Raw genomic sequence first — 1,044,175 nt, 5'->3', positions numbered from 1 at the left:
GATAGATAGATAGATTAACCACCTGGGGTTCCTTAATGTGCACTGACATCGCACAGCACATGGGTGCCTTTGCTTTTGGCTTCCATCGAAAAACGTTCGCCGAGACCGGGATTCGATCCCGCATCCCTGGAAACACAGTAGTCGAGCGACGTAACCACTGCGCCACCCCGGCGAGAATTTAGCATAAAGCTGTATATATTATTCATAAAGTAATCAGCCTGTAGGCGAAAAGTCCTATTGAAACATACAACGCACCACACAACTAGAATACGACTTAGCACAACTTCACTAAAACGGTGGCAAGGAAAGACAACACATGAACAATGGCAGCCAGTCCGGTTGATAGTGACTCTCTTCGTGTCTCTAAGCTGGTGCACTATCTGGCCGAAATGAGTAGCGGGGGAGACGAGAGGCTCAGCATTCCGATCCAACATACGCGTTTTCCACAGGCTGTGCAGTCCAGGGAGGAACATTCTGTCACAGGGATTGTGGCCATATTCGGCGAGCATCACGTAACTCACACTGTGGAAATTCAAAATAAAGTGTTTCTTTAATCTTCTTTGCAGAACGTCCCGAAATAGTATTGCATCTTTGCAGGCAATGAAACAGTGTTCGGTGGTTTCACGTGGATCACATAGCCTACAATTAACAGAAGAAACTAAAATATTTTTTTTTGTGAAGCTAAAGTTTAACAGGCAAAACTTGGGCATGAAGTTTAAAGCAAAACGTCTTAGTAGAAGGCGAGATCGGCATTTAGCGCACCCTTTTTAACACGTCATGCCCCATACAATTAGAATAGAGTGAACAATATTTATGGAGGAGGGAACAACATAGATATCAATTCTTTGTATAAATTTTTTCTTGAAACACAGAATAAGTACTCATAAGAGAAGCGACCTGCCAGAAAACGCACTGAATCGTAAACATCTTCCATAAAACTAAGTAATAACGGCCGATCGGCAAAATTGGAAGAGAACACTAAGTATGGAAGAAGGTTCACAAGGTTAGTTTGCAGGGATGCTCTGGTAATTGGATGGAAGCTATAACTGAAAAAGAAGAAACGAGCAACAGCTTGTCTGACATTGAGATGTGTCAAACCTATAGTCCGCCAGCAGAAACAGGCATGAATAAGTTATTGCGCTGCATAGGCTCAGAACTGGACGACCGTATGAACGTCGCAAACGTTCGGTGAAAACTTTGGATGTAATTCCGCACGCAGCGGAGTACCTGTAGAATATAATAAATTGTTGTAGCCAGAAACATGTTACATGCCTGTGCTCGACCAAAAATTGATAGGCGGTGCGGAAAAAAAGTCTGAGCATATCTTTGGAATGCCGTAACCCGCTCTTCCTAGTAACGCCCACTACACTTGAACGCATGAAGGGGAACTCCAAGGTAATTAGGGCAACACGACAGGATTCAATTCCAGCATAATTGGTCAGCATTGATCCTCATGAAGCGAACCACAGACCCCAACTTTTAGACCTATTCATTTGAGCGCCAGATACAATGCCGAACTGCTCAATGTTGATTATAATTTTGTCAATGCTGGGTTTGTCAGTGCAGACAAATACCATATCATCGGCATACGCAAGTACTTTCACATTATTACTGAAGGCAACATAACCACGGATATTGTGGTTTTGCTGTACTCTCAAACAAAGTGGCTCTAGGTAGAGTGCAAAGAGTGCCGGTGATATAGGACAACCTTGCTTCGCGGATGATCGAATTGGCACAGGTTCTGAGAGGTGACCATTAACAATCAAGCGAGTCGAACAGCTGTAACAAAGTTCCACCCCTTTAAGTACAGTTGATCCAACATTTGCACGCTCGAGAAGAGAAAACAGAAACGAATGCCGGACACGATCAAATGCCTTCGCAAGGTCAATCTGGAGTACAGCAAGCTGCTCATAAGAGCCAGAGCAAGATTCGAGAATTGTACCTGCAATATGTATGTCATTTTGTATGGGGCGTCTCTTTAAGCGACACGTCTGATGAGGGCCAATGAGAACCGTCATTGCATATTGTAAACAATTTGATGGTACTTTCGCAAAAATTTTGTAGTCCATATTTGCCAACATGATTAGCCTGTAGCCATCCACTGAGAGCAATTTTTCGTTATCCGTACTCTTTGCAATTAGCACTGTTTGATTGCTAGTAAAGGACTGAGGAAGGACCCCCACATCAAAACTTAAAGCAAAAATCTGCAGCAAGACAGGTCTCAGCAAAGGTTGAAAGTAAAACTCGCATGATATGCCAACAGAGCCAGGTGTTTTAGAGAGGGATAATTGGTCAATTGCCTGTTCTATTTCTTCCAACGTGAAAGAATCATTGATAAAAGCACTGTCGTCATCTGATAAAGGCGTTATAAGAGCTATGAAGTTAGCTAGTAGATCCGAATTAGAAGTAGCAGAAGCGTCACTGAACAGTGTCATGTAATAGCTCACAAACACACAGATGATCTCACACGTTTTCGTTACTAGGGTGCTATTGGACATCATTCCCGGTATCAACTTGGCAGTATCGTGACGGTGCTCATCAAGTAGAGCTTGTAGCCTGGGGTTTCCAGAGCACAAAGCCTGATTTGTACGAGATGAACTCGGGCACCCCTGCATCTTTCACGTCTTGTTTTTGAATATCACACATTACCCTAGCAATTTCGCCTAAATATAATCCTTGTGCCGCACATTCTAATTCATAGAGGTTATACAAACTTTGCAGCCTTTTCATTTACGACAGAACCTTTGCTTCCGGCATCAGCTTGCACTCCACAGAGGCCTCAAAAATTGGCTTCAACATTACTATTTAGAAATTTGTTCAATATGCCTCTTCAGTGATGTGAAGAATGTATATTCCATTTGTCATTGCTCTTGCATGGATCCAAGAGCTATCTCTAGAAATCTACTGCACAACATACATTGTGCCCAATATGAAACGAAGTGCCATCTTTGATTGCCAATGTAATACATTCTTTATACAGGTTGGTAATGCATTGAGACTATACATTGTGCTCAATGTAAAATGATGTGCCATCTTTAACTGCCAATGTTATATATTCTTTATGCAGGCTGGTAATGCATTGAGACTCCATAGGTAGAGTCAGTATAAATGACGTGTGTCATATGCAATGCTCAAATAGTCGTGTAGTCTCTTATCAGATGCTTTGTATTGGAAGGGGGTGCATTCTCTTGAGGTCATGATGAGAATAAGCAGCACTTTGAGGGCAATGTATATGAGGTGGGTAACTACAGTGTGCATTCCAAGTACACATACGCATGCTTCCTGTACTTTGTCCTGTCGCCACTTAGCGTAAATTCTAGAAGGCTTGATCCGAGTGCACTGTAGGGATAGATTGCGGAGAAAGAAAAGAGGAAACTGCATGAAGAAACAAGAAGTACAAGAATTGCTACCTAGTACAATGGCATTTATTCTTTCCTACTGTCCTTGTCCTTTAGCAGTGTTTTTTCAAGCTCCACAAAACCCATTTTAGTGTTAAAAGTTTTAAGAGCAGGTTAAGCCGAGATATTTTCCACTCATCAAGTTTTTGTTCCATGAAACACAGTGTTGTAATTACCTTGTACACTTTCCAGAGAGAAATGTTCTTCTTGAGTCCCACAGTTTAAAAACACACAGCCTGGCTGTTTGTGTCATTACCATGACTAAAAAGTAAATGGGTTAACATATCCAGCAATGCCTCGTTAATATGGATCCTGTTAATAGTATGAACATGTACGACTCATATTACGAAAACATTTTCTGCAGATGAGCCTTGCAATGCCTTTACACTTCATTGAAATCGAAGTTTGGTACTTGGACAATAAACAAGAGCCCGTTGGAGCCCTGTGACCCAGGTATTCTTCATTAATATGCATGGCAATGCTTGCAAATAAAATCGGCACTGTGGTAGCGAGGTTTATATTGTAGAGTGTGAGGTCTTTCAAGGCTCTTTCGTTACAGTAGGAAAGTAAAACAATGAATCACATCGGCTGTTACTCTGTGAAACTGTCATCATACCGTTCCACTGTAGACAATATTTTTGTGAACCCATTAACTGTGAGGCACACTGAATCCTTCCAATGACACTGCCTGGCTCCCGGATCACTTCTCACATAGGCACAGTTCGCTTGCCTCGGAATCACCATGGCGTGGTTTTTGTTGCGCTCATGGTGTCTCGTCAGCTACAAAATGAGTAGCGCTTCAGTAGAGTTCTTGAGTGCTTACATGGCCACCACCGTAAATTTGAATTCGCCTTTGCTCGCACGGTTCGTAGCTGCCGCCGCATCGTCTGTCCACTTTTCTTACGTTTCTAGTTTGCCTTCGCTGATTTATCTAGATGTTTCTACGCCCAATTTAAATTGAGCACCGTCGAATTAATGTGCATATATAGTTCGACGATCGATGAGCTTAAATGCTACTATTGACGAAGCCGTTTTGCTTTATTGTTTTGTGGGCGCACGTCAGCCCAATAAAGAGCTATTAGTTGCAAAAGGAGCACGCGCCGTTCCCTTTGATGCCAAGGTATATGTGTGCAGGGAGGATAAAAGACGAGAATCTGCAATGGCAACATTCACCCGGCGTTAAAACCATGAATGCTGAAAGAAACATTCAAAAAGGAATTATTGACGGTTTGGGCATGTATACAATACAAAAAAGGCTACAAAAAATCTAGTGGAGCCTGAATTAGAGCAAGCCGGGAAAGATAACAATTATGGAAAAGGATCTACTAATGATTAGCCTGAAACAAATGCAAGCTCTCTTTTGCCTTCCACCACATTCCCCTAAACGAAAATTAAAATGTAATATGAGACAGATGTGCGAAAAGGAAATGGAGACTCAAGGCGTTACCTGAAGAGAAAAACAGCTCACTCTCAACTTATTGATTTATTGGATGCAGTTCAGTGCTGTAACATGCAAGCTATAGCATGAGGATTTCGGCATGAAACATGTATAGCTATAGGCAATTGCTATGTGGGATTAGAATGCCAGGGTGATTAGTGCCCAGGACGGCAATTATTTAAATTAGCTGCAATTTGCCAAGTTGTTACTACATGTTTGTTCCACAGGGCTCTCTTTGTGATGCTGCTTAATGAAAGCATTGATGTCGGGTGAATGCAATTTATTTTCATTTCAGAAATGTTTGTGCAATAAAACACATTATTTTATTCCTACAGTTCCTGAAATCCGTACTTCGCATATTGTGTGATGTACTAAAACAGAAGAAAAGAAGGTGGCTATGACATTAAAACAACTTAAAAAAAAAAGACCATGCAGTGTGTTATATACTAGGTGTCCTAGCTTTCAGAAAATCGACGTGCCCTAGCCAAGTGAATTAATCCAGCTGCGGGCTGTTGAGAGTTGCCTGACCTAGACTAGTGTTGCATTACTTAACCTTATAATGATTGAGGCTATATAGTAAATATTTAAATTATTGGCTTCAAGAACAGTTAGTATCAATAAGCAAGTAGTAAACTGTCTTCTAAAACAGCTGACAGTAATGTTTGCGCCACGGTGCCTTCTATTTTGCATTTTCTTGCTCTGTCAAGAACGGCAAAAACCCAGTAAATAAAGTGTCTGCATGACAGCTATTTCTCTTCAAAGTCCCGAAACGTGGCTCAGACAACAAAATCTGCTTTTGTCAAAAGTGCTCTCCATGTTGTCGCTTTGCATAATGTGGGTGAGAGATATGTGTGAGCAGCTAGTAATATGATAGCTCGATTTGGAAGCCAGCTATGGAAATGATCCCATGAAGCAAACATCGCGGGTAGCTCTTTTTCAGCACTATCTACAACTTTAGAACTGATGCTTTGCTCCTGGGGCCAATAAATAAGTCACTAATTAGTTTTTACTACCTGCAGACAAACCATGGCAAATGGAATCAACTCTGAATAGTTCTCGGATGGTTTCACTAGCCTAGACCACTCTACCTAATTTAAGGTTTGATTAAATTTAGCCGGGATACTTGGTATGCATGGTTTGCTGGCATCTCTTGGGGTCAGCTTCAAGTGAAATGGTCGTGAGGCAGCTGTGGTCCTAATTGATAGGGTGGAAGCTGTCTTGTAGTCTCTTATCAGATGCTTTGTATTGAAAGGGAGTGCATGCTACTCGGATCATGATGAGAATAAGCAGCACTTTGAGGCCCATGGTTTGATTTGGTTTGTGGGGTGTAACGTCCCAAAGCAACTCGGGTTATGAGAGACGCCGTAGAGGAGGACTGCGGAAATTTAGACCACCTGGGGTTCTATAACGTGCACTGATATCGCACAGCACACGGGTACCTTGCTTTTCGCCTCGACCCAAAAGCGGCCGCCAAGGCTGGGATTAGATCCCGCATCCTTGGGAACAGAAGTCGAGCGCCGTAACCACTGCGCCACCCCAGCGGGGACTTTGAGGCCAATGTATATGAGATGGCTAACTATAATGTGAATTACAGTACACATACACACTGCTTCCTGTACTTTCTCCTGTCGTGACTTTGAGTAAATACTAAAGGGCTTGATCCCAGTGCACTGTAGGGATAGCTTGTGGAAAAAGAAAAGAGGAAAATGCATGAAGAAGCAAGGAGAACAAGAATTGCTACCTAGTACAATTGCATTTATTCTTTCCTACTGTCCTTGTCCTTTAGCAGTGCTTTTGCCAGCTCCACAAGACACATTTTAATGTGTTTTGTAAACGTTTTAAGAGCAAGTTAAGCCCACATATTTTCCACTGAACAAATTTTTGTTCCATGAAACACAGTGTTGTAACTATCTTGCACACTTTCCAAAGAGAAATGTTCTTCTTGAGTCCCACAGTTTAAAAACACACAGCCTGGCTGTCTGTGTCGTTACCGTAACTAAAAAAGAAATAAGTTCGCATATACAGCTACACCTCGTTAAAATGTATTTTTGTAACCCATGTATTTTTCATTAATAAGCGCAGCATTGCTTGCAAACAAAACTGCCACTGTGGTACCGAGGTTTATATTATAGTGTGTGAGGGCTTTTAAGGCTCTTTGTATTTGCGTAGGAAAGTAAAACAGACTGAATTACATGGCTTTTACTCTGTGAAACTGCCATCATACCGTTCATTGCACTGTGTACATTTTTGTGAATTCATGAATTGTGAAGCACACTGAGACCTTCAGCTCACACACTCCGCTTCCCAAATCACTTTTTCTTATGTTAAAATAGTTAGCAGTAAGTCACCACTGCAAGGCTTGGCAGCTCATTTGCTAGTCATTGCACAAAATGCCCGCTTAGAATGTAACCATTCTGTTATAACCTTATCCTGCAAAGCTAAGGTAACACTGCATAGATGCAAAGCAGAGTAGTGAATCTGTGAATGCAAACAGCAAATCCAATCCAAGCAGAAAAGGATTGAATTCAGATTAAGTTACATCAACAAGTCAGGTGTTACATCCATGCCTCAGAGCTTTCATAGTGGATCAACATCAGCATTATAGAACCAATACCCATGTGATAATGCTTTACACACGATGAAAAGATAAGGTAATTAATCTTTGCAAATGGGGTATGAGACCATGCACAGTGGTGGCCATACAGCAAATGTAGACGGATATGTGAGAAAACCCAGTTGATCACTTTGCAAGGTGCAAAAACGTTTAGGCCAGCAGCAAATCTAACAAAGACTAAAAAAATCTGTACTGCATCCTACATTGTTGTAAGGTACGCACACGTACATACATCATCGATATCACTCGGTAAGCAAGTAATCATGGGCGTCACAGCAAAATGAAAGCAGCAAATAGGCACGGACATGAGCATCGACGACATCTGATTTTGATGGCATCGGATATATCACAATTGGTACCCTTTATTAAATGAATGCAGCTGAATAGCTACTCAATACCAACGAAACTGAGTTGGCATGCAGTCTGGCGAGAGTAGAGCTGTCAAAGCAACAAGTATGGGATGTAATGTGTGCAACTCCATAACAGCATCATGTCAGTAAAAGCCTACATACATCATTTGTCTAAGCAGTTGTCCAATGAACCTAACTCACCCAAGTTATGCAGGAAGAAAGCAGATTGTAATCACAATAATTTCTTCAATTGTTTTCTTTCTTTTTATCCAAATATGTTTTCATGCTGAACATGCCATAGGTACATCAAAAGTGTCCATATCATGAGGCACAGTTACATATGGTGTGTCTTTTTTCATAAGCATAACCTCCCGCCATACTGTACTTTTTTTTGTCATCGTGTCTAAATGTTTTTTTTTAAAGGACTGATGTGGTGATAAAGTATTTAGCCCATCACATACAGAAGTGTTCAGACAACCGATTCATCGCACAGATACTTACTGCAGACATAGGTGCACATAGCTAGCAGGAAATAAAAATAAACAGCAAGGTACTCTCAAAGTGACAGCTGCCGTGAAAGTACACGATATTTTCACAGTTTACACAGTGCCGTCGAGCACCCATATCAGCACAAAGCGCAAATCGCGGAATAATGGCATATTAGTAGCCAGAATTCCGTGCAGCTAACGTCGTCGAAGGGCTCGGCGCTCGCACGGGAAGGGCTCGACAAGCGCAGCACATACACGGACCGCGATCAACAAAGGTGATCGACACATCGCGGAAACAACGTCGTGTGCGCGTTTCTGTTGCGGTCACTGCGATCAGCGGAACGAGTGCCAGACTAGCTGTCACCAAGTTAATTTCAGCATTATGAAAACACAGTGTGTGACGAACTTTGCAAACATGGACAGTCCTCTTCCTTTGCTAGGAGGCAGTCGCTCAAGTCGTAAACACTTTCGCAACACATGCACAGGCACTTTTCGATGCGCTGAGGAGCCGATTCGTGCGCACGAAAATCACCGTGAACTACTGTTGCTGGCCGTCGGCCGTGAAGATCCTCGCGGCTACCGATAATCACAAACACATCGTGACACCGTTGTGACGTACACTTCGCCGGTTGAAAGATCACTGTCTTCAGCTCAGCGCAGATAACAGTGGCCATATGTTCCGACTTGATGGGAAGTCACAGTTGGTAGGAACACTAGTATTGCCAATGCGAGCTAAGTATATTGGATTTTGCGGCACAGCAACAACTACCATCTACTCTATATGTTCCGACTTGATGGGAAGTCGCAGTTGATAGGAACACTAGTATTGCCAATGCGCGCTAAGTATATTGGATTTTGCGGCACAGCAACAACTACCATCTACTCTTCGCTCGTCGCTTCGCTTCGCACCGCTGGCGGCCATGTTGGCCTGTCGAGATCGAGGAGGAGAAGCCGGAGACGTCGCCTACAGCGCAACCAATAGCTGCAATATGGTCGCCTTGCTGATCAGCACGTGCGGGCAAAAAGTTGAGATTGAGTCAACCTTTCTGCGGATGAAGGATGCAAGTATGCGCTATTGTATGCCTCTCCGAACTGGTCGTCTCGGTGCGCCCGCATGCGTGTGGAGTGGGTCTAAAAAGCAACCGTACAGCGGCCTTCAACAGGCAGGAAACGGACGCCTTGGACGTCATGTTGCGCGCGATGAGCAAGACGGCCCTACATTTCCCAATCAATACTTCCACAGAACGCCTTCTACAGCTTGGCCTTCAATAGAGATGGGCAAGACGGCTCACTTGAACGGCTCACTGGCTCACATCTGTGGTAAGTGAGTCGCTCAGGAGCGGCCAGATCATATATATATTTATATATATATATTGTGAGCCCTCCACGGATCTTTCATTTGTACATACCATGATCTTCTTCTTCCTCTTGTATATACCATCATCATCGTCCCGCGGCGCTGGTTCCGGCACGCGCTTGGGTTCTGTCCATCGGAATAAAACGCCAGACACGGCATCCGTTGCCTTGCCATCTCGACCTTGCCGTCTCGACGTGGCCTTCTTCCACAAGTGGTGGAGGTAAGACTTGATCCCCTTGTCGTTTTGTGCCCTGCCTCTCGCTGGAGCTGCGTTCCGGTCGCTGCTTACCACCTGCCACCATCGTTATGCCTACCGAGAGTACCCACGAATCGGCAGGACCCTCTACCTCGGCTTCACCACCCCCTCCGACTGTGCCCACATGACAACGCGACCCGCCGCTGTTCGCTGGTCGTCGCGATGAAGACGTCGATGACTGGCTGGACACCTATGAACGATGCAGTAACTACAACCGGTGGGACGATGCTCTAAAATTTCTGAATGTTTCTTTCTACCTCATTGAGGTCGCCAGAACCTGGTTTATTAACCGCGAACCCCACACCACTAACTAGACCACATTCAAGCAGCAGTTCCGCCAATATTTCGCGGACCCAGCAGTTCGGACTGAGGTCGCGAAGAACAAGCTCGCCTCTCGCCTCCAAGGTCCCGATGAGTCGTACGCGTCTTACATAGAGGCCATACTTGCACTTTGCCGGCGTATTAGTCCCACCATGCCAGAACCTGAACGCGTACACCACATCTTGAAAGGAATTAATTCTGTGGCTTATATTACCCTGGTTGCCCAGAATCCTTCTACTGTTGACGCCATTATTGCGACCTGCCAACGCATCGACCAGCTGCAGTCCTCCCGATTGCAGACCGGCATTGCTGCTGGCCCGACCTCTGCTGACCTGGATTTGCGGGCACTAATTCGAGCCATCATCCGGGAGGAGCTCCAAGCCCTCAAGCCTGTCTGTCGACATGGGTGCGATCATTCTTCCGTACCTTCTAATGACGCCGGTCTCCGCAACATCATTAAAGATGAGCTTGCAACCATCACCCGACCTATGGCGTCCGACCCTCCTGCACCCCGCCCAGCATCGACTTACGCGCACGTCACAGCATCACCCCCTCCTTTTGTTCCGCCGCCCCAACTGGCATCGCCCTACAACCACATCAACGCCGTGACGACGGCTCAGCCTACGCCACCCTACTACGCACCTTGGCGCCCCTCTCGCCCAGTGTGCTACTACTGTGGAATACGAGGACATATATCCCGCTTCTGTCGTCGACGCATTCAGAACGAGCGGCGTGGTTACGACGCCTTCGAAAGTGACGTACCCTCATATTATCAGCGACGACCTGATCCCGGCCCACCTCGTCGATCCTCTCCACCGCCGGTATCCTCGTCTGAACCAAGTGGTGCCCATGTATCCCGACGCCGGTCCCTTTCCCCATACCGCCGCTCTGTCTCTCCACTTCGACCAGCAACAACTGTTCCTATCCGTCACTCGGAAAACTAAGCGATGCAGTTTCCGGAGGTGAAACTGCATTCTGCGAACTAACCAAAAGTCCTCCTCATCGCCCGTACAATATGATTTCCGTTTCAGCTGAAAGATTACCGGTCGAAGCTTTGATTGACACAGGGGCTGCGATTTCTGTTATTCGCGCTGATTTGTGCCACCGTTTGCGGAAGGTAACGACACCATACGATGGACCTCAACTTCGTGGAGCAAATGACGTCCCTCTACATCCTTCAGCAAAGTGTACAGTTCGAATTGTTATAGACGGCGTCCGCCACCATGTGCAGTTTGCTGTGCTTTCACCGTGTGCGCATCAGATGATTTTTGGATGGGATTTTTTGTCGACCGCTTCAGCATTAATTTCTTGTGGCGACCGTGTCATTCATATGACAGACAGTGATTTTTCATCTGACATTTCTGAAGGACGTCATTCCCTCATTGCCGCAGTTGATACTGTATTGCCTCCACACTGCGAAAAGCTTGTTACCGTTGTGTCAGAACACATCACTGACGGGGATGTACTCATCGCACCATCTCATCGTCATCTTGCAAGTGGAATTGCCTTCCCATCAAGTCTTGTACGATTCCGCAGCGGCTCAGCGATAGTAGCTGCCACGAACACATCCCGTGAATCCCTCGTGCTGACCAAAGGAACTTCCCTGCCATGCATAGTGGATGCTCACCCTATGTCCATGATGGTGCTCACCGCCCCGCTACCTCAGAAACGTGATTCATCTCACGTCTCTCTTCTCATGCTGTCGAAGACAATCAGTCCGGACCTCATGCCGCACCAACGCAAAGAATTGCTGGAATTGCTTCAAGCCCATCAAGCCATTTTTGACGCCACTTCCCCACCACTGGGACGGACTAGTGTTGCACACCACCGCATCAATACTGAAGGTAACTCGATCGTACGCCGACGACCTTATCGGGTTTCTCTCTCGGAACGAAAAGTAATCGAAGAAAATGTGAATGACATGCTCCGTCGCGATATTATTCGTCCGTCAACAAGCCCATGGTCCTCCCCAGTAGTATTAGTTAAAAAAAAGGACGGATCGGTACGATTTTGTGTTGATTATCGCGCACTCAACAAAATTACCCGTAAAGATGTCTACCCTCTGCCGCGAATAGATGACGCCCTTGACTCTCTACAAGGCGCCGAATATTTCTCGACCTTGGATCTCCGCTCAGGTTATTGGCAAATACCCATGCATGAGAGCGACAAAGAAAAAACCGCTTTCGCAACTCCCGATGGACTTTACGAGTTTAATGTTATGCCCTTCGGCCTGTGTAACGCACCAGCGACATTTGAAAGAATTATTGATATGGTACTTCGTGGCCTAAAATGGAGAACCTGTTTATGTTACTTGGACGACATTGTTATCTTTTTGGCAACTTTTAACGACCATCTCACGCGCCTGAATGAAGTCCTGACGTGTCTTTCTTCAGCGGGCCTTCAGCTCAACACCAAAAAGTGCCACTTTGCACAGAAGGAAATTAAAATATTGGGACATCTGGTTAGCCATGATGGCATTCGTCCAGACCCTGATAAAAGCAGCGCGGTCTTGAACTTTCCTCGCCCACAACGGACTACAGATTTGCGTAGTTTCCTCGGCCTGGCGTCATATTTCCGGCGTTTCATAAGGCATTTCGCAACTATTGCGGCGCCACTTCATGAACTACTTAAAGCGCGAAGCTCTTTCGTGTGGACTGAACAGTGTAACACTGCTTTTACCGACCTAAAGCACGCCCTCACATCAGATCCCGTTCTTGGCCACTTCAGCGACAGCGCTCCTACAATCCTGCACACTGATGCCAGTGGTCACGGTCTTGGCGCTGTCCTCCTGCAGCACGATGCAACTTCGCGTGAGAAAGTTATTGCCTTCGCCAGTCGGACCTTGACTCCAGCTGAGAAAAACTACACCATTACCGAACAGGAATATCTTGCCGTCGTCTGGGCTGTTCAAAAGTTTCGCCCCTACCTCTATGGTCGGCACTTTACAGTTATGACCGATCACCATGCTCTTTGCTGGTTGTCTTCACTGAAAAATTTGACAGGCCGACTTGGCCGCTGGATTCTACGCCTGCAAGAATACAGTTTCGACGTCGTTTATAAATCGGGTCGCCAACACCAAGACGCCGACGCTCTTTCTCGCTGCCCACTTACGGAATCAGCCTGCTGTTTTTCTTCGCAAAGCATTTCTACTTCTGACCACAGCCGACCATCTCTTCCCCCGACGCATATCACAGCAGTTTCTTTTGACGATTCTGAGCACAGACACGCACTCCGCTCGCAGCAATTAGCTGATGCCTACTGCCGGCCCATCATCGACCGGCTTATCGGCGCTTAGAACCCGCCCAATGCTAGGCTTCGCCGACAGCTTCGCAATTTCAAGCTCGAAGATGGCATACTACGCCGCTACGTATATTGCCCTGCTGGAACTCGTTGGCTCCCAGTCGTGCCGCTTGCGCTTCGCCCACGTATACTGGCGGCTTTCCACGATGACGCCACTGCCGGTCACCTTGGTTTTAACAAAACATATGACTGCGTGAAAAGACGATTCTTTTGGCCTGGCCTATCTTCTACCATAGCTAAATACGTCGCTTCCTGCCATCTGTGCCAACGTCGCAAGCGGCCGACTTCTCCGCCCGCTGGCCTCCTACTGCCTCTTCCATGTCCCGCCACGCCATTCGACGTAGTCGGCATCGACTTATATGACCCCCTACCTCTCTCCGACGGGGGTAACCATTGGATTATAACAGCTGTCGACCACCTTCCACGCTATGCTGAGACGGCCCCTGTACCGACTGGTTCCGCTGAAGAAGTAGCTAATTTCTTTTTGCGGTCAATTGTATTGCGTCATGGCGCTCCTCGGGTGCTTCTAAGTGACCGCGGGATGGCCTTCTTATCGACAGTCGTATCCGAAGTTCTTCGGGCCTCATCCACCCTCCATAAGACAACCTCAAGCTACCATCCCCAGACTAACGGACTGACTGAGCGATTTCATCGCACCCTATCGGACATGATATCCATGTACATCACACCGGATCATCAAAATTGGGATACTGTTCTATCATTCGTCACATTCGCCTATAATACTGCAGTACAGCGGACTACCGGTTACTCCCCATTTTTTCTCGTTTTCGGCCGTCCTCCCACTACAATCCTCTACACTTCCTTCTTCTCTACGCCCGATTACTCCTCATCATTACCAGTCGAGTTCTTATCCCGTGTGACCCGATCCCGTCATCTTGCCCGCCTCAACACAAAAGCGTGCCAGCAAGACCGCAAGAGTCGCTACGATTCGAAGCATCGCGTGGTCTCTTTTCGTCCTGGTGACGAAGTACTGCTCTATACACCACTGCGCACCCCTGGCCTTAGTGATAAATTTCAGCGCCGCTATGTTGGTCCCTACAAGGTCATCAGCCAAGCATCCCCAGTAAACTACCAAGTCACACCTGTTGATCCCCCCGCGGACTGACGCCACCGTGGAGCTGAAATTGTTCATGTATCTCGCTTGAAGCCGTTTGTGCGCCGCGGTACATCGGTTGATAAGGAGCGGCCAGGCTGGCCGCTTCCGACCCCCCGGGCAGATTGTGTGAGCCCTCCACGGATCTTCTTTCATTTGTACATACCATGATCTTCTTCTTCCTCTTGTATATACCATCATCATCGTCCCGCGGCGCTGGCTCCGGCACGCGCTTGGGTTCTGTCCATCGGAATAAAACGCCAAACACGGCATCCGTTGCCTTGCCGTCTCGACGTGGCCTTCTTCCACAATATATATATATATATATATATATATATATATATATATATATATATATATATATATATATATATATATATATATATATAGGGGAAATGAGGGTACTCGTTATAATACATGACGCAAAGAAGCCAGCTGTCTGCGAGGCCAAGGAAAGCATTGGGGATTGTACTTTGTCTTTTTGTTATTTTTACTTCTATAATCACATAAATTAGGAATGTAATCGGTCTAGGGGAAAGATAAACACAAATTAGAACGAAAACCAAAGTGCCGATGGTGGGGACCGAACCCACGACCTCCGAATATCGCGTCCGGTGCTCTTCCTTCTACTTTGTGTTTATTCATCTTTCCCCTAAACAGATTACATTCCTAATTTGTGTGATTACAGAAGTAAAGATTAAAAAAACATTAATGCACAATCCCCAATGCTTTCCTTGGCCTCGCCGACTGTTGGCTTCTTTCCTACACACATATATATATATATATATATATATATATATATATATATATATATATATATATATATATATATATATATATATATATATATATATATATTATAAAAAGTAAAATCACTTTTCGCCCTCGCGTGACACAGCAAGCGGTGGCATTTAGCATTTTTACACTGGCTCGCATTTTCTTTCTCTCTTTTTTCCACTGCAATTCGGCACCCTGGCTTCTCGGAGCCTCGCATTGTTTGCGCGCCATCGGTAAGGAGGCATTGGATGGCAGAACGGCAACTGTCGTGTTCTGCCGCTGCGATGCTCCTTTGTGTTTGGCGCGAACGGCAGTTGTGCGACGTGCGCGACGGGCTATGGTCATTATTTCCCTCTTCTTACCTCCCACTGACATTTTTCACTTCTCTTCCGATCAGATGTTTGATAGTTGTAGTCAGTGCTCCCTGTGTCCCCTTCTATCTTCGTCCTCGTCTTACGCGCTATTTTATCAAAAGAGTAGTTGTTGATCTATAATTTGATGGCACATACCCACACAGGGGAATCAAAAGAGTAAACTGCATGTTCGATTGCCTTTCGAGACACGAAAGACTTCGTCTTCGAGTGGTGCTGTTGCACTTGCTCTAGCAACAAGTGTCGTGAGACATCCATCGTTCGAACAGCAGCATGATAATGAACGGCGCCACTCTGCCAATTAAGGCTTCTATCCCCCCCCCCTTTCAGTGTCATCGGGTGTCGCACTATATTACGCATACAGAGCCAAAGGGATTGCCGCGGACCACTTTACACAGCGAACGAGTATGTGTACAGGTCCCCACTTGTCAGCATAAAACGAAACGACAAAACTGCAAGACAAAAAAGTGCAGGCACCAGCAGTAGTGCGCCCGCGGCTCCCACGGGGAGATCCGAAGGCAGTGGGTTAGTTGTGACACTGACACGGAAGGCCGGTATAATTGCTTTTTCGCTTTGCGTTTTGAAAACTCTCACCCGGCTCCGACAGACAAGGCTCACTTAACGAGAGAGAACCGGCTTTTCAAAAGAACCGCCCTAGCAGACCTGCATCCTCACCTCCCTCGCTCTCGAAAAGAGCGGTGCACCCCGCTGAAAAAAAAGCCGAGGGCAAGGACATTATTTCTAATCTTGCAAGAAAGGACAGGAGGTTGCTTTCTTGCATCGCTAATATATGGCGCGGAAGTTGCATCTGCCTGTGACGGAAAGGTTCATTGAATGAGAGAACCAGCAACCAGCTCTCCGAACGATCCGACGACTCCAACTTTGCGGAGCCAAATGGCTCACCCGCTCTTTGAAAGGAGAGCCTCGAAGGTCCGGGTCGCTCCGGAACGACCCATCCTACCTCACAACAAAGTTGGGGAGCTTGTGGAGGCCCACCGCCAAGCCCAATACTTGCATCTCACAAAGACTTCCACCGGTCGCCATATCCTGGAGACTTTAGACATTCGCGTCCCAGCGATTGACCCTGCCCTCCTTCCCATACCTCGCCCCCTCCAGAGAGGCCTTATCATCAAGCCTCTCCCTCGCAACATGCCTCCAGTATCACGAGCAACGCCGCCGAGCCCGAGCAGCGGCGCTCCACAAATACTACGGCTCCGAAACGGACGCCGTATGAGTGGAAGCCGCATGCACGAATGAGGGAGTGGTATTGGCCGTCACCAATTCCTTCCTGCAACCTCTTGCCCCTGTCCCCCTTCCCTCGGTCATCTCCTCGGTAGCAGCCGAGGAAGCAGCCATCACCTACGCACTTGCACACACGGAAGCACGCTACATAATTTCCAACTCTAAAACTGCGATATGAAATTTTGCACGTGGTAGAGGCAAAGTTCCTACGTTCAGCATACTGAGCTCCCTCGCCACTAACCCGCCCCGCTATGTGGAGCTGATATGGGTGCCTGTGCACTCCGGGTATCCCGGTAACGAGGCCGCCAATGCGTTAGCCCGAGCTTCTTTCAACCGGGCGCCGGCGACCTCCGATCCGGGATTCACGCGTGATCGCATGCACTCCTTCAGTGAGCTAACGTAGGCCTATCGGGCCGAGCGACTTCTCTACCCTCCACCTCACCCATCTTTACAACTTCGACCCGCCAGGGTGGCGCAGTGGTTACGACGCTCGACTACTGTTCCCAAGGACGCGGGATCGAATCGCGGCCTCGGCGGCAGCTTTTCCATGGAGGCGAAAAGCAAGGTGCCCGTATGCTGTGCGATGTCAGTGCACGTTAAAGAACCCCAGCTGGTCGAAATTTCCGGAGTCCTCCACTACGGCGTCTCTCATAGCCTGAGTCGCTTTGGGACGTTATAACCCCACAAACCACAAATCCTTTAGACAACTACCACCAGACGCTCTGGCGACGACTACAGACGTTCACCCCCCCCCCCGTCCCCTTATAGTGCGTCTCGCTACCGCCACACCCTCACCGATCCCTCCTGCACCCTTTGCAACAACCCTACCGCCACCCTCGCTCACATCCTGTTCCAATGCCCGGCGGATCCTCCTCCGCGGGGTGTAGAGCACCTTACCACCTGAGAGGACTGGGAGACCCTGCTGCACTCTGAGGACCCGGTTCGGCAGAAGATAGCCAAGGACTGGGCTGCCGACATCATGAGCCATAGGGACATAAACGTTTGAGTATAGTGGGGCTGTGCGGGGGCCCAGGGGGATGCAAGCCCCAAACTCCTCTCTTTTAAGAAAGTTATTACCACCACCCTGGTGTTAGCGAAAACTGTTTTGGGAGGATGCCTCGGACCTAGTGATGTGAGATAGAGCAAAGCTAAGCATGGTTGTGCATGGTTTGCAGGTTTAAATTAGAAGGACGCTCAGTCTTCGTCTGGCGAGTAGCTGCGATATCCCTTCCGACACAGTTCATTCCGCGAATTTGTCTATATATTTTTGTATAGTGTTTAAGGAAAGAATGCGCAGTATACTTCTGAGTGGACACCACTTAATGGTGGATTGCTACCTTTAAACAGGTCGAGTCCACACAAGCTTTTGAAGATCATGCCAGAGCACGACCTCCGGCGCTTTGTAGAGGCATTCGTTGTAAGCCGAATGGTCTGCTGCCACATATACAACTCTCAAATATGCAGTAACTGAGAAAGTGGACCCCCTCATTCAAAGCATACAAAAAGCACTTCAACACCCGAAACATACTTCTATCCCGTGCGTTTTAAATATGGGAGTCAGCAACACAGTCTAAGACCTACTGGAAGGCCATCGCACGGCTCAGATCGGCCCCGTTGCATTAGTATACTTCTATAAATATATCCGCTTCCACTTGCGTAGAGTAGCACTGGTTCCACACGTTCATAATGTAAATAATTCAACAAATGAAATGTTTGGGTACTTACGCCGTAACTTTGACTTAGCACCATGTTCAATGAAACTGCTTCCTTTCTTAACATTTGCATTGTCGAAATTAGGGTTTGCATATGCCGCGTACAATCCATCCTTTACTAACCTCATTGGAATGCTCGAATACATCCAGAATCGCGCTGCAAGATATAATTCTTCCGAACATTGAATCACACCAGCGTCTCGGAACTAAACTCTCAGATCTATTTCCCTACATTGCATTGTTTTAGCAACATCATTAGACGTTTTTCATCTTTGATCACGAAGCTGCTCCTATCACACGCGCTCATCGCATTTCTAGTAATTATCCTTATAACGCCTAAGTCCCTGTGAAAGCCAGCCTCGAAACATATTATCGCACTATTTTATTGGTACAACCTGAGCCTGGAATGGCCTTCTATCCAAAGCGGCAACCATTACTTGATTCAGCAAATACAAAACCGCCATCGCAGATAATCTGCATTCATATTAATATCATTTCGCAACCCACCCCTCATGAAATGTTCCCGGACTTTTGAGGAATGAATAAATAAACATAAACAGACTTTCCCCCTCAGATACGGGCAGGTTCCTCCTCGCCTCACTGAAACTCCAACTAAAATACCCAGCTCCGATAACAGCTAACTAGGCTCGCAACATATCTAGCACAACTTTGTCATACAACCACTAAGAACATGAATCCTGCTCACCAAACGTCTCGAGTCGAGACGCTGAAAAAAGTCTACGCAAATTACACCGACGTGACCTATGTAGACGCGGCCGAATACAGTCACCCCGTTTCCTGAGCCATCAGTGCACTCTCACACGACTTCAAGCATAGATTTTTGTCCTTCGTCCAAGCAAACACTTTGAGCGGCGAAATAGGCAGCCCCAGAGCTAACCATCTTTTCCACGGCCGCTGGCATAATTAGCGATTCTAAACCGGTTATCCAAAATTTCGCAACATGGTAGACAGATCAACTCAGTCGCTCACTCACAGTCTTCCCACCGATTCATATCCTCTAGGGGCTAAATCATTCAGGCAGCCCCGGTAACGAGTCAGCCCACTGAATTGCTCGTGCGCGCGTCATCCGAGCGTGGCTCATCGAGGTCTGGAGAAGCACGCGGAACAGAATTCTCTCTTACCATGATATCATGCTTCACTATTGAGAATAACCACTCTTTAACACACTCCTCACAGCTCCCTCTCCAAACTCCAACAATTAATCTGGCGAGAGCTAGAAGCCAAAATGTCCCCTCCCTGTCTTGACTTACCTTGGCTCACGCGGGCTGTTACGGCCCCATATGCTCTCTATGCTGCGTAACGAGAGATAACTTCGACCACATTATGTTTATATGCAAAGCCTTCCAGCAACCGCCCAGTGGGGATTTGAGAGAGCACCTTTCAGCTCGATCCCGACATTGCAGCCAATGCTGGTCGACTACGCTGAAGCGGTTGCTACCAGGTACTGCCTGACGGACGCCATGTGAGTTCAGAAACCATCCCAGTTCCTGTAATTCGCCCTGGTTCCCTCAACAAATGTTTTGCCCCATCCTCCCACCTTCAAGGTCACGCGGACGGACAAGTCAACATTCAGAGAGACATGGCATAGTGAAGTTTTCGCTAGCACTAGCATGGCACTGGAGGGTGGCAGCTGTGTTGGCGGCGCACTGATTGGACGTACGACTGCCTGACGTTACATTTGGAAGGAACTGCTAACTTGGAACTCTTTTATTTTGGGGCAGTTATCTAGAGTCAGCCTGCCAGGATAGTTGTGTTCACATTAACCCTATGGCACGCATGCACACTCATGGGACTCGGTGAAAGCGGGACTTCATATGCCACATCGCTCTCCATCTTCTGGCGCAACCAAGTGGCTGAACAGCGTCTGTCTGGCACGTGCGTCGTCTTCCTCTCTCTCTCGAGCTTCGCCTCAATGAAAAGGCTAGCCGGATTGTTCTGCTTCTTTCCACTTTTGTCAGTGAAAACATGAGGAATAGTAGCCTCCGCAATCGTGTCATACCCCTAAATTACGGAGACAAAGTGTTCCCACAATTTTCGTAGATAGCATGTTATGCTGCAAAGCATGCTATCGCAAGGCATGGTGCAGCAAGCTTCCTGTTGCAGTTATGTTTGCGGCATAGAGTGCTGAAGCCCTGTCAGCTTATTTAACACTTTCATGCGGCTGGAGCCAGACCTGTGCCTGGCAATGAGTGGCGCAAACGATACGGCTGGGACGGGACTGACTGTGTATTGCGTTCCTCGATACGTAGAGAGTAACACACGATACAGTACGCTGCCGCTTTGCCGTCGGTAATATTCGAAGATATTACAAAAACACAGTCGGACAGCACTTTATACACATTGTATTTTATGTGGCTTTTCAGACGTGTTTCACTCTACAATGTGCACTTTTTTGGAGCAGGTGTAGTCCTTAATTCTCTTGCGTCGACCTGGATTTGAAATTCATGGACGTATGTATACCGCTATTACCCAGATTAAAAGCCCTAACAGAATATCAGTGTCCAGTAACTGCGGTTAGAGGCATGACCGCGGTTTCTTCCACCACAACGGCTGAACGAAGCTGCTATCAGCGGTAGAGACTGCTCGTACAAAGAACATTCAGAAGACGACGCTGCGTCGTTTTGTCGTCAGCGCCTGCGCTTGTTGGCGGATCAGCAAGCTGTTCACGAAGAAACAAAAATACTACTTTTAAATACATCTGTAACTTTGTGATAGCTGTTTAGTAGCTTGCCACATTAGGAATACCGCGTAAAAAGCAGTTCACAATCCGAAATCAAATTCATTAACACTTTACAACCTTAAATGATGCCTGGCAGCGCTGCTTCTAGATATCATTACTGACGACATCACCACCATCGTCATCACTCATCGTCCTCCGGAAGAGAGCCACCAAAGAAGCAGAAGAAGCAAAATAATTGTCAAGAAGAAAGAACTGTATTCTTTGCAGAATTTTCTGCTCCTGGATTGGATCTGCACTAATTTTCATGTCATTTGTCATATAATATAATCCACGCTGATTACTTGTCAATTTTGTCTCGCCTCAAACATCATAATAAAATTATTTGAGGTGATTTCCAGGTTTCAGTACTTCCAACCCATAGCAGTCAGACTCAGTGATTCTTTACCAAATACAACTAATTATCAGCACTTAGAATATAATTGGAACTTTGGTTCATGTAAAACCAGATTGTGTGAGGTATAAATGACACCGTTGCGGTGCACGATACTCATCTTGAATTACTATCTTTGCGGATGTGGCTAGACACCGACAAACATATCTGATTTATGCGGAGGAGCTGAATCTATCATGCATTTTCTTCTCTCCTGCCTGAAGATCGTCCCTGAAAGATATACCTAGAGATCCCTCTATCCAGTGTAGGCCTCCCCATCTATCTTCCAGTGTTACTAACATTCTGTGCGAGCGCCAGAGGATATGCGTCGGGTTAAATATGCAAGGATCCTTCCTGATATTATGCGGGCATAATTGCAACTGGTAGATTGAATTGCTATTTTGTAAATATCTTCGACATCTTCGTTTGCCACCATATATTATATTTATCGTCTTGCTTTAAGTGCCCTTCGGTCCTTTCTGATCACTAGATTATTCAATATTTATTCTTGGTGCTATTATTTTGCCGTAATCGCCTCGTAATTCTCATGTATATGCCATTCCACCTTGGTCTATCCCCCCAGTGGGTATGCGCCATGTTTCAAAAGGCCAAGAAGAAGAAGAAGGTTTCCAAGGTTCGGTAATGTCGCAGTTCCAGGGCACTGATACTACGTGCACCCAGCTTCCTTTATCGGAAGGGCCACCTCAGCGTTCCCACAAAAATCACAGTCAGCATGTAAGTAGCCCCTCATTGAAGGTAACGAAGCAGCTTTCACAGCATTCGTCAGCACCGAAGAATAAGCGACACCACAGGCACGACAGAACGGTCGCCCATAGAAAGGGTAGTGCGCAAACAGGAGTCCAGATGCCCCCAAGGCCCGGAAGTCTCAATACTACGTCCGCAAACAGGCCCCTTGAAGTGGAAGCCAACGTGCCCAACGAAGGCAAGCCGCCACACTATAGCTCAGGAAGGTTGCCTGCAGCATGTGCGAACGCGGACTCAGGGAGCGACTCGTCGCCACCAGAATGGACGTCAGGAAGGTTGAAGCACTTCGCCAAAGTGTTATCGGGAAGAGGTCGCGGGAACGATGTGAACATTCCCTCTGAAAGAACACTACCACACAGAAGCTCTGGCAACCTATCTGCGGCATCAACTGATTCAACCTTTAGAGCCAACTCACCCACACGACAACGGAAGTCCGGAAGGTGGAAACACTTCTCTAGGGCATTATTCAGCAGGACTCCTGACACCGTGATGAATGTTCCACCTGAGCGAGCAGCACCAACCATGTCTACCAATGTCGCTATGACGTCAAGTGAAACAACCCCTGACGGCGAGGCGGAGATGCGGCAACAAGAGTCGCCAAATTTCAGCTGCGAAATTGTGACTAAAACACCACCTAACAGAGCTTCAAAGCCAAAGATCGAACTGTTGTCGGGAAATAAAATGCGGACCATTTCGAAATGCACTTCCGTAACGTCAACTAGGGCGGGTCCTGACCACTGCCAGGCTCCAAGTCCACCAGTGCTGAAGACAGAAAAGGTATCGGAGGACACGACCCGGTCAGCGAGTAACGAATGGAAACACATCGGAAACGAGCGGGCGTGCAGAGCGAACATGGAGACGAACACTGAGCCGTTTAATACCCGCAGCAGTTATAATTTGACGGGAGTTAGCCTGGCGTGCGAAATGAAAGAAGAGCTACCGCTGACGCAGCAGGATGGCGGAGGTTTTAAGAGACTCGCTGGCGCAATGCAGATAACCTCGGAGGCTACTAGAACTCCTGAGTTCAACGCTGCACGTACGGTGTTGTCCAGGAAGTGCATCCTAACAGACATTGGCAGCCCCGACGACACTTCGCAGGCGAGAGTAAAGGGTTTTTCATCACCGAAGTTGGCAACGCCCGGTGAGTGGACACTCAGTACTTAAGCGGTCAGTTAAGACTCCGGCACGGAGTAGGCATTAGGTGATCGGAGGGCACATAGCCGCTACAGAATCAGCCCTAAAGACATTTAGCCTTATCTCTATTAAGAGGTGTTAATTATCTTAAGAATGTTTCCCTGCTTATTCCAGGCTCGGCGTTCTCGACGAGACTTCCATGGAGTGCACTTGCCACTTCTGACGACACTCGGCTGTCCAGGGTCAGCCGCTGGAAGTTGTGCGTGCTCATTGCAACGCCCTGCGCCTTCCTTGGAGCCGCCATCTTGCTCATGCAATTGTTTCAAAGAGGTCCTCGCATGCCTCTGGTCCGCCTGAAGCAGATCGCACTCTGGGTCCAGCAACTCGGAAACGCCTGCTCTACAGTAGGCTGCGAAAGAGCGGTGTCAGAGATGAGGTCTTCAATCGACACGTCCGTGGACCCGTGCTGGGATTTCTACAGCTTCGCTTGCGGTCACTGGGCTCGTGATAGGCCGGATGCGAGCTACATGGCAGTCCAACAGCTGTCTTACATTGCAGCCGTAAACAAAAGTCTATGGAACGTGGGTCACTTGGGCTTTGACTTGTCCCCCGACGACACCAGGGAGTTGTCTACAGTATACAGGTGGGTATTTCGTCGAATTGATTCGTTCACTGCGACGAAGAAAAACGACACATGCTCGAGCAACTACTGTAAGAAAGTAACCAAAAGAATTCCCGCCTCTTTAACAGTTCATTGCTTCCTTGTTTTTGTTATGATGATAGAAGCAATATTGCGAAACACTTTGGCGACTAAAGTGGTGAAAGGCGAAAGCCTGAATGCCGCATTCTGCTATGCGTTTGTTGAAAAGGTGGCGATGGCGATGATGCTTCGAGTAAAGAGGGTGACTACTGTATCACATTCCTCCCTTCCTTTGCAGCTGGTACATGTGTTCGTGGAGAATTGTGACAGATTCTGCGCCTTTTATATACTGTAAATCAATTTCAAAAGCCACTGATGCCTGCTTTACTAAAGCCTCCCAGACATCAGGGTCTTCTGTTTGTTGTGTGGGGCGGCGTTCGAAAAAGCGGCAAATGAAAGGGCACACGGGCGTCTGGATTGGACGCCCGGTGAAGTCAACTTCGTATAGAGCTTATTCACGTGGCATCATTGCAGCTTCACTGACCGCCATGGCACGCACAACGCAACGTCGGAGAGCTGGAAAGAAAGATTACACGGTGTCGGTGAAATCCGAGCTCTGGTTGGACGGCGTTGCAAACGGCGTCTCAAATGTCCGACAAATGAACGGCGCACAGCAGGGAGGACGCTCGTAGACTGGCGCCGACGCGTCGGAAAGATTTTTTGTGTGCTTTCAGTTTCGAATCGCCCACGTTATGGTGATGGTGATGGCGACCCACCCTTTACAGCAGGTCACCGGTTTAACTTCACAAAGCTAAAGGATGACGTCTACGCATTATAGTGTTGCCACAACTGCCGCCTGCTAAACCTGATAGTGAATAGGGTCTATACGCATGAATCGCCTTGTGACGTCATGACTTGTCGTGACGGTAGATCGCGCGCCGCTTGTCGAACACAACCAGCATTTAATTGAAAGCATTAAAGTTCACCGACGTTTTCTTATTCGTCTACATGAAAGGAAAGGCGCAGTATCTATCACTCTCTGAATCTCGCTATTATTCTTACTGTCGACAAAGGGAATTATGAAGAGCGTTTGATGATCCGGATTGTGGCGCAGTAGTAAGGCGCTGGGTTCGGGATCCAAGGAATGGAGCCTCGATTCCGCTGTGGCAGACTAGGTTTATTAACTTCTTTTTTATGTATTGATTCAATGGTGCCTTGGCGTAATATTTCGGGTTGTTCGCTTCGAATTTCGCGGCTAGCGACGTCATCCCGTCCCGACCAATCAGAGTCGCCGCAAAAGCGGGACAGATTTAGTCCACGAGAACAATGAGACGTTAAAGGCTTTTGCCTTACAATATGATATTTGCCAGCAGAAGTCGCTTCCGTTGTCCAACTTTTCGTAAACGGAGAGAACCAATACCCCCCAGCTCTCATGGTGAGGGCCAAACCTCATACCACATGAGTTGACATGCTTTTAACCGATATTATTTCTTTAATATTTAATGATTAATATTAATATTTATTATTATTATTTTTATTATTTTAATTGGGCAACTAAAAAAAGGCACCTTTCGCAATGTTAAAACCTATGAAAATTAAGGAAGGCATCTAAGATACGTACGTGATGCGAGTGTGATACCCACGATGCGGGTTGGATCATATCAGCCTTTTCGCCATCGATGATGGTGAAATGGCGACTGCGTACTATGTGCTGTTAATGACAGGTAAAGAAGCGGAGTTGATAGAAATTTTGGAAGTCGTCCATTGTGGAGTCCCTTGCTGCCCGAGTGGGGCGTTCAATCATATAAGCCAAACAAAACCTAATGTATTTTCATGAGTTCTTATATGATGATAATTAACCATTGGACAAAGCCGAGTTAATCGGAGAGAAATCAGAGGTCTTTGCCTTGCAGTAAGTATAGTCAGGCTTGTGAAGATTGTGTTCACAAGGCATACAAACGAACGTGGCATGGTATATTTGGTCGCCTGTGTAGATCGAACACCTTGGCTATGGCCTCGAGTCCTTATTAAAACCAATAGTGCTTCTTTAAGCGAACTAAAACACCTATAGAACACCGGCTTTCAATTCGCTTTGCATGTTGTGTTTAACCACTTTTATTTCCTGTGGGACATCTTCGACGGCAGCATTTTGGACTGTTCGCATTTTTTGGGATTAAGATTTTGATGTCTCTTTTGCCTGGACGCAGACGATGGCTTTCGTCACTGCTGAAGCAATTTGTGCTTGCGCATTTATAACGTTAATGTCGTTGTGCAGATCCTGTCTGAGGTTCATCGATCGGGAAAAAGTGAACATCGAGGAGGCGTGGAGAGCTGCTGGTATTGACGCCCACTTATGGACCAGCCTAGCCAGCTTCCACAGTCTATTTGCAGTTGTAATCGGTAACCTCTTGCAGTACAACCTGGAGTCCGTCATCAACGCGCGATGGACTAATAACAATGACAGCGGATCACCAGCTCTGTCCGTAAGCCTGGAGGTCTCGACCGGCACAGCCATAGCGCGGCATCTGGATCAATCTTTCAGGAAGGCGCTCATGATCCGTGCTGTGGAAGCTAGCGGGGCAGCAGCACATGACCACTTCCCTCTCATTGAGCACATCGACGACACCGTGCTTAAAATAACACAGAAGATGTTCTCCGGGCTAGACGCAAAAGTTGTTCATGCCCGCTATTTGGATACTGGGAAAGTAAATTGGTCACAGGTCCTTTCGGCATTAGCGAAGCTCTTCGACAAGCCAGCGCCTGCTATGGTCAGAGTGCGGAATGTGAAAGGTGTCCAAGACATCCTCGAGTTCTTGGGGAGGGTTAACCTCAGAACAGTTTCCGTGTACCTGGCGTTGGTTCCCCTTACCAAATTTTTCGTTTTGGCAAGAGACATCCAGCGTCGCATCGTCTCCTACCGGGAAAACGACGAGGACAAGTTCAAGTACGAGGCGTGCGTACGTGCTCTAGAGTTGCTATTCGCTGACAGTTACAGGGAGTGGATGTCTGCCCGTATAGAGGGCTCAAGTACCCCGGACGATGTTAACCAAGTCTTCACGGACGTACTGACAACTGCGAGGAACTTTACCGGGGCCTTCTCGCGTATCCCTCTCGACGAAAGGCGTATCGTCGCGCCTCCGTACCTTATTAGAGGTGAGCGAAGACAGTCATTCAGCCTTTGTGCCGTGGGTATGAGCGAATTATCTTTTCCGTCGCATTTTACATGCATTCAATATCGGAGAAAACAGTTCACTATCATAGCTAGAAATGCACACTCCACCTATGCCAACTGTTCTCACAGGTCATACAATCAGCTACAGTGAAGAAATCGACGACATTACCCCACTTAGTTCGGAGGAGCTCATTTCACGCCGCTTCTGGTTGGGGTAGAAAATTTTTTTTCGCTTTCGTTTGCAACGAATTTTTATTTCTGCATTCTCATGATTGATATAATGCAAGCTGCGTGCCGTGAAAATTTCAGTTAGAAAACTTATCTCTCACGTCCTTGTTTTGTAAGAAGGCCTAAAAATAGTAATTACTTAATTTAAGGGTGCAACTGAAGTTTCAGATTTCTTGACTTTCCAAATATCCCACCGTTGAGTTTTATTTCCTCAAACTTATCCCGAATTGGTGTGAGGTGAGAATTGAAATGTAGCAATTTGTGGCCTTTGTGTTGTACCGCTTCTATGGATAAAATAGCTTGTAGGAAAGGTGCCCTTCATGGTAATGTTCGGAATAAATAACGCGCAAGTTATACCTAGTTGCGAAATGAATTGCTGCCAAAATCTCGTACAATGAGACATTTTTTTTATATAACTGGCCCGAGGAGATAGAGACCACAAATGTGATGTGTGATTAGGCGAATTTTTGGAACTGAGGCAAAAGCGCAAAAGAGCTACCTTATCCAGCAACGGCTGGGCATGGGCTCACGCTTTTCCATAATTGAAAAATTGAAAAAACATTTATTTCCAGTAATATACAGGAAATGGGCCTCGGGAGAAAAGCTACGATAGCTTGAGAGATGCCCGAGGCCCAGTAATTGCAGAGCAACAGGACGTCTGACATTAAGGCGAAGATATACATGTATAACATTAACATTATGAAGGAAAGAAGCCAACAGTCGGCGAGGCCAAGGAAAGCGTTGGGGATGGTACTTTGTCATTTTTTCTTAATGTTTACTTGGATAATCACAGAGATTAGTAATGTATACTGTTTAGGTGAAAGATAATTAATCACAAAGTAGAAGAAAAAACAACGTGCCGATGGTGGGAACCGAACTCACGACCTCCGAATAACGCGTCCGGTGCTCTTCCAACTGAGCTACATCGGCCGCTGTCCCCTGAGCAGGGGGGACAGCGGCCGCTGTCCCCCCTGCCGCTGTCCCATCGGCCGCTGTCCCCTGAGCAGGGGTGACAGCGGCCGATGTAGCTCAGTTGGAAGAGCACCGGACGCGTTATTCGGAGGTCGTGGGTTTGGTTCCCACCATCGGCACGTTGTTTTTTCTTCTACTTTGTGATCAATTATCTTTCACCTAAACAGATCACATTACTAATCTCAGTGATTATCCAAATAAACATTTAAAAAAAGACATAAAGTACCATCCCCAACGCTTTCCTTAGCCTCGCCGACTGCTGGCTTCTTTCCTTCATGTATTATAACGAGCACCCTCATTTCCCCTTAATTGATTAACATTATGAGGCACAGAAAGAGCCCATATATACATATGAAACAGCAAGTTAAAAACCAGCACAGTAAATAAACGGCCCACAATAATGTAACAGTATGCACGAAACACGGCAAAACATAATGTTAGCAAAACATCTTGTTTCTATCGCCTCCTTTGAAAATAACAGTTACGTTCGCATATTTCATTCGTGCAGGAAATATTCCTGATGTGAGCGACAAGCTATATATGTAGCTTAAGTATGGTGCTAAGAGATCCGCAACAAATTTAACAGGTTTAATTTGGAAGTCATCGAAGTCGGTGCAACTTGTAGCTTTTAGGTTCATTATAACGCTGAAAACTTCCTCGCTGGACGTCAAATAAAAAGCAAAAGTCTCTAAACCTGTATTTTGGAAAAACCGAAGTGCTTCGACCGCGGAACCACTCGGTCTAAAGCTTGTGAAGAAGTCATTAAATTTTTCTGCCAGCAAAGAGCGGGAATAGGGCAAGCCATCGATCACAAGGTGACGTAAGTGCGTATTTTTATTCTTGTTTAGAAACTATTCATTCAAACGTTTCCAAAATGCTTTCGGACCTTCCCTGCTAGTGAGGATACGCGATTGATAGGCAGATTTAGATCTTCGCAGCTCGTTAGTTAACTTGTCGCGGTATTTTTTTTTTTTTAATCTGTAAGGTGATCAGGGTTTCGAGTGGAGCGTTTGAAGAGCCTAGACATGATTCATTTCGACGTGTGTTAGAGTCACCCAAGGTTTACGAAGTTTCGTGTTTTATTTCTTTGTTTTGAAGTGAAAACACTTATTGTAAATGTCTTTCAAAGTAGTTAAAAAGAGCTCATAAGATTCATGAACAGAAGAACAGGCAAAACACAGTTCCAATCTGCAACGCGTACAGATTCGCGAAATCGGGCAAGTGTCACATCAGTTATACATTGATAAGCAAAACTATTTAGTGTTCCTAACTTGGTGAGCAGCCATGTGGCACGGATACGAAAATGGCACAGTGGTCACTAAGGTAACAAGCAATAGTACCAATAGAAATGACGGAGGAGACAATGTCTACTATAAAAAGGTCAATTGTACTGATTGACGTCGGTGTTATCCTTGCAGGTGTAGTGATAAGATTTGTAAAACCATTGGAAGCAATTGTGTGATTCAAATGGCGATTTATACTAGAAGGTTCACTTGTATTAATTTTGAGGTCACCACCAATAACAGTAGAGTATTGGACTTCAGCGGCAAAATCAAGAAGTTTGTCGGGATGTTGCTGATAATAGCATAATACTTGTGAAAACGCACCTGCTTGCGGTAGGGTAAGATGTCTAGTCTCTGACACAAGTGACGCAAAGCGTTAAAACTAGCACACAAGTCGATTGCAGGTACTGCAACTTTTAGTCTATTTGCGAAATGGAATGTAAAACATCGATAGTTTTAGTTCAGTCTCGCGATCTATTTTAATTAGATACATTCTGAAACGGTCCAATGTCCAGTAGTACACTCTTCTAGATGCCGTCTGTAGGTAATAGAACTTTTACTTGCGGAAAATGTATTAACGGTGAGTGGCCTGTTACTAATTCCTTAACTTTACTAACCCCTTATGCCCATTTGGGTAGGAGTAAATGGCAGTCCCGGCTCTTCTAGCCAAAGTACCAGTGCCTGGCCGTCCTGCCGTAATGCGTTGCGCGTAACGCAGTGCACAATACTTGGCAAGCATTGCACATGGTCTCGCTCCGAGCCTGCGTTCACGGTGCTACGCGTGTTGTTTGTGGGAGTAGGAGGTGCTAGCATTGCACCTAATTATCATCCAGCAGTAGGCCACGTCATTGTTCGAGGGAACGCCTTTCGGGAAAGTACACGCATGAACTGAAGCTCGTTACCCCTGCAAGCGATAACGCCAGCTAGCTGTGCGTTTTGGGCTGTCGCGGCAGGTCGAGCGGCAAGAGCGATGCAGCTCCAACACGTTATGTATTTTTCTCTCTGTTGCTACCGCTTGCCGCTAAGTTCGCTCGTTCGTTTCCATGGGAACGAGCATTAGGAGATTCTAGAGTGCATGCCTTACAGAATAGTGGATGAGGAGATTGTGCTCATGCACACTGCGCTCACCTTAGAGCATTTTGTATTCTGCGCTACGCCATTTTATTGAAACTCAAGCGGATACACGAGTGCGAATATTACGCCACTCAAGATATTTGTTCTGTTACTCGTAGGAAAGTGGTATCAAACCATTTGAGCAAAACAAAACCTACCCTTTGTTCTTGCCGCTTCAACTTATCCCACAGGTTCTCCAGAGTATGCGAGCGATCCACCAAACTCCATGGCCGAGACGAACGATTCGCCTACCAAGTTTAGCAGCGACTTCATCGCAAACACTATCCTCTTCTCCCAGCAGCGAAGCCGCGGCAGCGGCGGCGCCAGCTGTGAACCAGTCCTCACCATAAACTCTATCGGGATGAGATGGAACGACACGGACACACTTCTCCGGCTTTTGATGCCCGACTTCTACCAGGCCGGTGCCAAAGAGGCGGCCGTCAACTACGGCACGTTAGCCTACTACCTGGCCTCAGCGGCATTCCAAGCAGCCGTAGCGGAGAACTGGACATCATCAGCCGATTACGGTCCCTGCATCGCGGACTACGTCCACTCTCGCATGGGATTCTCCCTGCACGAGCACAGCTGGGACTACATCGTCGCACATCACTGGGCCCTCCAGGTCGCGCTCAAAGCGGCAGTCATGCGTGACCCAGAGCTCAGGCGAAGCGGGCCCCTCTCGAGACTTTTCTTGCTGCGCTTCGCACGGACGTGTTGCTCGCCAACGGATATTCCTCGCGCATACAGCGACATCAATGAGATAGACCAATCGCCAGAATCTTGCAATGCCGTCGCAATGACTCTACCGGCCTTTGCCGGCGCATTCGGTTGTTTGCATATGCCTCCGATAGAGTGCTGAGTGCCCGATGTTGCTCTGCGTGACGAGGCACACTTCTTTCAACTCTTCAGACTGTAATGCCAGGTACGTTTGTCACAATTTCAGTTGTTTTTTCATTATTCATACTACAGACTGTGAAAATATAGAGCTAGGCGCATCTTTTATAACAACTTCAAAGTATTTAGTTAGCACTTGCCATATTGTTCCAGCCATTAAAAAGCACAATTGCTACTGCCCGGGCTCTGTTTTTTCTCCAATTAGAGCATGGGCTAGAATTATGACCCATTTATTATGGACTACACTTTTATTAACATTCAACATAGTGTGCTTGAAATTCCTGTGGTCTTTGCATCAGTCGAGCTGCATATATCCTTATATGCAATACATCAGCGTAGCTTCGCAAGCACTCGGATTCTTCTTCTCAGCTATGTAGTGTGGATTAAAGCTATGACCCTGGTGCCCGTCTAAGACTTTAAAACGATCCGCAGTCGTATACAGGGTTCAAGCTTGGCAACGAAGCTTCCCTGATCAAAGTGAAGTGGAATTCCGCACTACGCTTTAAACATGGACAGTAGTAAGTGCTTAACAGACGCTTTTAGCGAATTCCAAATTTTGTATTTGGACTTAAAAATGCGCCATGTGAGTAATAAAGGGTCCCTGGAATGATAGTTGAGGTAAAATGTCACAGACGCCGGTAGAGCTAGGTAAGCAGGATTTGTGTCGCTAACAAACAAGCAGCGGCGAATGAGGACCAGGCCGGGCCAACTGACTCGCGAGCGAGCTCCCAAGAGAGAAGACGACGAGCACGCGCCAGTCTCCGGAACTCGACCACATGACGGCGCCAGTATTTAACGTTGCGGCAAAATACTAATGCAAACAATTCATAGAGGTGGTCCTTATGGGCATTCGAATATATTTTGAAAGCCTTGCCATGGAGCATGTAATTTACAAATAACTTTTAAAATGTGCCCTTGGCGACCGCTCGCGACCGATTGGGGTGACACATTCCCGCGCTCAAAATGCGCGATGTGATGTGATAACAACTTTACCTTTACACGAGATAAGGAGGCCCTCAATCCCCGTCTCCGGCTCGCAGGCCTAAGGGACGGGAGCCGAGACCTCCGCGATCAGAAGCAGGCAAAAAGGTCTTGGCTCTTCGCGGCTTCTTCCGCCAGGCGGATGGCTTGTTGCTGTGCCCTCCGGAAGCCCTCGCTCCGCAACAGGGCTTCCGGCTTCTCTACAATTTATATTTGTTTTAACCCCTGGAGCGCTAGCACATTACCTGATAATCTCATATGTGACGTCAGATGAGCTTCCTGTGCACACCCGCTAGTTACGCGGGCGTAATGATGCAGTTGGCGCCGTCGTGACGTGTCTACTTCTTTTGTCGTAAGAGCTACATAACCTGCAGTCTCGCCGTATCGCTTAGGCTTTCTCATCGCCAGCTCAGCGCATGCGAGGAGCAGAGTGACGTCAGAGCCGAGTAGCTGCGCTTGATTTATTTCGCAAAGCAATGAAGGCAGCCGGAGCTAACCCCCTGCTAATTGTTGGAGACTTCAACGCTTGCCACCAAGAGTGGGGATATAATAGGCAAGATCCGAAGGGCAGGCAGTTATGGGAAGATTTTCACGAATTAAACCTCACCCTGCAGACCGACTCTGGCTGCCCGACCAGGGTGGGAAGGTGGGAAACAGTGTGAGCAAAGACATAACCCCAGACTTAACATTCACCAAAAACATAGAGGAGCTTAGGTGGAAGAACACAGAGCTCAACTTTGGAAGCGATCATTACGTCCTCGAAATAACGCTTAAAAGCGGAGTCAAAGTAAGACGAGAAAAGATCATCAGCGCAATCGAATGGGAGAAATTCAGACAAATTAGGGAATCTGCAAACATGGACGAAAATATTGAAAATATTGAAAATATCGATGATTGGGCAGAAACCCTCATGCACCACGTTAAATCCGCTACCATTACCCTAGGGGGGGGGGGGGGCGATGCACCGAAAACAGTCGACAGGAAACTCCTACACATGTGGGAAGCGAAAAAAGGTATGGAAAGACGCCTCCGGTGTCAGAGATGGAACCGAAACCTAAGGCGAGAAATAGCCAGGCACAATAAGGAAATTGAGGATTATGCAATTAAACTCTGCGAGCAAACCTGGTGTAGCAGGTGCGATGAAATGGAGGGCAACATGAGCCTTTCAAAGACGTGGAGCCTGCTACGATATTTTCTTGATCCCGACAGTTCGAAAACACAGTCAAACATAAAATTAGCAAAGGCAAGACACGCGTTCGAGGGGACTGACGCGGAACTAATAACTAAACTCGTAGACACATATGTCGGCGATACAACATCCCTCCCTCTTAGGCAATACGCGGGCCCACCGAACGAGGCCCTCGACGCGCCCATCTCAGAAGCGGAAGTTAGAGCCGAAATCCTGAGCTTAAAGACGCGATCAGCTCCCGGCCCCGATGGAATAACATATAAAATGCGACCTAGACGACGCTTCCATAACGGCACTCACCAACTACATGCAAAAAGTATGGAGTAGCGGTCGTCTTCCCCAGCAGTGGAAAACTGCAAACGTTGTGGTAATTCCAAAACCTGACAAGCCACCGAAATTGGGAAACCTCAGACCTATTTTTCTAACCTCATGCATTGGAAAGCTTATGGAACGTGTAATCCAAACAAGGCTAACTAATTTCATGGAGAAAAAACGACCTGTGGCCGCACGAGATGGTCGGGTTCCGACCGGGCCTGTGCACGCAGGATGTAATGCTCCGATTACAACATGACATAATTGACTCGAAATCCAGAGACGCGAAGGTAATTCTAGCACTAGATCTAACAAAAGCATTTGACAACGTAAGACACCAGGCAATTCTCGCGGGACTACAGGAATTAGGAGTCGGCGAGAGGACATATAATTACGTAATGGATTTCCTGACAAAGAGGACGTTGAGACTAAAGTTTCAGGACCTAGAATCCCCCACTGTCCACCTGGGAAGTAAAGGAACTCCGCAAGGCTCGGTGCGCTCCCCCTTCCTTTTTAACGTGGTGATGAGAGGCCTTCCTGCCACTCTGAAAGTCATAAAAGACCTGAAGTTCAGCATTTACGCGGACGACGTTAATCTCTGGATGAACAATGGCAGCGATGGCAGCATAGAGGAACGCCTACAGGCGGCAGCGGACACCATTGCGTCCTACGCGGCCGAAAGGTGTTTTTCGTGCTCTCCGCAAAAATCCGAACTTTTCATATATAATCCAAAATCAATGAGGTGCAAGGGCGACTTTAGCGTAGAAATTAAGGTCGACGGCAAAACCGTACCAAGAGTCCAGCAAATCAGAATTCTCGGACTTTTTATTCAAGAGAACGGGTATAACGACGGAACGATACAAAAAACTCACTACCTACGCGAAGCAACTAACAGGGATATTTAGGAGGGTTGCATTCAAAGGCAGAGGCCTCAAAGAGAGAAGCCTCTTGAGACTGATGCAGGCGTACATAATAAGTTGAATATGCTTTGCACACCGTTCCTCAACATCAGGACCAGTGAAAAAGATAAGATAGACGCACTTATCAGACGTTGCGTCTAGAGGACGCTGGGTCTACCCATCTCCTCTTCTACGGAACGCCTGATAGAAATGGGAGTGCATAATAGCTGGACGGAACTTGCTGAAGCGGTGAGAATCGCCCAACATGAAATATTCAGTAGGTCGAGCACGGGTCGAACCATCTTAGAATGGGTGGGTCGAAAAATAGATAGGGGCACAGCCGACAAGGTTGCCCTACCACCACAATGTCGCGAGAACATCATCGTCCGTCCTCTCCCCCGCAACATGCACCCAGAATACCACAAGGAGAGACGAGAAAAAGGAGCAGAAGCACTGGTTAAAAGAGCAAAAGAATTTACAGTAAAAGAATTTGCCTACGTAAACGCTGCAAGCGGCCGATCGGGGGCGGCAGTCGCCGCGATAATCGGTGGTAGCGGCGCACCAGTCGTCTCCGCCACTATCCGAAGCAGAAACATAGACACGGCTGAAGAGGTCGCAATAGCGCTCGCTTGCGTCGGAACGAAGGCTAGACTGATCTTTAGCGACAGTAAAACTGCTCTCTGGAATATCGGAAAAGGCAGGGTCTCGCAAGAAGCCGCCCGAATTCTAAAAGCTGCAACTAAAATCGATCGCAAAATCACCCTAATTTGGGTCCCAGCACACACGTCCGTCCCCGGCAACGAGGCGGCCCATGATTTAGTCCGAGATCTCTACTTCCGGGCAAACGTGGAGCCGCCCGACTGCCAGGCGATGGACGAACGTTTGAAAACCTATAAAGAAATAAATAGAAAATTATGGATTATGAAGACGTCTGATGCCGCCACCTTATCCTAGCTTAAATAATTAAGAGGCCATAGCCTGGCGGCGATTACGAGCTGGAAATTTCCCGAACCCTGTCTGGTTGTTTCACATCCAGATAGATGAGAGAAAAAACGATAAATGCAAAGCCTGCGAAGCGAGGGGGACCCTCGACCATATACTTTGGGAATGCCCTAAGTCTCTTGTCGCTAGGGACAACATTAAAAGTAGAGAAGCCTGGGAAACCCTGCTGCGAAGCGACGTCCCCGCTGACCAGCAGAAAGCCGTCCGCCTGGCGGCTGAGGCCGCGAATAACCAATGTATATTCGCCAGTCCTTAGTCGCGGAGGTTCCAGCCCCCGTTCCTCAGGCCTGCGTGCCAGGAGCGGGGTGTAGGGGACCTCCTAAATCGGTGAAAATTAAAGTTTTAATCAATCAATCAATCAATTGCGCTTGATTGGATTACGCGTTCTATAAGCTTTCCAATGCCTGATGTACGAAAAATAGAATAAAAAATTTCAAGGAGAAAAACGAGCTGTGGCCGCACGAAATGGTCGGGTTCCGACAGGGCCTGTGCACACAGAACGTGATGCTCCGATTACAACACGACATCATTGACTCGAAATCCAGAGATGCGAAGGTAATTCTAGCACTAGATCTCACAAAAGCATTTGACAATGTAAAACACCAGCCAATTTTCGCGGGACGGCGGGAATTAGGGGTCGGCGAGAGGACATATAATTACGTAATAAATTTCCTGTCAAAGAGGGCGTTGAAACAAACGTTTTAGGACGTAGAATCCCCCACTGTCCATATGGGAAATAAAGGACCGCCGCAAGGCTCGGTGCTCTCCCCCTGCCTCTTTAACGTGATGATGAGAGGCCTTCCCGCCGATCTTAAGGTCATAAAAGATCTAAAGTTCAGCATGTATGCAGACGACGTTAATCTCTGGATGAACAATAACAGCGACGGCAGCATAGAGGAACGCTACAGGCGGCGGCGGACACCGCTGTGTCTTGTGCGACCGAGAAGGGTCTAGCGTGCTCTCCGCAAAAATTCGAACTTTTTATATATAACCCAAACTCAATGAGGTGCAAAAGCGACTTTAACATAAAAATTAAGGTCGACGGCAAAACAGTGTCAAAAGTGCAACAAATCAGAATCCTTGGACTACCTACGCGACGCAAGTAACAGGGATATTTAGGAGGATTGCATTCAAAGGCTGAGGCCTCAAAGAGAGAAGCCTCTTGAGACTGGTGCAGGCGTTCACAATTAGCCGAATATGCACACCGTTCCTCAGCACCAGGATCAATGAAAAAGATAAGATAGACGCGCTCATCAGGCGTTTTGTCACGAGGGCGCTGGGTCTGCCCATCTCCTCTTCTACGGAACGCATGCTAGAAATGGGAATGCATAATAGCTGGACGGAACTTGCTGCAGCGGTGAGAATTGCCCAGCATGACAGATTAAGTAGGTCAAGCACGGGTCGAACCACCTTAGAATGGGTAGGTCGAAAAACAGATAGGAGCACAGCCGACAAGGTTGCCCTACCACCACAATATCGTGAGAACATCATTGTCCAACCTCTTCCCCCAACATGCACCCAGAATACCACAAGGAGAGACGAGAAAAAGGAGCAGAAGCACTGGTTAAAAGAGCAAAAGAATTTACAGTAAAAGAAGTTGCCTACGTAAACGCTGCAAGCGGCCGATCGGGGGCGGCAGTCGCCGCGATAATCGGTGGTAGCGGCGCACCAGTCGTCTCCGCCACCATCCGAAGCAGAAACATAGACACGGCTGAAGAGGTCGCCACAGCGCTCGCTTGCGTTGGAACGAAGGCTAGATTGATCTTTAGCGACAGTAAAACTGCTCTCTGGAATATCAAAAAGGCAGGGTTTCACAAGAAGCCGCCCGAATTCTATCAGCTGCAGCTAAAATCGATCGCAAAATCACCCTAATTTGGGTCCCAGCGCACACGTCCGTCCCCGGCAACGAGGTGGCCCATGATTTAGCCCGAGATCTCTGCTTCCGGGCAAACGCGGAGCCACCCGACTGCCAGGAGATGGACGAACATTTGCAAACCTATAAAGAAATCATCGAAAATTATAGTTTATGAAGACATCTGATGCCACCACCAGATCCTAGCCTAAAATATAAAGGGGCCATAGCCTGGCGGCGATTACTAGCCGGAAATTTCCCAAACCCTGTCTGGTTGTTTCACACCTAGATAGGTGAGAGAAAAATGATAAATGTAAAGCCTGCGAAGCGAGGGGGACCCTCGACCCTATACTTTGGGATTGCCCTAGGTCTGTGGGCGCTATAGGGACAACATTAAATGTAGAGAAGCCTGGGTCACCCTACTGCAAAGCGACGTTCCCGCTGACCAGCAAAGAGCCGTCCGCCTGGCAGCTGAGACTGCGAATAACCAATGTATATTCGCCAGTCCTCAGTCGCGAAGCTTCTTGCCCCCGTTCTTCAGGTCTGCGTGCCAGGAGCGGGGAGTAGGGGGCCTCCTAAATCAGGGGTAAATAAAATTTTAGTCAATCAATCAATGTGCGCTTGAAATCGAAGCTCGCGGCCGCGTACCGACTACGATGCCGACGCCGCAGCGACGCCCGAACCAAGATAATAACGTCGTGCCAAGCGGATTTGATAGAAAAACTTTATTTTTCACCAGAAGAAAGCAATCCCTGCCACCCCAGGCACGTCGGCCTGCTAGACGGAAACAGCACTTTAAAGGGTAGCTGGCAGCCCTTGGCCCATGGCAGCCTTCTCTGCCAGATTGATGATTTTCCGCTGAACCTCAGGGTCCAAGCTTTGTAGCAGGGTCTTCCAGTTCTCTCTACTGACTGTGTTTCGTCCCACCCCGGGAGAGTGCGGGCATTTCCATATTATGTGGTCGAGGTTCCCTCTTGCCCCGCAATCACTACATCTACCATGGTCTCTCCGCGCGGTGTACACACTGTGCGCCAAGACCGGGTTCGTGAACGTATTTGTGTTCAAGTGGCTCCATGCATCAGCTTCTTCGTTATTCAATTTTGGATCTGAGGGGCACCAGCCACCGTGCCAATCGATAGTGGTTGATTATTTCCCCATAATTTAGCAACCGCCTCTCTTACTTGAGTCGTCGGGGAGTTCCATGTGTGGTCGGGTTTCGACCACCCTTGAGCACGCAGGACGTGATGCTCAAACTGCAACATGACATAATGAACTCGCACACTAAAGACGCGAAGGTAATCTTAGAGCTACACTTCACAAAAACGTTTCATAACATCAAACATGACGCGGTCCTCAACAGATCTTGGGGTAGGGAGCTTGGGTTAGGTACATCAAGGATATTCTGTCAGGCAGGACTGCTCGCACTAACTTTCAAAATTTAAAATCTCCTATGATACACCTAGGAAGCAGAGGCATGCTTCGGGGAAGACCACCACCTCGTACGTTACTGCCAGCTCCCTCCGATGAGCGCTGGGACCAACTTCTTACGTGCTCAGACAAGAAGACGCAGCTGGCGCTTGTATCGTGGGCCCAGAGCGTCGCCCCCACCTGGCGGCCACGCCAGGCCAACATCCCTTAATGGTTACTCTTTTGGCAATAAATGTTATTTCTCTCTCTCTCAAGGCTCGGTGATATCCCCTTTCCCCTCTTTAACGTAGCAATGAGAAAGCTCTCAAGAAAACTCGCGGAGTGGGAGGGGCTAAAATTCAGTATCTACGCGGATGACATTAACGTTTGGGTAAACCAGGGGAGCGATGCGGAAGTCGAGAACTTATTTCAATCTACCCCGCCGGGGTGGCGCAGTTGTTACGGTGCTCGACTACTGTTCCCAAGGGCGCGGGATCGAATCCCAGCCACAGCGGCCGCTTTTCGATGGAGGCGAAAAGCGAGGCGCCCGTGTGCTGTGCGATGTCAGTGCACTTTAAAGAACCCCAGGTGGTCGAAATTTCTCATTTCTGGAGTCCTCCATAGCCTGAGTCGCTTTGGGACGTTAAACCCCACAAACCAAACCAAACTTATTTCAATCTGCTATTGACATTATTCTTAAGTATTCAAAACATCGATGGACATGAAGATTGAAGGGATAGGTAAAGAAGTACCAGAGATGAAACAGAGCAGAATATTAGGACTAATCCTCGAGGCCAATGGGTACAATGGAGAGGTCACAAAGAAGCTCGAGCATCACACGATACACACTCTGGGCCTTAAAACGCATAGAGTCAAGTGCAGAGGAGAAACCTCATGAAGCTAGTAGAAGCGTACGTGATTAGCAGAAGTGCCAAGCGGAGACGCAGATCGCATTATTAATAATAATAAATTCGTTCGCAGGAAAGAAAAGGCGCTGTACCTGTCAGACTTTCTCTGTGGACACCTGCACCGAGACGTAATGGAAGGGAGTAAGTAAGGAGAGAAAGTGAAAAGAGAGAAAGAGGAGCCATAGTGGAGGCCTACAGAGTACTTTCGACCACCTTGGGATCTTGAACGTGCACAGACATCGCACAGCACACAGACGTCTCTCCGCGTCGCCTCCATCGAAACGCAGCGCCGGCAGAGCGTAAAATGCGGCGCATAGCAGCAGCAAAGAGAGATTTAACGTAAGCAGGCGAAGAGAGCAGCGGAGACGCTCGAAGAGAGAGAGGAACGGCTTGCCAAACGGTGATGCCAGACTGCCGAGCCTAATAGACAGCGCATAGCCACCGAGTTGGGGCCTATGGAAGAATTCAGTCAACGGGAACCAACAGAAGAGGATGTGAAGGCAAGTTGTTGACAGTTCACTCCATTCGAGTTTCCAAAAGTGCATCTGCGACCCGGACATTTGAAGCAGACTTTGTGCACACTGCGTTTGGAAGCATGTGTAGTGCGCGCGAGAGACTGTGGTGCCGAGTGGACTTGACACTGCTGACTAATTCAATGTATGAGACTTTGCGTTTGGAAACTGTCAAATAGATATACCGTTTAGACAGATTTGACACCGCTGCATGCTACTTCACAGATCATCGGGCAGTCTTCGTCCTTATCTAGCAAAATGAATAGAAGATGTGTATACTCAATGTCTCTCTTTCCTAAACATACATGACCACTACAAGCTCAGCCAGGGAAACGTACCTCTCGCTACTTATTTGCCATTTTAAAACTGATTTTAAAACTGATTTATTTATAGGAAGGGAAAGGCGAGGTAACTGTCTCACTTAATTTCTGTGGACACCGCAACCGCGCCGTAAGGGAAGGGAGGAAGATGGGAGTGAAAGTGGAAAGAGAGAAAGAGGAGCCGTAGTGGAGGGCTACGGAGTAATTTAGACCACCTGGGGATCTTTAACGTGCGGGTGGTGGTAACAACTTTTATTGCCACGAAATGAAAGGAATTATTTCGGGCTGGGGCGAGTCTAGGGTGGCCTCCAGTCGGGAGCGACCTCTTGAGCTCGCGTGACGAGGGCCAGTTGCGTAGTTTTTCTTGGGCTGGCCAACAGCTTGTCCCATTCCTCCGCTGAGGGAGCTGGCAAGAGTGTCTTTGGAGGGGGATTGCTGGCGCATTCCCACAGTATATGGTCTTGCGTGGCCTGCGTCCCGTCACCGCAGTGCCGGCATGCAGGGTTGAATTCTCCGTTTGTAATTAACGATAGTCGGTAGGGGCTAAGAATGGCCTTTGTTTGTAGGCGTCTGAGTGTCGTGGCTTGCGCCCGGTCGAGGGCGGGGTGAGGGGCGGGGTACGTGCATCTTAGCTCGCGATAAAAGTTTGTTACCTCCGCGTATGTGCGCGGTGCCTCGACAGGCGCGTCCGTTTCCGATAGATCTCCCGTCTCCCAGTTGGTTAAGCCTCGGGCTAGACGGTCGACCCCTTCGTTTCCGGAGTTACCCGCGTGAGCCGGAACCCACACGAGATTGATGTTGTGATTGAGAGATCGGTTGCGCAGAATTCGCACCGCGAGTGCGCTTACAGAATATTTGGCGAAATTTTGAACGGCGCTTTTTGAGTCGCTTAGAATAGTTTTGGTGCGGGGATCCGCGATGGCCAGTGCGATAGCTACTTCCTCTGCCTCGCATATGGAGCTAGCATGAAATGTTATGGCGTTAATGAAGGTTGACTTTGGAGTGGCCATACATGCCACGTATGCTCCGTTTTTGATGTGTTGAGCTGCATCCACGTACACTGCTTGTGGATCGTCCTCGTACTGTTTCTCAAGGGTCTATGCCCTTGTCTTCCTGCGGGCATCATGTCTACCTGGTAGCATGTTTTTGGCTATTGGTTTAACAACTAGTCTACTAGTTATGTCAGCCGATAAATGGGATGTTCCGCACGCCTCCTCAGTGGGGTGTATGTGGAGCTTGTCGAGAATTACGCGTCCCGCAAGGCTGCGTGGCAAGCGGGTCACTTGTGCTGTCTTATGGGCTTCAATTAGTTCAGATAGCGTGTTAAAAATTCCTAACTGCAGTAGTCGATCTGAGTTAGCGTATACTGGTAAGCTAAGCGCCGCTTTGTATGCTGTTCTAATTATGCTATAAGGTGCATGTTCGTCCCTACGACGCAGATGATAGTACGGGCAAGCGTACCTGATTCTGCTTATCATAAAGGCTTGAATGATCCTGCACAGGTCGGCTTCTCTCATACCCCTGCGACGTGTGGCAATGCGTCTCACCAGCCCACCTGTCTGGTGCGCCGTGACGCGTAGCCTGCGTATAGCTTCTGTGTTCTGCGTATTATTCTGAATCAACATTCCGAGAACTCTGATCGTGGCTACCGGGGGTATCGGATGGTTGTCAATGTGTAACTGGATAGGTTCTCGAGAATCTGGTTTTACCTGTGAAGCTTGTTTGTTCCTTATAACTAATAGTTCTGATTTAGCCGGTGAACAGGTAAGGCCGTTTTCCGGCACATAAGACTGTACCGTGTCCATAGCTCGTTGTAATGACTCTGTAATATCTCCATCGGAGCCAGAATTGGTCGATATGGTGATGTCGTCGGCGTATATGGAATGATGTATGTGTGGGATATCATCTAACAGACGCGGGAGGCCGCTCATAACGATGTTGAAGAGAAAAGGTGAAAGTACGGTGCCTTGCGGTGTTTCTCTCGTGCCTAGTGTAATTTTGTCGCTAACTTTGTCAACGAAATGGAGCGTAGCCGTACGCGCATTCAGAAAGGCAGCGATGTAGTCGTATGTCCGTTTGCCTACGTGTAACTGTGAGAGGTGATTGAGGATGGAAGCGTGTGACACATTGTCGAAGGCCTTACTCACATCGAGTCCCAGGATGGTTCGCGTGGCTCTTATGCGATTTTTATCTAGAATGTCTTGTTGAATTTGCCACATAATGTCCTGAGTCGAAGACCTGCTCGAAACCCAATCATGGACGGGGGAAACGTGCCTTCCGCATCGGTGTGCATAAGCAGCCTGTTTAAGACAACGTGTTCCATTACCTTCCCGAGACATGACGTTAGCGAGATTGGGCGGAGGTTCCCCATCTCGAGTCTTTTGCCCGGTTTAGGTATGAAAATAATTTTAGCGTGCTTCCATTCCTCAGGGACGCTTCCCTCTGTCCAGTACCTGTTGAAGAGGTCCGTAAGAGCCTCTACTGACTGGTCTTCTAAATTGCGCAACATCTTATTGGTGATGCAATCTTCCCCCGGTGCCGAGGTGGTGTTAATTTTGTTAAGAGCAGCCCTAATCTCTGCTACGGTAAAGACGCTATCCATGCGAGGATTATCCAATCCTGAGTACCCATCTGGCGTGGGTATATCCTGGGAGGTGTTAATGTATTTATCTTTTAAAGTGGTCATGAGCTCTTCGTCGGTGCCTTGGAAAGATTGCGAGATTCTTGTAAGAATTCTAGGTTCTTGTAAGAATCTGCCATAGTTCTCGTAGGATCCAGTAAATGTCTAAGTAAAAACCACGTGTTCTTGTTGCCCAGTTGCCCATTAAGGCGGTCGCAAGTCTGATGCCACTGTTCTCGGCTAAGTTCCCACGAGTAAGCCTCGATTTCCTTTTCAAGCCGGGTTAGCCGAATTTTTAAACGTCGGTAATGCTTATTTTTACGCCATCGAGCATGGATACCTACCATGGATACATGGAGCATGGATACCTACCTGTCCCAGCCCCATCAGGGGCAGAATCAGCCACCCTTCACCACCTCCTCCTGCGTAGTGTTTCATCGACCCTTCAAAGCTGAAGTCTTTATTGGCTCATGAGTGTGGACAGAGGTTGTGTGTCCGCAGAGGGTGTCACACCGTCATTGTCGAGCCATGAATTGATCGATATGTGAAATATTGGTTGTATGAAGTAGAGTGTGAAAGATTGTGTCTGGAAATTTTATTATCTGGAGTAATTAGTTATTTAGAGCAAGAAATACAATTTGACTTCCAAAATATTAAGGACGACAATATAGTGTGCAGATGTCAAAGCAACCACAGACGTCGAAAGTTGGGAAAGTACGCACAAAAAGGTGGCCAATTGTTTTTCATGTCAAGCATCCTCATTCCGTTACAACATCGAAAACAGTCGGTAAAGAGTAAAAGAGGAAAGAATACAAGTAAATACAGCAAACAAAAATACCTAAAGAGGAAAAAGTAGAAAGAGTAACATAAAGGAGAAAAAGAGTAAAAAGAAAAAAAAAGAGAGAAAGAGAAAGAAGCACATGAGTGAAAAATGTGACTGCAGTCCACGCTGTGAAGGTGGTTGGGGAGCAAAGCTGTGAAATGACAAGACATTACCCATTGCGACATCACTTAAACATTGACGAACGTGGTTCTACAAATTCTGTCGAGTTCCGTTTCTGTGGTTTACCAATGGCAGCCTGGAATGAACTGGATCATTTGCTAGCCCGGTCTCCTTGTTATATGTGAGAGCGCGTGGTGACGTCGCCACGTGATTTCTACGCTTTTGGGTAGTTTCCACCCGCAGTAGCTTACGGAGCCGTAATCTTTACCGGGAAGAACACGCGGAGAGAATGACGTGCTTTGCATTCTTGCAGGCAGCGTTATCATTCATTATGCGATTTGCTCTTCACACAGGGCTTTTAATGACGTTAACCTCTTTAGAAAGCCTGGCGTCTTTTTTTCTTACGACAACGACACGAAGAGTTCCTTGAGCAGTACAGATCCACAACCAAAACTGTCTTTCGATGTTGTTAAGCATTATAAGTCTTAATACACATTTCTAATTATATTGACACAAACCCAACGTTTGTAACCCCATTTGCTGTTGTGACGTCCGCGCTGTTAGAACATACAGATGGCTATATCGACGTCCGCGCTATTTTGACGCGAACTCCGGAGCCATCCAGTACAACATATCTTTCTTTCTTTACTTCTGCCTCCCTCCCTTCCTAAGTGTGCGGTTCAAGTGGCCGCCGAGAAGTGTGACAAATACATGCGATGGAGGCGCACTCGCGGCCCGTTGCGTTGCATCCCAATGGGTGTTGGATGACGTATTGGGAGCAGTTACAGTTTCCGGCCTGTTGTTGTTGTGGCTGTAGGAAGAAGGAAAAGAAAATGCACGGGCGTGCTATTGGCTCTGTAGCTGAGCTACCTCCGCTGCCTCGTGCAGACAGAAGAGAAAATAGAGATGAAAAGAAAAAGAAGAGGGAGAGAAAGACGCGCGCCGCAACAACAGCTGTCGACCACCACCGAAGGAGTGGCGGGTGCAGTGACTGCCTAAGACAGATAAAATTCGGTCGCTGGCTAGCCCCCGCCACAAGCGGCGTTGCGTATTGCCATTCCCTGAAAACTCCAGCAACGGAAGTGCCGGCTGGCGTCACTAAAAAATAAATCACAACAAAAAGAAAATCAATAAAGCTATATTGTTTTTTAGTATACAGTGCATAAACTAAAACGCATGCGCAATAAAATAGTTTGCTGCAATAACATTGCTTCCAGTAATCCTCTGATCGTGCCAGTTGCGTCCGTGGCGCCATCTTTAGTACGTTGAATCAAAACTATTAAGAGCGCATTTAAAAATCGCATTACCCTTCGCTTCTGTGGCGCAATGGGTTCCCAGGTGTATCTGCTTGTAAGACATGTTCGACTCCTGTAGGTAAAATATTTTTATTTTGAAATTCACAACGTCCAATCAAATTACGACCATATTTCCTTGGGTGTGTTCCCTTTAGGTTGCATAATGCGATGTTTTGTTTTTCTTCATAGCAGTAAAACTAGCCGCGAACGCAGCCAGGATGTGACGGTATGAAAACGGTTACACTTTTCAATTACCTTCACTGTAATCAATTCCTGCCTCTGTGAGTGTATGTTACCTTTAGGTTACCTTTAGAGACAGCTCTCCGCAACAACCGCCTTTTAAGACGCTTTAAACTCTTTTTACGGATTTACGCCGCACCGATTTTTCAAATTATTCAACATAGCAAAAATGGCGCGACGGACGCCACCGATATATTAAGCTGTTTACAGTAAGCAATTTTAATCCAGAAAACTATTTTATTATTAGTGCATTTCAGTTTCAGTACTGCGCTTCATGCACGAACAAAAGATAAGGTTGTGTTTTATATTTCAGTGACGCAACCGGCACTTACGTTGCTGGACTTTTCGGGGAACGGCAATACGCAGTGGCCGTTGACCTACCATCGCAGCCCCGTAGGGCCAGGAACTGCCACTCTGCGTCCGTTTCCGCCCTCATTCTCCGAGGGGCGCCGCTATTCGGCTACGAGGCGCCGCCGGCACGAAGGTCCAGACTACGCTAATGGAGTGGGCTGGCTGTAATGGTGCGTGTTTTCATTGTGGCTGCTCAGCATGACCGCGTGGTTCTGCTATTTCTGCGTGCGTGTCATCGATGCGTGTGTCAACAGCGTCCAAAGAGCATGCGGCGCCATGCCACGCAACTGCTGGGTGCCGCTGTGCACCACAAGTGCAAGAAAATTGCCCAAGATTGGTTACAATGAGTTCCCATGAGATTCACATCGTCGTGCAGCATGGCTGAAAAACATATCTAGGGAGGGCCGGCCAGAAAAGGAAGCCAGAGGAAGTCGAGTGACAAGTCACTGGTATGCTCACTGCACTCCACAGGTGACGACTGCAGGAAGAACACGAAACAAGACCCTGCTTCCATCAGAAGTCCCTTCCACGTTCCCGAGCTACCCACATTAGTTGCAACCACAAGTTCGCAAAGGAAGAAGAGACCTCGAGTTGGCCGCTCAGCTAATGGCACAGTTCGGAGAACTTCAGCTGAGTGCGACGGCTCCAAGGAGGATCCAAACATGAGAAGATCTCGCCTTTCTGATTGCTACCAGCATGTTGCTCTTGAAGTAAGCACGCAGATGAGCACAATAAGTTCAGAGTTTATGAAGGATACATGCCAGTCTACGTTGGAAATATGTCGCAAATATTTTGCTGGTTGGTAGGGCTCGTCAGACTGCGTTTGATCTCGCGAGCGTGATGGCCAATAAAAAGAAGAGCGAGTACAGGCTGAAGTCTAAATTCGCTCCTCAAGGAAAGCGCTTCGAAAACTACAAGCCGAGCACAACAAAATGAACCAACGCTTGCAAGGGTATGAAGAAAACAAGTAAATAAAACCTCTCTCCACCAGAAATCAAGTTGTCCAATGTTGCAAGCAAGACACTGTGTGCAGTGAGCCTGTTCTAAGAGAATGCGTGCTTTGGAAAGCGGGCTCAAGCAAAAGATACGATTAAGTCCTATCAAGAGGTCCTTTGGTTATTTTAGGCTATCGTGCCGTACTACCCTGCAGACGTATGTTGATCAGTCAACAGAAGTTGGAGTGACATCCCTCATGAAAAACTGCTTATGGAGTGTAAAAACCTGAGTGTGTGACGAGAGGCTTACTCTTCACAAATCATTGATCAAATGCCAATAGCAAAAAGGTCATATATGACCGGGCTCGTAGACATGGCCTCGTAGTTTTCGGTCTCGTATATGTGGGCTCTGCAGAGCTCTCAACAATAATCCTTCAAGTTGCAAACCGTCTGCTTTGTTTTGTATTGAGAGGCTTGTCAAAACATTACATAATACCAGTGGGTTATGTTTTCAAACAGCATCTTTAAGAATAACCATAGAAGTAATGCAGTCAGTTGAAGAGGTTGTTGCATCCCGCACGTTTCGGTTTCTTTTCCATACGCCAGTGCTATCATCATCACCACATTTTCTCTCTCTCTTCTCTCGAGCTCACACGCTCACACTCTGACGTAAATAAACAGTCTACCCTGAGCTGCGGTCTGCGCCTGTTCGTTCCCTCCGTCCGGATACCGGACACCACAGAATGGCAACGAGCAGAATGGCGACGAGGATTCAAGCATAGTATTCATTTCCGAAAGCTGCACATTCGCCAACATGTCGGGCGGATCTTACCCCCCGCTCCCACCGTTCCTGCCTACGACAGGCGAACCCGCAGTACCTTGGCAACAGTGGAAGCTGGCCTTCCTGAACTTCTTGGAAGCGGTAGGAGGCGACGAGCTACAGCCCAAGCGTCGCAAGGCAATACTTCTGAACTCCCTCGGAATCGAAGGCCAACGTGTGTACCATAGCCTCGGCGCAACAAGGAGCACCGCAGATCCTTGGGCAAGTGTCACGTCAAGTGTTCACGAAGACCCCTTCAATGCTGCTGTCGCAACGCTGGACGCCCACTTCGCAACAGCAACCAACGACCTGGTGGAACGTCACCGGTTGCGTCAGCGCAAGCACCTACCCGGTGAGAATTTTCAAGCCTACGTAAACGGTCCACGAGAGCTTTCCGCAACGTGCAATTTCGGAACTGCAACTGACAGCGTGATCCGTGACCAATTACTTGAGGGAACAACTTCGCAAAAGATACGAGAGCGCTTACTTTACGAGGGAGCGTCTCTCACTCTTCAACGCGCAGTTGACATTGGAAAGCAGATCGAGCAGGCAGAAAGGCAATTAGAAGAATTCAATGTCAGCGCTCCTGTGAACCGCGTGCGAGAAACAAAAACGGAATCATTCGACCCCTCGCATGGCACGTGCTACCGCTGTGGTTCGGCTTCCCATCTAGCAAAGTTCTCTGCATGCCCAGCAAAAGCCAGACACTGTCGCAACTGTGGAAAGATTGGACATTTTGCAAGCGTCTGCACGTCAAAGAAAAAGAAAACTGCTAAAAGAAGAGCACCATGCCCGAAAGCAGAGACAGCCAACGCCATTACAATCTTAAACGTCAACGATAAAGATGGGCAACCGAAAGAAATTCGTGCCACAGGTACGATAGGGCAACGTCCTTTTTCTCTCGTTGTTGACACTGGGGCTACAGTCTATCTGCTGAGCGAAGAACATTACCGCAGATTCTTCGCGGGTATCTATGCGTTGTGCTCGCCTGCTGTCACCCTCCACAACTACTCCGGAGGAAAGATAAACATCGTCGGATGCTTTCTGGCCGACGTGGTTCATGGCGAACACCGCCGGTGTGCTGTTCCACATCACAACTAAAGGCACGGGTTTGCTGGGACTCGACGCCATACGCAGTCTGGGCATAAACATCGTCGGATCAACTTTAACCTGCCGCAGCGTCGCGCACGCAGACTCTCCCCCCTCGCACCCCGCCGAGCTGCAGGATCAGTTTTCGCACCTCTTCTCGACGGGCCTCGGGCTCGTAAAGAACTTCGTGCACCACATCCAGCGTCGCTTGTCCATGCCGCCGGTTTCTGCAAAACTGCGGCGCCTGCCCTTAACTCTGTGAGAGCAAGTTTCCGAGGAGCTACGCCGTCTGCAGTTGCAGGGGTTAATAGATCCCGTGTCTGCGTCGGAATGGGTCTCCCCCATAGTCGTCGTGCGAAAGAAAGATGGCTCGCTTCGGTTGTGCGTGGACCTCCGCGAGGCTAACAAAGCTGTCATCGCCGACGCGTTTCCTCTCCCGCACACGGAAGAACTCCTGCATCAACTAGCAGGTGGGACGTGTTTTTCGAGGCTTGGCTTGGCGTCTGCGTACCACCAAGTTGAACTTACACCGGAGAATTGCGACCTAACAACTTTTATCACGCATGATGGGTTGTTTCGATTCAAAAGAGTATGTTTTGGTCTGGCCTCGGCTCCTGCGGCTTTTCAGAGAATGATGCAACTGTTGTTGAAGGACTGCAAGGGTGTGCTCTGTCACATTGATGACATAATTGTCTGGGGAAGGACACGCCAGGAGCATAACAAAAATTTGAAGCAGGTACTTGAACTTATAAGCGCTTCGGGATTGAAGCTAAATGATAAATGTCTTTTCGCTATTCCTTAGCTACACTTTCTGGGACATGTCGTTAGTGGGAAAGGTTTGTGCCCGTTGCCTTCCAAAGTAGACGCTGTTGTGAATGCGCCTGCCCCTCATGATCTCTCAACATTGCATTCTTTCTTGGGACTGGTAGGGTACTACTCCCGTTTTATTCCCCGATTTGCTGATTTGGTCGAACCGTTGAGAAAGCTTTTGAGGTCAAATCAAAAGTTTGATTGGAATGAGGAAGCTCTACGATGTTTTTATCTCGTCAAAAGCTCCTTATCAGCTAGTCCCGCCATACAGATGTTCAACCCAGAGTTAGATGTAATCGTCACCACAGATGCTTCGGAAAAGGGCTTGGGTGCTGTGCTTCAGCAACGCGATGGTGAAGAAATGCGCACCGTTGCATTTGCATCGAGAGCCTTGACCGCGGCGGAACGAAGATATTCCGTGGGTGAACGAGAGGCTTTGGCATGTCTGTTTGCAAGCGAGCATTGGCATGTCTACCTTTGGGGAAGAAGATTTGTGTTGCGCACAGACCATCAGGCTTTGGTAACTTTGCTTTCGTCAGCTGGCGCAGGACGTCGGCCTCTTCGATTATCCAGATGGTCTGCTCGCTTACTGTACTACAACTTTTCGATCGAGTATCAGAAAGGGTCTTAAAACGTCATTGCAGATGCACTTTCACGCCTGCCTATTGAAAGCGCTTCAAATCAAACCGTAGACGAAAAATAGTCTCGGTCGTGTCATCATCCGTGACAAAATAGCAGCTGCAGCTTGCTACCGCTGCAGAAGAACTATTGCAAAAGGTTGTGGGTATGTCACAGAAGGGTGGCCGCCGAAAACGTTCGTGGAACCTGATGTGTTTCCTCACTTTGACGTGCGAGAGGAACTGTCTCAGGTGGATGGCTTGTTACTCCGAGGGGAAAATATTGCAATCCCCGATGTGCTGAAGGCTACGCTTGTCAGCTTCGCACACGAAAACCGCCCTGGCATAGTAAGAACTAAGCAAAGGCTGCGTGACCTCTATTGGTGGCCTCGAATGGACAAACAACTTGAGGAAGCTATAAGTCGCTGTCACATCTGTCAGACACTCGCGCCTCTCTTTCCATCTTTCGCGCCTTTGCAACCTGTGGCATTCCCAGACAAGTCATGGCAAAAGCTCGCGATGGACATTGTAAGTCCTCTTGAATGGGCACCTTCCAACTGTCGATACATAATAACCCTGATTGATTACCACTCAAGTGGCCTAAAGTTGCATTTGCCCCGACAGTAACGTCGCATGCTCATCTGATGAGAAGAGAGGAGTCGCTGGAGAAAGATTTGATGTTGGGAAAGGTTGAGGGTCGCCGGAGAAGGGGTAGGCAGCGAACGCGATGGTTAGATGGCATCCTCGAGGCACTGCAGATGAAGTTATGTGATGTTAGGAAGATAGTGAGAGACCGGAAAGCGTGGCGTGACATGGTCCATAGGGTCACGAAGAGTCGGACACGACTGAAAGACTGAACTGAACTGAACGTCGCATACAGTTGTTGAGTTCCTGCAGGGAATATTCAGCCGCGAGGGTTTCCCGGACGAAATTGTAACTGACAACGGACCGCAGTTCAAGTCACAAATGTTCGAGGAATTCTTGCGCGAGAGGAGCATTATACATTGTTGCTCTTCAATGTACCACCCTCAGGGAAACGGTGCAATAGAAAGATTCAACAGGGTGCTCAAAGATTGGATACAAATGGCGAGATTGGAAAAACGTCCGTTGAAAACTTCCTTGGTTGACTACCTCGGTACATATAGATCAACTCCGCACGCGACGACTGGCTTGTCACCTGCGAAGCTCCTACATGGTCGTCAACCCAGAACACGGCTCAGTATTGCTGGAATGCCCTCTGGGAGCGACGTACACTCTAATGCTGTATTGAAGCCCGTTCGCGAGAGGGTGCAAGCTAAGCAGTCGTACACCCAACAGTATACGGATAGGAGACGCGGTGCTAGGGCCCCAACATTTTGAAACGGTGACCTCGTTCGAGTAAGGATTCCCAAAGGTGGAGGCAAGGCATCGCTTTCATACATTAATCCATTTAAAGTAGTCAGAAAAAGAGGCCGGAATTCATTTCTCCTAAGTGACGGCCGCATCTGGAATGCATCTAAATTATCTCGCGTACCAGAAAACAGCTCTGACTCTACACCGTCCTGGGCACTGCTTCCAGAAACGATCCAACTACTTCTGAAGATCGCGCGGAACCAGCACCAGCTGAAACGACATCTGAACCGCAGTCTCCAGTGGTTGAAGCAAGTTCAACTCCTCCGCTAAGAGACCGTCGCCCACCTGACAGACTTCAATACTGACTTTACTGTTTCTGCTCTTGTGCATACTGTGCTTTTACGTGTGTTTTGTGTTTCTTTTTAAGCGGGAGGTGATGTTGTATCCCGCACAAGTTTCGGTTTCGTTTCCATACACCAGTGTTATCATCATCAGTACATTTTCTCTCTCTCTTCTCTCGAGCTCACACGCTCACACTCTGACGTAAATAAACAGTCTACCCTGAGCTGCGGTCTGCGCCTGTTCGCTCCCTCCATCCGGATACCGGACACACCACTGTTCCCTGTTGCCCAACGTTGGGCTGTTCAAGAGCCCTGCAGAGGAAGGTGCAATGGTACATGCGGTGCCTCACGCTTTCAGGGAAAGTGATCCCCTTTTTTAACATTCGGCCCTAACCCCTTGCTAAAAAATCTGCCATGGCCTGCCTGGCAGTAGAAATGGTTGATGAGGGACAGGAAATTCTAGGCGGATTTTACTTGAAGATTTTTAACATTCAATCCCAACTTCTAGTTAAACAGTTTAAATAGCTCACGCGGGCTCATGTTGGTCCAAACTACCTTGAAGAAATGAAGACGCGCAGATCAACAGATATATTTTCCACCTCTGTGATAGCTACACTTCAGTTCCTCCAGGACAACCCGCAGTGTCATCATGAAGCATGTGATTTTAAGATAGTTCCACCACGGTCCCTTTTATGAGCATGATATCAAAATGGTGCACAATGCCGCATCATTAAAGCCATGGAGAGACGAAGAGGGGCCATTCTATTTGTCTCTTGACGAGCTACTCTCTTGGTTAGAGTTGAACTTTGTTTGCTATATCGAAGACATTCAGGTCCAAGAAGGCCCGTCGGAGCAAATGCTAACCACGAAAACGTATGAAGCAAGTCATCACAACCAGGTCAATAGTGGCGCCAATTGAGTACCTCGCATAAAATAAGCATCCCCACAACAATGTCTTCTGTGTGCCTTACTAGTGCGTTGCTTGTAACCGGATCTCTTATTTTCAACTTCCAATACGTCCTAACGGAGGCCCTCAACCATGATCCTGTATAATCGCTCAATGGCGGAAACGATAGAATTGACGCACCAAGGGAAAGTGATCCCCTTTTTTAACATTCGGCCCTAACCCCTTGCTAAAAAATATGCCATGGCCTGCCTGGCAGTAGAAATGGTTGATGAGGGACAGGAAATTCTAGGCGGATTTTACTTGAAGATTTTTGACATTCAATCCCAACTTCTAGTTAAACAGTTTAAATAGCTCACGCGGGCTCATGTTGGTCCAAACTACCTTGAAGAAATGAAGACGCGCAGATCAACAGATATATTTTCCACCTTTGTGATAGCTACACTTCAGTTCCTCCAGGACAACCCGCAGTGTCATCATGAAGCATGTGATTTTAAGATAGTTCCATCACGGTCCCTTTTATGAGCATATCAAAATGGTGCACAATGCCGCATCATTAAAGCCATGGAGAGACGAAGAGGGGCCATTCTATTTGTCTCTTGACGAGCTACTCTCTTGGTTAGAGTTGAACTTTGTTTGCTATATCGAAGACATTCAGGTCCAAGAAGGCCCGTCGGAGCAAATGCTAACCACGAAAACGTATGAAGCAAGTCATCACAACCAGGTCAATAGTGGCGCCAATTGAGTACCTCGCATAAAATAAGCATCCCCACAACAATGTCTTCTGTGTGCCTTACTAGTGCGTTGCTTGTAACCGGATCTCTTATTTTCAACTTCCAATACGTCCTAACGGAGGCCCTCAACCATGATCCTGTATAATCGCTCAATGGCGGAAACGATAGAATTGACGCACCAAGGGAAAGTGATCCCCTTTTTTAACATTCGGCCCTAACCCCTTGCTAAAAAATATGCCATGGCCTGCCTGGCAGTAGAAATGGTTGATGAGGGACAGGAAATTCTAGGCGGATTTTACTTGAAGATTTTTGACATTCAATCCCAACTTCTAGTTAAACAGTTTAAATAGCTCACGCGGGCTCATGTTGGTCCAAACTACCTTGAAGAAATGAAGACGCGCAGATCAACAGATATATTTTCCGCCTCTGTGATAGCTACACTTCAGTTCCTCCAGGACAACCCGCAGTGTCATCATGAAGCATGTGATTTTAAGATAGTTCCACCACGGTCCCTTTTATGAGCATGATATCAAAATGGTGCACAATGTCGCATCATTAAAGCCATGGAGAGACGAAGAGGGGCCATTCTATTTGTCTCTTGACGAGCTACTCTCTTGGTTAGAGTTGAACTTTGTTTGCTATATCGAAGACATTCAGGTCCAAGAAGGCCCGTCGGAGCAAATGCTAACCACGACAACGTATGAAGCAAGTCATCACAACCAGGTCAATAGTGGCGCCAATTGAGTACCTCACATAAGATAAGCATCCCCACAACAATGCCTTCTGTGTGCCTTACTAGTGCGTTGCTTGTAACCGGATCTCTTATTTTCAACTTCCAATACGTCCTAACGGAGGCCCTCAACCATGATCCTGTATAATCGCTTTTAGCAGCCTAAGTCAACTCAATGGCGGAAACGATAGAATTGACGCACCAGCTGCAAGTCTCACATCAGAGGAAATACAGAGCGTACCGTTAGCGAAAAAAATATCAACGTAGATTATACACATTTTGCCATGCTTTGTACAGGCTGGCATCCTACGTGCCTCAAACTCTGCAAATGCACGTATCAACTTTGAGACAAAGGCAGTTATAAAACTTGGCATTCAAGATAACGGAAGCCCTTCCTTGTCCATCACGTCTCTTCCGAGAGAGTTTTCAAGTCAGCTTGGATTCATTCATGTGCGGAATGAATGAGCACCTGACATAGAGTTGGCACCAACTGCATGCTTGGCTGGTTACCGTGCACGTGCATGTGAAGACAATGTATGAATATTTTTAAAAAATTGCATGAAACATTTCTTTTTTTTTTATTTTCAGTGCCTGCCCTTGTTTTCATTATTTATATATAACCAAAGTTTAAATATATTCGAGTACGTAATTTTTCATTGCTTAATTTATTTCATTAGTACCCTTCCTTTTATTACCTGTTTGTACTTGTATTCAGATGCCTTGTGATTCGTGCAAAACCCTGATTCAGGTAGCAAAACCAACTAAAGCAAATTATGGACTTATGAGGAATTCTAACGATGGACGCCTAAGGTATCCGATAATAGAAGTAGTTACCTTGTGCAAGCTTACATGCACCTTTGTTAGAAAGGTGGTGTAGTGCCCAGAGGTCAGAAGAAACAGCAAGCCATGAAACATGCCGGTTTCATTCCTTCTTCCCTATTTTGTGCAATATCCGGAGTTCATTTGCGAGAGAGAAGACCGCAGGCACGCAAATGAGTTCTGCAAAACATTTCTAACCATACCTCCACAGCTGACCAACTGGAAAGGCGACATCGATCTGACGTTGCAAAAAATCATTCTGGACATAAAAAAATACGATAGAAATCGGAATCGGAAAGCTCCTCCCACTGTACTATCGCCATTCTTAAATGATTGTGTGACGTCACAAAAGAATAGGCTGCGGAGCGTCGTCTACAATGTAGGCAGCAATATCAAAGGACACGTCTCTTTTCTTTTTGTGGACGATTGGCATAGTAGTCATCCCTCTTGCAGAAGTGCTTGAATAATATGTTACAGCACAAAAGCGATATAGAGTAAGGTATGTTTTCTTCAGCATAAGGCACGGTCGCAGTCAGTGGGTTGCACGGTTAAGTTCCTTAGCTTATTGACGCAATTACCTGTCGTATTACCCCGCGACGCCAGCGCGATTGCCGGTGACCTATCGCCGTAGTATGAAGTTTTCAGCGACGCCGACCTATCTGATCTGCGGATGGTCGCCCGATCTAATACTGTTCTAGTCGGATATCGGAGTCGGAGTGAAAACTTGGCACGTGAGCCGATGGCCTCAACATCTGCGCTTGTCTGTAGCTTAATCATGATGAAAAAATAAAAACAAGCAGCTGCACTTTATATGTTCCCTCTTCTCATCAGCAATGACATTGGCCAGAAATCTCATCCGGCGCGGAACTGCTGGCACGTTCCTCTAAGTGTATGCATAGCGCGAGTACGCGGGGTTCTGGTTTACAGTTTCGGCGATTACGGAGCGCGATTCACAAGCTTTAGCGGTTGCATGTGGTCACCTAGTGTAGCTCCGGCAGTAGCGACTTCAAATCGATGACTGCTTGCATTACAAATCTCGTGCACACTGAGCGGGAAGCGTCGATTGTGATGGCGAGCGCAGCCGACAGCTGTCAGCGCCGCATGTGGGTACCCGACGCTGACAGGGGACGTAGCATCCACGGCGCTTCTTGCAGCGCTGTTGTAGCTTGTAAACAAATAAAGTATCAACTGATGTGAAATGAAGTGGGTAGTTTCAGTTTTGCTAACACAGCTTGCATTTTATGCCGGAAAATGAGCACCATATATCAGGTCATATACACAAACGGTACTGTGAACAAACACACTGGGGGCGAAGTAAACCGCGAATCGGCGCATTCCTGTGGGAGTTTAGGGCTCACACACTAAGTACTAAGTGGTGTACGTTTGCGTTGAAGTATTCACGAGTCATTTGCTAGACAAGCGCTAGAAAAACGCAAGCTGAGGCTCGGGAGTCGGTCGCAGTTGCGCGCGGCTGTGGGGATCGCTCTTGTTCGGTGCGGGCAGTGAAGCGCATTCAAATCGCGTTGGGTTTTACCATGATGGGGCTGAAGCGGCTGCCACAGCACATGATTCTAAGGCGAAAGCCTTTATAGACTCATGGAACAAAATCCTGAGCGCGAGAGCTGTGCGCAAGACCTGTCAATTCCGCAAGATTCCGCGAGATGTGTTCTTGTCTAGCTTTCCTGCCATCTGCAATGACACACTTGAACTCGCGCCAAGGACCTCCACGCGACAGGAGCGATTCTCTGCCGTCCAAACCCACCAATCTTTTCCTGTAAACCAATCATAATTATACATAGCACTGCACGAATACCAATAAGAGGCAAACGATGAGAGGCAAAGAATAGGAGAGCAAGGGTACGATCTAAGAAATCCTGAAATTTTTTGTGCGCTGGACGTGGCCATAAAGATTGTTTTGCAAAAAATGATTTACCAGACGACAATAATCCAGTTTGACTAGCACGTGCATATAACAGCAAGTAAAGGAGTACCACTTCATTCTAAAGTTTGTCTGCTCCTCTAATGCCGCAAGGTGTGCTCTCGCGTCATGGATTTTCCTTTTTTGTTCTTGGACAGAAAAGGCGAATAGTAATAGCTCAGAAATCAGCAACACAACGCTAACCTCTCCCCCCTTACGCGGCGCACTTGGTGGAAGGAAACGTTAAACATGCACCTTTTTTGTACACGGCAGCGCTTCTTGCTAAAACAAACTAAATATCATAATGTACGAATAATATTGTTAGGAAGCGCTGAAGAGAGTAAGAAAGTAATGTGAAATAGAGGAATATCGCCATTTGTCATTTAGAGCACCTCATTTAGAGCATGGAGTCGTGCTCTCTAATTAAACCTTAACAGTGCGGTGCTGGTGCGATGGAACCAACGACTCGCTGGACTCCCACCACTGGCCGTGACAATGATCCCACTTGGCAACGCATGGCAGCCAGGCGCAGCGGAACCCACTTGGCAGCCCTACTGTGAACAGCGGACATTTTCTGGCAAGGCTAGCGAATACGTGAATGAGTGGCTAATCAATTGCCAGCAGGTGAGCAAGTACAATCACTGGGATGCCACAGTCAAGCTAGTCAATGTTATTTTCTTCTTGGATTCCACAGCACTAACATGGTTTGAGAACCATAAAGCCGCTTTATCTATCCAGGACTCTCACCCGCATTAATAAACGTTTTTACTGGCAAAATATGCGTCGCACGACTCAGCATTATATGACCTGTGTGCAGTGCCAGCGGTTCAAGCTTCCCACGACTTCTCCGCCGGGCTGCTTACATCCGCTGACACTACCGACCACATTATATGGGTAAGTGGATGTTGACTTCATAGGCCCGTTTCCCCGCTCGTGCAAAGGCAATCGCTGGGTCATTGTATGCGTTGATCATCTCACGCGTTACTGTGGAACTGCCGCCATCCCTTCGGCAACCGCTGCTAATGTCTCCTTCTTTCTTCTTCAAGCAGTCGTCCTCAAACATGGCCCTTTTCGTATCATTATTAATGACCGTGGATGCCAATTTACAGAATATGTTGTGTAACAGCTTCTGAGCTTTTGTTCTTGTCAATTCGGTCACTCTACGCTGTATCATTTCCAAACAAATGGCCTCGTTAAACGTACAAACCGGACACTGACGAACATGCTAGCGATGTATGTCGACTCTCATCATAAGAACTGGGATGACATGCCTCCCTTCATTGCATATGCTTACAATGCCTCGTGGCATGAAGCAACTGCTTATATCCCACTTTTCCTTCTTTATGCTCGTCCGCCTCGAGGCTCTCTCGAGCCCACCTTACTGTTCGCTCTCGACACCGAGCCTTCCGTTTCCAGCACACTCTACCGCGCTGAAAAGGTTCGTCGTCTCGCCCCGTTACGCCCTGTGGCCTTGCAGGACCGCTCTATGCAGGGCTACGATCGTCGGCACCGGGATGTCTGCTGCCTTCCCGGAGACTTAGCATGGCTCTAGACGCCTCTTGGTAAGCATCGTAGTCAATTAAGCTGTTGTCACACTACACAGGCCCATTTATTGTGCTCAATTGGATCAATAACATATATTATGTGGTGTCTAGTCAACCTTACAAAGGCTGCTCCTTCACAATATGCTTCTGATTCTATGCTTAAATAATATAGCATGAGCCCATCAGTTGGGTCTCCTCGACAATCTCTGGACCGAAGCCCAAAACAAGTCCGATAATCGCTCAGGTCGCATATTATAGTGAACGCTTCTCAATGGAAAAAGAGAATATGCAAACAAAATATTTTGCTGAAGAAGAAACGGTCTCAGTGGTACCGTCCAGGGCGTGCATGCAAGATGCAGCGAATACCGTGAATAGCAGACGACATGGGGATGATATGATGTTGTGGCATCAGCGGCCAATAGTTTCCAGACTAGGAGGCTACTTTCCAATTAATAATAAAATTGTTTTAAAAATATCTACAGCACCGAATGAGTTCAAATATAAAGGAATTATAATTTAATGCGTATGCAGTAAATTCAATAATAAGTTTATGCTGTAATGTTAGCTGTCATGACTACTTTAATACTTGCTCACGCCGGGGTGGCGCAATGAAAGCATCACAGTCGCAAAAAACTGAACGGGGCTTCTATATTGAATTCCTTCCACTTATGCCGAAACTTGAGGAAGAAGTTAAAACACGGCTTGAGCAGCCGATTTCCGTGAAAGAAATTAAGGATGCAATAGATGTCCTGCCAGCAGGTAAAGCCCCTGGCCCTGATGGACTGGGTGCAGCTTTCTACAAAGTGTTCAAACCGGCAATATGCCAGGCTCTGCTGAAGGTTGTTGACGAAAGCTATGAGAAAAAACGTGTTCCGCTGTCTTTCACAACATCCCACATAGTGCTAATTCCTAAAACCGATGACCCTGATAAGCGCTTGTTGGTGGGGTCTCATCGCCCGATAAGTCTCACCAACGTCGACTACAAAATTTTCATGAAGGTGCTAGCGAAAAGATTGCAGGGTGTTATAACAACGCTGTGAGGCACGCACCAAACATGCGGCATAAAAGGGCGAAGTATCGCTACTAACATACACGCGGCACGATCCATACTAGAATGCTGTGACTTATTTGATGACCGAGTGGCGATGATACAACTAGACCTGGCAAAAGCCTTTTACCGCGTTTCTCACGATGTTCTGTTTGCCGTATTAGATCATGCAAATGTCGGCCGAATAATATTAGAGGGCGTTGGAATGGCATACAAAAACTGTACCACACGGATTGTTGGGAATAGAGAGCTCACTGAAAGCCTCCAAGTGCGATCTTCTGTGAGGCAGGGTTGTCCACTGTCGCCATTGTTATTCGCAGCCTAAATTGAACCGCTTTGCTTGGCCATCCGGAATAATGAATGCATAACGGGATTCACGCTACAATCAGTGCATGTGAAAATCCTGGCTTATGCCGACGACATCGCTGTCTTTTGTGCAAATAGAGAAAGTATTTGTGAGGTGACGAATGTAGTACAGAAATTTTGCAGCTGCACAGGTGCCCAGATAAACTGGGAAAAAAGCTGCGGTTACTGGCATGGTAGCTGGGAGGTCACACCCGAACACTATTCTCGGATGCGCTGGTCAACCACTCCAGCATTGTATCTAGGAGTGCCCCTTGATTCTTACCGGGACCCAGATCCGTACTGGCATGACCAAGCATCGAGGGCGAAGGAAAAAAGTGATGCGTGGCAAGGAAGGCAGTTGTCCATGTTCTCGCGTGCCACTATATGTAATCTGTTCCTTACTGCTAAAGTGTGGTACGTGATGAATGTGCTCAGTGCTTCGAGGACAAACATACAAAAACTTCACCGCGTTTTTGCCGTTTTCATCTGGGCGTTGACCTGCGAAAGGACGAGCCGAACAAATTTGTTTCTTTCCGTACAAAAAGGAGGGCTTGCTCTGGCACATTTATTTTTGCGACAAGTTGTCTCGCGTTTCATGTACCTTCGTGGCCAAAATGATGTCTTCCTCAGAACAGTAATCCAAGTTCGGCTTGGTCGACTCCTTCCTAATTTTTTTGTCAGTTCGTGTCTCAATGTAGGTGGTACAGTAAGGGGCTACTTGGGAGAAGTGGTGCTCGCGGTGCTCGCGTACAGATTGCTGCATGTGCGCTTTTCCATGGAGTATTTGTGCAATGTTAAGCGGAAAAAATTGTATGCGGACCTAGTGGACACAATGCTTCCTGTACCGATTATACCGTTTGTCGCACTGTCCAGGCCCAGGAGATGATGTACTCAAGAGAGGTAAGAAGATGCCAATATCACCACCAGTCAAATAATTTTTCTTTAAACTCCACACTAGCACATTATCAGTCAAAACATGGATGCACGCTAAAGGCCTGTTCGTCCCTTGGTCAACAAACTGTTTCTTGTGTAACATACCAGAGACGATATAACACGCGTTTTTGGACTGTGGGGATGCCATTTTTTTCTGGGATGTTCTTCAGAGCACTTTAAAAAAAGAGCTACCTCTAGATGCATATGGCATACGATTTTTACCATTACCTAATACAGAGGAGTTTCCCTTTGATACAATAATGCTCCTGGGCCTCCACAGCTTGTGGAAAACCAGAATGCAGTTTAACAAGGCAGATATACAAGTCAATCCTGTACGAGAACATTTCATACACAGTGTTGTGCGGTTCAGGGAAGTGCATGACTCTCCCCGAGCAGCCACAATGGATTCATGTGCTTGACAGTTTGGTAAAACTGAAAACGTTTTAACCCGCCGTGTCACGCGAAAGTGTGCTGGCACGTTTTATTGTTCATCGTCTTATTCTGAATGTCCAAGTCGGCAATAAAGAAAAAAAAAAAAAGCCGGGGTGGCGCAGTGGTTACGGCGCTCGACTACTGTTCCCAAAGACGCGGGATCGAATCCCGGCCTCGGCGGCCGCTTTTCGATGGAGGCGAAAAGCAAGGCGCCCGTGTGCTGTGCGATGTCAGTGCACGTTAAAGAACCCCAGGTGGTCGAAATTTCCAGAGTCCTCCACTACGGCGTCTCTCATAGCCTGATTCGCTTTGGTACGTTAAACCCCACAAAACAAACCAAACCATTAATTAAAACCGTTCTGTCCTTTTCCACTCGACGAGTGTGTTTCTTTTCCCGACACCTGTCACAAAGCCGATAAAAGGGGGGCGTTTAGAAAACGTTTTAGAATAGGCTCGTGTGGTCACTTATGCTCAAAACTGAAAACGTACTAGGTTAGAACAGGCAGTGGCATGCACATCATATGCCTCATAACCAGCAAATACATCCAATCACTACATAGATTTGTGTAGAAAAGTTTATTAGACATTCACATTAGCAGCGACAAATCACAAAAAAAAAAGAAAAATAGACATGATCAAGAACAAAGGAAAGTGTACATAAAACACATCCTAACGAACAAATACATCACAAATTAGTATTTACATAGAGAATAAAATCGGGCTGTTCGTTATCATGCTCTATAAATTTCAATAACAAATATGTTTAGAAGAGGTTATATTAGACATTAGACGCTCACATTAGACATTCACATGAGCGGCGACAAATGACCAAAACAGGAAATACACATGGTTAACAACAAATGAAAGTGCACATAAAATACATCCTAAGGAACAAATACATCACAAATCAGTATTTACTTTCATAATAAAATTTGGCAGTTCGTGACGATGAAATATACAACAATGAATAGCAATATACATGAACGTATAAACAGTGTAGAATGATTTGCCAGATAAAATGGATATAAACACATACAGCAATCGCATGTATAGTATGTAGTGCACATGTGGGTTGCGATGTGAACATAAATATTTACAATATATTACATGTACCAAGGTGGGTTGAAAACCACCTGGACACGTCCATCCGACACGAACACAAAAGGGCATGAGGGACTGCCCAGCACTCAAGCCAACACGAATCCGGCACCTGAGAATAGCTGGCCTTTCAGCAACCAATCCTGCCTCATACGTCACTTGGACGCAGGGACCTCATCATCGCTCACTTCTGGACTTCATAAAATCAGCCATCCTTTTTCCATTCATTTAATCATTTATTCATCCTTCATCTCATAACCTACTGATGCCCTGAGGCAATAAATATCGGCTTAAAAAAAAAAAAAAAAAAAAAAAAGGGCATGACATGTATTGACAAAGGAACTCTCGTTCACCAAGGTAGAAAAGTTCCTCAGCCAGAAAGCTTACGATCTCCTTTCGTTGACGCGCCAGGACAGGGAAAAGCGCAAATCGGCGCCGGCTCGATGCGACAGCCACGCAGCAATTGCGCCATATTGCGAAAGTGCCAGCTACAATTAGCAATCGGGCAAAGCGACCGCGAGGACATCTACTATTTAACCGATTGTTTTTATTTCTTTAGCAAATACTGCCGGCCTGTGTCACAGGCCTTAAGCAGGAGTGGGGGGTACAAGCAAAAATCGGTTAATATCGGTACAAACAAAAATCGGTACAAAAATAGGTTAATAACTAGACTTCTGAAACCGGCATGAATTGCCCTCCAAAAAACACGAGCAACGACGCATTGCTGGGCCATGTGACGATTGGATTCTTGAAGTGGGCAGTTGGGGCATTGCCGCTGTCCGCACAATGCCCATCGTTGCAGCTGATCTCGTGTAGGCAAAGCCCCCACTCCGAAAGCCACGTAGATTCCCTAGCACTGTTTAAGAGAATTTTATTGGTATTGAAGGTTCTGGTACAGGACAAGGCTTCATGATGATCTTTTGACACAGCAATAAAGGGCACTTACAAAAATGTTACAAGAATACAATGAGCATTCAGGCATACAAATGTGCTATTTGGTTATTACATCCTACTGGTGTTTTACGCATGTTGACATTATGCAGCACCTTGCGTATAACGCAAGGAGAGGATATGCAAGTAGACAAAAATACAAGCAAACACTCGTCCACCTTCCTAGTAAGGAAGGATGGACGCGGTCACTTTTCCATTAACAATGGAAATGAAGCGCGTTGACCAATGCAGGAGGAAGGCCTATTCCGCGAGCATTACAAGTTCTTCATTTAGATGCCTCAATAAAAGAGTTCTGAAACCATGGAGCAGAGGGAACATGGCTCTCTACGGGCGTCCCCGCAGACGCGCATATCCTCTCCGCTTCCAAAGTACGAAAGCGCCAATGCACATGATGAGTTCGCCAAAGGCATCTCGGTGACGGCTTTGCCACTGAATGTGTGTCTGAAACATGCGGGTTAGAAGGCGCCAAAAAATGCGCGCAACCTGACATTCGTAGACGGCGTGATTTAAAGTTTCGGTGCGACCGCATTGCGGGCATGAGGCGCAGGGCGCCACGCCCCACGCCGCAAGACGATCGGCCGTGGGTAGCGCTTCCCATTGCCGGAGCCAAGTAAAGCTTCTTACATCTGCTGGGAGGGAAACAATGGTGCGATTCATCCGCCTTCTTTTGCGCATTTTCCTGCATTGGTCATCGTCAAGAGCTTGGAGCGCTACACCTTCACAAAGCTCGCTCGCAGTCATTTCTCTAGGGTCACATTCAGGCATCGTGTTATTAAAGAAATGCAATGAGTTAATTACATACATGTAAAAGGGTGGCGGTCTCTCGGCCGCCGGGCCCTTCCGAACAGGAAGATCAAAGAAACGACGCGACATACCCATTAGGTATGAGGACAGCTCGCTGCCTCGATACATTGTGTCAGAAATCAGGTCCCACATGGTTTTCAAGGCCAATGCATGACACATGACATCAAGATCTGGAATGCTGAAGCCTCCCATGTTGGTAGGGAGTCGAACAAAAACTCTTGCCACGCTTTCCGCATGGCCATCCCAGAAAAATGAGCCACACAGGGTGGCTAAACTCTGAAGGACTCGACGAGGAGGACGTGCGACCTTGGCAACATAGAAAAGAGATGCTATGATGGAAGTTTTGATCAGGTATGCGCGTTCTGAGAACGGTAGGTGAAAGGTTTTGGCTATTTCTGTTCGCTTTTCAGCTTTGCGTCTTATTTCCTTCCAGGTGGTGCGGACTACTTCTCAGGACGCCAAAAACGTGACACCCAGGACTTTGACACAGACTGAAATCCCTGCCCAGCATGGGTGAGAGGAAGAGGAAGGTTGCAGTGGTACCGTATATGCACAGAATTTCGCATGGCCTCAAAAATGTAGGCAAGAGGTATAATGTTGACGTCGCATTGACCGCCCCGCTAAAAATGAAGATGATCTGCCCGGCTATTCAAAGGGAAAGGCAAGCGAAGAAGCACCGAAATTCGCACCGACTCAAGAAGTTTGGACCTAGGCGTAGTATTCGTTCAGCTTTGCGTCTTATTTCCTTCCAGGTGGTGCGGGCTACTTCTCCGGCAGCCAAAAACGTGACACCATCTACATACACAATGAAATGATCAGACTTAAATTGCTGTTTAAGGTGACGTGTATCGAAACAGGGCAGAAATATCATTTTAGGAAACCCATAGTAAATATTAAGCTAGTTCTCATTCTTTACCAAATATTAGCACGGATACTTGCATCAGCATTATTTGTCTAGCATTGCCGCTTTTTGTTCATCCGAAAGCAAAAACTTTTAATTTTATATATGATTAAACAAAACGAAACTTTACTAATAACAATAATACACTGTAATGCTCAAGTGAGGCAAAGTGCTCGCCCAGAAAAAAGGGTGGTGGATCTATGCAGTCACAGATACCCTAAAACATTTACTGAAGACAGTTTGAAAATTCTAATGTGCGCTTGGCGAAAGCCCTGTGGTCAACCCACTGCAGATACCATATTTTGCATGGCTCCCCAGCGAAATGGGCGCCCCTTAAAAAAAAAGCTGATTTATTTATAGGAAGGGAAAGGCGCGGTAACTGTCTCACTTGTTTTTCTGTGGACACCGCAACCGCGCCGTAAGGGAAAGGAGGAAGATGGCGGCCACTGTGCGTTCACAGAATCGGCCGGGAAAAGTTCGATTGTTTTTATTTTTCCATCCATAAAACAAGCACAGGATCACATGCAAAGTGCGCGTGGTCAAAACGGGTGTTTACATTCCAAAGCAGTGTGCCACGCGCGCGCATGAATAAGCCGCGTCCATTTTGACTGGAATTTCGCAAAATACCATCTGGCTGGCAGGTAAGAGAGACATCTATATTCAGTTAAGCATAAATACTCATACTATGCTCTTGCATGCGTCCGGTCGCATGCTCCTGTGTGGATCGATGAGCGTCCACATCTTTCCTCTTTGTATTTTAAGAAGAAAGCCTTTCAAATCAGGGAGCAGAAAGCTGCTCGCGGGAGCTGTGCGCGTGATACGTGCGCAGATAAATAAATAAAAGTTAAATTGGTTCACAGGAAGGGAAAGGCGCAGTAACTGTCACACTTGCTCTGTGGACACCCGAACCGCGCCGTAAGGGAAGGGAGGAAGGTGGGAATGAAAGTGGAAAGAGAGAAAGAGGAGCCGTAGTGGAGGGCTACGGAGTAATTTCGACCACCTGGGGATCTTTAACGTGCGCTGACATCGCACAGCACACGGACGCCACTTCGTTTCGCCTCCATCGAAACGCAGCCGCCGCGGTCGGGTTCGAACCCGGGAACTCCGGCACAGTAGTCGGGCGTCTTACCACTGCACCACCCCGGCGGGGCTGCGCAGATGTGCCATTCGCGAATTTCGGAAGTGAGTGGAGGGAGATTACTAACGAAAAATATGTCAAAGATGACTTGTAATGACCAAACCTAATTCGAAAAGTAAAATTGATTAGCTATGAGTAGTAATGACTACAATGACTAGGTGTGACACATCATGGGTGCGAAATGACCAATATGTCAAGCGATGGATTGAAATGACTGTAAGGGATTGGAAATGAGTAAAAATACTCAGCTAAGAGTGGTAATGACTACGATTACGGCGACTGATTCATCATGACTACAAAACGAGCAATATGTCAAACGACAACCAAATGACTACAACTGATTAGAGATGAGTAAAATGACGGCGCATGACTCATCCTGACTACTAATGAGTAGGAAACGATCATATGTATAACGATGACTTGTAAATGACAACTAATGTAAATGAATAAGTATGCTTGGCTATGAGTGGTAATGATAACAATGGCTAGGCATGACCCATCATGACTACAAAATGACCAAAATGTCAAACAGCGACTTGAAAGGACTGCAACTGATTGGAAGTCACTAAATATTCTTAGCTATGAGGAGTAATGACTACAGTGACTAGGCCCGACATGACTACAAAATGACCAAAATGTCAAAAATTGACTTGTAAATTACCACAACTGATTGGAAAATAATCAAATATACCTAGCTACTAGTAGTAATGACTACATTTACTAGGTATGACTCTTTATGACTACGAAACAACCAATACCTGTCAAACGACAACTTAAAATGACCCCAACTGATTGGAAATGAGTAAAATGACTACGCATGACTCATCGTGACTACTAATGAGTACGAAGCGACAATGGTGTCAACCGATGACTTGTATATAACCAAAACTGAGGGAAATGAGTAAATATGCTTGGCTAAAGGTGGTAATGATAACAATGGCTAGGCATGACTCTACGTAACTCCGAAATAACCAATATGTTAAACGATGACTTGAAATGGCTGCAACTAATATAAATCACTAAATATACTTAGCTATGAGTGGTAATGACTACAATGACTAGGCACGACTCATCATGACTACGAAATTACTAAATTTACAGACAATGACTTCCACGACTGCAAGCAATAGAAATAGGTAGACGATCGATAGGGAGGAATGGTGGATATAAGGCATTCTTAAGGGCGTTCATATAAAGCATTCTTCATGACTTAATACACGCACGTCTCAGATCTTCGCAGACACGATCTTTCACACACAGTCACTTTATAATGTTGTAACGCCACTGCCCTGCGCGTTGAACACGAGGTGATCTAGGAGGCCGAGGATTTGCGAGTTCAGGCAACCTGCAATTATTTTTCCCATCGATTGCTGAATACAGTGTTAAAGTTAGTGAGCACAGAATCAATGTGCTGACCTTAAAAACATGTTTCAAGCCTACGAAAGCGGTCACTTGCCGTAGACAGCAGCCACACCCAGTGGTCTGAAAGGGAAATGGCGCCCACGGGCACCGTTGCAGTACTCTAAAAATTTTCCAGCAATTCTAGACCTTATGCAAAATTGCTGCCATCTATCAGACTTTCAGCGAACCACGCCTCGCGTTGCCATGTTGAAGAGGTGAGTGAGTCGACCGTGCTGCCGCGGCTGCTGTCCGTCGCAGCTACTTCTTTGGTGCTGCGGTTTTCCTGCTATACGATCTCCTTCAGTCATTCAGAGCAAAACCAAAATGACGGAAGAATGGGGGACGCACTTGTCCACGCTGCTTAATTTCCAGTTTTACTTCGTAAGGCTGTACTGCGCGTTGACAAAGCTTTTGCGAACGCCAACGTCAGCGTATCTGCAGGGGACAAAACTCGCATTGCCACTTCTAATTTCGCTCTCTACTCCGGTCATTTCCTAATACACTGCTCAAATAGGCATCCATGAGTGAGTTTCAGTGTAAAACACGTCTCCGATGTGATTACATTTTGTCCCCGCCGTAGGAGGCTTTCGAGTGCAGTGCGGGCCAGGTTCAACATGTTATTGCGCCCTGGCACTCGGCCGCGGTCGTTGGCGTTGCTTGGTACATTTTGCGAATACGCATACACGAAGGAGCTTTCACAATAGACAGGAATGCTCATAAAGACCACCACTATAGAGTTTTTTCTTTTGTATACTACCGCAACGTTAAATACTGGCGCCGGCCTGTGGTCAAGTTCGGGAGACTGGCGCGTACTAGTCTTCTTTCTTGGGAGCTCGCTTGCGAATCGATTCGCCCGGTCCTGTCCTCATTCGCCAGTGCTTGTGTGTTTATGGCGTAAAACCTGCTTACGTAGCTCTACCGGCTTCTGTGACATATTAACTCAAATAGCATTTCAGGGACCAGTTAATACTCACATGACGCATTTTTAACTCTAAATACAAAATTTTGAATTCGCTCAAAGCACCTGTTAAGCACTTACGACTGCTCCTGCTCAGAGGGTAGTGCGGAATGCCACTTAAAACATTTTGATCAGGGACGCTTCGGTGCCGAGTTTGAACCCCGCACACGACTGCGGACCGTTTCCTAGTCTTATGCGGGCGTCCAGAGTCATGGCTTTAGTCTGCCTTACATAGCCGAGGAAAAGGATCCCAGTACGTGATTTCAATAACTGTTTGAAATGCGGATAGGGGTTCCTCTCTATACTTATTTGCCTCTTTTAAATAACCCTCACTGGTCATATAGACCTTTTAAGGTTCAATGCCTGGGTGCAGCCATCTTAGTTCGATGGTGGCGCCCCGTATGAGCCCAACTGGGAACGTCCGCTCCGGCTCCTCTTGACACCATCTTGGGCTGTGCTGTGCGTGTTGATGCTGTGGTGCGGCAGTGTAAAAGTGCTGTTTCGCGGTGCTCGTGAAAGCTATCCGACACCTTGGTGCTATTTGTGCTTTGTTTGACCTCGCCAGGAAGCCGTATACCATCCGTTTGATATAGCGGCAGCAGTTGGAAACAGCACCATCTAGCAACCGGGGTGACTGCGAAGGACTGCGCTCCACTTCAGCAGTAAAGATGTATCTGTTATATCTTTCACGATACATGTATTTTCAATTATATTTGATAATCGCAATGGTAGCCGTACACTCAAGCACACAGCGAATGAACCGTATGGGCAGCTACCGAACGCGGAATGCAGATACTGCGAAAGATGCTAATTTCCAGTTATCGCCGCATTGATTTAACATGAAGTGCGACCCATTTCGATTTAAGATCGAGCTTTCCTGCTTCAACAATGTATACCTTCAAGGTAAACCACGGTTCAAAACCAGCACATAAGAGAAGTACTGTCTAAAGTACCATCCGTCGACGTTTTTATAAAGCCTTGGTGTTCGTACGGCGGCGCAACAACATCGAATACCCCCGTTCCGTACGTCGTAGCAGCATCGTTTGCACGACGTATTGTTGAGCAAAACGTCGAAAAACGTACGCTCTCAGCTGCACCAAGAAAGAAGACGACAAATTCGCAGCAGATGCAGCAGCGCTTACGAAAGCGGCGCTGCCCGCTGGCGCAGCGGACTACGCCACTCTCGTCGTAACGCTACTCCCTAGTCGTCGCTAGGCCTAAATTGTTTCGCATCGAAAGCACATCTAACGACGCTTTGTAATTGCTCAACGTTAGAGTAAATGGTCTTTAATGGAACTGCCTTACTGCCGATTCCATAGTATCAGTAAAAGAATTATGTAAATTTCGGTGACGCCTTAGCAGCGGAGCCAGCGTGCATACGATTAGCCGTGCGCAGCGCCAGCGGCAATGTGTTGCGTAACTTATTTGTGTTGCAATTATCAATCACACGGTATGGGTCAGAAATCCGAAAGATTTTTTTTTTTTTTTGCTGTCGGCTTATTGTTTAAATGAAGAACAGATTTTAGCACGCTCTTGCGCTGGCGGAAAAGATCCACCCTATCGGTGGCGTGGTAAGCTTGCGGGAGGCACGGCCTGCCCGGCGTGCGTGGCTACTAAAGCGGAGGAAGTGAAATGGGCATCAAATTCGTGAGTCCGTCATTGTACCAAGTCTATCTGGCTTACATAAAACGCTCATAGGCAGCTTAAATAAGGATAGACTGGAAAGCGCTGAAGCAGAAACATATCCCAGCCGAACTCTGACTGTCGATGCATGCTTCCCGCATACGCTCTCGGCAATCATCTTGCAATTTCTTTGATTCTTTGTGCATGCAGTCCACGATCGCGCATTGCTGTCCCGATGACATTACCGCTAAAAGAGGCGCTAATAAAGGTATTTAAGTCTCTCAAACGACAATATACCTAGGTGCAAGGCTGCTCTGCTATACATGAAGCATGCGAATGCACAGCCCACTCGGTACTGGCAACAATGGGCCGGCGCAAGGAGTCTGGTTAGAGAGTAGTTTCCTCCTCTCCTGCTTGCTCTCGGTAAAACGGTCTATACCACGGTAGAAGCATAGAAAGCCAGCTAAAGGTGCAAGAATTATTAATTGGGATGCTTGCACAGCAACGCTGATGTATTGCATAATAGGACATGCAGCTCGCCTGATCCATATTAGATGGCTCACAATAATTGACCATGCACTAAAGGCATAAGCCAAGAAATCGTCAAACATCTCTCTGGTCTTGAAGCGGAGGGAAGTGGGCATTGGGCAATAGCTGCCGTTTTCTCGGGATCCGGCAGGCCGCCAACGTGGCTTACGACGGGCCCCAAAAACCTCAGCTTGGTGCAGGCAAAATGACCCTTCTCATTCTTTGAAGTAAGGCCACAGAATGTTATGGCTTGCAAAGCAGTTTCAAGGCGCCAAAGGTGCTCCTCGAACGTTGGAGCGAAACCCACAACATTGTCAAGGTAAACGCCATAGGTCTGCCATTTGAGATCTGCAAGTGCGGTGTCCATGAGCCCTTGGAAAGTAACCGGCGCAGAGCAGAGACCAAAGGGCATAGCCTTCAACTCGTAGAGCCCATACGGAGTAATAAATGCTGTTTTCTCTCGATCCCTCTCATCTACCTCTATTTTCCAGTATTCAAACTTCAGGTACATTGAAGAGAAATATTTTGCGGAGCACAGACGATCCAGGTCGATACGTGACAGGGAATAGACGTATTTCTTCGTAGCGCTGTTTAGCCGGTTGCAATCCACACAAAACCTCAGTGTACCATCATTTTTCTTTACAAGAATGACAAGTGCAGCCCACGGACTCCGCGAGGCCTGGATGATATCGTCGCGAAGTCTCTCTTTCACTTTGCGGGGGATAGCGACGCGTTCAGTCGGAGACACTCGGTAAGGTGACTGTCTGAGAGGTGGAACTGTATCCTCCATAATAATGCAGTGCTTCGCGAGATCGGTTCTACTAACATGCGAAAAATCGGAGAAGGTCACCCAATAGCTCTGGAGGGGCTCATTCGTATGGCGATGCTGCAGCTGAGAAAGCGCGTAGTTAATATTCAAGTGTGAATCGGGTGGTAGGCCTCTCCAGCGCAGTCAATGACAGCGTCGCAAGTTCAGAGGCGTTTCTAACGCGCGTGATACCACAAATGCGAGCCACTACAGTTCCAAGGCTAAAATTCTGATGCTCATCGCCGAAATGCGTGAGTAGGACATCTACTTTGCCGTCTTCAAAGCGAATGACTCCTCTGGCTACAGCAAGACTGCGTTCGAAAAGCAAGACCTGTTTCCTCTCCACGACATCTTCAAACTTTCGCAGTGTCTTCGCAGCCACAGACGTCATCACACTGGAACAGGGCGGAGTAGTGACGTGTATTGCGTTCTCAGTCGATAAGGTCCCTGACTTAGACTGAAGGTCGATAGCGGCTCCATTTTCTGCTATGAAATTTATACCAAGGATGATGTCGCGGCAATACTGGGCAAGTACGGCGAAGGTTGCTATGTACGTTTCTTCATTCACTCTTACCATAGAAGAGCACGCACCCGTCGGCATGATCAAGTGGCATCCGGCAGTATGAGTTTGCAGGCCTGTCCATGGTGCAGTCACCTTTTTCAGAGTAGCGGCGAATCACCCACTCATTACAGAATACTCGACGCCGGCATCTACGAGCACTGTCACTTCGATTCCGTCCACTGAAATGTTCAGGTAGGCGGTTACAGCTATGTGTTGCCGGAACTTCGCGGGGTCCAATCACGACTGCGATGTGGTACCAGCTGATTTCGTGTCGTCGAAGAACTGGAGCGCCGAGGCAGCGGATCAAATCGGGGCTCATGGTGCAACCATCCGGTTGCAGCTGTGGAGGAGCTTGAGAATTTCGTCGATGAGCAACCTTCCACCCAAAGATTGCCTCTTCAAGTTGGCTCGACGGGGCTAGGGACGTGGACCCGCGCCAGGCCGGCGTTTGGACATGTCTGCGAGGCGTAATAGCGCGGTGAAGGCGAACGGGAATAGTTATAGGCCATTCTGGATGTTTCAGCAAAATACGCTTCAATAGCAGGGGGCCGTTCACCATGCTTTGGCTTTCGCACGTCAGCGCTAAACCCCGGCAGACCCATTCGTCGGTAATAGCAAACGCAGTGCAGGTGGCCTGCCTCGCCACAGTGGCAGCATAGCGGGCGATGATCGCGAGCGCGACAGACGTCGCTTTTGCGTGGACGCACCTGAGGAGGTCGAGCGGGAGGTGCTGGACGAATGTATGCAGGGGCTTCTTGGTGCTGACTGGAAGGTGGACAGGCACGACGAGCGACTGTGGCGTAGGTCATTGCCTGTGGTGGTATTGTCGGGAGTGGCTCGGGTTTTTTAAGTGCCTAGTTGACCTCTTCTCGAACCATATGCGAAAGGCAGGATACTTGTGGGGCTTCTCCCATCGGAAATAGTTTTTGCGGCTCCTCGCGTACAACGGCCCGTATGGTCTCGCGGAGCACGTAAGTACTACCAGTGTCACCGATGACGGCAGCAACAGGGATGAACGGCCGCTCGTACTGCTTGGATCACATCTCTAGCGCCTTCTCAATGGTAGGGACTTCGGACACAAATTCCCCGATGGTCTTGGGATGATATCGCACTAAATTAACGAAGATATCTGTTCCTTAATTCCCCTTATAAGAGATCGAAGTTTTTGTTTGGATCAGCGCGACGGAATAGCCTCGTCATCTCCTCGGAGTAAACGAGGACGCTCTTGTTAGGGAGCTGAAATATTGTCTGTAGGAGCAGCTCGGCGCGTTCCTTGCGAAGAATGGTGATGAAAACTCGCAGGAGCTCGTCCTTAAAAGAACTCCACGTTGTGATAGTAGTTTCATGATTCTCAAACCATGTGCGAGCTGCACCACCAGCAGAAAAAAATACATGCTGCAGTTTCTGCTCGTCGGCCCAGCGATTGTACTGAGCTACCCGCTCAAATTTATCTAGCTAGTTTTTCGGGTCGTCGCCTGGAAAGGCTTGGAAGGTGGGTATCTCCAGTGGCTAATGTAACGCGAACTAGTGCACAGTAGTATCGACCTGCATCATTTTGGGCGGTTGTGTTGTCGCCGAAGGTGGTGCTGGAGAAGATGGTGGCGGCCTTGCAGTGCGGGAAAATGGCAGAGGTGCGATTCGTGCTCATGACCTCGAAGTCGTCACCTACACTGATGGGTAGGTGTAATCTCGATGGTAGGAGATCCCTGAGGGCTTGAGTCTCGGCTGGTTGGAGGTGTTCGGAGCATCGGTTGCGTTACCTAGCGCCTGCCACCCGCCCCCCGTGTGAATATTTAGGTGCATTTCTGCATACGCGAAGTGCATGGCCGCAATGTGAAATGTATAAATATGGTGGTTTGTAACAGAATACTTCGATTTCAACCGCTCCTCTTACTCGTGTAAGCGAGTGAGCCGTGAGGTTGAAATGAAACTCAATACTGTGTGCACGTTTGCCGGCACGAAACAAAAGGGGACCAATGCAAACAAAATGTGAAAGCGTACTGAGCAGAGTCCATATTTTTATCAAGTACAGGAGGTGTGTGGATGTGTGTGTGCGTCTCTGTGTGGAGAGATAGGAGCGGTAGATTTGACTTTGCGACAAATTAGGCATCTAGCAAGTCTTCGTCCTGTCAGACGAGCGGTATATAGGCAGTCATCTGTGGCGACACTAACCAGGCAAGCCAGACCAATTGTGGGGATGGGGAATTAAGGGGATTCCAAAGGTATGGAATATTCTAAGAGGCAATATTCTTGATTGGCATAAGAGTGTGAACCGTTTTGTCAGGAAGGGGGACAGGTTGGAAAGCGCCCGAAAGAAGAATAATCGCGCCTAATAATGGAGTTCAATTTTTCAGAGGACAAGGGTGGAAGTAAGCTAGGGGTACTCGGGTTGGGAGAAAGATACGCTTCCAGACTTCCGCGCTAATTAATATTCCATAATTTGATGTTTGCAGAGTTGGACTCTCTCACCAAAGGGCGGAACAGGAGGTAACAAAGAACGCAGGAGCATTCGCCTCGTTTAACGCTGCATCAAATCTCCACCAAGCGCCGGGTCGGAGGTTTGGTATTGAGTAAAACGTGATGTTCAGCGCACCGCCATCCGCTGCCCGCGAATCTGTGTCTCGTGCGTCCTGTTACATATATTTTGGACTGACAAGGCACATCTTGGTCTCCTCGAAAGCCAATCGTGCTAGTGAAACGCTCTATACTCCAAATATTATACAATGAGGTAATGTCCGTGCGATAGACCGCGGCACGTATTTTCAGCACTTGTTGATGCCATCGCTTCTTTTGCGGAGGCCGGCGCTGATCGCGTGGGAAGCCGCAGAAAAAAAAAAACGGCGAAGGTAGCTGAGCGAGACGTTGCTCCAAAGTTTCAGTTCAGCACCGAAATCTACGAAAGGCATTATTAGTTGCCTCTTTTCTTTGATGCATCTGGTTCTCTGTTTTTCATAGCGAACCACATTGTGAAAACTATGCCGATTGTCCCTGGCCATTAATGTTATTGTTTATTGCACTTTATTCTAATTATTGTTATCTTACTCTCTATTACTGCGATAACGTTCTGACTGTTATAATTTATGACTTCAGTTCTTAATCATCGTCAGTGGGTGAAACTTCACTGCTATTCAGCTCTATAGTCTACCGTCTTCTATGAAGCACCAAATGGGCGGCTGACTAGTCTTTATGAGCTCAGAGCTTCCTATGGGCCAGTTAATCTTGTGCTAACTGTTCTAGATGAATAGCTTGTCAAAAGGAAAGAAACGAGTAGTGCGCCGTTCTGCAATAACGCAATATTTTCTTCCCTTTTTGACACGCTTCGCGCCTTAGGGGCATTTCTGTACATCTTTTCGAAAAGGAAACAGGGATATTTCGAGCTCGAAATGATGCTTTCTTCAAGAACTGCGTGGATAATTTAGAAAAAAGACAAGTTTTTCGACACAAATGTTGTCCAACTAACGAATTTACCCAGTTTTCCATGCATTCCTTCAAATTAAAACATGGAGTACGCCCATAGAGGTCCACACTCTTGAACAGTCTCAACCATAAGAAGTCGCTGATGTGTGAGTTGTACGTCATGTTGCATAGCCCATATATGCCTTCATATTCTTTCAGACATCTTATCATTTCAGCCTTCATAAGATTATTCTTGTCAAATGAAAACGTTCACTCAGCAGGTAGTGCATAATTTCAACAAATGTTACCCCATTCTTGTCTTTTCTGGGAGGAATGTAACCATAGAGCACAACACGAGAGTAAAACATCAACCAGTTCCGCCCTTCAGCAGACTTCCAGTAAAGAACTTCTTTCAACGACCTTGGAAGACTGGAAAGCTCTCATACAGAACACAAACTGAGCACCTTTTCATCGACCTCTTGAAAACAACTTCGAAGGTGCAAGTGCAGACACTTTTTGATGTCAGCCAGAGCATTGTGGTGTTTTCACAAAACCAGAACAGCATGCATATAATCCACCACAAAGCCAGAACAAAAGCTGAATTAAGAATTAGTGTACGAATGCTGGTATTTCTGACACCACAACTTACATTTTCAAGCTTTGTTCTGGCTTTCTGTGCATGACTCATGGGCACACAGAGTGGGGATAGTCTCAGGAGCAGCATACACATGGCAGTGGCCATTGCCCTTGGCAACCACCTGACCAGTGATCTCACACCAAGCACAGCCATGTTCGCCATTGAATTGAGCTCATATTTTCCAACACTGTCCACAGAACATGGAGCTGGAAAGGCCAGTAGACGAAAGTTGATTTACGTTTGGACAGGAAGGTAATAAAAATGAGTTCATAGCTGGCTTCCTGGGGTCCAACCAAAGTCCAGCAAGGAGCAGTTTCTGAACCCTTTCCATATAAAGACCTCAGACCTGAACCAAAAGGGGCCAGATCCCAAAGCTGCTTCCCTCAAACAGTGGGGCACCATGAGCATTAAATGTCAAGCTAATGTCAGTGATGGTGTCAAGCTGATGATGAGTGAGTGCCTCACTGCACGATCAGCGGAAATGTCTGATGTCACCCTCAAACCCGTTATGATGAAATCTCACAGCCTTTCGCGTCTTACTTCAGCGTTGTTCAACTCGGATAATTACTTGAAGTATACAACCATTTGTGGCTCTTTCCGTGAACAGCTCGCAATGAAACGGAGAAGTTAAGAAAGAAGTGCGCCTATCTAGAAAGACCAATACGGTCGCCGCCATTGTATATGTAGGCAGTGCTCTCGGCCACGAGCTCGTACTTTGTAGCTCATACTGAGCACGTAAGTATTGCACTTATTCCCTGCTGCAGTTATGATGGTTTGCAGTTTACTTCAAACTGACTTCGCCAGATGCCGTTGCCAGCAACCTAAGCAACAGCTTGAAGAGCTCGCATAAAGAGCGATGAATCGGCTGCAATTGTGGTGTAGATGAGTTACCTGCAGTTCTATTGACAGTGCCTCGACTCAGGAAGTACCGAAACCGCATTTTTACTACTTTGTGGGTATCACACAGTATTTCTCGAAGTTGTCGGCATAGAGCTTTTTCTATAAAAAAGACTGCTATGTACTGCGCATCGGAGTAAAGTGATTACTATTTCAAGATATATACTGGGGTCATTTTGAGCTCTTATTGAATTATGCCAATCATTTTCCGCCTCAGTAAGCTAGTGTGCCGTGAATTTTAGTTCAGCTGTAAAAGAAAGTGTAGTTAGAAAACGGAACTCTCATCACAACACATTCATGTGACACAAAATCCGTCTCCACGAGGAAATGGTATTCTTAGCAATTATAAATCAGCATAGCAGGTTTTTCCCGAAACATCTGGCTCGCAAATTAAAAAAGAAAGGCACGTCTCCTGCATGGACTCTCTGAAATCGTTCACGTGATATGGAATTGCAAATAACGATTACCGAAATACCTCTCCAGCACGCAACCATACGTAGTAGGAGCCAGAGCTGGTTCACATAGGTCTCCCCGAACATCGCAAGCTTCTCACGAAAGCTCGGGAGGTGGCCCAAGGCATAGGGTTCATTGGCTAAGGTCAACCCTCAATGCAATTCCGCGAACCAGTGTTTTGTTACCGGAAAAGATGTTCAATGTGAAATGCTGCCTACAACCTTGACCAGTAATTGCGAAATTTTGGCAGTCCTGAATACCATTTTATAATGAAACAGTCTAAGGTGCGTCGTCTGCACCTCTAAAAATACGATTAAATCACACCGCTCTGTATCTTCAGTGGGACTACACACAAAAAGAACAACAGAAAACTGTCTGAAGTTCACGCCTTTGAACTCTCTCATTCACGGTGAATTCTTGACACCCCTGAAATTCCATGGCTACAGGGCCGTTTATTAACAAATAATTCTTAATGGTGATGACATGATTAAACTGGAAAAAAGGTGCCAAAGGACCAAATACTTTGCTATGTTTTAAAACATTTGTTTACCCCAAATCGCATATTTACAGTAACGTGAAAAAATATAAACGAAATTCAGAATAGCTGTGGAGACGTTCATAAAATAAGATGACGTGTACCATATCTAGTAAATATAGTATTATTATTAGAAACACTCTGCAGAAAGTAGTATAAATTAGGTTTGGAACATCATTTAAGCATTAAACGTAGCCAAGGTATAATGGCTCAACTGCTGATCTTAAGGGCGTGGGAGCGACAAAGTCTCGACGGTCTAGTTAAGGTACAGGTGAAAAACAGTACCGAGTACTACTAGCTCGATGTCGGTGCAAGTTCATAAACCTTCATTTGCCTACATTTCTGATGCCCTCCATTACAGCTTCATCACAACCGACGTCGGGAAATCACGAACAAGGGCCGTGACTGTGACATGGTTGAAATATGCGATGGTAAACATTGCTCAAATGTGAGCAGCGGAGAGCTTCAGAGTAAGTGTCGAGCAGAGCTAGAAGAGAAAACAACAAACTAAAGCGCCTATATACCATCTCCCCTGCTCGTCGGAAGGTGTAGGATGTGGTGGGCGACTAGTGCTGTCCTGCCGTCCCAAACAAAAGTCCCTATAAGGGACGCGAGTCGGTTCGCCACACGGCGCGGATTTGTCGCGATACGCGCCACATAAAATGTGAAAGCGCGCGCTCGTGCCTTGAAGACACTAACTATACCATTGAGCGTGAGGTTGAAACGCGCTGCTTCTGAAAGGGCGTGCGTTGCCTGCGAGAGAACTTCATGCCAGGAACAGGTAGAGACCCCGCTTCGTTCAGAAAGCACGCCAAGTGCACGTACTGCGTCCACAAACGTTACGGCGCAGCTAAAGGTCCCCTGAACTGACCGAAGCGGAGTGCGTTACTTTTCCTCGTGCTGAGCTGTGCTCCAGATACAGCTGCGCATTGTGAATGGATGTTCTAAAATACAATTAATCTGTCATTGTCACGCAAGAAGAGTGAGATGTCCTCCACATATGCAGATACAACGAACGTCTCCTGTCCAACTGATGGAAAACCTTGAATACACCTGTCCGCGTCGACCCTACGCAGGAGTGGGTCGAGCGAAAGTATGAAGAAAACCGGCGAGAGTGGGCACTCCTGACGCACGCCACGCGTAATCAGAAAAATGCCGAAAATGGGGCCATACAGTACTAGTTCACTGCTGAGGTCTGTATAAAGGCCGCGTAGGAGCTGATCGAATTCGTCACGAAAGCCAAATCAGCGGAGAACCGCAAACAAGTAACCATGTCCAATGGAGTGGGAGGCCTTCGCCCTGTCCAAGGCAACGAAAGCTTTAGCGATTCGTTTGGCTCAGACGTATTCGAAGACGTCCCTCGTCAGTGCCAGCGAAGCGAACGCCGGTCGTCCAGGTACCACGCAGAGCTGGTATATCTAATCAACTATTGCCGATAGGTTCGCACCCTACGGACCAGTAATGGCTACGAGTTTATAGTCGGGGTTAAGGAGGGTAATGAGGGACTCTTTCGCGTCATGCCTTCCTTCGAAATTAGAACGACACGGTCGACACTTTTAACGAGGGTGGCTTGGCGCCGCTTTCGAGGAAACAATTTACGAGCCTAAGTAAAGAAGGACCGAGGATGTCAAAGTGGAATAAAAACCGGCAACTAGACCGTCAGGACCGGATAGGGTCAACTGGTTCACGGCGCCTAAGGCAAAACGCACCTCCTCCTACAAAGTTAAGACTACTTAAGTGCCGAGCATGCGTCTTCTCGAAGCTGAGGAAGAGGCTCTGATGTGAACTGACCAGGGATTCACCACAGTGGGGCTATAGGGAGCAGAGATGAAGGACTTGGGGCATCCAGGGAGGAGAGGCGAAGAAGAATGTTTTATACACTTTTTACATCATGAGGTAGGAGGAAGAAAACAGAGCTCTCGGTAGAGACAATTTTCACCGCTTAATAACGATCCGTTATCCCCACTTCCCTATCCGGGGAAAGCGTTCAGTCGGTGCAGTCCAATCACTGGGGCACAAGAAATCACTCATGTGCCGCCCACTGCCGAGGGTGGTGCTCGAACCTCCTCTCACATCTTTCGGTGGCCAGAGCAAACCTTTTCGATGTCGATGACAATCTTGTGCTGGTGGTAGAGATTCTGCACCAAGGCGAAACATCTCGCGAGGTCGCCCGCTGGCGGCGGTCCTTTCCCCCGTGTAATTTCAGGAATGTCACCCGCCTTCTTTGAGAATTCGGCAAGCGGGGTCAAGGCTGCTCGGTGATGCGTCTCTGATCCATTCAACTCAAGGACACTTTCCCTGCTGTTGCCGGCACAGATGCCAAGGGGGATATGATAAGGTCCGAAAGGCAGTCTGTCTCCGTTCCGAAGGGGGGAGGCGGAAAGGGTTGGCCGCCGTAGCAGTAGACAAAGGGTAACTCCCCCGCCGGCGCCGCCGCTTCGATGTCTTTGGCAGCGGGCGCTCGCCAGCGTCCGCTAGAGCTGTTTCTGTCTTCAGCTGCTGGAGACTGCAAACCTCAGCTGGAGCCCCATTCACAACAGCGCACAGAAAGAGCAGACGGCTTCCTGACAATTCTCCTCCTGGTCGAGGCCTTGAGACGAAAAGAGGGCGGCGAAATGCTTGCTAAACAAGTTGTGGATGTCCGCGGGTTACGAAGACGTGGAACCGTTCCCAAGCATTAATCTCTCTCCAAGCGAGTTCACCGGTTGGATGGATGGAAACAACTTTATTTAATAAAAAAAAAAGTCTTCCAGGGTGGTCCCCTACTAGTCCAGGAGTCCACGGGCTTTTGCTTCACATAGAGCCCGATCGACCAGCCATTTCTGACCGGCGGGTTGAGCTGTCCGCAAAGCAGCCTCCCAGGAAGAAAAGGTGGGATGGGGGATGGGGGGCACTGCCTGGGGGGAAGGACATTCCCACAGGTAGTGGAAAAGTGAGGATTTTGGCTCGCCACAGGTGTCGCAGTGAGGGGGCAAGCCAGGGTGAAGGCATGAGAGACGGTAGGGGGAAATGAAACAATCCGTCTGCAATTGTCGCCATGTAGCATCGGATAAGGGTGACAAGGTGCTGTGGGGTGGTGGCAGTGTCATGCGCTTGCGTTTGTAGAATGTGGTGATTTGGTGGTATGTAGAAAGGACCGATGCGGCCTCCTGCGCGGAGTTGGGTGCCTGATCATCCGGGGCTCGGGTAGAGAGTTCTCGAGCCAGCGCATGAACGCACTCATTACCGGGGATCGAGGCATGCCCTGGGATCCACGTTAGATTAACCGTTCGGTCAAGAGATGTGGCGGGGGTAAGAATATGATGCGCGGCCGGTGTCGCCACGCCGTTTAGGTAGTGGCGGTATGCTGCCTGAGAATCTGTACAAATTTCGGTAATGGCTTCGTCAATGGCTGAATGGGCAAGCGCGAGTGCGATGGCGGCTCCTTCCGCTTCTGCAGGCGAATTAGTTCGGATAGTGGCAGCGGACCCCACTCTGCCATCCTCGTATTCAGCGACTGCAGTGAAAAATCCTACTTTAGAATTCCCTGCCGCGTCGACATAGAGGATATCAGAGCGGTTGCGGTATCTTTTGGTGTAATAGCTGGCTCTAACTTTCCGCCTTCCCTGATAAAGGCAAGCGCCCATGTTGCGTGGTAGGGGCTTCTGGTATATGTGATCCTGCGTGCCCGGAGAGATCATGAAAGGTGTAGCACTTGCTGGGGTGGCGATGGGTGGATTGAGACGGAGTTGTCGCAGTAGGCATCGTCCTGTTTCCGTGCGACTCAGGCGGACTAATTGGTTGGTGCGTTGAGCTTCTATTAATTCGTTCACGGTATTGTGAGTACCAGTGGCCAACAGACGTTCTGTGCTAACCGTCCGTGCAAGACGTAGGGTGGAGGTTACGGCCACGCGTATTAGGATGTCCGCCTGCTCTGTTTGGCGCTGAGTGAGTATATGATATGGGAGGTGGTATATGATTCGGCTAATGATTAACGCATTGGTCATATTGAGGATTTCGCGTTCCGACAGCCTATGGTTGCGCGCAGCCACACGCCTGATTAGTCCAGCAACCTGCTTAGTCTGTCTTTGCAAGAGTTGAAGGGTGGCGGTTGCATCAAGTGCGTTGTTATTTAGAAGGCCGAGAATCTTCATCTGAGACACAATGGGCACTGGGCTTCCGTACATGTGAAGTTCAATGGGGGGATCACCGGGTATGGGTTTAAGCTGCATTAGTTCCGATTTAGTTGGGGAGCATCGGAGGCCTGTGTTTTCTAGATAGGTGGTGGTGATGTCTATGGCAGACTGCAAGATATTCTGAGCTGTTCCAAGGGATCCGCTTGTTGTCCAGAGGGTTATATCATCTGCATATAAGGCTGTGTGGAGCTCTGGGATAGCAGCAAGGGCCTTTGCTAATGGCGCTAGGGCCACGTTAAAAAGTAGCGGTGATAGGACCGCCCCTTGAGGTGTTCCGCGGTTAGGCAGGGGGAAAGGCTGGGTGGCAATATCCCCAAGGTAAAGTTGTGCCGTGCGTCCCTGAAGAAAGGCCCGAACATACTGCCATATGCGCGTGCGGCAGCCCGTGGTGGCTAATGTCGTCCGGATATGGTCATGGTTTATCGTGTCGAATGCCTTGTGAATATCCAGGGCCAGTATGGCGCGCGTAGAGGCTGTACGGCGCTTAGTGTGTAAGAGAGACTCTTTAAGGGCGAGAAGTACGTCTTGTGCCGAGAGGTTTGGGCGGAATCCAAATTGAACATGGGAGAGAAAGCCTGTTGCTTCTAGGAACGATTGCAGACGATTGAGAATGACATGCTCGAAGAGCTTGCCGACACAACTCGTTAAGAATATAGGGCGCAGATTTTGAAGAGTGAGGGATTTGCCCGGTTTGGGTATAAATCGCATGCTGGCGTGGGTCCAGGTTGATGGGAGCGCCCCAGCGTGCCAGTGGTTATTAAAGAGTTCCGTGAGTTCCTGGAGAGAGACTTCGTCCAGATTGAGTAATGCCTTGTACGTTATGCCGTCCGGTCCTGGCGCCGAGAAGCGGCGAATCTTAAGGAGTGCTCGGCGAACTTCACTTAAGGTGATGTCAGCCTCAAGTTCGGAGTTAGGCGGAGGTGGATTTAGTGGATCTGCTGACTGAAGGGATATGGGTATATAGGTGTCCCGTAGTTGACCAATTACGTCGGTGCCTTTTTGGAGTTCTAGCTGTATCAGACGTTGTGTGTTTACTTGTGTCTGTGCTTTAGTGGTTGTTGGATCTAAAAGAGCGCTTTAGTGCACTGGCCAACGGCTCGAGCGTGTCCGAGGTCCGCGGCATCCTCGAGCGGCACGTGGGATGGCGCCGCGGAGAGTGATGCGCACGAATTGTCCTCGAGGATTCGATGGTAACGCTCGTGCAGCGTCTCGAGATATTCGCGAAGCGTTCCTCCGCCACGTACGATGCGCATACGGCGCAAAACGTCATTCAGCGCAGTCATAATGCGGACACGCCGTGCTTTCCCCGCAAACACAGAAACATCTCGCCACCCTGATTGCCGCAAGCGAGCACTAAGAAAAATGGATTGCTATAGTAGGTGAAACATTTGTTGTTGTTGTTGTTGTGGCTGTAGGAAGAAGAAAAAGAATGCGCGGGCCTGCCACTGGTCTCATAAATGCTGCGCTGCTTAGTTGTATACGGACAAAGCTACTGGACAAACACTGAGGTTAAGCGTACAGTTCCTTTGTCCGTGTACAACTAAGCAGCGCAGCATTTATGAGATGTTCCAACTAGCCCAGTCCCAGCCACTTCCTGGCCCCGCCGGGGTGGTGCAGTGGTAAGACGCCCGACTACTGTGCCGGAGTACCCGGGTTCGAACCCGACCTCGGCAGTAGTGTCCGTGTGCTGTTGGATTTCAGTGCACGTTAAAGATCCCCAGGTGGTCGAAATTTCCGGAGTCCTCCACCACGGCGTCTCTCATAGCCTTAGTCGCTTTGGGATGTTAAACCCCAGAAAACCGCAAGCACTTCCTGCAACTGGCTCTGTAGCTGAGCCACCTCCGCTGCCTTGTGCGGGCAGAACAGAAGAGGGAGAGTAGCCGCGCGCCGCAACAACGTCCACTACCTAAGCGGTGGCAATGACGGCCTACAGCAAATAACAAATCGGCGGCTGGCTATCCCTCCACCGCAAGAGGCATTGACCTACCACCATAGCCACGTAGGGCCAGGAACTGCCACCGCCGAAGCATTAGAAAATAAAAGTTTTTATTACGAATCATTTAAAAACGAGGCCGGAATGTAACGTTAGGAAACGCAATATAATTGTTAAGTAACTTCTCAATTATTCAGAATATATATATCTCGCCTATATTCCCCAGCATTCTTCAACTAGCACTGCCGCTTTTCATTTATCCCAAAGCCAAATGCTCTTAATTTTATTGTACGCTATATTAGAACGGAACCCTGTCAATAATAACATTGCAATGCTCAAGTGAGGCAAACTGCTAGCCCAGAACAGAAAGGAGGTGGGCATATGAACTCGGAGGTTCACTGAAAAACTTTAGAAGGAATTCCGCCACTGCACGAAGTTAGGCAGGGTCCGGCAGGACTTCAATCTTGAACACGACGTGGCCGAGTATGATCTACTGTCAAGCACGAAGCCGACAACACGAATTCAAATTTAGCTGCAAGCCTGCGTCGCTCGGACATCGATTTTTTAATGAAGAACTTTCTTTTCCACCAGAACAAGCCGATCACCCCCGCCCCCTACACATAGGTCTAGGAGACACGGGCAGCCGCTTTAAAGGCTGGCTGGCAGGCCTTTGCCTATGGCAGCCCTCTCCGCCAGGTAGACGATGCTCCGGCAATTTGGTCATTCAGTACTAGTTCGCTGCTAAGGTCTGTATAAAGGCCGCGTAGGAGCTGATTGAATTCGCCAGGAACGCCTGATGAGCGGAGCATGGTGAACAAGTAACCATGTCCAATGGCATCAGAGGCCTTCGCCTGGCCCAAGGCAACGAAAGTTCTGGTGATTCGTTTAGCTCAGATGTATTGAAAGACGGCTCTCGTCACTGTCAGCGAAGCGAAGACCGATAGCCCAAGTACCGCACAGGACTGGTATGGGCTAACCAAATCCTGAAGGTAGGTTCGCACCCTACGGGTCAGCAATGTGGCTACTAGTTTATAGTCGGTGTTAAGGAGGGTAATGTGGGACTCGACACCGTCATACCTTCCTTCGGAATTAGAACGACACGGCCGACACTTTTAACGAGGGTGGCTTGGCGCCGCTTTCGAGGAAACAATTTACGAGCCTAAGTAAAGAAGGACCGAGGATGTCAGAGAAAGAGGAATAAAAACCGGCAACTAGTCCATCAGGACCGGGCACGTTCGACTGGTTCATGACGCCTATGGCAAAACGCACCTTCTCCAAAAGGCTCCTTAATGCCGCGCAAGCGTCTTCTCGAAGTTAAGGACGAGATCCGCAGGAGAAGACAGCTTCCTGAAAATCCTCCTCTTGGTCGAGGCCTTGCAACGAAAAGAGGGCGGTGAAATGCTCGCTAAACAAGTTGCGGTTGTCCTCAAGTTACGAAGACGTGGTGCCGTCCGCAAGCATGACTCGACGCACGTTCGCCTGTTAGTGCACTGGCCAACGGCTCGAGCGTGCCCGAGGTCCGCGGCATTCTCAAGTGGCACGTGGGATGGTCCCACGGAAGGTGATGCGCGCGAACTGTCCTCGAGAATTCCATGATAACGCTCGTACAGCGTCTCGAAATACTGCGCAAAACGTCATTCAGCGCAGACGTAATGAGGACATGCCATACCTTCCCCAGCACAAAACACCGTGCGTGTTTAGAAAACGTTTTATTAGACATAAGACATTGCCTTGTCAGATGGAAGGAAGGATGCACTAGGTGCGATCCTCCTGTGAGGGTACAGACCTCAACCTGCGACCATCATCATCCTACGGCTACCCCAGGCAAGGCCTCCCGCGCGATAAGGTTTGGGGGGTTTTTGTTTCGGGAAGCCGGCTTTTCCCAGCCAAGGAGCTCATGCAATCCGGCCTGTTCCCACCGGGGCGGGGTCAGTGTGCATATGCACCTCGTCCGCACCACCCCGGTGGGTCGAAGCCTGACGCGAGCAAATCTTCCAATATCTCACTTCTAGTTTTCCGTTTTCTTCCTTGAAGATCACCATGGGATGTCCCCATTCTTCAAAAAACTTCTTTCTTTCTAAGTGGCGTCTCTCTCTGTCTAGGTGGAACTATACTTCTTTTATGATTTTAGCCTTCACTTCATGGAGGCTCGAAGTCTTGTTCGAGTAGGCCGCTTTGCAGCGGGCCAACCACACCAGATAGTTGAACTCTGCCGGGGTCAAGACAAACAGCTCGCGCCCTTCCTTTGGAAGCGGATTGAAGTAGCGCACAGTGGGGTATGGGATTCCGGGGAGGCCGGACATATCTCTCAGACGCTCTAGGAGTGCTTCTGGAATTAGACAATCAAGAAAGATGTGCTCCGCTGTCTCTCGGGCCAAGCAGAAGGGACACAGGTCAATAATTCCCGACGTCGCAGGGACGAAGGCACGCCTTCTGATTGGTAAGATGCCTCTTGCGAACCTCCACATCAGGGAGGCTCGGCGTGCATCGAGGAAGTGGGCGGTTATGTACTAGCCAACTGGGTCTTTCTGCGCGTAGCATGTGGCTTGATAGGCGGGCAGGGAGCGGAGGGGTGATCATATTGATAATATCTTTCAAGTGCATGGTTCGTGGGCCAACGTCAGACGAGTTTTCCTTCAGGTACTCTAAGTCCGTGGCTGCGGTTCGGTAAAATGACAGGGGTGACTCTGCATGCGGGACATTCACATTAGACATAAGTAGAGGGAATTTATTGTCTTCTACACACATAGGTACTACTTGTATATACACACACACGCACTGTAGTACATACATCGGAGGACAACGAAAGGTGCGAAAATCTCCCTAACTAGCAACAATCACGTATTAATAGTCATTCCGTGTTCATTACACATCACTAGAGGAAATTCATTGTCTTCCACACACATAGGTACTTGTATATATACACACACACACTGCAATACATACATGGGAGGACAACGAAAGGTGCGGTAATCTCCCTAACTAGCAACAATCACATATTAATAGTCATTCCGTGTTCATCAATACCCACAGAACACAAGCTCAAAAGAGTTACAATGAGAAACTTAATGACAGATGATTAAATCTTATATGGCATGTAAAGAGAATTTATTGGGTACGTACATACATATAAACACACACATTAGTCACAGACCAAAGCAGTATACAAAACACTCTATGGCACATATCATAATGAAAAACATGATTCCCCAGAGAGGGGAAAACAATAGAAGGGGGAGGGGTTCGTATGGCAAAGCTGGCATAACAAACCTGCCGTCCCGAACGACGAAGAAACGGGTGTGCCAGCGCTGCAGAAACCGCGCCTCTCCATCTCTGTCCAGTTGACCAGAGAGATACTTCCAGAATAGAAGACGCAGTCTCTGCAGCGCTTCGTACATCAGTCGATTGCAGAAACGCAGTCCCGCACAGAAACACACGCACAGCAGGGCCCGCGCTGTCTATCGTTCAGTGCACACGTTGACGAGGCTAATAAGCTGAAATCCCCGCAGATGCCAGCGGCGACCGGCGGGAGCTTCCCAGGGACGGAACGGTCGCGCTGCCGCTAGCCGTGGGGAAAGAGGAAAATAGCGACCACAGGGGCCGGCGACGCTTGATGTTAGAGCCATGGTGGCTAGGTGTCATTATCCGACACATCCATTAATGTGCCGTCATCGCCTTTTCTCACTTGTTTCATGGGGACAGTGGTTGCCGCAGATGGCGACATGCTGCCATCGGATGCCGATAGCTGACGCTTGGAGTCTTCTATGGAACGCGCCTTTCCTGCACGACCTAGACCTGCACGGGTGGTACGCGCGGCTCCTGGGCGTTCAGTCTTCGTCAGCTCTCCAACAGCGCTGTTCGTAAGGGACGCCGCCTCCGCAGAAGAGTGTTGCCTCACGCGTGAAGCTGTGGCTGCCCCAGCCTCTCCTTGCATGTGCTGCGACTGGTACGCGGCGGCTTCCTCTCCCGATTCCGTAGAGTGGGCGGGGGAAGTGGCAGGTGGCTCGCTGTCATCGTCAGAAGACGGCACCGCGCTGGACACCTCGTCTTCTGAAGACAGGCCCGAGGCCTCGTTCACGCCAGCCGCTGTGGTGGCAGCAGATGCCGTGTGCTCGTTTCCGCTTTCATGGGGCTCGGAGGACACACGGAGGGCGTCCTTTGTCTCGATGTCGGAGGCCCCGTAAACCTGGGCTGGAGGCTCTGGCTCGCCCCGAGACTCCCGAGATGTGAAGCCTGCAGGTTTCCCGGACGCGGCTGTCACGGCAACATATGACCTAGGCAACACGCAGTCAGACGTCGCATGCTGGGCTTTGCCTTGTCAAATGGAAGGAAGGATGCACTAGGTGCGATCTTCCTGTGAGGGTACAGACCTCAGCCGTCGACCATCATCATCCTGCGCCTACCCCAGGCAGGGGCTCCCGCACCATAGGGTTGGGGGGGGGGGGGGGAGGTTTGTTTCGGGGAGAGGGCTTTTCCCAGCCAAAGGGCTCATGCAATCCGGCCTCTTCCCACCGGGGCGGGGTCGCAGTGCATATGTACCACGTCCGCACCACCCCGGTGGGTCGAAGCCTGGCGCGAGCATGTCTTCTAATATCTCACTTCGAGTTTTCCGTTTTCTACTTTGAGGATCAACCATGGGGTGACCCCATTGTTCATTAAACTTCCTTCTCCCTAAGTGACGTCTCTCTCTCTCTAGGTGTAACCACAGTCCTTTTCTGATTTTGGCCATTTCATGGAGGCTGACCCCATTGTTCATTAAACTTCCTTCTCCCTAAGTGACGTCTCTCTCTCTCTAGGTGTAACCACAGTCCTTTTCTGATTTTGGCCATTTCATGGAGGCTGAGCTTTTAAGCCTTGTCATGCGACTGTGTGAATATATTGGATAGTTATAGCAGCACAAACATCAAAAAAACGGTGCCGGAATATAACGTAAGGAAACGCAATACAAATATCAAGTAACTTATCATTTCTCTAGAAATTACATCTCGCCTGTACTCTCGAGCATTCTTCAACTATACGACGCTTTTCGTTTATCCCAAAGCCAAATTCTTTTAATTTATGTTCATGCTATAATAAAACGAAACCCTGCCAAAAACAATATTTGAATGCTGAAGTGAGGCAAAGTGCTAACCCAGAATGGAAACGGGGTGGACATATGAACTCGGAGGTACACTGAAAAAATTCTAGAGGGCACTTTGGATCACTAGAAAAAGCGTTATGGCTGTAGGAAGAAGGAAAAGAAAATGCACGGGCCTGCTACTGGCTCTGTAGCTTAACCAGCTCCGCTGCCTCGTGCGGACAGAAGAAAGTAGAGAATGAAAAAGAAGAGGGAGTAAAAGACGCGCGCCGCAACTGCCGCCGTCCACACCCTAAGTGGTGGCGGGTGCAATAACGGCCTACAACAGATAAACATTCCATATTAGGCTAGCCCCCGCCGCAAGCGACGTTGACCTACCAGTTCCAGCCCCGCAACTCCAGCAACAGCCACCCTTCCGCCCTTAGATCACTGAAGAGCGATGAGGCGAAAGCAGTTATAGCGCGGTGGATCGCAGACCTTCCCTACGGCACCTCTATCTCCCTCTCTTCTTTCAGTCCCACCTTTCTCCCTTCCTTTACAGAATATTACATGTGTCCGCGCAGAATTGTGACAGATACTGCGCCTTTTCTATCCTGTAAATCAAATTCAAACGCCTCTGATGCGCCCCGCCGGGGTGATACAGTGGTAAGCCGCCCGACTACTGTCCGGAATTCCCGAGTTCGAACCCGACCTCGGCGGCTGCGTTTTGATGGAGGCGAAACGAAGAGGCGTCCGTGTGCTGTGCAATGTCAGCGAACGTTAAAAATCCCCAGGTGGTCGAAATTACTCCGTAGCCCTCCACTACGGCTCCTCTTTCTCTCTTTCCATTTAACTCGCACCTTCCTATTTTCCCTTACGGCCCCGCCGGGGTGGTGCAGTGGTAAGACGCCCGACCACTGCGCCGGAGTACCCGGGTTCGAACCCGACCTCGGCGGCTGCGTTTCGATGGAGGCGAAACGAAGAGGCGTCGTGTGCTGTGCGATGTCAGCGCACGTTAAAGATCCCCAGGTGGTCGAAATTACTACGTAGCCCTCCACTACGGCTCCTCTTTCTATCTTTCTACTTTCACTCCCATCTTCCTCCCTTCCCTTAGGGCGCGGTTGCGGTGTCCACAGAACACAAGTGAGACAGTTACCGCGCCTTTCCCTTCCTATAAATAAGTTATTTTCCCTTACGGCGCGGTTCAGGTGTCCACAGACACAAGTGTGACATACTGCGCCTTTCCCTTCCTGTGAACCAATTAAAAAGAAAACGCCTCTGATGCCTGGTGTACTAACGCATCCTAGACATCCGAGTCTGCTTCTAATTGCTGAGTGGTGCGGCGTTCGAGGAAATCTACATTTCGGCTTCTAACGGACGCGGCGATGGTGGATACGCCGCAGGCGTTGATGACCGCAGCCACTGCCACCTTAGACTTCCAGCTAGCCGCGTCCACGTAGACGACCTCCCGGGCTTCATTTTCCCCACTTTCTTAGCGAGCGTCTGGGCCCTCTTTTGTCTCCTCTCCTTGTTGTACGTAGGCTGCATGTTTTAGGTAGGAACTGGGCGCACTATTATATATTCGCGACACTTCCGCGGAATGTCCACTTTGCCGCTTGTTCCTCTATCTGACTGCAGTCCCACCAAGCCGAGGATGGCTCTGCCCGTGGTGGTTCTGCTCAATCTTTCTACTTGCGCGCGCACAACCTCCGCTAGTTCCGTGAAATTTTTGTGTACCCTTATTTCGAGGAGAGTAAGACTAAGAAGACTAAGGTAAAGTTGAACAGCCTCGGGAAGGAACAGCAGTTTACATTAGGTAGCGAAGTACTGGAAGTAGTAGGCGATTATGTCTACTTAGGACAGGTAGTAACTGCAGATCCGGACCACGAAAAGGAAATAGCAAGAAGAATAAGATTGGGATGGAGCGCATTTGGCAAGCACTCGCAGATTATGACTAGCAGCTTACCGGTATCGCTCAAGAGGAAAGTATACAACAGTTGCATCTTACCTGTGTTCACCTATGGGGCTGAAACGTGGAGGCTAACCAAAAGAATTATACTTAAGTTGAGGACAACCCAGAGGGCTATGGAACAAAAAATGGTAGGGGTAACATTAAGAGATAGGAAGCGTGCAGAGTGGGTCAGAGAAAGTACTCAAGTTACCGATATTCTAGTGGAAATTAAGAAGAAGAAATGGGCACGGGCAGGACATGTAGTGCGAAGAGAGGATAACCGATGGTTGCTTAGGGTAACAAATTGGATTCCAAGAGAAGGAAAGCGTAGCAGGGGGCGGCAGAAAGTTATGTGGGCGGATGAGGTTAAGAAGTTCGCGGGGGTCAAGTGGATGCAGCTAGCACAGAACCGGGTTAAGTGGAGAAGCATGGGAGAGGCCTTCGCTGCTGCTGCTGCTGCTGCTGCTGCTGCTGCTGCTGCTGCTGCTGCTGCTGCTGCTGCTGCTGCTGCTGCTGCTGCTGCTGCTGCTGCTGCTGCTGCTGCTGCTGCTGCTGCTGCTGCTGCTGCTGCTGCTGCTGCTGCTGCTGCTGCTGCTGCTGCTGCTGCTGCTGCTGCTGCTGCTGCTGCTGCTGCTGCTGCTGCTGCTGCTGCTGCTGCTGCTGCTGCTGCTGCTGCTGCTGCTGCTGCTGCTGCTGCTGCTGCTGCTGCTGCTGCTGCTGCTGCTGCTGCTGCTGCTGCTGCTGCTGCTGCTGCTGCTGCTGCTGCTGCTGCTGCTGCTGCTGCTGCTGCTGCTGCTGCTGCTGCTGCTGCTGCTGCTGCTGCTGCTGCTGCTGCTGCTGCTGCTGCTGCTGCTGCTGCTGCTGCTGCTGCTGCTGCTGCTGCTGCTGCTGCTGCTGCTGCTGCTGCTGCTGCTGCTGCTGCTGCTGCTGCTGCTGCTGCTGCTGCTGCTGCTGCTGCTGCTGCTGCTGCTGCTGCTGCTGCTGCTGCTGCTGCTGCTGCTGCTGCTGCTGCTGCTGCTGCTGCTGCTGCTGCTGCTGCTGCTGCTGCTGCTGCTGCTGCTGCTGCTGCTGCTGCTGCTGCTGCTGCTGCTGCTGCTGCTGCTGCTGCTGCTGCTGCTGCTGCTGCTGCTGCTGCTGCTGCTGCTGCTGCTGCTGCTGCTGCTGCTGCTGCTGCTGCTGCTGCTGCTGCTGCTGCTGCTGCTGCTGCTGCTGCTGCTGCTGCTGCTGCTGCTGCTGCTGCTGCTGCTGCTGCTGCTGCTGCTGCTGCTGCTGCTGCTGCTGCTGCTGCTGCTGCTGCTGCTGCTGCTGCTGCTGCTGCTGCTGCTGCTGCTGCTGCTGCTGCTGCTGCTGCTGCTGCTGCTGCTGCTGCTGCTGCTGCTGCTGCTGCTGCTGCTGCTGCTGCTGCTGCTGCTGCTGCTGCTGCTGCTGCTGCTGCTGCTGCTGCTGCTGCTGCTGCTGCTGCTGCTGCTGCTGCTGCTGCTGCTGCTGCTGCTGCTGCTGCTGCTGCTGCTGCTGCTGCTGCTGCTGCTGCTGCTGCTGCTGCTGCTGCTGCTGCTGCTGCTGCTGCTGCTGCTGCTGCTGCTGCTGCTGCTGCTGCTGCTGCTGCTGCTGCTGCTGCTGCTGCTGCTGCTGCTGCTGCTGCTGCTGCTGCTGCTGCTGCTGCTGCTGCTGCTGCTGCTGCTGCTGCTGCTGCTGCTGCTGCTGCTGCTGCTGCTGCTGCTGCTGCTGCTGCTGCTGCTGCTGCTGCTGCTGCTGCTGCTGCTGCTGCTGCTGCTGCTGCTGCTGCTGCTGCTGCTGCTGCTGCTGCTGCTGCTGCTGCTGCTGCTGCTGCTGCTGCTGCTGCTGCTGCTGCTGCTGCTGCTGCTGCTGCTGCTGCTGCTGCTGCTGCTGCTGCTGCTGCTGCTGCTGCTGCTGCTGCTGCTGCTGCTGATGATGATGATGATGATGATGATGATGATGATGATGATGATGATGATGATGATGATGATTTCGAGGAGGCGTTCAGTCGAAGTCGAACTGGGTAGTCCCAGAGCCCTCGTCGCGCATTGTCTGAAGAGTGCGTCTATTATCTGCTTTTCCTCTGATTTGATGTTTAGCAGTGTGGTGTGGCGTAACGTATGCGGCTAGTGAAGTAAGCCTGCATTAGTTTCAAGAGGCTTCGTAAGGCCCCGACCCTTCTGTGCGATTCTCCTGAACAGACCCGTGACTTGCGTGGCGTACGCGTTCAGTTTCTTTGCCGTCGTATCGGTGTACCCATCTGCTTGTAGAAAGAGCCCAAGGATCATAATTTGTTTGGTCGTCTACTGTTATGATGTTTATCTAGCGTTTGAACCTGAGCGCCTTCGGGTTGTAGATAAACAGTTCTGATTTTTGCGGAGAGCACTAGATGCTCCTTTCGGCTGCGTAAGACACCATGGTGTCCGCCGCTGCCTGCAAACGCTCCTCAATGCTCGCACGCTCCTCAATGCTCGCGTCCCTCCGCTAGGTGACCCACATGTTGACGTCGTCCGCGTACATGCTGAATTTCAAGTTTTTCACCTTCCTCGCTTCTGCCGGGAGGTTTCGCATGGCCACATTAAAGAGGAACGGGGACAGCACCGAATCTTGCACTGTACCTCTGCTTCCTAGTTTGACGGTGGAGGATTCAATGTCCTGAAACTTTATCGTTCTACCTGACACGAAGTCATTTACGGAATTGTGCGTCTTCTTTCCAACCCACAATTCTTGGAGGCCAGAAAGAATCGCTACATGTTTAAGTTATTGAAGGCCTTTGTCAGGATTTGATTTAGTAGTACCCTCGCGTCTTTGGTTTCGCTTTCTATGATGTCCTGTCTCAAGTGGAGCATTACGTCCTGTGTGCACAGTCCGGGCGGGAACCCAACCATTTCATGCGGCCACAGATCGTTAGGCTCCATGAAACGCGTAAGTCGCGTTTGGACTACACGCTCCATCAATTTTCCTATACTTGTTAGAGATATTAGAGAGTTTTAGTACTGCGTACGTAAGCATACGCAGAACCCTTGCGTACGTAGGCGGCCTGCGTGCTGCTTACTGCGCATGCGTCATACGCATCACGATTCTTGCGTACTGCGTATACGTTACTCGCGTGCGCAGAAATCCCTACCTCTGCGTGCGTTCGCTGAACCGTCTGCGTGTTGCCCTCGCGTATGAGAAAGCTCGACAGACACGTTTGGCTATATGACCGCGCATGATAAGCAGCAAACACGCAGCGCGTGTTCGTTTCTTTTCTTATGATTGCAGGCGATTTGACGTTTCGCAAGAAGTAGAAACTTCTAATTCATTTGTTGCTCCGCAGTAGAGGGCGCGGATTGCCTTATGCGACGCACAAATTGTTCTCTATGAATGCGCTGCGCCAACGCTCGAACTTCTAGCTGGTGTATTTCGTCGCCAGGATCTCTAAAACTTCAAGCAGTGTTTCCCGTGGGCTTTACACCTATAGACAAACGCCGTATTCACCAACAAATGGAGCGCTCGCGACCCCGCCGCAGACTGGGGGTGAAATGTATAGGCTTACCACCTATGAGAATATGTGGAAGCGAAAGATTTCAAAGCCATTTTATGTCTTCACGGGGGCACCTATGATTTTGTTTTTGGTATAGAGTAATTACAAACATCCTAGAACAGACTGTGAAAATATGAAATGCCATTTCAAAGGCGGAGTATCTCTATCACGCTGCGTGACTTATAGGGGTACGAGCTGGTAGGGCCCTTAGAAAACATGTAAACACAACTTACCGCAGTATCTTTCTTGTTTAGTACAGTACCAATTGAGGGTGCTTATCAATAAATGTTGGCGAGTGCTTTGAATAAATGTGTGACAAAGTATGCTGAGTCATTCCGCGGATAATCTATTTATAAACGCCGCTAAAATATGTGTTGTGAAGCCTTACATACCGCCTACAGGCTCGCTATGCGCTGGGTGCTTCTCCCAATAGCGGAAGCTTCTCGTATACAGCTGCTGTATGTACTAAATTTTCCTAATACCCTTCATTCAAAGTAATCAGCCCGTAGACAAAACTACATTTAAAAGGCATTTTTAAACTTCGGAGGGGAACGGTCCATTGTAGCAGACGGCGGCGCAGCCGACGCTCTATTCGATCGCAGACGACGCCGGCGACCGCGAATGACATTCGTGTGAGCAGACGGACTGTTGGTCGTCTGCTGTTGTGCACGGTTCGTTTTTCGTGCCGAGCGATGACTACTTTTAGCTTAAAAGCTTGTATCATTTGAGCGGCCGCCTTTAAGAGGGAGCGTTGAATCTTTCGGAAGAGCAGACAGCTAAATTTCAGGCGTATCTAGGTTTTTACAACGCAGATTCATCGAGGCGCGTTAAATATTGTTTGGCTCCAAAAAAGCCGTAGCACATTTTGTCATACTTTTTCTTGAAAACATTCGCTGCTAACTTTTAACCATCTGCCGTGTTCATTGGGGCTGGCCTAAACCGGAAAATTATTTTGGTAAGTTTTCTTTGCCTATGGGCCATGGTGTCAACTTTTACGGCATACGTTTCGTGGCATTTTAAATATACTCCGCCTCTCTAATGAGACTTTGTATAGTTTCGCAGTGTATTCTCCGAGGTTTATAGTTACTTTGCACTGAATGGATGACGTCATAGGCGCACTGTTAACTCGGAAAACTGCTTTGGCATAACATCGTTTCTTTCGGAAAAACGGTTTGCTTCTTCGGATTTAAAATTTGCACGGGGTTGTATTGTTAATTTTCGTTTTCTACTACGTTTGCTGGGGGTAGTGCTCCGATTCGGTCAAAGTTATTAATTATATCCTCATCCTCTGCAACAACGACGAACCAAATCAGCACCTTTGCAGCATGGGTTTCATCTCTCGCCTGTCGGAAAAACAAAGAAGCAGGAGTTCCTGCGCTGGAAAATTCAGTTCTTGAATGGGCTGCGAGATGGCACTGCACAGGCCACTGCGCTTGCCGCGTTAGCTTTCAGACCCCTGCGTACGTATACGCTTCCGCCCTACTAAAAGTCTTTCTGTGGCATGTACGCGACCGCGGCGTAGCGTTCCGCAAAGTACGTGGGCTGTGCGTACGTAGCGCTCACTACGCAGTACTAAAACTCTCTATTGGTCGTAAGTTCTCTAGTTTCGGGGTTTGCCTGGCTTCGGTATCAAAATTACGTTTGCCATCCTCCGCTGTTGTGGGAGGCGGACTCTCCCATACGAGGCGCATGTATTTTGTGAGCGTGCGGATGGAGTTATCGTCCAAATTTCGGAGAACCTTGTTTGTGATTCCGTCTAGGCCGGGAGACGATTTCGTTTTTAAACCTAATATTTCGGCGCGACCCTCCGCCTCCGTGATCGCCGCGTCTAAGGCCTCGTTTGAGAGTCTTTCGTAATCCGCCAGGGGGAAGGTTTGAGTGTCGCCGGCGTACATGTTAATTAGTTTCGTCATGAGTTCCCCGTCCGTGCCCTCGAACGCGTGTCTGGCTTTCGTCAGTCTTATGCCCGATTGGATTTTCGAATTATCAGGATCAAGTAGGTGTCTGAGTGGGCTCCACGTATTGCCAAGGCTCATGTTCTCTTCCATCTCGTCGCACCTACTACACCAGTTTTGTTTGCTAAGTTTTACTGCGTAATCTTCAATCTCTTTGTTATATCTTGCTATCCTTCGTCTTATGTTCCTGTTCCATCTTAGCGAACGGAGACGCCTCTCCATGCCGCATATCGCTTCCCACATATGTAGGGGTTTGCTGTCAACCATCACCGGCGCATCGTCCTCCCGGTGGGTAGTGATTGCTTTCTCGACATATTTTTTAAGCATCTCCGCCCATTTGTCTATGTTTTGGATTTCGTCTCCCGATTTGCTGTCTTCCCTGATTTGGCTAAACCTGTCCCAATCGGTGATTTTGGGCTTTTTGAAGCGACGCGTTTTGACGCCCTTGCTGAGAGTGAGAGCCAGAACAAAGGGGTCGCTGCCGAAATTTTGAGCTATGTTTTTTTCAGACCGCGTCCGGGGTGGTGTCTGCACAGATGCTGTGTCGATCCTATCCTAGAAGGCCAGCTAGAGTCCGTCAGTAGGTTTGGTTTGGTTTGGTTTGTGGGGTTTAACGTCCCAAAGCAACTCAGGCTATGAGAGACGCCGTAGTGGAGGACTCCGGAAATTTTGACCACCTGGGGTTCTTTAACGTGCACTGACATCGCACAGCACACAGGGTGAGTCCGAGCTCATATACGTCCTCCTATAGTTGCCTACCCTTGGCGTCGTGTCTATTGTAGCCCCATTCTTAGTGGGCGTCATTGAAGTCTCCTACTATTATGAGGATTGTTTCCTGCCGTTTTGATTGCTTTGGGGAAGAGGGAAACCTACCTTTCTCTGCTTGGGGGGGGGGGGGGGGGGGGGCTGTACACATTTCGGATGAAGAGACTAGGTTCTTCGTTGTTACCAGTGATAATTTCTATTAATCTAGCTTCGATGTCACGTGAGTTGGCCTTATGTTGTGGCTGTATGAAGCAGGAAAATAAAATGCATGGGCGTGCTACTGGCTCTGTAGATGAGCCACCTCCGCTGCCTGATTTATTGATTTATAAATCAGGCAGCGGAGGTGGCTCATCTACAGAGCCAGTAGCATGCCCATGCATTTCGTGCGGACAGAAGAGAAAATATAGAAGAAAGGAAACGAAGAGGGAGAGTAAGACTGATTGATTTATAGGAAGGGAAAGGCGCGGTAACTGTCAAACTTGTTTTCTGTGGACACCTCACCGCGCTGTAAGGGAAGGGATGAAAGTGGGAGAGAAAGACGCGCGCTGCAACAGCCGCCGTCCACCACCGAAGCAGTGGCGGGTGCAATGACGGCCTACAATAGATAAAATTCGATGGTTGGCTAGCCCCTGCCGCAAGCGGCGTTGACCTATTGTCCCAGCCCCGTAGGCTCTCCCCTGATGGGGCTGGTACAGGTGGGTCACCGCCTCTTGCGGCGGGGGCTAGCCATGGCTAGCCTGGCACCGAATTTTTATCTGTTGTAGGCCGTCATTGCAGACTCCACCGCTGGTGATGGACAACGGCTGTTGCTGCGGCGCGCCTCTTTCTTTCCCTCTTCCTTTTATTGCGAAAGCAATACTACTTGCACTGCACCGCCGGGGTGGTGAAGTGGTAAGACGCCCGACTACTAGCTGTGCCGAAGTACCCGGGTTCGAACCCGACCTCGGCGGCTGCGTTTAGATGGAGGCGAAACGAAGTGGCTTCCGTGTGCTGTGCGATGTCAGCGCACGTTAAAGATCCCCAGGTGGTCGAAATTACTCCGTAGCCCTCCACTACGGCTCCTCTTTCTCTCTTTCCACTTTCATTCCCACCTCCCTCCCTTCCCTTACGGCGCGGTTCGGGTGTCCACAGAGCAAGTGTGACAGTTACTGCGCCTTTCCCTTCCTGTGAACCAATTTAACTTTAACTTATCGGCCAGTGCGGAGCCACTTGAGCCCTTTTGTCCGCGACGGTCCGCTCGTTGACCGAAGTCGATGACCCTCCAAACAACACGGCGTTCTACTTCGGCTCGTCTGTGTTGCCGCCTCAAGCTCCTTGTTCCTGTCCTCCTTGCGTAGTCAGAGGCGGCTGCTCTCCTTATCAACTCGTCGTCGCCATTCAGAACAGCTTGCTGTGCCTAACCTGCTCCGCATCGAGGATGAAGCCGGCGGTAATTTTTAACTCAGGCTGGCGGGTTTAATCAGATGTTACTTTTGGTTTCGAAAATTGCTAGCGGACCAGATGGAATGCCAATCCAGTTTCTGAAGTGATGCGTGGTGTGGATCTCATTTTTCTTCACAAAATTTTCACACAGTATTTACACATACGTTGTTGCCACAGAACTGGCGCTGCAGTATCGTAGCACCTGCTTTTAAAAGCGGTAAGGATATTACTCACAAATAACTATCGGGTATCAATTCTCTTGACAAGTGTCAGCTGTAAAATCTTGGAGTATATCATAAGTAAACATATACTAATTTTCTTGAGGATAGAGAGCAATTTTATCAGCCCCAGCATGGTTTCGTAAAGTGCCTACCTCCTATAAGGAACTCATAATCTTACATCTGCCATAGATGCTCATGAGCAAAACGATCTCATATGTGTTAGTTTCCCAATGGCGCCTGACAAGGTTCAACATAAAAAATTAGTTTTTAAACTGCATAAAGCAGGAATTAGCGAAAATATGCTGAAACGGATTGAAGCCTTTTTTGCACACTCGCAGGCATGTTGTGCTTGTGGATGACTCTTTCTGCTCTTCTTCATTAGGGGTGTTTTCTGATGCTCCACAAGGGTCGGACTCAGCTCCATTACTGTTCTTAACTTATAAATTATCTACCGTATTATCCAAGGTAGTAGAATTGAAGCTTTTTGCACAAGACTGTTTAGGTTATGCTCAAATAATGTACGAAGTCCTTTCTTCCTTGCACCTTTGGTGAAAAAAAAATTATGGAAGACCATTAAGCGCCGCCTTTAAGGGTAAGATGCGAGAGCATAGGCTATCAGCCCACGTATAAAGACCCGGTCTAACCAAGCCGTATGGAGCTGCCTGCGTGGCCAAGGGGTAAAGTGAATTCGAGGGTCCTGACAGGCTGCTTCTGATGTCATCCTCCTTATATGAAAGGAGAGACTCAAGCTCGCAACTCCTGCCAAAGGTAACGTCAGGCAACTCTACGTGCACTCAGGCAATGGGTTGGCGACGTACAGGGCGATGATACCACCATAAATTGTGGGAACGGCATGCGGAAATATCTGCTCAACGGACGGTGTGTAGACTACAATAGCGTCAGTGATGGCGTTACATGTCGCAGGCACATGAGCAGAAGAGGAAGCAGAGACAGCGATGTCGTCGGCAGTGAAGATGGGCGCAGCTGAAGCAGGAATTGTGTCTCCGAAAGTATGTCAAAGCGGCAACAAATCAAATGTGAGCACGTGCGCAATCGATGATGGCATGACGCTTGGACAAAACGTCCCATCCGAGGATGATTTCGTGAGAAGAGTGAGCGAGAACTATGAATTCAATAATGTAGGAGAAGCCTTGCTTAATGAGCAGTGCGATGCACGCAGCAAGTAGCCGAATCTGCTCGGCGCTCACGGTTCGCAATGAAATGTCGGGGATCGGCGTCGTCACTTTCCTAAGTTTGCAGCACAGATTGCAACTAATCACGGACACCGCAGCACCAGTGTCAACAAGCGCATCAAAGCCACACCTTCAACGAAAATCTTAATAATGTTTGCAGGCCTTGACACAGTTACTGAGGGCGCAATACCCCGCGCCTCCACCAATTGTAAGGATACGGTTTAGGTAGTTTGTATGGCAATATATTTATCTTATCGGAGCAACTACGAAGGCCAGCTTTCTACAGCGACAGCTCGAGCGTCATCCGCTTTGTCGTCTTCACAACTTCATCGTGTTCGGCAACGTCTCCGTTTTCCTCCACTTTTTGCCTTTTCACAGGTCAGGCATCTCTCTTACAATACCTTCAAGTATAGGAGTAACAGCTATATATAATCCGTAACATCATCATATTAACATTGTATACTCAAAACAGCTTCCCAAAAACATAATTTTCTGGTAAAAAAGTTACAATATGCAACTATGCAATATGCATTTAAAGAATGGCTGCTCGTTGTATTTCTTCAAGATACAGAAAAATTGGCTCAATGACGGAAGTACTAAATTACGTGGGCTTGAGTTGCTTGAAAACCAATGGCAAAAATCTAGATTAAAGGTTTTCTTGGTACCCCATGGGCATAGTAATGAAATATATATACAAGTTCATGCCGGGAGAACGGGACGCGAGAACAACCACACAGATCGACCATCCTTATGACACACGTTTTGATGTTTTTGTTCACTCTCCTTTTCCTGCTCGGATTAAAACTTTGAAAGCTCAGCCCGTTGAAGTTGTCAAACAACCGTATGTGCAAAAATTCGGACGTGTCATTGATATTTTCTGTCGAGGGCATCGATATGCGCGGTGATGCACGCAAGCCCTTTAACGACCCTCAAGCGAGGGTCAACAGTATCAATAAATAACTACCTAGCCACTGCCTTTGAGACCTCATCCTGCTGCCACGAGAATATAAGGCATATAATTGTCGCCCAAAAGCGTTAAAGCAGAGACGGTTCCCTGAACGCCTTCAGCAGAGTAACATGCCAGGTGAAGGCCACCCACCGTTAGTTAGACTGGCTTATTTATACGCCATTTGTATCTAATTTAGCCTGCTTGTTGAAGAGGGTTTTTTCTCTGTTTGATTTTTTGAGGTCTGCCTAGCTGAGCCGTCTTTGTTGACGTATGAACAAGCGCTGCTGCTTGCTTGGGTCTGCCGTCAACACTGCGCGCCTCGACAATTGCGGTGAGCTTGGTTATATTTCAATCAATCCATCATTCAATCATTTCAATCATTTTATTTTATTAAAATGTACAATTGCAAACTGCATCTAGTGTAGCAAGTCATAGTACGAATATCAATTCCAAAAAAAAAATAAACCCTCTGATCCCACCTGCTGTTTAGAATATAAATTTCAGAGTTGGTCAATCAATACATATGTTTTAGAAGCATCATCCTATTTTCACCCAACCACTGTGCTTGAGGCCAACCCAAAATACCGCCCAAAACACTTTTTTTATGCTGGTATTATATTTGTGCATAATTTGACGAGTACCCTGTTGAAAAGAATAATTTCCAATTTGCTCTGCTAAACAACATTTTGGTGAGAAAGAAAAAAAGGCAACTGAAGTTTCTAATTCGGCGACCTTAAAGCATGGATTGATAAACTTGAAGATTAGGCACGCGACGTCTTTCATTGCCAGCAATTGAAATGATAACGCATTGGTGAATAAATCCTCTGCGACTTTCAAATTTGCCGGCCATGCCACTTGCCACATCTTATAATATCTAGTACAATAAAAAAGGCTCTGAAGCGTGAAAAAAAAATTCGCGATTCCGATCCCGTTGTTTTTTTTTTTTTTTATTAGACCAGCTGTCTTTGTCTTGGCCTATACTTAAGCCACTCTAAAATAATTAATGTGCAGCATCATTCGTGAACACTAGAACAACAAGCACTCTCCAGAGCTAGCTCGGCACCCCCGTTGGGATTCGCGCATGTCTGGAATGGAGTAGTTGAGCTCAGGAGGAGACCGGAAGCCCAAAGCACCGCGCAGTACCAAATGAACTGCTCCAACAAGCATGTGGCATTACGCTAAGTTAAAATTTATTACCTGGATAACAATTATTACGTTTCGCTGTTAGCGTTCGCCTGGCGAAGACATCTTCCTTTCAAAATTCTGCCTTGTTCGACATGGTTTCTTTTTTTTTTTTTTTACATTTTTACCGCGGTAGAAGTCGTTTCCACTCTCTTCGTATGCCGGTAGAAAAAAAATATCAATGCCATTTACGCGCCGGAAATCTGAAATTATTTCAACTCCAGAGGGCATCACGTGCAAGTGAATACATGTGAAATAGAGACGACGGTGAGCGCGGTATCATCCTGCTGAGCGAAATAGTTGCCGTTAATGGCGCTTTCAGCAAAACGTGCCGCGACATCTACAGGTGCTGCATGGCCACTACAAGAATGAAATAAGCTTGAGTGGGCGATGCAATGCATATAGCAGAATTGCCATGGATGAGAATGATGAAGGTTGCGCCAAAGATAGAACTAACGTCGGAAACCTGGTGGTAATTACTTCCAAGCTTTTCACTTGAGAAAGTTAGGCATTTCAAGGAAAAGCTTAATGTACTCGTTTGAAAACTATTCAGTCCTTGCAGCAGTGCAATTCTGGCCAATTATCTCCTGCACTTTGGCATGTACCGTAGCAAACGGAACTGCTTTGGGTCGCTTACTTCCACTCCTGTTTTTATTTTTATTTTCTTTGTTCTGACGCTTATGCCAGAAATGTATGACTGTCTGCGTGTGCTAAGTGAATCTTCAGCCGTGAGGAGATAAATGTTCATTCACCTTTGCGACTCGCGGAGGTTGTGCGACCAGTTTGGTCGAAACGCGACATTTGCAGGCCATTCGAGCACTGCTTGATTTTCCGGCTTTGCAACTGCTGGTCGCAAGCCGGTAACCAATCGGTAGCTCAGCTGAACTGAATGGAAATTGATTTTTATGTGGTGGACAGTCCTTTCGAACGCGACCGAAAGTGTGAATACATCTTAAGGCTGCGAAACTAAAATGCTGATTTACGCATGAATGCTGGTAGGATGCAGTTCTTCATTGTACCTTCTTCTTCATGTCTGTAAGTATGGCTAATTTGATGCTAAACTTGCCTTGGAGAGCGCCTCAACTGTTCATTGTCGACGATGCAAACATAAGCCGCGTTTACATGAATGCAATGGTAGCGCATCGTATTTGCTAGCGCATCTCGATAAGATGATGCGCTATCGTTTACATGTGTCGCGTCAAGTTGGTGGCGCCGCTCGGCGTCGCATTTATGAGTGAGAGCGAAACTAGTCACACTCTTCTGGTTGCGTTCCCACGGCACCACTAGGCACTATAGCACCACGGCGCCTCCTGCTGAAGCGGACGGCGTCTCTTGTCGGTCTTGCGATACCTGCGTTATATTGTCTAGAATATACCTGCGTCAAGCATTCCACCGTAGCATTTCGTTTATCCATGTTTTTAAATATTATTCGTAGACTAATGCTCACGTCCTATCTATACATTATGTCCTATATACAACAACTACAGTGTTGCCTTTGTATACAACAGCCTGCAGCGAAGCGCCGTTGCGTGCTACCGGACGTGCTGCGGGGTGGACTGGCAACGAATTGATTTTAAAACAATTAATGGATTTAATTACAGTGCAGGATTGAACAAGCGTACCCAGAGCGCTCGAACAATGTCCGGCCGTGTGAAGGAAGCTAAGTGTAAAACAGTATCTGCTTTAAAGACATTTTCTCTTAGACCGACAGTTCACCGCTTCAGAGCCCTCGACAAATGTATACCGGTGTCAAGCATCTGGCCGTCCATCGACACAAGCGTGCTGCATCACACAGTAGCGTTTCGTTTGACATACACCAGCCGTAAAGGCAGACGTGCCGGCTAACTGCCACGAAGCAAGCAATATCGGGGTACGCGTAGCCAAACGTTGCAGCCACAGAGGCGGCTAGAAGTGCTGTGGATGTTACCTGATGCACTCGCGCCAGCCTTAACGCTGCAGCCGAACTCTTTCTGTTGGATGACTTGAAAATGCACTTGATAGCGCTGCCGTCTTGAATCGAATAGCTGACCGATGTTAATATTGCTCATGGCTGCGAGGAATCCTGTTGTGGCGCGTAGACTCGTTCGGGTACAAGCTTTACTGAGACAGTGCTTGAGACTTACATTCCCCGTATATTCTGTAAATATTAAACCCATTTCCCCGTAACAATATGATGAGAATATATGAACTGTGTTCACGTATAGACTGGCGGATGTGTGTGTGATCGTGTCCTTGGTGATATCCGGTCAGAAGACAGCTTACCAATACGTTTTATAGAATCATTTTACAACCAGCGCGGCTGAGTTTGTGGCCCTTCAAAAAGCGATTTGCCACAACCCTGGGGAACCGTCATAACAGGGATGCTTAATCGCAGATTCAAATCCTGCTTTAGGGAAGTTTTGAACGCCGCGGTAGCAGTTTTCTACCAGAAAATTTAACACCACTGAACTCTTAACATCTGCTCGTGCCCAAGGCCACGAGGTAGTATTTCAGTGAATCCCTGCACACTGCGGGCTGGATGGAAATGATCAAGCCGCCTGATGAAGCAAACCGTGATCTCAGCAGTGGCCTCCGAACAGTTGTGCCATTTTCAAGACCGGATACAAGTTACCTTCTTTCCCACTATATGAAGAGTGCAACGGAAGCTTACAGGGTGGGCGCCCAAAACATACGTCTGAAATCCTAGGCCCAACGATGCAATTTTCTATTCCGCTCGAATTCCGCATCGTCGTGCGTGCTTACAATGCTCCATAGACTGCACTTAAACGTGACTTCACCCGCAAGTGCTTACATTCACGAATGGTGAACGAATGTTCCACTAATTACTTGTGGTATTACGGAGACTTTAGAGCGTGTTTTCTTGGCACGCCCAGAATATGCGCGTGAAAGGATAACTCTAGCGGCTTCATTGAAGCGTTTAGAGAACAGGCGCCTCTGCGGACTCATTACTGGGCACTTGGAGAGGAAATGGGAAACTGTGCAGGGAAAGTGGGGTTTCTAGCTGAAGCTTCTTGAGTAACGCGGGGCTTGACACGCCATGTGATAAATGTTCCCGTGGCTATATGTATGTATGTATGTATGTATGTATGTATGTATGTATGTATGTATGTATGTATGTATGTATGTATGTATGTATGTATGTATGTATGTATGTATGTATGTATGTATGTATGTATGTATGTATGTATGTATGTATGCATGCATGCATGTATGTATGTATGTATGTATGTATGTATGTATGTATGTATGTATGTATGTATGTATGTATGTATGTATGTATGTATGTATGTATGTATGTATGTATGTATGTATGCATGCATGTATGTATGTATGTATGTATGTATGTATGTATGTATGTATGTATGTATGTATGTATGTATGTATGTATGTATGTATGTATGTATGCATGCATGTATGTATGTATGTATGTATGTATGTATGTATGTATGTATGTATGTATGTATGTATGCATGCATGTATGTATGTATGTATGTATGTATGTATGTATGTATGTATGTATGTATGTATGTATGTATGTATGTATGTATGTATGTATGCATGCATGCATGTATGTATGTATGTATGTATGTATGTATGTATGTATGTATGTATGTATGTATGTATGTATGTATGTATGTATGTATGCATGCATGTATGTATGTATGTATGTATGTATGTATGTATGTATGTATGTATGTATGTATGTATGTATGTATGTATGTATGTATGTATGTATGTATGTATGTATGTATGCATGCATGTATGTATGTATGTATGTATGTATGTATGTATGCATGCATGCATGTATGTATGTATGTATGTATGTATGTATGTATGTATGTATGTATGTATGTATGTATGTATGCATGCATGTATGTATGTATGTATGTATGTATGTATGTATGTATGTATGTATGTATGTATGTATGTATGTATGTATGTATGTATGTATGTATGTATGTATGTATGTATGTATGTATGTATGTATGTATGTATGTATGTATGTACACCTCTTCTCACAACTTCGTCACCCATCACAACCTTCTTTTTTACCCCCTTCCTCAGCGCAGACTAGCAGGCCAGATGTTCAACTTTCCTGCCGATCGGTCTTTCCATTCAATAAACTCATATATCTATCTAGACACATACGCGTACATTTTTAGCTTCAAACGGGCACCAAGTTTTCACAGCTCTCGGAAGAGCAAAATCTTTGGCAGTACTGATACATGTGCAGCGAGTACTCACCCCAACGGCATTTTTTTTTATTTTGCAGTGAACATATGAATATGCAATGAAACACCAGAAAAACAGTTCAACACTTTGTTGCTTGATTTTCTTACCAGGTTTACAATCTCTACAAAATCATTTGTTAGCTTTTGTTGGCCGTTTCATATTCTCACACGCGTAGTAAAGCCCGTTACCTTGGCGTTATGGCTCCTGCACCCACTCATTTCTCTAACCTGCGTCGCCACACAATAGCAACATGTGGGGTGCACCTTCAAGACTCGAGGGTAGCTTCCTGAGGCGATGTTATCCACTGCTCATACAAAAGCTCTCGAAGCAGAACATACTCAAAAACACGCAAAATAGTCAACTTCTTCCTGGTTTCAATGATTGCAATTTCGAATGTTTCAAAAGCTGTTCGAGTCATCGTACGCAAAGCCAGTCTTATATTTGGCCAGTCAAATTACAGAACATTGTACTCGCATAAATATCGGGTCTTGAATATTTGGGGGCTGGGCTTTAAAAAAATCCTATGCAAAATCTACAACCCCATTCGAGCTGAAATTACGTTCACAAAGTAGCAAAATATGGTCTAAGTTATCTGATAAGTGATTGAACATCGGTACTTGCCTAGATTTTCCGGAATCGACGGAATATTGCTCTCGGCGGCGTGCACAAATTTCGCAGAAGCGAGTCGAGAAGCTGCGGTGACATGGTGCGCCATCTGTCGAGCGGCGAGGTAACCGCCATCTCCGGCAAGGCCATTGGTGCCGTTGGCGCGCTTGCTTCGAAGGTGCAGATCGTCTGCTCGTTTAAAGTAATACCACAAGGAAGAGTCACCGCTTCTCTTACTAAAAACAGTAGTGGAAATGCTACATCAGCAGCATTAGAAACAAAAATAAATATTAACTCGTCGCTTGCTCTTCCGCTACGATTCCGGTGCCGTCTGCTTTTGACTGTTGGTCTGTTCTGACGACTCTTGCTCTGTTCTGATCCCGAGGAAAGATCGAAATTTTTTGTGTGTTCGCCCTATAATGCATTGTGTGCTGCAGTGATATGCGTTCATTTTCAGCGATAGAAAAGGCGGCAGCTGTGTCATGGCTTGTTGAATCCGGGTCAGTTCACTGCGTACGCACGAAATTCAAGGTAAAATTTCGCCGTCGTCCTCCTTGTGAAAGGTCGCTGCTAAGATGGAAGAAAATGTTCGAAGAAAGAGGCTGTCTTAAAAAGAAAGAAAGAAGGGATAAAGGGGGAACACATCGCAGTATTGCTGATGCCCTTGAGGGTGCATTTTCGTCGGACCCTCAGATGTCCTGTACGCGCGCTGCGCTGTTGTTCGGAGTGAGCCCGTCAACGGTAAGTCGCGCGATGAAACGCAAGGGCTTCTATCCGTACAAGATGCAAACTGTACAAGCGCTTTCAGAAGACGACAGAGACCGTCGGCTTCAATTCTGCCACTCGGAACAACGAAGGATAACTCAAGACCGGGGACATCTGAACTTTTTATTATTCACTGATGAATCCATTTTTCACCTGGATGGAAAAATCAACAAGCAGAACACTCGGTTTTGGGCAAAAGACAATCCTCGTTTTTATTCCACAAACGACAAGACCCCACATATCATGGTTTGGTGTGGATTGTGGCGCGAGGGGCTCGTTGGGCCTTTTTATTTTGAGGACAACGTGACTGCCGAATCATATTTGGAAATGCTGCAGCAGAAGATTCTGCCAGAGTTGGAAGCAACACATATGCAGAAAGAAATCTGCATATTTCAGCAGGACGGAGCTCCTGCTCATTACGCCAGAAGTGTCCGCAACTGGCTGGATGCAACATTTCCAAACATGTGGATGGGTCGAGGCTCGTCCAACATGCCATGGCCGCCCCGTTCACCTGACCTAACTCCATGCGATTTTTTTTTTATGGGGCTATCTAAAAAGCCGCGTGTACCGCCGAGGCCGACTTCACAGTTGTTCAGAGCTGAAGCAGCAAATTGAGGCTGCTTGTGCAGACATCACGGAGCGCATGAGGGCATCTGTCTTCAAAGAATATGAAGAAAGATTGCAAAGATGTATTGACGCCGCCGGAGGACATTTTGATGTATAAATCACAGCAAGCACTTCGACGTGAACGCCTGAGTACTGTTCGATGTAAGTGCGTGTTACAGTCTCAGGTGTTTTCACTACGATCTCTTTCATATCCCATGAGCAGCTTGCGGACGTTGAACCACAGAAAATGATCAGCCAGATTGGACCAGATATTGACGGCACCGGAATCGTAGCGGAAGAGCAAGCGACGAGTTAATATTTATTTTTGTTTCTAATGCTGCTGATGTAGCATTTCCACTACTGTTTTTAGTAAGAGAAGCGGTGACTCTTCCTTGTGGTATTACTTTAAACGAGCAGACGATCTGCACCTTCGAAGCAAGCGCGCCAACGGCACCAATGGCCTTGCCGGAGATGGCGGTTACCTCGCCGCTCGACAGATGGCGCACCATGTCACCGCAGCTTCTCGACTCGCTTCTGCGAAATTTGTGCACGCCGCCGAGGGCAATATTCCGTCGATTCCGGAAAATCTAGGCAAGTACCGATGTTCAATCACTTATCAGATAACTTAGACCATATTTTGCTACTTTGTGAACGTAATTTCAGCTCGAATGGGGTTGTAGATTTTGCATAGGATTTTTTTAAAACCCAGCCCCCAAATATTCAAAACCCGATAGATTAAACAAAAACATCTAAAATGGTCTTAGCTTGTTCTTAATGATTTCAGTTGGTTTCAGCTGGTCCCAACTGGTACTTAACTGGCATTGACTGGTCCCAGAAGCCTAGTTGGTAGACTGCGGGTCCCAGTTGGCGGGGATGTGAAATCAACGGGTACTAGCTGGCTTTCAGGTGGGAGTCAGCTCGTACCAGCTGGCAAACCAACAGGCAAAATATTTTGTTTTTTTTTTTTTTTTGGGGGGGGGGAAGCCTTACCATATTATATGTCCTTTGTCATTACAGCAGCTGAGGTCAGTTGCGTGTTTTATCAATCTCAGTAGTAAAAGCTGCAGCGAAACCAATAAATTATCAGTTAGAGATTATGACTGTTCGTAGCTGACAACCGCCACAGCAATTTGTCGCTGCTGAGAGTGAAGATGCAGATTCTCCAGCGGATCAACGTTGAAGATCTCTACAAGAAGTTCTCCCAGCTAGAGAATCGAAAATTTTGTAGAAACGTAAATACCTTAATAATGCGAAAGCATTACTTAGCTATATTCACAGATTCCTGTCCGCAGACCGCGTCCGCACACCGCGTTCACAGAACGTGTCCGCAAAATTGTGTCCGCAGCAGTTGTGAGTATTAGAGAAGTAGTAGAGGTTCATGAGTGGTATCAATCGATAGAGGGTGACGTAAAGTTGTGTCCAAAAAACTTTTACGCCAATATGTTAATTCGGTTATTATTTGAGGCAAAAAATTTAAAAGTAAAGGAAAAAAATTGTCTCATTAGCCAGTGGCTCGGCGCCACATTTGAATGTATCACATACTAAAGATTGTTAATTAAGGCAGTCAATTAGGGTGATGTCAGGATGTATAAAATACTAAATAATTATTTAAATTAGTCAATTAAGGTTACGTCAAGGATGTGACGTCACGCAACTTCAAGTCACGCCAAGAGAGAGAGAGAGAGAGCAGAACTTTTTATTTATTGCAGCGGATGAAGAGGCTCCGGCCCTCCGTCGCTTGGGATGGATGGCGGGTGCCCCGCCTCAGACGCAGGCCGACAGACGTTGTTGGCCGGCGGCGTCCCAGGCCAGCTGGATGGCGGCTGGCTGGAGCCCAGGGTCCGAGCAGCGCAGCATGGTCTCCCAGAGTTGCGGCGTCAGATTTAGACCCCTCCCGGGAGAAAAGGGGCAGTCCCAGAGGATGTGTTCGAGGGTCCCTCTCGAGTCACAGTTTGCACAGAATTCAGATCTTTCTCCTGGGAGCATATGGCTCACCAGGAGTGGGTGTGGGAATGTCCCAGTCTGAAGGTGACGGCAGGCGACGGCCTGCCTGCAATTTAGGGTAGGGGCTGGCGCAGCAGCCACCCGTCTACTGAGTCTATAATGCTGCAGAATTTCTGTGTAAGATTTGGCACACTCTATGCTCCCCGCTCCAAGCCCTCCCCCCCCCCCCCCCTTCTGCCGGCGGCTCGGTGGTAGAGCCCTCGAGCCATGGCATGGGCGGATTCGTTGCGCGCCAATCCCTTCCTATGCTTTTTTCGGCTCTGCTTCCGGTTATGTGACGTCACATCCTTGATGTCACATTAATTCACTTCTTTTTTACGTGCTACTATCAACCTCCGGGCGCTAGGGACAGCATTAAAAGTAGAGAAGCCTGGGTAACCCTGCTGCGAAGCGACGTATCCGCTGACCAGCAGAAAGCCGTCCGCCTGGCGGCTGAGGCCGCGAATAACCAATGTATATTCGCCAGTCCTTAGTCGCGGAGGTTCCAGCCCCCGTTCCTCAGGCCTGCGTGCCAGGAGCGGGGAGTAGGGGGCCTCCTAAATCGGTGGAAATTAAAGTTTTAATCAATCAATCAATCTTCTTTTTTACGCATTTCAGTGTTTGATACTTTCAAATTGCGCGCCAATCCCTTCCTATGCCCGTTTTGGCGTGACTTGAACGCCAGTGTGCACTGGAGTCCAAATCAGCTGTATAGTTCAATCTCACGAACTATACAGCTGATTTGGACTCTAGCGCACACTGGCGTTAAGAGCCCTGTGTTTGCAGAGCCACCGGGGTCGGAGTTGGGGTTTGGATGTGAAAATCAGAAGGCAAAGAAACGGTAAACATCTTGAGGAACCCTCATAGTCGAACACGGTTCCTACGCAGTGCGAGGTGAGCCCGCAACCACTCTTCCACAGAGCGGATTTGTTTGTGTCCGAATAAAGGTGGGCCTAATGTATTCATCATCTTATGACTGTCCGGTAATGCTTAAATACGTCATTAGAAAGAAGATAATGACGGAAGTAATAGGTAAAAGAATAGATAAGAACATTTACGCTTTGCTTACCTGCGATGCGGCGCTCACTAGAAAATTCCTTTGGTCGCTCCCCACCAGATGGCGCGAGCCGCCGCCAGATTCAAAGCCTTAAGGGCCAACCACATGGAGCGAACTTTCTCTGCGAACTTCATGCGCTGGCTCGAGAACTCTCTACCCGAGCCCCGGATGATCAGGCACCCAACTCCGCGCAGGAGGCCGCATCCGTCCTTTCTACATACCACCAAATCACCACATTCTACAAACACAACCGCATGACACTGCCACCACCCCACAGCACCTTGTCAGACGGATTGTTTCATTTCCCCCTACCGTCTCTCATGCCTTCACCCTGGCTTGCCCCCTCACTGCGACACCTGTGGCGAGCCCAAATCCTCACTTTTCCACTACCTGTGGGAATGTCCTTATCCCCAGGCATTGCCCCCCATCCCCCATGCCATCTTTTCTTCCTGGGAGGCTGCTTTGCGGACAGCTCAACCCGCCGGTCAGAAATGGCTGGTGGATCGGGCTCTATGTGAAGCAAAAGCCCGTGGACTCCTGGACTAGTAGGGGACCACCCTGGAAGACTTTTTTTTTTATTATTAAATAAAGTTGTTTCCATCCGTCCATCTATGCGGCGCGGCGGAACGCCGACGCACCGTCGCCGTGCCGAACCACATGCAGCAAAAACTGGCGGTGTCGGCAGCGTCGGCGCCCGAGTGAGAAAACGCACAACCTGGGTCCGCTTCAACAACGCACTTTTCATACTAAGTGACATTTCAACACTTAAGCAGCGTCTCAGCGCCTGACAGCGCTTGTATGCAGCCTCCGAGTGTACGTCCGACGCCGCAGCAGCAGCGTACTGCAGGCGCGTCTCTCTGAAGCAGGGTTTGAGCCAGTGTTGAGTGGAACGTCGAAAAAGCTCCCGCTTCAGCTGTATCATCAGAGTAGCCAAAATCGTAACGCTTACAGCATCTTATGGCGGGACCTTACCAAAGCAGTGCCGCCCGCTGGCGCGACGGACGACAGTGTTCTGCCGTGCGCTGCTCCCTAGTCGTCGCTAGGCCTATATTGTTTCGCATCGATGGTACAGTACATGAAGCGGCGCTATGAAATTCCTTCGTGCTATATTAAATGGTCTACTCATTGAACTGCCCAATTCTCCATTCTTATCTCAGACAATAAAAGCAAAATATGATTAATTTCGGCTCCACTTTCTAGTGGAGGCGGCGCGCAAGCGGACCGGCCGTGACCGCAGCAGCCGTGCCGCAACGGCGGCAGCTGGTTGTGAGTAGAACCTTGCTTGCATCGCAGCTGTCGCTGCTATATCAATCACTCGGTACGGCTCAGCAATCCTCAGGAAGGATGCAGCATTGACATTTGGCTTATTATTTACGAGAACAACAGACTTTAGCACACTTTTCTGAAGTTTTGCGTATCGCCCGCGCGCACGACTCGGAGCTGCAGCCGGCGCGGATGGATGGATGGATGGATAAGGCTGAACCCACTGAATCGGGCGGCGGCGTCACAAGCCGCCTAGCCATGAGTGGTAATATAGTTTGAACCTGTTCTTGCCTTGCTTTCAGCCACCAATCAGCTAACCTTCGTTTCGTTATTTCTACCCTTTTAACGTCTATTTTTCCTCCATTATCCTGAAACCCCGATGCTTTGGCTAAATCTGCCCCATTGCCTTGAACTATAGGACGGAGCTCTTTACAGGAAATTATTAAGTGTTCAGCCTTTTTTTCATCCTCCGCACACATCCTGCACAGCGTGTCTATCTCTTGGTGCTTGCCTCGGTACGCCTTAGTCCGCAATAGTCCTGTCCTAGTCTCAAACAACAATGAGCTGCCCCTAGAATTATCGTAAATGTTTAATTTGGCTATATCCTGCTTGAAAGTTCTGTGCATTCCCAATGCTGATTTGGTCTCCATCCCTGTTTTCCACAGACCCCTCTCTGTTTCTTTAACCTTTTTCTTAACTGATAATTCCTGGCTTGTCCCCCTACTGCTGTTCAAATATTTGCTTGCCAATTTTCTTGTCCGCCTTCTCCATCTTGTACCAACATTCCTCATGTAGGGGTAGCTGAAGACTTTCCTAGCTCACCGCTTTTCTCCCATTTTTCTCAATCGTTGCTCAAACGCTATCTTGATGCCAGCTTCCCTGCTCTCAAAAGAAGACCATCCCAGGTCACCCTGCACACCCTGGTTTAGCGTATTCCCATGAGCTCCCAAAGCACACCTACCCACCCCGCGGTGCTTAATTTCCAACCGTGCTCGGACCTCTGAACTCATATACAGGACTGCATTGGCAAAAGTTAGACTAGCAACCATCACACCTTTCCAAATCCCTCGCACCATTTCATACCTATTGTAATTCCACAGTGCCCTGTTTTTCATGACGGCTGCTTTTCTGCTTCCCTTAGCTGCCAAATATTTTTCATGCTCTGTTAGATATTCAGCTCCATTATTTATCCACACCCCAAGATACTTGTACTTATCCACTACTTCCAGCATGTCCTCCTGTATCCTATGTTCGCCGGCCTCATTATCATTAAAAATCATGACTGACGATTTTTTCTTGCTAAACTGCAGACCTAACTTATCTCCCTCGATACTACAGATATCCATCAACTCTTGCAAATCTACCCAGTTGTCAGCCATCAGTATCGTATCATCTGCATACATTAGTCCTGGTAATAACTGTTGGATGAATTCTCCTGAGTAAGGAAAGGTTGAAGCCGAGTCTACTCCCCTCTAGTTTAGCCTCTAATCCTTGCAGGCAGAAGTGCTGCCATCTCACGGTGGTTGCGCCTAGGAGCGGCCGTTCAGTTCACAAGGTTTGCTGCGGTTTGATAACTCAAGAGGCAGTGCCCTACTTTTTGAAGCTATAGATCAGGGTGCCTTAGAACTCGTAGCCACAAAAAGAAATTTAACAATGGAGATGACGCCTGTAGTGTATGTGGTAACTCCAGTGAAACAATTGACCATATTATACTCGAATGTATTGGTATCCACCCGGAAGTCGATGCAGGCGCAGTAACTGTTCCTGAAGCTCTGGGGTTTTGAGGTACCAGTGGCCGGGTGAATAAACCGGCGGTGGAAACTAGCAAAAAACGACTGGAAGATTGGTGGCTTAAAAGCAGAGAAGTGACATAATGTTAGTAATGTAGAAACAAAAATTTAATAAATAGAATGATGGTTTAGTTAACCAATCTAAATTAATAATTAAGATATAGGGAAAAAATGAGCATGATAGCTACTGCTACCACCCCGTTTCAAAGGGGACGCTCCTATATACCATCCATCCATCGCGGGAAAATCGCTCCACGTGGGTCGGCCTTTATACATCCATCCATTGTCTTCAGAGCATTGGGGATAAAGACTGCGAAGAAGAAACAGACTACACCGTTGAAACCGGAAGATATTAACAAAACAGTGGTTATCTGATTATTGGTTAAAATCAAGGCAGGAGAGAAATTTCACACTGCACTAAATGCAACAAAAGCAAAACAGACTACTTGATGCGGCTAGGGGACGTGTGCCGACTCATACATCCATCCGTCGTGGCTGTGGCTGGGCACGGGTGCGGGTAATGTCTTCTCGGCCCCATCACGCTGCTTGCGCTCAATGCTTGTAAGATTCAGGCCAAACTGGGAGGGGAGGGGGGGGGGCAGAGGGGGACCGAGATTTGAACGGAAGGTGCCGAAGAAGAGCTTTTTGTTCTGGCTGGAATCCTGTTCTTAGGTTTGTGCCCTGCACCATCGGCTCCAAAGGAAAGTGAGGGTCTCTCCCAGAAGACTGCCCAGCCATTTCCAATGTTTGCCATGACTTTTGGAATATTGTGGAAATATGCACTGCACTGAGTCTGTATATAAAATTCTTTATACTCGGGGACACCTTTTCTTGGCACTGAAGCCAAAGCTACAGAGCCAAACCGCACCCTCTTCCTACGCAGCTGAATATAGTCCCTAGTTACAGGAGTAGTTTATGAAAAAACAAATTGAAATCATAGCGCTAGTTAATTGCGGTATATTTTTTACAACAGAACTGATTTTCCGAAACGAAGCTGTTATGCCTAAAACACTTGTCTTGGTTCCACCTGGTTTTCTTCTTTGATGTCTGTCGCGGGTTTTGGAGACCCACACCCCTTTTTACCCCTTGATTGCTGACTACGGTATTAAAGTTAGCGACCGCACAATCAGTGTTGGCACTGTCTGAATTAACGTGCCAGAGCCTTCCCGTTTTGCTGAGCTTAAAAACACGTTCCAAGCCTACGAATGCGGTCACTCGCCATTCAGACAGCGGCCGGACCCGGCGATCTGGAAGGGAAATGGCGCCTGCGGGCACCTTTGCGGTACTCTGAAACTTTTCCAGTGACTCTGAGGCGAGACGGAGACGGCGGAGGATGGGAGGGTGCCGGGCAGTGCAGCGCATTCGAATGGCGTTGCGCTTTGCGATGGCGGGATTGAAGCGCCGGCGGCGGAGCATGTTTTTGGGCTCTAGCCGTGGGCAGACTGAACATAATTTTGCTGTAATGCTTCACCAGCCGAAAATAACTCAATTTCACTAACACGCGCATATAACAGCTTAGTCAAGAGGTGTACCGCTTCGTTCAAAAGTTGTGTCTGCTCCTCTAATGTCGCAAGGTATGCTTTTGCGTCAACGCATGCTGTATGGGTTTTCCTCTTAATTTTTAGACCGAAAGTGCGATGGGAAATAGCTCAGCAATCAGCAACACAAGGTTAACCCCTCACCCCTTTCGCGGCGCGCGTACACGGCGGAACGAAACGTTGGACATGACCCTTTTTATACGTAGGAGCGCTTGTTGCTAAAACAAGCTATCTCTCATAACGTAGGAATAATATGACTTCTGATTATATGCTTAAATAATACAGCAAGAGCCGGTCGATTTCGTCCTCCTCGACAATGTCTAGACGAAACCCAAAACAAGTCTGAGCATCGCTAAGGTCCCATATTGTAGTCAGTTCAGTTCAGTTCAGTCGTTCAGTCGTGTCCGACTCTTCGTGACCCTATAGACCATGTCACGCCACGCTTTCCGGTCTCTCACTATCTTCCTAACATCACATAACTTCATCTGCAGTGCCTCGAGGATGCCATCTAACCATCGCGTTCGCTGCCTACCCCTTCTCCGGCGACCCTCAACCTTTCCCAACATCAAATCTTTCTCCAGCGACTCCTCTCTTCTCATCAGATGACCAAAGTAGCTGAGCTTTAACTTTAGAATTTGACCCTCCAATGAGCAGTCAGGGTTTATGGTCGACAATATCGACTGATTTGATCTTCTGGCAGTCCAAGGAACTCTCAAAAGTCTTCGCCAACACCACAATTCAAACGCGTCAATTCTTCGGCGGTTAGCCTTTTTCACAGTCCAACTCTCGCATCCATACATCACAACTGGAAAGACCATAGCACGAGTTATACGGATCTTGGTTGGCAGACTAATGTCTCTGCTCTTTACTAGGCGGTCAAGGCTAACCATTGCTCTCTTTCCCAGAAGCAGGCGTCTCCTAATTTCATGGCTGCAGTCTCCTTCCGAGGTAATCTTGGAGCCCAAGAAGAGAAAATCTGGCACAGCTTCCACTTCTCGTCCATTGATGCTCCAGGACTTGATAGTGCAAGACGCCATTATCTTTGTCTTTTTAATGTTCAGTTTAAGCCCAAATTTCTCACTCTCTTCTTGTACGCGCATCAGAAGTCTCTTAAGTTTCACTTCACTTTCTGCCATTAAAGTGGTATCATCCGCATATCTAAGGTTGTTGATACGTTTTCCAGCAATCTTCACTCCAGCTGAAGACTCGTCGAGACCGGCCTTCCTCATGATGCACTCTGCATATAGGTTAAATAGGCAAGGCGACAGTATGCAGCCTTGCCTCACTCCCTTCTCAATCGGAAACCAATCAGTAAGACCATGCCCAGTTCTGACTGTGGCCTCTTGCCCTTCATACAGGTTCCTGAGGAGACAGATGAGGTGTATTGGGACTCCCATCTCTTGGAGAGCTTGCCACAATCTGCTGTGATCTACGCAGTCAAACGCTTTCGCATAATCAATAAAGCAGAAGTAGATGGGTTTCTGGAATTCTCTTGCTTTTTCGATGATCCAGCGAAGGTTGGCAATTTGGTCTCTAGTTCCTCTGCCCTTGCGAAACCCAGCTTGCACGTCCGGAAGCTCCCGATCCACATACTGCTGCAGCCTACCTTGGAGGATTTTCAACATCACCTTGCTAGCATGCGAAATAAGCGCGATCGTGCGGTAGTTGGAACAATCTTTGGCACTGCCTTTCTTTGGAATGGGGATGTAAACTGACCTCCTCCAATCCTGTGGCCACTGCAGGGTTGTCCAAATCTTCTGACATAATGTATGCAGAATGTTAACAGCGTCATGGTTGAGGTTTTGAAGCAACTCAGCTGGAATGCCATCAATTCCGCTAGCTCTGTTCTTAGCAAGGCTGGCTAAGGCCCATTCAACTTCTCTCTTCAGGATGCCCGGCTCGAGATCAGTAATCACAACCGTCTTATGTTGGGTTTGCACATTCGGGTCCTTCTTGTACAGTTCTTCTGTGTATTCCTGCCACCTCTTCTTTACCTCTGAGGCTTCAGTGAGGTCCTTGCCTCGTTTGTCCTTTATCACGCCCAGCTCTCTCTTTTTTTTTTTTTAGAAGCCTCCATATTGTAGTGGAGGCTTCTAAAAAAAGAGAGAGAGAGAGAATGTGTGAATACTACAATATTTTCGCTGAAGAAAAAAATTCTCAGTGACCGCCATCCACGGCGGGCATGCAAGAGTGTAGCTGACACCGCGAATAGCAGACGACATGGGAATGGTATCCGTTGTGATGTCATCAGCCAATGGTTGCCAGACCAGAAAAATGATTTCGATAATAATAATAAAAAAAGGTTGGTTGGGTTGGTTTGTGGGGTTTAACGTCCCAAGGCGACTCAGGCTATGAGAGACGCCGTAGTGGAGGGCTCTGGAAATTTCGACCACCTGGGGTTCTTTAACGTGCTCCTATTAATTTATTTCAATATTATCTACTGCACCGAATGGCTTCAAATTTCGAGGATTTATAATTTACCGTGTGTGGGGGGAAATGCAATAATCAGTTTATGCTCAATTGTTAGATGTCATGATCCTTTTGATGACACCGGGTGCCTATCATCCTCCAACCGCACTTTGTGCAGCCTCTTTTGGACCCGCGACGCAGCCCTCAGTTTTCGCTTGATTACCGGTGAGCGGTTACTGCTTGGTTTAGCAAGGTCGCACTCAATGTTAAGCCACGCACGTTCTGAAGGCCCTGTTAGACCTCGTGAAATACTGCAAGCAGGCGTAAGATTTAGAGGTCACTGCAGAAACAGCAGTGGGAGAATGGCAAAGCATTAGCGCTACAGCAACATTTTTGTAATTTTTACAGTTTATTATTTTAGCGTTTTTATTTTATATTCCTTTTTATTCTATGTGTCGGAATTTGTTTATTTTTCTTCGTGTTTTTAGTTTTTATTTTATTCTTTGATCCCACTAGCTATCACGGATTATTATTTTATCAGTATATCTGTTATTAGAGAGTTTTAGAATAGGGGGCCCCAAGCTTTTGGGCCCCCAAGGAGCTTGGGGCGTCGAAATGCGCATGCGCAGAACGTAAGGCGCGCTTGGGGTCTTGGATTAACGCTAGGGACGGCCACTAGAGAGTTTTAGAATAGGGGCCCCAAGCTTTGGGGCCCCCAAGGAGCTTGGGGCGTTGAAATGCGCATGCGCAGAACGTAAGGCGCGCTTGGGGTCTTGGGTTAACGCTTGGGGCGGCCCCTATTTTTCCAAAATAGCGTTCGCCCCAAGCCGCCGTTGGGTCGCTTGGGTTACGGCAACATGGCGGCGCTCGGCCAAGCGGCGGCCGTCGCCTCGGCACACATTCGTCGTCACCGCTCCATGGTGTCACGCGTTCATGGCAAACGAAAGGCCAACGAAGCTTATGCTATGTCTCATGATGCCCGCACAACCAAATTTTAGCGATAAAACGCCCTATATTTTCTGATTGCTTCCGGATTTACCGAGCTGCTAGGCCTAGCGAGTTCGCCTCGTTTGGTTGCCATGGGGACCAGACGGCGGAAAGCGCGGAAGGTTCAAATGAGTTTTCCCGGCCTCGGCCTGGATTGACAATTGGCCGATTTCGTCTTGTATGACAAAAACAGTTTATATAACTGGTAGTTTCAATATAGTTTTGTGCAATAGTAGCGCTTTTTGATGAACAAAATAGCGTTGTTGGCTCTTATATATTTAAATGCTTTTTCTTGGTTTACCGTCGTGGCGCTGCAATCGACGAACGCAAGCCCGGCTCCGCTGCGTCGGGAAAACCCCTATTCTAAAACTCGCCGCTCGACTGGCACGTTGCGCAGCCGCACGCTATTTCCTTGGGGGCCCCAAGCCTTGGGTCCCCCTATTCTAAAACTCCCTACTATTTTTCGGAAATAGCGTTCGCCCCAAGCCGCCGTTGGGTCGCTTGGGTTACGGCAACATGGCGGCGACCGGCCAAGCGGCGGCCGCTCGCCTCGGCACACATTCGTCGTCACCGCTTCATGGTGTCACGCGTTCATGCCAAACGAAAGGCCAACGAAGCTTATGCTATGTCTCATAATGCCCGCACCACCAAATTTTAGCAATAAAACGCCCTATATTTTCTGATTGCTTCAGGATTTACCGAGCTGCTAGGCCTAGCGAGTTCGCCTCGTTTGGTTGCCATGGGGACCAGACGGCGGAAAGCGCGGAAGGTTCAAATGAGTTTTCCCGGCCTTGGCTTGGATTGACAATTGGCCGATTTCGTCTTGTATGACAAAAACAGTTTATATAACTGGTAGTTTTACTATAGTTTTGTGCAATAGTAGCACTTTTGGATGAACAAAATAGCGTTGTTGGCTCTTACATATTTGAATGCTTTTCTTGGTTTACCGTTGTGGCGCTGCAATCGACGAACGCAAGCCCAGCTCCGCTGCGTCGGGAAAACCCCTATTCTAAAATTCGCCGCTCGGCTAGCACGTTGCGCCGCCGCACGCTATTTCGTTGGGGGCCTCAAGCCTTGGGTCCCCTATTCTAAAACTCCCCATTGATTGCCATCATCAATATTTATCATTTTACAATTTTACACATCCTCTAATGCTTTCATTATTATAACGTCCTCCACCCAGACATCTACACTAGTGATATGTGCAGTGTATGTCAAGTGGGTCCGGCGGACCAATGGCACATCATGTGGGACTGTGCCAGGTTCCCGACCGAAGCTGCATCCAGGACATACCCGCCAGAACCAAATACACACAAGGGCATTAAACTATGGGCCGTCCAGCAGTCCCGGGGTGCGCTTGAGAAGCACAAGCCTCACGGCCCACCACAAGCGGGCCAAAATGAGGTAATGCATAGTAGGGAAAAACCTCGGGTCGACGCTTGGCCAGCTTCACTATGCATTAAAAACTGATCTATTTTTAAGAAGGGAAAGGCGTGGTAACTGCTTCACTTGTTTTCTGTGGACACCGCAACCGCACCGTAAGGGAAGGGGATGAAGGTGGGAGTGAAAGTAGAAAGAGAGAAAGAGGAGCCGTAGTGGAGGGCTTCGGAGTAATTTCGACCACCTGGGGATCTTTAACGTGCGCTGACATCGCACAGCACACGGACGCCTCCTCGTTTCGCCTCCATCGAAACGCAGCCGCCGAGGTCGGGTTCGAGCCCGGGTACTCCAGCACAGTAGTCGGGCGTCTCACCACTGCACCACCCCGGCGGGGCTCCTCCACCCGGACATCTACACGAGTGATATGTGCAGTGTATGTCAAGTGTGTCCGGCGGACCAATGGCACATCATGTGGGACTGTGACAGGTTTCCGACCAAAGCTGCATCCAAGACATACCCGCCCAAACTTCAAAGTGCTGTACAAAGCACACATAAGGGCATTCAACTATGGGCCGTCCAGCAGGCCTGGGGTGCGCTCGAGAAGCACAAGTCTCACGGCCCACCACAAACGGGCCAAAATGAGGTAATACAGAGTAGGGCATAACCCCGGGTCGACGCTTGGCCAGCGTCACGACGCATTAAACCGTCGTTTGCCGGAATCTCAATAAAGTTGTACATACATACATACATACATACATACATACATACATACATACATACATACATACATACATACATACATACATACATACATACATACATACATACATACATACATGCATACATACATACATACATACATACATACATACATACATACATACATACATACATACATACATACATACATACATACATAATTTGGTTTGTACGTACGTGCATAAGTACATACATACGTGCAAACGTACAGTCTTTGTCAAAAGTGTAGGGTCCAGGGGGTCCGCTTCTGATTCACTTTGTGCGGCTTGCATTTGCAGTGTTCGTAATTTTTTTGGTGGTAAGAAGATGTTTTGTCCTACCTTCTACAATAGGAAAGACCTCCACTAGTGCTAAATCGGCGTCATTACACGGCTCAGAAGTCGACCCCCCGCGCTATACACTTTTGATAAAGGCTGTACATACATACGTCCATACATACGTGCATACGTACATACATACATAATTGGTTCACAGGAAGGGAAAGGTGCTGTATCTGTCACTTTTTCTGTGGACACCTAAACCGCGCTGTAAAGAAAAGGAGGAAGGTGGAAGTTTAGGCGGAAAGAGAGAAAGAGAAGCCGTAGTGGAGGGCTTTGGAGTAATTTCGCCTACCTGGGTATCTTTAACGAGAACTGCGGTCGGGATGGAAACCGGGCACTCAGGCACAGCAGTCGGGCGTCTTACCACTGCACCATCGTGGCGGGGTAACCGATCATTGATATTGCCGTGAACTATTTAAATCTTTATTTGTTCCTATTCGACAGCCGCTGGCATGCGACCTTATCACTGAGATTCTAGCGCACATAGCAATTCTGTATTCCGTGGTTGTTCATACTCGTTGTCGCGAGACGACGCTTTATCATTTTCTTGGTCGCGAAAGATGCGTCGGGAAGTATCTCGAAGATTCCAGCCTTTCGCGTGTGTTTATACAATGTTCCAGGTCATGCTAGTGCTTCCAGCTTTATCTAGATCTCTCCTCGCCTCTTTTAAATTCAGTGCTGACAAGTGAGACTGGAATTCTTTGTTCGACGACCGCCGAGCACGATTGTTTCTATCGCCGCCGCCGAATCGCTAAGTTTTTTTGCAGGCGCAACTCAGCCCAATAAAGAGTTTCTTCAGTGCACTGCACTCACTGACTCTTTATTGTGTCATCAACCTTGTCACCACCATGTGACAATATATTGATGCTATCGCGTCGAATATGTTGTGTACAATACATCACCATCTTTTCCTGAAAAGGAAAAGCTTTCGATCAACTTCGTTTTGGTTTCGCATCTCTGTTTAAAAGAGAAAAAAGAGAGGGATGAAAAGAATTGTCTTTTCCAGCTTTCGAAATTTTTCTAAGGGGAGGGGGGTGGCTGCTCCTGGCCCAACGAGGCTGGCACTGGTAGATCACTGCTGCTTGCGGCGGGGCTAGCCTGCCACCATATTTTTATCTGTATTGTATGCCGTCATTGCACCCGCTACCGTTTCGTTGGGGGACGACGGCTGTTGTGACGGGCGTGTTTATCTCCCTCTTCTTTTTTTTTCTTCTCTATTTTCTCTTCTTCCCGCGCGAGGCAACGGAGGTGGCTCAGCTACACAGCCAGTAGCAGGCCCGTGCATTTTCTTTTCCTTCTTCCTTCAGTCACAACAAGGCTGAAATCTCAAATAAATCAATCAATCAATCAATCAATCAATCAATCAATCAATCAATCAATTAATCAATCAATCAATCAATCAGGAGTGTATCATGCACCCAGCATTTTGCTTCTGCGTTTTCAAAGACTACATCCAAGTAAAGAGAAAAATGACACAAACAAGCCAAATCCATTTATATATGTATTGCGCCCATTTCCTGTCGAAATATTCGCTTTTCCTATGCTTGGCATAGGAAAAGCGTATATCTCGACAAAAGCAAATATTTTGATAAGAAATGGGGAAAGGATATGGGCGCAATACATATATAGAATGGATTTGGCGAGTTTGTGTCATTTTTCTCTTTACTTGGATATCGACTTTGAAAACAACGAAGCAAATTCATGGGCGATACACGGGTTACAGCTTGAGATGTCAATCTTCGATAAATTTCGAAAACACGAAAACAGAATTCTTTTCCCTATTATTTTTTTAGACCGAGATGCGAAAACAAAACGGAGTTGATCTAAAACTTTTCCTTTTCAGGAAAAGATGGGGATCATTATCACTCGTTACTGTTCAGTGCACAACGAGTATCAATGATTGCTGTGAACTTCCTTTCCGTAATGAACTTCAAATATACGCAAACAAGTGTTTGCACCCGCTGGCTAGTATATGCACGTTACTGCAATACGCCCAATTTTTAATGGAACGAAGTTCCCGCGCGCGACAGTTGCGTGTTCGAACCCGAACTCAGCGGCTGCGTTTCGATGGGGGCGAAACGAATAGGCGTCCGTGTTCTGTGCGATGTCAGCGCACGTTAAAGATCCCCAGGTGGTCGAAATTACTCCGTAGCCCTCCACTACGGCTCCTCTTTCTCTCTTTCCACTTTCACTCCCACCTTCCTTCTTTCGCTTACGGCGCGGTTGCGGTGTCCAGAGAAAACAAGCGAGAAAGTTACCGCGCCTTTCTTTTCTTATAAATCAATCAATCAATCAATCAATCAATCAATCAATCAATCAGTTGCGTGCGAGATCTGTGCACGAGATCTGTCATATTCCGCGAGATGTGTTCTTGTCTAGCGTTCCTGCCATCTGCAATCCCACACTTGAACGCGTACCAAGGAACGCCACGCAACAGATGGCGTAGCGTATTGCCCACTGTGGTATTGCCGTTCCCCGAAAACTGCAGCAACGGAACTGAAAAATAAAACAACCTTAGGTTTCGTTTGAGCATGATGCGCTGTACGGAAACTGAAATAAAATGTTAATGAAATAGTTTTACGGCTTATAATTACTAACTGTAAAGAGCGTAATACATCGATGGCGTCCGTCGCGCCAACTTCGCGACATTGAATAAGTTAATTTGAAAAATCGGCGCGCCGTAAACCTGTAAAAAAACAAGATATTAAAGCACGTTAAAAGGCGTTTGCTGCTGAGAGCTGTGTCTGAACGCAATCTAAAGGTACCATTCCCTCAGTGAAGACAGGAGTTGATTACAGTGCAGGTAATTGTAATAGTGTAGAGGCGTCCGTGTGCTGTGCGATGTCAGCGCACGTTAAAGATCCTCAGGTGGTCGAAATTACTTCGTAGCCCTCCACTACGGCTCCTCTTTCTCTCTTTCCATTTTCACTCCCACCTTCCTTTCTTCCCTTACGATGCAGTTGAGGTGTCCACAGAAGCGTAACAGATACTGCGCCTTTCTCTTCCTGTGAACCAATTATTATTATTATTAATATTAACCGTTGTCATAAACGTCATCTCCTGACTGCGTTCGCGGCTGGTTTTGCTGCTGTTAAGAACAAAAAACATGGTATTATGCAACCTCAAGGGGAACGTACCCCAGGAAATATGGTCGTAACTTATTTGAATGTTGTGAATTAAAAATAAAATAAAATAAATGTACCTAAAGGAATAGAACACATTTCCTTCGATCAGGTACGTAGTGTTAATCCAATACGCCACAGAAGCGACGGGTAGTGCTGTCTTTAAATGCGCTCTTGTTCGTTTTGATTCAACGTACTTAAAGATGGTGCGACGGACGCAACTAGCATGGTCAAAGGATTTCTGGAAGCAATTCTATTCCAGCAAACTATTTTATTGCGTACGCATTTTAGTTTATGCACTTCAATGTGTACTCAGAAAGCATATAGATTTATTTATTTCCTTTTTGTTGTGTTTTATTTTTTAGTGACATCACCTGGCATTTCCGTTACTGCAGTTTTCAGGGATTGGCAATACGCCACGGTGTACCACCCAAACACACTTGGCGGAGAAAGTGCGACAGATACTGTGCATTTCCTTTCCTGTTAACCAATGGTAATTATACGCATGTGCGATAGCAGCGCACGTTAAAAATAATGATAATAAATTTCGTGGCGTATTGCCAACCCCTGAAAACTGCTGTAACGGAAGTGCCAGGTGACCATCACTAAAAAAAAAAAAAAAAAAAACACAACAAAATGGAAATCAATAATGCTATATGTTTTCTGAGTATACATTGAAGTGCATAAACTAAAATGCATACGCAATAAAATAATTTGCTGAAATAGAATTGCTTCCAGAAAACAAGATCCCCATGTAGTGGAAATTACTCCGTAGCCCTCCTCTGCGGCTCCCCTTTCTCTCTATCCACCTTCACTCCCACCATCCTCCCTTCCCTTACGGAGCGGTTGAGGTGTCCACAGTACAAGTGTGGCAGATACTGTGCCTTTCCCTTCCCGTGAACCAATTATAATGAATTATACGTATGAAGCACTGCAACGCGAACGTCGATAAGAGGCAGACGATGAGAGGCAAGAGATAGGAGAGGAAGGGTGGACATTTGTCATTATCCTTTTTAAAAAGAGACGTCCAGAAGACCATCTGTTGTTTTGTTTTATTTGGATGGTTGTAGGCAAACGTATTTGAGGTGTTTCGGATTTGAGGGTTGAGTGAGGATTTGAGTGAGTAAAAGAACAGACAGCTCTCATGTACGTTGATATCTCTGGGAAATTTGCACTGTCGTTTTAAATTGAGACCCCGCACGGCTATTCACACCCACCTTGGATGGTTCAAATATTGGCTTTGACGGTATGCGACTGAGTTCAGCGATTGGTTTGTACAAAGAAATGTCACCATGTGGACGGCTCTGGATACTTAGCAGAATTACACGCATATCATTCAGACCCTATTTTACAGTGCTTAGTGAGGCGACATTGGAGGAAAAAATTATTATGAGGAATTTTACTGCGTTTTTTTTTTTTCCTTTCGGGAGATGAAAAAAAAAAAAAAAAAAGAAACGTGAAACTGCCTTCTCGAATTTTTTGCTCTGCGTTTTTTTCTCTTCCGCATACCTGAATGGGAGAAATGTCTGCATTGTGCAAAAAATCCCTCAAATGTTTTGCGTACATCGTTTCTTCTTTTTCTTTTTTAACAAATAAACAGGCACTTCTGGTAGAGAGTGCCTAATGCCCGAGCGGGACCACCGGGTAGCACCATCTTCTACTGCCTGAAGCCCAAACGATTCTCTGGCGACGCACACACGTCACCCGCCTCAGACGTGCTTCTTCAAAGCGGGCGGAATGTAGTTATACGGCGGAGGACTGCGCGCCGAGAAAGTGGAAACGTGGGGGCAGCGGAGGGGGGTGAATCAGTCCTTTGGCGGCAATACCTACAACAGCGATATGGAGCTGCCACTGAAGCTCCGTCTGAAGGCCCTTTTAGCTCGGCGACAGCACTAGTAACATCCAGGGCCTGACAGCTGCAAACCAAATATCAAGAAAGAGTGGGAATCGTGTCATGATCTTTAAGGATAAGGCCGATTGGCGCCGCGAACCGGTCAGCACACTTTTCAATCATGTTAGTTAAATGTTGAAGTGATTGAATGTTTGCAGAGTGTAGATCAATCTTTGAGGTTTCAAAACCAAGCTCACACGGGGGCCCCGTTCGTTGTCAGCTGGGCTGGGTCTTGAAGTTCCGCAAATTAGGCCACCCCGAAGAGACAATATTTCCATAGCCAATTCCATATTGCTTTTAACTGTCGCTTAGAAGCTTTCGAGTTTGCCAATGTCCTTTACACGAAACTTCAGTTCCTTCTCGTTTCATTTGTTGTAAATCGTCGTCACTGGACGGTCCCGGAAGGGGCACCTGCCATGCAAGAATTTGAAGCCGAACAGGCTTCCCTGACGGAGCTGTCCTGATGCAAGCAGAGGCATCATTACTTTACCGGAGGTTTCTCACAAATATGAGAGAAATAGAGAGAAAAAAAAAAAGAAATGAAAAAGATACATCCGGCTCCAGTTCCCTTATTTCACACTCTCAGAACAGCTGCAAAAAAAGAGAAAGCACTGTACCAATTATCAGCAATACATATTCCGGCAGTTCGTTCAACACTCCATTCCCACTATACGGTCGACTTGTCTCCGGCAGGGCAAAGAAGCCAGCCTCTAAAACACTGCGAGCCCCTAAACACCGCGAGCAGAGAAGCCGAAGCCATGCATGTTAATGTGTTCTGCGGGAGCCTTCGCCTAGCCAATTCGGTCTTCAGAATTACCGTTGACAGGTAACAGGCGTGCTTGGGGCTTGATTTTCACTCCTTGTCTTCCGGACAAAAAGGTCGAAGAGAAAGCGTCCGGATGTCGCGTAGTGAGAGCGCGTGTGCGACGCAGCGCTTTACAAAATGGAATCAGGGAGGGAATGAGACATACTCAAATTAATTAAACTCATTTGCATAGTTTTATTGTGATAAGGCAATTGTTTCAATTGCAGAATGGATATTCGCAATGGCACCTCAAATACCTTGCATTTATCCCGCTAATAAGGCCGCTTTAGGAGGAGCTGATTTACAATATGTATAGGGTGTCCCAGCTAACTTGGACCAAGATTTTAAAAAATACGGTTAGCCCTAGACCAGTTAAACCGATTCAGAGCTGTTCAGAGTCGCCTATGCTAGCCTCAAGAATTTTTTTTCGTTCACTAAAATTAATTAGTGAAGACTAATTAGCTGTTTATGGGCTATGGAACGAAAAATGGTAGGGGTAGCATTAAGGGATAGGAAGCGTGCAGACTCGGTCAGAGAAATAACTCAAGTTACTGCCATTCTATACTGGAAATTAATAAAAAGAAATGGGCATGGGAGGACATGTAGTGCGAAGAGAGGATAACCGATGGCCGCTTAGGGTAACTGGATTCTGAGGGAATGAAAACAGCATCGGACGGCAGAAAGTTAGGTGGGCGGATGAGGTTATGGAACTTCGCAGGAATCAAGTGGATGCAGCTCGCACAGGACCGGGTTAAGTGGAGAAATATGGGAGAGACCTTCGCCCTGCAGTGGGTATAGTCAGGCTGATGATGATGATGTAATTATTGGCTTGAGAGAAAAAGTGTCAATGCAAAAGTTGCAAATCTCGAAAAACAGGTAGCTACATTGTTTCCACCAAACTAGCGTTTACGCAAAGTGATATTTTTACCAGCCGAAAACAACAAACGCCCCCCCCCCCCCCAAAAAAAAAAAAAAAGAAACAAAGAAGAGAAACCTCGACAGTGCGGCATTGCTTTAAACCCTCGAGTCGCGCCCGAGATAACAAAATCTGTTTTTCTGGGCCGTGCTCACTACGCTGAAGCTGGTTGTACGCACTTGGCGAATGGTTTATATTAACAACTGGTCACGTGACAGCATTTTTTGAAGGCCTATAAATAGGCTGGCGTAAGTAGCAGCACGATGGAAACAACGTAGCAATCCGTTTTTCGAAAATATCTACAAGTTTGCTCTGACACTTTATATCTCAGGCCAATCATTACAAAAATAGCTAATTAGTCATCACTAATTAATTACCTTTAGTGAACGAAAAAAATACTTGAGGTTAGCATACGCGATTCTCAACAGCTCTGAGTTGGGTTCACTGTGCTAGGGATAACCGTATCTTTGAAAATCGTGGTCCTAGTTAGGTTATGATTATCTTTGAGAGTTTAGTCCAGGTTATGATTACCTTTGCGAAATCGAAACTGTGCGACATTTTTTTGTGTTTTCTAGAACACCCTAACGTTTTTATAGTCTATCGCTCTCTGTTTTCACTCAGCTTGTCAAAGCATACTTACGTAATACTTTTCGATGTGGTTTGGATGTCGACTGACGTTTATTCTTTTACTGGGTGGAAATACAGGCACCCCAGCGTAAATGTCTGTGCTCTGTTATTAAGCTTAATCTTACACAATACGTTTAAAACGGTTTCGAATCGTGTTACAAGTATAGAGAAGATTTCTTGGCATCTCCTCTTCGCCAACATACGATGGCAGTATCGCGTGTTCAGCGTAGTGGATTCTTATTACAGCCAGATGTGTTGTTGCTTTCTTTCTTTTCACCCAGAACTGTGCGCTGACAAAACTGTCATCTGGGAATGTCAGTAATAACAACAATGACACGTGTATATAGCGCGCACCAGTGTCGGCCTGCAAAAAGAAAACGTACAAGAGCAGGGTATATTATGTGGCGCGTCATCACTACATAATATTCATCATGACGGAGAACCTTGTTTTTCTGCGAAATACGGATAAAATATTTCCGCGTGAACTAGTGATTAACCGCGACGCTGTACTGTATCTATTCTAGCGAGAAAATACCTAACGTATGCAAAAAGAGGCGATCTGTCCTCCACTGTGCGAGCATGTTAAAGTAAACCAACGAAAATATAAGCCCGCCAGCGCACGATGACCATCAAAAAGGGAACAGTTTACTACGCAATCAAGTTCACGCCCCATAACGCATGAACGTTACACTGCATTCGCCGTACAAGCGAACTGAATCGAATAAACCGCTCATTTGTGTCGTTTTCAGCAGCGAGAGATACAAATCACGCCCCAACACTTCCGCGCGTATGGCGTCGTGGCCTTTGGAGAGTTGGGACCGAGGGCAGCGTTCGCGTTTCTGACTCAGAACATACGGGCGACCATGTTGCACTGTTGGGTGCTGCTGCGAAGGAACAAAACAAAACCAACAAATATGAGGAGCCGATCCAGGCTTTGCTGCTGCTGCTGCAGCAGCAGCAGCCTCGGCAAGCGCCTTCGCAAAACCGCAAACAGAAGCGGCAGCAGCCAGCAACGCTCCTTCGCAGCTCGAAGCCAGCCGGGCTGAGCAGAGAGCAAGGAGAAAGAAAGAGTGAGAGGAGGAGCGAGGAAGTCAACGAGATTTTGGGGAGAGAAAGAAAGGAGCGCGAGAGAGTGCGTGCGTCCGCCAGCCGCGCCAGGTTTTCGTCGCAGCAGGCATGAGTCACCCCTGTGGCGTAAGCAAAAGCTGCACGGGGGGAGTCTGCCATGGCGGCTAGCGAGCGCTGCCCGGTGTAAAGAGCTTCCTGCTGTCGTTGCGATCGCCGCTTTCGCTCGCGCTGCAACGACGGGACCGTGTTGAGTCGTTCGTCTTCTACGATCATGGTGGTGGCATATTCGTGTTGCAGCAGTAGCGCGTTGAGTGTGCGCGGCATCATCGAAGTTGTTGGCCGGTGCGCCTGAGCTACGCGCCCGAGTTGTCGGGAAAACGAGAAAACAAAGTCACGCAGCCTCGTCTTCGTGCTCTTCGCTACAACTACTTCGGATGTGTGCGCTGGTGTGCGTTGCTTCGACGAGTCCTGCCGTGGCTCAACGCTGTATGGCCGCTGGGAGTTCGGGGTGAGTACGCACACGCATCTCGCGCCGCGTTTCCTTCTTGTTTTTGTTTTTGGCGCCGTGCTACCGTTAGTAACGTCGCTCTTGGTTTCGTGGTAGTTGTGCTCGGAGGAGCGGTATGCTCCGAGCGGCCTCTCCGGAACGCGACCGTACTCGGATGAGTCAGGCAGCCGGATAAGCGTACTGCCGGCGGATCTGACTCATGAAGGGAGGCGTGCGTTGAACCGCCGTTACAGCGCGCGCGACATCGAGCACAGAGGAAAGCCTCCTCAGCTCCGGCCTGTTCGGTTGCTGCCAAGTTTTTTCGCACGCCCTTGGAGTTGAGGCCTTGCCCGGGGCCCAAAACGAGCACCCGCTGTCCGCCCGCGACTGCTTTTGCGCGCGCGCGTGTGTGTGTTTTGCATGCGCGAAGCGAACAGGCTCCGCTGGCAAGTAAAAACGACAGACACACGCCAGCTCTCCCACCTGCGCGGCGCGCTCCTACAGAAGCTTGTATGTTGTCGCTTGCACCACCGGGTTGCAATGCCCGTTGCGTTTCCTGCGGGATCTCGTTTGTAAAACCGGCCTCCGCAGAGATGAACTCCGATTTGTAGTTGATATTTTCTGTTGCCGCGACACTGAGGTGCTGCATCGTGCGCAAGTGTTTGATGTTCGAAGGGAGCGTGTTGCTGTTCGCCTGGCTTGCCGGCTGTGCTTGTGGGCGTTGCGGGCAAAGTGGTTGTCGTGCTGAGGCAGCGCGTATCGGGCACACTCTGGCGTGACGGAACGACAGGCAGTCCCCCCCGCCCGCCTTTTGCGGACGTTGTCTTGGCTGGTTGCCACGTCCGTGTGACGCTGCAGTTGTGGCGTGCCTGCTGTGGGAGTTCGTTTGGTTGTCTTCCGACGCGCTCGGCTGACGGCCCGTTACAATCGCCCGCGAAGACGCCACTACGCTCGTAACGCATGCGCTGAGCAGCACTTTTCAGGTGCCGTTGCCTGGTTGTCACTTGGAGGTGTCACATTACCCGGCCTTTGGCGACTAGCTTCAGGCTGAAACGAGTGGATGCTGCGTGAACGAAGATTAGTTCATTATTAATGCATCGTGAATTAGTGGTACAGATCGGCAAGGCTGTCGTGGTCTGTATGCGGAAGAGGTCCTGGCATTGAGAAGTCGGAGCACCTTGGTTGCTAAAATTATGTACTGGTTTGCCCTGTGGGAATGTTTCTGTCGTATGGTGATCGCTCAGTATCTTCACCGTCCGTTGGGCTGTACCGAGTCAGAAGTTTTGAATTGAACTTCTCATTGCCGAAGGTCTAATTGACGCGGCATGCTGCTTCACTTAAGACACAAAACTGTACCAGCGGTGTGCAGCTGAGAACTGCCTTGCTCTGTACTGCCGTTTGACATAGAAGTCGTTTTGTAAGGTTGCGCTCATGCACCTTAACGAGCTAGGCACGAATATTGGCCCATCTGTTCCCCGAGTCTCTCTCTCTCTCTATCTGAAACTGCGCATTTGGGCTGTGCGCAACGGCTTCTCTGATGTGACGTTTTGTTTGGTTCTCGCGCTCCGAAGCTCACCTGTCTCACGTGACCATAGATGCCCCGATGCCATTGGCCGGCTTTTTCCCCGGACAGACGACGGATGTGTATCGGATTGGTTTGCGAGAGGTGACGCACTTAGTTGTTACTCTGGTAATTACTGCTGCGCCGCCATTGTAGTACATGTAATAAGTAAACTACGGGAAGACGGGACAGGCCAGCTTGAACTGTGCCCCTTACTGAACGGAAACGACAATATACGTGTCTGGTTAATGACTGGTAGTCGTGGTATCAAATAAACAAACGCGCTGATGCTACAACTGTATCTGATGACGCGTCTCTTCAGAGCGCACCTTATGAACACTGAAGGGCTGGATTGCAGACAGTTTACTTCCCCGACTTTTCCTGAATATTGTTGCATTGAAGTAGTTTGACGCATCTTTACCTCAGATGAGCAGTGTTGATAAATTCCAGTTTTTAGGAGAACTGCTCAACAGATTTGCGGCTTTTGTTTTTCGCCGCTTCTTCCTAGAAATCGCATGCGCAATGCTTCTTGGAGTGATTGCAGGTCCCATCATCTCGAAGGAGTTTCACGGGAAGTGCTTTCAATACTTGAATGCTAAAGGAAATGCGCAATCGAGGCCTGCAGGTAGAGGTCTTAAAAGCACCTGTAGATATGCGTGAAAGTGACATGGGCAACACTCTGGGTAACCTTTTTCTTCCATGCTACTTTTCCGTCTTCAAGCTTGGCGAGTTTGTTGGCTTAGGTCCCAGAGCCAAGCTTTGCGGCAAATGTCACAGACAATCCAACCAGCAGCATCCTCGGCCGCCGTGATTGTGGCGGGCCAGATGCCCGCGCAGATTCTAGCTGCAAAAGTGCATGGCAGGGCTGTCAATAAACGTTTTCAGTCAATGAGTGCCATTAGAGACGTACTCTTCCTAAACATTGTTTCTTGCCTCCGGCTTCCCACCGCTATTGCTGCGTTACTACTACGACGACATTAAAACTGATGTTAGTATACTTCCTCCTGCGTGACAAAGTTATGATGCCAAGCCCGAAATGTTTCGTTGTGGTCCTCGTCGACCCTTGCCTGGGAATTACCCTTCCTACGTCGGTGAGATTATCCCGCTAATCACGTCTCACTCGCGTCGCATAGGCTGTCTCGGTATGGCCTCACGGCCCTGTTTCAGTGATTAGGGCACTCTTCCGGGAACGCGGATTCGATCCCGATCGGGGTGGAAACTTTCCGATGGAGACTAAAAATGAGACGCCGTGTGCCAGTGGCGTGGTCAAAAATATATACCGGTAAAAAAAAAAAAAATTTAATTCAAAACTGCATTGAAATGGCACAAAATCAGCAGAGCGAAGCTTTTAGCGATGTGGCTATGAGTCCTACGGAGATAAGCGAAGGAGCAAATGGATTTTCAGATAGCCCAGGTGCTTATATAAAGGCGTTGTTGCTACCTTTCTACGTCCCAACGCTTACCTATAGGCTAAATGCAAGTGTTTTGGAGAATCCACGCTGTTACATCCATAGAGTTTATTCTATGGTTGCGTCCGCAAATTTCTCTTAGCGCTTGCAAATGGAGATGCGGCGATAACTTTTGCTTAGGTGCGGCATTCGGCCTTTGACTGTGTATATACTGGTGAATCGCCAGTGTCAAAAAAAAAAAAAAAAGAATATTCTGGTCGATTCGTTTAGGGTCGCCCGCACCTTTGCGTCTGGTTCCGTGGGCGTAACAAGCCGATCACTACCGGTCGCATCACGTTGGCGACCAATAATGGCCGCAAATCTCACGCATCCATTAGGCCGATTCCTTCGGGTATAAAGGAGTCCTTACTACAGCGGTAACGTAACGTTTTTCTCTTTCAGACCGTGTAACCCATTATATTAATGAGCTGGAGGCCGAATGTTTTCTCCCCGATGGGATTAATTACCAACATTTCTGAGGTAGAATGCCGGGGACTACACCGCCTAAAAAAAAAAAAAAAATGCAAGGAATTTTGCTTAAAGTTTTAGTATCCTGCTATAACGGTGCTGCGCAGGTTTTACTTTTCCATCGCTTATCTTTGTGCAGTTGGTTTTATAATGACACACATTTTTCACCTCTTAAACCTCGTGTTACGTCTAGCCGCATCTCCTGCTCCTCCGCAGGATCGTCCACCTCGCCCCGGCGCGGTGGTTCATGCAGTGATTATAGCGCGCTCGGCTGCTGTATCCAAGTGTGCGGGCTCGAATCCGGCCGCTTTTTTTTTCTTTTTTTTTTTAATGCAGGCGAAAATGTGTAGGCGCCCGTGTGCACGTTATGTCAGTTGCACGTTAAATTAAGAGCCCTGTGTGGTCGAAGCTTCCGGAACCCTTCACTGCGGCGTCTCATAACCTAAGGTGCTTTGCAAAATGAAACCCGATAAACCAAACCATACCGTCCACCTGGCGATAGTGGCGCCGCTGCATATCTGCGGCATCTATGCATCTTCTCCACAGGTGAGAATATTATGCTCGGTGTAGCAGCCTCCTTTTCGCACTTTTAAATCCCGGGTTAAGGCAGTCAGGTGTCGCTTACTGGAATCAGGTCAATGAAGAGCGAAATATAGAATCATATCGCGCATTTATTACAAAGGGCACTCGACCGAAATATCGGATGCCATCTTGCGCAAGAGCTTTCCGGACGGTCAGACACGCACTCCAAAGCAGGTTCTCTATTAGCGTGCTCGCTATCTTTCTCTCGAGGTCTCTTCTGTGTCGGACAACAGCTGCGCTGTTTTTTTTTTTTTTTTTTTGTCCTCTATGGAAGGAAGCTGTAGCCGAGTGCGTAATGAAGATACGTCAGTGTCATGCACTGGCTGACGATCGTCTCTGACCCCTGGACCTCATGTCGACAGCTGCTCCGCATTGAGCGGCGAAAGAAAAAGGCTAAATAAATGAAAGCAGTCGTTTAGTGGGATGCTTTCAAAGGCGGCACATCGCACGGCTCAGTCCTGCGAAGGTTAAGAGAAATAAGTGCGCTTAGCGGTGTACGTCTCACGCCTGTGCACCCTTCAGCTCCTCCTCGAGATAAACTGGCCAGCCCGGCTGGAGATAACGCTGCTGAGATAAGGAAAAGGCCTTGCAGCTCTTTTTTTTTTTTTTTTTCCACAGCCGTTGCTGAAAGCCATGTTGGAGTCAATAGTGGAAGTTTCATTGGCGTCGTTGTGAGACCCCTGAGCTGATTTTAAGGCGAAATACTTTCTTGCCGCTTGAAAGCCGTGACCAGGATCTGTCACCAGAAAGTGTGCGCCGACCTGGGTATAAAATTAAAATAAGAAAATTGATGTGTGTGTGAGGCCCCTACCGTGCGTGCTGCTACTCAGCCATGTTCGTCTTTATTATCTTTATTTCGCAAAAACCAGACCTCTTCAGTGCGGAACTTCCCATAGGGCCCATGCATATATAGCAGATAAATGAAGGGGAAATGAGGGTGCTCGTTATAATACACGAAGGAAAAAAGCCAACAGTCGGCGAGGCCAAGGAAAGCATTGGGGATTGTAATTTATGTCTTTTTTTTTAATTTTTACTTCGATAACCACATAAATTAGTAATGTAATGTGTCTAGGGGAAAGATAAAACACAAAGTAGATGGAAAAACAACGTGCCGATGGTGGGGACCGAACCCACGACCTCCGAATATCGCGTCCGGTGCTCTTCCAACTGAGCTACATCGGCCGCTGTCCCCCCTGCTACTTTCTTGGGTATTAATGTTGTCTGTATACGAACCTTGAGAGTGTTCACCAGCGCCACCCTCAGCCATAGCGGTGGACGTGAAACGTCCTGTGTTACCGCCAGCTGGATTTGATTGGTCCAAACTCTGGTATTTACAAAAAGTGGAGGCTACCAAGACCGTTAAAGGAAATTGCGTCTAAGTTGCAAACTTTCAGATCTTTGACATGACAAGTACCCAACCACGTGGAAAATAAAATGAATTTGTCTTGCAGTAGAAAAGATTCTTAGCGATAATAGCCGTTGAGTTCAGATGGAAAAAAGAAAGTGATTTCCAAAAAAGGCAATGACGGCAGAGCAGAGACTTCTGTTGACCGCTTCTAGACGGCGGGACAAATTATAGGCACCCGAAAAATATATACAAGAACTAGCCACTTCTTGAAGCGGAGTTTCCCAACTGGTATGACCAAAATATGACAAAAACAGGCTGGGCGATTTTTTTTCAAGTGAGCCGCTTTAGGTGCAGTACATGTAATTATGGACAGTTAAAATTGATTATTTTTTAATACATTGATAGACTCCGGTAACATGACCGAGTATTTCGAACTTCAACCTTGTCTAGGACGGAACCTTCAAATACTCAAACTAGGTCCGATATGAACATCAGCATGACGAATAGCCACTTGGCGTAATGCTCGGAACATCGGCTGTCATCATTTTATACGGCTTAAAAGTAAATACTTGACCTTTGAAGCTGAGTAAAGGTGCGTGTGGAGTGAATGAACAGCTGTCAGTTGGTAATTAGAAAGAAATGACACAGTTGAATCAGAGTTGGGGCGACGCCCGATTCCACAGTTTTAAGCATCAATAGAAACAGGCCACCAAACAACCAAAAGTAGGCACAAATGATTTCGCATTATCGTACGTAGGAATACTTAAGTGCTCGCCAGAACTTTATTTCCGTAAATGTCTTTACGGAATACTAGTAAAAACGTGCTGCTCAGGCAAATATGACACGATGAACGTGAAATGTCTAAGGCCACCAGCTTCTGATCCCCTCGATATTAGTTATCAGCGTGAAGGCCGCTCGACGTCGAACTGGGTGTTCTGTAGCCGAATAAAAAAGAGCAGGTGTCGTGACGCTGGGGCTATGGCGACCCGGCCTTCACTTGGTAGCGTGCAGAGACTCCGGGTTGAAGAAGGACTGAATCTTCGAAGTTGGTAAAATATGTACAAGCAGGTTTACTGGCACTTTGAGAAAACGTATTTACAAGAATATTTACATGAAGAAGAAGGGTACATCAGCAAAATGACAAGCGTTAAGAGTTCATAGCGAGAAGCGACTGGATGAGCCGTTTACCCAGGGCCCAGAGCGACATTTCGTGCTCTGCAGCGTCCTTAAAACCCCCTATGTCCAGCCCCTCTCTGAAGATGCTGACCAACCAAATCCAGGGCACGCCCCTCAGGTATCGGCATCCAATCGAACACATCACTGCACTGATGGTCTGAAGCACTGACTGGTCCGGCATTCATTCGTTGGGCGTGATCACTTGTTGGCGGGAAAAGCTTGGGAACGGCGAGGAGAGGAGGTACATTTCTATTCTTCAGCAAAGAAACCACAGGCTGGTTCTGACAAGGGGTTTTACTTCTCAGAAACCCGAGTGCACGTGGCGCCGCATCCGCTCCCAGCATTGTCCGTTTTCGACAATTGCAAATCTTTCCTGCATTCCTGGGAAATCACTTAATGGCTGTATGCGTCATGCTCCTTTCTTGTCCTGCACGTCAGCGGACATGTCACTCTGTCGTCTCCTTTGAAAAGTAGACATTCCTCACTGGACGATAGCCCTTCTCGACTGGAAGGGTGAACAAAAGAAAGCACTTCCTGCTATTTCCCGCAGGGGGACGTTTCTTTGTGTTTTTCCAGACGTTCTCTTGACAGGGTCAATTTGGCATTTGCAGGTTGTCCACAAAGCAAAACAGGCTTACAAAACAGGATTCCTGGAAACAGGCTCACTTAGAGCCATTGGACCATCACCACATATTCACAATACTTTTCCATGCCCACAGGCGAACAATAGAGCGCGCAAATGCGGATGCTTGGTCGTAACAGCCTCCTCCCCCGCCAGAAGAGTCTCGGAGGGCAGCAGTCCCAGCTGCTGCATGAAGAGACGACTTAATGGCCTGCACGTGAACGCTTGAAGCTCGCTGTTGCTTGTCGCGTTGTCTTGATTGTTGTAGGCCAAATTGCTCGAGCTGTCTGAAACTCAACCACATGTCTAAACAAGCACTCGGCTCCCGTCTGAAGAGACCAGGTCAAAAGAAAACTGCCATTGTTGTTCGAGAAAAGCCCACTCTCAAGACGTTCAGGACCCACGTATTCCTAGAAAACCAAACGTGCTGCTTTACATAGTCACACATATACAAGCGCACGGAAAAAAAAAAAAAAAACCTGATTATCAATTTCGATACATGGTGAGGAACATCTCGGACCGCTTAGAAAGAGCGGCTAAGCGCGTCCGCATTCCCATTTAACTTCCCCTTTTTGTATCTTATTTCAAAATTGTACTGCTGTAAAATCAAGCTCCACCTAAGAAGGCGACTGTTCTTCGATGTCGCAGTTTGCAGCCAAGCCAGGGGACAATGGTCCGTCTCTACGGTGAATTTGGCCCCTCCAAGATAGCACTGCAATTTTTGAATGGCCCATACAATGCAAGCGCATTCTTTCTCTGACGCGCAATAAGCCCTCTCTCTAGAACTCAGTTTTCTGCTCAAGTAGAGCACGGGGTGCTCATTACCGTCGTCATCTCTCTGGCAGAGAACAGCACCTAACCCTCGATCACTGGCATCACACTGGACCGTGAATTCTCGGCCATAGTCTGGAGCTCGCAATACCGGACGGCTAATCAGCACAGCCTTCAGGTTTACGAAGGAGGCTTCCTTTTGTTCGTCCCAGACTACATTTGTCGGTTCTGTCTTGCGGAGAGCGTCGGTCAGAGGGCTAGCCAAAGCTGAATAGTTAGGGATGTAGTGATTGTAGTACCCAGTCAGACCTAGGAATGCTCGAATTTCCGTCTTCGTGCTCGGCCGCGGGTAGTCTGCTACCGCAGAAATCTTAATCTCGCTGGGTTTCCTGAAACCTTGACCTACATTGTGACCCAAGTAGTCCACGGTCGCCCTTGCCAGGCAACATTTCTCGGCCTTTACGGTTAGTCCAGCTTGACGCAAAAGGCTCAGTACAGCTCTTAGATGTACCATATGGTCCGCCCATGAGTCGGAAAAAACCGCAATGTCGTCCAAATAAGGCACCGCGAATGTTTCACACCCCTTTAAAACCCTATCCATGAGTCGGGAAAAACAAAATGGAGCATTTTTGAGCCCGAAACTCATCATTGTTGGCTGGTAGCTGCCCGTCGGAGTGACGAAAGCCGCGTATCTGCTGGCGCGCTCAGTGAGCGGTACTTGCCAGTATCCTCGAGTAAGGTCCAGCGTAGTCACATATGCCGCTCTACTGACCTGTTCTACTCTCTCCTCAATATTCGGAATAGGATACACTTGATCCCTGGTGAGAGAATTTAGCTTTCGGTAGTCTACCACAGGCCTAGGGTCTTTACCTGGAGCTTCTACTAAGATCATAGGCGAAGCATAATCGCTTTCCGAGGGTTTTATTACTCCCAATTCCAGCATGCGAGTTACTTCCCTATCCATAATTTCTCTTTGCCTTGGAGAAAATCGGTAGCACCTTGATCGCACTGGCACGTCTGAAGTCAGCTCAATATCGTGCTCAGTCAAATCAGTCCTGCCTGGCCTGTCCACGAAGCAGGCCTCAAACTCTGTTATTATTTCGCCCAGATCGGACAGCTGGGGTTTCTTTAGTTCTCCTCTCTGCTCTGTCTTTTTGAGAAACTCCTGAGCGTTGCTTCCTTTTCCGCTGAGGCAAATCAAGTTATCCCCCATCTCCTCGGGAAGGTTTAACGTTAGATTTACCACGGCTTCCCTCTGCACATAAGGCTTCATAAGATTGCAATGATAAATGCGCACTGCTTTACGCCTATTGGGGACTTTCACTGCGTAGTTAGTGTCAGAAAGCTCTGCAACGACTTTAGCAGGTCCTTCCCACTGTACTTCGAGCTTATTCTTGGGATCATTGGCTTGCTCCATAGCTAAGTCCTCTCGGGTTCCACTTAGAAGTCTCGTGAGATTATTAGACACTGGCGGCAAGAGGTTATTCTCAAGAACGCCCTCGTTCCGCGTCTCATCAAGCTCACTTTCAAGTTGACCTATTTGAGATGCCTCGCTCTCAAAGTTTTCTGACCTGCTGTCTTCCGCTTCGACCACTGTTTTAACTGCCGTTTCCTCCGCTGTGGAATTTTCTGGTATGAGCAGTGTAGCTAGTTCTCGTGCCTTTGAACGTGTTAAGGCTTGCACAACTCGGTCTCCGAAAAGGATGCCCCTCTTTCGCAGTAGCATGTCCGATTTGTTGGAAAACAAATACGGGTAGCTTTTAGGAAGCTTTCCTGAAACGGCAGCCTCGGTTGTTAACTTGCCGAAAGGGCCCTCGATGACCACGTTCGCGATTGGCAAGTACACACTCTGTTCCTCCACTACCTGGCGGATCCATGCACGCTGTCCTGTATAGTCGGAAGGCGACACATACGCCGGATGGACAACATCCATCGTTGCGGCCGAATCGCGCAGTACCTTGCAAGACTTCCCGTTGACTACTAGGTCATGCAGGTAGGGTTCCAAAAGCTGCATATTTTCATCGCAGTCACTGACATACGAGAAAGCAAACTTTTCTTTCCGGCAGTTGACGGCAATGTGACCCTGCTCATTACACCTAAAGCATGTGAGCGGCTTCCTAGCCTCAAGCTTATTCTTTGTGTTCTGCGCGTTGGTCACTTCTCCACTTTTCTCACTGCCGTCCTTTCTAGGGAATTTGCCTGAAGAAACCTTCATTTCTTCGTTTCCAACTCTAGCAAAGTGCCTTTCCTGACGGTTTTTCACACTGAACTTGGGATTGCGGGGCCTATCCACTGCTGGGTTGCTGAATTGTCGGCGCGAAGCATACTCCTCAATAAGTTCGGCAGCTTCAGTTGCCGACTTAATTTCGCCTCGGTCCTGTAACCAATTTCTTTCTTTTTCTGGGAGGCAGTTATAAAACTGCTCCAAAAGAATTCGCTCGACTACAGCGTCCCTATCACTGTAGGAATCTGTGCTCTTTAGCCACTCGCCCAAATTGACTCTTAAATTGTACAGGAATTCAGGGTAACTCTCGTCCCTGGACTTAGTAGCGTTCCGAAAACGTTGTCTGAACGCCTCGGCGCTAAGCCTATACTTTCTCAGAAGGCAAGCTTTGACCTTCTCGTAGTTGTCCGCGTCCTCCTTGCTTAGCCGCGCGACAACCTCCGCTGCCTCGCAGGGCAGAACCGTCAATAATCTCTGAGACCACGTGTCTCGCTGGAAGGACAGTTCTTCGCAAGTTCGCTCAAAGTTACCCAGATACAGACCGATATCCCCTGATATCACATATGGCTGCATGTACTTTGACATCTTGAAATCTGCCTCCTTGTTGAGAAGAGGTACCGCTAGCTGGGGACAATTGCCCGACCTCTTGCTCAACTCTACTTCTAATTTCCGGAGCTCAATTTCTAGCTCCCGCTTTTTTGCTTCTCTTTCAATTTCACGCTCTTTCTGCTGTCTGAGCTGTTCCTTTTTTTGACCGATGAGGTTCCATGCTTCACTGAGCTCCTCATCATCGGTTCCCAGATCAGTGATTGCCTTTATAATCAAGGGTTTTCGTGCCAAACCACTTGTATCAATTCCCAATTCCTCACACAATAGCAACAGGTCCGGTTTCTGCAGCTTTTGTAGGTCCATGATCGCTCCGAGTGTCGGCTACTTCCAAAACAACTGTGCAAACTACCAAACCTAAAGGCGTTTCCACACTCTTTTTACCAGTTCTAAAATCTAACCCTGTTCTAGAACCTGGTCCACATCAGAAGAAAAGCCAAGCACTCACCCACACATGCGATCGATGTTCCGAGCTGCCCTCTTGTTGGCCGATTGTTGCTCCTGCTTGTTGCTTGAGATGCCACCTCCGATCACAAGGTGTTGTGGCTTGTAGCTTCAGATCCACCTCCAATCACCAGATGTTGTGGCTTGTAGATTCAGATCCCACCTCCAGTCATCAGATGTTGTGGCTTGTAGATTCAGATCCCAACGCTGGTCACCAGTCATCGTGTCTTGTAGATTCAGATCCCACCGCTGGACACCAGTTGTCGTGACGCTGGGGCTATGGCGACCCGGCCTTCACTTGGTAGCGTGCAGAGACTCCGGGTTGAAGAAGGACTGAATCTTCGAAGTTGGTAAAATATGTACAAGCAGGTTTACTGGCACTTTGAGAAAACGTATTTACAAGAATATTTACATGAAGAAGAAGGGTACATCAGCAAAATGACAAGCGTTAAGAGTTCATAGCGAGAAGCGACTGGATGAGCCGTTTACCCAGGGCCCAGAGCGACATTTCGTGCTCTGCAGCGTCCTTAAAACCCCCTATGTCCAGCCCCTCTCTGAAGATGCTGACCAACCAAATCCAGGGCACGCCCCTCAGGTATCGGCATCCAATCGAACACATCACTGCACTGATGGTCTGAAGCACTGACTGGTCCGGCATTCATTCGTTGGGCGTGATCACTTGTTGGCGGGAAAAGCTTGGGAACGGCGAGGAGAGGAGGTACATTTCTATTCTTCAGCAAAGAAACCACAGGCTGGTTCTGACAAGGGGTTTTACTTCTCAGAAACCCGAGTGCACGTGGCGCCGCATCCGCTCCCAGCATTGTCCGTTTTCGACAATTGCAAATCTTTCCTGCATTCCTGGGAAATCACTTAATGGCTGTATGCGTCATGCTCCTTTCTTGTCCTGCACGTCAGCGGACATGTCACTCTGTCGTCTCCTTTGAAAAGTAGACATTCCTCACTGGACGATAGCCCTTCTCGACTGGAAGGGTGAACAAAAGAAAGCACTTCCTGCTATTTCCCGCAGGGGGACGTTTCTTTGTGTTTTTCCAGACGTTCTCTTGACAGGGTCAATTTGGCATTTGCAGGTTGTCCACAAAGCAAAACAGGCTTACAAAACAGGATTCCTGGAAACAGGCTCACTTAGAGCCATTGGACCATCACCACATATTCACAATACTTTTCCATGCCCACAGGCGAACAATAGAGCGCGCAAATGCGGATGCTTGGTCGTAACACAGGCTAGCTTTTACTTAAAGCTGATGATTTATTTAAACTAAAGGCGAACAAGCTAAACTGGGAGCACGCTGACGATGTGCTGACGTTGTAGGCACTTTTACGTAAAACTTTCATACCCGCTGCAGAAAGACTGCACAGTAGCTCGCTTTAAGCATTATTGGTGACGTCCCATGTTCTGAAAGCGAGCAGAACGATAAAAACCAGATCAATTGAAGTTTCTGGCTGAAAAAGTTCAAGACGTAGTCTTCTTTATTCCCAGCTGAACACCTCTCGAGTCAGTCGCTCGTTATTGTTCGAGCACGCGTTAACGTGCGTCAGCCTGCGGTGACGTCGTTAATCGTCACGCATTCTTGTCGACTGCGAGATGTCTCGCGTACGGGAATGACGTCACGGATGTGGCGGCGCATGACGCCTATTATGCCGCGTCAATTGACGGTTGTATATATAGTTGTATCAATGGTGCGTCACAAGTTTTGTAATCGCCTTCTCCAATAGGTACTGTACGTTTGCCTGGACGTTTACGTTCCCACAGTTTCATTCTCGCTGCTTCTAGGAGTAGAAATTTTAAATTGGTATTAATATTGGACGTTTGTATGCTGTTTTGTGCATACAAACTGGATGCGGATGGCATTAGCAGTGTGCTTTAATTATAGTTTTCGCAACCTTGAACGCGGCCTTTGCGGGAGAGTGTGTTTACGTTATTGGGAAAATAAGCCGTAGGAATGCAGATTCAGTTTGTCAGAATTAGATATGTGGCTTCTTAGGTGTCCTTATTCGTAGCTTGCTTGGGGCGAGGAATGTGGCTTGCTAGATCTATAATTCGTGGCCTCGTTCATCGCAAGGACCATTGTGATGGTGAGGCCCGATGTTCTTGGGAAGGCGGGTAAGGCAGGGCTGCTGCAAGGGACTCCACCTACTATTGTAAGGAGAGCGGCCCACTAGGGGTGGCTCTCCAAGCAACCTCTCATTGTGTAATAAATGCTTGCCACCACCATCACCTCTTTTCCTCTCTTCAATTTCGGTGCAAACATAGTTACGTGTAACGTTTACATGTGCGTCGACTGTTGCGAAGGCTAATTAGTTACGACCCCTGGAACCTGATGATGATATCATAGCACTTTCACAGAGGAGTTTTTTTTTTCTGCCGCCGTAATTTGCGCCATTGGCCCCCGTTCTGTATAGGTTTTTCGCTAATCGCCAGGCACGGTCGCAGGCTGAAACACTGTAGATTTGTGTTTACACGCCGGAGTGGATGTGTTCGACTGAGCGAAACGAAGTGCTGTAAGGAAAAGCCTCGTATCACACGGCGGAACCGGCTACGCATACATAACCGTGACCAAGTCTTGTTTTTGCTGAAATATTTAGATATGACGGGTAAATGCAACACCTATTTTAGTATCTAATGATTCGTAGGTACTGATGGTTTTTTAGAGTGATTTTAATGTTTTTTTTTTTTTTTTAAATTGGAATCAAAGTTGCCCCTTTTTTGCTGGTTTCAAAGTTTGGCCGAATCTGATGCTTTGCGGAGGAAACACCTAACGTTTTTTAAGGGCCTCAAATTTTTCCACAAATAAAGAAAATAGCCCCCATAATCAAGTGAGAAAGTTTTAGTGCCAAAAGTTTGATTCTTCATGTTACAATCTAGGATTGAATATCGACTTTTTTTTTGCAGCGCGTTGCTCTTGGAGCAACGTTCGCGATATTTTACTAAAATGATTCGGCAAGGAAAATTCTTCCAATAACTCTCCTTCAAGTAAAAGTTGTGTAGATTTCGTGAGTAAATACTATGCACGGCCAATTTTACAAGCAGGAGGGGTCCAAACTTGAAACTTTCTGAAACGCCAAAGACGGCGTTTTCCACCTTTGGTGCTATACGGATTTTTTTTTTTTTCGTAAAAACTACTGTATATCTTACAGAAATAAGATTCATTCATTTGTGTCGAGACATTTGCCGACCACATATAAAAATTTCATTGACTACAAAAAATGGTCATGGGACCTCAATTACCGTTCTGATCTGAACCCCTTTCACACACGCGCACACGCACACACATCACGTAGCTAGCACTAGCAGCGCCTCCATGTCGATAATAGCGACATTCGTAAATGCAAATTTCTGAAAAGTCGCCGATTTAATGTTCTCAGTTATGCGAATCCGATCGTGGCTCGACGTTACTGCGGCAATGCGAATGTATTGAACCGACCGTGCGATTTTCAATCGACATACCTCCATTTTTTATTTGTAACGTGACACCGCGTGGAAATGAGCTACCGATGCTTTGAACCTAATTAGTATTCATGGCTTCGTGCTTGCACTCAGTTTTTTGTTTCGGAAGTTGGCAGCTTCTACAGATGATGTTGCTGACCAGTGCTTAATTAGGCGAATTGTTACGACACGGAGATGCCTGTGGCCGGTTCGGCGATCGCTATTTCGCCATTAGTTGATCGGGCAGCATTATTACTCTGAAGCTGCAGCTTACTATTTCTAAGAAATACGCAACTTTGCCTAGTGTTCTCCATTGTCGACACCTGCGGAGAGTCAGATCCAGTGACAAGCTCACAGAACCTTCTTGGCTGTATGTACCAAGACAACGTTAGTATAGCAGGACAGTAGTAAATCGAGGCAATTGAGACGGCTTTGAATGGAGGTGACGGAGCGATGATGATTATGGCGGCTGCGTAGTCGTCACTATGGGTATGATGTCCAGTGCCCACGGTTTTGTGCACGAGGTCTGAAGTTCGACTGCCGACCGCCTTTCCATCAGCACCGAAATGCTACAACTCTGGCTGGCTCACTTTGATGTGAGAATCACTCAAAGAGGGTGTGAAGGTGGCGGTGCGGTGAGGAGCCGTAACAATTAGGGGCGTTGTCCGTCATTAGGTGGTGCATGTTACGTCGATAGCTCCGCCGATCCTCCGTTTTTCCTCGCGCAACGTACTGCAGCTGCTAGTCGGCCCCAGATGTTCGCTGGTTCTATACGTGCTTTTTCTAGAGTGGTCGGCGCATGCGTCAGCTTCCAGAAGTTATCGCAGAATCGCATGCGTAAACAACTCTTTGTAAATACGCTGACTTTATTCATTAGAGGGTCGTCCAAAACGGCACACCTGCCCTCTGTGGAATAGTAAAAAGCCGTCAAACAAGTTAGCCGCGCGCTGTCCGAGACATCACGGATAGTTTATTATTATTATTATTATTATTATTATTATTATTATTATTATTATTATTATTATTATTATTATTATTATTATTATTATTATTATTATTATTATTATTATTATTGTGCGTCCTGGTGACGCACGGGATATATACTGCCGCAGTCGACGACTTTCGAAGGTCAATTGGAAAGTCGGCGTCCCTCGAAGACCGAAACAGGTGACTTCGTGGTAAAGGGCCTCACCTCTGCCGAGTCCACTTTGACCCATGACGCGTTCAAGTCCTGCACGGCTGATGTAACGAGCAACGCGGGATCGTGGCTGTGATATTTTTTTTTTCTTGCGAAATTCCACCGTGAAGTTAGCCTTTGAAAGTCTGGATCTTTGACCGCGCGTATTTCGTGGTCGGAAACCCGTTTCACTGAAGTGCTTTCCCTGAGTTTTTCGCGATTAAATCGTGTCCAGGAGTCTGCAAACCGGAAATATCGTTGTCGTTGGCGAAATGTTCTCTCGTGTATTCGTGTATACCTGAACTGAAATGAAAGTGGCTGGGGAAAAAAATACGACGGTCCCATTTCGACCAAGTATTTCTTGATCTTGTTCTGCAAACAAAATGTGCAAATAAATTTGCGCACATTTTAAGCGATAGATTATACGGCTTGTTCGGTCGAAAAGCCGTCAGCGTAGCAGTAGTCGGCACCACGTCTTGGAAACAATCGGGGGCCGCGTAAAAAAAAGTGTCCCATGGTAATTTGTGGTTTTAGTGATTGATGATTGATTGGTGTGGGATACACGATAACGGGTTAATGAAATCATTGTATTTAATCGATCAGTTTGTTAATTGAGAGAATGAAAAAAAAAATAGAATATGGGGGTTGGAATGTGTCAAACTGCTATGAATGAAAAGCCAGTGCTCGATGCCAGTCAAGAGACTTTAGTGTAATGGGTGAATTTATCGAAATACTTAAAAACACAAAAAGAGAAATTCGTTCAAAAGTTTCAAAGTGCTCCCAGGGGAAAGATAATGTTTATTGATGCTAAGTATCGGTGTGTAAAAATAAAACAAGTGAAGTGAAGATATAAAAATAATAAAATTAAAGACAAAAATTAAAGAAGAGTGAAAAACATATTCTGCGTCATAACGTTAATGGCGAGGCTTAAGGGACCCCCTAATTTTGTTGATGCAAACTTTTGTCACCTATGGAGCGATGTCTCTGACCAGCCCCTAAATCCTCCCCTGCCTCACACAGCTGTCAGTGTCGCAGGTCTGCTGAAAGTACAGTGTACGCCCACCGAGTGACTGGCGCCAAACAGTATGCTGTACATCGTCTGCCGATCGTCAGTAACTTGACCGGACTGAGCCGGCTCAAGCCGACATTCAGCCGTTCGCGGCCGATGTTAATAACACTTGGCGACATTCGTCGGCTTTAGTTAATTGACTCGCCCAGTATTTAAGCGTGACATACTGAGTAGCCTACGTGACGATCAAATGGGAGCTCCGACGTCAGGGGTTGCAACCTGGCCCTGCATTCTCGTCGTGAACGCTGACGCGTGCCCGTGCGCCTGCGTGCGTCGTGACGGGAGGGACAGCTGCATTTTTGCGCACGTAATAGTGACGCCAACTGCGTGTGTCTATACGCTCTGGAAACTCATCGAGCGGCCATATTGATTTTGCAGCAGCAGCTGATCCTCACTGTTGCGCAAAAGGTGCTCGCGTGCGCATGCGAAAGGGAAGATGAAACGAGGTTACTTTAGGTCATTACTCCGCTAAGCCAGAAAAAGCAAGATGACTCCCATCCTTTCTGATCTCGCGTTCGGAGCTGGACTCGCGCCTTGCGCCCGTTACTGGGTACACGTGTGTGTATGCCTCAGTCACGGCTCGGATGCTGTAAGCGCGCGGCCTCTATCACTAGCGCTTACCGCCTCGCCGCAGTGGCATAGTGGTTAAGGTGCCCGACTACTGTTCCGGAGCACCCTGGTTCGAACCCGACCACCGGCGACTGCGTTTCGATGGAAGCGAGACGAAGAGGCAGCCGTGTGTTGTGCGATATCAATGCACGGTAAAGAATCCCATGCAGTCGAAAATTCCGGAGCCTTCCTCCACGAAGTCTCTCATAGCCTGAGTCGCTTTTGGACGTTAGAACCTAAACACTAATCAAACCAACAAGCGCTTTCCATCGAGGTGTAGTAAAATCGGAGAACACTCCTCTCACGTTAAGGGCGAAGCATCGCATTTGCATTTCCCCTCCACGTCACTGGCAGAGGGAATGTTCGCGGTTTCTAGGTTTTCTTATTCGTATGCATTCACTTTAATCGATGACTGGTGAGCTTAACTATTTATTTGCGGCATAAATAATACGAGAAGGCACACGCATGGAGAAAAGCATTTACAGCATGACTAAACCGTTGATTAGACTAATGCAGTCGTGGTTTAACCCATGTGCGCTTGCTTTTAATTACACCCAAGCATTAAGGTATCTCTGACTGTACACTCTTAACTAACCACTGTTTAGGGAGAGGAAAATAACGTTTCTGTCGACTAATGTAACTTTGGAGAGAGGATGGCAACCTTGCAACGGTTGGAGAAAGGGTAACCGATTTCTGGGCGATTTACTCGACCGATCGGATATTTGGGAACGGAGACGGCGGAACTGCCAACCAAACGTACAGACAATTCATTTCCTTCGGGGAGTCAAAACAGTGCAATGCTCAATACGTATAGTTACGTGCGTGTAAATAAAATGTGGTTTACTGCGACGGCTTTCCCGCGTGCTTCGCAGTGGGGTTTGGCCTCTTTTTCGCTGTGTGTGGAGTTGCAAGATGTTTGCGATCGCTAGAGAATATTACTCGCAAGACGTTCTCTCGCGTATATGTTATTTTCATATGCCACCGCGTAGTATAATGCCGCTCTGATTCAAAATCGCACTGAAAACTTGGAAAACAAAAAGCAACCCCGCTGTCTTTCCGGCTTTTCCGATGTTCGTCTATTTGTTCTAAATTTGCATCGGTTCCGGCAGCCGCGTCGCGTACATCAGCGAGACCAGGATTCGCGTTGCATATGGCCAAGTGCTATGAACGTATCGGAGGATATGTATTTATACAGTGGCGACTTCCGCCCACATGGCCCGCATCTTTCGCGACATCACTTTCGGTCGCCAAGCGATTCTTCACATCCGTTTTCTTTTCAGCTTGTCCTTCCCAGTCCATTTAAACTATATTTCGTTTCCCTCCTCGTTCGTACTTTCATATCTTGCGCTCATCTGGATTTCTCTGTTGCTTGGACGGCACTTCGGACATCGGAAAAGCGCTATATAGCATCATCAATCTCTCTGAAAGGCTGCCTGACCAAATTTGAACATTACAAACAAACAAGCCCACTGGATGAATCGGGTCGTTATAATCGCCGTCTCAGAATATTTGAGTCTGAAAATTGAAATCAGCGGACGTTCGCGCTGTCTTTCGACGAATCCAACGTCCTTGTTCAATCCGCTGGCACCCAAGGCTTCGCTGTGACGTCAAAGCGCTCCGAAAACGCCGAGGATTGAAAGGCAACTGAAAAATAAAAAAAAAAAAGATTATGGGGACCCTTAAGCTCCGTCTTTAAAGGTGTATGACTCGATAGCGCAGTTTACCAGCCCACTTTAAACATTCACTTTAAACAAGCACTTTAAACAAGCCTGCAGGGCCTAGGGGTAACAATGCTGTCCTGGCACGTTGATTCTGATAACCAGTGATAGTCAGTGACAGCCAGTGCACGGCCATATCAGCTGCCAGATACACCGCCTACAGTGCCATGCTCGTGATGTTTCGCTAAAGGCCACGAGGGGCCTTTAACGGTTAAAAATAATTAGCGAGGCGGGCTTGCGGATTACAACGTAGGCATCTGATGTCCTCTGCACTTAAAAGCGGGGGAGAAAGAAAAAAAAAAATCGCTTGTTGGTGCGTGTTGCTCGGAACTCTCAGACAGAAGAGGCCAATGCGCACTATATTTGGCTCTTTCCAACCTCTGGTGTTTTGATTGCTGCCGCCTTCTGCGGCCATGCATTGGCTATAGGTAGGTCAGTGGGGTTGTCAGGTGCATGTTCCCGAACTGTAAACGGTACAGTGCGGGAGGTCAACTGCTCCACCTAGCGAATAAAAAAAAAAATTGTGGTACCGGCTAAGAGCACAATTAGCGGCCCCAAACAACGATCGTTGCTTGTCAGGAGCGAGCTGCTTTCGAACGCGTATGACAGCGATTCGAATTGCACTTACGCCACACAATTAATTCGTTGTTTATACTTTAATGTGTTCCTTTAGGCTGCGTTTTCGGATGCTTTCAAGAGAAAATTGCTCTTTAGGAGCACACAAAAAAAAAAAAAAAAATCCTTTTCCTTTTCTCCAAACAATTACCGCCTAGCAATTAATGTACAATTTTCCAGTGGCTGTGTCTTACCTTTTAAGTAGCATTCTGAACTGCTCTAGAGCGAAAATCGTCATTTAACTAATACTGATTTAAAATGACACTGAACGTTAGTGCATTGTACCCTATACGTTTGCGAGGGTGATCATAAAGCTTTATTATTATTATTATTATTATTATTATTATTATTATTATTATTATTATTATTATTATTATTATTATTATTATTATTATTATTATTGTTTTCGATGTCGTTTTCACCGCCACGCAGCTGTGTGAAACAGCCACCAATTCACGCCTCATTAATTTGTTTACTTACTTTACCTTGCTAACCCTGATATGCCTCATCGCCGCCGAGTCCGCAGCTCGCCGTGGAGTATGTGTTGAGCCAGTGTGAATTGTGACTGACGTCACTGTCCCGTTGTCTTTGTTTTCTCATTGTCTCGCACTGTACAACGGTGCTTCGTTATCGGTGACTGTGTCATAGCTCTTATCACCCAGAGGCTAACCTCTGCACTGTGACCAGCTTAACTTTGTCTCCTCCTAAGCCCCTCCCTGGAAATGGGAACGTCTTATCTGTAATGACTCACTGCAGTAGCTGGCTAACTGCTTGCATTGTTCGCGCCATTCTTATCTGCTTTTTCCGGTGATGCTATACCCCACCTATTGTCTTTGGAGATGCGGCTATCAAGGTACCACTAATGGTATTCAGTCTGTACATAATGTATCTTTCGTCGGAACGACGTGATAGCCAAGTTACGACGCTTCTCGGGGAAAATGGTGGCTTTACATACCGGTATCGCTCAAGAGGAAAATATACAACAGTTGCATCTTGCCTGTACTCACCTATGGGGCTGAAACGTGGAGACTAACCAAGAGAGTTCTACTTAAGTTGAGGACAACCCAGAGGGCTATGGAACGAAAAATGGTAGGGGTAACATTAGGAGATAGAAAGCGTGCAGAGTGGGTCAGAGAAATAACTCAAGTTACCGACATTCTAGTAGAAATTAAGAAGAAGAAATGGACATGGCCAGGACATGTAGTGCGAAGGGAGGATAACCGATGGTCGCTGAGGGTAACAAACTGGATTCCAAGGGAAGGAAAGCGTAGCAGGGGGCGGCAGAAAGTTAGGTGGGCGGATGAGATTAAGAAGTTCGCAGGGGTCAAGTGGATGCAGCTAGCACAGAACCGGGTTAAGTGGAGAAATATGGGAGAGGCCTTCGCCCTGCAGTGGGTATAATCAGGCTGATGATGATGATGATGGTGATGATGATGACATAAAAAAAGTTCCTTGAATTGAGAATTTTGTGTGATGAGTACTGACGTCACTCGCTCGAACCCATAACATCGCACTCCCTGTTCGACTTTTTTGTTCCTGGAGTTTGTTGCCCTGTTCGAGCTCGGCGGACGACCAAGGGGCTTAACTTTTTCTTCGTCCTTCCTCTTCATGGAAGACGAAATTTCGAATTTTGTGAAGGGTGCCGGCGCATAAATCAATGCAGCGTGAGGTACCGATGACACTGTTGCGGTGGAGAATCGCAGCTTGAATTTATGCTCGCGTAAATCCGAATGTACACCGGCACACCCGTGTGCCACAAGTGAGGAAGTGGAATAGCATTTTCTCCTCTCTTGCGGCGTTTCACACTTCAGAGAAAGCCCTACCTGGAGGTATCTATAGCTCTCTCAGGGTTGAGGCTTCCGTTCGTTGACTGCGATTTATTCACGACTGCGTTATATCACTTGATAGATTGAGCTCTCAACCCTTTTTAAAATTCTTAATTTTTTTTAAATTGTTGTCATTATATTCATCATCGTCAGCCGGACTATACCCACTGAAGGGTGAAGGCCTCTCACATGCTCCTCCAATTAACCCGCGGTCATGTGCTAGCTGCTTCCAATTGACCCCTGCGAGCTTCTTAACCTCCTCCGCCCACCTAACTTTCTGCCACCCCCTGCCGCTCCATTATGTTGCTTAAACATATTTTAGTGCTCCATCATTGCACGTCTTCCCTTCTGTACGTCACCACACCTTGGTCACATCCCCATCATAGTTGTGGGTGCGGGTACGCACGTTTCAAGAACCGAAAGCATCTAGCTTTTCTTGTACTTGCACGTTGTCGGCTGAAGCCACATTCTTACAAGCGTGGGGGTCGGGTTGCATCCGCAGCGGAAAATTTAACCAGGTTTGAAGAAACAGTGGCCGGAAATATGGAGGGAAGGTAGTCCTTTATCTCGCTTTTCTATTGTTCGGGAAGACCCTGCAGACAGCTGCAACACACGCTATACGTGAATGACGCGTACATTAATTATACGGTTTCATACTCGCTCGTAAGTCTGCTTCCTGTGCTCATGTTAGCCTCGTGAGGGAGGGGAGGGGCGTTGTCGTTCGGTCGTGACAAGTAGCTTGACCGCTTCGTTGTAACGGGAGCTCACTGCAATCATTTTCCTTATAAAGGAGAGTTCGGACCGTGTACCGACTGCGGAGGAGTCGTCCTACCCGCCGTGCTGCCGTTCCAGCTCGCCCACCACGACGACGTAGACAGCGGACGCGAAGTTCCTGGAAGGCCACAATCACCAACTTCCAAGCCGGTCCGTCCGGCCGGACTCTTCCTGGTGTTTCGCAAGAATACGCCTATTTTCCTTTCTCTGTTTTGACGGGAATTGATAGAGACGATTGATGTGAAACCGAAACAGAAGACTGAGAAGATGCGTCTTCCCATCCCGCGGGTAAACAACACGGCGGCGATGCAATCGCGCCTGTGCACACGTGTGCAGTTCTTGGTATTTATTGCATCCCCGCGTCACAAGAGTCCGGTAACGTATAGGTCTGCGCACATTGTTCAGTCGACGGTGACTGAACGAGTGTTTTGCTCGAAAATTTCGTTTCTCTTATAGCAAAGGTGCTCCGTTCGTTTCCTCGTAGTGTGATGTCCCGAATTGCCATCACAGTAGACACGGGAGGACCGGGAATCGCCGAGTGTCTGTGAATGCGTGCGATGCCGCAGTCGGGCAATGGCGCGAGGCCGATGTGCAGCATTGAACAGCCATTATTGTAGCACCGCTGCCGAAAGGTACGCCTGACTGGGCAGTCCTGTGTGAAGATATGCGATGCATTGATTAGTTTGCGTTTATCGTTTCTTTCGCAGACCGTGATTCAAAGCTAACAGTATGTGGGCAACCTCCCAGCAATACCAGTGGCCCTACTGATACATTGTTTTAACTAACGAAACTTTGACGTGGTGAAGATAAGAATGCATTGTCTTTCGGTTGCCAGACCGGCCTTCGTCGGAAAAATTCCGACGAAGGCCGCGGCCGAAACGTCAGCGCATTTTCTTTATCACGTCTGACTTATTTTGAACGTGTGTAACACACACGCACACACACACACACACACGCACACACACACGCACACGCACACACGCACACACACACACGCACACACGCACACACGCACACACACAAATAAACAGATTACAGTACTAATTTCTGTGATTATCCAAGTAAACATTAAAAAAAAAAAGACATAAAGTGCCATCCCCAACGCTTTCCTTGGCCTCGCCGACTGTTGGCTTCTTTCCTTCATATATATATACATATATATATAATACAATACAATGATTTATTTCCGACGTTTTCTTCCTTTGCATTAATGTATCGAGGGATTTCGAGACGATCCCCGCATTCCCTTCATGACACTTCTGTTCCCCGAAAGTTCTTGAAATCTCTGGACTGCCAGCGTTTAACGTGTTTTGCGCATTTCGTAGTTGTCATCACTACTCCTTTGTTACTTCCTAAATGGCAGCAGCAGCTAGGTAATGTCATATTTCAGGAGTTGTAAAAAATCTGTGAATCAATTTTCCTGAACTTCGTTTTTTCTTTCTTTTTTTTTTCACAAAACTTTTTCTTCGCGGACAGCGTTTTTCTCCCTGCTCTGTCCGCAAAAAGGGGAGTAACGTGAGGAGGCGCCCTTCATTGCATTCTTTCGTTCCAATGGAGAGACGAAGACTCCCTCCCCTTGATGTGTTCGAGTAGCGCTCGGTCGCCACCTGATCTTTTTTTTTTTTTTAGTAACTGGTAGAGGACAGTTGTCGAAAGGTGACAACGGCACATTTCCTGAGTCTCTGTGCGGTCATCAAGCAGTCTAGCTTGAATTCCCGCTTGCTCTTAGACGGGTAGTGCGCACATATGAATTCGTGCTTGCTACCTCGAACGTATACGCGGCTGAGTATCAATTGAGAAAATTGCGCTCTGTCCTGTCGTCACGTCTTTTTTCTTCTACCTATATCGCACGCTTATTTCTTTTGCTAATATGTACCAGCTCGCCCAGAGGAAAGTACTTATTATATCGAAGGGAATAACAGCGCATAGACGAACGGCAAATAAGGCAGTGCCAGTGTTATCTTCCTTATTTGTCCCTCGTCTCTGCGCTGTTATTTCGTTCAATTGCGTGCATCGCGTAATCGCTGTCGTGAATGCCGAACCGAAAGCTCATAATACGGGATAAACGTCGCACTGAACTGGAGGCAAATGGAATATCGCAAAGTCACCTCCGACCTCTGTACTCCTCATCGCTATCCTCTTCTCCTTGTCCCTAATTAGTTTCCGCTGGGTGCAACTTGGGTGCTCCGGACATTAGATTGCCGCCGCCGCCGCCAGGATTACTTCCCTTCTCTTTTGTTTTCAGTAAGCCGCCACCACAGCTATAGGTACGTGTATTGCCGTGTGGCTACTTGTCAGTCCGAAATCGTTCGACGACTGTGCGAACGCAAGCTCTGGTACCGGTGAAAACATGCCTGAGATCTTAGCAGCCGCGTATGCCTTCGAGGCCGTTCGTTGGCAAGAGTGGAGCGATCAGGTGAACCCCGCGGTGACTCATAGCTGGGACCCCTGGAAAGTGGGGACAGCACCCAACTTTACATTATCTTCAAGGACGAGCCATGTACGCTGTGAGAGCGACGTCCTTTGTGGAAGGCTTCCGTTCCGTACACAGACTCGGGGAACGCGCGCTTCCCGACGCGGGCTGAATGGGGGCACCCCCGTTCACTTTCTCCATCGAGACATTCTCCCACACCACTTCTCGTCCACATCCACCTTCCCGTGGGAAGAATGGAGCAGGCTGAGCCGTGAGTCATTCGCCTGAATCCATTTCAGTGTGGGAAGGCATGAAACGAGAGCCGAAGATACGTTTGGGAAACGTTACTCTGCGGTTCATGGAGTCGAGGACGTGCTTGCGGGCTAGGGAAACGTTATTCTTCGTAGCGCCATAATCTTCCCCAAATGCGGCCCGGGCTGGCGAGTTGGGAAGCTTTCTCGGATGTCGGAATGGCGCCCGGAATGTTGCGGGTCGCCTCACTGCAGTGCATCACGTTGGTAACCCCGCGAGAGCGAGCGCTGGGGTCAGCGACCTCCGGTGAACCCTGTACCGGGAAGAGACGCGGTCATTCGGTGCCCAAAGCTAGCGGGAAATTCCCCTCTCGCGACGACGACCTTGCTGTTCCGAGGCGGCGGCGCAGCCCCGCAGACGCAAATGCCAGGCTTTGGCGGTCGTGTGCGTTGTGCGTAATTTTTCTCCGCGCTTTGAGTCGGGGCGCACGCGCGATCCTCTCTCCAGAAGTGAGAAGAAAAAATTGCGAGGTCGCTTCCCATTCCGGACGGCCGCATTTTATGAAATGGGTGACAGGGTTGTTTTGAGACTCTCGGTGCGCTTTTAGCGTGTTGTTTTATGGGTTCATTTGTGAGCTTAACACACCAGATTGTAGAGAGGCATGAGTGACCTCGGCGGCCGCTTTTCGATGGAGACGAAAAGCAAGGCGCCCGTGTGCTGTGCGATGTCAGTGCACGTTAAAGAACCCCAGGTGGTCGAAATTTCCGGAGTCCTCCACTACGGCGTCTCTCACAGCCTGAGTCGCTTTGGGACGTTAAACCCCACAAAACAAACATTTGTGAGCGCCCTCCCTACCTTGGCTTTAACATTATCTTAGGACGTTGTCCAGAGTGTCCGGCCCACCCTACCTTGGTTTTCGCATTATCTTTAGGACGTTGTCTGAGTGCCCGTTTATTGCGCTCTCTGGTTTCATTTTTTACCTGTCCTATACCCTTTCTCGCGAGTTTCCTTGCCTCGAAAGGTGCCCATTTTTCTTTTGCTTCAAAATGCGGTTCCGAGCAGTGGCGTATATACTACAGAGGGGAAAAGCTACTCAGCTTTCCTCAGACCTGAAGATAAAAGTACGAAAGGGCCATAGTTGAAACGACGGCGTTCGTCTGTTTCCGCCTGCCTTGATTCAGGTCTGGATTGTTGTCGCCGAGGGGCGGGCATGCTTGCTCGCCGCGAGCTACTCGACGCTCTGCTACAGAGGTTCCTCAGTTGCGTATCCGGTCCTAGGTTGTCGCTTCCCGCATTCGTCTTCCGGTGTTCCGCTCTGCTTCCGGATCATTCACTCGCGGCGCGGAAGCCGCTCGCCGCGTTCCTTGGTCGACGTGCGCGCGTATCTGTGCCTGCACGTGCCGTTGCTTCGTGTATAGCGTGCGTCATCGTGCCATCCTGGCAAGGGTGGGGATCTGTCGCCGCGCCAAGCTGTAGAAAAGGCGCGCTCCGCTGTAGTGAATGGCAGAGGCAGCTTGTTAAGGTGACCGGATTCCCGCGACGACGCTCGTGTATACGCGTGACAGCGCGCTCAGTCTCGCGTTATGTCGACACTTCAAGATGAAGTGGCTGCTCTTCTTAACAAATGCTACCTAGAACGCCAACAAGAACCAAACGCAAAGCACATTCGCACGCGCGGCACAACCAAAGCCGTGCATTTCACGTACCGCCGGCACCGACGAGACGCGGGCGCGCGGCTCTCTGCTATGGCGCGCATTGGTTACCATGGTTACCGCGCCGATTCCCGGGCAGCACGCGGGCGCCGATTCTCGCAGGCGCAGACGCAACGGTTGTGGCAACGCCGAGGAGGCGCGTGTCGACACACTGCGAGTCGACGCGTGACTTTTGCGTCACGTTGGTCGGCGTGCGTGTCGACGGGGCTATTGCCTGCACAACTGATGGTTGTTTGCTGACGTTTCCAAATCGCCAATCTGATTCCTGGGATGTAACTGTTCCCCGCAAATTATTCTAATCCACTGTTACCACTTTTCCCGCTCATTAATTAAAGGCATTCTCTCACAAGGGTCCATTGGCGCGCGGACTAAGCTGCAGGTCACTTCGACTCCGTGAAATTATAAGCTGGCCCGCCCGTGTTTGCTGCTAAATGCAGTCACAGTGTCGCCACCTGCAAAATGTGAGGTAGGAGTGGTGATGGACTGGATCACTCGTGGGCGCGACTTTTCTCCCGGTGGGCATCAGTGTGCACCTTGTAAGGTGGACTGATCACGGGTTCTTCGTGTGAGTCTGCGGCTCTTCCCCAAGCCATGACGTGGGGCGAGCAGAAATAGAGTCGGTGTTCGATTACCCATACACATTTTTCAGCGCTTTTCGCAAAAGATAGATGTGCGAATGACCGGTGCGTTTGCCCTTACATCGATAATGATCGGAGCGTCATTTTTTTTTTTTCGGTTTTTTCGGTAACATTCATAGGCAGGTCAGCGGCTCGATTTCCGCGCCTGAATGGCTGGTGCATTTTCTTTATTTTCGTTGATAATCTGTGGCTGGCGAGGCACGGTGTTTTGCGTATGGTGCTTCAGAGGTCGACCCCGAAACCTAGTTGAAACCCCTCGAGTGTTCAAGTGTGAAAACAATGCGGATAAAGAAATGTTTTGGTGCGATACATTTGCATCTACCATGAGTGCACCTGTGCTGAATAAGTCTTAAGTGCTTATAGGCTCCGATTTGCCTCGCTCAGAACGCGGCCGACATCGAACGCGCGGCTTGGGATGGTGGACATGCCGTAGCCACTGTGTCATCACAGAGGACGTCAAACGGGGGCTATTACTACTAACAAAGGCGTACATTGATTCGACTTCGGGACTTTGCCTTGAATGTTGGTATTTCAGAGAACTATGTGATATTGATAGCAATGATATTTCGGAGAACTATAGGTTTGACTTAGTTACGCGCAGTGGTTACGGCGCTCGACTACTGTTCCCTAGGACGCGGGATCAAATCCCGGCCTCGGCGGCCGCTTTTCGGCGGAGGCGAAAAGCAAGGTGCCCGTGTGCTGTGCGATGCCAGTGCACGATAAAGAACCCCAGGTGGTCGAAATTTCCGGAGTCCTCCACTACGGCGTCTCTCATAGCCTAAAAGTCTCTTTGAGACGTTAAACCCCACAAACATCTTAGTTACTTACGCGAACAAAGAAATGGGTTCTGAGGTTATTCTGTTGATTTAAACGTCAGAGCACATTACACTTGCTTGGCTGAATGATTGAGGAGGGAAATTTTCGAGACTAAGAGGAAGCGGCTCTTATTTTAGTCGGCTTTTCAAATTTCCGCTATGATGTAACGAACAGGGGTTCAGAAATCGCACGAGTGACATTCCTTTTTTTTTCTTTCTTTCTCCGGCGCTATTGCAACATGTTGGAAGTTCGCCGTACACTCTGAGTGGCTACGCGTAACACTACGCGACAGCCTGGCACGCTAGGCGCGTGCTGTGCTCCTCCTGTGTAGTTGATGTAAGGCTCTCACAGCCTTGTTTACCCGGCGAGCCTGAAACGCCTGTCATCTGAGTCACCGTCGGCTGGAGTCGGCTTTCTTTCTGGGCCGTGTCTTTTAACCTCGCTCTTTATGCTTTGCGACCCGCGGGCGCCGCCCCTTCCCAGCGTATGCGGGTATAGAGCGCATTATTCTTTCTTGCCACACGTGAGATACAGCGCATGAACACGGGCGGACTTTGGTGCTTCTGAGCTGTTTCATTCCGGGCCGAGAGTGTTATGCACGAGGCTCTTAGTCATCACCGCTGTGTACGCAGCGTCTGTGCATGTTTCTGTTCCGCCTTCTCGTTTCTCCCACTTTTGTGATCACTGATCGCGAGCGTTTACGCTTACATGGTTTAGGCGGCAAGGCGATGATGTCTTGCTGCGTTTCCGCGCTCGTTCATTTCTGGGACATCATTGGTTGCCGCTCAAGAGGTGGCAATCCTTGCAACTCTCTTTCACGTTGTCTGGTAATGTCAGGGCAATCCCTGCGTCTCTCTCATTCCTGACCATGGAACTAACTTCCTGGGCGGGGCGGCTGGCTGGGTTCACTGCCGATGGCGGGAGGTGGAATGGGCGGGGCAGGTGATTGTGCGGGGCGGCACACCACGTGGGAGGACTAGGCGCAAAAGCCATAGAAAGGAAATTTGTTCGTGCATTCAGCGTGGTGCATGTAGAATGCCTTCGTTTAGTCCTTGTGCGTTGTACTGTTGAAGAGGCACCGTAGAGCGCCGCTGCCGAAGGCGCTCCTACATGCCCAAATGCGCAGCGAGGCATTCTGTCGGGGAGGGGGAGATGGTCGCCCGCTGAACCCAGCGCATTGAAGAACTTACGGAGCGTTTTAATTGTGACCAGCACGCTGTGTCTGTGTGCTTGAATTTACCGCCTTCATCGCCAGGGATTTTTTTTATCCCCGGACGATTCGCAATGGTAACAAAGCTACTGCAGCAACATCTGTCTTCCCGTCGCGGTTGCCCAGCGACCTCGATTGTGGTGGCAGAGCAAGTTTCCCTAGAGAGCTCAAGGCAACTCTCAGATCGTCATCATCATCAGCCTGACTATACCCACTGCAGGGCGAAGGCCTCTCCCATATTTCTTCAGTTAACCCGGTTCTGTGCTAGCTGCATCCTCTCAGATGGTGGAAAATAATCCAGTACGCTGGTGCACGCCTTGTAGCCTCTTCGCATATTTTCAGCGCGACAAAAAATAATAAACGAGACTGGGAACGAATCATTTCTTTTTCTTTTCTTTCTTTTCAGCCGTTTTATTGAGCGAACGGTCTGAGGGAGTTGGATCGCTCTGTATACTCCATTCGTGCCACCCCATCACGAGGAGTGGGCGGGTGATCACGTGTGCGATCGTGCATAGTTGTCCTGGACTACGTATACTACATGTCGGCTGTGTAAACTGTTCAAACTGGCCGACCTCGTGTGATGTCGGAAACTGTGTAGATCACGCGCCGATCGAGGCCCACGTTGTGTCCCAGTCTTGGCGGGGCCGGTCGTGTGTGTTTGCACTGCTCTCTTCTCGCCCGGCACGCGATGACTCATAGCGAGGGAGGAGAAGGAGGAGGGAGATGTCGAGAGTGGACGCTGACTCGTGTGCTGCCGCAGATGCAGCGCTGTGTGACGCCGCCGGCGCTGACCTCCGGCCGTCGCGTACGCCGTGAGTGATGATGCACCGCCATGCGGGTGGGCATTGTGCGCGAGCGAGTGTGTGCTGACGTTCACGTGCTTTCGTTCGATCATGTATACCGCTAGGCGAAGCCCGTTTTGCCTTTTCTATCGTAGGCGAATGCATAGCTCGGTACAAAAGAGAGAAAAAAAATTAAAAGCACGCAGGAAGGTTAGGAACACGTAACGCGAACGTTTGAGCGTTGGCTGCGCTGGCAAATGATTTGTCACAAACGTTTTTGTCTCAACAAAATCATACGATCAGTGGTATACGCCTGGACTTGTCCAGGACTTCAGTGATGCTCTGGTGTACACTTTTTGCGAAATAGTGCTTGCAGCTCTGAACGTTATTGGGTCTGTTTAAACACACTGGCTAGAAGCTGGAACCTCGGAACGCGTCACGAATCGCCTTTAAAGCCAGGCGCGGGTGCCGGGGTACACGTATATTTAACTGGACTGGCTGCCTAAGGAGCAACGAAATAACATGTGCGAGGGGGGTCATTGTATTCCTCCACGTTTTCCTGCACGGTTCCTTCAGCCTTGTCTTTTCATACGAACTGGGCCGGACTAACAGTGGTGATGGCCGGGCTAAAAAAAAAAGATAATAAAAAATGAGAGGGCCTCCCCCCCCCCCCCCCCCCCACACACACACACACTACCCTGTCCTTTGTTGTCGTGTTTGAGATTTGACGCGTTTTTGAATTTCCTACAGAGAACACACACCTAATTTACTCGAAGAATCTGCGGACTGTATTAACATTGCTTGAGCATATACTTTCTCGCAGAGCCCACGGACAGACTGGCATCTAGACTCGGCTGTTCTAAATAACAGCACGAAAAGCAACTTCCTCCCACAAAATTCAGAATGCGCGCTCATGAAAAATAAATTTCTCGAGTTATTAGGGGGTTTCAGAATAGGGATGCTATATACGGTCATTGGGATAGTATAATTGCGCAGTGACAAGGCGCACGCGAGGAACACTGCGGTAATGGGAGATGGCAGTCAGTCATGCGCACTCGAGCTCCGCTATTACTCTATTCACCTAACCAATAGGGCCCCCTCTCCTAAACCTCGATATCTATAACGATGATTCGATAATGCAGGGTGATCAGCTGCGTGTGCGCGCAGACCAATTAGGTGTGGTTCTCGCTCACACACTGTTCGTATGTGCTTACCGTGCACTAGAAAGTACATAATTGCTTTGTAAAATCAAGGCGCGCCGAAGGCCCAGCTTCTGCAGAAACTGCGATGCTGATTTAAAGTACAGCAAATAACGTTTATTACTTCAAACACTGTCATAATGCAGTCAGCTAAATATTGTCAAGATGGTGTCGCCTGCGAAAAATGACATCGTTACTAAAGAGTTACTGAACTGACACAAAATTACATTTTTTTTAACGCGATCGAATAATGGGTATTATGCATGTACAATCTATACAGATCTCCCACATTTAAAAAGACAATATATTTGCATTTTGCACAAAATTTCCGCTTTTAAAATAGAAGGAAGTACTTTTGTATAAATCACACACACCTTTTCTGATTTCAGTTTACAGAATAAATTTGCATGATTTTACGAGATAGTGGGCAGCTAGTTCCACCGAGAAGCCGGCGCCGCCGTATTCGACGGCGGAAAAGATAAGGTGGGCACTAGTACCTAGTACGGTTGACGTAAATAGGGCGTGTATTCGTAACATGTATGCGTTTATTATTATTTTTATTTCACTTCCAAACAAGTGAAGAAATGTATTCCTATATTTCCGTAAGCGTTTTCGGACGTTTTGATGGGAAGATTTCTAGATAAGATCTTCAACGTTGACCGGCCCGAACATCTTGCGTATCCAGTAACAACAGCGACAAATTACCGTGGCGGCTGTCAGCTATGAGCAGTCATAACCTCCAACTAATAACATATTTATTTCGTCACAGCTTTCACTGCTTACCCTCAGTTTAATAAAACACACAACTGGCATCAACGTCAGTAATGACAGGAAGTCAATTGGTTTACCAGCTATAGTATCAGCGGACTGAAATGAAAGTCAGCTAGAACCCGTCTGATTCCACTTGACCACCAACTGGGACCCTACTATTTTCGAACTATTTTCCTGACTATTTCCGGACCAAACATCAAAATCCGCATATATTTCTTTTTTCTCGGGGGACCACGGAGAATGGAGGGCCCTGTTCATTGGAACCCTTTGAACTCTGGATAATCCGATCCTGCATTGGTGTTCGGTGATTAACGGCCTCTGATGTAGCGCTCGCGCGCACCTGTCACGACGGATGGTAAGGAGATGGAAGTGGGTGAAAAAAAGGTTCCTCGGACACGCTGGCTCAAGGTCAGTTGTGGGCTCGGTATTGCGAAGCTAGAGGAATACCGCTAACGATGACGCAACCGCAGCAGCTTAGGACAGCGCGGGAGCTCACAGGGTCATTGAGGAAGTATGCTGGCATACGATGAAAACGCCGTCTGAGGAGTGCATATATAATGGTATTATTTGCATTTTATTTTACCATCGCTTGTAGTAATAACACCCAGCCCTGGCTCCTTGCTTCATACGCCTTGCCGCAGCTTATATATCGCAAACAAGCGCACACGGTCCGTTATTTTTCTTGTTCGCAGAAAAATTGTTGCATTGGTCGAGACTCGGTAGGGAATATACAGACTCTGCGTAAAAATGCGCAGTCCTTTGTCGCTACTCTCAGGGGGAGGTCAAGTTCGTTCATTGTACCCATTTTTTTTTTTTTCGTTACAAGCAATGCTTTCTGGTAATAATTCTGTCTTGATTGTAGCGGTATATTTAGTTTCATTGCTTATTATGGAAACAAGTGCTCGCGGGTCGGCGAGACTAATGTGTTGGGTGTCAGTTGTATATATACTTTTTTTAATACTTTTTTATTTTATGATGGCGTAGAATTCACAGAGCACGGCTTTCAGTTTGATTACGTGACGAGGCCAGTTTCCTGCGTGGATATTTGTAATTTTTTTTTAATTGCATAGCACTTTCTAATCAACTTTCTCGTGTCTGTGTGGTGATTATTCCCAGGTGAGTGAATTCAAACAGCCCATATACTTTCTTTTTTCTTTTTTACTACGTGAGTGTCGCGCGAGCCTAATTTCGTAGCATGACTTGGTGCATCCGTCGCGCACTGCTCATTTTTCAATGGCGTCTCCGCCATAGTATTATATGCGTGGCATTGACCGCGAACACGCTCGCAAGGTCGAAAACAGGGTTCTCGGACTTTGTTTTCGAACTCGCTCGAACGACAAATCCGGCCGATCTGTGATGCGATCAGCGATCATCGATTTCTCAGCCACACTCCGCGACGTTGTCGCCGTTGATACAGCCGCGCCCCGCTCTTCCCCTGTAAAGTCGTTTTCACTGCTTCGTGGAGAAAGCCCCATGACGTCACTCCCGCGGGGATGTCCCCTCCTCTCCCCAGCCTCCACACCCAAGGTCGCGCGACGCCGTGAAGTCAACAGAAAAAAAAAAAAAAAAAGTATAAAAATGCACCCTCTTTCCCTCCCCCTTCATTCTTGTCTCGGGTTGCGTGCATTGCGGCAGCGGCTTGTCGGCGCTCCCTTTATTTCGCGTGTCGGCCGATTATTGCACCGTGCGAGCAAAACACCCGCCGCGTGCACCGGCGGCCGCAGGCATCCCCTCCCGTTGCTGCCCGCCTCGTAACTGGTCGCTTGCAGCTGCCCGTAACGGGCGCATTGCGTGGACTGATGAATTGTCTCTATGCGAAGACGTTGTATGCGCACGCATCGGGCATTTCTTCCGATTGGTTTTCTTTTCTTTCAGTTCGTTTATTTTTCTCTAATTGCTTAATTTTAGATAATTGAGCTATAGCAGCGTCTCTTCGTGCGGTAGACACGCTGACTACGGCGCAGACTGCGACCGTGCGGCAAAATTCGGCCGGACAAGTGAGGCAACGATAGCAACCGCGACGCATTGTCGTATTGTCTTTTTTTTTTTGTTTTCTTTATTGTCGGCCATCACCAACATAAACAAAAAAAAAAAAGTTTGCTACAAACTGAACGCACGCAGCAGACCGGTTACCGCAGCCTTAACACTTTTAACACAGAAGCCGGCAGCCTCGTTTGAGTTGCCTTTGTCGAGTTAAACTGTCCTGAAGCTCCCGCAAATGTAAAAAAAAAAAATAAATTAACAGTTGGTTCCATTCATTAAGCATCACTAATTACCGTGTGGGTACTGTCGTGACGCTGGGGCTACGTCGACCCGGCCTTCACTTGGTAGCGTGCAGAGACTCGGGGTTGAAGTAGGATTGAATCTTCGAAGTTGGTGAAATATGTACAAGCAGGTTTAATGGCACTTTGAGAAACTTATTTACAAGATTATTTACACGAAAAAGAAGGGTACATCAGCAAAATGGCAAGCGTTAAGAGTTCATAGCGAGAAGCGACTGGATGAGCCGTTTACCCAGGGCCCAGAGCGACATTTCGTGCTCTGCAGCGTCCTTAAAACCCCCTATGTCCAGCCCCTCTCTGAAGATGCTGACCAACCAAATCCAGGGCACGCCCCTCAGGTATCGGCATCCAATCGAACACATCACTGCACTGATGGTCTGAAGCACTGACTGGTCCGGCATTCATTCGTTGGGCGTGATCACTTGTTGGCGGGAAAAGCTTGGGAACGGCGAGGAGAGGAGGTACATTTCTATTCTTCAGCAAAGAAACCACAGGCTGGTTCTGACAAGTGGTTTTACTTCTCAGAAACCCGAGTGCACGTGGCGCCGCATCCGCTCCCAGCATTGTCCGTTTTCGACAATTGCAAATCTTTCCTGCATTCCTGGGAAATCACTTAATGGCTGTATGCGTCATGCTCCTTTCTTGTCCTGCACGTCAGCGGACATGTCACTCTGTCGTCTCCTTTGAAAAGTAGACATTCCTCACTGGACGATAGCCCTTCTCGACTGGAAGGGTGAACAAAAGAAAGCACTTCCTGCTATTTCCCGCAGGGGGACGTTTCTTTGTGTTTTTCCAGACGTTCTCTTGACAGGGTCAATTTGGCATTTGCAGGCCTCCACAAAGCAAAACAGGCTTACAAAACAGGATTCCTGGAAACAGGCTCACTTAGAGCCATTGGACCATCACCACATATTCACAATACTTTTCCATGCCCACAGGCGAACAATAGAGCGCGCAAATGCGGATGCACTGTCGTAACAGCCTCCTCCCCCGCCAGAAGAGTCACGGAGGGCAGCAGTCCCAGCTGCTGCATGAAGAGACGACTTAATGGCCTGCACGTGAACGCTTGAAGCTCGCTGTTGCTTGTCGCGTTGTCTTGATTGTTGTAGGCCAAATTGCTCGAGCTGTCTGAAACTCAACCACATGTCGAAGCAAGCACTCGGCTCCCGTCTGAAGAGACCAGGTTAAAAGAAAACTGCCATTGTTGTTCGAGAAAAGCCCACTCTCAAGACGTTCAGGACCCACGTATTCCTAGAAAACCAAACGTGCTGCTTTACATAGCCACACATATACAAGCGCACGAAAAAAAAAAAAAAACCTGATTATCAATTTGGATACATGGTGAGGAACATCTCGGACCGCTTAGAAAGAGCGGCTAAGCGCGTCCGCATTCCCATTTAACTTCCCCTTTTTGTATCTTATTTCAAAATTGTACTGCTGTAAAATCAAGCGCCACCTAAGAAGGCGACTGTTCTTCGATGTCGCAGTTTGCAGCCAAGCCAGGGGACAATGGTCCGTCTCTACGGTGAATTTGGCCCCTCCAAGATAGCACTGCAATTTTTGAATGGCCCATACAATGCAAGCGCACTCTTTCTCTGACGCGCAATAAGCCCTCTCTCTAGAACTCAGTTTTCTGCTCAAGTAGAGCACGGGGTGCTCATTACCGTCGTCATCTCTCTGGCAGAGAACAGCACCTAGCCCTCGATCACTGGCATCACACTGGACCGTGAATTCTCGGTCATAGTCTGGAGCTCGCAATACCGGACGGCTAATCAGCACAGCCTTCAGGTTTACGAAGGAGGCTTCCTTTTGTTCGTCCCAGACTACATTTGTCGGTTCTGTCTTGCGGAGAGCGTCGGTCAGAGGGCTAGCCAAAGATGAATAGTGAGGGATGTAGTGGTTGTAGTATCCCGTCAGCCCTAAGAATGCCCGAATTTCCGTCTTCGTGCTCGGCCGCGGGTAGTCTGCTACCGCAGAAATCTTAATCTCGCTGGGTTTCCTGAAACCTTGACCTACATTGTGACCCAAGTAGTCCACGGTCGCCCTTGCCAGGCAACATTTCTCGGCCTTTACGGTTAGTCCAGCTTGACGCAAAAGGCTCAGTACAGCTCTTAGATGTACCATATGGTCCGCCCATGAGTCGGAAAAAACCGCAATGTCGTCTAAATAAGGCACCGCGAATGTTTCACACCCCTTTAAAACCCTATCCATGAGTCGGGAAAAACAAAATGGAGCATTTTTGAGCCCGAAACTCATCATTGTTGGCTGGTAGCTGCCCGTCGGAGTGACGAAAGCCGCGTATCTGCTGGCGCGTTCAGTGAGCGGTACTTGCCAGTATCCTCGAGTAAGGTCCAGCGTAGTCACATATGCCGCTCTACTGACCTGTTCTACTCTCTCCTCAATATTCGGAATAGGATACACTTGATCCCTGGTGAGAGAATTTAGCTTTCGGTAGTCTACCACAGGCCTAGGGTCTTTACCTGGAGCTTCTACTAAGATCATAGGCGAAGCATAATCGCTTTCCGAGGGTTTTATTACTCCCAATTCCAGCATGCGAGTTACTTCCCTATCCAGAATTTCTCTTTGCCTTGGAGAAAATCGGTAGCACCTTGATCGCACTGGCACGTCTGAAGTCAGCTCAATATCGTGCTCAGTCAAATCAGTCCTGCCTGGCCTGTCCACGAAGCAGGCCTCAAACTCTGTTATTATTTCGCCCAGATCGGACAGCTGGGATTTCTTTAGTTCTCCTCTCTGCTCCGTCTTTTTTAGAAGCTCCTGAGCGTTGCTTCCTTTTCCGCTGAGGCAAATCAAGTTGTCCCCCATCTCCTCGGGAAGGTTTAACGTTAGATTTACCACGGCTTGCTCCATAGCTAAGTCCTCTCGGGTTCCACTTAAAAGTCTCGGGAGATTACTAGACACCGGCGGCAAGAGGTTACTCTCAAGAACGTCCTCATTCCGCGTCTCATCAAGCTCACTTTCAAGTTGACTTATCTGAGATGCCTCGCTCTCAAAGTTTTCTGACCTGCTATCTTCCGCATCTACCACTGTTTTAACTGCCGTTTCCTCCGCTGTGGATTCTTCTGGAATGAGCAGTGTAGCTAGTTCTCGCGCCTTTGAACGTGTTAAGGCTTGCACAACTCTGTCTCCGAAAAGGATGCCCCTCTTTCGCAGCAGCATGTCCGATTTGTTGGAGAACAAATACGGATAGCACTTAGGAAGCTTTCCTGAAACGGCAGCCTCGGTTGTTAATTCGCCGAAAGGGCCCTCGATGACCACGTTCGCGATCGGCAAGCACACACTCTGTTCCTCAACTACCTGTCGGATCCATGCACACTGTCCTGTATAGTCGGAAGGCGACACATACGCCGGATGGACAACATCCATCGTTGCGGCCGAATCGCGCAGTACCTTGCAAGGCTTCCCGTTGACTACTAGGTCATGCAGGTAGGGTTCTAAAAGCTGCATATTTTCATCGCAGTCACTGACATACGAGAAAGCAAACTTTTCTTTCCGGCAGTTGACGGCAATGTGACCCTTCTCATTACACCTAAAGCATGTGAGCGGCTTCCTAGCCCCAAGCTTGTTCTTTGTGTTCTGCGCGTTGGTCACTTCCCCACTTTTCTCACTGCCGTCCTTTCTAGGGCGTTTGCCTGAAGAAGCCTTCGTTTCTTCGTTTGCAAATCTAGCAAAGTGCCTTTTCTGACGGTTATTTACACTCAACTTGGGATTGCGGAGCCTATCCACTGCTGGGTTGCTGAATTGTCGGCGCGAAGCGTACTCCTCAATGACTTCGGCAGCTTCAGTTGCCGACTTAATGTCGCCTCGGTCCTGTAACCAATTTCTTTCTTTTTCTGGGAGGCAGCTATAAAACTGCTCCAAAAGAATTCGCTCGACTACAGCGTCCCTATCACTGTAGGAATCAGTGCTCTTTAGCCACTCGCCCAAATTAACTCTTAAATTGTACAGGAATTCAGGGTAACTCTCGTCCCTGGACTTAGTAGCGTTCCGAAAACGTTGTCTGAACGCCTCGGCGCTAAGCCTATACTTTCTCAGAAGGCAAGATTTGACCTTCTCGTAGTTGTCCGCGTCCTCCTTGCTTAGCCGCGCGACAACCTCCGCTGCCTCGCTGGGCAGAACCGTCAATAATCTCTGTGACCAAGTGTCTCGCTGGAAGGACAGTTTTTCGCAGGTTCGCTCAAAGTTAGCCAGATACAGACCGATATCCCCTGATATCACATATGGCTGCATGTACTTTGACATCTTGAAATCTGCCTCCTTGTTGAGACGAGGTACCGCTAGCTGGGGACAATCGCCCGACCTCTTGCTCAACTCTAGTTCTAATTTCCGGAGCTCAATTTCTTGGTCCAGCTTTTTTGCTTCTCTTTCAAGCTTCTCACGTTCGTGCTCCCTTTCCTCTTTTTCCCTCTCAAGTTCACGCTCCCTTTCCTCTTTCTGCTGTCTGAGCTGTTCCTTTTTTTGCCCGATGAGGTTCCATGCTTCACTGAGCTCCTCATCATCGGTTCCCAGATCAGTGATTGCCTTTATAATCAAGGGTTTTCGTGCCAAACCACTTGTATTAATTCCCAATTCCTCACACAATAGCAACAGTTCCGGTTTCTGCAGCTTTTGTAGGTCCATGATCGCTCCGAGTGTCGGCTACTTCCAAAACAACAGTGCAAACTACCAAACCTAAAGGCGTTTCAACACTTTTTACCAGTTCTTAAAATCTAACCCTGTTCTAGAACCTGGTCCACATCAGAAGAAAAGCCAAGCACTCACCCACACATGCGATCGATGTTCCGAGCTGCTGTCTTGTTGGCCGATTGTTGCGCCTGCTTGTTGCTTGAGATGCCACCTCCGATCACAAGATGTGGCTTGTAGATTCTGATCCACCTCGAATCACCAGATGTTGTAGATCCAGATCCCACCTCCAGTCATCAGATGTTGTGGCTTGTAGATTCAGATCCCACCGCTGGTCACCAGTTGTCGTGACGCTGGGGCTACGTCGACCCGGCCTTCACTTGGTAGCGTGCAGAGACTCGGGGTTGAAGTAGGATTGAATCTTCGAAGTTGGTGAAATATGTACAAGCAGGTTTAATGGCACTTTGAGAAACTTATTTACAAGATTATTTACACGAAAAAGAAGGGTACATCAGCAAAATGGCAAGCGTTAAGAGTTCATAGCGAGAAGCGACTGGATGAGCCGTTTACCCAGGGCCCAGAGCGACATTTCGTGCTCTGCAGCGTCCTTAAAACCCCCTATGTCCAGCCCCTCTCTGAAGATGCTGACCAACCAAATCCAGGGCACGCCCCTCAGGTATCGGCATCCAATCGAACACATCACTGCACTGATGGTCTGAAGCACTGACTGGTCCGGCATTCATTCGTTGGGCGTGATCACTTGTTGGCGGGAAAAGCTTGGGAACGGCGAGGAGAGGAGGTACATTTCTATTCTTCAGCAAAGAAACCACAGGCTGGTTCTGACAAGTGGTTTTACTTCTCAGAAACCCGAGTGCACGTGGCGCCGCATCCGCTCCCAGCATTGTCCGTTTTCGACAATTGCAAATCTTTCCTGCATTCCTGGGAAATCACTTAATGGCTGTATGCGTCATGCTCCTTTCTTGTCCTGCACGTCAGCGGACATGTCACTCTGTCGTCTCCTTTGAAAAGTAGACATTCCTCACTGGACGATAGCCCTTCTCGACTGGAAGGGTGAACAAAAGAAAGCACTTCCTGCTATTTCCCGCAGGGGGACGTTTCTTTGTGTTTTTCCAGACGTTCTCTTGACAGGGTCAATTTGGCATTTGCAGGCCTCCACAAAGCAAAACAGGCTTACAAAACAGGATTCCTGGAAACAGGCTCACTTAGAGCCATTGGACCATCACCACATATTCACAATACTTTTCCATGCCCACAGGCGAACAATAGAGCGCGCAAATGCGGATGCACGGTCGTAACAGTACACGCCCTGATCTCTTCTGTGTAGGCGTATGCGCGGCCTGCGGGGCTCCTAATACTTCGGCAATTTCCCGCGTGTAGCGTGCGCGTGTACACATTATTTATTACTCAATACTTTCATTATTAAAATTATTTACAGACTCAAATAATTTTCTTTTATGTTGTGACTTAGAATACTGAAATCACAACCGTAAGACATACACCGCGTTTCTTTGCTTATTTCCCGGAAGTGTCAATAAGGCACCTCACAGGCTCTCCAGCGCTCCTCTGTGATCGCTAATTGCTACTGCGATGACTATCCCTGTTTGCGAATCAGTTTGAAATCTCAGCTGGCGTATTTTTGCTTCAGCAAGAGTTGAAGTAATTTTGGAATTGATGCGTTTTTCTTACGCATACTTGAGCGCGCGACTAGTTACATGCGGACATCAGCGTAATTTGCGAAGCTTAAACGCACGGTGATAACAGATAAACCATGCATTTGAGATGTATTACGCGCATTAATAATCAGGGAGCGATCTTCAGCGAAATATTTTATTGAAATACCACGGTGAAGCCAGTTCCCTCCGAGCGCGTATCGAAACCGAGGTATGCGTCGTGTAAGTATTATGGGTGAAATGTGAAGCATTTGCAGCCCACGTAGCGTGGTCTCCATCGTGATTCTGTTTCGATACTGCTCAGTACAACGTTCCTACGTTGGCTCAGTACCGTTTCGGCGTGCCTGATATCATCCGCGGAATCCAAATATAGGAAGTCAGCAGCGACTCCACATTGAGTCAGCATTGAGGCGTCGCGGGGGACAAAATCCTGCGTTCTTTGACTGAACCTGCCCCCATGATTTATAAACTTTGGATTGCTGTACAGCCATGTGGGATAACACTGCATTCTGGCCGTATGGACGATATCAGGCTCCTTAATCTGTCATCTTCAGAATAGTTAGTCGTGAATCTGTGTATTTTCGGTCAGTCAATATGACTCGCAGCATTTATGTATTGGGGTCTGCGTAGCGTGAGGTCTCAGACAACTTGAGTGTTCGCCTAAGTGAATGCTGTAACTTCTGTAGGGACGAATGTTTAAATCATTTACAGTTCACGCATCGCGATCGATTTAGAAACAGCTCGCTGTCGCGGGGCCAGTTTATTTACACACCAGAGAAGTGGCGAGACAAGTTTGTTGCCGACGGGCGTTCTATCTAGCGAATGACAAGAAAGGATATGTGGTGGGGAGCTGTTCTTGTGAAAAGGGTCGTTCGGGTCACGACCTCACACTCCTCCTCCGAAGGAGGTCGACCCCTTCCGCGCGGATAACAGGATTTTGAAGCCCCCCCCCCCCCCCCCGGGGGGGGGGGGGGGGGGCTTCTCTCTGCGTCTGGAGTACTCCAGACGCACACACACATCTACACCCTGTTTGGCCCAACTTGTGCCTAGTATGGCAGAATGGAGCATTGCAAGCGAAGGGCAGATACGGAGACGGACACATGGAGCGGACAGGGGAGCAAACTTCTATTGGAACTGCATTCATGTGCGCCTTGCTTCGCCTCCGATTTTGTTTGCATTTGGCAACGCAGCACACATTAGTGGGACGTGTTTGCTTTGTGAATGCAATTGCATAGCCAGGACACCTCCAGATGAACCAGCTGTTGATTGGAATTTCTGTGGCGAGAGCAGTGCAGGCCTCTTCGTCCAGGGGGCGCTGACGGAAGCCCCGTCTTTTGCGGCCAGCTCAGAGCTGAGCAATGTCAGAGCAGCGAGTCTTCCCTCACGTGCACTCCCAGAGTTGCTTTCTGGAAATGTGAACTTCCGGTGGCCGTCTCACTTTGTGCTGGCTTCTCTGTTCGGTGCATAGCTTGTAGGTTAATACCTGGAAGCACTTAGTGACGTTACGACCATCTACCGAGTGGGATCAGTATTTTTATGACCTTCGGAATGCGGTGAGTAGGAGAGCTTGCGACTTTTGCGCACAAGCTTGTGGCAACATCCCGCTAGTGCACTCTAGATTGTGGGAAGCTGTATGGCGCCTAAGTGCAGGAAATGCCTGAAGTGAACTACTAATGAAGTGCTAAGCACTAATGCCGCCGAAGACTGCAGCTGTGCTCGCGTAGAAACTTCGCTTTCTCGTTAAATCTATAGCGGTGACTGTACCCAGGCTTGGATTTGTTCCTTGTGGTAGGACTTTCCTAGAAGCCCTTGCACTTGGCTTCCAAGCATGAAGAGAAGATATTGGAGCGAGAAGAGCGGCGGGGGGGGGGGGGGGGGGGTTGAGATGACTTGTGAATGTTTTCTTTTTCGCCTTCGAGAGCTTTGTAACCTGGCCTTGTTGTGACAGAGGCGAAATGCTTAATGTGTATAGCTGTACTGGGCATTTCGCCATTGTATTTTCGAAACGCCGTACAACCGAAATGTTTATTTGGCACAGTAGAGTTGAGAGGTCTGTTTTTCCGATCAGTTGATGTATCGTTGACTCGGAATCACCCGGAACGACGGCATTGACTCGTTGGGCATACTCAGCAAAGTCTTGTAACCCAGAAGCGTATATGTATACCGTTGCGACATGTGTACAAGATATATGCGGATTGCTAACAGTGCTGGTGGGCGTCGCGCTTGGCAGCGAGATTTGTTGTCTCTGTAGTTTACCATCGAGGACGACTTGAAGGGGAGAGAGGCCGGCAACAGGAAAAAGTCCCCGTTGGCGCACTGGTTGAATGCGAGGAGCTGTCGCGTCCCGGACCATATTTCACTGTGTGGGAATTTATTTCGGACGCGAATGCATTGGCCCGGACGGGTGGTGCGCGCCACGGCGTCAAGGAAAAACGAAGCAACGCGGGGACGCGTTTTCAGCCTAGACACTGCATCTTTGAATCTCGCGTGACGTCACTGCAGCATGACTTTACGTAATTGTGTAGGGAGGGCCTTATCCGAAACTTAAGCAGAAAATGTTGAGAGTGCCGGCTTGATTGTTTTTCCCCGTGCATCTGTGCGCAAAAAGAAAAACGAAACATGCGTGTACACCTTTAACCCAGTGTGCGTTTGATTACGCGCACTATAGTTGGAAACCACACTGTCTAATGATTTCTGGGACGAGGCTATAAACTCACATCAATCTATTCGCCGCGGCGTTCGTGTTTCGATGGTGTCTAACTATAAAGATGGTTTTGTGCTGGATGTGTGGTGAAGCGTGCGAATGAAATATAAGTTTTTGTTATGATTTTGTTTGTTATGATGGACGCCATAGCCTCCGCTATGACGTCCATCATAGTGATGTCAGCGCACGTTAAAGATCCCCAGGTGGTCGAAATTACTCCGTAGCCCTCCACTACGGCTCCTCTTTCTCTCTTTCCACTTTCATTCCCACCTTCCTCCCTTCCCTTACGGCGCGGTTGAGGCGTCCACAGAAAACAAGTGAGACAGTTACCGTGCCTTTCCCTTCCTATAAATCAACCAGTTTTTTCACTGAGGAGCACCTGCGCCGTTTTTCAGACTCGGATTTTACAGGAACTTTTGGCCAAACGTCGCAGCGGTTCAACGTTTTCTTGCGCCGTGAATGCATTACAAAATTAGGCGTATGCATTTCGTTGTCTCATTCAGGGAGACTTCTCCGCGGGCAAGCTTGAGTGCGTGACGTCACTATTTGTTCTGCCTTCGTTGCAGACGAGAATTTTGATTTTCCTTTCGGCCATTTCAGACAAATAGTGGCTCCAGCTATAACTTACACAGTTGCGAGTTCAGCTTAATCAACCCGCATCGGATAGGTTTTGTGGCGATATCATTGACCCCATTGACTGATCGGTATAGTAACATAACAGGGGATCGGAACCCGCTTTTGGTATTCTGGTTCTTGCTCCTTTGAAATACTTCTACTGGCTTGTTGGAAAACGGTTTCTGTTATCGAAAAGAGGCGACTTTAAGGAATGTCATGCGATTATAAACTGGAAAGGATTAAAAAAAAAAGGAGTTGGCGTTTAAGTAGAGCTTGCGTTAGGCCTTGGTGGTTTAATGGTGGATGCATTTGCGGATGGCGCACAGAGACGACTGGACCCATGTTGACAAGGGGCAAGAAAATACGAACACGGGTAAGCTTGCACTTGTAAACCACTCAGAGTATTCCTTTCGGGATATTAATTTTCAAAGAGGGGAATAAACAGAAGTTCCTCTAGAACATCTATTATTCGCCTCACCAGGGCTCCAGGACAACAATATATTGTGCTTGGCCAGTGAGTGTTGAGCCTTCGGAGGTAGTCCTTCGCGTCCCTTTTTAGAGGCGCCGAGGTGTGGCGTGTTCCTCGTGGCCCGCGCCGAGACGCTCGCTGCGTTCTTCTCCTCCGAGCAGTCGGGCGAAGGTTGCTCGCTCAGCTTCTCTACTCCGACGCGCATTGCGCCGCGCTTACATAGCGCCCACGCTTCCGCGGAAGAAGCGACTCACGCCAGGTGTGTGTGGGGAGGGTGTGGCTCGGGGAATGCCGTCGAGGGTGTTCGGGATTCCGACCAACGTTACGTCGCGTCCGTTCCGCTCTCACCTGCTCGCTGTACAGCGACATGCGGCTGCGACGACGCTTACACAACCGGCATGCGCGCGCCGAGTCATCTCCGATCGATGATACGGTTTCTCTCGTTCCGACCGGGTCGCGTGGGCGCTCTTCGCTAAGCCTCCGTGGGAGAGTCCCAAAACTTCCACTGCCGTAAACTGACGGATTTGTCCTGGGCGGGGCAGAGAGTAAGGGTGTCGAAGGGAATTCTGCGTTCAAATTCTCAGAAATAGACTTTTTAGTTTAGCGCTACCGCGCGAGCGTTAGTACGCATGCGCAGGTCACCCCGAGGGCGACAGATGGCGCCACGTCCTGTTAAATTTAGGGAGCCTACATGTTTGTCGCGGCCACGGGGAAACATGTAGGCTCCCTAGTTATACCCTAGTCAAATTCTTGTCAAACAAGCGTTAAGTTCCGCGCAGCGATGTCATCCGATCTTTAAGCAATAGCCCGTTCGGCCAAAAAGCCGTCGGCGTCGTTGTAGTATAGTTGCCGCGACTCGTATCGGAAATAATCGGGGGCTACGTAAAAAACGAATCATATCGCGGTAATTTGTGGTTTTAGTGATTGATGAATCATAGGCGATGACGGGTTGTTGAAGTCACTGTAACTGATGATTTAAATAAATAAAAAATGAAAAAAGGGAGTTCAAAGTTGACAAAATGCTCGGAATGAAAAGCCAATGCTTGATAGGACTAGTTAAGAAAATTTAGAGCATAATTGATTATTACTGAACTGCAATAATTGAAGAAATAAACTCCGAAAAAGGGCATTCAGAGGTGTCAAAATGCTCAGAGTGAAAAGCGAATTCTTGATGATGCTAATTAAGAAAATTCAAGAGATGTCTTGATGAAATAATTGAAATTAACAAATTGAAAAAATAGAAAGGAGGTTCGGAAATGTCAAAATTCTCAGAATGAAAATCGCATCTTTTATAATGTTAATTAAAATGAGTGTGTAATTGACCAAATATTAACTGAAATAATTGACAAACGTAAAGTGCGTTCAAAGGGGTCAAACTCTTCGGAATGTAAATCCAATGCTTGCTGATGCTAAGTATCGATGTATAACATTTAAAACATCAAATAAAAACATCGATAAAATATTGCAAAAATGGAGCTACAGAAAAACATGGTCCGTGTGCATCAAACGCTATCGCGTCATACACTTATCGGCGGAGCTTAATTGTCCCCCTAATTTTTTTTTTTTTTTCGGCAGCGGCTGAAATTCGCACATTTTTCTACTTCCGGGTGAGAACAAATTTTTCGGTCGCTTGTTGACTGAAGCGGTAAGCCACAGGATGCATGTATTTGGGAACGGGACTGCCAGTCAGTTGACCACTTTCTCAGGCGGGGCAACTTGACACATTTGAATCGGAGTGGCTTCACCGACGTCGATTCCGGGGTTGGTTCCGAGCTTAAGTGACCGGCATGTTGTTTTCTCGGCAGCCGGCGCCGGTAGCTTTGCTCGCATTATTCGAGCACGACTCACCGCTTGCACTGCGCACATGGGCAGCTCTGAGCACCCCTAGTAAGAGGAGTTTAAATGCTCTCTGATGTGCTGTAGCCCCTACCTGGTACAAGCTGAAGTTATCCAATAAATGTGAACCGAAGACAGAGCAACATTTAGCTACAGGTGCGCACGACGCCATAGTGCCGTCTGCGTTGAGACATGGGTTTGTCTCACTAGGCGTTCTTATATCCCGGCTGCACCTTCTTGGGACTTCAGACATTTTATAATAGCGCGAACAAAAACACACACAGGACAGGGTACAGGACAAGCGCTATCCTGTAGCGCTTGTCTTGTACCCTGTCCTGTGTGTGTTTTTGTTCGCGCTATTATAAGATGTCTGAAGTACTGCACCAACTAGGCCGACAACACATCTTACTGGACCTTTTTGGGAGTTAGTCCAGAGTGCACAGCACCTGCATTGTTGCTTTTCCCATTGCCTTACTTTCGTTTGTGCTGTATGTATTACGAAGCTGTCACCACGTTCGCACTGCAGCTAGACAGGGAAACACTGCCTCCTGTGTTCCGCGTTGTTTTCATAATACTATACTCCTTGCTGTATGTAACCAGTATATGATATGGCATGTATGGGGTTATTCTTTTCGGCATGGGGGAGCTGTTAGTTTAGAGCGCCTCGATGGTCAGCGGGCATGGATGCACTTAAATGGTTTCTTTTATAATGTTTAACGTCTCAAAGCAACTCAGGCTATTGTGAGACGCCGTAGTGCAGTTCTCAAGAAATTTCGACCACCCAGGGATCTTTAACGTGCACTGACATCGCACAGCACACGGATGCCACTCCGTTCGCCTCCATGTAGTTACTGTAATCGGCTGGCACGCTTGTTGAAAATGAGCTTGGTCGGTTGTGCGTTTTTGTCGCTCCAAACTTGTATTCACGGTAGCGAATTATGTTGCCCGGAACACCAGGTGCATTCACGCAGAAATTTCGTGCGAACTAGTGACATATACCTTCTGCGGTGGCTTCTCTTTTCTCTCTCTCCAATTTTTGTATGATTAGTTTCACTCGTTTCCCATGCATGAGGGCGTTGACGTATGTGCCGCTCTTTGGGCATAGCTGCCTTTGTGCCACGAGAATCCATCATCGCCACGGATACGCACAATAGCTAAAATATTGGACTTGCCACTTCTAAATCGGAAGTATACATCTCCGATAGTGATAAATTGTAGGAGTGCGTGTAATATTTTCTACTCGTAAGGGGGTAATATAGTGAGAAAAAAAGCACATGCAGCCATGGAGATTTCTATGTGTGTGAAAGGGGGGGGGGGGGGGGGGGGGCGACGCAAGCTTCTGTGTTTCTGCGTGGTCGGATACAAATAAACTGAAAGTGTGAGAAAAAATGCATGCTTCGCCCGCTGGAACATATCCCATTTGAATGGTTACGTAGCGAGACAAAGCTTAGCAATTTTTTTTTTCAATGTAACCGATTTCATAGTTCTGTACGTTCATGCATATCGATGCGAGGCACTTCCCTTTATGGATGGGAAAGCGCGTTACGTTGCGTTAGGTTGCGTCACCGACCCCGCCCAGTCGTCGCTCGGTGGTTCCAGCTTTTGCAGTAGTGCGCCTCCGCGCCGTCGGTTTCTAGCTCGTTTCTCACGGCAACTTCGGCGCATAACTGGCGCACCCGTTCCGGAACTTGGCCAAGAGCCTGTAATGTCGCTGCTCTTCCATTGGTTGCAACACTTGATGACGTCATCAGAGTCGCGGAAGCGAAGCGAATGAGATTGGCGCGCCATCGTGTGATCTTGCTTCGACGCCTTTGTCGGCGTGTGCAATAGGAAGTGCTCTGCTTGCGACACTCGCTGGTCGGCGCGAAACAATGCCTGGGTCACGCGACAACAACGGCGCTAACTGGCCAGCCTTGTTTCGTGACCGTGGCGTGCAATTAATGCGATCGTTGACCAGCTGTCGGGAAACAGACTTCTGATCACCCGAATGAGAAAAACCTGTGTTCGAGACGAGCGCTATACGTCATACTGGGCTCTCACGTGGGCGAGTGTTGAAAGATTGCTCCGTGCTCTCCGCTGCGCGCGAAAACTGAACACAATTCCTTCAAAGCTCAACTCACGTTTCACTCCTTAATAATTATTTCGCAATTCGCCATTATTTCGCGTCGTGCGTCAGCAGAAGAAGCTGCCAGAAGAGATTAATTCGACAGTGAGTAATGCCTGCAAGACTAAGTGCCTTTTGACATCGATTTCCACGCAGTTTTCACATGTGCTTGCACGTCCTAATATATTTTTATGGTTAGAATTAAGTAGTTTTTCTTTTTGACCGTTTCATTTATGTATATCCATTTATCAACTCACTTTTAAAAGTTTTGCTTTCTCTCGACCTGCACGCTCTTCCTCTCTAACGCCTGGAAGGGGCCTTTAACGTTTGTGAATAATAAAAAAAAGGTAAAAACGAGGGTGCCACACAGTGCAAAGCCTTTCTTTTTTTTTTTTTTTTTTTGTCCTCCGATAGTGGGATGGGACAGAGGGAATAATTGGAACAAATCCATATACTGATGTGGGAAGCGTACAAATTATGATAAGAGTATACGCTGGAAGTTCCTGGAGGAGGAATAGTAAACTCGAGAGGAACTGCTAGCGTTCTGAAAAGCGGAAGATACCTATAACGATTGGGAAAGAGGAATCATGTGGACCGACCACCATGCCAGCTAACTACCGACGAACTGGGTCAAGCTTGCGTCACATTACGATCAGTTGGCGGGCTACTGCACCAACATTGCAAGACTGACAGGGCGACAGTGGGATGGGACCACGAACAGAGCGCGCGTAGGACGCTAATAATGTATGAACTTTAGCTAAATCTAGCAACGTTGATTCTAATTTGTTTAATGGGCGGGCTCAGGATCCATTTCAACAGCCCGGCCGGGTAATGTGTCGTCACGGCAGGGTATCCTGTAGAACGTTATTCCCCCCCCCCCCCCCCCTCGAAATGAACCAAAATGCAGTAAAGGAAAGTAGGTTAGATTATCTGATATATAGTACGCAAATTCACACATTTTGCCCTAGTCAGATATCTTATAAAGAAAGTTGCCCGTATCGACTCGGAAAACCTGTCCGAAAATCTCATTTGAAATAAAAAAACGAGGCACAGCCTGTTCAGGTACAGATGAAAATAGGCGAAATACTCCTGAGAGCCGCGCGGTTTTGCTTATTCCTTCTGCGGGGCTACTTTACAGTCGACTGCGTAGGATCTGAACCCCAAGGACGGTGATAACGAAGGGAACACAATGCCCGTCGCTAAGGAAACAAGGTTGCGCCATTGCTGTATTCCATTCAAATCCATTACTCCCAGAGAGATGACATACGCGGAGAGAAAACATAACGGCGGTCGTCCGGTCGTTTTCTGTTTTGTCTGCGTCACTCTATACGAATGATGGTTTAGGAAGTTGCAGCGAGGTCAAATCAGTAGTAATAGTTCCCAGGTTGTAAAGAAAAAAAAAAAGCTGTCAGGCCAGTTTGTGTGAGAAACATATGACACTCGCATTTACTTGCTTTCGTTACTGAAACTCAGCAGTGCGCCTATTTGCATACAACAAATATTCAAATTGTGTTTCTGTTTAATTCAAAGGGAAATCATTTTTAAACATTACTTCCATAAGTATAGAGCTTGAATTACAGCTATAGAAATAAGATTTATGGGAGAAAAGTGGGTCAAGTCTTGGGCTTTACGCCGAAAAAGCGAAATCCAACGTTTACGTGGTGGTATGGAATTTCGTGCGTAATTGTTTTTCAGTAAAAAAACACCATGCACGGTGTAGCAATATTCTACTTTCATGTAAAGAATTTCGTATAACAGGCTGGACAGCGCTGCGGTTTATGCGGAAACTTTCCCTTTCTTTTTTTTTTTTTTTTTTTTTTCAGTTTGTCTTCAGGGGCGTTGGTTCATAGGAAAGGAAAGGCGCAGTATCTGTCACACTTGCTCTGTGGACACCTGAACCGCGCCGTAAGGGAAGGGATGAAGGTGGGAGTGAAAGTGGATAGAGAGAAAGGGGGCCGTAGTGGAGGGCTACGGAGTAATTTCGACCACCTGGGGATCTTTAACGTGCGCTGACATCGCACAGCACACGGACGCCACTTCGTTTCGCCTCCATCGAAACGCAGCCGCCGAGGCCGGGATTCGATCCCGGGAACTCCGGCACAGTGGTCGGGCGTCTTACCACTGCACCACCCCGGCGGGGCTCTTCAGGGGCGTTTGGCTAAATTCGAAGGGAACTCGTTTGTGGAAATGGTGAACGATGGCGATATCCTTCACGTATCGCCTTTTGCATAGCTTATCAGATATTTGTGAAAGCAGTTTCCTTGTGGTTTCGTTGCGCAAGAAAAAAATGTGGGTGCCAACAGCGGCAAACTGCTTCCTATTGCCTCAGCACCTGCAGGCTATATAGTCGGGGGAGATTAGATAGCCGTAAACGTATAGAAGGTAGGATGGGTGGCAAGAAATGACAAGTGAGGAGCTGGCTGTAATTGCATCATTCACATACACTCACATAAGTAGATAAGGTACTAACATGCGCACTGGGGTCCTGTCACTGTTCTATCCGCTCATGCGTGACCACTGTGAAACTGCAAACACAAGTATTTGCACTGACTGAAATAAAGTACCCTGTCGTGCCCTGTCACACTCAAACGCGGGAATCACGCAGGGGTCTGCCTGACCTTTGGAGGGGACGAAGTGATGTTATTTCCGGGGTGCATTTCTAAAGCGTTCGTCAGATGAGCCCGTCGTACCCTGGCCTGGTCAGCAGCTGGGGGTATAATCCAGAAAGTTTCGGGAACTGCCTTAACGCGAATTTCGTCCATAGCAGCAAGAGTGCTGGCCAGTGGCCTACCTCCGGCAGAGCAGGTTGCGCTCATTCGGTCACTGGCGCACGAGGGGTTGAGCGGGAAAAAGCAAGCGCACGTACTGACCCGAGGATTAGCTACCTTCCGGGATCCCAGTGATGTCTCATGCAACCCGGCATCCCTTGTGCGATGAAGAGCCCCTACAGTTCGATGATTTAACGCAATCAGAGACATGCTGAGTGATTACAAATTAGGCAGGTCAGTACTTTCAGAAGCGTGTAAGCAACTGCGCCTTTCCTTTCCTGGAAACGAATTAGAGTATACGCCGATGAACTTCGATGCGTTCAATGAAATGCATGGTTGTGTTCTACAAGGGGCGCGCGATGCACCTTCACGACAGGTCATCACGTCACCAGGCGATTCATGCAATATACGAAGCTGATCCCGGCGGGCGTCCGTGCGCCCTTTCATTTGCCGCTTCCTCGAACGCCGCGCCTCACAGCAAACAGAAGCAAACCCAGATGTCTATGAGGCGTTAGTACAGCAGGCGTCAGCGGCGTTTGGAATTGATTTACAGGATAGAAAAGGCGCAGTATCTGTGACAATTCTCCGCGTGCAGATGTACCACGCCGTAAAGGATGAAGTTGGGAATGAAATAAGAGGGAGATAGAGGGGCCGTAGTAGAGGGCAGCGATCCACCTTACTAAACTGGCTTTCACCTCATCGCACTTAGTGGTCCAAAGTGCCGTCTAGAATTTTCCCCCGATGACGATGATGATGATAAGCTCTTTATTTACTCCCAAAATAGTGGAACCAGCCGAAAGACTGGTTGCACTGCTTAGAGAAGGTCAACAGGTATCCCTTGGGACTCTGCGGCCTCCAATGCGCGCAAAATGAGCTGGCGCTGTTGGGCGAGCTCGGTGGTACGCAGGAGGGACTCCCACTCATCCACTGTAGCTGTATTGTCTGCGTTGTGTCGTGTACGTGTCCAAACGATGTGAATGAATGTGGCCGGTTGTGAGCAGTGTTTGCAGCCAGGTGCAATAAGATTTAGGAAAATTTTGCTATATAGCCATGGGTTGGGAAAGGTTCCTGTTTGTATTTTGCGCCAATGGACGGCCTCGCGCCGGGATAGTTCCCGGTGTGCTGGGGGGTATAGACACCGTTCGAGCCGATAATGCTGGAGGATGTCCGTGTACGTAATAAGGCGCGAATGAGTGCCTTGGAGAGTGCCAGAGCAAGCGGCAGGCTGAGCAGGGTGCTCCGCCCGCTAGTTGATCTCTCGGCCTGAGCATGCGCCTGTGCGTTCCTGCTGAGTGCCTCATGAGCTGGGGCCCATATGAGAAGACGAGGTGTAGACGATAAGGGGAGATATCGGATGATAGTGTGCGCCTGTCGGGATATATACGTCCTGCATCGAAGTTACGAATCGCTTGTTGAAAATCCCTAACGACTACTTTAGTGTAAGGGTCGGTCAGAGCTAACGCGATGGCAACCTCTTCCGCGGTGGTAACAGTTGCGGCGTTGAGGACGCTGCAGGCATTGTGCCAGTTGCGCTGCGGCGCCGATGCAACCGCAACCATGGCAGGACGAAGGGGGTGGTGGGAGGCATCTGCATATGTAACGCCGGGGCGACCGGCAAAACGTTTCTCGAGTTGCCGGGCTCGGTCGGCTCTGCGCTCTGTATGATACTCTGGATGCATACGTTTGGGAAGCGGAGGTATATATACGAAGACTGAGTCTCTGCTCAGGCGTGAGGTCCATATACGTAGAAGTCGCCCTCAGAGGAGTGATTCCTACCTGGCTCAGTACTGCACGGCCCGCATGTGTCAGCGAGAGGCGCTCATATTTTAAAGTTGGAGCCGCCTATCAGCTCGTCGACTGTGTTGGAGATCCTGAGGGTCATCAGTTTGGTGATGGAAGTGGACATGTGTAGACCCAATGCTGTCTTGTATGCCTTGTGTAGTGATGCATCCAGCCGCTCCCGATCTGTTCGCGTGAGGCGAAGGTGATGGGCGACGTATAGGCATTGTGCGTACAAACGAACGCTTGTACGAGGCGCAAAAGGTTAGATTCGCGCATGCCCTTATGCTTGTTGGCGACTCTCTTGAGCAGGCGGCTGATCTGGATTACAGATTGATCTATTCGCTGAAGAGTAGTGGCGTTTCGTCCATTATCTTGTAGATGAAGGCGCAGGATGCGGATTCGGTCGGTACGGGGTATGGGGGTGCCCTGTACTTGCAGATTGAAGGATGTCGGAGGTGATTTGGGGCGTCTACCCGGGGTCGGGACAATAATATATTCAGGCTTGATGGCCAAGCAGGATAGGCCGATTGTGGCCAGGTATAGGTGCCAACGCGATCGATGGCTGTCTGAAAAGTCTCCCCGATTTGGCCATCACTGCCGTGTGTGAGGCCGTCGGCGTAGAGGCTGTGGTGCAAGTGGGGGATGTCTTCCAAAAGATTGGATAGGCCAAGCAGCGCTATATTGAACAGAAGTGGTGAGAGCACCGATCCTCGGGCTTTACCCCGGCTCCCAGGAGGGATGATGGAAGGATCTCCTCTGCCGGTGTCAAGTTGCACTGTGCGGTTCGTGAGAAAGTCGCGTATATATGCATACGTTCGTTGTCGCACCCCTAGGGTCTGGAGGTTCTGCAGAATTGCTTCGTGACGGACATTGCCAAAGGCCTTCGCGACGTCTAGACCAACTCTAGACCACTTTAGTGTCCAAAGTGTTGTGTGTCAGCACCTGATGCTTGAGCAAGAGCATGATGTCTGGGGCCTGCCGTCGAAAACCAAACATCATGTCTGGGAGTAGGTGATGCTCTAGTCCCTGGAAATAAGGCGTCATTCTTGGGATTTCAGGTTATCGTAAGTGTTATTCTTGTAATTGTATTCCTGTTAAGTTGCGTTCGAAATGGCACCCTCATTCTCATGCTCAGCCCCGCCGGGTTGGTGCAGTGGTAAGACGCCCGACTACTGTGCCGGAGTGCCCGGGTTCGAACCCGACCTCGGCGGCTGCGTTTCGATGGAGGCGAAACGAAGTGGCGTCCCTGTGCTGTGCGCGCGTCAAAGATCCCCAGGTGGTCGAAATTACTCCGTAGCCCTTCACTACGGCTCCTCTTTCTCTTTCCACTTTCACTCCTACCTTCCTTTCTTCCCTTACGGCGTGATTGAGGTGTCCACAGAAAACAAGTGAGACAGTTAGCGCGCCTTTTCCCTTCCTATAAATCAATCAGTTCATTCTCATGCTCATGCTCAGCTACCCAAGCAGAGCCGCTACGGCATTGGCGACTCGATTTCGGCTGTAGCGATGTGCGTGCTGTTTGCATCTGGTGTCTTTCGTGTCTTCCGGCAAAGGAATGGTCGGCGTCCAATTCTTCCTACGCTTTTCGAGACTGTGGAGCGCACCGTCCGATAACCGTGTGCACATTTCGCCGCTGCTCGCAAGCGCGACTGACTACACGGGGAAGCAAGTGCACCAATCATCGCTTGGTGGCGATCCGTCGATCGCGTTCCTCGGCACGTATCGACAGCGTGCGTGCAGGCGCGCTTTCGAACGCAAACGAGGCGTGAGCAGTTCGCGGGTAAAATTACCAAAAGCTCGGCCGCGCATAGGAAGCGAAGTCGCCTATACGCGCGTGCGAAGGAATCAACCACGCATCGAAAGGACGTCGGCATATAGCCATCATTTGGAGCAATCGCTACCGAGACACTCCTCCTGACACGCCTTTCGAGATGACGACGCTTTCAAGGTGAGCATGCAGCAGGTTGAGATTATACACGCCCGAACTCCGCCGGAAATCGATCGCAGAAAGTGCGCAGCTATGGGCGTTAACCAGTTCGTTGTCAGAACGATTCCGAGCAATTATAGGTAGGCTCGTTAGGCGCTAGTGGGCCGCTGCGTATACTACGGTAATAGTATACTCTGTGTGCCGTCTAGCAAGGCTTGGCCTCTGCGTGCCGTTTCCTGGGAGTGCCTTTCTCGGAATGCCTTATATCGCCGTTTGCTGCATCCGGCGATTGCCGTCGACTTCTGCGCGTAGCCGCGAATAACGCTCGTCACGCAATGCATTAAAGCTCGGCATTGGTTCCCAGTAATCACAAAGCCGCCAAAACGACCTGAAAAACTTGTATAATAAGCCCGCTGAGCGCGAGTGTGCGAGGAAGGGGAAGACATTGGGGAGTGCGTTCACGTGGTCGCAGCTTACACTGCGCATTATTAGGGCCATTAAAAAAAAGCAAATAACACCCACTCTATCAAAACAGCATTGGATATAAGTTTTGCTGCAGTGGGGTAGCTGGTGTAGTTAAAAAATGACGCTATAAATAGCCTCTTATGGTGTCATCGGCTGAGACACGCACTGTCTCCGTGCCGCTGGGAGCGGGTCTCGCACTATCGACGTCCATGGCGCGTATGTGTGGAACGGCTACGCTGTCGTCATGTCACATATCGGCGATTAAATATCCTCTCTAATAATTGGTTCGCAGGAAGGGAAAGGCGCAGTATCTGTCACTTGTTTCTGTGGACGCCTGAACCGCGCCGCAGGGGAAGGGAGGAAGGTGGGAGATATCCGGAGATATCCTTTTATTGAAGGATAATATATGAGAAAACGTGAGGCGCCCTGTCTCACCTTTGTGGACACGTCAACTGCTACGTGAGGAAAGGAAGACTGAGTGAAAGCTTTGGCGCGTGTAGTTCGAGCTGTGTGCATTTAGACTGCACTTTTTGACGAGGTGATGTGCGGCCTGTTTTTGGTAGCGGGGTTTTCAGTTGTCAGGCGGTAAGGCAACTTCGCTATCGGAAATGTCTTACCCCAGAATCACACCTAAGCCATCGACCCCTAAACCACCCGATTGCCACTGGAAACAGACCTTTGGAACAGACGGCGCTGCAGCTGAAACTCGGGGGCGGCGTCTGCAAAATATATGGATAAAGACTGAGGAGACGCGCGTGAGTCATCGCAGCCACTCGTCAAAGTTCCAGATAAGGGACTCAGTCAATACCTCGCTATTGGCTCAGTAAGCTCTTGTGTGGGCTGAGCAGTGCTCTTAGCGCGCACAATGTTCCAGTATCACACGCAGGACTTTTTTATCAGCTTCTATTTAGGCTGGCTCTCTCATCTCTCCTGCTTATCAGCTCCGGCCCGCTTTCCTTTGTTTTGGTTCCCTCGCCTCCTGTTGTATGCGGTGGATGGCTTATCCCAGCAGCCGTCAGTGGACGAGTTAGTGTACGCCATGGCGCTTAATGCAAATATTCTAGGCACTATAGCTCAGCTATGCCAGGATATACCCAGCTAGAGGTACAGCCTTTATCAAACGTTTACAGCCCAGAGGATTTGCTTTTAAACTGTATATGACTTCTGTAATAATATTCGAAGTCCTAGCCATTGGAGAGGGTAGGACGAAAAATCTTGCCTTCAGCAAGTATGGAAACCTGGGAATGCATTGCAAGCCACATAGTATCGCTCGGAGTGGCCTCCTGGGCTGTACACTTTCGATAAAGGCTGTACATTTCCTTGGCTGTGATTGTTGTGGTCATTCATGGTTACCAATGAGAGACATCATTAATGCGAAAGCGTTACTTCGCTATGTGCACAGATTTCTGTCCGCAAAATCGTGTCCGCAGCAGTTGTGAGTAATTGAGAAGTGATAGAGGTTAATGAGTGGTTGCAATCGATAAAAGGGGACGGGATGTTGTTGCCGCAAGAATAATTAGGTAAATAAGTTAATTAGGTAATTAGAATAACTTGGTCGCTGGAAAGCAAAGGCGCAGTATCTGCCACTTGTTCTGTGGACGCCTGAACCGCGTGTAAGGGAAGGGAGGGAGGTGGGAGTGAAAGCGGTAAGAGAGAAAGGGGTGCTGGCAGTGGATATGACGTCAAGGATGTGACGTCATCCAACAGGAAGTAGAGCCGAAAAAAAGGGCATAGGAAAGGATTGACGTGCAATTTGAAAGCACCGAAGACTACAATGGGCGAACAAGTGAATTAAGCAACTAGAAGCGACCAACAGCAATATCCGTGCTTTCGCATTACTCCAATGCAGAGTCTGCAGTGCTCTTTAATTTTTTTTATGCCATAGGGGACACTTTGTGTGAAGCCCCTACTAAAGTAGTGCGATAAGGCGAAATCGTCTGTTGCGCGGTGTTCCGAAGCCCTCCACTGCGGCACGCATTTCTATTTTCAATCGCACCTTTCTCCTTTTCCTTACGACTCGGTTAAGGTATCCGCGGAGAATTGATAGATACAGCGCCTTTTCTTTCCTGTAAGCCAATTTGAAACGCCGCTGACGCCTGCTGCACTGAGTAATAATGAAAATTGGCTGTGGCACTTCTGAGTCACAGTGCCGCGGAGGAGTCGGCGGTGGCCTCGGCGCGCCAGCTGTGCACCGTGTGACGTCACTCTCTCCTGGCCAGGGCACATGCACAGCTGGCGCTGCGGCGGCACCTTTGAGACCTGCGCAGCGGAGGAGTCGGCGGTGGCTCTGACGTGGCTTTCCAGGGGTGCTCCTCGCGCATGCGCACCTTGGCTCATTGGGGGCTCCGCGAAATGGCTGGGCGTTGCTGCTCCTGCAACAAAATTCTAGAGGGCACTTAGGACCACTAAAGTGTAATGAGGTGAAATCCATTATAGCGCGGTGGATCTCTTTTCTCTCACTCCCACCTTCCTCCCTTCCTTTACGGCGTGGTACATGTGCCTGCGGAGAATTGACATATACTGAGCCCTTTCTATCCTGCGGCTGTTGCGGCGCGTCTTTCTCTCCCTCTTCTTTTTTCTTTCCTCTCTATTTTTTCTTATGTTCGCACGAGGCAGCGGAGGTGGCTACAGAGCTAGTAGAAGGCCCGTGCATTTTTTGTTCCTTCTTCCTACAGCCACAAGAGCGGGGCAGTCGGTCGCATTGCACCACGACTTCCTGTATCCAAAATCATTGTCATAATAATAATAATAATAATAATAATAATAATAATAATAATAATAATAATAATAATAATAATAATAATAATAATAATAATAATGTCATTAATATTATTATTTTCCACGTCGTCTACCCGACGATGCCGGGCCTCGTCACACAAGCCATTATTGGCTTAGATGGGCCCATTTTGCTGGGCTGATTCCTGGGTGGTCAATAAATATTTAGTTGGTTGAAAGAAAAGTCGCAGGTAGTTATGTCACACCCTTCCACAGCCGTTGCCGCTGAACATCGCGGAGCTGTTCGCGGAACTATTTCTCTGCATTTGTTCGTCCACGTGTATGTAGCCGCGTTTTGCTGTCCTACGCTGATTGGGTGCCAAGGTGATGAGCTAGTGGGAATGAGTAAACTGTGATCATTTATTAATTGGAATATTATCGGAGTCCACATAAGAAAAACGCGGTGGCGTCCAGTAGTGTCCTGAAATTCCCCGCCACGCAGTCGAGAGATCGACGACTTCACGTGACAATAGACCGTAAATTCGGTGGGTAAAGATAGCGATGACCTCCCAAGGCCAATTGACAGCAGGTCTGGCAGTTGGCAAATGACATAGGCTGGTGCCGATTGGTCACCTGGCTGAGTGACAAGATGGAACCACGTGACACGGTTGAGTAATTTCCAGGTGCGCGGGCAGATGCGTTGTTCATGACATGTCAGAGCTCGGTGGTTGGAAGCTGCACTTGGCTTTGTGTGGACAGCACCGCGTATTAGGTTGGGATTAGTGTTCTTATAGTTGAGATCGGTGCCAAAATTAAAGCCGCGTGTGACTACCGCAGAGGAAAAAAAAAAAAACGAAATCGCGAAACAAACTCTTGGAGACGTAAATAACGACTTTGAACGTGTGTTTATTGCGATTGGAAAGCAGAAGATTTCGGTATGCAGGCACATCTAAAACCTGCTGAGTTCTGTTTCTACAGCCACTTTATATTCAGTTAGACCCCCAGCGGGACAGTCTGTTTCCCGTTCCTTTTCAGTACCTTCAGTCATCATGTTCGTGTGCGTGCACTAGTCTACTACATGTAGCTATGCTTCCCAAATGTCGAGTAGAAATTTCCTCGGCTATATGGCAGTATAGCTCATTTACGCTTGCGATGGATTTGTTCAGGGCCTTATGCAAGCACGGCAGCTAGAACGTTCCGTGATTCTTCAAATTAACAGTACTCGTTTTGCACAGTTCGGGTTAACTGTATACGGCAATACCGTGCTCCAGTGCTTCTGACCTCGCATTACACATTCGGGGTGCTGGTGTCACGTGTGCTCAATTAATGCGTGCCTGAGAAAAAAAAAAAAAAGCTTTCTTTTTTTTCGCATCTATCCACAATAGCTGACAAGGACGATTGTGCGGGCGAAATATGTTGCGTTCGCAAGCACTCGGAACCGCGAGAACAGCATTGAAAATGGATTGCCGCTGTTTCTTTTTCTTTTTAATCTCGCACGTAAGCGGTGTAGTCGTGCACCTGCTTGGCTTGAACGGAGAGCCCCCACGCGCCACTCACGTGCTCGCTGGGCGTGATCACAGTTGGGTTTCAGTTGGTTCCCTTCGTGTGTGGGTTGCACACAGCGGTCACGTGAGACGCAGTCAAGGGCCGTGACCGCGAGCCGAAGTCCGCGGACGCAAAAGCCAATCTATATACTGCGCTACTTGAATGGAATGTAGAGGGAGCACTGAACGGCACGGTCAGCTTGACTGCGTCTCCCCCGTGTATCTTGGCATTGAAGACAAGCATGCTCGTCTCGCTTAACCTTATAAAGAGTGATCTGAAAGCCGTATTGCGAATAAACGGCTCCTTTATGCGGCCCTCAGCCCGTTCCCGGTACAAGGTTTCCTCAGCCCCCTTTGTATACGGCTTCTGTGGAGTGAAATGCTGGGGTAAGATGGGCCTTTGACCTCACCTTTTCGCGGAGCTGCCGTTTCTTCACTCAAACCAGAGGCTTGCACTGTGTGGCGTTGAAGTAGCTCAGGCGCCGGCGGAATTATGAGAAGAATGTGGATACCCTGTAGGACTGGCATGAGATTATACGTGGCGACTTCGTTTCGGTTCTTATTTCGATTGCTCTCTGTCGACTTCAGGCTATCTATTGGACAATGAACATGCAGGAATGCTTCGAATGTCCTACAACTGACTTGTTGTTACGGGCTCCGAAGTGCGCAAACGTGTTGAAAAAAAAAGGAAAAGGAATACGGGCAAATTTTCAGAACCTGTGAAAACGATACAACTGCTCGCACGTATACGTGCTTTTAGGTAGCGAAGTACTGGAAGTAGTAGGAGAATATGTCTAATTAGGATAGGTAGTAACCGTAGATCCGGCCATGGAAAGGAAATAACGAGAAGATTGGGATGGAGCGCATTTGGCAAGCACTCACAGATTATGACTAGCAGCTTACCGGTATAGTTCGAGAAGAAAGTATACAACAGTTGCATTTCACCTGTACTCACATATGGGGCTGAAACGTGGAGGCTAACCAACAGAGTTCTACTAAAGTTGAGGACAACCCAGAGGGCTATGGAACGAAAACTGGTAGGGGTAACATTAAGAGATAGAAAGGGTGCAGAATTGGTCAGAGAAATAACTCAGGTTACCGACATTCTAGTGGAAATTAAAAAGAAGAAATGGGCATGGGCAGGACATGTAGTGCGAAGAGAGGATAACCGATGGTCGCTGAGGGTAACAAACTGGGCGGCAGAAAGTTAGGTGGGCGGGTGAGGTTAAGAAGTTCGCAGGGGTCATGTGGATGCAGCTAGCACAGAACCGGGTTAAGTGGAGAAATATGGGAGAGGCCTTCGCCCTGCAGTGGGTATAGTCAGGCTGATGATGATGACGACGATACACGCTTTTAGAGGAAACCACGTCAAAAACCGTTCCGTCGCCTTTTCACGAGAAGTGCTTGCGCACTTCTTGAAACTTGAGGGTTCCTTTATCGTCACCAGGTGCGAATATGCGCAAAGTTGATAGCCGTACTCTGCCATCACTATCCTCTGCTTTTCCTGCGGAGTTGCATTTTGTTCGCGAAATGTTTTCCGAGGCATTAACTGGGAGATAAGTCGTTCATATACTCACATGTGAAGCAGCACGTCCGGGTCCCTTGTGCTTGCATCGATTTGCATCATCATGCGATGTTGTATGCATGTTGAAGAATGTTACGGTAATATTGTATCAACATGACAGCCACGTTTATGTCAACGTTGCCGGAGTGTGGTTTAGGGAGAACACTAGCCACGTTCTGGCAACGTTACGGGACCACATTTTAGCAATGTTGCAGTAACGTTACGTGCTACCAGGGAAAATGTGCCTGCGTCGGATGCATTGTTGCTTTGAAAGCAGTGACCGTGTTATAGCTAGAAGTGGATAACCCTGTACATCTAGATGCACTATGAGATGAAACACTGGAGCACGTGGCCTTTGCATTTCGAAAAGCGCTGTTGCCAACAGAAGACACGAATGGCTGGCGCGAAGAAAGAGCAGCCGACTAAGGTTATTTTTTATGCGCCTTTACGTGTGATTCTTATCACCTGTCGATGGCAGCGCTTTGCAAAGCATGGAGACCACGCGCTCCCGTGTTCCCTTTCATATTGCTTCTGGCTGTACTTCCGAGCAGGAGTTCACTGCGTATCGTACTGTTACGCGCCGATGTAGAGATAGCGACGAAAGCATCTTGCCTCCTGTTCGCTTTCGCTTCCACTTCACTGTTATCCGTGCGGGGAAGCAGGCGCTTTTGGAGACGCCGGCAAGCTGCCTTGGAAGTGTCGCTCTGGGTACAGCGACCGTCATGCGACGAAAGCGACCGTTAAAAGAAGCCACCTGTCACTGTCAGGGACTCTGGAGCTATTCTTGAGGGTGGGGAAGAGGCGCAAGATTGAGTTTGTTATTTTGTTTGTTGCTTTATCGCTGTTTGTCGCTTTACATCGGTGGATCGGAAGGCGTCTTCTCCCTCTATCGATCCTTATTCTGTGCTTTTGCTAGCTGGGCTAAGCCCGCCGCACTGTGTAGCTTGGTTCGAAGTATTTTAATTAGTGGCATGCTGTGGCCTATCATTTTTCAGTGCCTATCATCGTTGAATTTTTTTTTTATTCGTTTAAAGGGAAGCTCCAGGCTGCCGAAATTTTCCTCAGTTCTTACGCATCCTATATGTACCGCAGTCATGTTTCGTACAGATAAAATCTGGCCAACAAGCCGTATTGATTTTGCAAATGTCACTTCTTTTAGGGCACCGAAAACGGCGTGTCGAAGTGCACTCCATAGGGGGGGTTCTGGTTCGCGCATGAGTCACTCACTCATCAGTCGCCTTATCTCGGCACTTGAGGCTCTTTTCGCGCCTATCGGCTCTCGCGGGCAATCTGCTTTGTATATAGCGTGCCTACTTGACGGCGGCGCCGGCCAGACGGCCGTGGCTTATCGCGACCATCGCAGCTTGCACGCGCGCTTTCTCTGTCGTTCTTATCGGCCGCTTCCGACGACACTTGCAGAGATCGGTAGTAAAGGCGTGTACACGCGTCCGCTGGCCACCGAGCCGTGTTTACCAATCTGTTTTGTCTGAATGGCGCGCAAGTGGACAGCACGTGCAACTCCGATGTAGCCCTGACTGTTTTGTTTGCGCCGGTTGGAGGGGCAGATACGGAGTGCTCTAGGGGAAATGTACGCAAACTGCGACCTCTCTCCGCTACCGGATAGCGCGCTTATAGTTGCGCGCACCTAATTGCTATGGAAGCTATATGCGTCGGCACATGTCTCCGGGCTAACTGCGAAATGCTGGCCTGGTGAAGCATATTTGAGGAAAGTACTCACACATTTAATGTCGAAACGAAAGCCGAGGCCCAGAGGCATTCAATATGCGTATCCAAAAGGCTTTCACTCTGGGGAAATGACCGTCTCTCCTTTCCGAGCGACGGATTTAACAATGTGGGCCACGCTGTCTGGACGCTCGGGTTAGCTTGACACTACTCGAAACTGGGCTCCGTTTAGTAACGTCCTGGCCCTTGTGTTAGGTGCTTCGAAATGAGGAAAAACATAAGCTGGAGGCATTTACGTAAACTTGTTTACACGAAGGAAACATTTGAAGATTCTGGATCGTATCCAGGATATGTTGGTTATATTGGGCGGCATACTAAAAGAAATTAGCACTACTAATCGCATTGTTGGTCATAAAGAAAAGTATATATACAGATAGCCTTGGTGGCAGCCAGGTGGCAGCTACCTTCAGCAATTAATATACCCTTCCTTTTTCCTTTCCATTCCACTGTCCCGTTTTCCCTTTGGGGAAGGGCGAAACGTTGCCGCATGCAGAAATGCTGGTTGTATGCATCTTTTGTTTTCACTGCTGACTTTTTTACCATAGGTGGCTTTGATAAACAAGCCTGCATATATATAGGCTATCTGTTGCTGCAGTGATATATATGTATCGGTATATACTATATGGACATTTTTGTTATGTGCCTCTGTAAACGCAATAAAAAATTAGTTGTGGTTTAGCTCCGGTTAACCCTAGTTGAATTGCAAAAGCAACGGCGGAAGCTTCTTTTGCCTGGTACATTATTCCCCTATCACGCTATATCAGTGTAAGGTGCTACATTATTGGAGACACTTAAGCTCATCCTTTAAGGGTATGACGTGAGAGCGTAGCGTACCAGCCCACATACAAAGTAATGCTTCAACTAAGCCGTATGGACGTGCCTGCGTGTCGTGGGGGTAACGAGAATGCAAACGGTTCTGGCAGGCTGATCCTGATATCACCCTCCCATGTGAAAGGAGTGGCTCGAGTTGGCAGCTCCTGCCCGTGGCATAGGGTTAACGGGAATTCAAATGTCATGACAGGCTATTTTTTATGTGGAGACCGTAAGTACGCCTCTTAACGGCGTAGCTGCGGCCACCCGAGGTCTCTCTTCGGCTGTCGTAGTAGGTATTTCTTTCGCAACAAAACAGGCTGCTGGAGAAGAAACGGACGGGACAGTTGGAGCAGATTTATTTTGGTCTCGCTTCTTTGTGCTCCCTGTGCTGTCTGGCCCGGCTCCTTCCCACTCGTATTCTCATACGGCTTCTGTTCATGGTGCAATCTTCCCAAGTCAGCAGTGCTTAATAGGCCCTAAGTTTCTTAACGATCTTAAAGCCCGTCGAACCCGCGGGAAGTCTGTGTCTACCATTGAGCTCATCGGATGTTCACAGATCGCTGCGCCTTTGTTGCTGTTGCGCTCCCCGGGGCTGCTAATTTAGGAGGCGACAGGCAACTAGATGGTAGGTCACCGTTGTCCCATACTCACGAGTGCATTGGCTCCCGTGAGTGTCGACATACACTGGCGGTGCTGAATGCGCAACGTTCGTTAGGCGTTCAGTCTACCCTTTTGGAAGCCGCCCTGGACGGTGCTTTGGAACGAGCTATAACAGAGGATGTCTTAACCATCTTTTCAGAACACTACGAGTAGAATTAACTTAGTAAACCTAAGGTACTGGGTTGATTCGGTACCTTCGACAAAGCGAACGCGTCCCAGGCGGGTAACATGGCAGATTATCTTCACCACACAAAAATGATTCGGCATTGAAAGTGAGTAAGAAAACGAAAAACGAAGACAAACCTCGAGCGCACTGCACGTTCTTCTCGTCATGCCGTTTTCACAGCGCAAGCTAGCGCCGCCTGGGGGCGTCCGTGTCTGTGTATCTGACCTAGGGTCAGTTTAAATAAAGAGCATTAAGCAACAGGTGAAAAACACAGAAGGTAAAAATTGGATAAATTCGATGGAAAAGAAACAGAGTGTAGAATTTTACCGAAAGTGGAAAATGCAGATCAGGAAGGAAGATTTCTTTGATAACTCAAGAGGCAGTGCCCTACTTTTTGAAGCTAGATCAGGGTGCCTTAGAACACGCAGCTACAAAAAGAAATTTAACAATGGAGATGACGCATGTGCTGTATGTGGAAACTCCACTGAAACAATTGACCATATTATACTCGAATGTAATAGTATCCATCCGGAAGTTGATGTAGGCGCAATCACTGTTCCTGAAGCTCTGGGGTTCAGAGATAACAGTGGCCGGGTGAATAAACCGGCGGTGGAAACTAGCAAAAAACGACTGGAAGATTGGTGGCTAAAAGCAGGGAAGTGACATAATGTTAGTAATGTAGGAACAAAAATTTAATAAATAGAATGATGGTTTAGTTAACCATTCTAAATCAATAATTAAGTATAGGGAGAAAAATGAGCATGATAGCTACTGCTACCACCCCGTTTCAAAGGGGACGCTCCTATATCCTCAGACATGCAAGCTTGTACAGAGGGCTTGCCGCCAAGGGTTTAGTATTGGACTATCCACACTACTTGACACGTTTTTGGCGCTCAGAAAATCTTGCATGTGTGGCTCTGAGACCATTTCGTTGCAGGTTACGAGATTTCTGTCCCGAATTAGGGACCTGCCTGGCCGTCTTTGGTGGCCCCGGAAAGTATAATGGCTTGAAGGTTGTTGTCTGCTTGTAAACTGACTTCGTACGTGTGGTGACCCACATAATATGAATGAGTGAGACTTAAGTAACCATGGTTTGTGTGTTGCAGGCGGACGCGATGGTTCGGCGGGCGGCGCCTGGCGGTGGCCGCCTGAGCAGAGGGAGGCGAAAACATGGCCGACCAGCGCGTGCCCCTGGTGGGGGCCGCCCAGCTGGCCGGCATGCTGCGCACAGACCCTGCACGGGTGAGTGGTTCCTCTTTGCATATTAGAGTTCGCCATACAGATGCACCCAGGAAGTAGGGGGAAGCAGGATTTAAGAACAGAGCCGAAACCTCTAGGGGACACTGGAGGCAGTTTCATTCACTATGTCGCTCTTGGTAAGAATCAGTTATTTAACTATTCCTAGTTGGCACTGGAACGTTGTAACACCAATATCTTCTTCCGGCTAACATTATTTTATTGTACCTAGTTATTTTTTTTTTCCTGTTTCTTTACAGGGCCTCTAAAATACTACTTGCGGTAATATTTCGGTGTAAGAAATCTGTAGATGTGATGTTTGCGAGTTTTGCAGTGAAAATTGAAAGCTTAAATTTGCACATAGCCGGCAGTTTACGAATAATCTAATACAAAAAGTCTTCTGGCGACAGCTCGTGGCCGATTTGGGCGACACATTTCCGCGCGCAGAGCTCCGCTCGCTGGGCGCGCTCCGTAGAGTTAATACACGCGCGCTCGCTCATTGGATCGCTCCCAAGTTACGCGCGCGAGACAAAGTGCGGGGTTTGGCGCTGTGGCGACATGTTCTTTTTCTTCTTTTTTTTTTATCTTGCTCTGTGGCTTTGGCTGAGTTGAGAAGGGTCAGGAAGAGCATCATTTTCGACGGGCCATATACGTTCGGTGCTAATGAAGGTAGCCTTTTTTTTTTTTTTTTTTTTGGCGTTGCAGATGCGATTTACTTAATACCGATTGCTCATGCACGTTTTATAGTTTTAGTAAATAGCTTTCCATGGTCCCTTTGATGCTACATATATAGACATTACTGCGAACTTGTTTATGCCATCAGTTGAACATTAAAACGATTAGGAGTATGAAACTTTTGCTAAATTGACAAAACAACCTAGCAAGACCACGACCACCATAATACTTTAAAGGGAGCAACGGTGGCTGAGGGCGATGTGGAACTTGAGGATTGCGCTGTAAAGATCAACTGATACCTGCAACTCATAGACACATTGTAATGGATGCCATGACCTGAATCTTGTTATGCGGCCAGCTGTGAAGTATTTGTGTAAGTGACAGCCGTGAATTTGAGTAATAAAAAGTCTTCCCAATAATTTTCTGAGGACGTGTATACGTGCATCGATGACTGGCAGGCACCATCCAATGCCGCATTTCGGTTGGCGGTCCAGTGGGGAATCCTTAATAGACGGACCACACAATCTGTCTCAGCCAATAAGTATTGAGGATTTGGATCCAAACCATGCATTAGAGCATATTTTAACGCAATATCGTTCTCTACTAAGGCTGATGTCGATGTTGTTAAAAAAAGAAATAAACCCCGCCGGGCTGGTGCAGTGGTAAGACGCCTGACTACTGTGCCGCGGAGTACCCGGGTTCGATCCCGACCGCGGCGGCTGCGTTTCGATGGAGGCGCAATAACGAAGAGGCGCCCGTGTGCTGTGCGATGTCAGTGCACGTTAAAGATCCCCAGGTGGTGCAAATTACTCCGTATCCTCCACTACGGCTCCTCTTTCTCTTTTTCCACTTTCATTCCCACCTTTCTCCCTTCCCTTACGACCCGGTCCAGGTGTCCTCAGAAATAAGGTGACAGATACTGCGCCTTTCCCTTCCCGTGAACCAATAATTATTAATACCACGGATATTGATCTGGTGTATTATTGTTGCTATCGTGATTGAATTTTCTTCCTCACATGCCGTTTTGCGAGAATTAGCTAAGTTCTCGCGTAGTTACACCCCCCCCCCCCCTGCCCCTCCCCATTTTTTTAGGCTTCGAAAAGGGGTGCACCAATTTCGAAGTTTCGTGAACACTCCCTAAAATTTTAGCTCTAAGGACAAGAACGAACAATATATACCGTGCATCAATTGCCACGTAAACGTCTCCCGAGAACTGGTTTCAGTTGCGCGTGAAAAAAGTCCTTCAAAATATTAAGCGCCTGACGCGTACCTCCCTCCCGCCTTTTCCCGCCGCCTTACTTTGTTTTTACGTAAGTTCCAGCACGTGGCGGCGTATGCAGAGCTCAGAGCAATTGAAGCACGGCGATAAAATCAAGAAAGCTAGTCGTCCGCGGGCAAATAGTGTTAAGACTGTTAAAATGGTTCTATTCTTCTTTAAGCCAGCGTGGACCACCTTGCGACACAGACCTCTTTTTTTTTTTTTAAATAAGTTTTTCGCATTTGAAAAAAGTGTTTTCTTTTTAATCGAGCTTTTGCTCTCTATTTATTTTTAATTGGTTTTAAGCCTGGCAAAGCTTTTGCTGGTCTGGGCTCCCTCTCCTTTTTTTTAATGTTAAGTTTTTTTTTTTTTCCAGTTCGAGAGGACGAATAAAATGATTAAAATGGAGACCTCGCTCGAGGAGGGAATTTGGAATTTGTTCCGTAGTTTCGTATTTAGGTTGAGTGCGCCAGAATTGTTGCCGCAACTTTGCTGTCACATCTCTCCGTCCGGAGAAACGTCCATGTACAGCGCGAACAAGCTGCAGAGTATTTGCGCGCAGTCCGTATTTCTTTACTGGCACCAATGTACACAAACGAATTCACGAGCGTCGTAGCAGACATGTAGCTGACGTAGCTCGCAGCTGACCCCCTTCGCAGCCACATGTATTATCCCAAAACTGCACCTTCGCACTCATCCACGTATGTTGGCAGCAGGGGCGTAAATATGAGAGCAAAATTTCCTTTATAAATCGGGGTAGTAGATCTATAGATGTGCAAATTATTTGAATAGACTGTAAGCTTCTAATTTATGCAATACGCCTACTGCTCACACTTCGTTTAGAACTGCAGCCGCTATTCGGCAGCAGGCACCAGTGTCTTTGAAGCATTCATATAGGGAAAGAAAGAAAGGAAAGAAATCTTATCGGCCGCATGCAGCGCCGATGCGGGACTTGAGTGCACCAACGCCAGTGCGTGCGGCCCGGCGGGAGTACGCCACCAACTCGCGGTGTATGCAATCTCTAGGCCTGATGTGCTCACCAGAGCCGCAGCGGAACGTAGCTTCTAACTAGCCGCTGCTGATCACAGGGACGTGTAACCTTAACGGAGTCAGAGCCGTACGTGCACAGGGCGTTGTACGCTGGATCGCAGCCTTGCGCCCTCTCGTCTTCATCTTGACAGGGAACACCTTGAAGGGTTGACGTGACATTTGCGACCAGGCGCTCCTTCGTCATATATCTCCTGAACAGTCCCCATCACCTGTCATATAATGCGGGGCAATTTATCGTCATATGATCCAGGTTTTCAATGCATCATCCATGTGGGAAAATCGCCAGGCCTGCGCCAGTCAGCGCATAAACGGGGCAGGCATGATCGGGGTTCCACTGTATAGCAATGTAATTGCAGTGCCCCAGTTAACTTTCTGGCTTTTTCTTGCCTGGGAAATTTCCATTTTCATTACTAGCAACCCTCTTATCAATAGAACATGATAATTTATCCTCGTTCCCAACTCTCTGTACTGCTAGTGAATGAAATATATTGGTGCAATATATAAACTCATATTATCAGGCCTATGACATGCGTGCTTAGTCTTAATATACAGGGTGTCCAAGCTAACTTTAGCCAAGAGTTAAATGAAACATTTGGGGTTGGCCAGAGAAATTAGTACTGGTATTCAGTTGTCAGCCATCTGGTACACCACAGGGAATTTTTTGTTTTGCAGTTAGTTCAGTTCAGTCGTTCAGTTGGGTCCGACTCTTCGTGACCCTATGGACCATATCACGCCACGCTTTCCGGTCTCTCACTATCTTCCTAACATCACAAAACTTCATCTGCAGCGCCTCGAGGATGCCATCTAACCATCGTGTTCGCTGCCTACCCCTTCTCCGGCGACCCTCAACCTTTCCCAACATCAAATCTTTCTCCAGCGACTCCTCTCTTCTCATCAGATGACCAAAGTAGCTGAGCTTTAACTTTAGAATTTGACCCTCCAATGAACAGTCAGGGTTTATGGTCAACAGTATCGACAATAGTTTTACTATTTCCTTTACACAATAAATGTATTTGCAGAGTTGGAGAGCACTTTTACAAAATCCCCGTTACATTTATTTCCCATAAAAAAAGTCTCGTGTTTATCGTTTTTCCAAGCTCTAAAGAAGGCTCGGAAAATACAAAAAATATCATGTGGCTGGCGCATTCGGCCACGATTGTGGTGCTCTCAACCTGGGTTTCAGCGGAGGAAATTAGCAACCGCCTTGGCTCCACGACCACGTTGCAGCAACAGGCCGATACGTTTGCAGTGGCTTCTTCGTCCGCTTCAGGCAGCTGGCGCACGTGACGGTGCAAGTCACAGCCAACTCACCGCGCTGGCTGCAACAATCGCCAACATTGCCTACCGCTGGGACTGGGCTGTTCAGTCACAGCCGCAGCTAATTTCGTTCACTCTGGCCACGATTGAGAGCACTACATTCGTGCACGAATGCTTGTCGCATGATATTCTTTTGCATTTCGTGGGCTTTCTTCAGAGCTCAGAAAAATGATACACGTGAGGCTTTTTTGTTATCAGAACTAAATAGAATGGGGGCTTCAGAAGGGGCTCTCCAACTTTTAAAATCATTTATTGTCTAAAGGCATTACTTAGTAAATTAGAGAAATTATCCTAATTAGGTAATTGTAGAATAAAAATTGCTCATGGTGCACCAGATGGCTGGCAGCAGTATACAAGTGGTTTCTCTGACCTATCTCAAATGTTTTATTTTTAGAGCGCAGCCCTGTGGCGCCCATTCCTGCGTTTTGCGTCGTCGTCACCGTCACCGTTGTCCCTCGTAACCATCTCCGCAGGTGTGCGCTCCCCTCCCCCCCTCTTTCTGTGTGGCGGCTTGCTATCAGAGGATCTCGGTGCAACCATCCCAAGCCAAAACGCAAAGCCACGTTGACTGACTCGCTAGCGGTGTCAGCAGCATCAGTCAGTCGCTGCTAATCTCTTCAATGCGCATCGTTCCTATGGGTCCATGCCCTGCTTTCTGCGCCCTCTCGATAACTTAATTGCTCTCTTCATTTCTCCGATCACAAAGCTTCCTTCATGGCAGTCAAGAACTGTTAGTGGAGTGTTTCTTGAAGGAATATGTGTGAAAAATTTAAAAAGCTGTCTGTAATTGTATGCACATGTCTTGCTTGGAATCTTTGCCTTAATCTATTGAAGAAGGTGAAACAGCTGATGAGCTGTGCTCAAATTTTGCATTAGGAAATAACTTTGCTAAAGTTATCTTGGGCACTCAGTATAAAAACAAACAGGGTCAAAGAAGTGGTGATGATGGATACCAACAATCACTGGAAGTGGCCTGAAATCATCTACGCTGCAGTTGGATACATATTGAAGGGCCCCTGAAATACTACTTGCGCGAATCTAATTCCAATCCATAAATGCAGTTCTTATGAGTAATTAGGGTCAAATTGAAAGCTTTGCATGGAGCGTGTAATTTACAAATAATTCGCTATTGATTGGGACGAGACATCTCCACGCGCACTGTGCACAAATCTCCCATGTGACGTCAGATGGGCTGTCTTGGCACGCCCACTCATTGAGCGCTCCCAAGTTATGCGGACAGGAGGATGCATCATTTGGTGCCATCGCGACTTGTTCACTACTTTTTTCTTGAATGCCGGCCTGGGCTGAGTTGAGGGGGAGAGGAGCATCATTTTCAATCGGCTATATCTTCAGTGCTAATAAAGGTAGCTTAAATTTTTCCCGTTTCGCTGAAGGCTGATCGTTTGTATATTTATTGCTCCCGTGCAAGTTTCCTAGTCTTTGTAAATAGATTTTCATGGGCCCGTTAAGAAAAAGTGGCTTTTACCTTCAAAGGACCTTTTGCCGCAAAAAGCCTTGACGGATGCTCTTGAAGTCATGGGTAATCCAGCATGACAGTGCAGGGTGTGACAGGTGAAGGGGAGATCACATGAAAATCAATGGATGCCTTTGGCTGAGGGGAACTCCTTTGAGACGCACCTGTGGCTTTTTTCCTCGCTGTTACAATCTTGCAAATATCGAGCATGACGTTGAGAGGTCGAGGGGACGTCTGTCCGAAATCTGCTTTCTTTGCTGAATGCGAAGACCTCATTTGCTGCTGCTTACCTTTCAGTCATAACCTTCTTTTGTGAAAATATTTGTGGACAAATCTTCTAATTGCTCCAAAAACATCCCAACTGTAGTTGGGGAAAGGGTGTACAACAAGTCTTACTTTATAAGCAAAGGCATTTGTATTAGTGCTTGGGGCGCTGGTGTTTTTTGTAGCAGAAACTATGTGGCAGTGCTTCACATTGGCGAACACAATGTGCTCGGACGGGGAGTTGCACAAAGTACAACCAGCCTGCCTTACTGAGACTGCAGCTCTTGTGATTTCTGGGCCGATGCTGTAACGTTCCTTGAAAACATTGGTGTATAACACTGTTTGTTTGACGTTGTCTCTCACATTAAATACTGTTCTATGCGTTGAGCACGTAGCAGCGATGCAGGTGGAGAAAAAGTTGAGCATGCAGCATATGTAAATGATCGGTTGTTTTGGCTGTTGCAGGTGTTGGTGATTGACAGCCGGCCTTTTCTGGAGTTCAACACATGCCACATCCGGGACGCCGTCAATGTCTGCTGTTCCAAGATCATCAAGCGCCGCCTGCAGCACGACAAGGCAAGTGGCACACCTCACTCGAGGAAATCGCCCAACTGTAATGCTATACAATAATCAGTATGATGCCTTCTGATAAAAGTTCACCTTTATGAACGTTTGGGTTCGCGTCACATGTTTTCAGTAGGTTACGCTTGTCACGCGCTCTTTAAATTTGGCCTTGTTTATGAAACCTATTACACTCGTTCAAGACAAACTTCTTGTACTCGTGCAGCTTTCAGTGTATGCCGATTAAAGTTGGTCTGCTTGCAGGTGGACTTCAAATGGCATAAATGGGCTATGTGCAAAAGCTCAATTGTTCAACTTTTTCAGTTCTGTTCATTCATGTGCCTAGAATTTCTCTTCTCGGGCTGTTTACTTTTCTAAATTTACATTTTTACATTTCGAAATGTAGGTTGTTACATTTCTACATTATATCTGGCAATATCCAAATGAAGATGAATGAAGTCTTTACTACTCCAGATGGCCCGCAGCTTTTCCATCTTTTGCAGTAATACTAATTAAGCTGGCTCTGATGGTCCCTGCAAGCTGTATTGAAAGACTAGCTATTTATTCGCTGAGACAAATAGGCTGCAGTCAGATGCTTCCCATATCTGCATGGAGTTTATGTGGATCTGAAAGGATGTATATTTACAGTTCTGCAGGTACTGTACTTTACAGGCACATTCAACAGATCTGTGTTGACATCACTGTGCAGGTTATAATTTTGTTTATCATGCGAGAGACAGGAAGATGGGGTGGGGATCCAGAGGGGAAGCATCTTTTAATTTACTTGTAATCAAACTCTTCCAGCCAGTTCTCTTAGATGAGTGGTCCATATGCAAGTTCACATAAGGTACTGAAATGGCCTTTAGATGAGGTGCCTTGTATAATGCTGACTGCAGTTATTATCATCCTTCGTTTCCTTTTTTTTTTTTTTTTTTCGCTTTTAAACTTTCCATTCCAATAGTGTTCACTGTGTAAACCCATTTCGTAATGCGACATAACATTAAAAATTGAAGTTATAAACCATAACCCAATTTTGAAAATTTACTTATTACAATAAAGATTTAACCAGTCTTGTTTGAAGGGAACGTATAATTTGAACATTCTGAATTGCACCGCACCAGTTTGATTACTGTCTATCCAAGGATGGCATTGAAATCATGCTTCCATGTTTTTTTTTGTGTGTTCCAATCTTTTGACATTTAATGTATGTCCGCACTTGTACACATGCAACTTGGCACGTGCAGCCACTTAGATCGGGCTGTTGGCAAGCAGCTGGGCATAGCAGGGTGACTTTCTTCTGTTAGTTTGTCGGTTTAAAATTATAAGACCAGTTTTATAAGCTAACATTTGAGGGGATGGGAGGAAGGCTTCAGTGCATACTTTTTTTTTTGTAGTACTGTTGATGAAAAGTGTTAACATTCAGTTTAACCTGGTTTAACCAGCCTCAAAATGGAATTTTTCACTCCATTTCTTGGTGTACAACGCAAAATGGGAAGACTGTCAGTGAATATCGACAAAAACAAACACAAAAGTAACATCATGTTAGCAACAGGGAACAACTGAATGAATAATACAAGCAGTCTTATATGGGTGAATTGCTATACATTCAGTTAGGAAGATATCTTATCTAGATGACATCTAGGGGACATATAGATGATTTAGTATTAACAATAGGAGAGTTATTAGTCATTGGCATGCATTCACCTATGGAGCCTTACAGCTATGGTTGCGTTAGGCACTTAGTAATCTGTAATCACTCCCATATTACAAATCTACTCAGCCTCGGAGGATTCCCCTAACGGTTTGCGTTGATTATAATTAACAAGAGTGAGGATAGATCTCCTTGTGGAAACTTTTTGTTGTAGCAATAGTTAACTAAACCGGTGGTTATAGGCAGGCCTGGTTGACCAGCAAGAAGGAAAGGGTCTAAACACAACTTGCCTAGGCCTACACTTCTTCCCTCTGGCCTCCGCAGAAATAGACAGCTGGGGTGGAGCCAGCACGAGAATAGCCATGTGAGCCTTGCCGCTGCGTCTTGGTTTCGGAAACGACCAGCGGCCACGCTTTTCTGCGTGAACATGGGAGGCTTGTCCGGAAATAGAGGGGGAAAATTTTTGTCTTCGACAGCACTTCTTCAAGGCCGCTGCGCAGGGTTGAACAAAAGCGGAAAGTCCCAGTGTTTGCATCGAAGAGAGGCGCATAGTAGCAGTGACATTTTGTTCAGCTTGCGTTTGGATTGTATGCTAGTTCATACTGATTGTGCTGAAGGGAAGAAATATTTCTTTGGAGAAGAAAGCTACTGTAGTGTTATTTTTAAAAAAGTGCTTTCTGCGGGTCATATTTTTAAAAGAGTGCCATTAGGTTTTCTGGTGTTTACTTCGAGTAACGAAAGTAGCAGTAGCTTAATTATACTCATTCGGGTTCTCCTGCTGACGAGCGTGTACGTGAAATTTAAATTTTAACATCCTCTTCCATGCATATATTAAGTATGTTTGTGTCTGTTACGTTGTGAACTCGCATGTATGAGGAGGCCAGATGAAACATTGTGTGCATAAAAATGTAGAGCTAGTTAATAGCTTTGAGCAGGGAATGGTAACTTCCTGTCCTGTAGCTTGCTGGGTTAAGTTTCATTTTGGAAAGTTGTTTATTATTGCGCTGAGTGTTGTACTTTTGTCTGATTTCTTGGACAGAAGTTGAATGTGCTTAACCGTGCAGAACTACAGTTCTAAATTTCTTTTTGTAGCGTCAGGTAAAGTCATACTTGCCTTAGATGATGCAAACATTTTGTTATCTGAGATATCTGCAGACATAAATTGCCACTTGATATTCTTGTGCATTCAATAAACTGTCTGTAGTTAAATTTTTTGCCTGCTAGTTTAAGTTTCGCCAGACTAAAGGTGGATGTATGGTAACAGACTTCATGTCACTTGAGGTGTAAAAGAAGAAACTGCAATATTATGACTGCTTGTTCATCTCTTGTCCTTCCAGCTTTTATTCATGGCTGGAATAAGAGTTCTAATAATTAAAATGATGGAGCTGCAGTCGGTTGAGTGCAGTTTCTTAAACTTAGAAAATAATTCTCGAAAGCAGCACAGTACATAAGCATTGCGTCCTGTTGTTAACATTTTTGTTGAAATTGGAGTGCATAGCCTTCTGCATTCCTTCACGTTGACAGAGACAGCCAGAAGTTGGATGTGTGAGGGAGTGCAGGACGCATAAAAAAACTGCTCAGTTCTCTCGCACGACGTTCAAGAGGGTAGGGCATGGATTCAGAATCTATAGGGGCAGATGGGAGTGAAAGTGAACGGAACAGGTGCACGTTAAAGATCCCCAGTCTAAACTACTCCGTAGCCCTCCACTACGGCTCCTCTTTCTTTCTTTCATTCTTTCTTTCCAATTTCACTCCCACCTTCTTCACTTCCCCTACAGTGCGGTTCAGCTGTTCTCAGATACTGCGCCTTTCCTTTTCTGTGAACTGATTTATTATTATTATTATCATTATTATTATTATTGGAAAGAGGATACTTGGGCCCTTGATTTGAATGCATAGCTTTCTATTCCTTTGCAACAACTCTCAGCAGTGGCCCAGTGGCTATGTTATTTGCATGAATATACTGATCCCAAGGTGTCCAGGATTGAATTCTGGACACTGTGGAGTGTGCATATTGATGAGGCCGAAGTGTGAAGATTATTTACCATGTGTTATGTCTCCGCATTATGGGACACTTTCAGCTTGACACCTTTCAGGAGCAGCATTCCTCGTCGCTGATTTTCAGCCTCCAGGCATTTGAGGGACACTAATGGCACCTCCAGCGCTTTTGATTTATGGCTGAGAAACTTTGTGGCATTTGTGGGTTAAAATAACTTTCAAAGCCTTCCTGCCCGACTCATGATGGCAGCACCGAGACGGACTGGTTACTGTCATCTTGAAGTTAATGGCAGTTAGCATAGTCATTTGGGATCTCACCATAAAGTAGTTTTCACTGCCTGCAGTCTACTCACAAAATCGGCTGGTGATAGAACACCCATATATAATTCTTAAAAAAGTCTGAGTTCCAAAAGCTTAATTTGTGGTAAGCTGTTGACAGAAGGTGAATTACCACAGTGTCCCTCTGAAGCTTACCTTCCATTTCAAATCAGTTTCATAGCATAATGATAAAGGTAAGTAAGCATCATAAATGCAACGAAATGGGAGTACCAGCAAATGAAAAAGATGTGCACAGAAGGAATGTTAGGCACTTCTTCATGTGTACACGTCTCTTATATTTTCTGGTACTGCCGTTTTGTTACATTCCAAGATGTAGCAACTGGTCCAAGAGTTTGCCGTCTTACCGTTCGTGCGGTCCAGCCTGCTAGGGCAGACCACAGTTGTTTGGTGAGCCTCCGCTCGTGTCTGATCTTTCTCTCTTCTTTGTTGCTGTCTCCTCATCTCAAGTGGCGTTGCTCTGTGGCACAACAGGTGAGCGTGTGCGAGCTGCTCCCTTCGGATGGACGCCAGCAGCGAGTGGACCAGGTCGTGGTCTACGACCAGGGCTCGTGGGCTGTCCCCACGGGGGATGACACTTTTCTGGCCGTGCTGCTGGCGAAGCTGGCCAGGGCCTTCCCGGGTCGAGTGTCCCTGCTCGCAGGTAGGCATCACACCCATGTAATTGCACAGTTAAGTACTTGCTCAGGTAGCATGGGTTTCGCAACAATTTTGTCAACTTTAAACCAGAGGTTATGTGCTTTCTGAAGTCTGTTAAAGATCCCCAAGTGGTCGAAATTACTCCGGAGCCCTCCATTATGGCTCCCCTTTCTTTCTCTCTTCACTTTCTCTCCCACCTTCCTCAGGTGTCCACAGTTCAGGTGTCCACAGAAACAAGTGTGACAGATGCAGCGCCTTTCCCTTCCTGTGAACCAATTATTATTATTATTATTATTATTATACCAATTCCTCTGAGCAGGCAAGCCAGCTCAAACACTAGAAATACTCTTCAAATCAACGTGGCAGAGGCACACAAAGAATGTGGTGGAAGATGGCCTCTGGTATATCTGCAGTAAGCACCATGGCATACACCAACTCGCCCACTGACGGCTGCATAGGATGTAAGCCATCCACAGCATACAACAGGAGATAAGGGAACCAAAACAAAGGAAAGCGGGGCCGGAGCTGATAAGCAGGAGAGATAAGAGAGCTGAGGCAGATGCTAGCCTAAATAGAAGCAGAAAAAAAAGTCCTGCTTGCGATACCTTAACACTGTGCGTGCTAAGAGCACTGCTCAGCCCACAGAAGAGCTTACTGAGCCAATAGCGAGGTATTGACTGAGCCCCTTATCTGGAACTTTGACGAGTGGTCGCGATGACTCACGCGCGTCTCCTCAGTTGTATCCATATACTTTACAGACGCCGCCCCCGAGTTTCAGCTGTGGCGCGCCATCTGTTCCAAAGGTCTGTTTCCAGCGGCAATGGGGTGGTTTAGGGGTCAGTGGCTTAGGTGTGATTCTGGGGCAAGACATTTCTGATAGCAAAGTTGCCTTCCCGCCTGACAACTGAAAACCCCACCACCAAGAACAGGCCGCACATCACCTCGTCAAAAAATGCAGTCGAAATGCGCATAGCTCGAACTACACATGCCAATGCTTTCACTCCGTCTTCCTTTCCTCACGGGGCAGTTGACATGTCCACCGAGATGAGACAGGGCGCCTCAGGTTTCCTCATATATTATCCTCTAAAAAAAAATATCTCCGGATATTTCCCACCTTCCCTTGAGGCGCAGTTCAAGTGTCCACAGAAACAAGTGTGACAGATACTGCGGCTTTCCCTTCCTGCGAACCAGTTATTATTATTATTATTAAAAAGGATATTTAATCGCGGATATGTGACATGGGTAATAGCGTAGCCGTTCCACACATACGCGCCATCGATATAGTGCGAGACCCGCTGCCACTGGCACCCTTGCATACGCGCGCGCTGATGATTTGATTCCCGGCCATGGCTAACGCAAGTTGTGTGTTGGGCCTCAGCAGATCGGAAAAGCTGAGCGCTTTTCCACATTTTGCGACAATCTGAGAGGTCGCAACCCTTGCCCCTGAAAACTGCCACCTAATTGAGTGACAGAGACAACACTGCAGGCACAAAAACTTTTCTTCTTCTACTTTTATTACTATACAGTTGAATCCCGCTATAACGAAATTCACGGTGCACGAAAAAAAATTCGTTCTCGCGGAACTTCGTTATCGCAAAAATTTGACGTGAAACGCAGAAAGAATTGCCCAAGCAGCAGCAAAGGCGTTTAATGCCAAAAATCTGTAAGCTTGGTTTTCTTACGCTTCACGGCGAGCAACGCCGTCACGCGATTTTCGCACTCGGTCAGCAAACCCATTGCAACATCGTCGTCTCGGACAGCAACGAAATTCCTGATGACATCAAAAGCGTTCATCACCTGTACGGCGGTTGCCGCAGCCGGCGCTTCCTGTACGTCGTCGTCTTCTTCATCGGAAGAGTCCTTATCATTCCGGGCAGCTTTTATGATCTGCTCATCACTCACATCTTCGTGAACAACAACACAAGCGTCAGCGCCGATGTATTCGTCGAGCTCGAGATTAGGCGGCACGGTTCCTATTTCTCCCAGCGTTTTCCAGGCGGCCGCGATCCCCGGAGCTGGTGACGCCTCTTCGTCGTCTGTAACGCCTGGTGTTAGGCCAGCAGAGTGTACGGGTCGACCTTCGGCAAATCCGGCGTGCCTGAAACAGTTCACAATTACTGAGCGCCCCAGTGTGCTCCAGGCAGCAGACATAATCTGCAGTGCCACGTACAAGTCCACCTTCGTGTCTCAGCCGGTTTCAGTGTTAAAAAGCAGCCGCTGAATTAACCTCCCGCGGTAAGCGCGCTTCAGGCTAAGAATCACGCCCTGATCGAGAGGCTGTAAGACAGACGTGCAATTGGGAGGGAAAAACCTCAGCTCCGTGTTAGTGAGCTTGACTTCGTCGGAGTGATGCGCTGAACAATTGTTCAAAAGCAAGCAAACTTTACGGCCCTGCCGCTTCATGTCGCGGTCGAATGCCATCATCCACTCGGTGAAAATAGCGCGGGTCATCCATGACTTGTTGTTCGCCTTGTACTGCACAGGTAGGCTACGAGTTCCCTTAAAACAGCGCGGCTTGGCACTTTTGCCTATGACTAACGGCGGACGCTTGTCCGAGCCATCCATGTTTGTGCAAAGCAGCACTGTGATGCGTTTTTTGCTGTGTTTGCCGCCGTGACAGCGCTGCCCCTTGAAGTCGAGCGTCCTAGCCGGCAACATCTCGTAGAATAGCCCGGTCTCGTCGGCGTTGTAAATGTCTGCAGGCGCGAAGTTGCTTAAAATTCCGGCCATGTTACTCGCCTTCCAAGCAGCTGCTCCGTCCACGTCTGCTGACATTGACTCGCCGCACAACACTTTTCCAACGATGTTATGGCGGGCCTTGAAACGGTTTAGCCAGCCAATGCTGGCTTTAAAATCATCAATGCCAAGTAGGCATGCATAGTTCAAGGCTTTCTGCTGGACGATGCTTCCGAACAGGGGGACGTTGCTGGCTCGTGCTTCCACAAACCACGCATGCACTGCTTTGTCCAACTCTTCATGGAGGGGCCGCGTCACCTTTTTGTGCTTCGAGGATGTGCCTGAAGCAAGTGCCATTCTCACGCTGTCCTTATTGCCTATAATCGTTGACAGCGAACTTGCAGGAATTCCGAAGTCTTCAGCAATTGCCGCTTTCTTCCTTCCGCTTTCTGCTTGGGCGATTATTTGAGCTTTTTGCTCAAGGGAAAGAGTTTTGCGTTTTTTCACTTGCGTTGCCATCGTGTCCTGCGGATGAAAACTCGTCGTTGTCGAAGAGAAAGGCAGCGAGTGAACAACGCGACCACGACACAAAGCCAAAATGGCGGAACTGCAATCACGTGATTTCATGCTTAATGTGGCTTTGGATTTGACTTGGACGTCTCGCCAATAAAACTAGTTTCGGTTTCGATTTTGAACGCGAAAATTTCGTTGAAGCGGAAACGCTCTGCAAAAATGGTTCGTTGTGCAGAGAAATTTAGGCCATTAATTCTTATAGGATACTCGCGGGGAATAAAAAATTATTCGTTGTCGCGGAAATTTCGTTGTGGCGGTATTCGTTGTGGCGGGATTCAACTGTATGCCTAAAATGACAGATGTTCCTTTCAGAGACTGGGGATAAACAGCATTGATCATATGAAGGTGTGCAATCGACGTATGACCAGATGTGGTGTAAATAAGCCTGCTGTTGGCTTTTGTCGTGTGCTGAGAAGCATGTTATAAGGTGCAATATACTAATATTGTTTGATCTCTAATTAAAAAAAAAATGTTAAAATGACTGGCCTTTTTTTTTTTTTTTTTTTTTGAGAATGGGAGCAAACTGCTTTGATTATGGTGATGGGTAGTTGATGTATATATTATTAAATACATTGCACTATTTTTTTTTTATGCTCTAATTTAGTAGTGTTGGTTACGGTGGCATATTCTAGTCATAAATGCTACGCTGCTTAGTTGTACATGGACAAAGGAACTGGACAAATGCTGAGGTTAAGCACAATCTACCAACTGAAGTTTTATTTCTTAGAAAAGGAAAAAGGAAACACAAGCACGCGACGTAATCTGAGGATCATGAATACACACTGTAACAGCAAAAACTACTAAGGAATGAAACCATGACAATGAAAATGTGAAAAATAAACACCTTATCTAAGCCTGGGATGAAATCGCACTCAACCCCCCCCCCCCCCCCCTTCCTTCCTTCTCACACATCTAACAGACACGCGTGGGTGATCCTCATGCAAGTCTTTTGACTGTTTTCAAAATATCTATTTCCTGGTGGGAAAGGGTTACGGAAGGGGCGCTAACATAATCGCCTTCTTTGCCAGAAACCATCCGAAAGGCCTCAATTACCTCACGCTTTTTCTTTTCTGTTGCCCGCGCCAAAATAACAATGTTTATAAATATGGGCTGCACTCATGTTTCAGGCAATGGTTCGCCAAGTTTTCTGCACCCTGCAGGGAACGACATTTCTTGCTTTGCTCCAAAAGCCTTTCATTCAGGCATCGCCCAGTTTGCCCCACCTAGCACTTGCCGCAAGAGAGGGGAATTTTGTAAACTACCCCCTTAGAGCATGGAACAAAAAGCGAAACATGCTTAACGCCACACATACTTTTCTCATCTGCAGATTCTTCCTGGTTAACTTTTTTGCAGATTCCTTTAAACTTTAAAGGAGCTGAAAAAACAACCTTCACATCAGGTTGTCCTCATTCAAAATATCTATTTCCCGCCGGCAAATAGATATTTTAAGAAGAGACAAAAGACTTGCATGAGAATCACCCGCGCGTGTCTGTTTGATGCGCGGGGGAGGGGGGGGGGGGGGGTTGAGTGCGATGTCATCGCGGGCTTAGATAAGGTGTTTATTTTTCACATTTTCATTTTCATGGTTTCATTCCTTAGTTGTTCTTGCTGTTACAGTGCACTGTTATGATTTATGTGTACTGACGATCCTCAGGTTACGTCGCTTGCTTGTGTTTCCTTTTTCCTTTTCTAAGAAATAAAACTTCAGTTGGTAGATTGCGCTTAACCTCAGCGTTTGTCCAGTTCCTTTGTCCGTGTACAACTAAGCAGCGCAGCATTTATGAGAAGATGTTCCTACTAACCCAGTCTCGAGCACTTCTTAAGCATATTCTAGCTTGCTGCGAATAATAGTTGTACTATGCAAGGAAGAGTTAGCACAGTTGGGAAGATGCATATGCTGCTTTGGTTTACAGAGTTAAAAGATGGCACATAATTGCTTAAATATTTGTGTTGTTTTTTAACCCCTGACCTTGTAAACCCAAGCAGCGCATATATCTTCTCCAGAATGTTCCAACTAGCCCAATTGCAAGCGCTACTCAGCTTTTGACTGTTCATCATTGCATCCTGTGTGCAGGCGGCCTGTCCGAGTTCTCGGGCAACCACCGGGTGCTGTGCGAGGAGGGTGGGTCGCGGGGCCCGCTGACGTCTCTGTCGCAGCCGTGCCTGAGCGCGGCGGGGCCCACGCGCATCCTGCCTTTCCTGTTTCTGGGATCGCAGCGCGACGCCCAGGACTCAGAGCTGCTGGCCGCACACAACATCTGCTACGAGCTCAACGTCAGCACCTCGTGCCCCAAGCCGGATTTCATCCCGGAGTCCCACTTTTTGCGCATCCCCGTCAACGACAGCCACGCCGACAAGCTGCGGCCACACTTTGCCCGGGCCTGCCGCTTTCTGGGTGGGCATGCCCTCTTTCGTTTTTCCTCATGACGAGAACGATTTGTAGGACATTTTAGTAGCAGTGGCGCACACTCCGCCGCATCTTGTTTGATCTGCTTGGTGCAGGATGACGCTGCAAATGAGGTCTATTCACCCTCAGTGGCTGCTAGCAATGTTCTGCTTGATCCAATGCATTCACTTCATTTTCCAGTAGGCATATTTGCACACATTAATGTATAATTTGCAAAATGCTCGTTGTTGAGATGCATATATCACTTGTCTGTCTCTTGTACCTGTCGCCTTCCACCATTACTAGATGAGTATACTCCAAGGGTATCACGTGATTTCACCATTGTGGGATTCTCATGCAGGGTATGCCTCCACTGATTACATCATTAACGAATGTCACTGAGCTGAAACTGGCCAATGAAGGCCAGCTTCATAAGTTTTTGAGGTATTGCCACTAAATGTGTGCTGCTGGACTTGATAAGGTGTGGCATTCTTATCACAGACTTCACACTCACCGAAAACAGTGCTAGCCAGAAAGGGCCCCTCTTCCCCCCCTCGATAGAGAAGAGGTCTGATAAGCATTTTTGGGAGATGAAGCTTACACGGTTAGAAAGACCGAGAAAAAAAGAACTCTGGTCTCAGTCGAAATTATTTATATTAGCAACACTGCCTCTTCGATGGTTCAAACGTTACTCGTACTTTAATACTCACTCTCCACTTCCACACTAAAATTTAAAAGCTTGTGTTAGGCCATCTGGGGCGTTTTATGTGAGCGCTCGCCATTTTAAGCTGCTGCACCACTACTCAGTGAGTGCGTGTGTTTTTCTGGCCAGCAATTCATTTGTGATGTAATTGGTACATCATGCAACATATCATCCGTAGCCACAGACTGATCTGTTGTGTTCACTGTTTTAAAGTGGTTCCAGTGAGTGCTTTGACAAACAGATTGTATTGGCCGAGAGGCAACGCTGAAGGAATGTGACAGGCCTGCCAGGCGAAAATGTCAACTGCATGCGTCACCCGGTTGCATAAAATGTCCGAAGGCATCAGGAGACATGCATGCTTCATCTGCTGGGCCAATGCCAGGCAGATCTCGGGGAGCGTCAGAGCAAATTTTGTTTAAAAAGCTAACCTCCCATAAACTGTTGCTCCTTTTATAGCGGCTCATACCAGTGTCAAAAAGAAATGCAAGATTATTCGTGTTTTCTCTAGTAAAAATTTAGTTTCATGGAGAGCATCCAGTATCCTCGTTCTGCCCTCCTTGCTAAACTCCTGCCGGTGGAATCATGCATAATAAATAATAATAAGACCTGCCTGGGTGACGCAGTGGTTACGGCACTCGACTACTGGGGCCAAGGAAGCGGGATCGAATCCCGGCCTCGGCGGCTGTATTTCGATGCAGGTGAAACGGAGTGGCGTCCACGTGCTGTGCGATGTCAGTGCACGTTAAAGAACCCCAGGTGGTCGAAATTTCCGGAGTCCTCCACTACGGCGTTTCTCATAGCCTGAGTCACTTTGGGACGCTAAGCCCCACAAACCAACCAACCATAGATAATAATTGGTTCACAGGAAAGAAAAGGTGCAGTATCTGTCACACTTACTCTGTGGACACCTAAACCGCCCCGTCAGGTGTCTACTTGTTCAGGTTAGTCTGTAAAAGCAAAAAAAAAAATGGGATAAGTGAACAAGATATTGGAGCAGCAACACACTGTTTTCATTTCATGACGTGCCCTGTCAATAGTATGTAACCTATATTGCAAATATAATTGGAGCTGCTTTGTTACTAAGCTAGGTAGGAGCTGAACTACTATTGGAACTACAGAGCAGCTTTCATGAGTGAAGCAGGCTGTTGTCTCGGTCCTTGACAGCATAAAACTCTACATGCAGTCTGATACGAAGCAATTGTTTGGGATTTAGTAAAGCATTTACAGTTTATCCTTGATAATTAGAGCACGGAGGAGAACAAAAATTTCATGCAGTTACAGCGGAGTTTGAGGGGAGCTTTTTCAATGCGCTCGAATTTGTGCGAAGAAAGGAAATGTCATTTGGACGCAGGATCGAATCCCGGCCTCGGCAGCTGCTTTTCGGTGGAGGCGAAAAGCAAGGCGCCAGTGTGCTGTGCGATGTCAGTGCACGTTAAAGAACCCCAGGTGGTTGAAATTTCTGGAGTCCTCCACTACGGAGTCTCTCATAGCCTGAGTCGCTCTGGGACATTAAACCCCACAATGTCATTTGGAATGAACTAGTTTTTGTTTTATTTGGAAACCTTGGACAGTGAAAAAAAAAAATTAAATCTGTAATAAAAGAAACCCTAGCAACATTGATGGTTTGAGCTTTACATTTATTTTCTATTCCTTTCCCGATTGGATAGATTCTTTTGAAACGATCGTGTTCCAAGTTCAAACTGATCAGAGCCCACTGACTTTTAGCTCGAGATGTGTGTGTAAGGCATCCACAGGCAAAAATTGCATTACCGTTGCATATAATAATGCCTTAGTACAAAATTGCATGCAGTGAATTTTCCAAAAAGTGAGCATGAAGAAATGGCAGAAGTCTGCAGTACATGCAAGGAGTTTTCTGGGCTTACACAGCTCTTGCTTATCATTATGTCGTGGATAAGTAGGAACACCCTTATTCGCGATGAGGGTATGTTCTATAGAGAGGGAGGACACTGCGGGTGCTTGGTTTAAGATGCAATAAGCTTAGGTTTGATGAGGTTTTCAACTGAAGACAGCAGCACGTCGCTGTTAATGATTCAAAAGTGCGTTAACTTCAGTGCGAACTCTGTCGGGAGTTATCAGATCAGTGAGGGCTTGTTGTTAAGTTAGTGTTACCTGCAGGTCGGCTCTAACAATCCCTGACTAGCTTAGGGAAAGAAAGCTAAGCCGTCCCTCGCCTGTAGCTTGGAGTTCCCCTGTGCTCCAGTGTGTCCTTCTTGTGTGATCACAGTCTGAAAAAAGACTGTGATCATAGCTCTCTCTCTCCCTGTCAGACTCGAGTGCTGCTTTTTTAAAATTTTATTTCCCTTCATTAATACCCCGCCGGGGTTGTGCAGTGGTTACGGTGCTCGACTACTGTTCCCAAGGACGCGGGATCGAATCTCGGCCTCGGCGGCAACTTTTCGATGGAGGCGAAAAGCAAGGCGCTCCTGTGCTGTGCGATGTCAGTGCACGTTAAAGAACCCCAGGTGGTCGAAATTTCCGGAGTCCTCCACTACGGCGTCTCTCATAGCCTGAGTCGCTTTGGGACGTTAAACCCCACAAACCAAACCAAACCATTTCCCTTCATTAAAAAAAGTGGTGCTATTTCCTCGCACTTTGGACTTGCATCATTGCGCTGTCCAGATTAGCAGTTGCTCGCAAATCGCAAATGGATCTGCTGCTGTTGTCATTTTTCAGACAAGGTTCGAGAGTCCAGTGGATGCGTGCTAGTGCACTGCCTGGCGGGCGTCTCTCGGTCCCCAACGGTGGCCATTGCCTACGTCATGCGCCACCTAGGCCTCTCCTCGGATGACGCCTACAGGTAGGCTGACATGAACCCTTTTCTGCCCCGTGGCAATGCTCATTGGGCAGACAAGTCGATTGAACTGGTTGTTGAGTGAAATGTAATTGTGCTCTTTAGAAAGGACATTTGAGCCCTAGCAAAATCCTTCTTATGCCCTTTCTGGTCACGAATTTAACTCTCACAGGATCTTCATAGGGGGTCAGCACTCAGCTCTAGAGGCGCAGGTGTGCACCATAAGCCATCGAGCCACCACTGGAGGCGCTGGCCAGTGTCATATGTCGAGCTACATTTGCATCTAAAGGTTCGAAAACTGTCAGAATTGCCGAATTGGATGACGTTAGGAAGGCAATTGCAGGCGAGACGAGGACAAGGCTGATGCACGAACTCCTCGCTGCAGCGGACATCGGGCTTGAAGCACTGCCATAAATTAAATTCATACCACTAGAGCATACTTAAGTGCCCATAGATGAGGTGCAACACCATTTGTCTCCTACCTATTATACAGTCTGTTCTCTCCGACTGCAAATAACTTGCAGTGTGTAAGCAAAAATGCATCCGCAGCCCGTGTTAAACACCTGTAGTGTGATGGCTACACTAAAGGCAGAGTAATTTGATCTCCGTTGGCCATTATTGCTTGGATCGTTGGCAAACATATTTTCTGCGCTGTCTTTGCCGTTGTCACAGTTTGGCGATTGTCCGCGGCGTGCCAATGTCAGCGTATCTCGTGAATTCGCGAAGCAAATGGTTCAGGATGATTTCACTCTGGCAGCACTTCCCGAGCGTGCGTGGTATTTCGCCAGCAATGCACTGATGGTGACGACTGCACCTCTGAGCTACTGTTGTTCACTAGCTGTGTACAAACAGATATTGCTGTTTACATAGCGCAGTATGCAAGCTGAGTGCTCTTAATATTATATATCCTTCACCTGCTGTGCTGATATTAGCATCACTTGCATTTTGCGGCACTAACTGTGGTGATGAATGTAAGCGTACTTACAGGACACACACTGTCGCCGTGTAGGACTGATATGCGCTTGCTGCTCTTTGTATTTACTTTAAACAGTAACCAGGAGTCGATTTTAAACCGTTTTGCACCGTTTCTGTTGAGGAGTTTGTGTGGCGAGCGTTTGCATTAATTAAAAGGGCCTAAGCTGCATTCCGCAAGCGACTGGGAAGTACAGCGGCTGGCCACACTTTTAGTGTAATTAACAGATTGTCACTGCGGCATTTTCGCTAGTCGTATGGGCGTCCTGTGACTTGAGCAATCGTTGCAACTTTGTGATTTGCTAAATCTTCTTAATTCTTGCATGCAATCACTCAAAACCACACTCGCAAATCCTACAAAATCGATTTGTCTACTCTTGGAAGGAGGCCATCGTTGGCTTTTTATGTCTGAAAACATTAAAAGTTTTTCACAAGTGTGTATACATTTAAAGGCAAAGATGAAGCCACCTGTTTCTTGCCCCAGTAATGTCCGCATCACTTTATTTGGCAGCTGCTTTTGGTGAGGGAACCAGTGAAACTTTTCTCGACCGCACCTTTGTAGTGCCAGGACGGCATTCTAACACTTGAAAAGGGCTCAGGCTGGTCCCACGCACACAACTTACATTACCTGAACGCGCAAAAGTACGGTAAATGCGGAATTTTGCCGTCAAATCAACAGCCTAAGGGCTTCTCAGTCACGACAGCGACAAGCTCCTCGAACGATGCCCTTCCGTGCCCATGACACCACGACGCGGCAGCCGCAAGTGGTATGTGAAGCTTGCCCATAGCGTTATGGAGAAATTCCGTGACTAGCAAGCTAATAATAATAATAATAATAATAATAATAATAATAATAATAATAATAATAATAATAATAATAAATAATTGGTTCACAGGAAGGGAAAGGCGCTGCATCTGTCACACTTCTTTCTGTGGGCATCTGAACTGCGCCCCATAAGGGAAGGGAGGAAGGTGGGAGTGAGTGCAGAAAGAGAGAAAGAGGAGTCGTAGTGGAGGGCTACGGAGTAATTTTGACCACCTGGGGATTTTTATCGGGTGCTGACAGCGTGTGGCACATGGATGCCTCTTCGTTTGCCTCCATCCAAACGCAGCCGGCGGTGGTTGGGATCGAACCAGGGTACTCCGGCACAGTAGTTGGGCATCTCAACCACTGCACCACCACGGCGGGGCAAGCTACTAAGAGCCAAGAGTGGAAATACACCCGTGGCTATGTTGAGCCACTTTGAGGCTGTGCTATAGCACCGTCGACTTCAAAGCAGCAGGAACTTGATGTAAACGTCCCGAGTTAACATGCCCAGAAAGAGCCATAGAATGAATTCTTGCTGAAAACAATATTTAATGGAGTGTCGCTATAAGCCCTGTATTCTGTGTGCAGTATGGTTTTGAGGGGGTCACACAGTAGGCGGTTGGTGGAGCCATTAAGAACACCAGTTTGGGAAGTTGTTCTTTGAATCGTCGAAAATAAAGTTTAGTCGGTTTAGTCAACAGTTTAGCCAACCTGTTAAAAAGCTGCAGTGTACACATCCTTGCTTCTGATACATTAAACAAATTGTGGGAAAACAAGTGTTGTCTGGATAAACCTGTCATATAAACTACCCAGTTTTGAGAGGTGCAACTATTATGGGCGGTACGAAAGCACCTGTCTCCAGTTTAGCTTCGTAAAAAATTGATTAGCATTCATTTTTGAGCCAGGTGTAAAGAGCCCTTTTTCTAGTGCCTCAAAATTCATGCCGCATTAGTTGCTGCAAGATGCAATGCTTGAGACAAGATGCTGCGTTGTCTCAAGAATATATGCTCTGCTAACCCTTGCCTGGTTGTGCGGCTCCAGTGCATCCTCCTGAAATTCCTTACCTTGCCATGAGGACCTTTCTAAGTCTCTTTTCGTGACATAAGGTGACGATTTGGAGCAGAGAACATGCATTATACTCTGGGTAGATATGTTGAACCCAGCATTCAGGAGAACTGCAAAACAGCTTTTCTTTTTTTTTTTACTTGTGTTGAATGAAAAAGTTATTTTGCTCAAGTTTGGCCACATTTAGCAATTAAGACTGGCTGATTTAATAACAGGCTAGTCACACGAAAAGCATGCAGTAGATAAGACCAGGCTATACAAGAAACATATTTTCGTGCATAATCTGAACTTTTCTTGAGTCACAATTGTTTTTTGCGAGGGTTGTAATTGGGCGCGGTAGTAACACACTGGCGTCTTGTATGCAGGTATGTGAAGGCCAAGCGTCCCAGCATTTCGCCCAACTTCAACTTTCTGGGCCAGCTGCTGGAGTATGAACGGGAGCTACGTGGAGAGGCAGGAGTCCACCGGACGACAGGGGGTGCTGCGACTGCCCCGCTTCCCGAAGAGAGGCCGTCTGGTGGCCGCTGTGAGGAGGAACCTCGAGAGCAGCCCCGCGAAGGGGAGCAGCCGCCTCCACTCGTCAGGCCTGCTGCCGATCCACGGTCAGTCTGCGGCATTTCTTTCCTGGTACCATGAATGTAAAGTGGCACTGAGAGGCTTACATGTGGGAAGCGGGTCTAGGTTTGGTGGTGTGTCTAAGCATTTCTCTATTTATTGCCATGCTTATATAAATTTACTCCATGGTTGTCCGAAAATCGTCGTGGTGTGCAGAGGCCCACGGTAGTGGAGCCATAAGCTAGGACAATGAAGTTGAACCACACTGTACTGCTTCCACTGTTTTGTGTATACAGTCGGAATTCGGATGCGAATTGTGCATACAGTCGAGCCCGTTTATAACGAACCTGAGCGTCACGCGGTGTCCGTACGTTATATCCCGAAGTTCGTAGTAACTGGACCACAAACTAAAAAAGAAAAAAAAAAAGTTGGCGGTCAAAACACGAAATTTATTTCTTAGCAAAAAAGTCTGTGATGCTCATCTGTTTCTGCAGTGCAGATGCGATGAGGGCGGTCTCCAGTTTATTTAAAGCACTAGCGTGCTCTTCGCCGAGTCCCTTGGCATAGACACGTTGTCTGAGGCCCTCTATATAGCCCATTACTACAAATGTGCTTACGGGTGCTGGCTCAGACGTTTCATCTTCATCTGATTCTTCCGCGTCGCTCTCAGCCCGCACTTCAGAAACGATGCCTTCGTCCGTGCACGGTTCCGCAATATCCGCGTCTTCATCCGCAGAAATAAAATCCTGCCAACCAATGCCAGGGCCTCCCATGTCGGAGTCGACGACGCGCTGCCACAAATCGCCGCCGGAATCATCATCATCGGAGGCATCAGGCCCGACGTCCGGTACTGCGTCGACGAAGCCGGCCTTGCGGAAACAGTTTCGCACGCAAGTGGTCGTCACCTCCGCCCAGGCCACCTTCACCATCTCAAGGGCTGAATACAATGAAACTCTGAGCGGCAAGTTAGCGGCCGGACGGTCAACGGCGATGAGCAAGCGCTGCACAATGCGGCGCCTATACGATGCCTTAAAGGAGCGTATTATGCCCAAATCAAGAGGCTGCACTTTAGAAGTGGTATTGGGCGGCAGGAAAAGTACAGTCACTGCCATCAGAGACGTTTGCACGTGGTGCGCTGAGCAATTGTCGAGCAACAGCAGCACGCGCCTGCTTTGCCTCTGCATGTCGCGGTCAAACTCGCCCAGCCACTCTGCGAATAAATCCCGTGTCATCCAGGACTTAGTATTGTGCCTGTAGCACACGGGTACATGGTTCCGAAAGCAACGTAGCTTCTTGGATTTTCCAATTACAAACTACATGCGCCGGTCGCTGCCATTCATATTAGTGCACAGAAGAACTGTAACGCGCACTTTACTGTGTTTACCGCCAGCGCATGACTCCCCTTTCATGGAGTGCGTCTTGTCTGGAAGCATCTGATAAAATAATGCAGTTTCATCTGCGTTATACACATTCTGCTCCGCGTAGCTTGCAATAATGGCTCGGTTTGTTGCAAGCCAATTGGCAACGTCCTGGTCACTTACCGAACGCGCCTCACCGACAATCGATTTAAAAACAATCCCATGCCGCACTTTGAACCGATGTAGCCAGCCATTGCCTGGGTAGAAGTCGGGAAAATCTAGTAGGAATGTGAAGTCTTTGGCTTTGCCCAACATCATTGGTCCACTTATCGGAATGTTGCGAGCCCGTGCGTCGACGAACCACTTCAGCAGCGCATCCTCTACGTCCGCATAGGTGGCCTTCCGCAGGCGCTTTCTGTCCGCTGTGTTGGCGTCGGAGCTGGCGATCTTTTCCTTATTCTTCAGAATTGTCGAGATGGTTGATTTCGACACGTTGTACTTCTTCACCAGCTCGCAATTTTTAGCACCTTGAGACAGTTCCGTCACAATTGCTCGCTTTGTTGCCATGTCCAGCGCTTTTCGTTTCGTGACCACTGGAGGCAGGCAATTCCCGTCCGCCATCCCGAATTATACGACTCAGGCCCGACAGACGAAGCACTCACACCACACACACGAAAATGACAACAAAGCGCCGCAACTGACGGAGCACGTGCGCACGTGCGACAATCACGCGAGGCAAGCGAGGAAGTGCCTAAGGGATGGAACGGAACGGACACACAGCGGGGCATGGTATGCAGCGGGGAGACCAATGAGAGGCATCCCTGAGCGTCAGTGCTGGCACCTGTTGGCTCCTACCGTAGTTGCTTTCAACCGCCCATGGCCTACGAGATTACCTCCGCAAATCTCGGAGGCCACGAACCGTCACCGCCGTACTGAAGGCAGCGGCGCGCGCTGCGCATTCAGTCCGCCCGTGCAAACAGTACAACCGCTAGCGTATGGAGAGGCCTGCCTCCTGGTGCCCCGCACCCCTGGCACGGCCGCTCAATGGAACAGCCAGGAAACGAAACGACGAAACTTCGAAGACTATGCCGGCGGCTGGCGCCGTGGAGACAGGCGAAGACGAGGGAATGGCGAGAGGAAAGGGGAGCGGAGTTGCGAGGAGGGGCGGCGAGAGGAGAGGGGAGCGGAGTTGCGAGGAGGAGCGGCGAGAGGAGAGGGGAGCGGAGTTGCGAGGAGGGGCGGCAGCATGGCCTTGGAGGCCACACCACGCGCCGACACTCGTAGGCAGCGCGCGTCGGTGAGCAAAGGGTAGCTCGCTTGCGAGGAGGATTGCGAAAACAGACCAAAAGGGATGGGAGCCCATCGTTATCTCGTATCGGGGCACCGGGTTTACGCCGTCCGTTCGCTGTAACCGATCGGCAGCGCTCATGGACGTTCGTTATACGTGCGATCTTGTGCCATTGAAGTAATGTATATATTGGTGGTCGCTCCGGTCTCGTTCGTTATAAGCGAAAGTTCGTCTTAAGTGGGGCCGTTATAAGTGGACTCGACTAGACCTATGCAAAAGTGCTGCCATCTAGTGACCGCTGTGTGAGTTTCTGCCATGTTTTAGAGTAGTTGATAGGTATAGTTCATCTGAGGAGCGGCAAGCGGCATAGAGAGTTGCTTGGCAGGCTGGGTTAATGCTAGTTGCCGCTGATGATTCCGACGTGCCATTATGTCCCTTGCTGTACACAAAACTAAAATAACGACGTTGAAGAAAAGAAGCAGGAAATCAAATTCGCTGAGATTTTTTTCTTGCAACCTTGTGGTAATCTGCTGTCGCATGGTTCCTGCACTATAGGCGCACCTTCGATCAGCGATGCATCTAGATTGTAAAATTGTCCTATTTCGCCTGGATTGAAACTTTGAAAATTCATGTTCGGTGCTAGGTAGACGAAATATATATCGGCCCGAGTGTGTTTCATTTCTCTGTAGACTAATTTGGCGCAGCCTTTTCAAGTAAAATATCTGCAAGAGTGTAATAGATTTGCTTATTGCGCCAATTCATACAAGATTCTGTATATTGCTTCATGCATACAAGGTGTAGAATCATTTTGTATGTATGTATGCATCCAGGTATTCAGGTAAAAAGCTTTCTTCATCATCGTCAGCCTGACTGTACCCACTGTAGGGCGAAGGCCTCTTCCATATTCCTCCAATTAATCCAGTCCTGTGCTAGCTGCATCGACTTGACCCCTGCGAACTTCTTAACCTCATCCACCCACCTAACTTTCTGCCGTCCCCTGCTACGCTTTCCTTCCCTTGGAATCCAATTTGTTACCCTAAGGGACCATCGGTTATCCTCTTTTCGCACTACATGTCCTGCCCATGCTCATTTCTTCTTCTTAATTTCCACTAGAATGTCGGTAACTTGAGTTATTTCTCTGACCCACTCTGCAAGCTTCCTATCTCTTAATGTTACCCTATCATTTTTGACTCCATAGCCCTCTGCATTGTCCAACTTAAGTAGAGCCCTCTTTGTTAGTTTCCACGTTTCAGCGCCATAGGTGAGTACAGGTAAGATGCAACTGTTATATACTTTCCTCTTGGGCGATACTGGTAAGCTGCTGGTCATAATCTGGAAGCGCTTGTCAAATGCGCTCCATCCCAGTCTTATTCTCCTTGTTATTTCCCTTACATGGTCCGGATCTGCAGTAACTACCTGTCCTAAGTAGACATATTCGCCTACTACTTCCAGTGCTTCACTACCTAATGTAAACTGCTGTTCCTTCCCTACGCTATCGAACATTACTTTAGTCTTCTGCATATTGATTTTCAAGCCTACTTTTTTTACTTTTCCTGTCTAGGTCATCAATCATTCTTTGCAATTCATCCCTTAAGTTACTTAGCAAGGCAATGTCATCAGCAAATCGCAGATTACTGAGTTAGAACACTTTGTGGCGCTTCAAAGGCGCTGGAATGTTCTCTTAAATTCGAACGCGAAATTTTTAATGTTTTTACGCATTTCATTCATCCATGAATCATACATTGTCGACTTTGTCCGGGCTTCAGTTACTGAGGTGCGTCTCCAGAACATGCTTTGCAAAAGGTAATAGGCAGATGTATACAAGGCAGCAACTACCGTATTTGCTCGAATGTAAGGCGACCACGAATGTAACGCGAGGGGCAACTTTGCGTATTGCCCAATGAGAAGAAATAAAACTGCAGATGTAACGTGAGATAGTGCTTGAAAAAGTACCTTTAATAGACATTATGGCCATTGCAGTCTAATCAAAAATGCTCATTCATGTTCGTCGTGGGAAGCAGAGTTCTCGGAAACCGAATCTCCCTTTTCACTCTCGTGCTCCCAGACGATGTCGTTGGAAGTCTTTGCGGTCAGGCTCACATTTAAAAAATCGCCTCCCGCTGCATCCGCCACCCACGTAAGGTGGATTAGTAACGTTTAGCCGTCGAGTTGCCGCAGGATCTCTGATTTCTTCTGCTATCAGAATAGCTTTTTTGTGCGCGGCGCGTTGCCATTGCGCAAAATGCAATATCAACAGAAGTTAACCACGCTAATCCACGCTAATCCACTGCGAAAGATGCGACAAGTGCGCCATCAAGGTGACAACAAGATTCTGAGCCCACGAGCAAAAAGCGCACAGTTTTGACTGATGTGGCTTCCCTGGTACCCACATTGCCAGCATAACGTCGTAAAACGGCAGAAACCGAAACTAAGTAATGGCGGATTCAATATGGCTGCTCCCCGGCGCTGCTTTGGGCCAGTTAAATCGCAGTATTCGATTATGACGCGAAGGTGGGCTTTGTGAGCCAAAAATGATAGAATAAAACATGTTACATTCGTGCAAATACAATCTGCGCTTGTCTAGCGCAAATTCGCATGCATTGTTTTGCTTTTGATTTAATTTTTCCGCCTTGCCGTGCCCGTCCAGATGATCTCCGGAGTCGGGTGATCGACCTTTCTTGTTTTCGTCATGGCGTCGACGTCGCGCGCCCCCGCTACGCGAAAACCAGTGTTTACATGGAAGTTGACGCATCGGAAAGCTCGTTTTTGGAGGCGAACAGCGGCAGTGATGAATGAATGATGGAGGCGAACAGTGACTCAGAAGATGAATTCAGCTCTTCAGACTTTAGTACTGACAGCGAAACTGCGTCAAACCGACCCGGAACGTGGACAGCCATGCCTCGATAAGATTCGCGTTGCCCCCCCCCCCCCCCCCCCTTCCCCCAAATTCCACTTTTGCTGCACGCTGATCGGGAGAGATCACTGTTCTGAAGGTCAAAACTGTTATCTGCAGGGTGACTTCTCTTCAGTAGTAATGCTTGCCGCCGGCAGCGCAGGGAGTCGTGGTTTCCGCTAGAGGACAGCCAGGGGTCGACCTCAGCATAGTCGACCTCAACTACTGTTCTTCCTAACTCAGTGAATACTGTACACAGAAAGCTAGAATTTGCTGCAATTTTGCATTGGTCTCTGTTGTAAAATACGTATATTTTGAAAATTTTTTGTTTTATTTGTATAAAGAAACTTTGATACTTTTTTTTTTTACCACAATTTTCTGCTGATAGTTCTTTTTTTTGTCATCACTTATAAAATAAATATATAGATTGTCACTAATACCATTGTAAAGAGGAATTCTTCCTCTACAATTTGATGCTAGACACTCCTGTACCAAGCAAGTTTTCTTAAAGGAAAAAAATATTAATGACACCACCCAAAAACGAACCCTTTTCGCAGACAGGAAAGTATTATTGGGCACCGAGCCTATATTTGAAAAGAAAAATTAGAAGGGTTCAGTGCTTCTGAACCGAATATAGAGCGAAAGCATTAGCTGCTAGTGATCGAGCGTTCTCCTTCTCCTCCTTCTTATTCTGCTCCTCCTTCTTCTCCTTCTTCTGATCCTCCTCCTCCTTCTTCTGCTCCTCCTCGTCCTTCTTCTTCTGTCAGGCGCAGCGCTGCCTTGCCGGCTCGGAAGACACGGACACGGCACACAGCGACGAGCGGTTAGACCTGGCATAGTATTGCTTTCGCAATAAAAGGAAACGATATCGAGCTCCTTTGTGTATGCTTATTCACGCAACATACTATGGAATGCCAATGATCGAGGCCGAGCGCCGGGAGCACTAGCATACTGAGCTTGGCCTGCGGTGGACTCTAATGCATTCTGCTGCGGTTAACGCAGTGTAGCCTTGTTGCAGACATGTTTTACACCCGGAAGCATTACCAGCTCTTTCATAGACGCATATTTGAGCAGTGTGTTAGAAATGAGCGGGAGCAACGAATGAAATTAATGAGCAGCAACATAGCACGAAAACACCCACAGCATAAAACACACAGCTGTACGACGGCCGCAGCTGCAGTAGTGGAACCAAGTCACTCAAACATTCAACATGGCATCGCGTTGCGCAGTTTGCTGAAGGTCTGATAAATGGCAGCAATTTCGCATAAGGTCCTTAGTGCTAGTCTGCTACCTTGCATTCTTATTTCCTTGCTATCTCGAATGGGTCATACCTGCTAAAGGTTTAATGCTGCACAGTAGACGTTTTTACGCTCTTCATTTTTGTATTTCAGAAACGAAAAGTTTGTACCCAGCTGTCGCATCACAAAATGTCATTTGTTTCGCTGAATGGATAATAATTTGATTGAGGACATTACAGACAACACAAGTAGAGGTTGACACAAACAAATTGGCACGTGGTGTGGACCTCAAACAAAGGCACTGTTATGGCGGCCATCCTGGGGGCAGAGAACACTTTCCCACATCATCTGTCCTCATTGGAGCTTCAGATTTCTCCTCGCACTCATCTAGTGCAGGGGTCTCGAACATGCGGCTCGCCGGCTTCAAAAATTTCAGCCTTTGTTTAGAGTGCATGTGCCACCCTCGCAAGTAGGCTTTACCACCAAATTTGCTTTCCAACTGGCGTCTCTCATAGTCTGAGCCGCTTTGGGACGCTAAAACCTGCAAACTGAACCAAACCATCGTTTTCCAACTAAAGTAAGCTAAAAAGTCGCATGCCCAAGCTATACGCATTCTTTGCGGAAATGAAAAGAGGCAGTGTTCTCTTAATCTGCATGAATGTCGGACAGACGTCAGCTGTCTTCAAGAGCGAGGCGATGGTGGACTCAGCCTTTCCTTCATGTTTTCAGTTTTTCTCTTCAGGAAAAAAGTCCATTATATTAAACCTCATAAGCCAAACCAAACCATCTTCTGTTGCAGGTGGTCTCTGTGCCGTCTGAGCCTGGACCTCCGTGGCTCGGCGACTGGTGGGAAGCGGCCGGAAGTTCAGCGAAGTCGCAGCTGCCACCTGCAAGGGTGGCCACTGCTCCGGCCTCACCCGGAGGAGGAGCTGGTGGCTATGTCCCACAGTGCCATGGACTGTCGCTTGCCCGAAGAGCACAAGGTGGAGGAGGAAGAGGAGGTGGTCCTGCGGAGGCGCCACAAGGCGGGCTCCTCTGAGCCACGGAGGGACACCCGCAGCCATGACAGTGCCTACAGGTGGGCACTGAACGCAGGCTGAACAGAACAAAAAAAGGGGCAGAGAAAGTTGCGCCTTACTCGTGCCATCTTGTAGTGGGGAACCATGAGGGTATTGAAGTTAAAGCTAATTTGAAGGCTGTGCAGTGAGCTGTGGAGATGTATTGATTGGGTAGCGCTAATAGACGAGAGAGCAGAGCGAATCGGGAAACAAAGGCTAGTTTGTGGTTTCCTACCCTAACCAACTGGACTTTCTATTTAAGAAATATCGTTCAACTGGTTCCAAAAGGACTCTGATGGATTACAACTGTAGGGTGGGGCAAATATCGAAATTTTTGGGAGAAAGAAAAGAATTGTGTGTCATAAGCAAGGTCGGCTTCCCCCATCCCACCTTTATAGTGCCGTTGCTTTACCACCACATGAATCTTCTTTCGTAATGTTAAGAGTAAATTCTGCGATGAGTACAACAGAAGGATTCGTCAAACCGCACAAAAGGAGTGTTATGCTCATCTAATGACTAATGTCATTGCTCAACTCACTCACAGCCCCTGCACGAATAGGACCTCTCCCGTATCTCTCACACAATGCTGTTCTATGCCGCCTAGCAGATATCCCTCTTCCCAATTTCAGCATTGGGAATCGCGTGTTGAACCAACTGGAAGCAAATGCACACTGTTTGAATCCGCTTGGAATCAGTTGAAAACCCAATTGCTTTTAGACTTTGGAAATTATTTTCAGTTGCTGCTCTTAGCTGTTCAGCATATCTTGGAGTGTTCTTTTTTCATGAAATGTCAGGTTAGCAGTGTCATCCCTGCGTCACATCTTTTTGCAAAAAAAAGAAAAAAAAAAAAACATCATTGGCTCGAGAGCACCAGGAGCTTAACAAATGTGACCTAACCACCGGCACAAAATGTGAGAGATACCTTCCTGGAGTTTCCATTCAAGCTGTCTGTCGACCCCACCGTGGTTGCTCAGTGGTCAGTGCGCTTGACTAGACTAGGCAATATGGCGGTCATGTTTCGACGGAGGCTAAATGCAAGGCACCCATGTACAGTCCAATCCCGCTACAATAAAATTGGCGGGGCGTACGAAAAATTTGGTTGTCACGGAATTTCGTTGGCGAGAATTTAGAGACAACTTGAGCAAAAAAGAAATTTATTTTAAGAAGTCTGTAAGCTTTGTCTGCTTGCGTTTCACTGCCAGCAGCGGCGTCACCTCTGTTCGCAACGTCGTCATCGCGAGAGCCCAGGAACTTCCTAATAACATCGAAGGCTTCCATCACCTGCGACGAGGTTGCCAAGGCGGGTGAATTCTGGGCAGAGTCGTCTTCAGCATCGGACGGAGGCTTTTCCAGCTAGCCAACACTTTTAGTGACGTTCTCATCACTTAGCTCTTTGTACACAAGCACATTCGCATCACCGTTGAGAAAATCGTCCAGCTCGATATCGCCAGGAACGTTTCCTGCATCCTGGAAAGATTTCCAAGCCGTACTGATCCCTGGAGTCGATGATGATGGAGCGTCATCTTCCTTGGCTCTAGCTGTGTTGGTTGCCTCCTGGTCAACAAACCCGGCATGCTGGAAGCAGTTGCAGATCAAGGTGGACCGGGTCACATTTCACGCAGCAGCCATCATCTGAAGAGCCATGAATAGGTCCACCTTTGTCTCCCTGCCTGTTTCGAGGTTCAAGAGAATCCGCTGAATCCGCCTCTTCCGATAAGCGCACTTCACGCTTCGGATGATGCCTTGATCAGTGGCTGAATGATCGAAGTGCAATTCGGTGGGAAAAAATCTCACTTCGACACTTGACAGTTTGACGTCGTTAGTGCGGTGGGCAGAATAGTTGTCCAAGAACGTACCTTTCGGTTCTGCCTGCTCATGTCGCGGTCAAATGCCACAAGCCAGTCCGCAAATATGGCACGGGTCATCCATGACTGCCCGTTGGCGACCTACTTGACTAGAAGGTTTCTGCTTCCCTTGAAGCAGCTCGGTTTGGCACTTTTGCCAGTAACTAACGGGAGACGCTTGTCCGATCCAGCCATGTTTGTGCACAGCAGCACAGTCACTCTTTTCTTGCTGTGCAATGCTGCCATTTAAAATCTAGCATCTTTGCTGGCAACATCTCATAAGAGAGGTTCCTCTCGTCAGCGTTGTAAATATCGAACGGCACGTAGCTACTCAATATCAGCCACGTGTCTACCACCCATTCCGATGCGCCGCTAGTGTCCGCGGAACTTGCTTCACAAAACTTTTCCCATGATGTGCCTTGCTTTGAAGCGATTGAGCCAACTTGTGCTGGCCTTAAAGTTATCCAAGCCTAGCAAACAGGCCTGGATGACTGCATAATTGATGGTTTTCTGCTGAACAATGCTTCCGCTAAGCGGGATGTTCTTGGCTCGCATTTTGACGAACCAGGTGTAGACAGCCTTATCAAGCTCCTCATATGTTGGCTGTGTCACCTTCTTGTGTTGAGCTGAAGTGCCCAACGCAAGTGCCTTGCCGATGCTTTCTTCACTCTTCAGTATCGTTGACAACGAACTTGGCGCGATGCCAAAATCTATGGCAATATTCGCCTCCTTCTTCCCGCTTTCTGCTTCGGCGATAATACGCGCTTTTTCTTCTAGCGAAAGAAACTTCCGCTTCTTCGCTGGTGGTGACATTCTAGGAAATTAGTAGCGACTAGCAGAGACGAGACGAGACCACGCTGAATGATGCACTCATGAACGACAAGGACAAACAAGGAAGAAAAATGGTGATGCGGAGTGGGCTTCTTCCTGCAGCGCTTTTCAGCCCGCATAGCGTTTTTCTTTTTTTCTCCGACAGGGCACGAAGGTCCACTCACCAGTCCTCAGCCTGCCTGAAACGCGCTCCATTCTTAGTAGACGACCCTGCCGAAGACTCTAGCAAATGACGTCATATTTACGCACTGCCGCATTTTACATGCGCTTTCAAGCAGCCCCTCTTGCCACAAACGCTTGCCAGCCAACGCCGCTCTTACGTGATTATGATGTGCTTTCCTGCTTAACAGGAAGCCTAGCAAAGGCAAGGGCGAATTCGTTTTTTTACACAGAGAACGGAGTTAGCCAATGAGCGGGGTGTGACATCACTTCAAAAATCACGTGGGCATCTGAAGGAAAAAAAATAAGCAAACGAGCGGTGCGCGCTAGGATGATGTGCAGTATGAGTGTGCCCCCCCTCCCCCAGCGTTCTGCGATGCAAAAAAAATTAATGACGGGAACGAGAAAGTCGCTCTTCAGCACCCATCTTCTGAAGAAAGATGAGGAGGGCCTACTCATTCGCGAAAATTTGCAAAAAAAATTCATAGAAACGAAGCAAAGTATTTTGTTTCTGAGGAAATTTTAATACATTGTCCTATGGGGTTTTCACGGGTCGTGCGAAATACTTTGTTGTGATGAAAATTTCGTTGAAGCGGCATTCGTTGTACCGGGATTCAACTGTTATAACTTTGCGATGTCAGTGCATGTTAAAGAACCTTGAGCAGTTCGAAACTTTCCAGAGCCTCTTACTAGGGTGTTCCTCGTAGCCTCAGTTGCTTTGGGGCATTAAACCTCAAAAAGCGTAAGTAGGCTGTGGTGAAATTTTGACATGGTCGACTTTTATTCTTGAATGAAATATCCCATAGGTCTGTGGAAGGCTGAATGTGACCTATCAATGTGTGCAGATCTCTGACGCTAGAGGACATGGCTGAGCTGGAGGCTGCTGCCGGCATGGGTGGCGGTTGCCCCGTGGAGCCCTCTGTTCCGATGAGTCCCTTGAGCCCCTCGGAGAGCCACCTGCTCCAGGATTTTGCTTCCTCTCCACCTGCCGACACCTGTGGGCCACCCGGTCAGTGGAACGTTTCGCTCTTTTCAGGGTGGTAAACAAAATGAGCGGGCCACGTTGACAATGAACTAACCAATAATTTAGAGAACAATTTGCATATATGTGTCACAGTTAGAGTGAGACTTTTACAAACAGGCAAGAATGGAGGGAAATGTGGAGCTTGTTTAAACGTATACATAAGGCCGAATGTTTCTAGCTCAAATCTCATTCTACCCATTTCGTGACCTTCAAGCAGATTCCTGTTTCTAAATATGGTTTGCCAGCATACAAAAGCTGAATGCAGTGCTCAGAAATTAGCGAATGCTGGTTGCTACTCTCAGGCCAACGGTTTAGTGACTGTAGATTTAAAAGGGCAGAGCACTAAGTAAAATATGTTGTGAGATTATAGTTGAAATGAAAAGATCTTGCCTTGTGTAGTATACATCAAGAACTGAATAAATAATATTATTATTATTATTATTATTATTATTATTATTAATAATTGGTGTACAGGAAGGGAAAGGCTAAGTATCTGTCACCCTTGCTTCTGTGGACACCTGAACCGCGCCACAAGGGAAGGCAGGAAGGTGGGACTGAAAGTGGATAGAGAGAAAGAGGAGCCGCAGTGGAGGGCTACGCCACAAGGGAAGGCAGGAAGGTGGGACAGAAAGTGGATAGAGAGAAAGAGGAGCCGCAGTGGAGGGCTACGCAGTAGTCATTTCGACCACCTAGAGATCTTTCCAAGAAATGAGAACTTCTCATTTTGATTTGACGGTGAAAATCTGTTGTTCTCCCGTTTAGTTTCATTGATGCTATGACTGTGGTGCTCTCCCTATATATTTTTTGCCTGTTTATCTGCTGACTTTCGCAATTTCGTTCGTTTAAAATCTGCAAAAACAAATATTTTGACCCAGAGGGTCAGTTTTTCTTTTTACGAAAATATTCGACACTTAAAGGGTTAAAGTTCAGTGTTCTGTCTCTTTTGGAAACATTTTCTGTACTTGTTATCCACGGTGCAAGTCAGTCCTAAAGCAAGAATGAGATCCCTCTTATACGTTAATAAAGCCTGTGCTGTGGTACACAAAGATGTACAAACGGCCTACCATAGGAAAAAATCGAGCTCTCAGGGAGGTAATAAACATCGGAAAATCATTTCATTGAGTGAGAAAAATAACTAGCTTTTGCAAACTATCTTATACATACAGTTAAACCTCGATATAACAAAGTCGTAAAAATCGGCAGTTTACGTTGTTATAATAAATTTTGTATCGAAATTTCGTGCCTAGCATGTGAATACATTACCTAAGCACTTGCCAGTTGTAAGGACTGTTTTTATTTCCTCTGAAAGTAATCCGTGACCTTCATTTGCGTCTGCTTAGCTATCAGAGATGGCCTCACACTGTGTTCATGGGCCCACAGGGACTGCATCGCTTCTTGCTGTCCTGTTAAACTCTCGTAGCGCCGCAGCACGTCAACTGCGTCAAGCACTTCATGGCTGCTTGGGGCTTCGCCGTCTTCGGCATCAATGTCACTGCCCGGATCCTCCTGCGTCTTTCGCCGCACATCTTGCATGATGGAGTCGTTCGTCACTTCCTCGATAGCAACAACGCAATTGTCAGCGTAGAGCAAGTCCTCCAAAACGACACCATCAGGAACGGCCCCGTCATTTTCCAAGAATCTCCATGCTTTTTGAGGCCGGCCTGATAGTCTCCCTCGCCATGTCCAAGTTCATAGGCAGTGAACGGAGCTCCTTCATTGGCCTCAGCGCTGTCGCGTTCTTCAGGGGCACTAGTTCTGGCCGCAACGTTCTCAAACCTGGCCTTCCGGAAACAGTACTGGATCACGTCCTTTGACGTCGCCTTCCAGGATGCAGCGAACGTGGTTTCAAGCGGAGATTGAGCATTAGATTGACGATCAACCGACAACGATACGCGCACTTCACATTGTTTACTATTTCCTGGTTGAGCGGCTGAATCAGTGAAGTACAGTTAAGCGGGAAAAACCGCAGCTCGACATTTTTCAGCATCACGTCGTCGACATGATGGGCGGAACAATTGTCCATCAAGAGGCACACTACAGCCGTCACTCTCCATTTCCGTTTCAAACGCCCGGAGCCAGTCATGAAAGATGTCGCGGAGCATCCACACCTTCTTATTAGAAGTGTACTCAACTTCCAGCTTCTGAGCATTCTTAAAACATTGCGGTTTCTTAGTTTTGGCAATCACAAGCGGCACCCATTTGTTGATGGCATCCATGTTTACTCAGAGCAGAGCTATGATCCTCAGCTTGCTCTGCTTCCTGCCATGACAGCGATACCCTTTTAGTGCTAGAGTACGATTTGGTAGCATTTGATAAAAAATCCAGTTTATCCTTACTGCACACCTCTGAAGGCTGGTACTTCGTCAGTATTCTTGGCATTTCCTTCTCTAGCCAATTAGTGGCTTCAGGCCCGTCAGCCGACGTCGACTCCGTGTAGAGCACCCATCCGACAATCTCGTAAAGGGGACTTGAAATGGTGGAGCCAACCACTGCTAGCCTTGAAGGCATTCTTGTCAAGCAGGCAACCGAAGTCCTTTGCTTTCTGTTGCAAAATTGCCCCACTCACTGGCAAATTCTGTGCTCTGGCGTCCATAAACTAGGAGAACACAGCCTTGTCCACATCTTCATAGGTAGCTGTCCACAATCGCTTACGCTCGGCGTTCATGCCACACTTTGCATAGCTGAGGATGGAGTCCTTGGCCTTTAAGATTGTTGAGAGCATACTCTGAGATATGGCGAATTGACGTCTTTCTTTTTCTCATCTTTTGAAACGGCTTCCAGAATTGCCGCTTTTTGCTCGAGTGAAAGCTCTTTCTGCTTACAATCACTCATGATGGCAACACACGCAGCGAAGGAGTCTTAGAGGAACTGAGCAGAAAGCAGCGTACAAACAGCGACTGCGGCACCGCACGCGGGAAACCAAAGCGAAGGAGAGTCTGAATCGGCAATCTGAGCGGCAAGCAGTGCACAAACGACTGCGGAAGCGGCGGCCGCGTGAGAAAGGGCCATTAACAGACGGGCATGTGCGCCGACGCATCAGCCTCCGCTGGCACGGGGAATAGGCTCTTTGGATCGCAGCAATGGAGGGAGCAGAGCAGGAAGGGTACGGAGCCGCCACCCTCCTCTATTTGTGACGAAGCAAAATGACAGAGGGAGAAAGAAAAATGCGGGAGGCGGGGGCGCAATACTCTAGCGGCTTATCACTTATTTCTTGTTTATAGGGAGTGAATGCCGCGTGCCCCGGGAGGCCCGGCCACGTGGGTTACCCAAGTCTTGAGCGCTGGCTGCGCTTCCCCCTTGGCCGTTGTCGCCTCTGCGAAATTTTTGTCCTTCCGAGTGAAATTTTGGCTGGCTTCGTTGTAATGTAATTGCAGAAACATTTACTTCATTATATCGAGATAAAATATACATGGTTTCCAATGGTCATTATGTTATCTATTCCTTGTCACTTCATTATATCGAGGATTTCGTTATACTGAAGTTCATTATACCGAGGCTTAAGTGCAATGCGTTTTTCTGTGTGCTCATGAATTTATTAAGTGAAGACAGTAAAACATTTCCTTTGGTCACCAAATTCTGGAAAATGTAAAACCCGGAACGGAACTACCTTCTGTATGTGTTACAGTAAAATCTCGGTGATACGAATTCGGTTGATGCAAATTTCGGGTTGATCCAAATTCACGAAATTCCCCGGCTGGAGTGCCTTGTGTACTGTATGCGAAATTTCGGATGTTTTGAACTCTCTCCCGCGCCACTACGGATGATGCCAACGCGCGAACTGCGCCCATAATCTTGAGCACTACGCACTGCCCGCACATCGTTGACACCGTGATCACCAGCCGCACTGGTTGTGTACGCATGAGCAGTTCGTCGCCATCTTTGCGCCGCGCGAAGTATACAGAGGTGGGTGTATCATACATCGCCGCCGTCGCAATCATTTGCCACGCTGCGAAAAGATTGCAGTGGCTCGTGGCCCTGAGCATAGTAGTTGGCGGCACACGCGGTGAGCCGCACATCATAGACTATGTGACTGCTAGTCATTCTGTATGTACATCACATGCAGTTGGTGGCATCGCACGGCCAGCACGTCGCCATTTCTTGTCGTGCTATACGCGCTGCTAGAAGTCTGCGGAATTGGCCCGCACGTCGCCGATGTCGAGAATCGCCTGTCACGCTGTGTACGTCGCGAGAGGCGAGCTGTGACTGCGCGACCGTAATAAACCTTCTCTAACCTAAACAGATCTGCTTGGCTGCCTTTCCCATGCGTCTGCATACTTCTTTTCTTTCATTTTGATGATATGAATGTTTGGATGATACGAATTGTTTTTGCGACCCCGCGAGATTCGTATCAGCGAGGTTCTAGTGTAGCATAAATGCTTTCAGACTGCTATACAACCCTGCTTATTGGGCAGAGATTACTATTGCGCCATTTGTCTCAGTGAACGGCTTATATGTGGATTCCACCATGCCAGATCACGTGTGTTGGTCAGTCTCTTGTGTGTCACCCTACCCGCAGGGCACATATGAAACCATCACTGTGCGAATTGTGTCTGCCTTCTTTAGTCCTGCTTCATATCCAGCTGAGGATGGGCAGTACTCAATGCGCCATCAAAAAGAGAAGGCACTGCAGCTGTTAAAACATTTTTTATTGTGATGTTTCCCCAGGTATACAATGCAGACTTGGCATAATATTTGTATGCAGACTATATACTCCATATTGGTATTAACACACTGAGTGGAAATGCCCATCAGGATGGAAGCAAAATAGGACAAGGCTGGAATGGTAGGGCTTCTTTGATGTAGTAGTGCTGTCACATTAATGCATGGCCCCATTCTGCAGAAAAATGTGGCGTTGCCAGCTTTGCTACCATTGTCGGCATTGTGAGTAAAAAATGACGAGCATGCCTGGGGATGGTGACAGTTGGCAGGCAACTTGGCTGAACTCTGATTGGTCAATGAGCTGTGTGATGTCATAGTTTTTGGGAGCTGCCATTTGAGTTAGAATTCAAGATTAAAATTGAATGCTCCAGGACTCTTGGGTCCAGAGTCCAGCATGCTACAGTGCAGTTTGCTTATAACGACGTTGAGGGAACTGGGTAAATTCGATCGTCATAACCAATTGTTATATCTGGACTATCAAAAAAAGGAGAAAAAACAATCAAAAAGCACACACCCACATATTTTCTCATGAATGTAGGTTTGCCTACTTACCACCGATGAGTAAACCGGATTGAACAATGCTAATCATAGTAAAGAGCACTAAACACTTTATTAAAGGATATTTCAATAGCCATAAAACAGCTTAACCATACTTGAAGTCGGAACTTTGCACTTGCTTGAGCAACAGCTGAAGCTTCGCAATTGCTCTGAGCATCGCTTTCAGTAGTGTGTATACTGCCGGCAGTCCTATTTATGTGCACAAAACCGATTAGCAATTGGATGAACTGCAGGACATCCCCAGCCTTGATGATCGTTAAAGTCTCAGATTGTGAATGCCCGTATTTTTTTGTGAGGCTTCCAACCTTGAAACCCTGCTAGAAATCCCAGTGAATCTGCTGTTTCATCTCAGTAGCAATCGCATTGTTGTTGCAGTCGGCGCCATCTTTCGTGGACGCGCAACCGGTGACAGTGATGGTGCTATGGCTGCACCCTTTGCGCGGCGACAGGCAGCAATTGCGGTGATGATAACACCCATCCGTTCTCGCCGCATATGTCAAGTTTTAATCTCTTGGCATTTTATTCTTTATCAAACATTCTAACAAATTTTCAGAGTAAACATCTACCAGGTGGTGATAAAGCTATCGTTGTAGCTATGGTGCTCTAGAATATGGGCAATGAGAGATTATCGGGAACAAAAGCTTCCAGGACATGTTATTAGGGCTTGAAGCCATTAGCAGCTCTATTATTAGCTGGTGTCTGAAGACCAGACTTTTCGAGGGGAAAACCGGGCTCATGACAGTGAAAGTTGGGCTGTTGTGACATGATCTAGTGAAATCAAGTGCTTGCCAAAGAGTGTGGCAATTTTATGCAAAAAATTGCTTTGTTTTGCGTCTGGGGAAACTTTTATACCCAATAGTAGGCAAATGCGGACTGACAAGGGAAGCCACAGACAGCGTTTAATAACACTAACACTGTGACGTGGAGATTTCAGTGCGAACAGCTCAGCGGTTTGGCTGCGAGGAACACTTTTCGTTTTTTTTCTGTGTGATGAATGCCTGAGAGTTCAATCTAGTGCTTGAGTGCCTAACTTTTTGTCTAACTTCCTTTTTTTTTCCTCCCTTCTCTGCAGAGGGCCCTTGGGGCAGGTCTGTCGAACTAGAAGGGTCTCACGACTCTGGCGTCACCAGCGCTTCATCCGGTTCATTCTGGGGTGCCCCGCTGCGGCCGCCATCGTGTTCCTCGTCATCGTCTTCTTCCTCCTCCTCGACATGCTCGTCTACATCTTCGTCTTCATCGTCGCTGGCCACTGCCGATGCTGATTGCTCTGCCTTGACCCTGTCGTCTCGTGCGGCACTGCCGCGTGCACAGTCGTGTCCCGTGATGCTGGGCTGGCTGCGCAGGGCTTCTAGCCTCGATGAGTTTCCTGGTGCTTCGGCAGCGCACGCAGCAGCGGCTTTGGCGCGGCCCCGGAACCGCTACAGCTGCGGAAGCCTCGAAGCAGTGCTGGGTGAGGCCAGCATGGTGTCTGCTGCGATGACTTCAGCGTCGCGAGAGGCCGCCCGCCGCCAGACACCGTACGCACGCCGCTCAGTCAGTCTCATCCCGGTCTCGTGACGGCGGCCTGGTCCGCGGCCCGCGTTGAGCCTAACGGCCGCGGCAGCGCACTTCAGCGACAAGACCGAACTGCTGCTTGCGGCCGCGGCCGCGCTGCTGGCCTGGGCTCTGGCAGGCTTCGCGGCGCTGGTGTGAGCATCCTGCAGTCGCTGGTTGGTGCCACAACCTCTGTTAGCGTGGTGTGCCGCGCATTGATCGATCGTCCGTGTCCTCCTCAACCACATATCCCTGCTGACATGTGTCACTCTGATGTTGCCGATGCGGCAGGCCTTTGCTGGCAAATGGAAATCTTGCCGTGGCAATCAAAGATACGATCCAACATATACTGTGCACCCTATAGTTTAACAAGGTCCTTACAGCCCAGTTAGAGTGAAGAAGAGTAAATGTAAAGCTGGTGAAGGGCCACATAGTTGATTAGTCATGCAGTGTGCCTGTATGCGTGCCCTTCACAATGATGAACAATCGTTTTCAGGGATCAGCACTTGCCCATGACAGTACATCAGGTTGCTATGGCTTATCAGTATGCTAGACACAGAACGCAATGGCAGTTTAAGCACTGAGCAGTAAGCTTAGCGCAAAAAAGCGGCACTCAATTTTCAGCACGTGCCGGTTGCAGTGAGTGGCATGGATATGACTTCTTCTAATGCCCTTCTTAGCTCCGTGCAGATTTCTCTGAAACATAGCTGAAGTGATTCATGCATGCTTGACAGCTTTGGGCACAGACAGCCATAGAGAGAGGGTGAGACATTTGTGCTTGTGCTGGTAGTAGTAGAATCATTTGATAAACTTGTTTTGACTCTGCTGAAGCTACATTATGCAGAAGTAAGACGCATGTCAGTGATTACTTAACTATCATAACACAATGCAGGAACGTGGCAGTAATTTTCACGAGTTCCCACTAGCTGTCTGTATGGCACTACCTGGCATTCACGTTTCGTCTCACTCACCATAGCAAGCTGTTTGCCTGCCAGCAGCGCAATACCGTTTTTTTTTTCCTACACGCCGCGCTGTATATAGCAAAACAAAGGATGTCTTCGTTACAAACCGTGTTGAGACTGCTCCAATACCATTTGCGCAGTCTCAACACAGTGTGTAACAAAATGGAGGATGTCTACGTTATACACTCTTTGTTGAAACTGTTTCACGGACTATGCTGAATGCGTGGCTTGCCTGCATATCTGGCACTAGTTTTTTTTTGTGTGTGTGGTTTGTGTCCTGTCGAGTGTACGGGTGGTCACTGGTGCCGGGAGCCACGCTTGTAGGCTCTGCTGCGGCCGCCGCTTCTCCAAAGAGACGTCTTTATTTGCTGAAGCCATGCTAGTTGTGCTGGCCCTACCTGATGGAGGTGGACACCGGATGCCAAGGCATCGCGTTTGCCTCCAGCCCCCCCCTAAAAAAATGTACAAATAATTCTTCCTTTCCTTCACCAAACAATCGTCTTGTGTCTGTTTGCACTTGTTTTCCCTCATAGCCTGGGCCTCGACGAGAAGGCCGGCCCTCAATGGGCCAGGCACGCAGAGTTCTATATCCCAAGTGGTATTTATTAAGAAACTAGTCGAGCAAGTTTAGGAACATCCTAGACCTAGCTGCAAACTCGTCTTCCTATAGTTATATGCCCTGTACCATGGAGTGGTGCGGTGTTTTTTTTTTTTGTTTGGTCTTTGTTGTTGTTTTTCTCGGTGTATGAAGATGTGCGCGTGTCATGTTGAATGGAGTCCTCTATGCCCGGGACTGTGCACCTGGGATCCTTCAGGCCATGCCGGCTGCCGTGACCATCATCTCTTGATGTCGGCACCAGCGAAGAAGAGTCGTATGGATGGGAAAAGGGGTAAAGGCCTAAAATAACACTTGCTGCAGTTACAGCCAGGTAACTAGATAGGCTGGAACCCTTTGGCCTGCCAGTCTAATGTGTCGCACCATGATGTAGCTGGAAAGGCAGCGCGTTGTGTCGTTTTTAAGCCACAAGTTGCTGCACATTTACCCAACAAGGAAACGGTTTCAACTGTTTTTAAATGGCGAGTGCCGATCACTTGGGAGTCAGTTTCTTGAGACCAGCACTGCTCGAAGCGCGATCTATTGAAAATCGACAGGGTGTGTGTTTGTACTCGATCATTTTTAATTCTGTCATCTTTGTTCGCTTAACGTCGTCAGATTGCTCACCTAACGTCGCAGGGCAAATAATTCCTCCCGCATACGCTGGATTACCACTGTGACCTGTCAGCACGGGAGCCTTTTCCCTATCGCTTTGTGGTACAAAGGTTGAAAGACCACGGGTATCATGCAGGGAACGTTCGACCGGAGCTATTGAACCAGGTTGTCGTATTGTTGTAGCAATGCACGAATTTTTCACTGTTTCTCAATACTGTCATATTTTGCAAAGAAAGGTTGTTTCTTTTTGTAAACCTCTCGTCACGTGGCACTATGTTTCACGCACAGCACATTGGCCTCCTTGAAGGCTGGCATTTTTTTGGGGTGCATATGTTTGAGGCTGTGAACCCAAAGGAGTTGTTTCAGATACCGTCTGTTGTTTCCACAGCCAAGCATAGGCTCAATGCGCCAACTGTAAAATATTTCTGTTTCTTTTAATAATATATTGATTCAGTTTTGCTCTTGTTTGCCAAAGGTTTAGCCGACAGGTGTGGCAAGCACACATTGACGGAGATAACCACATGGGCTTCATTGGCAGCCCATACTTGCTAGCTAAGTGAGCTCCGGACTCCTTAATCAGCATCCCAATTAGTTTAAAGCACTTCTTTATTTCACATTTCTAAAAGTGAACCCTGCTTTGACAAGAGGAAACGCTGACTGCGAGACCGTCATTAAGCAAGGGCGTCATTAGTATTAGGCGAGACCGTGCATATCTTGCGGTAATCGCGAATATTTCCGAATCAAGAAGTCCTTTGCGGTAGGAGAACAGAACAATTACTTTATCCCTGTTACATACCACTCCTGTCTCTTCCGCAGTTGGCTCGTATATTTGCATAAAAATCGCGTCCTCACAGGGAGAGATGAGAAATAGTAGTCGGGTCTCGGGTGTGTGGTAGAAGGTGAGCCCTGAAAAGTTGTCGCCATTAGTTTTCCTCGGCACAGTTTTTTGTTGCACGTACTGTATGCACACCGTGTCGTACCCTGTGACGCCAGCGTTGGCTTGTTGAAGTGGTCGGGCGACCCCAGTGCAATGTGCTCTCGGCGCGCCCCGCGCTTTTGGTGCAATCAAAGTTGGCGCCTCTTCTGCTGCTGCTGCTGCCAGTTGGCTGTGTGTTCCCTGTAAGGTTTCCATCGGGAAAGTGTGCATTATTCCCCCCCCCCCCCTCGTTAAGTTTCGTTCCCTTCTCCCCGCGTCCCTGATCACTGTTTGTCTAGTGCCTTGTACTGTGTGTTCATTGGCCGTGACGCCAAACCACTTCCGGCGTCAGTGTACCACATGAAAATGAACGCGCCTGGGGGCTCCGTGCAGCCTCTGACCTTGGCACGTGCCCTCAGTGTCCTCATGGAAATCGTAAAACGAGCAAGCATATCAATAGCAAGTTTCCTTTCTATCTGAGCTGTCATTGGACGTGTTGTGGACAGTCTGCTCTTGAGTGTGTCTGTGCAGTGCTGGCGGAACGTGTGTTGGGGGACACTGCCATGTGCTCGTATCACGAGGTAACTGATCGAGGTAATTGGGCTTGATTCGTGATTCTTCGCAACAGGTTTTGATGGACACAGTGTGTTCTAGGTGTGATGGAAGCTCTGCTCTAGGCTCCATTGCATCAATTCAAACCTGTCTAGTGACACAAGCCTGTGGCAGTGCCCTCAAGGTTTGCCCAGTTCTTTTTTTTTTCTTTAATGTGCAGGAGTGTTGCGTTTGTGTTGGACGTGCGGCTGGTCGCCCAGACGAAGAATAAAGCGCTCTTGGCCTCCCCTAGCTTGTTGCATCATTCCTCAAGCGTGTCTGGCATGTGTGCTTTTTATAGCTCCCACAGCTATACCTCTGGCTCTGCTTTGTTAGTATTAATTAGCTTGTTAATTAGTACTGACCTGCACATAGTCCTGGGCTGCTGAGGCACCATCAACAAAAAGGTCTCAAATGCTGCAAGGACCACAAAAAAATCACTGGTAAGGAACATGCTCCCAGGCTTACATAAGCATTGAAGAAAGCATGGTGTTCAGTTTAAGGGTGACGATTTTACTATGTACGTGTAGTATTTCCCATGAAACACATTCTTTGAAACAGCCCAAATGGCTGTGCAGGTCATTCATTAAACTGAAAAGTCTCAACTGACAGACATCTCTTTGGCACGGGCTAGCCCTCACCAGTGGACAATAAAAGCTTCATTTCTCTCTCGTAGATAATTGCAGTAAGATGTTCCCAGAAAGTTAATTCTTAACATGTCTGTAGTAGAATCTCGTTGATACGATTCCCACGGGCTCCGACAATAAAAGCGTATTATCCGAAAATCGTATTATCCAAAACGGACTCCAAAAGATCGCGAATAATACATACTTGGCACAGAACTTGCTTTTATTAAAGCACGTTAAAATAATCCGTCACTTTGCGTTGCACTTTTTGCTTTTCGAGGTCCTGAAGAAAGCTTTTTTGGAACTCGTAGAAACGAGTAGCAGTTTCCTCACTCAGCTCCGCAGACGCGACAAAGCCACGAAGCCCGTCCAAAGCTTGGAGTGCACCGTCAGTATTTAATGGCCGACGATCGCCGCTGCAATCTCCGGCGTCTTGGTTGTCATCGTCGTCGCTCTCCTCTTCAGCGGTAACATCTGCAATGATGTCTTGGACGGTGCGCAATTCGCATGTCGCCAGTTGGTCGTCCGCCGATACAAACTCTTCCGGAGACACGCCGACATCGAGGTCACCCCAGTCCGGGATGTCAATCTCTGCGCTGTCAGCTCCATGTTCCGCCGTATCGCCAGATGCACAAAAAAAGCCACACTTCTTGAAGCAGTTGGCGATGGTGTCGGGTTTGACGCGATCCCGTGACATCGCTAGAAAATGAATGGCATCAAGAAGATCCACCTTCAAGCTGGCATCTTTCCGGTCAATCTTGGCCAAAAAGCGTCGGACCAACAAGCTCCTAAAGTGAAATTTCACGTTTCTAATGATTCCTGCATCTAGGGGCTGCAAGTGGCTGGTGCAGCTGGGCGGCAGGAAAATTACTCTGACGTTTTGCAGCCACGAAGTATCGACAGGGTGCGCGGCACAATTGTCGAGAAATAGAAGAATTCTACGGTTCTCGGCAAGCATCCGGGCATCCAGATGGGTGAGGAACTCTGTGAAAAGGGCTCCGGTCATCCATGCCTTCCTATTCGCTTTGTAAACGACAGGAAGGCGTGGGTTACGCGAGAAGCAGCGTGGCTTCCAGAACTTGCCAATGACGGTAGGCTTGAGCTTCTCGGTTCCACCAGCATTGCAGCACAACAGTACGGTGACTCTTTCTTTGCTTTTTTTTTTTCCACCTTGACACGTCTCACCTTTCATACTGAGACTTTTCTCGGGCTGGAGGTTGATGAACAACCCAGCTTCATCTGCGTTGAACACGTCCCTTGGCTGGTATTGAGCAATCACCGCCGGCAGAGTCGAAAGCCAGTTGGAGACCTGATCTTGGTCGGCAGACTTCCCTTCGCCGGAAACGGTTTTATACGACAGGCCATGTCGTGTTTTAAAATGATGGAGCCACCCGCCCGAAGCTTTAAAATCTTCAATGCCCAACGAGAGTGCAATCTCATCAGCTTTCTCGCGAACAACTGTCCCGTCCACGTTCACGCCCGCCGCCCACGCCAGTAGAACCTCTTCCATCTTGCCATGCTGGGCGCCCCTTGTTTGCTTCTCGCCGGCGCCGAAGACTTGAATGTTTTTCCGAATTTCTTCTCGCTTGCCGACGATCGTGTTCAGCGTGGAGACAGGCAAACAAAGTTCGCGTGCCAGGTCGACACGTTTCTTCTGCGGATTGTCGTCGACTTTTACGAGAATATCAAGTTTTTCTTTCAGCGATAACGCTTTACGCTTCCTAGACATGGTGAAGCGCACGGGTGAAACGCGGCACCAAAACAAAAACGATAAGTGCGAAGTGCAAGCTGAACGCTCGGAAAACCAAAATGGCAACGAGAAATTGCAAACACAAAGCCAACAAAGCCTACAGCATCGTCAATGCATGCACCAATCACTGCTTCTTGGTCACGTGATTTTACCGTGATTACTATGTCTTAGGATAGATGGCGCTAAAAACCTTCGGTGCGCTTCGGCGCTTTTGTTGTGCGAACTTGGGAAAATGGCTCCCAGAGGCCGCCACACTGCTGCAGACGCTGTGCTGAGGCACGGCCGGACTCGAGCCGAGCCGAGCCAAGCCAAGCCTCGAGCATACGAAGCGCATGTCGTCGCGTGTTCAGTCCGCCGTGCCTGTAGTTTCGCTCGATGCGATAATTTCAGTAGCTCTGCCCACCCTCTGCAAAGGACTGGCTCTGATGTCATCATCATAGTTGGAGAGATGTGATTCCTACACGTATCTAGCAAAGGTCATGTCCAACATCGAAAATCGGCCACGAGCGCTAGGGGAGTTACGACCACTGCAGCTACTGTCAGATCCCGCTAGGACACTTTTGCTGCCTCCTGGCGCGAAAATCGAAACTGCGCGAGATTTACGGAAGACGTTTCCACGATCGTATTATCCAAACCGACGTGGAAATACGATCGTATTAGCCGTAAAAAAATGCATTACCTCTATAGGGCATCGGCCGGGAACGAAAAAAAAAAAAAAACGTATTATGCCGAAAAGCGTATTTAGCCGAATCGTATCAACGAGATTTCACTATATAAAAACTTCCTTAAGAAATGTTTCAGGAACGTTTAACTTCAAGAATCTGCATTCCAGTACGTAAGTTAATAAAACATATAGAACGTGTGGTACACATGAATGTAGCTCAGCGTTTCTCTTGATTGTTCTGACTCTAGCTTCTGCAGGAGCCCACAAGTGACCTCGGGGAGATTAGAAACTTAGGGTGCGTTCCAATTCTTAGACGTCTAGCAAGACTGCTTCGTAGACGTCTACGTAGACGTCTACAGGTTCGCGTATTGGAACGCGTCTACCTGTTTACGCCTAGCGTCACCTCGCGGCATAAAGGTTGAACTAAAAAGTTTGTACAACTATTATAACGCTGTTTCCTTTAAAGATTTACGACAATACAGGTAAAAATCACGTTTTTAACGGTTCGCCGATTTTTTGCAGCAACAATATTACATGTGTAATCGCCACAATGTAGATGGACTATTAGTAGGTTAACTTGTAGCAGACAGACTTCTCACGCAATGAGCATGCTCACGAATTGACGGAAGATAACGTTAGTCCGTTTTTCCTTTTTTATTACTGATGCTGAAGTGTACATGCTTCTCAGATGTCTCATTCACACAGCTGTAAAAATGAAAACATGCAAAATACTGTAAACTTGAGGCGATTACGGACGAAAGGTGATAACCGGCTACAGCAAACGAAAAACTGTGCCGTTACACCTGTTGTCTGTAGTCACTAGACGAGGAAACCAAAGACAACTTGTTTTAATAATGTACAGGCACAAAAAAATCAATGCGCAACAAGTCGGCATCGTCAGGCGAGTTCGTTCTTCCGAGATTAACTGAAAATCCGCGGAAGAGTTTGCCACGGCTACTACAGCAAGATAGAAGCACACACGTGCGCTGTGCAGCAGCCGTCCTGACTCCCGGCGAGGTGCGACGAGTTCGTCGATAACATCAAGACTGAAGCAGACTGAAGAAAGTCGTCGACAAGTTAAAAAAAGAAGACCAACAGCATCCAACGCACGCTTTCCTCTTAGCGCGGTAAAAGAATCTGCAGTGCTATATCTCACGACCATAAAGACAGCTAAATTAGCCTCTAGCTAGCGCATACATTGACGTAACAACTCACGTTTGAAAGATCGTTCATTATACATACTCCGACGTTCGCAAAGAGCACGACCACCGTACAGCTACTGCAACCACCGCACGCGCGACTCACTCAGCGCGAAACGCGCTCTGTCCGCCATGTTTAGACAGCAAAGTAGTCTGCATCGATGTTGACTTCGGCGAAGCCGTCTTCGCGAGACTGCTTCGCGAGAATTGGAACGCGTCCCAAGATGGCGGCTGCTCGCGTAGTCGTCTAAGTAGACGTCTACGAGGGGGTATTGGAACGCACCCTTAGAGATTAGGCTGCGGGAGGTGGTTCGTTCGAAACCCGCCGCCGGACACCCACCGGTAAAAATGGGTACAAGCGTCCCCCGGCCTGGCGCCCGGCTCTCACAGGGGTGTGCGCTTGGAAGAGGCTCCGCAAACCCCGCTGCGCTCCTTCTGGGGCAAAATAGTTTCGAACACTTCAGCCTGCAAAGGTGGTTCGAGTTACCGTGTTTCACGGGGTTCAAAACTGAAAACGAGTCGTGTCCTGCACACGCGAAAACTCAGAAAATGCCTTGTTTCAACCACCTTTGCAGGCTGCGAGGTTCGAAACTGGGTTTGGGCCCACTGCGGAGGAGGGGCGCGCAGCGGGGTTTACGGAGCTTCTCCCAAACGCACACCCCTGTAAAAGCCGAGCACCAGGCCGGGGGACGCTTGTACCCATTTTTACCGGTGGGTGTCCGGCGGTGGGTTTCGAACTGACCACCTCCCGCAGCCGAGACGGGCGCTCTAACCACTAGGCCACGGCATTGTTGAACCCATATTCATACATAGGTATTCCTGCCCCTCTGAGCTGCCACTCCTCCGGAACCAGTCTGCATCAGCGTAATACTCGGTACTATCGCCCAGTCGAGCTAATTGAGTGTAGAAATATTTTGTGTGCTTTGTAGTACCTTTGGAACAGTGAACAAGAGGTATACTGCAGATGGATCACACGGGACTCTCCTAGTCACTATAAGTCGGTAATATTTTTATCATGCACTTTCAGCTGCTTATTGATGAACAGGGGTGATGTCATCTATGCACTTTAGTCTCTTGAGACATGAAAAAATTATATAATCGTTGCTCATTCATTTTTATTTAAATGTTGGGCAGGTTTGCACAAGAATTGCTGCATTTTAAAATTAACAAAGAAGTGACCATGCTGCAGTTCTCGTGTGATCTCTTCAATGACATATTGCAGCTTGTTATTTGGCATGGGCAAAACTTTCAGTTATAAATCATTGCTTTTCCGATCAGTTCTCGCTGCTATTCATGTGCGCTGCAGAACTAAAATATGTGTAGGGCTCCATTTAAGTTGCCCCTGGGCCCTCGCACATCAAAAGAAAATGTAATCTCTTTGTCCTAGACGAGACTGGAGCGATGGTGGTGTCTCAGTTTGCGGTCCCGATCAGGGCAAAGAAAAATGCAAGTATTACATGCAAATTTAAGAAGACAGGTTTGTTGCTTTGTGGGGCAACTTAACGATCTCATCGCAATAGAGCGCCTGTATTGTCTTCGTCTTCATATGCTCGATCATTAACAATGCAGATAATCCAGCTTTGCGATGCAGAAGCTAAGAGCAGGCAGGAAGCCCGTGACATAAAAAAAAAACTTCAATAAGCGATAGAACGCATCACAATAGGTCGTGGTACGCATGCTCGAAGACTCCTCGACCGCAATTTTTGCCGGGATGCTCGTGAAAATGAGAGAAGTTCGCCGCACGAGCTTTTCCGCGAAACCATCGACGCTAACTGTTGCATGCACAATATTGCGTGCAGTACTAGCACCTTTTAGGCCTTCGGAATTCAGGCATTTCATTGTGCCCGTCTCCCCTAGAGCGGGATTCACACGGGGGATTCCGACGAGGTAGGATGTGGAAAGCAGGTGTACGATGTCGCCATGCTTGGCAAACTCGTCCCGCTCCCGAACTCGCACATTCACACGGGCGATGAAGAGTCGTCGAAGAGAGCCGTCGACTGCCGCATGCAGCAGGAGAGGAACAGAAAAGTACAAGACAGCCGTTTCTAACCTAGTAACGTTTCTTTACCGGAAAGGGAAACAAGTTCATTAAATAAAGGCAAGCAAAATAAAACAATCGTCTGAAATGGAAGGGGCCGGCGGAAGAATGTCCGAATACAAAAGGCCTGGGTGGGGTAGATCTTATCTGCTCTCTACCCGCGGCGCGCTTCTTTTTCCCTCTCGGGGAGCGTTTGTACCATTTGTACCGGCCAGTTAAGATGTCCCACAGTTCGAAGACGGCGGCTGGCGGCGAAAAACCTAAAACCCCTTGATACTTTGAAAGTTACGCCAACGATTGAACTTTGCCGCCGCCGCGCTACCTCCTCGCCTCTCCTCGCCCCTTGCACGCCCCTTCGCTGAAGGCCGGCTCTGCGCCCGATTTCCTGAGCGACGATTGGTCTCCCTGCCGTTGCCCTTGGAAACCAACGCGCGTCCGGCGTTTTCCTTGTGTTTTCTTTTTCCTTCGCGCCATTTTTCTCCTATTCTCGGCGAGCGAATATTGCGCGCTGTGCTTATATTGCAGCGTGCAAGCTCTATGCCGTGCGGTTGCGCGTATAACTGCAGCAAGCGGCCTGAAGATGGTTATGCGGTATTCATGATACCTCAAGGCAAGCGTGACTGCTTGCGCAAGAGTCAATGGATTCACAAGATTAGTTGAAAGAAGTTTATTCCTAGATAGAACAGGGTTGTTTTCGACGTAATGCGCCTTTCTCACTCCCCGTAATAACGCGTCACCTGACGCTGCGTTTTCTTTTCCTGCTTGCTCCTCAATATTTTTGCGGCAGCAACATGTTCATTGCATAAAAATAAGGTTGTCCTCTGCAGCATGCTGAATATTCTGCGAGGCTCCAAGGCTCCATCATTTCACACGCTGTCGACTTCTGTAGTCAGATATACGGCACTATAATCTGCTTTTTGCTGTTAGTGATAACTGGAAAAGTACAGTCTCTCGATTGCATTTGTCGTGATTATGCTAGGATCCCTGGCCTCCTTCACTAAAAATCAAAATTGGGGCTTGTGGAGGAGCTAGTCTTTCCAGCTTGTACTTGTAGTCTGCGTCGGTTACTCAGGAATGCTGGCCCTGAAAAACTCTTTGGCAAGTAAACCCGAGGTGTTGTGGGCAATCTGCACTAGTTAGGTCGTACGGCATTTTTTTTTTCAATTCTTGAATGTGTCCTGCCATGCTTCGACGCACGCGTGGGTTAAAAAGCATGCGTTCGTTTTATCGGGGATACGGCCCATGTGCAGGGGGTGTTCACATGATCACACATGACTACTAAGCGTTGGCAGGTTACCTTCGCTTTGAAAGCTTGAGCTCTAAAACTGCGATTCCGCGTATTCATTTAGTGCGAGAAACGTTTTCCCATCGATGTCAAATCCGCCGAAATCATTGCATCAATTTTCTGTATTTACGAAACTTAAACAATCAATAATGATTATAGTTATGATGTAAAAATAGGGCAACATTTTGCGAGTAACAATTCTTAGCACTGCAACATATTACTCATTTGAATTGTATGCAAGAAGATTTTTTTTTCACCTAGCCTGAGTGATTAACTCATCGCTCTATGTTCTAGCTACATTTCACTGAAGACCGGTTTGAGCCGCCAATATTACACGAACTGGATCGTTTTCCGAAGTTTTACCGCGGTGACAGATTTCACACTCTAAAAAAACAAACACAAAGTTAGAGGCAGTACTAGATTAGGTGCACAAAATAAAACACCTTATCATGTGACTTAAAAAGTGTCTGCAGCACAGAAGTCGCCTGAAAGCTTTGTTTATCAGTATTCCGCATTCAAACATTTCGATGGAGGCGAAAAGCAAGGTGCCCGTGTGCTGTGCGATGTCAGTGCACGTTAAAGTACCCCAGGTGGTCGAAAGTTCCGGAGTCCTCCACTACGGCGTCTCTCATAGCCTCAGTCGCTTTGGGACGTTAAACCCCACAAACCAAACCAAGCCAGTTCTAAGAAGAAACCAATCAATTCATGAACGTTACTTTCGGCATTCTCAATGCTTTTCTCGCAATTTTTCAAAAATTTTGTGCACCCCTGGAGCGCAGACCTGGCCAAAAAGCTCGCACTTCACTCACTGCTGCGGCCGGCCGGCGGGCGCCAAGGAGAAAAAGCGTGTTGCGCTCAGCGCTCGCCGCCGCCGCGCGAGGAGAATCGAGGAGGAAAGCGCGGCGCGGAGGAGAGTGTTGCTACTTTCAAATTATCAAGGGATTTTAGAAAAACCGTAAGCTACGACGCCCGGCGGCCTCTCGAAGGCGTGACGTCAGAACAGTCGCCCTCGCTGGGATTTGAGCGCTCCTGTGAATTCCGCTTCAAGCGAGAAGACGGTGCCAGGTTGGTCAGGCTAGGCGGGTCCTGACGTCGCTCCGGATTAATATTTTCGCACTGAAAATATAAATGAATTTGCGGAACGGAAAAGCGATGTTAAGGGCGCTACCGCGCTAGAGCGCCCCCCACCCCCTCCCCCTTTTTTATTACATTCCTGTACTTTCGTATGCTTAGAATTTAGTTAAATGTCTGAAAAATACCACAAAAATTTCAAAAATAATGAAATAAAATGGAAAAAAATTACGTAAGAAACGGTATTGAACATTCGTAACAAATAAATGCACTATATAGTGTTCGTGTTAACCTGTGTACAATTCCTAAGCAGTAGATTATTGTTGTAGCTTATCGTGATACTCGCAACACTTCGGCAATCTCCATTTATGGTCCATTCGTATAAAACTTCGACGTTCCAGGAGAAAAGAAAAAAAGAAAAAATATTAGCAGAGCGTGGTTTCGATCCACGGACCTCTGGGTTATGGGCCCAGCACGCTTCCACTGCGCCACTCTGCTTTTTTTTTTCTGACATGGTATTTATTATACAAAAAGGGTTATGTACACAGACTATTTACAATTCATTCAGCCATTGCTGAGATGCACAACAGAAGACAACTTTTTAAAAGGCAGGCAAAAATAAGCACCGTGTCACCAGCCGAAACCAATCAGGTTGAAAGTCATTTTCATCATAAGTGTCCTTCAGTTGCAACATCATTCTGCTAAAATGGAGTGTAGGTGGAACAACAGGTTCAGCGTTGCGATCCGACATGCGTGTCTTCCACAAGCTATGAGGTCCAATAAGGAAAAACATGTCATATGGTTCGTAATCAGATTGTGTAACAGCAAGATACCGCACACTGTACGAATTTAGAACAAAGTCTTTCTTTAGAGTTCTTTGCAGCACATCCCAAAAAATAATTGCGTCTTTGCAATTAATGAAACAGTGCTCAATAGTTTCGGGCACATCACACAGACGGCAGTTTACAGAAGATACAAAAATATTTTCTCTATGGAGCCATGTGTTAACAGGTAGAGCTTCGGTGTGTAATTTAAAGAAAAATGTTTTCGTGCAAGGAGAAATCTGCATTTTGCGCACCCTTTCTAACACATCATGACCTTTAAAGCCAAAGTATAAAGAACGATACAGTGGTGGCGGAAAAAGCATTGCTACCAAATCCTTGTATAGTATCTTGCGCGAAACAGAATATAAGTACTCGTTCGAGAATCGTACTGTCAAAAACCTCACCGAAGCATAAACTTCCTGCATAAATCCTAGTAACTGCGGGCGATCAGTAAAATCTGAAGAAACCACTAAGTCGGGAAGCAGATTCATGTAATTAACTTGTAGGAATGCTCTAATAATCGGATGTGAACAATCACGAAAAAAGAAGAAACGGGCAACTAACTGCCTTACATACAGATGCACTAAGCCGAGCCCCACTGCACAAACAGGTCTGAATAGGTTATCCAGTCGAATCGGTTCAAAATTGGATGACCAAATAAACGTCGCAAATATTCGGTGAAAGCGCTGGATGTAATGCCTAGCACAGTGGAGGACCTGAAGCACATAATAAAGTTTTGTCGCCAAAAACATGTTGCAGGCCTGAGCCCGACCGAATATTGAAAGCCGATAGGGGACAAATGTATTAGCATAACGCTGGACTACTGGAACGCGCTCTTTCCAGTAATTTGAACTTTACTTAAATGCATGCAGAGGAACGCCTAGATATTTAGGTGGCACACATGACCATTCAATTCCTGCATATAGGGGTGGTGTTGAGCCCCACGAACCAAACTAAAGGCCGGAACTCTTGGAGTGATTCATCTGAGCACCAGAAACAACGCCAAATTCTTCTATGCTGGATATAACTTTTTCTATGCTTGGTTTGTCAGTGCAGAAAAACGCAAGATCATCCGCATATGCAAGCACTTTAACCTCATTTCCAAGGAGAGGGAAGCCATGGATACTACTGTTATGTAAAACGCTCTGACAAAGTGGTTCCAAGCAAAGAGCAAAAAGCAGTGGAGACATCGGACAGCCTTGCTTCACAGGAGAGTTGATTGGTATGGGGTTTGATAGGTGGCCATTTACAATTAGGCGAGTCGAACAATTTCTATAGCAAAGTTGCACCCCCTTCAGTACTACAGAACCAACGTTCGCTCGTTCCAGAAGAGAAAACAGGAAAGAATGACGAACTCGATCAAATGCTTTTGCGAGGTCGACCTGAAGTAAATCAACCTGATCGTGAGAGCAGGAGCATCATTCGAGGACTGTGCGCGCAATATGTACATTACTTTGTATGACTCGGCCCCTCAAGCCGCACGTCTGGTGAGGGCCAATGAGAACCGACATTGCGAACTGTAGGCGATTTGATAAAATTTTGGCGAAAATCTTGTAATCCACATTTGCCAGTGTAATTGGTCTATAGCCTTCTACTGAGCGTAATTTTTCTTCATCAGTACTCTTTGGAATTAGGACTGTGTGGCATTTTGTAAAAGTCTCGGGAAGCGCTTCTAGATCAAAACTTATCGCGAAGACATCTAGCAGGATAGGAACAAGAACAGTTTTAAAAGCTTTGTAAAATTCAGAGGAAATGCCATCAGGACCAGGCGTTTTTGAGAGAGGTAATTGATCAATTGCCACTTCTACCTCTTGCTGCGTGAAAGAGCTACTAATTACAGAACAATCATCTTCTGATAAAGGGCTCACCAGGAATGTGAAACGCGAGATGTTAGAATTTCTTACAGGAGGAGTGGCACTAAACAACATCGAGTAATAATCCACGAATGCGGACGTAACCTCATTCGTACTCGTAACCAATGTGCCATTGCGCATAATTCCCGGAATCAGCTTTGCAGTCGCATGATGACGTTCATCAAGCAAAGCTTGCCGCGTCGGCCGTTCGCAGTGCAAAGCACGCTTGACACGAGATCGAATTAAGGCACCCCTGTATCGTTCCGCATCATGCCTTTGTAACTGACTTTTGACACTAGCAATTTCGTCCGTATATGATCCAGGGGATTCACATTCTAGCTCATACAGGTTACACAAATTTTTGTTAAGTGTCTCCTCGCGATGTTTTCTGTAGAAAGATTTAATTGAGCCAAGTTCAATTGCTATCGCACGTACTTCCTGCTTGAACATTTCCCAAGCGGCGAACAATGGTAGATTTCTGGAAAAACATGATTGGAGCTGTGAGCGCACACGAATGATAAATTCTTGATCATTTACCAGCGATGAGTTTAACTTACAAAGTTCCCACTGCGGCCTAAACTTTGAATGGTCATTGCCGCCGAGCCGGGCTACTACCATGCTATGATCAGAAAACGAAACCGGTATAGTTTCGCAAACAAGCCAGCGGGAAACTAATGTACAAGATGCATAGATCCGGTCTAGACGAGCGTGGGAATGCCCCTGAATGTGGGTGAATGATCTAAAAGCACGGCAGGATGCCCCTGTATCAACCAGTCCCGCATCTTCTGTAACACGGAACAAAAGTTCCCCACTCCTGTCACTGCGTGCGTCTGGACTAGAACGATCTATGGGGTTGCAAACACAGTTGAAGTCACCCATTAGCACAAGATGTCGGTCACAGTCAAGTAAGCTGGCTATGTGTTCAAAAAAACTTATGCGCTGTGTCACAGTATTAAAAGCATAAACATTAATTATCCGCCATGGCTTCCTAAAGAGTAGAAGATCGCAACATATCAACCGACCCTCGGCGTCGATATTATAAGTAAGGCCAGTACAAGGCAGCGTCTTTCGCAGAAACAGAAAATAACCTGCCGGCAAGCCCACAGCATGCGCAACAATGACATTAAAATCTGCCAAAAAGGGCTGTAACGCCCTCTCGGTTTCCTCTTCTCTCTCTATCTTCGTCTCTTGGACTGCCACAATATCTAGACGCCTGCTGTGCAAAAGTCGGCGAAGTTGCATCTGTCTCTGGCGAGACCTAAGACCCCGTACATTGAGAGTTGCAAGCACTATCTCTTCAGAGACCGCCATGGTGACAGGACATAGTTTTGTCTACAATTCCATTTGCCTCTCGGAAGACGGCGAAGCCGCCTCCGAACCACCGCCAGGCCTCCTCGACCGCGAACGCCGGCACTTCCCTTTGTGCTTCGACGCTCGACCGCGACGACGATGCTTGTTGCCAGCTTGATCGTCCTCCTCACTGGACTCGGAGGCACATGATGCACGGCGTTTCAAGACCGGCTCGTCGGCAGCCGCGAGCCCGTCAGCCACAGGAACTTGGCTCTGGTCTGGACATTGTTGCACAGCAACGGCCACAGGGGTCACAATATCCGCGGTGACATCCACTGGGTGTTCGGGAACGATTGGTGGATCGTCTGCGGTTGGCTCCTTTTCCGAAGCTTGACACGACATCTCGTCCAAGGCCTGAGACGCTGAGTTGTTCTCATTACCCTCGGACGCATGAGCAGTATTTTGTTCCTCAGTATTCTGTATAGAGTAGCACTTGAGGACTCGGCCACAACGCTGACAGGAAGGTCGCCAGACGCATCAATTATCTCAGACGCGTCCATGATGTGCTCCCGTAATGCTTCGTCAGGAGGCCGTACTCGGTGCCGAAGCTTGTCCGCGTATGTAACCACATACTCCTCTGCTGTGTGGCCGAAACGACGGCAATCTTCGCAACGCGGCGTACGGCTGTGCCGACGAATGTGTCCTATACGGTTGCAGCGGAGACAGAGAGGTGGTCGGCCAGGTATCAAAACGAGGCTCTGCACTCCACACACAGTTAGCTGATGTGGAACGTCACCAACGCTAACCCCATCGGCAAGAGTCAAAGTCACATCTCGGCTGAGCGTCTTCATCTGTTCCATATCGGCAACTTTCCAGTTTTCCCTCGAAATCGAGGTGACTTTGCCATAAGCTTGTAGAGCTTCACAAATTAAGGAGTCATCCAAGCGTTCAGGCAGCCAGAGAAGTTTCGCCTTTATCTCCTTCGGTTCTGGATCCACAACAACACAGCGACGGTTCTTAACTAATAAATCTTCACATGAGACTAGTTTTGCTTTAGAGTGCGCCGATTTACATGTAACCATCCAGACATGCGACATTTGAAATTGTCCGATAGAGCTTATTTTTTCCAAATCCACCACGTTCCGAAGGGCGTCTCTGAAGTCATGGGCACGGTAGGGGCGACCGGCGAGGTCAGCATGCAGAAAAACAGAATCGACGACAAGCTTACCAGTTGGGAAACGGGGAAGGACAACACGGTAATCATTACTGCTGGCATTAACCTGAGCAGTACCTCGGCCTGAGGCCGATTGAACCTTTGTAGCGGAGAGCATCGTGAAACGCTGCCCGCGCCGCTACCGCCCACTGCGCCACTCTGCTGGACGGCCCGGGGGTCATTAATGATCGAGTCAAGCAATCTGTATTAAAGGATGGCTTTCCTGAGAAGTCAGTGGAGTGGACTCCAGCAGGCTGTAAAGGAGCGCTCCGAATTTATTTCGACATCCTGGTGTTTTATACTGCTGCCACACGGGCATTTCGAAGGCCCTCGTACCGACTTCCTATCGACTCGAAGGCCTTCGAAAGCTGCCACACGGACGTTTTCAGTGGCCATTGAGTCGATAGTCTATCGAGTCAACGGAACAGCTCAGCACTCTATCGAGCTCTTGAAGGCCTTCGAACATCGCGCAAGTTTGCTAGCGTTGACCCGAGGAGCGTCACGCACACACGTGCACAGCTCGTTTACGATACAAAAACGTGAACAAGCGTTATTATTTTATATCTTTAATTTACGCGGTAAAATATTAATACCCCTAATAATTTTAAAATAGCATCGCTTTTTTAGGCGTATTATTTATGTAAGCTCTACTACTGTAGCATGCGCCGCCGAGAAAAACAAACACAATAAAAAGCACAGTCGTATGAACGTCAACGCGTTAAAAAAAATTGTCCTTGAATAACAACTAAACACCTGCAGTTACTAAAAAAAGGAAACAGTTACATTTTATTTTGCATTTATAGGGAGATTTTAGTTCTCTAAGCAAAACCGAAAGCAACGATAGTGGCGCCATAAAAGTTTAGAGCCAAACACCAGAACTATTTCAATAGCCTTCGAGTTTTGCCGTGTAGTAGCGGCACAACTCCTTCGAGTTCGATCGCGATTGAAAATCTCGAAGGCAATTAACTCAATCGCCTTTGAAATTGACCGTGTGACTGGGGTATTACATAGGGTCATTGAATTGAAAAAACTGAAGCAAGAACCGACGCGCAGCAAAGAACGCGATTCTCCTCGACACAGACTCGCTCACAGGTAGTACGTGTCATTTTTGTCAAAAGCAACCAGACTGCCGCTGCTGCCAACGTTTTTATATATATGGCTCCGCGTTGGCGGCGAGAGTGGGCTCTCAGTCGAGCGGCGGCGTTGCGGTTGCTCCCACTGGCCGATACTCGTCAAACTATGGTCCCTAGAAAGACTTTCCAGGGACCATAGTCAAACAGTCAAACTGCGTCTGCGCTCTTTTCCCTGGATAAACTCGCCGGTTATAAAAAAAACTGCTGGAGTGGGCTGGGGCGAAGCCTGCGGTGTCCTGCCAAGCGCTTGGGAGTGTTTCAAGCGCTTAAAGGATTTTTAAGTTTTGATGCAGTGCTGTGGGCAATCAGGTGAGCCTTACTGGACGTTTCCGAATCGATTTGAACGACCTTTTTAAAGATATCGACGATATCCTAGTACTGGGGCGTTTTCGCTTTTCTACTGCAGTGCAAAAGTCGCAGCTCTGTCAATGTTAAGCCTTTGAGTGATTCCGTACGTAGCACGCTAGTATTATAGTTGCATACGTAGCTTATGCGGAGCATCTCTGCAATAATTGCAAGTCTTAATCAAACATGGTAAATTAAAATGCTAATGAACTTTGGATATTATATGCGACATTATCGAGTCATATGTCGTTAGATACCATATGTCGAGTATCATTGCACTGGGCTAATTTAGGTCCTAATTAATTACTGCTAATTAGATAACTGTAATAAACATTAAAATACATGTTTTAGCTTCCTGGTGAAAATCGCAACTTCTGGTTTATGAAAAAATTCCCAGCTGGTACCAGTTGGTTCCAACTGAGTTCCCATTGGTTCCAATGGGAACTTAGTATAGGAACTCAATGGGAACCAACTTACCAGTTCCATAAACTAGTAAGACCAGTTGCGATTCATATATTGTTGAATAGCTTATGCCGACTACAATTACACTGGACTAACTGCATGTCTTAATTACCGCTAATTAGTCAGTTGTGATTAAACTTGAAATGTTGGTATCCTTTCAAGAAATATATCGTAGCGTAGCTTATATCGAGTGCAGTTGTACTAAACCAATATCATTGCAATGCTGATGATTAGTAATGATTAAAATTTAACTTTACGCTACCAAGTAGTCGCATATTGCTGAAATCGTCTCGACGAATAAAATCCACAATCAAACGCTATACAACGCAAAAAAAAAAAACACGCAAAACAGCTAATTTATCCATGCAAAGCACAGGTAATACTGCAAATTAGCGGTAATTAAGACGTGCAGGTAATGCAGGGCTGTTGCACTCTGCATAAGCTATCCATTGATATACGATGTACTTTATTATTTCTTCACAATTGTCTAATCAGCAGTAATTAATTAGGGTCTAAAATTATCCCAGCACATATGCTATCTAACGACATATCAGTAGATGATGTCGCATAATTCAAAATGCAAAGTTCATTATCAGTTAATTCACTATGTTTAAGAAAAATTTGCAATTATTACAGTGCTATTATACTCGACATAAAATATGTAATACTAGCGTGTCTATGGCTTCATTCCAAGGTTTGACATTGATGTGATGCGACTTTTGCACTGCATAGAGTGAAAAACGCCCCAGTACTCGGATATCATCGATATCTTTAAGAATCCAGGTGGCTCATATAGATTCGGAGACGTCCGGTATGGCTTACCCGATAGCCTACAACATTGCATCAGAACCTAAAAGTCATTTAAGCGCTTGAAACACACTGACAACGCTGGCGAACAGAGCTCGCAAGCGCTTGGCAGGCTACTTCTTGCCCCCCTCAAGATGGCCGCCGTAGGCTGCTCCCAGCCCATTGACTTCCACTCCAGCAGCTTTTTTTTTTTATAACCACCTTGGACTCTTCTTCAAGCAGAGTGATACCGAGACGAAGTGGAAGAAACAAGTTACTACACGAGCGCTTTTTTTTTTTTTAATTTCCTAGAAGGGTTAGTTATATAGGCACCAAACACAACCACCATAAAACCGCGATAGCCCTTAAAAGCAGTGCGCGCGCGCAGAGAGAGGTTAAGGGTTAGCATGAAGGGGGGAGGGGGGCATCAATGAATCAATCAATCATTATTTCTCTTCTAAAATGAAGAAAGGGGACTATGGAAAAAGTAGCTTGAAGTCCGGACTGGCATGGAGGAAGGAAAGCGCTCCTTCCTCCATGGCGGGCAAGGCCGGATTATTGTGATGAGGGCCTGGTTAAAAAAAATAATAACAGGGCCCCATAACCCCGTATACGTCACATACCGCATACGTATACGTCACCGACCGCAGGACGGCGCCCCAGTTCTTCCGATCGGAGGTTACACACATCGCAATCATGATGGTGAGCGTCCTGTTGAGGCGCTTTGTCAGGCTATTTGTCTGTTGATGGTAGGAAATAGAATAGCGGTATTATGTGCCACAGAGCCGGAGCAGTTCTTCCACAACGTCGGCAGTAAACTGCCGGCCAACTACTGATCACTCGGGGCGCACCGTCCCGAAGGAGTTTGTTCAGCAAAACATTTTAAGCCGTTCGGCGCTGCCGAACATTCATAGCGAGTGCTATTGCTAAGGAAACACCATAAAGCATTATTGCTTCATTTGTCGGAATTGATCGATCGAGTAATTGATTTGGCGAATTGATCGATGGCGCCATCAGTTGGCACAATGTCGCAGTATTTTTTAATTTTTATTTTTTTTTATGATATATGGTTACGTGGTTTGCGTGAAGTCACGTAGTAAGCGCACTGTCTCAACGCCGAGCCAAGCACCTGTGACGAGGATCGATTACGGCATCACCCCAAATTCGCTGAATGGCGCATGATGTCATGCATGACATGCAAGGTGGCCCCGTGGAGAGAAGCCGGAAACGGAATGGTGTGCTCTTCAAGAAGTGCTCAGCTAAGGTGCTCGTCTGCTGCCGCTTGTCGTCCCGGAATTTTTCTGTGGTGCTGTCTTACATTGTGTTATCCCATTAGCTCGCACGACTATTTTATGCGGACATACCATCTGCTGCATCAGAACGTCACCTACATATCGCAGCTGTTAGTGCAACTACTGGGATATGGAGTATCGCGCTGGTCGCTACCTAAACTCACTACAGTGAACTTAACATATGTTAGAGCTCATTGCTTCAAGGAACTACTGGTATGTGGAGTACTATGCTGGTCGCTCATAAACCATTACAACAATCTAACATAGGTTGCCATAGTGGTTTTACGCAGCGGCCAGCGCAATACTCTTCATCCCTAGTTCCTTGAAGCACTAACAGAGCTTAAATACATTAAATATGTGTATTAAACAGAACATTAAATATGTGTGCAGCTAATTTTCGTCAATGTGGAGGTGATATGGTCTGTAGTCATAGGCCTGGTGAATTTCCATGCCGCAAGCCGTACTCTGTTGCCCGTAGCTGCACTGCAATGACGTCATTTTGATGCAACTGGTTTGGCTTATAGGGTTTAACGTGCCCAAAAACACTCAAGCTAACAGGGAAGCCGTAGTGGAGCGCTCCGAAAATTTCGACTTCTATCGTACACTAACATCACACAGCACACGGGCACCTTGCTTTTCGCCTTCATCGAAAAGCGGCTGCCGCGGCCGGGTTTCGATCCCGCATCTTTGTGCACAGGAGCACTCTAACCGCTGCACCACTGCGGCGGGGCGATGGTCGAAGTAATCTTGCTATATAGTAAGCTCATGCATATCCGCACAGCACGATGTGCAATTCAAAAAGAGATCAATGTAAGTGAAAGCGAAGCTTTTACGAGCTAGAACAACCCAAGATACGAAATATTCGGGTCGCCCTCACCAGCCGATGTCGCAAGTAAAATTCATGCGTCGAACTTGTTTACAAGCGCTGATCCCTGTGCTTTAACCGCCATCCAGTTCAGCACGGCGGCTACACCTATATATATCCTCTGTCGTAAGCGCTTGAGACGTTTGAATTGAAATGTGAGGAGCGTTTCTAAATATTGTCTTACATATATGTTAAATGTGCTCAAATGTAGTTTGCGCTTCACTCATGCAACCAGCAGCTAGCCGACGACCGGTGTGTATAATTGGAAGCTGTGTACATCATCGCACAATATATACCGGCAAGCATAAAATGGTGGTGTGGTGTTTCAGTATATATATATATATATATATATATATATATATATATATATATATATATATATATATATATATATATATATATAGAGAGAGAGAGAGAGAGAGAGAGAGCGAAGGGTACGCTTCATTTAAAGAAACATTTATTGGACTTGACGTTTCGACCAGAAGCTGGCCTTCATCAGGAGCACTCCTGATGAAGGCCAGCTTCTGGTCGAAACGTCGAGTCCAATAAAATGTTTCTTTAAATGAAGCGTACCCTTCGCTCTATAGTTTTTTAAAGCGGCCTCGCAAATGTTCTCGCATCCTATGTATATATATACATTGCCTTCGAGCCGATAGATATATATATATATATATATATATATATATATATATATATGTACATACATTGCCTTCGAGATCTTAAAGAGTCTAGGTTGTTGTGGCTGTAGGAAGAAGGAAAAGAAAATGCACGTGCCTGTTACTGGCTCTGTAGTTGAGCCACCTCCGCTGCCTCGTGTGGACAGAAGAGAGAAAGTAGAGAAGAAAGAAAAAGAAGAGGGAGAGAAAGACGCGCCCCGCCCCCTAAAGAGTCTAGGAAGCTCAGGAGAACATGCAGAAGGATCGGTCTACGGAACTATGTAGAGTCATATATTAGGGACCCTAACGGAACTCTGCGGATGCTTCGCATGTTCGGCTCAGGTACTTGACGTGGTAGCGTGCGATCCATGGAGTGCGTCTTTCACGTCTTATCGTGTGACACAGAAAACCGTGCAAGTGAATGGATACACCCGTGGACTGCGTGGAATAAGAAAAACAATGAACAGGATTAAAGGTTGGACTTTATGAAAACACCTGCACGGGACTGCGGTAACTTCGCTGTGGTGTGCAGCGTATTTATATATAAGACAGGCATCACGTTGAATTCACCGATATCGGGGCCGTCCCCTGTGACGTGCGGCTTAAGGTTTGCGGCAGGGGAAGGAATAATGACGTACAAATCTGTGAAAGCGTTTAATTTTTAGGCAAGCGTGCTAGGCCAAGTGTTGGACATGCGTGCGGGTGTCGACGGCCGGCGCGGCCGTTTTAGAGGAGAGTGAATTGCGACTAGCGCAAACTGTCCACGGTCTGTCGACTTGCAAGTGACACGTTGTTGTGTCCGAGCTAATTTATTGCTCAGAAGGCGTCGGTGTGTCTGCGTTCGCTCCATGGGCATCTCAGCAAGCTTCGTCTGCAGATGCCCACCCGGTCTGCACGCACGCTTCAACAGCCGCTGTCCTCACCCATGGCCATTTCGAAGCGCCGATTTGGTCGCTTTGGGAAGAAACGGCCTGACTTCTCAAGAAGAGCCTGGCCTGTTAGTGACCTACAGAGGGGCGGCGGCGGAGCAAGCGACCGTCGTCGGAGCCGCGCGGTGTCGGGTTACGGTACTCGACATTGGAAAAAAGCGGAGGGAGAAGCCATCGTCGGCTTCGCGCGAGCTCTGGCCTGCTGGCTGAAGTGTTTGCCGCTGAGGGGGAGACCCACAAGGCGCCGGACCAAACGGACAAAAACAGAGGCAAGCCGTGAGAATAGAACGATGGGGGGTCAATTGTGAACTGGCGACGTGTTTGTTAAAGTTTAGTGGCACACGTGCAAGAATGTACGGGGCGGGGCTCAGTGATGCAGTGCGCAAACTGTCACCTAGCGCTTTGCGATTGGCCCGTGCCGAAGATGAACTAATTCCCTGCCTAGGGACCTAGGGAGACCTAAGAGAAGAAAACCTGGTGTCCAACATTGGGAGAGGGCTTCCTTCTGAAATCTCCAAAGTGTACACATGTAAATAAACTACTTGTACTCAGCTCTAATGAAAGCTCCACGTCTCCGCGGTTCCTCGACGCCTCGTCGGTCAACGCTACCCTCGGCTCCGGTCCTGTGCGTCCGGCGTCGCGACAACGTACAGGTGCGGACGTAAGTAAACGGAGCATGCTTTTCCATTCAAATTGAATTCATGCCTTGTTTATTGACGGGAATAAAATAATATTTACTTGAGTCAAACCTCACTGGCGTCCACTACGAGACAGCACATTCCATGGCTGCAGGTTTCAAATATGCGACGTGTAAAAACTCTTTACCGAAAATAGTGTGCTCCGTTTACTTTTGTCCGCACCGGTACGTATAACAAGTGTATGTATTTAGGATAATTGATGCACAACCTGGGTTGCAGACAATGTTCATGCAAAGCCCTAATTTAGGCGTAGCACGTGGCACACGTAATTATGACATACTACATGCATAATTGAGACATACCACACCACTTCTGCAAGACACCTTGATCACGTGTCTTTAATGGCGTCATCACTTTCGAGTTATGACAACTAGTAAACCACTTGGAAGTCATACTTAGTCATTTGACTTGATGACGCCATCAGTTTCTGGTTACAACATTCTGTGTCACTCTGCAAGTCATCTTGGCCATATTACTTGATGATGCCATTAATGTCTAGTTACAACATACTGCACTTTGCAAGTCATACTTAGTCATATGGCTTATTCCGTCATCAATAACTAGTTTTTTGATGACAGTCATTTTCTGGTTATGACATACTGCATCACTTTTCCATGCAACCTTGATCACGTGACTTTTACGATGCCACCACTTTCTAGCTGCGACATAACCCAATTTTCAAGTCACACTTATAGTGACTATGGAGAAGTGGTGTTCAGATTAGCCAGGAAAATGAAGAAAGAAGAGGGGTTCGAGGAGTGCGCGTTTCTTTCAGCAGCTGATGCCTGTGTACGAGCAGGTGTTCAGCGCGTTTTTTCCGCGTAAGGGTAGGGACACACTAGCGGGAAGACGCGCGCGGCATGCCGCCGGCGGCAAGCAGCTTGCCGCAAAACCTGCAGCGGCGGCGGGTAGACCTGCCGCGCGCCGAATGGGTCGAGGAGCCATTTTCGACGGCTTGCCGCGTGCCGCGAATGGGAAGAGCCAATGAGAGACGTCCGGCTCAGCGACGTACGCGTCAGTGTCGCCATCTCGTGCCTACTACCGAAGTTAACTTCCCGCGGCTGAGGCGGCGAGACCACGATCAAGCGCTCCATGCCATCAACGACGAAGCGAGCATTCTCCTTTTGTGCCTCCGTTTTGAAAACTTAGCCTCAGTGAGAGAATAATGAAACACTTTCTTGAGACTGTTTGGTTATTCCCATTTTACGCGAAAATCAACCGATGAGCGATCGTCGGCAAAGCATTCGATCTCGCAGGCGAGTTGTTTTCATACGTGAGCGCCCGCTGATCATTGACGTCGGGGAAGATGTGAACAGGGCAGTAAACTTATTTAGAATGCTCGAGCGGTGTGCTGCGGAGCAAACACGATCGTCGCGGTAGATGACGAGGGACAACGAGAAGCTGGAATGCGGTCTGCGGCCGAAAAAAGAATCGCAGATCAGCTCACGCAGTCAGACACAAGGCGAGATCAGCGTTGTCACGTGACCTCCGCGGCGACCGCCGCGCGAAACTGATGTGGCCTCTCTGCCGCGCGGGCGTCCTGCCGCTGGCGGCGCGCCGCGCGCGTTTTCCCGCCAGTGTGTCCGTACCTTGCAGTCACCAAAGCACAGGCGTAATTGGGTAACAAAATGCCCTCAGATTGTCAGAGAGTCCCCGTGGTTTTCGAAACAGACTAACGCGGTATTTGTCAGAAAAAAAAAAAACGCGTTTGCAAGCTGAGCAGCGGCGTCCCATTAGTTGTAGCAGCTCACCCGTTGGTAGAGGGTGATGAACTCAACGTCCTCGCCCGCCGTTCCTGCGAAAGTCCGGGGCTCCCGATAGTGTTGCGAGGAGCCGGTCCCTTCGCCCGCAGGCCGGTCTCTAGTCTGGATTGCAGCGTCACCGCGAGCCGCTGGCGGGTCATCGGCAGGTTGCATAACACTGGTCAATGGTTCAAGACCAGCAAGGCGACGACTCGTATGGTGCTCCAGTTCTAGTTGCGCTGAATGTAGTGCCTATAGGATCTTCACCCAGCACCTCCACCGCAACGTCACGGCCGTAACGAGACCAAGAAGACCTTCTGCCAGGTTCGACAGGCCAAGTTCACACAGCCAGAGGGACAGTAGCACAGGTACCACCTTAGACAAGGTCCAGCGGAACACGCACCCCTCGAACTCCTCTCATTATTTCCTTTTCCTGGCTTTCCTGAACACTTCTCCGTAACAATGATTTTTAATGACGTCACAAATTTCTAGTTACAATACCAATTGCAATTCATAGATCATAGTCATGACCTTACGATGTCATAATTTTTATAATGTAGTACACCACGTACTAGTCATACCAATCAATTTCTAGGTACAACATATATGCTACACCAGTTTTGTAGATCAAATCAAAGTGGATGGTCAGGTCATCTCATGGTAGAGGCTAAGCTATGCCGGACTTAGTTGGTATCTGAATTACCTGCGTGGAGCCACGTGGTTGTGACTTAAACAGCTCAGCCAATCAGAGCCACAGTATAATTTAGCGGTAAATTGATTTTTCTAGGCCCTGACCCTCCAGATTAGCATTTGCGGTGTAGAAAAGGCGCTATTGCGTCTATTCTTAAAGCGAAGCTAAGCTCCCCCCCCCCTTTTTTTTTATTGCATTCCTGTACTTACGTATGCTTGTTTCCATTTACATACATACATTACATATTGTCACGTCTCGATTGAACGCCAAGGAGGACCCAAAGATAGGACGGGTTTAATAAATCAACCTGGACGAGTCTTGCGCTCCAACTTCCTTCTCTTCCAGGCTCGCGCTTGTGGGGCCCAGTCATCATCTTTGGCGTCGTCTTCTATGCGGCATTTGCCCCCCTCCTCAGGAAGCATCGTCCCGATGAGCACAAAAGGGAGTAGGGGGTCAAGGTCAGTCCGAGTTGTACGGCTTCATGCGTACAACGTGGACGACGTCGGCTTGTTGCTGGCGTCGCTTCGAGGTCGACACCCCGTCTGGCACCACCTCATAAGTGACGTCGGTTAAACGTCGCTGAACAACATATGGCCCGAAATATCGCCGCAATAGTTTTTCGGAGAGTCCACGGCGGCGAATAGGCGTCCAGACCCACACTTTGTCGCCAGGTTCGTACATGACATGTCGGCGTCTATGATTGTAGCGTCGTGCATCATGCTCTTGCTGATTCTTGATCCGCACACGCGCTAGTTGGCGGGCTTCCTCTGCACGCTGAGCGAATTCCTCGGCGTCCTGATCGAGATCGTCAGTGTCGGCATTCGGGAGCAACATTGCATCCAGCATAGTTGTTACTGGTCGCCCGTGAAGGAGGCTGAATGGTGTCATACGAGTGGTGTCTTGGCGTGCCGTATTGTAGGCGAACGTGACGTAGGGAAGAATTTCGTCCCAATTCTTGTGGTTCACGTCAACGTACATGCAAAGCATGTCTGCAATGGTTTTATTGAGGCGTTCCGTCAACCCATTGGTTTGGGGGTGATAGGCTGTAGTTTTACGGTGACTGGTACCACTGAGGCGGAGAACGGTCTCCAAAAGTTCGGCCGTAAATGCAGTTCCTCGGTCAGTTATAATGAGCGCCGGAGCGCCATGCCTCAGGACAATGTTCTCCACGAAGAACCGAGCTGCTTCGGCGGCGGTACCCCTTGGCAGAGCCTTGGTCTCCGCGTAGCGGGTTAGATAATCGGTGGCGACAATTATCCATTTATTTCCGGCTGTCGACGTCGGAAATGGTCCCAGGAGGTCCATGCCGATTTGCTTAAAAGGTGTTGTTGGCACTTGAAGAGGATGGAGTAGGCCAGCTGGTTTTACAGGGGGTGACTTACGGCGCTGGCAGTCTATGCACGTACGTACATAGTGTTTCACTGTCGCAGGCAGTTTTGGCCAGTAGTATCCGTGCTGGACTCTAGCCAACGTGCGGGTGTAGCCTAGGTGACCGGCGGTTGGCTCGTCGTGACACGCTTGCAGAACTTCACTGCGGAGAACAGATGGGACGACGAGTAGATGACTGTTTCCCCCAGGGCGGAAGTTCTTCTTGTAAAGCACGTTGTTGCGAATAAAGAATGAAGAGATTACTCGGGTGAAAATCTTAGGCACAACGGTAGTTCGTTTTTCCAAGAAATCAATAAGAGGGAGCAATTCCTGGTCTTCTCGCTGCTGTTGGGAAAGCGTTGCGTCATCTATGACACCTAAAAATGCAGTGTCTTCATCGGTCATAGTGAAAGGTTCGACCGGCGCTCGCGAAAGGCAGTCAGCATCCGCGTGCTTTTTCCCAGATTTGTAAATAACTGCCATGTCGAATTCTTGTAATCGAAGGCTCCAACGCGCGAGTCTCCCTGAAGGGTCCTTTAGATTCGTCAGCCAACAGAGCGAGTGATGGTCGCTAACGACTTGAAAGGGGCGAGCGTACAAATAAGGGCGGAACTTCATAACCGCCCATACCACTGCAAGGCATTCTTTTTCGGTTGCCGAGTAGTTCGCTTCTGCTTTAGATAGGGTCCTGCTGGCGTAAGCAATTACTTTTTCTACACCACCCTGGCGCTGCACCAGCACAGCACCTAAGCCCACGTTGCTGGCATCCGTATGAAGCAGTGTAGGGGCGTCGTCATCAAAGTGCGCCAGGACAGGTGGTGTCTGTAAACGTCTCCGCAGCTCATTAAACGCTTGTTCCTGTTCTTCACCCCAGTGAAAGACAGCATTGTCACGCGTCAGCGAAGTTAATGGCCAGGCAATTCGTGAGAAACCAGCAATAAACCGGCGGTAATAGGCGCAAAGACCCAGGAAACGCCGCAATGTCTTTTTGTCCGTAGGTGTCGGGAACTTGGCGACTGCGGAGAGCTTTTCAGGATCAGGCCGGACACCTTCTTGGCTAACGACGTGACCTAAGAATTGCAGCTCCTCGTACCCGAAGTGGCACTTCTCGGGTTTTAGTGTGAGGCCCGCAGATCGTATGGCCTGAAATACAGCTAGCAGACGGCGTAGATGCTCTTCAAATGTGGCCGAAAACACAATCACGTCGTCAAGATACACCAGGCATGTTTGCCACTTAAGTCCCGAGAGCACAGTATCCATCAACCTCTGAAATGTTGCTGGTGCTGAGGGGCCTCAGTGGGCGCCTTCCAGGTGCTCTCAACTACGCCGAACGGACAGGTGGCGCAGTTATGACAGCCGGCCACTCTGTTTCTACTGCGGACAACCTGGCCACGTATATCGGTACTGCCGTTACCGCGAAGAGGGGCAGGCCTTTCCGTCTGCTTCTGCTCGCCGCCGCTTCGACGCTGACACTGCCCAAACCGACGATGGCCTTCCGGTCAGCAGGGAAACCGAATCCCCGGGCTTCCGCCGCCGCTCCTCCCCATCGCCACAGCGTTATTCTCCGCCGATGCGTCGTGGCAATGCTGACGTTGGCGGACGGCGGTCCCCTAGCCCTCACCGGGGAAACTAACAGCCGCAACCTCACGAGGGGAGGTTGCACACAGTCTAAAAGTGTCAAAACCCTCACCACCGCCGCAACAGCCGACAGCCCGTGCTTCTGACGCTGCCGTTAGTATTGACATTGCCGCACTACCGCCGAAAATGCCGCCTACATTACCACCGAAAATGCCGCATCAGATGAGCAGCCCCGACGACGAAGCTGATACCGCTGACCTTGCCGCACTTCCGCCGAAAATGCCGAAAGAGACGAGCAACCCAGATAACGTTGTTAGCGCTGACCTCGCCGTTTCCATTGATGGGCTGGAGGTACATGCTCTGGTGGATACCGGGGCGGATTTTTCAATTATTAGCCAGAAACTGGCTGACACGCTGCGCAAAGTAAAAACCGAATGGACTGGGCCAGTAATAAGAAGTGCTGGAGGCCAGCTACTGGCACCGACAGGGAAGTGCACTGCCCGGATAGGAATAGGAAACGCGGTGTTTGTTGGCAGCTTCGTTATTCTCCCTGACTGTTGCAAAGATCTCATCTTGGGCATGGACTTTCTGCGTCTTCATGGGGCTGTAATCAGCATTCGTGACAGCGTCGTTGCCTTCACCATCAATCATGAAGACCTTGGTTGTGCGGAAGTACCACTGATGCCCTTGCGTGTCGCCAATGAGACAGTGACATTACCTCCGCGATCATGCTCTCTTGTTGAAGTGAAGTGCGACATGGCGCATACCGGCGATGGTATCGCCGAAAGGGCAGTCGCCCTGGTACTAAGCCGAGGTGTATCTATAGCTCGAGGGCTAGTCAACTTGACCAATGGACAGACCGAAGTGCTGCTGACAAACTTCAGCGACGAGCGTCAGCAAATTCCGAAAGGCACAACTGTGGCCTTTTTCGACAGCGTCCCAAAGGCGCAGCACTGCTTCTCACTGCAACAGGAAGGATCAATGTGCAAGACGCCCGTAACCATCGTCGATGTGAGTAAAAATTTGTCTTCTTCAGAACGGGACCGTCTTTTGGATCTCATAGATCAATTTCGAGACTGCTTTGCTTCCGAATCGCGGATCGGCCAAACGCCTTTGACAAAACATCGAATCATCACGGATGACTCGATTCGCCCGATTCGACAAAATCCTTACCGTGTAGCTCCGAAAGAACGTGCAGCCATTCAGCGCCAGGTGGCCGAAATGCTTAGAGACGACGTTATCCAGCCGTCACAGAGCCCCTGGGCTTCCCCCGTGGTACTTGTTAAAAAGAAGGACGGCAGCTTACGATTTTGCATAGATTACCGCAAGCTCAACCAAGTAACTAAAAAAGACGTGTACCCTCTTCCTCGCATCGACGATTCCCTTGATCGCCTACGAAATGCACGTTACTTCTCATCAATGGACTTGAAAAGTGGATATTGGCAGATAGAAGTAGACGAGAGAGATCGGGAGAAGACAGCATTCGTCACTCCCGATGGACTGTACGAGTTTAAGGTCCTTCCGTTCGGTTTATACCCAGCACCTCCACCAGTGTCACGTCTCGATTGAACGCCAAGGAGGACCCAAAGATAGGACGGGTTTAATAAATCAACCTGGACGAGTCTTGCGCTCCAACTTCCTTCTCTTCCAGGCTCGCGCTTGTGGGGCCCAGTCATCATCTTTGGCGTCGTCTTCTATGCGGCAATATATATATCTAACCTCAAAAATGGTATTTTTCTAGTTTGATCATTTGAGAAATGTTTGATAGCGTTAGTATTTAGTTAAATGTCTGAAAAGTAGCGCAAAAATTTCGAACATAGGTAAATGAAATGAAACATTTTAACGTAAGAAACGGTATTGATCATTCGTAACAAATAAATACACAATTGTGTTTGTGTTAACCTGTGTACAGTGCTTAAGCAGTACATTACAGTTATAAAATGATAATTGTTATGATCGGCTATCTCCATTTACGATCGATTCGTAGAACTTCGACGTTCCGAGAAAAAAAAAAAAACCGTAGCAGAGCGTGGTTTCGATCCCGGACCTCTGGGTTATGGGCCCAGCACGCTTCCACTGCGCCACTCTGCTGGACGGGTATAGAGGTCGTTAATGACCGAGTCAAACAATCTAAATCAGAGATAGCTGTACTGTGCAGTTTTGGTGAAGAGTTTAGGGCAGAAAGTATTATGACTGTATGACGAGTATTTATGGGCCAATGAAGTGGACTCTAGCAGGCTGTGAAGGAGAGTTTCGAATTTATTTCGCCATCCTTGTGTCTCACATAGGGGCGGGAACAAGAACCCACGCGCAGCAAAGAACGCGATTCTGCTCGATGCAGACACGTTCACAGGTAGTACGTATCAGTTTTGTCAAAGGCAACCAGACTGCCACTGCTGCCAACGTTTTTAAATATATGGCTGCTGCCGCGTCGGCGGCGAGAGTGGGTTCGCAGCCGAGCAGCGGCGCTGCGGTTGCTGCCGCTGGTAAGGAGCCTACATATTGCGCTGCGGCGCCCCGCTGGCCGGTGTTCGTCAAACTGCGTCTTCGGTCGTTTTCTGTGGATAACCTCGCCGGCTTGCAGTTACACTTTGCTTAAATAAAGTTTCATCCATCCATACACTCACCCAAGGAGGTTATAAAAAAAAAAAAAAAAAAAAAAAGCTGCTGGAGTGGAAAAGCCTGCGGTGACCTGCCAAACGTTCGGGAGCGCTGTTTGCAGGCGTTGCCAGTGTGTTTCAAGTGCTTCAAGGGTTCTAAGTTCTAGTACAATGCTGTAGGCTATCAGGTGAGCCATACTGGACGTCTCATGAATTTTTAAAGATATCCACGATATCCGAGTACTGGGGCATTTTTCGGTCTACTCAGTGGAAATCTCGCAGCTCTGCCTCAGTGTCAAACCTTTGAGTGAATCCGCAGCAACGGTAGTATTACATAGTTGCGTAGCTTATGCGGAATTTAAACAGCACTGCATTAATTACAAGTGTTAATTAAACATAGTAAACAAATTAACTGCTAACGAAATTTGGATTTTATGCGACATCACCGAGTGATATGTCGTTAGATAGCATAGGGCGAGTATAATTGCATTGGGCTAATTTTTGTACTACTTAAATACTGCTAATTAGGTTATTGCGAATAAACATTACAATACGAGCTTTGGTTTGGTTTGTGGAGTTTAACGTCCCGAAGCGACTCAGGCTATGAGATACGCCGTAGTGAAGGGCTCCGGAAATTTGACCACCTGGGGTTCTTTAACGTGAACTGACACCGCACAGCACACGGGCACCTTGCTTTTCGCCTCCATCGAAAAGCGGCCGCCGAGGCCGGGATTCGACCCGCGTCCTTGGGCACAGTAGTCGAGCGCCGTAACCACTGCACCACACCGGCGGGGCATTAGCTGCAAGTCATATATCGTTGGATAGATTATGGTGAGAACACTTACACTGGACTAAACGCGCATCTTCGTTAATTACCGCTAATTAGTCAATTGTTACTAAACCTGGAATGTATGCTATCCTTTCAAGTCATATATCGTGGCGTAGCTTATATCGAGTAGTTATACTAAACTAATATCAGTGTAATACACTAAGAGACTAACTGCTGATGATTAGTAATCAGGATTAAAATTGAACTTTATGCTACAAAGTAGTCACATATTGCTGAAATTGTCTCGACGAATAGAATCCAAAATCAAACGCTAAAGAGCGCAAAAGCCACGCAAAACATGGCTAATTTATCCACGCAAAGCACAAATAATACCACAAATCAGCGGTAATTAATTAAGACGTGCAGTTAATGCAGGGCTGCTGTACTCGGCATAAGTTATCCAAAGATATACGACTTGTAGCTGTAGTATGCATTTAATATTTATTCACAATTTTCTAATTAGCAGTAGTTAATTAGGATCTAAATGACCTCGGTGCAATTATACTCGACATATGCTATCTAACGACATATCACTCGGTGATGCCGCATAAAATCCAAAGTTTATTAGCACTTAAATAATTCACCATGTTTAATTAAGATCTGCAATTAATACAGTGCTATTGTACTCGACATAATATGTAATACTAGCGTTGCTATGGTTTGACATTGATGTTGAGCTGCGACTTTTGCACCTAGTAGAGCGAAAAACGGCCCAGTACTTGAATATGATCGATATCTTTAAAGCTCCAGCTGGCTCAAATCTATTCGGAGACGTCCGGTATGGCTTACCTGAACTGATTTATTTATTTATAGGAAGGGAAAGGCGTGGTAACTGTCTCACTTGTTTTTCTGTGGACACCGCAACCGCGCCGTAAGGGAAGGGAGGAAGATGGGAGTGAAAGTGGAATGAGAGGAAGAGGAGCCGTAGTGGAGGGCTACGGAGTAATTTCGACCACCTGGGGATCTTTAACGTGCGCTGACATCGCACAGCACATGGACGCCTCTTCGTTCCGCCTCCATCGAAACGCAGCCGCCGAGGTCGGGTTCGAGCCCGGCTACTCCGGCAGAGTAGTCGGGCGTCTTACCACTGCACCACCCCGGCGGGGTAGGCTGATTGATTTAAAACTGATTTATTTATAGGAAGGGAAAGGCGAGGTAACTGTCTCACTTGTTTTATGTGGACGCCTCAACCGCGCCGTAAGGGAAGGGAGGAAGGTGGGAGTGAAAGTGGAAAGAGAGAAAGAGGAGTCGTAGTGGAGGGCTACGGAGTAATTTCGACCACATGGGGATCTTTAACGTGCGCTGACATCGCACAGCACACGACGCCTCTTCGTTTTGCCTCCATCGAAACGCAGCCACCGAGGTCGGGTTCGAACCCGGGAACTGCGGCACAGTGGTCGGGCGTCTTACCACTGCACCACCCCGGCGGTGCGGCGGGGCAGGCTTACCTGAACAGCGCCGTAAGGGAAGGGAGGAAGGTGGGAGTGAAAGCGGAAAGAGATAACTGTGCCGGAGTACGCGGGGTCGATCCCGACTGCCGGCGGCTGCGTTTCGATGGAGGCGAAACGGAGAAGCGTCCGTGTGCTGTGCGATGCCAGCGCACGTTAAAGATTCCCAGGTGGTCGAAATTACTCCGGAGCCCTCCACGGCTTAGGCAGAGCCAGCTAGACTAGGGAGATTCTGGCTCAGGCCACACAGCGGAAATTTTCTTTCTTGGCGCACATTCTTCGCAGTGTTATTTATAATTATAATTCGATTACAGCATTTACAGGAAAGGAAAGGCGCATTCAGTCACACTTTCTCCTGCAAGTGGGAGATTGGGCGGTACACAGTCGCTGCTGTCGCGTAGCGTTCTTTGGCGCGCGTTCGTTGCACTGTTCATTCAAGTGTGGGATTGATGGTACGGCGTCGCTCCTGTCGCGTGGCGTTCTCATTCTACATCACGTTTGTGCTATTGTTGTTGTTAACTTTATTTTTCCACCGATGTAGGAGGCCCCCTACTCCCCCTAGCGAAAAAACTGTGAGTCACAATAACCCCATACAGATTTCTCATACTAAACTCATACCAATCTCATACAACCTCATATATTTCTCATACGCTGAATGATATTTGTGTGAGATTATATGAGATTTATACGAGCTTAGTATGAGTTTAATATGAGAAATCTGTATGAGGTTATTGTGACTCATAAGTTTTTTTCGCTCGGGCCCCGCCCCCGGCACGCATTGTGCTAGGATACGCCATGACGTCAGTGGAGGCAATCAACATGGCGACCACGCTTACGTGACGTCATCACGAGTGCAGTCCTTTTTGGACGTTATTCGACATTTTTGTCTTAGTTACCGTTTATTGACCAATTTCATGTTAATTAATCATTTTGTTATCTATTCCAACCTTTTATCCGTTAGTTGTGTGCTTTTTTGCCACAATTTCGACGACTTCTACACTACCATTCTACACTACCAAAGGACATGGTCATATGTTGCCAGCTCCTGGCACCATCTACACTCCGGTTTAACCTCTTCCGGGTATATTTTGCTGAATATATAGGGATTGAGGGAAAAGCGAGTTTGTAATGTTTGCCAGACGCATTCTTGTGCCTTGACCAAATTGCTTGTCTGGGAATCCTCCGCTCGAGTTGATAGTGATTTGTGATATTGTGAAAGGATACCAGCCCATCTCTCGTAGACTTCCCCAGAACAGCTGGCTCCCCTCGGCTCGGCTGACGAAACCAGGAGAATTTATGTGAGCCGCTTCGTTCCCAGGGTTCCCAGAGTGGGCCGGTACCCATGCAATTTCCACCTTCCTATAAGCTCTTGTTCCTTGGCCTTATTAAGAAGTGCCGCTGTACTAAATATTCTGCCCTTCGCCAAATTTCGGATGTCTGTTTTGAGTCGCTGAATGTCAGGTCAGCTTTGTGAGATGTAGCTAATGCTATAGCTGCCTCCTCTGCCATTTCTGAAAAGCGGGTTCTGACTGATCCAGAGGTCACCTATCGTCCTCGACCGTCCACCACCACAACTGCAAATGCGTCCCTGTCTTTATAATATGTAACGTCTACATAGACAGATAGTTCCCATACTTAGCTCGTAAAGCTCTGGCTCTTGCCTTCCTGCCGCCTTCTTGATATACCGGATGCATATTATTTCTAAAAGGCTTTATGCACAACCCTTTGTGCATTTCCCGCCTCACCTAACTTTTATGTCCCTGGCTGGAGCTTCAAGCCCAATGCTGATCATCTCCAATATGTCCCTTCCTGATTTTGTTTCCAAAAGCCTACCGCCAAGGGCCCCCTTATATGCCTGTCTAATCATAGCATCCATCTTGCTTTTCTCCGTCGCGTCCAATTTTATATAAGGTGTCGCATATACTAGCTTACTCATCACGAACGCCTGCACCAGCTGACATAACTCCTTTTCCCGCATCCCTCCCTTACGATTGGCGATTCTCCTGATGAGCCTCACGGTAGCGTTTACCGTATCCTTAAACGTTCCTAATAAGGCTTCCCTATTCTTCTCGTTAGTCTGTAAATACATGCCCAGTATCCTGATCGTTCGAACATCAGCGACCGACCCATCCCCACCTTTACCTCTAGCGGCGGTGGCGGCTGATAGCACCTCGCGTGTCTCCCTCTTGGCCTATCTCTATATACTTCGTCTTACAAGATATCTGCAGCACTGCGAAATGTAGAGGAGCCGTAGTAATTGTGCCCCTAAGTGCCTCTCACCTCAGCGAATATAATAGAGAACTGTGCTCCTACTGTCACCCTCGCCAATTTGGGGGGAGGGAGGGGCGAGAGGCGCGTAGGAGCAGGTGACCCTAGCGACGCCACTGAACCAGAAATACTTATTCCAGCCTCGGCGGTGTTTTGATCAAGGCTAGATTAAAAGAATCTAATTTCGTCCACCCTTCATACGCCAACGTGGCAATACTCTAATTATTTCTTTATCTTCATTCTTCTGATGCCATTTCCGTTTCACCTGGAACCATGACTTCGAATGTCGTGCGTGTGATGGCGTGAGGAAGCGTTGACATGCGTGCTGATCGAATCCGTTTTGTTAATCCTAATGTCAGCTGTATCCAGTATGACTGCACGCTTGTCTATTTTTCACTTCCCCAGTTTAGTTATTTGCACGTTGATGTTGGTATATGCACCTTTCGCGGGAGAATATTCAGTACGATGAAAACATCCTTATTGAAATAAATCTTGGTGGTCGATCAGCGGTGTGAAAATGCTCTGAATGGAAAGCCAATGTTTGCTGATGCTAAGCATCAGTGGTCTAAAAATAGAAAAAGAAGCTAAAAATATATAAATTCAAAAATTTAAAGTCTTTAAAACAACGTGCGTATATGAAACGAATTGCGTCATAGCTTTAAGAAGGTGGAGTCCTCCGACGTTTCATCGAGCGCAAATAGCCAACGCCTCCAAAGCAGGCATTGAATCCTCGTTCCGTTGAACGAGCACTGGGACGCATCGTTTCAAGAAGCGGCGACCGAGTTTCCTGGTGACATTGTCACCTGGCAGGCTATAAGTGAAAAAATATGAAAGAATTTCAAAATTGGAAAGAGTGAACAAACATCTAATTCCGTCTGTCATATACTCTTAACGGTGGAGCTTAAGTGACCTCGTAATTTTATGGCGAAAGCCTTTAATGGTTCAAAATGTGTCCCGCTTTTGTGGCGGCTCTGATTGGCCGAGTCGGGATGACGTCATAGAGGCCTCGACCAATCACAGAGCACCACCACAGTATGTGCGAACGTATGCCTTATATGGCCATATGCCAATCAACGCGCAATAACTAACTAACGACTAATTATTTATGCGATTATTACTAATTGTTGAGTAATAATTAAGTAAGAGAGAATTTAAAATGCCTACTTAATGTTTGATTAATTATTAGTGCATCATTAAATAATTATTTAATTACTAATTACTGCTAGTTGCGTAGCAGAATGCGGTACTCAGGCTTTCGCCTTTCACTACTTTAGTCACTAAAATTGCTCGTAATTTTTTCTATATCTAATAAGGACAGTTAGAAAAGTAATGCAGCAACTTCATATATTTTTGGTGCATTTGAATCGCAATTCCACGGTTTGCGAGAGCAATGTTCTTTCACTGATACTTCGTTACTCACACGCATATTTTACACTCATGAGGTTGGTTGCGTCCACTTCCACTCTTCATGCATGGAGCGAAACAACTGCATATGCCGACTGGAAGAAAGGAAAAGTGATAGAGGCGTCATTGCCCTAGGTCTGTGCTTTGTATTGAATTGTATCTAAAATAAACGGTAAATAAACATTGTTTGGGTCACCCTGCTAACCATGTTTGAGTGCTTCATAAAAAGAATACGCGTGGTGCAGAGCTGTGGCAAAACTCTTTTTTTAAGTGTTACCATCTCCTCCCAGTTCAAACAAAATTAATAGGGCCCCAATAACCCCGCATTACCCTATACGCAGCCCCCGTGTCGCCATGCTTGAAACTTGACGCGTTGTAGAATTTCCGACAGAGAACCCCATATTTACGCGAAATATCTGTGGATTGTTTATGAACATCATCATGGCATATACTATTCCGCAGAGCACAAGTACAAATTGACGTCTAGAATTAGAGCAATTGTAAGAAATGAAAGGACACATAACGTCCTCCGAGCAGTACAGGTTAGTCTTGTTCACAAGCAGTTCGCAAATTCTTACCGCAAATACACTACCAATCACCTACCAATGTTCTATATGCTGAACTAAATTACACCAAAAGCTGTCATAAGGCGAGGAGCTGAATCTTTTCGAAATGGTGTCGCCTGTAGAAAATGAGAACTGACAGAAAAAAGTTTTATACTGATACTATACTGATTGTTCACATTTACTAAGACAGTATATTTACACTTTGCACTTGATTTCCAGATTTAAAACAAGGAAGTACTCTTGTATGTATCGCACACAATTTCTGCTTTCTATTTACAGAATAGATTTACATTTTACGATGTAGAGTATGCAGCTCGTTTCGCCGAGAAGCCACCGCATCCGTAGACAGTGGTCGGAAAAATAAGTTGGGTACTGAAAATAGGTGGACACTTAAACTCCGCCTTTAAGTGTGTTATAGGACTGCATTATGGGGCTGTCCAGGATGCCCGCGCGGCGGCGGAGAGCTTCGGGCTCTCTGCGCCGACGTGGGAGCTGCCCTCTACACCTGGCGCCTAGCCGAGTGTCTTTCAGGACCCCTACTGTGGGAAATAAAGTTTTACCAAACCAAACCAAACTGCGTTAATGGCTCCTAATTGCCGGCTCCCCATGCGGATTCTCGTAAACGTACGTGTACGTTCATTAAAATAGGGTGAACGCTTAAGCCGTGCTGTCACGTCTACAAAGCGGAGCTTAAGTGCCTTCCAAACTTTTTACACACTACATTATATGTCTACACAATGAAGAAGATCTAAGGTATTTCACAGAACTGAACTTTCAAATAGGGCATGTATTCGTAGAGCATATCATCTTTTTTTTTTTCATTTCAGTTTTAAGCAAGAAAAGAAAGGTATTCCCGTTTGTGTTAAGGCTTTCGAGTATTTAGGTATAGAGTTTCTTGAGGAGGTCAACACTGATCCGCCTGAGAATCTCGCGTCTCCACTGAGGCTGTCAGCTATGAGTATTCATAATTTGTAACTAATAACTTTTTGTTTTTTTCACAGCTTTCACTGCTTACGCTCATATATATATAAAAAAAAACAACAGAAATCAACACCACTAATACAGAGATCAGATGGTTTAGCAGCTGCTACGAGCTGACTTCCAACTGAAAGCCAGCTATAACCAGCTATAGCCAGCTATATATATATATTAAGATCGAAACCCGAGTATGCTTCACCGGTATGGGACCCTACTCATGTGAACTTAATTACTGATCTCGAGATGGTCCAAAATAACTCTGTACGTTTTATTCTTGCTAACTGCAACCGAACAGCCAGTATAACAGCCATGAAGACTAATTTGTGCCTCCCTCTACTGACATCGCGCAGAAAAGTTTTCCGCATAACCCTGTTCCACAAGTTGTACCATCATCCCGCTCTTCGTGATCGCCTCATTCCCCGTCCAATTTATTTATCCCATCGCATTGACCATCAACACAAAGTTAGAATTTTATCATGTAACACGAAATGCTTCTCGCAATCTTTCCTGCCGCGAACCTCACGAGACTGGAACCACCTTCCCGTAGAAATTGTTGGCATTACTAACTATGAGCAGTTCCGCGTAGCTCTAGCTAACATTGTATACTCAGGTGCTATTTGACATTCATGTACATACTGTACTCTCTTCATTTTTGTGTATTTACCACTCCCCCTCTGTAATGCCTCTGGCCCTAAGGGGTAATGTAAATAAATAAAATAAAAAATAAAATAACCCGTAGATTAGCTTGAGCACTAACTGGGACAGGCCGACATCCAGTTGGCAGACATCTGGAACCAGTTAATTCCACCTAAAGACTAGCTGACACCAGCTGAAACCAACTCTAGTTGGAACCAATCTAGTTAGAAGCAGCGAAAACCATTTCGATTATTTTTTCGTCTATTTAGGCGAGTACAAAGTTTTGTATTTTGACAGGCGAAATATGAGGCTGGCTTTCAGATTAAGTGTACGATGCGACGAACAGCTTTTGAAGCCTTCTACACTGCAATGCATAAGCTGCAGTTTTAATCATGGAAAATCAGGATGAAGATGATGGTATGGTACCAAACCTCACGGGAAGGGGGGGGGGGGGGGGCTAGAAATGCAGGGCCCGGTTCAATTGAACCTTTTGAACTTTGGATAATCCGGCCCTGTCCTAAACCTTCATGCTTTCTTTCCTGCCTGCAAACACATATGCTAATCACGCGAAAACTATGAAATATAAGCGTTATATGGCCAATATAATGAAGCAGAATGAAGTGATAAATGTGCAGTAATAATTGAAAATAATTTGGACAATATTTGCGTTTCACAAACATTCTTCATGTTAGCAGTGTTTCACAGCCAGCACTAATTCGTCTACGATAAAAAAAAAAAAAAAAAAAAAAAACAGCTGAGCATGCGCGCAAGAAAGCAATAGGTATCCGCCAGTTCATCGCCGGTCGCAATGACCAGATTATTATGGGCCGACAACGAATGGACGTTACTCAAGAGTGCGCCCACACCCAGGCGTGATGCACTGCATTCATATGACGCAGAAATGGACGAGATGCAAAATCGCTCCGCTCGCTTGCTCCGCGGTGTTCGTTGCCTTAAGGAGTCCGTGTGCTGTGCGAAGTGCAGCTTAAAGAACCTCAGGTGGTCGAAATTACTCCGCAGCCCTCCCCTACGACGTCCAGATAGCCTGAGTCGCTTTGAGACTTTAAACCTCACATCCTAAGATCTAAAGCTGGCATGCAAAGCTGCCCGGGACATTCATTCGTCGTTTACAAAACTCAAAGCGTCAAATATAGCGAATGACAGTGATATCGTACCTAATATAGAAGGGTATAAGCGCAACGCGATATAAGCCGGGCTACGGCAACGACGTCGCAGCCACAGACAGTCGGAAAGCCATCAGCCTCCGCCTCGTGACCTAGTAAACGTCATGGCACGTGACACGCAGGCTTGGAAGCCGTAGGTGGCGTTGGCACGTTCTGCCACTGTATTGACTTCCGTGGCTATTTCGGCGTTTAAATGACTTTTTATTTGTATTTGATTAACTAATCACTCCACATTGATCAAATTTGGCATTCCGCGATATTTTTTCAAATCGTTCTTTTACTCCTAACTCGGATCTAAGGCGCGCCGACACGCTTTGCGTCACCGTTTGCGCCATTTCTATCTGGCGCGAAATCACGAACATAGTAAAGTAAGGCTTCCGCCTTAATAACACAATGACTTGCCAGCGTTAGGTATTAGTTGTAGTTGAGCTGGCTGTTTGCATGACTTGGGGAAACAGGACGGACCGACAAGGGTGAACGCGAAGGCAGACAGGAGAAGCGCTGAGCAACCAACAATCCTCGCGAAAGGGAGAAAACAGGAGTTAAAAGCAACTGAAACAAAGTGACACTGGAATCAAAACATCGTTAACTGATGAGCCCGTATGAAAGATTGTGGCTCGAGCATAGCAAGAATCCAAAATGTAGCGAGGCCAGAATAACCGGTGCCAAGACCGGCAGATTGCAAGAAAAAAGCAATGTGCAAGTACAAGGCGGGAGCGAGCGCAATGTCAGGAACATCAAGCAAAGCCAGTGAACAAAATATATATGTAGAAAAAATAACAGACAGTAACTTGAATAAAACAGGACTCTCGATGGTTAAGTAAAGAAAATAGCGCCAGACGGCCGCTGAAACTACCGTGCAATGTGATATTAAGTAATAAGTTCAAAATTCCCCTGCAGTAGAAAAATATCCACTTAGAGGCAATTCTCTGGCAAAAGTCGTTTGCTGAAATGGCAACACGAAGTGGAAAACAGTAGTCAGCAAAGTAGTTTAAGCCAGTAATTGTCCGTGTATGAAAAGCACCTGGCTGATAACATTTCGGATAATAACATGTGCGTGTATTGTCTAATGGTAAAAATGCAGGTGAGCGATTAGGCAGAGAGTGCATCGTGATAGCTAACAGACGCAGGTTATCATTTTTACTGGCACGCCGCACGCTTTTTCGGATTCGTTTCCAGCTTGTGCTGAGAACTATTTCTTACATGAGATTGTTCTAACATTTGAAGTATGAATAAAGTAATATAAATTGTATATAATACAGGCGCAATAATATTTGTGCCATTCATAACAGACATCCATAACAATCCCTGCGCAAGAATATTCACAATATTTGCTCCACATAACGGGAGATCGACATTTGTGCCTATGAGACGGGTAATTTAGACTATAATTACATTAATATGGCACAGCTGGTAGGCACGTCATGCCTACAGACCAAATTCATATCTAGATAGTCTGATAACATTCCTGTGTACAATTTGTTTCGAACGAAGAACACGAAGTAACGGGCAGAAGCGCTTGCGCCAGACCTGCCGTCATTAATAGAACCATCTCTTCCACGTCCTTCGTGCTCTCTCTTCACCGGCTTGCCGCCCCTTTACAATATCATGCTGACACCGTATCGCTGTGTAGGACAGGCGTGTTAAATTTTCTCCGGAACAAATTACAAGCCCTGAACAGTGTGGCGTATCGCTCACCACTCTGTCGTTTGTGTTAGTAGCGGACTTGGAAACATCAGCTCCTTGTGAACAAGCCGCAAGAACTCTTTTCGAGATTAAAGCTACTATTATTTTTAAGAAAGGAGGGAGGGGGGGGGGGGGGGGACAAATTTAACTCACAGAAGACGACTGCACGGGAGATATATGTTGAATGAGACATAGGGTCTTTGTCCCATGTTATCGCCTTCTGTTGATCTAACTTGTTAAACACGACACGTTCAGACACAACGCCTACATTCGTGTCATCTTCGCGTGCATTCACAAGGGCGGAACCCAGAGTGCCATATGGCCTTCGTGCGGTAAACCAGTGCTTGATTCACCAATAGGCTGCGGCGCGTGCCTAATGTGCCAGGCCAAATTGGGTGTTGCGTGTTCACGTTCCTTCTCCGACGAGTCAAGTTAGGTTGACCTCGCCGAACATCCTGTTGCAGGCGCAGAGCGCGTGCGCGCTCGACATATGCGATGCCCATAAATGGAATCCTCTCCTTTCTCGGTACGCAACGTCACGGCTCCGCTAGCCGTGACGTATGCCGCCCTTGAGTTACGTCACACAACAGCCCCTGCACCAGACCGGTTTCTCTCCTTCGTCAGCTGTCGGAGCACTACGTCGTCGAGACAGATCCCACTACACCGCGTAGTGGTGCGTGGGAGTCCAGACGTGACGACACGCGTGGCACGAGCAATGCGTGTGTCGTCACGGGAGAAACGTCACGTTCAGCCGGCGGCGGTAATCTGTATGAATGCGGAACGTCTGCCGGTGAATCAGTCCGAAGAGAACGCTGCTCAGACTTCCCAAACGAGACTTGTTGCCCAAGACGCGGACGAGCCGTGAGAAGAGAAAGAGGGCCTTGCTCTGAGCGACGATGATCCGAAGTAAAGGGCGAGGTCGAATCCATCAGTGGTACATGAGCATCGCAGCTTGTTCAGTTGATCCTGCCGGTGTTTGTAACTCAGCTAATGCGCAATGATGTCACTTTCCTATTTCAAAGCACAACCAAGTCACCGGTGCACGCTCGTTATCGGTCCATCCATTCGCTATTTGCCTGACCTCACTCAGAAGATATCCTAACGACGTTTGCTGTCTATGCTGTGTTTCTTCTCAATATACGCAATGGTCTCGAATAAACGCATCCCACGCGGTGGTCGCTGTCGGCCACAGCAGCCTGTTCTGGCGCTGTTAAACGCATGCTGTGTTAAAAAACGGCAACAGTGGGGAACGAAGAGCCAAACGAAGTGTACACCCACTCTTGTACGTTTTAAGTAGCCCATTTGTACTATGCTGACCGGTTGTGTACATACGGAGGACGCTCATCACAGGCCAGCAATATCTTCTGTGTATAAATTTCTACGTAGAGATCCACCTTGTAACCAACAAATCTTATATGATTTACTATGATGTAAATAGATCTTGCAAGCATGAAAAAGTGCCTTCCATAAGATTGTACTACAGCTATGAAAGGAAGCTGTGCAGCTATCGAAAGCTATCACTTAAACTAGAGGGGCATCATCATAACCGCTATCATCGTCATCAGCAGGATTATACGCACTGCAGGGTGAAGGCTTCTCCCTTACGTGTCTGTTGTGTATTATTGTTTGCACTTGTAAATAGTTATTGATGCACTTTTGCTATTTTGTTTGCAAAGTTTTGTAGAATTTCTGATGACTCCTCGAACTGCTCCTTGAGTTGCCTGGACAACCCGCAAGCATTATCAAAACATGCACCAAATAGCTCAGCAAAGAGTTTTACTGAAATATTCAATGCTTGTATAAAACAAAGGATGAATAAATTTTGATTTGATTTGATTTGACATTCCTCCATTAATCTGGTCCTGTGCTAGCTGCATCCACTTGACCCCTGCGATCTTCTTAACTTCATCCGCCTACCTAACTTTCTGCCGCCCCTTGCTACGCTTTCCTTCCCTAGGAATCCAGTTTGTTACCTTTAGCGACCATACGTGCACTGCCAATGCCCATTTTTTCTTCTTGATTTCCAAGCCACAGTGGCACGGATCCACGGCTATTTAGAAGGAAACCATTCCTTTTTTCGATGGAAGCTAAAAATGGTTTTAAAAGGGATTATTAATGCGGAGACACTGTTAAGGACATAACGTGCTAATATGGGGAGCATGTAGTTTTGGATATACGCTTCTACTACATGCGTATATTCATTGATGAGCAGGTATTTTTACTCTATAACTTTAAACGAATATTATACCCCTCATGGCATGGAGGGGTGGAGGACTTGGGATTTATATCTACACCATGGCATTTTTTAAAGCATGCCAAGCTCGCAATATAATTGTTTTTGAGTTTTGCCTCCATCTATGTAATACAGTCGCCACCGCGTTTTATCTACGTTTCTGTGTTTAAAAAAAAAAAATATACCACGAGAGCTTTCTAAACTTACTCGACAAGCTGAAACAGCATCATTTTATCCGTTTGATAACCTCCGTATATAGCTGTGTGCAATGTGAACTTACATTTTTTACTTGACAATATGGGGCAACTAGGATTGGCTTCTTGTTGGAAATGAATTGGACATCCCACACGTAACAAAGAAGCTAGTTTTTAATAACATCAAGGGAGCGCAGTAAACAGTGTTTCACTCAATAATGAATGAGATAGTCTCTCATTCGCCTGGTTTAGGCAGCCGGAATATGTAACTGCAAAATAATACGCACCATTAATTTGTTTTTTCCGCTGTTGAAGTATAGTGCGCATCTTCGATCCATGATTTTCTCTGCGATCCTTCAGGTTTCTGAAGGTGAAAATTTAACCGCTTAGCTATTTCGCACTGGAAGAAAATTACCTTGCTTGAGGGCGTAATATACTATTTGTATTGCAAAATATTTCTTTTTAGTCGAAAAAAAGGCGCCTGAAAGGACAATTTTGTGGCAGATTGTTAAGACGAAAAAGATTAGCTGTAGTATTTTCTAGCCCACAAATATACAGCTGAAACAAAAGTATCGACAAAAACAGTAAAATGAGGAGTTGTACGTGTTGTTTGAACAAAAGATGTCTTCGTGAGCCCGCTATAGTATCCAGATATAGATAGCTTTTCGACTAATACCGAATATTCGAAAAGCGTGGGCAGCCTGAAACAGTAATTGTTAGAATAACATTGGAATGTTAGGTGAGTTTTCACCAAAAAACAACGGCTTGGTTGTTAGCGCGAAGGAAGACTATTCTTCCGGCATTTATTATTGGACAAACTGCAACCCACACATGAAAACAGACGCTCTGAGGAGGGCTGACTCACTTTATGGAACGAACCTTGAACTCCGGACGAGCCAAAGCAGTTTGCGCATAGCTTCCTGTCGGCTGATGTCGACGTATGGCCGACGTCACGCGTCACGCCCCCTTTCGACGAGACTCATCGCCTATTTCCTGGCCGCTCTCCAAGGTATAGTGCCCAAGGCAGATGATCTGTCTCAGCCGGATGTTGTTGGCCGGGTGGCGAGTGGGGGCAAAATGTTTACTTCCTGTGTTCGCGCAGATGGAAGAAAACACAAGCGTGTTTTGCCCAAATGTTGGGATGTTTTTATTTCACTTAGCTGTATTTTGAAAACATAACGCTACTTTACTGTTTTAAAGAAGGAATTATGACTGGGTTCTTTATGACCGAGGAAATATAATTCAATAACTAACAGCGGTGGCTTCAGAATAATGGCATGCGACCCTTTTTTTATTTTTTGATGACGCCTGGGCGAAAAATGAACGAGGTATGAAGTGACGTCAAATCACACAGCCAGATCAATCGATGCATAAGTATATTTTCAAAAACATTCAATTGGAGAGCCCCGCCACGATGGCGCAGTCATCAGGACGCTCTTCCCAAGGATGCGGAATCGAATCCCGGCCGCAGCGGCCGCTTTTCGATGAAGCCAAAAAGCCGGGGGCCCGTGGCTGTGTGATGTCAGTGTACGTCAAGAACCCCAGGTGGTGAAAATTTCCGGAGCCCTCCACTACGGTCTCTCTCATAGCCAGATTGATTGGTTGATAAACTTTATTGGGGAAAATTGGGGTTAGGGGTAGTGGGTTAGGAAAGAGCAGTAGTCGGCAGTCCTCTGTCCAGGAGTCCATTGGCCTCAGCAACGGCTCTGGCCCGCTGCACCAGCATGAGCTGGTGCTGTGCGTCCGAGTCGGCTACAAGGTCCTCCCACTGCTCAGGACTAGTTTAGAACGTTAAACCCCATAAACCAAACCAAGCCATTCAAATGGAGATGTGCTACTCAGGCTGCTATGCTGTATAGATTACGCACTTCCTTACGTAATAAAAAAAAAATGTGGATCGTTGTTACGTTTCTGACTGATTCTATAGACTCTGAAGCGATGAGATGAAATAAAACGAGCCACTTTGCGTTGCTACGTCAGTTAAGAAAATCTAAGCTAGTGTCGAGTTTGTGATACACACGGCTTCGTAAAGGAACATTCATATCTCCGCGAGGATAAGTTTGCTTTTAAAAGAGTGATCCTTTGATGTCAAGCGACACGGCAGTTTGAAACGAATTCTGGCGTCAGAAAACGATAACTGCACTATGCATTTCTGAGAAGGAGCGTCAATTTAAGCAAACGACCTCCAAGTGCGCAAACTCTGCGTTGATATATGTTCACACTCGTATACCTTATCGTGCGACTAACATATCAGCGGGGTCTTTCCCGCCCGGCTTAATGCGCTGCTTGCGAAATTTGCACATATGGATATCGCCTGTCGGCTGAGTTTAGAAGCTCTTCAGAAGACCCGCCTGACTCACAACTGAAGATGAGAGCGCTGACGACTGGATTTGGACTAACCAGCAGCCCAACGAAATAGCGAGCGACCGTCAAGTTCATTGTTTCTTGTCAACACATTTTTTGTTGCAATTCATTCTCCTCGCGACGTTGAACACTTATGACAAAGGAAGTCGCGCAAAGGTCGTTGTTTCAACGCCTTAACGGTGGCGGGGTTCGGTTGAACTTACTGTTTCGCATGCCGTTTCCATAGCCGTACGTAGCATCAACGTCTTCTAAAGTCCCTGTCGATACCTCCGCAGTATCCGGTTTACGCTCGAACTGACCACTCCAGTTTTCCCCATGGTCAGCTACACGTTGGCAATATCGGTCCAGCCGCCATCAGCACCGAGAAGTTCGCTCGCAATCCTCGGAGAACATCGCCGTACAGGACAGCATGCTCTAGATCTTCGGGTTTCCCGGCCCGGCCCGGCCCGCCACCGCCTGGGCGCTACGCAATAGCAGCACGCCACAGCGCACATAGACTGACTCACACCGTGTTCCGCATTCCGGCCACTCTGCTGGATAGCCTCGCGGATGGGATGTGTGTGACGTAGCGCGTTCTATACGTCGCGGGCGCCAAGCCAAGATGTGACGTCAATGCGTCCCACACAATCTGGCAGCCCTAGGCGATGGTCGCTACGTAGCGCCGTCAGCTGAGGGTGAGCAAGGAGCGTGGTCGCGTCGTTATATCAGCGTGGAATGTTGCCGGAACTCGGCTTACTATGCATGTCACGCCTGTCGCTTTCCTCCACGTGTGAGGCTATAGCATCGCACACGCACCGAAATTGAGCGAATGAGGACGTGCTGGGCACAACGAGCACCGTTCGGCCACTAATGAAAACTGAGCAAGGCCACTGGGCACTTGCTCAGTTTTCAACTACACGCCTCGAATTTGTCATAACTCCGGGAATGTCATCTTATAGTTCGTCTTGCTCCACAACTACTGGATGGGCGCGAGCGCCACCACTGGAGCGAACGGCGCTAGTGTCGCCCTAGGGGAGAAAGTGGGATCACGTGACTCCTCTTACTGCTGCTGAAGCAGACGCTCGATTGAATCTGTGCGTTTTATAAGCTAATAGTCGGGTTTATTTCTGTAGTTTGTGTTGATATAGAGTGCCAGCCTTGCACGTTTTGATCGTGCATCGTTAATGAGGCTGCTGGAGTTTATTTAAGCGGCTGATACGGTCCGTTACTGCTCTATACCCGGACGTAAGCCAGAGAACCCGGCGAAAGCTCCCATTGCCAACCGAAAGATAAGCTCACAGAATTCTCCTTCCTTATTTAATATTTGAATGGCTAAATCAGCGAGTGATTATTCTCATGATGTGAGCTGCAGAAATGTTAGCGAGCGAAATTTTGTCCATAGAGTTGGCGCTAAAAGTTCGGTGAGCGGCAGAAGAAACGGCGCGCGCGTTTTGATTTGCTCTTATCACTTGTGAATTCTAGCGATACTATTGCTGGAAGGATGGAAAAGATGCTGGCTTCTGCATGGAGCAGTACCCCACCAAAAAAAGGACGGATCGTGCGAAGGTCAGAAGGTCTTAAATTATTCTAAATGAACACGTTGACACAGAAGTTTCACTGGAGTGACGAAGATTCTGCCGCCTCGGGCAGCGGTATGCGTGGTGAGTTGTCTCAGGCAACGTCTCCAGTACTGTAGTAGTTTCAAATGACAGAGTTCGTGAATAAACGAAAGATACAGCATTGCATGCATGTTGTGATGTGCTGATCGAGATATGGGTAAAAAAAAAACGAAAAAAAATTACTGTGCGTGGGAAAAACAAATATCGGCTCTAACCAAGAGTGCCAATGACGGTAGCCAGTGCGCAACGCTTCGCTTCGTGGAACACACGACTTCAAACTTGCTAAAAACTTAATCCATGTCATCACCGCAGTCAAACTGGCTTGCTCTACTACGTTCAAGTGATCAGGCGAACGGTGCCGCTTCCGCCGGCGCTATGCGAAGGCGCTCAGGTTCCTGACGGTCATCTACTCTTGCACGGAAATCCCATTACCTGTGCACTGACTGCTTACATCTGACTGGTTCTGTGGTAGCTCCAGTTTTTTTTGTGTTTTCTTAACCGCAGAAATGCTGCAGCCGGTGCGCGTCGTCGTAGCAGTAAAGCTCGCCAACCTCGATTACTCTGATTCGGCGAAGTGCTTTTTTGCCGATTATACCTCAAAATAAGCTTATACAGGCCCAGACGGAGGTGTATATTAAATAAATAAATGAACGTAATGCTAATGCGCAACTGAACTGCCTAGAAAAGCATCCTACACCAGCCATTCAACGTGTGTTATCCCACTTACTTCGTCACGTGGCCATGACGCGGGCGCTTCCGTGAGGTGGCGCCACGGTATGTCCTCGCGCCCAGATTCCATTGACAGAAAGTCGAAGTAAAAAATGTCGGGCCATCGAATAGATAAAGAAACTGCATTACGCGCGCGGCAGCTGCAGGTGCATCGCGAATGGCCACCAGATGAGCAATATCTCTGATCTTTTTTTAGAATTTGTGCAGTTATTGGCGGAGTAATAGTCTAAAAAAAAATATGATCTACTCATGTTTTCGAAATCGTTCAGTTCTCTGCGATAATTCCACCTTTCTGCGAATGCTCGCTACAGTGGCATTGTCAGCTCTCTGGCCTCAAAAATCAGGACGATAACTCCACCAATATATGTATACTTTATGATTCGGAAAACAGCAGCAGTGTCTTTTCTTGCGCGGGACATTTTTCAACACTTCAAGTTTAAGCAGGTGGTAACGTGGAAGTGGATTGCATTATCATGCTGATGCTGAGTTATTTGCGGGGTGCTGCATGGTGATGACTGTGCATGCGAGACGCAGGAAACGAGAGAAATAAAATATACCAGTGCATCGTTAACTAGTTTTTACTTTCCATCGTATGGTTATAATTTCATTTAGTTAAAAGGTACAACTCTTTTTTTCTCCAATTCTAATGTGAACATCTCATCTCTAAGTGAGCTAATATTTTGCTCTTCTAAGAAAACAATATTAATTCATTATCGATTATTTGGTATGCAAATGTGCAAGAAGGCGTTACTGTCGAGGTTGCTTTTTCTGCTCGGCTCGTGTTTTTCTTTCGCAGTTTTGGCATCTGTGAAATTTTATGCCATTGGGCGCTGTTATCTTTATGGCCCTTGAAAGTGATAATATTTATAACTCTTTATACAAGCGACTGCTAATGTTTTTGGAATATCATGAACCTAGTATACAATATCCCAGGTAGCTGGACGCCGTGGCTGGCAACTAAAGGCAATCCAAATAGTACGTGTACAGTTACCTTCTACACTTGACAGTGCACCGTGTGGCGGGTCCATACGTGCAACATCCAAGCGCTGCAGTGCTCTGTCGCTGGTCACATGACAAGAAGAGAGCCGTATAACCTGTTTCTATATCAAAACCGCTCACAAAGCAATAAAACCAGCCTGTCAGCTTCACATTCTGAAGTTCTTATTTCTGACACGTATAGGGCAGCTGGGTTATCTTCACTTCAACGTGCATAATCATACAGTGAGCAGGCAACGCGAAATTCTGTGTGCTGTCGAATTTAGAGCTCTGGAATTATCGTCGTATCATCTATAGCGCTCTTGATAGATCGAACAAATCGGCGAAGTCTGGACAGGCACTTCTTAAGCCACCACACATATAATAAATGCACGTAGAGGTCGGCTTCAATACATATGCTAACTTTGACATAATGTTGAGTCAGACATGTTTTATTTGTGGACTATAAGTGCAATTTTGCGTCTTAGGCAATTCGCACATTAATGCCGTCCGTTCGGCATTCTTTGCGACGCGACCATCGTGTCCGAAAGTGCAACCTACAAACTTGTGGGCGACAGCACATCAGCCGCTTTACTACTGCGGGAGATAAAGCTTTTTAAAGGTTCATTTCTATCACGTAGGAGCAGAAGTGTCTTTTAGCATGGTGACGTTTTTTCTATGTAAATTACGTACTATGCTTCAACGCTACGAGGGTTTGTTAACAAGATAAAAAGTATAAGCTGACAAAGTCTACTTATTTTCTTGTCTGTCACTGGTCGCGGCAGCGAAGTGAGGCAGGCAACATGTTTCGTTACAAATAAAGACAAAATCATAAGTGCAGAGTTTGAGGAGAAATTCTCCTAGACATCGTGCGTTACATAAATAAAACAGAAAGCTGCCTCGACATGGGACTGCATGTGTAGACAAATACGGGGCAGTTCCAAGAACTGTGATGATTGACTGGATATGTCGAACGCAGGGAGAAAGCGGTTACCGAAAGAAGGAAGGCGTAGTCGTTGACAGCTGAAAAAAGAAACATGGAACGACAATGTTCTGGAATTTGCGACGGCGGGCGGTCGCGACAGCTGCCCAACATGACGTATTCACTCGGCATCCATTACACATCCTTTCTCCTGCACTCAGCTGCATGGTGATGACAAGGTCAAGGCAATGGGGACGCGCAAAGCACCGCATATGTCCTGCGCAATTATGAAGTATGGGGATGTGGAATGCAAGCAAGTTGGAAGCACCGTCAGATTCATGCCTTCCTCCACGGAAAGATGTAATCTTTTATATCATCGAGCAAGACTTCGATGAAGAAGCTGAATGAAATTTCAAAATTTTGCACTTTACTGAGGAAAAAAATCCGGCAAGCAGTGCAAGCGGATAGAAAAATAAAACATGCTACATTTGATTGCTAAGCTGGGATGGCATAAACGTTGGTGTATAATTTCGCCTCGTGCTGAGATGAGCGGAGTAGGGAATGCAAATCTGTCGAAGAGTCGCATAGTTCAGAAGCCTATTTCTTTCAGAGGTGTCCTGAGCCGACGTGCGGTAAAACCTGTACCTGTCAGCAGCCATTCTAAAAGCAAGCTGCAAATACTTTGACTTAGGCGACGATCACAGCATCCATTGGCGCAAGATGTCAGAGTAAGGAGGAAGGGTATGTCAACTGGACTGCCACCTGGCCTCCATCGGATGCCTCGTCCTCGGCAGTGATGGCTGTCTGCGACATTTGACGGCAAGCGAGGTCGTGCGGGTCACGATCCCTTCTCCGTCATGACACGTGTTCAGAGCGCACGATGAAACGTCTCGCTTCCAACTATACATCCAAAGCGCCCTCGTCGAAGTCTTCAGAGGACGTGGATGCATCGAAGCCTCGAGATACGCAATATCCGATGGAGCGTTTTGGGCTCCTATGGATAATGCGATGACATGTCTCCGTTGTATGCATTACTCTTTATTGGAAGTGTCTAACGTGCTTAATGGCTACAGGTCAGACTAGCACTGCTACTCATGCGGCATTCTCGCTTAGGACTTCAGATGTATTTCGAATGCGAATAGGGAGGTGCATCATTCTAAGTATTGTTTCACGAAGGAGCAGGCAACACCAAGCAGAGAAGAAAAAATTGACATTAAACGAGACGAAATGAAAGATGAGCGCCTCAGAGCCTTGAAGGTAACATATTTTTTCTGTATTTCTTTATTGATAATATGTTCTTCAACTGAATTTTAATATAATAAGCGGAGCGCTTCTACATGCCTGTTGTTGTGAACAGTACGCGTGAATCAGGTGCTGAATGCTAAGAAAGAGTAGCATTAAGCACCCGAGTTGTCGATGGAAGATAGGCTACAGTTGTAATACCCAAAATCGATCGTTTACTTGCATATATTTCGACATTGTGCAGGTGCGCATCGTGGTCCGTATTGTTCCACCAAAAGAGAAAATTTCCGCAACCGGTGCAGCTTGTTAAGCGATGACTGAATCCTACAACTTTCAATTATTAGCTCGAATACAATGACCATGTTTGTACGAAGTAATCACGAACGTGCCACATGAAATAAAACAGTTTTGTTTTTAAGATTTCCAATTTCGGTTGCACGAGCTGCCTACTTCGAGAATATAATGGAATTGGGGTATACATCATGCTCTTTGGTTAGATTCAGCCCAATGAGAATTCTTTCCACGCGGGACTTGAAGTCGACACACGTGAGAGAATGGGAAGGGGGGTGGAACGGGGCCGACAGCTATGTCTGCCATTTATTCGCTCCAGGGACGGTTAAAAATGGGGCAATATTGGGTTCAAAAGTAGTCGCTATGTGACGATCAGAGCAGGCATCTTATACTCAATAGCTCGCTTTTAAACTTTGAGCTCTGTGCTAAAAATATTCGCGGGAATCTTTGATCAGGTGCGCATCACAAATTATATGGTGCGGTAACAAGGACAGTAGTCTTGCGCCAATACCTGTCCACGTTATCTCCTATACCTGTCCACAGTGAAACTTATTGTCGATGGAGCCTTTCACCACGATAATAACAGCAGACAAATTTCACAAACACCGACGTTTGCATGTGATCACCAAAGCTTAGTAATTGGTTGCTACAGCAGCCTACATCTACTACTTCCGCCTTCCGGAACTACCGTCACATGCCCCCCCCCCCCCCCCCTTCCATAGACACGCATTCCCAGCTCACCTCAGCTCCCTCACTACTACTGACACCTGCCAAGCACTTGCAGCTCTTCAGCAAACAACGAACGGAAAAGCAACAGCGAAATCGAATTCAAATACCCCGTGGGTAAATTATTAATGCAAAAACGAAAGAGAGATACTACTGTTGATGCTACCATGTCGTGTCATATCATATGGTCGCCGCCAATGTTCCACCGTCAGTGCCTTAAGTGGAGGTAGGAGGAATTCGGATAAATTGTCGCAAGGCGAAATGCGAAATTTTGCCGCTGTTGCAACTTCTCCGTATCTGTGTGCAATATCATATGTAAAATTGTTCAATTCAGACTCTGCTAGAGCAGATTTTTATTCATTCAAACACGTGTTTTGCCTTTTGAAGATAGCATGTATAGTGAAGCGAATCCGCCTTATTCAAACTGCACATAATACGAATGCTATTGTGTTCCCTTCGGCATCGACAATGAACAGTGTAATGTAGCAACGGCCGGGACAGGTGGTTACCATCCATACCATTTTTTTTTCGCGGGACATTGCGACGTTAACTACAACGTTACTTCACGTTTCTTTTTCTCTTCACAGCGCCGGCATTGCGGACGATCGCCGATTAGAGTATCCTGTAAGAGCCAACGATACCTAGGAATCAGGGGAAGTTTTGAGAAAGGAGGAGAGGATAGCTTTGGTACATGCCGTAACGCACCCATCGACTACCCTTTGTTTTCCCCTGCCCTACACTTCAATTTCAGACCGCTATCTTGTTTAAACCCTTGGCTTCAGATTACAACATGATCGCCTCGCCTGGGCAGCTGCGTCAATGCAGCTGGATGACCAAGCTCTGTGCACGTGGCGCATCGTTTAAACGACGGGCCACAAGCGTGCAAGAACACTGGAGAGCCGTGTAAGCGCGAGGCCAATTAAAGGTTCCCTGCTTGCGCCGCATTAAAAGCCCCTGGCCACCGTCCCACGACGTAGAGTGGCCACCGTCAAGTTTGATTTACGGTCGTCGCCCCTCCCTCCCCAGGTTGGCCCACGGGGAAGCTGCTTGGCACAAGCTTGTTGCTGCTGACGCCGGAAATCGACGCCGATCTCGGCTCTCTCATCGGCGGCTCCTTCGCTGCCGCTCATGAAGAAGCGGCGTTTGTCTTCGGGTGTATTATAATACGGAGACGGCTTGGCGATGCGCGGTACAGTGCTTCCTCTTGTCGTAGCGAGAAAAGTGCGAGACGCTTAAGCGCCCCGCGTACGCGGGGTGTCCACATCGAAGCGATACTATCCTGTCACCCCTTCCTTGTTTCATGTTTGCTTCTTTTCACTTGGTTACATCGCCGTAAGCACGTTAATCTTGATCATGGTGTATAATGGCAGGGCGTGTCGTTTTACAGGGAATAGCCTGACGGCAATTGCGGCTAGACAAACGTCACACAAATTCGCGCATGCTTTCATGCTTCGTCATTCTAGGAAGCTTACCGACCATCGGGCTTGCGGTTCTGCCCTGTAAAAACTGCGTAACAGGCCTCCTTCTACTGTAGTCCAAACCTGGAAAGAGGGTGAGAAGCAAAGCAAAGTATGCAGAGTCCTGAGCACTGCAGTTCCAGTAGAATCAGTCGTGTGAGCTTCGTGAAGATTGGTTCTTGCGAGAAAAAGTTGAGCTAACGACAGCAAGTCCTCTCTCTCAGGTTGGCGGTGGTGGATTGTTGTGGCGCAGGGGCATCTTTGGGCCAAGAGCTCCTTGTGGTCCATGACACAAGGTATTTTTTCTCCTTATACTGACGGTGAGGTAAGAGGCTTATTTGCTCCAGTTAAGCTGAGAACCAGGTCAGGGAAAAGCTTCACTCAGTGTATCCCGGTGGGAACAACCGGGTGGGTCTGGAGATCGAACCCCGAACCTCCCAAATGCGAAGCTTAGACTCATACCTTTAGGCCAGCGTTTCGATTAGGGCTCTATCGGTTGGTCATGACGGCAATAACGTGGCATAAGTGGGATCAGCTGAACATATATTATATGACAGCTTACTGTAATTACATGTAGCTGCCGAAACATGAATGTAACTGCGAGCACTCTCCAAGAAAGGCAGTGTCGGCCCTGTATAAGTTATAAGAGCAATCATACGCCTGACAGTACTTACACATTCATTGGGCTACACTGAGAACCACTGGGGCTTGCCGGGATCTCGTTTGCACCGCCATCGCTTAAATATCATCGGAAAAATATGGGCAGCGCGGTAGGAAGAAACGTTGAAGATAGCACACACGTCGCAGTTCAGTCATAGCAGTATTTCAGCCGTAGAAGTGGAAGGATGGAGACTGTGTAGCGATGCCTGCAAAGGCAGAAACGGTGCATAGACGATCTGAAGTGTGGCTCGCTTGTGGTAGACAGTTTGCACACAAAAAATAAAAGAAAACGTTGAGGTAAGGACGAATATAAGTGGCGGGGGCAGGCTCCATGCTTATCAAACTCTCGTTCTTTTGAACTTTGACTCATCCTCAATGTACGCCATCCTTTTTGCAGACTAAACCTGCTCCGTGCTACTAACAGCTCCGATCGGTTGGGGATGCCATTGAAAGCATATCGCTAGTGTATTACGTAATCGTCCAGGGTTATGGAATGCAATGAGGTATGATACCGTACAGAAGGGTCACTGAATCTCTCAACCAGGCTGGCCCAGTATGCCCTTCGAATTCTATACAGTCGCCCAGCAGTGCTCTTATATCTTAACCCAGTAGTCCCTTGTAGCGTAACGTTTTCCTGCGCATATGCAAACACTAACGACCCCAGGACGGGCCCCGTCCGAATGGGCGTACCGCACTCGCACGTGCTCATGCACAGATGCAGAACCAGCATGTGTTCATATAAGGCCACACTGGAATAGCGGCTCACATGCGGTATCCGGTGCCACACTCAGAACTAGCAGCATTAAAGCGTACTTCTTATACCTAGATGCGTCCAGGAATCACCATGCCATGCGATCGCTCATTAATCACTAAAGCGGGAAACGCATTTGAGCGAAAAAGTGAGCGAAGCGACAGGCGGCGCGGCGTAAGCGATCATGGTTCGCTCCGTCGCCTACTGGGGAAGACGCATGCACGCGACAGCGCGAACCGAGCGAAACGGCGACAACGCTCTGTGTAGGTAGTGTGGCTGGCATTTGGCTGGCATAGTGGCTTAGTACACCGCAAAACTATTGCCAAATCCAACAACAGTCATAACGATTGCAAGAATTAACGTTATTTTGCGACAACATGGCAAAGTAAAATGTATTTACAGCAAACCGTATCGAATGTGTGTGAACTTGCACTGTAAGCGGCACGAATAGTCACGTCACCCCTTGTTTCTATTGTTGTTTCGGTTGCGATTAGACGTTCTTTGAATCCTTGGCTATCCACCATTGTTCGTACAAAGCGAAATGTTTACGCGGTAATGCAGAATCACAATGCAACACAGCAAAATAAAGAAAGCATGCGAAATGAGCGGCAGCGACGTACGGTTACTTCCGGGCGAACGAGCGAAATTTTCTATTTCGGCAGATCCGAGCGACGAGCCAAGCGACACATGCATTACTGTTCGCGCGAAGGCTTCGCGCGAACAGAACTCACACGAACGCGTTCGCGTTCGTGTGAGTTTTCGCGTGCATGCGATTCAGCCTTAAAGCGCAGTCGGCTAATCTGTGACCTAAACAATTTAAATGTTCCGTTGGACCTGACGTCATTTCGTCGAATCCATTGGCTGGATCACTTTAAAAAGCGAGAGTAATAAATGATTATACTCCAAACTTGCTACCTTGTAATTGGCGCTACTGTAATCATAGCTACAACCAATTTCGCATTTTTAAGGTGTTCGCTGCAGTCTAAAAGACAACCTGCATCTGTTAAGGTTTTTCAAAGGTAATATTCTTGAAGCCTGTAAGCCGGCGGTTTTTGTCTGTAAACGAATCCAGCCGATGTTGTAGGCTGCGTGCTATATATAAGTGCGTGCTTGATATATAAGTGGTCGATCCTTCATTTTAATCCGTAGTTACTATAAGTCGAACGCCTTTTCATGATACAGTTACCTCTGTAATTTTTCCTCCCAGAAGAGCTTTAAGGTATGAGGTGGTTTCTATTCCGCTTCTGATTCGATCGTTTGCCGAAATGGACTCATAAAAAATATAATTTCGCTGTATTTCTAGCGCAACGACTCCAAAGTTCTGCAGCCATACCACGAGAGTTCATGAACTGCGACCCTGTTTGCTGCTTTCACCACGTGTTGGGGCGCTGAAACGAGTTTGCTTCCTCCATCTTTGAATGTCACTCGAACACGCGTTAATTCTATAACCTCGAGGGGTGCATTACACTGGCTGCGAACCGAAAGGAAGCACCTAAAAACGACATGAGCAGGGAAGGACACTGTGCCTGCGGTGAAAATGCACAGTCGTGAGCAAAAGTAGTATACAACATTCTACTGGTGGCGGAGCTCGGTAAAACTTCATTGCAAAACCATCCAGCCACAACTATTTGGGATCGAGACAATCGTACATATGTTCCAGTTTATCGGCATGCATGGGTCACGGTCGCTGTCGCTAGATGGCATTTCGATGCAGTTTTTCCGAGCTCTGCCAACGGCTGTGTGTTGTATACGACTTTTGTTCACGTCTGTACTTCCCTCTACTATCATCTATAGCGTACTTAAGTGCAATTTCACGAAACCACCTAGTTTGAGTCCTATAGCTTTAGCAACCCATTAGTTCCTAAACGCATATCTCAAATATCAGGTACGTATGTAAGTTTATAACCTTAGTGAGCTACATGGTGTGCGGGCAAGACGAGAACATCCTAAGCTTTCACCTACTTCAATATTACAGGTTTGAAGATTTTTTTTTTGGCGCCATATCTTTGAGGCTCTCCGCAACGGGATACTCTGGATTCTCTTTGTTCGATGGTCTCGGCAACATGTCTGGCACGGCTGCTGTCTCTTGTCTTCAGCCAGATGGCGTATGAGGAAAGCGTATTTAACTAGGTTAAGTAAAAGAGTTGCGCATTTGGAACGTGGTGAAGACGACTATGTTTATTACACAGAGAGATAGCATAGTGCAGTTTTACACGAGGCGTGATCGGATGCGGCGATATCATAGTGCTCTCATGCCTCGTCCAGAGAAGCTAATCGGCTGGTACTAGGGCGTGTTAGCTACTCAGTCCCGCAGCAGTGTTTTTTTGCGGCAAAGCTGTGGTAAGGCGCTGATGGCACTGTCGCATGCGCAGTGCCTAGCTTCGCAGAAGAATGACCTTGGAGAATAACGACGACGATGTTTGCAGCATAACGCGAGAGCTCAAAATCGAATGTTTGAAGCCAGCGACCTTGAGGTTTGGCATATGAGCAGAAGAGGTTAAGTTCTGAATTTTTTTTTAGCATCCCGAGCTTTCTTTTATTCACCTACTAGTGTAACCACGTAACAAACATAATTGAAGTTGAAGTTGAAAGTTTATTTTTGCATCAAAAAACAAGGTACAAGATGTTTTATGCTTTATGAATAAAAAAAAAAAAAACCTGGAACCTCGCATGAGCAACTTTTGTACTGCATTGCTCGGGTGGAGAAAGAAGTTTCGAAAACCTGGTATATGTTGCGGCCTGGGCTCAGAGTTTGAGGCTTGACAGCCAGGAGGAAACGACTGCCGGATGTGGATAACTAGTTGAAAAAATCCGTGTCTACTTACGCCACTACGCATGTTTTCTCGAGCGAGGGCAGAACGATAGACGCATTTAATGTAGCAAAAATCGTCTGGAAATATAATTCCTTAATAACTTAACAGCTTGGCGGACTTCCCTTAACAATCCCCTTGGAACGCCAAGGACGCCAGCTTTTGCTGCTACTGCCTATTAGCGGAGAAGGCGTAGCATACACGTCGACAGAAGAGATTAGCTGGTAGTTCTTCATTTATTTAGGAAAAGGATGAGAGGGAAAAGGCAATGTGCATAATAAGAGAACTTCGGCAGTTATTTTGGTCAGCTAACATTAAAGTACCCCCTCACAGATTTCGCCGACGTTTTTTGTCTGAAGGTTCACTTGAACTTGAAACAAAATAAAACACTTTATGGCCTGGGGTGGACTTCGAATCTACAGTCGCACGAGCACAGCAGCTTCACTGGCTACTGCTTCAGGCTACTACGCCACCTCAGCAACTGGAAACCTTGCCTATTCAAATGCCACTCTCTCGCGCTGTGTTTTGCATATCACCTTCAATGAACCCCGAACACACGGCGGTCGCATTCGAAACATTTTCTACAGCGCTAAAGCTAAGATCACCGTCACCGATATTTTTTATCTTTATCGGTAGCCTTCTTGGCCTTGAAAATTGAGTCTGAAACCGAAAACGAAGCCGAAGAGAAACCAAACTTTTTGCGCACCTAATTCGGATTTCGCCCAAACACAATAAATCCTGTGTCATTTTTTCATGCAAACGCGGCAGATTGAGAACGGCTACACCCTGAACTGGTGAGCACATACTATAATGAAATGCTTTACACTTTATTATTTATATAACCACGCGGATATTTTCGTTTTTGAATTTGTTCCTCTTTGGTGTAAATGCTTTTATTTGCCTGCATTAGGCGATTCAAGGGAGTTAAATGCTATTCGTTTACGTTTTCCTACAATGCGAAGGTTTTTCTGAAAGGTATGATGTAAACAATGCAATGTTAGACAATACAAGTGGTAGGATTTGATACTCTGCTTCCTAGCGGGAGTGGTTTAAAGCAACTAAATATCTACAATTTCTTTCATGAGCTGATAGCATACTCAGCTCGATAATGCTAGCCGAAGCGTTTCAGATATTTTTAAGCCTGCTTTACGGAAATACTTAGAGATATATTCTGACATTTACTGCTTTTTTTATAATTTATACACAAAACGAATTGACACAAATGTTAGGCGTTCTTTTTAAACACATTTCGTTCACTTCTAACGGGGACGGTTTAAGAACAAGGTAATATAGCCGGAGATAATTGGTCACACTATCCAAAATTTGTCTAACACTGTTTTACAGATATTCGTGCAGATATTTTGCAGGCATTTACTTTTGCAGGCTCACGTGTTGCCATAATGATTGATATCGTTTGCAGGATGAAAGTACGATAATTTAATAACTTCAGAGCGAAACAATATTACCAATACTAAACTGGTGTGGGCTTTCGCTCTGTGTTATATTTGTGACGAAATGGAGTGAATCGAGAGATTATTTTGTTCCGCTCATAAAAATTAGTTTGTGCCAACCTTATTAGCTGCTAGTCAGCTTGGAAAGCGATTCAGAACAAAATTAAACTAATAAGAAATACACTGTTCTAAAGAAATACTAAAAGAGTAAAGTATTTAGAAATGCAAAACACAAAAACAAATAAACTATTCTGTAAACATCTCGATCGTCGTCAGTTATTTCTGTGCAAACCTCTGTGATGTGGCGGGACAGCGCTCCATGACAGGTTATATGAAAAGCACCGATTTACCCGTGTTTTAGGTTTGGATGTGAGCGGCGGCTATCGTGATTCGATGGTGGCGGAGCAGGAAAGCAAGCACTAATAAGGTGTCGAAGCTGGTTGAGGTGCCCAAGTTTGTCAAGATCAATCATCAGCACCCCGGCGCGGTGCACTGAATATCATATTGATCCTGAATCTACCCCCCTGAGCAGAACACTGAAAATCATTGAAAAGGGCTCAGTAATTACAGAACAATGGACCACCACCACCACCACCATCATCAACCTGACTATACCCACTGCAGGGCGAAGGCCTCTCCCATATTTCTCCAATTAACCCGGTTCTGTGCTAGCTGCACCCACTTGACCCCTGCGAACCAGAACAGGAGTTGGCCACCCTGGTGTAGTAATTAGCCGCAGCCTCTCATGATTAGCTCCACAGTGGACCAGACGTCATTGCTAATATGATAGAGGTATGATCTTAAACTTTCACGTCCCTATTGTTTGTTCATTTATATCGATTCCATCCTCTGCAGCTTGTCGGGTGAAAGTGGGAATTACAGTGTCCCTTGCACTACTCTATTTTTTCCAGCAACTCTTACTATAAACTATCTTGGTATTGTATCTAATTGTACCTAACTCCTAAAGGGGAAGATTGACTTCAATGCGGTTATGTTTACGCTGGGATAACCGCCTTTGTTTCGAGGGGAGGAAATTGGCAATCTTTATTGCCTGAACGACTCTGGGTCTCCATCCAAACAGTAGTTCATTTAGTACCACGACAGATGTCAGAACTGACTGCACTTAAATACTCAGTAGTCAGTACTCTGTTCAAAAAGGAACATCAGCAAAGAATATTTCTTTTTAAAAGGTACGAGTCAGTTCTTTGAGAAAGAGAAGGAGAAAAAAGATTGAGAAGTTGAAGAAATATTTATTTCACATCGAGCACCCTTTGAGAGAACTTTTCTCTAAGGCCTTCGCTAGTTGCGCATAGTGTTGGTATGGTTGTAATGGTTCCATTATGTATCGATTGAGTAAAATTTAACTGGCCTGCTAAACTTGCCGCTACTCAGGAAATTAAGTTTGGAGGCAAGAACAATTTTTCTGTTTCTGGTTTTAGCAATCCATCTTTTCTGTCAATCTGGAGAATCCCATTAAAGTATGGTGCTAAGAGCAACCCGTTCAAGAGTTCGCACTTGACTCAGCGAAGGGCACCGTATTACATATTAGCTGAGCTGCATGCGTTAAGCGTCCAGTTATACCTCTGTCACACGAGCAGGTCATTCGAATCGAATGTCATTAGGTTTCTTTCGGTGCTATACGGTAAAATGAAAGGCCATTCGCAAATGGTTGCAATTACGATCAGCTATAAAAAAATACTGCGCTTAAGGAACATCAGTGCGCATAAAAGGCGTTTGAAATCACTGTGTAACATTTTAAAGCTGATCAAAACATTTATGTACGATAATTCAAGCGAAAAACATTACTTTTGGCTGTGCTGTAGCACTTTAGCGATACAAATCCAAGCCAGAGTCACCCACAAATTTGATAAATGTAAACAAACAATATGGCTGAACACAACGGAGCGCGGATACACAATGCGGAGACGTACGGAGACACGTAGAACACGTAATTGAGCTCCAAACTCTGAGAAGCTCAGTAACAACTTTAAATAGTTTCGAGATAAATATGAGGAGATGCGGCCACCAAGGAACAAAGAACACAAAATGATCGTGAGTCGCTGCCATGACTGGACCACTGCTGTGACCGAGAGTAATGCCGTTCTGCGAGAGCCTGCAGTGCGAATAATTTTACACCTAAATTAACAGGTATTAAAAGAAAACTCTCTCTCTCTCTCTCTCTATATATATATATATATATATATATATATATATATATATATATATATATATATATATATATATATATATATATTTATTTCACTGTGCGCAGAATATGTTGATGCGTTGCTTGTTTCTGCTGCGTATCTGGTGTCAAGAGTGCACATTCTCGTTCGCAATCGAATGCGAATGAGTTCTCCAAACTCATTCGATGAAGAATGTCATTCGAACCTAATGACATTAAACTTTCTCGTGTAGCAGGGGAATAATGACATTAGATGCTAATGTCATTCGATACGAATGACATTAAATTTGCTCGTGTGACAGAAGTATTAGTCTGTAAGTGAATTGCTGTAATAGGCAGCGCGTACGTGACTGTCAGTCATTTGATAGAGGATGATTAAAACCAGAACAGTCAGTCAGAAGAGAAGCAGGGTCGTCGAGCGCAGACCTGTATACACCTTGTACGCGTGACCAGTGCTCCTCAGTTCCACATCCCGCCTGTTGGCGCACTTCATATTGTCTTGATTTCAGTTAACTTGTGGTACAAATATGGACTTTCGCTCTGTCTCAGAAAGAATGAGAACATCCAGGCATGATATATCAGTGTACAGTCTTTGGCAAAAGTGTAGAGCCCAGGGCGTCTGCTTCTGAGCCGTCCAGTGGCGCTTATTTAGCATCAGTGTAGATACTTCTCATAGGAGAGGGTAGGACGGAACAATCTTGCCATTAACAGATTGGGAGCACTGAAAATGCATTACAAGCCGCACGAAGCGGTTCATAAGGAGACCCTCTGGGCTCTGCACTTTTTACAAAGGATGTACATACCCCAAAGCGCAGTAAAAGGCAACACTGATACCCCAAAACACCCGGCCCACAGGTCCGTTATAATTAACAAACACCTGGAGGTCATCGGCTTTTGACAGAAGCTGAACTAGCTCGTGCTTTTAAAGGCAAAAAAGACATGTGCTACCGACGGAATCCGGACGACAATGTGCAGATAAAATGGTCCAGAAAACTTCAGATTGCCAAGGAAGGCTGCACGTCATGACACAGGAGACTACTCAGCAATCGGTGACGAATTCGAAACGACTTTTGAACCACGGGGTATCGCATTTAGGACTGAGGGTGGATATTATTGGTTTGCGTTGGATTACGGATATAGTTCGTTGCATTGAATTGTGTTAAGGTTAATTTAGATTAAATACAGTGGATTAAGGGTAGGTTGTAGTGCAATCATAGTAGATTAATTTGGATTAGGCAACAGTATGGTGGATTACCGCAGATAAGTTTAATTATAAAGGATTGCGGTAGGTTAAAGGTACATTAGGGTGGTTGTAGTGGATTTAGAGTGTATCAGGCCGCACCATGGTGGCTTAAATACGGTCAATGCTTTCACCTTCGCAACACGTAAGTAGCCTTAAGTGGCCTACGTAATTTGTTTAGCTGCGACTTACTGCGAAGGCTGCATGAATAATACTGAAAACCGTAACGAGGACCAAAATTGTTATACCACGATGTAATGATGTGATTCTGACAATCTGATAACTCAGGGTTTCAGACATCAGGATGGGGATTTTAAAGAAAAATATTATTACGGAGTACAGGGTTTGTCCGAACACTTCACAAAACACGTTACGCTTTCGGTCGTACTACATTCGTAATAGTTACGGAGCCCATGAATCTTCTGAAGTCTTTAAAGGTGAGAATGGAGGCTTAATTCTCACCGTTCAGAGATATATAGCTTCTGGATTGTCATAAGTGTGTCGCTACAATGCAGAAAAAAAGCGCCTGAGAGAGTTTGACCCACAGAGTATTTAGAAAATACCCTAAAGAGCGCGAATAAGTAGGAACGAGCTTCTCGTGTATTTAAGGGGATGTTTGTTTTTGGTCTAGTTCCGCCACGCAGAGCCTTTTTCGACAATTCCCAGTCGGAAGTCGAGTTAGTTCCTATACGCACCTAAAACAAACAAACAAAAAACACATATATGCCGTTCACTCGGAGGAACAGATTGCCAGTCGTCTAAATACAATTTCCTTCGCCTTAAAGAGTATACGCAATGGCGCCTTTAAAACCGCCTTTTAATTGCCCGATCTTTTAATTTTTGTTATTTTACTTGATCAAAATTTGAAGATTATTATTGCTGTAAATCAGTACTCAACCCAAAAATATTAGTAAGTTAGTAGTTAATAAGACATTCACCATATCCCCTCTTGGTAAAACTCCCTTGGAACCAACGACGCCTCGTTGCCTATTAAACGTAATAACCGCCCAACTAAAAGGTCTTTTGCAGGTGCAGCAGATTCGCAATTTCTATCCATCATGCGCGTTTTTCAAAGGCTGTGCAGGCATATTAAGAAAAAAAAAATTCATTATTGCTTCTTATTTAAGAGAAGTGTATGTCCAGACTGACTGTGAACTGGATTGGTGCTCCCTCTTAGTTCTACGCTCTGCATTGCTTACTTTCCAGTATGTTTTTGCTTAGTTATGTTAGGTCCTGGCGTTCAAACGGGCCTTGTGGGTATAGCATTACACTACCGAGGCCACTAGACGCACGCTTGTACTGCTGGGAAACAAGCGAGAGTTTATAGTGCAGATGAACTTCAAAACAGAACTCGACCACTACGTCTTAGTCTTAGTCTTATTTGCCCTTACCACTACGTCGTCTTATTTACCACTACGTCTTAGGCCTAGTCTTATTTGCCCTGGGAAAATTTTTCTCCATTATTTGCCTGCTGCAGTGGCTCAGTAGTTAGGCCTGGCGTTAGACTGCACATCTCAAAGAAGCAGGCTCGAATCTAGCTGTGGCAGCCGCTTTTCGTAGCCCAGAATTTCGTAGCCCAGTTGCAGGAACTATAACAAATGGCTGTTGGCAGGCGACATGACCGAGTGCTTATTGGTCGGGGGGGTTGTGACATTTCTGGACTACGTCACACGGTCAGTGTTATGGAAGAGTGTTCTGCCTTGTTGACACTTCTTCCGAACTGTTACAGCCACAACCAAACATCAGTATCAAGTGCATTCGTTGAAAGAAAAACGCTTTTCAAGAAAGGTGGCCAAGGTGGAATCGAAGCACTTTAGGTGGCGAGCTAGGGGCGCTACCTTTAGAGGCCTGTGCGATGTCAGTGCACGTTAAAGAACCCAAGGTGGTCGAAATTTCCGGAGTCCTCCACTACGGCGTCTCGCATAGCCTGAGTCGCTTTGGGACGTTAAACCCCACAAACAAACAAACAACAAACCTTTAGAGGCCCAAAAACTCTAGTTGAAGTTACAGTCTAGAGACCTTATGCATCCCCGTATGATACGGCGGGACAGATAATAGCCACGCATTACGTTAGGGCAAAGATTACGTAAAATTAATAGCAGTAAATTTTCTTACAATTAGCGATACTAAGTATACACAACTACTTCCATCTGCTGCTTAGCACTACTGAGCCTCGCATCTTAGTCATACTATTAACGCAACTGATTAGCAAATATATAATGCAATAATGTCCATACGGGAATATCGCCTCCGCTGTAAGGACAGCAAGGATACTACTCCTAAAGTTTTTAGGCGAAGCACGTACAGCTCGTTCGGCCGAACAACCGTCACCCTTCAACCAAATTGAGAACAACGATGTCGGAGAAAATAAGAACGTGATTTCGTACCTGAAATATGTGACGTAACCGCTCTTTGTACAACATTCAGGGTGACGTCATGCCATTTCGCTTCCCACTTGGCGCCCATCTTCTAGTCAAATTTGGGGTCAGTTTGCAATAAAGCTTGAAAGCAACGACATATGCACCTCTAACAAGTGCAGGTGTATACTGAAAATTGAGATACTGCGCCTTCTTTTCCACCGAAATTGACTTCAACAAAAAAGTATACGTACATAAAAGGAGTCGCGGAATCTAAGGTTGTGTTAAAGGAGCTTCGCGTCTACTTTAAAGAGTAGGTGGTGTCAACCTAATTTTTATTTGTGATTTAAAAAAAAAATCTTTGCTCTCAACCTCAGCTGCGATGCCTCGTGATTGCAAAAATAAAAAGGCTACCTCAGTTTTTTCGATGGATCCTTTATAATGCTTCCGACTTTATGTCATTAGCCGTGGCAGCTTCCAGTGAGTGCCGTATCATTATCGCCGGTACATGACTAATGATAACTTATCTGGGGAGTACAAACACTGATTGCTGAAGTTCTTTTTGATAACTGAGCTAATTCTATTTATTTATTCATTTAAGATATACTACAGGCATATGCTGCCCAAACTGGAGAGGAAAAGTGCAATGAATGCTATGCAGCTCGAAAACAATAAAACAAAAAGAATGTCGCACAACGCTATACTGATAACATGAGGAAAAGCCCAATGCCTAGTAGAACATGTGACACTTCAGTTAGCAGGCGATAAAAAATCCTAGTTAATCGGTGATGCGTTCCAGCCTACGACTGTACGTGGAAGAAACGAAAATTTGTATATATTAGTTTGTGAAAATACAAATGATATGTCAAAGCAGTGCTTATGGCGGGAGTGTATGGAGCAATCTTTTTTTTTTTAATAGTGTTAAGGATTAACGCCAAGTCTGCAAAAATAGAATAAGTTCATAATTTCTTTTAAAGTAACTAATGACAAGGGGTCGGCATATGCAATATTCCCCGATGTGAAAAAACTTTCCAAAACGTTGATCACGAAAGCAAAAAATATGTGAAAGTTATTTTTTTTTTATAACATGGTTCGATATATAAAATGTTTTCTCAGTAATTGAAGGCAGAATGTTAAACGCGGATTGAACCGGCCTAGACCGTGCGAAGTTAGGTTAGGGGAGACAGAGGGGTCAGTGCTTGACTCCGTGTTGCTTCTGGTATACATCAGCGACTTTATCTATAATTAACATAATGAGGATCAGCTTTAATAAACTCAGATCGACTAAGTAACAATTTCAGCTAAAAGACTATTTATTATAAATGGAGAACCACGTTATTAAGAGTGAGGTTTCCTTAATGTAACAAAAGACGACTTGCCAGTTTTCCATTATTGTCTGCGTATTAGCAGGTACTTTAGTGTAACAAGCAAAATCATCTTTGTGCGACACCAAACTACACCTTTGGTCAGCGTGGAATCCGTTCGAAAAATACGCTATGTGATTGCTTTAGACAAATGAGAAGAACAGTTAGTTCATCGCCTTTGCAGTAGCCTAGAGTGAACACTCGATATGTACGAGTACGTTGAGTAAAATTAAAGAGCACTGCAGAATCTGCATTGGAGTAATGTGAAATCACGGATGCTGTTGTTGGTTGCTTCTGTTTGCTTCTTGTTGCTTAATTCACTTCTTGTTTACCCATTTTAGTATTTGGCACTTTCAAATTGCGTGCCAATACCTTCCTATGCCCTTTTTCGACTCTACTTCCGGTTGCGTGACGCCATATCCTCTACGTCACATTTACCACTTTTTGTTTATTCATTTCAGTCTTTGGTGTTTTCATATTGCTCGCCAATCCCTCCCTATGCCCTTTTTCGGCTCGAATTCAGGTTGCGTGACGTCACATCCTTGAAGTCACCTTAATGAGCTGTTTTAATTAACTATTTTAGTATTGGATACATTCAAATGTGGCGCCAAGTCATTGGCTAATGAGACCATTTTCACCTTTACTTTTTCATTTTCGCCTCTAGTACATTACCTAATGTACCTATTGACCTAATTATTTTTTCGTACACAACATTACGCCACCCTCTACCGATTGACGCCATTCATTAACATCTACGACTTCTCAATTACTCACAACTGCTGCGGACACGTTTGCTTGTTTTGCCTCTATTTATTCACATAATTACCTTATTGGCCTAATTATTATCTCGGACACAACATTACGCCTCTAATCACGATGTGGAAGATGGTTTAGGAGAAAATGACGTTTCGGCCACTGATAAATCGAGAGTTCAACTACGAGCTCAACTAGGAAAAGCCATCAGGCATTAGTGGCCAGCCAAGTTCACTTTTTGGGGCTACCTACACATGGGAAACCGATATAAAGGAGACTCGAGTCATTTGCCGGTATAATTTTCAGAGAGGCTTGGATCACTGTTGATTTTAGAACTAGACATAGAAATGTACTGAACCTCGCTACCGACGAGCACTGCCTCTTTTTCTTCCCTGTACATCATTATTCCGCACACTTCACTTATCCACATAGCGATATGTAGCCGTTCGCTTGCCTCTGACCAACTGGTCTCGCCAAGCTAGTTGCTCAGGACGCCATTATCGGCATCTCACTGACGCACACTAAATAAGCCTCTTCTTTAATGAGTGCGAGCTGCACGCACTCTTTTTCGATGCCCACCGCTCGGTGTATGTCAATAGCTGGTCGCAGAAAAAAAAGAAATGAGATAACCTTTATCGACTATGTGCACGCATGTTCAGTCATCGCAAGAAGACACTGGGTGCTCAAGAACGCTTTGTATATAGAATCCTCTGTCGCACGGCGTCTGGCATTTTGCCGATGATTCTAGAGAGACAGCGTTTCCTTTCCAATAAATAACGGTCGACTGCTCGAGGGCAAAAATGCGAGATCAGCCTTCCTTCAGGAAAGTTTTGCTTCTACAGAGACGAGAGGAAACGCCGCTATAGGTTCGGTATGAAACCGTGTTTACTTCATTGCAGAGCGCTAAAAATTATGCAAACGCGGTAATTAACTCGATTTAAATATCAAAACTTCGTGATAGCAACGTTTAGGTATGCTCCTTGGCGACCGTCACCTGCTAAAAGCACAAGGACGCCGAACTTGTGACTTCACTTCGTGTTCATATATACTTCAAGCGGTGGCGGCGTGTTTTCTTCGTTGCCAGCTGCATTTTGATCAGGTGGTCGAGGCGCGAGTAGAAGGAAGACTAAATTTTCGAAGCAGCCCGAGTGGCTTAGCTTTGGCGGGTACAGTAACTAGCACGTTACGCGACTGATGATAGGGATTAAGATTTGGTCTGTGTATCGAGAACGCAACTAAGTTCTAAAATCTCAGAGCTACCCCCCTCTACAGGAGTGATTAAGGGATTGAGATAGCCACGTTAATGCATTTTTAATACGTACTTAGGTCTGATGAGGCTAGGTAGTTTGGTGGCTATGCATTGACAATAAATATGGGTTGCAGCTCAGGTATGCATATATAAAACATGTCCTTGGTAAGGAAGCGAGGTGCGTCATATAAATGATGACATCTATATTTTATCCCCTTCCGACCGCATATGTAAAGTCGATAAGCGTTCCTGCAGAACTGAATTCTATAAGGTAACATTTATTTACAGAGATTGGAGACACCGGAAACACCTTCCTGTTTCTTTCACTGGCTAAATATTTTTAAGACGCGCTTTTTCCTTCCTTTATTTATAAAGTTTTCTACTGATCTCCCAAAATGTTACGTTTTCATTGTCATATGATTCATGTTTTATGATCCCGCATGACTAGCGAAAGCATGTAAAATAGAACTGGTGAATAAATAATACATAAAGAAATTATTGACATATAAGAGATTTTGACAGTAATATTGATGGATACTGTGATGTAGTTTTTTTTTTAAACTTCAGGTCGGCATTTCGCAAGCCCTTTTATTTGATACTTTTTTTTAAGCTTTTGAGTTTGGTAGATTTGACCCTTCAAGTGATTTTTCTTGCCGACCGCCAGCCAATGCTTGACAAAGTGACATCTGCAAAATGGTCCAAGATCAAAAGAATGTACCGATGAAAAAAATATTCAAAGATGGCGGCCATAAACGTAATATCCGTTCCTGATATGGAGATGTTCGCTAGTAGCTGTGCGCGTTAGGTTAAAGGCGTCGCGTGATATGTGAGGGAAATATGATACCTTGAAAATTGTACAGCGACGCAAAGTCAAGCCAGAGTGATGAAAAGCCGCATTCTTACGACGAAGTGCGGAAATGGATAACCTCCGTTTTGCCCACTTTACTACGGCGCTAAAAATGAATATATACACGAAGGGGTTTGCGATGAATCACGAAGCCTACACAAAATGCTGACGGCGAAATCAAATGCCGTCTTCAAGGACGTGCATTGCTTGAGATGCGATGGCTCCGCGACGAAGAGGACGCAGCGGCCCACCCTCGCTTACATAACGTGAACGCCAAGCGTCTTGCTGTGCGGTTTATTCCTGCCTATCGTACACACGGACACATACACAAAGAAAGGAATAAACACGAGGAAGAAAGATTGAGCCTCCCACCAGCTTAACTTCATCTCCTACGGTCTGTAACTTGCTTCGGCCCAGTGCGTGCACTTACCCGACCCGTCGTTTCCCGCCGTTAGGGAAACCCTTCTCTCCTCAATGTAGCAGCGGCGGCGGAGAAAGCGAAAGCGCGCGCGTACGGAAGCGCGCGAAATGACGACGAGATGGCGGGAAAGTGAAGGGGGCGGCCGCGTTGACCGGAAGGCGGTGACGGACACGTGACCCACCACACCGCCGCTGCCCACGCGGTGGGGAAGCGACGCCGCGACTCGCGAGCGCCCAGCGAGCACACACGCGCGTCTGTGTAGCCGACGCGTGCCACGCGGTGTAGCGTAGTGTGGTTGATTAGCGCTCGCGCGCCGGCTGTTTGTTCATGTGGTGTGGTGGGATCGTCGCTGGACAGTGTGTGTGACATAAGCTACCACCGCCTCTACCACCTCTCACCCCAGCACCAGTTGCCAACGCCTCCAGGAGGGTATCACCGGCAGTCCACCAGCGCCAGTGCCGTGAGTCGGACAACCCTTTTTTCTCTCAGGGTTCTTGGTTTCGGATAATAGTGCTCGTGCCGTCGTCCCGAGAGCGTGTATTGATTCAAACGCTTTGATGCGTGTGTTTAGCTACTTGCCGATGTTCATAGCTCAATTTTTCTTGGCGTTTTGTGGTTCGCGCCGCACTTCGACAATGAATGATCCTCAACTTGGCGTTACTATGTCAAGTGCGTACACCGACATCGCCACGGTAAGTGAGAATTGACTTTAACAGAAAAAAAAAGGAGTATATATTTATTTCCTAATACTTTTCAAGTTGAAGTGACAGGAAAATATTGTGTATGATCCTTTTCCAGGAATTCTACGAAGCAGTGAGTATTAACCAACCCCACATGACAACAGATTGCGATGGTTGCAGCTTGTGGGGCGGCTTAGCCGTAAGCACGAGTTGCTAAACTCTTGTTAGGTAAACGTTGACTCAGTCGGTAGCCTGACCTAGAGATTGCTTATCGTCCTGCAGTTTTGCTACAAGCCAACCGACCAGAACATGGATTGCTGCTGTATATGTCACCCTTGCGTAGTTGAACATTGTTTACCGTTGTCAATACCGACCGCGTTACATCGTGGGTGTTCGCGTGTATTGCGTTATGTCGTTATGTGAGCAATAATTAAGGTTCGTTATCGCTTAAACTTGTCGAACAATACTTATTTGTTCATTATAATCGAGCTCACAACGCGAGTTTGAATTTTTGTCTCACCGTTCAAGGTGATATCAGCGTCATTAATTCGCAACCGTGAAAAGAATTACACGGTACCAATGAAATACTGCCTGGTCCCTGTTCTCCACAGGCCAGTGTTTGACTTAGCCGCCCTACTTCCCAAATCGGGTAGAATGTTCGGTACTATATTGTTATCGCCAATTCTGATTCCCCTTTGCCTTTTGCGTCTGAGTGTGAATGGGTCCTAGTTATCTGAGAATTGAATGCCTTATTTTTGTGGCTCTTATGTTTTCTTGTGAATATTTTATCTCCGGCTGATTTGTGGATGCGCTGGTTGCCGTTATCTATCTCATGATGGGTTTTCAATTAAGTGAAATATTGTACGAGATTTTAATTGCTGTTCTGTAAATTTCACACCCTATCAGAAGTGTGGCGCTAGGACATTGCTCTCCTTATAGCTTAGCCTCCTTCACTATTTCGGCTGTTGTGAAATCAGTCCAAAAGACACTTTCTGTCGAATGATGTTTCACTCGTGAAACGCGTTAGCTGGCTTCGAAAGTGGACATTCCATTGATATGAGAGTTGAATAATGATTTTGGTGCATTCTTAACGCATGTTTTATTATTATTTTTTGTTTTGTCCCGAAGCAAAGTTTCGGGGTATAAAGGAATAGTAACTGCCTTGTTAGAACGTCATTCGCGCTTCTTTACTGCCTGAATATTGCGATCCCTCTTTCACGCCACGTATCTATTTACTCATACGATGTCAGTGTGTTTGACAATGCTTCAAATCGGCTACATAAGATCGCATGCTTAACTTTTCTTATGGCATCAGCACTCATGTATTCAGAGAGGGTATTAGATATATATAGCGGTACATTAAGGCTCAGCATTAGTGTGTGTGGAATAACGCTGGATTATAAGGATACACAATCCCACGCAGTGCGTGGCCGCTGGGAACTGTATAATTTCATTTATATAGTATATGTTGCTGTGTGCACTTGCGATTAAGATGGAATTCGTCTTATGCTTTCTTTCGGTTTGTTTCGCACAAGTGAACAACAGCGCTTCTATTTCTTTTTATCTGTCCACTATAATTTGTTCGTCTAAGTGATAACGTAGAAATATATGAAATTTTGCGTTTATTCTTCAAGCTATTGTCTTCTTGAGGAGAAATTCTTGAGAGGGGGGGGGGGGGACGCTAACAGAATTGTTCGGCGTGAATTATGGTCGTAAATATTCGAGATAATAATCACCTAAAACGCTGCCATGTTAAAGCCCCGCCCTAGATAAAAAGAAAGAGTGCCATGTCGTGGCCTAGAAATCCCGCCGATAATTCAGTACCGACGGTTCTAAGAACGAAGAAGTCGTAATTTCGCATTCACGACGACAATCACAATTACAACGACCCTTTCCGTAGGTCGCTGTCTGTGAGCTATTTGCTTAAAATGTGCAATATTAAACTTTATGACTTTCCTTCTGAGCGTGAGACGTGGTTAGACAAGTACGTTAGACGTGGTTAGGTGCTGTAGTACACTTGTCAGTTGACTTAATCTGTTCCCGACTTTTGCGCGAATTAAAGGAGCTTTTTCTGTTTAAAGCACCCTTTCTATAACAATTGACATTGTGTCAGGATAACAGCTGTTACTCCACTTTCAACTCCGCTTACTCTTCTTCATCGTCTTTACATCACGTCTGTCCCCTCCCCTGTGTAGGGTAACAAACCGGCCACTTCTCCTGGTTATTGTATACTCACCTTTTCTCCCCCCCCCCCTCCCTCCCTTTTCATCGGCGTGTTTTATCCAGTGACAGCGACGAACACAACCGATATCATACATGAATCACTCGCATGCATAAAACTTGTGCACCGCGTGAAATTCACGTCAACGGTTTCTTTTAACCACCGCGACAAAGTAGTTAATTCTGCATTACACTGCACGCTTGAGGTGTAAAGAATGTTTTGATGCTCCTTTCCTTCACAAGAAAGAGGTCATTTTGTACGGCAATGCCGAGTCATTTTAATGGAAAGGTTATTGTTTGGAAGAAGTAAAACATTTAGCGTGCATTGAAAACGGAAGATTGAATTCGTATTCAGTTTTCATGTAGAGAAAGTAAGAGTTTTCCAGTTGCATCGTGTAAAGGTGTTCACATTCGATTTTTGCGAAATCATAACCAGGAGCCAAACAGGGGAGCAAATTTTGACATATATTAGTGCGCATAAACAGGTTAAATATGACTGAGAATTATGGCTTCCAGATTGCACAGTTATTGTGAGTACTAAATCCGCGAATCCCAAGTGCGTACGGGGCCATTTCAGGTATGGGCAGAGTTATATGAGGTGCTAATTTCTTTTTCTTTAAACTTCCGAAATGACGTAAACAAATATTTTAGTCTTTTCAGTTCCCTTACTTGAAATATTTTAATTAGCTGGCAAGCTTTTTCTTTAATTTTCAAATTTCCTAATGCGCGCCTGAAAAAAAAAATGGATTTGATAAAATACTGCTAATATCAATTACTCGATTTTGACTTTCCCTTTCGAATGATTTAACGCTGCTGAATAATTGGATGAACGCTACAGCACTATGCCAACATTTTAGTCGTATTTGAATTGATAGCTTGAAGTTACGACGCAAAAAAGGCTGCATTTTAACTACGGAACATGAAATCGAGGCAATCGGCGCCAAGCGAAGGCATATTTATATTACTACGATGAGTGACATATACCTGCCGTCACTTTACAATTGTTAGTTACATTTCTCCTCCTCATCTTCCTCTTCCTCCTCCTTATAGCAACTACTTATGCTGCCGGCACTGATTGATCTTTCGCTATTGACTTCAACACCCAATAATTAGTGATATCAGTGACAACTGCACACGTAGATTTAAAGTCGTGTCAAATGCTATGACCTTTAATTCGTTTCGCCTTATTTAAGATCAGATACGAGCGTTGAAAATAGAAGGCACGTCATATCGTTATTTATTGTAGTCTTAATCTTCTTTCTCTTATTTTTGTGTTTAAATTTTACATTAATGTCGCTTGAAAAGACAAGAGTTTGCGGGGCTGTTGCTTTCAACATGAAGTCTATCTTATTAACCGAACGTTCCTCAAAACCCCTTAAAGTAAAATGAAACCTGTTTAGAGAAAACGGGCGTATTCGGGCGATATATTGGAAGCTATCATTCGCCAGGGCTCATTCTTATGACATCTCACCATCATAAATACCCACTTTTGCCGTCAGCGTGCGTACGTAGGCGGCAACACTTCTCGCTGGCTTCAGTATCGTTGTACTGGCGAGGAAAAAGGGGATGAATAATATAAAGGCATTTTTAACCAAATATAGCCGCTAAGGATTTTTTTTCTCGAATCTATGAATTTTTCAAAAGTAAGCCAGGAAATTAAATCCCGACACTTTAATGACTCTCTTAGAGTGGCATTTCGGGAGTTTGTGAACTTACAGAATATTGAAAAGCGTGACTTTGACTGCTGGCACTGCGTCAGTGCCAGCAAAAAACGTATTGGTCAACCTCTTATTTGGCGCCGCATATTGCAAATGTAGGTGTTCAAAGCAGAATGAGACAGATACCGCGCATTCGTTTACACGAAAGACAATACAACTTAGACGTTTAACGCTTTGCCAAACTTTGTGCCAGTCTTTCAGTGCCGAAAGTTCGCGCAGTGTTAGGACTGAGTTAGAGGCGTTATCCCAATTACTCCTAAGTAAGCGCCCTATATATATATATATATATATATATATATATATATATATATATGAAGGGAAGAAGGCCACAGTCGGCGTGGCTAAGGAAAGCATTCGGCATTGTACCTTGTCTTTTTTTTTTTAATTTTTACTTTGGAAGTCACATAAATTAGTAATGTAATCTCTCTAAGGGAAAGATAATTGAACACAAAGTAGAAGGAAAAACAACGTGCCAATGATATATATATATATATATATATATATATATATATATATATATATATATATATATTACTGCTTGCTGATTCCATTCCATTATTTATCACAAAGTTCCCTCAAGCTGCTTTTGTTCTGACAAAATGAGTACTTAATGGTAAAAATCGTCAATATCGAGGTCTCGCAAGTCAGCTTTCTCTCCCTCGCGTCCTGCTGTAGGGGATTTCAAGAATCAGTATCCGCACTATACCATATGGGGGCTAAGCTCGTAGGAAATAAATATAGCGATATATCGAAACATTCTTTGAGTTCAGATGAACGGTGTAAGGTAATATTATCGTTGCCTTATCGCTCACGTGCCACCATGGTACAGGTCAGATAATTCTCTTGTCTACTTATCACCGTACTGTTTGTTTACAGGTACACCCAGATAACGTATAACGATAGGAAAATGGCAATTGTTCCATCTGTCCGAAAATGCACCCAGAGCCTTGTTTTATATACTTTTCTGGTTTGCCGCATCTTTGTGTTTTCATAACTGATTTCTACCATGTCTACTATGCAAGTGCTGCCGGTCCACTGAAGTATTCGAAAACGCGTCCGTGTGCTGTGCGATGTCAGCGCACGTTAAAGATCCCCAGGTGGTCGAAATTACTCCGTAGCCCTCCACTACGGCTCCCCTTTCTCTCTATCCACTTTCACTCCCACCTTCATCCCTTCCCTTACGGTGCGGTTCAGGTGTCCACAGAGCAAGTGCGACAGATACTGCGCCTTTCCCTTCCTATGAACCAACCAACCAACCAAGCCACGCGGCCTAATATTGCGAGAACTTTCCTACCAGGACGGAAGGTGTTCAGTTGAAATAAAACGTTCATCACGAAAGTAGTTCAAAATATTATGCCAATCTGCTGCTCCATTTGTTCACATAACTGCACGAAAACAAGATGTTTGTGCATTTCTGTCCCCGCCGGTGTGGTGCAGGGGTAAGACGCTCGACTACTGTGCCGGAGTACCCGGGCTCGAACCCGACCGCAGCGGCTGCGTTTCGATGGAGGCGAAACGAAGAGGCGTCCGTGTGCTGTGCGATGTCAGTGCACATTAAATATCCCCGGGTGGTCGAAATTACTCCGTAGCCCTCCACTGCAGCTCCTCCTTTTCTCTTTCCACTTTAACTCCCAGCTTCCTCCCTTCCCTTACGGCGTGGTTCAGATGTCGACAGGAACAAGTGTGACAGATACTGCGCCTTTTCCTTCTTGTGAACCAATTATTATTATTATTAATTTTTTTTTGCGCATTTCTATTTTGAACGTTTCCTACGGGAGCTCAACGCGAGTATATTTACCAGGGCGCTCGAATACTGTGGCCTAGGCTGAGGGGAGGATCGAATCCCGGCCGCGGCGGCTTCTTTTCGATAGAGGCGAAAAACTAGGCGCCCGCCTACTGCGCAACGTCAGTGCACGTTAAAGAACCTTAGGTGTTGAAATTTTCGGAGTCCTCCACTACGGCGTGTTCCATAGGCTTTGGGACGTTACACCCCATAAAACCAAACCATAGATATATAACATCGGTATTCGTGTACCGTATTCACACCACTGTAAGCCCGTACCCCCCCCCCCCGCCCCCCCTCCTTTTTTTTTTTTTTCGCGATCGCGATGACGAAAGTGAAGAGGTACGTAGACGCGAAAACTCTAAAATGAAAGCCAGCTATGTCTCGCGCAGACGGGCGCAGGAAATGACAATTTGGCAAGAAAACGTGGAAAACATCTTCAGCAAACGCGATTACATTTCACTTAAACGTCAATTTGTAGGAACACCTGTACAAACTCGTTCCGGCTTCTGTTACGGCTCTCAAATAGCTCACACTAAACCAAGCAATGCGCGCCTGCAATATCCGCGAAACCTTCCGAACGCCACCAATACCAGCCGTACGTGACAACACTCTGGTAGTGTTATCGGGGAAGCTTTCGGCCGGTTTTCGGTGTTTTATGTCGCCATCTGTCACGTAGTTTCTGAATAAAAAAACGCGTGAAGCCGGAGATCACGCCGCAAAGGCCGCGCATCCTTTTCACTCTGACAGCTCCGCGGTGCAACGAAAGAGTCAGTAAGTGCGCTTGGCGGCCTGGAATACGAGCGATTCGGTGCAAAAAAAAAAAAAAAAAAAGAAACCACGAAAAGCAAAAAGAGGGGCTTACACTCACACGTGAACATTTTTTTTTTAAATGTCTTTGCGAGAGTCGGGGGCACTTAAAGTTAGGGGGGGGGGGGGGGGTTTAGATTCGCGAAAATGCGGTATATATACCTAAGAGCGTAAAGAAAAGCGGCTGTTAGGAAAGGCAGCGAAGTTTATGCTCTATTTTTCCGATGGTAATAGGGAAACGCTCAAAGAGGATGTGCGACGACCAAGCTAAGTTAAAATCGATGATTTCAAACTTGGGATTTTGAAAAATGTAAATATCGTCAATATAGACAAGGATTTGGCTCCTTCCAACAAAATTATTCATCCTCCCTGCACATCAGCTAAGTGCAGGGAGAGAGGAAGAAGTAGTTTTCGTGCAGAAAAAAATATCTCACAGTGAATCTGCTAGACCGTTTCACCCGTGCAGATTAGGTTGCGCTTAGGAGGATCCGGGTCGGTGTCGCCCTTACACCAGCTGTCACTAGGACGTGGTAACACTTCCAACACTTATATCCTCGCCCAGGATGCCCGATCTGTAAAAATGAAGATGTCGAGGCCGACATCCACCACTTGCTGTTTGACTACCCAGCACTCAAACCAACACGAATCCGGCACCTGAGCATAGCTGGCCTTTCAGCAACCAATCCTGCCTCCTACGTCACTTGGACGCAGGAACCTCATCATCGCTCACTTCGGGACTTCATAAAATCAGCCAACCTTTTTCCATTCATTTAATCATTTATTCATCCTTCATCTCATAACCTACTGATGCCCTGAGGCAATAAATATCGACTAAAAGAAAAATCTGCTAGACAAAAGCCTGCTGCTAAATGAAAGACGAAAGATTATATATACTAAACGCCCCCGTGCCGGAAGTGTGGCAAAATGATAACTTCGTGCAAATCCGAAGAAAATAAATTTCTGTGGCTTATAAGACTTTCATACCGGTTAGCTTACCGTGGCGGCTATACTTTTCGTGCTATATGCAATTAGCAATTAGCACCGTTGAAATAGGGACAGCGCATGTCCATCGTGTAATGAGAGTAGTCTGAGGGCCAATGACTGGTCCGTGTCAAGAACCTGATCGGTGAAAGAGATGCGACTCTCCAGCATGAGCGCACAATCATTTGTCCAATAACGTTATGTACATTCTATGGGGCAGGGTGCAGAAGGAACCATGACTTACGATTTCCATAACCGCAAATGAGGCGGGCAATAGACAGCTTTCTAGAGTAATGAATATTTGAGTAATTTTTGACATCTGATACTACATAAGCGCAATCGATTAGTTGCCGAGAGAATATGCTTGCGAAATTCGCGATTGCCTGGTGCTATAATGTTGAGTGTTATTTAGAGAACGAATAATTAACGGGTTTGTGCTGTATATGTTTAATGTTGACGCATAAAGTGGAATCAGGTGTTCACGATACCCTAAAATGATATAGCTGTAGTGGCGAAGGAGATAAGCGAAGCTTTAGAAGCAATACAAAGGGTCAAACGGCATTGGAGGATCTATAACTTCAGCTCAGTTGAAGGACAGTAGAGATATTGTTATTGAAGCTAGTCAGCAACAGGGGGTAGTCGTTGGATGTACAGTCTTTGTTAAATGTTTGAAGGCCGAAGGGTTCTGCTGAGATGCCTGCAGTGGCGCTCCTCTTGCATTCATGGAAGACTTAACCGTTGAAGAGGGTACACAGACAAAACATCCCATTGCATTCGGGATACTTGGAACACTGGGAATGCACTGCGAGCCACTAGGCGTAGCTTAGAATCAAACCGTCTGGGCTGTAAACTTTCTACAAAGACTGCTTATAATAAGGATGTATTGTACTATCACCCTGGAAGCTACAAGGCGAATAACGGCACACAAACACCGCGCAACAAGCGGAAATGTACTGGAAAAATTTGTCGCCTTGTAACGGCAATGACTCGTGCCCTCAAGGGGGCCGGAAGCTTGGAAGAATGATAAAATTGTGTTAATTTCTAAGAAAGGAAATGCCATGACCTAAAAAAAGCGAAAGAATATTTGTTAGCTTACTGTCTGTCCCTTAACGGGATGACTAATACAGTAAAAAGTACTAAAATGTTTAAGAGAGAGAGGTAAGATGCTTCTTATAAAAAATGCTCTACAATAAACCACATTCCCGACATCAATCAAGATGCGGTCAGAAATGGCCCCTTCATAACAATTTCTTAAATGTGGCTTTCATAGCGTACGAGAAACTGTTTGGTTCAGTAGAAACGTCCGCAGTTATGAAATGACTCATTATAAATTACATGTAAATGGGTTAAAAGATATACTTATAGGCGCTGCGTAGCGACTGTAATCCCCAAACAAAAAAGGGGTATAATAGTGATGAGAAAGATCTTTATGCAACGGGACACAGTCTCTATGCTGTTCATAGCGTTTGTGGAACAGGTTTATATATGGCGCCAGAGAGCTGAAAAAAAAAATTATTCAAAAAAATTAGAAGGGTTAAGTGCTGCTGAACCAGATATGGACTGTAAACATTAGCTGCGGGTGACCGAGCGTTCTTTTTCTTCTTCTTTTCCTTCTTTTTCCTTCTTCGTTTCTTCTTTTTCTTCTTCTTTCTTCTTTTCATTCTTCGTTTCTTCTTTTTCTTTCTTATTCTTTTCCTCCTTCTCCCTTCTTCGTTTCTTCTTTTTCTTTTTCTTTGTTCTTCCTTCTCTTCTTCTTCCTTCGTTTCTTCTTTTTCTTTTTCTTTTCCTTCTTCTCCCTTCTTCGTTTCTTCTTTTTCTTTTTCTTTGTTCTTCCTTCCCTTCTTCTTCCTTCTTCGTTTCTTCTTCTTCTTTCTTATTCTTTTCCTTCTTCTCCCTTCTTCTTTTCTTCTTTTTCTTTTTCTTTGTTCTTCCTTCCCTTCTTCTTCCTTCTTCGTTTCTTCTTTTTCTTTGTTCTTCCTTCCCTTCTTCTTCCTTCTTCGTTTCTTCTTTTTCTTTGTTCTTCCTTCCCTTCTTCTTCCTTCTTCGTTTCTTCTTTTTCTTTGTTCTTCCTTCCCTTCTTCTTCCTTCTTCGTTTCTTCTTTTTCTTTGTTTTTCCTTCCCTTCTTCTTCCTTCTTCGTTTCTTCTTTTTCTTTGTTCTTCCTTCCCTTCTTCTTCCTTCTTCGCTTCTTCTTTTTCTTTGTTCTTCCTTCCCTTCTTCTTCCTTCTTCGTTTCTTCTTTTTCTTTCTTATTTTTTTCCTTCTCCCTTCTTCGTTTCTTCTTTTTCTTTTTCTTTGTTCTTCCTTCCCTTCTTCTTCCTTCGTTTCTTCTTTTTCTTTCTTATTCTTTTCCTTCTTCTCCCTTCTTCGTTTCTTCTTTTTCTTTTTCTTTGTTCTTTCTTCCCTTCTTCTTCCTTCTTCGTTTCTTCTTTTTCTTTGTTCTTCCTTCCCTTCTTCTCCCTTCTTCGTTTCTTCTTTTTCTTTTTCTTTGTTCTTTCTTCCCTTCTTCTTCCTTCTTCGTTTCTTCTTTTTCTTTCTTATTCTTTTCCTTCTTCTCCCTTCTTCGTTTCTTCTTTTTCTTTGTTCTTCCTTCCCTTCTTCGTTTCTTCTTTTTCTTTTCCTTCTTCTTCCGTCTTCGTTTCTTCTTTTTCTTTTTCTTTGTTCTTTCTTCCCTTCTTCTTCCTTCTTCGTTTCTTCTTTTTCTTTGTTCTTCCTTCCCTTCTTCTTCCTTCTTCGTTTCTTCTTTTTCTTTCTTATTTTTTCCTTCTTCTCCCTTCTTCGTTTCTTCTTTTTCTTTTTCTTTGTTCTTCCTTCCCTTCTTCTTCCTTCGTTTCTTCTTTTTCTTTCTTATTCTTTTCCTTCTTCTCCCTTCTTCGTTTCTTCTTTTTCTTTCTTATTCTTTTTCTTCTTCTCCCTTCTCCGTTTCTTCTTTTTCTTTGTTCTTCCTTCCCTTCTTCGTTTCTTCTTTTTCTTTCTTTTTCTTTTCCTTCTTCTTCCGTCTTCGTTTCTTCTTTTTCTTTTTCTTTGTTCTTCCTTCCCTTCTTCTTCCTTCGTTTCTTCTTTTTCTTTCTTATTCTTTTCCTTCTTCTCCCTTCTTCGTTTCTTCTTTTTCTTTTTCTTTGTTCTTTCTTCCCTTCTTCTTCCTTCTTCGTTTCTTCTTTTTCTTTCTTATTCTTTTCCTTCTTCTCCCTTCTTCGTTTCTTCTTTTTCTTTGTTCTTCCTTCCCTTCTTCGTTTCTTCTTTTTCTTTTCCTTCTTCTTCCGTCTTCGTTTCTTCTTTTTCTTTTTCTTTGTTCTTCCTTCCCTTCTTCTTCCTTCGTTTCTTCTTTTTCTTTCTTATTCTTTTCCTTCTTCTCCCTTCTTCGTTTCTTCTTTTTCTTTGTTCTTCCTTCCCTTCTTCGTTTCTTCTTTTTCTTTCTTTTTCTTTTCCTTCTTCTTCCGTCTTCGTTTCTTCTTTTTCTTTGTTCTTCCTTCCCTTCTTCTTCCTTCGTTTCTTCTTTTTCTTTCTTATTCTTTTTCTTCTTCTCCCTTCTTCGTTTCTTCTTTTTCTTTGTTCTTGCTTCCCTTCTTCGTTTCTTCTTTTTCTTTTCCTTCTTCCGTCTTCGTTTCTTCTTTTTATTTTTCTTTGTTCTTCCTTCCCTTCTTCCTTCGTTTCTTCTTTTTCTTTCTTATTCTTTTCCTTCTTCTCCCTTCTTCGTTTCTTCTTTTTCTTTTTCTTTGTTCTTTCTTCCCTTCTTCTTCCTTCTGCGTTTCTTCTTTTTCTTTCTTATTCTTTTCCTTCTTCTCCCTTCTTCGTTTCTTCTTTTTCTTTTCCTTCTTCTTCCATCTTCGTTTCTTCTTTTTCTTTTTCTTTGTTTTTCCTTCCCTTCTTCTTCCTTCTTCGTTTCTTCTTTTTCTTTCTTCTTTTCCTTCTTCTTCTCCTTCGTTTTATTTTTCTTCTTCTCCTTCCTTTGTTTTTCCTCTTTTTCTTCTTTTAGGCGCAGCGCCGGCTCGGGGACCAAGGACACGGCACACTGCGACAAGCGGTTAGACTTGGCGTAGTATTGCTTTCGCAATAAAACAAAGCATATGTAGCCAGCAGTTGGCTCAATTTTTCTAAACTGCAGGGCAGAAAAAGAAAAAAAAACAGAAAGGCAGGGCTATAAATGTGCACAAAACTAAACTAATGCTTCAATGTTTTATAGTCTTGAAAAAAAGTAGCAGCTTACGGCAGGCAGCGAGATATCGCAATTGTTCACAAATTACACCTATTAAAGCCAGGTTATGACCGTAAGCTTGTGCCATGAGACTAGAATAAAGGGCGAAATATGACGACAGGTTTCTCTGGACCGGTTATACCAACAGTTGCTGGAAGCGCAGTGCAAAAGCAAAAGCAAAGAAGTCCGACCACTCATATCTATAAAACCGGTGGTAGTGCCACCTGCGCACCGTATGTCGCACAATATGAAGATGTGAGGCAGGCACCATAAACATTTGGAGTTTTCTGGGGCAACATGCTATCTAGGCTTTGCCGTCGCATTTCTGGTGATTTCGACGAGGTCTGTAAAAAGAGACATGACATCGCTTATGTCAATGAGCGCCACATGAGCGGTGCACAGCATACCCCTTGCGGGACTTCACACGTTGGCCAAATTGATCACTGCATTAATTACCGGCTAAAGGAGCATGCAAAGAAAATGAAGAAAATAACGACAAAAACTCGAACATTGCTCTCCATTCTACTTCGTGCACGGTTAGCGAACACTTAGATTCTGGACAGGAACGTCAGTGTAAAGGCTCGGCTTCTTCTGCAGGCCTTTCATATAAAATCTTTCTGGTCGCTGATGCAGTCGCATTTTATTATAGGCTTATGATGCTGAATATGTTTTTGAGATTTATTTCGTGCCATAATCAAATCGCGGTGGCTCCATGTGTGCCTGCACTGTCTGACACCTTACCGCATGGTTTTTGTAAATTTATATCTTTTATTTCAAACCACAGCAATACAATTGCTAGGAGAGCTTGTGAATTGTCGTATATGCCTCCTTTCTTTGTGCCTGTCAAAGAATTCGCGCTAATTTGTTTATAATGTGCAGAACCAACAGTCCCGACAGCAAAACCTTCGGGCAGTATAATGCAGTGGAGTGGTGGAATGACATTTTCTATCTGTTCACAAATAATGTGTAGTAGTTGACCATTGTTACTAAAGAGGAAAGTATAAGGGGCGATTTTTTTAACATTTCAGTTGTTATTTAAAAAAAAAAAGAAATTGAAGATACATTGTCGACGTCCTCGCATGTGCTATTTGAGGCAACGAGTACGTGATTTGCACAATAGAGCTTAATAATTAGCCCTTCATCTAGCTGAAATAGGGAACCAACTTTTTATCTTCAATTTTAGAGACCACGATTATATTAAGAAATTTAATGCCATTAGGATCAGAAGTGAGCCCAGTATTAATTATTTCCCAGCGGCAATAGGCTTCAAAATACGAACTGTCAAAAATACGCATTTGAAAGCGCATTTGATGGCTTTCTCACATTGTGTGCTTACAAAAAGGCGTTGCTTGCATTTTGAAGCACAAAACACCAGCGCTGGTTTTGATCACATTGAAGTCAACTTCATCTTGCCGTCGAATTTATTCTCGACGTTGTTATTGTATTCTATTATTACTCGTGTTAGACTCGATAACACACCTTACTGAGAACTGCCTTTGTATCATCAATCAATGCTTGTTTTGTCCGCGGCCCCCCATCTTCTATACGTGATCAGAGTTGTAAGTAGTGTGACTGTTAGACGGCCCTTTTGACGCAGTGCCATCGTCGGCTGGTTGCAAGGAGATGAAGCGCCAATTCGGGAAGCGCTGGGATTATAGGTTGAAAAGATGTGCTGGCGGGTAATTGCGAGTCCGACCCGCGGGTCGCACAACGACCACCATCATCTTCTCGCGACGCTTTGGCACGGAACCACCTAGGTGTTAATTGCGTTGAGGCTGTTAATGACGGCTAAGCCTGTTCTGATACCAACGGAACGAACCGCTTCGCGAGCCAGGATAAGTCGACGCCAACTTGTTTGTGACACTGTGTTGGGCCGTGCATTTTTCTGTTATGTCCAAGAACCTGGTGCTGCGAAGATGCAGCTGGTTAGTAAAAAGAAAACATCGATTGCAACGGGAATGCTATCGTTGAGGAGGATAAATTGTGTTTGCCGCACAGTGCTATAAGCTAACCAGTTCTCAAGGGTGCATGTAGCAGTAGGCGCAATTTTCATAAGGTGATGGTGGCATGCAGAGAATGCGCGATGCAATAAGCACTCGGAAAGATACTCTGTGTTACGTGAATGCTTCCTTCATGAGGCCTTGAACAGAGCTGCCAAATTGCTTTCTTTGCAGTGTGCGCGCATTGGTGGTATAAACGCTACTCTATACAGGTGCAGTTTAACGAGAAGTGATTCAGGTTTTATGACCTGGATGTTAAATCCATTCTGGGCTGCTACATGAATTCTGTGTTGTAATTCAGGGTTGCAGTAGAAACAGACGCGACTTGATGATTTCCCTCTACAGGAGAGTGAATGTATAGCCGCGTTGTGCGTGCGTGTTTACGTTTGTCTGCTTGTGACAAACCCCTAAAAAGCGCAGCTTAGTTCCGATTATATCATTATACCATAATGGTAGTCGCGGAAATGTGGAGGACTTTATAGCAGCAGTCTTGCCGTCACCGCTGTGATTTTTGTTTTCAGAACCTTTTTTTGAACATACGTTTTTCGTTTTAGTTACAAAATAAGTGGTTTTGTTTTCATGTTTTAATGTTCCTATCGCCATTTAAGTTTTTAGGTGACTGAAGCTTTGTGAAATATGCTTTTGGTTTACTGTCATTTGAGCGTGAATTATGCCTTGGAGATTGTGTGTGCCGAATATATATTTTAATTCAATACCTAAACCCCAATTCCAAACGTGAAGCCGTGAGGCACGCGACTTTTGATAAAGTCTTGCTGAAATATGCATACATTTTCTGACATTTGCATTCCCGGAAGTGGCTTATATCGTTCTGCTTTTTGGCTAAGAATTTTTCTCTTTGTATCCATATTTTCTGCATTCACATAAAACATTACTCGTTTTTTCTTTTCTTCTTAAATTTTTATACACAATTGGTTTTATTGTTATTTATGTGTTAATTATTCCCGGCAGAGAGTTTGTGTCAAATCCGTTAAACGCTTAAGTAGGCGTTTGACACATCACGCTTTGAGGTGCGTGGCTTTATTGGCGCAAGAATGCTTACTGCCTGGCTGTACTGGGTCTTACAGACCTCCGAATGCCGATAACATTTCTGCTTCTCCTGGAAGGAAATGAAAGGTTTTTGATAGGCATGCAAGAAAAGCTATATAATTTTTGTCACGTACATTAGTAGAATGTCACATATGTGCAGCGTTTGTCATGGCTCGGTTATAGCCTCAATATGCATCTCCGCGATTGTGGATATGCAAGGGGAAGGCTCAAACCGAAGCTAGTGTACCGGAGGCTTTTCGTGTACCGTGCTACCGTTTGCTTTTACCGTAGTGAGCAAGCATTTATTGGTCCTAAAGCCGCGGGCATATGCTGAGCTTGCCTGTAGCTGGTGGGCACCTAGCGCCATCTGGCCCCCTCGAGACGAGCTGCTACTCATGGGGACCAATAAAACGTGTGCGCCCTGATGGAGGGCGGTCTCAGGGTACTCTGCTAACGTAAACGCTAACACGATGTAAGGTGTACTAAGGGATATAATGACGCTATCACATCATGCCCTCATAGACATGGCTAAAGTGTCCCTCGATTTAGTTTTTTTTTTTTTGCATTGTTAGTTGGCGTGCGAAAGTAGAAAATACACAGTCGCGTTCTCTTGAATACCACGTCAGACTGCTGTCGGAATTACAATAATGTGGGATAATGTGGCGTCAACGTACGCCTTTTTTTATCAGTGATTCAGTGGTTTCGACATTCTGCTGCTCAGCACGGGAGCGAAAACCGAATCTGCGCTGCGGCAGCTGCCTTTCATCATCATCATCATCACCCTGACTATAACCACTGCAGGGTGAAGGCTTCTTCCATATTTCTCCGCTTAACCCGGTTCTGTGCTAGCTGCATCCACTTGACCCCTGCGAACTTCTTAATCTCATCCGCCCACCTAACTTTCTGCCGCCCCCTGCTACGCTTTCCTTCCCTTGGAATCCAGTTTGTTACCCTAAGCGACCATCGGTTATCCTTTCTTCGCACCACGTGTCCAGCACATGCCCATTTCTTCTTGATTTCCACTAGAATGTCAGTAACTTGAGTTATTTCTCTGACCCGCTCTGCACGCTTCCTATCCCTTAACATTATCCCTATCATTTTTCTTTCCATAGCCCTTTGCGTTGTCCTCAACTTAAGTAGAAGGCTTTTTATTAGCCTCCAATGTTTTGGCCCTATGGATGGACACTCTTGACAAAATAAAATCCGTCTTTATCGCTAAATTAACATGTCGCAACTGCAAATTTAAAAAGAGCTTTTATATAGCTCGAAACCATAAGAAAAAGAAGCACAGTCGTCACAATCTCCGGTCGTTTTCGCTAGCAAACTGGGTGGTATCTTTGAGGCTAGGGCGCACCTTGATTCACCTCAAATGCTGGTAACGAAGTCCTTTCCTGTCTTGATATCAGGAATTTATGTCAAAAGGAAGGAAAATTTTAAAATATAATTTTTTTTTATGAAAAACAAATGCCTTCTGGTGGCGGACAAGCTTCAACGTACTGAAAAAATGCGATACAATGAATTTATTTAACTGTATGTGGCGCAGAATGTGGGATGGAGTTCTCCGCAGTGTTCCCCCAGAAGCTTCTTACCACTGCCACCGTAGCCTTATGGTGTATTTCGGAAGCTCCCGGGTAAGCCTTTGCAGTTCGTCGAGGCTGCATTGTTCTGGTTCATGCCCATTTATGCCTTTTCCCATTCTTACTAGCTGACATGCACCATCTATCTATACAGTCGCTTATCTATGCAATAGAGGCGCATGAGGACATACGTGGTGCTTATTGTTATCCATGCGTAAAATCGCTGTGAGGTTGTGATAAAGGACAAAAGCGTACGAAAGGCGAAAGAGAAGACTTAGATGTATGACGGATATCTGCCCAAAAAACTGTTCTAGAAAGGCGAATACGCATTCGATACAGGCGAAACGAAGTGGTGTCCGTGTGCTGTGCGATGTCAGCGCACGTTCCCAAATGGTCGAAATTACTCCGTAGCCCTCCACTGCGGCTCCCCTTTCTCTCTATCCACTTTTACTCCCACCTTCCTCCTTTCCCTTACGGCGCGGTTCAGGTGTCCACAGAGCAAGTGTGACTAATACTGCCCCTTTTCCCTTCCTGTGAACCAATTATTATTATTATTATTATTATTATTATTATTATTATTATTATTATTATTATTATTATTATTATTATTATTATTATTATTATTATTATTATTATTGGCAAGAAGCTGTCTCCATGCCCGGCTGAAGCTTGCCACCATTATTTGTTACACGAGCATTAAGGGGGCCTAGAACGCAATATAATATTAATTTAATCCAGAGGAGGTCAGGTGGGAGAATGTCGCTGAGGAATGCGTGTTTGAACGGCAGGGTGGTAAGGTCGTTCAAGTTCCTCACAGTTGAGCCAACAACCCACCGACGCCTGCAGGCCGGAACGCCGTAAGCGGCTGGTCGAAAGACGGGCCTTGGTCACCGGTTGTGGAGGTCACTGGCAAGGGGTGGCTGCGGCTACATTTATTGCAGGATGTCTGGAAGATCGGCAGAGGCAGCGTCCGGCCGAATCGGCGTTCTGAAGTCACAGGTCGTTCTGAAGCGCTTCGGCACATGGCCGGTGTTGGCATTGCGAGTCACTACACAATCAATCAATCAATCAATCAATCAATCAATCAATCAATCAATCAATCAATCAATCAATCAATCAATCAATCAATCAATCAATCAATCAATCAATCAGTCAATCAATCAATCAATCAATCTTTTATTGTCATCATGCACAGCAATATTTAGTAAACAATGCTTGGACCTCTGGCCAGGGGCTACGCGTCCAAGCATTGCTACCAATTGATGCTCATTGTTATTAGCGGTCGCTTAGAGCACAGTAGAACCGACCTCCAGCACTGAATACTTGAGTGTCCGCTGATACCTCACGAGTGGAGCGAAGCGCTAAGTTCACGTTTGAAGTGACGACGAACAACACATAACATTTTGCTGTCTGGCCATGCTGGAATTCAGCAAGTGAAAGACGAAGTGTCTGGGCCAGCCTGACAAAGATAACGCACAGTGTGTAGAGTTAAGCGGTACCCAACGAACCTGGACTAGTGTTACACACTACTGCGTGGTTTTCCATCCGTAACAATATAAATGCCTGACGCAGTTTCAGCTATACCCCTCATCTTGGTGAAAAGATATAGATGCGCCAGACAATTTCATTTCGTTGGTCGATCGCAACCGCTCTTTTTTATTGCGTTTGGTATGCATTGGTTCTCGCCTTTATATTAATTATTAACCAACCATTAGTTTTAATCGTTATCACGTTAACTCCACCTTCAACACGCGCGTGGTTCCAACATCGTCATTTTGTTGGTTGGAGTCCCGTAGCACGTTTGTGCCTAGGTTTTCTTGCGCTGACATGACTGAACGAACTGCTTTTACTGTGGTGCTGAGAACACTGTAGTGGATGTACCCAGGCTAAGGTTATTTGGTGTTCTTGGTCGTTCACCTAAATATTTCTTCACAATTGTTGTTTCTTTGCACTCTTTAATAATAGAACGGGCGCAGAGGTGGCACACCGAGATAACTTTGATACAGCCGTACTTGTCGATCTGAGGAAGTCTTTTGTAGCGTCTGTATATCCGTACATCGTCTTCGAAAAGGTTTTGGCTGTACAGCCATGGGTGCTTTTGCCAATTTAGTCTCCAATGACGTTTTGCAATATTATGCTAATATATTGCCAATACTGAACTCCGCACCGACGCAAGTGGCCACGGCATTGGAGCTATACTTGCCCAGCAACAACACGGCCACACAAGGGTGATTGCGTATGCCAGCCGCCTCTTATCTACGTCCGAACAAAATTACTCTATCACAGAGCGAGAGTGCCTGGCACTTGTTTGGGCTATTACAAAATTCCGCCCTTATTTGTTTGGCCGGCACTTTACTGTTATAACAGACCATCATGCCTTGTGTTGGCTTTCCTCCCTCAAAGATCCTACAGGCCGTTTGGGGCGCTGGGCGCTTCGACTACAAGAGTATACATTTTCCGTCGTGTACAAGTCCGGCCGGCTTCACCAAGATGCAGACTGCTTGTCCCGTCATCCCGTCGACTCCCCTAGCCCTACCGACTCTGACGATGACGCATGTGTCTTGTCTGTGTCGGCCTTTTCTAACATTGCCGACGAACAACACTTAGATCCTTTGCTCCATTCCATTATCCTCCGTCTGACCTGCGACCGACCTGATCCATCTCTTGCCTTATATGTACTCCACGAGAACACCCTATACCGACGCAATATGCGACCAGACGGCGCAGACCTTTTGCTCGTCGTTCCTCAACATCTGCGTTCCACCATCCTTGACCAGTTTCATGATGCTCCAACAGCTGGCCACCTGGGTGTCTCTCGCACATACGACAGCCTGCGCCGACGCTTCTACTGGCCGGGGCTCTATCGCTCCGTCCAACAATACATTGCCGCATGTGAATTGTGTCAGCGTCGAAAGAAACCCACAATTTTGCCTTCAGGCTATTTGCAGCCGATCCCCATACCCACTGACCCGTTTTCCCGTGTAGGTGCTGACCTTCTTGGGCCCTTTCCAGTTTCAGCCTCAGGGAACAAATGGATCGCCGTCGCCACCGATTATGCTACGCGGTATGCTATTACCAGAGCCATCCCGACCAGCTGCGCCACAGACGTCGCTGACTTCCTCCTAGAAAACGTGATTCTACATCATGGTGCCCCTCGTGAACTACTAACTGACCGTGGCCGCTGCTTTCTGTCGCGAGTGGTTGACGAAATTCTCCGTTCGTGCTCCGTCCGTCACAAATTCACCACAGTCTATCACCCCCAGACCAACGGCCTCACGGAACGCCTAAACCGTACCCTCACAGACATGCTGTCCATGTATGTGTCTGACGACCACCGGGATTGGGACGTTCATTTACCCTTTGTGACATTCGCCTACAATTCATCAGTCCATTCTACCGCTGGATACTCCCCATTTTATCTGTTATTTGGCCGACACCCGTTACTGCCCTTCGACACCTCACTACCCGCGGCAGACGCCACCAGTACTTACGCCAGTGATGCCGTAGCCCGCGCTCATGATGCCCGCCGGATAGCTCATGCCAGGCTCTCTGCATCCCAAGACTCTCAAAAGTTCCGGTACGACAGTCGCCACCGTAATGTCCACTACAGTCCTGGGTCACTCGTCTTGCTGTGGCTCCCGTGCCGTCGCGTGGGCTTGTGTGAAAAACTTTTGCCCCGGTACACAGGCCCTTACCGAGTTTTGCGGCCCGTGACAGACGTCACATACGAAGTTGAATCTGTGCCTCCGAAATCCTCGTCCAGAGCGCCATGCTCTGAAATAGTGCATGGGTCCCGCTTAAAGCCCTATTATGCACGTTCTGTTTCACAAACGTAGAACGCACCGGGACTGTGCTTTTCCCGAGGGGGGTAGTGTTACTGAGCGGTATTCGCTGGCCGTGCTGACGAAAAAGAAGTGAGACAGACCCCCAGAAGAAGAAGACGCAGACGAGTGCTGTGCTGTGCGAGTGCTGTGCTGTGAGCATCCTCAGTGGCGTGGACAACTGCCTTACTGTGAATATTTCCCGTAACAATATGCTATACATTATCAGCAATTCTTTTCGAAATCTCTCTTTAGTTGGCTAACGTTAACAGATTCTCTTACGATTGGGGCTTATACGCTTCGATATTGCGTAGTCGCAAGCAAGCACGCCCACCTCCATCTCGCTCCTCCGAGCCATGCCTCGAGAGTCGTTCGCCTTTCCGCACCTTTTCTCTGCGAGCGAGGCGTATACGCTGTGCGCGCATCGATGCGGCACAGATTCGGCATGACGCGAGCTTGCCCACTATCGCCGATGCATCAGTCAACACCCCGCTGGCAGCGTGAATCAAGCGCCCTTGAAACATCGGGCTGCAGCCTTCCGCCGCGCCTTTTGTTTGTTCGCGCTCTCTCGCAATCGCTTTCCAGTCGAACGATTTGAAGGCAGGTGGACCTGAAGCTGCTCCATGGTAGAAGTCTTTATTCTTCCTTCTCGTGCAGTGAGAAGTTTAAATTCCAGAATTCCAGAGCGCTAGTTTCAGAACTGAACCAGAAGATATAATCAAACCTTACTGAGGATTACCTATGGGTGTCTATTGACGTGAAGAGGTATTCTTAGTCGCCGAAAGGCCACCCTCTAGCTTACAAAGATCAATATATATTCAATGGATCTCGAAGTTTTGCGACTGATGGGGATGGAGCCCTACCAATGTGAGGAAGCGTATCCAGTTGCAAAGTAATGCGATGACACATGCTAGATTCTTGCATAGGAAATTAGCTGTGAACCTACATAACTTCGACATCCTCGCTTGTAGAGAGGCTCTTGAAGACCGGAAATCACATTTGGTTTAAAAAAAGTAATAATAATTTCCATTTGTATAACTTGGATCATCTCGCTAAAAACCTTCGTACGCACTTTTACTATGTACATTCTGGAACAAAATTAGTGTACAACACGCAGCTAATGGCATAACTGGAGAAAACTTCAAAGCTATCAAGCAACAGCTATATGGGATCGATACAATCACTGCGGTGCTTCATTCTATTCACATGCATGTGTTGCCGCTGTCGCTTTTGCTAGGTGGCGCTTCGATGCTGTTTTGCCTAGTTTTGGCGAGCTCCGTCATCGACTGCGTGTTATATACCACTTTTGCTCAGGACTGTACGTCGGGGTTATCAGTACTGGGCAACTGTGTGGCACTGCCGCAATGAAATAATTTTGCATAAATCTCTCTGAAGACATGGAATGCAAGACCTGCTAACGCATATAACTTCTGTGACCAGAAATTTAAGTAAAATACAATAAAAGTCCGGGAAATAAACGTATAGAGAAATTAATGACGCAATAGATGTTTCTCTTTGGTGTTCGAAACTGTTATCTTCCTTCAGAGCATTGCACAGCTCCGTGAGACAAGGTGTAAATGCTTCAAAGAAATGCGTATTGACGCATGGCAGTAATAGGGCAGCTAACAGCGAGCCATTTTCTTGGAGAGCGGAGGAAGTTTTCGATAAGAAATGAGATAGGATGAGCGCCTGTTTTAATAGCTGGAAGGTTTGCACTCTAAGAAGAAATATTTATCAGTATTTGCACTCAACGCAAGCTTCGTCACAAGCGCAGCGTTTTCCTGGTGCATTCTGATATCAGTGCTACGCACTAAACTGACGCAAGGGTGAGTGAACATAGCGAAATGTCCCTGCAATTTTTTATTGTCCACGAATAAAAAAATGGAATGACAGTCTGACGCAGTTTCGTTTTTAGATACTGTGGTTTTGAGCGCTTTGGTTTAGATATTCTAAAGTACCCATTGGGGCGTCGAGTAAAAAAATCTGTAGATCCTTGAGGTTTATGAGAGGCAACTTTGTAAAGGTAATCTTTGCATTCTATTCGGGAGATTTATGGGAAATCCGCAGGTTTCATCTTCATAATTGAAGATTTTTAAGCGAAAATAAAATTATTCGTAACTTTTAAGGCCTCGGGACAAATTAGCTGCAGATTAAAGCGGAATATAAAAATTAATGGAGGTAGCCTTCCCTTAACCACTGTTCGACTTCCTTGTTTATGCGCTAAGTAATATCGCAGAATAAATGTCACTTATTAAGAACCTACGCTTTTATTTGTGGCATAGAAAAGGTTGAAAGTTATTCTACCATTTGCTGCCAGAAAACAATACATTTTTTGCTAGTTTGCATGCTTATAGCGTGAAACAAAAAGGCTGTGCCGAGCTCTGTCACGTGGCTGCAGTTAACAAGAATTGAAGAAATAATCAAAATAAAAGAAAGCAAATAAATACTAAATATTTGCATAATAATAATAATAATAATAATAATAATAATAATAATAATAATAATAATAATAATAATAATAATAATAATAATAATAATAATAATAATAATAATTGCAGGAATTGCGAATCTGCGAAGAGATTTGGTGTTTGAAGTGACTTGTGTGTTCAAACATAATTGCGAGCTTCAGAAGCAAATTGCCGAAGGGTTGTAGAGAAAAGCTGGACAAGCATAACATGACTGAAAGTATATTTAATTTGTCGAACATCGAACGGAGGCTTCAGTCAGGGTAATCCTAGTAGCTACGTTCTGACGCGCAACAAGAATGCAATTGTGCGTATGCATTAAGCTGGTCATTTTTCTTCTCCTGTACGAATCGTGATCTCGTCGTGTACTTTTTTTCCGCCATGGCCCAGAGGCGGTGCTGCTGGCCATCTTATCGACATCAGCACGAAATTGCCTAGAGCGTGTTTTTCGACAGCAGGAATGGAGATGTCTCTAAGGGTGTACTGGCGAAATTGTTTTCTTTTAGAGCTATGCCCTCTTTACAGTTGTGTGTGTGTGTGAGCGAGTGAGTGTGTTTGAGTGTGTGTGTGTGAGTGAGTGTGTGTGAGTGTGTCTGTGAGTGAGTGAGTGTGTGTGTGTGAGTGTGTGTGTGAGTGTGTGTGTGTGTGTGCGTGTGTGTGAGTGTGAGTGAGTGTGTGTGTGTGTGGGTGTGTGTGAGTGAGTGTGTGTGTATAGGAACACCAAACTGGCAACCGTAGGTTCATCACCCTTGCGCTGTTGAAACAATAAGACAGTGCACTTGTATCATTTGAGCAGCATTGTGGTGCTGCGTGCCTCCTGATGGCTGGTTTATATTTCTGGCTATAAATCTTCTGTGCAATGACTTTCTTCGTGAACGCATAATTTTCGTTAAGTGCAGATGTTGTGCGTGCACTGTGACCTATGGCGCAGTGGAGTGATTCAGAGTAATCTCGACCACCTGTAGTTCTGCATTGTCGACCTTTGCGCGGAACACACACGACAGCATTTCTCAAATTTTCTATTATCTATAAATGTAGCCATTGCAGCCAGAAGTCGAGTCTACGACGTCATTCTCAACTGTCGAGCGCTGTAGCTGCATAGCGATATGGTAGCACTAAACAGACAAGACACACGACAAGACACACGACAAGACCGAACAACACGAGCGCTAACTTCTAACAAAATTTTTTTTTCCACACATGCAGCACAGCTGGTGCGCTATTGCGACGAGTACTTCATGTATGCTGCAGTGTGAGTGTTAAATCGTCACTATTGGTTCCACTGTGCTTGATTATGTTGTTACTTTTAATGACGCTAAAGTTGCAGCTGGTGAGCTGGTGTGTGCACTGTTCTTCCGCTGGTGTTCTGGTCCATGGAGTGTGAATCTTGTCCTCAGGAACACCCCGTAACAATGTTTTCACGATGGGTAATGTTAATTGATCTTGCCGTTATCTCAGACTATATATAGCCACCTTTGATTCTAAATACTACCACAGTACTTTTTGTCTAATTTATTCGCGACATGCCAGCGCAAAGAAGCATGTGCGCACCTTCATATGTCAAGACAGATTCATTATTTTGAACAGTAAAGAGGATACTGCTATGGCTTCAGCTGGTTGGCGAAATACCGGACGCATAATCGTACGCTGAATACAGTAACACTTTGTTGCACAAATGTTAAAGGAATGAACAGCGTGACTTGGCGTATACTGGTGTTAGTATATAAGCCAGTGTTTGGCTTCCGTTTGACATTTCTGAAAAAAGTACTACTATATGCAGCGTACAAAAGTGCATTGTATAAATTGGGTAGTTGAAAGCGGCGCTACTGTAGATGCTGCAGTCTTTGTCTCCGTGTCCTTGATGTTGCGAGAGAATGCGAAAGAGTGGGGCCAGATTGGACATTGGCTTCAGCAGAGATTAGAAACAGGAAGCTATACGTGCACGGGCCACTAGCAAGCGACCAGGCGGAACAGTTGGTAGCGAGTTGGCCTGTCATGGTCATGGATGCGATAAGAGGGAGAGATACTTTCCTGGGTGGTCCGTACGAACGTCATTGCGTATAAACATTGCCACGATTAATGACAATTGACCTAGGCACGCATATTTTTCTATGATTACTTGCATATGTCGCGTACTATATTAGCACAGGAGGAAATCAATGCAAAAATGTGTTATTAAGCGGAGAACGCAGTTCCGATTTCGAGCAGCCTGATTACATAACGTTAGTTGCGTTGCCGTGATGGACGCTTATGTGAATGATATACAGTAGCATATAAGGCTTTCGTTCCAGAGTCCTCACATGAGTCTGAGGGGCGTATCAGAATCGCACAGATCGCACATTGCAAACGCTTCCATGTTTAGAAGATCGGATATTCATCGAATACGATGAGACAAGGTTCACCGATACAGGAAAGTCTTAGTTTTTGTTGCTGTGCCAGGAAATCTCAAGCCGCGTGCTGTTATGTTCTCAGTGCATGTGTGATTAGCGCGTGCCGTGTTGTACTGAAGTGTATTTTTATTTCGCTATCACCAAAACAGCTTCCGAAGGGGGCGTTTGCTATGTCTGCCATTCGAAGTCTGTCCACAGACTACTAATCGCGGCGATAGATGGCGATTGAAAGAATTTAGCTAAGTGCCGGGGTTGTTCGTAGATATTCGATAAGAGTCTTTTTCGAATAAACAGTTTGAATATTTACGAGCACGGGCAATACGCAACATATTTTTGTTGCCACACTGCCTTTGATGCGCTTTATACTATGTTACTGGCTAATGCTGCCATTAAAAAAAAAAAAAAGAAATTCTAGAAGCTATATACTCAGTTTTCAAAGCTATTTGCTGCACAGCAAAAGGTAAGGGTGACCTTGCTCATTCAAGGTGACCCGCACCACGTGAGTGTGTTCGTACCACATCCTCATAGTGGTCGACAGCCGCTTTATAGCAAAAATCAGTTAGTACGCGACGTCCTTTATGTCTCAGGTTGCCGTTAGCTGCCACCAACATGCGAAAGGAAGTATAGTTCGTTTGTGTCTCCGCGTGGCATTGCGCGGGTATTGTCTCGAACTACAAAAGCCAGCTCGCAGCTATATACGACTTATACGGACGGAGAGCGCTGCTGCGCCAATGAGCGCGCGAGCGTTACCGCTATACATGCATGCTTACAGGAGTTAGCAAACTCCTTGCGCGTGTGCCCTCTATCCAGCCTTAGAGTACTAAGCAAATACGTCCAACGCAAGACTTTAAACTCTTCATTCGTCGTCATAATGACCAGATTGCTCCTCAAAGCCCTGCATTCTTGTTCTTCAGCCTCTTGTCTAGTGCGTTAGTGACTTCCTGGGCGAGACCTGGTAGGCGACCACAGTACTGAAAAAGCGCCTGTATAAGGTATAAGTTATTCTCTCTCTATACATAACAGATGCACTTCCACTTGACATTACTGTTTTATTGTTTTTTATGGTGATATCACGCTTTTACGGTGTAAGGATAGCTTTGGCCAGAGGACTTTGGCATAAGGTATGTTATTCGATATGAAAGGGTGGGGGAATCAGTGACTAATTTTCCAAGTATCTATCCCAAGATAAGCCCACATAAAAAAAAGCCGGCCAAGAGAAAGTATGCGCTCATTGCATCGTCGATATCAGCCGACGGCACTGGGGCCAGATGCGCTTTGTGCTGTCCCGAGTTTATACGCAGAATTGCGGATTTCCTCCGCTTAGCGTCCAGCCGTGTGCTTCCGTGTAGTGTTTGTTGTCAGAGCATTCTTAATTATTGAACAAAGTGCGACACGGCATCGTTACTGCGACGAAAACTATAATTATAGCGAAATGTAATCTGTATTAGGCAATTGTGTAAGGGATAGACAATAATTTCAAAACGGCAGTGATTAGCGACGGCTATCCTGCGTCATTTCCTTTCATATATTCTTCAATTCTGCATATGGCATGGTACTATATGCCTCGGCAGCAAAGTGTGAGCGCCATTTTTTTTTATAGTTATGCGGTGGTTGAGTAAAACGCGTCGAAAATGAGACTCTGCGCAATATGTCCAGTTGATGATGTGGCATTATCGCATGCATTGGTAGTGTTTGCTTTGTGGCGTTCAGCTGGCTGATGTGGGCGTGTAATGGTCGCTATGACGGTGTTGGCGCAGCATAGGTCGTGCTCGGAGAGGGCAGGAGTGCTGTGGTGAAATGGTTGTCACCTGTTCTCCTCAAAGGTGTTATTACTCTACAATGTTATTGCTTCAGCCACCGTCGAAACTGGAGATTCTAATGCTTGAAGCCTCTTAAAGACTTGCGCTAAACAAGGGTCGCAACTTCTCTATGACCTTGATGTTGTGGACTGTTATGAAAGCCGGTACATGTATAATCAGGGGGCAAGCGCTACACCAGCGTTGACACTATAGCAGCGTGACTGACACGCTGACACGGGGCTTGATTAATGCAAATGCTGCGAGTTGTGCCAAATTGAAAGGCGAGGGCTAACGTGAGGGAAACTTGGGCAGGGCGTTGTCATTCCTTGGTTGTCGATCGTAGACGCCTCTCAACCGACGTACCCAGAAATTCTGGACAAAATAATTTTCAACGCAGAGTTGTTTACGAATGGACGTTTTCGTACATCGTAATACTCGACAACAACAATCAGCAATACGGAAAGTTGAGCTAGTTGGTACATGATTGCAAATTACGAGCGCTGCGACGGAGAACAACAACGAGAGAGTAATGACAAGGACAGGCGCTACTATCAACTGAAAGTTTATTCGAAGAACACAGATTAAATACTCGCAGAAGACAACCAAAGGCACATGCGCTTCACAGATTTTTCCTAGGTATCCAAATATAAAATCTCACAATTTTGGATGCTTACAGATGGTGAGCTCACGCTCAATTTGGCCCTTCATTATAGAGACTGTCATTTGAATAAACCTAGCGGTCAAATGTGCCTAGTAGGAAAAAATGCCTACTGCTTTTTAACAAAACCAAGATTAAGTTTAGACACAAAGATCAAATGACTAGAGAACTGTCAGAGTCATATCACATTCATAAGAACAGTGACACGTGCGTGAGCTCACCATCTGTAAGCATCCAAGATTGTGAGATTTTATATCTGGATACCTAGAAAAAATCTGTGAAGCGCATGTGCCTTTGGTTGTATTCTGCGAGTATTTAATCTGTGCTCTTAAAATAAACTTTCAGTTGATAGTAGCGCCTGTCCTTGTCATTACTCTCTCGTTGTTGTTCTCCATCGCAGCGCTCGTAATTTGCAACAATCAGCGTATTCACAAATATATCTTAGGGATGCTCATAGTTTTTTTTTTTTTTTTTTTGCTACGGTCGTTATTACTATCTTTAAATACGTTTCCTGTATGCCTTTTATGCCTGCCTTAACCGCAGTGGCTTTAAAAATTCCGGATGCGAACGAAGGAAAATATTTAAAAGAAATATCTTTGCTGTTTACCAGAACAATATACTATTCCTTTTAATATTTTTATCACGCTACTTTACAGTGTCTCCCAGCACTTGCCTTATAAATAAATTGATGTAAGGTAAAAATTGAATCTGGACCCGCTGTTTCGGTCGTCGCTTAAGTACGTGTTCCTCATCTGCGTACAGATCACTCGGAAACGCGGCAATCTGAGCTTGATTGAAAGCTGAGCTTCGATCCAGCGTTCCTCATCCGCATTCTTGTTGGGATGCGTAGCACACACAAACAGACGTGATCAGTTGAACGAAGCACTATTTATGTTTCTCTCGCGAGCCAGAAAGAATTTCCCAGAATAGAAAGAAGAGCCGCTATCTAGAGCCACTAGCCACTACCTGCAGATAAATGAAGGGAAAATGAGGGTTCTCGTTATAATAAATACATGAAGGAAAGAAGCCAACAGTCGGCGAGGCCAAGGAAAGCATTGGGGAGTGTACTTTTATGACTTTTTTTTTTTTAAATTTTTACTTCAGTAATCACATAAATTAGTATCGTAATCTGTCTAGGGGAAATATAAACACAAAGTAGAAGGAAAATCAACGTGCCGATGGTAGTTGCTCTTAACCACCAGCAGCTGTGCGGCTCAAACACAGAACGGGCGCAAAAGAGCTGCGCTCTTACAACATAGTCGCACTGCTGGCGTGTATACGCTTTCTTTTAAAGGTACGCACTTGCGTCTAAATTTGTAAGAGAAGTGTGTTGAATAAATGCACGGGGGGAATACACTACGCTTATTTCTTGCCACTCGACCGCCATTTACAGCCTTTTGTCAGGAACATAAACTCTAAGGTGGCTATAGTTACTAAGCCATGTTATGGGCGGCATCTTTGTAATGTCTGTGAGCGCTACATATTTCCGAGGAGCCCTGCTGGCAACAATGGAAACAGCAGTGCTGGCAACAATGGAAACGCTTTGAATATTGATTTTTAACGGAAGCTGGTAGCATTGTGGTGGTAAACTAAAGTTGAAATTTGTAAAGCCGTTTTCTGATAGGTCTTATTGCATCAAATAAAAGAGTCTTGCGTTGTTAAACGGACGGAGACAATAGGAGAAAAAGCGGTAGTCCTGGCATCCTAGAGAGAATTACGACGGGACGGAGCTTGCGTGCAGCCCCTTTATACAGTCTCGTAAAACAGTGATTACACAGCGTTGCCCTGTGGATACGTCGCTTAGGCACCGCTGCCGTATATAGCAACGGGAAGGTGTAACTTTTTACTCTTTGAAATTATACTAAGTTATTTCGTGTGCTGGAGAGGATATGTCCAAATGAGTGGGTGGGCCCTCTTGACTACATTCCAGCCATGATCATATCGTCACGATTGCTTTCAGAGATGCTGAGTCGCTTTGGCACGTTAAACCCCGCAAACCAAACCACCACTTTCAGAGGTGCATAAATAGATTTTATAACCTCAAAGTGGAAAGCAACTGAGGCTCCTGAAAGAAGAGTACTTTCTAGAGCCAAGCTTCGTACTGCCTCGAGGACTATAACCTCGGCTCTGTCCATCAGAGGCTGCTCGTCAGGGACGTTGCTTCGGTCAGCAGCTCCTCCCCGACCACGGGACTGCTGCCAGGTGGGCACAGAGTCATGTGTCTAGTAACACAATAGAAGAGCACTCACCACCGAGAATGTGGCACAATTATCTCTGACGACAGTTAACGACAACTATCATCAGTGACAAATATAACCGACAAAACCACTCACTACCATCACTTTCACCCGCGATGAGAGGGAAGTCTCAGAGTTTTTAGTTTTATCCGTGAGGACCTGAAGGGTCAGCAGTTTATCCGGGATGCTTAAAAACTTAAAAAAAAAGCCAAGTGTTAGTACACGACATGACTGCGTCACCAGACCGATTGCGCATCCTCACTGGTCCGACCCACTTGCCATCAAGAATCTCCTGCTCGCCTAAACCACGTAGATGTGGCCGCACCGTCCGGCCAGCACAGCATTCCACGCAATCAGCGAAGCTTGATCAGGATGGGACCTCGTTTATAGGCGCCATGCGCGACCCGCTTCCTCATCGGGTATTCCGCGTGGCGTCTCGCGATCGCATATCCCACAGAGCCGCCCACGCGTCCGTTGTCTGGCTTTGGCTCCTGCCGACCACACGCGAACGATGCCGCCAGAGGTTCCAAGGACGATGTTGGCGAGAGAGCAAAATCGCTAGCGCCTCTTTTCTTGAGATTTTTTTTTTCTTCACCGGTGCAAAGAGGTGGGAGGAGGATGGTGCTTGGTGTGCTTTTAGCCGCCCGCTATTATAATGTGTGGATAAATAGCGAGTCGTCTGTGGGCGTCTCCTGCGCTGCTGGCTGCTTGTAGTCGGGACGGTGATCGAAAATGCAATCAACTTACCTAGCCGAAAAGAAAACTAACAAGCAAAAGGCGTGACAACTGTTTGTGTACTCGAATGATTCATGACTTACCACGTGCGATACTCGTGCCGTCCCTCGATATATCTCCTATTTACCTTTATGGCGCCTACAGCCTCTAGATGCTTCATCCAGAACACAGTATTATATCGACTCCTGAGTCTTCACTTTGAGGGAGCATATATTAAGACTGTATTTTCTTGTTCTTCCCGGAAAGCTGGCTGTTTTTCACCTATGCTTCTCAGATGTCACTTCTGTCCGCTCGCAGATCATGTCGCCTGCACGTGCGCATGACACGTGGAATGTACCGGGTTCAAATCCCGATAGTCCGACAGATGCGTCGATACCTTTGAGTTCACTTGATGCCATGCAGAATTTGCCACCCAATGCTTCACGAAACCGCAAAGAAAGGAGCTCCAAAATATTTCCCCCATTTCTCTCCGCAGGTCCTGTTTTGCCCTGCTATACCTGCAGTGGAGCAGGTTGAGGCCATTTTATATTTGTTCGTTTTAAGACTGAACTCAATTCAATCTCATTTCTCCCCGCCACCATCTACTGTGGTCTACAGGCCAAGTATGCATGCATGGAAGACGCCCGACTACTGTGCCGGAGTTCCCGGGATCGAATCCCGGCCTCGGCGGCTGCGTTTCGATGGAGGCGAAACGAAGTGGCGTCGTGTGCTGTGCGATGTCAGCGCACGTTAAAGATCCCCAGGTGGTCGAAATTACTCCGTAGCCCTCCACTACGGCTCCTCTTTCTCTCTTTCCACTTTCATTCCCACCTCCCTCCCTTCCCTTACGGCGTGGTTCGGGTGTCCACAGAGCAAGTGTGACAGTTACTGCGCCTTTCCCTTCCTGTGAACCAATTTATGAACCAATGCATGCATGGACCCCGCCGGGGTGGTGCAGTGGTAAGACGCCCGACTACTGTGCCGGAGTACCCGGGTTCGAACCCGACCTCGGCGGCTGCGTTTCAATGGAGGCGAAACGAAGAGGCGTGCGATGTCAGCGCACGTTAAAGATTCCCAGGTAGTCAAAATTACACCGTAGCCCTCCACTACAGCTCCTCTTTCTCTCCGCTTTCACTTCCATCTTCCTCCCTTCCTTTACGGCGCGGTTGAGATGTCCACAGAAAACAAGTGAGACAGTTACCGCGCCTTTCCCTTCCTATAAATCAATCAGATCCATGCATGGATGCACGTCGTTTGATCAGTTGATACAACGCCACCTGAACAAAGTGGTACATGAAGTCGTGAATATTGCATTGAAGCTCCTGTAAGTTCGTAACGAGCCGTTGTCGTCACACTGAGGTGTTACAGAAAGGGAGTGTTTTATGTTAATAGCATACCATACAGAACTTCCAGAGCACGCGATATATTTTCTCACGAATGCGCCAATGGCAGTGCCTACAACAAGGCGGTACTGTTTACTTTCTGCGTACACGCGCTGTTTACGCGCCATAAAAACTGAGCTTTCGTGGCGTTACGTAATCCTTTACGTGCAGCGCCAGTAGTAGCTTCAGTTGTTTTTGACAGCTCCGTAAATCTGTCAAAAGCACCGATTAATGCGAATGCCCGTCCAAGAAACACATGTCAACGCTGCATGCGATCGCCGCATGCCACTAATCGTATCTGGTTTCATCAATGCGACGCATATTTGGCGTTAAATTGTTTTATCCAGAAGTATATTTGACCAGCGTTTGCATTGATTAAAGTGGCCTCATTTGTTTTACGCAAGTGATATCGCTGGATTACGTCAACCATCGAAGAATCAGTGCTCGGACATTTTACCTATCAATTGCTACCTGCCAGAACAATGCCCGCGATTTATCAATCACAACGCCAACCCCGATATCGACGCCGGAGTTTCTGTAGAACGTTGCCTCAAGCGGTATCACGTTAAAAACTAACAACAAAAAAATAATATAAACCCGCAACTCTTTCCTCTGGCATCTTAATGGCACCTCAGTGCCAGTAATGAACGAACCGTCGCCCAATTTTGTGGATAAAAATAGCAGCCGTATATTTTTCCAAGCTTCAAACAAAGGCCGCAAAAAGACTGCGGCGCACCCTAAGGGGCTCCCTTCCCGCACAGGGCCCGTCGTATGGGCACCGACGGGCCTGTGGCCGACGGCGGCCTGGGAAGGATGCCCGCCACTCTGCACATCACTCCATCCAATCGGCTGTTGTGCAGCGAGGGGTACATTGCATACCTTGGCCCCCGCGCCCTTCGTCTCACCGCCAAAGGGAGCGGGCCAGCCAAGCATCGTTCACCTGAACAGTCTTCCGGTATGGCGGCTGGGATCAGTGTTCTGCCGCCTGCCAACCTCCCATGCGTATGTCGATGTTTTAACCGCTCGACCACAGCTCTGGTGCTATACATGGTCTATATGATCTATATGTACCTACGAAGTAAGGATGAATGAGCCCAGGTTGTCTGCAAGTAAGGACTATATTAATTCTGCTCAGTAATCCAGGCATATGTATAAAAGACAATATGAGTGGAAGCGAAACCGACATAATGATTCGAGTTTCCTGATACAGTTATATATACATTGCTGTCATTTAATAGGTAACCATAATCACGCCTTCAAAAAAAAAAAAAGATGCTATTGACAATCCTGAATGCGTTAATATCATGAACACAAACATTAATTGCGCTAGCGTTTTCAGCAACTTATCGACAAGAAACGCTAGCGCTGGTATTCGTATCTTAAAGGAAAGCCGTAAGATCGCGAGATACATACATTAGAATATATGAGACTTGCAGATTAAGCTCACCTAGTTGTTTTGCGCTGACATTTAAATACACCATGTAATTAACTGTTAAGGTCGTGACGATCTTCAGGCTTCTCATCACAGCTGCGAAGCAATGCAGAGAAACGTGACAATGACATCATTGTCGCAAAAGTTTAAAATTTTAGCTGATGCCGCCCCATCCTTTCTGCTCTTTCAGCCGTTAACCTCGTTGATGTTGATTTTCTTCTTCAGTACAGAACCTTATGCGTTGGAGATGCATTACATGTACAGATTACGTCATCATCGGCATATCAACACGTGGCCATCCTGAGTGCTGAAATGGATTTATTCAGCGACATCAATTTAAATGCTAGTGCAAAATGACGATATGATTTGATAGCCCCCTTCACACGTTCCACACCTTTAATTCGGTTGAGTTCTGAAAGCGCTTCAGTTGCTCTTTAATGGCGGTCGTTACCAATTTTTATTTATCTCGCCTATCATAGGCCCGTTCTCATATCGGCTACGTGCAAAGAAGTAGGTTCGAAATGAGATTCAGGCTGCTGTTCGATGCCGTGACGTACTTGAGGCGAAATCTAGTCACTACAGCGGTGCGGGGCATATAAATGTCTGTAGGGAGAATTCGTTTCTCGGAGAGAGTGCAATCGACGCTTGACCTCCATGGGCGCTGTCGGTACGGACCGCCGGGTGGGAGATCAATGCGTTCTGCTTCACTCTGCTCAGCGAGCCAGTCGAGTGGCGGACAATGATAAAGGTGGACAGACGTGACAGCCAATAGCTCCCGCTAGTGCTCGCACCGTGCCAAGGCCATGGGTTAAAGACCCCGACGGCGAACGCGGCATAACGCGTGGCTGACCTCGTTATGAGCTGCGCCGCTCGTCTCTGCAATCCCCCGCAGTCATGGCCTTCTTGCTTCGTGACGTCAGTGTCGAGAGCTCAGCTGAGGCGGAGCATTTCTCTCGATCGCGGAGTCGGTGCTGAGTGCGGGTTACCAAAGCGATAACGGTCATGTTACGGTTACTTAACATGACGGTGCAATATTACAAGGGTCGGTAGTCTGTAGACATAACCAGATCATTGCACGTTTTCTTTCACCATTTTAGCTTTATCAACTGTGAGACTAACAGATGATTTAGTATGGAGACTATAGTTAGCGGTTTGCTTACTCCTCTTTGTAAAATTGCATCACTAATTCATACCACTGACCTTTTACGTCAGTACTGTTGCGTTCCACCGCGATCAATCGAATGGTTTACAACTTTTTTCATTTCCATTTAACTTTAAACTGAATTCGCTGCCTGGATGAGATCGTAACCAGTCGAAACTATTACTGGCTTTGAAAGTTTAGTTGGCTCCATAGCCAGAGCTTCAGCCCCACTATCCTTTCGTTTTAGCTTTAACCGAGGCGTACGTACTTGTAATAGTTAATCATAAACGCCAAACGAAAGCGCCTTACTGTAGTGGTGAAACGGATAATTTACAAAGGCCGCACTCCGGGTATGGCCAAGACAATATTGCGAATGTATTTGGGATCCCAGCCTCATCAATGTCTACAATTAAGAGCCAGCGCCAAACAATCGCGGCCACATTAAAAAGTGCGCAGCTTGGCCCCGCCCTGAAAAATCTGCGCTCGGTATTGCAGAAACGCCGACCGTGCTTATTTCTGTTCTGTAAACTTTCACTTTAACAAACTTATCCCTGCGGTCCCTTGAAGTTTGTTCAAGGTAAAGTTTACTGTATATTATATAGACATATGTGCATACATATACAGACGAGAATATTAATATCACAGAAGTAAAACAAAATGAATATATATTGGGCTTGACTACCTCGTTCTCTAAGCTCACATGAATCGAGTGTCAACGGATGCCACACCCTACACGTCTACGTGTTGTTGTTGTTGTGGCTGTACGAAGAAGGAAAAGAAAATGCACGGGCCTGCTAGATCTGTAGCTGAGCCACCTCCGCTGCCTCGTGCAGACAGAAGAGAAAATAGAGAAGAAAGAAAAGGAAGAGGGAAAGAAAGACGCGCGCCGCAACAACAGCCGTCGTCCACCACCGAAGCGGTGGCGGGTTCAATGACGGCCTACAACAGATACAAAAGTGCACCCATTGCTGACAGAAGTCCGTAAAGATAATTTTGTTAGGTCTGAATGGCGTCTGCACAGCCGTTAAACATCTTAGCGATCGATCAGGCGTCAGAAGTAAAAATTGCCCGAAAGCAGTTGGATTTACCGTCAATTATCACTTTGCTATTTTCAGTCAATGCCAAGGTTCTACGCTCGCCGCCGACGTTTTCTGGGAAGGGAGCGTGGGCGGCGGTGGGTGTGTGGCCTGGTAGAGGTTGAGGTGGTTAATGCGTTAGCTGTGTACATATTCTGCATTATAAATGAATGAATATCACTGGAACGAGTTCTGCAACAATGGAAAAGGCAACGAAAGGAAATACTAATTACCACTCATAGTCTTCGGCCATCCATCTGCTGCATGGCTAAGTGCCATATGAAGAGGATGAGCAGGATGAAGTACTGTTTTTTTTTTGCAAGCCTGTATTCCGCCCTCGTATTTTTTTGCGCTATTCATTGGACACACACCCAGAATGTGCTAAGTATTAAGGCGGGAACAAGACCTGTGCTCTTTTTAAACCGTGGTACGATTACTCGAGGGGCAATGAAGAGGCCATCTCCTATGCAAGAACACGAGAGAGCTCCCGCATCTTAAGCAGCATGCGTGGGGCCTTGGCAAGTTGAAGGTGACGTGAATGCTACGCTGGTATAGAACGGTTTTGTCCTTCTCTCGAACCACATGACCTCTTTGGTTAAGTCGGATCACTTCGCGTCCCAGTCTAAGGCTTGCCAGCATGCAGAGTTCACGAAACAAGTGATAAACACGTAGATTGGTCTTACTTTTCGCTTAGAGCTTTAAAGCACTCAGTCCTCTTTGCTTATACTGTTCCCAAGGACGCGGGATCGAATCCCGGCCTCGGCGGCCACTTTTCGATGGAGGCGAAAAGCAAGGCGCCGTGTGCTGTACGATGTCAGTGCACGTTAAAGAACCCTAGGTGGTCGAAATTTCCGCAGTCCTCCACTACGGCGTCTCTCATAACCTGAGTCGCTTTGGGACGTTAAACCCCACAAACCAACCAACCAATCTTTGCTTATACTATAATAAAGCCTCAGTAAGCGGCATAAACTCCCTCTTGACAATTATAAATTCAGCATGCATATAAGGTTGCGCAGACAGGCAATAATGCTTATTAATTGCGTGATGAATGACAGAAATTAAAGTCACGGATAAACATTTGAACCGATCATCACGGACCATACCAGGCATGCCGTCGCCTTTTGATAAACAGATTGATTCCTCATTTATAGTTAGAGCTCATCGCAAATCTTCAGGGGCGGTGTGTTACGGGTGACTTCTAAGCCGGAAAAGGAATATGCTCTGGTCGTAGCCCTCTGGTCGTATAGATGATCTGGTCGTATATATATATATATATATATATATATATATATATATATATATATATATATATATATATATATATATATATATATATATATATATATATATATATATATATGCGCATGCTTTCGGTGAAGTAGAGCTATGTACTTGCTGGTTTGTGGTTCGCGGGGCCTAACGTCCCAAAGTGACTCAGGCTATGAGAGACGCCGTACTGGAGGACTCTAGAAACTTCGACCACCTGGGGTACTTTAGCGTGCACTGACATCGCAGAGCACACGGGTGCCTTGATTTTCGCCTCGATCAGAAAGTGGCCGCCGAGGCAATCTAGATGGCATTGTAGATACACACAGCACTTGTGAAATTACAGCCTTAATGAAACGAGACTCGTATTAAATTTTTCCTACGCCCTGGTTATTTTTTTTTTGTCGTCGTTTGCTGAAACATGTTAGCGTCTCTGATATGATGATAAGCTATGTAGGGGTTCACGTACTACAGATGAAACAAAATCAAAGGGGATGTTAGCGTTGTACCGAAGCGCTTTTGTACTCTATGCAGCGATCCCGTTCATCCACCCCTACGCACACTCATGTGCGGAATACTGCGTAATCGGGAATTTTAATGGAATAATAGCACGGAATTACAAGTTTAACCAATTCAGCAAGGTAGATTATAATACTTTGTCACTTTTCCTAGCTTCCAGAGCTCCTGCTGAGCAGGGAGATAATCGGTTGTCTGAAGTATATAGGAGGTCGAAAGTTTCTTTTTGTTTTCAATATATCTCATTGAATCGATATTGTAGCACACTTGGCGTCCAATTTCTCGGTCATTTCTCTTGTGCCACAGGCTATCACTCCACTGTATTACTGGTAGCATGAGAATCCAGGGTAGAATGAGAGAAATGAGGTGGCTGCACAGCACGAAAGAACACTGAACAAGAATTGAGGTGAACCTCATTCGGAAGCCGAGCCGACGTTTCGACGAGGGGACTTGTCTTCGTCTAGGACAGCCATGGTCCCTTGCCATGACTCTCATTCGATAATGTGGTTTATCTCGTTCCTCTTCTGACCACCTTTTGAATAAGCAGCGCTCTCTTGCCTAATTTAGCCATAGGCAGCTTGATCGCAGTTTTGCACGTCCTGTCTGGGTAAATGGGTAGGCTAGGAGTAAATATGTCACTATCGCAAACCTTTCGATTGATGTGTTATTAGTAATTGATGCCAAAGCCGAAATTCGAATCTCCCATCCGCGCCCTCTCCCGGATATTGCGGTTCATTTTTCTGTCTCAAGGAAAGACAGCTATATTTCTCCATTCGAGCGAAGAAAAAAAAAAAAAAAAAAAAACGTTGTGCAATGCCATTTCTACACAATGACGAGCAAAACTAAACCTGCAGTGGTGTCTTGCGCGCAATGGAATAAAGGCAAAACCTCCCCCTTCATTACTGCCACGCAGATAACATAAAAACCAGCAGCTTTGCCAAACAAAGGCCGAGGCTTACACATTGCGTTTGGCTAGACGCCCGCTACCGAGAGTGGCCACCTGTCGCAAATTCTCACCGGAAGCGCATCTGTTCATCTCGCTTCCGATTTTCTGGGCTGAGTCGCGGTAAATGTAAAAAGCTTGCCGAAAAGAAAAAGATAATAATAGCGAAAGAGAAGAACAAAAGGCACCTGTCTGACATATTGTCTGCCCGCATCGCATGAATCACAGATGGGAGGCCGCACTGTCGGTGTACAGTGCGCGAACGCTTCGTCTGGTGCCAGTGGTTCTTTTCAGCGGTCGCCCCCCAAGGCCGCGCGATCAAGGACACCGGTCTCGGCTCATCGGGCAACTCCGATTAGCGGGACCCAGTGTGACGCACTCTCTTCCCCGCTTGTTCGGTTAGGGAAGCGGCCATGCAACCGAACGTATTCCTCACACCACCGCCCTCCTTTCCTACCGGCGTTCAAGTTATAGCTGGTCGCGCTGGAGACGAGCCCAAAGTTACGGCACCATCATTAAACGGGCGCGCTGATTGTCTATGAGACCGGCACCATCCCTTTCACAGCTGTGAAGAAAGAGGAGGGGAGGGTCGCCTTTGTTCCGCACGGAGCCGATCAAGTTGACAAATGTATACGCGGGCGTGCGTGCGCGTACCTCTCTCCTTTTCCTCCTCGTGGAGAGGAGGAAAATCAAAACATGTTTGAACGAAAGACGAGTCTCGTTTCCAGGCTTCGCCGGCGGCGGGTCCCTTGCCAAAATTTTGCCCGCGCCGCCGTGGTGTTTGCGAAAGAAGCTTCCAGCGCTGCTGTATAAATATACGCACGCGAATATGTGAACACAAGCTTGCGCTCGCTACTTTGCTGGGATGTTTTGCATTTTCCGCGCAGGCTCGTCCTTTCGCGCTCCGCGAATTAAACGCCTGGCACTTATTGCCACGACTAGAGCTGACGCGGCTCTTCTTCCTTGTGAAGGCAAACGCTTTGTCTGTGCAAAGCTTAAACCCGAGTCCTCGCTGCTGAGTTGTGGAAACGCGATTCAGAAGAGGGCCGGGGGACTTCGTCCTCTTTACTATTCTTATTGTAACGATGCGATGTTACTGTACACAAGACGCCAAACACGCTAAATTCAACATAAACATTTTTTGATATAGAATGGATACTTTGCTGTGTCTACTTTGCCTGCATTGTCTTCTGGTGGTTTGCTTTATTTGAATTTCTTTATTTCCTTGTACGGACAGCAGTTGACCCCACAGAAAAAAAAAAAAAAAAAGCCAGGCACCGAAAATTAGGCTCCCAACTTATTACCGGTAGTTTCCTTATATTTAGAAAGATGAAGTGACAACAGTTGTTCCAATAATATAATTTGAAAATCTAAATTCATAACTGCAAAAGATCTACTGCTTCGGCTAGCAGAGGTTAGCTTAATGTCCGCACTCGAACATTTGCTGCACTTTTTTTTACCTACAAAAAAGACTATAAAAAGCGTAGAAGGCTTCTTCAGCGTGATAATATCTCTTATTATGTTATAATAATGTAACGTAGAAGCACGCGCATAAAGAGTGGCTGTATATACAGACATTTACAGAGGGTTAGCTGACAACAGCGCACACTGACAGCTTCAGGCCAGAGCCCAGTACGAACCGCAGACAGTGCGTAGTCCTCGTGTTCGACTCGTCCGACACACGAGTACAGCACTTTGTTCTTGTCGTTGTCCTTTGATGATATAATATGTAGAAACTATAAATGAGCACCCAGACATTCATGCACGTTAAAGCTATCTAATGAACAGGTGGCCGAAAGTAATGCAAAGTTGTCCAATATATATACTGCGTACTTTTATCGCAGTGCACGGTACCGTTTTTCATTTAAAAAGTGTCTATTCTTTCTCTGTTGTCTCTGATGTTCGCGTCAAAATTCTTCAACCATTTGTCTTGTTCTTGATGCTGTTTCGAACGTTGCGGTTTTCGGGGTCAATATTTTGTTCGTGTATAGAGAAACCAGTGCACCTGATTAGCGTTCCTTTAACTGGGAAATCTAAAGCGGTATGTCAAGCTACGTGCTTAGCTTTCCCTCGTTTCCTGCGCAAAAGGCTGTTCCATAATATGGTCTTTCTTTCCATATACTCTATGCGCGACAACTTGCCTTGGTGCCTCCCGTTATGATCATTACTGGACTAATTTTGGAGAAAACGCCGGCAACGCCGTATTTTCAGCTGGACATAGCCTTTCAATTATTAAAAAAAAAAATTAAAATTTAAATATTTAAAAATTTAACATCTAAATATTTAAAGATATTTTAAATAATTAAGACATTTTAGCCTATAGGGCAAAAATATCTGCGTATAATTAGCAGAGTCCTCCAATAAGCGGTACACTGCTTTAGTTCTCACGAAACCTCACGTCAATACACGTATATATATAAAAAATTTACTAGCAGTTGACTGATTGAATATGAACTGTGACATTTTCGCGCCAATGCGCTTCCTGCAAATGAGCTTGATGCCCAGCGCCACTTGCCAAAGGCGGCGCGCCTCGTCATTTTATTCTTAACGTCAATTTGCTTTGTTAGCTGGGACGGCCAACCAATACGGCGCTTCACAACTCTGACCAACAACGACCACCGGGGAGAGAAATAATATTTTGGGCTCCAAAACCTCACATTTTTCGTGATCGCAGCGATAGTATATTGTAGATTAGCGTTACTGCGAACAGCCTAGCGTTTTATCTCCGTCGTTATTACATATATATTTGGCGAGATTCGCGATACCTTTAGCCAGAATCAAGATTGCATCCAGGCTAGGAGGAATAAACTGGGAAGCTATGGCAAACGATCGAAGTCTCACTGACGTGAACGGTATTCGGAGGGGAGAGGCGCAACTGCTTTCACAGAACCAGTGAACTCTGACTTACATGCTTGGTCAACAGTATTCAGACCACGGCTTATGTTGGGACTGTACACTGGAACATCGCCGACAGTTTTGGAGAATAAAAAGCCTTCAAAAAAGTGGACGTGGTTTCTCTTCTTCCAACAGATATTTAGATTTTTTTTACAGCGCGCCACAGACGCCCTAATGCACGAGTGAGAAAACAACCGTTTGGGCGTACAATTTTCACAAAAAGCTACGTTCAATATTAAGGAGATCGGTTGCTATGCATTACCCTTCTTTTCGTGGCTTATATTACGGTCCACTACTTCGCAAACAACATGAGAAATTGACGCAGGAAACAGTGTATCTAATCGGCAATTTGGGCGCCTAAGGAGTTAGCTATTTGATGAGTGGTGATTCTTCGCGGTACGCTTGCAAAAAGCCACATCGGCGCTACAGCGCTGCTTCAGAGCCCTCTTAAGTCATTACAGATTTGTACCGCTCGTTTGCTCTTGCGCCGGCCACCTCGAAGAGAGCGTTAATCATACGTGAAAGATAACGTGTCATATCCCTTCCACCCAGCCGCCCGCTTCTTTTTCCGAAGCAGGCTTTGTATGCATGTACAATCCCTGCGCAAGGTCCTTTTGTGAATGAGAACCTTGGTGTCCGAGCACTGGTTACTCTTCGTACGCCTTGAAGCTCGCGAGCGGCCCTTCAGCCTTTGTTTGTTTGAAAGCCTCTCATTAATTTCAAAACAGGCTCGTTTATCTCTTTTCCATTCGCTGTATACACTTGGGAAAACGAGTCACGTAACTGAAGTTACTGACTGTGCCTAGTGGCGATTTCTGAATTTCTGATGACCACGTATTGTATTTTGATTTTCTATTTTTCTTCGCCTTTTTATTTAGTTCGCGTTCACTGTTGCCGTCCTAATATCGAACACTTATTCAGCACGCTTTTAGGAAAATTGCTTCTGATCAATAACGAAGTTGTCTTTGGCGGGACATGCGATTTGCCGATGCAGCACAAGGTACCAGAATTGGACAGTATATGGTTGACATCTATCTCATATTCAAATAAAGCGGTTAGGGAACAGCGCTAAACAGCCTCTGCTCTCTGCGTGTACTGATCATAGACTCACTCAATACGTAATGGCCGTCGTAGTCATTTTAGCCTCTACTTTTAAGACTATTGGAACCGTATTTAGGTTCAGGAAGCTAAATGCAGGATGCATAGGAGTGTCCTGAGAAATTCAACTCCGCTATGTTAAGCTTGAAACGCTTTGTAGCATTCTAAGCAGTTTCTTATAGCATAGACGTTCCCGAGTCCATAAACTACAGAAAGGTTTTGTGATAGTTTGAAATGACCCCAGCAGCCGCATGCATTAGTGAAGCTGCGTGGGGCATTTTTTCTCGTTAGTCGTGGATAAGTGAATGGCGGCCTACTAAAGGCTCATGCAATGGTGCAAAGATCACTTAGTAATGAAACTCAGTAACAAAGAAGTGGATGGTCAAGGTGGCATGAGCGGGAATCGGAGACACTGGCTTTATTCCGTTTCTTTTGAGTCAATAACTCGAAACCAGAGTTCGACGCGCAGAACAACTCTAGCTACTGATAATCTGTTCGCTTATTTACTGTGCGAAAACGTCTACGCTGAAAAGAAGAGTGTGAGAGAAGATATCTGTTTCCCACGCAAAAACAAGACATATAGCTTTGTCGCGTCAGGGTCAGTAAGGACCACCTGGTTTGTTTGTTTTTGGTGGTTATATCTCTGCCATCAGAGCGTTTGAGTAAGCAACTGAAGTTTGCATTAATGCATTCTAGCGCTAAAACGCATTACGCAAGCTTTATAATTTGCCTCATGCAGAAAAACTATTGCCAAGGAATCCCCTGCTACAGCGAACTGACTGCATGCTAAGGAAGCACATTGTCTGGGATAGCGAACGAAGACTCGCCTCTATGGAAAGGTCTAGCCTTGCTGTTTGGGCCTCTCTCTCGATTACAGCCACGGTTCCACGGTGAAGCGTTGTAGCGAAAAATAAGCTAAATAAGGACGCCACTAAAAATGATTGGTTACTCTTACGCGGTAGCTACTAGGCTGCTTGCAAATATTATGCACAGTTGGATTATTTACTCGCTACTTGATTTAAGCTAGGCTTGTAGGCGACCTACGTTGTATCAAAGCAAGCATGCCTCTCTATTTAAGATTTGAGACTTTAACTTTAGAAGTAATTTTTCATAGTGGCCTTCACCATAAGCGCGGAGTCGGCGAAGCTTCAGTTGGCAAAAAGGCCTTCGGGGTGATAAACTACACGTATATAATCGAGTTATCCACTGTCTCGATAACTACTTGCATTTGTTTGCACTGTGGCTCATCGTTCGAGACGGACGTCCAAACTTTCTCGAAAGACTCGACTTCATTCCATGTTCTGATCTATACGCAGAATGATTTCTCCGACGCCTAAGAAATTCGCAGCCTTCTTGCTTGCCATAAAGCGGTTGCTGTGTATCGCTTTTTTTTTTCTCTGTCATCGCACTATTATGTGGTGTCGATCCTTTCTGTTGTCTTTGGTTAAACACTGTAAACTGTCTTCTTATGTACTGGCTCTTTTCCTTTTTGGAGTTATTTCTTTATTTCGCTCCTGCCAATTGTTATAACCTTCAGCGCTGGAGGCGATACTTGACAAGCACTTTTAACCGGCGGCTTCGGCATCTGAAGGAGGGCTGACCTTTAGGGAAAAACGCGAAGTCAGTAGAGAAACGGATCGGCAAAATGCAAACTACCCTGGCCATCCGCCAGAGAAGTTCTCGTGTTTACGAGCAATGCCACCTTGCGGAATTGGCCTTTTTGGGCTTTATAACGGTAGCCAGCGACATCACAACCAAAGACAAGCCAGGTAAAAGTGCGCGATGAAGTCTGTACGTGATTTGTGCACCCTGTGCGCTTCTCTTCGTATATAATAATATATAAGATTCTTGCCCTGATGGTGCTGGGATTGGTATGTCACCGCCGTTTGCGGCGGGGGCTAGCCGGTGGCTAGCCTGCCACTGATATTTATCTGTTGTAGGCCGTCATTGCAACCGCCACCGCTTCGGTGGTGGTGGACGACGGCTGTTGTTGCGGCGCGCGTCTTTATCTCTCGCTTCTTTTTTCTTTCTTGTCTATTTTCTCTTCTGTCCGCACAAGGAAGCGAAGGTGGCTCATTTACAGAGCCAGTAGCAGGCCCGTGCATTTTCTTTTCTTTCTTCCTACAGCCACAGCCAAAACAAAAAACATATAATATAGCTTTTTAACGATGCCTCCCCTGCTATACCCGTGCTGGCGACATGCTTGAGGTGACGTCATTGCATGGTTACACAAGTTTAAGTCGAACGCGTCGAGACAGGGCTCACGAGTCGGCTGCTCCGACAGCAGCCGTGTGCGGTGGCGTCCGGTCACGCCGCCTTCCTTCGGGCCGGAGCGAGACGCGTGGCCGGACGTGCAGGACGGAGCGGTACGGTGGTACGGTGGCGTCCCGCCGCGTGTTGTGCGCGCTCGGCTCGCCTTGGCCCCCGGCGGGGGGTTCCACAAGTTTTACCCAAGCTTCGCGCCCCCTCGCGCCTGCCACCGCCTCGTCGCGACGTCGGAGGCACGCCAGCATCTCACTCGAGGCATGGGACAGGCACGAAGGGACGCGAGAGAGCCTGCAGTGGATGAGACACGTCATATGTTGGAGGTAGCGATTTCAACCCGTCACATTCACTTTTGTGTTCATCAAAGATATCATTTGACGGTTGTATTTTAATTTATCATGGGCCGCAATTGTTTGTCCGACCCCCGCACTGCAAGAAAAAGAAAGCTAGCTTTTTTTCTTTCATTTATTACTCCCTTTAATTTTTACATATTCCATTATGCCCTGAGGCAGAAACAACGTTATTAAAAAAACAAAACTGAGCTGCTATTGCTGTCGTGTGCAGAGAAAAGTAAGTTGATAGATCCAGGTTTCGAGGAAACTGAACTGAGGTAGCTTTGCCGGAAGGTTAAGGATACTAGACATGATACCTTGTCGGTATTCTTCAGAGCAAAAACACACAAACGTGACATACCTTTCCGCGCAATATTGTCAGAGGCACACACGTGGCAGATGCTAGTCTCGGAATAGTTGATCAAGCATCTCGGCCAAGTACATGTGGATGATCCCTTTAAAATAAAAAAAAACTCTGAGGAGATAATATCTGAGATCAAGGGATATGATAAGAAGAGACTCTGGATTTTCACTCGATATTGAAGACATGTTCTATTCTATCCCACAAGAAGGCTTCTTGAAAGAACAACGAGAAACGATTGAGAAGCAGGCTATAGTTTTCCAGAATTCAGCCGGGGTGTTTGTGGATACACTCTTGGAGTTGATTGCAGCCTATCTCAAGTAAACTGTTGCATCCCATGATGGAATATTGTATGTACAAAGGAGCGGTGTATGCATAGGTTCGAGAGTTGCACCTGCTCTGAGCGATGTGTACCTAGCCGCATGTGACAGAACGATTCTGACGGCTATTAAAGATAAAGGCATTGTAAAGATTGTTCGTTACGTTGACGACTGTTTGGTATTGTGTGATTTAGAGAAAGGAAAGGCGACTGATCAACTAAAAGACGTAGAGCCCTTGGTGTGCTTGAAGAAAGTTGCCCTGATCTAAGATTCACCTGGGAAATTCCAAAGGAAGGTGTTTTGCACTTCCTGGATTTGAGTCTCGAATTTGATACTATGGCGTAACAGGGTAAACGGCGCTCGTTCGCGGCTTCCTTCGAAGATGGTCGTTCGCTTAAGATAGTTTTGTTTAAAATCACTTAATAGGAAGCTGAAGTGGTTTTTTAAACAATTAGACGAGTTGAAACAATTTGAAGGAACAAATTATGTAGGCAAAGCGCATGAACTGTGTGATGTTCGGTGGTGTCCGGTATCCGGACGGATGGAACGAACAGGAGCAAACCGCAGCTCAGGGTAGACTCTTTATTTACGATAGAGAGTGTGAGCGTGTCAGCTCGAGAGAACAGAGAGAGAAAAGTGCTGATGATGATAGCACTGGTGTTTGGAAGCGAAACCGAAACTTGTGCGGGATACAACAAACTGGTTTCGCGTTCACATTTGAAAGGATGACGTAATCGCAGATTATACGTATTAAACGTTGTATCTTCTGAATACGAAGGCACAATAGAGAGAAACTCACAAGGACGTCACAGGTGTGGAATTTTTAGATTTTCGCTAGCTTCGTCCACACGCTGTCGCGCGTTTTCCGATGCTGCCAAACAACTTTTCATGAGCTAAATATTCGGTGGCGTAAAGTTTTCCATCTTTCAAGCAACTTCGTCTTTGCTTAAAACGAATTTCCGTTCTACACACGACGTTGTGGTGCCTTGCGGGAAAGTCGGAACACCTACGTCACTTTATTCAGGGATTACGTTAGCAATTCAAGCGGCAGCTCAAAAACACTCTGAATTGTTTACCTACGAGTTTTATAAAATTTCCCCTTTAAGCTTGTCGAATTATAAAACGTCTTTGGCTGTCTTGTAATTCGGGCCTCTATTATCTCACAAATATGTTTCAGCATACAGATGTAAGCAACAGAATGACCTGAAAGACCACCCGACCTATATATTGAGCCCCGCTTACCTAGCCGTAGCATGACTGCGCCGTCTGTAGCGCTCAGCAGAAAGGAATTACTACTGCTTTGTTTAGACAATAGGACAAGAATAGGTGCAATTTGCCAATTATTTCATTTTATTTTATCAATATCTTTTCTCCGAATGTTTCTCCACGTTTTTTCTTCTCTGTACCCTTCCTTTTCCGCTTTTAAATAAATAGCCAGTTGGTTGTGTGTGCACCATCGGTGTGAACGTATTGTAATTTCGCGTGTGCGTGCGTGCGTGTGTGTGTGTGTGTGTGTGTGTGTGTGTTTGTGTGTGTGTGTGTGCGTGTGTGTGTGTGTGTGTGTGTGTGTGTGTGTGTGTGTGTGTGTGTGTGTGTGTGTGTGTGTGTGTGTGTGTGATGGACAATTTAACTTCGGAAGTCTTCAAATTCATCTAACCAACTAGTCCACACGCAAAGTTCTGCCTGGCCGTACAAGCGTGCCTGTTGGCCACTGGGTATGCGCGTCTGGCTTAAAATTGAAGGGACCTGGGGGATTTAATTCCTCCCAGCCTTCCTACTTAAAATTGAGCAGACCTAACTAGATCCCGCCAAATCGACCACGTGACATGGTCGCTTGGCGTCTCACAAACTTACGACCACCAATCAGTTCGTGCTATATTAGCTGCCAGCTACCGTAACCTGCCGAATGCACATGGCCGTGAACGTACACTAAAAAATCCGAGAACTCCGACATATCGGGTTTTCCGGACATAGGGGCCTTGAATTCTGTCGCGTTGAAAGCATTGTGAAGCGCTGGACTCTCTGCTACCTGAAGTATGGGGTCAGACTGATAGCAGATAAATTAGCAAGGCATTAGATAGGCGTGTTTGTTCTGAGGTGTTTGATCAAAGAATGTACTGGCTGAAAATGAGATAAGAAACAAAGCGCGGTATGACGCAAGCTGAGGCCACTGAAGCGAACTTATATGGCAACGAGGTCGTTCGAAAAATGTATAGGTGTGCCTTTAAAACAACCAAGAAGCGCTTTTTACATGGCTCTGAGAATGCTAATTGAGTTTTGTTTGCGGCATATACGATGGATGTTTCTATGAAAGGCCAATGCGAAGTATGAGCCACTTTATAAAATAGTTAGCATTGAACTCAACGTTTCGCTTGAGCGAAATTTACCAAACCTAGGACTAAGAGAGGGAATAACATGCAAATTTTAAGAATTCAACTTTTTTCTCTGCTAACTTTTTTTTTTTTGTGGAGGTTATTGCAGTTAGTCGGTGGGGAATTTTCTCCTGTATAGATCGAAGACATTTTTAAAGAGAAAGAGCACCGTATAAAAGCACTCATTATGTTACTTTATTTTTATTGCGTGAGAAATTAGAACCTTATGTTGAAAACATCTGCCTGTCCGTCTATCTCCGTCTGAAGCTGCAGTTGGTATGTTTGAAGACGTTAGAGAGTTAAGTCTTCCTTCCCGCCTTCGAAAAATAAGGGAGGGCGGGATAAGACGAGGAGAGGGGGGGGGGGAGGCAATCCTATTTCTCTCAGCTTCAGTGGAGGGCATGTAGGGCTTGTCACACTGTGATTGATGTATTTGATCAGAAGAGGCGGGCCAGAAGTGGTGCGTGGCACACAATGGCCGAGACTGAAACAGGCTATAGTTGCTCGTCTTAATTCGTGAGCGCAACTGCCAGCTTTGTTCCAAGAAAACCGTAACGTTTGAACTGTCTGACAGATTGCATTGATCGTCAACACTTTCACTTGCTATGTCATGGAGAATTTGTACCCGGAACTCAGGAAGCAAACCGCATTCCAGCATGGCGTTTAATTCAATTCATTAGAACATTATCGTTGCTATTGTTCTCGCGTTAAAAGCTGGGCATCTGGGCATCACAGCCTGATATAAGCCAGATAATTGTACAAAAAGTCACTGTCTCGATGATCGGTACACGATAACAAGACAATAATAGAGAGTGCCCTAAACAACGCGAAAAGAAGAACAAAATATAAAGATTCTACATAATCACTCTACGCATAAATGATTAGAATAGAGAAATAATAGGCATCGACGACAAATAGGTGAGATCCCGAGAGAGTGTGTCAACGGTATGATCAAAACCAAAACAGCAGAAAAACTTCCCAGCTGTTAGTCTGAGACCAAGACCCCGCTGACGGAAGCCATTCTGCCCATGCATGCAGCTGGAGGAACATGCTCGACGCGTTCCTCTCGTCTCTGCAGTGCTGTACCAGCAGTAGCCTCGCGGGGCCCCCACCAGCACTGCCCTGGCCCGACCCGACCTGGTGCAGCGCGGGCGCTGCGCCGTCTGCAGCTGTGGGAGGACCAACGTACCAGCAGCCTCACCAGCAGTGCCAGGAAGTGGCCACCATGTACGGCTCGCAGCAAGAACCGCGCCACCGGGACGCCATGTTGGCCGTCGCCACAGGGATGTCCGAGTGGAGGCCGCAGGAAGAGGACGAAGCCCAGAGCCAGGCTTCCTGGGCGCCCTGCGATGCCTCATGGGTAGGTGGCTTGTCTCAAGCCGTTGTGCCTTCCCGCATGCTAATGCTTCGTGAGAAGGCGAAGGTCAAACACGGAGACTTGTTTCGTGTTGAGAACAGGACAACGAGTCTGTTAATTTGTAGTTGCTGAGGGTTGGGGCTCTGAACAATGTGCGCGGAAAATCTTAACGCTACATAGAGTGTCTGGCTGGTACCGAAAAAAATTAGTATCCGCAGGAAGAAATGTTAGCATGGCCATGTGTTTTTGTATAGTTTGAAGTGTCGGCGATCGTCGCGATGGCTATGAGTATTTTTAGAAGCAAGCATTAAACAGGAGGTCGGATCAGACTCGAATTCCAGCTGAATAATGTGTTTGGCCTCGATCGCTCACCGTCCTAATCTCACTGCGAAGCGGGTAGTGACTTGTCCTTATCGGCTAGGTACTTCAAGAAAGAACCAGGGGGAGGTCATAACATTGTCACTAATATTTAATGCAGCTATTTCTGTGGCGGAGTAGTATTCGCCTATAGCTCCGACAGAAATAGTTAAAGCGTTCAGCTCTCAAATAGGCTATAGTGATTCTCTTCTGAGTGTCCTCGATGCGTCCTACACAGGCGACGCCTCGGTTCCTGGAAGAAGAGACCTTGCAGTGCATCCCTCAAGAACGCTCGCTGCTCATCAAGAACTGCCTCAAGCTCACCATCCGACAGCGCAGGGAGGCGCTAGGCCTCGGGGACATCGAGCCGGAATACAAGTCTCCCGGACCGGATCAGGTCAGCTGGGCCCACCATAGCACAGTGAGCCGCATTGTTAACCAGCGCAAGTGTCCTCAGTGTTTGCTCTGCCAAAAAGAAATATTCACTTACTAATGCAGAATGTATTATCTATTGTAATGTGAAAGCATGCATTTCTTGCCTCATGCTTCGCCTGACTAATGTCATTCGCACCTGTTACTCGTCCAGAGATCGATAACAATGAAATCAATCACTGATAATTAATTATGATAATTATGATTTGATTATTCATAGTCATGGTTAGTCATATCAATATCCATTGTCAAGGTTAGTCATAGTAATGGTTAGACAGTCATAGGCATGGTTAGTCATGGTCATATTTATGTTTAGTCATAATCATTGGTAGTCACACTCATGGGTCATGGTTACAGCGCATGAAGCCATAATAGGTCAATTTAGAGGGCGCCAGTGCGTGCCAGACAAATGTGTACATGCCAGGCGTTGCCATAGTAACAGTGGTGGCCCCACTGCATGCTCAAAAGAGAAATGCTTTCGCATTGCCGCACGTAAGGAGGATTAAGTGCAACCGGAAGTTTTTGGCTTAAGAGCGTGATACCTTTACATTGCAGTGGTCGCGCATAGAGGTGTCCTGTGCAGTGGGCATCAGAGTTGTACTTAGCGTTACAGTTGCGTACTGCTGATAAAGAGAGGCGAAATCAGCAAGCACATGTTGGAAATGGTGCAAGCGTCCCGATCTGCTTTTGAGTTGTAGTATATCGCTATATTAACGCAGAAATGTCACTGAGGCCCAGCGCGTGTGACATTTGTCGTCTTGTTCCCTGCGCTACCTTTGAGCGCATTACACTTGTTGTTGTGCGTTGTATGTTTCGATTCAAAGCTCTGCGCCGATATTGGGAGAAAGCTGCTTTCATATTTGTTTGTCGTCCATGCTTCGAAAGATAACTTAGAAGCTTCAAAAACACGGTGCTCATTGCAATAAGTGCCTCTTGTGATTCACACACGCATATCGAATCGTTAGAAAATTAATCAAAAAGGAAATGATAATAACGTTACGCCGCACAACAGTTAAAAGTTTTTTGCCTCTACTTTACTAAAATAAAAAATAAAACGCAAAAATGACTTTAGATGACTGAGGTATTTATCCTGTTTTTGATTCCGCGTTAAAGGCGCAATAACAGCGTCACATGGCAAGATACGAAAAAGTAGTTAATGCGGTACTAAAATAACATGTCAATAAATGTAAACGTAAGCGTTGCGTATATTTTAATAAAATCTTGCTGCCTAGCACTTGCACCTTGACTTTTCTTACTTCGCGCACAAGGTAACGATTTACATATAAGACTTGTATTAGAATCTTTGGAATGAATTATGAGAAATGTCGTATTGCTCAAACTGACCATTTCCTTTTGGCCCCGTATGCGCACGTTCCTCTTGTTAGAGCTACTCGTTGGATGCTGTTTCATGCCTTGGGGAGAACCGTCGCGTGCGCGGATAATGATGAGCCATCTTCTGGGCATAAACTTTACTAGTCCTAACTAACGTCGAAGAAAGCGGGTGTCTGCCTTCGTAGCGTTCGTGTTCACACTCGACCAGTGTTTCTCAAGAGAAAATGCCCCGGCAGACGCAGTCGTAATTGTAATTTACCGTCGATAACGATGAGCTGTGCCAAAAGCTCCGTGCGCGAGGATAATTAAGCGAAAGAAGGAAAGCATAAACGATTGCCTCCGCCTCGTTATAATGCCCTTATATACAGTGCGTCCCATGCGGCCGCTCCTCGAGCGGCGTCGGGAGGGTTAGGCCCGAGTCTGGTGCCAAGAGGAACGGAGAGGTGCTTCTCTCGCTGGATTCAGCGCCGCGCGCATTCCGGCGGCAGCGGCTGGCGAGGTGAAAAGCCAAGGCCCTCGCCAATGCAGAGAATACGACGAAGAACGGTCCTTGAGGCGTGCCTCCGTTATAGCGCACGTGAGGGCCGGCCGCCTTTGCGAACAGCGTATTTCAAAACCGTCAAAGGCAGCCGCGGTGCCGGGCTCGCCTCTTTTCTTAAATACCGTGTTTTTGCGAGCATAAGCGGTGAGGAATAGGCACCCAACCATCCTCAATGCCACATTTTTTCAAAAATAAAATAAAGAGAAACCCTTGGAGTCTGATGTAGAAAAGTAAAAACTGAAATTTCGGTTGGTCGGCCAGATTGTTTCGAACTGCTTACTCTGGTACAGGAGCTCAAATGTACCGGTGCGAATACAGTACGTATAATTCACGTGAATCAAGCATGAGTGCACATGTCACCACAGTGTTAATGCACTCAGCTTGCTTCGTACATCTGTACATTGCTTGATACACAGTTCATTTAGAGGATCACACAACTGGTGGCCAAAGCGTTAATGTGCGAGTTAATGTGGAGTGGTAACAACTGCGAATAAAGATCATAATGAGCTCCTGCTATCAGAGTGCATTTTGTACAAATTAATGTCTTGATGGGTGCTGACATGATCGAATTTTGGGTTCCAATTAATGAAAGAAGGAATTAAGGTTTGAGACGCTGTACTTCTTTCTTACGAGAGGTTCCTGAAAAGTATGGTGTGACTGCGACCTGTTGATTCCTGGCTTACTGCCTCTGATAGCCACTTAAGTCTTTTTGTTAGATGTTTCCTCGTTTTCATGATTGAACGGCCTGTGCACGAGCTTGCTGTGAGCGCGCTTATTGTGGCTACTTTCTCATCGATCATTATTAAGATGCGCTCCATCGTGCAACACAGTTTAAAGGGCACAATCAATTTTTTGCTTGTCCAGGTTAATGCGGTCTTTGAGGCTGGTGTTTCTTTGCGCTGAATGATTAACTTACCGCTATTTTTCAAACTCATAAGCAAGAAAGCCTATAGATGGCCATCCTTTATTATTACTTTGTTTTGCGCGTACAAAGCCTTGAAATCTTTTGGATAGGGTAGAGATAAATAAACATGGAAAATGGCTGTAAACAAACTCGACTTTACACGGCCGCGCAGAGAAATTGTGTGGTGCGCTAACAGAAGGTGATCGGAGCGGGCTGGATTCACTTAGCATGTTAGACAGTAATAAACCAGAAGCGTAGTCGGTGCTGGCATGATATCACGATCTAATACACTGTCGGGCACATATGGCGCAAAACAACGGGGCTCTGCTTACGTTTTCAGGGAGCAGGAAATCAGACTACAGTTGTGGCATTCGCTACTGCCTGCCGAAACAGATCAGTGTTCAATTGATTTTCATTCACATTTATACAAATTTTCAGATTTATACCTCTCAATAATAGAGTCGAAAGCTGAGCTAGTTGGTCACACATCTCTTGGAAGAAGGCAGCAGAGCAGGTAACAACACAATGTTATACCTGCTCACATCACAATGTTAAGGTTATGAAAAGGATGAAGAACAAGTTAGCAAGAGAAATGTATGAGGCATGTGCAGTATGTGACTTGGGAGACCAATGTGTCAGTATGCCATCAATGGTTTTGTTGAAGAAGGAATTAGATTTTTTGCGCAAACAGGCAGGATGTTAATGACAAGGAAGAAGTTGGCTGCAGACGTGAAGTGAAGGGAGAACATGTGCGGTTCCTTGTTAATATAGTCAGTGCAGCGTTGTCCTTGTGTGTGTGTGTGATTCTTATGCTTTGTGCTGTTAACTGCTCTTCTCCCTTCTTCCTAGAGCTTTATACCCCTCAAATTGTGGACAAATCCTTGGAAAGTGTTTTAGAACGGGATGTTCTCACATGGTGTAGAACTGCATTATAACGATGAATATATCCACATTTCTCCTTCCGGTGGCTTGTAGATTTTGCTATTTATTGGCAAAATATTCTACGAACAGTTATAAAATTCCTTGATGCGAAATTTTAGCGTTGTTATTTAAGCGCTGTTTGCTGCGATATAGTGATACCAAGAATTTGACGGATGCTCGTATGCATATGCATGTACACTTAGAAGTATTTTTTTTTTCTCTCTAGCCAAAGAGAATTTCTCAGATGAAGAGAAAGAGCCACGAGCCAGAAAAAGTTAAAGAGCCACGCGTGAGCTCGTGGTTCTTCTTTCACTTCTTCTGAGAAATTCCCTTTGTCTCGGGGCTCGTTCTCGCTTGTTTACATCGGGAACGTCACTAACGGCACCAAAGGTGACGTGCATCAACCACCGAACGGACTCAAGCGATTTATGTTCTATGACAGCCTTAAGAACGCGCCGTGAGTGCAGTAAAAAATTCAGTACTCAAATATTGCTTCCTATAAGAACTTCAGGCCATTCCTATCAACATGTGCATAAGAGCATCGTAAATTACCGCACTGTTGCCTAACAATTACATGTGGTTGCCCAGAAAGGTGCACTTGTTCAGCCGGCGTGTTATATTACCATCATCCTACTCCTTAATAGACCGAGGCTGGTTGCTACCAGCCAGGTTGCTAAAAGCGATTCAGGGTACCCTTTCTGGGGGATCTAGCTCGTGCATGTATCACGGGGATTTTTTTTTTCTTTTTTCATTTCATGCTAAACTGACCGAAGCCGCGCCGAGAAGCGGCGACGAAGATATGTGGCCTTGAGAGGCGCGGCTTGCGGATCCCGTTAATTTATGCACGTTCGCCAAATGAAACCAAGAAAAGAACGTGTGCCGGTTGCTCGGCAAAGCCGTGCTGAGTGTATTGGCCTTGACTGACACCGCAGGTCCCTGCGAGCGGCGACGCCGCATAGGTTGGGCTTTGCTCGACAAGCCGCACCGCTCGTTTCTCTGTGTGTCTGTACGCGCGTAACGGCTTTCGAGGCAAGCTTCGAACTTTGAACTCGGCGTCTTTCTTTTCCACCTGGCCGGATAGGTAGGAGGAAAAACACGATGTACGCGTTGTCGGCGGCAGAGGTCGCGTACGTGGGCCCAGCGTTCGCCGACTGAAGATGCTTTTGCCAGGAGGAAACAGTTGTAGAATGGGTTGCTTATCCGTTTTAAATATCCTTATCTTTTCTTTTATGGCTTCAAGCCTCGCAATGTTGACACGATTTGCTTTCTTTCGGAAATGGGAAAATGAAGGCATGGTTCAGTTTAGGTAGCTGCAGTTTCTACTCATACCCTGATAAGATGTAGCTGGAAAGCCTCGTTCAACGTTCAGCCGCATTGGTTCAAATATGTTTTGTGGACATAGCTTGAACATTGCATGTTTCATTAAGATTAGTGGTTGTTTAGAAAAACTGCAGAAAGAACACGTGGTTACTGAAAATATACACTTAAGCCTCTGCAAACCATCCCTGGTCATTTCAGTTATGATTTCAGCCCGGTATAATTTATAAGTAGTACTAACTGTGATGGTTATTAGACATTTGTTCAAAAAAATATTTCTACTACGCGAAACAAAATACTGCTTCTTTGCAATAGGGTCTTTTTATCACAAGGGGCTACCATACATGAGAAAATTCCAAAAAGTAAATCTTACAGCATTAGACGATCGAATAAAATTGTGCGAGTTCTCAAGCATTCGTAACGTATCCAACAGACTTTGAATAAAGTCGAAAATTTCACAAAGTATAAATTAAGCTTGCCGTATATTTTTGGTGGCTGTTCAAAAAATAGCTGTCCAACTGATATGCTGCACACAGCTCTGCCGCGATGTTCACGCGCGATACGTAGCATTTTGCCATAACGTCGTCTATTTGAGTGCCGATGTTCATAATGCTTAGATGTCACCTACAAGATTGCAAGACAACGCATGGCTTAGAAAGGTTCAGCAAACCTAGCATATATATGGGAACCTGGAGAAAAGCAGCAGGGGGGGGGGGGGGGCGATATCGGAAGCCATGGCACATACATGGGATCATTTTCATTGCTTTAGCCTGATTTGCAACTTTGATATGGCTGTATTATTCCCGTCCGTCATCAAAGGCAAAACCTAATCTTCCAATATAGCGTGCGACTTGACGGCCCTATTGTTAATATGCAGAATTTTCAGCTTTGACTAATTTTCCGAGGTTGGCGTTGCGCCTTCAGTACCTGTAGCTACCGTAATTAACTCCATAATTCAAATTATGATGCCAAATGCTGCCTCTGGCACTTCACTGTTTTATGCCAATGCTCGATTTAAATAAGCATTCATAGAAGTAGCGAACTGTATTCAATGAGAAGTCGGATTGATATTCGATTCGACTGTATTACTGTTGCTTTCAAAATCTATTGGTTTTTCGGCTGCATTATTACAATTATATTCGGTCTGCCAAAACGTACAATGCGCATGACCCTACTCATTAGACATTTGTACATGAGTAATTCTCGATCCGTATGCCCTGCAACAGTCAGCTAAGAACAAACTATCGTCGACCATGTTTTGATTTAGTAAGGCAGAATATTCTGTCCTGAAATTGCTCACGTTGACGGTGTTCTTATGACATGGCTGCGAGAAACAGGCCCCCTACCCTGCTGCTTTGATTGGACGGGTATATTGAGGGTGTAATGATTGATTATCGATGCTTTAGCAAAATAATAGTAATATGAGCAGATAAAGAGCATCTGTTAGGTGAGCAAATACGGGCGCCGGTGGAAGTACTAGCGTCAATCTGACCTTAATATCTTATCTGTGCAAACTTTGAGGAAGATTGGCTACAGTTTGCGGAGTTGCCTCCGAAGAGCAAATTGGCTGGTGGCAGTCCCTTAGCGGTAGAACACTGGCATCCGCCATGCTCTTGCGACCCCAGATTGTAACAAAATCCGCTCGCTCAACTCCCAAAGAACTGAACTTGCCATCGCTTTGGTGAAATCCTGCAGCCTTTATGGCACTTGCCTACCCAGCCCTTTCTGGAGCTTATGTAGGCGAGTACTCTCGTTGTATATCCGGCCGCTTGCTAATCATCGCACCTGTTTGTGAGCCACTGTTTTCTGTGAAGGCAGGCATCGCGAGGCCGTCGGTGACTCGTGCGTCCAGCTGAGCTTCGCTGTCGACCTGTTGCGTAAACGCCGACACACGCTGGGCGCATGGGGGAGCCGTCGACGTCATGATCCTCCCGTGCTCTACCTAGCGAGAGCGCTGGAGGGACGCAGCGGGAGACTTCACCTCCAGTGCCTTATTCCTTCGCTCCCAGCGGTCGCGAGGTGTCTTGGGGCTGACCCAAAAGCAATCAGCATCAAAAAAATATATATTCTGTTTACATTGACCGGGGGTTTTAATGCCCGCGCTCCACTAAAAAAGAGTGAAGGATGTGAGGCGTGGGCAATCTCGCAAAAAACAACGCAGTGTTTTTACTTACCGACTCGACGATATGAAGCGAGAGGGTGATGTGTCTTGCCGATCACTTTTACTTCCGGAGTCTTCGTCATCGGAATTCCTTACCACAAAGCACCGCAAGCGCTTAACATCTTTCTGTGGACGTCACAGCAGGTATAGAATCTACAGGTTAATTTAGCTGTTCGACACGATTTCATGGCAATGTTTCCTAAAGGCAGCACGGCTGTGAGATGGCTCGTTGCCGTGCACGATATTGTCGACATGAAGTTCACCAGAAAAGGAAGTTGCGATGAAGTCTTCCAGAAAGATAGTAGAAACACTCGTAGCCTCTACACAAATTACTTCGAAACAATTGAACAGCGTGCATTTGCAATAGTGACGTCGACATTAACGTTGCATCCCTGAGCACTGCCCAACGCAACAGTTTGATCAGGACCTTGTTATTTTATATTTCAGAAGAGCGTGTTGTCGGGCTAGTTGGTTCTGCATAGTATATAAGAGAAATGCGCAACAACTTAGACAGGACACAGGCCGCGAATCCTTGTCCTTTTGAATTTGCCCTTTTCACGATTGTCGTGAGCGCCACATTCGTCATCACGATCTATTGCCATTTGGCGCTTTGGGAAAATAAATAAATATAAGGACAATGACTGCGGTCATAATGCCGACAAGGGATAGCATGGAATCGGCTGGCTTCTAAAGTCCATCATCCTTGCTAGTTTCATATTGCCGTCAAACTCTGCTATTTCCGTCTACATCCTTATAATTCGCTGTTACCATCTTTTCTTGTCGTGTTTACTATTCCTTAGATCCCAATATTGACCCCTGGTGTTTCCCCTGCTACACTAATACATTGCCTGCCATGAGTTATTATCTTGTGAGAGCTGCGCAAGGCCTTTTCCACATCTTTGCTTCTTCCAGAATATCGATTTTGAGTTTCCTTTCTAATATACATATCGCTCTCTAAAATGTACGACTGTGACGATGTTTCTACTTCATTACAGGGTGATAGGATAAACATGTTCAGGATGATGTAATTTCAGCGGGCAGGGGCCATTTTGGTACGAAGCAAGGTCGGCTCTGAGTACCGGAAGCGAAGTCAACGGGGTGCGGCCCAGAAGTCGATACTGCACAAGCACAAGCCACGTCGTTAAGATGGATGGGTCGGGCCCGGTCCCGTTAACACGAAGAGCACGAAGGCGTCCACCTCGAAGCGGGGGGCGATCTTTCGATTCCTCTGTTCGCGCGCGTGCTGTGATGGACGCTCTTCTTGTTCCTCCGTTTCACCACGCTCGGAAGACATTGCTCTTCTTTTCTGACGTACTAGGCACGTGGGCGCGCCCGTGTTGGCAGGCTGGTGATGTTGGGCGTCGGTCACCCCATTGGCATTTGTTTCAAAGGAGATGCTGCCTAATCAAGTTTGTGTTTTCTAGCATGCTGGGATTCCCCTTCACTGAAGAGGCCGCAGGGCCAAGATGCCTCGAGAGCTCCTGTCGGAATACATGACGCGTTCAATTTGTTTTACCGGTATATCCGCGGAAATACGCAGCGGGAGCGATAGCGTACGTCAAAAGACGCGTGTTCGGTGCTCTCATTTCCGGAACGCGCTCTTTTGTGGCCGTTAATGCATTCTCTCGCTACGCCTGGCAGCCCTTTCATATAGGTTACATCATCCTGGGGGAATGCTGCAGCCTGTTATTAAGGATGTACACCGTTGGTCAAAAGTTCTGAAGCCAGAATATTTTCGTCATCATTAAATGCCAAAGGGCATTTAAAATGCGAAAAAATGATTCCTTATCATAGCAAGAAACTGTCTCATATCATATCTCATATCATATCATATCATATCATATCATATCATATCATATCATATCATATCATATCATATCATATCATATCATATCATATCATATCAAGGTACTTTAGTACTTAATGACGGCTTCATTTTGGAGCTGAGACGAAAGTACTTTGGCTTCAGGCCTTTTGACCAAGAGTGTACCTTATAAGAGTCGTAGCATTTTGAAACTCGCATAACGTTTCCTAGGCTGCTAGTTTTATAAGCCTACAAATCGTCTAAAAGTTTCATCCAATAAATGGTGTCTAGAGAACAGCGAGGAAAAGTGAGAAACATCAGCGTAATTGAGTGGGAAACGTCAGAGAATAACTCAACGCGTAAAAAAGAATGTTAGACACGGCATCGAAAATAACCAACGGCGTATACTTTCGAATTCTTCATCAATGTACAATGCCAGAACCGGTGCTAAAACATATGAAAGCTTCATGATGTGAATGCGAGTTCCTGTGAGCTAACCTGGAGCACAGGCATGCGTTATCAGTAGATGCGTAGGGATATAGATTCGTCCTGCGAGATAGCTACCTACACTCTTAATTCTGTTCCACATTGTGCCAGTTATAAGTGGAACTTTTTAAAAAAAGCTCCCTTTATAACCGGGACGTATGTGGAACAGAATTAAGAGTACAAAAAAGCACATTGTGAAGAAAAGTGAGAGACTCCCAGACGATCTGATGCGATGAAGTGCGCAGGCGCGCCGTCGCAGTGCCTCAGTGGTTACGGCGCTTGACTTATACTGAACTGGGGAACTGGGTTCGTTCTCTATCACGGCGTCGATTTCTCGATGGAGGCAATGCGCTATGTGCGCATTGTGCGATGTCAGTTTTCGCATGTGCAGGACACGACTTGTTTTTAGTATTGAACCCCGTGAAACACGGTAACTCGAACCACCTTTGCAGGCTGAAGTGTTCGAAACTATTTTACCCCAGAAGGAGTGCAGCGGGGTTTGCGGAGCCTCTTCCAAGCGCTCACCCCTGTGAGAGCCGGGCGCCAGGCCGGGGGACGCTTGTACCCATTTTTACCGGTGGGTGTCCGGCGGCGGGTTTCGAACGAACCATCTCCCGCAGTCGAGACGGACGCCCTAACCACTAGGCCGCGACATTGTGCGATGTCACTATTGTGCGATGTCACTACGTGCGCGGCAACTGCAGATGGTCGAAACTATACCATAGCCCTCCACTGAGGCGTCTCTCATAGCCTGAGTCTCTTTGACATTTTCAGCCCCGTAATTCATAGAAATTGTGTATGCAGAATGGACTTTTAGGACGAGACTTTGTAAAGAAATTCCGTGCTGGGCTTATTTGCGGGTCTACTTTGGCCGACTTTTGTGGTTTTGTACTAGTTGTTTTATGGTTTACATTTACCGCATTTATGCCTCGAGTAACATTGGCTGCCTTTTTGAGTAGTAGGTTTTTATTGTTCTATATATTTCTTGAACTGCACGCATTTTGCCTTCCCTAGATGCGTTTCGCTGCGATTGATGAGACGATACGCGTGCTCGTTTTATGGGTGCCGATTTCTCCCTCTCCGTGCGTATTGCTACAGCTGCGCTTGTCTAGGATGTGTGTTAGTAAGCCATCCATTTTTCTGCATGGAAGCGAGATTGCGTACCTGCATCCTACGTAGCAACACATGTTTTTGCTTGTCCACTTCTTGATAGGGTGGTCACTTTTTTGATATATTGTGTTCCTTCTTTGAATATACTTTTAGTTGTGAGTCAGCGCTCGTCTTGTGTTCCTTTGCTCTGGTGTTCTTCTCTTGCGCTGTTTTTCCTTCGATTATGTTCCACCAACTCACCCATTTGGCTGTAGTGTTGCTCTTGTCTCTTAAATGCTGCCTCTGGCGCCTCTGTGGGGCACCTGCTCGCCTCTCGTCGGGGCGCTTCTCGCAATTGGCCCGCCGCAGGTGCTGCAAGCTTCACTCCGTGGAAAGACAGTTCAACATGCTTGTTTTTATGCGTCGCAAGTTCCATGTGTAGCAGCCAGCAGGTTCTGGGACAGCATCGTCGACCTCAGCAATGACTTATTCATCGTTCAATCTCCTTTTGCTATATGTCGACCGCCTTGCTGTGCGTGAATCGACAGCGTGAGATATTTCGGGCTCGGATAACCGTGTATACGCGTGTGTCTACTTTATACGGACAGTGAAGTAAATGCTTCCTTCACACTGAGCCCAGAACCAGCATCCACTTCAGCTCATTGCATTCCTGACGCCTTCGTATTTTTATTCCGCCACATTTCTTAATCCCTTGCTTTCAACAAAAAGTGGGGACATAGAGTATGTATCTTCCCACGTATTGATGAGCACGAAGTATTTGCAGTGCCTTTAGTAGTTACCATTTCTGAAAAAGAGTACAAGAAGGCCGCCCTCGTTGTCAACCCTGTTCATTACCTTTATCTACACCAGCTCGGCTGTGGCCATGCAAGAGCCAAAATACATGTACACTTTATTCAGTGATTATATCTGGTTTTTATTAAAGTGTATTGCAACATTTATGTTCATATAGATTCTCGGCAGTAGGGGCTGTTCCATGCGTTTGAATATGTGAACTCCAGGAATATTCGTTGCAGGGCTATTTGATTCATGCTCGTAAACCTATATAAACGCAACAAAGACGACACAGAAGGCAAGAAAGACAGAACAGGGCGATACCTGCAACTAATTCATTAGGAATAAGCGAGGAACGCTTAAATACTAAAAGATGGACACATGATCAAATCAATAGCGCTTGCACGAGCAAGAATGCATATCAGAAAGGCTCAGGTAACTCATCTCGTCTTCTCACATGTCAAGAAATGCTACCTTGTTATAAATGTTTACTGATGGTATACTGACACAATCGCTCCCACATTTCTTGATTCGACAAGCCTCAACCAACTCCCTCGTAAGAGTGTCAGAGCTTTTACACACAACTCTAGTTCCCTGGAGACAAGTATCGCACTTTAGGAAATTTTCTTTGTCACATTCGTTTATTCGCGCAGGTAGTTGAGACACAGTATTGGTCCGTAAGGACAAATTACGCTCCCGTATAGACGCTCATTAATACACCGGCCTGATTGTCCAATGTAAATTGTCCCACATTTCAAAGGAATACTGTACACTACCCCTTTTTCGCACTTCACAAACCGATTCCGATGCTTAATAGAGCAGTAAACATTGTTGTCATTGTCACTGGACACCCACCGACAGAGGGAAGAAGGTTTTCGAAGGGCAGAAAAAAAACCACAGGCACATTGCACTTTTTAGCCAATCGCTTGAATTATACGCGACTTTATGTTAATGTGAGATAATCAGTGATTTTAATTACTTAGTAGGTTTAGCCACCATTTTGTCATTCCTTTTTCCTTCTAGTTTGAACATTTTTAGCAAAGCTTCGGCAACAGTGCTGACCATGAGCGACGGAAAGCCCGCTCGTTTTAGCTTCATGATCTGATCGTCAAAGCTATCCTGCGCTTTGTGACTGCAGGATTTCCTGAGCGCCAACTCAAGGCACATGAGAGCTAGGGCACATTTTACTGTCGTTGAGTTCTTTTAATTATATGCCAAAAAGGGTATTGCTTCTAAATGCGGGAAAGTTTACATTGGAAAATCAGGCCGGTGTATTAACGAACGGCTACGAGAGCATAATTTGTCCTTACGGACCGCTACTGGGTCTCACCTACCGGTGCACATTAAGGAATGTGAGAAAGAAAAATTGCCTAAGTGCGATGTTTGTCTCCAAGGGACTAGCGTTTTGTGTGAAAGCTCTGACACGCTGGTGCGGGTTGAGACTTATCGAATCAAGAAGTGTGGGAGCCACCGTGTCAGTATCCATCCGTGGCAATTTATAATAACAAAATTGCATTTCGTGACATGTAAGAAGACGAGATGAGTTATCTGTGCCTTTCTGATATGAATTCTTGCCCGTGCAAGCGCTATAGATTTGATGATGTGTTCATCTTTTAGTATTTGAACCGTCCTCGTTGTTTCCGAATAAATCAGCTGCAAGTATAGCGCCCTGTCCTGCATTTCTTTCTTGTTGTGTCGTCTTTGCTGCGCTTTTAAACGTTTTACGAATATCTGAATCCTCATAGAGGACATCACGAAAAAGGTATAGGACAAAACTGGTATACCGGCATCTACGAAACTCTGTGTGCCTCTGCCTGTGATCATCTGCGCTGGAAAAGAATGAACCTGCGCATTGTAAAGAACTGCAGCTGCGTCTAATTTTGAAGACTCTGATAATCATGCACAGCATATTGTTTATCAAACTGAGTGCTTTACACTTTTACAAGTGTAGAAGGAATTTGAGTTTGACACAGTAGTCAAAGCCCTTGATCCAGTCTTGGATTTCAGTAGACTGTGTTAAGGCCGTACGTTTTAATGCGTAAAAATCACTAGCCTTATTTTATTTCGTCAGGGTGACCGGGAACACTCCTTCGAGCAACCACTGAAAGAAGAAAAGAAAAGAAAGTCGCCATCAGTAGGTTTGTTAACCACTGCGCCAATATATTAACCGGTTTCTTGACGCGGTAAGTCGCCAGTATTTCATGCTGTGCTCCAGATGCCGTTGCCTTCATTGTTTTCATCTCCTCTGCACAAGCTGCGCTAAGGACGGCAATTAGACCTCATCCATCCTAATGAACGCTGTAAGCACCATTAACTAGTACCTAAAGAAGGCAAGGCCGCCTAATCCTAACAAAAGTCTTACACAGCAGTTGAATACTTAGATAAACACGTTAAGATGTGGTAGAGTAAGATCAGCGAAGCAAAACGTAGCTTAACTAGTATTGGATCATGATTCTGCATGTATGTGCATTTTTAGACAAGCTTAATCTTTTTTTTTACTATGAATCTCGCTTGTTGAGTGAATAAGTAAAGGATAGATAGCATCTTTCTTTTACATCGCACTTTTAAGCTTACATGGCCGCCTTATCAAATTACCGGAGCCCTCGCAATGACGAAATGTTAGACCAGGCAGAACAGTGCCGGCTGAATAATTAATTAGTGTCGGAGAAAGAATGCCGCTAATAACATTATCTCCTTTACAATCTCTCTTTTTTCTTTTTCACGCCAGCACGAGACACGCCAAGCCGCAGACGTCTATATATTTAAATGAGAGGAATGCAGCTTTCTATAGTACTTATATCCTTTTAAGATATCGCCTTCAATGGGGCGCCTGTGCGCTGAAGGATGTAATGGTTTCTCAAATGAAAGCTCGTTTCTAACTTTCTGTTGCCAGACTTTATCGGCGTTTTAAGTTCTTGGCATCCGTACAAATGCTACTGGAAGATCAAATAACATCTTTAAGGAACTCATCAGTGAACGTCGAACCGCGGACATCTCCACCTAACGCAGAAGAGTCTATTAAGGACGCGCGTAATATCGCATGTTTCCTTTTTATTCTCATGTTCCGCAGCACGATTAACATTCCTCCTTTCTTTATCTTTGCTATTGCTCCCAACGCGATGAACATCGGCGCACAAACGTGTATCGTGAGGTAGAAGCGGAGACGGAAAAGGGGTGTCGTAAGCAGGGACGCGCATTGTGTTGTCGCGTGTCAATGTCTCTCCCTCTCAGCACCTGACCATGAGGCATCCTCTGCGCGTTCCCTTTGCGGTGCCGCGGCGGAACGGAGAAAAGAAGAAGAGAGGCGGCGACCCTGCCGAATCTCGCCACTCGTGCCAGCCGTAATGACACGCAGAGAGGCGCGCGCGGAATCGACGCGTGTCACCGCGCCCCGCGACGACCGAGCGACCGCACCGCGGGGAGCGCATCGCGTTTTGCAATTTTTGCCTCACTGCCGTTGCTTTATCGTCGCAAGACGCAAGTGTGCGCGTCCTCGGGCGGCCGTGAAGCGTGGACGAAGCGGAGCTCGGCGAAGACGGAGGTTAGAGAGAAACAAACGCGAGGGAGAGGAGTTTGGGAACGGCAGGGAAGCTGGTTGCGGAGACGTATACCGTGTTAACCCTACTTTAGTCCCAAACAACGCCGGTGGACCTCGATCACGTGCATAGGCTTTGCGATGTCTCTTTAGGAACCCTAGATGGTCAAAATTATCCGGAGCCATCTACTGCGTTGTCCATCGCAGCCCATATGCAGCTTCAAGACAAGAAATCTGTCACACTATACCATACCGAAGCTTACTATACCATACCGAAGCGTACCACACCGCACCATATCATACCATACCATGCCATGCCATGCTACACAATATAATACTGTATCAAACCGACACTCCCCGATATCATATCATACCACAGAATACTGCGCACAATACAATACCATACCATACCATACCATACCACGCAATGCCATGCCATGCTACACAATACTATACAATACTGTATCAAACCGACACTCCCCGATATCATATCATACCACACGATACTGCGCCCAATACCATACCATACCATACCATACCATACCATACCATACCATACCATACCATACCATACCACGCAATGCCATGCCATGCTACACAATACTATACAATACTGTATCAAACCGACACTCCCCCGATATCATATCATACCACACGATACTGCGCCCAATACCATACCATACCATACCATACCATACCATACCCTACCATACCATACCATACCATACCATACCATACCATACCATACCATACCATACCATACCATACCAGAACATACCATACCGTGCTATACCACATGAAGAGGCACTGAACAAGGATAAATGGGGTGCGCCTCAGTTTACAGGTCGAGCCAACGTTTCGACAAGTGGACTTGTCTTCGGTGCTTCTTCATACCGTGTAAACCATCTTCTTCCTCTCGTTCTACCATCCTATTCCATGCCACACAATGCCATACCATACTACATCGCACCATACCATGCCATATTGAGCCAAACTGTACCTCCCAATACCATATCATACCAAATGATACCATGCACACCATACCATACCGTAACACACAATGCCACAACATATCATACCATAGAATACCACGGAGATTAAAGAGTACCGCTCAATACCATACCATACTATACCACACCATCATTTGCAATTTTTTTCTAAAATCTGTAGTTTAAGCCACGTATTTTAATTAAAAGCAGGAAAAGCTGGTTCATAATATTCTTTTGAGTCACAATCGAATGACGCTGACGCTGGCCTGTTTCAAGCGGCGTGGAAAACCATGTCGCAGGCGAATAGCTTATTCGCTATGATTTATTTACTTGATTCGTCTTCTTCACCTTTTTTATTTCAAGTGGGGAAAACACTTGTCGTATTTCTTTTTTATCGAACGCCATTAAATTATTGCTTTCAAAGCACTGATGTTGACTTTGATTAGTTATGCAAGCAGGTTTTGTAATTTATCGTAACATCCCTTTACTGACCTGATAAGTGTCATGCGCTGTTTGTTAAACACAAACTAATCCATCGCTTCTTGCGGGAATAACATAAAAACTCGACGTATTGAGGCCGCAGTTCACAAATATTGTGACGGTTTGGGTGGAATAATATATATATGCCTGGAAGCGCACATGGGGTGTCGTGTTCCAAAAATACCTATCTGACGTGACTTCTCGAGATTTACATAACCTACGGGGGATTAGAAAAAAAAAAGCTTTATGATGAGAGTGGCTACTAGTGTCTGAACGGGCTAAGTCAGCCTTGAACTTTACATAATCTTTCACCTGTTTGAGGTGTTCTTCGTTTTCTGAGGTGCATTGTGTGATGTTTGTCATTTGCCGCAGTTTGAATAAAAATAAGAGTTTATTTGCATTTCTTACTAACCTCGCTTTTACTACAGAGGCAAAAGTGGACCATAAAAGTCCAGCAGCCGTTGCGAGTGCGATATCTATCCTGAGGGCTAACTGTCATGTAGTCAAAAACTGTTTATATATTCCTGGTATTAGAGGCGTAATAAAGACGGTGTAACCTTTATGTCACTTAGGTAGTTTTTTTTAATATTATTAGTGAAAGATTTCATAGTACCGCTGACGACAAGAAAAAAAAACAGAGGAGGGGGGGGGGCATTTAAGCTCCGCCTTTGCGGGTTTGACGTGACAGTGCTAACCGGCCGCGTCCGCTGAATGAGTCTGGAATGGTTATACACCATGAAACCAAAACGAAGCACACATATCTCCTTGCTTCTTCCCCCGTTATGGTTGAAGTGACTGCGACAGCTACAATGTAGCGTGTACTTCCCCTGGACGACTCTACCGATCCCCAGACCCACATGGACCACGTAATAAAAAGGTCACGTGGTTCAAAGATACGAGCTATTATCAGCCCTTCGTGAGTCCTACCTCGATTCCTTAATTTTTACTTTGTAGATACGAATAGGTCATATGCAGTATGCACAATGTGGTTGGTTGGCAAAGCATCGGCACACGCATGGCAGGTTGGCAGGTAGCGGAACACTGTTAAGACCCGCCATACCGGAAGACTGTTCAGGCTGACAGAATTGGCTAGTCCGCTCCCTTTGGCCTATAAACGAAGGACACGCGTTCTAGTGAATGCAATGCACAACTCGCTTCACGACCACCAGTAGCCGGATAGCGCTGGGCAGAGGGCGTCCTTCGCAAGCCTCCATCGCGCACAGACCCGTCGGGACCGTACGTCGAGTACCATGTGTTGAAGGACGCCATTTAGGGTGCTCCACGGTCTTTTTGTCGCTGCCCCTTCCTTTCAGGGAAAGGGGACTGTCTTTTAACGCATTGTCATTTAGACCACCCTTTCTCGAGAAAATCCCGCGTTATCGCTGTGACCGATAGATGGCGGTCATGGCGCTGGTATGTGGTAGTAGGTGCATGGCAAACATGGCCGGCGCTGATGGGTCCGGAGGTGGTGTGACGTCACGCAACCTCGTGACTTCGCAGACGAGGCAAAAGCTGCCAACTCGGGATTTTCAATTCAAATTGGAATCTGAGGGGAAATGAACCAACCCTCCAGGACTCTTTTACTGAGTGATTCATCCTACCTCTGGTCACACAGGAACGTTCTTATGGCTTGGTTAAGTGGAGCTTTATGCAGATGTCGGGTGGTAGGTTATAGGTCTGTACACCGAAGAATATTTGTGAGGTAATAGCGGCACATATTAAGGCATTATGGATGAAGCGAGGGGCAAAGCGCATGTGCGCCAAAGATGCATGATTCGCGAAGGGAGCAGTTAATAAAAGATGGAGCTGAAGATTCCACACTGCCCCCCTCCCGCCCCCCCCCCCCCCCCCCCATCTCTCCAGAAAAAAACTAAGTTTCTTTCTACATAATGTATTCCTTGGCACTGATACGGTAACTGCAGGCCGGCACAGAGGCCAAAATGAGTCAGAACCAAGTATCTAAGGAGCGAGTCCTGAGCTCCTTAATGTCAGCAATGCACTTCCCTGTCTGTTGCCCTTGTATGTGATGCCTTCGCAGAAGGATGAGGGCGATATATATTTTTAATTCACCCATCTCACAGCGTGAACCACGCGTTATCGGTCTGCCGATTGTTTTTCAACACGAACAAAGGTACACGGTACAAGAAGCGAAGGCGTTACTAACAGATTGGTGTTGCCGACCGCTACCTTCATTCTTCTGTGGCAACATGCGGGCAAATTTGTTGCCTTTGATGTTGCACTGCGCCGTAAAGTGATGTTCCTGTGAAAAACAGTACATTGCTACCTATCAACACTTGGGCACAACTTGCATTTGTCTACCTATTGAGACTGTGATAGCCTTGGAAGCAAAACTTTACACTGGTTTATAGGTAGTACACATCATCACTTTACATGCAAAGGTGCGGCGTAATTGCGTTAACAGCTGTTATTGTAACGCTTTAAGCACAGTAATTCTAGGCTTCTACAGCTCTAAACGGCGCCTGGGCGGTGCGTAAAGCGTTATATCTATACTTTATTAATGCGCACTCACGCCTTGCAGTTTCCGGGCGTTTTCTTCGCACTTCATTTTGGTCCCATCGAAATGCTGCTGCCGGACTTGCGGTAATAATAATAATAATAATAATAATAATAATAATAATAATAATAATAATAATAATAATAATAATAATAATAATAATAATAATAATTGGTTCACAGGAAAGGAAAGGCGCAGTATTTGTCACACTTGTTTATGTGGACACCTGAACCACGCCGTAAGGGAAGGGAGGAAAGTGGGCGTGAAATTGGAAAGAGAGAAAGAGGAGCCGTAGTGGAGGGCTACGGAGTATTTTGACCACCTGGGGATCTTTAACGTGCGCTGACATCGCACAGCACACGGACGCCTTTTCGTTTCGTCTCCATCGAAACGCAGCCGCCGCGGTCGGGTTCGAACCCGGGTGCTCCGGCACAGTAGTCGGGCGTCTTACCACTGCACCACCCCGGCGGGGCCCGGACTTGAGGTAAATTTCATATATCTGCAGAAAGGGGGGGGGGGGGGGGGGACTGAGGAACCGCTGATATTACAGAGATATTACTGACACTGCAGAAAACAAAGGTAAAACTGGACGAGTACGCTCACAAGCACGGCCAAGTTAAATTTGCGTTAACGCGGTACTGCCCGTCAAGTGTGACTGGCGGTCGCGGCGAGGTATGGAAATCGCTCCTTGCGGTTGCGTTCTCTCGACAGCTTTACCGCCGTCAGGCGTAGGGTAAGGAGGGATGAGAGAGGGTGGGGTCGTGAATGATCCGCTCAGTGGGCTGCCGAATGACTGTACTCTTGGTTGCGCAATCCTTTGAAAAGCGAAAGTTAAGACACGTGTGTTTTGCTTGAAACGCGGCCGGCCTATCGCCCTCCCGCCTTCTTCAGAAATGCGCGCTGAGCCAGCCTTGACGCTCAATGGGGTTCCGTGTGGGCGCTTCGCTTCTGCCGACCTGTCACGGTGCCCGCTGCGGGAAAGCAAATGTACAACAGAAAATAAACAGAATGTAGCCAAAGCGACGCCGCATACAAAGAAATGATCGGTACAACGAATTGGCTGCGGCTGTTTCTCTTTGCTGCATAGCTGCGCAGGGATGGTCGCGTAGGTACAAGTAATGGTTATCTGGGTTTGGAAGGTAATAATAATTTTGAAAAATGTTCAGAATTGCTGTTCCTTTATGACGTGGAATTTAGAACGCTGAAAGTTCCATGTTTCTGCGATAAGAATAAAAAAATCCCATAGCATAATAGATATTAGGAAAAACGGTTGCGTCTTCCTGAAAATATGCACAACTGTAACCAGACTCGTATACCACTGATGACACGGGCACAGATAATATGGTTGCTCGATACGGTTCCTACTGTATTTGTAGCCGACCTGCATTAAGATAAGCCGTCGCAGAAAGGCGACGCACCCATGACTTCATTACTGATGCGACGGGGTGTAGGAGAATCTTTATCAGTTCTGTTTACCAAAGTTGTAAAATCCAGCTTTAATTCATTCGTAAGCAATACGCGATACGCGTAGACGCTGCTCTGATAACTGCACTTCAGGCCATGGAATGTCGCCTTGCCTTGAAACACAACGCTTTGTCCTTGTGGTATGAAAAATAATGAATTCGTTTACAGCGCAGACAAACACAACAAAGAACGAAGTGACTGGAGAGAGCGTTTCCTGTCCTGTCATTTCGTTCTTTCCTGTGTTTGTCTGTCTGCGCTGTAAACTAGTTTCAGTAACGCATCAAAAATAATATTCGTCATCGCATTGCTACTGACGCTGTATGGGAGCTTTTAAGAGTCTGTGCTCTACTTTTAACATAGACAATTAAGCCACAGCGGCAGAGGTGTGGCCTTGAGCGTAGAAAGTGTAGCGCTTATATATCTGTGCTCAGATTAGCATTATGTGAAAGTAATTCACTCGTAGATCGTTTCTCTCACAGCCATCATGTTCGAAACCTGCACATGTTATTCATTTGCTCATGCCTATGTACCTAAGCAGTATTTTGACGGTCGAGGTGCCCTTGAAGGTCACGGTGATCATAGCAAAGGCGAGGTATCACTTTGTTCATTGAGAGGGAAAGAGAGAGAGCCATTGATTGATCGAAACACATGCTTTATTTAAACCCTTGTGTAGGCACTTTTGCTTTAGGCCTCTGTGCGGGCATGTGGCCCCACTACAGACATTAGGGGAGGTGGGCGGTTGTTTATTCGGTGTCCACTGCTGTAAAGCCTGGCTCGTGGACCTAAATCGACAAACTGTCTGAGCGAGCGAAATGAAAATGAACCAGGAAATAGAGTCTGAAAAAGGACGATATGTTACACAGGCACTGTCAACAGTTCATGTCAGCTCTTTACAGTTTTCTGAAATATGCTAGTTGAATAGTTACTCAACTGACCTTTGTCTTCGCGACCTTTACCATTATTTGCCTTTGTTTAATAGAATTAGCGCACTGAGTTTAATGGTTTTGTAGAATTTTTCACGCATCGTACGGAACATATTTACATAATCGCATAGGTTGTAGTGGTTGTTACTTGCAGTCACGTTTTGACATCACCAAGTGTATTCTACATTGAGAAAGTCTTGTCAAAGCTAGTTTCCGTGGGTGAGAGAGGAATGGGTGATGACAGTACAGTTACATCACAGACGTGTCACATCGCATCACGTCACAGTCATATCACGTAACATAAAAAATCATGGCCTTTCGATCAGTCCTGTGCTTTTCATAAAGCGGAGCAGTGCCTGGGAGGCCTTCACCGCAGACGATCGCCGTGACCAGGGACCTAGGATCTTAATTTCAGTTAGTGGGCGTCCATCTAGACGCTCCAGCGCACGACATAGACACTGTCTTTCCTCGCTGTATATGGGGCACACACAAATAATGTGGCCTATAGTCTCGTCGCACCCGCAGTTTGTGTATGCAGGGCTATTTTCCATACCTATAACAAAAGAATAAGAGTTTGTAAATGCTACACCAATCCACAGGCGGCACAGCAAAGTTTCTTCACATCGGGGTAGGCCAGGTGGAAGCCGGAGCTTCAGGTCAGGGTCCAGGGATTTTAAGCGGCAGTTCGCAAACTGGTCAGAATTCCCCAAGGAGAGCGTGTGTTCAACTTTTATACCCATCTACCCCTCTTCCCCAGTGCAGGGTAGCAAACCAGTTCCTTTACCGGTTAACCTCCCTGCATTTCCTCCTCATCTTCCTCCTCCTCCTTCCGTGAAGGAAAATGCTTCTTCAGGCAATTTTCTTGCAGATTGTCTTGCGCTTGCTAGCACATTTCGGCGCTGGGCAAATTATGTTAAAGAGAAAAACAGCACGTATCAAGACAACCAGCTGAATAGGGTGCAACATTACACGCAGAAGCCTCATCCCATATTGACAGCACTGCTTTCTGTGAGTTGCAAAAATGTGCTGAAGAAAACGCTCATCGAATTTTCGGTCGGTTGTGTGCAATCGTTTTCCCTATCTGACATTATTTTGAGCATTCTTTTGGCGATGCTCTTTTTATTTAAGAGTGAATTGCTTGTGGATTCTGCCACTGGAAAAGTTTTTCACAAAGCTTTTACAACAGTGATAAAGCTTCTCGGTTACAAAATTATTTCCTCCAGAAACGCAAAGAATTACTGAGGAAATGGGCGAAGTGTCCTTCGCAAACAATCATTCGAAGACCATATCTTGACAATACTCCAGACCACATCTTCACAATGCCCCAGGCATGTGCACGAGACGCGATGTTTGCGATGAAATCCAACTGCTTGACAGCTAAGGCCTGTCGTCTCGTGTGCAGCTCACCAAGGAGGACGAGGAGAAGCGGAGGAGGCGGAGGGAGCGGAACAAGATCGCCGCCTCCAAGTGCCGGAACCGCAAGAAGGAGCGCACCGTGCGGCTATGCGAGGTGCGACTTTCGCCGGCGCCATCTCTCTGCTCTCCTCGCCTCGCCGCAGTACATAGCCGCAGATACGCGGGAAACGCAGAGTCTGTGCGTTTGGTAAAATAAAAAAAAATGTCACACGGGATGTAAAATTTTGTCAGCACAGTGAATGCGCACTGCTCCGCAACATTTTTCAGGTCGCGCTACATGAAATCGTAGTAATCGCCTGAACGAGCGGCAGGGAATTATGTCTATTCAAACCCTTCACATTCTTTCTGTAGAGAACGAAATCACTTCTTTCTGGATAAAATGTATCTAGATTATCAGCCGCTCAAATACTGTAAGACTCAGGGTATTGCGTGCTGCTCGTGCGGTTTGGTGCGGTTAGCAATGTTAACTTACTTGAGACACAGTGGGAGGGCCTATTCCTAGCAGGGGACAGCTCTACAGTTGCACAGAACGAGAAATTTGAACAAAGCTTTAAAAATTTCTGTTCACTCACAATTCATTTCGTACCTGCTTGACTTGCCCTGAAAGGCTGTTTGCGGAAATATCGTAATGAAAGAAATCCACAGAGATGGTATTTGTGAGTATTTGAGAATCGGTAGTCTTGCAGCGTAATAGCAGCGTAATAGCAACGTAAAATGCTAATTTAAAGCTTTGCAGTGATACGTGGCTTTGTTGTCTATATCGTTCTGCTTATGCGTGCTGAATACGTTTTGCTGCTTGGTAAGTTTGCCTCTAGAATTGCCGTTTATGGCAGCTTCTAAACATCGCTCTGCTGCTTTGTCTCTATGTGCACGGTTGTAACAAGTAGCACTACACGAAGCGGTCAGCTTGGCATTATTATGTATATTTAGTGTTGCTGCATAGTGTCAAGCTTTGTGTACTAACATTTCACGAAGTGTTAAGTATTTTTGACGGCAATATCGCGAAGCATATTTGTCGTTGATGAACGTGGCTTACATCTGCGGCTGAAGTCAGCGGAAAGAAAACCAAGTGCAAAGTGATTGACCGAGCGCTGAAAAAAATTGTTTAATTAAAACAAAACTTTAGTGGATGCACGAAAAGCTTTATCGCTGTTATGCAAACCTTCAGCATACAATAACGGCAGCTTACAGCATGCATGGATACATAAACAGCGCAATTAGCCTTGCTCTGTTTCTGCTACTGGGAGCTTGAAAGAGTAAGGAGGATACAGTACTCGACAAGGTAAAAAATAGTGAATCGAATAGAACGTACTGCTTTTCGCGCTTGTTAGCCTTTCGATCAGCAAGTGATGACGTATGTGCCGGCACTCCTCGCGCACGGGCGACATTTGAGCGAATTGGTAGCTGTCAATGGCAAATAATTAAACGGTGCTTAAGACGATAAAGGGCGCTGAAAAAGATTTCGCGATGAGATTCTTTGTTGGTGCACTTCATCCTACCACGTCACTTTACAATCTCAACCCTGTCTTCGTTCCTGGTTTGCAGGAGTCGGAAGGGCTGCAGAGGGGCAACGCCGAGCTCCGCCGGGAGATGCAGAAGCTGCGTCTGGAGGTACAGCACTTGACATCACTACTGCGCGTGCACCCCTGCGTAGGTACGCCACCCGGGTCCACGATGAACTTTTACGGACCCAGTACAGGGTGTCTATAAGTGCTCCCACAGTTCCATCGCTTGGCGGCTACTCTACCAGTTGCACCTACGCCAAGTTCAGTGACATAGACTTCTACTGCCGGTCCAGGACTTGTGGCTAGAGACTCGAACTAGCCATCTATGCGGCTGTGCCGTTTCCTGTAAAGTCGGCAGCTTCAAGAGCGCGCATCAGTAGTTGGTGTCCGGGAGAACACCTTGAGTGAAAGGTTTAAAGTGTGAAAACCTGCGGAAGAACTGTTTTCCTTCCCAAGAAATGCCTCCTCAGTGACCACAAGACCATGTCCAAGGCTTCCATCCAGCACGGCACGAGAACCACACTTATGATTGTAGAGACGATGTGCATTACTCGGTTCTATGACGCGAGGAAGACTCGGATTGCCAGGCCACTACTACGTGAGCCTTTGTCCTGGCCATCAAAACGCACTGTAGATGGAGACGGGAACTTGCTGTGGGTTACGTCGTGTCCATCAACCATTAGAGTGCCTTCTACTCAGTTTGTCGTCAAATTTAGCTTTACGTAAATCACAAGCATCTTACAGTGCTGTCGGGAGTACTGAAGCTCCGTCCCAAGAATATATCACCTTGGATCCCAGGGGGGGACTTGGCATTTTGGCGCTGTTATTTGAACGGCGTTATATGCACAACTATATTTGACTGCGACAGATTGACCATCAATTTTTCTGCCTTGTCCCTTGGTATGGACCAGGCACAAATGTGAGAATATAGCAATGAGCGGTACGGAGCGAAAATCTCAGGAGTTCTATCTCGTTGCGAAATTGTGGATCGTGCTGGGAGCGAACAGTATTTAGTGGGTGTCACAGGTGAAGGAACTGGAATGACATCACTGCTTGTTTCGCCCCCAGCGGTAGTCAGCCAATACAGAGACATTCCACGACTTACGCTGTTAGTGTCCGTAAGACTTCTACTTATTGGCAACGAACTGTTGAATGCGAACGGTAATGCAAGAACAGAAGTAATAAAAGCTAACAAAACACATTCCAAGCAACTAAAATGCAGTGCACGGCCAACCAGTATTTGTCGGCAGAATTATCTCCTTGCGCCACCACGAGAGAGGCTACGGGGTGGTCGTAGCTTGCGAGAAGCTTACCAGAGTGCGTTGCACGGCGTGAAACACGTTAAAACGACTGGTTTCTCTCAGAAGCGACATAAGTATTTATTGGTCCTGGCTGCATACTCTGTGCATAGCTAACTGTCACTGGCCTATTGAGGTGGCTGGGTTGCTAGAAACTTACTTTAGCAGTTGATGCTGCAGTGACGAATGGCAGGATGCCAGATTCTTGTTCTGGGCTTTGCAAACACATTACCAAGTGCCGAACGGCAGCTCATAGCGCTCCTAGAGATTCCTGCGCTGCCTTATACGATTTCTTGCTCAAGCGTTCAAAGATTGATAAAAAAAATTTAGATCGACGCGTTTTGTTTGTTTACTGCAGGCGCGTATTGTACATTTCTCCTTTACATGCAGTGTCAATGTGGCATTATTAATCTATAATGATGTGTGCGCTTTTTATGTATGTGTGTATATTGCTTCGATGTGTCTTTTTCGTGTATCCAGCTATTCTTCCACCAGGGATCACTGGCTATGTAGCTGTAGACCAAACTACACTACTGTTTTTACACTGGCCGTGTAAGAAAAACTTTTTTTGTCTAGAAGTGAGAGGTGCTCAGCTTCCTGTGTAGATAGAGCCCTTCTACATGCGTTTCTCATATTACAGTACTCACACGTTGGGACAATGACGTACTTTATGAAATGATTTCGCCTGACATTAGAAGGCTGTAGCCGAATTATTAGGGAAAATGCTGAGGAGGTCCATGGCAATGAAAAAGCGCCGTCGTCAAAACTGTGGCGCTGGCGACCGGAAAATTGAATGTCGCTACAAAATGTCGCATCAAGAGCGATAACCAATACAGCAAAATCAGTCAATGATAAGAAAAAATAATCTATACAGCTAATTAGCGATACAAGTTAAAACTAGCAATTACTATGGATAAATATCAGGTTAAGAATATTTACCCGCCTCGATGAAACCAACACCGCTATAAACGAAACACTTGTAACAAAAATTCGACGTTTCTACTAGGCAGCACTACTGCAATCAACTGCTAAAACTGTCAGGAACGCATTTAGCTTGCAGCTGTAGCTTGGGTCTTGGTGCCGAAAGTGAACGCATCTTGTGTAAATGCATTTGGTGTCGGTATGAACAGAAGGCGAAAAAGGTGAACGCATCTGGCTTGAGTTTTAGTGAAAAAGTCTAGAAGCAATAGAGACACTGACAATGAGTACAGACCCGGCAACAAACTTAATACAGTAGCGCCGTGGGCCTTTAGTGCTCTCGTATTTACCGCGATTAAGTCTCTTAAGTTGCCCCAGTAAGTTATCGCTCCTTTGTACTTAATTCGTATCACACGCTGTCTTGACCGACTGATTTGCCGCGATGGACTTCGATGTCAGTGCTATAGGGCCAATGAAGTTGGGTGTAAATAGTCTCGTTTTGTTTCCCGGTAAAATTGTGTGTTTTCTGTAACTCAAGTACTGTGATCACAAAGTGAATGGATCTGGGGCCTATTTCTATTAAGGGCCATTATTCATTTTCTATTTCATTTGGCGTGATGTGAGCGTGACAGCAGCGTGTTACGAAAACAGCAAGCGGTCAATCAAGGAAATCACAAGTTAACGGGTCCTCGCGATGACGGTAGCTTTTGGCGCTCGTAGCTCCGAACGGCTCACTATTAGGGGCAATATGTAGCCAATAGTGAATTATGGTTGCCAATGAATCAATGGCCCCGTCAATTCCCACGGACGCTCGATGAGAATCGTGGTTATAGTCCCTGAACAGACACCACGGTTGCAAAGAAAACCAAATGGACCCGAAATGGAAAATGTATAATGGCTCCCTGCACCACGAGAATATATTTGCGTGAATTAGTTTAGAATCTCTGCTCAAAATCTATACATGTATATGTTGAGTGAAGTTATTTTGAACTTGTTTGTTGAAATTTGTGATCAATTTTCCGGTGAACGTTCTTGCGTCGCTTTTACATTCAAACGTTCACTGGCATTGATATATACTCTGACAATGCGTACGTTCATTCCATACCTGACCTTATTGTCTTCAGCGGCGTTTACACCTGTTGAGAAATGTTCTTTCATGTTTAGCGTTATGCGGCTGGAATCTGTGAATCTGGAAGTTTTAGTCTTGGTGGCGTCAGTGAGTTCCTTATTTTTACAGTGGTCTGAGTGCGTGAGATTGTGTAATCGATCATTATGTCAGCTTGTAAGTGTTTTATGAGAGAATAATAACTGTGCTATAATTGACGAAATGTCCCAAATGTGGCATGCGTGTGCACAGCCTTGCCACGGTGTGATGTGATTGTCTTATCGACGTAGAAGCTTCTAAGGTAAGTTCCTGAGGTGGAAAGGTTGCTATTTTACGCAGAAGCTTTTGTACAAAAAACGGTCTGCGTACTTTTTTCCGCATGTCACCTTTCTATTACTCAGAAGGCTTTACTGCTGTACACTGTGCCTCGCAAAGCTTCAACATTACCTTAATGTTTTTACAGTGAGGCGTGTCATTATTCTTTACCTCTGTATAAATCAGTATCGATATTGACATCGCTAGCAGTTTGAAATGCTCCTGAAACTTGATGCCAAACGAAAACTTTCCACTCGTGCTAAGTTAAGTATAGACCACCAGTGTGTAGCTGAAATTTACCAATTTGTTGAGCTCCAGGACCTAAATGAATGGAAGGAAGAGAAGGATGACATCCAAAAAGTCAAAATACAAGCAGAGGATGCATGACCTATGATGCGCTTGGGGTGATTCCACTAGTGCCATTTGATGCCACGTGTTCGCAGCTGCTGGATAGCTCTGCTTGGTGTACGTCATTGATAACAAAGTTGCTGAAATAACTAACATTTTGAGAATTATGAGGCTTTCTGTTTGTAATACTTTCTTAACATGCTCTGAGGAGTGTATAGAAAGTGTTGTCGGTTATAGAAGGCTGCTGAAGTATCTTTGCACGGTGCATCGTGGTGAACAAAGTTATCTTCCACAGATTCAGCCGGTCTTAGGAAAAAAGTAGAATTCAGTTTTGACTCAACGCCAGCAAAATGTTTATTTTTCACCGTTCTATGCGGAATACATGTAATTGCACTGATTACTGTTAGTTATGAACTGGTGTTACCTTTTGATGGATTATTGGCTGCGAAATGAAACTCAATATAGATTCCTCTTCCATCCAATAGTGCCTGAATAAAGCGGTGATGATTATTTTTGTATACAATGTATGCGCTTTCGCAATTTGTACCGCCTGATAAAATGAAATAGGGTCTGTGTTTTCCGCCTGTGATCTTCTTGTGACTCGGCCACATCCTGGTAAACCTTGACGGAAGTCACGAGAAACTAAGACGACGTCATATTAGTTGCGTTGTTAATGCTCGTTTATATACACTAGAATTTTCCAATGTTTGGAATAAAGCCTTGAAGTTTATTCCTGTCTCTTGTGTCGGTGTATTTGCTTTCTCTCAGCCTTCAGGTTTATCGAAAATATGCAGCAACCAAGCCTGCCATCGACACAAGGACTTCCCTTTTCATGTCTCGCATGGCGATGGAGTCAAAGGGAAGACGTACCACCCAGCACCAACTACCTCTCTTTTAATCGGCCAAAGTATCTTCTGAGCGCACTTAAATCATGTGGCGACAGGTTTCGCATCATAAAAGAAGTCCACATATTGGTCTGCTTGGTCTCGACCCACTGGAGCACGCACTGGCGGAAATATTTATGCAGTTATTTATCGAACAAGCTAAACTTATTAACACACCGTAAGTCTCAGACGAAGTCACTCGTACAGTTATTGCTATACAAGACACCCCCTGAAAAGAAAGAAAATGCACGGCGTTCTTTAGCAGCATGCAGCTCGTAGCTGGAGGTGCACTGAAATATAGATGGCTTTCTTTTATGTCACTCTTTAAAACCAAAGGTCAATTTAGATTTGAACTTGGAAGTGTCCAACGCATCACATTTGACCATACTATGATGTAAAGAGCCAGCGTAAGACAATTACACCGTAAAAAAATAAACGTTGCCCCGTTTTCGCGTCTATAACTCATCCTCTAGACAGGTTGCATTCAGGTACATATGCACCCTTTTATTGGGTGTAGAAAGCAGCACTGCACCCATTAAAGAATGCATCAGTACCTGAATACCCTCCCCAGCCTTACACCGGAATATCGCCTAAATCTCCGCATCCCTCCCATTCCCAAACGGATGCACCTGGAACACCACGCCGAGAGACGGGCCGACCGGGCTCGTCATTTCGAGAAACGCTTCAGAGGATGTCCGGACGTCACGTATATGAACGCCTCTTACCATCCATCGAGGTCAGCAATGGTGGCGGTAGCTCTCGCCCCTCACCTCAGCTGGTACACAGCCTGCATCATTCGCAATGCAGAAACAGTAACCGCAGCTGAGGAGGTTGCCATTGCGATAGCGCTAGCCTACCCTATTAACAAAGCCGTCGTCAGTGATTCTCAACAGGCTATCCGCAACTACGATGCTGGCCTTATCTCTTGCCAGGCGTTACACATTCTACGTACCACAGCACCCTCTTCCACATCTCGCTTACGTCTTTGGGCTCCAGCCCGCGAGTTGCTCAGCGGAAACGCCCAGGTGCGCACTCTCGCTCGAGATCTCAACTGCCGAGCCGAGAGTATGATCAGCTACCCTGCTCCGCTGACACCAATATCTCAACAGGATAGCTAAGCGGGCGAGTTGGTGATACATTTTCCAAAACACAGCGCCAACAAAACGGGGAAGAAAGAAAGAAAACACAGGAACTAATATCTCACGCGCTTTTCTACTCACCACTTACACAGACATACTCCGGCTCTATCGACTTCAAAGATGCACATATCCTCCCGCACACCGTGATCTAACAAGACGCGAGGCCATCCAATGACGCAAACTGGCAGCTTCTCACACCCTCTCTTGTACAGCAGGATCTTTCCGGAATAGATATCCCCCATGTGTAAACACTGCTCAACTCCGGCCACTCTCATACACACGGTGTGGACTTGTACACACTAAAACACAGGCAACTCAAACACCCCAGAGACGTGGGAGTCTCTCCTGCATACTTCCGAGCCAACAGACCAACGCTGGCTTATCCAGCGCGCTGTGGAGGCAGCGATATCCCAAGGGATCCCCGCCGACCTCCTCTAAGCCAGCGCAACCGGTCCTTTGACAGGTCCCTTGCTTTTGGACGCAATAAAAGAGTTCACCACTACCACCGCGGCTATATTTCTCGCTGCTGCTTCACCCTCCCCCAACTGAGCGGATCTTGATTCCGTTAAGTCGAAGTTGAAAGTTATTAAGAAGTCCAAACAAAGGTACAAGCATATACAGCCAGAGGTCCCATGGTACAAGACCGCGGGTGGGACCTCCTATGAAAATAAGTTTCAATAAGCAACTAAATAGAAAATATACAACTTATACTATGAAGCAAGGCAGAGAATAAATAGCTAGATACATAGTGTAATATGACTTACAGAAAGATTTAAGCACCAACAATTGAAATACAGTAGAAGAATTATGATGACATGCTGTCCGACGTCTCTGCTTTTTGGAAACATGGTATGTAATGGGCTATAAAAACACAATAATTGTACACGGGCTACTACATTCGGTATTCTGTCATGTAATTCTGAGTGCGCGCATCATACGAATCGCAAGAATAAGGCATTGAAAAGAAATATATGAAATCTGTACGTTCCTCATATGGCATTAGTGTACTGTGTTTATCAACCGAATTTTGATTGAGAGGTAGTTAGCTGTTCAAACAGGAAGAGTACATCTACCGGCATTGTGGTACGTACCCAATGGCACAATGAACGATATAGTTCCGAACATTGCGGCAAGGAGTACTTCTAGGCGCTATAAAACTACATGCCCAGTTAGATCACATCTTTTCCACAAACTAAAACTATCAATATCTTCGTTCTTGTCGTTTTCAAATCCGTGCTTTTGAAACATTCAAAAGATTACCTTTTTACTTGAAGGTCTGAAGATATATAAAGATATTGTTGCAGGTAGTTAGACACACTTGGCAGGTTTGAGAAAACAGTGAGGAAAAGGAGAAGACGTTTTTTTTTATTCACATACCCTAAAGGCGCTTTACGGGCATTACATAGGGGTCTGAAGAGTACATAAATTCATTATATTACATTACAGTGGAATATAAAATATCAAACCATAAAGACTCATGCGTTGACAAAAGCAAAGAACATAGCTGAACAAAAGAAAAAAAGAAAAACAAAACACACATACACACGTGGGATACAATGGAATGAAAGCAAAAAAAAAATAAAGGCCTGTAAGACGTCAATGGACACTGATAACGGTGGGCCTAGTAGAGCCAATTCAGAGACTTTTTAGTCAGCGGCTCTTGGCACATCCGAAGTGGGAATTAAGTTTTGATTTGAAACCGAAATTGAGCTGCTTAAGATTTGTACGCTGCAGCAGGGACGGTGCTTTTATAGAAAAGCCGTCAAGGCAACTACACAAATGTCGCCACCACCAGCTCCAGTCTTACGTAAAGTGTGGTGAGTCAGAACAGGACTTAAGGCGCAATTATCGGAACCTACAACATTCTCTTAAAAAGCAATGATAATGATATTAAATTGAGTATTGGCGTCACAAGTTTGAATCGAGCCGTGGAATATTTGTTTGTCGATTGATTTTAGGAATATATGCCTTTTTGCTCTTGAACAAACAGTAGCATGGGCACAAATAGCTGGGATACCAATTTGCACTAAGAACAAAGAATGAAGGCAGTTGTCCTGAGTGTCGTGCTATGAAGTGGCGCGTTGTTGAAAAATGTACAGGCACCAGGCCATGACGGCAGTGGTATGCGCTGCGATTCAAGCTGGTGTGCATTCTCAGCTGGCAACTGCTGAAATGGAAACACCGCGGTATGTCAGTAAAGTAAATAAGGACTATCTCATGTCATTTCATGGTATTGTATGCAGAGAAATCGGCTTGCAGTAGTACCGTTGTGTCTGCAGCACTAAGATGCATTTTTAACTCATTAATATGCGTAAAAGAGTCATGCCATTTCTTTGCGACAGGACAGCTTCTTGTTTTTGCGTGTGTGTATGGCAACAGGAGTCGCGTTTTCTAGCTGCGGCCAAGACTGTCATTCGCTCTTAAATTCTTCTTTTCTTAGCATTTATAGTAGTTTTGCAAGAATGGTGGTTTTCGGGAGGTGATAGGCTCTGTAAGGCTGTATGGAATGTTGCGCCATCTGTCTTCACTACGTGGATGCCGAAAAGAAGCCGAACAGAAATCCAGAACCAAACCCGAATTTCTACCCGGAACGGAACCGGACCTATTTTTTTTTTTTTTTGCATTTTGGAACTAACCTGAACGGGAACAAATGGAATGACTGTTCCGATCCGGTTCGGTCACCGTTCCGACGCACATTTGCCGCCAATTTGCCTTTATTCATTTTTTTATCGTTATTTGCAGCGGGATCTTGCTTGCTTCGAAAGCGCTCCGGCACGCCTCAAGCATAACAACCATTTTGAGAAATTGTTGCTCACGATAAGATAAAAGGAACACCCGAAAATGTATTGCCAAATGCATTGCGTCAATCTAGGTTGTTGGGCTATCGTTTTTTTTCCGAACACAGGCGGCCGTGGCACAACGGAACGGCGCCACTCATGGAGGAAGTTGCACCATTCAAGATCTCTTAAGAGTGAACTGATAGCATTTATTCGAGACTTGAAACAAAAAGGAGTTACACATTCGAAGGTATATATGCACCAAAGTCTGATTAGGTGCAGTGATGCGAAAGTATTCCGTGCTCTGTCACGTCGCTTGGTGGATTCGCCGGCCTTAGGCAAGCCAACCTCGAAAGCAGTTGTCCAGGTAGTCTGTGTATGGCGTATTTATCTAGTAGGTCAAATCAAGAGCGGCGCTGATCGAACTTGGTCAAAATGGCGGTGTTCATTGCAAAGAGCGAAATTTAGTTGCAGTGAAAACTTGATGAACACGACGATGTTTGCTGAGCAGCGCGAGCGTGTGTATTGCAGTTTCACATGAGGCGTGATCGATTACGGCGATAGCATATGCTCTCGGGCCAGACAAGCTGATTTGTTCATTCTGGCGCGAAACGGAAACCAATTGGCGACAGTGTTTTTTCTTTAGTGACAGTTCGTGCAGGCACACTTCGTCCACATATCCTTCCCACATCATTTTTCAGTCAAGAAATGTTTTCGACATAATAGTATACTCATGTGGACCCAAAAACAAAATTATATAACGCCCCTAAAAAAATGTCACGCAAATAATTTGCCCATTATTCGACGATATCGCAATGTGTCGCAATACACCTGCATAGCAGCCCTATGTGATGTGATGCCAGCAGATGCAATTTGGTGGACGGACACCCTAGATCGATAAGTTGACGCTGATGGTGAAAAAGCTGTCTTCGGCATCAACTTGTTAGTCCCTTCTTGAGTTTTGTCTGAAACTTGCCGCGAAGATCATTCCTTGAGTCGTTTTCTTCCTTTTGTTTCACATCCTGTTGTCCATAGCGATGTGTCCTTGTTTTATTTCTCCTGGAAAGTTAAACTATGCCAACAGTGAAGCTCCCATGTTCGAATGCGAAGGCTGGGTGTAGCGTGGAACTTTGTGGAATCGCTATTGAGAGTGTTAATTCACAAAATCAACTTGGTGAGCTATTGCATCGTCCCTTACTACTACTCTGCCGAAAAACAAAACGAAGGCGTTTAATGGGTTTATCCCCCATAACTATTTCGAATACCCACTACAGCCTACAAAGGTGGCACAGAAAGTTAACAGCGGTGTATTGAGGATAGACCATAACTTACGATCAACCTTTTCTACGCATGGGCACCCTAGAAAAAAAGAATATGAGAGAAAGAGAGAATAGCAGTAATTCAACAATCGGCAAATATTAGTGAAGAAAGCGTCATTTTGTAAAGCTGTGAAGCGCGAGGAAATTCAGCAAATGTTTTTTTTTTTTTTTTTTGCGCGAAAAACCGGAACGGAGTACGCGAGGTGTACACAAATCTTTGTGCGAAATTAAGGTTAGCTGGTGCTGCATGTAGGTGCCCACGACACTTCACTTAAAACAAATGTAATACGACATGTGAACTTTTGATCACACCGGCTTGGTTCGAGTGTATTTTTGATTGCAGTAGGTGGAAAAGAAACTAGATGGGAGTAGGTTGACTGTTCCGCAGTTACTGTAGGACGTCATCAGCTAATATTCAATTTGCACCGAGCTTCTTGTGTGCGCGATGCGATCAGCTTTGACTTCGTGCGGGAAAAAGAGCCGCATGTCCGTATCCTCGAGAACTTCAGAAAAAGCATATATATATCCGCTCTTGAGAAACCTATCTGGTATGGACATCAGTATTGTTTCACCCTGGCACGCAGCCACGATCGTGTTAACAAAACGCCCACTAACAATGGGAGATAATTACTCACCTTATTAAGCATACATTTACAGTAAACGAGATCGAGCTTGGTGACAGCTTGATCCTCATTAGTTTTCACTTTTAATTTAGAGTTCCGTTATTATGCAGGATTTTTTGAATCTGTTCACTCAGTCTCCAGTTGCGTACGCCTATTTAATTCACGTGTAAGTCAGAAGAAAACGGTGTAAGAAAAGAAAAGTAATCCTTGTTTCCTGCTCTAAAAACACATGGGAGCAAAAAGCATTCTTCCTGTACAGAACATGGAAAGCCATTTTCTTTACTTCGACTTTCAATGTAAAGTGAAAAAATGTACCCTCAGAAAGCTAACGCTTTCAAGTACTGAGAGTGGTTAATATTATTTGATTCCGTTCCACAGCAAATCACGCCTATTTAATAAACCAATTGAAGTTTTGTTTGTTTAATGCAGTGTCGAATAGCCCCACCGACATCGGCAACCATTTTATTTACCATGACAATCGGCAAGCAGTTAAAGAACAGCTCGAAAATGTGCTGACTCATTCAGGGACAGCTTGACTGGGGAGACATTCTGATTCCAGTTGGAGTATTTAGTGTCTGCAAGCAGGCTGTACTCTGCACTTCCATTCTTTCCCTTTACTGCCATCTGTCCGCTTTGCTTTCCACCTTGCACTGAACAGCAGTGCGAGGGAGAATTAGTTATGAAAAAAAAAGGAGGCAGGCAGAAGACGCCAACGGCAAGGTCTTAGCTGGCGTTCCTAAATTCTCCTGCCAACGACAAACAGGAAGGAGGGAAATAGAGCGCACAAATTTCACAAGAAAAGTCCTTCAGGGCTCAATTGGCACATCAGACGTTTAATTTTTAACAATGGTGACGATTTGAGAACTAGATAACCCACTGAATGGAATGGTCAGGTGACTTCTTGAACGTAGGCAGGATTGGCTCTGGCCGGCGAGTTGAGTGGACGCCTCATGGCCTCCAAATATGAGGGCAGCTCCTCCTGGAGAAACAAAGGAGGAAAAAGGGTCGGAAGCAGGGCGTTATTACGTGTGCGACAACAAGATGAAACGGAGAAAGCTTTTTCAACACGCATAGGCTACAAAACGTCCGATCACAGGTTGAAAAGTTTTGAACTTATGCTGAAGCATGAACCATCGGGGAGAAAAGTCTCTGGACAGTAGGTCTGTAAACTTTGGACTAGTATCGCGATGTGAACGAATTATCACCTTATTTCTGTAGCACACATGAAAGAACTAAAGCCCAACCTTCACATCGATAAGTGTGGTCGAAGACTCCCGGTCGATGCGAAAGTTATGCGCTTTGATTAAAGTTTGCGTGGTCCACTACTTTTGTTCCAGACAGTACTTTTAATATAACATTTGCTTAATGGATAAAATTTATCTGGGAAAGCAAGTGAGTTTTAAGTGTATGTTCCTCTGAAATAACTTCGAAGCAGGAAAATTTAACAGCATTTCGTATCTCTTCTTTTCTTTTCCTGCCTGCCTAGAAAACTTGGCATGCCCCTAGTGTATTGTAAATGCTCACAAGAATTGTACGGCCTTTCATGCTGTACGTCCAGATGAGGCCTTACATTAGCTACGTTTCTTTTTCATTCGAGAAACATCCGTAATAATGTTACGGACGACAAGGAAGAAGAAGCGGGCAGTGGCGCGGGCAGGAGCGCTCGCGCTAGGCCCGCCGCGAACGTTCATTAAACGTCATCTACCATCGTCATCGGTCATGTTCTGTCTCCTGTCTTCATCGGCTTGCCGCTTCGTAACATTTGGTTGGAGGTGCGGCGTACGACATCCCCATCCTCGCCGTGGAGCATCGAGGCCATTTTCAAGCCGGGACCATCCCCGAGTGCCCAGGGAAATCGCCGAGCAGCTTCGCCCCAGCCCTTCAAGCCCTGACCCGAACAACTACCACCGCCCAGCCCCCAGCCCGGACCTGAAGACAAGGAGAACAGACCAATCAGAACCGAGATGAAGGACCCGAAAGACCCGAATGACCCGAAGGAACCAATGGACACGAACACGCAACCCCCGCCCAAGCTGCCCTACGTGACCTCGAGCCATCAGTCCCATGGACTCTGGTGACGGATGGTTGACAGCTCCAAGGGAGGCGGATCACCCACGCATCAGACATCGTACCGGCCAGCAGTTCTATTCTACCTTCTTCCTCTTCTTCTTCAAGCATCTAGACACGCCCATCATCACGCCATAAAATCATTAACATCGCTAAACTTCCTCGTCCACGATCGGGACGATCGCTCGGTGGCCCCGGGTCATGTTACGGACTACAAGGAAGAAGAAGCGGGCAGTGGCGCGGGCAGGAGCGCTCGCGCTAGGCCCGCCGCGAACGTTCATTAAACGTCATCTACCATCGTCATCGGTCATGTTCTGTCTCCTGTCTTCATCGGCTTGCCGCTTCGTAACAATATATATCTTGGTACGTATTTATACCATTGGTGGCTTCGCAATCAACCAGCTTTGCAGAGAGTTAGTAGCGAGCTGTGCATAAATCATCCCGAATTGGCCACACATTTAAAATTGGTATACCAAACTGCAGAACTAATCTTTATTTTGAATATTTTGCTCCAATGAATAACACAGATTGGAACCACCTTCCCGCCTCTGTCATGTAGATACCGCACCAGAAGGGTCTTCCGTATTTAATCATGAGTGGCTTTGTATCTTTTTTTCTTTGCTTTGTACCAGCCACTCTTCTCTGTAATGCCGGATGGTCCTGAGAGTAAATAAAGAAAATGAAATGAAAAAGCTACAAGGCCTGATTACCGTTGCCAGCATATGGACGCGCAGACATACCAAACAGGCAACCTCGGTTATAATGAAGATGCGTGCATGCCACGCGATTTTGCATATAACGTACACACAAGCTCGGTTAAAGCGAAGATGCATGCATACCAGGTGATCTCGGATATAACGAACATATATCTTTCGTTTCAATGGAGATGCATGTATACCATGTGACTTTGCATATATAACGAACACATATTCTCGGTTACAACGAAAATGCATGCACACCATATGACTTTAGGTATGCCGAACTTGCTACCTCAGTTATAACGACGATACATTTTGATGCCATCAGCGGCAAAGTAACCTGAGCAAACGCTCAATATCCGTGTTAGACAGCGCCCAAATGGTCAATTTTTTTTTATTCGTACCGAGGGTGAATTCTGCACACTTTCCTGCAAAGGCGTTGAACGCTCGTGTCGGACGCGCAGCCGTTGCCTAGTTGAGTTCTCTGCCTTCTCCATCAGTTCAGCGCTCCGGCAATACACCGTCGGTAACAATATGTTACGATAACGTTAGACTTCTCGTCACACCGAAATCGTGCCAGCGTTAAAGATGAAAGTCGTTTCCTGGTAGAGACAGCGATGACATTATTGAGATGACGTCATCAAGGAAGGACAAGCACAAAACGCCACCAGTAGGAGTCGAATTCAATAATGGCTTATGATTGCTTGACTGATCGAGAGATCGAGAGAAGAAATTGAAATATATAGAAGCGTCACAGAGGCAATGTGATCACGAAGGCCCGCACTCAAGGTTACCCACCGGAGTCAATTTATTTAAAAATTGCCCCTTTAACCTGCCCGAAAATTTTAGGTTCCCATCGTCTGGCCGCGCCAGATTGCGGTTTCAGAGACAAAATTATCCTACGTTCGAATCAGTGATGAAGTCACACAATTCACTTGATCGCCAAGGAACAGACACAGAGCGCTACCTATTCGCCGCGAGATCGACCTAGAGGTGGCGCCACCGTCGCTCCGGTAGTGTGGATCGGCAGCCGGCGGCGCTCGCGGAAACGCACGCTGCGTAGGTCTGCTTCCGAGTTTACGGAGGGTTTGTTGGCGACGAAAACGTGTCTTCTGCAGTATTTCTGCAATATTGCAGAAAAAAATCCAAGGATTTCGCCAATGCAGCAGAAGAAGCGCGGATTTTAGGAAAACAAAGCACGCAACCACCAGTGTTCTAGATTTACTTTGCACGTTTCTTGCGCTGTACCGCGCTCACGCGCCTAATACTTAAGCCTGCCTAGACAGATATATTTTTCTTATCGACTTTTAAACAGTTTGCGCGTGTCACATGCGAGTGAGACAGGCGATTTTAGTGTCAAGCTCACGCAGATACAAGGTTTGTGCTCTGACCTGCAGTACTTTAGATTGAATCGAGAAAGCCTAGCTGGCTCATTATATCGTGCTTGACTCGATGATTAAGCAGGTTAAATGTATAGCACTAGCAGCTTACTGCATGGCGAGTTGCTTTAGACTGAGTGCACATCAACTCTGGCCCAGACAACTACGCACAAGCATTTCCCAAAAATGAGTTCACGCCGACACTATACAGGAAACCTCGCCGCACAGGAAAGCTGATTGTTCACGTATACAGCGCTGAGTGGATTAAATTTGCCGACTTGCTTTTTGCGGCCACTGTCATAGAATGCGGTAGTGTATTACTGCATACGCCACTAACTGTAAACGATTTCCTGAAACCGAGGAAAGTATAAGGGATTTCTGATGTGTGATGTCAATATTTAATGGTAAATTAGTAGTGTAATTATTTTGTTTTGCAATGCCAATAAATTTCACCGTGTGAGAGAACTTTTACACACTTGACAGAATTTACAATAATCAGCGATTAATTTTGAGTAACGTTAAAGTGCAAGCTACGAATTACTCGCTGCGAAGACATCGTTATAAACTGCGCATGGGCACTGTCATGTTCTGGGAAGCAATATTTCAGGCTGAAAATTCTTTATCACTAATTATTTAGCAGTGACTAAATCTTATGCGAAGTAAAATATTAAGGTTGCTTCCAAAACAGGTGCTGGATATAAAACTATTCCGAAAGAAATGGAGGGCATCTTATCATGCGACTATAAAAATGTATTTATTCCCGAACTTAACACTGATATTTAAGCCTGCATGAAGCTGTGTTACTCCCCTTGTCAGAAACGACGAGTTTGCTCGGAAGACAGCACTTGGACGAAAAGGGATTATAATAATTATAATTGGCTACGAGTAAAGTATATATTAATCTAGGTGCATTATGTAATATTTAGTGTATCAATTAGGGGCAGGGAAGATGTTTCCCAACTTCTCTCTCTTTCTCTAAAGCAACATTTGCTCACTACCACTTTTACGGATGCAAAGAAGCCTTCAACAGCAAAAAAAAAAAAAAAAAAGAAAAAGAAAAGAAAAGAAAAGAAATGCATATTGGCCCGGGTTTAACCTATGAAAGCGGTATCGGCTATGACGGATGATTGCAGTGGCTGGTTTTGGTGTCGTTTTTTTTTTTTTTCATTATTAACACCACATTTACCACGTGGGATTGCTTATTGTGCAGTCAAATCCCACAGCAGAGGAGCGCCTTTTGAAACGGTTGTGATTGAATCCCCCGTTCTCGAAATCAGTCGAGCGCCCTTACCATTGAGACACCGCGACAGAGGTTTAAAAGCAAAAAAAAAAAAAAAATAAAAGTACTGACAACTCTATCCTGCATACAGAAGGCATAGAAGGCATAGAGTGGTCTGTTCAAACTGCATTCTGCTATACGAAGCAGTCTGCGGTGGCATATGTTTTAGTAGCTGTGGTATTCCAAACAGAAACGGGAATATGCGATTTCTGAGCGTTTGCATTAACTTTTATTGACGGCAGAGACCTGTTTTGCTCTGACACGGTGCTAACGACAGTACCACTTCGTATGAGACATTGCGTGTCAAAGGATCTCAAGCGCCAAAGACCGCGATGGATGATGTCCTTTCCAAGCATTACATACTCGATGCGGACAAGTATATATATATTTTTTTAATGAAGCGTGGAGTTATAGATCGTTCATATTTATTTTTTTATTTGCAAGAGGCATATAGGTAAGCAAAGGTTCACAGGAACCACGAAACAAACAAAAACACTCTTACACACGCCACATGAGCGCGCGTAAATCACTGCGGGCTGGCACGCGAAGCGAAAACGCATCCACACTGAGTAGGTTTCGCCGCTGAGCCGCAAAGTGGCGACTCTGCTCGATCTCGAGGCCAATAGCCGTAAAATTCGAGAGTGTCTCAAGGTCCACTAGAAAACTAGAAAAACATTGAGGCCCTACATTAGACATTTATGGGTATTAGTAACGCGTGCAGCAACGATATTATGCGAGCGCAAAAGAATGCAGTTGAGAGCCTCAAATGCTATAGCATGTTTTTTCTCATGGAGTATTAAGTGTCCTCATCGTTTTTTACTGAGCTCTGTGAAAAGAGGTGAAGTGCAAATTGGAAACGTGGGAGCCTCCTTTAGATTTTCCGGGCGCACAAATAGGAACGAAATAAATTGACCCCATTCAGGCTCCTCGCTATTGTATTTAAGATTTCACAATGCGAAAAGGTGCTATACGGCCATTTCTCGTGTCCATAAAATCACAGATGAAAGATCCAGGGACACCCAGTGACGATGCGCCTAAAAAGCACGCGATCACACAAAATCATGCGTCACAAATCAGTGATACGAGATTGTCGTTGACTACCTGCAAGGAAGATGTCTGGACGGAAATATTTCGAATAAAATACTGTATTCGCGGTCCTCTTTCTTCCAGTGGTGTTTGTCACACATGACGTTATTTGCGATACATCGTCCGCTTTCCTAGGGAAAAGCTTTGAGAAAGTGCGGGACCTTCAGCGAGAGGGTACATAAATTAGAACGCTGCAAAGCTCTTTCGACCTACGCCATTTTGTTTTATGCCATTCGCCCAAGGGATCACGAGAAGCCGAGAACGGAGATGCTGTTTTACAGAGTACGAATAACGGAGCACTAGACTCAGGCTGCTATGTGCCGAGTAATATGTGCAATTGGGAATAGCTGAGATAAGATGAGCTTATTATAGGAGCAGATGTAAGCCTTGGTCGCTTATTTTTCTTAAATATATGCTGTTTGCCTGTTAAAGAAGCCAGCCTGCACCCGTACTATGTCCCATGTCGCCTGCCCATTCGATCGTACGGGATCACACATTACACGCAAATGTGGGTTATTAAACAAAGGCGGCGAATCTAGGAAGATAGACTGATCACTGAAAATCGGTACGTGCGCAAATGACTTCTGTGTATGTCCTCGTCAATAAACAGTCGTTTACCCTATTTTTCTGTATCACAAATATGTCGGCTTTCTAAAAAGGCAATTGCATTATGTGTTGCATGTCAAACATAACGCTGTGTGATCTATATAGGGAGACAGCTCGATAAAAGCCTCAACGCAACATGGCGAGAGCAGTGAAATAATGCTACACAAAGAGATTTGCAGCTTTGAAAAACGCAGTAGTACATGTGTACTGGCCTCCCAATGCGCTGTGTTCATCAAAGGAACACACAAAGTTTCGCTCCAAGGCTCATGGAGCGAAAGTTTCTGCGTCGCATCTGTGCGCTGATGTGTCACTCACAAACAGCGGACGTGTGAGGAGGGAGAGTAAGAATGAAAACGACTGATGGAGATAGATAATGAATGAAAGCTATAAACAGATACCGATAAAGGTAATGACTAACGCTAATGACTAATAATGAGGATTATTAATCACGTTTAATGACCAATATGTGAAACTACGACTTGAAATGACCGCGACTGACTGGAAGTGAGCAAACGTGCTTAGCAATGAGTGGTAGTGAATACAATCACTACTAAACGACCAAAATGTCAAATGATGACTTGAATGACCGCAACTGATCGGAAACGAGTAAAAATGCTTAGTCGAGCAGAAAAAGGCAAAGAGAATGAGGCGAACGATAAGAGGCAAACGATGACAGGCAAATGATAGGAGAGGAAGGGTAGGCTTTCGCCGTTATCCTCTTGAGAGAAGAGACCGTCTAAATTTTATCTTGAGAGCGACGTGCTCTTACGCTGGTTTGCGATGGGCACTGAGATGCAGAGGGCGTCGATTCTGATACAATCATCAACCAAATGTAGTTATTCAGTAGGATTAGGTTGAAGTGGCTGGCCGCTTGCCTTAAACAACGCAGAATAATCCCGCACCATAACCTGGAAGTCGACTCACACCAGCGAACAAAAGTGGCGCCGCGCACCGGGGTTGGACCGCCATGTATTTTGTGCAGTTTTGTCATACACGCATCTTCTTTCGGAGTTTGTAATAGAGAGATTTAGCTTACCGTGATCCGCGATCCGCTACCGGGACTCTCTACCGCATGTGGGCGGGGCGCTCAAGCCGATTGGTCCCGACGCGGCAGGTCTGTGTGCCGACATCCAGTATGTGGCGCCATCTATTGGCGTCAAAGGGGGTCTGGGCATGCGCAGTGGAACGCGCGGTGGCGGATCACGGTATCGGATTGCAGAATCGCGGATCACGGTAAGCTAAAACTCACTGCGGTAGAGAGTCAAGGTAGTCGATCGCGGATCACGGTAAGCTAAATCCCTCCATTACCTCAGCACCGTAGTCCCTAAAGAGGTCTTTACTGCGGCTACAACACTGAAAGACTAGCCCTATCGGAGGAGGGTCTTTGGTGGTTCGAGAACACGCGGAGAAGGAAATAAAGATTAAGGTGCTGCTCGGTCTCTTTTGCACATTGTTTTAAAGGTGGTGTTTCGCACTGACCTCGAATAAATGGTAACAACACTCTGTAAACGTAGCCTGATCGATGATATCTGACTTCGAACTTCTCACAGTCAAACGCAGTAGCGGCACAGATAACGTATTTAATAATATTTGCGAAGCCGCTATAACTATCTTTAAGCGTTTTTAAAGTCTAGCGTTCTTGAAGTCCCATGGTATGGTTCGACCGATGCCTTGTCATAGTAAAGACGTGCAAATAAAATTGTCCCAAATGAATATGTTATAAATGCATTTTATAGCAGGAGCGCTTTGTTTATAGTCGGATATAACTGTATTCCTGAGTAGCCGCTTCACACAATTCTTCTGTAGCAGAAAGCAGTTCACCGTTAACTGTTTCCGGTTGCCTAAATAAAAAGTTTAACAGAGACCAGGTAACGGTTTTAGAATTTTAATAGTCCTGGCTTCTTTGGTGTAGTCAAATTTCCAAGCCTGGTTTTGTTAACTGTTTATTGGAGCACATACGCCGCGTACTGTGGCTCACAGTAAGGAAATGCTACTTTTTAGGTTGCATTATAATTCCACTTTAAACATAAAGTCCATCGAGCAGGGAACTATAAAAAACAGTAAGATTGCTCCAAAAATGAATTAAACAAACATTAAAACAAGAATTATAGAAGAACAGAGAGAATTTCGTGATTGACAGACTCCCAGGTGATTATTCATGTCACGCGAGCATTGGCAATTTATTCAAAGAGCGCCTTAACCCGTTGCGAACCAGCAAAATCGGCCTGAGTTGATGCGTGTACTGAATTGTCACCAAATCTTTCCTTTGTGTAGTGAGGCCGCGGTTTTATTTTATTTCTTCTCGGCTGTGATGAAATTTGTTACTGATTCCAAGTGGAACTCAGCCGAAAATGTTTTCAAATGACAGAGAAAAAAAGTATCGACCACCGCTGACAAGAAAAATGACTGGGTATTTCGGATTATGAAAAGGGGGAAATCAGCTGGAGAGGATCAGATAACTACAGATTTGCTGAAGGACGGAGGGGATATCGTGCTAGAAAAACTGGCCACCCTGTATACGCAGTGCCTGGTGTCATCGACGGTACCGCAACCATGGAAGAATGCAAACATTATCCTCATTCACAAGAAAGGGGACTCTAAGGACCTTAAAAATTACAGACCAATCAGCTTACTGTCTGTTACGTATAAGGTATTTACTAAGGTAATCGCTAATAGAATCAGGACAACCTTAGACTGCAATCAAGCAAAGGATCAAGCAGGGTTTCGGAAACGGTACTCTACTATCGATCATATCCATACCATCAATCAGGTGATAGAAAAATGATCGGAATATAACCAGCCCTTATACATAGCATTCATTAATTACGAAAAAGCATTCGACTCAGTTGAAACCTCGGCGGTGATGCAGGCATTGCGAAATCAGGGGGTAGACGAGCCGTACGTGAAAGTGCTGGAAGATATATATAGTGGCTGCACAGCAACCATAGTTCTGCATAAAGAAAGTAACAAAATTCCCATAAAGAAAGGTGTTAGGCAAGGAGACACAATCTCTCCAGTACTATTCACAGCTTGTTTAGAGGAAGTATTCAGAGACTTGGAATGGGAGCAGTTAGGGATAAGGGTAGATGGAGAACACCTCAGTAATCTGCGATTTGCCCATGACATTGCCTTGCTAAGCAACTCGGGGGATGAACTGCAAGTAATGATTGATGACCTAGACAGGAAAAGTGGAAAGGTAGGCTTGAAAATCAATATGCAGAAGACTAAGGTAATGTTCAACAGCCTCGGGAAGGAACAGCAGTTTACATTAGGTAGCGAAATACTGGAAGTAGTAGGCGAATATGTCTACTTAGGACAGGTAGTAACCGCAGATCCGGACCACGAAAAGGAAATAACAAGAAGAATACGATTGGGATGGAGCGCATTTGGCAAGCACTCGCAGATTATGACTAGCAGCTTACCGATACCGCTCAAGAGGAAAGTATACAACAGTTGCATCTTGCCTGTACTCACCTATGGGGCTGAAACGTGGAGGCTACTTAAAGAGAGTTCTACTTAAGTTGAGGACAACCCAGAGGGCTATGGAACGAAAAATGGTAGGGGTAACATTAAGAGATAGAAAGCGTGCAGAGTGGGTCAGAGAAATAACTCAAGTTACCGACATTCTAGTAGAAATTAAGAAGAAGCAATGGACATGGCCAGGACATGTAGTGCGAAGAGAGGATAACCGATGGCCGCTGAGGGTAACAAACTGGATTCCAAGGGAAGGAAAGCGTAGCAGGGGGCGGCAAAAAGTTAGGTGGGCAGATGAGATTAAGAAGTTCGCAGGGGTCAAGTGGATGCAGCTAGCACAGAACCGGGTTAAGTGGAGAAATTGGGAGAGGCCTTCGCCCTGCAGTGGGTATAATCAGGCTGCTGATGATGATGATGATTTCGGATTCCGGCAGCTCATACATTCGAGCATTGGGAGTGTAAGACACATTTACATATTGGGGGGAGGGGGGTCACAGCTCCCTAAGACCCCCAAGGCTGCTGTTAAGCTTAGCCGCGGCAGGTAATCTCGGCACATGAGCGCCGCAGAAAATTGAACACCGTCCGTGTCCCTTGTGAGCTAAGTAAACGTTCGACGTTCCCTTCTGTTAGCCATTGATAGTTTATTTAATCTTGTAGGAACAGAACTACAAGTTTCATGACTTGAACTAGCGAGTCACAGGTGACTCAATGCCGTCTGGGAACGAAATCAAACAGAGATGAAGAGCGCGCCCTATAATGTGGCTGCTCACATAGGAGTTGTCACGGGCGCACTCATCTCAAGACCGGCCGCGGAGTGTAAGGTTAGCAGGAAATTGCATGGTTCATTGATAGAGTTATTTTCCTGTCGGTGCAGATCTGTCACAATGACCTCACATCGTGTGAGAAGGTAACGCTGCTGGTGGGGCTCATTGGGCAATGTGACATACACATTTGATATGACCATCCTGTTTTTGTCTTCTTAGCGGCCAGCAGAAAATTTTGAACTCAATACACTGTGCGCCATCTACTGGCCATTCACACAGGCGTGCGATTTGTTGCTTTTCTTAAGACGCTAGCAGATGGCGCTACACTTACCTTCTCTGCGAAAGTTCTTGAACGAGATGCGCAAATTGGCAAAAATTAGATGTGTTCGTATATTGAAACTTTGGAATAAGAATACAATACGATACGAAAAAAAAAGCACGCCTTCTAATTTTGAATCGAATATTTTATCACTGAAAACAAACACAACTGAAAAATTAAAAAAAAAAAAACGCCATCAAACAATGCTAACCGTGTTAATCTCAGAATTCACGAGGTATTTTGCAAGCAAAATTCATCTAGGGTTGCATAGAAATGTATATTCTCTTGAAACATCCCGTAGCAATTTTATACAAGATTCTATGATATGGCTTTCTGTACAAAGAGAACCTGCATGAAGTCGAGTGAAGATGTAATATCACTGCTGAACACAGCAAACGCACGTTAATTTGATCTTGAAATGACCATAAGAGGAGTGAATAAACCTAAAGCTCAAATTAGAAAATCGGGTGAAAAAACTGCCGAAAACAGCTTCCATTGCTGTAATGTTTCAGAATAACACCTGCGATATGGCTCGGTGCATTGGAGATCAAACCAAAGTGAGGACAACGTTTTTGCCGGTTTCGCGAAGCGTTTCCCAGAAAGAAATGAACAATTGGAACCCATTGGAATCCCAGCTGGTACCAAAGGGATTCATTGGGTTCCAGTTACAATTCTCATTTCAAATTAGCAGTCGAGATGGAATATACAAAGGGTTCCAGTTGGAATGCCATTACCAACTGGAACCTACTGTAGAGCTAAGTTTTAATTCACACTTCACCTGCGTAGACCAATAGGATTTCCCAAGCCAAATAGATAGTCCGTTTGGTTCCATTTGGAATTATAGTTCAGTTGTGCTGTCCAAATGGACTCCCAGTTGGTATCAAGTGTAGGAGCCAATTGCACTTAGCAGGTATAAAGTCCATATGCTGCCACTTATATAAATAGTATTGGTTGTTGATGTTCCCACTGAATACTCAGTTGGATGAATCTTTGAAAATGGTGAGAACAGTTGACCTCACCCATTGTATCCAATGGGTCTGTCCAACTGTACTCAATGTTCCACGGGAAGATACGCATATTTAGCAAACAAAGTCGATCTAATATTATACTCACAATAACAACTATTGTAAGATTAACATATTTAATCGTACTCAAAATCTACACTGCCAGAGCGAGGAATATAAACGAAATAAGTAACAGTCCTCTCTTGGCAAGGACCACTGGCCTCATCCCAAATATTGTCTCAGGAGTGGTGCGCATAATGTTGGGAAGACGGCCCCTTTGGGTTTTGAAGATGCTTTACTGCATAGTGCACGCAGCCAAGCATTGCGGGGAAGAGCACAATATGGTGAAACTTCGGTGAATTAAAGAACTCGGGGCATGCGGTAATTTTCGAATATTCGGACTATTTTGAATATCAGTTTTAGATCGTGAATCCAATTCGAATAACAAACACATTTGTATTCGAAATTTTCAATATTCGACCACCTCTAGCAAAAACAAATCATTGGGGCAACGTTGCAGCACGAGCCTTGGAACCGGTAGCAGCGGGACTAAATTACGTACCAAACAGTCTTGCACAAGCAGTTCAATGTTTAGCGCCGGTGGATGGCTTTCTGGGTGCATTGCGTATGCATTGTGGTGCGCACATTACAGGAAGCGAGTGGACGGAGTTAAGAGGTCGGGATCCGTTGTCTGGAGTTACATAGGTGCATACTGCCTATGGGGAGACCAGAAAGTTGGGAGTCGAGAAGGGCATTTATGTAGCAGAATAATTATAGGAGTGTTCTAACTTGACAAACATACAAACGGGATACAAAAATTACGCGATATGCGACACAAAGCATAGAAGTCAGTTAGCGCACTCCTGTAAGTATTGTAACGAGTACAAGGCAGCGATCACTGATCGGAACAGTTCCACGCGCTACACTCAGTTTTCGTCCTCTTTGTCCTCTGTTCTTCTTTGCCCTCTTTTCAGAGAGGCACGCGGCATTACCCCCCCTCTTCGAAAGCGGCGACTCGACGCTGGGAATATCCTCCGATTATGCACACAGGAGAAGCAGGGAACACAAAGCTACACACGCGCAAAAGATCACTGCCTCTCATAATACGGTTTCATCCGCACTACATGAACAGTTTCAGCACTTGAGCGCCGCCTTGTTGAAGGTCGTTGGCTCCGAGCAACAACTTCGTAAGTCACGTTACTAAGATGCCGAATGACCTCGTATGGCCCAAAGTAACGGCGAAGTAGTTTCTCGGAGAGTCCTCGACGGCGCACTGGTGTCCACACCCATACAAGATCGCCAGGTTGGTAGTGAACGTCTTAGTGTCGGAGGTTGTACCGACTAGCATCGCGATGTTGTTGTTGTTGAATACGGCATCGTGAGAGCTGGCGCGCTTCTTTGGCCCGCTGTAGAAATATGTCAACGTCTGCATAGGCGTTGGTGACATCGTCGCCATGACTTATGGGTAGCATAGCGTCCAACATTGTGGTGACGGGACGACCGTAGACTAGCTGGAATGGCGCAAGACGCGTCGTCTCCTGTTCAGCCGTATTGTATGCAAAAGTTGCATACGGAAGGACTTCATCCCACGTGCGATGCTCAACGTCGACGTACATGGAAATCATGTCTGCAAGCGTTCTATTGAGGCGTTCAGTCAGTCCGTTTGTTTGCGGATGGTAAGCAGTAGTTCTACGATGACTTGTGCGGGTAAGACTGAAGAGAGCCTGCATTAGTTCAGCCGTAAAGGCTGTACCGCGGTCAGTGATAATAATCGATGGGGCACCGTGGCGCAGTACGATGGTCTTAAGAAAAAACTGGGCTACTTCTGCAGCAGTTGCACGGGAAAGTGCCTGTGTCTCGGCGTATCGCGTTAAGTAGTCCGTCGCAACTACTATCCATCTGTGCCCTGATGCGGACGTTGGGAAAGGGCCCAGAAGATCCATACCCACTTGCTGGAAAGGGGCTGTTGGCGGAGGTATCGGCTGAAGGAGCCCTGCAGGCTTCAGCGGAGGTGTCTTTCGCCGCTGGCAATCTCGGCATGTTCCCACGTAGTGCTGGACTGAAAGCATCAACTTAGGCCAATAGTACTTTTGTCGAATGCGTGCTAATGTTCGCGTGACTCCTAAATGTCCAGCCGAAGGCTCATCGTGGCATGCGTGCAAGATTTCTGGCCTGAGGTCGGACGGTACAACGAGAAGAAAGGTTTCCTTGTTATGCCGGAAGTTTCTCTTATATAGGACGCCATTGCGAATGCTGAAGGAGGATAAACCCCGTGCGAAAGCACTTGGGTCAGCTACATCAAGGCCTTCGAGATGCTCAATAAGCGGGCGTAAACCGGGGTCAGCCCGTTGACGCTAGGCCATGTCGGTGGTCGTGACGACAGCAAGAAACGGGAAGTCATCGTCTTCTCGGTCGGGAGGGGCAGCATCAACTGGTGCACGAGATAAGCAATCGGCGTCGCTGTGCTTACGGCCGCTCTTGTATACAACCGTAATGTCGTATTCTTGGAGACGGAGGCTCCACCTTGCAAGCCGTCCAGAGGGGTCTTTGAGGTTGGCTAGCCAGCATAACGAATGGTGGTCGCTCACAGCCCTAAAAGGTCGGCCGTAAATATAGGGTCGGAACTTAGTTATGGCCCAAACTACCGCGAGACATTCCTTTTCCGTGGGTGAGTAGTTTGTCTCTGGTTTTGAAAGAGAGCGACTTGCGTAAGCGATAACTTTCTCAGTGCCATTTTGCCACTGAATCAGAACGGCACCGAGTCCAAAATTACTGGCATCGGTATGGATATCCGTAGCGGCGTTTTCGTCAAAATGGACAAGTATAGGGGCGGCCTGCAGTCGCCGGCGCAACTCGTTGAAAGCATCCTCTTGATCATCTTGCCACGCAAAAGGAACATTGTCTCTGGTAAGACGCGTAAGAGGCTCGGCAATCACTGAAAAATTCTCTACGAAACGCCTGTAATAGGCACAAAGCCCCAAAAACCTTCTAACGGACTTTTTGTCGGTTGGGCGCGGAAAATTTTTCACAGGAGCAGTCTTGTCGGGATCTGGTTTCACGCCCTCAGAACTAATAACATGGCCAAGAAGACGGGGCTCCTCGAATCCGAAATAGCATTTCTGTGGTTTTATCGTCAGTTGGGCTGAACGCAGTGCCTGTACTACCATTCGCAGTCGGTCAAGGTGCTCCTCAAAACTAGCCGCGAAAATGACGACATCGTCGAGATACACTAAGCACGTTTGCCACTTCAGTCCAGAGAGAACGGTGACCATCATTCGCTGGAAGGTTGCTGGTGCAGAACAGAGACCGAAAGGAAGCACTTTAAATTCATAAAGGCCGTCGGGGGTGACGAACGCTGTTTTCTCTCTGGCCCTTTCGTCCACTTCTATCTGCCAGTAGCCATTCTTGAGGTCTAGCGACGAGAAATATTTGGCATTGCTTAACCGGTCCAATGCGTCGTCGATACGTGAGAGCGGGTATACGTCGCGTTTTGTTACCTGATTTAACTTACGATAATCGACGCAAAAACGCAAGGTGTTGTCTTTTTTCTTCACCAACACTACAGGCGAAGCCCAGGGGCTGGTAGACGGCTGTACCACGTCATCGGCAAGCATTTCCTGCACCTGTCTTCGAATAGCCTCTCGTTCCGTTGACGACACTCGGTATGGGTGTTGGGAAATTGGCTTGGTCTCCGCGTCAACCATAATGCGGTGTTTGGCTACTGGGGTACGCCCAACTTTCGAAGACGTTGCAAAGCATCCAGCAAATTCCTGAAGAAGGTCTAGGAGTCGCCGCCGCTCAACCACCGACAGATTGGCATTAATGTCCACAGTTGATAGAATGTCGGGTGCATTACATCTGGCTGGCGACGGTGGCGCCAGAGTACAGATGTTCCCTGGCTCAATAAAGTCGGCAACATACGCGATGGCCGTTCCTTTCGCAATGTGCTGAAACTCGGTCCCGAAATTCGTAATCCAGAGCTTCGCACAACCGTCCCGTAAGCGAACAAGTCCTCTTGCAGCGCAGATCCCTTTCTCAAGAAGCAAGCCCACGTTCGTCTCTGCCAGTACGTCTCGGTCGCATGGTGAGTCGCTTTCTACCAAGACGACAATGCTGCCCCGTGGCGGGACCGTAACGTCAGTAGCTGTAATACGTAAGGCGGACGTTGATGAACCGTCGACGCTAGATCTCGCAATGGCTTGGCTCGGCGAAAATGGCACTCGTGATTCTTGCAAATTAATTATCGCACCATTAGCCTGTAAGAAGTCCAAGCCGAGTATGACGTCTCGCGAACAGTGGGTAAGTACAACGAAGTCGCAAACATAAACAAATCCGTCAATTGCAACTCTCGCAACGCATCTTCCAGCCGGGGTAATAAGGTGTCCCCCTGCAGTGCGGATCTGAGGCCCAGTCCACTCGGTTAAAATTTTCTTCAATTTCTTGGCTAACCCACTGCTCATAACTGAATAGTCTGCCCCCGTATCAACTAAAGCTGTAATGAGACAATCGTCGATAGAAACCGGTATGTCCGAAACTGCGCACTCAGGATCATCGTTACATGTCGCCGTCTGATAGCCGTTATCTTGTACTAAACTTGATGGAGGATGTTCAGCACTTCGCTCGTCAGCGGCCTCACCTTCGCAGGTCGCTGTTCCTAGTTTTCCTGAAGCCTCGGGGAGCGGGGGGCTCGTTGAGCGTCTAGTGCGGTGTGTAGAGGGCCGTGGACTTGGAGAACGATGACGGGAAGAAGTAATGACGCGGGACCCGTATTGTGGGACGTCCGGAGGATTCGTATGCGTCGACAGGTACTCCTCGATTTCGGGTGGTCGTTCACCACTCCGAGGACATCGTGCACGCGGATGGAAGCCACGAAGTCCGGCGCGGCGGTACGGACAGAACCTTAACATGTGACCGGCCTCACCACAGTGGTAACAAAGAGGCTGATTGTCAGGAGCACGCCAGACGTCAGTCCTTCGAAGTCGTGCCTCGGCTAGAAGAAGAGGATGGCGTGGGCTTGGATCAAGAGTAGGGGGGTTCACTCTGGCTCTGGGAGAACCGTACCCACTATGGTGCTGGTTTGGATGCGGTACAGTGGGGTTCCCTCTTGGAGGATCACAGAGGTTATGCTGCTGAAGCACGGCCGCGTACGTTGGCACACTCGGTGGCGGTGGCTGCACACCAGGCACAGACGGTTCCGAGACGGCTTGCATCACTTCTTCGCGAACGACCTCCGCGAGTGATGGAAGCCTCGACGACGTTGTTAGACCCTGTAGCTGAATATGTATCAGCTCTTCTCTGACCACAGATCGAATCAGCTCCCTTAAGGCATCATCAGAACCGTTGATGCCGGAACCGTAGACGACCGGTGACATGGCGGACACGTTACGGTTATAGTGCTGAGCACTGTGTCGAAGTGTTTGTTCTATCGTGGTGGCCTCCGCTAGAAACTCTGATGCCGTGCCAGGTGGATTGCGCACAAGCCCAGCAAATAGTTCTTGCTTCACTCCGCGCATGAGGTGGCGCACTTTCTTTTCCTCTGACATATTTGGTTCAGAACGCCTAAAAAGGCGGATCATGTCCTCGTAGAACATTCCAATGCTCTCGTTTGGGGCTTGGATACGAGATTTCAGCGCCGACTCCGCATGCTGTCTTCGGTCGTTGGTGGTGTAGGTCGCCAACACCTGGCGACGAAAGAGGTCCCATGTTGATAGTGTCGTTTCGTGGTTCACGAACCATGTCCGCGCTGAATCTTCGAGAGCAAAGTAGATGTTATAGAGCTTCCTTTGCTCATCCCAGCCGTTGTAATTGGCGACCCGTTCGAATTGGTCCAGCCAGTCTTCAGCGTCCTCATAAAGCTCGCCATGGAAGGACGGTGGCGTTCGAGACTGGAGGACGACGAACTGGGGTGAAGACTCTCCGTTAGCAGCAATGTTCGTGTTAGACTTATGTATGTTGGCCACAGGCGTGCAGGAAAGAGGCCCGAACTCTGGCGACTGACCTCGAAGGCGGCGGCTGCAACTGCGATGGACCGGTGCCAAATCCGTGGTGGCTCTCAGTTGCCCTTGAGGGGTTGCACTCAGCAAAAAGGGAAATCGTACCCGGCTGCTCCACCAGAAAAATGTAACGAGTACAAGGCAGCGATCACTGATCGGAACAGTTCCACGCGCTACACTCAGTTTTCGTCCTCTTTGTCCTCTGTTCTTCTTTGTCCTCTTTTCAGAGAGGCACGCGGCAGTATTATGAACAACCAACAGCCCCATTTAAAGAATTATTGAAGTAGGAGAAATTGTTAGTGTTCTTTTGTTGTGTTAGTTGTCAGTGTGTCCTTTTGCTATGATTGGCTAAGTTGTTTCACACCGTCATAATTTCGAAAGACGTCATCAGTCATTACCATAGGAATTTACACTGTGTGCAGGTGTCGTTATATTTTCTGTGAAACGTTTGACAAAGGCTTTCATTTTGTTTCTAAATGCATATTTGTTTGCAGCATGCTCAGAGGCTGTAAATTTGTATTTGCTATTTGAATGAAAATGGTACTTGCTGGGCTGTTGTTTTCCCTGGAGTCTATAAAGGCTTTGGGCATTGTGGCTTTTGTCAGGCAAAATACTGTCTTTTGGAACAACTCCTGAGACTCCTTTATGTCTTAAAGAACTAATAAATAATAAATACAAACTTCAATCGAGACCCTAACACATTCTAGTCCCAAGCTCAACGCCTCAAAAAGTCATGACCATGCATCTGACAGGGGATAGTTTCCAGGTACTGATTTGACGGAGGGTGATGAGAGAGGTGGGAGCATAGCAGTTGAGTGGAATGACAGCTGGTATACCTGGCCTTTGTTTTCAGCCAGCATTCGTCACTAGAAGTGAAGTCACCTCTATATTTTCTTTAAACCGTTCTGTATTGTTTCTTATTACTGTCTGTAAATTTATATTGCGTCTGGTTCTACAAGTGCATCGTCTTTGGTCTTCATGTCAACTACACGTCGCTTATGAAGTTTACGCACCTCAAGGAACGAATGTGGAGAAGGAGAGAGGACGAACATCAAACTTTACTTTTATTGCTGGAATAGCCTAGCCTATGATTGACCAGTGATTCAACATGATTTTGACTTTGACCTAAGCTATGACTCATACCAGTACTCCTCAGCACTCTGCCATTGGCGCTACCCGGCTAATTGGGTCTCCTGTGATGATTGTTCAAACAAACCACGAAAGTATAGTAAAAAATGGGAAAAATGTCATAGATATAGTCTCTTTGTTAGAAATACCGGAAGTGGGAGAATACAATATTCCAATAGAGAGGGAAATATTCATTTTGACACAAGAAAACATAAAATAACAAAGGTTATATATATAGTACCGAGCAATAACAGTGGTATCACGCAGGATCAGCCTCATCAGAGACTGACGATAGGCTGCAAAATCTGATAAGCAAGCTAGGCTGCGGGAAGGTAGTTCACATTGCCGATGTGCGATGAATAGGACTGTAAAATATTCGTATAGCATTGAAATGGACCGTATTGTGCATTGATGGTAGACACAAAAATAGTGATGTGTGGGTGGGCATAGCCACTGGTGAAAACGTTTATGAAGGGAGCATCAGCGGTAAACTTTTCTCATTTGTGCTAGACATGCTAAGGAGTAGGAAATGGCTTCATCTGAACATTATTACGCTCGAGGTGCGGTTGTATTTAGAAATGATAAAATGAACTTCATTCTTTTTAGGATATATAGTGTAGCGCGAAGGGTAAAAATGGGGAAGTGTGATGGAAGGGCGTTGGCAGACATGTTCAATGGGATGGCATGTATTTTAATGGAATGGCGGGAGCTGAGATAGGCCGGACGCTGAGGAGTCACACAGTAGGTTTTCTAAGTGGTCCACGGGATGTTTGCACGTAAGGGCCGAGGATCGCGAGAGAAAGAAACGTAGTCATCAAGGCCGTGGCCATCACACCTACGTTCAGGAATCAAAACACGAAAAAATGCAAAATTTGATTTGGTTCGGCTTGGTTTGTGGGATTGAACGTCCCAAAGCGACTCAGGCTATGAGAGAGACGTCATAGTCGAGACACGGCCGCTCGATGGAAGCTAGGTGCGGCCTGCTACGTCGCCCGAAACCGGCGGGAGGCGCCTACTTCCAGTCGCCACCGCCGCGGCGCCTCCGTTCGGGGACAGCCGCGCGCGGAGAGCTGCGCCCGGCTGCGCTTTGAGGGAGGCGTCGGCGTGGTAGAAGCCTTTTATTTTAAGGATATAAGAGCTCCGCTTCACACAATTTGGTAACAAGAATTAGTGTATACTGTCATCTCTAGTGTGACCATGTCAGCACTTAGCGCTTGCTCGGCAAGGATGTATACTGGGGTGTACCCCGAAAAAGTTATAATGACGCTGGTTCAAGGCCACTCGATTGGAGAGCTCGCATTACCGTGATGTTGCATTCGGATCCAGTTGTTCGTCACAATAAAATGTGACCCGGCTGTTAACAATTCGAAGCTGTTCAGCTGCCATGGTAGCCTAATGCATAACCATTTAATTAACTATGTTGCGAATTCCGTGTGTCATTTTCATACCATTTACTCATTCCTGCATACAGCTTTTATACATAAATTTATGTCAACCTGTTCTAAGCTGCCAGCGCTATCCAATAAAAAAATGTCCTACTATGAGCAACCTCTGTGAAAATGCGACATGTAACCAATCTTTCTATCTCATTATGACAAATTTTACGGTGCAAATATGATGATGTTTATTAGGTTAAATCTAGATGATAACCTGGGATCTTCTACTCAGTTGGAGACCTTAAACTTTGTACGCCAGAACGCTATCCGTCATGGCTTTCCGCATTTTGCATGACCGGACAAAGTAAGCGCGCTCGATAGAGCCGGTCTGCCTCAAGGTGCTACGTATATGAGCCGAAGGTTTTTATTAATATGTTTATTGCCTGCTCGCAAACCTATATAATTTTGCTGGTTCGTAATTTTCAATGGAAGAACGCGCATCGAGTGTTGCTGTTGTGAAACTCTTAGCTGTGATCACAGAATGTTCACGCGTCAGAGCGCAACTGCAGCCGAGATTCAGCGAGCAGCCGAGTACGCTTATTTAATGGCCACAAACAAAAAAAAAGGAAGAAAATTACCAATCGCAGACGGAAAACCTTTCTTGAGAGAGGTTTATGCTATAACCATAAACATCGCTCCACTGTTGAGTTGACATTTCCAGCTTAGCTCGCTATCAGTGGGGGTAGCAACTTAACGATATCTTGCATAGCGTCTTAGCATGGGCACGATCATTGTTTTTATAGATCAGCTGCAGGTACTGTGTACAGTGAGAAAACAATGATGAAACCAAAAGTTTACACAGCTTGCTACTTCACCGGACCTCTTCAGACTTCATCATCTTGTTAATGAAGGTGCTCGTAATCTGACAAAGCTTGATTACTTCCTTTGCGGGGTACATCAAGCCTCCATTGTCCTTGGCTTTCATTAACCTGTAACTGGTCCAGTTGACTATATTTCCTGCAACAGGCACTTGCTCGACTGGCATGTCGCCTCAAAACCATTACCAAATATCGCATAAATTAAGCAACAACTTGGTAGGGATAAAACTTGGGCTTCTTAAGTCTCCTTGAGAAGCCTCGTTAGAGTGTCCGCACTTTACTATCTGCTTATTCACGTATCCCATAATTGCTGCCTCTGTCGCATATCATTAGAATGCAGCCTTAAGCCACCGCATTATATGAAATAGCACCCTACACATAGCTATATGAAGCCCCTCTTTACCGAAGCCGTACTAACATGCTCTATAGGAGTATAGTGTGCCTGACTTGGGATCTAAGGGTCCCGCTTTCAATAATTCCCATTTCACCCTTACATCTTATTGTCTCTCTCTGGTTTGGCAGCTCTTGCCACATTGAGCATGTCATGTGTTCTCATTGCGCCAAAGGTGTCTGGCCATATCACCAACTGAAGTGTCTCTTACCAGAGAGGTTTTTTTCCGACTTTACGCCGACAGAGCGGGCGCCGGATTTTCTGTGAAACGTTGCTCTTCATTGTATCGCATCGGCTCAAACAGTCTCAACAGTATAAACAAATGCTGTATGCACAGGCTCCTTTACTTGCAAGGCCACTCAGATTTGCGCAGCAAAATTTATAACAAATTGCATGTTTATATAAAAAAAAAACCTTCGTAGCTTTTTCTGATATGTCCTCGCAACATAACCTGCGAGAAAAGCTTCTGGTGCTACCTCATCGTGTTCATCTGCTTCACAACACGTCGCAAAAATCCTAGTTCACTGGCCAGCTCCCTGGGAACTAAATAAGTTCAACAACGTGACTGGAACACAGGAAAAGAGGACGACACAACTAGCGCGGTTGCGTCTTCTTCTCCTGTGTTCCTGTCACGTTGTTTGCATGGTTAACCTATAAATAATCACCAACAAGTCCAATCTGCTGTCCCTTGTAGCAAATTCAATGGCAGCTGATAGGGCATTATGCTTCAGCATCTGGACTTTTTAACCTCAGCGCCGCTTTCATTTTAGAGGAAGCGAGTACATTTCCACTCCTCGCTGCTGTCTTTGCCTGAAGCGAGCTCAGCAGATAAAATTAGATGGTCTCTTAGATGTCTCTTAAGCGGAGGACGACGAAAGCCTATTCTTCTCCTATCATTTGCCTCTCATCATTTGCCACAGTTCATTTCAAGTCGTTGTTTGATATATTGGTCGTTTCTCAGTCATGGTGAGTCTGCCTGCGTAGGCATTGTAGCCCTTATCACTCATAACTAAGCAGTTTACTCATTTAGAATCAGCAGTGGTCATTACATGTCGCCGTTTCACATATTGGTCATTTCGTCATTATTAACCATTATTAGTCATTAGCATTAGTCATTACCTCTATCAATGTCTATTTATAACTTTTACTGATTACCTATCCCCCTCAATCATTTTCATTCTTAATCTCCCTCCTTGTATGTCCGCTTTTGCGACTGGCACATCAGTGTACAGATGCGACGCACAGAGAACAGGCACAGCTTCTGCGCATAGATTTTCGCTCCATGAGCCTAGAACGGCTTTCGCCTTAAAAAACAAACGCATCCGGTATCAACGTTAACGTGCTTGCTCACGCGCACACAAAAAAGTTTGCGTTTACCACGCAGACGCGAGGCGAACGCGCCCAGAAAGGAAGCAAACCGCGCGCTCAGAGTCGGCGATCCCGGCGGCGACGTGTCCCCGAACAGTGGCGCCCTCAGCAGAAATAGCGGGCGCAATTGTAAACTCCCCAATGACGCGCTTGCCCATTGACGGCGGCGCGACGCAGCAGGCCGCACCCAGTGCGCTTCCATCGAGCGGCTGTGGTAGAGATCACTTGGAAATTTCGACCCCTTCGGGTTCTTTAACGTACACTGACATCGCACAACACACGGGTGTCTAGATTGTTGCCTCGATGGAAAAGCGGTTGCCGAGGCCGAGATTCGACCCCGCATCTTTGGCCACAGTGGTGGAGCGCCATAAACACTGCACTAATCAGACGGGGGAGAACCAAATGTTATGCCAGGATTAGTACGTAGACGTGCAAGGGGCAGAAAGGGGGCAAATTGAGTTAGAAATACAATATAGCGAGACACACGCCAGGGATTTAGAAGACCCGGCTTTATGGATGGCTATGGCATAGTAGGAATGAAGTCGTGCAAAAGAAGGAAGGTGAAGATATGAAATGCTACATATGAAGGAACAAATTAGCGAATAATAAAGCTCTCTTGAAAATGACATGCGTCGGTATTAGGAAACGATTGCAAACGAATATTTATTGACAGGATGCAATTGAAAAAATGGAAATAAGGATCTAATATGTTAGGTCTCGATGCCGGCATAGAAATGGTTGGAGACAGTACCGATATAGTTCTGCTCGGGGATATGAAAGACCAGATTGAACATCTAAGCCGTTACTCCAAGAAGAGTTGATGCTGGAACATTTTTATCAGGGCAACCTTGTTAATGTATATGCATAACCTAATGTGAAGGAAAAGGACATGACAATTCAGCAAGAGGCAAATGAGAACTGACGACTTATTAATGCCCGCTGCGAATCTACAGGATTGTCGTAAAAAAGGAACGAAATAGAAGAGGCAAAGATCAGTTGTACAGCTTAGGAGATGTTCATAGCTCATTATTCTACAAATGGGACACCCGGCAAAAACCTCAATTTCGAAAACGCAAAATATGAAAGGAATCTTAATCAACTAAAAGAAAAAAGCGTTTATTAGAGCGAGTCGTAAGAAAGCAATAGGAAGGTGCTTTGTGGAAAAGGGGGGTTGTAATCAGTTGAGCGACTCATCCGTAAAAAAAAAAAAAAAAAGTAAAAAAAAACGAAAGATTGAAGCAAGTGACAATTTTTCTGGAATGAAAAAAAGCCATGAAATTGTTGGAATATTTCAAACAGGCCATCAAACAAATAGGGAAACTTGTAGTGATATGGCTGAGTCCTGGTGGACGTCAATCAGCAATTACACCCTTGTTACGAGTATAAACCCTGCAGGATTCCCCCAAATATTCGACCAACACCATTCCCACTTGGACTTACGGATCAATTTCCTCTCGCCCTGACATCTGTTCTGCTGACCGTCCTAGTTAGCTCAGTTGGCAGAGCGACTGCACCGGAAGGCGGTGGTCCAGGGTTGGATCCCCGGACCAGAATGAATTTTTCTTTAACAACGAAGTTGCTGAGAAAGCAGTATAGCTTTCCTTTGTAGCCGCATATGGCTGCGCTTAAGTGGATGTCAAAGAGTAATTACTCTGTTATTACAAGTCTACTCCATGTTGGGAGTTTCTCCTAAATATTCGATCAAGAAGGAAAAACTGACAGAACAAAAAACTGGAAGTACAGGCACTCACCCAATGCAAAATAAAGGAGCACTCTTACCGCGGGTTGGTTGATGTTGGAAATGCTATAATATAGTGGTCGAAAAAATAGTTGCACCATATCGATGTATGGATTAAAGGAACGAAAGAAAATATTGGCTTATTCAGGAGCCGAACGAAACTTCTTAGAAAGGGAAGACGCTGTGGCATGCGTTCCGCAAGTTAGAGTTCAGCCAATCAGGAGCGGCCATCAAGGAATCGCGCCAAATGGAGAAGCAACCTACCAGAGCGTTCCGAAGTTCCGAAATGAGGAAGCCTAACTGGAAAAGGGTGGAGCCAAAGATTCCAATACGGGCAACCATGGGGTTACTGAAATCTATAGCAGGATAATTGATGAATTTAATTTGCGAAGGAAAAGCGTTGTTAAAACGATTGAAGACTGTTCCAATATAGGCAATTCCGGACAGCTTGTAAGAATAGAGTCAATCTGATATATAAAAGGAAAAGAGATAGACGTTAAACTTTTTGAGATTGATCAGTGATCACGATAACTTTAACTACGAAGTTGGCAATGGAGACACTGAAGCTAAAAATGCAACAATGTACAATCTCAAGAATAGGTCACACTCAACATAAATATCTTAGAAAGTGGAAGATTAAAAAGGCGTTGCCGTATCTTCAGCGGTAGGGCATCGGACGCGCAATGCGGAGGTCATTCATTCGGATTTCCACCGACGGCTCTTGGTTGTTTTTGAAGCGAAAGCTGCACTACGGTAGGTAGATCGAGCCGTCGGGTATGCACGGTTTTCACCTTGAGGGAAATATAGAGAAATGATGCCCTGAAAAGGCGGCGTGCTATTTGTATACCGACCACACTGGAATAAAATTGAATGGAGTGAAGTTTAGTACAGTTAATTAAAGGAAATAAATTTAGAGACGGCATAACAGACAGCGGCCGAAATTAGCCTGTCGTCACTGTTTCCTCACCTGATATGCATCACAGTACAACACTGCAATTGTCCTTCAAAGCATATTGCAACCATTATATAAAATAATATCAGGTTTTTAGAAGATCGATTCTATTTCTTAGGCCCTGAAAATTTCCACGTAGTATCGACGTTATGATTGAAGGAATAAAGGTGAAGTGTTCCTTGATATTTCCTGTGTCATCGATTGTATCTAGGCATAGAAGAAAACACGAAGCTGTCACGAGGCCGAAAGAATGCATAAGAACTTCCCATTAGACTAGTCGATAAAGCATACACTTGAGCAGTTGTGCTTTTATTTTGAACGAAACGAATTTGTTCGACAGTCTCTGAGTTGTTCCCGCTTACCGGTATAGAGCTGTGCAGTACAAGCCGGCTGCAAAGTAGCTAACCGGACTTGTGTAGTCATCGTTTTGCACAGCTGTCGCCAGTATGACAGCGCACAAACTTGAAGAAATTTCTTTATTGGGTGCAGTTTTCGCGCGCATGTGCATTATATAAAGTGTATATTATGCATCTATATTAATCGAAACTATAGGGTTTTTCACATTTAGATTATCACCTTACGAGTTACCGCGGACTAATATCCGCAGAAAACAGGCGTAAATGTTGCGCGCTCGACTCTCCGAATGTGCGTACATTACGTTAGACTAAGCAGGACTCGTCGGAGAAGAGAGGTACATCACCTGTTGGCTCAGTACTTCGCTGTAGGCGGGCGGCCTTTCCGCCTGTATACCCGGGGTCCGCTCGAACGTAGATGAGGTCGACACTAACGAGGCCTCGTCCTCCGGCTCAATACGGTTCAGGAAAGCCCTGTGAGCACAAACGCCATTGCTGGGATATAAGTGCACGTCTGTTTTGATTTTGTTTCTGTTCAGTCCCACACTTTATTTAATTAATTTCAACAATAAGGATGTGCTTGCATGGTTGGACTCTTTGATTTGGCTCTGTCATTAACGTTTATGGATTATTTAGGGCCTTCATACGCGAACAGGCATTTGGCGCAGAAAAAAACAACAACAAAGGATTAACAGCACGAATAAATGTTTCAAAAAATAAACAAAACGAAACCACAGATATGATTGTTCTTAATGAAAGTGATCGGTACTTTAATGTGATATTCTAATGATACAATGAAACTAGTTTAATGTGTGCGTCAGATGCAAATTCAATGTTTAACACTACCGTGCCCGCATTTTTTTATTCAATGCGTTCAGTCAGGAATCGTGCATTTATTTCATGTATGACGGGAATTCCTAATCAGAGATTTAAAAGACATCTCCTGAAGCGGTAGAAAATTTCGAGACTTGCAGCTCCCTCTAATCGGCTCATTCAGAGGTGCACAGGAAACCAAGGCAAGAGACGGCTAATACGCGTGGAGTCCATTAACGGAAAGTGTTTAGCTCAATAATTCGGTGTTCAGTGTTAGGCACTGGAGTGGCAGACAACAAGACAATTATTTTAACACAGAATGTGTTTTATATGTCTGATTCACCAAGACTATCTGATACGTCGTGATACACTGCCTGCAAAATTCTCGAGCATCTCTCTTGAAGGTGGTTGTTAGCAGCGGATATAGCAGTGAATTAACGGAGGTTTTCTAAAAGAAAATTGCCACGGGCTAATAAATGATTCGAAATAAGCAGTAAAGTTTCTGTGGTTTCTATATATAGGCGCTTCGTTCTTTTTCAAAAGTAACTCATACGTATCAGTTCAGTTAAGTCGTTCAGTCGTGTCCGACTCTTCGTGACCCTATGGACCAAATCACGCCACGCTTTCCGGTCTCTCACTATCTTCCTAACATCACATAACTTCATCTGCAGCGCCTCGAGGATGCCATCAACTCATACGTATACGCCACACGAAACTCATTAATGGTGTGTAATATTTCCACAGCGCTGATTATGAGTTCTACATCACGCAGGCGCTCTTTGTATGGACGTCGTTCGTAAGTTAATTCTGATAAGGAATCCGAGATGAAGGCAGTATCATTGAATTATTGGATATCGTGTCATTCTGACTTTTTTCCGCAGGCCAGGGTAATTTTATAAGCTCTATTGGCCATTTGTAGAGGGATGAGATTTGCGACATGCTATACGGACACTAGCAAGGTACAGACAGCGAAATGGGCTGTCATGGTTCCTGTGCTTCTTGCACTCGGAGTGATGCAGAGCTGCCACTTAACTTCTTCGAGCCGTCAGGGGTTTACCATAAAAGTTGACAACACTGAAAAAGGGCTCACTGACCTGGTGATGACGCAAGCCAGAAAACAGCCCAAGAGTGCGGCAATGACGCTGGCCGCTATTATCATTGCCATTCGGTACATCTGGACAGAGGTACGCTTCTTATCTGAAAGATAAGGAGCGCGAGAGTGACGATGTAAAAGTGTGCGAATATTTCAAAAATTTCAATAATGAATCGAATATACGCATATTCAATAGTCTATACAACTAAAATTGTGCGCATTAAAAAAAAAATAGGAGCACGCTTATGCTTCGCCTTTAGAATAGAAATGTAGGCGTCTTCAACATCTCCTTTTCTTTCCGCGCAATTTTAACTTTCTTTGTTTAGGTTGGTTTTTCATAAAAACATGAAGGCGCAGTATCTGCCATACTTTTCGGTGGACACTTACACTGACAATGAACAGCATGCAGTGGGAGCATAGTTAGCATATTAGTCGGTTAGAATGCCAACCGTAAATTCGCCTCAGATTTTATCAGGAGATGGATACTAAATGACAAGCAAAATAGAATGATACTACCCTGAATGCTGCACTGAGAACGGTTGCAATAAAGTTTGATAAAAAACACGCGCCTTTAACTCAGTTGCAATCTGCATTTCCTGACTTCCTGCTGAGGTTTGCGCTACAACCAGAACTACAAAGCCGACACCAGCTTTTCTGTGACACAAGAACTCACGCTATCACTCAACACTCAAAAGGAATTGCTTAAGTAATCAGTTTCTAATACTTTTCTAATAATGCACACGAGGCTCACATAATGCGGGCTGTAGTATCTTGTTCGATGATAGTTGGAAAATGAGTATCTGCGCCGACACCATGCAATAGCGCGGAATTAACGGTTAAGTGAACATACCCAAGGTACGCCACTTTTTCATTCCACACTTAGAAATCCCAATAATGTGTCAATAAGAATGGGACACCATTTTGCCTTTAGTTACCTATGCCTATAATTCCGCCGTTCAACGCACCACTGGCCCATTCTTAATTTATGGCCGTCAACCAACAACTCTATTCAACACCACCTTCTTCTCTGCTCCTGCCTCCCCATCTGCATCGTTGGCCGACCAGTTTTCTACACGTATGGCACACTGACGGCAAATTGCTCGCCACAAAATTGAAGCCGCACAGCAAGAACGGAAGCACCGCTATAACCAGCACCATCGAACTGCCTCCTTCTCAACCGGTGCTGAAGTGCTACTCTGGACGCCGATCCGCACTCCTGGATTGTGCGAGAAGTTCCTCTCTCGCTATATCGGTCCTTACACCGTGCTCCAGCAAACATCTCTCGTGAACTACCGCGTTGTCCCATACCGTCGCCGATCGGCGTCGGCGCTCAGAAGTTGTTCATATTTCGCGCATGAAGTCGTACACCTGCCGACCCGCTTCCATCTAAACAGCGACCAGGGCGACCAGGGTGGCCGCTTCCTTGATGGCAGGCTGTTATCGTACGTCAGGTTTAGTTTGGATTCTGATGGGGTTACCTAAGAAGGTGCGACATACCGTTAGCATGGAGGTTGGAATATGGGTGCTTTTGGAAATTTCATTATATGGTTATATGATCCAGACTGGCCTCTAGTTCTCGTTCACAAGACGAGCTCGGGAACAGTGCTACACATGTCTCATTCGCTATTGTGCACGAAATGTGAGGAAGTATCGCAACCATTACTCGCGGCCAACCTGGGCTCATTCATTCTTACCTTGCAGACACATATAGGTCATATACATAATATACACCACCACCGATGTGGTCGAGCGGTTAAAACATCGACACACGCATGGGAGGTTGGCAGGCGGGTTAGAACACTGATCCCAGCCGCCATACCGGAAGACTGTTCAGGTGAACGACGCTTGGCTGGCCCGCGCCCTTTGGCGCTGAGACGAAGGGCGCGGGGACCAAGGTATGCAATGTACCCCTCGCTGCACAACAGCCGATTGGATGGAGTGATGTGCAGAGTGGCGGGCATCCTTCCCAGGCCGCCGTCGGCCACAGGCCCGTCGGTGCCCATACGACGGGCCCTGTGCGGGAAGGGAGCCCCTTAGGGTGCGCCGCAGTCTTTTTGTGGCCGAGGTTTGATAATTGGAAGAATGTGGAGATCTTTGTTTTTGAAGCGAAAGCTTTACTTCGGCAGGTAGTTCGAGCCTACAGCGTGGCGTCGGTTTTCATCTTCAAGTGACCTTGACACGGCGCCTTTCCTTTATGAACCAATTTACAATGGAAGGGAAACCTTCATTACGCTAGATATTAGCAGGTATTCGTATGACACTAAATTTGCCCGTCAAATGACATTGACCTAATTAAGTGCGGGTGTCCACAACCTGCTACTGGCTCTCTAGCTGAGCTGCCTCCTCTGCCTCGTGCGGAGAGAGGAGAAAATAGAGGAGAAAGAAAGATGGTTGGTTGGTTTGTGGGGTTTAACGTCCCAAAGCAACTCAGGCTATGAGAGACGCCGTAGTGGAGGACTCTGGAAATTTTGACCACCTGGGGTTCTTTAACGTGCACTGACATCGCACAGCACACGAGCGCCTTGCTTTTTGCCTCCACCGAAAAGCGGCCGCCGAGGCCGGGATTCGATCCCGCGTCCTCGGGAACAGTAGTCGAGCGCCGTAACCACTGCGCCACCCCGGCGGGGTGAGAAAGAAAGAAAAGAAGAAGGAACAGAAAGACGCGCATCGTAACAGCCATCGTCCGGGAGGGGAAATGCTCGTCTGCCTAGATAAAAGTGCTTAGTGAGCTCGTTGTACGTGAATAATTGATCTCTGTAGTCGATATGTGGAATAGCAGGGGAAACCGGAGGGACGCGGTCGATGAGTCCTCGCGCCGCCTCGTGTGCGATCTCATTGAGATTCCGCAGGCCGCCCCCTAAGCTGCCCATGTGTGCCGGGAACCATACGATGGAGTGATCGGTGATGTTCCTTCCGCCTAAGATCCGTAGCGTCGTCTTGTCTATCCCGCCCTTGGCGAAAGCTCGAGTGGCTGCTCTAGAGTCGCTGTATACAGTTGTGAAGTTCGAGTATTTTAGTGCTAGTGCAATCGCTGCTTTTTCAGCTACGTCTGGCTTCTTGGTGTAAAGTGTGAGTGAGCTGCGCGTACGCCCGTGTCCGTTGACTACTACTACCGAGTAGGCATGCTTTCCTGGTATGTACGCTGCATCCACGAAAGCTGTCTGGTCGGGAAACTGTGCCGCGTCCGCAGCGAGGGCTTTGGCGCGGGCGAGCCTTCTTCCTTGATTGTGGATCGGGTGTACGTTTCTTGGGAAGGGGGACACTTGGATTGCTTCTCGCACGACTTACATGATCAGCTTCGGGCTGTCCAGGAGGCCCACGCGGTGGCGGAGAGCTTCGGGCTCTCTGTGCCGACGTGGGAGCTGCCCTCTACACCTGGCGCCTAGCCAAGTGTCCTCCATTGTCCCCCACCAAAGCGGTGACGAGTGCAATGACGGTCTGCAACAGGTACAACCTCCGGTAGCAGGCTAGCCCCCGCCTCAAACAGCGGGGCCTACCAGTCCTAGCCCCGTTAGGTCAGGAGCAGCCACCCTCCCCACCTCCGACCACGGAGAGGCAGCCCTGAGGTTTGCGATGGCCCGATGTGCCGAGTGCTCAGTGACCTAAGACATTTGCGGGTGGGCCTCAAGCGAACTACTGTATACTGTACCATAGTGTATATATTTCTTTTATTTTTACCTACACTTTTCTTTCTCCCTATCGCTCACCTCTTTGATTTACTCTACTTTTCCTTCACTATCCCTTTATTTCCGCCGCCCCAGTTCAGGTGCTTCAGATATCAGATAGCAGACACCGGGGCTGGCAAACATCTTTTCTTTCCTTGTGTATATACAATAAATAACCACTACCACCACCACCCTGAACAACCTTGGTGGTCAAAGACAGGTACCGCGCCTTTCCTAATTCTTATATAAAATGGTACAATATACAAGAAAAAATTAGAAAGGGTCCACGCTGCTGAACGAAATATTGAGCGAATTAGCGGCGCGTGACCGAGCGTTCTTCTTGTTCCCTTTTTCTTCTTCCTCAGCCCACATATAAAGCCTCACGTTAACCAAGCCGCATGAACGTGCCTTAGTGGCCTATAGGGGTAACGCGAATTCCAGGGTCCCAGCAGGCTGATTCTGACGTAACTGTCCCATGTAAAACCATGAGCGTTGGCAGCTCCTGCCGGCCGTCTGAGTTTGTAGCCCAGCTCTCACCCTAGGGTCACGTGGGGTGTGACGTCCCAGCGTCACGTGGGTAAGACGTGGCTACTCGCCGCGCTACGCATAGAGTAGTATAGCTTTCTCGATAAAATTGGAACACATTATTTTGGCCCGGATAGGTGTAGGTGCTCACAATTCGGTGACGTCCACTCAAAACTAGAAAGATCCTTCCTATAAATAATAAAATGAATAATTGGTTCAGAGGAAGGGAAAGGCGCAGTATCTGTCACATTTGAGCTGTGGACACCTGAACCGGGCCGTAAGGGAAGGGAGGAAGGTAGGAGTGAAAGTGGAAAGAGTGAAAGGGGAGCCGTAGTGGAGGGCTACGGAGTAATTTCGACCACGTGGGGATCTTTAAAGTGCGCTGACATCGCATACTACACGGATGCCACTTCGTTTCGCCTCCATCGAAACGCAGCCGCCGAGGTCGGGATCGAACCCGGGAACTCCGGCACAGCAGTCGGGCGTCTTACCACTGTACCACCCCTCTGGGGCCCTTCCTATCCCCAAAAACATAAGAACAACGACCTAAAGGTGTAAGGGTTGCAGCGATACATCCTGTAACACCGCCTTTTCAATCCGTAGTGTTTTCATAATTTTTATTTAAATTAAATTAGGTTTTAGGGAAAGAAGGAGCCTTATGCTTTTGATTGGAGGCCATGGAATATTGGACACCTACACTTAACCAGGCAAACATTAGGTTTTCATATTTTTCTTGTATATTGTACATTGGTTTATAAGAAGGTAAGGTGTAATATCGCTTTTGGACCTTCTAGGTTGCTCAAAATGAACACCTCCGTGACGCTGACGGCTCGTAAATTATGTTTTGGGGCCTTCCTATCCCGAGGGATGATTACGAGTGTCACTCTCCACCCTGAAAAGATTTAGAATGTAGACAATGTATAACGGCTCACCAGTACCTGTAGCTGGGCTAGCTGGTGTGACATTGTGTTTACAAAGGTAAAAGCAGCGCTAAATTTTAGACAAACACACAGAAAGACGAAGAGGACAGGTGCGGACTCCAAGTATGTGTTTTAGGTCTTGCGTCTTTATGCCTTTCTGTCTTATGTCTTCATAAGACAACAAGGCAAAGGCACAAGACCTAAAACACATAGCTGGAGTCAGCGCCTGTCCTGTTCGTCTTTCTGTGTGTTTGTGTAAAATTTAGCGCTGCTTTTATTTTTGTTAACACAGCATAACGACTCTCACAGCATTGACACATGCAAACAAGTTGCAGCGTATATTGTGGAAGAAGGCTGGGTCAAGACGGCGAGGTCGTGGCGGCAAGGACAGCGAAGCCTTGTCCAGCGTTTTAATCCGGTCACCAACCCAGGCACGCGCCAGAGCCGGCGCCGCGGGACGATGATGATGGTATGTACAAATGAAAGAAGATGATGATGGCAATGTACAAATGAAAGAAGGTCCACAGAAGGCTCACAATATTTTGGACGAAGTTTGCGTTTTGTGACGGACACTTGGTAGAAAAACGGTACCTTGTTTTGAGAGTCTGACCAACAGTCAGCCCTCAAAACACCTCTCCTGCTGTCCCGAAAGCAAAGCGGCATGCAAATATGTGATGAGCCACTCTTGGTTTATCACCTTTCCAGTGGGAACATGCACCTCCGCCGCGTTGGTCGTGGTTCCGGCACCGCCTGCAGATGCCTTGAACGCAGGCGCTGTGGGGTGGACACTGGGTGCTCCAATGACAGGCGGCGCCCAACCCAACCGGCTTTCCGTGCTTCCCTCCACGTGGAGAGCAGCATTCGCTTTCTATTGAGAGCAGAAATACAGGTCACTTGTAATCTAATTGCACGACATACTATTGTATGCATTTGTTGGAATGCTGACCAAACAAAGCCATCAAAATGACAAAACATATAGGCTTTCTTTTGTAGTTCGTGATTTGAAAAGTAATAATTGCATTATAAGGAGGAAAAAGCAGAGAGGTGAAACAAGCCTTTGGGGTCACTTCAGACGCCTTAGAGACCGTGAAAAGCCATTTACTAAAACTATAAAACGCACACGAGTAACATGTATTCCAGCACTCCTCACCGTAACGCAAGAATGTTTAAGCTAGTTTCACTAACATCGAATATATCGCAATAAAAAATGACGCCAGTCTCAAAACTCAATTTAGCTCAGGCTGGTACTCAATGCAAAATGAAGAAAACAAGCCGCAAAGACGTTTCACCGCATCTCATCCCGCTCGCCCTATTATGAAGCGTACCTGGAAAGCCTAGTTGCAGTGACTGGGAAGCAAGGGAACGGCGCGAGGAGATGCCGCCCTGAATGTTTGCGAGCTGTCGCCACAAAAACTTTTAAAAAATTACTCGTTAATTTAGGCTCCTTGCAGAGGTTTTTTTTTTATTCAAAAGAATCAAAAAGAGAAACTCTAAACAATAACAACCGAGTTGTTACTGAAGCGACCCTGGAGCTGAGCGACAGTTCGAAGCGCGCGGCAAGGTTTATTGCATTAGCACATTACTGCTATTAGCCTTTCAGAGTACCATTAAAAGGGTGGGACCGCATTCACATTATCAGAGACATATCCTTCGTGTGTCTGCGTCAGTTATTTGCGCTACACGAGCACATCATCGAACGCGTTGGGATAACACCCCAAATTGCTCTGTGTTGGGATAACATCCCAAATTGCTCGGGTTGCCCGAAGGGCAATTTTTCATTTTGCCTTTTGTGATTTGTTAGTTGGATTTGTTCTTCCTAGTCACATAAGGTCTGTGATGTAATTATTGTTTTAACCTATCGGCCAATTTGTTTGCTTTGACATAATGGGAATCCTTACACCATCTCGTTAAAAGACGAGGGCCTGCATGAACATGCCGTGCAAAAGATAGATTATCTTCTGCCGTCGAAAGGAGCTCGTACCAGCAGATGTTAGCTGCATATAATGCTCTTCGGTGCCCTTTTTCATCTCAGTGTGTGTTTGTGAGCTCGCCTAGCTCTTTTTGAATAATCGAGGTTGTACGAATCATGTTGCGCTTTTATTGAATGCCCCAATCATAATTATTACGTATTTATTATCCGAAGTTCGTGTTTTGTCCGCAGGGCATGAGTTGGGAAAGGAGTGTGGGCATCTGTCTCGTGACACGACAGTGTGCGACTTCACGACGGAATGATGTATAAGGGATACTCAATGAAGATGGCACAGAAATTTATTTTCTGAACAGAAAGGTTATTTTCTTTGCCATCAGATACATTTGAAGCTTGCACAATAATAATTCTGGGTGAGAATCAAGCGAGGAGCGACCATAATATTGCCAACCACTTTTAGTGCGAAGACACTATTTTCAGGGCAAATCCGAAAATCAGGTGGCACCTTGCTTTGACATTTGCCCTACCGCAAAAAAATCCGTCGCAACGAATTGAAACCCAGATACTTCTCGTGGGACGCGAGTACAGATCCTTATAGCTATCTCCACAGCCGATAATCCCCGACTGTTTGAACTGAACTTTCCGCGTTGTACATTTCTTGGCATCGCCTTCAGCTTGTGCGCAATGCACCGAAGCACACCGGTATCACGTTGTCCGTTTAAGGTGTGTTATTCGAACCTAGCATTCTTTAGTGCGGTACCACCTAGGTGCGGTTGGTTGGTTGGTTGGTTCACAGGAAGGGAAAGGCGCAGTATCTGTCACACTTGCTCTGTGGACACCTGAACCGCGCCGTAAGGGAAGGGATGAAGGTGGGAGTGAAAGTGGATAGAGAGAAAGGGGAGCCGTAGTGGAGGGCTACGGAGTAATTTCGACCACCAGGGGATCTTTAACGTGCGCTGACATCGCACAGCACACGGACGCCACTTCGTTTCGCCTCCATCGAAACGCAGCCGCCGAGGTCGGGTTGGAACCCGGGAACTCCGGCAAGGTAGTCGGGCGTCTTACCACTGCGCCACCCAGGCGGGGCTAATCGGAGTTACCAATTTCGCTGACTTTTCCCTGAAGCTGATATCAAAATCTTTACCTCAAAATGAAAGTGAAACGAAACGCGAGGTGCCTGCGCTTAAGGGATCGACGCTGTTTGATACTACGTCCAAGCAGTGCGGCCTTCCAAAATACCTTGTGTGTTTCTGTGCTTCAGAAATATAGTATGCAAGGCACGTATGTTAGTAGCAGACACCGGGATACCACGATTACCAGAACAATATACTCTAGCCACTCGAGAATCGCACTGCTGTAAAAGATGTCTTGAAAATTAAGCGTTTATTCAGCAGCCCAAGAAGCTCTAACTGTCATTGAAAATTATGACTGCGAAAATGCAAATTCATCATGATGTAAAAAAGAGAAGCTCAGATGGTCTAACAACTAACAAGAAGTAAATGATATTTTTTGATACCAGATTGTGGATTCGAAGCTGTTGCATGGTAATTTGGATTAAGTTGGCAAAGTACTGTCACTAAGGGCTCTTTAGCCACGAGAAAATTCAGATGGTTTGCATGCAAAACCTTCCAGGAATTCGGAAATAATATCGTTCTTTGTTGTGCTTGCATAAACCTTCATCATCATCATCATCATCATCATAAGCCTGATCATCATCATAAGGCCTTCGCCCACTGCAGGGCGAAGGCCTCTCCAATATTTCGCCACTTAACCCGGTTCTGTGCTAGCTGCTTCCACTTGACCCCTGCGAACTTCTTAACCTCATCCGCCCACCTAATGTTCTGCCATACCCTGCTGCGCTCTCCTACCCTTGGAATCTAGTTTGTTACCCTAAGCAACCATCGGTTATACTTTCTTCGCCCTACATGTCCTGCCCATGCCCATTTCTTCTTCTTAATTTTCACTAGAATGTCGGCAACCTGAGTTATTTCTCTGACCCACTCTGCACGCTTCCTATAGCCTTAACAATAAACAAATTGTGGTAATGGCGCGTCGAAAATTTGACTGTCAGAAAATAATCTGGCATGGAGGTTCGACCCTTCGATTTCATATAGGATTTTGAGAAGCGCTACTAGCGATAGCTATAAAAATTTGGTGTAGTTTAGTTTATCACTGGCCCTATCGGCCCCGGGGGTACCAAAAATTACTAGAAAGAATGAAGTTTAAATGCAGCACGAAATGAATGCTCTGAATGCAATAAAGTAAGCAAAAAATGTATTATGCACTGGACAGTCACTTTAAAACAAAGATATTTGCACCTGAACCGTACGCATTGTGTTTGGTGAAGAAGAGAAGCGCAGAATACTTTTAAAACTACCCACTGGGCTAACAGTTCCAAACATCCAGGAAAACACCCCGGTACCTTTACAGAGTTTTATACTTTTCGTAGCCTTGCTGCAGGGTTGCGCGGTTGTAATAAAGAATATTTTCTGCCATTTCCAAAGATAATTTGAGATGTTAACTTCGGCTGATGCTTCTTGGTTGCTCAGAGTGGTTTAGCTAAGAGAATGGAACTGTGGGAGATAAAACAAAAGTGCCCTAGAACGATTTTAGTATTTAAAGGGCTGTGACAGCCGCCTTGGTCTGATAAAGAAAAGGTAATGTTCCTGATTTCTTAGGTAAAGAGGATTTAGCAGCATTTAAGGCGGCAGATTTAAGGCAATCATGAAGGCGAAAACAGTTCGGCGTCGACATCTGTGTGAAGCGCCCGCTGGGAAGAACCAGGAAGGGATGATCGAAGAAGCAGGACAATAAATCGCTCAGCAGAGAATGAATCAAACACGTGATTTCAAATAGATATGAAATAATAACATGATGACAAACGGACTACGAATTGGGGAGCGGACGAAATCTTATTTCGTGGGCTCTAAATTTTCGTTACTTAATTTGGCACCAATGTTGAAGGAAAGCGATGGAGGATTTTCTCAAAAGTACCCATTTTAGAATCTCGCTTTTCAATCAACTTTCGCTTGTTTTTATTTTCTGAATTAAAGTTCGCCCGTCATATTCCAGTACCGCCACAAGAATAAATGTAGTTGTGACGCTATTGCCATCGCAATACAAAATTTGGAGGGACACTCAAGCTGCGCTGTTAAAGTTTGGACCTTATAATAATTTATACCTGGTATAGACAGCTCATGCTTGATTTGGATATAATGTAGGTCAACTACAGAAAAAAAGCGATCTCCCTGATTACAGACCTCTGCAGTGAGCGCTCATGGGGTGCCAGAGGGTTATGTACACACGAAGTAAGCAAGAAGGGTCTCAATTACCCAAACGAAAGTGCATCCGCATCCGCAATAACCCGTTAGACAGGTCTCAGGCGGCACAATACAAATTATTTTGGTAGAGCAAGTAGTGCTTGATAATGGAAATTAATGTTAAAGAAGCAATAATAAATGTTATCATCCTGAACAAGCTTGCAACTAGCAAAGAATATTGAGCTAAAGGACTCTGTGGATTAGGTGTGCTTCGATTTTTTGTGCACTGACAGTCAACCCCGTATGTGTCCGCACTAGTATAGGACAAGAGCCTACTGCAATTACTGTGGAAAGTTCCACAATGTACCTTACCTTGGTCAGGAAGCAGTGGTGGCGAAACTGTGGTGATGTCCTGCACTGCTTCCGGTACCGGGCTGGCACGTGTGGTGATAACAAGCACCGCCGGCAAGATCAAGACGAGACACCTGGCTCTCGGCGAAAGCGTCATGTAGGAAAATACTCCCTGGGACCGGCAAAGTACTCGGAAGGCGTTGTCTGCTGAAGTGTGTTGGGTCTCGCTGTCTCTTCCTTATCGTGACCGCTGTGTGCTGATAAGGCGAGGAGCACAATGCCCGTTAATCTTCATTACAAAGAGGACGAGAACGGCGCTGCACCAAACAGGTAGAGCCCCTCACTCAATGCTTGGCGCAGTCTCGTTTTTATCAATACTTTATTTTTGAAATGCTGACAGCTCGCTGAACTTAACCTGCGAAGCGGAATTAAGGATGATAAAGAGTGAGGTCGAAAGAAGAAAGGGCAAAGTTAGCAACACAAAATGATATCTGCGAAAGGCTTAAAAGAATAACCGTGATAATGCCTACCGTATTAGCTAAAAATCGATTACAGACTCACCAATGCTTTCTGCACCTAGATTTATGCTTCAATGGCAATTTGTAAACACTGGTTGAAAAAGAAACAAATAATAAATAGAGAATCTACAATGAAGATTTGCTTGATAAAGAGCGTCATATAGCAGTGTAAAAGGGTATTTACTGCTCTGCCTTGCAATGCCGCTCGGATGCATTTTTTATCCTCTGTGACGCGGTGTGCGAACAATACGACTTTCTTTTATGTATTTCGGTATTTTTTACACCCGCTGCATAGTTAATTAATTAGATTCGCGTGTCTGATTCTAAGGTTACGGTTCTGACCTTGTCCGCGGCATTGACCTGCGCTGGAGGTATATTGAAAAAAAAAAAGAAAAAAAAAACATGTGCTGTTAGCCAAATTCGGATGCCATTAATTTAACCTCAGATTTGTTTCCCGACGTCTCTCACTGCAAATATTTTCTATAAGAATGTAAATTATCTTTTCTCCTTAGAATTGCCGTGGCATGCTGTCTCTAGGCCATGCGGGCAGGCACCACCTATATGTACATTTCTTATTTCTCGTCACACCTTTCTTTTTGTATTTAGAGCAATCTCAGCCACTGAAACGAACGTCGAAAGTGGCATGTTGCTTTCAAACGTTTACCTAACGGGACGCGGGCCATGTGACAACAGCGCTTTTTAACTACCTGGAATAGTGAGTGAGTGGATCAACTTTATTGTCCGACAGAAAAGATTTCTTTCCTACCTCAGACCCTCCCTCGCCTATTGTGGAGAGGTGCCTTAGGGCAGGTTGGAATCCGCTTCAGATACTGGCCGAAATGCGTTGGATCTCGGAGGCCTTTCCAGCTAGTCGAACCGCTAGCCGCTGGTGTTCCGGGGTTGGGCTTTCCAGAAGAGCAACTCAGGCTTCTCTACTGTTAATCTTGTTAGCCCTGACTGGGGAATGCAAACACTCCAATATTATACGAATCAAGGTACTCTCCCCTCCCCCCCAAATAATCTAAGAATATATATTTGTTTAAGACCAGATTTGGATATGTATCTGCTTGCAGACGCTTCCATGTCGTCATCTGTTTGCCATAGAGATCCTTGCCTGGAGAGAACATGGAAAATAAATACAGCGCACAACACATTTCAAGTGCTATGACCCATGAGGCAAAGGGATTCTTTCTCCTAGATATCAAGTATTACCATAAACGGGACCTTATTGGAAAGGAAATTCTTAGGTTATGTTAAGCCGGGTACTTTGGTATGGGCTTGTCAAGAAAACCAAGCCAATACCCTGCAAACGGTTCCCAACGTGGGCTGACTGGGAAGCGGCCCTGTCTATCTGTTATTGTACTGGCCAAGTGTCCTCTGCTTATGGAGTGAGGCAGTGAGGACGCAGCCAACCCCGTCCTTTCCCCAAACGAATGTTTGACGCGATAGTTCTTAAGACCCCATTCTTCGCGCAAATCCAGCGCCGGCGCCGGCTTTGGCGTCCTGTGAGCGAAAATGCACGAGTATAGCGCTGGCAGGTGGTAAATGGCAGCTGACGTGGCTGCGCAGTGACTGTACGTAGGGTCAGAGCCTGTTATTGCCAGTGGTACGGGCAGAGGCATTTTTTGCTTTTGGTTACCTCACCATATCATATGTAGCTAGGATCGCCTAACATTCGGGTCTCCCGTTTCTTATGTGAGGGTGATATCAGAATAAGCTTACCAGGACTCTTGCATTCACATTACCCCTAGGTCACCCAGGCAGGCTCATACGACTTGGTTAGAGCTAGGCGTTATATGTGGGCCTGCATCCTACGCTATCTCGTCATGCACTTAAATACAAAGGTTAAGCATCCTCAATAATTTTTTCCTCAACAAATCTTTTCAACTGATGGTACGGCCACGTGTTTTGTTTTTCACCTTCTGCTCGTTCACCATGTTGGTTGTATCTCCCAGGTCGGCTGATGTCAGCGGCGCGTGACCCATAAAGATGCACTTGGAAACTCGCACCGAGAACTGAAGGAGAAATATGTTAGTGCAGGTCTGCCCTATTAACACGGTTTGGAGCTGCCGTATATTTCAAGCATATCACTAAGTCGGATGATAATGGGTTGAGCAGCTTTGGCTTGGCTTGACCAGCAGATAGAACAAGGAGAGTAAGAGAGGAAGAAGCAGTGAGCGGGCAGCACAGATGATGATGATGAAGCAACAGCAGAGATAGTGAGGAGAGCGACAGAAGGAAGGTGAAGAAGGAGTATACCAAGAAGCAGGCCGAGGTGAGCAGAGGAAGTCAGGATAGGGACAGACGCAGGGGACAAAGGAGCAAAGAAGGACACAATCTAACAAATCGAGAATCAATTATTACCTCATGAAAGAAAAGACTAATTTGGCTCAAATATCTTGCACGCATTTGTAAGTAGAAAAAATTATATTAATAACCAGGTCGCTTCTTTCTGAAAATATTTTGTGCTGGTTCGTTATCGATGTGCACATCCAAAAGAAACATTAAAAGGTTTAATTTGTTGTAGTGCACCTTTTGAAAATGAGTGCATATTTAGACGCAGCAGGAGTGAAATACCGTGCACATTTCTGGTCACTCCGAGCGTCTCGTTCTATCAACAAAATTGAGGAGATCATGTTTCACTATGCTGGACTGATAGAGATTGCCTTTTCCACGATACAAGCCCGAAATCCAAGGTAAACACTGTTTTTGAAATTGCCAAATGGTGCGATCTCAGTAATATATTCAATAAGGCTTTAAATATACGCAGCAAAATCTACCCGAAAATTTCTGTATCCTTGGCGCGAGCAGTTGTTCACTGAAGATCGGCAATGGTGGCTAAATTAGTGTGAGAGAGCTGGTTCACATCTGGTAATAATAAATGAGTGGAGGCATTGTGCAGCCCGCCTTCGAATCAATGGCAGCATGAAGGGTACGGACACGATAAAATGACTATTCATACTGGAAAGCTGGAGCGCGGTAGTGCGATTACCAGCTGAAAGTCCAATCAGTAAGCATAACGACAACAACTAACGACGTTTGGATTTGCATTGGAAGTTCAGTTTTTCTCTTTCTATCAGTGCTGAGTAAAGGATGACATGATAAACAAAAACATTTAGCTCGCATTTTAAGATCACCTGACATGATCACCTGACGTAGATAGGCGGCCCAATTTTAACAAAGGGGCATGAACGCGCCAGTGGGACCTCGGGGTAGCATTCCTGACTCGTGATCCAAAGATCTCTGGTATGATTCCAGATCATCCATTGTAGTCACATGAGAGACACAAATTAGCAGCTCCTTACAACCCACCATTGTCATGTGGCTCCGCAACTTCACAAAACCCCCCTGCCGGTCAGTGACTGGTCATGTCACCTACCGACCCAGAAGCATACGTATGATAATTTTTGCTAACAAAAGGATATGTTCTTGGAGAATTCGCTTGCCTGGGATACTTTTTAAACGAGCCATCCTGACTATTTCAGTTCTAGCAGTGGCTGTGTACAAATTGTACGAGTAGCTATGTCCATTGTTAAGTCGGCAGAGTGTGCATTTTGTACTGGATGGCTGAAATTCATACTTGGTGACCCCGAGTTTTTCGAATGGTTGGCTAGTGGGTTTACAGGGTTTAACCTCCCAAACCGACTCAGACTATCAGAGGCTGCAGAAATTTCGACCGACTAGGGTTGTTTAACGTGCACTGACATCGCACAGCATACGGGCGACTTGCGTTTCACCTCCATCGAAAAGCGTCCGCTGAAGAACAGTAGCTGAGCACCCGAACCACTTTATCACGCTGGCTGGGATTTATAAAAAGGGTTATAAAACACTATTTACGTATACAATCATGAGTAAAAAAATGGAGAGACCACAGCTCCGGCAGCAGAAGCGGCGGCGAGCCGCACAGCGTCGCTATCTTGCGTCGCGCGCCTCCTGCCTTGCTGCCAACATTTGGCCCTAGTTCTCTTGAGGGCGCTTATCACGGCTGAACATTTCTAGAGTGGCGATCTGCCACTGTACTGCCGACGGTTGCGATAAAGGGAAATCTGCATAAATAACCGTATCCAGGACATGGCTCTGTTGCACATTGGCAGAGGCAGCTGGCAGCAAGCTTCAAAGCGTTGCGTTCCTCAGTGGTAAATGCGTGTTGTGTTTATTGGTTTTTATGGCACATAAGCAACTAAGGCTATCATGCACCAAGAGCAAGGTTAATGTATGTTTTAGTTGCAAAAGAGGAAATGCATATGTTAAATATCTATAATTTGTTTAAGAAGTTTCTTTCTTGTAGGAAACTAAAAACAAATGCCAGGTCTACAAGTGCTCTTTTTCCGAAAAGTAAGATGGGGTGGAATGGGATGGTATGATTGTAAAATATAGTAAAATGTTTTCTCCTCAAGTTTTAAGCATGCAATTAGAATGTGGTTTGCTGTGAGTATCTCACCGCATTCTTCACAGGTCGGTTTTTTTTTTGTTTCATCAGTAGAAAGTTATGTGTAAGCTGCGTATGTCCAATACGAAGACAGCATACTATCAATTGTTGATGCGTGCTCGATTTCTATTCTTCTAGCAGAGGCTTTATGAGGCGCAACTTATTATTTTCTTGGTTGTTTCACATAGACTGCCATTTATCCTTCTGTTTATGTTTTATTAGTTTCATGCCATCTCTATGTGGCATGTTTACTTTCTGAATTGATTTGTTGTGGACAAATGCAGCCCATTTGTCTGCTCTGTCTTTGCCGTCAATGCCTACGTGCCTTGGCACCCAAGAGAACACTATGTTATGTCTATGTATCGTGATCATTTTTACGTTACGCATTATGTCCCCAAGTAGAGGCATTGCAGCATTTCTGTTGTTTAAAGCCATCAGTACACTCAACGAATCCGTATAGATGACACTGTTTAAAATGCCTTCATTCATTATTTTTTCCATAGCTGTCAGGATATCATAGGATTCAGCTGTAAAGATTGATGCGCACTAAGGAAGCCTAATTATTCGTTCCCATTTTTCTTCCCCTACGGCACATCCAACATATGTAGAAGTTTTTGATCCATCTGCATAAAACTCTATAATTACTGTACTTTTCTTTCATTGTGCGAAATTCTTGTATTATATACTTATTGGGAGTTTGGCGTTTGTTGAAGTGTGTTAGAGTTAAATCAGAGACCGTTGGAAGCTTGTATCATGCGGGCAGGGGGCTTTTTTTTTTTGGTGCAGTATCGGGAAAGGTGTCCAGAATTTCTAGGTCACTACAAATGTCTTCAAATGTCTTCAAATTATCAGTGGCCTCGTTGCTTGCGGTTTATTTGTGAAAATTACTCGTGAGCGGCATGTTGAGAACATTGGATAGCAGAGGTGGTTTTTCTGTGATCTTATTGTAACACGTGAGTGGAGACCTATCTTTCAGCGGAGGCTCATTTGTCTCCACATAAAGACTATCAACACGGGATGTTCTGTAAGCGCCGCAAAAAAGGCGCAAACCTAAGTTATGTACCAGATACAATTTCATTAGATATGGTGGCCCGTAGACTATGGACCCGTAGTCCAAGCTGGACTGCACAACAGATCAATATATATATATTGTGAAGAGGAAGAAGTGCACAATGAACATGCCAGTCAGTGGCATAGTGATCGCTGCGCGTGCTGGAGCTGACTGTGTTCGCTGCCGCTGTATTCGCCGCTGATCTGCTCAGTCCTGCTGATCAAGTCCTGTTGATCTGCTGAATAAACCCCCCATTCTTACATTTGGTGGAGGTGCCGGTCAAGATCTATCCTCTCGCCCTGGAACTCCGCAGCCGTACATTACCACCTCCTGCGATGCCTGAGGACGTCAACCACCAAGCCGTACAAGTTGGCTCGGCCATCATCTGTCCTGGCTCCCTCCGCCAGCGAGACCCCGCCATCTTCAGCGGCACTGACGACCACGATGTCGAGGACTGGCTCACATCCTATGAACGAGTAAGCGTTTACAACAAATGGGACGCGGAAACAAAGTTAAGCAACGTCATTTTCTATCTCACCGGCGTAGCAAACCTATGGTTTCGAAACCATGAAGCGGACATTCCATCATGGTCCGCGTTTAAAGCCAGCTTCTCTGAAGTTTTCGGCCGACCAGCTGTAAGGAAACTCCGCGCTGAACAGCGCTTGCGTACGCGGTCTCAGCAAGTTGGGGAAAATTTCACGAGCTATATCGAGGACGTCGTCGACTTGTGCAAGCGCGTTAACCCACACATGTCAAAGGCCGAGAAGATCAAGCACATTCTGCAAGGCATCGATGACGATGCCTTTCAGATGCTGTCGGCTCGTGATATCCGCACCGTCGCGGAAGTGGTCACACTATGTCAAAGTTATGATGAACTGCGGAAACAAAGGGCCATAACACGCGCGAACACCATGCACTCTGAGTCCCTTGCTGGCCTGACAGATGCAGGCGAACATTCTGCGCTCCTGCCACAAATTAAGACCTTCATTCGGGAAGAAGTTGCTCGACAGCTCTCACTTATATCCTGCCATCAAGAACCTTCCTCACACCTAGCTCCCAGTTTGCGCCACATTATTCAAGAACAGGTAGCTGAATCTCTTCCTCCAGCCCCTCAACCCATGCCTGTTACAGCGACGTTAACATATGCGGCTGTTGCGGCCCGACCGCCACCTACATATGCTCCACCGCCACCAGCCTACGTTCAGCCGCCTCCTGCGCCTGCGCGAGAACCTGCGCAGTTTATGCGACCGGCTCCAAGACCACGTAATCTCTGGCGCACGACAGATAACTGGCCAATTTGTTACACTTGCGGGCTTGCTGGACACATTTCTCGTTATTGCCGCAACCGTCTCCCGGTGTCGGCACCACCTACTCATGGTTCTGCATACTGGTCTCCGACGCCTCAGTATTCCGCGCCTACTGAACCTCCAGCCCGCCCTCAGTTCTCCCCAGACCGCTCAGCCATGTCCGACCGCCGTTCACAGTCACCGCGACGTCGCTCTATCTCTCCGATGCGACGTCGACAGAACGCTTCACATGAGGAAAACTAGAGGCCGGCTGAAGTGGGGTTCTCGACTCTGCCCGATGCCTTACCAGACGCTGATCAATCAAATTCCGGTGCTAAAGCCCTCGTCGCCGAAGATATCAACCTTCCGCCCTGCTCTTCAGTGCTTGTTCGTGTCGCTTGTGCATCTATTAGCGATGACACCGTTCTCTTCACACCAGCCCATACTTTCCTGCGCCGCAAGTGCCTTCCATTGCCCTACGCAGTGCTCGCTATTTCCGCTGGCCTTTCCATGTTATGGGTCTCTAACCCATTTAACTCCCCTACTGCTTTGCGCCATGGCGAATGCCTCGGAAGTATCCAGCCAATCGCATCTCTTCTGATCTCTGAGGAACCTGACGACGCGCCGCACTGTGCCGTGACTACTCTCAGCCCCCCCTCACCTGCGCCCGCTCCCCCCTCTACAGACTTGTTCCTCCATTCCATCGATGCCGATCTTCCTCCAGAGCAGCGTACTCAGCTTTTGAACATACTACATCACTTTCGCTCCTCCTTCGACTCTCATCAAAGTTCTTTGGGTCAAACTTCTACAGTCACTCATCGCATCGACACCGGCACCCACGCACCACTACGACAGCGCCCCTATCGTGTGTCTGCAACCGAACGCCAGGCTATTGAAGAGCAAGTAGACCTAATGATCCAGAATGGCGTCATTCAGCCCTCAAGCAGCCCTTGGGCCTCACCTGTTGTCCTTGTAAAAAAGAAAGATGGTTCTATCCGCTTCTGCGTCGATTATCGCCGCCTTAATAAGATTACGCGAAAGGACGTCTATCCTCTCCCACGCATCGACGACGCTCTCGATTGTTTGCAAGGCGCCGAACTCTTTTCTTCCCTAGATTCACGTTCCGGGTACTGGCAAGTCCCCTTGGAAGCGGCTGATCGCCCCAAAACTGCCTTTGTAACTCCCGACGGCTTGTACGAATTCACAGTTATGCCGTTTGGCCTTTGTAATGCTCCGGCAACATTTGAGCGGATGATGGACACCATTTTGCGTGGCCTAAAGTGGAAGACATGCCTCTGCTACCTCGATGACATTGTCGTCTTTTCTCGTGACTTTGACACACACCTGTACCGTCTGAAGCACGTTTTGACCTGCCTATCTGATGCCGGACTGCAGCTGAATTTGAAAAAAATGTCGTTTTGCCGCCCGCCAGCTCACCATTCTCGGCCACGTTGTTACCAAAAAAGGTGTATCTCCAGACCCTGCCAAACTTCGTGCCGTAACAGCCTTTCCCAAACCGACTTCCATCAAAGATCTACGTAGCTTCTACGTAGCTTCCTCGGACTCTGCTCTTACTTTCGCCGCTTTATTAGGAATTTTGCTTCCATTGCTGCTCCCTTGACAGAACTTCTGTCCGGCAGTTCCGACCTTTCGTCGTGGTCACCAGCGTGCGACGATGCCTTCAGTGCTTTACGACACATCCTCACGGCACCGCCTGTCCTACGTCACTTCGACCCCACAGCGCCTACTGAGGTCCACACAGACGCCAGTGGTATTGGTCTTGGCGCTGTGCTCGCTCAGCGCAAAGCAGGTTATGCTGAATACGTGGTCGCCTATGCTAGCCGTACACTCACGAAGGCTGAATCCAATTACTCTGTCACTGAAAAAGAATGCTTAGCGATTATTTGGGCTCTTATTAAATTCCGCCCTTACCTCTATGGTCACCCTTTTGACGTAGTGACGGACCACCATGCGCTTTGCTGGCTTTCCTCACTGAAAGACCCGTCCGGCAGACTGGCAAGATTGGCTCTTCGCCTTCAGGAATATGATGTCCACGTTGTTTACCGCTCTGGCCGCAAACATCACGATGCCGATGCACTTTCCCGCTGCCCCCTTACAGCTGAGGTCGCGAACCTTTCCCCTTCCGACGATTCCCCACCATCGCTTCACATCAATGACATGCCATCAGCGCAGCGGCAAGATCCTTGGATAAACTCTATCCTCGATTTTATCTCCAATCCTACAGCTGCTTCTCCATCGCGTGCTCTCCGCCGCCATGCTTCCCACTTCGCCATTCGTGATAACCTCCTCTACCGCCGCAACTACTGTGCAGATGGCCGCAAGTGGTTGCTAGTTATTCCCCGGCAGCTACGTTCGCAAATTTGTGACTATTTCCACGCTGACCCACAATCCGGTCACGCGGGCGTCTTCAAGACATACACTCGTCTCCGGCTACGTTACTACTGGCGGGGTATGTACACCTTTGCACTCAAGTACGTTCGCTCATGCCTGACCTGTCAACGTCGCAAGCCATCTCCTCAAAGTTCTGCTGGAGAGTTGCTGCCGTTATCCAGCCTACCACGTCCTTTCGACCGCGTCGGTATTGATTTGTACGGGCCGCTTCCCTACACTGCGGCCGGCAACCGCTGGGCTATCGTAGCCGTTGATCATCTGACGAGGTATGCCGAAACCGCCGCACTTCCATCTGCCACAGCGTCAGAAGTAGCTTCCTTCATTTTGCAGCGATTTGTTCTTCGCCATGGCGCACCTCGAGAGCTGCTCAGCGACAGAGAACGCGTTTTCTTGAGTGACGTTGTGAAAGCCTTGCTCACCAAGTGCAACATTATTCATAGAACCACCTCCGCCTATCATCCCCAGACTAATGGCCTCACTGAGCGTTTCAATCGTACCCTTGGCGACATGCTCTCTATGTACGTCTCCTCCAACCACTCAAACTGGGACCTCGTCCTTCCGTATGTCACGTACGCATACAATACCGCAACGCAGTCTACTACTGGCTTCTCCCCTTTTTTTCTCCTCTACGGCCGTCACCCCTCTGCTACAATCGACACCATACTCCAGTATCAGCCAGACATATCAGAGTATACACCTGCGTCTCAAGCAGCCCAGCATGCGGAAGACTGTCGACAAATCGCCCGCGCATTCACGGCTAACACCCAGTGCCGCCATAAATCCAACCATGACAGCCAACACTCGACACCGCACTTCTCGTCTGGCGCTCTTGTGTGGCTATGGATACCTTCCAATGCCCCTGGACTGTCTTCAAAATTTCTTGCTAAATACCATGGCCCATACCGTGTTCTGGAGCGCACCTCTCCGGTTAATTATGTGGTGGAACCTGTTACGCCGTCCCATGATCTACGCCGGCGCGGACGCGAGATTGTTCACGTCCAGCGTCTCAAACCCTATTACGACCCGGCCGTCTTGCTCACGCCGTAAGTCGCCAGGATGTCTCCTCTTCGTCCCGCGGGTAATTGTGAAGAGGAAGAAGTGCACAATGAACATGCCAGTCAGTGGCATCGTGATCGCTGCGCGTGCTGGAGCTGACTGTGTTCGCTGCCGCTGTATTCGCCGCTGATCTGCTCAGTCCTGCTGATCAAGTCCTGTTGATCTGCTGAATAAACCCCCCATTCTTACAATATATATATAGAAGACACGCCCTATCAGACCCCCAGTGTTTCCGAGAGAGAACCGTCAGTATGTTTAAAGATTTATGTGAGGCAGAAATGTTGGTTTTCAGTCGAACGGTACACCTAAAAATTTATGTTTACTCTTCACTGGCAACTCAATCCCATTTAAGTGCAGCTTGGGATCGGTCTGTATACCTCGTTTCAGCCACTGTTTTCTGTGGGAAAAAATTGAATCCATTTTTATCAGCCCGTGAGGCTAGTTTATTTAGTGTTAATTGTACTAGTCTTTCGCAAATTTATATGTTTGAGTTTGTGCAAGCTATTTGAAGGTCGTCGAAACACAGTGAGAACATAATGGATTTAGGGATTACCTTGCTAATAGAATTCATTTTTACAATAAACAGTGTTGTGCTTAAAATTCACCCCTGAGGTATCCCATTCTCTTGAATAAGTTCCTTGACAAGGTGGTACCGAGACGTACTTGAAATGAGCGACCTGATAGGAAGTCCTTCAGAACATTGATCATCCGGTCCCGGATGCCTAAATCTGCTATATCGCGTAGGATCCTGAACCTCTAAGTCGTGTCGTATGCCTTTTTCAGGTCAAAGAAAACGACCAGGCAATTTTGTTTGTGTATGAAAGCTTCCCGGACAGTATTTTCAAGACGCACTAAGTGGTCAGTCGCTGCGCATCCTTTTTTAAAACCAAATTGATGAATATTGAGAAATTTATGAGATTGTAGATTTAACATTAGTCGGATGTTTAAAACACTTTCAAAACATTTTGCTAAACAGATGGTCGGAGCTTTGGGCCTGTAACTGCCAACTGCCAGCCGGTTTAGACAGGGAACAATAACACCTTGTTTTCAAGCATTTGGGAGTTTTCCAAAGTTAAAGAACTTCACAAGTGCCTCCTCTACAGAGGATTCGGATAATTGAGCCAGCATTTCATGATCAATTTCGTCAGGGCCAGGAGCAGTCTATTTTCCAGCAGCTAGGGCGTTCTTTACTTCTTGAAGCGTAATAAAACTATTATCGGTTCATTTCTGCCACCAATTGTTGGTAGTCTTTGTTTCTCAGACATGTTTTTCTATTTTATGAATGTTTCTGTGTAGTGTGAAGAAGTTGGAATGTGTGTGAAATGTTCGCCTAGTATATTGGCCTGTTCTATGCTAGTCTGAACACCAGGGGCTGAGAGAATGGGAATTGTGAAGGAGGAAAAGTTTCCACTGAGTTTATTTACTTGTTCCTACAGTTTCTTAGATGTCATTGAGCTATCTATTGATGTGACATACCTCTGCCAGGATTATTTTTTCGGAGTTGCGACGGATGGGATGTATCGTGCTTTAGCTCTGGCCTTTTTAAAACTATAAGATTTTGGTGTGTAGGGTACTTTCAAAAGACAGCCCGTGCTTTATTTTGTCGTTCTTTGACCTCCTTGCGCTGCCGTAACCGCCACACGTTGTGGTTCTGTCGCACCACACCTAAAGACTGTGGAAAAGTGAGGCGTGCGACGTAAGCAAGCTGGCGGCGGGTATAAAACCGAAAGAAGGAGACAAGGATTTTGTCTCGCCAAACCTGAAACAACATACGATTCTGATAGCAAAGACAAGCGAAAGCCGAACATTGAGATATCTGTGCTTGAAGAAACTTAACGGCAACGGGTAGGACACGGAGACTACGGCATATCCCGAAACACCGGAGCAATGCGGCAAGAGAGTCATATACGACGTCCCGATATTCTATGCGGAAGATACGATAATACTGAAGAGAAAAGACAATCCGGAAATATACGGTGTCAGAAAACTAGGGAAATAATTTAAGGTTGTGAAGATGATGCTAACCCACGTAGAGGTTCCGAGATTAATCATTTCCGGGGAAGTTCCAGTAAAATGCTGGCTGTACGAGGAGAAGTAGGAGGTATGTTGCGCAAGCGGAAGAGTGGGACACAAAGCGGATGTATGCCCGGATCCAAAGAACATCCAATGCAGTGGATGCGGAAAGGAAAACCAATCGGATGACCACAGGTGCGACCCTAGTATGCCAGATGTGCGGTAAGGGACACATCCTAGGGAGCAGCAAATGCAAACCCATACAAGAAGCGCCGCTGGATTAAAATCATGGAGATGGAATAACAATGGAGGCAAGGACAAGGATGGAGCCAAGAGGCGATCCACAAGAACGGATCCGGATACAGATGCAGGGATGATTCTTCCCCAAGCCTTGGCGAGGAAAGTGGAGGACAAAACTCGAGGAGAACTTTAAGGGGAAGAGATCGAGACAGAAGGAGAAGCAAGTCAGAGACAAGAGTCAACCGAGGGGGACAAGCAGCTCTAGTTGCAGACAACAAACCCCAGGCAAAGGTGCAAAGATTGGGAAGAGACAAGATGCCGGGCGAGAAGAGCATTAGCTTCGCATAAGGGTCGCAACCAGGTATGAAGAATGGTCAGGATGCGAATATATATACGTTAATGAGAGAATTCGAAAAAATGCAAAAGATAATAGAATAGCAATATGGAACCATACGTAGACTTGAAAAACCGCACAATCCAACGTAGGCACAGACACAGACGCAGCAACCCACATCAGGAAACGAGGCGGGAGCTAATAGTGACAAGGACATGAGACCTATTCAACCGCAGCCGGAACAACGCAAAAGTAATGACACGAGGTCTTCACAAAACCTGGAAACTAGGATAACTAGATTCGAAAACGGTTTCACGAACCTAGAGAGTGTGATCACAAACTTGACAGATTTTATGAAACAAATGAACGCAACAATAAATGCATAGATTCAGAAGTTAAATGAAGGAATGCAAAAACAGGCAGAGAACATTAGTCTAATACAGGTGGAGTTGGCAGTCAACAACGGGTGGCAGCAAAAAGCAGAAGAAGCGATATTTCAGCTTCAAGGTGGATAGAACGAAGAATCTTAATACTAAAATCTGGCAGTAGAATTGCAGATGTTTTAATACATAGAGGACTGTGTTACAGCAGCATCTTAATCAATTAGAAAACCAACCTCTCACAATTGCGCAACAGGAAACAGGAGGTCCTGCGAAATTTGCAGAATACAAAAGGTTTTTATAGTAACAAAGAAGACAAAAAAAATGGGTGACAACACTAGTCAAAAGAAATATGGCAGCTCTGAAGCACGAGATAGGATCCAGGGACGTAGACTGTGTTCGTGGGGGTATTAGCTAGTTAGCCGGGAGTACCACAGAGCCGCTTATTTTCATTCTTAACGTCTACAGTTCGCCAAAGCAGAAAAAGATCAGATTTCGAGCAATAATCAAAAAGGGTAAAATCTATGCGTAGGGAAATATCTACTAAACGTAGGTGGCTTGGATGCACACCATTAGGCATGGGGTTACAGTAAATAATGCTGCAAATGCAGGCAACTATGGGAAGATATTCAAGAGCAAGGCTTCACACAGAATAACAACTCAGGCAGCCCGACGAGGATAGGAAATCGTGTCAGCAAGGACACATTTGCGTACCTTACACTTCCAAAGAAGATAGAATGTCCAAAGTGGTACAACCCGGAATTAAACTTAGACAGCGAGACACACATCATAGTGATTAATATAGAAGGAGGGCTTAAAACGCGAAAGATCAAGAAAAGCAAAAGCACTGAGTGGGACAAGTTTAGAGACTGGAGAACTTCCGAGACATTTACACCCATAATGTCCATCGAGGAGGGGTGTAACTGGCTTAAACGAATCGTCCAAAAGCACACCAAAACTGTACAGGGGAAAAGCAGTCTCGAAAAACGACTTGGGAACAAAAACGGAACCAGTGTCTTAGAAGGAAGATAGCAAAGCTTAATAAAAAAAAAGAGAAGACCGCGCACTGGGGCGACAGATGCGATCAAATGAAAAAACAAATGGGTATAGCTGAAACATGGAGCAAATAAGACACCTGCTAGACCCAGAGAAAACGAAAACACAAACGTCCATAAAGTAATAAAGAATAGACATTATCGTATAGGCAGCGATGAGGACTTCATTAAAGAACTTAAAGATAAATGTACCGGATAAGTAAAGAAAGATAAATTAGAAAGCTACAAAAGAAACCCAAACCAGCGACTAGACGCCCCCATAACGGTAGCTGAACTGGTGGCAGAAATCCGTAGACTGAAGACTAATCGGCCGCATGGCCGGGTGGAATTAGGAACAAAATGCTAAGGAACTTGGATAATGAGCCGATAGTGGAGGTAACTAATTTCATCCAGGGATGTTGGAAAACAGGGGAAATCCCAGACCAATGAAAATTTACTGAGATAGTGCTAATACCCAAACCCGGAAAGCCTTCGACGGTCGATAATTTGAAATTGGTATCACTCACAATATGTGCAGTATTCGAACACGTCATTCAGAGAGGGATGCTGGAAAACAGGGGAAATCCCAGACCAATGGAAATTTACTGAGATAGTGCTAATACCCAAACCCGGAAAGCCTCCGACGGTCGATAATTTAAAATTGTTATCACTCACAATATGTGCAGTATTCGAACACGTCATTCAGAGAGGGATGCTGGAAAACAGGGGAAATCCCAGACCAATGGAAATTTACTGAGATAGTGCTAATACCCAAACCCGGAAAGCCTCCGACGGTCGATAATTTGAAATTGTTATCACTCACAATATGTGCAGTATTCGAACACGTCATTCAGACAGGGATGCTGGAAAACAGGGGAAATCCCAGACCAATGGAAATTTACTGAGATAGTGCTAATACCCAAACCCGGAAAACCTCCGACGGTCGATAATTTGAAATTGTTATCACTCACAATATGTGCAGTATTCGAACACGTCATTCAGAGAGGGATGCTGGAAAACAGGGGAAATCCTAGACCAATGGAAATTTACTGAGATAGTGCTAATACCCAAACCCGGAAAGCCTCCGACGGTCGATAATTTGAATTTGTTATCACTCACAATATGTGCAGTATTCAAACACGTCATTCAGAGAGGGATGCTGGAAAACAGGGGAAATCCCAGAACAATGGAAATTTACTGAGATAGTGCTAATACCCAAACCCGGAAAGCCTCCGACGGTCGATAATTTGAATTTGTTATCACTCACAATATGTGCAGTATTCAAACACGTCATTCAGAGAGGGATGCTGGAAAACAGGGGAAATCCCAGACCAATGGAAATTTACTGAGATAGTGCTAGTACCCAAACCCGGAAAGCCTCCGACGGTCGATAATTTGAAATTGTTATCACTCACAGTATGTGCAGTATTCGAACACGTCATTCAGAGAAGACTGACCAGATGCATGGAGGAGAATGAGCTATGGCCCAGGGAGGTCATAGGGTTCAGGCAACATCTTAGTACGCAAAGTATGCTCAGGATACACCATGACGTAGTAAAATCAAGATCAAAAGATGGTAAAGTTCTCTTAGGATTGTACCTGAAGAAGGCATTTGACGGTGTAAAACACGATGCTATTTTACGGGGCCTCATGAAAATAAATGTAGGGAATGGACATATGAATACAGAAAATTTTTCTACCTGACAGAAGAGGAAAAATAAGATACCAGGGTAATGAATCTCAGATATTTGAACTTGGGAGCAGGGGCACACCACAAAGAGCGTTGCAATCACCCGCACGTTTCAATGTAGCCATGCGGGGACTCCCAGAAAAGCTGAGGCAAATACAAGGCATAAAATTCAGTCTATATGCGGATGACATAGCCATTTGGACGAACGAAGATAGCGATGATGAAATCGATCAGCAGGTGAAAAAGTCGGCAACCAACACTGTACAATATGCAGAAGAGAGGGGCACAAAACGTTTCAAAAAAAAAAATATCGGAGTTGTTTATATACAATCCGGAAAAACTATGGCAAAAAGAACAAGTGGACCCAGTCAAAAAAAAAAAACTACAGAACTGTGTCAAAAATACGACTAAATATCCTGTAGTTGTGTCGTAACCATCATTTTTCTGTAGTTCTGTTGTACTTTACTGTTGTTCTGTCGTTTTTCTGTAGTATTATTCTGTTGTCTGTAGTTCTTTAGCACTTTTCTATTGTAACTACAGACATTTCTGATGTTACTACAAAATGTTCTGTTGTCACAACAGGGCTCCTGTCAAAAACCGCACAAAAAGTTTGTCGTAACATCAGAAAATTTTCTGTAGTTTTTTCAGACTGGGGACATAAATATAGAAATGGAGGTACAAGTAGTGTTGAAAGCCGGGCAAATGAGGGTGCAGGAATGGTCCTCCAAACAAAGGATACAAATGAAAGGCCCTAAAAAAGACAAACCTTAATGGAGAATAGCCAATAAAAGGAGGCCTTAAGGAAAGTAACCTATTAAGGTTCACTCAAGCTTTCCTAATAAGCAGGGTAGGCTATGCCATGCAATACTTATACCTCAAGAAGGCGGAAAAAATAGGATCGATAGCATGATAACAAGATGTATTAAAAGAGCACTGCATCTCACGGCAACTACCTCCACGACTGGGCTAATAATGCTGGGAATACACAACGGATTAAACGAAATAATTGAGGCAACATTAGCTACACAACAAAAAAATCTAGAGAAAAGTAAGGGTGGTAGGATCATACACATAGAAATAGGTATGCAATTGAAGGAATAGTGGGACACGACAAAGGGAATGTAAGGGGAGGACCGGGAACGGATCCATATCCCTCCATTACCAAAAAACATCCACTCTGAATATACTGAGCAAACACAAGAGAAAAGAGCAGAAGCATAGACACGGAGATTGGAGACAGAAAATCCGCATAGATATGAATATGTAGGCGCTGCATACTGCGGCGAAGGAAAAAAATGGGTGAAGTTGTAGTCAATGCCAAGCGAGAAATGACAACAGCAATCTCTATAAAAATGAGACCGATATCAATAGCGGAAGTGGCTGCAATAGCACTGGATCTTGCTCACACCAAGGCCAGTAATAGTCGTAGTAGAACACTTTATTGAGGCGCAACACTGGCGTCTAATACATCGATAGCCTGCTAGACGAGCAGGCGCTGTTATTCTTCACCCTCAGCACCAAGCCAGTCCATCCAGGTCCAGATAGTATGGGAGGAGGTGGGAAAAAATCCTGAATGCAATGCAACCGGACATGAAAATAGCAGTGTGAAAGGTTCGCATAAGGGGAAGGGCAGTTTGGGCATGATGGATTACGGCGGAATTTGTAGAGATATAGCCGTGCAGGGGTTATGACTATTCAACTGTATTTGCCGAAGGATATGAGCTTCCTGAACGGAAAGATTAGGAATAAAGTCGGGGTAGAGCTTGTGGTCTAAGTGAGCAGCATTGTAATATTCGCGCATGGTGGCGCGAAGAGTCAGTCTCGACCCGCCCTCCAAGGATCTTGTCCAGGGGATGAACGGTGCCCGGTTACGAGTTTCACGGGCGAGCCGGATCGTCAGCTCATTGCCGTCAATCCCTGACTGTTCAAGGATCCATAGGAGGAAGACGGGGCAGGGCTGAAGCGCAGCAAGTGCACCCTCGAGCTCCGTGAACAAATGATGTGCTAGACGTTTAGACTGAATGGCACGGATAGCAGCCTGGGAGTCAGTGTATATATTGCAACGTGCCGAAGAAGCCCTCACACTCGCTAAACTGCGCATCCGTGAGCAGCAGGTGCAGGATGCGCGACTGTTCCCGGTAAAAACGTGCTGACTCTTCAATATTGTTTTTTCATACCTCGCGGAAGGCATAAAGCCACCAAATATGAGCTTCTCGTCATGTGGAACCATATTTGAACATATGCAGAAAGACAGGGATCTTGCTCTGCACACTGCTGTTGCGATGAGCGATACAGTGTGAACAGGATTGGCCGAAACAACTAGCCCGTTGAACTAGAAATATAGCTGATGAGGGTTGGAGATGGGGCAAGTTGGTTGTTCATGATGAAAACGTTAGCGCTCGGCAATGATATTCACCCACTTTACTAACTGTAGCATTCATTTCTTGCAAGAAACTAACATGCCTATACCTGATGTATATATGTGGCTCTTAGAGGGCATTTCTTCAATGCACACTCGTTCGTTTCGTATCCAGCTTCCGTTCAAATGACATTGGGGGGGAATCTTGTTCTCTTGTGCGAGCATCACCTGCTTTACGACGTGGTTGGAAGCGTGCTGGCATCCGACGGTACGTTCCGTTCAGTTTTCGTTCTTTGAGAACTTTCTGTGTCCATGCAGCCGCTCATTCGAATGAGGTTAACGAAGTTTTCAAAGGGCTCGAGCCACCTAGATAGGGTGTATGTTTCGTCAATGTTTATTGGTAGGATCTGTGCAGGTGATATGCAGTCGTTTGCTCCGGCGTGCGTTGGTGTAAACCACCGATCACCGTCCCTTTGCTCTCTAGCTCGATATCCTAGCCTCGCTAGTGTCTTCAAAAGGCCGTGTCGTTTAGACATCTACATTACAACCCGGCGGCAAACCAACATCATGCGTTGCAGAACACCGTAATCAGAAAAAAACGGCCATAGTGCCCTCTCTGTCTCCTGCTCACTCTCCACCTTCATTCCTGGACGTCGACAAAATCAAGCCGGCTACTGCTGAAAAGTCGGCGAAATTGCATGTGCTTCTGACGAGACCTAAGGCTTCGCAGATTCAACGTTGGAAACATCAGCTCTTCAGATGCCACCATGGTCACCCCACAAAAGTTAACTAGACTTGAATTTTTCTGTACGAAGACAACGATGGCGCCTCCACACTGTCACCACGACTGCGGGAATGCCAACTTTGGCACTTCTGGTCTTTCGATGTGCGCCGGAGGCGGCAATACTTCACGCTTATCAGATCACCATCATCACTTGAGTCAGATGCACAATGCGCGCGACGTTTTTGAAGAGGCTCTTCAACAGGCGGGCTGACCTCAGTTGAAGGTAGTGTGGCCTCAACTGAGCACTATTTCTCAGCATTGAACCCAGGGACTGGAGCAACCGGAGCTGCTCCTTTGGAAGGATGAGAACTGGCAGGATCCACACCGTGTACCGGATTTAGTGTCTTACATCCAGGCAGCATTTCATTTTCTTCCCACTCTCACTTGAGCCACTCGGGAGCAACCGATGTACTAGCTCTGGGAGGTGTGTCCACAATAGGCACTGAAATGTCACTAGCCACGCAAAGAACTTCCCTGTTGTCCATTATATGCTCCTATAGAGCGTCATCGGGGGGACGCACACGATGCGACAGCTTATCCGCATAACTAACGACGCACCCTTTTGCAGTGTGACTGACGCACCGCAGTCATTACAGCGCGGCGATGGCGATAAAGCTGTACCCTTTTCATAAGACGATCGCACAAAAGAATGTGACAAAAAATGAAAAAACTACCTAAAAAAAAGAACACAAGTTGCCGCCAATTACGCTACTTGCTATTGCGAAATTTGAGCGCAGCTTATCAGATGTTTTATAAAAGCTTTTCAATAGATTGAGGCAAAGATTTCGAACAAGACATGTATGTACAATAACTGATAACTTTTGTTTTCACGCGTATTTCATACCAACTAATTCCTCTTCCTTGAGTGACAGATACTGGGCCTTTCGTTTCCTTTAAAGCACTAAACTTACTTTTTAAGGTTCGATAACGGAGGCGAAACCAAAGGCGTCCGTTGCTGTGCAATGTCAGTGCACATAAAGGATCCCCAGGAGGCCGAAACGACTACGAAGGCCTCTACTATGGCACCCCTTTAACTCTCCGCTTCCATTCCCATCTTCCATCCTCCCCTTGTGGAGCGGTTAAGGTGTCCACAGCACAGCTGAGAGGCATTGCGCCTTTGCTGTTCTATTAGGTGGAGGATCTGTTAGGTCGGTTAGGTGGCCTTAACGCATGGCTGACCGCTACTTTACTGTCCCACTCCACGGCCCTGGTCTGGATTGCTGAATCTCAGCTGGCCAACATGGCCTCCTACTGCTCCAGAAAAGAATCATGCATAATTCCTTCCTCGGCGGCTTCGTTTCGATGGAGGCGAAACGAAGAGGCTTCCGTGTGCTGTGCGATGTCAGCGCACGTTATATATGCCCTGGTGGTCAAAATTGCTCCGTAGCCCTCCACTACGGCTCTTCTTTCTTTCCACTTATCTCCCACCTCCCTCCCTTCCCTTACGGTGCGGTTCAGGTGTCCCCAGAAAGTGTGACATACTGCGCCTTTCCCTTCCTGTGAAGCAATCATTATTATATTAATTCCTGCCATTACGGCGCGGTTTAGGTGTCTACAATGAATATCCGCCGGCGGTGGCGCTATGCTGCATGGGAGTGCAGCATAGTGACGTCGCCGGCGGGTATTATGCGTGGACTGATTTATTTATAGGGAGGGAAAGGCGCAGTAACTGTCTCACTTGTTTTCTGTGGACACCTGAACCGCGCCGTACGGGAAGGGAGGAGAGTGAAAGTGGAAAGAGAGAAAGAGGAGCCATAGTGGAGGGCTACGGAGTAATTTCGACCATCTGGGGATCTTTAACGAGCGCTGACATTGCACAGCATACGGACGCCTCTTCTTTTCGCCTCCATCGAAACGTAGCCACCGAGATCGGGTTCGAACCCGGGTACTTCGGCGCAGTAGTCGGGCGTCTTACCACTGCACCACCCCGGCGGGGCTTACGCGTGGACACCTTACGCGTGGAACGATTTAACTGATTTATTTATAGGAAGAGAAAGGCACGGTAACTGTCTCACTTGTTTTCTGTGGACACCGCAACCGCGCCGTAAGGGAAGGGAGGAAGGTGGGAGTGAAAGTGGAAAGAGAGAAAGAGGAGCCGTAGTGGAGGGGTACGGAGTAATTTCGACCACCTGGGGATCTTTAACGTGCGCTGACGTCGCACAGCACACGGACGCCACTTCGTGGACACCTGACCTGCGCCATAAAGGAAGAGAAGAAAGTGTTAGTGAAAGCTGAACGGGAGAAAGAGGTGTCATAATTCAGGGCACCAGAGTAATTTCGACTACCTGGAGATTTTCAACGTGCCCTGATATCACACAGCACACGGACAATTTTCCGATTTGCCTGCAGCCGCAAGCGGTCGGCTTTGAACACGGGTTCTCCGGTACAGTAGTCGGGTATTGAAACGAGTTTCACTACGCTGGGTTTCAAGCCGTGAGCACGGAAGCCAATTTGACCTTGAAAGACTTTGGAGGTTAAAAAATAACTTGCAGTGTTGGTTCAGGATTCGACAGAACAAGTGTGACCGATACTATGCCTTTCCCTTTCTTTGAGCCAAAAAAAAAAATGAAAAGATCATGGTTGGTTGGTTGGTTTGTGCGGTTTAAAAAGGGGAGTGTACAGAATCTTCATTGTTTAGGCTCTGTCTACTCCTCTTTATCCCCTTCCATGGCCATGAGCCTTCCCATTCAATAAAGGACATTCAATCAATCACGTCCCAAAGCGACTTAGGCTATGAGAGACGCCGTAGTGGAGGACTCCGGTAATTTCGACCACCTGGGGATCTTTAACGTGCACTGACATCGCACAGCACACGGGCGCCTTGCTTTTCGCGTCCAGCGAAAAGGGGCCGCCGAGGCCGGGATTCGATTCCGCGTCCTTGGGAACAGTAGTCGAGCGCCATAACCACTGCGCCACCCCGGCGGGGCGAAAATATCATGGATTGAAAAGGCGCTGTTACAAAGGCTTCCCTAGAACACTCCCAGCTTTCGCTCTACTACTAGGTTCAAGCCATGCTTAAACCTCCATAAGTTTGAAGCGATAGCGAAATAAATCCAAGGTCAACGTGTAGTTCCGATGAACTTCAAACACCTTGGAGGTCAAGTTTGAGCTTAAGCCGCAACCACTTTGCGTAGCTATGCTGCAACCAAAGGTCAACGTGAAAGTCAAGGTCATGGTCGAAGGTCAACCTTTGTGGGAAGTAAGCGGGCGAAGAGCTGCGTGGCGAGACACATAATCATTGACGCCATTATCGAGTGCGTAACCATGCCACTGACTCAGAGTTCGGCAAGTTCAAACCAAGACGAACTTTACGGATCACTGGGCTGTCTTCCTAGCCATAACCAGAAAGGAGCCTTCCAATAAATAAAGATCTTTACCATATGTAACCATGCTTCAGTTTTCGCATTACACTAGTTTTAACCGAAGCTAAACCAGAGCCAACTTTTAAATAAACCGCGTCTCAGCGGTGGGGCCATAATCATGTAACATGCTGTGAAAAAATAGCGCTTTAAGCATGCTTATTTTTTGCTTTCCCGATAAAAACCATGTGCTGGAGATGGAGTGAATTGCATTTTTGTGTGAAATGACCTCCTTGAGAAAGAAAGTTTTTTCTGCAGATGCTAGAGCTACCTGCTTGGGTCGTGAAATATTACTAGTTTTCCAGCACCAGCTTACGGCACCAGTAAGCAAAACTGTATTTTGTTGTTTTGTTGCAATTTCGATGGTTCGGTACCTGGGCGATTGGTGTTAGCTTCTTTGACACTGACAAGTGACGTTTTTGAATAGGCCTGTGCCAAACAGATCACTGGAGCTTTTGCTTTCTTGGACCAGGTAAAGGCCTTCGACTGTGTAGAACATGGTTACTTGTTCGCTGTGCTCTGCTAATTTGGTTTTCCTGACGAATTCGTTCAGCTCCTACGCGGCCTTTACACAGATATTAGCAGTGAACTAGTACTGAATGGCCAAATGGCCGGCAGCTTTCCGATTACGCGGGGAGTGCGTCAGGGGTACCCGCTCTCGCCGGTACTCTTCATACTTTCGCTCGATCCGCTGCTGCGTAGGGTCGCCGCGGACAGGCGTATTCGAGGTTTTCCATCAGTAGGACAGGAGACTGTCGTTGTATCTGCATATGCGGACGACATTTCACTCTTCGTGCGTGACAATGACAGCTTCATTGTTTTTTGAACATCTTTTCAGAATACGCAGCTGTATCAGGAGCGCAGCTCAACCCGAAGAAAAGTAACGCTCTCCGCTTCGGTCAGTTCAGGGGCCCTTTCCCCGCCGCAGTACCGTTTGTGGACGCAGTGCGTGTACTTGGCGTGCTGTTTGAGCCAAGCGGAGTCTCCCCCGGACATGGGACATAGTTCTCTCGCGAGCCACGCATGCCCTTTCTGACGCAGCGCGTTTCAACCTCGCGCTCGATGCTAAAATTAGCGTCAAGACACGAGGGTACGCTTTCCCCTTTTATGTGGCGCGTATCGCGACAATCCCGCGCCGTGTGGTGAACAGACTCGCGTCCCTTAGAGGGACTTTTGTTTAGGATGGCAGGGCAGCGCTAGTCGCCCGTCACATACTACACTTTCCGAGGAGCAGGGGAGGTCTTGGCCTTCTGTGCATCCCGACAGTGGCTCGAGTGCTCGCATTAAGGCTGGTAGAGAGGCTAATAGCTGACGCGTCTTACCCTGGTCGCTCGCTCATCCTGTACTGGATGAGTACGGCGCGTCGTGTGCTTACAACCGAACAATACCTCGGTCCACAAGCGGACAGACCTCTGCCTTTTTACCGCGAGGTTGCTGACATAAAGTCGACTCTAGATGCAGACCTTTCAGATGTTAATGAAGGCGACCTACAAGACATACGCATCAGCGAATTAGTAGCCGTTCGCAGGCTTTCAGCTGATGAGCAACGAGAGACCGCAGTACCCAAATGGCGAGCGTGGGCAGCTTGTCGGCTGCCAAATGAAGTGCGAGATTTTAACTGGCTTAGGCGCTGGGGCGTCCTCCCCACAAGACAGCGCCTTGCCAAATGGTGTGTTGTACCCAATGACCAGTGTGCCAACTGCGGTGCTCCCGAGAACCTCGCGCATGTTTTTTCCGAATGTGTAGTTGCGAGAACAATGTGGCGGCTCGCATATAGGATGTTTAACGTCCGCATGAACCCCGGCGTCAGTCGCCGGCGCACCCCTTTTGAACACCTTGTGTTCAGTGTGCCTCTGTTTGTGTTGTGGTGTCGCAGGTGCCTCGCTGAGGCGCGCCGAACTCCCGCCCGAGCAATGTACCCAGCCTTGCAGAGGCTGCGCCTCGTCGTCTGAAAGTATCTGTCTGGACAGTTAGAAACTGACGGTGAGACGCGGTTTCTGCGGCGCTGGCACATGCGCTGCTATGTCGTACGAGGCAGAAGACTTGAGATGCCTGTCGTCCTTTATTCGAACCCTCCTCGTTTACACTGTTTTCCCCTCTCAGGGGAACCATATTATATTTCGTTTAATATGCATATGTAACCGATTGTGTTTTGTATAGTGCTTTGTTTTGTGAGTAATGTGTGTTTTTGTATGTATGTGTGTACCCAATAAATTCTCTTTATGCTCCTGGCACTGATGGTGTTGGGACAGGTAGGTCACCGCCGCTTGCAGTGGTGGCTAATATGCCACATCTGTTGTAGGCCGTCATTGCACCCGCCACCACTTCGGTGGACGACGGCTGTTGCGGCGCGCGTCTTTCTCTCCCTCTTCCTGCTGACTCGAATAGGAAACTTGGCCGGGGTGGTGCAGTGGTAAGACGCCCGACTACTATGCCGGAGTACCCGGGTTCGAACCCGACCTCGGCGGCTGCGTTTCGATGGAGGCGAAACGAAGAGGCGTCGTGTGCTGTGCGATGTCAGCGCACGTTAAAGATCCCCAGGTGGTCGAAATTACTCCTTAGCCCTCCACCACGGCTCCTCTTTCTCTCTTTCCACTTTCACTCCCATCTTCCTCCCTTTCCTTACGGCGCGGTTGCGGTGTCCACAGAAAAACAAGTGAGACAGTTACCGCGCCTTTCCCTTCCTATAAATAAATCATTTTTTTGGCTCGCCAGTAACTTCGGCTGAGGGTCGGAGTGCTTTAAGCGCCGTGAACAGTTCCAGTTCGCCATGCCCAGATGGCCTGCTGACGGGTTTCTACAAAACGTTTTACGATATCCTCGGTCTTCTGGTGCTCCAGGTAGTGAATACCTTTCTGGAAAGCGGGACTAAACAACCCTCATTTAGGTCAGGCACGGCCGCTCGATGAAAGCGCACTAGGTGCGCTTCCATCGAGCGGCCGTGGCTCAGGACGCATTGTGTTGCTCCCAAAGGAGGGTATGACCGCAGCGAGTCCATCATCGTGGCGACCAATAATTCTCCTCAACGCTGACTACAAGCTGGTGGCCACAATTCTTGTCCGGAGGCTACGGGTCAAATTGCTGGACCTAATAAGCCTGTGCCAGTGTCACGAAATCGGCGTACATGTTTATCAAGTCGGCGCGGCGCGAGACCCGGCCGCATGGTTCCACAAAGTTCAAGAAAAGCCTCCTCTCCCGCGCGAGAGAGCGCGTAGCTTTGTACGTGTCGCCGTCACCCTCTTTCCCATTGCCCGGGGTGACGGTGAATCATCAGTCTGGAACATGACAGAGCTTTCCAGAATGTTCTACGTGTCGTGGCCAATGACGACGCGCGGCTCGACGGGAGGAAAAGGGAGTGCTCCACCTCCAACCAGCGAAGCTAAGTGTGTATGCGCGCTAGTCTTAGCGCGCCTTAACAGACAGACCGGCGCGCCCTATTTATTGAGGCCGCGCCGCTTCTGGAGTCAGTCAGTGGTTTCGGCTTGTTCGCCAGTGCTTGGACTCCCGGGGATCACCCGCTGTTGGCAAGCCCACGGACCTGCGAGGGACCGGCGCTCGTCTTGCATGGCGGCCACATCGTGACTCTCGAGGCGTCGGACTGCAACAGTGCCCGGTGAACAATGTGGTGTTTGTTTATGGTGACTCTCTAGTGTTTGTTTTGCGTTGTAGAGCCTCTGTGTTATTAAATACCTCGGTAGTTGCATGCTTGGCGTTTGTTTTTCTTTGAACAACTCGTCTGTGCAATTTTAGTGTTTGTGTATTCCTCTGTATCGCCTCTTGCTGTGTATAAAGTTTGTTTTGTTTGTTACATCTGACTCCGAACGCTACTCTGGCTTGAACCAGCGACAGCTGGGCACCAAACGGCCACCCCCTTCTGTCACTACAAGGTAGTTGCATTCCGGCTGAGCTTGCCACGCAGGTCAAGGGCATCTCCTTCGCGACCGGAACAGCTGCCCCCACTCATTCTAAGGGTGTTTGGGAGTGTGCGCACCGTTAAGGGCGCATCAATAATAATACCCTCCTAATTATTAACAGGTGACAATTATTCTGGCGTCCGCGACAGGAAGTTTGGTGCAATCAATACCCAGAGGACGGAGAGCGAGTTGGAAGAGTTTACGAAGAGGTCGTAAACTGTGTAGCAGCGGAGCGATAGCGAGAGGTAGTGCCGCGCGGAAGCGTTTAGGCGAGGTTCGCTAAGCAGTGTTTAGGCCACACCCAGACGGTTCGCGCTTCAGATATGAATCTGAAAGAGCTGATTGAGGCTGGCACCCAGCTGGGGTTGTCCGGTGCCAAACTGCGCAAATGGGTTAGCCAGAGAGAGAAAGAAGAAAGAGAGAGAGCAGAAGAACGAGAGAAGGCTCAAAAGGAAGCCGAGGAAGAAAGCGAGAGAGAGCAGAAAAAGAGCGAGAGAGGGCTCGGAAGGAAGCTGATCAAGAACGAGAGAGGGCTCGAAAGGAAGCCGAGGAAGAAAGAGAGAGGGCTCGAAATGAACGAGAAGAGGAATTTCAGTGGGAAAAGGAATTACTTACTACGAAACTTCAGCTCCAATGTTCAGGGAACAACAATGGTTTTGCTGAAGTGCACAGCCCCGGTGAAGGACATAGCAGCTGGCGGATAGACGCAAGTAAATTGATCCCGAAATATGACGAGAGAAGAGATGATCTCGACGCGTTCCTCTTGCGCTTCGAAAGGATCGCCATTAATGCAAATTGGACAGAGAGTGAGTGTGCTACCATCTTGAGCACTTGACTTAGTGGCGAAGCATTAAGCGTATTTGGAAGACTTTCTCCTGAGGATGCAGGCAGCTATAACAAGGTGAAAGCTGCATTACTTAAAAGGTTTAGATTTACAGAGATGAGTTTGGTGAGAATTTCAGGACTGGAAATTTATGGACGGTGAAACGGCAATACAATATGTTGCGCGATTGAGTCATTATTTTGACCACTGGACTGAACTCTCAAGAATTAAACTAGAGTTTGGCGCACTTTGCGAACTCCTAATTAAGGAACAATTCCTGGGCAGCTGTCACCCTGGTCTATCGCTTTATTTAAAAGAAAGAAAAGCGCATACATTGGAAGAAATGATGGATCTCGCAGACCAATATTTGGAAGCCCAGGGAGGCGAGCATTAGAGCAAGAATGCAAATTCTTAAACCCCTCAAAAGCCCGAATTCTGGCAGACAAAACCTAGCTTAAAGTCGCCCCCGAGGTGCTATCTCTGTGGGCAGCTACATCATTATGCACCTAACTGCCGCAAACTTGCAACCAAGAATCCATCCACGTGTTGGAAATGCGGACAGAAGGGCCACAAAACAATGTCGTGTCCCGACGCTGACAAGGCAGCTTCTCAGGCGGCTTTCGCGAGGACTCTGTCAGAGTCGGAATGTCGCCTGGAGGAAGAAGATGCCGATGGCTCTGTTGAGCTGAAGAACGGCAAGAAAGTCCGCGTGGTGAACGGCCTAGAGGAGGAGGAAGCAGAGAAGGTTGTTAATCGGAAGAAGGACAAGACAATCCGAGTGGTGAACGCCGTAGTACACGCGCAACCTGGAGCTGCGATGAATCGGATGCCGGGTCGAGGGGAAATATTAGAGGAAAATCAGTTTCGGTGCTACGAGATACAGGTAGCAGTGCCGTAATTGTTAAACGAAGTTTGATTCATGAGAATGATCTGACTGGTGAGACGTGCCCTTTGAGGCTGATTGACGGCTCAATTCAGTTGCTACCTGAGGCAAAATTTGAAGTGCAGACACAATATTATTCTAGAAAACTGACAGCTCTTTGCATAGAACACCCTATATACGATTTGGTGTTGGGAAATATCAAGGGCGCAACATTTCCCGCGGATCCTGATCGGATCCTGATCGAAGTTCTGCGCCTGTGCGCTGCAGTGAATCTAAAAAGAAAAATGCAAGGCGAGGCAAGCAAGGCCCCGAGAAACCGGAGGAAATGCCCCGAGAAAAGCATAAAGAAAAGAAAATACCTCAGGAGGAAACCGAAAAGGAAGAGACGACTGAGGAAATGAAGTCAGGAATGCCTAAGCCTTCGTTGATGCAGGTAGCCCAAGGCCCGCTTGCACAAAACAATCTTAGGACTGTCTTAGCTAAGTCCAGACTTAACTGGAGTCTAAAGAATAGGCCACTAGCATGGACGCTTAAGACTGGAGTCAAGACTGGGCTTCAGTCCTGACTTGATAAGTCGCTTGTATGATTACGACTCTAGTGCTGTCTTGGTTAAGACACAAGGACGCCTGGTGTCTAAGTAAAGAAATTAGGGAAATACAGGGATGCGCTGGCACTGTCCCTGCTGTAAGATGTACACATTCCGTCAATTTTGCGTTGTGTAAAATCCGTGCCATTGCTTTTTGCGGCTTAAGATTGTGTTACGAGGAAAAATGCCCCAAGTGGTTGCTGAGGCCGTTCTGGGAAGCCACTCTGGTGAACATGAACCCGAAGTGTTCGACGTTCGGAACACGAGCCGTCTTAAATAAGCTTGGTCTTTCTAAAGACACCATTTAAGTCTGGACTTAGCTCGGACTTTATTGTGCAAGCCGGCCCAGGTGTTTCTCCTGCTTATGGGGATATTACTTAGAATATTTCACCTTCAGCGGAAGGAACACCGGTGCCTAGGAAAGAACACTATTACAGTGATTCTTTTTGTTGGTCTGTGCGCGTTGGCGCAGGTTCCCGTGTATCCATCGGCATTACTGGTTGCAGGAGCATTTATTGGCACAAATTGGTTGTGTGATTTGAAAGGTGACGATCAGTCATGCTTTAAAGAATTTGCAGTAGCCCGATCTGGAAACATGGAAGCACCTCAAATGCGAGAGCCTAGAGCGAAGGCGAAATCCCCGGCGGACAGAAGCGTTTCACCCACTGATCGCAAGTCGGAATTACGCTCGGAAATTTAGGTTCGTGCGCTTCGCATTTGAAAAGCTGTGTGTTGTTGATTCCTCTGTGTATGCGACAACAGTGCGTTGCTATGTTTGTGAACATCATGTAGTCATGTGTGAAAAAATTGGTCATCAGAGTCTGAGAAACTTGTGAGGCTTCTGATGTGTGCATTGTAATTTGTGGTTGCAATTTGTGAAATTTGTGCAATGTATGTGCGTGACGTGGACATTTGCCCAATGTAGTTTGTGAGCGCATGCATGTGCGCGCGATGTTCGTGGTTGTTGTGAATATTGTAGGACAATATTCTTTAAGGGAGGGGCAGTGTCACGAAATCGGCGCACATTTTTATCAAGCCGGTGCGGCGCGAGGCCCGTACGGCGCCGCATGGTTCCACAAAGTTGAGAAAAGCCTCCTCTACCGCGCGAGAGAGCGCGTAGCTTTGTACGTGTCGCCGTCACCCTCTTTCCCATTGCCCGATGATGACGGTGAGTCATCAGTCTGGAACATGCCAGAGCTTTCCAGAATCTTCTACGGATGGTGGCCAATGACGGCGCGCGCCTTGACGGGAGGAAAAGGGAGTGCTCTAACAAGCGAAGCTAAGTGTGTGTGCGCGCTAGCCTTAGCGCGCCCTATTTATTGAGGCCACGCCGCTTGTGGAGTCAGTAAGTTAGTCAGTGGTTGCGGCGTGTTCGCAATTGCTTCGACTGGACTCCCGGGGATCATTCGCTGCTGGCAAGCCCAACGTTTTTAGATCCCTTTCAGTTTGAAAGCTGCGGCGCGGGGAGTGTCGCCTTTCCGTTTCCTGCCGCGCGGTGGCGCTCGCCACGCTGTTTGCCCCAAAACGTTGGTTTGCCCGACTGGCGCGGCCCTTTGTACCTGCGCTCGCAGTGGTTTTGCATGTGTGCGCGTTTGTGGTGTGTGATGCCGTGATTATTGCCGCATGCTTATGACTACGAAGTGAGTAGCGAACATGCCACGTTGCTTTGTGCCCGGCTGCAAAAGCGGTTATGACTCCCAGACACCTGCTACCGGGAAAAGACATTTTTTTCGGCCGCCCAGTGACCCTGTACGTCTCCTAGAATGGCAGCGCATGATTCCCCGACTGGACAGACAGCTTTCGAGCTCTTACGTTGTATGTGATGTACACTTCCACGACGACGATGTACTAAAACATTTTGTGCACCAGATTAATGGTGACACTGTCGTCATTCCGCGCGACAAGTGGGCATTGAAAGTGGGCTATTCAGTTTAGTGCAGCTGCTGTCCCTGCCAAATATTTGATCACGTCCTTTTTTGCGGGGATCACTTCTAGGTCATTGAACGGTTTTTGGAGCTCCTTGACACTTCTGAGAGGAATGCTGTTGAAAAGGGTTTGAAACTTTTTGCATCACAACTCACCACTGAAGCCCTGCGGGTAACAATGCTGTCACTACTTGACATCATACGACACCTGTTAAGCCAAGGCGCCCACTATATCTTGACAGCCAAGATCAATCAATATCCTCCCATACACACTCCTATAAAGACAGGTCTGCGTGGAAGTGTGGAGGGTGCACCAAGTGCTGTGCTTGTGGGTGTTCAAGACACACTGAAGAAATGCAGAGAAGCACACCGATGCAAGCAAGCTCACCTGCGTGAACTGATTGAGTCGAGGATGCTCGACTTAACTTCTGAAGTTGACACGCCCGATCACAGCCGTGACAGTGACCACATTTACTCGAAAGCAGAAGTCGATGAAAGCATACTGTACTATTTTTCAGGCTATGTGGTCCACAAGTTCTCCAAAACCTCAACTTGCACTTCCTGCATGAAAGATATCAGCTCTCATGTGCCAGTTGTTGGCAAAGACGCATACCTTACAGTGTATAAAAGCTTCAAGCAAGGATGCCTAAAGCATCCCACAAAAAAGATGCTAGAGTTTACTAATATTGTGAACATGCAGTTTCGGTTTCCTTGAAAGGAGGTCCAGTTTTTGGGGACATTTTTTGGGATGTGCTTGATGAGCTGGAATTCCAAAACATTGCCCGGCTTGGTAGTGCAGAACATAAGGCCACTTTTACATCCCAGGTTCTGCATTTCGTCATAGTTACACGCATGCACTTCTATGCGAGAGAAGAATCGCCGGCTGGAAAACAGAAAAGGTTGCCATTGCAAATAAAAAAGCTCGCCTTCTGTAGCCATTCTCTCTGTGCTTCCAACTCAGTGTGCCTGCATTTAATGCTTGCCTATGCTCACTGAAATTAACATTCTAAAAAATTGAAGTGCAAAACGCTGCTCGCGGCTGTGCGATCATTGCAAATAAAAAGCTCGTCTTCTGCAGCTATTCCCTCCGTGCATCCGGCTAAGTGTGTCTGCATTTAATACTTGTGTCCAGTGAAATTGGCATTGTAAAAAACGTGAAAACGCTGTTCGTATGTGCGGTACTCTTTTGGTAACAGCGCGGAATTTCGTGAATGCGATCTAGAAACGGAACATCGCTGGTTCTCATTCCTTAATGTGTCGTGCATTCTCCCGAATAGCCATTGATAGCTTTACTCCAACAAATACTAAAATGTCCAGGATAAACGTCGCAAATGCGATGCGATAAAGCGCGAGGCAAATAAACGATCTTTTTTTTTTTCGAACTGGCATCAGCCTGCTCTTTACCTCACCCAGCCTGAGGGGTACCCTCAGGCGAAACAGTTTTTTTAACCATGAGACTGAAGTTTTAACGTGACAGCTCCAAAATCCCAGCAAATTTGAACTCTACGTGTCCCAGTTTTATCGCGGATGATAACCGGCGAAGGCTGCCACGGCCACCACACCAACAGCAGAGTGCGAGCGGTTTCGGGCCGACAGCGACAGCAGCGCCGCGTGGCGAGTGGAAACGGACGGGAGCCACTTTCTCGGGAGTGACTCGGGGGAGCTTGCAAACTGAAAGGGATCTAAAAACGTTGGGCAAGCCCACGGACCTGCGAGGGAGCGGCGCTCGTCTTGCATGGCGGCCACATCGTGACTCTCGAGGCGTCGGACTGCAACAGTGCCCGGTGAACAATTCGGTGTTTGTTTATGTGACTCTCTCGTGTTTGTTTTTTGTTGTAAAACCTCTGTGTTATTGAATACCTCTGTAGTAGCATGCTTAGCGTTTGTTTTTCTGTGAAAGTCTCGTCTGTGCAATTTCAGTGTTTGTGCATTCCTCTGTATCGTCTTTTGCTGTGTATAAAGTTTGTTTTGTTTGTTACTTCTGACTCTGAACCCTACTCTAGCTTGAACCGGCGACAGCTGGGCACCAAACGGCCACCCCCTTCTGTCACTACAAGGTAGTTGAATTCCGGCTGAGCTTGCCACGCAGGTCGAGGGCATCTCCTTCGCGACCGTAACAGCTGCTCCCACTCACTCTAAGAGTGTCTGGGAGTCTGCGCACCGTTAAGGGCGCATCGTTAATAATACCCTCCTAATTATTAACGCGTGACAACCAGTCCGGCTCGGTTCCTGCACGGCCCGTGTTTGCTGTGTTTGCACACTAACTCTTACGCTTGCGCTAATGGTCTAGCGGGAGTCGCCGCTCTAGATCAGGCCAAAGCCTTCGATAGCATTGGTGGTGGCAGAAACATTTACTGCCAATATTACAAAGGGTGAGGGCGCTGCCCCCTTCATGCATGGAGGGCCCTCTTAAAAAACAAAAGAAAGCCCTTTGAGGGCTATTCGAGCGAGAGCGCATGTAATGATCCTGCACTAGTCCTTATACAAGGTACTGGTGAGTAGCTTCTCCCAGTAATCTAGGGCCACCTCTGGTGAATGAGGATGAGGGAATGAGGGGCAGGTGAGTAATATGTGTAGAATGTCGCCAGGTTGTCAGGGTGATAGGTGGGCTATCAATATGTGTGGGTTTGGGTCGGTAAAGGAAGAGTTGAGATTTAGACGGTGAGCATGATAGGCCTCTCTCCTTCACGTAGTTGTCAATAGTATTAAGGGCTGTTTGGAGGTGAGTCTCTATGGTGGCGTCACTGCCTCGACATTGCCAGACAGTAATGCCATCCGCATAAAGGACAAAATGTATGTCTGGAATCTCAGAAAGTGTTTTTGGAAGGTGAATAAGGGCAATGTTAAAGAGTGTCGGTGAAAGGACCGCTCTTTGAGGTATTCACCGAGCTTGATGTTTGGAAGCGTATGAAGGCCCAGTGTGAGAGTCGCTGTTCGGTTGCTGAGGGAGCCCCTTATGTAGTTACGCATGTGGCTGCCTACTTGTAGTGTTTGTAGATTATTAAGAATGGCAGAGTGTGTTACATTATCGAATGATTTAGTGAGGTCCACTCCAAGAATGGCGCGTGTATCGCGAGCTTTTAATCAAGGATAGGGTGCTTTAGCTGTAGGAAAACATCTTGAGTGGCCAGACCCGGGCGGAAACCAAACATGTAGTTGGGCAGGAACTCTCGTTCCTCCAGAAAGTTGCTTGGTCATGTATGAAAGACATGCTCCATTAATTTTCCGACACAAGAAGTGAGGGAAATAGGTCGAAGATTGGTGTAGAGAAGCGGTTTGCCTGGTTTTGGTATAAATACCACTTTTGCCTCCTTCAACTCGGCCGGCAAAGTTCCTTGTTGGCAGCATTCATTAAAGTAATTGGTTAAGGCGGTTATGGGGGGGATGTCTAAGTTGCGCAGAGTTTTATTGGTTATACCGTATAACCCGGGAGCTGAGGAGGCATTTAGGTTCTGAAGTTCTGCCATTACTTCTGCTTCAGTTATAAGCAGACTTAAAAGGTCATTACGGAGCCCTTTATATTCCGGATGGAACATTGGTTGTTAAGGTTTGAAGTATGTATCCTTCAGGTCCTCAAGTAGCTGTAATGGCGGTGTGGGGGAAGTGTGGATCAGTTTTGTGAGGTTATGTCTCTGGAGTGTCATAGATTGAAAGGGGTCTATGAGATGTCGGAAGAGGTTCCATGTTCGAGGCTGGCTCATGTTACCATCAAGACGATTGCATAAGGATTCCCAGTTTTGCCTCGAAAGCGTAGCTGCGTGTGTTTATACGTCTTTAGTCGGCCCAGCCTGCGGCGGAGGGTCCTGTTCCATCTTTGACATTGCCAGTGTCTTTCAAGACTGGCTTTAGCTTCCCAGAGATGCAGGAGGCGAGTATCAACAGTGTCACTGGGGCAGTCAATCGGAAGTTTTCGTGTGACTGCCTGGACATCCTTCTGTAATTGTGTAGTACAAACAGCGATGTCGGTGATTGGAGCAGCTGCCCTGGTAGATCTGCATTTCCGAACTGAATCCCACTTGGTGAGAGGGGATCCCCTAGGTGGTGTGGCAGTATGAGGGGAGACGGTCTTCCGCCTCACTCACACTCCGCAGGTGCAGCGTCCTCGCTAGCGACCCGCTGAGGGAACAAAGGGACAAAGGACGGGGACGACACATAGTTAATACTAGAATGCTATTTATTGCACTTGCAAATAATACAGAGCATGCCGGCTAGCTATACATCAACAAGGTTTTCCTTGGAAGGGCAAGGCTACGTAAGAAGGGCTTTTGACTCACCGGCTGGGGAATTGGGGTGCGACTTCGACGGCGGACATTTGCACGCGCCGTGAATATGGCGGCCGGGATTTCCCGTGCGCGCGGCATTCTTCGCACAAAGCCATACCACGGCGTTTGCCGCGGGAGGCGGCGAGAGCGTGCGGTATTTACCGGTCGCTTCGCCGTTGGGGACCAGAAGATGGGCGGTCGTGCACGACGGGTCCTCCCGTGTGCGCTGCGTACTCCGTGCCCGCTATCCCCCGGCATTTGCCGGTAGAGGCTGCGGGAGACGACCGCTCTCGTTGCCGGCTGGATCCAGAAGCTCTCTCTCTTCGTCTCGTGGGAATCCGCGTAGACGCCTTAGTGGCGCATCCATCGCTGATTCTCCTTCCCCCAAGGGGAGGTATTTACCCCCTCTCCCAGCCAGCTCTGCCACGACGCTCGTGGCGAAGGGGTAGGAAACTGGTTTTCCACAGTGGATGGTGAGGAAGGTGAGTGTTAAGAAGGATTTCAAGGATGTAGTGATCACTGTAGTGATCACTGAGCACAGCTACGTGTTTCCTGTGCTGCACTATTTTGGCCTGTGTGAAGAATTTATCCGCCTTGTGCGTTCACTTTATGCGGATCTTACTAGGTAGCTCCTTCTAAATGGTGGCCTTGCAGGCAGACTTCCTTTTCATGGGGAGTTGGCAGGGGTGTCCGCTATCACCGGCCCTCTTCATTATTGCACTCGATCCGTTTCTACGCAGAGTTGCAGCTGACTGGCGCATTCGTGGTTTTCCACTCGTTTGACAGGAAACAGTGGCCATCTCTGCGTACGCGGATGACATTTCCCCTTTCTTGTGAGATGCGGATAGCTTCCGCATTTTCTTGGGAGTGTTTTTCGAATACGCGGCCATGTCCGGGGCTCAGCTCAACACAAGGAAAAGTCACGTGCTCCGATTTGGATCATTTCAGGGTTCATTGCCAGCCGAGGTCCCCTTTGTGAACGCGGTCCGCGTACTTGGAGTACTATTTCAACCAAGCGGAGTATCGGCTCCTCGCACATGGGATGAAGCACGTTCACGCACGACCCGAATGCTCGCTGACGCCTCGCGCTTCGAGTTGTCGCTCAACTCCAGGGTCTCGGGCGTGCGCATTCACATTTTATTTGACGCGAGTGGCCGCCTTGCCGCGCCGTACGGCTGGCCGTCTCGCGTCTTTGATAGGCACGTTCGTGTGGAATGGTGGGACGGCTCTCGTCACGCGCCACCTCCTGCACCTACCGCATAGCAGAGGAGAGCTCGGGCTGCCTTGCATCAGCACAGTGGTTCGAGTCCTCATGGCTAAGTTATGACGCTGCTAGATAGTGATTGGTACCCGGGGCAATCGCTCTTACTCTACTGGAGGAGCACAGCTAAGCCGAGGTTTCACCGTGGTCGACATAGTGGCCCGCAGGCCGAAAGGCCACATCCGTTCTATCGCGTCGCAGCAGGTTTCAGGTATACCTTAAACGCCGACCTACCCGAGGTGGACATATATGTGGTTCCACCGGCAGTAGTTAGTGAGATGGTCGCCAGCTTGCAACTCAACCGGAGCGATCAGCAGCGCACCCCAAATAATAGATGGAGGCACTGGGCAGTCAGCCGCCTCTCCCCGAGGTCAGAGACTTTGAGAGGCAGCGGCGCTGGGGAGTTCTGCCCACGCGCCAGCGCCTAGCTTCATGGGGTGGCGTGCCTAACGAAAGTTGTCCCAACTGCGGCGCGACGGAAACAATCTACCATTTGACTGCTCAGTGGTTCGAGTCATGCGGCGCCTCGTGAGACGTATGTTTTCTGTACACTACGGGCCAGGTGTTCGTCGTCCGCGCGGAGTATTTGCGCGCCTGGTTGTGTGTTGTGTCATGTTTATTTTGTGGCGTCGCCGCCGCCTAGCGGAAGCACGCAGGCAACCGGCACGCGCAGTGTATCCAGCGCTTCGAAATCTCAGTCTCCTCCTCTGGAAGTATATACCTGTCCGTGCGTCTGGAAACAGATGGGGAGGCGCGGTTCCTGCAGCGCTGGCATACACGTTTCTTTGTTGTTCGTTCGAATGGTCTGGCCATGCCAGCACTGCTGTATTGAGTGTTATAAATTATCATGTGGTGTTTCTTCTGAACGTCCCCCCTTCTCCCTTTTTTTCGCCTTTCTTTAAGAGGGATGTTGAAGTCTTAACACGTGCATGTTGTGTGCTTTCTTCCTTAGCATTAGTGCAATGGGCGTTGGGCAGGACGGACCTGTAGCTTGTATATCATTGTTTGGCATAATGCTGGACAGCGTGTATAGCATATAGTGTGTATATGAGCATGTATTCTCAGTTTTTTGAGCTGCAATAAATTTCTTTTCAGTCTAACAATGCACGATGATGCTCACCCTGTTTTCTGTGGGCGAATATGGTACCTCGCACATGTAACGCATCCGCCTCTCAGAATTTTACTTTCTCGTCAGTCTCTTGTAAGTTCATTATGTTGTGCAGATCGCACGGAACTAGTATCCCGTACGGCGCTCGGCCAGCCACGTTTGAAGGGTGGGTTTGCCTTTCCCTTCTTTGTCAGTCTGCTGTTGGCTGCTGGCTCTACACTACCTTTTTCATTATCTGCAGGGTGATGAGTGCCAAGCACGGGTGCTTGCTTTCTATTTTTTAGGCGCAAGTGTGAGGAAGCTTCTCCATGGCATAACTCTCAACAGGGGACCTCAGGCTTTCCGGATGCCTGTTTGTTATTCGTGTATGGTGGCATTTCGTCACCACGCCCGCCATATGAGTCCTGACTTAGACATCTCGGCGAACAGAGTAGTGAAGTCGTTGGGAACGTTACTACTTCCGCTGGTGCCTGTGGAACGTAGGCGAAGGGCGGACTCCACTTGTTGGTTACCACTCACAGCGTCCTTTCTGCCAGGACATTTACGTGACTTTATGTGGCTTTGCCTACATGAGATCGGCTGCGACGATGGAACATTGTGCGGACAGCGCAGTGCCCGAACTGCCCACTTCAAGAATCCAATCGTCACATGGCACAGCAATGAGTCGTTGCTCGTGTTTTTTAGATTTAAGTTAATGGTGGTTTCAGAAGTCTAGGTATTAACTGATTTCAGATAAATGATAGATGTCCTCGCGGTCGCTTTGCACGATTGCTGATTATAGCTGGCGCTTTCGCGTTATGGCGCAATCGTTGTGAGGCTGTCGCATCGAGCCGGCGCCGACGTGCGCTTTTCCCTGTCCTGGCGCGTCAACGAAAGGAGATCGTAAGATTTCTGGCTGAGAAACTTTTCTACCTTGGGGAGCGAGATTTCGTTCGCCAATGGTCTTGCCCTTGTGTTTGTGATGGACGTGTCCGAGTGGTTTTGAGCCCACCTTGGTACCTGCAATATAGCGTAAATATTTATGTCCAGTCACTCCTGTATACATCGCAACACATATGTGCATTCAAACATGTCGAATGGACGTGCATTGAGTGTGGTTTACCACACCTCGGTACCTGCAATATAATGAAAATATATATGTCCACACACTGCTGTTCACATAGCAACCCACAGGTGCAACACATACGTGCATGCGATTTCTGTATATAGTTACATCTATTTTATTTGGCAAATTAGTCTACACTGTCTATACCTTCATGTACATTGCCATTCAAAATTGTATATATTGCCACTTAGCGTTGCCAGGTGGCGCATGACTGAGGTGTGAAAGGAGGACGAAGTTGAAGAGGACGACAAAGTGTCGCTTGCACGTTTGCGTCTGTGCTGCTGTGTTCTTGTATCTGGGCTACCCCCGGCTATCATTGGTATCCTTAGTCACCGTGTGCGTGACATTCTGGTGGAGGTGCTGGGTAACACGATCGCCTATGCAAGAATCTCCATCTACAAGACGTCGCGCCAGCCCTGTACCATTGGACACCCCCGTGCATCGCTCCAGTCGACGGCTCCAGGGACTGTCTCCGGAGTTTCAGCCATCACCCGCCGCCATGACATCTAGTGCTCCTGCGCAGCAGGTGACGGGCGTCGCACCAGCCTGTAACTACACCTTGCAGGCCCCTCGGGTACCGAAGACTTTCCATGGGGACCTCTTTGAGGATGTGGAGGACTGGTTCCTTCAGTGTGAACGTGTCGCTGCATTCAACCAGTGGGACGATGCTGCCAAACTAAGGAACGTCTACTTCAGCCTTGAGGACGGCGCCCGTATCTGGTTCGAGAACCGAGAGCAAGCATTAACTTCGTGGCGGGAATTCCGTCGTCAACTGCTCGAGGCTTACACTAGCGCAGATCGTCGCGAGCATGCAGAACGTGCCATTCACTCTTGCATCCAAAGGCCGAATGAGAGTGTCCAAGCATACGTCGAGGACATGAGGCGCCTCTTCAGGCGAGCCGATCCCGCCATGTCCGAGGACAAAAAGGTCAGGCACTTGATGCAGGGTTTGAAAGAGCAGTTGTTCGCAGGCCTTGTGCGAAACCCACCGTCGACTGTAAACGGATTCCTTGCGGAGGCCACCACAATGGAAAAGGTGCTACACCAACGTGCCGTGGCTTATGACCGACCTTTTCATACAAGCACAATCGCGGAATCATTTGCATCTTCAGTGCGGCATCCCGATGCATTGCGCGAACTGATTCGCAGCGTCGTGCGCGAAGAACTAAGCAAGTTCTGGAGCCCTCTGCAGCAATCGCCATCTTCCGTTTCTGCTATAGTGCGGGAGGAGGTGCGGCAGGCACTCAAGAGCCCTCTTTCGCCTGTAGTTCCGAGCCCGCCATTGCTGTCGGGGACCGACAATCGTCCCACATATGCGGAAGTTCTGCAGAGTCAGGCTCCTCCTTCACCACCGCCTATTCTCGCGTCACCTACAGTTCCGCTGCCCTCGGTGCAGCCAGTGCAGAACTTCGACAATCGTCCGCTGCCCCGACACAAAGCCGACATTTGGCGCACGCCTGACCGCCGTCCGCTTTGCTTCCACTGCGGTGAACCAGGACATCTCTACCGGGATTGTCCGTATCGACGCCTCGGTCTCCACGGCTTCCGCATCGACTCGCCTCCTCCCCGGTTTGGTCAACGACCCCGAGTTATTGAGGAGTACCTGGCGGAGCAGCGTTCTTCATCTCGTTCGCAGCGTCAGCCCCGCTCCCCTTCGCCAAGGCGCTCCTCCTCGTTCACTCACGGTTCCTCGCGAGAGGACCAAGGCCGCTCGTCTAGCCCTGGTCGGGAAAACTGAAAACAGCGACCTTCGGGGGCGAGGCCGCTGGTAGTCGCTGCGTTGAAGACCTCCCGTCGTCGCCGCTTCGATCCGACCGCGAGCTGCTGGTACCGTCACCTAGGGAAGCAAAAAGCGTTTCTCTGGACATTCCGGTTATTTTAGACGGTCGCATTACGGTCAATGCATTAGTGGACACCGGTGCCGATTATTCAATTTTCAGTGGTCGCATGGCGACTGTTTTGAGGAAGGTGCTCACTGCTTGGCCAGGTGTGTACCTTCGAACCGCCGGCGGTCATATAGTTACTCCAAAGGGGATGTGCACGGCTCGAATTCAGATTAACGGACGTACGTTCGTCGTTAGTTGCATTGTTTTAAGTGACTGCTCCCGTGACCTTATCCTCGGCATTGACTTTCTGCGGGAGTACGGAGCAGTTATCGACCTGCGAAATAGACTCGTCACGTTTTCGATGGGACAATCTACCGAACAAGATAGTAGCAGTCCTTGCAATACCGCACTTCGTGTTTCCGCTGAGAGCGTCTCGCTGCCGCCGCGAAGCAGTGCTCTTGTGGAAGTTACCTGTGACGATTTCCGTACCGGTGATGCTGTAGCGGAGGCGAACCATACACTCCTGCTTGCTCATGGCATTTGCGCTCCCCGAAGTTTATTGTCGTTTCACAATGGCCGGGCTGCACTCCTTGTCACAAATTTTTCTAATGAGTACCGACACTTGTTCCCGGGGACTGCTATCGCTTTTGCTGACCATGTTGCGCACGATCCGGTCTGTTTTGCATCCACGGCAGTAGAAACTAACGAGCCATCTCTTGACAACATCGACATTAACTGTCACTTGTCAAAGGAAAAACGGCGGGCTTTAGAGCAACTGCTGCTAGACTTCAAGCACTGCTTTGCTTCTTCCTCGAAGGTTCGTCAAACGCCCATCACACAACATCGCATCATTACTTGTGACGACGCTCGCCCAATACGACAGCAGCCTTATCGTGTGTCTGCCAAAGAACGAGAAGTGATCGAGACGCAAGTTCAGGAGATGCTGGATGATGGTGTTGTGCAGCCTTCACAAAGTCCGTGGTCTTCATCAGTAGTCCTTGTCAAAAAGAAAGACGGCACTCTTCGATTTTGCGTCGACTATCGGAAATTGAATAATGTGACAAAGAAAGATGTACACCCGTTGCCGCGCATCGATGACTCACTGGACAGATTGCGACGTGCGAAGTATTTTTCATCTATTGATTTAAAAAGCGGCTGTTGGCAAATCGAAGTAGACGAAAGAGACCGAGAAAAAACCGCATTTGTCACTCCAGATGGCATATATGAATTCAAAGTACTCCCATTTAGATTGTGCTCTGCCCCAGCTACATTCCAAAGGATGATGGACACCGTCCTCACTGGCCTCAAGTGGCAGATCTGTCTTGTGTACTTGGACGATGTAGTTGTTTTTTCCGAAACATTTGATCAACACCTCGAACGCCTTCGAGCTGTCCTGGAAGCCCTCCGTTCTGCTGATCTCAAGCGGAAGCCCCAGAAATGCCACTTCGGGTATACAGAACTCATGTTCCTCGGCCATGTTGTAAGCGCTGATGGGGTGCGCCCGGATCCCGATTAGACTGCTGCCGTCGCACGATTTCCCGTTCCAGCTAATAAGAAGGCTGTTCAGCGCTTCCTCGGCCTGTGCGCATATTATCGGCGTTTCATTGCGGACTTTTCTCAGATCGCAGAACCTCTGACGCGCCTACAAGGAAGGACACCTCCTTTGTGTGGAACTCTGAGCAGCAGATGGCCTTCTCTTTGCTTCGTGAGCGCCTTCAAACATCCCCTGTTCTGGCGCACTTCGATGAAGCGGCTGACACTGAGGTACACACTGACGCCAGTAGTATCGGTCTTGGCGCGGCCCTGTTCAGCATCAAGACGGGTTTGAGCGAGTAATAGCCTATGCTAGCCGCACTCTCTCTCGTGCCGAAATGAACTATTCCACCTCGGAAAAGGAATGCCTGGCGGTCGTATGTCGCTACTATGAAGTTTCGTCCCTATCTTTACGGCCGGCCATTTAAAGTCGTCACCGACCATCATTGTTTGTGCTGGCTGGCAAATCTGCGAGACCCATCTGGACGACTTGCACGCTGGAGTTTACGGCTTCAGGAGTTTGACATAACCATTGTTTACAAGTCCGGCCGCAAACACGAAGACGCTGACACGCTGTCACGAGCACCCGTTGACACTGGCGATACTACAGCCGATGACGATAGCGGTTTTCTAGGAGCCCTCAGCGCATCTGAGCTCAGGGATCGACAAAGAGCTGATCCAGACATCCTTCCACTCATCGATTATCTGGAAGGGCGTGATACGATTCTGCCTCGACACCTATCTCGGCACCTTGGTTTCTTTTGCATACGGCAAGGCGTCTTGTATAAAAGAAACTCCCAGAGCCAAGACAGAACTTACCTCCTGGTAGTGCCATGCGAGCTCCGTGAGGATATTCTCCTTGCTTGCCATGATGAAACAACGTCTGGTCATTTGGGTTGCTCACGGACTCTTGCTCGAGTGCGCAACATGTATTACTGGCCAGGACTTTCCGCAGCAGTGAAACGCTATGTACGAAGCTGTCGCGAATGCCAGCGCCGTAAAACACCGCTCCAGAAGCCTGCCGGATTTCTCAAGCCCGTTAAAGTACCCCGCATTCCGTTCGACCAAATTGGAATGGATCTCCTTGGCCCTTTCCCTTTGTCGCAGGCCGGAAACAAATGGATAGTAGTCGCTACTGACTACCTGACTCGATACGCTGAGACAAAGGCAATCCCTCATGCCACAGCTTCCGAAGTAGCAGAGGTTTTCATGCACAACATAGTCTTGCGGCATGGCGCCCCTTCCTACGTCATTACCGACAGAGGGACAGCTTTCACTTCACAGCTGATCGACCGCATATTTGAGCTGAGTTGCACGACCCATCGCAAAACCACAGCGTACCATCCACAAAGCAATGGCCTTACAGAAAGATTGAATAAGACGATTGCGGACATGTTGGCTATGTACGTCGATGTGCAGCACAAGACCTGGGACGAGGTGCTGCCGTACGTTACATTTGCGTATAATACAGCCTTACAAGAGACAACGCGCTTCACACCATTTCGACTTGTTTACGGACGCGAAGTTCAGAGCATGCTCGATTCCATGCTCCCGTGCCCAGATGATGACCAGCTATCCTCAGATGCCCAGCAATATGCCATCCGCGCTCAGGAAGCCCGCCAGCTCGCCCGTGTGCACATTGGGCAGCAGCAGACCACTGACGCGCACCGTTACAACCTCCGGCACCGCCAGGTTGACTACAAGCCTGGAGACCAAGTCTGGGTATGGACACCAGTTCGCCGTCCAGGCTTGTCAGAGAAACTCCTTTCCCGCTACTTCGGGCCGTACAAAGTGTTGCGCCGTGTGAGTGACCTCAGTTATGAAGTTATCCCAGACGGAGCGACACAACCAAAACGTCGAAAGCACAGCTCGGACATTGTGCACATTGCGCGACTGAAGCCGTACTTCTGATGCTTGGTGATTTAAGCGGCGTGCTGGACGTGGTTGTAGGCCTCAAAGCCACGGTACATGTAGGCTAGGCTAGAAAGCGCGAGAGCAGCGCAACCTGATTGATCAGTGTACGCTGAATGACAACTTTTGGCAAATCCATGGAAGAGTTTTTGTGTGGACACTGCGCTGCGGTATTTATTTTCTCGAGCCGCGTGGATAGGATGTATGTTTCACCAAGGTTTATGGGTAGGGTGTGTGCTGCTTATATGCAATCGTTCCCTCCGGCGTGCGTCGGTGTAAACCCCTGCTCTGTAGCTCGATATCCTACCCTCGCTATTGTCTTGAAATGGCTGTGGCGTTTAGACGTCTGTGTTCAGCCCGACGCCGGAGTGGGATGGGATTGAGCGGAGTTTGCGGGAACCGATGTATGGTGCGGTGCCTGATGACTGGACAGACGGAAAGAACAGTGGCATAATCACTGCGTCGCCTGTGGCGGCGCATTAAGAAATCGGGTGTCGAACCTGGTGTGCTTGTTCAAAGTTTCCATTGCACAGCGGATACTGTCCCCATTTGCACTTATGCGGTCCTGGAGGGAAGAGTTCCATGGATGACAGGAGCCTCTCTTTTGAGCTTGCTCGTTGGTGGTAGCAGTGTGGCCTAGTCCCATACCGAGGTGCTTCAGTTTGCGTGCCATACCTTTTTGCGCTCTTCTGGAATCCCTGCATCTCGAACTTCCTTTGTTATTTCTGCATGAGAGAAGCTAATCTGGGATTTGTAGACATTTTAGAACTATCTCGACGGCATTTTATCCAGTTTTGCGCGCTTCTAACTAAACACATCATTACGCAGTAGACGTTCCTCAAATTTCCCATAAATATAACAGTCTCGGGACTCTGCCATTCTTTAGCGAAATAAAAGAGGTGTTTGATTCCATGCATAGGGATTCAGCACCTCGGTGAGATGGGCCAAAATTTTGTGTTTACTTCTGGCATTTGGTGCTTCAGTCAACTTTTTCCAAGATTTTTTCTGAACAGGTGGCATTTGCCTCATACCCAAATATCATTTTTTCATCTCGTCACAAAGAGTGGCGACCCACGACTTTGTTTAATTGTGATCTCAAGGTGAAATTAATTGTGAGGAGTCTATGAAAATTACCCCATTCGCTTATCTCCTGTTGTTGGTTAGTTAGATACGTGGTCGCGATATCCAGTCTTCAATAATGCGTGATAGCACAGAGGACACCAGCTGTCGCCGAGCCGGAGGATTACACATGTCCCCCGACTAAGAGAAGGCCTTCAGTTCTCTCGAACAGGGGTACGTGTAGGCCGCTATTTATTGCTATAGCTTCCCGCTTTACTTTCTTCTCCTATTAAAGTAGGTGTGTAGGGACATTTGCAGGACGTTATCGCTCTTGGTCACGTAAGTGGCCCTTTTGTAACTCATGGTTGTGGTCGAAATTGGCTGCTAGCTTCTACTTTGTTTGTCCTTGCATTGAGGCTTTTCATGTGGGCGCTCAATCGCCATCCTCATATAAGAGGTCTGAAATTACCGCGCAGCGATACAGTGCGCGTCACAGCATGTGCTATTGACATTGCTCTGTACCTTGCAGATCAACAAAGCCTGCTTGAGGTCTCTAAATTTAGAGTGCATCCTGTTTTCTGGGCTGCTGTGCAATACTCCAAAAAGCAATTAATGTGTCACAGACGCGCATATCGTAGCAATTCTGCTGCAGTGGTGCGAGCGAAAGCGCAATGTAGGGCCGAATTGTTAGTCTCGATGTCAGGAATGGCTAGGGGACTTTGGTCGCGGAGGGCTAGAGCTCGCTCGAAACAAGCTTTTGATTTACCTCTGGGTGAGCGAGGTTACCATGTCCTTTCAATGATAGCGAATGCCTTTAGTACCTGTGCCAGATTGCCAAGCCCACAGTGCGCGCTCTGTTGAAATGATTCTTTACCAAGTTGCCAAAGTAACCATTCTAGCAAAGGGCAACACCAGCCAAAAGAAAATGGGCTATATCATCTTGTCATGACTACGAGCCTATATCTTTCACTTGTATCATTTCAAATCTATTGGGAAATATATTATCCGCTGATACAAAATACATAGTGTCGTTAAATATTTATATCCTAGCCGACGTTGTTTAATATAAGGCTTTTCTTGCGACACGCAGTTGGTTATATTTTGCAGCGACCAGCTGCAACAGCGACATTAGCATTCGTACTGGCACATTCTTTCTATAATTTTATTTTGCGTTTCTGAAAGGTTCCTCAAACGGCTGTTCTGAGAACGATCGTGTCGGATTTGAAACGGGGCGATTTTATTTGCAATTGCAGCTTTAAAAAAGTCAGTTGCTTCTCATGATTAATATGTTTCTTCACACACACACACACACACACACACACACACACACACACACACACACACACACACACACACACACACACACACACACACACACACACACACACACACACACACACACACACACACACACACACACACACACACACACACACACACACACACACACACACACACACACACACACACACACACACACACACACACACACACACACACACACACACACACACACACACACACACACACACACACACACACACACACACACACACACACACACACACACACACACACACACACACACACACACACACACACACACACACACACACACACACACACACACACACACACACACACACACACACACACACACACACACACACACACACACACACACACACACACACACACACACACACACACACACACACACACACACACACACACACACACACACACACACACACACACACACACACACACACACACACACACACACACACACACACACGCACGCACGCACGCACGCACGCACGCACGCACGCACGCACGCACGCACGCACGCACGCATTCACGCACGCACACACACACACACACACACACACACGCACGCACGCACACGCACACACACGCACACACACACGCACGCACACACACACACACACACACACACACACACACACACACACACACACACACACACACACACACACACACACACACACGATATTTGAGCATTTTCTATACTGCTCTCATGTTCGCACATGGTTGTGTTATGTTCCGGTCTGTAACAATTGGCTTCTACAGGCTGGCATCCAACGTATATTATCTGCTCTACAGAAATGAAGAATTCATGTAAGTGCCAAGAAATAGATATTCGGCAGTTCCATCGCTGCAATTAACATTCGCCTTCAAATTGCGGTATCAACAGTTTGGAACAGTGACAAAAACAAAAATTCAGGTTATTATGATATGCGCGGTCAATGCTGGGATCGAGCACTTTGCTCAGTTTAGTTACGCAGCTAGCTGTGTGCTTGTGTACGCCATATGAGCACTACAATACCACCCGCTTTAGTAAAATCACTTGGTAATGTAAGGTTCATCTAGCCGAAACTAGATTCCGTACTGGTGTTTTGGGACCGCACAAAATTTACCTTTTAACACTTCTGAAGCAGTGTACAATGACGCAGCAATATTCACAATCTCGGCGTAATATTACGATGTTACAGGGGCAGCCGCCCCGTCAAGCTGCTCTTCGAAGCAGCTTTTTATCGGCTGCTCTTTTCCTTGCAGTAAAGAAATATTATTATTATTATTATTATTATTATTTTGTAAATGAACTCAAACGTATAGATAACCTCGCTACTCTAGCTAACCACCGGAAATTGCCAGACGGTGTTATTTCATAGGTTCTGCTCCTCCACCGTACCTCATGCTGGAGACACGGGAAGTCCGTCCCCACCCCCCATTTCCAACCACCATACGCACGTGGGATCTGCGCACTTATACATTTTTGTTCATAGTGTACATGTGTTGAATGACCTTCTAAACGTGATCGTCCGCCCGTTAGAACAAACATCTTTCAGATCATCCATCGAATGAATAGTGCTGAATGTTCACCCTTCATGTAATACATTTTTTGCTTTTTTGTTGATGCTGAGTGACTAACACGCAGGCAGGAGCCGCCGTATGCCACTACCCATATGATTGCGTTCATTTCAGGAGTGAAGGAACCAATACCAAAACGATACTAGTTTATGTCTACAGTCATTCGCAATCCATAGCCAACAAATTGCAAGTTCTTCTGCCTCTCTAGAAAACAGGACTCGCTTTATTTCCTCGCAGGGTGGGCAGCAGTGATCACGCTGACATCTTTACATATACAGTTGATTGAACTATCACGTGATCAACATCCCAGAAGACATGAAGATATATCTTGCGCTGGGCATAAACGTGAGCAAACTCAATGCACTGAACGTTAAGCTGTAGAATCTCCTTTCATATGCTTTTCTTAGTGTGTCGTTTACAGCAACTCAACAGGCATTTTTATGCACCCAACATTAGTAAATTGTTAGGTCAAATGCAAGGAGGTTCTTGCTAGCGAAATAGTCGAGCGTACTAAATGTGACCGTTCATGCATTGCATTAGCGCCTAGTAGAGAAAATCATCTTGAGAGATGTACTCCGATTGTAGCCTCATTAGGTCCTATTTATTTTAGTTAAATTTACATACTTTCATGATTCGTAGGCGCTACAGGAAGGGGTGGCAAATTTATTTACAATAGGGAACAACGTTAACAGTGAAGTTGTATGTTTGTGTCAGCTACAAAAGGCAAAATTTGCAGCAAAGCGGCTGCATTATATTTTACTATTGTACTGCCGTTGAACATAGACGTGGAAAATGCGTACAAGAAACAACATGGATCGAAAATTTGATGTTCATTGAACTAAAGCCAACGTATCTTAAAGGTTCGTCTGTCTACTCTAGCATTGCACGTCGGATAATAATGCTCGTGATTTAAAGTTGGAAATCAAACATGCTGCAATGTGCCGAATTTTGTTGTTCTTATGCTTTTTTACTTAAAAAATGTGTCTGATTGCATGCTAATCAGGTGTGCAAACCGCATAGGTTGAGCAGTAAGTTTAGTTAGTGGAATGTAGATCCTAACAGCAGAGTTGCACCGATTAAGGTCAGTTAGCTCTAAGAGATGCAGAGAGCATGAGGTGGCACAAATAACATTCAAGTCGTTATTTATCACACTCCCGATCAGTATACAGAGAGGAAACGTAGCAAATCGATATTGTCGTCATTTATATACAGGTTTCTCAATACCGCATTGTAATTACCAACGCTTTCCGCAAGTTTATGGCAGGCAATGCATGACAGAGCAATAATTGAGAGATTAGTTCACGGTGAGAAATGCACATCGACATATGTCGAAGTTGAAGCTTTAAAATTGAAAACGGTGAACAGACGGAATCCCGAACTGCATCGCTCCCTATAATACCCTGTGTTATCGGTATCAAATAAAAATTCTCCTGCTGATGTTGTGAAAGCTCGCTACCTAAAATACAGGAAATAAATTGAAATGAGTAAGCCTTTTCCATATTTCCTGGGCAGTAACATGAAGCGAAATGGTTTGCACCCAAAGCGAGTGCCCACCATTGCTCAAGAACATCATAAAAAAGCCAGTTGAGTAATGTATAGACGAAGGAGCCATGACAGTCTAATATCCAGAAATATTGAACACTAGATTTCTCAATGCTGTTCGGAACGGCAATCTGCTCCATCCTATTTGCAATCTTGATTTTTCGTGACGAATATTGAGACTATATTTTTTCTTTGTGAAGGTTCTGAAGATGTTATTTATTATGTAGGAAAGTCCTTAGCACACTGGTGTTTCTAAATTGTGCGTGTTCTTACGCAGTTTTTGTTTCTTTGTACCATCATTATGCACTTTCATGAACCTTGTGCATCGAAGCTTAATACCTATTCCAGCAGTGTTTCGTCAGCAGCAAAATGTGAGTATGACTTCTTGGTTGACGTCTTTGTGCGCACTGCCGTAAGGTCTGAAATATGAAATTGGCGTGCTTTGTTGTTATCCTCTGTTCGATCTATGTCATGGCAAAACCTGGAAATAAAAGGTAAGGCTCAATTTAAGCTGTTGCAATTACCAAGTATATTGCTGACTGTACCACTTAGAACTAAGCTGTTCAGTCGTCATACGAGCTCTTTCACTACTTTCTAAGGCGTTTACAGCTTACCTGAGTAGTTTCGTGCCTAAATTTGATGTACTATCCATGCTCTTGTTTTAAATGGGGAAAACATTCTCAGGTTATGCAGCGTTCTCGAAGGCGTATTAGATTATTTGGCTATTTGTACAGATGTGCATTTCTTGTATAAAACAGCCCAGGGCCAAGCGCAGCAGCATTGCAGCATGGGGTAACATGTCAGGATAACCTAATGTCTAGCGTGACTATCCCTCGCACGCTTTGTTGTACGTTTTCACATTGCCCCTTCCTTTCCTATGAGCAATACAATGCGTAGAGAGGAACCTCCGACTCTCCTTAGCACACGACCGAATGCAAAATAGTGGACACATGCTCTATTATTCTCATCCTTGCTTAAAAAAAGAAAATGAAAGACTTGAAATGGAGGCCGACGTGAAGCTCTGGTAAATACAACGCATCTGGCATATACCTCCTAAACAGTTATGGTAAATGTCTGGAAACGAGAACACATGCATTGGAATGCGAATTTGTGTATTGTGGCAATGTGGCATCAATGACGGAACCTACTGGGGGTTGAAGGGTGAAACCGTTTAGCCATATTCTCTACTGCGCGAGTTTTCTGGTGAAGCAGCTGATCAATGTGGCCGACGGCAGCCTTCACTTCGCATACCGCTGAAAATATTTTCCGCTTGCATTTAGCACAGTGCCATTATATTATCAACTCGTGTAATCAAGTGACGCACGAAGAGAAAGCCGTTTGAAGGAAGAAGGAGACTGACGCGTTCTTTCAGTTGAAACGAGAATGAAGGTGCCTCAGTTTTTCTGTGGCATCACACATCTTCGGCGGAGGGGTTGATCCTCATTCTGGCATAAGGCCCACAGTCCTCCCCCCGTCGATGTTCTCCGGCCGCTGCATGTCGGCACACCTGTCCACCGAGTGAGTAGGCGAAACATCTTGTCTGTCATTCTGGGCCGTGGGAGTATATTTTGGGGTCTGCTGCTCTACTAGCCAAACACCGGCTTACGTTCAACAGCCTTCATCGACCCATGGCTACCCAAGGCTTTCTATGATACTCACTTTGTAGACTATGAAGACTGTAGTTTCAGAGTAAATGCAACACTACGTTCGATCAGCGGGGCGGCATGGAAAATATAGGGAACGTCTTCAGCCTGGAGGATGGTGTCGTGTTTGGTACAAGAACCGCAGGATAGTCTGACGTTGTTGAGTTACCGCCTTCACCGACTGGTCGAGGCGTTACGGCAGCAACGAAATGGGCGGAATCTGTACTCCCTGCATCATGCTGCCGAACGAGACAGTGACAATGTACCGGTGCGGACAAGAGTAAATAAAGCACGCTATTTGTTTCTAAAATGTTTCATGCTTCGCATAGTTGAAACTGCAAGCCATATGGTATGTACATACTTGTAGTAGACGCCCGTGCGTTTTCACTTATACAGATAATGTTTTCTTATCTCCAATACAGAACGCGTAATTGTAACTTGAACAGAACAGCATGCTTCGTTTAGTTTTGTCCGCACCTGTATACGAAAGATATGACGCAGCTCTTCTAGCGAGCTGATCCGGCCATATCGGAAGCGAAGCGACAACCGCTCCACCTAACGCATGGCGTTAAGGAAGAGCTTTTCGCGGATCTCGTGCGCATGGTCCCTGTGACTCTAGCCCAGTTTTAACATGAGTGGTCACGATGAACTAAGTCCTTCAGGAGTGCTGTGCCGTGTATGACAAACCTGTTCGTGTCGCTTTACTTACGGAGCCCCTCGCGGCCTTCAGCACATACAAAGACCCACTCTTTGACATAATCCGTGGTATTGTGCGTGCTGCAGAAGCTTTGCAGCTGATGTTCACAAGGAAGTGCAGAAAATTATCAGCCCTATTGATTGCAATCCTTCACAAATGAGTATCGCCGTTCGACATCGCCGAATCGAATGCTCAAGATTCGACGTGATTTGTTTCCATCCCTCACGTTCAAGTTCTAGAGCGTACGTAGCCAGCGCAATACGGGCTGAACCGATCGGCAACGGCTACGAAATGCGGACATCTGGCATGCGCCCGACAGAAGATAACTGTACTTACACTGCGTGAAGCTGGTTCATCTCTACCACATATTCCATATCAAAATGTATGACTGCAGGGCTTCCCAGCCAACATTCTTGATCGTTGTTTGTCCAGTCTCCTTCAGACATTGAAGAGTCCGTGGCCGAGTCGGGCTTAATCTCTATGACTCAGTGGTATCACTTCGTCGACGGTGAATTTCCATGAAATCCTAGCTTATCGTGCCGATATATGGCCAACAGGCAAGCCATCGCCGGCAATATTTAGCCTCTTTGGGCGGAAGGTGGAGCAGAATGACAGTAAGTTTACTACCAAACGACAACTGATTTGTTGGCTGGTTCTCGCTTGAACCTCTGTACTTATTGACAGTAATTTTAGCGCATTAGAGGACACTGGTGCAGATTTTTAATTTTTGCTGAAAACTAGCAGCACATAAAAGAGGTAAAGACACCATTATCGCGATTCGCAAATAAGCATGGCTGGCGGTCATGTCAGAAGACTCCTCGGATAGTGCACAGCCAGGCCCAAATTTGAATTTTTCCGTTTCTTGTCAGTTGGACGGCCCTCCATGATTTGTCAGACGAGCTGGTTGTCGTTGTTGAGCTTCGTTGTGAGAGCGGGGCCATCATCAATATTCGAGAGCGCACATTTACATCTGCTATAAATAAAGCTGGCAAAGTCTATATTCGGAAATACAGATCCACACTTCTCATTTCTCAGAGGACGTTGTGGTCCCAACATGCAGCTGTATTTCGTCCGCGGCAAGCGTGACGAGGCGGGCTACGTGACACGACATTAGTCGCCAAGGGCAGCCTCGCCATCTCGCAGCCATCTCAAAATACCCATCTCGAAGCACAATTAGCTAATGATGTTCTAGTCGAAATAAAGAATTAATGGGCATGGACAGGACATATAACGCGAAGATAGCCGATGGTCGCTAAGGGTAACACATTGGATTCCAAGGCAAGTAAAGCGTAGCAGCGAGTGGCAAAAATTAGGTAGGTATAAGTCAGGCTTACAAGTTTGCTGGCATCAATTGGAGGATGCTAGCGCAGGGTCGTATTAGCTGTAGAAATATAGGAAAGGCCCTCGTTCTGCAGTGCGCATAATAGGCCACGGAGTAACATAAACAGGAGCGCCGACTCCGCTTTTGGGAAGGGCGAAATTTTGCGACATCGGAGAAAGCTTGGTGGAGGACCGGATAGATGGTGCTATGATTTGTCACCGACGCAGTTGAAGCGTACCCACGCCGAACAACCGCTCCGGTGGTTCTGTGCTGCCACTCATGTCGTCTGTTTCCTGTTGCTGCACTTGCGTATCGCCTGCATCACCGCGGGAATACATCTATTGAAATCGCTTTGCCTGCATCTTAAAGCTGCACTGAGGTGTCGTCTGTTTCCTGCTTCATCGCTGGCATATATCTCTTTCACTTGCCTTGCGCTCGCCTGATTCATACAGTTCACCTTCCGCGTTTCGCTAACTCCTTCCTAAACATGAAGCTCCCAATGCAGACAGCGCGTTTCACGTCTGTTTTTTTCTTTGGCGTTCTGTGGATGGTAGCGTTGTGAATATTACGAAACGAAAAACGGTACGTGATGTAAAGTTCACATAGTTCTTAAGGTGTGTTCACATAGGCGAACAGTGGACGAAGTGGATGATTCTGGATCAATTTCGGCCACCTAGGGCTCCTGAATGTGCGCGGACATCGCACAGTGAGCGCATAATCTGCGTGTTTATTAAATTCCCGCACCTCAACGTTGTAGATGTACCATCGGTGGTAGATGGATAGTTCACCGCGGAGCGAACAACTTGATATGGCTGCAATTGACTGAAGGTAAGTCTTGGAACATAAGAAGAAGCAGGTTTTCGACCATGTAGCCAAGGCCGTGTAAACACACACATGGCCAAAGATATTGTAATGCAGATTCATCGCTGAATGCTACTGTGAATATTTTAGAAGTTTATTCCAAACAAGAAAAAAGAAACCAGCCATTGCAGTGTGCACTGACGTTCACCTATCATACAAGAAAAGCGAGTAGCTAGGACACTCTAATAGACTAATATTGCTTTCGTACTACAAGCGATATTTCATGCTTTCCTCTGATGCTGAGCGTACAACAGGTATGGGCTCTTGAATTTGCTGAAATACTGTGGGAATTGCGTCCTTGACTAGGTGAGGCCCATTTTACATTAATACATTTCCTTTATAACTGCTGTAGTATTTTTGGGAAAAAAATTCATGCTTGAAATGCCACGCACACACCATGTGCTTTTAAGTTAAATCTCGGCTAATTTGGGGAATGTTCCGCTTCCACAGCTTGAAAAGCTTGAAACCAAATAGAAGTCGAAAAAGGCGACATTTTCTGTTCCTTCGCCGTACCCTGAATTACAGCCAACGACAAAACAGTCCATTGTCCAAACTGCCATCCGCATACTAAAAAAAAAAAAAAAAAAAAACTCAGTGCACAGTATGCGCTCCTCCCACGTCTGTCAGGTCGTACCGTCCGCGTATTGTTTATTTCGCTGCGTGGTACCGTCTGGATGCCCCTGTCGACTCATTCTTAAAGGAGTATGGAGACAACAAACTAAAAACTACGCTGGCAGAGCTTTACCGTAAAGTTTTAGCTTAAAAAAAAAAAGATGCAGTTCGGCGTACGCGAAATTATGACAACGTTTCAACTTTTGTGTTTTCCGGCTGACGTGCAAAGCTATCAAAGTTCGTCTGCTCTCCGCACGTTGTACGCGGATGCTCGCGCGGTCGCCTGCATCGAGCTCGGGTGCATTTTGTTTCGCTTCACTGTCGAGAGGCGGCGCACCAATTAGTCTCTTTCTGCAAGGAGGATAAGTAGAGGAGAAAAGCGTAACCAAAGCCTCGTCGGCGAGGAAAGGGGAGCGGAGGAAGAGAGTACAGTCCGAAGCTGAACGCCGAACGCCAGCTCGGCGTTCGTGTAGCAAAATCGGCCTACGCCGAATGCACTGCAGAGCACCAGAGTCGGCGCTCCTGTCTTATCTTACTCCGTGGCATAGGCCGACTGATTATGCGACGAAGAACTAAGACATCATGTCCGACGGTGTATGGCAGGTGCGACAACAGCTGTACCACATGCCTCCTAAATAACAGGAACCTATCTAAGCGAAAGATGAGTCCATGCTTACGGACGACGGTAGCGCGTGGCGGTCGCCTGACGTTTAGGTTAGAAAAAATTAAACATGGATGTTGCTCAAAATATTATAAACTGAGAGATAGAACTAAACATGACCCCGACGATTACAATACTCTATAATGCGAAACTATCAGGCGCAACTCTTTACGTCGCAGCAAACTGAGTGTCTTCTTCGTCATCGCCGATAAGGAGAATGATACGTCTGTATCGTTAACGTTACAGTAGCGCTGGCCACAGTGCTTCTACAGCAGACCAAGAATTCATTAGATGTCTTTAGCATTTCTGGTTGCGTGTTGCTGTGTGCGTTACTCTGAGTAGCGGTGTCTTCCTGAGCGGCAGTGCTCCTGCACTGATTGGTCTCAGGAAGGTGGGCATGAGCTCAGCTGATGGGATACTAGAGGCATGTGGCTGCCTCAAAGCAAGCTGGCACGCGTCGAAACCAATGAACCGCTGTCATACTGCCAGTGGGAGGGACCCCGCAACTCCAGTAACGCAGATTGCAATACGTAACACAATCAGCTAAAAGTGTTTATTCATCAACAACGAATGCTTATGAGAATGCTGGCAGGCATTTAATTGCCATTCGATTGTCACTGAGCGTATAAAAGTGTATAATTACTCCATTCTTACAGTGGTTAGGGCACTCGAATTATGCATCCAAGGGTGCGGGTTCCAATCTCGGGCAGGGTGGCCGCTTTTCTATAGAGCGCGAAAAACAAGGCGCCTGTGTGCTGTGGGATATCATTGCATGCTAAAAACCTCCTAGCTTCTAGAGATTTCCAGAGGCCTCCACTACAGCGTCTTTGATAGCCTGAGTCGCTTTGGGAAGTCAGAAGTCATCAACTAAACTAAACAAAACAGCTTCGTTATTACAAATTATTTGCTCCTGGAGGATCCCCTGAACCATGGATCCCTAAAAGTTTTGACTGTTCGATGTTTGTGTGTTCTTACTTGATTACTTATCCACACTTTAAGGGTGAAGCAAGCTTTTTCTATCATTTGGCGATATAATGCTGCGGTTCGACACATTGAATGAAGATGAGGCAGACGAAGTGTGTGTATGCGCAAGGCGCGTGCACAGAGCCCCAATCCTTAGCAGTGGTTTGCGTTTTGACATCTGGTACGTCCTGTGCTTGTGTCTCGTTCTGTGTGAGTATCAGTGTTTACGTGATGTGAACGCCTCATGCCACGTATCATCTTGGTGGAGGTGCGGACTTTGCCATTCTCCGCGTTCTGGCTTATAGCACCATGCAGCTTTGAGGTGGTCAGTTCGAAACCCGCCGCCGGACACCCACCGGTAAAATTGGGTACAAGCGTCCCCCGGCCCGGCGCCCGGCTCTTTCAGGGGTGTGCGTTTGGGAGAGGCTCTGCTAACCCTGCTGTGCTCCCTCGGGGGCTTAGTTTCGAACAACCATGGTCTGCAAAGGCCGTGCTGAAAAAACAAAAGGTCCACATAATGGGCTTTTGCCGCGCGAGGCGGGCTTATTGTTGTCCGATGGCGGAACGGATCGCTGCCACATCGGCGCAACTATTTGGCCACATCTTAAAGGGCTCCGCGGACGACGCTTTCCTTGTCCTCCTCTGCAAGAGCTTTGACACCGTGGCTGCCCTCATCAAGGAGCGGAGTCTCTTCTAGCTAGGAAAAAGCCGGCGCATATTTTCACAGTGCTAATGTCTTCTCCATATGGTCGCCACATCTTCGTGTGTTGAGGAGCAGCCACCAAGTAGCACCCATACATCTTTTCCGGTGCCTTGGGTGAAACCTTCGACAAATAGTTTTCGATGTACAAACCTCTCAGCACCCATAACAGGTGGGACCACACCGTAACGCTGGCAAATGTCATTTTCTATTTGTCTGGTACAGCGGGGCAGTGGTGCGGCATCCACGAGGACGAATTAACTATTTGGAAGATCTTCAAAGAAAAACGTCGCACTCTCTTCAGAGTACCAGATGCTTTAAAGCTCGCAGCCAGAACACACCTTGAGTCGCGTGCGCATCCTCCATCTGAAAGCTACTTTACCTATTTTAAAGACCTGCTCGGCTTCTGTCACCAGGTAGACACAGCCATGACGGAATCTGCAAAGGTGGGCCACATCTTAAAGGGCTCCGCGGACGACGCTTTCCTTGTCCTCCTCTGCAAGAGCTTTGACACCGTGGCTGCCCTCATCAAGGAGCGGAGTCTCTTCTAGCTAGGAAAAAGCCGGCGCATATTTTCACAGTGCTAATGTCTTCTCCATATGGTCGCCACATCTTCGTGTGTTGAGGAGCAGCCACCAAGTAGCACACATTCCGCTTCGCCCTTTATTATCTTCGACGCCCTGATCCAAATTGTTCGCCGCAAATTGGAGGTCAGGGCACCTTCGTAACTTCAACCTATCGTTCCGAGTAACCCCTTGCTCGATTTCTGTCGCCATTCTGCGCGAAGAACTTGCAACCTAGGACCTCTCGCCTGCTGTTTCATCGCACACCCCAGCGTCCGACCACTACGCACGAATATTCTACGTCTCCGGGCCCCATACTTCCGCCGCTACCGAAACTCAGCGCATTGACGGACACCTGATCGCCCGATATGCATCAATTGTTCCTGTGCCGGCCACATCTCCCGGCATTGCCGCAATACCTGGTCTCCGACTCCGCGCTCTGAGTTTTCCTATGACTAACATCTAGAAATGCTCACCGTTTTCAGCCCGGACCACAGCCTGACCAGTCAGATTTGGCGCATGCTTTCGCGAGCACCCGGCCATGTTGCTCTTCCCCCCTTCCCGTCTACACGATCCCTTCGTTTTAGATCCCTGCAGTCCCCTCGATCCTCAGCTGCTTCATCATACGGCCGATCTTGCTAAGAAATCTAGATGATGCACCTCCCGGAGGTGACGCTGCATCCACGACCAGGCCCAAAAATCCTTACAGACCTCCAATTTCAACCAACGAAACAATTGTGTTGATGGGTTTCAATGCGTGCGCGTGTAGACAGTGGAGCGCATATCTTCATCATGAGTGCGAATTTTCCTCGTCGTTTAGGTAAAGTTTTCACGCCGGCTCGGTCTCGGATTTGAGCCGCGGATGGCGGAACAGTTGATGTTGGCGGACTCTGAAACGCTCCCTTTAGTGTTGCTGGCCATGACCGCCCGGTGCAGTTCACTGTTTTCAACACTCGTGCTCATGACCTCACCTTCTGCCTCAACTTTCTATCACAACACTCTGCCTTGATCGACAGCTCGCAAGGCGTCGTGCACCTAGATCTTCCAATTTGCGATCCCTAACCATTGAATTCTCCCCGTGTCTATTCTCCGGCCACGATTATCTGACCTCACTAGCTGCCTCATTCGTTGCCTTGTGTCCTACCTCATCTGTCCCCGATGCTGACACCTTATTTGTGCCTGTTTCCGATCTATTGTGGCGCCGCAACGTTGCACTTCCCCACACCGCCACTACAGTCAAGGGGAACACTGTGCTACTGGCACTGATCAACATCAGCTATTCGGCCCAAGGGTTTCCAACTATCATATGCATGGCTACGTTCTCACTCATTGGTTTCTGCCAAGTTGCCCCAATGGACACTGAGCATGCCGCAGCTTCTGCAGACCCTGCCGACGATCCTACTCAGAGTGACGTTATCATGGCAATGATGCCCTCCGATTTTCTCCCTGTCCAATCTTGACAGCTGCGTGCACTTCTCAAGCCATATGCCGACATTTCCGACCTTCATAACAACGCCCTCGACAAAGCTCTTACTGTCACACACCGCATCGACACAGGCGACGCTCCTCCTATCCGCCGCCGACTATACCGGGTCTCCCATGCAGAACGGCAGATAATCCAGGCGTAAGTGGCAAAATACTCGAGGAAAATATTATTGAGCCCTCACACAGTCACTGGGCTTCGCCCGTTATCCTGGTTAAGAAGATCCATCGTCGTCCTGGTCAAGAAAAAAGATACAGAAGAAAGATCCAAAGTGTGGATAACCAGCACCTGAATACGATCACTGAAAGACGCCTGTCCGCTTGCTCGAATCGACGATGCTCTGGATTTCCTCTACGGAGCCAAATTCTGCTCCATCTGGCTAATGGCAAATTACAGTGGATGACCAGGACTCCGGGAAGACTACGTTTGTCACGAGGGATGGGCTATATCAGTTTAATGTCTTTCGGCTTATGTAATGAACACATGATGGACTCTTTCACCCACGTTTTCATCCCACATGTCCGACCTCTCTATAGTTCTGTGACTCTTCCGCCGTGCCGGACTATAGTTCAACTCTTCAAAATGCCATTTCACCGGTCGTCAACTGAATATACTTGGCCATGTCGTCGATGCTACAGGTGTTTGTCCCCATACAGACAAGATCTCGAGCTGTGAAGGACTTCACGGTGCCCCGTTCGAGCAATGATGTCCGACGTTTTTTGGGTGTTTGATCCTACTTTTGTATATTCATTCAAGATTTTGCCTTCTTTACTCAGCCGCTATCAGATCATCTTAATAAGGATGCAAGTATTTACTGGGGCTCCTCTCAAAATCAAGCTTTTGCTCGGCTCATAAAAAACCTTACCACAGCACCGATCTTGGCACACATTTATGTGTCAGAAGTCCATACGAATGGCAGTTGCAATGACATCGGAGGCATCCTTTCTTAGCGCCATCCGGAACACATCATGTAATTGCCTATGCCAGCCGCGAACTGTCGCATTCAGAGAACTACTCCATTACCGAACAAAAGTGCTCGGCCCTGGTCTGGGCTGTTGGTAAATTTCGACCGTATCTATATGGCAGGCCGTTCACATTTGTCACTGGTCATCGTGCGGTGTGCTGGCTTTCTTCTCAGAACGATCCTAAAGGTCTTCTCGGGCGTTCGGCATTACGACTACAAAGATGTGACTGCTGTGATCTACAAGTTCGGTCGGTCGCACAAAGATGCTGACAGCCTCTCTCGGTACCCTGTAGCCAGACTGATACTTCCACGAGCGCTTGCGCCATTGATCTAATCTCTCTGTCACTGTTTACAGCTATTGGCGAAGAACAGCGTCGGGATCCGGAGCTTCTCCCCCTCACTAATTGCCTAACGTCCGTCCAAACCGACCCTTCACTGAACCGCTTTGCTCTCGTTGACGACATTTTATACCGCCAGAATCTCACTCCACTGGTCCTGACCTTCTAGTAGTCCCCAAGCACTTATCAGCAGTCGTTCTCCACGAACTCCATGATCTCCTGTCTGCTGGCCATCTAAGTGTTGCTATCACGTACGATCGCCTCCATCGTCGGTTCTTCTGGCCGGGTCTCTGCCGCCCAGTGCACCGCTACGTTGGCGCTTATAATGAATGTCAGTGTCGAGAGCAGCCTGCGTCTGTTTCCACTGGCTTTCTTCAGCTCATCGACCTCCCCCCCGGAGCCATTCTACCGTGCTGGCTTGGACCCTCTCGGACCTTTTCTTGAGTCCATGTCTAGCAATAGATGGATTGCAGTAGCCACAGAGTATGCAACCGGGTACGCGATATAATGCGCGCGCTCCCCACGAGTACTACCGCTGACGTGGCCGACTTTGTTCTCCACATCATTCTTCATGGGGCTCCCCTCCAACTGCTCACTGACCGTGGCCGCACCTTCCTTTCAGAATTCGCTGACGACATTCTTCGCGCGTGCTCAACTAAACAAGTTGACGACTGCTTACCATCCAAAACTGATGACCTCACTAAGCGGCTCAGTCGCACTCTTACTGCCATTCTTGCCCTGTACGTCTCATCTGATAACCGTGACTGGGACGTTGTCCTGCCATACGTTACATCTGCATATAACTCCTCCCATCACGATACTGCCGGCTACTCTCCGTTTTACCTCTTGTGCGGCGTGGGCCTCAACTGCGTCTTGACACATTGTTTCAAAGATCTGGTCCCCCACATCCTGAATATGCCCGTGAAGCCATTGGCCGTGCTGACCATGCTCGGCACGTCACCCGTTTCCGCCTGGAAGTCTGCCAAGCCTCTAAGCAAGAGCACTACAAACACCGCCACCTCGGCAGCTACTTCTTAACGGGTTCCCTTCTGTTGCTCTGGGTGCCTTCTCGCCATATTTTGCTCTCGAAAAAGCTTTTTTCGCACTATGTGGGTCCGTATTGTGTGCTGCACCAAGTCACAGCCGTCACCTACAAGACTGAACCAGCCGCCTCCAAGTGCACTTGCCGTACCGTACACTCCGATACCGTTCATGTCTCGCACCTTAAGCCCTACAATTTAACTTTTCCCGACACTATCTGAGCAGAACCGCGACAATGTTTCTGCGCCCGGGGGCCATGCTACAGGTCGACTCATAGAAGATGGGGTAGACAAAGTGTGTGTGTGTGCGCATGGCATCTTCTAGGGACCCGAATCCTTGGCAGCGGTCTGTATTTTGACGTCCGGTACCCTGTGCTCGTGTCTAGGTCTGTGTGAGTTTATCAGTGCTTACATGGTATGAACGCCTTCTGCCAATTAACAATATGCTTTAAACCCGCAAGAATAGTAGACAACGCTACTTTGTACAAGCTTATGTACTTGTCAAGGATGGGTATGGGTAACGCAAGTTTTCAAGCTGATTAACGGTTGGGGCATAACTATTTTTCTTAAGTGAACTGTGTTATCCATACAATGTATTGCATACGTGTTTGCCATGACTTCGTCTGTTTTTCTGTGAATTTTGAGCACATAAGAGTTTTCAGTGATCGATCAGAATATGTAAATTTATTAAATCAACATTCACTTCTGAATTTCTTACAGAAGCCCGCCAGCTGCTCACCCCACATACCTTAGTCACTTGCAGCAGTGTGGCCTCCTACATGTAAGTACAAAACGCTTATATTTTGAGCCTGAATGAAATTGACTATTTTGTCACGAAGACAGGGATTTATAGGTATCGGCAACAGGGGCAGATACACGCAGTCAAGAGAGAGGTTCCCGAGAAACCGTAGCACGAAGACACAAGCTCAAGAGTCCACAGGGGTTAACTAGCCGAAGCGCGCGAGAGTCTCCCACTTCTTTGTCGTTCGAGCGCTACCTCGAACCGTCAGGTGGCATTATTCCCCCCCTTGGAAAAAAAAACCGCAAGCTCGCAGAAAAAAAAACTGCTCCGGATGACAAATATGACTTTCAGCGGGTAAAATACGGCTTCATGCGAAGCACATGCACCAGGTCAGACGAGCACTGACGACTAGAACTCGGTACAGTTCCGTCTGGAATAACCTCGTACGTAACTTCTGAGAGGCGACGCAACACTCTGTAGGGTCCGAAGTAACGATTGAGAAGTTTTTCTGATAGGCCTGGGCGCCGGACAGGTGTCCACACCCAGACTTTGTCACCAGGCTGGAACACGACATAGCGATGGCGGTCGTTATATCGGCGTGCATCTGTTGCTTGCTGTTTTGTAATGTGATTACGGGCGAGTTGGCGAGCTTCCTCAGCGTAGTTGGTGAATTCTGCGTCAGCGGTAAGCAGCTGGTCGTCAGCAGCACATGGCAGCACAGCGTCGAGCATGGTCTGTACATCGCGTCCGTATACTAGGCGAAACGGAGTGAATCGAGTTGTTTCTTGGACGGCTGTGTTATATGCAAATGTGACATAAGGCAATATCTCGTCCCATGTTTTATGCCGGACATCGACATACATGGCGAGCATGTCCGCTATTGTTTTGTTTAGTCGCTCAGTAAGGCCATTAGACTGAGGATGGTAAGCAGTAGTCTTTCGGTGATGTGTCTGGCTTAGTTGGAAAACTGCTTCAAGAAGACGCGCTGTAAATGCCTTGCCACGATCAGTAATGACGTATGAAGGGGCGCCATGGCGGAGGACAATCTGCGTCATGAAAAATTGTGCCACTTCGGAGGCTGTTGCACGTGGCACCGCCATAGTTTCCGCGTAACGTGTCAGATAATCTGTAGCCACGATAATCCACTTATTGCCAGCTGACGATAGAGGAAAAGGGCCAAGAAAGTCCACACCAATTTGGTCGAATGGTACTAGCGGTGGGGGAATAGGCTGCAGGAAACCCGCTGGCTTCAATGGCGGTGTCTTGCGTCGCTGGCACTCGCGGCAACCTCTAACATATCGATGAACGGTGGCGGTAAGTTTGGGCCAGTAGTAGGCCTGGCGCACTCTGGTAAGAGTGCGTGCAAAGCCCAAGTGTCCAGCGGTGGGTTCATCATGGCAAGCATGAAGGATTTCATCGCGGAGATCTGCAGGGATGACTAGAAGATAGGCTCGGTCACTGTTGCCGGCGCTTTTCTTCTAGAGGATTCCGTCGCGCGTACAGAAGGATGACAAGTTCTTAGCAAACAGTCGAGATACTGTAGAATCGAAACCCTCCAGATGGTCGATCACAGTTTTGAGGTCTGGGTCAGCCCGTTGCCGGGCCTTTAAATCAGAGGAACTGATGATGCCAAGAAAATGGGCGTCTTCATCCGTACTGTCATGGGCCAACTCCACGGGTGATCGAGACAGTGTGTCAGCATCTTCATGTTTACGTCCGGATTTATAAACGATAGAGTAATCAAACTCCTGCATGCGAAGGCTCCACCGTGCAAGACGTCCTGATGGATCTCGAAGACTAGCTAGCCAACACAAAGCATGATGGTCTGTCACAACTTTAAATTTACGGCCGTAGAGGTAAGGTCGGAATTTCATTGTGGCCCAAACGACTGCGAGACACTCCTTTTCAGAAGTTGAATAGTTTGATTCTGCCCGAGAAAGTGTGCTGCTGGCATAAGCGATCACTTTTTCCTCGCCTTGCTGGTGCTGGACCAGAACAGCACCCAGACCGACATTGCTGGCGTCGGTGTGAATTTCGGTGGTAGCGTCCTCATCGAAGTGTGCAAGAACGGGAGGGTTGTGCAGCCGTTGGCGCAGCTCGGTGAATGCCTCCTGCTGCTCGGAAGACCAGACATACGGGACGTGATCACAAGTCAGGCGCGTCAAAGGTTCTGCAATCTTGGCAAAATCGGCAATGAAACGGCGATAGTACGCGCACAGGCCCAAGAAACGTCGGACTGCTTTCTTCGTTGTAGGGATGGGAAAATTGGCTACAGCGGCTGTTTTATCAGGGTCAGGCCGGACACCGTCAGCCTAACCACATGACCGAGAAAGTTTAGCTGCTGATATCCAAAGTGATATTTTTCCGGTTTGAGTGTCAAATCGGCCGAGCGAAGAGCGTCCAATACCATTCGCAGCCGCTTAAGATGTTGGTCAAACGTTTCTGAAAACACGATGACGTCGTCCAAATAAACCAAACAGGTTTGCCATTTAAGACCAGCAAGTACGGTGTCCATCATTCTCTGGAACGTCGCTGGCGCTGAACACAGACCGAAAGGCAATACTTTAAATTAATATAAGCCATCGGGTGTCACAAAGGCAGTCTTTTCCCGATCGCGCTCATCCACTTCTATCTGCCAATAACCACATTTTAAATCTATGGAGGAAAAGAACTTGGCGTTGCGAAGTCGATCGAGTGAATCGTCGATACGGGGCAACGGATATACATATTTTTTGTGATATTCAGTTTCCTGTAATCAACGCAAAAACGCAGCGTGCCATCCTTTTTCTTAACCAACACGACGGGCGACGACCACGGACTTTTAGACGGCTGAATAACATCATCATTAAGCATTTCCTGTACTTGTGTCCGAATTGCCTCACGTTCTTTGGCCGAAATACGGTACGGCTGCTGTCGAATAGGTCGGGCATCGTCAGACGTTTTGATGCGATGCTTGGCGATAGAAGTTTGCCGGACTTTCGATGATGAGGCAAAGCACGGGGCGTACTCCAGCAGTAAGGCACGCAGGGCGCGTTGTTGACAGAAAGAAAGGTCACTACTAACATCGATGCGGTCTAGAACACTGGGAGTATCAATAACGTCAAACGCAAAACATTAAGAAACTTCCTTTAACAGTTCGCCGAAAGCGATGGCAGTAGAGCGATAGAGGTGGCGAGATTCATTCGTGAAGTTCGTGACGAGAAGCTCAGAGTGACCATTGCTGAGAATAATTAAGCTTCGAGCTGCACAGATGCCATGAGAAAATAAAAGAGAACGGTTGCTTTCAGCTATTATCGGCCCGTCACGAAGCCCGTCGCACACAACACTCACAAACACGCTGGAGCGGGGAGGCACTGAAACACACTCGGCTGAAACCCGTAGGGCGCACGTACGTTGGCCATCGGTGGGGCTGGCAGCCGCTTTCTCCGTTGAGAACGAGACCGTTCGCTGTCGGAGATCGATGATGGCGCCATATTCCCGCAGGAAATCCACACCGAGAATCAAATCGCGAGAACATTCCCGGAGAACGACGCAGCTGACAACGAACGTTGACGTACGAATCTGGATTCTAGCCGTGCACTGTCCAATAGGAGGAATTACATGCCCCCCAGCCGTGCGTATTTGCGTGCTACACCATGGTGTTATAACCTACCTAAGGGTCGCTGCCAGTTTCCCACTCAAAATCGAAAAGTCTGCTCCGGTATCCACTAAAGCGCTGACATTATGACCATCGATGCACACAGGGATGGCCAGCGATAGCCGGTCTCGTGAACCAAATGCTGTCGTTTCTATTCCAAAATCCATATCTGTTCTCATTGGGGGGACTTCTTTGTGCTGACATTTAGCGGCCCCGCCCCCAGAGGTCGCTCTACTCAGTTTTCCCGGTGGGGGCTTGGCGAGCGACCAGGCGGTGCTCGCGGGAAGTTACCAGTTGTTGAAGCGGTTTGCCGACGTGGGGTTGGAGACCTGGATTGTCGGCGCGCCATCCGGAGGCTCTCTTGTGCGAGGTTGTCTCCAATGTCACGAGGTAGTTGTCCGAACGTGCGTCTAGGTACGTTGGTGTAAAAACCCTCCGGTCCGAGTTCCCGATAAGGGCACCACCGGAAAATGTGACCAGGTTCCCCACAGTGGTAGCAAAGGCGGCGGCTCCGAGGGGCCTGCCAGACGTCCGTTCGTCGAAAGTTTGATCGCGGTGGCCGCACGTACCGTGTAGGCTGCTGTACAGGAATGTATTGCATTGGCTGCTGGACGGGCATGCACTGGGTTGGTGGTAACGTAGACAACGGAGCTTGGACGGGAACTGGGCGTCGGAGAATGTCAGCGTAAGTCGGACGAGAAAGATCAGGAACAGGGGTACTTTGAGCTTCAGCAACATGCAGAGATGGCTGCGTGACTTGCTGAATCTCTTCGCGGATCATATGTGCGAGAGAATCACCCCTGGGTTGGAACGTGCCACAAACCTTCTGCAGTTCCTCGCGTACAATCACACGAATAAGATCTCAGAGCTGTTCAGTATTTCTTACAGCAGCTGTAAGAGGCTCGGCAGCAGTCGTAGCGAGGATTGGGCTGTCGTAGACTGCCGAGCGGCGCTGGTGTAGGATCTTTTCCATGGTGACCGCCTCTGTCAAAAATGAGGTAGCTGTAGTTGGTGGGCTACGTACAAGACCAGCAAAAAGCTGTTCTTTAACCCCATGCATAAGGTGGCGCAGCTTTCTCTCTTCAGACATGTTAGGATCCGCACGTCGAAATAGTTTCGTCATGTCCTCAACATACATCATGACGGACTCGTTTGGCATCTGTTTTCGAGATTGTAGAGCACGTTCTGCTCGTTCGCGCTTATCCAGGCTGATATACGCCTCTACGATAAGACGGCGGAACTGAAGCCATGATGTTATTGTGCCTTCTTGGTTCTCATACCATGTCAAAGCATGGTCTTCCAGGCAGAAAACGGCGTTCCGCAGCTTTAAGTTCTCGTCCCACTGCTTAAAGGATGCGACTCGTTCGAACTGAGTTAGCCAGTCCTCAACGTCTTCATGCGCAGTGCCATGGAACGATTTCGGCACCCGGGGGTTTTGAACGTAAACAGGAGTACCTTGCATGACTGTCGTAGTGCTTTGCGTGGCTGGCCGGAGGCTCGTTGTTGAAGTGGACTCCAAGGGCCCGTGTTCGGGAGGAAGGCCCAGGTTCCTCCGGCTGACGCGATGAACTGGCGTGTCCACAGGCAAAAGCTCGGTGTCGTTGGTTCGCGGAGGGGTGCGCGATATTGAGAGGACAATTACCCAGCGGCTCCACCAAAACTGTCACGAAGACAGGGATTTATAGGTATTGGCAACAGGGGCAGATACACACAGTCAAGAGAGAGGTTCCCGAGAAACCGTAGCACGAAGACACAAGCTCAAGAGTCCACAGGGGTTAACTAGCCGAAGCGCGCGAGTCTCCCACTTCTTTGTCGTTCAAGCGCTACCTCGAACCGTCAGGTGGCACTATATCATTGATTCCAATTCTCTAGACAGTTGTGTAAAACATTCCCATCTACTCTCTGCTATAAGCTATGATAAGGTGCATATCTGTCAGATATCAAGTGATAAGCGAATGTCAGGGACAAAATGGTGTACTTGATTTCCTGATATTCGAATTTATATTTTGTATATTCTTGATCGCCCTTTTACTTTTTAGGAGGAAAGTTATATCAATTATTGATGTAATTGCTGAGTAATTGCACGTGGATGGTTTTCATCAATGTTGGTGCTTGTATCGATATGACAATTGCGGGCAAAATTTAAATCTGACTGACACCTTCAAACACCGGGGATCCAGAGGTTCACGGAGGGACCGAACATTAACGCTAATTGATAGGCACGAGCAGCCCTAGACGAATGCCGATAAAGACGGCGAACCTGAAGCGTGCGGCTCGCATGGCAGAATCGTTTAGGACGCCGCGAATCGTGCAGTTTGATGTCAGACAAATCCCCTTGAGGCCCTGTGGAACTTCCTGCATGTTTCTTCTTCTCTCTCCAGAGCATCGTAACTAGACCTAAGCCCATTGCTCACTACGCTCGAAGACACCAGTTATGCTGCACGCATATTTTCGCTTGCTATCCTCGTTTTCAATGAACTTTAGCAGCGTGCGTCCAGCACCGTCAATGGCGCTGACATCTATGCGGAGACTAATGGACGGTGTATGAGCTCGTAAGCGCCTAGATGTCGGACTATCTCAGGGAGCTCAGTAAGGTTTCGTCGTCCTGTTCCGGGGTGTTTAACCTAATATTCTATGATTAAGTATTCGACTCGTCTATGTGGCCTTCATTCTACAACACCTCGTCGGAAGTGGCTGACCATCAAGTGGTGCGAACACTTCGCGTTGGAAAAGATGCCCCGTTTTGCGCTCAGGAGCTTAGTGAAGCTTTTACGACACGAAACTTCTGCAGCGGCTTAAATCAGCTAGGCCAGGATAAAAGTTGAAGTTCAGCTCGGCGTATCTGTCGCTCCGCGGCATGACGCCGCCGCTTGGCGAGACTTCCTTCTCACTCCTCCGGCGCCTCGGTTGCGCGCTTAGACTTTCGTGTTTCATTTTTACGTTGTTGTTGTTGTGGCTGTAGGAAGAAGGAATAGAAAGTGCACGGGCCTGCTACTGGCTCTGTAGCTGAGCCACCTCCGCTGCCTCGTGCAGACAGAAGAGAAAATAGAGAAGGAAGAAAAGGAAGAGTGAGAGAAAGACGCGCGCCGCAACGACGGCCGTCGTCCACCATCAAAATGGTGGCGGGTGCAATGACGGCCTACAATAAATAGACATTCTGTGGCAGGCTAGCCCCCGCCGCAAGCGGCGGTGGCCTACCTGTCTTTGCCCCATCAGGGGAGTACTGCGCTGGCGCCCCTGTCACGCCAATCAATGAATTCCGGGTTGTGTGACGCAGCTTCACACAGTCTCACAAGGGGCCGCGCACTGTACGGGCGCTTATTGTTCGCTTCTACATCCACGGCGCATCTTACTAGTAATCTCACACGCTCAGACTAACCTGCACAGTTAGTCAAATAATGATATAAAGGCATACGTGAAGGAGACTCGGTTCAGGAGAAGGGACGGGCGAATGGTTCGCGCATGCGCATTAAGGCTGCATAACAAGGCACTTGATGTCACCAGTCAGCGCAGCGGAGGACACTGGCGTGTCGCATGGACGGAACACCTGTGGAACGCTGCAGCTGGCTGCCATGGTTATAGCGATTGCGAAGTTGTGGCCTATGACAGGCACGGCGAAACTCGCTTCTACAAGCTTATGTAGCTTTCAATACAAAATATTATCGACATTTCGCACGTGGATGGAAGTTATAATTGCTGATGCCTGGAGGAAATCAAATGGGTCGTCTTTCATAAGTTAGCGCCGAAAACCCAGAAATTATTGTCGAAGCTATGCTTACATAAGTAAAGTTGGTATATCGTGAAAAAAAAAAAAAAAAAAAGCCGACTTCTAAGGGTGTTTCGGTGTGCATAATAGATCGCTACCGGTCAAGGCTATCCTGACGGCTTGAACATGTAACATATGGCAGCATGTGGAACGCTGCACAGAGTGTTCTAACCACCTCTGAAATTGCTTGGTATAGTTTGATCCGTACAGTATTGATAAATATATTCCTGGTGCATTTTGTGTATTACTTCCATTTAAAAAAGTGTATCCTCTTTCTTGTGCATTTTGAGAGTGTTCAAAGGTAGTTAGGAATTCATAATTTTGACGCAGTATTCATTTTCTCTCTACTAGCATGAAAATAATTCCATGAGTACATTAGTACTGCTTTGAAAGTACATGTCAGTCAGTCTATTAGCGGAACATTATTGGTGGATGGAACATAGCAATACCAGCTAAATAAAGCTTGTTTTAGTAATGTTATAAATGCACTAAACGGGAAAACATTTTATTTGAACATATTTGTTAAAATATGCTGTTTTATACTCCTGCTATATTCATAGTGTATTCATTCCATATTTTATAGGTATATGGAAAAATATTACAAAAGTGACATGAAATAAATACAATACATTTGAAGTGCGTTTGTAGTACAGCCTTTTAGTTTCTAAGCTTAAGCCTTAAAGTGATTGCTAAACTATCTTCAACGAATAATTAATACATGTATAAAAATATCCCCATTTGCCTGTTACGGTGGAGGGCTCTGTTGATTTTCTACGCATATTAATAATGATATTCTCCTTCAGAAACTCGTACACTGTGGCATAAGAGGCATTTCGCATCAATTATATACGTCTTACTTATGATACCGTACTCAATTTGTCGTCATTGAAAGAGAACACTCCACAATAAAGTCAATTAAAACAGGTGTCCAGCAGGGAAGCATCCTGGGACCAATTCTTCTCATACTGTATATTAACGAGATAGTTCGCGTTGATGCAACGGCACATTACACAATCTATGCTGACAGCACAAGTTTATTCGTTTCATGCAAATTGTGTGTTAATCAAGGTATCCGAGCCAATAAAACGTCGGAGATTAATTCCTGGGCTCAAATCAACTGCCTAAAGCTGAACATTAATAACACGAAGGCTATTTTATTTCACCCCCCGACACACCCATGTCGAGCGACCTTCCATTTTCTTAAATAACACTGAAATTGAAGCGGCAAAGTGCTTTAAATCACTGGGTATTTCTCAGAAAACATGACATGGGGTGATCATGTAAACTATATTGTTGGTAAGCTATTTAGGACAGCTGGCATTATGCGCCGTTACTGCTACAATTTTCCTATGTCTGTTAACATGCTCATATATAATTCTTTATTTTCCTCTTTATTAAATGATGCGTTTTCTCTATGGGCAACAACAACAGTCGGAAATATTAGCAAACTCACTGTTTTGCAGAAAAGGGCTTTACGCCTCACCTTAAAGTTTCATATCGCTTCGACACAGCAGGCCTATTTAAGAAGTACCACATTATACAAGTTACATCGATGAACGATCACAGACTGTGCCGCTTATATAAACTCAGTTTATTAAAAAAATAATGATGTCATCACTACCCTAACACGGCTAGAGCAAAACATCTCTGCTTATAATGTGCGCCACCCTGAGGTGTGGTACGTTCCAAATTGTAGAACCAATTATGGAAATCAAATGTTAAAATTTAAATTGCCTACATTTCTGAATCACATGATAAAGGATGCTAACATTGACATATCAGATATATCACCAAAAGAGCTGCGTTTATTGTTTGTATAATGTCATATGATTTTCTTGTTCTTCTTGCCTGTTTTACTTACTTTTTTCAACGATGGTGTCATATCCGACCGTGTTCTCTTGCCGCACGCTTCTGTCCTATACCGTGTGCTAGGGGGTCAGGCATCTTTGTGAACAGCTTGCTTTTCAAGCTGTTCACAAAGCTTTTTCCTATCCTCCTCGCAGCATATTTGTGTTGTGGAATAAAATTTGAATTTTTAGCACTAGTAGTTTTCAGTAGCAATATTTATGTACAGAACTAACCTCAGCGCCGTTTGTGAGGCTCATTATTTATGGAGTTCAAGCGGTGCTTGCTCTTGTCTATTGCGAAAAACTATATAATAATTTAAATTATATCTTCAACGCTACAATGGTGGTCGTCGTTCCGGAATATCTGGCTGTGGCAATAGAGGGGTGGCCGTAGGAGTTCAATGTTGCGCGGTAATTCATGATATGTATTTTTATTTTCAGTGCGATCCCCGATATCGGAATATTGCGTGTGGACCATTTTGTGAGTGCGTACCCCATCCTCATCGAATAAACTATTACTGGTGCAAGATTGAAGGAGTACCGCTGCCCGCTCGTTTTGTGCCAAGGCCGGCAGCTGTGGTGCCATACTAAGTAGGGAAATGTTGGCGACGTATTTGGCATGGTGCTGCAACAATAAAGAGTATACATCTCAGTAAAGTTCACATCTCTAATTGTTTATAAGTTGGACTGGAAAGACTCTTACCTAACATTTTGGACTAGGCAGCAAGATTGTTCTTAGCATTATCGCGTAGATTCAAAGGGATATACTAGAAGCTTACTAAGATTTAGTGCTATGGTTCCCATATTTTACAATGCCATACAGCAGAAAGCAAACAGAATACGATCCATGTCGGTTACATCAGTGAGATGTACATAGAGCTGAATCGCATAATGGCGCATACCTGACAGGTCTGTGAGGAAAGAATGGACATTTATCTTACTTGTGGACAGGTGGACAAATTTGTGCCTGCATAGCAAGTCCAAGATCTAGCCATTGAACAGATTCTTCTTGTAATATTTAGGAGGACGCTTATTACCCTCCCAACTTAAGGGCAGGTCACGGCAGTGAAGAGTAGCATTAAGGGGTGCAGTTTAGGATGCGCACTTTATAGCTCTAATGTCGTGTCTGAACAGAAAACACGAATTCTACAAAGGGGTCTCCACCCGGAATGACAGTGCGCGGAGCAATTTTGAAGTTTTTCTTTCAGCAGATTGATGATTTATGTAGTAAATTTGAGACGCCCTGCGGCCTTTCAGTTGAAAAACGTTTCATGCGTAAATCACTCATTTTATGCGGACCATCACGTTTCCCGTGAGTGTTATGGGGTATTGGAAATTCACGAGCCGGCCAGGTAACGTAGTTGTGACGTCATCATCCCTTCTACCGGTGAAGGATTTAGTGACAGAGTAATAGTGACTTAAACGCCGATGTCAAATTTTCTAATTTTTCAGGAACGGCACCCCGTTTTTGCGACCTGCATGGACATTTTTGGAATTCCGCCCAGACAAGCGTCAGCCTCGCGAAGCTTCTATGGTTACGGATATAGGCTTCGTTTCATCATGGGCCCGGGACTTTGCCAAGCAATGACGTCGTCACCATGGAGGAGGAGGACTCCATCGATGTACCAGACCTACGTAGTTCACTGCTACGAACGCGGCTGGCTCCGCCCCTTCCGCCACTTCATTATCTTCGAAATGCCATCGTATGTCGGAAGTCCCGCAACTAAAAAACTTGTATACGAGAAAAGCCAATCACTTTTGACTCAATGTAGCACTTGAAGGAAATCGAATACACGGTAAACAGGGTTTGAGATCAGTATCAGATTCCTAAAACAAGCTTATGTAATGGGAATGTAAATATCACAAGTTCGAAAAGCAGTAGTCTGAATGTATTATATACCATTTAGGCTCTGAATGTGGCTGATAATGATCTCATCTGCTTATGTGCCATAATACGAAACATGGAACGGTGTCCTTCAAATTGCACATATTTACTTCTTGTATTCGCGCTGTTGTGTTTTTATTGCAAAAGAAGTGAGCGATTAAAGAGAGCACAGTCTTATTCACTGGCTGCGCTGAAGGCATCATCGCTGCCCATGTGGACAGAGGCGTAACAGAATGCGAGAAGAGATAGAGAGAACACACTCGAGATCGCAACAGGCGCTTTTGCTGAAACGGCTGCTTCAGCAACATAAGCCTCCAGTGGGGAGCTTTTACTACAACAGGTGATGGCGCTGGATACCAGCCTCGATGGACTGGAAACCGTCACCGCTCTCATTAAAATAAATCTACAAACTGGCTCTTGCATAGCCTGTCGTTTTCATTTCTTGCATCCGCCAGACGAACCACATGTGGACAGATTGACAGAATGATAATGTACATAAAATGAAATCAATCGTTATCTGATGAATATACAAGAAACTATGTGGCACGCGCTACGTTAATATATTTGCTTATAAATGGTGGAGTGAAACAAGTACGTAAATCTTACGGCTGAAAAGGAACTCATTTTCCATTGCGAGGTGTAAACCATACTATATCCGATCTTCCTAGATAACCATTCAAAATGCACTCATGTCTGATCAACTCATTTACACTTCCCTAGAAGTGCGGCCTATGCTACGACTCCTGACCACTGGTTAGGAGAAGCGGCGAGTAACAGGCAGGTCTGTGCTAGCGAGTCTCGCCTAGAGCGGAACGCAATGACTCCCTCTTTGCGATAATTTGTGGGCTGTGGGAAACCAGTTTCCTGCCCCTTCGCCGCGACCGACCACAACCACCCCAACGAGCTTCATGGCAGCGCCGGCTGGGAGAGGAGGTAAATACCTCCCCTTGGGGGAAGGAGACCAGCGATGGGTGCGCCGCCAAGAGGTCTACGCGGGTTCCCGCGAGAAGACGAGAGGGGGCTTCTGGATCCAGCCGGCAAAGAGAGCGGTCGTCTCCCGCCGCCTCTCCCGGCAAATGCCGGGGGATAGCGGGCACGGAGTACGCTGCGCACACGGGAGGACCCGTCGTGAACGACCGCCCATCTTCTGGTGGTGGTGGTGGTGGTGGTGACTATGGTTTATTTTTGGGGAGGGGGTACTGGTCACGTCTTATGTTGGCCATCTTTGTGGCATCACTCTTGGTGACCAGGGGGAAGGGGAAGTTGGGTTTAGGGGAAGGTTGGGGAGGGGAAGGTTGCTGACGCCGCCTATGTCGCCGCCATTTCCGCACGAAGCACTATGGGCCCATGCAGGCCTACAGAACAGAGCTGAGGCCAGACTCCTCCAGATAAATCAGGAGGAGCCGGTGAGCAGAAAGTTGGTTCCGAGATGGGAAGAGCAATTGCCCTTCGGTATCAGCAGGGAGACCAAGATTCCGATAGCCATTCAGAAGTTTCTGGCGATGGCCAGTGGAGGCTGGACACACGAGGAGCAAGTGTCCCAGTGTGCCAGTATTGCCGCAAGAGGGACAGGCTGGGCTGGGAGCTCGGCCACAGGCATACATGCGGGACGGAGTCCACGTGCAGCCTATTCGAAGTCGTAGGAGGAGGGATTTGTCCTTCCGTGAAAGTTTGTCAGAGAGCCGTTGGAGATGTTCACCAGCGGCAATACGACGGTCAGGATGGAAAGACCTTATCGACCTTCTCAAGAGGGGTCTTGAAAAGTCAAAAGGTGTGACAGCCTCAGTGACTGGGGCGCCGTTATCATGCGCCGCTTTGGCCAAGGCATCCGCCTCTTCATTGCCCTGGACTCCAGTATGTCCTGGAACCCAATGTAGGGCCAGTTGATACCCCGAGTCCTGAAGGGTCTTCTGGTTCCCAACGGCGAAGCGACAGGTAAATACCGCACGCTCTCGCCGCCTCCCGCGGCAAACGCCGTGGTACGGCTTCGTCCGAAGAATGCGGCGCGCACGGGAGATCCCGGCCGCCATATTCATGGTGCGTTCAAATGTCCGCCGCCGAAATCGCACCCCCATTTCTCAGCCGGTGAGTCAAAAACCCTTCTTACGTAGCCTTGCCCTTGCAAGGAAAACCTTGTTGATGTATAGCTAGCCGGCATGCTCTGTATTATTTGCAAGTGCAATAAATAGCATTCGAGTATTACCGCTGTGTCGTCCCCGTCCTTTGTCCCTTTGTTCCCCTCCGCGGGTCGCTAGCGAGGACGCTGCACCTGCGGAGTAGGAGCGGGGCGGAAGACCGTTCCCCCTAAACCCCCACAGGTTTTGATTGGCAAAAATTCGGGAGTACATAAGTTGGCAAGGCACCCTAGGTCACGGCCGGTCTAGAGGGAGAACGCGCTTCTCTCCCTCAAGACCAGCCATGCCTAGGTGTATAATAGTGGCAGCCCTTAAAGGAAACTGCATCTAAATTGCAAGCTTTCAGATTGTTGATAAATGCACAATCAGCTGGAAAATAAAATTAGTTGAAGCCTTGCAGCAGAGAAAATTCTTAAAGATAACAGCCGTAGAGTTAATTAAAGGGAGACGCGAGTCATAGAACCGTCGAAAATGTTCAAAAATCGATTTTGAGACAAACTCATTTTCGGAACGTTTATCCTTTCGAGCACCTGCACCCAAATTATTAACACTGAATTCGGTCACGAAATGTGATAAAATTGGCTTTCAAAAACGTCCCGGCATCCACGAAATGCCCCCAGAAAAGAGGAATTTTGTTCAAAATTCCCGCGCGCACCGCGGGTGTTGCAGCCGGCCGACCGCCGCCATCTTGGGCTTGGTTTAAAGCTGTTTCCTTTGTGCTTAATTTGCGCTATCTCAAAATGGATTCACTCAAGCGGACTAACTGCATGTGCTGGTTTTCAGAGCTCAGCATGCCGATCACTATCGCGCTGGCCGCTTCCGGCGGGATTATTTGTCGCGTACTACTTCTCACGCAGCGCTTCCGCGTATTTTATTCAGTACCCAATTCACGTGCGTATTGGTTCTTCTATAGTGGCAGCTCTGCCATGCACTGGCACCAAAGTAATATATCGCGCCTCGCATTGCGACGCAGAAGCGGTGGGGACCGCGCGCTGAGCACAAAAAAAAAAAGAAATCTGCATGAATAACATACTGGCTGTGTGCCAGCTTAAAATAACAATAAACTGCAGAATATATTGTGCCATTTTTCCTGACTTACATCTCCGATTTTTCCTTGTGCATGAAATTTCCCTGACATTCCCGGTTTTCCCAGTTGCCAGACACCCTGTAAATATCTGTACACAGTAATTCATCATTATGGGTTGACCTCATAGTGGAGTTTGCATCCCCAATTCTCCTAAGTGATATGCTATCTTTCAATTGACTCAACACTCTGATCATTATAATGAACCAACTGAAGGAGAAAGATTAGAACTATGACAATGCTCCCCTCACGCCATATTGTACAAGGTGCTACGAATACAAGCTGCATACCTTTGCTTCCAGTTTTTCTCCAATACCATTGCCTCTCACACAGAGGTTGTATTTTACGGTCTCTCTCACATGATACCACATCTGACGTCAATTCGCAAGTTCCGCGACCTATAGAGGGCGCCACTGTAAATTCAATATGGCTGCCCGAAGGGTGGTCTGGCTAGTTGGCGGCAGCGCTGCGATGACAGAGGCTACATTGAAATTGATGTAGGACGGTTCTTGTCTTGTTCTTCTGTCTTGTCTTATGTTGGCCATCTTTGTGGCATCACGCTTTGCAACCAGGAGGTGAGGGAAGGGGATTTCGGGAAAGGGAAAGAGTGGAGCGAGGCAGTTGGCTGACGCCGCCTTAAGGCGAAAATGGCAGTATAGGTCCATGCAGGAATACAGGATACAACTGAGGCCTGACTACTCTAGAAAATTCAAGAGGAGCCGGTGTGCGATGCTCAAGGTAGGTGGCTCGTGCACTTATAAACTTACACATCTCTAAACCTGTGGAAATCTCTCTGCGGAAATTACGCCTGAACGCTCCAACGTTTTCGCTGCACTTGACTAATGACAACACTGGAAGGGGGAGGAGAGTTGGGTACAGAAACTATCTCTAAGTGCGCGCTCGCCTTGGCGCGGTGTAGCTTGCGTCGCTTCAGTGATCAGCTAGCATCACCGTGACGCATGATGACTAGGCTACTGGGGTTGACCCTTTAAGAGCTTATGATGATTTCTGCTCGTCATTTGTTTCTATGTTTTGCCCATTTACTGAATTATAGTTTGCAAACGAGATGGCACAAGGTGTGTCCTATGTTACCTACTCTTCCGCGCTTTCAAACGAACGTGACATGATCTTACTCCGAGTGAGGTCACATCGTACTCCGAGCATTTTACGTTACGTTCAGACTTGTCGACAATGCCAGCGGTGAAAAAAACCGCGCTCAAGCCATCCGGCGTGTTGCAATCTATTGAGCCACCCCTCACATTATTCGAGCAAGTGGGCATGGACCTTTTAAGCCCATTTCTCTAAACGTAATGTTTAATGCTTGAAGTAAGATGTGGCCAGTAATAGTTCTGCCAAACTCAGTTTAGGGGGCTTGTAAAGCCAAGATGATCGGAAGTTGGTTCATCGTGGCAGACCAGGCGGATTTCGTTCCTTAGATCAGCCAGTATGACTAGCAGGTACGATTTTGCACTGGGAGTAGAATTCTTCTTGTAAAGCATTCTATTGCGGACGCATAGTGATGACAGCCTCCAAGCAATGTATCGTGGTATTGTAGGGGGCCCACCTTCGAGATGGTCGATGATGACTCGCAGCTCGGCGTCGGCATCCTGTTTGGAAACGAGGTCGGACGCACTGACTGCTCCGAGGAAGTTATCGTCGTTGGTGGCATCTGACGGAGGAGGGTCGACGGGTGCACGGGACAGGCTATCGGCATCGTTGTGCTTTCGGCCGGGCTTATAAAAAATGTCGAAACTGAACCCCTGCAGACGCAACGGCCAACGTGCTAAGCGGTCACAAGGACCCTTAAGTTTTTCAGCCAACACAACGAGTGATGGTCAGTGATGACACTCTGCTCTGAAACAAAGGCCCTTGCCAGAGGTGCTGCCGGCAACATTGCTTATTTCTTTTTGGAAGACGTTGTGCTTAGACACGGTGCACGGTCGACCATCATTACTGACCGAGACAAGGCGTTTACAGCTCGGCTACTCCGGGACCCCTTAACTCTCAGCCATACCGATCATCGCACAGCAAGAGCGTATCACCCTCAAACAAATGGCCTAACAGGACGATTCAACACAACGTTGTCGGACATGATCTCAATATACGTCGACGTTAAACATAAAACATGGGACGAGATCCTGCTGTGTGTCACCTTCGCCTACAATACTGCGCTGCAGAAAACCATGCAGTTTACACCGTTCCGTCTCGTCTATGGCAGGGAGGCCGGTACGATGTTGGATGCGATGCTCCCGTGCGGGCATGAAGCGGTCGAATGCGATGCCGCCCATTTCAAGGCACAGGCCGAGTAAGTCCGTCAGCTGGCTCGCTTGCACATTAAAGAGTAGCATGCTACCGACGATCGACGCTATAACCTTAGGAACAGGGAAGTCCACTTCGAACCAGGGACCAAGTGTGGGTGTGGACCCCCGTGCGCCACAAAGGCTTGTGCGAAAAACTGCTACAGCGGTATTTCGGAACCTATAAAGTCCTGCGCCGCTTAAACAGCGTTAACTACGAAGTTGTTCTAGATAGAAGCATTACCGTCAGTGTTCAGCGTCAGGGGGCTGAAATTGTGCACGCGGTGAACTTAAAGGTATAGAGACACCAAAGTTTGAAGCTGATACGGCGATGCGACTCGACTTCTGAATGAACCGAGGTACCTTGCAGCGAGTTTCACCCGCGAGCTTTGCGTAGAACATACTTTAATTTTATTTTATTGACATGCCTGGAGAAATGTTCAGTATGCCGCACCCATCGGCAGAGACATGATCACGACGCAGACTGCGCGTTTGGAAAGTGATATAAGTGGTGACGTTACCGTCCGTCTATGACGTAGTAGGCTCACGGAGCCTCTGAGCCCTTGACTCGGCCGACTACGCCGCAGAGGTAGAAGATAAGCGCGCGGCGAGAGGGTTGTCGCCTTGCGTTGCCTTCTCAGCCTAGCGACGATGCAGCGTGTTGGTCACCCTCCTGTCGTGTGGCCGCATATAGTCGTTTGATTTCGCTGCTACTTGTGCCCGCCCATCAGCAATGCCACATTACCGTGAAGTGGACTTTTGCCAAAGCACCAAAGGAGGCCGAGCAGGCAGTACCAGCAGTGTAGCGCTTCACCGCTCCCTCACTGGCACTCATCAGCGGCCGGTATGGACTGACGTCGTTTGCCGAGCTTTCCGGATCGACTGATTGGCTGCCAAGGAAATGCATTTTTATGTGTTTTATGTGCCAGGCCAAGTTAGGTTTGAATTCACGCTTCAGCATGTCTCCGCTCTTGAAGGAAGCTGCGCAGGGTGGAGGTTTGTGCTCGTTTTCTTTTCTTTTAGTCTGCATGTGGCTATGCTCCGACGAAGCATTGCGCCTCAAGCGTTTGTTTTCTATTAAATTCTACAGGCATGTGCCGATGTGCATACATTTATTGCTTTATCCAGCCATTGCATCGAATCGAAGTTGGTTGAACTGAGGTCTACGACGACAGGTTTGTGTGACTTTATCTCCAACGTTCTCGCTAGAAGGTAGCCTGGTTTATCCTTGAATTATGTAAAAAAAAAAGAACTTGTGTTCAGTGCTCTGTGCTGGATTTCACTCTGAGCGCTGCGCTCGTTTGAAGCGCTGTTTGCTACAGGTGTACGACTCGGCGTATGCATCTGCCACACGGCCAACAACGGACCGTTTACTTCACTAACTTTTCTCAAGGACCCGTGGAACCTGTTGGTTACGCATTTTACAATTCTTGGTAAACAGCTTATGTTGCGGCAGTGAGTTGAATCGGGCAGCATCAGACATTATTCTCTGGGATAATTACGAAGGCTAGCGAAATAATTCAGGAAACATGGAGAGGAGCAGTGCAAAGGAAACATGGAAAAGCACAAAGGAAACATGGAAAAGCAGGCCTAGCGCAGACTAGCAACTGAATTTTTATTGAGACAGGGCATATTTTGTACTCTAAATTACACACCACTAATCAGGAAACACAACGCACAAATACAATCAATGCCAGTAAAAACATAAATCAACCCAGGAAGGTGAGAGGCAGTCAAAAAGCTTATATGCATAAGGAGAAATTAAAATAGACAAAGATTAGAGAGCTAGCAGTTCTGGGTTACCATCATAGCAAAATCAGTCAAAACTACTAACAGAAACAAGAGTAAATGCTAGGCGAAGACGAGAAAAAATGAAAAATAAAAGAGGGGAAAAATTATGTTTACTTTTTTTTTCTTTGGCTTGTGGCTTCATACAAAAAAATTAAAGCGACACCGCAATAAGTAGTTGTTCATAGGCAGTTTCGGTGCGGTGGTTTGTCCTTGAATTATGTGAAAAAAAAAGAACTTGTATTCAGAAAACTGTGTAGCGGCGCCAAATTACCTACACATACTTCTGTACACGACTGCCAAAAGCATCTATCCGTTCTCCGGAAACATGAGTGTTGAGGATGTATTTAGTTTCTTGAAGTTCTTATGCTGTATTCCTTGTCTTCTTGTGCAAACCACTAGCAAGGTTTGCACTTGCTGGCGAGCCCCTGGTATGTCAGACAGCAGTGACGCCAGGATGTCAGATGCTCAGACACAGTGCTCAGTGGAACGCACCAACACGATTTGCTCTGAAGCCAAGAAAGAGAATAATTTGATAGCAGACAGAGGATGTGGGGTAAGATGCTTGCACGCAAGACAGCATTTCACTTTAAAGGGGCTCATTTTAAAGCATTGTAACATTCCTGGTGAAGCATGGTTGCACAGACTATATTATGTTCTTCAGCTAAAAGAATAGTTTATTTTTTGCTACACTGTGCACCAAGCTGTGCCACGGCTTTCAATAATGATTTTGTGGTTAATACATCTAAATCCCATTCACAAGCAACCAACTCACCGAGCAACATAACTGCTGAAGTCTGTAAAGCGTTTTTCACAAGTCTTGATATGCGTCTCGTCTAAACTGATAGTGTGACTGAACTTTCAGAATGTGAATCTGGTGAGCTGTCCACCATTGTGCTGCTGTAAGACATACCTCGTGACAGGACTACACTGTAGTCCATGAAGACTTGTTATCAGGTGATCCTTGTGATGTTTCATACCGACTCTCACTCAACAGTTCTGCCTCGTAAGTAGTCTGGATATTATTCCAATTACTACTGCTGTTACCGTACTACATTTAGCACTGAGTTAAATTGAATCAGGCTTCAGCTTGAAGCAGGCAACACTTTTCTTCAGAGCAATGCATGTGCATTTAGGGCATGCTTGTGGAAAATTTGTTCCTCAGCTAGCTGACATAGAACGAGGATAATTCGCTGCTTTTGGCGTTCAGCAGAAGGCTTGCAAGCAATAAGAACCACTTAAACATGGCCCAGTTTTGCCTGGTCTTCTCAAAGCTGCTTGTTTGAAAGTCACTAACATTACTAGGGAGACTAACTGCATACTTTGCTTACTATCTTGAAAGTCTTTGTATGCTATTATAAACAGGGTTCTCTGCAGACATTTTTGAGAGGCGGACATTTTAAAACAGGAAGTGGGGGGGATTCAACCGAATAACTGCTAACCAGACATCTAAAAAACAGCACAGATGGCTATACAGCTTTTCTTTCTGGACTCATCTCCAGCTCGTTGCAATGCACCAGATCATGTGTTTGCTTTGTTTACGCATCAATGCCTCGCAAGAGCACGAGGTTTATGTTACCCAAAAACGGGACGTTCAGTAACACCACACGATGTTGAAAAATAAAACGTTCTGAAAATGTAAATGTGCCACATAAGTAGGCACTGCACTAGTAGTAGTATTGCATAGAGGAAAATGAAGCTTTTCAGAAATAAACTATAACATAGAGTAAAAAAAGAAAGCACAGGGCACATTTGGAATAAAGTAAAATTTAGTTAACTTTACCTTCAAGGAATATAAGTGAAGTATTCAAAAGTTCACGTTATTGATGGCTTTGAAGCAGTGCCAAAACCAGTTTGCATTGCAGCATTTTTAAGTGAACACCAGAACATGGTTTACTATATATTTGAGATGAAAGCTATGGGACAACTACGTTTTTCATCATTTTGTCAAATGCTTTGTTTTCTTCACACTGTCGAGAGTGTTGAAGAATTAATCCAAAATCGCAATTTCCACCATGCCCCCTTTCGCAGTGCGACCCAGTAGCATGTGATGCCCCGTAAGCGAATGGACGTTTCATTTTGAGGATCCTGTGTGGTGACTCATCCTCAAAACGCAACAGTTCCGCTGAACTTGGCATACTCAAAAGCGGAGGAAGCATGTGCATGTAAGACCGAAAAAAATTAGTCGGCATTTCAGTTGCTTTATGCAGTACCGAAATAAAAGGCCAGTGATGTGCGCTGCATGTGAAACGGCATGACTGGCCACATCAAGTCACAGAAAGTTGCTCATCTCTCCCAGTATAGCAAACTCAGCCTCAGGTGGGCAGTGGTGGGCAAATGGTGGTCGAACTGAGAGACGGGCAGCGACACCACTGCTGCCCACCATGAGGAGAACCCTGATTATAGCACATCGCGAGAATGGTTTGCTTGCTGGCAGCAAGTGTCTTGCCCTGCATAAAATGTATGAAGGTTGTTGGAAAAAATTGGTGTGTAAGCATGAAGCTAAAAGAGGACAGAAGTAGGTTATAATTACTAAGATGTTCGAAGGCTTCCAAAGCATTCACGTTTCAGAGCGAACAGCAAGGCTAAGGTTTGCCTGCAAGGTTACAACATATTTTGACTGCGTAGGTCATCAGATGAACCTTCCTCCACAAGAAAGTTCATTGTATATGAATGGGGCTTACTGTACCTGGCACAAATTTGCCGGATATGTCACCTTTCTGCAGAATCATCACTGGAGGTATGCAAGGGATGTTTGGTTTTGCGACCCTGGTGGTCTTTAAATGCCCTAGCTTGCCACGTCAACTGTTTCATTTGGGCATAATATGCCTGCATGCGTTGTGGCAATACATTCTTTCAACATGTAACCTTGGACCTTTTCTATTCCCTTTAGGGGCAAACTATTATCCAGGCAGAAAGAACAATAAAAGCTCCAGATTTTATGAGGTTGCATGCAATCATGATTGCAGAGCGAAAATTAACATCCTTCCAGGTGCTTAATTGTACACTGTTATGTCGTTATATCCCCACGCAGTGTTTTGACGCAGGTCTCGAAGTCTGTTGTTCCATTTTTGTTTTCATTTTGCTCGCCAGAACGTGTCACTGAATAAATCATCCTATACTAAGCAATTTAAAGCACTAATCTCACGAAAAAAATGCTGAAAGAAATGCGGCAGACTGACCACAGGTGCACCTGCACTGCCATAAAACGCAGATGTGTCCAATGTGCAACCGATTTTCTGCAATAAATACACTCGTCTACCTTGACTGTACAATTCAGACTTTTCACACCCTTCTAATTAGTGCATGTTGCACCTGTTGCACAATGATTTGACAGTATTTATGCTGCATGCGCCAATGTGAATGTTATGCGTCAGGAGGATACGAAGGCTACTTGTGACGCACCCTGTCAAGTGGTGTGGCTGCACAGCTGGCAATGTATCCCATGAAATCTTCTTTTCCAGGTATGTGGCTCCCTTGCCATGGTGACAACCAGTTGCCAGGAAGGGCATGATACACACGTGGCATAGCCAGCCGAAGAGAAGAAAGTTTCTTCCCAGCAACATTGAGACTACTGCTGCCATCCTATTTACTGGGTGCAGCCCTACACAGTCTCTGAGGTTCCTGGAGAAAGCTGGCATCAGCTGCTTCACCAAGCGGACCTATGACCATATCCAGAAATTCGTGCAGGTGAGGGGTAGTAATAATTTAGGCTTGCTACAAGTCACACGCGGTATTTTGGAAAGCAGTATAGTGAACAGGACTTAGAAATGTGAGGTGAAATCTTGTATGTGATGCTGGTCACTTGTAAAACACTGTAAGGGCTCGTGTGACATGGCAAAATATTTTCACACGTGCCCGCACGGCGGGGTAAAAGCCAGGGAAAGACAAGGGATTCTGGAAAACACCGTGTTGGTGACTGTTGTCACAGCATTTTTGATGTTCTTCGGAAGTGGAGAGCATGTAGAAAGTAATCTTGGGGCGGCATTGGTTCGGCCTATGGCCATAGGCGTGCACATGAGGGGGCAGGGGGAAGTGGCAGCCACCCCTAATCCTGTCAGGGGGACGCCAAGTCCACCCCATACCTCTACTCTGCCAGACCTGTGCCATCAAGTTGTAAACGTGTAAGTTCATAAGCATGCAGGTTTTTTTACTATACTGGGGGTTGAGGATCGGTGATGTTGCATTACAAAAACTGCTAGCTTGCAACCTTTACCTCTAAAAAGCCAAGAACTCAACTAACCATTATGAGAGCACGTTGTCACATACTTTTCAATTCTGTGTCCATTGCGAAGATTGTTTTAATTTAGGCACACACAATTCTTATTACGTTTGAATTACGTCACGTCAAAATAAACATTCAATAACAATTACTCATCTTTGCGTTGCGTTTTGGCCATAGTGAGTCCGCTGGGAAAAGGGGCGGGGCGCTGCGGTGAAACGTCGCTCCCCCTAATTCAGAACCCTGCGCGTGCCTATGGCTATGGCATTATGAATAAGGTAGTGATGTATCATGCTGCTGGTAATAAGGTGTCAAAGAGTAGTAATGGGTCTCGTCCAGATAAATGTTAGTGTACCCGGCAGAATCATGGATATAAATATTGTAGGTGAAGTCCAAACATTTGTCCGCTAACATCTCATTTCCCAGTGATGGTGGGCTACGTATAGGAAGATGATATTTATGAGCATATGGTTAAAACGTTGCATGCAGCATAAGTGAAGATATTTGTCAGCCACTGTGGAGAGAAAGTGGCTAAAATCTGGAGGCAGTTTACAGGGAGTGCCATAGTGGAGTATTCTGTCACGCATTGTATGTGTAGATAGAATCAGTCGCAAGTACTTTGCCTCGATTTTGCTGCCTCGATTTTGGTTCCTTGTCTGCAAGACAGTTGCTGTCACACAATTCCCAACATAAAAATTATACACATTACAGAGTGCTGTTTTGCTTTGTTAGGTTAGGTTAGGCAGAATGAAGTACGATAAAACAATGATGAAATTTCTTGTAACGCATCGCATTTTAAGGGTCGCAGCCCTGCGGTGCGCTACTACACTGCGACACCGATTTGCATTGGAAGCAGTGAATTTCTCCTGCTCCTTTCGAAAATTAGCAATATCTAGCCACACTAGCCTTTTTTTTTTTTACTATCCTTCCAAGCTTTTAATGAACTTTCTGGATGCGCTCATATTACTCTTATCAGGCTAAGTGAGCGTCTTCAGGCACCAGGTTCTTGGCCCAAACCGGACTAGGAACACAAACTTCACCCAAAAAAAGAAAGCGATAACGGAAGTTGAGCTCCCCAAAGCCTTCTACGATTACCTGCCTCGCGAGCTGCGTCCAGGCAACACGCGAAATTTTCTAAAAACCCAAAAACGGCGCGACAGCGACGAGCGGCACTGCTTTGGCGGCCCTCAGCCCGTCGCGTGACGCTGTCGCGCCGCGTGTCACCGCGAATTGTCGCCTCATGAGGTTCGCGTTAATAACACCTAGTACCGTTCGAGCTTTTTTAATAACATAAAACAGTGTTTAAATTCAGAACCCATATTCACTGCTCAACCCTTAATTCCTTCTGTGGATTTTTTGTAAAGGCAGTGAAAGATATTTTTGTTGCATGTGCAACAAAGATGCGTTCGCAGAAACATTTGTCAACAATGTTTGAAATTTTTATCCGGCAGAAAAAAATGACACATATGTCCCATTTGCTTTGAATGGTGTCAAGAAAAAGACATATCAATTGCATATGCCCACAAGACCCTGTTCCAAGAAACTGCCAAAAGGTAATTGCACAAAGTGAGATCGAGTATGTCGGGCTTGCATAAAATAACTATTTTGCACTTATTTATTCATTCTGGAAAAACAACGACATTGACCATTTTTTTTCAGCTGTTGCCTGGTTTTTAATACTGGTAATGATCGAACTGAGGTACATTAATCAAACTGATCATCTTTCCCAATATTTTTCATTTAAAAAGAATTCCTTGCACTGTGGGTCTGAATATTTGGCCAATAAATAGTTGGTGCCCAAGCATCGCTGGATTAATGTTTGGTTTAGTTTGTGGGGTTTAACGTCCTAAAGCGAGTCAGGCTATGAAAGACGGCGTAGTGGAGAACTCCGGAAATTTAGAGCACCTGGGGTTCTTTAACGCGCACTGACATCGCACAGTACACGGACGCTTTGTTTTCGCCTCCATCGAAAAGCGGCCGCCGAGGCCGGGATTCGATCCCGCGTCCTTGGGAACAGTAGTCGAGCGCCGTAACCACTGCGCCACCCCGGCGGGATATGGGCTAAGGAGGCTGTGGCCCAGGGTCTTATCTCCGAAGGTAGGAGGAGGGGGTCAATTTATTCTAACCTGCTTTATATATGGAACGGAAAACAACGTAACTTATGAGCAACAGGTATGAAGAGAAAAACCCAGAACGAGACGAGACGTGGCCCATGCCTAATCCGACTTATTTGTTTAGCAACTGGGGAGACCTTGTCAAGCAACAAAAGCAGACATTCCCCACCATTCTTGGAGGCCCCTTCCACGTGAGGTGATCTGCACCTGCTTATATTATCACAAAAGGTTTAATGGTTTCCCCTCCATCCTGTGACAGTGCACTACATGAAAAAATGTAACTGAAAGAACTGATGAAATAAATTTTTTCTTACACCGCCACCATCTCTATCGCCCTTCATCTCTCAAATAGTTCCGCCAGTTCTTTTCTGCTGCTTTAGGGGAGGAAAATGGGCTGCGTCAAAGTGAATGCCGGATTAGTCCCTTAAGTCCCTACTAGTCCCTTAGGCGGACCGCCATACCCTCAGCTGTGATAAGTGGCTTATTCCTCACAGGCGCAATGATCACATGTTGCAGTTCCTAAAACGCAGATTATCTTTTTCCTAAATAAATGTTTAAACCAAAGTGTCCATTTGACGACTGCTATCAGGAAACAAATACGCGAACTCTTTGTTACCTAAGTTATGTCGGCTTCTTTTTTGACGCTGAGTTGTTAATAATGAAATTTTTTTGGTGCTGACTTTTATACTTCTCCTAATTAACGATATTTGTGTTCTGTGTATGTTTTGCTTGTAATCCTGGCATGTGCATTAAAAAATGGTGATTTTTGTCTTATTTGCTAAGGCACAGAAATGCTTTGTATGCTGCCGCCTTGTAAGCCCCAGGCACCCTCAAGCTGTTTCTGAACAGCTTTTTTGTCTGGGGACCCAGAACGACATGTTGGAAGTAAATGATGATGATGATGATGTGTTGCCTCCACGTCTGACTGTTAATGGCTTCGCTTTTGTTCTGTGCTGTGCCAAACTAATGCATCACTCTTGCACTAATCGCAATGTCGCAGTCATCACATCTTGTCCTTCTTTAGTTTAATATAGATTTAATGAAACGGGGAATATTTCAGAAGTGTAGTATGGAAGTGAGCAAGGACCAAAGAAAAGGAGGGGAGTGTTTATATAAGCGCTTTAGCCGAGAGCCATTTTCCTTAATCCAGTCCTGCACCAAAAAAGTTACTTGGCAAAAGTCATTAGAAAATTAGCGCTCAAAATGCAATCATCAAGCTGAGCAGAATGTGCAGTGTTATTTTCATACATGGTAAAAAAAGAAAACAGCTTTTCTTTACGCCCTCTAAACTTCCAAACAAGTGTTTGTTGCTATCTATAGTGGTTCCTTTCTGTGCAGAAAAAAAAAGAACCTTTTTTCTGGCGTCTTCTTTTTCATGCATCCACAGCACGTTATGAAGTTTCAAGAGCAAAATTCGCTGCTTCATGAAGTAGGTATGGCTGAAATCCTATTTAAACAATGTGTCTAAATAGGATTTCAATGTGAAATCCTATTTAAACATATGCAAGAATGTTTGTTTTGCGGTCGTGTGCGCCTCTCAGCCAGCTTAGTTCTAGTGAAATGATGCCGAGACAGCGGGACCCTCCAAACTGTTATACTTTCGCTATAAAAACAATCCCCCTCGTAACGGTGCGGACGAGTTCTCCAACCTACAATAGTATATTAACTTTCGGGTAAAAGAAGCAGCATACAGTACGTCTACTCTGACGACGGCGACCGCTAATTGACAAAAAACAGAAAGCAGTTGAATATGCTCTTAAATATCTACGCTATTGTATATGAAGCTGTACACATTATGATGCATTATTATTGCGCACAAAACGTAAGCAGACACAAAGCAGATGCAGAATTTGTGTAAGAACATTCAGTGTGTGTCAACCGTAAAGGCGAGACAAAAATGGGACGTGTAGGCGCAGGCTTTTCCAGGGACCATAGCACAGGCATGTACAGGCGGTGAGGCAAAACTATGGTTTAGGTAGTGTATGTTTACAAACCTAAGGGATCTGAAAAGACAAGTGATACTCGCCTACAAAATTCAGAAAAAAGAATAATACTTGTATACATGTTAAGAGATGCTCTAAAGGAAGGAAAAAACGAGGATAAAGATTGTTGAAACAATTTAAAACGAAATAACAAGAGCTAGACTTGGGGCTAAATGGCATAAGATATGAGCAAAAAAAGAAAAAGATACATTATTCCCTCCTAGGTGGCGGTCGCCGAACCCGCGTGATTGAAAGGGTTAAACTTAGATCCATGGTTTGGCTATTTTGTGATCCATTGGTGACATGTGACATCACGTTCTGTGCTTGTACAAGTTCGCACTGTTCCGATTTCTCGATGGATCTCTTGCTGTAGGGTATGTTAATCAAATACACGGGCTTGACCCAGTTGTCAAACATAACTCAAAAACCTGACCGACGTTCAGCGGCCCTTCACAAAACAGCAACTGGGTAAAAGTTACCTGGCCCGAGAGGATAAAACACGGCGGGCAACTGGCTCATCAGAGCTGCTCGACGTACAAGTTCTCAAGTACAGCCGTAAGTATACAGACTATTATTGTATTTCCTGCAGATGTAGAGGTGGGGCCCTTGCACTGAGCCAGTTATCTGTTACTTCGCGGTGGCGGTATGCATGTATGCATGTTTATCAATGAGGAGGAATAAACTTTGCGTATCTTATCCACCCGGCTAGAAGGGTGTATAGGGTGGCGCTTCGCCTCGGATGCTGGCCGGGATGTAATTCATAGTCCTTACCGCTCCCACCACCGTTGTTCCTAAGCCATGTCGATCGCGGCCAGCTGGGTCTCAGGGTCAGAGCTGTGCAGGGTCTTCCAGGTTTCTTCCTTACTTATATTTACGGCACTCCCTGGGGGGAAAGAACATGCACGTAGTACTCGATATATGAACAGTGCTGTCATTGTTTTTCCCAACGTTGATATTAAGGGACAAAAAAAAATAAGATGTCACGCCAAACAAAGACTTTTCGCCCACATCGCTGTGTGCGGTTTTTGCAATGACGTAAACAAGTGGAGCCATTGCTAAAATGCTTTGTGCTTGTTTCTGTACTCAGAAGGGACGAAAGTGGAATGTTTTTTGTCAGGAATTGGTCCTACATACCAAAAACCGACGTTTTTTTTTTCAAATGAAATACTTTTTTTTTACCGGCGAATGTTTATCTGTTTTTTTGGTTAGAACCGGAAAGTAAATTGCCTACTTGTGGCGAATATTTTTTTTTGTAACGATATTTATTGCCTAAGGGCGTCAGTTGGGTATGAAATGAAGAAATGATTAAATTGATTGAAAAAGTTTGGGTGGTTTTATGAAGTCCAGGAGCGGACGATGATGTCCCTGTGTCCAGGTGATATACGAGGCAGGATTGCTTGCTCATAGGCTAGCTGTCGTCAAGTGCCGGATTCGTGTCGGTTTCAGTGCCGGACAGTCCCATATAGAGTGGTGAATGTTGGCTTCAACATTTATCGTTCTTATATATCGGACACAAAGGGAGGGGATATAAGCGTCTCCTCCCAAGGAGTCCGATATGTAAAAACGAAAATGTTTGTAGTCATTGCTTTTGCAGAGCAGGAGCTCAATTTTGAACAGTTGCAGTTGTACGTTAAGGCAAGTGATGTCGTTCCCAAGTTATAATATAGAGTGAAGCAAAGATGGTTATGAGAGTGTCTACTAATAGGTTTTCTTACCTGTGTGCAGCTAGGTGGAAAAAGTACTGAATCCAATGCTTGAGGAAGGGGAGGGAGATGGCGATGCCCACCGGCCGGAGACCCGCAATGTTTCAGTCTTGTGTACCTTCCATTCGTGTGTTACTGGCCATAATGATAAAATGTTTTACATCGCTTTTTAGATGTCTGTAAAATATATTGTTTTGACTTTTTTAACAACAGCATAAATGCTTACGTTTGCAATCTAATCTCCGAGACAGAGTCATAAATTAAATAGATCTGCAGGTCAATATATATGTTTTAAGATTATTAGGTAGCAGCTTATTCTAGTTAGCCGTGTCCAGCAGATGCCTGTTTGAGCCAGAGATTCTGTACAGGGTGGTCGTGCACCCTATGTGCACCTGCCAGCTCCACAGCATCTTGGAGCTGATCGATTGCTAAATTATTCTGCAGAAAGCTTTTTATGATATTCTGTAAGTCTGGGACACTAATTGCAGCGACTTTATGGCAGCTTGGTGGCATCACCTGTTACCTTAGTGTTGATGCTGAGCTTGCACTATTCTGTAATTACTAGAGCTAGCTATTGAAAATAATTTTCAAATTGCATTCTTCATTATACCATTAGTCCTAAATTCCTCCAGGCCTCTTATAGGTTAGTGACTGCTGGTTGTTGAGAGCTGGGAAACAGTTCTACAAAAAAACGAAAAGGGGAAACGCCTGAAGAGCTGATCTTGCAGCATTTCAGGCTGGAATTGGATAAAAAGGCAAGCAACTACATGTTTTTGGGCTGTGTTGGAGTAGTTAGAAAGCTTATCTATGCATAACCCAAACTGAAGAAAAAATTGATTGTCATGAGAATTTGAATACACTTTTGCAATATTCTGATGCTCCACGTAGGTGTTTTAAAACCCATCTTAATTTTTTATATCGAGTCTACTGGAGAAAGCAATGTCTTGTTTGCAATCATTATGGCCTGGGAATGCAGAATCAGATCATGCATATGGTGATCACACAGCCTCAGCTCTCTCAAATTATGTTAATTCCTACAGTTCATCTTACAGCTGGTCAATACTTTTGTAAATGGGAAAACAATTAAAGGCCAGTGATCAGTCATTACATAGCACTCTTTCTGGTGAGTTAAATGACTGGCATGGTGCATTCGCAGAACTAGACATCTGATTAGGAATGTTTTTCAATATCTGTCCTAGTCATATCTGTCATCACTGCAAATTTGTGGCTCCTTGCAACCCAGTATTGATTTCAAAGCTCTGGCTTGACTTAGAAAGGGGTCCATTCACAGCTGGTTCATTTACTTCTTTCTTAAAGCTGGCTAACCATTGGAGCGCCTGTCGAAGAGTACACTGTCTTAGCTCAGTGAAACTGACAAGGAACATGCAGTGTAGCGCTAATACAGTTGATCCCCACTACAGTAAAATCGGCTATAGTAAAAAAAAATTGAAGTCCCAGTTCCTCTTTCATAAGTTACATCTTTTGCCTAAATAGTAAACCATGTTTGGTAACTATCAGTTGTAAAGTTCATCTGGCCACGGGATGTACTTCAAATTACATTACTGCACATGTCCTACTTAGAATCGAAGGGCAGTTGTGAAAAAACGAAAAACACGAAACTGATTTTTAATGGCTTTACCATCAGGCTCATCACACTAAGAAGCCAACTTTACATAAGCCTTGGAACCATGAGGGAAAGCATGCAGAGCATAGGATAAAAAAAAGTAAAGTTGGCTATGAACCTGGAAGGAAGGCGACGCAGTTCATTCGGAAAGTAAAAGAGCGGAAAAGCGCAGCAATAAGTAGGGAAAGGAAGAAATGGCCGAGCAATCGCAGCACTCTGTAAGATGAAATACAAGGGAGTGACGGCCAAAATGGAGGCGTGGCATGTTCAGTTTTGCGATGCTTGACTCGCATGCGTTTCTCATCTATTGCCTTTTAAATGTTCTAAACAGTGGAACACAATGCCGTGTTCATTTGAAGCTTTGGTTTTCACATGAAATCAGACTCAGGTGAATTTGATTCCATAATGAATTTTTGCTAAAGAGGTACTTTCACGTAATATAACCACAGAATCTTATAAAGTATAAAAATTGCACAAGGAGGCACGTTTTAGTGCTTGTTTTATAAACCAAAAAGAGATGTTCAGTAAGTAATGTAATCACCAGGCAGCATTTTCAGGGCAACAATGTCACCAACAACAGATATAGTAAAAATTTCTGGCTGAGTGATTTCACTATACTACGTTTATACTCTAGCAGTTCTGGAAGCGCACTTTGGTCGTAACGTACCTGGAATAATTTTTTTTTCGTTTCTTGATCACAAAATCAGCCCATGTATTTACTGGGGTTTCAGTTATATTTGGATAGATTTTGTTTGTTTATTAGGTATAAAATCCACCTTTGTATTCATTCATTTTCTTACTGTATACAGATTCTCACAAAGTATTTCAGCCGAGTAGGGCCCTACCATGCCATGTCTAGAAACAAAACACCACAAATCAGTGAAGGAGTATTAAACTATTTGCAAACCTTATGGTCATGTGTATAGTAGAATATAAATTCTGTGACTGAATTGGCCTTTGTTACCATTTGTGACAGTTGGTATACAGCTGAGAGGTCAAGGCCTTTCAAGGCTCGAAAGAGTCAGAGCTTGAGGAGGAAGTTGCCAGTTTGCGTGGCACTGAAACTGAACCAGACGAGCTTCCACAACGATTGAAGCAAGCTGAGGAGAGGGCGGAATCTGAGGCGATCAAAGCTTTCTTTGCCATGGAAACTCTCTACTCTCTGCTGTAAGGTACAAGCTTACAGATACCTATGACATAAACTCAAGTTTGAATAGGGGACTAAATGTTTTCATTATAGTGGGGGATGCTTCTTATAGTGATGCTAAATTGCAGGAAGCATTTATGTTCCCAGTATGACTTAGCAAGAAAAACATGATGACCGTTTGAAAAACGTTCTATGTTGTTTCAAAACTTGCTTATGGTTTCTGTAGTAAAGTTGAACCCTGATTATGCTTCCTCTGCTGAGGCGACGACCCGCATTTAATGACTGATTTTGCGCTGGCATGGCAAATTTACTACAGCTGGTATTCAGGTGACATCACGGGCGACACTGTGTGGCACATTTTACAGCTTCAGCAGTGCAAGTGGCGATAAGGCAGTTAGATAGGCCCGCTGCCTTTCGCCGTGCTGCATGCTCCTAGAAATGGCGGCCACTGTGACGTAGGTACATACTTCAAATTGGGATAGTGCATTAAAAACCTAAATTATACAACAAAACATGATGCACTGCCAGCCTTGTACAATGACCAGTCGGAACTGTTCAGAATGCGAGATAATGGCAGAACATTTTATGGACAATGTCATGCCAATAGAGGGCATTTCAACTTGTAATTATGACTTAGACAAGTAAGGGTCTAATTGAGGATATGAAACCCTTTTTGGTAGTTCTGCCAATGGCTCTTGACTCATACATGCGACTATTCGTGCATGGTGCTGGCTCTCACTTACACCACCTTCCATGTCATTCACTTACAAACACATTACAGAAATTAATTTACATTCGTAACAGATAATGGCAGTGAGAATATATGTTTCTATGATCAGTATTGCAGTTTGAGAATGGTTTCGACTGCCGCTTTATCGGAGAGCACATTTGCCTCTCCGATAAAGCGATAAAGCAACCTCAACATTTACACGGTAGTAAAACTTGTGTTGCTTCTGCATGAAAAACGTGGCTGAGAAAAATGACCTAAAATGTTTTTGCGTCTGGCAGCAGTCACCACTGGTGACGCAGACAACACATAGAACATGATGTAGGCTTTGAGAAAGGATGTGAATTCTTGGGTTTATTACATTCAAATCTGTCGTAAAATCTCTGCATGCCCTTTGCCTTCAGAGCATCTAGAAGCAAGCAGTGAAAACGTGCGTGCTGTTTCGCCGCGCACTCTAGCCCACGCACACTCAATTAGCCTCACCCAAAAGCAAATGCCCCATGTGGTTTACAATTCGGAGACACAATTTAAAACCTGCTTAAGAATCCAAGCCCTTCGCCGACTGCGAATATCCCTCTGTAGGATGAGCAAGCAAAAGCGCTTCCTCGACGTTGATGGGCGTGAATGTGGAGGGAAGACTAACCACCATATTCAGGAATACGCCTTCAGTGAAACTTCTACTCCAAACGGCCCCCGAGGCCTGTTTTTCGTTTCAGAATACAACCTCAAATCCAATAACTTCAACAGTGGCAGAGAAAAGTCGAGTTTTCTTAATCTAGAGTCCGCAACGATGCTGCCTTGGCCGCTCCTCGACCACCATTCCACTTGTAAACACGGAGGACATCGCATCGTTTGCTGGCTGCGCGGACTTTGCTCTACCGGTATACCAAACTTTTCACGAATGTGGATACGACGAGGATGAACCAATCCTTTCTCTAAGGCATTGACTGTAAGTGACGGCGACCCGGGACATCTGGCACATTATCGTTTTACAGGTGTTGGCCGTGTCCTTCTGCTGCCCGCGTCGCTCACGTGTCGAGCTTTGATAACTGTGATGACCCGCCGATACCAATACTGTAAATGATCGTCGCATTACGCTCCTGTGGCATGGGTAGATTTCTAGTCGTTGCCGATGAAGTGAACAACTTTTCAGAGCCTATTGAGTGCAGAGTTGAGGCGTGCGTTTCACGGTTGATGGTTAGCTGGCCTGCAGCAAGACTCGAGCGTCGGTGGCAGCGCACTCCTTCTGTAGCTCGCCCTATGTGATATGACTTACGCAGACGGCGGCAAACTTGTCGTGGGGGAACAGCATGCTGCGTGCTGCATGCAGTAAGCTGGAGGGCTATGAAGGTGCGGTGGGGCTGTGCAGACATCTGTGCTGCACCCTGCGCATCAATTGGTTGCCCGTCACCTGAGGGTACATAGGGCGTCCTCTTACGCATGGTACTGTCGAGGGAGCGATTAATATGCTCGTCCTACAGAGGGATAATGGCCGCCAGTGAAGGCATGGCCTTTCAAGCCCATTTTCAAGTAGGCTCCGGATTCAGTGTACATGCGTTGAAACGCACTACGCAGCAACATGCAGGTTTTCATCATTTGCCCCAGACCCCTCTGAAGGCCAGAGCCATGTTTGTAGAAGCTGGTGGCTTTTACGTTTTTTTTAAATGTATTTTGATGTCTGTGAAAGTCTGACAATACAAAAAAGGCAAATCGCCAAAGGGCGAGAATATCTCGCACCAAACAAATAAACCAAAGTATTCACACCATTTCTCAAAGCCTATATCATGTTCTGCGTCAACTCTACGTCACCAGCAGCGACTGTTTCCAGGCGCAAAAACATTTTTGGTGATTTTTCACAGCCACCCTTTTCATCCAGCCCGCAAAACAAGTTTCACTATGCTGTTGACGTTGAGTCTGCTTGCGAAGGTTGTTTAGAAGATTCAACATAAAAAAGCAAGCGTAGTACACACTTTCGCACGCAGTTATCGGGCCAAAAGTAAGTCTTCCCCGGTCTCATCCCCATACGCCTTTTGCGATCCTTCGAGTGGAGAACGTATTGTCGAGGAGAACTTGTCGGAGGAAACGCCAAGAGAATTCCTGAATCCAAATCAGCCCCGGAGTGGAGGAGGCTGCTTTCTTTCCTGCACGCACTGGAGGTGCGGTGCGACAAGTACGGTACGGTACGACAAGAAGAGACATGTATAGCAGCGACTGACTGATGCCGCTGAGGCCGCTAGCGAGTCAACGCGGCTCTGCGTTTCGGCTTGGGATGCACGCATCGTGATCCCCTGATAGCGATCCGGCGCTTCAGCCACCGTTGTTGTTGCGGCAGAAGGAAGTAGGAAACGAAAATTACTGGCTCAGTAGCGCGCGCAGCAATCGAAGAACACGTGCGGTCGCCGCCACGGAGGAAGAGAGAAGGCGGAGGGGAAGGAGCGCCCGCTGGCCCAGTGCGGAGCTTATTACAGGGACAACGGCGACGGTGATGATGACGCAAAACCCAGGAACGGGTGCCAAAGAGCTTAAGGCTGAAATGATGCCATTCGAAACATTTTTGAAAAGCGAAGGTTTTTTGATGACCTTGGTCAACTAGCTGTATATACGCAAACTACATAAAAATATGATGCTTTTGTCTGTGTGTGTGTGTGTGTGTGTGTGTGTGTGTGTGTGTGTGTGTGTGTGTGTGTGTGTGTGTGTGTGTGTGTGTGTGTGTGTGTGTGTGTGTGTGTGTGTGTGTGTGTGTGTGTGTGTGTGTGAAATCTTAGTTACTGCACATGTTACCCTGCAGTTCGGTGTGTGTGCTCGCATTAATAATCAATTATATTTGCAGTATGTGCCATGTGTAGTCACGTCTTCCACTTGAGCTCTTAAGCGTGCCTTTCATAATTGGTTCACAGGAATGGAAAGGTGTGGTATCTGTTACACTGGTTTCTGTGAACATATGAATCGCGCAGTAAGGGAAGGAAGAAAGGTGGGAGTGGATGTGTAGCTTGTTACGAGGGACAACGCCGACGGCGACGCCTAAGCCGACGGCGACGACAATGCGAAACCCTGTAAAGCGTGGCCCGCATAGAGCGTTTTTCCGGGCGATTCGCAGGCGTTGATGGCAGCGGAGCGTTTTTTTTTTGCCGCCGGAGAGGATGATTTTGCCAAATTGTCAGGATCTGGCTCAACAGATAAAAACGCCGACGACGCCGACGACGCGCCGACGCCGGAAGTCGGCAGCGGCAGAGGGCCAATGAGAGCCGGAGCAACCGTCACGGGATTCCGGTCGGAGCCACGACCACGCCGGCCGAGAGAGGCTCGGGAGAGCGGAAAGAACGACGGGGGTTTGGTTTGGCGCTCCGACGGAGCCGAGGGTTTCGGGTTTCTCGGCCGAAACGGCCGAGCAGCAATGTAGTCTTTCGGAGTCGCTCCGCGCACGAGGCGACGACAGCAAGTACCGGGCACCGGACACCGTGCATTTCCTTTTTGTTTTGGTCTTTTGGTCTTTGGTTCGGTGAAGGTGGGCCGACCGCTGGGGCCACGAGTGTTTACGCGGAGCTCGGAGGTTGTTTATGAGCTGCTAGCCTTGCGAGCGGACCTCTGATACCTCCCTTGTACTATGGCTTCTGTATTTAGATCCATAGCTGTTGGAAGTGATGACTGTGCCTGTTTTCTTGACACACCTGATCCAGAAGAGAGGAAACCACAGCTTGAAGCTCGCGGCGGCAGGGACAACAAGATGTGCGCGACCTCGACGCACGCCCGGATGGGGGCGCATGTGTCGCGCGACACCGTGCGCGCAACTGGGCGGCAAAAAAAAAAAAAACGCCGCTTGGCTGCACGGTGGACCGTGCTCGGTTGCTGACCATGCGGGAGGGAAATCGTCGACGCCGGCGCGGGCGTCGGGCGTGCGACGCGTTTTGGCGTGCAAAAAACGCTCCATGGGGGCCACGCCTAACGGGCGCCAAAGAGCTGCTCTCTAAAACATCAGCTTTCAGCAGCCCCTCAAAATGTTCTCGCGAAAAGGCAGTCAGCAGCACGGACACAGCAGCAACTCTGTAGGCATTTCATACTATGAAGGTTCTCTGCAGTTTGACACTCGGTATTTAATCTACACCTGCCGCCTGCAAGCTGGGTGTAGATTGTGGTCTCCATTCGTGGTAGAAAATGCTATCTATTTGGTCTATGTCTCGATCGATATAAAATAGCTGACAAAGAATGCTGCAAACAATACTATAATGAAATATTGGTAATATGCGTTGTCGCTTAGCGCACTCTAAGGAAGGGAATAGTTGGCCCGAAGATGCGGTGTAACAGACGTGTCAAGCGGCGTCTAAGGATTGCAATGTTCGATTATGTGTTGGTAAATACTATCGGTGCCAGGGCGTGCCATTTATTTACTCGCTCTTATTGAAACTAGGAAGCAGCACGCGCAGGGTACGCTGTGTGGATTCGTACTGTGATCTAAACAGAGATACTAGAGAGAAAAATGAGGATGACGAAGAGGCGGCTCGTGCTAGGACTCGCAAGCGGACACATCTAGCTTCTGATGCTCGTTCTCCGGCCAATAAAATCAAACGTGTTACAATACTTTCGATTTGTTGCCTGCATTTTCCGTATCGCAAGCACATGCCATTTCAACAGAGCACCGTGCCTTGACGACAACGGAAAAATGACAGACAACAAAAGGTGGTGGTGGTTGTCTGTCCTTTCCTCATCAATCGTACATGCGCGCTGCTCTATTAAAATGAATCTTTATTAATTACCCCAATTAGCTGTTCTAGAAGAGGGCAATTCCAGTCTCGAGAAAGGGCCTTCATCATGTTGTCATAACTAGAAGCTTATATCATTCATGTGCATCATTTCGAAGCTAATGTGGCATACATCATGCCCTGATGTAAAATAGCTAGTGTTGTTAAATATTTATACCTTACCCAATGTTCTTTTATGTAAGGTTTAACTTGCGACCCGCAATTGGCTATATTTTGTAGCTATTAGCTGCAGCAGCTACATTAGCATTCGTAGTGACGAACGTTTCCTGGATTTGAATTTCTCTTTCTGAAAGGTTGCGCTAAAGGCAATTCCTAGAATGATCGTGCTCGAATTTCACGGAACTGACTCTTAATTGGATCTGAAGCTCTCTAAAAGACATCAGTCACGTCTCACTAATTATGTTTCTTACAGAGTGATTATTTCAAGCATACCTCAGAGTGACGCACGCGCACACACACATACACAAATACATACATACACACACAAAGAGACACGCACATACACACGCACGCACACACGCACACACAAACACACACACACCGGCACAGACACGTGTGTTATTTATTGGCGAATTTTTGCTATACTGTTCTCATGGTCGCCAATGGTTGTGATATGTACCGCTTTACAAGAATAATGACCGTTGGCTTCTTCAGGCTGGCATCTAACATATATTTACCTGCTCTACACAAATGGCTTATTAATTTAACTGCCAGTAAATATACTTCGGTTCTTCCATCGCTGCAATTCACGTTCATCTTCAAATTACTGTATCAATAGTTTGGAACTGAGCACAGTGACGAAAAACAAACATTCAGGTTATCATGTAACGCGCGGTCAATATTGGTCTCTTGCACTTCGCTCAGTTTAGTAATGAAGCCAGCCGTGTGCTTGTTTCCTTCCTACGAGCACTGAAAATACCACCCACTTCAGCAAAATCACTTGCTAATTTAAGGTTTATTCGGCCGAATATATAATGCCTACTGGCGTCTTGGGAGTGCACAAAATTACCTTTTTTGGATATTCTGGAAGCAGTGTACAATGGCGTAGCAATATTTATCATCTAGGTATATTATTACGATGTAAATGAACCTAAACGTATAGACAACGTCGCAAAATGACCTAGTTACCAGAAATTGCCAGGCAGTGTTGTTTCATAGGGGAGCAGTAAGGGATAAGAGTAGATGGAGAATACCTCAGTAATCTGCGATTTGCTGATGACATTACCTTGCTATGTAACTCAGGGGATGAATTGCAAATAATGATTGATGATCTACACAGGAAAAGTAAAACGGTAGGCTTCAAAATCAATATGCAGAAGACTAAGATAATGTTCAATAGCCTAGGCAAGAAACAGCAGTTTACCTTAGGTAGCGCAGCACTGGAAGTAGTAGGCGAATATGTCTATTAATTACAGGTAGTAACCGTAGATCCGGATTATTAAAGGGAAATAACAAGGAGAATAAGACTAGGATGAATCGCATTTCGCAAGCACTCCCAGGTATCGCTCAAGAGGAAAGTATACAACAGTTGCATCTTACCTGTACGTACCCAAGGGGCTGAAGCATGGAAGCTAACAAAGAGGGTTCTACTTAAGTTGAGGACAGCGCAGAGGGCTATGAACAGAAAAATGGTAGGGATAACGTTAAGAGATAGTAAACGTGCGGAGTCGGTCAGAGAAATAACTCAAGTCACTGACATTTTAGGGGAAATCAAGAAGAAGAAATGGGCGTGGGCAGGACATGTAGTGCGAAGAAAGGATAACCGATGGTCGCTTAGGGTAACAAACTGGATTCCAAGGGAAGGAAAGCGTAGCAGGGGACGGCAGAAAATTAGCTGGGCGGATGAGGTTTAGAAGTTCGCAGTGGTCAAGTGGATGCAGCTCTCACAGGACAGGAATAACTGGAGGAATATGGGAGAGGCCGTCGTCCTGCAGTGGGTATAATCAAGCTGAGGATGAGGGTGATGATGATGATTATGATGATGGTATTTCATAGGTTCGGCTTCTCCATCGCACCGTCTACTGTAGAAGCTAAGGGAAGACTGTCTCCACCTCCCCCGCCCTCATCAAACCCCCGCTTATATTTCTGGGCTTTGCGCACATATAATTGTTTGTTCATAGTGTACAGGAGTAGACTAACTTTCTAAACGTGATCGTCCGTCCATGAGAGCTAAAATCTTTCAGACCATCTCTCGAATGCATAGTGGTGAATGGTCACCCTTCATGTAATACAATATTACCTTTTTGTTGAGGCTGAGTAACTGACACGCAGGCAGGAGCCACCATATGCCGCTACCCATATCATTGCGGTAATTTCAGGAGTGAAGGAAGGAACCATTACCAAAGCGGTACCAATTTATGCCTATATTCATTTCGGCAATACAAGATGATGAGTTTCTCTAGGATCTGCAACCCATTGCCAACAAGCTTGTAAGCTTTTTGTTTCTCCAGAAAACGGGACTCGCTCCATTTCCTCGTACGCTAAATAGCAGCAATCATGCTGACGTCTTTCAGATATACAGTTGATAGAACGATCACGTCATTAACATTTTAGAAGACATGAAGATATATCTTGCGCTGGGCATAAACGCGAGCAAACGCAATGCGTTGAACATTATGCTATATAATTTTCTTTCATACGCATTTCGTAGTTCTATTTCTGCAGCCACGCCATACCCATTTATATACGCACGACGTTAGTAAAATTTTAGGCGAAATGCAAAGAGGTTCTTTACAGCGAACTGTCGAGCGTGCTAAATGTCACCCTTGATACATTGCATCAACGGCGCAAATCGTCCTATTGAAAGAAGTGCGGCGATTGTAGTCTCACTGGGCCATATTATACATTTATTTCGATTCAAACTTCATACCCGTGTCGCCTCCATCGAAACGATGAGGAATAAATGTGCTGTGCGATTTTAAACCACGTTAAAAATCCCCAGGAGGTCGAAACTGCACCGCCCCCTTTCTGTTTTCACCTTCACTCCCACCCTCCTTCCTTCTCTTACGGCGCGGCTCAGGTGCCCACAGAGACAAGTGTGACAGTACTGCGCCTTTCCCTTTCCGTGAACCAATTATTATTATTATTATTATTATTATTATTATTATTATTCATGACCCGTAGGCACTACAGGAACGGGTAGCAAATTTATCTGTAGCAGGGAACTATATTAAAAATGAATAAAAAATAAATGTAAAAATATTGCAGCAAAGTGGCTCACTCACATGAGCTTGTATGGGTCACGAGGTTTACCATACCTATTTGTTGTACTCAAAGATAGTAGCTACCACTCAATCTGTAACAGTTTGCATAGGCATTGGTTTAAAGGTTCCTTGTTATATGGTGATTTATTCGCGCGTCAGATTATAGTCATTATGCGTTCAGCTGATATATCCTTTAGCGCCATTATTACCGTGTGGTCATGGCGGACATTCGCGGTTACGTTGTACTATACTGCTATGTGCCTCTCGGAACCGAGGAAAAAGAGGACGATACTGAGTGTGTGAGATTGATCCGTTCAGTGGTTGCCGCATTCTACTCGTTGCATTTTCTGGTGGAGGTGATGGGGGGATTGCGCACGAGCCCCGCAAATAGTTCTTGTTTTACGCAGCGCATTAGGTGGCGCACTTTCTTTTCCTCAGACATATTTGGATCAGTAGGCCTAAAAAGTAGTACATTCCAACACTTTCGTTCGGGGCTTGGCAGCGAGATCGCAGTGCCGACTCCGCGCGCTCCCTTCGGTCGTTGGCGGTGTAGGTCGCCAGCAGCTGGCGACGAAAGAGGTCCCATGATGTTAGCGCCGTTTCGTGGCTGACGAACCACGTCCGCGCCGAATCTTCTAGAGCAAAGTACAGATTGTACAGCTTCCTTTGCTCATCCCAACCGTTGTAGTTGGCGACCCGTTCGAATTGGTCCAGCCAGTCCTCAGTGTCCTCATAAAGCTCACCATGGAAGGACGGTGACGTTCGAGACTGGAGGAGGACTAGCGGGGGGCTCCGTATGCGCCGACAGGTATTCCTCGATTTCGGGTGGTCGTTCACTACTCCGAGGACATCGTACACGCGGATGAAAGGCAGGAAGTCTGGCGCGGCGTTACGGACAGAACCTCTACATGTGACTGGCCTCGCCACAGTGGCAACAAAGGGGCCGCTGGTCAGGGGCACGCCTGACGTCAGTCTTTCGAGACCGTGCCTCGGCTAGAGGAGGAGGACGATGCGGGCTTGGTTCAAGTGCAGGGCTGTCTACTGTGGCTCTGGAAGAATCGTACCCACTATGGTGCTGGTTTGGATGAGGCGCAGTGGTGTTCGCTTTTGGAGAATTGCGCAGGGTATTCTGCTGAAGCACGAATGTGTACGTCGGCACACTCGGTGGCGGTGGCTGCACAGCAGGCACAGACGACTCCGGAACGACTTCCTTAACTTCCTCACGAACGGCCTCCGCGAGTGACGGAAGTCTCGATGACGATGCCGGAAGCATAGACGGCCGGTGACGTGGCGGACACGTAACGGTTATAGTACTGTGCCCTGTGAGGAAGTGTTTGTTCCATCATGGTCGCCTCCGCTAGAAAATCTGATGTTTGAGGACACTCCCAGCGTCGAGTCGCCGCTTCCGAAGAGGGGGGTCATGCCACGTGCCTCTCGGAACCGAGGAAAAAGAGGACGAAGCTGAGTGTGTGAGAATGATCCGTTAAGTGGTTGCCACCTTCTACTCGTTACAATATTATACTACCGTTCGACATAGACGTGCAAAGCTCTTACAAGAAGCCATAAGGACTGAACGCTTGGCGTATATTGAACTCAAGCCAACGTATCTTACAAGGGCTGTCTACGCTAGCATTCCACGTCCGACCCTAATGCCGGACGTGGAATTTGAGCCGGAAATCGAGCATGCTGCAATGTGCCGAAAGTTTTTTTTTCTTTCGCTTTTTACTTTAAAATGGCTTTGATTATATGTTCGTGAGGTTTGTAACCCGCATAGACTGAGCAATAGGTTCAGATAGGTGAATTTAGATCCTAACAGCAGAGGTGCAGCGACTAAGGTCAGCTAGCTCTAAACACGGTGAAAAAAATAACATCGAAGTCGCTACTCAATCACCCTCCCGATCAGCATACAAAGCCGAAACTTAATATATATGGATATTTTCGTCGTTAATATTTAGCTTTATAAATATCGCATTGCAATTATCATCATATACTGCAATTGATGACCTACACAGGCAATGCTTGACAGAGCATTAATTGAGAGCTTTGTTCGCGGCGACCAATGTACAGACGAGGGAGCCACGACAGTCTAATATTCAAGAAATATTGAACACTAGGATTTCTCAATGCTGTTCTGAACGGTAAGCTACTAGATCTTATTTGCACTCGACTTTTGTGATGAATATTCCGATTATAGTTTTTCTTTGTGAATGTTCTCAAGATATGCAGTAGGTCGGAGAAGTGCTTAGCCCACGGGGGGTTCTCAATTCTGGGTGTACTTACATATTTTTGGTTTCTTTGTGTCATAATTATGAATTTTCTTGAATATTGTGAAGCGAAGCTGAATACCGATTCCAACAGTTTCCTCAGAAGCAAAATTCGCTTATAGGTTCTTGGTCGGCGTCTTTGTGCCCACTGTCTCAAGGTGTCAAATATGAAATTTCCCATCTTCGTTGCTATCCTATGTTCGATCTATGTCATGGCTTAACCCGGAAATCAAAGGTAAGATTCAATTTACGCTGTTACAATGCACAAACTATACTGCTGATTGTACTACTTAGAGCTAAGCTATTGAGTCATCATCCGAGCTCTTTCAATATTTTCTACGGCGTTTACAGCTTACATGAGTAGTTTTGTGCCTAAATTTGATGTACTCTATATGTTGTGGTTTTAAATTGGGCAAACATGGTCAGGGTATACAGGAATCTCGAAGGCATATTATATCATTTTGTTATTCATACAGATGTGCATTTCTTACTTAAAACAACGCAGTGCCAAGCGCAGCAGCATTGCGGCATGGGGTACCATGTTAGGATGATCTAATGTCTAGCGTGAATATCACTCGCAAACTTTGTTGTACATTTTCACAGCGCTCCTTCCTCTCCTATGAGGAGTACAATGAGAGGAACGACCGACTCTCCTTAGCACAATATCGAATGCAAAATAGTGGACAGATGTCCTATTATGCTTATTCTTGCTTAAGGAACGATAGTAGAAAATGAAAGGCTTGGAATGGAGGTCGACGCGAAGCTCTGGTAAATACAACGCATCAGGCATATTCCTCCTAAACAGATGTGGTAAAGGTATGCAGTCGAGCCCACATGCATCGGCATGCGAATTTGTGTATTGTGGTAATGCGGCCTCAATGACGCAGCCGATATGGGCGCTGAAGGGAGCACGCTTCTAGTCCTGCATGCTTCTTTGCGGATCCCACATGGCTCCTATATACTTCCATATTATTTCATACAGGACCCTAAAATATCATACGGGGTTTTTTACTAGGGCGGGGACTGCAGATGAGTTATTAAATGAGCAGTCACGATGAACGCAGTCATTCAGGAGTGCTGTGCAGTGTATAACAAACGCTTCCCTGACGCTTAACGTACGAGGTCCCTACCAGCCTTCAGCAGAAACACAGACTCATTCGCTGACATAATCCGCGGTATTGTGCGTGCTGCAGAAGCTTTACAACCGATTCTTACGAGGAAGCGCAGAAAATCATTGCAACCTTTCACAAAAAAAGTATCTTCGTCCAAAAAAACGCTGCCGATCAGCGCCGCTCTGCTCCAGATTCGGCGTGAATTGTTCCCACTCACTTACGTCCAAGTTAAACAGCATAGCCAGCTTGGCAAGTGCTGAAATGCTCAGCAACCGCTGCGAAATGCGGATGTCTGGCATGTATACGCCCGACTGAATACACTTGTACTTCCACAGCGCCGAGCTCGTTAAATTTGCCACAGGGTCCATATCAAAAGACCTGTCTGCAGGGCTTCCAAGCCAACGTTTCTGGACTTTGTTTGTCCAACTTCAAACATTAGAGAGTATGTGGCTAGCCACGCTTACTCCGTATGACTTAATGGAATTCTAGGCCGCTGTGACCTCTACGATTGTGAATGTACATGTAATCCAAGGTTATCGCTCAGACATATCGCCAACCGGCAAGCCATCACCGGCAAAAAGACCCTCTTTTAGCGGACGGTAGAACAGAACGACACAATATAATGTCCGCATCGACAGGAATCATATGACAGGAATTTTACGATCAAATTACTGCAAATGAGACTACAAAGAATTGAAGTCACTGACCAAGTCAACATGAAAAACGATTGTTCGGAACCCGTTTTCATGTTGACTTGGACAGTGACCGCAATTTAGTTTTCTTGATCGGTTCTCGCTTGACACTTTTGTACTTAATGACGGTAACTTTAGCGCATTAGAAGACATTGGTGCAGATTCCTCAATTTAAGCGGAAAACTGGCGGCGCATAAAATAGGTAACGACGCCATCATCTAGTGCGCAAAACCGCATGGCTGGCGGCCCCCATGTCACAATAATTCTCGTATAGTGCACAGCCAGGGAGAAATCTGATATTCCCCAATTTTTAATAGTTGCTTGGTTTTCTATGATTTCTCTGACGACCTGGTTGTCGCCGTTGAGCTTCTTTGTGAGGATGGGGCCATCATCAATAATCGAAAGTGAACAGTTACCCTTTCTCTAAACAAAGCTGAAAACTTTCATATTCTCCAACACAGATCCACATTTTATTTTCCCATAGAATTGTGACCCCGACATGCGGCTGTGTTTTGTCTGTGGCCAGTGCAACGAGACGGTCTACTTGACGCGACAGCAGTCGCCATGAGCAACCTGACACTATTCTTCTTGGCGCACAAAATTTATTGAGCGCAAAATCTCGTCGATATTAGTAGCGGTAAGACGAAGCTCCAAGTTACCACTTCTATAAGTGGACTTTGGCACATAGCGTTTGCCTAACACCATTAAATGTTCTCCACCTGAGGCTTTGCACAAGCCGGACACGTCTGTAGGTCTGATTGGTATTAGCTGCATGCGGTCGGTGACTCAACATTGCAACTGGATGCTTTACAGATCGCCTGCACGTTCAGGTTCGCGTTTTCGCTAAAGGAGCAAAAAACAGCCATCACGAAGCACCTTCAGGAAATGACGTTGACGTGAAATCAACAATTGGGCCGCACAGGGCGTATAACGCGAAGTTAGCCGATGGTCGCTGATGGTAACAAATTGAATTCTAAGGCAACAAAAGTGCCACAGAGGATGCAAAACATTAAGTAGGTATAGATCAGGTTGACAAGTTTTTATGCGGCAGTTGGAAGCAGCTGGCACACAACCTGGTTAATTGTAGGAATATGGGAAAGACCTTCGCTCTGCAGTGGGTATAGGCCGACTGGTTAAGATGACGAAGCACTGGCTCGCCACGTCCGACGATGTTTGGCCAGTGCGACGACAGCCGTACCACAATCATCCGAAATAATCAGAAACTATCTAAGCGAAAGGCGAGTACATGCTTAGGGACGGCGGTAGCACATGGCGATCGCCAGACTTTCCGGTTAAGGAAAAAATTTAACACTGTGGTACTGCTCAAAATATAATAAACTGAGCGGTAGAGCTAAGCTTGGCCCCGACGATTACGATACTCCGTAATGCGAAAAGGTAAGGTGCAGATTGTTACGTCGCAGTAAACCTGCCGTCTTTGCCGACAGCGTCGATGGCGAGAATGTTGCATCTGTGTCGTCAACGTTACAGTCCCATCGGCCACAGCGAGTTCGTATTGAAGACCACGAATTCATTAGAAGCCTTTTGCAGTTGCGTTGGCGTGCTACTGTCTGTGGTTTTCTGGAGTTTCAGGGTCCCTCCCACCGGCAGTGCTGCCACACAGATTGGCCCCAACGCGGTAGGTGTGCGCTAAGTTGACGTGAATCTAGCGCCATCTGGGGGCCTCAAAGCAAGCTGCCATGCGTGGAAACCAACGAAGCGCGGTAGCACTGCCGGTGGGAGGGATCTGGCAACTCCAGTAACGCAGACGGCAATACGCAATACGGTCTACTAACGGTGTCTGTTATTTCAACAACAAATGCTTATGAGAAAGTTGTCACGCATTTAATATCCGTTCGAATTTCACTGAGTGTATAATAATCTATAATTACTCCAGTATTACAGTGGTTAGGGCGCTCGACCTCTTTGCCCTAGGATGCGGGTTCAATCTCGGCCAGGGCGGCCACTTTTCGATACAGACGAAAAGCAAGGCGCCTTTGTGCTGTACGACGTCCGTGCTAGCTAAAAACTGCAAGGTGGTCGGGATTTTTAGAGGCCTCCAATACAGCGTCTTTCACCGCCGGAGTAGCTTGGGACCGTTGAAATTCCTCAACTAAAATAAACAAAGTCGCTCCGTTATTACAAATTATCTCCACATGGAGGATCCTCCTGAACTTTTGTACCACTGTAAATGTTTTGGCTATTCGATGTTAGAGTGAGCGGGCTCACGTTAATTATTCCTCCACATTTAAAGCCTGAAACAAGCTCTTTGCCTTATTTGGAGATCAATATATTTTAAACCTGTAAGCCTAGTCAACAGCGCTACTTTGTTCAAGGTCCTGTGTTTTACACTGGTGACCATGGGGACCGAAAATTTTTCAGCTGATTAAGGGTTCGGTCAGAAATTTTGTATTTAGGTGAACGATGTCAGCGATAAAGTGGATTGCATATGTGTTTGGCATGACGTGTCTCTGGCTTCCTGTGCATTTCGAGCTCATAAATGTTTTGTCATCGATCAGAGTATGTAAATTTAATCAATCAACATTCGCTGTCGAGTTTCTTACAGAAGCCCGCCAGCTCCTCATCCCACACTTCTTAGTCACTGGCAGCAGTGTGGCCTCGTACCTGTAAGTGCAACATGCTCCGATGTTTTTGTTTTTACTTTAGTCAACTTTATGTAGTAGAGCCCGAAAATTAATATAATCGACGATATATACTTCGTTCCAGTTCTCCAGATATTTGTGCAAAACATGTCGGTCTGCTCTCTATTAGAAGCTATAATAAGCTGCCTGTGACTCAAATATAATGTGATGAGAGTATGCAAGGGAAAAATAGGTGCACTTTCTTTCCTGATATTAGAAGTTATATTAAGTATATTCTTTGACCGCCCCTTTACATTTTAGGAGGAAAATTACATCGAATATTGCTCTAACTGCGCAGTCCGAAACGAACCATATTGGGACTTGAATCAAGATGAAAATTACGGGCCAAATTTGCAGTTACGACAAATACCCTTGAAACGGTTGGCATCCAGATGAGCACGCAGTGCCCAGAACGTTAACACATAAAATTATAGGCAGGGGTAGCACTGGACGAATTCTGTTAAAGACACCTAACTTGAAGCGTGCTGCTCACATGACGCAATCATTTGGGACGCCGATAATGGGTCCTGGCTCCTCTTAGAACTTCCTGCACGATGCTTCCGCTCCCTTCAGAGCATCGTAACTAGACCTAAGCCTATTGCCCACTACGCCCGAAGGCACCCCCATATACTGCACACATATTTTCGCTTGCTATCCTCGATTCCAAACTACTTTAGCAGCGTGCGTCCAATACCTTCAGTGGCGCTAACGACATCGATGCAGGTGACTCAGGGTGGCGTATGAGGTTGTGGTAAGAACATTTATTGGCTATACAAGCGCCAGGAGGTATGTTTGGACCAGCCCATAAGGGACCGGTCCTTATAAGCACTAGGCGGAGGTCCCTAGTTTGAGACCCAAGTGGCAGTTGCCGCCGCCCGGGCGTCCGACTAAGGCTTTTTAGGCCTGTAAGTCATGGCAGCCGAGTAAGATCACCTCCCAGTCCTCCCGGGTTGGATTCGGGGTGAGGGAAATAGCCCCGTTGGAGAGGCAGGCCTGCACCATGTGATGTCTGAAGACACCACTCCACAGTGTGGACAGCTGCCACTAAAGGACGGGTCAAAATGCTTTAAGGCTGCCGGACACAGCAATGTATTGGTGAAAAGGCAGAGAAGGAGCCGCTCATCCGCCTTTTTGGGGCTTTTACACGGGCTGGGGTAAAGGCGATGGCAATTTTTATAGTACTTTGTGATATCTTTGAAGGTGTAGACCGAATTAAAATCGGGTTCCTGATCGGGTAGGGAGGAGAAAACAGCCCGGTGAGAGAAAGTGCGGGCGGCTGCGTCTGCTGCCTCGTTTCCTGCCAAACTCTGATGAGCAGGGATCCATATTAGGTAACGGTATGCGGGGTCCGGGGCACGTATACAATTTAAGTAGATTTTATAGGCTAGGAAGGGAGTCCAGCCTTGCTTGAATTTCCGACAGGCTGCTCGCGAGTCAGTAATTCTGTATTTTTAATCAGAGTTTGCGGTTAAGCGAAATTGCCACCGCTTCTGCGTGTGTTGTACTGTGGACTCTGAAGCTGAGACCATTAACCGTTTTGCTGTTGTGTACTACAGCGGCTTTGTACCAACCCTCGTGGTGAGGACCGGAGGCGTTTACGTAGTATAGACATGTTTTGTTGCCATAATGTCGGGCTAGGGCGTGCGCTCGTGCCAGGCGCCGACCATTACGATTTTCGTGTGACATATTGGTTGGAAGATGTCGCATACAGAGGGCGCGCCTCCAGGGTTCTGGGATGCGAAACCTGTCTTCCATGAGAGTGGTGTGTTCGATACAGAGTCGAACAAGGCGGCGACTCGACTCCGTTTGCGATAAACGCGTGTACTGTTTTGTAAGGGGCGCCTGCCGGAGCTCCCGCAAAAGTATTCACCACCCCAAAGGCTCTAAGACAGCTGTTTGAAGTAGTGATGGGGAAGTCCAAGGTGAGCGTAATAATTTTGCGAAGGATGACCTCAAGGGCATCCTCCTCTTGTTTCCGTTAGTGGAGATAAGGTGTCGAATAGAGAATCAGAATAGTCACGAAGGCGTTTGCCAGCCGCAAGATATCCTTACTTTGTAACTCCCCACGTTTGTTTGAAACCCGGCGGACCATGCAGCCCATCTGGTCCCCCATCTCACGTAGTTTGGCCAATGCACTGTCTGACCGTCTGTGTTTGTGGATTTAGAGTCCGAGTACCCGTAACTCGTCAGCTTCGTGTATGGGACCACAGCCTAAAGAAAGGGTGATTTGAGTTGTGCACTTTGGATAGGGGCGGAAGTGCACAAATTCCGATTTTTGTGAGGAACACTGAAGACCGACCGCAGCGGCAGACGTAGCGGTCTACTATCGTTGCCGCTATTTGCAGGCTGGTTTCAATGTCCCCTATGCGGCCATGCGTGGCCCATAGGGTGATGTCACCGGTATACAGGACGTGCTGCACACCAGTAACACCATCGAGCTGGAAAAGCAGTTGCATCATATCCAGATTGATGAGCAGCGGGGAAAGTACTACGCCTTGGGGGGCTCCCTGTGTGCCGAGTTGGTAAGGACCATGCTCATTTTCTTGGAAGCGAATGTAGGATTGAAGATCTGTAAAAAATTACTTTATGCCTTCGAATGTGTTGAGGCCACCGTCGATATCTCTTAGGATAGTGAGTAATCTCGTGTGTTAGTTATCAAATTCCCCTTTGAGATCTAAGGCGAGTACTAACCGGTCATTATGGGGTCATTCGATTGGCTCAAGGATTTCCCGAATGAGTTGCGGGAGGACATCTTGAGCAGATCTGTGGGGGCGGAATCCGAGCATGGTGCGCGCGAATACATGTTTTTGTTCAATATATTTCGATAGCCGCTCCCGCACCATCGTCTCCACTAGTTTTCCCACACAGGAGGTGAGAGAGATGGGGCGGAGGTTATATGCGTCAATTGGTTTGGCTGATTTAGGAATAAAGGTTACCAGAGCCGTTTTCCAGTCGCTTGGTAGGGGGGTGTCGCCGCGCAAAATCCTATTGATGTAGTCGAAGAGGGGCTGGTTTACCAAGTCGGTTTGGTTTGGTTTGTGGGGTTTAACGTCCCAAAGCGACTCAGGCTATGAGAGACGCCGTAGTGGAGGACTATGCAAATTTCGACCTCCTGGGGTTCTTTAACATGCACTGACATCGCACAGCACACGGGCACCTTGATTTTCGCCTCGATCAAAAAACGGGCGCCGAGGCCGGGATTCGATTCCGCGTCCTTGGGCACAGTAGTCGAGCGCCGTAACCACTGCACCACCCCGGCGGGGCGCAGGTTAGTCAAAAGCTTGACGGTGACCTTATCCCGTTTCGTTTTGGCAAGAGCCGCCCGTAGATCATGGAGTTGGAAAATTTGATCCTGCTCTGTGTTCTCTCTCCCTGAATACGAGTATGCTGATCCACGGGGGCTGTACACAGATACTGCTCCCGGAGCTTCTGAGCCAGTTGAGTTGTATTGCCAGAGAAAGCATGCATGGCTCTCTGCAAATGTTTCTGTGTTTTGGTTCGTGTTTGGTTTGGGTCGATGAGGGCTCGAAAGAGGCACAATGTGTTTCGGCTGGACATTTGTCGCGCAGCCGTGTTGCATCTATGAACTAAGGTAGAGCCGGCGAGATAGGCTGCGTACTTAGCCGCTGTCTGGGTGAGCTCGGTAATTCCAGCTTTAAGCTTTCTGTTGTGTTTCTGGCATCGCCAACGGCGGACGAGGCTGTGATGAGCTTCCCAGAGGTGTAGGAGGTGGTTATCCACGTGCGTGACGGCCTCTGAGAATTGAATCTGTGTTTAATGCGAGCGAAGGTGTGTCAGAAGATGCTGGGACCATGCTGAGTAGCCCTGCGCGGAAATGAGTGTTTTCAAGGGAGTCAAACGTTTACCTGAATTTCGTCCAATCTGGAATAGGACCTAGTGTTGTGGGACGTTTAGCGGGCGTGTGTGTATTGTAATGTTAATAATAAGGTAGTCTCTACCGAGGGTTTCTTTGGTGTTAAGCCAGTGTGTTGCGAGTGAGGGTTAAGTCGGACACGTATCCCGTGTCACGGAGTTTCCTAACCATGTTGGGTGGACGGGGTCAGTGTGGATGGTGAGGCCCAACGTGGACGGAAGTTACGCCAGCTTACCTCCGCGCGACTTGTCCTTGTGATACCCCCACAGCTGACTGGGAGCGTTAAAGTCGCCCATGATCAGGAGGGGATCGCGACCCTCTACTCTTAGCGCGCGGCTGAAGAGGTCCGCGAATGTCACTGGCTAAAGTTTGAGAAAGCAGTACATGTTGAGTACATGAAAGGGGGGGTCCCTGCAGTGGAGTGGTAGAATGATCACCATTACATAGGAATGATCTAGTTGGAGATCGAGATCTACTCAGTTGGCTATGCATGCCTTGTGTACGAGAAGACAAGAAATGAGATCGTGTTGGAACGTCGGATAAATTGAAAGTGTAGCGCCCAGGCGTGACTCCTTGAGGGCAAAAACGGCTGGTACAAACTCGAAGGTTTCAAGGTAGAAGTGGAAATTGGCCCGCTTAGTGCGGTCCTTAAAGCCTCTACAGTTCCATAGTGTTATTAAAGTTGAGATGGCCGAATCGGAGGTGGGAGAACGCCTTTGACTACGGTGTCTCGCCATGATTACCCATTTTTGGGGAAGAGGAGGAGAGAGTGGCTGCCCCAGAGCCAGCTACCTGCGGCACCACGGGGATGGCGACAGGATCGGGGCAGCTGTCCTCATTGCCGAAGTCAATGATCCGACGAATGAAGTTTACAGGACGGGATACGTTCCTAATGGGCCCCGACCGACGGAGGAGGCGGGAGCTGTCCAAGATGTGTTTTAAGACAACCGTGGGTATGGCAGTTATAGCCTTGGTGCACATCTGGTCCATAGCGGTCTCGACCATAGATCGCATTTTGGAGGATAAGCGCTCCTCCATCGTGGAGATCGCTGTCACGAGGGCAGGCGACAGCTCCGTGATGCTCACTATTGCGTCCGAGTTCTGCGGGCTCGGAGCGGCGGACGCCACTTTTGATTTTAAATTTTAAATTTTCTTGATAAAATTTTTATTCTGTGCCCGGAGCACGTCAATATGTTTTTGTATTCCGCATCGAGCGCGGCCACGGTGAGTGGGGAAGAGGGAGGTTGGGGAGAAGAGGAGACGATCCCAGCTCAGTTACTCACCTGTGGTTTTCCATGTTGGGGCTGTGATGCCCGGGCGCCGGCAGCGCGATCCGTCTTGAGGGCCGGGAAGTGGTGGGCGTTGCTGGAATACTGACTTGTCTGACTGCGCGTACTAGATGTGATGGCTCGCACTGGTGTGGTCAGTGGCCCAAACTCGGGTTGAAGACCTTGGAGGCGACGACTCGCTTTATGGACGGGAGGGGCCCCCGCGCATCGATGACCAGCGTCAGTAATGAACTCGTGGGCTAGTTACACAGAATTTTCACCCCACACCCCCACCAAATGTCACCAACAAACGTGGCAAGCCGCAGATGTTGTTGCGACTAAAGAAATAAGGAAAAGAAAACGAACGGGCCTGCTACTGGCACTGTAGCTGAGCCACCGCCGCTGCCTCGTGCGGACAGAAGAGAAAATAGAGAAGAAAAAGAAGAGAGAGGTGGTGGCGGTGAAAATATTTATCAAAAAAACAGAGGTACATGGGTGTTGATCTGAGGTCAGGCTTAGTGCCCTTCCGTTCATAAACACTAGGTTGAGTTTCTATTATGAGACCCCAGTGACTTCCGCTGCCGCCGTTGCTTGTTTTACCAACACCTTTTGGGCTTTTAGGTCAGAGAAGGGTCGTCTCCCACACCTCCCGGGTGGGGTTTGGGCTATGTGCAAAGGCAGGGTTAGATAGACAAGCGCGGTGCATCAGCCGTCTTCCACCACAAAAACGGTATTGGGTGCAATGAGGGCCTACAAGAGATAGAAATCGGGTCGAAGGCTAGCCACCGCAGCAAGCGGTGGTGACCTATCAATACCAGCCCCGTAGGGCCAGGAGCAGCCACCCCTCCGCACCCCTTCCAAGCAGCCGAACAACGGAGCAGGCCTTTTTAATGAAGCGAAGCTCGAGAGAAAAGACACAAGGCTCAGCCACGTGCCAAGACGTGGTTTGGCCTTTTAGTGGCGCCAGAAGATGGATCGTAGTGTGGCATTAGGCTTAACAGATCTTACAATCTTATGAGCCAGCCTAAACCTTCGCAATTTGGTTTCACTCTGCGATGCACTATCCTTAGCCTTATCAATATTAGCACTTCTGGGATATGCAGCGAGATATTCACGAAGGATTTTAAATAAAGTTTATATTCAGGAATTCTTTTAAGATACATTATAATTGATTTGCTAAATTTCTTTTTTAATATAGTATGTTTTTTGAAAATTTATCATGAATACCATATGTGAAAGCACACTTCTAGGCATATTTCAAAAAGGTGAAGTATAATATGTGTTTTGGGGTGTTTTCAATGAATTAAAAATGTACTCTAATAGATGCAAAACTGTTTCACCCCCAAGTACATTTTAAGTATTGCTCGATATTCAAGATGTGTTTTTAGTATCTATTCAAGTTGCTAAAAATGAAAGCTTATTTGAATATGAGAATGACACATATGTGCTTTATCATGCTGGAAATGCATTTAAAATCTGCCTTTGTGAGTATAACATAATTAGTCTGAAGGACGTTTCAAGCCTTGCTCAATATTGGAAATATACTGTTCAAATTTGTTTAAAATGCTGGAGTTGAAAGAGCGCTTCGAGCATATTTCGAATACGTGAAAGGTGCTAACGCATTTTTAATGCCTTGGCAATGCATCATTCAAAATGTACTTTTGTATATATGAAATTATTTGTGTTAAATACTATTCGAGCATTGCTCCACACAGAAACTAAATTTTAAAATGCGCACTTATTCCTTGAACTCAAATTTTTGTCGTAACTAGCGTCTAACTTCACTTTCAATTGTATGCTTCGTTAAACTAGTAATACTATGACAGCAAACGAAACGCTGCTCAAAAAGCGTTAGAGGAAAGAATATATGATACAAAAATTCTAATAACTGGCGCCAAATTGACGTCCGCTAGAGCTGGCACCTATTGCTACACGACGGCTACTGCTACACGATGACTACTGCTGGATAGGCTGAGAGTGTTGCTGTTCCTGGCCCTACGGGGGTGGGACTGGTAGGTCCTCGTTGTTTACGACGGGAGTTAGCCTGCCACCGGAGGTTGTAGCGGTTGTAGGCCGTCATTGCACCCGACACCAATTCGGTGGTGGTTGACGGTTGTTGCGAGGTGTGTCTTTCTCTCTCCATCTTCTTTTTCTTTGTTTCTTTTCTATTTTATCCTCTGTACACACGACGAAGCGGAGGGGGCTCAGCTACAGAGCCAGTAGTTGGCCTGCGAAGTTTCTTTTCCTTCTTCCTACAGTCGCAGCAACAAGATGACTAGTGCTCCCGTAACGTGTCATTCCACATGCATGCACTTTCTGTAAGCGAATTGTAATGTGTAAATAAACGTTTTCTAAACACATATCTATCGCGTAATGGCCGGAACCAGCATTGCTGAAGACGTTTGCGTGAAAATGCGTGTAATATAAAATCCTGTAAATTCTTCAAAGCTCAATAGCAAGAGGTATGAAGAAGGAGACAAAAGTGGCTTCGAACATTGGTTAATATAAACTTTTTATTTCCGGCAATTCAGCTCTGAAAATGCTTTGTGTACTTTGGTTTTTACAGTATTGATAAGTATATTCCTTGTGCATTTTGTGTACTTTTTTCCCTTTCAAATAGTGCATGCTCTTTCTTGTGCTTTATGAGTGTGTTCAAAGGAAGCGAGAAATTCATACTTTAGACACATTATTCGTATAATGTCTACTCGCATGAAAATAATGCCACGAGTACATTAGTAATTCTCTGAAAGTACCCTGTCAGTCTACTGGTGGAACACTATTGCTGGAACATAACAATGCGAGCTGAATGACATACGTTTTAAAAATGTTAGAAATATACTAAGCGGGCAAACGTTTTATTTTAAGATATTTGTAAAAAATTGGCTGTTTTTTACTCCTGGTATATGTACAGTGTATTCATTCCGTATTTCAGGCAGTGGGAGAAAATAATGCAAAATAATATGAAATAAATACAATACATTTGAAATGAATTTGTAGTGCAGCCTTTTTGTTTAATCAATGTTTTGGTTAAGGTTAAGCAATAAAATGACTCCGGAATCATTGTTGAGGAATAAATATTACAAATATAAAATATTCGTGTTTTCCTGTTGTGGTCAAGAGCTCTGTGGGGTGCCTTCGCAAATTCGTGCGGGAACACATAGGGGGCACCAATTTTCCGCAGCAATATATTTTAAAAAGAGCTGAACTCTGCAACGTTTGTGAGGCCCTATTTCTCTAGAGCTCGAACGAGTCTGGATGTTGAGTACTGTAAAAAACCATCTATTACGTTTATATGATGTCTTCAAAGCTAGACTGATTGTCGTGTTTCCGGAACATCTGGCTGTGGCAATAGAGGGGTAGCCATAGAAGGTCAATGTTGCGCGGCAATTCAAGATATGCATTTTTACTTTCAGTGCAATCCCATATTTCGGAGAGCTGCCTGTGGACTGGAGTGTGAGTGTGTGCGCCATCCTCATCGAATAAACCATCACTGGTGCAAGATTGAAGGAGTGCCACTGCTTGCTCGTTTCGTCCCAAGGCCAGCAGCTGTGCCGCCATACTAAGTGGGGAAATGTTCGCGGGTGGTTTAACATGATGCTGCAACAGTAAAGAGTTCACAGCATAGTAAAGTTCACAGGTGTCATTCTTTTTAAGTTGTGCTGGAAAGACTTACCTAACCTCTATGACTAGTCAGCAAGAAGTGTTCTTGGCATTATCGCATAGATTCAAGGAAATGTACTAGAAACATAAAATGGTTGGAGGGAAAATTGATAGATTTAGTGCTATTCTTGTCATATTTTTCAATGTCATACAGCAGAAGGCAAACAGAATACAATCCGTGTTGGTTACATCAGTGTGAGGTACACAGAACTGCTTAGCATTATGGCGCACACCTGACTGTTCCGTTATGAAAGCATGGACATTTAGCTTACTTGCGGACAGGTGGACAATGTTGCGCCTGCATCGAAAGTCCGAAACGTAACCATTGAATGGATTCTTCCTGTAATATTTAGGAGGACGCTTATTACCCTCCCCCCTCTAAGGGCAGGCCTGGCAGTGAAGAGTAGCATTCATGGGTGCAGTTTAGGATGCGCACTTTATAGCACTAATGTCGCGTTCAAATAGGAAACACGGATTCTACAAAGGAGTCTCCACCCGGAATGATGTTGCGCAGGGCAATCATGAAGGCATTCGTGCAGCAGATTGATGATTTGTAGAGTATATTGGAGAGACACTGCGACCTATCAGTTAGGAAACGTTTCATGCATTAATCACTATTTTAAGCGGGGCATCACGTTTCACGAAAGTTTTATTGGTTTGGTTTGGTTTAGTGTGAGGAGTTTAACGTCCCAAAGCAACTCAGGCTATTAGAGACGCCGTAGTGGAGGAATCCAGAAATTTCGAAGTGTTATGGGGTATTCAAAATTCACAAGCCGGCTAGGTAACATTCTTGTGATGTCATTATCCCTTGCACTGGTGAAGAGTTTAGTGACAGAATAAATATGACGGACACACCGATGTTCAATTTTCTAATTTTCAGGACGGCACTCTGTATTTGCGATCTGAATGGACACTTGTGGAATTCAACCGAAACAAGGGTCAGGCTCGCGAAGCTTCTGTGGAGTTGGCGACAGGCTTCTGTTCGTCATCGGACACGGGGATTTGCCAAGCATTGACGGCGTCACTTGGTAGAGGGCGGACCTACCTTCTGAAGAGTACCAACCCACGGACTAGACCTAATAGGCCACTGCTTCAAAATCGGCTCCGCCGCTTCCGCCGCTTCATTATCTTCGAAACGCCATCACAGCTCAGAACAGTCCCGCAACTAAGAAAAAAGCTTGTATGCGAAATATCAATCACTTCTGACTCAAAGCGGAACTTGAAGAGAATTAAATACACGTTTGGAGGTCTGTATCAGAATCCTAAAAGAAGCTTATGTAATGGGAATTTAAATGTCACCAGTTCAAGAAGCAGTAGTTGTAATGTATTATTACACTATTCAAGGTCTGCATTTGGCTGATAATGATCTCGTCTGCTTATGTGCCATAAAACGAAACATGCAATGGTGTCTTTCATGTTTCAAACAATCGTTACTTCTTGTTTTCTCGTCGTTGTGTTTTTACTGCAACTGAAGCAAGCGATTAAAAAGAGCACAAGCCTGCCCGTTGGCTCCGATGAAGGCACCATCGCGGCCGCATGCGGACAGAGGCGCCTTGAAGCAGAAACGAGACGCGAGATTGAAAGAAAGCACTCGAGGTAGCAAGAGGCGCCTTTACCGAAACGGCGAGCACGACGATGGCTGCAACATAAGCCTCTGAGGAGGAGTCCATACCACAAAGGTGATACTCCTGGATTCCAGCCTCGATGGACGGAAAACCATCATTGCTCTCGTTAAAATTTATCTATAAACTAGCTGTTGCACAGCCAGGCGTTTTGATTTCTTTTATCCGCCAGACGATCCTCATGTGGACAGATTGAGAGAATTTTAAAGTACATAAAACAAATTAAATCGTTATCTGGGGAATATATAAAAAACCTATGTGGCACGCCTTATGTCACTTTCTATGAAACTTCCCATTCTCTATTACGAGGAGTAAAGCATAGTAAATCCGCTAGTCTTAGGTAATCATTCCAAGGCGTCCATGTTTGAACAACTCCTTTATACACTCTTAGAACGGGACCCACGCTTCGACTCCGGACAAGTGGTTAGGAGAAGCGGCGAGTAACAGGCACTTCTGTGCTAGCGAGTCTCGCCCGGAGCGAACGAAATACCTCCCTCTCTTTGAAACAATTTATGGGCCTCCATTCTCTGCTCTGCAGTCACGAAAGCGGCTTCCATCTTTATTAAGACAGCGCTACACGAAAAAAGCGTGCGCACTTCGCGGTATAGATGGTTCAGGAAGCTTGGAGAATTCGCGCAAGCTCAGTCGTCTCGAGAAAAACTCAGCTGCAGGCCCGGACCGGATATCTAACCGTATGCTTCGGAACCTCGACGACGCCTCGATTCATGCGCTCACAGACTCTCTGCAAAAATGCTGGGAGCGGGGAGCCATCCCGCAAGAGTGGAAATGTGCCAACCTCGTGCTCATCCCCAAGCCGGGCAAACCACCTACTCTCTCGAACCTCCGTGCCATTTCTCTCACGTCCTGCGTGGGAAAACTATTGGAGCATGTAATTCAGACCCATCTTCTTCGTTACCTTGAAAAACATCACCTACTTCCAGACACAATGGTTGGTTTTCGACTACACCTTGCGGCCCCCGACATCATGCTCTTGCTGAAGTATCAGGTGCTGACACATTGCACTTTGGACACCAAAGTCATAGTTGGTCTAGATGTCGCGGAGACCTTTGACAATGGCCGGCACGAAGCCATTCTGCAGAACCTCCAGACCCTAGGGGTGGGACAATGAACGTATGCATATATACGCGACTTTCTCGCGAACCACACAGTGCAACTTGATACCGGCTCAGGAGATCTTTCCATCATCTCTCCTGGAAGCCGGGGTACACCCGAAGGCGCAGTGCTTTTCCCACTCCTGTTCAATATTGCGCTGCTTGGCCTACCCAATCATTTGGCAGATATCCCCCGCTTGCACCACAGCCTATGCGCCGACGATCTCACTCTGTGGATTACACAAGGCAGTGACGGCCAGATCGAGGAGAGTCGGCAGACAGCAATCGATCGCGTTGGTACCTACCTGACCACAGTCGGCCTATCTTGCTCGGCCACCAAGCCTGAATACATTATTGTTCCAACCCAGGGTAGACGCCCCAGATCACCTCCGGTATCCTTCAATCTGCAAGTACAGGGCACCCCATACCCCGTACCGACCGAATCCGTATCCTGGGCCTTCATCTACAAGATAATGGAGGAAACGCCACTACTCTTCAGCTAAAAGATCCATCTGTAATCCAGATCAGCCGCCTGCTCAAGAGAGTCGCCAACAAGTATAAGGGCATGCGCGAATCCAAACTTTTGCGCCTCGTACAAGCCTTCATTTGTACGCGCATTGGCTACGTTGCCCCTTACCTTCGCCTCACGCGAACAGATCGGGAGCGACTGGCTGCATCCCTACGCAAGGCATACAAGACAGCATTGGGTCTACCCATGTCCACTTCCACCACCAAACTGATGTCCCTCGGGAACTTCAGCACAGTCGACGAGCTTATTGAAGCGACTCTAACTTCCCAATATGAGCGCCTCTCGCTGACACATACGGGCCGTGCAGTACTGAGCCAGGTAGGAATCACCCCTCTAAGGGCGACGTCTACGTATATGGAGCTCACGCCTGAGCAGTGACTCAGTCTTCGTATACCTCCGCTTCCCAAACGTATGTATCCAGAGTATCCTACAGAGCGCAGAGCCGAACGAGCCCGGCAACTCCACAAACGTTCTACCGGTCGCCCCGACGTTACATACACAGATGCCTCCCGCCACCCCAGTCGCCCCGCTATGGTTGCGGTTGCATTGGCACCGCACCGAAACTGGCACAACACTTGCAGCGTCCTCAACGCCGCAACTGTTACCAACGCGGAAGAGGTTGCCATCGCGTTAGTTCTGACCGACCCCTCCACCGAAGTAGTCGTTAGCGATTCCCAGCAGGCAAATCGTAACTTCGATGCAGGTCGTATGTCCCGACAGGCGCACACTATCCTCCGATATCTCCCCTTACCGTCTACACCTCGTCTTCTCATATGGGCCCCAGCCCATGAGACGCTCAGCGGGAACGCACAGGCGCATGCTCTAGCGCGAGAAAGCTACCGGGCGGAGCACCCTCCTCAGCCTGCCGCTTCCTCTGACACTCCCCAAGGCACTCATTTACGCTTTGTTACATACCCGGACATCCTCCAGCATTATCGGCCCGAACGGTGTCTATACCCCCTGCACACCGGGAACTATCCGGGTGCAAGGCCGTCCACTGGCGCAAAATACAAACAGGAACCTTTTCGAACCCATGGCTATGTAGCACATTTTCGCAAATCTTATTGCACCTAGTTGCAAACACTGCTTACAACCGGCCACATTCATTCACATGGTGTGGACTTGTATACGACACAACGCAGACAATACAGCGACAGTGGATGCGTGGGAGTCCCTCCTGCGTACCACCGAGCTCGCCCAACAGCGCCAGCTCATTTTGCGCGCATTGGAGGCCGCAGAGTCCCAAGGGATCCCTGCTGACCTTCTCTAAGCAGTGCAACCAGTCTTTCGGCTGGTTCACCTTCTTGGGAGTAAATAAAGAGCTTATCATCATGATCATTATCATTATCATCATCATCATCGCAGAGCGCGTTGTTGTCGGCGTCAGACTGGGAAGGGGACATGGCAGTCGAAAATGCCGTGCCCCGCAGTCACACATAACTCATCGATCACCTTTTTTATTATTCCTCTCAAAATATGACGAAAAAAGATGTAAAAGAAAGAGAGAGGGAGCCCGGACCAGCAATGCTTTGCCAGGCTTAATCCAATTTAAGATAAAAGAAAAGGAGCGAAACGCCCAAAATAAAAATAATAATTTAGATGAGAAAAAAACATGGACATAAAAATGTAAAAAAATGTACATTAAAGATACAAAAGGAAACAAAGATCACAACTGCCTAGTTACAATAGATATATGAAAAGGAAAAAGGATAAAGAAAGAAAGAAAAAGCGAAAGAAAAGCACAAAAAGATAAAGAAGTCCAGGAAAAAAGGCAGCAGAGAAGAAAATGTCCGAGGGTAGCCAGAAACTGCAAAAGAAGAGAGAACAGAAATATAAAAATTGTGCATTAAGGATTAGCCAATTCGCAAAAAATATAACTTTAAAGTGAATATGCGAAACACACTTCGGCCTAGAAAAAATAAATATATGTATATAAAGCGGTTACCAAAGTTTGCAATGAAATGAGAAAAAATAATATTGAAAAACGTCGCGAATACTAAACTAATGGAGGCACAAAGAAACACAAAACATCACGCATAAAATCCTTGACAGCTTGAGAAGACGTCCATTACTATGAAATTATAGAATTAAATTCTGTCCGAATCGGTTGGGAGAAAGCTGTACATTACGTACTCACAAAAAAAGAAAAAAACTGAATTCTGAAATCTGAAAATATAATATACCGGTCTATGGAAAATAATTAAGGTAACATGAAAATGGAAAATGCGGATAAATGTATATATAAAAATTGGCCACAAAGAGGTGAACAGAGAAAAGAAAAGTAATAGTAATTACATTACTAAATACCAAATGACGGATTTAAAAGGAAAAGAAAACAGAAAAAAGAAAGACAGAAGAAAAATGTTATGCAATACAGCTGATATCAGAAAATAGTCCAGTGCTGCATAAGAAAGAGGAAGACAGCAGATGCGCTGTAAAGGGCATGCCCATTAAGAGCCTTTGTCGATCTCTTGGGCTGAAGCCTTGGTGAAGAAAGGTGCGTGGTGTCGGTATGACTCTGCCACAATAAGGAAAATCCGACAGGCGGGAGTGACTCAGACCTCCACAACGTATTCATGTATTGCTCAGGCAAGTGAACACAGTGCCTCATAAGAGCATAGCCGTTCGGCATAAGTGGCTGAAAGCTCCACGCCATAGTGTTGCACCTAAAGGCGAGCATAGCGGGCATGCCCAAAGCACTCATGCTCAACAAAGGAGCACGGAGCCCTCCCCTGAGCAGAGCGTGGTAGGGGGTCTTCAGGACCCTCCGGCGAGACCCTCTCCCCTCCCACAGTCGGGCTCAGGCACAGGATCAACGGGTCTCCGCTGGTGCTGGTGAACAACAGAAGCAGAAAATAGGCTGCAGCAAATATGCCAGCCACGTCGTGGATAATGTCCAGACAGCTTGTCAGACGAAGGAAACAGAGAAGTTGCAGAACACATTCTGCTAGGAACCGAAGGATGGATACAGATAAAAATAACAGAAGACAAACAACCTTAGAACAAACACCAAACGTATATACATAAACCGCATTTTCCAACAAAAGAGTTCTTAGTTATTGAAATTATAAATGGAAGAACAAAATTGAGGGTGTAATGCAAATTACAAACGGAACTATTAACATGAACAGAGTATTCCTAAGATAGCGAAGAATGTTCAAAAAACCTCAGAACAAAAAAAAAACTAAAAAAAGGGGGGGGGAGTGGGTGAGGGGGAGAGGTAGACAATCAGCGTGTATAATTGGGAATAGTGTTGCTTATTTGATGCACCATTTGGATCAGAACTGCACAAGCAGCGGGATTTCTGAGAAGAGAGGGGTAATTACGCGGTGCAATTTCCGACGAACACAGTGTCTTTAAACGAGAAATAAAAGGAGCTGTAATGGAGCAATCTTGGAAATAGTGATGGACGTCTTCACATAATAGCCCACATGAACAAAGAGAAGATGATGATAGGCCAGTTTTTTTTTTAAAATAAAAAAGGAATCTACCATGCCCAGTAATTAAAGACCCACCATCATCCATTCAATACTTCTGCCAACCCCCCTTTGCAGGCCCAATGGAGAGCGTCGGGAGGATTTTGTTCGAGGTGAGGGCCCTTGTCGGAAAAGGAGGCCACCATGCGATGCCTTTACAAGAGTGGGTGTCCATCAAACGCGAACACGGCCTGCCGCGCCATAGTTGCATTGAACCAACGAGGCGCTGGACCTTCGTGGACAAACAATAGGGGTCACCAAGGCCGGCCGTTCTCCTACGATGGATTCATATGGAAGCAGAAAGTGTTCAGAAAATAACAAAAAAATCACAAACGGCCGACACCAAATATCCGAGAACCTCCATTCGCAAAGAATGCGATGTTTTCTTTGCAATTGTAACCAGACCGCTTTCCGTACCTTTGCAGTTACTTCATGGATGCCCGGAACCCTGCTGCGGTAGGCAGCCAGACAGCGTGCCAGCCATAGTAGGTGCGTGCACTAAACAAGCAGGAAGACGGCCTGGTTACCGGCTTCGCCTGGCAACGATTTCAGGTGTCGCACAGTCTGATACGGTGTACTCGGAAGCTGAAAGAGGTCTATACAACGGAGGAGCACTTCAGGAAGAAGGCACTGCGAAAACATGTGCACAGTGACCTCTTTATTACCACAGTACCGACAAGTTGGTCGCAAGTTGGCCCGAGTGAACGCCGGAGCCTTAGCAGGAATGACATCCCTGGCGACGTGATACATAAAGGACGCTCCGATTGCTTCCAAATAGTCCCTGATGTACCGGCAGCTAGGTTAACATTAACATCATAATGGTGGAGGTGAGAAGAAAGACTTGGAGTGAGGAGCTTAACCAATTCCTTGAAGGGACACGAAACGACATCGATGTCCGCCACAGCCTTACGGTGGGGGTGACTATGGGGTATTTTCAAGAAGGGATACTGGTCGTGTCTTATGTTGACCATCTTTGTGGCATGACTCTTGACGATTAGGGGAGGGGGGGAGGAGGGTAGTATTCCTTCTTATTGAGAATTCGCACGACGAAGCAGCGACGACGGACGACGGGAGAGAAAAGGACATGCTACAAGGAGCTTGTTTTTATGGATTTTTGTCCATCGTCCGTGTGCGCTGCTCCATGGAAATAAATCTTTAACGGCTTGCTCAATTAGCTACTCTTGCAAATGTCATTCCAGTTCCGAGGAAAGGGCCTTCATCTTCTTGTCATAACTACGAGCGTATATATTTTGCTTGTATCGTTTCAAAATTGATAGATATAATATTCTCTCATAAAAATTCTCATGCAGTTTACTTTTTCATCGTACTCAACGTGTTTCTTGGGTTCTGAAGGTCTACATTGCCACACGCAATTGGCTCTATTCGGTAACGACTAGATCCAGGAGTGACGTTAGCAGCCGTATTGACGCACTCTTCATAGAATTGTGATTTTGTCATGGAAGGTTATTCGAACGGCTGTTTCTAAACGATCTTGCTTCAATTTGCACTAACCAGCAATTAATTAGATTTCAATTTTTAAAGAGACAACGGTTAATTCTCACTACTAAATATTTATTCTTCTTAATGTACGGTTTATCAGGAGTACCTTAGTGCATAATCCCGGCTCCTCTGCTTTTCTCTGGCTTCTTCATTCTGGCACGCAACCCATATTTCCCTGCTATAATAAATGGATAATTCATTTAAGTGCGACTAAATGTTTTCTGTTGTTCTACACACAAATATTTAGGTTTTCATGTAACGCGCAGTCGAAATTGGTCTCGTGCAAAAACCCCCTTCGCACTTTAGTAAAGTCACTAGATTATTTAAGGTTTATGCGACCGAAACCGGAATGCGCACCTGAGTTTTTAAACTGCACAGAAATTACCTTTTGACAAGCAGCACACAATCACGCAGAAATTTCATCTTCTTGGCGTATTATTGCGATGTAAACGACCAAAATATAATGCTAACAACTCCATAGCTGGCCACCGGAGATTACCAAATTGTATTATTTCATATATTCTGCCCCATGCACGAGCTAAGGTCCACTGATACTGTGCCTATGACCGTCTCCTACCATAGAACTCAAAAGGCCGCCCCTCTCCCTTTGCCTGGACATCTGCAACCTCATATGTTTTTGTTCATAGTGCACATGACTTTATTAACTTCCAAATACCATCATACATCAGTAAGAAGTCAACATCTTTCATTCCATCCGTCTAATGGAGCCACCGAAACACTGTCAGGAGCGATGATATGCTTGGTTGAGTTGCTTCCTCGCGTGAAGACAAGCGGCGGGAAACGAACCCACAACCTCAGAATATCGCTTCCGGTGCTCTTAGCAAGTGAGGTCATAAATGGCTGTCTACATCGATGGCACTGAACACTGTCAAGGTTCCTAAGAGGCTACACTAATACTCAAGAAGTAGACGGCTGGACGACTGTCGATGTAGCTATGTTGGTAAATGCACCGGAAGCGATATTGGGAAGTCGCGGGTTTTGCCTCCGCCATCGGTGTGTAGTTTTTCTGTTGCTTCGGTTAAATCGCCAGGTTATTTGTTTCTGCTATATATTCTGATGTATGCATTCCGAGGTCTGGTGAAGGCTGGAAGTAATATAAAAACGGGTCTAATGTGCGTCCTGCGCACGAAGCCAGCCCAACATCGGGGTGGCCGTCTTCGCTTTTCCGCGGCACCAGACGCACAGCATACCTACACGGATCGCGACTCCTGTTCTGCAGCATGTAGGTATCTGCCGATGGTCCGGCCGTGCGGCTATGAAGGAGAAAACGGCGTCCAGGTGGATATGTGGAGGTCACGATTAAGGGAGGCAGGATATGAAAATTCGGCTTCCTCCTGACCAACACTATGCGGCGAACACCTTCCACCTCTCTTTAGAGGGGAGCCCTTCCTCGCCTTCCCTCGGAGCTATTGAAGAGAGGAGAGGACGGGGGTAAGAGGAGCTGCCGTAGTTTGCCGGGCGGCCCCTCTATTCCCGTCCCCTCTCATCTTGACGGACACCCTAGGTCCTCGGCTGCGGAGGCGAGACAATTCCGCCATATCGGAGAGCGCGGATGCTGCTAAAACCGCGGCTCGTAAATCCAAATAAACAGCTAGGCCTGCTGGCTGTGCCTTGGTGTGCTGTTCTTTTTCTGCCACAGACGTGGCCCTAGCTAGTGACGTGGTGTCTTGCTGTGAGAGCAGATCCTCAGCGGCAGACACAAGAAGTAGAAGGTTGGACAGCCATCGATATAGCAAAGTTGGTAAGAGCACTAGACGCCATATTCGGAGGCCGTCGGTTCGGTTCCTAATATCGGCGTTCGATTTAATTATCTTTACATTCGATTTAATTATCTTTAACCTTGAATTGATTAAAGTGCTAGTTCCGGTCAATATCTAAAATAAAAGTATAGAACCCAATGCTTTCCTCGGCCTCCTGGACTGTTCGCTCCTTTCCTTTCCGTATCATAACGAGCCCCTTATTTCACCTTGAATCTTGAATGTACTGCTTATTATTTACGTGGGTCCTGATTCTGCAGTCTTGAAGCCGTGGGTATAGTGCAGTGTGGTTCTCGTACAGCTTCCGCCCTTCCCTGTTGATCACGTGACACGTGACACGTGACACTTGCCGTAATCGTTACATTTCCCGTCCACCGCTATGGATTAGAGTGGCGCTGGTGAACACTCTTAGGTTTGGTAACAGGCTACATTAATACCAAAGAAGTAGAAAGTTGGGCAGCCGCCGACGTTGCTCAGCTGGTAAGGGCACCACACGCGTTATTTCGAGGTCATATACTCGGTTCCCAATATCGGCGCGTTTTTATTCCTTCTATTTTAGTATTTGATTATCTTTCATGCTAAACGTAATATAGTACATATTCAGGTGAATATCGGAAATAAAAATATCAAACGCTATGCATTTCTTGGCTCCGCGGCCTGCTCGCTTCTTCGCGTAGCATAAGAGGCCTCACATTTCTAATTCAATTTTCTGCTTATGAGGAGGAGTAGGTTCAGTCCTGACACCCCAACTCATATCGTCCTTAAACTTAGCATAGCAGCTATTGCTGAATTTGTATCAGTTTCGATGGGCGTTGCTTTAATTTTACCCGTTTTTCTTGATTTATTTTCGCGTCACATTATAGAGCTCGTGCTTTATGCTGATACTTCATTTATTACCGTCAATACTGACTAATGAAATTCGTGGTTTTCTTAGATTGAAATAATTGGATTGCCAATTAGACGTGAAAAGCGTTTGCAAGAAGCTATAGTGATGGAGAGTTTCATGTGAACTTGGTTAATACCTTCGTGAATTAAATGTTTGTCTTTTAATGCAAGTATTACTTGCCCGATTTTAATGTCTGTGTTGAATAGTTGGAGCCTATTCATGGAGGAAAGGGGTGATATTTACGTAGTGAGTGGAGTGTGGGCCCCAATATCGAAGGTGCAGTCACTAAAATTGGCTAGCCCTAACGGTTGAACAGAGCTTCGGGAAGGAAAATAACACTGAATTGATTACTTAATGACATTCTCGATCAGGATGCGAAACGGTGATTTAATAATCATTTTTAGCGTTTATATTTAACTGCATGATATTCTTCATTGTAGTTACGATCGCCTCCAGAAATTTATGTTTTAAAAATGCTTGACTGAGAAACTCAGAGCATAGTTCTGGTAGTGCCCACGTTACGGAGGTGGAATTATTAATTTTAAAAATTGAAAACGTTGAAATTACATAATTCCAAACAGTACCAACCCCTACACGTACCCTTCTATCGCTATCGGTATTATGCAAAAAAAGCTGTCTACTGGTGATGTTGCCAAATATTCCTTTCTAAAAGACGAGATGTTAAATTGAATTAGCCTCTCAGCGTTTTTTCACACTTTCTCGGCAGTAACTGTACTCTCAACGTTTAACAGCCTAAGCGAGTGCACACTATTTTCAAGAATTTGAAATAAATGGAGTTGAGGATTATTTAAGAGCCATAGGAGCATAAAAAAAGAAATCAACTGTACAATGTCCTAACGTTGTTCTGAACGCTAATCTGCTTTATCTTGTTTCGTGACCTTTTGTGACTATTTATTAGAATTTCTTTCGTTTGCCTAGGTTCTTACAACAGTCATCAGCATGCATGCGTATCAGTATGTGTGTGCAACGAAGCTTGACTATTTAATAGGTAATGAAACGTTCGAACACTAGCGGAGTCTGCTGAAGATTGTTTGATTGACACCTCTGTGCCCGCTGTCACAAAGTGTCAAATATGAAGTTAGCACGCTTTGTTGCTATCCTATGTTTGATTCATACCGGGGCAAGAGCTGGAAATAACAGGTAAGCTTCAATCTATGCAGCTCAACGTACTAGGTATATTCCTGAACGTGCTATATATTTAAACCTCTGCTGACAATTCGTCATTCGAGCTCCTTCAATATTTTCTATGATATTTTACAGATTACCCGGTTAGTTTTGTGCCTAACGTTGATGTAATCTCCATACTCTGGCTATTGGTTTGGTTTGGTTTGTGGAGTTTAACGTCCCAAAGCCACTCAGGCTATGAGAGACGCCGTAGTGGAGGACTCCGAAAAATTCGACCCCCTGGGGTTCTGTAACTTGCACTGACACGGCCGCTTAATGGAGGCGCACTTGGGCGCCTCCATTGAGCGGCCGTGGCACTGACATCGCACAGCTCACGGGCGCCTTGCTTTTCGCCCCCACCGAAAAGCGGCCGCCGAGGACGGGATTCGATCCCGCGTCCTTGGGCGCAGAAGTCGAGCGCCGTAACCACTGACACACCTTTGACTGACACCGCTGAGGCTTCCTGACATAAGTACCACCCTCTTCCGCTCACCGAGGATATCCGGCCTCTACCCGTAGACACACCAGTTTACCGAGCGAATCGCCTAAACATCTGCCTGGCCGCTGATGGCGGGCCCTAAGAGTCTAACTCGGCAACAGCTCCTCTACCAGCAATGCAAGGGATTACGTTCAAAAGCTTCCACTGCCCACAGGTGCGTAAGGTTTCCTATGGTACTCCTCTTCAAGACTAGGAAGTCTGGCTTGTTCAATATAAACTCGTTAATACATTCAATATTCGGGACGTTTTCTTCAGCCTGGAGAACAGTATCGTATTTGGTAAAAGAACCGCGAGGTTGTTCTGGCATTATGACATGCGCACCACCGTTTACTGGTCGTGGTGTATACCAGTGTGGATTGTGGGGAAACGAGCTGGGCGGACTCTATATTCCTGAATCCAGCTGCCGAGCGAGACATTTACTGTGTACTCGGAAGACATTACGCGCCTTTTCCAGCAAGCTGACCCGGACATGTAGGAGGTCGAAAAAGCTGAAAGACCTGATGTCTGGGGTTAAAGAACAGCTTTTCACGGGCACCGTGCGAAAGCTCCTGGGAGTGGTTGCCACTACTTAACTGAGGTGGTAAAAATGGAGTAAACACCAGGAGCGCTGGGCTGTGTGATACATCCGCCTAGCCGCTTCAGGTATGGAGTCCCTCTTGGCCTTCAGCCGCAGCACCGACCCATTCTCGACATGAGCAGTTATGAGGCGCTTTGCAGTGCGTCGCCACCTGCAGCCGGGCTTCGCGAGGAGGTACACGAAGTCCTTGTCTCCTCCATTGTTAATGAATTTCAACCCTTCAGCAAGCTGTACTACCTTACGACGAACGCTGCCGCACGGTGCCCCTCTGCTCCAGCTTAGGCATCATTTCTTCGCGTTCCTCACGTCCACCTTCCTGTAACTTGCAGCAGCAAGGGTTAAACGATGCGCAACCGCTGCGAAATACGGACGTCTCTCATGCCCCTGACCGATGAAAATTGAACTTTCGTGCGGGGAGCTAGGTCATGTGCACCGCCAAGACTCATATCGAAAAGTCGCATCGCAGGGCTTCCCAGCCAACGCCCATGAATTTCGTTTCGCCACAGTCGTCTTGACCGTGAAGAGCAGGCGGCCCATTTGCGCCTTCTGCCTATGAGATGATGTAATTCTAGGTCGCTGTCATCTCGTTATTAATTGCCACTTTCGCAGGAAACTTGGCTTCTTCGTTGTCAACACTGCGAGCGCGAAGCATGCATATGTGCTTTCACACTAAAGAGCAATGGGCCTCAGTGAGTTCATACTTCTGACCAAGGGTACACTATTTCAACAACGAAGTTTAATAAGAAGGCTGTCAGGATTTGTTTAGCTTTTCGGATGTCAGAGAGTGGCTTTAAATATCGAATTACTCCTGTATTACAAATTGACGTTTCCTAGGCCATACTCCCGAACATTGTGCCCCTAACATTTTCTGGCTGATCGATGTCACAGTGCGCTTTTACGTTGATTGTTTGTCCACCCTTCACGTCCCAAATAAGCCATTTGTCTTATTTGGCGATCAATATGTTTTAAAGCTTCTACGAAGGTAGAGATTGCCGTTATTTTTAAGGCTGTGTTTTATCGCCGATGACCATGGGGAGTGAATCCTTTAGTGCGGACCACGGGTTCGGACAGTTTTATTGTTTTGAAGTGAAGGATATTATCAATATACTGCATGACTTATGTGTATGCGATCTTTTGTCTTTATCTTGCAGAGTACTTATAATTCCCGCACAAAAGACTTTTAAGTGGTCGATCGGAATATCTAAAGTTAAGACTTCGACATTTACTTTCGCGTTTCTTTCAGAAGCCCTGCAGTGGCGCATCCCGCTCTTCTTATTCACTTAGAGCAGTGTGGCCTCGTACCTGTAAGTCCAATACGCTTTGAATTTTCTGCCTGAAGAACAATACTGAAGTTAAGGTACGACATTCTAATAAGCAAGGTGTAAATTATAAAATTGATCCAATTTGCATAGGCAGTCTTGTAAAACCGGATGGTCCGTATTCTGCTAGAAGCTACGATAGGCTGCATATCTATTTGATATAAAATAAGGAGCGATTGCTGCAAACGAAAGAAGTGCGCTTCATTCCGCAATATTAGAACCTATATTCATTAATGTGTCTGAACGCCCGTTTTGTCATTTTGAAAACAAATAAAAGATTACAATAATTGCGACCTCTAAACAAACTGTATATAAGTGTTGGTATGCAACTTGAGGGCAAACTGTACAGCCATTACAAAGACGTAGAATAGCCTGATGTGCGCGAAGAGTCCGAGAAATTTGACCCTGATAAAGTGATAGGCAGGAGCAACCCTGGGGTGAATGCTGTCAAAGGCCACGAACTTGAAGCGTGAGGCCCAATGGCTGGTCGAACGCAATGCCTAGACCGATTGGGACACCGCAAAGCGTGCTTATTCATGAAACCCAAATCCTCCTTGCTTTTGCTTGCTCTAACTGCATGTTTGTTCTTCTCCGTCCAGAGCATCTTAACTAAGACCTAGTGCCATCGTCAAATACACCCGAAGGCAATCCCCATGAGCTGCACCCTTCTCTTACTATCCTCAGTTCCAGTGTGTACTAGTACTGCGTGCCAACTTGCACTGACGACAACAATGTAGGTGGCTCACAAGTGGCACACGAGGGCGCAGGCGTCTAGGCGTGGCACTATAGATTCCCAAAGAATCACTGAGCGGCGCTGCAGCTTCTCATGTACAGCGCCATCTGTGACAGATAATCGCAAACTGGGATATCGACGGCTGCGCTCGCAGCTTTCACAGCGTACACCGCGAGCTTTCTTTTGTACCTGTACGACCTGCCCGGGCGCGTCGCGATATACAGCATGCACTCCGCCTTGGTGACTGGAAAGACTACCGCGGATTTCCAAGAAGCAGAGTGAATTAGGGACAAGAAAGTTTTCATTCACGTCTACAATACAGCACACAACTTGCGCTGATTAGTCGCTATTGACAGCGCCCGCTATGTATAATATATATATATATATATATATATATATATATATATATATATATATATATATATATATATACCGGGTGTCCCAACTAACTTGAACCAAGGGATACAAAATAATACATTTGAGGTAGGTCAGCGAAACCAATTGCATTCAACTGTCAGCCTCCTTGCGCACTACAGGAGATTTTTTGTTTTGCAATTACTTAATTAGCTAATTATGTTAATTTTTCTAATTGGTTAAATATCGACTTTAGACCGAACATGTGAATTGGAAACTTGTAGAGCACCTTCAGAAACCCCCATTCCAATAATTGCGATAAAGAAAGTCTCACGTGTATCTTTTTTTCTGGGCTCAAAAGAAAGCCCGCGAAATACAAATAATACCACGTGACTAGTGCATTTGTGCGCCGCGATTGTGGTGCTCTCAGTCGTGGTTTGAGCGAACGAAATTAGCTGCGGCCGTGTCTCCTTTGCCCCGTTAAAGCGGCAGGCCGATACGCCTGTGATGGCTTCTTCGCCCGCGTCCGACAGCCGGCCCACGTGATGGTGCAGTAGCACCGAGAGCGGCGAGCCGACACCACCGGGATTCTAACAAACCCTCCTTCTCTCCCATCAGCGAACTTTACGGCAAACGGATGAGCGATAAGGTATCAGCCACTGAATCTGCGCATGCAGGCTTGGATAAAGGGGCGAGATGACATGTGACTCGACTAAAATTAGCGCTGCACCTTCATTTGCCGGTCTTTATCGTCATCCGCCTGTTGTGATGTAGGCTGCTGCGGTGCACAGGCCTGGCCAAGATCGCAGTGACGACGGGCGAGCTCGAGCTCGCTCCAACCATCGCCAACATTTCTGCCTGCCGCTGCAACGGGACCATCGGGTCACGGCCACAGCTGATTTCGTTCGCTCAAACCACGACTGAGAGCACCACGATCGCTGGGCTCAAATGCGCTAGTCACGTGGTATTATTTGTATTTCGCGGGCTTTCTTTTGACCTCGGAAAAAAAGATAACGTGAGACTTTCTTTATCGCAACTAATGGAATGGGGGTTTCCGAAGGTGCTCTACAACTTTCCAATTCACATTTTTGGTCTAAAGTGAATATTTATTAAATTAGAAAAATTAACATAATTAGCCAATTAACTAATTGCAAAACAAAAAATTGCCTGTAGTGCGCAAGCGGGCTGGTAGTTGTATGCAACTGGTTTCACTGACCTACCTCAAATATATTATTTTGTAACCCTTGGTTCAAGTTAGCTGGGACACCCGGTATATATATATAGTTGTATAATATCCTTAAAATATACAAAACTGTTATCAGCATTGAGAAACTAGGCACATGCAATGTATATGCGGTTTTTTTTTATGAAGTTGCTAAAGGAAATATTTCAATCGAAGAATAAGTATACAGATCGAAAGAGGTCTCTTTACAAACACGAATGCTAATTGACAGAAAAACATGGTGATGTATTGGCCATGTAACCCCCGCGTTCCCCAAGCGCTGCAGGGACACAACCCGCACGCTGGGTTGGGAAGCAGGTGGTATCCAAGATCAATGAAAGCCTGTCTACTGATTATTGATTTCAGTTTTAAAGAAATGGTTGGTATTCCTTTATGATGATATTAGGTTTGCACTAATGAATCATGTGACGCGAAGAGTGTTCCGTGTGTGTGGCGTCGGTCGAGTTACAGGTGCGCAGTTGTATTGCGCTGAGGACATATTTTCGCTGTTTATCAATTAGTGACAAAATTGTAAGGAAGCTGCTTCGCAAGGCATGTTTTACAACCAAAAGGACTCGTTCCTCAATATCTTCTCGGTCGTTATAGAAATGAGAAGGCGGCTATCCATGAAGACGCATTGCTACGCATATGCGAGTCGAGGCAGTCGCACGCTGGATCTCTGTTTCTTTTTTGGTTTCAGAGCACTCACGAAACAGAAAGAGGGCATAGAAAATCGACAAAACAAGTCCCGCGGGGATCGATAAAAAGGAAATTCCGTCTCTTTCATTTTCTAGATAATGTAATAAACCATTGGGAATTTTAAATACCGATCCAAGCTTTTTTGGTGAACTGCCGACGTATCTGAGCAGACGCAGAGGGAAGAACGTCGCTCCTTTTGTTTTTACGAGCAATGGAAGATATCTCACGACAGCACCTTCTGGTTGAAAAACGGGTCTTGCGAGAAGCTCACACAGGAGCCTGTATAGATTCACACCTGAGTCTTATCGTTTAGCGTTTTGCGCACTGTTGCGGCTGCGACGACACAGCACGGCTTCGGACATCCGTTTTGCTTCAGTAGGAACGTATCTGTACTGCGAAGTGAGAGAGAGAGAGAGAGTAGAACGTTTTATTTACGCCAGTGGATGAAACAGCTTTGACCTTCCGTCACTAGGAACGTCTGCGGAATGGCCTGCGTCTAAGGCGTGGGCCCCGCCTGAGACACATGCCGGCAAACGTTGTTGGTCGGCGGCATACCAAGCCAGCTAGATGGGAACTAGCTGGAGCTAAGGGTCCGAGCAGCGCAGCAGGGTCTCCTAGAGTTGTGGCGTCAGAGTGCGCCCCCCCCCCCCCCCGGGAAAACGAGGCAGTCATGGACGATGTGTTCGAGGGTCTGTCTCAAGGCACAGTGCACATACAATTTTCTGCTGTTTCTTCTGGGGGCTATGGCTCACCAGGAGGGGGTATGGGAATCCCTCAGTTGGAGGCGGCTCCAGGCAACCGCATTTGAGTGCCTTGTAAGCTTCTGCTGTGGCATTTGAGCACTTTAGCTCTGTTTTCTCGGCGCTCCTAATGGTGTTCGGGATGCATGCTTTTGGCAGCGGGAGTATCCATAGCTTGTAACCATAGAGCCTTGTCTCAGATATTGGCTGGATGGTACTACCAGTGTCGATCCCTAGTTTTCCTGTATGGATCTGCCTGTGGTGGTTAAGCTGCGTCGCTCTACCTGCGAGGTCCGCACAGATCCGCGATCGCATGGCATGTGTTATGGATGCCCGTTGCAGGAGGCTCGCGCTGGAAGTACAGCACGAGAGACCTATGGTTTTTTTAATAATCGTTGGAATGAGGCTCTCCAATTTCTCTCGTTCTGCTGCCTCAAGGGGTTAAGTATTGAGGAGAGCAGCTGATTTCACTAATGATAATAGTCTGGATTATGAACAGAAGGTTCGTTCCCCTTTCTTAGCTCGAAATTCGGCTACAGAGGCTCTTTGAGACACATGTCGCTCAATCCTCGTAATAGTTTTTCCTTTATAGCCATTATCTTGGAGGAGGAGATTAGTATACAAATCTGCGATATCCGAGGGACCTGCTGTCCTTGTACCGGAATCTGTATAACCACTTTCAATTCAATTCAATTTTATTATATCGGTTCAGTACATTCCAGCTTATACATACACAAGGAGGTCCCAGAGTCAGTGACTGTATCGGGACCTCTGATAAATGACAAATAAAGATTAATATACAGGACAGCAATAATTCACAGTATGATAAATGGAACGTAGACAATAAATAGGTTGATAATTAAAAAAATTTTTTTGTAACAAAAAACAAACTGAGCAAGCAAGTGAAACATCAAATCAAACAGTAATAAAATATATGCATAAAACGGCATCACAGTACAGACTTTGAACATGTTAAAAAAAATACATGCCACGCAAAGCTGATAACATAGTCATTATTCAGTATCCGTTTTCTGTTGTTAAAAAGAACCGGTTAACTTCGGATGCAAATCTGTTTCTGTTAAGGGATTTGACGATGGATGGTAACGCGTTCCAGTCCATGACAGCAGAAAAATGAAAAACTTGTTTCGCATAATTTGTTCGTACTCTAGGAAGTAATAAATTTTTGTTTCTTGCGACTCGCGTTTTGTTATCATTTATTAGTGAAATTTGTGGGATAAGTGATACTGGAAGTTCGTCGTTTAGTAACTTGTAGAAGAATGTGCATAGGTTGTATTTAACGAGTTCAGCGACTGACAGGATTCCATGACTGCGAAGTAAATGCTTAGAGCTAGAGTCATTGAAGGTGTAAGTAAATCTTCTAGTTGGTTGGTTGGTTCACAGGAAGGGAAAGGCGCAGTATCTGTCACACTTGCTCTGTGGACATCTGAACCGCGCCGTAAGGAAGGGAGGAAGGTGGGAGTGAAAGTGGAAAGAGAGAAAGAGGAGCCGTAGTGGAGGGCTACGGAGTAATTTCGACCACCTGGGGATCTTTAACGTGCGCTGACATCGCACAGCACACGGACGCCACTTCGTTTCGCCTCCATCGAAACGCAGCCGCCGAGGTCGGGTTCGAACCCGGGAACTCCGGCACAAAGTAAATCTTCTAAGTGGCCGATTTTAAATCGTTTCTAGAAAAATTAAATGCGTGTTATAAGTGTTTCCCCAGGCTACAATGGCGTAGGTGATGTGGGAATGTATGAATGAATAATACAAATACATCAGTGTAGAATGTGAAATGAAGGCTCGTGCTCTGATTAGTATGCGTATGCCATATGCTAGTTTAGTTTTGACGTGGACAATATGCAGATGAAATTTTAAATGTGAATCTAACTTCACGCCCAAGTAGATGCAGTAATCATTTGGTGTAATTATGTGCTCGCCAATTCGAATACACGGTGGGGATGCAATAGTTATCTGTCTTGAGGCGAATAAAAGGAAAGAAGTTTTTGAAGGATTAATCTGGAGCCCAATAAGTTCACATCAGTTTGAAATATGAGCAAGGTCCTTGTTAAGATTACGAACAACAGTCGATGCGAATTTGTCTGAAGTGAAGATTGTAGTATCATCGGCATATAAGACGCATTTTGAAGAAGTCAGGTGGTTAGGCAGGTCATTAATATAGACAAGAAAAAGAAGCGGGCCTAGTATTGAGCCTTGTAGTGCGCCTATATTACTAGTTTTTTAATCGGAATAAATGCCTGCGCTACATACTAGCTGGCTGCTGTCTTTCAATAAATTTTTTATCAGTTGCAATGGTGGGCCTGTTATTCCTTCCGCTTCTAGTTTCATGAAAAGAATTGAGTGGTTAATAGAATCGAATGCTTTAGTGAGGTCTATAAATACTGCACCAGTCCAGTTTCTTGCGTCTATTTCCTTTTTAAGTTTATCTGTTAAATATAAAATTGCTAGGTCAGTAGAGTAGCCTGGGCGAAATCCATATTGAAAAGGAGAAAGGACATTACAGTTATTGAAATATTTGGTCAAGCGTTTCTCAACCAACTTTTCAATTACTTTGCTGAATTCTTTTGCTGAGTACACAGATTGGTCTATAAGTTGTTAGCAAGGAGCGGTCACCTTTCTTAAACACCGGAGTGATTCTGCCGTGCTTTAGTTTGTGAGTAAAGATTCCGGTCTTAAACAGGCTATTGATGATATTAGAAAGAACAAGAGATGTGGGTTGAGCGATTAGTTTTATATAGCTAGGGTGAACACCATCGAAACCTGCGCCGGTTATTTTTAGAGAGGAAATGATGGAAACAACCTCGTCAGGACTTGTTGGGAATAAGAGAAATGAATAAGGTGGATTATTTGTGCCGAACTTGTAATGGGGTGCTAGCACTGAGTTATGAAGTGAGAAATAATTACAGAAAGCATCGGCAATTTCTCGAGGGCTAGAATAAACAACATTGTCGTGGGTTACAGTCGTTATCGGCAGCTGTTGTGTATCTTTATTTAGGAATGCGTTAATTACATCCCACTGATTTTTAGTGTTGCGAATGTAATTCGCTGCTAAAAAAAAAAAACGTCGTTTAGCATTTTTTAATTGCATGGATAGGCAATTGCAGAATCTTTTGTAGCGAGCGCGAAGCTTGATATTAAACGGTTTTTTCTTTGTCTTTTTGTAAAGGTTGTCGCGCGTGCGCATTGCCTTTAGGAGTTTGTCGGTTAGCCATGGGTTTTGGGGTGACGCAATAACTTTCTTGCATTTACGTCTCTGGGAGTTGGCATGAATGAAAGATATCAGGAGCGTTAAGAAACACGAAAAGGCTTGTTGTAGGTCGTTCGCCGAGATAAGTTAGTAACTGCGTTAGTAACTGCAGCGACGAACTTTTCTTTACCAAGCACAACTTTGGTATACGAGATGGCGCTCTGTTCAGGTTGGGAATTAAAGCGCATGAAAATTGGGTAGTGATCAGTAATGTAATCTTCAGAATGACGGTGTCTGGTGGAAATGCTAGGTTAGATAGCACGTGGTCAATTAAAACCTCCACCACCAATGACACAACGCGTGTGTAGCGTAATTAGGGATTCAAAACCAAAACTTTGAAAACATGTAGCATAATTGACGGTATCAGAGGAGCTGTTGTCAAGAAGATTAATATTAATATCACCTGTAATTATGATGTTCTTAGTTTCGGCAGTTAAAGTCGTCATGACACGTTCGAGAGCAGTGCAGAAGTCGGGGACAGATGAAGATGGGGAGCGATAGATACAATCAAGAATAAAGTTTTTTCGGTCTGTATTTAGAAAATTGTTGGCAAGTTCCACCCAAACAGATTCACGGTTAGTGACGCTGATTTCTAGGTCGGGCCTGCGTTTATATGGGATGTTGGACCTTATATATATAGCTTAACCACCATGGTTAGTCGACTGCCGATGTGAGTATTCCGATGCATAGGAAGGGAAACAGAACAGATCTTTATCATCGATGTTCAGCCAAGTCTCCGAAACAGCAATTATTGAAAACCGGGTATTGAATGACGAAAAAAGACAGTCGAAGTCATCAAAATGCTTGCGAATGCTGCGTGCGCTAAAATGGATTATGGAAGGGGAATGATTTTGAAGAAATCTGTTCAGCTCACTTGTCGTAAGATAGGACGCCATTTTTCTTTAGTCGGCAATGAAAACGCTCCAAACGTGTATCTATAACTAGCAGATTAGCGCCAGATCAGACCCATTGATCCGCAGGTACGGTAGGTTGTAAACAGTCTTCTGATGTTTCAGGCGAGCATGGCAGCCTACATTCTGCCATGAACCGCACGACCACGTCCACTGCCTCTGGGAGCTTGTATTCAATTTGAGCAATTCTGCCCCGACTAATTCATAATGTAATGTCGTAAGCATAAAAATCTAAATTCAAATACGAGTAATGCCGTAGTTGTGGTAATCGCGCTATTGCTACGTTGAAGAGAAGAGGCGAGAGTACCGAGCCCTGGGTGTACCCCTACTGCCTGGAGGGAAGGGTGAGGATGTGCCGTGGCTGAATTTAAAGCGGGCACTACATCATTTCAAGACTTTCTTGACATAATTATACATTTCTGTCCCTACATTCAATGTGACAGGTCGTCCATGGATGCATGGTGTGAGATATCACCAAATTCTTTGTTTGGTTCGAGCCCAATAACGACCTTGGCAACTTGGGTCTTGGTTCAGATAAATGCATGCTCCAATCGGATCATGAAGTCCTGTGTCGATAGGTGGGATCGGAACCCTATCACTTCCCGCGAGAAAGGTGCTGCCTGTAGATGTATTTGGTGAGTCTGGTTAAGATGACATTCTCCAGTGGCTTTATCGACCATGATATTGGGAGTATTGTCCGTAAATCATCTGTTTGGAGCGATTTACAAGGCTTGGGTATGAGAATATTTTCAGCAGTTTTTCATTGCTAAGGTATTTCCCCTTTCTTCCAGCACTCCTGCACTGGCTGAGTTTGTGCGGCTAAGTATTATCAACTAGGTTTTACAGTATTCCTTTAGTGACACAATCATGGCCAGGCACGGTGTTCGTTCTGAGCTGGAGAATATCTGCTCTCACTTCTGCCCCACTTATAGGGACATCAAGCTCATCATTGGGTTCCCTTGGGTCATCTGGAAGGGGTCTCCTGCTTATATCCAAAAGGGGTCTCCGGCCAAAACTCGAGTACACTGCCGTGGTGTGGGACCCTCACACGAAAAAAGACATCGCGCGGGTAGAAAAAGTTCGCTTCATCTATAACAAATATCGAAATTCTGATTCTCCATCTTTCCTTATGGAAACGAACAAAATAAAACAGCTCTGTACCCGACGAAAGATAGCAAGATTAGAATTTTTACACTCCTTAATTCATGGGAAGCTCGGAATATCGGCAACACTTTATGTCACACCATCCCTCACTCGAAAAACAAGACACACACACAATTATAGCTTAACTCCCCATTTCGCAGGAACCAACGTTAAAAAATTCTCCTTTTTTCCACGAACTATCGAGGACTGGAATGTGCTGCCTGGGGAGGTTTTCACTTGTGAAAAATTCAGGGAAGCCATTGGCAATGTTTTTGACCACTGAGAGAGTTTTTGTCCGGATGTTTGCAATGTTTTTGACCTATAAGAGAGTTATTGTCTTTTTTTTTCTTTTTTTTTGCTAGCGACATAATCAGAATGGTCATCTGTACCGATTCATGCTTCCAGGTTATTTGTAGAAGTGTATCTGTGCATGACACGCAAAAATTTCTCCTTTGTTATTTCTTCTTAACACTGTTTTTGCCCATCCTGCTTGGACCAAAGAGGTCTGCAGTATCATGTAAATAAATAAATAAAATATCGCCAGCGTGTAAGTCATGTAACTACCCAATGAAGTTCTCGTTGCCTACTAGAAACCAGGCTAATTTTCGTGAGGTTAATGCCTGCTTGAGCTTTCGAGCTCGCTGGATCCAGGAGGGGGCGAATACGTCCCCAGGTCTCGGGCATGCTCACATTACACCCCAGTATTCGCATCGATCCCCAAAAGGGACTCTATCACGCTATTAAGACTTTTGTAGCATACTTCTAAGGTGTATTTGCATTCCTAAGTTTAGCCAGGTCTTTTTGGCAGACCATGTCCAAGAAACTCACACTTTGCCGCTCCTCCGCCAGGGGTCCGGCGGGTCTCGTGAGTTGAAACATTCCATTTGTCTGGTCTATCATTCCGTCATCCTACCGTCCTGCCTGGGAAATGATTCGTCCCTAGCCTTCAGTTATCGCACTGGCTTGCTGTTAGATCTGCCTCGCCTACTCGGCCAGGGTTGATCTGAGCTTGCGGCTGGTGGTGTTCTGTAGCTATTGTGTTAGCTTGTTCCACGCCTTCTTCTTCACGAGATGCGAGATGCGAGACATTTCCTTGCACTTCGTGTTCACGAGAATACCGTCTTTACCACAAAGCACGGATTTTGGCTCACAGCAATGCTCCCGCGGTGGGTGCTCCATTGCACACCCACTACATTTTACGTTGTCGGGGTCCGGCAGACATCTGAACGCTGTCCAATCCTGCCACACGATTCGCAAACTTCATATTTCTTGCGACGAAGTTTGAACTTCAGAGGCGCACCTCCGTAGGAGATCCGTTGGGACATCCCAGCTTGCTCTAGGAGTAAAGCACTGTGTTAGACGATTTGCTGAGCCTTCGGGCTGCAACTACTCAAGGATATGCTCCAAGGAGTGGTACAGAGGTATTCCATGGTATGCCTTCCCACAATTTTCAGGAGACGCTAAGTAGGCAAATGTGTGGATGAGATCTTCTCCGCAGTAGTTGTGGATAATTTCTGCGTACTTTTCTGTCTTCTCGGTTTGGCTGGCGCCAAAAATAATCGAGTTCCTCTTGTGGTTAAGTACAACCCCGTTGTCCTTACTGTTGGAGGGATCGAGTCCGGCCGCCATCTTCATCACGTCTATCGCTGTCACTGCTTCACTCTGTATGAAGTTTTTCAGGCAGTCTCATGGCCGCAGGATGATTATATACATGCATGAAGGCAAGTGCGTGTTTTGCGCCTCTACTGACTGGCGTGAAAAGCACCTGCCCTCCTTCGTCGAGCTGAGTATACTTCACGTCATCTTTCCTTTCTCCATCTGTGCCTCCACGATCGCGAGCGGTAGCGGCTTCTACTTCCTCACGGTTAACTATGAGCCTTGTATAATAACCTCATGCCTTCATTCCGTACCTCTGCGGTCTCCATATTTGCCATTCGTCTCCAATCGCCCGGCTTCCCATGTCGTGTCGTACATGTGCAGCGTCAGCGTCTGAACAGTTTCAGTGGGTTCACTCTAGGTATAGCTGGCTGACATGTTACGCGAAAAAGAGAAGCCGCAAAATTGGCGAAAAACGCAGTCCATTTGCCTATAATTTTTCTCTGCGTGGTTTCTGTAGCTTTCTTCGTTTCCTCACAGGGAATATTGGAGGTGGCTTGCCAATCTCCACGTTAGAACGCGAAATTTCATGCAGCCCGTGAAGACTGCATCCGCACTCGGCGGCCACTCAAGCCTACTCCCTCTGTACTTCGAAAAACCACCTGGAGCACCTTGTTCATTGCGCGTGCATGAAAAGTCAGCAGACAGACTTCTCTGGCGACGTCGGGCGTTTCACATTTCGCCACCAGGCGAGAAATGCGGCTCTGCTGTAGTGCTGCCAAGAGCTTGGATTCCTATCACAGGGATCTCAGTAACGTTTGATTGTACCATTTTGTTGTGTTTGTTTTGATGTTCTATTATGAAGACTGCCACTTTTATGTGGTCTTCCTTCGACAGCAGCTCCTCGGAAGGGCTTTACCGCCTTGAAGTGTGAGAGCTGTCCACCGAGAAAAGTCCGCTTTCATCTTTGTTATTCATATTTGTTATCGGATTAAATATTGGCGGCCTGAAGAATGCTTGAAAAAAAAAAAAACGGTTGCAGACAGCTCTTTAGCCCGTTAAAAGCGCAAACAGCGAAATGCAATCATCATTGCTATCGATACTATCATCATTATCGCTATAAACTAAATACACCGTCATTGTCATCGCTACTATTACCGTTATAATTTTCATTAGTTGAATTGACATTGTTGACTTGCCATCGCTGCTGTCAACATCATCCCTATTGTTACTGTTATCATTCATCAGCATCAGCTAAATGCACCGTCATTGTTATCGCTCCTGTCATCATTATAACTGCACCAACGTTCTTAGATAAGACAGTTCGAAAACTGTGACGGCGTGGCGCGCTGCGAAGTTGGCTCAAACAATCGCTGCTCCGGCGTGAGTTGATCGCAAAGCGACTTATGTACAGCACGAGGAGTAGCAGAAAAAACTAAACAAAATGAGGTTAAGGTTGAAAGTTGGGCGAGTTGAATCTGGTTCATTTTGAAGGTAGCGCGAAAAACGAGCATCAAGAGTAGAAGGACAATCCTACTCTTGGTCCTCGTTTATCGCGCTACCTTCAAACCAAAATGAGCATGGCTTGGAGGGCGACGGCGACGGAGAATGCTCAAGAGTTGTGCGCGGCTTGAGCGGTTGCGAGAGTTTCTGAGCCGCTCTACAATGTACTATTTTCTTCATGCGCATATTATGCTCGATATGCATGAGTGAGCTAATACGAACGGAATCTTGAATTGATTCCGAAGAGAAAAAAATATATTTAAAATCTGAATATAAAATTGCAACATTAAAGAAGAAAGGCAGTCTAATTCTGGAAGTGAAAAGCCCAATGTAAAGCGGCGCAAAATGCAAAGTGTGCTGACATGTATATATTTTCAGTTCGGAAAGTTCTAAACTGAGGTTCCTTGGTACATTATTTCTACGTAGAATTACTGCGGGGCCTAAAAACTGGCTAAAAAAAGAAATTTATCAGAAAATCGTGAAAATCGTTTTGCTCTTGCACTGTTCTATTTCCCGGAGTGGAGCGTAGTAAACTGTTTTTTTTTTTTTCACAAGTTTAAATTATACATAAAACACCAAAAAACTTCTAACTACAGGCTTTAAAAAAAATTATAAACATGCTAGACAAAACAATTATGTATTTACAGAAGTTACAACTGTCGTTTTTATGTCGTTTTTATCTTCGAGGTGAAAATTGGGTAGGCTTAACTACAATATTTTCTGCTTCTCCGACCACTGTTGATTAGTAATTTCCGTGCTCTAAATTTAGGAAGGGCATACTCCCAGAACCAGTTGTGGAGAGCTTTGAAATATAAATAATTTGGATTTACTTGCAGAAACACTCATTTGGTCTTGTATTTATTTCTGTTCGAAGCAAAACTGATCCTGTTTTCGTGTCACATTCTTTTGCGGCGCACGAAGCGGGTATATCGTAACAGCGGGGGGGGGGGGGGGGGGGGGGGGGGGGGAGTGTGAAAATGGGTGGCGTAATCAATATCTTGGAGCAATATTCGTTCAAGCATATTTACCTTTGTTCAAGAATATGTTCCCTAACGTGTTTGAAGGAAAAACAAATGTCTGAAATTTGTTTCGATGACTTCTAAATGCTAATTACGCATCTTCGCTCAGGTGGGGAACGGGCTTCAAGGCTCCTGCGCTAGCGGCAGAACACCGTAGTTAATGACATCGCTTTTGAGTAGTGCCAAAATATGTCAGCATTATACGCTATCCGTGCCTACCACGGACGCTCTCGTTCCCGCTTCGCCGCGAGCGTACTTTCCCCGCATTTATGCATCTCATTTTGCTTGCTTTCATTCCCATGCTTTGGACGATTTGTTTCTCGATGAACTAGATCAGCTTGACGATTCGATTCCTTTGTTCCTTTGCGACTATGATGTGTAGCATGTAAATCCTCGTGGAGTTAAGGCCTCCTTCTTCGTCCCTGACTGGCAAAGCAATACCCGTGAGTGTCTTTTAATAAAGGCGCGATCGCATTTTTACCAAATATTATCAGTTTGTAACGGTGGATAAATGATTTGATAAATGTTGACAGTGGTAGTTGATCTTGGTGGATGAGCTGGAGGTCAAGAGTATGTCCTGGACAAATTGCTCGACTTTTGCATTGAGTACAACTGTCGCTCTATGATCTGAAGACGAGCGTCTGAATCTTGGAAGTCACGATTATTTCTCTGAGCTACCTGATGAGAGCTGGATGCCATCATGTTTCGCTTTGACAACCCCAACAATACTTGAACTTCAAATCTCTAATGGGTCGCAAAAAGAAAAACAATTTTCAAAACCGAAAATTAAGATGACATATTGTATACAGATGTAGGGAAACATATTCCAGCTTGCAGAAATTTGGGTTGGCAACGCACGTAAAACTGCGTCACTTTTTCGCACGATGGCTCACGACGCATGTGCCAAAAGAGGTAAACGCAACTTGGATGAGTGAGGAGACAGACTACAAGTTTTGCTGCAGTGCGAAATTGTATGGAAGCTCTCCTTATTGTTCTACGTTTGGAGGTCAAACAACATGATTGATGAAATTCTCATTCGACGTATGCTTACATCATTTGTTTGAGAGACTTGCAAATATATAGATACGAAACAGGAAGTTTAGGGGAGGTTTAAGCTACGCGTTCATTGGTGTGACTCGACAGTGTATACCTCTATGAGGGTATGATTCCTGTCATCTCTTAAAATCTGACAGAACGATCGCCTGTATCATGTGCTCTTACGAAGTCATACCAACCGTCACCAATCATACCCGGTCCTATGAATTGAGACTCGTCACCTGCTTAGCGGTACTAGCATTAAGCGGTACTACGGAAGCGGCGTTATCGGTGAAGGGCAGGTAACAGTTGACTCTGCTGCTTGCCTAATCGTGGGATAGCTATGCGACTTCACCAGATCAGATGACGTGGAATAGATGCAGAGTCATATTTGTCATTTGCTGTTAAGGGGTGACGTGGAAATTGAAACTAACCAGAATCGTTCGGCTATGAATGACAGGTTATCTTTAGGCCACGGAGGAAAGCAAGCCTTATAGATATCATTTTCAAGTGGTTTTCCGACTGAGCATTCCCGACTGTGCACTAAGGCATATGCATGCTCAAGATAATAAAACACAACTAGAGGATTAGATCAAGGGAAGAACGAAGGGCACGTACTTGAACCAGGAGCCAATTGAGGAGCCACAGACGGCGGCCAGTAATCCTCACACTAACCCACGCAGGGTGTAATGCGTAACATATAATACCAATCCAGTCTTTAAAAATCCTAATTTGCCGCCATAACTCTGATTTCAAAATTCGGCAAATCCTCCTAATGTAACAGTTTTTTCATGACATAGGGACTTCTCAAGTGATGTGTTTTGGATGGACATGTCCTACTGCACATGTGTGGTGGTTGGTTGTTAGTGTGTGACTTATGTGACTATGTGGTGATCTTGGTGACTGTCCAGCGTGGTATGAGTTTCTGGTCAAAGAAGAGGTGTGCGGAGATGTGCTTGAGTGCAGAATTGTTGACTGCCGTGCTTGGAAGATGTTTATGTTCAGCGGGGAAGAAAGTGCTACTATCTCCTTGGCAAAGAAGTGCATGATGAGAAGATGTACTTGGGTGTAGAAGAAGAGGAAGAGTGTTCAGATCAGCGCGTGTGTTGTGTCTCTTCGCATGTGTTTGTGTTTGTGGCGCCGGATGTCTGGGTATTATGATAGTATATAATTGCTTTTAGAGAGTGAGCTCTGCTGTTCACACTGCAGCACACAAGAGCATTGACGTGTGCGCTTGAAATTGAGTCGAAAGAAGACGTAGTTAACAGCTTCAAATATTTCGTTCATCGTTGGTTCTTCAACGCTCACTGGCCACGAGACTAGGCGATGGGCTTAACAACTGGTTCGTCGGCGCTTGCTTGCTCAGTCTCCTTATGGAAGAGGTGAGCGCCGGTCCTGGTGCGCCAAAGCTTCGGCGAAGGTGCGAGGCTTTTGTGTAGCCATGCTTCACAGAGCTTATGCTCAGATAACTTGGTTTAACCGCGATAAACCTCCACAAATGTTTTCACTTTGTAATGAACTATATCTTACCCATAAGATATTTCAAAATTATTGTTTACTGATACGTACCATAAATATGAAGGTATACCTCTTTAGCCTAGTGGTCTGTCGGGTTAAGGCTCGTATTCGTGTTCGAAATACCATGGCGAGAGCGAAGTTTCCGCAGAAATATTCACGCGCACAGCTCTACCATGCGCCATTTGTGATTAGTATTTTGTTTGCAACAATAAAATGTGCTGGGTTGTTGGCTTCTGCGCAACATTCATATAGGTCTTTACCTTTCAGTGATGCCTTGAAAAGTAGATTGTTTTTTGTGCTTACTGCGCGTGACAAGAGGCGGATATAGATGCTCATGGATTGTGCGACATCCCAAGATGTAATTTTTATTTTTCAGTGCAACCCCATACATCGGAATTATGCATGTGGACCCTCTTGTGAGTGCGTGCGACATCCTCATCGAAGAAACCATCACTGGTGCCAGATTGCAGGAGTGGCGCTGCCCGCCCGTGTCGTCCCAAGGCTGGCTGCTGTGGTGCATTGACCAAGTGGGTAAATGCTTCCGATGTATCTGGAGTTCTGATGAAACAATAAATTGTGCATATCACAGTAGTTTTCGGAGGTCTCATTCCTTCTATATTGTGTTGCTAAGACTGTTACCTAAACAATAGTTGTGATCAAGACTTGTCGTTCTCGTTATCGCGTAGATGCTAAGAAACATACTAGCAACCTAGGATGGTTGAAGTGAAATCTGACGGTTTTAGAGTGATTGCTGTCAAATGTTCACATTATACAAAAGGATGCAATTGCTATCCATACCGCTTGCACCTGTCAGGTGTATCTAGAGCTCCCTCACATCAATGTGGACAACTTGCCACGCCGTGAGGAAATGATAGATATTTAGCCTACTTGTAGATGGGTGGGCATCAATGGATAAGAAGTGGAAGCTGTGACAGATTTTCTGTCCTTGGGCTCAAAGATTACCTCGGAAGGAGACTGCAGCCATGAAATTAGGAGACGCCTGCTTCTGGGAAAGAGGGCAATGGTTAGCCTTGACAGCCTAGTAAAGAGCAGAGACATTAGTCTGCCAACCAAGATCCGTATAACTTGTGCTATGGTCTTTGCAGTTGTGATGTATGGAGGCGAGAGTTGGACTGTGAAAAAGGCTGACCGCCGAAGAATTGACGCGTTTGAATTATGGTGCTGGTGAAGACTCTTGAGAGTTCCTTGGACTGCCAGAAGATCATCCAATCAGTCGACATTGTTGACCACAAACTCTGACTGCTGATTGGAGGGTCAAATTCTAAAGTTAAAGCTGATCTACTTTGGTCATCTGATGAGAAGGGAGGAGTCGCTGGAGAAAGAGTTGATGTTGGGAAAGGTTGAGGGTCGCCGGAGAAGGGGTAGGCAGTGAACGCGATGGTTAGATGGCATCCTCGAGGCACTGCAGAACAAGTTATTATTTGTTAGGAAGATAGTGAGAGACCGGAAAGCGTGGCGTGACATGGTCCGTAGGGTCACAAAGAGTCGGACACGACTGAACGACTGAACTGAACTGAACTGAACTGAGATGGGTGGACGACGGTGCGCCTAATAGAAAGTTCAAATGTAGCCGTTGAATACGTTTTTCTTTTACTATTTATGAGGGCACTTATTCTCCTTAAGGGTAGGCCACGACAGTGAAGTATTCAGGAGAGCTTGAGGAGTGAAAAAATTAGCGGATGCGCAATTTAGACTGCGGATAACACTTCCGAATGGAGAACTTCAATCCATAAAGGGGCCTGCACCGGCATGATGTTGCCCAGAGCAATTCTGAAGGCGTTATTACAGCAAGATTCATTATTTATAAAGCTAACTAATTTGTAACCTTTCATTTAGAAGCATCTGATAATTGAGGTCGTCGTCCTGCCTACCAGTAAAGATATTCGCTACACAATAATGATAGCAACGGGGCTATCTAATTTTCTGCGATACACCGCCTTTGCGCTGTCGGGTGAAATATTTGAAAAAAAAAAACAAGCGCATCTTTCCAACCACTTTAAACCAATCGAGTGGTCCAAGAACAGATGCTACACCCTCTCCATACAAGTCCTTGTCATCTGGCATCCAGGTCGCAAGTGGTGTATGAGGCATGGGCTAATGTTACTCGCAGCAGGCGGGCCCAAGTCTGCAACCACCCTCGCAGGTGTTCGTGTCGGCGCTCCTACGTGCTTCTAGTTTCTGTGGGACATACGGGCTTGAAAATTAGTTACATGATTTACGGTGCATAATAGCTCTGGCTATCCTGCGTGAAGGGGCTTAGAATTGAATTCGAATTTGTATCTACAGCGTTTCACCTTAGATTAGCGGTGAGCAATATATGGATCATTTGGATCGCTTTACGTAAAACAGCTAAACCCGGTGAATATCCTCCGAATGCGCGTACACAGTATATGAGATAAATATCATTTTCTCTAGACAACCACTGTCGCCTAATGTTACTCCAGAACAGTGATGTGCAGTATAGTACAGGAAGTGCGACCTTTGCTGACACCGAGTTGTTTTTTACCTGTTTACAAGTGTTACTTTGAACCCTAGAAAAAAACATCCATACACTTTGTGCAGGTGGAAAGCCGACATAGACGTGATAGACCTCAGTGGTGAGACATATTATAAACTAAGTTAACTAAGTTAGCCTTTGAGCTCGAAGGCTAACATTATACTGAAACATTGAAGTGTGTGAACATGCAAGCTTAGCATTTTTTCAAACTTTTCTTTATTCTCAATGTATTCCTGGATATTCAATATCAAAAATATGCTTGTTTTAGCTTCTAAGCGCGGGAAGACAGGACAACAGAAACACTGAAACAAGACATGCACCAACAAGCCTGCAAGAATATTCTGGCTGGTAGTTTCTAAAGTTGGCTTCTCGCAATGCTCGCTTTTAAAATGGCGTCCTTTACGGCATAAAATAGGCAGACAACTTCCGAATGTGGTGTACTAGAAATGCGAGTGACGTCATTTTAAAAAAATGTCTATTGCAGGAAGACAACTTTAGGAGCTAACCATTGCTCGGTTTTGACGTCAGATATTTCTAACTGCATCGTTGGTAAAAAGAAATTAAAAACTGGACCCAGATTTTATGGCGATCTCCTTAAATTTCTTAATTTAGGGTTGGCTGACAAAATAAAAACTTAAATTTTTCCTTAATGGTTTAGTTAATTAATCGTTTATTCATTCCGCCCAAATAAGCATATGATGTGCATCTTGCTGTACAATCCACCTGCAAAGACCCCACTGACATAACTTTGATAGTGTTTAGATTATCGTTGCATGAAAAGTTAAAATACCCGATGTATGAATTGAACAAAACTTTTTAAAACAAGAACGGCGCAAAAGTGCCATCAGCGTTCATGGTACAACCTTCTAGCGGTTTAAAATCGAATCCTGACATATTTATTGGAGAAACAAATCTTAATAACATCATACGGGAGATGGTGGACTGAACAATAAAATGTGTGAAGGATACAAATTGCATAAATAGTGGTGTAAAATAATTTTGCATGCTGGAAGCGCAGTTGAAGAAGACGACCAGAAAAGACAGCTAACCTAACAGGTTATCCACTTTGAGAATGGAAAGCAGCGCTATTTGAGTTGCAGTAAGGAAAATAATGGGGCAGGTTCCACTCCCGTATGAGACTGATGACAGCGATACTATTTGCGTTTGGCTCGACTAAGTTATCCATGATTATATTTCTAGACACTTCATTTTTATCTGTTGTCGTCGGTGGACCACCCCCACCCTCCACTGCCCACCCCTAAGAACAACTAACACTCAGTCATCAGTACGTATAAGTGTTCGTATGCGTTCGCTGGGTAACACGGACTCGAAACTTAAATCCTTTGTTGTAACTGGCTGGCATCTCGATACATGTTCAGCTACCCGACACACGAGATTGGCCCGCCCGAAGTTGTCGCATCCGTTCTAGAGCCGCGGTAAGTTGGCTTTCGCGCCACGCTTCATCGTGTTTGTGAGAGATATTCTTTTTCCGTGGCCCCATCTATCTTTGTCGGAGACATGGTGGCTCTGTCGTTGCGCGCCGCAGCCCAGTTCCTTCCATTATACCACGTGGTTACATCCCGCCCCCGAGGGCATTTATGGTTCTATTAGTTGTCGTCCACTCAGACAGGGGTGTTATGTGTTCGCGTGCCATGCGTAGACATCATTAGTGCTCACACATGCGGCTGCGCTTGATCTCCGGAGAAAGCCTCCAGGCTTAAACATCATCACTGTGAAAATATTTTACATACCTGTCCATTGAACACAATCTTCACCAAATCAGTATTCAGTAGCGGAACGCTCCAAAGACGCAGTAAAACCATTATTAGGAGATAATATCTACAATGTTGCAGCTGCCAAATAATAAATTATGTTGGATCCCCCAGCCGTTAACATAGCAGGTAAAGTGCGAACATATGTCAGGCACGAGCCCAATATGAAAACAAGAAGCATACCACTTCGCACGATGAGGACTTTTGAGAGTAAATTATTAATTAAAAGATAGCAGTCTTCGAAGGATCCCTTAAGGGGTGTTTAGGCCAATCGACGTTGATGCCGGTGCCATCTCTCTCTTTGTGCACTGGAAGTTGGCCAACAAGTCCGAAACAAGGACAACTGGGTACACTGTTTTTTAGCGATATTGCATCCCTCAGACGAAATACTAGGGGAGTTTCCTGCAGAAAGGTTTGCGCATTTTCGTAAGGCCTCAGTTATTTGTTTGCTAATGTCGCATTGCATTATGTTTAAGGGCATATTGGTTTGAAAGGCAGTAAACATTCTTTCAAGATCCTTTATCAAGAATACGAACTCAAATTTATCGACATTGCATGCCTTGGAGAGTGGCTGCATTATGATGGATGCATTATGAGGCCTCAATTTCCTAAAGGAAACAAACAATTTTCATCTCAAAAATTACACTCTCCCGGGACATTTTCGAGCCTGACCAATGATGACGAGCGTCTCGGCAGGACAAAAAGTGGTCGGCTGTGCGGCAAATCTTAAGTGTGCCAGCCCTAGCCCTGACACGGTGGGGAGTGGTGGTGGCCCGCTGGTGCAAGGAACAAGGACCGTTCGCCGTTTACGACGGAGGCTTCTTTCCACAAGTGTTTCTGTATTTGTTTTCTATGTCGCATTGCACTCGTCCCCGCTTCGTTGGCGGACGACGGCTGTGATTACACAGGCATATTTTTTTCAATTCCCTTCTGTACGCACAAGGCAGTGGTGGTAGCTCGGCTAGAGCCAGTTATCAGGTCCGTGTATTTTCGTTCCTCCTTACAATCGCAACAACTACTACGTGCGCTGGTGCGTTGTAACGAACAGACGCTGCGCTCCCAATATAATCCATCGTCTCAGTGCTTCTGCCCGTCTCTTCGTCAAACAGCCACTGATCTGCGATGAAAGTGGGCCAGTCTTTAGATCGAATTTATCGATGCTTTCAGGGCTTCGGGTAGTCATAGTGGGAGGTGAGCAATTTAGTGTTCCTTTCCGCCACTTTCATAAATATATATTTTTGTTAAACCTAATTGTACGCATTAGAAAATCTTTTACAATAGGTTATGCATGTTGACAGTACATTTTGGGTGTAAGGCCTAATACTTAGGCTAAAACGCATCAGAAAGTCTTTTACAATACGTTATGCATGTTGACAGTACATTTTGTGCGTAAGATAATACTTGGGCGAAAACCTCGGACTTCATTTTACTGGGAGTGAATTGCCGTGAACTGGCCTTGAGTTGTTCCTAAACGTGAAACAGATTCACCAAAAAGCAGCTTTCCCCAAAAAGCCACCCAAACACGTTTTCCCCGCCGTGGTGCTGCAATGGTTAAGATGTCTGACTACTAAGTCCGAGTACCCAGGATGCGTAATTCCGTCCCCTCAACGGTAGGCTCTTGCAACGTCTTTCTCCTCACCGGTTGCCTCTGAACGGGTTAAAGTGCGATTGTTATCGAGATGTGCCTCTGAACGCAACCAAAAGGTAACATACACTCACTAAAGGCAGGAAAAGATTGTGGTGAAAATAATTAAATAATGTTACCATTGTAACAATGTCACTTTTGGGCTCTGTTCACGGCTGGTTTTGTGACTATAAAGGGTTAAAAATATCACACGAGGCAACCTAAAGGAGAACACCTCCCAGGAAAGATATTGGTTGCTTATTTCAACGTCTTGGAATTAAAAAAAATCAGAAAAAAGTTGCACATACAGAAATCGAGCATGTTTTATTCGCAGAGTGCTCAGATAAGTAGTGTTAATTTAATGCACCACTGAGGAAACGAGCATGGCAGAATGCGACTTTATTCATTTCTCCAATATTTGAACTATCTGTCGCCAGGTGACTCTGCTCAGAGGACCCTACCGTTGAGAGAACGGAATCACGCATCCGGGATCAAACCCGACCGCCGGCGTCTATGTTTTGATGGAGGCGAAACGAAGAGGCGTCCGTGTACTGTGCGATGTCAGTGAAAGGTAAATTATTCCATAACCCTCCACTATGGCTCCTCTTCCTCTCTATCTCATATTTCAGTCCAACCTTGCTCCATTCCCTTATGGCACAGTTCAGGTGTCCAAAAAAACTAGTGTGACATATTGTGTCTCTGTCTTCGTGTGAACCAATTATTATTATTATTAATATTCAAATATACAATAGTTTGCGCGATCAGAAGGCTGACAATGAGGCGTCCACCAAAACAGAGACAGATACAGTACTTTACAGAAACGCGGGATTTCGGAGGCACCGCTACACGGCAAATTCCATCGTGGGCCCTACCTCCATGAAGGCACTCGCAGAATGTTTATTTCCTCGAGGGTCCACCCTCGTGGCAGCCAAACGTTCTGCAGGTATCTTCATGGTCCTACAAGAGATTCAATCTACAACCGCAATCGGCCTCATCCCATCATTGATCAGGCACTGGATGACCAGGAGGTGACAGTAATTTATGGGAATCCATCTGGGCATTCCCCTGTAGGCAATCCTTGTAGCTTCAATTTGAAATATTGCTCAGTTCCCCCGCCCCTCTAAGTTCTGGAGTGCGTCAAGGATCGATGATCAACCCACGTCTATTCAGATTTATCCATGATGGTCAGCCCAGGTTTATTCAGCAGGAGAGGCGTTCAAAATCTCCTCCTCCATATACGCGGACAGTGTCGCCCTTCCTCCATATACGCGGACAGTGTCGGCCTGCAATGAGGCACATCATCTCAGCCAAGAAGGCCACGCAACGAGGCCTCAAAGACATATAAGACTTCTTTTTATCAAGGTATTGGGTTGAATTGGATTCCCAGAAGAAGAAGGAGCCCCCACCGACTGATACTCTGCCTTTCATAGGAACAGACCCTGCCATGGAAACCCCAGGTGAAGAATCCGGATCTCATAATCTAGGTGCGGCTTATATGAATTATGGCAGATAAAGAGATTTTTCGAACCTGGATCATGTCGGCAGAGCCGTCCGACGCCGCCTTGCTAGAGACAATGGCTGCCCCTCCGCTTGATCAGTTAAGCTCTTGGAAGCAATGCCGACATCGGTCACCTTTTACTCCTTGCTCGTCGTCTCCCTGCGGCCTACCTGTGTTATCCGACTGGTTACGGTGCACCAGCATTCGATCAAACGATTTCTCAGATCCCGGTCACCTTGGCTGAAGCCGGTTCTAACCTCTGGATCTTCTTTCCCTGCGAAAACTGACGCACATCGCCGATGTCAGCCATGCTCCAGCCGGTGCTCCCCTCCTAGCATGACTTCATTAAAATTCCGATTTCAGACTGAGAAAATTGTCAGCTATGTTCTAGTAAATCCTCGAACCAGTCAAGAGTTTCTTCGTTGCACCTGCACCACCCAGCCGCTCTCTACTGCAAGTATCCCTGGACAAGGATGGCAGCTCCGAGCACCATAATCATGTCGCTACCCTCCAGATTTCCATCGATGCTCTACTTTAAGAGTGCAGTGGTTCCGAACCCTTTTCACGGATGGTTCCGTAAGGCCTGTAGCTGGACAAACTTTATCTTGGTTCCATAGCGTGGTTAATCGATGTCAGTGTTCCACCTGGGCCTGTGATCGTGCTGTGCGACCTGATATCTGCTGAGGTGCTGTTGATTAGCCACGATTACCAATGTTCGGCGAATATTCTCCGAGCAACCAGCCCTTGAGGCCGCAGGGTATCAAATGGCCCTAAATTGGGTCCCTGGACATACCGGATTCCAGGAAAATGAGGAAGCAGATGTCCTGGCAAAAGCTGCCTTCACAGTAGGCCCTAGTCACCACTGATGTCATGCCTTATGAGTTCTCAACGCTGTTCTTGAGGAAGGCAGTGAGGTCATTACAGCCTATCCAACATATCGCTGATGAAGAACACCTCGAGCAGCTGCCGGACAAACTTGCCCGGAAAAAGTGTTTGAAGGACAGGAACAAGAAGGGCAAGAACAAGACCACATTCCGTACGAAGGCCTGCGACCGAGTTGTTCGCTCCCTATCCTGCTCCTCCCGCGGTCACAATGGCATGCTTTGGCACGTGATCTTAGCGTGCCTCACCGCTGCCAGTCCCCGACTTAGCCGCCAGACTTGCTATTGCAATCTTGAACTTCCTGCCTTTAAAGAATTGCAACTGCTCTTCCTCTTCGAAATTAATTTTACGCACGTTCTGGCTGAGGTAGTTCGGAGCTCTTCTCTTTTTTTCAATCGATATTTATTGCCTCAGGGCATCAATAGGGTATGAGATGAAGGATGAAAAAGGAGCTCTTCTCTTCATGCCTGAACAAGCCTCTATGGTTGTGCGCGTATGAAGCGTCGTCTTAGTCCCACTCCCCATCCCTTTATAATGCCTACAACTTCTTTCTTACTCCTCTGGTCGCCAGGAGGGATGCCACATAAGTATTCAGATATGTGGCGCAAATAAACACAAACACAGGAGAAGATACACAGCACACGCGCACACTACCAACTGTAAGTGTTCTGCTGTGTTTGTGTTTATTTGCGCCACATATCTGAATACGATGATGCACCAACTTGCCCCTCAAGCCGTTATTTTGAGCCACATAAGTCGCTACGAGTATGCCTTCCTCCACAATATCGCCTAGTCGCCATCAGAACCGCGACGACTGTTCTGATCATGTTCCTGTTGTATCGTTCGTCCTTGTTTCTGTTTGAATGTAAACACCACCAGGGGGCTACCGTTATGTATGTATATCTCTGCGTGCGTAATTGAATAAACGAGTTCGTTCCGTGTGTTGGCTGTCAGGGTACATGTTCTCCAGAGGCGGTTCACTCATACATTACTGTTCATCTGCTAACGTTGCGGTCTTTTGAATTTCTTCTCCCTCTCCCTCCGGAGTTCCGTGTGAATAAAAGCAGCAGTCGCAGCCACCGTAGAAAGGAATCCATCGAGACACCTGCTCTGTAATCGTGTCTCCTTTCTTGGCCTGCTTATCCGCTGATTTTGTGATGAAACATTAAACATTGTTTTTGTTAGACTTGTCATCTTTTTCTTACACCGTCTCATACTTCTGCAGTAACCAAAGCCGGCAGGTCAGCGCTACCCTTAGGGCTTGCGAACCTCTTGAAACGACTGTTCGAATCAGTACGATGGCTGCAAGGTTGTTGCAACTGCTGGCAGTCGTGGGATGGCTGCGAACCCTAGGCAACTAGTGGTAGGCTGCGGTGTGATATCACATGTGGGACCATCAACGAGTGATTGCAACCTGCTCCACCACTTTCCGGACGCGAGCAGAAAGGCGGGCCCGCTGTAGCTGAAAAGCTCAAAGGCGAGCCGAGATCAGTGCAATGAGTCCGGCGTGAGTGCGGGACATTATTTTACTAAGTTTTGTCAGGCATTGTAAGTGGAGAGAACAGAGATGGTAACTGTGGTCGTCGTTACTGCTGGGCTATTTGCAGGAAGGCAATAGTAGGAAAACCAGCACTCGGAACAGTCATGGATTTGAAGTCGTTGCGCAACCGACATTGCTGGAACTGGAGCAGTCATGGATTTGAAGTCGCTGCGCAAACCAAAATTGCTAGAACTTGGGAAGGTGTTGCGTCTGGATGTCTCAGGCTGAGATAGCCAGAAGCGGTAAATGCTAGCCTTGCATTGGAAGCTCTTTGAAATGGCTTGGAATCACTGAAGAGAGGGAATGAAAATTTCAAGAGGAACTTGAACGTAAAGGGAAAGAGGGAATTGAACAGAAACAGGTGGAAGAAGACTCGCAGCAGCAACGTGCCTTGGAAACGAAGTGTCTCAAGGTAGAGATGGAGGGCGCTCGTTTTCTAACAGGCTGATGGTGCAGAACAGGAATTGTTCAATATAACTGACCTGATGCGACCGTTTTAACTAGGAGAGGAGATTGGTTTTTGCTTGGTCAACATCAAGCGAACTTGCGAGACGCGAGGTTCTTCTCTGGAAACGTGGCCACAGCACTTATTCATTTGGAACCAATGAGGGGGCACACAATCGCTGGCCTGGAGAAAGAGGAGACAGATTACGACGCATGCCATCGCAATCTGTCTCCTCTTTCTCTCCATCTTTTTTCTTCTCTATTTTCTCTTCTGTCCGCATGAGGCAGCGGAGGTGGCCCAGCTACAGAGCCAGTAGCAGGCCCGTGCATTTTCGTTTCCTAATTCTTCCTACAGCCGTAACAACAGATTACGACGAAGTGAAATCGAGTCTCTATCTACCCTGATAGAGCTGGGGCAGGTACGGCACCACCGCTTGCGTCGGGGGCTAGCCTGACACCGAATTTTTATCGGTTGTGGGCAGTCATTCCACCCGCCTCTGCTTCGGTGGTGGACGACGGCTGTTGTTGTGGCGCGCGTCTTTCGTCCTCTCTTCCTTTTCTTTCTTATCTATATTCTCTTCTATCTGCACGAGGCAGCGGAGGTGGCTCAGCTACAGAGCCAGTAGCAGGCCCGTGCATTTTATTTTCGTTCTTCCTACAGCCACAACTATCTACATCGCTTCTTTCAACTCTTACCTTCCTCCCTTCCTTTACGGCGTTCTACTTGTGTCTACGGAGAATTGTGACATACTGCACTTTGTCTATCCGGTAAATCAATTTCAAGCAACGCTGATGCCTGCCGTACGAACACCGCCTTGACATCTGGGTATGCTTGTTTGCTGTGTGGGGAGGCGCTCGAGGAAGCGGAAAATGAAAAGCGCTGCACGGACGCATGATCGCCGGCGGGGTCAGCTTCCTGTATGCATTAATTCCCTGGTGACCTCATGACCTGTCGTGACGGTACATCGCGTGGCCGTCGTCGAACACAACCAGCACTTGATTGAACGCAGTAAAGTTCACCGATATTCCATAATTATTTTACAAGAAAGGAAAGGCGCAGTATCTGTCACTAGCCTAATCCCGCCATCAATTATGAAGAGCACTGCGCGATCCGAGGCGTAAAAATGGACTTTTGTGCCATGGCTAGTGGACTGTCGCTTGTGTCACCAGCCAGAAACTATAGATTATTGCTTTGTGTATTGTCGTGATGCAGTTTTCTTTTTTTTTTTTTTTGGGGGGGGGGGGGGGGGACATTCTTCAACAGTCTGAAAAAAGGACATTGATATTAAGCCCCATACGATAAAATGTTCCCTACAATGGAACTTTCTGTTGTTCCACGTGACCTTTTTTTTTGCTCATGGGAGTTTTTACCCTGTGGAAAGGCCGCACGAAGGTGCACACAGATGCACCACATTCATCGAAGTCTCTGTTCAGAGAACAGTATGTTATTTTGCGGGGGGTATATGCTGCCGAGGGTCGGCCTCCTGCCTAGTTGCGTTTGCGATATGCATGTATACGTCTCGGGGAATTTTGATGTGTGACCAAAGTCAGAGCTTGATGCTCGTGTGACTGTGTATGACTGGTAGCGGGATGCGATCCGGTTAAATTAGATTGAAGTACTTCCATGCAATGAAAGAAAAAGCAAAATCAGGGGCATGGCTCAGTAGGTAAAATGCTGGGCTGGGGATCCAAGGGTTGGAGGTTCGATTCTCGCTAGAGATAAGGTTTATTATTTATTTTAGACTAACGCTCTCGAACGCGTGACACTTCTGCTGACAACCATCTGTCGACAATGATGAGGCATTAAATGATTCCGCCTTAATATTTATATTCTGTGGCAAGAGCCCTTCCGTTAGCAAATGCTATATAAGGTTTGTGGGGTTTAACGTCCCAAAGCGACTCAGGCTATGAGAGACGCCGTAGTGGAGGACTCCGGAAATTTCGACCACATTGGGTTATTTAACGGGCCCTGACATCGCACAGCTCAGGGGCATCTTACTTTTCGCCTCCATCGAAAAGCGGCCGCCGATGCCGGGATTCGATCCCGCGTTCTTGGGAACAGTAGTCGAGCGCCGTAACCACTGCACTACCACGGCGGGGCATGTGATTACCATACGCAGCAGCAATTTTAGCCTTCCGAAATTCACCAGTACAGTTTTTGTAGTACACTGTTTTTAAAGCTTAAAAACTGAGTGGGTATGTTGGCAGGTTTGTGTCAGCACGAGTTCGTCGCACGATCAAGTTCGAGTGGAACCAGTTATAAAAAGAATGAGGCAATTAAGTAAATCGGACATTGAGATAGCCAGAGGGGGTAATAGTAATGCTTAAATGGGGTCACCTGGTACTAGACTTCCGGTAACATATGCCTAACTTGACCGTGGCGGTAAATTCGAAATGGTCGGACGTTAAAAAGCTGGAAAAGCCATGATTTGCGTACACAAATGATTGGGCGCAGTTAGAAGGTAAGTAATCAACCAACTGCAGTCTGAAAAAATCCGAGAGCACGGGGAACGCCTGAGCGTTGCTGCTGTACATGGTACACGCGCTCCTCTTGTCGAACGCAATCAGCGTTTCATTGAATGCGTCAAAGCCCGGCGTTTTATAGTTAGTTTATAGGAAAGGAAAAGCGCAGTATCTGTCATTCGGGGAATCTCGCTGACATATCCCCAAAACTGTCGCGCAATAAAGCCTTTAACTCCCTCACTCGGGGACAACACCTTGTTGCGAATTTGGGATTGAAAAGGAAATGCAACGAAGTTGTGTCCGTGTGCTGTGCGATGTCAGCGCACGGGGTCTTTCGCAGTCCCTCTTCTTCTGCTTCCTCTCCTTCTTTATTTGCTATTTTCTCCTTTGTGCGCACGAGGCAGTGGAAGTGTCGCAGCTACAGAGCCAGTAGCAGGCCCGCGCATTTCCTTTTTTTATTGACTTATAGGAAGGGAAAGGCGCGGTAACTGCCTAACTTGTTTACTGTGCACACCTCAACCGCACCGTAAGAGAAGGGAGGAAGGTAGGAGTAAAAATGTAAACAGAGAATGAAGAGCCGTAGTGAAGGGCTACGGAGTAATTTCGACCACCTGGGAAGATCCCCACGAAATTCCTGCCTGGTGACTTCGCACATATCCATAATATGTGATCTAGTGATCCCCTTCCTTACACAATGAACAGACAAATATGGCCAGAAATACGATCATGCAGCGCAACAATAAACATCCCGCATAGAGGCAGCTGAACAAGTCGCGATCGCTCTGGCAATAGCGCACGGCAATGATACGGGAAGGAACCTCACTATAGCGGCGGATTACAAACACGCGCGCCGAAACTACGCAAGGGGCAGAATTGACGGAATCGCCAATTGTATCCTACAAACAGCGACAAGATTTATAACGAACTCTAAACACAGTATAGTATGGGTTCCGGAACACAAGCGGATAAGGGGTCGAGAGGCAGCAGACGAGTTAGCTCGAGAGTACGTTGACCTAGCAGACTCAACACTCTTCAACACTGGCATAATTGAACCTGTTATCCCCACGTACTCAGATACACTCAATGATTACAGAGGCCAGCGAAAACGCTACCCCGCCCTACACAAAATACTAACCCAACCGGAGGCAGTTGACTGGTGCAGATTACAAGCCGACACTTATTCAAACCTACACAAATTACACAACATGTTATCTACGTAATATGAAGATGAATGACTACGGTGTCATGGTACACCGACACTCCAGCAAGTCACATGGATCTATCCTGAGGCAGACTTGGACACCAAAATAGAACACCTGAGTGTGATGCAGTGGGCGTAATTGCTGGCCAGCGAGGACGAGGAAGAGCAAATATTTCTCGTACTCAGAGCCATGATGGAAGCACTGAGGTGTGGCATCCGGGACCAAGGAACGACCATGGCACACAAATGGCCAGCAATGGTCACAAACATACTGAATCCATAGAAAATGTTTTTCTATCCTATTTCTCCAGAGGAGATTCTGCAGCGTTCTCGGAAATTTAAAGCGATAGCTATACTACGTCAGCCACTTCGCCTCTTCGCAGTGATCGCACTTTCGTCGTGGTCGCACCTTGGCTGTGGTCGCACTTACCAAGAGATTGCCTAGCAACCGCCACAACTAGCGGCACCGCTAGGGCGGTCTCCTCTTGAAAAAAATAAAAAAACACCTCCACCGGGACTTGATCCTCCATCCCTCGGATCCCCAGCCGAGGAATTGACCAACTGCGCCACGCCCGGGAGGCGTATTTGGGTTTGCTCGGTACGGTGGCTCCGCAAGGGACAAAACGACAGAAGAGCCGAAGAAAGCGTGCTGTTCCGACTAGCATCTACCGCCCCCAGGAGCCGAGCAGCCTAGCGATTAGCGGCGCATGCTTTTTCAATGGGCGTCATGTTGGACGCGGCACTAGCTTGAGAAAGCCTATACTACTACTACTACTACTACTATTGCTACTATTATTATTATTATTATTATTAGTAGTAGTAGTAGCAGTAGTAGTAGTAGTATAGAGGAAGACTCGTTTCACCAAGTTGGCACTGAATTGTCTGTATGTAACGGGCGAATTAACTGGCTAAATATTATCTTCACAGTTTTAATTATTAATAGTAATAGTAATTGATTCACAGGAAAGGAACGACGCAGTATCTGTCACACTTGTCTCTGTGGACACCTGAACCGCACCGTAAGAGAAGGGATGAAGGTGGGAGTTAACGTGGAAAGAGAGAAAGAGGAGCCGTAGTGGAGGCCTTTGGAGTAGTTCAGGTGTCCACAGACACAAGTGTGACAGATACTGCGCCTTTCCCTTCCTGTGAACCAATTATTCTTATTATTATTAATTAAAACTGTGAAGATATTATTAAGCCAGTTAATTCGGCCGTCTACTACTACTACTACTACTACTACTACTATTACTACTACTAATAATAATAATCACCAGCAGAGAAATATTTGTGTATTATTATTATTATTTATTATTATTATTATTATTAGTAGTAGTAGTAGTAGTAGTAGTAGTAGTAGTAGTAGTAGTAGTAATAGTAATAGTAGTGTAGGCTTTCTCAAGCTAGTGCCGCGTCCAACATGACGCCCATTGAAAAAGCATGCGCCGCTAATCGCTAGGCTGCTCGGCTCCTGGGGGCGGTAGATGCTAGTCGGAACAGCACGCTTTCTTCGTCTCTTCTGTCGTTTTATCCCTTTCAGAGCCACCGTACCGAGCAAACCCAAATACGCGCCCGGGAGTTTTAAAGGATAGTATTTATTACAGTAATATACGTGCGCAAAAAGACGAGACAAAGAGGAGAAGTGGACAACGACGGCACAGTCCACTTCTCCTCTTTGTCTTGTCTTTTCGAGCACGTATATTACTTTCCATCATGGTTCACCAACTCGCCCAATCAGCCGTTCTTCTACAGTAATTATTACACTGAAACGATGTACTATGTACCATAAATCCGAAAATAACATCAAATCAACAAGATGTGCAATAGGATATACACCAAGTCAACAAATCTCTAAACAAGGGGCAATATAAAGCACATCACTAAAAGCGAGTGCCAATTCCCTGAAATGGACAGTCATCCGTCATAAGTGGTCTTTTGTAGAAACAGCAAATTCACAATTTCTTTCCATCATGCGCGTTTTGCAGAAGCTGTGTAACCCAATTAGAAAGAGCATGTTTAAATGCTTATCAACAAATGACAATGCAGTGAGATAAAATAGAATATGCGGTGACGAGTCGTATTTTTTCAATGTCGGTTGCAGGATATCCCAAAACAATATTGCATCTTTGCAATCGATGAAACAGTGCTCAGTGGTTCGCACAGAATTACAAAACGGCCGTTTACTGTAGATACAAAAATGCCATTTTCCCTTACCATGTTTTAGCAGGCAGGGTCTCAGAGTGTAACTTATAAAACAAAAGGTCTTCATACATGACCAGAGCCCATTTTCAGTAATCGTTCGAGTACGTCATGTCCCTGTAAACCAAAATACACAGACCGGTACATGGATGGAGAAGCGATCACACAAATTAAATCTTTGTACAAACGCTTCGGCGATACAGAAAAGAGAAACTCTTGGGAGAAATGAACAAGTACATGGAATCAAAGAGATAAATAAACCACATGCTGTACGCCTCATAAGCGGGGACGATCAGAAACGTTATAAGACAATAACATTTGGTAAAACGTGAAGTATTTAACTTGCAAACATGGATGTACCATCGGATGGAAAACGCCACGAAAATGCAGCTCGAACTATGTGCCGGACATACAGCTGGGCCAGAAAAGGCCGGAAAAGGTTATCACGTCTCATTCATTCAAAAGATGAATCCCGCATAAAAGTAGCGAGCAGTCTGTGGAAACGCTGGCTATTGTTATGCGCCGTGAAGTATTTGCCGTACATAATAAATTTAGTGGAAAGAAATAGATTACAGATGGTCGCCCTTGCCAAAAAAAAGAGATACCATGAGGGATAAAAGTCTGAGAGTAGCGCTGATGAGTCGGCACACTGTGTTTCCAGGAATGCGCGCAATTTTTATAAGCCCTCAAATGAACTCCAAAGTACTTGTGTGGCCGATGTCCATGCCGCACCAGCATATTCAGCAGGTATTGTTCTTTACATTCCTAACCAGAGACAGCAAATCTTAGATCGTTTGATTCGAGCACCTGGCACTGAACCGAAGTCCTCCGTTGAACGAATAATCTCTTTAATGTTTGGTTGGCCAGCGCAGAAAAATGCGAGGTCCTCTGCATAAGCAAAACCTTCAGCTCGTGACCCATAATATGAAAACCACTAACTGCTCTACTGTATATCACACTGATGCAAATCGGCTCCAAGTATAGAGCGAGCGAGAGCGGGGAGCAGTGCGTATCCTTGTTTACCAGATGACTGGATAGTGCCAGCTTGTGATAGGAAGTCATTTACAATCAATCGTGCGGAACATTCATTGTAACAAAGGCATATCCCAGTAGAAACAACTGAACCAAAATTGACACGACCTAAGAGAGAATAAAGGAATGAATGAGACACACGATCAAAGGCATTTACCAGGTAAATCTGTAGCAGTGCCAACTTTTTGTGAGCGTCACTGCAATATTGATAAATCGTACGCGTCACATCTAGATTAGACTGCATTGACCGACGTCTCAAGCCACATGTTGGATGATTTCCAACCAAAGTAGACATTACAATCTGTAGCCGATTTGAGAGGATCTTAGCGGAAATCTTAAAATCAGCATTTGAAAGCGTGATGGGGGCTTGTAGCCACCCCCAAATTGTAGTTTTTCTTTTGATGAGTTTTTGGCATTAACACAATACGACTTTGGATAAAAGACTGCGGCAGGAACTCAATATCATTACTAGTCTCAAAATTTGGAATAGGACAGGGTAGAGAGCAGATGTGAATGTCTTATGAAATTCTCCTGACAGACCATCAGGACCCGGACTGTTGGAAAGCGGAAAACGACCAATTGCATATTGCACTTTAGTTAAGAATAATGAATTACTTATCACCCTAATACATCCCTAGAAAGCAGCTTTATCATGGAAACAAGGCGCTGTACATGAACGTCATCAGCATTACTTGTGGTGGCAGAAAAAAGACAGGTTTATTGATTTGCAAACTCGGTTACTATTGCATCAAAATTAGTGAGCAAGGCACCACTACAATAGAGTTCAGAGTGACACTAGAGTGACGCTCATCACGCAATTCCTGTTTAGGTGGCTCCTCAGACAGCAAGGGACCGCACACAGGCCGTCTAAAACGGCTCTGCATCAAACTTTTGAAGATGGCATTTTACAATAGCTATTTTCTCTGTGTATAGACCAGCAGCCTCACATTCAAGCTCGTGCAAATTAGAAGGCTCTGAAGCAACCCTTGTTCTTCACCGTATTTTAAGGTCAATCTCTATAGCTGTGTCCTGAACTTGCTGCTGAAAAAACTAGAAAGCTGCAAATGATGGTAGACTCAAGGCGAATCCGAATCCAAAGCTGCCTTTACACGCTGTGCAAAGCCTTGCTCGTTTAACAGCGAAGCATTGAGCTTCCACAGGGCCCACTTTGGCGGAAACGTTAAACGGGAACTTTCTTCAATTCGCACAGTGACCATGCAATTGTTAGAGAAAGAATTCTGCCTGAAATCGCATGAAAGGAGCGGTTTAGGAAGTCGTGCGGAGACGTATATGTGATCAAGACGTGAATGCAAAGCTCCTCCAATATATGTGAATGTGGATGGCATGCCAGTATCAAGCTTGCGCGTTCAGTGATACATGATAGAAGACCAAGGCACTTATCGGCATTTTGACTAGGCCCTGTACGGTCATGTGGGTCGCATACACAGTGGAAGTCACCCATCAGTACCGAATACCGATCACATTCTAGAAGGTGTGCTATATCACTGAAAAAAGCTGCTCTCTGCACCTGGTTATTTGATGCATACACATTAATAAACCTCTATGACACGACATTCAGCCGAAAGTCACAACATATAAGGCAGCCTTCTGTATCAACTTCGTGCATAAAGTCATGCACAGAGAGTATCTTTTTAAAGAATAGAACACAACGCACCGAGTGGCCTATCGAGTGAGACGCACAGATGTAATCAGTTGAAAATCTCGTTGGACTATCTCCATGTCCAATTCACTTTATATCTTAGTCTTCTGAACAGCAATGATGTGTAGTCGGCTGCCCGAAAACAGCTGACGGTCTAGACCGAAAAACACACGCGTTTAAGGTTGCAACAATCAGCTGCTGGGCGCTCGGCATGGTGACCAAAGTACACCAACCTGGAAGGGGATACCACCCTGGAACTGGCACCCGTTCTCCTCGATCTGGAGAACAGAGCAGCGAGGAGATTCTTGTGCTTCGACTTCCGGTGGCAGGACTTGTGTTTTGCAGGGAGAGCGTCACCTTCAGAAGAGCACATGCCGCGCCTCTAGGTCACACTTAGAATGACTCATCCAAATCTCAATTGCCGTCACTACTAGGCTGGCAGCTAACTTCCTAGAGGATGGATCCGACCGTGGCATCACAAATTTCAGCAGAGCAGGCACTCAGCGCCACAGCCACATCTGTAGATCTCTCTTCCGGCTTAAGCACGGCACATGCACGCGCACCAAGAGCGCCTTCAATGACACACCGAATTAGAGGCTTCTGGTCCGCCAGGTTCTGGCTCACTTCTGCTGACCGCTGAACCGAGAGTGAAGGCTGGGTAGACACACTTTGCACATCAGTAATTTCCTCAGGGTGCATTGGGCCGCTAGTCGCTGATTCAGTGGACGCAACTACTTCCATGCCGCCGGCAGCATCCAAACTCACTGTTGCATCCATAAAATGCTCTTGCACAGTGTCAGCCACAACATGGCTACTACTGCGGAGTTTACCTACGTACGACGCTACTCACCCCTCTGTAATGTGGCTGAATCTTTGTTAGTCGTCACAAGGAGGGGTACGGCAGTGTCGTCGTATATGACCAACCTTGTGACAGCGAAGACACAAGGAAGGTCTACCTGGCACTAAAACCAGACACTGCAGACCACGAACTGTCAAAAGATGGGGCACGTCGTTTGCAGTGATGGCATCAGCAAGAGTCAAGTCAATGTCACAATTCAAAGTACAATGTCACAATTCAAAGTCCGCATCCCCTCCATTTACGATCCACCACAGTGATGAAGGTAACTTTACCACAAGCACGAAAGGAGTCACGAATGTAATGTTAGGGAGCCGAAGCTTGAGTTACAATCTTTGGTTCAGAGTTAATAACAAAACACCGACAGCCTTTCACCTGTAACTCTCCGGAGCTCACGAGCTTAGCTTTGGCCAGCGATGGCTGGCATGTCACCACCCACACATGGAACATCTGGAACTGTCCGACTGAACTATCATCACTGAGGTCTATGACGCCACGTAAGGCATCTAGAAAGTCCTGGGTACGGTAGGGACGGCCGGCGAGGTCGGCATGAAAAAGGCGGAGTTGAAAAACACCTTACCGGCAGGAAGGAGGAGAATGACGGCACAGCAAGTGTTAAGTGGCAGACGCAGCAACAGCACCTCGACCGAGGGGCCGATTCATTCTCTTCGGCGGCGAACATCAAAAAGTGCCTGAATAAATGCAGTGTTCGTTCCCTCCCCCGCCATGCCCGGGATCGTGCGCAGCGCATCTTAATTATAGCATGAAGATGATAGTAGCAAAGCTGGCGGCGCCGCACTACTAATCACTATTCAGCAACAAATACTAATGAGTCATTACACATGAATAAATAGTCATAAATAATGACAGTTACTGGCTATAATGGCATTATATATTCATATGATGTGATGTGATAACTTTAATTTTCCATCATATAAGGAGGCCTCCAATCCCTGCCCCCGGCACGCAGGCCTAAGGGACGGGAGCCGAGACTTCCGCGATGAGAAGCAGGCAAAGAGGTCTTGGCCCTTCGCGGCTTCTTTCGACAGGCGGATGGACATCAGGACATTGACTGTGACGTCATCATGACGTCATAGCGGTCATGTTTAATAACCGGAAATGACGTCATAATCACTAACCATCCGGTCATGATGTCACGACTGTTGATGACCTTACCAGGCGAAGTCATCTGGCTGTGTGTTCTATCCAGGTGTCCGTGCGGCGCCATTCATTTGGTGCTTCCTCGACCGCCGCACCACACAGCATATAGAAGACACAGTGCAGCAGGCATCACCGGCATTTCAAATTGACTTACAGAAACAAAAAGCAAAGGCACAGTATCTGTCACAGTTCTCTGCGGACGCCTTAACGGAGTCGCAAGGAAAAGGGGGAAGGTGGGAGTAGTTGTTGTGGCTATAGGAGGAAGGAAAAGAAAGTGCATGGGCCTGTTACTAGCTCTGTAGCTGAGCCACCTCCGCTGTCTGATTGATTTATAGGAAGGGAAAGGCGTGGTAACTGTCTCACTTGTGTTCTGTGGACACCTCAACCGCGCCGTAGGGGAAGGAAGGAAGGAAGGTGGGAGTTAAAGTGGAAAGAGAGAAAGAGAAGCCGTAGTGGGCTACGGAGTAATGTCGACCACCTGGGGATCTTTAACGTGCACTGACATCGCACAGCACACGGACGACTCTTCGTTTCACCTCCATCGAAACGCAACTGCCGAGGTCGGGTTCGAACCCGGGTACTCCGGCAAAGTAGTCGAGCGTCTTACTACTGCACCACCCCTACGGGGCCACCTCCGCTGTCTCGTGCAGACAGAAGAGAAAATAGAGAAGAAAGAAAAGGAAGGGGAAGAGAAAGACGCGCGCCGCAACAACAGCCATCGTCCACCACCGAAGCGGTGGCGGGTGTAATGACGGCCTACAACAGATAAAAATTCAGTGGTAGGCTAAAATCACCACGCACCGGTGTCCGAGCACTGGTTTGCTTGTTGCGTATCACGTTCTAACCAGACAATTCAAAACAACTATTCTACCAGAAAGACTACCTTGTATACTCCCCCCGCTCCCGCAAGCGTCGGTGACCTACCTGTCCCAGCCCCATCAGGGGCAGGATTAGTGAAAATAAAAAGATGTGCCGTAGTGGAGGCTGAAAACCACCGCACCACAGACGCTTTCGTCTAAATGCACTTTAGTGGTCAAACGTGCCCCTTACGACACCCGCCCCAACGTTACTAGATTAGCTTAGTAATGCTGATCCGACATGAGCCGACGTTTCTTCAAGCCCTCGAAGAATGATTTCAAATGGACAGTAGCAATCTACGAACGACAACCACAACGCAATGGGGAAGCAGTCTGGAATTAATGCCTCAGCAAAACGCTGCTGATTCAAACCATGCTATCGACAAAGCAGAAACAAAGTCTTACTATTTTACTGATCCCCGGGTGTCCACTGATACAAACAATATGTTCCAGCCGTTACATAAACCGTGTGCCCTACTGTCAAGCGAAACAAACGTACCGAGGTGTATCTAGGCGTCGCGAATCTACCAGGTTTAACCACAGCTAAACCACAGCCGCGTTTCTGTTGTGACAATGCATGTATATGTGAGGGAACTGTTCTTCTGATGGAGAAAACATCCTGTTAAGTAAAACAATCATACGCGGTAAGATAGAAGCAATGCGGCTGTTGCTCATCTTTACTTTGACGTGCAAGTCTGCTTTCTTGAGCATAATAAATAAAGAACATAACCTGTACATAAAAACCGGTTTTCCGAAGGCAGTATTAGGTACTACGTAAGCGTGAACGTTCGATGTCTTAGGCAGTTTGACAGACCAACCAGTTTTCGTCTCACTTTTTGTTTGCACAATTTAGTCTGATACTTTCAAATTGCTCGCCAATCGCTTCCTTTGCCCTTTCTCGGCTCTACTTCCGGTTTCGTAACGTTACATCCTTGACGTCATATCTACTACAAACACCCCCCGTCTCTCTTTCCGCTTTCATTTCCTTCCCTTAAGCACGGTTCAGGTGTCCTCAGAACTTGTGGCAGATATTGCGCCTTTCCTTTCCGGTTAACCAGTTATTGTAAATATTTACCTAATAAAATTATTATCCTAGATATTTTTTCGGGATGACATTATATCACCCCTCATTAAACTCTATCACTTCTCAATTACAACCACTGCGGACACAATTTTCTGGACATGTTCTGCGGACACGGTCTGCGGATAGAAATCTGAGGACATAGCGAAGTAATGCTTTCGCATTAATAACTGATTGATGGATTGATTGTATCGGAAGGGAAAGGCGCGGTAACTATCTCTCTTGTTTTCTGTGGACACCTCAACTGCGTCGTAAAGGAAGGGAGGAAGGTGAGAGGGAAAGTGGAAAGAGAGAAACAGGAGCCGTACTGGAGGGCTACGGAGTAATTTCGGCCACATGGGGATCTCTAACTTGCTCTGAAATCGCACAGCACACGGACGCCTCTTCGTTTCGCCTCCATCGAAACGCAGCCGCCGAGGTCGAGTTCGAACCCGGGTACTCCGGCACAGTAGTCGGGCATCTTACCACTGCACCACCCCGGCGGGGCCGGACAGAAGAGAAAATAAGAAAGTAAAAGAGGGAGAGAAAGACGCGCGCCGCAACAGCCGTCGCGATGTCCGCGCACGTTAAAGATCCCCAGGTGGTCGAAATTACTCTATAGCCCTCCACTACGGCTCCCCTTCCTCTCTTTCTACTCTCACTCCCACCTTCCTCCCCTCCCTTACGGCGCAGTTCAGGTGCCCACAGAGCAAGTGTGACAGTTACTGCGCCTTTCCTTTCCTGTGAATCAGCCAAACAACCAACCAACCAACCACCACCCAAGCTGTGGCGGGCGCTATGACAGCCCACAACAGATAAAAATTCAGTGGCTGGCTGGCCCCCGCCGCAAGCGGCGTTGACCTACTGTCCCAGCCCCGTAGGGCCAGGAACTGCCACCCTTCACCACCTCCCTTCCGCCACCACCACGCCCCCCCCCTCCACCTCCGCTGCCTCGTGCAGACAGAAGAGAAAATAAAGAAGAAAGGAAAAAGAAGAGGGACATAAAGACGCGCACTGCAACAGCCGTCGTCCACCACCGAAGCAGTGGCGGGTGTAATGACGGCCTACAACAGATACAAATCGGTGTCTGGCTAGCTACCGCCGCAAGCGGCGTTCACCTACCGTCCCAGCCCCGTAGGGCCAGGAACTGCCACCCTTCTTTTCGGAGTCCTCCACTACGGCGTCTCTCATAGCCTGAGTTGCTTTGGGACGTTAAACCCCACAAACCAACCAACCCTTCTTGATAGCGTCAACGCCCCACGATCAGGCTATCAAAGAGGCCACAGTGGAGGGCAACTTAATATCGTCCAGATGGGGTGAGGGGGTGTTGTGGCTGTAGAAAGGAAAAGAAAACGCATAAGCCTGCTACTGGCTCTTTAGCTGAGCCACGTCCACTGCCTCGGGCGGACAGAAGAGAAAATAGAAAAGTAAGAGAGGGAGGGAAAGACGCGGGCCGCAACATCCCTTGTCCACTATCTAAGAGGTGGCCCACAGCACACGGCGCCTTACTTTTTGCCTCCATCGAAAAGCAGCCGCCCCAGCCGCAATTTAATCCCGCATCCTTGGGCACAGTGTCCAAGCGCCCTAAGCCTCTGACGAATATGGCGGGAGGCGCTCCGATGGTCCGCGAAGTGGAATCCTTCAGAAACCAATGGTGCGCCCACCACGGCCCTCTGTAGATCATTCTCATTATTTCTTGGAGGAGAAAATATAAGCGCGAATTCCTCATAGCACTCTCTTAACTCGAATAGTATTTCTGTGACCTGTATGGTATAAAATAGCCTGCCGAACCCTCTGCGCCAAGCTAATAATAATAATAATAATAATAATAATAATAATAATAATAATAATAATAATAATAATAATAATAATAATAATAATAATAATAATAATAATAATAATGATAATAATAATAATAATAATAATAATAATAATAATAATAATAATAATAATAATAATAATTGGTTAACAGGAAGGGAAAGGCGCAGTATCTGTCACACTTGTCTCTGTGGACACCTGAACCGCGCTGTAAGGGAAGGGAGGAAGGGGGGAGTTAAAGTGGAAAGAGAGAAAGAGGAGCCGTAGTGGAGGGCTACGGGGTAATTTCGACCACCTGGGGATCTTTAACGTGCGCTGATTGGTTCACTGGAATGGAAAGGCGCAGTATCGGTCACACTTGCTCTGTGGACACCTGAACTGCGCCGTAAGAGAAGGGATGAGGGTGGGAGTGAAAGTGGAAGGAGAGGAAGGGAAGCGGTAGTGGAGGGCTACGTAGTAATTTAAACCACCTGGGGACCTTTAACGTGCGCTGACATCGCCCAGCACACAGACGCCACTTCGTTTCGCCTCCATCGAAACGCAGCAGCCGTGGTCGGGTTCAAACCAGGGAACTCCAGCACAGTAGTCGGGCGTCTTACCACTGCACCACCCCGGCGGGGCCTACGCCAAGCTGGTGGAATAAAATTTTGACAGATATGGTATCTCCAAGTGCCCCATCTCGGAGCCGCTGGCTGGGATGAACGACAGCATAATGTAATGGGATAAACCTGTGGTGACGTGAGAACAAGACCAACAACGCGAAAGTAGTGATACCCCAATTGTCAATGGATTGATTGATTGATTGATTCACAGGAAGGGAAAGGCGCAGTATCTGTCACACTTGTAGCTGTGAACACCTGAACCGCGCCGTAAGGGAAGGGAGGAGGGTGGAAGAGAAAGTGGATAGAGAGAAAGAGGAGCCGTAGTGGAGGGCTACGGAGTAATTTGGACCACCTGGGGATCTTTAACGTGCGCTGACATCGCACAGCACACGGACGCCTCTTCGTTTCGCCTCCATCGAAACGCAGCCGCCGAGGTTGGGATCGAACCCGGGTACTCCGGCACAGTAGTCGAGCGTCTTACCACTGCACCACCCCGGCGGGGCAATTGTCAATGGAGGATGGAAAAACTTTATTTTCATCAGAGAGCATGTATGGATGGTTCCGTGTTAGATGGCCATCAACCCATGGCTGACGGCGACCTGGGTGGCCCACTCCACGGCCCTGGTCTGGACGACCGGGTCTGAGCTGGCCAACACGGCCTCCCACTGCTCGAGGGAAGGATCACGCATAATATCCGCCGGTGGCGGTGCTATGCTACAGCTCCATAATATGTGGTCATAGGTTGCCAATTCCTGACACCATTTGCACTCCGGCTGAATGTCCGGGTAGATTTTGCTCAACACGTATGGGTTTAAGAAACATGTAGTCTGCAATCGTCGCCAGACGCATTCCTGCGCCTTCACCAATTGCTTGTCCGGGGGTGGGTAAATCCTCCACTCAAGTTTGAAATGATTAGTAATGTCATGAAAGGATACCAGCCCATCTCTCGTGGACCTTCCCGGAACGTCCGGCTCACCTACTCGGCTGACGAAACCTCGAGCATTCATGTGAGCCGTCTCGTTCCCAGGATTCCCAGAGTGTGCTGGTACCCAGACAATTTCCGCCTCCGTAGTCCCTCGCCCCGTGGCCCGATTCAGCAATCGCGCCGCTGTGACAGATATTCTGCCCCTCGCCAAATTTCGGATGGCTGTTTTGGAATCGCTGAAGATCAAGTCAGCATTACTACTAGTAATAGCTAGTGCTATCGCCGCTTCCTCTGCAGTTTCAGGGGAGCGGGTTTTGACTGATCCGGAGGCGATCAAGCGTCCCCGCCCGTCCACCACCGCAATTGCAAATGCGTCCTTGTCCCTATACTCGGCGACATCTACATAGACTGCCCCGTTGTACTTCCCGTACTTAACATGTAAAGCTTTGATAATATGCACCCGGAGGGTAATGCCGAGAGAAGGGCCAAAAAATTGATTCATTTATAGGAAGGGAAAGACGCGGTAACTGTCTGACTTGTTTTCTGTGGACACCTCAACCGCGCCGTAAGGAAGGAAGGAAGGTGGGAGTGAAAGTGGAAAGAGAGAAGGAGCCGTAGTGGAGGGCTACGGAGAAATTTCGACCACCTAGGAATCTTTAACGTGCGCTAACATCGCACAGCACACGGACGCCTCTTCGTTGAGAGAAGGGCCAGAGAAGGCGAAAACGCTCGCAAAACGTTTCGAAAAAAGGAAGCCGAAAGAAGTTGCCTACGTGGACGCGGCTAGTTGGAAGTCGGGCGCGGCTGTAGTGTATTCAACGAACTGGGTGCCCTCTCGTCGGCTGCCACTGCGCATAGCTTCCGAAGAAGTTGCAATAGCGCACGCGTGTGTTGAAACGGAAGACAACTGCGTAGTTCGTGTTAGCAAGGGAGCCCTCTGGAATTTCTTAGAAGGCAGAATCTCCCCAGAATCCGCGAGGATTCAGGCCGGAGGGGGTCTGAAGAATAAGGTCAGCCTTTATGGACCCCAGCGCATGCCTCGCTTCCTCGCAACACTGTGACGCATGACTGAGAAATTTACTTGATATCATGGAGCCGCCAGGTTTGCCACAGCCTGGACGAAGGGGCCTAAACCTACTCGGAAATTTTTGGAAATTATATATTGGCAGTGAAACTGGGGCCATCAGAATTAAAATTTAAATGATAGAGAGGCGACAGCTTGGTGACGCGACCAAGCTGGAAATTTCGTTAATCTGGTTATGTGCTTCCTACGTCCAATGGCGCGAATGTGAAATAATTATATAGTTTAGGGAAGGGGTTCTTCGACCACATAATTTGGGTATGTTCCGACTCCCGGAAGCCAAACAAATATTAACGATAGGGATAGAAGACCTTGCCCTGCAACGACAAGCCACCCGTCTCGCGGCTGAAGCTGCAAGGAGGCGAGACCTCTTTGTTAGCATTGAGTTGTGAAGGCTCCAGCTTGCATCAAACGGGCCTGCGTTCCGGGGGCGGGCAGTAGGGGGACTGCATTTCCTTCGGAAAAAAAAAGTTGATATCCATCTATCCTAATCGCGCAAGATATATAACCCAGTTACTTGATGACGTCACAGCACAGTTCCCATGGAGACTACCTACTATGTGTCAGCATGGCTACCATAGTAATGCGATATGGGTGATAGCATCCTCACATGCATGCCATTGTGGCTACCCTTGTCACATGATGTCGTCACAGCATGGATACCTAGTCGTGTAAAATACAGACTACAATTTCGTGATGACGTCAGAACATTGTACAGGTGGCCTCGAGGCTACATGGCACCAGTTGTACTAAAATGCTGTGAAAAGTTCATCACATGGTATATCGGACAGACAGAAGAACGCGAAATCTGCGATCTTCTCTATTATTGTGAAAGCATTAATACGACAGCCGAAGCGACACCTTGGGTGGCCGCAGCTGCGCCGAGAAGAGGCAGCTGCACAGCGAAGAGGTGTAGCTATGCCATGGCGAGGCGCAGCTATGGGCTCTTCATAAAAAATCACCTTAACATGACATTTGAATTCACATTACCCCTATGTCTCGAGCAGGAGCTGCCAACTCGGTTCGCTTCTTCCATATGGGAGGGGGATATCAGAATCAGCCTACCAGAACCGTTTGCAATCCTGTTACCGCTACGGCACGCAGGCATGTCCATATGGCTTGGTTGAAACGTGAATGCATACGTGGGCTGGTTGCTTACACTCTCGAGCCATACACTTAAGGAATGATCATAGGTGTCCCCAATAATGTAGCCCCTTACACTGATAGGGCGTGAGGGAGGAATAAAGTAGCAGGCAAAGGAAGCTTCCGCCTTTGCTTTCGCAATTCAGCCGGAGCTAAACCACGACTAATCTTTTTCTCTTCTGTCCGCACAAGGCCGTGGATGTGGCTCAGCTGCAGAGCCAGTAGCAGGCCCATGCATTTTCTTTTCCTTCTTCTTACAGTCGCGATAACAACCACAACCACAACCGCAGCCGTGGCCTAGTGGTTAGAGCGCCCGTCTCGGCTGCGGGAGGTGGTTAGCTCGAAACCCACCGCCGGACACCCACCGGTAAAAATGGGTATAAGCGTCCCCCGACCTGGCGCTCGGCTTTTCCAGGGGTGTGCGGTTGGGGGAAGCTCCGTAAACCCCGCTGCGCGCCCCTCCTCCGCAGTGGGAACAAACCCTGTTTCGAACCTCGCAGCCTGCAAAGGTGGTTCTGTTTGTCTTGCAAAGGTACTTCCTTTGACCCTCACCTGAAGTGCTCCTTTAGAGCCTCAGCTGCAGCAGTCCTACACTGCACAGGAGGGGGCGAAAGCAGTAGCGCTGCTGCGACGGCCAATTTTGAAGCGGAAGCTTCACTACTGCAGGTAATATGAGCCATCAGCCTAGCGGCGGTTTTCACCTTCTAGTCACTTTGACAGATACTGTGCCGTTCCTTATAAAATAATTTACAATCGAAGCTAGATGTTCACGGCGCTAGGTAGATCCGGTCTTCGCATCGCACAAAATTTGACCTTCAAGTGAGCTTGACCTTATGAAGTTCGGGTGCCCATGATTCCGTGGTGTCCATCCGACTGAATTGAATTGCAAAACTTTATTTGGCTTAAGCAGGCCTAAGGGAGACGTACTAGATGACCGCTAGTGCATGGCTGGTGGCGACATCATTGGCCCGCTAGATGGCCTATAGTGGTGGGTAGGAGGAGGCATTCACTGCCCGGCCGACAAAACCTCGGGCTTGCGCATGACCCGGCTCGTTCCCCGGATTAGACGAGTGGGCCGGGATCCAGATTAGTTCGATTTCTCTAATTGGAACAGATGTGTTTTGGAGCATGCGGAGGGAGGCAGACGTGATGCGGCCCCTCGCGAAATTGCAAATAGCTCTTTTAGAGTCACTGAATATAATATCAGGGGACGTGTTTGTTATAGCTAAGGCTATGGCGGCTTCCTCCGCCGTCTCGGAGAAGGTGGTTGTGATCGATGCGGCCACCAACGGAGGACATTTCCCATTCATCGCGAACAGTGCGAACACTTGTCTCGGGGTTTGCCGATATTGCGCCGCTGTCACATATGCTGCATTGGAGTTTCGGCCTTACTTGGCAGGGCGCGAGCCCTCGCCGTGCGTCGACCTTCGTGGTGCGCGGGGTGCATATTCTTGGGTAAGGATTTAACGAATATAGAGCTGTCCTAATGTGTGTAGGTAACCGTGTTTTCGCATCCCTATAAGGAAGTTGCTCGCACATGTGTAGTCTCTATAAGATGGCCCTTCCCGCATACACGCGAGTGCGTCGTCCGAGATGGGAGACAAGGTGCGCCTTGCATACCTCCGAGAGCGTGTTGTGAACCCCAAAGGCCAGCAACCGTTCCATAGACGTGCTGTGCGGGAGTCCGAGGGCAGCTTTGTAGGCCTGCCCCATTAGAACCTTGACCTTCATTCTCTCAGCGAATTGCAGTTGCAGGTAGGTAGAGAGTAGACAGTCCTGCTTAGTATAAAGGCCCGGAATAATCGACAGAGATGTTTCTCTTTCATGCCTTTTCGTTCTTTGGCAATCCGTCAGATGAGTCATACAGTCTGATTGACGATGGCCGTGAGTCTGTTGATTGTTTAGGTGGTTCCCAGTCGAAAAAACTACAGAAAAGTTTCTGATGTTACGGCAGAATTTCTGTGCGGTTTTTGACGGGAAACTTGTCGTGGCAACAGAACATTCTGTCGTAACATCAGAAATTTCTGTAGTTACAACAGACAAGTGCTACAGAACTACAGACAACAGAAATATACTACAGAGAAACTACAGAACTACAGAAAAGTACTACAGAATATACAGAAAAATCCGATGGTTACGACACAACTAGAGGACTTTTTGTCGCATTTTTGACACAGTTCTGTAGTTTTTTCGACTGGGTTTTACGATTGCTTTGTATGTATATGCCCAGTATGCGTATTGTTTGAAACGCACTGACCAGTAGTCCTCTCACACATACGTTCAGGGAGGTCGGCGGGGTGTGCTTTGCATTTCTTCTGCGAGGCTTGGCCCTGAAAGCCAGCAGTTTTGTTTTCGGGTGCGAGCATTCAAGGCCCGCTCCTGATAAGTAAGGTTCGATTATTGTCAACTGCCTGCTGAAGCGTGTACTCTATTTCACCGTCATTCCCCGTGGTTACCCACAGGGTGCTGTCGTGCGCGTAGAAAACGTGCTGGAGCCCCGGTAGGGCAGCGAGCTTGGGGGGGGGGGGGGGGTTTAATGAGTGCGAGAATAAAGAGGAAAGGCGAGAGCACCGCGCCTTGTGGCGTGCCTCGGCTTCCCAGAGAAATGGGATCCTATCTAAGGTTACCTATAGTGAGCTCTGCTGACCGCTCGAATAGGAATGATCGGACAAAATTAAATGTCCGTTCTCCCGGGTCTAATTTAGAAAGATTAGCGAGGATTGCCTCGTGTGAGACGTTGTCGAAGGCTTTGCTCAGGTCTAGCCCGAGCACCACCTTCATCTATGTTCCGTGTGAAGAGCCCAGAACGTCTTTCTTAAACTGGAACATCATGGCCTGCGTTGAAAAGTTCGCCCTAAAGCCAATCATTGTTGGAGAAAGTAGGTCGCGGTGTTCCGCGCAGTTTTGAAGTAGGTTAAGAAGAACATGCTCCATTAGCTTTCGCCTTCCTTCTCACAAACTGAAACTACCTCGGCCTAGAAGTAGAGTGCAATCGCTTGGAATGGATGTAAAACGACAGCGAGTACAGGGACTAGGATGAGATGTAGCTAGAACGACCAAGATGAAAGAAATCGCTTGCAGGCCCTAAGGAAATGTGTGAAAAATAAATCTGCAGTGCTATCGATCCGACCACCGGCGGCTGCGCTTCGGTGGAGGCGAAACGAAGTTGCGTCTGTGCACTCTGCGATGTCAGTGCACGTCAAAGATCTCCAGATGACCCAAATCACTTTCTTTATTTTAGAGCGCAGCTCTTTGGCGCTCGTTCCTGGGTTTCGCGTCGGCGTCGGCCTCGTAACCAGCGCCTCCTCACTTTCATCCCCCCAGTTCGAGCCGGCGCTTGGCAACCGAAGCCTCGCAGGAAGCGCGGAGCAGCCGGAGAACACAAGGAAAGGAAGGGGGTTTGGGGGGGGAGGGGTCGCCGGAGGAAGCGCTAGCAGCGACTGTCTGATGCCGCTGCCACCGCTAGCGAGTCAAGACAACGTGATCGCGTAGATAATAATAATAATTGGTTCACAGTAAGGGAAAGGCGCAGTATCTGTCACACGAGTTTGTGGACACCTGAACCGCGCCGTAAGGGAAGGGAGGAAGGTGGGGTTAAAGTGTAAAGAGAGAAAGAGGAGCCGTAGTGGAGGGCTACGGAGTAATTTCGACCACTTGGGATAACGTGCGCTGACATCGCATAGCACACGGACGCCTCTTCGTTTCACCTCCATCGAAACGCAGCCGCCGAGGTCGGGTTCGGACCCGGGTATTCCGGACAGTAGTCGGGCGTCTTACCACTGTACCACCCAGGCAGGGCATGACCACGTAGAAAAACTGATTTATTTTTTATAAGAAGGGAAAGGCGCAGTATCTGTCACACTTGCTCTGTGGACAACGGAACCGCGCCGTAAAGGAAGGGATGAGAGTGGGAGTGAAAGTGGAAAGAGAGAAAGGGGAGCCGTAGTGGAGGGCTACGGAGTAATCTCGACCACCTGGTGATCTTCAACGTGCGCTGACATCGCACCGCACATGGACGCCTCTTTGTATCCCGTTCCTCTCGCTCGTAACGCGTCCCACGGCTGTGACAACCTCGCAAGGCTCTTGTATAGATCTCGTCTTTGAGAATGAAGCATTGGTGTACCAAGTCGAACATATTTCTCCGACCACAAAGCTTCCTTCATGACTGTCAAGAACTGTTAGTGGAGTCTTTGTTAAAGGAACACGTGTGAAAAAAAAATTCTGTGATAGCGCATACATGTGTTGCTCGATTTCTTTACATCAATCTATCGAAAAGGTGAAACAGCTTATCTGCTGCGCTCAAATTTCGCATTAGGAAGTAACGTAATCGTCGGTAATTTTTTTTTCTTCAGTCCGCACGAAACAGCGGATGTGGCTCAGCAACAGAGCCATACAGGTCCGAGCGTTTTTTCCTTCTTACCTGCAGTCGCAATAACGACAACAACCGTGCGAATGCAGCTTCCGCATCCTTCCAGGTTTACCCAGAGCTTTCTGGATGAGAAGGATCACAAGTTCGAACCCATCACTTAACCACAGCTTTGTAATTGCTTATTTCGTATTGCATCTTCATTTTTATGTATTTACTGATTTATGGCATTTTATGCCTTTTTATTTCTAATCTCAGCTTTTATTTTTTTTTACATTTTTTGTTATTAATTTATTATTACATATTACTACCATCAATAATTATCAATATATATTTTTACGCAGCCTGCACGCGCAATAAATAAATATAAATTATTGCTTGAGAGGAAGAAAAAGGCTCGGTATCTGCCACACTTGCTCTGTCGACACCTGAACCGCGCCGTAGGAGAAAAAAAAAACTTATTTATTTATAGGAAGGCCCGGTAACTGTCTCACTTGTTTTTCTGTGGACACCGCAACCGCGCCGTAAGGGAAGAGAGGAAGATGGGAGTGAAAGTGGAAAGAGAGAAAGAGGAGCCGTACTGGAGGGCTACGGAGTAATTTCGACCACCTGGGGATCTTTAATGTGCGCAGACATCGCATCATAGGAGAAGGAAGTTGCGACTGAAAGTGCAAAGAGAGAAAGAGGAGCCGCAGTGGAAGGCTCCGTAGAAATAATAATAATAATAATAATAATAATAATAATAATAATAATAATAATAATAATAATAATAATAATAATAATAATAATAATAATAATAATAATAATAATTGGTTCACAGGAAGGGAAAGGCGCAGTATCTGTCACGCACGTTTCTGTAAATAAAATGAGTTTTTCTGTGAATACCTCAACCGCGCCGTAAGGGAAGAGAGGAAGGTGGGAGTGAAAGTAGATTGTGAGAAAGAGGAGACGCGGTGGAGGGCTACAGAGTAATTTCGACTACCTGAGGATCTTTGACTTGCGCTGACATCACACAGCACAGGAGTCTTGCTAGCACTACGGAGTTGGGACTAGTACTCCCCTGATGGGGCTGGGACAGGTGGGTCACTGCCGCTTCTGGCAGGGGCTAGCCAGCCACATATAATTATTTGTTGTAGGCCGTCATTGCACCCGCCACCGTTTCGGTGATGGGTGACGGCTGTTGTTGCGGCTCGCGTCTTTCTCTCCCTCTTCCTTTTCCTCGTTCTCTATTTTCTCTTCCGTCTGCAGGGTGCAGTGGTAAGACGCCCGACTACTGTCCGGAATACCCGGGTTCGAGCCCGACCTCGGCTGCTGCGTTTCGATGGAGGCGAAACGAAGAGGCGTCCGTGTGCTGTGCGATGTCAGCGCACGTTAAAGATCCCCAGGTGGTCGAAAGTACTCCGTAGCCCTCCACTACGGCTCCCCTTTCTCTCTTTCCACTTTCACTCCCACTCTCATCCCTTCCTTTACGGCGCGGTTCCGTTGTCCACAGAGCAAGTGTGACAGATACTGCGCCTTTCCCTTCCTGTGAACCAACCAATCTTCTGTCCGCACGAGGCAGCGGATGTGGCTCAGCTACAGGTGGGCTCAGCCAGCGCCATCTAGAATTTTTCAAGGCCTCCGCACTCCAGTCTTTCGTAGGTCTGACGTCACAACACCTTGCCCTAGCCGAAGGGGACCTAGGTTTCTCGGCGTTCCGATAGGTGGCGTTGACGGTTTGGTTTGGTTGGTTCACAGGAAGGGAAAGGCGCAGTATCTGTCACACTTGCTCTGTGGACACCTGAACCGCGCCGTAAGGGAAGGGAGGAAGGTGGTAGTGAAAGTGGAAAGAGAGAAAGGGGAGCCGTAGTGGAGGGCTACGGAGTAATTTCGACCACCTGGGGATCTTTAACGTGCGCTGACATCGCACAGCACACGGACGCCACTTCGCTTCGCCACCATCGAAACGCAGCCGCCGAGGTCGGGTTCGAACCCGGGAACTCCGGCACAGTAGTTGGGCGTCTTACCACTGCGCCACCCCGGCGGGGCTGGCGTTGACGGTCAAATACGTTTTTTTTTCTACCTTTGTTGACCGGCGGGTGCGCGCACGCTTGCGCTTGGATGTAGTATTTCTTGAACTGTTTCGTGATTATAATCCAGCACACGGCGTGCAGACTGCACGAATAGTCTTTGAAGTGAAGTGGTGGTGTCGAGGAGTTTCCGAACAAGGTTGAAACTGGTCGTAAAGTCGACGACTAGGCGAAATCAGTGCGTTAGGCCTGTGCCTGCGGTGTGGGACGACGATCTGCGAGGTTTCTGCGTGCATCGAGAGCTGCGATGGGTCGCTGCTGCGTACCCAACTGCCGCGGAAATTACGATAACGGTCCTAAAGTCAGACTGTTTTCGTTGCCGGGTGACGTTTCCCGAAGAAAGCAATGGGTGAGAGCCATCCGTCGGGACGATGTCGACATCTGCACCTTACGCGATCCCAAGGTATGTATACATACATACTTCCGCATGTTCTCTTCCGTAGGCGCCAAGGTTTAAAACAATGTCGTTTCTTGAACCAATGTGTTTTTTTTTTTAAGGGGACTTTTTGTTTACTGTTTAAAAATGGTGAAAATGATTTCCTTCGGTTCCAGTGCTGCCTGCTAGCTTCGTGCTAAAATCGAGTAGAGCTAGTCGCATATTAATGAAATAGAGTTGGCTTCTCCGCATTTCCGGTAGAAATATTGGGATTTCGAATTTTGAAGTTTTGGCGAGCCACTTATGCCTTTTGTACTCGTCTGGAGTACTGTGTCGATTGCGTTTCTTGATGTCGAGCCTCTTATCATGCACTTGACACGGCCCTGCTTGATTACTATTTGCTGAAAACAAACAAACAAAAATACCAGTGGAGATGGTAAACGAACCCAAATCTTAATAATTGATCTTTTCTTTTGCTGTGAAGGTTTGCGAGCTGCACTTCAAGCCAGAGTATCTCCGGTCCACTTCTAGCTATACAGCATCTGACGGGAGGACAGTAGAAGCAGCGATGGGACTTACACGTCTGACACAAGAGGCTGTGCCAACCATTTTCCCCAATAGCCCTGACTTTCACTCCCACTTTGCTCCTTTCCCTTACGGCGTGGTTGAGGCATCCACAGAAAACGAGACTGTTACCGCGCCTTTCCTATAAATCAATCAAGTAAATTTGTCAGTGTATTGTTCAGTGTTCTTTTTTTAATGAATGCTAGTGTTGAGAAATAAAGTTTTTCTTCATGCTACTGTCGCCCACTCTGTTGTTGCTTGCATGACAGCATGACACAGTTAAATAATGGTTTTAACCGCAGACTAAGATACGGCATCATGTTGCCATGAGAAAGAAATTGACGCTAAATACTGGGCGCACATTGAAATTCTTGGGGGCGCCTATTTCACTTCGGCTCAAAAGCCGACGGGCGGAAGCAAGCAGGCGCACTCCGGCGGGGTCGGGCAAGGTACGTGACGTCACGGATGGAGCGCGCAGGCCTTGAATAATTCTAGGTGGCTCTGGCTGATTGCACTCCTACCGTTTGTGGCCGTGTTGTCGCCGGCGTAGTGAACTCCTTCGCTCGCCTCAGAAGGGAGCGGCCGCACGTTCCGATGTCTCCCGACTAGGCGCGTCTCCTCTCGCGTCAGTTGCCTTTCAGCTCTCGGTGGGGGCGGGTGTGTGCGGCGCTCGCTCCGGCGAGCTCGCGCGCGCCCGCTCTCACCGAGCGCTCGCTCGCCTTCGCCTGCCTCCGGCGCTGGCTCGCTTTCTCGCCCCGTCGCGACCTTCATTCCTCCGGTGCTCCGATTATTACCGTCGCACCTCCCTGGTCCTTCTTGGATCATCCCCACTGGCCTCATCCAGCCCCCCAGGCGAAGCGGAGCCCGGATCCGTCTCCCAGCCCAACCCCCGACCCTTGGGCGTGCGGGTGTGTCCCGTGTTGCGGGTGTTGCGAGGTCTCGCCCTGCCAGCGCACCCTCCTCCTTTGAGGAGTTATCAGTGCGGCCCTCTTTTGACCTTGGTCTTCGCCTGTGGCGCACCGACGTCGCCCTCGCCCGAGGCGAGCTCCAGTGCTGGTACGGACTCGTGGCTCTCCGCCAAGGCTCCCTGCAGCTCCTTCGGGGGCGCAGTCCTGCTGGCCCATGCCAGTTTCCCGCGGACCGCAAGGTTCGCGAGCCTCGACGCATCCAGCGTCACCTGCCGCTTCTGCGGCCCTTCCTGCTGCTTCGGCAGCAATCCCGGGAACCCCGTGCTCTCGGGCCTCGACGCGCCGCCCTTCCCGACGGTTCTTCCAGCGTCCCCTGCCGCGCCTCAGCTCCGGCTGAGGTACCACTGCGGTCCCTTCCACTGCCTCCAGGATACCCCCAGAGACAGTGACCCGTGTGCTTCTCGCTCACGGGCCTTGGAGTGCCATCTTCCGAGATGCCCCCTACCCGCCGCGCCGCTGCCACGGTAGCGGTTTCCCAGCGGTCATCCAAACTGCCTCCCGGACTCTCCGATGTGACAGCGCACTGCAGATCCTCTGCAGTCACACCCGCGTCTTGTTCTCTAACCGGAAAAGGACGCTTGCCGAGCAGCACGCTACTCGCACCTAAGCCGACCCTGCACTGGGCTCCGACTTGCCGGTAGCGGTTGCGCTTGTGTTGTGTGTTATCCGCGGGGCACCCAGGATAGCCCTCTGTGTTCTGCGGACCTCCTCGCAGTGCTCCCATTCTTCGGCCCCCGACTCTGCGGACTATTGCTCGCGCGTCCTCCCCCCTCCCAATCTTCCCCTACCCCATTCCCCTGGGCACCAAGAGTGCCGCCGCTAGCTCAGGCTGGCATACGTCGTGCCCAGTACCCCATCCCCCCTCATCATAGTAACCACCACCACCACCGTAGTCCGGGCTGCGTCGCGCTGCGCTTGTAGCTCCCATCGTTTTTGTGGCAGGCGCGATGTTTGAAGGTGCGAGTTTTGTAAACGACGAAAGAATGTCCTATGCATTTATGAATGTCAGCTGATTTCTATTTACCGCAACGAACATCGCGAAGCAAGCGGGGGGAGTAATTTTGTATGTGGCCTATTACTGCGTCATATGAGTGCATCATGTATGAGCCTTTGCGCATTCTTGAGTAGTTTTATTTTGTTGACAAGTGCAGCCCATTAATGCGTTCGGTCATGAATGGGGGATGCTGGTTTTTTTTTTCATGGTCACCTTGTTTTTGTTTCGTGGAACTGGTACGTGATTTAGTGCCGTCTGTGAATCACTGCTAATGTAACGCTATTTGTGAACTGTAAACCTTAAATGATTTTGAATCATATCAAGCACCATTAACACTTTATTTTGCTTCATTATATTGACCACGTACCTTTAATATTGTTGTAGCTTTTGAGAGATTGACATATGCTTTTTCAGGCAGGAAATATAGGCACGGGGGTTGAGGAGATGGTTGCAGGTGGAAAAAATGTTCATCACAGGGCTAAATTGATGCTGCAGACTACGATACACTTTTGCTATGAAACAACCAAACGTGGATAACAGGGTGACCCAAGCAATGTTTATTTACAGTTAATTTCGCTCACTGTCAATACAGTGTAGTACAATACAATTTCAAATGAACAGGTCGCAGGCGTGGCACAGGCAATGACACCTCTATCACTTTTCCTGTCTTCCAGTCAGTATACGACGTTCGTTCCAAGCACGAAGGGTCGAAGTGAACAGCACAGACCTACGGGAATGCAAAATAAGCGTGTGAGGGACATAGTATCAGTGCATGAAAATTGCTCTCGTAAATGGCAAATTCCCAAGCAAATAAATTAAACCAGCAATTTATGAATTTTTACCATTACATTCTTAGGTTCCCTTTTTCACTCATATAAAAAATTGGCAAGTTTACTACCACAAATGTGACCTTTGTGTAAAAAATAAGCAATTTACTGGTTCCTTATTGACAGTAAACCTGGCAACATATGCTCAAACAACTTCTATACATCGGTAGTAAAATCTCAAACTTTCCAACGGCGTGCTTTTTTCAACGTGTCGCATATTTAGTTTTACGCGAAAGTGTATACAACTAGTTTGCCCGAAAAGCCGCCGGCGTTGTAGTTCGCACGATCACGTCGGAAATAATCGGACGCTGCATGAAAGGCGCGATTGAGGCGTCCACCGAGATGCTGTGATGCGAGAGAGTTACTGCACCCATCCTTTCCTAAAAATGCCGGTTGAAATATTCACCTATATGTCGAGATGTGAGAGGTACTGCGCCCTTACCTTTCTTGATAATAATTGTGGATATGGGAAAGGAAATGGCTCAGTATCTGTCACATAGTTCGTTGGACACAAAACGCGTTTGTGGAATCGGCGTTCGGAGAAGCGTCTTCAGAGCGCAAGCAGCGTAGGGGTGGAACGCTCACGATGACACACTGATGCTTTCGCGTCCGCAGCTTTAACTGCCCTCTGATTTTGTGGAGTCGATGTGCACAAACGCGTCTTTTGCGCAACCAGCGTTCCGGTCGAACGCTCATGATGACATACCGATGCTTTCGCGTTAATAGCACGTAAGCAGCCTTAAGCCCTCTGAAGTTTTTTTCCCCCTTAAGGTTACCTTCTGCACTGGGGAATTTTGCATTAAAAACTCCTGCACCTCTGAGAGCTTACACATTGACCACGCATTAAATAATGTAACGCGAACGGAATATATTTACATAAACTTTACAAATGATTCAACCGAGGCAGCGGCAACAGAGAAGGTTCTAGCCGCACTGTAAAAACAAAAACACCTTTTTGGGCAATTGTCTGATTCAAAACACCCTTACACCCTGAGTCTAGGGTGTTCGTGCCATTGGAAATCACCTCTTGCATACCAAAGGGGTGCTTTGGTTGTAGAATATGCCTTAGGGTGTTACGGGCAAGCAATATCACCCAACATGCTGGGGTATATGGCTGCGTAGCTTCGTAGCTTTTTATACACAAGCGGCGCTGCTAATATAACTTAACACCTAAATAAAGCACCAAAAGTAACGCTAAAATTAAAATTACACGCGAGTGCTTTCTAAAAATGAAAGAGAAACTGAAACAAAATTTCACCGCCAGGAGGCCGCCGGTAGCTACAACGCTCTTTTCAAATTTCGGCCGTTAGCATTGTGGGGTGCGTTTCGACCAGGTTTCGACGAATGCTGAATGTGCTTCTTCGATTGTTTACCCTCGTGAAATGTGTTGTATTTCCCATGCATATGTGTTACAGAAGTGTGTACGCTTGTTAAGTGCCTTCTACATGTGGTGTTTAACGAAAACGGGCATTTATCGTGTCGGCAAGTGTCCAGGCTTCTTTTTGCTTTGCTCAGGCGGAACGACTGCTGCACCGTTTTATGTTTGAGATGTTCGAAAGAAGAAGGCATGGACGACTTTTTTTTTCTGCGTGACTAAGAGTATACGCGCCGACTACATTGCACTCGCGCGCAGAAATCGCACTGGTTGGTTCGATGCCGGTGACACGAAGGCGGACAGCGTACTGCGCGGCTGACGCAATCGCCTGTAAAGGTAAGCATATTCTCACGCATATTGCGCTTTGTGGGAACAGTGTCCTACCGGTTTGCTGCATTTTGGGTCTTTTTGTGCCGGAACGCTCCAGAATGTGCTGAAATGAAAACGTGGGACACGCGCTTGTTTTCACCTGGCTGCCAAAATGACATCGCACATGTGGTAGATGTCGCGGCGAGTTACGCAGAGTTCGCGCAAGAACATCACTCTCAACTTTCTTGAACAGAAATAATGTATGTGCTACGTTTCCTTGCATTTTGTACGCGCAGGAGGTTCACGAAACGATTTTCGTTTCTTGACAGTTTGATACTTGCGCTCAGTTCGCGACGACTCGGTTTTATTCTACCGTTTCCGTTCGTGCGGCAAGGTCATGTTGGCCTACTACCTTAATTCTCCTAGCACTCTCGACTCCCCCCTCCTCCCTTCTCTTACACTTCGCGCTCGCTCACCTGAAACCTCCTTCATGCTTCGTCATCTCCTTTCACTCGGAGCGCTGCGAACCTCCCCCCCCCCCTTTTTTTTTTCTTTACTCGGTACTCGGAGCAGAGGCGCGCGCCGTCCTGCTGCTCGCGGAGCGTCCTCCCGCAGCCCTTCGAGGAGGCTATGTTCATTCTCGGCGGCCGTTCAGCGCGGCACGCCTCTGCGCTCGTGCTCTCGGCATCGAAGTGCGCCGGTCGGCCGGCCTGGTTGCATAATAGTTTATTCCAAACTGCGTAAACTATATGCCGCTATCACCAGCCTATGTTACCTTCCCCGCGTATGGATTTGCCTTTTTGAATCACAATGGGAGCATTTTTCATTTTACGGGGACCATATTTTTGCGGTTGCATGGAGTGGGAAGTTGCATTTTTATTATGCTGCTTTTGTTATGGCGTTTACTTTCGCTCTCGAAGAATCATTTAGGTACGTATTTTATTTTCAGCAAGACTTCATTTAATGCACTTGTACACGTGCTAAGTCAGCTGATGTGGTTCAAACCATCCAGTTTTCATTATTTTTGTGGTCACATTTCAACATAACTGTTTGACCGCATTACTTGATTTTTGTAGTGTCTTTAGACTAGAATAAATGGATATTTGATACTGATGTCTCAGCATTCAAGTAGAGGTCGACAGCTTGAATTCTGTGGCCAAAAATTGTACCGGATGTTGCTATTAGAGAGTTTGATTCCGACCAGATGTTTACTTTTTTTTGTCTTTTGCTTAAATGTACATATGAAGCGGTTATCATAGCCTTAGTAGCTATGTGATGTTAAGAAGATAGTGAGAGACCGGAAAGCGTGGCGTGACATGGTCCATAGGGTTACGAAGAGTCGGACACGACTGAAAGCCTGAACTGAACTGAGTCGCATATGCTTACTTGCTTTGCTCATCACAGTGCGCATATTGCAGGCAAATTTGTGACTTATTAAAATTTGTAATGTATGTGTTGAAATCAGTGTACTGATTTAAAGGGCCCAGAAAACAATTTCACTTTCATATGCTAACGATGCATGTCTGTGGATTGTCTCTAAGAATTGAAACCTACTTTTTAAAGCTGAGCGTGGACCATTAGTTTAGAGATATATTACATATTTTATTGCCATTCAACCGTGTGCCAAGTTGAGGGGAGGAGGATCATAATTTTTGCTTTGTTATTTTTTATATTAGACCTTCCTTAGTATTGCTTGCAGTCGTGATGAGTGGCAAAATACTGATGGTTTTTGCAGTTTTCTAACCTTAGTAAATATTTGTATTTGCTGTTTGCTAATGCCAGATTTTTTTTTTTTCAGATATGTACACAGGCATCAATTGCCTTAGCTTTTGTACAATCATTTTTAATATTCAGTTACCTAAAACGTTCAGTAAAATGAATTCTTTATGGCTACCATTCACACAAACTTGCAGTTCTTACATGACTTCAACATGCTGATCAAGAAGGACGGCAAAGAGGCAGTTGAAATCGGCCTTAACAAGACACTTGTCTTGGTTTTGAAGGACACCATTCGTGCAAGAAAAAACGACATTGCCCGGGTGCTCGAAGTATGTTCTGAGGGAATACGTGAAAGGAAGAAGAAGCGTAGGTATTAAGCTCTTTCCTTCTGTTTGCTGCATGTGCTATCTAGTTGGCAGTTTTTCGCTAAATGCTTACATTTTTGCCATTTTGTACTGCCTTATAGATATACTAAAAACATGGCTAAGCATCAGAAAGAGTAATAAAACCATAAATAGCCTGTGCATTTCTTCATATGTAACAATTTTCGTATTAGCTAAATTTAAATTACCTATTGTTCTTCTCCATTGTAATGGTGCAGCCTTTTCGAATCTGTTCAACTATAGTAGCAGAGAATTAGGTGATACCTAATTCAAATCTTCACAAGCTTTGCTAATTTTTGCTGTGAGATGTTTGGCTTTCAGTTTGCGTGCTTCTACATGTTTTCAATTTTGTTTATTTGCTTTCCTAAATTAAACAATAAATTATCGCCTCAAAACTCGGCTCTCTCTTTTTACCTGCAAGGAGGTACACCATTGTTGTGTTGCTTATTTCTATTGTAGATGTACAGACAGTATGCACTCTGCAACTCTTGGCAAACAATGGGATGTTTGGCTTTCAGTTTGCGTGCTTCTACATGTTTTCAATTTTGTTTATTTGCTTTCCTAAATTAAACAATAAATTATCGCCTCAAAACTCGGCTCTCTCTTTTTACCTGCAAGGAGGTACACCATTGTTGTGTTGCTTATTTCTATTGTAGATGTACAGACAGTATGCACTCTGCAACTCTTGGCAAACAATGGGAACCAGCCTGGAGCTCTGGATGTTATGTTTGTATCATTTGTAAATTTTCTCTTTGTCATTTGAATATTCAGGAAGCCTACTTGAAACCGACATTATTAGCGAATTTTCTTTGTTTCTAAAATGGCTTACAGTCTAACTTGTAATATGTATTAGTGATTCATAATTCAAATAGAAATACTACACAGGTTTTCATCGCAACTGTGAATTCTTTCCTGTGAAAGGAGTATTTGCACTGTAAGTACAATCAAAAGCACTTGTAAGAGACCCCTGCCATCACACGCTTACCACGTCGTATTGCATACAAGAGTCACCTGATGAAGCACTCGTAATGTCAAGATTGGTGCAGTGTGCCATTTGACTAAGCACTCTGCTGCAGTGGACCAGCAGTGATTTATCAGATGGCTCTTGCAGACAGCTTGGTGGGGTTTAGCATTTGCTGGAAAGGGGTCTCTCAACCTGCTCATGCATGCTAGTACCTAACATGTTTTTAATGTGTGGAATATATAAATCTGAGATTGCTTAAAAAGAAAAATTTGCCGCATTGTGTTATCCTACAGGCTCCTGAAGGTGGGTAATGCAGTTTAATAGTGGTTTTAAAAAAATGCTGTAATTTGCTAGCCAAGTTTGAAATGATGTAATAATTTTAATGCTTCGGAGATTAGGTTTACCACATTGGTTGCGAGAAAATACTGCTATGTTTCAAGGGTCATGCTGTATAAATGTGATGCCTTCAACTACAGATGCTAACATTTCATGCATTAACCATGTGGCACTGTCATAGAGACATTCTCATTTATAGTAAACATTCTGAATAAATCCAAATTGTTATTTTTGCATTTCAAGTTAGTCAGCATATTTTTAATATTCGAACCTTTAGTATTTCAAAGTGCTCAGACTGCCTGCCGCTATAACGATTACAACTTCTTGAACACTTGCGCTTTCTGCCGCCTCTTGAGGCTCACTACTTATGTTCTGGATGTCTATGCATACAATGTGCTATGCGTGGAAAATGTTTTAACATGCAATGCTTCAGTGTTGAAATTTTTTGGAGCTTCTGCTGTTCGGTTGTTTGGTAATGCTCTGCTGTGGCACATGTAATTGTCGCTCAACTCAAAGCTCCAGTGTACACTTTCAATGAATAATGTGTGATGAAGTTTCAGAACTGCCACATAGAGCAGCGAGAACACTTTTTCCTTGTTACTAAACCTTAAATGTAAACACTTCAGGAAGCATTGCGATGACCTAGGGCTTGGCTGGTTCATACTTAGCACAAGAAGATGTGCAAAAGTTCAGAAATGCATTATGTGTTAGGTATTACATGCACTTTGTTTTTGTTTTTTTTTAGTGCCCCATCACTAAGTATGCTCTTTCCACGTTTTTTTTTGTTTGGTTCTGCAGTATCTACTTGGCCAGTGCAGGGTATGCTGTAGGCCTTGTGTGAAGCCTTCAATTGAGCTAGCTGTTAATATTTTAGTAGTAAACACCGTGTTCTAGTGCTGTCAACAAATCATTACAAATTTTGAAGGTAGCCTATAACTAATTTTATTTTCAGTTGCAAGATATTCAACAGTGGGTAAAGTGAGGATCAGAACTGCACCAATCATGGTTGCTTAAGAAAGATGCACTCCCATTAATGCTAGAAAAAAGAAGCTGCCTTAATTTTATATTTAAGTGCACATTGAGTTCCAAGAAAACAGTGCTTACTGAGGCGCTGTTATTCAATTGCCCCATTTCTCTGCCTATTTCGAAAACGATACTGGGACCAGTGCAGCCCCAGCATCCCTTCAGCACTTGTTTCAGTGCATTGTGGGATACCAGCAATGCACCTGCATCATTGTAAAGTAAATGTCAGTATTTTCTCCCATACAAGTGCAACCAGTGTTTTCGCGTCACAGCTTCGCTGAATCTCGCAGACCACCAGCGTACCCAAAAGAAATGTGTGAAAAAAAATTGGTTTCGTACTGGAAGGGGGTGGTTTCAGTAATAGGGTAGTTCAATTTACAAATTCTGTTACACCATTATGTAAAATACAAGGCAGTATTTTTGCCTTTTGGCCTGCATTACCAGTTTTTTTTTTTTCAATTTGTTACCATTTTTGAAACATTTTTTTCCGGTTGAAATCATTCGAATGCTGTTAGGAGTGATAGAAATCCAGCTGGTATTTTTTCCTTCTGCATATTTTAACAAGCTATTGGTTATTTATATTTTTAACTATCACATTAAACATTCCAGTTCATGTGAAATGAAAAGTTTGTGGGTCAGCATGGAAGTTCTCTAACCAAGGTGCTTTTGATGAATGCAGCCATTTTTATTCAACAAAATAGCTTGCATAATCTGAAAATACCATGCAACAGTATGCTGCATGAATAAAAATGGGTTCACCTTACGTGCTCTCATTTATGACTTCATCAAACACCGCCAGCTTTGTGCCTCCTGAATCAACCATAACAGTATACTCTGCATTGTTATATGTAAGATAACCACCAGTGGTTTCCGATGGGGCCCTTTTCCAGCACACTGCTGTACACTAAAGGGGCATTGGTGTATTCTAAATATAGAGTAGAAAATATTTTGAATTTGCTCAGGCGCAATGCACATTTTTACAGCTGCTCTCTTATGCACTTCTTTCACATTTTTATCAAGGAACAGGAAGAAAAGCCTGCCACGCCGTGCGTTGGATATACTGGGAGCAGCATCAAAGAAGCTGAAGAGCATTTTTTCGTTGAGCAGCGGAAGCTTCGAGTCATCGATTCTACGTAGGGTATTGTTCCAAAAATGGCTCGATTTTGGTTTTTCAATCTGTGATATGACAAGGAGTCCGATAATTTGTGCTGCTTTATAGAGCACCTCTTTTTTGGCGTATGTGTGTCGAAGTCAAGATGCACTGCACGACGCTTTATTTCATCGCACAAGGCCGAATTTTATGGAAGTGCACGCGTTGACACTGATAAAGCGTAGGATTATTATTGTGCACTCCGATTATTGTTGCATACGACTAAACTTTTTGTTGTCGTTTTTTAAGAAATGTCACCATGCTGTTGTGTGCATTGTTCGGATATGTTTTTCAAAAACATTTTATACTTTGTTGTCTGCATTTGTTGGAACTGGTTTGCTCCTTTCATTTTTTTAGCTGTTTACGTACATAACATGTATGTTTTTGCCCGTCTGCTAGGCTCTCGGTTAAGAGCGGCCGTATTGTTAAATAAATGAGGTTCCATAGCGCGCGTCAATAAAGGAACAGAACACAAGTACCCCCCATGACCCCCTCCCCCCCCCCCCCTAGCACCCGAGCACCCACTAGTCCGAACCCTGACCCTTCTATGCGGAATAAAATACTTCTAGTTTCCTTCTGTGTTTGAAGCTGTGACATTTTTTCGTAGCATGCTCTGTGAATTTGAGAAAACAACCATACTGGCATGGACCATTCGAGATGTCAAAATAATGCCATGCAGCATCTCTTTGCATGCTCATTTACCAGGTATACCATTAAGCTTGATTGCAAATGTGCCATAGGAAAAGCATTAAAGAACGCGTAGTGGCAAAGGTAATTCCTAATTAGGGAATGCAATATATACAAGTTATCCGCACTGATATTTTTCAAGGGGTGTAAGGGTGCAATGCCACTGTTCCCACCCTGCAATAGGGTGTAAAGGTGGTGAAAACACCCCAGTGCATTGGCCCCATAGAAGGGTGTTATGACCAACCGAATCACCATCTTTGAGGGTGTACTGGCACACTGAAGCCACTTTATTTCAAGGGTGCATGGGTGTTAGTTATAGACATGCGAAAACACCTGAAGGTGTGTTTTTGTTTTTACAGTGCGTTCTTCATACAGCGGACATTACGGCTAACAAAATTAATACTTTCTCTCAGCACACATGCCAACGCTTCATCGGACCATTCACACGCATGACATTCTTGGTGAAACGAAATAGTCTGAGAAAAATGAAAACTAAAGAATCATTGAAAGCATTCGTACCTTGGTATATGAAGTTTGCACGAAATTCTTCCTCGGAATAGAGCGCAACCACTTCTCGAAGGTGTCTTTCTCCTTCGGAAAAGAAAACACTTGAACTTTCTTCTCAACATTATAGTTGCCGGAACAACCCGGCACGCAACACTTGTTAGGAATTGCAGCCGTCGATAAACGCCCATGGAAAACGCGCACAAACGCCGATGGCCAGCGATTTGGTCGAGCGCAACAGTGGCTTTCACATTGGGACCGGCGGCGAAGCACTCCAGGCACCGACTGCACGGCGCGGCAGCGGAGAGGGGCGGCGAAGTGACCGCCTGCAGGATGTGACGTCATATTTTTTGACGCAGGCCTGGAAGTTATAGGAGGCGTTGGCTCAACCAGCAGGCCCGTGCATTTTCTTTTTCTTCTTCCTACAGCCACAACAACAACAGACTAAAAAGGGTACTCCGACATAGTATAGTCAGGCATCTTAACCACTGCTCCGCCACGGCGGGGCTCTTCACTCATGTCCAAATGGTAAATGAGGTGGAAGTATTTGCGTGTGCAATGAACAAATCAGCAAAGCATTTTCGTACTGCTTCGCTGCTCGGAGCCGTCGTGACACTGGAGGCTACAGATGGGCTGTTCACACTGTGGATCGGTAATGCTTGTATTTGGATTGACATTCAGAAATCATCACATTTCTCTGCAATTTTTTTTCTTTTGGGCGAACCATTAGGTGCGTGCAGTCATATCTTATTGCGTTGGTTGACAATGGTCGCGCTGCCATTTACCTACTGCTAGAGTCGTCAGGGGAGCGGCGACAATGCAGCGGCGTCTTGAGACTCCTGAATTCTCGAATGTTCCCCACTGGAGGCCAAAAGGCCTCTAGTAAAGTGTGCTCGAGACGGTCTCGTCGTGCGGTGCCCAAGACTAAGGATACCAAGATTCTACTGGGTTCTTCATACTTCCAAACAGTTTTGAATCTTAAAAACTTTTCATCATCATCACAGAACTCTGTTTCTGAGGGTTAAAACGTTATCACCACCATTACCTGCGTAATGCAAACTGGTTTCTGAAATTGGCAGTGCCTTAGCAGGGCTGCGCCACGATATACGTAGTTGAGTACACTTTCCTCTAGTTTCGGCACGTTGCCGAGCCTATTGTTGACCTTATATTGATTAGAAATGAAGAGGCATTGGCAGTCACGCACCATTTTTTATTTTAGGCACAGAAAGATAGAGGGTCCGGTGATCATTATTGTAACACGCATGCATTTTGATTGAATATATGCAGAATTTCGAATGCACAAATTCCCTTTGATATACGAGATCAATGGCAATCTCCCACTATATGCTTGGGATGTTAGGATTTCGTGAAATTAAAGCCAAATTTTTGTTTCATTGATGAGTAAACGAGTTCTACTCTCTGTTGAAGACCCCCAAAGTCACGCATGACTCTGCAACCGTGCCATGAGCTGGCGAACAGGTGGTAACCACTTGAATTGTATTTTCGATAGCTGTTAGCGGCGCCGTGTTAACTCCTTGTATGCAAGTCTAACCCAGCAGGCTTCTCCATTATTCACTGGGATCGAAGGCAGATGTGTGAGAGCAACGACACCTTGTCTCACGTAGATGCAGACGCCGGCTTTGTTATCAGGTTCAAGACGACTGGCATCCGTAACCAAGCTATAGCCGGGGATCGCAAAAAATTGACATGCCGATGCAAGACCAGTATCTGTAAACACAAGGACATCAGCTTCGGTTTGCAGTCGGTGTGAACACACATCAGTTATGTGAGGACACATCTTGCATAATCTCGCGATAAGGTCTCGCGCGTGCGAGATTTTTAACATGACCCAATAATAATAATAATAATAATAATAATAATAATAATAATAATAATAATAATAATAATAATAATAATAATAATAATAATAATAGTAATAATAATAATAATAATAATAATAATATCATTATTATTATTAATTGGTTCACAGCAAGGGCAAGGCGCAGTATCTGTCACACTTACTCTGTGGACATCTGAACCACGCCGTAACGAAAAGAGAAAGGGAAAGTGAAAGTGGAAATACAGAAAGGGGAGCCGTATGGAGGGCTGCGGACTAATTTCGACCCCCTGGGGATCTTTAGAGTGCGCTGACATCCCAAAGCAGACGGACGCTACTTTGTTTCGCGCCCATCAAAACGCAGCCGCCATGGTCGGGTTCGAACCCGGGAGCTCAGGCGCAGTAGTCGGGCGTCTTACCACTGCATTAACCGGCGGGGCAGCCATGAACGGGTTTCACCTTAAAATGTGATGATATTGTACTTTCTTTTTCTCTAAATATAAGAACAGTGCGGGACAGTGACTAAGCAGTGCAGATGAACATATAAATTCACAGGAAGGGAAGGCACATTATCTGTCACACTTGCTTCTGTGAACAACTGTAATCTTGGGATACCGCTGAGTCTACCCCTGATGTCAAACCCCTTGCACCTGCTCCTCCTCTCAGTGGGACCACGTATTCCAGACAACGAAGAGGCGTCCGTGTGCTGTGCGATGTCAGCGCCCGTTATAGATCTCCAGCTGGTCGAAATTACTACGTAGCTCTCCAAACGGCTCCTCTTTCTCTCTTTCCATTTTCACTCCCACCTTCCTCCCTTCCCTGACGGCGCGGTCGCGGTGTCCACAGAAAGCAAGTGGGACAGTTACCGCGCCTTTCCCTTCCAATAAACAAATCAGTTTTCCAGACCGGTTCCAAAGTGATATGCTCCACTGGAACTACCGCTCCTCTTCCCACTTTCGTTCCTCCCTTCCCTACGCCGCGGTTCAGGTGTCCGCAGTACACGGTTGACCGATACTGCACCTTACCTTTTCTGTGAACCAATGATTATTATTAGTCGAATGTACCTCTTGCTACAAAAGAAGGAAGCCGCAGTAGCTATCATTTTATATATGGACTCCTGACCGCGCTGTATGGAAAGGTGGGAGTGAAAACGGTGCTTTCAATTAGTTGCATTTGGGCCGATTATTTTCCATTCATTCAACACAGCGTGCGCTCAGTAACGGTCATTGACACAATAAGCGATGGGTTTTGGTTTGGTTTGTGGGGTTTAACGTCCCAAAGCGACTCAGCCTATGAGAGACGCCGTAGGGGAGGACTCCGGAAATTTCGACCACCTGGGGTTCATTAACGTGCCCTGACATCGCACAGCACATGGACGCCTCTTCATATTGCCTCCATCGAAGCGCAGCCGCCGCGGTTGGGTTCGAACCCGGGTGCTCCGGCACAGTAGTTGGGCGTCTGACCACTGCACCACCCCGGCGGGGCTTTAAGCAATGGGTAATGATCACTGTTGCTCTTTTTTTCCGTAGCGTACGTAACTCATTAGTCCTCACACAACATGTTTAAGCATCTTGCAATGTCATATCACTGAGTTTCATGCTATATCAAAGCAGCATGTGACGATACGCCATCACGTAATCGTTTGCACCTATTTGCGTAAGGGAAAAACCAGAACGGTGGAAGTTCGCTGCAAAATTAATGTTTTAACTTGCAATCATCATTTATTCCTTTTTTATTAATACCTCAAAGCCCCCCCCCCCCCCCCAGCCAGGGTGGTGCACTGGTAAGCCACCTGACTACTGTGCCGGAGTACCTGGGTTCGAATCCAAATACGATGGCTGCATTTCGATGGAGGCGAAACGAAGTGGCGTCCGTGTGCTGTGCGAAGTCAGAGCACGGTAAAGATTCCCAGGTGGTCGAAATTACTCCGCAGCCCTCCACTATGGCTCCTCTTTCTCTCTTTCCACTTTCCCTCTCACCTTCCTCTCTTTCCTTTACGACGCGGTTCAGGTGTCCACAAAGGAAGTGTGACAGATACTGCGCCTTTCCCTTCCCGTGATCTAATTAAAAAAACCCATTTAGGGGTATTAGAAGAGGGACCGGTTGTTGAGTACTTGAATCATTCGATGGACGATCTGAAGTTTAATGTGCTGGAATGAATCACGACCCTGTTTGGCAAGTCATTCCAGTCCCGTGGGGTGCGAATAAAAAAAAAGATGACAGATGCACAGATGTCCAGTCAGGGCCAAATGAGCACGCCAGTACATGTTTGATTTAAACATAATTAAAACTTCGTGTACTAAACCTCCCCCCCCCCCATGCGCACACAATAAAAAAAATGTTGCCACTTCGTCCGGAATTACAGCGCCAAATAATAATATTCCGAACAAGAAGACAGCGTAGCCGAAAATCTAGTATTGTCAATCGCGCTGTTTGTACCGCTGATCATAAACGAGTACTTCCGGAACGTATGCAAGCAGCATCTGCCATTCTGCTCAGGGGAGGGTAAACGACTTTTTCATGGTGCGCGTGCGGCTGGTGGTATGGTGGGCGTAGCTGATAAAAGAATTGAGCAGGGGGTGATGGTAAAACTTGTGAAAGAGGCAAAGCCTAGCTGAGTTTGTAAGGTGATCATTTTGTTTTAGTACAGTTACACTTGGATGATAGGAATAAACTGAGTATATGAATCTTGCCGCGTGGTTTCGGGCTCCTTCTAATATGCTGGAAAGGTCATTTTGATAAAGATGAAGAGTATGTATGTTGCTTTTTTTGGCAAGTGAAGCGTTTGCCAAGAAGTTTTGTTTATGCTCAAAAAAATTAGTAACTTCACTTATATGCTGCTGTGAGTCAAAGTTTAATGCACTCAAATAATATAGCTTGTGAGTGTTCGAGTCAAATGTGAAACCTTTGCTGGAGCTGCATTTTACAAATAACGTTTAAAACGTAGTCCTGGTGAACACTCGCAGCTGAATTTCTGACATATCTCTGCGCGAAAACTTCCCCCCTGACGTCAGTGAGGTTGCGGGGCGCATCAACTCAGTGAACGCTCCCAAATTAAGTAAGAGTTTTCTCCCCTGATAGGGCTGGTACAGGTGGGTCACCGCCGATTGCGGCGGGGGCTAGCCTGGCACCGGTTTTATCTGTTCTAGGCCGTCATTGCACACGCCACCGCTGGTGGTGGACGACGGCTGTTGTTGCGGCGCGCGTCTTTTTTTCCCTCTTCCTTTTCTTTCTTATCTATATTCTCTTCTATCTGCACGAGGCAGTGGAGGTGGCTCAGCTACAGAGCCAGTAGCAGGCCCGTGCATTTTCTTTTCTTTCTTCCTACAGCCACAACAACTCCCAAATTAAGCGAGAGGGACCGGGCTTCATGCGGTGCTGTCACGATCTGTTTTCTTGTTTTCTTCTTGCGCGCCGGCGTGGGTTGAGTGAGGGGGGAGAGGAGGAGACTCACCGTAGATCACCCATATGTTCAATGCCATTGATGCTAGCTCAAAAGTTTTGCGGAGAGTAATAATGATGGGATACCTATCGTTCGTGCGTGTTTTATAATTCTGGTAAAAAGCTTTTTATGAGCCTTTTGAAAGTGCAAGGTGCAATAATACGGAGATATAGCTCGTTGCACCCCGCCGGGGTGGCGCAGTGGTTACGGCACTCGACTACTGTTCCCAAGGACGCGGAATCGAATCCCGGCCTCGGCGGCAGCTTTTCGCTGGCGGCGAAAACCAAGGTGCCCGTGTGCTGTGCGATGTCAGTGCACGTTGAAGAACCCCAGGTGGTCGAAATTTCCGGAGTCCTCCACTACGGCGTCTCTCATAGCCTGAGTCGCTTTGGGACGTTAAACCCCACAAACCAAACCATATCGCTCATTGCGTCGCCGCTATTTCACTGAAAATGGTTCTAAATAAGTTAGTTTCTTTAAATTTCTTTAAATTTATGTGCTTGTTCCATGCGAAACTGGCAATATTCAGACCTTTTCTTTACAAATCAAAGATAATTTCCGCGTTTGTACTGCTTCAAAGAGAGTAGCAGCCAGAATAAATGCATTCGAGGTTTCCTTCGTGTTTATTTCAAACAATGCTTCGGTGTCTCAAGAGCTGTCATTTGCGCACGCGCAGTCAGCGACATTTAGTTACACTCACTGTGACATCTGTATAGAATATCCAACGACGCGTAGTTTGGTTATACGTAGAAAACGTGGAAAAATAGCGAAAGAAGATGTGCAATTAGACCAAAATTTGCGTCCAAGTCAGTATTCTTTGCAGCTTTCCTTTCGTTCATCATATATCACTCCTCATGCACTTTTTAATTATTGTTTCTCGTTTTATGGTTTTCACTGGGTTATGCTTGTTTTCTTATTGTGCTGATGTAGAGCGAGCCCCGCCGGGATGGTGCAGTGGTTAGACGCCCGACTATGTGTCGGAGTACCCGGGTTCGATTGATTGATTTATAGGAAGGGAAAGGCCCGGTAACTGTCTCACTTGTTTTCTGTGGACATCTCAACCGCACTGTAAGGGAAGGGAGGAAGGTGGGAGTTAAAATGGAAAGAGAGAAAGAGGAGCCGTAGTGAAGGGCTGCGGAGTAATTTCGACCACCTGGGGATCTTTAACGTGCGGTGACATCGCACAGCACACGGACACCTCTTCGTTTCGCCTCCATCGAAACGCAGCCGCCGAGGTCGGGCTCGAACCCGTGTACTCCGCCCCACCGGGGTGGTGCAGTGGTAAGACGCCCGACTACTGTGCCGGATGCAGGCTTTTTAAAGCATGCAATGCGCCTATCACACCTCTAGCATTGGAAAGAGTGTATTGAACGCCTCAAAGTGGGCTGGTTGCTCCTAGCCCCACGCGGCTGGGACTGGTAGGTGTCTGCCGCTTGCGGCGGCGGTGGTGACAAACTTTATTTAGGCGAGCCTTAATTGTAACATCCTAGTGATGGGATGGCTCTTGGATGCGTATTGTGGCCAGCAGGTGATGCTTCCCGGCGACTTCCAGAGCCCAGTCCACCAGTTGCCGTTGGGCAGCCGGCTCAGAAATGGACACCATAGCCTCCCACGGCTCGAGGTCTGCGGGTTGCGATTCAGCTGGTGGACGATGCTCAAAGCATGAATAAAGAATGCGAGCAAAATCCGCTTTGGGAGCACAGCAGCGGACGCACTCTGGCGTGAACAGTCCAGGGTGAACAAGGGCTAAATAGGCAGGGGAGAGGCAGGTGCGGGATTGTAGCGATTGATGAATGGTTTAGAGGAAGGGAAAGGCGCGGTAACTGTCTCATTTGTTTTCTGTCGACACCTCAACCGCGCCGTATGGGAAGGGATGAAGGCGGGAGTCAAAGCGGAAAGAGAGAAAGGAGAGCCGTAATGGCGGGCTACGGAGTAATTTCGACCACCTGGGGATCTTCAATGTGTGCTGATATCGCACACCACACGGACGCCACTTCGTTTCGCCTGAAAAGCTGTCCTCCCCCATCGAACCGGCAGTGGTTGCAATTACGGCCAGCAACTATACAAATTCGGTTTTAGGCTAGGCCCCACAGCAAGCTGCGATGACCCGTCCCAGGCCCGTAGGACCAAGAGAAACCACCATCGAAAAAATTAAGAGCACTGCAGAACCTGCATTGAATGCGAAAGCACGGATGCTGCTGTTGGTTGCTTCCACGGTGGTTGCTTCTGGTTGCATTATTCGCTTCTTGTTTTCCCATTTTAGTCTGGTACTTTCAAGTTGCGCGCCAATGCCTACTTATGCCTTTTTTTCGGTTCTACATTCCGTTACGGGACGTCACATTCTTGACGTCATATCCACAGCGGCACCCTTTTTGTATTCCCGCTTTCATTCAGGTGTAAACAGGTGCGATTCAGGGACAGAACAAGTCCTCTGAACCAGTTATATAATTGTTTACCTAATTACCTTCCTGGCCTAAATATATTTTTGGCAGCAACATTACGTCCCAATCTATCGATTGACACCACTCATTAACCTCTACGACTTCTTAATTACAACTCTGCCGACACGTTATGCGGACACGGCCTGCGGACACGGACTGCGGACAGAAATCTGTGAGCATAGGGAAGTAATGCTTTCGAATTATCAATTCGCACCGGTGAAGGTCCCTTCGGTTGAACTGGTGGCCGATTTCTCGAAGGAGCGTATGCACTCGTTTTGTGAGTTCACTGCAAACTTGCGCGCTGAGCGCCTCATCTATCCGTTACCCCACCCATCCCTCACTACCAGGTGGGTGGTGGTGAAAACGTTGAATAAAATATAAAGCTACATGAAGGTTGCTCTGGGGCCAGGCTTAGTGCCCTTCCCCTCACAAACACTAGGTGGAGTCCCTAGTACGGGACCCCAGTGGCTTCCGCTGCCGCCATTGCTCGTTCGACCAAGGCCTTTTGGGCTTTCAGGTCAGAGCAGGCGAGTAGGGTCGCCTCCCAGTCCTCCCGGGTGGTGTTTTGGTTAGGTGCAAAGGCAGGGTTGGAGGGGCACGCCCACACCATGTAGAAGGGTGTGAGGACATTTCCCCGCAGTGCAGGCTGTTACGACCAAGCATCCGCATTTGCGCGCTCTATTGTTCGCCTGTGGGCATGGATAAGTGCTGTGAATATGTGGTGATGGTCCAATGGCTTTAAGTGAGCCTGTTTCCAGGAATCCTGTTTTGTAAGCCTGTTTTGCTTTGTGGACACTCTGCAAATGCCAAATTGACCCTGCCAAGAGAACGTCTGGAAAAACACAAAGAAACGTCCCCCTGCGGGAAATGCAGGAAGGGCTTTCTTTCTTTTGTTCACCCTTCCAGTCGATAAGCCCTATCGTCCAGTGAGGAATGCCTACTTTCCAAAGGAGACGACAGAGTGACATGTCCGCTGACGTGCAGGACAAGAAAGGAGCATGACGCATACAGCCATTAAGTGATTTCCCAGGAATGCAGGAAAGATTTGCAATTGTCGAAAACGGACAATGCTGGGAGCGGATGCGGCGCCACGTGCACTCGGGTTTCTGAGAAGTAAAACCACTTGTCAGAACCAGCCTGTGGTTTCTTTGCTGAAGAATAGAAATGTACCTCCTCTCCTCGCCGTTCCCAAGCTTTTCCCGCCAACAAGTGATCACGCCCAACGAATGAATGCCGGACCAGTCAGTGCTTCAGACCATCAGTGCAGTGATGTGTTCGATTGGATGCCGATACCTGAGGGGCGTGCCCTGGATTTGGTTGGTCAGCATCTTCAGAGAGGGGCTGGACATAGGGGGTTTTAAGGACGCTGCAGAGCACGAAATGTCGCTCTGGGCCCTGGGTAAACGGCTCATCCAGTCGCTTCTCGCTATGAACTCTTAACGCTTGCCATTTTGCTGATGTACCCTTCTTTTTCGTGTAAATAATCTTGTAAAATAAGTTTCTCAAAGTGCCATTAAACCTGCTTGTACATATTTCACCAACTTCGAAGATTCAATCCTACTTCAACCCCGAGTCTCTGCACGCTACCAAGTGAAGGCCGGGTCGACGTAGCCCCAGCGTCACGACAACTGGTGACCAGCGTTGGGATCTGAATCTACAAGCCACAACATCTGATGACTGGAGGTGGGATCTGGATCTACAAGCTACAACATCTGGTGATTCGAGGTGGATCAGAATCTACAAGCCACATCTTGTGATCGGAGGTGGCATCTCAAGCAACAAGCAGGCGCAACAATCGGCCAACAAGAGAGCAGCTCGGAACATCGATCGCATGTGTGGGTGAGTGCTTGGCTTTTCTTCTGATGTGGACCAGGTTCTAGAACAGGGTTAGATTTTAGAACTGGTAAAAAGTGTTGAAACGCCTTTAGGTTTGGTAGTTTGCACTGTTGTTTTGGAAGTAGCCGACACTCGGAGCGATCATGGACCTACAAAAGCTGCAGAAACCGGAACTGTTGCAATTGTGTGAGGAATTGGGAATTGATACAAGAGGTTTGGCACGAAAACCTTTGATTATAAAGGCAATCACAGATTTGGGAGCCGATGATGAGGAGCTCAGTGAAGCATGGAATCTCATCGCCCAAAAAAAGGAGGAGCAGCTCAGACAGCAGAAAGAGCGGGAAAAAGAGGAAAAGAGGCGTGAGCGTGAACTTGAGAGGGAAAAAGAGGAAAGGGAGCGCGAACGTCAGAGGGAAAAAGAGGAAAGGGAGCGCGAACGTCAGAGGGAAAAAGAGGAAAGGGAGCGTGAACTTGAGAGGGAAAAAGAGGAAAGGGAGCACGAACGTGAGAAGCTTGAAAGAGAAGCAAAAAAGCTGGACCAAGAAATTGAGCTCCGGAAATTAGAACTAGAGTTGAGCAAGAGGTCGGGCGATTGTCCCCAGCTAGCGGTACCTCATCTCAACAAGGAGGCAGATTTCAAGATGTCAAAGTACATGCAGCCATATGTGATAACAGGGGATATCGGTCTGTATCTGGCTAACTTTGAGCGAACCTGCGAAAAACTGTCCTTCCAGCGAGACACTTGGTCTCAGAGATTATTGACGGTTCTGCCCAGCGAGGCAGCGGAGGTTGTCGCGCGGCTAAGCAAGGAGGACGCGGACAACTACGAGAAGGTCAAAGCTTGCCTTCTGAGAAAGTATAGGCTTAGCGCCGAGGCGTTCAGACAACGTTTTCGGAACGCTACTAAGTCCAGGGACGAGAGTTACCCTGAATTCCTGTACAATTTAAGAGTAAATTTGGGCGAGTGGCTAAAGAGCACAGATTCCTACAGTGATAGGGACGCTGTAGTCGAGCGAATTCTTTTGGAGCAGTTTTATAACTGCCTCCCAGAAAAAGAAAGAAATTGGTTACAGGACCGAGGCGAAATTAAGTCGGCAACTGAAGCTGCCGAACTTATTGAGGAGTATGCTTCGCGCCGACAATTCAGCAACCCAGCAGTGGATAGGCCCCGCAATCCCAAGTTCAGTGTGAAAAACCGTCAGGAAAGGCACTTTGCTAGAGTTGGAAACGAAGAAATGAAGGTTTCTTCAGGCAAATTCCCTAGAAAGGACGGCAGTGAGAAAAGTGGGGAAGTGACCAACGTGCAGAACACAAAGAATAAGCTTGAGGCTAGGAAGCCGCTCACATGCTTTAGGTGTAATGAGCAGGGTCACATTGCCGTCAACTGCCGGAAAGAAAAGATTGCTTTCTCGTATGTCAGGGACTGCGATGAAAATATGCAGCTTTTAGAACCCTACCTGCATGACCTAGTAGTCAACGGGAAGCCTTGCAAGGTACTGCGCGATTCGGCCGCAACGATGGATGTTGTCCATCCGGCGTATGTATCGCCTTCCGACTATACAGGACAGTGTGCATGGATCCGACAGGTAGTTGAGGAACAGAGTGTGTGCTTGCCGATCGCGAACGTGATCATCGAGGGCCCTTTCGGCGAATTAACAACCGAGGCTGCCGTTTCAGGAAAGCTTCCTAAGTGCTATCCGTATTTGTTCTCCAACAAATCGGACATGCTGCTGCGAAAGAGGGGCATCCTTTTCGGAGACAGAGTTGTGCAAGCCTTAACACGTTCAAAGGCGCGAGAACTAGCTACACTGCTCATTCCAGAAAAATCCACAGCGGAGGAAACGGCAGTTAAAACAGTGGTAAATGCGGAAGATAGCAGGTCAGAAAACTTTGAGAGCGAGGCATCTCAGATATGTCAACTTGAAAGGGAGCTTGATGAGACGCGGAATGAGGACGTTCTTGAGAGTAACCTCTTGCCGCCAGTGTCTAGTAATCTCACGAGACTTTTAAGTGGAACCCGAGAGGACTTAGCTATAGAGCAAGCCAATGATCCCAAGATACAGGAGATAAGGGAGCGCCACCGCGCCACTAAGACAGCAAACAATATTTCTTTCGAGATGAGAAAGGGAGTGCTGTATCGCTTATTCAAGGATAAGCGCGGAGTAGAGCGGGACCAATTAGTCGTTCCCCAAAAGTACCGCGGAGACTTACTGCGACTTTCCCATGGCAGCTCGTGGTCATGTCACCTTGGAATAAAGAAAACAAAGCAGAGGCTGTTGCAAGAATACTATTGGCCTGGATGTTTTAAGGACACGGAAAATTTTGTACGGTCATGCGACACGTGCCAGCGGGTTGGAAAGGCGCAAGACAAGTGGAAAGCTCCGATGGTGTTAGTACCAATCATTACCGAGCCGTTTCACCGGTTAGTAATAGATATAGTTGGGCCACTTCCTGGGACAGAGTCAGGGTACCGTTATATCCTCACTATGTTATGCCCAGCCACAAAGTTTCCAGAGGCTGTTCCGCTGCGCGAGGTGACGTCCGAGAGTGTAGTGGATTCGCTGCTGTCAGTGTTTGCACGAGTTGGATTCCCTTCCGAGGTCCAAAGTGATCAGGGTAGCGTTTTCACGAGTGTCCTCACCACCTCATTTCTCGAGCGATACGGCATTAAGGTAGTGCATAGCTCGATCCATCATCCGCAGAGCAACAGCGTAGAAAGATGGCACTCTGTTCTCAAAGGAGTCCTGAGGGGACTGTGCTACGAAAACAAGCGCGAATGGGATACCTGCCTGCCTGCAGCGCTTTTCGCTTTGCGGTCAGTGCCGCACGAATCCACTGGATTTAGCCCAGCCGAGTTGGTGTACGGAAGGTCACTGCGCTCACCTTTGCGAATGGTGCGCGAAGCCTGGGAGGGGCGCGGAGAAGACCCAACAGTAGTAGAATTCATTCTGAACCTCTTGAATTGCTTACATAACACTAAGGAACTCGTTGAGGCCAGCATGAAGTCAGCCCAGGCTCGTTCCAAGGTGTACTATGATAAGACAGCGCGTCAAAGGACGTTTTGTATCGGGGACCAGGTGATGTTGCTGAGAAGTTCAAGGCAGAATAAGCTCGAAGTACAGTGGGAAGGACCGGCTGAAGTCGTTGCAAAGCTTTCTAACACTAACTACGCAGTGAAAATTCCCGGTAGGCGTAAAGAAGTGCGCATTTATCATTGCAATCTTATGAAGCCTTATGTGCAGAGGGAAGCCGTGGTAAATCTAACGTTAAACCTTCCCGAGGAGATGGGGGACAACTTGATTTGCCTCAGCGGAAAAGGAAGCAACGCTCAGGAGCTTCTCAAAAAGACGGAGCAGAGAGGAGAACTAAAGAAATCCCAGCTGTCCGATCTGGGCGAGATAATAACAGAGTTTGAGGCCTGCTTCGTGGACAGGCCAGGCAGAACTGATTTGACTGAGCACGATATTGAGCTGACTTCAGACGTGCCAGTGCGATCAAGGTGCTACCGATTTTCTCCAAGGCAAAGAGAAATTCTGGATAGGGAAGTAACTCGCATGCTGGAATTGGGAGTAATAAAACCCTCGGAAAGCGATTATGCTTCGCCTATGATCTTAGTAGAAGCTCCAGGTAAAGACCCTAGGCCTGTGGTAGACTACCGAAAGCTAAATTCTCTCACCAGGGATCAAGTGTATCCTATTCCGAATATTGAGGAGAGAGTAGAACAGGTCAGTAGAGCGGCATATGTGACTACGCTGGACCTTACTCGAGGATACTGGCAAGTACCGCTCACTGAACGCGCCAGCAGATACGCGGCTTTCGTCACTCCGACGGGCAGCTACCAGCCAACAATGATGAGTTTCGGGCTCAAAAATGCTCCATTTTGTTTTTCCCGACTCATGGATAGGGTTTTAAAGGGGTGTGAAACATTCGCAGTGCCTTACTTAGATGACATTGCGGTTTTTTCCGACTCATGGGCGGACCATATGGTACATCTAAGAGCTGTACTGAGCCTTTTGCGTCAAGCTGGACTAACCGTAAAGGCCGAGAAATGTTGCCTGGCAAGGGCGACCGTGGACTACTTGGGTCACAATGTAGGTCAAGGTTTCAGGAAACCCAGCGAGATTAAGATTTCTGCGGTAGCAGACTACCCGCGGCCGAGCACGAAGACGGAAATTCGAGCATTCCTGGGTCTGACTGGGTACTACAATCACTACATCCCTAACTATTCAGCTTTGGCTAGCCCTCTGACCGACGCTCTCCGCAAGACAGAACCGACAAATGTAGTCTGGGACGAACAAAAGGAAGCCTCCTTCGTAAACCTGAAGGCTGTGCTGATTAGCCGTCCGGTATTGCGAGCTCAAGACTATGGCCGAGAATTCACGGTCCAGTGTGATGCCAGTGATCGAGGGTTAGGTGCTGTTCTCTGCCAGAGAGATGACGACGGTAATGAGCACCCCGTGCTCTACTTGAGCAGAAAACTGAGTACTAGAGAGAGGGCTTATTGCGCGTCAGAGAAAGAATGCGCTTGCATTGTATGGGCCATTCAAAAATTGCAGTGCTATCTTGGAGGGGCCAAATTCACCGTAAAGACGGACCATTGTCCCCTGGCTTGGCTGCAAACTGCGACATCGAAGAACAGTCGCCTTCTTAGGTGGAGCTTGATTTTACAGCAGTGCAATTTTGAAATAAGATACAAAAAGGGGAAGTTAAATGGGAATGCGGACGCGCTTAGCCGCTCTTTCTAAGCGGTCCGAGATGTTCCTCACCATGTATCCAAATTGATAATCAGGTTTTTTTTTTTTTTTTCGTGCGCTTGTATATGTGTGGCTATGTAAAGCAGCACGTTTGGTTTTCTAGGAATACGTGGGTCCTGAACGTCTTGAGAGTGGGCTTTTCTCGAACAACAATGGCAGTTTTCTTTTAACCTGGTCTCTTCAGACGGGAGCCGAGTGCTTGCTTCGACATGTGGTTGAGTTTCAGACAGCTCGAGCAATTTGGCCTACAACAATCAAGACAACGCGACAAGCAACAGCGAGCTTCAAGCGTTCACGTGCAGGCCATTAAGTCGTCTCTTCATGCAGCAGCTGGGACTGCTGCCCTCCGAGACTCTTCTGGCGGGGGAGGAGGCTGTTACGACCAAGCATCCGCATTTGCGCGCTCTATTGTTCGCCTGTGGGCATGGATAAGTGCTGTGAATATGTGGTGATGGTCCAATGGCTCTAAGTGAGCCTGTTTCCAGGAATCCTGTTTTGTAAGCCTGTTTTGCTTTGTGGACACTCTGCAAATGCCAAATTGACCCTGCCAAGAGAACGTCTGGAAAAACACAAAGAAACGTCCCCCTGCGGGAAATGCAGGAAGGGCTTTCTTTCTTTTGTTCACCCTTCCAGTCGATAAGCCCTATCGTCCAGTGAGGAATGCCTACTTTCCAAAGGAGACGACAGAGTGACATGTCCGCTGACGTGCAGGACAAGAAAGGAGCATGACGCATACAGCCATTAAGTGATTTCCCAGGAATGCAGGAAAGATTTGCAATTGTCGAAAACGGACAATGCTGGGAGCGGATGCGGCGCCACGTGCACTCGGGTTTCTGAGAAGTAAAACCACTTGTCAGAACCAGCCTGTGGTTTCTTTGCTGAAGAATAGAAATGTACCTCCTCTCCTCGCCGTTCCCAAGCTTTTCCCGCCAACAAGTGATCACGCCCAACGAATGAATGCCGGACCAGTCAGTGCTTCAGACCATCAGTGCAGTGATGTGTTCGATTGGATGCCGATACCTGAGGGGCGTGCCCTGGATTTGGTTGGTCAGCATCTTCAGAGAGGGGCTGGACATAGGGGGTTTTAAGGACGCTGCAGAGCACGAAATGTCGCTCTGGGCCCTTGTAAACGGCTCATCCAGTCGCTTCTCGCTATGAACTCTTAACGCTTGCCATTTTGCTGATGTACCCTTCTTTTTCGTGTAAATAACCTTGTAAAATAAGTTTCTCAAAGTGCCATTAAACCTGCTTGTACATATTTCACCAACTTCGAAGATTCAATCCTACTTCAACCCCGAGTCTCTGCACGCTACAAAGTGAAGGCCGGGTCGACGTAGCCCCAGCGTCACGACAAGGCACTCCCCGGAGAAGGCGCTGTCAAAGTGTGAGTGACGCCGGGCACATCATGGTATTCGTAAGGAGGCGACGAAACACGCGTTCCTCCACTCTTGTTAACTTTTTACACGGGTTGGGATAAATATTGTTTCTATTTTGGTACAGCTGCGTAATTTCTCTGAAAGTGTAGGCTGGTGTGAATTCTTCTGAGGAGGAAGGAGAAGAGGTTGCCCGGTTTGAAAGCGCGCGGGAGGCGGCATCTGCAGCCTCGTTTCCTCCTAGCCCAGAATGGGCCGGAGCCCAGGCTATGAAGAGGCGGGATGGACTTTCCACATACGAGCTGTTTTGCAGTAGTCGGTACGCCAGGTCCGAGCTGTTTTTTAGTAGCCGGTAGGCCAGGTACGGGACCCAGCCCTGTTGAAAGTTCCTACACGCCCCTCGTGAGTCCGTTATGATTGTTTTGGAATCAGAGTGTGTTGCTGCTAACGCGATGGCGACCTCCTCTGCGTGTGTTACGCTTCGGGCTTTAAATGTAAGCCCGTTTACCGTTTTGGACTCGTGCATCACTGCCGCCGTGTACCACCCGCCTTGTTGCGGGCTGGACGCGTCCACATAGTGCACTCCGGGTTTGCCTTCGTAGTGATGAGCTAAGGCCTCTGCCATGGCCATGCGCCTACCCTCGTGGTCGTCCTTGGACATATTAGCGGGGAGTGGTTTTACGTGCAGGGCGTATCGCCACTCCTGGGGAAGCCTCACTCTTTCCTCAGTTACAGTCTTGGGTTGTATGTGTAGACGGGTTAATAGGCGTCGCCCCGACGGTGTCTGCGATAGTCGCGTGTATTGGCTCGTGAGGTGGGCTTCTCTCAGCTCCTCGAACGAGTTCTTCATACCCAGACCTTGGAGTCTCAAGTTCGACGTGGTTCTTCTTCGCTAATTTGCGCGTGATCACCTCGATGGTGTTCTCGTCGTGTTTCTCGAGGTGGAGTTAGGGGGTCAAGTACAGTATTCTGCTTGTTACAAAGGCATTGGCCAGTCGTAGATCATCTATGCTTCTCAGTCCCCCTTTCTTGTTTGAGACTGCTGACCATTCAGCCCACCTGGTCTCCCACCTTTTTTAGCTTGTCGAGCGTGGTCGTCGCTAGCTTACGCTGGTGAATTAAAAGGCCCAGTACTCTAATTTCCTCTCTCTCGGGTATTGGTTCTGATCCAAGTCGCAATTCTATCTTGTCTGCATTTTTTGGAGGGACGAATATGTACGAATTCGGATTTTTTTGGTGAGCACTGAAGGCCGCAATTTTTCGTGTACTCATTCACAGCGGTGGCTGCCTCCTGCAAGCTGGCCTCCATTTCTCCGAGAGAGCCCCGCGTGGCCTATATGGAGATGTCGTCCGCGTACAGCGCGTATTGCACACCCGAGACTTTCTCCAGGTGGACCGGGAGATTTTTCATTGCCATATTGAAAAGCAGCGGGGATAGCACCGCTCCCTATGGTGTACCTCTCGTGCCTAATAGTGTCACGTAGGGGTGACAAGGTCGACGACACAAATCAAGAAAGGGACCGTGGACTGCGTTCTGTATCCTCACGTAGGCCTGTCTGTCTGAGAGGAAGCGTTTTATATACTCGAACGCGTTCTTTCCACACCCCGTCTCCGAAAGGTGTGTCAGGATGGCCTCGTGCGTCACATTATCGAATGCTCCCTTCAGATCTAGGGCAAGCACTATCTTATCACCGTTCGGATGTTCTATCGGATTTAATATTTCTCTAAGCTGTAGCAGGACGTCCTGAGCCGATTTATTTGGCCTGAAGCCATACATCGAGTCGGCGAAGACGCTTATTTTCAAGATACTTGGAAAGTCTGTCGCTGACCATTGTTTTCATCAATTTGCCCACGCACGACGTGAGGGGAATCGGCCTGAGGTTGTCCGTATCTATGGCTTTGTCTGCCTTTGGGATGGAAGTTATGAGTGCCGTCTTCCATTCGGTGGGAAGAGGAACTTCGCCCGTCCAGATCGAATTCAAGTGTTCTAGCAGGAATTGGTACGCGTGGTCTGGTAGGTTTGCTAGGAGTTTTACCGTGATCCCATCCCTTCCTGGCGAGGTCCCGCGTTTCATTCTCGCTAGGGCTGCCTTGAGCTCGTATAGTTTGAAAGGTTCATCTAGCTCAACATTTTCGTCTCCACTGTATCTGTAAGCTTCTCCCCTTGCGTCTTGGGTCGTGCTCAAGTACTGGTCTCGGAGCTTCAGTGCTAACTGGCCCGTATTTCCTTGAAACGCGTGCGACTCGGTGCGCGTCTGGTTTAGATATATGAGAGCTCGGAAGGGATGCCATGTGTTTTTGCCAGACATCTGCCTAGCTGCCGCGTTGCACCTCTCTGCCGCCTCTTTTGTTATCACCGCGATCCGGATTTTTAGCTTGCGGTTATGTTTCTGCCTGCGCCAACTTTTAACCATGCTGCGTCTGGCTTCCCAAAGGTGGAGGGGGTTGGAGTCCACATCCGTCACCGCCTCAGAGCTTTACCCGCGTTTCCGTCGAACGCAGGCTGGTCAGCAGCTGTTTGATCCAGGCTTCGTATCCCTGCTCCTGGATAAAACTAACATTATATACTTTTCTGAATTTCGCCCAGTTCGGCATCCTAGTTTGCCCCGTCGGTCTGGTAAGGGGTTTAGTGCGGATCGTTATGTTGATCAGACAGTGGTCGCTACTGAGCTTCCTCCGTATTCGTCCACTCCACTCACCTCGCGTTTTTTGAAAAAGTTAAGTCCGGACAAGTGTCCCTCTGCGCCGAGTTCCCAATTCTCGTGGGGTACGCCGGGTTGGTGTGTAGGGTTAGGCCTAATGCGGACGCTGCCTCCGCTAGCTTCCGTCCTCGTATGTCCTCTCAGTTATAGCCCCATGAGAGGATCTGCGCATTGAAGTCTCCTAACACTAGCAACGGATTTCGTCCCGCTTCCCTGATAGCCCTACTCAGGAGTGTGGAGAAGGTTACATTTTTTGCTCTAGGTGGGCAATACACGTTCAGGATGTGGAGCGGCGGATCATCTTTTATGGGCAGGAGAGAGTCACCATTACGTATGAAAAGCTTTCTTGTAATTCCAGATCTATCAAATTTGCTGTGAAAGTTTTGTGCACGAAGAAGCATGTTAGGGGGCTGAGTTGGAACGTTTTGTAGTTTGTGAGGCTCGCGTTCCCGCCTGGCTCCTGTACGGCCACCACTGCCGGAGTATGCTCTTACATGGAAAGGTCCATCCTGAGGTCCGCTCTCTTCGTCTGATTTAAAGCCTCGACTATTCCACTGTGTTAAAATTATAGGACTCTCCTTAGTTCGTCCCGCCTTGTTGTGCCTGAAGATTGTTATTCTAGAGGGGTAGCTGCTGCAGCTTCTCACCCCCACTGATCACCCTACCCATCTTGTGAGTTACGGGATTCGTGGGTCTCCTTGTGTTAGCATACTTGCGAATAGTCATCGCTTTCGCTATCTGTCGTGATACTATGGAGGGAATGGATTCCTGTATCTTCCTCATCATAGCTTCTAGTTTGTTTTCCATGCTAGGCTCTGCGTCGCCTCCTCTTGCTGAGGCGGCTGAGATTTAGCTAGTGCAGTTTCTAGTTTGCTGGTTAGTAGCTTTATTTGAGCGTTAAGGACTGCTATCTGTTTTCTTAGTTCAATGTCTACCAAATTTGGTGTGGGTGGATAGGTGGTATTGGGAGGAGGGGCGACCCCACTCACCGGCTGCTTCCCGTTCTTGACCATGCTGGCCCAGTTCCTCTTGTTTTGTTTAGAATCCATGGTAATCGAAGGGGGCGGGAGAATCTCGTTCCCTCTTTTAACGCGGTAGCGTTAAGGAGCTTGTTTCATTTTTTCACTTCCTTTTATTACCCTTAAGCGCATACGCATTACAGAGGGGAGTGGTACATCATATATGATAGAAAGCATATAACACTAAATGAACAAAACATAACAAAGGCTAAACGAACAAGGGAATACAGAACAACGAAAACAATCTTACAATAAAGAAAGTTATACAAGCGGAATAAATTGAAAACAATCATAAGCGGTGAGAGAACAGCATTATACAGCGAAAAGAACAACAGCACTGGGAGCAAACAAGCATGAAAAACCAAAATCGGAAATAAGATAATAGTCAGGGGGGAAAAAAGTGTCACGGATCAGCTTCAAGATATTGCATCACTGATGAGTGAAATGAATCGTGATCTTGGATTAATGCGATATCGGGCGGAAGGCGATTCCACTCTACTGACGTACGAGGTAGAAAGGAATGAAAAAGGGCATTAGTATTGGAAGTTATGACATTTACTTTGTAAGCATGATCAACGCGGGAGGAGCGATACGATGCCTGCGAAATGAAAGTATGCCTCAATTCTTTATGATGATGCCTTTTGTGAAAAAGGCTAAGACGTGAAATTTTCCTTCTAAGGTCGAGAGATGGCAAGATAACGTTAGTTTCATTGAAGTTATGCTGCTAGTGCGACTGTAATTGGAAAGAATGAAACGCGCTGAATTATTTTGAACCATCTCAAGTGAGGATTTCAAGTTCGTGAAACCGGGATCCCAGATTGCAGAAGCATATTCAATCTTTGAACGTACCAATGCTTTGTACATAGTCATTTTAGTCGAAACAGGTGCCTTCGAAAAGTTACGGCGCAAATACCCAAGCATGCGGTTACTGTTGTTAATAATGTAAACAATATGTTGCTTCCAGCTGAGGTCATTAGTAATATGCACACCCAAGTATTTGTACGAAGTTACAGTATCTAAAGGAGTGTTATTCAATGCATAGCAAGCAGGGGGGAAATTACTGCGCGACACTCGCATAGCTTTACATTTTTTAACATTTAGGTCCATACACCATGTGCTGCACCATTTAGTTATATTATTGAGGTCAGATTGTAAAGCAGAAACATCGGCGGGTTCAGCAATCTCGCGATAAATAACACAGTCATCGGCAAATAAGTGAATAGGGGAAGTCACACACTTAGGAAGGTCATTAGTATAAACTAAAAAAAGAAGAGGGCCCAAAACGGACCCTTGTGGTACACCTGACGTAACAGGTGTTGACGGTGAATTATTGTTGTTAGCAAAGACATGCTGTGATCGACCGATGAGGAAAACTGGAAAGCCTGGAAAACTGGAAAGAAATGAGGAAAGCCGGTGTCGTCGGCGGCGCTGGCCGCGAGCGATAAATCCCGGCATGCACTTCATAAATAAAAAGCAACTTCCAAGATGGGCTGGGTGGGAATCGAACTAGGGTCTCCGGAGTGCGAGACGAAGACGCTACCACTCAGCCACGAGTTTTTTTTTTCTTTATTTCCTGGCTTTGGTTCATACCATTTCACAAGAACACAACACGAATAACACAAAACAAAGTACATATTGGAAGGTCATCATCAGCCAATGTCAGGCTGGCTTCGTCTCAGTACATTAAAACTCCCGCAACGACAGCAAAGGCTCTACCCTTGAGAGCCATTCGGGAGGTTCAGCAGCCACTTTCTGTATGGCAATAAACCAATTCACACTTTCTCGAAAGTATTCTTCCAGGGTTCGAGCCATGCAAGGCTGGACCGCATTTATGCATCCCTCGACATCTTACCTGAATGCAATAGTTATGACTCAGCCACGAGTTCGATGTTTGAAAGCGGTACGAAAGCGCTTCTAGTGAATGCGGTGTTGCCTTAGAAACGTGTCGTAGAACGTTATACTGCGGTGTATATCGGTAATTATGAGCATGTTACTTACAGAAGCCGCAGTTACACGAGTAGCGAAGTACATTTCCGCTACATTTCTTCTGCGCTCTGCGCACATGCAGAGCCATCTTGAGGCAAACACAGAACCCCTCCTTGTAATGTGCGGCGCTACCCCGACACGTGGCGCGCCACTCGCCCCTGACGTTTCGCCGTGCACACCACCACCACCACCACCACGGGTTGTAGAATCAAGCGTCTTCACTCAAGAGCATACCGAGCGAATGAGTGGGCGGTGCGAACGAAGTGCAATAACGCTATCGCGTTCCACTCTTGAAGGCGAAGCTTAAGCGTCCTCCAACTTTTATTTTTTTTTTGTTTTTCTTCTTTTTCTAGTTCTTGTTCCTGGATTGTTGCTGCTCGTTCCTTCGGAGTTTCGCAGTGCAGTCTTTAGAGTTCGTGGCGTGGCGTGTTCGCCGCCACATACCGCACATTTTGGATTGCACTCGTGAGGGGCCCGTGGGCCCGTACCCCCTCCACAAACGAAGCTTGCGTTCCGCTGAGTCCGCAGTTTTCTTGCCTTGGTGTCGGGCAGGCGTCTGCCCTATGTCCCACTGTGCCACACAGGTTACATGCTGGTATGATGCGACGGTAATTGGCTACCGGTATAACTTGCGCATTGTACAGCACAGCTCTGAGCTTGTACTTCCCTTCGAAGGTGACCCTTGCCTTGTTCGAAGTGCCGAACTTTCGGATCTTCAGGGTTATGCTCTCTCCGCGAAAGCTTCTCACCTTCCCTCGCAGGGATTCGGTGGTCTCCGGATTGGCCACAGTGATGATTCCGTGTACCACGTTTTCCTCACTTTGCTTTACATGTCCACGCAGATAGAGGCCTTGCCCTTGCGTTCGGATTGCAAGGTCGCCCACCAGTCTGTGCCGCATGGATGCTTGACGTGCCCACAATGATCAGGTTTTGGTCCGGGGACACTATGAAGTAAAATTGTCTGCTTCGGCCTCCCCGACTCGCTGTCGTAGGGCTTGGCCCAACTCGCCGTGTTGCAAGTTCTTCAAGTTTGTGGCCGTTAGGGGTTTGAAGATTAGCACCACGTTGTCTGGTCTGAATCTGCACAGAAACTTGGGCTTCCATGCAGCTCTGACGCGTTGGACCTCCGGTTGCGCGCTCACCGGGTTCTGAGTCGGGTTGCGCGGGGCGGCCTCCGTGTGCTGACCTGGCCTTCCTTTGCGCGCTGGCTTGGAGTTTCTGGGCTCGCTTTTCAAATGGCCGGATCACATTTTGACTGCAGGCTTGCTCTCGTGGTGTCTGCGGCAAGGTCGTCCATGTCATGTCTTCCGGGTCGTAGCCGCGTTGCTGGTTGGCGTTTGGCATGTTCGCCGGGAGCGGCTTTCCCGCCGTTGGACGCCGGCGTTCAGCCGATAGGCTGAGCCACGGCTCCACAACCGATGGGAGCAAAAGTGCTCCAAAAACTCGAAAACTCGGTCCACCGGGTTAAGAGCAGTCTCCCTGCGTTCCGGATGACTTGATGGCCCTTCAAGGAGATAACTTTATTTTCCACCAGATAAGGAGGCCCCCAATTCCCGCCCCCGGCACGCAGGCCTAAGGGACGGGAGCAGATACCTCCACGACCAGAAGCAGGCAAAGAGGTCTTGGCTCTTCGCGGCTTCTACCGCCAAGTGGATGGCTTGTAGCTGTGGAGCAGGAGCCTCGCTCCGCAGCAGGGCTTCCTAGGCTTCTCTGCCATTTACATTTGTTTTAACCCCTGGGGAGCTAGTACATTCCCAGATTATATGGTCGAGGGTCCCTCTATCCCCACAGTGCTTACATTTATCGTTTCTCCTATCTTCCATTTGGACATAATATGCCCAGACCGGGTTTACAAAGTTCCCAGCTTGCAGGCGCCGCCATGCAACTGCCTCCCTATTGTTTAGACTTTTATCCGGTGGTGGCACCAGTCTCCTGCTTAACCTGTAATTTTGAAGAATATCCGTATAATTTTGCAGACGCTCGTCCATGTTCCGGCAATCGGGCGACTCCACAGTTACCCGGAAGTAGAGAGCTCGGGCTAACTCGTGGGCCGCTTCGTTGCCAGGAACGGACGTGTGTGCAGGGGTCCAAATTAGGCGAATTTTCCTGTTTAGTCGTCTACTGGCCAGAATCTTTGCCGCTTCCGGCGAGACCATACCCTTTCCAAAATTCAAAATAGCCGTTTTGCTATTGCTGATTATGAAATTGGCTTGCGTTCCGACGCAAGCGAGCGCTATTGTAACTTCTTCAGCCGTTTCAGTGTTGCGGCTTCTAATGGTGGCGGCTGATACCGGGGCACCTCAGCCGTCGACCACCGAGGCGACCGCCGCCCCCGTTTTGCCACTTGCCGCATCCACGTACGCAATCGACTTGCTGTCCATCGAATCGAAGCGTCTCATTAGTGCTTCTGCTCTCCTCTCCCTCCTCTCTGTGTTGAATATGGGATGCATGTTACGAGGGAGGGGGAATGATTAGATTTTCTCGGCAGTCCTGTGGGATACTTGATTTTTCTCGTCCCCTATCTGTCTGCAGGCCTACCATTTCAAATATAGTTCTACCCGTGGTCGTTCGACGTAATCTTTCCAGCTGCGAAACTCTGACAGCCTCCGCTATTTCGTCCCAGCTATTGTGCACTTCCATAGAAAGGAGCTTCTCTGTGGATGTGGTAATTGGTAAGCCCAGGGCAATCTTCATGCACCGTCGAGTGTAACCTCTTCTTCTCCTCCGACCTGATATTTAAGAACGGCGTGGTATAGCTCACGCGACTTATTACGTAAGCTTGGATGAGTTTAAGCAAGCTTCTTTCTTTCAGGACTCGTCCTTTCAACGCGATTCTTCTAAATATTCCAATGGCTTGTGTGGCGAATCCCTCTAGCTTTCTGATTGTTCCATCATTATATCCATTTTCCTGAATGAATAGTCCTAAGATTCTGATTTGATCTACCTTTGGAACTAGTTTTCCTTCTACTTTAATGTCAAATTCCCAGCTGCGCTTGCATCCGAGTGACTTTGGGTTATAGACGAATAATTCTGATTTTTGCGGTGAGCATGATAGACCCCCACTGGCAGCGTAGTCTACGACAGTGTCCGCCGCCGCCTGCAGGCGCTCCTCAATGCTCGCATAACTACCCTGGTTAACCCAGAGATTGATGTCATCCGGACAAATACTGAATTTTAGCCCCTTTATGCTCCTCAGAGCTTCTGGTACGCCCCTCATCGCCACGTTAAAAAGGAACGGGGAGAGCACCGAGTCCTTCGACGTCCCCCTGCTCCCTAACTTCACTGTGGGGGACTGAATGTCTTGAAACTTTATGCAGGCAGTTCTGTTTGACAAGAAGTCCTTTATATACTGATATGTTCGTTCACCTAATCCGATTTCTTGGCGACCGTGGAGGATCGCTTCGTGTTTAACTTTGTCAAAAGCCTTTGTCAAGTTCAGGCCGAGAATCGCTTTGGCGTCTCTAGAACGCGAGTCGATTATGTCGTATTTGAGTCGGAGCATCACGTCCTGCGTGCTCAAACCCGGTCGAAAGCCGACCATCTCGTGCGGCCACAGGTCGTGTTTCTCCATAAAGCGCGTCAGTCGTGTCTCAGTTTTCCTCAATTTTCCTATGCATGAGGTTAGAGAAATAGGTCTTATATTTTCTAGTTTCGGGGGTTTGCCCGGTTTTGGGATTAGAATTACGTTTGCCGACTTCCACGGCCGAGGCAGGTGCCCTTTAGTCCAAATTTCTTGCATATAGTCAGTAAGAGCGCTGATGGAGTCATCATCCAGGTTTCTTAAATTTTTTTTAGTTATCCCTTCAGGGCCCGGGGCCGATTTTGTTTTTAGTCCCAATATTTTTGCCCTGACCTCCGCCTCCGTGATGGGTGCGTCCAGCTCCTCGTTGGGAGCTCCGTCATACTCTGGGAGCTAGATACTCTATGAGTATCGCCAATGTACATGTTGACTAGTGCATCCATAAATTCCGCGTCTGTACCCTTAAACGCGTGCCTGGCTTTTGATAATCTAATTCCTGACTGGGATTTTGAGTTGGTCGGATCTAATAGGTGTCTCAGCAGACCCCACGTTCTGGAAAGGCTCATGCCACCTTCCATTTCGTCGCATCTGCTGCAGCAATTCTGTTCGCATAATTTAACCGCATAATTTTTAATTTCTTTATTATGTCTAGCTATCCTCCTTCAAAGATTACGGTTCCACGTTTGCTTCTTTAGTCTGCGCTTCATACCAAGTTTTGCCTCGCACATGTGAAGCAGTTTGCTATCAGCTATCTCCGGGGCATCGTCCTCTTCAAGATTCTTTGTTGCCTCTCCAACGTGACGCATGAGGGTCTTCGTCTATTTTTCTATGTTTGTAATCTTCCTTTCGGCAGCCCTCTTTCGCTTTTCCCTAAATAGTTCCCATTGCGTAACCCTCGGTTGACACACACGGCGCGTCTTTACTCCTTTTTCAAGGATCGAGGCGAGAATAAAATGGTCGCTGCCAAACTTTTTCTCCGAATTTTGCCAGTTCAGATCTTTCACATTTTTGGAGAAGCTCAAGTCAGGGGAAGTGTCTAAGCAGACGCTGTTACCCACCCTGGATGGAAAACTAGGGTCCGTGTGCAAGGTGAGTCCCAGCTCGTGCGCGTCTTCCCATAACTGCCTGCCTTTAGGATCTTGTTTAGCATTAGCAAGGGGTTACTCCCGGCTGTGATTATCGCTTTGCGAAAGAGGGCTCTGAATCTCACCTTTCTCGGCTGTGGCGTACTGTATAAATTTAAGAGGAACAGGTTTGGTTGCTCTTTTCGTCCCGTAAGAATTCCCAATAGCATTGCCTCAATTTCTTTCGAATTGATTTCGTGCATGATTGCAGCAATGTTCCTCTTAACCAATGTTGTGACGCGAGATTTCTCACCTCTGTCACTTAAAAAAGATTGGTATCCCGAGAGTTTTGCTGCTTTACCGTCTCTTGCAGGGCTATAGCTGGTGGTTTCTCATCTAATAGCGTCAAGTACTGTTGCACTAACTCACGCTTGCGTTGGAAGCCGCGGCAGTTCCACTGCCAGATCAGACTCACTTGGTGCGCCTCTGGCCATTATGGAGCTGATCAAATTTTTCCTCAGCTTTTTAATGCCATTCTCCGATGGCTACTAATTCGGCTTTTTGAAGTTGTGCTTCGCCCGTAAGGGTTTCGATCTGGGTTTGAATTTGGTTTATTGCTCCTATAATTTGGGTCAGGAAAGATTCAAATTTAGCTTCGATTATGGCTTCTAATCTTTCTAGTGCCACCAATGGATCAACGTCTTCCCCTTTGCGTTTCATTGAGGGCGGTCTAGCCGATTCTACAATCATCTTTTCCTCCTCTAGTGCCGCAGGCTGCGTGGAAGTCGCAGCCTTAGGGGTCGAGCCAGTTGGTTTTGATACCAATTTTGGTGGCGCTCTATGGGGAGAGAGGGACCCAGTACGCGCTTGCCCTTTTGGTCTATGCAACTCTTGAGTGAGCTTATTAATGATATCTTTAAGCTCCCCAACTTCTTTCCTTAATTTATAGATCTCCACGTCCTTCTTATCATTTGCCTGGGAAGCCCCACTCTCAAAGCTTACATTTTTACGGTCCCTGCTCAGGCTCCGCTTCTTAGTCCACGGATTCTCCGGGTCCCTGGAACTCGATCTCTAGCTGCTTCTGGATCCAGAACGCCCCCTGGAGCTGGAACTCGACCGGCCGCGCAGCTGTCGCCCTTCGGTAGTCTCCTCCAGCCTCGGGAAGGAATCGTTTCTGGCGCGAAAGTCCTCATTTCCACGCTTGACCTTAGAACGACCTCGGTAATTTTGCTCGACGATCGCTTCGACTTACTGTTGCTGTTGCTTGTTGACCATGCTTCCCATTTCCTCTTATTTACTTCGTATGGAACGCGGTAGAGTTCTCGACATTTTTTGTCACCAAGCGGGTGTCCTTTCCCGCACAGTTGACACTTGCACTCACAGAAATGATCTTATGGTGGTTATTCCATGCCACAGCCACGGCATTTCACATTTGCGGGGTCCGGGCAGACGTCTTCGCGGTGTCCGAGCCTGCCGCAGGCGTTGCGAACCTCAAACTTCATCCGGTAGGGAACGCAGCGTTGCGCCACGGGCGTGAGTCCAACACCACCTAGACTACTCAAGGCCTCTCCGCTCCTCCGTGACGTCATCACACTACGACGAACGCGGAAGCTGCGCGCTGCTGCGCGTTGCTGCGGACTTATTCTTGTTTCACTAGAATTGTAGTTGTTGCCGCATGCGAAAATATTCTTTGGTGTTTTAAGCCCCGTTGTTTAATAATAATAATAATAATAATTGGTTCATAGGAAAGGAAAGGCGCAGTATCTGTCACACTTGTTTCTGTGGACACCTTAACCGCGCCGTTATGGAAGGGAGGAAGGTAATACATAACTTTTCAGTCGGCTGCAATATCGTAAGTAAACGTCTGTATATTCGTGCAGCGGATTTTCTAAAGAAGGTTAAAGTTTCAGAAAACAGCACATAATCTAAATAAGTTTATGAAAAGCCAGAAGCACTGCTTTTATTGTGCCAGTGTTAGTATAACGCTACGGATATAAACATAGCTTCAGAGTCAGCTCTATAAACGCTGGGACGTTCTTAAGTTTCTGTACTCGTTTTGGAAACAAATGTTAAGAAAGTTTCGCAATGATTTCATAGCACTCAAAACATGCAACTCTCCGATCAGCAGTGGACTTTATTTTTGGCTCTAGAATTGATTTCAGCTCAATAAAATACGTAAAATGTATCGAGTATGAAAGTATTTATTAAAAAATACTCTCGAGAAGCACTTGTAGCTGGACCAGAAAGATACGTTTGGCAGTTTGGGAGTATGCTTGGTACTGCGTCAGGTCGAAGTCGTATCAGTCAGCTTAGCTTCAATATACTTTTCCTGTCTTCGCATCCGCATAACTTGTTTTGTCGACCACGTCCGCAGGCTTAAAGAGACGCTCCCAGGCCTAGGATGTGAAATGAGACGTTAGAAGGATGCAATACCTGAAGGTAAAAAAAAAACAGCAGCCCTACCTTTTAAGGTTCTAATGATCGCAATTTAGTTTAAAGTCCGCGCGCACTAAATATCAGTAATACTGTGTTTCTAAGTCACATTCACGTAGTATAGAATAAGGTTCGCACCATAGCTATGGAAACTTTCTTTTTTAAGGCGGAAGCCTTTAATGGCTCACTGTCGTGGACAAAGTGTGTCCCGCGTTTGCGGCAGCTGTCACTTGGCGTCCCTCGGTGTGCGTTCAAGTGTGGAATTCCGATGCAGGAACGCTAGACAAAATGAGACTTCTGGAGGAAAGGCGCAGTATACGTCGCACTTTCTCCGACAAGTGTTCGTTTGGATGGTACGCCATCGCGATCCTGTCGCGTGGCGTTCCTTGGCGCGCGTGCAAGTGTGGGATTGCAGATGTCAGGAACGCTAGACAAGATGAGATTTCTCGGGATTTCGCCTTCCACTACTTTACTTGCTAAAGTCCCTCGCTATTTTTAAGGTAATTATCACGTACACATAATCTCGGAGTATTTATGTAGCGTTAATGATGCAAAGAAGTTGCCGATAACAAATAGTAAAGAGGAGTAGTTGTCTTACCACCGATCGTTTTCCTGGTGTGAAATCAGCACGATGAATGGCTTTTATCCACTTAGCCCTTCTCACAGGGTTCGTTGGGAACGTGAAGACTCTCACTGTATCCCTACCATCATAGTTTCCGCGGCACCGCGGTACACAGCAATGTCCAGGCATTCTCAAAACGTGCACACTTGATGAAAACACTGCAGCATCAGCGCAGACCTGTCACCGCCACTGATCCAGTGCTTATTTTTAAAAACAAATCAGCAAAACTTTTGCGACACACGTTGCACAAAGGCGAAATCTGGCACTGCAGTTGGAGCATGAACAACACCACCTAGACTAACCACTCGCACCCCTCGCACCCGCCTCCCGAATACGCGCCGAGACGGGAGACGCCGAAAGAGCTCCGTCGTAGTGTGATGACGTAGGCGCGAGGAGGAGGAGGATATGAAGAGGCCTTGTAGTCTAGGCGGTGTTGGTGAGTCTCACCCACCGCGGCACCTCTTTGTCTTCAAACAGTATTAAAACTGTCCTCGAGTTTCTTCCCAGTCTTCGCACCCCCAGGACCGGAGGATTTCAGTGGACTTGCAGCCTTTTCAAAATATCTTCGTCCGAGAAGGACAAAGGGACTTCATGTATTACGCCTTTCCCGCAGTCCTCTGGTATAGCGATGTACGTAGTCAGTTCAATTTTTTCCCCTTCAAACGCGAGGAGCTTCAAGTCGGCGTACCTTCTCTGCCTTTCCGCGCTGACAGTGGCGACAAGAATGGAATGTTGCTTCAAATTGAATGAGATGACATCTTCCCCGGCCGCGTCTGGGCTCACGCCAGCAGCCCTAACTATTACGTCAGCCAAATATGCACTTCCGTATTTCATCAGACGTACGAGACCGCCGCGCGGCCTCATGACTATTTTCTCTGCGCCATCCGGAATACGTGCAAATTGCCTTTCGACCGACTTTGCCGCCATCTTCCTGCCTGCGAGCTTCTCGGCGGCTCGCTGGCGTTCCATATTGCGTGCCTCGTCGTTCACTAGGGCAGCCGCATTCCCTTTCTTCTTACTAACGTACCATTGTCCCGGCACGTTCAATTCTTCTGGACCTATATCCGTACCTTGTACGGTCTCTCTCATGGTTAGGGCAGTCTCCGAGCGGAGCTTACGTCGCCGGTGGCTTCTCACCGCTAGGCCTAATCTCAGGCTTAGCTCACTACGTGGCTCGTCGAACACAAGTCCCAAAAATTGTAACGAGACGAGGAAGGCCCACCTTGGAAGAATTGAACTCCTCGGCGTCCGTTCGTCGAATATCCAAAATCCGTCGAATGCAACTTGTGCTCAAGCGGCCGTAGTCGATGGAGACCATCGAACGCACCTCCGCTCTGCTCAAAGTCGGCGGAGCGAATCCTCTTCAAGGAGAACAGTCAATCTGACGTCGCCTGCAGACACGAACAGTGCGGACAGAAACTGTACGTTTTAAATTTATTTATTTATTTATAGGAAGGGAAAGGCGCGGTAACTGTCTCAATTGTTTTCTGTGGACACCGCAACCGCGCCGTAAGAGAAGGGAGGAAGGTGGAAGTGAAAGTGGAAAGAGAAAAAGAGGAGCCGTAGTGGAGGGCTACGGAGTAATTTCGACCACGCTGGGAAACTTTAACATGCGCTGACATCGCACAGCACACGGACGCCTCTTCGTTTCGCCTCTATCGAAACGCAGCCGCCATGGTCGGGTTCGAACCCGGGTACTCCGGCACAGTAGTCGGCCGTCACACCACAGCACTACCCCGGCGGGGCCGTCCCAAATTTAAGCCGGTATCCCCCTATGCACTTTGTGCTCCCGGCCCAAGACCACCCTTGCCCACATTATTTTATCCTGCCCGGTGTCTTCTTCACCTCCGGGCCGGAGCCTCTGCGAACATGGGAGGACTGGGAGACCTCACTGCGGTCAGCTGACCCGGCCAGGCTGAAGAGCGTCGTCAGTCGGATCGCATACGTCATTCATCAACATAACATGTATGTTTAGATCGCGAGTGGTGGTGGTGGTGGTGGTGGTGGTGGTAGTGGTTATTTATATACCAAAGAATGGAAAAGATGTTTGCCAGCCCCGGTATCTGCTATCTGACATCTGAAGCACCTAAACTGGGCCGGCGGAAATAAAGGGATAGCGAGGAAGGGGTAGAGAAATCAGAGGTGAGCGATAGGGAGAAAGGAAAGGGTAAGTACAAATAAAAAAAATATGAACTATAAAACAATATACAGCCGTTTGCTTGAGGCCCACCGCAAATGTCTTAGGTCACTGAGTACTCGGCACATGAGGCTGGCCTCCGCACTAGCTGCTCTGCGTCCATGTAAGTGTTTAAGGCGCCCGGAGGTGCACACTTCACAAAGCAATGACGGCAGACGTGGGGCGATCGACCGTTATCGTCCAGAATAGCACACGCAGAGTGCACGGTCACAGCGCACACTATCCGGCGAGGTGAAATAGGCTGGTCATCAAGCCCGCCTCTTCGATATATTCACGCAAGCTCACGTGTATTCGCTCGCGGACGCGTGAAATTCCCGGCGGCCACAGGAGCACAGCTACACTGTCCGGGATTACCCCCTGGGCTCTGTAAGCCGCCAGCAAATCACGTCGCGGTTTGGCTATCGCGGCGCAATGCAGTAGATGTTTGAGAGTCGTGCGCAGATTCAGGAGGCCTAAGTGCCTCGAATTCAACGTATAATAGTTTTTTCTCCTCCTCCAATGCAAATTCTTCAATGCTCTAACTTTTTCTGCTGAGGTAACCCAGGTATTACAAGAAAACTATGGCAATATTCCGTTTTTAGTAATATATACCATGTTTCGGCGCATTTGTACTGTTCAGTATATGAACCATGCGCGGCAATGAGAATACGATGTACTCGTAACGATTCTTCAATATTAGCTTTAATGAATTCTTCGGCTCAAATCAAAGTTAAAAATGTACCATGTGTACTGAAGCGAGCCTATTTATATGATATTGAAACTGAATTAGTGCATCTGTGCGTGATGTGACAGTATCTGACTAGGCATACGTGGTTCAGTCAAGTGCGGACACTGCTCCGCATTCACTACGCGGGTCAGAGCAGAGAGTTGCGTGTGCGGGAGCCGCCAGTTATGCGCATGCGCGAGAGCCGCCCAATTAGAAGCAACCACCCAGCCGTCTCATGCCTAATTTCGATTGCATCGAAACCTAAAAAATAAATTATAAACCTTGTCTTCCACCGGAGAATTGAAACTTCAATCCTTGATCTCCATTCAGCCCAGCGCTTTACCACTGCGCCACGCCTCGGATGTTTTTTTTTTTTTCAGCATTGTATTTATTACACGCGTTTATATACAGAAGAGAGCTACATACATTATTTACAAAGTAATCAGCCTGTAGCCGAACAAATTCAGTTGAAATAAACAATATCACTCAACTAAATACATATAACCACAACACTAAACAGTCGCTAAGAAAACACATCAATACAAAGCATCAGCAATAATATGCAGTTGAGGAGAGCATGTTGCCGGGCTAGTTGGTGATCCATTAAGTAAAAGATTTAGCGCAAAAAAGAACACAAAGGACAAAGAAGAACACATAAGACGTTTGACGAGCGCTCGTCAAACGTCTTATGTGTTCTTTTTTGCGCTAAATCTTTTACTTAACAGCATTAATATACAATACCACATAACTAACGCAAATTTTAACACAACCGCACTAAAATGGCGGCAAAGAAACACAACACATTAATCATGGGAGCCAGTCCGGTTGATAGTGGCTATCTTCATATGTGTCACACAGCTGGAGCCCCATCTGGCTGAAATGAGTACACAGCGGAAACAAGAGGCTCAGTATTCAAGTCCAACATTCACGTCTTTCACAGGCTGTGCAGTCCAAGGAGCAAATTTATATCAAATGGCTCATAGTCATGTTGGGTGGCCATTAGGTACAACTCACTGTGAGCATTGAATACAGTGTTTCTTCAGTGTTCTTTGTAGAATGTCCAAAATAATAACGCATTTTTGCAGGTAATAAAACAGTCTTCGATGGTTTCAGATGTGTCCCATAGGCGGCAATAATAGAAGAAACATAATTTTTTTGTGAAGATACACTTTCACAGGTACACCTTCGGCATGAAGTTTAAAGAAAAATGTTTTAGTACAAGTCGAAATCGGCATTTTACGTACTCTTCTCAGCAAATCATGCCCCATAGAATTTGAATAGAGAGAACGATATAATGGAGGCGGGAAAAGCGTAGATATGAATACTTTTTGTAATTGTTTTCTTGAAAAAGAGAACAAGTACTCATAAAAAAAAAACGAACTGGCAGAAAACGCACTCAGTCATAAACTTCCTTCATAAAACCAAACAATAAGGGTCGATCGGTAAAATTGTGACCACTAAGTTGGGAAGAAGGTTCAAAAAGTTAGTTTCTAGGGATGCTCTGATAATTAGATGAGTACTAATACAGAAGGAATAGAATCGAGAGACTAATTTTCTGACATAGAGAAGTGTTATACCTAGACCACCAGCAGAAACAGGCCTGAATAGGTTATTGCGCCGCATCGGCACAAAAGCGCAAACGATCGGTGAAATATTTGGATGTCGTGCCTCCCGTAATGCAGTACTTGCAAAACATAACAAATTTTTGTCTCCAGAAACGTTGCAGGCCTGCGCTCGACGAAAAATTGATAGACGATGTGAAACAAAAGTCTGAGCGTAGCTTTGAAGGGCCGGAACCCGCCGTCTCCAGTAGTGCCCAGATGGAAAGGTAGCTGTGTCTGTCACATTTGTTCTGTGGATTGATTTAATTATAGGAAGGGAAAGGCGCGGTAACTGTCTCACTTGTTTTTCTGTGGGCACCTCAGCTGCGCCGTAAGGGAAAGAGAAAGGTGGGAGTGAAAGTGGAAAGAGAGAAAGAGGAGCCGTAGTGGAGGGCTACGGAGTAATTTCGACCACCTGGGGATCTTTAACGTGCGCTGACATCGCACAGCACACGGACGCCTCTTCGTTTCGCCTCCATCTAAACGCAGCCGCCGAAGGCGAAACGAAGAGGCGTTTCGCCTTCGCCGGCTGCGTTTCGATGGAGGACACCTGAACCACGTCATAAGGGAAGGGAGGAAGGTGGGAGTGAAAGCGGAAAGAGAAAAATGGGTGCCGTAGTGGAGGGCTCCGGAGTAATTTCGAGCTGTTCCTGGCCCTACGGGGCTGGGACGATAGGTCAACGCCACTTGCTGCGGGGGCCAGTGAGCCACCGAATTTTATCTGTTGTAGACGGTCACTGCACCCAGGTTGTGTACGACGGCTGTTGCGGCTGTCTTTCTCTCCCTCATCTTTTGCTTTCTTCTCTACTTTCTCTATTTTGTCCGCACGAGGCAGCAGTAACTGTCTCACTTGTTTTCTCTAAACACCTCAACCGCGCCGCAAGGGAAGGGAAGAAGGTGGGAGTTGAGGGGGAAAGACAGAAAGGTGAGCCGTAGTGGAGGGCTACGAAATTACTCCGTAGCCCTCCACTACGGGTCACCTTTCTGTCTTTCCACCTTAACTCCCACCTTCCTCCCTTCCCTTGCGGCGCGGTTGAGGTGTTCACACCGCCCCGCAAGGGAAGGGTGGAAGGTGGGAGTGGTTGAGGTGTTCACAGAAAACAGCCCCGCCAGGGTGGTGCAGTGGTAAGACGCCCGACTACTGTGCCGGAGTTCCCGGGTTCGAACCCGACCTCGGCGGCTGCGTTTAGATGGAGGCGAAAGGAAGAGGCGTCGTCTGCTGTGCGATGTCAGCGCACGTTAAAGATCCCCAGGTGGTCGAAATTACTCCGTAGCCCTCCACTACGGCTCCTCTTTCTCTCTTTCCATTTTCACTCCCATCTTCCTCCCTTCCCTTAGGGCGCGGTTGCGGTGTCCACAGAAATCAAGTGAGACAGTTACCGCGCCTTTCCCTTCCTGTAAATAAATCAGTTTTAAATCAGTTTTTCACAGAAAACAAGTGAGAGTAGTAGTAGTAGTAAAAATCATTTATTTTAACAGAGGAGTTCGGGGCGCGCAGGCCCCTGGGCCCCCGCACGGCCCCACTACACTCAAACGCTCATGTTCCTGTGGTTCATGACGTCGGCAGCTCGGTCTGTGGCGGTCTTTTGCCGGACAGGGTCCTTAGAGCGTAGCAGGGTCTCCCATTCCTCCCAGATGGTGAAGTGCTCCAGACCCCGAGGGGAGGCTCCGCCGGGCATTTAAATAGAATGTGGGCGAGGGTGACAGTGGGGTGGTTGCAAAGGGTGCAGGAGGGGTCGGTAAGAGTGGGGTGGCAACGGAACCTAATGTAAGGGGATGGGAGGGTTCGCGTCTGGAGGCGGCGCCATAGTGTTTGGTGGTGATTGCTGAGGGAGGAGAGAATTGGAGGGTAGATCTGTCTCTCGACCCGGTAGGCCTGAGTCATCTCTTTAAACGTGTGCATGCGCTCCCGGGAGAACTACGACATGGGAACCGCCCGTGCCCGGCGTATTAGACCTCGGGCTAAGCTGTTGGCGGCCTCGTTGCCAGGCTTCCCCGAGTGCGCAGGCACCCAGATAAGCTCCACGTGGCGGGGCGGGTTGGCAGTGGGCAAGGTCAGTATGCAAAAAGCAGAAACATGAACTCGCTCTAGTTCGAAATTTAGTAGTGCAGTTTTTGAGTCTGTGAGTATATATTTAGCTTCCGCGTGGGCAATTGCAAGGGCGATCGCTGCCTCCTCGGCCACTTCTGAGGAGGTAACAGACGGGAGGGGGAGAGTTGCAATGGACTGAAGGGTATTGTTCACCGCGGCTGCCGCCGCCGCATCGCTCGAACATGCGGCGTCCACCCATACGGCATCCGTCTCGGAGCAGTAATATTTGTGGAGCGCCTTTGCCCGGGCTCGGCGGAGGGGCTCGTGGTGTTGTGGATGGGAGTTTCTGGGAAGGGGTTTGACAAGAAGGTTAGAGTGGATAGGGCGTGGGATGGAGAGGAGTGTGGGGTCGTTAGCTGGGATGTGAACATCGAGAGTTCTGAGGATGTGACGTCCGGTGCCAGTCTGTATCAATCGGATATACTGGGTCTGTCTGTGGGCCTCCACAAGCTCCCCAACAGTATTGTGGAGACCCAGCTGAAGTAATTTCTCTGTTGAAGTGTTGAGGGGTAGGTGGAGGGCGGTTTTGAACGCGGCACGAAGCATCTCGTCCAAGGTGGAGATCTCTTCACCTCTAAGTCTGAGGTAAGGGAGCGTGTATAAGAATCGGCTGAGGATAAAGGCATGAATGAGACGACATAGATCGTGCTCCCTCATGCCCCCATGTTGGCCCGAAACTCGGCGGATGAGGTGAGAGATCGCACCTGTCACCCGTTTGAGTTCCTTTATTGTGAGGCTGTTTCTACCGTTGCTTTGGATATGAGCCCCAGGACCCGGAGTGTGTCCACCTCGGTGATGGGGCGATCATCCAAAGGAACGGTTATGGGGGCGCTGGGAGGGTTACGGGTGGTGGGGCGAAAGATGAGGAGCTCGGACTTCTCTGGGGAGTATGAGAGTCCGATGCTTCGTGCATGTTCTTGTGTTAATGTGGCGGTGCTTTGTAATGTGCCTTCTATGTCGCCATCACTGCCGTGGGTGGTCCACAACGTTATGTCGTCGGCATAGAGGGTGTGCCGGAGGTGTGGTATGGTGGTAAGTTTGCGGGCTAGTGAGATCATTGTCGTGTTGAACAGGAAATGGGAGAGGACAGAGCCCTGGGAGTACCAACCCCTTTAAGGGAGTAAGGAGGTTATGTGTGTGGGCCAAAGTGGACCTCAGCCGTGCGGTTGTTAAGGAAAGCTCCGATATAGGTGTGCGTACGCACACCCAAATCGACAGGAGGGGGCTGTCATGATCGCGGTGTGATCAACTCGATCAAATGCTTTAGATAAATCCAAAGCCAGGACGGCCTTTGTATGGCCCGGCATAGCCGGGTCAAAAATGTCGGGGTTGAGCTGCAGCATGGCATCCTGCGCGGACAAACGGGGGCGGAAGCCGACCATGCTGTGGGGGTAGAGGTCATTGTCCGTCATGTTCTGAGTGAGTCTCGCCAGCACAACGCGTTCGAAAAGTTTTCCCAGGCACGAAGTGAGGGAGATGGGTCGGAGAACAAGTGAGACAGTTACCGCGTCTTTCCCTTCCTATAAATGAATCAGTTTTGAATCAGAGGCAGCGGACGTGGCTCACTCCCCTGATAGGGCTGAGACAGGTAGATCACTGCCGCTTGCGGTGGGGGCTAGCCTGTCCGCATTTTTACCTATTGTAGGCCGTCGTTGAACGCCCCACCTCTTCGGTGGTGGACGACGGCTGTGGTTGCGGCACGCGTCTTTCTCTCCCTCTTCCTTTTCTTTCTTCTCTATTTTCTCTTCTGTCTGCACGCTGCAGCGGAGGTGGCTCAGCTACAGAGACATTAGCAGGCCCGTGCATTTTCTTTTCCTTCTTCCGACAGCCACAACAATAACAGTAGTGTCCATTAGTCTTAAGGGGAACTCCTAGGTATTTAGGAGGGTACGAGACCATTCAATTTCAGCATAATGAGTCTGCATTTATCCCCATGAACCGAACCATGGAGTCGAACTTTTAGAGCTGTTCGTTTGAGCGACAGAGACAATGCGAAACTGCTCAATAGTGGTTATAGTATTATCGATACAGGGTTTATCAATGCAGAAAAATGCCAAATCATCAGCGTAGGCAAGCACTTTGACTTCATTACTGAAGGCAACATCACCACGGATATTGTTGTTTCGCAGTACATTCAAAGTGGTTCAAGGAAGAGGGAAAAAAGTAGGGGTGACATAGGACAACCCTGCTTCACGCATTATCGAATTGGCACAGGCTCTGAGAGGTGATCATTAACAATCAAGCGGGTGGAACAGTGGCCATAACAAAGCTGCTCCCAGTTGTGTGTGGTTGATCCAACATTGGCGTGCTCTAGAAGAGGAAACAGAAACGGATGCCGGACACGATCAAATGCTTTCGCAAGGTTAATCTGAATTAGAGCAAGCTGTTCATAAGAGCCAGAGCAAGATTGTAGAATAGTACGTGCATAATGTATGTTACTTTGTATATGGAGCGGCCACTTAAACCACATGTCTGATGAGGGCCAATGAGAACCTCCATCGCATGTTTTAATCGATTTGATAGAACTTACGCGATCATTTTTTAGCCCACATTTGCCAACTTGGTCTGTAGCCAACCACTGAACGCAATTTTTCTTTTGTCCATGCTCTTTCGAATTAAGACTGTGTTGTTCCTAGTAAACTATTGAGGAAGAAACCCTATATCTGAACTTAAAGTGAAAATCTGAAGAAGGACAGCGCTAAGGAAATATTTGAAAGCTTTGTAAAACTCGCCTGAGAGGCCATCGGTGCCACGTGTTTTTGATAGAGGTAAATGGTCAATTGCTTACTCTTTTTCTTCCAACGTGACAGGGCCAACGTGACAGGGCCAGCACACTTGTAGCTTGATAAAGGAGTAAGAGCTGTGACGTTAGCTAGCAGGTCCGAATTAAAGTTAGCAGGAACGTCAGTGAAGAGTACTGTGTAAAAGCTCCCAAACACAGAGATCACATGACAGATTTTGGTTACTAGGTCACCATTGGACAACACTTCCGGTATCAGCTTGGCAGTAATGTGATGATGTTCGTCAAGTAGAGCTTGTCGTATAGGATTTTCGCTGTGCAATGCACGATTTGTGCAAGATCGAACTCGAGCACCGCTGTATCTTTCAGCATCCTGTATTTGTAGGTCACACTTTGTACTAGCAATATGATCTAAAAATAATTCGGGTGTCTCATATTCCGATTCATAGAGCTTATACAAACTCGTATGCAGTGCCCTCTGCTGAAAAATCCTTTCAAAAGATCTAACCGACCCGATTTAAATCGCTCGGACATCCTGTTTAAATAGCTCGCAAGCAGTAAACAAGGCTAGGGAACCTGTAAAGCATAACTGCAATTGTGAGCATATTCGAACGATAACTGCTGGTCAATCAAAAGCGGAAAACTTAACTTCCAAAAATCCCACAATATTATTATTAATTCTGAGCTGTAAATTTTCCCGAACCGAGCAACCACCATACAATTATCTGAAAATAAAACCGGTGCAGTTTCAATCAACAAATCACGGGAAACCACAAGAAAGAAACAAATCCTATATAGGCGCGGATGGGACCTCCCCTGGATACGCGTGACGAGAGTAGTTGCAAGACATGAGGCCACTGTATCAATGAGTCCTGCGTCATCTGTAACATGCAACAACACTTCCCCACTGCTGTCTCTGGGCACTATGCACAGCACGATCATTCAGGTGACAGTAGCCCATTAGCACTACATTCCTATCATAATCTAGAAGGTGTTACGTTTCTCCACCGAGAAGTGGGACAGCTGACGCGGCCACCGCATAGCAACAGGCAGAACCGCGAGCGGATCGGCCATTTCGACGCCGTTCATCGGCCGCGCAACGCTTCCTCCCGCGGGCAAGACTCAACGTGATCCTGCAACGCGCCAAATGTGTGTGCGTGCGTGTGTGTGTGCAAACGCCGGCCAAGCCTGGAGCTCGTGAGAGAGGGCGCCGTCCTCTCCTGTCTGCAGGAGGTGGAGGAGATGAGGTCGGAACACCTGCGATTGAGTCATTCGTCGTGAACCAACTTGTTTGGCTCTCCCTTTCCTGTGAGGGTTTACCCTTTCCCTGTGAACTGGAAAAACTATAAAAAGCAGCGGCCGACTCCGCTGAGATAGAGACTACTTTGACGCGCCGTTGGCACGACGCTAGACACCAGCTGTGTGAGAGTGTCTGTAATCTCTCCGGGTCAGCTTCTCTGCCCGTATCTTCACAATGTTGTAGTAAAGGTTGTTTCGTTAAAAGACGCCTCGTCTTTGCTGGCACCTTTGATGCCGTCCGCCGTCCACGGAGCCGCCAGGCCAACGCCACCGAGGGGCGCGCAAACCAATCCTAACAAAGGGTACCATGCCTTCAAACATAGCACGCTCAGCTGCACTATTGGACGCATTTACATTGATCAGTTTCCATGGCTTCCTGATTGACTGATTTATAGGAAGGGAAAGGCGTGGTAACTGTCTCACTTGTTTTCTGTGGACACCTCAACCGCGCCGTGAGGGAAGATAGGAAGGTGGGGAAGAAAGTGGAAAGGGAGAATGAGGAGCCGAAGTGGAGGGCTGCAGAGTAATTTCGACCACCTGGGGATCTTTAACGTGCGCTGACATCGCACAGCACACAGACACCTCTTTGTTTCGCCTCCATCGAAACGCAGCCGCCGAGATTGTGTTCGAACCCGGATACTCCGGCACATTAGTCGGGCGTCTTACCGCTGCACCACCCTGGCGGGGCCCATGGCTTCCTGTTGTTGTTGGGGCTGTAGGAAGGAAAAGAAAATGCACGGGCCTGCTACTGGCTCTGTAGCTGAGCCACCTGCGGTGCCTCGTGGAGACAGAAGACGTTGATTGATTTATAGAAAGGGAAAGGCGAGAAATAGAGAAGAAATAAAAAGAAGAGGGAGAGAAAGACGCGCACCAAAACAACAGCCATCGTCCACCACCGACACGGTTGCGGGTGCAATGACGGCCTACAACAGATAAAAAAATTCTGTGGCAGGCTAGCCCCCGCCGCAAGCGGTGGTGACCTACCTGTCCGAGCAAAACATCACGCCTTTCAAAGTCGGTGCAGTAAGAGAACGTAGAATAAGGGACAGTCTTTCGCAAAAACAAGAAGCAGCCCGCCGACACACCAACAGCATGCGTTACAAGGACATGCCTCGCCAGGGTGATGCAGTGGTAAGACGCCCGACTACTGTGCCGGAGTACACGGGTTCGAACCCGACCTCGGCGGCTGCGTTTCGATGGAGGCGAAACGAAGAGGCATCCGTGTGCTGTGCGATGTCAGCGCACGTTAAAGATCCCCAGATGGTCGAAATATCTAGGTAGCCCTCCACAACGGCTCCTCTTTCTCTCTTTCCATTTTCACTCCCACCTTTCTCCCTTGCCTTAGGGTGCGGTTGAGGTGTCCATAGAAAAACAAGTGAGTCAGTTACCGCGCCTTCCCCTTTACATAAATAAACCTTTTTTTTTTGTTCTTAGACAAAAAGGGCCCTATACTCGGGCACAATTTTTTGTGACAAAGGGGTCGAAGCTACGGAGCGGAAACGCACCTCTTCACTCCGCAGAAGAACATGGTGCCTACACAAATTTCGCCCTGGATGCTCTGGAATGTTATACCCAAGACCGTGTGAAATACTGACCTGCACAAAGAATAGGGTCTTATGGGACCGCATGCGCCAACTTTCGTTATCTTTCTCGCCGTTGAGGGCGCTCAGTTAACCTGTTCGTCTGCTGCCATTTTGATCGTCATCAAATCATTAATTAATTGAAACAAACTGCACCCAAATTCTATAAAAAAGATCTTTGTCCGAGTTATACTTCAAAAATTTTGCTTCTATTGTATTTTAGAGAAGAGTTTATTTTTATAATGGTTTCCTCTCGCCAGAGGACATTGCGAGTCCGCTTTGTGCGACAGCACTGCAGTTACCCGCTGCGCATGCGCAGAACAGGTGCTTGAGAATTACAGCGTGGACAGATGCGTGATTCCGTTCCCTCAATGGTAGGGTCCTCTGAGCAGCGTCACCTGGCGACAGATAGCGGAAATATTGTAAAAATAAATAATAACGGATTTAAAGCGTGCCGTACTCGTTTCAGTGGCGCAATGGTCATGTTTTTAACTCGCTTGAGAACGTCTTTCCCTTGGCCTTCACAGTATAAGGTTCTGTACAATGGAGCTGGGAACAATTGTGAAATAAGATCCTTGTACAGCCGCTTAGGTGGTACCGTCGCTAAATACTCTACAGAGTACCGCACGCGTAAAAACCTGAACGACCACACCACTTCTGCCAGGAAGCGTGACACAGTGTATCTCCGAGCAGAGCATGAAGAGACTATAAACTCTGGAATTGCACTGGATAGCGTGATTTGCATAAAGGTTATCAGGAATGCATCTTTTTGGTCACGTTGGAAACAAAACCTTAAAACCATCTGCCGCACATATAGGTGCATTAGAGACAACCCTCCGTCTTTAGCTCGCCGAAAGAGGTTATCTCTGCTTATTCGTTCCCAATTAGACGATCAAATGAAGACCGCAAATACACGATGGAACCTTTGTATATTGTTTCGAGCACAATACAATACTTGAAGTAAATACATTATTCTGCCACCAAAAAGGTATTGAATACAGTCGCGCGGGCGAAAATAGAGAGGTTACGTCCCATCCATCCTTTCGCCCTTTCCCGTATTTCTTCCTCTTTTTCATTCCAGTAATTCGTATTTTCCTCGTATTTGTCCAAAGGGACTCCCAAATAAACTCCGGGCTTTGTAGCCCATCTTACTCCAAAGAAAAATTCCGGTTCCTCTTCCCATTCCCCGTGCCAGACTCAGAGACGTTTCTTTAAATTAACATGACTGTTGCACCGGGCGTAAAAACATTCTTTTTTAAATTGCATTCAGGAACCCACCCAGTCAAAACATGGAGGGAAGAAAAGGGCCTTTTTGTACCTTGGGGCTCACACTGTCTACTATGTAGGAAACCTGAAACAGTTGAGCACGTGTTCCTGGATTGTTGGGATGCGGTGTTTTACTGGGATGTGTTACAAAGGACACTTAAAAAAGATCTGCCATTGACGCCACGTGGAATTCGGTACTTGACAACTGTTAACGATGATTTTCAGTATGACCTCATCATGCTATTGGGCCTTCTAAGTATTTGGAGTGTAGATGGATGGAAACAACTTTATTTAATAAAAAAAAAAAGTCTTCCAGGGTGATCCCCTACCAGTCCAGGAGTCCACGGGCTTTTGCTTCACATAGAGCCCGATCTACCAGCCATTTCTGACCGGCGGGTTGAGCTGTCCGCAAAGCAGCCTCCTAGGAAGAAAAGGTGGGATGGGGGATGTGGGGCACTGCCTGGGGGGAAGGACATTCCCAAAGGTAGTGTAAAAGTGAGGATTTTGGCTCGCCACAGGTGTCGCAGTGAGGGGGCAAGCCAGGGTGAAGGCATGAGAGACGGTAGGGGGAAATGAAACAATCCGTCTGCAATTGTCGCCATGTAGCACTGGATAAGGGTGACAAGGTGCTGTGGGGTGGTGGCGGTGTCGTGCGCTTGTGTTTGTAGAATGTGGTGATTTGGTGGTATGTAGAAATGACCGATGCGGCCTACTGCGCGGAGTTGGGTGCCTGATCATCCGGGGCTCGGGTAGAGAGTTCTCGAGCCAGCGCATGAACGCGCTCATTACCGGGGATCGAGGCATGCCCTGGGATCCACGTTAGATTAACCGTTCGGTCGAGAGAGGTGGCGGTGGTAAGAATATGATGCGCGGCCGGTGTCGCCACGCCGTTTAGGTAGTGGCGGTATGCCGCCTGAGAATCTCTGCAAATTTCGGTAATGTCTTTGTCAATGGCTGAATGGGCAAGCGCGAGTGCAATGGCGGCTTCTTCCGCTTCTGCAGGCGAATTAGTTCGGATAGTATAGGATGGCTTATAGACACTGGGATGTCGATGCACGCTCTGTATGTGATTATTTTGTTGAACAAGTGTATAAACTAAAAGAAATATGGAAGCAGCAAGACGCTGCGGAGGAGGTCTTGAGTCTGATGGGCGAACTTGTGGTCATGAAAGTTCATTAGACACGGTTGTCAGCCAAGGGGCAATGCAACCACGATTTTTTTACTGATGTATTTGTACCAATTCATGCAATAAAGAAAAAAAAAATTCAGTGGCGCAATGGACTACTTACCTCAGCAATAAGTGATTAAAGCATCTAATCGAATCCTGTAATAGCAACTTTTTATTTTTCGTATTTTTTTAATGCAACATTACAAGAAGCTATCAAGCTCATTCCTGGGGAATGTTTCCCTTTAGGTTACAATATGTACTGTTTTTATTTCTTAATCGCTGCAAAACCAGCCTTGAACCGAGTCACGAGGTGATGGCATGAAAATGGTAACACTAATCAATTACCTTCACCGTAATCATTTCCTGCCTTCAGTGATTTTATGTTACCTTTAGATTGCGTTCAGAGAAACCTTTCGGTAACTATCGCCGTGTAACCCGCTGAAAGGTAACCAGTGAGGAGAAAGAAGTTGCGGGACCCAACCGTTGAGGAGACGGAATTACGCTGGACAGATAATTAAACTATAACGACGAAGAAAAATGAAACAACTAATAGATATTTCTTATCAACCGGTTTACAGTAGCGCCAGGCTGCCCGTAGTGTTCTTTCCCTAGCTGCGAAGGCTATGAACTAGAAGGTGCGCTCTCGAGTAGTGTTATCTGTGCAGGTGTTTATTTCAGCCGGTCTTGCTTATACCATTACTAAACTGTTAGGCTTATTATTGTATCAGGAATAAACTGCAGTAGTAGCCAGTGCAGCGAGAGTTTAATACGCAGCGTTCACGTCGATGGCTGCGTGACTTGTCGACAATCTCGCAAAGCGCAAGCAGCGTACGCGGCGCCAGGTGGGATGCGTCTGCCGCTTGTCTCCGCCCATTTCTGTGCTGGTTCGTAACGCGCGTCTGTTTTTGACAGCGTATGTCGTGCGCGTTGCCGAAATCGCGCCCTAGGCCCCGCCGGGGTGGTGCAGTGGTAAGACGCCCGACTACTGTGTCGGAGTACCCTGGTTTGAACCCAACCTCGGCGGATGCGTTTCATGGAGGCGTTTCATTGCATCCGCCACCACTTCCGTGGTGGCCGACGGCATTTCGGTGCGCGCCTTTCTCTTCCTCTTTTTTTTTTTTCTTCTTCATTTTCTCTTCTGTCCGAGCGAGGCAGAGGAGGTGGCTCAGCTACAGAGCCAGTAGCAGTCCCGTGCATTTTTTTTCGTTCTTCTTACAGCCATAAAAAACAAAAACAAACAACAACCTATACAGTGGACGTTACAGGATCTCCTGCCTTACATATAGAGCGGAACTCACGGGATCTCCCCGCTCTTCTTAGCAGGTCGACATGACGATCGGGGCAGCGACCTCGCGTCCTTGATGCGGGCACCGCGCCAGCCTAGAGTATATTTGAAAAAATGATCGATGGATTCAATTTCTTTACAACACTCACAGAGGTTAGTAGCGTCTTGTGTTTCACCGAGCCCGCGATAAACCCATCGTTCTCCTCATCTGCACGGCCGCCGCTACCGATCAGCTCAGCCTTCGATGCCTTATCTAACAAGAAAGCCGTGAGAATTCCTATTTGCGACAGACTGTTGGTTAATCGAATGTTGTTCTCGCCTTTGTCAAACCTTGCTCTGACTTGGTATTTTACACTTTTTTTCTATAAAACCCATGGCCATAGTTATATATAGAATACTTGCTTTGTTATCTTCATCGTCATCTTTTTATCGCAGTGTTTTGTTCATTGTCGGGATTTCCTCTTGTCATTTACCTTGTTGTCTTTTATCGCTATCGTATCGTGGTATGTTATTTTTTGTAATTTAATTTTTATGCAGTTTAATTTGGACTACCATCTTAAAATAATCAATTGTTTGTAAAAGAAAGTGACCTTCGAGAACATGGATATTATTGGAAGCTGGTCTCGGGGGCTGTGGTTGCAAAGCAATTTGAGAGTGGATTATACAATCAAAACACTCAAAACGACAGTCAACCAAATTTCCAGAATGATTAGAAGGGTGACCTGGCACCGGAAAGGGATAAGGGAGGAGGACACCCTCCGCCTTGTACAAGCCCTAGTCGTTAGCAGGATTACCTACGGGCTCCCATATCACGAAATTAAAATCTCTGATAAAAGGGCCATTGACACTATCATAAGAGGAGCCTATAAAACGGCCCTAAACCTCCAGCCAACAACATCAACGGAACGTCTTTGGGCACTCGGAGTGCACAACAACTTCGAGGAGCTCAAGGAGGCGGTTCTAGAGAGTCAGAAACAACGCCTAACAACAACGCAGGCGGGTAGGGAAATCTTGTCAAAACTAGGGCTATGGCAGGCACTAAGAACTTCCGAGATCAAATCACAAATTCCGACATCCACAAGAAACAACATTTATGTGAACCCGATACCCAAGCACATGCACCATGAGTTACAGAAGGGTCGAAGGAAAGCCAGAGTGAAATCATGGGAAAAACAATTGTCTAAAGACGCGGAAGTTGTCTACGTGGACATAGGGGCTTACGGCGAGCCTGGCAAGTTCACAATAGCTGCAGTTGACCACCAGAAGAGACCAATTATTCAGGCTTCGATCTATGCCAAGGATCCTGCGGAAGCGGAATCACTGGCAATAGCCGTAACCATAAAAACACAAGACCGCCAAAAGAAGTCATCACACGTAGTGACGGACTCCCAGCCAGCCTGCAGGGACTACCTGGAAGGAAAACCTCGCAGAAGAGCGTGTGCAATATTACGTTCCATCTCCCAGACGCACACAATTACATGGACACCTGGACACGAAGGCCTAGAAGGAAATGAGGTAGCGAATGATCTAGCCCGAGCTCTCACAAACCGGGCGGATCCCCATCCCTACCCCACCCCTCTCCTAGGACCCTACGGCGACAGGCTGGAACACCTACGGTTAGAAAGAAGAATTTTCTCACCACCACACAAACAACTTCCTTCCTCGGACGCTATAGACTGGAGAAAAATACAGACAAACACATTCCCTAATCTTCAAATTTTAAATAAGATAAGCCCAACAAAATACACTAGTTACTGTCCTTGGTGCGGTGCAAGCCCCACACTCTATCACATCTCTTGGGAATGCCAGGACAAACCTGACCCAACGTTAATAGTGCCATGCCCGACACACGAGCAGTGGGAGGCGGCCCTGACCAGCGACAACCTGGACCAGCAAGCCTGGATTATCCAGCTAGTCCGCAAGTCAGCTGCTGCCAGCGGAACCCTGGACTAGGGGCACCGACCACCCAGATCCTGCGAATTTTTACTGATTATATGCTCATTAAAAGTTTTCTCTCTCTCTCTCTCTGTGACGAAGCCGATGTTTTAGTGCTTCCGCCAGTCATGACTCTTGAGAATGGCAGCTATGTTGTCAGTAGCATCAAAAGCTCTGATCGCTGAAATGCAGAAGCGCAATGAAATAGAAATTATTCAAAATCATAGAGGCGTTTCGCTTCTGGAAAGTGTAGAAAAACCTCGTCCGATGGTATAAACAGAATAAGTTGCTAAATGAATACAGAAAAAAAAAAACGAATAGATTCGCATTAACATGACTAACCGGATTCACCAAACGCATGTTCCCAGTGATTTTAGGCTTGATTCATGTTTTAAGGTCGGCTGAATGATGCAGGAATTAACTTTAACACGAGTTGGCAATTCCTATTGGGTTCGACCAACTTTTTCATTCTGCAAGTATTCTAAAGTATGCCCCGCAGTAGTATATTAACAGATAAACTACAGATTTTGTGACAGTGAGCAGCTGAGACTATAGAATGATTTCTACTGCAGATAAATGTTCTTCCACATAGCTTTTAATGATATTTCGCCGATATATTGGCTCTTGACACATCTGCATAGATGTTTAAAGTGCAGACATACTACGCGCCTAAATGAAAATCATGCTTTGCGTGGATTACGAAATAGTGTATTCCAAAAACTCAGCTTAGAGTTGTATTCTTAGAGCCCCCTTCCCCTCTGTTCACGTTATAGTTCCCCAATACTATCATTGTCCTGAATATTGCTTTCGCGCGATGAACAACAAGCGTCATATCAAGCGGTAACATGTTTTAATGTTTTAATGCCATTCAATGTAAGACGTGCTTAACAGATTTTCTTCTTAGCCGCTAACTAGCTCAGCATGTGAGAGCGTATGACCTCACTCACCTGATAAATAGTTATACCCCTACTTCCGAAGAATACGCATCCAGAGCATAATACCGAGAGGAGGAATAAGAGAGCCGAAGCGCTAACAAAACGCTTCGAAAAAAATGGATCCCGAAGAGTCTTTCGCCTTAAAATAGGATGTTGAAAGCATGTGGAAATAAAATTGACAAGAGAGATCACATGCGGCAGCCTGTAATGTCGACTACTTTGTAAAATAAAGATTATAGGAGTGTCTCTTCACGTGCAGAATATTGAACTCATTAACAGTTTCGTGCCTAGTTCCGTTATGTGCTCGTTCGGCATTTCTTCGCCCTTCTGACGTCAGAAATTTACTATTCTTTACTCACTTGCTTACTTTACTAAATGTACTTTTTCGTTTACTTCGTTTACTCATTTCAATTTAGTTGCTGCTTGAAAGTCTTCATATGACATTGTCCGGTATACCTTGTCATAGAAAACCTAAAAACGCGCACCAGTGGTAGCTTCAAATGTTGTATGTGTAGTCTCAGGTAAGCAATTTCTTTCATTTTCCCTTCGACCCTTAGGGTTTGTAACACTTGGAATCGGGCACGCCACACAACATCAATGCGTCTGGGAATACCCACCCAATAATAGTCTCAAGCAATTAACCATCTACACGAAACTTCTGCGAGAACATCCTTCTAACCACCTGACCGTCCAACAGCTTACGTTGACTCACTAAGGCAGGCTGTAGGAGAAAGCCTACGAACCTACGAATCGCTACTGCTCAGCAGCGTTTCAGTGAGGGTTGCTAATTTTGTAAAAAGTTTTTTTCGCGCTCTCACTGTTGCTAGATTTTTATGTTAGCATATAAAAAGGAAGATGCGCTAAAGTAGATTTCATCCAATCGAAATCACCCACACCCGCGGTTCTGTGGCTGTATATGACCTACGCCTTCCTGCTCAAAATTTATATCCGACCAACGGGTCGTTGGCACGCCATTTCATATTGCAGTGCTTGTAAGCGGGGAAAAAATAAATAAACCAAAACAATGTCGATTACTATTTTGAGAGCCAGACTATTATTCCGCAACAAAAAAAAAACTAGAAGGGGACAAGCTGTGACGCATATTCCAATAACGAAAAGAAGAACATGCGAGGGGGCCTTGCATACCAGATGCAGAGTGGGAATTTTATACTGAACATTTGAATCGCAATGACAATGCCATGATTGGATTCCTGTGCTTCTGGCAGCGGTGTGTTTATTTTTGCGATTACTCTGTTTGTCATCTACAGTTGCCTCAACAAATTCCTGTTTCACTGCGTATGTCTCGTTCTTTGTATTTTTTTGTTTTAATCTTGTTGGCGTAGCTTCGTTCTTGTTGTCACCTGAACACTCTTGGCCAAACATGTTAGTGTGAATGATTCTGCCTTTTAGTTGGCAGTGATTTTTGCAATGACTGAGTACCAAGGTGGGACAAAAAGGATCACAGGAAATCAACGATACGCTTTACCTGCATACCATGGCATACATACTATTTAATATACCAAATAGCATTGTAAACCATCGCTCTGTGGACAACGGGCTGCTTCTTCCCATCGTTCTGCCGGATCGGAGGTGAAGCCCACAGTTGCGCTTGAGAGGCTCAAGTCGAATATCTCCTTTACAGAAGCCCCTTTAATCCATGCTGATGCTCGGGCGGTACAACGCATGATGTAAGGTACCTCGTCCATCCATCAGTTGGTGTGCACCACTCTAGAGAAGGCACCCATGGCGGAAGAGTAAACTTGTAGCACATTCTTTGCAATCCACGGGTCCTGCTTCAGCACCTCGCGGAATTGGTCTCTGCTGACGCGGCCGTTCTTCTTGACGTCAAGACGCTGAAATATCTTCAGCGTGCGGCGCCGGATGAACCTTATCTTGTGATCCTCCATATCCGGTGGTTCGCCGTGAAGCTGCCACAGGGCCTTGACGACGTCGACCATCTCGTCCAGCGTCACGAAGCCGTCACACCTCTGGTCGAAAACGTCGAAGGCCCAGTTGAGCTTGTCGTCAGGGGTCCCACTCACCGTAACGGCGATTGTCTTCACAAAATCTCGAAATGTTACGTATCTGAGGAAGAGAAAAGAGGAGCAAGTTCAAACATTGTGACTGGAATGTAAGGCGCCTGCCTTTACTGGCCAATGCCTGTCGTGTACATTAGTTGTGATCACAAAACTTCTTTCGCACGGCAACTAAACGACGATCTGTCCTTTCTGCTAGGAGTCGATACACTATCGCTACCATTCTCAGCTGAGCGCGCGAACCGTTACTTCAAGCCGGACTTTTATGAAGCAGGTCTTAATTCCCTGTCCAGCGTAATGAAGAGAATAGCGAGGACAATGACGCTGCAGTAAATGATAAAAATAATCATGATAGCGCGATGACAATTGTGAGTGACTTGGTTTGATGATGATAATATTAGCGATGTAATGACGATCTAAGCAATAAAACAGCCCTGCAGCGGCGTTCACCCTTTTCGCCCTTAAACAGACTTGAGACTAGTCTACAACCTTATGACGCATTTCAGCGTGGAGACGGTTCAGGCTAATGAGTGTAGAAAGAATCATGGTAGGAACTTTCAGAGTAGAAGGTTTCAAATTTGAAAGCGTTTTGTGCGATTAATATTTCTGTAGTATCAATAGGCTGCATGTTTCAGTAGTACTCATGACAGATTTTGCACGTTAGTATAAATTAACTCTTCATGTCGTTCTCGCTTTTTTAAATTTTTGCCAACAGCACAGCCATGCACACTGTAGATGAAGACATATGCAGTGCTATTAACTCTACTCGATAAAACTTGCGGCGCCTCAATCAATAGCGATTACGTGATCGCAGTCTGAATAGTGAACAGTGACGGAGCCAAGCCTCCCATGCATGAGCGCAAGGGCTGTCTTGCCACGCTGACATTTCCTTGCCTGCACATGCGCAGATGACGACACCTAATTTTAGTTTCATCAGGCCTTCTTCCTCACAAAAATACCGAGACAATACCGTGTTTTTAATGGGATGTGACAGTCTAATGGCACGGAGGAGCTCCCATTGCTCGCAGCGTCTGCTTATGGTCTGCCTCTGGGGTAAAATTCAATCACCCGCATGAAGAGCTCCAGTTGTGATAAGCGCTGCACTGCCGTAAGACACCTTAAGTCAAGATTGGCACGCTTCTAATGTTTTAGCGCTTCTGTTCCTTATATCATTAATCGAATGACGATAATTGAGGTTTGTAGTGCTCGCCATCCACGAAAGCCAATAGAGAGAGAGATTAGTGCGCTTAATCGGACTTGTGTTTTCTCGTTTTGCAGGCAAAGACAAAAATGACCTGATGGTTGCAGAACCTTGCCTTGTAGTTTGGGGATAAATGCTTATAATAGCGCTCCTCTTAAAATCTCAGATACACACGATTTACCGATGGGTTTGAATATGAATGTAGCCTCTCATAGCTCCTATGGTTAGCGTGGGACTTCCATGAGCCTCAAATTTAGTTAACGACGTTTAAATCATATTTTAATTCGCCATGGTAGTGTTACAGATATACCAGAATCCGTATCAGCAGATAACATATATAATGTTGTAAGTTGACCCTTCTGACGAAGCCGATGATTAGTGCATTCGCCAGTCATCACTCCGTCTGGAGAGTGGCAGCTATGTTCTCAGTAAAGAGATTTCATTAGGAAGCGACACACTCACTTATGACTAAAACGCCAAAGTAGAATCAATGCGAAATTATTCAGTGTTCATAGAGATTTCTTACCTCGGATATGTAGAAAAAAAAACAACTCATCCGATGCTTTAAGCAGAAAAAGTTATTAGATAGCTACATAAAACAAATAACGAACAAATTCGGATTGACATGACCAACCGTATTCACCATACGCATGTTTGAAATGATTTTAAGCTTGATTCATATTCTTATGTCGGCTCAGTGATGTACAAATCAACTTTATTAGGCTTTGGTGATCCGTGTTGGGTTCCAACAGAAGGCTTATTTTGCAAGTGTTTTAAATCATGCATCGGAGTAGTACTATACGAACAGATAGGCACAGATTTTATGACAGTGATAAGCAGAAGCTATAAGCTAATTTTTTCCCCTGGAGGTAAATCTCACTGCCTTCATCCACATTGCTTTGAATATAATTCTGTAGATATATTTCCTACTGCGTACGTCTGGGTGAATTTTGAATTGAACACATAGCATTTTGCGTCTTAAAAGAATATCGTGTTTTGCTTCAATTGATTGCAAAAACGGTGATCCGAATGCCATATTTAGGTTTCTCTAAATATTCGAAAAATGCAACAATCGAATATTTCAGCTGACAGTTATATTCTCACAGCCCTCATCTTTGTGCTCATGATGTTTCCAAAGGCTGTGATTGTCATAAATGCCCATTTTGCATGCTTAAAAACAAGCGGCACATCCAGTTGTAATACTTATTTTCTGTTTAAATATCTCTGCATTCAAGACGTGCCTAACCGTACCTCCTTCATGTCGCTCATCACAGAGTGGCTTAGCGCGTTTGGCCGCATGACCTCACTCACCCTATCCGTCGCTTGTCCATGGCGTTAAACACGATGTCCATGATGGCGTTCGGATGACCATCGGGAAACATGGAGCCGAATACCACCTTCATTTCTTCACGTGTGAAGAACCCGCGAGGGAAATCCTTGAGGAACTCTCGGTGCCAACGTTTGAGGATGCTTGGGTTCAGTCCCGTGCACTCCACAAGTTCGATCAGTTCGTCGCCACGGAGGCGCCATTGGCTGGAGTACCTCAGACCCATGACGGTTCGGCCGCAGCAGTTGTCTCTACGCCGCGTGCGGCAGGTAGGCTAAATTTCCTCTTCTTCTTCTTGGCTTCTTGGATTCCGACTCCTTCGTGGTTGTCAGCATCTTGCTGCTGATTCATGCCGTGCGGGTACACATTGCCTGTAGGGGTGGCGCATAGTGTGAAACGCATGTAAGCTGATTTAATTACATGCGTTTTAATTACATTGCAGCTGATTTACATACATGGCAAACGTTTCGAATAAAAAAGCTGACTTAATTGATTTGGTAAAGACGAAGAATAAAATGGTGCCTATAAGTAATTCTAGAGGGGGGAATGTTTGGCATATATAAGGAGCCGTGAGCCTCGCCGCAGTGATTGATTGATTGAACTTCCTTTTTTGAATAGGAAGGCTCATGGTCTTGGATAGGGGTAAAGTTGAGAAGGCAGAATCTTCATTGTTTGCTCAGGTAGTTAATCAAATCATATTGCTCTGACCAGGCCACTAAGGGCCGCAGCTGATTTCGTTCAATCAAACCACGACTGAGAGCACCCCAATCGTGGCGCTAAAATGCGCTAGTCACGTGGTACTATTTGTATTTAACGGGCTTTCTTTTAAGCCTAGAAAAAACGATACACGTGAGACTTAACTGCAGTAATGGAAGAAGGTTTCTGAAGGTGCTCTACAACTTACCAATTCACATTTTTTGCCTGAGGTGAATATTTAGTAAGTGATAAAAACTAACTTAATTAGCTAATTAGGTTGGTTCGTTTGTGCGGTTTAACGTCCCAAAGGGACTCAGGCTGTGAGAGACGCCGTAGTGAAGGGCTCCAAAAATTTCGACCACCTGGGTTTTTTAACATGCACTGACATCGCAAAGCACACCTTGCTTTTCGCCTCCATCGAAAAGCGGCCGCCGAGGCCGGGATTCAATCCCGCACCCTTGGGAACAGTAGTCGAGCGCCGTAACCACTGCGCCACCTCGGCGGGGTAGCTAATTAAGTAATTGCAAAGCAAACAAAGTGCCTGTAGTGCACAAGGAGGCTGGCAGTTGTATGCATCTGGTTTCACTGACCTACCTCAGATATATTATTTTTTGTAACCCTTTTTTCAAGTTAGCTGGCACACATGGTATATATAAATAAATATATATATATATATATATATATATATATATATATATATATATATATATATATATATATATATATATATATATATATATATATATATATATATATTGTGAGCCTTCTGTGAACATTCTTTAACTTGTACATGCCATGATCTTCCTCTTTCATTTGCCTGGGTTTTGTCATCGGAGTAAAACGCCAGACACGGCATCCCTTGCCTTGCTGTCCTGACCTTGCCGTCTCGACCTGGCCTTCTTCCACAATATACACACAGTCGACCATTGTTTTTCCTTCCAATTTGCATTTATTGCTCAGTACCCTAAAATAATCATAATTCCTTTTCAATAGCAACAACAAAACATCAAAAAAAGTTGTTGTGTTGGGTTTAATGGCGCATAAGCAGCTCAGGCTATCATGCGCCAAGCACAAGGTTATAAGTGGTAAAAGGAAAAAATCCCCAGCGTTTGCTTTTGATTCATAGCCTGTTGGCTCCTTAAAAAAAGCACACACACACACACACACACACACACACACACACACACACACACACATATATATATATATATATATATATATATATATATATATATATATATATATATATATATATATATATATATATATATATATATATATATATATATATTGTCAGCCTTCCGTGGATATTCTTTAATTTGTACATGCCATGATCTTCTTCTTTCATTTGTACATACCATCATCATCGTCCCGCGGCTCCGGCACCCGCCTGGATTTTGTCATCGGATTAGAACGCTAGACAAGGCATCGCTGGCCTTGCCGTCACGACCTTGCCGTCACAACCTAGCCTTCTTTCTTTCAGAATATATATATATATATATATATATATATATATATATATATATATCGCATACCTAAATCGACATTCTTGGTTGCTAGAGGTTACACACAAGTGAAAAATTGCTTCATACTGTTTCCAAGTTTATTTGGAGTCGATGTTTCGGCAGGAGCGCAGGAGCCCTGCCTTTCTCAAGACTGAGGGTACATGGTTCTTGGTTGTCTTATAGCGTTGGCAAGAGGTGATACAAACAGAATATGGGCACATACAGGTGAACCAGCTAATAATAATAATAATAATAATAATAATAATAATAATAATAATAATCATCATCAGCCTGATTATATTCACTGCAGGGCGAAGGCCTCTCCCATATTTCTCCACTTAACCCGGTTCTGTGCTAGCTGCCTATTCTTGACCCCTGCGAACTTCTTAATCTCATGCGCCCACCTAACTTTCTGCCGCCCCCTGCTACGCTTTCCTTCCCTTGGAATCCAGTTTGTTACCCTCAGCGACCATCTGTTATCCTCTCTTCGCACTACATGTCCTGCCCATGTCCAATTCTTCTTCATAATTTCTACTAGAATGTCGGTAACTTGAGTTATTTCTCTGACCCGCTCTGCACGCTTTCTATCTCTTAATGTTACCCCTACCATTTTTCGTTCCATAGCCCTCTGGGTTGTCCTCAACTTAAGTAGAACGCCTTTGGTGGTTAGCCTGCACGTTTTAGCCCCATAGGTGAGTACAGGCAAGATGCAACTGTTGTATACTTTCCTCTTGAGCGATACCGGTAAGCTGCTAGTCATAATCTGCGAGTGCTTGCCAAATGCGCTCCATCTCAATCGTATTCTTCTTGTTATTTCCTTTTCGGGGTCCGGATCAGCGGTTACCACCTGTCCTAAGTAGGCATATTCGCCTACTACTTCCAGTATTTCTCTACCTAATGTAAACTGCTGTTTCTTCACGAGGCTGTTGAACATTACCTTAGTCTTCTGCATATTGATTTTCAAGCCTATATTTCTACTTTTCCTGTCTAGGTCATCAATCATTATTTGCAGTTCATCCCCCGAGTTGCTTAGCAAGGCAATGTCATCAGCAAATCGCAGATTACTGAGGTATTCTCCATCTACCCTTATCCCTAACTACTCCCATTCCAAGTCTCTGAATACTTCCTCTAAACAAGCTGTGAATAGTACTGGGGAGATTTTGTCTCCTTGCCTAACACCTTTCTTTATGGGAATTTTGTTACTTTCTTTATGCAGAACTATGGTTGCTGTGCTGTCACTATATATATCTTCCAGCACTTTCACGTACGGCTCGTCTACCCCCTGATTTCGCAATGCCTGCATCACCGCCGAGGTTTCAACTGAGTCAAATGCTTTTTCGTAATCAATGAATGCTATGTATAAGGGCTGGTTATATTCCGAGCATTTTTCTATCAACTGATGGATGGTATGGATATGATCGATAGTAGAGTACCGTTTCCGAAACCCTGCTTGATCCTTTGCTTGATTTCAGTTTAAGGTAGTCCTGATTCTATGAGCGATTACCTTAGTAAATACCTTATACGTAACAGACAGTAAGCTGATTGGTCTGTAATTTTTAAGGTCCTTAGAGTCCCCTTTCTTGTGAATGAGGATAATGTTGCATTCTTCCATAGTTCCGGTACCGTCGATGACACCAGGCACTGCGTATACAGGGTGGCTAGCTTTTCTAACACGATATCCCCCCCGTCCTTCAGCAAATCTGTAGTTATCTGATCCTCTCCAGCTGATTTCCCCCTTTTCATAGTTTCTAATGTTTTCTTGACCTCGTCCTTCGTCACTGGTGGAACGTCTGACTGTTTTTCCCTACCGCCAATCTCCTTACGGTCCTGACTACTTTGGCTATTGTAGAGATCTGTATAGAACTCCTCGGCTACTTTGACTATATTTTCCATATTAGTGATGACGTTGCCTGCCTTGTCCCTTATCGCATACATCTGGTTTTTGCCTATGCCCAATTTCTTCTTTACCGCTTTAAGGCTTCCCCCGTTCTTTACAGCATGCTGAATTTTCTCCATGTTTTACTTCCTTATATCGGCCACCTTGCGCTTATTGATTAGCTTTGATATCTCGGCCAAGGTGAACCAGCTGCGCACGCACAAACCAACGAGGGGCGCATGTATACGCTCTACATGTGGAGCGAGAGTTAAGATGGATGGGAGGGACTGTGCATAGTGGTAACTCCCTGCAGTGCAATGTGTAATGCATCGGTGTAGATATGCATTATCAAGGTAAATGCGCGGCTGATATCGGCGGCGAAGCAGTGGAGCGATTGTTTGTGAGTTGTCAGTACGACTAAGGAGGAAGATTGTTTAAGCGATAGAGCTGAAGTGACAATTTCCGCGTTCTGCTTTTCTTATGCGGTTTGATGCGTTTAGTCATTGTATTTAGTTGAGCGTACTATTTCAGAATGGGTATGTGCGTAAGACGAGGGAGATTGGTTACGGCGCGCATAGCCCCACGATTAATAGCTTCAAGGGAGTCGTATTGTTTATTGGTGAGGCGCTGAAATAGTGCCTGGTACACTATCCGCGGCTGAAGGAGGGAGCGCACGAATTGACGAGCAGTGTCAGAACGCGCTCCACCTGAGCGCATAGCTATGGAACGAATCAGACCAAGTGCAGCGTGAGTCGATTTACGGGTAGCGTTTAGCCAATTGATTCCAGTCCTTAATGTATTAAGAAGACATAGAAAACGACACTTTTCATGTCATGAATTTGAGAATAATCTACTGTAAAAGTAAAAGGTGCTGCTTTCTGTAAGCCAGATTTGTTTCCAATGCGAATAAAAGATGATTTATTACACGACAGGGACAGACCCAGAGCGGGGAGTCGAGATGCTAAAACTTCCAGCAGGTGCTGGAGCACCGACTGTTGTACGGACGCATCTGGAGGACAGGACCACAAGGTCACGTCGTCGGTATACGCAAGAACGCGTATAGAAGGAATGTTTTCTAGAGCTCGGACAAGAGGAATAAAAGACACGTTAAATACTGTGAGAGGATGACGGATGCCTAGCTATGTTGTTGAATTAAATAAGAGACGTCTTCCTCTGGTTCCTTCTTGATTGCCAGATGGCACGGCGAGCGCGTGGAGCGCACGGCCTCGACCAGCTGCGGCGATTGCTAGGAAACGGCCCTGTGCCTCCCGCCTTGCAAAACGCCTTGTTCGTGGCTTATGGATCTTTCGCTATGGCGGAGACTGTTTCCACATCCAGAACGCTAGTGGCGGATGAGGTCACCATCGTCACGACCATCGCCTCATAGTAAGTGACTCCCAACCGGCCATCAGTACCTTTGATAGAGATAGAGTCTCCAATCCCGCCTCCAAAATATCCAGTGAAATGAGAGAATCTGGTCCCTTGAGAAAGACCTAATTAATATGGACCGCAGCTCATGCGAGAAATCCGATAAATGAGGCTTCCCGCCAATACGCCCGAGAATTAGCCGGCCGTGCAGTGGCGCAAAATCAGGAACCGTAACCATTCGATGAGCCAGCCGTATCATACCACGAACTCACCGCACATTACAAAGCAATAAGAACACTCCCATCCCCCCCATAAAACACTGGAGTCATATGGAGACAGGTACAGACGGGGACCCTCCCCAAACTAAACTACATATGAAAATTCCTAAATAAGGATATCCATCCCTTCTGCCGGTTTTGTGGGGGAAAAATTAACTTCGAGCATATGAGCTGGGTGTGCGAAGCCCATAAGCCTCCCTCAGAACTCTTGCCTGATCTCTCCAAAGAAGACTGCGACAAGCTTAGGTCCAGCGATGACCCTGGCATTCAGTTCAAGGCTGTCGGATGGGCCTGCGTCACCAAACGTCTCGACTGCCTGCGGCACGCTAACTTACTTTCATTATTCCTCCCACTTATTTTAAACTTTTATCAGCCTCAGTCTCAGCTGCAATACACCCGAGACCCATACCTCACCATAGAGCATGCACCACACTCGCGAAGCTTGCATACCCGGACTGCTCCATACCCTACACTTCTACATGCCAGATAACAAGATTAATTCTCCTCATAATGCAGACTTTGCGGTAAACCAAGAGACTTTCTACACAGCCTTCTCACATGCCCCACTGTTCCTCATCTGCCCTCACCGAACGTCGCAGAATCTTACTGGGAGTCTTATGATCAGCACTTCAAATGAAGACCAACTCTGAATCATCTCGAGTGCTGTGAGGAAGATTGCGCTCCAAAGACATTCTTTTGATTTGTAAGGGTGTCCCCTTGTTCTATGAGAACCCCCAAGTGTCATGTAGGGGGCTTGGCCCTCACTATTTGTACATATGACAATAAATATTTCTAGCACCACCACTACCTTGCGGATATCTAGGGTGTAACCCCAGCTGGTGTGCGTGTGGGGGAGGGGGGAATTGAAGTCGCCTCAAACGACTAAAGCGTTCCGGCCAGCGAAGAGAGCCCTGTTCGAAGGAGGAGCAGGAGAAGGGGCTGAAGGGGCTATTGGAGAGCTGTACACATTAAAGATAAGTACGTTTGCCTTGATGCGTCGATAAGGAAGAATTTCAGACGGAAGTTTCGATGGAGGCCAAACGAAAAGGCGTCCGTATGCCGTCCGGTGTCAGTGGATCAAGATACCTAGGTGGTCGGAATTACCCCGCGCTCCCCACTATGGCTCTTCTTTCTCTTTCCACTTTAACAGCCACCTTCCTGTCTTCCACACCTCCTAGGGCTGTGCGATGTCAGCGCACGTTAAAGATCCCCAGGGGATCGAATTACTCCGTGGCCCTCCACTAGGGCTCCTCTTTTTCTCTTTCCACTTTCACTCGCACCTTCCCCCCTTCTATTATGGCGTGGTTGGAGTGTCCACAGAAAACAAGTGAGACAGTTATGGCGCCTTTTCCCTTCCTATAAATCAATCAATCGGTTACAGCGCGGTCAGGTGTCAGGAGGGGACAGCCATGCGCTATCCCTTCCTGTGAACGAATTATAAGGTGGGGCCAACTACAACTGCTACCGCTAAGACACCGACGGAATTTTGACGGAACGAGTTCTATAACTTATCGCTTAATGCTACGTTTTCAGGAATTTCTAATGGCATTCATGAGTATCTTGGCATTTCAATATAAGAGCCATCCACAGCAGGGAGAGTGCAAGTCTCATTTTATCAAGCTGCAGTATTGCACGATCAAAATATTTTCCGCGCGTCCAAAAGAGAAAACCTACCTTATGCACTCAGGAAAGGTTTGTGGGGTCAAGTTAGAACTCTATCAGCGGCAGTTAAATTCTGCAGCGTTATTACATGGCGGTAGGCGTCTGCCTCAATTCCACTCTGCAATTGCGGAAGTGTGTGGTTTGACCCGTGTAATGTCGGTTAATTGGAGGCGCTGTGTTGCAACATTCTTGTGCGTGTGGGGAAGGCAAGGCGGGTTCGTGTCCCCTCCGAACTTCATGAAATTCTCCGCCGCATGTGCATCGTACGGAACAGGGGCGAGCTGATTTTCGCTATGCGCGAATATCTTGAAACGCTTCGCGTCAGGTACCACCGCACATTTGAGAAAATTTCACGCGCGTCACTCATCGCGGGAGCATACCATCTGCTGTTTAGGACACCTCCGATTTCGGGCATACGAGGGCACTTAGCCAACGTAGCGACCATCGCACGTACGTGCAATCAGTCACTTGTGAAGACGGCTCAACGTCCTTTCATCCCGCCCAGACCCAGATAATTTTTGCGGACACTTCGCTGCCCTCTTTTCCTCCCATGGTCTTGGCCAAGAGGACGGGTACGAGGAAGCTGTTGGCTCCTTCTCAGCTTTCGGAAGATGAAAATAGGGCTCTTTGCTCACCGGCAACCCTAGAGGTCCACTGCACCTTGAGCGCTATGAACAAGCATTCATCTCCAGGATCAGACGGGCTGGTGACGGGGTTTTATGTAACCTTGTGGGAACCCTTGCCCTCGTTTGCTCCAAATTTTTAACATCTTATTAGAAAGCGGCATCAAACCACCCTCGGTCAGCTCAGGACGCATCGTGCTGCTTCCGAAGGAGGGTAGGGCACCGACGAGTTCTTCGTCTTGGCGACAAATTACACTTCTCAACACCGTTTATAAGATGGTAGCTACGCTTCTTGTTCGGAAGCTCCGGAAGCATTTGCAGGATCTGATATCTCAATATTAGTCCTGCGCGGTTCCCGACCGGTCGGTGTTCGCCCCGTTAACTCTAACGAGAGATGTGTTTGCTTGCGCGTGTGCAAAAGACGTGACAGGAGTCTTTATTGGACTAGACCAAGCCAAAGTATTTGGCAGGGTGAAGCACAGCTACTTTTTCTCTGTGTCGTGCTCCTATGGCCAATCCCAGGAGTTTATTCAACTTGCCCGCTATCTCTACGGATATCTTTCAGCGAAATAATGATAAATGGCGACATTGCCGGCACCTTTCTAGTCACGCGGAGAGTGAGGCAGGGGAGCGGGCTGTCGCCAGCCCTCTTCGTCCTGCACTAGACCCGCTTCTCCCTAGAGTAGCAGCGGACATACACATACGGGGATTTCCGCTCGTAAGACAGGCGACTGCTACCATTTCGGCGTATGTGGACATCTCCTTCTTATTACAGAATGGGGAAAGTTTCCGAGCATTTCTAAGGGTCTTCTAAGAGTACTCGACCGTGTCAGGAGCCCAGCGCAATACGGACAAAAGCCACGCGTTGCGGATTGGATATTTCCAGAATCAACTACCAGTGGTGGTTGCCTTCGTCGATGCGGTCCGCGTTCTAGGTGTTACGTTCGAACCTAGCGGTATTTCGGTTCGCACCTGGGACGAAGCCGTCTCGCGCGCAGTACGTATCTATGCGGACACCACATCATTTAATCTGACGCTGAGCGCTATAGAGCCGCGATAATAAATACCGAAGCGTGCGCGTTCGCGTTTTACGTAGCGCGAGTCGCAGGTTTGCCGCACCGCGTCTTTGGCAGGCACTTTCTTGCGGGACGGAGGACGACACTCGTTGCCCGACACCTCCTGCACTTGCCGACTAGCCGGGGAGGGCTTGGGCTGTCTGCATCGCCATTCTAGCCCGCACACGGATGTTGAGGTCAGTATTGGCACTTGTAAATAATGAGACATAGCCGGGACGATCACTCATGCTTCATTGGTTGAGCACAGGTAGTCGAGCATTTGCACCGGGCAGGCACGGAGTACCGCAGGCCAAATGCCTTTCCCGTTTCGTCGTGCTGCGATGGGTTTCAACCAGGTGCTGAGTAACAGCTTTCCAGATGCAGATATCGGTGAAGTATCCCCAGTAGACGTCAGCCAGATGATCTCTAGCACATATCTCAGCCGGGACGAAGAAAGCTGCACTGCGTCCAACAAATGACGGTCGTGGGTGACGAGCCGACTGCCTCCCGAAGTCTGGGATTTTGAGTGGCGGCGTCGCTGGGGCGTTTTACCAACATGCCAGCGGCTCGCGTCTTAGGGCATTGTTTCGAATGATCACTGCCCCAAATACGGCGCGACAGAAACTAGCGCACATGCGTGGCACGGGTCATGTGGCACCTTGTGAGCCGCATGTTTCCAGTTGGGTACACACCAGGTGTCCGCCGCCTGCGATGGCTATTCGCGCGCCTGGTAATTTGTTGTGTTTTCTTTGTTTTGTGGCGTCGCCGATGACTGGCCGAAGCTGCAGAGGCTCCACCTCCTGCTCGCGACACAAATATCCGAGTGTCTACAAACAGACGGGGAGGCGCGGTTACTGCAGAGCTGGCATAAACGTTTCTTTGTTGTTCGGCCAGATGGTTTGGCCATGGTGGCACTGATGTGTTAGACTTTAGTGTGAAGGTACTGCGTGTATCATTCCATGTTTGTGTGCTGAGTTCCATGTAAACACCACCCTCTCTTTATACCCCCACTCTTTGCCCTCTCCACCTTTTACGCTGGTTTTAGTGTCGCCGGGGAGGAGACGGCGCTCTAAATGTGAAATAGGCAGTGCAGGCTGCGCCTGCGATTTGTAATCGAGATTATGTGGAAATGTATGTAACCATGTATGTATATCAGTTTATTTCTGTTTGGTGTTGTATAAACTTCGCTTTGTGTATAGTGCTATTGGTATGCGAGTAATTTGCGTTTTTATATGTATCCATGTTAACAATAAATTCTCTTTGTGCTAAAAAATTATTCACTGTCGATACCTTCATGTACATTGCCATTCAAAAATGTATATGTCATCATTACGAACAGCCAAATTTTATTCTTTATGTAAATATTGATTTGAGATGTAATTGTTCGTTAGAATGTATTTTATGTGCACTCTCCTTCGTTCTTACTCACGTACATTTCCTGTTTCAGTTATTGTCGCCGTTCGAATGTCTAATAAAACTTGTTCTGAACACAGAAATTTTGTGGCCAAGAATGGAAGCTCTTTGTAATATAAATCGCTGCACAAGATTTGTCACGCTTCGAACCGAGCCTTCCTTCCCCGCTAGAAACAGAATGCAAGAATAAAAGTAGAAAGAGGAGTCGCAGTGGGTGCTCCGGAATAATTTAGACCACCTGGGTAGGCGAAATGCGCTGGGAAAAAATGAGGTTTAAGCATCGCTCCCTGCGTTTAAAAAATTGGGTGTAATAATGTCCCATAATTATCAAATCCTTCTTGGTCCTTATTCCTTTAATGTTCGCTCGAGTGGTTCTACCAGGAAAGGCTGAATACTGCAATCTGCGTTTTAGGGCAGCTATATAGCATTTTACAAATAGCCTTGAGACATGTCGGAACATGATTAACTCAAATGTAAGCGTGTTATCGAAGTAAGCAAGTAGCGCATGATAGCCCGACAGGCCATTTGTGTGCGGGTGCGATGCAAGTGGGATTAAACATTTTGAGGCTATGTAACTATTTAGTGTTTTAATGCTGCACTGGCATCATTTGTTTTCCAAAGTAGTTTGAAATTAAAAATGAAAGCTATTTGCACCCTATAAGGATGATTAGCTACAGGCAGCTGTATGTGCTCTTGTACACGAGGCCGTGTGGCCTCGAGATCTTTCAGTAAAGCTGTACTCTCCAATATTTTATTATTGATGAATCGTAAACTCTGAGGAACCTGTTTTCAAGTAGAAGAAGCAAGAAGAAAAAGACAAAAAATAAACAAGTTCACCATATGATGCCTTTGCTTACAGATCAATGAAAAAATGTTATCCAAAAAGCAAGTATGCCATGTATATTGGAATTAATAATTTGGTCTGCGTTTCGCGGAGTGTTTCTCCTCTGCCAAGGACAAAACATTTTCCACGCTTTTCCACACTTCCGTGCTTTTCCCACGATTTTATCCAGAGACATCGCACACATCACACTGTGTCTCAGCTAAATACAACGAAGGCTTTAAAAAATCCAGTGACCCTGAGCCAAATAGAGCCAGTTCTGAGCGGTTATAAGATATTTATGCTAATATGCAGTACATTTTACATTCACCACGGTTATAATCGGTAAAGGATAATTACCTTTTTTTACCTCCTCCGAGAAAACGTTTCTGTGCTAAAAGTTGTAGATCGGGACAAAAAATAACTAGCTACGCTACTCGCATCACGCCACGACTTACACATCTTTATTTATTAACCTTCAAAAATATTCTCACTTGACCAGCTCGCCAAGTGCGTGCAACCAACTTCATCGGAGAGAGCACTGCAAACAAGAGCACATTTTATCATCTTGGACGTGTATTGGGGCTTTATAGTGGCGTCGCTGTTACGAGGATGTTGTTTAAATGCGCCAATGGTCGTTTTCGGCTGGTAAAATAATCATTTTAGCTTAGCGCCCGTCTCGGCTGCGGGAGGTGGTCAGTTCGAAACCCACCGCCGGACACCCACCGGTAAAAATGGGTACAAGCGTCCCCCGGCCTGGTGCTCGGCTTTTACAGGGGTGTACGTTTGGGAGAAGCTCCGTAAACCCCGCTGCGCGCCCCTCCTCCGCAGTGGGCCCAAACCCAGTTTCGAACCTCGCAGCCTGCAAAGGTGGTTCTGTTTGTCTTGCAAAGGTACTTCCTTTGACCCTCACCTGAAGTGCTCCCTTAGAGCCTCAGCTGCAGCAGTCCTAAAAAAACAAAACTACCTTTGTAGAAACAACGCAGCTCGCCATCTGTCAAGATCTACAACTTTTGCATTGACGGTGTTTACCTCAAGCCAATAATTTAAATATAGTTCAATATTCTATGCTGATTATTAACTTTGGTGAACGAAAAATACTGGAGATTAGCATAGGCGACTTTTAGTCGCTTTAGTCGGTTTGACTAATCTATGGCTCACGGTAGTTTTTAAAAGCTTCGTTACATTTACCTGCGACACTAGACATATATACTATATTTACACACTTATCCTCCGAAAATAGGCAAAATAACCGAGTTGCGGCATTTTCTTTAAAGTATTACCATACGCCGACTACGAAATTCCCAGTGAAACTACTCATTGGTGAGAGCCCCTTATTCTATCCAAATTATACCGCGATAACATTCTAAAGATGCATGTGTTACACCTAAGTTTTACCGAAAAGAAAAGCAGCATTAATCGCCACCCGTCACTATGGTGACATATAGGACAACGTAGTTGAAGCTATTAGTAGATATAGCGACTTCGCAATCCCAAGCAGCTATCTAAAAAAGAAAACAATAATAGCAAAATATGTGCATTCGCACAACCATATATAAAGTGTTGTTCAAAAGAAGATATACATGTGCAGTGTTGTGGGTACCATCGCCCATATGGCGGAGGAAACGTAAACGCATAAAGTAATATATACAAAGCAACCAGTACAAAAACATAAAAAGGTACAATGTCTACAGGAGATCAAAAAACATATTCAACCACATTACTCGTAGGAATTGACAATGTCATTTACGTATTACAGACGCGAAATAACGCATGTTTTGTTCTTCCAGTTATAGCTATTCAAAATAAGTTTATTTTATGAGCTGGTGACTGGTTCCACAGCTGGTAACCGAACATAGTGCTAGGCAAACCATACTATACGTTGCGATTGAAACATTTATCTGTGTTGTATGAGACTGGCGAACTTAGGGTATTTAGTACACAGCTATCATGTGGCGGTTGGTTGGCAATGTTACTTATTGAAAAAGTAGAAAACGTCCGACTCCGAAATGCAGTGATACATTACGGATGACGGAGTTTTTATTATTTGCAGAAATGTGAAATCAGTCACGTCACTGTTTTCTCGTAACATACTGCAGTGTGAAAATTTCACTGAAGGAATGCTACTCAAGAAAATCAGGGTCGACTGCGAGAAAAAAGTAGATGTTCGATTGCGGTTCTCGCAGATCGTTATTGAGAGTGATCTAAAATGGGATTGGAGGTTGCGGCGTTAAACTGAAGTTACCCGAGGACCTGGGGGAAACAGGAAATCAAGGTCGAAGTAGCCACGAGGAGGCAAGAACTGGTACACCCGTTCACTTGAGGTGTCTGCTCTCCCATCCGATGATCCTGACTTAGGAAGCAGGAACAGAAATGAGAAGAGTGCCCTACTGAAAAACCAAAAGTTCTAAGGGGCAATAACCTCATAAAATCTTATTTAATCGCATAGAGTCTCATACGGTGCATATCATAATCATAAAATATCGTACATAATTTATGATAATGTACAAGAAACTATGAGAACTTATGCAATTATATGCGACTTGTACGTGATTTCTTATGGGAATTGAGTGAGATGGTGTGAGAAAAAGGTGCGGTTATTGCCCCTTACAGTTTTTTCAGTAGGGTAGTTTCACGACGCACTTTGTTATTAATGATTTAGGACGGTGGCCTTGAGTTGACATGCTATGTTACCGGATTTAGGTATGCTTTGTGGAGCCAGACACATAATTCTTGCCGTATGCCGCGTATCCGCTCGTTTCCGTGTGTGGACGTGGTAAACTTGTTAGTTTGGTGCAAACGTTAGGCTATGCCTTGATATTTTGTGATGCTCTTGTAAGCCCGACATAGCTCTTTCGAAAATAATTGATATGCTTATGGTTCAGTGGGTATTAACGCTGCGATTCGTAAACGAGAAAGGTATGTCGCTCGCAGGTGGTGAGGGTTGTGCAGATGGATACAGCCACCGTCAGCGTTCCAAATTCTCAGGCTGTATTGCGAGCTGCCTCATTTCCCGGATGAAGAGATATTTGCAGGGCTATAGTTGATATCGGAGCAAAAGCCGTTGGGGTTTGATGGCACCAGCTGTCGCACGAGGAGAGATGCTAGATTTCGCGAAGTTACTGATCACTTGCTGATAGTGCACAATTCGAACGCTTTTCTTAATTAGGATTTAAAACATCACAGAATGTGCAGCCCTTAATGTAGCGCCCCTAAGCCATTTCCGTCTGACTGCCGCGGCTGTTCAGTCTTCGATGAGATTGGTAGGTCAATGCCGCTTACGGCAGGGGCTAGCCTGCCACCATATTTTTATCTGTTGTAGGCCGTCATTGCACCTGTTACCGTTTCGGTGGTGGACGACGGCTGTTGCGACGGGCGTCTTCTGTCGGCACGAAACAGCGGAGGTGGCTCAGCTACAGAGCCAGTGGCAGGCCCGCGCATTTTCTTTTTCTTCTTCCTACAGTCACAAAAATAACGCAGCATTTGGCGGTCGGGATCGAACCCTGTTATTAAGCAGATCTCCAGTGCAGATTCTGTTCTTGGACATTTTTTTATACATTGAAACAGCCCTTCTCCATTTTTTATTTTTTATACATCGCATTTATGAAATTTTTGCGATAAATGTATTACTTTATCTCATATCACACACTTATAGTCACTAGAACCTCAAATTAACCCGATAAGATTTATTCTTCTGTAGTCACCTATTATATCCGACACATCACCATCATAATCATCTACATCATCAGCCTGACTATACCCACTGCAGGGCGAAGGCCTCTCCCATATTTCTCCAATTAACCCGGTTTTGTGCTAGCTGCATCCACTTAACCCCTACGAGCTTAACCGCATCCGCCCACCTAACTTTATGCCGCACGCTGCTACGTTTTCTTTCCCTTGGTATTGTCGTGACGCTGGGGCTAAATCGACCCGGCCTTCACTTGGTAGCGTGCAGAGACTCCGGGTTCATGAAGGATTGAATCTTCGAAGTTGGTAAAATATATACAAGCAGGTTTAATGGCACTTTGAGAAAACTTATTTACATGATTATTTACATGAAAAAGTAGGGTACATCAGCAAAATGGCAAGCGTTAAGAGTTCATAGCGAGAAGCTTCTGGATAAGCCATTTACCCAGGGCTCAGAGCGTCTTTTCGTGCTCTGCAATGTCCTTAAAACCCCCTATGTCCAGCCCCCCTCTGAAGATGCTGACCAACCAGTTCCAGGGCACGCCCCTCAGATATCGGCATCCAATCGAACACATCACTGTACTGATGGCCTAAGGCACTGACTGGTCCGGCATTGATTCGTTGGGCGTGATCACTAGTTGGCGGGAAAAGCCTGGGAACGGCGAGGAGAGGAGGTACATTTCTATTCTTCAGCAAAGAAACAATAGGCTGGTTCCAGCAAGTGGATTTCCTTCTCGGAAACCCAAGCACGTGCGCGCCACATACTGCTCCCAGCATTGTCCCTTTTCGACAATTGCAAATCTTTCTTGCATTCCCGGGAAATCATTTAATGGCCGTGTGCGTCATGCTCCTTTCTTGTCCTGCACGTCAGCGGGCGTGTCACTCTGTTGTCTCCTTTGGACAGTAGGCAGTCCTCACTGGACGATAGGGCTTCTCGACGGGAAGGGTGAACAATTGCACCAAAGCACTTCCGGCTATTTCCCGCAGGGGGACATTTCTTTGTGTTTTTCTAGACGTTCTCTTGACAGGGTCAATTTGGCATTTGCAGGGTGTCCACAAAGCAAAACAGGCTTACACAAAAGGATGCCTGGAAACAGGCTCACTTAGCGCCCTTGTACCAACAGCACATATCCACAGCACTTATCCATGCCCACCGGCGAACAATAGAGCGCGCAAGTGCGGATGATGCACGGTCGTAACAGCCTCCTCCCCCGCCAGAAGAGTCTCGGAGGGCAGCAGTCGCAGCTGCTGCATGAAGAGACGACTTAATGGCCTGCACATGAACGCTTGAAGCTCGCTGTTGCTTGTCGCGTTGTCTTGATTGTCGTAGGCCAAATTGCTCGAGCTGTCTGAAACTCAACCACATGTCCAAGCAAGCACTCGGCTCCCGTCTGAAGAGACCAGGTTAAAAGAAAACTGCCATTGTTGTTCGAGAGAAGCCTACTCTCAAGACGTTCAGGACCCACGTATGCCTCGAAAACCAAACGTGCTGCTTTACATAGTCACATATATTCAAGCGCACGAAAAAAAAAAAAAAGAACCTGAGTATCAATTTGGATACATGGCGAGGAACACCTCGGACCGCTCAGAAACAGCGGCTAAGCGCGTCCGCATTCCCATTTAATTTCCCCTTTTTGTATCTTATTTCAAAATTGTACTGCTGTAAAATCAAGCTCCACCTCAGAAGGCGACTGTTCTTCGATGTCGCAGTTTGCAGCCAAGCCAGGGGACAATGGTCCGTCTCTACGGTGAATTTGGCCCCTCCAAGATAGCACTGCAATTTTTGAATGGCCCATACAATGCAAGCGCACTCTGTCTCTTACGCGCCATAAGCCCTCTCTCTAGAACTCAGTTTTCTGCTCAGGTAGAGCACCGGGTGCTCATTACCGTCGTCATCTCTCTGGCAGAGAACAGCACCTAGCCCTCGATCACTGGCATCACACTGGACTGTGAATTCTCGGTCATAGTCTGGAGCTCGCAATACCGGACGGCTAATCAGCACAGCCTTCAGGTTTACGAAGGAAGCTTCCTTTTGTTCGTCCCAGACTACATTTGTCGGTTCTGTCTTGCGGAGAGCGTCGGTCAGAGGGCTAGCCAAAGCTGAATAGTTAGGGATGTAGTGATTGTAGTACCCAGTCAGACCCAGGAATGCTCGAATTTCCGTCTTCGTGCTCGGCCGCGGGTAGTCTGCTACCGCAGAAATCTTAATCTCGCTAGGTTTCCTGAAACCTTGACCTACATTGTGACCCAAGTAGTCCACGGTCGCCCTTGCCAGGCAACATTTCTCGGCCTTTACGGTTAGCCCAGCTTGACGCAAAAGGCTCAGTACAGCTCTTAGATGTACCATATGGTCCGCCCACGAGTCAGAAAAAACCGCAATATCATCTAAATAAGGCACCGCGAATGTTTCACACCCCTTTAAAACCCTATCCATGAGTCGGGAAAAACAAAATGGAGCATTTTTGAGCCCGAAACTCATCATTGTTGGCTGGTAGCTGCCCGTCGGAGTGACGAAAGCCGCGTATCTGCTGGCGCGTTCAGTGAGAGGTAATTGCCAGTATCCTCGAGTAAGGTCCAGCCTAGTCACATATGCCGCTCTACTGACCTGTTTTACTCTCTCCTCAACATTCGGAATAGGATACACTTGATCCCTGGTGAGAGAATTTAGCTTTCGGTAGTCTACCACAAGCCTAGGGTCTTTACCTGGAGCTTCTACTAAGATCATAGGCGAAGTATAATCGCTTTCCGAGGGTTTTATTACTCCCAATTCCAGCATGCGAGTTACTTCCCTATCCAGAATTTCTCTTTGCCTTGGAGAGAATCGGTAGCACCTTCATCGCACTGGCACGTATTGTCGTGACGCTGGGCTACGTCGACCCGGCCTTCACTTGGTAGCGTGCAGAGACTCGGGGTTGAAGTAGGATTGAATCTTCGAAGTTGGTGAAATATGTACAAGAAGGTTTAATGGCACTTTGAGAAACTTATTTACAAGATTATTTACACGAAAAAGAAGGGTACATCAGCAAAATGGCAAGCGTTAAGAGTTCATAGCGAGAAGCGACTGGATGAGCCGTTTACCCAGGGCCCAGAGCGACATTTCGTGCTCTGCAGCGTCCTTAAAACCCCCTATGTCCAGCCCCTCTCTGAAGATGCTGACCAACCAAATCCAGGGCACGCCCCTCAGATATCGGCATCCAATCGAACACATCACTGCACTGATGGTCTGAAGCACTGACTGGCCCGGCATTGTTTCGTTGAGCCTGGTCACTCGTTGGCGGGAAAAGCTTGGGAACGGCGAGGAGGTACATTTCTATTCTTCAGCCAAGAATCGATAGGCTGGTTCCGGCAAGTGGATTTACTTCTCAGAAACCCAAGTACACGTGCGCGCCGCATACGGCACCCAGCATTGTCCCTGTTCGACAATTGCGAATCTTTCCTGCATTCCTGGGAAATCATTTAATGGCCGTATGCGTCATGCTCCTTTCTTGTCCGGCATTCCCAGGAAATCCTCTAATGGCCGTAATCACCTTGCTCGTTTCTTGTCCTGTACGTCAGCGGACGTGTCACTCTGTCGCCTCGTTTGGACAATAGGCATTCCTTACTTGACCATAGCGCTTCTCGACGGGAAGGGTGAACAATTGAACGAAAGCACTTCCGGCTATCTCCCGCAGGACGACATTCCTTTGTATTTTTCTAGACGTTCTCTTGACAGGGTCAATTTGGCATTTGCAGGGTTTTCACAAGGCCAAACAGTCTTACACAAAGGATTTATGGAAACAGGCTCACTTAGAGCCTTTGTACCAACAGCCCATATCCACAGCACTTATCCATGCCCACAGGCGAACAATAGAGCGCGCAAATGCGGATGCACGGTCGTAACAGCCTCCTCCCCCGCCAGAAGAGTCTCGGAGGGCAGCAGTCGCAGTTGCTGCATGAAGAGACGACTTAATGGCCTGCACATGAACGCTTGAAGCTCGCTGTTGCTTGTCGCGTTGTCTTGATTGTCGTAGGCCAAATTGCTTGAGTTGTCTGAAACTCAACCACATGTCGAAGCAAGCACTCGGCTCCCGTCTGAAGAGACCAGGTTAAAAGAAAACTGCCATTGTTGTTCGAGAAAAGCCCACTCTCAAGACGTTCAGGACCCACGTATTCCTAGAAAACCAAACGTGCTGCTTTACATAGTCACACATATACAAGCGCACGAAAAAAAAAAAACCTGATTATCAATTTCGATACATGGTGAGGAACACCTCGGACCGCTTAGAAACAGCGGCTAAGCGCGTCCGCATTCCCATTAACCTTCCCCTTTTTGTATCTTATTTCAAAATTGTACTGCTGTAAAATCAAGCTCCACCTAAGAAGGCGACTGTTCTTCGATGTCGCAGTTTGCAGCCAAGCCAGGGGACAATGGTCCGTCTCTACGGTGAATTTGGCCCCTCCAAGATAGCACTGCAATTTTTGAATGGCCCATACAATGCAAGCGCACTCTTTCTCTGACGCGCAATAAGCCCTTTCTCTAGAACTCAGTTTTCTGCTCAGGTAGAGCACGGGGTGCTCATTACCGTCGTCAGCTCTCTGGCAGAGAACAGCACCTAACCCTCGATCACTGGCATCACACTGGACCGTGAATTCTCGGGCATAGTCTGGAGCTCGCAATACCGGACGGCTAATCAGCACAGCCTTCAGGTTTACGAAGGAGGCTTCCTTTTGTTCGTCCCAGACTACATTTGTCGGTTCTGTCTTGCGGAGAGCGTCGGTCAGAGGGCTAGCCAAAGCTGAATAGTTAGGGATGTAGTGATTGTAGTATCCCGTCAGACCCAAGAATGCCCGAATTTCCGTCTTCGTGCTCGGCCGCGGGTAGTCTGCTACCACAGAAATCTTAATCTCGCTGGGTTTCCTGAAACCTTGACCTACATTGTGACCCAAGTAGTCCACGGTCGCCCTTGCCAGGCAACATTTCTCGGCCTTTACGGTTAGTCCAGCTTGACGCAAAAGGCTCAGTACAGCTCTTAGATGTACCATATGGTCCGCCCATGAGTCGGAAAAAACCGCAATGTCGTCTAAATAAGGCACCGCGAATGTTTCACACCCCTTTAAAACCCTATCCATGAGTCGGGAAAAACAAAATGGAGCATTTTTCAGCCCGAAACTCATCATTGTTGGCTGGTAGCTGCCCGTCGGAGTGACGAAAGCCGCGTATCGGCTGGCGCGTTCAGTGAGCGGTACTTGCCAGTATCCTCGAGTAAGGTCCAGCGTAGTCACATATGCCGCTCTACTGACCTGTTCTACTCTCTCCTCAATATTCGGAATAGGATACACTTGATCCCTGGTGAGAGAATTTAGCTTTCGGTAGTCTACCACAGGCCTAGGGTCTTTACCTGGCGCTTCTACTAAGATCATAGGCGAAGCATAATCGCTTTCCGAGGGTTTTATTACTCCCAATTCCAGCATGCGATTTACTTCCCTATCCAGAATTTCTCTTTGCCTTGGAGAGAATCGGTAGCACCTTGATCGCACTGGCACGTCTGAAGTCAGCTCAATATCGTGCTGATTCAAATCAGTCCTGCCTGGCCTGTCCACGAAGCAGGCCTCAAACTCTGTTATTATTTCGCCCAGATCGGACAGCTGGGATTTCTTTAGTTCTCCTCTCTGCTCCGTCTTTTTGAGAAGCTCCTCAGCGTTGCTTCCTTTTCCGCTGAGGCAAATCAAGTCGTCCCCCATCTCCTCGGGAAGGTTTAACGTTAGATTTACCACTGCTTGCTCCATAGCTAAGTCCTCTCGGGTTCCACTTAAAAGTCTCGGGAGATTACTAGACACTGGCGGCAAGAGGTTACTCTCAAGAACGTCCTCATTCCGCGTCTCATCAAGCTCACTTTCAAGTTTACTTATTTGAGATGCCTCGCTCTCAAAGTTTTCTGACCCGCTATCTTCCACATCGACCACTGTTTTAACTGCCGTTTCCTCCGCTGTGGAATTTTCTGGTATGAGCAGTGTAGCTAGTTCTCGCGCCTTTGAACGTGTTAAGGCTTGCACAATTCTGTCTCCGAAAAGGATGCCCCTCTTTCGCAGTAGCATGTCCGATTTGTTGGAGAACAAATACGGATAACACTTAGGAAGCTTTCCTGAAACGGCAGCCTCGGTTGTTAACTTGCCGAAAGGGCCCTCGATGACCACGTTCGCGATTGGCAAGCACACACTCTGTTCCTCCACTACCTGGCGGATCCATGCACACTGTCCTGTATAGTCGGAAGGCGACACATACGCCGGATGGACAACATCCATCGTTGCGGCCGAATCGCGCAGTACCTTGCAAGGCTTCCCGTTGACTACTAGGTCATGCAGGTAGGGTTCTAAAAGCTGCATATTTTCATCGCAGTCACTGACATACGAGAAAGCAATCTTTTCTTTCCGGCAGTTGACGGCAATGTGACCCTGCTCATTACACCTAAAGCATGTGAGCGGCTTCCTAGCCTCAAGCTTTTTCTTTGTGTTCTGCGCGTTGGTCACTTCCCCACTTTTCTCACTGCCGTCCTTTCTAGGGCGTTTGCCTGAAGAAGCCTTCCTTTCTTCGTTTGCAAATCTAGCAAAGTGCCTTTTCTGACGGTTATTTACACTGAACTTGGGATTGCGGAGCCTATCTACTGCTGGGTTGCTGAATTGTCGGCGCGAAGCGTACTCCTCAATGAGTTCGGCAGCTTCAGTTGCCGACTTAATTTCGCCTCGGTCCTGTAACCAATTTCTTTCTTTTTCTGGGAGGCAGCTAAAAAACTGCTCCAAAAGAATTCGCTCGACTACAGCGTCCCTATCACTGTAGGAATCAGTGCTCTTTAGCCACTCGCCCAAATTAACTCTTAAATTGTACAGGAATTCAGGGTAACTCTCGTCCCTGGACTTAGTAGCGTTCCGAAAACGTTGTCTGAACGCCTCGGCGCTAAGCCTATACTTTCTCAGAAGGCAAGCTTTGACCTTCTCGTAGTTGTCCGCGTCCTCCTTGCTTAGCCGCGCGACAACCTACGCTGCCTCGCAGGGCAGAACCGTCAATAATCTCTGAGACCAAGTGTCTCGCTGGAAGGACAGTTTTTCGCAGGTTCGCTCAAAGTTAGCCAGATACAGACCGATATCCCCTGATATCACATATGGCTGCATGTACTTTGACATCTTGAAATCTGCCTCTTTGTTTAGAAGAGGTACCGCTAGCTGGGGACAATTGCCCGACCTCTTGCTCAACTCTAGTTCTACTTTCCGGAGCTCAAGTTCTTGCTCCAGCCTTTTTGCTTCTCTCTCAATGTCACGCTCACGCCTCTTTTCCTCTTTTTCCCGCTCTTTCTGCTGTCTGAGCTGCTCCTCCTTTTTTTGTCCGATGAGGTTCCATGTTTCACTGAGCTCCTCATCATCGGCTCCCAAATCATTGATTGCCTTTAAAATCAAGGGTTTTCGTGCCAAACCACTTGTATCAATTCCCAATTCCTCACACAATAGCAACAATTCCGGTTTCTGCAGCTTTTGTAGGTCCATGATCGCTCCCAGTGTCGGCTACTTCCAAAACAACAGTGCAAACTACCAAACCTAAAGGCGTTTCAACACTTTTTACCAGTTCTAAAATCTAACCCTGTTCTAGAACCTGGTCCACATCAGAAGAAAAGCCAAGCACTCACCCACACATGCGATCGATGTTCCGAGCTGCTCTCTTGTTGGCCGATTGTTGCGCCTGCTTGTTGCTTGAGATGCCACCTCCGATCACCAGATGTTGTGGCTTGTAGCTTCAGATCCACCTCCAATCACCAGATGTTGTGGCTTGTAGATTCCGATCCCAACGCTGGTCACCAGTTGTCGTGACGCTGGGGCTACGTCGACCCGGCCTTCACTTGGTAGCGTGCAGAGACTCGGGGTTGAAGTAGGATTGAATCTTCGAAGTTGGTGAAATATGTACAAGCAGGTTTAATGGCACTTTGAGAAACTTATTTACAAGATTATTTACACGAAAAAGAAGGGTACATCAGCAAAATGGCAAGCGTTAAGAGTTCATAGCGAGAAGCGACTGGATGAGCCGTTTACCCAGGGCCCAGAGCGACATTTCGTGCTCTGCAGCGTCCTTAAAACCCCCTATGTCCAGCCCCTCTCTGAAGATGCTGACCAACCAAATCCAGGGCACGCCCCTCAGATATCGGCATCCAATCGAACACATCACTGCACTGATGGTCTGAAGCACTGACTGGCCCGGCATTGTTTCGTTGAGCCTGGTCACTTGTTGGCGGGAAAAGCTTGGGAACGGCGAGGAGGTACATTTCTATTCTTCAGCCAAGAATCGATAGGCTGGTTCCGGCAAGTGGATTTACTTCTCAGAAACCCAAGTACACGTGCGCGCCGCATAGGGCACCCAGCATTGTCCCTGTTCGACAATTGCGAATCTTTCCTGCATTCCCGGGAAATCATTTAATGGCCGTATGCGTCATGCTCCTTTCTTGTCCGGCATTCCCAGGAAATCCTCTAATGGCCGTAATCACCTTGCTCGTTTCTTGTCCTGTACGTCAGCGGACGTGTCACTCTGTCGCCTCGTTTGGACAATAGGCATTCCTTACTTGACCATAGCGCTTCTCGACGGGAAGGGTGAACAATTGAACGAAAGCACTTCCGGCTATCTGCCGCAGGACGACATTCCTTTGTATTTTTCTAGACGTTCTCTTGACAGGGTCAATTTGGCATTTGCAGGGTTTTCACAAGGCCAAACAGTCTTACACAAAGGATTTATGGAAACAGGCTCACTTAGCGCCTTTGTACCAACAGCCCATATCCACAGCACTTATCCATGCCCACAGGCGAACAATAGAGCGCGCAAATGCGGATGCACGGTCGTAACAGTATGAAGTCAGCTCAATATCGTGCTCAGCCAAATCAGTCCTGCCTGGCCTGTCCACGAAGCAGGCCTCAAACTCTGTTATTATCTCGCCCAGATCGGACAGCTGGGATTTCTTTAGTTCTCGTATCTGCTCCGTCCTTTTGATAAGCTCCTGTATCTTAATATCATTGGCTTGCTCCATAGCTAAGTCCTCTCGGATTCCAATTAGAAGTCTCGGGAGATTACTAGACACTGGCGGCAAGAGGTTACTCTCAAGAACTTCCTCATTCCGCGTCTCACCAAGCTCACTTTCAAGTTGACTTATCTGAGATGCCTCGTTCTCAAAGTTTTCTGACCTAATATCTTCCGCTGTGGCTTTTTCTGGAATGAGCAGTGCAGCTAGTTGTCGCGCCTTTGAACGTGTTAAGGCTTGCACAACTCTGTCTCCGAAAAGGATGCCCCTCTTTCGCAGTAGCATGTCCGATTTGTTGGAAAACAAATACGGATAGCACTTAGGAAGCTTTCCTGAAACGGCAGCCTCGGTTGTTAACTCGCCGAAAGGGCCCTCGATGACCACGTTCGCGATTGGCAAGCACACACTCTGTGCCTCCACTACCTGGCGGATCCATGCACACTGTCCTGTATAGTCAGAAGGCGACACATACGCCGGATGGACAACATCCATCGTTGCGGCCGAATCGCGCAGTACCTTGCAAGGCTTCCCGTTGACTACTAGGTCATGCATGTAAGGTTCCAAAAGCTGCATATTTTCATCGCAGTCACTGACATACGAGAAAGCAATCTTTTCTTTCCGGCAGTTGACGGCAATGTGACCCTGCTCATTACACCTAAAGCATGTGAGCGGCTTCCTAGCCTCAAGCTTATTCTTTGTGTTCTGCGTGTTGGTCACTTCCCCACTTTTCTCACTGCCGTCCTTTCTAGTGAGTTTGCCTGAAGAAACCTTCCTTTCTTCGCTTCCAACTCTAACAAAGTGCCTTTCCTGACGGTTATTCCCACTCAGTTTGGGATTGCGGGGCCTATCCACTGCTGGGTTGCTGAATTGTCGGCGCGAAGCATACTCCTCCATGAGTTCGGCAGCTTCAGTTGCCGACTTAATGTCGCCTCGGTCCTGTAACCAATTTCTTTCTTTTTCTGGGAGGCAGTTATAAAACTGCTCCAAAAGAATTCGCTCGACTACAGCGTCCCTATCACTGTAGGAATCAGTGCTCTTTAGCCACTCGCCCAAATTAACTCTTAAATTGTATAGGAATTCAGGGTAACTCTCGTCCCTGGACTTAGTAGCGTTCCGAAAACGTTGTCTGAACGCCTCGGCGCTAAGCCTATACTTTCTCAGAAGGCAAGCTTTGACCTTCTCGTAGTTGTCCGCGTCCTCCTTGCTTAGCCGCGCTACAACCTCCGCTGCCTCGCAGGGCAGAACCGTCAATAATCTCTGAGATCAAGTGTCTCGCTAGAAGGACAGTTTTTCGCAGGTTCGCTCAAAGTTAGCCAAATACAGACCGATATCCCCTGATATCACATATGGCTGCATGTACTTTGACATCTTGAAATCTGCCTCCTTGTTGAGAAGAAGTACCGCTAGCTGGGGACAATTTCCCGACCTCTTGCTCAACTCTAATTCTAATTTCCGGAGCTCAATTTCTAGCTCCAGCCTTTTTGCTTCTCTTTCAATTTCACGCTTCTTTTCCTCTTTTTCCCTCTCAAGTTCACGCTCACGCCTCTTTTCCTCTTTTTCCCGCTCTTTCTGCTGTCTGAGCTGCTCCTCCTTTTTTTGTCCGATGAGGTTCCATGCTTCACTGAGCTCCTCATCATCGGTTCCCAGATCAGTGATTGCCTTTATAATCAAGGGTTTTCGTGCCAAACCACTTGTATCAATTCCCAATTCCTCACACAATTGCAACAGTTCCGGTTTCTGCAGCTTTTGTAGGTCCATGATCGCTCCGAGTGTCGGCTACTTCCAAACCTAAAGGCGTTTCCACACTCTTTTTACCAGTTCTAAAATCTAACCCTGTTCTAGAACCTGGTCCACATCAGAAGAAAAGCCAAGCACTCACCCACACATGCGATCGATGTTCCGAGCTGCTCTCTAGTTGGCCGATTGCTGCTCCTGCTTGTTGCTTGGGATGCCACCTCCGATCACAAGATTGTGGCTTGTAGCTTCAGATCTAACTCTAATCACCAGATGTTGTAGATTGTAGATCCAGATCCCAACGCTTTGAGAAAACTTATTTACATGATTATTTACATGAAAAAGTAGGGTACATCAGCAAAATGGCAAGCGTTAAGAGTTCATAGCGAGAAGCTTCTGGATGAGCCGTTTACCCAGGGCTCAGAGCGTCTTTTCGTGCTCTGCAATGTCCTTAAAACCCCCTATGTCCAGCCCCCCTCTGAAGATGCTGACCAACCAGTTCCAGGGCACGCCCCTCAGATATCGGCATCCAATCGAACACATCACTGTTCTGATGGTCTGAGGCACTGACTGGTCCGGCATTGATTCGTTGGGCGTGATCACTAGTTGGCGGGAAAAGCTTGGGAACGGCGAGGAGAGGAGGTACCTTTCTATTCTTCAGCAAAGAAACGATAGGCTGGTTCCGGCAAGTGGATTTCCTTCTCAGAAACCCAAGCACGTGCGCGCCACATACTGCTCCCAGCATTGTCCCTTTTCGACAATTGCAAATCTTTCCTGCATTCCCGGGAAATCATTTAATGGCCGTATGCGTCATGCTCCTTTCTTGTCCTGAACGTCAGCGGACGTGTCACTCTGTTGTCTCCTTTGGACAGTAGGCATTCCTCACTGGACGATAGGGCTTCTCGACGGGAAGGGTGAACAATTGAACCAAAGCACTTCCGGCTATTTCCCGCAGGGGGACATTTCTTTGTGTTTTTCTAGACGTTCTCTTGACAGGGTCAATTTGGCATTTGCAGGGTGTCCACAAAGCAAAACAGGCTTACACAAAAGGATTACTGGAAACAGGCTCACTTAGCGCCCTTGTACCAACAGCACATATCCACAGCACTTATCCATGCCCACCGGCGAACAATAGAGCGCGCAAGTGCGGATGATGCACGGTCGTAACAGTATCCGGTTTGTTACCCTATGCGACCATCGGTTATCCTCTCTTCGCACTACATGTCCTGCCCATGCCCATTTCTTCTTCTTAATTTCCACTAAAATGTCAGTACTTGAGTTATTTCTCTGACCCACTCTGCGCGCTTCCTATCTCTTAATGTTACCCCTACAATTGTTCGTTCCATAGCCCTCTGGGTTGCCCTCAAGTTAAGTAGAACCCTGTTGGTTAGCCTCCCCGTTTCAGACCCATAGATGAGTGCAGGTAAGATGCAACTGTTGTATACTTTCCTTTTGAGTGATACCTGTAAGCTGCTAATAATCTGCGAGTGCTTGCCAATTGCGCTCCATCCCAATCGTATTCTTCTTGTTATTTCCTTTTCGTGGTCGGGATCTGCGGTTGTTACCTGTCCTAAGTAGACACATCCACCTACTACTTCCAGTGCTTCGCTACCTAACGTAAACTTTTGTTCCTTCCCGAGGTTCTTGAACATCGCCTTAGTCTTCTGCATATTAATTTTCAAGCCTATTTTTCTACTTTTTTCTGTCTAGGTCATCAATCATTATTTGCAGCTCATCCCCCGAGTTACTTAGCAAGGCAATGTCATCCGCACATCGCAGATTACTGAGGTAGTCTTCATCTACCCTTATCCCTAACTGCTCCCATTTCAAGTGTCTGAATACTTCCTCTTGCCTAACACCTTTCTTTATGGGAATTTTGTTAATCTCTTTATGCAGAACTATGGTTGCTGTGCAGCCAGTATATATATCTTCCAGTACTTTCACGTACGGCTCGTCTCCTCCCTGATTTCGCAATGCCTGCCTCACTGCCGAGGTTTCAACTGAGTCAAATGCTTTTTTGTAATCAATGAATGCTACGTGTTAGGGCTGGTTATATTCCGAGCATTTTTCTACCACCTGGTTGAAGGTATAGAGTAGAGTACCGTTTCGATAGTAGAGTACCGTTTCCGAAAACCTGCTTGATCCTTTGCTTAATTGCAGTCTAAACTGGTCCTGATTCTATTAGCGATTACCTAAGTAAATACCTTATTCGTAAGAGAGTAAGCTGAATGGTCTGTAATTTTTAAGGCTTTAGAGTCCGTTTTCTTGTGAATGAGAGTAATGTTTGCATTCTTCCATGGTTCTGGTATGGTCGATGACTCCAGGCACTGCGTATACAGGGTGGCCAGTTTTTCTAGCACGATATCCCCCCCACCCCCCGTCTTTCAACAGATCTGTAGTTATCGGATCCTCTCCAGCTGATTTCCCCCTTTTCATAGTTTCTAGTGCTTTCTTGACTTTGTTCTTCGTCAGTGGTGGAACGTCTATCTGTTTTTCCCTACCGCCAATCTCAATACTGTCACAGAAGCCAGTGAAACTGTTTCAGCAGGTTTACTAGGACTAAGTAAAAGCACCGGCAATGTCAGGCACGGAACCGACTGGCGGGGCGAGCACCGAGAGCGAAGAAGACGAGCGCGTGCCAGTCTCCCGAGCTCGCCACATGGCGGCGCCAGTACGATAACATTGCGGCATTGCCCCTCCCGGTGGAGAAGGCATCATCCCGATGCCGAGTGGCGAGGTCGAGGATAACTGTAATCGGCGAGGATGCGCGTTCACATCAAGTAGTTAAAGGAAGCAAAGAAAAGAAAAAAAAAACATGTAGCTTGACCTATCGGGAGTAGAAGGGCTTCATCCTGGCGACATGTACGACTTCCGATTGTGCTTGCCGTCGGGATGAACGAACAGTTCCTTGCGGGGTCACTTCGTAGGTGACGTCGCTGATTTTGCGTTGTACTTCGTACGGGCCGAAGTAGCGGCGCAGAAGCTTCTCGGAGCGACCCCGCTGGCGAACAGGTGTCCACACCCAAACCTGATCACCAGGGTTGTAAATTACCTCCCTGTGACGGAGGTTAGACCGTCGAGCATCTTTAATTTGCTGTGTCCGGACTCTCAGTCTAGCCAGCTGGCGAGCGGCCTCGGCATGCTGGACGAATTGGTCGGCACCGGCAATCGATGGGTGGGCAACATCTGGCAGTAGCATTGCATCCAGCATGGTGACAGCTTCGCGACCGTACACCAAACGAAACGGTGTAAAGCGGGTCGTTTCCTGGACTGCGGTGTTATACGCAAATGTTGCATACGGTAGTATCTGGTCCCAGTTCTTATGATCTTCGTCGACGTACATAGAAAGCATATCGGCGATCGTCTTATTGAGTCGCTCACTAAGGCCATTCGTCTGAGGGTGGTAAGCTGTTGTTCTGCGATGACAAGTGCCACTGAGCCGCATCTCTTCCTGGGTTAGAGCTGAAGTAAATGCCGTGCCTCTGTCAGTTAAAACGATCGCAGGGGCACCGTGACGAAGGACGAGATTAAAGATGAAAAAGTTCGCAATATCGGTAGACGTGCCGGTGTGAAGAGCTTTCGTCTCACAATAGCAGGTCAGATAATCTGTGGCAACTATAATGTACCTGTTACCCAATGATGAATTAGGAAATGGCCCGAGCAGGTCCATACCGACTTGGTGAAAAGGTACTCGCGGAGGAACAATAGGCTGCAGCAGGCCGGCCGGCTTGACAGGTGGTATCTTCCGACGTTGGCAATCACGGCACGTCCTAACATAGCGCTGAACCATAGCGGCAAGCTTGGGCCAGTAGTACTTTTGTCGTACTCGTGCCAAGGTGCGCGAAAAACCGAGATGTCCGGCAGAAAGCTCGTCGTGGCATGCCTGCAAAACGTCGGTACGGAGCGGCGTTGGGACAACCAGCAGATACTGAATGTCTGTGGAAGCGTAGTTTTCTTTTGTAGAGGACGCCGTCACGCAAGCAGAACGACGACAGGCCACGCGTGAAAAGGCGAGGCGGCGATGAGGCGGTTCCTTCGAGGTAATCGATGAGGGGCCGCAGTTCGGTGTCGTCTCGCTGCTATTGAGCAAGATCTGGCGTCGAGAGAGCGCCGAGAAAGACGGAGTCATCTGTTTCACTTGAAGAACACGGGATAGGGTCTGGGGATAGGCAGTCAGCATCACTGTGTTTCTTGCCGGACTTGTACACAATAGTGACGTCGAACTCCTGTAAGCGGAGACTCCAGCGGGCTAACCTGCCTGAAGGATCTTTAAGGCTCGCTAAGCAACAGTGTGAGTGGTGGTCGCTGACCACTCTAAACGGCCGACCATACAAATACGGCCGAAATTTTGTTACCGCCCACACAACTGCAAGGCACTCCCTTTCGGTCGTAGAATAATTCGCTTCGGAACGAGACAGGGTGTGGCTGGCGTAAGCAATCACCCGCTCAACGCCTTCTTGCCACTGAACGAGAACTGCACCGAGACCAACGTTACTGGCGTCGGTATGCAATTCTGTGTCGGCCTCCTCGTCGAAGTGGCCAAGTACAGGCGTTGTTTGAAGGCGCTTGCGAAGCTCCTCGAAGGCCCTTTGCTGCTCGTCGGCCCAGATGAAAGGCTGGTCGTCCTTTGTTAGACGAGTCAATGGTTCCGCTATTCGGGAGAAGTCGTGCACAAATCTCCTGTAATAAGCACAGAGGCCCAAAAACCGACGCACGGAAATTTTATCAGTGGGGGTCGGGAAAGCAGCTATGGCAGCCGTCTTCTCTGGATCAGGGCCAATTCCCTCAGCACTCACGACGTGACCCAGGAACTTGAGCTGTTGGAATGCAAAGTGGCATTTTTCTGGTTTTAGTGAGAGTCCGGCCCCGCGGATGGCATTTAGCACGGCCGTCAATCGTTTGAGGTGCTCTTCGTAGGTCGCAGAGAAAATGACAACGTCATCAAGGTAGACGAGGCACGTCTGCCATTTCAGGCCGGCTAGGAAAGTGTCCATCATTCTTTGAAAGGTTGCGGGAGCGGAACACAAACCGAAGGGAAGCACCTTAAATTCGTACAGTCCGTCAGGAGTAATGGATGCGGTTTTCTCTCGATCACGTTCATCGACTTCGATCTGCCAGTACCCACTGCGTAGATCGAGTGATGAAAAGTATCGGGCGTGGCGAAGTCGGTCGAACGAGTCATCGATTCGAGGCAATGAATAGACGTCCTTTTTCGTAATTTTGTTAAGCCTCCTATAGTCGACACAGAATCTGAGTGCTCCGTCCTTTTTAGCGACCAGCACAACTGGTGAGGCCCATGGACTTGTGGACGGCTGGATCACATCATCGCGGAGCATTTCATCAACTTGCGCCTGAATAGCCTCTCGTTCTTTCGGCGATACTCGGTAGGGGTGTTGGCGGATAGGGCGCTCGGTGGGATCAACTATAATTCGATGTTTGGTCACTGACGTCTGTTTCACTTTGGAAGTGACGGCAAAGCTGTCGCGGTAAGTGTCTAGAATTGCTTGAAGGCGGCATTTCTGGGTAAGAGACAAAGCAAGGTTCACGTCAGTTTGAACAGTATGTCCAGTGCTCTCGGGAGGGTTCTCGTTGGCCAGTGAAAGGGCGCAATGGGCGGATGGCGCACTGACTTCGTCAAAATAAGCGATAGCTGTACCTTGTAGTAAATGGCGGTATTCGGCACTAAAGTTCGTTAAAAGTAGTTCAGTTCGTTTATTTCTCAAGGCAAAGATCCCCCGAGCGACGCAGACTTGTAGGCTCAACAATAAATTCACGTTCGTTTCCGCGAGGCCTTGCAAGGCGGGGGGGTTGTCGCACTGCACTGTAACAAACAAGCTGGTGCGTGGAGGTAGAGTGACATGGTCGTCGCACACTCGGAAAATTGGCCTGTCTGTGTAGTCGTCGCTGTGCTGTCTGTACTCGTCGGAAATTGCGCGGTGAGTGGAGAAAGTCACCATGAAGTCACGGAGGTCGACGACTGCGTCGTTTTCTCTAAGAAAATCAAGGCCGAGAATCAGGTCCTTGGAGCACTCTGCTAGCACAACAAAGCAACACGAGAAAGTTACGTGGTGAATCTCGATGCGAGCGGTGCACACTCCGAGCGGCGTTACCACATGCCCTCCGGCTGTCCTTATCGGGGCTCCGTGCCAAGGAGTCAGGACTTTTCGCAGAATGGTAGCAAGGCCATGACTCATAACGCAAAAATCAGCGCCGGTATCTACAAGGGCAGTCGTGTTGTGGTTATCAACGACGATCGGTATCTCGGCGGAATGCAGCTCACCGTCGACAAAGTGCGGCGTGTCAGGGATCGTCGGGCTGACGGGTCGTTCGTTGCGTCGAATTACGCCGTCGAAGGTAAGCTTCTGTGATCGTCGGGAGGTCGTCGGACTCGTTGGTGGTGCGGTGCGTCGATTGGGGGCGTCGGAGGAAAGCTTCGGCGATCGTCGAAAAGTGGTCGGATTGTTCGTCGGAGCGAAGGGTCGGAGGTCGGTCTGTGTGATCGAATCGGTGAGCGGAGGATGTTGGTCGTAGTGTCCATCGACGGCGGCCCTACCCCCGAGGGTCGCCGTCTTCAGTTTTCCCGGTGCGGACTTGGGGACTGCCTGAGGAAAGAACGGCGGCTGGTGGAGAACTGTCGCGGCGGTGGTGACCTGGACTGGCGTCGCTGGAGGGACGCAGGTGGGACGTGGTCGCTGAGGTATTGGTCGATGTCCCGAGGTCGTTCGCCATAGCGCGGCCGAGGGGCATCCGGGGAAAATCCGCGAAAGCCCATCCGACGGTACGGGCAGTGGCGCAGAACGTGACCGGCTTCGCCGCAGTGAAAGCACAAAGGCAGATTGTTCGGCGTGCGCCACGCGTGTGCTTTGCGAACGGGTGGTCGCGCTTCAGGCACCCCAGTCGAAACTGGATATTGGGGTGGAGGACGAGCGGGAGGAGCAGGGTTGCAGGGTGCCAATGGTTCAGGCGCAGGGGTACGCAACACGTCGCTGTACGTCATGATCTGTGGCGCAGGCGGCTGGGGCGACGGTACTGATGGTACTGCTTGGCGGAGCTCTTCGCGCACAATATCCGAGATGCCCCCAACACGTGGATGTTGTTCGAGAGAGGGCAGTTTTTGCAGCTCTTCGCGCACGATGCTTCGGATAAGTTCGCGAAGGGCTTCCCTGTCGTTTCCGACCATTGGCAAGCGGAAGTCTACGGCAGCGATGTTCGCAGAGCGATCGAAATGTACAAATCGCTGATTCAAGGCACGCTCGATGCTTGTTGCTTCTTTCGTAAAATCAGCAACAGTACGTGGAGGGTCACGTACAAGGCCGACGAACAGCTGCTCCTTTACGCCTTGCATAAGGTAGCGCACCCTCTTTGCCTCCGACATGGACGGATCCGCCCGGTTGAAAAGGCGAGTCATTTCTTCCACGAACATGGCGACGCTTTCATTAAGCCGCTGTGCTCGGGACTGTAGAGCGAGTTCGGCCATCTCTTTTCTTGTATCGTTGCCGAATGTTGCGAGCAGCTGCCGCCGGAAATCCTGCCAGGTGGAAATGGTAGCCTCGTGGTTTTCGAACCACATCTTGGCGGCGTCTTCTAGTGCGAAATAAACATTGTGCAATTTTCGCTCCTCGTCCCACGCATTAAACACAGCGACCCGGTCGTAGCTGGTCAGCCAGTCCTCAACGTCTTCGAACTTGTCGCCATGAAACGGCGTGGGCATACGTGGAGTATGGCAGATCAGCTGCTGGGCACTCACGGGAAGCTGAGTGGTGGTCTGAATTGCCGCTGTAGTCATCGTGGTTCGCGGTGGGGAAACAAGAGGACCACACTCGGGTGCTAAGCCTCTCAAGCGACGGCTCGTCTTGTGCACAGGTGTCGTGTCCACGGTGTGTAGATGGGCGTAGGGGGCAGCCAGAGGCTCTTCGTACATGGGATCTACCCAGAAGCTCCACCAAAAATGTCACAAAAGCCAGTGAAACTGGTTCAGCAGGTTTACTAGGACTAAGTAAAAGCACCGGCAATGTCAGGCACGGAACCGACTGGCGGGGCGAGCACCGAGAGCGAAGAAGACGAGCGCGTGCCAGTCTCCCGAGCTCGCCACATGGCGGCGCCAGTACGATAACATTGCGGCAATACGGTCCTCACTACTTTGGCTACTGTAGAGATCTGTATAGAACTCCTCGGCTACTTTGAGTATCTTTTCCATATTAGTGATGACGTTGCCCGCCTTGTCCCTTATCGCATACATCTGGTTTTTGCCTATGCCCAATTTCTTCTTTACCGCTTTGAGGCTTCCCCCGTTCTTTACAGCATGCTCAATTTTCTTCATGCTATACTTCCTTATACCGCCACCTTGCGCTTATTGAATTAGCTTTGATATCTCGGCCAATTCTGTCTGGTCTGTTGGATTGGAAGCTTTCATACTCCTTTTTTTTCTTTATTGCCTAATTTATTATCCGATTTTACACATATAGAACATCACACACATACACACACAGAGAGAGTGAATATTACGCGACAAATACACTACATGGTTTAAAACCACACGATTTGGGCTACGTGATCCATTACAAATCAGTCATGTGCAGCAACACTTCCATTCTCGGAAGCCACTCAGGCATTTCGTCTTGTGTCTTGTGAACTTCAATAACTGGCGTTTCTTAATCAAATCTTTCGTCTCCTTAGACAGCTTACCGGTATCCTCTCTAACTACCTTACCGCCTACTTCTACAGCGCGCTCGGTAATAATATCTCTGAAATTATTGTTCATTGCTTCTAGGGTAATGTCGCCATCCGCGGTTAGAGCTGAATATCTATTCTGTAGCCAGATCCTGAACTCTTCTGCAATCCCCCTCACTGCTAATTCGTAAATGGGTTTCTTTCTTACTAATCTGTTGCGCTCCTTCTCCAGATTTAGGCTAATTCGGGACCTCACCATCTTGTGGTCACTGCATCGCACTTTCCCGATTACTTCTACATGTTGCATAATGGCGGAGGTTGAACACAGTATGAATTCAATTTCATTTTTAGCCGTCCCGTTAGGAATTTTCCACGACTATTTCCGGTTCTTTCGTTTGCTGAAAAAGGTATTCATGATTCTTAAGTTATTTCGCTCTGCAAACTCAACTAGTAACTCCCCCTTGCTATTCCTAGAACCAATGCCATAGTCACCTACTGCCCAGTCTTCTGCCTGCGTTTTCCCTACCTTAGCATTTACGCCCATTAGTACAGTATACTGCGTATTTAATTTTCGCATTGCCGATTCTACATCTTCGTAGAAGCTTTCAACTGCCTAGTCATCATAACTAGATGTAGGTACATAGGCCTGTACGACCTTCAATTTATACCGCTTATTAAGCTTAATTACGATGCCTACCACCCTCTCATTAACACTATATAGTTATCTATATTACCCTCTATATACTTATAGACAGGCAAACCTAATCCTAGTTGCCGCCTCTCCGGTAAACCTTGAATAACACAGTACATGCCCATACCTCAGAACAGTATGTGCCTCGTTCGGCTTCCTAACCTCACCAAGCCCTATGACATCCCATTTCATACCTTCTAGTTCCTCTAACAGCACTGTTAAACTGGCTTCATTAGCTAGGGTTCTAGCATTAAGCGTTGCTAGGGTCAGTTTCCAATGGCGGCCTGTCCAGCGGAGCCAGGAATTCTTAGCACTCCCTGCTGCGTCACAGGTCTCACCGCCGTCGTCGTCAGTTGTTCCGCAGCCGCTGGTGACTGAGGGCCGGGGTTTTATGAAACTGGTCATGAGAGGTTGCGGCCAATTACTGGACACCGGGGTCTCCAACTCCTGTTCTGGTGAAGGAGTGCGTTGCCGGAGGTGTTCACCGGCATCAGGTCGCACCTCAAACTTGTTTATTCAGTTCCATCGAAACGCGGATGTTTTTTTTTTATCCTGTGGAGAATTGCGCGGTACCGGGTTTTGAACCCCGGTCCTCCTGCATGCGAGGCGGATGTTCTACCGCTACGCTACCGCTGCTGCGAACACACCGACACACCGCTCCGATAACTCCACAATCTCAACGATGGCGACAGTATTTCTGACGAAAGAACTCTATATGCTATTGCTTAATACTACGGTTTTCATAATCTATCGGCACTCAAGTTTTTTTTTTTTTTTGCTGTCCAGGATAACAGCCATCCGTGGCAGGGAGAGTACAGTGGGTTTCAAATCAAACGTCACTACTGCATGAACAGGATATATTCCGAACAATCACAAATGAAGTGTAACCCAGTGCATTCAAGCCCTTTTAGGGAAGCAAGTTTGAACTGTTTAGACGCAACGGGTGTATGCTACAGCATTAGAAGGCACGGGTCTATATCGTCAAATTTGTTGCTAGTATCTCGCACTTCTCCGTAGATAGCAGAACCGATTGCTGAAGAAGGCATCAATAAAAAAAATTAACGATAGCTTAGCTCTGTATATGCCTGGAAATACGTAGCGAAAAGCAGTGCATACCTCGGCATCAGAAGAAGTTAATTTCTCCAGTCTTCTGCGCCCTTCGCCAGCAGCTTAATTCTCCTTGGATTCTGTGTCGAGCCCGTCTCAGTTCACTGGCGTTCTATAATTCGTTTACAGGAAAGGAAAAGCGCAGCATCTAACACTCGTGGAAGGCAAAAAGTGCCGCCTGGCGGCATTAGAGTGCGCTCGTTCCGGCTTTGTCCTCATAGATGACGGCAGATAGATAACTTCACATCCTTGACGTTACCCTAATTGAGCGATTTAACTATTTATTCACCAGTACCCTACTGAAAAATTTGTAAGGGGCAATAACCTCACATTTTCTGACACAATCTCACTCAATTCACGTAAGAAATCACGTACAAGTCGCATATAATTGCATAAGTTCTCATAGTTTCTTGTACATTATCATATATTATGTACGATATTTTATGATAATGATGTGCACCTTATGAGACTCTATGCGATTAAATGAGATTTTATGAGGTTATTGCCCCGTAGAACTTTTGCTTTTTCAGTAGGGTACCTTCAAATTGCGTGCCAGTCGCAGTCTCTGTCACTTGTGGAATCTCGCTGTCATTCTCACGGTAGACAAGTGGATTTACGAAGAGCTTTACACCTCCTCCTCCTCCTTCTCCCCCCTCCTCTGACAAACCCAGGTGTGGATGGGAAGGGAGCTGTCTCTATTTGCGCGAGCTCACGTTTGCAATGTCTTCCTGATTTCGAAGCTTATCTATGTATTGCAGGTGTTGCATTGTGCAAGGACCAAAGTACAATCCATGCATAAAATGTTTGCTACTTTTGTGTGGCACTCTGAATGGGAACCTATGTGTCGAGATAATTTGTTTCTCCCTCTGGAGGCGGCTGGTGGAGCTGGCCTTCAGCACTTGTTTGCTCATCAGTTTGTTTCAAGGTTTTATTGCGAAATCAATACTACTTTCACTTTCACCTCCTCGCATGGCGAGGCCGCGGTAGCTACCATTGACCTTTAGCTTGACCTCAGCTATGACGTCTCACCATCTGCCGCAAAAACCAGGGGCCCAACTTCGCGAGGCAAAGCTGCGCGTGGTGGCTGCTTCCTAACGCCTGCGCCTGCCACGCGTGGCGCGTCTAGCGGTGTGACGTCACAGCTGCAAGAACAAGGCTCCAACTGTGCTACCGCGAGGCGAGGCCGCGCGTGGTGGCTGCTACCTAACTCCTGCGCCCGCCGCGCGCGGCGCTCCTAGCGGTGTGACGTCACGCCATCTGCTGTAAACCCGGGTGCACGGCGCGCGTTCATATGTCGTCCATATGTCGTCTTGCAAGTTTTGCCTTGGCTATGATACCAACGCCAAGCGGACATTGAAGCCACACTTTACAGGGCTCTTCCTGGACATCGTATTCAATGAGCTTCAATGTCCCCATCATGCCATTCACAAGAATGTGTCTTTCATTTGCAAAACAATATGGCCGAATCTTCAAATTGCCCCTTAAACCGACATTTAAAGCACCGGTTCTAGTACAGCCTTACACACATAGAGCAAGGCCGACCTCGCTTAGTGTTCAGCCGAGCGCACTTGGAATAGGAGGTTTGACACATCCTCATGCACGTAGTAGAGGTGGATTCAACAAGATTGTCGGCACTTCGGTTGCTACTTCTGTAGGCGGTGTAGCCTTGCAGTCTATAGGAGGTGAACCCACCAGGGGCAGTACAGCTGCTAAGAGTGTTTTTAACGAGCTCTCTACTGGTGTAAAGAATGCCGTTGCAACCGGTGCCGGAGCAGCAGTTATGCATTATGCATTAACCTCGCCTACAACCAAGTATATCATTGCAGCCAAAGCAATTCTCGCATCGCTCCTAGTTGTACACAAAATAACCAGGTAATATCACTGCATAAGCACAAGTCCGATCACAAGTACCACCACCAGCAACACTACCAGCTGAACTAAACGTAACCACGGTATTGCTTTCGCAATCACCAGGCTTAACCAAGCTAAGCCTTCAGTCAATTTTTTTTTTTTTAAACGGCAAGCCATCCTTACCTCCTAGCTGTGTTTAACAGACGATTAAGCGCCCATTTGCCTAATTGTTTTTCGCCTACTGGTAATAGAAGTGAGGGTCCTTTGTGGGGGTTTCTTAAGGAAGTTGGCGAAATGTTCTATTTCCTCCCTGTACGGTTTTCCTTGGAATACCTATACAGTCTATCCATAAGACAGATGACAAAAGTTCTGACTGTGACATTATTTCCTGTACCAATGTATTGGCAGCCTTACCGCCCCTTTGTAGACAATAACGTATTAAAGCAGGTTCAACGAATGTATATACAATCAGCCGCATCCACTTCCTTTTTTAAACTTCAGACATCCACCTTACCTGTCAAAACTTGGCTTCATGCAAAAGGGAATTTTGTAATATGGTCAGTAGACTGTCGCCTGTGTGAGAAGCCAGAAACTATAGATTGTTGCTTTGTGTATTGCTGTGATGCCGTGTTTTTTTTTTTTTTTTTTTTTTTTGGGGGGGGGGGGGGGAGACATTCTTCAGCGAACTCTCAAAAAGGACATTGATATTACGCCCTATAATATAAGGTTTTTGCCTACAAAAGAAGCTTCTGAGGCGCCATGTGACCTTTTTGTGCTCATAGGGCTTTTCAGTAGCCTATCGAAGAGGCGCATGATAGATCATAACGCATAGCCACCACGTTCATCGAAGTCTCTGTTCAGAGAACAATGTGCTATGGTACGGGAAGTATATGCTGCGCAGGAGCGACCTCCTGCCTGGTTACCTTTACTAGATGCATGTATATGTCTCCAGGAATCGTGATATGTGGCCAAATTGAGAACTCGATGTTGGCGTAACTGCGTACTGACAGGATGCAGAATGCGACCTGGGTAAATTGCTCGAAATGTTTTCATGCAATAAAGAAAAAAATATAAGAGCGCATAACAACCCGGGGCGTGGCACAGCGATAAAGTGGCAGCTGTGGATCCAAGGGATGAAGGTTCGATTCCCAGATGGACGCTAATTTTTTTTTTATTTTTTTTTTTCATGAGGAGGAGTCGCACACCTCTTAAGCGTTGCTAGGCAAACGCCGGAAGAGCTTGTGAAGGGGGCTGCGCAGCTGCGCTTGGCTGTGACGTCATGACATACGCGAAACTCGGATCTGACGCTCGTAGTGTAGCTTTTCGCTTCGAAATGTGGCTCCAGTGCACTGTTAAAGGTGGTTGGATAACGTAGCTGTAAAACGCAGTTACCGATTACGATGTCACTTGAAAATTAACACATGTGGCTCTGTAAATTTTGGTGGCTTTTCTGGTCTACCCGCATTAGCCTGGAATGAACTGAATAATTTCCTAGGGCGGTCTTCCTGTTATATACGAAAGCTTGGTAACGTCACTACTTTGTTTATCTAAATGGCCGAAATTTCGGCACATATATCATTTCATTTTGGCCTCGATCTTTAAAAACGAATTAAAGACGCGCCATATGCGTAAACCGAGATTTACGCGATTTGAGGTATTTAGGAAGAAGCGAGAGGAGGGTGCAACACGGAGGATTACAAACGTTGAAAAATTGACAGAGGCCCTCACGCGTCATGTTGGAGAGGCAACAAAGGCTCTTGAAGGGGGCGGAGCCCAGGAGATAGCTGATAGCAAACTGCTTCACATGTGGGAGGCAGAACATAGTATAGAGTACAGACTAAACGAACAAAAAATGAAACCGTAATCTTAGAAGGAGTAGACACAACGAAAAAATTGAAATTATGCAATCAAACTATGCGAACAGAATTGGTGCAGCAGTTGCGACGATATAGAAGGAGGCGTGAACCGTTCCAGGTCATGGGGTCTGCTGAGATACCTATTCTGTGCGACTAATTCGGAGTCCCCATCGGAAATTTGATTATCAAAAGCCAGGCATCCGTTTAAGGGTACAGACGCAGATTTTATAGACACTCTAATGAACGCGTACTTTGGCGATACTCATATACCCTATTCCAGAGCACGACGGAGCTCCAAACGCCGAGCTCGACTCACCCAACGCAGAGGCGGAGGTCAGGGCAGAAATTTGGGAATAAAAACGAAGTCTACCCCGTGACCTGAAGGGATAACTAACAAACCTTTAAGAAACCTGGTTGATGACTCCATTAGCACTCTTACAGAGTATGTGAAAGAAATGTGGACAAAAGGCTGCCTGCCTCGGCAGAGGAACTCGGCAAACGTAATTCAAATCCCAAAGCCCGGCAAACCTCCGAAACCAGAAAATCTGACATTTCTCTCAGCTTATGCATGGGGAAATTAATTGAGCAGGCTGTTCAGACCAGACTGGCATGCTTTATGGAGAAAAACTACCTGTGGCTGCTCGAGACGGTCTTCTTCCTACCGGGCTTCTGCACACAGGACGTGATGCTCGACACCACATAGGCGATTCGTGTTCTAGATACGCCAGAGTAATTCTCGGCCTAGCGGAGCTCGCCTTTTCAACGCGAAAGCATTACTTCGCTATGTTCACAAATTTCTGTCCGCAGACCGCGTTCGCAAAATCGTTTCCGCAGCAGTTGCAGCAGCAGTTGCAAATGGGCGCTTAATCATCTATTAATAATTAGGCCAGAAAGGTTATCAGGTAATTAATTAGACCAACTGGTTCAGACGAAAGGAAATGCGCTATCTGTCACAATTTTTTTTTTTTTTAAGAGTTTGCCACAAGGCATAAGTTCAGAAAGGGGGAATGGGATGCAGGAGATAGAAAGTTAAAAGAAGGAGTGCAGTCCAGTTGTGCTTATGAATTCGAGAAGGTTGGCAGTATAGCGATTGTCCATTGTCCATTTCTCATAATCACTATAGCGATTCCACCGCAGGCCTACCTTCATGATTATCCGTTGCCTGATGTGCGTTGCGTGTCTGTCACACTTAATCTGTGGACACCTGAACATCGCCGTTAAGGAAAGGAGGAAGGTGAGGGTGAAAGCGGAAAGAGAGAAACGGGTGCCGTAGTGGAGATGACGTCAAGGATGTGACGTCATGCAACCGGAAGTAGAACCTAAAAAGGGTAGGAAGGGATTGGCGCTCAATTTGAAAGCACCAAAGGCTAACGCGGGTAATCAAGAAGTGATTAAGCTACTAGAAGCAACCAGAAGCAACCACCAGCAGCGTCCGTGCTTTCGCATTACTCCAAAGTAGATTCTGCAGTGCTCTTTATTTTTTAATGCATCATAAAGCTTCCTCAAAACTCTTATATCGCTCTTCGCAGATTTCTTATCCAAAATTGCTACAATTTTTCAAAACACCTTGCATAATCCAAGTTAACATCTGTGGCGTACGTGACACATAAAATGCAACAGGTTCATTATTCTCACAATAAAAAAAAATTCCAACTTCTTAAAAGAAGTATACGTACACATCGCCGAGACAAAACATAGCGTTTTCCATCGTGGTTGGGCCACATTTGTGTCCGGCTGCTTGTTGTTGTTGCTGCTGTTCTTTCAGGTTATCGAGAGAGGCTCCATTCGGCAGTCAATGCATAATTGAAGTGTATGCGTGGTACTTTGGGCGCCTTTTTACACTGGCCCCGCCGGGGTGGTGCAGTGGTAAGACGCCCGAAAACTGTGCCGGAGTACCGGGCTCGAACCCGACCTCGGCGGCTGCGTTTCGATGGAGGCGAAACGAAGAGGTGTCCGTGTGCTGTGCGATCTCAGCGCACGTCAAAGATCCCCAGGTGGTCGAAATTACTCTGCAGCCCTCCACTACGGCTCCTCTTTCTCTCTTTCCAGTTTCACTTCCACCTTCCTCTCTTCCCTTACGGCGCGGTTAAGTTTCCACAGAAAACAAGTGAGACAGTTAAGGCCGGAATACATGGAGCGTTTTTGCCGCGTCAAGCCGGCGTTTTACGCGCGGCGGCGCGCACTCGATTCCCGACGTCAAAAAAAACGCGCGCCGCCGCCGATCTGGCCCTGCCAGATATTTGACGCGCCGGCGGTGCGGCGTCCTCTCGAACCGGAAGCTACGGCCGACGCGAGCCAATAGGAGCTCGGAAAGCTGGCATTTCCGGTTTGAGCAGCCGCTGTCAACATGGCCGCCATGGCTGACGAGGTGTGCGGCAGTTTGGCCGCAGAAATGGGATTATCGTAAAAATAAACGCTTAATCAAGCACGGAATGTTGCTTTTTTGTGAGTATACGACCTACTCTCAGATCGTAATGTATTTGTTTTCTCCCTGAAGCGAAATTTATAAAGAAAAAAAAAAATTACCGACGATTACGTTGCTTCCTAATGCGAAATTTGAGCTCAGCAAATAAGCTGTTTCACCTTTTCGATAGATTGAGGCAAAGAAATCGTTGTTGTTGTTGTGGCTGTAGGAAGAAGGAAAAGAAAATGCACGGGCCTGCTACTGGCTCTGTAGCTGAGCCACCTCCGCTGCCTCGTGCAGATAGAAGAGAATATAGAGAAGAAAGAAAAGCAAGAGAGGAACACATGTATGCGCTATCACAGAATTTTTTTATTTTATTTTTCACACGTATTCCTTTAACAAAGACTCCACTAACAGTTCTCGACAGTCATGAAGGAAGCTTTGTGGTCGGAGAAATAGACTGATATATGTTCGACTTGGTACACCAATGCTTGATTCTCAAAGACGAGATCTATACAAGTGCCTCGCGAGGTTGTCACAGCCATGGGACGCGTTACGAGCGAGAGGAACGGGATGTTCTCCCGCATAAGTGTGAAGAAATTCCTGTTTGTCTTTATGTCAACATTAAAGTCCCCCACTACTAACATCGGTGTGGATCGATGGACGGTTAATGCGAGTTGCAGGAGGTGCACGACGTCTTTCGTGAGTGCCGTAGGGGCGAAGTAGGCAGCTACTACCAGCAAGCCGTTGGGCAACTTTGCGGCGCACAGTTTGCCAACTTCATGTGACGTGCCAAACATTTCGACTGGTATTGCAGAGAGACCTGTGCGCAAGTAGACAGCGACTCCCGCCGCTCTGCTGTCACCGCACAGGGGTTGCATTGGAGGAAGAGCGAAGAAAGGAATTGAGTTCGAGCCGGCGCTTTGACAACCGGAGACTCGAAGGAAGAGGAGGGAGGGGGGCGGCGTGTACACCCAGCGGCAAACGATGGGGGCAGAAGCGCGGGCAGCAAGCGGACAACGCGATAAAGGGAGGAGGGAAGAGATAGCGACTGACTGATGCTGCTGACGCCGATAGTGAGTCAACCCCAGCTGCGGAGTTGGTTTCAAGGACAACGCCGCCGATGCCGACGCAAACAATATGATACCCTCGCTTCCGCAGCGCCAAGAACCAGGTCTAGCCGTGGGAAGGTGGTCACGTATTCGTCGACGTGCCGGGGCCTACGTGAAATAACCGGCGCGTCGGCAACTGAAGAGCACCCTATCCGCCACACAGGAACAGGGGGGGGGGGGGGGGGGGGACCCTCCCCTCCTCTATCTGCATGGCGGCGACGGTGTTCCATGCAGTCACGTTATCTTGACTCTCTAGCGGCGTCAGCGGCATCCAGCGGTATCAGTCGGTCGCTGCTAGCGCTGGGGGGATGAAAGGGGGGCGGAACTCGTTACGAGGCCGACGCCGACGCCGACGCGAAACCCAGGAACGGACGCCAAAGAGCTGCGCTCTAAAAAAAGAACCGTGCCGCTGGTATCCGAGCGGGCATTCCGAGGCATCTTCGTTCATTCGAGCAAGCCAAATCCTTTTGCGACCTGTGTACGCTCTCTACTTTTAGCACAGTAGCGTTGGAATGTGCCTTATCACGATTTTAACACAAGGGACAGCGTCGCTTCTCACACGTACCTCGCTCTGCGCTTATTTCCCCTCGCTGATGTATTTGCTTTCGCATTGAGTCATCCGCGGCGGCGCTCGCGCCGCTTCGACGTTCCATGTATCTCGAGCTGGGCGTTGCGTGGTGGGAGTGAAAGTATGAAGAGAGAAATAGGAGCCGTAGTGGAGGGCTATGGAGTAATTTTGACCACATGGGGATCTTTAACGTGCGCTGACATCGCACAGCACACGGACGCCTCTTCGTTTCGCCTCCATCGAAACGCAGCCGCCGAGGTCGGGTTCTAACCCGGGTACTCCGGCACAGTAGTCGGGCGTCTTACCACTGCCCCACCCCGGCGGGGCGATGTCTGGTTGAAGGACTTGTAGTACTGCCTGGGAGAGGAGTGACCCCGTTTGCATTTGCCTTACGATTAACTGATTTATTGATTTATTTATAGGAGAGGAAAGGCGCGGTAACTGTCTCACTTGTTTTTCTGTGGACACCGCAACCGCGCCGTAAGGGAAGGGAAGAAGGTGGGAATGAAAGTACCGCCTCCTCCTAAGTGCAGGGCGAGGAGGCGGCATTGTCCGTCGAGCAAGGCGGTAACACTCAGTCACTTCCTTGTAACTGGTCATTCGGTCCTTTGTTTCGTACCACCACTCAGAATGGTCACTCTTGGGGGCGCGGAAGGTAAGCTCTCGCGCCGCCGAATAGGCCGTCTCGTTGTGATTGGGTGACGATGCACACTCTCACGCGTGACCCGTGAACCACTTGATGCTGATGTTGTCGTGGTCGTTAAGCTGGAGCTTGCCGACGATGACAACCGCCGACGCGTACACTCGCCGCTTGGTAAAGTTGCGCATGGCGTTCCTCTAGTCGCTGAGCAGGGTGCGTCACTCGGCCTCGGAGATTGCCAGAGATATGGCAACCACTGTATCTGCGTATGTGTTGTCCGTACGTCGCATATCGCATGCTCGCTACCGTCTTCTTGTTTTTATTTGTTAATGAACACACCACACCCTTCGGCAATGTTACAGTGTCCTAGTATAACATAACAAATCTCGCGGAACGTGGCAGCTCCTTCTTCATATGAGCTTATAGCTTACTACTGGTATGCTTCTGCAGTAGATACCGGACTTCAGCTTCAATTTCGCGCAAAGTAAAAGAAATGGGACAAAGCAGCAGGCGCAAAGCAGGTGTTAGCTGCAAACATACTGTACGCTGCTCTGACAGCCGGCTGCTTGGAGCCTCCTGAGCGGTGATAGCGTCTTTGCGGCCGCTTTTTACAGCGAACCAAACTTCGGCGGGAGTTCCATATCCATTGAGAGTATTTAAGGACTCTGATACAACGCAAGAAGAAGCCTGGTATTTTGGCTAAAAATAAAATGAAATTTACAAGCATGCCTGCTGCATATGTCGTGGCCATTTTTTAAATCTAAGGCGTGCTTGTAGGGACTCGATATCATCGCAACACAACTTTCTGGTGTGCTCCAAGATCCCTTTTCGATTAACAGCGTGTGGGATCGATCACGGTTTATTTTAAGCTCTACCTTCGGCAAGAAGTGCACGTATTGGTTATTCTTTTAACGAGTAGCCCCTCGACAACTACAGCGCCTTAGAGCAATACAAGAGAAGTTACTTCACATAGTTTCTTGTCTGCCTCGTACTAGAAAACAAAGACCTCAGCAGAGGCAACTTCAAATCGTGTTAATGTGTTGTCTCAGGCAACTTATTTCTTCTTTCCATCAGCCTATAAGATCCGCAACACCTATTAAATCAGGCACGCCCCACAACATCGATGCGTTTGGAAATAGAGGCAAAATTAGTATCATGCATTTAACCAGCCTACACAACACTTCCGAGGGACAGACCTTCTAACACCCTGAACCGTCCAATAGCTCAAGCTGACTCACCACGGCAGGCTGTAGGAGAAAACCTTGAATTCACGGTTCCGCAGGTTTTCTTCTTATTGTTCTCCTCTAAATTATAGCTTTATATGTAAGTAATTTCGTTTTCTCCGCTGTAACCTTATCAGCGGGTTTTAGTCTGTTAGTCTTATCAGCGGGTTTTAGTCTGTTAGTCTATCAAAGAAAAAACTAACAGATTCTTTATTGGTCTATAAAAGAAAGGATTAGCGCACGTTAAAGACTCCATGGGGTCGAAATTTTTGCAGTCCTCCACTACTGTGTCTATCATAGTCTGGGTCACTTTGGGACGTTAAACTTCACAAACCAAACCAAAAAAAAAAAGCAGATAAGGTAAAGCAGATTTTATCCAATCGGCATCACCTACACCCGGACTTCTGTGGTTGTGGATAACCTGCATCTTTTTGAGCAAAATTCATCTCCCAGCGATGGGTCGTTCTATCAACCTCTGTTTAAAAGCGCACTGTAATTTGTTATCTTGATACCGGCGTTGACATGCCACTGCATAAGATGGGGTTTGTAAGCAAGGAAAGAATGAAGACAACAAAAGTATGTCGATCACTGTTTTTGAGAGCAAGACTATTCTGCCATAAAACTGTAGAAGCCGAGAAGTTATGGACGCACATTCAATTATTGAACGATGTAGCCTTGCACATATCAGCCTGCATTCGACATTTTATTTTCGATGACAATGTGACCACTCGATTTCTGTGCTTCTGGCTGCGCTGTGCTTATATTTCTGACTAATCTGTATATAGATAATTTTTTTGCGTTGTTTATTGCCTCGGGGCATATAAAGAAAGTTATAAAATATGAAGTGTATGCTCAAATAAATGGAAAAAAGGTTGGTTGTTGTATAGTCCGAAACAGTTACCTGAACAAACTTGTCTGTTTGGTTTCGCTTGTCTCGTTTTTTGTATTCTTTGTTTTTGGTGTTGGTGGCGCTGTTTTATTTTTGCAGTCACCGCCATTTAGTTAGTAGCGATGTTCTCAACAGCTGAGTATTAAGGTACGACATGACTTATCGTCGATACGCTTCACCTGCATAACATACATACTATTCAATATAAAAAATTGAATAGTCAAACTGCGCTCTATGGACAACGGGCTGTTGCTTCCTGTCATTGTGCCAGACCAGAGGTGACGCCCACAGTCGCGCTTTAGAGCCGCAAGTCAAGAGTCTCCCCCTTTCCGCAGGGCCTTTCCACTCATACCGGGGCTCACGCGGTACAGACTATGATAAAAGGTGCCTCACCCATCCATCAGTTGGTGTGCACCACCCTAGAGAAGGCACCGATGGAGGAAGAGTAGACGTAGATCAGATTCTTCACAATCCACGGGTCCTGCTTCAGCACCTCGCGGAACTTGTCGCTGCTGACGCGGTCATTCTTCTTGACATCTAGACACTGGAATATCTTCTGCGGGCGGCCCCGCATGAACTTTATCTTGTGATCCTCCATATCCGCCGGCTCGCCGGGCAGCTGCCACAGGGCTTGACAACGTCGACCATCTCGTCCAGCCTCACGAAGCCGTCAAACCGTCGAAGGCCCAGTTGAGTTTGTCGTCAGGTGTCTCGCTCACCGTGACGGCGATTGTCTTCACTAAGTCTCGAAATGTTACGTACCTGAGGAAGAAACAAAAATGAGTGAATTTCGACCATTCGGATTGCATTTTAAGGCGCGAGCCTTTGTTGGCCCATCCGTGCCGTGTACAGTAGGTGCGATCACAAAATTTCCTTCGCACTGCACATAAAAAATCAGTTTTTTTTTTCTAATGGGAATCGATCCACTGTTCCCATTATGTCCGTCATCCCCAGCCGAGAGCGTAAACTACTCTATGCCAGGCTTTCTCTCTAATTCTCTATGTCTAGCGTAATTGTGATTGTAGCGACGACAATCATGCTGCAGTTAATGATATAAATAATAATAGTAGCGATGGTGGTAATGACAGTAACGATAATAATTTTGATTCAGTGAATGCAAGCAGTCCTGCGAAGTGGTTTTTGTCATTTTTGCCCTTAAGTAGAGTTCACCGTAGTAGCCAACCTTTTGATATATTTCTGCGTGGCAAAAGAGCGTGGCAAGAATCACGGCAAGAAATTCATGGGAAGAAGGTTTTGAAATTGCAGATTTTTATGTGATTTATATATCTGTTGTATTTAAGGGCTGCAAGTTTACGAGGCACGCGGGACAGAGTTTGCTAATTAGTATAAATTATTCCGCATGTTGCCCTAACGTTTTTGGAGTTTTCCCAACAGCAGGAGCCAAATATACTGGAGAAGAACATATATTCAATACTATGCACTCTACTCGACAAAGCTTGTAACGCGGCCATCAATAGTGACTGCGGGATCGCTGTCTGAAAAAGTGAACAGTGGCGGAGCCAAGTCTCACAGGTTCGAACGCGAGAGCCCGTCTTACCGCGCCGAAATTTCCTTTCCTGAACATTTTTGGCAGTGGTGACGGCGGTGTAAGCGGCGGCTGACAATTTCTTCTGCGTATCGCAGACAATCGCACCCGGCAGACAACTACTTATAAGCACGCAACAAGGCCTTGGTGATTGCAAGTAGCAAGTTCTACGCACCTTGCTCCATCATCCCTGTACGCCAGACTAACGATCGCTGATGAGGCTTACTTCAACAACAGAGGGGGGCCCTGCTGCGTCTGCTAGAGCACGTGGACAACACGCATATCATAGTGCGTATAAAGTCACAGCGTGTCCCGGAGGCAACATTTGGCAGCGGTGACGACGGTGTGAAAGGCGGCTAACAATTTCTTCTGCATATCGCAGGTTAGAATTATTCTTTTTTTTTATTCTCTTGTGCGTTGTTGCTGCTATCGCCGTCACTGCTGCCAATGAATTGAGTGATTTTTGTTTTCTAAGTGCCCTTGTGTGTAGGGTAAAGTAGGGCGAAAGACATTGCCCAACTCTTTAACGAATTGAAAGAAGAACTGAAAGCGAAGCTGAAACTGCACAGAGAAATCATGGAGAGAAACTTCCGCCTAGAGGAGCGCACCTTACGCACTGAGCTCGAGGAAATCAAGGCAAGCCAGGAATTTTGTAGTAAAGGGCTAGATGAAGTAAACAAACACCTTGCAACCGCTATAACAGAAAACGGCACACTGAAGAAGGATAATAAAACACCGAGAGAAAAATTGCAGACCGTTGAAAAGGAACTAATTGATTCTCAAACCAACTTAGTGAAGTCCGAGCAATACACGCGGAACTAGAACATTGAAATTAAAGGTTTACTGCAGGAGCCAAACGAAGACATTCCTGAGATCTTGGAAGAGGTTTTACCCGCACTCATATGTACTCCTGCCATAGGGTACCAACTAAGGACAAAAACAGCACCAACATATTCGTCCAGTTCCAAAGACGCGACAAGCGTGACAAAGTCCTGGAAAAAGCAAAACAGAAAAAAATCACAAACGCTACTTTGGGCCTTGGCAACAACACTGCAGATGAAGTGCACTCTGATCTACCCATATATATAAATGAACACCCCTGTCCTTACCTGAAGAAACTTTTTGGAACAGCAATCGCCGGAAGCGTGAGCACAAGTGGCGCTTTGTGTGAGTGAAAAATGGCTTAATTTTTGCTCGTCGCCATGATACGTCATCCATCATTTCAATCAAACATGAGAGCTACCTCGACAAGATCTGTGCAATCGCAGATGTCTCAGTTTCTTCGTCATAAGATTTTCTATATGCCTGCGTCGTTAAGTCATGGAGATTATTCCGGAAGATGTTCAAAAAAACAATTCAAAACAATCAAGCTGTCAAACGGTGCAAAGTGCTTCATTTAAACTCGAGATCTATACGTCCGAAATGGGATGATATACAGATTTTGCTGGAGGCATGTGGCGCCAAGTTTGACGCACTTATGTTCACGGAAACCTGGGACACTAATAATTCAGCACACTCAGTGTTACACGACTACAACTATTTCTAGTTAAACAGAAAAGACAGTAGAGGAGGTGGTGTTGCCATACACACGCTACATCCCGGTTTAATATCGTATCTGATTACAGCACAATAAATACCGATTACGAAGCTTTGAGCCTCCTGAAGGGAGAGATTATGCTCGCTGTCCTGTACAGATCCCCTCATGGAAGTGTGTCAGCTTTTTTGGGTTTCTTGGAGAATTTATTGTCTTTTGCAAATATGGATGGATATATGTTTACTATCGGCGGAGATCTAAATATTGACATCTTAAAAACCTCTAGCGCTTCTAGTGAACTGCTTACGATTTTAGAGTGTAACGACTATTGCAATAGAATAAAATCTCCCACTCGCGTTACATCCGAGACATGTTTCTTAATCGACATGTTTATTACTAAGGGGCCAGAAAAAACCATCATAACTAACGTAATCAGCTCCGATATCAGCGACCATTTGCCTATCATTTAATTTTCGAATCAACATTCGTCATATCAGACACGCACAATGCCCCAACTGACGCACCCTGAGACTTCTAATCACACGATGGAAACATTCAGACAAAACATTTATCTGAAGATTCGAGTGCTGTATTTTCCGTCACAGATGGCGATAAATCGTGCGAAGTATTTTTAGACATCTTTAAAAACCACTACAACGCATGTTCCCAATAAGAACACAACGGGCACTTAAAAAGTCACGTAAGCCTTAACATTCGTGTAAAAAATAGAATGTATCAAACATTCATAGAAAGTCGGGATGAGCAGAACATGCATGAATTTAGAGCATTCAGGAACAAATTAAATAGCTCCATAAAAAAGTCGAGAAAAAATTATTACAAACGAATTTTTCAGACATGTGGACATTATAAAAGTGACGTAATGTGGAAAAACCTAAATGAAGCTCTCAATAGGCGAACAGCAGTTAGCAGCAATACCAGCATTGTAATCAAAGGCACTGAAGTTTCAGGGACGAGCCTTGCAAACAAATTCAACGATTTATTTGTCGACATAAGTAGTTTTAAACCTTCTGTGCATTCTACCTTTGCCACAATCAACTTTTTTCCTCCCTACGAGTGTCTCGGAAGTTACTTTACTTTTCCAAGGAATTAAAAATAGCTATAGCAGCCATGCAAATGACATAGAAGTCAGGCCGGTTAAATACGCTCTTGACATAATAGCTCCTATGTTAACACATATTTATAACTGCTCACTTTCCACAGGTGTTTTTCCAAACAATAGGAAAATGGCAAGGGTAACTGCTATCCACAAGCATGGCGACAAAAATACTCTTGGCAATTACCGGCCAGTTTAAGTACTGCCTATTTTTTTGAAGGGCCTTGAGAAGGTGATTAAAATACGCATTGACAAATTTCCCCAGAAACATGAACTCGAAACTAGGCATCAGTTTGGCTTTAGGAAAAACCGTACAACAGAAACAGCCTTGCTGGTGCAAGAAGAAATAATACTAAAGAATTTTGAGAATAAATTACAGGTTCTCGGACTGTATCTATACTTTAGTAAAGCCTTTGATTACGTGATTCATTCAAATTTAGTAAACTTGAAAGATATGGATTCAGAGGAAGAGCTCAACAACTGATGTAGTCTTATCTTGAAGGTCGGTTCTAGTTCACTGACATAAATAATAACAGGTCACATTTGAGATGTATAGAATCGGGAGTTCCGCAAGGTAGTATTCTTCGACCTATTTTGTTTCTTTACTACATTAATGACGTTGTAAAAATATACGATTTTTGCCGTTTTGTTATATACGCAGATGACTGTACTGTTTTTTTTTTTTTTCTCTGGAAAGAGCATGGCGGAATTAGAAATAAAAGCAAGTGCTTTTTGTTGTAAACTGAAAGCTTGGTGGGAAAAAATTCGCTTATTTTAAATGCAGCGAAAACAAAATGCGTGGTATTTCTTTCCCGCGGCTCATTAGTTGATGTACCGAAAACACTTGTTTTAGGCCCTTGGTACAGAAAAAGGTGTCAAATCACTTGGAGTGATCTTTCAAGAACACCTGTCGTGGAATAATCATGTCAATTACCTTTCATCAAAATTAAGCAGGGCAGCGGGAATGATAGACCGTTGTCGCCATTTTCTTCCAGCTACAGTAAAACGCATGATCTACTATGCTCTTTTTCATTCCCATCTGTGTTATTGTGTTTTAGTTTGGGGCAACACCACTGCAACAAATATACATAAACTTTCCGTCCTCCAGAAACGAGCTCTCCGTGCAGTTGGAAATGTGTCAGACTTGGTACACACAGCACCACTTTTTCGTACACACAGGATCATTAAGGCGCAAGATATATATACGCATAAATTACTTTGCACCTATAAACGGGCCATTAAAGGTGCCTTAGACCTATTGTTAAATTTAGCCCAACAATCAAAATCTTGCAGTAACTATTGTTTTCGTAATCCATCAACTTGGCTGGTTCCGTCAACACGAACTAATTATGGCAAAATGATGACTCAACATATCTTACCAACACTACTAAATCAGTACGATGCGCTTCAGGTTGATATCGTACAACAGTCGCAAAAGGGTATTGTTGAACTGTTTAATAGTGTCAATTACTGCCCCCGTATGCAATCTATTGGGGTATAATATCCTATGTGTGTCCTAGTAATTGGAGTCTTTGATCATGTAAACCTTTTTACTTATGTATTTTGCATGTTCATTTCTCTTTGATCATGTACACCTTTTTACTGATGTATTTTGCATGCTTATTTTTCTGTATTATGTATAAGTGTATTATGTATAATAAATGTAGTTAAATTATGTATAAACGTAACTAGTGCATCGTTCGTCAATGTTGCTGGGTGACTGGTGCTCAGTCAAGCTGCAATAAAAGCAGCCTTTTTTCCTGTCACCCTTTTTCGCTGTACATAGTATGCGAAAATAAACTCATTGATTGGTTGATTGATGTGCTGACGATGACGTCTAATTTTCATTTCAAGGAGTACTTTGTCTCACAGAAATGGTGAGAAAATAGCGTGTTTGGAATCTGATTTGGCAGTCTGATTACATGCAGCGCCTCCTCATTGTCTGCCTCTGGAGTAAATGTATATCGCGGTTCCAAACACCCAAATGAGACCTTTCAACAGTGATAATCAGCTCTGCCTTAAGACAGTTGAAGTCAAGATTGGCACGCTTCTACTATTTTAGCGTTTATTTTTTCTAACCTATTAATCAAATGATGATTATCGAGAGTTGTAGTGTTTGAGGTGGCCCAGTACATAGAAACCATCGCTGTCGACGGAAGCCAATAGCAAGAGAGATCATTTCGCTCTCTCGAAACTGTGTTCCTCGCTTTGAAGGCAACGGCACAAATAATATGATGGTTGTAGAAGCTTGACAGACAGTTTTTGGTATGACTGCGAATAAAATCGCTCGTCTTCAGACCTCAGACGCGCACATTATCTCTCCATGTGTTTTCATATGACTGTAACTTGTCAGAGGTCGTGCAGTTTGTTTAAGACGCCTAGGAGCCTAGCATGTAGTTTCCGACGTTGGCATTTGAATTTCCTATTCCAGTGTTACAGATATAATAGATTTTCGTAGAACCAGAGAACATGGACATTATTGGAACGCTGTTCCTCTCACGAAATCGATGTTTTAGTGCCGTCGCCAGTCATCATTCTATCTGTAGAATGGTAGCTATGTTGTCAGCAAAGGGGGCTATTTAGCAGCATCAAATACATTGATAACCAAAGAACCTAAGCCCAATGAATTCTAAATTATTCAGGACTCATAAAGCATATACTTCTTGGATGTGTCGCAAAGGCTATACATAGTACAAGTCATAAAGGCATAGAAGAAAAAAGGAATAACTAAAGAACTATAATTCGGTTGCCGAACCGCAGTCATCAAAATTACGTTTTATAGGATTCTAGGCATAATTCTTGTTTTAGGCCGGCTGAGTAATATACGACTCACCATTAATAGGAGTTGGTAATCCGCATGAGGCTCAACCTGCCGGTTTATTTCCAAGTTCTTTAAATCATTATGCACCTTATAGTACACTAACAGATAACCACTCATTTGATGACAGTCACCAGCAGAATATATGAAATAATGTTTTCACGGCAGGCAAATTTTCGCCTACCTCTATCTGATTGAACTTCCTTAGGTAAATTTGGTATTATGCATGTCTGCATAATTTATTAAATTGCAGATATAACATTTTGCGTCCTAAAAAGCATGGTGCTTTGCTCAAATTACAGCTTTATGAAACACATATTGAACCATTTTCTTTATTTCGGATTCTTTAATTATTACAAATATGCAACAATTCAATGGTTCAACTGGGAGTTGTATTCTCCTTCCCTTTCGCGTGATTTCCTGCACTCTGCCCACGAAGCTGCAACACGTATTTTTAGTTTAAATGCTTTTGAATGGAACGCTCGCCTAGCCGACCTTCTTAATTGCAGCTTAGCTGAGCGTGGCGCAGCGTGTTTGGGCGCATGACCTCACTCACCCGATCCGCCACTTGTACATGGCAATTCTGCATTGTGGTAATGCGAATGCGCGGATTCAGCTGTTGGTTGCTTATGATTGCTTCCAGTCGCTTAATTCACTTCTTGTTTACCCATTTTATTCTTTGTTAGTTTCGAATTGCGCGCCAATCCCTCACTATGCCCTTTTTCGGCTCTACTTTCGGCTGCGTAACATCACATCCCGCGGGCGTAAATTCCTCCCACAGATTACTTTTCACTCCACGTTTTCAGGCTCCCTTCCATTCGCATGTGGCGGTGATAATATAGATGCAAGGAAAGAGTAGCATGAAATTCGGAGACACGGACGGCGAAGAGGCAAACACGCACACAAACGCAGCGTTTGTGTGCTTCTTCGCCCTCCGTGGCTCGTTCGCGCGGTTTGCGTCAGTTGAACCAACCAGCCCGGCAAGTTTCCCATCCGCATGCTGCTAGGAGACAGGCCCGAGCAGTTTCCGCTTATTTCTTCGTGCAGCAACTTCCGCTACACATCAGCAAACGGATAACAGAGGTGTCTCATCCTGTTTCGCACTACAGTTTCTCGGAAGTGCAAGGAAGCAGAAAAGGAGCTCTTACCTGTCACAAGGTGGTCGCTGCAGACCCGCGAATTGGCTGTTGGCAGCCACGAAGTTCCATCAACGTTCACACGGCACATTGCTTGCATCCACTTTACCCTTTTGATGCCGCGGGGAATATAAAAAATCTCACATTTCCTGGCTTTTTGGTAGAATTAAAGTACCCTACGGCGGCGCATCGCTGAGGCATCTCGCTGGGGAATTCAGCAGGCACGCAGAGCGCAGAGATGACGACAACAGCGCAGCAGCGAATTGACGAACGAAGCAACCGGCTGCACTACCATGCATTGCTCCAACCGCCGCACTGGCCGATGAACCACCAAAAAACATGGCGGTCGCGAACTTCCCGCAATGCACTGCGTGCGCATGCGCAGAGTGCCACCATGAAAAAGGTCCATTGAATGATCAGCACGGACAGTGCTTGCGAGCGCACAATGTCTTCTTTCTTTCACTTTATGGAAGCCTGGGGCGTGCGAAGACAGGACTGCCTTGACATAATCAACGAGAAAGCAGCCCCATAAGTATCCGTGACTTGGAACACGATTTATCTCACCATGGAGTAATGGAGTAAGTGCTGGACAAAACGTACTACAGAGGAAATCGTCCGTAACCGAACATGATACATTGTCTCCACTTGGTGCAGATGTAGGCCGAATTGTCAAACCAGTCTCTTCGCTTGCTTTGAGGTGCTCCATGCTGACAACGCTATCTCAAATATAACCCCATAAGCAGGCACTCGATGAATGACGAGGCAATATATAAAGCGGTTGCTTAACGCGCGATAGCACGGAGCACAACCCAGAACATGAATGCAGAAGTCCCTCCGCCGCAGCTCTAATTCCATTAGTCCTGCTCCTGCCATGACAGCGGACCCAGACAGAAAGTAAAAGCGCTGACGTGATAGCGGCGAGCCTGCAGGCTGATAGCTTTACTAAGCGTTATCAGCTCAGCGTGCACCGCTTTTCCTGGAAATATATCTCGTGGTGGAGGTATACGAGTGGGGGTCCCATAGCGCATGCGCCTTGGAATTACGCACTCTAATGGACGCAGCGGCAGGCACACAGCCAGCGCATTGTTGTTCAATTGTGTAAGGATATGCTCAATTATTTTTACTCGCGGTGCAAAGAGTAATCCCGTTTTCGACCATAAATATCGCGTATGAGCATAATTAACTGCCAGCAACAAATCCTAATAATTAATCGCTACCAGGTGTTTATCTATGGTAGCTGAAAATTTATCTAACAGAATTAAGTCTATACAAGCAAGCTAGACAGCCTGATTTACGAATTTTCGGACAGTAAACATCATTTTTTTTTCATCAAAGAGCCCAAGTATAGAAATAGTGCCCGGCTTCCGAAAACGACATTTATTCATATTGCTAAAGAAATGAATTAGCATGCATTAGGGCTAGTGTATTAATACTCTTGATACACTTTTCTACTATCGATTCTACACCACAGGCGTTGCCTTTCATGAGCGCTGTGAACAAAGAATAACTGTGTCCCGGATTAGGTGGTCGAGCAGAAAAAGGGTACAACGACAGCGCTAGAGAAACATATATCTTAGGAAAACTTAAAAAGAGAATTGTCTGCCGCGGTGGTGCAGTGGCAATTGCGCACGACTACTGTGCCCAAAGGTGAAGGTTCGAATTCAGGCCTCACCGGCCGCTTTTGTCTGGCGAAGCGCCCGTGTGCTGTGCGATATCAGTGAATTGTATTGTACGTGTAACGTACTAAGATGGTACGGCACTGCAGAATTGGAGTGAATTGTAATGTGCTAGACTAAAAGATATCTAAAACATTTGGGGGCTTGTACATTTTCAAGGTCCTTTCTGTACGTTTTGTTTGGTGTAAATAATACTTCTTTTTGTGCACGTTAAAGAACCACATATGGTCGATGCCCTCCACTACGGCTCCTCTCATAGCCTGATTAGCATTGACACGGTAAAATCCGTAAACCAAACCAAACCAAACCAAACCGGACCTGATAATGAACGCGGCTCTCGACTCCAATGCTTTCTTTCTTTCTTTCTTTCTTTCTTTCTTTCTTTCTTTCTTTCTTTCTTTCTTTCTTTCTTTCTTTCTTTCTTTCTTTCTTTCTTTCTTTCTTTCTTTCTTTCTTTCTTTCTTTCTTTCTTTCTTTCTTTCTTTCTTTCTTTCTTTCTTTCTTTTTTGTTATTTCGTTTATTCAAGACATTTCGCCACAAAAATGATCGGGGGACGCGACAAAAGGAAAATCCTACTCACTCCACGCTGTCCGTGAGAAAAGCTTAGAGAAAATATTTTTCATCTTTGCTATTTATGAAAACGTTATGACGAAAGCCAAATGGCATCACGTCTTTATTTGGGGTCCCTAGATGTCCTAAATGAATATTAAAATCAGATACCATAGTATAAATACTGAACTTCACGTAGTTGCTTTGATTTGGCACGGATATTGTGAGCTAAAGAACTTCGGGGGATATATGGGTAAATAATTACGCAATAAATTATAACAAAATAGAAGAATGCTCTGTTACCATTAAAAAGCCTAAAAACAATTCAACCCATGAAGCTCGCATGTTACCGTTATCTAACATGACACTTGTGGAATGCAGATTACCATACTAGTCGAAGATTTATAATATAAGGAAGCATTTGCAGGATATCCTCCCAACGATAAGTTCTCAACACTTGTATTAATCCTCTATTTTGCTCAATTAAAAAATTCAAAGTGGCAGAGCAGAGATTCGTGGCATGTCTCATAAATCAATGCAAGCTAATTGGAATTAGTCGCCTGAAGGTGTGGAGTGATGGAATCCGGTAAAAACGTTCCCGGAAAGAAAATCCCCGGAGCAAATGTCCCCGGAAAAATGGGCCCCGGAAGAAACGTCCCCGGAAACAATGTAGGTAGGAAAATATGTCCCCGAACGGGGACTGAAGTCTTGCGCCATAGGACATAGACTGCGTTTCCCCAAGGCGAGCTGCAATGATGAATGACGTATTTTAACTTTATTACAGTGGTTTCGCCTGTCGGCTTGGAATTGACCGTGAACATCGAACTGATGCGGACATTCATAACAAAAACAAAATGATGGCAGCGGTAATAGAGCGACAGCGCCTTGTGTTCGCTTTGTTTGCGGGTAACTGGAGAGCTGACTTCCGGCTTTACCGGACCAGTAGTTTGGAACGATGCTTTGGGGCTGCTGATGGACGACCGGTGATGCCTGGTCCTGCTTGCACCATCATCACCCTTATCACCATTATGCATCGTCATCTGAAGAACGGTTGAACCTCGTCACCAGAATACCTCCGAAGAAATCCTAGTGAAGTAATTTTCTGTTTTGGTCGGTTCCCCGAGACTACCCCAAGCCAATTCGATTGTACCTGTCTCAGTGGGCAGTATTACCAAGCTGATTAGGCCTGATTAGGCCTGTCTTATGATATTACTTAACGAGCTGCCAAGTTAGGAGCCACACAACGCATAAAGAGTAGATGGCTCTTTCACTATGCTTTCACGCAGTTCTTGTAGACATCTCGGGCGCCCAAGAACACAGGTTCTAAATGATGATTACATTTAACTCAAAGTCAAGAAAGAAAGACATAAAATGTGTATGTTCGTTTTTCATGCCAGTTCTGGAAGAAATTATTTTCAGTGTCAGTTTTTGCCTTGGGGACGTTTTTTTCTAGCTGCCGCATTTTCAGGGGATTTTTCTTCAGGGGACGCTTTATCCGGGGTCCTATCATCCGGGGCCCTTTTTTCCGGGGAAGTTTTTACCTACACCCGTAGAGTGGTAGAGACCTCCGGAAGCTAGCAAGAAACTCAGTTGGAAAGCTGTGCTGCCTAGGACGTGTTCTATCCCATCGCAGCAACAACCTACACATTTCAAAAAGTCGTTAGCGCCTACAACATGCCACGGCTGCCCAATCATATGCGGCCGCTCGTTCAAGTTCTGGCTTGCAAGTTCAAGTTCTACGTGTTCTTGCTTTCGAACTGGCCTGCTCATTAAAGGAAGTTCATGAACACGGCAACGTAGAGAGCGAAAAAAAAGGCTTTCTAACGAATGCAATATCAAGCTGTGGAAATGGTGTACTTAAAAGTATTCAGCAACAGCATTGGAAACTGACCTGCGCGTCTCCCCAGGGGTTGAAGTCATATGTTCGTAGCAGTCTACTATTCCTGAATTTGTGTAATCAAATTAGCGGGGGTGATATTTTTTCTGCGCATGCGCAAACTGTACGCGAATATTCGTGCAAACGGACAAGAGCATAGTGAAGTCCTTCGTTTTCGTTGTTTCAGGTTTGAGTGAATGATCGTTTGAGCCAAGCCTGAAACCGACACCGGTGGTTGACGGGCTATATGTCCCGCATGCACAATAACATGACCACGATGGAGCGAATGATCGTGTATCACTATTTTCTGTAGAAGAGCCCCCAGCAATCCTTCAGATAGGCAGCGTACAGTACAAAATATTCTAGAAGTTAAGATTTAGCGCAAGAGAGAGAGAGAGAGAGAGATAGACATAAAGAAGAACGGAAAGGCGGGGAGATTAACTGTGTGATGCCCAGTAAGTTACCTAGCATGTGGGCAGGGGTTCAAAGGGAGAAAAATTGCGGCGCAAGTTTATGCCTTTGCTTGTGACATCGTATGAATGAAAGGAATGCTTGGAAGAAGGGGCCACGGACCAAAAATGTTGGTTCAAGAAAAAAAAAAAACACATAATTGGCTTCTGCCACGCGAGGCAGACTTATTGTTGTCCGATGGCACAGCGAATCACTGTCCCATCGGCGCAACTGTTCGAGACCTATAACCCCTTTCTCATGCATTTCACCCCAGAAAAGCCGAGCACAAGTTCGGAGGAAAGCTTGTACCCACTGCAATGCAGTGGGCACCCGGCGGCACCAGGGATCACACCTGGCACCTCCTGAATGCGAGGCGGGTGCTGTACCACAGTAGCCTTCGAAACATATAACCAAAAAAAAACGGCATGTAATAGATCAACATGCAATATGCAGTGAACAGACAACTAATCGCTAATTGTGCAGTACACTCATTTTTAGAACCACGAAATAGGGCTCGTTTCAGGAATTTACTTCAAACTGGTTGAAAGGGAGGAAGCAGAAACGCAAAAAAACTGTTGCATTGAGGGCCGTCTTGATTAAACTCGTCAATCTATTCCAGTCATGTCCTGAGTGCCCCACCTGCCGCATCCTCCCCCCCCCCCCCCCCCCCCCGCCCCCAAGAAAAAAAAGAAAACTTTTCATGCCTTAGTGGTTTCCCTGGCGGACAAAACTAGAAAAAAAAAGTAGAAATGTAATTGTAGTTGTGCCATTTGCCAAGAAACGAAGTCGACTTCAGCACAACGCAAAAAAAAAAAAAAAAACATTGCCGCACCAAAAAAGATGCGCCCCCGGGAGGGCTCGAACCTCCAACCTTTCGGTTAACAGCCGAACGCGCTAGCCGATTGCGCCACGGAGGCGGGCGACGCTTATCCGCTCAAAGAACACAAGCCATGAACGAGCTCCAGCTTTATGCAGCTGTAGCTGACGTTTAGCATGACGTCCTCCGTGCGACGGAGAGCAGCTGCTCCCAACAGCAACTCATGAAGGGCAAATGCTCTTACCAACCGAGATTCAGTGACAAAGGTCGGTTTTTGTTACTTCGCGTCTGAGTATAGCAGATGTAAAGGTGTGAAGGACTTTAAGTCGTCGTCTTTGATTATTAAATAATGAAATGCTGATAAGAGCATTCTACACTTTATGCGGTTTCTAGAAATATTTAAAATTCTCAACAACGAATGAAAGTAGTGAAAAGCCCTCTTGGTCTGGTTGATTTTTCTTTTCCTTTCATTGAGTGCAAGAATCTTTGATTTCCGAGTCTCCATGAGGAGTTTTTTTTTTAAGAAGGAGTGCAGTCCAGTTGTGCTTTATACTGCCAACCTTCTCGAATCCATGAGGAGTTAACAAGGAGCATGGATAAATTTCGGTATTGAACTGCCATGATGAAAAAGTCAAAATAACGAATTTTCAGGCACCGCATAAATGAAGCTATGGAAGCTATTATGCATTGTAATGATCGGAATATTTTACTGGAAGCACTTTATTTGGAAAAGAATAAAGGTGAAAAACAACAATAATTTATAAATATTTTGAGAAGACAGGCTGGCGCCAAGATTTGCACAAAAGCTTCGGCGGCAATGCACCAAGTAAAAGCTGCCATCACCGTAGAGAAAGCCTAAGCGACTCCGAAAGATAGGGATCTTAAATTCAGGAAGTTCCCACAACTTACCCAGCCCAATTCTACTGGCGCTTCTGTAAATTGCTTGACTTTCATACTGTTGTTGCATCAATGGCCGCAGCAGTGCATATTGACTGCCTCGATCATATATCAACCATGTATTGTATACATGTGTTAATCATTTCTTTCCGTCATCGCACACTACTTCTTAAGTACTCAACACTGCTAAAAAATTAAGGTATGGTTTGGTTTGTAGGGTTTCACGTCCCAAAGCGACTCAAGCTATGAGGAGACGCCGTAGTGAAGGACTCCGGAAATTTCCACCACCTGGGGTTCTTTAACGTGCGCTGACATTGCATGTGTGATGCAAGCAGCTAAATTATTCAGCGAAAGCCGCACCTGAATTCATCCTAGTTTTAATGAAAGGCAAAGCACGCACGATTCTTTCGAAACTGCCCTCAGCTTGTACCAAAACACCGGCAGCCCTACACGCTAAGTGACAATCACTTAACGATTGGAATCATCGATAGGCGATTGAAACAGAAGTAAACGCGACACTTTTTAAATCTTTGAGTTCAGCCCTGCTTTCAAGTTTCTTGTTGCTGCCCGTGATAGCGTCTGCTTTTGGGTCATTTTGACAGTGTACAGTTCGTGTGTGGCGTTCGTGTTGTCAGAGAAGTGCCGTTTCACATTTTTACGTAACATTCCCATGCTGACTAGTCTAGAGTGAAAATATACTACCGATTCACCACGCAACGCATATCATTCATGACACCACAACGCAAAAATTGTATCTCAACTTGATGGCTGCCCAAAATTGCTTTAGCGGTTCGCCACATGTTCTTCTATGTCCAGCATTCCGTATTACTTCTTGAGTTTCATAGTGTACTGTGCTTGATGATTGCCGCGCAAATGCACGAGCTTTGCGATACTGCGTTGGCGTTGATTTTAATCCTGAATTTTCTGATTTCAATAACCCCGTGAAAATTATTTGCATTTATTTCTTACCGTTTTTTATATTCAGCACAGTGATCTTTTTTTCTTTGCCTCTGTTTCCTCTAGGAAACAGCCCTTTTCTATGAACTACTAGGTTCTATTTCATCAAGGACGCTGTAGAATTCGGCAGTTTGATGTTGCCGTCGATCGTTCTATTTTAATTGAGAGAACATATATTAGTTGTTTGCTCGCCTCTGGGACGCGTTTCTACTATACCATGCTGATTCGTATTAAGAAAAATAGCATGTTAATATCATTTTAATAGATGCATCGATCTTCCTTAGTTTTTCGCTCACAAATAGTAGCGTCAATGAGTTCTCGGAAAACGTTTGTACATCTGCTGTCATTTTCGACGCTGACCTCTGAGATTCATTGGTTACTATTAATTTTTAGCGGGATAGGTGAACGAGTAAAACTGCGCGAAAAAAAAAATGAGACGTACGAAACATAAGGCACAAAAAAGGCGCTGACATTCAACTAGATTCATGAGACAACTGGCTTATATAGCCTCTCAACAAAACAATAAACACACTATCGCGAAAACCGCTCGAGAGTTACAACAGCACATTATGGCAGAAGCAAAGCGGCTGAGGAACATGCCCTTCTGGAAACTCAATCTCCTGTCTCGATAGCGATACGAAAGGAAAGCGATAGCGAAAGGAAAGTACGAAGCAGAGATAAGATTCGTACATTTGTCACGCCGTATTATCGCGGTCTTTCTCATAATGTCAAAAGGGTGGCAGGCAGATATGGGATCCGTGTTGTATTTTCGGTACCTGCAAAGCTGAAAAAAGTTTGCCCATTAGTATCGAGAAAAAAGGAACGAAGAGACACTGAGCACAGCACATGCAGATTAAATCATCAGACCAAGTTCGCCAGGATTGCCTCCAGGTTATCTACCAGATACCCCTATCTTGCGGCCGGGCATACATCGGCCAAAGAAGCAGGATCTTCAATGAGCGGGCCCTTGAACACAATAGGTCTATGCCCACCGGCACAGGTAGCAATTTACCTCTGCATTGCAAAAGCTGCGGATGCGACCCCTATATGAATCAAACCACTTTCCTCTGTAGGGCAAGGAACAAGACTGAAAGGAAGGTCATCGAGTCCTTCCTAATCGACAAAAATAGTGACGACTGAGTCAGTTCTCCGTCAGTATTGCTATTGAAACAGGAGATAGAGTTTCCAGAAGGGCATGTTCGGGTTTCCACAGTCGCTTTGATTCTGACATAATGTTCTGTTGTAACTGTCGAGCACTTTTCGCGATAGTGTATTTATTGTTTTGTTGAGAGGCTATATAAGCCAGCTTTTTCGTGAATAAATCTAGTTGGAAGTCTGTGCCTTGTTTGTGCCTGTGTGTTTCTTACGTACCGTTTTTTTTTCGTGCAGTTATTGCTCGTTCACTTAGTATGAACCAACTTACCCTTCAGAGTGAAATACTTTAGTGGGCGAGCTTCCGTGTTTTGGCAACGCACTTAGCATCGTGCAGTTTTTAGTATCTTAATCTTCACTTGTGCAGCCGTGCAATTTTTGATTAAAACACCCAATGAAACATTCCAATCAGCTAGCACATAGTAGAAGGTTGCAAACTTGGAGGCTGAGCTCGACTAATAAAAAGCAAAAAAAAAAAAATAAAAGAAGTAGAGTCTGTTCAGCGAAGCGTAGGCGGGCCTATGCCATAAGGTGTGGGCTTGTCAATGAAATCCGGAAAACTGCCCATTAAATGACTGAAAGTTCAGAGGCGCCTCTCTCTCACTCAAACTTGTCAGACTAGGAGCAACACCTCAAGGAAGTACGGGCAGAAGCGACCGTCATCACCGCTGTCTGCTGTTACTGCCACCCACATGCTGCATCTCTCAAACTTACCCCAAAAAATTTTGTTTGGTTTTACGTTTTCAGTCTTTCATATCCCAAAGCGACTAAGACAATGAAGGGTAGTGCCGTAGTGAAGGTCTCCAGACATTTCGACCACCTGGGGCTCTTTAAAGTTCACTGCCATCGCACATTACATGGGCGCCTTGCTTTTCCGTCCCCACCGGAAAGCAGCCGCTGTGCAGGGATCGAACCCGTGTCGTTAAAAGTATTAATCTAGCTTTCTCACCTACTTAGCCACAAGGGGGGCGGAGTATTCAGATATTTGTACCTATAACACCACAAAAATAAATGGTGAAACACAAGCAAACCATAGGAACAATAGAAAAAAGCAAAGGCGGAAGTTTCTTTTGCCTGCTACATTATTCCCCTATCACGCCCTATCAGTGTAAGGTGCTACATTATTGGAGACACTTAAGCTCATCGTTTAAGGATATGACGCGAGAGCGTAAGCTGCCAGCCCACATACTATGTCACACTTCAACCAAGCCGTATGGACGTGCCTGCGTGTCGTAGGGTTAAAGAGAATGCAAACGGTTCTGGCAGGCTGATTCTGATATCACCCTCCCATATGAAAGGAGCGAGCCGAGTTGACAGCTCTTGCCCGTGGCATAGGCGTAACGCGAAATTCAAATGTCATGGCAGGCTTTTTTTATGAGACCATAGCTACGCCTCTTCACGCCTATTCACGGCTTAGCTGCGGCCACCCAAGGTCTCGCTTTGCCTGCCGTAGTATTGCTTTCGCAACAAAACACCCATCTAGATGTTGGGACTTCCTTCGGTAGCATTGTAACAGGAACTTAAGAAGAGGTAGAAATGCCGCATTGTAGACCCAGCATGCAAGTTTTTATTATAAGCAATGACACCTTTAAGTGAGCTAGCACTTACTCAAAGTTAGGAAACTTGCAACCTAACGGAAAAGCCTACAATTGAAGGTGATTAATGTAACGTATCGAAGCGATAGTGATACGTGTTATGGAACGACGCACCAAGAGAGAAGAATAAGGCAAGAAACAGTGCAGTGACGGGGAGCACATACGATTGCGTATGTGCTATGAATGTGAAAGTATTTAAGGTCCATCTCGCACCATGCATCACCGCTCATTAAAGCTCTTCATTCGTCTACGATCCTGTCTGGTCGATCGAAAGGAGAATCATAATGATAGCACTTCCATCTGACTTTAATACCACTAACTATAACTCCCCTAAATCCAATGCGCGTTCTGCATGTCCTAATTTCTTTTCAGCTTCAACCAACGAGCATTCGTTGCCTGTGGGTAGCATGCCCGTCTCAAAGTCTGAATGTTGTGGGTTATGTTTCGACCATGCCCAAACTAACCAAATCTCTTTTCAACTCAACCACTTTGCTTTGGTTAAAGAAACATCCTTTAAAAATTCGGCATCAAATTAAACGAAGAATTAACTTCGCCTTATGACTGGATGTGATAGCCTCTTCAACCGCTTTTTCGTCACGCGAATTCTTACCGTTTAAAAAAGGGGACAGAATTTGAGAAAGTACTAAATGTTTTACTTGATTTTATTGTTAGGGATAGGAAAACGTTATATTTATCTCCCGGGTGACACCTTTACCCCTAATGAACGACGTACAAATGAAGGTACATTAGTCGTGCTTAAGCATCCCTATATCAATTAGACTATCAGATGGGTGCTAAACGCGAGCGAAACGATATATGACACCACCTTTAACGCTGAACGACGAACGGTTGCACCACAAGTTTGACAACATTGGACGTCCGTATTTTTTCCCCATAGTTTTCTGGCATGTTTCTAAAACCTAGTGCACTACAACGACTATTCGGCGCAGCGAACCCAATATGCTATCGCGTAATACGAATATTAACACAAAACCTACTCATACAAACGTGAGAACCCCAGCAAAAACCTTGCTTGCGCCTTGTTGGTTGCCATGGTAACTCTGACGTCAACCATTGCCGAGCCGCCTAAGCGTCGACTGAGACGACAGCATGGACAATAGGTACACCTATGGCAGGACATGTCCAAACTACCTCTTTTGGAGCACACCTTTCTCCTACGTGACTAGCGGACCTCTATGTGGCGCCAAATTCCTCCTCTTTAGTATCAATACTGGGGAAAATCGCTTGTTGCGCAGCATTCAGGACGGTGTAATTATACTATTTCGCTTCCCCGTTTAACATAAAACATGGTAGAGTCAAGTTGGAGGCTCGTTTTCCACAGGGATTCGAAACAAAGCGATATGCATCTCTAATTGTATGCCATTCAAGAAAATCAGCTGTGGTTGTGCGCGTGGCTAAACCTGGTGTTACGCGAGAGCAATCTGTATGGCTATACGCTTAGGTACGGCTTGAAAGTAAGGACATGACTTTTGCACATAGTTGTTTACTTTATGGTTTCAGCTTTATTTATGTCATAGGGGAATCACTTCACGTATCAAAACCCCTTGCCTCTCGTCGTTGACCATTCTCATTTGGGTGAAGCAGATCGTCCCTACGTCGAAGTCCGGGGCTCACATCCGTCACAACGTTCGAACGAACCTTCTGCCCTAGCAACTCGCTATTGTAGTTCGCCTCTACCAACCACCGAGTTATCTGTCTTCTTCCTGTTCTTCTTGTTCTTATTTTTTCTCCTCTTTCTTCTTCTTCTTCGTTTACTTATTCTTGTTTGACTTCTTTTTTTTCTTCTATCCTCGCTCTTCGGACAGGCACGGCGAAATGGCGAGACTGGGGCCAATGTTGCTCTCGGTACAAAAGGCTTTAACGACTTGCCGAAATCTTGGCCAGTCTCTTATTGCTAAACCGCAAAGGAAGACCATACCTAACCATACAAAGGTTTTTCCGCTAGTATAAATCTGTTTAAGCGAAGCATAACATGCCTAATTTCTCCTTTATTCTTTCTGAGCAGTCCTTTGTAACGGCCCTTGCATACGACAGACCGGAGGCGTCTCGTTGCTAATAGGAAATATAAAGCATTCGAATTAAGAGCAAGCAAACGATAGTCGGCTTGGATTCAGCGCGAAGAAACAATTTCCAATCGATGGATATTTGGAATAACCAAGCTTATTACATTAATAACATATGCTAGTCCGGAGTAGATAGAAAACGAGAAGAATGGGGTAATTCGCAAATGTGATGCGAGAAAGTATCTGCAGTTCTCTTAATACAAAGGTTAAATGGAGGAATATCTGAAAGATTGCTCACGAACGTAGACCAAAGGATCATAAAAGAAGGATAAAAGGAAAACTCAATAGGAGCCTTAACAAGACCAGATTGTGGCAGTAGCCCTTCTCCCCGGCGAACATGGAAGGTAGCCAGAACGAGAACTTATATCTCAGAACACTATCTTTCTTAGCTCAGTTGCCTACAATTTCTCACTGACTCAGTTATCACCATAATCGGAGCCCTCCCGCCTACATACCCGCCTCTCCTCGTCTGCTCTCTCGGCAAGGAAAACTGAAGGGAAATGTAGACGCTAAGAAAATAATGCAAAGGAAATGCGCCAACGACAGTAGACACTCCGCGCTACTGCCTGCGTCGGCACTAATTTGTTCATAAAAGGCGGCACTCATTTACTCCCGCTTGAAAATGACTTGGTAAGCCGTCGGTGTCGGCAGCTTTGCTCTACTGTGCAAAAGCCATCACAATGTATCTAAAACTGGCCCCACTGAAGACATCGATGTAGATGAAGCGTAGAGTTCTTTTCAGAGCACTGCAAAGTGCGCGGAAGTCAGAGACATTTCACGCCTCGAACAGCGGGCGAGAGCTGTAGGGACACTGCCAAAAAATAATCGGCGAGTCAAATCTTTACCACTATACCTCAGTTCACTTCAGTCGTTCAGTCGTGTCCGACTCTTCGTGACCCTATGGAGCATGTAACGCCATGCTTTCCGGTCTCTCACTATCTTCTTAGCATCACATAACTTCATCTGTAGCGCCTCGAAGATGCCATCTAACTATTGCATTCGCTGCCTACCCCTTCTCCGGCGACCCACAACCTTTCCCAACATCAAATTTTTCTCCAACGACTCCTCTCTTCTCATCAGATGACCAAAGTACTTGAGCTTTAACTTTAGAATTTGACCCTCCAATGAGCAGTCAGGGTTGACAATATCGACTGATTTGATCTTCTGGCCGTCCAAGGAACTCTCAAGAGTCTCCGCCAGCACCACAATTCAACGCGTCAATTCTTCGGCGGTCAGCCTTCTTCACAGTCCAACTCTCGAATCCGTACGTCACAACTGGAATGACCATAGCAAGAGTTATACGGATCTTGGTTGGCAGTGTAATGTCTCTGCTCTTTACTAGGCGGTCAAGGATAACCAAGGCTCTCTTTCCCAGAAGCAGGCGTCTCCTAATTTCATGGCTGCAGTCTACTTCCGGGGTAATCTTGGAGCCCAAGAAGAGAAAATCTGTCACAGCTTCCACTTCTTTTCCCTTGATGCTCCAGGACTTGATAGTTCAAGGCTCCATGATCTTTGTCTTTTTAATGTTCAGTTTAAGCCCGAACTTCTCACTCTCTTCTTGTACGCGCATCAGAAGTCTCTCGAGTGCCACTTCACTGTCTGCCATTAAAGTGGTATCATCCGCATATAAGGTTGTTGATACGTTTTCCAGCAATCTTCACTCCAGCTGAAGACTCGCCCAGATCGGCCTTCCTCATGATGCACTCTGCATATAGGTTAAATAGGCAGGGCGACAGTATGCAGCCTTGCCTCACTCCTTTATCAATCGGAAACCAATCAGTAAGACCATGCCCAGTTCTGACTGTGGCCTCTTGTCCTTCATACAGGTTCCTGAGGAGACAGATGAGCTGAATTGGAACTCTCATCTCTGGGAGAACAATCTGCTGTGATCTGCGCAGCCAAACGCTTTCGCATAATCAATAAAGCAGAAGATGGGTTTCTGGAACTCTCTCGCTTTTTCCATGATCCAGCGAAGGTTGGAAATTTGTCTCTAGTTCCTCTGCCTTTGCGAAACCCAGCTTGCACGTCCGGAAGCTCCCGATCCACATAATGCGGCAGCCTACCTTGGAGGATTTTCAACATCACCTTGCTAGCATGCGAAATAAGCGCGATCGTGCGGTAGTTGGAACAATCTTTGGCACTGTCTTTCTTTTGAGTGGGGATGTAAACTGACCTCCTGCAATCCTGTGGCCACTGCAGGGTTGTCCAAATCTTCTGACATAATATATGCAGAATGTTAACAGCGTCATGGTTGAGGTTTTGAAGCAACTCAGCTGTTTCATATGCTGCTTGTTTTAGTTATCTATGGTAACCTGGCGTCTGTAACATATTTAATGGCCTTTGCATAGCGGAAAAAACTGTCTTGTATTAAATCTGTACAATTTGAGTCGGCAATTCAGATCAGCTGAGAAGAAAACAGCCATAGCGATCACAAAAAATTATTTTGCTTGCCAGCAGTGTTCTAATTCATCAGCACAACATTATTCTAATATGACTATTACCTTCGACAAGACCAAAAAAACTAAAACGGTTTTATGACCAGGTAATTTCCCTGATGCAAACTATCGAAAATAAATTATAGGAATACATTACATGCGCCTTTATCAAAGCCGACAAACCACACATCTATGTCGAATGTAAACTACCAACTCGCCCAAAAGATTGTTTTACTGAAAACCACACATCGCAGGGAACTTCACTTCGTACTCACTTTAAAGAGAATTCGAAACAAAAAATACCCCGTGCAGGAAAAAAGTAATGCGCGGCCCCGGGAAAGCTTGAACCTCCAAGCTTTCGGTTAACGGCCAAACGCTCTAGCCTATTGCGCCACGGAGATTTTTTCTTTATTGCCTAATTTATTATCAGATTTTACACATATAGAAGATTACTCCACACACACACACACACACACACACACACACACACACACACACACACACACACACACACACACACACACACACACACACACACACACACACACACACACACACACACACACACACACACACACACACACACACACACACACACACACACACGCACACACACACACACACGCACGCACGCACACGCGCACACACCCACACACACACACACACACACAATCACACAGGTTATTACACGACAAATACAAAACATGGGTTAAAACAAAGCAATTTGGGTGGCGCGATCCATTACAAATCAGTCATTTGCAGCAACACTTCCATTCTTGGAATCGTCTTCTGTCTTGAGAACTTGAATAAAAGTCGCAACGGCTTCGCGAAGATACTGCTGTACTATCACAGCCCATACAATTTTAATACCAAAAAACGTTGACGAAGCCCAGCTTCAACAAGTTACCGCTTGCACACCGATATCCCTGACGAACTCAGATTATAAGATCTTCATGAAAATTCTAGCTAAAATGCTTCAAACTACAGTGGAAGAATTAGTAGGACCGCATCAGACCTGCGGCATTAAAGGCCGAACCATATATACTAATATCCACAAGGCACGGTCTGTGCTGGAGTGTTGCGACACCTTGCATGAGAATGTTGCCATGCTCCAGCTTGACCTAGAGAAAGCTTTCCACAAGATGCCGCATGATGTCCTGTTATCAATTTTAGAGCATGCAAATGTGGGCTCAGGTATTTGCAAAGGACTCTCAATGGCGTACAGAGGGTGCCCGACGCGCCTGATAGTAAATAAGAAGGTGGATGAGCGCATCCAAGTGCAACGCTCTGTATGTCAAGGCTGCCCCCTGTCGCCACTGCTGTTCTGCTTGTTTATTGAACCATTTTGTCTGAGCATTATCGAGAGCAGCAATATTCGAGGTTTTCGTTTGCATTCAGCAGAGATCCGCATACTCGCGTATGCCGATGACATTGCCGCATTCTGCGCCGACTACAAAAACATTCGCACTGTTGTCAAATTGGTGAAGGACTTTTGTTCTGAGAGTGGTAGTGCTGTGAACTGGAATACGTGTCTGGGTTTCTGGCGTGGAGAGTGGCACACAACTCCTGCGCGTTTCGTGAGCATGCCTTGGGTAAGAACCTTAGTGAAGTATTTAGGAGTGCTACTGGGAAACTACCGAGACAGTGAGTCATACTGGAACCAGAAGGTTTTAGAAGTACGTGAGAAGGCCGACAGACTAAAAGGATTCGGTTGGTCTATGTTTGCACGTGCTACGATTTGTAATTTATTTCTTGTTGCCAAGATATGGTACGTGTTACAAGTACTGCCTTCTTCTCGTGTGAAGGAGCATGGATTCAACCGTGTGTTCGCCAAGTTTGTGTGGGGAAGCACTTGGGAGCGCACAAGCCCAACCAGCTTGTTTCATCGCGTCCGATCTGTAGGCGTTGGTTTGGCGCATTTGTACCTGCGTCAAGTGGTTAACCGTTTTATGTTCTTTCGTGATACAAAGGACCCATTTTACGAACTGTGTGTCAGGTTAGATTGAACAATGTGCTACCAAATTTTGTAGGTTCGGCTAGCATGCAAGGGAGGATTTTCGGAATTCTTAAAGAAGTGTACATGTTGTCATGTCGTGTATTGCAAGCCCGTTTTTTGTTTGAATATTTATGAACTGGTGTCGTGAAAGAAACTTTACAAGGACTTGTGCGATGTCTTTCTCCCGATCCCATTGTACAGATTGTTGTACTGTGCAGGTCCATGGAAGTCAGTCCTTAAACGAGTAAAAAATATGGCTGTACCAGGGGGAACAAAAACTTTCTCTTTCAAGCTCCATAGCAATACACTAGAAGTTGAGACTCATTTAGAAATACAATATTTTTTTGTACCTTGGGGAAATCACTGTTTCATATGCCGCAAACCGGAAACATCGAACACTTTTTCTTAGACTGTTGGGAAGCCTTTTCTCCTGCGACATTCTACAACGAAGAATTAAAAAAGACCTTCCCGTGGAGGCATTCGGAATTGGATTTTTACCAATTGAGGATGATGATGGGCTACCGCTAGATATGTTCATGATATTCGGCCTAGGCAGTGTCTGGTGCTCCAGAATGGCTTTCAGGCATGCAGACGTATATTGCGCCATGGAGATGGGCCGTAGCGGGCACTGCTGCTCAGTGCCAAGAATCCAAACCACGTCTTGAAGAAATACCAGAAAATAAGAGATAATCGTACCGAAAGAGAACTGCGCCCCCGGGAGGATTCGAACCTCCAACCGAACAGCCGAACACGCTAGCCGAACGCGCCGAACGCGCTAGCCGATTGCGCCACGGAGGCGGGCGACACTGCTCAGTGTCAAGAAACGAAGTCGTCTTGAACAAAAAGAAAAAAAATCTCATAACAAAAGAGAAATGCGCCCCCGGGAGGGCTCGAACCTCCAACCTTTCGGTTAACAGCCGAACGCGCTAGCCGATTGCGCCACGGAGGCGGGCACTCCTGCTTCGCGCGAAGAACACAAGCCAAGAACGGTCTCCAGCTTTATGCAGCTGCAAGTGACGTGTGACATGACGTCCACCGGGCGACAGAGAGCAGCTGTTCTCAGCAGCAGCTCATAAAAGGCAACCCGCCTTTCAAAACAAGTTTACACAGACACAAATGGTTTTACTATTTACTTCACGCGTGAGTAGAGTCTCTGTATAGCGGAATGATCTTCTCATTGGACTATTGTGTTGATTGGAAGGGAGAAACTAAGCAGACTGCATTATGTAAATTTGCCTGGGAATATTATAATTCTCAATGAAAAGCGGAGATTGTAAATGTGTTTTGTAATCTTTGTAATCTCGATACTCTGGAATGACGGTTTCCGGAACGAGTTGATTCATGACTTAAAAGGTGCAACGAAGACGACAGTAGAAAGAAAAGGACGCCACGTGAGCACATTGAGCCGTAATGATTTTCAAGTTGAAAACTATGGCTGTTTTCCCCGGCTGCTGGAAAATCGATTTCTCCGATTTTCTAAGACGCAGCTAAGGAGGGGCATAATTAACCTTTCAATAAAACTTGAAGGCATCGCCTTCTATTATTGAGTTTGTGAGCCGTAATATCAGCGGTCGAGTAAAACATCACGTGCATTGAGTATAGTCCTTTTCACGAACCTCGGAGAAACCGGTTTGACTGGGCTGTGGACCAGACGTCGGGGGAGAATCCTCAGCTTTTTCCTGTGTTATGAGCACAGCCCAGTTTCCAATATGGCAGCGCCCTTCGGCCAATTTTGAAAAGGTCTATAGTACACCAGTTTACACTGTGTCATAAAAACCAGTATAAGGTGCTACGCCGGTATTATAGCGAAACATTTTGCATAATAAATCCCTCAGCTGCGCGTACAAGACGGGTCCTATTCCCGAAAAAAAGAAGTTTACGCTAACAATACACAACAGCGCGGCACTATTTGTTCTACACTGATATGTATTCTTAGCGTAAGGCTTCTGAGCCTGCGCAAGGAGCAGCCACTCACGCCCGGTACCGCGACAAGGTCCGCGTATAGGCTTGCAACCAATGCACCTCCGCTGCAGAGTCAGGATGGACGAAACACCCCCGCTTTCGTCCGTGAATGTTCCGACTGGCAGTGACAGGTCTTCGTAACAGCGGTTCCAGCCGTCAACGTGCCCTAGTAGCTGGCGTGTTCATGCAGAAAGTCCCCCCGGTAGCTGCTTGCTCCGCGCTTATCAGCTTCGCCGCCGCGATCCATCAGATACCACGCCAGGGCTGGGCAAGCACCGTCGGGACGCATCCGGGTGAACTCGCTCTCGGAAAAAAAAAAAAAAAAGGAAGCGCGCGAGAGAGCGTGCCGCGCACACGCTTGTACGCCCAGGGCGCCAGTGGGCGCGGAGTCTTACAAACTAGATACAAAAAAAAATAAAATAAAGCACCTCGCACAATTAACACTTCGCGGTTGTTTAATGACGCCAGCTATGAAATATGGTACCGGTTAGGAATTTTAAAAGACACGCCCCCAGTTTGAAATCCTTTTAGCACTGAAAACAGAAAATACATGCTACTAAAGCAATATTCAAATCAAATTTGATTGTGCAAGGGTTTGGACCAGAGCTTTAACAGTTAAGCACTGCAAGCTGGTGTGGAAAAACAGTTTCGGTTTCAGTCTTACCGTGGCCTTCCATCGGCTCTCACTCTTCGGCATAGCGCAGGATAGGATAAGAGAATAATTAGCTCCTTCAAGTGGGAAGCGGAATAAATAATATTAATAATAATTACTGGTTCACAGGAAGGAAAAGGCGCAGTATCTGTCACACTTGTCTCTGTGGACACCTGAACCATGCCGTAACAGATGGGAGGAAGGTGGGAGTGAAAGTGGACAGAGAGAAAGAGGAGCCGTAGTGGAGGGCTACGGAGTAATTTCGACCACCTGGGGATCTTTAACGTGCGCTGACATCGCACAGCACACGGACGCCCTTTCGTTTCGCCTCCATCGAAACACAGCCGCCGTGGGGAAGCGGAAATCACGGAAAGTACGCTGAGTCGTAAGACAGTAGAAAAGGACTTCTGGATCCTGCGCCAAAGGGAGCATCATATCGGCACGTTCTTGCCATCTCTCCCTACAAACGATGTGGGATGGTTTGGCTCAAGATTTAGGAACAAGGGGTAAAGATGGCTCTGAGAAATGGTCCATGCCTACTCGCTGACAATTTACAATGGTCATTATTGACATATTTTTTTCGTTCTGAACGGTCAAAATTTACGGACAAGCTGCTGAGAATATCTTTGGAAACATCATTAAAAGTTCCTGCTGGCCGAGTTGGTTGTTCATCTTGATATAGGTTTTTTTTTTTTTTTTTAGCGCAAACAAACACAAGGACCGGAAAGTCGAGACGTACTTTCCTGTCCTTGTGTTTGTTTGCGCTAAAAAGCCCCTACATCTTTGGAAAATTGGCCATTTTTAATTGCTACTCAAGTTGAAAATATCAGCATATATATATATATATATATATATATATATATATATATATATATATATATATATATATATATATATATATATATATATGTGTGTGTGTGTATGTGTGTGTATTTGTCTGTGCATCCCACTCGAAAAAAACTACAGAACCATGTCAAAAATACGACAAAATATTCTGTAGTTCTGTCGTAAACGTCAGATTTTCCTGTAGTTCTGTAGTACTTTTCTGTAGTTCTGTAGTTTTTCTGTAGTATGTTTCTGTTGTCTGTAGTTCTGTAGCACTTTTCTGTTGTAACTACAGAAATTTCTGATGTTACTACAGAATGTTCTGTTGTCACAACAGGTTTTCCGTCAAAAACCGCACAGAAATTCTGTTGTAACATCAGAAAATTTTCTGTAGTTTTTTCCGACTGGGATGAAACTTTCTAGAGTATGACCTACATCCCTATCAAGTACTAAATCGGCGGCGTTTAAGCAGGCACCCTTCAGGTTTCGCCTTCGGAAAATTTGTTGGCGAGAAGCGTTGTGGTTGAATTTCTTTACCAGTTCCTCAGTTGATCATTAGCGACAACCCTCGCAAACGTTTCACCTTATTCTTAAATAATTCCACCAAATGACTGTTTCACTTCTGTGAAAATAATGTCAGCTAAAGTAGAGTTCCGTGAATGTAACAATCGCTTTCCTGGATCCTTTCACACCTATTCCTGATAAAGAGGCGTGAAAACATATTTAAAAGACAACATTGCCATTTCTTAGTTTTTGAGAAATTAGTCAACAAGTGGCTGAGCTTAAAGGAACTGTCAGTGTATCAAACTGAATTAAGTCACGTGACATTCATTCAATTCGATCGAGGTCCGGCACCGGTGTTCAAACCTAACGACGTGCCCGGAACCTATATACAGGAAAAACATCATCACGTGAGGACTCCGGGATCCTCGTAACGCCCACATTTTGCAGCTTTCTCAAATTTTTCTTTGATCACGTAACGCGCATAGCTGTTTAGCGCACTTGTTTCCACTTTCTTATAATCAAGCGCATCAATATGTATCCACGCCCGTTCATCGATTAGTCAAACGACCACGTTTAGGGCGTGCCCAACGTACCTAAACCTCAGGTAACTGCTTCTTTCATAGACAACTTGCCTCTGTATTTCATTATAGAGTGGACAGCAGACATGCAGCTCGCGGCCTCGTTGGGCGTAAGCGCTGCAACGACAGCAGGGACCGCCGTGTACGCAGTGTCGAAGTGGCCCTCGGCACCACACCTGGAACACACGCGTGCCATTCCTCGGTACTAGAGCGTTATATACTCGACTGCCGGTCACCATCAAGAAGTTGGCTGGTGAACGCGTCATCTCCCGCATTGCCCTTTTGGCAATGCGGGAAAAATGTGGGCTGCCTGCATCGGTCCCTAGTGGGGCCCATCGGGGCTTTGTCGACAGCCACCTTCAGGCTTACGTCGGCCCCTGTTGCAGCACCCACACTGAGCCCACCGGGGCTGTCCTGCATTGCCTACATCGAACCCACTGGGGCCCACCCTTCATAGCCCACTTTATGCTATCTGAGATTGTTTATGGGAAATGGTAAGCCTTGCAGTTAGCATCTATATGTGGGTATATTTTGGTGCACCACTACTAAAAATATCGGTCAGATATTTTCTCATCTTTATTGGTATTTCCTTTTCTCTTTAACCAATGAAAAATATCTAATATACAAATGCGGGAATTGTTACGAATTTGTTCTCCCTAATGTACAGGATTATCAAAAAATATTTACTAATCACCAACCAGTAACTATTCACTGCGGACTACTAATTTTCGTTAGTAAATTGCAATGCAAGTATTCGGTATCTACAGAGAAACATCAGTAGCGTTTAGTCATTGTCACAATAATGATACCGATGTAACAAAAGTCTTTCTTTGAGTATGCTAATTTTCAATTAAACAATGACTCCACCCTCATGTTTGTTACTGTAACAACACTTTTTATCCATTTTTCTGTACCAGCCCACTGCATGTTCATAATCTAGACCAACGTCGTGCTTCTTTCCATGTCTTCTAGCTCCCTTTCTCGCTCCTCCAGGCCTCTTCTGTTACTTGAAGCGTTGCTTTGTAAACCTATTAATCTTGACAATGGTTGATTTCCTTTAGACAGCGAACACCTTTAATGCTAGGACTTTTTCCGCATGCCTGAAAGACCTTATTTCTTTATATATTCGATCCACCAATCGTGACGAATGTAAACAAAGAAAACTGTACTGCAGGAAGTAATACGTCGTTCTTGAAGAGGCTTTAACGCATATACAATACTGTTAAAAATATAGAGAATATATTCCGGGCACTATAAGAAAAGCACGTCAAAGCCGCGAAATCACATGCAACGTTTATTTTGGTGAACAACCTGAATAATTTTTCCAGACATCCTCTTCACTCAGTTAAAACTGTAGGAATGTTATGTATCGTTTGCATAGTTACGCTGAAAGCTTCGAAAACACAGTGTCCTTATAAGAGGGCATGTCACTGATAACTTCACTTTCAGGTCGTTTTCGTATGTTGTGTATCGACAGCAAAAGAAAAAGTTCAATGCCAAAAAAGATGCAGAAAGGATTAAAATTTACATTTAAAAATAAAACAAAAAGTCCTATAGTTTTACAATGCATGCTTACTCTGCACCCTTAAACATATTGCGGTGCTCATGTATAGTTCTCCTAGCCTCGTGGCTTACAGCAAAGGAAATGACCATGTAGAAGGTAGTGATGAAGCTTAAACAGAGTTTCATTGTGCATAATTCTGAATAACACGTTTTATAGCATGTGTGTTCTGGTTTTTATGGCTTTATTTCGTGTAGTACATGTTCGTATGAATTCGTTCAGTATCCGAGCCAAATACTTCGTATCTGCGCCTGTAACATTGCATATTTTGCCAGGTTCTTGCGACATAATTCGGAAATCGCTGCCCCGATACGCGCACTTCCCAGTTATTAAGGTGAACATGTAACTTCGTTAGTATTGTGTCATGTATTCCGTAAACAAGGTTAAAAATTGCAGTTACTGTTCTCTTAAGTGCATTATTCATTTTTGCACGTCATTCCTAATAATGTGTTTGCTTCGCTTTCATCTTCCTTACAACCCACGGCTTTCTGAAGGTTAGCGAATTCGTTTTCGGCATCTGCCAGCATATACGTTAGTAGCCAATAAGAACCTGCTTAACGCTTTCTACAATGCTCGCACAGAGAAAATAAATTTATCCCCCGTGTTTAGATTCACTGCAGTAAAGAGTGATTCTAAGGCCACCTTGTGTAGCTACAAAATCTTCTCGGGCAGTCATAAGTTATAGTCGCAAAAAGTAATGTTCTCCCTCTCAAACTGTCAGCATTTTCTTCCAGATGTTGCTTTTTTTTTCATAGCTTTGTGTTCACATGATAGTTTTCGTCTTAGAGACGTTTGTCTTATCATGGGGGCTCAGAATGAAACAACACATGCAAATAAAGCGTTTTGCTGATGTGGCGGAGGTAAAGAAGAGAACGACGGAGACGCTGTCAAGCATCACAAAAGATGAATTTAAACAATGGTTCGAAAAGTGGAATGAATGATTAGATAAGTGTATTAGTGCAAGTGGAGTGTACTTTGAAGGGGATTGAAGGTCTGGGCTTAAAATGTAAATAAATAGGTTAAATAATATAAGTTCGGCTTTTTTGGGGTACCCCCTCGTCCTCCATACAAAATATATGCATAGAAACGCATTTCGCGCAGAGTTGCAATGATGATTTAAATTGGAATGCAAACATTAATACTCGAGTGAAAAAAAAATATAATTTCCCATTCCAGACTCATAAAAGTCGATTTATTTTCTTCTCGGTCACAAGGAAGACTTCATCCAGGATATCAGAAATGTTGCTGCCACCACGAGCACTGTACCACGAGCCGGATGGCATGACCCATTAGAGACGCAGTCCGCAAGCTGGGCCAATGCATTGGCCGCTGTCTCAATTGGCTTTTTAAGAGCCTTGTAAGCTAGAGAACACGCAAACTTCAGCGAACTTTCCACGCATATTCCGGACGTGAGTAGTGTTCTGAAAGAAATCAAAGTATAGGCATGAAACCAATGATATAGAGCCAGGCATTTTAGCGAAATATCGAAAACAAAACTTTGAAGGTCTCTTATATGTCTTTTAATAGGAGAATGGCAAAAGCCTACCCTTTCTTCCATATCATTTGCCTCTCGTGATTTTACTCTCATAAGCGTTTGTTGCAGTGCTACGTATAATTAATTATACTTTGGTTTACAAAAAACGAAAGGCGCAGTATTTGTCCCACTTTGTCTGGCAAGTGTGAGTTTAGAAGTTACACCATCGCTCATCTCGAGTGGCGTTCTTGGGCAAGTGTTCAAGTGTAGGATTGCAGATGGCAGGAACGCTAGACTATGCTTGACAAGAACACATCTCGCATAATCTCGCAGAATATGACAGATCTCGCGCATAAATTACGCGCCCAACTTACGCGCACAGGATTTCACTCCACGAGCTTAGAAAGGCTTTCGGCTTAATATCGGCAGTGGCTAATGAATACAGGGTGGTCGCAGAGCGGCTGATTGTCCGCCGCGTCTGCGAGATGCTAATAAAAATTGTGACAGTGCAATACTTCGCGTGAGATCCCCAACCAGGGCAGCACAGTTGCGATTTTCTGCAACGGAGTACAGAAAACGAGTGAATAATGTCGAAATTTGGGCTTCCAAGCTGTAGCGCACACAAGACGAGGGACTAAGAACAAGAGGTCCTCTCGTTCTCAGTCCCTCGTCTTGTGTGCGCTGCAGCTTGGAAGTTGGAAAAAACGAGTTAGGAACAGAATCTAGGCTAATATGGAGCTGTCACAGTGAATGTGACTCTCCTGACGGACAACACCCTTTTCAAAATACAGCAGATAAAGATTTACTTTGACATTCAAAAAAAAATTATATTCATCTTTAGGACGTGCCGCGAGATCATAGAGTCAATGTTGTGCGCATTTTAAAGCTACAAGATTTCAGCTAATCTCCTATTGCACAGTTAATGTACGAGATTGATTAATTGAATGTCCTTTATTGAATGGGAAGGCTCATGGCCATGGATGGGGTAAGGGGAAGTAGGCAGAAAAACCTACCTCACCCGAAGTCATGATGTACGAGGTGCTACTAATAAATGACCGCTAGTCACCGTTCCTTGTGTACAAGCTAGCTAGAGTAAAAACTAAGGAATAAATTATTTCCTTGGTTTACATGCACGTTGTTACAATTACAAATCGTTAATTTTCTGAAGGTCACTCATGAAATATAAGTTACTCGTGTGCATTCTTCGTAATAATTTTGATTTGATAGAAAGCCGAATTGCAGTTCTTTATTTCAACACATTTCCCATATAGGTAGGCAAATATAGCGAAGAAGGCCTTATCCAACCGACATTTTGTGCCCTACGTTATTTCTTGACCAAACGCGCCACAATAATGATGTGCTAGGGGCTGTCGACTGCTGTGCACAAGAATGCGAGATCGATTGATTGATTGATTTATAGGAAGGGAATGGGCGCGGTAACTGTCTCGCTTGTTTTCTGTGGACACCGGAAGGGAAGGGAGGAAGGTGTAAGGGAAGGGAGGAAGGTGGGAATGAAAGTGGAAGGAGAGAAAGAGGAGCCGTAGTGGAGGGCTACGGAGCAATTTCGACCACCTGGGGATCTTTAACGTGCGCTGACATCGCACAGCACACGAACGCCTCTTTGTTTCGCCTCCATCGAAACGCTGCCGCCGAGGTCGGGTCCGAACCCGGGTACTCCGGCACAGTAGTCGGGCGTCTTACCACTGCACCACCCCGGCGACTCCTAGCCGTGGCGGTCGCTTTTCGATGGAGGCGAAAAAAGGTTCCCGTGTGTTGCGTTATGTCAGTGCACCTCGCTAAAAAAACCCAGGTGGTCGAAATTATTGGCTCCCTCCTCTACGGCGTAACTCATAACCTGTGTCCATTTTGTACAATAAACACCATAAAGTGAAAACAAACCAATAGCCGAACTACTTAATACTTACTTGCAAATTGCTGACCTAGGAACATCAGATGACATTTGCTGTTTCCACTCTTCTAGCTTTTCCAATTTGCATTTCACCAGTTGCTTGACGTCAAGGCAGCGGGTCACTAGCTCCGTAACTGTACGACGTGTTCGGGCTAGAAGGAACGAACAAGCGTCAAACATTTAATATGCTGATCCTTGTTGCAGTAAGCAGCTGGAAAGTTTACTGTGTATGTTTATGAAAGGTGCATTGCTGTAAAATGTTTTATTTATATCCCAAAAATTATCATAACCTTCCGAAAAACAACGAATAATTCCCCTAGTATATTGCTGAAACCGCGACCACAATTTAATTCTTTGTGATGGGAATTTTTCTCCCATCGAGAATAATATTTCCTCTTCTAGGGTACATCGAGGTATATAAGAAGCAAACTGTTAGCGTTTCATGTAAAAATGCTGGACGAAAATATTATCCGATTGGCAAACCTTCGCAAACGTTTTCACCATTACTGGACTAGCAACATCGGAATTCCGCTTATCAAGTGAACGAACAAAGGAGCGAGGAAGCAATTTACTTGTGAAGATGTACATCTCAATATAAACAGCGAATGAAAATGAATAATATTACATGTGGCAAAATGTTTTTCCACAAATTTTGCCAAAAGCTCTACACAGCTGGAGGACTAGCAAAATATTTTTTGTAATCTCCCTTGGAAGTGTAAAACACCTACTTATTGAGATAAGGTATCAGCAATAAACATGAAGCAAAGTAAATCACTGCTAGGTGCAGCAAATTATGGAGTTCGCATGAACAGACGTCTGCCTTTTTACTGCGAGGTTGCCGAGATAAAGTCGACTCTCGATGCAGACCTGTCAAATGTTAATGTAGGCGACCTACCAGCCATACGCATCAGCGAATTAGTAGCCGTTCGCAGGCTTTCAGCTGATGAGCAACGAGAGACCGCTGTACGCAAATGGCGAGCGTGGGCAGCTTGTCGGCTGCCAAATGAAGTGTGAGATTTGGACTGGCTTAGGCGCTGGGGCGTCCTCCCCACGAGACAGCGCCTTGCCAAATGGGGTGTTGTACCCAATGACCAGTGTGCCAACTGCGCTGCTCCCGAGAGCCTCGCGCATGTTCTTTTTTTTTCGAATGTGTTGTTGCGAGAAAAATGTGGTGGCTCGCATACAGGATGTTTAACGTCCGCATGAAACCCGGCGTCAGGCGCCCGGCGCAACCCTTTTGAAGACGTTGTGTTCAATGTGGTTCTTTTTCTGTTGTGACTTCGCAGGTGCCTCGCTGAGGCGCGCCGAGCTCCCGCTCGAGCAATGTACCCAGCCTTGCAGAGGCTGCGCCTCGTCGTCTGAAAGTATCTGTCTGGACAGTTAGAAACGGGACGGCGAGACGCGGTTTCTGCGGCGCTGGCACACGCGCTTCTGTGTTGTACGAGGCAGCAGACTTGAGATGCCTGTCATCCTTTATTAGAACCCTCCTCGTTTATACTCTTTTCCCCTCTCAGGGGAATCATGTTATTTTTAGTTTCTTATGCATATGTAACCTATAGTGTTTGTATAGTGCTTTGTTTTGTGAGTAATGTGTGTTTTTTTTGTATGTATGTATGTATGTATGTATGTATGTATGTATGTATGTATGTATGTATGTATGTATGTATGTATGTATGTATGTACGTACGTATGTACGTATGTATGTACCCAATAATTTCTCTGTTTGTATATATATCGCGTCTGATGTTAAAGTAAGGTATACAGAGGTAACTGCAAAAGTGTTCAATATCCATGCTTACGTGAACAACACAACAAAAAGAAATTAGAGAGGCGCTATATAGTTCTCGTTTAACAGCGACACCGTTGAAGGCGGAGGCTATTCTGGGGTTCATGCCCAGCCGCCTGTGTCCGCAGGAAAGACGTCACCAACTAAGGCAACCTATAACCAACGGACGCATGACGCCACCTGTCGTAGCGGACTACAACCATAGACGCGTGGCCGCCCCGATCAGCTTCCGCGGTGCGCTGTTGCACCCATGGAGGAAGGAAAAACTAGGAGGGAGCACGCGGCAATATCCGTGAAGCCTAGTCATTAAAAATAAAAGGGAGCGAGTCGGCCCCTACGTGTTAGACCGCGTGATAGCGTGCGGTGATATCTATTACCGCGCGCATGCGCGAATCAGCGCCACGCGGGTAGCGCGAGGTTCGCAGCGCGCCCGCGCCATGGCAGACGCGCGCACTAAAACCTTACTAAAACGCACCCGCATCAAAACATAGGGTCTAACCTAACTAGGCGAGCGAAAAGACCGGGGAGAAAGCGGCTTCATCGGCACTTGGCTTGCGAAGGTTGGCCGCGTGACGTCAGGCTCCCTCCTAGTTTTTCCTTCCTCCATGGTTGCACCGGTTCCAGCGGAAACATGTAATCACGCAAGACGGTTCACTGTAGTGAGCGGTTCGGAGCGGCTCCGCTCACTACAGTGAGCCTGATCACTTGAACGGCTGACTGGCTCACTTACATCTGTACAGGTGAGTGAGTCGCTCAGGAGGGGCCGGACCGAACGCGGAACATTCGGACCACACGTGGGCCCCATTTTCTTTTGAATCGTTCTTATAGTATTATCATTTCTCCAGAATTAATGATTAACAGTCTGTTACATTCGTCCGGACCAAAATCCCTAGAGGAAAAACGCTGGTTCGCATTTTCTCTCTCTTTTTTTTGTACTGTGCTTCGGCACACTGGCTTCTCAGCGTCTCGCCTTGTTCGCGCGCCGTCAGTAAAGAGGCATTGGATGGCAGAACAGCAACTGTGGTGTTTCTGCCGGTGCGATGTTCCTTTGGGTTTGACGCGAACTGCAGTTGTTCGACGAGCGCGACGGGCATATGATCATTATTTCCCTCTTCTTACCTCCCACTTACTTCTTTCATTCTCTTCCGATCAGATGTGTAATAGTTGTAGTCAGTGCTCTCTGTGTCCCCTTCTATCTTAGTTCTCGTCCTACGCGCTATTTCATCAAAAGAGTGAACTGCACGTTCGATTGTCTTTTGAGACACGAAAGCGTTCGTCTTCAAATGGTGTTGTTGCACCAGCGAACAAAGCACGACTGATGAGTGTCGTGAGACATCGTTCGAACAGCAGCATATCAATGAACGGTGCCATTTCTTTGCCAATTAAGGCTTCTTTACTCCCCCCTTCAGTGGCATCGGGTGTCACACTATATTACGCATACAGAGCCAAAGGAATTGCCGCGGACCACTTTACACAGTGGACGAGTACAAGTAACGGTCCTCACTCGTCGGCATGGAATAAAACCACAAACCTGCAAGACAAAAAAAAATGCGGGTACCAGCAGCAGTGCGCCCGCGGTACCTGCGGGAAGATCCGAAGGCAATGGGTTGGTAGTGACACTGACAAGGAAGGGCGCTATAGTTGCTTTTTCGCAGGCTCACTGAACGAGAGAGAACCGACTTTTCAAAAGAACCACTGTTCGAGCCATCTAGCAGATCTCCTCCATAGAACAAAATCAAAAGAACCCACTTCACTCGCTCTACAAACGAAAGGCGCACTCCGCTCAAAAGACATATAATATGGTGAGGCTACCCAAAAAAATATAAACTAATATGCCTCTGCCCGTGCCACTAGGTATAACGGGCTGACAGCCGAGGGCGAGGATATTACTGCGAATCTTGCAAGAAAGGGCAGGAGGTTGCTTTCTCGCATCGCTAATAAATAGCGCGGAAGTCGCACCAGCCTGTGACGGAAAGGTTCACTGAACGAGAGAACCAGCAACCAGCTCTCCGAAAGATCCAACGGTTCCGACCGTTCCGATGGCTCCGACCGCTCCGGCCGCTCTGGCTCCAACCACTCCGGATCCGACGGCTCCGGCGGATCCAGCTCCGACTTTGCGGAGCCAAATAGCTCACCTGCTCTTTGAAAGGCATGGCTCCGCAGATCCGGCTCTCTCCATAGCGACCCATCCCTAGACTGAATGGAGTGAATGCAGGGGTGCGCGCTGCTCGCGCCGCTGCATTCAGTCCGTCCTTTGTATAATCTTGCTAACTCCGTAGCCACCGCATGGTGGCGACCTTTTAATGGTTCGAGCGGCGCTCGCTTGGCCGGCACTGGCCGCCTTTTCTGTCGCGTCGCCTGCTTGCCTGCTTTGTTGGCATGTTTTCACACAGGTGAATCGTTAAAAAGGAGTCATTTTTGTTCGACCTTTTCCTCAACTACAAGAGAGTTGAGATACATCGTTTAACATATAAGATTTTTTTTGCATGTAGCCTCTGTGGCCGTTTAAACGGTGGCTGGGGCAACGTGAATTTTAGCGCCCAAATATTCGTCCGGAGTGCATGCTAACGTGCTGAAAGTTCTTTTTTTGTCTTGTGTGTTACAAAAGTGTCCACGCAATATGACAACACTTAGGTGCCCTGTTTTGTGTCTTGCAAGCTTTTTTTAAAGCACTCTGCAGATACTTTATAGCTAAACACGAACATATAGTTACGAACGATAGATATAAGCGCTTGTGCATTGTTTATCCCCTAGCTAGTCACAACTTGTGACCTCTGATTTTGCGGTTGAAGCGAGGACCCTTCCAAGGGCTTTGTTTTGTTACGTTGCACGTGTTGTTGATAAGTGCAAGTGTTTTCGCGTAGCTAATGTTATTTTTCTATTAAAATATTTGCGATAGGACGAAAACTGCATCGGTTCGCTGTCATCCGCTTCACGCGGCAATCTCACCTTGTTCTTTATTTTTCCGACAAATGTTCTTTGCTGACCCTTTCTGCCAATCGGACAGAAAAACGAAGCTTGGAATATGTTTTTATGAATTTCCTTCAAATGATGAGCGTTTCCAAGCATGGCAAAAGGCCATATGAAGAAAATATTTTGTGCTGAATGACAAGTCTGCTAGCAGTGTCGTCAGCAGCCTTCACTGTTTTAGACTCGCGTTATAATTTTCGGTCCACAAAAGTGGAGCGGCTGAAACGGGATGCTGTTCTGAGAGTGTTCCCGGATTACCCAAATTATACATGCTGCCGCAACAGTCTCAAAAAAGACTTGGGTTAGAGCGATTTTCCCGAAATCCTACGTAAACCAAGAAAGAGTAACAAAATGATCAATTTCAGTTGTGGTGAAGCCGTAGATTCAGCCTGTGGTCGCGAAGAAAGCACAAGCCATTCATCACCTTCTGCCTGCTTATTACCTAGGATGAAGATAGCCTGATTCGTACATCCTTCTAAGGAGATTGTAGTAAGTACTGAAGGTGCAGGATATGACTAGCAGACGCCTAGTGATTGCACGAACTACCAATGACCTTCTTCCACTCAAGCAATCGCATTCAACCAGTATAAACCCAATGCGAGTACAGGTATTCAGGAAATCAGATGCTGCCAGGCGTCTGCAAAGAGATAACCGTCGGCTAAAAAAGAAGCTGAGTGGCTTTGAAAACCACGCTCTCAACTCTGCGCTGAGCAAATGCCTGAAAAAAGTCGACAAAGCCCAGTTCTGCTTAGAGGATTACATAGCGGTACAAATCGCCAATCCGTCAAGGCAACGACCCGTGTGGTCTCCAGCCTTTTGCGGGGATGTGTAGTTCTGCATTACTTATCCCCTAAGACACTCCGTTGCATACGTAAAAGAGGCCTGTTGAAACTCCTATATATAAAAAAAAAAAAACGCGCTCCTTCGCTATGTTGGCAAACCCAATAGTGAAATAAAGAATGCCTAAAGAAAAAGGTGGAGCAGTTGAAAGCGCAAGCGCGGTTTTCCTCAATTATTATGGATGAAATGGCTATAAGCTCAAAATACATCTATAATCGTAAAATGGACTCTTTCGGTCAACAAACCGTAAGAGAAGACGGTGTAACAGATGAGAATGTGAACAACATCGCCAACAAGGTGTTGTGTTTTGTTGCTACTGGCCTGTTCACGCCGTACAATATTTCCTGTGGCTTTCTTCGGTAAGCACTTAAGTGTCAAGCTCCGGTATCAGCTGACAAATGAAGTGATAGGTGAAGTTGAAAAGCGTGGCCTCTAGCTATGTCCTGCGGGTCGTAAAAGAAAGAAAATGGTTCCAATTCTTTGTAGATAAAGTCTCATACATCTTCAAATGTTTTTATCGGCCTTCGATGCATAAAACCCCCTATTTTGCTTGCTAAGCATGAAAAGGACTTTAAGTCGCTTTAGTTTTATATATCTGTAAGGCAAAAAAAAAAAAAAAAACATATGAACCAAAGGATCTAGTGCACCACCCTTCCCATTGTTAGATTTGGACAGTGCATTTAGTGGCATATCTGCAAGCAGCGAAAGATAACATTTATTACCAGTATTTCAGCACAAATAACCTTTATACCATTTGTACACAGGAAAACTGAAAGAACTCCTTGAGCTATATGTATGAGAAATAATTGCAGGTTATAAACTAATTTGTACAAGAACTGCAGAATGAAAATAGACCAGTCTGATCAACTTTAAAACTGCTTGTGTAATGAAACCATACACGACTGCCCGTGTTGCAAAATGAAAGCTTTTATGACGATCTACCTCACCGCGGTAATACGCCTTCATGAAAATTTAAGAATCAATCGCCTATTTGTACTAGCCAGCCACTTTGTCTTTCACCGGCATTTCTGTGCGGTAATTTGCTAGTGCGAGTCGAGCACAGGCGACAATAGCTGCGTTTTTGTCGTTTGCGCCCGTCCGCATCAGCGAAAGAGAGCCATGGGTTGCTCGTGCCGCGGTGCGGTGAGAGGAGCAGTCAGTGTGCTTTTTCTGATTATGCTCTCATTCCAATGGGATGGCTGGAGCAACGTCGCGCTGCATCGCGGATGGAAGCCACGACGGACGCCATCGGGGGCTTGCCCTGGCTTATCGCTTTGTCGACTTGTAATGCGTAGTTTGATAATGCGGCGGCAAGAAAGCTTCAAGAGGGCGCTCGTTGAGTTTACGATGTATTTATAGATAGAAGACTTAAAATCAAATTCTTAAGCTGTCCTATTCTTAGTGTATATGCCCTAATAGCGGTCTGCCTTTGTTCTGAAAATACTTGAAAACACCTTATTATGAAGCGCTTTGTGATGTTTTCCTTGGAGCATCCTTTTTATGAAATAGACGAAAAGATACCTCCATGCTTGTTAATTCCGTTCTTTGAGCGGAATACATGCTTTGCTGCAGAACAGCTCGCTCTGCGCGTGAGCATCAGGGTTTCTTAGGCAATCCGGGCGACTGAGTTTGCAGTGGCAGAAGGAAGAAACGTACATCCGCATCTCTCCTTGGACCGCCGCCGCACTACAAAACATTACACGTTGACACACCAACTATGTTGTCTAGACAACGCACTTTAGCATTGAAATGGCGTGCGTAAAATTCAAATACAGGGCGGAATTGTTCTTTTTCTTTTTCTTATAAGCTTAATGCTCAACAGAACACGTAAACTAAATCCTTCGTATCGGCAGGACTGTCAAAGACCATATTTGATGCCTTCACCACATGCTTTTTTATATATGTAACTGTAGCGGCAGTGTACAAATAATTGGCATTGGCATTATATTATAACCCGTATTAAAATAGGATTGAGCAAGGACTAGCATCTTTGACTAGAGTGCATTGTGCTGTTACAACACGGAACACAGTATTCATATCTATTGGTCAACGCTCCGGAATGGTGTCTTATCGTTTTGTTTGTCAAGAAGGACGCACCAAGATTTGAGTGTAAACAACCATGCGCAGATTTTATATATTGTTCGAGACTATTGTAGGTTTTTTCAGTGCCTTATTGCTAAAGCGGCTTTCATTTTTAAATTGGCCTCAGCCGAAAACGATAGTGATTCTGTTCTTCCACAATCATTGATCACGCTTGTGGCTATCCCCGCCTTGTCGCCGGGGATCATCTCCTTATCGGCGCAAATCATTGCAATAGAATGGTAAATAAAGTGCCATGTTAGTCTGCTACTTGGTTCTTATGCGATGGACAGGTCAAGACGTTCGTTCTCATCACAGTGTGACAATATTTACGTCTTGTCGGACTCATCTTAACTATTCTTCCATCTCTTGCACACGTTTATCGCGTGCGCAGCCATAGTCTGTGATACAACCTAAGTAATTATTTTCCCTCCGGTACGGGTGACTACAACGGCATTTTCGTTTTCTCAGGATTCCGTCTTCATTTTCTTTAAATGCAGGATTACGTCACAAGCATATATAAGATGCCTAACGTTACATTCTTACAATATTTCATTGATTGTCACATGGGACTCTGAACCTATGAACAGACTAAACTCATAGTGAGCCGGCAAACCATAGTGGTCTTACATCGTGCAGGTTCATGAGTAGACAGGTTAGGTTTATTCACTTCTTAAGCCTCATCATCACCATCATAAATTCAACGCTCATTTTTATTTGTGATGCTTAGAAGAAGCTCGAACAAGCTCTAAAACAGCTTACAGCTTACAAAATAACGTTACTTGTTGACAGATATTTCCACCAGTAAACAAAACTTTCAGATATTGGCTTGTTTTCCTTTAGCTGTTTCTCTTTCGCAATTGTTTCCTTTATTTTATGGGTACTTTACCTATATGTACACAAATTATTCACGGCCTGCATTCAAAACGTTGCTTATGACCTCCGTATCATTTAATTCTGAAACATTTGATATAGGACCAAGGACACACTTTGAAGCTTTTGCGATTCCGAGCACGCCTGATTCTAGAAAACGTGACGTAAAGTTGCTGCTTTTATTTTTCAAATGTAACATGTCAAAATGGTGTATATCACGCAAGGCTTGTTATGTTTTCAATCAAACGTTATATTTTCTGTCGCTCTGATCGCGCAGCACTGAAGCTCATACGGTGCAACTCAAAACTTAAACCAGCGTCGCGTTATTCTGCCTTGGAATTCTGCCCCTAGATGTAGGAAATATCACGTTACTTCCGAAGTGCGTCCATAAACCTTTCCATGTACATGCGTTCAATGCTGAAACGGTGAAACTAATTTGGCAACTGCGCATTATTATTTTATCTCTACAGACGCTTTGGATATATACCCCAGCTAGTAATATTCAGTTATTCAGTCTAGAGGGCAATAACAAAGCCGATTCAAACATAAATTTTCAGACCTGTTTACAGACCTATTTCGTACACCACGATTATTAACTTTTCCCAACGCCATACGGTCTTAGAGCGGATATCAGGCTGGCTAGACACATACACCTGACCCAACCTGTTTGCATAAATGTTATTCGAGCCCATGTCAGCGGTACGAACCTCCCATATATCCTGATTCTCGGTCACTGAAGACTTCAGCCCAAATTCCTCACATACGGGTAGAAATAAAGCCAGCATAGCGTCGTATCCACGTCATGGTAATTAAATACAGCTGAAAAAAATCTCCATCCTGGAACTAAGTTATGAGTAGAGCCGTGAAAAAGAAGGTAACTTCATTTCTCGGTGCCTCCGATGGATCGGCCAGCCCCGGCCCTCGATGTTTTGCCAGTGGGTATGAGAATTATTCATGTTTACATGACAGTTTTACTCGAGTCACTACGAGCACTCAAATAACATAAACTGAAACTAACCGGAATTTCCGAAAACTCCGGAATAACCGGAAACTAACCGGAACTTTCCACAAATATGTGGCACCTCTTCGCGCAGAAGTTGCCGGCGTTTACGTATACCCTTAATGCGAAATTGCTTAGAATCAATTCCATAAAAATTGCTTCTTTAGTTTTTCTGTTATTTTTAGACTGCATTGTAATAGTTATAAAATTGGGATTATTTACTTTTATTGGTGCTGCTGTCGCAAAACGCATCTTCCATATATCTGTAGCTTTCTTCCTGTCGAGTGAATGCCACCTTGATGGACTTTGGGCAGCGCTCAGTTCCCTTGTGGCAAGGTAACTTTTCCTTCAGGCGGCTGCATAGAAAAAGCAGTTTCAATCCTTTCAAGAAACGCATGAATGACATTTTTCATCGAAGAACATACCATATACAGGGGGAAGTACAAAGATGCGGGTTAAAACTAGGGCGAGCGCTACAATTATCGTCAATTCATGTTCACTCAGATGTGCATTTTTTTTTCTTCAGTTTATGGTGGTTTCGTCAGAAGTTGCATGCGAACTCAAACAGGGCAGAATATTTAGCCTTTAATTTTGTGATATCACTACAAAATAACGTGGAGTGAGGATGAGGTATCTTGTTCATAAGGGAAAATAAATATGGCTGAAGTACCGTAACATAAGCACCTATGAACAAATGTGATTCGAGGCGAGTGATTCACAAGCTGGAACATAGTCCCGCTATTTTAAAAGACGGCACCTATTTTTTAACACCTGTTTATAAAATTTCACAACTCAAGTGGATGACAATAAATTGACGCTGTTTGAAATGCTATGCAAGTAGTAGGCTGTATTTTTAGTTTGCCGTTGCAGGCTCACGTTCTCTCACACTAAACTTTTTTATTCAATCCTGTTCTGGATGCTGTTGACATCACCACCTTCTGGATGAAGAAAAGTCTGGTCGGTAAAACATGCATGTGTGAGAAAGTTGACATTTTTGAAGCCAGATAATGTCAACATGCATGCATAAGGATGGTCCTGACTCCTTAAGAAAATAGGACGAGCTTTAAAGCCAGACATGTCAATTTTTGATCACATATTTCATTTTATTTGATTTAAATTTTAATACCTTCAATGATGAAAGACCATAATATCATCCACCTGATATCTGTTTCTGGCGGATGTGCTTTAATCGCATGGTTTCTTAGAATTAACTCAAGATCCACTCAGAATTTTACTCTTCTTCTATCAATGAATCGGAACAGTTCAAACGCATTCTGCTGGATTTGGTAGTTAGGGAACGTGTTCACTTGTTTTTGCGTCAGCAGAGACCAATGAACATATTGCTGGAGCCTTCTTATGCATGTTATGGTGTTTTCCTTTGAGATGTCAGAATTAGATCTCAAGTATACGTCCCTGGTCTTGGCGTCAAATGTTCTTATTCGTCTTAACAAAGAGGACGTCATAGATTACGGCGTCATTCAAGCGTGGTATCCAATATCTTTCTGTAAAAAAAGACAACACTCTTTTGGATAAGCATTAGGGAGTGCGAATAGAACCACTGCTCTCTACCGGCTGGTACCTCTGCACCACTGAGCAGCTTTTGATCTTTACCGCGTGGGTATAGAGCCAGATATGGACATCTCAAACATTACTGTAGCATAAAAAGGCAGTCTCAACTATATAATCTCACTGCACCTGCAAACTATCACAAATATCCAAATTCTGAGAGCCACGAGTATGCAAGTAGACAGCAAAGCCACTCAGTGATTTCTTTTAGCGATGCACTAAATTGTAAGATATTTGTGATTCAGCATGTCAGTTGATCATATGGCTCTTCCACATTCCTATACGCATCAGCAAAAAGGAAAGTTGGTTCAGTGAGATTGTTCAGACGTCTTATACGACCGCCGTTTATCTGATATTGGACACAAAACACTTTGCAGGCATAATTCAAATTGCGACCCTAGTGAGCGCACACAGCAAGCACTTGTAATTACTGCTACTATATAGCACTCCAGATAAGGACAAAACACGAAAATGCATAATGTCCAAAAGAGAGTGCAATAGCTTCCGCTGTTAAGCGTCCGATAATTTTTATCCCAATATACAAACCTGCATATTCTCTCATCAGCCGCACTGTCCACTGTAGTCAAGTTCTTTTCACCCGCAGGCGAAAACAACGCAGATGTCATAACATCAACGTAGCTGGCGTAGCAACTGGAAATCGTTTCCCTGGCACAGAGTTCCCCGCCGTGAATGTCTTCTGTCATGGCATAGAAATATAAAAAGTATATACAATTAATCAATTAGCAATGCGAAACTGTGGGTTCAAAACAAAGTTTGTCCAATGTGTAATTCGACTTTTTTTTCTTTAAGCCAAGAAGAGCGATCATTTACAGTAATGTACCTCTGTCCACTCACACAAAAGCTATCATTGTTAGGGTGAATTTAAAGCGCGAGCTAATGAATTGTTTATCGCAAAAATCAATATTCAAGCTGAGTGCAAAGCAAATAAATTTAGGCATCGTATATGGGAAAATAAATTTAAAGTATAGGCATTTACTTGGCACGTGGCATAAGCTCCACCAGTGTAATCATTATATGTGAATTACTATGGCGGTTTGTGTAATTATAAATATATGCTGCTTCCCTTTAAAATTAGCCGCTGAGCAAGTAATCTGCTTATATTAGCCAAATTCTGATTAGCTTCGAGTTTACTTGTCTTATTTTGCATATGCTTTTTAGCATGTAGTTCTACTTTTTCCTGAAACGAATTCCTGTCAAGTCTCAGCGCCTAGAGATTATACCTCTGTGGTAGCTTCTGGAGCAGATTTGAAGCGCACGTGCGTTTTATCGAGTAATGGAGGGCTCGGTATAATAAAGAGATTATAGTCAGCGCTCAAAGCACACCTTTTCGTCTCCTTCAGTGCCTGCGCTCAAGTATTCAATATTGGTGTGATAGGATTTCCCAAATGCGTACAATACTGAAGGGCGCTAACAAGTAATATGTAGATCCTGCGCACGGAGAGTCTCAACATGCTGTCATAGGAGCCTATGTCTTCGTTATTCGACACTGTACCTTACATAGAACACATTAAAATCTTCTAAATTTACAGAGAATAATGGTAATGGAAGCCATGTTGTAATTTGAGTCGATGTTTTCGGCTACTATCTCGTAATCGTATATTTCCTGTTTATGTAATTACTGAGCAGTTTATTGAGTAAATAACAGTAAGGAAGGTTTGGCAAACAGATATCCAGCATATCTTTGGACTTGAACTTCCAAGGGCATAACATCAGAGGAGACGTGCAAGCGACCGGTCGTGTTATAATGTGCAGAATCTTGAAGAGCCACAAAATGTTTACCAAATCACTTATTTGTAATCTTGGAAAGCTTTTACGTTTATCGGAAATTACAATGAAAACAATGTTTAGTATTCCTCCATTTCCGCCCTTCTGCAAACAATTAGCGCTTAATTTTTTCTTGACGCGTGTTTTTGGCATGCTTTACTTTACATCTTGTAGCAGGAGTCTTGTGTTACTTTGAGTGCAGATTTACTTCGTGTAAATCATTCTAGTCACTTGAAATAAAAACTAAGTTCTTTTCATTTTTGAAGTATACATAAAAAGGGGCAGTATATAGTTAGTTTTTTCTTTCTGAGCAATGATGCACATTAAGCATTCTTGTCCTGTACCTTTTTTTCGCTGTTTTTTTTTCCTAGTAGACAAGAAACAACTTGCTCATCAGTTCGCTCTTCTCCACACTAAACACAAACCTGTGCCGTAAGGCCTCTTGTCAATCTGTCTGAGAGAATTACTTTGGGATGTTTAAAACATGGTATTTTTAACGCCATAGCGTTAAATGCTACGTCTCCAAGAAAATCAGCTATCCGCATTGTCAGCTTTGGACTTGTTAGCGAAAAACTGCGACCATGTCTCTGGCAAGTCACATTTGGCAGCTAACATGGCTACGCGCTGATTAGTCATCGGGTTGTGTGAAATTCGAACATCACATCACAAACTCGCGTTCTTTATTGGGCTGATTTGCGCCCAGAGAAGAACTAAGCAATTCGGCGTCGGTGATAGGAGGAAGTGCGCTCGTCGGTCGCGGAGGTACAAAAAGCTTAGTTTTTGTGCGGGCGCAATTCAGCCCAATAAAGACTTTATTTTAGTGTAATACCGGCCTCTTCGTTTGTTGTCTACGGCCTTGTCACTACCTCAAATATACCGGAGTAGGCAGCGTTCTCCTGACAAGCAATAAATGGCGATATCTTATGTATGCTTGTTCACATTACAAGCTCTCAAATGTTTAACTGTAGTAAAGAAATATAACTCACTCTTGTTAACTCAAAGATAATAACCTTTAAAAACAATTACACATATCCATCGCCTCCTTTTAGACTGAAACAGCATGCTGAAATAAGCTCCGTGGATTTTCGTGGTTTAAATCTCAGTAAACCCCAAGCGGCACTTCGCAGACTCGTTCTGAAATTTGAAATAAAGATTAGGAAGGAATTGTACAGGCATCGGCAAAATTCGAGAAACTTTGGGACCAGTCGATATTGTGTAGTTTTCCTTTGTAAGAACGCAATCCTAAAAGAAATTCGCATGCCGCCAGATTTGCATATAAGAAATGGTACCTTGAGCATATAACTACAAAGAACGCCGCACCAGCAGAAAGATTTAGCCTGCAGTTCTTCCATTTCGAATGATCTTACCAATCCCGTTCATGTTCACATTCCAGTACAGGCGCACAGTACGAAAGCAGGCTAGACTGGACAAAATATAAGAAAAATTATTTTCTTACAAACGCACCCACGATCTTAGAAAAGCTCAAATTATTTACCTTGCCTGCAAAAGACCAAGCTTTTGAATGAGCTCAGCAAAATAATCAGTGAGAACGTTGCCGACGCAAAATGGGCCATCATCTGAAGACGGAGCCGCCCAACTGCAACAGTCATACAGTCACATTTTTTACGCCGTGTCTAGATACCATAAGACGCAGATTTTCTCTCATTGCAAGAATGAATATATTCTCAAATACAGCAAAGCCCATGCTTTGAAAAAATACTTACTAATTTCTTCTAATCTGTAGCCAAAACAAACAGATAACGTCCTTCAGGCTAAGAGCCTCTTCTAGCGCCACTTTCCGATAGAATCGTCCGACATGTGAAGCGAGTGACAGTTCCTGGTGCGGAGGAATATCTTCGAGTGACAAAGGGTGCGCGTAGTTCTCTTACTCACTTGAAAGGATGCAATTGACAGGAAACTTAAATCAGCGCTTCCTGTCTCCCAGAAGGAAGTGGGGCTAGACGCCCGTCCCATTGAACGATATCTCGTGGAGAATGGCGCAAAACGACAACCGCGGCCGCCGCTTCATATGGAACTTTGCGATATTTTTGTCGAGACCGTCGTATAAGTTGAGCTGTGTTATCAATCACTGCAAAAACAAATATGTTTTTGTTATGACACTCTCCTACCAATAGAACTCCAATAAATAATTTTGCCTGTCTTGAACAATATGCTATACGCCGCCTATATACTCGCGATACGTTCGTAGGGAAAGCGGTGATTCTATCTTGTTTGGGCGTACAAATGCACGTATTGTTGCACCTCTTCAAATAAAGAGATTATAAACTTGATTGGAATTATTTTGTGTAGTCGGGAAGTTTATAATTTTTAATTTCTACTAATCAGGTGGATTTTCTTTTATTCTCAGGAAACTATACGTTGCGCAGTGCGGTTTCATGAGCGCGACCGGAATTACCTCTTCCAACGGCACATTTTTTTACCGAAGACAATATCGCAATATTCTCTTGGCGCGCGCATCATTTTTGGGGTGTTTCAAGCCTCGGTAATCCTACCTATGTAAAACGATATATTTCGGAAAAATCACACTAGGAACCCAAACTGTGTGTATAATATATATTTCTGGCAAAACGCACTGCTCTCTAAGTACGTGTATTTTAAGCGCCTTCATAGAAGTTCCTTAGGAGATGATGATGTTTTCCAAGGAGCGGTAAGCGCGCAACCAGCACCCTATACCTAGAAGTGGGTCTCATAACGAGTAGCTAACACTGACCCACCTATCTCCACATGTTCGAGCTTTAGCGTCTTTAATCCAATGCAGGCCCACTCGACGACAGAACGGAACGGCGGTGGCGGCGTCAAAGTGAAACGTTGAACAGGAAGATGACAGGTGGAAGACTACAGTAACAAACAATATTTCCGCTCAGATTTTTCCAGCATCTCTTATGATCGCCGTATGCTTAATGGTTTGTCTTGGCGTTACTTATGTTAGGCAATGACAAGGAGGCTTTAGTCTTTAGTGATTACGTTCGTTTTATTAAAAAAAACGAAGATTTCAAGCGCGATGCTTTTAAAGAATGTTCCCGTCATCTAGAATTATTTCCACGCAGGTGAGTCATAAAATGTGGAGTTTTAACGTTTCAAAGTTTAACGAGTTTTTAAATTCTGAAGTGCATGTTAGGAATAATTCGGTCACATCACATTACCACGTGCAATGTGCTTCCTAATGAGCTTCTATTCAGAAGTCAGTGCTAAATATCCGTTCTAATTTCTAAAACGGGGATAAACTGGCATATCACATTAATCAACAGGGACATATTGGCCCAGGTAGTGCAGCTTATATCTGTTGAGTCAACATGACAGGAAGGCGCACTGAGATAACTTTCATGCGGTTAGCTAGAATCTGATTTCTCTTCACTATATGTGAATTAATGAACAACGCAGGCACTTTTGCGCGCTTGTTGCAGGTTGCAAAACCAGCCAAATCCTGCATAGCTTGCTCGCAGTGACGCAAGACGCTTTTTCTACCATAAAAACAACCCACGCTGCTCTCACTTGCACTATTTTATGGCCACGAGTCCGGCACATGAACATTTCAACAAAAGAGCGCTTAAACGGACACTGGAAAACACGTACACAAGAAGACGCTACACGTCGCATCCCTCTTTTTTATATCATTTGTGTGATCATCTCTCTTACCGATTGTGCCTTTTATATTAATTGAGCCACCCACAGGGGTCACGAAGACTAACGAGCCAGCAAAGTGAATGGTGGTCGGTGACGACGGTGAAAGCATTCCCGTACAGATAGGAGCGGAAGCGCTGTATAGCAAAAACAACCGGGAGACATTCTTGCTCAGTAACAGTGTAATTTCTTTCGCAGGTACTCAAAGAGCGGCTGGCATATGCTATGACGTGCTGAACACGGCCATGGCGTTGTATTAGTACAGCGCCGATACCGATACCACTTGCGTCAGTGTGTACTTCAATTGGAGCTGATGGGCAGAAGTGGCGGAGGATTGGGCCCGAGGTCAAAAGAAACTTCAGATGACGGAAAGCTGAGTCATATTCGCTGGACCAATTGAATGGTGCATTTTTATGCAGTAGACACGTGAGTGGGTAGGCGATATTTGCAAACCTTGGTATAAAGCGTCGAAAGTACAAGCATAGACCTTAAATGCTCTACAGCCCTTTTACTGATTGGGGCACCTTAAAACTTTTTACAGCTTCAATTTACTTTGGATCTGGTCGAACACCTTCTTTGTTAACGAAGTGACCAAGAACAATTGTTTCACGACCCCCAAGATGACAGTTCTTCGAATTCAGTATAAGTCCAGCTTGTTTTTATTCAATAAAACACGATATCCAGATAATTGTTATGCTCACGAAATGTTTTGCCAAAACTTACAACGTTGTCGAAATAACATAAACAAATTTGCCATTTTAGTCCACGCAGGATTGTATCCACGAACTGCTCGAATATGGCAGATGCGCATTACATAATCCAAAAGGGATAACATTAATTCATAGAGATCGTCTGGCGTTACGAATGCCGTTTTCTCTTTATCTGCAGTGTGCATGGGAATTTGCCAGTAGCCTGATCTCAAGTCAATAGCAGAAAAGTATGAAGCTGAGTGCAGACAGACTATTGCGTCATCTATACGTGGAAATGTGTAGACATCTTTCTTCGTTGCTGTATTTAGGCCACGGTAGTCAACACAAAACCTCCATGTTCCATCTTTCTTTCTAACAAGGATGACTGGAGCTACCCAAGGACTAGAAGATTCTCGAATAATTCCGCGCTTTAGCAAGTCTTGAACTTGATCATCGATTACCTTACGTTCAGCTACTGAGACTAGTGCTTCTGGCGTATCGGAGGTGCGGACCCGGTGTTGACCGTGTGATGAATGCGACTGGTAGGTAGCAGTGCTGAGTCGTCCCTGGCAAAGTCGAACACTGTCACGTGCTTCAGAAGCAGTTCCGTTAGAATGCGACGATCGGGTGTTGAAAGAGATTGCCCGAACTTCGGTCTCCATAACTGGTTGCACATGCTGCTCTGTGACAGAACTGTTTAACGCCGCGACATAACCTGAGACGCCTTCCTTGACACGTGTGGGTTTTAGGCCTCGAGGCAACACAGCTGGCTCTTCAGAGTGGTTGACTTTCCACAGCTCCGTGCGGCCTCTAGTCACAGGAAAGACGCAACGAGGCACGAGGATATTCTTCTTAGAGCAGGTGAGTGTTGGTTCGACTACAGCTTCAAATGATTCACGTTGATTGCGGATAGAGAAAACTCGCACGAATGATGTTGATAAAGCTGGCATAATTGTGTCTTCTTCCACCGCAAATGCTCCAAACTCAGGTGCCGAATCATCCACAAGAGCCGCAAGTTGTGAAGAATTTAAAATAATTTCTCCAGTGCGACAGTATAAAGTTGCGCCACACTTTTGCAGAAAATCAATCCCCGCATAATCACATCATGCGTTGACCGAGGCAGAAGTGCGAGTTCTGTTCTAAACCTTAGACCATCAATAGCAATACCTTAAGCACGTACACCAACTGGAACCGAAGGTTCACCACCGACACCACGGAAGAACACTTCACGGTCACCACTAAACATTACTTTCCTACCTAAACGGTTCTTAAAACTCAAACTCATAACAGATACTGTAGCTCCAGTGTCCACGAGAGCCATTGTTCTCACACCAGCAATAAACACTTCCAATTTGTTCTTTAGAATAAACACGGGTAGATGTATGGATGTCATCGACTCGCCGGTGACCTCACCTCCATCGGCCTCGCCTCCTAGTTTTCCGGAGGCGGAGGGGAAGAACGACGTCCCGAGGAAGGTGACCGTCGCTTGCGCCGGGGTGGCGGCGTCACACTGCGATCAGATGCAGGTGATGAACTCCGCAAATAATTCGAATGGTATGAGTCCCAAGCGGACATAGTCGGGGATCGCTGCTGTTCAGTGTGCAGTCGTTTGTGAATGTTCGTCGGAGGTCAGTAGTATTGAGCAGAGAAGCAGCCGCGGCAATATCTAGCGAGGTGCCCTGCAATGCCACACCTGTAACACACAGGTTGAGGGCGCGATCAGCATAAAAGTCCTGACTAACAAAGTCGCGACGTTGGTTATAGCTATGCTCTCGCTGCTGACGAACCACGTCTCTCTTGTAGGCTGACCTCCTTCCCGTCAGCTGATGGACATAACTTTCGACAGAGTTGTTACGATGGTCCACATCCGAAGCGCATCTAGGTTGTATCCACGCAGTGGAAAGGGCGGCGACATCGTCTGCGGTGCATTACTGTGCCGCAGATATTCTTCAAGGAAGATGGTGTCCCTTAGCCTGAACATTTCTTCACGCAAAATTTTCCGTATCATATCAGCCATTGGAAGTGGAAATATGCTTCAACTCTGGCTACAGAAGATTACATTGGCCAGTCTTCCGCATTTAGGGGTGATTCAACGCAACTTGAGAGCTTCAAATGTTCTGCAGTGTTTTATAACGTCGGCGGTGGTGTTCTGGCTCTCTAATCAGGAAATTGTAAACAACTTCCGCTATACTTTTAAGAGATGGCCGACTTTAGCTTCTTCGTACATGTTGGAATTCACTAGCTTGCATAGCTTTTAGATAGCTTCGATGTATGCAGTGCAAGTTTCGCCGGGTACTTGCGCTCGATGAAACAATGTCTGTTCCGCCCGCTTCTTCTTGGCAGGCTCGTCCCCAAACGTTTTCTTTATCTCGTTGTAAAGGTAGCCCATGCAGTCAGTGAATTCTCATGATTGTAGAACCAGTCGAAGGCAGTTGCAGCAAGGACGAAAACCACATTAGCCAGTTTGGTAGCCGCATTCCAGAGATTGTACTTGCTCATCCTTTCGTAGTGTTTGAGCCACTCGTCAACGTCTTCCTCAGGTTTTCCATAAAATGTCCGCGGCTCTCTGTAGTGTGGTCAGTTGATCGCCGTCGATGGTCCCAGTTGCTCGGTATTGTCGTCTTCAGTCATGTCCAATTGCACCAGTGGCAAACCAGCGAGTCTACAGCTCCTTCGATGGATGGAATGCTCCGTGGTCGATACCCCACAGCTCCACCACAAATGTTACGTACTTAGTACGCACAGGGGGATTTATTTACACAGGGATTGATCGAAGCAGGACCGAGACTAGAAATGTCTTTCTGATGCTCATTGTTTTGTAAGGTAAACCTTACTATTGGTGAGCGCCGGTCAAATTTAAAAAGTAAAATTTTGCTCCGCACGCAAGCCCACATCTTTACTACGATTATGTTCCTGAAAATATGTTTCAATATTGCACAGTTATCTAGAAACTTTTTTCAAGAATGCTCGCCTGATTTTTGAAGCCAGATTTGGTTACTCATTGTGAGCTCAGAAAAACCTTCGCAATCAATATTTCGCTGCGCATTGGATTCTTATACGGTTCCCATCAACGTGTGCATAAAAAGTGTTCTATAGCTCCCTCCTAACTTACATGTGTCTCAGAATTTTGGACGTTTACATTATCGAAAGTCAGATAAATTTGGCGCGTCCATTTTTAGGTCCGTTGCATTGGAGTGAAGAATGCGAAACCAAGTGGCCCAGAAGTTTTTTTAAGCCGAAATCTACAAACCGATGGCGGTGCCGCCTGAGAATTTGCTGACATTAAATATGGTCTGCACCTCTTGTAATATAATGAACCCAGTGCCGACTAGAAATTGGAGCACACCTTATATACTGACAACAGCAGTAGCGAAATCGTGGCGCACAACGCGATGTGATGCTGCTAGCGACAACGCTGAGCAGGTTCCCTCTTTTATAGCGCGGAGGGAAGGGCGGCCAGAAGTACCTTCTTTATTTCCCTCTAGTTTGATTGAGGCAGGCGTCCCTGCTAGACAGCCATGCTGCTTGCTCCTTGTACTTAACTTCTAAGCATGGGCTGTATCGTCGAAGTATTCGAGGGGATAGCCGGTATCGAGCGCCAAAATATAACGCACTCTAAAGACTGTATACTAAGGCAACCAATGAATAAGCATCTTGAAAGATCAATGTCGAAGAAATTACAGAATGAAAAACACAACCACAGTATTAAAGCGAGAAAAACAGCACAAAAACACTCATATGACGTAAACAACGCGGGAAATTATAGAAGAATGCGTTTACATGCTCATCTCTGAGAGGCGCGCCATGTTTGAGGTCAAATTGTTCAATTGTTTCTTATGTTCGGCAAGAACGAATACAATAATCTGCTATTACGGCTGTCATCAAGAGTACATTTGGGCTGAATATCGACACATGAAAAACGGCGGCTGTGTGGCATGGTCAACTCACCGTATATACAGCCATGCTAGTAAATTATAGAACCTGTGAAGTGCGAAACACTTTATGATATATTGGCAGACACTGCAAACCTACAATGAATCTCACTACTTTTATACTGGCTGTTTGCGTTATAGTCAATATTTATGAGTGGAATAAATATATTTTGAAGAATTCAAGAAAAATGAGATATATTATTACGTCCTAGATCTCAGATGGAAGCAGCATATTCAGTTTTATGGGAAGACAGAGGAGAAATGACTTTATTCATCATCATCATCGTCCTGACAGTACCCACTGCAGGGCGAAAGCCTCTCCCATATTTCTCCACTTAACCCGGTTCTGTGCTAGCTGCATCCACTTGACCCCTGCGAACTTCTTAACCTCATCCGCCCACCTAACTTTCTGCCACCCCCTGCTACGCTTTCCTTCCCTTGGAGTCCAGTTTGCTACTCTAAGCGACCATCGGTTATCCTCTCTTCGCACTACATGTCCTGCCCATGCCCATTTCTTCTTCTTAATTTCCACCATAATGTCGGTGACCTGAGTTATTTCTTTGACCCACTCTGCACGCTTCCTATCTCTTAATGTTACCCCTACCATTTTTCGTTCCATAGCCCTCTGGGTTGTCCTCAACTTAAGTAGAACTCTTTTGGTTAGTCTCCACGTTTCAGCCCCATAGGTGAGTACAGGTAAGATGCAACTGTTATATACTTTCCTCTTTAGCGATACCGGTAAGCTGCTAGTCATAATCTGTGAGTTCTTGCCAAATGCGCTCCATCCCAATCTTATTCTTCTTGTTATTTCCTTTTCATGATCCGGATCTGCGGTTACTACCCGTCCTAATTAGACACATTCGCCTACTACTTCCAGTACTTCACTACTTAATGTAAACTGCTGTTCCTTTCCGAGGCTGTTGAACATTACCTTAGTCTTCTGCATATTGATTTTCAAGCCTACCTTTCTACTTTTCCTGTCTAGGTCACCAATCATTATTTGCAGTTCATCTCCCGAGTTGCTTAGCAAGCCAATATCATCAGCAAATCGCAGATTACTGAGGTATTCTCCATCTACCCTTATCCCTAACTGCTCCCATTCCAAGTCTCTGAATACTTCCTCTAAGCAAGCTGTGAATAGTACTGGGGAGATTGTGTCTCCTTGCCTAACACCTTTCTTTATGGGAATTTTGTTACTTTCTTTATGCAGAACTATGGTTGCTGTGCAGCCACTATATATATATCTTCCAGCACTTTCATGTACGGCTCGTCTACCCCCTGATTTCGCAATGCCTGTATCACCGCCGAGGTTTCAACTGAGTCAAATGCTTTTTCGTAATCAATGAATGCTATGTATAAGGGCTGGTTATATTCCGAGCATTTTTCTATCACCTGATTGATGGTATGGATATGATCGATAGTAGATTACCGTTTCCGAAACCATGCTTGATCCTTTGCTTGATTGCAGTCTAAGGTGGTCCTGATTCTTTTAGCGATTACCTTAGTAAATACCTTATACGTAAGAGAGAGTAAGCTGATTGGTCTGTAATTTTTAAGATCCTTAGAGTCCCTTTCTTATGAATGAGGATAATGTTTGCATTCTTCCATAGTTCCGGTACAATCGATGACACCAGGCACTGCGTCTAAACACGATATTCCCCCCTCCTTCAGCAAATCTGTAGTTATCTGATCCTCTCCAGCTGATTTCCCCCTTTTCATAGCTTATAATGCTTTCTTGACCTCGTCCTTCGTAACTGGTGGAACGTCTGACTGTTTCTCCCTACCGCCAATCTCCTTACGGCCCGGACTGCTTTGGCTACTCTAGAGACCTGTATAGAACTCCTCGGCTACTTTGACTATCTTGTCCATATTCGTGATGACATTGCCCTCCTTGTCCCTTATCGCATACATCTGATTTTTGCCTATGCCCAATTTCTTCTTTACCGCTTTAAGGCTTCCCCCGTTCTTTACAGCATGCTCAATTTTCTCCATGTTAAACTTCCTTATATCGGCCGCCTTGCGCTTATTGATTAGCTTTGATATCTCGGCCAATTCAATTTGGTCTGTTGGATTGGAAGCTTTTGTACTCTGGCGTTTCTTAATCAAATCTTTCGTCTCCTTAGACAGCTTACCGGTATCCTCTCTAACTATCCTACCGCCTACTTCTACCGCACATTCAGTAATGATATCTCTGAAATTATAGTTCATTGCTTCTAGGGTAATGTCCCCATCCTCGTTTAGAGCTGAATATCTATTCTGTAGCGAGATCCTGAACTCTTCTGCCCTCCCCCTCACCACTAATTCGTTGATGGGTTTTTTTCTTACTAATTTGTTGTGTTCCTTCTTCAGATTTAGGCTGATTCGGGACCTCACCATCCTGTGGTCACAGCATCGCACTTTCCCGATTATCTTGCATAATGGCGGGGGTAGAACACATTATGAAGTCAATTTCATTTTTAGTCTTCCCGTTAGGACTTTTCCATGTCCATTTCCGGTTCTTCCATTTGCTGAAGAAGGCATTCATGATTCTTAAGTTATTGCGCTCTGCAAACTCAACTAGTAACTCCCCCTTGCTATTCCTAGAACCAATGCCATAGTCACCTACTGCCTTGTCTCCTGCCTGTTTTTTCCCTACCTTGGCATTGAAATCGCCCATTAGTACAGTATATTGCGTCTTTACTTTTCGCATTGCCGATTCTACATCTTCGTAGAAGCTTTCAACTGCCTGGGTGGGTGCATGCATAAGCCTGTACAACCTTCAGTTTATACCGCTGATTAAGCCTAATGACGATGCCTGCCACCCTCTCAATAATATTATAGAATTCATCTATATTACACGCTATATACGTATTGACAAGGAAACCTACTCCTAGTTGTCGTCTCTCTGATAAGCCTCGATAACGCAGTACATGCCCATCCTTCAGTACAGTGTATGCCTCATTCGGCCTCCTAACCTCACTAAGTCCTATGACATCCCATTTAATGCCCTCTAGTTCCTGTAGGAGCACTGCTAAACTAGCTTCACTAGCTAGGGTTCTAGCATTAAACGTTGCCAGGGTCAGTTTCCAATGGCGGCCTGTCCAGCGGAGCCAGGCTTTCTAGCACCCCCTGCTGCGTCGCAGGTCTGACCGCCGGCTTGGTCAGTTGTTCCGCAGCCGCTGGTGACTGAGGGCCGGGGTTTTGTGGAGCTTATCATGAGAGGTTGCTGCCAATTACTGCACCAGGGTGGCCAACTCCTGTTCTTGGTGAGGGAGTGCGTTGCCGGAAGTGTTCACCGGCATCAGGTCGCGCCCCAAACCTGTTTATGCGATTCCATCGACACGCAGATTTTTTTTTTCCTGTGGAGAATTGCGCGGCACCGGGATTTGAACCCCGGTCCTCTTGCATGCGAGGCGGATGTTCTACCACAACGCCATCGCTGCACTTTATTAACCCAAGACATTTTTGTGACGAAGGTCCCCGGGTACCAGCAAGATACCATGACACTGCACGGTCATGAGCTCATGGAATTTTATAACGAAGTTTTAATGAAATGTAGGCCTTGCTGAATTTACTTGTTTAGTATCCTAGCAGACGATTAGACTTGCTAGGAATTTGGCTAACGTTACTTAATGTGAAGAAGTGTGTTTTGACAAAGAAGACACGAATTGAAGCAACTTGTTGTTTAACGTTTTCACTAGAGTACTTTCACCTTGTCGATAAGCAGCATGATTTTTCAATGGTAATGTCAAGTTCGATATGCCGGCTCATGCATGATGAGAAAATCTTATTTAATTTGGCATCAAGAATGATTATGTCATACTCGTTAAGAACCACACGATAAAAAACACACTCGGCACCGTACAAACGCGTGCAAAAAGAGAAACAACTTCGTATGTCGTTTACACATATCAGAAACAAGATGTGCCCAATAACGTTTGTGCCTACCTGATGTTACTTCGCTAAATTGAGAATTCTAACCGTAAGCTGAGCCGTATTGAAAGTTGTTACTGAGAAAATATTCGGGTCAGTTGAATAATGCGGGACCGAAATTCAGTGCAGACCGCTTGTTTATTAATAGTACTTGATGGACTTCATCAAACGCTTAGCAAAATGACACAAATGTGCAGTGTGCAGGGGAATTTCTGTGAAGCATGTCGTTCAACGAGTTTGTTAATGAAGAAAGTGACGTTCAAAAGAAAAGAAAGTGTTAAATCTGATGATGAGAAGTCATATGAGAAGTTATATCTAGGAGTCGGTAGATATGTGAATGCGGAATGCAGCTTGCAGCTGTAGAGCAATTTCCGTGAATGCTGTCAGCTGTTCTTCCAGCTGTGTGAACCTATCTTAAAGTTTCATTTTTTTTCCTGTTTTTTTTTTGCAACGGAAATGACCTGCTCCAAATCTGTTGTCGAGCAATCAATCTGTGGCCGCTCGCATGAGTTTTCGGTGTCCTGTTCATCATTCCACATCACTGCACTGCACATGAGGATGGTACGCTGCATATCCCCTAGTAATGCTGCTACTGCTGGTATTCTCAGTCGACTCTGATGCTTTCACTGTGTGACGGGCTCGCTTCAGATTTGTGTTTGTTGCTGGTGGTGCACGCTGTTTTGGTCACTTCCGGACCTTTTTATCTTTAACGAAGCTGAACACTGATGGCACTGCAGCGCCCCGAAGAAACCTGCAGCCACTTTCCACACAAGACACATAATCAGTTTCAAGAAGGTGCTTTGAGTAAACGTTTGTTGATTTACTGTCATGTTGGCACTTTTATCTCTGCCGATTGCAACGATCCATTCAGTGTACAATTATTTTTTTTATTACCGAAATTGGGGGGGGGCTATTATAGATAATTTAAGTGAATAAAATAAGTTTTTTTGGTGCGCATGGGAGGTATGTCCCTGTATGTTTATTTGTATGTACTAGTGTGCTTGTATTCGGGTCGTTACCAAACCCAACGAAACAGGATCTCAGGATGTTTAGCTTTTGAAGAAGAGATTGGACGGCTCTACCCCTGGACAGAGGCAAAAGAGCCACCTTTGCCGCTCTGGCCTCGCGTTCACGGCACGTCATTGAGTCGTTCTCACTGACATTCCACAGACGCCTCGTGCACTCTCTCTCGCTGGCCTGATGTTGCCAAACGCAGCATTCCGCATTGTCGTCTCAAAGTGCTGCCTCCGCGACAACCGCTGCGCGCTGCTTCGGCGCGCTTTTCGCACCTTTCCAGTAAATACGGCACAAAGCAATGCGTGGAAGGAGGACAATAAAGAGACGGCGCATAAAAGTGGCTGACTGAGAGCGTAAAAAAAATTCTGAGAAGAACACTCAGCGGTCGATAGCACAACAGGCCAGACGACCAGATTGTGAGATACGGTGTCGAAGGATAAAGGCCACAAAAGAACGGACAAAATTATAGGAGCACTAATTACGAACGGTGCCTACGAACTCTTCAGACAGTGGCCAAGTGAGAGTAAAAGCGAGACAAGGGAAGAGAGCTACACTGCGTCTGCGACGGAGGGAATGTGCTGAGTGGAGGGAAGAGGCGCCTCAACTATTCATTTTGAGGAGTGCCGGCGGACCGGATGGAGGAACAAAACCGAGGCAGTAGAGCGATATAAACACACGAAAATGATGCAGCGGCCCGGGGCGATGTCAACAACGACGGAATAAATTTAACTAACACTGCAGATATCAGAACTCATTCTATAGAAATTTCATGGAAAGGGCACTGCAGGATTCCTAAGGAACTAGCAACGCCCCGCGGTCCCTGATGCCCCTTGGTATGGAGACTTTCTGGAACTATTAAATAAACGAGCTCGCATGAGGCAAATAGTTTGCTCCTCCTAACCTCATAAAGTATATAGCTTACGCTGCCCCTGCAGCAGCACAATGTCATTATGAGCATTTAAAAGGCCCTCTACAAAACCCGGTTGGAGTTATTGTAACCTACAATATATGTAAAGACTAATTATTTCAACGACGCAAGCTGAACCCCAGTATGCGCTAGCATCGTCAGTAATGACAACGCAAAAGCTTCGGCAGTGACGATCTCTGGTGGTCTGAGACGTATCAGCTAGTTACTGCAATACGCATAGCACTACATACGAACAAAGCGAGGTCCACAAGTTTAATGTTTTTACGGATGGACCGTGAAACGTATATAATTTGAAAAGGCACATGAGGCTTTTCTAAAAGCAGTTACCTGATATTTGACAACAAAATAATGTGAAAGGCCAAAATATTGAGCCATTGTTTAGCTGAGTGTATAACACTCTTGCACGCCCCAGTTCTGTGTTCATTTTAGCAATGCTAATTCAACCAGCCCGCAACAGCACCCTTGTGAGCTTTCGGATATAAATGGCGGGGAGGAAGGAGGGGGGGGGGGGAGGGAGGGGGGGAGGTTTTTGAGCAACATGCCTGCATGGTCGGAGCATCTGTTCATGAAGCAACTACCCAGCGGTTATACCGAGCCGCTAATGAAGGCTCTGTCGAAGAGGCCCCTCCCAGAGTTCGAAATAGCACTCGCAAGATTTATCAAGTGACTCATAATCAGTTAAACATTGCTAGAATCGCCTCAACGTCGCATAGTCCTTTCCTTATTATTTATTTTATTTATTTATTTAGTACATACTGCAGGCCGTGAGGCCCAAGCAGGAGTGGATTACAAACAAGTTATTACGAGTGAGCAATAATACCACGATGCGAACAGAACAAAGCACAAACAGCGGTAAATGAAAAAGATAATGGCACAGCATAACCAAAGCTAAACATGGTCATAAATCAGGTCAAGAGACTGTAGGCAGGTAGCTGGCAAGTTATTCCAATCACTGATGGTCTGCGGAAAGAAAGAGTGTTGAAATAACCTAGTCTTAGCAAAGTACGGGGTAAGAGAAAGGGGGTGAGAGTGTCGGGTTTGTCTGGTGTTCGATACTAGCAGGTACGGTGAAGAGTCTATTCCAAGTTTATGGTTAAACAATAAGTATAAAAATTTCAGTCGAAGGAATTTTCGCCGGGATTGAAGGGTAGGTATTGAATTCGATTGCATCAGTGTAGAGACAGAGATTGTTCGACAGTACTGCGAAAACATGAAACGGACGGCTTTCCTTTGGATCCGCTCTAGAGCGTTTATGTTGGTGACAGTATACGGGTCCCATACAATACAGGCATACTCTAATTTAGTCCTTATAAAAGTTTCGTATGCTAATCTTTTAACTTTGAGAGGGGCATCCTTTAGCTTATGGCGCAACAAGCAAAGTTTTCGAAATGCAGACGAGCAAGTGTTAGAGATATGAGTGTTCCAGTTTAAGTTGCTTGTTAATGTCACACCAAGATATTTAAATTCGTTAACTTCAGCTATTAGACCTGAATCCAAAGAAAAAGAGTATTTTAACGGATTATGTTTTCTTGTAACACGTAGTAACACCGTCTTTTCCGAGTTTAGTTTCATTCCCCATTTACAACACCATGTGAATTATTTACTGCAGATTTCGTGCTCTCATTGATTTTTTTTTATTTTTTTATTTTTACTTCTTAATTCTTTTCGTGGTTGAAATTGCCTACAAGTATTTGATTCGTTTGAAAAGCTCCCTACATTTATCTTGCGTTCTGAACGCTGAAATAAAGTTTGATCTGGACAGATAGTCGCGTTTGTTCCTCTCCCTCTGGTGATCATGCATACACGGCCGCTTCCCTGCAACGTGTCCATCATAAATATTGATTGTGGCTCGTGTGTACTGCGCCTGAAAATAGCCTTGGGTGCGATGTGACCTTTCTGGAAACTATTTTGCATTAATGAAATGATCTCCACTGTCTGCTTTCTGATGTCACTACAGAAGCATCGGCACCACTCAGTGGCTTGATTCTTCATGAAGTATAATTCTTGCAATTATAGCTAGATTACAGCAAGCCTATCTTGTCTGTGCCACATCTTGTTCTGATTAATTGTTATGTTGTGGGCGCTGGCATCATGATGGTGTGCCGACAAAACTATTAATTTTATTTCTCTCTGAAAAGGGTACATATCTAAAATGTGTACCAAGGGTTTGGTCCTGATCCTAAAACAAGAGGCAACATTCGTGTCCCAATAGAGCACATGCCGTGTAATCAACTTCTTTCTGTCGTTCTACCCTTGGCCCAACAAAGCAAGATGCCTCCAAATGAATGGCTAAGAAAGATGGTAAGGTTCATTATAAGACTGAAATGAACTGGGCAATATTATGGTTCAGAATAAAAACAAAGTACCATCTGAAAGGAATTTTCAACCTGGCTAAACATTATTCCAGTTGAAATGACACAACCATATACAGGTACTTGCACACTTTTATCATGGCAGGGCCCTTGATCACACTGATGGGAAAACGAATTCAAATAATGAGTTGCAACTGAGCAAGATGAATTTTCAAACGAGTTTCTTTGAGGTTCGATAGTGTCAACCCTCAACAGCATGATAATTCGGGTAAAATCCCGTCGCACAACCACATTACCTTTCATTGCCTTACAGATGCTTCTTGAGAATGTTAAATGCTGCTGCTTATAGTGAGAAAAAAAAAAGGAAATAATTGGCAAGAACCAAATGTTGAGGAGAAACAGAATGGGGAGAATAAACTTTTATTTTCTGACTTCAAAGACCCCTATACTGGTAACAGATGCGAGATGCTACAAATGGGAATATGCATATAACAGCTTAAGTTTGCTGCTACAGACAGGTAGTATTCATTTTTTGTTCATGGTATAGCATGCAGAAATCTGGATAAAATATCCTTTGCATTGTTGAATTTCCTGGCTTCCACCAGAGCAGTGCAGCTTTTCTATCAGGCAACTCAAACAGCCTGAAATCTTAGAAAAGCCATGTTACGCAAACCTAATTTCATTGGAGTGCTTCTAAGTACTCCACAGATATGGTTGTCAAATGACAATACATGCGGTTGCATCAGCATGTACCTAATTAGCAATCTCGAACTGACCGAAAGCTTAGTACGCTTCACGACTCCGGAACGCAGCACCTTACAGCATGTTATGTATTCTCTCAGAGCAATGTACTTCTCTTTCCCTGTTGAGCTCACTGGCTATTTTTATAATGTCCTCCTAAATGAAGCTATAACTGTATACACTCATTGCAATGACAACTTTGTATGGAAAATCCCACAGAGCCTGTCTGCACATGCAAAACTGCACAATTGTGAAGAAGTGAGACTACAGTACAAGGCTGCATGCGTGAAGAAAACACAATTGCAATGAATGAGTAAGAGTATAGTGCTTTGCCAACTTATCTATTTATTCAATTTGTGATAGAAAGGAACCCAGCAACATTGTCATCCACACTGCTCAAAGGCGAAACAGCATTGTCTGCTAGTTTACAAGGTGTGATCATCACTATTACATGTTGTACATATCACTGTTATTGCTTTATTACAACAGGCGCTCTTTCTTTCCGTCTTCTTTTTCTGTGATCATGTCCTTGCGCCACTCCAATGGTCAGTGTGAACCTACTAGCCTTAAAGCAAGTACGTCTACTTGCATAAGATGGTCAGCACGTGTAGCATCCTAACGACATGTTTCTATTGCAAGGCAGATGCTATTTGCATCACTAAATGGCACATATAGATGAGTTGCATATGACTACTGCATATGCATGCGTCATCTGGCAGTTATGTAAAGCCTTACTGGTCTACACATTTACATTCAGTGCTTTTTTAGACAACACACTTCCTGACGAAGGATCCTGCAGCGGTTGGTTAAAGCATGAAATGTGTTCTTTACGGTACACCTGCAACTTGGTGCTATTGTAAAATAACCCAGAAGCCTCCATGTGCCTGTAAATACACAAAATCCAGTGAGATGAGCAATCCAAAATACAAAGCTACATTTAATGGGTTTTTAAGTACAGGTGGCATGAAAAAAAGCACTGCCAGTTTCAGTTGATTAAGGGAACAAGTGCAAGTACGAAATGCAACCATAACTTCAAATGGTTCGATGGTGGGCATCGTCAGCATTTTTTAATCAGTCTTAAATAGGCCAGATGATTGTAAACAGTCAATAAAAGCATTTTTCTTGGATTGACAAGATTATCCAGCATCTTTCTCATTATATGCAGTTATAATATTGACCTAGTAAACCTCTTGCAGTTCAGTGCTGCTTTGTTTGCCTCTCTGTCTTAGCATTCGTTACTTGCTACACGAGCCACTGAGTACAAAACATCCAGGTTTGCAAGGCATTTAGCCTCCCGTGGCAAGGACTCCTAACATCCACACATGCCCGCTTTCTTCCACTTTTCTTTTATTTGACAGTTCAGAGTTCCAAGCACAGTTTTGTTTCTAAGAAGAGTACTGAATTCTCAGAGGAGATATTTTATTTGATATCACACGGAGCAGTTTTGTCACCACCATTTTGGAGAACTGCAATGTGTTTACATGCCACTACATTTGGTTTCTGTTCCTTGAATTGTATTGAGGATCTGTGTATTCACTCCACGATGAACTTGATGTATGGGCTTTCAGTATAGTTATGTTAACAAAGCAAAGGACTCGGGTAGGTAAGTACACAAGTCATAGAAGTATAGTATTTCATGTTCACAGTAAAGTCAAAATTCCATTATTCCTGCATGCTGGCCTGGCAACTGAGTGACATGCCATTACACTTGGTCACTGTTTTACAATTAGCCCCTAGACAGTTTTCCTCTACAAGTGAAAATCCGTAGCTGATGCAAGGCAGTGGGGGCTTAGTGCTTCTTGATGCCAACTGACCGCTCCGGCCATGCACTATTATTCTGTCGTGCAGTGTCGCAACTTTTCAGTGCTTACTCTTAGCTGTATTGTTTTTAAGTATCAGAAACACTGAAATAAAACTACAACAGAAGAATAAAACACTCATTCCACACAAAACATCCAATATTTACATATTTGTACTTAGAATAGTCATTGCATATCATGCAATGTTTCGAAAACTTTATGGACTCTTAGCAGCAGCACAGGTGTGCCATAATTCTGGTTTATTTGTGCTCAACACTAACTGTACAAATATTTCACTTGCAATTTGGCTGGTAGAGGCTGCCTCAATTGGTAACAATTCTTTTCAGTACATACCATAGCTGAGTAGCTTGAGCTGGTGTTACATGTTAACACTCAACTGCCAGATTTCATTTGCTACTTTTAGTGTCTTAAATGACAAAAGCAGTGCACACACATGAAACCTAGGAAGACCAAATGGCATAGGTCAAGAAAAGGACATTTATGCTGCACTTGATATGAAGGCACTCATTAATATAGGCAGCACTAACTAAGCACAGAGATGGAGAAAATGGTATTACATACTGGGGTGCATGCAAATTGTAGTTTTGCCAACCGAACTGATTATGAATAGCATATAGTCTTGCTGCTGAATCAAATATGAATAGAGCTGAAAACCAAACTGAATAAAAATAAACTAGTTGAGAAGGTATTTTAAATGTCCTTGAAGTCGTAAACACATTGAACTTTAGAGATAATTTGAACATACACTGTTTGAATCATTTGCTATGGCATGGATACTATAGCAAATGATTCCATGCACTTTTGAATATTTGTTACTGTCATGAACCTCGACACATTTTCTGCATGCAAATGCATCTCATATGCAACGCCACATCTCTACGTCGCAGCCAGAAATGAGGATTACGTGGAGAAATGTACGCCACTAAGAGATTGCTACCACCGGGGAGAAATGCACGGCAAATAATACTTCTGTTTATGTTACAAATGATGTGAATGTTTGTTTATGCTTTGCAGTCTATTTTCTCACAGTAAAACAGGCGTGTTGTAAAATGCGTTTAGGCTGTAATTGCGGATGAAAACATTAAATGACCAGCTCCTGCATCTTTGCCGCGAGTGCAATATCGAAGTGAACGCGCGAACACAGGCAGGGGAGATAGGAATATGAACATTTTACTTTACAATGTATACGTCCGGGAGTACTTGAAAAAATTCGTGCAGTCTTCTCCTCATACTAAAATAAACACACCATGTAGACGGCGAAAGCAGGCGCCGCTGGGGCATGCGTGCGTCTACGCTGTTGCTGGACGATTGCATCGCCGGCAATTTAATCGCTCTACTAATAGTCAGTTCATACTGTTTGTGTTGTATATGCGAGGACTCAATAACTCTACAGCTAGATGCCGATTAATTTGATAGCCGACGATCGAGACCCACCGTGAAGAGGAAAAGCTTCCCCAAACCAGCGCCGCAGCCGCCATATGCATTTTCGACGTTCGAAGCAGCGCGCCGGGCGCGCCAATCAGAGCGCTGTAGAAATACGCCTCCCAAAAGTGACAGTATAACCCCCTATGCGCGTCCCGTGTCGAACACATCCGCCAGCTGGCGGAAGGCTGATGGTCGCAGCGCCTATAAAAGCGACCGTACGGCGGCCTTAAATGGGTGAAATTATTCGCAACTTTCACGTACAGTGCCGCCGCCACGCGGCTGCTTCCGGTACCGCCCTTGGGGGGATAGTCTGAGAACGGCTCGTGCTTCTCCAGCTTGCTGCCGCGTCTCCCGCGAAAATTCGTTACGTGGAGCTCGGTACTGCAGCTCCTGTAGTGTGTAACTGCTTTTCGAATTGAGTTTGGCTCGCTGCCATGACAATAGATTAATAATATAACTTCTATTTTGGTGTCTGGGGCACGTAGTACGAGAGGAAAACATAAAAGCAGGCGAATCTTCCATACACCGGTGTGTTCTGACTGCACGGTCAAAGGCGGGATAAACTTGCACATGTTACCTGCAGATTATATGCCCCGATGATAAATAAGTTAATTAAGGTCTTGGTGAGGTCAAGTTGGTTACTTTATCGGGAAATGCATCGTGATAAATCCTGGTCGACGAAGAAACACCCCCTTAGTGACAGTATGAGCGGCGTAGCTATCTCATTTCTGGGGTTATGCATGGGTCTCGTTTTTCCTTGCCGCTCTAAACTCTGAGTAGAACCAAGTTTCGAAAAAAAAAAAAAAGACAGCGATAAAGCTATGACGGTTTTCGGTGCTCATTTCTGATGTGAGAAGTTAGACTGGCGTAAGTTGCGAACCACACGTGATAACATTTTTGACTGCCGACCAATTCATGGTCCACACATAATTGAGAAATTAAGAATGTTTTCTACTCGGTTGAGTGAATGCACGTGTTTGCAATCAGCAGCTGCCGGATGAATGCTAGATTAGGAGCTTGTATTGACCGTTACGGAGCACACACTCGCACTCCATATTCGGACTGTTCTCAAAGCCGGCACTCACGCTGTATTGCTTTTCAAGTAACTGTTCCCGAAAAAATGTCTGTGTCAGCACTGGGTGATCACTTACGAAATTCAAAATCACTGCCTATCAGAGGTGCTGGAAAAGAAAAAAGGAAAAACAGGTTTTTTGTTAAAGTGATCACAGTAGGCCATCATTATTACCTTTTAGTGATGTTTTCTAGTGCCCAAACAAGGTAGTAGGTACTTCGATGCGACGGCGTATATTTTGAAGTGAAGGAAAAAATTTGGCCACATAAAATGCGGGGTTGGCCGTTCGGCATGCCTGTGCTACGCGCCTGAATACACAGCACGACATCTTCAAATGCTGCAGTTCGCGAGTGTCCGTGATGCCTGGATAAAAGTTGAAAGTTTTATCTATATTCATGTTTATTCTGTCTCCGTCGAACGTTTCTCTGTAGCACTTAGTGGCGCGATTAGAGTCGCCTGGGAACCTGTCGTACTTGCGCACAACACAGTCAGCAGTAGGATGTTTCACATACCTGACCAGCCACACTTGAGGCGTCCTTTGTATCGTACCCGTGCAACGCACGCTCGCAAAGGGCTTGCATACGCTGGCTGACAATACCGTGCATACCTTCGCACCACAGAACACTCGCGCGAATATTTTAATTCAGCTTCAGGAAACGTAGCCCAGCGGCCCAGCACAACCCACTTGAAGCGTGAACGCCGGATCCCCTCAAGGGCAGCCATATTAGATTTCCAGTGGCGCCGCCTATAGCCCGTGAAAGTTGCGAATAGACTTGTTTGTTTTGCCGCTACAGATAATATCTAGAATTCGTCTGAGGCTGCCTCGCACAGTACACGACAGGTTTTCGTATCGTTGTTAAAGAAACGTGGATAAAACATGCCACTTCGAGCTCAGTGGTTCAGTACATTAACAACACAGCCTCCGAGGCGTGGCATACCAAAAATCTGTTGCCAAGTCTTAATATGGTACACACCGTTGACTACCATAGTTCGCTTTCAAAGACGATACTACGGTAAAAATAGTTACTGTTGCATGTGCTCCTTAACCAGCCATGCATCAAGCATTTCATTCAAGGGAAAGAACAATAAAATACGCAAAAAGAATCAAATCAATCAATCAATCAAAGGGATCTTTATTTGTATGAAACGAAATACATAAAGAATATTTGGACCGATAGCCGCGGGGCTAGTAGACGGTCCAGTACAGAATATACTTGATCAGGCAGCCGTAATGAGGACATAAAAACACACAAAAAAGACTAAAACAAACAAACAAAAAGAATCAACACGCACGGAGGAAAATACATTTCAGCAAACAATTCATAGGCAACGAATACAAAACGCAAGCGCACACAAAAAAGGGGGGGGGGGGGAGGGCGGGGAGGGGATCATAACTTTTCTTGGCTGTTAATAAAAAACATTTTGCAACTCATTTTAAAGTTAACTGCAAGTTTCACATTAATAGGCAAATAACAAACTAACTTTGTTTAAAACTTTACATGTCGCAGGAGCAGGTGCATTACATAATTAACAACTTATAATTGAGTAAAATGAAAAATGTACATTTTAACTTGCCAGAAATTAGCCCCTTGAATTTAGCTGCAATAAATGTTGCTCCTCTTTGAATGTTTGTGCCTTGTGCCGCCTGTACTATTGTCGCATAGCGAGCTATGCCTATGTCGAGCGCCGTTTTCCGGACCCGTGCACAGCCGGGGAGCGGTCCTTTTTTTCTTGCCTGCATGGCGTGGCTGTGCTTCCTCCTTCTTCTTGGGGGGTATTCGCTATCTATGCCGCTCGGAAAATGGTTAACGGCTGTGAAGGAGGCAAGCTGTTGAAAGCTCGCGTCCCAGCCGGTTAACGCCTGAGGGCTTGGGGGCGACGGCTGAGAGCACGGAAGGAGCTTTGTGTTTTGTGCCGTCTGCGTCCTTGCTGCCCATGTGTTTTTGGTTGGCCTTTTGTGCGTTTGGGTGCCAGGCGGAGATGCGCCGCGTCTTCTTGAAATTCACGCGGTGCTCGCCAGGAAACAATCTCGTAGGCACCGGCGTCCTATTGGTTCCTCAGCTGTAAAGAAAGTCGTCTCATTGGCTCCGATAAGCGCATTTCCGCCTGGTAACAAACACTGCCTGGAGAATCCTGAATAACGTGGACAGAGGGGTATTGGCGGCAAGTAAGGGTGGACGGCGACCATCCGAGCTGCTGCTCGGGACCCCTGCTCGGAAGATGTCGCGTATGCCTGACTGAGGTGTTGTTAATTTGAGTTTGTTGTTTAATTGGTACTACTGGATTCGCTTTAATTATTGTTTGAGTTCATCTTTATTAAATTCAGTTAACTTGTGTCATCAATCGGAATTGCCTGGTCCCTTTCTTCAATACGGCGGAGCCGTCGTGCCGTAACAAAAGTCCAACTTGCGAACACTTCGTTACACTATCATCACCATCGGACGCAATATCACGCACAGCCAGTCGTGGTAGATGACTTACAAATTCAAATATTGTTGTGACCTAGGTCACAAAATTGGACAAGTTGGAGCGGGAATAGAAACTGCAATATATATTTTGATAACTCAAAATGAAGCCTCAGTTCATGCTATGAAATGCCAATTACAACTAAGGTTGTTCCAGCGCACTGCTTCCCCGCCCAACAGTTGCCTTATTTTTAATATACGAGTGGAAGAATAAACAGGAGTATAAATTGAGGACTGATAATACGTAAAATGTGTACTATTCACTTGAGTTGGCGCCATGGAGAAAAGCGAAAAATATTGAGCTTCTTTATTACGTGGCCTTTGCCAGTACTCCAGATATATTGCTTGCTAACAGACAAAATTAGCATCATTGCAGTAAATTCCATAACGTACGTAATTTGAAATGCTCTATGAATTCACGACAAAGTTTGTGATTAGTTGGTTCCCGGTAAAAGAATAAAAACTCATTGATATTGTGTGTACAGCTATGAAGAGTTACGCATATGGAAGAATTTCGAAGGGCCACTCAATGAGGCAAAAAAAAAAATAACTGCGAGTATTCACTGAATCGAAATGGTGAGTGGAAAATACTGAAAACATTGCTTGCAGTATAGGTAACTGACCTCTCGCGTGGTGACTTAATTTTTCCAGGAACGCCATGAATTTTAGGTTAGTACATATAAATTTAAAATTGCACCACTTGTGAGGGATGAGAAAAGTCTGGTCTGTAAGTAATACCTTTTCCCAGATTTTTTGCGTCTTCACAGAGTGCATAAGATGCGAGAAGAAATAACTTATTTCATGTTGGGGTATTATATTCTCCGGTGTCCATCTACGATGCGGCCGCTTCGCCCTCAATGCTATCCTTTTGCGGCTGGGATGGTTTCAAGGTTTCAATCGCACGTTAAAAATTTCAAAAGAACCGCGCTCCGCGGTCGCTTCAGCGGTTGCTTTCGCGGTTGGAAGGGAGCGGCGCCGGGTCTATGAAGGTCGACAAAACATCCTTCCACCTCCCCCCTCCATACACAATACACTCACACTTCTCCTCACCACTACTTCTACACCGCTGCCTACGCGCTCCCCTCGCTCTCACGCGCTCGTTTCGTTTCCTGGAATTCGCCAGACGAGGGCGGCAGGCGGCGCTCGGGGGCCTCGTTCCCACAGCTGTTTTCTCCCCCGTCTCGTCGCCGTCGCGGAACCGGTTGCCGCCTCGGGAGAGGGCGCTCTCGCCGGATTGCCTTCCCCGCTGCACGGCACGCCACCGCCATTGAACGTTACCTCCCCGGCACGGCGACGGCGTCTGGCAGACAGGCCGCTCCTTCCAGCTACGCAAGCAAAACAGTCTCGCCGCGTCTGCAGCCATTTTGCTGTCGCCGTACTAGCTATGGTGGCTGTCCCTGAACCGCGTTTCAACGCACATGTCTTCATAGCACTCGTGAAGCCGTATCGATTCCTTTACGACAACAGAGAGCTGGGCTTCAAAGACATCGAGCTGAAGGAAAGGCGGTGGGCGATAATTGGAAAACAAATGGGCATCCCTGGTGAGTTGCACACAATGTGTTTCTTATCTGCATGCACTGACTTAAATTTCTTGTTTTCTTTTTCAGCTAAAGTTGCAATGAAGAAGTTTGCAAACTTGAAGGATCGCTGGAGACGTCTCAAGAATCTGGTGGAGGCATCGAGGAAACCGGGCGGAGAGGATCTGCCAAAGATCACGTGGCGTTATTATGACGCACTAGACGCCATGTTGTCGAAGGACCGCCTAGACACGTGAGTGGCACGCACCTAAATTGTAATTACTTGTCAGACGTAGACTTGTCATCAGCTTAACGTTCATTTATTGCAGGAATCATTCTGTATTCAGCGCATTCACTTTTTCAGGTTGCAATTACACGAGCTACCTTACGCCTTTTCTTGCCTGAATTCAGTCACTGTGGTCGCACATATAGAATGGATGCAGAATCCAGATTAAAGCGATGTAGTGTCACTTCAGCTATATTGGAAAAAATAATTTCAGTGTTATTGTCTTTTACACGTGCCCATTTCCGAACATACTCTGGTCGTGAGGATATAACTATAATTTTCATTTCATGCAGTTATAAATTATCTAACCAGCGCTTCCACATTGCGTATTAAGATATTTATGCATATAAATTTACTCTAAGTATCGGGCGCATACGTTCAATGAACAAGGTTCTTGGTCTAATTATAGCATGTACTTTAAAAGAACAAACTGTTATCAACATCGGCGAAGCTTTCCTATGTAGTCGCGGAAAGCTTACTAGAGGATCTATTGGTTTGAACGATGAGCATGTCATTTTCTACGACTGGTGATATCTGATGCCGGCCGTGACCTTTGATTTCAGCGTGTAAAGTTTGATCTCAAACCATTTCGTGACTGATATCTTATGAAAGGCTGGAAGACGGGACGTCTTTCGGCCTTTCATAAATTCGTTTTCCTATTTATTTCCACTGCGTAGACATTAATAAAGAAAAAAAAAAGACGTGGTGGTTGCGCTCCAACAGACTTGTATCAGTGGAATAGTTAGGTTATATAAGATTAATGAATGTTCTAAATTGAATAACAGTGCCGTGTGGGACAACTGGAAACATCAGAAGTGAACTGCGAAGAAGTGCTAGCAATTTTATTTTGACTTGAAAGGCAGAAAGAGGGTGGTTGCTGGCAAAGAAATTTGTTTTTTTTTTTTACTACACGCGGAAGCTTCAAACTGTCGGTTCAAGTTTTATTAGGGGGGAAGATGCTTATTGCAAAGGGCCTGGCGGGAATTTCGCATACGTCTGGTGAAAACTGCATGATTCTTGGGTAGTTCGATGACACATGGCATAATAGGCTTGGGAAGAAAAAAAAGAGACGGAACGACTGACGAAGAGTCCAGGCGCACATTATGCACACCTACTGCTGACTGCTATATTACCGAGACTGCTGTAGCGAATGTGATATGTCAAGACTATGAGCAGAAGAGAAGAAAATGTTTAAACTCAGATCACGTCCAGTGTCACCTTGCTGCATCCCCTAAGAAATGTTATTTTGACAGATGGACAGATCACTGACACAGTTTTCTTGTAGAGTGGTAACCTGCACAGCGTCCACAAGTTCGAAAGGTGTTTCGTCTTTGTCTCTGGCCGCAGTACAACATTTATCAAGAACGACATTGAACTAAACTACGTGCTATATGAAGCGTTAACTTTCACTGTATGTTTTCATCTCGTTCTGTATTCACAGGACCTCACATGCCCGCATTTAGTACAGTTACCACCGTAGGGTTACAATGCATTTAGTACAATTCACCACTTCTCAGGGGGCCAGTGCAATCTAGGATTTAGATTGGGCCTGCTTACGATTGTGACCATAACAATTAGGACAAATACGGCAGAACGTACCGCTGCTTCCTTTCTCGTATTTCTCGGCAATTCGATAGATAATCTTTCTAAGGAAAGTCTAATTGAAGTCAACGGGTGCGATTTTTTCATGTCATCTAGATGTGCTAAGCTTAGCCTTGTGCCCACCGATAAGAAAATCTCAAATTCTTCAGTCAGCTTTTAACCACAAAACAAAATTGGTCAGAAGTACAGACGGCATCGTGTGCATCACACGTTCTTGCGGTGGGAGTACACCGGCTAGCCTGGAAGGTGTTTAACTGAAGGGCTCCCAGAACATACAAAAGTGAAACTATAGAATATAAATATTTTAGCCTTTAACTAGTATAAACGTGGTAGCATGCCGTAATTTTTTTTAAAGAGATCTATCATGGCCAGAAACAAAGACCAGCTAACTAGCGAGAATGTGGATGCTCCGCAAATCACTGATTAGCGAGAAGAATATGGTAGCAAGCCGTCTCTATCCCTGCAAGAAGCACTTGTGGGCGTTATCCGGATCTCGCATAACATTACCTCTTTATTTTTTCCTATTTTGATTCTTTGTGGTGCCTGCGCAGAAATTTTTTTCGGAACGTCCATTTCGACTAACGGCCAGTACACGATGTATTCACATTGCCTAACGACTTGTTTTCAAATGCCTCGCACACGTCACAAGCATGACTTCCAGTTCAAACTTGTTTCAGCTTCTTTTTTTCTTGCCGCCCACAAAGAAAGCATTGCGTTTGTTTTGCGCTCCTTTTTACACAATGCTCATAATTGGCTAGTTCAAGTCGGTGAACATTTTAACTTCAAAATCATTTTCTGGTGGAAAAGTTCAATGTTCTGTACGTAATTCGGAACCTTTTAGAATTTTTCACGCTAGACTCCCTTTACCTTTCCCGTTCTCCATTGCAAAACCAAAACAACTACACACAGGTTGCGATTTCAGCGATAAAGCGTGGCTTCTTTTTATGAAAAAGGTCCCCCTTGTCATGTGCGCATTGCGTCATGCTTTAATTTGACCTTTCCCAAGAACACGATTATGCTAATTCAACCCGTGATACACGACTCCCCCTCCCTCATTATGCGACACCTGACAGCCACTACATTTGCGAGGGCGAGTGAAATGAAAGTGAGCCAACCCACCCCGCGCAATAATGGTTCGATCCATTATCTGCGAAGCATGCGCTTACGCACAGGCATCTCTCATTTACGAAAGTGACACGCAGGTGTGAGGATAATTGTTCTTTAATGCTCTTATACACTGGATTGAACATGATGGCGTGATATGATGCACGACGCTGCAAAAGTTGAACAGCGGGGTGTCGTGAGGTTTTTGACACTTGGATGTAATTCCCAACAATGAATTAGTTGTCGTGTATGGTGAACACTGCAATGCGCCGCCCTCGGTGAAGCTTTGGAGCAAATAGTTCAAAGAAGGACGTGAATGTTGCAAAGACGATCCAATACCGGGCCAAAGCCACCGTGTAATCACCCCCAACACAGCTGCAAAGGTTGATAATCTGATTAGACACGATCGAAGGACAAACATCGATGAACTGGTAGAGCGCTTGAAAATCAGTCACGGTTCGGTTCACATTATAATTCAGGACCATCTCGGTTATCGGCTCTTCTGTGCGCAATGAATGCCTAACATTTTGAACGACCGCCAGGAGACAGAGAGGTTGGACGCTGCCTTGACTCATCTGATCCGGTATCGCAATTAGGGTGACGACTTCTTATCTGCAATTGTGGCCGGGGACGAATCTTGGCTCCACCACTACGATCCTGAAACACGACGGCAAAGTTTACAGTGGAAACATTCGAATTCTCCGTCCCCAAAGAAAGTGGGCAATTGAAAAAACAGCTGAAGGGAACCAGATTCGTGTCGGATGATGACCTGAAAGAGTCAATATAGACTTTTTGAAGCAGCAACCAAAGGAGTTTTATGAGATTGAAATCACGCGACTCGTTAGTCAGTGGGACAAATGTCTAAATGGTCATGAAGACTACATTCAAGTAAAGTACGTCTTTTGTCATATATTTGCATTGGCTAGCTTTCATTTCAGTTTCCCTTTCATTTCACACCACCATATAACGAAAGCCAGTAAGCGTGCTTTTTTTGTGTGTGTGTTTGTTCAAAGCGCATTCACTTCGAGCAGAGTAGCCCCCATTTACGTAAAGAGCTGAAAGGAATTAATCAGCAGTTACTTCAGAGGTTAGTTAACATCAGGTTTGAAACAATACTTAAAAAGTAAATATTTTGGGGAAAATTTCTTGCATACGGCAACATTTTTGCCGGGCTGCGTTCTTGCGATTCTCTAGTGTCAGGCCTTGTTTCTTGACAAGGAAGAACATTCCCGCTTTACACCCTGCTCTAACAACGGCACGTGTATTTTGTTTATAGCGCGACTATGATGAAGCCGTAAGGATGAACGATCAGATTATATAAGTCATTCCGTCATTCTATACTATAGAAAGTAAGAATCGTGTGAGTATGAAAATGGGTAATCGAAAATGTAAAAGCTTTCGCTACACATCGTCTTTTCGATAGCTCTGCATTTACTGTTATATATGACAGAAATATTTGCTTGTTCGTTTATAGCATGGTAGGCTTACTTTCCGATGCTCAGATATATGTGAGCATGACCACCTCCCTACGCAATCGTTGAGGCTCCTTAAGGTTGTATTGTATTCGCAGATCACGTACAACACAGTTTTCGCCGCCGTGCGTTTTTATCCACGATTAGAGTGCTGTAACTAAGACGTTATCGAAAAGCTATCGAAGATTAATTGCAGGTTTGGAAGAGGGAGGCTCAGGTTCATTCGTATGCATGCTACCTGATTGTTTATTCGAATTCTTAATGGTATAACAGGTTGCCCAATGTACTGAGTCCTGCATTGCCTACGTGCACGTGGGTAGCCACATTAGCACTGTGCCATGAGGTATCATCTCATAAAGAAGGCAGATGACACTGTTCTACTGATAGTGATAGTGGTCATCACGGCGGGAGTTCTCATCTATATTTGTTGCTTGGGACGGGTTTACCAAACCTACTGGCCCCAATGATAGTGTTAACACGCATTTTCCGTGCAGACATATGCATAACGCGCAGTGGAATGACAGCCTTTCCTGCGCTTTTTCACTCTGTTAAGGCTAGTAGAAGGGTGGTGTGTTCCTGAGAACTGTAGTTAACACCGGTAACGGAAGCCAATTAGCCGGGATCAGGTCAGGCAATGCCAGAGCTTTGTCATGAATGAGTCGGCGATGGTTGTGTTTTCAAGTTTGTTGACTGAAATTATGCGTCTGTCGTGCTAGGTCCGCACATAGTTGCATGCAGCTTGATTTTAACTAATCTTTGGAACAAATCTCACGGAGTCCACAGAGAAATCAAGGTTTGTCTGTTCTCGAAGTGCTAGACACGGAACAATCTCGCTCCTGTAAAACTTTGTCTGCATCTTACTTTTTATAAATTTATTTGCACAAGAAATTCATTCTTGAGCCCATATACCAAGTGAAAATCAAGATCCTAGTATGGACATCGATGGGAATGCGTTTATTTTTTCTGACAGCGTGTCTAGGCTAAACATCTTTCGTCGAAGAATCTTTTTTACGAGACTGACTAACAGCATCAATATTTGCGGAATATTTTTTTCATCACAACCAAAAATACGGTGCTTTCTGTTTGTGCCCACTGAGCAGGCGGTTATGACACTTTGGGCTGGCCATTGATTTAAAGTTAACATCAGTGTTAATTTTAACGGCCCTACAAAAATGTCAGCTGGGCTGGCAGAGTTTAAGCCATACATTGTTCCATGTCTCTTTTATTGATCTTTCAACGTTTTCCATCATTATAACAATTTTTAAGTCTGGCGCTTGCTTTGAAGTTGTGAGCCTTCAAATCTGTTTTCTTCCGTCTCCTGCTGGAACCAAAAAAGAAGAATATATTGGGGAAAAATGTTAGAAGGGTTCAACGCTGCTGAACCGAATATGGAGCGGAAGCATTAGCTGCGGGTCACCGAACGTTCTTCTTCTTCTACTACTTCCTCTTCTTCTTTTTCTGTTTAGATAAGGGCATGGATACAGCACGCAGCGACGAGTGGTTAGACTGGCGTAATATTGCTTTCGCAACAAAATTCTACTCTTGAGCGAGAACGGTGTTGTGTTGAACAACTTTTGCTTTTCTGTCGGCTACCGTTTTCTCTAGTTTGCTGTAAACGACACACATTTTCAGCAATTTAATCTGGATTTGCTTCTATTGATAGGCTGCGCGAGTACAGGGCGAGACTGTGTAACGTGCCTGTGTCTCGGTAGTGCGTTGGTTTGCAGCTGTTATGCATTTGCTAAGCGACTGCTCCACAAGCTAGGCAAGACTACTATGGGTAGTCTTCTCCGTATTAAAACTTCCACAGCGATAGTTCGGCTACTAATGTCGTGGCAGTGTCATTTATCTATGTATTTCAGTATGCATAGTACTCTTCCGATCTGAACATCCATTGCTTTGCGCGGCGCATTCGGCATCGACTGGAGCCACTTTCACTTGTTTCAACCTCGGTGGATGTCTTCCCGTTCCGTGGGACCGAGCTTCGGACGGGCCTTTATGCACGGCACACGTACACTTCCTGTTTTGTTGGTCCTGCACCCCGTTTTGCTTTGTTGCCCCGGCGCGGCAGCCTGAGGGCCCTTCCCTCCCCTCCAGTGCGCCGGGGCAGACCGGTTGAAAGGACCCCGCCTCAGCGGCGCGCTCGACTGCCTAGTCGACTATCCGTGTACAACCCAGCTGCACCGGCTGCGTTTTGATGAAGGCGAAACGCGTGGGGCCCGTGTAAAAACTGTAATTAGAATGCACCCAGTGCGGGCAGGGGGAGAGCGTGGTTATCTCTCTTTCCAGACTTATTGTTTACATTCGAAATGGCATCGCACTTTCAGAGTGTTCTTCATTCGCTGTAGCATCGCTCATTCTTCCAGTAAGGATTTGTTGCATTTTCGACGGAGCCGCCTTCCATTCGTTCTACTTTGCACAAATAAAAGGAGGCAGCGATTGTTCACGCGTGGCGCGCCATGTTTTCTCTGCTTACGTCAGTTTCGACGTTAATACGCCGCGCAAAAAGAGACATTATCATCATCATCATCAACATGATTATAACCCTCTGCAGGGCGAAGGCCTCTCCCATATTTCTCCACTTAACCCGGTTCTGTGCTAGCTGCATCGACTTGACCCCTGCGAACTTCTTAACCTCATCCGCCCACCTTACTTTCTGCCGCCCCCTGCTACGCTTTTCTTCCCTTGGAATCCGGTTTGTTACCCTAAGCAACCATCGGTTATCCTCTCTTCGCACTACATGTCCTGCCCATGTCCATTTCTTCTTCTTGATTTCCACTAGAATGTCAATAACTTGATTTATTTTTCTGAAATTCACTTCATGATACGCTACCTTAGTGTCAAAACTTCTACTTCGATAGCTTCTGAGCATGTACTTCAGACCAATTTTTCCAAACCACTGACTATTTGAAACACGTGACTTACTTTTCTGACCTGGGCAAATCAGCTTTGCGAGCTCCATGTCAAAAGCGTTTTTTTTTTTTTTGTAACCTTCCTTTCACTCCGTCCTGAAACAAAAGATAGCCCACTCAGCGCACCTCCATTCAGTGCTGCAAAGAGGAAAGGGGAGGGGGAGGGGGGGGGGGAGAGTCTGCTGGCAGGAACGCGGGAGTGCCTGCCGACGATGAAAGCTGGTCTAGCCTGGTCGGGTTATAAATCTTGTAAATAAGCCACCTTCGCGATTGGGCCTGCTTTTAAACACTATACGCCTAAAAGGAATCTACCACGGCTCAGTTGAGAATCCAGATTGTATGTTCGTGATAGTATTACTGACGACTTCTTTTTTCAGAGATGACAGCTCAGCTAAGCGGTGCTTGAACGGGTGCAGATGATTAGTCCTCACCCCGTTTTCATCTTGCAACTCGAACGGCTTTCTGGTCCGCAGGCGACGAATATTTTTAAAGCTTGAGGGTTGCTCAAAAATATGAAAAAAAAAGTAAACGTGCAATGTTAGTAGCGCTTTTAGACGCTCGGTCCGGCTGCGGTAAGCTAAATAAATAGAAAAAATGCGCAGCACCCGCTTCTACGCATTTTTAAGTGCTGTTCTGCAGTTTTTAAGTGCTGTCGCCTTTTATTCTATACGACAGATAACTAACTGCTAAATTAGTGTGACTTTTTTATTGCTGATTTGACAAAGGAGCGTAGTTTAGCTTAAGTAACATCTGTTCTGCGTCTACCGTGCTAATTTTGAAGTCGTCGTCACATGGTACTAGATAACTTTCGCTTACTAAATGTTCTGCTCGAAAATTTGTGGAGGGCGTAATTTTATTCATTATTGAGCACTAAGCGCTCCCTAAGGATGCTCATGCGGAGCTTCGAAAAGTGAATCAGCAAATGCTTTTTTATACCGCAATGTAAACCGAATTCTTGTATACAACATTACAGCATAGCCTTTCAAGGGCTGCCGATGAACTTTTAGTTCCTATAGTAATATTTATCTGGCTGAGGAGTTTTAGCCGGAAATTAGCGTGCCACTGCTTTGGGAGATGGATTCCACTCACTTTGCCTATAAAATTGTGCACTGCCTTGATTTTTTCTTTCCAGTACTAGCGAGAATATCATGCTGCATCTGGACGCATCGAATGACGACAGGCAAGTACATTTATTTTGCACATGGCCGACAACTTATCTCTGCCTTTACAGTAACTTTAGGGCTCAAAATTGTGTAAGTTGAAAAACTGTGTTTAGTTCAGTTCATGACAGGAATCCCGTCGGGCCTTGCAGCCTTAAATATAAGCAGGATCAGCCACTACAGTAGTTTATAATTCGCTTTTATAGACCGTTTTCATGGACAGGGAGGAGAGCAGCATAGTGCCCTTTCCTCCTCTCGCTGTTTGGTGCGGCAGCCGAGAAGCAAAATGGCAGCGGCGACGTGAAAACGGTTTAGTGTATATTTTGTGTGTGCGTAATATAGGACTGGATACTTATTTATTTAATTGTATATACTGCAGGCATCGTTTACAGGAACGCGTGTAAGCATGTGCAATCTGTACAAGAGGGCTTTTGTGTCTTGGCAGGGATGTGTTTTATTGTATATTTACATTTTATTCACTCACGTGCTTCTAAACTACGACACGTTGATATACAGGAGGGTGTTTTCACGTTTACAGGAAATGCTTAGGACCTATAGTTTTCGATATATTTATCAATCAAATTTCTGGTTTTTCCGATTCGACTCCAAAACTAGACAATCGGCTCACGAGCTCGTGACGATCAGCCTTTCTGTAGCGCTACTACGCTGCACTGATACCAGCTCTGAGTGCGGCAAGTGGGCTTTCGAGCAAGATATGCAGGTACTGCTATTATGGGGAGCCCGCAATTTATTCTTCGTTATTAAATTTTTTTTTTTTCATTGCTGTCGATGGCCTCAGAGAATCTGCACTGCGACAGCATAGAAAATGTCGCTGGCAGAACTACCTGTGGCATGAGAGAGTTGGTGTACTTGCTGCGGGCTTCCAGTATATCGTTCTTCACCGCGAAGAAATTAAAAATGGGCAGCTGATGGCTGCTGCCCTGTCACCTGGTTCATATCGAAGATTCAGTCATAGGCAAGTGCTTATGCTTTAACAGCATTGCATGCCATGAACGTGGTATCCTTCACGGGTAGCACTCGCGTCGTAAAGTTGATCGAGGGCCTGCTCGCTCACCTGCGTTGGGGAATAGCTGTTTTGAGGTCTGCCAAGTCTTTGCCCTCAGTTGCGTGGTGGCGTACATACACTTAAGTTTTTTATTCGGACGAATGAGTACCTATATTAATAATTCGTTACGGAAAAATTGATTTGCATGAGTCCGCGAAGCGTTCATAAGCGAATCAAATAACCATCGCTCTTCTAAAGCCCGTTTGCGGAACTCGAACAGCTTTTTATAGACCCCACTGCAGTTCCTATGCGATTGACTAGGAATGATGAAAGTGATGCTTCTGCCTCGATAACACTGAAAGAATGGCGAACTCTTAAAGATAGCGTTCCTTATAGCGTACCTGCGCGGCGTCGCTAACAGCCGTTGATCTGACACGCAGACACGCAAAGCTGTACGCCGGTAAGCATTTTTGTCAACCAACTTCGTTTTTGGGCTATAGTAATCATGGTGCATGCATAATCTATCGCGGACCACATATTCTACGTTAACCAAATTGTAGCTAGACTGAGGGAAGAATTCTAGATGAATATTCTTACCTAATGTCGGTCGCGCTTCGCAGGCAACACGCTACAAATCGTGGAGGTCATTACAACCTTCTACAAATCGGCTTCCTATAGAGTGTTCATGAAGCACCAGTTTCCACCCTACCACTTGTGTCTGCATAGATCACAGTAAACGCGCTTATCAGATCAGGTAGAATTTTAACTGTTGGTCTTTATGAAAATATTACGATAAATACTCAGATTTTTTTTTTCCGAAACTTATGCGGACAGATTAGGTATTCTTGCTACAGTAAGACAATTAACGTGTACACTGCTTTTTACTAGTCAAGCGTGGTACCCACACTAGCGCTGTGAACATAGTTGCGATGTCGAATGGCCGATGACTCTCTGGTCTGTCATTCATATTATTCAAATAGAATACTCAGGCTAATCCTTTGAAAAAAACCTGCCAGCCAGCTCTTACGCGGCAATCAGTCTATGTGGTGCTGTCAGCTACTTTAAGTCTGACATCCCCTTAATACAACTCCTCAGACCTGTACCATCAGCCTCCGCACCTATTCTCAGGTGCGAGGGCCCTGCCTCGATATCATTTCACCGGTCAATATAGATACGGCTCGATGGGCCTATCGACCGTTGGCCATCTATAAGTTAGGTGACATAACTCCATTAGTTATTTCATTCGTCGCATTGTGAAGAACGAGTTCATACATCTGAACCTTAAGGCGTTCGCTCCAAACGGATGAAGGGAGTTCCAAAGTCCTCGAATTCCTGCACGAGGTGATAGGGTTGGGACGTCATCGCCCTGTCCACCAATCAGGATTCTTTTCCGCAAGAATATTTCTGACACGCTGAGCCGACGGCATTTCGATCGAACGGGCTGTATGCGCATCACATCAAATCATGACGCAAAGTTGTGTGTCAATGACGAAGGAATAGTACGCGACACACGATCGCAGTGACAATGCCGCAGACAACCAGTACATATATCTGCCGTACTCGCAGCTGGATTCGGTGCTGTGTAGCAGCGCCAGACGAAATGACTGCCGTCATGAGCTCGTCAGTCGATTGCGCTAACTATGGCCAGGGGTCTACACACATTGAGCGTCTAAGCTTAGAATCGGACGCAAAAAAAAAAAAGCATGGAATTTGATCAATAAATGTCCCATTACCTATGGTACTTTACCATAGGCTGTAAGCCGTATGTAGGCTTCAATCCGTAGGCTTTTCCCATTTTCAGTTGCAGCATGCAGCGTATAAGGAGCACTTGAATATAAAGGTTACGAATTTCAGTAACCTACTCGAATTACCATGGCCAATACATCTTTATCTTGTGTTTGACGAACTGCATACACACCGCGTGCAGGGGCATCTGCCATACTGTCGGGGCCATTTTTTTTCATAAATAAGTAATATATAAGCAATGAGCAAAAGTTTCTAGTCTTTATCAATCTCGCAAAACAAAAAGTGCGTGTTGAATGTGGTTGCACGAAAAATATGCAACAAAAATGTTGGTAAATTAACCACACGTGAAATTTGTCTTGCAGGATTTGCCACCAGGATCCGGATGACGATCACGAAAGGTACGGATGCCTAAAATTGTGCATACGCTTGCTTGTATGGATGCGTGAGTACCGCTGGTAACATTGTTCACGTAACGTTTCAAGTGATGATGGCAGTGCTTCAGGGGGCAGTGACAAGGGTAATAATCAGTCGATAAATTGAGCTGCTTTCTAATAAGTCTTGATTTCGAAAGATACCTGCGCATCATACTCGCCTATAGCCGCAGAGCAATTTGCCATGTACGCTGTGCCCGCTGGCTCGTTTCGCAGATTGATTTCCCCTGCTTTTACTTTCCTTGAGCTGATCCAACTTCTTTTAAGCCCCGAAGCTCTAGTTCACTTAATAAGATGCTCGCGAGTGCTTATATCGGGGACGTGGGCTTGATATCGGCCGCTGCAGCAGCGTGTCTATGGTGGCGAAAAGGGAGGCGTCCTTGTTCTGACTCACTGAAAATCTGCGCTGGGAGATTGGGGAATCTATAGTGACTGCTGCGGCTGCTGTCCACTCTGTTGTTACGATTGTTTTTTTTTTCCTCGAGTCCGGAGCTTAACAGGACCGCCTCCTGCCCCTCGGTAATTGGCACTGCGCATTGATCGTGAAATTTATTACTTAGGCAGCTCCATTCCATGTTTAGCAGGCCTGTCTTCTTCCTGCAGTGTTTGAATTTAGTGATATAGGACCCAGGTGTCTTATAGGATTAAATATGTACTGTGCGATTTCAGTGCATAAGCCTTTGGTAGTCGAAATTTCTGGAGCCCTCAAATACCGCGTCCGTCACAGTGGGCGACGCTCTGGGGCTTTAAAAGTTGATAAACATAACTGGGCTGCATTGCACTGCATTATTACTTCGTTTGTTTAAATTTTAACATAAGATCTGTGCTTGGTTTTTCAGCTACGTTCTTGAAGATGGCGACGAGATCGAAGAACCGGAAGAAACGCAACCTCCAGAGCCTGCCAACCACAAGAGAAAACGGGCGCGTACAAACAGCGCCGGCAGCGCACATGTGTCGAACAGTGAGGCGCAGCCTTTACCGGAGTAAGTACTTTATCGCATGTCGTAGTTTAACACATCTCTAAATCGTCTGTGCACGTGTCACGCCACATTGCTACCTGTATCAAAAGTTCAAAACTACAGAGGACACGTTAATTGATCTCTTACCGCGGAGTAATCAGAAGGATACTCAGGAATGGCAGCTTTTGCGCACGTTTGATTGATTAAAGGTATATTTTAGTTGTGTGCAAAACAAAAGTAATAAAGGCGCGCATCACAGTCGGAGTCGGTCTGACCATATTATAAGCCTTTGACCTGTTTTCCGCGGCATGGTTCAAGCTTTCTTTTTTTTTTTTTTTGCTTTTAGAAACCGTCCACATATTTGTTTCCCAGCATTCGCATAGAAGGAAGAATTTGGCTCTATATGAACAGTTGGAAACGTATTTGTGTTTGTTTCAGGACAAAGATTGAAGAGCCACCTTCCAATGATGACATTGACAAGGTGGCCGGAGTTCTGTTGGATACCATCAAAGCGGTGACGCAGCGAGAAATGCCCCATCGGTGCACAATGTTTTTCAATTTCATGGGGGAAACTGCAAAGTCGCTGTCAACAGAGAAGCAAGATTTGCTGATGAAAAATTGCCATATGGCTTTGTACGAGATACAGTACGGAGAAAATAAGTGAATAAATATCCACGGCGAGAAAAATATTTAAGCCTACAGGATTTGCATCAACTGTTGGATCATGTCATTCTGAACTCGTTCATTCGAGCAAAAAGCTTGTTTACGCATAAAATTTTTTTCTTTTTTTTGTCTAGGCAGAGCTACGAGGCGTTATGTAGGCGACTTTGATGTCCATGGTTGTCCAGCTCAATTATGGCAGGCCCCGATGTTTAAGCAATAGTCTGTATCATCCAGCCGGCGTCGACGCCCATGTGGGCTGATAAGCGAGTTTCGTTAAAGGGGTAGGGGCATCAAAGTTTTGGGCTGTACATCTGCGTTGTAAAAGTGCGTAGCGATTCTTTAAGCATAGGGCATGGTGTTCGAAGCCCTAAATTGCATTAAATAACTTGGTATCGTATTATTAGTATGCAGCCGTTTCGGTTCGTTGTTGCCAGGTTTTTACTTGGCGTCAAGAAATACCTCAAATGTCATGTTGGCCAAAAACTTGCGACGTCAAGGAGCAGGCCTGTGTTCTGCTCTGTTTGCAGTGTGACTCCACCGTAGGCTCTCATGGCGCACTCACACTGCGGAAAGAGTTGGTCAACTGTATCTAGTTTACTGTAGGCAACTACAACTGCAAACATGTTTGCGTCGTTTTGGCGATCCTGTCAACACGAAATATTCGGAAACGTGCCGTTGTCGCCTGCGAACAACTATCGCCACTTCGCTCTCCAACAACATGTTGCTCGTAGCAGGGCCGATATCGGCTACTCGCTTCGTTACAATATTGCCCAAATTCTCTGCGAGCGGCTGGGAAAAAATAAAAAGCGGGAGAGGCTTTGATTATGAAGCAGCGCGCGTAAATGTTCGCGAGTATATAGTTTGAATCGCACTGATCTAGGCAGCCCTTTCGTGCACCGTTTTGGGCGCCGCTTCAGTGCGAATCTGGTAATCGTTTAGAGAAAATTTACAAATCTTAGCGAATGAAAACGATTATCGAGTACAGTTTTGGAAACAATGAACAGAAATTGACAATTGCTTACATCGCAGGACGTGCGTACAATCACCACGAATCGCCGGTGTGACCCGGTGCGCCGAGAAATGCTGCAAGCGGCCCGGTACAGTCGTCGGCGCAAAATTAAGCTGATTGAGGACAGTCGCCATAGACACGTTTTATCGAGCTTATTTTATTATGAGATAACACCCTATAGTAAAGTGGTGACGGAAGACGAACCTTAATTGCCGCGTTCAGTCACTGACCCATTCAGAGTACCGCTCTGCGAAACCGACTATATATAGGCCCAGTGATGAGTAGGGTAGGCAAAGAGCAGCGCAGTTCGTCGCCCGGCGCGTCCGCGGAGGCGCCATCACCGAAGGCTCTGCACTTGTGCAGACATGCTACTGCAGCACGAGTATAGCAGGCAGTCCTGGTAACATTGTCTTTTCTGGTACAGCGTCAAGGAGTGCTACACTGCATGCGTCACTGCTGCGCCGCCGGCCACTCCGGTCTCGGCTACGGCGACCGACAACAACGCCGTCCTTCGACCATTGCCGCGCCGTCGGCTGCAGCCTTTGGAAATTTTACGCAAGGAATACTACCAATAAGCATAATCTTGGCTACATTAAGCTGTCGTGCGGTCCGTCCGTTAAAAACTGTTAGAGCGCTACGGGTGCAAAAGACGACCGGAACGAGCTGACCAGCAGTATCGTTTTTTGCGTCAGAAAACTGTGTAATAATTAACGTCACAAATATTTGATTATGGTTTTGTCAGGGAACCTACATCACAGTCAATGCGCTAGCGATAGGTTCGGAATGCAAGAAAGGGCATGTCCACAAACGTTAAAAAGGAATGAAAATATCTTCTACGCTTCCCATGAGTCTAATGACTGTGATGATATTCAAGCACAAAGGAAGCACGTGATAAGCTTTGCACAACCTTATCATTTGGTGACTCTACACCTTTAAAATGTGGCAAGTTGTCAGGGTGCGAACGCTAAACAAGACAATGGAAGATCATTCCAACAGACGTCTCCCAGTCCGCAAAAATTGCAGTGTCAGAAAAGCCCGCGTCTAGGCATGGGCATGAATGATATATTACGGCTTGGTGAACAAAAACGGCCTTTTCTGGCGCTTCTGCCTGCTTTGAGGAACATATATCTTCCACCTGCGAGACAATGTGCAATTTTAATCTCAGGCTGTGCATTAGCTGTATAACATAAGACAAGGATGTGCCGCCCACCCCAGTACGCGCACCGATTACCGATTCTGTCTTGGTAAAAGGGACAATGTGTTCGGTTCAGTTTAGTTTTCGGAGTTTTATGTCCCACAGCGACGAAGGCTATGAAATTTTGACCACCTGGTGTTCTTTAACGTGCACTAACATCGCACAGCACACAGGCGCCTTGCAATTCGCCACTATGGAAAAGCGGCCGCCGAGGCCGTTATTCGATTCCGCATCCTTCGGAACGGTAGTCCAGCGCCGTAACAAACTGCGCCACTCTTGTTTTTTTCTTTACTGCGAAATTTCTAATCAGATTTTATACATAATGAACATTATTCCACAAACACACAACATGGGTTAAAACCACGCGATTTCGGGCGGCGTGATTCATTACAAATCAGGCATGTGCAGCAACGCTTCCATTCTCGAATGCCACTCAGGCACTTCGCATTGTGTCTTGAAAGCATGAATAACACTAGCTCGCAACGGCTTCGCGAAAAACTGCCGTATTTTCCTCGCATAAACGTCTGCATGCCTGAAAGCTATTCTGGATCGCCAGATACTGTGCAGGCCCAATAACATGATCATGTGCAGCGGTAGCCTATCATCATCTTCGACTGGTAAAATTGAATTTCAAATGCATCCACTGGTAGGTCTTTTTTAATTGTTCGCCGTGGAATATCGCAGAAGAAAACGTGTTCGATAGTTTCTTGTTTGCGGCATATGAAACAGCGATTTCTCCAAGGTACAAAAAAAAAATCTTCATTTCTAACAAGGCTTACCTTCTAGTGTATTGCCATGGAGCTTCAAAAAGAAAGTTTTTGCTCCCCTGGGTACAGCCATTTTATACTCGTTTAAAGACTGAATTCCATGGACCTGCATAGTACAACTCTTGTGGGGTGGTCTAAGGTATTCGGAAAACGTGCACTTCAGTAATATGTTTCTTGCTAGAACAAGCGGGGTCCGTACGGAAGCCCTGAAATCCTACCAAACTCTTGAAACTCAGATTACCACACATGTTGGAAATGCGCTCAATGAAAACATGGAGATCGGGTATTTATTTCGAAATTCCCTTTACAAAAGTCACTGCCTAGCAGCACGGAGCGTGGGCTCGGCAGCGTGACTAAAGACAGCAGCGTACGCACTAGCTCTGTGCTTGGCTGAACGGTTTCTATCTGAAGTACGAACACTTACATTCGATCTGGGAAACACAAGAGGTCTTCAAACCTCTGTTAAGGCAGGAGGGAACATTACCTCTTCGCAGTTCCACAAAGTTGTAAAGAGCGCTGCTTTGCTGGGCGCCGGGCTGCACTTGTAGCACACGGAGGATTTGACGACTGCCAACCTTAAAAACCGAGTAGAACGGATTTCTCCGACGCGTCGTGAAAACGTCTATATTCGCTGGTTGCAATACTATGCAAATGCGAGAATTACAGCTACATAAGCATAGCTTTCAGAGAATCCCCTCGTCTTGGACTTTGGTTCGCTTACTGTGTATGGTGCGTTTATGAATTCGGCACGCATCAGAACCAGCAAAGCGTGTTTTGTACAGAATTGAGTACATACCCTTAAGGATTCTACTAAACGGTAGCAGGCTTTAAGACAGCGGTCGAAAGTGACCGGCCAGACCTCAATATTTTTGAGGTGCCTGCAATGCTAGTCAGTGGAATGGTGCCTGCATTCCGAGGTCCGCGATTTAGAGCGGCGCCGGCGAAGGAGCATGTTACCCACGCGAGAACGCCTCGCCATGTGGCATATTGTGCCGAATGACCAATGCCCAAACTGCGGCCCCATGGAAAGCACGAGGAACATGTTCTTTGAATGCCCAGTCGTGCTGGTCATGTGGCGCTTAGTTAGAAGGATGTTCTCCGTGCACGGTGGCCCTGGCGCGAGGCCACCACGCGGATGTTTTGGGCGGCTAGTAGTCGCCTGCGTATATTTTGTGCTGTGGAAGAGGCGTTGCCTTGCTGAAGTCCGTAGACAACCAGCCAGGGCCATGTACCCAGCGCTGCAGCGACTACGTCTTCTATTGTGGAAGTATATCTCTGATCAACTGGACAGAGATGGAGAGGCGCGGTTTCTGCAGCGCTGGCATACCCGTTTCTTCGCCGTTATTGTTGTTGTGGCTGTATAGGAAGAAGGAAAAGAAAATGCGCGGGCCTGCTACTGGCTCTGTAGCTGAGCCACCTCCGCTGCCTCGTGCAGACAGAAGAGGAAAGGCAGAGGGAAAGAAAGAAGCGCGCCGCAACAACAGCCGTCGTCCGCCACCGAAGCGGTGGCGGGTGCAATGACGGCCTACAACAGATAAAAATTCGGACAGGCTAGCACCCGCCGCAAGCGGCGGTGATCTTCCTGTCCCAGCCCCATCAGGGGAGAACATCCGCTGCGGGAAAGCGGGTGAGGTGGCTTTAGGTGAAGGGTGGCTGTTCCTGGCCCTACAGGAAAGACGCGTGCCGCAACAAAGTGCCAGATACTGGGCCTTTCCCATCCAGTGAACCAATAATTATAATTATTATTTATACAATATTAGCATTATTATAATTTTAGTAGTAGTAGTAATATTATTACTGATGACTTTCTCACTGGTACACGACAGCGATGGAATGCATTATACTACGATTCCATCATGAATTGCATGTGAACATGCGGGACCATACTGCTGGCATGCCCTTGGGGAGCCTTAGAGAATCCAGCGATCGTGGCGAAACGAAGAGGCGTCCATGTGCTGTGCGATGTCAGCGCACGTTAAAGATCCCCAGGTGGTCGAAATTACTCCTTAGTCATCCACTACGACTCCCATTATTCTCTTTCTAATTTCTCTCCCGCCTTCCTCCCTTCCCTTACGGCGCGAATCAGATGTCCACAGAAAACAAGTGAGGCAGTTACCGCGCCTTTCCCTTCCTATATATCAATCAGGTTTTTTGGAGATTCCAGCTTCTTCAATACGGCATTTGCAGCACTGGAATAAACTAAATGCCGAATACGAATTTCTTCAACGCAATGTCTGGACGAGTTGGTAGGAATACATAGCTAACATATTTGCACAAACAGGGACAGAGAAAGCGTATATATATATAGGGACACAAGTGATAATATTGGGATTCTCTGTCTGTGTACATGTACTCTTGTTAGATAAGCAAGAAATTCTTGGAGCCCTGCTATTGACCTCGTATACCATTCAGCCGTCTGCACTCACGATTGGTCAGCGTCCAATGTGATTTGGTCGGAAGGACGCAAATATAAATGCTTGTTCGTTCGAACAAAATTATTTGAATGCGAGAGCATTCTTAGCCGCAAAAATCTGACTGCTCTCAATTTATTATCGGTTGCTGACTGATCATGACGTCCGTCGCTTTGGTTTTTTTTTTTCAGGGCTTAAAAACGCAGCATCAAGAGCTTCCTTGAAGAAACATGTGCCGTTCTCCTTTTTTGATTGATTACCGTATTCCACAGAGCAATTCAGAAATCGACAGTAAATTGTCACCACACGAGAGCGACTCTTCCAAGTTGCCAGCAGTGGAGTGTTTATCCGTTCAGCCAAGCCTCACCTTTCGCCCTTCCTCCGATACGGCATTACTGGCGGATGAGCAAGAAGTCTTCACATGGGCAGATCCCTGACATTCGTTGACACTTCCTGAGGTTTGAGCGCACTTCTGGTGTGCTGCAATGAGAACATTTTAAGGAGAAATTTCAAATCACTCTAAACAGTGTTTCTCAAAGGGTGGTTTATGAAGAGACTGGTATCCGCAAAATCCACGACCCCCCCCCCCCCCCTCCAAAAAAAAGAGACAAAGAAAGAAAAGAAAAATTCCGTTCTGGTTCTGGCCTGGCTAGGCAGTTCTGCAGGGTGAAAAGCGCGGAGGTTAAGAGCTGAGTTTAGTTTATCGAAGCAAAAGAAACGCGAGAGTTGTGCAGAAACGGAGATTGCGCGATATTGACAGAGAGAGAGGGAGCGTTTACGGCGTTTGCTGATGCCGGCATCGGTGAAACTCGAGCTCTTGCTGCTGAGCTGGACGGAGTGGCAATGCAAAGAGCCTCGGGTGTCCGGAGAAGAAATGGCCCTGCGTTGGGAGAACTCCAGTCTCTTCTAGCGACAGGCACACCGTCGCTGACACGTCGGCTCTCCCCACGTCCTCTGCAGGCTGTGGCCATTTTAGCCTTGACTTAGTCCTACTTGCGGGATTCTCCCCCCCCCCCCCTCCTCCCCCCCCCCTCCCTGTTTTCATCTTGTCCCAGACCACTTTCACGGGTCCAAAAGTGGCCTGCAGCAGATCCATGGCTGAGAACCACCGCTCTAAGCAATTGCCTTTGGTAGATAGCTGTAATTTATTTTTAATTTAGTTGCCAGCTTTCCGTGAGGAACGATCGTGCATTTTGTCGACTTCGCATAGGCAGTGTTGGCGATACAACCTATCTAGGCAACCAAACTAGACTATAATTACGCGCCCAATCTCTACGTTTCCAAAAGTAAAATGCGTTGTCGTGTCAGATATGGCGCGACTTATAATACTGCTAACGTCTCACTTGCACACAAAAGCATGGAGCTCAACACCCGCGGAGGGTCTAGTTGTCTGTTAGATTTCACGCTGGAGCTAGGAAATGGCTCTAACCTCCGTCGCCGGCGCTTTGTGAGGTAAATGAAGAAACAAGGCAGTTAAAAATGACAGAATTATCAGTTAAACGAAAGCATTAATGAAGAACTTGAGGGCAACTAGTATTTATGTTTCTAGAAAAACAAGTAAATGGAATAAAAGCTGCAAAACTTGTATTGGTCCACAGAACCAATATACGCGGAAGCGCATACAGAAAGGCAGTAAGTTTGATACGGATACTATTCTGAAAACGACGAGGAGACAACTTACAAAATCTAAACTCCCCTATTACCTACATGTGGCCATTAGGAAAGCGTTTTTATCCCAGCAAACACACTCTCTCTGTGTAAAGGTGCGGCCAAAATGTGGCGGAACATGCTTCTGGAGTTTGAAAATTTCTCACACGCTCGTAGAGAACATACGATGGTTCCTTAGCTACATATGTGAGCACACTGGCTGTATGTGCGAAATATGTATCAAGTGCACCATTTGTCAAACGTTTACAGCCCAGGGGTCTGCTTCTAAGCCATACTATGTGGCTCGCAATGCATTCCTAGTTTTCCAGACTTGCTGAAGGCAAGATTTTTCGTCCTAGTCTCTGAAATGGCTAAGATTTGCATAGTTGTTAAAAAAGTTATAATATACGGCTTCAAAGCAACCCTCTGGGCTCTAAACTTTTGACAAAGCTGCACCTCATAATATTCCCTTGTTAGCGCGTGAAAAAAAAAAATAAAGAGCACTGCAGAATCTGCATTGGAGTAATGCAAAAGCACGGATGTAGCTGTTGGTTGCTTCTGGCTGCTTAATTCACTTCTTGTTTACCCATTTTATTCCTTGGTACTTTCAAATTGCACGCTAATCTTTTCCTATGTCCTTTTTCGCCTCTACTTCCGGTTGCGTGACGTCACAACCTCTACGTCAAATTAATTAACTTCTTGTTTATTCATTTTATTCTCGGGTACTTTAAAAGTGCGCGGCAGTCCATTCCTATGCCCTCTTTCGGCTCTACTTCCGAATGAGTGACGTCACATCCTGGACGTCACATTAATTCACTTCTTGTTTACCCATTTTAGTCTTCGGTACTTTCACATTGCGCGCTAATCCATTCCTATGTGTATGCCCTTTTTAGGCTGTACTTCCGGTTGCGTGACGTCACGTCCTGGACATAACCCTAATTGACGGTCGTAATTAAATCCGTCGAATCCAACTTGTGCTCGAGCGGCCGTAGTCAATCAATCAACCATTTTTTTTTATTTTCACCGAAATAAAATATACATGGCGAAAAAATGGGGTGGGAGAAGAAGCTGCACAATAGCAGCTTGAGGAACGGACGCCGAGGATATCAATTCTTCATGTGTTGTCAACTTATTATTTATTTCTTACGTACGCGGATGATATGAGCAAGGGTGGTAACGCTGTTACCACAATCCGAACGGTGGAGCTTGTCTCCCAAAACTTTGATATGCCGGGTTAATAGAAGGACAAGGTGTGTTTACGTTTACAGACAGAGATTACGTCTCGAGTAAAGAAATATACAGATGTTTTGAAGGTTTACGGAACGCATTAGAAATGAGAAGGAGGGGGCAGTGTCTGGTTCCGTCGCTTCTTGCAAGTTGTCGCGTTGAAGTGTTCTAGGAAAATGCACTAAATGCTAATGAGGAAAGAAAAAAAATGCACACAAATAAGTTTTAGGTGCACTTCCTTGTGCCTGGAAGCACAGCTCATGTATAAGTTTTGCACATTTTCAAGTTACTGTGATAAAGGACCTCGAAATGTACGCACAGTTATTTAGTGTTCTCTGTATAATATAACGCTGCTGCGTGTGTCGGAGGGTTATGCCGCTATTACACATGCATTTCGAAGGCCCTCGAACCGATAGTAGAGCAGCCTTTGTGCTGAGTAGTGCCGCACAGGTGCTCGTGCCGCCTATCCTCTTCGACCTGCACTACGTTCACAAGTCTCGTCTGTAATATCCTAGTTGGCGCAGCATGCAGTGCCCTCTATCCTCCGCATTTACAGGATATTCCATGTGCTCTTGGGTGCTCCTTAGATAGCATTTTTTGCGACCAGCAAAACCCTTTTAAGTTGTTGTACTGAAGTTAGAAATAGGTGGTCTTCTATAAAGACCTGACTGTCAAAACCAAATACATAATTACATCGAAGTTTTCGTTAAACTGCAGTTCAGCTCGTTGTACGTGTTATGTTTACTGGCGTGCTCTAGGCGTACCCCTATAGGCAAACACAAGTTCTACGTCTGACCCTATATTTAAGAAAATGTAAGCCTTTCGAATAGGAAATATCAACTATTATGTAATTAATGTGTTCGCTCCAATCATAGTTATAGTAATAATTGTCCTCTGTAATTGTCTTCTGAGCTGGTGCAGGTGAGCAGGTATTTTCACTGATTTCTTTGCTAAAAAGTGAAAAACAACGGCGTATGCACTCACCCGGTAATTTCAGCCGCATACCATGTTCTTGCGTATTGAATACGTGAAGAGGTCAGTCGGACGGATGTCTTTTAAAGTGATTTTAAAAATATTTCTGGAGCGAAGCGCAAATCTTTTACATGATATGACCGTTCATACGAAGAATATTCTACAAAATGCACTAAAAGTGTAGTCTATGTTTAGAAGGTATATTCTTATGATGAAAGAAATAATTACACACAAATAAGTTTCAGATGCAATTCCCTGTGCCTCGGAGCATATCGCATGTAAAAGTTTACACATTTTCATGTTAATCGGGAAAAAAGAGCTGGAAATCGCACAGGTATTTAATTTTCTCTGCACAAAAGGAATTTGCTGCGTATCTCAAAGGGTTAGACTCCGACGGGGGCTATTGAATTGTCTTCACTCCGCGATCAAAGCCACGAGCGACTGAATAATTGTTTGCCGAAAATATCACAAATATTTGAGAACTGTAACCTCAGTTACAGAACAGAAACTAGCCTTAGTAAAACAAAAGAAACAATGTCAGCAAAGAGGTGCTGCTCAAGCAGAGATCAACGAAATATTTCCTAGCCGTTACTAGCCGTTTTTCCAACGGGTGTCAAAGAAGCACTGACCGACTGAGCATGAACGGCTGAAAATATACAGAAGCTCGCGAGCATACTTTGTGGCTTTCATTGTTGTGATAATAGAGCACCTTTGGACAGTGCGCGTTTTGTATATTCTCACCAACGTTTCGTGGTGTTTTGTTAAGCTAGCGATATCTACTGCATTACGCCAAGAAACTTCCTGACCAAAGGCGTGCTGACCTTAAAGGATTGAAAGCGTAGCGCAAACAAAGAAAGTGGCACTGAAAGGCACATGACCGTGGTCTTACCACGAGTTTGTTTCCTTTGGATCATCTTTTAGCAGATGCTCCAAATCAGAAAAATTTGCACCGAGCAATAAAATACCGCAAAATTGGGACCGTAAGCATACGAGATGAATGTAGCAGTGACGCAGCACTGACGTATGCTCCTGAATTGCTAAATTGATCACGGAAAAAAGCGGGGACTGGCTGTGGATGATTGTGCAAGCATGGAGGTATTTCGTGGGAGGCTGTGAATGCACCTTCAGAAGAAGTTATGAGCACTGCAGCTTTTTGCCCTTACTAAATGTATTTCGTCGGTATACTTCCTTCTCGAGATTTCTACCTCTCCTCAAGATTGCAACCTATGCTAGATTGAGATGCCAAGAAATGTACAAAAAAAAAAATAGCGAACTACTTAAAATATACTCTGGAAGCTGATCGTGATTACGAGATAAACACACGTGATGAACTCCTGCATCTCCCGTTCCAGGCGTGCACTCTAGTTTGACAAAGTGAGATAGACTTTAATCTTTCCTTCTTGCGCGGACTCTAATGCTCATCCCACGCACAGAAATGTAATATTAGAGCTATCCTTAGACGCCGCTACGGCATTTGACAAAAGTTTGATGCTGTCAGCGATGCCCGAACAATTACAAACCAGCTTTAACCAATAATGTCCAGGGACAAGGACGACGTATATGGTGGAAACCCCTTCTACTGAGCTGAAGAAAGTTGTTGAAGAGTATCTGGTAGCTGTGCAATTAGGGCACTTATTTTTGCAACAATTAAAACAGCAAACCAAGCTCTCTTGATTCTATCGTGTTCAAGATGCCCATTTCTGAAGGGACTGCTTAGTATCTGCGAATGCTGAAGTTGATACCCTTACGTCAAGCTGCCGGAGAGATTGACGGAAAGTAGAATTATCTGCACGCGTATGTATTCTATGTTTATATAATTACCAAGAGAGCAAACAGTTACAGATATCATGTAAAGCCCCGTAAAGGTCCAAAAGGTAAAGTGCAGTTCTGCACTGAACGGGACACGTCGCTACAGTGTGTACTTATTTAAATCTCAAAGGACAAAAAACTTGCCATTCGCAGTGAAAGGTGGCTCTTTGGCACACGAAGCACAGCAGAAAAAAAAAATGCTGCGTCGGCCGGGAATCGAACCCGGGTCAACTGCTTGGAAGGCAGCTATGCTAACCACTATACCACCGACGCCTATGCATAGCCGCCGTCGTCCGGGAAGAAGGAAGTAGGCCAGCTATAGACGCCAGGGTTACATGTCTGTGTTTGCACGAATGCCGTGTAGATGGCACCACTGAATTTCACTGATACCGCTGTGTTAGAGGTGGAGAAGCAGGGGCCACCGCACAACTGCGCTTTCATTGACTTCGTTGCTCCTTCATTAAAGCACAAAATTTCTAACATCGCTCGATGTCATGGTCTGGGGATGTTTTCCAAATCAGTGCCAGATTTTATGGGTATTTTTTAAAGCTGCCTGATTACCTTCACGAGCGTATACTTTGTAGCTCTTTTATGATACTTCAGCGCATGTTAAAGAACACTATGTGGTCGACATGTCCTGAATACTCCACTGCGGCCTCTCTCGATTTCAGCCGTTAAACTCCACAAACTCAGCCAAAACAAACCAAATCTAACCCAATCATTTAGATAGACACTGATCGATTACTTTACCTGGGTAAGCAAATAATTCCCAGAAGTCGGGCGGAAATCAACAGAATAAAATGTAAACATTCGTGGGGCTCCGAGGAGCCGTTGCGGTGGAGACATCGCAAACTACTTCAGAAAAAGAATCCTTTGTGACCAAAAAAAAAAAAAAAATAGGGCGATGAACGCAATCTCAGAGTCTTCGGATATGTCTATCGTACATGCTTGAAGCGTTCGGTTTTTCCCCAGGGACCTGAGCCTGTTGTGGATGCTGATTTCAGGGGCAGAAGCTGGCATTTGATACCGCGGAAGTCGGCCTCGAAGAGTCAAGGTTTATTGGTGTTAACAAGTGATAAAAAATAGACGGCAATAATGTCCAACGCAAAAACAGGCTAGGGTTACTAATTGCAAAGTTAGGTTGTGGTTTCCCTTTTTTAGGGGATGAAACAATATGTCTCTGGTCTTCTGGTCTTATTAGCAGTATATAAAGAAATATCGAGTGCTGAGAACCGGTTGTGGAGGTTGTCTCTCAAGACTTAGTAAACAGAGAAATTAATAAAGATTCTGAAATATGTGGATTTAACTAAAATTGCCAAATTATTTCAAGGTACCAGCTTAGCAGTTTCACAGCCGAAACATAATACAGAACTGCAATAGAAAAATAATGAGATCATGTTATACATAAACATATCGCTCAGTAATCGCAATGCTTATACAGGAGACTATGGAAATCAATCCGCCTTTCGAAGAGCCACCAAGGAAGAACGCCGGCAGGAAATTAGAGTTCATGGAAAAATTTAATCAGGCTTCCGCTCCTGCAGATGCATAGTTTTCACAGCATGCAGTGTTATATACTCGCTTAAATAGGGCGCCCTTGCTACACAAATGTGCTGACTGATTCCGGTGTCCGTCAGATAAATAGGCTTGTTTTGGGCGAGTGCGCTGCAGTTTTTACAAACGCTAGGCATACACAAATGCCCCACTAGCGCTCGCGCTAATAGGTAAATCAGTTCGCTTTCAATATAAAAAAAAAAAGGTATTCCCTTACAGGAGGCAAAATGTTCGTAATGGCTACAAATGAGGCAAAAGAAGATGGCAATTTTACCGAAACCAGTTCCAAAGTTGTCCTCGTAAACACGGTAGTGAAATCTGATAAGTTTTAACATGGATAGCGTAACTGGCTATACGATGTGTGGACTTGAAACATTATTGTGGTGTTGTGCTGGAAAAGTAATCGATATCGGGCCAGGTGAAGTTTGTTGCGAGGCGATGCTTCGGGCCGCAATTTAACGCACGCCGGGAATGTTGCACCGCTGGAAGACCGACGTTGCAGACGGCGATCTGAAATAATTATCGAAACAAAAACACGCACGTTAATTATTCATGGGACTTTCTGGTGACCTGCTACACCCTACTCAAAGAAAATGACGCTAAGACGGGCGACAAATGAATTATTTGTAAAGGGATATAGATTATATTTTTCCGGACTGCGAAATTACAGCCATCCAAACTTCAGTTTTGTTTCATTCTGTTCAACAACGCGATGCTAACTGCCTTGTGAGAAAAGCCAAACTGAATTACCATGCTTTGTGAATGGGCCTTTTAGAGGGAAATTTTTGGAGGAATGGGCCCTTCAGCAATATGGATGTCAGGTTATAAGCGCGGTCTGGCTCATTAAGCATGTATTGTCAATCGGGTGGGAATTTCGATCTACCCCGTAACAATATATTCCCCGGACGCGATGCAAAAACCCAACTCGAATCTGACTGTGGACTTACTTACTTTTACATAGGATGCTCGTTATCCAAGATAATTAAACTGTTCCGTGGTACTCTCTTGGCAAAACATACTCCCAGAATCAGGTTGGAAGCTTTTAACTGAAGCGGAAAGTGTACATATCTCCGTTTAGAAATGAAAAGCTAAAGGCGGATACTTGTCTGAGTTTTACTTTGGCCATTCGCATGTCAGATAGGGCTGTAAACAGTGACGACGTGCGTGATAAACAGGGAGCAATCATAATCTGACACTTTCAAGACTTTATGCAGAAATTCTGCCATCTATGGTACCTTCACCGAAACGGGCAACGTGACGCCATGTTGAAGGGTTGAGTGAGTCGGCTGCACTGATGCGGCTGCTGCCTCGCAATAGACGTGTCTGTTTTGTGCTGGAATTTTCTTGCTATCTGATTGCATTAGAGCAAGAAAAGAAAACAGTAATGGCCGAACGATTTCATTCCTATTTTACTTCGTAAAGCTGTACTGCGCTGGGAAAACTGGCGAACGGCAAAATAAGCGTAGCTGTATATAGAAACGTTAAAGCTCACGTTGCCGCTCCTCAATTTCATTCCTTGCTCTTCCACGCGACTGCTCAAATAAGCGTCCATGAAAGAGATTCATATTGCTTTCGGGTGTAAAACACGTGTACGATGTGAATTGTCAGCCGCCGTAGGCCGCTTTCGATACTAGCGCGGGCATGCTCAACATGATACAGCAACCTGCGCTCGGCCTCATCTCTCCATAGTACGTTGTGCAAGTACCCGCACACGAAGGTGCTTGGTATTGTGTTTTTTTTATATAGGTTCGGAGCATAATAAATAATGCTCTGCGATGGACCTGAAAGCATTCACAATACAACGCGCGAACTATTGTTCCCACGAGCTCTCTAGGCGTTCAGCCGCAGATGCACTTTGGTAGTGCGTATACAACTAAACAGGCCCCAATCGCGTGAACTTGCAGGCGAAACGGAAAAGGCGAACGACTTGATGCCGCATGCACTGATGATCCTCAGATATGGAGTTCCTGTCGCCGTCAATTCATGGTTCTTTTTCGTGAAAATCGGTACGTTATCATACACTGCGGCCTGCGTTGTCACATATCAAAGGTCTGCCTTATATCCAGACGGAATGTGAGGCTCCTTTTTGGAAACCAGTTTGAACAGTGAATATTGTGGTATGCGCTCTTTCTGCAGCACGCCCATTCTCCCCAATTCTGCATTTTCCCCATAACTCTCGACGGAGTTGAAATATTCCAAACTCTTTTTGGCTGTCCATGTCAAGGAGAAGTTCAGTAGAGAGATAGGCATCATTCATTGAAGCCTCCTTATTGTCTGTACCAGCGTCTAGCGGTGGAGAATAGTTGGCTTTCACTTCTAAATGTCCGGGAAGGGGGGGGGGGGGTGACGAGCAAGGTTTGGGTAGATTTCTTCGCATTTAAGTTGTTTAAATGCAACAACAGATAGCACTCAACTGTCATGCAGTATTCGGCTCTTGTAATATTTCTGTAGAAATCCTTCTCCCTTCTCTTGAAACGTAGAGAACACATATGCTTATTCTTTAGTGTCTAATGGCGGTTCTCTTGTTGTGGCTGCCAAACATAATTTGTTTAAGTGCGCATAAATTGGAAATGCAGTGAAATACCACCTGAGAAAACACAAATGTCATCATTGTGGAGTTGTTATGCATGACATTTTTTTGAACACGTTGCAAAATGATGTATATTTTAAGGCAGTAGTAGACTACCCAGCATTATGAGCATATAGAGAATGTCATATGTCATGCGTGGCTGGGTATTTTTAGGCAAAATAAAGTTGGAAGGCATGTGTGTACACTTATCCTTGTTTCTCCTAGGCTTCTTGCAAAGAATATTTCTCCGTGGCTAGTGGCCAATAGATCGCAGTTTCAATCCCTACCTCACGACACTGTTCCGACTGCACGCTACGAAGGTTAAAAGAAAAAAAAACAAACGCCATTATTCAGCGATATCGATGAGAGAAAACAAACCATGCATAGCCCAAATTATTTCTGAACTTCTTTTCAATGCATGCCATAGAACAAGAAAGAAAAACTCTCACATTATTTTAAAAAAAAGGAAACAACGCGGTGATCGCCATCAGTGCAGCAACAACAATCATGCGCACTTGCGCTAGACTAGTTCAGGTTACTGGTAGAAGCAGTTTCTACCATGTATACATCTGCGTCTTACGCTTTTCAGAGCGCGTTCTGGAGCCGCACCTTAGAGACTGAAGACTGGACATAGTCAGCGATATTCAATTCATCGATGAATCAATTCCGTAAACACTTTAAAATTTAGTATTCGAATTGAAGAGGCAGTCTGGATACTTTGAAGTGCTGTAAGGTGTTCTCTCGGGGTACTTAGGGGTATACCTCGCGTGAAATCTGTCTATAGCTTGTATGCATGAAGCAGTACAATCTTGGATTAGCTGGCCAATACTTGAATCAATAACACTCTAGCAGATCTTTTACACAAAGCGGCTATTCGAACTCCGTCGACCGAAAAATGTAACAATGTGGGTGATATATTTCGTCGGCCTTGGCATAGAGTACGAATTGGCCGTCATTCAAAGCAGGTCAAATAAAATATATGTGTACTATTTTACAATTTAGCTGAGTCGAAGATTGAAAATGCGTGTATAGTGCGAGTGCGAAGCGAAAGCCGGTGAAGTACCTTTCGGAAAGTTAGATGGCACTGAAAGGTAGCCTTTCATACTTTGGCTTACTTTTTACTTCCCTGCCTCCAGCCAGTATTCCTATCATTCATTGCCCGAGCAATGCTGGGGTTCATTTTCATCATCTTGGCTTAGGGGCTGTATCGCTTCCCAACACTCTTGAGAAGCTTCCTAGTGGTTGACACCTCTGACATGCCAACCTATAACTTCAAGTATGACATTGCCTGCCATAGGCCTGACAAGCTAATCATTGACAAAGAGGCTCGATGGTGAAGTTTTGGTTTCAAACTAGAACTATTAGAAAAACTCACGCAGTTTTTGCAGTACCTCAGAGTAATTGGCACTGCGCATTGATCGTGAAATTTATTACTTAGGAAGCTCCATTCCATGTTTGGCAGGCTTGTCTTCTTCCTGCAGTGTTTGAATTTTGTGATATAGGACCCAGGGTGTCTTATAGGTTTAAATATGTACTGTGCGATTTCAGTGCATAAGCCTTTGGTAGTCGAATTTCTGGAGCCCTCAAATACCGCGTCCGTCGCAGTGGGCGACGCTCTGGGGCTTTAAAAGTTGATAAACTTTACTGGGCTGCATTGCACTGTATTATTACTTCGTTCTTTAAATTTTAACGTAAGATCTGTGCTTGGTTCTTCAGCTACGTTCTTGAAGATGGCGACGATATCGAAGAACCGGAAGAAACTCCACCTCCAGAGCCTGTCAACCAGAAGAGAAAACGGGCGCGTACAAACAGCGCCGGCAGCGCACATGTGTCGAACAGTGAGGCGCAGCCTTTACCGGAGTAAGTACTTTATCGCATGTCGTAGTTTAACACATCTCTAAATCGTCTGTGCACGTCTCACGTCACATTGATAGCTGTATGAAAGTACAGAGGACATGTTAATTGATCTCTTACCACGGAGTAATCAGAAATATACTAAAAAATGAAAGCTTTTGCGCACATTTGATTGATTAAAAGTATATTTGAGGTATGTGCAAAAAAAAAAAAAACTTATAAAGGCACACATCACAGCCGGAACCGGTCTTACCATATTACAAGCCTTTCCCTTGTTTATTGCGGCATGTTTGTCTTTTTTTTATTTTTTTGCTGTTACAGACCGTCCAGTTATTGTTTCCACAACATTCGCATAGATGGAAGAATTTGGCTTTATATGAAAAGTTGGAAAACGTATTTGTGTTTGTTTCAGGACAAAGATTGAAGAGCCACCTTCCAATGATGACATTGACAAGGTGGCCGGAGTTCTGTTGGATACCATCAAAGCGGTGACGCAGCGAGAAATGCCCCATCGGTGCACAATGTTTTTCAATTTCATGGGGGAAACTGCAAAGTCGCTGTCAACAGAGAAGCAAGATTTGCTGATGAAAAATTGCCATATGGCTTTGTACGAGATACAGTATGGAGAAAATAAGTAAATAAATATCCAAGGCGAGAAAAACATTTAAGCCTACAGGATTTGCATCAACTCTTGGGGCCTGTCATTCCGAACTCGTTCATTCGAGGAAAAAAGCTTGTTTTAAGCATAAAAATAGTTTTTTTTTTTCTAGGCAGAGCTACGAGGCGTTATGTAGGTGACGTTAATGTCCGTGATTTTCCAGCTGGATTTGGGCGGGCCCCGATGTTTAAGCAATAGTCTGTATCATCCAGCCGGCGTGGACGCCCATGTGGGCCGACAAGCGAGTTTCGTTAAAGGGGTTGGGACATCAAATTTTTGTGCTGTACCTTTGCGCTGTAAATAGTGCATAGCAATTCCATAAGCATAGAGCATGGTGTTAGAAGCCCAAAATCACATTAAATAATTTAGTATCGTATTATTAGTATGCAGCTGTTTCGGCTCGTAGTGTCCAGGTTTTTACTTGACGTGAAGAAATGGAAGACATAACTTAAATGTCACGTGGGCCAATAACGTGTGACGTCGAGGAGCAGGCCTGTCGTCTGCTCTGTTTGCAGTGTGACTCCGCCAAGGCTTTCATGGCTCACTCACACTGCGGAAAGAGTTGGTCAACTGTATCTAGTTTACTGTAATCAACTGCATCTGCATACATGTTTGCGTCGTTTTGGCGATCCTGTCAACACGAAATATTCGGAAACGTGCCGTTGTCGCCTGTGAACAGTTGTCGCCACCTCGCTCTCCGACAACTTGTTGCTCGTAGGAGGGTCGATATCGGCCGCTCGATATCGGCTGCTACAATATTGCCCGAATTCTATGCGAGCGGCTGAGAAAAATTAAAAAGTGGGAGAGGCTTTGATTATGAAGCATCGCGTTATGAATGTTCGCTAGCGTATAGTTTGAATCGCACTGATCTAGGCTGTCCTTTCATGCGCCGTTTTGAGCGCCGCTTCAGTTCGAATCTGGTAATCGTTTAGAGAAAACTTACACATCTTAGAGAATGAAAACGATTATCGAGTATAGTTTTGGAAACAGTGAACAGAAATCGACAATTGCTTACATCGCAGGACGTGCGTACCAGCACCACGAATCGCCGGTGTGATCCGGTGCGGCGAGAAATGCTGCAAGCGGCCCGGTACAGTCGCCGGCGCAAAATTAGGCTGATTGAAGACAGTCGCCATAGACACGTTTTATCGAGCTAATTTTATTATGAGATAACGCCCTATAATAAAGTGGTGACGGAAGACGAACCTTAATTGCCGCGTTGAGTCGCTGACCCATTCAGAGTACCGCTCTGCGAAACCGACTATTTATAGGCCCAGCGACGAGTAGGGCAGGCAGAGAGCAGCGCAGTTCGTCGCCCGGCGCGTCCGCGGAGGCGCCATTGCCGAAGGCTCCGCACATGTGCAGGCATGCTACTGCAGCACGAGTAAATCAGGCAGTCCTGGTAACATTGTCTTTTCTGGTGCAGCGCCAAGGAGTGCTACACTGCATGCCTCATTGCTGCGCCGCCGGCGACTCCGGTCTCGGCTCCGGCGACTGACAACAACGCCGTCCTTCGACCATTGCCGCGCCGTTGGCTGCAGCCTTTGAAACTTTTACGGAATGAATATTACCATTAAGCATAATCTTGGCTACAGTAAGTTGTCGTGCGGTCCGTCCGTTAAAACCTGTTAGAACGCTACGGGTGCAAAAGACAACCGAAACGAGCTGACCAGCAGCATCGTCTCTTACGTCAGAAAGCTATGTAATGACGTCACAAATACTTGATTATGGTTTTGTCAGTGAACCTACATCACAGTCAGTGCGCTAGCGATAGGTTCGGAATGCAAGAACGAGCATGTCCACAAACTTTAAAAAGGAATGGAAATATTTTCTTCGCTTCCGTTGAGTCTAATGACTGTGATGGTCTTCAAACATAAAGGAAGCGCTTGATAAGCTTTGCACAACCTTGTAATTTGGTAACTCTACATCTTTAAGATGTGGCAAGTTTTCAGGGTGCGAACGCTCAACAAGACGATGGACGATTATTCTAATAGATGTCTCCCAGTTCGCAAAAATTGCAATGTCAGAAAAGCCCGTGGGTAGGTATGCGCCTGAATGATATTACGGCTTGGTGCACAAAAACGGCCTTTTCTGGCCCTTCTGTCTTCTTTAAGGAACATATATCTTCGACCTGCGAGACAATGTGCAATTTTAACCTCAAGCTGTGCATTCGCTGTATAACATAAGACACGGATATGCAGCTCTCCTCAGTACGCGCACCGATTAGCGATTCTATCTTGGTAAAATGGACAATGTGTTCGGTTCAGTTTAGTTTTCGGGGTTTTATGTCCCACAGCGACGAAGGCTATGAAATTTTGACCACCTGGGGTTCTTTAACGTGCACTAACATCGCACAGCACACGGGCGCCTTGCAATTCACCTCTATGGAAAAGCGGCCGCCGAGGCCGAGATTCGATTCCGCATCCTTCGGAACGGTAGTCCAGCGCCGTAACAAACTGCGCCACTCTTGTTTTTTTCTTTACTGCAAAATATATAATCAGATTTTATACATAAAGAACATTACTCCACAAACACACAACATGGGTTAAAACCACGCGATTTCGAAAAGCATGATCCATTACAAAGCAGGCATGGGCAGCAACGCTTCCATTCTCGAATGCCACTCAGGCACTTCGCATTGTGTCTTGAAAGCATGAATAACACTAGCTCGCAACGGCTTCGCGAAAAACTGCCGTATTTTCCTCGCATAAACGTCTGCATGCCTGAAAGCTATTCTGGATCGCCAGATACTGTGCAGGCCCAATAACATGATCATGTGCAGCGGTAGCCTATCATCATCTTCGACTGGTAAAATTGAATTTCAAATGCATCCACTGGTAGGTCTTTTTTAATTGTTCGCCGTGGAATATCGCAGAAAAAAACGTGTTCGATTGTTTCTTGTTTGCGGCATATGAAACAGCGATTTCCCCAAGGTACAAAAAAAAAAAAACCTTCATTTCTAACAAGGCTTACCTTCTAGTGTATTGCCATGGAGCTTCAAAAAGAAAGTTTTTGCTCCCCTGGGTACAGCCATTTTATACTCGTTTAAGGACTGAATTCCATGGACCTGCACAGTACAACTCTTGTGGGATGGTTTAAGGTATTCGGAAAACGTGCACTTCGGTAATATTTTTCTTGCTGGAACAAGCGGAGCCCGTACGGAAGCCCTGAAATCCTACCAAACCCTTGAAACGCCGATTACTACACAAGTTGGAAATGCGCTCAATGAAAACATGGAGATCGGGTATTTATTTCGAAATTGCCTTTACAAAAGTCACTGCCTAGCAGCACGGAGAGTGGGCTCGGCAGCGTGACTAAACAGAGCAGCGTACGCACGAGCTCTGTGCTTGGCTGAACGGTTTCTATCTGAAGTACGAACACTTACATTCGATCTGGGAAACACAAGAGGTCTTCTAACCTCTGTTAAGGCAGGAGGGAACATTACCTCTTCGCAGTTCCACAAAGTTGTAAAGAGCGCTGCTTTGCTGGGCGCCGGGCTGCACTTGTAGCACACGGAGGATTTGACGACTGCCAACCTTAAAAGCCGAGTAGAACGGATTTCTCCGACGCGTCGTGAAAACGTCTATATTCGCTGGTTGCGATACTATGCAAATGCGAGAATTACAGCTACATAAGCATAGCTTTCAGAGAATCCCCTCGTCTTGGACTTTGGTTCGCTTACTGTGTATGGTGCGTTTATGAATTCGGCACGCATCAGAACCAGCAAAGCGTGTTTTGTACAGAATTGAGTACATACCCTTAAGGATTCTACTAAACGGTAGCAGGCTTTATGACAGCGGTCGAAAGTGACCGGCCATACCTCAATATTTTTGAGGTGCCTGCAATGCTAGTCAGTGGAATGGTGCCTGCATTCCGAGGTCCGCGATTTAGAGCGGCGCCGGCGAAGGAGCATGTTACCCACGCGAGAACGCCTCGCCATGTGGCATATTGTGCCGAATGACCAATGCCCAAACTGCGGCCCCATGGAAAGGACGAGGAACATGTTCTTTGAATGCCCAGTGGTGCTGGTCATGTGGCGCTTAGTTAGAAGGATGTTCTCCGTGCACGGTGGCCCTGGCGCGAGGCCACCACGCGGATGTTTTGGGCGGCTAGTAGTCGCCTGCGTATATTTTGTGCTGTGGAAGAGGCGTTGCCTTGCTGAAGTCCGTAGACAACCAGCCAGAACGATGTACCCAGCGCTGCAGCGACTACGTCTTCTATTGTGGAAGTATATCTCTGATCAACTGGACAGAGATGGAGAGGCGCGGTTTCTGCAGCGCTGGCATACCCGTTTCTTCGCCGTTATTGTTGTTGTGGCTGTATAGGAAGAAGGAAAAGAAAATGCGCGGGCCTGCTACTGGCTCTGTAGCCGAGCCACCTCCGCTGCCTCGTGCAGACAGAAGAGAAAATAGAGAAGAAAGAAAAGGCAGAGGGAAAGAAAGAAGCGCGCCGCAACAACAGCCGTCGTCCGCCACCGAAGCGGTGGCGGGTGCAATGACGGCCTACAACAGATAAAAATTCGGACAGGCTAGCACCCGCCGCAAGCGGCGGTGATCTTCCTGTCCCAGCCCCATCAGGGGAGAACATCCGCTGCGGGAAAGCGGGTGAGGTGGCTTTAGGTGAAGGGTGGCTGTTCCTGGCCCTACAGGAAAGACGCGTGCCGCAACAAAGTGCCAGATACTGGGCCTTTCCCATCCAGTGAACCAATAATTATAATTATTATTTATACAATATTAGCATTATTATAATTTTAGTAGTAGTAGTATTATTATTACTGATGACTTTCTCACTGGTACACGACAGCGATGGAATGCATTATACTACGATTCCATCATAGATTGCATGTGAACATGCGGGACCATACTGCTGGCATGCCCTTGGGGAGCCTTAGAGAATCCAGCGATCGTGGCGAAACGAAGAGGCGTCCGTGTGCTGTGCGATGTCAGCGCACGTTAAAGATCCCCAGGTGGTCGAAATTACACCTTAGTCATCCACTACGACTCCCATTATTCTCTTTCTAATTTCTCTCCCGCCTTCCTCCCTTCCCTTACGGCGCGATTCAGATGTCCACAGAAAACAAGTGAGACAGTTACCGCGCCTTTCCCTTCCTATATATCAATCAGGTTTTTTGGAGATTCCAGCTTCTTCAATACGGCATTTGCAGCACTGGAATAAACTAAATGCCGAATACGAATTTCTTCAACGCAATGTCTGGACGAGTTGGTAGGAATACATAGCTAACATATTTGCACAAACAGGGACAGAGAAAGCGTATATATATAGGGGCACAAGTGATAATATTGGGATTCTCTGTCTGTGTACATGTACTCTTGTTAGATAAGCAAGAAATTCTTGGAGCCCTGCCAGTGACCTCGTATACCATTCAGCCGTCTGCACTCACGATTGGTCAGCGTCCAATGTGATTTGGTCGGAAGGACGCAAATTAAATGCTTGTTCGTTCGAACAAAATTATTTGAATGCGAGAGCATACATAGCCGCAAAAATCTGCCTGCTGTCAATTTATTATCGGATGCTGACTGATCATGACGTCCGTCGCTTTGGTTTTTTTTTTCAGGGCTTAAAAACGCAGCATCAAGAGCTTCCTTGAAGAAACATGTGCCGTTCTCCTTTTTTGATTGATTACCGTATTCCACAGAGCAATTCAGAAATCCACAGTAAATTGTCACCACACGAGAGCGACTCTTCCAATTTGCCAGCAGTGGAGTGTTTATCCGTTCAGCCAAGCCTCACCTTTCGCCTTCCTCCGGTACGGCATTACTGGCGGATGAGCAAGAAGTCTTCACATGGGCAGATCCCTGACGGGCGAGTTCATTCGTTGACACTTCCTGAGAATTTGAGCGCGCTTCTGGTGTGCTGCAATGAGAACATTTTAGAGAGAAATTTCAAATCACTCTAAAACAGTGTTTCTCAAAGGGTGGTTTATGAAGAGACTTTCGTATCCGTAAAATCCACGCCCCCCTCCCAAAAGAAAAGAAAGAAAAGAAAAATTGCGTTCTGGCCTGGCTAGGCAGTTCTGCAGTTTGAAAAGCGCGGAGGTTAAGAGCTGTGTTTAGTTATCGAAGCAAAAGAAACGCGAGAGGTGTGCAGAAACGGAGATTGTGCGATAGAGACAGAGAAAGAGGGCGTTTACGGCGTTTGCTGATTCCGGCATCGATGAAACTCGAGCTCTTGCTGCTGAGCTGGACGGGGCTGCAATGCAAAGAGCCTGGGGTGTCCGGAGAAGTAATGGCCCTGCGTTGGGAGAACTCCAATCTCTTCATACCGTCCCCGACACGTCGGCTGTCCCCACGTCCTCTGCAGACTGTGGCTATTTTAGCCTTGACTTAGTCCTACTTGCGGGATTCTTCCCCCCCCCCCTCCCCCCCTCCCTGTTTTCATGGGGTCCTAGACCACTTTCACGGGTCCAAAAATGGCCTCCAGCTGATCCATGGCTGAGAACCACCGCTCTAAGTTATTGCCTTTGGTAGATAGCTGTAATTTATTTTTATTTTAGTTGCCACCTTACCGTGAGGAACGATCCTGCATTTTGTAGACTTCGCATAGGCAGTGTTGGCGATACAACCTATCTAGGCAACCAAACTAGACTATATTTACGCGCGCAATCTCTACGTTTCCAAAAGTAAAATGCGTTGTCGTGTCAGATATGGCACGACTTATAATACTGCTAACGTGTCACTGGCACACAAAATCATGGAGCTCAACACCAGCGGAGGGTCTAGTTGTCTGTTAGATTGCACGCTGGAGCTAGGAAACGGTTCTAACCACCGTCGCCGGCGCTTTGTGAGGTAAATGAAGAAACAAGGCAGTTAAAAATGACAGAATTATCATTGAAACGAAAGCATTAATGAACTGTTCCCGTGTTAGGAACTGGAGGGCAACTAGTATTTATGTTTCTAGAAAAACAAGAAAATGGAATAAAAGCTGAACAATTTGTATTGGTCCACAGAACCAATACACGCGGAAGCGCATACAGAGAGACAGTAAGTTTGATACGGATCCTATTCTGAAAACGACGAGGAGACAACTTACAAAATCTAAACTCCCCTATTACCTACATGTGGCCATTAGGACAGTATTTTTGTCCCAGCAAACACCCTCTCTCTGTGTAAAGGTGTGGCCAAAATGTGGCGGAACATGCCTTTGGAGTTTGAAAATTTCTCAAACGCTCGTAGAGAACATACGATGGTTCCTTATGTGAGCACACTGGCTGTATGTGCGAAATATGTATGAGGTGCACCCTTTGTCAAACGTTTAGAGCCCAGGGATCTACTTCTGAGCCATACTGTGGCTCGTAATGCATTCCCAGTTTTCCAGACTTGCTGAAGGCAAAATTTTTCGTCCTACTCTCTGAAATGGCTAAGATTTGCATGGTTGTTAAAAAAGTTATAAATACGGCTTCAAAGCAAACCCTCCCGGCTCTAAACTTTTTACAAAGCTGTACCTCATAATATTCCCTTGGTAGCGCGTGAAAAAAAAAAAAAAAGAATTAAAGAGCACAGCAGAATCTGCTTTGGAGTAATGCAAAAGCACGGATGCAGCTGTTGGTTGCTTCTGGTTGCTTCTAGTTGCTTAATTCACTTCTTGTTTACCCATTTTAGTCTTTGGTACTTTCAAATTGCACGCCAATCCCTTCCTATGTCCTTTTTAGCCTCTACTTCCGGTTGCGTGACGTCACAACCTCCACGTCAAATTAATTCACTTCTTGTTTATTCATTTTATTTTCGGGTACTTTCAAATTGCGCGCCAGTTCCTTCCTATGCCCTCCTTCGGCTCTACTTCCGAATGAGTGACGTCACATCCTGGACGTCACATTATTTCACTTCTTGTTTACCCATTTTAGTCTTCGGTACTTTCACATTGCGCGCTAATGCATTGCTATGTGTATGCCCTTTTTAGGCTGTACTTCCGGTTGCGTGAGGTCACATCCTGGACGTCACCCTAATTGACGGTCGTAATTAAATCCGTTGAATCCAACTTGTGCTCCAGCGGCCGTAGTCAATCAATCAATCAATCAATCAATCAATCAATCAATCAATCAATTTTTTTTTATTTTCACCGAAATAAAATATACATGGCGAAAAAAGGGGGTGGGAGAAAAAGCTCCACAATAGCAGCTTGACGAAGGGACGCCGAGGATATCTTCATGCGTTGTCAACTTATTATTTATTTATTTCGTACGCGGATGAAATGAGCAAGGGTGGCAACGCTGTTACCACAACCTGAACGGTGGAGCTTGTCTCCCACAACTTTGATATGCCGGGTTAATAGAAGGACAAGGTGTGTTTACGTTTACAGACAAAGATTACGTCTCGAGTAAAGAAATATACAGATGTTGTGAAGGTTTGCGGAACGCATTAGAAATGAGAAGGAGAGGACAGTGTCTGGTTCTGTCGCTTCTTGCAAGTTGTCGCGGTGAAGTGTTCTAGGAGAATGCACTAAATGCTAATGGAGAAAGAAAAAAATGCACACAAATAAGTTTTAGGTGCACTTCCGTGTGCCTGGAAGCATAGCTCACGTAAAAGTTATCACATTTTCAAGTTACTGTGATAAAGGAGCTCGAAATGTACGCAAAGTTATTTAGTTTTCTCTGTATAATATAATGCTGCTTCGTGTGTCGAAGGGCTATGCCGCTATCACACGGGCATTTCGAAGGCCCTCAAACCGATCGTCTACCGACTCGAAGGCCTTCGAACGCTGCCATACGGATGTTTTCAGTGGCCATTCAGTCGATAGTCTATTAGGTCAAGGGAACAGCTCAGAACACTATCCAGATCTCGAAGGCGAGCGCCATACGCACTCTAGTGCACAACACGTTTACGAAAAAAAGCATGAACAAGCGTTATTATTCTGTATCGTTAATTTACGTGGAAAATATTATTGTGCGTATTATTTAAAAATAGTATCGCTCTTTTCAGGGCGCATTATTTTTGTACTAGCTACCACTGTAACCAACAACAGTCCGTATGAACGTCAGTGCGTTTGAAAAAAAAAAAAAAGGAACAAAGCTGTCCTTTCAAACAACTCAATACCGCCAGTTACTAAAACAAAACTTAACAGTTATATTGTATTTTACATTTATGCAAATAATTCTTTAAGCAAAACCGAAAGCAATGATAATGGCGCCGCGAAGGTTTGGCGTCAAGCACCAGAACTATTTCAACAGCCTTCGAGTTTTGCCGTGTAGCAGCTGCACAACTCCTTCGACTTCAATCGCGATTGAAAATCTTGAAGGCTTTCGACTTAATCGCCTTTGATAATCACCGCGTGATAGAGATATTAGACAACGACAGGGGCTATAGAAACCTCTTCATTCCGCGATCAATGTATTTGCTTCTAGGCATAGATGGAAAGCCACCAGGGGCCCTATTCTCGACAATTCGCCATTTTGTTCAAATTGTGACGTACGCGTGACATGTGCATCAGGACGGTGCCAGGTTACGTAAGCACACAATCGGGCTACGCATTCTGAAGAAAAAATAAAGTGACAGAGGAAAGCGCGCTGTCGTCTGCTGCTATATATTGGCGCCAAGTATCTGTAAAAACGAAGATGTTGAGGCCGACATCCACCACTTGCTGTGGGACTGTCCAGCACTCAAACTAACACGAATCCGGCACCTGACCACAGCTGGCCTCTCAGCAACCAATCCTGCTTCATACGTGACTTGGACGCAGGGACCTCATCATCGCTAACTTCTGGACTTCATAAAATCAGCCAACCTTTTTCCATTCATTTAATCATTCATTCATCCTTCATCTCATAAACTACTGATGCCCTGAGGCAATAAATATCGATTAAAAAAAGAATGAAAAATGACGGTGCTCCTGCAGGAACCGATACTCTGCGGCGCATTCCGTGATTCGGAAGCTTCGGGTTGCAGTGAGGGGAGTAGTTGTTGGAGGATACACATGCGTTGGCTATGCACAGCTGCAGAGAAACTGCCTTTTTCTCCAAAATAAAGCTATTGGAATACTGTTTAAACGAAATAAACTCGAGGCAAAAAAAGTGTGTAAAACGGAGTATACCTGAACGGTTATAAACACAATGACGCAACGTTCCCAAAAGTTGCAGAAAGCTCGCAGTCTACTTATTCTTGAGTAAGGAACCGAGCCCAATAAGTTTACTGAAATATCGTTTCTACTTCAAGTTTGCTATTAATTTCAAAGCATAATTAATGAACAGTTTCCCAACCACTGTACTGAGGCGAACGGTTCAGAAGAATGAGCTGGCTCGTTTAACGCACGCGTTTTAGTTTCTTTTTTATTTTTTTACGTTTATGCTGCACACGCATGTTTAAGTTAATATTCCTGTCTTTTCAAGCTTCTTGAGCAGGATAGGGCACAAATCTGTTGAATTAACCTGTTTATGTGTGCACCGAGCGTGGCTTCATGAGCATACGGTATGCACGAAAGAATGCGGTGCGTGGTCTGCTAGCGCTGCCCCCTGGACTCCTCGAGAGGACGCTTTCGTAGTTGTCGCTACCTTTAAAAAAATAGAGCAGCCTTAGGGCTGCGTAGTGCCGCGCAGGTGCTCGTGCCGCCTATCCTCTTAGACCTGCACTACGTTCACAAGTCTCGTCTGTAATATCTTAGCTGGCGCAGCATGCAGTGCGCTCTATCATCCGCATTTACAAAATATTCCATGTGCACTTGGGTGCTCCTTAGATAGCATTTTCCGCGACCAGCAAAAACCCTTTTAAGTCGTTATACTGAAGTTAGAAATAGGTGGTCTTCTATAAAGACCTGACTGTCAAAACCAAATATATAATTACATCGAGGTTTTCGTTAAATTGCAGTTCAGCTCGTTGTACGTGTTATGTTTACTGACGTGCTCCAGGTGTCTCTATAGGCAAACACAAGTTCTACGTCTGACCCTATATTTAAGAAAATGCAAGCATTTCGACTGGGAAATATCAATTATTATGTAATAATTCTGCTCATGCCACTCATAGTTATAAGTAATAATTGTCCTCTGTAATTTTCTTCTGAGCTGGTGCAGGTGAGCAGGTTCCTTACTGATTTCTTTGAGAAGAAGCCAAAAAGAACGGCGTATGCACTTACCCGCTAATTTAAGCCGCATACCATGTTCTTGCGTATTGAATACTTGAAGAGGTTAGTCAGACGGATGTCTTTTAAACTGATTTTAAAAATATTTCTGGAGCGAAGCGCAAATCTTTTACATGATATGACCGTTCATGCGAAGAATATTCTACAAAATGCACTAAAAGTGTAGTCTATGTTTAGAAGTTATATTCTTATGATGAAAGAAATAATTACACACAAATAAGTTTCAGATGCAATTCCCTGTGCCTCGGAGCATATCGCATGTAAAAGTTTACACATTTTCATGTTAATCGGGAAAAAAGAGCTGGAAATCGCACAGGAATTTAATTTTCTCTGCACAAAAGGAATTTGCTGCGTATCTCAAAGGGTTAGACTCCGACGGTGGCTATTGAATTGTCTTCACTCCGCGATCAAAGCCACGAGCGACTGAACAATTGTTCGCCGAAAATATCACAAATATTTGAGAACTGTAGCCTCACTTACAGAACAAACTAGCCTTAGTGAAACATAAGAAACAATGTCAGCAAAGAGGTGCTGCTCAAGCAGAGATCAACGATATATTTCCTAGTCGTTACTAGCCGTTTTTCCAACGGGTGTCAAAGAAGCACTGACCGACTGAGTATGAACGGCTGAAAATATACAGAAGCTCGCGAGCATACTTTGTGGCTTTCATTGTTGTGATAATAGAGCACCTTTGGACAGTGGCAGTTTTGTATATTCTCACCAACGTTTCGTGGTGTTTTGTGAAGCTGGTGATATCTACCGCATTACGCCAAGGAACTTCCTGACCAAAGGCGTGCTGACCTTAAAGGATTGCCAGCGCAGCGCCAAGAAAGAAAGTAGCACTGAAAGGCACATGACCGTGGTCTTACCACGAGTTTGTTTCCTTTGGACCATCTTTTAGCAGATGCTCCAAATCAGAGCAGCGAAAATTTGCACCGAGCATTAAAATACCGCAAAATTGGTACCGTAAGCATACGAGATGAATGTAGCAGTGACGCAGCACTGACGTATGCTCTTACCATCGCTGAATTGATAACCGAAAAAAGCGGGACTGGCTGTGGATGATTGTGCAAGCAAGGAGGTATTTCGTGGGAGGCTGTGAATGCACCTTCAGAAGAAGTCATGAGCACTGCAGCTTTTGCTCTTACTAAATGTATTTCGTCGGTATACTTCCTTCTCTAGATTTCTGCCTCTCCTCATGATTGCAACCTATGCTAGATTGAGATGCCAAGAAATGCTCAAAAAAATAGCGAACTACCTAAAATATACTCCGGAAGCTGATCTTGATTACGAGATAAATGCACGTGATGAACTCCTGCCTCTCTCGTTCCAGGCGTGCACTGTAGTTTGACAAAGTGAGATAGACTTTAATCTTTCCTTCTTGCGCGGACTCTAATGCTCATCCCACGCGCAGAAATGTAATATTAGAGCTATCCTTAGACGCCGCTACGGCATTTGACAAAAGTTTGATGCTGTCAGCGATGCCCGAACAGTTACAAAGCAGCTTTAGCCAATAAAGTCCAGGGACAAGGACGACGTATATGGTGGAAACCCCTTCTACTGAGCTGAAGAAAGTTGTTGAAGAGTATCTGGTAGCTGTGCAATTAGGGCACTTATTTTTGCAACAATTAAAACAGTAAACCACGCTCGCTTGATTCTATCGTGTTCAAGATGCGCATTTCTGAAGGAAATGCTTAGTATTTGCGAATGCTGAAGTTGATACCCTTACGTCAAGCTGCCGGAGAGATTGACGGAAAGTAGAATTATCTGCACGCGTATGTATTCTATGTTATATAATCACAAAGAGAGCAAACAGTTACAGATATCATGTAAAGCCCCGTAAAGGTCCAAAAGGTAAAGTGCAGTTCTGCACTGAACGGGACACGTCGCTACAGTGTGTACTTATTTAAATCTCAAAGGACAAAAAACTTGCCATTCGCAGTGAAAGGTGGCTCTTTGGCACACGAAGCACAGCAGAAAAAAAAATGCTGCGTCGGCCGGGAATCGAACCCGGGTCAACTGCTTGGAAGGCAGCTATGCTAACCACTATACCACCGACGCCTATGCATAGCCGCCGTCGTCCGGGAAGAAGGAAGTAGGCCAGCTATAGACGCCAGGGTTACATGTCTGTGTTTGCACGAATTCCGTGTAGATGGCACCACTGAATTTCACTGATACCGCTGTGTTAGAGGTGGAGAAGCAGGGGCCACCGCACAACTGCGCTTTCATTGACTTCGTTGCTCCTTCATTAAAGCACAAAATTTCTAACATCGCGTGATGTCATGGTCTGGGGATGTTTTCCAAATCAGTGCCAGAGTTTATGGGTATTTTTTAAAGCTGCCTGATTACCTTCACGAGCGTATACTTTGTAGCTCTTTTATGATACTTCAGCGCATGTTAAAGAACACTATGTGGTCGACATGTCCTGAATACTCCACTGCGGCCTCTCTCGATTTCAGCCGTTAAACTCCACAAACTCAGCCAAAACAAACCAAATCTAACCCAATCATTTAGATAGACACTGATCGATTACTTTACCTGGGTAAGCAAATAATTCCCAGAAGTCGGGCGGAAATCAACAGAATAAAATGTAAACATTCGTGGGGCTCCGAGGAGCCGTTGCGGTGGAGACATCGCAAACTACTTCAGAAAAAGAATCCTTTGTGACCAAAAAAAAAAAAAAAATAGGGCGATGAACGCAATCTCAGAGTCTTCGGATATGTCTATCGTACATGCTTGAAGCGTTCGGTTTTTCCCCAGGGACCTGAGCCTGTTGTGGATGCTGATTTCAGGGGCAGAAGCTGGCATTTGATACCGCGGAAGTCGGCCTCGAAGAGTCAAGGTTTATTGGTGTTAACAAGTGATAAAAAATAGACGGCAATAATGTCCAACGCAAAAACAGGCTAGGGTTACTAATTGCAAAGTTAGGTTGTGGTTTCCCTTTTTTAGGGGATGAAACAATATGTCTCTGGTCTTCTGGTCTTATTAGCAGTATATAAAGAAATATCGAGTGCTGAGAACCGGTTGTGGAGGTTGTCTCTCAAGACTTAGTAAACAGAGAAATTAATAAAGATTCTGAAATATGTGGATTTAACTAAAATTGCCAAATTCTTTCAAGGTACCAGCTTAGCAGTTTCACAGCCGAAACATAATACAGAACTGCAATAGAAAAATAATGAGATCATGTTATACATAAACATATCGCTCAGTAATCCCAATGCTTATACAGGAGACTATGGAAATCAATCCGCCTTTCGAAGAGCCACCAAGGAAGAACGCCGGCAGGAAATTAGAGTTCATGGAAAAATTTAATCAGGCTTCCGCTCCTGCAGATGCATAGTTTTCACAGCATGCAGTGTTATATACTCGCTTAAATAGGGCGCCCTTGCTACACAAATGTGCTGACTGATTCCGGTGTCCGTCAGATAAATAGGCTTGTTTTGGGCGAGTGCGCTGCAGTTTTTACAAACGCTAGGCATACACAAATGCCCCACTAGCGCTCGCGCTAATAGGTAAATCAGTTCGCTTTCAATATAAAAAAAAAAAGGTATTCCCTTACAGGAGGCAAAATGTTCGTAATGGCTACAAATGAGGCAAAAGAAGATGGCAATTTTACCGAAACCAGTTCCAAAGTTGTCCTCGTAAACACGGTAGTGAAATCTGATAAGTTTTAACATGGATAGCGTAACTGGCTATACGATGTGTGGACTTGAAACATTATTGTGGTGTTGTGCTGGAAAAGTAATCGATATCGGGCCAGGTGAAGTTTGTTGCGAGGCGATGCTTCGGGCCGCAATTTAACGCACGCCGGGAATGTTGCACCGCTGGAAGACCGACGTTGCAGACGGCGATCTGAAATAATTATCGAAACAAAAACACGCACGTTAATTATTCATGGGACTTTCTGGTGACCTGCTACACCCTACTCAAAGAAAATGACGCTAAGACGGGCGACAAATGAATTATTTGTAAAGGGATATAGATTATATTTTTCCGGACTGCGAAATTACAGCCATCCAAACTTCAGTTTTGTTTCATTCTGTTCAACAACGCGATGCTAACTGCCTTGTGAGAAAAGCCAAACTGAATTACCATGCTTTGTGAATGGGCCTTTTAGAGGGAAATTTTTGGAGGAATGGGCCCTTCAGCAATATGGATGTCAGGTTATAAGCGCGGTCTGGCTCATTAAGCATGTATTGTCAATCGGGTGGGAATTTCGATCTACCCCGTAACAATATATTCCCCGGACGCGATGCAAAAACCCAACTCGAATCTGACTGTGGACTTACTTACTTTTACATAGGATGCTCGTTATCCAAGATAATTAAACTGTTCCGTGGTACTCTCTTGGCAAAACATACTCCCAGAATCAGGTTGGAAGCTTTTAACTGAAGCGGAAAGTGTACATATCTCCGTTTAGAAATGAAAAGCTAAAGGCGGATACTTGTCTGAGTTTTACTTTGGCCATTCGCATGTCAGATAGGGCTGTAAACAGTGACGACGTGCGTGATAAACAGGGAGCAATCATAATCTGACACTTTCAAGACTTTATGCAGAAATTCTGCCATCTATGGTACCTTCACCGAAACGGGCAACGTGACGCCATGTTGAAGGGTTGAGTGAGTCGGCTGCACTGATGCGGCTGCTGCCTCGCAATAGACGTGTCTGTTTTGTGCTGGAATTTTCTTGCTATCTGATTGCATTAGAGCAAGAAAAGAAAACAGTAATGGCCGAACGATTTCATTCCTATTTTACTTCGTAAAGCTGTACTGCGCTGGGAAAACTGGCGAACGGCAAAATAAGCGTAGCTGTATATAGAAACGTTAAAGCTCACGTTGCCGCTCCTCAATTTCATTCCTTGCTCTTCCACGCGACTGCTCAAATAAGCGTCCATGAAAGAGATTCATATTGCTTTCGGGTGTAAAACACGTGTACGATGTGAATTGTCAGCCGCCGTAGGCCGCTTTCGATACTAGCGCGGGCATGCTCAACATGATACAGCAACCTGCGCTCGGCCTCATCTCTCCATAGTACGTTGTGCAAGTACCCGCACACGAAGGTGCTTGGTATTGTGTTTTTTTTATATAGGTTCGGAGCATAATAAATAATGCTCTGCGATGGACCTGAAAGCATTCACAATACAACGCGCGAACTATTGTTCCCACGAGCTCTCTAGGCGTTCAGCCGCAGATGCACTTTGGTAGTGCGTATACAACTAAACAGGCCCCAATCGCGTGAACTTGCAGGCGAAACGGAAAAGGCGAACGACTTGATGCCGCATGCACTGATGATCCTCAGATATGGAGTTCCTGTCGCCGTCAATTCATGGTTCTTTTTCGTGAAAATCGGTACGTTATCATACACTGCGGCCTGCGCTGTGACATCGCACGGGTCTGCCTTATATCCAGACGGAATGTGAGGCTCCTTTTTGGAAACCAGTTCGAACAGTGAATATTGTGGTATGCGCTCTTTCTGCAGCACGCCCATTCTCCCCAATTCTGCATTTTCCCCATAACTCTCGACGGAGTTGAAATATTCCAAACTCTTTTTGGCTGTCCATGTCAAGGAGAAGTTCAGTAGAGAGATAGGCATCATTCATTGAAGCCTCCTTATTGTCTGTACCAGCGTCTAGCGGTGGAGAATAGTTGGCTTTTACTTCTAAATGTCCGGGAAAGGGGGGGGGGGGGGGTGACGAGCAAGGTTTGGGTAGATTTCTTCGCATTTAAGTTGTTTAAATGCAACAACAGATAGCACTCAACTGTCATGCAGTATTCGGCTCTTGTAATATTTCTGTAGAAATCCTTCTCCCTTCTCTTGAAACGTAGAGAACACATATGCTTATTCTTTAGTGTCTAATGGCGGTTCTCTTGTTGTGGCTGCCAAACATAATTTGTTTAAGTGCGCATAAATTGGAAATGCAGTGAAATACCACCTGAGAAAACACAAATGTCATCATTGTGGAGTTGTTATGCATGACATTTTTTTGAACACGTTGCAAAATGATGTATATTTTAAGGCAGTAGTAGACTACCCAGCATTATGAGCATATAGAGAATGTCATATATCATGCGTGGCTGGGTATTTTTAGGCAAAATAAAGTTGGAAGGCATGTGTGTACACTTATCCTTGTTTCTCCTAGGCTTCTTGCAAAGAATATTTCTCCGTGGCTAGTGGCCAATAGATCGCAGTTTCAATCCCTACCTCACGACACTGTTCCGACTGCACGCTACGAAGGTTAAAAGAAAAAAAAACAAACGCCATTATTCAGCGATATCGATGAGAGAAAACAAAACATGCATAGCCCAAATTATTTCTGAACTTCTTTTCAATGCATGCCATAGAACAAGAAAGAAAAACTTTTACATTATTTTAAAAAAAAGGAAACAACGCGGTGATCGCCATCAGTGCAGCAACAACAATCATGCGCACTTGCGCTAGACTAGTTCAGGTTACTGGTAGAAGCAGTTTCTACCATGTATACATCTGCGTCTTACGCTTTTCAGAGCGCGTTCTGGAGCCGCACCTTAGAGACTGAAGACTGGACATAGTCAGCGATATTCAATTCATCGATGAATCAATTCCGTAAACACTTTAAAATTTAGTATTCGAATTGAAGAGGCAGTCTGGATACTTTGAAGTGCTGTAAGGTGTTCTCTCGGGGTACTTAGGGGTATACCTCGCGTGAAATCTGTCTATAGCTTGTATGCATGAAGCAGTACAATCTTGGATTAGCTGGCCAATACTTGAATCAATAACACTCTAGCAGATCTTTTACACAAAGCGGCTATTCGAACTCCGTCGACCGAAAAATGTAACAATGTGGGTGATATATTTCGTCGGCCTTGGCATAGAGTACGAATTCGCCGTCATTCAAAGCAGGTCAAATAAAATATATGTGTACTATTTTACAATTTAGCTGAGTCGAAGATTGAAAATGCGTGTATAGTGCGAGTGCAAAGCGAAAGCCGGTGAAGTACCTTTCGGAAAGATAGATGGCACTGAAAGGTAGCCTTTCATACTTTGGCTTACTTTTTACTTCCCTGCCTCCAGCCAGTATTCCTATCATTCATTGCCCGAGCAATGCTGGGGTTCATTTTCATCATCTTGGCTTAGGGGCTCTATCGCTTCCCAACACTCTTGAGAAGCTTCCTAGTGGTTGACACCTCTGACATGCCAACCTATAACTTCAAGTATGACATTGCCTGCCATAGGCCTGACAAGCTAATCATTGACAGAGGCTCGATGGTGAAGTTTTGGTTTCAAACTAGAACTATTAGAAAAACTCACGCAGTTTTTGCAGTACCTCAGAGTAATTGGCACTGCGCATTGATCGTGAAATTTATTACTTAGGAAGCTCCATTCCATGTTTGGCAGGCTTGTCTTCTTCCTGCAGTGTTTGAATTTTGTGATATAGGACCCAGGGTGTCTTATAGGTTTAAATATGTACTGTGCGATTTCAGTGCATAAGCCTTTGGTAGTCGAATTTCTGGAGCCCTCTAATACCGCGTCCGTCGCAGTGGGCGACGCTCTGGGGCTTTAAAAGTTGATAAACTTTACTGGGCTGCATTGCACTGTATTATTACTTCGTTCTTTAAATTTTAACGTAAGATCTGTGCTTGGTTCTTCAGCTACGTTCTTGAAGATGGCGACGATATCGAAGAACCGGAAGAAACTCCACCTCCAGAGCCTGTCAACCAGAAGAGAAAACGGGCGCGTACAAACAGCGCCGGCAGCGCACATGTGTCGAACAGTGAGGCGCAGCCTTTACCGGAGTAAGTACTTTATCGCATGTCGTAGTTTAACACATCTCTAAATCGTCTGTGCACGTCTCACGTCACATTGATAGCTGTATGAAAGTACAGAGGACATGTTAATTGATCTCTTACCACGGAGTAATCAGAAATATACTAAAAAATGAAAGCTTTTGAGCACATTTGATTGATTAAAAGTATATTTGAGGTATGTGCAAAAAAAAAAAACTAATAAAGGCACACATCACAGCCGGAACCGGTCTTACCATATTACAAGCCTTTCCCTTGTTTATTGCGGCATGTTTGTCTTTTTTTTTATTTTTTTGCTGTTACAGACCGTCCAGTTATTGTTTCCACAACATTCGCATAGATGGAAGAATTTGGCTTTATATGAAAAGTTGGAAAACGTATTTGTGTTTGTTTCAGGACAAAGATTGAAGAGCCACCTTCCAATGATGACATTGACAAGGTGGCCGGAGTTCTGTTGGATACCATCAAAGCGGTGACGCAGCGAGAAATGCCCCATCGGTGCACAATGTTTTTCAATTTCATGGGGGAAACTGCAAAGTCGCTGTCAACAGAGAAGCAAGATTTGCTGATGAAAAATTGCCATATGGCTTTGTACGAGATACAGTATGGAGAAAATAAGTAAATAAATATCCAAGGCGAGAAAAACATTTAAGCCTACAGGATTTGCATCAACTCTTGGGGCCTGTCATTCCGAACTCGTTCATTCGAGGAAAAAAGCTTGTTTTAAGCATAAAAATAGTTTTTTTTTTTTCTAGGCAGAGCTACGAGGCGTTATGTAGGTGACGTTAATGTCCGTGATTTTCCAGCTGGATTTGGGCAGGCCCCGATGTTTAAGCAATAGTCTGTATCATCCAGCCGGCGTGGACGCCCATGTGGGCCGACAAGCGAGTTTCGTTAAAGGGGTTGGGACATCAAATTTTTGTGCTGTACCTTTGCGCTGTAAATAGTGCATAGCAATTCCATAAGCATAGAGCATGGTGTTAGAAGCCCAAAATCACATTAAATAATTTAGTATCGTATTATTAGTATGCAGCTGTTTCGGTTCGTAGTGTCCAGGTTTTTACTTGACGTGAAGAAATGGAAGACATAACTTAAATGTCACGTGGGCCAATAACGTGTGACGTCGAGGAGCAGGCCTGTCGTCTGCTCTGTTTGCAGTGTGACTCCGCCAAGGCTTTCATGGCTCACTCACACTGCGGAAAGAGTTGGTCAACTGTATCTAGTTTACTGTAATCAACTGCATCTGCATACATGTTTGCGTCGTTTTGGCGATCCTGTCAACACGAAATATTCGGAAACGTGCCGTTGTCGCCTGTGAACAGTTGTCGCCACCTCGCTCTCCGACAACTTGTTGCTCGTAGGAGGGTCGATATCGGCCGCTCGATATCGGCTGCTACAATATTGCCCGAATTCTATGCGAGCGGCTGAGAAAAATTAAAAAGTGGGAGAGGCGTTGATTATGAAGCATCGCGTTATGAATGTTCGCTAGCATATAGTTTGAATCGCACTGATCTAGGCTGTCCTTTCGTGCGCCGTTTTGAGCGCCGCTTCAGTTCGAATCTGGTAATCGTTTAGAGAAAACTTACACATCTTAGAGAATGAAAACGATTATCGAGTATAGTTTTGGAAACAGTGAACAGAAATCGACAATTGCTTACATCGCAGGACGTGCGTACCAGCACCACGAATCGCCGGTGTGATCCGGTGCGGCGAGAAATGCTGCAAGCGGCCCGGTACAGTCGCCGGCGCAAAATTAGGCTGATTGAAGACAGTCGCCATAGACACGTTTTATCGAGCTAATTTTATTATGAGATAACGCCCTATAATAAAGTGGTGACGGAAGACGAACCTTAATTGCCGCGTTGAGTCGCTGACCCATTCAGAGTACCGCTCTGCGAAACCGACTATTTATAGGCCCAGCGACGAGTAGGGCAGGCAGAGAGCAGCGCAGTTCGTCGCCCGGCGCGTCCGCGGAGGCGCCATTGCCGAAGGCTCCGCACATGTGCAGGCATGCTACTGCAGCACGAGTAAATTGTCTTTTCTGGTGCAGCGCCAAGGAGTGCTACACTGCATGCCTCATTGCTGCGCCGCCGGCGACTCCGGTCTCGGCTCCGGCGACTGACAACAACGCCGTCCTTCGACCATTGCCGCGCCGTCGGCTGCAGCCTTTGAAACTTTTACGGAATGAATATTACCATTAAGCATAATCTTGGCTACAGTAAGTTGTCGTGCGGTCCGTCCGTTAAAACCTGTTAGAACGCTACGGGTGCAAAAGACAACCGAAACGAGCTGACCAGCAGCATCGTCTCTTACGTCAGAAAGCTATGTAATGACGTCACAAATACTTGATTATGGTTTTGTCAGTGAACCTACATCACAGTCAGTGCGCTAGCGATAGGTTCGGAATGCAAGAACGAGCATGTCCACAAACTTTAAAAAGGAATGGAAATATTTTCTACGCTTCCGTTGAGTCTAATGACTGTGATGGTCTTCAAACATAAAGGAAGCGCGTGATAAGCTTTGCACAACCTTGTAATTTGGTGACTCTACACTTTTAAAATGTGGCAAGTTTTCAGGGTGCGAACGTTAAACAAGACGATGGACGATCATTAAAATAGACGCCTCCCAGTTCGCAAAAATTGCAATGTCAGAAAAGCCCGTGGGTAGGTATACGCCTGAATGATATTACAACTTGGCGCACAAAAACGGCCTTTTCTTGCCCTTCTGTCTTCTTTAAGGAACATATATCTTCGACCTGCGAGACAATGTGCAATTTTAACCTCAAGCTGTGCATTCGCTGTATAACATGACACGGATATGCAGCTCTCCTCAGTACGCGCACCGATTAGCGATTCTATCTTGGTAAAATAGACAATGTGTTCGGTTCAGTTTAGTTTTCGGGGTTTTATGTCCCACAGCGACGAAGGCTATGAAATTTTGACCACCTGGGGTTCTTTAACGTGCACTAACATCGCACAGGCGCCTTGCAATTCGCCTCTATGGAAAAGCGGCCGCCGAGGCCGAGATTCGATTCCGCATCCTTCGGAACGGTAGTCCAGCGCCGTAACAAACTGCGCAACTCTTGTTTTTTTCTTTACTGCAAAATATATAATCAGATTTTATACATAAAGAACATTACTCCACAAACACACAACATGGGTTAAAACCACGCGATTTCGAAAAGCATGATCCATTACAAAGCAGGCATGGGCAGCAACACTTCCATTCTCGAATGCCACTCAGGCACTTCGTATTGTGTCTTGAAAGCATCAATAACACTAGCTCGCAACGGCTTCGCGAAAAACTGCCGCATTTTCCTCGCATCGACGTCTGCATGCCTGAAAGCTATTTGGATCGGCAGATAGTGTGCAGGCCCAATAACATGATCTGGTCCAGCGGTAGCCAATCATCATCTTCGACTGGTAAACATTGAATTTCAAATGCATCCCCTGGTAGGTCTTTTTTAATTGTTCGTCGTGGAATATCCCAGAAGAAAACGTGTTCGATAGTTTCTTGTTTGCGGCATATGAAACAGCGATTTCAACAAGGTACAAATAAAAAACCTTCATTTCTAACAAGGCTTACCTTCTAGTGTATTGCTATGGAGCTTCAAAAAGAAAGTTTTTGCTCCCCTGGGTACAGCCATTTTTCACTCGTTTAAGGACTGAATTCCATGGACCTGCACAGTACAACTCTTGTGGGGTGGTCTAAGGTATTTGGAAAACGTGCACTTCGGTAATATTTTTCTTGCTGGAACAAGCGGGGTTCGTACGGAAGCCCTGAAATCCTACCAAACCCTTGAAACGCAGATTACTACACAAGTTGGAAATGCGTTGAATGAAAACATGGAGATGGGGTATTTATTTCGAAATTCCCTTTAAAAAAGTCAATGCCTAGCAGCACGGAGCGTGGGCTCGGCAGCGTGACTAAAGACAGCAGCGTACGCACGAGCTCTGTGCTTGGCTGAACGGTTTCTATCTGAAGTACGAACACTTACATTCGATCTGGGAAACACAAGAGGTCTTCTCACCTCTGTTAAGGCAGGAGGGAACATTATCTCTTCACAGTTCCACAAAGTTGTAAAGAGCGCTGCCTTGCTGGGCGCCGGGCTGCACTTGTAGCACACGGAGGATTTGACGACTGCAAACCTTAAAAGCCGAGTAGAACGGATTTCTCCGACTCGTCGTGAAAAGGTCTATATTCGCTTGTTGCAATACTATGCAAATTCGAGAATTACAGCTACATAAGCATAGCTTTCAGAGAATCCCCTCGTCTTGGACTTTGGTTCGCTTACTGTGTATGGTGCGTTTATGAATGCGGCACGCATCAGAACCAGCAAAGCGTGTTTTGTACAGAATTGGGTCCATGCCCTTAACGATGCTAAGACAGCGGTCGACATTGACCGGTCTGACCTCAATATTTTTGAGGTGCCCGCAATGCTAATCAGTGGGATTCCGAGGTCCGCGATTTCGAGCGGCGCCGGCGATGGAGCATGTTACCCACGCGAGAACGCCCCGCCATGTGGCATGTCGTGCCAAATGACCAATGCTCAAACTGCAGCGCTATGGAAAACATGAGGCACGCGTTCTTTGAATGCCCAGTCGTGCTGGTCATGTGGCACTTAGTGAGAATGATGTTCTCCGTGCACGGTGGCCCTGGCGCGAGGCCATCACGCGGATGTTATGGGCGGCTAGTAGTCGCCTGCGTATATTTTGTGCTGTTGAAGAGGCGTTGCCTGTCTGAAGTCCGTAGACAACCAGCCAGAGCCATGTACCCAGCGCTGCAGCGACTGCGTCTTCTATTGTGGAAGTATCTCTCTGATCAACTGGACAGAGATGGAGAGGCGCGGTTTCTTCAGCGGTGGCATACCAGTTTCTTCGTCGTCGTTGTTGTTCTGGCTGTATAGGAAGAAGGAAAAGAAAATGCACGGGCCTGCTACTGGCTCTGTAGCTGAGCCACCTCCGCTCCCTCGTGCAGACAAAAGAGATTTACTGATTTATTTATAGGAAGGGAAAGGCGCGGTAGACAAAAGAGAAAATAGAGAACAAAGAAAAGGAAGAGGGAGAGAAAGACGCGCGCCGCAACAACAGCCGTCGTCCAACGAAGAGGCGGCGGGTGCAATGACAGCCTACAACAGGTAAAAATTTGGACAGGCAGGCCTCCGCCGCAAGCGGTAGTGACCCCTTACCTGTCCCAGCCCCATCAGGGGAGTTTCTTCGTCGTTCGGGACGGCAGGCTTGTTATGCCAGCTTTGCCATACTAACCCCTCCCCCCCCCCTTTGTTACGTGCCTCGAATCATGAGGAAGTGTATTGCCTTATAAGATTTAATCATCTGTCATTAAGTTTCTCATTGTAATTCCTTTTGAGCTTGTGTTCTGTAGGTATTGATGAACATGGAATAACTATTAATATGTGATTGTTGCTAGTATCGCACCTGTCGTTGTCCTCCCATCTATGTACTACAGTGCGTGTGTGCGGAAGACCATAAATTCCCTCTACTCCCTCTCAAGAGCGCGCTAACTGATTTATTTATACGAAGGGAAAGGCGCGGTAACTGTCTCACTTGTTTTCTGTGGACACCGCAACCACGCCGTAAGGGAAGGGAGGAAGGTGGAAGTGAAAGTGGAAAGAGAGAAAGAGGAGCCGTAGTGTAGGGCTTCGGAATAATTTCGACCACCTGGGGATCTTTAACGTGCGCTGACATCGCACAGCACACGGACGCCTCTTCGTTTCGCCTCCATCGAAACGCAGCCGCCGAGGTCGGGTTCGAATCCGGGTACTCCGGCACAGTAGTCGGGCGTCTTACCACTGCACCACCCCGGCTCAAGAGCGCGCTAAAAGAATCAAGAGCGCGCTAAAAGAATTTACGCGATCGAGTTAATAATAATAAAAATAATTGGTTCACAGGAATGAAAAGGCGCAGTATCTGTCAGACTTGTTTATTCGGACACCTTACAGCGCCGTAACGAAAGGCAAGAAGGTGGGAGGGAAAGTGGGAAGAGAGAAAGGGGAGCCGTAGTGGAGGGCTACGCAGTAATTTCGACCACCTGGAAGGGGGGGAGGCGGCGGAGGGGGGGGCTGCTCCTGGCCCTGTTGGGGCTGGGGCAGGTAGGTCACCGCTGCTTGCGGCGGAAGCCAGCCTGCCACCGAATTTTTGTAGGTCGTCATTGCACCCGCCAGCGCTTCGCCCTCTTCTATTTCTTTCTTCTGTATTTTCTATTCTGTTGTTGTTGTGGCTGTAGGAAGAAGACAGTTACCGCGCCTTTCCCTTCCTATAAATAAACCAGGAAAAGAAATCACGGGCCTGCTACTGGCTCTGTAGCTGAATCACATCTGTTGTTGTTGTGGCTGTATGAAGAAGGAAAAGAAAATGCGCGGGCCTGCTACTGGCTCTGTAGCTGAGCCACCTCCGCTGCCTCGTGCAGAGAGAAGAGAAAATAGAGAAGAAAAGGGAGAGGAAGAGAAAGACCGGCGCCGCAATTACAGCCGTCGTCCGCCACCGAAGCGGTGGCGAGTGCTATGACGGCATACAACAGATAAAACTTCGCACAGGCTAGCCCCCGCTGCAAGCGGCGGTGACCTTCCTGTCCCAGCCCCATCAGGGGAGATCCGCTGCGGGAAAGCGGGTGAGGTGGCTTTAGGTGAAAGATGGCTGTTCCTGGCCCTGCAGGAAAGACGCGTGCCGCAACAAAGTGCCAGATACTGGGCCTTTCCCATCCTGTGAACCAATAATTATAATTATTATTTATACAATATGAGTATTATAATTTTAGTAGTAGTAGTAATATTATTAATGACGACTTTCTCACCGGTACATGACAGCGATGGAATGCATTATATTACGATTCCATCATGGATTGTGTGCGAACATGCGGGACCATACTGCTCGCATGCCCTTGGGGAGCCTTGGACAATCCAGCTATCTTGGCGAAACGAAGAGGCGTCCGTGTGCTGTGCGATGTCAGCACACGTTAAGATCCCCAGGTGGTTGTATTTACTCCTTAGTCCTCTACTACGACTCCCCTTTCTCTCTTTCCACTTTCTCTCCCGCCTTCCTCCCTTCCCTTACGGCGCGATTCAGATGTCCACAGAAAACAAGTGAGTCAGTTACTGCGCCTTTCCCTTCCTATATATCAATCAGGATTTTTGGAGAATCCAGCTTCTTCAATACGACATTTGCATCACTGGAATAAACTAAATGCCGAATACGAAATTCTTCAACCCAATGTCTGGCCTAGTTGGTAGGAATACATATCTAACATATTTGCACAAACAGGGACAGAGAAAGCGTATATATATATAGGGACACAAGTGATAATATTGGGATTCTCTGTCTGTGCACATGTACTCTTGTTAGATAAGCAAGAAATTCTTGGAGCCCTGCTATTGACCTCGTATACCATTCAGCCGTCTGCACTCACGATTGGTTAGCGTCCAATGTGATTTGGTCGGAAGGACGCAAATTAAATGCTTGTTCGTTCGAACAAAATTATTTGAATGCGAGAGCATTCTTAGCCGCAAAAATCTGACTGCTCTCAATTTATTATCGGATGCTGACTGATCATGACGTCCGTCGCTTTGGTTTTTTTTTCAGGGCTTAAAAACGCAGCATCAAGAGCTTCCTTGAAGAAACATGTGCCGTTCTCCTTTTTTGATTGATTACCGTATTCCACAGAGCAATTCAGAAATCCACAGTAAATTGTCACCACACGAGAGCGACTCTTCCAAGTTGCCAGCAGTGGAGTGTTTATCCGTTCAGCCAAGCCTCACCTTTCGCCCTTCCTCCGATACGGCATTACTGGCGGATGAGCAAGAAGTCTTCACATGGGCAGATCCCTGACATTCGTTGACACTTCCTGAGAATTTGAGCGCACTTCTGGTGTGCTGCAATGAGAACATTTTAAGGAGAAATTTCAAATCACTCTAAACAGTGTTTCTCAAAGGGTGGTTTATGAAGAGACTGGTATCCGCAAAATCCACGCCCCCCCCCCCCCCCCCTCCAAAAAAAAGAGACAAAGAAAGAAAAGAAAAATTCCGTTCTGGTTCTGGCCTGGCTAGGCAGTTCTGCAGGGTGAAAAGCGCGGAGGTTAAGAGCTGAGTTTAGTTTATCGAAGCAAAAGAAACGCGAGAGTTGTGCAGAAACGGAGATTGCGCGATATTGACAGAGAGAGAGGGAGCGTTTACGGCGTTTGCTGATGCCGGCATCGGTGAAACTCGAGCTCTTGCTGCTGAGCTGGACGGAGTGGCAATGCAAAGAGCCTCGGGTGTCCGGAGAAGAAATGGCCCTGCGTTGGGAGAACTCCAGTCTTTTCTAGCGACAGGCACACCGTCGCTGACACGTCGGCTCTCCCCACGTCCTCTGCAGGCTGTGGCCATTTTAGCCTTGACTTAGTCCTACTTGCGGGATTCTCCCCCCCCCCCCCCCCCTCCTCCCTGTTTTCATCTTGTCCCAGACCACTTTCACGGGTCCAAAAGTGGCCTGCAGCAGATCCATGACTGAGAACCACCGCTCTAAGCAATTGCCTTTGGTAGATAGCTGTAATTTATTTTTAATTTAGTTGCCAGCTTTCAGTGAGGAACGATCGTGCATTTTGTCGACTTCGCATAGGCAGTGTTGGCGATACAACCTATCTAGGCAACCAAACTAGACTATATTTACGCGCCCAATCTCTACGTTCCAAAAGTAAAATGCGTTGTCGTGTCAGATATGGCGCGACTTATAATACTGCTAACGTCTCACTTGCACACAAAAGCATGGAGCTCAACACCCGCGGAGGGTCTAGTTGTCTGTTAGAATGCACGCTGGAGCTAGGAAATGACTCTAACCTCCGTCGCCGGCGCTTTGTGAGGTAAATGAAGAAACAAGGCAGTTAAAAATGACAGAATTATCAGTTAAACGAAAGCATTAATGAAGAACTTGAGGGCAACTAGTATTTATGTTTCTAGAAAAACAAGTAAATGGAATAAAAGCTGCAAAACTTGTATTGGTCCACAGAACCAATATACGCGGAAGCGCATACAGAAAGGCAGTAAGTTTGATACGGATACTATTCTGAAAACGACGAGGAGACAACTTACAAAATCTAAACTCCCCTATTACCTACATGTGGCCATTAGGAAAGCGTTTTTATCCCAGCAAACACACTCTCTCTGTGTAAAGGTGCGGCCAAAATGTGGCGGAACATGCTTCTGGAGTTTGAAAATTTCTCACACGCTCGTAGAGAACATACGATGGTTCCTTAGCTACATATGTGAGCACACTGGCTGTATGTGCGAAATATGTATCAAGTGCACCATTTGTCAAATGTTTACAGCCCAGGGGTCTGCTTCTGAGCCATACTATGTGGCTCGCAATGCATTCCTAGTTTTCCAGACTTGCTGAAGGCAAGATTTTTCGTCCTAGTCTCTGAAATGGCTAAGATTTGCATAGTTGTTAAAAAAGTTATAATATACGGCTTCAAAGCAACCCTCTGGGCTCTAAACTTTTTACAAAGCTGCACCTCATAATATTCCCTTGTTAGCGCGTAAAAAAAAAAAAATAAAGAGCACTGCAGAATCTGCATTGGAGTAATGCAAAAGCACGGATGTAGCTGTTGGTTGCTTCTGGTTGCTTAATTCACTTCTTGTTTACCCATTTTATTCCTTGGTACTTTCAAATTGCACGCTAATCTTTTCCTATGTCCTTTTTCGCCTCTACTTCCGGTTGCGTGACGTCACAACCTCTACGTCAAATTAATTAACTTCTTGTTTATTCATTTTATTCTCGGGTACTTTAAAAGTGCGCGGCAGTCCATTCCTATGCCCTCTTTCGGCTCTACTTCCGAATGAGTGACGTCACATCCTGGACGTCACATTAATTCACTTCTTGTTTACCCATTTTAGTCTTCGGTGCTTTCACATTGCGCGCTAATCCATTCCTATGTGTATGCCCTTTTTAGGCTGTACTTCCGGTTGCGTGACGTCACGTTCTGGACATAACCCTAATTGACGGTCGTAATTAAATCCGTCGAATCCAACTTGTGCTCGAGCGGCCGTAGTCAATCAATCAACCATTTTTTTTTTATTTTCACCGAAATAAAATATACATGGCGAAAAAATGGGGTGGGAGAAGAAGCTGCACAATAGCAGCTTGAGGAACGGACGCCGAGGATATCGATTCTTCATGTGTTGTCTACTTCTTATTTATTTCTTACGTACGCGGATGATATGAGCAAGGGTGGTAACGCTGTTACCACAATCCGAACGGTGGAGCTTGTCTCCCAAAACTTTGATATGCCGGGTTAATAGAAGGACAAGGTGTGTTTACGTTTACAGACAGAGATTACGTCTCGAGTAAAGAAATATACAGATGTTTTGAAGGTTTACGGAACGCATTAGAAATGAGAAGGAGGGGGCAGTGTCTGGTTCTGTCGCTTCTTGCAAGTTGTCGCGTTGAAGTGTTCTAGGAAAATGCACTAAATGCTAATAAGGAAAGAAAAAAAATGCACACAAATAAGTTTTAGGTGCACTTCCTTGTGCCTGGAAGCACAGCTCATGTATAAGTTTTGCACATTTTCAAGTTACTGTGATAAAGGACCTCGAAATGTACGCACAGTTATTTAGTGTTCTCTGTATAATATAATGCTGCTGCGTGTGTCGGAGGGTTATGCCGCTATTACACATGCATTTCGAAGGCCCTCGAACCGATAGTAGAGCAGCCTTTGTGCTGAGTAGTGCCGCACAGGTGCTCGTGCCGCCTATCCTCTTCGACCTGCACTACGTTCACAAGTCTCGTCTGTAATATCCTAGTTGGCGCAGCATGCAGTGCCCTCTATCCTCCGCATTTACAGGATATTCCATGTGCTCTTGGGTGCTCCTTAGATAGCATTTTTTGCGACCAGCAAAACCCTTTCAAGTTGTTGTACTGAAGTTAGAAATAGGTGGTCTTCTATAAAGACCTGACTGTCAAAACCAAATACATAATTACATCGAAGTTTTCGTTAAACTGCAGTTCAGCTCGTTGTACGTGTTATGTTTACTGGCGTGCTCTAGGCGTACCCCTATAGGCAAACACAAGTTCTACGTCTGACCCTATATTTAAGAAAATGTAAGCCTTTCGAATAGGAAATATCAAATATTATGTAATTAATGTGTTCGCTCCAATCATAGTTATAGTAATAATTGTCCTCTGTAATTTTCTTCTGAGCTGGTGCAGGTGAGCAGGTATTTTCACTGATTTCTTTGCTAAAAAGTGAAAAACAACGGCGTATGCACTCACCCGGTAATTTAAGCCGCATACCATGTTCTTGCGCATTGAATACGTGAAGAGGTCAGTCGGACGGATATCTTTTAAAGTGATTTTAAAAATATTTCTGGAGCGAAGCGCAAATCTTTTACATGATATGACCGTTCATACGAAGAATATTCTACAAAATGCACTAAAAGTGTAGTCTATGTTTAGAAGGTATATTCTTATGATGAAAGAAATAATTACACACAAATAAGTTTCAGATGCAATTCCCTGTGCCTCGGAGCATATCGAGCGTAAAATTTTGGACATTTTCATTTTATTCGGGAAAAAAGAGCTGGAACTTACACAGGTATTTAATTTTCTCTGCACAAAAGGATGTTGCTGCGTATCTCAAAGGGTTAGACTCCGACGGGGGCTATTGAATTGTCTTCACTCCGCGATCAAAGCCACGAGCGACTGAATAATTGTTCGCCGAAAATATCACAAATATTTGAGAACTGTAACCTGAGTTACAGAACAGAAACTAGCCTTAGTAAAACAAAAGAAACAATGTCAGCAAAGAGGTGCTGCTCAAGCAGAGATCAACGAAATATTTCCTAGCCGTTACTAGCCGTTTTTCCAACGGGTGTCAAAGAAGCACTGACCGACTGAGCATGAACGGCTGAAAATATACAGAAGCTCGCGAGCATACTTTGTGGCTTTCATTGTTGTGATAATAGAGCACCTTTGGACAGTGCGCGTTTTGTATATTCTCACCAACGTTTCGTGGTGTTTTGTTAAGCTAGCGATATCTACTGCATTACGCCAAGAAACTTCCTGACCAAAGGCGTGCTGACCTTAAAGGATTGAAAGCGTAGCGCAAACAAAGAAAGTAGCACTGAAAGGCACATGACCGTGGTCTTACCACGAGTTTGTTTCCTTCGGATCATCTTTTAGCAGATGCTCCAAATCAGAAAAATTTGCACCGAGCAATAAAATACCGCAAAATTGGGACCGTAAGCATACGAGATGAATGTAGCAGTGACGCAGCACTGACGTATGCTCCTGAATTGCTAAATTGATCACGGAAAAAAGCGGGGACTGGCTGTGCATGATTGTGCAAGCAAGAAGGTATTTCGTGGGAGGCTGTGAGTGCACCTTCAGAAGTCATGAGCACTGCAGCTTTTGCTCCTAGTAAATGTATCTCGTCGGTATACGTCCTTCTCTAGATTTCTACCTCTCCTCAAGATTGTAACCTATGCTAGATTGAGATGCCAAGAAATGTACAAAAAAATAGCGAACTACGTAAAATATACTCCTGAAGCTGATCTTGATTACGAGATAAACACACGTGATGAACTCCTGCATCTCCCGTTCCAGGCGTGCACTCTAGTTTGACAAAGTGAGATAGACTTTAATATTTCCTTCTTGCGCGGACTCTAATGCTCATCCAACGCGCAGAAATGTAATTTAGAGCTATCCTTAGACGCCGCTACGGCATTTGACAAAAGTTTGATGCTGTCAGCGATGCCCGAACAGTTACAAAGCAGCTTTAGCCAATAAAGTCCAGGGACAAGGACGACGTATATGGTGGAAACCCCTTCTACTGAGCTGAAGAAAGTTGTTGAAGAGTATCTGGTAGCTGTGCAATTAGGGCACTTATTTTTGCAACAATTAAAACAGCAAACCAAGCTCTCTTGATTCTATCGTGTTCAAGATGCCTGAAGGGAATGCTTAGTATTTGCGAATGCTGAAGTTGATACCCTTACGTCAAGCTGCCGGAGAGATTGACGGAAAGTAGAATTATCTGCACGCGTATGTATTCTATGTTATATAATCACAAAGAGAGCAAACACTTACAGATATCATGTAAAGCCCCGTAAAGGTCCAAAAGGTAAAGTGCAGTTCTGCACTGAACGGGACACGTCGCTACAGTGTGTACTTATTTAAATCTCAAAGGACAAAAAACTTGCCATTCGCAGTGAAAGGTGGCTCTTTGGCACACGAAGCACAGCAGAAAAAAAAAAATGCTGCGTCGGCCGGGAATCGAACCCGGGTCAACTGCTTGGAAGGCAGCTATGCTAACCACTATACCACCGACGCCTATGGCATATCCGCCGTCGTCCGGGAAGAAGGATGTAGGCCAGGTATAGACGCCAGGGTTACATGTCTGTTTGCAGGAATGCCGTGTAGATGGCGCCACTGAATTTCGCTCATGACGCTGTGTTAGAGGTGGAGAAGCAGGGGCCACCGCACGACTGCGCCTTCATTGGCTTCGTTGCTCCTCCATTAAGCCACAAAATTTCTAACATCGCTCGTTGTCATGGTCTGGGGATGCTGTCCAAATCAGTGCCAGAGTTTATGGGTATTTCTTAAAGCTGCCTGATTACCTTCACAAGCGTATATTTGTAGCTCTTTTATGATACTTGAGCGCCTTAAAGAACCCTATGTGGTCGACATGTCCTGAATACTCCACTGCGGCCTCTCTCGATTTCAGCCGTTAAACTCCACAAACTCAACCAAAACAAACCTAATCTAACCCAATCATTAAGATAGACACCGATCGATTACTTTACCTGGGTAAGCAAATAATTCCCAGAAGTCGTGCGGAAATGATCAGAATAGAATGTAAACATTCGTGGGGCTCCGAGGAGCCGTTGCGGTGGAGACATCGGAAACTACTTCAGAAAAAGAATTCTTTGTGACAAAAAAAAAAAAAAAATAGGGCGATGAACTCAATCTCAGAGTCTTCGGATATGTCTATCGTAAATGCTTGAAGCGTTCGGTTTTTCCCCAGGGACCTGAGCCTGTTGGGGATGCTGATTTCAGGGGCAGAAGCTGGCATTTGATACCGCGAAAGTCAGCCTCGAAGAGTCAAGGTTTATTGGTGCTAACAAGTGATAAAATATAGATTGCAATAATGTCCAACGCAATTACAGGCTAGGGTTAATAATTGCAAAGTTAGGTTGTGGTTTCCCGTTTTCGGGGGATGAAACAATGTGTCTCTGGTCTTCTGGTCTTATTAGCAGTATATAAAGAAATATCGAGCGCTGAGAACCGGTTGTGGAGGTTGTCGCTCAAGACTTAGTAAACAGAGAAATAAATAAAGATTCTGAAACATGTGGACTTAACTAAAATTGCCAAATTCCTTCAAGGTACCAGCTTAGCAGTTTCACAGTCGAAACATAATACAAATCTGCGATAGAAAAATAATGAGATCATGTTTTACTGAAACATATCGCTCAGTAATCGCAATGCTTATACAGGAGACTATGGAAATCAATCCGCCTTTCGAAGAGCCGCCAAGGAAGAACGCCGGCAGGAAATTACGGTGCATGGAAAAATTAAATCAGGCTTCCGCTCTTGCAGATGCATAGCTTGCATATCAGTGTTATATACTCGCCTAAATAGGGCGCTCTTGCTACACAAATGTGCTGACAATGATTTCGGTGTCCGTCAGGTAAACAGGCTTGTCTTGGGCGAGTGCACTGCAGTTTTTATAAACGATAACAATACACAAATGCCCCACTAGCGTTCGTGCTAATAGTTAAAGCACTTTGCTTTCAATATATAAAAGGTGTTCTCTTACAGGAGTCAAAATGTTTGTAATGGCCACAAATGAGGCAAAATATAAATGAGAAGTTTAACGAAACAAGTCCCGAAGTTGTCCTCGTAAACACGGTAGTGAAATCTGATAAATTTTGATATGGGTAGTGAAACTGGCTATACGATGCGTGGACTTGAAACACTATTGTGGTGTTGTGCTGGAAGAGTAATCGATATCGGGCCAGGTGAAGTTTGTTGCGAGGCGATGCTTCGGGCCGCACTTGAACGCACGCCGGAAACGTTGCACCGCTGGAAGACCGACGTTGCAGACGGCGATCTGAAATAATTATCGAAACAAAAACACGCACGTTAATTATTCATGGGACTTTCTTGTGGCCTCTTACACCCTACTCAACGAAAATGACGCTAAGACGGGCGACAAATGAATTATTTGCAAAGGCATCTAGATTCTATTTTTCCGGACTGCGAAAGTACAACCATCCAAACTTCAGTTTTTTTCATTCTGTTCAACAACGCGATGCTAACTGCCTTGTGAGAAAAGCCAAACTGAATTAACATGCTTTGTGAATGGGTCTTTTTAGAGGGAAAGTTTTGAAGGAATGGGCCCTTTAGCAGTATAGATGTCACGTTGTAAGCGCGGTCTGGTTCATTAAGCATGTATTGTCAATTGGATAGGAATTTTAATCCTATATTCCCCGGACACGATGCAAAAACCCAACCCGAATCTGACGGTGCACTTACTTACTTTTACATATGTGCTCGTTATCAAAGATAATGAAGCTGTTCCGTGGTACTCTTGGCAAAGCATACTCCCAGGATCACGTTGGAAGCTTTCAACTGAAGCGGAAAGGGTACATATCTCGATTTCGAAATGACAACCTAAAGGCGGATAATTGTCTGAGTTTTACTTTGGCCATTCGCATCTCAGATAGGGCTGTAAACCGTGACGACGTGCGTGATAAACAGGAACTAATCATACAAAGCAAGCAAAGCAGCAATGGAGGCTAGTTGGTTTACCATTTCAAGAATTTTCGCGCTACGATATACACAGATACACAAGAAAGCAGGAACCGCGCTTGTCCTGTGCACATGGTTCCTGCTTTCTTGTGTATCTGTGTATATTGTAGCGCGAAAATTCTTGAAAAAGCAATCATAATCTGACACTTTCAAGACTTTATGTAGAAATGCTGCCATCTATGGTACCTTCACTGAAGCGCGCAACGTGACGCCATGTTGAATGGTTGAGTGAGTCAGCTGCACTGATGCGGCTACTGCCTCTCAATAGAAGTGTCTGTTTTGAGCTGGAATTTTCTTGCTATCCGATTACATTTGAGCAAGAAAAGAAAACAGTATTGGCCGAACGATTTCTCCATGCGGTCGGCACTCAGATTTTACTTCGTAAAGCTGTACTGCGCTGAGAAAACTTGCGAACGGCAAAATAAGCCTATACCTGTAGAAACGTTAAAGCCCACGTTGCCGTTCCTTAATTTCATTCCTTGCTCTTCCATGCTCCTTAATACTCTGCTCCAATAAGCGTCCATGAAAGAGTTTCATATTGCTTTCGGGTGTAAAACACGTCTGCGATGTGATGCGAGCCGCCGCAGGACGCTTTCGATACTAGCGCGGGCATGCTCAACATGATACATCAACCGGCACTCGGCCTCATCGCTCCATAGTACGTTGTGCAAGTACCCGCACACGATTGTGCTTGATATTTTATTTTTTATTATAGGTTCGGGGCCTAATAATTACTGCGCTGCGATGGACCTGAAAGCATTCACAATACAACGCGCGAACTACTGTACGCAAGAGCTCTCTAGGCGTTTAGCCGCAGATGGATCTTCAGTCTCCAGTGCTAGTGGGTAGCATGCAGTGATACAATCCGTACACGCTTTCCGCTGACCTGATGCTCAGCTTAACTGGGTTTATATGCTCGGGCAGAATGGGTCTTTGACACCTGCTTGCTCATAAAAGGTTGCAGGATTACACTTAGCTTCTCTTAAGAGCTTAAGCGAAAGCCTCCCATCCTTATTCTGTTCTATACCTCTTCTCTCTACCCCTTCTCTATACATCTTTTCTACCTCTATCTTGCGTGTTTGGCTACTTGCTATAATTTCATTTCGTTCTTTTCTTTGGATTCATCATCGACACCTCAGAACTCCTTGACATGCCAGAATGAACTACTTGAAACTACCTGAAACTACTCTTAACTACCCGAAAGGGGAAATTATGTCTACGTCAGAATCTAATGCAACGTCTCGCAGACACATGTCACGGACAAATCTTGCAAACACAAGATTTTCACCATGAACAGATTTTGGTTTATTGCGGACCAAGTTTAAGTTTAGAGAGAGAGAGAGAGAGAGGGGCGAGGGGGGAGACTGGTCAAAGGCCCCCTTTTAAGCATTTTTTCCCAGTAGTGTTGAGCACCATATGCCAGGGAATGTGTGTTCTTGTTTTATCACTGGCGGCAGTGGAGACGAAACTCTGCACCTGTATGTATGGGGAGGCTCAAACTACTGCACTCCCAAGACATCCCGACACGTCTCGAATCATTTTGCACTCGTAGTTTCCACTGCACTGCAAATAACCTTTGAGATTACAGCCAATTGGAATGACAAAGCAGTAAGACTGAGTTGTTTCATGTGTATACAACTAAACAAGTCCCTATTGCGTGAACTTGCCGGCGAAGCGGAAAAGGCCAACGACTTGATGCCACATGCACTGATCATCCTCAGATATGGAGTTCCTGTCGCCGTCAATTCATGGTTCTTTTTCGCGAAAATCTGTACGTTATCATACACTGCGGCCTGCGCTGTCGCATCGCACAGGTCTGCCTTATATCCAGACGGAATGTGAGGCTCCTTGTTGGAAACCAGTTCGAACAGTGAATATTGTGGTATGCGCTGTTTCTGCAGCACGCCCATTCTCCCCAATTCTGCATTTTCCCCCTAACTCTCGACGGAGTTGAAGTATTCCAAACTCTTTTTGGCTGTCCATGTCAAGGAAAAGTTCAGTAGAGAGATAGGCATCATTCATTGAAGCCTCCTCATTGTCTGTACCGCAGTGTCTAGGGGTGGAGAATAGTTGGCTTTTACTTTTAAATTCCCGGGAAGGGGAGGGGGGGGGGGGGGGTGACGAGCAAGGTTTGGGTAGATTTCTTCGCTTTTTAAGTTGTTTAAATGCAACAACAGATAGCACTCAACTGTCATGCAGTATTCGGCTCTTGTAATATTCCTGTAGAAATCCTTCTCTGGAAACGTAGAGAACATATATGCGGATTCTTTGGTGTTGAATGGCGGTTCTCTTGTTGTGGCTGCCAAACATAATTTTTTTAAGTGCGCATAAATCGGAAATGCAGTGAAATAACACCTGAGAAAACACAAATGTTATCATTGTGGAGTTGTTATCCATGACATTTTTTTGAACACGTTGCAAAATGACATATATTTTAGGGAAGTAGTAGACCACGCAGCATTAAGAGCATACAGAGAATGTCATATGTCATGCGTGGCTGGGTATTTTTAGGCAAAATAAAGTTGGAAGGCATGTGTGTACACTTATCCTTGTTTCTCCTAGGCTTCTTGCAAATAATATTTCTCCGTGGCTAGTGGCCAATAGATCGCAGTTTCAATCCCTACCTCACGACACTGTTCCGACTGCGCGCTACGAAGGTTAAAAGAAAAAAAAATAAACGCCATTATTCAGCGATATCAATGGGAGAAAACAAAACATGCATAGCCCAAATTATTTCTGAACTTCTTTTCAATGCATCTCATAGAACAAGAAAGAAAAACTCTCACATTAATTTAAAAAAAGAAAACAACGCGGTGATCGCCATCAGTGCAGCAACAACAATCATGCGCACTTGCGCTAGACGAGTTCAGGTTACTGGTAGAAGCAGTTTCTACCATGTATACATCTGCGTCTTACGCTTTTCAGAGCGCGTTCTGGAGCCGCACCTCAGAGACTGAAGACTGGACATAGTCAGCGATATTCAATTCATCGATGAATCAATTCCGTAAACACTTTAATGTAATATTCGAATTGAAGAGGCACTCTGGATACTTTGAAGTGCTGTAACGTGTTCTCTCGGGGTACTTAGGCGTATACCTCGCGTGAAATCTGTCTATAGCTTGTATGCATGAAGCAGTACAATCTTGGATGAGTTGGCGAATCAGTGAATGAATAACACTCTTGCAGATCTTTTACACAAGGCGGCTATGCGAACTCCGTCGACCGAAAAATGTAACAATGTGGGCGATATATTTCGTCGGCCTTGGCATCGAGTACGAATTCGCCGTCATTCAAAGCAGGTCAAATAAGATATATGCGTACTATTTTACAATTTAGGTGAGCCGAAAATTGAAAATGCGTGTACAGTGCGAGTGCAAAGCGAAAGCCGGTGAAGTACCTTCCGGAAAGATAGATGGCACTGAAAGGTAGCCTTTCATACTCCGGCTTATTTTTTACTTCCCTGCCTCCAGCCAGTATTCCTATCATTCTTTGCCCGAGCAATGCTGAGGTTCATTTTCATCATCTTGGCTTAGGGGCTGTGTCGCTTCCCAACACTCTTGAGAAGCTTCCTAGTGGTTGACACCTTTGACATGCCAACCTATAACTTCAAGTATGACATTGCCTGCCGTAGGCCTGACGAGCTAGTCATTGACAAAGAGGCTCGATCGTGAAGTTTTGTTTTCAAACTAGAACTATTAGAAAAACTCAAGCAGTTTTTGCAGTCAGACAAATTTCCCAGCGGCTCACAGTAGCTTGCGCTGTCTGCTTCGCTTTTTGCTCTGGCTTTTTTCTCCATCAGTGATTTAAAAGGCTGGGAGGAGGCACTATTTCACTTGCACAGTGCATTTTTTTAATTAGTTTCCTCCAATCGCACGTGACTCACACTAAATTTGCTTGAAAAAAATTTTTTTTATGCTCCATGTTTCCCTCCCTTACACTCTTAATCTGGTTCCACATACGTTCCGCTTATTAGTGGAACTTTTAAAAACGTTTCACTTATTATAACTGTAACCTATGTGGAACGAGATTAGGAGTGTACGAATAGTTTATCTGTATTAAGCCCAGTTGTGCAAGATGCGTTATATCTTTGGCCCCGGTGTAGTGACATTGCTCTCGTGTTCTGTTAAAACTGATGGCAGAACATAGAGGCAGCCAGTTTGGAGCAGGTTTGGAGCAATATTGCATATTGTAACAGGATGGAGCAGGAAAAGCAGATGGGAGCAGAATGGAGCAAATGGAGCAGCACTTCCGCCCCTCACGTTATTACAAATATGGCCGTTCCAAGCTTGAAAAAGATAGTATTTCTGCGTCTAATATGGACTCAGTTTTGATGAAATGCGCGTAATAATTTGATAGAGTTGCTGAAACTGATTTGCGGTGATTTGCGTACGTAGACCGGTGTTGGACAGAGGGAAGATAAGAGGCCAGTTCTGCTATCATACGTGCTGGGTTTTAGGGTGAACAAATCAACTTGTGGCAACGGTCTTCGCAGAACCATATCGTCTCATCAAGCCGCATGTCGAAGCGAAGTCTGAGGTAGTGAGAAGCATCACGTCTGAATAATCGTGTGCTTGTGGCGATTTGATTCAAACTGTGGTCGTGTTAGATGCAGTGGCGCTAGAAGGATTCCTACCGCCTGCAGTCTGCACGCTTGTTCTATACAAGAGTGGACGGCCCTTTACATAGATTCTCGCAAAATTTGAAAATGCGGACAGAAGGTATGACATTAAACTGGTGTTCGCGGCTTCTAACAAGTTATCAAGAGCCTGTAACATTGTTATAAAAAAAAATAAAACCTGCGAAAGTTATCCGGGAAACGCACATGTGGAGAGCGAAACATGAAAATGTAAAGTGCCTTGAAAAATGAATGTGGTTCAAATAATACCTTTTTCTTGCAGTTGGTTTATGAAAGTCAAACAAAAGCGTGTATTAATGTGGAATTACGGGAGCACGAAAGGTCGTGAGATATGGAAGGAGTTGTCCCATCCCATTTAGCAACACGCCTTTTGAAGTTTCATTCATTGCAGATGAGAATAGTCGCGGAATTACAGAGGCTAGACACGTTTTGTGATTTAGTGACGAATGTGAGTCTGCCGTTATTCGCGTTGACATGCAGCTAGGGAGTTGGCCTAGATTGACTAGGGAAGCGTTCTGAGCAATCAGTGACTGATTTTATGCTGTAAGCTTCTTGCTGATTGTGTGGATTGGGGTTCTGCTTGGCTTGTTTATATAATCTCTTTTCGCCGCAAATAACTTCAGCTACGAGTCATGCAGCGCATACTTTGTTTCCTTTCACGTCCCTGTCTCTAATGCTGGTATTTTCACTAAGGTACGATGAAAATCGCCCTAATGTCTACAACTCGGTACCTCCTTCAATGGTGCTTCTAAAGTTTCATCGAGATTTGTAACCGACTGAAGACTGCAACTAGCAGCCACTGGCAGGGTGTTTTGTGACTATAGTTTTCGGTAGTGAACATTCAGGCACCAGTGTTCCCTTATGATGGGGCTTTTAATGATTTTAATTTAATGATTCCACTGATTGTACCACGTGACTATTGTCAGACGGTTTTAGTGGTGCCACTTTCTGAGGACCACTGCGTCATATTTTCTGATGGGCTTTCACATCAATACAGAAACCATTCAGCACAATCGAATGCGATATCTGAGCTCTGATGAGGTTCGGTCGAAAAGCAGTCATTTGGCATGACTCTTTTTATAGAAGCTTGAACCCAGCGGATTTGTCATGGTACTCAATTAGCACAGTACCAGCGGAAAAGAAAACTGGGGGGAAGGAGGGAGGGAGGGTTAGGAGCGAAAACTGTAATGTGAATGGATTTGAATGTTTTGACAAGACTGTGCTCGGGCAGATGGTTGAATTGGAGGGACGCTCAAGCTTCACAATAAAATACACAATTATAGAGCCTTTAACATTCTTCCTATTATGCGCTTTCTGAAATATTTAGGTTAGTTAACAAGATGTTCGCAGTGGCTTAGCTCCGGTACAGTAGGCGGGCATCTTACCACCAATGATTTTAATAATATTAATTGCTTTACAGAGAAGGGAAGGCGCAGTATCTGTCGCGCGTTTTTCGACCTGACCCGAATAGGAAAGAGGTGGAGAAAGGTAACAGTGAAAGCGGAAATAGATAAAATGCTGCCGTAGTGGAGGGCCCCGGAGTAATTTTGTTCACCCGGGGATCGAACTGCGTCACAGAGAGAAGCTAGAATTATTATATATGCTTTGCCAGAGTTCCGCATTCTTTTTCTTCCTCCGCCAAGCAACCGTGTAGCCCGATGAAGCATCATCCGTCGTGGGTACAGTGTGCCGCGCTATGTGCGGGCTCTAGAGATGATGACTTATTTTGATAGGCGCAGCCAAAGCAAATCCTTCTTGACTGCTTTCCAGTGTGGCTGATCGGCTCCTGCTAAGAGGACCTATGGTTTCGCTATAAAACTTGGTTGCTCATGCGATACCTTCGCGCAACTCTGTCAAAGCCGATAAGGCAGGAGACTGGTGTGATCCCCGGATAAAAGTCTGGGCATCAGTTCAGTTCATTTTAGTCGTTCACTCGTGTCTGACTCTTCGTGACCCTGTGGACCATATCACTCCACGCTTTCTGGTATCTCACTATCTTTCTAACATCGCATAACTTCATCTGTAGCGCCTCGAGGATGCCATCTAACCATTGCGTTCACTGCCTACCCCTTCTCCGTTGACCCTCCACCTTTCCCGACATCAAATCTTTCTCCAGCGACTCCTCTCTTCTCATCCGATGACCAAAGTAGCTGAGCTTTAACTTTAGAATTTGACCCTTCAATGAGGAGTCAGGGTTTATGGTCGACAATATCGACTGATTTGATCTTCTGGCCGTCCAAGGAACTCTCAAGAGTCTCCGCCAGCACCACAATTCAAACGCGTCAATTCTTCGGCGGCCAGCCTTCTTCACAGTCCAACTCTCGCATCCATACATCACAACAGGAAAAACCATAGCACGAGTTATAGGAATCTTTGTTGGCAGACTAATGTCTCTGCTATTTACTAGGCGGTTAAGGCTAGCCATGGCTCTCTTTCCCAGAAACAGGCGTCTCCTAATTTCATGGCTGCAATAGGGTCTGGGCATATTAAGGTGAAAACTTTTAATGCCTCATCCTTGTCAACAGAAGGTTGTCATCAGAGGTGTCACTCTTTTGAGAGCGAAATTAAAAATAAATAAACAAACCTTGTCTCCACTAGGAATCAAATCTCCATTCTTTGTATCCCCATCCCAGCGCTCTCAAACTGCTCCATACCGCTCATCGTGATACGCGCTTCATAATTCCCCTTGTCTACCGTGACGATGATGGCGGAAATACGGGAGTGATAGATAGTGCGGTTTTACTTTCCTGTATATGAATTGTAGAACGCTGCTGAACTGTGATGCCTTCAATGAAATGCTGGTGTTGCTCGACAAGGGGCGCACGATGTACCGTCACGACAGGCCACGACGTGACCAGGCGATTCATCCCAAAGGCGGGCAAGAATCCCAAACTTGAAAATCTCAGGCCAATCTCCCTAATATCATGTGTAGGGAAACTGATGGAGCGAGTTATGCAGGCTAGGTTTACAAAGTACATGGAAAATCATGACTTGTGACCTCATGAAATGGTCGGCTTCCAACCCGGATTGAGGACACAGGACGTGATGCTCAGATTAAAACACGAAATCTTGGACGCAAAGTCAAAAAGATTCTGAAGTGACCTTTGGGCTAGACTTGACAAAGCGTTCGACAATGCCTAGCACGAGGCTATACTCCAGGGCTTAATTGACATAGATCTAGGAAAGAAAACCTACAATTACATAAAAGACTATCTGTCAGACAGAAGTGTCCGCATATATTTCCAAGACATCGAGTCCCCCGCAGTGGAGCTAGAGAGCAAGGACACGCCGCAAGGCTGTGCCTTATCAGCTTTCATCTTCAACGTGGGCTTGAGAGCACTCCCTATGGGCCTCAAAAATTAAAGGTCCAAATTTCACCATACACGTGGATGACGTCAACCTCTGGATTAACCAAGGGAACCATGCGAGCATAGAAGAGCGCTTACAGGAGGCAGCGGATACTATTTTCCGAGGCCGCCAATAGGGGCCTCTCGTGCTCGCAGCAACAATCGATTGTAGCTATTCGTCTACAGTCTAAATCACTTAGAAGAAACATGGACTCAAAATTCAAAATTAAAGTGGAAGGTAAAACCGTTCCTAAAGTACAACAAACAGAATCCTGATTATTTATACAGGAAAACGTATACAACAAGGCGTCATAAAATAGATGGAAGACTACGCGTCGCGAATTCTAGGCATCTTTAGGAGAATCTTTCTTAGGGGCAGAGTCCTTAAAAAGAGAAGCGTATAGAAATTAGTACAGGCTTACATCTTTAGTCCAGTCTGCTGCGCCACACCCTTCACAATTCTTAGAGAACATGAAAAGAAATTAGATTTTCTTATTCGAAGATGTGGCAAGAGATCCTTAGGAATCCCGGCATTCACCTCTACGGTGAAACGCCTCTCGATGGGAGTGGACAATAACTGTTGTTGTTGTTGTGGCTGTAGGAAGAAGGAAAAGCAAATGCACGGGCCTGCTACTGGCTCTGTAGCTGAGCCATCTCCATTGCCTGGTGCGGAAAGAGGAAAAAAAAAATGGCTGAGGCTTAGCTTGGTTAAGCCTGGTCAGATGCGAAGCATATTTATTGCTAAACTCGGCTTTCCATGGTTACACTTGGCTAAACTTTACTTTCCTTGGTTACACGTGCTTTTACACGGTTTAAACTTGGAATGCAAAATGTTTTCCCATCGCATAAAACTAGGTAATAGCGTGACTCGTTCATCTCTAATCTAACTGTGTTACCGACACGCACAACGACCATGTCGTCCCCCAGGCCAACGGTACTCGATTGCCACTACGTGAATATGTACGCAAAGCAAAAGCCCTTAGCCGAACAATAGAATTATTAATTGGAGAAAGTACGCCCGTTCCTCCCCACCGGCCACCTCCACCCTCCTACATGTGCACGCCTGCTGCACGCATGCATGTCAGCTACGACTGAATGCTGTGATGAAACAAGAGTTTGTGAATCGATGTTAAAACACGGAATCTTTGTGCAGCAGACCTGTTTCTTTTAACGTAAATAAAAGAACGGAACTGATCGCATGACATGCCCCTCGTCGCGATACATTATCTGTTCGGACCTCTCCCCGTCTCTTCTCTGTCGTGACGTCAGCGTATCACGTGGTGTGACGTAGCATTCCACATTCTTTGCACGGCGTGTAACCGTCACGAAGGGCTGTGGTTTACCTCTAGCAATATGCTTCGCATAAAAAAAAAGAGAAAAAAAGAAGAACAGGCACAGAACGACGCGCGCCGTAACAGTCGTTGTCTACCACCGAAGCGGTGGCGGATTCAATGACGGCATACAATAGAAAAACATACAGTGGCAGGCTAGCCCCCGCCGCAAGCAGCGGTGACCTAGCTGTCTTAGCCCCATCCGGGCCAGGATCAGCCACCCTCCATCCCATAGTAATTGGGAAGAATACGCAGAGGCAGTGCGCATATGTCTCAGCTAGAGACACAAAGCTGCACCACAACGGGTAGAGCTATCTCGCAGATGGTAGGCTTGAAGACTAACCTCGGGCTACGCGATAAAACTACCATCTCCCTGAATGTAGGGAGAAAATAATCATACCCCCACTCACGAGGAATATGCATCCGGATTATAATACTAAGGGGAGAAATAAAAGAGCCGAAGCGCAAACAAAACGCTTAGGAAAAGTGGATCCGGAAGAGGTCACCTACGTGGACGCGGCTAGTGGGAAGTCAGGCGCAGCGGTTGCCTCAGTAGTCAACGGACTAGAAGCCCTGAAGTCGGCAGCCACTATTCGCTACCGCAACATAAGGACGGCAGAAGAACTTGCTATAGCGCTCGCTCGCGTTAAACGGAAACAAAATTTGTACTCAGCGATAGTAAAACTGCTATCTGGAATTTCATGAAAGGCAGAATCTCGACAGAAGCGGCGAGGATCCTGGCCGACAGAGAGTTTACACGTAAAGTCGGCCTAACATGGACTCCAGAGCATATGTCGGTCCCCGGCAATGAAGCGCCACACGAGTTAGCCCGAGCTCTCTACTTCCGGGTAACCGTAGAACCGCCGGATTGCCAGAACCTGGATGAACGCGCGCGTACATATTCTGAAATAGTTGATAAAAATAGAATAAACAGAAAACTACTGCCACCACTGGATAAAATACTAAGTAATGAAGAAGCGACTGCAAGGCGGCGACTGAAAGCTGAAAATTTCGTTAACCCAGTATGGGACTTCCTACCAGGGGAACTTGAATATGACCTTTGTAAAGAAATGTGGGGGAGATGGGTACCCTCGACTTAATTATATGGGAATGCGTCGACTCCCCCGCAGTATAGAAAGATATCAATAGCACAGAGAGCTGGGAAGCCCTGCTGCGGAGGGAAGGCCGAGCTCGGCAGCAACAAGCCGTTCACATGGGAGCCGAGGCCGCGAAGAGACAAAATCTCTTTGTTAGCCTTTAGTCGCGGAGGCTTCAGCCCCCGTCCCATAGGCCTGCGGGCCGGAGGTGGGGAGTAAGGGGCCTCCATTTACGGTGTACAATAAAAGCTTTCCATCCATCCATCCATGCATATACGAAGCATGACTCCGCCGGGCATCCGATCCAGGCGTCCGTGCGGCGCCTTTTATTTGCCTCTTGCCCAGCAACATCACAATGTGCAGGTTTTGAGAAAGAATGAGAACAGGTTAAGGAAAATTTTAGACGCATGTGCGAGCAGGAACTCGGGAAAACAATACGTTAGCACGCCTTCGGCGGTATTGTTGAAAAAGGAACTAGATTTTTTTTACGCTTACCGGCAGGACGTTAGTCAAGGAAGAAGTTAACTGCAGGTGTAAAGTGAAGGGAGAAGAAGGTGCGTGGGTTCACCTCAGTATAGGTGTCAGTGCAGCATTGTCCTTCTATTCTTGTGTGCTTCTTCTGTCTTTGTGCCTGCTCTTCTGCCTTTTTAAAAGATGTTCGACCAGCTAGCTCAACGTTCCACTCTATTATTTTTCATTTGCCGCTTCCTTGAACGCCACACCACAGAGCAAACAGAAGGAGACCCAGATGTCTACGAGGCGTCATTACAGCAGGCATCAGCGTCGTTTTAAATTGATTCAGAGTATAGAAAACGCGCATCATCTGTCACATTTATCCGCAGACACATGTACTATTAATTAGTTTAATTGGTTCATAGGAAGGGAAAGGCACAGTATCTGTCACACTTGTGTCTTTGGAAACCTGAACCGCGCCATAAGGGAAGGGAGGAAGGTGGGAGTGAAAGTGGAAAGAGAGACATAGGAGCCGTAGTGGAGGGGTACCACGCGGTAAAGGAAGGGAGGAAAGTAGGAGAGAGAGAAGATGGCTTGATTTGGTTTGTGGGGTTTAACGTCCCAAAGCGACTCAGGCTATGAGAGACGCCGTAGTGGAGGGCACCGGAAATTTGGACCACCTGGGGTTCTTTAAATTGCACCGACATTGCACAGCACACGGGCGCCTTGCTTTTCGCCACCACCGAAAAACGTCCGCTGAGGCACGGATTCGATTCCGCATCCTTGGGAACAGTAGTTAAGCGCCGTAACCACTACGTCACCCCGGCGGGGTGGAGTGCAGTAGGGGAGGGCTACGATACACCGCGCTATAATGGCTTTCGCCTCCTCGCACTTTGTGGTTCAAAGTGCCCTCTTGAATTTTCATGTCCAGATAGACGACAGAAAAACTTTAAATGGAAGCACTGCGGGGCGAGATTGCCCTCGACCACCCAATCTGTTTAATGCGGCAATGGGAGAAGCTTGTGAAGCCCTGCTGAAGAGTGAGGTGCCTGTTCCCCATCAACAAGCAAACCGCCAAGGCTATAGTGCTCTAGAAGATTCGCGGCGAAAGAAACCGCGCAGAGCGGACATTCTGGCCTACCTCTTATCGCGGAGGTCCCGGCCTCCGTCCCTTAGGTCTGCGTGCCGGGGACAAGGAGGCCTCCTTATTTGGTTGAAGAATAATGTTATGAGTATCAATAGCCATTTTTGTTATAATAACTGGGTTATAAGAAAGTAAATGCACAGTATCTGTCCCACGTTTACCGTCGCAGCCTGAATTCCACCCTGAGGAAATAGAGAAATATGTATAGAGAGAAAGTGGAAAGAGGTGCCGTAGTGTAAGGGTTCTGAGTAATTTATACCACTTGGGGATCTTTAACGTGGCTGTTCCTGGCCCTACGAGGCTGGGACGGTAGGTCAACGCCGCTGGCGGCGGGGGCTATCCAACCACCGAATTTTTACCTGTTGTAGGCCGTCATTGCACCCGCCACCGCTTCGGTGGTGGACGACGGCTGTTGTTGCCGCGGGCGTCATTCTCTCCCTCTCCTTTTTCATTCTCTATTTTCTCTTCTCTCCGCACGAGGCAGCGGAGGTGGCTCAGCTACAGAGGCAATAGCAGGCCCCTGCATTTCGCTTTCCTTCTTCCTACAGCCACAACAACAACACTCACATCGCATAGTTCACGGACTCGTCTCAGTTTTGCCTCCAATACTTTTAACAATCCACGAAGACTACATGCAATAGATTCAGAGTCACTTGATTCACAATGCAAATTCTTTTGGGAGAAGGCGGGCGTGTACCATAGAGTGTCGCCCTGCCAACGAAATCATATTATCGCTATTAATAACCTGTCTGATTTCGTTGGCAGGGTGACACTCTATGGTACAGGAAGAAGGCGGACCTGTACCCTAGAGTGTCGCCCTGCCAGCTAAATCAGACTATCGCTATTAATAACCAGTCAAGGAGGTGGTGAAGGGTGGCAGTTCCTGGGCTGGGACGGTAGGTCAACGCCGCTTGCGGCAGGGGCTATCCAGCCACCGAATTTTATCTGTTCTACGCCGTCATTGCACCCGCCACTGCTTCGGTGGTGGACAACGGCTGTTGTGTCAGCGCGCCGTTTTTTCCTCCTCTTTTTTTCCCTTTCTTTTCTATTTTCTCTTCTGTCCGTACGAGGCAGCGGAGGTGGCTCAGCTGCAGAGCCAGTAGCAGGCCCGTTCATTTTCTTTTCCTTCTTCCTACAGCCACAACAAAAAGTTTCGAATGGGGCGAAACGAAGAGGTGCTTTCTGCTTTCGCTCCCATCTTCTTTCGAATACGCCGTGGTTAAGGTGTCCATAAAAAAGTCTAACAGACATTATGCCCTTCCCTTTTTTTTGAAAAAATTATTATTGTTATTGGCTATAATTAGTCACCTATTTAAACAACATCCTCTCCTTTTTTTTTGCCATGTCCCACTCCCCTCTATAATGCCCACCGGGCCAAGAGGAGGTCTCTCTTCAAACCGGGTAACTGAAATAAATAAATAAATAAATAAATAAATAAATAAATAAATAAATAAATAAATAAATAAATAATTTTGTCACTTGCCCACCCTTCCTTGGTGATCTATTCTATGGTACTAGCATTTTCCGATATACCAACCAGTTTCGACAAAGTCATGCCCACGCGAACCCCGCCTAGGTAGCCATACAGTGCTTACGCATTAATAAACTAATTACACGGGTGGTTTATCGAGGTTCCGGAAACCATTGGTAAATACAGCCCTCCATGCCTGACCAATATGTTGGCGTTGAAGAGCGAGCTCTGTGTGAGCTAGCTGCGCCTCCCATTGCTCATCGCCGAGTTGCTGGGAACTGTACGCCTGACGTTGCTCGGGGCAGTTACAAAGCATGAGGCCAAATCCGAAGTTGCATCCTGAGTAGTCCAGTTTAGGCCTTAAATCGTTAACGGAGCTTGTACGTCCTAGTATATCTAAACTCCCCTCGAACACCAACGGTTTGTTATAGTCGCTAGGGAACATTTTCACTCCCACCTTCCCCTCGTCTTTTACAGTAGAGGTAAGAGAGGTGTGGCACATACTGTACCTTTGCATTCCTATAAACCATTCATTACTACAGCTCAAGGACGGCACAGAGCAAGAGGAGGACACAACAGCGCTGTTGTGTCCTCTCGTTCTGTGCCGTCCTTGCGCTGTAATAATCAATGTATGCAACCAACTCGCCCAAAATGTTGTCCTATAAACCAATTTAATTATGAAATTTAACTGGCAAATGGCATAGAGGGGAGGTCGAATGACTGATCAAGAATACGTAACGAAAATTGCACATGGAATAAAAACATGCTGGATGACATTTGGCCTGTCAGTGAATGGCTTGTATTAAAAGGCGCCTCGTGGCGTCAAACTTGAAGCATACCGCTCTCTAGTCAGACCAGTTCTCGAGTATGCCTCGGTAGTTTGAGACCCGTGCTATAATAAAGATATCAAACCAGAGAGTATCCAGCGTATTTCAGCCAGATTTATTTTTCTGATTACCGTTCAACATCTTCGGTCTCTAACATGCTGAGTCAGCTTAAGCTAGAACCCCTTAAAGTACGCCGTCAGGTCTCTAGGCTGAAATTCTTTCACATGCTGTATAACAACAAGTCTGGTTTGTCACGTGATACCTATATTTTTGCTGCACCCCAGAGATCTAGTAGACTGAACCACTCCAAAGTAGTAAGCCCATATTTCGCCAGGACCAAACTTTACCAGAATTCATACTTTCCCCTCACAACACGTCAGTGGAACCGTTCGCCTCAATTTATTGTTGAATGCACCGATGAAAATATGTTTGCTGAATTGTTATTGCAGAACTTGTAACCCCTCTCCTGTTTGGGCAGCGCTGCTGCCTGCAGTATTTGGAAGTAAGTCAATAAGTCAATAAGTAAATAAATAAATAAATAAATAAATAAATAAATAAATAAATAAATAAATAAATAAATAAATAAATAAATAAATAAATAAATAAATAAACATCTGGAGGGATTGTGTACTACATAGAAATCTCCGTTGTAAACTAGGGTTAATGAAAGCTAATTGAGGAGAGCGGCCATAATGAAAGAGAGTCAACACAGTGTACAAACCATTCTCTGCAGCTCGCGACCGGTCCTTCCGCACTGAAAGAAGCAGTGCAGATAAAAGTAGAGCTGGTCAAGTGGAAATCCCCAGAACAGTTTGTGCTCGTTCTCCGAAAGCGTAGTTTCACTGCCCCCGTCGTTCTGTGGTCGGGAGTCGGGGGGCAGACTGCTAGCGGAGAGCGCCGCGATGCTGGCCAGGTAAACCTCGTGCGCCTCTCGTAGACTGACATTAGGCAGCAGGTTGCTTGCCTCCAATGCAGTTTTCAGTCGCACTGTGTCCATGTATAGGTGAAGCGCCCCTGGGTCGAGCTTCGCGACAGGATATGCCTGCATGCGTAGCGATGATACCCATCAGGACATAACAGGAGTGACTCGAAAAAACACGCAGTATAAAACAAATATTCATTCATTCAGTTCACTCACGTAAAACGCAATAGGCACTCGTGCGTAAGTGTAGGCTAAATCAAGATTATTAAGGTGGCCAAAAATAATCTGTACACGTCCGCTACGGCGCTCCGTAGCCCGACTCGCTTCGTCGCGCTGAACCCGGGGAACCTCAGTATATGAAACAATACAATATCACTAATTAGTCAATTAATTGGTAATTTATTTCTTTATTCTGTCATTGTTCTTATAATGGATTGGGAAAAGCACCCGACGACTTCAATTTGGATTTTCAGTGTGGTGCTCTGCTGTGTGCTGGAAATGTCGCGGGAGCAGGCTTCCTGAAGGCACTCTGGGCTGTGTCATGTTACTCTTTCAAATGTGGAATTTAGATCATTTTTTGTTTTTACTGAAACTGCTCAGAATGCGGCATTCAATAATATCACATGATTTGCTACGAACTAATATTTCGAAATTGGAATTGGTATGCTCGTTTCCTTTCTTTTTCTATTTTCGCTTTATTTTGAAAGACACGCATTCTTGCTCGTGTCCTGCAAGTTCTTTGTCATGAATTCCGTTTGTTAATCGCATGTATCCACTCCTTCTGTAACGACAAAAGGCCTTGGTGGTAAATGATAGATAAAACTATATTTCTATTTCTAATGCCAATTGGCTTGCTTTCAGGTTAAACGGTTGAGGACTCTGCATGCCATACATTACACATTGTGCATGTATCTGGGGTATGGACACTAACGAGAGGAGAGAATTTCCGTATAGCTACGCGTTAGGATTTCCCTTGCCCCTATGAAATGTATAAATTCACAGATGCCATGCGTGAGTCAGCAGGGCTAAGTACCACTTTAAATGAGTTCCTATAACCTAGACAAACCCAGTATATACTTTGGTCCTAAATGTACACTCACGGGGAACCGGAAGTGAAGTTTAATTTTCAGATTAGTATTGCAAGGATAGAAGACCTTTTTTTAACCGCAAGGAATCTCAGATAACATACACAATCAAGCCAAAGATAATTATATGTCGTGACACTGATCAACATTTTCGACAATAATTCTTGACCAAGAACATTCTTCGCCATAAATGGGGGTAACCTTCCAATGTCAAAATTTTTCTACCGAACGAGAAGGATAGCCGAGGATATCCAGCCGTATAATATCGTGCGCTCCGTATCTAACTTTCCAGGTATCTTGTGTTGCGACTGAACGTTTTTGTTTTTGCATGCTGAAATAAAAAAAAGAAATACACAAACCATTCTCTTGCACATACACCCTTGAAGGTTCCGCAAGGTCAGTTGACAGAGTTAGGTGGATAACTCGATCGAAATACTGAAAGTTTGACATCTGACACTCCTTTGAAACAGGAAGAGCAGCTGAGCCCTGCGTACGCCTTTGTCAGAGTCCCGTATACCCGAAGTTACCGTAGCTCTGGCGCCTCCATTCTGAACCCAAGTAGAAGAAGATCATCATCATCATCATCGTCAGCCTGACTATACCCACTGCAGGGCGAAAGCCTCTCCCATATTTCTCCAATTAACCTGGTTCTGTGCTAGCTGCATCCACTTGACCCCTGTGAGCTTCTTAACCTCATCCGCCCCCTGGTACGCTCTCCTTCCCTTGGAATCCAGTTTGTTACTCTAAGCGATCATCGGTTATCCTCTCGTTGCATTACATGTCCTGGTCGTCCCCATTTCTTCTTAATTTCCACTAGAATGTTGGTAACTTGAGTTATTTCTCTGACCCACTCTGCATGCTTCCTATCTCTTAATGTTACCCCTACCATTTTTCGTTCCATAACCCTCTGGGTTGTCCTCAATTTAAGTAGAACTCTCTTGGTTAGCCTCAACGTTTCAGCCCCATAGGTGAGTCCAGGTAAGATGCAACTGCTGTATACTTTCCTCTTGAGCGATACCGGTAAGCTGCTAGTCATAATCTGCGAGTGCTTGTCAAATGCGCTCCATCCCAATCTTATTCTTCTTGTTATTTCTTTTTCATAAAACAATAAAATCCCCAAAAGCTTGCTCAGAGAATGCAGCCTGGCCAGGCGACGCATGCGAGTCAAGCTTTCGTGAATTCTCGAGCTATCTCAAGAAGCTCGACACCTCACGCATTGTATATGGACGCGGCCATGTAGCGGACACAGACACCGCGAGTATCGTGGCCAATGATGAAACGGGCACAATTCACATCACGGACTGTTTCGAAGAAGTGAACTCGTAAAAGACGGCGGAGGCGGCGGCATTGTACTCACGACGCAACCCCTACATTATTATAAGTACGCTGAGAAAATAGACATAGAAAACAACTCCGTAGAAGCCGTCACCACTCACTAGCAGACATTATGCCGAGTGCACACATGTGCTGCTTTTCTTTTCGCGCAGGCAAGACGATCTATAGCATAGCACCAGATGCCAGGAAACTATAAAGGTTTTGATTTTTTGCGTCTTAAGCTATGCCCCTCTCCCTGGAAATAGGCAAGCAGAGCGCTTGCTTGAGATCGCACTCTCCGGCACCAGCGGAGGAAGAAGCTTTATTACAAGGAACTTAGATTAGGCTACAGACGAAAACGGTGCGAATGCACAGGTCGCTCCTGGATGCCTCTAAGCTAAGAATCGCTCTTTTTAACGAACAGAACTGGGCAGTAGATAACGCAACGAACAATTCCAGCAGCCCACACATACATCAGTAGAGATGACGGCATCACCCGGTGGCAACTCATACCCTCACGTTTTTGACTGGCGCCTTTCTTCCCCGTTCAATACCTGGAATACTGTCCGCAGTGGAGCTACAAAAACTGAAAGCTTTAAGTCTGTTTGAATGTGCCCGAGCGCACCATGGAACCGGGCAGGCATCATTCACCTTTCTTTCTCTCTGGGAGAAAGAGAGGTCAGTCTCCGAGCCGGGTAACAAGTAGTGGCTTATCGCACGGGTATTTCGGACTGCGTCAGCTATCGGGGTCGTAGACTCAAGACTCCGCTTTTTATGGACGACTGTGTCTAAACCTAAACTATATTTCTATTACCACTATTATTTTTTTTTGTAGTCTCGTGACTGATTCGATATGCGTGCCGCGAATAGACTGCAGATTTCAGTGGAGCTAATAATCTGACGAAGTGTCCGTACGAGGCCATCTTTCAGTGAAGAGTAGCTAAGGATGTGGAAAACTGGGCATTATCAAAAATGGGGTGTTCAAGAATGGTGTATGTCTTTTCCAACGCACTTCGTCTCTTTGAGAACATCAGGTAGCGTCTGCATCACAAAAACGTCCTCGCATAGCTAATTTACTAGATGTTTGTGCAACGGCACGGGGATGGTTGCCGACAGCAGCACACTGGTGCGCTTCGAGTGTGTCTAAATATTACTTACACACTCATGTAAAGCCATCCCGTATGCTGCAGATGAGCGTAAAGCTCTGCGAACAGCTTTTCAGCAATTGTGTTGCCGAACGGATCACGTTTTATGGTCGCACAGGTGCGGAAAAACTAGCTGATGCGAAACCGATAGCTGAGCTCGCACTTTTTCTGGGTGATATATATTCGATGCTCTAAACTGCTACCCCTATTAGTAGGATGCAGAGCTTTTATCACTCCTCAGAGAGCATTTCAGACTCAAAGGAGAAAGATGTAAAGGGCTTCACTCCAGAAGCCCTTTTCTGACTAAGTCGACTGCCGAAATTTGCACGTAACGTTGATATCTCTCGAATAACTTTCTAGCTATCTTCTAGACGACTGACGATTCAAGTACGTGCTCTCGGTCGAAATCAATCAGGACCCTTTGAGAGCCTCCTTTGGTATCGCCAAGCAAGCGCGAGGACCAAATGAAAATTCTACCTTACCCACTTCCATGCAGCTCAAGCGCGTGCTAAGCATGTATTCTTTGTTCAAAGTTCCGTAGATAAGCAACCGCACAGCGTGTGAAAAGTGCCATGTGCTGTTGTCACTTTGGCGGATTTGAGGGAGATATATGTATGAGTTCAGATGAGCAGCACCTAAATAAACTACATGAATTGAAACAGAAGCTTGATAGGCTAGTCGAAGCTTGATAGGCAGCTCGGTATGTGAATATATTTTTGAGCTACAGAGCGGTTATATACACTGCATCTTATACTACGTGACTGGCTTTGTCTCAGGAAAGCTTATAAGCGAGACCTCCTGCGCGGTTTGCAAGCAAGCGCTTAAAGGGACAAAATGAATCGCAAACTTTAGAGATACCAATCTCGTGAATCTGAAAAGTAAAGGCAGGGTAGGGTGACGACCTTAAGGCGTATCTTTTTCAACCTTTCAAGTGCTACAAGGACAAGTTTGAAACATATGCCAGTAGTAGGAATGTGTGCGATACTAACACATGCTGTGACAGGAAATTGCCAGTTTTCATTTCTATGCAATCTTCACCAAGAGCACATGATAGCGAATCTGCTGCACTACTTCGTGTGCTTACATATGTTTCTGTATTGCAGACAGCTGGAAGTCAGACTTACAAAAACAGCCAGTATTTGCGAAAATCGCCAAAGGTTGTGCAAGTTCATAGCTTGAGACTTGCGTGATGGAGTTGAAATACACTTAATCGTGTATATTTATATTCACCTTCAATTCCAACATTACGAAGTTGCAATACCCTAGACTGATGGCCGAGTTGGTACGACATTCTAGGAAAAAGCAGTGCATCACCACAAACGCGGAGGAGGAAGGGACAAGACACTGGCCTATCGAGGTACTCGGTGACGTCGACATAGACCGCTGACCGATCTGTCAACACTTTTGTGCAGGATCTGAGCTCTGTCCTTGTGACGAGTGACACGATAATCTGGGCGCATGTTTTAAGGAGAGGGGCTACGTTAGGGTTACCGTGGATATAACAGCAAAACACTTCTACAGCATGGTCTGTTTGCCGGGCTCCAATATACGTTTGACACTAACAAGCAAACTGTTTTAAAGAAAAGTAATTAGCCAGTTTTAAACATCTACCTACGCAAGTAAAAAGCTTTTAGAGTACACTTTGGCTGCTTCGTCCCAGGGCGTGTATATTAGATTAATCTTTAATTATCAACTTCCTATTTTTCTGTCAATATTTGTTGAACGTGTTCACTGATACCCCCGATATGCGTCGTGAACAGTTGTGTTCTGCATCCACTCGGCTTTGCTCTTCAAGGTAGTTTTACTGCAAAGGTGCCAAAAAATCGAAACTCTGTTTCCATCAGAGGCTACTGCTGTCTTTTCATTTCGCACTGCCTGATACCTTCGTTCACATGGCATCCTTTCACCATTGCATGCTTAGTATGAACATTTAGACTGTACTTTCTAATTACTTCAGACTGATTCATCTAGTATCTCCGAGATCAAGCATGCTTGCGTTGAGGCGAAAACTTTACTTCTCCATCCTGTTGCTTTGTCAAAACCCGCGTCCGCTTGGACTTGAAAATGCGGAGCTTCGACGCCACAGTCACGTGACTCCAATGTCATTCTGCCCCACCTGTGACGAAGCCTGCTCTGCCGCTGCTACGGCTCCGACTACCATCTTGCAGGATCTGTCCGGGGACATACATGGATCTGCTGGCGTACTATTGACAGGAGCTGCTATGGAGGATGTTCAGCGAGGCAACTATGTCGTAAACTTCAAGTCGAGAGGGATCATACCGCTGATATAATGCACGTCGAGAGGCTGCAGCGCAGTGGCGTTGAGAAGCGGATTATGCTAAACACTCCGCCGAGGCTATGGACGAACGAGAGGAAAGTTGATCAAACAATGACACAATTCAGCTGAACGTATCTGAAAGAAAGCCGAGTCAGATGCATCGAGTCAGATGCAGTCAGACACCTCCACAACTGTTGATGAACAGTATGTGAGGTGCAAGACTGACACCCTGATTTGCCTTGCCTAGTCTGCTGCAACAATGCAATTTCAGAGATAGTTTACGGACAATCAGTTTGGTTGTGAGTGTAGCGTGTACGATAGGCCGTGACATGCCAGGGACGTGACATTGTGCCCGTCATGGAACTACCCATCTTTGAAATTAGTTTTTCCGGAATGGGACACAGCGACCATTCGTGCAGCTAACGTATGCCTTGTGTGTATAGACAGTGAGTTCAAGGCTTTAGTGCCGCTGTACAGTGTGAGTAACGGGTACATGTATCCACCTTCACCAGAAGGTTTGCCGGTTCTAAATTAGGTGGCATAAAGTTAGTTGTCATCAAGGATCTCCTTTCTTGAAATAGTATAGCCAAGCTAAATCAAGCCTATAACCCCAAGCTTTCGCTTCGTCTGCTTAGGTTTAGCCGAATTAAACGTTTGCCTAATGATCTTATAAGATCGATTTCGGAAACGAACAGTTTATAACTGCTTGTGACGTCTCGCGCTTGTGAAATTATAATTATTAGAAATTATACTTGATTCGAAGAGCGCAATACGTTGCATTTTAGTTAATTTGACGTGCTTGCCTTATATGAGGAATAAAATGTCACGCCGCATTGGACCTTGGCAGGTATATATATATATTCATATAGACTAGTTCGTATTCATTATAAATTGCTATTAAGAACGTTCCTATTTCGCAGTAAGCACGTTTAATATGTTTTCATGCCATATAGGTCCTGAAGTCCCCTCCCCCCCCCCCCCCCCCCCCCTCCAGCGTGGGAAACTAAAAAAAAACAACAACAAAAATAACGCTTCCCAGCCCGCAGTGTCAAAGGCACAATGGGCTTAAGCCAAGATAAAATAAGAGTTGGGGAAAACAAAAGTTTGCATTGCAGAAAAAAAAGGCGCCAAGAAACTGAAAAAAGGAAAAAAATAGGTGGAGGTGGGCAGGATACACCAAAGCTTCAGAAGTGCTTCATGAGAGCTTTAAAATTTCTTTTTATTTTTCTTGTAATCTTTACCTCCTTTCTTGATATCTAGCTGGCTTCCCATTTTTTTATTTTACTATTACTTGGTAATTTGCCATTTGTATGTTGATGGACTGTTATAGATTTAGTAGAACGATTTGTTTGCAAATTGACTATTACTGAATGGAATGAGAAGGTATTGTTCAGTTACATGCTAAGGATTTACTTGTTCTCCTATGGTGTGTTGTTGTTTCTAATTGTATGACAAGGGGTTGTCAATGTTTAGTGATTACTGAATCTTAGTTTCGACGTTATAACCATGATTTTGCAGAGATAATGAGCCAAGACCTTTCATTGATGTTTTGTGAACTAGAAATCGTTACTTGACTGGAAAGGAACACGCCATCCTCGAGGGTTACGACACATTTATCGGCCCTGTAGGTTTGGAATTTGCTCGACCCGAAGGGAGCGACATACCAATCAGTGCTTTGATGGCCCACTTTATTCGGCAGAATAATTCGTCGATTCGCTCTTAAGGGAAACTATTTTAGCGCCCATCCTGATTGGAGCGAGTGAAGTCATTAAACTGACTTTGCTGGTAGCTTTTTTCTCATGCTCAACTCATGGGAAGCGTTGTAAAAGAATCATGCGCAGCAAAATATTGCAAGGTTGGAACCAAATGGGAGCAGATGAATAAAATTACTAACCCGTCAAGTTGCTTAAAAGAATAAAATCTAGTGTTGTGCGCTAACGTGTGCTACGTTTGCGGCCTGGTAATTACCACTTCGATTGATGTTGCTGTTTCCTCTGGTGACTCTCTCTCTCTCTTGTCCTGCGACGCAATTCCAGGTCAGCAAATGCTTAATTACACACAATATTTTTTTCATTTGTTGTGTGGACAATTGGTTCAATAATTTCATATAACTTAAAATATTCTGATTATGTGTATCGCATCGTATTGTGTTAGATTTTGATGTACGGGAATTTTTTCTTTAACCAAGACACTTTTTTAGATAATTATCAAATGTTATTCCGGTTTTCCTATAAATGCATTCTTCGCTTTTTGAATGCCAAATAATTTAGATAAAATAAAAACGCCTGTAACCGCAAAAATATTTGTGAAGAGAGATAGTTTGTCGGTAAAGAGTTGGGTACGTTTGAACCACATACCTCGAACCGTTGGTCGTAGAAAACTGTTAATCGAAGAAACACATTGATTTGGGTGACTAGTAGAGCCCCGATGAGGGCTGCCATCACGACCATTGGACGTGGAGGTTTGTAGAGCGGTGGTGAGGACAGAAAGTGATCGAGAGCCACCTCTCGCCCGACCAACAGTCGATACGTCCGGACACCGGCGATGCCTGGCACGTGGTAGATGCTGTGTCTCGGCCGATGCAACGACTGTTTGAAAAAATATGCAGTTTCCTGCGCAGATCTTCTATATAGCTTATAGAAGGGCAGTGCGGTGTCATTGGACAGATAGGCGAAAGCATCGTCCAGCATATCCCACGAGCTCGTCATGTTGTAGGCGTCGGCTGTGACACGTGCCAAAAGGGATCTCACTTGCTGGCCGAAGCCCACGCTGTACGATCGTGCTATCGCCTCTATTGACACTTTGCACCCACGCAGGATGTTCCAAGTGGGATCTAAGCTCTTTTGCATATCCCTCTGCAAATGCCAGTTCACCACTGGCATCATCATCTCCAGGGAGTCCATGCATTTTAAGAAGTGGTACTCCTGCAGATTCTGCTCGTAGCCCATGCCCACGAGCATGCTGTTTGTAAGATAGGTGGATACCATTGGCGACAATGCCCACACTACGTAAGCGCCCAAGAACAGTTTGAACTGCTCCTGAGACTCGCTGCTGCGGTTTAAGAGTTCCGAATCGAGGCGTGCGTACAATTCAGGGTGAAGGCTCACCAGTTCGTCCAAGGGCCAGAGTTGCGAGTCGTCCGGGAGGTGACCGTTGACGGCTCGTCGAAGTTCAGGATCGGTCAGATTATGAAACTGAGGTACAGTGTCCTGTCCCCAAAAAAGACGCACCATCTCTACAACTTCATTGTGAGTGCTGAGAACTTGACGAATCATAACCGAGTAGGACTGCCCTGTACCGCCGACGATCTCAGCGCACCTTCTAAGGTAGTCGATCTGGTTACCCTTTAGAGACAGTGCCTCGATGTCTCGGATCCATTGGATGCAGCGGAGGTCTAAAGTCATGTAAATTGCGTTCTGGGCAGGGAGGAATGGGTGTCGACCAACGTAAAAGGCCCAGAACATTGGCATGCCGTATTGCAGGGAAGACCGAACCAGGGTGTTGAGAAGTTGATATCGAGTAGCGGGAGCCTTGCTTGGCCATGGAAGACCAAGTTCCTGGAGGAATGCGGTGAATATTGTGCTGTTTCGGTCATCCACCTGCAAGAATTAGTTCCCACTGTTACTGCGCAGCTGTTTAAGGCATTTAAATTGCTTTCTGTGTGGTCGAAACACCAGCACAAGCTTTGTAATAAGTAAATTTGACATCCAAAGTACAAGTAAGCTACGTGGGGCGCAACAGGATAGGAATCAGGGTAAATGCCAGCCACAACAGAGCATTTATTGCGTGGAAATCGCACAGCACATGGACATTTGGGGTTCATCCTCGTCAGAAAAAGCGATGGATCTGAGAATTATGTAATGACCATGGGCGCAGATTTAAAATAAGTATAATGGTGGTCATCGGCCAGCCTGGCTCACTGCGACAACAGTTTTGCAAGACAGCGACGCAAATATATCATACAGCAAATACAGTGTTGAAATGTATACTGATAAAAACAGGTCGGATTCGGGCCAGTCGGAGCCAGGCCCGTTTGTTCGAGGCACATCTGTAACGAACGTAAGCAAACTACTATCATTACAAAAAAATGTGAACAGCGAACGCCCGACATTTGTGCCGGAGTACCCGGGTTCGAACCCGTCCTCGGCGGCTGCGTTTCGATGGAGGCGAAACGGAGTAGCGTCCGTTTGATGGGGCTGGGGCAGGTAGGTCACCGCCGCTTGCGGGCGGGGCTGGCCTGCCCCTAAATTTTTGTCTGTTGTAGGCCGTCATTGCACCCGCCACCGCTTCGGTGGTGGACGACGGCTCTTGTTGCGGCGCGCGTCTTTCTTTCCCTCTTCCTTTTCTTTCTCTCTATTTTCTCTTCTGTCTGCACGAGGCAGCGGAGGTGGCTCAGCTACAGAGCCAGTAGCAGGCCCGTGCATTTTCTTTTCCTTCTTCCTACAGCCACAACAACAACAACAACGATGTCAGTGCACGTTAAAGAATCCCAGGTGGTCAAAATTTCCGGTGTCCTCCACTACGGCGTCTCTCATAGCCTTAGTCGCTTTGGGACGTTAAACCCCACAAATCAAACCTAACCTTATTCCTAGGTCACGCAGGCATGTTCTTGCGGCTCGGTTAAAGCGCGTCATACCGATCCAGGCGTCCATGTGGCGCCTTTCATTTGGCGGTTCCTCGAACGCCACGCAACACACAGAAGCAGACGCAGTACAGCAGGAATCAGCGGTGTTTCAAATTGGTTTACACGAAAGAAAAGGCACAGTATCTGTCACAATTCTGATCGAGTGATTGATTGATTTATAGGAAGGGAAAGGTGTGGTAACTGTCTCACTTGTTTTTTTGTGGACTCCTCAACCGCGCAGTAAGGGAAGACAGGAAGGTGGGAGTGAAAGGGAAAGAGAGAAAGAGGAGCCGTAGTGGAGGGCTATGGCGTAATTTCTCCGCGGACAAAAACCTGATTGATTTGTAGGAAGGGAAAGGCGCGGTAACTGTCTCACTTGTTTTTTGCGGACACCTCAACCGTGCCGTAAGGAAAGAGAGGAAGGTGGGAGTGAAAGTGAAAAGAGAGAAAGAGGAGCCGTAGTGGAGGGCTACGGAGTAACTTTGACCACCTCGGGATCTTTAACGTGCGCTGAAATCGCACAGCACACGGACGCCTCTTCATTTCGCCTCCATCGAAACGCGCCGCCGAGGTCGGGTTCGAACCCGGGTACTCTGGCACAGTAGACGGGCGGAGTTACCGGGTTCAAACCCGCGGACACATTAACCGTGCAGTAAGGAAAATGAGGAAGGTGGGATTGAAAATAGGCGAAGTAAGTGCCGTAGTGGAGGGCTTCGGACCACAGTGCGATGCGGCTTTCCGCCTATAATAATAATTGGATCACAGGAATAGAATGGTTCCCTATCTGTCACAGTTGATTTTGTGGACACCTCAACTATAGTGCTAGAGCACTATACCTCAAATGCTTCGTAAGGGAAGGAAAGCGAGACCGAAAGTAAAAAAAGAGAGGGGTGCCGTAGTGGAGGGCTTCGGAGCAAATTTCACCGCCTCATCGCAGTTTAGTGATCCAAAGTGCCCCTAGACTTTTTTCTTTCTACACACTGAAATATATAACACATCCCCTGATGGGGCTGGGACAGGTAGGTCACCGCCCCTTGCGGCGGCGGGGGCTGGCCGGTCATTGATTATTTATTTATTGTAGGCCGTCATTGCACCCGCCACCGCTTCTGTGGTGGTGGACGACGGCCGTTGTTGCGGCGCGCGTCTTTCTCTCTTCTGTTTTCTTGTCTATTTTTTCTTCTGTCTACACGAGGCAGCGGAGGTGACTCAGCTACAGAGCCAGTAGCAGGCCCGTGCATTTTCGTTTCCTTCTTACAGCCAAAACAACAACTACAACAACAACCTGCCCCGCCGGGGTGGTGCAGTGGTAAGACGCCCGACTACTGTGCCGGAGTACCCGGGTTCGATCCCGACCTCGGCGGCTGCGTTTCGATGGAGGCGAAACGAAGAGGCGTCCGTGTGCTGTGCGATGTCAGCGCACGTTAAAGATCCCCAGGTGGTCCAAATTACTCCGTAGCCCTCCAATACGGCTCCTCTTTCTCTCTATCCACCTTCTCTCCCACCTTCATCCCTTCCCTTACGGCGCGGTTCAGGTGTCCACAGCTACAAGTGTGACAGATACTGCGCCTTTCCTTTCCTGTGAACCAATCAATCAATCAATCAATCAATCAATCAATCAACAACAACCACACTGAAGCCTCGGAGAGGCTATTCCAGGAGTCGGGTCAGTGCGAAAACAGGGAAAAGATACAAAATTACGAACAGGCTTTAAGAATTTCTCTAATGATAATGAACGGATGTTGCTAGGCAAAGAATTAAAAATATCAATGGTATGAGGCAAAACTCTACAAAAATATGTTAATGCTTGCTAAAAATTGACAGTGGCTTAGCTCAGCTAGGAAAGGATATAAGTAGCGAAAACATGCATGCCTAGCGCTGGGCTGCGTACTCCTCTCCAAACCAATCTGATCCTATCTAATATAGTGTAATCCAATCCAATCCAATCTACTCTTATCCAACCCAAACCAATCCAGTTCGTTCATTCCAGAGAAATACAATCGAACCAATCCTGTCTAATTCAGTCCAAACCTGCCCAAACAAAAACCAGTTCCATCAAGTACAATCCAGGCCAGTCCAATCTAATCTAGTCCAATCCATTCCTGTCCAATGCTGAATACACGCTCGTCCGAAATCCGCCGCTGACCAGCCTATCATCATCACTACTATAATCCTCACACTAGAGAAGCAGAAATAAATGCGCTAGCTATATTACTGTTGCATTAAAGACAAGAAATCTTCATCTGGCTGCTTCTTGACTTCCAGATGGCGCGGCGAGCGCGCGGCGTCCGCCAGCTGCGGTGGTTGCTAGGCAACGTCTCTGTGCCCCGCGCCACGAGAAACTCCTCGTTCATGGCCAGTGTAGCTTTCGCTACAAAAACAGCGCATGCAGTGCTCTGAGCGTCATTTCTGGTTAGTACAATAAAAGCACTTCGAGTCTCTCTGGCACCACGCTATGCGTTGCTTGTACTGAAGAGCAAAATAGTTAAGTGCATACCCGCTCTTTGCGAGTTTTGTAGGTCTCCACAAAAAACAAAAAGATTCAAAATAGATATGATTGGAATGAGTGTTTTACGTGTGTGTCCAATTCGTGCGCTATTTCAGAGTTGCAATAAATTAATCTAAAGGCTGCAGCATTTTTCATACGGGAAAGTAAGCGCAAAAAAGACAAACACAAGAGAGGAGACAGGACAACGCGTCCTGTCTCCTCTCTTATTGTTTGTCTTTTTTGCGCTTACTTTCCCCGTACGATCATGAACTAACTAGCCCAGCAACAAGTTTTACTTCAGCATTTTTCACTTTGCGGCGGAAATCATGCTGCCTACATCAGAACGCTCATTAAGGGCTGGTGAGATATCGCTTTCCGACAAAGCTCGCGGGGAAATATCTCTAGACAGGGCTTGATCTTGGCGCTTTGTCAACTCCGACCGATATCACCAGTTTGCTTAGCAAGAGCCAAAACACGTCGGACGCTAGGTTGCACAGACTGTGCAGAATGACGGGCACTCCATAGTTAGCATTTGTCGTGATACTTCAAGCGCGTTGGCAGATTATGGGAGATAAAAACTGCAACCAAACTGGAAGTTGTTGAAAAGGAGCATGACCTATATGGCAGAAACGTGCCCATCTCAAAGCAGGCGGGACTTCGACGACCTGGGAACACGTTAGGCTGAATATAGATATCGATGTAAAGGGGAGGTTCCAGAAGACACAGGACTGTCATGAAGCCCTCGGCTGATAATTACTAAATTAACTAACAAACAATCAGTAGACTACAAAAATGCTTACGTAGTAAAAATATTTCAGATATTCAGACAGAAACTTTACATAAAAAGATAATGAAATAGTTGATCACTAGGGCACACATACATACTAATGATATCAGCAAAAAAGACATTGCTCTATATGAATTGTAGTACACAAAAAAATAATACAGCGTAGCAAACGCAACCTGAAAATTTATTGAGAAGAACCACGAAAGGAAAGTACTGGAGTAGAAAAACACAACGTCACATAAATCAAACCAAATAGCAAACAAGGTAAACGTTGCAGAAAGTTGAAATTTTTGAATAACTAGGTGGAAGTAGTGGGTCTTTCCAGCGGTGGCGTAGCGGTAGAACATCCGCCTCGCATGCAAGAGGACCGGGGCTCAAATCGCGGTGCCACGCAATTCTCCACCGGATTAATAAAAGAAAAATTCGCGTGTCGATGGAATTGCATGAACAGGTTTGGGGTGCAATCTGATGCCGGTGAACACCTCCGGCAACGCACTCCCTCACCTAAACAGGAGTTGGCCACCCTGGTGCAGTAATTGGCCGCAACCTCTCATGATAAGCCTTATCCTCTATGATATGGGAATCTGGCGTTCCTGCGGAGCGAGCGGAGCGAGCGGACGCGTTTCACCTGGGCTCCGTGTTTTTTTCATTGAACTGCCAGATTTTTTGAGTCGCACCTTAATGAAAGTGCGTCGACCGGATGCATGAAGTTGTGTGGACCACCGGGAACTCGAATTCCGAGGTAGGGGACCGTTTTTGCCAAATTTAAAGGACTTTTGTGTGCCGAGAGGAGCGCCCGCAGCTGGGCCTAACGTCGACTCCGGCCTTGGCCGGAGGAGCGGTAGGCCCAGCCCGAGCCTCGGTGAGGCCGCCAGCGGAACATCGAATCATCGGTGATTACGCAAGTGAGCATTGACCTAAGATAACTACAGCTATGCGAGTAGAGGTGGACGGCGTCGAAATTCCGCCGGACCAGTGCACAAGATCGCAAGGCTGGAAAACTGCCGGCGAGAGGGTCAGGCACAAAGGCATGGGCAAGTTAGGCCTAAATGCCGTGCTTCAAACGAACCAAGATGGCGCCAAGGCCATGGCTGCCACTGGCAGCGATACACGTCACTCAAGGGCGAAACGTATAAACAAGGGCAAATTGTTGAAGGGCGCGCGCATGCCAGACTTGCCGCGCGGCGACATAAAGATCGTATTACGACCACGAGGCGGGCTCCACGTGAGCGACGTGACCCGCGTTGAACTAAGTCGTGCAATTGTGGCGGCGGCACAGATCCCCGGCAATGAAGCAAGTGAAGATGTCGTGTGCCCCAACCTCCAGCAGAATATCGTTGTGGTGAGCACCTCCAAGAGAGAGAACGCCGACCTATACACTGCAGTCGGAAGGATCGACATACGCGGTACGGCACACGAAGTAAGTACCTACGAAACGGCCCCCCACGGCACGGTGAAGGGCGTCATAAGGGGCATCCCGCTCGAGGATACGGCCCAGGATATTCAAGACAATGTTGTGCACAAGCATAACCCAACGGCGCTACAGGCAAACCGGATCGGTAAGACCCGATCAGTCGTCATTGCTTTCGAAGGGCATAAAGTACCCAAATACGTGAGATACGGCAACCTGCTCTTGGAGTGCACGTTACATAGAAAACAAATCGACGTATGCTATGCGTGCGGAAGAGTGGGCCACAGAATGGACGTGTGCCCGGATCCTTCGAACACGATCTGCCGAGGGTGCGGAATCTCCAACCCCGCCGAAGATCACGAATGTGTCCCGAACTGTGGCCTGTGCGGAGGCAAACACCTGACAGCGGACAAGGCCTGCAAAGCCCGCTTCAAGACACCCTACGTCGTCCGCCGGCGGCGCTGGGAACGGCGCCGAGCAGAGGAAGAAGACATCGGGAGAAGGAACCAAGACAAGAGAGGTCCTGCAGGCGGACCCCACCGCAGCGCCTCCAAACAACGGGGCCGGTCACACACGCCGGGCCGCAACAGCAACAACAGTGGCTGTCAACAACAGTCGCCAGAGTCAACCGGACACCGAGGGATCGCCGAGAAAAAGGTGGGCCGGACCAACAGGTCTCCCGTCGCTCTAACCAGCGACACCGAATTCCCACCCCTCACCCCCTCCCAACCCCTTAACTCACAAGCGAATCCGCAAAAGGACAGTAGCGAAGTGATAGAGCTTAAGAGGATCATAGAGCGCCAAAACGCTCAGATCCAGGAACAGAACGCCCAAATACAGGCGCTTATGAATAAGATCGAAACGCTAGCGAGTAACGGCAGCTTGGCAAATTCAGGACCCCAAGACAACATGGCGACAAGCAACGCCGCAGGCTTGTGCAAGGTGCCGCGGAGGGCCCCCCCGTCGCCCCGCCAAGGGCGGACAGCTGGAGAGGCTGAGGCCATGCAACGTGCAGCAAATAACCTAGAGGCGATGGACGCTGAAGAGAGCCCCGCGAGCGGAGAGGAAACTGCGAACGCAGAGACCGCGACCACGGTAACGACACAGATCCCGCGAGAAGGAGAGCTTATGGCCATTTTGGCCGCAATTTCCCAAATTAACGAAAGGCTCAGCAAAATAGACGACCAACTTAAAGCTGTCGAGAGTCAGCCTTAGACGCCATCGGCGAAGCACAAACGTCAAGCGCTAAAAGTAGCCTCAACATCGGTGAGGAACCACTTCGCGTCCCTGAAAAAGGAGCGGGCCGAAAAAATAAAAAACGCGATCGCGAAAAGGCGCAATCGACTCGAGACAGCCGGAAAGGATGATGCAGAAGCCAAGTAAGAAGCACAAGAAGACCGGGGGGAAAACCACCGTGATTTACCAATGGAACTGCCGTGGGATTCGCAACAAAGAAGCGGAACTAATGTTATACATTGACGGGCAAGACAACAAGCCTGATGTAATTGTTCTACAGGAGACGAACGGGAAACCAAGACTTCCGGGGTACGTCACTTACACGGACCCCACGGAGAACGGAACGGCGGTGCTCGTTCGCAGCAACGGGGCGGCAACTCAACATGTTACGGCGCAGGGCGGGTGCGAGCACACGCTGGTCGAAATTCATGCAAGAGAAATTGGCAGCGCGGGCAATTTATTTGTAATGAGCGCGTACTGTCGGCCGTCACAATGGCAGTACGAATTTGACCGCCTCGTGAGTCAGGCGAAAGGGTTGGCGGGGACCAGGCCGCTCCTGATCCTCGGCGACTTTAACGCCCCTCACACCACATGGGGCTATAAGTTCCAGTCAAAAAGAGGAAAAGCATTGGCCAAAGCAATGGAGGATCACGAGATTGCCCTCCTGAACGAGCCTGACGTAACTACCAGAAGAGGCAACAGTGCCGCGAGGGACACTACGCCAGACCTTTCGTGGTTATCGGGAACGCTAGACGTCTCCTGGAGAAGCGAAGAAGTGGACCTGGGTTCTGACCACAGCGTGATCGGCATCACGATCCGAGGTTCCCGATATCGGGCTGTGTTGGGGACAGCGCGGATCACGGATTGGGACAAGATGAGAAAGTTCACCCAGAAACAAGAAGAGGCGTCTGAGGAAGAATCGGGACGAGCTGAAACACAACAGACCTACACCGAATGGTCGAGGGACCAGAAGAAGACCCTCCAAAAATTTACCCAAGAAATCGCAATGACTTCGCAGACACCGTACGTGGACGCCAGACTGACCCACATGTGGGCGGCCCGGCACTCGTTAACGCGGCGATGGAAACGTCAGCGGCACAACAGAAAGCTGGCCAAGCGCATAGCAGCCTTGAACAAGCAGATCGCCGAGCACGCGGCCAAACTATGCAGGGAGAATTGGCTCAAGACCTGCGACGGCCTGCAGGGCAAGCTCTCGAAGTGGAAGACGTGGTGCCTCTTGAGGCATCTGATCGACCCGCTGAGTAGCAAAACTGCGACCAATCGCAACCTTACCAAAGTATTGAACATGTACAAGGGAGACGGCCGCAGGCTCCTGGAAGACCTGAAGGCGAAGTACCTAAAGACAGAGAAGGGGCAGTATCCGGAGCCAGAGAGGTACGAAGGACCCGACAACGAAGACCTGGACCGGCCGTTTTCCATGACGGAATTGTGGACAGCGATAGATCAAAGTAACAAGAAAAGTGCACCCGGCAGGGATGCCATAACATACAAACTACTCAGTAACATGAGCAGTAAAGCGGCCCGCGGCCTCCTAGGGCACATCAACGAAGCCTGGGAGAGCTCGCGGTTGCCGAAGGAATGGAAGGACGCCGAGGTCTGCTTCATTCCAAAGCCCGGCAAGGCCCTCACGATAGACAACATGCGGCCCATCTCCCTCACGTCCTGCGCGGGGAAGGTGATGGAGCGTATGGTCCTTCGCCGGCTGCAGAAGCACCTCGAAGAAACAGATCAGATGCCGGAGACGATGTACGGCTTCAGGCAACATCTCAGCACCCAAGACGTGATGATCCAACTTCACGAACTGGTCGTCAAGCCGGCAACGAGGCACACGCCGCGCGGGATACTCGCCCTCGACCTGAAGGGAGCGTTTGATAACGTGTCCCACGCGAGCGTGTTGCGGAATCTGAATATGACCAGGTGTGGCCGAAAGACATTCGACTACATCAAAGAATTTCTGTCAAACCGAACAGCGACCATCAGAATAGGGGAGGAGAAGTCAGACCCTGCCGAGCTGGGTGATAGGGGCACCCCACAGGGATCGGTCTTGTCGCCCCTGCTCTTCAATCTGGCCCTCCTGCCCCTGCCCGGTCTACTCAAGCAAATCGAAGGCGTGGACCATGCGTTCTACGCCGACGATATTACGGTGTGGACAGCTCGAGCCGGTTCTGATGCCTGGATGGAGGAAGCCTTGCAGAAGGCGGCAACAACCGTGCACGAGTACGCAAAGTCATGCGGACTGAGCTGCGCTCCCCAGAAATCAGAGTTGCTTATTATCCAACCGGGAAAATCCAAGAAAGAGCTGCCGCCGAACGTGATCGTCACCATCGACGGAACGGCTATCAAGCCAACACAGCAGATTAGGATCCTCGGCCTACTACTTCAGGCCGACGGGAAGGCACACGCCGCCGTCACAAAGATCAAAACTACAGCCGAACAGATACTCAGTATGATCAGAAGGGTATCTAATAGAAACCGAGGCCTCAAAGAGGACGATGTCATGCGCCTGATACGCGCATTCGTCGTGTCACGGGTTACCTAATCCGCCCCCTATCTCCAGCTGACGAAGGCGAATAGGGACACCCTAAACACGATGCTTCGTAAGGCAACGAAGCAAGCACTGGGCATTCCCATATACTCGTCCACACAAAGACTGCTGGACATGGGCGCCCACAACACGGTGGAGGAGCTCATTGAAGCCCACCTCTCTAATCAGAGAATCCGGCTCAGTCATACGAAACACGGACGAGCCGTCTTACGCAAGATAGGATGGCAGATTGAGCCAGTACCCCTCAAGGAAGCCCTTCCGGAAGACTGGAAGACGGCCATTCAGACCAAACCCCTTCCCCGGAACATGACGCCGGGCAAGGACGACGAGAGGCGCACCGCGCGGGCCAAAGCCATAGCCCGGAAGCTGGAAGAGAACCCCAGGGTCCTCTACGCGGACGCCTCGCTCCGAAAACACAGTGACCGTGCAGCAGTGGTGGTTACGTCAAAAGACAGGCTGATCGTCAGCGCGTCCATAAAGACAACAGACGCCGCAGTTGCAGAAGAAGCGGCCATGGCCCTCGCACTCGCACAGCCGAGCGTGGACACCGTGGTCACTGACTCAAAGACAGCCTACAGAAGCTTCCGCAGAGGGGTAATATCCTCCGCGGCCCGAGCCATTCTATCCAAGTGCAAGCCTCCGGGAAGAGCTATAGAGCTCGTGTGGGTCCCGGCTCACTCGAAGGTAGCAGGCAACATCATCGCAGACTACCATGCCCGAGAAATGTCAATCCGGGGCGAGAACGAGCCGGAAGAGCTACCGCATCCGGTTACCAGCTTTCGGGAAATTACAAGTATGTACGGAGAGGAAAGGTGCAGACTGCCAGAACCGCACCCCAAGCTCACCAGGCAACAACAGACGATCCTGCGCCGAGCGCAGGCGGGATCGCTTGCGCATCCTGTATTGATGAGCCGCATGTACCCTGCGGAACACGACATGCTCTGTCCTTTTTGTAAAAAAGAAAAGGGCACCCTGCCGCACGTTTTGGCAGAATGCAAACAACTCAAAACCCCCCCTCCTCCCCTTCCCGCCAACACCCCCAATCCCCATCCCCTTGAGCGATGGGAGACCTTGTTGTTAGCCCCGCCCTATCGATCCAGCTCGCACTGACAGACAGGGGCCAGGAGCTGCTGGAAACATATGGGTCCCGCAACTAGGGAACCACCCCGTCTGGTGCAAGCATGCACCACCGAATTATTTCGGGCTTAATAAATGTTGATTCCTCCTCTCATGATAAGCTCACCAAAACCACGGCCCTCAGTCACGAGCGGCTGCGGAACAACTGACCACGGCGACGGTCAGACCCGTGACGCAGCAGGGGGTGATAAGAATTCCTGGCTCCGCTGGACCGGCCGCCATTGGAAACTGACCCTGGCAACGTTTAACGTTAGAAACCTAGCTAGTGAAGCTAGTTTAGCAGTGCTGTTAGAGGATCTAGAGGGTATGAAATGGGATACCATAGAGCTTAGTGAGGTTAGGAGGCCGAATAAGGCATATACTGTACTGAAGGATGGACATGTACTGTGTTATCGAGGTTTACCGGAGAGGCGACAACAAGGAGTAGGTTCCCTTGTCAATACGTATATAGCGGGTAATATAATAAATTCTATAGTACCAATGAGAGGGTGGCAGGCATCGTAATTAGGCTTAATAAGCGGTATAAACTGAAGGTTGCGCATATAGTTATATAGTTATGATGACCAGGCAGTTGAAAGCTTCTACGGAGATGTAGAATCGGCAATGCGAAAAGTAAAGACGTAGTATACTGTACTAATGGGCGACTTCAACACCAAGGTAGGGAAAAAGCAGGCAGGAAACCAGGCAGTAGGCGACTATGGCATTGGCTCTAGGAAAAGCAGGTGGGAGTTACTAGTTGAGTTTGCAGAGCGCAATAACTTAAGAATCATGAATGCCTGCTTCAGCAAACGGAAGAACCGGAAATGGACATGGAAAAGTCCTAACGGGGAGATTAAAAATGAAATTGACTTCATGCTGTGTTCAACCCCCGCCATTATGCAAGATGTAGAGGTAATCGGGAAAGTGCGATGGAGTGACAACAGGATGGTGAGGTCCCGAATTAGCCTAAATTTGAAGAAGGAACGCAAAAGATTAGTAAGAAAGAAACCCATCAACGAATTAGCGGTGAGGGGGAGGGCAGAAGAGTTCAGGATCTCATTACAATATATATATTCAGCTCTAACCGAGGATGGCGACATTACCCTAGAAGCAATGAACAATAATTTCAGAGATATCATTACTGCGTGTGCTGTAGAAGTAGGCGGCAGGATAGTTAGAGAGGATGCCGGTAAGCTGTCCAAGGAGACGAAAGATTTGATTAAGAAACGCCAGAGCATAAAAGCTTCCAATCCAACAGACCAGATCGATTTGGCCGAGATATCAAAACTAATTAATAAGCGCAAGATGGCCGATATAAGGAAGTATAACACGGAGAAAATTGAGCATGCTGTAAAGAACGGGGGAAGCCTTAAAGCGGTAAAGAAGAAATTGGGCATAGGCAAAAACCAGGGCCGGCTTGCACGATAAAGTCCGAGCTAAGTCCAGACTTAAATGGTGTCTTTAGAAAGACCAAGCTTATTTAAGACTGCTCGTGTTCCGAACGTCGAACGCTTCGGGTTCATGTTCACCAGAGTGGCTTCGCAGAACGGCCTCAGCAACCACTTCGGGCATTTTTCCTCGTAACACAATCTTATGCCGCAAAAAGCAATGGCACGAATTTTACACAACGCAAAATGGACGGAATGTGTACATCTTACAGCAGGGACAGTGCCAGCGCATCCCTGTATTTCCCTAATTTCTCTACTGAGACGCCTGGCGTCCTTGTGTCTTAACCAAGACAGCACTAGAGTCGTAATCATACAAGCGACTTATTCAAGTCAGGACTGAAGCCCAGTCTTGACTCCAGTTTTAAGCGGCCATGCTATTGGCCTATTCTTTAGACTCCAGTTAAGTCTGGACTTAGCTAAGACAGTATTAAGATTGTTTTGTGCAAGCGGGCCCAGATGTATGCGATAAGGAACAAGGCAGACAACGTCATCACGAATATGGAGAAGATAGTAAAAGTAGCCGAAGCGTTCTATACAGATCTGAACAGTAGCAAAGTAGTCAGGACCGTAATGAGATTGGCGGTAGGGAAAAACAGTCAGCGTCCCACCAGTGACGAAGGACGAGGTCAAGAAAGCAATAAAAACTATGAAAAGGGGGAAATCAGCTGGAGCGGATCAGATAACTGCGGATTTGTTGAAGGACGGGGGGTGTGGGGGGGGGGGGGGGGGATATCGTGTTAGAAAAACTGGCCACCCTGTACACGCACGGCCTGGTGTCATCGACGGTACCGACATCATGGAAGAATGCAAACATTATCCTCATTTATAAGAAAGGGGACTCTAAGGACCTTAAATATTACAGACCAATCAGCTTACTGTTTGTTACGTATAAGGTATTTACTAAGGTAATCGCTAATAGAATCAGGACAACCTTAAACGGCAATCAAGCAAAGGATCAAGCAGGTTTTCGGAAGCGGTACTCTACTATCGATCATATCCGTACCATCAACCAGGTGATAGAAAAATGCTCGGAATATAACCAGCCCTTATATATAGCATTCATTGATTACGAAAAAGCATTTGACTCAGTTGAAACCTCGGCGATGATGCAGGCATTGCGAAATCAGGGGGTAGACGAGCCGTACGTGAAAGTGCTGGAAGATATATATGTATAGTGGCTGCACAGCAACCATAGTCCTTCATAAAGAAAGTAACAAAATTCCCATAAAGAAAGGAGTTAGGCAAGGAGACACAGTCTCCCGAGTACTATTCACAGCTTGCTTAGAGGAAGTATTCAGAGACTTAGAATGGGAGCAGTTAGGGATAAGGATAGATGGGGAATACCTCAGTAATTTGCGATTTGCTGATTATATTGCCTTGCTAAGTAACTCGGGGGATGAACTGCAAGTAATGATGGATGGCATAGACAGGAAAAGTAGAAAGGGCTTGAAAATTTATATGCAGAAGACTAAGGTAATGTTCAACAGCCTCGACAAGGAACAGCAGTTTACATTAGATAATGAAGTACTTGAAGTATAGGCGAATATGTCTACTTAGAACCGGCAGTAACCGCAGATCCGGACCATGAAAAGGAAATAACAAGATGAATAAGAATGCGATTAATCGCATTTGGCAAGCACTCGCAGGTTATGACTGGCAGCTTACCGGTATCGCTCAAGCGGAAAGGATACAACAGTTCCATCTCACCTGTACTCACCTTAGGGGTTGAAACGTGGAGGCTAACCAAGAGGGTTCTACTTAAGTTGAGGACAACCCAGAGGGCTATGGAACGAAAAATGGTAAGAGATAAGAAGAAGCGTACAGAATGGGTCAGTGAAATAACTCAAGCTGCCGACATTCTAGCGGAAATTAAGAAGTGTACGTGGGGAGGACATGTACAGGGCAGGACAGAGAGGATAACCGATGGTCGCTTAGGGTAACAAACTGGATTCCAAGGGAAGGAAAGCGTAGCAGGGGGCGGCAGAAAGCTAGGTGAACGGATGAGGTTAAGAAGTTCGCAGGGGTCAAGTGGATGCAGCTAGCACAGAACCGGGTGAATTGGAGAAATATGGGAGAGGCCTTCACCCTGCAGTGGGTATAGTCAGGCTGATGATGATGAGGTGGAAGAAGCTGTTCGTTCTATTTATCGGTCTAAAATTTCCTCAAGTTAGAGTTCAGCGTAGACAGGGAGATCGTAAAGAAATGCAGGCGAAATGACAGTTTTGTTTTATCGCAAACTTGAGGGAGCAAACATTTTTTACAAACTGTAGATGTATTGGTGCTATAGTTTTACATCAAAAGTAGTCGATAGAGTCAAAGGAGAGGTTTTCGTCTATTAATCAAACAGATATGCTAGCTAAGTTGTAATAAAATTATTAATTGATAAGATAGTATAGTGACACTGCGAAGATACAGGACTAGCAAAGCACAACATTTTTGGACTAGATTTGGCTGAAATAGGTGCAACGGTAATGCTCCCTCCTCAGCGTTTAGAGAGCAGAGACAGTTGCGATACAAAGTCTAAAAGAAGACGGGGACATCTTCATGATTGAATAATTTATGTACATAGAACGCAAGATACGTGCCACTGATGACACTATAACACAAACGTGATATCGGCTTCATAGGCAGATTATTTTCCACATGTCATAATTTGGCAGCAGGGCAGCTTAAAGAGGTGCTGCTGTGAATGTCATACAGAGGAAGCGGACGCAGTAGCGCAGAAGGTTATAATCAAATTCTTGCTGGTGGAATAGCAGGGCAAGCTCACATCGCTCTATCAGGTCCCGCTCCGCTGCGGTGGCTCAGTGGTTGGGGCTCTCAACTACTGAAGCAAAGGGCGCGGGATCAATTAGGCCGCTTTCCAATGCAGCCTAAAAGCAAAAGGTCATGCGCTATGTAATTATAGTGCTCGTTAAAGAACCCCAGTCGTTTGACTCTCCGAAGCTTTTCATCACGGCATCTCGTATAGTTTGCGTCACATTGGAACATTAAGTCGCATAGAGGCAGTCAAGTTCAGTCACAGAAGGTTGGCCGACATAAGGGCTAAGAAATGCACCCAATCGGACTCATCGAACTCGTGAAACGGAACTTATTAGGCCTCAAAGATCATCTTGACTCGCACCATACTCGTATAAAACCACTTGCTGCCTCTCAAGGCACATATTTACTCAGGCGCTCTTTCGGTCATAGTCACTTGACTAGCTCATGACTCATTTAGTCTTACTTAACTTGAATTATACCTAATTTCAGCTCGCTCAGTTGGACTCAAGAGACACATGGATTGACAATGCAATAATATTTTATCAGGATGGTCCGTTTATAGTGCTTCATGCTGTTTGGTTCATGGCTTTTTTAACGCGACTAAAGATACTAAAAAGATTTGCAGCGCTAAAAGACGACACAGAGAAAAAGATGCACAGGACGGCGCTACACTTTCAACAATGCTTTAATTCATGCAAATATACAGAATATATATGCAGCGGGTAATGGGAAGATGCGCCGTCCTGTGCATCTTTTTCTCTGTGTCGTCTTTTAGCGCTGCAAATCTTTTTAGTAACTATGAACCAACAAGCCCAGCTTGGAGTCTTGCTGCGACTAAAGAGCTAGGCATGAGTTTCAATATTATACAAAACATTCAGTAATGCAAACAAAAGCTGGAAATGGTATCTGCGCAGCTTGTGCCGTATATAAGGGGCAAGGTTCATCACGCACAATAGGCTCAAGATACGACAGGGAGTACATGCAGGACGATAGTCCACATAAATATCTTCTTCGTTTGACCAGAGGCATCGCCAGGCAACCGTGCCCTGAATTGTTCTTCTAGGCGATGATAAATCTTTCCTTCCCCCACCTATCTCCAAGTGAAGGAAGAAAGGGGTACCTCGACGTCACAAAAACGCAGACCATGATCATGTCATGTGTCAGCACTCACTAACGATCTTATTGTGATTATGACCGTAATTAGATGATGACATAATGATTGTTTAGTTTTATTCACAGGTCTTAATTTTCTAAAGCCATTCAGGTTATCAGATAGACGGTACAGTTTCGACCACTTGGCGTGAGTTCAATCTAAGGACTCAGATCACGATCTGAATGTGAGATTGAACATAGCCCGAGCTGACTCATTAGCGTTTGCGCCGACCTGTCCTGGCAGGGCCACGGCACTTGAAGGTAGAGCTCCAGCAAAAAAGGTCTATAATATCTACGTCAGGAGACTTACGTCTGAATATTTGTCAATCTGCTGGTAATGAATGCATGAAAATTAAATTAAACAACTCTTGTTCATGCCACTTGGGAGCGTGCCCTAAGTGTTGCGTGCCCCATGGAAAGCGCAATTCGGTGCGAGAGGCATTAAATAACGCCTTCGCAGTGTATGAAGTGGTAATGTCTCGCTTTTTGCCATAATAAGAGGTAAATGGATCACATGATTTGTCCCACGCACGAGAAAAGGATATACTATGCTTTAAATGATAGGGCTGTGTCATGAAGTTCCGACAAATGAATCGATTCAATTGTTACCAGGCCAGAAAATTAAGCGGCAGTGGTCACTTTTGACACGTTAGGTTACGATTACAGCGTTGATTAACGCAAATATCGAGCGCGCATCGTCGCTAATAATAAAAAAAAAATCATCACAGGGCAGTTTATTTCCTTAAATCAAATATTAACCGAAAGTTTGATCTCTACCTTTAAAATATGGCGCAATAGCTGCAAGTGGTCCTCTCTATAATTGGACGAGTACTCGTTACCATGCAGTCATAGTACCTGCGGCAGTGGTCATGGCGGACGCTTTTCGATGGAGGCAAAAAGCAAGGCGCCCATGTGCTGTGGGATGTCAGTGCTCGATAGAGGATCCCAAGGGGTTGAAATTACCGGAGCTCGCCACTGCGGCGTCTCTCATAGACCGACATCGTTTACGACATTATGCACAGTGCATGAACCAAGGTACCAGTTTACTTAAAAGACCTTATGAATTACACGTAACCCTCGCTTGTTCAAAAGCGTGTACCATTGTTCCCTGCCTGCTCTGTCGCTCGCAGAAGGACAGGACCCTGAATGAGAATCTGCGCACAAGTTTGTACAGCAGAAATAAAGTGCTGTAAAAAGGAAACGTTTTATGCATGCAGCGATCTATGCTTCGCGTTAGCATTACATGTAAAGATATTCCCATGTATTGGATGCTTCAAAGCACGTTTTCGGTCATCATGAAGTGTGCATAAATTCCCCACTGGATGGTGAAAGTTTCTCTAGAAAGTTTCATGCACGCACGCACGCACGCACACACGCACGCACACACACACACACACACACACACACACACACACACACACACACACACACACACACACACACACACACACACACACACACACACACACACACACACACACACACACACACACACACACACACACACACACACACACACACACACACACACACACACACACACACGCACACGCACACGCACACGCACACGCACGCACACACACACACACACACACACCGAGGACCTAAAGTACTGAGTACGACAGCAGCGGTTTTGAATCACTAACAGCCGTGCTGCTCACCTGGCTGAGGCAGCGGAACAGGAACCCTGCAGCCTTTTCTCTCGCCTTGCTGGAGTGCACTGGTATTTTTTGGAGGAGCACAGCTCTGACGAGGCGCCGGCTGAAAGCAGCCCTGTACTTCTCCAACGGGTTGATGTAAGGGTTCCCGCTGCTGTCCCATCCTTTGCACACGTGCCTGAAGATTGTAAGATGAATGTTGCATAAACATTGTACGTGGACACAATTCGCATCGTTGGCACCACTTACGCGCTCCCTTTTAAGGCAGATGTCAGTTTGGCTCACGAGGCGCCCTATCTGAGGCTGGAATTTATCCGAGAAATAGGACCCCCGGAAGTGAGCAATGATCGCGTAACTCAAGAGATCAAGTAATGAAAAAGAGCTATAAAGTAGTGAGTTAATGAAATACTGAAGTAAAAGCCTCGGCATAAATAAAAATTAAAATAAAAAACGAACAAACAAAATAAGTAAAAAGAATAAAGTATAAACCTTTTGGACGCCGGAAAACAAATAAAGCGTACAAGTAGATCATAACGAAACTATGCTCGAAATTCGCAGCGAGATACGCAAACGGGATGATGAAGAAGAACGTTATGATCACAAAAAGTGGTTTCTTCGCTTTACGATGTCTAAGCAGTCTTCAGTGGTTCTACCGAAATCTTTGTCTTGGAAAGTGAGGCTTTCATAAATGAAACACTTGAAGAAACACTGCCGTGAGGTAATTTATCTTCAGCATTCCAGCTAATATACATGAACCCAAGAAGTAAGTGTGCTGAGGCCGCAGCTTCAATAAAACCGACAGCCGGGCTAGTTGGTAAAACCCCTTCGAAAATTAACAGCGCACATAAGACAGGGATAAGCTTTATAGTGTCGTCTTTCTTGTCCCGGTCTTGTGTTCTCTGTTAAATGTCCGCACCTGTGAAATGATATGTGGCTTCAAAATGCGCTTAGAGTCCGACATTCGCGTTAGCTAAAAATGCAAAAGAAATAAGGTCCTTTTTCGGCATGTGGAATTTGGCTTGCAGCCCAAAATAGACAGTTGATTTTGCTTCCTTAGAAAGTTATCTTTAACTAACGAATAATTGTTTTTATATCGACTAAGTTCAAGCCCTTCACATAAAGACCAAAAGTTATTGATGCGAAAGCATTACTTCTCTATGTTCACAGATTTATGTTCGCAGACCATGTCCACAGACCGTGTCGGCAGACCGTGTCCGCAGCAATTGTAATTGAGAGCTGGTAGAGGTTAATGAGTGGTGTCAATCGATAAAGGGTGACGTACAGTTGTTGCTGAAAAATAATTAGGACAATAAGTTAAGGTAATTAATTAGAATAACTGGTTCACAGGAAAAGAAAGGCGCCGTATCTACCACACTTGCTCTCTGGACACCTGTACCGCACGTAAGGGAAAGGAGGAAGGCGGGAGTAAAAGCGGAAAGAGAGAAAGGGGTTCCGTAGTGGATATGACGTCAAGGATGTGACGACACTCAACCGGAAGGAGGTCTAAAAAAAAGGTCATAGGAAGGGATTGGAGAGCATTTTTAAAGTAGCAAAAACTGAAATGGGTAAACAAGAAGTGAATTAATGTGAGGTAGAGGATGAGACATCACGCAACCGGAAGTAGAGCCGAAAACGGGCAAAGGAAGAGATCGGCGCGCAAGTTGAAACTACCAGACTAAAACGTGTAAACAAGCAGTGAATTAAGCAACTAGAAGCAACCATGAAGCAACCAGCTGCAGCATCCATGCTTTCGCATTACTCCAATGCAGATTGTGCATTTGTGTTTAATTATTCCGTAACCAAATTTTGGAAGGGAATGCATATCGAGCTTATCTTAGAGATCCATGGATCATGTTTTATGTCGCTGCAGCTCTCCATTTCCGTCAAAGCGACCCAAGGCCGCAATTTCTGCACTCAGATCATTGTTGTCGACCTTTTAAAGCTCAGTTTTCAATGAGCGCAGCAGCTCTGCAACCATAGCGTCAGCGTTTTAGAAGCTGCATTGAGAATGAGAAAAGAGTCTTTGTGACGATAGAGTCGAAACTTACGCATAAAAGTCGTCGCACGGGTGAACAGTTCTGTCTAGGGAGCGCCTTAGATCCTCGTCAAGGGTGAGGCAGCCATCCCGACAGATGCGTAGGCGATGCATAAGTATGGTGGGCGTGACGACCAGCACAGCTGACGCGGCCGCAACTAGGCTGCCCACAAACGAGGCGTAGCGTAGCCAGCTTCCCGCATATGAGGTGTCCTCTGGAGTCAAGGACTCGCATTCGGGATCACCTTCAAGCGCAGGGGTCTGCGTCTGGTGGCGTCGGTTGGAGTCACCCGTCCCTGGCCGCTGTCTCTCGAGCCAGGTGCCGTCCTCTTGCCTCTCGCGGAAACCTTGCGGAGAGCCCGGGAAGATGAGGGGCTGCATGAGAGCCTATGCAACTTGAGCTTCTCTAGCATTAATCGCAAAAAGAAGCCGAGAAGCGGACCGTCCCGATTACTGCCACCAAGCGCCTTCTTCTTATTCTTCTCTGCGCGTGCCAGCTCGCTGCGGTTTTTGTTGTTGTTGTTCTCCTCTAATGTGATGGCACATACCCACACAGGGGGTCGGCCAAGAATTGGGGTGCAGAGATATTAGATTTTGAGATGTATAACTACATCAAAAAAAAATAATAATAATAAATGATAGGGAATAGAAAAGGAAATGTAAATATGATAAACCAAAATATATAAGAGTGAATACTAACGCACGCAGTAGGAGAATAGTAACATTTATATGTACAGATTAAAACTTCAAAGCATATTAGCCAGGTAGACGTTTTGTTTCTATTAAGAAGTTTTGAATGGCGTTGAAAACATACCTGTGGCTGTACCCAAGCATGGTACAGCCACAGGTATGTTTTTGGCTGCTCAAATTAAGACCCAGCTGTTGTAACGGCTTCTCTAAGTACCGCTTTCTCATCATGGTAAAACGGCGGCAAAATATCAAGAAATGGTCTGTTGTTTCCGGTTCCCCGCAGAATGCGCAGACAGGAGAAAGCGCCAAACCAGACCTGTGCATATAGAAATTTAGGGGCGGAATACGACAGCGTAGCCTGGTTAGAGAGACCTCAGTCTGCCTTGATTGACATGATTTCCTATTCCAGGAATACTTGAGGTGCAGGTAGTCATCCGAGGATAAAATAGATCCAGACTGCGTGCTTAATAAGGCACGCCGCCGAAATCGTGCTGCTGTTATGTACGCTGTTGCCGGGAGGATGGGCAATACAGGGCCGTTCAGAGAATCTTTGGCTAGTCTGTCTGCAACCTCATTGGCTGTCACATTGCTGTGTCCTGGTACCCACACTATATGTATGAGGCTCAAATGTGAGGGTAGCAATGAAAGAAAGGTGTTTAAAATTGGCGAGTCGATATTCGAAGAAAGCGACAAGCACAAAGAATAAGAGTCTGTAATTACAGCCACTGTTGAGTATGTTGGGTCTAGTTTGCGCAGAGCAAGCACCACCGCCAGCAACTCCGCCTCGAAAATTGGAGTAAAATACGGAAGACGGACTGAAAAAGCCCAGTCTAAAAGCGGACAGTATATTCCAACGCCGGCTTTTTCATTAAATTGAGAAGCATCCGTTGCTATCGTTATGCTAACGGGAAGACTTTGTAAATGATTTTCTAATAATCCATTTAAAATGTGAGGTGATAAGTGTTTTGCATTATTTGGGAAAATGTCCTCATAGACAATTTGAACCGACGATGCACTTACTTTTCTTGGAAGGATGTTAGAAAGGACTATGTGCAAAGGTTGTAACAGATTTTGCACTAGAATTACCTGCGGGGTATGAAACCGAGGCCATCCGACTCCAAAAAAGGAGTCTGGCTCGCAACAAAAAATTGATATGGAGCGGTGGAATTGTGATTCATATATTTTCAGATACGTCTGGACAGTCAAGAATTGTAATCTAGTTAACAACGGTGGTATTCGGGCTTCAAGGTATAATACATTATTAGCCACGAATTTGGGGAGCCCAAGGCATAATCTAAGCGCTTCCCACTCTAAAAGAACAAGCGGACGAATTTTGTAAGCTGGTTAACCAGAAAATAACACCGATCCAAATTCTATAATTGGGAGGACATACATAACATAAATCATTAAAAGTGCGTCTCGCCGCATCCCAGACCTTGGATTGCTTAACCTGCGCAACATACCCACAGCACGTGCCCCCTTCGCTGCAACATGTTCAGTGTGATCCCTCCATGCCAGATGGTCATCGTAAATCACCCCTAGATATTTCAAAGACAACTTGAGGAATCATTTCCTGCTTAAATGTTAGAGCAAGAGTTACCGGATCCTGAATTTGGAAAACAAGGAACGCGCACTTTTTAACATTTAATTCAAATCTTAAGTCACCTAACCAATTTTGAAGGGAGCTTAGGTACGATTGCAGGCGCCTGTTGAGGGATTGAATGTCAGGTGCAGCCGTAAAGAATGCGATGTCATCCGCATAGACATACGTGCGAACCTCCTGATGAGTGGGAATTGAACTCATTAAAATGTTAAAGAGCACTGGCGAGAGAACTGCCCCTTGAGGGACACCACTGGTTTGTTGATATTTGCCAGAATGCACTCCATTCAATGAACAGTAAAATTGTCTGTTTTGTATTAATGTAGATATCCAATCCATTAAGTATTGTGGAAAACAGCGATTCTAATCTGTGCAATAAAATTCGGGGCTCTACACTATCATAAGCCTTCTCTATATCTAAAGTCACCAATGCAGCGTGCATTTTTTTTGCGCCGCGCAAGAAGAATTCGACTCTCAAGGTCGGTATGTGCATTCCATATTGAAAATTTTGCACGAAATCCGATTTGACAGGGACTAAGAATATGTTTTTGTTCGACGAACTCGGTAACCCGTTTGAGTACGACCCTTTCAATTAATTTTACCAAGTTTGATGTTAAAGATATTGGTCTGATATTTTTCAAAGTATAGCCACCACCATTGCGTTTCCGTAAAGGAATCACTTTGGCTAGTTTTCAATCACCAGGTATTCAAGAATGAATAATTGAGTAATTTACCAATTCTAACAAGGGATTTGGAGACACTTCAAAGAGGATTTTTAACATTTTTGACGTTACTCCGTCAGGGCCAGGCGCAGCAGTTGGCAACGTCATTACAATCGAAGAAAGCTGAGAAAAAGTAATTTTAGGGAGATCCTTAACCGTATATACTGGGCCTACAAACATAGGGTATTTGGGAAGTGTTGACAAAAAACGCTTTTCTAAACCTTTAGCGATGTTTTCTACTGTTCTAAGAGCTTCTTTAGGAGTCGAAGCACATGAGGGTAAATTTTCTTAGACAGGAATCTTTTTTCGCGATTTTAAAAACCTGAAAAGTGCACGTCGGTTATTAGATTGTGAAAGGTAATTGAAATACTCATTATCATAATTAGCTTTCGCTTGTGCGACTGTGCGTTTAAATGCAGCTGCAAAAAATTTCTAATAATGCCAATTTTTGGGGCACTGGTTGTGAAGGAGCTTCTTCCATGCAGCCTTTCTTCTTATATAATCGCGCGAACAATCTGCATTCCACCATTTTGTTGATGCATTGCCTTTAGATGCACGTACTAAGAATTCACACTTCTTACGACAGGATGCAATAGCCTGGCATAATGTTTGCGATTTTAACTCTTCCGTAGACTCAACCACTCACTCAAGAGACGAAATCAAAAATGAGTGAAACTGGTTATAATTTACGTATGATCTCAACTGAAATGTCGGCCGAGTTAAGCGGCAGTTAACCTCAAAAACAATAGGTATATGGTCGCTAGAGGTGTTACGTATGATCTCAACTGAGATGTCGGCCGAGTTAAGCGGCAGTTAACCTCAAAAACAATAGGTATATGGTCGCTAGAGGTGCCACCATCAATTGTCGACCAATTTAGTATAGGAACACTAGTGCTGGAAAAAGTCAAATCTATCACAGATTGACTGTGAGCACGTACAAAAGTTGGTAAGCCAGAATTCATGCAGCGAAGGTTATTGTCTGAAAGCCAATCCCACAGACGCTTGCCGCAGGGATCCGTCTTGTAACCCCACGATACAGGGTGCGAATTAAAATCTCCAGCCAAAATAACCGAATTTTGACAATTAACTAGTAGGTGGTCAAGAGATCTGGTGTCCTGAACACCACGAGGGAAATAAACATTCGGTAATGTAAACGGACTGAACCCTGGAATTTCAAAATCTAGAGCCAATAATTCTGAATCTAAACTAGAATATTGAAAAGAAATCTTAGCCCTATGACAAAAGTTTGAAGAAACTAGAATTAGTAACCCACCACCTCTTGACCGGCGATCTTGTCGGAATGATCGATAATTTTGTAAGTGAAAATGTTTTTCAGTTGGAAGCCAAGTTTCTTGTAAAATGATTATTACTGGATTATGTTTTAAAGAAAGATAAACTAAATTTGTAGTAGCTGAAAGAAGAGATCTACAGTTACACTGAAGAACTTTTAACTTTCCTATGGTTATGTAATCCGGGCAGTAGCAACAGCCTGCCCCAAAATGTTTTCCTTTGGTTTAGAGCCTAGCTGTTGCTTTTTTGATTTTGCTTGTGGGCGAGGTGATGACGGGTTTGACAACGGGGATCCACTGCGTATCTGTCTCTTCCATATCTGTATCATGAGCCTCGTCTGACTTGTTGGAATTTTGCATAGGTGATGCGGAAAGAGGCTCATTTTGCGAACAAGACATTGCAGCTAATGAGTGCTGCACTGATAGTGAATGTCCAGGTGCCGTAGGAGAAACCATAGCAGTTTGCACAGTCTGAGAATTTTGAGCTGCTAGAACATTGGCTATGCATTCTGTGACTATTGTCACAATCCTATCCACCATTTTGGTCATGGTTGCTTCCATAGCAGTTATTATGGTTTTAGGCATCGTGGAATCTAATGGTGCTCCTGAACGGGCCGACACACCTGCATACCCATGAGCTCTGTCTTTAATTTCCTGAATTGCCTCACGCCTCGAGCAACGCTTGCGGTCAATAATCTCCAGAATTTTCATTTCATGCGCTCTAGAGGGACATTGCAAAGAATTTGCTAGTGAAGTCCGCCGCAAAGACATCATTTGACAATTTGATCAGAGCATAAGTGTGTTTTATGTGCTTCACCGCATTTGCAACACCGCAAAGTGGATTTGCAACCGCCTGCAGTATGGCCATAACGCCAACAGTTGTTGCACTGCCGAGGCTTTGATGGTAGGTGATCTACTCTGAATATTAAAGGCCACGCTTTAATCTCCGATGGACAGACTGTGCCTGCGAATGTAGCCATAACCGATTCTGTCGGCACACGAACATTATTTACCTCCCGGCTACAGCGATAGACCGCAACAACGCCTGCCGCGGAAACAAGGTCAAGGGTTTCTTGTGGACTTAATGAGGAATCTACACCTCGGACTAGACCTCTTGTGCAAGCCAGGTGTGAAGGGATAAAACTGCTTACCTGATGAGAGGCGAAAGTGGAGCATTTTAGCAGGTCCTTTATGCATGATAGTTCTGGCGAAAGGCAAAGAATCCCGCCGCGACCATATTGGCGCACCTCGGCTATTCCTTCGTAGAAGGAAGTGATTTCCTGAAGGGCAGCTCGAACAGCTCCTGGGTTGTTCATTTTAATGGTGCCCGCATCCTTAGGTACGAGTGCCACAGGGATGTTGCGGACACCGGAGCTCTGAAAAGCTTCCAAGGGCAGGTCATCGGTCAGGAGGGAAGCCGACCAAGGGGAGCGCCCTTGGCCGGGGGACTGCGTCGACATTACCTTAAATTGACAATGTCACCGCGTGCGTTAGTCAACAGAGAATAAAAGAAGCACAGGGGAAAGACAAAACCGGGACCAGCAACCCACTACTTAGCCGATCGTCAAAAAGGAAAGGCGCTTCACAATACCACATCGCGCGTGATAGTACAAAGCAGACAATGGCTTATGGGGTAAAATCTGTCGGATTCGCGAAAGTAGCGCTGTGCTCTAAATCGGTTCGCGCCTTTTTTGATAAAGTGTAGCAGAAATGAATGCAGTACCTTGGATAAGTTCGCACAGAACCGAAAAAATGAAACTTAGACGGGGAATCCGACGAAATGAAAAATGACAGTTATGGCAAACTTAACATATGTTTAGGTTGTACCAGCTCTTGAAAAAAATCGCGCAGCTGTGCCTGCCAGAATCGTTTGGCAAATTGTGTGGAGCACAACGTGCTTCTCTAGAAGCGGGAAAATTTAAGTTAGGGTTTGTGGAATCACCTTCAGGTGACCTGCTGAATCTTGCACCGAAAAGGTGGTGAGGAGGGTGGCTGCCCCTGGCCCTATGGGGCTGGAAATGATAGGCGCCGACGGTTGCGGGGAGGGCTCGCCTGTCCCCGGCGGTTGTATTTGTTGTAGGCCGTCATTGCACCTGCCGCCACTTGCAGCGACTGCAGAAAGAAGGAAAAGAAACTGCACTGGCCTGCAACTGGCTCTGTAGCTGAGCCACCTCCACTGCCTCAATATTGATAAACATTTTGACGCAATTCAACACATCCTTTGATGGCGGGTGCCAGTACTGTGCGGAGGTGGCTCACACTTTCCGGGTGGTCTGGGCGTGCCAAACACATTTATTTCTCCCTACCCCAATCCAACTAGAGAGGACTGGGAGGCGGCCTCGCTTGCCTGCCCTGACCTCAACGCTCAAAAAGCCTTGGTTCAAAGGACGCGGGCGGTGTTGCTTGCCAATGGAGCCCCGGAATAGGGGCTCCACCTTGTATTGTGAGGGGAGGAGGCAAATAAGGCTCTAACCCGATCACCTCTTTGTAACTATATAATAGAAAATAAATATTTCAATCAGCACCACCACTGCCTCATACGAACAGCGGAAAATATAGGAGATAGGAAGAAAGAGAGAAAGAGCGCGTCGCAAAGGCCGTCGTCCGGTACCCAAGCGGTGCGGGTGCAATGACGGCCTACAATAGGTGGCCGGCTGGCCATAGTCGCAAACGGCGGGGACTTACCCTTCGCAGCCCTCTTTCTTCTCTATTTTCTTTTCTCTCTGCACGAGGCAGCGGAGGTGGCTCAGCTACAGAGCCAGTAGCAGGCCCATACATTTCTTTTCCTTCTTCCTACAGTCGCAACCACAACCTCTGACCAGCATCACAATGAAAGGCAAACATTTATGTGGTGTCTTGAGCAAAAGTTAACTTACTGTATGTAAAACAGATGTCATGAGTGAAACTGTACTACGGCTTTAGGATCCGGAGTCGGCTATTGGGTTTCAAACAGACGCGTAATCACTACAAAAATCGGAGTGGTCGGACTAATATTGCCCAGCCAAGGTACACTGGCTGCGGAAGAAGTGGCGATTGCCCTAGCTGCAACACACACTGCCTAAGAATATATTCTTATAGATTCTCTGGCAGGATATCCCAAATACATCAGCTGCATGATACACCGCTAGCAACTAAAATAATCCTGCAAGATAGTTACACCTGTGGCTACCAAGCCACACATAACCACTTAGTATGGTCACCAGGTTAGCAGGGAATCTCAGGGAACGAGAGCGCACACGCCTCAGCCCGAGAATTTCTGCCCCGGGTACCCAATACGAATCTCGTGGAGCCTCATACCCCATATCTAACTTATACTGAGATAGTTCAGCATGTAAGGTTATATCGACGGGTCTAGCCTCCACCAGCTACAACCTAGACAAAGGGGAGGAGGTTTACCTTCTCAAGCTACAACCCAACACTTTAACAACCCGCTAAGACTGCATGCAATAGATCCAGAGTAATTTGACTCACAATGAAAATTCTGCAGGGAGAAGGTGGACCTGTACCATATGGTGTGGGTCTAGCAACGAAATAAGATTGTAGTTATTAACCAGCCAACGCAGGAACGGTGGGAGGCAGCTCTGACCAGCTTGGACGCAAGGTGCCAAAAAGAACTCGTCGAAAGAGCATGGACAGCAGCCTACGAAAACAGGGTTCCGGACTGAGGACTAAAACCGCCGCTACAACCTCCTAAACATTTTAATTGAAATATTTTCACCACCGCCTAAATGCTCTAGCAGGATTGCGTCTTCAAACGACAAGTGGTGTCTTGTCCAAATCTCAAACTGATAGCAATTATTGGTTCAGTCGATTGCCTAAGACCCTGCTACCGAGAAACTGATTTTCAGTCGCGATGGACAGTCAAGATTCACTTTACCAAAGCACAAAGAGAAATCGGAAACTAAGGTAAATAGAAGCACTGAATGCAGGAAATAGAGCTTGGGTCACAAAAACTCGAATGCTCCACTTTAACTCTCTCAGCTGAGATTGTGTAGAAACTCGTTATGACACCAGGGGCTCCCAGCTACAAAACATGGTGTAAATCTGTACTACGCACGTCTTCGCCAACCAAGTACCAGTTTCTCAAAGAAGAGATAAACTATGAGAACATATAACTGTTTGGGGGGAACCTGAGACCCGTCGTACAAATAATGGAGGAAAAAAATAAACGGCCATGGAATGCCAGAAGGCAGACGCATGAGAGAACTTAATTATGACGGTACAATATTGAAGTTCGTGCTACCAAAGTGCTTTCGAAAGGTAGTTGGGATAGAGCCTCATGATTTCTATCATTCCACCTTCGATAAGACAGCGTCCAGGATAGTGTGGAGCTTCTGATGTCCGCTAGTGAGGATTTATGTCCGGGAGGATATTTATCGAATACACATACATGACAATTCCTGACAGAGGAAAGGATCTCCTATTCCCAATTACACTAGAAAGACGTCCATTCAAGATATCGTAAATAAATCTTCCCTACCAAGCAAGATGCACAACTATCAAGTTCCTGCTACCAAAGTGGATACGAAAAGTAGCTGGTGAAAGGCCTCATAATTTGGGGGCCATATTGCATTGAGTAAGAGTTCCTATGATCTAATAGAGCTTTTTGATGCTCGAATGACAAACGACTTCCTCAAACACATCACTACTGAAAAACCAAAAGTTCTACTGGGCAATAACCTCACACAATTTCATCAAATCGTATGGACTCTCATACTGTGCAATCATTACCATAAAACATCTTCCATGATTTGTAATAATGTGCAAGAAAATTGAGATCGTATGCAATTATATGCGAAATGGGATTTTTGTTGTGAATTGGGTGAGATTGTGCGGTAAAATGGGAGGTTATTGCCTCATACAATTTTTTCACCAGGGATTTCTATGCGTTTCAATTAGGTACACAACATGCCGTTTGCACTAGCATGAGAAAGTCCGTTACACCGTATTTCAAAACAAAAAAAGATCCTGAGATTATGCTCATAAACCACACTCGCCATTCCTCCCAAGCAAGCGGTGTAGCACACACTGCCTTGCGTTAATCAAGAGCGTAATAATGTTTGTCAGGCCTAGCTCTGTACGCGAGACATATCAGGGAAGGAATTCTTCCACTTGCTTAAGCAGTTCGTGTTTGAACATTCTTTGGAAGGAAGTTATTCTTGACAGAGGCAGGTGTTTCAAGTCATGCGCCTTTGAGAAATGTTTCACCAGATGGTGCATACGCTGTGCGTTGAGATCGGATCGTAACTCGGATTAATCAAACGGCTTTGACGGTAGCCTGAATAGGACAAATCTCGCCGCCATTACGTCTTCGACAACGACCTACTGGACAATAAAACTTATCAATGCAGAGCGTGGCTTCAAAAATTCTCCCATGGCGGCATCTGGGAAAACGGCTCTCAACGCCTACATATACCAAACGGATTTTCAGAGTGCTGCCTTGAAAAGACTTGTCAGCATCGGTAGCACCTGTGACAGAATCCAAAGGAATTGTGAGCGCGCATTCGACAATGCATCGTCGTCAATAAGCGGAAGCGGAAAGCTGCGTAAGAACCCAGACATTTCCCTGCGTGTCTCGTCGAAGCGCCTGAACAACACGGGAAGCTGACGAGAGCTGGGCAGAAGTACCGAGCTTTTGCAAGTTACTACTGCTCTTCGATCTAGCACCTGCCGAGGGACAGAACTTAGGTCAATGCAAATACATTCGTTCTGTGACAAAGGATTCACGTTTCGCATAAAGAATATCTAGAACTTAAAGATACAGCCTACTAGGGGAAGGAAAATCATTAATGTCTGTAACGCTAGGAGACAGGAAGGGAGCAGAGGTAAGTGAACCAGACCGTGTTACCGACAGCTAGCCAATTCATGTATAAGAACTGGACATTGGCAAATTATTTAGTGCGAAGCTGAATGTAGCTGACGGTTATTGAAGGTATCGAAGTAGACTCCGGCGGAAGCTAAGCGTTGCAGGGAACCGCAGAATACTGTGTGTACGAATGATATATAAAGCGTCCGGGATAAGGTGGCAGCTGCTGGCAGACAAAAATGTTGCCCAAAGAGTTTCACATCGACATTATTCTGCCACTAAGCTTAAGCTTAATCAGGCTGACAATAATCATAATGATGACAGTGGAGCTTTAAATGACAGCGGCAGAGTTTTGCTTTGTAAACAGGTAGGCTATGAGATGATGTAGTAGAGGCGCTGATATTTTCGCTCCGGTGATGTAATGGCTTGGCCTCTCGACTACTGTGCCCAAGAATACGGCATCGAATCCTGGTTGCGGCGGCCGCTTTTCAATGGAGCCGGAATGCAAAACGCACGTGTGCTGTACGATGCTGTAGCAGCGGTGAGCGAAGCGGAGGCAATACGAATAAGCGACATGTTGATTTGGCGTGCTGGGCCATACAGAAGAAGACTACCACCGAGCGATGTGCTCGCTCTCCTTTTTAACAAGAGAGCAACGCCCCCTCAGTATTGCGTCATCACACGTCACAGCCGATCACGCGACATTATATTCCAGTCACTCACAATGCGATCACGTGACATTTCAGATCTCAGTGCACATTCACGTGTCCCAGATGCTCGAACTTTTCAGAGCCGTACACTTTGATTTCTCTCATAGCATCAGCCGCTTTAGGCACTTAAAGCGCAGCTGCATCACTTTTCGAGAATTCTGCGATATTCAAGAGTTTGAATCTTTATAAGCTGTCGGTAGCTTACAAAGTGTTTTTGTGCTATCATTAAAACTGATGAAGTTATCAATGATTAAAATTCGAGCTTCTCCTCACAGCACCGAAGGACTGCGTAGAATCTCGATGATGACGTCACGGACGGTAATATTTCTTCTTTTCGTTACCTTCGCCCACATACTGCGGTCCCTTTTCTGATGCCACCAAACAATGTTTCTGGGCCTTCAATTTTGGTAGCCTTGTTTTTCCTTCTTCCAACCAAGCCGTTCTATGCGGGAAACATACCGGTACCGTCAATGACGTCATCATGTGCCCCCCACGCGTCACTGTGTGGTGTGGAGAAGCCCGATAGCCGAAGCGGTTTAAATTGCTATTTGCGACATTTTTTCAAATGCTAGCGCGAAGATATCTCGCATGCTTAACCTAGAAGCTGTAATCATTCAACTCCTCCAAACTCATCAAAATCTACAACCGGTGCAGTTTCCCTTTAAGCCGCATAAGCCTAACAAACCTTATGCCTGCCTCGGAAATACTAAGTCGTTATCAGCTGGTGCCAGCTATCTTGAAAGCTGCTCATTATGCGCAAGCTCAATTTATGGCACGAAGTTCTAGTGACTCGTTTTTCGATGATCGGTGCGTGGCCTCATGAACTGCAGCGGAAACGCTTTTGCGAGGCCATGAATTAAGGCGAAGTTGGTTCCCTGAAAAGAACAAATACCTAAAAAATTATTTCCAAAACTTTTCCGACTCTACGCCACAGGCAACAATTTCAAGACACTCTCTGGCAGCCGCGCTGTACATTACTACAGCGCAATCACTAAAGCCTCCATTCACCGATTTGGGCGTTGTGTGTGCCGCCTTCGCAGTTAGTAGTGCTCCTGATTGCCAATTTGAGGCAGTGAAAGATTGACCTTATAATGAAGCCAATGGCTGCTGGCGCATGCGCTGCACGTTTCCTAATCTCATAATAACTTGGGATGGGCTAGTAAATGTTTATTGTAGAAAGTGGCAGCGCAAAATAAAAGGGATGAAGAAGGACACGTAGACAGGACAGTCATTTCGTCTACAGGTGTGCACCTTCTCTCGCGCCCGTGTTTATTGTGCTGTCCTGACGTCTATGCGCCCCCTCTTGGGTCCACGTGCTTTTTTTTTTGGTGCTGAGCTTAGTCTATATGTGTCTCATCTTGTGTCATCGATTATTTGGCGCTGCCACGGTCTGCAGTTTCTCCTCTCATTTTGTTTTCTTTCTTTTTCTTGTCTCGCATATATATGGACGGCGTGTGAATAAATGGTTTACCAATAACCGGACGCACGTAATAAGGTGATAGGCAGTCAAAACCGTTATTTGCTGATGCTTGCCTAGAGCATTCTCTCTGGCAAGTGGCAGTTGGAAGGCGGCACTTGAAAGCAGAAGAAACTGAAATAAGTGGCAGTTGGAAGGCGGTACTTGAAAGCAGAAGAAACTGAAATGGAAAGTTGTAAGGCCGCGAATATATTCCGATCTCGAGGTAGCGAGAGCAGGTCGGCATTTCTGGCCACTGCATCAAACAAATACGCCATTGCCTGTCCATGTGCCAAGCAATCTCTCGCGCTGCTTTCTTTGCTGTTTTCATAGACTAAAATACAAGCCTACTGAATCTAGAACTCACGCGTGCAATCGCACTGCTTTCTTAAGGTGCATTAAACATTTCGAAAACTGTAGAATGCAGTGCCACAAAGACCAGCACTTACATATTTCCTAGAGCTTTGTTTGAAACCAGTTATAACTCGAACCGAAACCGGAACAAAAATGACAACCAATGTGATAGCGCAACCAACTTGAATTTGTCCTGATCGTGCTTAATTATCCCAAATTTTTTCTTTAATCTTCCCCTTCTACCTTTCTACTGAAAGCTCGCTTAAACTGATACTTTTGAAAAATGTGCTGAATATTGTTATCCAGATGTCAATACTCATTTCATGTTCACAAATACAGACAGACAAATGCTATTAAAACTTATTGTTGGAAGGAATAGGTGTTCTCTTCCCTTAAACGATATGTCAGCTATATAATCATCATCACTGCCGCGCTCAATATGTGCCTAAAGAGGAACTGAAAAAGAAGAGGTGAGCCCCTTCCCGGAGCAGCAGTCGTGGCGCCTACGGCTCGAGTCGTTGCGCCGCGCCCTGCCGCTCCGGCGGCGGGGGCGGACGGCACTGGAGACAGCAGCGTGGGCCACAGTATGTTGTACGTGACGCGCATAACCTTCTGCGTGTTCGTACTGTTCGCCATGTGCCTGCTGGGAATGCTCTTCTACGCGCGAACCGTGGGTCAGCCAAAACCCATCGTCATCTACCAGAAGGCTGCTCCGTGTCAATCCGCCGCTTCGTTTAAAGCCGCTGAGGTGGAAATCGTCTCCACGCCAAAACCTCCTTCCGGCATCATGACCAGCCAAGTGTCGTTCGCCGCCCCCCTGCAGCCTGCAGAGCAGCAACATCAACTGTTCTGTTTCTTTAACTCCTCTGCTCCCGTAAGCTTCGACGTATCGAAGATTCCTGTTGGTTTGTGCACTCACCTCGTCTACAGCGCTATTGGCATAGACGCATCGACGTACGCGCTTCGACGAACAGACTATGAACACAGCCAGCTAGAGCGGTTCGCCGCGTTTGGACAGCCCAGCAAGCTTTTAGTTCTGGTTGGACAGTCAACCCGAGACTGGCGCGCCTACCAAGACATAGCCTCCGACCGTCACATTACCCGGGACTTCGGGCTCAAGGTACGCGGCTGGCTTCAAGAGCAGAATCTGGATGGCATAGTCATCGACTGGCCAAACGGCGGAGAACAGCAAGCTATGACCGAACTCGTGCGTGGGGTAAAGCGCGCAATGGGCGAGGACCAGCTTCTCGCCGTTTTATTACCGCACGACCAGAGGCGACGGCGCGCCGCGTTTGACGTCCGACGTCTGGTGGAGCTGGCGGATTTCCTACTCTTCCGTATGTACGGATCTCATGGCTTAAGGCGTGCGGAACTGCCGGTCACTGAAGAAGACGTCGCCCTTTTCCCCAAAGCCGTACGATCGGAGACTGGTCGTGATGAGTTTGAGAAGGCTTGCATGATTCTGCCTACGGCAGGGTTGACATTTCAGCGTGCGAAAGGTTCAAGGAGTCGCGTACCTGCAGACCGCGGTGGTCGTCAATTCGGAACCCTTGGTTACCGCCATCTGTGCACGGCGAACTGGACGCGAAAGCGATCCGGCCACTATGGCTCCACGGCCTCAAAGGGAGGAATGTGGGCTGGTTTCCACGACGCTACTCAGCTGGCGGGTATCGCGCGTGTCGCTTGGCGGAAATATGGAGTGCGCTGTTTTGGGCTGTGGGGGCTCGAAAACGACGACTTTCGGGGCAAGTGCAGCGCTACTAAATTCCCGTTACTGCGCGCGGTCGCAGAAGAGTGCAGACTGTCCAGTAAAAGCTCCAGGTCACGCTCGCGCTAACAATGTGCCTTCGAGCGTCTCCACTGTATTGTGTCAAATACAATGTTGCATGATGATATTAGCACTGCAGACGTATGTTTTTGGTGTAAACTCAGAGGAAACGAGTGCATAGCATTTATTTTGTATGCTTGTTGCATGCGGTATTTTCTAATATATGTATATGGCATGAATAATTATTGGAGGGATTCCAGAGATGAGAAACTGCGATGGTGGTGCCGATATTTAAAAATCGGTTTGTAATGGCCGTCTCCTAATACGTTAATCAGCACAATAGTTACCATGATTCGAATGTTATTCACCACTTAAAATTGTCAACGTTTACTTGTTGAAGGCATAAGTGAAAAAGTAAATTCCGGCAAATTGCAGTAGCGAAGTTATTTATTATAAACTGACTTTCTTGGCAAAGTCCATAAACATCTAGGATAACTTCGAAAAGAGATCGATGGGTATCTAATAGATCTCTGAGGAATGCTTACTAATTTCAGGAACTAAGAACAAAATGGTTACTTCTTCTTTAAATAAATATTTCGTGGCAATAAATCCAAATTTTGCCCAAAATATCGCTACTAAGAATTTAGGATCCTTATGAATCACTGCGGTGCAGATATGAGTGCTGCGTTATGTCAGGCTGTTTCACTGCGATGTATAGGCTTTGATATGCCACGTGATCTCGAAATGTTCAGAACCTGCATGAAGTGTATGCCTGTATTGGAAAAGAGCTCGGTTCCCGGTTTTTGTTTTGTACTGGCTGCACATGAAACCTGCCCACTCCTGAGTATAATGTGGATGGTAGACCTTAATGGTATAAGCGAATGCGCGGAACTCTACTTCAGTGTATTCGTGGTAGCCTCGGCGAACGTTGTTACTGTACGCGTCGCCTACCGGAATGTTGGGGGATTATTAAGCGCGTGCTGCGAACTTCTTCCAAAACATGGTGACAACAGGGATCTTATGCTCATGGAGACCACTCAACTGGCGTAAGTTGCCAGGTGGGTCATCTCGGAGACTTCCGTGAGAGTACATGCGCCTCTACTGAGATACCCGTTGGGGTATACTACGCCTGCTCAGACTACGGGAATACGGTAGCCATGGCGAAGAGTGCAAATATGTTCTTACTTCAAGAATGGCAACAATGGAATGGGCTAAGTTAAGTAAGTGGAACAGTTGAAATAGTGGTGCACCTAATTAGTCGCAGGTATAGGCGTTAACGTTATCTAAATACACAATAGGAAGAATAAAAAGTGCCCTCGTCGTCTATGAAGTTTAAGGAAGGCTTTAGGTGCGCATTAACCCCCCTTTAAACACAACTCCCTCTGGGTTTCGCGACGGTGTTCTTTGAAGGAAGGAAGTAAAGTCCACATCAGGTAAACCATCTGGGTGTCTTTTGTTTGCACATTTCGAACCAAGGCAGGATGTTTTGTGACTGCCAACATCAGCAACAGGATTGTGACGGAAGGAAACATTCTGATAGCACTGTGGAATCTGCGACGCAGAAATGAAAAAACCTAAGCGTTGCTGGCGGACATGGTGCATCGCGTTTGCTCTCATTATCATTATCAACTGATTGCAGCGTCAATATTATTGCTAATGGTATTATTGTCATTATTACTAATTGCAGCGGCATTGCTGTCGTTGCTATCTCCCTCACGGTAGATAAGAATTATGATGCGCATTTTGCTATCTCAGACGTGCCGCAGTTTGTTCAAGCTCTCGGCTGGGGATCCACGGATCCATGGGGATCCATGGGGGAGACAAACCTTTCATTTTTATCGTAACTTCATTTGACTGACAGGCAGAGTGTGACCGGGCAAACGACCACCGACAGTACGAGCCAATAAAGGCTTTCGCCGTAATCAATTTGAGGTATTGCCTGGCTCATTCTCTAAAATTTTGGTCACATGTATGGAAACCCCATCGTACATCATGCACAAAGCAGCTGCTGAGAGAATCGGAAACCCTTCCATGCACTCCTTCAAGCGCAAAATAGCAACATAATGAAAGAGAAGAACATAATGCACCAATCAGTTTATACGTGCTCAAAATTAAAAAAAAAAATGAAAGTCATCGCGGCTCATTGCGCAGAATGGGCCCGAAATGCTTACCGGTGAAAGGTATGCAATATGTAGAAAGCATCAAGCACAAATGCCTCCCTTTGGATCCTGACCCCACACTTTCCATGTCGACGCCCTATTTTTAAACAGAAGTGCTAGGGCCTGACCCTTCCGTGCACTCAACTCCTTTCTTAAAGGGACAGAACACTGAAATTTCGGCATTGAAGTACTTTCAGCGCTATGGAAAAATTGCTTTCTAAAGTATTTAATTTCAGAGTGGTTTTGGTAGAAATGCTGTAGAAAACTTTAACGAGAGTTTTTCAATCATTGCCTGTGCCCGTTTTTATGTAGTTTGATGCTAAAAATCATGGGCAGCGACCGTGATGACTGGTAGTCGGCAGAAAAGGCTTATCGAAAAAAACAAACAAACATGAACTTCACCTGCCAGAGTGTAATTACCTATTTTAGCGTTCTGTAGCGTTCTTTTCAGTTTGCACGCTCAAGACCCTTGCGGCACAATGACATACGCCTCCCAGAAGAAATTGTTTCAGGGCACTATCTCCTCTTCATGCACATAATTCAAAACACTGTGGTGCCATCTAGTGGCAAAAGCTGAAGGTTTTAAGAAGAATCATATAACTGCCTCCACGACTTGCTCATGTTTCGCCTCATCTTACCATATATAAAAACATCGAATAGAAATGGCTGAAGTTGTTATCCTTGAACACACTTTCGCTGCTGCCCTCTCAGTTCACTAATGGAAAGAAATCATCTCAAAATTAGCATGCATTTCCGCACAGGTGAGTGAAGTAATCTTTATTATTCGAATTTAAGAGAGATTTATTTCAATAATGGTCACAAAGAGCGCCCGGAAACAAAGTCCTGCTACAGCAATTTTTTCACTGTTTTTCGTAATCGCACTTCTTTTCCTTAGTCATGTAACCCAAAGTCTCTTCTTTGCCCTCCTCGTGCATCTCTCCAGAGTTCCTGCATAGTAAAAAATAAAAGAAAGGAAAAAAAAAACAGGGAACACAGTTTCACTCTACGCATTAGTCGCCAACGTTTAGTGACAATACTCTCACGTCCCGGTAGAACGCTAAGGAGGGCCTGAAAAATAGAACGGTTGTAGTAGTCGACCAGAACGAGTCTAGCGCTAAAAGTTTCCTTCTCTTTAAGGCTCACGCTTGTTGTACCAGTCGTCATCTTCGGCGTTGTCTTCTATGCGGCATTTGCCCCCCTCCTCAGGAAACATCGTCCCGAAGAGAACCAAAGAGGTCAAGGTCAGTCCGAGTTGTACGATATATTGCAATACTTAGCGGGCGCTTTTTTGTTTTATTGAAGTGTTCAATTCAGAGCGTAACAAGAAAATACACTAGAAATGACCTCTCTATTTAAGACTTAATGAGACGTGTCGTGAGATGTAACCGTCCGATAAGTCATCACTGATGCGTTGCTATTTTTAAGGGCCATTCAAATTAAATTTTATTTATTTATTTAAACATACTGGTAGCCGACTATTTGACGCCGTTGCAGGAAAGGGGCACAATATACATTGAAACAAAGTTCAAATAGGGGCGGACATAGGCACACAAAATCAACCGAAGCGATACATATGCACTATGTTACCATTATTCAAGCGCTAAACAGGGAGAAATGGGTGGTATGGTTGAACATGTAGCAAAAAGAAAAAACATATAGTGACGGCAACCACTGGCAACTATCAAGAGTAATAAACAATCGAGGAGACAAAAAAAAAATAAAAAAAAGAATGAAAAATAACAAGAGACAGATAAGTGAATCTGATATGGATCAGGATATCGTTTCAACAAAATGATAGAGAACACTACATGGCTTTGTTTGACAAAGTGGCGATGAAACTTTCGAACGATGTACAGTTGAGTGTCAGCAGGCAAACTGTTGCCGTCATGGATTGCTTGTGGGAAAAACGAGTACCTGAATATGTCGTTGTGAAATCTGTATTCATTTAAGTGCTTACTGTGTTTTTTTCTTTTACTGTGTGTAACGGACGGTGCTAAGTACTTACTGGTGTCAATTTTCATGCTGCCATTAAGGAGAAGAAACAGAAACTTAAGACGGAGTAGTCTGGTGCGAGTTTGAATAGTCGGAAGATCAGCTTGTTTTAATAATACTGTAGTTGAGTCATCACGGCGGTACTTGTTAAAAATAAATCGAGCTGCTTTTCTTTGTACGCTTTCCAATTTTTGTATGTGCTGTTTACGGAAGGGGAACCAACATACTATTCCATATTAGAGTATAGTTCGAACAAGTGACGTGTATGCTAGACGTTTGATGTGAGCTGATGCAGATCTAAGCAAGCGCTTTAGTGAGTACAGAGCTGCCAAAAGCTTTATTAGTAATATATGTTACCTGTTTGTTCCATTTTAAATCTGATGTAATTACTATGCCTAAATATTTATACTCTTCCACCTTTTTCAACTTTTGTCCATCTAGAAAATATGGGAAGTTCATTGGGTTTTTTTTATACGTTACAGTCATGCTAACTGTTTTTTCTGTGTTAATCGCCATCTGCCATGTTTTACCCAACTGTGCTATATTTTCAAAACAGTCTGAGAGTATTAATTCTGGACACACTCTAGTCAAAATGTAGACATGGGAGTAGAGACAACTGCACGATTGCAATGGCTTATAGCTCTGAAGATGACAAAGGTGTCTTAGTGTGGAAAAGCAAATACCCGCCGATAATATTTTGGGCGGCGAGTGTGGTTTGAAAGCTTCTTTAGACAGCCTAGCGCTATCTGGCACAATTCATTGACCAAAAAGATAGGCTCAAGGTTTCTGTAATCCAGCCGCTTTAATTAGGCAGATGAAGATTTAGCATTGAATAGACAATAAAGCATACGTCACCTGTAATTTCTGGAATGCGAATGATAGAAGCTCATGCATTGCATTGTGTCTTTCGGAACGTGTTCCCGTATCCAGTGGATTTCGAAGTTCTGTTTAGTATGGTAATCTTCAAAACAACTGTAGCAGAAGTACAGCCCTTGCGCAACGGAAACTTCCAATCGAGCTGCTGCAATGCATAAACAAAACCAGGAAAAAAAGCTACTTTCAGGTACTTTGTATGTAGTTCGGGTGCGCTAATTGTTAGCGTAATATTCATAATCAATGTTGAGCGCTAAGCGCTTGGTCCATGGAGAGAATTAAAAGGGCGCGTCGCTGTATGGTATCGTTACTGAGGCAAGAAGCGTTCGGAAATATGGTCCTAAAACAAAATTGTAAGCCTGTTAATTGCTATGTCGTTCAGTTTGTTCGTTGTAGGCCTTAACTGATGAGACAACAACAGCAGAAATTATTTAATTTTAATCATTAGAATTTCCTCCTATTTAGTAGCACAATGTTTTAATTATTTGCTGACCATTGCCTTAAGATTAAGTATCTTAGGATAAATTAAATTTATGTGGAGTAAAAATTTACAACTACATCAAATGTGAGAAATTTCTTCAAATATGATTTTTGTAAGTGCATTCTAAAATATATTTCATCCAACCTGCCAAGTTTGCAACGAAGGCTCCTTCTGCGCGGTACTTTACAAACCCTAAGGTCTTGCGGCTGAACACAACAATTTCATTTCTTTCATGATTTCGGATCACTGCCCCTCGTTATAATTAAGAGAGGACTAAGAACTTCGACAATTAAACAAATCCATGACAATGGCTTGCTAAAAAATGCACGAACTGATAGGCGAATACAGTACGCCGAAATAGCTTAAAACGAGAAAGATAGGCGTCACTTTCTGTCGTTTTTTTTTTATTTTAAAAAAAACATGCTCAAAAACAGTGACCCCAAAGCACTAAAAAAATAGAAGCGATAAAATTGCACCGCGGCTACAACATATGGGCTTCCGATTCTGTTCTTTTCATGCAGTTGTCGGGAAAGAAATTCAACAGCGTAAAATATTCGTAGACTCCAACAGTGAACTATGAGGAGATATGAAAGCAGATAACGTAAACATTATTGCTTGAAAACATCTTTCTATCACATATCATTTATACTAAGCATTGGAAATTTAAGAGACTACCTCCCTTAGATGGTGGCATATAAACTTGACGTTGCATTTTAGTACCTCGTTTACAGCGGTGCAGTTCTGTAATGCATCAAATCATCTTGATAATAAGATATTTGCCAATTGTTTATGATTAAAAGAACTATTTATCGAAACCGCCCTGGATGTACCGTGACAACGCAAGCAAGTTTTACCTCTTAAGCTAATGAGGTCAGTATTTTGGTAGATATGCCTGGATATAAGTATCTGTGACAATGATTCAAGGATTGAAATGGCGGGTGTTGTTTTACGCTTATACAGTTGTCAGCAGGCCTCTATAGGCTGTCCGGCAGAGAATACATATTCAACATGCTGGTCAAGTACTCGGTTTTATAGATAATTCCGGCGGTGGACCCAAGGTAAACAGGCACACCGTTTGAAAGTAAAGCTGCACTGCAGCGATTATGGAGCATCCGCTGTTCTCCTGCACACCGTTGCAGCGATCTAACAAAGTGTGATAACGACAGGAAGCAACAAAGGAAAATGTGCAATGCGAGTCTCTATAAAGCCAGCCTGATAGGTATAGCGACACTTCGTTAATTTGAAGTCGCCTTATTTCAGATTCTCATTATTTTGAAGCGATTACCTGCACTTATGAGCGTCCATTACGTTGAATGCGCCGCTCTTTCTTCGCACCTGGCCTAATGAGTAAAGAGGTACGACGATGCTCATCTGATGGGAAACGTTGGCAGAGAGTTCTACCACTGTAACACATCCTTCAAATGAACTCAACTTAATAAAATATACAGCAAAAAACAACAACTTTGAGGCAGCGTGAAGCAAAATACATCAATCTCCACGGATGCGTCCACAAGGGCAATTTCGATATTTCCTTGAATTCAATTTGGTGCTCATTCTGAAAGCGTTAACTCGGCCACAGATTCAGATGACGTAACCTCGATCACCAGTAATACATGATCAGGCTATATATAGTGTTCGCCGTATTGAGCAACCGTTCTGGGTACAGCACGGCTTTGATGTCAGCTAAGGTTTAGCGTTACACTGTAGAGAACAGAATTCGGAACACTCAATTCTATACACAGACTGCGCCTTCTGCCTGAGAATAAACGGTGAAAATATAGTCAATGAATAGAAAATTCATTCAGCAATATTGATGTTTCTCGAAAAAGCGCACCGTTGTAACCCAGAAAACATTTATCCAATTACACTTACGAAGGTGCCCTGAGAAGTATTTACTATAATTTGGTATCATTCCGTTTCGAAACTTTTGCACCCCTTGTGCATCTTTTATGGCGTTTCCATAGCCTGTTAATTTTGGGACGGTAAATCCCACAAAACAGCTGTTTTTTAGATGCACACAATCCACTCCAAAGGCGTGATAATCACTCAAAAAGTTTTAAGCGTATGTTTCCAGATAGCAAAGCTAGGACCGGTTTTAAAGGAATGCAGAATAAACGAAAAAACATTTGCAGAAATGCTCGTGAGTAGACAAAAACCTACAACGCGGCGATCAACTTTGATTAATTTCTATCAAAATACCTCTAACCGAGAGCATAAGACATTCTGAAAATAAGCTCGAAAAATTGCAAATGTAGCGCTCTTAATGAAACGTAGCGCAGAGTAACACAAAAACTTGCCTGGTTTGTACTCAGCAGACGAATTCTCTTCGGTGCTGCCACTGAAACCGGATACGGCTGGAGTTGGCGGGTGAGTTGGTACCAGTAACTCATCATATTTTAGGGCTGACGATGAACACAACGACTTGTGTGCCGTTTTTGAGGTCGGTTGTTGAGGTATATTATGAACTTGGCGCGACCTGAGAAATAGCACGTTATGGAGACAGATATCCACTGTCCACTGAAAACTGCGCCCCAATGAATGAACGGCCAGGAAAGGATGGTTGCTGCAGAGAACTAAGTACGCTACACTTTCTTCCCCGTCATGGCACTGTGGCTCTTCTGTCATCAAGCAGCAATACACGCCGGTCCCGCGAATGATGTGAGCACAAGTCACGCTGCCGTTTCGGTAACGACTGTTCATTGTTGCTACCAGGTTCTTCAGCAGCCCTGTACATTCGTGCAGTGTCAGCACTGCGTCGAGTTCGTAAAATTTCCAATTAGGGATATATTGTCTCGGGATCAACCAACAGCGAATCCAGGCTATGCACCACAGAGCTGCTACTTTCGGCTTCACCGCTGCCACGGCATCGCAGATTGCGTTTGGTACCTTTTCTCGAGGCAGTTCTTTCAGGCGTGGCAGCCATGGGATCGATACATCGTCGAGGCTTTCCAAAAGCTCTGGCGCCACTTCGTGGAGCAGAACGTGCAGTCTCGTCACTTCCACGAAAGTCATGCTCGAGGAGTATGTGTCATAAAAATGACGATATCCTCGCTACAGAATGTTCACACGCTGGCTAAGTAAGGCACTGCTGTTGTTTTTCGGCGCATTTACGATTTAACTGCTCTTGGCCAGCTAGGCGGTTCAGCACTCTAGAACCCGACTGTCCACTGTTTGGCATAATCGCAGTAGCCTGTAAGCTATAACATTCTAAAAGTCCCAACGCAAGCGGTGGAAGCTAACAATACTATTTTAGGGTGCATATAAAACGTCTTCGCATATTCGCACGCACATTGAAAATGGTAGGAGTGTCTTTATCAGTTTGCATCATGCGATCTAATTCTTATCGATGTACGAGCGTAGTTGAGAGCTTCAAGCATAGATGTAGTACGCGGGAAATGATGTCACCCTAGTAATCGCATTATTTCAGGAGAATATTCAAGATATGCAACGTGTCGACGCTGCATGCTGCGTGTTGGACAGATATTAGCACACTCATCAGTCTAGAATAAAGCTTAGACTCGTGTGCTCTTTCCTACCTTCTCTTATTTGTCGCGCAATAAATCGCACAGGTGGGACCCGTCACGATAGCCGCTTATATTTTTAACCAAAGGGGTTTTTATGCTCATCATGCCTTAGATACATTAAAGGTTTCATGTCATGATACACACCTGCATATGGTTTGCCTTTTTTTCAGAAGCTTAATCTACCGCCATCATCACCATCATTATCATCAGCCTGACTATACCCACTGCAGGGTGAAGGCAGCTTCCATATTTCTCCATTTAACCCGGTTCTTTGCTAGCTGCATCCAGTTGATACCGCCATACTGTGTTTTTCTTGGCATCGTATCAAACAAAAGTTTTTTTTGAAAAATACTTGTTTTGATGATAACATGTTTAGCCCATCACATACAGAAGTTGTCTTGAGTTGACTGATTCATCGCATAGATCCTCAATGCAGACATAGGTGCACATCAACCAGTAGCGAATAAAAATAAACAAGAAAATACTCTCGAAGTGACAGTTTCCATGCAAGTACACATATATTATTACAGGTTATTCAGCGCATCATGGGCCCACACAAGAAAGCAGACATCACAGGTGCCTTTTTTTACTCTGACTCTTTATTCAGGTGAAGGCTCCTACATACATAGCCTTCCCAGCTAATGCGTACGCGTAGAAGCTATTAAAAAGAAGGTATTCGTGTCAAAGCAGGCGCGACAGAAATGCTTGCTCAGCCTCATTAAGAAAAACCGACGTGCCACTGATGAGATTCGAACCTGCTTATTTGGATAGAAGGCTTAGAGTTTCACGAGCCGCCTGGGTTCTACGTCTAGCCAGAAGTCTCACGTCACGAAACCGTGCACACAACTGGTGTAAAACAAGTCGCTCACTCTCATTGTTTTCAACGCCTTTTGCATGTTTCTTTTCTCTCTATTCAATATAGGATTTTCCACAAAAGAATGGAATTTCATAGACGACACTGGTGACACACTTAGTGCACTTCTGGCAGTACTTCGTCTGACAGGTGATGTTTTTGCTTTCGCACTATACGCGCCGGCTTAGCTGGGAAAGCTTGTGGGGGGCAGAAAATGCCACCGGTAAATTAAACCGGTTCTCCATTTTTTCAGGCCGTGAGAAACTTGTGGACGTATGGAACCACAACGGACCTTTCATTTCCTGCCAGTTGACTCCCGCTCGCACTAGGGTTCATCTTCAGAAGTGTTTCCACCACAGGCACTTAGCCCGACTCAGGGAAACCGGCTTCAAGCCTGTCGAATTGGTCATTAAATCCAAGCAGAGGATTTCGATGCCCCTTTTCACCACCTTAGAGTCGGCAGAATCATATGGCAAGAGACCGAGTTTTGCACTAGGGGAATAAGCCCAACATATGTGCCTATTCACGCAAGTGAAGAAACTGAAGTATACCGATGTCCGGTAAGTCAAAAGTGAAATTTATCTCTTTTCCAAGTTGCCTAAAATAATTTGAACCACTTAACCGTAGTCTCAGTCGACACAGTCCGTTGCTTGTTTGAATCAATTAAAAACCTGTACATGTATCGAAACACTTTAAGGGCCTTCTCATTATTAAAATGGTTGAAACGATCTTGTAAACAGCGATTGATGAATGATAAAAAGATGTTGCAAAGTATAAGGGCTATGCAAGAGCCGATGCATATGCTTTCTTGTGTGTGTCCGTGGTGCTCTGAAAACCTTGTAATTACTTCTGACTATCAAATAACTCAGCAGCTAACCCTCTTAAAGCCCACAGATATTTTCACAGTTTATACAGTATCGTAGAGAACCTATATCAGCACAAACGCAAAACGCAGTGTAATGACATGCAGCCCGATAACCGTGCAGCTAACGTCGTTTTGCATGCGTACAGTGTCGTTCTTGGAGGGCTGCGCGCGTGCACGGCATTTATCAAGCACAGTATACACACGAACCGGGATCATCAAAGATGATTGACGGATACGTCGCGGAAACAATTTTTTGCGCTCGGTTTTGTCGCAGTCGCCTCAACCAGCGGAACCGATGCGACTAACTGTTACCACGTTAATTTCAAACCGCCAACTTAATAGAGCTTTAGAAAACACAGTATGTGACGAACTTTGCAAACACGACCAGTTATCTTCCATGCTAGGAGGCACTCGCTGAAATCGTAAGTACTTTCGCAACACATGCACGGGCACTTTCAGTGCGCTGTGGAGCTGAGCTGATTCGAGCGTATGAAAATCGTCTTCAACAGCTGTTGCTCCCCATTGCCCGTGAAGATCCTCTCGGGTTTTAGAAACACTTCCGACAATCACAAATGGCTCCAAATAAACATTCTTCCCATCGGTACTGCGTAAACTTCGTCGGTTGTAAGATCAATCTTGTCAACTCAGCGCAGATGATCCCAGACTGTGGGGAAATGTTTACAGTCAACCGGGGGAATATTAGTATTAGCCACGTCTCCTAAGTAATATTGGTTTTACGCCAAAGCTGCAACCACCATCTAAGCTTTGCTTTTCACTTCGTACCGCGGGCGGCCATGTTGCCCTGACCTTATCGAAGAGTAGGAGCCGGAGACGTCACTTACAGGGCAGCCAATAGATGCAATCCGGTCGCCAAGCGGATCCGGTCATGTGGAACAAATGTTGAGTTTCAGTCAACTTTTTTCCGGACGGCGGATGAGGACGAGCGCTATTTTCTGGCCCCTGCGGGCCGGTCGTCACTGTGCGGACGCACCCTTCCGGAACGAGTCAAAGATCGAACGTGCAACTGCCTTTACATGTTAATATTGGGGTGAGAGGTGGGAGGAGAGGGAAATTATGCAAACCTTGTTAATGTGGGTAGAGCCGTGTAGTATTTCGTTATAAATGAAGGTGCATTAAGTATCAGGGTGGTTGCATCTTTGACGGCCATATACAAAGAGTCAGAGTGATAGTTTCAATTATGTTCCCTTATTTACTGCAGTTGTTTCAAGTATTAATTCCTATGGTAACTGATGCTCGCAAGCACTAGTCAATCCACGGACAAGGGAAAATAATAAGTCCAGGTGCTAAACTAACAACTACTTTATTCCTATTGAGAACAAGTCACATATATACATATGACCGTTATTGCTGAACGAAACTTAAAAATAGAATTGTGGTTGAAATTTTTGGAGTCCACCACTACGGCGTCTCTCACAGCCTTAGTCGCTTTGGGGTGTTAACCCCACAAAAGCAAACGAACAGGGAGATATATTAGGCAGCGTAAAAATTCAAGGACGTACCAGGAAGGCAGCCTGCTTTTTTCTTTTTCTATAGACTTCCAAGGGCCAGTGCGTGTGTTATTTTTTCTGCTCTCAGTCGCGGTGCACATTTGCAAACAAGAATGTTTGACACTGATTTAAGTGCTTTATTCACCGCCCTTTGGCGTTTTGGCCTTTATATAAAGGCAAAACAATCAAAATCCGAGGATTTAGTTTACAGTCGTGGAAGGTAGCGAGGTTTCTTCTCTTCTATCATACAAATTCAATTTGAGCTATAGCAATGCAAACTCGCATCAGCATGCCTAACAAAGCTTTAAACCGGGCCTTTTGGTAGTACATCGCAATATAGGAGTTCGCCAAAAATGCATAACATAGAGGCAAGATGACAAGATCTCGTCATCTTGCGCACCTCTGCATTGTTTAAGCCTGGCACTTCATGTGGGGCACGGTGTATTAAAATATTCTTACACTATGAATTCGGGCCTGGCCGCATTTTGAGAAATAATGGCTCAAAGGACTTTTCCGCCTATCTCCTCCTCTCTTTCTCGCCTTGTGCCGACGAGTGCAACCAGGCAGGCACCACTGTGCCGTAGCCGATGAACTGCGCTCACAAGTAGTTTTAAACACCAGCCACCTTGAGCCATCTCTCCCATCAGCGGTCCCATGGAGCCTTACATCTTCACGTGTGGGAATGTGTGTGACTACACACAGCCGCAGTAGGTGACCCGGCTACAAAGGATACCGCCGGCCTCAGACATGGAGTTTTCTTTTTCCCAATCCGTCGCGCAGGCCCAGGCTTGCCGCGCATCGTTCCTACTTTCGCGGCATGCTACCATGTCCCCTTTTGAAAGAACAGGGTTGCGCTCCAGTAATTTCCACTAAAGTAATTTGGAAAGTAAATACTACTTTTGCTGCTAATTTACTGCATTAAAGAAGTTTATAATATTGCTAAATTATCACATGAAAGAATTGTTATTTTTTACATCGCAAAGTTTTGAAAAGTAGTTTCAATTACTAAAATTACATTACTGTAGTTAAATTACTGACATGTTCGTTTTAAATTGCTTCGCTTGTTGGTTTGCACTGAGGCTGAAATTTACCTGCCCAGAAAGAAAAGTTAGTTACTTTTCAGGACTGCCACACCGCGTTACCGCAACGGTTAAGATGCCCTACTACTGTGCCGGAGTACCCGGTTTGATAGCGACCGCCGAAAGCGGCGTTTCGATGGAGGCGAAATGTAGATGTGTTCGTGTTCTGTGCGACATGAGTGCACGGTAAGGATCCCCAGATGGTCTAAACTACATCAGAGGCTCCACTATTGCTGCTCTTTATCGTTTACCACTTTACATGAAGCTGTAAACTATTTACATGGAAATGAAGGCGTGTGTGTTATTGATATTGTGATCAATAGATGGTCATCTTGAGCGAAGGGTCCATAACGCGGGAAAAACAAGTTTCTTTTTTTTTTTTGACGAGAGTCGTGCATCCTTCCACCGATTCAATAATCAGCGAAAGGGGTGCACTTTCATTCACGATAACCGCACGGGCTTTTAGCATAACGTGTTCCGATGCATTTGAGGCAGCGGATGGCGTCCGGCGTTATTGCTGCGCGAAACGAGGACACATTGAAAACCTGCCTTGCAGAAAGGGACGAGCAGAGGAAGTTACCGCCGGCACTATTGTTAAGGCTATTGTCACAACAGCAAGTTTACCTCCCCCTCCCATTCACCAACCGTTAGAGTTAACAATATAGCTCACTGTTAATTTACCGTTGCGCAGCTTCGTAGCACGCTTGCAAGAAAGTAGCGCAGACTGCGACGGCGATGGCGCAAAACAGAGAGAAACGTTAAGGGCTAAGGCTATTTTTTTTCTGAAGCTCCATGGTAAGTGTAGCAGATTTATTATTTTAATTCAGTTATTTATTCTAATATTCTACAGGTCAGGGTTCCTGACATACCAGAAGTGGCATATATGTAGTATACAGACAACTGAATAAAATAATGACACTTCACACGCAAACTAATCAACAGAGGCAGTACAAAGACATGGATACAAAAACAGGTAATAAGGCGGCGAAAGAGGAACAAAATGACAGAAACGGATTTATAGAATATTGTCATTATTAAACAAAAATTACACACACATACATAAGAAATGAGTTAACCCTGCGCAAATAGATATTGTTGCATCGGCTGGTCATTGTCTGGGAAAGTAAACAAGCTTTCTGGAAACTAATTCAAATCAGAAATTATCCATGTGTAAAAGCTATGTTGGGTTAATTATGTGAGTAAAAACATTATACTTGCTTAAATGCAAAAGGTTCTTGTGAGTTTTAGTAATTTGACAATTCTAACGCCGGATGTTTCGAATTCCCTCTAAAATAAAGTTAAATGTCAAGTTAAGGAGACAGTGTTAACTTAGGCACACAAATTGATACATCAGCGAAGAAATGAATGCACGAAGTAACTGCTCATTTTTCTGAAAATAATAAATCCATGGTGGTATAACTGATTACTTTCTGAGTAAGGGCAACCGAAAACTGATCCCCATACCGGTAAGAGTGCTTTGGGCGAGTGAGGCTATAAAGTATGTATAGATAACGTGGCCGTATTTGGCACTTGAAAGCATCTACGTAAAAGGCATGCAAGATGCTTCTGTAATCGAGAAGTTGTAGTTAGGCAGAGGGCGATCTTACAGGGCCCGGAAAGCATACCTCAACAAGAAATATGAAGGATAGAAGCCTGCCTGCTGCATTGTACATTTCGGTGCATGCTCCTCCATCCAGTGAATTTTGAAGTTCAGTTTCGGGAGGAAATCTTCAAAGCTACTGTGGCAGAAGAACAGTCCTTGCGGGACGGTTACGTCCCATTGAGATCCTGCAGTAGATAAAGAAATAAAAAATAAATAAGGACATTCTTAGCACTGGATATCTAACTGTCGATCAATATAACAGTCGAACAGTAAACAATCGATCAAATTTGGTTGCCTCCCTTGAACATTCTTCCAACCAAGTCAATACAACTTTCCAAAGTTTGACGCGGAGCCTCGAAGGTGTACCTCTCTTGATCAACGTAACGTAGCATAGAAAAAACAAGAACGTGCCTTGTTGGGACTGAGTAGAAGGATTTTCTTCAGTGCTACCATTGAAACTGCAATGTACAGAAGGGGCCACATGCGTATCTATTGCTCCCATATTGTATTTTGACCTGATGATGTACACAACGAGTTGCGCGTCGCTGTCAAGGACTAGTGGAGACTGGTGGATGCACATGATAAAGCCGGCGATCTCTGCCACGCAGTATATCATTGAGACAATCATCCACTTGCCTCTGTATGCCGTGCCCCCGTGAATTAACTGCCAGGTGGGGACATGTGCTGCACAGAGCCAAGTATGCCACATTGTCTTCTTCAGACGGGCACTGTAGTTCCTCTGTAATCAAGCAGCATTAACGCCGACATCGCAAATGATATGAGCACAAGTCACGCTGCCATGTGGGAAGCGACTGTTCATGACAGAGCTCAGGTTATCTAGCAGTACTGCGCATTCCTGAGATGTAAACATTGCGTTGAGGTAGTAAATGTTCCAATTCGAGATATAATTTCTCGAGATCAACCAACCGCGCATCGAGGCTATGCACCAAAGAGCCGCTTCTTTGGGCTTGATTTCTTGTCACGGCAGCGCAGATTACGTCTGATAACTTTTCTGGCTGCAATTCATTCAGGCGCGGAAGCAATGGGATCGAAGCGTCGTCGATGCTTACCAAGAGAGATAGCGCCACGCTGTTAGTAGTACGTGCAGTCTATTCAGCTCCATGAAAGTCATGCTCGGTGAGTGGTGTCATCGAAAGGGCAGTGTCCGTGCGAGCGAAAGTTCACACGCTGGCTAAGTACAAGGCGCGCTGCCGTTTTTAGGTGCCCTTACTGTTACAATCCGCTTGGCCAGCTAGGCGCTTCAGAACGCTACAGCTCGAGTTTCTGTTGTTTGCCAACGTTGAAATTCGCCCGCAGGCTATAACAATCTGAAAGTTCCAACCACGGAGTAAGATAAGACAGGAGCGCCGACAAGATCAATGTAACAGGTCCCGTTACTTGGAAGAAAACGCGCGCAGCAGTCCATTGCCAGCAGCAGCAACTCGATGATGATTATGAACGATCCAAAGGGCCCCTGCGAACTATGCGGCAAAGTATTAAAGCACAAAAAAAAATAAGATTACTGCAAAGACCTTGAAAGCAAATATATTTTTCACGTGCAGAAATAAATGCAGTTTTCGTTTCGACGTAATAAAAAAAGTGTCTTATTTATAATATTTTAGCTTGTCTTTACCGACCCCTATCGGCCACTTAGTATCCGCTGCGTAGTTATCCAAAGCTCAGACCGAAGCTTTTTTTCATCCACAGGCCCTCGGTTTGGGTACGTCATCGGCCCGGTTCAACGTTCAACGTTGCGTTCTGCGTGCAAAGTGGGTTATCTGTGTCAAACAGTCAGTATTTCGGACTGCTGGTTGTGGTAGAGCGTTACAGCAAGACGAAGACTGTGCGTGCTCGATGAGAAACTGCCGCTGCATGTGCACATTTTCGGATGATGGGGCAATGCTGCGCCATAGCTCAGCGGCTCTGCCTACCAGGTACGCCGCAAAAGTGGCGGCTCGTGTTATGGATACACGTCTGCGCGAGTGGTGTCTCGCTGCATCTATTTTATTTGAACGATGAAGATGAGATTTTATTACACCCAAGACGCGTGTCGCAGTGAGCAAAGCCTTCTGCTCCGGTCCCTTTGCTGAGTGTTTGTCGCGTTCGGTCCCTGGCCGGACGCCGAGCGCGGCCGGGCAGCGGGCAGGAAGGAACTGAGACTTGCCCCGATCCCGGCACGATAACAACAACCCTTTATTTCACGCGAACAGCATCTTATATAGCAAGCACACATGTGACCAGTGACGTCACGGACAGACAATGTTTCAGACGCGGCACAGGCGCTATCAGCACATATCCCCTTTTCTCTGAAAATATACACGTGCATTTGCAACAAACTTAGCACTGCCACCAACAAAGGATGAACACTTTTTAACGGATGCAACCAATGCTCAAAACAAAATAACAGTCAGTCATTGAACCCATATCGGTCTGGCGGTCGGACATGACGGCCAAATCGTGTTCTATATCCAGGAGGGCTAGTTTGTGGCAAGGGAGTATGGGATGGATCGGCAGGTGCCTTCGGTTTAGATGGATTAGTTTCCTGTTCCATTTCTACCCGACTATCATATACCTGCGGAAACTCATAGCTACCTCCTCCTTCCTCGCAGTCATTCTGCTGGGAAACAAAGCGAACCAGGAATTTCCTGATTCTTTCTAGAACTACACCCGTAGAAGTTCTAACTACATACGACCTCGGACGTTGGGCAGGACGTAAGACTCGCGCTTTCACTTTGCAGTCTGTCACCCATACTTCCGCTCCTGGTTTGAGGACTGGCAGCGGATGAGCCCTATGACGACTATTGAAGTACCTACGCTGCCGCTGTCGGATGGTTACATCGCGATCTCTGAACTTTTTCAGGCTCACCTTCTGGGGCAGAAGGCTCTTGGGAGGGACAGGGACTGTTGTGCGTAGCCGCCTGCCCATCAGAAGCTCTGCAGGGCTTTTTCCCAGTGGCCCTGGGGTGTCCCTGTACGCTAGCAGCGAAAGATAGGGGTCCTTAGCTTTTATAATCAGCCGTTTAATTGTTTGGGCCACCCTTTCTACTTCCCCATTTGCCTGAGGGTATCTGGGGCTCGTCGTCACAGTGCGGAAGCCATAGTCACGAGCAAAAGACTGGAATTCCTGAGATACAAATTGTGTTTCATTATCCGAGATGACAACCTCTGGTATGCCATGTCTTGCAAAGAAACTTTTGAGGTGCATAATGACAGTGACACTTTTTGTCGAAGATAGCAAGGCTACCTCTGGGTATCTAGAAAAATAATCTACTACCACCAAATACCATTTTCCCTCAATATGGCAGAGATCAGCACCTAGCTTTTGCCAAGGACGCTGTGGAGTGGTTGTCGGAATCATTGGTTCCGACTTTTGTTGCCTGTGTTCCGCGCACACTGGGCAATCAGTTACCAACGCTCTCAGCTGGCAACTCAATCCAGGCCACCATACGGACTCTTTGGCTCGAGCTCTGCATTTCTCGATTCCTTGGTGACTCTCGTGCAAGCGCCTCAAGACCTCTGCGCGTAATGTTTGTGGAATCACCAGCCGCACACCTTTGAGTAGCACGCCTTCAGCGACTGTCAGCGTTGCTCTTTCCTGCCAGTATGGGCGCAACACCATCGACAGCGATGAGAACTTGGGCCAGCCTTCCAGGCTGAATTTTGTGAGAGCTTTACAGACTTCATCGGCTGCTTGTTCAGCTTTGACTCGTTCAAAAAGGCTAGCCTCGACGGCATTTGTCAAACAGCCCGAAACGAATTTCGCGACTTCGCCAACACTCAGCGCATGAGCATCAATTTGGTTTCCCTGAATCGGGGCTCTAGACAATACATCTGCAGTAACGAGGCTCTTACCCGGGACATGCACAACCGTAAAGCTGAACCGCATAAGTCTCATGCGAAAGCGCTGAATACGAGGAGGCAAAACATCTAAAGGTGATTTTCCCAACAACGTTACAAGTGGTTTGTGGTGGGTTTCAAACACAATTTCAAGACCTTTGATGTACCCTTCGAATCGTTCTGCCACCCAAGTCATTGCCAACGCTTCCTTCTCAATCTGAGAGTATCTGGTTTCGGCAGGCGTCAGCGAGCGTGACGCAAATGCAACAGGTCTTTTTTCATTGTTTGGTTGAACTTGTATCAATACGGCCCCCAAACCGAATGATGACGCGTCAGCGGAAAGAATCGTAGGGTACTTTACATCATAGTTAGCCATGACGCGCTTCGAAGAGATAACGTCTTTGACGTACGACAGCACTTGCTCTTGGGCTGCTCCCCACGTCCATTCGGAACCCTTCAAAAGCAAGTGACGTAAAGGCGCCGTTTTCGAAGCCAAATCTGGTATGAATCTTGCCAGATGATTAGCCGTACCGAGCAGCCGTCGAACGTCAGACACGTTAGCTGGCGTCGCCAGTTCTTTGATAGCACGAACTTTTTCAGGATCCGGCTTGATGCCATCTTTACTAAGCACACAGCCAAGAAATTTTATCTCAGTTACCCCAAAGGCACACTTTTCTTTGTTTAGCGTAACACCGGCACTGGCGAGACGAACTAAAGTTAGACGCAGGCGTTCGTCATGTTGAGCCTTGTCGTTACCAAAAATGAGCACATCATCCATTAGGTTTATCACGCCTGGGATTCCTTCAAGTATCTGCGACATTTTCCTCTGAAAGATCTCGGGTGCCGACGTTATTCCAAACGGCAGTCTTTGAAAACAGTATCGCCCAACTGGCGTTATGAACGTAGTTAACAACTGGCATTCGGGCGACAACTTAATCTGAAAGAAGCCAGAGTTGGCGTCCAACTTCGAAAACACAGACGCACCACCTAAAAGACCGAAGCTATCATCCACAGTCGGCATGACATAGCGTTCGCGAAGTACACTTTTGTTTAATTGAGTCAAGTCAACGCAAATACGAACCGCTCCAGATGGTTTGAGTACTGGCACAATTCCTGCACACCATTCTGTTGGTTCTTCTACTTTGCGGATCACGCCATCTCGCTCCATACGCTCGAGCTCTTGCTTAACTCGGTCACGCAAGGGTAAGGCTATGCGACGCGCAACATGAATTGCAAAAGGTGTCGAGTTCGGCTTTAGTCTAATTTTGTATTCTCCTTTTATCGCTCCTAGACCACTGAAAAGCTGCGGGTAGGAAGCTTCGATGGCTGTTGCGCTACTGACCGAGTCCGCAAATTTAATAACTTCCAGAGCCTCAAGCGCTGGGAGACCCAAAAGTACGGAGCGTAATGGTGAGACCACGTACACAATTTGCTGTACAGTGTTTTGTTTCCGCTGGATAGTTGCATGAAACTTTCCCAAAACATTAAGTGGCTCATTCGACGGGCCTGTCAGGATTAGGTCGCACTTTTCTAGCCTGGCAGGTAAACCGGGAAACGTCGAGGGCACAACAGAAACTTCGGCACCGGAATCAACTTTAGCGAACGCCGGAGTGCCGTTAATGACGACCTGTACATACCGAGAATTAGAGTACTCCCCGTTCACTACGCCAACGAAGAACGCCGCCTTGTCCATATGGAGAGAAGAAAGCTGTACCTTCTTTCCATCACGTGCAACATTTTTTCGACATACAGCTGCGAAGTGTCCGGAACAACCGCAGTAGTTGCATATGGCTGCTTTTGCCGGGCACGAGGCTCTGGGGTGCGTTCCTTGACCGCAGTTGGGGCATGACCCGGGGGTGCCCGGTCGGTAGGACTGGACTCTGGGACGCGGACCTTGTATTCCAGATGAATAGTTCTTTGACGAGCTGTCCGAGTGCTGTCCTGAAGAATACTTTCTAGGCTGTCCTTGGTTGCTGACCGCGTCAAGATTGCCGGTCGCCGTTACCAAGGGTTCGTCGCCGGTTTCTCGCAGTTGCAGCTGCTGTCGTTGGACGGTCTCCTTTAAACGCGCTTTTGCCAAAGCGCTGGTGAGAGTCAAATTCGCATCCATTTGAAGCGACTCAGAGCTTAGCGTCCCTGAGGCCGACCACGAACCTGTCGCGAATCATGCGTTCCTTTTCCTGGTAGTCGCACCGGTCCGCCATCGTGTGCAACGCGGTAAAGAATTGGTCGACGGACTCTCCAGGTTCTTGAGTGCGACGGTGAAAGCACGCGCTCTCATAAACAAGGTTCCTTGCGGCGACGAAGTGCTCGTCGAACTTCTTTTTGACGACTTCGTATTGCTTCTGTTCTTCTTCGGGTAATGAAAAAGTAGAGAAGATTTCTCTTGCTTGCCTGCCCATCGTATAAAGTAGCGTCCGGACCTGCGCTTCTTCATTCCGCTCATTTAGGCCCGAGGCGAAGCGGTAGTCATTAAAGAGTTGGATCCAAGAAGGCCATTCGGACGTCCGGTCGAAGTCCAACCTTGGCGGAGCTGGAACCGCGAACATTCCGTGGGAGGGCTTGGCTGTGTTGTCCTCTGACATGGCGCCCGTTGAGAAGTTAAGGCAACGCCTCTCAAACGCCAGAGGATCCCACTTCTGACACCATGTCGCGTTCGGTCCCTGGCCGGACGCCGAGCGCGGCCGGGCAGCGGGCAGGAAGGAACTGAGACTTGCCCCGATACCGGCACGATAACAACAACCCTTTGTTTCACGCGAACAGCATCTTATATAGCAAGCACACATGTGACCAGTGACGTCACGGACAGACAATGTTTCAGACGCGGCACAGGCGCTATCAGCACAGTGTTTTGCTTACTGCGTCGCCTTACCACACTGACGTTCGGAGTGTATCACAGAGATGTTCCTATTGTCAGTGGGATCTTCCTCATGGATATGCTAAATGCTGAAGTTTTAAATTTCTAGCCTCACATTGACTCCTCTCAGCGACAAATGAAACGGGAGTAAAAGAATGGAATCGAAAGAAGTTGTCCCATTCATCAAAAACTGTCTTCTTGCTAAGGTGGCTTCATCGCTCCTCTGAAAATTCTTGCCGTCCTTGTAAGCACCTGTCCTGCCTCCAGAGAAGTGGAGGATCTACTTCTGAGGAAGCTCCAGACGTCCCGTGAGGTAGCAAAACCTCCAGAGCATGGTGCCCATGCAAGATTGCAGCTCAGGTCGGAATGGAGGCTAGGCCAAGTGCTGTTGCTGACACGCTGGCAGAGGTAGCTTCGCAGGAGTTGCTCGCTGCAACTCCTGCCCTGCTGTCGACACCTCAACCTGACCATCGGCTCCAGGTCCAGCTTGGTGCTTCCGGTTCATCAGCACCAGCGCCCATTCAGCCTTCCCAAAATGCACAAGTGCCCGTAAGTGAACTGTTCTCTGGGCGGAGCGCGGCTACGGCCATCCAGTCAGCACGCCGAGATGGACATCCAACAGTGCGACATGAGAAGACGTGGTTTACAATGGACTTATCGACACCACCATCCGTGTGAACGAGCACCCGTGCCCCTCACAAGCGTCCTAAAGAAGATAATCAATCGAATTCGCCTCGGCAAGTGGTGGCTATCAAGGAAAGCGCGCCTGTTTAACTACTGAAAACCATGTTGCACCAACACCGGGATCGACATCTTATAAAGTGGCGATTAAATCTCTAGCGAACAAAAGCCTGACCGATATACCAAACAGAATCATTCAGGCCAACTTGGACGCATGTCTCGGAATCAGAGGTTTTCAGGGCCTCACGGCAAGGAAAAGTCAAATACTATAGCCGTGTGGCTCCCGACACTCATTGCGGTGGAACGCTGAACGCTTTGTTGTATTTCAGTCCCAAGTAAGATCTCAGTGCCGGCGCTAGTGCATCTAGTTGCAGGCTCCGAATTGCAGCGTTGCGTCGTTTACAATGTCGACATAAACAAAGATCAAACAACCCTTCAACTTGAGCTGTACTGCCCCACGCACCGAGTCATACAGGCCCAACACATAGAAAAGAGGCTCTCCTGCGTGATCACCTTGCAAGGCCCTCCGACACTCCCAGACTGTCTGTACTACTACGGCTGTAATTAAGGCCGCGGCCGTATAAACCGAGTGTGGTTTACTATTACAACTGTTTCCAGGCAGGGAACATGCGCAAATCTTGCCCTTTTGCTACTGCCGATGAAGGTGCGTCTGAAGGAAAAGTTACGTACCAATGCGGCTTCTGTAAATCGGACGACCACGAGATAACATCTCCAAGTTGCCCGACAAAGCAAAAGGCAACGAAGAAAGCTCGTCTTCGAAACGCTAACATTGGCCAATAGAAGACATGAGACGAGTGCAGACATCCTATCGCTATGAAGCTATCCAGTGGGATGATGACGAGTGGCCAGAGCTTCCTGAGCCCGCTTCGAATGCACCTCCAGCTAAGACAAAGTCTAACCATACAGCGCTCAAGAAACGCCGTCGACAACAGCCAATACAGCAGCGTACTGATCTACTAGACGACGATATGGCTGTAATGGCTGAGCAAATGATTCGTCTCTTAGCAGAGGTCTCTAAGCTCCGACAAAACCGCGAAATGCTTGCTCCACGTCGGCGAGCTGCAGAAGTAACCGCCAAATCTAGCAATTGCCCAACACCACCGCCTTCATCCCGCTCAACAGGGCCATTTGCTGCTTCTTCCCAGTGTACCACAAAGCCCAATAATAACTCTGCAACATCGCTGCTCTGCTATATGGTCAACCAGTTGTCCAACCTGACATCTTTGATACTGCAACGCTTGGACTAGTACATGAAAATGGCGAATTCCGGTCGTCCTGCTGTAATAAAGTGGAACTGTAGAGGCATTGCCACGAAGGTGGGCGAGCTCAAGACCCGACTGCAATTTAACAAGCTCCGGGTGGGGGCTATGGTACTACAGGAAACGAACGCCTTGCCATCAATTCCGGACTTAGCGGCTACGTGTCTCCTTCAATGATCGACCGTCACGTGCAGACTGCTTCTCCCCCGGGAAAGGCGGCGGTATATGTTGAAACGCGTATTCCTCATGTGCACCTTTTTCTCGAAAACTGGTGCACATCATATAAAGATTTATAGTAGCAGCTGCTGCGAAATTTCTGAAAGGAACCGTTGCGCTTGTTTCATATTACGTTAAACCAGCTGGAGGCGCCCCTTCCAGTAATAATCTTGGCTGGTTATTAAGTGTCCGTCGGCAATACCCCGGGTGTTCAATTTTAGTCGGAGGTGACTTCAACGCCCCTCACCCGGATTGGGGGTATCCGACTGCAAGCCCTCGTGGTAGGCGTGTGCTGGATGCCTTCACTGATGCCCACTTTGTTCTGTTTAATCACCCTGGGCTAGCAACATGGCCTGTGCGTCACATACGTAGTGGTGCCTATTCTCCTGACTTGACGCGGTGGTAGGGCGCGGGAACTCTCTCATGGCACATGGATCCAGACTGCTGGGGAAGTGATCACCACCCTATCATCATCGGTCTCCATCCCTCCCATCTCCGCCCTTTACGCCACAACTGTTCTGTGATCAGCTGAGACAGGTTTCGCTCATATCTCGACAGTATGTCTTCAAATTCGTCGGCACTCCTTGTTGACCGTATACAAAGAGCACTAAACAGCGCTACGACTACTACCTCGATTGATGTAGGTCGACCAGCACCAAATCTCGGCCTGCTTAACTTGTGGGCAGCCCGCCGCCAAGCTGAGCTGGCTGCTACGCGAGACCCTACTTCGGGGAAGGCACGTACACGACACGAAGGCTCGGTGATATGAACGCGATCATTCACGACGCCAGTGGCATGCATGGTGGGAACAATTTTCTGATAAATCCTCAAATTCCTCACTCTGGCGAACGATTCGTGCAATCGAACACGGTCGTCGTCCTACTGACGCAGCAGCAACAGCTTGCTTTGCGGCTAATCTGTAGCCGGGTGATTTCGCTAAGGAAGCCGCTCGAAAATTTTCCCAAAATACGATTAATTGCCTCCTTCAGCTGTAAATTTTAATTTGGCCGGTATCCCTGCAGACGCATACACAGTACCATCAGCTGCCGACGCCGATAGAATTGCGAGTCCTTTTTTGATGTCTGAGCTGCTGGCTGCAACTGACGATGCGAAACGGAAAACCGCGCCCGGCCTGGACAAAATTCAGTATGAGGTTTACAAGAACATCAGTACTGCTACACTCCCTCAACCACTAGACACCATAAACAAAGTGTGGCTTGATGGTGTCGTACCCGAGAGCTGGAAAACCGCTGTCGTGATCCCTATATCCAAACCTGAGAAGCTTCCAACAGACTTCGCCAACTTACGACCAATCTCCTTAACATCAACGCTTTGCAAGCTTTCAGAGGAAATGCTAGCCACACGATTTTCTTGGTGGCTTGAACAGCACGGTTTTTATCATCCTGCTCAAATTCGATTTCTTCCATACATAGGTACAGAGGACGGGTTGGCGGTCTTGGCATCAGCAGATCTATCATCTTCCCGCAGCCGCAATGTACGTACTATTTTAGCAAAGGACGTTGAAAAGGCATATGACAACATCAGTCATGCTGCAATCCTGAATGCCATTGAGATGCTTCATCTCCCTCCGAGAGTACGCTCTTTTGTCGCATCATTTTTGGACGGAATATAATTTGCAATACGCCTCAGTGGTGACGCTGTTGGGGCCTTCGTTCCACTACGTGGCGTGACCCAGGGAGCAGTATTGTCTCCGACGTTGTTCAATATTACTTTCATCCCATTGGCGTGGCGCTTACATGGTATCCCTGAAATCAAGTTTTTGCAATCCGCAGATGATATTTCGGTATGGAGCACTCACCATGATCTCAGTCCGCTCTTCAGTCAGCATTAGACGTAATCTCTGATTAAGCATCCTCCATTGGATTTCAAATTTCTGTGTGTAAAACTACATACACGTCAGTCGCCAACAGCTGGGGACGCTGTAAACTTACCTCAAATCCAATTCATCTCTCTCTATCAGGCACCCCACTACAAGAAAGCTCGAGCCTGAAATTTTTGGGCTCAACAATTCACCAGTCAGGTTCAGCGACTGCTTGGCTTTCTCAGGCAAAAAGCAAGCTCTTCAAACTATGAGTTTAATAAGAAGAATTGCATCTAAAACGGGTGACGCTGGCTCGTCTGTCGCAGGCCAGTTAGTGAAAGCAGTTCTGCAGCCACGTATTGTTTATCAGGCCCAGTTCCAGCATTTTACAACAGCACAAAGGGATCGCCTTGAAGCCGTAAATCGAGAATCTATGAGGACCATAACATGCCTTCCACGATTCACACCGGTGGTAGCGTTACAGGAGAATGCGCAGCTCAACACCATCGACGAACTGGTGACGCAGCGCAGTGATGCTCGCAGACTCATGGTCGCTTTATCACATTCCACGCAAGCACTGAGGGCGTATGCAACGTCACACATTATGCTTCAGCCACCTGCGCCAGTTCTCCCTCTCTGGAAACTTATACAGTTAGGAGACAACAAGCCAACTGACATCTGCAGACATCTGCAGACCGGCTCCCTTCCCAAAGTCAAGCTGATTTAGCGACCCGCCTCGTGAACCGAGACGCATCAATCCCACGGCTCCTTGACGTGGACGGCGCTATCCAACTTTTATCGAGAAAGGAACATCTCTGGCGCCACACACGTGCACCCATCCCTCCATGTGCGGTATCCCTTCCCCGCGGTTATGGTGGCTAGATACCGCGGTCTCACCCGTGCAGAGGAGGTTGCGCTTGGAAGGATCCGGGTCGGTGTTGCCCTCACGCCAGCTGTCACTAGGACGTGGTCATACTTTCAACACTTATATCCCCATTCAGGGTGCCCGATCTGCAAAACCGAAGATGCTCAGGCCGCCATTCACCACTCAATCCAACACGAATCCAGCACCTTATGATAGCTGGACTTTCAGCAACCAATCCTGCCTCATATGTGGCTTGGACGCAGGGACCTCATCATCGCTCACTGTTGGACTTCAGAAAATCAGCCAACCTTTTTCCATTGATTTAATCATTTATTCAACCTTCATCTCATACCCTACTGATGCCTTGAGGCAATAAATATTGATTAAAAAGAAGGAATGAAATTGTGAATAGAGCGAAATTATAGTTTGTAAAGAGCGAAGCTTTACCCTTGTTATTTTCGCCTCTCAAACGCATTAAGTTCTAAATAGGAGCAATCCCCATTTAATGTCTTACGCAAGCTGTTAGGTGATATAACGCTAGCGTTAGTTCTTTCGTTCGTTTTTCTTTGTTCTGTGACACTGATACGCGTACTTTGCTTGTTCGCAAAATCTCTTCCCTTTTTATGATTTCACCGCGTCTTGTTTGGAGACCTAGGAGCAGGTCAATTTGTTATCGCGGGGATTTAACGAAGACCATGACAGACGAATGGACGGTGGTCACGTTTCTACATTTCAATATTTGCATTGTGAAACGTCTGTGTTAGTAATCGTGAATTAATAATGCCTGACGTTCGATACAGCACTGCTTCACTCAGTTATGCCCTTAGTGAAATAACTCAAGCCATGTGATTCTTATCCATGTGCTAGCCAATTCACTTGAAGGCCCTATATGTTTAGAAACGTGCCCGAAGAAATAGCCCCAGAATGCATTTAAATGACACGAGATGAAAGACTAGGCTAACGACGACGGAACCAGAACGATGCTATAAGGTGGTTGATGATGCAGTAACCTTTACGTTGACGTAAAACTTTACAATAGAAATCCATATCAAGTAAAGTTGGCTGAGCAGTTACGGTGTCCATTTGTTCGCCTTATCCGAGCATTGTTCTGTCTCCGTCGTCGTCGGCCTTGCTTTTCGGCCAAAATAAAAAAAAAATCAAATTCCCGGCCAATAATACGTCGCTGCGACATCAGGTGCTTTTGTGATGTTACAACGCCACATGTTTGCTTTGCCGCACAGTTCACATGGGACGCCAAGAAACTAAAGCTTTGATCAGAGTCGACGCACATGCTTCTATGGGAGTTACGTTACCATTTAATCCTGGGGTTGTTTAACGTGCACTGACATCGAACAGCACACGGGCGCCTAGCTTTTCGCCGCCATCGAAAAGCGGCCGCCGAGGTCATGATTCGAACCCCCGTCCTTGGGAGCAGTAGTCGTGCGCCGTAACCGCTGCGCCACCCCGGCGGGGCTCTCTGTTCCTTACCGTACGATATGTATTCCTTCTAGAAAAACCTCCAGAGCCGCGCGATCTCTATGATCCCACATAACTTTTTCAACAGACGCAAAATATACTCGCAGGCTTGGCATGTCCCAACTGACCAGGTGGCAGGAATAGCTAGCACGCCAAACCGGCTAGCATAGTGGACGCTGACGCAACCTAAGAAAGAGAAGAGGGGAGAGAAAGACGCGCGCTGTAACAAGAGCCGGGTGCAATGAAGGCCACAACAGTGCCCCCGCCGCGAGCGGCGTTGACCCACCTGTCCCAGCCCCACCAGTGCCAGGCTCAGCCAGCCTTCACCACCACCCTCCCCACACCAGTCCTGGCCTCTTCTTTGCACTTTCACTCCCACCTTCCTCCCTTCCCTTGGTACAGGTGTCCACACAACAAGTTTGACAGATACTGCGCCGTTCCATTCATTACTCCGTAGCCAGCCACTACGGCTCCTATTTCTCTCTTTCCACTTTCACTTCCACCTCTCTCCTGTCCCTTACGGCGCGGTTGTTATTCACAGAAACAAGTGTGACAGATACTGCGCCTTTCACTCCTGTGAACCATTTATTATTATTAAGCGGAAAGGCATTGCCACTCCGCGGTGGTGCAGTGGTTAAGATGCCCGACTACTGCGTGAGAGTACCCGGGCTCAATCGCGACCGCCGGTGGCTGCATTTCGAAGGAAACGAAACGCAGAGGCGTCCGTGTGCTGTGCGATTTGAGTGAATGTTCAAGGTTCCCAGGTGGTCGAAATTACTCCACAGCCCTCCACTACGCCTCCTCTTCATCTCTTTCTACTTTAACTCCCACCTTCCTCCGTTTCCTTGCACCACCTCGGCGGGGCAAGGAAACACGAAGAGGCGTCCGTGTGCTGTTGAATGTCAGCGCACGTTAAAGATCCCCAGGTGGTCGACATTACCCCGTAGCCCTCCACTACGGCTCCTCTTTCTCTCTTTCCACTTTAACTCCCACCTTCCCCCTTCCCTTATGGCGCGGTTGAGGTGCCCACAGGAAACAAGTAAGACAGTTACCGTGCCTTTCCCTTTCTATAAATTAATCAGTTTTTTTCCTCTGTTTCCTTACGGCGCGGTGTAGGTGTCCACAGAACCAAAGTGGTCAAAATTACTCCAAAGCCCTCCACTACGGCTCTTCTTTCTCTTTCTACTTTCACTCTCACCTTCCTCCCTCTCCTTACGGCGCGGTTGAGGTGTCTACATAAAAGTGAGACACCGCGCATTTCCCTTCCTATAAATCAATCAGTCCACAGAACAAATGGGGACATACATACATAATGGGGACTGAGCCTTTCCCTTCTTATAAACGAACTATAAACGGAGTGGCACACTGGATTGTGCGATGTCCGCGCACGTTAAATGCCCAGAGGTGGCAAATTACTCCGTCGCATACCCCTAGGGGGCTTCTTTCCATCATCTTCAACTCCCTTCTCTCAAGTCTGGCAGAAACTATGCCTATCCTTTCTTGTACACCAATGTACAATATACAGGAAGAACATTAGGTGGTGGATTAACTTTGGTTAAAACTGGAGGGAAGCGAAAGCTTCATGTGCATGGCTGCGCTCATTGCCAAGCTTGGATTAAAAACATTGAGAGAAATGGTTTCATTTGGTTAGGTGCCCCGCATGGTGGTACAGTGCAAGACCCCCCGACTACCGTGGCGGAGTACCCGGTTTGGATGCGTAATTCCGTCTCCTCAGCGGCAGGGTCCCGCAACTTCTTTCTCGTCACTGGTTGCCTCGGAGCGGGTTAAACGGCGATTGTTACCGAGAGGTGTGTCTCAACGCTACCTAAAGGTAACATACATTCACTAAAGGCAGGAAATTGAAAATAATTCGTGTTAGCGTTGCCATGCTGTTGTCTCGTGGCTGTTTTCGCGACTGGGTTTGCGGCTATTAAGAATTAAAAAAACATCACGTGATGCAATCTAAAGGGGAACACCACCAAGGAAAGATATTGGCAGCTTATTTTATTGTTGAACTTAAAAAACAAATTCAGAAAAAAGTTAGAAACACACGATTCGAGCATAAATTCAGAAAAAAGTTAGAAACACAGGATTCGAGCATATATTTTATTCGCTAAGTGCTCAGGTTAGTAATGTTAATCCATTGCGCCACTGAGGGAACGAGTACGACAGGCTTTAAATGCGCTCTTATTCATTTTTATAATATTTCCGCTATCTGTCGCCAGATGACGCTGCTCAGAGAAGATAACGAGGGAAATTGTTTAAAGGGAGACAACGCAGTGAACTACATTACATCAGTTATAGCCGAGTCATTTAAGAGAGCCGATAGGGTAATCTCCGCAAATCAGGAAGACACAAGGTAGCAGAATACAAAGCAGCTTAGAACTGACCAATCTAAACAGGAAAAAGGCAGAAAGAAATGTTCCTAAAAACACATCTACAGGAATAGATGGAATTCCGATCAAGCTGATTAATGAACTCGGTCCAAAATATCAGGAAACGTTGTTAAAAGCTCTGGAAACAGTCATAAACGAATAAGCAAATTCCGGACAGCTGGCGGCAGAGTAAAATGAATTTGATTTATAAAGGGAAAGGAGATAGGATGCACATAAAATCCTACAGGCCGATTAGCATAGCATCTGGTATGTACAGGTTAGCCATACATGCGGTGAAATTAAACGTGTAAGCATGGGTAGAAAGCAACAAGATACTCGGAGAACTTCAGAACGGTTTTAGAAATGGTAGGCGCTTAGATGATAGCCTGTTCGTGCTTACCCAATGCATCGAAATATTTAGAGTGGAAAATAGACCTTTGTATTTGGCCTTCCTGGACATAAACGGGGCGTACGACAACGTAAACAGGGAACTCCCGTGGAACATATTAAAAGAAGAAGGTATCGGTTATGAGATAATAGAGTTCTTAGAGGAAATATACCGGGATAACAAAGTAGAAATTACGTGGGAAGGGATAAGAAGTACGGAAGATGTCAAAGTATACGCAAAGGATTAAGACAAGGCTGTCCTCTATCACCGGTGCTGTTCATGCTTTATATGATAAACCTGGAACGGAGGATACAAGACAGTAACCTAGGTTTTAACCTGTCATATACATTAGGTGGAAAGGCGGTAGAGCAGCGCCTCCCTGGTTTGATGTATGCAGACGATATTGTGCTACTAGCTGAGAGTCTGGAAGATTTGCAAACTCTAGTTAAATATTGCGGAGACGAAGGGGACGCTCTAGGCTTCAGTTTAAGCGCAGTTAAGTCGGGTCTGATGATGTTCAACGGCTCAACAGATCAGGGTCTTAAAATACAAGGCCATGAAATACCTAGAGTAGCAGAATATAAATATCTGGAGGTATGGGTAAACGAAGGATTGGCATACATTGGCAAGCATGAGCAATCACTTAAGGCCAAAGGGCGAAGGAATGCCGGGATAATGAAACATAAGGCATTGTGGGGATACAATAGGTATAAGGTTTTGAGGGGTATTTGCAAAGGAATTATGGTGCCCGGACTTACTTTCAGAAATGCGGTTTCGTGCCTAAAATCAGAGGTACAGTCAACATTAGAAATAAATCAGAGATCCGTTGGACGATTAGCACTAGGTACCCACGGCAAAACTACAAATGAGTCGGTACAGGGAGATATGGGCTGGCACGGCCGCTCGATGGAAGCGCACTGGCCTGCTGCGTCGCGCCGCCGTCAATGGGCTAGCGCGTCCTTGGGGAGTTTACAGTTGCGCCCGCTATATCTGCTGAGGGCGCCACTGTTTGGGGACACGTCGCCGCCAGGGTCGCTGGCTCTGAGCGCGCGGTTTGCTTCCTTTCTAGGCGCGTTCGCCTCGTGTCTGCGTGGTAAAAGTAAACGTTTTTGTGCGCGCGTGTGCAAGCACGTTAACATTGAGTCGGGATGCGTTTGTTTTTTAAGGCGAAAGCCGTTCTAGGCTCATGGAGCGAAAATCTGTGCGGAAAAGCTGTGCTTGTGATCTGTGCGTCGCATCTGTGCACTGGTGTGTCAGTCACAAAAGCGGACGTGCAAGGAGGGAGATTAAGAATGGAAATTATTGATGGTGATAGGTAATCAAATAAAAGTTATAGACATCGATAGAGGTAATGACTAATGCTAATGACTAATAATGGTTAATAATGACTAAAATGATTTGTAATGACCAGTATACCAAACTACGATATGTAATGACCGCAATTGATTAGAAATGAGTAAAAGTGCTTAGCGATGTGTGGTAATGACCATAATAGCTAGGCATGACTCATCATTACTGTTAATGACTACGAAATGACCAATATGTGAAACGACATGTAATGACCACTGCTGATTCTAAATGAGTAACCTGCTTAGTTATGGGTGATAAGGACTACATTGAATACTTAGGCAGACTCATCTAGACTAGGAAACGACCAATATATCAAACGACTTGAAATGACGAACTGTGGCAAACGATGAGAGGCAAATGATAGGAGAAGGGTAAGCTTTCTGCTCTGCTGAGCTCGCTTCAGGCAAAGCCAGCAGCGAGGAGTGGAAATGCACTCGCTTCCTCTGAAATGAAAGTGGCGCTCAGGTTAAAAAGTTCTGATGATGAAGCATAATACCCTATCAGCTGTCGTTGAATTTGCTACAAGGGACATCAGATTGGACTTTTTGGGGATTAATTATAGGTTAACCGTGCAAGCAACGTGACAGGAACATAGGAGAAAAGACGACACAACCGCGCTAGTTGTATCGGTCTCTTTTCCTGTGTTCCCGTCACGTTGTTTAACCTATTTAGTTACCAAGGAGCTGGCCAGTGAACTAGGCTTTTTAGCGATGTGTTGTGAAGCAGATGAACACGATGAGGTAGCACCAGAAGCTCTTCTCGCAGGTAATGTTGCGAGGACATATCAGAAAAAGTTACGGTTTTTTTTTATATAAGCATGCAATTTGTTCTAAATTTTGCCGCGCTAGTCTGAGTGGCCTTGCAAGCAAAGGAGCCTGTGCATACAACATTTGGTTATCCTCTTGAGACTGTTTTAGTCGACGCGATAAACTGAAAAGCCACGTTCCACAGAAAATCCGGCGCCCGCTCTGTCGTCGGAAAGTAGGAAAATACCTCTCTGCTAAGAGGCACGTTCATTGGTGATATGGCCAGACCCCTTTGGCGCAATGAGAACACATGGCATGTTCAATGTGGCAAGAGCTGCCAAATCAGAGAGAGTCAATAAGATGTAAGGGTGAAATGGGACTTGAAAGTGTGACCCTTAGATCCCAAGTCAGGCACACTATACTCCTATAGGGCACATTCGTACGGCTTCAGTAAAGAGGGGCTTTATATAGCTATGTGTAGGGTGCTATTTCATATAATGCGGTGGCTTAAGGCTGCATTCTAATTATATGCGACAGAGGCAGCAATTACGGGATATGGGGAATAAGCAGGTAGTAAAAAGCGGGTACTCTAACGAGGCTCTGCAAGGAGATTTAAGAACCGCAAGTTTTGTTTATCACTACCAGGTTGTTGCTTAATTTATGCGATATTTGGTAATAGTTTTGAGGCGACATGTCAGTCGTGCAAGAGCCTGTTGGAGGAAATATGAGTCAACTGGACCAGTTACAGGTAAATGAAAACCAAGGACAATGGAGGCTTGATGTACCCCGCAAAGGAAGTAATCAAGCTTTGTCAGCTTACGAGCACCTTCATTAAAAGGATGATGAAGTCTGAAGAGGTCCGGCGAAGTAGCAAGCTGTGTAAACTTTTGATTTCATCATTGTTTCCTCACTGTACACAGTACCTGCAGCTAATCTATAAAAACAATGATTGTGCCCATGCTAAGGCGCTATGCAAGATATCGTTAAGTTGCGGCCCCACTGATAGCGAAATGGGCTGGAAATGTCAACAGTGGAGCGACGTGTATGGCTATGGCATAAACCTCTCTCAAGAAAGGTTTTCCGTCTGCGATTGGTATTTTTCTCCTTTTTTTTTGTGTGTGTGCGTGGCCATTAAATAAGCGTACTCGGCTGCACGCTAAATGTCGGCTGCAGTTGCGCTCTGAGGCGTGAACATTCTTGTGATCGCAGCCAAGAGTTTCACAACAGGAACACTCGACGCACTTTCTTCCATTGAAAATTACGAACCAGCAAAGTTGCATGGGTTTGCGAGCATGCAATAAAAATAGTAAAAACTTTCGGCGCATATACGTAACACCTTGCGGCAGACTGGCTCTATCAAGCGCGCTTACTTTATCCGGTCATGCAAAATGCGGGAAGTTGTACGCCAGAACGGATAGCGTTCTGGCGTACAAAGTTTAAGGTCTCCAACTGAGCCGAAGATCCCACGTTATAATCTAGATTTAACCTAATAAACATCTTCATATTTCCACCGTAACATTTGTCACAATGAGATAGAAAGGTTGGTTACATGTCGCATTTTCACAGAGGTTGCTCATAGTAGGACATTTTTTATTGGATAACGCTGGCAGCTTAGAACAGGTTCCTGCATACAAGCTGTATGCAGGAATGAGTAAATGGTACGAGAACGACACACAGAATTCGCGAATAGTTAATTAAGTGGTTATGCATTAGGCTACCATGGCAGCTGAACAGTTTCGAATTGTTCACAGCCGAGTCGCATTTTCATGGGACAAACAATTGGATCCGAATGCAACATCACGGTAATGCGAGCTCTCCAATCGAGTGGCCTTGAACCACCGTCACTATAAGTGTTTCGAAGTACACTCCAGTATACATCCTTGCCGAGCAAGCGCTAAGTGCTGACATGGTCACACTAGACATGACAGTATATACTAATTCGTGTTGCCAAATTGTGTGAAACGGAGCTCTTATATCCTTAAAATAAGAGGCTTCTACCACGCCAACGCCTCCCTCAAAGCGCAGCCAGGCGCAGCTCTCCGCGCGCGGCGATGGATGGATGGATGGAATATAGGAACGTCCCCTTTGAAACGGGGTGGTAGCAGTAGCTATCATGCTCATTTTTATCCCTATATCGTAATTATTGATTTAGAATGGCTAACTAAACCACTATTCTATTTATTAAATTTTGTTTCTACATTACTAACATTATGTCACTTCTCTGCTTTTAAGCCACCAATCTTCCAGTCGTTTTTTGCTAGTTTCCACCGCCGGTTTATTCACCCGGCCACTGTTATCTCTAAAGCCCAGAGCTTCAGGAACAGTGATTGCGCCTGCACCAACTTCCGGATAGATACCATTACATTCGAGTATAATATGGTCAGTTGTTTCACTGGAGTTTCGACATACTGCACATGCGTCATCTCCATTGTTAAATTTCTTTTTGTAGCTGCGTATTCTAAGGCACCCTGATCTAGCTTCAAAAAGTAGGGCACTGCCTCTTGAGTTATCAAAGAAATCTTCCTTCCTGATCTGCATTTTCCACTTTCGGTATAAATCCACACTCTGTTTCTTTTTCATCAAATTTATCCAATTTTTACCTTCTGTGTTTTTCACCTGTTGCTTAATACTCTTTATTTCTTCGTCCTTGTTACTAGCATAGTTACTAGTTAGTTTCCTAGTTCTTTTCCTCCATTGTGAGTCAACGCTTTTTAGGTACAGGTATTTAAATACTTTAGCTGGTCATCTGTTACTGCCCAATTTCCTCAGGTGTTCCTCATATATTTTACTCTGAGCTTCCCGTACCTCGAAAGATGCCCAGCCCATATCTCCCTGTACCGCCTCATTTGTAGTTTTGCCGCGGGCACCTAGTGCTAGTCGTCCAACGGATCTCTGATTTGTTTCTAATGTCGACTGTAACTCTGATTTTAGGCACAAAACCGCATTTCCGAAAGTAAGTCCGGGCACCATAATTCCTTTCCAAATACCCCTCAAAACCTCATACCTATTGTATCCCCACAATGCCTTATGCTTCGTTATCCCGGCATTCCTTCCGCCTTTGGCCTTAAGTGATTGCTCATGCTTTCCAATGTATGCCAATCCTTCGTTTACCCATACCCACAGATATTTATATTCTGCTACTCTAGGTATTTCAAGGCCTTGTATTTTAAGACCCTGATCAGCTGAGCCGTTGAAAATCATCAGACCCGATTAACGGCGCTGAAACTGAAGCCTAGAGCGTCCCCTTCGTCTCCGCAATACTTAAGTAGAGTTTGCAATTCTTCCAGGCTCTCAGCTAGCAGCACAATATCGTCTGCATACATCGAACCGGGGAGGCGCTGCTCTACCGCTTTTCCACCTACTCTATATGACAGGTTAAAACCTTGGTTACTGTCTTGTATCCTCCGTTCCAGGTTTATCATATAAAGCATGAACAGCACCGGTGATAGAGGACAGCCTTGTTTTAATCCTTTGCATACTTTGACATCCGCCGCACTTCTTATCCCTTCCCACGTAATTTCTACTTTGTTACCCCGTATATTTCCTGTAGGAACTATCTCTAAACCGATACCTTCTTCTTTTAATATGTTCCACAGGAGTTCCCTGCTTACGTTGTCTTACGCCCCGTTTATGTCCAGGAAGGCCAAATACAAAGGTCTATTTTCCACTCTAGATATTTCGATGCATTGGGTAAGCACGAACAGGCTATCATCTAAGCGCCTACCATTTCTAAATCCGTTCTGAAGTTCTCCGAGTATCTTGTTACTTTCTACCCATGCTTGCACCTTTAATTTCACCGCCTGCATGGCTAACCTGTACATAACAGATGTTATGGTAATCGGCCTGTAGGATTTTGTGCATCCTGTCTCCTTTCCCCTTATAGATCAAATTCATTTTACTCTTCCGCCAGCTGTCCGGAATTTGCTTATTTGTTATGTCTGTTTCCAGAGCTTTTAACGTTTCCTTGCTTTTTGGACCGAGTTCATTAATCAGCTTGATCGGAATTCCATCTATTCCTGTAGATGTGTTTTTAGGAATATTTTTTTCTGTCTCTTTCCAGTTTAGATTGGTCAGTTCTAAGGTGCTTTGTATTCTGCTACCTTGTGTTGCTTCCTGATTTGCGGAGATTACCCTATCGTCACTCTTAAATGACTCGGCTATAACTGATGTAATGTAGTTCACTGCGTTATCTCTCTTTAAATAATTTCCCGCGTTATCTTGAATCCGATCCTGCTTTGATTCTTCCCTAGCCAGCTTATATGGTTCCAGAATTTTCTTGCTCCGCCTCTAGAGGCATCGTGTATATCAGCTATCCAGCGATCGGTGGACTGCCTTATTTTACTTTGGACGAGGGCCTGCACTTGAAGTTTCTTTTGTCGATATGATTCCCATTTTTGGTCGATTTCCTCCTGAGATATCTGAGCCTTCTTTGCCATTCGGTGTTTCCTTGAAGCAGCCCGTCGTTGTTCAATAGCTTCCCTAATTTCTTATTCCACCAGCTCCGTGGCTTCCTCTTACCATTCCAGCGGTTTGCTACTTTAACCTCCTGAATTTTCCTCCTTATGAGTAGTTCTACCTGTTCATAATTCCTGTCTTCCATGCGGCTTTTTTCTATTGCTTCCTTTATGTCTGCTGCTATCGGCGCTATTTGATCGTCAACGAATTTGAGCGGTCCCCGAACGGTGGCGCCGCGGCGGTGGCGACTGGAAGTAGGCGCCTCCCGCCGGTTTCGGGCGACGTAGCAGGCCGCACCTAGTGCGCTTCCATCGAGCGGCCGTGGGCTGGGTATCTTTCGAAGTACGGGAAGCTCAGAGTAAAATATTATATGAGGAACCCCTGAGGAAATTGGACAGTAACAGATGGGCAGCTAAAGTATTTAAATACCTGTACTTAAAAAGCGTTGACTCACAATGGAGGAAAATAACTAGGAAACTAACTAGTAAGTATGCTAGTCACAAGGACGGATAAATAAAAAGCATTAAGCAACGGGTGAAAAACACAGAAGGTAAATATTGGATAAACTCGATGGAAAAGAAACAGAGTGTGGAATTATACCGAAAGTGGAAAATGCAGATCAGGAAGGAAGATTTCTTTGATAACTCAAGAGGCAGTGCCCTACTTTTTGAAGCTAGATCAGGGTGCCTTAGAATACGCAGCTACAAAAAGAAATTTAACAATGGAGATGACGCATGTGCTGTATGTGGTAACGCCAGTGAAACAATTGACCATATTATACTCAAATGTAATGGTATCCACCCGGAAGTTGATGCAGGCGCAATCACTGTTCCTGAAGCTCTGGGGTTTAGAGATAACAGTGGCCGGGTGAATAAACAGGCGGTGGAAACTAGCAAAAAACGACTGGAAGATTGGTGGCTTAAAAGCAGAGAAGCGACAATGTTAGTAATGTAGGAACAAAAATTTAATAAATAGAATGATGGTTTAGTTAACCAATCTAAATCAGTAATTAGGATACAGGGAGAAAAATGAGCATGATAGCTACTGCTACCACCCCATTTCAAAGGGGACGCTCCTATATTCTATCCATCCATCCTTCCATTGAGAGAACAGAATCACACGGTTTAGATCCCGACCACCGGAAACTGTGTTTAAATGGAGGCGAAACGAAGAGGCGTCGGTGTGCTGTGCGATGTCAGCGCACGTTAAAGATCCCCAGGTGATCGAAATTACACCGTAGCCCTCCACTACGGATTCCCCGTCTCTTTTTCCACTTTCACTCCCACATTCCTTCCTTCCTTCCCTTACGGCGCGGTTCAGATATCCACAGAACAAGTGTGACAGATACTGCGTCTAAAACGAGCTACTGTCACACACGATGTTTAGATTCAGAGCTCACCTGTCAACAATGATGCGCTTCTGCAGCTCAAACGCGAAGTCGTTGATACAGCACGCAGAAACAGTGACCGAGCGCTTCTAACCCTCGACCTCAAAGGAGCGTTTGACAACACCAAGCACTCCAAAAAGGACTCTGACTCCACGATCCTCAACAATCTCAAGAGAACGAACTGTGGCCAGGGAGTCTACTCGTACATCTACAATTTCCTTAAAGGCAGAACCGTCAACATCAACAACGGCACAAAACGAACCCCGCAAGTGAAGACGGGCAGAAGAGGCACTCCACAAGGGGCAGTATTATCCCCATTTCTGTTCAACATTTACTCCGTAATCTCCCACCCCTTCTAAATCAGATACAGGGCATACACCACACCCTGTATGATGATGATATAACCATCTGGACAACCACGGAAAGTATGGGAATGATTGTGAACAACTAAAAACAGCGAGAACAAAAGTGTAGGATTATGCACGAGTGTGTGGACGAAACTGATCTCCCGAAAAATGTGAACTCCTAGTCCTTCCTTCATTGATGTGTAAGGTGCTAATGCGGGTTAGCTATTCTTAACACCAACGGATTCTCAACACAGGCGCACAAAAGCGTTTACAGAGCTGATCTTACTAGCTGTTCTGTGAAAGTAAAACATTTTATACTTGAGTAGAAGAACTGTTGAAGCAGCAACAACGATTTGACTATTCAGCGTAGGTTTATAGGCAGCAAGCATGTGATTATTTGCAACAATAATATTTGGACCGGTTGGTATTGATTCATGTCATAAAACGCTCGCAGCACAGCAAAACGATGACGAGAAAAACCACACACGACCGTACGAACGCTGTGATGTTGTACAAAATGCGATTATACGTACGGGTATCTTCGGGAGTACATTAGACCTCGACAAAGACAACAAATATACATCGAAAGAAGCACTGCTTCACATTCAGAACACGTTAATGACAAAAGTGTTTTGAACATTTCCAAATAAGCAAAGCAAGCTACAAGACAACTCACTTAAACAATAAATACTGCAATGCATCAGAATCAGCACGAAAACAGCAGTGATGTTAGAGAAATGAAGTTGCTGCGTATTCAGTTACTTTTATCAACTTATTACAATGACACGTTCTTATAACCATCTCCAGTTCTCTATATTCCCTCGAACCAGTAGCCCGTGAATGATTATTAGGAAAATTAGGTATAGCTACAGGAAGAGTACTGGCCGAACACACAAGATAATTGTACAAACTTCGAAAATATTTGATATTCTTACAGAGTCGCAAATATTCTTAACGCGTTCAGAAAATTTAAGTTGACTTCTTGGACGTGCGATGTTTAAGGCAGCGTTTGACATAGCGCAACAGTAATTAATGTCTAAGTAAAAATCTTGCAGACACCTTTGGATCTTAGATTTACTTCTAGTTAAAAGATTTGAACATTCTGCAGCAACGGGGCGCACAACACGGAACATGAGTGAAAAATTTAAGCATAACATCAAAGCAGAGAAATAACAAAGAAATAACCGGTGCGAATGTAGCGGTGACGTCGATTTTCTTTTTAACGTACTATGAGCTTTTGCAGAATGCAAAAGTTATTTAGGGAAGATATGTCTTTCGATACATTGCTCAAAAGAAAACAGGAAGTTAAAGGTTTGAGGCTTATAAAGCTGTCCTAAACGCTGAAAACCAGTCCATAGCGGTTCTAGAAGAAGAATATGTACAAAAGCGGCATTTAAAATGCGCACTATACACGCTTCATGTCAAGAAAACGCTTCCAGTAGAAACCTGTTGGTGCTGTTCCAGGAAAGGTGAGCACTTCCGTCCACACTGTGCGTCTGCACTTGCGTCCGACGCATGGCCACACATCTGGATGATTACAGCAGGCCGTTGGGACACGTGCTCACATTTGAAGATCAGACATCCTATCCATGCGCCGATTAAAATACTAGCCCACAAAGAAACCACGTCAACGAATATAAAGCTGTTTTCATAGGGAAAAAAATTGCATATGAGGGAAGGTTCTCAAATATGAAATTACAACCTGTGATCTGCAATAAATTTTACGAGGATATACGCATCGATAGCTATGATGGCGTAATTATAGGAGGTATCTTGATTTGGGGCCAGGTGAAATTTGTGATGAGTCGATGCTGCGGCCCGCACTTGAACGCCTGTCGAAAAAGTATCGTAGCCGGTAGAGCAACGTTGCAAACTGCGATCTGCACAGATTAAAAGTACACAGATGTCACGAAACATGTTTGCAGCTAATGGTATATAAACCTACTGAGTAGTCAAAGAAGGGTTGCCAGGATTGTTGTAAAATAAATATTGTAGTTCACTTCTCAGGAGACGTTAGCCGCTATGAAGCCAAATACTCCGTGCCTAATCACGCGTTCGTGCTTTATTGTCTTAGTTTTGATGTGGAATTTTGCATCATTTTTGTGCGCAGGAGATCCTAGAGAAAATGCGTTTAGTCTGTATGTCTTAACACATAAAATTCTCGACAACGCGATTGATGCTTCCCGTTTAGAATGTAATCAGTAATCGTTTCCTACACAATAACGCATTGAGCTTCACTGCGTCGCCACACAGCTGATTTCCATCTATTTGCTCAAAGCAGTTTGTTTTCGTGTTAAGCGGCTCGTCCTAGCGTTGCAACCTTGTAGTTTCATTTTTCACACAATGCATGCAATTCACTGCCCTCTTTCTCAGAGATACCGTTTTACTTGCAGGTGCGAGCGAGAGATAACTATTTCAAACTCGGCATTTAACGATTTGTTATACTTTACTTGATCTTTTGGACATAATTACTTTATGTGTAAGATTTTGCACTGACCATTCTATCTCTAAAGCATTTTGAATGGGTATTGAGAAATTTGAAATAAGTAAATACAACTTTCGCGTATATGTTATCAACTTGGGACACCGAATGCGGTGATCTACACACATTCCTGATGAGCTTGCACGCTGAAGTGCTTACATCCGAGTGGCAACTTTCAACGCTGCTTACCTTGGCTTGACAGTATTGACCTACATCTCTAATGGGTAATAGTTATTGTCCCGTTCTCCGAAACATTCCGCACCGCCACTCCGAGCGAAAAATCCCGAGCATCAATATAGCAAGTGACATGGCCAGGCACTGATGGCTCGATGGGCCATTCATAATCTAATCCGACTGTACACTCTTAGAAAAAAGGGCAGTAACGGTTGCCGTTACTACCTTTTTTAACCGTTACGGTATTTGTACCACCTTCTTACGACCTTGTTCATTCCTCAAAGAAAAATTAGTAATATAGTAGTAACTGCTGCTGTTACTGCGTTTTTTGACTGCAGTACCTCTATTCGACCTCATTACTACAACACTGGGAGCACGGGTAGTAAATTTACCTGGACTCCTAATACTATAATCAGAAATCTGATAGTATATAAGATAAGAATATTCAAGTATAGACTATCTGCAGCACTCCTGATAACGATGCTAGTCTATTTTGTTTCTATGTTTATTTCAGTTCAGTTCAGTTCAGTTCAGGCGTTCAGTCGTGTCCGACTCTTCGTGACCCTATGGACCATGTCACGCCACGCTTTCCGGTCTCTCACTATCTTCTTAACATCACATAGCCTCATCTGCAATGCCTCGAGAATGCCATCTAACCATCGCGTTCGCTGCCTACCCCTTCTCCGGCGACCCTCAACCTTTCCCAATATCAAATCTTTCTCCAGCGACTCCTCTCTTCTCATCAGATGACCAAAGTAGCTGAGCTTTAACTTTAGAATTTGACCCTCCAATGAGCAGTCAGGGTTTATGGTCGACAATATCGACTGATTTGATCTTCTGGCAGTCCAAGGAACTCTTAAGAGTCTTCGCCAGCACCACAATTCAAACGCGTCGATTCTTCGGCGGTCAGCCTTTTTCACAGTCCAACTCTCGCATCCATACATTACAACTGGAAAGACCATAGCACGGGTTATACGGATCTTGGTTGGCAGACTAATGTCTCTGCTCTTTACTAGGCGGTCAAGGCTAACCATTGCTCTCTTTCCCAGAAGCAGGCGTCTCCTAATTTCATGGCTGCAGTCTCCTTCCGAGGTAATCTTGGCGCCCAAGAACAGAAAATCTGTCACAGCTTCCACTTCTTGTCCATTGATGCTCCAGGACTTGATAGGGCAAGACGCCATGATCTTCGTCTTTTTAATGTTCAGTTTAAGCCCAAACTTCTCGCTCTCTTCTTGTACGCGCATCAGAAGTCTCTTGAGATCCACTTCACTTTCTGCCATTAAAGTGGTATCATCCGCATATCTAAGGTTGTTGATGCGTTTTCCAGCGATCTTCACTCCAGCTGAAGACTCGTCCAGAATGTTTATTTAGTATTATTCATTATTCATACCCTCCATCGCCTAAGCATTCCAGAAGGGAGTGGGGAGACAAAATATAACAAACAAAAAGCGGCAGGTTTAGAAAACAAACACCATACAATACAAAATTTCAGACAAGTGAACTAGAACTAAATGCACCAACATCTTAAAAAATGCCAGTGCTGATCTCTCTGTTTGAGATAACATAGTGCATACGCGGCACCTACGGACTTGATTGTTCATCTTCATTCGTCGATTGTTTTTGTTTTGCGCAGAGAGCAGAGCACACGCTTAAAAGTCTCTTTGAAAGACATATAACTAGGACTGAGATGAGATGAAAACGTGAAAGGTGGAGGATAACCAAGACAGTTCTACTTAAGCTGAGGACCACCCAGAGGGCTATGGAACGAAAAATGGTAGGGGTAACGTTAAGAGATAGGAAGTGTGCACGGTGGGTCAGAGAAATAACTCAAGTTACCGACATTCTAGTGGAAATTAAAAAGAAGAAATGGAGATGGGCAGGACATGTAGGGCGAAGAGAGGATAACCGATGGTCGCTGAAGGTAACAAACTGGATTCCAAGGGAAGGAAAGCGTAGCAGGGGGCGGCAGAAAGTTAGGTGGGCGGATGAGATTAAGAAGTTCGCAGGGGTCAAGTGGATGCAACTAGCACAGAACCGGGTTAAGTGGAGAAATATGGGAGAGGTCTTCGCCACGCAGTGGGTAACGTCAGGCTGATGATGATGATGAGATTTAACCCCTCCTTTCAAAGACAGTACAAAACCAGACCGTGCCTTCATGACGGCGGAAAATGCACGCAAACACCACGTTCTCGCAGCCTGCTAACGTTGTGTCTAATTAGAGCCCTGGACGCAGGCTGTACGCTATCTTCTAAAAAAAATGTATATCACCCAAGCTGGCTTCTGAAACCGAAAATATGTCTAGGAAGCTGCAGTTCAAAAAGCCTGAAAAGCCACCGATAGGTCAATCCGAACCGATCCGAAACCATCTGTGGCGTAGAGGTGCCATGTCACCATCCTGCCTTAGCTGTCGTAGGGTGTGATTGTGAACGCTATTTCCTTACGTTGTGCTGTTTTTTTTTACGCTATGGTTTTTTTGAATGGGCCACAGAATTTATGCATGACGTGCACTTCGATGGAAGTTCTGAAGTACGTCAAATAATGGTAAATAGATTCGGTGTCGTACTCCGCTTGCACCCCGCCGTGGCAAAGCCGGTATCAACACGGAAGAAGGAAACAACCTGGCGTGATTGCTTGAAAATGCGAGTACGCTGCTCGAAATTATTTTTTTTTTGATGGCGCTATTGAATGAGGTACGCGCTGTTAATACTGTTGTGCGTGATCTCAAAATGTCTTTGTAATACAGGCTGCGGACTCCACGTGACGGCTTCACTAAGCTTCCTGTTTTATTGTGAGGGCGAGCCAGTCACTCTTCGGATGCCGTCGCTTTTCATATTCAAGTTCGTCTCTGCCGTGAAACAACTTGTGCGATATAAGTACAAAGTTATGGCGTATACTTGTGATAATTGAGACGAATGTGTATTGGATGTGATCACTACACCAAACGGGTTCTGACCTGTGTGATCCTTTTCGAGGCAAGGGCGTGAACGAATAAGCTTCTTTTTTTGCAATTTATTTCTTAATTAGTATAACCATTGTGCTTCTCAATCAATCATTTGAGATAAGTGTTTTTTAATGAGTATTTGTTGAAACTCGCTTTTTTCTGTAAAAGTTGGATGCATTATAGTGGTGAGAAGGATCAGCCCGCAAAAATCAGGTTGTTGTGGCGTGGCATGTTTCAAAGTGGTCGCTGCATTTGGTTTGGTGCTTTTGTGCTTGTACACAAAATATTCCCATCTCTGTAAAACGTGATCGACTGACGCCAAGGTGCAAACGCGTATACTACTAAGCCGTTGTAGGTATTTGGCAGTAGAATGATGATTCGAAATAAATATTTCAGTGACCGCACGTAGTCAACTCTGCGTGACAAGAGTTACTGTTTTCACAACCGAATATCCTTTTCTAGTCTTGAGGAATTGCACGTATCTTGGTGTTGCTCACAGCACAGGCGGAAATGAGCTATCAGTGGGCAGCTGAATTCGTTCATACTTTGTGTCATGCCTTTTGATGGAAGCTTTGAAATGATGCAGTAGTAGACAGTATCAAACCAGGAATAAAAACGTGATTTCACTTTATTTATGTTATGTCCGCTGTGTTTCGTGCTAATTTGATTTTTTGAGGCCTTTATTTGTGCAGAGCTCTTGGTTTCCTTAATGTTTACGCACATTGCTCAATACACCAGCAGTGAAATTAGTTTCGTGCTATTAATAATATGTCGGAAGTAAATGTATGACCGACATCGGGACATAAGCAGCTCGTATTTTGCATGCACTGTTTTGCAACCTTGAAATCACTTTGGATTAAGATATGCAGACCCTGGCGGATATACTTTATGTGATCGGGGCAAAAAGGAGATAGTGTGCAAAATGTAAGGCATGTTTCTGGTGCTGTGAGAAAGTCACCACTTAGAAAGAAAATATTCAGAGGTGCCACAAGTGTGAAAGAAGTCTGTTTTAAATATTTTTTACTGCGACTGTAAGGGCTCCTACACCAATATGGCTGAACTGATAACGTCTTACTGAAATGTTTACTAATATTTATGTTTCATATACGGAACGGCAGCACATAACACATTGTCCAAAATTCGGCGCATTTGAACATAATTTTATTCAGGAATTAAAGGAAAAAACACAATTCCTAGCTTTTATTAAATTTAATGCTCAAGTTTCCAGGAGATGAGAAATAATGTGTGACAAATATTGCATTGTAAGGTTTCCAGTAACGCTATCCAATCTGAAACGTGTTGTTTCGAGCATTGGGAGAAGGGTCCTAAATGAAGGCACAAAATAATTGCTCCCTGCTCCTCAGAATATTTCCCATAGGCCAACTCTGCGACCTTTGCCACAATGGGAAAGCATAAGTGATTACATTATTATAAGCCAATGATGATCTGTCACGTATGCAGGCTGTGGCGGTGACACTATCCGTGGGTGTGGATAGCTGCTTATGGCACCGCCCTTAGCAAATCAGTTGTAAATCACAGTTTTCAGAATAATTTTTTTTTTCACAGTCATCTATGATGACTTTCGCATCCCCATGTCATTGTACTCTCTTTCTTATGTTGACATACTTGCTTTATGTGCCTTTTATAAGAGGCATTTATTCATGAAAATATATCTTGGGGATCTTTTTGCTCCCATTAGTTAAAATTATTGTTTCTTCGTAGTTCTTATAGAGCAGGAATTTCTACACTATCTCTCAGTTTCCTGTTCAATTTTGGTCTTCAGAAGTACTACAATATAATGAAATCAAGTTGCCTTGCTCAAGAAATGTGAATTGAGCTTAAACAAAATGTAGGGCTTGTGAAATATGCGTAACAAGATCATGTTGGAGCGAGTTTAAAATACTGGCTTTGAAATGACATCGTGCAGAACCCCTTTTTCTCTAGAATACAGTTAGCTATGACAAATGAAACAAATAGTCATATAATTGCCATAGTTGTAGCCTGAAGCTAGGAAATTTCAAAACAGTTATTTACGTACATTCCTATGGCCGTCAATTCAAGCTACTATCTGCACCCACAAATGACAGTTTTGCTACATATTGATTATGAAACAAGCCAGCAATTGTTCATAATAATTATTCACATATGCAATTTCTTCCCAATTCAGGTTTCAGGCGTAACATACGGGTAAAAGTTTAGCAACGGGCATTGTGCTTGCCAATTTTGCGCTTATATTCAAATAGTTGTGACGATGCTTGAGAAGCTGCATGTTTCATCTTTGATAGCATTGCTGGAAGCAGAATAATTCAATGTGTTCTCCTGAACTCTTCATTCATCTCCTCCAAGAGACTAGCTCCCGAAATTTTAAAACAATTTGCAGTAATATATGGGCTAATTGGGTAACTTTTCTTTGCGTTTTGAAGAAATCTACAGTTTAAACATGTCATAATTGGGAAAACGTTTTATGTGCTTTCATTTTATGCGTAACAGGAACATTCATGCACTTTGTGAGCGCGAAGTTTCTTATGTATTCTCTAATTTTAATGTAGGTGTGCCTCACAGTCAGGGAGAAATAAAACGATTCAAAATAACCTCCTTCGAGAGTTGTGGCGTTTTTGAAATTATTTCTAGAAACCAGGTTTCAAGGTTTGCTTATCATATATAATGTGGAGCGCCTATGACACCCCCACTTCTAATTTTTCGACGGCAATGTAAAAACGTAACTATTTTTATGACCTTTTCATCTTTAGTGAAACTGTAAAGGCTCTTCTTTACACCATACAGGCTGGTAACGTTTTACAGATATGGCGCATTTTAATGAGCCTGAAATCGGGCCCTTTTTTCATTGTGCTGCGATTTGTGAGATGTCTTTTCAGAGTTGCTTGACAAGAATAATCATGACTGTACGCACTGGATTTAGCCGTGCCTGTTTTCATTACAGTGAAAAGAGTTGTGTTGCTTGGTCTCACTTTCCATTTTTCCCTCTTTAGATATACAGTTACCTGAACACTTCAAACTGGCCAATGTCTGCAGCCTACCTGCTACTAACCTGCACATCAAAGCAGAAACAAGAATGACACACTAAATAATCTTCCAGCAGGCACACTAGTGGTGTAGTAAATGAAACAAAATTTATTTCTGGAGCAAATCTGTTCACATTGTTCTGGTTCGGAAAGCGAAACCTCATATCATGTTTGATGTAGCTGAAAATTATCGTCTTGAGTTGGTTGTCATTGTGAGAGCATGTTTATCCCACCAACTTTTAACTATGTGAGTTTGAAATGTACAGCGGCCTGGAAAACACTGCAAACCACGTCTCAATCGTGTTCGAAATTACCACATGAGCTTTGTATTGAAGTTATAATGGTTACTTGGCTCCATACGTGAATGCTCATGACATGTGCGGAAGTATGTGCAAGGTACCTATTATGAGCCATTAGGTAAAAACTAGCAATGTTTTATCATTGAGTTGTGTTTTGTATTATTATAGCTGCGACTACGCATTGAACATTTTGGTTTTCATCTAGCAGTACTCTTCTTTTCCTTGTGACAATTAGCTTTGTTCAGTCGGTATTCACAGCAGTACATGCCATTCATGGTCTGCACTAATGCTGACCAGATTTGAGGGTCTGTTGAATTTGCGAAAACAAGTTTAACATTATAAATCTCGGGGACACACCCAGCTGAGCGAACCCTGGGCTGAAATATGATGTTAGCTACCCTTCGATATTGAAGTCGAGCAAAAAATCAGAGAACTAACAGATTTTTGGTGCTGTTATTGTTGTCACCTGCGTAGTATTAGCAAATTACAAATGCATAGTTGTCCTTATACCTGCTATCGTTTCCTCTAAACTGACCGTATCTTAAAAACAATCTTTAAAAAGGATTCCAATTTATATAAAAGGTATTTTGTTGCTCCCACAAGAGTTATAGGCAATGCGGATTTCTAATCAACACAGTTCCTCCTCACCAGTTAATATAATATAGAGCAAGGCGTCGAACGATATCAGGCATTTAAAAGACTAAGTGTCGTAGTCCACTAAGTTTATCATTTAATATCACTCGTTAGGAAATTATTAATTCGTTTCAGAAACAAAGCTTGTATGATAAAGTGTTTGGTCATCTTGAGGAACAACTGGTACAGTTTTTGCACTAAGATACAATTTTCGCCGCTTTATTTATAGGCATTTAATGATAGTTACCATGCAGCCAGCTGCTGGCTTGCTATCTCTTGCTCACTGGATGCACAAAGGGGCCATCATGGAGAAAACTCCAGCAAAAAGCGATTTTGTTCTCCAAGATGTGTCTTTGGTTGCTATAGTGGTACAGCTGCACGTGACAAATTTATTATTGTGCGCCTTATCATTTAAGGGCAGTGGAAAAACCGCTTTACATTAAAAGTAGCTTGGTGCCAATATTTAAGCCTGCTATTTCAAAGCAATTATCGCCGTTTTTTCTTGATACCAAAATTCAAAATGCAAATTCGTCTTTGCTAATGATTGTAATCAATAAAGTCAGCGGAACAAATAAAGTACTGCTATTTATGTAGCACTACTCTGAAAAGCCTTAAGTCATTCTCAGTGGGCTTGATCATATTTAGCAGGTCCGTCCAGAAATTTACCCCGAACAGGCTTATTTTCAATAATTGTCAATATGCATGATGACAAGCTGGCTCTTCTTGGCTGTGGCCTGCAGAGCTATTTCTTCGTATTCTTTGATTTCGTACAGAACCACCACCATTATACCAAATATATCCTCTGCGAGAGGGTCCTTCCCGTTGACCGTTATCAAACGTGCTTCTGCATCCACTGACTTTATGAAGTCATCCTTTCCATCCTGAATACCGCAGAGAAAGAGTATATTATTCACTCGCTAAATGGTAGGTATATTTTTCATATTTCCTCTAAAGTCATATCTTAGTTTGTACTGAATTAGATGATAGACAAAACTTAGTCGTACGATTTTACATTTTACATCAGCACAAATATAGCTGACGAAAGATGCCAAAGGCGAAACACGAACCTTTCGCTGGAGATTTCGGCCCGTTGCTCCGCACTGAGAAAAGCAGCGTAGGTAGAAGAAGAGCTGCTTACGCGGGAAACCCCAGAGTAGTCCGTTTCCGTTTTTCAAGCGCGCCGTATCGTCACCACCGGCATCAGGTACGTCTGGGGACTGTAGTTGTGGAATGTAGCTCGCGGTGTGTGCCGCCATGCTCTCCAGGAAGACGTCTCGCACCTCTGAAAGGCTGACATCGGTTAGCAGGTTGCTAACCTTGAGTACAGCCTCGAAGCGCAGATAGTCCTCGCGCTGCTTGCGTGCACCTGGATCGGTGTCACGAAAGGGAACCACCTGCACCAAGACAGAAGGAATCGTACGAGGTAACATGTTTTTGGCTACCCACCTATTGAATTGCCTGCTCCTGTCCTCACAATTTCCACGTGCTTTGCATGACAGTGCACTGTTGTCCGGAATGCTTATAATAAGAGTGTGTGTTTAAATTTTGCAAAAAATAATAAGCACAGCCACCAAAACGAAAAAATGTCCGGCTGGTTTCTATGTAAAGCAGAATAAAAAAGCTATTTTAGATACAATCTTTGCTTGGTTAAATAGTGTCCCGCTTTTATAGCTGTGACTCACATATCACCTTCTCCCCAAAAACAAAATTTAGTTATATTTGAGAAATTCTAGAAAAATTAATGCGCTTGGAAATAATTGGAAGAAACGGAAAATGAGCATAGTTGCACTAGCTAGGTGCTTTCGGAGCAGAAGTGAAGTTTTTTGGACCTACAAAGACCCAAGATCTGATTGCTGCTTCAGGTTTCCCTAAACATCTTTAAGGCAAATAAGTGACTGCCACTGGTTTAATTGTTGGCATATCAGCATGAAGCGCCAACGGCACGTTTGATGAAAAAAAAAACCGCTTTCATTCGTTTGTAGATTATTATGGTAATGAAGGTTCTACGAATAAGAAAGTGAGACATTTGTATTTGTTTTCATTGGTTGAAAGTGAGACATTTGTATTTGTTTCCATTGGGTATTCCTAACTTGAATCACTCCTTAGACGGTTCGCCCTTTTGAACTACATAAACATTAACCGAATGCGTAGTCTGCCTAACTTTTCTGCCGCATATGTTTATGGATGGTTTCTTTTGTTTGTTATTTTCAGACTCGTATTCACTGAAATACGTCATGAAACGCATGATGTTTACTTTAATTCAGTGATTCTTCCCATGGTAACATGTCACCGATAGCCAACTGGTACAGAGCTCCCTCACTTGACAGTTTCCCGTTTCTGTTTGAATTCTCTTACAAAACTTGTTTACAAGAAGTTCATTTCTTCAATCATTCAGTGCGATTCAATTCATTTTATTCATTCCAGACTTATCATTCACTAGATCAAAGTAATGAAAAACTGACGTTAAAACCGGAATAAGGTATATTAACCGGCGCTAGATTACCCTGATTGCATAGTTTATTATACTATTCGGGGATAATGAACAAAGTGGCTGAGATTGCCGTGGACGGCGTAAACTAGCTGGTATTTTAGACCATACGAGGTTCTCTAAATAGCACTAATATCGCAAACTGTACAAGCGCTTTGCGTCTCGCCTTGGTCTAAACACCGACACGATTATTCCAGTGTCCTAGAGATGACTAGTTGAGCGCTCTGTCTACTCGGCATCCGCGACGAAGGTTTCCGCTTGTAAATACAAGCGTATGTGTAGCTTGATTCAACTCTAGGAATAATATACATTCAAGACTCATAGCTGAAATTTCGGCTATTAAGACGCCCGACTACTGTGCCGGAGTTCCCGGGATCGAATCCCGGCCTCGGCGGCTGCGTTTCGATGGAGGCGAAACGAAGTGGCGTCCGTGTGCTGTGCGATGTCAGTGCACGTTAAAGATCCCCAGGTGGTCGAAATTACTCCGTAGCCCTCCACTACGGTCCCCCTTTCTCTCTATCCACCTTCACCCCCACCTTCCTCCTTTCCCTTACGGCGCGGTTCAGGTGTCCACAGAGCAAGTGTGACAGATACTGCGCCTTTCCCTTCCTATGAACCAACCAACCAACCAATAAACTAACGCGATGGCTGTGACATTTGCAAAATCAATACAATGCTAAGAGAGCCACTTCAATCACCTATATTAACCGACACAATATTCACCTTTCGGCTGTTTGTTTCTCATTGGTCGCGTGCTAAAAGCCAACAGAATAATACTAACACGCTGGAAGAAAAGGGAAACGAGTATTCTTTGACTTTGATTCTTGTGAAGTTAATTATATAACCTTTTAGCTTTCCAAACCAACGCCCTGTATTGCAGTCCCCACGCATGCGGGTTCAGTAATAATGGTAGTAAATTTGAGGTAGGACTCGAGCAGAAAAGTGACGACGACTCGAAAACTGTTTTCTTGCTCCAGTAGTGCCCCTTAAGGGACAGCCGTTTGACAAATTCTACGATGAGAGGAATGAGGGATGCAATTTTATTGTGTGTGTTCAAAATTTACATAATTAGAAGTTGGCAATTTGTTACACACTTATAGTAAAGAAGCCAAAGAAAACAAAAATTTCTAACTTGCAAGCAAATGAGGAAACTACGTACTCAGCATAGCCGAAGAAGCTTTGCAGCTTACCATAGTCCAGAACACTCATTGGGCATTTAGGCTAGATTTCAATCCTCAGGACATTGCCCACACTCGAATCGTAGCCAACTGCAGGAAGCGTCAGCTTGGTTTTTTACTAGCCGTTTTTACACTCCTTTTTTTATTTACCACTACTAACAACTCTAACCACAGAAATCTGTGCAGTCAAAAAGAGTACAAAAATTTAAAAACACGCTAACTGCAGCGACCCGAGTAACCACAATCGGCCTGCCAAATTACGGCACATACCGTACAAAGTTACCCTTTACACAAGTCTTTCTTTAAATAGAGAGGGGAGAAGAAAACAAGTGCGGGAACACCAGCTTTCCTTTTTCTGTGTGTTGCCTACGCACTGACACCGCATCTGACCACTTCAGCACCATGGTTGCCCATGCTACTTTGACTTTGCCGTTTTTACGCATCCACCCCGTACTTCTTGAAGCCATGCACTCAATACCTGACCGTCGCCTTGGCCCGGCAAATTTTCCCATATGTGCACCGTCAGTGACCTTCACTTTTGCCAGGCCGTTATTTTCGTTGAAACGACACGCAACGGCTCCGGGAAGCAGGTACATCTCTCTATTCTCATGGACGGGACTCGTCCCAACCTTGACTCACCAATCGACTCTCCTTCCAGCGGCCTTTGTGGGTGCCATAATCCCGCACCACTAAATACCTCAGGGCCTACAAGCAACTTTGTATATTATGCCTGCTCAGGCAGTCTAGCGACAGTTAGCCAATACCATGTGCCTTAACCAATCGGTATTAAGGCATTGATCTAACTCAACCGAAAAATCGTAATCGCTGGACAGTGGCCCCATCCCTCCGTCCGTGTGTGCTTCGCCTCTCGATGTCACGATTTAAAATGTATAAATGCCAGTCTATCTGAGGAGAGTGGCTGCTTCTCGGTTATACTTTTCAATGCGGCGCTCGCTTCACGGTTCCGGCTGTTTTAGGAATTAGCGGGCTCTTTGTGGCGTTAAACCCGACAAACCAAACCAAATCGAACCAAATGGATTAGCGGAGTCTGCATTAGTTCGGAAGTGGTTTTTCTTGTGCTACAAGCGCCATTCCTTCCTCCCAATAGGGCAGCAAACTTGAAAGAAATGGGGACATGCTAACGGTACTATATATGACAATACTCATATACTATATATAGTATTATATGTGGCAATATATGAAAATGATCAAATGACGGAATAATATAAAATAAAACTGATGAGCTCTCTATGAGTCTCTTATTTTTTTCTACCCAAGCACTGCAAGATGAGTTCTACTAAAGTTGAGGACAACCCAGAGGGCTATGGAACGAAAAATGGTAGGGGTAACAATCAGAGATAGGAAGCGTGCAGAGTGGGTCAGAGAAATAACTCAAGTTACCGACATTCTAGTGGAAATTAAGAAGAAGACATTGGCATGGGCAGGACATGTAGTGTGAAGAGAGGGTAACCGATGGGCGCTTAGGGTAACAAACTGGATTCCAAGGGAAGGAAAGCGTAGCAGGGGGCGGCAGAAAGTTAGGTGGGCGGATGAGGTTAAGAAGTTCGCAGGGGTCAAGTGGATGCAGCTAGCACAGAACGGCAGTAGTTATACTCAGGCTGATGATGATGATGACTGCAAACTATACGCAAGTTCATCGCTTACCTCGTAACGGCTGTTGTAGTAGAGAGCAATCCGAACCAATTCGAGGAGCGCCTTCGCCACTGGTACTCCAGACAGAGCAGAAAGGACAGTCGTTGGGTGTGTAGAGTCGTATACCGGCGGGGATACCAGGTAAGGGTCTACCGTCACTTGTCGACCAATCAAGAGGTTATACCACTCGACACTGGCGATACCTGGCACGTGGTAGATGCTGTGCCGTGGCCGAAGAAGTGACTTCTTGAAGAATCTTACTGTGGCCATCGAAAACCTTTGGTACAAGTCAAATATTTGCGCGTTTGTGTCGTTCGGGAGATACGCGTAGGCATGATCAAGCATCGGCCACGACTTAGACATGTTGAAAGCATTGGCTACGATGCGCTCCGTAATAACTTTCACTTTCGCCTCTGACGACTCGCTGTAGCGTCGCACCAACTTGCTTACGGACAGTTTTGACAACCGAAGGATGTCCCACGTAGGCGCAAGGTCCTTTTGAGAGTCTCTGTGCAATTGCCATTTGACCAGGGGCATTACCCTATCCAAGGCGTCCAGGCAGTTCAAAAAACTATGATATTTCTTTCTCTCCAGAAGGCCCATATCTTCGAGCAAGCTGTCAGTTAGGTAAGTGGAAACCATCGGAGACAATGCCCACACCACATAAGCACCCAAAAATAGTTGGAAATTCTCAACATACCCTATGCGGCTGAAATACCCGTAATCGAGTTCTGTGAACAGGTCATAGTGGAGGTTGACTATCTCATCCGTTGGCCAGAGCTGCGAGTCATCTGGAAGGTGACCATTTATCGCTCTTCGTAGGTCTGGGTCGCTCAAGTTGTTGAAGCGGGGTAGGACATCATTTCCCCCTAACGTGTGTATGAGCTTGGCGATGTCATCGTGGGTGATCAACACGTTTCGGATCATTGTCGAGTAAGACTGGCCTTTGGTGCCCACGATCTCGGCGCACCGTCTGAGATAATCTACCTCTTTGCGCCTAGAATGAAGGGCCTCGATGTTTCTTATCCATTGGGTGCTTCTTGGGTCTAGTCTCATGTAGATGGTGTTCTCCGAGGGACGTCTTGGGTGCCGACCAACGTAGAAGGCCCAGAACATTGGCATGCCGAAGTGTAGCGATGATCGCACTAGCGTGTTGAGAATCTGTGCTCGTGTCACCCGAGATTTGCCTGGCCATGGGAGGCGAATGTCTTGCAGGAAGGCTGTAAATCGATAGTTGTCCCGCAGCTCCCCCTGAAAATGAAGGGTGACAATGCTGAAGTTGCCTTAATTACTTATTAGGAAGCAACTGCATTTTATCGCAGGTAAACACTGAAGAAGATGAATAAAATAGCATTCCTGTCCTTAAGCCAATTTTTGTACAATATTACTGGGATAATGTTCTGTTGCCTTCCTCTACAGAAGCAAAGAAATATACAACGGCGTTAATATAACAATATTTGACGACACAATGACTTCGGATCTCAGCCCAGCAGCTGCAGATCTGACATGCAAAAAGCAGAACGAATGAATTGGCCGGAAAGCTAAACGAGGAAAGGACAGGACAGAAAATACTGCTGACTTACAACTAATATTTATACAGATTAGATGTCAGTCGGTGCTCTTTCCTATCATTTCCTTGCTTCGCCTTCGAGCAAACTCCATTCGCGGCGCTTTATTCACATCAGAATGAACAAATTAGCTCAAAATATGTTATACTGTACGACTGTTGGCACCTACTTATGTGTGTCGATAAATATATAAGCGGCTGAAGAAAGGCGAGCATACCGGCATGAACTTAACGAGCATGCATACACAAGTCAAAGCAGAGAACCATTTTACTTTCATTTTGTTTCACGATGTAGTCCAATACTTAAACAAATAATTAATTTCTTGCGCAAATGTTTTCGCGTAGGCACTCGTAATGTCCTACTTCATTGAAATTGGCTTTGTCGCTTAACGGGCATGCCATTAAATGACTAACAGTATAGTGTTGTGAGAATAGAGACACATCTAGAGCCCCAGGTCTGTTGTCCAAATTGGCTCATTGTTTTAATGATGGCGAGAAAATTGCCTCATTCATTTAATGATAGCGCAATAGCAGAACAGAATTAAATGTGCATCTGTGGGTGTCATGCACACAGGTTCCCTGAGAATATTAGAAAAAAGTCTTTATGGAAGCAACATCCTATATATATATATATATATATATATATATATATATATATATATATATATATATATATATAATATATGGCAGAGACGCATGTGTAAACGACAATGGCCAATTTACAATACCATAAGCTAAAGAAGCTGATAATTTAGAAATGAACTTCTGCAAACAACGCAAATTGCGTCCATGATTTACTCCATTGCAACAGCGATGTCGGCTTCCAAATTATTAGGCTGAAATGTTTCTATAATTACACGCAGTCGAAATAAATTTTGCGCCCTGATTCAGAAAGCACGGGAAGAGTCAGTATGCCACCTTGGGGAACAGTTTCCTGCCATTTATTGAGACGCTTTTAATGTAAGCTTCCCTTTATTGCAGACACAAGAAACGCATCAAATATAAAATGAGAACTAACAAAAGCAAAATACTTTTCTTTTGATGTGATTATTTGAACCAACCAATTTTATCTGTTTTCAGCTTTATACTACAGCACGAGATCGCAACGTCAAGATCGCCATTTTGGCCATAAACTTGGTGTCTTAAATAACATAACCAGGTTATGTTATTTTTTGCTAAGGCCCAGTCAGATTTGTGTTCTTTCGTATGCAGCGTTAAGACTGTGTAAAAAATTCGGCAGTAAAGCGTTTGAGATTTACCCACGTTTCATTGAGGCCATCAATTCTATTGTGCGTTCAAATGCCACTACATTCGGCGCTGTGTTATTTCTCGAAAATTCTTCATTTGCGTTCTGTGCATTTGTTTCCATAGTTCGTTAAACTTTCTGGTGTTTTAGTAGCTTGGATTTTAAAATGATTAAGGAATATAAGGATGGCGTAATTAAGTGTTCGCGCTCTGCATGCCACCCTGTATTACTGGCATCGCAAATAACACAGACACCTTGCCTACCCATCATTTCGAAACGCGACAATCATGACCCGGATTATTTGCGCTTTTGTAATTATAAAAAAATCACAAGTAATTTCACAACAACCTTGAAACAAATGCTCGCCATAAAAGGCCTTAAGAAACAAAGAATGTTTAAAAGCCTGCAGCAGCATTGCTCACCCGGCTGAGGCAGCGGAACATGAACCCCGCAGCTTTTTCCTTGGATTTGCTAGTGTAGAGAGGGATCGTCTGCAGAAGCATGTCTTTGACGATTCGCCTGCTGAAAGCATTGCGGTATTTATCCAGGGGTGCAGGATAGGGGTTCCTGGTGACGTCCCAGCCGTGGCAAACATGCCTGCCCATATAAATGGTAAAGAACCTCTTTGTAAATGTAGCACATCAACGACACTGAGAAGTAATGAGATCTCAGAGGTGATAACAGCTGCTACGTGCTGTTGCCGTGGGGAGTAAAGAAGGATGAGGAATAAATATTCTTTTAATACTGGGAGGGAATGTCTGTGTCGGTGAAGTTCTGCCTCTGCTTCATTGTATCCTTACTTTTAAACCTTGAATTTTTTTTAATCTAATATTCCAGTATTAAAGTGAAGAGATGATTTCGTAGACAATAGTGTACTATAAAATCCAATAGTCTAGCCAAAACGACTGCCCAATTTCTATAACAAGTCTACCAACCGATTTCAAGTAACCACAGCATTTCTATGGTATATACGTTCTCAAAAGCCATCGCATAGCTGTGGATCAGTGCTGAATAAAGGTTGGTGTTAGAAAGTAGTTCGTTTAGCAAAAGTTGCCGACGGCTACATTGTGGCACCAGGTATAAAGAACAAAATGACAGAAATCAAGTATTGTCTGCTTGCTTCTGTTCTCTTGTTTATGCAGTTCTATTCATCACTAGGTTGCACAGTCTGAATCCTGAGAGTGGAGGTCTTTATGCGCCCCGCCGGGGTGGTGCAGTGGTAAGACGCCCGACTACTGCGCCGGAGTTCCCGGGTTCGAACCCGACCGCGGCGGCTGCGTTTCGATGGAGGCGAAACGAAGTGGCGTCCGTGTGCTGTGCGATGTCAGCGCACGATAAAGATCCCCAGGTGGTCAAAATTACTCCGTAGCAATCCACTACGGCTCCTCTTTCTCTCTTTCCACTTTCATTCCCACCTTCCTCCCTTCCCTTACGGCGCCGTTCGGGTGTCCACAGAGCAAGTGTGACAGTTACTGCGCCTTTCCCTTCCTGTGAACCAATTTAACTTTATTTAGGTCTTTATGCTTACACGTGAACAGATATCTGCTTCATGATATACAAGGGGAAACACGGGGTAATATTCGAGGCTCCATTGGTGTATCGTATCTGCTTGAATGAAATAGATATACGCTCGCCGAAAAGGCCATCATTCGTCACCGTAGCGACGGTGAGTGCAATGACGCCATGCGGATACGATACCCCGATGGAAAAGGAGCCTCTGCCGAAAAAGGCCAAGGAATCTATATATTTGCACAGCGTGGACATGATAAAATGGCCGCATTGTCGTGCCTGCATACAAACTCTCTGAGATGCGCTTCGTTACAACCTGTGTAATGTAATTAGTATTTAAAAGAAACTACATCATTTATTAAACTAAATAAAATTGGCAGCTGCGTTTCGATGGAGGTGAAACGAAGTGGCGTCCGTGAGCTGTGAGATGTCAGCGCACGTTAAAGATCCCCAGGTGGTCGAAATTACTCCGTAGCCCTCCACTACGGCTCCCCTTTCTCTTTCCACTTTCACTCCCACCTTCCTCCCTTCCCTTACGGCGCGGTTCAGGTGTCCACAGAGCAAGAGTGACCGATACTGCGCCTTTCCCTTCCTGTGAACCAATTATTGTTTTTCTTTCTTTCTTTCTTTCTTTCTTTCTTTCTTTCTTTCTTTCTTTCTTTCTTTCTTTCTTTCTTTCTTTCTTTCTTTCTTTCTTTCTTTCTTTCTTTCTTTCTTTGTTTGTTTGATTCCTAAGTGTGCTATTTCCCCACAATGTAGTTGTGATGACTCAGTTGCATATACTTCGACAAGTTGTTTGCAGTACTGCTAAACACATTGTGCTCCTGTTGTCACAACCCCCGAACTGACGGGGGCAACAGTAGAGCACAAATTATTATAGTGCGCTGGGCGAGAGGCACAAAGGAACTCAGTTACCTGTTGTAATGCGGAAGAACCTGAGTGACAGAGTGTTCCTTGCTTCTCAGTCCTGAAAACAAGCCTCCGCCTTTTCTTCGTTAGTTTCCTACAGTCGTTTAAAATAGCATTTGAAGGCTTCGCGGCCGCCACTGATTGCCTTCATACAGCTCATGATTTCATTCCACTTTTTACCCAACGGGGCATTCGCATATATAAGCCTGAATTATTCAAGCGTATTTTCAGTGTAGCAGTATATTTAGCTGGAATTACTCATTATACATTTATGCGACTGTAGAATTCACTGCTATGCCATTTATTTAAGAACGTGCCTTCGGAAGGAAGCCGCGACATGGCTTGACATGTAAAACAAATAGCGGCCAAGAAAACGACGACAGAAACATAAAGGTGCTTACTCCAGCCAACAGTTGGCCTTTGTCAGCACCACGAGGTGACTTCACACACCAGTTAATATTCCTGTCAATTTGAATCGCCCTACATCTTATGGAAAATTTTACAGTGTAAACTGCTATCATGGCCTAAGGATTTTATCACGCTTGGTAGAATGCCCTTGAATGAAGATACTGTGCTTTTCTAGCCGTATTAAATGCTATAAGCAGAAAGTAAGAAAGAAAATCGCAAATGAAAAGCACTGTGATCCTGGCTTAATGAACTGTATGTGTGCACCCAAATGTGAGAATACTGCGCCTTCGTCTTCCCAAAGCAAGCTTAAAACTTTATTGCCCTTCCGACTTTCACTTCCACCTTCCTCCCTTCCCTTACGGCGCGGGTCAGGTGCCTACAGAGAAAGTGTGCAAGATTCTGCCTCTTTCCTTTCCTGTGAACCATTTCTTAAAAATATTGCCCATAATGCCCCGCTGCGAGCTCCATGGTTAAAATGCTACTACTGCACTGGAATTTCAGGGTTTGAACCGGTTGCCTGTGGCAGCGTTTCGATGGAGGTGAAACGGAGATGCGTCCTTGCGCCATGTGACGTTAGGATTTCCAGGTGTTTGAAATTATTGACAAGCTCATTACTACGGCAGCTTTCTTTCATTCAGCTTTCACTACTACCATCATCTCTTGCCTGAAGGGGTGCTTCAGGTTTAAGCGGGAAGCAGTGTGATATAGGTCCCTACCCTTTCCTTTTCAGTAAACAATTACGTTATGTAAATAAATAGATGCATGAGAAGGCAACCTTAAGGGGCTAACATGTGTCTTGAGTCATTGAAGCCTGAACATCAAATAATTCGACCTGGGAAACCATATAAAAATAGTTAAGCCATGTAAAACCTTGTCGAGCAGGATTCTACCTCGTAAAACTAGGTTCAATCTATACCTAATTTCCTACTGTTCTTTAAAATGAAAGCTTCTTTGTATCATAAGTGGCATCCACAGTTGTCGGTCAGCTCAGACAGAACCAAAGTAAATAAGTTATAATGCAAACCAGACCAGAATCAACTTCATAACAAATGGTTTACAAGTAAATCCTTAGAGCGATTCAAGCACACCTTTAATAATAGAATTGTCCATAATTCAATGAAATTCATATTTCTATCCAACAAATTCTTTAGCTTTAAAGAAAACACAGACCCACACTGCCTACAAATCGAGCTCCTACCCTCGGGGAACCAGCCCAGCTTGCTACCCAAATACACTAAGTCTTGTCTTTAGTTCTTGCTTTCTCCATGGCAACAATGGCGGCTTCATCCCCATTTCCAGGAGGGCGAGTGGCCAGAAACAGCCGCGCGTCGAACACCACCGTACGCCATCTGACGGTAGCTTGAAAGGCAAGCGGCGCTTGCTACGAGCGCGAGCAATCGCCTCTGAGTTGAGCTACTCGCTTCCAATCTGGTACCAAAGAAGCCGCGCTTTTGCCCAGTACCATCGGTATGGTTCTGTGAAATAAGCCCTAGAGTAGACCTAGACCCAAAGCCTTGCGCCTTGTCACACTGAAGAGGCTGTAGAGCGCCTTCTGTCGTAGCGGCGACTGCGTCCCAACGGAGCGGAGACGCTTCGACAAGCAACGAGATCCATGTGAATGCCCAGAGGGAAGGACCCCCATCTGTTTTTTTTGCAGCGAAATATGTCAAGGCACGATGATGTCACGGTTGTCATGTGACTAGCATAAAGACGCATGTCAGCACACCCCCCTTTTTAGACAAATCATAAATCTTGTTATCACACCTTTCGGGGCATTAACTACTCTACAAAATAATTTACAAAACTTTACAACCAGGTAATATACAGCTTTAATCTGTTGAAAGAACTTCCGCATTGCTCAACCGAGCGCACACAAACTGCAGATCACTCATTATATCCCCAGCGATGGGAGGGCGACTTGTCTTCCCGACCTGGTCACCGTGACTGGAGCCGAAGGCACCTGGTGTTCAGTGTTTGCCGATCGGCCGGAGAGCTGTTTACGCTGGTAGCGCGCGCCCCTGACTGAACCACCAGGCTCCTCCTGACCATGTCTAAAGGCAAACACGTAGCTTCTTTCTGCTTTCCGGAAAACTGGCAAGCGGTTTAACAGTCGTCGATTACGGTGCAGCAGAGCACCTTGTTCTGCACGACTAGGAAGTAACGCGGGGAGCTCCACAACTAACTACCCCGACACTGGTTTCCAAGTCTTGAACACAGACAGGATCACCGACCTCCAACCGAACGAGATGCCTAGTATGATGACTGTAGTAACGCCCTTGCAATTTTAAATTCGAATGATCCTCATCTGTAACATCACTCATTCTTTTCTGTGTTGGGCCCCGCAGCTGACGTCCCATCACAACGCATGTCCTAAGATGTCGACCCATCATGGCTTCTGCTGAGCTGTAGCCTAGCGCTCCTGGTGTCGCCCTGTATGCGAGAAGTGCAAGGTAGGAGTCTTTCGATTTAAATACAAATCGCTTGATTGTATGCACCACACTTACCACTTCCATATTTTCTTTCGGGTGCCTTAGGCTTACAGTGACATCCACTGAAACCATACTCAACAGCAAACGTTCAAACTCAGAGCATAAAATTTGCTTTCCACTCTGTGTCCTACCATCTCCGGAGTGCCATGACGAGCAAAAAATGTCATTCATACTTTTTACAACGATTACCGCTGTAGTTGACTGGAGAAGCGCTAAATCCCAGTGGCGAGACAGATAATCCACCAGAATTGAACAGTGGCGATGGTCAACACAAGTCAACACCAACTCTCTCCCATGCAAACTTCTGAGTAGCAGTGGGCATCAACACCTCTGCATTCTGAGTAGCATATCGCGCGCAAGTTTCGCAGTCTCACCTGTTGCCCAAGCTCTTGGCTATGACCTGGCCCCCAACCAGCTCCTTAGCTAATGCTCGGCTTCTAGAAATGCCTTGATGCCGTTGTGCAACTTTTCTAGCACTTTTTTTCTTAGGAACTGAGGCATTACGAGTCTGGTTCCTTTTAAAAACAACCCGTTGACTTCAAATATAAAGGCGCGCTCTTGCCAATAAGGGGCGAGGTGGGAAGGAAGCCGCGGTTTTTCTTGCCAGACTTGGCGACGCAACAGTCGGAGGGCTTTGCACCTGAATTGGTATTTGAGCTTTTCTCAGTCTTTAAAAAAAATTTACATCCGGCTTCAAGTCCCTAAAAGCACGATTTCGCACACGAAGAAACTTCTGACACAGTCACTTCTCTGGCTATTCGCATGCATCCAGTGATTGGCGCTCGCGAAACAGCCTAAGCAGTCACTAAATGTTTCCCCGGTATATAAATTACCTCTAAAAGTAGCGCATGAGCCGCAGTCTGAAACGCCAATTTTATGGCGGGACCATACCAACCGGTATTTTTTCTAGTAAGGAAACAAGAGGCTTATGGTTTGTTTTGAAGACGACGTCGAGACCTCTGAGGTATTCATCGAATCTTTCGGCAGCCCAAGTAAAGGCTAACGCTTCCTTTTGTATTTGCGCATAGCGCTCCTCAGCTTTCGTGAAGGAACGTCAGGCGAACGCTACCTCAACCACATGTGATGGGAAATCTTGAAATTGTTTAAACGTCTTTTGAATGGTCGGACGAAAGGGACCGCTTGGAGTCGATTTGTAGTGACTCTGAGAGTTTTTCGTCTCTCAGTCCGACGGCGAACCTGTCTCTGAGTCAGTGCTTACATTCGCCAAAATCGCACCGTCCGCTAAGATTAGCAAGTCATAAACTGGTCTACTGACACACTAGCTATTTGATGCCGCTTGTAAAAGCAAGCACTCTCATACATGGCGTTGATCTCCTTTACGAAATACGTGTGAAACGTCTTGACGACGTGAATTTCTTCGAGTCCTCGTCCGAGAGATTGAAGGTGGCAAACATTTTCTGAGCTTGCCGTCTCATAGTATAGACAAGCGTCCATGCCTGTGCTTCTTCTGACCATTATTTGAGGCCCGACGCAAAGCAATAGGCATCGAAATGTTGAATCCATGCCAGCCACTCCGAAATATTGTCGACGTCTAGTGGTGGCGGCTGTTGAATGCCCATTGCTGTGAAGATTTAGGCTTCGTCCATCTTTCGCTGTTTTGCCTCTATCCCATGTCACAGCGTCAAACTTCTGACACGATGTCGTAGCAGCGTCCGGTGGCTATAAGCTTGAGCATCCAAACTGAGCGGAGACGAATCGACAAGCAGCGAGATCCGTGCGCATGTCCAGAGTGAAATACCCTCGTCTGTTTATTGCAGCCAAATATATACAGGCACGATGACGTCACGATTGTCATGTGAATCGAATATAGACGCATGTCAGCACACCATCTAGAAACACGACCAGGAGCAGTGAAAAGTTGACTGAACCAAAGGCTTTTTTCTTCACCCTTTCAGTAACAACCCCGGATATTGGCCATTCTCGGCACGCGGCCCTTGTCCCTTCTTTTTCTGGTCCTATCATCGTCTAGACAGGGCGCTGGCACAGAGCTCCCCTCGAAGCGAGCAGAGCCATGAGCGAGTGTGTCTGGGTGCTATTAAGAACGGGGAAGTGGCCAGAGTGCAGCAGAGAAAAGCGGCGATGGATAAAGAGGTGTCGCGGAAGTACGCACGATTCCGCCACTTCAAGGAGACAGTATCGGCCGATCTCTTAATAGTGATGATATGCGAGGTTGGACGCTGGTCCAGAGTACGAAACAAGCTAAATAGTGTGGCTTAAGAGGACGGCGGTGCGAGTTTTGTCGCACAAACTATGGGTAGCATGTTTGAGCTCCCGTGAGATGTAGGTCTGTCGAGTTGATCGAGGGCGTGGCGGTAGTTGTCGATGGATGCGGAACAGTGCACAAAGAAGCGTCTGTAGTCGGTGGGGTGAGGACGGGAGGGTGAAGGGTCGAAGTAGTCAGTCGGTAGGTATAAGGAGGTTCTATCAACAATCTCGGCTGTGGAAGAGTTGAGGTCTTGTTTGAAGGCTCAGCGTATAACGAATAAGATGATAGGCAGGCACTAACCACAATCTGTAGCCGACTTGAGGGCCGTGAGTACTTCCTTGAGGTGGCGGGGAAACCCATCGACCAGTCCGACGGTCTGGAGTGGTATGCAGAGGTGCGCGTGCGAACCGTGCCGAGAAGGCTAGGGATTTGGCGAAGACGAGTGACATGAACTGGCCTCCGCGGTCCATAATAATGGCAGATAAACTGTCAAAAGGGCAACCCCTGTGTACAGGAAAGCCGAGGCGACGGTGGAACTCGAGATATCGGGAAATGGTGTAGGCTGTGAAGAACGACTGTACCGGCCCACACAGGCAAGTATCGGTGATATTGACAAGGTAGAAGTCCCACCAGATCAATATGGACTGTGTCAAAGCGGGCGTCAAGTTGAAGACAGGAAGTTGCAGACGAAACCTCGGCTCAATGGCAAGCAGTACAGGCGTGCACTCAGTCTCAAACATTGCCGTTACTTTGTGGCCAAACATAGAAGGATGCTATGAGCTTTTGCGTTGCATGAATGCCGCACTGGGCTAAGTCGTGCAGGCTGTGAAAGATTTTCTTACCTAAAGAAGAAAGCGTATAGGGGCAGGGAATATCCATGAAGGTATGGCGGCTTAGCGTTACGCCTTCCATTTGCGCGTCTACCAGATGCACCGATATAGATGTTCGCAACCGGGTCAACTCAGTCTAAGTAGCCTCGGCGGCAGACACGCGATACCCGTGAATTAGGTGGCGCGAAGTGAGGGTACCCACGCGACAAAGAGCATTAGCAGGAATTTTGGGGTTGTAGATTCCTATACACAGGAAAGCTGACGAACTTCCCGGGTGTATATATGGGATGACCCTGGCAGAGACGCTGACACATGGTCAAACGCCAGGGGCTTGAGATTGGTGAAGATGGTGAAGACGCGTCCTTCCAGAAGTTAGAAGTGATGGACAGCAAGGTACATGGCGAGTAACTTCAGGCCAAATACACTCTAAAGGGTTTGTGGAGTCACCTGCTCGGAGAAAAATGCGAGAGGCTGACTAGTGACCAGTGTGCTGATAGAGGACAGCACACGTATCAGTACCGGAAGCATTCATCATAAGTGCGAGGGGACTGCCAGGTGTAGATGCCGGGCTACATCGGCAAAGCATGCCTGGCAGCGACACACAATTTGTTGGCGTCACTGTCCTAGTTTAAGGGATGCGTGTTGCACTTCGCCATGATAAGACGATCCAAGGGCGTCACCAATGTGGTATATTTGCGAAAGAACTGGCGTTAATGCACCATACCGAAGAACTGGCTAGAGAAGTAACAGAAGTGGGTTGAGAAAATTATGTGATCGATAGTGTCATGGACGGAAGAGGTCGTAGGCCACTTGATTCGACATGATAACCAAGGAAATCGGGAAAACGCACAGAGAACTCATTCATAACAACATTGAAGATGATCCCATGATCAGATACACGAGTGAGAAACTGGCGAATATGGTGCAAGTGATCATCAATGGTGTAGCTGGAACAAGGTTTTCCACATAGGCGAAAACGAAAAGTAGAGTTTGACGGACGGAGTTTTAAATACTGAAATGTCTGCGCTGTGGTCCGTATTCCGAAGATCATCCGCAGGAGTTCGAAGAGGCCGAAGGTGTTGTCGTGACGCTCTTCGGAGTATCTTTCGCGGCCTTAGGAATTTGGCGATATGGGCTGGAAACGATGGTCCCGCAATCCTGTAAAATTTGATTTTGCCATGGCTGCTGTGAAGTCCGGTAGATATGGGCGTTAATAGAGCGGTAGTCGCCACATGACCGAAAATCTCCAGTTTTGTTCAGGGCCATGTGAAGTGGAGAAGCCCAAGTGCTGGAAGAAGATAGAATGATGATGAGCTCCAGCATGTGCTCAAAATCCCCACGAGCTATCTTGAGCTTCTTCGGAGCGAGTCGGCGTGCTGGAAACACAGGCGGCCTGGTAGTAACCAACTGGTGACGCACTTCATCGTGAACAGAGTCATATCTGGTGGGGCTGTGAGGGTAGGATGTTCGCTGAGTAAAGGGCCGAAAAGAGAATCGGCAACTGCACCACAGTTTGGAGCAGCATCAAGAGTTGCCCGCTCTTCAAGAACCTGGATCAAAGGCGAGAGGTCGAAACCAGCAGACGACGAGATTTGATGTCGACAAGGAAACTATTGTGTGAGGAAGTCGGTGTAGATGATAGAGGTGCGGATGTCACCAAGTACGAGATTCCATCGAATCGCCCGACAGGAGACCCACGTTAAAGGGCAACTCCGGTGGTTTTTTCATCATTTTGTGTTTTTAATTGAATTACATTCCTCGGCACGTCCTGACTCCAACACAAAAAACCGCTTTCCAAAATTCCAATTAGAAGTATTTTTAAAAAGAAAAACAGCAAATCGAAACCGAAACTGCTTTCACGGCCCGAAATGACGTCCCATTTGACGAAATGGTGACGTCACACTCAGTATTAGAAAAACACTCGTACGTGCGTTGGATGGTGAAAATAAAGTATGGACATCATGATGCACTGCATAAAATGTCTGAGGTAGTTCAATATAAGTCCCACAATTTCATAATCACGCGGGAAGTGAACAGTAACGCCGGTATACTGTTTGTGACGTCAGAAACTCACTGTTGCCTGCAGAAATCTCTCAACTTAAGCCATGAAAACGGCATATTTTAAAGCCGTATTGCGCGTGAACGGATTATTGTACGGCGCCCAAATTTTGTAGAATGCGTCAGGACGGAGAGGAGAACCTATGGTAAAAGTTTCACTACAATATTCGAATGTCAAAAAACCCCCGGAGTTGCCCTTTAAGTGATACGGAGCGCTGTTTGTAGACGAATGCGCGTGTCGTTCATGCTAAGATGGGTGAATGAGTTCAAAATAGTGTTGTGGCATGTAGCAGTGAGGACACTGACTTTGGTGTCAGTATCAATCAGGATTTTGGTGCCGGTGAGCTTCTCAGTGACTAGAAAAGGCGATAGCTTTCGAGGTGTGACCGCTTGTTGCCACTAGCGGTCGGCCGGCATACTTCCCGCCCTAAGAGAATGGAATTAGGCAGTGGCCGGCGTTGGCACCGAATTGGTGGTGGTAACAATTGACAGTTGGCAGCGATGGCGAGTCCGACCTGCACTCTTGTGAAGTGGAACGGGAGGATGTGCGCCGTCGTTGGTGCAGGAAGGGTCCTCGACAGGCTGGAAATGCGTCAGCGATCACCTGCTCGAGATGATCGCAAAGTTGATCGACAGATGCTGACGTGGTCGTCGGCTCCTGATTGGGTAGATGAGTGGCGTAAGTGCCATGGTGGAGTGTCCGGTAGGGCTGAGGGTGGTACCTGTGGAGATCTGTTACAAACCTTCGGGTTTTTGTCGGCTAAGGTGTCGAGTTGAAGGTCCATTGCAGAGGTCAATTGCCAGGATCATCTGGATAATCCCCTGTAGCCGGTGGAGGAAGAGCTCGCGTAGGAGTCTGTCATCTCTAGTTTCAGCCTGTGCGGCGAAAAGCCCCAAAATGCAACGCAGCAGACGATTGTGGCGATATTTGCCCAGCCCCTCAGCGAACAGAGGCTCCGGAATGCGCTCGCGCGGCAACGCTACTTTGCGCCCGAGGAGCGAAGCCTTAAACGCGTCGTATAGATCCGCCCAGAGCTTGAAACGGGACCAGTAGGGAGATTGGCAACCTCTTCAGCCGCAGTCAGAGGCAGTGTGGAACGACGCATGAATGCCGTGATGACTGATTCCTGGTGCGAACTAGGCCAAAGTGGGCCTCTACCTGGTGTAACCAAAGCTCTGGGTTGCTCTTCGAAAAAAAAAGGCTGGCGGTCAGCAACAGCTGAGAGGGTGCCGTGTCCTGAGACAGCGGAATAGACACCCAGTTGCACGCTTATTCGGAGCTCTGTGTAGAAAGTGGGTCCTGCGCCCGTTCATTGTTCCAGCAAAGGTCAAAGAATCGCGTACACGTCCAAGGGTGGCTATTTGTAGAGCCCCACCCCGAAACAGATCTCGGAGCAGTTCAATGTTGACTGAACCAAAGGTTTTATTCTTCCTCCTCCGAGTACCAACCCTGGATCCCGAGCATTCAAGGAACGCGGGCCCTTGTACCTTCATTTTCGGCCCCTCTTGTCATCCAGAAAGCGCGCTGCCACTAGGTCTTAAATGATGCCTACAATGTTTTGTCGATTTGACCGGGTATCGTTCTCTCTTCTTAAATAGGTTAAAATAGCGCAGAATGTGAGACGAGAAAGAAAGCTAAAACACAAGGAACACGGTCATCTTCGGCCTTGATTTTCATCTCTACAGCAGAAAAAAATTTCAAATACCACCGTAAGCAAGTAACATCAGAATGATATTATATTTGAATTTTGAGTGCTATCTGCAACGGCCTAAATGCGGCGTGGCAGCTACACAGAACCCTTGTCTCGCTCGGTTTCGCTAAGATATTGTTTAACTCGGCTATGAAGCGGAAAAAAACACTAAACTCCCGTACCGCAGCTTTTTGTGCCTTCTTGTGCAGTCAGCAGAAACGGGGAATGGGGTGGGAGACGGCGTTAACACTTGGAGGTTGAATCGTTGCCAAGGCTATGTAGACAAAACTACATAGCGCTGATACAAACCAAGATGTAAGCTTCTGTGTGCTTCGCAATCAGCTGTCGCGCGCACTTGAAGCTCGAGCTGCGTTGGTCGGAGACGATATTTTGTTATGACACACGATCGCCTTGTACCAACGGTGGCCGTCTCATGTCGAGTGGCCAATCCGATACACCCACTTCAAAATAAATTAATTTGCCCCGCAGGACTTGGTTTTAGCTGCTCTCTCCCCAGACATCGAAAACGTACGCTTCTGTATGCGCCATGAGTGGTGGCTCGCTCCTACTCTCGGTCTGAATGGGCCTCATACGCCAAACTTGACACTTTACTTTGCAAAACATTCGTGAATGCAGCAAGCTGGTGGGACATTAGAGAGAAAGCTCCAGGTATTATGATGCTTATTGTGAACTGACAATAAAACTAATATATTCACTGTCATCGAATACGAGCTGCTGCTTAAACATCTGATCCTCAAGGTAATGTAATGAGGAATAGAGAGCGCTCCCTATCACTTGCGCCATGCTTGCTATGAAACGTCGGGCGAACAAATAAGCCCTGAGAGCGGAATCTCCATTCTCACCTGTAGAAGTCATCGCATGGATGCACACCGCTGTCCATTGAACGCCTCAAGTCTACATCCAGCGAGAAGCAGCCCGGCTGACAGGCATTCATGCGGCCCAGAAGCACGACGGGAAGGATGAACAGCGTCGCCGATACGGCGGCGGCGAGACCGACCACAAAAGAGGTGTAGCGGAGCCAAAAGCCAGCATGGGAGGTGTCCTCGGGAGGCCACCATTCTGTGTCTTCTGTGGTCATCTGGTTCGACTCCTTGCAACGTAGCTCCGACTCCTCGCTCCATCGCCGCCCAGGCGAATTCCATCTGCCCTCCCCGTCTCGCCCGGAGAAACGTTTTTCCAAGCCTCTCAGTACAACTGACTCCATAGGGCACGATGGGAGTGGAACTCCCTGAGTGCCTTAGGCTGAAAGTAAAACAAAACAGAGAACTGGTGTGGCGTCTGAATATATGTCACGGAGCAGTTGGCACCGGCAATGTTACCAAAAATGCACTTTTCTTCTTCTGCGCGTGATATCTCGTGGCAGGTGCTAAGGCCAGACATTCACCGGAGCGCCATCTCTTCTTCTGAGCCTTGCCGAGTAAAGAAATTCATTAAAGAGAACTTGTTAGTTGTTGTTGTTGTGGCTGTAGGAAGAAGGAAAAGAAAATGCACGGGCCTGCTACTGGCTCTGTAGCTGAGCCACCTTGTATGTGCCATCACATTAGAGGAGAACAACAACAACACCTTCGCTGCCTCGTGGGGACAGAAGAGAAAATAGAGAAGAACGAAAAAGAAGGAGAGAAAGACGCGCGCCGCAACAACAGCTGTCGTCCACCACCAAAGCGGTGGCGGGTGCAATGACGGCCTATAACAGATAAAAATTCGGTGGCTGGCTAGCCCCCGCCGCAAGCGGCATTAACCTACAGTTCCAGCCCCGTAGAGCCAGGAACAGCCACCCTTCACCCAAATCTTGTAGGATTACGCTCAAAAAGCAATTTCACTTACCTGGCGGGAATAGTCATCGTATGTTTTGAGCCCGTATTACGTCGATTCCAAAATGCGTCTAATCTGATAGATGTATATTCTGGTATTCTGGGGCAATGTTTTAAATAAATGTTCATTGTTGTTTTGTCGGTCTCATGCTGGCATTCAGACAACATTTGTATACTCGTGCATGAATACGCCGCTGATACTTCGGAGTCAAAAACAATATTTTTATTCTCTTCCTCTTTTTCATTTTGAGCTATCTATTAGCTGTACGCAAACAGTTTACTATTTTGCTAAATTTGTGCATGACTTGTTACGCGTGTGTGAAGCAAGTGAGTTGCAGAAATCTTGTTTTAGGACCTTTGAGGCAGCTCAAGAGATGGAAAAATGGCTTTCATCTACAGTTGCACGTGTGCAATAAAGGTATCCATGTTCCGGCGAATATCTGCTTACCTAGCAAACATCCATTCTTGTAAGGATAACATGTACAATTTCCGGTTACATGTGCCACCTATCCAAATTAAGTGAAGGTTTTGAAAATATGTGACAAACAAATTTTAGGCTCCGATTCCTACGGACTGGAAAAAAGTTTTTTTTTATAAATTTGCCACGATTCCTTTTTTTTTTTGAGTCTTCAACTGTACAAATATACTTTGAATATTTTGTTGACGGGCATCGAGTATGCTGAGGGGCGCCATCAGAACAAAATTTTTTTGAACAAGAGGTAAAAGACTATGCCGCTGAAATCACATGTCTGACAGGGATGTCATCATATGGTTGCCGAATACAACTGGAGCTGTGGATCAAGCGCTAATCTATAGAGTCCACTGAATTCTTTCTGGGAGGAAAGCACTAGGAGCGGTTAATGTAGTGGGATAAAAATGAGGCGTTCAGTATTTGGTTTTAAATGCAACGAGCTCTGCACAGATAAAAATAGCGGCGAAGTCTCAGTGTAGTCTTTTTTTGCACATGGAATATGCGGTCAGGTAGAAGCAAGCTGTGTTTTCACCTCAATAACAATAATTACCTTTTAATAACCTGCACTAGAACCCATATTTATATTCAGGACATGACATACAGGTAGTTTATTACATTTTGACTTTGAATTATTTAACGCGCATGTGTGATAAGACATGAATATAAAATATGAAACGCAGCTCGATCATGCCTCGAATGATGATAGATTAAGATAACCTATAAATGGCGACACTTCGAGGCGGTCCTGGGTGATAAATTTAGTTATCAGTGCACCTACCGAAGCTGGCGAAGAGCACCAACGCAAGAGACGGCCGCTTTAAATCCCGAAATCTTTGAGATCGCATTTTTGGTCTTATTTATTCTTGTGAATGGCGTACTTTCATGCAGGTGGTGGCGCTCAGGCACAGTTTACAACTGGTAGTCGCAAAGCCTGGCTAGTTCCGCAGACGCCGAATGCGCGCTTAGCGTTCGCTTCTTTCTTTAAAAATAAGCGACCGATCTATAAGGTAAATCCCTTGAATCGGCCGGCGGCGCTTGAAATCATGGGAATATATTTAGTGCGTGCAACAAAATAGCATGTTTTTGGTTATTTCTGCTTCTAAACAGTCTATTTTATCTCCGCTGTTCATAGCATGACACAGTCTTCGTAGGTACAACGCCGCCTGGCGAAGTCGTTGAACCTCGATCTCGGCCGCGAAATGTCCCGAGTGTTTAATCTTGTTCGCTTACTCTATGGTACGACGCAGCTGTTTTGCTTGACGCTCTACCTAACATGAAAGCGCAGTGACAGGCGACGGCGCTTCCCTTTTGTTATTGAGCAGAGACAGTGAGGTTGACTGTCGGCTAGACTTGAGGCGAGCCTAGCTTCTTTCAGTGATGGCTCTATGTCACCCGTTAATAATTTTGTGCTTTAACGATGCAGCACTAATGGTGCCCACACTCCCAGATACCCTTAGCGGGAGGGGGGGGGGGGGGGTAGCTGTCCCAGTCTCAAAGGAGATGCCCTCGACTTGCGCGGCAAGCTCAGCCGGAAGCCAACTACCGTGTAGTGACAGAAGAGGCTGGCCGTTTCGTTCCCAGCTTTCGCCGGTGCAAGCCAGAGTAAGATCTAGAGCCAGAAGTAACAAACAAAACAAACTTTATACACAGCAAGAGACGATACAGAAAAATTCACAAGAAAACTTAAAATGCATAGATGAGAGGATCACAGAAACACGATGCTATGCATGCAACTAAAGAGGCATTCAATATAACACAGGGTCTACAGCACTGAACAATACACGAGAGAGTCAAATAAACAAGCACTAAATTGTTCACCGGGCACTGTCGCAGACCGATGCTTGGAGAGTTACAGTGTGGCCGCCATACAAGACGAGCGCAGCTTTCTCGCAGATCTGTGTGCTTGCCAGCAGCGGGTGGACCCCGGGAGCCGAGCAGTAGCACTTGCGAACTCGCTGCTGTAGTAGCTCAAATACTCGCGGGCTCACACAACCGACGCGACCTCAATCAATTGGGCCAGCCACATCTGTCTATTACCACGCGGCAAGGCTGGCGCCCTTAGCTTCGCTCGTTTAAGCGTTCCCTTTTCCTGCCGCCGAGCAGCGCGTCGTCATTGGTTAGGTGCGGTCGAAAATTCTGGAAAGAACAAGTACCCTCCGGCCGGTTGAGTCCGTGCGCTCTTCTTGCGCGGGAAGGAGACGTTTCTCCAATTCGCTCGACCTTCTGCAGGGCACCGCGTGGGCTTCTTTCGTGCCGCTCTGACTTAATAAAGGCATGCGCCAATTTTGCGACACTCTGATCGGTTGTATTAAGATCTGGTGCGACTTTAAACAGCGTTTCAATGAACCACGGCGGTACATCACTGCTTGTTGCTTCAGTAATGAGGCATTCCCAAACGGCTGAAATTATTGGAAGCTCAGAGCACAGAGCGATGACAACAGGTGCCCTCCTGCCGATTATAAACCATTGAAGGTTCCTAAGCGCCGGGTACATACGTGAAAATATTTTGAGGTTCCGAATTTTCTACGCCGAGGAAACATGAATGAAAGCTACTAATTTTCTCCACCGCAAATGTTTTTCACTAAAATATTAACGTGCTTACAAAAATTCACGAGGTAGCATGAAATACGCCGATACCACCGACCGATCTGCGCATGCGCCGGTGCTCTGAAAGTGCACCGCCGCCATGTTAGTTGTGCTCGGCTGGTTAGCGCGCGCACATGTGCTTGCACTGCCGCTGCCTGCGCTGCACAAGAACTCACCGCCTATGTTTCCTAATCCACCACCGGGAAGAATTTGGCACATTATTTCACACACACACACACACACACACACACACACACACACACACACACACACACACACACACACACACACACACACACACACACACACACACACACACACACACACACACACACACACACACACACACACACACACACACACACACACACACACACACACACACACACACACACACACACACACACACACACACACACACACACACACACACACACACACACACACACACACACACACACACACACACACACACACACACACACACACACACACACACACACACACACACACACACACACACACACACACACACACACACACACACACACACACACACACACACACACACACACACACACACACACACACACACACACACACACACACACACACACACACACACACACACACACACACACACACACACACACACACACACACACACACACACACACACACACACACACACACACACACACACACACACACACACACACACACACACACACACACACACACACACACACACACACACACACACACACACACACACACACACACACACACACACACACACACACACACACACACACACACACACACACACACACACACACACACACACACACACACACACACACACACACACACACACACACACACACACACACACACACACACACACACACACACACACACACACACACACACACACACACACACACACACACACACACACACACACACACACACACACACACACACACACACACACACACACACACACACACACACACACACACACACACACACACACACACACACACACACACACACACACACACACACACACACACACACACACACACACACACACACACACACACACACACACACACACACACACACACACACACACACACACACACACACACACACACACACACACACACACACACACACACACACACACACACACACACACACACACACACACACACACACACACACACACACACACACACACACACACACACACACACACACACACACACACACACACACACACACACACACACACACACACACACACACACACACACACACACACACACACACACACACACACACACACACACACACACACACACACACACACACACACACACACACACACACACACACACACACACACACACACACACACACACACACACACACACACACACACACACACACACACACACACACACACACACACACACACACACACACACACACACACACACACACACACACACACACACACACACACACACACACACACACACACACACACACACACACACACACACACACACACACACACACACACACACACACACACACACACACACACACACACACACACACACACACACACACACACACACACACACACACACACACACACACACACACACACACACACACACACACACACACACACACACACACACACACACACACACACACACACACACACACACACACACACACACACACACACACACACACACACACACACACACACACACACACACACACACACACACACACACACACACACACACACACACACACACACACACACACACACACACACACACACACACACACACACACACACACACACACACACACACACACACACACACACACACACACACACACACACACACACACACACACACACACACACGCACGCACGCACGCACGCACGCACGCACGCACGCACGCACGCACGCACGCACGCACGCACGCACGCACGCACGCACGCACACACACACACACACACACACACACACACACACACACACACACACACACACACACACACACACACACACACACACACACACACACACAGGCTGTTATATACAAGACAACCGTTCTAAAGATAATTATGTTCTTTCTAGCGATGGCTTGTTAGCTGGGTCGGTGAGAAAACCGTCGACGTGTCGGCACTGCCTGTCGAAAATAATCGAGGGCTGCCTAGAAACTCGTATCATGGTAATGTGTTGTCCTAGTGATTGATGATTTATTGGTATGTGTTAGGCGACGATGAATTAGAGCAATCATTGCAAAATATGTAAAGAATTAGAGAAAAAAAGAAAACTAGTTTCAAAAGGGAGGTTTAAAGAAGTCAAAGTGCTCAGAATGAAAACCTAATGTTTGGTACTGCTAATTATGACACTTTAGTGTGTAATCGATTTGTTAATAATTACAATATTAGCACAAATACCGCACATGCGGTAAAGTAACGCATATGCGGTACTGGTAAATGCTGTATGACTATCTTGAAACACTTGGCAAAGGACACGAAAAGTGGAGCTAGTTGGTACAGGCAAAGGAGTACGCCAGCTATTTGCGAGACAAGCCTGAAATATTCAATTCACTGCAGTGGTAAAAATGGGCACAGAGCCAGCTGGAGTCGCCCGCGGAGGCGCCGGGCCTGCTTTTACATTTCACAGTAACTTGAAACGCGAAATATATACGCGCTGCGCTTTGTCACACCGAAATTTTTCTGAACACAATTACGCTTCGTGTAGCAGCCAGTACAAGAATGACAGTCAGCAGACTGACATTTGATTCCACGGCCTATCGAGTGCTGTTTAGCATAATTTTAGAACGTCTAGTCTTTTTTTTTAGAAATGCTTAAAAAAAATGTTACCGCTTTTCTTCATCCGCATTATTTCGCAACGCTGTTGTCGCGCACTGCAAATCAATGGTTATACTACATAGCAAGAATGAATAATTCAAACATTGTAGCGTTCAGAAATTAGAAAAAGCTGTCGTTTTACAAATTAGGCCTAATTTGGTATCTAAGCTTATGTATTCTATACCCAACTCTGTAGTGGAACCGTTACGGGAGCTGTGCAGTTAAGGTAGATTTTTTTTTTCACAAATATTGTGCATGGAGAAAAGACACCCACATAAAAACTCCCCCCCCCCCCCCATTTCAGGCTTCTTTCAAACATTTTCGGACTCCCATCACAGTTTGTATATTGAATATTGTTTTTCCGCACTTTCAAGGTCAATAAAATATACTCAAGAAACTAAACTGTCTAAAAGAAACAAGCGCCCAATGAATCGTGCCAACAAACACTAATCTTCCAAATAGAAAGATCTGACAGTGCGGATATACAACTGGCCGTTATGACAGAAAATGTAAAAATCATATGCAACTAGCAAGAAGTGGTAGTGGGATGCTTAGCTCAAACTTCTGTCACCCGTCCAAAATAATTTTCGACAAACTTGCTTCAAATCCTCATTTCAGACTGATTGTAAAATTCCGCTCAATTGAGCATCATGTATGAAAATATTTTGTTGGTATGTATATAAAGCTGCAGTTCAGCGCTCATGTGTCTGTTTTTTTGTCTTCAATCCATGCGCTGTTGAATTACACCAAGGAAAACCAGCTAACCCATCAGCTTTTCCTATTCAGACACAGTATTCTCTAAATTCAATAACACCCAGTATTTGACTTTTGTTTGTCGCAGTTGACTGGCTAATCGAAATAAGTTTGAGGCGGTGAAAAAAAATGGTGCCATATCTGCCTTTAAAACAAAGTGAACCTCACCTTCTACACCCATAAAGAGCAAGCAAATTCCCCATATTTCCTCATACGAAAGCTAATTAAACGCAATTAATGCACAGGAAGCTAGGCACAGACGTGACGTCAGCAGATGACGTGAAGGGTGAGGAAACTTAAATATCTCTACAACGCTCACGTTAAGCGCGACAGCACGCGGGGCATTAAAGTGCGTAAAACAACACATATTCAGCCATCTCCTTCAGGAGGGACACTATGCAGATTAGTATCTCATTGGTATTTCTCCCCTGAAAAAAAAAATCATTTTAGCCGCAATTATATCAAACTGTTGGTCGCGCAACGCTCGTCACAAGTATTGTGATTGAGAGTTTCCAGCTCCCATGCGATAGCATGACTCCGAGTCAAGCTTCGGTGGGATGAACAAAAGGCTCCTCATACATCATCTACAGGGAATTCTGCAGAGCGAGATTGGCACAGGGGCAGAAGGCCACTAGCCATACGCGACTGTTCTCGCACACCGACGGCTGAGCAGACAGCGACCCATCCTGTCCTTGTGGGCAGCAATACACTCGACGTACAGTTGTGACAGTTCAGTTCAGTTCAGGCGTTCAGTCGTGTCCGACTCTTCGTGACCCTATGGACCATGTCACGCCACGCTTTCCGGTCTCTCACTATCTTCTTAACATCACATAGCTTCATCTGCAATGCCTCGAGAATGCCATTTAACCATCGCGTTCGCTGCCTACCCCTTCTCCGGCGACCCTCAACCTTTCCCAACATCAAATCTTTCTCCAGCGACTCCTCTCTTCTCATCAGATGACCAAAGTAGCTGAGCTTTATCTTTAGAATTTGACCCTCCAATGAGCAGTCAGGGTTTATGGTCGACAATATCGACTGATTTGATTTTCTGGCAGTCCAAGGAACTCTTAAGAGTCTTCGCCAGCACCACAATTCAAACGCGTCAATTCTTCGGCGGTCAGCCTTTCTCACAGTCCAACTCTCGCATCCATACATCACAACTGGAAAGACCATAGCACGGGTTATACGGATCTTATTTGCTCTTTACTAGGCGGTCAAGGCTAACAATTGCTCTCTTTCCCAGAAGCAGGCGTCTCCTAATTTCATGGCTGCAGTCTCCTTCCGAGGTAATCTTGGCGCCCAAGAACAGAAAATCTGTCACAGCTTCCACTTCTTGTCCATTGATGCTCCAGGACTTGATAGGGCAAGACGCCATGATCTTCGTCTTTTTAATGTTCAGTTTAAGCCCAAACTTCTCACTCTCTTCTTGTACGCGCATCAGAAGTCTCTTGAGTTCCACTTCACTTTCTGCCATTAAAGTGGTATCATCCGCATATCTAAGGTTGTTGATACGTTTTCCAGCAATATTCACTCCAGCTGAAGACTCGTCCAGACCGGCCTTCCTCATGATGCACTCTGCATATAGGTTAAATAGGCAGGGCGACAGTATGCAGCCTTGCCTCACCCCTTTCTCAATCGGAAACCAATCAGTAAGACCATGCCCAGTTCTGACTGTGGCCTCTTGCCCTTCATAAAGGTTCCTGAGGAGACAGATGAGGTGAATTGGAACTCCCATCTCTTGGAGAGCTTGCCACAATCTGCTGTGATCTACGCAGTCAAACGCTTTCGCATAATCAATAAAGCAGAAGTAAATGGGTTTCTGGAACTCTCTTGCTTTTTCCATGATCCAGCGAAGGTTGGCAATTTGGTCTCTAGTTCCTCTGCCCTTGCGAAACCCAGCTTGCACGTCCGGAAGCTCCCGATCCACATACTGCTGCAGCCTACCTTGCAGGATTTTTAGCATCACCTTGCTAGCATGCGAAATAAGCGCGATCGTGCGGTAGTTGGAACAATCTTTGGCACTGCCTTTCTTTGGAATGGGGATGTAAACTGACCTTCTCCAATCCTGTGGCCACTGCAGGGTTGTCCAAATCTTTTGACATAATGTATGCAGTGTGTTAACAGCGGCGTGGTTGAGGTTTTGAAGCAACTCAGCTGGAATACCATCAATTCCGCTAGCTTTGTTCTTAGCAAGGCTGGCTAAGGCCCATTCAACTTCACTCTTCAGGATGCCCGGCTCGAGATCAGTAATCACAACCGTCCTATGTTGGGTTTGCACATCCGGGTCCTTCTTGTACAGTTCTTCTGTGTATTCCTGCCACCTCTTCTTTATCTCTGAGGCTTCAGTGAGGTCCTTGCCTCGTTTATCCTTTATCACGCCCAGCTTAGCACAGAAGCTTCCTTTGATATCTTTGATTGTCTTATACAGAGCTCTTGTGTTCCTTAATTGGCTGTTGTCCTCAACTGCTTGACACTGTATGTTCAGGAAGGCATTCTTATCTCTCCTTGCTATTTTCTGAAAATCCGCATTGCGAACCTTGTATCTTTCTCTTTCCCCCATACCTTTTGCCATCCTCCTTTCCTCAGCTATTTGCAAAGCGTCTTCAGATAACCAGTTTGCTTTTTTGCATTTCTTTTACTTTGGAACTACCTTAGTAGCAACTTCTTGTATTATATCAGGAACATCAGTCCGCATCTCTTCGGGCTCTGTCTTCTAGATCTAATTCTTGAAATCGATTCCCCACTTCCACAGCATATTCTAATGGAATCTGATCCAGATCATACCTGAAAGGCCTTCTAGTTTTCTGCGTTTTCCTCAATCGAAGCTTAATTTTGGCAACAAGAAGCTGATGATCGGTGCCACAATCGGCCCCAGGCCTTGTTTTTACTGCTTGTATAGCGCTTCTCCATCTCTGCCGGCAAATAATATAATCGATCTGATTCCTGTACAGACCGTCCGGTGAAATACATGTGTACAGGCGCCTCTTGTGCTGTTGAAAATGAGTATTCGCTATGGTCAGGTTGTTTTCTTGACAGAACTCTACTAGCCTCTGCCCAGCTTCATTTGGCTCACCAAGACCGAAGTTGCCTCTAATTCCGGATATTTCTTGACTCCCGACCTTAGCATTCCAGTCTCCTATGAGAAAAACGACGTCTGATGATGGGGTGCAGTCTAAAAGGCATTGTAGGTCCGCATAAAATCTCTCAACGTCAGCTTCTTCAGCAGCAGTGGTCGGTGCATAGACTTGGATAACTGTTATGTTGAAAGGGTGACCTTGGATCCGAAGTGAAATCATTCGGTCGTTTCTGGGGTTGTACCCTAGCACTGCTTTGCCCATTCTTCTGTTTACTATGAGAGCGACCCCATTCCTTCTCTTGGATTCGTGCCCACAATAAAAGACATAATGGTCGCCGGAGTTAAATTCTCCCATTCCGGTCCGTTCGAGCTCGCTGATACCCAAGATATCAATGTTCAATCTGTCCATTTCTCGCTTGACGATATCCAGTTTACCTTGCGTCATAGATCTTACATTCCATGTTGCTATGTGATATATCTCCTTGCAACATCGGACTTTCCGGTCGCTTCCCGACACATCCACAACTGAGCGTCCTTTTGGCTTTAGCCCAGCCGCTTCATTCGTCCTGGAGCTACTAGGAATTGCCCTTTGTTCATCCCCAGAAACATGTGGGACGCCTTCCAACCTGGGGGGCTCATCTTCCGGCGCCATATCGATAATGGTATTGTGACTGGCCATAGGGTTTTCTTGGCAGGAAATACTGGAGTGGGTTGCCATTACCTTCTCCAGTGAATCACATTTTGTCAGAACTCTCTGCCGTGACCTGTCTATCTTGGGTGGCCCTACACAGCAGAGCTCACGACTTCATCGAGTTTCGCAAGCCCCTCCGCCACGACAAGGCAGTGATCCATGAAGGGGACAGTTGTGACATGCTTTCGGAAATAAGCCGCGGATATATATATATATATATATATATATATATATATATATATATATATATATATATATATATATATATATATATATGACGCTCGCCGATGCTTTCGTTAAGTACTACTTTGACTAGCGCCACAGCATAGGGGCTTCGCTTGGTGCATTAACCGCTGAAATTCGGCGCACGGCTGAATTGGAATCCGGACGGCTTGCCTGGGCGAAACAGGTCTCAATGTTTTGTGGTCACAGCTTACAACAAGGGTACCGAAGTGTCGTAGATAGACGAATGCCCGCGTGGGAACAATGCATCAATGGAGAGCCAAGGCTACCCTGCACCGACAAGAGGTCTTGGTGGGCAGATCAGTTAGGTCTGCAGAATTATGCGTAGTATTGGGAAAAGCCAAATAAAGGTTGCAGTTAAAAACAATGTCCAGAGAAGCGGTGTTCAGCCAAGATAAACACAATGCGCCCAGAGAAATAGGCGGTCATCTTTTAAATTTTTTTCAGGATGACAAGGGACGGTAAAGGGTTCGCCGCAGAATAGAAAATTATTTCTTGTGTGCCGATACAGACACCGGGACGCAGTTTTGCGAGATAGATAGACAGAGATCGAGATAAATATGTTTCAAAGCATCGTTTGCTATATACCTTGAAGAACAAAGGCACCTGAGCACACTAGGCCTGCTATTCTTTAGTTCTCCAAACAGAATCAATCTGGAAATGACAAGAGGCTGACCGGCACAGAATTATTCCGACCGAGCTCCACCGGGGTGGCTCAGTGGTTAGGGCGCTCGACTACTGTGCTTAAGGATGCGGGATCGAAACTTGGCCTCGGCGGCCGCTTTTCCTTGGCAACGACAAGCAGGGCTACCGTGTACTGTGCGATGTCAGTGCACGTTTATCAAGCCCCGGTGGTCAAAATGTCCTGGGTAATCCACTACAGCGTCTATCATAGCCTGAGTCGCTTTGGGAAATTGAACCCCCCAAACCAAACCAAATCAGATTTCGATGAAACCGAAGCGCAATGCACGTGTATATCTTTAAAGGATCTTTACTTTTATTGTTTTTGTTGCTAAAATATTTCATGGAGGCTTTTGCAATTGCATGTCTGCATTCGCAGCATGTAGGAATCTCGATACACTTTTAGTCGGGATGTACAAGCAAATGTTTAGCACAGTGTCTTTTAACATTCTTGTTAGTTTATTTTGGTAGGCTTTCTTTGAAACGTTTGTCAACGTGTATGTAACCTTTATTTTGTATTCTATTTTCGATGTTTTATATTATACATGATTTAAATCTACCTTAACATTTAAAAGCGATAGGTTTGCTCCTGCAGGTGGAAACTCGAGACATCTTCAATCAAACAATGATAAACAATGATCATGTATATCTACTGGGCCCGTAGCGTTTTCATTCTTTCTATCTGGGGGACCTAGAAGCTGAACCACAATTAAGTGGGAGTTCGCTTGTCTTTTTGCAAGTGTTGCCGAGTCTGTTATGCTATAGTAAGATAGTGCATGATCATGTGACTGAACGGCGACTTGAACACTGCTTATGTCCGTCTTTGATCTTGCATGCTGATCTGGCATGATTGAAGAAATCACGTGATAGACGTGAGAATACGTTAGCTGATTGCGGTACCGATATAACAAAAGAAAACAGAGGTATAAATCCTGAGACAGTTTAAATAGAGGGTTAAAAGAAAGGCTCCAAGGATTTCAAAGAAATACAAATACCATGTCACAAAACCTGTTTTATGTACTGGGTTCGGAACAAGGCTGAAACAATCTCAAGGGATAAATATGTATCTTTTAAGCAACTTTGATAAATTTTTGCGTATTTGGCTTGTATTTAGGGTGTGCGCCTGCAATGATCTAGTCATTTTGATACTGTTTCTAGTTCCTCTTCATCTGCAGTAATGCCAGAAATGGTGCATTGGATAAAAGGATAAATGTAGGTTTCCGCCCAATGGCACAATTTCGCGCTTTCTCATACGTCCTTCTAAATGCGTTATTATTTCAGTAACAAAAATTATTCCGTGGAAAAAAAATGTTTGCCTCCATCCACGTTTCCCCAGCGCAGATAATTGATCGCCTTAATTTATGTCCACGTAAGTGTATGGCACCTAGGAGGCTTCGGTGATTTATAATCGGCAGGAGGGCACCTGTTGGGATTGCTCTGTTCTGTGAGTTTCCATTAATTTCAACCATTCGTGAAAGCCTGCGTGATTCAACCAAAAAGCAGTGAAGTATCTCTGTTCTTCATTGCATGCGAAGTCTAAAGCGGCGCTACATAATACAACATTTTAGAGCCATCGCTGAAAGAAACAAAACTCGCCTCAAGTCCCCCGCACAGTCAACCTGACTCTTCTCTGGTAAAGAACATAAAGTAATCGTCGTCACCTGCCACTGCACTCTTATGTCATAAGCAGCGTCATGCACAACAGCTGCGTCATACCATAGAGTGAACGGGCAAGAGCGGACACTCGGGCCCTTTCGTAGCCTAGATCGAGGTTCCATGACTCCGCATGATGGCGGTGCACCTACTAAAAATGATTTGTTTTAAATACTGTGGAGGATAAAAATAGACTATTTACTGAGATAAATAGCAACATACATGTTATTTTGTTATTAATGCTGAGGCAAGAATAATTCCAAAATATATTAGTAGTCATGGTAGGTAGCATTCGCTGCAGCCCAATTCCAGGAGTGTAACCTTAACCACCTAGATTTATTCTTGAAAACGTGAGTTCTGTGGTTTCAGAATTGGCTACGTTTTGGTGACTACTAGATGCAAACGGCTGGTGAATGCAAGCACTTACATAAAACTTCGCGATGCATACGAATAAATAAATGAATGAATAAAGCCTTTATGTGTATAAAGAAATAGCTCTCGGCCGCTGTTTGGGTAGTTAAGAAATTAGGAGGAATGGGAGTGTAGCTACTTGATTCTTCACGGTCTTTCAAGATTTTTCTCCTTGCTTGCCATGCTGCCGACCTGCGCGTTGTAAGTCAGCCTCTCACTACTCGAAACAGGCCGCTCTCACTGCCATTGGTGGCAATGACATGGTGTATAGAAAAGCAATACTGTGACCTCCAACATTTAGTGATTTGAAACGGCTATCTTAGAGATTGGTAGGTTTCGCCGGCTCGCCTAGATGCGATGAGAATCAAAACAGGTAGCTGGGGCCATAGGGATGTGTTCCTAAGTATCGATTGCCTTACTATAGGGTCATTGGAGGAGCGAACTGCATTCCAAGTACCGCGATCTCATAGGCCGATTTAGACCGACTGGACCGAAATGTTTGTACGATGGTCTTAGGACACAGGTGTGTTAGGTTATAAAAAACGGAAGTTATGAAAAGCCCGTATGTCATGTCCTGATAGCAGATATGGGTGCTAAGTATAAGTAGAAAGCAAATAATGCTATTACCACGACAAAACAGCTTCTTTTCGCCTGACCGCATACCCAATGTAGAAAAAACAGCTACTATAGGGTCTCGTTATTATTTACACCCTCTTCGTACTGCTCTTTGCATTAAGATGCAAATTATGAAATCCTTATACTGTACCCCTTGTATTTACTGCTCGTAGTATTTTCCTATGAAGCGTTCGGTACAGTCTTCGTAGTGGCGCTAAATCTCCAAACCCTGTTTTATGAGGGAACCACGTCATGTTATCCCTGTCAGACATATGATTTCAATTTCATATATTTGCTAGCTCAACAAAAATATTGTTCTATATGGCACCAATGAACACATTCGATACCTGTCAACATAATATCGCAATATTATTTGTACGGTTTCAGACCATCAAGAAAAAATCGGCGCAAGGTTTATGAATTTTTTTTTGTCCGGTCAATTTGAATAGGAGCTCAAAGTTTATCGGTCATCCCTTGGCAAGACCTTCACTTATATCGAATAAGCGGACTTGTTAACCGCAAGTAATTATAGTTTAAACTTAAAAAAAAAATTATATTATGTTATGAGACCTTTCTCAGGATCATGGTGTTTTGCATGCGTAACTGTAGGAAGATGGAAGATACTTCTGGTTCCGGGTCTTTAGGTGCATCGATGGTTGCAAAAGGGAATTTTTGCTGCGCAATACCTTAGAACCCGCGGTACAGATCACGCACAAATTTTGTGAAATGGTAAACATTGCGCGTAAAGGTAATCACTACCTTAGAAAGAAAAATGAGGGAAAGAAATAAAATATTGTTTTTGAGTGCGAAGTTTAGGCGACATTTTCATGTCGCGAGTATACAAAATAGTGCCCGAATCCCAGCACACGACAGACAAAAAAAAGGAACATTTATTTAATGCTTTGCTCAAGAAACCACAAAGAAACATTTTTCAGATTAGAGCGATTTTATATGGACGCAATAAGCGCTGATAATAAAAGAGTTATCATTCGCACCGAGGAAGCAATTTAAATTGCCATTTTTGAGCGTAACCTTACATTTTTTTATGTTTTTTTTCTCCGGCAAGGCTCAGAAGAGGAAATGGCGCACCGGTGAATGTATGGACTGCGCACCTGCCACGAGATATCACGTGCAGAAGAAGAGAAGCGCCTTTCGGAAACCCTGCCGATGCCCACTGCTTCCAGTCGTATCTCCAGACCTATGACCAGTACTGTTATTTTTATTTTCAGCTGAAGCAGCTGATGAAGTTCTACTCAAGCCTTGTCCTATGGAGTCCGTCGTTCTGAGAGGCTCTGAGCAGCGTTTCTTAGGGCGAGACGAGGAGGGCAGCTGGAATACGCCGGGGCGGCGATGGAGCGAGGAGTCGGAGAGACGTCGCAAGGAGCCGAGCCTGGTGCCCAGTGGAGACCCAGAATGGTGGCCTCCACAGGACGCCTCCCACGCTGGCGTTTGGCTTCGCTACGCCTCCTTCGTGGTCGGTCTCGCCGCCGCCACGTCGGCTACGCTGTTCATCCTTCCCGTTGTGCTTCTGGGCCGCATGAAGGCATGTCAGCAGGGCTGCTTCTCCCTAGACAGTGACCTGAAGCGTTCAATAGACGGTGGTGTGCATCCATGCGACGACTTCTACAGGTGAGAATGAAGGTTCCTCTTACAGTGCGCACCTGCGCACCCGAAGTTGAGTAGCAAGCATGGTGCAAGTGCCAGGAAGACTACTCCTAATACTACTACTAATAATTTGGACATTAATCTGGTGATCAATTGTTTCAACAACGTGTTGTGTTCGACTAAGGGAATTATATTGAATTTATGGTCAAGCATGTTTTCATTTTACACATCCGCCTCGTAAGACCTGAAGCTTTTTGTGTTACGTCAGGCCGGTTTGCAGCGTTCTCGAATGATTTGAACCGTGAAATGTCAAGTTTGGCAGATGAAGCAGAGCTTAATTCATTCCAGTGTTAGAGAGGACACCACCTCCCAAGTCAGGGATAGACAAGCATGTTTTCGACGTCTGGGGAGTGAGCAACTAAGAGCAACACTGGAGGCAAATTTATTTTAGTTTCGGAAACGACTCACCGTCCAAAGTTTTAACTCTGTCTCCTATCCCCCCCCCCCCCACACACACACACACCTGCTGACTGCGCGACCGCATGCCAGAGGCTGCGTTACGGGCGTTTATTGTTTTCAGTTCCACTGCCTTGTTGAGTGAACTAGTAGCGAAATCGTGCCAGGCACGAGGTTTCAAAGTACTATTGAAAATAAAAAAGGAGAGTATAATGTTTTTATGATGTTTAGAGGGGTATTTGAAATTCTTCTTTTCTGCAGTAGAGGTAAAAAACAAGGTCGGCGATGAACCTGTGCCCTGTGTATTCGCGTTCTGTCGCGTGTTCTGCGCTGTTTTAATCTGTTTATGAAGACAGAACGTTGCTTGATCAAATCGGCAAAGAAATGCTAAGAGGCGCTCAATGCTTGTTAAGAGCGATAAGGCGAAAACCTATGGGGCGAGTTCTACTGTAGTGTTTATTTGACAGAACCCTGCCAATGACACAGGGCCAGAGAGCTGCTTCTTCGGAGTCGGATTATTTTCCAACAGCTCCACTCAGCGCCAATGACGGTCACTCGTTGCGCCGCTTTATTTTCAGAGCTGTCGGAAGATGGCGTGTGCGGGTGGTCGATGCTAGATGTACTGTACAAGCTTATCTATAGTTACTATTCAATTCAGTTCAGTCGTGCCCTACTCTTTGTGACCCTATGCACCATGTCACGCCACGCTTTCCGGTCTCTCACTATCTTCCTAACATCACATAACTTCATCTGAAGCGCCTCGAGGATGCCATCTAACCATCGCGTTCGCTGCCTACCCCTTCTCCGGTGACCCCAAACCTTTCCCAACCTCAAATCTTTCTCCAGCGACTCCTCTCTTCTCATCAGATGACCAAAGTAGCTTAGCTTTAACTTTAGAATTTGACCCTCCAATGAGCAGTCAGGTTTTATGGTCGACAATATCGACTGATTTGATCTTCTGGCAGTCCAAGAAACTCTCAAGAGTCTCCGCCAGCACCACAATTCATATAGTTACTATATCAGTGTATAAATTATCTCCATTTCATGCGCTGCTCTTTCTGGCAATGCTCCCCTTGGAGATGGGGGTGAAGCATCATAGTCACGCCCTCTACGTTGCCACGGAGAGGGCAGCAACTCTCGACAAGGAAGGTTGAGATAAGTTCCTCACGTGCCCGGCGGGGCTTAATCGGGTAGCGCGCTCGGCTGGTAATCCGAAGGGCCGAGCGCGCTAGCTCGAGCAGAGTTCAAATTCATTGGCAGTGGAGAACGTTTTCTTTTTGTTAGATGTTATTTTATTTTCTGAATTCAATAAGGGATTTCATTTGATTGGATTATGAACAATCGAAGTTTTCAAGGATTACTTGGATCCCTCTAAGGATTGTATTGTGAACTCTTTAGTTACAGAGTGGATTCTGGTATGGCTTGTAATGTGACTGAATGGCTTAGGATCTGTATTAGCTGACGGACAAGTGTGTTCGTCACTCATGAGCCAAGGTAGGCATTCGGTCGAAAAATCGGCAGGGGCTTGAGCATGGAACCTAGTTTTACGAGCGATAATCCTGTTCAGCGAAGTTTTGCATTTCTTAACTATGTTTTATATGGTTTTATAGTTTATGCTCAAGTTTTGTTTAGAACATAAAAGCGATACTTTCTTAACACTGCCCTCTCCTAGAGCGATTTGTTTATATGATGGTGATAATATTAATAGTAGTAATAACAACAATCGGTTTACTAGGAAGTGAAGGGTAAATGATCTGTCAAAATTTTTCCGCGGATACCTTAACCGTCTCCTCAGGAAAGGGAGGAAAGGGGAATGAAAGTAGAAAGAACAAAAGAGCTTCTGTAGTAGACCTTAACATTTATTTTGTCACCTGGGAATTCTTAACAACTCGCTGCACGCCGAATCTTCTGTATTTTGTTTCTACAGAACGCAGCCATCGGTGGTCAAGTTCGAGCCCTGGTACTCCAGGTACAAAAGTCGAGCATGTCAACCATGGCGCCACCGCAGTGGGCCATTTATAATTTTGTTTAGTTTGCTTCGGAGAAAAAGAAGGCACATTAACTGTCTCACTTTTCAATGTATATCTACAAATAATTACGGCAATGCCACCAAGTCTTTTCATTCCGAGATATGCTTATTTTTCGCTTAAGGTGCATTTCGGCCCAAGGAACGCACATTATCCACACTTAAGGGCATTATGACAGAGCACAGAAAATTCCTAACAAAAAGGGGGGCGAATACAACAAACAAGCGGATGCCCGCGCAATAAAGGGGGAAACAAGCAATCGACAACCAGGGTTGGTGGCAAACAATTCAAGAGGGAGACGGAGCGTCTCGTTTGGTGTACACATTTGCTTTAAGTGCAGGTATTGACGGCGCCTTTGGGCTGGTGGGGTGCAGCAACAAGACACAGGTGTACTATATGGCAGGTAAAGAATGTAAAAGGCATCCATGAAGTAAAACAGAGGAGAACAAGGAGAGAAACTAAAACGAAGAAAGGAAGGAAGCTGAAGCGGTAGGCATAAACGAAAATTTGTTTATGCCTACCGCTTTACCTTCCTTCCTTTTGTGCTGACGATTGACTCCCCGGAGGGCTTCGCCTGCGACGGGGGAAGTGTTACAAACTTGGTCTCAAGCAGAGCACGGAGGAGGGAAGAGGGAAGAGAAAGAAGAAGTGTGCGCTCCCCGTTCGACCTTTGTCTAGTGGCACCTGTGTTGCTTCTCGCTGGCCGTGTGTACCTGGCGTACTGGGCCGGCTAGAACGTTTCGGTTGCGACGCTAGGGGCGTAACAATATATATGTTTTTCTTGTGACTAATGCGCCAGGCAATATTCAAATAAGATGTTACACAACCTTCCCGCTTATCTGTTTTATTCTAAAAACAGTTTCGGACTTTGGACCGTTCTTCTACCCTGAAGAAGGACGGTCCGTCGTCCGAAACTGTTTCGTTAGATTGTTAGAGTAGAATAGATACTCGGGAATGTTGTGTGACACCCTGTTTGTATATATATATATATATATATATATATATATATATATATATATATATATATATATATATATATATATATATATATATATATATATATATATATATATATATATATATATATATATATATCGGGTAGTTTTTTCTCCTGCATTTATTTATTATTCTTTCACCCTAAAACCGCATTAACAGTCTATTCTAGTCAATATCAACAGCATACGTAAAAATAAATCCCCAAAGTTTACCTTCCCAACATTATATATATATATATATATATATATATATATATAATGTTGGGAAGGTAAACTTTGGGGATTTATTTTAAGAATAATAAATAAATGCAGGAGAAAAAACTACCCGATATATATATATATATATATATATATATATATATCGGGTGGTTTTTTCTCCTGCATTTATTTATTATTCTTTCACCCTAAAACCGCATTAACAGTCTATTCTAGTCAATATCAACAGCATACGTAAAAATAAATCCCCAAAGTTTACCTTCCCAACATTATATATATATATATATATATATATATATATATATATATATATATATATATATATATATATATCGGGTAGTTTTTTCTCCTGCATTTATTTATTATTCTTTCACCCTAAAACCGCATTAACAGTCTATTCTAGTCAATATCAACAGCATACGTAAAAATAAATCCCCAAAGTTTACCTTCCCAACATTATATATATATATATATATATATATATATATATAATGTTGGGAAGGTAAACTTTGGGGATTTATTTTAAGAATAATAAATAAATGCAGGAGAAAAAACTACCCGATATATATATATATATATATATATATATATATATATATATCGGGTGGTTTTTTCTCCTGCATTTATTTATTATTCTTTCACCCTAAAACCGCATTAGCAGTCTATTCTAGTCAATATCAACAGCATACGTAAAAATAAATCCCCAAAGTTTACCTTCCCAACATTATATATATATATATATATATATATATATATATATATATATATATATATATATATATATATATATATATATATATATATATATATTGTACTGTGATAGTCATCGCCATCGACATGCACCTGTCAGTAGCCAGATCGTAAATCCAACGAGGAGAAAAACTCGGCGCCCTGCAAGCAGTCTAGTGCGTCATCGATGCGTGGCAGAGGATAGACGTCCTTGCGGGTGATCTTGTTGAGCCGGCGGTAGTCGACACAAAACCGGAAGGAGCCATCTTTCTTAGGTACCAACACAACTGGAGACGCCCAGGGACTGTGGGATGGCCGAATGACACCCCGACGGAGCATGTCGTCCACATGATCAGCAATTACTTGGCGCTCCGAAGCCGACACGCGATAGGGGCGCTGGCGCAAAGGTGCAGTTTTACCGGTGTCGATGGTGTGCTCTACGACAGACGTGCGGCCCAAGTCAGTTTGAGGAAAGTCGAATGAAGAAGCGAAGTTCTGCAAGAGGGCGACAAGTTGATCACGTTGCGCAAGTGGAAGATCAGCATCAATAGCATGTTGGAAAACGTCGGAGGGCGTCGAAGCGGTCGCAACATCGCAAGAGCACAGACTAACGTCGAAGGAGGGGGTTGAGTCAGCAAGAGTGGTGATATGACTGGGATCAAGCTCTTCAAGACGTCCAATGCATTCGCCACGGAGCAGGACTGCTGGGCAAGAAAATGGGTTCGAGGCGTAAAGTGCACTCTTGCCGTCTTGAATTTCGAGAACAGCGAACGGAAAAAGGAGGCAGGGACCTGCACATAGGAGCCAGACGTGGGCGAAGGTGGTGGCCTAGCCGTTACTTGGGCATACGTGAGAGGTGCCGTCACAGGCGGCACCACGGGGTTGGACGGCAAGGCATCAGCGACGTGTTCTTGCACGACACGGCGTATAGCAGGGGCCAAAGATGGAGCCAGTTCAGGAACGAGGCGGCCCGAGTCTTGAAAATGGGGAAGGAGTGAGATTTGACGTGCGACCTCTTCACGAATAAAATCTTTGATCTTTTGATTCAGCGGGCTCCCTTCAGAAGTTGGCGAACCACCCAGGGCTAATGCGGATACGCCTTCGTCGCACACACTGGAGCGGCGCCTAGAAGCGCGCCGCTTGCGGAGCTCGTCGTAGCTCTGGCAAAGCTTCACGAGTTCACTAACGCTGGTGGGATCTTTCGCTACCAGCATCTGGAAGGCGTCCTCAGAAATGCCCTCGAGGATGTAGCGGATTTTGTTTGCTTCCGGCATGGCCGGGTCGACTCGTTTGCAGAGATCAACGACGTCTTCTATGTAGCTGGTAAAGGTCTCATCAGCGCGCTGAACACGATCGTGTAAACGTTGTTCGGCACGAAGCTTACGCACTGCCGGGCGGCCGAACACTTCCGCGAAATTCTTTTTAAATGTCGACCAAGATGACAGGTCAGCCTCATGGTTGCGAAACCAGAGGTTCGCCACGTCCGTCAGATAGAATATGACGTTACTGAGCTTGTATGAGTCATCCCACTTGTTGTAGGTGCTTACTCTTTCATAGGATGACAGCCAGTCGTCGACATCTTGATCGGCCGTGCCGCTGAACAGGCAAGGGTCACGCTGGCGCACGACGCCAGCACACATGATCGTGGGTGGAACGGCCGGCAGCGTCGAAGTGTCTTGCATGGCGGTCGTAGAGGGTAGTGTACGGCTTCGCAGTTCCAGTTTGGGTGGGATCGTACCCCGCACCTCCACCAATTGTAATAGGGCGTTTATTGACGCTCAGATGGAGAGCTGTGAGGACAGGACCTTGCAACGGCGAGCCCAGCGTACTTCTTCTTCTTCGTCGCACAACGCACAGGTGCATGTCGATGGCGATGACTATCACAGTACAATATATATATATATATATATATATATATATATATATATATATATATATATATATATATATATATATATATATATATATATATATGACAGACGCGACTGTTCGTTTTCAGAGCTTATTTTGTGACAGTTTCGGGAATGGTGTTTTCTTCGTCAGCACAAGTTTACAATATCTTAGTCTTGTGATCATCGGCTTGGAGAAAAACACGAGGCTGTGCGGCCCCGCACCCGCAGCTCACGCGAGAGTGAGGGCGAGAGCGTACAGTGGGCCATATTCAAAAGGCGCTGCTGCACTAAAAAATAGAATTGAAGGAAAACATCAACAGGGTCCTTGCTATGGTGCAGGAATGAGACGCAGACTGGGTAACAGAAAAAAAAAAAGGAAAACAGAAAAAAACAAACAATTGGGTGGGTGGGGAAACAAAAGAAAGGTGGCGGGGAGAGAAAAGTTGAGTGTAGTTGTCGACGCGGCTGGACGCAGTCACCACTGCGAAGCCGATTGTCAGCGGGCGGCCCGTATCAGGTGTCCGGACGCGCGTTCTTAGGGAAGTGGAGAAGTGGCAACCGAATGCCACTTGTTAGACGCCGCGACGGCAACTGGCAACACCGTCATCTGTGAGCGTTCGCTACATTCCTTCTCTTGGTTTTACGCAAACTTGCTTCCAGACCATGTGGCGCCCTCCCATAATCATCGAAGTGGCTGTCACCGCACCGCTTTTTCCACAGAAAACGGTGACCCCCGAAACGAGAAGGGAACATGGGAACAGGGAACAAGCAAGACAAATGAGAAGAGAATAGAGAAGGACGGAGACATGTGACTAAAAAAAACTTAGCGCTGAACGAAATAAAAGTTACTGTATTTGAAACGCTTGGCTTAGGAACATCTTTGAGACAGCCATGCTCTCATTATTTTCATCCTTGGCACAAGATGATCAGGTGAAAAGAACTAGAGAGTAATGAATAAGGGAAATTTCCAAGTTGTCAGTGCCAGTAGAAAGCCCCTTTGGTTACAATAGATGTTTGCTCTTTCTACGCAAATATGCCACACGCAGATGGCATAATGGAAACTCTAGTCGGTTTCGATAAGCCCAAATCTTCAAAGATTTATACAATTACATATTCTCTATCATCCTCGAACAAGTTCTGAGCTCCAAAAACTTTCAATTTAACGACCTTCATTATCTACAGATAAGTGGCACTGCAATGGGAACAAAAATGGCTCCCAATTATGCGAGCATTTTCATGGCGTCTTTCGAAATCCCCTTCCTGGAAAGGCGGATGAAGAAACCATTTTTCACAGGTGTTTCCATCACGACATTTTTCTTGCTTGTCAACATGACGAAGCAAGCCTCTTGGATATCATTGCCGACTTTAATTCCCTGCATCCTTCAATCAAATTTACCCACATTATTTCCGATTCAAGGATTACCATCTCGACGTGGAGATATCAGTTGCTGGTAACTCCCTCGCGACTACCTTATACAATAAGCCCATGGGTAGACAGCAGTATCTTCATTTTACAGCAGTCACCCGAAACACTAAAAAAGAAGTATCTGGTACTCCCAGGCGCACAGGTACCGAAGGATAGGCTCCACATATGCAACAGGCTAGGCAACACACATGAATTTGATCAACATACTAAAACTATCAGAACCGCACTACTACGACAAAAATACCCGGAAGATATAGTCGATGACGCAATTCAGCGCACCCGCAACCTTGACCAGGCCTCTTTTCTAGGAGAGAAAAAAAATCAAAGACGAGGGTAGTGCAAAAACGAGCTGAATTCTTACCTATTCCTCGACAGCTCCTGGAGTGAACATCATACTAAGCCTTCATTTTAACATACGAAGAGCGCTCGGCTGTCTTCAATATTCAAGGAGACAGCACCGGTTGTCTATTTCCGGAACAGCAACTTGAGAGACCTATTTATAATGCCAAAACAAAAAGGACTGTCGGTAGGATTGGTTGTCAACCATGCGGGAGACCTCGCTCCAAAGCCTGTCCGCACATATCGGACACCAAAGTAGCAAAGTCAATGTTCGAAACGCAGTACATGTTTCACATAAATGAGGACTTCGAATGCAACTCAAGCAATGTTATTTATAAACTGCACTGTGCGGTTTGTGGGCAGGAGTACAATGGTCAGACAAATACATCATTTCACTTCCGCTTTAACAACCACAAAGCCCATGCGTCATCCTTACAAAATGTGCCCTTTTACAAGCACCTGCGTCTCCCACTGCACAGTTTCGAACATATTTGTGTCATTCTTCAGTCCAGATTCCCTAACACATATTACAGGGAACAGAGAGGGACTTCATGCATAAGTTTTACACTTTCATTCCTGGCATCAACGCTACTCCTGGGAGACTTTCCTGCTTAAGAGAAGAAATTGAGTCCTACCAGCTATAGGCCATCAGAACGTGCGAGCGCTAAGCGCTGTTCTTTCACACGTTCAGCCGTGCATTCACACTAGATGGTAGCCAGCCGGGTCTTGATTTATTTTGTTATTATTATTTTGTGTAACTTCTTCCGGCCATCACCAGTCTAAGATCCACATTACTCTAAGCAAAACGCTAGTCATCCTTGATCATCTAAGAACACACAGACTGCGCCACGGCTCCGCGGGCCGCAAACCTTGTCAGTACCAAACTTTTCTGTTTGATGTATATTTCACATTCAGTACCTTGATTTATTAAAAAACATTTCTTCCTTTTATGTATCTTTACTTTTTTTCTTCCGCCTAAGTTTTTGAACTTCTTTCTAGTTCATTTCACCTTTATCAACATGTGCCGGAGATGCTCAAGGCATTGTTCCTAAGCCACGCCTTTTCAAATACTGTAACGTTTAACTCATTTAGCGCCATGTTTTCTGTAGTCACATGTATCCGTCCATCTTTATCCTACTCCCTTCTTTGTCTTGCTTACGCAGCACTTCTAGCATCTGTTCCATTTTGTTTTCCTGGGATCGCCGTTTGTTGTGGAAGAAATTGGTAGTAGTTTTGCTATGGTTAAACTTGGTAAGTTGAGCAAGCAATACTGCAAATGTTCGGCATGTAGTGTAGGTGTTAGGTCATTCTTATGCCATCAAACCGGCGATCACACACTGAACACACGCTTCGGAATGAATTATTCGTGAAACGGCGGTGAAACTCCCTAGTCGCAGTACACATTCACCAACCCGTCGAGCGTAGTCCAAACGTCTTTGCTCTTCCACGTCTCCAGTCTGGACGATGAGGCCAGCAGGAGCCAAATATTTACAACCTTTCTGCAAACGTGCAGCTCTCATCTCCTCGGTTTCTTCTGCACGTTGTCTTTAACGCTCTTCACGCCGTTTTCCTGTCTGGCAGCATCGCGAAGTCGTTATTTCTCAAGACTTTTCTATCGTTCTTCAGCAGTCTCCTGAGCACGTCGCTGTCGCCGGGTTGCACGCCACCGTTCTTGGCTACTTTGTGATTCTTCTTATCCTGTTTTTGATGCCGAAGCATCACTGTACAAGGCATTCTGTATACTCCATGCAGGATCATCACCAGACTTACAAGTGTGTAGAGGTGCACGACGCGCTCGTCTAGCAGTGTCTTGCACTCGCCGTTTTTCTAGCCGTTGTTCACGTTCTTAAGCCGTCTCTTAGACCGTTGCCATTTTCTGGCTTTGGCGCATCGCCGATGCTTCTCCTAGTAAGACTACATAGCAACTGGTGTACCCCGACGCGAACTCCTATGTCTCTCCATTTCACTCCTGTTAGCGATCGTCTTTTCATTACTGCACAACTCCTTACCCTAAGTGGTGCATCCCAACCACCGCTTTGGCGCACGTGCTTAAATTTCGACGCGCGCATGCAACATCGGACCTTTCTCGCATCGCATGCGGTGAGAGAGAGCGATTCGGGGAACGCCAGGAGTGCGAAGTGCGTGAGGACGGGAGTGAGCGGTGCGTCAGCACGGAGAGGGGACTTTTCTTTCACATCTATTTTTTTCCGTTCTAATGCCAATACTCTCCCCCTTGCTCCCTTCCCTTATAGCGCGGTTCAGCTGTCGACGCAGCTGCGGCTCGAGGTCAAGCGTGGCGTCCGCCGGGGATACGCGACGGCTCGGAACCTGGCGCAGTATTGCTGGAAACGCCACTTTGATGTTTATAGGCGGAATGACGCCGCACGGTCTGGAAGCAAGTTTACGCAAAACCTAGAGAAGGAATGTTGCGAAAGCTCACAGATGGCTGTGTTGCCAGCGGCAGCTGCAGCGTCTAACAAGTAGCATTCGGTTGTCGCTTCCGCACATCCCCGGGAGCGCGCGTCTGGACACCTCATACGGGCTGCCTGCTTCGCGGTGGTCGCTGCCTCCGGCTGCATCGAGAGCTGCGCTCAAAGGTTCCCTCCCCTCCTTTTCTTTTCTGTGCTAACCCTCCACTGCTGCTGTTTTTCTTTTCTTGCCCCATTGCAAGGTCCGCTGTTGGTGTTTTTCTTCATATCTATTTTTCAGCGCAGCGGCGCCTTTTGAATGTGGCAATCTATGCGGTCTCGCCCTCACTCTCGCGTGAGCTGCGTGGGCGGGGTCACACCCCCTCGTGTTTTTCTTCAAGCCGATGATCACAAGACTGGGATATTGTAAAGTTGTCTTCACGAAGGGAATACCATTCCCGAAACTCTTACATAATAAAGTGTGAAAACAAAGAATAGCGGCTGACGTAACGCTCGACTTTATTCAATAAACTGGCCCATTAAAACTTACTGTGTATATATATATATATATACACCTATATATGAAGGAAAGAAGCCAGCAGTCGGCGAGGCCAAGGAAAGCGTTGGGGATGGTATTTTGTCTTTTTTTTTATATTTACTTGGATAATCACAGAGATTAGTAATGTAATCTGTTTAGGAGAAATATAATTAAAGACAAAGTAGAAGAAAAAACAACGTGCCGATGGTGGGAACCGAACCCACGACCTCCGAATAACGCGTCCGGTGCTCTTCCAACTGAGCTACATCGGCCGCTGTCCGCCCTGCTACTTTCTTGGATATTTATGTTGTCTGTATACGAACCTTGAGAGTGTTCACCAGCGCCACTCTCAGCCAAGGCGGCGGACGTGGAACGTCCTTTGTTACCGCCAGCGTCACGTAGAACGTGATCAAGAGCGAGGGCGAAAGCTGTGCTAGAACCCTCTTACGCTACCTATGGCTTCAAGACTGCCAGAACCGAGACACCCGTAAGCTACAAGCAGATCAATGAAGGGGAAATGAGGGTGCTCGTCATAATACATGAAGGAAAGAAGCCAGCAGTCGGCGAGGCCAAGGAAAGCGTTGGGGATGGTATTTTATGTCTTTTTTTTTAATGTTTACTTGGATAATCACAGAGATTAGTAATGTAATCTGTTTAGGGGAAATATAATTAAACACAAAGTAGAAGAAAAAACAACGTGCCGACGTCCGCTGCTGTAAGACATACCTCTGCCTGTATTCATGTCACGGAACACAGTTCATGTGCTTGTTGATGGTGTGCCAGTTATGGCTTTGGTTGATACTTTTGGTTTATATATATATATTTAGTAATACCAGGTAATCCTTTGCTACATCGAAAAACGCATTAATTAAGGCTTCTATATGAGGATACCCCTAAGTGAAATAAATTCATGAAGGTAACCAGTCTAAATTCAGCCGCCGCGCGGCATTCAAAATAATCGTTGCGACTAAAGCAGGAAGCGTAGAAAATGCTGGGGCCTATATTCAGGACTGAAAGGCAAGGGCACCCTGCGTAATTCAGACGCATGGGCATTGTAGTAGGTAATTAAGCTCTTAAGAGCCTCTCGAACCTGCGCACTACATTTAATTGTGTTCCTATTGTCCCCCCCCCCCCTCCACCAAACTTTAATCTGACAAAGAAGCGCCGGGGGGGGGGGGGGGTATTGTACAGATACGCCGATGGCAAAGAAGCCTCCTCCGCAAAAAATATTGATCCCTAGGTTCCCTATCCCGGCAGATGGTAAAATATCCTAAGCATTGCGCCTGCCTACGAAAAGCGGTGAAGTGCTTTCCGTGAGCACGTTACGCACTTTAAATACTGTAAAAGTAAACCAAGATATTTTTAAAGAGGCAAAAGCTTGTTCTGATTTGTTTGAGCTCGTAATTTATATTGTTTTTTTTTTATTCTGTAGGTACAATATTTACAAATCATATATTGTATGCCCTTCTAAGACGTTCGTTTTGGTTGATGTCGCTGGAAGTAGGTTATAGGTTTTTTGACTGGTAGAGGCCAGGACGCCAGATCTCATCTAAGAGCGGACACGTTTCGAGAACACGGCTGTTGCCATGGCGTCTTCTTCGCACTCACTGTTACTCAACTCCTGGAGAGTGCTCTTTGAATTCGGCATTCTAGGTTGACCGCGGGTCACTCAGGTGACTCTGCCGGGCACTGCAGCCGAGCAGCGAGCGGGACTCTATCAGGTCACGCTGATTGATGCTTTAAGCCATTAAGCTTAGTAATACCAATTTTCTACCTAAATAAATGATGGTCAAAATAATTATAAACTTAGGAACTCGGTGGTGAAAGGTAAGTAGGGGAAACAATGGGAGTAATGCTTCCTACAGTAGGGGTAGTATTTGAAAAATGGAGAGTAATTTAGGGCAGGCTATATTTCTCTGGGGCAAGCTTTCAGAATATGTTTCGAATTCAACGGTATATCACACAGCGGAGAACTGTGTGCACGCACAACGACCTCTAATCTCGGGAATTTCGTTGTGCAACCGAGTGAGGAAGAAAACCGCTGAAACGAGACGACAGAGACAAGAAGATTGCACTGCTCCCTGTTTTCTCTTGCCTGCGTCCTGTCGCTTCTGCAATTTTTTACCTTATACCATGCGCCACCATCAAGCATATAGCAATGTTTACTGAATAAACACTTTTAAACATTGAGCTTTTTTAGCACTGATCCAGAGAGCTATGCGATGACTATTTAGAAGGTCTATACCATAGAAATATTGTGGTTCCTCAAGTCTGTTGGTAGACTTCTAATGGAAATTCAGGCAGTTTTTTGCCTCGAAAATTAAATTTTAGAGAAGAGAATGGTTTTTTAGGCAATCATCCCTTTGCTTCTCAACCCGAAGTTTGAATAACAAATAATAATTTGGCGGTGTAAACGTAAAGACAGACAGTGCAGCAGAGACAAACATTTCTCAACCCGTCCTTTCCCTGTCTGCCTTATAAGATTATTTATCCCTGACCTTTCTGTACTCCACACAGCGACCGCACCTTGGCAATTGTTATCACCTCTGAAATTGAAGGGGATGGCCTTTAATGGCTCACGCTTGCGTAGCGTGTCCGTCCGTGCGTAACACATTCGTTACAAGGGATTTGGTGGCTGGCAGCTGAAATGACCGAGCACTAAGTGGAAGTAGGGCTTCCTGATATTACATTTGACAGAGGTTGCCGAGTCGGGCCTCTACTTTCTTATGAAAGAGTGATATCAGGACCAGCCTGCTAAGACCTTTGCACTCACGGTATCCCTAGGCCACTCAGGCACGTTTATACGGCTCGGTTAAAGCGGGGATTTATATGTTGGCTGGTAGCTTACGCTATCGCATCATCGCGAAGGTGGGAGTCAAAACAAAAAGAAAGTGGTGCCGTAGTGGAGGACTTAGGACCATCGTGTGATAGACTTTCGCCTCATTGCTGTTTAGTGGTCTCCAAACTACTCCCCCCCTCCTCCCCTCAGAAATATATTCCTTCTCATTGTCACTGCAGTGCTATGCGTAAAAGAAGTTTGTTTACTTTTTCGGTGGGCAGGCACGTGTGCCACGGCTGGGACGCCGCCGAGAACCGATATCCTGCCCCCCTGGATAAATACAGCAATGCTTTCAGCTGGCGAATCGTCAAAGATATGCTTCTGCAGAAGATCCCTCTGCACTCTAGCAAATCCAAGGAAAAAGCTGCGGGGTTCATGTTCCGCTGTCTCAGCCGGGTGAGCAATGCTGCTGCAGATTGCTTAAACATTCTTTGATTGCATTAATTATTTTACGGTGAACATTTTTGTTACCTTTCTGCTTGAAATTTATAGTGAATATATGTCATAGAGAAGCGCAAATTGCAATATTCAGAAGCGTAAATAACGAGAACGCATATCACTCCCTCCTTTTATTCCTGAGGCATTATTTTTTTTTTTAATTTTAGGCCTCTGCAATAGCATAAAAGTTAACGAACGTTTCGGAACCTAAATGCCCAGAACGCAAATGAAGAATTTTCATTAAATAAGACTTCACCGAGTGTAGTGGCATTTCAAAGCACAATAGAATTAACGGCCCCACTAGAACCTTGGGTTATTTTAAATGCTTTACTACCGAATTACTTGCGCAGATTTTACACTTAATGCGATGGAGCACGAATATGACTGCAGCTTGGCAGAGAATAACATGACCTGGTTATGTCAATTTATTTTTCTCGGTTGCAATGCTTTTCGATGGCAAACAGAACCACATTAAAGTACTGCCAAATATAGCAATCCTGACGTCGACATATTCTCCTGCAAAATAAGGCTTAGAGAGAGATAAGATTCCTTGGAAGAAGTAATCACATCCAAAGAAAAGTCTTATTTTCATAACTTCCCATTTTAACTTCGTTGCGTTTTTCTGTGTGTACGCAAACCAAATGCTTAAATCAAACACGTGTCTCGAGGAAAGGCAGGCAACTTTTTCTAAGGCACAACCTCACTTATTCCCGCCCTCAATTAATCCTGCGGCTTATCCTATTTCGATCTCATGTAATCAGAGGCATATGTCCTCCAAAAGGTGTTACAAGCAGACATCGTTGCTACCACTGACAAGCAACGCAGCCAGTTTTAATTTTTTATGGACGTTCATTTTTAATTTACGAGCTTCATTAGCCTATAATATTGTAACTTGTCACTTGCCGTTTTTCCATTCATGTCTGTCATATCTTATATATAGTGTTGCAGTCTTATTATAGACTTTTTTCTTCACCAACGTCCGAAAGTAACCAGTATGCATCCCACTTCCCAATGCACATATGCAATCCTTGTGCTATTGCATTATCATTCTTTGGACAGGACATCTGTGCTCTGAATGAGTCTCTAATCTTACAACACTAGAAATTTATTTCTTCAGTGGCATGAACGTAAGGCGACGGAGCGAATTTCGCTGGAGCTGGAGACTATGAGTGCCTATACGAAAACACTGGCAGACGTTTATACGCTATTATTAATTATTGCATTACATCATTAAACAATATGATGGAGGGAAATAGTTATCTGCTTTTTATTGTTTATGCATGTCGGTAGTATCGCGCCAATGTGCCTGCCTTTCTTCAGGCGCTTATTTCTTCTTGCTGAGGCATTTAACAAGAAAACAAATGATTACATGACGCGACGTAATATCAAAGTTTTTATTTATCGACACACAAAAGTAACAGGCTAGCAGGCGTTCAGTAAACATCTTGTTGTGATCATTGGTTCATTCTGACATGAATCAAGTGTCGCGAATGGTGTTCACCCGAAGGTAAAACATGGAAGTGACAGGAAAGAACACCGACTGGCAACTAATCTCAACAAATGTAGTTGTGAGCCAGCGCTATTTCCTGTCCTATAAGTTTCTCGTTTTGCCTTCCGGCAACTTAATTCGCACTGCTTTGTTCATATTAAGCCAGCCGTTGCTGGGGTGAGATCCGAAGTGGTTCTCTTGTCATATATTGTAATATGCAGGTATCATTTCTTTTTGCTGTTTAGAGGAAAGAAATGGTAGAGAATTATCCCAGTGTAATAGCAACAAGCTTTGCTTAAAGACAGAAAAATTATTTTAATCCTCTTCGTCAGTGTTTGCCGTTGATAAAGTGCAATAAAGGTACAAATAAAAGCTCTTCAGCATTACTACTCTTGGTTTTCAGGAGAGCCTGCGGGAGAACTATATATTTACAGGCTTCCTACAAGACCTTCGCCTCCCGTGGCCAGGGAAATCTCACGTGACCCGAGCACAGATCCTTAATACTTTAGTGCGATCATCACTACATCTCGGCATGCCAATGTTCTGGGCCTTCTACATTGGTCGACACCCAACACGTCCTTCGGAGAATACCATCTACATGAGACTGGACCCACGCTGCACTCAGTGGATTAGAAACATAGAGGCCCTTTATTCCAGGCGCAAGGCGGTAGATTACCTCAGGCGGTGCGCCGAGATCATGGGCACCAAAGGCCAGTCTTACTCGACGATGATCCGAGACGTGTTGATGACTCATGACGATATCGCTAAACTCGTACTCACGTTAGGGGGACTCGATGTCATACCCCGCTTCAACAACTTAAGCGACCCAGACTTACGGAGAGCGATAAATGGCCACCTTCCAGATGACTCGCAGCTCTGGCCCACGGACGAGATTGTCAACCTCCACCAGGAGCTGTTCACACAACTCGATTCCGCACACTTCAGCCGCAGAGGGTACGTGGATAAATTCCAAATATTTTTGGGCGCTTATGTGGTGTGGGCATTGTCTCCGATGGTTTCCACTTACCTGACTGACAGCTTGCTTGATGATATGGGCTATCTGGAGAGCAAGAAATATCACAATTTTTTTACCTGCCTGGAAGCCTTGGAAAGGTTGATGCCCCTGGTTCTCTGGCAAGTGCACAAAGACGCTCAAGAGGACCCTGCGCATACGTGGAACATCGTTCGGTTGTCGAAGCTGTCCGTAAGCAATTGGGTGCGAAGCTACAGCGAGTCCTTACAGAAGAAAGCAAAAGCCATCATGGAGCGCATCGTAGGCAACGCCTTCAACATGACAAAGTCATGGACGATGCTTGATCATGCGTACCTGTATCTCCCGAACGACACGAATGCAAAAATATTTGACTTGTATCAAAGGTCGTCGATGGCGACAATAACGTTCTTCAAGACGTCACTGCGTCGGCCGCGACACAGTATATACCACGTGCCAGGTATCGCCAGCGTCGAGTTGTATAATCTTCTGATTGGTCGGCAGGTGTCGGTATCACCTTACCTGGTGTCCCCGCCGATCTACGACTCTACACACCCAACCACTGTGCTTTCTGCTCTAGCTGGAGCAAACGTGGCTAAGGCGCTGTTCAAATTGATTCGGATTGCTCTCTACTACAACAGTCGATACGAGGTAAGCTACGAATGTCCTTTGTCTTGCAGTGCTTAGGCAGAGAAAATACGAGACTCCTAGAAAGTTTTTATATTCCTTTGTTTTCTTGGTATTGTCATATTTAGCAGATTCGCGCGCCGTTCCTTTATAGTGTCCCCATTTCTTTTAAATTTGCTGCGCTATTCACCTAGACAATGACTACGCAAGTAGTATTTTAGATGTGATTGAAAATGCGCTATATGCCTATTGCTTTCTTCATCAACCAGGATGCGCTCGAAATTGAACAAGGAGCCTTCTATTGCCGCTTTAACTATTCCCTTTCTCGGCCAACGGGGCCCACATATTTTGTTCCCACCTGATAAAAAGCGTCTGCTTCTTTCTTAACCAGTCTTGAAAAAGTACAAAAAGCTTAAAAATAATTTCTATCTATGTTGCACAATATTTCGCTTTATATATTAGATAGGACGTGGTAAACCAATATAGTAATTTGCAAACTGACTTTGATGTTTATTATTATGGCAAACTCTTAAAGTTTTTAACAAGCGTCTTACTGCCTTGGCATTTCTATAGCTAAGTGATCAGCGGAACTGAAAAATATTGCAATACTAAAACAATGTATAACATTTTTTATAAAAACATTTATTTCGTCTCATTTTACCACGACCCTCGGGAGAAAAAAATAAGTTTTGTGAAATAAAAAATAAATCGGTTCTTGTGCTCGGGGCACTTGAAGCGCATTCCATGGGCCCCTATGCATTCTTCATGAGCGCATCCGTTTCTTTTGCGGGTTGAATACACACTGAAAAAAGTGAGCAGCGGCATCGATAATATCTTGTACGGGAGGCACTTCCAGTCATATCGTTTGCTTGCTGATCAATTTGCACACCTTTCTTTTCGCTGAGGCGTCGTCCCCGAAAGTTTTCTTTTTTTGGCTGAGCACGGTGGAATGAAGCTTCAAGTACACTTACTTCAACACTTTTTAGGCCTGGATTTTCACGAAAATAAATGTATGATGCGATATAATGTTCGTTTGAAAGCTGTAGGCAGGTGTAGCGCAAACTGACGCGAGTGTATGGCAAAGTGTTTGGTGGAGAGTCTGTACACCACTGCCGTTTTCAGTCAAATCAAAAGAGGCACCGACGGAAATTCATGGCGCAATCAAATTAGGAGTAAGGAATAAAATTTTACGCATGTATTTAGGATTTATGTTGCCTATTGAAGATTGCTATTCTAGCTTCGTTCAAAAGAAATCAGTGGTTTGGAAGGCAACACATGTATAGGTAGTGTCGTGACGGCGCACATGTATGACAGGCTTAGTCGGTTTAATACATAGATAAAAAACCACTTTTAATTAAAATATGGGGATAAAGATATATGCGTAATTGAAAACAGCGGAAAACAATAAAACTTGCCTTTCAGAGTCACATATCGCACTACATATTCATCAATTCATCAAAACGTTGCCTGCTGCTAAAATATTCACAATCTCAGAACCTTCCTGGACGGTTTGTTCACATAAGAAGCTAGAGTTTCATTCCTGTGTGTTACTTTCTTCGCATAATTGACGAGAAGAATTCTGAGAAAAGTTTCAAATATCAAAGGAGCAGACCTTATAGCATGGTTGTTGTCAATTCCTTCCGGCCACTTCAGCAATGGTGAATTCTCAATTGCTGGTATAATACGGATTTTAAGCACTTCTAAAACATTTGTGTGTGGCAGGTACACGAAAGCTTATTTAAAGAAGATAAAATATTGTCCAAGAGGGCAACAAACTCTGTGTTCGGATAATGAACTACACTAGAATCTTATCCGTGCAGAAGGGTGCACATGAGACTGCTTCTTTTGCTAGTTTCAAGAAGAATAGCGCAAGCTTCACACCCGAAGTCACTGATTAACTTAACAATGCGTCCAGCGACGTAAGCTAAACCAGAATATGTTGCAGTTGGTAATGTAGTGGCAGAAGATGCCATCACTTTCTTCAGTTCGTCGGTTACTGGTTGCGGCAGAGCAGAAATGATTTCTTCGGCATTGACGCAAGATGCCTTGATTTTGCTCCCAGATGAAACGTCCATCTTGACAATGTGGTCAAGTGCCGCTGTTATGGCTCTCGCATCTAGCATGTCGTGTGCTCCACACATTAGCCGTACTTTCACGAAGGGAGCCTCAATGGGGTCGCTACCGAGTTTCCTGGTCTGGACGGAGCTTTACCGCAGGAAGTATTTACCCCAATGTCCCAGACAGCAAGACATTTATTACTGGTCTTCCCTGAATAAGACTATGGGCAAGCGTGAGGATAATGAAATGCGATTGTAGCGCATGAAAAGCCACTACCTAGCAAATACGGACATCGCAAATTGCTAACATAATCGGAACCATTAGGCGAGCGCTGCATTGCAAAGGTCTAACAATTAAGCGATCACTGTCTGCAGGGGACAGGTAGGTGTACCTTTTAGAGCGTGGCATCGAGAGGCGAAGTAGAGCCGGACGGAGAGATCAGGCTGTGTCTTGCGACGACGACTGGTCGGTTGGGTTAGATAATTGCCTTAACCCCAGAGAGTTTAGGCACGCGGTAACATGGAGAACGCTGATGTGTTTGTCCCGAGTCGCAAGACTTCCTGCGTATGCATAATATAAAATTAGGCTTGTCAGCACTGGGGTATTGCGCAGCGCGTAATTAGGGCACCCACAAATACCGCTGGAATGAGAGATGACTCGTGAGTGTGGTTCAGACGAGGCTCGTGTACCGCAAAAGGGAGATGTGCCTGCTTGCCGGAGCCGTTGCGTGACGGTTTAGCGACAATAACACGCTCGCAAGGGGGAATGTCACTGACGGTTCAGATTTCGCGAGAATTATCCGGCCAAAGTGACGACCACTTATTGGAGAGCATGGCGTCATGAATTACTGGATGGATGCGTCGAAACGGCAAGCCAAATTACCATTAACAACCATGGCGTTGAATTGACCACGTGCGTTGTCGACGCTTAGGTGACACACGGAGAAAGTTTAAGGTAGCGATCTCGCGTTTGCTTGTTAATTTCCTCTGTCTTTAAAAGAGCGCTCGTGTACAGGATAAAGTTGTGCGACAGGGCTCACACTTTCGCAGGCCAATTGTCGTTACTCTGGTCGCTGTCGTTTGCGCGTTTTTACTTTCTGGTGTACTTTTTTTGTGGAACAGGTGTCATGGAAGAGAGTTGTTAGTACTGGTAAAGTCAGAAAGGGAATGGCAGGTAGCTAGTATCCAATCACCCTGTGCTTCCGGCAGTTGTTTGCGGTTAGAGTGTGCGCTGTGTCCAGATCCATTAAAACCGATCCCGAGGGCAGAGTCGAGTGCTCCGGAATGAGGTCAGGTGCACAGCATCTTCGACTATGCCGGGTAAGGGTACTTTTCTGTTGCAAGACAGTTCCAAATTTTTGTTTTCTTTGACCTCTTTTCTGTAAATATTTTACGAAGTGCCTAAATTGTAGTAATGTAAATTTTATATTATATGCGCATGTTCAATCCCTCATTCCTGTCATCGTAGAAATCGTCACAGGGCCTTGTATTGCGGGTAAGCTGTAGCACAACGAGAAAGCCTTGAGTCCTTGTCAACTTCATCAAAGTGTCTCCCCACCTGAAATGTACTACCAGTATTGCTGAACCCGCATGCTTGGGGATTGTGATACACGGCGTTGGTTTAACACTCTACAAAGATTATATAGCTAGTTTCACAACAGCCATGTTCGAACGTTTCTCGGTTCTCTTTTCGTCGTACGCATTAGTATTACACTGTTAACGTTTCAGTGTCACATGGGCCGAAACGTGGGAATTGTGTGAGTTGATATCAATAACCGAAGTGACTTTCTTAGCATCGTATTCTGTTAGCAAACGCAACTGCCATCGCATTAGTTAATGTTTAGGCCGAAATTCCAGGTGTGGGTATGGAATACCTTCGCGTACACACGTATTTAAATTTGCAAAATTTTCCCGCGGATCCTGAGTAGATAAGACGCTCGAGTGCTCATCTCTGGGATGCTGGATTGATCGCGTCGGTATTTTCACCGAGGCGACACCTTAACCTCCTACTTCAAAGAAAGAATCTCATATGGGTGGAAATATCTAAGCTTTTATCGGCCTTCTCCTGGAACATCAGCCGGTTTGAGACATTAAACGTCGTTAAAATATAAACTAACCGATCAAGGTAATCTCTTACCAGTTAATTCCTTTTTTCGGTATCAACCTCAGTTTATAATGAATTTATTCTAGCGAACTCTGAAATGTAATAAATAATTGAATTCACACTGAATAATTGACAAAATGACATTTTTTAACAAGTTTTGTAAGGGAATTCAAAGAAAAACGGGCAAACAGCAAGTGAGTGAGCTCTGTGCCAATTTGATGTCGGTAACATATTACCCAAAGGAAAAATTGGTGCAGAAGTAAACATAAAGATTTCAATACGTTTCAGGGAGAACCACTAGCCTGAAAAAAAAAAAAACGAAAAGGAAGCACCTATAAACATATGCGGCAGCAAAAATAAAGCAGTGTACTGATTCCGTTAAAGCACCTATAAACATATGTGGCAGCAAAAATGAGACAGTGTACTTATTGCTATAAAGTTTGTGTGCTAAATGGGGGAAATCTAGGGAGCCAAAAATATCCAGAGAAAGCTAGTACAAAAGTCACTTTCTTTGTCGTAGGATCTTTATTGTCATCACACTCTGCAAACGAATTAGAAGGGTTTTTTTTTGTTCAAACTTGCCTTTTGCACTTAATGTGATATGATAACGAGGATATGAATGCCTGTCGCTAATTTATCCGAAAAGCGCTTAGGTGAACCGGAAGCTGCAATCAGATCTTGGGCCTATGCAGGTCCGAAATGCTTCGCGTCCACTCTAAAAGCACCTAGTTACTGCATTTTTTCCCGTTTTCTATTTCTTCATTACCTCTCCCAAATTGAAAATTTGGGAGAGGGGTTTTGAAAATTTTTGAAATGTGGGAAACCTGCTTTATAGTGAGATGGGTTAGGAATATGCGGGTACAGCTCTGAAGGCTTGACACTCATTTTTTACCAATGAAAGATTGTAGCTATACAACTTTTTAGCATGTTTTGCGTAGAAACCACCAAGACGAAGTCCTTCGTATTGATGGATATGTTTAATACGAGTTGCCGAATTCAAACAATAACTTTTACTACTAAGCTTTTTCGGACATCAGTGCAGTTATTCATATCGTGTTTACCTTTGTTCGGACATTCATTTGTCTCCTTCATTAGCTCTCATTGAAAGTAGCGCCACTAGTGAGGACAGCACCAGTAAATCCAATACAAGGGTAACCAAGAAGACGTTGCCTCGTACTGCTACATCTATCCTTGTGCAGAAGGATTCCTTTCGTGACATCGATCGTGGTGCGCGCAAGCAGCGCGAGGACTACCAGCGCATTGAGGCTGTCCTCAAGGCTACCAACCTGTTGCCTGATGTCACCGCTTCGGAGGTGCGAGACGTGTTCCTGGAGAGCATTGCGGCCCACACCGCGAGCTACATTCCACAGCTACAGTCCCCAGCCGTATCTCCTGCCAGCGGTGACGATGCAGCGCGCTTAGGAAAGGGAAACGAACTGCTCTGGGGTTTCAAGCCTGAAAAGCTCTTCTTTTACTTACGCTGTTTTTCGCAGTGCGGAGGAGCGGGCCGAAGGCTCCTGCGAAAGGTTCGTGCTGGCCCTTAAGCATTTTTTTTCAGCTATACTTTTGCTTGCATAAAATGTAAGATCGTGCGGCTACTTTTTTTGCATCATCTCATTTAATTTGTCGCCTAAACGAGGATCCTTGCTGTTGAGTCCGATCCCCGAATAAGGGGGGGGGGGGGAGATTCCCTCCTATTCGGAGTATCGCCCCGATGCTAAATTTAGATAACTGTCACATTTATCAAGCGTGAAAATGCTTCAAGCGGACCACATGGGCCATGTAAGTACGACTTCAGTACGTTCTTCATGAGGGACGACTTCATAGCCCAGGTCGGCATTGTTAATCACTTACTGAGGCCACCATGTGGTCGAGCTCGGGAGACTGGCACACGCTCGTCTTCTTCGCTCGGGAGCTCGCTCACGAGTCCGCCAGCCATTGGTGCTTCTGTGTTAGTTCTCAGTAAACCGACGTACTTAGCTCTACTGCACTCAGTGATACCTTTGGTGGAGCTTGCGGGGTAGATCATATGTAAGAGGAGTTTCTGGGCGCCTCCAAAGTCAAGCTACACACCGTGGACACGATACCTAAATACAAGGTGGTCGCCGTTGGTGAGGTTTAGCTCCCGAGTGTGGTCCCTTTTGCTCTCCATCCCCAATCATGACAGCCATGGCGGCAAGCCTGGTCCCTTTTGCTCTCCATTCCCAATCATCACGACCATGGCGGCAAACCAGATCCTTCAGCATCCAGTGAGTGTGCCGCCGCTGATCTTCCATGCTCCGAGTATGTCCACCTTGTTTCATGGCGAAAAAATTGAGGACGTTGAGGACTGGCTGACCGGCTACGAACTGGTCGCTGCTTTTAAGCGCGGGACGAGGACTGCAAACTTGGTAAGTTGAGCAAGCAATACTGCAAATGTTCGGCATGTAGTGTAGGTGTTAGGTCATTCTTATGCCATCAAACCGGCGATCACACACTGAACACACGCTTCGGAATGAATTATTCGTGAAACGGCGGTGAAACTCCCTAGTCGCAGTACACATTCACCAACCCGTCGAGCGTAGTCCAAACGTCTTTGCTCTTCCACGTCTCCAGTCTGGACGATGAGGCCAGCAGGAGCCAAATATTTACAACCTTTCTGCAAACGTGCAGCTCTCATCTCCTCGGTTTCTTCTGCACGTTGTCTTTAACGCTCTTCACGCCGTTTTCCTGTCTGGCAGCATCGCGAAGTCGTTATTTCTCAAGACTTTTCTATCGTTCTTCAGCAGTCTCCTGAGCACGTCGCTGTCGCCGGGTTGCACGCCACCGTTCTTGGCTACTTTGTGATTCTTCTTATCCTGTTTTTGATGCCGAAGCATCACTGTACAAGGCATTCTGTATACTCCATGCAGGATCATCACCAGACTTACAAGTGTGTAGAGGTGCACGACGCGCTCGTCTAGCAGTGTCTTGCACTCGCCGTTTTTCTAGCCGTTGTTCACGTTCTTAAGCCGTCTCTTAGACCGTTGCCATTTTCTGGCTTTGGCGCATCGCCGATGCTTCTCCTAGTAAGACTACATAGCAACTGGTGTACCCCGACGCGAACTCCTATGTCTCTCCATTTCACTCCTGTTAGCGATCGTCTTTTCATTACTGCACAACTCCTTACCCTAAGTGGTGCATCCCAACCACCGCTTTGGCGCACGTGCTTAAATTTCGACGCGCGCATGCAACATCGGACCTTTCTCGCATCGCATGCGGTGAGAGAGAGCGATTCGGGGAACGCCAGGAGTGCGAAGTGCGTGAGGACGGGAGTGAGCGGTGCGTCAGCACGGAGAGGGGACTTTTCTTTCACATCTATTTTTTTCCGTTCTAATGCCAATACTCTCCCCCTTGCTCCCTTCCCTTATAGCGCGGTTCAGCTGTCGACGCAGCTGCGGCTCGAGGTCAAGCGTGGCGTCCGCCGGGGATACGCGACGGCTCGGAACCTGGCGCAGTATTGCTGGAAACGCCACTTTGATGTTTATAGGCGGAATGACGCCGCACGGTCTGGAAGCAAGTTTACGCAAAACCTAGAGAAGGAATGTTGCGAAAGCTCACAGATGGCTGTGTTGCCAGCGGCAGCTGCAGCGTCTAACAAGTAGCATTCGGTTGTCGCTTCCGCACATCCCCGGGAGCGCGCGTCTGGACACCTCATACGGGCTGCCTGCTTCGCGGTGGTCGCTGCCTCCGGCTGCATCGAGAGCTGCGCTCAAAGGTTCCCTCCCCTCCTTTTCTTTTCTGTGCTAACCCTCCACTGCTGCTGTTTTTCTTTTCTTGCCCCATTGCAAGGTCCGCTGTTGGTGTTTTTCTTCATATCTATTTTTCAGCGCAGCGGCGCCTTTTGAATGTGGCAATCTATGCGGTCTCGCCCTCACTCTCGCGTGAGCTGCGTGGGCGGGGTCACACCCCCTCGTGTTTTTCTTCAAGCCGATGATCACAAGACTGGGATATTGTAAAGTTGTCTTCACGAAGGGAATACCATTCCCGAAACTCTTACATAATAAAGTGTGAAAACAAAGAATAGCGGCTGACGTAACGCTCGACTTTATTCAATAAACTGGCCCATTAAAACTTACTGTGTATATATATATATATATACACCTATATATGAAGGAAAGAAGCCAGCAGTCGGCGAGGCCAAGGAAAGCGTTGGGGATGGTATTTTGTCTTTTTTTTTATATTTACTTGGATAATCACAGAGATTAGTAATGTAATCTGTTTAGGAGAAATATAATTAAAGACAAAGTAGAAGAAAAAACAACGTGCCGATGGTGGGAACCGAACCCACGACCTCCGAATAACGCGTCCGGTGCTCTTCCAACTGAGCTACATCGGCCGCTGTCCGCCCTGCTACTTTCTTGGATATTTATGTTGTCTGTATACGAACCTTGAGAGTGTTCACCAGCGCCACTCTCAGCCAAGGCGGCGGACGTGGAACGTCCTTTGTTACCGCCAGCGTCACGTAGAACGTGATCAAGAGCGAGGGCGAAAGCTGTGCTAGAACCCTCTTACGCTACCTATGGCTTCAAGACTGCCAGAACCGAGACACCCGTAAGCTACAAGCAGATCAATGAAGGGGAAATGAGGGTGCTCGTCATAATACATGAAGGAAAGAAGCCAGCAGTCGGCGAGGCCAAGGAAAGCGTTGGGGATGGTATTTTATGTCTTTTTTTTTAATGTTTACTTGGATAATCACAGAGATTAGTAATGTAATCTGTTTAGGGGAAATATAATTAAACACAAAGTAGAAGAAAAAACAACGTGCCGACGTCCGCTGCTGTAAGACATACCTCTGCCTGTATTCATGTCACGGAACACAGTTCATGTGCTTGTTGATGGTGTGCCAGTTATGGCTTTGGTTGATACTTTTGGTTTATATATATATATTTAGTAATACCAGGTAATCCTTTGCTACATCGAAAAACGCATTAATTAAGGCTTCTATATGAGGATACCCCTAAGTGAAATAAATTCATGAAGGTAACCAGTCTAAATTCAGCCGCCGCGCGGCATTCAAAATAATCGTTGCGACTAAAGCAGGAAGCGTAGAAAATGCTGGGGCCTATATTCAGGACTGAAAGGCAAGGGCACCCTGCGTAATTCAGACGCATGGGCATTGTAGTAGGTAATTAAGCTCTTAAGAGCCTCTCGAACCTGCGCACTACATTTAATTGTGTTCCTATTGTCCCCCCCCCCCCTCCACCAAACTTTAATCTGACAAAGAAGCGCCGGGGGGGGGGGGGGTATTGTACAGATACGCCGATGGCAAAGAAGCCTCCTCCGCAAAAAATATTGATCCCTAGGTTCCCTATCCCGGCAGATGGTAAAATATCCTAAGCATTGCGCCTGCCTACGAAAAGCGGTGAAGTGCTTTCCGTGAGCACGTTACGCACTTTAAATACTGTAAAAGTAAACCAAGATATTTTTAAAGAGGCAAAAGCTTGTTCTGATTTGTTTGAGCTCGTAATTTATATTGTTTTTTTTTTATTCTGTAGGTACAATATTTACAAATCATATATTGTATGCCCTTCTAAGACGTTCGTTTTGGTTGATGTCGCTGGAAGTAGGTTATAGGTTTTTTGACTGGTAGAGGCCAGGACGCCAGATCTCATCTAAGAGCGGACACGTTTCGAGAACACGGCTGTTGCCATGGCGTCTTCTTCGCACTCACTGTTACTCAACTCCTGGAGAGTGCTCTTTGAATTCGGCATTCTAGGTTGACCGCGGGTCACTCAGGTGACTCTGCCGGGCACTGCAGCCGAGCAGCGAGCGGGACTCTATCAGGTCACGCTGATTGATGCTTTAAGCCATTAAGCTTAGTAATACCAATTTTCTACCTAAATAAATGATGGTCAAAATAATTATAAACTTAGGAACTCGGTGGTGAAAGGTAAGTAGGGGAAACAATGGGAGTAATGCTTCCTACAGTAGGGGTAGTATTTGAAAAATGGAGAGTAATTTAGGGCAGGCTATATTTCTCTGGGGCAAGCTTTCAGAATATGTTTCGAATTCAACGGTATATCACACAGCGGAGAACTGTGTGCACGCACAACGACCTCTAATCTCGGGAATTTCGTTGTGCAACCGAGTGAGGAAGAAAACCGCTGAAACGAGACGACAGAGACAAGAAGATTGCACTGCTCCCTGTTTTCTCTTGCCTGCGTCCTGTCGCTTCTGCAATTTTTTACCTTATACCATGCGCCACCATCAAGCATATAGCAATGTTTACTGAATAAACACTTTTAAACATTGAGCTTTTTTAGCACTGATCCAGAGAGCTATGCGATGACTATTTAGAAGGTCTATACCATAGAAATATTGTGGTTCCTCAAGTCTGTTGGTAGACTTCTAATGGAAATTCAGGCAGTTTTTTGCCTCGAAAATTAAATTTTAGAGAAGAGAATGGTTTTTTAGGCAATCATCCCTTTGCTTCTCAACCCGAAGTTTGAATAACAAATAATAATTTGGCGGTGTAAACGTAAAGACAGACAGTGCAGCAGAGACAAACATTTCTCAACCCGTCCTTTCCCTGTCTGCCTTATAAGATTATTTATCCCTGACCTTTCTGTACTCCACACAGCGACCGCACCTTGGCAATTGTTATCACCTCTGAAATTGAAGGGGATGGCCTTTAATGGCTCACGCTTGCGTAGCGTGTCCGTCCGTGCGTAACACATTCGTTACAAGGGATTTGGTGGCTGGCAGCTGAAATGACCGAGCACTAAGTGGAAGTAGGGCTTCCTGATATTACATTTGACAGAGGTTGCCGAGTCGGGCCTCTACTTTCTTATGAAAGAGTGATATCAGGACCAGCCTGCTAAGACCTTTGCACTCACGGTATCCCTAGGCCACTCAGGCACGTTTATACGGCTCGGTTAAAGCGGGGATTTATATGTTGGCTGGTAGCTTACGCTATCGCATCATCGCGAAGGTGGGAGTCAAAACAAAAAGAAAGTGGTGCCGTAGTGGAGGACTTAGGACCATCGTGTGATAGACTTTCGCCTCATTGCTGTTTAGTGGTCTCCAAACTACTCCCCCCCTCCTCCCCTCAGAAATATATTCCTTCTCATTGTCACTGCAGTGCTATGCGTAAAAGAAGTTTGTTTACTTTTTCGGTGGGCAGGCACGTGTGCCACGGCTGGGACGCCGCCGAGAACCGATATCCTGCCCCCCTGGATAAATACAGCAATGCTTTCAGCTGGCGAATCGTCAAAGATATGCTTCTGCAGAAGATCCCTCTGCACTCTAGCAAATCCAAGGAAAAAGCTGCGGGGTTCATGTTCCGCTGTCTCAGCCGGGTGAGCAATGCTGCTGCAGATTGCTTAAACATTCTTTGATTGCATTAATTATTTTACGGTGAACATTTTTGTTACCTTTCTGCTTGAAATTTATAGTGAATATATGTCATAGAGAAGCGCAAATTGCAATATTCAGAAGCGTAAATAACGAGAACGCATATCACTCCCTCCTTTTATTCCTGAGGCATTATTTTTTTTTTTAATTTTAGGCCTCTGCAATAGCATAAAAGTTAACGAACGTTTCGGAACCTAAATGCCCAGAACGCAAATGAAGAATTTTCATTAAATAAGACTTCACCGAGTGTAGTGGCATTTCAAAGCACAATAGAATTAACGGCCCCACTAGAACCTTGGGTTATTTTAAATGCTTTACTACCGAATTACTTGCGCAGATTTTACACTTAATGCGATGGAGCACGAATATGACTGCAGCTTGGCAGAGAATAACATGACCTGGTTATGTCAATTTATTTTTCTCGGTTGCAATGCTTTTCGATGGCAAACAGAACCACATTAAAGTACTGCCAAATATAGCAATCCTGACGTCGACATATTCTCCTGCAAAATAAGGCTTAGAGAGAGATAAGATTCCTTGGAAGAAGTAATCACATCCAAAGAAAAGTCTTATTTTCATAACT

General features: G+C 46.3%; 8 protein-coding genes, 2 long non-coding RNA genes, 6 other non-coding genes and 3 pseudogenes across 22 annotated transcripts; 7 read left to right on the top strand and 12 right to left on the bottom strand.

Annotated features, from left to right (window-relative positions):
- The first annotated feature begins 92,091 nt into the window (after positions 1-92,091).
- On the top strand, positions 92,092-585,898 carry LOC146174426 (uncharacterized). Of its 7 annotated transcripts, none has more exons than XR_014701718.1 (7): positions 92,092-92,116; positions 541,967-542,079; positions 546,212-546,272; positions 554,843-554,992; positions 566,932-567,153; positions 569,497-569,557; positions 585,690-585,898. It is a non-coding gene; the product is annotated as an uncharacterized LOC146174426 (long non-coding RNA). The 7 variants fall into 7 exon arrangements; XR_014701717.1 differs by lacking the exon at positions 92,092-92,116 and adding an exon at positions 537,715-537,918 and having other exon boundaries at positions 546,202-546,272; XR_014701713.1 differs by lacking the exon at positions 92,092-92,116 and adding an exon at positions 537,716-537,918 and having other exon boundaries at positions 569,497-569,610.
- LOC146174433 (uncharacterized) lies at positions 107,766-115,075 on the bottom strand (annotated as a pseudogene).
- LOC146174432 (uncharacterized) lies at positions 131,481-244,027 on the top strand. Its single transcript, XM_084583340.1, has 10 exons — positions 131,481-131,900; positions 197,751-197,886; positions 204,384-204,494; positions 208,939-209,107; positions 214,427-214,747; positions 218,136-218,259; positions 221,464-221,700; positions 229,230-229,508; positions 233,168-233,331; positions 239,636-244,027. Exons 2-10 carry the CDS (start codon positions 197,815-197,817, stop codon positions 240,118-240,120), a joined length of 1,962 nt encoding a protein of 653 aa, XP_084439466.1. The 5' UTR covers positions 131,481-131,900; positions 197,751-197,814; the 3' UTR covers positions 240,121-244,027.
- Positions 252,835-252,906, bottom strand: TRNAM-CAU (transfer RNA methionine (anticodon CAU)). The gene has a single exon. It is a non-coding gene; the product is annotated as a tRNA-Met (tRNA).
- On the top strand, positions 362,125-387,674 carry LOC146174430 (uncharacterized). Its single transcript, XM_084583328.1, has 4 exons — positions 362,125-362,403; positions 362,996-363,154; positions 385,845-385,952; positions 387,404-387,674. The coding sequence occupies exons 1-4, from the start codon at positions 362,269-362,271 to the stop codon at positions 387,566-387,568; spliced, it is 567 nt and encodes a 188-aa protein (XP_084439454.1). The 5' UTR covers positions 362,125-362,268; the 3' UTR covers positions 387,569-387,674.
- LOC146174429 (uncharacterized) lies at positions 398,906-437,720 on the bottom strand. Its single transcript, XM_084584679.1, has 5 exons — positions 437,518-437,720; positions 432,656-432,826; positions 426,850-426,952; positions 425,290-425,416; positions 398,906-399,068 (listed from the first exon to the last, which is right to left on the bottom strand). Exons 1-5 carry the CDS (start codon positions 437,651-437,653, stop codon positions 398,979-398,981), a joined length of 627 nt encoding a protein of 208 aa, XP_084440805.1. The 5' UTR covers positions 437,654-437,720; the 3' UTR covers positions 398,906-398,978.
- LOC146174428 (uncharacterized) lies at positions 467,810-469,651 on the top strand (annotated as a pseudogene).
- LOC146174427 (uncharacterized) lies at positions 487,447-509,559 on the top strand. Its single transcript, XR_014702167.1, has 3 exons — positions 487,447-487,568; positions 499,641-499,701; positions 509,354-509,559. It is a non-coding gene; the product is annotated as an uncharacterized LOC146174427 (long non-coding RNA).
- Positions 585,899-681,802: 95,904 nt separating the features above from the next.
- Positions 681,803-684,883, bottom strand: LOC146174425 (neuronal calcium sensor 1-like). Its single transcript, XM_084583602.1, has 2 exons — positions 684,642-684,883; positions 681,803-682,178 (listed from the first exon to the last, which is right to left on the bottom strand). The coding sequence occupies exons 1-2, from the start codon at positions 684,881-684,883 to the stop codon at positions 681,803-681,805; spliced, it is 618 nt and encodes a 205-aa protein (XP_084439728.1).
- A 46,931-nt stretch (positions 684,884-731,814) lies between these two features.
- LOC146174424 (neuronal calcium sensor 1-like) lies at positions 731,815-742,822 on the bottom strand (annotated as a pseudogene).
- A 2,135-nt stretch (positions 742,823-744,957) lies between these two features.
- TRNAN-GUU (transfer RNA asparagine (anticodon GUU)) lies at positions 744,958-745,031 on the bottom strand. Its single transcript has one exon. It is a non-coding gene; the product is annotated as a tRNA-Asn (tRNA).
- An 11,891-nt stretch (positions 745,032-756,922) lies between these two features.
- Positions 756,923-756,996, bottom strand: TRNAN-GUU (transfer RNA asparagine (anticodon GUU)). Its single transcript has one exon. It is a non-coding gene; the product is annotated as a tRNA-Asn (tRNA).
- A 6,303-nt stretch (positions 756,997-763,299) lies between these two features.
- LOC146174421 (uncharacterized) lies at positions 763,300-780,291 on the bottom strand. Its single transcript, XM_084583308.1, has 6 exons — positions 780,136-780,291; positions 779,907-780,008; positions 777,173-777,323; positions 775,283-775,416; positions 765,529-765,664; positions 763,300-763,550 (listed from the first exon to the last, which is right to left on the bottom strand). The coding sequence occupies exons 2-6, from the start codon at positions 779,986-779,988 to the stop codon at positions 763,337-763,339; spliced, it is 717 nt and encodes a 238-aa protein (XP_084439434.1). The 5' UTR covers positions 779,989-780,008; positions 780,136-780,291; the 3' UTR covers positions 763,300-763,336.
- Positions 780,292-803,535: 23,244 nt separating this feature from the next.
- Positions 803,536-817,250, top strand: LOC146174420 (uncharacterized). Its single transcript, XM_084583301.1, has 6 exons — positions 803,536-803,907; positions 803,974-804,136; positions 812,392-812,439; positions 815,534-815,569; positions 816,442-816,585; positions 817,000-817,250. The coding sequence occupies exons 1-6, from the start codon at positions 803,751-803,753 to the stop codon at positions 817,223-817,225; spliced, it is 774 nt and encodes a 257-aa protein (XP_084439427.1). The 5' UTR covers positions 803,536-803,750; the 3' UTR covers positions 817,226-817,250.
- An 11,212-nt stretch (positions 817,251-828,462) lies between these two features.
- TRNAG-UCC (transfer RNA glycine (anticodon UCC)) lies at positions 828,463-828,534 on the bottom strand. The gene has a single exon. It is a non-coding gene; the product is annotated as a tRNA-Gly (tRNA).
- A 19,436-nt stretch (positions 828,535-847,970) lies between these two features.
- Positions 847,971-848,042, bottom strand: TRNAG-UCC (transfer RNA glycine (anticodon UCC)). Its single transcript has one exon. It is a non-coding gene; the product is annotated as a tRNA-Gly (tRNA).
- Positions 848,043-867,003: 18,961 nt separating this feature from the next.
- On the bottom strand, positions 867,004-867,075 carry TRNAG-UCC (transfer RNA glycine (anticodon UCC)). The gene has a single exon. It is a non-coding gene; the product is annotated as a tRNA-Gly (tRNA).
- Positions 867,076-927,100: 60,025 nt separating this feature from the next.
- Positions 927,101-928,351, top strand: LOC146174416 (chitinase-3-like protein 1). Its single transcript, XM_084585391.1, has one exon. The coding sequence runs from the start codon at positions 927,101-927,103 to the stop codon at positions 928,349-928,351; it is 1,251 nt and encodes a 416-aa protein (XP_084441517.1).
- Positions 928,352-969,046: 40,695 nt separating this feature from the next.
- On the bottom strand, positions 969,047-998,331 carry LOC146174415 (uncharacterized). Its single transcript, XM_084585390.1, has 7 exons — positions 997,970-998,331; positions 994,535-994,858; positions 985,408-985,582; positions 982,185-983,423; positions 981,159-981,224; positions 977,921-978,247; positions 969,047-969,181 (listed from the first exon to the last, which is right to left on the bottom strand). Exons 1-7 carry the CDS (start codon positions 998,329-998,331, stop codon positions 969,047-969,049), a joined length of 2,628 nt encoding a protein of 875 aa, XP_084441516.1.
- Between the last annotated feature and the right edge of the window lie 45,844 nt (positions 998,332-1,044,175).

This window comes from Amblyomma maculatum, chromosome 11 (assembly GCF_055883805.1).
Source record: "Amblyomma maculatum isolate TAMU_Amacu chromosome 11, ASM5588380v1, whole genome shotgun sequence".
NCBI classification, from domain to species: domain Eukaryota; kingdom Metazoa; phylum Arthropoda; class Arachnida; order Ixodida; family Ixodidae; genus Amblyomma; species Amblyomma maculatum.
This window is presented reverse-complemented; position numbering and strand designations above follow the sequence as displayed.

Bases quoted from the DNA above. Each gene is read 5' to 3' on its own strand.
- LOC146174430 (XM_084583328.1), top strand. From the start codon at position 362,269: ATGTACGGCTCGCAGCAAGAACCGCGCCACCGGGACGCCATGTTGGCC. The intron at 362,404-362,995 runs GTAGGTGGCTTG...CGTCCTACACAG, and splicing joins CGCCCTGCGATGCCTCATGG to GCGACGCCTCGGTTCCTGGA. The intron at 385,953-387,403 runs GTGCGACTTTCG...CCTGGTTTGCAG, and splicing joins GCACCGTGCGGCTATGCGAG to GAGTCGGAAGGGCTGCAGAG.
- LOC146174415 (XM_084585390.1), bottom strand. From the start codon at position 998,331: ATGGAGTCAGTTGTACTGAGAGGCTTGGAAAAACGTTTCTCCGGGCGA. The intron at 994,859-997,969 runs GTGAGAATGGAG...ACTGTGGTGCAG, and splicing joins CCATGCGATGACTTCTACAG to TTGCCGATTCTCTTTTCGGC. The intron at 983,424-985,407 runs GTGAGCAATGCT...CTTCATTTTCAG, and splicing joins TGTTCCGCTGCCTCAGCCGG to GGGGAGCTGCGGGACAACTA.
- LOC146174420 (XM_084583301.1), top strand. From the start codon at position 803,751: ATGGTGGCTGTCCCTGAACCGCGTTTCAACGCACATGTCTTCATAGCA. The intron at 803,908-803,973 runs GTGAGTTGCACA...TTTCTTTTTCAG, and splicing joins AAAACAAATGGGCATCCCTG to CTAAAGTTGCAATGAAGAAG. The intron at 812,440-815,533 runs GCAAGTACATTT...TTTGTCTTGCAG, and splicing joins GACGCATCGAATGACGACAG to GATTTGCCACCAGGATCCGG.
- LOC146174416 (XM_084585391.1), top strand. From the start codon at position 927,101: ATGTTGTACGTGACGCGCATAACCTTCTGCGTGTTCGTACTGTTCGCC.
- LOC146174421 (XM_084583308.1), bottom strand. From the start codon at position 779,988: ATGATGGCCCATTTTGCGTCGGCAACGTTCTCACTGATTATTTTGCTG. The intron at 777,324-779,906 runs GTAAATAATTTG...ATGCCATGACAG, and splicing joins CTTGGTCTTTTGCAGGCAAG to AAGACATTCACGGCGGGGAA. The intron at 763,551-765,528 runs GTAAGTATTAAG...GATTTCTTTCAG, and splicing joins CCTAGGTCAGCAATTTGCAA to AACACTACTCACGTCCGGAA.
- LOC146174425 (XM_084583602.1), bottom strand. From the start codon at position 684,883: ATGGGTCTGAGGTACTCCAGCCAATGGCGCCTCCGTGGCGACGAACTG. The intron at 682,179-684,641 runs GTGAGTGAGGTC...TCTCTTCCTCAG, and splicing joins ATGGACAAGCGACGGATAGG to ATACGTAACATTTCGAGATT.
- LOC146174432 (XM_084583340.1), top strand. From the start codon at position 197,815: ATGGCCGACCAGCGCGTGCCCCTGGTGGGGGCCGCCCAGCTGGCCGGC. The intron at 204,495-208,938 runs GCAAGTGGCACA...GTGGCACAACAG, and splicing joins GCCGCCTGCAGCACGACAAG to GTGAGCGTGTGCGAGCTGCT. The intron at 221,701-229,229 runs GTCAGTCTGCGG...CTTCTGTTGCAG, and splicing joins AGGCCTGCTGCCGATCCACG to GTGGTCTCTGTGCCGTCTGA.
- LOC146174429 (XM_084584679.1), bottom strand. From the start codon at position 437,653: ATGACGCTTTCGCCGAGAGCCAGGTGTCTCGTCTTGATCTTGCCGGCG. The intron at 432,827-437,517 runs GTAAGGTACATT...TGCTCTCAATAG, and splicing joins ACCACTGCTTCCTGACCAAG to AAAGCGAATGCTGCTCTCCA. The intron at 426,953-432,655 runs GTGATAAACCAA...CTTATCTTTCAG, and splicing joins TGCATGTTCCCACTGGAAAG to ATAAGAAGCGTACCTCTGTC.